Source organism: Lissotriton helveticus, chromosome 4_1, assembly GCF_964261635.1.
Source record: "Lissotriton helveticus chromosome 4_1, aLisHel1.1, whole genome shotgun sequence".
NCBI lineage: Eukaryota > Metazoa > Chordata > Amphibia > Caudata > Salamandridae > Lissotriton > Lissotriton helveticus.
Genome location: NC_136063.1, coordinates 427,299,479 through 428,344,553, shown reverse-complemented (window position 1 = coordinate 428,344,553; position 1,045,075 = coordinate 427,299,479). Strand labels below are relative to the sequence as shown.

The following is a 1,045,075-nucleotide window of genomic DNA, read 5'->3' as shown; positions in this document are numbered from 1 at the left end:
CAAACTGACACAGTGAAATCTACAAGATTTCACTGAGTCAGTTTTACGACGCTGCTGCGTCAAATCCTTACGCCTGCTTGAAGCAGGCGTAAGGAGTGACGCACCACGTTGAGTATGGATGGCCCCTGTGCATTGCAGGAGTTGCATCGCGCTTGCGACGTGACTCCAGCAATGCGCCGCCGATACGCCACAAGATGCGTCACGCATCTTCCCTTCTTTGCACCATGGTGCGCCGCATTATAAATGCGGCGCATCTGTGGTGGCGGAAGGAGGTAATTGCATGACGCATCTGTTCTGGCGCATCCCTGCTGATTTGCAGAGATGCGCCAGAACATGTAAATATGTCCCCTGGTTTCTGATCTTCAATAGGGAAAGCTTTCGTAGACAAGAAAGCTCTGAGAATACAGTGGTGGCATATGATGAAACTTTAGAAGTAATGGGGCATAATTACCTACCCCAAATTGCACCATGTGAACAAACAAGAAGTACGAGCCCAGCATCCACTATGATGGTTCTGGGGCTTTTGTCCTCCAAGACATTTACAAACAAAATCAGCAAATATTACGTTTAACATCATGATTTTACATACTTTGGATAAAATGCGACAGATTCTCTAAGGGCCCTTAAGCCATGTTACAGCACTCTCATACCCTGCCAGACATGACTGTCCCTGCTCAGTGATGCTGTGGGATAACACTCACCAATAAAACCTTGAAGGAAAATAATGCAGCTAAAATGGGCAATGAGAAAAACCTAGGTAAGTAATTTCACATGGCCCCTGTTGTGTACAGCATCATTCTTCCATTCTACATGTCACTTCCCTTTACTTTTTTACAGTTGTGTTATGAGTGACAATTCACTTGGAAGGGACAGGGTCGAACATTTATACGTGTCTCAGATCTCACAATCTCAGCACATGGACCCCACATATATAAACATGATTAAAAAAAACTCATTCGGCTCAGGTTCTGAACTTTGCTTCTTCAGACGGCAGGCAGATTACACCAATCACTACATGCAATGCTCAGGTCCAACAGCTGTAATTACGTAATTACATAAAAGCTTGATTAAGCCAAAGGATAAATGCTCCACACGAATGAATTGCAGCCATAGGAGCAAGTGCTTTCTGGCACTATGGAAATAACACCAGCAATAAGTCTCACAAACATAGCATGAGGTATTACACAATTATCAGTTTAAAATATATTTCGAACCACCTTCATTTTGGCAGAAGTCAAACCTTCACCACTAGCTTAGAGCTCCTGAGGGAAGAACAATCCCCTCCAGAAGTCACACCCTACTCCTGGGTGTAAAATGGGTTACAGAGAGAATACCCGCTGGCAAGTGTTGCCTGGTAGCACAAGGCGGAAAAAGCTCAAAGCCTTAAAAAACTTCCAATGTGCTGGGTCTTAATAGTAGGACACTTCTTGCAAGGATGAGGTTTTGAATCTGGCTACAATCAGGACAGGAGCAGAGCTGGATGAGCTAGAACTGTCAGAACTGTAGCAGTACTGGAGCAGAGCTGTGGCTGTACCTGGCAGGAGTGAAGCAGAGCAGCAGCAAAGAATCCAACAGCAGGACTAAGGAGGAGGAGTTGTGATGCACTGGTACACATCTAAAAGGCTCTTTAAAAAGTGGTAGAATTGGAACCACCTTAGAGGAAGGAAGAGGCTGGCACCTTAACATGACAAGAAGGGACCTGGTCTCAGAAAGGGACACACAAGAATTGTCTTAGTGTTTGATGGCCATGCTGGAAAGGTGTCTGTGTTTCCTAGTTATATTGCGACTCCTGAAAAATAGGAACAGGCTGTAATGGTGTATGAGAGCCACTGGGCTTCAGGGGATGCCCGCAAGGAAATGCAGACAGCCCATTTTGTGCAGTGAAGGGCCAGGCTTCTCCAATCTGTTTCTGTTGTCATTCTGGGCCAGGGAGGATCTGAGCCATATTGGCACAGGAAAATGCAGACGAGTGTATTACCCATAGGGAGTGATGGAGAGCCTGGTGGTCATCTTTAGAGAATCCCCTGTAGTTTGGAGGGTGCTGAAGGTGTGGTGGATGAAGTGCTGCATTGCAGAGGGTCTGTTGCGGCCTCTGTGTTTGTTGCTCCTGAAAGTCTGTGAGAGGGTTTTAAATGTCTCCTTTCTGCTTACTGGACCCCAACAATGAGAGATGACTGGCAAGAGGAAAGATAAGGGCAGACCCTGTCATGGTAAGAGTGATTTTTATGTCTACCAAGCTCAGTGACAATGAGGGTGAAAACTCGCCAAGTGGCTTGAACGTATCCCACTGCGAGTCTCTTCTAGTGACTGAAATATGGGTCATGCAGGCCACTAGGAATTATATGAAGAAGAAAGTGACACAGATGGACAGCAGACTGGATTCTTTGCGGGGTCATCTAGATGTGAACATATCCAAAGTTCTTGAAGCAGGTGGGAATGTGCTGTCATAACTGGCAGGTTTGTAGAGTGACTGTGATCAGCTGAGGAATGGTGGAACTGCATTGGAATGTGAAGGAGGTTGGAGGATTTGGTGATGGTATCACATCTGGGTATGTTGTGTTTCCTAGTGATTACAGATGATAAAGGACCACCGACAGTGGTGCAAACGTTTTTGGACTCAGATGCTTACTGGGGATCACTCTGATATAACCCCAGTTTTGAAAGTGGGGAGGCTGCTGATGAAGTGCCTAGGCAGAATACACAAATAGGTAGGGATGGTCCTCATAGAACTACAACACCCTATTGTAAAAAAACTCTGGTTTTGAGTTCTGCAATATGGAGAAGGTCTATCACACTGGAAGGTAGCTGGGCACTGTCCTTCCTGACTTGAGTAGGGTTCTCAGTATAAGAGACAGCGAAAACGATCAATTTGTGAAGATCTTTTCAGGCTAGGAGCATTGATATGGTAATAATGCCAGATTGAGTGAAATAACCACATGTTCACAGATGCAGATGAAACACAGTAATGCATTTCCAGCTGATCTGAAACCTTAGAAGATTATCAGGAATGTATGACTTCTCCTGAGGCTCATCTACTGATCCATCTACCACAAAGATGCACTGACAACCACATATTTCAAGGTGGAGTTAGGAATCTTGTTTCATCAAGCTACATACAGATTTTAAGCTCCTTTGCTGTGTAATAAATTGGCACAGATAGGTTTCCCTTAAACAAACAGGTAGCTATGTGAGAATATTGTGTTTTCCTACACAATGACATGTTTCTTTGTAGTTTCAATGGACCAATGATTGTTTATACACAAATATTATACAAGCTTTAGGGTATGTCATTATCTATAACTATACAATTGTTCATATTGTGTTCTGAAGAATCCCTGAGATGAAGATTCTATTCATGGCCGAAACATATGACGACTATCTCAGTTGTTCGCTGGGGCCCAAGGTAGCTCCTGAACCTTGAAAGACTGCATGAATTGTGTACTACAGATGATCCTTGTAACACATTGGGTTATTAGTTGTGTGGCCTGCACAAGCAATAGGTCCACAATTTCCCCTTACTGGGAACCAAGCACCCACTGTAGCGTTTGACTCTCTCAGGGTAACGAAACAGAGCGGTCCAAGGCCTAGTCATGTGAGGTGGTGTGGGCTAGTAATCACCATTCACTGGCAGACAATAACACTCAATAAATGAGACTCTTACTGACCAAATGCCCAAAAATGTATTTCATATTCATTAAATCTATCAAATCTGCCTAGTAATGGCACAGTTTACTTCTATTCAAGCCAGTAAAGACCATGAAGGTCATTCACTCTGAGCGACCTTTTAAATGTGGTGCTTAAAGTTGCCTCTAACTACACATTAACTTTCTTATCTTTATGGAGGGGGCCAACAACTAAAGCTGGATAAGCAAGTCATTTTGCAACAAGGGGACTTAAATTCAGACCAGCCATGTTTTTCTGATACTTAATGGAAACTATGGGCCAGATGTACAACCATTCAGTTTAGTGAGTCGCAAATTGCGCAGAATTGCGACTCACAATTTGCGCCTCGCTAAACTAAATGTCCTACAGTGTCTCAGACACTGTTTGCGATTTTCAATGAGGTTGTAAATTGCATGCCTCATCAATATTCTTGAGGCAAGCATAATTTGCCACCCCATTGGGAATGGCTAGCACTTACAGGGATGGTGGTCTGCTGCGGTCAGCAGACCAACGTATCTGTGACTGCTTTTTCAATAAAGCATTTTTTTTTAATGCAGCCCGTTTTGCTTAAAGGAAAATGGGATGCATTTAAAAAAGAGAAATTAAACTTTTCAGTTTCATTTTTAGGTCTCGGCATCGAGACCTATTGACGCCGAGTTCGCTCTCAAGGGACACAGAGCGGTGCACGCGCGGCGATTCTGGTCTTTGGACGAGCACGTACAGGCACGCCCGCGTGCACATCTCCTGTCCCGCAGGCAAACCAGCATTCAGACAAGAGATGGCCACGCGCAGCAGGCTGTTCACACACACAGACACGCACACCCGTGCACACAAACACACACACACACACACATGCCCTCCCTCTCTGCCCCCCCTCTCTCGCTCCCCACCCCCCACTCACCGGGCTCTTTCAGCGGTTCGTTTCAAAGAAGGTGTGCGTGCAAGCCCTACCGGCCGAACGCCGGCAGCTTCCCTGCCTGCTGGGAGACAACCACGGCGCTAGGGCCTCGCCTTGCCTACATTCTCCCTGCCCGCTCCTCCAAGCTCTTAAGGTATGCTCTACTCGGCTCCTGCCCTGAGGTCCGTCCGTCGTCTTGCCCTCGTGGAATACGGACCAGGGACTAGGAAGCGGGAGATGAGTCCGTTGAATAGTCTCTTCAACAGCGAATCGGCGTGTGACATCAGTGCGCCGGCGTCCGCGTCAAACCACGTAGTTCTGTTCCTGGGTCACTTTTTGCATTTCACTGCATCTCGTCAGTGGCGTTGTTTGTAAATATGCCGTGCAGCCCTTCGTTTACTACTTCTTTTATTGTGTGGGAGGTAAGCTGTGAATGTTCGCTACAAAAGCAACATGCCCACATTCCCGCGTTTTATTTTGAGTTTGTAGCTTTGAAAATTTTAATTGCGCATGCCCACTGTTACGTGCCGTTGTGATAATGGAACGGAGCAATTCGTTTTCAGGGTGTGCCCCCCCCCCTCCCTTCCGCAATCACAGTGTGTGGTGAATGCATTGTGTGAAACTTGTTTTCAATGGGCCTTGCGCTCGTAGCCTCTTGCCTATATATCTTTCGGACATACATTTGAAATCAGTGTCCCTTCACCTGCCTCACAATTCGGAGTCTCGCTGTACTGACAGCTTTCGTGTGTCCCTGGCTTCCTTGCTTCTATTTCCTTGCTGTAATTTATTTTTCGGGCCGATACTCCCTTCATCTACCTATTGCATTTACAGATTTGCTTTTGCCTGGCGGTGTGAGCTTTGACATGCGAGCTTTGTGTTGACTTTAAACAGCCAGCGGGGTTGGTTATACAAGTGATGAGTCTTGCTTCTTCTTCCCGTTTGGCATCAAACGTTTAGAAAGCAGATACCCATGGACAGTTTTGCAGAATTGCGCCCCTCTGAGTAAAATAATGGATAGCCTGCAAATGATGGAAACATTATTTGGGGGGAGTGGGATGGCATTTTGTAGGCTTTCGTATTCACACAGCACGTTGCTACCGCTGGTCTTCAAGCACTGCGCAGATGTTGTGCACTTGTTTCTACAGCGCTCATTTATAGTGCGTCCTTTGTGAGATCGCCATTGTCACCGCATACTTGGCACCGTGCTTAATTTCTACAGATCTGGTATTGTAGGGTAGGTTGTTGACAATAGACATCTAAAGCGATCTGTAGGTCTAGACCTATTGTGGAGCTGCTGGTGAAAGCTGAGAAACAGTGCTGTTTTGTATATTATGCCTTTCACATTTCCTTGGAAATTACTTACATTTTTTAAGCTTTCCCATTTGTCCCAGGCTTGTGACTTGAGACATCAAATTGTTGGGGGTAGGGAGCATGGTAGCCTCATTTGTAATTATGAAAAACGTAGTACATTTTGAAAGGCTGTGGAGATCTTTGTACACATTCCCTTTCTCCCCAACCACACTCATACTGTACATTCAGCTCTCTTCCAGTATTGATGTTCACCTTGCTCAAACACTCCACCTACATAGTTTTCCATTTCCTGTTCTTCACTTTCTACAGCAAAACGGTGAATCAAATTATCATTCTAGTAGACCAGTCTGTATCGAACCTTTAGCCAGTGAAGTCCACCAAACCTATGATATTTCCCTTTTCCTGATCACAACTGACGTTAATTGGATCCTCAGCTCGTTTTGCTTCATAAAATGCGCCTACCTCGAGACTCAATTGGCCATTGCTTGTGTCTACATATCCGCCTACCAACAAATGCTAGTGCACACTTTTCCATCAGGCAAACACACCACCAGCCTTCAGTGCACGCTTCCAGACACACACACCATCAGCTGTCAGGGCACGCTTTGCCACCAGGCACACACACCACCAGCCCTCAGTGCGCGCTTTCAGCAGGCACACAAACAGCACCAGCCGTAAGTGCACGCTTACACCAGGCATACACACCACCAGCCGTCAGTGCACACTCACCAGGCACAGACACCATCAGTCATCAGTGCACGCTTTCACCGGGCACAAACACCACCAGCCGTCAGTGCACGGTTTCACCGGGCACAAACACCACCAGCCGTCAGTGCACGCTTCCACCACACACACACCTCCAGACGTCAGTGAACGCTTTCACCAGGTGCGCATATACCACCAGCCGTCAGTGCACGCTTTCACCAGGCACACACCACCAGCCGTCAGTGCACGCTTTCCGCAGGCACACAAACAGCACCAGCCGTCAGTGCACGCTTTCACCAGGCATACACACCACCAGCCGTCAGTGCACACTCACCTGGCACAGACACCATTAGTCATCACTGCACGCTTTCACCGGGCACAAACCCCACCAGCCGTCAGTGCACGCTTTCACCAGGCACAAACGCCACAAGCCGTCAGTGCATGCTTTCACCGGGCACAAACACCACCAGCCGTAAGTGCATGCTTTCACCAGGCACACTCTACCAGCGGTCAGTGCACGCTTTCACCAGGCACACACACTACCAGCCGTCAGTGCACGCTTTCACCAGGCATACACACCACTAGCCGTCAGTGCACACTCACCAGGCACAGACACCATTAGTCATCAGTGCACGCTTTCACCAGGCACAGACACCATTAGTCATCAGTGCACGCTTTCACCAGGCACAAACACCACCAGCCGTCAGTGCACGCTTCCACCGGGCACAAACACCACCAGCCGGCAGTGCACGCTTCCACCAGGCACACACCACCAGATGTCAGTGCATGCTTTCACCAGGCACACACACATACCACCAGCCGTCAGTGCACGCTTTCACCAGGCACACACCACCAGCTGCCAGTGCACGCTTTCACCAGGCACACACACCACCAGCCGTCAGTGCACGCTTCCACCAGGCACGCACACCACCAGTCATCACTGCACGCGCCAATTGTTAAGGCATCCACAATTAACTATTGTAGCAATCGCAGTATGGTGCACTTTACTTTTAAACATGTCAGTGCACTATTTTCCACCAGGCGCACACACCACCAGCCTTCAGTGTACGCTTCCAGACACACACACCACCAGAAGTCAGTGCACGCTCTGCCACCAGGCACACACAACTCCAGCCATCAGTGCACGCTTTCAACACGCACACACACACCAGCCATCAGTGCACGCTTTCAGCAGGCACACACCACCAGCCGTCAGTGCACGCTTTCCTCAGGCACACACACCACCAGCCACCAGTTCACGCTTCCACCAGGCACACACACCACCAGCTGTCAGTGCACACTTCCACCAGGCACACACACCACCAGCCATCAGTGCACAATTTCTGCAGGCACACACACCACCAGCCATCAGTGCACACATCAATTGTTAACGCATCCACAATTAACTATTGTAGCAATCGCAGTATGGCACACTTTACTTTTAAAAAACATATTCATCTAAAGCGCAGCATGTCACCATTGCTACAAAAATAAAAATACATTTTTTTGCCTTACAATTTATAGACTTTTGTTGCAATTGGTGTAGCAATATTTCGCAATGCCAATAGTTCAAACTTAATTAATGCCAGACCTATTGCATTGCAAATGCTTGGTGTGTGTGTGTGTGGGTGCAAATGCAATAGGTGTCGCATTTGCGAGAGATTAGGCTATTGGCATTGTAAATGACAATGCCATTTATTTATCTGTTTTCAAAGCCAACACATAAATAACAAGCATTTACAATGCAACGGTTTCGCCTTTGGAAAAGTTAGAGCTATTGGCATTGTAAATGACAATTTTTTTATTTATGTGTTCGTTTTGAAAACCCATTAATAAATGGCATTGTCATTTACAATGCCAATAGCTTAATCTCTCGCAAATGCCACACACGCCCACACCCACAGAGAGCCCCTCTACACAGAGCCACCCCCACACACACAGGGCCCCCCCACACACACATCCACACAGAGCCCCCCCACACACACCCACACACAGCCCTCACACACACTGCGAGCCCCCCCACACACCCAGACAGAGCCCTCCACACACCCAGACAGAGCCCCCCACACAGAGCCCTCCACACACCCACAGAGCCCCTCCACACACCCACACAGAGCCCCTCCACACACCCACACAGAGCCCCCCCACACACCGAGCCCCCCCACACACCCACACAGAGCCCCCCACACACCCACACAGAGCCCTCCACACACCCACACAGAGCCCTCCACACACCCACACAGAGCCCCCCACACACCCACACAGAGCCCTCCACACACCCACACAGAGCCCTCCACACACTGCGAGCCCCCCTGTGCAAGTTATACACTGTTGTTAGAGATCAACCGACCGCATAGGTAACCAACAGGTGTAAAAAGGACTTCAAAGGTGACAGACTGGGGAGAGAGATGATGATGTAGGAGTGAGAGAGAGAGGGATTGTGCAGATAAAAAAAAAAGAGTGTGAAAAGGGTTGTACACAGCAAGAAGTCTGAGAGGGAGTGTGTAGATAATGGGTAGGTTTGGGTGGGAGAAGCTCTTTGTGTAACATCAGGTGTACAAGGGGTTGTACAGGCAACAAACAAGTGTGAAAGGGGCTGCAATGATGTACACTGGTGAAAGGGAGTGATGCAGACAATAGCCCCAAAGTCAGTAGCTCTGACCGTAAAAGCCTTAGCCTCTCCATGTTGTGTTCCAGATAGCTACACTTTGACACGCTGGTAACTGCAATGGGCATTTGTTCAAGAATATAAACTGGATATTAAGTATAGGGAAGATTACAATTGTAATTTATTTGCATGTACCTAGCTTAAAGTAAAAGAATAAAAAGCACTGTGACAAAGTCTGGCCACGTCATACCGTTTTCCTTTTGTTTTACTTTAAGCTATGTAGCACAGCAGCTCGCACCGCTGTGCAACATGCAATTGTTTTTGACAAAGCCAATAAATCTTGCATAGGCGAAACCTATTGGCTTTGCAAATGCTTGTTTATTGGTATGTCAAAGTAGTTCTTTTAATGAGGATGGCGTAACACAGCAAGAACCAGGACGTGAGGTTGTAGTGAGTGTAGTGGATCGCAGAAACATAGAAGCAGTGGGAGATTTGCAATGACGCCTCAGCACATTCACATTGCAGCCATATAACAGATCAACATTTGTTACATGAAGTTATCTTAGATTGTGGCATCTCACGGCCAGAGGGGTTGGTCTTGAGCTTGTTTTTGAGCAAAGGCTAGAGACTAAAGAGGCGATTGAAGCAGCAGAGATTTTTAAATGTGATTTTTCAAACTACAGTATAACGTTATTCACATTGCAGCCATATAACAGATCAACATTCGTTACATGAAGTTATCTTAGATTGTGGCGTCTCACGGCCAGAGGGGTTGGTCTTGAGCTTGTTTTTGAGCAAGGCTAGAGACTAAAGAGGCGATTGAAGCAGCAGAGATTTTTAAATGTGAGTTTTTAAACTACAGTATAACGTTGTTGCCATATTTTGATAAAATGCGGGCCATCTCGTCTAAGCCATTCTTCGCAGTTTGCCCAATGTTTCAGAACCGAATCAAAATGTTATATTGACAATGGACAGTCCTGCCGCAGTTCCCTTTGTACTGACGAATGAGCAGAGATAGTGAGAATCCTAATTGTTGAACGGCATCTCCCAATCTAAACTGCTGTCGGGTCGCACTTTGTTTCTCTGCAAAGCCGAGTCCTTAATTGTGAGCACGGAGCACTTAAGAGGTCCCGACAGCTACCCCAGTTCACACTTTCATTTTACACAGGTACAGTGACCTAGGGAGGCCAACTAATGTGTTGCCGTGCCTCTTTACACGCACCTGCAAGACGACGCCTCATAAACATCTAGTGAAACAGCCACAGAAAACGCATTGTACGGCTCCTCTTCCACCAACATGGCGCCACAGCTGTCCCACATAATGCTTTGAAGGCTACCCCAGTTCACACTTTCATTTTACACAGGTACAGTGACCTAGGGAGGCCAACTAATGTGTTGCCGTGCCTCTTTACACGCACCTGCAAGACGACGCCTCATAAACATCTGGTGAAACAGCCACAGAAAACGCATTGTACGGCTCCTCTTCCACCAACATGGCGCCACAGCTGTCCCACATAATGCTTTGAAGCACGTCACTCTAGTCTTGCTTCTTTAGTGCTCTGTGTGCCGCCTTAAGCCAATAGAAAACGCTAAGACGTAGAACGCCTCGGGTTGCTGGGCACCCGATTATTGTAGTCATAAAGCCTAGCCCGCTCGAAAAGGGTTGGAACCTGAGTCCCGAGTTTGAGTCGCTGACAGAGGGGTAAGAAGTTAGACAAGTGCGAGGCTTCGGCCTCCGTTGTGTGCAGCAGCAACAAAACTGTTGTTTGGCTGGAGTTCGCTAAGTAGAACGGGAGCCAAGGGGCGGAGGGCGGGCGACGAAAGCCGTGACGAAAAAAGGGGCGGCAAGCAAAAGCAGACAAAAAGCTGTGACGAAAAAAGGGGCGGCAAACAAAAGCCGACAAAAAGCCGTGACGAAAAAAGGGGCGGCAAACAAAAGCCGACAAAAACAAATGCCGTGACGAAAAAAGGGGCGAAGAGGCGGCTGACGAAAGAAGGGGGCGGGACTTAAAAAAAGGCACGGGAACGCCCCCGATTCGCGTCCGGACGGCCAAAGAGTGACAGACAGCAATGTCTGCCAATGGCTAGCCTCCATTTATGGAGCTAGCCAATGGTAGACTAAGGCAGGACATTGGCACATAATGTAGATCAACAGATTTCGCCAGGCGAAACCTAAAAATCTTGTCATTTAAAATGCTAATAGCTCTAACTTTTGCAAAGGCGAGACCGTTGCATTGTAAATGCTTGTTTAAGGACGGGCAGTGGACCCTGGGACCACTGCCTTCTCTTAAAAAAATATGTTCGCACCCATTCACAAAGGGGAAGGGGTCCCCTGGGGACCCCTTCCTGTTTGCGAGTGGTTTACCACCTACTTGAAGTAGGTGGCAAACTGCGAGTGTTTTGTAGCCATAATAGTACATACCATTTGGACTCGCAATTAGGAAGGGACGCCCTTGGCGCACCCCTTCCAAAAAGCGAGTCGTAAAAGCTATTTTGGGAGTCAGTGACTCACAAAATAGTGTTTGTTCATACCACCACTGCTTTTTTGCAGTCGCAAATGGGTTGATTTCCCTTTTGTGACTGCATAAAACTGTTGTACATCTGGGCCTTCATGACCTTCAACAAAAGAGCACTTTTCTGCAACTTCACATACTTGATTCTTAAAAATGGAATAGACCACAGGCTACATTAAGATTGTGAACTCTTGCTGTTTCTCCTGATTAATTTCCACAGTGACCAATATAAAAGGGCCAAAGGCTGACCAAATAGCAAATTACACCACTGGTTTCCTACAGTTTAGTTTATATACCAGTTTTAAAATGACAAACCCGAAATTATTGCAACACAAGCAATTCCATGAGTTATGGTGGTATGTAATTTACAGACTCGTGGGGATCTGTTCAGCAGCTAGGGCTGGTTACATCCAGGCTATGTTGAAATGTTGCACACATTAAGGGCCCGGCATCTGAAGTGTGAGCTAACGGCCGCTTGACGAAGCATTTTCAGCCTCATTTTCTGGCCATATGAGTACCACAGCATGTTCATATCTTGGAGGACATTTATCTAGAGGGTGATATGGGGGTTCTATAAATGTTTCCCAAGTAAACATGGAGGTTGCATTACCATTCGAATTTTCCAGCCAAATCATGAGCGTTAGTTCTGCTGAGGCTTATCTGTGGGCATTTCGAAGCCAGCATGTGATCGGTTTCCAACTAGACATCTGTAGACATTGCAACAATGGGATCTCTGATGGTACCACTTGGATCTGTTTATCCTCATTGTGTGCTACAACCCTTTTGTGGGCTCTAGACTTGGTCTATTTTCAGAGATTTCAGTAGAATGGCTGTTGGATGGATCCAGAAGCATGAGACAAGTTCTAGCTTTCGCCCCATGCCACAGTGCCAGGGCTCTTCCTCGCTACACCCGATTGATCAGTGTCAAGGCACCCTCTACTGTGTCTCAAGTTGGCAGAAAATGATATTGAACTCTTGCTCAGTCTGTTTCATCTAAGAGGAAACCTAGGCCAGCTCTTTATTAGAACCAGGTTTAGGGGCGGGGTTTGTATTTAAGGGGTGTGGCAAAAGCATATGGGTAACAGAAAAAGCCATTTTCAGCAAATCAGTGATCACTGAAAGTAACTAGGCTAGGCTGATCATGAGATCCTGTTGCTGTTCCAGTTAACCCATCCATTGTGGTCTCAATAGTTTGCCAGTTAAAGACATAATAAAGCTCAACAATCTTAGGTGCCATTAACCAACTAGCGCCCTTGACCTGCAAAACTAAACACAGATTTACTAAGATTTGGAGTCAGGGTTGCATCACTTTTGTGGCACAGCCCTTGTGCAAATTCCATTTTGGAATTTACTAAGCCACGCAAAGTCGATTTGCATTATATAATAAATACAAAGTAAAGCAAGGCAGCACACAGCGCTGCCTTGCATTCCTTTGTGTTGGGTAGATGTTACATTGGTGGAGCATGGGCGTTACTGTGCATTTACCCATTTATTTTGATCTAAACTCCGATTTACAAACACTTGTAAACCTGGGTTTGCGTCAAAATGGCAGACCTACCCGACAGAAGCATAGCATGGAGAAATATCTTCATTTCTCCTTGTTACCTACTCTTTCCAAGTATATTGCATTCTGCAGCACACATAGAAAGAAGAATGTGCCTCCTTCCTGTTAAAAAACACTCCTGCCTGTAATGTAGGCGTCCTTTCAGCATGGTGCATTGGTGCTTGCATTGGCGCTAGGCAGCACAAAATGGGTTAGAGCAAGGAAAGAGTAGAAGTGTGCCATATCCTATTACATATGGGGCATTTCTGCTCTCTGTCACTTTCACACACTGCAACGTAGCAAGATGCTTTGCTATGTTCCGTGAAATATTCATAAATCTAACCCCCTATGTTCATTCAGTGACTGACCAGGCGTCTCCAGTCATCAGCAAAAAAAATACTTGTTAAAACAGAAACAGATAGCGGCTGTTCAATTTACAGAGATGAGCTAAGCCAATAGCACCCTTGACACCCATGATCCAATGTCAATCCTCAGTAGGAAACTTCAAAACAACACTCTGACATGATCCGTTTCCACAGCTGTTTACATATATTTTCCTTTCACCTGTTTTCCAGCCATACTGCTATGCACCTGATTACAAGTGGCCCCATTTCTGTTAGCAATCGGTGTAAAAACTCCCATACCTGATTGGATCACCGCCTGAATGTTCAATACAAACAATATGTGTCACAATACATTAAATATGTGTCACAAGATTGCAGAACCTCAATAACTGTGTTCAAATGCTAGTGAGAAAGCAGATGATGGGACTCTATTGGGAGCCCATAATGAACACATATTCCTGTACAAGATTTAACGTGCACAGATGTTTTCTTCACTACCACCTTTATTTGTGCTTTTTTCTGTGATGTTTTAAAATATGTTCTTTATTGAATGTGATGGAGTAATGGATTATGCAATGACTCAGCAATGCATGGATAAATTACATTTGTTATTTCAATATTGTTTCCAAGCTCATATTACTAAGCTTCTAGTTACTGATAAGTCTATTTGTAAAGTAATTTATACATTTGTATTGATTTACCAAACTTTTGTGGTATTCTTATCTTTACCTATTTCTTTAATTTGTAGAATGTTACTTGCACAGTTGTGTTCTTTTGTAAACTATGAACATTCTGGGCTGTCTGAACGTTGTGTGGAGAGTTGGGTGCATGCTCTCTTGTCGTGAGTTGCTTAACATTATAATAAATCTACATCAAGCCACTCTGCAATATGATGATTTTTGACTACTACAACCCATCTTACATTTTGGTACCAGGAGTGGGGTACAAGCAGACTAATTGTGCAGCTGACCACTGCCACAGCTAAGAAAAATCTACCGTTTCTCTGGGAGCACGGAAGGAGAGCTTTCTTTGCCTGACAAGTCTTAGATACTTATCATGAAGGAAAAAGAAGATATTGTTTGACTTTTACCTTCTCTTTTACAGGATTTGAGACTGCCTTCGTAAGGGGTTCAGCACGTGGTTGACTGCTTGAGAGGTTATCGGATTTTGCAAGCACGTCACTTGGGAGAGAGGAGCACAGCACATACCACAGATTTAATTGTGTGAAAAGGGCCACCTTATTGAAACAGGTGCACCTCACAAACTTTACTTGGCTAACTGCCTTAGAAAAGTAAATGCCTTGATAAATATGAAATGAACTAACCAATACCCTACCCCTACAGTCCCACTAACATACCCCACAACTATCTCATTTAATTGTAGTGAATTTCAACCATTTTCAACTGATGATTTCCCCTACACCCTATGACTGAATGCATGAACCTCTAAGCAACTGAACTTCCTAAAATTAACCTAGACCTTTCTGCCTACTTTCCCGTTCCACATCGTTCACTAACTGTCAACGCCAACCAAAGTTCTGTCTACTCTTGCAAAACTTTGCAGGCCGCCGCCACCCAGAAAAAGGATGCCTGCTAACTTTTTCCATCCCCCCAGTTCCCCACTATACAGCCTACTTATCTCCTAATAATCAGAGTCCTCGCCAGTACTTTCCTCAGCTCCAACAGATACAACTCCATCCCGACATGTGACAAATGGACCCCATCTCCGCTAAAAAAAACTCTCAGCTGTCGTACCTAATGTCAGAATGACAAATGCGCCCAAAGCCAATTTCCCTGCAAAAACTAGACATTTCCTGACTCACCACGCTTCGTGTCCTATCAAGGGCAGAGGGCTTGCTGGCCAGCCACCAAATCTTCTTCGGAATAAACTTAGACCAAAGCAGGAAACGCCTAGACCATCGGTCCTTAATCTAAAACAGGTCTTTCTTCATTACCCTCATAAGTGACCCTCCTGACTCCGTCGGTAGCGGTCGCTCCCCTCGCTCCCCTGGCTCCCTGGCTCCTGCTGGTATCGTAGCGCTTCATTTGTTACATTGACTGTTGCTGATATCATAGCGCTTCATTCATTACATTGACTGGTGCATTACTTTCGACTGAGCTCCGTCCTGATCATTTAAATTTGCCGCTTTGCCTAATTACAGCATAACGCTTCTGTGTGTGCATATTGTAGCGCTTGTGTGCCAGCGTAGCGCTTTTTCAGGCTCGCATTGTGTTTCCTCTGTTTTATCTGTGCGTGAACGTGCCTGCGCCCCTGCCCACCCCAACCTCGTCCAGTTTCCTTCCGTGATTGCTGCCATCTTGTTGTTGTTTAGCCTTACAGCCCGCCCCTCCACCCCGCTCCCACCTCCCAGCTGACCCTCCCTCCCACAGGAAAGGTTAAGTCGATCTCACTGACCACAGCGCTGTGACCCTCCTGACTCCGTCGGTAGCGGTCGCTCCCCTCGCTCCCCTGGCTCCCTGGCTCCTGCTGGTATCGTAGCGCTTCATTTGTTACATTGACTGTTGCTGATATCATAGCGCTTCATTCATTACATTGACTGGTGCATTACTTTCGACTGAGCTCCGTCCTGATCATTTAAATTTGCCGCTTTGCCTAATTACAGCATAACGCTTCTGTGTGTGCATATTGTAGCGCTTGTGTGCCAGCGTAGCGCTTTTTCAGGCTCGCATTGTGTTTCCTCTGTTTTATCTGTGCGTGAACGTGCCTGCGCCCCTGCCCACCCCAACCTCGTCCAGTTTCCTTCCGTGATTGCTGCCATCTTGTTGTTGTTTAGCCTTACAGCCCGCCCCTCCACCCCGCTCCCACCTCCCAGCTGACCCTCCCTCGCCCCGCCCCCCCCGCCATCCACATATGACAAATGCTCGTGCGCGCAGCGTTCACGCGCAGCGGACGCGCCCCAGTTGCGCCGAAGGTGCGCCAAAGGTAAGCCCGTCTGCGCCCGTCCGCGCCTGGACCGCGCCCAGCGCCAGACCCCCTGCCCCTCGCGCTGCCCAGCCCCCCCGCGTTACCTACGATGCCGCCACCCTACTAGCCCTTAACCCCGGTCGCGCCCCCAACTGCGTCCAAGCCGCTCCTGGACGCACCCATGGACCGTTCTCCTGCCTTTCCTGCAAATTTAGCGGCACCGACAACTTCTCCTCTACGACCACAACACAGATTCCCGACCCCAACCACCTAGAATGCATCCTTCTCAACACCCGCTCGGTCCACAGACACGCCATTGACCTATGGAACCTACTAGACACCATCTCTCCTGACGTCGCCTTCCTAACGGAAACATGGATGAACGCTTCCTCCGCCCCTGACATCGCCATCGCTATCCCTGATGACTACAAGATCACACGCAAGGACCGCACCGACCATACAGGAGGTGGAATCGCTATCGTCCATAAGAAATCAATCCGCATCTCAACCAGCTCTGACGCCAACCTCGCTAACTCCGAACACCTTCACTTCCAGATCCACATCGACCCCAAGACCACACTCCGAGGCACCCTCCTCTACAGACCACCAGGACCCCGCGCAAAATTCAGTGAAGACATCACGGACTTCATCACTCCACACGCGCTCCCCTCCAAAGACTACATCCTTCTGGGAGACCTCAACTTCCACCTTGAAAAGATCAACGACCGCAACACCACCACCCTCTTGGACAACCTCGCCAACCTCGGACTTAAACAACTGGTCACTTCCCCCACCCACATCGCAGGTCACACTCTCGACCCCATCTTCACCTCCAGCAACCATGTCTCCTTCAGCCACACTACGGATCTCCTCTGGATTGACCACAGCTGCGTTCACTTCACCTACAACAAGCCAAAACCCATCATCCACCTCCAACCAACTCTACAAAGAAACTGGAACAAAATCACCACGGAGCAGATCTCCACATCGCTCCTTCAAACCTCCCCAGCCCTCTCTTCGAATGCCAACGAAGCCGCCTCCAACCTCACCCTTTGGTTATCCAACACCGCCGACACCTTAGCACCACTGAAAAAACGTCAACACAAACTTGGCATCAAGAAGACCTCATGGTTTAACGATGACCTCAAGAAGTCCAAGAAACTGTGCCGCTCCCTTGAAAAGGCCTGGAAAAAAGACCCATCCACCAGCAACAAGGACGCCTTCAAAAGCGCCATCCGTACTCACCACCAACTGATCCGAAAAGCCAAGAAAACAGCATTCAAGGATCGACTTGACAACAACGCCCACAACAGCAAGGAACTTTTCAACATCGTCAAGGAATTTTCCAACCCCTCGGCCAACTCCAACGACATCACCCCCTCTCAAACCCTCTGCGATTCCCTAGCGTCTTTTTTCCACAACAAGATTGCTGACATCCACAACAGCTTTGACAACCAACCCGGAAGCCAACCCACCCTACCATCAGCTGACCATCTTCCCCCCGTTAACACCCTTAACGCCTGGAACCCAATCTCCACTGAGGACACCATCCGCCTGATGAATTCCATCCACTCTGGATCCCCCACAGACCCATGCCCTCACCACATCTTCAACAAAGCAGTCTCCGTCATAGCTCCGCACCTCCGAGACGTCATCAACTGCTCCCTCAACTCCGCTACCTTCCCAGAAGACTGGAAACACGCTGAACTCACCGCCCTTCTGAAAAAACCAACAGCAGACCCCACCGAACTCAAAAACTACCGCCCCATCTCGCTTCTTCCATTCCCGGCCAAAGTCATCGAGAAAGCTGTCAACAACCAGCTCGCCGCCTTCCTCGAAGCCAACAAATCACTCGACCCCTCACAATCTGGCTTCCGAGCCAAACACAGCACTGAGACCGCCCTCATCGCAGCAACAGACGACATTCGAACTCTATTGGACAATGGAGACACAGTCGCCCTCATCCTCCTCGACCTCTCTGCAGCCTTCGACACAGTCTGCCACAGCACCCTTTTACAACGCCTCAGAAACATCGGAATCCAAGGAAAGGCACTGGAATGGATCACCTCGTTCCTCACCGGAAGAACCCAGAGAGTCCGCCTCCCACCGTTCAAATCCGAGGCCTCTGAAATCATATGCGGCGTACCACAAGGATCCTCACTCAGTCCCACCCTCTTCAACGTATACATGAGCCCCCTCGCGGCCATCGCCCGCCAACACAACCTCAACATCATCTCTTACGCGGATGACACTCAACTGATCCTATCTCTCACCAAGGACCCCAGCACCGCCAAAACTAACCTACACGAAGGAATGAAAGAAGTCGCCAAATGGATGAAACAAAGCCGTCTGAAACTGAACTCTGACAAAACAGAAGTCCTCATCTTAGGTAAATCCCCCTCTGCATGGGACGACTCCTGGTGGCCGGAAGCCCTCGGAAATGCACCCATCCCGACAGACCACGCACGGAACCTTGGCGTCATCCTGGATTCTTCACTCTCAATGAACAGACAAGTCAGCGCCGTATCCTCTTCCTGCTTTAACATTCTTCGCATGCTCAGAAAAACATTTCGCTGGATCCCCTCCGAAACAAGGAAAACAGTCACCCACGCTCTAGTCACGAGCCGACTGGACTACGGAAACACCCTCTACGCAGGTACCACCGCTAAACTCCAGAAGAAACTACAACGAATCCAAAACGCCTCAGCCAGGCTCATATTAGACATCCCACGCAACGAACACATCTCTGGTCACCTTAAAAACCTCCACTGGCTACCCGTCAATAAGAGGATTACTTTCCGACTGCTTACCCACGCACACAAATCACTCTACGACATCGGACCAGATTGCCTCAACTCTCGACTGTCCTTCTACACCCCCTCCCGCCAACTTCGCTCTTCCAGCCAAGCCTTCGCCACTGTACCTCGCATCAACAAGACCACCATGGGAGGCAGATCCTTCTCATACCTGGCTGCCAAAACATGGAACTCACTCCCCGCTTACCTTCGCCTCACCCAGAATCACCTAGCGTTCAGAAAGCAGCTTAAAACGTGGATATTTGACAAATAATCCTCCTCCCCTTCCTAAGCGCCTTGAAACCCTCTGGGTATGTAGTGCGCTATATAAATTTTATGACTTGACTTGACTTGACATAAGTACTATGCTTTTTTCCTTCGGAAGATCATTCTCCCTAAAGTGTACCACCAACACATCCAGGCAGTCTACCGCTGACTAACATGCTGTTCAAACACTGCAACGACTCCCGCCAACACATACCCCTTTTTCCCTTCCATGTAATAGGAAACAAACATCTGTCAAAACCTGGATTTGCCCCAAAATCCCTTTGTTTAGCTTGTCTCTCTCTGCCCTCTTAATGAAGGAGTGGCCCATCAATCAAATGGCCACTTCCTCCGCTGCTGGGCTCACCACCAAGCCTGCAATCAAACAATAGAAAGGATTTTTTAAAATATGCCCGCAGTGCTTTCTTCAGCTGTCCAAACCTGCACATAACACCTAAAACATTCAAAAGACCACAGCCCCAAGTGCATAATGTCTTCGCACACCTGGCCTCTATTACCTGCTTCAGGTGCAGCGCCAATGCGAAAAGAGTGGGTACCATATTCTGCTGGGGGCACCCTCAACGCCGCCAGCACTTTGCAAAGAACTGATAACAGTTAGAATGCCAAAATCTTCGCCCCAGACAGGTGCCTGAAATCATGCTACTGCCACCACCGCTGCAAACAGCCCTCCAATCGCCTCAAGCCACTGGGCATTGCCTCGACAACTCAACAGCGTGCAACACCACTCTCTTCCCCTGCGCTCTCTGCTCCGTTTTTGATCTGATAAGCAATTTCTCCAACCTACCCTCCCTCCACGTGACATCCTCCTACAGAACCCCACCCCATCATCTGGCACCCAGCAATTCCGACACGTGAAACGCACCAAAAAACTTGAGGACATAAGGGCGGAGAACAAGCAAGTCTCAAACGTGACCTTGCATACCTCCGGCAGCCGCCGCAAAACTGCACAAAACAAATTCCATGCTCTGTAATACTCTCTCTTGGAGTTGGAGAAAAATGGCGGCCGGTCAGTGAGCCCGGTCGGGAGCTCCGTGCCTATACATACAGCAGCAATGACCTAATCAATATGCGCTAGGAAACTTTTGATCACCGAAGGGACTCTGGAGGGATTATTAGCGTTGGGAATTGCGAAATAGGGACATTCCACAATCGATAAACGGACGGGCAGTGGAAAAAAACTTAATCCAGGGGATAGAAAACCTCTTCGAGCCTCCGCCCCTGCCCTCACTCCCTGCACTCCGCTCTACCCGCCGAGAGGTTTCAGCGCAAGAAGAATGTGAAAGGAATGCCAGAAAAGAAAATTGTCTCACTCTTACCCGGGGTCCACGTCCTGCATCTGAGACAGCAACAGGCGCCGTGTGCAGTGCATCAGGCATCTGCCGGACGGTGGGAGGCGGCCTCCAAAGCGAACAGGAACTGCCAGCAGGTCGCACAGAGGGTCTCCTGCTTCTTCCGGGGCAAGGGAGGCAGGGACAGCAGGGACAGCAATCTCGTCAACTACAGCAAACAGAGGGTGCACTGTAAGCTCAATAGGCACGACGGAGCAAAAGGAGAGGAAAGCTCCGACAGGAGTAGAACACCATATCCCAAGACTGCTGTTGGCCCAAAGAAGGAGCGCAAATTGAAAAAGCGGAGCCAGATAGAAGAGTGGTGGGCAGAGGAGCCCATCCAAACTTCCCCTCTAGAAGTCTCCGGAGGACTCAAAGTTTGGTACATGAACCAGGTAAGCCAAGGACAAAGCCGGGAGGAGGAGGTGGAGGGGGGGGGAGCTGAGGTCGTGGGGAGGAAGGCTGAAGGGCAGCAACTACAAAGGCAACTGCAAAGGCAACAACAACAGGATAGCCACCTTAGAACAGATCCCTGCGAAAAGGAGGAGGAGGCCATTGCAGCAGGGGGACCAGAAAAACCGGAGAAGCCAGGTCAGACCCCAGAGCCTAAGGGGAGGTCCACATATTGCTTAAGGAATAGACAGTTTTTTAAGGTGAACCAGCTACCAGCCACTAAACACCCCGTTCCTCCACGAAGTACAAAAAGAAAAACTAAGAAACCCCCTAAGGTTCAAGCAAAGGCAGGGAAAACATCAAAAAACCCAGGGGGGTCAGCAGATGCGCGGGAGGGGATGGACAGTGTAAAAATTAAAATAACTCCCTCTCTAAGATCCTTTTTTAAGCTACAAGAGCAAAACCAGGAAAAGGAGTGGGAGCTAGGCCCAAATTTAAAAGCACCTGGTTCTGGTCCTGAGCAGAAGAGGCCTCGTGACCCCTCTACCTCAACAAACACCTCAACCAGACCCACGACTAGCCTGGATATGTCAGTATCAGGGGAAGCAGAAGCAGAACTATCCACACAAGCTCACGGCCTGATTCAGACCGAGGCCCTAACCCCTCTGGTAGATCCAATACCAAGTCAGACGAGAACTTCCACAGACATACTCCTAGAGAAAATGATGGAAGAAATCAAGTCAAGGTTTGAAATATCTGAAGGAAACCAAAGTAAGATCCAGGAGGCATGCGAACTATTAGATACAAAACTAAATGCCTTAGGAGAGAGAGTGTCCGCTGTAGAAGCAGAAGTGGTTTCAATAAGTAGAAGAGTGGAATCTAACCAGAGAGAAATCAGAACATTGAGAGAAACAGATAAAGTAATCACCGACAAACTAGAATCGTTGGAAAATCACTCTAGACGATGTAATCTGAGGGTTCTAAATGTACCGGAAGGTAAGGAAGGCTTGGACATTAAGAAGTACATTCTTTCCTTGCTAGAGGAGTTCTTCCCTTGGACCAAAGACCTTGGACTAGAAGATGACATACAGAGGGTACATAGGGACCCATTCGGAAAAGGTAAGGAAAGGAAGAACCCAAGGAAAATTTTGGTCAACTTTCGAACATATTCCCTCAAGGAAAGACTCCTAAGTGAAGCCTTGAAAAATGGTTCATACAATAAAGATGACTGGTCCTTCAGGATCCGTTCGGACATATCCAAAGCTACACAAGACAGGCAGTGGGAGTTGGGACAGATGATGCCTGAGTTAAAAGCACTTGGCGCTTCCGTCCAGATGAAATTCCCGGCCTCCCTCCGGATAATGTGGAGGAATAAAATGCACAATATCAGAGACCCTAAAGAAGTCGAAAATTTCTTAGATCAACTACGTGACCAAACACGGAAATAGATGTCACGGAATAACTGCAGAAATTTTTTTGTCAGAATATTCCTAGCCCACAAGATTGAAGGCACGGATTAAAGGCACGGAGCTCAAAGAGGGCTATCAACAAAGCCCTAAAGAAGAAAAAGGGAGGTTTCTCCAGGGTAGGGTTTTTCTTAACTTTTCTTCTTAATTTGAGCACTACGAAAACAAGAAAGAAACAAGAAACAGTAAAATAATGCACGGGAGATGGGAGCAAGGTAGGGAAAAAAAACAAAAAAAAAACGTTCTCAGCAACAATCAGAATAATCAGAAAAAAGATAAGGAGTACTCGGGGGTCCATAAAAAAGAACAAAAAAAAAAAAGAGAACTATATAAGAAAAAATGATGATGATGAAAAAGGATAAAACGCAGGTGAAAATAATCTCCTGGAACGTTAATGGCTTAAGAGTCAAGAGTAGAAGAAGGAGAAAATTAGAATACTTAAAGACATCAGACAGTGAAATCATAATCCTCCAGGAAACACATCTGCTAAAAAAAGAGTGGGAAGACATCGTGAAAAAACTACATTGGGTAGACTCTTACATCTGCACTGACCAGGAGTGTATAGTTAAAGGCGTTGCGATTCTCCTTAAAAAGTCTCTAAACGCAAGAGTGGAAGCATCAGAAATTGATCCGAAGGGGAGATGGGCATTGGCCAAAGTAAGGATACGAAACAATGCCCTAACAGTAGCAGGCTATTATGGTCCAAACATGGACGACCCGGCCCCGTTACAATCCTTGTATTCGCATTTGCTCTCTGTCTCATCACCTATCATACTAGGAGGTGACTTTAATATCATACCGGACCCAAAAACCGACCGTCTTCCTAGTAGAAGACAAATAACCCTGCCAAAAATGAGAGAGTGGCTGGGGGTGTATAAAAGGGATCTGTGCCTAGTGGACATATGGAAGGAAAAGGGAGAGAGGCACAACAACTTCACTTTCAAAAATAAAAAACTCGGAATCCAATCAAGAATCGACTTTTACCTCGTAGATCAAGGGCTAATCGGAAAAACTGTAAAAGTAGAACATATCCCTGCTCATCTCTCAGATCACTCGGCGGTCTTGATCACCCTGAAACTGGAACCTAGTAAGGAGGGCTCAAGATGGACTTTGGATCGAACAACCCTCCTGGACCCTCAGATTATCGACCAGCTTAAAATACAGACGGAGCTCTTCTTTGAAGATAATAAGGAAGGCACCTCAATTCAGACCACCTGGGACGCATACAAAGCGGTCATCAGGGGACACATCCTTAGCCTAGCGGCACACAAATCAAAGGGAATAAAACAATCGATCCTAACTTTGGAAGATAAGATAAAAAATTCGGATTTACAAATTGCCGCAGCAACTTCTCCCTCTCGCACAGAGCAACTGGAGACAGAGAGATCAAGACAAAAAGAAGATCTAGTAGAGATCTTGGAAAATAAAGTTAGAGAAAAATGGGAAGCTAGCAAACTCGCCCATTATGAATATGGTGAGGGATGTGGTAAGATGCTCGCTTGGAAAATCAGGACAGATCAATCCAGGAACAAAGTTGCTTGTATCGACCCTAGAAATCCAGCGGAAAATGGATCAGAAGAAGATGTAATAAAACAAGAATTTCTTGCCTTCTTCTCAGATCTATACAAGGAAGACTGTAATCCAGAAATTGGAGAAATAAAACACTTCTTAGACCCCTTAAATCTTCCAATGTTATCACCAGAATTGAGAGAGGAACTAAATGCGGAGATCTCAACTCAGGAAGTAGAAGATGTATTAAAAAATCTCAAGAAAGGCAAAGCAGCTGGTCCGGACGCTTTGCCGAACGAATTCTATACAAAACTAAAAGAGGCACTGCTTTCCCCCTTAACAACTCTGCTGAATAAAATCTTCCTGGAAAAATGTGACCTTCCAGATTCCTGGAATGAAGCCACAATCACTATCCTCTTAAAACAGGGTAAAAGTCCAAAAAAATGCGAATCGTACCGCCCAATCTCAATCCTGAACTGTGAATATAAGATCTTTACACAGATTATGGCTAAGAGACTGGGGAAAATAGCGGGGCTGTTAATAAATAACAACCAGAAGGGCTTTATACCCGGGAGACAATTACAAGATTTAACGCAAGAACTGTTTGCCTCCATAGATATAGCTACCACTGAGAAATTACCTCTATCAATAATCACTATCGACGCAGCAAAAGCGTTCGATAGAGTCAACTGGGTATATCTAAGTGAAGTCCTAAAAAAATTCAATCTGGGGACAAATATCCTGAATATGGTGGCAAAAATATATACCTCCCCCAGAGCTCAAATCCTAGTTAACGGCAACCTCACTACAAATATCCAGATAAAGAGAGGAACAAGGCAGGGATGTCCCCTTTCCCCCTTACTTTTCAATTTCTATATTGAACCCATGGCAGAACGTCTTAGAATTGATCCTTCAATATCTCCTTTTATCTTCCGAGACTGGTCTAAGAAGATAGCCCTCTATGCAGATGATCTGATGATTTTCACTGATAACCTCAGTGGTTCTCTAATAACAATTGAGGAGACCTTGGCCAATTTCGGAAGCTTCTCTGGTTACCAAATTAATCGAGATAAAACGGAAACAATGAGCTGGAATGACAATTCTATCAGTCCCTATAACAAGAATATTATCAGATACCTCGGAATAGACCTAGTTAAAGACCTGGATAAAGTAACAAACACCAACCTACAAAGAATTGAAAAGGAAGTCAAGAAGTTACTGAAAGTGTGGGGAGGTCTACCCTTGACTCTACTCGGCAAATCAAACATTATAAAAATGTCAATTTTACCAAAATTTACTTTTGCCTTTGGAGCTATACCTCTCGAATTTAAAAGAGAAACAATAAAAAAAATCCAGGGTGAAATCTCAAGTTTCATTTGGTCTTCAAAAAATCCCAGAATTGCCTGGAGTAAGCTAAGAAGGAAGAAATATCAGGGGGGAATTGCAAGCCCTGATCTCCTTGAGTACTGCAGAGCATTCCAATTCAAATCAAGCAGGAAGCTCCTAAACACCTTTGAAAACTATCCGCCGCATTTTCAAACAATGACTAACAAAACCAGCCATTTTTTATACAAGTTTGGACACCCTAAATTTAAAAAAAAAATTAAACTCAAGATGCTGAAGTCTGCGGCCAAATCATGGTTCGGCATAAGATGTACTTTAAATATCCCCTATTACAGCGATCTGGCCCCCATCTGGGACTCACCTGGCACCCCAGAATGTCTTAAAGACAAACTAGCGCTCCCAATAAAATCAGCAGGAATAACAAAGTGGGGACATCTTATGTCCCAAAACACCCCATTGGATTGGGAGACTCTATCCTCCAAAACTAATGGCTCTGTAGCAAAATTCAAGTATTATCAGATATCTAGCTGGGCTAAATCCCTGAAAGAAATCAGAGCGGGAAACTTAAACTTGGAAAAAGAAATGCTGAAAACGGATGTTATACATAAAGAAATCTCGTTGTGGTATTGGGCCTTGATCCATGCTGGGGAAGAAGAATTCCAGATACCGGAGAGAGTATGGGGGAAAGATCTGCCGACGTTGGAGCTAAACAACCAATGGCAAGTATCCATGAGCAAATGTTGGAAAATCGTAACATCAGCTGCCCTAAAGAGAAACCATTTGTTCACATCTCACAGAGCTTACTGGACCCCGAAAAAGTTATCGAAATTTCCCGGGGCGACAGTAAAAGCCTGCCCAAAGTGCGGTTTGGAAAGAGCCGACGACCTACATATGTTTCGGCAGTGCCCCCTTCTCGACGGCTTCTGGAATGATGTGGGTAAGACGCTAGATGGGGTACTAGGAAGACATCTAAACGTGAGTATTGATTTAATTATTTTTGGGGTAATGAATCCTAGTGTTCCAGAAAAACTCTCTAAATTACAGGAAAATCTACTTTTCCTATTTATATTGTTGGCTAGGAGAGAGATCTGTGTGAGGTGGGTGAGTCCGGTTCCACCAACTCACAGTGAATGGCTAACATCAATACTAAGAATATACAAACTAGACAAAAGGAAAGAACCTAGTAAAAAATTTAAGTTCTGGGAGATATGGGAAAGATATCAGCTAGGATCTAGCTAAATTGTACTTGAGCATAATTTCAAGGGATATTGTCCCTATGGCTGGCTGGTCTGGAACAGATCCATCTGTGTAATAGTCCAATGATTATGTGCAAGCAATGGAAAGTCAGGAGAAGGCCTGCATGAGTAGCCATAATGGCTAGCTCTCCCCCCCTACGACTAAATCCTTCAATCAAGTAATGGAAATAAGGGGACCCTCCTCTCTGCTAAACGATGTAGGGGAACTGTCTAGATACTCACGTCCTGTTACACGACAGTGAAGGCATAGAACCAAAGAGAGATTGGGGCCCGACAACTCCTTACCAAAAACACTGCACTAATGAGGACAAAAAAAAAAAAAAAAAAAAAAAAAAAATCCATGTTAATGGATTTCTTGTCCACCACAAGTGTACCCGCTCTCTTACCCAATGCTCTAGCATTCTGTTCCCAAGTTCACCCACCAAGCCGGCATATCCCCACAACAATTTGCCCATGAAAGCAATTCCCACAAGTTTTCCTGCAATGGTAATGGGCAGCAAACACTCCTCTGTTTAGTCCAGTATAAACTGAATTGTGTCTTCAGCCGCAACCACTACTCCACTCTGCGCTGCATCTCAATGCCAAAAATTCTGCCAATGCCTTACCATAAGCTCTCTGCGTGGACTCCACAAGGGACCCTACCACCAGCTGTACCGTCCTGCATTTCCTGTCGACCACTACTTCTCCGGCATGGGCGTCGGCCAACCCACAGAATCTCCCCTGCTGTGAACATGCTGCACCCTGATGGAAAAGTCATGCTGCAAGAAACGCCACACGAACACCCACTGCAACTTCAAAACCTGCACATCCCTGGCTGACTGTCTGTTCACAACCTGCACAACTGCCATATTGTCAACCTGGAACAGCACCTTGCTGTGTGCCAGCTCTGCTCCCCACAATGTGACCCCACCACCCAAGGGAACAACTCCAAAAAGGCTATGCTCCTGCCTCCACTGCTCAACTGTCCTGGCCATTGATATGCACAGCAACTGCCCTGCAAATACAAACCGAAACCCTGACCACCCGTAGTATCTGAGAATATCTGCACATCCCAGTCCATGTCATCCTAACGTGCTAAGAAAGTCCTGTTGAAGGACCGTAGGAAAAATACCACTTCTGAAGATCTTGCTTGACCCCCTCTGACATCCTAAAGTCATGATGAGGCAATAAGAAACCTGAGAGCGCTAAACCCAGTCTCCTGCAAAATGTTCTACCTGCCCTGACCACACAGTATGCGATTAATATTAATTTAGGTGACCCAGCAACACCTGAATCTCCCTTACTTTCACCTTGTACCTCACCCGCATGGAAATCAACAGCACTAGCATTGTCTCCTGTTTCTCCTGTGGCAATCTCTACTCCATCCGTTGGGAATCTATTTCAATGCCCAAAAAGGTCAACACCGTTACCCGCCCTAAATGAACCCCGAGGTCACCCAGGAGCTCTTAGAATCTTACCAGTAGCTGCTGGCAGTCTGCCTAGCTGTGTGGTCCATGAAAAAGAAATCATCAAGGTAATGTGTCACCAGCTGATAGCCTGTATGCAATATGAACAACAACTGCAGAAACAAACTGAAGCATTCAAACAATACACATGATATTAGGCATCCCATTAGCAGTGCCTTGTCCACATACCACTGCCCTTGAAAGTGCATTCCCAAGATGTGAGAATCGTCCACATACACCAGAAGCAGCTAAAAGGCTGACTTTGAGTCACCCTTTGCCATCAATGCCCCGGGCCAGCCACCACCACCAGTGACATGGCCACATCCACCAAGGAATACATCCTCCGAAACCAAGGACCCTCATATCCAAACAAAAAACACTTTTGAATCCATCCGGTAGAACCCTTGTCTCCTCCGGTCACTCATAAAAACCCAGCCAGTACTCCAATCTGCCCATTCATTCATTCATTAAATAGAGTATGAGCCTTTTGCAACAGATCCCTGTGCCATCCCTCAGTTCATGTTGAGGTGATGTACCCCTGCCCACTAGGATGTGGCAGCCACTGACCTGAGCTCTGTCCCGGGTACCTGCCTCCCGCTCTGAATCAGTGGATGAGGGCATGCCTACCCGAACACTTGGAGCACTTGTGGCGAGCACATTCCTTGGTTAAAATCCCATCATTTGTACCCTGTCCTGCTCTGACCTTTGGACGGAACCCCCTCCTCTTCCTGGGTGGGGTGGGGTGGCCTTGACAGGGACGGGACAGTATCGGCAATCTAATTGCCATAAAAATAGTTTTCCCAACTTCGCTGCACCCAGGGTGTGTTGCCAAAGATCCAAATTGAGTTCCCCCTATGTTGTTTCAAGGTCCTGTGCCAAGGGTGCCCGGAATTCCTCATCATTGCACACCCAGGCATATCCCCCTGTAAGTTGGGTCTTCCAGATCACATCCATGTGCTTGAACATGGCCATGCAGCGTTCTTGAAACTTCTCACAATAGACACAGGCATAAACTAAAACTGGAGCTGTCCAATTTTCTAATTGTTAGGGCTACCTTCGGCTGCTTGACCAGCTCATACTCTCCCTCCTTAGGGCCCTCCTTGGAGCACACCTCCCTGTGGAAGAGTTTGAGCATTTCCACATACCCCCCTTTCCAAATTCTCTCTTTTGTGGCCAACATCAAGTGTGCCCCAAGCGACTTTGTGACCCCCATGTAGGGAAAGGTTTTCAATTTTGAGCTCCTTGCACTCCGATCCCTCCTTTTTCTCCTCTGGCCCCCCTCCTTGCCTACCCCTTTACTGCCCCTTCACCATTCGCTTGCACAGAACCTTGCTCGCCCTTCCTGCTGTCCGCTATAACCTCTGTACCTATGCCTACATCCGTCACATACTTCCCTTTTTGCAGCCGCTCCCCCACCCCTCCTTGTGCAGCCCCTGCATCCACACCCATGGACACCTTCCCCGGCTGCCTGACCCTTACCTGGCTCTAAGGTCAGTGCCTGTACAGATGCTTGCCGCCTCACCAGGGGCCTCTGCAACTCGCCCACCATATTTGGCCACTCATGGTGTTCCTGCAGCATACTAGACAGTGTATTAATTGAACCCCCCCCCCATCACCCGGAGCCAACCAACCACACCTCTTCATCCTGAACTTTGCCTTCCTCGTCATAATCCACCAGTCTGACTCCTAGTGGGTCCTCCACACTGGCCCAACTGGAACCCGCACACACATCCTGCCTGTATGCTGGTACATGCTCAAGAGTTGCGGGGTGACACACGTTGTCCAGGTGGGTTGAAACAACCCCTTCATGCGGCTCTGCTAACACCACGCGCCTGTCCTGCGTGCTGTGATGAATGATAGAAGCCATCTGTGACCTTCCCACTAGTGGGGCTGATAAGACCATTCCAGACCTTCGGTCATCCGATGACGTCCAGTGAACCACACTGGCCCAGCCAAAGATGACAAAACTGGTGTACTGGCTCCCTGCGCCTGCTGAGAACGGTCCCTGCTTTCCCTGGCCCTCATGACCAAGCGCTGCTTCGTCCCTCTTCGGGGTGCTTCTACCCTCGCTCCCCACCCCATCCCAAGGTCTCCCAAACCCAGCCATGCATCTGCCCCGACAAGCCCCTCCCGGTTGGTCTCCCCTTCACCTTCCTCCTGCCTCCCCACTCCATTCTAACATGGCCTCCACCAAAGCGGATGCGGGCCCCTAGCCTGTCCTGACCCCCTCCCCTCTGTTCTTTCTGTCTTTCATGAAAGGCCTCAATAGTAACTCTCGGCAGGTCACCCCTCCACCCCCCTCCCCCATTGCCCTCCTGCTGCCAGTGAGCGTGCAATCCCTGCGGGACACTCTGGGCCACCCCCACCTCTTCAAGCACGAATCCTGATCCATTTCAAGGCCTTCCTCCATTACTTCAAATTCATCCCCTGAGGGCCCCTCAACCCCAGGGCCCTCCGAATACATTTTCCTCTCTTCCTTTTTCCCTGTAGTACCACCAAGTGGTCCCCTCCTAGTAGCCCCCTTCTTAGCAGGCTAATTAAATTCTAGCAGGCAGCTACCCAGATGCTGTCTGCTGTGCCTCCTTCCCAAATACACCCAGGGCCTGCCCTCAAACCACTCTCCCAATAGGCCACGCCCCCCCTGGCCATAAACGGACGCTGTGGTTGGCTCATTAGATGCAGCCCACTTCAGTTCCTGCCTTTTTGCCTCCTCACCCACATCCCTCGTGTGCGACTGCAGACACTGCACGCTTCATGCCACGCGGACGGGACGCTGCCGGCATCTCCTGGGTGCCTCGTGCCGTGGTGCTCTCAATCACATCAGCACAGGCGCCAAGGCCCTCCCTCATTTTGCCTGCTCTCTGCAACCCCCTTCCTACTACAGGGACCGCTGGGGCTCGCTCAGGCATAGCAGCCCAGCCTTCCCCCATCGATGCAGCCGCTCTCCTCAACACCAAGTGGCCCTGAGCACTTACCTACTACCTAAGCATTTACCAGCTGTCCCAAGGATGCCGCCACATGCCAATTGCGCGGCATTGAGCAAACAATGACTGCAGCGGCTACAAGGGTGGATTCCTGACAAGATGGGCGGGCTGCGCTCACATATCTTCCCCACTGACAACCAGATTCAGCCACCCAGCCTCCCTGAGGAGCCGCATCGTCCGCAACCTTTCCCTCTACATCTGACATCACCGCAAGTAAACGCTGACAGTTTATATAAATTGTCTTAAACTGCGCAAATCAAAGTGAATAAAGACACTACTGAAAAAACCACACAAATGATCTCCCTACCACTAGTCACCAAACCTAAAATGGTGGCAGGGATTCCAACTAACCCCACTATATACTTTGGGCTATAAATGTAGCCCAAAACAAAATGGCAGTTCTGGAAAGCGCCACACTCCCAATCTGCCCAGGGGGTACTTTCCCTTGTTTGACTGCCCTCCAAACCTCCCTTCTCTGACGCAAATGCGACTCTTGTGTTGTGATGTGCAATATTCAATGAGCATCAAGTGGCCATTTTGGATTGGGCCAGCCAATGAGCTTTAGAATGTATTTGCTTCGATTTCCTAGAAGTTGGATCCTTTCCAATGCACCTGCGTTGAGCTGCATTAACTTTTACTTACCTCACTGTTCTGGATTACAATTTAGACTGGATATTTCTTTACACTGTGTTCACAACTGTCTTGTGGATTAAATACATTTGTGTTCAATCTAATATGGCTATGAGAATGTGGTGCAACCACTGACATTTCAAACACAAAACATATAGACTAAATCATCTTTTCGCAAGAATTCTTTATACTGGTTAATCAATCTAGAGAAACCAAGAGAAAAACTCTTATTATTGGTCACAAGTGTGACCAATAATAAGAATGTTTCTGCCTGGTTAAATAAACGATGAAACAAAAGTCCATACATTGACACAGTGCAGAAATGTTTCCATTGAACTATTTACACAGTTTTTTGTTGGTTTCTCTAGATTGATTAACCAATGTAAAGAATTCTTGAGAAAAGATGATTTAGTGTATATGTTTTGTGTTTCATGTTTTGTATGTGAGTAAGTTGTCTCTTGATGTTGTCCTTTATTTGTGTATTGACATACAGGCATTCAATTGTTTTTTGGTCTTGTTGTGTAATGTTAAACAATTCTTGATTTATGATATTATATGAAAAACAAAATGATCCTTGAAAAATTAGAAATAAAATATATTTTTGAATAATTTTTGAGGAGGCTGACAATAATTAATTTGCTGTCACCTGGATGATTGGCATCTTGGAATAAGGATCAGTACAGGCAAGGTGTTTTGTTGTATTTTAATTAGAAGCTCAGACTTGCTGATTTGAGTCAGACCCTGTGTTGTTTGACAGGTAGTGGGCCTGCAACACTGATCGTGCCACCCACTTGAGTAGCCATCTAATCATGTCTCAGGCCTGCCAATGCAGCCTGTGTGTGCAGTTTTAAACTGCCATTTTGACCTGGCAAAATAAACATTTTACCAGGTCCAACCCTTGCATTCTAATGCATATGAGCCACCCCTACAGTAGGCCCTGGACAGCCCAGAGAGCAGGGTGCAGTGTATTTAAAAAGTTGGCCATGCACTTTTAAGTTTTACATGTCCTGGTAGTGAAGAATTCTTAAATTACTTTTTCACTACTGCAAAGCCTACCTTTCCCAAAGGATAATATTGGAATTACCTTATTACATTTAATAAGCTGTAATTTCCAAATGGAAACATGTATCCAGTTCATGTGTTGAGTCTCTGGAATTATAATGAAAAATCCTCTCTTATGGTGAAGTCGGATTTTAAGTTACAATTTTGAAAATGGCACTTTTAGGAAGCAATAACAAAGGAAGGCTTGGGCCATTGGCGCAAACTAGATTGGACCTCCTTTAAACTGTGAAACTAACAAAGTATCTTGTTGTCACAATTTTTTACTTGTATTGTTGTAATATCAAATGTGTTTTGATGTGTGCATTTGGTTTTTTTTCTCAAACAAAAGTTCTGCCCTTCGTAGAGACTTTTCAACAATGCAACAAAAACGTTTATAAAAACAAAAATGAAAAGTGAAATAAATCATAATGGCTAATGAAATAATAACATTGGCCCCTTTGTTTTGAGGAAGTAAAAAGTTGTGGCAACTCGATCCTTTGTTAGTCTCTCACTTTTAGGAAGTTGGCATTTTCCTGCCTTAATCTATGCCCCTCAAAGAGAAACATCTAGAAGCCTCTCCCACTTCAAAGAAAGACTTGGGTATAAATATTGGACCTCAAATACCAACTCTTCAGTACGCATTTGGACCTGTGGAGACTCTTCCAGGAAGAAGACCTACTGTCCTGCTTAAAGGACTGCCACTTTTCTGGGCTGTTGCCCTGCTGAACTACTGCCTTGATGGACTGTTGTTTTGCTAAATTGCTGCCTTAATGCCCTGCTGACCTCTTGCCTCAGTCAGAGAGATTGGACCTGTACCTGAACCCAGACCTCCCAGAGTTACCCCAAGGGCTAGTTTGCTGGTCTCCTGTCAGAACGATAGTGATATAACAGGCTCACAACCACATGAACCAACATCCAGATCCAGCTGGAGCAAGCGTCTGACCCCCAAGTGGTGCCTCAAAGAAGCTGAATTGAGGTTCTTGGGCTCTTTCTGTCCGCAAATGGATCAGTCTGCCCAAAAACCTTGCCATGCGCACAGCCCACCAACTCGTAGTTCCGTCAACCCTACTCTTTCTGCTACAGCTTCCCCTGCTCCTGGAGAGTGCCACCATTAAGCTCCGGCCCACCCGCTTGTGACATCAAGATCTTTGCGCTACAGCAATCAATCAATCAGGGGTTGTTGGTAAAGCTACTCATCCATGAGGGTCTCAAGCCACGGGGGGGGGCGGCTCTGTTGAGTGCTGGGATCACCTGAAGAGCCAGGTCTTGGGTTCCTGCCTGAACTGGAGCATGTGGGAGCTTGCTAGAGGTGGAGGGGAACGTTGTTCCAGGCCTTCCCTGCGAGGTAGGAGAACGACTTTCCTCACATTCTGGGCTTGTAGATGCATGGAACAGAGGCCAGGGAGAGATTGGCTTATGGGAAGTGTCTTTTGGGTGCGTGGAAGGAGAAGCAGTTGTTCAGGTATGTTGGTCCAGTGTTGTGGAGAGCCTTGTATGCATCAGTGGGGAGTTTGAAAGTTATTCTTCACAGCAATGATCATCTGTGATGCCAGGCCTGTTCTTTGCGCTACATTGACAACCATCCGTGATGCTTCTTTGCTCCTCATGGCCACCTCCACGGCAAAGGCCCATTTCGGTATAAGTACTGGACTCCGGACACCACAAATTCAGAACTTTGCTGGAACCAAGGACATTCTGCCTGGAAGAAGAGCTGCTGTGCTGCAAGACTTTCACTTTGTAAACTGCTTTACTGTGTTGACCTGATTGCTGTGCTGCAGGAGGAACTGCCATTTGGCTACCTGCTTTGCTGTGTTGGCCTGCTGTCTGCTGCTTCTTGCCTGGGAGTGAGAAGACCGGACCTGCTCTCTATAACCTTGAACCCAAGTTTCCCCAAAGGCATGCTGGCTTGCCCCCTGTTCTTGAAGTCTCAGGGCCATCAAAAACTGCTCCAGCTGCTGAACTATGCCATCTGTGAGTCCTCCCTTGCCTGAAGTGCCCCTCCAGTCCTGGGCCCCAAAAGTGGGGTCTGCAGCAGTTTTTTTTTGCTTCAAAATGAACGCATCGTCACCTCTGTGCCGATTAGAACCGTCGTAGTGCCCTTCGCCGCCGACGCAGTGCCAATATGAAGACATCCCTGTGCGGCTCTACTGCGAGGTTCGATGCAGAGCCTTCATCGTAAGGGGTTCAACAACGACACAGGACTCGACTGTGAGGCTTTACTTTAACGCATCGACCCGGCTGCGTGAATTGGAACCAACACATCGAGACTTCGACATCGACGCTTGCTCCATCCAAGGTACTTTTCTAGCTGGCCAGCCCTCCATCGTGGTCGGCCTGAAACTTTTGATTTACTTTGGTCTACCGCGGCCTCAAGTAACCTATTAGCGCTGTTGACTTTGAATTTAACCACCATATTGAAGTTTGTTCTATAAAAATTCATATCTTAAGTTCTACTTATTGGATTTTTGTTGTTTTGGTCATGTTTTACTCAGATAAAAGTTCTGAATCCTAAATCCAAACTGATTCCTCACTGCTTAAGCCCAACTTGTAGACAAATGTATTTTGCAGCATGAAATACCTACCCTGTCTGATAGAGTAATATATAAATAGAAAGAACATTTTGACAGCAGGACACAAGGTAAAATGATAGATTTTAAGGTTGCCAATTGGGTCCTCATTCAAAAACTTGTAAAAGTGAGAAAGGGAGAATCTAAGTTCACGCCACCAGTGAAAATTGATAGTTAGTAAAGGTTTGGTACATGTTAACGTTTGTTGGAATAAGAGTAATCTCTTTCCTGTTTCTGATATTCAAACGGATATCTATAATCACACTTGTACCACATGTTCTGATGGGAATTTTTAAATGTCAGACTCAAAGTTATCATCTGATGTTGTTGCTTCTTATTTTAATATTAACTTTCAGGTTTCTTCAAACTTCAATCAAGAGTCTGAAACAGAAAATGCTTATGAAACTCGTGTAAATGATAATGCAGTTGTGGATCGGCCTAAGATGGTACAATCTTATAAAACCATTGTTGTTCATCAGCAAACCATTGTTCGTCAACATAATTTTACATGCAGGTTATTTGAGGTAAATTTACCTGTACAATTGTTAGATTATCATTTAACAGATTTTTGTTTGGGGTGGGGGGATGATAGCACTGGGACACCCCGTTATAGTGCCGGGACACCCCGTTTGGGGTAGCTGCGCACTTAATAAATGTCTTTATTATTATTATTATTATTATTATTATTATTATTAATGTGGTATTCTTATCTTTCTCTTTTCACTGTTTCTTTCATTTGTAGAATGTTACTTGAACAGTTGTGTTCTTTTAGAATCTATAGGGCTGATTATGATGGCGGGCAGAACGCCCCGCCAGGCCGGCGGTGGCCGCCAGTGTGGCGGGCGCATCACAATTTGTATGGTGGAACCGCCGCACCTATGGCGGGCGGTCCCTTAGACAGCTGCGATGGCGGGCGGTCGTAATCGGCCCCTATGTAGGTTTGGAATGCTGGCAGTTGGCCGTGTGCTCACTTGTCGTGGGTCGCTTAACATTATCAAACTTCTCTGTAATACGGTGATTTTTGGCTACATTCAGTCCATCGCTTCTAGTTGCTGACAAGTCTATTAGTAAGATCATACATAAATTGTCATTCAGTTACAAAACTCCCTTCTATTGTTTACTTGTAATGTCGTCTTTTACATTACCATTCTTATCTGGGTGTCTACATACAATAGCTTCTCACCACGATGCCTCTCTTTTATTGTTATTCAATGGGCATGGAATGAATTTTGAGGCAGTGACTTTCTGACAGCTGTGTCTTCAAAATATTGAATCGTCAGGTGTATATTTTCTATTATCAATCAAATGTTGTGATATTTTTGCAAACGATATTAGTACACAACATTTCTATCAGAACTTTTTTTTTTGCTTATGATATTCTGGTAGCATACCTTCCTAACAATCTATAGATGTTTAAATTTCACAAAGTATAATAATATATTATAAGATAATTTTCTCTTTCTTTTACAAATGTTATAGCTTTAGTTTGTCCCCAGAATATCGTGGTATAAATGTAGTCTGAGAAAAGTATGGTGTTCAAAATATCTTTTACAAAAACATGGCTCAGTTGGAGTTAATAATAGAATGTCTATAGCCAATAAGTGATATTTTTGTAAATGTCACTTGGCCAGAATATATATACAAGACGATATTTTTGTTATGGATATTGTGATATGTTACATTGCAATAGACTTTTCATGTCTGCTCAATGATTATTCCAAACAATAAATGTGCTGTTTACTCATCACATCTTTTTCTGCACTCATTGCTTTATGTGAAAGTTGACATAGCTAGAGCTTCTTTTCTCTTTGACACGCTTATGCCTTCGAGATGACTCAGTGAGATAATGTTCACCCCTCTCCGTCTGAATGATCTTTAAATCTCTATTTAGGCAAGGCCGACTCAGCCCCCGCAATCTTTTCTAGCATGGTCAAATGAGCACCATAGACTGAGTTCTGGCGACATCTGTTACTATGCTCTGAAATGGCATAATTGCAGTTTGGGCGCTAATGCAGGGAAACCACTTCAGTTTTCTGATGGAAAATGGGCGCACAAAGGCAAGTATCACCAAGGCAAGCCATATTGGCGCTAGTTTGGAAGAACAAGTGAAAATCTTTTTTTCCCCACTATTGTTATACGTTTGGATTTCGAATGATGCTTTGTTATAGCTGTATTGCCCTTGTCTCTTTTATTGTACGCCAGAGGTCAGTTAATAGCGCGAAATCGATGAACCCTCTTTCAAATTATTGCATACACGGAGTTTTCTATACAAGACTGGAGTCAGTCAATATCTAGATGTTAACAGTTCACAGCCCAACAACATTTAACAGTAGGCAGAATGATCAGAGCGCAGGTCACACAACAGATGGCATGTGTGTGCTGTGAACTTCACCATGTGCAAACCGCCCGGTGGGACCAAGGTAAGCTGTTCAAACGAACTGTACTTTTTTAAAACCACGAAAGACCGAAATATTACATTTTAAGAGAAGTATTTCAAAAGAATGTTAATGATTGCCTAGCTGTGTGGATTTCCTGTGACTCCCAGGTGTTTGCTATCTTTTGGACAATCTATTTTGGTTTATCTCACACGCTTCCAACCTTGGACATGATAAGCATCCATGTCTGTAGGTTGTATGTACATATATATAGGCGTGGAACACTTTGCCCAGGGCATCGAACGGCGGCGGAACCCACACACACCAGACATGAAGCTTCTTCTCATTGTGGCCTTCCTGGGAGCAGCAGGTATGTTTCTGTTATACTATTCCCACCTTCAGCATCTCCACAATACTACTGGAGCATCCTGACATATTATTAATGTTACCAAAATATGGTAATATGTTTACGTTGTAAACGTGCCTCTCAAAACCAGTGGGCATATTATCAAGGGGGTTTATCTCCGCTTTTTTGGCTTTAAAAGCCAAGAAAGCGGAGATAAAATTATCTCCCTATTACCTAGCTGTCGCTAACACCAGTTAGCGACTGCTAGTAGGAGATAGCGACCATCTTGGGCCCCGCTTTGCATGTCAGTGATATTTATCACTAATGACATGCAAAGTGGGCGTGCCAAGCTATCTCCTATTACCAACTTTTGGAGATATTCGCGCTAAGCGCGAATATCTCCAAAAGCTAACACCTGCCCCTGAGCAGTTCTTAGCCATGTTATCCAATGGTAGGTGGATAACATGGCTAAGAGCATTAGCTCGGTAATGCATGAATATTGCTGACTTTTCAGCGATATTCATGCATTTCGGCCGATTTTTATCGCTTAGGAGATATACCTTGATAATAGCAAGGTTCCTAAGCGATAAAAATCGCCGCAGCTCGGCAATAAAAGTATCGCCGCTAAACCAACATAGCGATAATTATCGCTAGTTGTTGGTAATATGCGCCCCGATGTGCTGCTACAGAAGGGGCACCGAACTCTAACAGCCCAGAGCTGAGCCTGCAGTCTGGCTCGGCCCTGAGCGATAAAGCAGGAGGCAAGCCCTCCAGAAATATCTCATAAAAATAACCCAAATGTTGTATGAAAAAGTGTGCTGATGGGTTCTAAAATCCAAAAATAGTTTGCTTAGTACATTAGACTGTTACTTCATTGTCTGAAATGTATCCCAATTAATAACTTTGAAACGTCAATTTAAAATAATGTAAGAAATTCACCATCCACCCCAAATGCTGTGATACTGTTGCCACGAATTATCAAAGAATTGATTCATTATGTGACATTCGCTACATAACTGCCAAATAGTTGTATTATAATATAAGGAGCACCGATGTAGTGTAACAACTTATTTTTTGTATGGCACCCTTCTGAACTGAACCTCTTGAATCCTGGGGTCGGGTGTTCCCACATCCGGTAGTCAAGTTAAAGGAGACAGTGCAAAGAATGATATACAAGAACCCCAACATTCGGCCAAGTGGAGAAGTCAGGATGCGAGCAGCTGTGTCCGGGTTACACGGTCTGCAGGTTTGGCACCATGCATTACTTCCTGTCTCCAGTTTACACCAAAGGATAAACTGACCGTGAAAACCACCCAACAGATACTACGTGGGAAATCTTACCGTATCACGTTAATCAAACCCACTATGATGTAATCTTGAAAAAAAGAAAAGGGTACAAAAAAATGGTTATTTTGAAAAAGTGTTCAGAGAAAGACAGCAAATTAAACGAATTAGAAATCCATCTATGTTTTCTGCGTACTACAGCACCTGTTTATATCAGATCTGCCAACCCCGAATATTATTTCACTGTGTGAGAGAGGATGGTTAGGCCTTTGTCCCGGTGGGGCTTGGTGCCGGGGATGAGACTTTGGGGCATCACTGAATAAGTAGTTATGGTGACACATTGTGGGGATGGGGCATGGGGTTCCGACCGGCTGCCTCAGTAGCGAATCCCACTCTCACCATAAACACAAACGATAGGCCTGAAGAATGAGAAAGCCTAGATGGCTTTCACCTGTGCGGAACCTCGACACAGGAAATAGAAAGCTCCTCTGTGTACAGCTTCCGGCTCACCTTGTGACACCGGGTAACACCAGATCTTCCCATGGTGAAGGGAGCTGATATCGTGTGACACATGGTGGACCAGGTGTATTGACATATCTGTTTTATGTTAATTTAACAGGCATTACCTAATATTGTGGTCAGATTTTTAACACCAAAACCCGGGGAAAGTCACAACATAGACATAGGACTGAAAGTTGGCAGCAACCACGAGACTGCAATAACCACAGAAATAATGCAGTAGTGGAGCACTCATAACATCTAGGCCTGATATCAAAAATAATAATGGCTGGGGATTCGGTAGATATGAACTTGTCTTCATTCCAGAAACCATTCACTAGCCAAGGAAAAATACATCATTAATGTTGATCACTTGACATGACACTGCCAGAGGGAACTTGCGCTTTTCTGGGTCCTAAACAACAGAACTGTGATTTCCATCCAAGATGTGACCTCTGCTGACCCTCAAGGTCAGTGCTCTTCTGTTTGTGGCAGCTACTGTCAGCTCCTCCCTGTGTTTCAAGGGCCCCATGTCTATATAATGGTGCCTTAGCCCCTTGGCTTACCGCCCTAGCCAGTAGTAGGTATTCTGACCCCTCGGTGAAGGTCACCGGAATGTGAGGGCTTACCAAAGCCCTCTAATCCAAAGAATCACCTTAGCGGCGCTGACGCCCTTAGCCTCACAAATGCAGGGGGCCCTGGCAGAGTTACGTGGAAGCTCTTGCAGCCTTCTTGAAGCCTTCAGCTGCATTCTCAAGGTTTACCACATAGGCCTTGGTACTGCCCTTAAAAGATTTTGTAGCTGAAGTTCTCTCTCGTGTTTTGTATGGGTTCTTTTGTCTACAGACTTGACCCTCGTGATCCAGCTCTTAAACTTTGCTTACTGCAGGAATGAACTCTGCTGTGTATTGGCACTAGTGCTGTTTCCACTGCTATAACCTTATCATGAATGTCTCTGAAACATTTTTGCAGCTCTTTCAGGGTGAAAAGGGGGAATAAAGTGGTCCCAATCCCTTACTGACCGTATTTATTGAGTTAAAAGTTTGAGGTATTTGTCCTTGACAGTGGGTGACCCCCATACCACTGGCGAAGAAGAAAGATCCGAGGTGGGTCAGGACAAAGTTAAGATATCGTAGTTCAATCACAGAAGAAATTCCCAAACAAAGTTTTTCATATGCAGTGTTTTATATACATTTGACAAAACTCCTGTTTAGGAGATTTAGTCAACAAAGACAGCCAACACGTGTTTCGCCCCCTAGCATGGCCATCCGGCCTGGGGCTTCCTCAGGGCGTAAGGTATGTATAAAGACAGTAATCGTCCAAACAATTCGAGGCTGCTGTCGCCGACTGCTGAGACCGGTTGCTTTAAGGCATTGATGCCTATGATCTAGAGATCCTTTTGCAAGGCGATCGAATTGTTTGGACGATTACTGTCTTTATACAAACCTTACGCCCTGAGGAAGCCTCAGGCCGGATGGCCATGTTAGGGGGCGAAACACGTGTTGGCTGTCTTTGTTAACTAAATCTCTTAAACAGGAGTTTTGCCAATTGTATATAAAACACTGCATATGAAAAAGTGTTTTTGGGAATTTCTTCCTTGATTGAACTACGATAACTTAAATTTGTCCTGACCCACTGCGAAACTTTTGCAGCAAGGTCTCCAAAAACACTGTTTAACATCAGACAGGCTTGCAAAGTCAAGATCACATGCACCCTTCCTTTGCACATGAATGTATTTGAGGAGGACCTGGGAGTAAATAAAAACCCTGTCTGTTCCTGGCATGTTTGCTCTTGTTCTCCTTAAGAAGCATTCATAATTGTGGTTCAAAGAAACAACAGATTGTCACCTCCAGGGATCCCAGATGAGCAGTCAAATTACAAATCATCACTTCCAGAAAGACACAAGATTCTAACCAAAGGCACCTGGCTGGGAGGATTCCACAGTCCACCAGTCCTGCTCTCACCAGCACTGGACTTGCCAGTATCTTACTCTACTGTTCTTGCTGCAACCCCATGCCCAGCGTCCCAAGCCTCCACCGGCCTCTGACAGTTTGGCGGTCTTTGGAGTCAGTTGCAAGGACCTAGATTGAGTTTCTGTCTTTATTTTCAGTGGAGACACCACCCATGCTCCGCCTCAGCTCCACGACTGCCTCGATGTCGCCATCTTGGATGGCGCAGCCCATGAATGGGCACGGGTCCCACCTCTCCGCGGTCTCCTGTCGTGCAGAGACAACCAGGATCATCGTTCGTAGGTGTCACCCGTGCAGTATCTCTTCCCGCAGCATTCTGAGTCCCGCAGCTAGCAAGACTTCATGCTGGGCATCAAACATGGCACTGGCGAGGGAGATGTACCAGAATTCTGTAAGAAAGCGATTATTATGAGGCACATCAAGCTTTAGCCCCTACTTTCCATGTTAAATGGGACTGCTCCGACTTCTCTGCTCTTCTACTCCCTTCTCTGCTTTCTTTTTTCCTGTCACCCACACTTTTTCTCTCTGTCCTACTTTTATTACCCTTCTTCATCTCTGTCTGTCCCGACTTATTTTTCTTTTTTTCTCATTTTCAGTTTTTCTTTGTGTCTCTTATTATCTTTTCTCATTCCTTTTTTCTCTCATCTGAACTCTTATCACTTTCAGTCTTCTTTTGCCTTTTTTTAATGTGACATTCGGTCCTTTTCCTCTGCATTCTCACTTTCTCTTTTTCAGCAAGGAAGCAAATTAGAGTAGAGTCAGTCAGAAGAAACTTTATTCCGTTTTCCGTTTTTAAATCATAAAAGTACATAAATATTCCAATTATCAAGTTTGCATGATACAGTTTGATAAAATAAAAGTGATCGATTTCTAAGATATCATTAAACACACAGTCTAAGCGATAGTCAAAAATAAGAAATACCTTAAAAAAAGAAAAGCAAATTAGAGTACATTTCCAACTGTTTTTGAATATATAAAGATTTCCAGGAGTACTCTTGGGGGTTGTGACTGCTGCATTTTTTCCTCGAGGAAGCCTTTACATTTTTCGTGACTTCCATTTTCGCACGTGCAAATATACATGTGCACATTCATTATTGTGAAAATCCAAGACCACGTGCAAATGCACTCAATGACAATTTTTTATTTAATCATTTTTCCAGTAGAGAAACGTCTTCTCCTACACCCCACCAGTTTTAGGGGAGTTTCCTTTCCATTCACTTTTTGGAAATTGATTTACTTCTGTCTTTGATCGGAGTAAATCACAAACCATTTTTAGGGTCTGAAGGAGCCAAGAACAGGTTTGTGAACACTCACAGAAACCTTCTATTGCATACGAGCCCTGTATCACCCACTCTCCACCCAAGCGAGCAGATTTTCTCACACATTACATTGCACCTTTCGGGTATAATATTACATATGCGTAAATAGACTTACAGATATAAATACACATTTTGTGAAAACCAAACATGATGTTGCCCTCGTAAATCAAGCTATTTGCATGCATACAATGCATTCTACAGCTTGAATGTGTCAAACAGTCAGACCACTTTACATAAATGGCTGCACTCTCTCACATTCCTGGACAGACACTCCGAGCAGGGAACCATGGCAGTAGGTCTCTAGCTAATCGCTTTGCCGGAAAACTAATGTGTTTATCTGTTGCGAAGAGCCTACGCCCTGCCCGATGAAGCGCATCAGAGCTCTCAATTAAGTCTCTTTTTTTCTCTTGCCTGCTCACTTATTTAGTTGAGCACACACACCCCGAGCAATTTGCCGGTGGGTTCAACAGGGGATCAGGGTAGGGTGAGCCTTTTAGGGGGCCCACACCTCCCGTCCACCTGTTTTTTGGTCCTGAAGAAACCGGGCACTGTCCCTTTGGTAGAAACATGTCGGCCAATGCACAACCAACACATATAGAGATGAGTCGGTCGTAACTTGCCTACTACCATCTCACTATTATTTTTAACATTGTTCAGTTACTCTATAATAAAATCATTTTTGAGTTAAACCAGGACAATTTTTAACATAAATTCTTTTTGCACCTACAGTCAAACCCGCTCCACTGTAGTTCAGGTGTCAAAGCACACCCTGGTGACGCTAGGCCACCAGGGTGGACCCCGATGATGAAGCATGTCACCGCCAGGCTGGTGAGTGAGGGGTTTTAAAGAAAAGGAAATTTTTTCCTTTTATGCCATTTAATCTATCCTCCAGACTATTGACCCTATAATCTGCAGGAGATACTCCTCTATTTTGTTTCAAAAAATACTGCCATTATCTTCCCATCATTTCACTCACAGTATCAAAGCTTGATGTGCGAATTTCTCTTCCAAGCACCTTAGGAGTAGTACTGATATTAATGATAAAATATTGCAGCCCTTTCTAGCTTTTCTAGGCCAGGGAAGATAAAACTTTTGCGAGACTTGTTAAAATGCGAGCCTTACTGGCGGTGAGGAAAATGGCTGCATGGATTCCACGACTATGGTATAGCACACCTTTCCTGCTCTTTCCTTTTAGCACTCTCCCATCTGCCACTTTACACCAGAGTTACCAAGGAGCGATCACCTACTGCTTCTAAATCATAGATAAACAACCTGACCCCCTTGAATTATCATATCAAGTGCCTATTGTTTCACTGCTTCTTAATAATTCCAACGATCCAGGTTGAGCCAGTGTCATAACATGGGAAAATTGGGAATAAACTTGGCACACGATTCAGGTAATGTCAGAAAGGACCTGACCTGCTCTTTAATACCAGGTGACAGTGCTTCATGTATAACTTTAGAACATCCCCTGTTTAACGTTTGCAACAGTTTGTCTCCATCTGAAAATGTGCCACTTCTCATGACTGACATTCTACGATTGTTCACATACCCAAAATTATTAAACCACTTTTTTTTATAGGCCAACTCTAACTTCAGACTTATACCTTTCCCGAAAATTGTGTGGCACACATACGTGACAGATAGTACTCTAAATATACATTTTTCCTTACTCAAAGTGAGACCATAATCTCACATCCTGTTCAAAACCAACTTAAAAATGTGATCATGCTCAGGTGTGTCCTTCCCTGACACCAAAATAACATCTTGAAATACCAGAACTGTAGGTATTCCCTTTAAAACCTTCAGCAGTACCCTTTGGAAATAGGCCGCTGCCAATGTTAAACCAAATGACATGCAGAGGAATCCATAAGCTCCAAATGGGGTTACAAAGGAAGTTAGATGTTTTGAATCAGCATGCAAGGGAATTTGATGGTAAGCTGTACATAATCATAATAATAATAATAATCCACATTTGTAAAGCGCACAATCACCCGTATGGGTCTCTAGGCGCTGGGGGCCGTCGGGAAGATTAAGCAAGCTATTGCCCAGAGTCACATGGTGCTGGGCTAACCTGCCGCCGGCGCTGGGGATCGAACCGTGATCCGCAGATTCCAGCGTCAGTCGCCCTGGCCGCGGTGCCACACCTCTCCCACTACATAAGTCCATAACACTAAAAACCTAAGCCTCCCTCAATGTAGTGAGAGTTTCTGAAATGAGGGGAAGAGGCTGGCAGTCTACCCATATATACCTATTCAAATCTCGCAGGTCAGCACATATCCATATTTATTTTCGATCATCCTGGGGGAACCAATACCACTGAAGCAAGCCTCTCTGAAGCTTCTATTTATTCAATGATGATGGCATCCAAAAGCTTCATGAGCTCTTCCTGTAGTAGGCCCAACATTACATTTCAACAGATTCTCAACTCTGCTCCCATAACATGAAAACAGATCACAACAATGATCTATTTACAAAGGGCATAGAAGGCCTGGAAATTGTTTCTTGAAATTCAAATATCAAAACCAGCCATATGCATCTTCATAAAAAGATAAGACATTATGGGGGATTGGAGGCTGCTCAGTCTGTCATGGATTGCTCAAGCTATTTTCAGACAGTGTCCGAGCACAACTTCAGGGTGATTATATTGGAAACACAGCTGTCTTCCTATATAAATGTTTACTCTTCCTACCACAAATGTAAAAGAATGAATAGGTTGGTAAATAACTATCAAGCTGGCCAGTAACAAAATCCATATAACGTAGAAACCCAAAGTTTGAGTCAGAACCATTGTTTCACTGAGGTGGGCGGGTGAATGTTCGGATGTGGAGTTTGTACCTGTGTGAGCCACGTGCAAGTGCTTATGTATAAGAATGCCCTGCCACGTGCCGACATAGCAGAACGTTTTTTTTATGCACACCCTTGTTGATCTTACCCCACAGCTGTAAGCGGTATATCACTTTGCCAAAGTGACTGGCTATTCTGACCAATGTATAAAGCCAATCCCACAGCTTACGTGCATCTGCTAGTAGTAAAGTTAAGCATACAGATTTTGTATTTTACCATGTGTAAGGCACTATTGACCTCCACAGAAACGTAATATTTCATTACAGCTTAGCCGGCGTACACCTGTCAGTAAAAGCACTGCTCAGGCTGATCCCTGTTTCATCTGGCTTTCCTGCATGGCCGCCTGATGGATCACGACCTTGCAAACACCCCACACATTGAGGAATACCTAGTATTCCCTGATGCTCAGGAGACTTGGGCTCATGGCTTATCCTGAAGATTACCCTCTCAGCATGGGGATTCATGGGATTTCCTCATTTGTCAAGAGGTGCTCACACACACCAGGGAAGAAAATCCTAACAATTAGCATGATCCTTCAGGATGTAAGGGTGATGGGAGCAGTGTACTCATCCGTGAGGATGTACTCAACTCTGAAGTGTAGGGAATAGATGACTATTATCAGTTCACAACTGGCGGGTTACACCTTCACCTATCTCCATTCTTCCTCTTAGCCAGGTACCTGATCTGAACATTGGCAGGTGTTTGGAAAACAGCTGGCAGTGCCACCGGCAGAGGTGAACACATTTCACCTAAAGATATTTGAGACAGTTTCAAATAATTATCATATCTTATTTTCATCATGGCCATCACTTTGCTGTCACAATTTTTGCCAGTGCTGATTTACATATCAGTGTTTCCTGTTTTGCACAAAAGACAAGTTTCGCTCCTTTTACATAGGCTGTACTCTATTTTGAGCTCTGGGGCCCGGGTGGGGGTGGGGAGAGGGGGCTGCGCAAAATGTTAAGAGTTAAAAGTGATGATAATGACGTGGGGGTATATAAAAGTGAGTGAACTAAATCCCCCCTTGAAATTTGATCCCATGTTCACAAGCTGCCCCGACTGAAGAGGCCCAACCAGGCCAAAACCAGTCTTGAGTTCCAGTTCAGAGAGCACCTGGCTTGGCAGTGCGCCCTGGACTGTTTCCATTGGAGGAAACCGAGGCTGTTTGCATATTGCTTGGTCTAAACAGAGATGGCACAGTGGGCAAGAAAAGGATGAGTTGGAATGCTACTCAAAGGCTGGCCAGTGGTTAGATTATATGCATTCCTTACCACTCACTTTTTGTGTGTTCTCTATTTGAGACCCTCTGTGATTGGCTATAAACCAGGGATGGCAGCCTTAAAGAAACAGGCGGTGCTTTTAGTTTTGTTTAATAAAAAAGCTTTCCCTTTTGGCAGACATCGAGGGAAGCATTTAGTGGTCCCCAGAAAGGCTGCCTACTACCCCACAACTCCCCGAGGACTTCCAACACAGTTATCAAAGGGGAAGCTAGCTTTCCAGTGGGGAGAGATTCCCCTGTGTGAAACAGTTACCAGTTTATTAGAGGTGATTGTAGCTGTTCAATGATTTACAACCACAACTGCAGTTACATACCATTGATTCATCGTATTACAAATCGCAAATATAAGGGGACACCCCTTTCACACCATCTCCTAATTGTGAGTCTAAAATTAGTCATAAAACTCTTTTTGCAATACCATTATCCAAATTGCTAAAAGGTTTAGTACATTGTCAGAACATTTTACAGTTACAACTCCTGTCATTTTGCCAATTGCAGGGTTTGCGACTCAAAATGGTTTGGTCCATTCCTCCACCCGTCCATCACATCATCCCTCATTTGTATCACTGCATACCTGCATAGAGCATAAAGTCATAGTACTTTGTGTTACATATTCCCCTCTTAAGTGAGCTGTAATATTACACATTTGAATGAAAACACAATGTAAGTAACTTGTAAATGAAGTTTGATTGTTGTAGTGAACATGGACAAACTAGATTCCTAATCCATTCCCACTTCAGCTGCTTTCCCATTGGAGGATGATAAAATCGTTGGAGGTTATACCTGTACGAAGAACTCCGTCCCATACCAGGTGTCTTTGAATATCGGCTACCATTACTGCGGAGGCTCGCTTATCAACAGCCAATGGGTCCTCTCCGCGGCTCATTGCTACAAATCGTAAGTGGCTTGTGTTTAAAAACTGGCATGTGCCCAATTTATATTGCTTATTCTAAATTTCACATTTTTCTCTAGCAAACATGTGTGACCCTACCTCAATTTTGAGTAACTGTTGTTTTGTGTCTGATTTCAGCCTTCACATGAAATAATGTATTTCTCAAACCTAATGTATGTGGGTACCGAAGTCCAAAATCAGTAATGCGCATGTGAGAATCACACTGCAGTACAGGGCATTTTAAAATCAAATATTTGAGGCTCTCACTTAATAGTTAGACTCGGAGTGTATCCCATCAGCATGCCTGAGATGGTTCTCCACCCACAAAACAGAAAATATCACTCATTCAGAATTTCTGTGAGAATTCCCTCTTTCTGTACCCGTGGTGTGGAATCCAGCTCTTATAAAGGGGGAGGCATGGTTGCATAGAAGGCATCTGTACTTTCCACTGCATATATAAAACCAGAAAAGTGGTATGTGTCCACCTCAGAAGGGCACCACCAAAGACTGTTGACACCAACTTTGAATCACCTGTCTCACTCTGACCGGTAATCAACACATGGAGCTCACAAAACATCAAGGCCCTGCCAGGTGACTTCAAGTGTGGCAGGTGTCTTCCAGGCCCCCTCCAGAGGATGGTCACCCACCATGTATGAGAGCCCTGTCTAGCTTGCTCGGGTGTCTAGCAATGAAAGGTCATTCTCTGGAGCATTCGATGGCCTCTCACCTCTGTTGAAGCCGAGTCGCGTCCGTTATAGGGTCTGCTCGGCATTCTCTTTTGCTTTGCAGCAAGAAACCCTGGAGGTTTGTTGCTAAATAGCAAAAGACTAATTTCCCTGGCGACAGAAGTTTTTTCTGATTGTGCATCAAGGATATCTGAATAGTTTCCCTCCTAGGACTGCTGTGCTTGGTGAGGCAAGAGCAATGCCAAATGTTGGGGTAGTTCCCCCTCCCACAAACTTTAAATGACCCCTTTAAATGTCAGTCCCTCATCAGGCAGCTGCAGCAGCTCGCCCTTGTGGTCTGTATTACATTTGGCATGGTCTCTAAGAACCTCTTTCATTCCTTTCTGGAGAATGGAATACTCCCAGACCAAGAATGAAGCTCTTTGAGCAGGATCACTGTTGAGGAGCTTCCCAGACTTTGTTTACACTGCTGGGGAACCACAAGTAATGGTCGCTGTGACCTAAGGGTGGTTAGAATGAATAATACATATATCACTGCTTGTCCTGACCTCACTCCTCTAATAGGAGTCATTCCGAATGTGTTTCCTCTCTTCTTCCTACAATATCGAGCATAAGGGTATTAATTAGCTCTCACTCTGGGAAGCCTTCAATCCAAAAATGGCCAGTGGTCAGACAGCCTTTCTGTGCAAATCAAAATATGTAGAAATATCATGGATGGCTAGTTAGACATGTGTGTACCCCTAAAGGACACCTTAAGCTACAAGGACTGATCCCTGTGAGGGATCTAAGAGGACATCACACTCTCACCCTCATAATGAGGTATCTCTTGGTAGGTGTCTATAACACAGGTCAGCCTCTACAAACTTTTACATCTCGCGCCCCCTTTTTTGTTATTAGTAGCCTTTCTTTCAGCTTTTACTGCTACCTCTTCACCAGCTGCCCTCACCGTTGCCACCTTAGTTGAAGTCAGCAAAAACTCAATGAAACATCATGAATGTGTTCAATCTTCTGAGTATTTAGACATACATGTTCTTGCACCTTTCTTCTGCATCTAATGTGGCACACATGAAGTGTGATGATGTCAACACGTGACCAGGGCCAGTAGGGAGCTGCAACCCCAGCGTTAGCGCACTCGTTGGGCTCCTGTGCACGTAAACGAGGCTGTGGGTGGTGTGCTACCAAAAGAAGAACGGCCCAGTTAATGCCAGTTAATGCCTATTTTCAAAAAATAGTACACTATTAAGGCAATACGTCACTACGTTGGGAAGTGGTTACTCCTTGTGCATAATCACCTTAAAACAATCCATATTCACAGCGGTGAAGGGGGGTGTGATAAGTATATTATCGATGTTTTTCATTGCCACATTGAGGGCATGCTCAAGTAAGGGATATTGGCTATTTGCTGCTGATTGGCTATTAGAGTGCAATCATGAAACAAATGACCATTTGCTACTCAATAACTGGTAGTGTCTATGTTACAAAACGGTAGTGTACTAGAAGGGCGACATCTGAAAGCACCAGGGGTGTAGGAGGTTGTAAATAGGAAAGGTATCCCTTGTTTCGAATGTTGATCCATCCGTAGAATGTATTAATGGTGTTCTACCTGTGACCATGGGATATCATCATCCAGGCCGGTTTCATGTCTCTTCAGACGGTACACCCATCTTTCCTCCGTGTTGAGTAGTCTCTGTTGGATGTCCTGTTTAAAGAGCAGATGGGTCATAAGCAGTAGCGATCGGTGTTGGGAGTAGCTTCCGGGCGGTGACGAGGGGGAGGGGCATTTATTTATATGTTTATTTACCTGTAATCCTCCATAATCCATAGATTACTACCCCCTCCCCCACACTGCCCCTCCCCCTCCCCACGTCACCACCTGGCAGCTACTCCCACCACTGACCCCTACTGGTCATAAGTGACCACTCTCTCCTACAAATCCGTAGGCCCTTAGAGCAGGGGCAATGTGACAAATCTATTCCTATCAACAAATAAAAGATAAGACAGAGTAAAGTCCATGTAGGAAAAAAACTGATTTGTAGTTGTAACAATATGCAAGCTATTTGGGGAAGCTCATATAGAAATAGAAAGCCTTTTAATATATTATAATCAAAATGTGCGATATCTATGGGACTAAACATGGCAATACAGAATGATGCTACATATCAGTCATTCCCCAAGGTCAAACATCTGTGATTATATATATGATGTTTTTGTGAGCATGATCATCTATCAGTGCTTAGTGCAGCAAGACACACACATATATTGTAAACACTGCAACAGCCAAACTTGCTAGAGACAAGGAGAAGCATGACCTGTAGCGTTAAACACCACCTACTAGGACCTCCCATCATGTGAGCGTGTGCCCTGCTTATGATTCTTTTTCCTGTTTACCTCTGCATCAAACCCAGTGAAGGACCTATAACTGTTTCTAGGTGGGCTTTATCGTATCTTCTTGGCAGCACATCTTGTTTTCTTCACTGCAGACGTTACAGTGTTAGACTTGGGGACCACAACATTGCAACCAATGAGGGGACCGAACAGTTCATTGATTCCGTGAAGGTCATCAAGCACCCTAGCTACAACTCGAGGAACTTCGACAGCGACATCATGCTCGTCAAGCTCTCTAAACCCGCTACTCTCAACAGCTACGTGAAGACCATCGCCTTGCCAACCAGCTGCGCGGCGGCGGGAGCCAGCTGCCTGATTTCAGGCTGGGGTAACACACTCAGTAATGGCGGTAAGTACTCACAGTCAACCTATGTATATTACTGAAATATGTATTATGACAGATACATTACAGCAAAGACCTAAAAGATCTTGCAACACTGCACAATATGCAACGACCTGTAGTAGGAAGTGCCTTTATCTCTCTGTAGTACTACAGGATATTGTAAGGGATACGTTGAAAAGCTGTATTTTATGTAAAATGATGTCAAAATAATACTGCTAAAAACATGAAGAATATCCTGTATCACTGAGTTGGAAAGGCACCAGTTTAGATGCCACTGTAATTAGATGGAAATGTCGAACACGTCATTTAAATGTATTTACATTGGAAGACTATCCTGATTGACCTGTGCTCATGCATTAGACCCACAATCATTTATTTTAAGTCAGAGGAGGGCAAGTACAGCCAGAAAGCTGGTAAAGACTGGAGGCCTTGACATCCTTGTGAAACATCAAGTAATCAGCTGACCGTGATGGCGAGCTCAGCCTCCTCTTCAGTGGTTTATACCGCTGCAGTCATACTGAAGAATGAATGCATGAGTGATGGCATTAAATACCTCAATTTACCACAGAAGAGGATTCCAGAGGCTCTAATGTTTTATTTGTCAAGCCGTGTGTTAAGAAATTTCAAACAATGGTATAGGTTCCTGATTGAAGAGCCAACCAGCTTAATGCTCAAAATAAAACTTACAAATAAAACATATAGAAATAAAATAAATAAAGAAGTACTTTGTGTTTGGAACAAGTTCATAGTAAGGATAATAGACATTGTGGGATTCTTTTTAATTTTTAATTTTTTTTTATTTTATTGAAGAAGCTTTGCAAACACATAATACATTTTCAGACGGAAGAATCCAACAATGTCAATGTGTTTGACATTGTGGGATTCTTCCGTCTGAAAATGTATGAATCTTGCATAGTGATATTTATATTATGCATTTATTCACAGTTGTATATAGTTTGAAAGAATCGTGTTTTTCCATCTTATCACATCGTTGCTTATACATTCTTAGAGGGTTGGATTTAATTAAGGAACTTTCTACCGATGGGTTTAGTTTGGCTAGGAGCTGGGTGCCCAGCAAGCACTGTTAGCATTAAAGGGATCCTCCTTCTGTGCATGAGGCACCTGAACACGAGACTTACTGTGGTGTAAAATCCTCCAGTTTTGCTGATTTTCCACAGTTGTAAATTTAGGGTTAAAGGTGGATAGGGGTGTTACAAGAGGGAAGTTCAAGGGGAATACTGTGCACAATGTCCTGAATATCCACAAACATTTTGCAGATAGCTTGTCACTGTGAAAATACACACAAAGCTATTTGTATTAAAGGCAGAAATAGCACTTTTCCACTGTGGGAGAGAGGAAGGAACATCCCATATCCATGGTGGTGTAGATTATAGACTTTTTACAGAGAAACTTTTTGCCCTTAAGAAGAAAGAAATTAAACCTGCAAATGTATGTTTACACCAGATTAAATCATGCAAATTGTCCACCTAGTGGAGAATCCACCTGAATAAATGTTGCCCAGAAGCAGTACTGCTGGTATGCTTGATGAATCCCCAAAACTTTGGAAAGCTACTCATAAACATAGGAGGCCTGAATTTACAAATGTTTATAGACATGGTTTTGAACCTAGCCTATGAGCAGCAGAGCTGGCTTAGATTCCTGAAACGCTCATAAGGATCTTGAAGGTATAAACTCCATCCAGGCCTACATACAATTGCAGGCAAATGCATTTTGCAAGTGAAATGTAGGCTGAAACTCGAATATTATGCAGTGACTGATTTCCTTGCAGTGAGTTATGGGACTTTGTTTTTGCAACACACTTGTTACACAGTTCTGAGAAATATTTGGAAAATATAGCAAAATCACCATTGTTATTTATTCATCATATTTGCTTAGATAACTTATTTAGGTGTGCCTGTAGATTAATCATTTATTTATTAAGAGTGGAGTACTATCAATACAATTTCAGATCATGGCAAAATCCATAATCTATAGCTAAAAGCACTGCAAAATTACCATGGTCTTTGGGGTACAATGAGAAAAATGCTCCCTTTACATCTCCAAACAGGGACTAACCTACGTAACTTAGTCTCAGTCTCCAATAGGAACAGTCCAGGTTAACCTCCCAGGCCACATACCCTCTGAATGGGAGCACAGGCTACCACAGATCAGTTTACATCTTTTGTGGCCTCTTCAGTGAGGTGCAGCTTTAATCCTGTGGCCCAGCGATAATGGGATGTAAGTTTCAGCATTCCATTCTCACTTAGGGGCATATTATCAAGAACGGTGTTAAAAAGTATCGCCGGTTTAGCTGCATAAAAGTGCCACTAAAATGGTGATGTGAATTCCTATAGAAGTCCATATTCTGGTGTGAAAATGTACTTCTATTGGAATTCTACAGGGCATATTATCAAGACCATTATCGCCGTTTTAGCAGCAGTTTTCTGCCGCTAAACCGGCGATAATTTTAACGCCGTTCTTGATAATATGCTGCTTAATGTGCCGTACTCCGGAAAACACAAGGGTGATGGGTGGAATGATAGAAAAGGTCTCAGCCACTAGCAGTCGCAAGGGCAGCCTTTCTACCCATCATACTTCCCACTGTAGACAAGGACCAGCATTATCCTAATCAGCACTGGTCCTGCTCCAATAGGAACAGTTCAACCTAAACTGCAGCACCAGATCTCATCTGATTGGGAATTTAAGCAGCCCAGAGCAGTTTACGCCATGCAGTCCTCTTCAGACAAATGTAACTTGAATGCCATATTTCAGCAAGTATGGGACCCACATTAGAGTGATACCCGTTGCCATTAAACTGTCCCACTGAGAACAACACACGTGTCAGTAGAGTGATGGAATTAACTTCAGCGACTGGTAATTACTCTGAGCTTTATTACAGACCATTGCATTTTGCTCCAAGACCCACTCCAGGCAGGACCATTTCGTAAAAAAACTGTCATAGTCCAATTGGAACAGTCTGGCCCAAACCTCCAAGACATGTCCCTGCTGCATGGAACCAAAGTAACCTCAAACTAGTTTCAGAATCGGTGGATTTATTCAATGAGGTGCAGCTTGAGTCCTATGGCACAGTGAGCACTGGACCACTGTCTAGGCACACCTGTTCCACTTGGGGTAACCTGCTAAGAAAAATTCAAAAGTGACTGGTGGAATGCCTAAATTAATGACACTATTGGGTACAAAATCTGTTGCTTGAACCTGACAAAGATTAAAGATTATGTATTATTTTAGCTGGGAGAAACCCATCCAGAAGTGAGTCCCGAAGGTTATCTGCATGGCTCATACTATCAGAATTATCTATAGATCTACTTGCCAGAAGTAACATTTGCGTGCTTATTTTTCAGTTAACAACCCAAATCAACTTCAGTGCCTGAAAGCACCAATTTTAACTTCAACCCAGTGCAGCAAATCGTATCCAGGACAAATCACCAACAACATGATCTGCGTCGGATTCATCGAGGGCGGCAAAGACTCCTGCCAGGTATTGAAGGCTACTTGAAGTCATAGATTTATAATATTTTCTATGACCTTATTACACTTGCATTGAACACCAGTCAAATGTAGGCCATTACACAAATACTTTTTTTTTGTTTTAAAGTTGGAAATCTACTCAAATCTTCGAAGAAAGTCTATGATGAGTACATTTTGGATTTTTTTTTTGGTATAGCCTAACCTTTTGCATCCTGTAACCACACTTATTCCAACCGTTGTGTGCCACATATTTGCAGACATTTATGGTTTTCCCTTGTATTTTATATAACCACCCGCAAAAGGCACCCATATTTCACCCCTATTGCCAAACTTACAGGTAGTGACTGAGAATGGATAGGACTGAGTGTCAGCAAGTGAGCAGGAGTGAGTTAAGAGCAAGAGAGTCTGCAAGTGAGTGGGTGTGTGAATGAGAATGAATGAGTGAGAATGAGTGTGAGATACTGTTAAAGAATGTGAGAGAGAATGAGTGTGAGTGGCAATGGCTGAGAGTGACGGGGCATGCCTCTAACTATGAGTGAGAAAGAGTGGGTCAAAGGGAGTGAGAATATGTGAAATTGGTGTGTGTATGAGTGAGAGCAAGTAGTCTGAGTGAGTTCAAAAGGATGAGTGAGTCAGTGTGAGAATGTGGATGGGTGAGTTGGAATGAGTGAGCGAAAATGATTTGATTGGCATATTAGAAGTAATTCTTAGCATATGGGGCACCTGTGCAAAAATGCTGGTGCTAGCATACTTGAGAAAATTCTTGGCATGGGGCAAAATTTTGGTGTCACATTAGAAGTAATTATTACCAAACAGGAGGACACGTGTGGTATACAGGAGAGGTCAAACATGACAAGCCCACCCACAGGTGAACCAGCGCAAGGACAGAGCTGAACTGGAAAAAATGTTTGTAGGGCAAATAACTCAGCAGTGAGGTGTTCCCCACAGGACCTAGCAGCGAGGTGTTCCCCACAGAACCTAGCAATGAGGAGTTCGCCACAGAACCTAGCAGTGAGGAGTTCCCCACAAGACCTAGAAGTGATGTGTTCCCCCAGAACCTAGTAGTGAGGTGTTCCCCACAGCTCCTAATTCCATTTCAGCAGTAAGCTCATGCATTCAGCGAATCAGGGTTGCATTTTTTAAATGCTATTCTAATGTTATGCCAGTGACTTAGCAATGAAAGATTCGTGCTCCTGAAGTACTGGGGATCTACAAATACACAGTTTCTCAGTTTTTCTATGCTTTATAAAATCTAAGATAAGTATTCAGGGATTTAATATGGTTTTATTTTCTTCCCCTCAGGGTGATTCTGGTGGCCCAGTTGTCTGTGATGGTCAGCTTCAAGGCGTTGTCTCATGGGGGAAGGGCTGCGCTCAGAGAAACTATCCTGGAGTCTACGCCAAAGTCTGCAACTATAATACCTGGATCAAAAACACCATAGCAGCTAACTGATGTGACTGCTTATTTCTAAATGTTCTGCATCTATCGAGCTTGTTAGCCACTGGCACGATGTGTTAGAAGGAAATGTGAATATTGTTAGAAGGAAATATAAGTGAGCTAATAAATAACAGTGTTGCCAGGCCAGTATCAATTTTATGCCTTTAAGTATTAAATAAAAAAAATGGAATAAAGTATATATGTGTCAATCTTATGACAGATATTACATATAACCTTGTGAAATATTTCTAGAACTGTTGACATGAAAGGTGAAATATGTATGTGCTTTCGGAGTATGCAACTACAAGTTCAAATATAGCCTTGGACAGCTGGGAATTTCAGAATACAAACCCCTTTTCGTTATTTTACAATAACGCTGAGCACATAGACATATTTACTCCACAGTATATTTCCAGATTCTCATTAAAAACAGTCAAGATGGCCTGGTATCTAATGTTTGGTTAGTGGAGAACTATCTGCTTACCTTATAGTTCAGTGGTTATTCATACTCATTAATGGAGTGAATGAGTGACAGGCGTCAGATCCTGTTAGAGATCTCTTTGTGCAGATGCTTGTGCTGTTGCATATTGCGAGTTATTTCATTCCTCTGGGCTGCGCAGCTGTTTATTGCCCAGCTTGAGGACACAGTCCTGTGAAGTACCCTTTTTTATGGTTTTGATGAATTGCTGTTTATATGTTTGCATGTCCCCTGGTTAGGATTAGGTGTACGATTTTCATGTTTAAGCTAAATTGTTCTGAATGGTTCGGATTTGTGTGACAATAGGAAAGTGATGTTGAGGGTGTAGCGCTCTGCCACTCATATAGCTTTGGGAAACAATTGTGCGAATCAGGTTGACTGTAGAGCTTTGTCTAAAGTGTTCATTCAGTGTAGTGTGTGGTACAAATGTATTTGGATGGAGCTCAATAAGATGCATTGTTGGGGAATAATGCTATTGTTATGTGCATTTGTAGAGCTCTCAATCACCCAGGAGGGTATCTTGGTTCTTAAGCAGGGGCAAACCTGGCCTGCCAAGGGCTGTGGATGGGACCAATTCAAAAAGCCACATCTTCAGCTTCATGTGGAGTTCAAGGATATAAGAGGTGGCTCTGATGTGCAGTGCCAGCTCATTCCAGGCTTTAGGAGCAATGTAGGAGAAGGCATGACTGCCTGCTCTGGATATGCGCGTGTGGGGATGTGTGCGAGTAGGAGTCTGGCTGAGAGGCAGTGTCTGGTGGATTTTCGGAATGTGACATTATTGTTGAGGTAGCCTGGGCCCATGTAGTGTAAGGCTTTGAAGGTGTGTGCAACATGTTTGAAAAGATCTGGATTGTGCATGGGAAACCAGTGGAGTTCCCCGAGGTGCAGGTTGATGCCTGTGTGAGGTGGGAGATTGAATGTGATCCTAGCTGCTAGAAACAGTATGGTATGGAGACGTCTGGTCAGTTGCATGCCGATTGTAACATACAGGGTGTTCCCATAGTCTATTTTGCTTGTATTGAGGGCTTTGGTTTTTGGGTAATGGTCGTGTGGATGCTGTTGGGGAGCCACTTGAAGATTTTCTTCAGCATCTTCAGGGTGTGTAAGCAGGAGGCGATTACAAGGTTGACTTGGGGGGTCATGGTGAGATTATTGTCGATGACAATACAGAGGTGCTTGCAGGGCCGTACTGGGAACCGAAACCGGCCCTTGCAAACTGCTCGGCCGGCCCCCCTGGGAAGATAGGGGGGTGCAGCCGAGCTGGTTGCCAGGGCCGGTTTTCGACGATTTTGTTTCAGGGGACGAATTTGCTGGCCCCCAGTAACAAAAACGCCCCCCAGGGCCCCAAAACCAGCTCTCACCCTGGCGGCCCACCGGGAAAATGCCCGGTGCCCGCTACGGTCAGTCCGGCCCTGGGTCCTTTGCATGGGTGGTAGGGGTGTGGATAGGGATGAGTTCATCAAGATACAATGTGGACTCCTATGGTGATTATTTTCTGCTGAAAGTCACAACTTCTGTTTTCTCATTGTTCAGTTTGACAGCTACATTTCATCCAGTTTCTGACTTGAGTCATTTAGGTGGTGAACTTGGTTCTGGTGTGAGGCTTTTTGGCCAAGAAGGAGAGTAACAGCTGTGTGTCATCGGCTTAGGATAGGATCCTGATACAGTGAGCATTGATGATTCTGGTGAGCGGGCTCATGTAGGTGTTGAAGAGGATCGGGCTGAGTGATGTGCCTTGTGTTACTAAACAGATGAGGTTGCGCCTTCCAAGTGGTAGGGGATTAGGCTGATTGTCTGGGTATGACCAGCCAAGAAGGGGCATATCCAGCGGAGTGTGGGTCCATAGATTCTGGTTTGATGTAGTCATTTGAAGAGGATGGGGTAGGATACAGTGTTGAAGCCCTTGGAGAGGTCCAGTAAGATGAGAGCTGTGGTGTCTCCTCTGTCCATGATCATGAGGATGCCTTAGTGGGAGTTTTGTAAAAGCCAACTGTGGTGGCATATAGGTCTTCTGAGGGGAACTGTCTAGTGCATTTGCTGGGTGATTGCATTTAATAAGCCACTGTACTTGAGTAAGGTGCAGATCAGCTATTATCTGTGATGCTAGTGGTCTATGGCATTCTTGGATACAGACGCTCGGATTCTCAGTATAGGTCTTCTCCTGATAAAAGCCCAAACCAAAAGTTCCAAGTCAGGCAAAACAGTCTCTGAGAGGAGAGGGCATGAGCTTGTTGTAGGAGATGGAGAGAGGTTTTTAGAGTAACTCAAGCAAGGAAAGAGAAGCAGAAGTGATGAGTACAAAAGCAGCACAATTCTTAGTGCCTAATTTGTACAATATTAAGTACTGGTGCCCAAAGTTTTTGTGCCGGCAAAGAATAATGTTGGTATTGCCCAGTACCAAGGCTGCCTAGTTTTGATTCCACCTCATGTCTCTTTCTCTGACCTCCATGCACTGCCAGCCGCTTTATTTCACTCTTGCAGGTTCTTTTTCATCCCTGGTTTCTCCCCTTTGCACTGTTTGTCTGTCTTTCTCTTCCTCCTGTTTTGTTTTTCTCTCTTTTAATCTGGGCTAGATCTGATGTGGAAAAAAAATGGCAGCCGCCAAACATGAGTGTCAGTGGGACCCACCTGCACCCATCGCTTAAAATTAAGTTCAGACAATCCAGATGGATGAGAGCCTTGAAGAGTATGGGAGCAATATAGCAGAATATGTTTAACACTGAGCCTCATCCAAATGTTATGAGTGGGTGGGGGGATAGACTATAAAACCTCCAGCTGCATGTTGCAAGAGACAGCAACACAAACAAAGCACAGGCCCTCACTGTCTGCATTCTGTGTTAAATACAGATATTAACCAGATACTTATCACAATCCAAAACACTCAATAAACTATTGCAAGGAATAAAAAAGTTGTCCGAACCATATCAGTCGTTGTGCAGGTGTGCTGGTGTGCAGGAGGCTAGAACCATTTTATGCTTCTCTGGAGAACTCACCAGCCTCAGGAAGCTGGAGATGCCCCCCTCCCGCCGCTCCCTCCCCCCCCCACCACCACCACCACAATCTAGGTCTACATCAAGGCCTCGGTACAGGCATGGCTTTTCTCAAAAGAAAACAAGATATTTACTGTTTTATCTTCTCTGTGCCATTCCTGCTAATACAGTGGACATACAACATAAGTTTATATATGCTAGAACAGGGAGCACCTTGTATCAGTACAACATTGGGCATGCCTCACAAAGGGTTTTGCACATGTAAGTAGAATATACTAAAGCTACAACCTTATGTGCCACTGGAAATTCCCAGCCCCTGATTTACAAAATCAGGAACGGTGGACATTTCCTTTAACAGATTGTACCTACAAAGGGGAGCAAGCTACTAGTACAGTGGATAGCATGGATTCATGACTGTAGGGTTGAGACAATGTGAGTCTTACATGGACAGGGGGTGACCAAACTATGAAGAACAATCTCACTGGAATGTATTAAAAACACGGTGTAGGTAGTTTCTCACCCAAGAAACACACACATATTTACTTCTGGGATAGTCAGAACTAAGACCCAGATTTGCTAAGATTTTGGGTCACAGCCCGACGCAAAATCCAGTTTGGGGTTTACAAAGCCTCATAAATCTGGATTTGTGTGGCTTCCCAAAAAAAACCTAACACAACTCAGCATATAGCGCTGCCGTGCGTTACCTTGCATCAGGTAGGAGTTGCATGGGTGGTGCTTGGGCATTCCCTTGCATCCACCTATGTATTTTGATGAAACTTATATTTACAAAGACTTGGGTTTGCACCAAAACGGTGCATCTACCTGAGGCTATGTTTATTTCTGCTCGTTTGTTCCTCTTTGCGTGTGTGCTGCATTATGCAGCACACATTAAAAGAGGAAATAGAGGAAATGTATGGGCAGGAATGTATGCCATTCTGCAGCCAAAACTATCTGACAACAACGCAGGGACCCTTGCGATATGCCTGCATTGATGCTAGGGAGCCACAAGTGTGCCAGTGTTGTATTTTTTAAACTATGCACAGTTCTGCTCTTTCCCTTTCAGAGAACATAGCACAGTAATTTCACTTCCTGCACTTTGTTGCATGAAATAACAGTAAACATGCCCCTAAGTGACTTTCTATGGTGGGAAAGGAAAAGATACAACTTCATATTTCATGGGTAATGAGGAGGAAATAAATCATAGATGGGGGAAATTGGGTTGTTGATTGAGGGGGTGTGAGCCCTTCTCAAGCAACAGCCACTCTCTGTCAGGGTAAACCACAAAAGTCACTAAATTAACCCTCTGGTAGCTTGGCACAAAAGCAGTCATGCTTAATTTAGAGGCAATCTGAAAAGTATTTTTGCAGCACACAAACAGAAATAAAGTGAAAAACGCAGCACAAGAAAATTCCCACCAATTTAGAAAAAAATAGAGGAAACTTTAATAAAACCAAAACAGCAGAAACGGAGATATGACGTTTAAAAAATGTAAGGTAAGTACAGCGCCTAAAAGTAAAAGGCGCCTTTTGGGATTATCTGGTCAGGCTTGACCAGGTGAAAATCAAAGTTAAGACCGACCGCGATGGACCGCGGGCCAGTTATAGGGACCAAATTAGTCCCTCTGAAAAAGAAACCTTCCAAAGTCCAGCGCAAAGAATCCAGTTGGTGGTGGACAAGGCCACGAGGGGACAGTGTCATGGATTATTAAATTAAACTATTACTAAATTAGTTTTGTAACGTTCGCATCTACCCAAAAAAGGGTTTCCCGGCGCCTAGCACACAAATTGCTAGAAAAGAGCAGTCAAGAACCATTTTCTACTAAAAAAGCCAGGTTTTAAGATTTCTTTGAAAACTGAGATAGGACGGGTCATTCTTTAGGGACACCGGAAGAGAATTCCAGATTTTAGGGCCAAGACAAGAAAAGGAACGGCCTCCCATTCTTACAAGTTTAAATCTGGGAATCACGAAGTCTCCATGGGCTGTAGAGCGCAGGGGATGAGAAGGAATGTAAGGATGGATGAGCTCTTGCAGAAACGCTGGTGCCACATCTTGTTTGATTTTAAAGATGTAACACAGGGTTTTAAATTGAATTCTTTGATCAATTCGAAGCCAGTGAAGGTCACGTAAATACGGCGATATGGAAGCATGTCTAGGAACTTGACAAAGAAGGCGTACTGCAGAGTTCTGGACTACCTGTAGCTTTCTCAATACCGTTTGGCAGCTACCGAGATAGAGAACATTGCCGTAACCGAGGCGAGAGGTGATGAGTGCCTGGACTACCGTGCGTTGGGTTGAGGCAGGAAGCATCCAAATGATCTTACGTAGCCACCTCAAGATCGTGAAACAGATGACAGCAACTCTCGCCACCTATTGTCTCATAGAGAGACTATCATCAATAATGATGCCCAGATTACGGACGTGGGTGACAGGTAGGGGAAAGGAACCCATTTCCTGAGGCCAGTGGTGAGGGCCCCATAGGTCCTTGTGCTTGCCCAGGATAAGGAACTCAATCTTATCCCCATTTAACTTCAAAAAGTTGAGACGCATCCACTCTGTCACTTGCCGTAGGCCGTAGTGAAGGGCAGATGTCCATTACTGTAGAGCAAAGCACAGGCTGGGCATTGCAGACATTTGTCGCTGTCATGAGAAGATTATGTTGGGCGCCATGGATGGTCGTTGCTGGAGCTTAACAATGGCGGTCACCGCTGGCTATCAATGCTGTTGCACAAAGTGCAGATCTCAAGTTGCTGGTCAAAATGCAGAGGGTTCCAGAGAGGGATGAAGGAACGAGGTTGTGGAAACATATGCCCACAATGGGTAGGGACACCCTACAGACACTAGTGGTCAAATGTTCCCATGAAGGCCCTTTTACTAACCAAGTTTGGGCTGACCCCTGAGAGGTACCGCCTTAGGTTGAGGAACAGCCACAAACTCCCAGCAAAATTAATGACTATATTGGGCTGTCCTACCTGATTCTAAGAGAGCAATGCTCAATGCCTGTTTCACAAAGCTGCTCCAAACACCTGGTTGATAGTAATGGTTTGGGTCCCCAGAGAAGAAAGAGGAGAGTGGGAGAAGGATAAAATATGGAGTTATCTCAAGCCCATGAAAACAGTTGCCAGAGAAGGAAACTCAGACCAATTCTCACCATGGCTTCTGGAATAAGAAGACCGGTATGTCTGTCCCCAAGTGGCAGGGGTGCTACAAGTTTGGGCACGTGAAAGGGGAGGCAAGTATCCTAACTGGTGGACAGATCCGCGGGTTGGCCAATGTGGCGCTTGAGGCAGAGATTGTCACAGTTAGTGTCCCTGGGAGGCAAGGAGATGGTGCCAAAAGCACACATGCCTTCCAATTCTAAGTAGAAGCAGTGGGTCACGATCAATTGGCAGAGGGTTAAGGCTCTAAGGAACACAGGAGCCAGCATGACTACTGTAACGTGTCATCTGGTGTCCTCAGACCAGGAGATAACCAATACATTCCACCTGGTTATAGTGGCAGACAACCATGAGAGTCACACACGGTAGCTCTGATTCCCTTGAGCGGGGGGTCTCAGGTTCTCTAAAAGTAGCTACAAGTCATGCAATGTCTGTTGGTTGTTTGATAGGCAATGATCTGGAGCACACTGTCTGGAAGGAAGTGGACCTCAGGTCACACCTGGAATTATTAGTGTTGTCTGAGTGGGTCTGCAGGACCACACAGTCCATGGCTGCCAATGAGGTGAGTCAAGTAGGTCTGTAGCCTGGAGCATGGAAAAAAGGCCCAGGCCACTGCCAAAAGAGGAAGGTAATGGGGTGTGGAAAACCAGTGCCTAAAACTCCTACAGTTTAGGTTGAAGAGGCACCTTGAGGAGGCAGCCCTGGAGAATACCAGGGAAGATATTGTCGCCCAGGGAGACCTGCCCGAGCTTGTTGGATGGCAAGTCGGGGTGAGCCAACCATGGAGGAATTCTGTAAAGAGCAGAAGGAGTGACTAACTCTAGAGGCTTAAGGTGACAGACTGAGGCCCAGGGAGCTGGTGACACCTGTGGAGATGACCTCATATATTGGGGGAATGACCTCCTATACAGTGTGCCTAAGGTTCCTGGGGCAACCCTAGTGTTTGTAGTCCCCCAGAGCTACACGGCCTTCCTACTGGGGCTCACTCATTATATACCCCTGTCAGGACATCTGGAGAAGGACATGACCTTTCCCAGGCATAACACCCATTTTTATTGTCCCTGCATGAAGACAGCTTCAAATACATTCTGTAGGTTCTGTCCCATCTACCAGGTCAGTGGGAAGACAGAAAACATTGAAATAATAGGAGAGTAGGTAGTAGTGGATTAAATATGGTACCTTGTATCAATATACAAATTATAGTGGGAATTCAGTAATAAATACAGAGAGCAACAAATTTCGAGATGGTGCTTCTGAGGTTATCCCACAACCTGCTACCATAGGTGTGAGTTCACAATAGGACCAAACATCCAATGTGTCAATCATATAATAAGGAAAACCAAAGCACTCAATGTGTAAAACAACGTATACGTCCAAACAGTAAGGCCTTGTCTTGAGAAGAGAATTTTCTCCATTGTAGAGGTATGTAGATTAGGTGATCTTCAGTACACTCAAGTTTCACCAAATTCATATTTCTACAGTTCCAAATACAGAATAACAGCAGACACGTGTTTTGTCATGCAGTGACTTTTTTAATGCTGAGATTCTTAGTCTTTAAGAATATGCCGAAACCCAGTAGTAACTGGTGTTAAGTTCTACTTCAGAAAGCTGCACTTAGGCTATAGTCATGCGTTGCTATTGCTACGGAAAGTTGTAGACGAAATAGAAGTGCGATAGAGGCAAAAGTGCATAATCTGGTGTAGATGGCAAATCTTCTCATAAACCTCAGAAACAAATCCAATATGTTATGGACAACATACAAAGAAATGTGTAGTATCACCGTGGTATGTACCAGAATGGAGGACCTTGATAAGCCCCTGTACCTGACAGAATCATCTTCTGACTGTGTGAAGATAGAAAAAAAGCTAAAGGCTCCTCTGGTTACCCTACCCATCATTGGAACTCTCTTTAAAATTTTAGGAATCAACTGTTTTAGGCTCCTTGGCCCCAAAACCACCTTAGGCAAAATTTGTATCCATGTTTGGGTGGGCAATGCCACTAGATAGCCAGACACCATACCTCCGAGATCTGTAACTGCACCAGCAGTGGCTAGGGCCTTGAATGGGATTTTTACCCGAGTGTGGTTCCCCAAGGTAGTGGTGTCTGAAAGGGGCACCAACTCCATGATAGTGTACATGAAGTCCATGTGGGATGAGTGTGGGGTAACCTACCGGTTACACCCATCACCCTTAGACACATGAGCTTGTTGAAAGATTCAACAAGACCATCAATGGCATGATTATGGGCCTGCCTAAGCCCATGAGGCCAAAGTAGGATTTCCACTTACTATACCTTTTGTTTGCCTACAGGGAGATGCCACAGAGAGAAGTCGGTATTAGCCCCTTTGAGCTCCTCTATGGCCTCCCTGTTAGTGGACCTCTCAGTTTGGTAAAGGAGGGACAGGAACCAAGTCCCAAGAAGCCCACCTCCCCCCCAGGATGTAGACAAATACATGCTGGCTCTCTGAAACCAGATGCAGAACTTCTGGAAGAACTCCAAGAGAATCTGGAGGCCAGACATAAAGATAAAGTGTGGGAAATGGAGCCAGTGGAAAACAGGGCCCTCCAAGACAGTTGGTCAGCTCCTCATGAGGTGAAGGAGAGAAAGGGGGAGGTCATCTACTTGGTGGACCCCAAGATCCCCAAGAACCGCTTAATTGTACCCAATGCCTGTAAAGAACAAAATTCAGAGACTGTCTGATAAGGTGAGGGTGAACATTAAGAAGGGAGTCTCCAAGATGCTTGAATTGGGGGTGATTCATTACTCCAATAGTCTCTGGCCCAGCCCAGTGGTGCTGTTACCCAAAGCTGCACCACCCCAGAACTCAAGTTCTGCATGGACTATAAAGGGATCAATTCAGTTGCAAAAACTGATGCTCACCCAATTGCCCGAGCTGATGAGGTCATCAACAGGTTTGGAGCTGCCAAGTTCCTGAGTACCATTGAATTAACATCAGGGTACTGGCAGACTAAGGGGACTAAAGAGAGGCCCTAATTGTCTCTCCTAGTGGGCCAAGGTGGTTGGAAAATGCCTGTCCCTCCTTCCAGAGGTTAGTTAACAGGGCTCTGACTGGGATGGAGGAATTCTGTGCCGCCTACCTGTATGACTGAGTTGTCTTCAGCTCCAGCTGGGAGGAACACCTGTTTCACCTCCAGAAGGCGCTGTAGGCTACTCAGCAGGCAGTGGATGGACCATCTGTGAGGAGCTTTGATACGGAAGGAGTAGTGGCATCCATTGAGGATGTGCTATTTAGTGGCTTAGGTGCTTTCATAAGTTTGGAGTGGGAAAGGGAAATAGAATCTGATGTTGTCCTCAAGGAGGTGGTTAAGATGATATGCAACAGGGCCATGAAAGAAAGTACTTTATCTGTGTCTGTTAAGCCATATTTTAAGGTGTTGGATGAGTTGTCAGTGTGTGGTGATAATGTGGTGGTGAAGGGAGATTGGTATGTGCCTCTAGTAGGTTTAAGATTGAAGTTGTTCTATCTGCCTCATGAACATCATTTGGGTCAGGGTTTGAATAGTAAGAGGCATTCAGGTGGCTGTCACTAGTCATTGTAGTGTGAAAAGGATGACTGCTGATATGGTGAGGGCCTATCCCAGCACCGCTCATAGTGTCACATGTAAGAACCCATTTCAGCTCATGAGAGGGCTCTCAACGGGCTCTAAGTTGGCTCCTGCATGGCTCAAAGAATGGGCTTTGACAGGGGAAGAGTGCTGTAAGGCCTGTGGAAGAGTCCAGAATAAAAGTTGGTGATTCGGTCAAGATTAAGTCTGGAAGGGGGAAAGGGGGACTTACTCAATTTAGTGGCCCTTTCCATGTGGAGAAGGTGGGGTGTTTTATTTGTCATGTTGCAAGGAGGAGAAAGGTGGAGTTTCAGGAATGTGGTTTTGTATCAAACAGGTGATTTGTGTTTAAGGAAGCATGATGATGGATGTTCAGGCTCATTGTTGTTGGGAAAAAAAGAGAAGTTGCAGAGAGTGGTAATGACCCAGTGGAAGGCGAGGTGTGTGGTTCAAGAGTGGGCAGGGAGCCAAGAGTTCTCAGACCACTATCTTACCTGGAAGATTATGTGATGTCATAACTTCCTGGTGGTTTATTCTTCTCATTCACTGTCAGTGCATTGCTCAGCATTTTGTTGGTTACTTATTTGTGGTAATTTTCAGCTCCTTTGGGGCGGAGTCTAGCTTAGTTCCATTATTTTGTTGAATCTTATTGTATTTCTTAATTCACCAGGTTTATATAGTTTGTATAACTTTTGGGAAAGATGGGGATGTGTTATGGTGTTAACCTATTCTAGAATGTAAGGCGTGGAGTATTCTCAAGGAGACAGTTAACCCTGGCTCCGGGGAGTGTGTCTATTGCCAGGCTATCTGTTCTCCATAGGCCAGAACGGGCTGTTAGAGTTATTAGATTTTATAATCCTAACTGTCTCAGAGAACATGGTAGAAATTCGAGTTTAGTATGCCTGAACTCAGAATAATAAAATACATCTTTTAGTAAAGTTTATTTTAATATTCTGTGTTTGCAAATACCACTTTTAGAAAGTAGGTATTTGCTTGTCTAACCATTCAAACCTGCCTCTGCTAGTTTGTGTATTCCTATGTCTGGTTTTGTGAGTGACAGGGCTGGGGAATTCCAGGAGACAGGCTGAATCACCCAGTGGTGCATAGAGAGATCCGCACCTAGATGGGAGGGAGGAGTGCACCTGAACTCTAAATAGCGCTGTGCCTGCCTTCCACAATGCTGGCTGGTAAACAGAGTGCTTCAGAACTGGTTTGGACTGGGCAAAGGCCCCTCTCCCCTCAGAGAACAAGGGATTTCTGGGTACAAATATTGGGACCTCGATCCCATGAAATTAGATCACTTTGCACTACAAGAAGATATCTTTACTGAGGAGAGGAACCTGAAGAAACTGCGGAGAGACTATTCCCAAGCTGAAGTGCTGCTTTGAGGATTGGCCTGCAGTGGTTGCCTTACTGCCAAAGAAGGGAGAAAGGAACTTTGTGTACTTTTCTTTCAACTTATGAAGGATCTCCAAGGGTTGGAAAAGAGCTTGCTTCCTGCTGAATTCTCAGGGACAACAGACTTCACCCCTCAGCTCCCCAGAGCTCTTTTGGAAGTGCATGCTGCTGTTTCGGGCCTTCTGAGGAACTGCGTGTCGTAAGGAGCTGGAAGCGCGACTCAACGAGAAGAAGCGTGTTGCCGTCGCTGTGCCTGCTGTCGCAACTCCAAAGGAGGGTGTCGCCGCTGGAACTGTCGCACTGCACTGCATCGGAGAGAAGCGTGCCGCAGCGAAGAGGAAGCATGTCGCCGTCGCTGTTGCTGCCATCGCAACTCCGAAGAAGGAGGTTGTCGCCGCTTTGGTTGTCGCACTGCACCGCATCAGGAGAAGAATATTGCAACGAGGTCGGAGCGTGTTGCAGTCGCTGTGCCTGCCGTCGCAACTCCTAAGCCGGAGGGTGTCGCCGCTGGAACTGTCGCATTGCACCGCATCGACCAAGAGCACCTCGCATCCCCGAGAAGCGAGCCGCCATCGGAGCTGCTGTCGTCACATCTTGGATGTCACCGCTGTAGTTGTCGCATCGTGCTGAAGCTTCACGCATCATGGGAAAAGAGCGTCACCGCTGGAGCTGTTGCCGTCGCATCGTAAGGGTGTCGCCGCAGCAGTCCACGCATCGAACCGAGAGCTTCTTGCACCCCCGAGAAGCGTGCCGCATCTGCAAGACCTTCACGTCTTTATTTCTTTGCACCTGACCGTGCCGCATTTCCCATTGCTGCGACATTACTTGTTGTGTTAGCGCAACGCAACTTAAGGTACATTGACGCAGAGTGTCGCATCTAAGAACTGAACTGAACTAAGCTTAAATCTACCATCTTAAAGTAATCATAGTGTGTATTTTTGTCGTTTATGGTCTTGTGGTAACTCTATATAAAGTCTACTTATTTTTTATATAAAACCTGTGTGGTGTCCATTTGTAGTGTTGTCACTGGGTTACTGTATGTGGTCACAGCTGCTTAATTTACAACGCTTCTGAAATAATCCTTGACTGCTCGCACCACGCAACCTAGAGGGTGAGCAGGGGTTATTTTAGGTGTGTAATCCCCTTGTCCTGACTAGAGGAGAGGGTCCCTATTTGTCACAAGTACCTACGTCTGCCAACTAGAGACCCCCAAATCTAACAGTTGCACTATACAAATAAATAAATAAATAAATACATAACGTGGATATCAAGGCGTTTTAAGTTGCACAAATAAAATGGTGCAAGAGAGATTGATTGTAAAAATGCACATTTACTTGCATTAGTGTAAGTGTAACCTGTTTACCCCATGTTTTTGGGATAACATTGCAAACAGCAAGTGTCCATCTCTGAGGTGGAACTACTTTTGCAACTTGGCTCCTGAAGCTTCAAAAACAGAGAAGAGTTCCTCAGCTGAAACTATTTACATTTCTGTTACATGAGGATTATCCTTTATCTTCCCCATGATCCAAGGTAGTACCCGATTGTGTTCATTGTAATAATTAAACATGTGACTACTGCTCAAAGCTTGTGCAGAATAGGGTAAAAATGTAATTCTTGACTGTCTGAAGACAAGTAATGGCAGAGCATTAATGAGCATAGGTGATGCAGGGGGGCACCATGTTGGACCCGAATGTATAGGACCCCAAAATAGATAAGGATTTGCCTCATGGGAACAGTCCAAACCGAACTGCCAAGCCAGGTCCTTACTGGACTGGAAACAAGGATCCTAGGACCGGTTTCAGAGTTTCACCCCTCTTCAGCCAGGATAGCTTGACTCCAGTAGCATGGAGAGCACGGGATCCACGTCTGGGCATACCCGCCCCACTCGGGGTGACAAAGCAAAAGACACACAGTTGATGGACGGAATACAGAACAAATCAAAACAAAGGCTGATGAGGGGTGAAATCCCGAAACCGGTCCTATGATGCTTGTTTCCGGTCCAGGGAGGACCTGGCTTGGCAGTTCGGGCTGGACTGTTCCCATGAGGCACAGGGTCAAGACTGATTTGCATATGGCCAGGTCTAAACTGAGGTGGCATGATGAGCAAAAGAATGATGGATTTAACCCAGATCTCTTGACTTGGGGTGAACATTTTGATTTGTTCTGCATTCCGTCCATCAACTGTGTGTCTTTTGCTTTCTCACCCTAAAATGCCGGGTATGCCCAGATGTGGGCCCTGGGCTCATTGTGCCACTGGATTCAAGCTATCCTGGCTGAGAAGGGCTAAAACCCTGAAACACGTCCTAGGATGCTTGTTTCCGGTCCAGGGGGGACCTGGCTTGGCAGTTAGGGCTGGACTGTTCCCGTGAGGCACAGGGTCAAGACTGATTTGCATATGGCCAGGTCTAAACTGGGGTGGCATGGTGAGCAAAACAATGATAGATTTAACCCAGGTCTCTGACTGGGGGTGAATGTTTTGATTTGTTATGCATTCTGTCCATCAACTGTGTGTCTGTTGCTTTCTCGCATTAAGTGCACCGGGTATGCCCAGATGTGGGCCCGGGCTCACTGTGCCACTGATTTGCATATGGCCAGGTCTAAACTGGGGTGGCATGGTGAGCAAAACAATGATAGATTTAACCCAGGTCTCTGACTGGGGGTGAATGTTTTGATTTGTTATGCATTCTGTCCATCAACTGTGTGTCTGTTGCTTTCTCGCATTAAGTGCACCGGGTATGCCCAGATGTGGGCCCGGGCTCACTGTGCCACTGAATTCAAGCTATCCTGGCTGAAACCGGTCCTAGGATGCTTGTTTCCGGTCCAGGGAGGACCTGGCTTGGCAGTTCGGGCTGGACTGTTCCCATGAGGCACAGGGTCAAGTCTGATTTGCATATGGCCAGGTTTAAACTGGGGTGGCATGATGAACAAAAGAATGGGCAAGTCCCATGATAGAGGTGCCAGTTACAGTCTTACGTCTGTTGTGAGGCAGGTGTAAGATTTTGACACAGTGACCTTGTACAAGTGGCGCAGTGAAATCTTCTGCGCCACTTCTATGGCCTTTTTTTGTGGGGGAACTCTCACCCTGCACACGGTATACCTGACGCAGGTATAATGTAGCGCAGGGCTTTTCAAAGTGACACATGTGCTTAGATACATCAATTTGTAAATATGGTGCAATATGGCACATTTTTTACGCCACCGCAGTGTCACTAAAAGTGATGCAACGGCGGTGCAAAGGGCTCACAAATAAGCCCCTGGAGATCCAAACTTTAACAGACACGTGTCTTGGTCTAACAGATTCTGAATCGACAGTAAAGTCTGCTTTATACAGATTAATGAATAGCTCGCCAAATAATGTTTGCAGCTTTTACTTTTTTTTAGCTGAAGACTATTTCCATTACTCTATATTTACGCTCTAAGCAAATGCATTCTTACAAGATTATCGTGAACACCTTATGTGTGCTTTTCAGGTGTGTAATGATATCGAGGTGCATCTCCTATGACGGACAAGGAAGGCATCATTATTAGGCCTGTGCTTGCGGAATTGGCAGAATTTGGGTAACTCTGCGTTACACTTGTATTGAAGAGTTCCAGCCAAATTCCACCAATCGGTGCATGATGGAATTATTCTGCAGTTTGCGCCTCGCAGGGACAACACGAGGATCCACAATGCACGCTTGCAAGCACAAGAGAGATTTGCCGACCCCTGGTGCCAGCAGACATGACGGTTGGGTCAGAGAAGGCTGCTGTCTGAGTAGTTCTGCTGCAACTCGAGTAGATTTTCTACACAAGTGGCAGCAAAAGCAACTTGAATGGAAGCGCATTCTTGCGCAATGCATGTTGTCGTTCATGCTGATTTTCAGCACCGTTCACACTACAGGCGCAAAATTGCAGCCTAACCATTGCGAGCAGCATATTCTCTGCCCGTTGGCAAAATTCTGCTGAATTTCGCTGAGTTTTTCTGTAACTGAGAATTCTGCAGAGTGAAACTCTGTGAGTTACGCCCATCCCTAAATTCATTAGCTCTGGTAGCTGAAGATGGGCAACTTCAGGTTTATTTTCTGACACTTTTACAACTATCAATGCCATCCTAATCTCTCTTCCATCTGTTGATGACTCCTCAAACTGGGAGACACAATCCGATTCTGCTAATGCCTTCCACTCACTTGCAACCTCTATTTATTCCTATTTGTATATTCGATTAACTATTTAACTAATTTCCTCCGTGTTGAAAAGATTTTCTTAATATTTATCAGCATATTGTACTGATAATGCCATGTTCCTTTGTACATTTCCAAGAATAAACAGAAGACAAAGTAATTGTGACAGGCTCATGATAACCGATTTTTATTTTGGTATCATCTGGACAATTTCATGCTTTCATGAGTGGTTTTGTGGCTCATATGAAATTTTCTGGAATTGCTGCAAAAGCTTACAAATCTTTATCAACAGCTCAGTGTTGCCGGTACTTGGAAAGGTGTGTTGTTCACATTCAGCAGATGTAATTTCAGCAGGTGCCACTTCTGTTTTGGAAATTTCTGGGATTCTTAGCCTCACCGGGGAAGATTTATTGTACACTTAACAGTTACTTTTTTGCCATCTCCAGAGTAGATGCACTGTGGAAGCCGATGGGAAAGTAGAAGAGATGTAAGATTAGATTTTTTGGGAATGTTAACCTTGCATTACATCTTTTTCCAGAAGGATGTTGAGTCTCATCCCAGTAAAGCTTTATTGGCTCAATGTGCGATACTCTTTTATGTCACATCATGTAAAAGTACCTTATTGATAGCACCTTTGTAATGACCCTCAGCAGATTCTCTCCTGATGTGTTTTTTCTATTTCTCAGGCAACTACATGCAACTCATTAAGTATTAAACATCTTAGTTTTTCTGACAATTCTATTGTGTGTATAGTGAGATGTTAAAAATAATGTTGGGCAAAAAGAAGCCGAAGGTTCCTCTGCTTTTAAAATGTATTTTTACGTCAACTTTACAATGAAGAACAATCAACATCCATTTCAAAGGAACATGTGACCCATTCATGTTACAAGTAAATCGATACATAGCTTCCGCAGTGCAGTATTCCTATATACAATAGTCCCGTCCAACTGTCCCACCTGCTCAAATCCACCTACTATTCAGTCCCACCTTACATCCCCATCTAGTCCTCGTGCTCAAACCAACCCAGAGCTGGGCGATGTCCCTTTCAGCAAGCATAAACCCTGTGGAGGATTTCAGCAGGATGAGCTGTAATTTATAATTAATAGCTACTTCCTTAGGGTACATTAAGGCCGCTTCCCAGTCTCCATATGTCCTGAGCCTCTTTCACTTTGCCCAAAGTCGGATGAATATATTAGGTTTGCTTTTGATGATAATGCAATATGTTTGAGATACTTCTTTAGTGCTCATTCTTCTCCCTGTATCATAGCTTCCAGGGCACTACTATCAGGGATCAATTTCCAATTAATGTCCTCAGCCTGCCGAGTATGATGAAGTCACAGGAACCTATATTTTTGAGTGTGGCTCAAACTGTATTCTCTTTGTAGGGACTAAAACAACCTCACCCCTTTCCATCTACTACGTCACTTATCATGAAGATGACTATGATATCTCATTGGCAAAATCCAGACAGCTTTTCGACTTCCAGTAACATGTCTCTCTACCAGAGTGGCGTCTGCTTGGCCATCTTCCCAACCATCCCAGGTGTCTAGTTGCCTTGTCCCAGGTTGCCTTGTCTCAGCTCCCAAGCACCATCTGGGTGAGGTGCAACAACTGCCTCCTACATGTTGCACTGTATACATAATGTATGCAAATGTGGTCTTCCAAAACTAGCCTCTCCAGTCCTGTTGCCAGGTCAAGTCTTGTGGCAAACCCCTATTCATTAATGTTCTGTAGTTGTATTGCCCACCAGTGGATGTATGATGATACAACGCGCACCATCACAACACGGTATGTTACATCGCGGTTTTAACAACGCAAGTCGTTACATCGACTTGTGCTGTACGGCGCTGGATTTAGGAATAGTGTGAATTACTAATATAACTCCAGTCTACGTACAGTAGGGAAGGTGTTGGAATAGTAATTCATACTATTCCTTAGTCTGGAGAGCCCTCCAGTGCAAGTCGTGGTAACGACTTGTGTTGTTAAAACCACAATGTAACCATACCACGTTGTAATGGTTACGTGGTAAAGGATGTTTCCCCCCACCAGTATGCTCCAACATCTGGTAGCACAAAACCACCGTTGTAAACTGACCGATGTATGGATTGGAGAGCGGTTTGGGGTGTGCCCTCATCCCAGGAGGGACTATGTGTGATTCTGTCTATTCTATCTAAGTAGGACTCGGGGATACTAAATGGTGTATTTTGTCGACAATACAGTAGGTTAGGCAGTGTAATCATTTTAAAGATTTCAGCCGCCCCCCCATCAAGGACAGCGGTAGCAATCTCCATCATATGGCATCTGCCCAGTAGTCCTGAATGACCCTGTCTTGATTTTTCCTGTTAATACTTGTCCAGGGTTACATCAATCTCAAGGTATCTGAACCCCATCTTTTCTACCCAAGGGCCACAATAGCAGTCGCCCAGATGATCCCATGGGCCCAGGGGATACAGTATCTATTGCTCACAGTTTATCCTATAGCCAGAATATTTTTCAAAGGATTGGAATACTGAGAGAGCTGCCAGGACAGCCATCTCTGGGTCAGAGAGGTACAATAGGATACCATCCGCATATATCAAAGCAAGAGTTTTTCAGGCTGTTCCATAACATCTGGAAATCCAATGATATCTGCTATCAGTCTCACACAACACGCCAGGGGCTCTATATACTGGGTGAAAAGCAGAGGCCACAGAGGGCATCCCTGACCAGTATCGGATCCCAGAGGGAACGGGCCAGACATTGATCCGTTGACCTCAACTGCCACCTTGGCTGCTTGATATAGCAAAGCAACTCAGTTGCACAATCAGGGTCCATACCCGAATGCAATTAGCGTCTGATAAAGATATGTCCAGTCAGTGGACTCAAACTCTTTTTGTGCATCCGAGGGACAATATAGCCAGAGGTTCCTCCATATGTCTCACTATGTAGCCAATTGTGCAGTCCCCTAAGGTTTTGTTGAGTTGAACACCGAGGCATAAAGCTTTGTGTATCTGCTTGTGCCAATGCGAAAATTACCCTCACTAGACGATTGGCAAGCATTGGTCAACACCTTCACTTCTATGTTGAAGAGATAGATGGGGGTATAGGAGCTGCATAGGTTCTGGGGTTTGCCTGGTTTCAATATCACTATTATGGTGGCATGGCGGAGATCAGTAGGAAGCGTCTTGTCTTTATAGGCCTCTTGGAGCATAATAAGCATATATGAATTGACAATTGAGAAAAACTGTTTTTACAGCTCTTTTGGGAAGCCACTGCATCCCAGTGCTTTCCGTTGGGTATGGAGGCAATGGCATCCGTGAGCCTCTTCTAAGGCTATCTGCTCTTCCCTAGTGAGGTGCGGGAGGTGTAGTTCCTGTAAGAATTTGGCCTTATCTGGGGCCAGTGCAGCTTGATGCCCCCCCATACAGCAGTTGGTAGCATCGTGCAAAATCATTCCTTACTTCCCAATCAGCACTAAGCATCTGCGCACCATCCAAGAGGATTTGTCCCACCCATCTCGATTCATCCACTCCCCAGCATAGCCAGGCCAGAAGGCGGACTGATTTATCTCCAACCTTATATAACTGTTGTTGTTGTTGTGCAAACAAAATAGTGTTTTTTACAGCTTGTGTGATATGTTTTTATATTCCTCTCTCCGTACCACCAGATACCGCATATAGGTGAGTGCGTCAGTGGTTAAGTAACAAGCTTCTCCCTCCATGTCTTGTTTCAGGGATTCTATTCTCTGGGTCTTCCATCTATTTCCCTGGGCCGCTAGTTTTTGTGCGCTGTCTCAAAGCGCTGCTTTATAGACTACCCAGAGTGTAACTGGGGAGTCAACTGTATCTATGTTTCTGGCAAAGTAGTGTTTAGAAGCCACCCTCAGTCCTGTCACCGCATCTGCATTTTGCAGCTCTAACGTACTAAGTTTTCCAGGTGGGAAAATCTCCTTTGCTCATCCCCTTCCACCCCAGGGTAATGGTTAGAGGGGAGTGATCTGAGATGCCGCGTTTACATATTCTGAGTTGTGTATGGCGTTGGCTTTGTCAGTAGGGACAAATACATAATCTAACAGAAAAATAAGAATATTGCTTAGCTGTCGGGTGCTTTAATCTCTAGCAAACTGTCACGCTCATTGTGCGGGCTAACTGCTCTAAAGATATAGTCAAGTATGGTGTGCCAACTCGGGCGCAGATCTATCTGCGTCCCTATTCAGGAAGTCATTCATATGATATGAATAGTAGCATCAGATTCCAATAATATGAGGCCTACCACTTCAAGGACTCATTGTTAAAGTCTGGGAGAAGTGCAGATATTGAGGAATTCGTAGTCAAGCCCATACGCACTGGAAGCCGACATAGCAGCCAGCTGGGTCTTCCCATTTTCAGGTTACTTGAAATGAGTAGTTTTGTCCCATAAAGATTCCCACCCATGAACAGTTAGTAAATCCGGTGTGGGCCCGTGCATTTCCTGCAACAGAACTAAATCAGAGGCTTGTCTGCAGAAGTATTGGGCAACAGCTCCCCTTTTACTTTTTTTGGCCAGACCATTGACATTCCTCAAAAGGATTTTCATGACATTGGGTTCTACATTGTCATTTACCATTAGGGTGGGGCTTTGTCGGGGGGGGGGGAAATGATTTATCTTCGCTCCCTCTTATTTTGTTATGTCGGTTCACATGTCTATGTGGGAGTCATCAACCCAGTAAACTGAAACAGCAACCCTAACTGCTCCCTCTCCCTACAATTCCCGATCACGGGTTCAAAAATTGTCCCTTATACCTCTCCCCCAACCTCCTCACGCTAAGTACACAACATCTACAGGGTTGTTTTCAATGCCTACAAAAAGCAAACTCAAAAAATAAATCGCAATTGAAATGGATAGGATGTGGGCATTTCTTGGGCTTCCTTCCGTAGCAGCATATCAACATATCAACTACCCCAAAATTTTCATCATCCTAGCAAAACACGTGGGCTCAGGATGAAAGCCTTATACCGTCTCGCAACTGTAAAGGACATACGTGTTCATCGAGCCTGCCCATCGACCTTGAACCGTCTCCAGCCTCAGTATCACAGAGGGATCTCCACCTCAGGTGTGTGAAGTCGATTGATCCTGCCAGCCACGTCGGTCCATAGTGGTCTCTCAGTGTCTCCATGATCCTTGTAAGGATGGCTGCGGTCCATTCCATAGTGATCTCGGGAGCCTTCCACTTGCGACCAGCCTGAGACCGAGTTCCCTCCCTGGTGGACCAGTGTGATCCATTCACAGGAGAGGCAGTGTATTTGCTTCAGTAGGTTGACAGTGGGGAGGTGTATCATTGCAGCACTCTTGTGTCAACCACTCACTCCCACGCTGCCTCACGGGTGTCGAAAAAGTATGACTTAAGATTTGTAGATAACCCAGAGGTTAATTGGGAAAAGGAGCATAAAGGCGAGATCCATCTCACTAACTTTTCATTTCACCGACTTAATCGCTTTGCGCTGCTTATGGATCTGCCTGGCCTAGTCATGAAAATCATTATGCAGGAGGATTGATAGAGTAGCTCTCCCTTTTTAAGTGTCCCTTACAGTATCACATCTCGGTCTCAAAAATGAAAGATGCATCCAATTAAGTGTCTTGGGGTGCGCCAAGGGAGGCTTTTGCAGCAATGTCCGATGTGCTCTTGCTACAACAAACCAGGGGGACAGCACCCCACTGGGTATCCAAGACACAATCCAGTATTCGAATAATTCATTTGTTGGAGAGGGGCCTGCAAGCTCTGGGAATCAAACAAACCTCATGTTGATATGCCTCAACTGATTTTTGGCACCCTCCACTTTTTGTTCCAAAGTTTTGGTGGTCAGAAGTAGGTGACACACTTTTGTCCAAAGGGTAGCCATTTCATTCTCCAGCATGGAGACCCAGCCCTACACCACTAAAACTCTCCTGGACACTTTATGGAGGTCCTGGTGTACGAGCAAGATATCTGGTCCCACTTCCCCCAGTTTGGTTTCCCCCGTCTGTCAGAAGGCCCAGCATTCTTGCAGGATCATGGTCATGTTGATGATGCCTGATGTCTGTGGGGCAGGAGCACCATCAAGGCCTGTGCTGTGTGGTCATCTGACCATTAATGTGTCAAAAAGGAACTATAGACTTTGTTAAGAAAGCGGGGAACCTACACATCCATGGTGGCATGTATCAGCTCCAGGCAGAATGCGGGTGTTGGCCCTTCCAGAGTTTGAAGTAAGAAAGAGCCTAGTGCTCCTCAACTGGGGTTAGATGACACTATGGGCAGTAATAAGCCACCAGCCGACCCATCCCTCCACCTGGGAAGAGGAAAGAGAGAAGGGCTACTTCAAGTTGCTCTCTGGCCTGCATCCTCGCCTCAAGGTCAGCAAGAGCAGCCAGGAGCAGACTCCACCCAGAAATTGAGGGGCTCACTCCACCTCCCCAGTCAACATTCACTCCATTCTCTTCTCCAAACCATCCGAGACAACATGAGGGAATTGGGGGAGGCGGCAGAAAGCAAGCGAAGCCGCTCCTTGGTCCGGGGTCAGTGGATTGGGAAGCCCTCAAACAATAACAGATTATTGGGTAAAATAAGCTATGGCAAAGGTCAAGTTATATGGTTTCAACGCCTTTTGTTCAAAACTGAAGTACGTTCTTTGATCAGCTGACTGATTTACAGATGTTAAATGTGGAACATTTTGCGAAACAATAGCTCCGACTTCTATGACAGTTGTCAATGTCTGTGAAATATACAAAATAGGAGCCCCTAATCCTCCTATAAAATGTAGATCTACAGTATTATACTGCTTCAGTTTATTTTTAGGCTCGCCTCCCCCACCTGACTATTATTATCATACGTATTTAATTTGCACCAAATAATTTAATACCAGGAACAAACTGAGAAGGGGACAGGAATGGGGGGGTTTACATTTCTTCCAGGAATACTTTTTCTAATGGTTCGCCTTCCTTTCAAGCTCCTGCAGGCTCATCAACAAACTCACATAAATTCTTCTTCTTCCTGGTTGGTTACCACTGTCCCTCATGTATTGATAGTTCTCTTGCAATGATTTTTGGAAAGATTATTTTAGTTTTTTCCTAAGTGTTATGTTTTTAAAGTATTTAAAGTAACACTACAAGTCATATAATTGCCTGCCTACCTTAAATAAAACCTAGAAATACATTCACAGTGCAGTTAGTCTAGTGGCATAGCAAGGGTGGGGGCGGTCTACCCCGGGCTGCACAAGTTGTGGGGTTGGCGGGCTTCCTCCCTCGCTCTTATCTGCAGCTGCCGCAGGGCGGCAAATACAGGGACTGCCGCGAGCGGCCAAAGTCATAGCTACGCCGCTGAATTAACCTGGAACCTTGATTACTTCATAGTAATGTGGTGGTGATTTAAGTGTATGAGGTGTATGTTCACTGAATTTGACAATGGAGAAAAAATATTTGGCTTCCAGAATCTAATTTTGTGAGCAATATACTACAGATGAGCATGCAGGCCTGACTGAGGAAGAGATCACCCTACATAACTGTATTTTGGCGTTCCTCACATCATGATGTGGGCAGCTTGTAATGTTGTAAGGATCATGTCTTCCAGCACAGAGACCCCTTTTTGATTTCTGTTTGAAGACGTGTTATTGAACATCTAACTAGTGACAAATTGCTGTCTCATCAAATGCAGGTTTCTGGCATGTGCTTTTATTCAGTAAATGTATAATGAATATGTCTGATAAGCATGATCAATCTAAAATACATTCAGTGATGATTTATTAACTATTTAGTTTAGAAATTATTACAGGAATATCATAAACCTTATGATTGTTTCCCTCTATAATTCTATTATGTTAATCACTTGCTTTTAGGCTTCTTTCTTTTAGTTTTAGGCTCTGAAATACATACATGACAGGTTCCAGTTTAGCTATTGATTACATTTTAGTTATCCTGCCCAGCTTGTAAACCTTTGTCCCCGAACTGATCCAAGGTAATGAGGTTGCTATCTTTGAAGAGGAGTGTGCCATTTTTATTATGCAGAATCATCAACGTGTCTGCCTTTGACGCAGATGTTGTCTGTGCCTATCTATCCAAGAACTGTGAAAGTATTAAGTCCTTCACAAATAGAAATCAACATATCCCCCAGTGCAACATCAGTCTGGGACAGGTGCCTTTTTCAAGGTCATATAACAACCATAACCCAAATAATGTAGTCTATTTTGACGTATTTTCACCTTATTAGTAGAACCACTGATGTTTATGATTAGGTCAAAACATTCTTATGGTGACATTGCAAATTTCATCTTAGATAAGATAAAATATATAAGGACTATCACTTGGCCGACTAGGAGAGAAACTTCACCTAGGTTACAGACGCAGATCCACATGAATACAGCATCAGATTCTATCTCGACCGAGGAAGCCTCCAGAAAGACTTTCCAAGGGTCTGCGAAGCATTCCATTCTACTTTCACAAACTGGTGCCAAGATTGTATTTCCACATAGATGCACTCTCCTAGCTCTTGGCCTTGTACTCTAAATAGCTGACACACTATTATTTCATAAACTTTTATTCGATTACCACTTGTTTGTAATCATAAAAAGTACACATTAAATACAATAAACGTAAACAATTTCAATGTCAATGTACTAAGCAGATAATAATTATTTCTACTATAAAGTGGAGGAAGTTTTAGAAGAAAGAAATTAAAAATATTAAAATATTAAAGAATTGTGAAGGAAAGATACAACAGTTTTAAAACAAATTTTTTTTGTATTCATCACAAACTTTGCCGTATTTTAATACTGGCTTTTAAAAAAGTGGCTATGTTCTTCGCGACACATGGTGAGTCCAGAAGCTGCAGGAAAAGAAATGCAGGATGACATAATCTATGGCCTGAGGATTGAAGAAGTGGGAGAATCCAGGTTTTTCGTAATGATTTATAATATTTACAAAAAAAAGTAATATGGATTGTAGATTGTAACGATACTCCATCACATGGACAATTCATGAGCATGCGAGACCAGTTTTGAACTTCGGGGAAGGAGACTAAACGGAAAAAGGTGTTAAAACGGAATCTAGTCAGGAGGTATTTCTCATAGTTAGACAGATAGTAAGTCAGGTAAGGTTGGATGCCTTTGGTAATTTGAATTGCGCAGATTTGAGTGTTCGTAGTTTTTGCAATCTCCGACTGATTGCGCAATTCTCTCAGATGGACCATGCACATCTTCTTTAGCTCTTTACTGGAGATGTCTTCGACACTGGGCGGTTCATCAAAATAAGACCTACGACCAAGGTAATTGAAAAAGTTCCGCACGTAAACCAACCAGGGAATCTTGTGCCAGTTGGTTAGGGCTATACAGTCTGCGATCAAAGATCGTGTCAGATGACACTCAGGTTTAGACCATATGCGTTGCCACAATAAAATTGGTTGGGAACGGATTGTATCTATAATATAATCCATGCCAAGTTCTTTATGTGAGGCATAGTTCGGGGCACTTTGGGGAAGGGCCAGCAGGTATTTAGCGAAGGCGTTCTCTGTTATCTGTATGGGGTCTACATGGCCATACCCTCATAAGCCTGCACCATAGGTAGCCACACTATGGCACTTAGCGTAATAAATTTTCAGGAGTTCAGATGGAGCTGGTTTGCCTAGCTTTCTCGAAAAAGAGACCAGGGCCGATGTTGCTCGCTGAAAGAGAAGATTCCTATTGGCCGTTGCCTTTCGCCAATCCAGGGAATCATCCACAAGAATGCCCAGATATGGATAGACAGAGGTTTTCTCCAGTCTTACATTGTTCACCAATATCGGTTTGGGATGCTTGACCTTGGGTCCAATATGCATGGTAAATGTCTTTTTTATGTTGATTTTCAGGCCAAGTGATTCCAAACTGACAATAAACCCTGTTGTCCATGTATGCTCACCAACTCTGAAACTCAGGTTTATCATGTATTCATCTGCTAGAACTAGCTTAGCACTTAGAGATAGCACAATGAGGGTTTAAGGCTAATAAATTGTGATGTTACGATTTTCCCTGTTTTCGCTGTTATAGAAAAGCTGAACTACTTTTTATTATCTTCTGTGGTGTTACCAATATTATGTGCACTAGATCCCGCCATTTTAAATAACTTTTTTGAAATAAATATGTTTAAATAAATATTCCATTGCTAGTGATCTTGAGTGTGTAAATCATTAATGAAAGATTGTTTGCTATCTTTCAGTAACCCAAAAGCATGGACACACCTCATTTATATATTGGGTGGAGTTCTGCGGGGCTTCAACAACCTGTTTTTCACATTCAGTGCTGGTGCATTGGATTAAGTGTCACCAGTGGGTGTGAAAACAAACTTTGTGGAGCTGAGCAAGAGATTCACTTTATGCAATAGAAAGAAGAGCTCTCTGATCAAGCAGAAAGGAGAATGTTGCAAACTAGCGTTTTATTGCATGGATACTGTTTGCATCTGTATCTGAAGGCTAAAAGCCAGCCGAGATCTCACTGTGTCTCATATCAGTACTTCATGCCTTTTAAATTACCGCACCTTGAATCCTGGTCTTCGTAGGTATACTTTTTGATTTTAAAAGATGGATTGCAACGCTAGAATGCAGTTCCTCCCACTGCAACTAGTACCCAGTCCAGAAAAAGCCCAGTGGACCCTCTACAGGCCAGTCCAGACATGGTACAGTGTACCTACCAGGGAAAAAATGACAGACAGACAAGAGAAGGTGGCATGCTCCTCATGCCATGACAAACTGAACACAGTGGGTGCCTGTTGTCTCCTCTCCTATTTTTATTTTTTATCAAACCCCTAGCTGAGAACATCCGGAAGAGCATAAGTATTGTCCCTCCCATTGATGGTATGTCAAAGATTAAGCTTTATTCAGACAATATCATTTTATATCTGAAGGCAGGGGCAGATAACCTACAGAATGTGTTGGATGAAATTGAAAACTTTACGCAAATCGGAGGATACTAAGTTAATCATGCAAAAACCGAAATTTTAGCATTTAATACCACTCCTTTGGATTTCCAACCTGCCATCCATCTAAAACCTCCGCATCCAATTAGATATCTGGGGATACATGTCACTAATGATTTTGGGCAATTATTTGCTCACGAGAGTCAAAAAGTTATTCGATAACTGGTCTCTGCTTCAACTGTCCTTAGTTGGGAGGGTCTCAATGGTTAAAATGACGGTCCTTCCACTGTTTTTGTTTCTATTTATTAATCTGCCCTTGAAAAACCCGAATTATTATTTTAAGGAGTTGGATCAATTAATAAGGAAGTTCATTTGGAATAATAAACAACCTAGGGTTAAGTTCTCTATATTGCAACTTGATGTAACTTCAGGAGGACTGGCACTCCCACATTTTTTAACATATCATCAGGCTTCTTTACTTAATCTGTTTTCCCAATTGGGTGAGTAGAATTCGGTTTTTGATTTTAAAAAATTTGATCCGTATGTTGAATGAAAGCGCCCTTAGTCTCCCCGCGTTCCTACGTTTGGCGAAACTTCCCAAAAAAACCCTATAGAAGGTTATTTTCACACTGACTGATAGAATGCAGTTATTTTTTAAATCACGAGACGTCCCTTTATTTCGCGCTTAAACCTCTATACAGGATGGGGCAGTAGGAGGTCTTAAACTCTCCAGAGGGCTTTTTCAGGACTGGCAAGAACAGGGTTATCTTCAGCTTGGGGATTTCTATAACCTTGATTCCTTAATTAACTGGGAAACTGTTTGTCTACAAGCCACTACACCGAATACTGCGCTGGCCCTGAGATTTGTACAAATATCCAGCTTTCTTAAAATTAACTATACAAGGCTAGATGAGACAGTAAGGCCAATTGTCAAGCAGATAGTACATAAAATGGTAGGGGTTGGCTGTTGGTATCAGCTACTTCATCAAAAAGCCAACTCGGGAGAGATCCTGTCAAAAGAGCTCCATAAAATTCCTTCGGAGACAGGCTGCAAGTTCAATACCAGAGAGTGGAATCAGCTTAGTGATCTAGCAAATGAAGCTCTCAGAGGCGCCAATTTTGAAATGATTAATTTTTTATCTAGATGGTTACTATATTTTACACCCCTGAAATTGTCTAAAATGGTTATAACCTGCCCGAATAAATGGTTTGGCTGTAATAGAGAGGGTGAAGGGGGCTGGGTACATATATTTTTCGAATGTAATGTAAATGTATTGCGACTTATATAGCGCACGTATCACCCGAAGGTATCAAGGCGCTTGCTTAGGGAACCCGTCCTGGTATTCCCCTGTGAGATACCCCGGCAGGGTATCCACAAGGTGAAAGCCAGGCATCCTGCCACGAGGGGCCGTAGTGGAGATTAAGCAAGCTATTGCCCAGAGTCGCAGAGTGTGACCCCATGAGTCGAGTAGGCACCGGAGCGAGAATTGTCGAGTCCATGGAATATTTGAGCCCGAGACCCGCCGAGGTGGGGAATCGAACCCTGGTCCACGGCCGATCTCAGCATCTGGGTCTGCCGCCTCTAACCACGGAGCCACGCTTCTCCACGCTACAATGATTTACAATATTTCTGGAAGAGGGTTTTTGCGGAAATTTCTTTGATTCTATCCATGCAAATTAGTCCACCAGCCCTGCTGGTGCTATTTGGTTCTTCAGGAGAAGTTAAATGTTTTACAAAAAATCTGCAATATTTTATTTTAATTGCTATTGCCAGATCACTTGTTCTGCAAAACTGGAGAACCAGTCTACAACCTAGCATTGAACATTGGTTTAATAAAATGACTAGGACTTGTAGACTTGAAGAGGCCTATGCCAAACGTATAGGAGTTGTGGTAAGATTTAGAGGTATTTGGCGACTTTTTTTTCCTCATGGGTTCATAGATGAAAACGGAGGATCATGAACTAGTTAAAGCTTATATAAGCGCCCGGCACTTCGTAGAAGTTATCGTATTCCTATATTTGTGAGACACGAAACAAAAAGACTTGCACTTGGCACTTTGCTCTTTATTTATTAATCCTATTTAATGTAACTTATTAATTAAAAAAAATGAGTTAGGATATTCTAGTTAGAGGTAGCGGGAGTCTGATTCCTTGTAGGTTGCCATTGGAAATTGCAATATGGAATGTTTTATATAACTGTTGATTATACTTGATTAATGTATTGGTCTTGCTATTTGATATGTAAACTGACATGTAAACTATTTACTTTACCAATTTTTCCTGTTGTAATAAAAATATAAAATAAAAAAAGACAAACTGAACACAGTGGACCACTGTTGGACTTGGCCCTCTCTGCAAGGTCACGCTTTGTCTTCACCCCTCCTATTTTTGCTGAATTCATTTTTGTTGTCCTCCGGACTCTATGCACTTTACCATTGATAACCAGTGCTAAAGTGCTTGTGCTCACTCCCTAAAACATGGTATATTTGCGTCAAACCTATTTATGTACATTTAAGTCCCTAGTAAAGTGATATACCATATACAAAGGGCTTATAGATTACATTTCACTAGTGGGTCTCAGCACTTATTGTTCCACCCACTTAAGTAACACTTTAAAACATGTCTCAGGTTTGCCATCACAGCCAGAATGCAGTTTTAAACTGCTAGTTAAACTTGGCAAAATAACCCTCATTCCAAGCTTTAAACTCCCCCTTTTATTGCATATTAGTTACACCTAAGGTAGGCCCTAGGTATCCGATAGGGCAGGGTGCATTGTAATTAGGGGAGAGGGGTTGGCCTAACGGCTAAGGCGCTCGACCTCGGACCTGGGGGTTCGAGTCTCGGTAACGACACCAAAAAACCCCTGTGATTATGGGCAAATCACTTAATCTCCCCGTGCCTAAAATGAAAGTGTGTCCTCATGTAACGTAACTGGTGCTATGTAAAGCGCTCTGATAACTGATTCGGTTCGGTTCTAGTTCGCGCTATATAAAACTCTGCAAAAAAATAAATTAAAAGGTTGGATATGTACTTTTAATTTTTACATGTCCTGGTAGTGAAACACTCACAAATTCTGTTTTTCACAACTGTGAGGCTTACCCCTCCCATAGGATAACTTTGGGTTGCCTTATTACATTTAATAAGTGCTAACCTTTGATTGGGAGCAGGTAAAGATTTCATGTTTGGTGTCTGAGAAGTTGTACATTTAAAATCCTTCTTAATGGTAAAGTCGGATTTGAAGTTACAATTTTGAAAATTCCACATTCAGAAATTTGTCATTTTCCTACCTTAACTATTTGGTGCCTGCAGCCTGTTCCCAGGTCACATGACTGATTTATTTTGGCAGTTAAGTCTTTTTATATTCCTTCCCGACAGCCACACAATAGATGGATTAGGTGTGCATGGATAGGCCACTGGTGGGGGTGGACCTGCAAATCAATCCCCCTCGCACCATCGCACGCCAACACAACCTTAACATCATCTCCTACGCAGACGACACCCAGTTGATCCTCTCCCTCACCAACGACCCCGTCACCGCCAGAGCCAGCCTCCAGGAAGGAATGAAAGACATCGCAGAATGGATGAAGACCAGCCGCCTGAAACTGAACTCAGACAAGACGGAATTCCTCATCCTGGGAACATCCCCCTCCACCTGGGACGACTCGTGGTGGCCCCCTGCCCTGGGCACCTCCCCCAAGCCAACAGACCATGCACGCAACCTGGGCTTCATCCTGGACTCCTCCCTCACGATGACCAAGCAAGTCAACGCCGTCTCGTCATCCTGTTTCAACACCTTGCGCATGCTCCAAAAGATCTTCCGGTGGATCCCCGCCGACACCAGGAAGATGGTCACCCAGGCCCTCGTCACCAGCCGACTGAACTACGGAAACACCCTCTACGCTGGAACCACAGCCAAACTACAGAAAAGACTCCAGCGCATACAGAACACCTCTGCACGACTCATACTGGACACCCCCCGCCACAGCCACATCTCGCCCCAGCTGAGAGACCTGCACTGGCTCCCCGTCAGCAAGAGGATCACGTTCAGACTCCTCACCTACGCACACAAGGCTCTCCACGACATGGGATCCAAATACCTCAACAACCGCCTCACATTCTACACACCCACCCGCCAGCTCCGCTCCGCCAGCCTCGCCCTCACCACCGTCCCACGCATTCGCAGAACCACCGCCGGAGAAGGATCCTTCTCCTACCTGGCCGCCAAGACACGGAACTCCCTCCCCACCCACCTACGACTGACCCAGGACCATCTCTCCTTCAGGAAACAGCTCAAGACCTGGCTCTTCGAGCAGTAGCGGTTCTCCCCCCAGCGCTTTGAGACCCTCACGGGTGAGTAGCGCGCTTTACAAATTCCCCTGATTGATTGATTGAATCAATAGGCTATAGCCTCCCTTCACACAAAAGACTTGACACCAGTGCATTGGGGTGTAAGTCAGACTGTAACCAGGGCAGGGGAGGCAGGAAACTCCAAGCACTTCAAAGGGAATTCTCTGGAAACTTCTCCTACTTCAAAGAAGGCACCAGGTATAAAAATATGGCCCTCAGACCCACTCTTCTGTTCACTTTCTGGACCTGCGGAAAGACTCTCAGAGGACTGCCTGCTGCTGTGACCTGTTGTGTACTTCCGAAGACTGATTTTCTGCACCTGGAAGGACTGATCTGCTGCCTTAAACCAGCCTTGAACTCTCAGAGGCCTGCCCGGTTTGATTGCTTGAACCCAGCACTACCAAAGTGTCTCCAACAGCTAGTTGGCTGGCCTCTTGTTCAGAGCCTTAGGGACAGAAATGGCTCCAACCATCTTGAACCCATACCTGGACCCAGGCTGAATGAGTCCCAGCCCTCCAAGTGGTGCCTCCCCAGTCCTGGGCCCTTGATTGTGGTGCCAAAGGTGTCCAGATAGCAAACATCCAAAAAAGTGAGACTTAGAAAATGGTTGCCTGAAAACTGCTCTGAGAACTGAGAGGAGACAGGGACCAACCAGCTCATCTATCCACTCAAGGTGCATCACTGGTCGGCCTGACTTTGCCGCAGTCCCATTAAGTTCTTCTCCGCAGCAGCAAATCCTGTTCAGTGGTCCTTTGCGGAAGGGGTATACAGCCTTGTGGACCCCTCATCATTTTCAGCTTCAAGCCTTGTCCCATTGGAGATTTTCAACTTCAAAAAAAGAAACTAAGTCCGAAGGTGGAAATCTTCACTGCAACTTCGTCCAGCCGCTTCACAATGACATCTAGTCCTTGGACACCACCATCAGACTTACCCCGCTGAACTTCTATCTGCTCTGACATTTTTGTGGAAATTTCTTCTAAGTTCGAATGTAAGCGCCGACTGGGCCCAATCCACTTTTTGTATCCGACTTGTACTCCATCGTAGTCGGCTATATTTTTCGACTTTGACTAGGCCTCATGCGACTAGATGTCCATGGTTGATGATTTGATCTTTAGGCGCTACTTTTTTAATCTTTACAAATTCACAAGTTCTACTGATTTGATTTGGATTCAAATATGTTATCACAATTTACTCTAGTTTTCTAAATTGGAGTGGTATTTTTCTTGTGTGGTGTTTTCATTTTATTCATGTCTTTGTGCTGCATAAATACTTTACACATTGCCTCTAAGTTAAGCCTGACTGCTTTTGTGCCAAGCTGCCAGAGGGTTAAGCACAGGTTTAGTTACTGTTTTTGGGGTTCATCCTGACAGGTATTGTGGTTGTTGCGTGAGCAGAGTTATCAATCCACTCAACCAACAATCCAAGTTCTCACAACCCCTCAACCAGTTTCAGAGAGTCTACAGTGCAACCTCTTGTAATTCCAGAAAGGACAGATCCATTTCCCAATTCCACACACGCCAAAATTAAAACCCCAGCCAATTGCATAATGGGCCACCTTACACATTTTCAGAGGGACCACTACAACCCACTTGTGATAACCAACAAGACGCAGTGGAATCCCAGTCCATTTTAAATAACTTACACTGTCCTAGCCTCACCTCTGCCTCTTCCAACCAAACTAGTCCAATGGAACCATCGCAAAAGGCATTCCATGCCAACGACAGTGTAATGCTTTGTAAGTCAGTACAACATCCAAATAGACCCAAAAAGAATATGAATTATATTTTAGAAGAACATTTTGCTAACTGGTTAACTCATAAATTCAATGAATTATCATGAACAGTAAGGCCACTAGTAATCCTGCTCTTAGAAAGCAATGCAATAGTATTACACATTAGTGCAGACTTTAAATTTAATTATAGAAGATTGTGATCGAAAGCAAATTGGAAACCAAAATAAGCCCTTCCGAAATGTTTTCAAACTAGCCCCACGTTGCTCCACGTAGTAAAGCAAAGCAATCGTGCCTGAACAGTCTTAGAGGGATTCAAGGAAGAAGACCGCCCTCAGGACATTTTAGAATGTGTATTTTACAGCACTCGGATTTATAGACTAAAATACATATAATTATAACCTGTTGCAAAAGAAAATGAATGGAAAAATGCAGATACTTTACTATTTGTCAGAATACGAAGGCCTAGTATTTCTCTAAAATGCAAAATGAGGTATGCGTTTGCAAATACATTACTAATAATTACTAATGGCCTTATGTTCCATTTGCAAGCAGCTGAATATTCAAGTTACAAGGGCTGCATTGTCTATGAGTGTGATCCCCTGAATAAATGCATGTGCTGGAATTAGTAAGGACAGAAACAATCAGCTACTTATATCTCTCAGAGTTGCCTGCAGGCACACCTGGCAGGGAGAACAAACTGTTGGATGGCTGCCCAGGAGACATGAATCTATGCTACTTGTTTCTGGCCCCAGAGAAGGAGAAGAGGTGTTGTAAAGTAGACACTGGAATAATAAATCAGGTAAAACAATTTTCTTCCTCTCATTGTTGATGTACCTCAGGAACCCATAGCTCAGAAGTGTCCTACAGGAAAAGTTTAACAATCCCAACGGTCAACATTCTCTACCATTCTACTCTGGTGAGGAGGACTGAACCATGGGGAGAAAGAAAAATGGGGGTGCCAAGGAAAGTGGAAAAGACAGAAGAGAGGCAAGGGTAAATTGGGCAAAGTCAGCAGCGGTCTGTCCATACAGGCTGAGTGGCCACACACCCCAACTTTTTCCAGAGAAGAAGAGTGTCTGTCAGAATGAACAAAGGTCAGCCTGACAGACTGAACAAAGGTCACCCTGATAGACACTCTTCTTGTTCAGGCCAGGCAAGCAGGAGCTAGACATGCTCTAAATGAGCAGCATCCTGACTGCCTGAGCTGAACTTTGCCAGGCTGTGGATTTCACATCCCTGTGGGTGTGACCTCCTCAGCCTGGCAAAAGGGCCTTGAGCCCTCTCCCTCATGTTGAGGGGGAGCATCACTGATTGCCTTGGACCAAGCTCTTCAGTTTTGACCCCTGAAGTGCCCAGGGCCGGGTGTCTATCAGTGACACCTCATCACAGAATGGAGTGGGCTCAGCAGTCTCAATGACCCCATCCCACTCAGTGCGAAGTGAGGGGCTGCTGCCTTTTCTGAGGGAAGGCAGAAGTCCCAACCCTCCTGGGACCTCCAAGGCTTGGAACTGCTGCCTTCCCTCATTGGCTGACCAATGAGGGAAGGCAGTAGTCCTAATCCTCCTCGGACCTCGGAGGCTTCCCTCTCAAACATCCTGGTTTACCCCAACTGTTTTAAACAATGTTTAGCATCCGACTCCTGGGAGTTATCCTAGATGTCCATATGGGGTGGCAGACTGGATACATTTAACATGAAGTTTAGTAAATATTCTGGGAATAAAAAGCAGTGGGAAATATGAGAAAATTGGACATTAAGCAATGTGTGTTGGGACTACACGTGCATACAAAGAAGAAAAACAATTAATGAGCACACCTAACTGGCATTAATATATCAAAAAATAACTGGAGTAAATGGATGCATGTTTTCTTGAGAGCATATTACGAATTACAATAACCAACATTAACCACTGGACTTACCACTAACCTTAGGTTCCAGAGAAGCTTGCTACCCACCGTATAGTGATTTGATGCCTTGTCAGGGGTAGTAAGCGATATGTAAATCCAATTACAATTACAATATACTACCGAATGGCGGTTCTACAACTTTTGTTCCTAAAAAAAAGTGTAGCTATTCACTGGATGCAGACAGGAGGCCTGGCATTTGGCCTTTGATGAAAGTATAGAAGGAAGTGGCCATCAGGAGAGGAAATTATAATACCAACATTTCACAAACACCCTCAACTGGTAGAGGATTACAGGCACCGGAGAGAACTGAATAGACTTTAGGTAGCAGTACAGGAGTTAACTCTTCTTAAAGTCTTTCTACTCTGTGTAAATATGACTTATGATGATGTCGTGAGAGTGTGTCCCTACACCCCAGAAACTGTTAACTGTGTAACTAATGAAGGTCTGCACTTCATGTATTGTCTATATGTTTGACACCTCTAAATATAACAGTAAACAGTATTTACATAGAAAAGACGGTGGAGATGCTGGTTCAATGCAGACGTGCTTTTTCTCCCTAATGCATCAGGGAACTGTCTTTGTGCCTGATATCTTTGGAGAATCGGCGCAATATAGGCTTCTTCATGATTGCCCACAGGTCAAAGCTGTAACCAGTGGCATCTGGCAGGGAATGGGGGTGGTGAGCGAGGGGGAACAAAACATTAAAAAAACACATTTAAAACCATTTACATCCTTTGCCGCCTCCTTCTCTCCTCCATCGTTGCTTCCTGAATGAGTCCGGGAAGCACACATGTTCCCCTCAGCCAATCACAACGCTCCAATGCAGCATTGTGATTGGTTTGAGCCCCGTGGTTCTGTGCTCAGAAGCGGACAGGGACTGGTTGAGTGCGTTACACGATGAGTAAACGCATCCTTAGAATTGGGCACACACATCAGGTTCGTCATGTAAAGACAGACTCCATTGTTGATTATGACAATCGATTATTTATTCAAAGATTTAATCATATTCATTGATTGCGAAAGTTCATCGATTTTTGTAATCCAATTTTTCTAGTTAAACCATGAAGGAATCAATACTGGTGATTTCAGAAAAATGCTCCGATGCATTTCGGGCAAGCGATGCCCTTTATCAAGGAGCTCTGTGAACACAATAACGCGCTTTTACCATTCAAAACATAACAAAGATGAAGTTGCATAAACAAAATTACATTTCATGTTCGGGGAGAGACACCATGTATGCTGGGGAGGCTGTGTACCTTATAGACCAGTGTGCGAGTTCATGGAGACGACTATGGTTGGTGCTTGATTTACAAAAATGGAGGGTGAAAAACATAAAGTTCGCGGGGAACACTTACATTTCCGGATCATGGAAAGTGATGTGGCTCTGAAAATGGGAAAAGGGTTGAACAACCTGTTAGAAACAGTGTTGGCCCGGCGTAACAAAGACTGAAAACGCGGGTCTTTGTCGGAGCTCCAACTTACTTGGGGATGGTGGGTGGGTCGGTTCAAAGTTCCGCATCTCAGTCACAAGGGACTTGCGGAGTTGGGGGTGTATAAATGACTGGTTGGCTACGCGTAGTGGCGATCACGTGGTTAGGTCGTAGACATGGTAGAGGGACTAAACGTCTAACAGTGGGTGTGTCGGCCATATTGGAAAGGCGTGTGGAGGGCATGGATGAAATGTAAACAGTATGCGCTATTAATACCCAAGCAGAATAAACAAAAGATACATGGTGAAACATGGGTACCGTGTAACGGTACTATAGAAAGCAGCTAAGTTCGATTCGGTCGTTGAGGCCATGTGGCTTCATCGCTTGTAGTCTATAGATCCAAGCTGTCTCACGCTGAAGGAGTGTTTTGTTATTGTCTTTTCCTTCCTTTTTGCAGACGACTTCAAGTACCAAAAATTTCAGAGCCTGTGCATGTTCCCCTCCACGCTGTGTATTATAGCTTAGTGGGCAACATGCAAAGTGCGCATGACTGTTTGGCTGGGCCACGATAGCCGGCCAAGCCGTCATGCGCACTTAGAGAGTGTGCATCCACCACTCTTCCTTGACACCAGCCACACTCTGCCCTAACCCAGACCCTTAGCAAAGACAAATAAAGTGATAATAACTAGGTTATGACCATTTTATTTTTATTTGTTCCTGCTCTGAGAGCAGCGGGTGACGCTCCTTTGCCTTATCGGAGGAGCAGCACCTGGTTGTAACTTCATTGTATCATTTTCAGTTGAGGACTCTGAAGAGAATTTCACCCTTCTTAAAATAGGAGATTTGAAGAACAGCCACAAGTACCCTGATCAACTTTTAGATCACAGTAATTCATTAATGATGAGTAGCCAGACGATCAATCCAGGATTAACTGCGTTTACCGCCTAGTCATAAATGAATACTCTTTAAATATTCGCAGTTCCAGCTCTGTTGTTAAATTATCATTGTTTGTTTGACTATAGATATTGGGGTGTGTGGTGTTTCTTACTTAACTGTAATAAGATTTGACACATAAATGCCTGTCTTTTGCACACAGATCCATCCATGCAAATAGCCCACCCTTCTTAAATGATAAATTGAAAGTAAAGTTGGCCAACGGTACCCAAGCTCAAAAGTGTGCCATGCAGTGTTCCATAGGGGTCTATGATCTCCCCTTTACTTTTCAATCTGTACATGATACCTCAGGCATATATGATTTAATCTTTCGGCCTGGCCTTAAGTATGTGCGTTGATGACAGTCAAATCATCTTAGTGGTTTATGGACCCCCAGCTGAATTTTTGTATGCATGTGTGGAGAACATACTAATATAAATGTCCTAAAATCAATTTATACTTAACAAAGGGAAAACAACTCTTGACCCCACTCTGCCAACCCCCCATTCTGGAACTTTGTATTCTGCCCCCCTTCACTCAGCCAAAAATCTGAGTCAGTGCATATTGTTAAATGTGATCAGTTTCTGGAAGATCAAGTAAATGCAATGGTTGTCTTGATTTTTTCAACTATGAGTATTTATTTATCTCAACAAGACTAGTGTATTGCAGTGCCCTTTATATTTCACCACCTGTAAAGACCACAAATAAACTCCAACTCATACAAAATGCTGTGGCCAGAATTATTTTCAATGTAAGGAAATTTGATTCAGTAAAATCAGCCTTAATCAAACGTCATGGCTGACAGATCCCAAAGAATAATGTTCAAGTCATTATGCATTATAAATAAAGTTTTCCACGACCCTCGTTCTAAAAATATATCTTCTACAAGCTTACAAGGATGCTAACATCAGAAACATTGCCCCTTTATAATAATACTCCAAATTTAGTAGGGCTACCATTGGAAACAAGGCTTTCTCAACTGCAGCTAGCAGCAATTCTTTGAAATAAGACGTCTTTGTAACTGCGAAAAGAGTTACATTACACCTTTGTAACTTTATGAATTTGTGGAAGATCTGGCTCTTCCTCATCTCATAGGATGTTACATGTAGTGTGAGTTTTGTGTTATTCGATTTCGGACCACATAATTATCAGCAACAGAATACCTTCAGGTGATTGTTGCACTTTATACATTCTAAAATAAATAAATACTGGCCGGATCTGGTGGCTTAGTGCACTAATGTGTCCACTGTAGGAGCCTGTGTTTGACCTCATGGTCACAGGTTCAAATCCTGGTGGGTCCACTCAGCCTTTCATCCTTCTGAGGTCAATAAAATAAGTACAGTTGGGTAACAATAAACATCTGTTATTGAGGGCCAAGATACCCTTCTGTGTGACTATGCGCTTTACAAATACACGTTATGCAATGTTAAATAAATAAAGTTCAATCCACCTGGGTGCCAGCCCCCTGCATCAAATTAGTTGATCTCCATGAGTGGCTAAAGGCACTTAAGGTCCAGATGTATCAAGCGTTTTCCGGTTCCCAAACGGGCCGATTTGCAGAATCGGCCCGTTTGCGAACGGGAAAAAAGCTTTTGGGGATGTATCATCCCAAAAGGTAATCACCAAATAGGGCATCACAATTTTTGCGATTACCTATTTCGCAAATGCATTTTGCGAATCGCAATTTGCGATTCCCAAAATGCAATGCAGGAAGCACTTTTAAATGTGTGACCCTGCTTTAAGGAATCACATTTTACCATCAACTTCAAGTTGGTGGTAAATTGCAAATCCTTAGAAAAATGCACAATTTTGCATTTTTCTAAGTGCCATGTGGTGCACAAAAATGCCCTTAGGGCATGTATGTGTGCCACATGTACAAACATGCATATTTCAGGGGTGCAACAGGGTGTCTTTTTGGCACCCATGCACCCTTGAAATTGCATGTGCAATTTGCGAGTACCTATTGGGTACTCGCAAATTGTGAATGCAAATCCCATTCGTTTCTAGGCCCATAGAAATGAATGGGAGGAAATTCCTTATTTACAACTCGCAATTTGCGAGTCGCAATTAAGGAATGCGTAGGAATCGCAAAATATTTGAAGAAACCTACTCGCATTTTGCGAGTCTATGATAGTAAATCAGTAAAATTCGGTATTATAGACTCGCAAAATCCAATGTTGATACATCTGGCCCTAAAAGTCACTTCGCTGGTGATTGATTTGCGTCCTCACAAATGCCAGAACAAGCAAATACATGAGGTAGGAGTGTGCTCAACAACAGAGGCAGCACTCAGCTTACCACCACCAGATCATAGCTGGTGGCTGTGGTAGCTCTCTTTCTGTCTCCAGATGTGGGCAGACTAAGCTTATTAACTTTCTTTCTTGGAACTTCTACGCAGGTGCAATTTACTGCAGGAGAAAGTCATGGCAACAGAGCCTCAGTTGAGCATCAGCTTCAGTCCTAGCCTGGTGGAAACATTCAGCAGGCAGCTCCACATTCAGAAGGTATTGCAGCAGGGTCCACGCAGCTGTGTGTTGATGGCCGCCTTCAGTAACACTACAGAAGGGGGCGAAAACTCGTGCCCAGAATGTGGAGAAACACACCTGCATATTTTGAGTAAGCACAACGCAATAGAGGTGCTTTCTTATTTACACTGAGGCATGGCTCTATGCAAATGAGGGAATGCCTTTACCCATGCCATACCTCCTTTTATTGGCTCAGGGAGAAAGAGGCTCAACGGAGGTGCACTAAGTACTACACAGTTAGTTCTGGGGAGGGCACTTACATTTCATGACACCACCCCCTCCCCCTCCACCACACGGCCCAATTTACACCCATTTCATAGATGTCAGCAAGTGAGGTAATTCATAGGGAGATCCGAGTCAGGGCCTGCATTTCTCTTCATTATATCATATCACTTAATTTACGTATGTGAAAAGTAATAGATTTTAAACATTTTTTTTTCTCACCTTAAACGCCCTCACAACAGTGCCATGAGTGAACCAAGAAATATAACTTTCTCATGTGCAGTGTACATACGGCAAAGTTTGTATGTGAAGCAAGATTATTGTTTGCCAAACCATATATACCTAAATGTGGTTTATATAGTACACATACTGAACTGAATTTCTTCAAGCTAGTCTCGGATTTGATGATGAATTAAATTGATGCCCACATTCTGATGGCACAAAGGTTGATGTCAGAAGATGAGGGATTCATACAATGTTATCATTCGAAGATACAAACTGGAAAGCTTGTGGTTCATGCTGAGATGACAAGGGATGCTGGATTTTGTATCTCACACTTTAAGTTGGTGCACACAGCCGATCTTACCTTATCTCTACTGGGTACCATATATTAATTCCCAGGACAGGCGATTGGCAAGGCGTCTTTGCGGAGGAGCTGATCTTATACATATGGTCTGGGCATGGCCGGCTACAGTAGAATTCTGTGGAAGCCACAGTGACTCTCTTTACAAAACGGTATGCTATTAGGTCTGGTCTAGAGTCCAACCAGCCCCATGTTTTTCAAACAACAATAATAAAAGCATAACTTCCAGTCAGCCTCCTCATCCATTGGTCTGTTCAACTGTCATTTACATTTTAATTCCACCAACAAGAGCATTGGGTCATCCTCTTCCATCTCTTGGCTGTCTTGACCTGACTTTGCCTGATCACACGTGCTATTCATTTATTTGCTATTGATGTTTTCATTCTTAGGGTGAATGAGTTCCTGGTGAATCATTGTCTTAACCTAATGGGTTGCTCTTGCTTTTTATAAGTTTCACATATGTGTGCAGCTGCTTGAAAAGGAGTGCACTTCAGTAAGGCTGGTGCGCCTGTGCTGCAGGGAGACAACGTTATATATATGTTTTTCATAATTTTGCATATTGCGTATGTACTTTTGTACTTTCGCCAGGGGAAGATTTATGTTGCTTTGACAATGCTTGTTTAGTTTGGCATTTGAGATTAACACTGCAATATATTGAAATAAACACTTATGAGATGTTATTGTGAAGGGGAATGTCTGTTCTAAGTTTGTGGCCCTGTCTTCACTGATAGCATGAGACAAATAATGGTCCACCCATTCCAGGCATCCAGAGCAAAAGAGAACATGAGGGAATAGCTGGCTGCCAAAGGGATTTGTATGCCTGGCAGTGGCAGGGGCATTAAAGTGATGGGGCAGTGCGGGGGACACAGCACAGGGAGGCAGCGTGGTAAAAAGAATAAAAAAATGCGTGGGAAAAAGAATTTAAAAAATGCGTGGGAAAAAGAATTAAAAAAATGCTTACCTGCCATCTGCAGCGTCAGTGCCCTTCTGCCCTCTGCTCCTCGACTCCCGGCATGCCACAGGCTCCCCTACGCCAATCCAGATGCTGGTCTCATGCTGGTATTATCCGAAATGAGAGCAGCACCGGGATTGCCGCTGCCCGCGTCCCCCACAGGGGGACATCAGCAGGGCAGCTCCCTTAGTCCCACTAGTCGGAGCCCCCCCCTCCGTCAGTCCTCGTGGAGGGGGAGGCTCGGGCAGGGCACCTGCCCCTCCCCCGGCCGGGTGCACCAGTGACGTGCATCCGGGGAGGGCGCGTTGGGGGGCGGGCCGGGTACTTAGGCCCCTGCAGCCCTGCATGCGACCTCTTTTCCGATCGTCTACCCTCCCGGCTGCCCCTGTCCGGCCTCGGGCTGGTCGTCCTGCACCTGCCTGCCTCGCTGCAGTGCGCGGCCTTCGTCACCGGGCTGCGTCCGTCCGCCCCCCCCTCGAATGCTGCAGTGCCGATCTAGTTAGGTGCTCACTAAGGGACTACGACCCTGGGCTTGCTCTCCACCCGGCTGAACAGCACAGCACGGGTGGAGAGATCGAAGTGCCCGTTACGGTTTGGCCAGCCTTAGACAGATGGCCAAACTGCCATGCGCACTTGAAGTAGTGTCCCACACGCCTTCTCCTTTTTGCAGCTGTGTCGTGTCAGAATGGTTGGCCCGTCCCGCCCTCGGCTCGGCTGCAAGAAGTGAGCGAAGAAAAATTAAATGATAATAACCCTTGTTATTATCATTTTATTTTTCGTTTTTAACCCCTTTAATGCTGCGCACGTTCAGCGGACGTCGCGTGCACAACCTCGGTAGTGCTGCACACGTCCGCTGAACGTCGCAGCCCCGCCCGCGCAATAAAACGTTCCGCACCAGCGCGGAACGTTCAGTGCAACGGAGGGGTTAACTACTGAAAAATAGTGTGGCAACGCTCCTCTGCCTTAGCAGAGGAGCCAATGCTGATGTCTGGGTTTAGAACTGATGACAAATTAAGGGAAGTTTTGCATGGCTAACGAGAGATGACAAGATGGGCCTGGGATTTCCAAATCCCTTAACCCCATCACATCTTGTGAGACTTGGAAATCTGAGGCACAGATGATCCTAGAGAAGCTCTGAACTCTTTAGAACTTATGCTTGCCAGCTGAAAACAGTGGGCCTTATTTACAACAAAAAGACGCAGTGCGGCGCTGCAAGTCATTTTGCTGCACCGAGCTGCGTCATTTTAACAGCACAGGGAGGCGTCATATTTACAACAATATGACGCTTTACCCTGCGCTGGGGCACAATTGGCTGCCATGTGACAAGGCAGGCACCCTTGCAACATGATGCAAGGGTGCCTGCACTGTGGAGGTGATTGTTTTTGTGTAGGAAAGTACACCTTCCTGCATAAAAAACAATCATTGATGGTGTTTTCCTCTTTCTATGTGTGCTGCAGAATACATTGAATTTGGGAAAAACAAGGAGAAATAAAAGTTTTTCTCCCCGTTGTTCCTCCTTACACCTCCCCTGGGGAGGTATAGGATTCTGACACATTCTCTTGTTTACGAAATGTTGCAAATCTGGGAATGCAGCATAATCCATGGGTGTTGCGTGGGAACACTCACAGCAACACCCATGGCACGCACCTTTCACGCATAGTGATGTGTGAAAAGGGGCCATATTTACAAGGCCATGAAAAGCCACGCAGGGTGGCTTTGCATGGCTTTCTAAATATGGGCCAGTACACGGGTGCGTCAAAAAAAGTGATGCACCAGCAGTGCAAGGGGCTTGTAAATAAGCCCCAATGTATGTGTAAGAAAAATAAAGACAAAAATAAAATCCCTAAGTACTAGTGGTCTTACCGCTAAACAATCATGCACTAAGTACTGCCCAACTCACCTCTAAACTACTACACATTAAGCCTGAATTAAAGGCCTTTGGAAAACCTGCGGTCCCCACTCCTACCTAGGAGTGTGCTGAGACTGGGTTCCCCTACCACAAATGCCATCTCAGCGCTGCACAAACCTAGAATGACACATTGCGGCCTAAGTAGAGGCAGTATGTTATGTTATGTTGTAGTATTCAACACTATGCTATATTATGTTACATCAAATTATGTTATGTGACCAGCTGGACTCGCTCTGGGTCGGTCGCTCCTCCTCGCTCCCTGCCTTTAACCTGCACCCCTCCTGCAGATTGAACTTTGCTGTGCCTAATATCGCCTGCAGCCCCAGCGCCTCGACGATCACATAGCGCCTATTGCCTGCAGATTGAACATTGCTCTGCCCGATATCGCCTGCAGCCCCAGCGCCTCGACGATCACACAGCGCCCATTACCTGGCTGAGTGAGAGCGCCTCGACGGGGACAGCGCTTGGTATCGTTAGTCTGCACTTGCGCTTTGTAAACAATTGCGCTGCATTGCTTTGAGAAGTTTAGAATTGCCTTTGTGTGTTCGTGTCGTCAGTTTCACTTTTGACCTTCCATTTTGTTGTGCTCATGGCCCGTGGCTCCTCCCCGCTCCCGCCTCCCAGCTGCCCCTCCCACCCACTAGCAGAGTCAGCTCGCTCCCCCTGGGCTCCTGTGACCAGCTGGACTCGCTCTGGGTCGGTCGCTCCTCCTCGCTCCCTGCCTTTAACCTGCACCCCTCCTGCAGATTGAACTTTGCTGTGCCTAATATCGCCTGCAGCCCCAGCGCCTCGACGATCACATAGCGCCTATTGCCTGCAGATTAAACATTGCTCTGCCCGATATCGCCTGCAGCCCCAGCGCCTCGACGATCACACAGCGCCTATTACCTGGCTGAGTGAGAGCGCCTCGACGGGGACAGCGCTTGGCATCGTTAGTCTGCACTTGCGCTTTGTAAACAATTGCGCTGCATTGCTTTAAGAAGTTTAGAATTGCCTTTGTGTGTTCGTGTCGTCAGTTTCACTTTTGACCTTTCATTTTGTTGTGCTCGTGGCCCGTGGCTCCTCCCCGCTCCCGCCTCCCAACTGCCCCTCCGACCCACTAGCAGAGTCAGCTCGCTCCCCCTGGGCTCCTGTGACCAGCTGGACTCGCTCTGGGTTGGTCGCTCCTCCTCGCTCCCTGCCTTTAAACTGCACCCCTCCTGCAGATTCAACTTTGCTGTGCCTAATATCGCCTGCAGCCCCAGCGCCTCGACGATCACATAGCGACTATTGCCTGCAGATTGAACATTGCTCTGCCCGATATCGCCTGCAGCCCCAGCGCCTCGACGATCACACAGTGCCCATTACCTGGCTGAGTGAGAGCGCCTCGACGGGGACAGCGCTTGGTATCGTTAGTCTGCACTTGCGCTTTGTAAACAATTGCGCTGCACTGCTTTGAGAAGTTTAGAATTGCCTTTGTGTGTTCGTGTCATCAGTTTCACTTTTGACCTTCCATTTTGTTGTGCTCGTGGCCCATGGCTCCTCCCCGCTCCCGCCTCCCAGCTGCCCCTCCCACCCACTAGCAGAGTCAGCTCGCTCCCCCTGGGCTCCTGTGACCAGCTGGACTCGCTCTGGGTCGGTCGCTCCTCCTCGCTCCCTGCCTTTAACCTGCACCCCTCCTGCAGATTGAACTTTGCTGTGCCTCATATCGCCTGCAGCCCCAGCGCCTCGACGATCACATAGCGCCTACTGCCTGCAGATTGAACATTGCTCTGCCCGATATCGCCTGCAGCCCCAGCGCCTCGACGATCACACAGCGCCCATTACCTGGCTGAGTGAGAGCGCCTCGACGGGGACAGCGCTTGGTATCGTTAGTCTGCACTTGCGCTTTGTAAACAATTGCGCTGCATTGCTTTGAGAAGTTTAGAATTGCCTTTGTGTGTTCGTGTCGTCAGTTTCACTTTTGACCTTCCATTTTGTTGTGCTCGTGGCCCGTGGCTCCTCCCCGCTCCCGCCTCCCAGCTGACCCTCCCACGCTCCGCCCCCCTACACTCCACATTTATGACAGATGAATCAACGCGCAGCGTCCACGCGCTGCGGTCGCGCCGAAGGTGCGCCAAAGGTAAGCCCGTCTACGCCCGTCCGCGCCTGGACCGCGCCCAGCGCCAGACCCCCTGGTCCCCGCATCACCCACCCCTCCCGCATTACATACGACGCCTCCACCCTTTTAGCACTTAACCCCGGCCGACTCCCTAACTGCGCCCAAGCAGCACCAGGACACACCCATGGACCCTTCAGCTGCCACTCCTGCAAATTCACCTGCATCAAGACCCACACCAAACCAACAAACACCAAACAGAGATCCAACACCAACCATCTTAAATGCATCCTTCTCAACACCCGCTCAGTTCACAAACACGCCATCGACCTTTGGAATCTACTCGACACCATTTCTCCGGACATCGCCTTCCTAACAGAAACCTGGATGAATGCCTCTTCAGCTCCAGACATCACCATAGCCATCCCGGACGGCTACAAGATCATGCGTAAGGACCGCACCATTCAAACAGGAGGAGGCATCGCCATCGTCCACAAGAACAACATCCGCGTCTCAACCAGCTCAGAAGACAATCTCGCTATCGCCGAACACCTTCACTTCCAGATTCACACCGACCCCAAGACCACACTCAGAGGCATCCTCCTCTACAGGCCACCAGGACCCCGTACAAAATTCAGCGAAGACATCACTGACTTCATCACCCCACACGCCCTCCCCTCGGAAGAATACATTCTACTGGGAGACCTCAATTTCCATCTGGAAAAAATCAACAACAGTAACACTACCACCCTTCTGGACAATCTCGCCAATCTCGGACTCAAACAACTTGTTAACACCCCCACACACTATGCAGGACACACACTCGACCCTATCTTCACTTCCAGCAAGCATATCTCCTTCACTCACACCACACCCCTCCACTGGACGGACCACAGTTGCATCCACTTCATTTACAATAAGACCTTGATCCACAACCACCCTCAACCAACTCTGCGAAGAAATTGGAACAAAATCACCATCGACCAGATCTCAACATCGCTTCTTCAAAAAACCCCTGCCTATTCAACGAACCCTAACCAAGCCGCCATCAACCTCACACAATGGTTAACCCAAACCGCCGACAAACTAGCACCCTTGAAAAAACATCAAATCAAGCAAGGAAGCAAGAACGCCCCCTGGTTCAACGATGACCTTAAGAAATCCAAGAAGCTCTGTCGTTCCCTTGAGAAAACTTGGAAAACAGACCCAAACACTATCACCCAAGCCGCCTTCAAAAAGGCCACCCGCAAACACCACCAACTAATCCGGACAGCCAAGAAATCAGCACTCAAAGACCGACTAGACAACAACGCCCACAACAGCAAGGAACTTTTCAACATCATCAAAGAATTCACCAACCCCACCGCCAGCTCCAACGACATCACCCCCTCGCAAGTCCTCTGCGACTCCCTCGCCTCATTCTTCCATGACAAAATCGCCGACATTCATAACAGCTTTGACAACCAACCCGTAAACCAGTCCACCCCACTCACCTCCGAACCTGTACCTCCTCCGAATAACCTTTTCGACTGGAACCCAATCACCACAGAAGACACCATTCGCCTGATGAACTCCATCCACTCAGGATCCCCTACAGACCCATGCCCCCATCACATCTTCAACAAAGCAGACTCCATTATCGCACCCCATCTCCGAGATGTCATCAACTGCTCCCTTAACTCCGCCACATTCCCAGAAAGCTGGAAACACGCCGAACTCAGCGCCCTTCTGAAGAAACCCACATCATCCTCGGGGACCTCAACTTCCACCTGGAGAACAACAACGACCGCAACACCACCACCCTGCTGGACAACCTCGCCAACCTCGGACTCAAGCAACTGGTGACCACCCCCACCCACTACGCCGGACACACACTCGACCCGGTCTTCTCCTCCAGCAAGGACATCGCCTTCAGCCACGCCACGGGACTCCACTGGACGGACCACAGCTGCGTCCACTTCAGCTTCAGAAGGACCACGCTCCACCATCACCAGCAACAGGCTCCCCGCAGAAGCTGGAACAAGGTCACGGCAGACCAGCTCGCTACTTCCCTGAGCAAGAACCCTCCCACCAGCACAACGAACCCCAGCCAAGCGGCCACCAACCTCACGAAATGGATCAGCGACTGCGCAGACGACCTGGCCCCTCTGAAGACCCCACCGAGCAGACCCGGCAGCAAGAAAGCCCCATGGTTTAACGACGAACTCAAGAGCTCCAAGAAGAACTGCAGAGCACTCGAGAAGACCTGGCGCAGAGACCCAAAACCGGACAACATGACCGCCCTCAAGCTCGCCACCCGAAAACACCACCAACTGATCCACGCCACCAAGAAAACCGCATTCAAGGAACGACTGGACAACAACGCACACAACAGCAAGGAACTCTTCAACATCGTGAAAGTGCTCTCCAACCCCAACGCCGGAAACAACGACATCACCCCTTCGCAAGACCTCTGCAACTCCCTCGCCTCCTACTTCCACAACAAGATCGCGGACATACACAACAGCTTCAGCACTCAACCGACGCACGCCACAACGGAACCACCGCCCCCCACCACCACCCTCCGCGCCTAGACCCCGATCAGCACCGAAGACACCATCCGCACGATGAACTCCATCCACTCCGGATCTCCAACAGACCCCTGCCCTCACCACGTCTTCAACAAAGCCGACGCTGTCATCGCACCCCACCTGCGGGACATCATCAACACCTCCTTCGACATCGCCACCTTCCCGGAAAGCTGGAAGCACGCCGAACTCAGCGCTCTACTCAAGAAACCATCAGCCGACCCCACCGACCTCAAGAACTACCGCCCCATCTCGCTGCTCCCGTTCCCGGCATAAGTCATCGAGAAGACCGTCAACAAGCAACTGGCCGCCTTCCTCGAGACGAACGGTTCCCTCGACCTCTCGCAGTCTGGCTTCCGGGCCAACCACAGCACCGAGACCGCCCTGATCGCAGCTACCGATGACATCCAAACCCTGCTCGACAATGGAGAAACAGCGGCCCTCATCCTCCTGGACCTCTCCGTGGCCTTCGACACGGTCTGCCACCGTACCCTAGTACAGCGCCTCAGCAACGTCGGAATCCAGGAGAAGGCACTGGAGTGGATCATCTCCTTCCTCACCGGAAGGACACAGAGAGTCCGCCTCCCCCCGTTCAGATCGGAGGCCACCGAAGTCATCTGCGGCGTTCCTCAAGGCTCCTCGCTCAGCCCAACACTCTTCAACGTCTACATGAGCCCCCTCGCAGCCATCGTACGCCAGCACAACCTCAACATCATCTCCTACGCCGACGACACCCAGCTGATCCTCTCCCTCACCAACGACCCCGCCACCGCGAGAGCCAACCTGCACGAAGGGATGACAGACGTAGCCAAATGGATGTCGAACAGCCGCCTGAGACTGAACTCGGACAAGACGGAAGTCCTCATCCTGGGATCCTCACCCTCCGCCTGGGACGACTCCTGGTGGCCCCCCGCCCTGGGCAACGCACCCAAACCAACAGACCACGCACGCAACCTGGGCTTCATCCTGGACTCCTCCCTCTCCATGACCAGACAAGTCAACGCCGTCTCCTCGTCATGCTTCAACATCCTGCGCATGCTACGTAAGATCTTCCGATGGATCGCCACCGAAACCAGGAAGACGGTCACCCAGGCCCTCGTCACCAGCCGTCTGGACTACGGCAACTCCCTCTACGCCGGAACCACCGCCAAACTCCAGAAGAGACTCCAGCGGATCCAGAACACCTCAGCACGACTCATCCTGAACATCCCCCGCCGCAGCCACATCTCCGGACACCTGAGAGACCTGCACTGGCTCCCGGTCAACAAGAGAATCACCTTCCGGCTCCTCACCCACGCACACAAAGCCCTACACAACCAAGGCCCAGGATACCTCAACAGCCGCCTCAACTTCTACGCTCCCAAACGCCAGCTTCGATCGACCAGCCAGGCCCTCGCCACCGTCCCCCGCATCCGAAGAGCCACCACAGGAGGAAGGTCCTTCTCTTACCTGGCCGCCAAGACTTGGAACTCCCTCCCGACCCACCTCCGCCTGACCCAGGACCACCTTGCCTTCAGGAAGCAGCTCAAGACCTGGCTGTTCGAGCAGTAGCGGACCTCCTCCCCCCCAGCGCCTTGAGACCCTCCGGGTGAGTAGTGTGCTATATAAATGCCTTGATTGATTGATTGATTGATTGACAGCTGACCCCACCGAACTTAAAAACTACCGCCCCATCTCGCTCCTCCCATTCCCTGCCAAAGTCATTGAGAAAGCCATCAACAATCAGCTCGCCGCCTTCCTCGAAACCAACAAATCACTCGACTCCTCACAGTCTGGCTTCCGAGCCAAACACAGCACCGAGACCGCCCTCATCGCAGCAACAGACGACATTCGAACACTACTGGACAACGGAGACACAGTCGCCCTCATCCTCCTTGACCTCTCCGCAGCCTTCGACACAGTCTGCCATAGCACCCTGATACAACGCCTCAGAAACATCGGAATTCAAGGAAAAGCATTGGACTGGATTATTTCGTTCCTCGCTGGAAGAACTCAGAGAGTCCGCCTCCCCCCTTTTAAGTCAGAGGCCACCGAAGTCATCTGCGGCGTCCCGCAAGGATCATCACTCAGCCCCACCCTCTTCAACGTCTACATGAGCCCCCTCGCAACCATCGCACGCCAGCACAACCTCAACATCATCTCCTACGCCGACGACACCCAGCTGATCCTATCCCTCACCAACGACCCCGCCACCGCCAGAGCCAACCTGCACGAAGGGATGACAGACGTAGCCAAATGGATGTCGAACAGCCGCCTGAGACTGAACTCGGACAAGACGGAAGTCCTCATCCTGGGATCCTCACCCTCCGCCTGGGACGACTCCTGGTGGCCCCCCGCCCTGGGCAACGCACCCAAACCAACAGACCACGCACGCAACCTGGGCTTCATCCTGGACTCCTCCCTCTCCATGACCAGACAAGTCAACGCCGTCTCCTCGTCATGCTTCAACATCTTGCGCATGCTACGTAAGATCTTCCGATGGATCCCCACGAGACCAGGAAGACGGTCACCCAGGCCCTCGTCACCAGCCGTCTGGACTACGGCAACTCCCTCTACGCCGGAACCACCGCCAAACTCCAGAAGAGACTCCAGCGGATCTAGAACACCTCAGCACGACTCATCCTGAACATCCCCCGCCGCAGCCACATCTCCGGACACCTGAGAGACCTGCACTGGCTCCCGGTCAACAAGAGAATCACCTTCCGGCTCCTCACCCACGCACACAAAGCCCTACACAACCAAGGCCCAGGATACCTCAACAGCCGCCTCAACTTCTACGCTCCCAAACGCCAGCTTCGATCGACCAGCCAGGCCCTCGCCACCGTCCCCCGCATCCGAAGAGCCACCACAGGAGGAAGGTCCTTCTCTTACCTGGCCGCCAAGACTTGGAACTCCCTCCCGACCCACCTCCGCCTGAGCCAGGACCACCTTGCCTTCAGGAAGCAGCTCAAGACCTGGCTGTTCGAGCAGTAGCGGACCTCCTCCCCCCCAGCGCCTTGAGACCCTCCGGGTGAGTAGTGCGCTATATAAATGCCTTGATTGATTGATTGATTGATTGACAGCTGACCCCACCGAACTTAAAAACTACTGCCCCATCTCGCTCCTCCCATTCCCTGCCAAAGTCATTGAGAAAGCCATCAACAATCAGCTCGCCGCCTTCCTCGAAACCAACAAATCACTCGACTCCTCACAGTCTGGCTTCCGAGCCAAACACAGCACCGAGACCGCCCTCATCGCAGCAACAGACGACATTCGAACACTACTGGACAACGGAGACACAGTCGCCCTCATCCTCCTTGACCTCTCCGCAGCCTTCGACACAGTCTGCCATAGCACCCTGATACAACGCCTCAGAAACATCGGAATTCAAGGAAAAGCATTGGACTGGATTATTTCGTTCCTCGCTGGAAGAACTCAGAGAGTCCGCCTCCCCCCTTTTAAGTCAGAGGCCACCAAAGTCATCTGCGGCGTCCCGCAAGGATCATCACTCAGCCCCACCCTCTTCAACGTCTACATGAGCCCCCTCGCAACCATCGCAAGTCAACACAACCTCAACATCATCTCCTACGCTGATGACACTCAGCTGATCCTCTCACTCACCAAAGACCCAACCACCGCCAAAACCAACCTACATGAAGGGATGAAAGAAGTAGCCAAGTGGATGAAGCACAGCCGTCTGAAACTGAACTCGGACTAAATGGAAGTCCTCATCTTAGGTTCATCCCCTTCCGCCTGGGACGACTCTTGGTGGCCAACGGCCCTAGGAAAAGCCCCCATACCGACGGACCACGCACGAAACCTGGGCATCATCCTGGACTCCTCACTCTCGATGACCAGACAAGTCAACGCCGTCTCATCATCATGCTTCAACATCCTACGCATGCTCAAAAAAACATTTCGCTGGATCCCCACTGAAACAAGAAAAACGGTCACCCACGCACTGGTTACAAGCCGTCTGGACTACGGAAACACCCTTTACGCTGGTTCCACCGAAAAACTGCAGAAAAAACTCCAACGCATCCAAAATGCTTCAGCCAGACTCATACTAGACATCCCCCGCACAGACCACATTTCCGTTCACCTGAAAGACCTTCACTGGCTCCCCGTCTACAAGAGAATAACGTTCCGTCTCCTCACCCACGCACACAAAGCCCTATACGAACTTGGACCTGATTGTCTCAACACGCGTCTTTCCTTTTACACCCCCACCCGCCAGCTGCGTTCGTCCAACCAAGCCCTCGCCGCTGTTCCGCGCATCCACAAAGCCACCATGGGGGAAGATCCTTCTCCTACTTAGCGGCCAAAACCTGGAATTCCCTTCCCATCCACCTCCGCCTTACTCAAAACCACCTAGCCTTCAGAAAACAACTTAAAACCTGGATATTCGATAAGTAAACCTCCCCCCCCTTCCTCAAGCGCCTTGAGACCCTCTGGGTATGTAGTGCGCTATATAAATTCTGACTTGACTTGACTATGTTACTTTATGTTACGTTATGTTATGTTAATTGATGTGCAGTGATTATAGTGACCAAGGGCCATATGTATCAAGGCAAAATGGGTTCGCAAACGCCGAAATTCGCAGAATTCCGGCGTTTGCGAACCCATTTTCGCTAAATGGTATGTATGAAACATTTTTGGTCAAAATAAGGAATCACTAAATTTGCCATTCCTTATTTTGCGATTGCATTTAAGGAATCGCAAATTACCACCAACTTCTAATTGGTGGTAAGTTGCGAATTCTTTTAAAAAAGCATTTTTTTTAAATCAAAAGGTGCCATGTGACGCTCATACATGCCCTTAGGGCATGTATGTGCGCCATATGCACACACATGTCATTTTCAGGGTTGCAGCAGGGTGTTCTTGAGACACCCCTGCACCCTTGAAAATATTCACAATTTGCAATTAGCAAATTGCGATTCGCAAATTTCCCCTTCATTCCTATGGGCCTCCTGGCCCATAGAAATGAATGGGAAGTTATTCCTTAATTGCGATGAGCAATTTGCTAATCGCAATTAAGGAATTTTAAGGAATCGCTAAAAAGAAGCGATTTCCTACATACATACCAATTTGCGATTTCTAAATAGCGATTCCTTAAAAATCGCTATTTAGGAATCGCAAAACGGAATGTTGATACATATGGCCCCAAGCCTTTTTACCTGTGTCAAATCAATGCGAGCTTAGGGGCCCATTCATTGAAAGTTACACTGCTCACAGTGATCCTGTAATCCTAGCGCTGAGATCCTGAGTGCTGAGCATTTGCGCGTGTTGGCAGACAGTCACATATGTGTCTGAAAAGGTCAAAGTGATATAGGACACTGGGTTCATTTTGGAAGTTCTTGAACCTGGCATGAGCACAAGATGGAGGGGAGGTTGCTTCCCCGGATGACAGTAGCGTGTTGTTGATACTCCTGAGATGGAGAGGGGTTGATGGGAGGTGGGCAGTTATGGAACTCAGGAAAAGGCAGGCAGGCTTTCCCTTAGAAGTCGTATATGTTCTTTCTGATACAGAGGGCTGTTAATTAATTTTCCTGTAGGTGCCATTTGGTGGATGACAGGAGTGAAGGGTGAGGACAGCCGTATCTGTGGTAAGGGATGAAGAGTTTCTTTTAAGGGGAGCAGACCTTTGTCTGTGTTCCTGGCCTCTGTCAGAAGGGATTGTAAATAGCCAAGATGCAGCCTGTTCACAACCCTTTTGTGCCTCTGTGCCGTGTGCTTTACCTGGATACTATCCTGCTGTGAAAAGCATCCCTTGAGATAAAGGCTGGGGTCCAAAAGATGACCTGGCTGAAGTTGAACACAGGAAAGAGAAACTGGTTGAGTAAAAGCAACTTTGAAATCCACATACTCTCTCAGTGAAAGAAATATAAAATTGGGAGCCAGTGACCCTAATTCCAGTTCCAAGTTCTCTTCTACTGAGGCAAGGGTACTCTGCAGAGTGCTCAGAGGACTACTGCACAACCAAAAAGGTTAGTCCATCTGATAGCTAACTGCCAGGAGGTGAGGGAACATCACCTGCAGTATGAAATGAAGGAAGAATATCTGAACTTGTCCTGGGAACCAAGGAGTCCTGCCTGTGTGAGTGGGAAAGAGACACCAACCCTGCAAGAGGAGCTGACCACTGTCCCTGGTGCAGATGGTCTGTCCAACAGAAAGTACCTATCTAACATGATCGACCTAATTCTGTCCTCGCGGTTTCCTTGAAAGAGCTGTGGTACTCCTGAAGTGTGTCAGGCAGCTAGACCTGGCATCCTTGGCGTGGTTCTCCCCTAACATTTTGCCTTTAACCTTCCTCTTTTGCTATCTCTGTTTTTGCTGGCTTTAGGACTCGGTACACTTCATCATTTTTAACCAGTACTAAAGTGCTTGTGCTCACCCCTAGGATTGGCTTACACCCAATTGGCATATTTAATTTACCCATAAGTCCTTAGTAAAGTGGTACTGGCTATACCCCGGGCTTGTAAATTAAATACTACTAATGGGCCTGCAGCACGAAGAGTGCCACCCTTTAAATATGTCTCAGGCCTGCCATTGCAGCTTGAGTGTGTAATTGTAAGCCTGCCATTTTGACATGGCAAAATAAACCTTTTGTCAGGACCAAACCTTCCTTTTTAATGCATATAAGTTATGCCTAACTGGATCTCTGTAGCCAGCCCACACTCCATTGTGGTTAGCCTGCACTTGTGACTTTGCCCCTGTTTAGCACAACCAGATGTCTACAGTGGGCGCTTTGTGCTTTTGAGCAATATTTTCACTTAAATCTTTAAAATTACATATCTATGGGTCTACTGATTGGGTTTTTGTAGTTTTAAACTTGTTTTATTCAATAAAATTAACTCTATTTTTTCTAAATTGATTTAGGATTCTTTTTCTTGTGTTGTTTTTTCACTTTATTACTGTTTGAAGGGCTGCATACATTCTTTAAACACTGCCTTTAAGTTAAGTCTGACTTCTCTGTGTCAAGCTAATGGAGGGTTGAGCATAGGCTAATTTAGAGTTTGCTTGTAACTTCACCCTGGCAAGGATTGTGGTTTCTGTTTGAATAGGGTCTCACCCACCTAAACCAGTAACCCAATCTCTGGCAGGCAGTCTCCTTGAATTTTCCCCATTGCAGCTGCCAAAGAACCAGGAGTTGTGTGTCCGATTGGTAGGCCTAAAGCTGGGTTAAGTGCCTAGTTGTGGCACCTACTTTGTGTGTACCCAAGAATATGGACAGTTTGACCAAGGCGCTGCCAATCTGTACCATGCAGTCCCTAACTGTCCCATGAAATGAAGAATATCAAATCTGAGGTGCCCCAGTATGCTCCATAATGAGTAGAGGATCCCACCCAGACCAGAGGTGACCTGAATCATCATTCACAGAAGATTTGAGATCATCACCTTTTGGCAAAATATGCCAAAGATCGTACTTGACAGCTGACTGCTTAAGCCCTCAGCATCCAATCTAGCGATTGTTGTTGCATCACAGTAGAGCACTTGGAAATCTGTTGTCATGGCCTTAACCCTGCAAAATGGAGAAGAAGAATGTCAACGTACTCCGCCCAGTGAGCCTCTAACCGGCTGAAAAAAAAAAAATCACCCAACCATCGGGGGTGGAAGGACGCTGTCAAAGCCTCTGACCTCAATGCATCAACTGATGTTGGAGCTTGGCAGAGGGCCAGCATCTGCTCTTGCTGCAGCCTTCGTTAGTACTCGCTGCTCAACTAGCAACTGCTCGCATCCAGAAGAACTTCCTCGTGTCCTACGTGGAGTAACCTGCTGATCACCAGTGGACCCACCACCATGAGACAAAGAAACGCGGCCCCAAGGCTGTTTCAAGCAAGAATGAGCGTGAGATTCCAACGAGTTCTGTGCTCTAGAAACAATGTGTGCTGAGGCAAGTGGGAGGAAGCATGCTGCACCTTATTAGAAGCTATGCCATGAACCCAGAAAAACTTGAGACGGTGGCAGGATCCCTTCCTGAGTGATAGTGCGCTACAAATGTGCATCACACATCACAAATATAGATATAGAGGGGAAAAGTGTATAGAGCATAGAGGGAGAGGACCCACTTTGAGGTGCTCAAGACTCACACCTATGAATCAGGTATGCTCACATGATTGTAGTGTGAATTTTTTCTGTCTAATAAAGTACTTGCCTTTTATGAAAAGAAGGAACTGGGCTGCACACTGATCATATTGTACTGCTAAAAGTGGTATTGCGTGCTGAGCCTGAGACCCCCCACACTAATCTCCCTGTGAAGCCTGTGACTGCTTCCCATTGCAACCACACGTTGTACTTGGCCTAGTTTTCAGAGTGATAGTAGGACAGGCCCTTGGACAGTGGAGGCAAGTGACCCCAGCCCCATATCATGGAACCAGTAGCCTGCCCAGTGTCTTCCAGAATAGGATCTGACACTGGCAAAGTAAATGCACAATTTGTATAGCTATGTTGCACATAGGTAACTATGTATAGGATTTAGGAGATCTTAGAAGCACAATGGGTTTGGTAATTCTTGAGTACCCTGCACCCAATTGTTTTTTAACATTGTTGCCACTGTTCTAATGTCATAAGGCTGACTCAAGCAACTTTTCATTTACCATACATCACCAGAAACCATGCTTAAACCAACACGCACTGCATTTGGAAACAAGTTCAGTACGTTCTGAAAACAACCGTGGTTGTTCACAAAGGCAAATTTACATGTGAGTAAATCTATTTGTGTAAGTTTACTCTTACACTTTTGAGTAACTTTACTACTTTTGCCTATTCATCATTTACGAGTGTAAAGTTGCACAAAAGTGTAGACTTACATGTCCCCACCTGCTGGAACAGAGGGCGAAGTCAGTAAATAATGTCATATGCAACTTTAAAGTTACCACTAGTAGTGACCGTAATTGACATTCTACACATTTGGCAGAGACCCCTCAATTGATGCAGAGATCTCCCTACGGTAAAATATAGGCACATTTGGAATGTTAGTTAAAGTTTAAAAAAAAAACTGAAATACTTGTAAGTGAAACGTTTAAGGAAAATATTATTTTATATATGTATTTTAAATGTAGATTAATTTGCTACCATACTATTAACTACGTTTTAAATTAATCATTTAATAAATGTACGTGTATTCAATTACAATACATTTTTTAAAGATTTATTTAAAATAACACCCACTTAAGTAAAATGTTTATATTTATGTATTATGAAATACTATTTACAAAAAGTTATGTATAACATTTATTTAATACTTCTTTAAAAAAATAGTTGCATTCATTTTAAGGTAAAAAAAGTATTTAAATGATTTTATATTAAAATAATTTTAATTTATATTTAGTTGTTCTCATATTAAAATAATTATATGTGTAGTTATTAACACATTAGAATTAGTTCATATATATGAATATTTCCTATTGTTCTATTTTAAGTCCCCACGCCGTCATTTTCTATGAGAGGGTGTTGTAGTACCTGAGAGTGGCCATGACTGTTGCTGGACTTTGGCCTATATTTTCAACCGTGTTGTGTCCTTTGACTGTGGGAACTTTAGAAGTGCAGTTCAAGAATACGACGCTCAGGAGGAGCTTAGCGCGCACCCAAGATGGTCGCGTGAGCTCAGAGCTCCCGGACCTTCGCCACCTCCACCGATTATCCTCTACCCTATCCTGACTTAGAGGACGGGTTCTTATTGGCACGGCCCCGCTGATCGTCTATCCGTTTTCAGACTTCGATTTGAACCCCGGGAGCCGAAGATGTGGACTTTTGAACATTTCCGGCCTGCTCCATGGTACTGCCCCGGGCTTGGTTTCTCTGCCGGCCGGACGGTAATTGAATAACAACGGCTCATGCGAGTCTCCCTTGACCGGTCTTCTACTTTCAGTTTCGATTCCCGTGCTTCGTCCTCTTTGACTTTGCCTTGATCGCCCTGGTCTCTTGCTTTCTGTTTAACCACGCATCATCGACTGGTGATCCGGACTTTCACTACTCCTTGCCTAGTGGTTGATCCTCGTCTTATTCTCCAAATTGCTGCGGGCGCATCGAGTGTAGCCATTTTTACTAGGTCTCAGAATACCCTCCGGGGCGCACGACCTAAAATGGCCACCAAGCCTGAGGGAGAAAAGCGCAAGACCAGACCGGCAACTCGAGGGGGTCCTGTGCAATCTAACATTATGGACAGATATACCCTCGCTAAGGGCTCACCGGGCGGCTCGACTAAACCCCCGGTCAATTTTGGAGAAGACTCCCCGATGGGTGAAGATCTGTCGTTGAGGGACGTCATGGGCGCCATTGCCGGGATGAAGGCCACATTGGGTCAACAGTATGAAGCCCTGACCCACAAGTTGGACACGGTCGCAATAGATGTTACCCTGATCAGGGCGGATCTTGCGAAGACTAATGAGAAGGTCAAATCCCTCGATCTAAAGACATCTAGTCTTGTTACCGACGTCTCCGATTTACAGGCAGAGGTCGGTAACCTGCGATCCGCCCGTGACTACCTCTCTCGACGCTTGGACGATTTTGAGGGCCGAGCTCGACGAAACAACGTCCGTCTGGTTGGTGTCCCGGAGACGCTGGAACCATCATCGGTGGACCTGCTGGTGGAGGACTTAGTCCTGAATCATTTAGCGCCCAAGGGCCTCAGCAAGTTTTTTGCAGTAGAACGTGCACACAGGATCCCGGGTGGCCCGCCTAAGCTGGGAGCTACTCCGCGTCCCATCATTGCTCGGATCTTTACCTTTCGGGACAGGGATGCGATCCTGCAAGCTTCACGCATATCTGGTCCTACGGCGTATGAGAACACCGCAGTCAGTTTCTACCCGGACTTCACCCAGCAGCTTCAGAAGCAGCGACTTGGATTCCAGGGGGTGAAAAAGAGACTGAGGAACAGAGACATGAAATATGCTATGCTTTTCCCGGCACGGCTACGTGTGGTTTACAATGACCGAACATTTTTCTTTGATCATCCCGGGGTGGCTAGTGACTGGCTGGACACGCTGCCTCCGGGACGGGATCAATCTGATAATTCTGGACACTCCGGTGGAGCAGAGGGCGGCCCGGTGGAGCAGGAATAGGGGGCGAAATCGGCTCCCGGACCAACGTAATGACTTTCGGCTGTGATTTGATGCTATGCCACTATTGCTTGCTAACATGTTGTCTGATTGGGGTGTGGGTGGGGGTTGGGTGAGTCTTCCTCCTCTGGGGCTCTTTTCGTAGAATAGTTGTATGTTAAAATCTAGATTGCGGCGTAAACATTATCGGCGCCATCTTTTTTTTTTTAAATATATTTTTATTGCAGAATCAGGAGGAAACACTTCCAACAAGCCAACCCCCACACCAATGGTACCCAGCATGCAGTGCGATAGTAATACAATACACAGCCAATTAGCCCACATCCCGGAGGCTGGGCGGCGCTTCAATGAGTCAGTTCACTGGAGGTACCTCGGTGCACGCCCTATTCAAGACACAGTTCAAGTGTAATACTCCGTCTCCGCTTTTATCCCAACACAACCAACCCACCCCCTCCATCTAATCCTAGGCCACTCCAATGCCACGTCACCATATCATCACGATTACCTTCCTGAGCCATTCGGTTCTGGGAGGTTGCCGCTAGCCGGCAACCACCCCCTCCTACGACTCCTTCTCAGTGCCCCCCCCCCCAACTGCTGCTAATGCGGGTACCACCTTCCCTCTCCTGCTCCAGGGCAACAACTATCAGGAAGGTTTGACCGGCAAGTAGTCACACGGAATCCCTGCCTATAACTGATCAGTTTCTTCGCCTTCAGTTAGGTAGTCCCTCAACGCCTGCACCACCAGCTCCCAGGACCGTGCCAGTTCCAAGCTTTTCTCATTACCAGTTCTAGTCGCCTGGCGCATTCGTAACACACTCTCACAGCCCGACCATTTCACCAGTTCATTCCACCATCTCCGTACAGACGGCCCCTCCTTAGACTTCCAATGCCACGTGATTTCACGCTGTGCTAATACCAGTCCCAACCCAATGAATTTGCTCGTAACCTTGGTCTTTTTGGTATGCGGGAACCAAAGAAGCAGACATGCGGCTATGTCAAAGTCCACCTCCCGATCTGTGACGGCATTCAAGAGGCCCCCCACCTCAGACCAGTAGTCCCCCAATTTCGGGCAACCCCACAGCATGTGGTCAAGATCCACCTCAGGCTCTAGACATCGCGGGCACACGGCATCAAGCACCTGGAAGTGTCTACGTAACCTCTCCGGGGTCAAATACGCCCTATGGAGCACAAAATAATGCACCTGTTGGAATCTCGCATTCCTCGTCCCTTTCCAGGTCCTGTGTAGCACCTGACCCCATACGGAATCCGGGATTTGTCTACCGATGCTGGTCTCCCAACGCGACTTCAACTCAGCCAACGGGGCCAGACCTTCATGTAACATCCTATTGTGGAGGCAGGTCACCGCCTTGACGGTGCCCGCTGCCATCACCACATATTGGCAAACCGCTGTCACCTCCGGTTCAGCCAGTCCACCCCTCCAATGCTTTTGCAGAGCCGCGACAACCGCCGCATGCAGCAAGAAGGTGCCACTCGGCAGGCCGAACTGTTCCTGTAGGGTCTGGAACGGGGCCAGCGTCCCGTCCACATAGAGGTCTCCCACCATCTGTAAGCCCAGGCCCTCCCACTCTAACAATTGGGACCAATCACCTCCGTGCGGTAAGGCAGTGAGCATTCCCAGCGGAATCTCCGGTGCGTATGGCCGGCGCTTCCCAGCCCTCTTCAGGTTCCTGTTCCAACACAATCTGAGTGTCCACTCCTCTATCGTGAGGTCCCTACTGGCCAGTCTCTGTTGCATCACGATAGACGACAAGACATGCCTCTGAATGCCGACCCCCCGGCCTTCTTCAGGCCCCCTGAATTCTCTGGCCACGTTCTGCGTCAGGACCTGGAGCTGTGCTGCTAGGTAGTATAGTTCATAGTCCGGGACAGCCATCCCTCCCTCACACTTGGGTCTCAGCAGGGTGGTCAATTCCACCCGTCTGCGACCGTGGCCCCAGAGGAAGCCAGTCACCAACGTCTTCAGCTCCCTAAAGATACCCTGCGGGATCCACACCGGCAGCGTTCTAAAATAGTAGAGGAGCCTCGGGAGTGCTACCATTTTCAACAGCGCCACACGGCCTAGTACAGACAGCGGAAGAGAGGCCCAAAAGTCCATACTGCCCCTCAGCGCCCTAATACAGCGCCCCACATTCCCCTCGAGGAGGTCTGCCGTGTCATGGTAGATGCGCACTCCTAAATAAACAAAACAAGAGGGTTCCCACACCACCGGTCTCGTGAGCCGCGGGCAGAGCGTGGTCTTTCGCAGCGGAAACACACAAGTCTTAGTCCAGTTCACCCTGAGGCCTGAAAGCCTCCCGAACCTGCCCAACATGTCCACCGCGCTTTCTAGAGCTCTTCCAGAGTCCGCCAGGTACAGTAACAAGTCGTCGGCGTACAACGAGATAAAATGCGAGTCAAGTCCCTGCGCAATCCCGTCGAAAACAACCCCCGTTCTCGCCTGCGCCGCTAGTGGTTCCATTGCCAGAGCAAAGAGCAGGGGGGATAGCGAGCAGCCCTGCCTCGTGCCCCTACAGACTGGATAAACCGAGGAGACCAAGGTCCCCAGCCGCACCCGCGCCTTAGCCGAAGAATAGAGCACTCTCGTCCAGCCCCGGAACCCATCCCCAACCCCGAACTTCAACAGCACGCCATCTAAAAATTCCCATTCCAAGCTATCAAACGCCTTTTCAATATCAACCGTCAGTACTACCGGGCCTGGATCCGCCATGGCAGCACTATCAATGACCCCAATCAGCCGACGGATATTCATCGAAGTGCTCCCAGAGGGGATGAATCCCGCTTGATCCCTATGCACCAAAGAGGTCATCAGTGGTAGGAGCCGGGTAGCCAGGATTCGGCTCAAGATCTTATAATCTACAGTCAGCATAGACAACGGACGATAAGAAGAGACATCTAAAGCATCTCTGCCCGGCGCTTCAGCAGGGGCACTACCAGCGCCTCCGTCATAGAGTCAGGCAACCGCCCCAATTGTTTCGCCTCCGCATACACAACCTGCAGTCTGGGTGCCAGCACATCCATAAATTTGGCGTAGAACTCGATCGGCAACCCATCTACCCCAGGGGTTTTGTTTCTCGCCATATGACTAATCGCCCCTCTGATTTCGGCCAGGGTGACAGGGCCCCCCAGATCCCGGGCCTCCTCCCCCTCCAATACCGGCAAAGGGATCTGACCTAAATAATCGCCAATGTCCGCGGCTTCCACTTCGAGGTGGCTGGTGTACAGACTCGTGTAGTAGGATTGGAAGCGCCCCAGGACCGCTGACTGCGAATAAACCACCTCCCCATCTTCCTGTCGCACACTCATAACCGGACAACCTCTAGGGTTCGGATCAGCCAACTTCGCTAGGAGCGTGCCCACTTTATCTCGCTCCTCATGCACTTTCACCGCATACAACTTATAATCATAACACCGCAATCGCTCCGTCTCAGTTGCCACCGCCTCCTTGGCACGTAATATACTGTCTTGCAGCTCCGGTTTCTCGGGTCGCTGCCGTTCCACCCCTCTCAGCACATCCTCCGCCTTCGCGAGGTCATTCAGCACCGTTCCTCTCACAGTCAAAAACCGCCCCATACATACCCCCCTCACCACCACTTTCATCGCATCCCATTCATTCGCTCTAGTCGCCGTCGACCCAGCATTGACCGTGAAATAGTCGTCAATGCCCTGTCGGACCGTGTCACAGAACGCCGGGTCATCCAGCGTCTCCGGACGAAGTCTCCACAAAGGGACCGCCGATCTCGCCTGCCGCCATTGCATAGAAATCAGCAGTGGGTTATGGTCCGAGATGGTTCTAGCCAAGTACTCAGAGTGAACCACCACCTTCGCTAGATGCGCGCAACTCAGCACCGAATCCAATCTAACATGCAGATCATGCAGCGCTGAGAAGTAGGAGTAATCCCGAATTTCGGGGTGCTGCGCCCTCCATACATCCACCAAGCCCCACTTCTCCTGCCAGTCCCGCCGATGGGTCGCAAGTCTGCGCACTGGGGAGTCTACCAAAGGCGGGTGTGACCTGTCCAAGAGCACATCTGAAATGGAGTTAAAATCCCCCGCCAGCAATATAGGGCCTGCCAAATAATACGCCAGAGAGCGCGACAAACCCTCAAAGAAATGTGCTTGATCAGCGTTGGGGGCATAGATGTTACACAGCACCACTTCCCTACCACACAGCCTCCCTTCCACCACCACATAACGACCCTCCGGATCGATCCTCTGGCTCGTGACTTGGAATGGCGTGCCCGCTCTGATCCATATTAACACCCCTCTAGCAAACGCTGAGTAAGTCGTGCCAAACACCTGACCCCGCCACCTCCTCTGTAACGCCCCACATTCCTGCTGTGTCAAGTGAGTCTCTTGAAGCATCGCTATCTGGACGCCCCGCCTCACCAAGTAGGCATGTACCTTGTGGCGCTTAACCATAGTTTGAATACCCCGGACATTCCATTAGGTAACGTCCCCATAGAGCATCAATCCCAACAGTGGCGTACGCCAATAAATGTGACCCGCCTCGCAGCAATTGCGCACCCCCTTCAAAACACACCCCATAACTCCCACCCACCCCCTCCCCAGGACAGGGCCTAGTAACCCAGCTTCGGCCCCGTTCCAAACCTCAAACACCCAACACATCACACTAATCTGTGGTCGACACCACAGAAGACCTTAAGGGTCTAACGAGGACTATGGAGCCCCGAACCAGGACGACAGAGCAACCACCCCGCGCCCACAGCCCCATACTGCCAATGCAGCCCCATACCTGGCAGTCCAATAGAAGTCAGGAGCGTCCAGGCCTTACCAAAAGTCCAGCGGCCACGAGCTTCACCCATTGAAGATACCATCTGACGTCTGTGGGGTAACCTCCGGCCCCTGCGCTCCCCCCACCTCCGAGTCTTCATCACCGGTCTTCTCACCTTCACCCTCCGAAGCCGAGCCCCTGGAGGCGTCCTCTCGCTGTGAGCCCGTGATGCTCGCCGTGGCCTCCACGCCCTCTGTCTATCAGCCAGCATTTGCGCCTCTCGCTCGGCTCGTTGGCGCCTATTCCGGGAGCGGATGCGCTGCGATTTCCTGACCCTGACCGGTGGCTCACGATCCCTGGCGGGCCTGTGTGCTCGATCCGTGCCAGCACGATACAATTCCAGCCAGGACCATGCTTCGTCGGGTGTTTGGAAAAAGTGAGTCCTGTCATCAACGACGATCCGCAGCTTGGCCGGAAAAAGCAAGGAGTATTGAATCCCTTCCTCTCTCAGCTCTTTCTTTACCGACAGAAAAGAAGCTCTGCCCCGCTGCACCTCCTGCGTATAGTCCGGAAAGATCGTCACCTTGCTGTTGTCCACTTGGAAGGGCCCACGATCTCTCGCCCTTTGGATCAGCAGATCCCGATCCTTATAGTGCAGCAGTCTGGCCACCATCGGTCGGGGCGGTCGGCCCTCCAGGGGAGGCTTCGCGGGCACCCTGTGCGCTCTCTCCAGGGAGAAGAAGGGGGAGAGGCCCTCCGGCGCTACTACTGTGCGGAACCAGTCCTCCAAGTAGGCCACCGCATCGCCCTTCTCAATTTTCTCTGGAAGCCCCACCACCCTCACGTTGTTCCGGCGCTTGCGTCCTTCCGCGTCCTCCGCCCGACGTTCCAGAATCGCCAATCGATGGATAACGTCGTCAAGTTTATGCTCCGCCGTGACCACCGCCGGTTTCAGCTCCTGGAGCAGTTGTTCGTTGGATTTCACACGGTCAGAGAGCTTGGCATGGTCCGCTCTCAGCAGGCCAAGCCCGGTCGCCACCTGCGCAATATCCTGGTGCAGCTCATCCTTGGTGGTGGTGATCGCGGCCAAAATGGCATCAAGCCGGAGGTTCAGCCGCATCTCCAGCGGCGAGGGTCCCGTTGGGAGATCGCCATCTGCGGCCTCGGACCTCCCGTCACCTCGCTCAGGAGGCGCAGCGAGGTCAGTCCCCTGCGCGGCCATCTTGACAACGGGAATCGTGCCACTCAAGCCGCCTCTAGCAATGACGGCCGGCGGCTGCAGTCCGTCCGTCTCTCCCGTCTTCAGGACCACCAGGCGTATCCCAATGGCCGCTCACAAGGCGCGCAGCTCCCCAATCTCCAGACTGTGCCAATTGTCCGTCCTCTGCGCCCCGTCGCCAACCGCCAGCTCAGAAATGGACTCCGTGCAGCCCCGCCGATATCCTCAGTGCGTCATCAAAGTGCGGATGCCAGGGGAGTAAGCCCCCTTAGAAGACCGATAGCAGGGGTCGCCCCACCGGGCAGGCGGAGCCCGCCGCCCCCCGCGGCACCGGTCCGCGCGGTCTCAGCGCACTGCAGGGCCCACACACTGCCCCACCGGCCTCACCCTCTCGTGCCTCCAACCAGGTGTCCAATCGCCCTGGGCAGCTGTCCCACCAGCACACGGTTAACTCGCCGTTCTTCTCTGTGACCTGGTGGCCTCTGCTTCAAAGCCCTCAGGGATGGGTCGGCCACAGACGCAGAATGGGCTCCGCCCCAGCCCGTTGTCCATGCCGGGCCTGCGATAGTTAGCCCACTACCCGCGCCAGGAATGGGGCGGCCGCCATCCGCCGGAGGTACCCCCCAGATTCAGCAAGCAGGGATAGGCAGGCGTCAGCACAAGAGAGCAAGACAATCCCCCGGCAAATTCTGGGCAGACAGCGGGAGCTCGCACCAGGCCCCACTGCAGGTCCCGCTATCCTCCTTCGGGAAGCGTTGTCAACCCCAGGCTCATGGCGCAGGCTCTGTCGGAGCAGTGCCCAGTGTCCCAGGCAGGGCCGTAGAATTCAGCTCACCCCTGCCGGCCGCCGGGCGGGCCCTGTACCAGTGAGCAGGCCGCCAGCCGCCGCTCGGCCAATCCGCCCTCCGGGACGCCCAGGCGCCACGGGCGGCTCCCACTCCAGTACTCCGGCCGCTCGTCGTCCCCCACTGCGCCTCTGCGGCTTCCGCTGCTGCGGTCGTAGCGGCCCGGCGGCCCTGCGCTCCAGCCGCGCCTCCGCCTTCCCAGCGCACTCCGGGGCCCGGTTCTCCAGCCAGCCGGGGAATCAAGCGGGGGAGGGGCGCCGACCACCCCCGTACGCCGCGTCAGTCAGCGCTGCTTCTCTGGTCCGCACCCGCAGTCCGCCTCTCCGCTCACCGCCCCGGGGCAGCCCTCCAGGCGCCTTCCCTCAGCCTCTTGCCGCCTCACAGCTTCAGTGATGCGGCGCCGCCATCTTGCCGTCTAGATCCGGCCAGACCGGGCCAGTCGCCAGGGCAGCCCACGCTCAGCGACCAGGGGTCAGTCGGGGCCCGGATGCAGCCCACGAGGTCAGCGATCCTTCAGGGCCTCAATGTCCGCCGTCAGGTGCCCCGGGGTTCGGGTTTGCAGGAGAAAGTGCGGGACTTGGCGCGGAGCAACTCGCTCACGCAGCCATCCCGGTCGGCGCTTAAGCCACGCCCCCTTATCGGCGCCATCTTGTCCCTTTTCAGGCTCATATGTGCGCGTAAGTAGCAGCCATTTTGAATGCCATGGCCTCTCTGCCCACTGCTGATAGCCAGCGCATCTCTCTCTCTCTTCCTCTCTGACCTCGCCAGCATCCCCCGCACACTGACAGCCCCCGCTCTCACATGCTTGGGCCATAAACCACCCTTTCAGCGCGACCCTGCCTCGGAGCCACATCCCGTACCGGCTAACACCTCCCTCCGTCCCTTTCATGATCACACCCTTTGATGAATCCCCTTCCTCTGTGCCCGATTGTCCGGCCCGATCCCAGGCCACCACCTGGCCCTGCGGATACAGTTTATTGCCCCCTGCAGTAGGAAGCTGTCCCTCTTCAAAGGATCTATGACTGATCAAAGCCCCCACCCCATGAGATCCGATCAACCGCACACATTCCGGGAAATGGCGGAATATCCAGCTGCGCGATAGTCATCACCTACTGAGATTGGGGTGGGGATTTCTACTGTAAATGTGTGTGGGAAAGGGCTTGGAGCGGGGATTCCGAGAATGTCTTTCCGCACATCAAAGTGTTGACAAGTATGTGTTTCATACAATAAAGCCATAAACCTGTGTATAAGAGGCCAGGCCTCAGAGATGCGGTTAGAGCACCTCGAGAAGATACCCTGTTGTCTGATTTGACGTGTTCTGCTCCGTCGGAATAAACTCCTGTTTCATGCCTTCCTGTCTCCAGCACCTGCCTCTTTGTTTGGTAAAATCGGATGGTATGAGAGGCGGCTAACGCCGGGCAAACACTGAAGGTTCTTGGTCGAATTCGGTCCTACCTTTTCACAATTGGCGTTCCAAACGTGGGACCCATCAGCGACACGTGGATCCAGTGGGAGAGGTCCCGACGACAGTGTGAACAACTGCAACGATCGGGAAGAGTTCCTGCCCGATAGACCCTCGTCAGGCAGCCGATCATCCGAACTTCACCGGTTCTGAGCAGACCTCTCTCGAGTGATCTACGGTCCTGACTGGGAACCATTAGGAGTGCCACAGCAATTACGGAGAATAGAGGACGATCGGGCGCTGGAAGCAGAAGACGAGAAACCGTCCATGCGGTCCGGGTAAGGTCGTGTAACACGACGAATTGCGAATTGATTGTTTGATTGTTTGAAAATACTAGTATTACTCATTTGATTGTTTCTGAGAGATTCTCTATTTGCAAACAAGCACAGAGTCGCAATACTCTGTTTAGTCTTTGCAGATAGTGAAGGGTAGGTAACGCAGGCCTTTGCCCCCGTTGTAATCCGTCGTGCCTGCTTCCCTCTCCATTTGATTGATTGTTATCCAAGCATTTACTGTTTTGGAATTGGTTCTCTTTGGATCATTCTCTATTTGCAAACAAGCACAGAGTCGCAATACCCTGTTTAGTCTTTGCAGATAGTGAAGGGTAGGTAACGCAGGCCTTTGCCCCCGTTGTAATCCGTCGTGCCTGCTTCCCTCTCTTCCCTACCTTCCTAGATAGTATTTCGCCTTCTACCTCCATATATGTTTGCTGTTATAATTGCCTATATAATGTTAATCTGTAATCTCATATGTAAAGCGCTCTGATACCCACGGGTCTTGTCCGCGCTATATAAAACACTATAAATAAATAAATAAATAAATAAACAAGCTAAAACAAGATTCCGAATCATCGGGCGAGTGTCCCGTCAGGACACCCTCTCCACTTTACCCCGAGCTACCTTCGAAACAGCGAACGAACGATGATTTACTACTAGGTCCCCCGATCATCTACATGCCCCCTCCATATGCCCCTTCCCAACCCTTAGCGCAGCACCCGCAACCCCCAACAACAGGCGAGAGTAGTGCCGGAGCCTCGGTCCTCATGGCCTCTGCACCGACCGAACCCCTCGCACTCAGCGCAGCGCAAGCAGCGACTTCAGATGATCCCGAAGCTAGGAGGAAAGACCCTGCGAGATCGAATAGATTAAGTAAGGATGAACGAGCTGGGATCGATAAGATTGTAAAGACACTGGTGGTGCGAAAGGAAAGTGAGGATTATGTAACGGATATGTACAATACACATGCCAATAGCCACAGACGACACTTTGTCGTACGCCTTTGTTACCACACCCTTAATGCCTACGAGGACTGATACCAAGGAAAAGGCCCTGAAAACCTAACGACTCTGTATAGGAAAGTTGATGTCGGAGATGGGGGCGAGTGTGATGTGACGAACCTCTTCACGCGTACGCTTGAAGTTTTCCGCCACCTCACGGAACTGAAACCAGAGACTAGCACCACGACTCCTGCAGCGACTGAAGCCAGAGTAGAAAAAATTGACACTATGATGCCCATAAAGGAGGCCGCTCCCTATTGGGTCCCCCCACGAGGACAGTGAACACACGATGATATTAACCACCAAGATGCGAGAGGGAGGGTAGTTTACAACTCGGTTTACCAACCATGGGATCGGCAAGACATCCTGACTTTCCGAAAGTCCTTGCCTGATCTGCGAAAGAACCCCACAGCCTTCTATACAGAATTAGCCACCGCTTTGGGTTCGACGATTATGACCCTAGCGGATATCGATTTGTTTTTCGGGTTATGTCTGCCAGCTGATGTGTGGAAGCAAATCCGGAAAGTCGACCACCTTGAGCTGTTCGGACATACCTGGATACAACTCGGCGATGTAGACAAACAGCGAGAACCGGGACAGAAACCTCTGAAAGCCATTCTAGACCTACCAGATAAGATCGTGCAGAAATTAAAAACCTTAGTCCCAGAAAGGAAAGTGGACTGGTCGATAGTAACGGCCTGTCGCCAGAAACCCCAGGAAGACGTATCAGAATACTTCTCCCGGTTTGAAACGGTGTTTTCCGATTACAGCAGCCAGGACATGACCACTGCAACCGGACACCACTTGTTTGTCCAGAACTATGTGAAAGGTCTGACACCAGAAGTCTCGCAGAAACTACAGACTAGCGAGAGTAGTTGGGCGGCCTACAAGCCCGCAGCTATCCTTCAGATGGCTCAATACTATGAGCGACAAAAGAACGAGAACGATCGAGCGACCGAGAAAAAGAAAAAGGACTTGAAAGAGAGGGTGATGATTGCTCAGTTGCAAGGGGTGACTATAGGAAGGGAACAGTATAGAGGGAACTACCAGTCGAATGCTCCTAGAAATCCACCCCCTAGAGACCGCACACCCGCACCCGGCGCTCCACGAACAGACCTCGATGAGGACCAGTGTGCCTTTTGCAAAGGATTTGGCCATTGGAAGTCTCAATGTCCAGCTCTGCAAGAAGCACTCAGAAATAAAGGCACGAGAGACGTAGCGGGCGGGCTGAGAAATAGAGGACAGGGACGAGGGCACACAAACGACACCAACAATGACAGACCTGGCAGACCGAACATGTTTGACCGTCCCCGACAGAATCAGTGCCAACAGTCTGACTGCGACAATGCCCACGACTTTGCATAGGACTGCCAAGGGCAAGGAAGGGATCCAGTCGAGCTCTATGTTGACCAGCAAGGTCCTTATGTCACCGCTAAGGTCCTAGGTACGAAGTCTCCATTTCTGGTAGATACTGGTGCAACACGTAGTGCGTTGTCTAAACGATTGATTCCCAGGGCACCCTTGTCTGGCTCACATGTGACATCAATAGGTTTTGATGGAACGCCCTCCACTAATCCCTTGTCCACACCGATCTCTTTTAACTTGGACAATAACACCACTGACACGACGTTTTTGCTCTCCTCCAACACCCCCGACGCTATTATGGGACTTGACTTGTTGAAACATTTTCGGGCTACTATTAGGTGTTCACAAGACGGAGTTCGAGTCATTCTGTACGACAACCCAACGCTGCTCAGATCTTGTCACACACAACGCATGTTTTCCATCACTGACGCTGACTTGTCCTTACTCGACACCCTACCTCTGTACCTATGGGCAAAGACTGACTCGGACGTAGGACGCATGATGATAGACCCTGTACACATAACTGTTCGACAGGACGCAGTGCTCCCAAAACTCCCACAGTATCGGATATCGCCCGAAGGCGAGAAGGCATTGTTAAAAATCATCCAGTCCCTGGTAGACGCAGGAGTGGTAGAAGAAGTAGTTAGCAATGTTTGCAACAGCCCTATCCTACCCATTGTGAAGAAGCAGGGTGAGGGAGATGAAAAAGCGTACCGCTTCATCATCGACCTACGAGAAGTCAACAAAGTAGTCGTACCTCAGTACCCTGTAGTCTCAGACATCACCACCATTCTGACCCTGATTCCTTCCACTGCCACCACCTTCACGGTAATCGATCTCAAGAACGCATTTTTCTCCATCCCCATCCACTCAAACAGCCGCTACCTTTTCGGCTTCACTTTAAAATCCCGCTCATATAGATTTTGTAGAGCACCCCAGGGCTACACTGAAAGTCCAAGCATCTACAGCCAGGCCCTCAAGAGACAGCTGGATGCAGTCCAGTTACCGGATGGAGTGGTGTTGATACAGTACGTCGATGATATCCTTTTGGCGGCCGACACCACTCCACTTGCAGTCACAGCCACCATCCAACTCCTGCACTTCCTCGCGGAAAACGGCCACAAGGTCTTCAAGAAGAAGTTGCAATTCTGCCAACCTCAAGTAACCTACCTAGGCCACCTCTTGTCCAAAGATGGGAGAAAACTCACACCCGATCGAATTCAGGCTATTCTAGAGACCCCTATCCCTAGAACCCCGAAGCAAGTCCGCTCTTTGGTAGGCCTCACCTCCTTCTGTCGACAATGGTTGCCAAATTTCAGCCTCATTGTGAAACCACTACTTTCCCTACTGGCTAAAGATGTCCCCTTCCCGCTCCCTTGGACCCCTGAATGCCAATCCTCCTTCAAGGAACTACGAGACGCCCTTTGTTCAGCACCAGTCCTAGGAACCCCTGATTATACAAAACCCTTCTCTCTCTACACCCACGAAAGGGAGGGATGCGCTTTGTCTGTCCTGACCCAAACCATCGGCCCCAAACAACGACCATGTGCCTATTTTTCTGCCACTCTTGACCCTGTAGCGAGAGCTTTGCCTGCCTGCCTTCGAGCAGTAGCTGCTGCTGCTGTCTCTATCCGACAAAGTGAGGGGATCGTACTCTCGAATTCCCTCACTGTACTAGTGCCCCATGCTGTTGACACCCTCCTAAACCAGACCAAGACACAACACCTGACCAGCGCACGACTGACTGGGTACGAACTGACACTGCTCGCACCTCACATCACGTTGAAACGATGCACCACACTGAACCCAGCCACCTTGTTGCCTCTGCCTGAGAATGATCCCGATGTGCCCCCTATACATGACTGTGTGACCCTCACGGACGAACAGACTAGGAGTAGAGTGGATCTTCGAGACACAGCTTTCCCAGATCCTGACGGAGAGCTATGGGTGGATGGCTCTTGCATCAAACTCACCGATGGCACCACCTCAGCTGCGTATGCAGTCACCACAGCCCGAACTGTAGTTGAGACCTCCCGCATCACACAGAAATCTGCACAGGCAGCAGAACTGATTGCCCTCACACGAGCTTGTATCCTAGCAGCAGGGACAACAGCAAACATTTACACGGACAGCCAGTATGCCTTCGGGACGGTGCATCATTTTGGGCTCCTGTGGAAGGAAAGGGGATTCCTGACCTCACACGGCACCCCCATCCTACACGGAGATCTAGTCTCCGCTCTGACTGAAGCAGTTCTCCTTCCCAAACGACTTGCTGTGATCAAATGTCAGGCACACAAAAGGGTGACAGATATCGTCGGACAGGGGAATGCACTGGCGGACATCACCGCCCGGACGACAGCAGAGAATAGGACGACAACACGCATATACGTGACCAGGTCACAAACAGAAAAATGGAAGGACGCTAGGGAGACCATTAGGGACATCCAGATAGCCAGTGCACCACACGAATTGACTGAATGGGCACGGGTGGGACTGAAGGACGATGAAGGCTGCTGGCGGACAAAAGACACGAACAAATGGTTGCTACCCAATTCATACTTGATCCCTATACTGACCATGGCTCACTCCCCTGCACACATAGGAGCAGCCCCTATGGCTGAACTTGTCTCCCGAGTGTGGCATAACGACAAAATTACAGACTCAGCCAAACGTCTTGTCCAACAATGCCTAGTTTGTCTGCAACACAACCCTGGGAAAGGAACTGTCGTACCCCGAGGAGGATTTGGGCTCCCCAACCACCCATTTGAAGTCCTACAGATGGACTATATTCAGTTAGAGAGATGTCAAGGACTGAAGTATGTACTTGTTGTAGTATGCGCTTTTAGCAAATGGGTGGAAGCCTACCCGACGCGTGACAACACTGCCATTGCCACTGCAAAGGTACTACTGAAAGAGTTCTTCCCTCGCTACGGCCTCTGCCGTATTTTATGGAGTGACAATGGCCCCCATTTCATAGCCGAGGTTATCCAGCTTATCCTGAAAGGATTGGGAGTACGACAGAAATTCCACGCAGTTTTTCACCCCCAATCTGCTGGACTGGTCGAGCGGCACAATGCCACATTAAAACTAAAACTGGCGAAAATAGTGGCTACCACAGGACTAAAATGGCCAGACGCTCTTCCCCTGGCATTGCTGTCAATGCGTTCCACCCCCACCAAACACCACTTGACCCCCTACGAGGTCGTTTTCGGCCGGCCCATGAGTATCTGGTCTGCACCCAAACCGACATCTATTCACGACGTCCCGGACGTCCTAATGTCTGACTATCTGTATAACCTAACTAAAACACTGTCTGTTATTCATCATCAGGTGCTGCAGGCCATCCCCGATGCTTCCAGGGGCCCCGGACATACCATCTAGCCTGGAGATTTCGTCCTAATTCGGAACTTCCAGCGGGAGAAGAGTCTGGAACCCCGCTGGACGGGCCCCTGGCAAGTCTTGATCACCACCCGAACAGCTCTTCGAGTGGAGGGGAAGCGAAATTGGCTGCATGCACATCATTGCAAGAAAATCTCTCCGACCCTGACGTTGACCGAAGACGTGATCACCCAAGAAGAGCTGCTGAACAAAGACCGACCATCCCTGAGCTGCTACCCTGAGACAGAGACACTCGAATTGGCGAAATTCCCTGATCCCACTGTGCCATCCAGAGAAGGGTATAACCTGCGACGAAAGAAGGGAGCTTCGGCTAAGCAGACCACTGACTAAGTTACAATTCTCAGACTGGTGGCTTAACACTACTAAGGCTGCCAGGAGAGAAGCCCAGCGAAGTTTGTGGTTCTGCCCACTACCGAGCACCTTGAAGATGATGGAAGCGCCCGATACGAAGATGATGGAAGCAACCGGACATCCGAAGACCCACTACAGAAACCCGAAAACTGACAGATTGCACAGCTCAAAGACTATTGCTCTTCTTATCGCTCTTCTCTTTTGCCTCCTCCTCATGACTACCTTCTGGATCGTGGAAGAGAACTCACCGGCTCATAAGACATTTCTAACGACTGCACAGCCTACCACCATGAAAGAACACTACCTGGTCTCTATTTCCCCTCAAATCCAAGAAAGGCGTAAGGAGTTCTGGAACAACTCCTTTGTGCAGTTGCTGCACCAACATAACCTTGCTGCCAATGCCACGAATTGCTGGATCTTTGGGTTGATACCACATGCCACTGGACATTCCATCCCCTTCATCCCTTCACCTTTCTCCGTTCATGGTTCCTGCCTTGCTTGGCTGATCCTCTTGCAAGAGAGCTACAGAGACAATGCCACTTCCAGCGGAACTATGTCGCACTTTTATCATGGGGTCTGGCTGAACAAAACCGGAAGAACTGCTGCTCCCTTCTGCCCTCTATCCTCCAATGCTTCTGTTCACATGGACATCCCCGCCAAAGAAAGGGTGGAAATGCAAATATTCAACAATCCAGCCAGACCCACCTTCTCCTACCTTCGGAAACGAACGGCTGCCACCCTGACTGTGGCCCTATCTGTCGTCAATGTCTCGGGCCTTGTATGCATCACCGGCCATGGGACACAACTGGTGGGCCACAGCGCCTGCCGCATCACCAGAACTTTGGACTCAACCGACCCACCCTCTTTTGTCACCTCTCCAAACATGTACTTCGTCTGTGGTACAAAAGCCTACACCTGGCTCCCAAAGGGCTGGGGAGGTACCTGCTACATTGCCTTCATCCTTCCTCCGACCTATGTGGCTTCGGCAAACCATCACCGATAAAAACGAGCAAAGGACATTGAGCAGGCCGACTCCACTGGAGCACAATTCTTGGATGCAATAAAGGGACTTGTTCCACTTTGGGGTCCGATGGCGAACAGTCGTGCCATTCGGCATTTGTCCCAGGCAGTCGAAACAACGATGAACATTACAGCTGGTATCCTCACAAACAATACAGCCGAGCTTCAGGCGGTCCGTCTGGTGGCTCTTCAAAACCGCCTTGTTCTAGATGTGGTTCTGGCGGACCGTGGAAGAGCATGCTGTATCATCGGGTCCAGCTGTTGTACCTACATACCAGACAATTCGCCCTCAGTCTACAAAGCCATTGAACACCTCCACAGACTCTCCTCAGAGGTTCATCAGGAACAAGACGGATGGTCACTTGGGAGTTGGTTCTGGAGTGCTGTAAAAGACTGGGGATGGAGGTTGTTCATGATCGTACTGATACCAATCGTCGTAATATGTGGACTCTGCCTGGGTATTCAATGCTTGCCGCCTCTGTGCTCACTGCTTGCTAACTGTGTTTGCCCTAAGACTCCGAACTTCGAAGCTGAACGTATGAAAGCTTTGTATGATATCGAAATACGTAATATAATGGGGATAGACATAAATTGACAAGCTGGCTAGATATGTTGAAAAGGGAGGACTGTTAAAATCTAGATTGCGGCGTAAACATTATCGGCGCCATCTTGTCCCTTTTCAGGCTCATATGTGCGCGTAAGTAGCAGCCATTTTGAATGCCATGGCCTCTCTGCCCACTGCTGATAGCCAGCGCGTCTCTCTCTCTCTTCCTCTCTGACCTCGCCAGCATCCCCCGCACACTGACAGCCCCCGCTCTCACATGCTTGGGCCATAAAACACCCTTTCAGCGCGACCCTGCCTCGGAGCCACATCCCGTACCGGCTAACACCTCCCTCCGTCCCTTTCATGATCACACCCTTTGATGAATCCCCTTCCTCTGTGCCCGATTGTCCGGCCCGATCCCAGGCCACCACCTGGCCCTGCGGATACAGTTTATTGCCCCCTACAGTAGGAAGCTGTCCCTCTTCAAATGATCTATGACTGATCAAAGCCCCCACCCCATGAGATCCGATCAACCGCACACATTCCGGAAATTGGCGGAATATCCAGCTGCGCGATAGTCATCACCTACTGAGATCGGGGTGGTGATTTCTACTGTAAATGTGTGTGGGAACGGGCTTGGAGCGGGGATTCCGAGAATGTCTTTCCGTACATCAAAGTGTTGACAAGTATGTGTTTCATACAATGAAGCCATAAACCTGTGTATAAGAGGCCAGGCCTCAGAGATGCGGTTAGAGCACCTCGAGAAGATACCCTGTTGTCTGATTTGACGTGTTCTGCTCCGTCGGAATAAACTCCTGTTTCATGCCTTCCTGTCTCCAGCACCTGCCTCTTTGTTTGGTAAAATCGGATGGTATGAGAGGCGGCTAACGCCGGGCAAACACTGAAGGTTCTTGGTCGAATTCGGCCCTACCTTTTCACATGTATGTTAGGGCGACAGGCACACTGCAAGTTGGGGTGGCTTTTGAGTCTTACGCAGGGGTGCGGGGTATGATGTCTTGGGGGGTTGGGGGTCGCGGTTCACGTTTCTTTGTTTTTATCAAGGCATAGTATCGATGATCTTCAGTTTTGCAGTGTCGCGTCTGGTGTGGGGGGGATGGGGGTGGCCTCTGGGATGGGGGGTAGGGGATTAAGATTACTGTGTTGGAACGTTAATGGGTTGGGAGACAGGATCAAGCGGGGTGTAGTTTTGCAGCTGCTGCGACGTCTGTCCCCTGATGTGGTTTTGCTTCAGGAGACGCACTTGCTTGGTAATACGTGCCATGCAATGAATAGGCGTGGCTATCGCCTCATAGTGCACTCAGGTTTCACTTCTGGCTCCAGGGGGGTGGGCATTCTGGTTCGGAATTCCCTCCCTCTTGCCGTTGACGATATTATCCTGGATGATAGGGGACGATACGCCGCCATTGTGGGGAGCTGGGAGGGGAGGGTTGTCACCCTACTCTCCGTTTACGTACCGCCAGGCCTCCAGACTACTACCTATGCTGACCTGGGAAGAGTGATCTTGGGAGTCCCCGAGGGTCTGCTTGTAGTGGGTGGGGATTTCAACTCTGTAGTATCTGGGATGTTTGATCGTTACCCTCCCCGTGAAATCGCGAAGTCTCAATCCAGGTTGGGGGACTTCCTGGAGGCTCTGGGGCTTGCCGACTGTTGGCGCCTGCTTCACCCTGGGCAATTGCAATATACCTTCCACTCTGGGGCCCACGGCAGTCTTTCGAGACTGGACTACGTGTTGATGCCCTCCTCCCAGGCAACTCTCATAAGAGAGGTGAAACATCTTGCTAGGGGTATTTCAGATCATTCCCCACTATGGATGGTTGTGGACGCGCACTTGGGGTCGGAGGGTAGAGTGGCCCCGATAAACCCTTGGTATCTCCGTGATCCCAAGGTCAGAACGGAACTAATTAAAGCGATTGACCAATACTTTGCCGAAAATGTGGGTTCTGTGTCCTCTTCTGTCTCATTGTGGGAAGCGTACAAAACTGTTATTCGGGGCCAGGCCCTCTCCTTGATTGGCAACGTTAAGAGATGTAGGCGGGAGGAGGTTGTACGTCTTGAAAATGAAATCTCCGTTCTTGAAGGGGAGTTGTAGTCCGAGGTCTCCCCGGAGAGGCTGCACCTTTTGGGTCTGAAACAACTTGAGTATAGAGCGCTGGTGACTGATGCGGCGAAAGAGATGGGTCGGGAACAGCAGGGACGTTTGTATGATGTGGGAGATAAGGCTGGGAAATTGCTTGCTTGGTTAGATAGCTTGATTCAGCGCGGGGACACGCCGTGATGGCGTCACCAGGCGCTTTATAAACTCCTTTGTTATAGGAGGGAATGTGCGAGTCGGGTTGTCCCTGTTATTGTTGATGTGAATGACGTGAGTATCACTGACCCTGCTGCTATTGTTGAATGTTTCGCTGATTATTTTTGGGTAGGGTACTCCCCTGTGTCCGATAGACCTGAACATGACTCTCACTTGCTTCTACGCGATATTTCGCTGCCATGCTTGTCCGACCCTGAAAGGGATCTTCTGGAGGCTCCGCCTATGGTTGATGAAATCGGTTCGCTCGGGAAAGGCTTCGGGCCCTAATGGGCTCCCCATTGAGCTCTACAAGCTCCGTCCGGATGTGATGGCACCGCATCTACGGTCATTGTTTTTAGAATCATTGGAGACGGGTTCCCTTCCTCCTGACCAAAGATTGGCTTCCGTAGTGGTTATTCATAGGGAAGGTAAGCCACGTGACCGCTGTGATTCCTTCAGGCCCATATCTCTGATTAATGCTGAACCGAAGATCCTGGCCAAAGTGCTCGCCAATCATTTGGTCTCTGTCATAGGTGATCTGGTTCACCCGGACCAGTCCGGATTTATACCACACCGTAACACGGCACTTAACCTCCGGCGCCTACATGGAGTCCTTGCGCGAGCGGAGACCTTGCGTGAACCGGCCATCTTGGCGTCTTTGGACGCCACCATGGCGTTTGATATGCTGGAGTGGCCATATCTTTGGGCGGTTCTCTCTAAATTCGGTTTCGGACCCACTTTTATTAACTGGGTGAAATTGCTCTATACTGACCCTTTAGCCCAAGTGGTGGTGAACAGGCGTGTCTCGACCTCCTTTGCTCTCGGTAGGGGAACGCGCCAGGGCTGCCCTTTGTCCCCACTCTTGTTTGCCCTTGCTTTGGAGCCGCTGGCGACCTGGCTGAGGTGGGAGCCATCTTTGAAAGGCATTAGATGGACTCCGGAGTTTGAAGATCGTATATCCCTGTACGCAGATGATATACTCTTGTACCTTACGTCGCCTCGGAAGTCGTTGATCGTCCTTTTCGACGTTTTGACTTCTTTCCGTAAGAATTCCGGTCTTGTCATCAACTGGTCGAAGTCTTGCATCTATGTCCTCTCCGGCGAGGCTCCTCTCCTGCCTCGTGGCTGTCCTATCTCGGTGGTGCTGGAGGGATTCAAGTACCTGGGAATCTTTATCACCTTGGACCCCGTGCTTCGTTATGAACGCAATTTGCTGCCCCCTCTCTAGCGCCTCTCTGCTGATGTGATTGCGTGGGGTAGACTCCCTCTCTCTCCTCTGGGACGAGCGGCGCTGTTTAAGATGATGTCGTTCCCCCGATTTCTTTATGCGCTTCAGAACACACTTGACATTGTACCAGCCGGTTACTTTCGGGAGATTGAAAGTCTACAGCGACAATTGATATGGGGGGGCCGTTCTCGTATTGCCCTTTCGAAGCTGACGCTCCCTTGGTATGATGGGGGCATCGCGCTCCCGGACATCCATCGCTACTACTGGGCCTCTCAGCTGGGGGCCATTAACCACGGCACTTACGCTCACTTGCCGAACCCGGCTTTTAAGATGGATAAATGGTTGCTACCCAGTGGAGATTACAACAGGGCTCTGTACGCGAAATCTGCCGGCGGATCTCTTACGGGCCCCACTAAGACAGCAGTACAGGTGTGGCATCGTGCTACAGCGGCCACGGGATGGGCTGACAAACCGACCCGTGCTACTCCGCTTTATGCGTCGGAAAGACTAGGCTCCCTCTGGAAGTCGAAAGGTTTTGATCGGTGGGACGTGATCGGTATCAGCAGGGTTGATGATGTGTGGATCAAGGGTAGAGTCAAGACGTTTGAGGAGCTGAAAGTTGAGTACGACCTGAATGATAGGGAATCCTTTCGGTATGCGCAAGTCCGACATGCGGTCCTGTCCGTTTTTCCCCTGGGTTCGGATATTCCGGAGGCGTCCCCGCTTGAAGATCGGATACTGGATGGGCACGTCCCTGATAGCACGATCTCGCTCATATATAAAAAGTTAATTAATACCAGGATTGACCTACTGGATAACCTTCGAGAGTTATGGACTAGTGATGGTCTAGAACTCGATGACGAAGACTGGCAGGCTGCGATCTCTTCCCCGAAGGAGGTGGCTATCCCGGCGCGCCTCCGGTTTGTCCAGCTCAAAATTCTTCATAGGGTATACGTGACAGGTCCTCGTCTGGTACGCATGGGATTCTCGGCGGATGGATTGTGCAGGCGTGGCTGTGGTATGGTAGGCACGTTTCTACATATTATTTGGGAATGTCCTGCAGTGCTACGCTATTGGACTCGCGTGCATGAAGTTATGAGTGAGTTCACGGGTGTGCAATCAATGCCTGAAGCGCGGAGATGTTTGTTGAATGTCTGGGAGCCGAATGATTATGACCAGGCGCAGCTTCGATGGGTGACCTTGGGTAACATGATTGCCAAGAGAGACATTGCCCAGTTATGGGGCGCGCAGAGGCCACCGACAGTTCAGTTGTGGCAACAAAACATGGACTGGTGTATGTTCAGCGAAAAGACTGTTTATGTTTCCCGTGGCACGCCCCGCAAATGGGGGAAAATTTGGACTCAATGGAACACGTACCGAGGTGATATATGTACTCCCCCCCCGTCCGGAACTGAATACTGACTTGTCTTCCTCCCAACCTGATCTTTCCTCCGCAGGAATTTAGATATTTTGTTTGCTTCTGGTCTCCTCCCTCCCCCCCAATATCATCGTATAATTCTGATATTTGATTTGCATATGTACCCCCCCAGCAACGAAGTGACACATTTGTATTGTATTGCCTTGCTTTTGTTTTATTTTTATGTTTTTTGTTCTCTGAATTCAATAAAAAGATAAAAAAAAAAAAAAAGAATACGACGCTGCTTACTCTTTTGTGGGTGAGTACATGTCGCTCCAAATACCGTACCTAACTGTCATTTAAACCCTTCCTTACTACTCAATAACCCGGCCCCTTCAATTGTAACTATTTCCCATTTTCTAGCTACTTCCCCCTGTCCATCCCACATTTGCTACTAAAACGCATGCCTACGACTGCGGCGCTCTGCAGTCAGGGCGGGACCTCCTCATATAGAGAGGTGGAGCGTAGTACTATTTATACACACTACAAAATGCAGTTTGTGATTAGGCCCCAATATTTGTAATCCTACCATGAAGTCAAAGGAACGGGCTTCCAAACAACTCCCACAGTGAGGAAGAAGCTGTGCCTGACTCTCTGGGCCACACTGCACTCTAGATGAAAGGGGGACCGTTCCCTTCGTGATACCTTCACCCTGAGCTCTTTACTGGCTTCCTATGGATGAACAATTGTAGATTGCAGGGAAGGGACTGCAAGTACCAGCATGCAAAATGATATTGCCCTATGGACATATCCCAACAAGGGATGGAAACATCTCGTTCAGACATTCTTATAAATGTCCGATGAGTAAGTTCACGTTGGGTGCTGCATGTGGGATTTTATCATTCCCAGAATACGTTTAGTTGCAGTTACCATATGAATTAATGTCATGAGGCTGCAACCCCATTGACTTGCCTTTTAAGAGGTTTTTTTCTCCAGGTGTGATAGTCGAACGGATACAATTGAACTAAACTGAGACTACAAGTTCCAGAACAGACTGATGTAGAAACCTAGCCACAAAGTAATTTCTTCATGACTCTTAATTATGTGATGTTGTATTCTTAGTTTTGCAAAAAATCCATAGGCCACAGATTTATGACTAAATACCCAACTTGCCGGCGCTGTCAGGTACTGCGGTTTTGAAGGCATCATTCGTGTAAATAAAGTATTTGACTGAATTACATTATTTTCATTAGACCAATAAAAACATGTAAAATCCGGCTACATGCTGTTGAATTAAGTCAACAATAACGTCACGCATGTGTTTATTTTAAACATATTGCTATGTTCAGTTCAAAAAGAATTTTATTAGTCAGAAAAAAAACCAAGGTGTCAATACAAAATATATGGGTAATGCAAGAGTAATTCTAAAGAAAGAGAAAAAGAAAACAATAACAGTCAATTAAAGCAATACAGCAAAATCAATAATAAAACCTAATCACGGGCATTAAAGCTAAGCAAAGGAGATACAATGGTTACAAAATATGGTCATACAAGAAAAGATACATACGAGGTAATAGTAAAAAAGAGAAGAAATGTAAAGGGTAATTAAGGGGGTTTGGAGACTTCTTGTTGAGCAGGCTGTGGACGGAATGAAATATTGGCACAGGTATCGAGGTACAGCGTAATAGGAAGCCACAAGTCTGTGCGTTTCGCTGCCATATGAATGGGAAAAACGAAAGCAGTGTCCAACCTGTGGTTATTACATACATTGTACCACCATGCTTTGAAGGAAATATTAGAATTTTTTTCCGGTTAATTGTAATCTGCTTAAATGCGACAGCGAGCAGTAGATCAACAATTTGAACATTAAGGTCAGTGCTTTCCCGACAGGGAGAGAGGCTTCCCAGAAAGATATGAACGTGAGAAAAGGGAATGCAGGCGTGGAAAACTACATTGATTTGAGCCCATACCTGTAGCCAGAAGTCATGAACAGGTTTGCAAAGAAACAGCATGTGAAGTAGGGTGGCATGCGGAGAGGAGCAAGACCAGCAAGTGAACATATTGCTATGTTAATCTCACATGCCAGCTTCAACAAGGCAGTGGAAAGCCAAAGGATCTGGACATGGCAAGAGTTCAAACTTTTTTATTTCTTTTTTGTATACACATGCAATATACATAAAAAATAAAAATGTATATAAACATAAAGGAGTCTCTCCCAGCTGCACAGGCACAACAACCCTGGCGCTCAAGTGCACTTCTCTGCTGCACACATGTGAAACAAAAAAACAAGAGGAACCGCTGGGCCAAGAGAGCTATATGAAACAATGTCTCACCAGGAACTCGTGCACCATAAGAATGAGAACATTAATAGCAAAACAATTAATATCCCATATGATCATAGAAAACGCCATCCGTCACAGGCAAGGACAGTGAAAAGGTGAAATGGGCTGACCCAGGGCTCTTACTGGTGGAAGCAAAATGTAAATGGCATTTGAACAGGCCAATGGATGAAGAGGGCTGACTGAAAGTTGAGCTTTAATTATTATTATTATTATTTTAAACATGGGGCTGGTTAGATGCTAGGCCAAATCTAAAGTGTCCCAGAGAGATGAGATTGATATATAGGTCTCTGAACACGTGCGCCTCCTGTCTCACCTACTTCCATCTCCAGCTTTGAATCTCAGTCTACAAACGGTTTTACCGGCGAAGCATCGCTCAGTTTTCCACCGACCCCTGACAAACCTATCTCAAGAAGGTGTCTGCGTTCAGGAGGAACTGGGGTTGCTCCAAGTGTTGCAGTGCCCGAGGGGCCGCCCGGAGAATCTGTAGAACTGATCATCAAGTGTTCCAAGCTGAGGAACTGTAACAAATACCAGAGGCCTTTAAAAGCCAGGGCAGAAGCTTAGTTAAGTGGCCTGTCTATAAAAGCCTGAAACGCCTTCTGGGTTTCCATTGGGTTTTATTGAGCGCTAATATCTTCTGCCACTCCAAGTTTTCCAGATCGTTCTACGCCTGCAGGCACCTCGTGATGCTCGTCTCGGACCTTTTTATAGATCATGAATAGGAGAGTTAGAGGAATTGTTTCCCATGAGGAGAGCCCAGACTACAACTCCCATAGTGCACAAGGCCCTCAGATCAAAAGCTGGACTAGAAACTTGATGTCATTCAGAAATAGAGCGTTCTGGCAACACATATCTTCCCATTGGTTATAAATGTAATCCTAAAAACCTTCTACCTATTTTCTAGGCATACCAGCTTAACTTTGGTCAAAGATAACCAATTTTATCAATTAAAACCGTTAGTCAATGGACTTTAAAGTTGCTTCTCTTGCAGAGAAATCGTGCAGTGTTAGTGCCAGAACGTATAACATTCCATAAAAATCTGCAATTTAACAGCTGTGGGGTTTACAATGAAAATGGTCAAAATTCCCAAATCTTACCTTACCAGATGACTTGTGGTACCAAGGACAGTGCACCGCACCCATGGTTCAGTTTGCAACCTAATGAATTCTGGGACTTATGGCCGTGGTGCGAGCCAGTTATTCCAAATTGAACTGACACACCTGGAAATAATGACGAGGGAAAAAAACAATACTGGGGAAAATCATTATGGCATGGAGCCATTTGGTACAATTCCTCAAAAACATACCTCAGGATCTCACACAGCATCACAAATGACAAAATCATTTGCTTCAAAGCAGTCCTTGCACATGACATTATAAGTTTCCCCACTGATGCTGTAACAGAAGATTCTGTCTGTACAGTCAGGGGAGCACATGAATCATCGTGTGCGCCCAATGTGAAAGCAAGCTTAGCCGGGGGGCTATATCTAAAGAAAATACTAGATAACTACTCAAAATGCAAAATATGTATCGAGTCAGTATGCTCTTTCCCTAGAAACAGTGTGTAATGCTGGACAAGGGGGAAAATTATAAAGCCCAAAAGGGCTGTGGGTTCAAGGAGGTCAAATATAGACTAATAGAGGCCTCTCAATGAGCAGGCTAGTGTGCATTCCATTCCACCCTTTAATCTTTTTAGATCTTAGCTACAGACACATTAGCTGTGTGTTGACAGGCCTATTCTTTCCAATACATGACATGTATTTACAGTGGCCTTTCGGCCAGCCCCTTGCTTATGATTGGATCCTGATCAATTCATTAGGTAGAGGATCCTGATTCCATGGCTTTTTTTTCTATTCTTGTGTTTGTCCTGCCCAGTCACATTTTCGTCTACCTTTGTTCTGACTAATGAGCTGTATCCTTCCACGGCTGAAGTAAGAGAACTCTTTTTTTATTTTTGCATGGCTCTGTATCATTTAACTCTTGGTTCTCAGTGGGAGTGCACAGGCTTCCTTTTAACGTTCCTCTATCTGCGGAGGGGCGTGATTAGCAGCCCAAGATGGCGGTCGCATAGACAACACTCTCCCGGACCCAGCAATCAAAATCCTGTTACTATCCCAGCAATCCTGCTGCATCGAACAACTGATGTGCCTTGGAGCGTTGCCCAGGGCCGGATGCGGTGGCTGGTGTGGTCCCGGCCCCGGTGTGGGTTCAGCCGGTGGATGCTGTAAAGAGGTATCGGTGCGACAGCTGACACAGAGCTGCCTGGAGGTCTGGAGCTCCGCAATCACGGGACAAGCTGCTATGAGGGAGCACAGCCGGCGCTCGGCCGGCGGAGTCTTAGTGGTTGTAGGACCCCCCATCGGATGAAGCGGCAGACCAAATCCAGTGGTTCTGACCGGTGCGGCCTGGTGGGCACCTGCTCTCCTGGTGCTGCAGTGGCCTGTTTTGGTCTGGAGTGGTAGACCACTGCCACAAGACCCAAGAGCCTCCTTGTCGAGGCTGGCCCTCCACAGAGGGCGAGGGCCGTAATGAGAACCTTCTATGCCCTTCTCTTACCTGCTGCTCTGCTGGTTGCTGGAGCGGGCATCTATAGTCTGTGCCTGTGCTGTATCGCGTGTTGTCCGGAGTCGAGACCTGGTAAGACGCGGCCCTGCTACCTGCGGCATGGGCTGTGCTGGGCTCGTCGGTGGCACTGTCCTGGAGTCGAGTGGAACGCCGGCGGCACTGTAATCAGTCAATCCCCCTTGCCACTTGGGAGCGGAATGCCATGTGAAAACTGGGGATGACTGGGACTGCCATTGAAGCCTGCCCTCTCCGCTGCATTGAGGGAATTATCCAGCAACAGCCTGTGCTTGATGGGGGTGCCACCTAATTGGTTGCAGTGCCCCTTGTGTTGGCTGGGCCTTCAGCCAATCCTGCAGGAAGGCATGGACGCTTCCTTAGACAATACAGTGAGGGCAGTTCAGATGGCTTGCCCATATCATGGCTGCGGGTCGGCCCCGGTGCGCCGTGGCCCACCATTCGAGGACAGCGCTGTCGCGGGAGAAGGCATTGAAGACCCCGGCTGATTGCCCAGCAATGGATCACACACACTGTGAGTACCTATACAGTCTGCCCTCACCATCAATATTTACACCAACCATTGCCTCAACGATGTTGCAGCATGGAAATCAGTTATGGGGCACACTAAAGCCAAGTCAGGGACACCTATGGCTCGAATCCCCTCTCACTCCTCACCATCGGAGAGCTCTCCCACTCATTCGCTGCCCGAATGTGGCCATAGCACAATAGTTGGTGGTGATCACTATGGATCTTAGCCTGCTGAATGATGACCACTGCAAGTTGGTGAACAGCATCAAGGCCAATGAAACAGTATTGGAGACAATAGCTCTGTGTTCGAAAAAACATACTGCCCAGCTTTTGCAACTATGTTAACAGGTGGAGTATCTTCAGGCGCGCACGGATGATGCTAAGGGTAGATCCTGGCAAAAGAATCTGTGCATAGTGGGTCTCCCGGAAGGAACAGAGGGTCCCTGTGCAACATTTCATATCAAGGAATGGCTCAGAACAGAGGTGGCTCCCACTGGACTCTCTGAACTGTTCACTGTGGAGAGGGTGTATCGGGTCCCCTCCAGGAAACTAATTCCTGGTGCAAATTCATGCCCTAGAATCGCTAAAATTCTTAATTTCAGAGACTGTGATGTGCTTTTACAAGCGGCCCGCGATAGGGGCCCCATTTTGGTCAGTGATGCAAAACTCTCCATATTTCCTGACTATACCATGGCTGTAGAGCGCAAACGTTCCACATTTCAGAGCATAAAAACCCACTTACGTGCAGCTGGCCTCAACTATGCTTTCCTTTTCCCAGCCAGACTTAACATTCTTCATGGTCAACGCTCCCTCTTTTGTGATACTCCAGAGAGTGCTTGGAACTGGCTGGAGCAACAATTTCCCGACTCCACAAGATGAGAACTTCATGGGGCGGTGCCACTGAGATCACAGCATGCCCCCTGTAGATATAGAAGGGGGCTCACTACACAGGAAAATGTCGGAGGAGCGCCTTCCCCACGACCGGCCCACGAGGGCCAGCAGGAGGTACTCCCTGCGGCATCGGCACTGCGGTCTACCCGACCACCCATCAGTTCCAATTCTTCGTTTAACAATGGCTCAGACTCGGACTCTGCAGGAAGTATGGAGCTGTTCCCTTAGTATCGCCATAGCTAAGTAATGATCCTTTGGACTGATGGAGGTGGGTGGATCTTTTACACCAGCAACGGGCAGCAGTAGTTTGAGGTCGGGCGGTGCCTTTCCGGGATGGTCTGGAGATGCTTGACGTGCACAACAGATGTAGTATATGCGGACTGCACTACCACTGTACATGTCTCTGTTTATGATAGGCCAAGTACCTATATACCATTTCTGCACCATATATTCATGCACTCATATATGATAGATATGGGATTGTTTCTGGATCCGGCACTGTCTATTATCCTTGGTCCTGTTGGTACTGTGTTTTCAACCATATGTTGGTAACTCACTTACCCCTGCTCGATCAGAGCTCTCTACCTGCCAATATGGCCAAGGCACATACTATTTCCCAGTTTATAATGTTACTGTTTGGTTTCCAGTTTGGTCAAACAACAAAGAATCGCTAGACTTAGTATTGTGGAATTGTTTGGTTTTTACAATTTGGAGTGGTGAATACTCGTAAGAGCACTTTGGGTGGGCCTATCTTTGGGCGGTATATTTGTACACTATTCCTTCAGTTACATCATGCCGACAGTGGCTAAATCTTACACCTTTATCACTTGGAAGGTTGGGAGTTTGGGTTCAATCCACAAACGGCACAAAATACTTGCACAATTAAACAGACGGACGTACAAATAGTGTTCTTTCAGGAAACCCACTTGGTAACCTCAGAAGCCCAGAAACTGAGCAAACGTTGGGGTGGGCAATTACATTACACTACCTACTCCGCATTCTCATGAGGGGCTGCAGTGTGGATACGAGCAGGGGTCCCATTTGCAGTGTTAGGCTCCAAGATTGATACTCAAGGACGCTATGTCTTACTTAGGGGCACACTTGATGGGAACAGATAGTCCTGGGATGTATACATGCACCCAACACGGACATAGTTAAATTCCTGACCCGCTTATTGACCGAGTTGGTGGATTGGTCTCAATACCCCTGGCTACTGGGGGGGGGGGGGGGATTTCAACGCTGTTCTTGATACCAGCATGGACCGCTCACATCCCCCCCTCCCGGGGACGACTACAATCCATCAAGCCAAGGAATTGCGTCGCTGGGTAAACAGGTGGCAAGTGGCGGATAGAATGATGTTGGGCGGATTAGATTACGATGAAAATGATATATAACTGGTGAACTAACAGTAACATCGTGGGCCCTGAATTGGCAGTGTGTATGTGCATTCCGTTACAGGTTGACGGAGTGCGATTGGGACTACTAGACGTGGATGTATACATATTGAAGTGAACTGATCTGGGGTTTTTAGAAAAATCAGATATTAGGGGCGCACTGCCTCAATTTCTACGTTACGGTATGTGGTATGAATGGTTGTTGTGTAGTGCATGAAGAGCAGGCGGAAAAACACCCTTAACCGTCAGAAAAAGTCAAAGACTCAACAACATTACAAAGCTGTGCTCTCGCAACTACATTAAAGTGTCACAGAAAAAAGTACAATGACCAATGTGATTCAATGAACAGGAGCAGATTCTTTCGTGTGTTTCTTGTCACAGCAAGATGATGGTTTATTTGTATCCAGACTTGAGGAATATCACAGTTAGCCGACACGTGTTTCGTCGTGTATAGTTGAGTCAACACGACTCTTCAGGGCTTAAAACTCAACTCCAAACGTATGGGTTGATACTAGTCTGGACCTCGTAGTTGAGTTCTGTTATAGGTAGATAAGAGAGAGACACTATGTCATTAAGAATCAAAATTGTGACTGAGTAGAAATGGTGTATCCAGTGGAGTCACGTGCAAGATACACTTTTTGCTGCTAAATTCCGCCCTATTGGGTAGGTCAGCGTCTTCGAATATTAGCGCTCTGAATGCGGGTGCGTATCAGGCAGTAACCGGGAGGGGATCCATCTGTACAAGTGCTGCAGAAAACGGGTTCGTTTTCTCTTTGGTGGTGAGCCGTGGTGCGGTATCCCTCCTCTGTTGGTTCCCGGTCGTCGTCTCTCGTGTACGGACCCGTTTTCTGCAGCACTTGTACAGATGGATCCCCTCCCGGTTACTGCCTGATACGCACCCGCATTCAGAGCGCTAATATTCGAAGACGCTGACCTACCCAATAGGGCGGAATTTAGCAGCAAAAAGTGTATCTTGCACTTGACTCCACTGGATACACCATTCCTACTCAGTCACAATTTTGATTCTTAATGACATAGTGTCTCTCTCTTATCTACCTATAACAGAACTCAACAACGAGGTCCAGACTAGTATCAACCCATACGTTTGGAGTTGAGTTTTAAGCCCTGAAGAGTCGTGTTGACTCAACTATACACGACGAAACACGTGTCGGCTAACTGTGATATTCCTCAAGTCTGGATACAAATAAACCATCATCTTGCTGTGACAAGAAACACACGAAAGAATCTGCTCCTGTTCATTGAATCACATTGGTCATTGTACTTTTTTCTGTGACACTTTAATGTAGTTGCGAGAGCACAGCTTTGTAATGTGGATGTATACATGTCCGTTACATTGGTGGCTGCAGGTATGCCAGAGGGTGGTAACCACCAGGTAAATATTTTATGTCCACTGAGTAATTACAATACAACTGAATTTATTTTTTATTTTTGGGGCAACCATTGATCAGTGTCACTTTGTGTATGTCTTTATATGTTGTGTTTGTGTCTGTGTCCCACAGGTTTTATTGCTGTAAAGTGACAGCAGGGTGTGGACTGACCCCTAGCCCTGAAGAAGTTGCTGACAAAGATTGCTAGGCAACGAAACAGGTTGGATTCATATATGTTAAAACGAAGCTCAACAGTAGCTTCTGGTTTTTAATGTGAGCAGATACCTAGCAGCGAATAAAGTTTATCACAGTGCTAGTGGTGTCTAGCTCAGTTTTAGCGGGTGGGAATAGTGATTATAGGTGTTCTAGCCTAGGGGGTTGGGTTGCAGTAGGTTTGTGTAGTTAGTTTCACTATTAAGTTACACACATTACTTACACGTGTATTCATTAATTTTTGGTGGGAAGGCGTCGATGATGATAAGTGGAACACACTGATGAGTACCTGTCAGCAGTTCCTTGGTGGTTGTTTCCGTGAGGTTCCTTCCCACCTTGCACACACTTTTTTTGAACACCTTTATAATTATAAGGGTGTTTGGAATAAGTGAAGACACAGACACAACTATGATTTTAGAAATGAGATAGGTACACTGTTGGAACTGGCCCTTCTTGCAGGGTCATCCTCAAACTTTTTGCTTCTTCCTCCCTTATTTTTCCTGACCCGTGGCTGTTGGCAATAGGACTCTGCGCACTTTACCACTGCTGATCAGTGCTAAAGTGCATATGCTCTCTGTGTAAATTGTTATTCTGATTGAATATACATGTTTGGCATATTTGTATCACCATGAAGTCCCTAGTAAAGTGCACTGGGTGTGCCAGGGCTGGTGATGACAAATGCTACTAGTGGGCCTGCAGCACTGATTGTGCCACCTACATGAGTAGCTCTAAAATGGTGTCTCAGGCCTGCCACTGCAGTGCCTATGGGCAGTTTAGAACTGCCATGTCCTCCTGGTCAGTGTCCCCACTGACCAGGCCTAACCCTTCCCTTTTTGTGCACATCAGTCACCCCTATGGAAGGCCCAAGGTACCCCCCTGGGCAGGGTGCAGTGTATGTAAAAGGTAGAGCATGTACTGGTGCAGGTAACATGTTCTGGTAGTGAATTACAGCCATTTTCGTTTTTCACTATTGTAAGGCTATCTTGCTCCATAGATTAACATGGGGGATGCTGGCTACAGTGGTTAACAGCCTTTCTTCCCATAGGAACAAGATAGGACATAAGTATCTAGTATCCCTGAACTCAGAATTTAATAACACATCTTTTAGGAAAGGTTGTTTTTAAATCCTGTGTTTGAGAACAGCACTTTTAGAAAGTTGCTGTTCTCTTGTCTGAACCTTCTGTGTGCCTGGGCCTGTTTGTGTATTGACTGTCTGGTTTGTGAGTGACAGGGGCTGGGGAACTCCCCGGCAGGATGGATGAGTCAGCACTAGGCTGAATGACTTGAGTGGTGGGAGGAGTTAGCACCTGGGCTGAATAGGGCTGTGCCTGCCTTCCACAATGCTGGCTCCACCCCCCTGCTGGGCGGCTGAGGACCCTGCCCCTCACTCTGAAAGGAAAGATGCAGCCACCAAAACAAAGTGCTCAGGATCCGCCCAGAACTGGTTCAGACCGGGCACAGGGCCCACATGCACCAAGAGAACAAAGACTTTAGGGGTATAAGTACAGGACCCCTGACAACAGAAAATCAGATCATCCTGGAAATCAAGAAGGAACCTCTGCCAAGGAGAAAGCTGACTCTGAAGAAGGAAGATTGTCTTGCTGTTGCTCTGCTGGACTGACCTGCTGTTGCTTTGCTGCCAAGGAGAGGGGAAGGACTTTGCTGTGAGCTGTGTCCCCTGTCTTGAAAGGAATCTCCAAGGGCCTGAGAAGAGCTGGCTCCCTGTTTTGAAGTCCCAGGAACAAAAGGACTTCACCCCCAGCTTCCCTGAACTCTGCTGAGTGAGTTCTGTCCCTCCTAGAGTGCTTGATCCAGTTGTGGGGCCTCTGGAGGTTGGACCTGTGCTGGGAAGCTTGAGACTAAAGCTTGAGAGACTTTTGAAATTGAAAAGTGTTGCATCGCTCGCTTGCGGAGCGCATCCCCGACAGTGCGAGAAGTCTCCCGCCGCTACAGAGGTCGAGATCGTCGCAGCGCCTGACGCCGCTGCCAGAGACGTCGCACCCTCCGTTTGCGGGACGCACCAGACCGGTGCGGGAGAATCGAACATCGCTGCGAGTATCGTCGCAGAGCCTGTCGTCGCTGGGTGAGAACGCCGCACCGCTTGCTTGCGGACCGCATCACGTCGCTGCGAGTGTCGTCGCAGAATCATCGCATCGAGGAGCTGCGAGAGAAAGGATCGCCGCTGGACCGCGCATCGTCGCCCCGGAGATCGTCGCAGCACCTACGAGATCGTCGCATCGTGCCTTTGCGAGAACAGACTTCCTACGGAACCTACGCACCGGAATCCATACAAGTGGCCTTCCTCCCCATACAGACCGGATTCGTCGCAACACGCCCGCTGCTGCAGCGGGGCTGTCGCATCGCCTCCCCAGGGTCTCAGGAGCAACGCATCGCTTGTTTTCCACCGCACCAGCTTCTGCTTTTGGAACTTTGTTGCAACTAAAGGTACTGTGAGTAAACGTGACGCAACTGTGAACTTTTCACGCAACCGTGGTTTATTTTTACCGCAACTTGAAGAACTTTAACGCAACCTTAAGAACTCTTTGAAACCATATTCTTGAACCGTGTATGTTGGATTTTTATCGTTTTGGTCTTGTGTAGCTTTAGAATAAATACCTTTATTTTTCTAAACTGTTGTGGAATCAGTTTGTGGTGTTTTCACTGTGTTACTGTGAGTGTTGGTACAAATACTTTACGCATTGCCTCTGATTAGCCTAGACTGCTCAGGCCAAGCTACCTAGAGGGCGAGCAGGGGTTATCTCAGAGAGTTATCTCCTTGTCCTGACTAGAAGCAAGGGTCCCTATTTGGACAGTGGTACCTACCCCTGCCAACTAGAGACCCCCAGATCTAACATTGGTGGTCAGGCGGTGGGATTTGAACTTGTATTTGTACTTGACCCACAGTAATTGGTGTACATCACTAGTGAGTGCAGACCACTACGCCACCGCATACTACATTTTTTATTTTTGATCATAACCCTGAAGGAATCCAAGCATCATGTCTCTGAATGGTAAACCAGCAAGTGATGTTGCAGAACTGGAGTTTGATATTGAAATGTTAAGTGATTACAAAGTAGGTCAACTCAGGCAGTTCTGCAGGAACTTTGGATGCCCCATGAAGCGCCGCTCCAAGAAGGAGGAGCTACAGGAGGCCTTATGGGCCTGGTGGGAGACCAAAGAGGCTGGGGAGACAGATGATGCAGAAGTGGATGAGGATGCACAAAGGGATGGTTTCAGGCCACAGGATCTGCCTGTGTCCAGAGCAGCCTCAAGGGCTGGCAGCAACCATTCAGCTGAAAGTTTTTCCCCAGAGGAGTTGGAGGAAAACCAAAGGGTTAGAGATCATAAGTTAGAAATGTTGAGGCTTGAAATGAAGCTGAAGCAATTGGAAATGGATAAAGAGAGAGAATGGGCGGCGGAGGAGAGCAAAAATGCCCGTGCCCTGGAAGAATTGCAATTGACCTTGGCCCATGAATTAAGAATGAGGAAGCTTGAGTTGGAGCTCAAAAGGCATGAGGCCATGAGGGTCTCAGCTGAAGAAGAATCATGGGTAGCTCAAGAGGTGAGCTTTGCTGAGTTGGAGGTGGAGTCCAGCTCAGATGGTGGCAGCATGATTATGATATCTAGTGTGGAAAGAAAGGTACAAACACCCAGAGATGTGGCGCCTGACTTGAGGGAGGGGGTCGACATACACCAGGGGGTTCAGGTTTATGATGTAGTTCCAGTGGAGTGCAGTGTCCCTGAAGTAGATTGGGGGACTGGCACAGGGGACCATATTCCTAGTGGTGGGAGGGACACTCTACTGACTCTAGATGAGAGGTACAGGGAGAGGGGTTCCCCCATGGTAGAAACCTTGGTGTGTGTGTGTGAAGACCAGCCAGAAGAGTATGGGTTGTGTGACAGAGACAGTCAGACACTGTCTTGCCAGTCTCAGGAGAGTGGTGTGGGGTGCTTGTGTGAGGCACTGGAGTGTGAGGCAAAGGGTAGCTTGGTTAACAACTGCGGGGGGCTGTGTGATTCATTTGTTGGAGAGCATACTTTAAGTCCCTGTTTTCCAGAGCTATGCCAACACCCGGTGGGATGTCAGTTCTCTGACCCCAGAGAGCTTGCGTTGGAGGCAGACCTCTTGGTGGATTCCAGAGAGTCTGAGGAGGCATTGGGGAGTGATCCCAAAAGGAGTGGCTTAGATATCTTCCAGACCTGTGAGGTGGAAGAGGTTCAGTGTAGCCCAGTTAGGTCCCAGTGTAGTGGGAGGGGTGTAGGGGCTCATGTCCGGTCTCAGTGGAGAAGGAGTGAGTGTGGGACGGTGTGTTTCACGGTGCCCGAAACCCAGTCTCAGGGCCTGGAAGGTTCCTTGAGGGAACCCCAGTTTGGGGACCTAGACTGTACTTGTAGGCCATTTGAGGAGGATCTCCTAGTGTTTGTTGAACGGGGAGTGCCTGTAACCAGGCCTCCATCAGTTCTGGTGTCTGGCAGTGCCGCTCCATTTGGGAGGGTACAGAAGTCCAGACTGAGGGGTGAGAGGGGGAAGGAGTCCCCAGTGGGAGAACCAGTGGGTCAGGGACCAGTCGGAAGGGCTGAGTCCCCAGTGAGTGACCATGGTGACCTCACTTCTGTCCTGGGGGATCTTCCCGCGCTGTCAGGTGGACAGGGGTCGGGAGATCTGCGTCAGGCAGACTGTCACAGGACACATGAGTTGTGTGTCACCCTCATGGGGGTACTGTGTAAGTCCCCAGAAGTCCTGGCGTGCCAGGCAAGTGCACAACCGCAGGTATTGGTCCCTGGGTTGGGAGACCAGGTTCAGGATCTGCCTGACCTGGAAGGAAGGACATCTGTAACCAGTGTCCTGACCAATATGTTTCCCAGGGGTACCCCTCCAGTAGGGAGGGTGCAGCGCTCTGGAAGGGGGTGCAGAGGGAGGGAGTCCTCGCCTCTGACCCCGGTACAACCTGAGGGGTTAAACCCTAGGTTGGGAGACCAGTTGCTGGAGGGAGGTCCTGAACTGGTAGGAAAGTTGTGTTCATGGTTGTCTTGGTGGACAGGGTTGCCCCTGGAAGGAGGGCAGGAGTCTCACCCTGGGGGTGGACTGGGCCACACCGTTGTGTTGGCCAGGTGGGTACTGTCTACCAGTATAGGCATCTCAGTGAGTGAAGTCCTGGTGTGCCAGGCAAGTGTTCCACTGCAGGGGTTAGTCCCTGGGTGGGGAAGCCAGGTTCAGGTGTTGTCTGACCTGGAGGCTTTGGAGCCTAGGTTTGAGGGCCAGGTCCGGGGTGTCCCCCCTGACCTGGAATACCAGTTGCAGGATAGCACCCCTGAACTGGTGGGTGAATGGTGCGGGACACCTGCCACAGGTGCCCTGGCTATTCTAGAAGGGGGTACCGCTCCAGGTGGGAGGGTACAGAGCCCCAAGGAAGAGGAGGACCGGGTGTGGAGAAGCCCACCTCAGCCTCCTGTCCAGCCGCCGGATACAGGTCCGGGACTGGTGGGTCAGTGCCAGGATGTTAGACCTGACTTGACAAGAGAGGGAGTGGACAAAGGGTGCCAAGCACCTGGGGCTACTGCCCCCCACCCTCTGATGCCACAGGGGTTTGAGAGCCATGAGAGGCATGAGGCCTGGATCTCATCCCTGATCACTGTTGGTGGTCACTGTGGCTGGCTGTCTGTCTGTTGGGACACACCTGTGAGGAAATTAAGGTTAGGTGCTGCACAGGTGGTGTCCACAGGTGAGGAGAAGGGTTCCACATGGATTGGCATGGTGGACCCTGAGAGTATAAATAGAGTGATTGAACTGGGTTTAGGATGGCGTAGAACAGGACTGCCCTGCTGTGTGGGCCAGTTTCCATGTTCTATCGCCTTAAGCAGGGAATACCATCGAGGTATCGTTTGGTCTACCCTGGCTTTAGGCTGGAAGGGGGTTGTGTTGGAACTGGCCCTTCTTGCAGGGTCATCCTCAAACTTTTTGCTTCTTCCTCCCTTATTTTTCCTGACCCGTGGCTGTTGGCAATAGGACTCTGCGCACTTTACCACTGCTGATCAGTGCTAAAGTGCATATGCTCTCTGTGTAAATTGTTATTCTGATTGAATATACATGTTTGGCATATTTGTATCACCATGAAGTCCCTAGTAAAGTGCACTGGGTGTGCCAGGGCTGGTGATGACAAATGCTACTAGTGGGCCTGCAGCACTGATTGTGCCACCTACATGAGTAGCTCTAAAATGGTGTCTCAGGCCTGCCACTGCAGTGCCTATGGGCAGTTTAGAACTGCCATGTCCTCCTGGTCAGTGTCCCCACTGACCAGGCCTAACCCTTCCCTTTTTGTGCACATCAGTCACCCCTATGGAAGGCCCAAGGTACCCCCCTGGGCAGGGTGCAGTGTATGTAAAAGGTAGAGCATGTACTGGTGCAGGTAACATGTTCTGGTAGTGAATTACAGCCATTTTCGTTTTTCACTATTGTAAGGCTATCTTGCTCCATAGATTAACATGGGGGATGCTGGCTACAGTGGTTAACAGCCTTTCTTCCCATAGGAACAAGATAGGACATAAGTATCTAGTATCCCTGAACTCAGAATTTAATAACACATCTTTTAGGAAAGGTTGTTTTTAAATCCTGTGTTTGAGAACAGCACTTTTAGAAAGTTGCTGTTCTCTTGTCTGAACCTTCTGTGTGCCTGGGCCTGTTTGTGTATTGACTGTCTGGTTTGTGAGTGACAGGGGCTGGGGAACTCCCCGGCAGGATGGATGAGTCAGCACTAGGCTGAATGACTTGAGTGGTGGGAGGAGTTAGCACCTGGGCTGAATAGGGCTGTGCCTGCCTTCCACAATGCTGGCTCCACCCCCCTGCTGGGCGGCTGAGGACCCTGCCCCTCACTCTGAAAGGAAAGATGCAGCCACCAAAACAAAGTGCTCAGGATCCGCCCAGAACTGGTTCAGACCGGGCACAGGGCCCACATGCACCAAGAGAACAAAGACTTTAGGGGTATAAGTACAGGACCCCTGACAACAGAAAATCAGATCATCCTGGAAATCAAGAAGGAACCTCTGCCAAGGAGAAAGCTGACTCTGAAGAAGGAAGATTGTCTTGCTGTTGCTCTGCTGGACTGACCTGCTGTTGCTTTGCTGCCAAGGAGAGGGGAAGGACTTTGCTGTGAGCTGTGTCCCCTGTCTTGAAAGGAATCTCCAAGGGCCTGAGAAGAGCTGGCTCCCTGTTTTGAAGTCCCAGGAACAAAAGGACTTCACCCCCAGCTTCCCTGAACTCTGCTGAGTGAGTTCTGTCCCTCCTAGAGTGCTTGATCCAGTTGTGGGGCCTCTGGAGGTTGGACCTGTGCTGGGAAGCTTGAGACTAAAGCTTGAGAGACTTTTGAAATTGAAAAGTGTTGCATCGCTCGCTTGCGGAGCGCATCCCCGACAGTGCGAGAAGTCTCCCGCCGCTACAGAGGTCGAGATCGTCGCAGCGCCTGACGCCGCTGCCAGAGACGTCGCACCCTCCGTTTGCGGGACGCACCAGACCGGTGCGGGAGAATCGAACATCGCTGCGAGTATCGTCGCAGAGCCTGTCGTCGCTGGGTGAGAACGCCGCACCGCTTGCTTGCGGACCGCATCACGTCGCTGCGAGTGTCGTCGCAGAATCATCGCATCGAGGAGCTGCGAGAGAAAGGATCGCCGCTGGACCGCGCATCGTCGCCCCGGAGATCGTCGCAGCACCTACGAGGTCGTCGCATCGTGCCTTTGCGAGAACAGACTTCCTACGGAACCTACGCACCGGAATCCATACAAGTGGCCTTCCTCCCCATACAGACCGGATTCGTCGCAACACGCCCGCTGCTGCAGCGGGGCTGTCGCATCGCCTCCCCAGGGTCTCAGGAGCAACGCATCGCTTGTTTTCCACCGCACCAGCTTCTGCTTTTGGAACTTTGTTGCAACTAAAGGTACTGTGAGTAAACGTGACGCAACTGTGAACTTTTCACGCAACCGTGGTTTATTTTTACCGCAACTTGAAGAACTTTAACGCAACCTTAAGAACTCTTTGAAACCATATTCTTGAACCGTGTATGTTGGATTTTTATCGTTTTGGTCTTGTGTAGCTTTAGAATAAATACCTTTATTTTTCTAAACTGTTGTGGAATCAGTTTGTGGTGTTTTCACTGTGTTACTGTGAGTGTTGGTACAAATACTTTACGCATTGCCTCTGATTAGCCTAGACTGCTCAGGCCAAGCTACCTAGAGGGCGAGCAGGGGTTATCTCAGAGAGTTATCTCCTTGTCCTGACTAGAAGCAAGGGTCCCTATTTGGACAGTGGTACCTACCCCTGCCAACTAGAGACCCCCAGATCTAACATTGGTGGTCAGGCGGTGGGATTTGAACTTGTATTTGTACTTGACCCACAGTAATTGGTGTACATCACTAGTGAGTGCAGACCACTACGCCACCGCATACTACATTTTTTATTTTTGATCATAACCCTGAAGGAATCCAAGCATCATGTCTCTGAATGGTAAACCAGCAAGTGATGTTGCAGAACTGGAGTTTGATATTGAAATGTTAAGTGATTACAAAGTAGGTCAACTCAGGCAGTTCTGCAGGAACTTTGGATGCCCCATGAAGCGCCGCTCCAAGAAGGAGGAGCTACAGGAGGCCTTATGGGCCTGGTGGGAGACCAAAGAGGCTGGGGAGACAGATGATGCAGAAGTGGATGAGGATGCACAAAGGGATGGTTTCAGGCCACAGGATCTGCCTGTGTCCAGAGCAGCCTCAAGGGCTGGCAGCAACCATTCAGCTGAAAGTTTTTCCCCAGAGGAGTTGGAGGAAAACCAAAGGGTTAGAGATCATAAGTTAGAAATGTTGAGGCTTGAAATGAAGCTGAAGCAATTGGAAATGGATAAAGAGAGAGAATGGGCGGCGGAGGAGAGCAAAAATGCCCGTGCCCTGGAAGAATTGCAATTGACCTTGGCCCATGAATTAAGAATGAGGAAGCTTGAGTTGGAGCTCAAAAGGCATGAGGCCATGAGGGTCTCAGCTGAAGAAGAATCATGGGTAGCTCAAGAGGTGAGCTTTGCTGAGTTGGAGGTGGAGTCCAGCTCAGATGGTGGCAGCATGATTATGATATCTAGTGTGGAAAGAAAGGTACAAACACCCAGAGATGTGGCGCCTGACTTGAGGGAGGGGGTCGACATACACCAGGGGGTTCAGGTTTATGATGTAGTTCCAGTGGAGTGCAGTGTCCCTGAAGTAGATTGGGGGACTGGCACAGGGGACCATATTCCTAGTGGTGGGAGGGACACTCTACTGACTCTAGATGAGAGGTACAGGGAGAGGGGTTCCCCCATGGTAGAAACCTTGGTGTGTGTGTGTGAAGACCAGCCAGAAGAGTATGGGTTGTGTGACAGAGACAGTCAGACACTGTCTTGCCAGTCTCAGGAGAGTGGTGTGGGGTGCTTGTGTGAGGCACTGGAGTGTGAGGCAAAGGGTAGCTTGGTTAACAACTGCGGGGGGCTGTGTGATTCATTTGTTGGAGAGCATACTTTAAGTCCCTGTTTTCCAGAGCTATGCCAACACCCGGTGGGATGTCAGTTCTCTGACCCCAGAGAGCTTGCGTTGGAGGCAGACCTCTTGGTGGATTCCAGAGAGTCTGAGGAGGCATTGGGGAGTGATCCCAAAAGGAGTGGCTTAGATATCTTCCAGACCTGTGAGGTGGAAGAGGTTCAGTGTAGCCCAGTTAGGTCCCAGTGTAGTGGGAGGGGTGTAGGGGCTCATGTCCGGTCTCAGTGGAGAAGGAGTGAGTGTGGGACGGTGTGTTTCACGGTGCCCGAAACCCAGTCTCAGGGCCTGGAAGGTTCCTTGAGGGAACCCCAGTTTGGGGACCTAGACTGTACTTGTAGGCCATTTGAGGAGGATCTCCTAGTGTTTGTTGAACGGGGAGTGCCTGTAACCAGGCCTCCATCAGTTCTGGTGTCTGGCAGTGCCGCTCCATTTGGGAGGGTACAGAAGTCCAGACTGAGGGGTGAGAGGGGGAAGGAGTCCCCAGTGGGAGAACCAGTGGGTCAGGGACCAGTCGGAAGGGCTGAGTCCCCAGTGAGTGACCATGGTGACCTCACTTCTGTCCTGGGGGATCTTCCCGCGCTGTCAGGTGGACAGGGGTCGGGAGATCTGCGTCAGGCAGACTGTCACAGGACACATGAGTTGTGTGTCACCCTCATGGGGGTACTGTGTAAGTCCCCAGAAGTCCTGGCGTGCCAGGCAAGTGCACAACCGCAGGTATTGGTCCCTGGGTTGGGAGACCAGGTTCAGGATCTGCCTGACCTGGAAGGAAGGACATCTGTAACCAGTGTCCTGACCAATATGTTTCCCAGGGGTACCCCTCCAGTAGGGAGGGTGCAGCGCTCTGGAAGGGGGTGCAGAGGGAGGGAGTCCTCGCCTCTGACCCCGGTACAACCTGAGGGGTTAAACCCTAGGTTGGGAGACCAGTTGCTGGAGGGAGGTCCTGAACTGGTAGGAAAGTTGTGTTCATGGTTGTCTTGGTGGACAGGGTTGCCCCTGGAAGGAGGGCAGGAGTCTCACCCTGGGGGTGGACTGGGCCACACCGTTGTGTTGGCCAGGTGGGTACTGTCTACCAGTATAGGCATCTCAGTGAGTGAAGTCCTGGTGTGCCAGGCAAGTGTTCCACTGCAGGGGTTAGTCCCTGGGTGGGGAAGCCAGGTTCAGGTGTTGTCTGACCTGGAGGCTTTGGAGCCTAGGTTTGAGGGCCAGGTCCGGGGTGTCCCCCCTGACCTGGAATACCAGTTGCAGGATAGCACCCCTGAACTGGTGGGTGAATGGTGCGGGACACCTGCCACAGGTGCCCTGGCTATTCTAGAAGGGGGTACCGCTCCAGGTGGGAGGGTACAGAGCCCCAAGGAAGAGGAGGACCGGGTGTGGAGAAGCCCACCTCAGCCTCCTGTCCAGCCGCCGGATACAGGTCCGGGACTGGTGGGTCAGTGCCAGGATGTTAGACCTGACTTGACAAGAGAGGGAGTGGACAAAGGGTGCCAAGCACCTGGGGCTACTGCCCCCCACCCTCTGATGCCACAGGGGTTTGAGAGCCATGAGAGGCATGAGGCCTGGATCTCATCCCTGATCACTGTTGGTGGTCACTGTGGCTGGCTGTCTGTCTGTTGGGACACACCTGTGAGGAAATTAAGGTTAGGTGCTGCACAGGTGGTGTCCACAGGTGAGGAGAAGGGTTCCACATGGATTGGCATGGTGGACCCTGAGAGTATAAATAGAGTGATTGAACTGGGTTTAGGATGGCGTAGAACAGGACTGCCCTGCTGTGTGGGCCAGTTTCCATGTTCTATCGCCTTAAGCAGGGAATACCATCGAGGTATCGTTTGGTCTACCCTGGCTTTAGGCTGGAAGGGGGTTGTGTTGGAACTGGCCCTTCTTGCAGGGTCATCCTCAAACTTTTTGCTTCTTCCTCCCTTATTTTTCCTGACCCGTGGCTGTTGGCAATAGGACTCTGCGCACTTTACCACTGCTGATCAGTGCTAAAGTGCATATGCTCTCTGTGTAAATTGTTATTCTGATTGAATATACATGTTTGGCATATTTGTATCACCATGAAGTCCCTAGTAAAGTGCACTGGGTGTGCCAGGGCTGGTGATGACAAATGCTACTAGTGGGCCTGCAGCACTGATTGTGCCACCTACATGAGTAGCTCTAAAATGGTGTCTCAGGCCTGCCACTGCAGTGCCTATGGGCAGTTTAGAACTGCCATGTCCTCCTGGTCAGTGTCCCCACTGACCAGGCCTAACCCTTCCCTTTTTGTGCACATCAGTCACCCCTATGGAAGGCCCAAGGTACCCCCCTGGGCAGGGTGCAGTGTATGTAAAAGGTAGAGCATGTACTGGTGCAGGTAACATGTTCTGGTAGTGAATTACAGCCATTTTCGTTTTTCACTATTGTAAGGCTATCTTGCTCCATAGATTAACATGGGGGATGCTGGCTACAGTGGTTAACAGCCTTTCTTCCCATAGGAACAAGATAGGACATAAGTATCTAGTATCCCTGAACTCAGAATTTAATAACACATCTTTTAGGAAAGGTTGTTTTTAAATCCTGTGTTTGAGAACAGCACTTTTAGAAAGTTGCTGTTCTCTTGTCTGAACCTTCTGTGTGCCTGGGCCTGTTTGTGTATTGACTGTCTGGTTTGTGAGTGACAGGGGCTGGGGAACTCCCCGGCAGGATGGATGAGTCAGCACTAGGCTGAATGACTTGAGTGGTGGGAGGAGTTAGCACCTGGGCTGAATAGGGCTGTGCCTGCCTTCCACAATGCTGGCTCCACCCCCCTGCTGGGCGGCTGAGGACCCTGCCCCTCACTCTGAAAGGAAAGATGCAGCCACCAAAACAAAGTGCTCAGGATCCGCCCAGAACTGGTTCAGACCGGGCACAGGGCCCACATGCACCAAGAGAACAAAGACTTTAGGGGTATAAGTACAGGACCCCTGACAACAGAAAATCAGATCATCCTGGAAATCAAGAAGGAACCTCTGCCAAGGAGAAAGCTGACTCTGAAGAAGGAAGATTGTCTTGCTGTTGCTCTGCTGGACTGACCTGCTGTTGCTTTGCTGCCAAGGAGAGGGGAAGGACTTTGCTGTGAGCTGTGTCCCCTGTCTTGAAAGGAATCTCCAAGGGCCTGAGAAGAGCTGGCTCCCTGTTTTGAAGTCCCAGGAACAAAAGGACTTCACCCCCAGCTTCCCTGAACTCTGCTGAGTGAGTTCTGTCCCTCCTAGAGTGCTTGATCCAGTTGTGGGGCCTCTGGAGGTTGGACCTGTGCTGGGAAGCTTGAGACTAAAGCTTGAGAGACTTTTGAAATTGAAAAGTGTTGCATCGCTCGCTTGCGGAGCGCATCCCCGACAGTGCGAGAAGTCTCCCGCCGCTACAGAGGTCGAGATCGTCGCAGCGCCTGACGCCGCTGCCAGAGACGTCGCACCCTCCGTTTGCGGGACGCACCAGACCGGTGCGGGAGAATCGAACATCGCTGCGAGTATCGTCGCAGAGCCTGTCGTCGCTGGGTGAGAACGCCGCACCGCTTGCTTGCGGACCGCATCACGTCGCTGCGAGTGTCGTCGCAGAATCATCGCATCGAGGAGCTGCGAGAGAAAGGATCGCCGCTGGACCGCGCATCGTCGCCCCGGAGATCGTCGCAGCACCTACGAGGTCGTCGCATCGTGCCTTTGCGAGAACAGACTTCCTACGGAACCTACGCACCGGAATCCATACAAGTGGCCTTCCTCCCCATACAGACCGGATTCGTCGCAACACGCCCGCTGCTGCAGCGGGGCTGTCGCATCGCCTCCCCAGGGTCTCAGGAGCAACGCATCGCTTGTTTTCCACCGCACCAGCTTCTGCTTTTGGAACTTTGTTGCAACTAAAGGTACTGTGAGTAAACGTGACGCAACTGTGAACTTTTCACGCAACCGTGGTTTATTTTTACCGCAACTTGAAGAACTTTAACGCAACCTTAAGAACTCTTTGAAACCATATTCTTGAACCGTGTATGTTGGATTTTTATCGTTTTGGTCTTGTGTAGCTTTAGAATAAATACCTTTATTTTTCTAAACTGTTGTGGAATCAGTTTGTGGTGTTTTCACTGTGTTACTGTGAGTGTTGGTACAAATACTTTACGCATTGCCTCTGATTAGCCTAGACTGCTCAGGCCAAGCTACCTAGAGGGCGAGCAGGGGTTATCTCAGAGAGTTATCTCCTTGTCCTGACTAGAAGCAAGGGTCCCTATTTGGACAGTGGTACCTACCCCTGCCAACTAGAGACCCCCAGATCTAACATACACCCTGTTAGTACTGCAGAAATGTCGCATACTATAAATATCCTCACTAATTAAGGAGGCAGGTGCTGCTTGAGAGAGCCTATCAGAGATGGGGCAGGCTTTGTTGATTGTAGTAGGTTGTTCTGGGAGCCAGCTGAGCTAGGTCCCAAAATCCAAAGCTACCCATGTTGTTATTAACTTCATGTGTCCCTAGCAGTGTCAGGCAGATTCTCATGAGCCTGGAAGTCATGTATGGACTCAGAGGTCCACTCAGGAAGTATTATGTATTTGTTCTATCCCCAATCTCACTACCACTGCCACCTTTGTCTATGCATTTAGACCCATCAGCCTTAGGGAGGTGTTACCCCAATCTCTTTGCTTTTTGACTCATCAGATTGCTAAATCTTTTTGTTGGCCTTAGGACTCTGAGAACTTTACCACTGCTAATCAGTGCTAAAGTGCATGTGCTTCTTCTCTAAGCATGCATGTAATTGGTGTGTACCTGATTGACTTATTTTCATTTACTTGTAAGTCCCTTGTAAGGTGGTATACTATATACCAAGGCCTGTAAGTTAAATACTACTATTGGGCTGCAGCACTAATTGTACCACCCACAGAAGTAGCTTTCAAATCTGTCTCAGGCCTGCCACTGCAGTGTCTGTGAGTGCAGTTTGCAGCCACTTCAACTTGGTATTTAAAACTACTTGCCAAGCCTTAAACTCCCCACTTTTACATACCCCTAAGGTAGGCCCTCGGTAGCCCTAAGGGCAGGGTGCTATGTATGTTTTCCTTGTCCTGGTAGTGGCAAACAGCCTATTTCGTTTTTTCACTACTATGAGGCCTACTCCTCTCATAGGTTAGCATTGGGAATTCCTGACTACACTTTTAAGATGTAGTTCCTTATCAGAGAGGAGTAGCTTTTTCATGTTTCATGTCTTTGGAATGGTAATGATAAATCCTTCTTACTGGTAAAGTTGGATCAAACATTACTATTTTAGAAATGCTACTATTAGAAGGTGGGAATTTTTCTACAATTACTGCTCTGTGTCCCTGACTGCCTGTCTCCAACACATGTCTGGGGTAGGTGATAGCTACACTTTGTGCATTTCCTCCAGACAGCCATAACACAGGAAGGATAGGTGTGTCTGAGTACCCATCTGCATTCTGATGGCCTTGCCTGGGCAGGATGAAAGAGAGGGGCTAACATTTGACGTGAAAAGGTAGTGCCCTGTCCCCACACAAACGCCTGAGTTACCCCTCCCACACATAGCCTGGCACACAGGACTGGGCTGAAAGGTAAACCTGTGCACTTCAGTGGGCTGCTTTGAAGTCACCCCCACATCAGAGGCACTTTTGGGTTTTGTACTGGGTCTCTGACTCCCTGAAATCAGACACTTATGGATCTTGAACTGAACCTCTGTCAGAAGAACTGCTGTGCTACTTAAAGGACTCATCTTTGGACTGCAGATTTGGAAGGCCTGCCTTTCTCTTTTGTTGATTCGCTGTCTGCTGCTCACTGCTTCTGCTGAAGGAGAGCTGGACTCTGACTTCCATTGAAGTGTTCTCCAAGAGCTGTTGACTTGATTCCCTTGCTTGAGACTCAGGAGAATTAAAGTCTCTTCCCCTGCTCCTGTAACTGGCGCACTGAAAGTGCCCCAGATACTTGCAACACGGATTTCGACGCATCTCCTGTCGGAGTGTAGCAGAACCGGCTCATTGACCAGGGTGTGGGAGTAAAATCAGCACAATGCATCGGAACCAGCGATTTGCCTCCAGAGATTGACGCATCATACAGGGTATCGTTGCTGCTGCAGCTTGGTGAGATCGACACATTCCCTCAATTGTGTTGCAAAATCTGGCGCCTTGCTCGACACTCTGGCACCCGTCTTTGAAACTGACTCATCACCCTCACTGCGTGGAGAAAATCGAAGCATCTAGTTGTTTGTGACCATGAAAGGTACCCTTATTCACTGGGCCTGTAGATGGCCTGTGCTTCCATGAGGTCAGCCCAAACTTTGACTTTGCCTCGGTCCAGCACAACCTAAAGTAACCTTTTAGTGCTACTTGCTTCTCAGCACTTCATTGCATTTATCCTTTTAAAATTCATGTCTCAACTTCTATACATTAGTTGTTTTTTTTTGGACTTGTGTTGTTTATAATATGACAATCTATTTTCATTAACCTATGTGGAGCTTTTTGTGGTGTATTCATTGTGTTACTACATGTGTGTGTTGTACAAATACATTACACAGTGCCTATTTAGATACGCCTAACTGCTCTGCGCCAAGCTACCAGAGGGTGAGCAAAGGCTATCTTTTAGTTTGTCCTTAGCTTACGCTGACTAAGATTGTGGCTTCTGCTTGGAGAGGGTGCATACCTTTTTCAACCAGAAACCCAATTTCTAACTTTCTACACAGGCACTCCTGGCAGCTAACCGGGAAGGAAGAGGATGTCTTTGGGAGAGCTTTTACTTGGATTCCAGACAGACCAGCTTCACTCAGTCTGGTACCTGTTTGATTTCTTGTTCTGACTGATGTGGCTTTCAGTATTACATACCAAAAAATACATATGCAGTTCAATTGCTGTGCCACATGCAAATCCCTGTTAACAGTTATCTGCTCTGAGATAAGACTTCCAGATACCTAATTAGAGCAGTATTAGGGAGGAGTATTTGGCTAGAGTTGTGTTAGGGAGCAATCTCGGATTGGGATAGTGTGATGAAGCTGACTTTGGTTAGCACATGTTGGTCTTTGATGATGTTGTGCTGAACGGCATTATTTTATTGGCATTTTCATAGTCTATGAGTAGAGCAGCTCCATGTTAAAGTGTGACCTTTGTATTGAATGCATGTGCTGAACTGTTTCTGCTTTTTTCATGTTTTCACGAGATTATGCTGCAAAACCAGGTTGCCGCAAATTAGGAGATGTGAGGCAATGTAACCTCAGGAAGCAGAACACAGGAGTTGTCAGGTGAGACCAGAGTTCAAGGCTACTAGGGTGGGTGAAGTTTAAATAAGTCCCTGCTCATAATGTCTGTCAGCTTTGTTCAACATCTTCAATGTTTGAATATAGTTAAAGATTTTTAGATGTTTAATCAAACCTTAATATTTTGTTTTTTGTGTAAACGATTATTCTTCAATTTAATCCTTTTCAACATTCTATAAAAAAATTAATTATAATAAGAGAGGCATTATTCTCTTTACATTCCTTCATCTATAAACATTGTCACTATTATTAAGGGAAATCCTCCCTAATTATCTTTCATTAAAGGGCTTTACCACTTTTTACAAGTTCCCATTTCCTCTATACCATATCTGACTGTGACTCAAACAAGGCTTCTGCTCCTACTCCTAACATAGACAACGAAGCCCTGCAAAAAATCCTTCATAAGGAATTGAGGTCCTGCATGTTTGAGACCTTAAGTCAGATCATGTCCTCTAAAAGGTCACTCCCTGATGAGGACAAACTCTCAGAAATTCCAAACCTCTACTCTGACAAGATCACTGAATTAAGGGGTAAAAGACTTAAGAAAAGTCAAAACATTGATAAGAGCAATATAGGAGGTCCAAGCACCTCATCAATTCAGAAAGGTCCTAACACTCAACTTCTAATGGAGGTCTTCGCACCTCAAACTCCCAAGGTGTCCCTAGCGGCACAACTTATCTGGGTGTCTTTAGCGGCACAATTTATTTGGGTGTCCTTAGTGGCACAACTTATCTGGATGTCCTTACCGGCACAACTTATCTGGGTGTCCTTAGCGGCACAACTTATCTGGGTGTCCTTAGCAGCACAAAACATCTGGGTGTCCCTAGTGGCACAAAATATCATAATGCTTTTTACAATATGGGAGATAACAAATCTAATGATATAGAATCCTCAGACACCTGATGAGTATGTCCTTCATCTTGATGAAGATGATCAAGAATTTTACAATCCATAAGAGGAACTCCCATCATCCTCTAAGAACATTATCCTTGACCCCTTAGGGGAAGAAATGTTTTCCCCATTAAATCTGAAACACCCAAGAAGTTCTGAGTGGTTCCCTCTGGACCACGTCACAAAATGTATTAAAAAATGGATAAGAAACCTCTTAGAAAGGGACACTCGTAACATCCTTAGAGCTGAATGCTCTAGACCTTCTACTGAGGATAAAAGCTGCTATACCCCCAATTTGGATCCTGAACTCATTAAATTCATATTCAAACTTGGACATGAATTAAGATAAGGGATGGAAAAATCCCTGAAAGGGTGCCAAGACCGTCTTCTCGATGTACTCAGACCATTAGCCAGAATCCTAGATTCTGCAGAAGACAGCCACATAAATGGCACCCCTCTCAACACCAATCTCATCAGGGGATGGAGCCAGAGAGCATTAATTCTATTGGGTAATGCCAACGCTAGCATTAATGCAGAAAGACAAAGAGTCGTTTTGACTACAATAAATCCAAAACTAACTGACATGGCGGATAAAGAACCCTCGCAAAACCCAAAAGCTTTACTCTTTGGAGAACACCTCACTAAATCCTTGGAGAAATACATCTCCACTTTCACCGCCCTGGATCAGACACAGCAAAATATGCGCAGAGTTTTCAATCCTAACCTTTTATGGCGGGCCAGATGACGGGTCCTCTCTTTCGGCCGCTTCAATCAAAGGCCATTTCCAAGATCCTGCGGTTTCGGAAGAGGGTATCAGCAGTACAACATGCCTCAATTCTACCCCCAGAGAATTAGAGGCCAACGCATCCGAGAATTTAGATCCTGTGGAACCTTCATTTCAAACAACCCTGCAAGTGAGAACTCTCTCCCCTCTCCCTTCTCCTTCTTTCCCCAAAAACTGGGTGACGGACTCAAATACTTCCTTCACAATTGGAGATTGATCACTCAAGATCCTTGGTTCTTAAACACTGTCAATTGGTTTATGATAGATTTGACTCACATACCTTTACAAACTTATTTCCCAAGAGACATGCCTCTCTCTCCAGAGCAACAAAAAAAATAGAGAAGGAAATCTCCTCTATGCTTCAGAAAGGAGACATAATAGAGGTCCCATTAGAACGTTTAAGAATTATAAGCACATTCTTTCTTGTAAAAAAGAAAGACAAAGGTTGGAGACCTGTCATAAACTTAAGAGAACTAAACAAATATTTGGTTTATAGACACTTCAAGATGGAGGGCATCCATCTCTTGAGGGATTTACCTCTAGAGGGAGACTGGCTTGTCAAACTAGACCTAAAGGATGCTTACTTCACCATTCCTATGGCTGAATCCCACAAACCCTTTCTTCAATTTGTCTAGGGAAAATCACCTTTACCAATTTCAGGCTCTCTCCTTCGGACTCTCCTCTGCCCCTTGGTGCTTCACCAAGGTCATGTGAGCTGTTGCCTCATCTCTAAGAATAAGGGGCATTTGTTTAATCATTTACTTAGACAACATTCTTATAATGTCTCAAGAGCCTTCACAACTAGCCAAAGACCTGAAGACTGTGATGGATCTCCTAGAAAGTGTAGGATTCATCATAAACCAAGATAAATCAATTATGTCCCCTTCCAGATCTTTGGAGGTCCTAGGTTTCACAGTAAACACATTAAAATGTCTCCTTTTACTACCTTCAAAAACAATTACCAAAATCTGGAAGGAAATAAGACACATCCTGAAACAGCAAGACTTATCTCTGAGAGAGCTAGCCAGACTTCTGGGTCTCCTCTCCTCCTCCATCCAAGCCATATTTCCCAGTCCCCTCAACTAAGAACTGGCCTCTGGTACAGAGATCAGATCTGACTGGATCAAGAAGCCAAATCGGAGCTAGTCTAGTGGCTCGAGAACCTAGACGCTTGGAATGGAAAAGCAATGTTTGGTTCAAAATCTGAGTTTGTTTAGAATCAGATGCGAACATTCATGGCTGGGGAGCTTGCCTTCTCAATCAGAACACTGGTGGTATCTGGTCACAAGAGGAATCCTCTCACCACATAAATTATTTAGAACTAACAGCTGGGCTTTACGCCCTCATGAACGCACCAAATCTGAGGACCTCTCGAATCTAGAAAAGAAACTTTGGATGTTCTGTCTGGAACAGAAGATTGCTCTTCTGTCTGGAACATAAGATCGCTCTCAAAGTGGAAATACTCTGTAGACTGGAACTCAAGATTCCTGTTAGATCACAGCAATTGGAAACTGAATGTTTCCGTGTTCAGTACCCTAAACAAGATCTGGGGCCCTCTAGAGATAGACTTATTTGCCAGCAGAATAAACTTTCAACTGGAGAACAACTTCAGCTGGATGCCCGACCCGGGTGCTCTAGCAGTCAACGCCTTACTTCAATCTTGGAAAGGAGCCAAGGTGTACGCCTTCCCTCACTTTGCCATGATTCAGAGAGGTCTTCAGATAGTGAGACAGGATCAGTGCTTCCTTGTCCTAATAACTCCCTTTTTGCCATCCCAAGCATGGTTCCCCACCACTCTAGAACTAGCTTGCAAACACCCCTTCTTAATTCCTACCCTAGAGAATCTTCTTGCAGAAGTAGACAGAGGAGTCTTGGGCCCCAGGCACTCACTACAGACATAACAACATATGGAGAACCTGTCTACGTTGGTGCCTGGAAAGGAACCTGGATTCCTTGGAAGCACCTATTGTTGACACAGTTAATTCCATGTTAAACAATTTGATAAAGGCCTCAGCTGTAGAACTATCAATTGCTATAGATAGGCTATTTCTGCTGGTCATGTCCTTGTCAATGGTAAAATGGTAGGTCAAAATGTCATTGTTTGTAGAGTGATGAAAAGGATTAGTTTAAGAAGACCTCCTAAACTTAAATATGAAAGTCTTTGGGATGTCAAACTAATCCTTGATCTTTTCAATAACTGGCCTGTTAATACTCTCCACAATAAAAAATAAAAATCTTTCCATTAAGCTGGCTACTCTACTATGCCTAATCTCATGCAGAAGGTTCTCTGATGTCAAAGCCCTGGAGTTTACGAATAGATCTTTTTACATGTTCGGAGTCAGATTTGAGATTTATAGAAGAACAAAGACTATGGGGTCCATTAGGATGTCGGGCGGATTTCCTCCGCCAGGCTGGCGGTGGAAATCCGCCCGACATCCACAGCCCAAATCCCCTCCGCCGTATTAGTATGGCGGGGTGGACCGCGGCGGTGAGAAACACCGCCCGCATGTTTACCGCCCCGGTCGCCTGGCGGCCGGGGCGGAAAACGAGTAACATGGTGGCGGTGTCTGTTAGACACCGCCCGCCATATTACAATGGGCTTACACCAATGCATTTCCGTGGTGGCAATGCCACCACGGAAAGGCATGCGGAGAGCCCCTGCGGGGGCCCGTTGCGGGCCCCCTGGGAGTCCCTGGCTTGGGGGGTTGCACATGGGGGGTACCTATGGTACCCTCCCGCATTTCAAAGTGCATCATGGCAGGCACCGCGCGGTGCCTGTCATGTTGCACTTCGAAATGCACAACGTGCACGTTTAACAAGGCGGCGAGCGGAGATTACTGCTCCGCCCGCCGCAATGGCAACAATACAGATGCGCCCGCCTGTGTGGCGGGCGCATCCTAATGCACATTTCGGGACCCCCGCCCTCGAGGCGGGCGGTCCCGTTTCCCGATAGGGTGGCGGGCGGGCAAAGCCCGCCCGCCATCCTAATGGCCCCCTATGTCTGATTCAATCTTTTACCCACGTTTTGATTTATGTCCAAAACTTTGCGTTGTGGACTTCATGAGAGAGTATGATCACAGAATGTTTGCTCTTCGTTCTCAGGATGTTAACCAATTACTTATATCCTGTTCTGTGGAGATCTAAAGATACAATTGTGTGAAGAAAATTGTCTCATGAGTTCATGTGAAGAAAAAGAACTGAAGAAAAATTAAAGATCACGGATACTCTATTCTGGACATTTATTATTGGCTGAACTGTTTTCTGAAGAATTGTGAAACGACACAAGAAGGGTTATATACTTTTTGCTCAGGGGGACCTACCAAATTGAGACTTTATTATTGCAATTTTCATAAATTGCAACTTGGCAGTATAGGGTGGTGACTGTCTGGACTCCCTTAGTAGCAGATTACAAAATTATGCACAGAGTAACACTTAAACCATCAGACATTGCGCAGAAATACCTTACTACCCTTTGGTTGGAAAGTACTTATATCCTTTGTTAAACCCCACAAAGGCATAACCTCGACCTCTATTGCTAGATGGGTTAAGACTGTTATGAGTTTAGCAGGTATTGACTTAAAGAAATTTCAAGCTCACTCCCTTAGAGGGGTGCTATGGCCAGTAAATCTCTCTGGTCTGGAGGTAAGTTGGATGACATTCTCAAAGCTGCTGACTGGTCAAATGCTAGCACCTTTGCACGTCATTATTGCAAGCCTATTGAACATTTGTCTGATGCTGTTTTACAAAGCTACCAACGTGCATAATGTAGACTCCGTTCTTGTAATGAAATTGCGATTCTCATATTAACATGACTAGAAAACCTGGATTTTATTAAAGACACGGAGGCTGACATTATCCCTCCCTTTTTATTAACTGTACTTGTTTCATCTCTTGTTCCTTTTAGCTTGATAAGCTTGACACTATTTTTTACATTCAAGAGATATGTACTTCTTTCTCTTTTCAGGTAACGCTCCTTAACTGTGTGTCGTCTGGCCTTTGGTTTTACCTTCGTTCTTCCTTCTCCTTCATCCTGCTCATCAGAAGATCATTTTAATGTTTCAAGTTTCATTAACTTATTTTCCTCCAAATTTAAAAGAGGCAGATTGTTGATGGATCATGCCTTTCATGTGTTGCTATTGTTCTATTCTGGAACCTTTTAATATTGTGATGTAAGCGGCTGCTTGGACTGCATTAAAGGAATAATGCATAATGTCAGCCTCCGTGTCTTTAATGAAATTCAGATTCTCTAGTCATGTTAATATGAGAATCGCAATTGCATCTGGTTTTGTTGCTTATGCATCAGGAATTCTTGCCCTCTCCGTGATGTCTGTTAATGGGTGCTGGTCTTACGGTTGTTGTGGATGCTCCAGAGAGAGGTTGAGGTTGAGTGCTAATTTGGGCCTTTGATGGGATCAAGATAAGCAGGTCATGCTTCCACACCCCAATAGGCAATCCCAGCGAAGAGGTTCTGTGGATTGTGGACATGGACCAAACGTACCGTGCACTGCCATTGTACTCAAGCCACAGACTCCCATGCGAACAGTAACCTTTCCATAATGTAGTGGTCCATACACCCTCTTTGAGTCCAAATTGCCTTGACTTCACATTCTGCATTTCATTCCACCTGAACGAGCGGTGATGGTATGATCTGCGTGGTTGCTACTCACAGGGATTCAATAGAGAAATTTGACACACTGGCTGTACTGTTAGGATTGTGGACAAGTTCAGTTTTGCTACCATATGAGTAACCATTTGAGGCAGAGAGGGTGGCCTACACTAGCCAGAGGTGACTGAGAAAATGTGAAAATATCTAGAAACTCTGGATAAAATATGATGGGCTCACAAAATACATTGACACTAGTATATAAGGCATCCTGTAGTATATTGCGATAAGCAGATACTCTGTTTCTACATAGGATTTACACTTTCTAATTCAGCCTGCCTATAGGGTGGTTATGTGGAATGTGGTGTTTCTGTAGAATGCCTTGTATTGTAAATATGCTACCAATTAAAAGGTGTGCACTTATATTGAGTGACTTGTACCGTATAATTTTTATTTGTTGATCAGTGGTAAAATAATTAATAATTTAGGAAAAAGGAATGGCCAGTCGAACAAAGTGATATGGAGCTATACATCTAGGACTCTAGGAGAGAGTTACCTTGGGCTCTTGCAATCCTGAACTGAGCAGGGAACTCAAAGGAGAAATTGGCAGGGCAAGGGTTAATAAGGCTATATCAAGGTCCCCTGAAAATCCCTTTTGAGAACACTGTATTAGAGGTGAAGTCAGAGCTGAAACACGCCTCTATTGTGAGGCTCTAAGGCAAGCTATGCACCTACTTTCATTTACCACTGGCTCATCGAGCTCCCATCAGAAGTATGTGTTTCTGACAAATAGGTTCTTGATAGACCAATTTGTGGCTTTAAAGTTGGGCCTACTAAACCTAGGGTCAGCTACAATCATTTGGAGTGGGTAAAGTAAATAATACCTCTGCGAGTCTACCCTCATGAAGTGACTGGTCCGTGGAACAGTGAGGCAGGCAGCGGTATGCTGAGAGGGTCCCCCACCCAGAGATGGGGGCTGAATTGAAGAACTGGATATAGTTAACCAAGGGTTTTTCATTGATATATTGTTTATGGTAATTTGCAGACTAAATGTGATATTAAATATAGCAGAAAAATGCATCTAGTGTTGCCATTTTGTCATTGAATTTAACGTTTGCATTTAATTCATAAGACAACTTTTTGGGTAAACAAAAATACATAGATTTTTTTTTTAAGAGACAACATAAACACTGCTCCATGGCTTGCTCCACTGGCTCAGTTTGTCCATCGGTTAGAGGCTGATTTGATAATGATTAGTGGGCATTGAGTACAACAATGTGCACAGCTGCCCGGAAACAGAGCTCAAATAAATTGTGGAGCCATAAAACAAGGGGCAAACTGCCAAGAGTTACAACATGGAGTTATGTGCCAAGGCTGTGCCTGAAAGCACGTTCTTAAGCGGTACAAAATGGGCCGTGTTGGTGAAGAGATCTGCCAAGGATTGCAGTGAATCACTGCAAAGGGGTCATTCATCCATCAAGAGCGTGGCTGTAGTGTGGCATGCTGTGATGTGATGGGGCTGTAGTCTGTTGCATTAGGCCAGATGACAGGCACACTGATTTGTTATCAACACAACTCCACAGGTTTGGATCAACCCATGCACATCGTTAGAAATGGATTCACACCAAAAATACTTCTGGGCTATTTGCACCGTGTCGTTTCTCCTGGAAGTTCTACTGAGGAAAGTGATGGATAAAGGGCTGGTTCCTGCAAAGCCGGAGAAGGAACACATGTCAATGGAACAAATAGGGCTCTGACCCAAATCTGTGGATACAGGATAGCAGTTTCCGATCATACGCGACCATGGCTCCTAACGCTATGACTGACCCCTCAGGGAGGAAGCCAGGCGGCCAGAAGAGAGTGTCAGCGAATGATTCAAACGTGCATAAGTCAAACTGGCTGATTCCTAACAAGGCACCCGTTTTGATGTTTTTCCTACTCAGCCGAACCAGCATTGTTCATTTATATTCATTTAGGCTGGGTGTCCAGTTCACGAAGCCCTTGATGACCTCAGTGACCGAAAGCATATGTGATCCATGTGCTTTGTCCTCAGTAGGTATAGTCTTTATTCTTGGAAGAACTTTTGTATGGCTAATAATGTTCTGTCCATGATTATGTCATTTCGTTCTGCTGCTGCTAATCATTTCTTTGAGAGAGGAAATCATTAATCAGTGGAGACACTTGACTCTGTTAACTGAGCTCAGGACCTTGGCTTTTCATGCTGAACCCTTGCTATCCTCAGATTCAATATCTGTGTTTGTTGAACATGGAGTTTAATTCATCTTGAATAGTTGCTAGAGATTTGGCCCTACTTACCACCACCACACTTTCCCTGGTGCAAAGGAACTACTAGCAGTAACATGGTAAAAGGGGGGCACTTTTGGAAGAGACACTACTCAGATTCACCTATCTTCAACAGTTCTGGTTCACTCAGTGTGGTCATTCTGAGTATCTTGTAATCTTATCCTGGAAAAAAAGCCAAGATCCTCAAAAAGGTACAGGTGCAAAATACTTTAGGTGTCAAGGACTCTCTTGTTTACCTTTTTTGTAAGGAGGTCTGGGACAATATTTCATTTATTTATTTATTTATTTATTTATTTTTAACATTTCTAGAGCGTACTGTTACCCGGAGGTGTCCTGGCGCTAACATGGTTGAACTAGTGTGTGAGGGTAAGGAGCTTTAATAGGTGAAGAGCCAGGTCTTCAGTGCTCTTCTGAAAGATAACAGGTCGGGCAACTGTCTAATGTTGAGGGGTAGTTTATTCCAGGCTACTGCTGCGCCTAAGGAAAAACTCCTACCCCCCCATCTTGCTTTCTTGACTCTGGGGACTGATACCAGCGCCTGCTGCCCTGATCTTAGGCATCTTGCCGGCTTATGCCAGTGGAATGGCAGCTTCATACATCTAGGGCCAAGATCGTGTAATGCTTTAAAGACCACACAGAGTGCCTTGAAAGTTATTCGTTTCCGAAATGGCAGCCAGTGCAGTTTCGCCAGGTCCTGGGCCACCGATGCAAACTTGGGAGTGTCTGTTATCAGGCGTGCGGCTGCATTCTGTAGGATCTGGAGCTTATTTAGTGCGCCCTGTTGGGCGTTCAGCATAAGGCTGTTGCAGTAGGTTAACCGAGATAGGACTAGTCCGGTGATCACTGTTTTTCTATGCTCTTCCTCCAAAAATGGCAGCACTTTCCTAATTGTTTTGAGGATAAAGTGCGTGGATGAGGCAAGTGCGTTGATCTGAGGTTTAAAGGATAATAAGTCATCCACCAGGATGCCTAAATTTTTCACCTTAGTCACTGGGGAGGGGAGAGTTCCCATTTCTTCTGGCCACCATCTTTGGGACCAGAAGTTGTCTTTGGAGCCAAAGAGTAGCACTTCTGTCTTTGACGAGTTGAGCTTAAGACAGTTTTGTGCCATCCAATTACCCACTTCTCGCATGCAGCCTTTGAACCTGTCGGCTGTGCTATCTATTTCACCCGGCAGCAGTGACACCACTATCTGCGTATCATCCGCGTATGCTGTGAGGTTAAAACCAAAGGATCGAATTATCGGGGCTAGGGTGGAAACATAAACGTTAAAAAGGGTCTGGCTCAAGGAGGAGCCCTGGGGCACTCCACAAGGGAGCACAAAAGGCCTTGATTCAAAGTCCCCCAGTGCCACCGTCTGAGTCCTGTTGGAAAGGAAGGCCTGCAGGATCTTCAAAGCCTTTCCTTGAACTCCGCAGGCCCTCAACCGGTCCACCAACAACTTGTGATGGACCGTGTCGAAGGCCGCGGAAAGATCCAACAGGATCAGGGCGGCTCTACCTCCTTCGTCCAACACTCTTCTAATGTCTTCCACAGACTTGATTAGGGCGGATTCCGTGCTATGTTCTGCACGGAAACCATGTTGGCATGGGTCTAGATGTTCTCCTGTTCTCAAGAATGTACTTAGCTGCATGTTTAAAGAGCCTTCCATAATTTTAGCTGGAAGGGGCAATCTGGCAATAGGCCGGTAGTTGTTCAAATCGGCTGTGTCCAGATTGTTTTTTTTTAGGAGAGGTAAAATGGAGGCTCGTTTCTATTTTGCGGGAAATTCCCCCCTGTCCAACATGAGATTGAAGAGGGGAGTAAGTCCGGCTGTAATAGTGACCGGAACTAGTTTGGCGATAGCTACAGGGCAGGGATCGTGTGGGGAGCCCTATTTTATCTTCTGAAGTCGGCTCACTACCTCCTTCTCACTAATTTGGGTGAATTGTAGGAGTTTTTCCGGACCGCTGTCTAACTCCGAGTTGATAGTGGGGGGTTCCGGAGAAATTATTATTTGACTGTCTAGAGGAGAATTTTTTTTTTCGACTTTTTCACGGAAAAACGTGGCCAGCTTCTCGCAAAGTAGGAGACTGGGGGGTACCTCTATGGTCTTGGGGACTGCCAAGGAAGCCACCGTTCGAAAGAGCTCATTCGGGGCATTGCTGTCTTCTTTAATCTTCTTCGTAAAAAAGGCTCGTATTGCCTGCTGTATCCTCTCTTTGTAGGCTCTTTGCTCGGCATTAAGAATTTGTTTGTCTGACTCACTAAAGGTTGTCCGCCAGATTCTTTCCCTTTTTTTACACAAAATTTTGTGGTCCCTAATCTCTTTGGAGAACCAAGGGGCGGATGGGTTTGAACGTGTGGAGAAAGAGGTTTTAGGGGGAGCCAGTTGTAAACATGCTGACTCTAGCCAACTAGTATAGGCCAAGACTGCTTCTTCCGCATTTCCTGAGAGGGGCTCCAGGGATGACTTTAATACACCTTCCAGCGCCTCTCGCTTTATGTTGTTCCATTTCCTAACCTGCCTTGGAGCGAATCTGGCTCTAGATGGTCACCCAGGGGGAGCTAAAATAACATTAAAATAGACCGCAGAATGGTCTGACCAGGGAATTGGCTGGACTGATAAAACCTTAAGGCTCGGGTGATTTGAGAAAATACCGTCCAGGGTATGCCCTGCCTTGTGGGTCGGACCACAGACCAATTGCTTCAAATCCAACCCCTGCAGTAGGTCGTTAAGATCACGAGTGTCTGGGTCCGAGTCGCATTCTAGGTGAAATTTAAAATCGCCTAGTAAAGTAAAGGCTTGGGCACTGGCAGCAGCTTCTATTAACTTACCCAGGGCTATTGAATGGGGCTTTTGTCCCAGGAGGCGTATAGACTAGACAGCCTCTGAGAGTTTGATGGTCAGATAGGGTGAAATTAAAAAGAAGAGTCTCATCTAGACCTATGGGCCCCGGTTGAAAAGACCCTCTGAAAGAGCAGCGGTAGATGATAGCTAAACCCCCACCTTTCTTCTTCTCTCGATTTTGGGTATAGCAGACATAATTCGGCGGTGTAGCATTCACTATGTCAGGGCCAGAAGCGGCATCGGTCCAGGACTCTGTGATAAAAGCTATCATCACTCCAGCGTCCTGAATCAGCTCCGCTATTTCTGTGCTGTGTTTAACCAGAGAGCTGGCGTTAAGGAGGAGGCACTTAGCCGAAGGATGACTTTTCCTAACAGGCTTTTCCTTGTTGTCCCTGGGGGGCGCAATCGGATTCCAGCATAGTCTAGGCAAGGCCTGTGAACAGTTTGTGCATATGAGAGGGGCCTTCCCTGCGTTAACCCCCAATTCCAGGGTTGTGCAACCTACTAAGTTTAACCTGTACCTTAACGCCCACAGAGCCTCGCTGGTATAGGTGAGCCTTGAGGTCGGGTTGGCTTGGGCCGGCGCAGGGGTCCTGGCCCTAGGCGCGGGTCTGGCGCGGATGGACGCAGACGGGCTCGCCTTCGGCGCGCCAGCTGCGCTCGTCCGCTGCTCTCCCTGTATAAATGTGCCATTTTATGCACGTGGGGGCGGGAGGGGCAGAGCACTAGTCTGCTCGCCCAGCTCCTCACCCAAGATGGCGGGACTCACGGAGGAATTGGCTCCGGTTCGAGCCCACCGTGAGTGGTCTATGCAAAATCGCTTTTTAAAATCAGCAGTAATGAAGGGTATTTAAAACAGGTAAAATATTACAGCAATAACGAAATTAAGCTTCTGGTCCCGGCTTCCGCCTCAAGACCGTGCAGTCACACACACACATTATTCAATCAGTGAGGGTGCGAGTAAAACCAGGGTTTGTATGCACGTGGGGGCGGGAGGGGCAGAGCACTAGTCTGCTCGCCCAGCTCCTCACCCAAGATGGCGGGACCCACGGAGGAATTGGCTCCGGTTCGAGCCCATCGTGAGTGGTCTGTGCAAAATCGCTTTTTAAAATCAGCAGTAATGAAGGGTATTTAAAACAGGTAAAATATTACAGCAATAATGAAATTAAGCTTCTGGTCCTGGCTTCCGCCTCAAGACCGTGCAGTCACACACACACACTATTCAATCAGTCCATGATTTTAGTTCATTGTAAAGTTTGTTTTGGAACTTATAATTAAACTAATAATGTTCCACCACTCATTTTAGATTCAGGAATGTGTTTTGTTCATAACGTTTGGAACACAAAAACATCTATTTTTGAAATATCAATATGAGTTGGGACTGGAATGCCCCCTGCATGGTACACAGACATGTGTCCATGCACTGGGTGACCCAGCTGCATCTGAAACAGGTATTCTGACTTTTTGCTGGTCTAATTAACATGCCAAACATTGGTGCACACTGCAGCACAGGCCTATCTGTAGTAATACCAAGGTCCAGAACGGGTTCTTTGACCTGTAGGGTATGTCCTCTTTTGCAGACATGGGACCACTGCCTATATCCTAGGTAGTTTTGTGAATGAATATTCCTGAACAGGCCTTTCTGTGTCAGAGAGGAGTGCAGCATACAGGCCTCACTCAGATAAAATTTCAGATTCAATGTGACACCCAGAAGCTTGCACTAACATTCAGTGTGTATATCGAATGCATGCGTACATTGTATATATAATGGACAGTACCTGCTGCTTTGTAGACAAATACCACCGGCTCAAATTAAGCATTGGAAATACCAAAACATAGCATGTGGCTTCAGATGATTTGTTTATGTGTTGTATTTTGTACTGAGACATGTTGGTGGGACATGCTACTGGGGGGCTGGCAGTACAGAAGTCATCGCCTACACCTCTGTGTAATTGGAGCATAGCATGTATGTATGTATGTAGTATTTGTAACGCTTGAACCTAAAGGCAGCAGAGTGCTGTGCTGAGTTTGCCAGTAGACTTGGAAAAAAGTTTCTATTTCAAGAGATTCAAGTCACATGTTGAAAGCATCTACTTCCAAAACTCAAGCACAGTCAGGAATGTATTAGAGCAGCATGACTGAAAGACTTCCTAACTTCATGTGTCCCTAGCAGTGTCAGAAAGCTTTTCACTCACCTGTAAATCATGTAAAGTCCAAGGGATCACATTCAGGAAGCAATTTGGATTATTTCTATCCCCTATCTCGCTACCACTGCCTTCTTGTTCTGTGTACAAGAACATTCCTAGCAGCTAAGCCAGAGAAGAATGGGATGTCTTTGGGAGAGTAGTACTTGGATTCCAAACCAGGTTCACTCAGTCTCGTGGTTCTGACCTGATTGGCTTTCCACATTGGAAGTGTCTATTTACCAGGCCGCGGGCCAAATAATGCAAAATATATGATGTTTACCCAGTGGCCTGCAAAATAGTAGATAATCTTTGCTGTTTAGCCACTGATAGACTAGTAGAAATGATGTACGATTTGACCAGCAGCAGGATAAGTAGTGTGGAGGAGTTCTTTATTTAGCCCACCATAAAGAATGAAGTGACTTCAGGCAGTAGTGTGGTGGCCATCTTGTAATGGGGATGCAACATGTGTAAAGCACATGAAAGTAAGTGCATAAACAAACATACAGTAGTGTGTAAAAAGTTCAGTGAATAAATTAAGCTAAGCTGTTTACAGATGAAAAAAACAAATTCAATTTTGAAAAAACATATTTTGATATTCAAATAATACAAATATTTAAATAAGACATGTATAAATCAAACAGAAGATTTAGGATATGACACACGGATATTTTTCTCTTCAGTTAGAGAGTATTTGGCTGTCAGCAAGGAATACTGAGTATTGTTTGAAAGCATGTTACATAAATGTTTTATTCACTCATGAGAATCCATTGGTTATTTTAATGTTCATAATGCTCCTTTGGATGGTTTTTGAGGGCTGGACTATTTTTGGACTTCTTATGGAAGGCATTGTGCGAACTTCAGTCTTCTGTTTAAGGGTGATTGTGTTTGCTTAGTTTTTCAAATCTGGCAGCACAGCAGCAGTCCACAAGCAGCAGCAAACGGAGGGAGGGATACGCACAGTAGGTAATTAGTGTTTGGGGGCACAGTGCTTTGGGGCACTTGGAGGAGGTAAATTGAGCAAGACACTGTAATGGGGCTTCTGTGGAATGGAGAAGTGAAAGCAGAAGACAGCTAAGTAATGGATCTGGGTAAGTCACAGGAGTTCACTCTACCTGTGAATAAACATATTTTCAGAGCAGAGTGGGTTTAGACATTGATGTTTGAATAAACACACTTTTAGAGCAGCGTAGGTTTAGGGCATTGATGCTTATTGGTCCCATGTCAAGAGCGGCCCATTCAGCCACACTGATTTATTTGGATTTTGGTAACAGAATACACATAAGGTAGCACTGACATACCCCTATACTTGTAGCCAATCACTGTTGAAATTATGGGAGCACATAGTCACTCATGCTTGTTTAGGAAGCTCCATACCTGGCCCCCAAGTCCATCTGTATATTGCCTCAGTCCTCCACTTCTAAGGGTGCTCAAAAACATGTAATCGATTAGTCCTCTGGTTTATCAGGTCGCTACTCGCTCCCTGCTTTTTAGGAGACCATATTACAGATCCCGGATGCTCTTAAGGCTTTGGACATTGTCTCCTGTATTACTCGAGAGTTATGTGGCCTTTTAATGTAGGTATTGAAGGGGTGCCAAATTGTATCAAGTTTTGAGAACCTGTCTCGTACAATAATAGTGAGTTTTTCCATGACGTAAATAGCCCAAACTTTCCCCCACCACATGTTGAGCGATGGTGCCTGGGGCCATTTCCACATCTGGACCATGCTCAGGCGCATGGCTAGAAGGAGGTGGGAGGACAACTGCTCCTGTAGTGTTGTTGCGGTATATAGTCGATCTTCTCCTGAGTCACTAAGAAGGATCACTAATGGATCACGGGGTAATGAAACATTAGTAATAGTGTATCTGAGGGAGGACTGAGTCCCAAAAGGGATGGATCAGTGGGCAGGTCCACCACACGTCTAGAAAGGTACCCCTACTTCCACACTCCTTCCAGCACATCTCTGAGCCCCCAAACATCTTATGTAGCTGCACGGGGGTAAGGTACCATCGAGTCAATAAATTGTAGGCATTCTCTTTGTAGCGGAGACAATAGATGACCTGGAAGCTCGCTGCCAGATAGCCCCCCATGTTTCCTAAGAGATCTCGGTGTCCAGTTCCCTTTCCAGTTGAGTGACATAGTAATGTTTTTTAGTGGAGGTAAGAGAAAGGATATGGCGATACAACCATGAAATGTCCCTATGGCAAACATTGTTTGCGAATAGGGATTCAATGGGTGATTTGGCCATGCTCGGAGATTTGCCTTCCCATACAAAGTTGAATATTTTGGTTTGAATAAGTGTTTGGGTTGCTGGAGGGATGGCCAGGGGAAGGGTCTGGAGGACATATAGAAGCTGAGACATAAAGTTCATTTTGATGCTGCTCAGCCATTCCAACCAGGATATCTTGAGCTTTCCCCACCTATATAGATCTTTGAAGAGGGCTGTGATGAGCAGGGGTATATTGCTATCGTAGAGGGCGTTAATGTGGGTGGAAGTTGTATTCCTAAATATGTGATGGATGTTGTGACCCACATGAACCCGCCTCTTTGAATGGGATCTCTAAGGACTGCTTGTGGATTTGCGATCCCATCCCACACTTTAGAGTAGTTGATTGTAAACCATGATACCTGTGCGAAGCAATCCAGTTCCTCCAGCAGCAACGGAGGGCGGGTGGGGTTGGTAATAAAGCAAAGGATGTAATTGGCAAAGAAGTACAGTTTGTGTTCTTTGTCACCCACCGTCATGCTTTGGATTGCGGGATTACTCTGAATTTTGGCTACCAGGGATTCCATCTTAAGGGCGAACATGAAGGGGGACCCCTGCCTCATCCCTCTAGTCAGGGGGATGTTGGGCGTGAAGGCAGCGTTGCTCTTAAGTTTCACAGATGGTTTTTTAAAATTCACCTCAATAAAAGCCTTCATCTTTGGACTTAGGTGTGCTTTATCCAACACCTTTGATAGGTATTGAACAATCAACCGTATCAAATGCCTTCTCAGTGTCTAGCAATTGCAAGTGAGTTTTACATCACTGTTCAGCAACGCAATTGGCCCATATTAAGAGCAGAGCATCAGGGCTTTATCTGGTTTAAGATGAAGGGTAAGGTGAGACTCCAGCATTGTATTGTTGACTATCCCTGATGCCAAGAAGGAATTAAAAACTTTGGTTAGGGACTCGGGTGGCATGCTCATTGTCTCCCGGATCTCTTGAGGTGTACGGACTGCCACCCTCTTGTCATTGTAACTAAAATGGACTCATAGCGGGAATACTCAGTGATACTAAATCATGCGAGTTTGGAGGAGTCGTGTAATTTCCCTGAACTCTCTCTGGTGGTCTAGTGTGTAAGCAGAAAGAACTTGGAAGCGCGAAATATTGTCCCCTCTGAACACTATTCGCTATTGTTGTTCCCGAGGCCGTGGGTGCTGAATGAAGTGGTACTCCACAACCCAACCCTACTCGACCGTTTTAAGGAAACCATGGAACACTATTTAACCAAAAATGACAATGGAAAGGTGTCCCCCGCAACTTTCTGGGCTGAGGCTAAAGCAGTCTTTCAGGGTGAATTTATCTCCCACATGACAGCATTTGAGCGAGTGGGCAAGCTCTGCAAACAAGAACTTGAAACATAACTATCGCTAGTAGAGGCGCAGCATGAGAAAGGAGGCGGGCCTGCCCTGCTGCCATCTCAGAGCTCCCCCACTGCAATTTTGTTGCGTGCCTAATACGGGCCCCTGCACCCACTGGCTTGCCCTCCAACTGGGTCTCAGCGATGTCGTAACCCGGTACACCTCCTCACAGGCCCTCTGTGATTCCACTTTGGGGCTGCTCACAGGCACTGCACCCTTCTGCAGCATGCCACTGGTCGGGCCAGGGCCCCTGGTCTCGCCTCTCTATGCTGCTTGGGGACCCGCTGGCTTCCGCAGGCCCAGCGCCTATGAAAAAATGGCCGCCATCTCACCGGCTTCCCAGGCCGCAGGGCTCCATCGATGTTTTTCGGGGACTGCACCATCACTCCAAGCCTCTTGCTGACATGTGGGATCAAATTGAAGGACATATCTGCCCCCTATTCCTGTATGGGAAGGGGGAATGGTGGCGTCCGCGAGGAGCTCAGGGGAGATGCGTCTTGCCTGGTCTCCTCCCTGGTCACACCCGCTGTAGTTTTGATTTTTAACTTGTTTTACAGTATTTTATGTGGGAAAGGTCCTGTCTCTACTGGGCCCTAATTTCTGTACTTGACATTGCTGTTTCAGCAAAAGAAATCTAAAAGCCAAAAAGAAAAACAAAACCTGTGTGATAGGCTTAGAGACTATACCTGCACGACAAAAGCCCAAAAGATTGGAGGGACCAGTGGTAGAAGGAACAGAAGTCTCTGGACCATAACGACACAAAAGGGCTATGAGGGCCTGTGCGCATCAACCAAAACCAGAGGGACGAGGACAGCTAGGGCGAGAAGTAGCACACCAAACTAGACTAAAATGACTAGGCCCAGTCCAAGAGGTTATTTGTATGATTTGGTGGAGCTCGCAGAGTTACAGCAAAACTCTGCTAAATTCCGCAGAGTTCCAGGAGCTGGTAAAATAGGTAACTTCAACCTTTCCTGCTCCATCCATCAATCTGGCAGAGTAATACGGCCAGTCACTGAACACACAAATCAAAAACATTGTCTCTCAGAGCCAATTAAGAGAGTTAATAAACCCCAAAGCCTACCTACTAACACGGCGCGTGCTGCAAATACACCTTGAGTCGACATTCATTTCCCTCATTGAGCAAATGTGCCTCCTGCTAACTGTCTAATGCGGCCAGGACCATACCTCTCTTCCACACACATGTGCATGCACAAATACATACACTTCCATTTGTTACCCAACTCACTGAGATATCTCATTGGCTAAGATATTATACCAGTATGAGGAGCAAAATGTGATTCATTACTCCACAACGGCCCATTGCCAGGCGTGTTCACTAGCTTCTCATGCAGTTTGACCACTGCGCACTGCCCCGTGCCCTGGGGGCAGTGCGGCCTGCCAACCTGGTGTTACAGCAAAATGCACAATATTCGAAGTCTCAAAAGAGAATTTATGTTGTGATGTTAGACATGTGAAAGACAAATGAAATAACATATGTCACCCGTTCCTGACCCTCACTGAGATATGAAAATATTATACATAGTCGTGCCAGAAACCTCCTTTTATTTAAGGTCAAATTTCACCCTGATTAACCTCTAATGTTCTTTAGTAAGACTGTCCATCCCCACATGCTACATGTAAAAATATGCTAGTATTCCTGTAGCGCCAACTAACTTGTGAAGCAACAGAGCACTGTACATTGCAAAGATGAGGTCTTAGAGCTATGTCAGACAAGAGAGGATGGCTCGCTTCAGTTGTTAGACACACTAACTTCAGGAGACCGCATGCACTGCATGCGCACACCTCTGCGCTAGTAAGGGCACAGTTACAGAACTACACTGCCAACAGCAAGCAGGGAACCCCATCCGCAGTCCACAACGCTGCCTCCGTAGGTCCTGTGCTCCATGCACTTGCCTGCCCCAACCACACATAACACACATGCTCTGGTCCTACCTGCACACTGTAGCTGGAGCAAAAGGCTCAACATGGGCTACCAACGGGAAACATCCTTTACAACACAACTTTTACCACGCAGTGCCTTTACGACGCAACTTTTACAACGCAAACCATTACATCGCATTGCGCTGGGGGGCGCTCTAGGATAGGGAATACGTTTAATTTACTGTCCAACACCTTCCCTAGTGTCCACGGGGACTGGAGTTGGAATAGTAAATTAAACTATTCACTATCCAGCACCCCTAAGCGCTATGCGTTGTAAAGGTATGCGATGTAAAAACCGCGCTGTAAAGGCATGCGATGTAAAAGCATGCGTTGTAATGTCATACATCCGCTGCCAACACAACCCCAACATCATGGAGGATGGTGGTGGGGCAGCCTCATCCTGCAGGAAGTCCTTGGCAGACACTGATTGCTGCTGCTTTCCAGGCACTCCTGCTCCACTTGCTGTTCCTGGAGCCAAACTCTCCCACCATTGCTCCCTGGGCTGTCAGGCTCACGCATGTCTCCCTGCACTGGGTGCTGCAAGCCTCTACTTTCAAGGTGCATTCCTGGTCGCACAAGTTGCCGCCCACCACACACCACTGCACCAATAGCAAAGCCCTTCATTCATCTGTTTCCACCTACCACTTCTCGCCGCCTGGCTCGATAGGTTAGATTACATTTTCCAGGTCCACCGTTTTGACTGAAAGCACCCTCTTTCAGGGCAAACCTTGCTGCTTGTTATAGTCTTTTGCCTGATCTGAGTCTTTCAGTAGTGCAATGTTTCCCAGGCTGTGACACATCCTCCAGTGTGGGTGGTAAACTCCGCCACGCGGCGGAGCAGAGTTTGTTTTGCCTAAATCCGTGCTCCAAGTGGAGCGCGGAGTTTCAAAAACTCGGAGAACTCCACCAGAGGAGCAGAGTTAATCTCCCACCCCATGTTATTTGTAGTAGAGTCGAAGAATACAAATCTCTATGAGTTTCTTTTCTTCTCTGTCTTTGATGTCTATTTGACTTTCTCTGATTTAATGGGAAAATGCATTCATATTCCAATGACATTCAGTTCAATTAATTATAGTCCTGTTTCTTTGATTGTGGCTGCTTGACAGAATACTTCCTCTAATGCCAGTGCACAACTCAAAATTTGGCAGGTGGAGGTCTCAGGAAATCAGAGGTATTGTCCTCCACTATCCTGATGATCTCAACTCTGTACTCGAAACGCTAATATATGCCATCATTTTTCTTTCTTTTGTAATGAGATCAGAATAAAGCCTCTCAATTATACTGCCTATTTTTTATGCTGTCAGCGCCAGGATACCAGTTTGATGACAGCTGCGATTTATAAATATGATAAATAAATGAACTTGATGGAGGATGGATACAGCGTCCCCAGACAGTGGAAGTATATTGCTTGTATTCCTGTGGTTGGGGGGTGGAGACTTAGATGCTGACCCAGGAAAGAGAAAAGGCTGCCCTTGGATATTTAATGAGGACCATTTAGCAAGGAATTGCTGGTCAGATTTTCCTGAGCATTGCCATTTTGTGAATAACAGGAGAGAGGGGCGAGTCAGCAGATACTGATGTTAAAGGTGGGGAAGTTTCTAGCCAGGATTTCCCTCCTTTCAGACCTTGATTACCACCTAAGGAAGAGTGATAACAGCCAGGTGCAGAATCTTCACACTTGCTTGAACCTATGCTTTTCGATACTCCGGCTTGGAGTCAGCATCATCACTATCCCTTAAGAGAGCCATTACCTTGCATAAAGGCTGTGTTAACCCTGCCGACAGAAATTGACATTCGGAAAGGAACCACATAAAACTGGCTCCAGGCCTTTGACAATGAATTCATATATTCTGTCTTGAAAAAGAGTATAAATGTGAGACCCAAACCAGATTCTTCCAGTTCCAGGTATTACAAGACCAAGGAAAGGAATGCTCCACAGAGTACTCAAAGAGCTACTATGTGACCATGGCTGGAGTCTGCTTGACAGTCAGACTACTAGAGGTGAGGGGACAACACCTGAAGTCTACACAACTTGCTGGAGAATCTGATGATCTGTCTAGTTCCTTGAAGCCTATCTGTCCAGCAGTGGAAGGAGAGTGCCTGGCCCTGCAGGAAGAGACACTGTCCAGGAGAAAAAATCCCAGGTGTTTCTAGCCTGTGGAACACCAGGAAGTAGCCGCCTACTAGGGGAGTGAAGCCAGAACAGATATGAGTCTCATAGTGTGGTTCCTGAGTGAACTCCTTAAAGAAGCTATCGGTAAAGAAGACATTGTGCTGTTCGGCATCCATTCAGTGCCCATAAGCAATGGCACTACCACTGCCTAACTTGATGTGTTCCCAGGAGTATCTGTCACTGACACCAAATCAGAAGTCCTGTACTTGGCCTGGAAGCCACAACTGCTGAAGACGAGCACCCATCTGCTCTTGGATAGGGGATGGCAACTGCCAAAGGCAAGCACCTGTCTGCACCTAGCCTGGAGGCCAGAACTGCCAAAGATGAGCACCTGCTGAACTGGTCTTTTTTGCTTTGCAAAGCTGGTAGCTAAATGAAGAGAGACCATCGCCTATGATCCTGCTTTGCCAGAGCTGACACAGAACATGATAGATCGCTGACCGCACCACCCAGGGCCACCAGAACCACACCTCAGCTTACCAGGAGTAAAACCTCTGACCCCTGGTCAAAGGCAGACTCTCTCCCCAGCAGCTCTGCTCATATGTCACCACAGCTGAGCCTCGAGCCCCCTTCTGGGAAGGTTCGAGACCCCTTTCCTGCCAGTGCTCCTTCCGTATGCTCTGTCCCTTGGCGCTCGTAATTCCCGGTATTGTCCATTTTTTATTTCTGCTATCTTGTAACTATACTCCAGTTGTGCCCTTGTGTATTGTGCTGTGTTTTTGACTTTATTGTGACTTATTATTTTCACTTTTAGCCCTCCTTACTCCTGTTGTGCCCTTCTTGCCGCTACCTTCTCCTACTGCTGCTGCCCCGCCCCCTGTCCTCACACGCTCCCGCCTCTCCCCTACTTAATGGCAGCTGCTGCGAGGTCACGCAGTGCACACTCGCAGCAGGCGTGCCGCTAGTGCACCGATGGCACACCTAACGCAAGCCCGTCTGCACCCGTCTGCGACCCGACCGCGGCCATCGCCAGGAACCCTGGATCTCCAACCATCCATCGCCATGACACCACCACCCTCCTCGCACTCAAACCCGAAAAACACATAGACTACAAACTAGCCTCACTGAACACAACTACTGCCAGTTCTCCTGCCTCCGCTGCCGCCAGACCTTCACCACCACCACCATCCTGACCCACAACACCACCACCACCAACGACACCCTCAGCTGCATCCTCCTCAACGTGTGCTCCATACACAAGCTCGCCATGGAAATCTGGAACCTACTTGACTCTCATACACCCGACGGCGCCTTCTTCACCGAGACATGGACCAACGCCGCCTCCACCCCTGACATCAACACCGCCATCCCGGACGCATACAAGATCCAGAGGAAGGACCACCCTAACCACCTGGGAGGAGGCCTCGCCATAGTTTTACAAAAACATCCTCCGTCTCACCACCTCCAGCGAGACCCTCCCCTCCGCCGAACACCTGCACTTCCAGATCAAAACCAGCCCCAAGACCACACTCCGTGGGACACTCATCTACAGACCCATCGGCCCCCTACACCCTTCACCACCACCATCACCGCCTTCATTGCACCCCACGCCATCGCATTAACGTACTACATACTCATCGGAGACCTCAACTTCCACCTCGACAACCCCAGCGACCTCAACTCCACCATACTCCACGACAACCTCGCCAACATCGAACTCACATGCTCGTCAACACACGGACACACATGGCAGGGCACACCCTCGACCCCATCTTTGCTGCAGGAAGCAGCATCCACTTCACCACACAACGCAACCACCTTGGATTGACCACCACTGCGTCCACTTCACCGTTGAGAAACCCAAAGCACCCAAACCAGCCCACCGCCTGCCACAAAGGGGGAACTGGAGCAAGAGCATGACGAGCAACTGAACTCCACCCTCTCCCGAGCCAACCACACCGATGCAAACACCGCAGCCAGAGAACTCCACATGTGGATCTCCAACTGCACAGACAAGCTCACCCCGCTACGCAACCCGGGCAAACAATGCCCCACAAAAGCCGCCTGGTTCACCACCAACCTCCAAGAAGCCAGACGCACTTGCAGATGCCTGGAAAAGATCTGGAGGAACAACCGACAGATACTCCACCTACAAGAAGGCCATGGCGGACTACCACAGCCAAATAAGAACAACCAAAAGAAACTTAATCCACAAAGAAATCCTCACCAACTCCAAGGAACTCTTCAACATCATCCAGGAATTCACTAACCCACGCAGCGAAGCCACAGACATCACCCCATCCCACATTCCTTGCGACAAGCTCAGAACCTTCTTCCACCTTAAGATCAGAACACTCTATGACAACTTCACCGACCCTCCACAAGACACCCCAGCCACCCCTTCGCCTTCAATGACACCAGCCAGCCCACCATCTCCATCTGGACACCAATCACGACCACGGACACCACCGCTGCCATGAAAGGCATCCACTTGGGGGCCCCCGCGCACATCTACCTGAGCCGCAGACACCATCGCACCCCAACTGCAACACACCATCAACACCACCTCCAAAAGAGGCACCTTCACAAATGACTGGAAGCGGGCCAAAGTCAGGCCTCTGCTCAAGAAACCCCAGCGGACCGCACTGACCTCGAAAACTACCGGCCCATCTTGCTTCTCCCCATTGCAGTCAAAGTGGCAGAAAAAGCAGTCAACAGGGAACTGACAGGATAATGCGAAGAACACACCGTCCTCGTCCCATCCCAATCCGGATTCAGAGCCAACCACTGCATGGAGACCGCCCTACTCGCAGCCACAGACGACATCTGCACTCTCCTGGACCACTCCGCGGCCCTCATCCTTCTCAACCTTTCTGCAGCCTTCGACACCGTCTCTCATTGCACACTAATCACCAGGCTACGCGAGGCCAGTATACAAGGAATGGCCCTAGACTGGATCCGCTCGTTCCTTAACGGAAGAAGCAAAAGGATCAGACCACCGCCCTTCCTCTCCGCACCCCACCGACATCACCTGCGGAGTACCGCAGGGTTCATCTCTGAGCCCGACCTTTTTCAACATATACATGGCCCCCCTCGCGGACATCGTCTGACAACCCTGCCTCAACATAGCACCCTACGCGACAACACTCAGCTCATTCTCTCCCTCACCAAAGACCCTACCACCATAAAACTCAACTTCCAGAGAGGAATGCAAGAAGTGGCAGTCCGGATGACCAACATCTGCCTAAAACTCCACGCAGAGAAAAGAGAAGTCCTCATCCTTCGAACCACCCTTTCAGCTTGAGACAACACCTGGTGGCCCGCAGCCCTCGCACGCCCACATACCCCCACAGACCACGCCAAGAACCTCAGCATCGTACTCGACTCATCACTCACCATGAACCGACAGGTCAATGCCGTCACCTCCAGCTGTTTCAACACCCTCCGCTTCCTCCTAAAGACCTTCAAATGGATCCCCCAAATCGAGAAAAACAGTCACCCACGCACTCATAACCAGCAAACTCAACTATGGCAATTGACTCTACGCCTGCGTCAACAATTCCCTACTCTGCAAAGTACAAACAATACAGAACACCATGGCCAGACTCGTCCTCAGCATCCCCTGGCACGAACACATCAGCCAACACCTGCGGCGACTCCACTGGCTCCCTGTGGAGAAGGGTCACCTTCAAAATCCTCACTCATGCCTACAAGTGCCTGCACAACAACTTACCCAAATACCTCAACAACAGACTTAACCCCCACGCACCCAAAAGAAACCTGCGATCATGCAGCCTTGCATTGGCTGAAACCCCTTGGATCCTCAGAGCCAGATCAGGCGGAAGATCGTTCTCTCACATCGCAGCCAAGACCTGGAATGAGCTACCGGCAAACATCAGACACGCCCCCTCCCTGAACACCTTCAGGAAGACCCTCAAGACCTGGCTTTTCGGCTGAACGGAGTGGCCTACCTCCCCCCGCCCCGCCCAGAACCTGGAGACCCTTACGGGTGAGTAGCGCGCTTACAATTCCCTGATTGATTGATTGACCAGGTAATGTTGGTTCTAATCCCGTATAAACTGAAAGACCATCTCTGAATCGTACAGATGTGAACCTGGTGTTAGTGCTAGAGATCGCGGGTCACCCGACCAATAATGTCGCCACTTCTGGCTTCGGGCCCATATACTTTACTTCACCATATACATTGATCAGATGACCACACAATCTACTATCAATAATTGTGAGTTCCCTTTCTTCTTCTTTCCAGTGTACCCAACTTACCATCCACCGTTATGGGTACCTATGACCACGATGGGTCAGGGAGCTAGCTGTAAAAGGAAAGGCAGCAAAATACAAAACCCAACTTTATTACTCTATTATATGAAATGACCACGGACAGCTGGAAGTTTTGAAAGTTTATCTTAAATTCAAGTAAAAGGCAGTCATACAGCTTTATCAAAGAATACTAGTGCGACAGGGAACCCGCTAAGTGAGAGGAAAACTAAGATAAGGGCAAAGTGAACACGCTATAAATCTGAGTTACTTTAGTCAGTTTTACGAGAGAAAAACCAAGACCATATCAGGAAGTTGCAAACTGCAATACAGAAAAGGATTTCTAAAAGGTAGGGTAACATAGGAACACGCTATGGAATCAAAATGCAAATGACTTTATGAAATGCAATGGTTGCAGGAGAAAGCATGGAAAATTATTCACGTGCAAAGTGTATGTCTTTATTGAAGCAAAGACAGAAAAATAGGAAGGTGCAGTTTAAGAAACTCAGAGCAATATTTACCTAGACTGGTGTGAAAACCAACCCTGGCCACGGGTCAGTTAAGGACAGGAAAACCCTCAAGGAAGGATAACCCTCAGTGGGACAGCAGGTGCAGAATGGACACCCCAGGACAGGACAGGAAACCCAGATTAGGATCAGGACAGGACCACCAGGATACGACCAGCACCCGCAGTTCGGAAGCAACGCCTGCGCTCCACCCTCTCTGCAGCTATCGATCAGGACCCCGATTGGGTCAGCGAATTCCCCAGCAAAAGTGCTCCGCCAGCACTTAAGGTTCAGTAAAACCTTCAGAGTCTATGGTCAAATTTCGGACAGAGAGCTCCGCAGCACCTCTGTATCAAGTCACCTATTGAGTGCGTTGGGTCAGTGACAGGTCAGCTATTCAGACAAGTCGGACAATTTCTCTAGCTAAACCTAGGCTAGATATACTCTTTTGGGTCAGTGTACCACCCCCCAATGTTGCAAAGTGTCAGAATCCCCAAATTTCGATTGGTCCGAAGGTAGGATTTGGTTAACGCACCAATCAGAACAGACTATTCTAAGGCCTAATTTGCATGTTAAGGTGCCGCCTAGCAAGATTGGGGTTCCCATGAGAAAGTCGCACAGAATACAATGAAACTTATACATTTGTAACAACATAGGGACATTGGCTCCATCCTCCTGGGTCAGAGGTAATTCTCTCAGGAGCATCTCGACTGTGGCTGCCAGCTGGCTGAGTTCCACGGTCCAAGTTTGTCTTTGGCCTTGCATCTTGAGCATGCGCAGAAAGGACCTTCAAAATGGCTCACGACCCATTTGGACCCCCATTTCCCGTGATACATGAAAAGTAAGCGAAAACAAATTAATACATGGAAATAAATGAATGTACTTCATGTCATCAGGTCGTACTTTAGCTTCATCATTATAAAAATATACTATGCGTTAATGGTAAGTGCAACGAACAATGTCACAAGAGCAGCAGCACAAAGCTTCACCACGTTATAGCCATCTTATTGCTTATTACGCATGCGCACCATTTCCCTCCAAAACTATCTCTAAGTGTAGTCACGTGAGTGTGACTGACGCATGCGCAGAAGAGGAAAGTCAAGCAGCGGCCATTTTAGGGACACGGATTAATCGTATTAGTAAAACACATATGCAAGCGTCTCTATGATACATATATATTGGAAATAAAAGATATTAGTAAAACGTACAATTCGTTACGAGGTTACAACGGTTTCGAGGTTCATGAATTGAGCAAGTCGCGATGCGAAATCTTGCTCTATCAATCCCCTCTTTGATGATATTTACTATCATCACAAAAAATGGAACCAGATGCCAACTTTCTTTCACACCTTGTACATTTCTATCTCTTCCAACAGGCGATTCAATTTTTCTTTTTCATTTAAAGTAGGGTGAGAATTTTTCACCTTTTTATAAATCTTATTATTCATTTCTTCCAATTCAAGTTCATCCGCACTCCGTTTCACTCCTCTTGCATTCACCTGATACTTCTTAGTATGCTTTCGACATTTGCAACAGACGAATATGAGAAATAGGATAAGACCTATCACTCCAATTGGCATCAGTACCTTTAACAATAAGCTATTACCTAAACTAGCAAACCAATGTCCTACATTGGAGAGACCATCAACCAGTCTCTTCCAGGCACTGTCAACCTCGAGTGGTTTGAGTTCCTTTTCCAAATTAGTAATGTTTTTCACATATCTTTTGAGCTGTACACTTTTGTCCGGAATGTAAGTGCAACAATGTTGCGCCTTCAGCATCTGGCAGACTCCGCCCTCTTTTGCTAATAAGGTGTCAAGAGCAAGTCTGTTCTGCAAAACCATTGATCTGATCTCAACCATTTCGTTATTGACCAGCAGAAATCCATGAGCTGTGTCAGTAGACAACACATCCACTATTGTGGACAATTTGCAAATTCTGTGAGTGTTCAGAACCACTCCCACTCCAGGTATCAGTGCACTAAAAATACTACCAATTATTTCACCTACACTTTCTCTTTTGCTACGCACTAAGCCATTAGTATTTTCACTGCTTCCAGCAATTTAATTCACATGGTATATTCTCGGGAAAACAATGCCAAAATAGCAGCTTCCATACCAGTGATCCGGCAATTTGAAATAAGCCTTGTCTCCACATATATAATAAATTCCAGGAAACACAGGCTCTGACCCATTTTTGAATCCCCAACCCCCAATTACCTTGTAATTGTGCTCACATTGACTGGAACCAATGAAAATTTTATTATAATAACTAGTCTTCTCGCGATGAAGACAGAGTCTCCCTTTCTTCTCGAAATCCAGCAACAAAGCAGGCCCTGCCCCGCCATTTGAGGTGCTTTCCATGTTTTCAGCCCATTTAGGTGTTCTCTGCCTTTTGTCATTTGCCTTTCTTTGGAAACTCTCCCTTCTTTTCTCTGCCATGTTTAAGAATACCTTTTCTTGTTCATGTAATAAACAGGTCAAGTTGTCTCTGTGTGCTTCAGCTATGTCTATATTTCCTATAGTCAGAAAATAGTCTCCCATATATCGTATTACGTCACTTTTGATATGTACAGGATTCAAGTTTCCACGAATGGGAAGTTCAGAAAAGATCACGTCATTATTAGAATAATAGTACTGCAACGGTCCTCTTTTGTAAAATAAGCTTGCTAAAATACTACAGGAGATTCCATAGGTCAGAGGTAGATGATGATATGTCACGCCTTCAGCCACAGAAGTAGGTAGCTTCATGCAGACATAGCAATCTTCTATTTCCATAGTTTCTACATAATGCACTAACAGGTTTGCGAAAACATTTAAATGTGTCTTGTTTCTAACTCCGTGGTAATGTAGTCCTTCCTCATCTGATGCTTCTAAGTCTCGTTTTGTCTGTCTGAGTGCTTTCTCACGTCTTTCTACACTTCGTGTTGTCAGTTCTTCAGTGTCAGGAGTCTGGGTAGGGTCAATATTAGTATTTTTGCTAACCATAAAGGGAATGAAAACTGTTAATCCTATCCAGATTACTATAACTATAACTATACTACATATGCACACCTTGCAGCATGTTTTGCAACAACTGCGACTAGGTCTACCACTCACGTTTGTATCAGACATTTTGGCTCAGAAATAAAATTTTAACCCCTCTTTGTGGCTTTTGCCCAGGTATTTTTATGCTGAGCAATTTCACGGAGGTTCTTCCTCTTCCTCTGCAGAGTAATCAGTAATCTGTTCTCCGTCGCTTTCGTCAGTAATATCAAGATCTTCAAAGTTTTCCAAGATTAAGTAGGTCCACTCCGGATCCTTGTATTTTTCGTTTTGTCTTTTTATTCTCTCACTTCTTCTCTTGGAGCTATCTTCAGGTATTTCTGCAATTCGGGGACTTTTTCTTATATCTGCAAGTTTCTCTTGGACAGTTTTTATTCTTAATCTTAGTCTCTTAATATACCTTGGCTCAATGTGCTTCTTTTTCTTGAGTCTTTTGGTTGGCACTGTTATTTGGCTTTCTTCTAATGTCCTTTTATTTTCATTTGTTTGTGGCACTTCAATTTCTGTCTTCTCCCTTTCTGTCTGACTAGTCTCAGGTCTTGTATCTATTTCTTCTGCCTGGTTACTAAGCTGGCCTTGTTCAGGTGAGTTTTGATTTTGGCTTTCAAATGTCTCTGTTTCTATGTCCTGAACACGTTCTTCTAGTTCTGCCTGATCCTGCTCGAGCTCTTCGATCCCTTGATTTTCTTCTGCTCGAACTATTACACTATGTCTAGTCTGTCCCTTTTCGACATCAGGAGTCAGTGGAGGAGTATCGATCACTTGTTCTGTCCCTGTCTGACCTTCTTCTTCGTCCTCAGATTTGATGTGAATCTCAATGATCTGAGGGTCTTCGCCTGTGCCTTGCTCGACCTCTCTATTCCACTCTCTGTCTTCTCTTATTCGCTCTCTTGTTCTGAGTGGGTCTCCAGGAAGGTCGATTATGGGTATCCACTCTTCTGGCCAAATCCTCTGCAGCTCGTCATCAGCTACTTTTGGACCAACAGCGGTGGGATCCTCAGCAGTACTAGTGCTTATTTATTTTTATTTTATTTTAATTTCTTCTATAGCGCTGGAATCAATCCCGTAAGGGTATCTCCGCGCTGTGCCAGCTATAAGATTATCAGGCAGTACATCTTAGAGAGATTAAGTGGACAGAAATGCTTCTTGAAAAAGAAGGGTTTTTAATGTTTTCCTGAAGGATAGGTAATTGATAGTTGTTCTAACATCGGGGGGGAGTTTGTTCCACAAGGCAGGTCCAACTGAGGAGAAGGCCCGGTCTCCTTGTCTGGATTTCTTTGTGGCCGGGGGTTTTAAAAGGGCTTGGTTGCTTGAACGAAGGGACCTACTGGGCTGATATAGCACCAGAGATTGAGACAAGTATTTAGGACTTACACCACTTACGCTTGGCCATACGTCATCAGTTACCTCTGGACCAACGCCTACAGGACCCTCAATGGGACTGGTGCTCGGCCATCTGATATCAGCTACTTCAGGACCACCAGCTGTAGACCCCTCAGCTGGACGACCTTCTGCTCCAGGTTCCTCGTCGGGTATCACCTTCTGGGTATGGCTGGCATGGATCCACTTGGGAACGCCTGCACACTTCACCGCTGTTGTGGTGACCAGGATTACTTGGCGCTTTTGTCCCCACCTGGGTTCAAGGCAACTCGAACGAGTATGCTTCTTTATCTTAACCCAGTCACCAGGAACCAATTTGTGAACTGGTGTTGTCGGGTTGGCGACGGCGTCTGCCCCAATCTGGCGAGAGATAGAACGCACTTGGTCACCCAGTTGCTTGCAGTATTCAAGTACCAAATCATCAGAAATGTTTAACAGTTTGTATCCTGGTACCCAAGCTTGTCTCATCACTCTTCCCATCAATATCTCATGGGGACTCAGGCCTGTTCTTCGATCTGGAATGCTTCTGAGTCCCATCAGAACAAGAGGCAAGGCATTTATCCAGTTCAAGCCAGTGGAGTCACACATTTTTGCCAATCTATTTTTTATAATGCCATTTATTTGTTCTACCACTCCAGAAGCCTCTGGATGATATGCACAGTGCAGCTTTTGAGTGATCCCGAATGCTTTGCAAAGCTGGGCCAAAATTTCATTCTGAAAATGTGTGCCTCTATCTGAGTCAATAAAGACTGGAACCCCGAACCTAGGTATCAATTCTTTTAGTAGGAGCTTAGCTACTGTTATGGCGTCATTCTGTGTGGCAGGGTAAGCTTCCACCCACTTTGAAAATAGGCAGACAATGACAAGGACATACCTTTTTCCCTCACAACGAGGCATGGTAATGAAATCAATTTGTATTCTCACAAAGGGACCCCCTGATCTCCCAATTTTCATCAATTCAACTACTGTTCTTTTGCCAGCGTTGAACTGTTGACAGGTCAAGCACCTCTGGCAGAGAGATTCTACTACCTTCCTGAACTTCTTGTTGTACCACGTCTGTTGAAATACCAAAACCATGGCGTCCCTCCCAATGTGTGATCCCTCATGTATCAATCGAGCCATTGGGGCAAGCAGGTGTCTAGGTAACACAGGCATACCATTTGGGCCCACAATGACACCATCCTCACGTCTCGGTTTACAACCTTGTTCTTTCCACTTCTCTTTCTCTTCCCAGGGCGTCACATGCTGCCATTCTCTTACTTCATCCCATGTAGGCACTTCTTCAAACATTCTAAGTTGGTAGCTGTTTCCAACCCCACCCCGATTGGGATTTATTCTCATTTGATCCATAGCACATTGTTTTGCCACCCGATCAGCAAAATCATTTCCCATAGATACAGGGTCAAGGCCCTTCTTATGAGCAACACATTTGACCACTGCCAATTCCTTTGGTAATTGGATTGCCTCTAAAAGGTCTTGAACAACTTTTCCATTTCGAATGGGGGTACCTGAAGAAGTCAGGAATTCTCTTTCTAGCCATAATTGGCCAAAGTCATGCACCACCCCGTAACAGTACTGACTATCAGTATACACTGTTACTTTTTTGTCTTTTCCCAATTTGCAAGCTCTTATCAGAGAGATCAATTCGGCTACTTGTGCAGACTTTACTCCAAATAGATAGGATGCTTCTTCAATTTTGTGTAACGTGACTACAGCATAAGCAGCACTTAGGCCTCCTAGCTCATGCCTCAGGCATGAACCATCCACGAACCATTCCTCATCATGTACAGGCAAAGGAGTTTCTTTTATGTCTGGGCGAGGTTTTGTACTAAACTCTGTCAGGTCAATACAGTCATGTTCATGATCTCCCTTATCTTCCATTACCATTGAGTCAGGGAGTAGAGTGGCAGGGTTTAAAATGTTACATCGGGTAATGACTATATTTGCAGCACCCATGAGAATCCTCTCATATTTAGTCAGCCGACTAGGGGTGAGATACTGAGTTTTCGTACGAGTCAATAGGATCACAAATGCATGTGGAACATACACAGTTACAGGATGTCCCATAATAATTGACTCACTTTGTTCTAAACCGGTGCAAGTTGCAGCTACTGCTTTTAGACATCCAGGTAGTCCAGCAGCCACTGGATCCAAAGTGGCAGAAAAATATGCCACAGGTCTTCTGATTAAACCATGCTCCTGAGTCAGGACGGACAATGCACAATTGTCACGAGTGTCACAGAAAAGGCCAAACTCCTTAGAGTAGTCAGGCATTCCCAGAGCAGGGGCTGTACACAGGCAATTTCGCAACTGTGTGAAAGCTGTTAAGCTCTCATCATTCCATTCAACTGGGTCTTTTGCTCCTTTCTTTGTCATTTGTATCAAGGGCTTTGCGAGGACTGTGAATCCCACAATCCATTGCCTGCAGTAACCTACAACTCCGAGGAACATTCTGATTTCTTTCTGAGTACGGGGTAACTGCATATTTTAAATTATTCTGACTCTCTCTGAGGTGACTTTTCTGATACCTTTTTCTATCTGGTGTCCCAGATATTTCACTGATTTTGAACAAAACTGTAATTTCTCAGGGGCCACTTTATGTCCCTTTTCACTCAGGTGATTCAGTAGGGCAATGGTGTCAACCATGCAATCCCTATGGCTTTTAGACGCCACCAATAGGTCGTCAATGTACTGTACCAAAACAGATTTTCCAGGTAAGACTAAAGTTTCAAGGCATTTTTTCAAGATCTGATTAAAGATAGAGGGGCTTTCTGTGTACCCCTGGGGGACCCTGTTCCAGACATACACGTTACTGTTGAAAGCAAATGAGAAAAGAAATTTGCTATCTGGATGCAATGGGATCGAAAAGAAAGCATGACATAGGTCGATCACAGTAAACCATTCAGCATCCCAGGGAATCTGATACAGGATGACTGCTGGCTTTGGGACAATGGGACAGCAAGGAACCACAATTTTGTTTACCTTTCTCAGGTCCTGCACTACTCGATACTTGCCACTAGGCTTTTTGATGCCCATAATGGGTGAGTTGCACGGGCTACTCATTACTTCCTGTATGATGTTTGCTTCTAGCAGTTTTTGAATTTCAATGGCCACACCTGCTCTTACTTCTGCACTCATTCTGTAAGGCTTGGTATTCGGGTATACTGCATTTTCCTTCATGGCTATTTGTATGGGGTCTATGTTTTTCATTAATCCCACATCCTTTCCTGTAAAGTCCCATACTTCGGGCTTCACTGTCTGCTGGAGTTCTTCAGGTAAGTCCTGTATAGTCAGTCGTTTTATTTCTGAGTCAGGTCTAATTAACATTAGCTTGTAGATACCGTCTTCATCTGGTGTTTGAATTTCGACGCCCTTTGGTGTGCAAAAGATGGTACAATTCATTTTGCACAGCAAATCACGTCCCAGTAAATTTACCGGACTGGTATCACAGACAACAAATCTGTGCATTTGCTTAAAGTTTCCAATTGAGATCTCCATGGGTTCGGTAACAGGTGTACTAATTAATTGATTAGATACTCCTACTACTTGGATTGCTTCTCCCGAGAGGGGTAGGTTTGGAACGTCCACTGTTCTCACAGTAGAACGGGTAGCACCAGTGTCCAATAGAAAGGTGACATCATTTCCGTCAACCTTTCCTTCAATGTATGGCCCTGACTGGTCTACCGGCAAAGAGGCGCCAAGTACGCACTCCTCGTCCTCCCCTCTCAGGCCCCGTCAGTACTGGTCAGTACTGGTCATCACAGAAAAACGTGTCGCTTAACAAATACTGCGAAGTTGCTGTATTTCTATCTTCATTGCCTCCCCAGACTTCTACATCATCACCCTGTGGTGACTTCCCTTTAAATATAGGCTTTGGCGCTCGTGGCACTTGAATCGTTTTTACCTGCTGCTGGGTCTTTCTTTGCTTTTCATTCTGCGTCTGTGGAATTAAATCAGGTGTTTGGGCATTATCACTTTGTAAATATGGACACTCGTCTCGCCAATGTCCAATTTCTCCGCACTGATGGCAGGGAAATTTCTTTTTCGCTTCCTCTCTACTCATTTTAGGTCGGGGCTTTCCTCCATTCCCTCCCCCAGGAACTTGGTTCTGAGTAACTTTATTTAATTTACTCAATTGCTTTTCTTGCTGTTCTGCGAGCTTCACTTGAGCCCACATCACCTTTTCCTTCAGGGCCTTTTTCTTTTCTGCCATTTCGTCCTCACAGTACTTTGCGTACCGTAGGACCTCATCTATCTTTTTGGTATGCCAACAGATTTTATTATCCTTTATCCACTGACAAATTTCGGGTCTTAAACCGTTTACAAACCTGTAAATGAAATGGGTCATGTCCTTCATCTCGATGTTATCTATACCACTGTATGTTTTAAATACCTGCAACAGCCTTTCATAAAAAGAATGCACTGTCTCATCTCTTTCTTGCGTGGTCCTATCTATCTTGGTCCAATCAGTTTCCTTTGCAGGCACTTTTAATTTCAAATGTTGAATTACTTGTTCATACTTCCTCATCACTTCCTTCGATGGTTCCCCTGTTTTGTCGTCTCTCGGGTATTCCTCACTAGGCCAAGCTATGGCTATCTTACACTCAGTCCACAAATCTACAGGGACCACTATGTCGAAGAACCCATCCAGGTCCTTCCATAGGCATTTCTGCACCTTTACGAATCTCTCTACCTGCCGGTACCAGTCGACTGGCTTTTCTCGCAATTTCGGGAAGTCATTGGTAAAGGACACAATATCCTGACGGGACCATGGGACATGTACATATTTTCCCCCTGGTACTTCACGCATAGGGCATAACTGTTCCGGCTTTTCAGCCTCTCTTAGAGCGAATTCGGGAGTTACCTGCCTAGACCTGGCCTCATCTTTTTTCCTAGCCCATCTGGCTTTCCATTTTTCTACGTCTCCCCATTTCTGCAACACTGTCAATAGTTCTTTGACCTGTGCCTTTTTCCCTGATATATTCAGGTTTTCCAAATCTTTGTCTGAAAATTCTGCTCAGTATGGCTTCTGCAAGGGCTTCGATTTTGAAATGTCTATTCCCATACTAGCAGCAGTATCGGTCAATTTTTCATGAAGTACTCGGACATTGCGGGTAAGACTTTTGCACATAAACAACAGCTCTTCTTCAGAGTAGGTATTTAATCTGTCTAATCCTACGTTTCCTGCCATTAATTCTTCTATTTCTACTCTCAGTTTGTAGAGGTCTAAAGGTTTCGTTTGCGAAGTTTGTTTCTCTAATTCTTGACTCCATCTTTCGATTTCCTCAGGTGTGACCAAAGTGACACTTCTAGTACCCGAAGTCGATTCCATCTGAATCTCCCTCGCAATGAAAGGATTATGTCTTTTCTGCATCCTTTTCCCTGTATTTCTAATGGGCAGATCCAGCAGTGAGACCTCAGATTCACACTCACTCGTCTGTTCATCTACAATTAAGGGTTCAGGTCTGGGCTGTGCTATGACGGGAGTAATGACTGGAGGTTTTGGACTTTCATGCCGATCCCCGTACAATGAAACCACGGGTCCGATTGTTACTGGGATTGTCAATGTTTCAGGACTGGTTTTTAACTGGGTCATTTTATGAATGATCTCAGCTCTCTGTTTTGCTAGAACCTCCCGCTCCTTCTCTTCCAGTAATCTCTCTAAGGATTTGTCATGTAACACCTGCGGGGTCAGTGTGGGAGCATAACTTGGGGCAGTGGGATGAGTCTCACTAGGTCCTTCACCATAATTTGGTCTTGGGAATAAACTTCCTGATCCTAGGGACCTTCGTTCCTCCTCATACTGTGGCTGTAATAACGGCATTCCTGAACTTGAGGGTCTCATCTCGCCTCCATAGGGAGGTCGAGAACAAAAATCTCCTTCACGGGAATACCCTGTCTCTCCACTAGCTGACATTCTGGGGTATATGTTTCTGGTATCTACTGGTCCTAGACTCTCGGTATAGGGAGGTATGTGGTAACCCCCTCCTACACTTGCGGACCTAACTTCTTCCTGGGGAGGAAGTCTTCGGGAAATATCTCCTGCACTGGAAGGTCGATGTCCTTCATTATAAGGAGGCGGACTTCTTGTACATAGGTCATCTAATAATTCATCATCCGACTCTCCGATCGGTACCCAATGTTTAGATTTTTCTAACCGTTTCTGTCCCCCAGAAGGATCATCTGCTGGCATCATGGGAAACAACCCTTCCACTATCATGTTCTGCCTCCACTGTTTCATCTTTTTAGCTCGTGCTTCCTGCTTCAATTTTGGATAAAATTTAGTCAACCCTTTATCCATTCGGGGCTTATCCCTTTCAAAAGCCTCAATTTCCCATTCTTCTAGTGCTTCATACTGCGTTAACCTAGGTCTGGGATGTAAGTCATTCATGCGGGTTCTCAGATTGAATAGAATCCTACTATTAAATGTTCCATCTAACGGAAAAGCCAATACTCCGTCATCTTTCGTGTATTTCACCCAATTCTCCAACCATACACATGTGTTGTACCCTTTATCGATCATCATGAAAGATGCGGGAGTGTTGGGTTGCGGTATGACAACACCTTCTCTAGTTTTAATCGGCTTGTCCTTTTTGAAATAATTCTTCACCTTATTTACAAGAGATACTTTTCTCTTAGTTCCGTACATAATGTCGTTTTTAACTCCTTTCCACTGATCGTTCTCAAATCCCATATAACGTGGATCAGGTCTGGTATGCGGTCTATACGAATGCCACATACGATTTTACGAGTGATTTTGTTTACAAAATCACTTCCAATCCGAGTGCGTCTTTTATTTTCGTGCGACCAATGAAATGCACGAGTTCAAAAAATCTCGACCAATGGGTGCGCGGCCCTTTCGCGAGACAGTTCCCACGCTCCGGCGCTCGGCCCTCCTTTACAATTCCAGCTCCGCTAGCAGCCCGCTGTGTCTACCAATCCCAGCGCGGCACGGAGTGACGTCAGAGCCGCTTCGCGACTGACTCCCTCCTTCACAAGGTAACGGAAACTTTCTTTCTTTCTAAAGTGTTCAGTGCTTGGTTATTTAACAACGAATACACATTCGCCACTGTGCTCAAGTGTCTAGACAGGAAAGATTTGTTTTACTGCAAGTAAACTACTTCCATTTACTTTTCACTCACTACGAGTAGATCTCTTCTTTCTACCCTTCACACTAGCATTGGTGAACCTGTTACTCCCCTAGACTCATCCACTTTTCCGGGATATATCCGAGCCTAAAGTTTCCCTAGCGAACCCCTTTGCTTTGACTCGAGCTCCGATGAACCTGCTACTCTTCCGGTGCGACCCTCACTAGGTTATGCCACAGTAGGAATTTTGCCAATGAACCTCGTTACTAACATTTATTCAATCATACATTCAGAAAAACCCTAGTCAGTGCTTCCAGTTCTGCCTAACCTGCACCAACTTTCCGTTCGGAAGCAACGCCTGCGCTCCACCCTCTCTGCAGCTATCGATCAGGACCCCGATTGGGTCAGCGAATTCCCCAGCAAAAGTGCTCCGCCAGCACTTAAGGTTCAGTAAAACCTTCAGAGTCTATGGTCAAATTTCGGACAGAGAGCTCCGCAGCACCTCTGTATCAAGTCACCTATTGAGTGCGTTGGGTCAGTGACAGGTCAGCTATTCAGACAAGTCGGACAATTTCTCTAGCTAAACCTAGGCTAGATATACTCTTTTGGGTCAGTGTACCACCCCCCAATGTTGCAAAGTGTCAGAATCCCCAAATTTCGATTGGTCCTAAGGTAGGATTTGGTTAACGCACCAATCAGAACAGACTATTCTAAGGCCTAATTTGCATGTTAAGGTGCCGCCTAGCAAGATTGGGGTTCCCATGAGAAAGTCGCACAGAATACAATGAAACTTATACATTTGTAACAACATAGGGACATTGGCTCCATCCTCCTGGGTCAGAGGTAATTCTCTCAGGAGCATCTCGACTGTGGCTGCCAGCTGGCTGAGTTCCACGGTCCAAGTTTGTCTTTGGCCTTGCATCTTGAGCATGCGCAGAAAGGACCTTCAAAATGGCTCACGACCCATTTGGACCCCCATTTCCCGTGATACATGAAAAGTAAGCGAAAACAAATTAATACATGGAAATAAATGAATGTACTTCATGTCATGAGGTCGTACTTTAGCTTCATCATTATAAAAATATACTATGCGTTAATGGTAAGTGCAACGAACAATGTCACAAGAGCAGCAGCACAAAGCTTCACCACGTTATAGCCATCTTATTGCTTATTACGCATGTGCACCCTTTCCCTCCAAAACTATCTCTAAGTGTAGTCACGTGAGTGTGACTGACGCATGCGCAGAAGAGGAAAGTCAAGCAGCGGCCATTTTAGGGACACGGATTAATCGTATTAGTAAAACACATATGCAAGTGTCTCTATGATACATATATATTGGAAATAAAAGATATTAGTAAAACGTACAATTCGTTACGAGGTTACAACGGTTTCGAGGTTCATGAATTGAGCAAGTCGCGATGCGAAATCTTGCTCTATCATTAGTAAGTTATCTTTTGCTAGTGCAAACACTTTTGACTTAAAGAACTTTTCAACTGACCTACGAACTATTCATTTAGATACCCGCCAACCTGCCTAAACGTTTATCCCAGTGCCTGTGCATACATCATAGCCATTGTTAAACTTTCTAGAGCATGGAGAGGGCACCACATTCGGTGTAGAGCTTTACTAGAACTCATATGGGCAAGCAAACAAGTCTGGGCATTACAGGATAAGCAGGGCACTGTTCACAGGAGTCCTGTCTGTTTCTGATTTTTATAGAGCGGTGCTTCCTCTCCCTGAACCGCAGCCAGGTGAGGTGAGGTTCAATCCTCCTATTGAATAGGTAAGCTTGGAGCAATAGTTCAGTACTGTATAATGATGCACATGATGGTGAGATTCGCTAGTGCTAAAATAAATTGAAAATAAGCCATATAATAGGATGTTGATAATTGTGAACATCTGTTATTATCTACCTCACAGATAAAGGCAACTAAGTTTAATAATCGGATTTGTTTATGTTACAGTGGTCAATCGTACAATTCCACTCGCAGAGGATTTTTTTGTACACCTAGGATCCCAGGTGACATGGTTGAACCAGTGCTTAATTTGTGCCGGTGCTTGCCGGTGCTTAGCACCGGCACTTAATAATCAGGGCCGGGTCTACATGCATTGCTGCAGCTGCACGCACTTCATTAACTTTTATTTTTGGCATGGCACAGAGTGTGGTGTTTTTCAATCTCTCAAGTCTCATCGGCACTCCGCAGTACTGTCTGCACCTCCCGAGTCCCAAGAGACTCAGTCCCGCTCCCAGCGCGAAGCTGTGATGAGCGAGCTGTCTGGCCTGCTCTGACTGAGCGAAGAAGAGAAGGGCAAATATCACTTTCAATCTTGTTGATGGCGTGACCCTAAGTTCAACCACAGTGTTACAGGCGGGAAACTGATTTTGGGCTTGATTTCCGACCTGCAGGAGTTGGGGCTGTGCGCAGTAGGAAGCTTGCGCAGATTTTTACAGATTGCGCCCATTGCCACGTGGCCACGCCCCACCCAGCATACCCGGACGGTCGCACCCCACCACCGAGTCCCCAACGGCCGTTCAAGCCAGACAGCACGACCTCACCCGACTGCCCGATGACAACGTGAGGACTGGCAGCAGTAGCGCTGCACCAGTACGGGCAACAGGCAGCATCAGGTAAAGCAGGCAGGCTGGCAGGCCAGGCCCAGTGCTTAATTTGTGCCGGTGCTTGCCGGTGCTTAGCACCGGCACTTAATAATCAGGGCCGGGTCTACATGCATTGCTGCAGCTGCACGCACTTCATTAACTTTTATTTTTGGCATGGCACAGAGTGTGGTGTTTTTCAATCTCTCAAGTCTCATCGGCACTCCGCAGTACTGTCTGCACCTCCCGAGTCCCAAGAGACTCAGTCCCGCTCCCAGCGCGAAGCTGTGATGAGCGAGCTGTCTGGCCTGCTCTGACTGAGCGAAGAAGAGAAGGGCAAATATCACTTTCAATCTTGTTGATGGCGTGACCCTAAGTTCAACCACAGTGTTACAGGCGGGAAACTGATTTTGGGCTTGATTTCCGACCTGCAGGAGTTGGGGCTGTAGTTGGGGCTGTGCGCAGTAGGAAGCTTGCGCAGATTTTTACAGATTGCGCCCATTGCCACGTGGCCACGCCCCACCCAGCATACCCGGACGGTCGCACCCCACCACCGAGTCCCCAACGGCCGTTCAAGCCAGACAGCACGACCTCACCCGACTGCCCGATGACAACGTGAGGACTGGCAGCAGTAGCGCTGCACCAGTACGGGCAACAGGCAGCATCAGGTAAAGCAGGCAGGCTGGCAGGCCAGGCCCAGTGCTTAATTTGTGCCGGTGCTTGCCGGTGCTTAGCACCGGCACTTAATAATCAGGGCCGGGTCTACATGCATTGCTGCAGCTGCACGCACTTCATTAACTTTTATTTTTGGCATGGCACAGAGTGTGGTGTTTTTCAATCTCTCAAGTCTCATCGGCACTCCGCAGTACTGTCTGCACCTCCCGAGTCCCAAGAGACTCAGTCCCGCTCCCAGCGCGAAGCTGTGATGAGCGAGCTGTCTGGCCTGCTCTGACTGAGCGAAGAAGAGAAGGGCAAATATCACTTTCAATCTTGTTGATGGCGTGACCCTAAATTCAACCACAGTGTTACAGGCGGGAAACTGATTTTGGGCTTGATTTCCGACCTGCAGGAGTTGGGGCTGTGCGCAGTAGGAAGCTTGCGCAGATTTTTACAGATTGCGCCCATTGCCACGTGGCCACGCCCCACCCAGCATACCCGGACGGTCGCACCCCACCACCGAGTCCCCAACGGCCGTTCAAGCCAGACAGCACGACCTCACCCGACTGCCCGATGACAACGTGAGGACTGGCAGCAGTAGCGCTGCACCAGTACGGGCAACAGGCAGCATCAGGTAAAGCAGGCAGGCTGGCAGGCCAGGCCTAATCAGTAATCGTTAATAACCCGAGCAAGGCAGCGTGACTGCGTGAGTGGGTGCAGTCAGTGTGCGTCCCGGCCGCCCACTGGTCTCAACACGGACGAACCAGAACCGAATTTAAGCAAGCATAGCAGAGAGCTGCAGTGTAGTACTACTGAAGAAGTTAGTTAAGGGCGCCGTAGCGTAGCCGCCATGCCAGGATGTCAAAATTGGCAATAATGTGTCGTGACTGGGTGGAGGTGGCCCATGCCAAAGCAGCGCTGCTTTTTTGGGGGGAGCGGGGGGGAATGGTATTGGCGTGAGTCGACGGTCGTTAGGATATTTTTCAAGCCTTAATTGTTTAATAACGATGCATCTTTATGGCGCCACTTTGTCTATAGGAGATGCAACTGGTTTTTGATCAATGTCTGGCTTCTAGTGCACAGGCGTGATTATGTTATGCCATGTTATGCCATGTTATGCTATTTTATGCTATTTTATGTTAAGTTAGGATATGTGTAAAGTGCGTCAAATACCTCAAAAGTGCTAAGTAAACACAGGGATGAAAGTGTCAAAGCACAGAGGCAGCGCGGTCAACAAACTGGGTATCAGCTCAGCAGGTTCTAGTTATTAAAAGTGTGCGTTTTGTTTTTATGATGCAGACGTACTCTTAGTTGTCAGTGCTGCTGCTGTGTGTGTCAGTGTTATAGTTAATGGCTTAATATATGTGTACTGTCTCAAAGTGGCTGGAGTAGTAAACAGGAAGACGATGGGTCTGTGTTTTTTGTTTCCTAGAGATAGTTTGCAGTTACTCATGTTAGGAAAAGTGTGGACGGCAAAATTATATATCTGCTGTTGAATGTGATGTATATCTATTGCTTGAATGTTTATGTGGTGTGTTTTTATGCTGCGAATGGTATGAGTGCTTTAGCAGCTGGCAACACTGCGTATCTGAACTGTGTTGTGTTTATGTAGGGTGTTCTGTTTCTGCGTTGAACTGTCATATAGAAGAAATGCAATCCCACATTTTTTTTATTTGCTTAGATAAAATAGCGGCTGATTATTTACGAGAGACATTGAATGAAAATCACTTAACGCATTAGCAGCCCTTTTCAAATGACGAAAGGGCGGATAAGCAGGAACCGGGTTCCTAGAAGTCTTTGACCACTAACTAGTGGCTTTATGCGGTGTCACTCGGTAATGTGGTTAATCCCCAATTGTCTTTGACCCCTGAGTAGCCCTGGTGACCATGGAGTTGTAATATATGTTTGTCCCGATATATGCTGCAAACACTTCGCTTCACCTTAAACACCCAGAGGCTGTTACATGGTTATGGACTGGCTTCTGCACATACATGTCTGGAAGATTACAGGAGCCTATGGTTGAACACTTCCAAGGTGGGGGTTTTGCTCCTGAGGCCTATGGATCCAAGCTCCCTGCATTTTGCATGGCTTTACACACAGTTTAAAGCCGCAAGCCCTCAACCTTGGTGTACCCCTCAAGACTGACTTGTCTTCTGTTTCATTAGTGAAGGTTCAGGCCCGGTATTCACTTAGTTTTTTTCGGGGGGTGGGGGGTGCCATGGTTGTGACATGAGTCGACTGTCGTTAGGATATTTTTCAAGCCTTGATAATTTAATAACGTTGATGCATTGTTATGACGCCATTTTGTCTGTAGGCAGACTGTCATGAATTTTGAATATATCTTAACGGTGCGGACGTTGCAGAAGTAAATCTGAGGGAATAGCCTGCCTGCCTTTTGTTTCTACCACGAGCTATAAAGCTTTTATATGTGGGAGACTGGGAGTGCATCCATGTTCTGCCTCTAGAAGGCCTTTTTGTTTCACACATGCCCACGGTAATGGCAGCGCTATTTAGAGAGTCAACGTAGAAGGTCAAACCTGAGTGACCCGGCCATATCATCTAATTGTTGCTGGTTTGTCGGGTCATTACTAGTGTTTATAGACGTGGGAATATTGGCACCAGCCAGGTTAAATGAGGTCTTGTCAAAATTTTATATAACACGATTGCAACGAAACCTTATTCTAAGCTATTGTGTTATGTCAAACACCTAGAAATAGTTTTTATAAATGGAAGACCTCATTTATGAGAGTTATTAACTGCCATAACTGTTGCACAGGATTCTATAGTGGTACTGCCTAAAGAGAGTAAAGTTTAGACTGATGAGTGACAAGAGCACCATTTGAAGTAGGATTGTAACCAAATGATTTATAAAAACAATTTTCAACAAGAGGACAAAAAGTCACAACAAGTGAAGCCACTGGTTCCTTAGCCCAAATGATAATCATACTTTGGTATTGTTTCTCTAAAAGTAGTCGTTAACAGAATACTCTACTATTTATTAACCCAACAATACCCCTTCGGCCAATGGAAGCGACAGTGACTGACTCATTCGGGTGTATTGCATGATTTTATTAAGTTGATCTGTTTAGAGTGTTTTCAGAACATTATGGTTTATTTTGTCACATACGCTATGTCAAAGTTGTATCTTTGAACTCGTAGACTCTGTTAAAAATAGCATACCCCCAGTATTGCCCTTTGGGCACACAGAGCACTGAAATTGTCCCTTTTCAATGCATTAGTGATTTTAGATAATTTATTCCAAAATTGTGCTTTAAATGCTCTTTTGATTTAACCTTTTTAAAAATTATCACAGTGCAGGGGAACCTCCTATCAAAACCTTACTATGAGGAAGGCTCCCTTGCTGAAATTCAGATCGGGTATTACATCTGACTTTTAGCAGTGCCTAATTGAGGATGTGGGTGGAGCTAATAGAGTAAGTGGGTGGAGCCGTAAAAAGTAGGTGTGGCCTCCGACAAACATTTGAGCACCTGCACTTCATATTTTACAAATTAAGCACTGGGTTGAACCATTCTATTCACTTAACCTTATAATTATTATTTGTGCACATTCCAGTAGCAATTACATAGAGATCCTGAGGAAGGCAGAGGATTATCTTTTCCTCATACTGAAACTGAAACATATCGACCCAATTAACAATGATGACAATTATTTGTTGAAAACTGTCTTTTTTTGCACTGATTTTAGTCTTGGGCACTGAGCGATACTAATAAACAAAATTTTTCTTTCATTTGCCCAATTTTATTTCACTTTTTGTAAATTAGTTTTGCACTGCAATATAGTTTTTCCCATCACAAGTGATAATCATTTCACATCTGTAGGTCATTTAGTGACTCGTGAGTTGGTGTGGGACACTATCAATAGGTCCTAGTTTCACCATCAACGATTCACTATGGAGATGCCAAGTGGAGACCCAGATGATGATTAAGGGTGGCACCAGTTGGTGACTGATGGGTATCCACACTTCTAATGAGGTTCTCCCTGATGTTTAGGATATAGATTAGGTTTGATTTATCAGTGAGGTATATTTTGTAATTGATTTAGACCTGTGGACACTTGGGCGTAGTACATGATCTTATCCCCCCCTACTAATGATTACAACTAATAGGGTGACCAGACGTCCCGGATTTGCCCAGACAGTCCCCGTTTTTCACCGGCTGTCACAGCAGATTTCGGTAATTTTGGCTCATGTCCCAGTTTTTAGAGGGGGTCGACTGAAAACATTGAGAGGCACTTCTTTGGGTGTTATAAAGCTGTGCTAGTGAGCAGCTGTTGTAAGTAAGCAGTTTAATTAATATGTATGTAGAAATTACATTTTATTTATTTTCTTAATGCCTTTTCTGTGATCTTATGTTGATGAGAACTGTCATTCTGCACCATTCTGTTGATGAAAAATGGTAGTTCTTCGTCTATTTTCCTAAAATTTACCGATTTTTGGTTCTCAAGATCAGGTCACCCTACAACTAACCAATGCACTATTGATTCAGTCCACTATAGCATGGTTTTATTGAACTCACAAGACTAATCCCAATAGCTAACAGTAACCAATAACACTAGACTAACCGCTAACCTTGGCTTCCGGAGCAGCGTGCTGCCTGGCGTAAAACGCGTCATTTCTCGTCAGGGGTAGTATATTTACAATATATGAGATTGCAACCCTGTAACTTTTAACCCATTGAAGTGTGTAGTATTTTGTTTTGTTGTCAGATTAAATTACTTTCTTTTGAAATAAAAGATAAACACTGGGGAGGACAAGGAGTCATTGTGTCTGTTACTTGACTGTTGAGTTCTGAGTTCTTCCCCCAATCTACCTCTTTGACAAGGGAACTTTGGGCCCACCTTACAGCGTCAAAGTAGGGCGGACCTCTCAACATCACAGGCAAGTGACCCAACCACCACTGAATTGTTCCAGTACCCCTGTCTGCCATATGGCTTCCAAATGGGGGTCTAACAATATGCAAGTCAAATCAGGCAATATAGTTATGGGGCATGTAATTTGTATCTATGGATTTCTCTCACTATTTGCAGCATAAAAAGGCTTTATTTTTCTGGCGCCTTCCAGTTTCTTTTTAATAATGCTATTCAAAAAATAAAAATCCCGCCTTAGCTGCTCACCACCGCGACCATTCTCATGCGTGTTGTAAGATATAGGCCTTAGGTAGTTATTGTTGATTTTGAGTTTGGGTTGCTGCCAAAGATTGATGTCTCCAAACCGGAGACCCTCTCTCTGCAATTCTATCTCTCTCCTCTCTCTCTTTGAATCTAACATATATAGGCATAAGTCCATCATTAAAGTGACAGTACAGTACAACGACTGTGCATTACAAATCACTGTATGGTAAAAGGATAATGCAGGAAACAACAGTGCAGTGTAAATCACAATGCAGTAAAAGAGGCAGCAAATATTAAAATAAAGGAAGGCAGCATACCAAAAGTACTATGCAATAAAAATACATCACGTAAAAATTCTGTGCAGTAAAACCATAGCATAGTAAAAAATAAACGACAGAAAAATTACAAGTATAAATATCACACAGCATAGAAAAATCTTAGTACAAATCATTCTAAGAAAGAAGCATAGTAAGAAAGATTGCCGTCACTGACAAGTACCATGGCACACAACGAGGTCTGCAGAAAAACGAATCATATTTCTAGTAAGGCATCATTAATGCAGGAATGCAGGAATGCAGGCACAATCGGACAATATAGAAAAAATAGTACTAAAAGTCCCCTTGTCGGACCAGTGACACAGAAATAAATAGGAGGACCCGATACTGGTGGTTTGATTTCTGGTTCTGATTGACCTGAGGTGAGGCAAGAATGAGAAATAAAACGCTACCCAGATAATCCAAGAACTGTACAACCAGCAAATGATTCTTAACAGTTGCCTTCTGCAGTTTCAGAATCCTATTTACCTAACAAGGAACAGTGCCAAACCAAAAAATATCCAAGTCACACACTGTGGGCTAGTTTTGGCCTGTTTGCCTTGTTCACCGCTGTGTAAGGATGTAGTCTTTGGATAGAGCTGTGCTAGGGTACAGTCTTTAATTACCTATGTATTAAGACACTATTTCTGGTTAGCTTTGATTTATACACAAGAAAATGAGGTGATACAGTATGCAATAGCTACAACTGACAGCAGTAATTAAATGATGTCATAAATAATCTAATGTCATCTTTCCCTCCCTTATTGCTACTGCTGATAACAGGTAAGTTCACTCCTTCTGAGTTCTCTCTCTAAAAAATCTCTGTCTAATTCTTTCCATATTTTTCCTTCCTTTTGTTCTCCTGGCAGATGACCATGCCCCTGACTCCATGGAGCTTTATCATGCTATTCTTCTCCGTCTGGATCTGAATCTGGTTGAGGTGGCGTCTAATCTAATTCTGGAGCCTAAGGATGGCCTCCTATTTCCCAATAAATATATTAAGTCTATTTTTAATTATCTATCCTCCTTCACTCCTCTTAATAAGGCACACACCAACCAGAGTAAGATCTTTCAGTTTTTGCCTCAGGTGGTGACGTTCAGGTGCAGTTGTCTGGTAGCCAATAATCAACCCTTCAGCCACCATTCCTTCTATGGACCAAGGGCAGCTCCCCACTGGAGAAAAAGAGCGTCACCCCACTTAAATGCCCCTGAGCCCCGAGATAAAAAATAAAATGGAAATTCATCATTGCCATTTTATTTTTCATCCTGACATCCTCGGACATGGGCGGGACCGCTGCTGAAATATAGCAGCAGGGCCTGGAAAGATGGTGGGTTGTATGGGCACTTTTTTCAAAGTGGGCATGTTTTTTTTGTCCGGCCGCCTTGCAGCGCCAGCCAGACATGTGCACTTTAAAACCTCTAACCCAGTAGTCTGCAGACAGGTGGGTTGGGTAACTGCAGGCCTCCATAGCGTTGTGGAGCGCCAAGACAGGCCACTCCCTCCAGAGAGGGCGCTGCTCTCATGCTAGTGGGAGCAGCACCCTGATTGGCCAAGGAGTTTCCTGGTGGCCGGGCTGCAGCGCAACGAGGTCCGGAGCTGGAGGTACTGTTGTCAAGTAAGATTAAAAAAATATATATTTTGAGTTTATATTTGCGCATGAGCACCCATTTATTTTGATATTTTATTATTCTATTTGAGCGCACCCCTCCCTCTCTTCCCATTGATGCCAGCCACCACTGCTGTGGACATGTTAATTTCACATTTAACTCCTGCCCACAGACTTTCTTCCACGTGAATGCTTCCCCTCAAGAGGTGCAGGACGCGGATTCAAGCAATCAAGCCTTTCTCTCCCAACTAAATGTAAGATCCCCCTCCTTTTTCTTCCCTTCTTTCCCCCATTGAGGGGTGCATCACTCTTTTCCTTCCAAACTGGCACAAAATCACCTCAGGCCTGTGGTGTTGAAGCTGGTCCTCTCTGCAGGGTCAAACGCCCAAACTCTTTGCCTTTTTCCTTCTACTTTTTGCTGAATTCGTTCTTGTTGGACTTGGGACTTGCAATTTACCACTGCTAACCAGTGCTAAAGTACTTGTGCTCTCCCCGCTAAAACATGGTTACATTGACTTATACCCAACTGGCATATTTAATTTACTTATAAGTCCCTTGTAGAGTGGTATACCATACACCCAGGGCCTGTAAATTAAATGCTACCAGTGGGCCTGCAGCACTTATTGTGCCACTCACTTAAGTAGTACCTTTTTGTGCCATAGTTCTTTACTTATTTTCATACAACATCATAACACAATAGTTCAGTACCATTTGTTGATAATTATAAGCTATTTTGGTACTTTGCGTTCCCAATAGATAGCGAGAGTGCAAGCAAAACAGCAACAGCAACATTGCATACAGTATTGGCTATTGCAAGGCAACCATGGCACTGCCTTACAACTAACAAAAGAAACAAGAACTAAAACCCTTCGAGTGCATTGTGATGTAGGAGCCGTGAACCTGTGAATGATGACAGTGTGGTGCCAGTATGATGTCCATCATCTTATGGTCTGCTTCGTAGTGGCCATCCCCTTCACGTGAAAGGTCAAGTAGCACCTTAAAGCGAATATACCTTGTTATCATGCAGTCTTTTTCCCCGCAGGGAATCACAACGCGGTTGTTACACCGACTGCGTTGTAATTCCGCATACCATTACCCCACAAGTCGGAACAACGACTGGCAGAGGGGGGGGGGGACGCTGGATGTTGGAATAGTATAATTTACTATTCCAACTCCAGTCTGTACGGACAGTAGGGAAGGTGTTGGATTTTAAATCCAACACTTTCTCCCCCCTCCGCAAGTCATTGTTCCGAGTTGCGGAGTATGGTATGCGGAATTACAACGCGGTCGTTGTAACGACCGCGTTGTAATTCCCTGCGGGGAAAAAGTTTTGTGGTAAATGTTGTTTATTCCTTAAAGCATGTCCCAGGTCTGCCATTGCAGCCTGAATGCAGTTTTAAACTGCCGTGCCGACTTGGCTTTAAAAACCCCTTGCTAATCCTTAAGCTCCCTTTAAAAAAAAATATATGTTCCACCAAAGGTGGGCTCCAGGTTTAGCGCATAGGGCAGGGTGGTGTGTAATTAAAAGGTTTTACATGTACTTTTAAGTTTAACATTTCCTGGTAGTGAAAAACTCCTAAATTAGTTTTTCACTACTGTAAGGCCTACCCCTCCCACAATAATAAAAATGCTACTCAGATTTGTATAAAGCAGCTACTCACCCGTGAGGGTCTCTTGGTGCTGTTCCTAGGCACATGGAGATTAAGTAATTTGCCCAGAATCACAGGATGATGAGGCAACGACAAGACTCAAACCTGTATTCCCAGCTCCAAAGTCGTCAGCTCTGGCCATTATGACTCACCCTCTTCCTTAGAATATCATTGTGGTTTCTTTATTACATTTAATTAGCTGTAATTTCCAATTGGGAGCTGGTAGCTAGGTCATGTTTGGTGTCTTTGAAATTGTGGTGAAAAGCCCTAATTAATGGTGAAGTCGTGCTTTTGTTCATGATTTTAAAAATGCCCATTTTAGTAAGTTGACATTTTTCTGCCCTTAGCCATTTTGTGCCTCTCGCCTGGCCTGAGTCACAAGAATTGGTGTAACTAACAGTTAGACTTTGTGATTTCCTCCCAGACAGTCACACAATAGAGAGATTAGGCATGCCTGAATGAGCCATCTGCTGGCAGGATGGGGTGCAGGGGTGAGGACAGCCCCACTTACAACTGAATAGCCTGTGCTCTGCCTTCACACAAAGAACAAAGAACATAACAGCCTCACACTGTCACTGCAGCCGTCTTGTAGCCAGGACAGGGTAATTGGGAAATTCCATGGTCTTCAAAGCCACTATCTAGAAGCTTTTCCTTCCTTCCAGAACCAGGGCACCAGGGTATAAAAGTAGGGCTTCATACACCAATTCTTCAGTATATTTCTGGACCTGTGGATACTCTGCCAGGAAGAAGGGCTGCTGTGCTGCTGAAAGGACTGTCACTCTGCTGGATTGCTGCTCTGAAGTAGATGCTGATGTGCTGACCTGCTGCCTACTGCCCTCTTGCTTGGGCAACTTCATGATAAACCCAGGGCTACCTGAGTAACTCCAAGGACTAGCCGGATGGCCTCTAGTCTCAAGGACATAAAAGCCTCTCCAATATCCTGTACCAGCACCTGAACCCAACTGAAGTGAGTTATGGACCCCCAAGTGGTGCCACTCAGGACCTGGATCCTTGGTGTAGCTCAGGGAGCTGAAATCAAGCTTTTGGCCTCTCCCCGACCGTGAACGGGCCTGTTTTCTCCAAGACATCACCGCTTGCACCATGAATCACCATGATGTTCCTTCAGCCTGACTCTTCACACTGCAGCATCAACTGCTCACGGGCCCGCCAACGTGAAGCTCCAGCAACTCCCGCCCTGCTCTTCACTCTATGTCGGCAGTCTCATGCAACACTCTCCCTGCTCCTTGCAGCTCCTTCTAACATGAACAGGACTCTAAGCATGAACTTTTAGTAGGTAAAGCTTCAGCGGGCCTAACCTAGTGACTGCAGCCTACTTGCGCTCCATTGTAGTTGGCTGAACTTAGAACATTGACCCGGTTTGGCGTGGCCAGATATCCCAAGTTGGCGCTTTGTGCTTTTTGGTGCTATCTTCCCTAACATAATTAATAACCCTGATTCTACTCATTAGATCTTTGTCGTTTTTGGTGTCAATTATTTAAAATGTACTCTATTTTGCTAAATTGGTTTGGGGTTTTTCTTGTGTTTTATTTTCACTTTCTTGCTGGTTGTGTTCTTCATAAAAAAGTTACACATTTCCTCTAAGTTAAGCCTTACTGCTTTCTATGCCAAGCTACCCAGGGTTAAGCACAGGTTAATTTAGTGGCTTTTTGGTGGTTCATCCTGCGAGGGAATGCATCTGTTGCTTGACTAGGGCTCACACCCTAGTCAACCAGCAACCTGATTTGTAACATGTGGGTTCTAGAGACAATGCACCAATCCCCACCCACCCTTTCGCTCCTTTCTCTCCACCTAGGTTTAACAATCTCTATCCTGCACAACTTAACCTTTTTCATAAACTTTAAGAATTCACCCTCTTCTTCATCCCAAATTTCAAACTTCCTGTGGTTTACAGTAGATGCTGTCATCTGTACCCTGAATCTCCCCCTAAAGAAGGTTTCTCAGATTAGGCAGGAGTTAAAGTCTGCGCCTTCAATCCCCTCCGCCACTGAGATGCCTGGCCCATCTGATTGGCCTTCTTGTAGCCTTAATTCAAGCCAGTTATTCAGCTTCCCTTCACTATTGAGTCGTGTAATGCTGGAAACCCATCTTCTGTGTTAAGGATTCTATTACCTGTCAAGCGTTCTGCTGAACAACGAATCAAACACAGAACTATGTGGGTGGGTTTAAAACAATGGGCACTGGAATGGCAAAAAACGATGGATTTAGGCCCAGATCCTTGTACTGGGGTGAATGTATGACATTGTTCTACATTCTGTCCATCAACTGTGTTTTTTGTAATTTTCACCCCGAGTGGGCTGGGTATGCTCAGACGTGAGTCCCAGGCTCTCCACACCACTGGAGTCAAGCTATCCAGGCTGAATGAAGGCTGATAGCCAGAAACCGGTCCTTGGATGCTTGATTCCGGTCTGGGAAAGACAGGGCTTGGCAGTTCGGACTGGACTTTTCCCATGAGGCAAAGGGTCAGAGCTGATTTGCATATAGCCAGTGTCTAATCCAGGGTGGTGTGGAGTGAAAAAAACGATGGATTTAGGCCCAGATCCTTGTACTGGGGTGAATGTATGACATTGTTCTACATTCTGTCCATCAACTGTGTTTTTTGTAATTTTCACTGGAATGGCAAGACATTTTTGTCTCTTCTCCCGGCATGTTCATCAACTGAGATGTGAGCAGATCACACTTGGGCGCCATCTTTGATACTTTCAACCGGAGGCCTTTAGTCTCCTGCTGAAAAAAATCTTCACATTATCTCTTTGAACTTCGAGTACCTTTGCTATCAAGAACGTCACCAAATACAAGTCATTCAGCTACGTCCTCCTGAGGATAGACAACATTTCAGCGGTCAGGTATGTCAACTAAACCCGGGCAAAGCACTACGCTACGCTCGCATAGTTTGCGAAGTTTGCGCTACTTCGCACTACGCGAATTGCACGTAGCACAGTGCAAACACCTGTAGCATAGTGCAGTGGTCATTTTTTGCTTGCTCGCGGTCCTCAATGTCAAGTTGGCGACCGCGAGCAAGCAAAATGACATCCCGGCGAGACTTTTTACTCGTTCGCAATCAGCAATATCAAGTTGCCAATCGCGAGCGTGGAAAATAAACCTCTTGGCGAGCTTCTCAACGCGGGGAGGTCAGGTTTTTCATTGCGAGTGGTTGCGTATGCTCGTGACCGCTCACGATAAGAAACTACCAGTCCGCGTTGAGAAACCTGCTGCTCGAGTAGAAATCTACTTGAGCGGCAGAAAACAACCACTTGCACTGTGCCAGATGCAGTTTGCACTGATTGTACAGTGCTGACAAGCTTCAGGCACTGTGCAATCAGTGCGAACAGCATTTTGCACAGTGCACTATGCAGTTCGTGTAGCTACGCGTAGCTCGCATAGTGCAAAGTGCACTTCGCGTAGCTACGCATAGCGCTACTTCTCAAACTATGCCCAGGGTTAATGTCAACAAACTTCGACCTCTGCAAGAAACTCAGGGAGCACTGCCTTTGCAACAACCTTTCCATGCTGGTAAAGTACCTTCTAGGTCTCTCCAAGTTTATTGCAGGTTGGTTCTCCGGGCATTTTCGAAACTCCAGTGACTGGATGTTAGACAAGGCCATGTTCCATCTCATATGTTGCCTGTAGGGCCCTCGGGACCTGGATCTTTTTGCCTACTGGCTGAACAGTCAGCTTCCAGTCTTTGTGAGTTGGCCTCCAGATCCTGACACCTGGGTATCAGGTGCTTTTCTGTAGGATTGATCTCCTACCTAGCCTTCAGCGTTCTCTTCCTGTGCTCTTCTAACAGCCTAAGCTGTTGACTTTGGAACTGGGGAACCAGGTTCGAATCCCAGCGTCAAACTTAACATCCTGTGATTCTGTGCAAATCACTTATTCTTCCCAAGCAGAAAAAAATGGGTTTCTTTAATGTAATCGTGTGCTTATGTAAAGCGCTCTGAGGCCTTTGGGCCACAGCTGTGTGATATAAAACTGCAAAAACAAAAAGACTATTTCACTTTTCCAGATGCATCCAATGCAGCATGGCCTTCTCACGGGCACCGCAGGCCTGGTTTCCTCATTTTCTAGAACCAGCATGGAGTTCCCTTGCCTTCTATCCGCATTCGATAATTTGCTCCTAGATCCGAAGGGTAACCCTTGGGATCTTATTCTTCAAGACCAACTTTATCTAATGGTGTGGAAAATGTCTGGGGATCCTCAGGATAGCAGATCTATTGAAGACTTATGCTGATCTCTTCAGTGAATCTTGAGCACCCGGTACCAAAGAAGCCTGGAAGACCTGGCTTCACTGGTGCTTAGGACAAAACATGGATCACCTTGCTTCTACTCCTTCCTCACTAGCCAACTTCTGGTCAACAGTTTTTGCTGGAGATGTTTCTTACCAAACCAGCAATCTGTATCGCTCAGCAATCACAGCCCACCTTCTTCTTTGCAATACTATTTCTTTACGGAAAGACTCTCTCATCTGTCCCCTTTCTTGTACTCTTCCACCCAGGATGTCTCCATAGTTCTGTCCATCTGATCCTCGAGTTTTCCAAATTCAAATCTTTCATTGAAAGACCTCTCTTTAAACTGTGCCTCATCTCCCATAGGCAGGTTTTGACATCAGTTGTTATCCCCACCAGGCCTTCATTTTGCTCTGGATGGACCTTTTTTTCTGCATCTTGGATTGTACTAAGGCAGCCAACCGTTTCATCTTGTAGACCACTTCTCCACACTCGTTGCCCTCTGCATAGTATCCTGCCTTCAAGAGTATCTCCTCCCTTCACTCTTCTGACCAGAGCCTCCTTCTTTTAGGAACCCTCAAAGGCCTGACTCCTCGAATACCCTAGCTCGCTGGGTCATGCTCACTATGTCTGCCTCAGGCATTGACATCTCCTGCCTCGGAGTTCATTATGATATAGATGCATGTCCTCCAAAGCCTTTTTGCAGGCTGTAGATTACAAAATATCTTTATGGTGGCCAACCAGTCTCGAGCTGCAACTTTAGGACCTTCTACCTAAAGCTTCCTGAACCTATGTCCGACTGTGCCATTGCTGGGCTTTGGGTTTGCATATTGTGCCACCTAATTGACGAGTTAAAATAGGGATTTTTCTAGCTTCAGTGAAGAGGAGATCTAAGATTATAAAAATGACAATGATGTGAGTATAATATCCCCCCTTCCATCCTAGTAGTTATCTGGAAATGTTCCTATCGGGTCTCTCCACGACAATCTTTTGTTGCCTTTTCCACTCATCTTACAATGACTGATTGAACTTTGCTCTGTTTCTTTGTGTTGCTTTTTCTTTGGCCTGGTTGTCCTAATAATATTTCATTTTTCTTCGGGTTCAATGTAAAATCCATCTGATGCCTGAGGTGCTCTGGTGGATTCTTGTGTTTTGACGTGCCTTCCACATGCCTTCTCTTGGTCTTCACCTGCCAGCCTAGATCTCTGTCGTTGTCTCCCCTAAGTTCTGGAGTTTCTTCCTGCTGTGGATTCTCTCCTGGTTACTTCTCATCATCTCATTTGCCACTAGAAAGATGTTTCACATTATATTCACCTTATTCTCTTTATGAAAATCTTAGATTTTCCTCTTCACTTAAGTTAAGAAAAGCCCATCAGTAGTATTTGGTGATGTAGTGCTGAAGGAAAGTCTTAACTGAAGCTTTATTATAGTGAGCTCTTTGTGTCAAAAACGAAGACTATGCCAGGTCAGACCAGACACTGGGATTATTGCTCAGGTAAACTATCCAGTTCTAGAATGGGATATGCCAGAATATGGGTGGATTAAATAATCTTGCATCAAAAATGTTTGTTAACTTCTGAAAAACTGTGGGATCATAAAAACTCCCACAGATCTAGTTTGTGAACCCCCATGTAAGTGTGATACCTCTGCCTCTGCATCCATGATTCTTGCTTGGTCCATGAAGGCTTGTGAGGGCCCTAGTTTGGGGCTTTTTGTTGTTGCCCATGGTTATACTGGGGCTGTAGGGATGCTGGTTTGGGCCCTCTGATGGGGGCAGAATGAGCAGATGATGACTGGCAATTCTATTTGAAGAGTGGGTGATGCTGGGGCTTCAAACCATTAGTAAAAGGCTTATCCAGTCTATCATTCAGTGGCGGCTCCTCCGCTTAGGCAGAGGAGCATCGCCCCACTGCCTTCAAGCAGAAAAAGAAAGGGGAAAAAAATGATAATAATGTTATGTTGTCATCATTTTATTTTTTCCTGCTGCTGCAGCACCTTGCGTGAGGGGGCGGGGCAGGGTTGAAGAGTAGAGAAGGAGGCTATAACAATCCTAAGTGCGCAATGACTGTTTGGTTGGCCTTCTCAAGCCGCTCAAAACAGTCATGCGCACTTTCCATGTTCTCTATGCAGGCTGCATCACAGCCTTCTTGGAGAACATGTCCACCCCTACAGCCCCTGGCTGCGTACCGTGTCATGGTGCCCAGACCAATCACAACGCTGCATTGCAACATTGTGATTGGTCAGGGGAGGGAGCCTGGCTGCCTGCTTCGTGTACCTGGAAGATGAGAGCAGGAGCAGAGATGCGCGGGACCCGATGGGAAGGTAAGTGTTTATTTAAAAATTGCTGTGACCCGAGTGCCCCCTAGCCCCCCACGTCTGCCTACATCCGCCCACCCGTTACAACCGCGAGCCCTGCCAGCCGCCACTGCTATCATTGGCACAATTGACTCAGCTAATATCACTAAAGCTTACCACTTTCTCCACTCAATACTTACAATAATTTTGACTGATTTCTGAATGTGGATTGTCTTTCTAGCAAAAGCTATCTCGGAGAAAGATTGAGTCTACTTTTCTCCAAACTCTATCAGAAGCCAGCCCTATTTCCCCCTCAAAGTAACGGTCTTATACCTAGGTATTAAGAGTTTTATACAGTGTGAACTAGTCCCGAGAAATTGAGTATCAGAGCGCTTTACATTAGCACCAGTTTTGTTACAGATGAACACATTCATTTTTGTTAGGCACTGGGAGATTAAGTGATTTGCCCAGAATCAAAGGATGTTGAACGGTGTTGCCAAGACTCGATCCCGGTTCCCCAGGTCCGAGGTTGACCGCTCTAGCCACATCCTCTCACCTTCTGCTCTTCATTTCTTATTGGGGCTGGGTTCTTTACACAAATAGATTTAGGGCTGGGGGTCCCTTTTCACAGGGAAATGTGACCAGGGTGTATGTGGAGAAAGTTTCCCTTGTTTCCATTATCTTTTGTTTTAGCTGGTTCTTGAAGCCAGGCACTTGGCCATCTAAGCACAGGTGAAAATAGGCATGAAAAGAAATAATGAAGTACGAAACTCATGGTCAGAGAGGGGAAAGGGTCACAAGGTCGACCACCTGCACTTCCAGATCCAGACCAGCCCCAACTCCACACTCCGAGGAACCCTCAGCTACGGACCCCCGGCCCGGACAGCCTTCGCCACCACCATCACCGACTTCATCGCACCCCTCGACATCGCCTTAATGAACTACATACTCATTGGAGACTTGAACTTCCACCTCGACAACCCGTCACCACACCGACCCACAGAGCAGGACACACCCTCGACCCCATCTTCGCAGCAGGAAATAGCGTTCCCTTCAGCCACACAACGCAACCGCCATGGACTGACCACCACTGTGCACACTTCGCCGTCGACAAACCCAAGGCACCCAAACCATCCCCACACCACAAAGTAACTGGAGCAAGGTTACCAACGATCAACTCAACTCCACCCTCACCTGAGACAACCACACCTGGGCATCCGACGCCAACCTCGCAGGCAGAGAACTCCACACTGGGATCTCCACCTGCGCAAACGAGCTCGCCCTGCTACGCAAACCTGACAAACAGCACCCCAGAAAAAGCCACCTGGTTCACCACCGCTCTCCAAAAAACCAGACACACCTGCAGACACCTGAAGAAGAAATGGAGAAACACCAAGACACCCGAAATCTACACCACCTACAAGGACGCCATGACAGACTACCACAACCAAATCAGAACCACCAAGAGGAACTTCACCCACAACAAAATCCTCGCCAACTCTACCAACTCCAAGCAACTCTTCAGTGTCATTCAGGAATTAACCAACACATGCAGCGAAGCCACAGACATCACCCCACCCCAAGACCTCTCTGATAAGCTTGGAACCAACTTCCACTTCAAGATAAAAAACCTCTACGACAACTTCTCCGACCATCAACCAGACACCACAGCCGGCTCCCCCCCCCCCAGACACACCAGGCAGCCCACCATTTCCATCTGGATGCCAGTCACAGCCAAAGACACTGTCTTGGCCATGAAAGGCATCCACTCGGGGGACCCCACCGACCCCTGCCCTCCTCACATCTACCACAGAGCCACAGCCGTCATTGCACCCGAACTACAAGGCACCATCAACACCACCTCCAAAACAGGCACCTTCCCTGACGTCTAGAAGCGCGCAGAAGTCAGGCCCTCCTCAAAAAAAGCCCACAGCTGACCCCACAGACCTCAAGAACTATCGGCCCATCTCAGTCCTCCCCTTCGCGGCCAAAGTTACAGAGAAAACAGTCTTCAGGGAACTGACATGATTCACTGAAGACAATGCCATCCTTGACCAGTCCCAATCCGGATTCTGAAGCAACCACAGCACAGTTACTGCCCTACTCGCCACAACAGATGACATCCGCACCCTCCTGGACCAAGGCCACTCCACAGCTCTTATCCTACTTGACCTTTCAGCGGCCTTCAACACCGTCTCCCACCGCACACTAGTCACCAGACTACACGCTGCCAGCATAAAAGGAACAGCCCTAGACTGGATCTGATCATCCCTCACCGGAAGAAGCCAAAGGATCAGACTGCCACCCTTCCTCTCCGATCCCACATAAATCACTTGTGGAGTCCCACCGGGGTTATCTTTGAGCCCAACCCTTTTCAACATCTATATGGCCCCCCTCCCGGCTATCGTCCAACTACACGGCCTCAACATTGTATCCTACGCTGATGACACCCAGCTCATCCTCTCCCTCATCAAAGACCCCTCCACCCCCAGACTCAACTTCCATAAAGGAATGCAAGACGTCACAGTCTGGATGACCAACAGGTGCCTGAAGCTCAATGCCAAGAAGACAGAAGTCCTCTTCCTTGGAACCACCCTTTCAGCATGGAACAACACCTGGAGGCCGACCGCCCTTGGAAGCCCACCTACCCCCTCGGACCTCGCCAAAAACCTTGGCATCGTACTTGACTCATCCCTCACCATGAACCGACAGGTCAACGCTGTCACCTCCAACTGCTTCAACACCCTCTGCATCCTCTGCAAGACCTTCAAATGGATCCCCCCTGAGTCAAGGAAGACAGTCACCCATGCACTCATCACCAGCAGACTGGTCTATGGAAACGCACTCTACGCCGGCATCAACAATACCCTACTCCGCAAACTCCAGACATTACAGAACACCGCCGCCAAACTCATCCTCGTATCCCCCGGCAAGAACACATCAGCCAACACCTACGAAGACTCCACTGGCTCCCAGTTGAGAAAAGAGTCACCTCCAACTCACGTCTACAATGCCTACACAGCATCTGACCCAAATACCTCAACGACAGAATCAACTTCCACGTACCCAAAAGAAACCTCTGATTTTCCAACCTCACACTGGCAAAAACCCCATGCATCCACAGAGCCAGAGCAGGCAGAATATCCTTCTCCCACATTGCAGCCAAGACCTGGGACGAGCTACTGGCAGACATCAGAAGCGTACCCTCCCTGAACACCTTCAGGAAGACCCTCAAGACCTGGCTCTTTGGTTAACAGATCTGCCGACACTCCCCCCTCTGCCCCTTGAGACCCTCACGGGTGAGCAGCGTGCTTACAATTCCTCTGATTGATTGATTGATTGATTGAAGGTCGCTAGAGACTTTACTAATTTTTAAACATCGATCAATAATGGAGGTTATTAATAATTATAATAAAAAGTAAGCTTATAAAGCACATGGCTACACTCCCTAACCTTGCTATACTTGTTTAGCTACATGCTGTAAATGTGTAGAATGCCGTTTGTACCTGTTAAGGGTGATACTGTTGTAGAATGTTTCAAGGCATTCTTTAAGCTCGATTATGTTGATTCAGCCTGTGCTGTTCTATCATAATCCTGTGGGTGCACAGGGTCCTTGGAAATCTACATTACAGTAGCATGCCCAAACGTGTTCAACTGGAGATGGTGTTAACCTTAAATTATATGAGACAATGTGTCCCTAGAGACAAGCTTCAAAACAACATTTCCAAATACAATCAATATAAAAGGACTGACCTAAAAAAGGGAGAATGAGATTGAAATTTAGAAAAACCATGAGGGTTTATTGCAAACTTCAAAGGTACAGTACAGAAAATAGTAAATTCAGATGGAGTAGTAAACTCATTTAATTACATAGAAACAATTTGCTATGAAGATTATCAAGTGCTAAATGATATAGTAATGTTGAAAAATTAGTGAGATGCTAAGTCTCAAGTGTGCATCAAAATCTGGAAGAAATTGGAGTGCCTGCCTCACTTCCGGGGCATTACTTCCGCCCGGTTAGTGCGCTAGGCTCCAGGAGCACCTATTTAGGTGCAAGCTGGAGCGCACCTAAGGCAAGCCCATCTGCGCCCGTCCTCGCCTGGACTGGGTCTAGGGCCAGGACCCCTGGCCCAAATATCAAAATTAAACCCTGAATAAACTACTCCATGGAGAGCCTTTTTGAGCTTGGTCAGCCTAGTGGTAAGTTATGTCAACAATTCACCTGTGAAGAGCTGCTAAGTACTGAACATCCTCAATGCCTAGAATGCCTTAGTAAAATTCATAGGATCATGCAGGCGAAGCAGAAATCTGATAGAAACGTGATCAATGTAGGAATATGTAAAACAGAACTTCAGTTAGCGCTCATCAATGCTAGGTCATTGATTAAGCATAAATATGAGATTGCAGATTTTATTATTGATAACAAGCTGGATGCCTTGTTTGTCATGGAAATTTGGGGCGAAGGACCATCTGACTCAGAATTTAATATTGCTGTTCCTTGTGGGTATAAAGTATTTAGGCATGACAGACCCACGAAAAAAGTGGAGGCATTGCATTAATTCATAGGAATGAACTTGCATCGCATTGTTCAATATTACCTTCTGCGGATTGGGAAGTCCTTCTTTTTTAAATTACTCCATCTAAACAAGAGACTTTTAAAGGAGTATTAATTTATCGTCCGCCAGGCTCTAGAAGTACTTTTCTGAACAACGTATTTCTTCTACTAGAACTGAGTATTCAATAGAGAGGTTTCACTATGTTAGGTGATATGAATTTCCATCTGGAAACATTAGCCGATAAAGATACTCAGGAACTTCTCGATATTACATCTGAATCTGGACTTCGACAGCTGTACCAAGGCCCTATGCATCAAGCAGGACATATCTTGGATTGCTTGTTTAATAATAACCCTGCCATCTCCATCATATACATCCTCCCTCTCACATGGTCTGATCACCATGCTGTTATATTTCATTATGACTTGCCTAGATCCAATGTAACTAATATGTCTAGTACTAAGTTCATTGGGAGAGATTGGTAAAATATTGACTTAGGTTTGCTGGAAAGCCAGTTAGTGCAAAGCCACCCAGATCCAGAGTTGGAAGTAGAGGTCTCAGCCAGAAGCTACACTTCTTGGCTGGAATCCAATTTTGCTAAACTAGCACCCGTCACGGTGACAAATAAAAACAGAAAGACTCCTTCTGCGCCATGGTTTTCCGAAGCTCTTAGATTTGACAAACAAGCCTGTAGGAGGCAACAAAGAATCTGGGTAAAAAACTATGAAGCAGCTGAGAAAGATCAGTATAAATTAATGTTAGCCGATTATAAGAAAAAAATAATAGCTGAGAAAAGCCAATATTATACGCTGAAAATAGAGAAGGCGGGAAATTCCAGCAAGGAACTTTTCAAAATCATAAACAATCTGACAACTGTTAAAAAGGACGATGCTGTCAATTGTACTCAAGACATCTGTAACACTCTGGCCCAGGCTTTTAAATCAAAGGTTGATCAAATGTATGATCAGTTTGCCATGTATAAACCAAACACCAATGTTACAGAACAGGAACCTAGGATTTTAACGCCTTTCTTAAATTTGACTCCTACCTCCTCAGTGCAAATAGCCACCCTTCTCTCAAGGACCAAATTTGGCTCTCCGGATGATCCCTGCCCTCCTAGGATCCTCCACAATATTGGCCATCTTATTAGACCGGAGCTATCTAGCATATTCAATCAGATGATCTCACAAAGACTAGTCCCAACATTGTGGAAACAGGCCTGCATTTTGCCGTTATTAAAAAAAAACAATCTGGATATAATGGATCAGCCAACTACCGACTTATTGCGAGGCTTTAGCTTCCTGTGAATATTGTGGAGTAAATTGTAAATGCGGAAATTTCCACTTATATTTTAGATAACCACATTCTAGACCATAGTCAGTTTGCATTTAGGGCATGTCACAGCACTGATACAGCTCTGATAAAGAGCACGGAGGAAATCCGCACTGCACTAGATGGTGGAGGGTCAGCGGCTCTTATCCTCCTCGACCTGTCCGCAGGGTTTGATACTGTGGACCACACCTTGTTGATAGAATGATTAAAGACCATAGGTTTAGGAGGAAAGGCCCTATCTCTTTTAACGTCATTTTCATCAGTCCAACTAGGCGATTTTAAATATGCACCTTTTATCCTGCCTTGTGGGGTGCCGTGGGGCTCCTCTTTGAGCCCTATGCTTTTTAATATTTATGTGTCTGAATTAGCAACTTTGATCAGAAGTTTTGATCTAATTCCCACCTCGTACGCTGATGACACCCAGTTGGTCATTTCTACTATAGACAAGGATGTTAACTATTCCATCAAACTTCATGACTGTATCTCTTTGAGCAACTGGATGAGTAGGAACTGCTTGAAGCTTAATTCTAGTAAAACTGAGGTGGTGCTTTTTGGAAAGCTTTTTCCCCTATGGTCGCCAGTTTGGTGGTCAAACACCTTGGGCCCCCTTCCTACACCGGTAACTAAATAAAATATTTGGGGGTCATAATAGATGAGAAGCTTAATTTTAAGTCTCAGATTTCTAAGGTGGTGTTTTCCGCATTTTGTACTAGTAGAACCTTGCGTAAAACTTTACCGTTCATCCCTAAAAATACCAGAAAAACAGTACTAACTTCTCTGGTTCTATCAAAGTTGGACTACTGTAATGGCCTATACATTAACTTACAGTCCAATCTAATCAGAATATTGAAAACAGTACAGAATGCCGCCGCCAGATTAGTGCTGGATGTTCCCAAACACAAGTTCTTCACGGCAGGGATACAGAAGTTGCATTGGCTGCCAGTCAGATAGCGTGTAAAATTCAAGGCACTTTGTATTGCACAGAAGACACTTTACAGAGAAGGTCCACAATTTCTTTGGGATGCCTTTAACTGGTACTCTCTGAGCAGACCGATACTTTCGGCCAGTGCTTTCCTGATGCCCACCTCCAGAGTCAAAAGGATGAACTGGGGGGTGGGGGGAGTTTCAGACATAGCACTATCAGGATATGGAACTCACTTGCGCTCTCTCTCAGGAAGATTTCATCCCTGTTTGAATTTAGGAAATACCTCAAGACATGTTTTTTTACAAATTAGTTTCTCTATCACAGTATGTGAACCGTAAGCGCCTAGACACCTATGGGTATTAGTGCGTTATATAAATTGTAATAACATAACATAACATGCCTAGAGAATAAGGAAAGGTTTCAGGGTCTCTCAAAAAGCACAAAGGTTTATTTATACACAGTTTTTGTGCATAGAAATGACTATGAACAGCAAATTCAGCACAGTATAATAATTGTTCCAACAAATTACAATTTTACATTTTAGTGCTAACTCACTATAAATATTATTGAGGAGGGGCATGGCCTGAGCTGCAAGATGGCAGACGCCTAATAAAGCCGCTCTGGCGGGAGACCTTTAGTCCGATACCAACCGTGCCACAGGGTAATCGTCTGGCATCATCTGCTGTTGAGATGGCGGGGCCTGGGCAGGGGGTCCGGTCTGAGGGGACTGTCAAGAGGGCTGATGCAGAGTGTTGTGGCTGTGTCTAAGAGGCCATTACTGTGCCGTCGGCCTTCAGGGCCCAGTGGTGTGGGGGGAGTGCCACAGAGTGGTTGGTATGAAGTTGTAGTGGGGGGCTCTTTGTCTTCTTCTCCCCCTCTCCACTATGAACATTGATTTGCCCCTTCTAATGTTGCCCGGAGGTGTTAGAGCAAACTGGCTACATAAACAACAGTGAACCATTGTGAATGAATGCAATACTGCTTGCTGGGTTTAAAGATCTTGAATTTTGTTGCAAAAGGGTTTCTCTAGCAGACTCTTCAAGAACAGAGTCATTCAAAAATAAACAATCCACATCTTGCTGCACATAGTGTCAAGCAAGAAATATAAACAAAGAATGATCAATCTGATAAACAAGATGCATTGAGGCCTAACTTTGGGCTAGTTAGCCTCAGTCAGAAAAACACACTTTAACATATTGTAATCATTTAGGGCCCGATGTAGGTCGGTCGGTAACGGCCGAAAATCTGTATTTTCGGCCGTTACCGACTGGTATTTGAGCTTTGATATGTAGGGCCACTTATTTTACAGATTCGGTAAATTTACCGATCGGTAAATTTACCGAATCTGTAAAATACCGAATCGGTATTTTTACCTATTCGTTAAATTTGATATGTAGGTGGGACTCTTCTGAGTCCCACAACCCTTACCGAATCTGTATTTTACCATCAAATATATTTGATGGTAAAATACCGATTCCGGTGTGCATGCACATGTGTGCATGCACACCTGTGCCATATGACAGGCAGACCTGCCCTTAGGGCAGGTATGCCTGCCACATGGCCCCCGAACCTTTTTTGGGGGTGCTAGAGGGTGTCAAAGTGACACCCCCTGCACCCTTGTCAAAATCGGTATTTACCGATTCGGTAAATACCGACCGGTAATGCCCCATTCATTCCTATGGGCTTCAAAGCCCATAGGAATGAATGGAGCATTACCGGTCGGTATTTACCGAATCGGTAAATACAGATATTTACCGATTCGGTAAATGGAACATCTGGATGTTCCTACATACCCCCCCTTCTTATTTACCGATTCTTAATTACTGAATCCGTAAAATTCGGTAATTAAAAATCGGTAAATGATTCCTACCTACATCTGGCCCTTAGTTTCAATAGCATTAGCTCCATGTTAGAATACACATGTGAATCAAGGTGTAGGACTAATATTAATGTACATTTTAATTTAAACGTACAAAAGCTGCTGCAGTTTCCCTCCTCTGATGATTTCATCATCAGTAATACCAAAACTATTTACAATACACTATGCATCACTTTCTGTCTATTGCCTCTTGATCGTTCCGACATCTTAAGTCGATCATAGACTCTCTCTTACATCTTTTAACTCTATTTCTTGTCTCTTTCTTTTTGACATCATTGCCTCCTTCTTCTTGCAAACACAACCCATTTGAGAAATGATTGAAGGAGAGAATTTAAATAATACAAATAGACCTATTGCACAAATTAGCACAATGATCACAGGGGTTAATCTAATATGCAGCATTCCTCCCTCCAAACCATCAATCAATTCTTCAACCATTCTGAATCCCTTTCCAGTCTCACCAAACCAGGAAGCTACTAATTCGCATAAGCCAAAATCTTTAAAGGCTTTGACTTCATGAGAAATATTAGCAATAATATCAAATGCTTTTAGAAGCATACTATTATCTAGGATAAAGGTACAGCACTTTCTTACCCTCAAAACCTAACAGACTTCAGCCTCCTTCGCATGAAGGATATCTAGCACAAGCCAGTTCTGTATAATCATAGGTCGTTTTGCTGTTAGCTCATCACTTAACTGGGTTAATGCTTCAACAGTATTAGATGCAAGGTGATCTACAAGCGTAGATAATTTTCTAATCTTCACATCATTAATAGCCACTCCAATAGATGGAATCATAGCATCAAACACATCTTACACAATATGTCCAAATCCACTCTTTACTCTTTTCAAACCACCAGCATCACTCACTTCATTTAAATTGTAAACCCTTAGGAAAACAACAGGCAGCAGCTCCCTAACCAATTATGAGGCAAGTTAAAATAAGCCGTCTTACCACACACATAATAAATTCCTGAAAATATTGGCTCTTCACCAACTGAAAACTCTCCATTGACAACATACCTCCTTTTACACTCACTCACTCTCTCCAACCAACTCCACTGATCTAGTTCCCTTAGATCCTTGTTGAACAATACACAACTGTAATCTCCTTTCATTTTACATTTTCAATCTTTACTCTCCTCTTCTTGTATTCCCCAACAACTCTCACTTTTCTTCACTCAAACTATATACATGCCCATTTTACATGTTGTAAGTTTTCAAATTAATTTGTGTAATCTTCAAATATTTAGATTAAGTCATCTGATTTCCAGAATTCTCAGAAACAGGAAATTCTTTCAGCAAAGCATTGAAATCCAAAAGATATGGCAACAGAAGCTCTTGCTTATGAAACGCACTAACCAATTACATTACATTACATGATAGGCTATAAGACATTAGTAACTAAAAGCATGCAAGCCTTCTTCAGCTGAGAAGGGAAGATATGTGCACACAAATCAATTCTTAACTTTCATTACTCTAGTGTACACTTCTAATAAAAGTGAATATACATTTTTCTACTGACCTATCCCTGTGTGTAAACCTCACATGTTTTATGCCATTATGTATAGTAGTTACTTCACTCTGTGAAGATGAGACACAGATAACCGCAGAAATCAGACATAACATTAATACAATTAACACTATTAATATTATCATCTAAGAAACTATCCAATCATTTTACAGCATCTGCTGTATAGCATCTTCTACTGAGGAAAAAGAAAAATATACAAAGTACAAAAATCAGGAATCAAATGTCAAAAATCAGACTTCAAAATTATCTTTTTTGTCAAAATTTCAGTTCATAAAGTTCTGGAATCCAATTGTCTTCTTCATAAAACCAATAATTGCTGCAAAGTTTAAAAGTTTAATATTAAAAACTCACTAGGATTAAGCACAAATTCAAAATGGCTTTTCTTCTAGTTTGTTTTAGAAAATGAATTGGCAACAGTTTGTCAGATCCTACATTTCGTTATCAGATTCTTCTCTGACACAGACGCTAGATAGGTCCATTCAGATGTTGCGTACTTTCTGTTTGATACCCTACTTCTTGTTGGTCTTTTGGCATCAGGCAAATCAGATTCAGTATTCTTAGAATCAATTTCAAGTGATTCTTCTTTAATTGATTTTGGTCCTTGAGTCTTCCAGTGTAGTATTTTGCTGCTTATTTTTACTGACTCTGGCCACTTTTCTCCTTGATGCACATTCTTGATTTCTATGTCTTCACTTTTGACCACTGCTAATTCTTCTCCACTGCAACTTGGCTCACTCTGAACTTCTTTCCCTTGGGGGTTCCTCAAACTCAGATTTTCTGCTTGACTTTTTCATAAACTGGAACAGTTTCTTCATGTTGCTTGTAACTTTGCAATGTCAAGTTCTTACTTTTCAAGTAGTTGATTTTTTAACTGACTGCTCATACCAGCTTCTTGATTTTTCAATCTGGCTACTCATACCTTACCAGGATCTTCTTCTTTTTCCTCTGGATCCATGCCGTGAGCCTGATTCTGTGAATTAGTGGTCTTTGTCACCACTTCTTCATCTGCCATTTTAACTCTTTTCATGTGAGCTGCATTGATCTATTGTGGAATTTCTGCACATTTCACTGAAGTGTTAGTCACAAGCACAACTTGGTGAGGCCCTTTTTATCTAGGTTCCAAACAATTTTACGAACATGCATCTTGATCAGGATTCTATTTCCGGGTTGCAGTGCATGGCACTGGACTTCTTTTGTCAAGAATGTTGCCAAATTCGCCTAATGAGAGAAAGATTTCACCGCATCAGTCAGACCTTTACAGTAATCCAAAACAAAGTCATCAGATTTTGGCAGAAGTAATGCAAAAGGGACATATGGGATTCTCATAGCTCTCCACGTGTGAACTTCATGAGTTGAGAGACCAGTCTTTTTGTTTGGAGTATTTCTAATTCTCATGAGAACAATAGGAAGAGCATATGTCCATTTCAGGTTTGCCAAGGCACACACTTTGGCAATTTTGCATTTTAAAGTCTGTTCATCTTTTCAACAGCACCTGATGGTTCTGGTCAATAACTGCAATAAAACATTTGCTCTATCTGTAGAGCAGTGCCCAATAATTTCAGGACCTCATTTTTAAAATAGGTTCCTTGGTCAGTCTCAATAGAAGTAGGCACACCAAAACGTGGTATTAACTTCTTCAACAAGAGTTTGCCTACAGTCATGCTGTCACTTTTCCTGGTCAGAGAGGCCTCCACACATTTAAAAAACAGGCAGTAATCCATGAACATATATTGAAACCCATTATGAACAAGTCTCCCCAAGAAATCTGCCTGAAGTCTAGTAAATCTTCAGACTTGCAAATGTGACTCATGGTAACCAGTGTAGGCCTATCCTGATTAATCTTCTGACAAGTAATGCATCTTTGACATAAATCTTCTGCTACAGCTGTGAACTTTGTGACAGTACTTCATCATCAACTTAACCATTCACTGTCTCCCAAGAGTCTGACCACATAGGAATTTAGCCATGTTCGGAAGCATAGAGTCAGAAAGAGCATATTGGTAATGTGGAGCTACCTGTATATCATTATTATAAAACCAGCTATTTCCCCCCTTTTCTTTTCATTCTCTGGTACATCCTCCGGCAATTCACTGTGGTCTGTATTGGATTTTGCAAAAAACAATTTACATTATTAACATCATCTGTTTTCATAACAATTTCACAATGTTCAGATCCTTGTGTCTGTTTCTGCTCAGTTGATTTGACAGTTACTTTTTCAAGAGAGCTCGCTCTCTCTTAGTTCGTTGTTCCTCTGCTTCTGTGGTAGTATTTTTTTAACAAATTACTCAAGCTGGCATAACCATGTAATTTCGGTAATTTTGAATCCCAAGAGGAATGCGCAATTACTAATATGGCTCCGATTACTTCAACATAATTAAACATTCTTCTGGGCCTAGCATTAATTCAATCATGGTTGGGGTCTCCATCCTCATCTTTTTTGTTAATGTGTTTTTATAGATTTTAAAAATGTTTTCAAATGAAATATTCAGCCGTACTCTGCTGTTCCTATATCATCTTCTATAATTGTTAATTTCTCAGTTTTTCACACGTCTTCATCATCATCGTCATTGCTGTTTGGAATTGAAAGCAACATTACAGGATTCAAAGTGTTGCACCTTTTGAATGAAATATTCTTAGCTGGCAGTATAATTTGTTCATACTCTGTAAGACAACTTTTCTTAAATGCGGAGTTCGGTATGAGTCAGCAAAATCTCAACTGAATGACAGACAAACCCAACAAAGGTATTACCCACAACAATTACCTTGCTATGTTCAATTGCAAGGCAAACAGCTACAGCTGACTTAAAATAGCCAGGAAGAATGATGCTATTGAAGTGAATGATGGGCCTCTTTACCTCACCACATGGGACAGAAAGCACACACCCTTCTTTTTTATGGCAAAAAGGTCAAGCTCTTTGTCATAATCATTCATTCTCAGAGTGTGTGCTTAATAAAGATATTCTCTGAGCTATTGGAAGGTTTTCAGGCATTCACTGTCAAATGGAACCAGTGTTTTATGTCACTGCGATTAAGCCTCAGTAAAAGCTTTGCAATCAGGGAAAAGTTTGGAATCCACTGACTGTTTCCAAAAACATCTTCACTTCCCTCTGGGTATTTGGAGGATTAATCTTCAGGATTTCAGAAGCTCGTTCTTTGGACATTTTTCTTGACCCCTTCTCAATAGTACAACCAAGGTAAATCACTTATTTTTTACAGTACTGCATTTTTGTAGGTGAACATTTATGACCATTGTCACCAAGGTTAAGGAGAGCAATTTTATCTAACTTGCAATCTCCTTTTGTCTTTGATGCCACTAGTAAATTGTCTACATACTGCACAAGGCAGCTGCAGTCTCTACAAATTATTCCTTTAAATCTGACTAAAGATCGAGGGACTTTCTGTATACCCTTGTTATATTTGACACCAAAAAAGGGACTTTATTGAGGAAGCGAAATGCGAAAAGATATTGGCTATCATCATTGAGAGGAATGGAAAAGAAAGCTTGACATGAATTAACGAGCGTATACCATTCTGCATTTGCAGGAATCTGAAATTAAATCCCGGCAGGATTAAGTTCTACAGGACAACATGGAACCACTATTCTATTATTCTGTCATAAATCTTGGATCCCTTTTCATTTTCCATTTAGTTTTCTAATGCCCATCACCAGAGAGTTGCAAGGACTACCAAGCACCTCTCGTAAAGTACCCTTTTCTAACATCTCAAAGCCAAGCTTCATTCCCATTTCTGCTTCTTGTTAAAGTTTGCATTGTTGAGTACTAGAGTAAATACCATTGGGTTTAACCTATATCCTAACTGGTTTCACACTTTTTATTAAATCTATCTCTTTCCCTTGTGAAAACCCATATCTTTTTAGGTCTCGCCTTTACCATTCCGCAGGAATGGGAAATGGGGAGAATTATAGTGCTCTATCGACTCTTCAAACTACCGCTTTTCCAGTGGCGTTTTCTTCGAGTTCACGTGGGCACATGCACGAGCTTTAGTGCCATAAATTGTTTTCATTGGCTCTTGACTTTGTCCACGCCTCATTCAGGCTGCTTCCTCCGCCCACCATCTCTCTCCCCTGCGCGTTCCTCTTGCTTCTTTTTACATCATCCAGTCGTGCACTTTTTGAAACCGTAACACCCTGTCTTTCACTTCCTGAAACACGAACACTCAAACATCTTTCTGTTCCATTCACGCACCGCAAACATGCACTCAAACACGCACAAACAGCCCAGTAGCTTCACAACATCGCGTCGTCCATTTTTTGAAACCGTAACACCCTGTCTTTCACTTCCTGAAACACGAACACTCAAACATCTTTCTGTTCCATTCACGCACCGCAAACATGCACTCAAACACGCACAAACAGCCCAGTAGCTTCACATCATCCAGTCGTGCACTTTTTGAAACCGTAACACCCTGTCTTTCACTTCCTGAAACACGAACACTCAAACATCTTTCTGTTCCATTCACGCACCGCAAACATGCACTCAAACCCGCACAAACAGCCCAGTAGCTTCACAACATCGCGTCGTCCATTTTTTGAAACCGTAACACCCTGTCTTTCACTTCCTGAAACACGAACACTCAAACATCTTTCTGTTCCATTCACGCACCGCAAACATGCACTCAAACACGCACAAACAGCCCAGTAGCTTCACAACATCGCGTCGTCCATTTTTTGAAACCGTAACACCCTGTCTTTCACTTCCTGAAACACGAACACTCAAACATCTTTCTGTTCCATTCACGCACCGCAAACATGCACTCAAACACGCACAAACAGCCCAGTAGCTTCACAACATCGCGTCGTCCATTTTTTGAAACCGTAACACCCTGTCTTTCACTTCCTGAAACACGAACACTCAAACATCTTTCTGTTCCATTCACGCACCGCAAACATGCACTCAAACACGCACAAACAGCCCAGTAGCTTCACAACATCGCGTCGTCCATTTTTTGAAACCGTAACACCCTGTCTTTCACTTCCTGAAACACGAACACTCAAACATCTTTCTGTTCCATTCACGCACCGCAAACATGCACTCAAACACGCACAAACAGCCCAGTAGCTTCACAACATCGCGTCGTCCATTTTTTGAAACCGTAACACCCTGTCTTTCACTTCCTGAAACACGAACACTCAAACATCTTTCAGTTCCATTCACGCAACGCAAACATGCACTCAAACACGCATAAACAGCCCAGCCCAAAATTGTGATCCTACTCTGTTCCCTGCCTTATATTCACTATCATTCATTTATCTGGACCTTTCTGCCTTTCTCTGTCGGAAATACGCACCAAAACAACGGACATTTTCTAAAGTCTTTTCACAATTATGCACGACATGGCTGTCTTCTTTTTCCCCTCTGTAAGGTGGGGAGGGGCCGAGAGCAAAACGTCTGGGGCCTAACCACCCCAGGAGGCTAAATTGCTTTCATCACAGTCGTAAAGATTGTAATCTGTTGTCGACCATCCGCTGGGAAATGCAAATGTAAACCAAAGAAACCTAACGTCGCCTTCGCCCTGAAAACTATAAAACAAGGGAAGCCACTTTCGAAAGTATGTGTCAAGCACGACTTTTTTTTACACATTAGATTACATGCACGTACAATGGGATTTTCTTTATTTTTGCACAGTTTGAAAGTGCAAACTTACACACCAACCACGCATAGCAACATCCGTAAGTGGCTGCTTAAGCCATTCACACACTACACTAATTAGATACGGCATAGACTTTTTACGTTACAAAATTACAATACCACATTCAGTATGCCCCTACAAAATAGCAGTATCTTGAGCCTATTCAGATGCTCCCTCCTAAGGGACACACACATCACACCACTTTGCCACATCTCTAAAACTATGTTGCATCTACATTAAACATTTTGGACAACAAATACAAAACTTTGACATACTTGACAATACTTATACACATATTGCAATTCACTAAAAAGTGGTAGTGATCCTTAATGTGATGGGGAGCACACCGTGGTATTTAAATGCCCCTCACACACCAACAGGCCCCTTGGTGTCATGCTTCATCATCGGGGCCTTCGCACCCCTCTACGGGATGCGGTGTGCTACGACTCACGTATACGCAGGAGCACTTATAAGTGAACTATGTGTATGTGTGTAAAGGACAAGGTGTGAGTAATAAGGTGAGGTGAAGGTGTGAAGAATAAATATCTTGCTCGTAGGAACAAAACAATTTATTATAACCTCGGCTCTTTCTTAAACAGTAACACTCTGTCTTTCACTTGCTGAAACACGTACACATTGAGGCGTGCAAAACATCTCTCTGTTCCATTCATGCATCGCAACACGCACACGAATACGCACAAACAGCCCAGTAGCTTCACACAAACAGCCTAGTAGCTTCACAACATTGAGGCATACAAAACATCTCTCTGTTCCATTCACGCATCGCAACACGCATCAGAATGGTAAACTTTTATGTGACAGAAATTCTTCAGCCAGAACAATTTAGTGTGCCTTCTGCCTCCATAAGGTATGTGTTATTGTTGGGGCACATCCAATACTTAGTGGTGCATTTGCTACATATCAAGCAGACTCCATGTTATTATTGGAATCCTAGGAGGCAGATATGACCAAACTCACAGTGCACACAGCACTCAGTCACACTGCACGAAGGCCTCACTTGTACTGCATACATCCCTCACTTACACTACACACAGCCCTCACTCACAGTGCACCTAGCACTCAGTTACACTGCACCAAAGCCTCTATGTTGCATGTACATTAAGCATTGTTTGCAACAATACAAAACTTTTACAAACATCACAATTCACAGACTCTACATTTATACACACATTAGTCACATGCATGCAGAAACTCGTGATCCAACTCTGTTCCCTGCCTTATATTCACTATCATTCATTCATCTGGACATTTCTGCCTTTCCCTCGCGGAAATACGCAGCAAAACAATGAACATTTTCTAAAGTCTTTTCACAATTATGCACGACATGGCTGTCTTCTTTTTCCCCTCTGTAAGGTGGGGAGGGGCCGAGAGCAAAACGTCTGGGGCCTAACCACCCCAGGAGGCTGAATTGCTTTCATCACAGTCGTAAAGATTGTAATCTGTTGTCGACCATCCGCTGGGAAATGCAAATGTAAACCAAAGAAACCTAACGTCGCCTTCGCCCTGAAAACTATAAAACAAGGGAAGCAACTTTCGAAAGTATGTGTCAAGCACGACTTTTTTTTACACATTAGATTACATGCACGTACAATGGGATTTTCTTTATTTTTGCACAGTTTGAAAGTGCAAACTTACACACCAACCACGCATAGCAACATCCGTAAGTGGCTGCTTAAGCCATTCACACACTACACTAATTAGATATGGCATAGACTTTTTACGTTACAAAATTACAATACCACATTCAGTATGCCCCTACAAAATAGCAGTATCTTCAGCCTATTCAGATGCTCCCTCCTAAGGGACACACACATCACACCACTTTGCCAGAACAATTTAGTGTGCCTTCTGCCTCCATAAGGTATGTGTTATTGTTGGGGCACATCCAATACTTAGTGGTGCATTTGCTACATATCAAGCAGACTCCATGTTATTATTGGAATCCTAGGAGGCATATATGACCAAACTCACAGTGCACACAGCACTCAGTCACACTGCACGAAGGCCTCACTTGTACTGCATACATCCCTCACTTACTCAGCACCACACGAACATCACTCGGCAACACAACAGCATCACTCCACACCACCACAACAGCATCATTCAGCAACAACACAATATCACTCTACAACGACACAGCAGCACTATCACCACACCAGCACCACTCAGCAGCACAACAGCATTACTCAGCAGACAAATGTCACACAAACACAACATGTACGCTTTCACCAGGCACACACACCAACAGCACACATAAAACATCTGTAATTATGTATCTATAATTCTCATTGCACCCTTTCACTAGGCATACACACACACCAGCAGCCATTAATGCACTCTTTCAACAGGCATACACACCACCGGCCGTAAGTGCACTCTTTCACATTACTCGGCAACACACCATCATCACTCCACACAACCACACAATATCACTCTACAACGACACAGCAACACTCATCACCGCCACAGCACCTGTCATCACCACAACAGCATTACTCAGCAGACAAACGTCACACAAACAGAACATGTACGCTTTCATCAGGCACACACAACAACAGCTATAAATGCACTCTTTCACAAGGCATACTCCCAATACGCCGATACTACACTACATGACCCGCATCCCAGGACGACACAAGCAAAATAAATGAGTCAATGCATGGCGACATGGACACAAGCAAACTGTGAGCCCTAGTCCATAATTACATTATCACACAAAAGGTCCTGTATACAACGTACATACAAAAAATCACAAAAGAACGCTTTCATTACATTTGAACAATTTGCATTAAAAGCTCGATCGCAGCAGCTCAGTCAGTGAATTCTAATAATAAGACAAACGTGACAAAAAAAGAACTGAGGCAGTGCATACATACTAAGCCAATGGATACCACGACACAAGCCAGATACGGCCCAACAACGATCCAAAGAAGATCGAGGTGCTAAATAAAAATTTTACTAGGTGCGAACTCAGGCGAAACAACACTACAGGACCCGCATACCATAACGACACGCGCAAACATGAGTCAAGGCATGCCGAAGAGACAACATAAATAAGAGCCAGTGATTGCATGAAAAACGGCACTAAGAAGAAAAGAGCCGGACACAAGCACAATTGCGAAAGAAATAATTGCAAAATTCTCATTTACATTCAATGCACACTAAAGAACATGATTATATTTTTAATTGTAAATAAACAAAGGCACTTGTTAAATAAAAAATTTATGGCAATTACCTGTTGATCGGAGCTGCTCAGTCAGTGAAGTGTAGAGATCAGAGAAACACCACACAAATATTACATAGACAGTGCATACATAATAATGTTTACAATAAAAATAAAACATCACAATAAACACGGCAATGCATAGCGGCGACACAAGCCAGATACGGCCCAACAACGATCCAAAGAAGATCCAGGTGCTAAATAAAAATTTTACTAGGTGCGAACTCAGGCGAAACAACACTACAGGACCCGCATACCATAGCGACACGCGCAAACATGAGTCAAGGCATGCCGAAGAGACAACCTAAATAAGAGCCAGTGATCGCATGAAAAACGGCACTAAGAAGAAAAGAGCCGGACACAAGCACAATTGCGAAAGAAATAATTGCAAATTTCTTATTTACATTCAATGCACACTAAAGAACATGATTATATTTTTAAGTTTAAATAAACAAAGGCACTTTTTAAATAAAAAATGAATGGCAATTACCTGTCGATCGGAGATACTCAGTCAGTAAAGTGTAGAGATCAGAGAAACACCACACAAATATAACATAGACAGTGCATACATAATAATCTTTACAAGAAAATTAAATCACAATAAACACGGCAATGCATAGCGGCGACACAAGCAAGATACGGGCCCACAACGATCCAAAGAAGAGACAAGATGCGAAATAAACATTTTACTAGGTGCGAACTCAGGCGAAACAACACCACAGGACCCGCATACCATAACGACACGCGCAAACATGAGTCAAGGCATGCCGAAGAGACAACCTAAATGCGAGCCAGTGATCGCATGAAAAACGGCACTAAGAAGAAACGAGCCGGACACAAACCAACTGTCAACGAAATTATTGCAATGTTCATAATTACATTCAATTAAAAAAAAGAAAATGTATACATTTTTAAGTGAACAGTCACAGTCACACTTTCAATAAAATATCAAATAAAGCAATTACCTGTCGATCGGAGCAGCTCATTCAGTGAAGTGTAGAGATCAGACAAACAACACACAAAGAGAACATAAACGTTAATAAACAAAATTGATGTGTGTTGCCGAAAATAGCACTTTGAAGTGACGAAAGATCACAATCAGTACCCAAAAAAAAATAAAGAGACACACAAGTACTTCGGAAACACAAACATTCCTTAATTAATTCCCAAAATTATTTTTCGTCCTTACCGTTCACATTTCACATAAACAATCGAAACGTCACTTTGACATAGTCAAACAGGAACGGTACAGTCAAAACCTGTAAATTAAAAATTATTATATAAATTTAACGTATTCAAATACAAGCAAAATACAGTATATAACAGCTATCATTTGGCATTACAGCAAGAATTACAGAAAACATATCGATAGCTGACATTTACAGTTCGACATGTTCATATAAACACTGCATCCAATAAATTAATTACAGTTTATCATTATACCATTACCATAATCCAATATTTACAGACGCGCAATAAATACATGACACAATATGTAAATAACTGTAAAATATTATATAAAAAGTAGATATCGTAACGAATAAAGAAGGAAGAATATCAAAAACGCAATAATACATCTAAAAAATTGATCGATTTAATAACAATAGATACACAATAAATAATACATTCATATTCATGTAGTAAATACATTTTTTTTAAGCTTACCTGTCAAACGACGCTGGAACAAGAACGGAAGATGAACACGCCTTTCACGGAATAACATTCACACCAATTTGGAAAGTTACACGTTGACGCACGTCAAACGCAACGCTACGTCACCAAAAAGTAGCAATGCGATTGGCTAGAAATTACGTCACACTTAAATTTACATAAAAACAAATAGAAAACTAGAACGCTACATTCTATTACATAACGGACGTAAAGGGAAAACATAGCCTCCGCCATTTTGAAATACGTAAAATTAGACTTTAATTACAGTCTATAAACATTAACACATATGAATTGCAAAATAATACTTACAACAGGATAAACACTCACACAGCATCAAATATGTTATTTCACAAAATAATATTTTACTCACTAAATACATGAAAAGTACACTAACAAAAAATGACGAAAATATTGATTTAAAAGTTCATTACTCACATTTCGGAAATACTCGGCACAATTTTAAATTTTAGCTAAACAAACAACACTATTCGCATATTTCAATTCAAACGAAAATAAACATAAAAAACATTCAATAAAAAGTTCGACATGTTCATATAAACACTGCATCCAATAAAATATTTACATTTTATCATACCATTATCAAATTTTTACATACGCGCAATAAATAAATTTCACAATATGTCAATAACTAAAATATTATATCAAAAGTAGATATGGTAATCAATTAACAAGGAAAAATACCAGAAACTCAATAATACATCTCAAAATATGATACATTTAATAACAATAGATACACAATAAAAAATACATTCATATTCATGTAGTAAATACATTTTTTTTAAGCTTACCGGTCAAACGACGCAGGAACAAGAACGGAAGAAGAACACGCCTTTCCCGGAATAACATTCGCACCAATCTAGAAAGTTCCACGTTGACGCACGTCAAACGCAACGCTACGTCACAAAAAAGTAGCAATGCGATTGGCTAGAAATTACGTCACACTTAAATTTACATAAAAACAAATAGAAAACTAGAACGCTCCATTCTCTTACGTAACGGACGTAAAGGGAATACATAGCGTCCGCCATTTTGAAATACGTTACATTTGAAAATTATGACAGTTGATAAACATCAAAAGAAAAATATGTATTAACAAATAATACTTACCACAGGATAAACACTCACACTCACACAGCATCAAATATGTTACTTCACAAAATAATATTTTAGTCACATAGGACATGAAAAGTACACTATCAAAAAATAAAAAATATAGACTGATAACTTCATTAATATTACATTTCGTAAATACTCCGCACAATTTCACATTTTAGCTAAACAAACAACACTATTCGCATATTTCAGTTCACACGAAAATAAACATAACAATGATTCCATAAACAGTTCGACATGTTCATATAAACACTGCATCGAATAAAAAAATTACATTTTATCATACCATTAGACACTTTTTACATACGCGCGATAAATACATTTCACCAAATGTAAATAACTGACAAATATTAGATACAAAGTATATATGGTAACCAATAAACAAGGATAAATTGAAAAAACTCAATAATACATTTTAAAATAGGATAGATTTAATAACAATAGATACACAATAAATAAAACATTCATATTCATGTAGTAAATAATTTTTTTTAAGCTTACCTGTCAAACGACGCAGGAACAAGAACAGAAGCAGAACACGCCTTTGCCGGAATAACATTCGGACCTATCTGGAACGTTCCACGTTAACGCACGTCAAACGCAACGCTACGTCACCAAAAAATAGCAATGCGATTGGCTAGAAATTACGTGACACTTAAAATTACATAAAAAAAAGGGAAACTAGAACGCAAAATTCTATAACGTAACGGACGTAAAGGGAATACATAGCGTCCGCCATTTTGAAATACGTTACATTTAAAAATATTTAGAGTTTATAAACATAAAAATACACATGTATTAAAAAATAATACTTACCACCGGATAAACACTCACACTCACACGGCATCAAATATGTTACTTCACAAAATAATATTTTACTCAGAAAGTACATGAAAAGTACACTATCCAAAAAACAATAAAATATAGAATTAAAGGTTCATTAATATCACATTTCATACATACTCCGCACAATTTTTAATTTTTGCTACACAAACAACACAATGACATATCAGGATAAATCGAAAAAAATTAAAGTCACAACTAAAACAGAACTGCAAATTCAAAGTTACATCCACATGTGCACTTTTAAAATACATTGACTAACACTATTCGCATATTTATTTTCACACGGAAATAAGAATAAAAAAAAATTCAATAAACTGTTAGACATGTTCATATAAACACTGCATCCAATAAAATATTGACATTTTATCATTATACCATTACCATAATCCAATATTTACATAGCCGCAATAAATAATACGATCTCCAAATAAAAAATAGAGTTGAATAAAATAAATAATAATAACAAATAATAAAGACAGGAGAAACACTCACTGTCACACCACATCAAATGTACTAAATCAGAAAATTATCTTTTACTCACAAAGTACCTAACAACTACAGTAGCTAAAAAATACCAAAAAAAAAGGTGAATATGTTCATTAATATCACCGCTAAAGTAACAGTCGGAAAAAATTGATATTCTTACCTAAACAAACAACACAATAAAATAGCAGAATAAATAGGAAATAAGAATACATACAACTACAAGAAACATGCTAACTCAAAGAGACATGAACATGTGCACTTTCTAAATATGTTGGCTAACACTATTCGCATAGTTCAATTCACACGAAAATAACGTAAAAAAACATTCAATAAACATTTCATAATCTTCGTATAAACACTGGTCATCCACGAATATATTTACTTTTTGTCATTATCCCATCACCATAATAAAATATTGATATACTCGCAATAAATACATGTCACTAAATAAAGTACATACAATGCAAGAACATACATTAATGTTATACACAAAAACTTAAAATATTACAACATTTCACATCCGAAAAATACATAGGCTAAAAATACATACCCATTCGACGAGATAATAAATTTTAGGTACGTAATAATTCGTATACAAACAATATATTAATTAAATATCAGGTGTCAGAAACATATACATAATATATCAATTTTACAAACATTTCATTTCTTTTACATTAAGTGAATACGCTATTACAAATTAATTCGCGAACACAACATTGAAGAATTTGTAGAAAAACATTATTATACATTCTTTATTTTAAACACACTATCAATAGTAGATTCAATAGACTTTAAACATAAACATTCCAATAAAGTCTTACCTGTTAAACAACGCGAAAACAGCACTGCAACAAGAACACGCCTTCCGCACACCACCATTCTCGATCTTCTGGAAAATTCCCCGGTGACGCACGCCAATCGCAACACTACGTCAAAAACGTAGCGCTACGATTGGCTGACAAAAATGTCAATAATAAATATAGAACACGGAAGTCTAAAGAAAAAAAAAAACTAGACTGCTGACCTATTAAACGTAAGTAGCGTCAAGGAGACGTATTGCGTCCGCCATTAAAAAATAAAAAAAAGTAAAAATAATTATTTACGTAACTAAACACTACACTAACACACACAACACACACAAAATACATTAACAAAAACAGACATACACATAAAAAAATTATAAAAAATAAAATTAATTGCATACTATCATACACGCAACACCACTCATCCACGCAACACCACTCATCCACACAACCCCACACATCCACGCAACGCCACTCACACACGCAACGACACTCACACGCGCAACGCCACTCACACGCGCAACACCACTCACACGCGTAACGCCACTGACACACGCAACGCCACTCACACACGCGACGCCACTCACACACGCAACGCCACTCACACACGCAACGCCACTCACACACGCAACGCAACTCACACACGCAACGCAACTCACACATGCAACGCCACTAACACACGCAACGCCACTAACACACGCAAGGCCACTGACACACGCAACTCCACTCACACACGCAACACAATTCAAATGCGCAATGCCACTCACACACGCAACGCCACTCACACACGCAACACCAGTCACACACCCAACGCCTCTCACACACCCAACGCGAGTGACACGCGCAACGCCACTCACACGTGCAACGCCACTCACACGCTCAACGCTATTCACACGCGCAAAGTCACTCACACACGCAACGCCACTCACACACACATCGCCACTCACACACGCAACGCGACTCACATGCGTGCGCAACACCACTCACACGCGCAACGCCACTCACAAGCGCAACGCAATTCACACACGCAACGCCACTCACATACGCAACGCCACTCACACATGCAACGCCACTCACACACGCAACGCCACTCACACATTGTGGGTGCAGATTGTGGGAGTAGATTGTGGGTGCAGATTGTCGTTGCAGATTGTGGGTGCAGATAGTGAGTGCAGATTGTGGATGCAGATTGTGGGTGCAGATTGTGGCTGCATATTGGCGCTGCAGATTGTATCTGAAGATTGTGGCTGCAAATTGTGGGTGCTGATTGTGGGTGCAGATTGTGGGTGCTGATTGTGGGTGCAGATTGTGGGTGATGATTGTGGGTGCAGATTGTGGGTGCCGATTGTGAGTGCTGCTTGTGGGTGCAGATTGTGGATGCAGATTGGGAGTGCAGATTGTGGATGCATATTGTAAGTGCATATTCAGAGAAAACTCAGCAGCACCACCAACATTGCAATGCAATAGGTCTCCTTTTAACGCAAATTTGAGCTATAGGCCTTGTAAATGGAAAAACCTTTTATTTATGTTCCAAAAACAACAACGCAAAAATAAAGGGCATTCTCATTTACAATGGTAATAGTTCTGACTTGCGATATTGCGAGACCTATTGCATTTTCAATGCTTGTTTTCTCTGTGTTTCAAATCATGAGGCAAGTCATCTTTTGTAAGAACTGTTAAAAGCTGAACTCTTGACTAGTGTTTTTATTTTAAACTCTGAATGTTATTCTTGGGATTCAATTGCAACAACATCCGGTGTGCAATAAATCACATAATTCATTTTGCAAAGCAAGTCTTTGTCAGGTAAATTAACAAGAATTGAATCATACAATATGAATTGGGACATTGTCTGAAACCTTGTAACCACTCAGGCACTTTCATTACGAATTTGGTGGAAACTTGGTAAAATCATTATAGCCTGGATTGTATGGCATTTTGTTTCTCATGTTTTGCTGCAACATTTGAGCTACAGGTATGTTCATTGGGAACTGCCCCTGATTTTGCACATGTTGCATAAGAGTGTATTAGGAAAACAAACTGCCTGTGCATCTAATTTGCATTCTGCCGCATTTGTGAAACAAAATAATTTTGGATTCAATCTGGGTACTGTCTACACTTACGCTTCCAGTACCCAATTTTTACTGCAGATGTGACAAGCAGTACCCTTCTTCAGAAAATTGGGATTATTTTCATTCCATAAGTAATCAGAAACTCTCTACCTCTACCTGGGCCATGTATCTGCACCATATTACTCTTTGTTATATCTGCTTGCATCTTTTATGCTCCAAAATTCAAATTATATTCACACCAGAACCAATAGGTGACACGAAATATATACTTGAATTCACCATCTGATTTTAATTTATCCTCTGAATTTGCTTTGTCTCTGAAATCATCAATTTCTCTTTGACATTTTTATGCTGGCATCAAACCTTTTGCTGCAGTACTTGACATACTTGAGAATCTCATCAATACTCTTAGTTTGCAAACACAATACACTCTACTGAATATGAGAACTAAGCTCTGGACGAAATTATATAACACCAAGCAATACAAATCCACTAATGTCTCTTTTTTCCGCCTCTTCGACTCCAATATATTTACTGTAAATCTGCATAAGTCTCTCAAAATAAGTAGGGGTGGACGATAAATACCTCTCTGCCGGCGGAGTTGATGGAGTTTAGCCCACACTGGCAAAACCCCGCTAACCGCTCTGTGGTGGAGTTCTTTTTTCATGCATGGCTCGCCAACATTAAGTTGGCAAGCGCGAGTGAGAATTTGCATTCCCTAGTGAGATTTTCAGGGCGTAGAACACCACCTGGCAAGATATTTTCAGTGTGGGCAGTCACGACAGGCCGCGACCATTCACGTTTTACTCCATTAAAAAATCTAATCGAACAGCAGATAAATGCAGCGCCTTCTGCGCTTCACATAATGCTGTTCGCACTGATTTTACAGTGCGGAACAAGCTCCCAGCACTAAAAATCAGCGCAATGTGCCGGATTACGCTCGGTCACAGAACTCTGTGGCATCTCATGGAGTTTTTTAAGTAACTCCGTGGAATTCCGCAGTGTGAAACTCCGCGAGTTCCGCCCACTCCTAAAAATAAACATGCACCGACTCAATCGGTCACTGTGCTGCTCTCATTTTCTTGATCCAAAACCCATCTTTATCCAGCACCTTTATTTTCAAATGCTCTATCACCTCTATATATTTTCATTATTAAATCGGCTAGAGCATTATTAGATGGAACCTTTGCTGGTTTGTGTGTCGACCAAGTGACAACAGCCTTGCATTCCGCTCACAATACTTTGAGACCATCAACTTCAAACAACATATGTAAATCAGCCCAAAGCACCTTTGAAATTGTCACCAGTCGTTGACCCTCTTCATTCTGTTTATCATACTCCTCTCTCAGTTTTGGAACATTTGTCATCAAAGCATAGAGATCACCCCTGGACTTAGGAGCAAGCACATAATTCCCTCCATGTACTTGTAAAGGAACATCTGTCACTGATTCTGTTTCAGACTCCCTCATGACCACATTCGCTTTCTTTCCTGTGTCAATATTTTTCATTTTAAAATTAGCTTTCTGCTTCCACTTGTCCTGGTATTTTCTAACGTCTCTCCTGTCTTTTATATTTCCTACAAAATTTTCTCTAATTCTGCTGCACTCAATTCCATTTTGTAATTCTTAACTAAGCTATCTATTTTTATATAAATCCACTCCACATTTATTCTGCTAATTCTTCAAGAGCTTCAATTTCACAATTGGCTTCTTCTTTGAGCATATATTTTAATCATCCAACTCAGATACCTGCATCCTATACATATCACTTGTTCCTGCTGAAGTTCTCCAAATTCAATCTTCAAGTTAGCAATATTAACTCCTCTGTTTTTAGGAGGTGTAGTACCCACTGTGTCCATAGCAACTGTTACCCCACTTGAACCAGGTCAAGATGTCATTGTACCTTCAAGTGAAGCACTTGCACTTGCAGTACCAAGCATCATTATTTCTTGAGTACTCATGCCTGGTTCAGCTGCACCCATATCAGGTGCTGGAGGTCTGTGTGTTTGTGTCTTTGGACAATCTCTGTAAGGAGGAGGTTTAGAATTAATTTAAGAACCTATCCTCATCTGAATCAAATTCCTCTTTAGATTTTCAGTTTTAGACTTGTCACTTTTCTTTTTGCCTGATTCCTCAACTATTGCAGGAAAAACCCTCACACCTTGCATTGTATTCCCTCTCCATGTCTTTTTCTGAATGCTCCATTTAGATTCTAACCAATACTACATTTAAATTGTAAACTGCCTCTTCATCTTTATATTTCTTTGGCTGGGGCCACCCAACCCCCTTCATTTAGGGCTTCAAATTGTGTGACTCTAGGTTGCAGCTTAAATATTGCATGTCTCAGGCAATCAAGCTTTTAAAAAAAATAAATGTACCCTCTAAAGGAAATTACATGTCCTTCTCACCACAAGTATACACATGCCAGTTTTCACCCAATTGCACATACAAAGTCTGACCAGCGTCATCATTTTGGGAGGAATATTCTCACCCTCCACTTGTGGAGTGATGTGGCTCACTGGTTAGAGGCGGCAGACCCGGAAGCAGAGAACGGCCCAGGACCAGGGTTCAATTCCCGACGCAGCAGGGTCGTGGACCAGGGTCAGCGGACTTGACAATTCTCGCCTCGGTGCCTACTCTAACCAGGGATCACACTCAGCAACTCTGGGCATTAAGCTTGCCTCATCTCTACAACAGCCCCCCACAGACGCCGGGGATGCCTGGTTTCACCTTGGAGATACCCAGAAGGGACCATCTCACAGGGAAAGCCAGGACGGGTACCCCAGCGGTCTCCAGCACCGGGACGCTTACGGGCAGCCGTGCGCTTTAAAAGGCCAACACATTTACACAAGATATACTAGTGGCTTGAGGATTTTTCAATATGGCACCCATTATTCTCACTCAAAACAAACCAAACAACTCACAACACAAACAAACGAGCAACAACCAATTCCAGAGTGGCTAGGGTCAATCAATCACAGCACGACTACAACAGCAAGCAATCAATGAAAGTGCGACTCACGATGATGTCTCACAAATCCTCAGATCTCAGCATCAGTTAACCAATTGCAGCATGAATACCCTGTCAATTGGAAATCAACACGAATGTCTTTAGCCACCAAACACACACAGAGAAATAAAATCTTGTCTATGCTGGTCTACCATTATACCAAATGAGGTGACCACCAAAGCTATACATGGAGCTAAATGCTCCATTTTTGACTGTGAAAACTTGATCTTTGTCATCATCCCTCCTGCTCCAATTAAATCTAATTACTGGATTCTAGTGCATGCCGACTTGCTTGCATGTTGTTATTTTGCATAAGGAAAAGCACCATGTCTGACACATAAGTGTCTTTATAGTGAAGTACAATATATCTTTGTGGGAATATGAAAAGGCATACTTACGAATGGACATTCAGGAATGGGTTCATTTTTTGATATTGAGGAGCCATGAGACAGGTTCTTCTCATACGTGACTTCTAGGGCATGAAGCTCTCTGTACATAACAATGCCCGGCTATATTTTTTTGGCCATAAGCCAAACTTTGAATGCACTTTGTTTTGATAGTTTTCTATTCAACTTGGGAGCTTTCCAGGGGTACGTCCCTATTACAGCATGCAGTTGGTCCTAATAGCAATTTGGCATGGATTGTGCTTGGCAGAAAAGGCTTAAACATGAACACATGCATGTTCAGAATTGGGATATTTTTTCCCCAGCTTTTTCAGATGACAAATTTGGTGTGCTAGGTTCCCTTGAATTAAGAGTTTTAAGGGTGCTAAATGGGATATCATCTGGTGGCACAATGGACACACAACGCAGCTGCTTATTAATAATAGCTGCAACATTGACATTACAGCTATGGGCTTTTTACCCTAATCAACGACGTTATCGCAAAAATGGAAGTGACTAACATCTCCTTCATATTTGAAGATTATCAAGCTTTTGTTACAGGATTGTTACCTTGCACCTTTAGCAAGACACCAAGGGCTCCATTAGGATGACGGGCGGACATTGTCTGCCCGCCACCCTATCGCAGAACGGGACCGCCCGCCATAAGGGCGGGGGTCCCGTGGAGGGAATTAGGATGTGCCCGCCACAGTGGCGGGCACATCCTGTAGTTTTAGCATTGTGGCGGGCGGTGCACTCTGCACCGCCCGCCACAATGTGAAAAATGCTTTTTTACATTTGCATATGCAAAGCGGCAGGCACCGCGTGGTGCCTGCCGCTTTGCATATGCAAATGTGGGGGGGTACCATAGGTACCCCCCATGTGCCCCCCGACAGTGGTGGCAACCTGGGGGCCCTGCAGGGGGCCCCCGCACCAATCTCTGCCTGCCTTTCCGTGGCGGCATTGCCGCTGCGGAAAGGCCTCTACATATTGCCATTGTAATATGGCTGGCGGTGTCCATTGGACACCGCCACCATATTAATCTATTACGGCCGCGGTCGCAGGGCGACCGCGGCGGTAAAGCGGCGGACGGTCTTTCCGTCCGCCATTGTCCCCTCCGCCATCCTAATCAGGCGGAGGGGAAAACGAGAGTGGTTGTCGGGCGGATTGCCTCCGCCAGGGTGGCGGTGGCCACCGCCACCCTGGCGGAGGCAATCCGCCCGATATCATAATGGAGCCCCAAGTATCAGATTAAGAATTATAATATTTGTTTTAGCTAATAATCCATACAAAAAACAAGTTGCATTTCTATTTAAAAGTAAAGCAGCTTCAATTATTAAAAACATGTTCCTCAGTCAGATTTAATAGAGGAATTACAGTCTTGTTAATTTCCATATGGATAAGATATTAGCAGCAGCAGGTTTGTGAGTCACTCCTCAGGCACAAGTCCATGGCCTGTTTGCATGACCTCATATTAAATGGCCAGAATATGGGTTGAAGAAATTGCTTCGATGTCTGGTCGTTTTAAAGAAATACAGCATAAAGTGCATTATTGTCTTTGCCGCCAAATTCACAATTCCAATGGTCCGAAGGGATCTCTGGCAAAGTCCATTTTTTCCAAAGGTTAAGACCGGAAGCATTTCTATTCTGAATATAAATACAGACTTCTCTTTAGCTCGGATGTCATTAGGTCACATATAATAGCGTTGTTTCCTTTTGCTGACTGTATTAAATGTATTCTCACGGGCATCATTCGGTAGCTGCTTTTGATTAGCGTATTGTTAGATTTGGACATCAAGCCAGGGTTATTCCAGAACTCGGACAGGCCTATCTTCTATAACATGTTTCTAACGTGATCCAGACAGTCAATTTTCATTGCGTTCTTATGATTCAGATTTTCTGCAAGAGCTTTTAAGAACATTTGTGCAGCAGTATTGGCCCATTAAAGAACAGGTTTAAACTGAACTTTAGTCCCGATCAGTGCTTAATTTGTAAACATTTAAGTGCAAGGACCCTTCTCAGAAGACCACTGCAGCCTGCACTATGCATTGCCCCTGCCCGTGCTGCCAATGACAGTACCAACATAACACCTAGCCAATGCACTCCTACAAGTGTGACAATTCATACTATTTCAGGTCACACAAAGCTATAATAATGGCGTGAGAGCTTGGTATTATTAATTTTCAATGCCATTTGACTTAATAAACACGGTTTTAGTGCACATCTCAGACAGCACCACCATATGGGTTGACTGTCACTAGGGCCACTGCTTACAATTAAATGCCATTGCCGAGCACAGGAAACCACTGGCTCAAATTAAGCACTGGTCTCGACGCTAGTTATGCGCCAGTCTTAATGCTTTCATTAGTGTGCCAGAACCTAAGCGCTGCATCCGTCATAGGAAACAATTCCCTTTTTTTGCGTGTCCAGTACTTGTCCATAGCCCCATAGTGCAGCTTTGTACAGGACTGCAGCATACACTTTCATAATACCCACTAGTATGGCTTTTATTGATTCTCTGTCAAAATTCTTCTTACAGTGAAAGACAGCTCCGAATGACAAATTTCTTCTCCAGCTTTTTGGTCCAAGACACGTTTTGGTGTAAGGGAATGCCTAAATAGTTGAAGTCTTAAACACATTCCAAAGTCTGCTCCCTGATCCGGAGTTTAAGGTTTCAAGATCAGAACCTTTGTTTTCTCCACATTGATGGAAAGTTTTTGGGTGGCACAGTAGTGCCCATAGCCCTGCTGCAAGCGATGCATCAATAGTTCTGTTTGTGCCATCAGTACTGCGTTATCAGCAAACAGGTGAACTGGAGCCTCTTCACCTCCACCATTTGGACATTCAGCTTTAAATCCGCAAAACATCTTCACATGTTTTCATTTATATTTAGAATAAATAATGTTGACACTGTTACAGCTGGATTCTTGTTCAGATTTTTACCTTACCATTCCTTAGAATCCACGGTCGACTAGATCTTTGTTGTCTGCTAAGAAGTGTGAAGAGAAGATCATCATATTCATAACTTGTGACAACTTTATAAATGACCCAATCAAACTAATTTCAAAGGACCACTGACTGCAAAATAAAGTTTAAGAGATTTATTGCAAAGCCAAAAACAGCTGAACATACAAACACCTCAGCAAGAGGTTTAGAAAATAGACCGGCACTAATACAAACATAATTGCAAGAGTCTCAGACAACCTAAAATAAAGATCAGAGTAAGCTCTAAAAGCATCCGGCAAACTATTACAGTCACCACTTGAGATCCTAACTGCATTTACACAAAAGGAAAAAGAAAAGGTTAGTCTGTCCCTACTCTAGCTGTAAGGTGTCATTCTTTTTTTTTTTTTTTAAACCTTTATTAAGTCAAACAGAGCAATACAGGCGCAGGCCTACAACCACAGGGGCCGGCCGCAAAATCAGGAGATAAAGACAGGAGCATTGTAAATGTGTACGATAAAAGGAGGAATCACGTTATAGTCGTAGTACGTGGTCGTAGCACAGCGAAGCACAAGGATAGGAGAGGTTTCATTTTTATAATATTGAGAAGGAGGCAGCGGCTATATCAACAGAGGCATCACACTACACAATAAACAAGAAGAGACAGGAGGGGTGTACCCCTCCATGCAATCAGAAATCGATGATAAGCAATAAGGCCGAAAACACCCTACGCCCGCCGAAGGCAGGCCAGGAGTAAAGGTCAAACAATGGCTAGCAATTTAGCGAGAACATCGTGTGGAAAACCCACCCGTAAGACAGAAAGAAGAGACAAGTGCAGATGCCTAACAGAAAAAGGATGTAAGAAGAAGATTTAGCCAACCCCCTTGGGAAGAAAGAGAGAAAAGGACCATAGAACAAAAACAAACTAAAATAACAAAACCCCTCCAACACCCGCCACCCTACATCACCGTAATGGCTATGGCCTACCCCACTAACAGCGTGCCTGTCGCCCCAGAGTCACCCTAAAGAAAGGAAAGAAAGAGAGAAGGAAGAAGACAATAAAGAAAAAGAATGAGAAGAGGAGCCGGCGATTCAGATACCCGGTCCCCCCCACCCCCGCAACTAAAATCGTAGAGACAGAGGCCATAGAAAGTACAAAGATCAGCGAGCGCACAAAACGCAATCAGTAACAGCCCCACAAGACGTGTCCTTGAATCACCATTAACCAGCAAGAAGTCCCTCCAAGACCCAAGCGAGGTTACCCCTGGCCACTTCTGTGAATAGTAGAACTGCTAAACAGCCTTGCAGTCAGGAGACAGGTCGATACAAAAAGTTCAATCCTTCCAGGCGGAGCAGGCAGCGCCGCCGCACAACATCGTTCCAGCCACCAAGAAACAACCGACGATGCACGGCTGCGGCCAGAATGCAACAATACCCCGACCACCAACAAGTCCAAGTCCAAAAACAGGTCTGCCAAGCACGGAAAGGAAAGCACAGGATGCGGGAAGCACCGCAGCACAGGAGCCAGATCCATTCGCACCCTCAAAACTGTAGACTCATCCGGGGAACCTGGCACAGCGACCGAAGGAGATTCAGCGGCACCAACTCGGGGGAAAGCACATACGCCACAAAATGGTGGATCAGCAATGGCAGCGATCCGTACCTCCAAGTCCCGGGAGTTCCGGAGCAGAGCAATCCGCAGGGTAACCAGTGCAACCAGCATGTGACTACGCGTAAGCGTCTCCCCATGTAGCCGAAGTCCGGGGGTCTCAAATTCAGCGGTGTCTCCGTCCCCGGGAGGGGTGCACTCCAAGGCGCCATCCGCCATCTTAGCCATTTCGTTCTCCGCCACTTCCCCTCCACCTCCGAGTCCAGTCCGACCACCAGAGGCAACAGGTCTCACGGCTGATCGTCGGCAGTGGACGCCTGGTGCGGAAAGGAGAGTCACCGAAAGGACGGGACTATTAACATGGGCGGGCGTCACACCCAAGGGGAACCGGGCGACACGGCTTCTCTCCGGCTCGTCGACAGCTCGGGCATACGGGGCAACCCACTATTGGGAGTGGGTCAGCACCAACTCTCCCGGCTCGTGGCTCTCAGGCTCCCACTGACCGGTTTCTCATCCAAACCAGGGCCGCCAACACTACGAACACTGGCGGGCAACCTCTGCACTCGAGGCCCCGGCATCAGCGCCACGAAGGCCAGCAAGCAGACGAGGGCAGTTCTTTGGATCTACTGCACGGTGGAGCCCCAAAAATAGATGGTAAGTGAGCGCTTCTCTCTAACAACGTAGATCAAAAAGCCTCGCTCAGGATTATCAACAGGATAGGCGTGCGGGGAGGAAGGGACCTCAGAGCGAAGCGTTTATGCGACTGTTCCGATCGCCATCTTGGCTCCTCCTCCCAAAAGGTGTCATTCTTACTTAGCATCCCTCCCAGGCAAGAGAAATGGTGTCAGCAGTGAAGACTTCATAAGAAGTACACTCACTTTCCTTAGGTAAGTAGCCTAAACTACAGAGCTCGTTCTAAGATGCTCCTTCCTGCTCAAGATCTAACTAATTCTGCTCTCCACCACAGGGCACTGTCCCTAATACAAAATCCCAAAAACAGTAAACACACCCAAAACACACCCCTTCAGGCAGGTGCAGCCTCTTGGATTTTTCCAGCAAGACTCCATCTTCGCCCAAAAACCGTTGCTGTGTCCTTGGGTCCCAGGCACCTTCTCCGCCAAATGTAGCTTCTCTGCATTCCGATCTACTCACTTCGTTCTCACTCCTACTAATCTAACTCCTAAACAAAGGATTATTCTACCTAACAAGCTACATGTCCTTGCACCTGCAACAGCAACATATGAGAAACAACCTTGGACACTCTCTAAGTTACAATGCGAAATTCGACTGCAAACAGGAGCCTTTTCCCAAGGAAAAGTTCAATTCAGCCTACAACGTTTAACTAAGCTAAGAAAATATAGCTAGGCCTCTGCTGGCGTCTTCATGTCTCAGGTCTTCACACGTTAAATGCATTTCTAAAGTACATTATAACGTTAGATTAAAAATCATGTTAATGCAATACATTTCACTCATGAATAAATGAGCCTACACGTGCAACTTCTAACATTGTACACGTTTAAAGCTAATGCAACATCTTATATGTAAAGCATTCACTTCTACATTTACTTAAGGCACTTTCTCGTGTTAACACTACATTAGTTCCCAAATAACATGAATATTCCTAAATAGGCTAACATAATTTGATTAATTACTACATTCTAATAATCACAAATTAGTACAGTCCTCTTAAATATGCGGGTGCTGACTATCTGTGGTTATAATGCACCCCTACAAATTTTCAGAATAACATAGCGCTCTATCAACACTAATATGCAGCCTTGGCAGACTCCATTTTGGACAGGAAATTCTGCTGTACATTCCCCATTAGCACCATATCTGACCCTTTCAGGAGCATCTTGATTAAGTGATTGCAAAGCACACAATAGTTTGCTGGGCTTTCCTTGGTTTTTTAATGTACTCCACAGCAGGTTTCTGTTGACTAAGTTGAATGCCATTTCAGATCAACAAACACTAAGAAAAGGATTGATTTCTTTAATTTTGTATACTTGAAGCAGATAAGATAAAGTCTCATGGCCTGATCTATGGTTCTGGCTCCTTGCCTAATAAAGGCTGCTTGTAGGTTGCATACTATCAAAATACTGTCAGCCCAGTCTTGCACATAATTGAGGATGATTTTTCAATACATGTTTCCAGAGAGGCCTAGTAGTGAGATTGATTGATAATCCAAGCTATCTGGTTGAGATCCTGTTTTTAAAAAAACAGAAATATTTATTGTTGTTTTCCAACAGCTGGTACCTTCCTTGTTTGCAAGCCTGCATTGTAAACAGATTTTAGAAGTGAAGCCTAAAGCTTGATGTTTGACTGATAAATGGGCATGGTTTATAGCAAAAAGATTCTGTTTGCTTGGCGCTTGACTGTCAAATTGTGAGTTGATAGTCTAGGCTCTATTTTGTATTGCATATATTTCAACTCCCGTATAAAGAACCATTGCCATTGAAAGGTCGTGATCACTTTCCACTTCCAGATCTACCACTAGGTTGCATGATTCAAAAGTGATCAAGATGTAGTCAATGAAAATTTCCTAGATATCAAAACGTAAAATATAAATTCTATTAAGGACTCGGAGGCGAGGGTTATGCCTTCTCTCTTCACTTTTATTATCAGCAGCCAACTTTAACAAACAAAACTACATTTCCCATGAAACCTTGGAAAAAAACGCACTAAAGAAAACTATCCAATCAGGAACAGTCCTGAGCCCTCCAATCAAGGACACTCCAGTTCCAACATAGTCTGTCCTCACTGACCCTTCATCCTCTTTGGTCGCGCAAAGTCAGCTTTCATGAGTCCTGTTCATTCGCATAAGAACCTACGAGGACAAAGGTACATTGTCACTTAATGAATAGAAAATTGTCAAGCCTGCAAATGAATAGCAGTGAGACAGATATTCCAAAAAAGAAATGACAACACAATCATTATTCTCAACAGTCAAGAAATCAAACTTCATTGAAAAACCCTAGGGCGGGATAATCCTCACCTCCAAGTCTTTAATAGAATTGAAACTTTCCGTTACGATAGCTAGGACATTTTTCATTCTATGTCAGGACTGGAGGTGAAGAGTATGCTAGTTCAAAGCTTGCTCACCACGAGGTGAGCCATGTCCAGCACTGACTTGAAGTAGAACCTTTTAAAGGTAGGGTCCTAAGACCAATCCGCCGCATTGAGGATATCCTGAAACGGGCACCTAAGTCTAATGCTTTCGAGGTCATTGCCCCTTGAGCTGAGTGAGCTCCAAAAGGCTTATACCTGCCTTTTGTATAACCCACCTAACCCATCTGGCAATGGTGGGAGAAGACACTGCCTTAAATGCTTTACGTAAGGCAATAAGGAGTTGCCGTTCTCAAGGGGGACAAAACTCCTCTGTCATCTCCTCATAAGCTTTCAAACAGCGGACTACACACAGTTTAGGGGAATCTGAGAATTCCGGATATGAGATTGTCCTTGTGTGACACTTAGTCCTTCTATGCAGAGTGAACGTCACCCCATTCGGAGTAAAAATTCTGGCTGTGATATTCAAAGCTCGCACGTCTGCAGGAGATGAGGCAGAGCAACATGGCCAGCTTGGCCGACAACTCCTTCCATGACAGAACATGGTTAGATTGCCAAGATAAGAACAAGTTGAAGACCAGGTTGACATTCCAGAGGGCCGAATAACGGGGTTCTGGAGGCAGAGATAGTCTGATGCCTCAGAGCAGCCTGCATAAGAGGGGATGCTCTCCAACTGCCACATTCTTAAGTGGCACGTGGCCCGCAGAGATGGCTGAGCGAAAGGTGTTTATTGATCTGTATGCCAGACTACTAGAGGCTAGGCTAGGTGGGCTAGAAAATTCAAGATGTGGACCATATCAGAGTCCAAGGGATTGAGACCTTGTCACACACACCTGCGGGACCATCTGCCCCAAGTAGACCTGTAACGTTTGACTGTGCTATTAGCCCAAGCCCTGGACATGAGTTCTTCAGCCTTTTCCGAAAGGCCCAGGATCTCCCAACATCTCCTGTAATCTTCCACGCCATGAGCCACAATGAGTTCCCCTGAATCAGAGGATGAGGAACTTGGTCGGGGCTCAGAAGGAGATCCGGAAGTGGGGGAGTAGGATTGGAGAATCCCAAGAAAGTTCCAGATGAACCGGAAACCAGACTTGAGATCTCCAAAAGGGGGTGACTATTACCACCTCTGCTCGCTGCCTCCTGATCTGAGCTGTCACTCTTGTGATCATTGCGATGGGGGAAAGGGCGTACACGTTCTCCTGACTCCAGTCCTGGAGGAAGGCATCCGTGGCCACTGCCAGTGGATCCGGCTTCCAGCTGTAGAAACGAGGGAGTTGGTGGTCAAACCTCGAGGCAAAAAGGTCTATCGAAAAAGGACCCCAAATGTCATTCAACCTCTGAAAAACATCTGGGTCCAGCTTCCAGAGGCTGGAATCTCTGAAGTTGCGGGATTGAAAATCCGCCACGGGTTCTCCCGTCCAGGGAGGTACTCCACCGTGACCGACACCTGACGATCCAGGCAGTATTGGCAAAAACCGACAGCCAGGTCGGAGAGGGCTTTGGACCTAGTGGTTAATATAGAGAACCCTGGATTTGTTGTCCATTTTTAGTAGGACAGGTGATTGGATGGAATCTCTCGTCGCACAGGGGACGGCGAAGGAGCCTACTAGGAGTTCCAAGCAGTTGATATGTTATCTCCGTTCTTCTGGAGACCAAAATCCTCCTGTAGAAAATTTGCCACACCTGGCTCCCCAGCCTACTGTGCTGACATTGGACTCTGGCACTAGATCTGGTGCAGACCTGAAAATCGCCCAACCGTTCCATGCTTCCACTTGCTGTAGCCAACAATGAATTTCCTCCTGTGCCTCCTCTGAAAGAACCACCTTGTGGGAGTAAGGACACCCTCTGAGCAAATACACCACTTTGAGACATTGCAGGGCTCAATAGTGGAGGGGGCATGGGAAGATGGCCTGGATGAAGGCTGAAAATAGGCCCAAAATCCGGGCTAAATCCCCGAACGACACTTGCTGCTTGGATATGGATCGTCTCAAATCTTTGAGACCTTCCTGGTTAGTAGACTGAGAGTGGAGGAAGTGGAGTTTACCACGAAGCCAAGAAATGTAAGCGACTGGGAGGGAGTGAGAACCGATTTCATCTTATTGACCACAAAGCCCAGACTCTGGAGAAGATCTACCACCATTAGAAGATGATGCATAAGCTGATGAGGACATGCATTCATAAGGACCAGAACGTCCAAATAAACTATTATCCTCACCCTCGGAGCTCTCAAACACTCCACCACTGGCTTGAGGACCTTGGTGAAGCACCAAGGGGCCGATGACAGGCCGAAGGGATGGGATGCAAGCTTGTACGTCTGCTGCCGCCAGATGAACTGGAGGTACCTCCGGTGAGGAGGGAAGACCGGAATCACTCGGCAGGCATCTTTTAGGCCCAGATGCACCAACCAGTCTGAAGGACGCAAGGCATCGCTGAGGAGATGAATTCCTTCCATCGTGAAGTGGCGATAGACCAGCCACTCGTTGAACTTGTTGAGGTTGATCACGGGGTGTTTGCCCCCATCCGTTTTGTCCACCAAAAATATGTTACTGATGAATCCCCTGGGAAGCTGAGTGGAGGGAACAATAGCCCCTTTGGCTAGGAGGGATGAGACCTCTGCGTCCACTAAGGAGGATTCCTGTTGGGAGAACTGGATGGGACGGGGCCTGCACTGTTGGACGGAATTGCCCACGTAATCTATGTGAAGACCTCGAACCGTTTGCTACACCCATGCGTCCCCTGTGATGGAAGTACAGGCCTGGAAAAAATTCCCCAGCCTCCCCCCTAACTTTACCCGAGACGAAGGGAGAAAACTCACTGGTATGGGCTGAGGCTGGGGCTCCTCGGTATCCTCTGCCCTTGCCTCGCCTGCCTCTTGCAGGGTAGAAGTTGCCAAAACGGGACTGGTCTTGATATTGACCCTGCTCAGAGCCTTGCCCTCTCGAGGGTTGATTGGAGGAACAGCCAGTCGAGCAGCCCCTACCTCGACCAACCCCACGGAAAACCTGGGAAACACCTTCTTGATGGATGACTGTGCCTTGTCAAGGAGGTAAAAGTGTTGACAAATTTACCAAGCTCCTTGACAAACGGCTCACCAAAGAGGCCTACTTGTGCCCCTGTCTCTGAGTCAGCAAGGTCCCCAATCTTGTGGTATACCTTTATAAGAAGTGAGCGACGGCCCTCTGTGGAAAGGGCACAGTTGGCATTGGCCAAAAACAAGATGGCCCCTTGTGCCCACCCCGAAAGGGACTCTTGGGAGATCAGGGAACCTGACATCTTGGCCTCCTTGGCCATGTCCAAGATTTTTGTGAAGGGGCCTAAAACGTCCAAGAGCTTGTCCTGGCACACTTGCCAGGACCTGTCAATTCCTTTTTTAGGATCCCTCATGAACTTTTGTAGGAAAGTGGCCATACAGGTGTCAATTTCTGGCGTGAGGGTGGCTTTACCTGCCAGAGAAGCTCGCAGGCATTCTGCCAGGAGGCAGTTTGGGCCTCTTTCTCTAAAAGCTTCCGTATTCACATTGCCACATAGTGGCAACCTTATCCGCCGGAGCCCAATCCAATGAGCGGGGGTGGATGATCTCATCGGGGTCAAATATGTTGTCCTGGAAGGGGCGAGAAGGGAGCTCAACGTCAACGTCCCCTGCATTTAGTTGGTGGGCAGAACATCTTGTGGGGTTGACAAACCATTGCCTGCAGGTGGCAAAAATGGTAGCCAGAAGGCTTGTTTGAGCCTTTCAAAGCCACTAGGATCCACCCCCGTATCGCGAGCACCGCGCTTAGCAGGTGGGGAGCGGGATCTGAAGTCAGGGGAACCCCTGGAGGCCCAGGCTGGGGAGCGGGAACAATGGGTAGAGTAGACAGTCGTGCTAGGGCTTGGTCTATCTACCGTGATAGTCTCTCCTCTAAGGGCATCATGGCTTCACCCACTGCTCTGTAAATTGAAGCATCTACCGCTTCATAGAATTCATCGTCCCAAGGGAGGTCTGCCAGGGTATTTTCCCCTCCCTGGGAGCCTTCCTCAACATCCCTATCCATACTCATTGGACTATAATGAGGGTTGATGAGTGTAGGTAATAGGGGTCTGGGTGACAGACCGGGTACTCTGTCCTTAAAAGGGTTTACCTTGTGGGTCTGGGTGTCAGCCAAGTGTATAATGCAAGGATCTCACTGACTCTTAGAGGGACCAGGCCCTGGGAACAATAACACTTGGTGCACAAAGAATATATGTACACATATTCACTGAAAAAACCATAGGTTTCACACACGTTATAGTTAGGAATTAGCATTTAAAAAAACATGCAAATTCATTGAAAAAACGTTATAGTTAGCTGAACATTTCTCTCATACAGAACCTTTGAAATTCCTCCGTTATAGTTAGCTCAGCTAACTATAACTTGCGCGCCCAACAATGCACTGCTGATGACGTCACATATAACATCACTCATGACATGGTCAGTGACATCACTCATGACATCACTGATGACATCTCAAATGACATCACTGATGACATCACTGATGACATCATCCACTGAATGTGTGTCTTTCTGAAAAATAAATATTTTTATATATGTATATCTAAAGGTCGATGGAAGAATAAATGGGTAAATAAGTGTCTCAATGGATTTTTTTTGTAAATTTCATTGTATAACTCACTTATTAAGTGTATCTTAGTGAATTCATGTATTAGCGAGTAATGTTTAAATATGTAAATATCTGTATCAGTGTCTCACTTTGTGTATAAGTGGCTGCATGGGTTGGTGAGTAACTACACGAGAGTCTATATGGGTTATTAGTTGGTTTTTTGAGTATCAGAATGAGTGTCTGTATGGTTTGGTGGCGGGTATTACTTAGGGCACAGATGCATGAATGACTGACTCACTGTTTGTATGTGTTCTGAAGACAGCATGTGTGCAGGACTGCACGGGTGGATGAATGTGTGTATGGGTGTGCTAGTGAGTGAATGACTGCCTCAATAGTGTCTTTATGAGTAAGTACATATGTTTTAAACAAGTATGTGTGAGTATCGATGTATATAAGTAAGGATATATGACAGTGACAGATTCATAAAGTTCCTGTAGAAATAAGTATGTGTTTCTATCACTGATTGTTTAAGAGAGTAAGTATGTGTACGTTTCTGTAAAAGTAAGTGTAGTGGTGTGTGTATAGCTCTATATGCAAACAAATGGATGTTTGATTGCATGTGTGAGTAACTGTATGGATGACTGTCGGTGTGTAACAGTATTTATAAGTATATGAGTACATATGATGAGTGAGTACATGTATAAGTTACTATATAGAACTGTTGGTGAATGAGTTCATGGGTATGTAGATGGCAGAATTACTGAATAGGTTGTTGGTAAGTGGTATTGAAATCTCCATTTTTTTTTTATTTTTACTTTCTTTTTCTGAAGGTGTGTATCAAAGGTTATATTACGCCAAAAGGAGGTTTGCCATTCTTTCACAAGGATGATATCATCAGTGATGTCATCGTGATTTCATTTGAGATGTCATCAGTGATGTCATGAGTGATGTCACTGACCATGTCATGAGTGATGTTATATGTGACGTCATCAGCAGTGCATTGCGGGCGCGCAAGTTATAGTTAGCTGAGCTAACTATAACGGGAGTAATTTCAAAGGTTTTGTATGAGAGAAATGTTCAGCTAACTATAACGTGTGAAAACTAGGGTTTTTTCAATGAATTTGCATGTTTTTTTAAATGCTAATTCCTAACTATAACTTGTGTGAAACCTATGGTTTTTTCAATGAATTTGCAAGGTTTTTTAAATGCTAATTCCTAACTATAACGTGTGTGAAACCTATGGTTTTTTCAGTGAATTTCAAAGGTTTTGTAAATGATAAGTTATAAATGTATTAATTATTATGTCTTTCTTTTTATACTAATTTCTTATATTTTTAATATAAATATTTATATGTATTTAATTTTTTCGATTATATTTCATATTCTTATTATAAAATAATAACAAAACTAAATTGCAAAGTAATTTTTGGATTAATTATTGCTTGACTTCGGTTGCAAGTATAACACAACTCCAGCAATGCTCTGGGGCCCTATGCTCACAAAGCTGTATCAATCCTTACACCTGCTTCAAGCATGTGCAAGGTTTTGACGCAGCATAAGCTCAAAAGTGACTGAATGAAATGTTATATTTCACTCAATCACTTTTAGGAGGCGTTGCTGCACCCCCTTCTGCACAGGAAAGTCTCTTCTGGCGCAGGGCTTTACAATGTAATGCACCCTCCAGATGCGTCACATTGTTAATAGCACACACCATGGCACATCTTTTGCAGCACCGGTGTCTCACAAAAGTGACGCAACGGCTGCGTAAAAGAGGCACAATGGGATTATAAATCTGCCCCTAACACATACAAATTCACCCAGGCAGTTTCACCAGCAGCGCAAATTGAAGCATAGACTTCTAACATATTTATGTACATATATTACATTCAAGTGCTTCGGACATACTACAGTATACTATAGGTAAACACCTTATAGATTTATGCTGGAGCACTTCCTTATACTTCTGCACTTTCATATTCTCCATAAACTAGTAATATATTAATTCATTCATTTATCAACTACACATTCATTCTGACAAACTTTTGCACACTAACATAGAAATATAGTTCTTTCTTTGACCATTGAAGGTAGTTCTAAAAAGAACTGTTTTTTATTTTTTTTATTTTTTTGTGTTTTCTGAACAAATTCCAAGCGGAACAAAAGAATAAAAAAAAAAAAACTAATGTCAAGGACAGCGATGCTCCTGTATCCTGCATTTCATCAGGTCCATAGACTGTTCCCCATAACACAAAAGTTTATCGCAATAAATGCATAGAGTTTTAACTTTAGCAAAGTCAGAATCAATTTGTGGGTGTGGACTGCTTGCTGAAAATGCTGCTGCAGCAATTGATGTGCTTGGTGCAGCAGCAGGTGGGTTCTCGTGCAACGTGCGCCTTGCAGCTGAAGAAAAGATGTTGGGGTGCAAGTTCTTCACATGTCGCACCAAATTTGATGTCCCAAAGGAGTATTTTTTACATGGATCACCCCTTGAAAGAGTTGTTTCGCAGATTTTACAGGTTACGTTTGGAGCACTAACCTTTTTTTGTCCTTCTGGAAAAGTAAAAAACTTCCAAATTAGAGCTTCTTCCCTCTTCTTTGTAGGATCTTCAGGTATGAAATCTCCCTCTGAAGAACTGCTGGAAGATGACTCCATTCCTCTTATTATGGTGATCTTCCTTCTATTTGAGAAGATTCTCAGAACAAATGCTTCTTCTTAGAAAGTCAAAGTCCAATAATTATAATGGGACGGAACTTTCAACAGTCGCAATAGGAAAAGTTACGAACCAATCAAATCTCTACTTTTAAAGTCACATGGCTTTGCGTACGCTTATGATGCGCTTGCGCAGCTCTTTCAATACAAGTACACATGATGTTCTACCGCGATTTGTGTAATTCTTTTTAAAAGTAATAAAGGATTATTAAAAGTATTTTTTTTTAAATCATAGTTATCCCAAATGTCTACCCTTAGTATGTACATTAAATACATACATGCTTTAAACCAAGTAAAAACATTGCCCCCTTTCGCGTACAGAACGCCGTACATGACGTCACACCGAAGCTTTAATGCGACGAGTAACATCAAAGCATATTCGTACCGTATGCGGGAACACGCTGAGTATGATAAGCAGTACAAACTATGGTGCGATCACCCTCTCAGTGACAAATCAGAGCTCAGGGCGCGCTAAGGAGAATGATTAGAAATGCTGACTCATTGCAGATCCGATTCTGGGCCTGCCTCTGCGTACATTATAACACCGCCCCATCTCTCTCTGTTGTTAATTGTTAGTGCACACACTCATACTTGCACATGCGCGGTGCACGCCCGTCCACACTACCCACATGCCACCACTTAGCATACTTTCTATCACTAACCCTGGAAACGAATACATTAGCCAATGGGATGTCCCCAGGACCGTCATTCTTGCACACCACGAAAACGCTACCAATCACGGCCCTGGGCTTGATTTGGTAAGCCCCCGCGGTTCCCATATAATTCGGGCACTGACGTGAGCATGCTCTCTTTTGCCTGCCTGTGCTGCGGTGACAAACAGAGTGTCGTCATCAAATTTACTACGAACTGGTTGCTCGAACGGAGGAGGACTCCTGACACTCGACGTGGTGTAACTGCTGCTGCCGCTGCCCAGCCACAATACCATAAGCGCGGAGGCGGCGCGCCCGCATGCAAAACACCCCAGACTGAGCGAAACCGCAGCCTTTGAAGACACGACAAAAGACGACAGAAGCAAAGGTAAGAGAAGACGCCACAACATCAGACTCCACTGTAAATTGAATATCCATAATACTATTTTTTTCTCCTTCATATGGCTTTCCTACACCTCAATGGTTTTAAATTGTATGCACATAGTTTAAAAGTTTCTTTCTGCATCACAACTTGCTCAACACCTCTATTTTTTTAATAAATTGTTCGTCCATGAATTTCTGTGTACTACTTCTATAGTACACCACGTGCTCAGGCCTCTACTATTAATTGTGCGTGCATGGTGGTATTTTTTTTTCTGCATCACAAATCCGTCCCAAGCCTCTTTTTTTATAAATTCAGCATACATGAATTTCTTTTTTGGATTTCTCTACTACGCCTCAGGCCTCTATTATTAATTGTGCGTCCATGATGGTATTTTTTTCTGCGTCACGAGGCCCTCCCAGGCCTGTATTCTTATTGATCTTCCTTTGTTGATCCTAATATTTCCTTCTGTGTCACGGAGCACTCCCAGTCCTCTTTTTTTTATAAACTGAGCATGCATGAATTTCTATGTTGTATTTTTGAAGAGTCTCACGTGCTTTGGAATCTGTTCTTTTTATTGTATGTACATGATGGTATTCTTTTCTACATCACGTGACCCTCCTACCCCTCAATGGTTTCAAAGTGTGCTTACATATTTGAAATGTTTCTTTATAAGTCACGAGGTCCTATACACCTCTAATTTTTATAAATTGTGCGTGCATACATTTCTGTGTCGTATTTCTGTACTACGCCACATGCTCAGGCCTCCATTATTAATTATGCGTGCATGATGGTATTTTTTTTTCTGCGTCACGAGGCCCTCCCAGGCCTGTATTCTTATTGATCTTCCTTTGTTGATCCTAAAATTTCCTTCTGTGTGCCAGAGCACTCCCAGTCCTCTTTTTTTTTATAAACTGAGCGTGCATGAATTTCTGTGTCGTATTTTTGAAGAGTCTCATGTACTTTGGAATCTGTTCTTTTTATTGTATGTACATGATGGTATTCTTTTCTACATCACGTGACCCTCCTACCCCTCAACGGTTTCAAAGTGTGCTTACATAATTGAAATGTTTCTTTATAAGTCACGAGGTCCTATACACCTCTAATTTTTATAAATTGTGCGTTCATCCATTTCTGTGTCGTATTTCTGTACTACGCCACGTGCTCAGGCCTCCATTTTTAATTGTGCATGCATGATGGTACTTTTTTTTCTGCGTCACGAGGCCCTCCCAGGCCTGTATTCTTATTGATCTTCCTTTGTTGATCCTAATATTTCCTTCTGTGTCACGGAGCACTCCCAGTCCTCTTTTTTTTATAAACTGTGCGTGTATGAATTTCTATGTCGTATTTTTGAAGACTCTCACGTGCTTTGGAATCTGTTCTTTTTATTGTATGTACATGATGGTATTCTTTTCTACTTCACGTGACCCTCCTACCCCTCAATGGTTTCAAACTGTGCTTACATAATTGAAATGTTTCTTTATAAGTCACGAGGTCCTATACACCTCTAATTTTTATAAATTGTGCGTGCATACATTTCTGTGTCGTATTTCTGTACTACGCCACGTGCTCAGGCCTCCATTATTAATTGTGCGTGCATGATGGGGGTTTTGTTCTGCGTCACAAGGCTCTCCCAGGCCTGTATTCTTATTGATTTTCCTTTGTTGATCCTAATATTTCCTTCTGTGTCACGGAGCACTCCCAGTCCTCTTTTTTTATAAACTGAGCGTGCATGAATTTCTGTGTCGTATTTTTGAAGAGTCTCACATGCTTTGGAATCTGTTCTTTTTATTGTATGTACATAATAGTATTCTTTTCTACGTCATGTGACCCTCCTACCCCTCAATGGTTCAAAGTGTGCTTACATAATTGAAATGTTTCTTTATAAGTCACAAGGTCCTATACACCTCTAATTTTTATAAATTGTGCGTGCATACATTTCTGTGTCATATTTCTGTACTACGCCGCATGCTCAGGCCTCCATTATTAATTGTGCGTGCATAATGGTATTTTTTTTTCTTCGTCACGAGGGCCTCCCAGGCCTGTATTCTTATTGATCTTCCTTTGTTGATCCTAATATTTCCTTCTGTGTCACGAAGCGCTCCCAGTCCTCTTTTTTTTTATAAACTGAGCGTGCATGAATTTCTGTGTCGTATTTTTGAAGAGTCTCACGTGCTTTGGAATCTGTTCTTTTTATTGTATGTACATGATGGTATTCTTTTCTACATCACGTGACCCTCCTACCCCTCAATGGTTTCAAAGTGTGCTTACATAATTGAAATGTTTCTTTATAACTCACGAGGTCCTATACACCTCTAATTTTTATAAATTGTGCGTGCATACATTTCTGTGTCGTATTTCTGTACTACGCCACGTGCTCAGGCCCCCATTATTAATTGTGAGTGCATGATGGTATTTTTTTTTCTGCGTCACGAGGCCCTCCCAGGCCTGTATTCTTATTGATCTTCCTTTGTTGATCCTAATATTTCCTTCTGTGTCACGGAGCACTCCCAGCTCTCTTTTTTTTATAAATTGACTGTGCATGAATTTCTGTGTCGTATTTTTGAATACTGTCACGTGCTTTGGTATGTGTTCTTTGTATTGTACATTCATTATGATATTCTTTTCTCCATCACATGGCCCTCCTACCCCTCAACGATTTTAAATTGTATATACATTGTATAAATGTTTCTTTCTGCGTCACGAGGTCCCCAGACCTCTAATTGTAAAAATTCACCGTGCATAAATTTCAGTTTCATATTTTTAAACTGTCACGTGCTTTAGCCTGTATTGATACAAATTGTTCGTACATAATAGTATTATTTTTTTTTAATCCATCACGTGGCCCTCCCAGCTCTGTGTTGCTTTATTTTTGTGGAATATATACTTTCTGGTTCATCGTATTTGCTCCCTCCTAATTCTCCCATTCGTTTTAATATTTATTACTGCGTCACGTGACACTCCCAAACCTGTATTGTTTAAAATGATGCCTACATGGTTGTAATAGTTACTGCTACATCATATGGCCCTCTCAGACCTCTATTTAAATTAATGTTTAAGAGTAGAATCGAGTAACGTTTAGAAGACTATGACAAATGTAAGATATTTTTAAAAGTTTTTCAAAGAAACGATGTTCCTTTTCAAAATATATTTATTAATATTCACTTTTTCTAATACTTATAACTCTAAACGAATGTAATTCGGTTGTAATGTAAACCTATTAATGATTGCATTTTAACTCTACAGATACCTTTTCAGAAAATGGACATTCTTCTTACTCCGACAAATACTGCCTGTCATTGGATACTTCTGGTAAGTACAAGTTTTTCAACATTTATTATTCCGTTTTCAAAGTTATTCTTGGAAAATATAACTGGTTGTAATAGTTTAAACTATTTAAAACTATTTAAAAAAATTTATCAAATCATTTAAAGCGTAATCTTTATGGTAAGAATGCTTTCTGAGTTGCGTCCACTATGTTCGAAAGCTGCTTATGCACCATCAGGGATGTGGAATTCCTATAGCCCAGGGGTCTCCAACCAGTAGCTCGAGAGCTACTGGTAGCTTACCAGCACCCTCAAACTAGCTCTCAGAGGTGAAGCAAAACAAGTCAATCTGGGAGATTCTCTTTATATTGTAAAGGGCAACACTACTCATTCCACTGCCCTTAAGAGTTACAGACAGCCAAATCAATAGCAGGGCCATTTGATAACACTCAAATACACACTTTGGTGGCCTATCAATCAATCAATCAGGGATTTATAGAGCACACTACTCACCTGTGAGGGTCTCAAGGCGCTGGGGCAGTGTGTGTCGGGGGATTTGGGCACCTCAGGTCATTTGAAAAGCCAGATCTCGAGGCTCTTCCTGAATGCTTTCAGTGTGGTGCTTCATCTGATGCTGAGGGGTAATTTGTTCCAGGTCTTGGCCATGATATAGGAGAAGGGTATGCCTCCTGTACTGGTTCTGCGGATGCAGGGGATCTCGGCCAAGACCTGGTCAGCGGAGCGCAGGTTTCTTTTGGAGGTGTAAAAGGACATTAATTTGTTGAGGTATTAGGGTCCGGTGTTGTGGAGACATTTATAGGTGTGTGTGAACAGCTTGAAAATCACTCTGTTTTTCGACGGGGAGGCAATGGAGGTCTTGTATATGCTGGGTAATGTGGTCTTGTCATGGGATGCTGAGCATGAGTCTAGCTGCGACATTCTGGACAGTCTAAAGTTTGTAGAGTAGAGATTTGTTGATTCTGGCATAGAGGGTGTTCCCATAGTCCAGCCTGCTGATGATGGATGCATAGGTGACGGTCTTCCTGGATTCGGGGGGTGGGTCCATTTGAAGGTCTTGCTGAGTAAGCGGAGGGTGTTGAAGCATGTGGAAGATGCAGTATTAGACTATGGGTCTACCACATGAACCATCTTTATCCACTTTAAATCTACCTAAGAAAGAGATTGGCCATATTATCCACCCGGCTCCATCAGTCGCACGGTATGTGACATCAAAGAATAGTAACAGTAACCAGGGAAGACCCACCAAAGGCTGTGACTTCAAGAACTAAAGTCAAAATATGTTAGTTGGGAGCATGATCAACCAAAGAGCCAAAGAGAACAGAGTATGCATCCAGAGCAGGGAGAATTAAAAACATCACATTCATTTTTGTGTGGGTGTGTGACATTGTGTCCTTCCTAAATAAACAGTGTGGATTCCTTAAACTACTCCTAGCGTCAAGGACTACCAAATATGTATGCTGGTCTCCATCATAAGAGTATTATCTCTGATGCAATTGTGCCCATTCATGTATAATTGTGCCATAGCTATAATATTTTCGGCCTTGACTATTTTGGGCACATAAGTAGAGTAATTGCATCCTTGCTGCCATCACTGACATATTAAGAGCATGACTGTTCTGCTTTTAGCCATTCCTGACAGAGTGGCAGCATCTTCTCCCATAATAATGGCCATAACTGATATATGTTGGGCATTCAGCTGGCACAGTGGTAGCCCTGGTTTAATAGTGGGCATTATTAGCATAACAGAGACATTCTTAGTGTTATGGTGAAGAACCATGTCCTATGATTCCAATACCTGGGTATTTGAAGCATAATTTGTCCATGAGAGGCATTTTTACATGGCAGTACTCAATGAAAAGTAAAAGCTGATGTTTAGGGACTGTATATTCTCTAACAATGAAAACTGATTTGATTTTTAAAAGATTAAATTATGCTTTTTTTTAAAAAGGTTTTTCTTCTGGAAAATTGAGTTTGATTGCTCAAAGCTGAAAGGGATTTTGATAGAAAACTGTGTATTTTCAAAAACTAATATGCGAATGAAGACATAATATTGCAATTCTAAAACACATTTAAAGTTGTTAGCTGAATGATAATACAATTTGAGTTGGAGAGACTTACTGCTGTGGTACTACCCTTTGTGGCACATGGCATATGAAGATTTGAATTTTACTTCATTTCAAGCATTTAATATTGATAAACGTTTTCCCCGCATTCTGCTGATAACTTCACCTGAAATTTTTGGGGGGTTACTACTGATAACTGTGCTTAGGGTGGTCATAGTGTAATGTTAATACATATCATCGGCATTTTACAGTGATAAAATATGCTAGTAGCTCAGCAGGACTTTCCTTCATCAGAATTACCTCTTACTACAGAAAAGGTTGGAGACCCCTGCTATAGCCCGATGCACAGAACATATTGGTTGGGATCAAGGACAACAAGTTTTCATGTGTATTATATCCTTGGAACAAGTAGTCCCAACTCCCAGCAGCACAAACCCTTTCCCTACCACTTAGCAGTACCACATAATAGGTCAGGAAAGGGCACTGTCTGCAGTTAAGGTAATATGTTTGCCCATATGTTAATACTTTTCAAACCTGTATTTATGCTTCAATAATTCAATACCTTTATACTTCAGTCGGACACTCTAAGTAAATGTTGTAAGCTCTCACTGCACTACTATAAGTGCCTGCAGTATACAAAAGCATACAGCTCTGAAACACGTCTGACCTACGTATACTTATCAGGAACTCTTCCACCTCTCAATGATCACCATGATATATTTATTGGGGCCAGGGCTATCAAAATGCACATTTACTTTGTCTTTGGAACAAGTAGTCCCATCCCCTGCAGCACAAATCCTTCAGCTGCCAATTTTCAATAAAACGTTCCGGAGCAGGAATGGGAACTGTCTGCTGCCGAGGTAATATTTGTGTCCAAGTCATTATTATTAGAGTGAGTGTTCAAAATAAATGTTGTAAACTGAGACTACACTACTGATAGCTTTTCTAGTAAAAAAAAGTGTACACACATTTGCAAAGCTTACTACTTTGAGGCTATGTTTCCTGCTCCCAGAATGCTCTGAGATTTGATGGAAATAATTGCAGAAGCTTAACAGCAAGATTGATTATTCTTTCCTTTCAAACTAAAATGTTCATAAAAAAGAGAAAGCAGGAAATAAACCATTTTGCTAAACTACTATAAAATTTCACTTACCATTTTTTTTGCAGAATCTTTTAGTAACGTGTTGATCCATACTATTTCTCAAAAATGTCATTATAGGAAATCTCTGTAACTAGTTACAAAAATAGTATGGAAAACAAAATTAAACAAACATTAGCAAAGGCAGTAAGTCTAAAATTGATGGTCATATTTTTAGTTTTGTCATTGTGTGACTTCTTTTGCCATCGTGTTTCTAAAATGTTATTGCAGTGGAAGCTGCTGTGCCCTCACCATTATAACAAACTTTGGCAAAACTAAAAAAAGAAATTTTGTTTTTTAAAAGCACAAACTTCCACAGTAGTTACTGACACTGAACAAAACTACTTTGTGTGCCGATATCCAGGTTATGATACCGCATATTCTGACCCTGGAACTATGGTTACCATATAAATACTTATAAAGTTTTTATTTCAACAACCTATTCATCTTTAAACCATGCAATAATAATTACAACTTACTTTTCACTTTCTTTTCAACAGGCCCAATGTTTCGAATGCAGCAGATGACCACCTTCAATCCATAAAAGGAAATGTAAATTATACTTACCTGTTACTGCCTATATATGTAAAAAAAATAAAACTTTTGTTGAGTCTATACACACCTTTTGCATTAGGACTATGAAATAGTGGTGTAAAAATATCATTCATTCTATTGTCAGATATCTACCTTGGTGACGGTAAAATTACCACTACTTTTTAGACTACCATCGAACAATATTGAGTAGAGGAGCACTTAAATGTATATTTTAACAGGTACAGAAAATGATTGCTGAATATCAAAAAGAAAATTAAGTTCCAATGTTACAGGAACTCTGCTCCAACTCTAAAAAGATTACTATCTCAAGCTTTTACAAACCTGAATGCTACGTTTTCTGTGAGACAATGCCCATGCATAACCATGCTAAGTTTTCTTTAGCTCCATGCACACATGTAGTGTAACCTATCAAACACTTTAAAATGCTACCCTCCCACTAGTTCTAAAGGCGGATTTAGAATTCAACAGTTCTTCACAAAATAGAATTCGACGTCACTAAATACAAAGTGTTTCTGTATTCTGAAAGCTCTAATGTGTCCCTTAAATATTCCAGCAAAGTCCACACACATACCAACTGAAACACACCAACCATTAGTAACCTGTTAAATTTACCAAACAACTCTTTCAAGGTGGGATCAATCCAAAAAATCCTCCTTTGGCACAGCAAATATAGTGCAATACTTAAACAACTTGCACCCCAACAACTTAGCTTCACTGTAACACAGAAATTGCAGAAGAACCAACTTCCTGCTGCATCAAGCACACCAAGTACTGCAACACCATCTTCAGCAAACAGTTCATACTCCCATATTGATCATCAATTTGGTAAACTTAAATTTCTATGCATTTATTGCGAATAACTTTTGTGTTACGCAAAAAAATCTATCAACCTCATCAAAAACAACAAACAGAAGCGTCACTGTCCTTAACATTAGCTATTAGACATTTAACAAACTTTTTTGTTATAAAAACTACCCCGTCCAAAGGCAGTGGAAAATTTGCACAGTTGCTGCCTTTCTTGGCTGGAGTTATGAATTATTCTAAAATTAATTCAAATTCAAAATGCAGACCCTTTATTCAGCCTTCATGCTAACTACAAACTGTGAATACCAGTGAGTAATTTGCACACTTGTGTCCTTTCTTCCGTCCTTTCTACCGCACAGTGACTGTACTTTCTGCACTTGCACTGTTTGCTTAGATGTGATACCCATTTCTCAGGCTCCCACTGCGGAATCCGACGCACAGTCTGTGTAATGGACTGGAAAACCAAACACCCACTTCCTTTTCAAAGCAGTGGGTAGTTTGCACGTCTGCTGCCTTTCTTAATTTTCACCTTATTCTGCATCCACTAGCACAAACACACCTACCTGCTGCCTTTCTTCACTGTCTGTGCCAACTATTATTCTAATTCAAAGTAGAGACCCTGAAAATGGTCGGGAATTCTTATTTTTAAACTCTATGGCCCACAGTGGGAACTTAGTACACTTGCTTTGCTTCCTTGGATGTGGTAGTCATTTCTCAGCCTCCCACTGCGGAATACGACACCCTCTCTGTATAATAAAAAAGGATATCCAAAGATCCACTTCCCTGACAAGGCAGAGAGTAGATTGCATATCTGCACCCTTTCTTATTTTTCACCTAATTCGTCTTCTACTTGATCTAGACACCATCCGCACGAACACACACTTACTTGCTGCCTTTTTTGGCTGGGGTTATCAATTATTCTTCGATTTCATATTCTAATTCAAACACAAATCTCAATATCGAGCCTTTTTGTTGTAACTACTTCCCCAAGTAAACACTAGGTAATTTCCACTTTTGCAGCCAATAACAATATTGGAAATTTTAATTAAAAATGTTGTAGCTGGTCAAGTTTCAATATCAGGAAGAACTTTTGTAACTGTTGCAATTATTTTTCATAATGGACCTTCTACAACATCTGGACATTGCACTGTTTATTTAAAATCACTGAAAGCTTGGATACATTGCAATGATAGGCAATTAGTTTATAAGCAACAGTTGCAACAAACGACAAGGCTTTTTAAAGAGACCGTGTCATGTATTTTAGTCTTAAACAATCAATTAACGACGGTGCCCCAGAAAGGAGGAATAGTCTGAAACCCCCCAAGTGGACCTAGGCCCTTAGATACAACAAAACATGGGATCTGTGCACACGTCAGTTATCTCACTGTACAGTATTGACAGGCAAATCATGCACAATATAGCACAGAGTCAATAAAGTTGATATGGTCTTGATTGATGTAGTCTTCAGTTCAGAGTTTATTTGCAACGCCCAGCCAACACGTGTTTCGTCAGGGTGGTGCACCCACCACTTCGTCAGAGCTCTAAAATGTACAATGGCTGCATGTTACATACATGTACTTGCACCATATACATCATAAACTCATTTGTATCACATTAAAGTGCTTAGGGGTTAGTGTGAGTCTACAATTCAGACTTGAAGAAAGGGGTATTACAAAAAATGTAACCCGGCCCCTAGACAGGCCATACCATATCACCAAGAATACCGTGCGTTCACTATATCTTAATTTCGCAAGCATGCACGTTTCATTTTAGTCATTAAAATACTCCTAAATGGACAGATGTGCACTTCAAAACGGTCACCAAAGCTTGTCTGTGACCCAACGGACACCCAAGTAAAAAGAGCTTAATGGAAAGGAAAGTAAAATATAAAAGAAAATTACCTAAAATACGATGGTAAAGGGTTTAGCACAGCTGTGCTTCTTACCCAAATGGGCAGTGGTATCTCAGCTTATGTTGCGAAATCTCGACGCTGTACGGGATATCAATAAATTGGCCAAATCAGTACTGAATTTATGCATATCTTGTAGTACAAGGCACTGTAATTATACCAAAGTGCCTATGGAGAGTACCTCACCTCTCCGCCGGTTGTACTTCCGTCCCGGATGCCAGGTTAAAACAGAGTAAAAGTCGACACTGCGTGTATTCAGCAGCTTGCGCTCAGTATGGTATCCTTATGTTGTGAGACACTGGGGAAAGGAGAAGGACGTAACCACTGTTATCCTTATTGCCTAATCATGGCAATAGATAAAACCGATTACATTCACTTGAAACACTACTGTACTTCCTATATTAAGCTTCTATGTCCCTGTTATCTACTCTCAAGTTGCAGTCATGCATTAAAACACATCAAAACCAGGTTTCATATTTTAAAGTTATCCCTTCAATGCGGCTAATCCGTATAGGCCTCTTTGTGTATATTAAACTTAGATAAACACATGTACAAGCCTGTATATGCTCCTCCAACGATATACACATATATCTATTGACCGCCAATATTGCTCGAACTCCAAAATTACATAATGGCCAATGTCAAAATTAAATAAAAAATGCAAGGCTCCTCTATCCATATCTTATTCAATCTAGTGCAATAAATCTGTCGTCGCATAGCCCAATTCCTCAATGTGCTACTATGAGGATATCGGTAACCCTAGTATCCCGTCAAGCCCAAATTCGGCAAACTCACATTCTATATAATCCTATGCTTAGCGCTCAATACACAGCTCCATTGTCCGTCCATCCCCGTCAAAACAGGCACATTGCCCCCTTACCTGTTCGTGTGTGAACGGTCGATTGCAGAAGTAGACGCCGCAGCTCCAGTACTGCTGCTGGCTCGCGTTCTCGCGTGTGAATGCGGAAGTGCATTCCACGCGTGCTTTATCTCTATGGAAGCTAGAGCGCTCACCCTACACCGGAAGAGGCACAAATGGTCCACCGGAAGGGGATAAACGCTGTACCTCGTAGTGCTCATGTTTAAACGTTACTTTTATCAATTTGACACCCCCTCAACTTTATTAAAGTAAAATACTGCTATGTTTATATGTTCAATTTATCTAAAGTTCGCGATCGCTCAAAAGTGCACCTAATTTAAAATTTATCAATTCCTAACAACTATACCATTTGCAGCCACAAATAATTATCTAGGCTCACAAATGGTCTCAGAAGCCCGTACGTTGATCTTAGGAGAGGAAAAATGACCCTACCCATGTAAAATCGATCAAAGGTGGGCCAGTCTATAGAATGATATAAATGAAGACAGATGTGGTGATCCAAAGGAGGAGAGGAAAGGTGATCTCTTGGTTGAAACGATATCTCCCGTGTAACTCTAATATGGTCACGTGCATTATCAATGTGACATCATCATGCTACTGTAAAACCACTATTTCTCTACTACATATGTTGGACACAAGTTAAAAATCACACTCTGGATTAACACTCACTGCCACAGATAATGGATGTTACAATTTCCACTCTGTGGCAGGACATCATCTTATTGTGTTTAGAATCTATACAATACAGTGTATGACATCTTAATCACCCAGAAAAAATTGCAGCTCGCGGTCGGAGTTCAAGCCCTGTTGTACCGCATCCAAGCGCATTATCCAAGTTGCTTCTGCTCTGCGCAATGCTAATTCCCTGTTGCCTCCCCTTTTATCTGGTGCGACCATTTGAATTCCAAAAAAGCTGAACTGTTTGTAAGGTCCCTGTTTTGCACAAGACATGGCATGTATAGCCATGGGGTATCGTGCATCGCCCTGCTTTAATGCCCTAGCATGTTTACTTATGCGGTCTTTCAAGCACCGTATAGTGCTCCCAACATATTGATTCATGCATCTGCAGGTCACAATATAAACAACAAATTTAGTTAGGCAGTTTATAGTTTGTCTATTACAATACCTTTTCCCATTTGGACCATGGAATTCTGTATTGTTGTTAAGCGCCCATTTACAAACTCCACAGGTGCCACACCTGTGGAAGCCCATGGTGTGCCTTGTTAACCAGTTAGGGTTTTTCACAGCAATTGGCACGGTCAGGCTCAGAATGTTCCTCAATGTGTTGCCCCTTCTGTAGGTGATCATGGGTCTTTTTGGTGTAAATTCATCTAGTGACTTGACTGCCCTTAAGACATGCCAATGTTTGTGCATCAACTTATTAACCAGAGTTGCTTGCTGATTATAGTTTGTAATTAATCTCACTGGTTGGGTCATGGTGGGGCTTGCAGTCTTATCCATCAGTGTCTCCCCTCGTGTCACTCGCTGTATGCGTGTAGAGGCTGCCTCTAGAATATTACGTGGGTAGCCTCTGGCTGTAAATCTCTCTTTCATGCTTTCTAGATTGCCAAGGAAGTCTTTGTCAGTGCTGCAGTTACGCCTGGCCCTCGTAAACTCTCCAAATGGGATGGCTCTGATTTGGTGATCTGGGTGCGCACTTGAGGCATGAAGCACCGAATTGCATGCCGTGGTTTTTCGATATAGTCTGCTGTGTATTGATTTGTCTTGTACAAATATCTCCACATCTAGAAAAACAATACTTTTCCTACTTCAGGTGTGTGTCAACTGTACGCCCAGTGTATTTGTATTCAGATATACAAAGAACTCCTGCAGTTTTAGTTCTGTACCCGACCATAACAGCAGACAATCGCCGATAAATCGACCCCAATACACAATATATTCACTGAATCCATTCTCTCTCTCACTCCATATCCACTTGGCCTCAAAGTATCCCATAAAAAGATTTGCCCGCGATGGGGCCAATTTGGACCCCATCGCGACTCCCCTTATTTGTTTATACCATTTATTTTCAAACATAAAACAGTTGTTGTTCAGTATCAAATCAATCATTTGCATGATCATTTTACTGTGTTTCAATTGCCCTGCTGGTTTTTTCCCAAAGGACCATTCTATGGCTGTCATGCCCAGTGTGAGATCAATATTCGTGTACAATGACACTACGTCTAAAGATGCTAGAATAATATCATCTTCCCAGATGATGTCTGTAAGTAAACTCAAAATATGCTTGGTGTCCCTAATGTATGCGGGGAGGTTTTGCACCATCGGTTGTAGAAATAAATCCACATACTCAGCCATCTTTTCAGATGGTCCCCAATGCTAGATACGATAGGCCTCCCTGGTGGAAACTGGAGATTTTTATGGACCTTTGGTAGCTTGTATAATACGGGATATCTAGGTTTGTGAACTTTTAAATAATGGTATTCTTCATTATTTAAAAGGCCCTCCTCATACCATTGCTTCAGGTGTTTATTGAAAAGTGTTGTAAGTGTGCTAGTGGGGTTTGCTCTCAGGGGCTCGTAACATGTGGTATCTGCCAATTGGCCCAAGATTTCATTGTCATATTCTACCTTATTCATAATGACTATGTTTCCCCCCTTGTCGGCTTCTTTTATGATGATGGAATTATCTTCTGCTAGTTTGACTAGAGCTTTCCTTTCCCCATGTGTCAAATTGTCTTTTTTAGAGCCTATGCTAAATTTGTTCTTTGAAGCATGTTTATCAATGTCTCTTTCTATTAGCTTGTGGAATGTGTCTATTGTATTCCCCCCAGTCAAAGTTGGTATCCACTTTGACTTGGATTTTAAGCCACTAGAGATATTCACATTACAGTCCACATCTAAGTCTGCTATTAAAATACTGACATCATTTGGTGACATTTCTTGCTCTGTGATAGACAATAACAATTGGGTAAATAAACTCTAAACTGAAGACTACATCAATCAAGACCATATCAACTTTATTGACTCGGTGCTATATTGTGCATGATTTGTCAGTCAAGACTGCACAGTGAGATAACTGACGTGTGCACAGATCCCATGTTTAGTTTATAAGCAACGTTTGCCTTAAGAGTTACCAAAACTTTACCTAATATTTTTAAAGCCAAAATTTTAAGATCAAAATTTGCCCTTTTTAGGATTAGTACTGTTAAAGTAGATTACTCTGGTGTTGTAGAGTATTTTATAAGTGAGGGTGAGCAGCTTGAAGATTATCCTATTCATGGTATTAAGGTAGTATAGGTGTATCAGGTGGTGAATGATGTGCCTGCAGCAGAGGACATTGATAATCACTCAGGTGGACGTCTTTTGGACTTGTTGTAACTGTTGTACATGTTTGACTGGAATTCCTATATACAGTGTTTAGCCACTGTGTAGTCTGCTGCTCATGAAGGACTGTCACTGTTTTTCTTTTGTTTACAATCCAATTGTAAATGTTGCAGACATTGTAGAGGGTGTTATAGCAGTACGAGGAGACGGAGTAGACTTGCTTCCACATACAAAGGGAGGAGTTGAGGATGAATCCTAGGTTGTGCACATGCTTGATAGCTGTTGGTACTTCCCACAATGTACTCAGCTAGGGTAAGTCCTCCGAGGCTGAGAGGGTGGGTCTGAGGATGAGTACCTTCCTTTTGTGCGACTTCATGTTTAGAGAGCTGCTCTTTATGTACTTCGTGACATTGCAGCCGTTCTTATTTTTTATATTAATCATATTCCACTCAATCAACATATTATCTACACATACACACACATACACCTACTTTCTACCTTTTATGTCTATGGCTAACAACTGTTTCTTACGCACCCACTGCAGAATCCGACAAACACTCTGTAATGTACTGGAAAACAAAACACCCATTTCCTTTACAAGACAGTAGGATCTTGCCGCATCTGCTACCTTTCTTCCTTTTCACCTTATTCTACATCCACTACCTCAGATACACCTACCTACTACATTTCTTGCTGCCTTTGCCAAGTATTATTGTAATTCAAAATGGAGTCCCTGAAATGAGCCCAGTGTTGCAAGTTTTCAGCCCTACCGCCGCAATGGTAACTTAGTACACTTACATTCCTTCATTTCATGTGGTAGTCATTTCTCAGACTCCACTACGAAATTCGACAATCTATCTGTATAATGAGATGTGAAACCAAACATCCACTTCCCTGAAAAGGGAGAGGGTACTTTGCACCTCTGCAGCCTTTCTAATTTTTCACCTTTTTTATCTTCTCAATAAACACATTATCTACACATAACACACACCAACTTGCTGCCTTTTTTTGGCTAGGCTTATCAATTATCCTTGAATTTTATATTCTGATTCAAACTCATGCCCTTTAGAGGGCCTTTTTCTTCTAACCAAAGTGGAAACAATACTATTTTGGAATGGGTAAGATGAATAGACATATTCTAAATGTTTTAGTACTGTATTTTGCTATAACAGCCTCAGCCTTTTCCTAAAGTCATAAAGAATGACTGATTTCAAAATTTAAGAAAACATGAGAACACAATATCCCTATAAGTAACAGCCTCATACTGAGGAGATTTTCCATATTACCTTGAGTGTAATTCAAGAACTAATCGTATCTATCACAGGCAATGAGTGAAGAGGGGAAATTAGTGCTCCAGACATGAGCTATGATTTCAAAGACGAAAGCTTTGATACACACTTTCTAGAAGCATTAAATTATGTTGAAACTTTAGAACAAATGAATTCCGATACTGCTAACAAGAAAATTGTATGAAATGCCTGATGAACTGATTCAAAGTCAAGGCCCTTCATTGAGCCTTTCTGTTCTAGCTACTTCCGCGGCCGAAAGCAGTGGAAAGTTTGCACACTTTCTGCCTTTCTTGCCTGGCATTATCAATTATTCTTCATTTTCATATTCTGATTCAAAATCCTTTTTCAAGTCTTTTTGTTGTAGCTACTACCCCAGCTGAAAGTAGTAGGAAATTTGCACACTTACTGCCTTTCTTTCCTAGGCTTATCAAATACTCTTGAATTTTAAATTCTAATTCAAACTCATGTCCCTTTATCAAGCCTTTTTCATGTTGATATTGCACGGCCAGAAGGCAGTGGGAAATTTGCGCACTTGCTACCTTTCTTAAGTGGGCTTATCAATTATTCCTCTTAAAATTCAAAGTGCAGGCCCTTTATTGAACCTTCTTCATAACTACTACCCATGAATGGCAGTGGGTAATTTGTACACTTGCATCCTTTTTTGCATCCTTTCTTCCGCACAGTGTGTGTACTTTGTGCACTCGCTAAACTCCTTAGATGAGATACCCATTTCTCACGCTCCCACTGTACAATCCGACGCACAGTCTGTGTAATGGACTGGGAAACCAAACACCCACTTTCTTTACAAAGCAGTGGGCAGTTTGTGCGTCTGCTCGCTTTCTTATTTTTCACCTTTTTTATCTTCCGCTTAACACATCATGTACACGCACACACACCTACTACCTACCTTTCTTTGCTATGGTTAACTAATATTCTATTTTATATCCATATTCAAAATACAGGCCGTTTATCAAACCTTTTTATTGTAGCTACTACCGCAGCCAAAGACAGTGGAAAGTTTGCACATTTACTGCCTTTCTTGCCTGGCACTATCAATTATTCTTCAATTTCATATTCTGATTCAAAGTCCTTTTTCAAGTCTTTTTTTTGTAGCTACTACCCCAGCTGAAAGTAGTAGGAAATTTGCACACTTGCTGCCTTTCTTTCCTAGGCTTATCAAATACTCTTGAATTTCAAATTCTAATTCAGACTCATGACCCTTTATCAAGCCTTTTTCATGTAGATATTGGACGGCCAGAAGGCAGTGGGAAATTTGCGCACCTGCTACCTTTCTTACGTGGGCTTATCAATTATTCCTCTTAAAATTCAAAGTGCAGGCCCTTTATTGAACCTTCTTCGTAAATACTACCCATGAACGGCAGTGGGTAATTTGTACACTTGCATCCTTTTTTGCATCCTTTCTACCGCACAGTGTGTGTACTTTGTGCACTCGCTAAACTCCTTAGATGAGATACCCATTTCTCACGCTCCCACTGTACAATCCGACGCACAGTCTGTGTAATGGACTGGGAAACCAAACACCCACTTTCTTTACAAAGCAGTGGGTAGTTTGTGCGTCTGCTCTTTCTTATTTTTCACCTTTTTTATCTTCCACTTAACACATCATGTACACACACACACACCTACTTTCTACCTTTCTTTGCTATGATTAACTAATATTCTATTTCATATCCATATTCAAAATACAGGCCATTTATCAAACCTTTTTATTGTAGCTACTACCGCGGCCAAAGACAGTGGAAAGTTTCCACACTTACTGCCTTTCTTGCCTGGCATTATCAATTATTCTTCAATTTCTTATTCTGATTCAAAGACCTTTTTCAAGTCTTTTTGTTGTAGCTACTACCTCAGCCGAAAGTAGTAGGAAATTTGCACACTTACTGCCTTTCTTTCCTAGGCTTATCAAATACTATAGAATTTCAAATTCTAATTCAAACTCATGTCCCTTTATCAAGCTTTTTTCATGTAGATATTGCATGGCCAGAAGGCAGTGGGACATTTGCGCACTTGCTACCTTTCTTAAGTGGGCTTATCAATTATTCCTCTTAAAATTTAAAGTACAGACCCTTTATTGAACCTTCTTCGTAACTACTACCCATGAATGGCAGTAGGTAATTTGTACACTTGCATCCTTTTTTGCGTCCTTTCTATCGCACAGTGTGCATACTTTGTGAACTCGCTAAACTCCTTAGATCAGATACCCATTTCTCAGGCTCCCACTACACAATCCGACGCACAGTCTGTGTAATGGACTGGGAAACCAAACACCCACTTTCTTTACAAACCAGTGGGTAGTTTGTGTATCTGCTCTCTTTCTTATTTTTCACCTTTTTGATCATCCACTTAATCAACACATCATGTACACGCACACACACCTACTTTCTACCTTTCTTTGCTATGGTTAACTAATATTCTATTTCATATCCATATTCAAAATGCAGGCCGTTTATCAAACCTTTTTATTGCAGCTACTACCGCGGCCAAAGACAGTGGGAAGTTTACACACTTACTGCCTTTCTTGCCTGGGATTATCAATTATTCTTCAATTTCATATTCTGATTCAAAGTCCTTTTTCAAATCTTTTTGTTGTAGCTACTACCCCAGCCGAAAGCAGTAGGAAATTTGCACACTTGCTGCCTTTCTTTCCCAGGGTTATCAAATACTCTTGAATTTCAAATTCTAATTCAAACACATGTCCCTTTATCAAGCCTTTTTCGTGTAGATATTGCACACCCAGAAGGCTCTGGGAAATTTGCGCACTTTCTGCCATTCATGTATAATAAAAAGCTTAACAAAAGTCTACCAATAATAAAAAAGAGCCACTATGGTCTATGTTTATCAAATATACTGTTTTTTATCCTAATTCAAAGTACAGACCCTTTATTGACCCTTCTTGGTAACTACTACTAATGAATTGCAGTGGATAATTTCCACACTTGCATACTTTCTTATTTTTTCACATTATTCATCTTCCACTCAATCAACACATCATCCACACATACACACACCTACTTGTTGCCTTTTTTCGCTGGGATTATCAAATATTCTTCAATTTCATATTCTGATTCAAACTCTAGACCCTTTATCGAGCCTTTTCTTTGTACCTACTACCCCAGCCGAAGGCAGTTCGAAATTTGCACACTACCTGTGCTTCTTAACTAGGGTTATCACTTATTCTAAAAACAACTACAAACTCAGAAACAATGTTTTAATTTGCAAACAAATAGCAAAGTAATCGTATCTGTAAAACGTCTTTGCCATGTTCACTCTTTTTTCCAATTCTTATATCTTATACAATACTTCCATAACTAGCATCATTTACTTGTAGCATATTTGTAATAAATTTCATATATACAAAATATGACCAGAGATTAACATTTCCAATGATACATTACACCTTTTACTTAATCTACCTCTGAAGCATGACAACAAATTACAATACTACAAACTATCTGGAGAAGCTTGCTGTGAAGACTCTTGAAGAAAATTAAAGTTGTCAATATTGATGACGTAAGCATGGTATCAAACTTAATGCTTGCCTTAGTGCATTTAAAAATGCAAAAAATACGTAAAACAGAGTATGATATATTACTCACAATTTATTTAAGACAGACAATTATGCTGTGTCCTCCGATTCTCTTATCTGTGTCTAAATAGCATTCTTCAATCTTTGTCTCAACAACTGCCTTCAATCTACACTACGAACAGCTGGGTTCACAACTTGAATTCACCTTCCTTCTACATTAAGGACAACATTGTATTCAGCCTTCCTTTCCTTAAGGCTGAGACAAATATACTGTATCCTCAGTTCCTTTTATCTGTGACTAAATAGCATTCATCGATCTTTGTGTGAACAACTGCCTTCAATCTACACTACAGACAGCTCAGTTCACAACTTTAATTCAGTTTACCTTCTACATTAAAGACAGCATTCTTTTCAGCTTTGCTTTACTTAAGGCAGACACAATTGTACTCTGTCCTCAAATTCTGTTAACTGTACAAAATAGCATACATCAATGTTTGTATGGATTAGTACCTTCGATCTACATTACAGACAGCAGAATTCACAACTTCAATTCAGTTTTCCATATAAATTTCTCCTCACTATGTCTCCTCAGAAGTGCTTTCAATCAATTCTGCACTCAGTACACTTCACAACTAGATACCAACACCATCAACACTACAGAAAAAAATCAATACAATCTTAATTTTTTTAAAACATAGACAATTTCACAATGTCCTCACATTTCCTTACAGTTTGAATAATAGGAAATTCAGACTTCATTTATTTATTTTAGAGATGCTTCTACTGTATGTCTTTAGATTTTTTTTTAAATAAGTGACAAATACCATTTGTCTATCTCTATTACCAACTACCTTCAATATACACTGAACAGAGAACATACAAGCTCAGCGCCAAACATACTACTTACTCACTGCACCATAAATCATCACAAAAAAGAGTGAACAGTTTTATGTCACAGTGAGACATACTGTACCTTTTAAATGAAATTCATGCAGAATTCAATCGACATAACACATTACTTCAATTACTGTACCCCACCCAATCACACATCTTCACTGGGTACATTCAACCTCGGCGCCAAACATTACTAACTCAGAGCACCATAAATCACCACATCACCATATTGAATGAGATGACTCAATTCGAAAAAAAATATATCAAACTTTTCAGAGATATACTTCAACTTACTTCTGTAAATAAACAACCAATATTTATTAGAAAACTTGATTATAAAGACTTTGTTACCAATGCGTCCTGCTTGGACCACTCCTCATCGCAAACTCTACAGAACTTTGTTGCTTTAGATGCACACTTCCTGCCTTTCTTGCCTGGGATTATCAATTATTCAATCTACACTGCAGACAGCAGGGTTCACTACTTGCATTGACCGATCTTTCTGTCAACAACTACCTTCGATCTACACTGTGGACAGCCAAGTTCACAACTTAAATTCAACTTTCCTTCTACTTTAAAGACAGCATTACATTTAACCTTGCTTTCTTTCCTTAAGGCACACACAATTATACTGTATTCTGAGATTATATTATCTGTGACATTCATCGACCTTTGTGTCAACAACTGCCTTCAATCTACACTACAGACAGCTCAGTTCACAACTTCAATTGAGCTTTCCTTCTACATTAAGGACAGCATTGTATTCAGCCTTCCTTTCCTTAAGCCAGAGACAATTCTACTGTGACTACAAATTCTATTATCTGCAACTAAATAGCATTCTTCAATCTTTGTGTCAACAACTGTCTACAATCTACATTGCAGGCAGCTCAGTTCACAACTTGAATTCAGCGTTCCTTCTATATTAAAGACAGCATTGCATTCAGCCTTGCTTTCCTAAAGGCAGAGACAACTCTACTGTGACCTCAAATTCTGTTATCTGTAACTAAATAGCATTCTTCAATCTTTGTCTCAACAACTGCCTTCAATCTACACTGCGGACAGCAGGGTTCACAACTTCAATTCAGCTTTCCTTCTACATTAAGAACCGCATAACATTTAACATTGTTTTCCTTATCACAGATACAATTCTACTCAGTCCTCGCATTCTGTTATCTGTAACTAAATAGCATTCTTCAATCTTTGTCTCAACAACTGCCTTCAATCTACACTGCAGACAGCAGACTTCACAACTTCAATTGAGCTTTCCTTCTACATTAAGGACCGCATTACATTCAACACTGTTTTCCTTATTACAAATACAATTCTATGTCCTCAGATTCTGTTATCTGTAGCTAAATAGCATTCTTCAATCTTTGTCTCAACAACTACCTTCAATCTACACTGCAGACAGCAGAGTTCACAACTTCAATTGAGCTTTCCTTCTACATTAAGGACCGCATTACTTTCAATATTGCTTTCCTTATCACAAATACAGTTCTATGTCCTCAGATTCTGTTATCTGTAACAAAATAGTATTCTTCAATCTTTGTCTCAACAAATGCCTTCAATCTACACTGCAGACAGCAGAGTTCACAACTTCAATTGAGCTTTCCTTCTACATTAAGGACCGCATTACATTCAACACTGTTTTCCATATCACAAATACAAGTCTATGTCCTCACATTCTGTTATCTGTAACTAAATAGCATTCTTTAATCTTTATCTCAACAACTGCCTTCAATCTAGACTGCAGACAGCAAAATTCACAACTTCAATTAAGCTTTCCATCTACATTAAGGACCACATTACATTCAACCCTGTTTTCCTTATCACAAATAGAATTCTATGTCCTCAGATTCAGTTATCTGTAACTAAATAGCATTCTTCAATATTTGTCTCAACAACTGCCTTCAATCTACACTGCAGACAGCAGGGTTGACAACTTCAATTCACTTTTGCATGTAAATTTCTCTTATGTCTACCAAGAAGAGCCTTCAATAAATTCTGCACTCCCTAGAGTTCACAACTAGATACCAATACCGCCAGTAGTACAGAAAACATTCAATACAATCTTGATTTATTTAAAACAGACAATTTCACAATGTCATCACATTTCCTTACAGTTTGTACATTACGAAATTCAGCCTTCATTTCTTAAAATTATACATGTTTCTACTGTATGTCTTCAGATTTTGTATTAAAAAAGAAATAAAGCATTCCTCCATTTCTCTGTCAACTACTGCCTTTGACCTACACTACAGACAAGAGGATTAACAACTTCAATTCAACTTTCCATCTACACTACGGACAACAATGAATGTAACTTTGCTTTATTTAAGACAGACAATTGTACTGTGTCCACAGATTCTGTTAACTGTGACAAAATTGCATTCATCGATCCCTTTAATGAAAGCCAAAAGTAAATGGAAAAGAGAAACTAACACATTTTTCAAACATGTTTCTTAGGAGAATGGAACGATAGATCAAGTTCCAAGCCTTTTTTTAATTACAAGTTATCTTCAGAGTAATGATTTGCATACAGATGACACTAGTATTCGTACCTATGAAGTTAGACATGGTTGTTCTATTGTGAAATACAAAATTGTTCCTACAAATGCAAAAGAAGTGTTACCTGAGGAACCTTTAGGGACACGTTCTAAAACTCCAGTGAACACTTCCAATTGTAGTAGTATTTATACTGTAAGTTAAGAATCTATTAATTTTCTTATGCAAGTTTTTACCCAACTATAATAACAAAAGTGTTAAACAAAAGATTAAGATGTGGGGCGCACTAGACTCTTGCAGAGTGAGAGAAAATACTGCTTTGCAAAGTCATTCCCTGCCTTATCTTTCTAAAAAAAGTATACCAAAGTGTTTTTCACCAATTCAGAATGTTACCAGTTATTCATACTCAAATCAGAAAATTAATCAGAACATTGTATTATGCAAAAATTCCAGCACTAATGTTAAAAAAAATTGAACAGTACTCTTTTCCGTGCATCTCTATCAGATGCAACAAATGTCTCTGAAGAAACTCAGCTTAGTTACATTGCCCCTCAGGAAAACCGTGCAGAAACTGAAATATTAATAGAAGAAAATGTGGAACAGAATGTACAATGTTGTACTGTACACAATTGTGAGCAACATATTACAAAGTTGTAGGTGATTTCATTAACACCAAAACACCAAATTATTCTTCCATTTGTTTTCAACAAACTCGTTTTAAAATTCAAACCAGTAATGTTCATGTGTATTTAAAAAGGAAAATAATAATGACGAAACATTTCACAGCTTATTACTCACAGAATTGTTTTGAATTGCAATCTAATCAGCATATTTCTAAATATTTTTTTAACAAATTGAATAAGAAAAAAATGCCTCATAATAATTCCTTCTGAACTGATACATTTAAATACCTATGAGTCTATTCTTATTAAATGTGTCCATCCATTTCAGGCTATTATTCGTATAGAGCCTAAGACAGAAAAATGTCCTCCTTTTCATTTACAGAGAGACCCCACCTACTGCTGCACCAAGCACAGCGATTGCTGCAGCAGCACATTCAGCAACCAATCCACACCCACAAATTAATCCTCATTTCGATGAAATTAACATTCTATGCATTTATTGTGATTAAGTTTTGTCTTACGAGGAACAATCTATTGACCTAATAAAATGCATGGATCAGAAGCATCACTATGCTCAACATTACTTTTTTGACATTATCTTCTAAATAGTATGAACTACCTCAGCCGAAAGCAGTGCTTAAATTGCACACTTTCTGCCTTTCTTGACTGGTATTATCAATTATTCTTCAATATCACATTCTGATTGAACGTCAAGGCCCTTCATCAAGCCTCTACGAAATCACAGCTAATATCTCCAGCCTTTATATCTTGCTCTTCATTCTAGCTACTTATAAAGTATGTTCAGCTCTTCTATGACACTGTTACTAATTTCGAAAATGTGTTCAAATTATGTTGTTTTTCCATACTGAATTTCTTCTGTTGTAGCTCCTTGTACATAAACACTTCTTTTTATCTATACTATAATATCAGCTCATGTGGTGATTGAAAAAAATATATTAAATATTTATTTTTGAAATAAAACAATATTTTGAACATGAGTATATTCTATTTTCAAAACATTGAAAATTAAATACAATAAATAGTGTCACTCTACAATGTGTCAAGTGCTTTATTTATCCTACCTACTGTGTTGCAAACTTAAAACAGAGACGACAGCAGTGCCCCATTACGTTGTCAATTAGGGTGAAGGGGGGCAAACAAAAAACAACACTGCCACGGACGCTACCCTGTGGAACTCATTCTGAAGAGACGTAGAAACATACTGTAAATAAAATGGAATACAAGTAAAGAAAAAGAACAGTTTATATGCTGCTCTCTAACAAAAAGCAATCTAATTCATACGTGAAAGAAACAGCAGCTTAACTTGCTCTCCCTTTCAAATAGGAAGCTGGTTTGCTGTGCTGAAGTGGGAGCCGCGACGCTCCCGCCCTACCATACCAAACAGCAGTCCCGGGGGGTACACACCCCGGGACACAAACAGCAGTGTCCCGGTGGGTAGACACCCCGGGACACTGCAGGACACCCCAGAACAATCAAGAGCTCCAGGACGGAATCGCCGCTACCCCCTCCCAACATTAAAAAGCCCCGAAAAGTGGTAACCCCCGGAGCTAGGAGATCCGTACCCTCACGGCCACCCTATTTTAAAGATTACTGCCCCAGGAAGGTGGCGGACCCCGAGGCAAGTATGCCCCCTCGACAACATGAAGCGTTGACAGCCAATCAACATGCAACTCCTGATTGTACGTCCGCGCACGCCCCAATTTTTCCATTGTAAATAAAAAAATAGAGAGAGCTTAAAAATCCATAAACGACCCCCTGAGCAACCCTACAGGATCACAATGTTTCTACCATGCCCCCTTTCATCATTTCTCACATTCGACAGACAGTCGACAACCAATCAGCATGCACGTAAATACATGTACTCTGCAATTTTTCTATTCAAAATAAAAAAATATAGAGCTTAAATATCCATGAACGACCCCCTGACCAAACATACAAGATCAAGATGTTTCTACCATGCCCCCTTTCCTTATTTCTCAGCTTTTTTTTTTTTAACTGTTTTCTTCTGACTCGGTTCTAGCGACCAACAACACGGCTGCCAACACTTCCTGGGTTGGAGTATCGACAACCAATCAGCATACAGCTCGTGCACGTAAATACATGTACTCTGCGATTTTTCCATTCAAAATAAAAAAATCAAAAATAGCCTAAAAATTCTAAACCTAACCCCTGACGAAGCCTACAGGGTCCGAATCGTTCTACCCTGCACAGTTTCCTTATTTCTCAACTTTGTTTACTGTTTTCTTGTGACTCGCTTCTAGCACCGAACAAGATGGCTGCCAACAATTCCTGGTATTGAGTGTTCAGACAGTTCACAACCAATCAGCATGCAGCTCCTGCTTGTAATTCTAGGTATTTCCGTACGCGTACTCCGCGATTTTTCTTTAAAAAAAAAAAAATAGAACCTCCACATCCATGTACAACCGCCTGAGCAAGCCTAGAGGGTCAGAATGTTTCTAGCCTACCCCCTTCCCTTATTTCTCAACTTTGTTTTACTGTTTTCTTGTGACTCGGTTCTAGCGAGGCAAAAGATGGCCACCAACACTTCCTGGTTTCGAGTGTTGACAGACAGTAAACAGCCAATCAGCATGCAGCTCGCGCTCGTAATTGAACGAATTTCCGTATGCGTGCTGCACCCCGTCTCTAGATATCGCTATGATTTTACTTGCAATTTTCTCAGAAACTACTGAACGGATTTACACCATTTAACAATAAGCACAATCTGCAAACCGGACTCTACCTCTCTGCCAAATTTGGTGTAATTCCGTTCAGCCGTTCGGGCTGTAGCCCTGGATAAAGGTCCCTATGGAAAATTGCATGGGGAAAACACGTTTTGGGACCCCCCTTTTTTCTCAGCCCCCACTTGACGAATCACCCCCAAACTTTCAGGGAAGGAGCGGAACCGAGCAGGCCATTTTCTTAAAGAAATTCACGAAGATTCATCCACCGGCGCCAATGTTATTCCAAATAGAATGTTGCAGATTTCCTATGGAAACTAGGTCCTAACTATAACTACCTACTGGCTACCACCAGTAAGTAATATATATATATATATATATATATATATATATATATATATATATATATATATATATATATATATATTGTAAACAATGGCCTTGCAGCTTGGGAGATCACTCGACGGCGCTCCATGTGTGATGCAGCCTCCCTCCTTACTTCACATCATTTTTCGTAACGCGTTTCAAGGTAGAAACCTCTTCTTCTGGGGCCTGGGGCTGTGAATGAAAAAACATCTGAGTCTCGCATACCATTTCCGGTTTTATTTCATTCTTGCACCTCCCTCCAATGATGTATGGCACAGTTCAAGGCATTATGGTGCATGATGGGACATTTAGTTCTCAGTGCGAGAGTCAGATAGTAATTCCATGTTTTTTTCACCTTTTTAGTTCATATTGTTACCTTAGTAGGTTGTTTTTCATTCAGGCAGGCTTAATTAGCATATTCAGCGCTATCCTCAGCAGGTTTAAAGGGTTTAATCCTGAAGCCTCACTTAGCTGGCTTTCCTTGTCTCTGCCAGCTAACTATGGTGCACCTATATCCTGCTTCCTTGAAAGGAACTGGCCTGGGTTTGTCCCAGACACCACGAATACAGAGCCAAGTGGGCGTTGAAGTTATCAGTACTGACTCTGCTGTGTGTATGTTAAAAATTAGCCTGGGCAGCAGAGCATTAATAATAAATCCAGATCGGCCGGTAACTCCATCACGGCACGATCGTTACACCAAGTGGCGTCCTCCTCCGGCCTGAGCTCATCGGGACTAAGGCTCACCGTTTAATCCCCTCAGGGATTTGAAACGCGTGCGCCGCGTACCGCTGTCTCCCACGCCCCCAGGTGGTGGGAGGTCAGGACGAGGGCACTAGGACAAGCAGCCGCGTAGGAGCGGAAACGCTCCCGTGGCTTCAAACGTGGCACTTCCACAGAGATAATAAGACCCAATCAGACCCAATGACCGTCTGAAAACAAAAGATCAACAAACACAGCGGCATCGCATCTGAAGCCAAAAACACGATACGCTGAGGTAATTAAAACCTCCGTCACCCGCTGAGGAAATTAAGACTCAGTCACAGTGGGCACACCAAGATCAAAGAATGAGACGTGCTGACGCTAGCTAAACACAGCGGCCCTGCGTCTGAAGCTAAACACAAGCAATAAATCAATCACATCAGAAACCCAAGCAATAAAACATGGTGAATTACAAGGCAACCTGGTAAAGCATATAAATGCACAGAGCTAATTCCACAAGCAATTTTACAGGAAATCAATACAATTGAAAGAAAATAATTCCCACAGAGTAGGAAAGGCACTTATCTTGGCTGCGCAGCAGCCAAGAAAGAGGATGAAGGACCAGTGAGGGCAGACTATGTTGGAACTGGAGTGTCCCTGGTTGGAAGGCTCAGGACTGTTCCTGATTGGACACTTTTCTTTACAACATTTTTCCCCCAAAGTTTCATGGGAAATTTAGTTTTGTTTGTTAAATTTGGTTGCTGTTAATAAAAGTGAAGAGAGAAGGCATAATCCTCGACTCCAGTGCTGAAATAGAATCAAACTTACATAGCTGTTACCTCTATCGTTTTTTCTCGTTGGAGTGTCAGATATAGTCCTTCCATTTAGTGAGTGGAGCCTACAGGATGTCATGGTTGATGTAAATAAGAAACCTTCTCTGGAAGTTCTGAAGTTTTGTATTGTGAATGTGGTTATACCCCAGACAATTTCCTTGTCGATAATGCATGTGACCGGAATAAATTCATTTGGTTTGATGTTAAAATCACTTTATATTGCTTTTATCAGGCGGCAAGTGTATGTTAAAAGGTTGATTATCGTTGATCCATTACTCAAAGTGAAGTGATGCATATTGTTGTTTGATGTCATGTTAATTTTAACCTTAAAAGTAAGTGAGACTGAAATCTAGTAGTTGAGCCCCCTTTTGGTCTGCCCTTAGTTCACTTAGTGGCTGGGATGACATGGGATAAACCAATCCATTGACAATTCTTTTAGGCCTCTTGAAAACAAACAATTGCAGGAGTTTTAATAAAGGCCTCCCAGTCTTTGTCTTCGATTTTATACTTTAGTCCAGCAATATTCCGGCCTAATATTGTGCCTGTTTGGAATAGGGCCCTGACCATAGCTATTTCCTATAGCTGGGTATTTTTTGTGACTGGTAAGACCGAGGTTAGCCACCTCCAGTCATTGCTCGTTCAAACTTCTGTTACCATGTCACTGCTATTGTATTATTAAAATAATATCCTTCTCTCATTTTTGGTGGCAGAGGACAACCTTCAATTTGTCGAGATTCTTCTTAATGAAACTGTTCGTTCAAGGCTATTTATGGCTCTAAAAAAACACTTTTGCACTGTGGCTGTCAGGATGTATACGTTTCTTTTCCGATCGCTACACAAACCTAGGGTATTGTTCCTTACTACGTTTTTTAGCTTTTATGCCCCAGTCAGCAAAAATATCTTTACTGGCTAAGGTTGTTCTTGTCATTGAACAAGCGGGCGCTAAGGTATCTGTGGGCTTACTGCAATTGATTAATCTTCTTTCCAGAAATGTCACTAATGGTATGGCTTCTGTGCATACTTGAGAAATATTTAGGATTCAGGATGTTACCTAGTTCAAAATATCTTAAGCTCCCACAGATTGATACAAAGAAGTACTAAATATTTTATTAGATGTAATGTTATCCTCAATAACTTTTCGGCCTTGGTGGGCAATTAATTTTTCAGGGATGAGCTTGGATCTTTTCAAGTTGACTTCCTGAAGTCATGTTGGTCCATTGCTTAATGGTCCAAGCGCTACTGATGGTTTTGTAAGTAGTCTCCCATTATAGTCTTAACTGTGAGATCCTCTAAGGGATCATCTCCCTAGGTTAGCTTCAGTAGGTCTTAGTTATTTAATATTATGATCTTGGAATACACCATACGCTTCAGCATAGATGATAAAAACAGTGCCTGCAGAAATCTTTTTCTAGCATTTTGGTCTGCTTCTAGGAAGATTTTAAAGGTTGTAGAATGGGATGAAGTGGTGGATGCTTTTACCAGGTGAATCATATTATGTCTTAATCCTAATGCTTACATCTTTTTCTCCTACCAGCATAATATTTCGTTCATCATGATTGTTGCCTGAAGTGCTTTTTTGGATAGCATTGGTAGCTTCTGTTTTTGATACATTAACAGGTATTTTTTATTTAATTGTTGTGTGGTTCAGTAGGGATTCTATTTATTTGAGTGTGAAGTTTACAGTTCACACCGCATAGTCAACCTGGGAGAGGATTCAGGAAGACCTTCTGCATAGTCTCTATCCTCTCTGTCCTCTCCTCCTGTGAGGTGGAGTTTAGGATGATTTTTGGTGATCGTATCCTGGCTTCGTTGACCTTGCTTGTAGATAAAGTAGCTGCTTATTTATTAGTTTTTGCCTTAGTCATGGTTTTTTTCTTAATTTATTATCAAACTTGGTGTTAGGCCATAATATTGCTTGAAGGAGATGTTAGTTCCTTGAGCAGGTTGATTTAGTGTAACTAGTTCCTCAGTTGTTCCAGCAGTAAATTGCCTGTGCACTGTTTGAAGTGCTGGCTTGTATAAGATGGCCTACATGCTGGATGCCGTTATTCATAGATTTCTCACAGTACTCTAGGATTGTCTGATCTACTTCAGGCACTTTGCCTAATTTGGGCAAAGCTCTGAGCTATTCTATTAACAATGTATGTTTTTTTATCCCAAGGGATTTAATTGAGTCCCCTACGGCCTCTTCCATTAATTCCATTCATTTGTCGATTGTGGCCACACTGGTTTCAATACCATGCAGGAGCAGGGTTTGATCCTCCATTTTCAGTGAGTTCAGCAATAATGCATTGGCTATAGCATCTAGAGTACTGCACATTGATCTCATGAGTGAAAACCCTAGTTGGGCCGGAGGAGTCTCATCTTGCTTGCTGCTATATGTGGGTTCTTGTTCTTGGATATTTAAAATGTGAGAAAGTGTTTTAGAAGCATTTCTGCGTGTTTGATCTCTGTATTACTCACAACTATGTTGGGGGAGGGAGTGGTACATGGCAAAACAAATATGTCCATTTCATCCATATCATCGTCATCTATGTGGAATGAGTCCTCCTTTGAGGATATTTAATCAGGTATGCCTTGCATTACATCTCTTAGCCATGATAGGTTTATAAGGCTGCGACTTAAGTTGTTACTGTGTCATTTAGACAATGACATTGAAAAGGTATGGTCTTGCGGTTGATTGTTTGTTGTCAGGTCCTCGTCTATTTTAGCCTTAACTATCTCAGTCTTCTGTGTGTTTTGACCTTGGTTCATTATTATGACCTTCTGGGTGTTCAGGTTTAGATTTGCCCCAATATCCAATTTGCTGATCTCTTGTATGAGTGGATAGGATCAGGTGTCTTTATGTTTTCATCCACCCAATTAGCTGCTGGGTTTTACACTGCATACTGTTGAGTCATTTAGGTGTTGTTTCTGCTCTTTCTTTATAATAGGGTGCCATTTTATTTCTCTTGTTCTTATATTTAATCTCTCCTGGGCTCTTTCTACTATTGTTCAGGTGTTAAGAATACTGTTGTTTGCATCTAACAGTATAGGAGATGTATCTTTTGGGGCCATTACTATTTTACAATGAGATTGGGATTTTGCATGGTTTTGCAAAGTCATTTGTGGTTCCTCAAAGGAGAATTTAGGGTGAGGCTGGACTCCCATGTATGCCTGGATCAGTTAGGCCTGGCTCTTATTTAAGACTTTTGCATCTTCCGTGCCAAGCCATGATGAGGTCTTGTGTGGTAGTTTTTTCTTGACTCTGCTCAATTGCGTTCAGGTTCTTGTTGTTCTCATTATAACTCTACCTCATTGTTCTTGTGCATTCTCCACGATGGCCTTCTAGAGACACACTTGCGGTGTTTGACTTGGTTTCTGCCCTTCCAGAAAGGCATAATGTGGTGCGGAGTCTGCACTGATCTGGACCCGTATCGAAGAGGGTGACAGGTGGGACAGCATGCCCCACATTCTGTAATTGGAGCTGGCTTCACACTGGAAGAGAGAAGGAATCGCTCCCCACCCTGAAGTGCCTGGGGACCCCTGTCCTACCACCCTATCAGTGCAGCACAACACAGCAGCCACAGGATGCTGAGCCGCACTCACCAGAGACCTCTTCCTACTAGCGGTTATCTGCAATGGCTGCTGCAGGTCTACTGTAGGCTGATGGGCTCACTGAGGCTGCAACTGCAGTGGGCAAACCCCAGGACAGGGCATGGCAAGCAGGCCAGTGGGAGGGTAAGGGGCCAGCGGGGCATGAGCACTTCTAGCTGCTTCCGTGGGTCACTCCTGGCTGCTTGGGCTGCTTGTAACTTCTTCTTTGGGCTCCAGGGCGTACATGAGCTCAGAAGTTATGTCTCAGGCTACGCCGGCAGTAGGTTTGTCCTGCTTCACCCACAAATGCCACTCTGTAATATTGAATCAGGCTCACTTTAGGAATGGGTGTATATTTCAAAGAGGGTGTATGCTCATTTACATGTGGCTTAGTCTGGTGCTAATGAGAGAAATATGTTTCCCTTGTTCGATATTTCTGATGCTTTCACAGGGCAAAAAAGCCTTTGAGTGTGCGTGAAGTATGTGCACTTAGGCAATTGTATGGCGTTAAGACATTATTTTACACTACTCTCCTGCAGATGGTCATCTGTAATGGGTTACTGAGGGTTACTGAGGGTCATCAGGCTGCAGCGGTTGAATGGGCCTTGCCCTCCTTACAAAGGGAAGGCTTGAATATTCCTGCACAGACTTGTGGCGGGTGAATGTTACCTGTATCTGTTCGGAGTCACCCTATTTCCTGAATCTTGTGGGTGCCCTGAAGGACTACACAAGAGGGGGGTGCAGTCATATCTGCAACTACTTTCCTGAGATCCTTTATGTTCCCTTTCAAGGAGCAGGTGGCCACCACCGCAAATAATCAAGGAGAGGCAGGTCAACCTTTTCCTCATGTTTGTGTGGTGCATAATCTTGTTTGCATTCACGAAACAGCTTCACAAAAAAGTAAGACATTTTGGGCCAGATGTATGTAGCACTGGTCGCAAAATGTTGCAATTTGCAACAAGCATTAGTGAAACCAATGTGGTATTTTGCCAACCGACCTATGTATTAGTACGTTGAATGTCAAATTACCAATTCCTAGTGGGTTGCTATTCGACATATCCCAGGAATAGTATTGAGGTAAGCTGCAACTGTAGACCCTCTAGGGATCGCAGTAATCACAGGGATGGTGGCCTGCTGAAGTCAGCAGACCACCATGTTTGTGGTTCTGTTAAATGAATGCAATCTTTATTTATAACATTTTTTAAGAGTATTGCCTAGTCTTAAAAATATTAATTTCAACATTCTCAAAGGGGAAGTGGTCCCTTGGGTACCCATTCCAGTTTCCAAATGCCTTTCTACTACCTTTCGTAATACATAATAAAAAGCCTTGAGCCGTTTGAGAATGCAAAAAGCCTTCATAAATCTTACTGTTTGTCTTATTGGTTTCCTTCTAACTTTGTAGTACATTTATGACTGTTTTGGAATGCTTAAAGGTTTTTAGAAATACTCCTAGTATTTCTATTTAAATTCCTATTTAAAACTATTTTCACATTCACGTACCTGAAAATGTATTGTGTTCAAGCATTTCCACTTTGAAACTGTTTTGTGCACGGGGAAAATATTTTCCCCATCAATAAACCCTTTCTCACACGCCCCAACCTATGTTGATGTTGTTTCCTTTTGATTCCCACTCTGGAAACAGATTTACTTCCTTTAATCATTTACAGGGTATCAAAGGAATATAGGGGCACATGCATCTAGGTAGGCACTTGCGATTCCTTAATTGCGATTATTAACTAATCGCAATTATGGATTTGCAATTGCCTATGCATGTAGGTTTTGCCAAAATATTAGCGATTCCTCATATTCCTTAATTGTGAATCGCAAATTGTGATTCGCAATTAAGGAATAGCTTCCCATTCAATCCTACGGGCCCAAATAGGTACTCGTAACATGCGCATGCAATTTCAAGGGTGCAAGAGGGCCAAAAGGCCACCCTGATGCACGCCCAAAATTGGCATGTGTGCAAATATGGTGCAGACACATGCCCCATGGCACTTTGAAAAATGCACTTTTGTGCATTTTTCAAAGTTTTTACAAATTACCATCAACTTGCAATTGATGGTAATTAGCGTTTGCTAAATGCGAAGTTGCATTTAGGAAAGGCTTGTTGCATCCCAAATAGGGAATCGCAATTTGCGATTCCCTAAATGCATGTGCAATTTAGGTAAAAGCAAATTTTGCAAATACCTATTTTGCGAACTTGCATTTGGGTTGATGCATCCCAAATGCCAAAATACCGGTCACAAATCCGCGCATTCTGTGAATCGGCCCATTTTCGAAAGGGATTTTGGTTGATGCCGCATAGAAAAAGTTGTGAGTACCCAAAAGCAAGTGCTTTGTGGGTGTTTCCAAGCATTGCAGGTCATTTCACACCTTCCCGTCCCCTCAGAGACCATTTACGATTCGAAAAAATACATGTGAGTAAATCTTTGTTCAAGTGTAGCTCCATTTGTAGTCAATTACCAAAGCAGATTTAATCTCATAAAAAGGCATTTGCCTGAGTAAATTAAATGAAGTTGTGAATGGGCCCATGATACTTTGCTGATATGGAGAGAGAAGATAACCATATGGATAGTTCATACCAGTTTTTCACAAGAGTTATTAAAGTGAAACATGATCAAACAAGTCACAGTCGTCATCAGAAGAATTAACTGATGTCTGCTTGATACTGACTACTAACTGATTTTCAAATATCGACAGTTTCGGCATACCCTTTCCAGACGTGACGGCCTCGTGCACCACCCTGTTTCCATGATGCACTTGGCAGCCCTCACCAGCCCCAGGAAATACAAAAGACTAGCTATCAATCTGACAGGTACGAATGAGTTTCATTGCTTCTAAAAACACGAGAAACAGGATGGGCGATACAGATCTCTTCCTCTGTCCGGGATACTTCTATAAAATTTTGATTATCTTCATTTCCCAAAAACATGCAACAGTAAAGAAGCGAGCCAGCAAAGAACCCCTCTGGCACACTCTGCAAGATCTACACACAAGAACAACACGCAGATTTGGAATTTGGATGCGGACAGCTCCAGCCTTTCTCTCCAGTTGGCTCCAAAGTGCATGTCAGTGTCCAAACATCGGTCTGCTATTTTCCTAACCACTGTGCAGACATTTCAGTGCTAATAATTCAGACCCAGCCTGCTAATTCCCTCTACACTTACCGCAGTAAGAGGGATGTAAGACCTAATACTGAGGCTGGGAAGGCTCTTGGGATGTGCTGTCAGCCATTCACTGGTAATTTCAACATCGATTGCAAATCAAACTCTTCTCTGCATTGGCTGCACTTCAACATCCTTGCACTTCACACACAGACACAATTTGAAATGCAAGAACGAAAGCGTCAGCGTCAATACAAAAACAACAAACTTTATACTAGAAACTGCATGAAATTAATCAGTATACACCCTCTAAAAATGATATAATATAGCCAGAGAGCCGGCCGAAGTGGGCTCTACCGGCCATTAAAGGCTCATTCCAGCGTTACAGACCAGAGCTGAAGGCCTTTCACACGGGAGTGGACCTTTAATGGCCGGTACCGCCCGCTACGGAGGGCTCTAACTGCCAGATTCATGAAAACCCTATTCTGCGAATTCAAAATTGCTATTATTACCGAATCGCAATTTAGAAGTCGCATAATGGGATTCATGTAAAAATGTGTAAAAATATAGCGACTCGCAATCGGCCGCAAAAGCCGATAGCGATAATCCAGAAATCTCAGAAAAATCACAAATAAGGTCAAATTCCGTGTTGAAATTGGGATCTCGCTATCAGCGAGATCGCAAATTGCGATCTCGCTAATAGCGAGATCACAAAAACGGGAAGTCGCATTTCGAGCACTGTGATGACATCACAACCAGGAAGCAGGCTGTTCCCACCCACATTCTGAATACTGAGGCAGATTTGGAAGCAGCAAGTCAAGTCAAGTCAAGTCAAAATTTGTATAGCGCACTACTCACCCGGAGGGTCTCAAGGCGCTTGAGGGAGGGGGTTCGCTATTTATCAAACAGCCATGTTTTGAGTTGTTTTCTGAAGGAGAGGTGGTTCTGTGTAAGGCGGAGGTGGGTGGGAAGAGAATTCCAGGTTTTGGCTGCTAAGTAGGAGAATGATCTTCCTCCCATGGTGGCTCTTCGGATGCGCGGGATCGCGGCGAGGGCTTGATTGGACAATCGTAGATGGCGGGTGGGGGTGTAGAAGGTCAGTCGCGTGTTGAGGTAACTGGGTCCTAGGTCGTAGAGGGCCTTGTGTGCGTGGGTGAGGAGACGGAACTTGATTCTCTTGTTGACGGGGAGCCAGTGAAGGTCTTTCAGGTGACCGGAAATGTGGTTGTGGCGTGGTATGTCTAGGATGAGTCGGGCGGAGGCGTTCTGAATGCGTTGGAGTTTTTTCTGTAATTTGGCTGTGGTTCCGGCGTAGAGGGTGTTTCCGTAGTCCAGTCGGCTTGTGACAAGTGCTTGGGTGACCGTCTTTCTTGTTTCGGTGGGGATCCATCGGAAAATCTTTCGGAGCATGCGTAAGATGTTAAAACAAGATGACGAGACGGCGTTGACTTGTCTGGTCATTGAGAGGGAGGAGTCTAGTATGAATCCTAGGTTGCGAGCATGGTCCGTAGGTTTGGGCGCGCTGCCTAGGGCCGGAGGCCACCATGAGTCATCCCATGCGGAGGGGGATGATCCAAGGATGAGGACTTCTGTCTTGTCTGAATTCAGTTTTAGACGGCTGTTCTTCATCCACTCAGCTACGTCTTTCATCCCTTCGTGTAGGTTGGTTTTGGCAGTGTTTGGGTCTTTGGTGAGGGAGAGGATCAGCTGTGTGTCGTCAGCGTAGGAGATGATGTTAAGGTTGTGCTGGCGTGCGATGGATGCGAGGGGGCTCATGTAGACGTTGAAGAGGGTGGGGCTGGGGATGATCCTTGTGGTACTCCACAGATGACTTCGGAGGCCTCTGACCTGAAGGGGGGGAGGCGGACTCTCTGGTTTTTTCCGGCGAGGAACGAGATGATCCAGTCCAATGCTTTTTCTTGTATCCCGACGTTGCTGAGGCGTTGTATGAGGGTGCTATGGCAGACCGTGTCAAACGCGGCTGAGAGGTCCAGGAGGATGAGGGCAGCTGTTTCCCCGTTGTCGAGTAGTGTTCGGATGTCATCTGTAGCTGCGATGAGGGCGGTCTCGGTGCTGTGTTTTGCTCGGAAGCCGGATTGTGTGGGGTCGAGGGAGCCGTTAGACTCGAAATTTGAAATTTGTTTATTGTACAGTTAATAGATAAAAAGTCGTTGACTGTTTTAAAAAAAGCTTTTACAAAAAGGTGTTGCACATTGATAAAATCACAAGAAGTCTATAGTAAATTAATGAGTCTTTCCTGTTGGTCATGGCCTTAATACTTGTTGTACTTGTGGTTGTAAGGCCGTTGGAAAAGTCGCTGTTCCCCTGATCTGATTAGTTGTTTCACCCAACTGACTTTTCATGTAGTTTTATAAGTGATTTCATATTTTATTATGGTTGCTGTGGCTTTAGTACTTGTGGGCCTTATAGTTTTAAGGCCGTTAGGAGGAGTCTGCTATTCTCCTGGTATGGTCGGGTTGTCCCTCCCAAGTGTTATTTCGTTTAGTTTTTTGGCCACTATTTCAAAGTATTTGACTGTTCTGCAGTTTAACTGAGTCTCTTCAGGGTTGAAACAGAGCATCACTGCTTGCCTGCAGGTTTTTACGCCCTTCTGGTTCCATAGGGGCCGAAGCATGGAACGCCTTATGTCCACAAGAGCTTTACAGATACAAATGATGTGTATTAGATCCTCCTTCGCAGATTGGCAAAGGCGACATGCGTTTGATTGATTAGGCCTTTTCCATGGTGCCAGATGACGTGCTATGGGTATGTTGCCTAAGCGCATGTTTAGGAACTTATTTTCTGTTTTTTGTGTGAGGCCCGTTGATAGATACTCTTTTGGCTTTGTGGTTCTCTACCCTTCAAGCACAACCCATTCCTGCGCTCTCTTGGTTAGGGTGGCTCTGTCCTCAAGTGAGGAGACCAATTTGATGACTTTCGACACTGCTTTTTTAAAGGTCCAAAAATCCGTTCTTCTTTCCCAGAGCGTTTTTAGTCCTAGGCTCTCCAGTGAGTTTGTTAGGTACGCCCTTGCAGGTGAAATTTCTTTGGCGTTAAGCTCAATCCATAGGTTGGCGTTTAGGGATCCTTGCTCGGCGTCTTTAATTTTGCGCCAGCTTTTTATATATTGGCCTTTCCTCTCCACAGATTGTTTCTGCAGTCCAAATTCGAGGCGAATTTGAGCGGGCGAAGAGTTTTTAGGGAGGTAGAAGATTGCCCTATATGCACGACTGATAGTATTGTCCAAAGTACTTGCATCTTTACCTCGCATTGATTCGCTGCCTTAGGAGAGTATAGGCTGTAGGCGAGCTTTATTACCTGTAAGGGTGGCGCAAATGTCCTGTCAGGGAGAGCTTTCTGCAGGGGCCTTGTTGATAGTTGGAAAGTCATGCCCTTCCGGCGAATGGCCTCTAGTTGTTGCTTGAAGGAGCCGTTGCCCTCTATTATGACTCCTAGATATTTATATGAGGTCACCAGTTCTAATCTTTGATTGTCCAGGTACCATGCAGGTTTCCGTTTTTTGTTGTGGTTCATTGGCATGACTTTGGTTTTGTTCAGATTGATTGTTAAGGAATTTTCTTTCGAAAGTGCATTAGTTCTGTCCAGAAGGTTTTGGAGGTCAATAGGAGACCGGCTGATGAGGACCAGGTCGTCTGCGTAAAGCAGATTTGAGAGCGTAATATTTCCTAACTGAGGTGCGTGTGATGTGACTGTCTTTAGCTCTTCGGGAAGGTCTGCCAGGAAGAGATTGAACAACGTTGGGGCTAGGACGCAGCCCTGTTTTATTCCTTTGCTGGTCTTTATTTTTCTCGATAGGTGTGTGCCAGATCCTAGTTTTATTTGGACCCAGGTGTCGGTATGTAACATTATCAGCTGCTGTAGGAGGGGGCCAGGGATTCCCCATGAGCTCAGCTTCCGCCATAGTTTGTGCCGATCTACATGGTCGAATGCGGCGCTGTAATCAATGAAGCACACGATCAGGAAGCTTTTTGCCATTTTTGCTGCGTCGAACAATAGGGTTAACGCCATTATGTTTGTTAGGGTGCCCTGGCCCCTCCGGAAGCCCGTCTGTGTAGCTGGGATGATGTTCTTTTTTGTTGCCCATGTAGTTAGATCCTTCAGGATGAGGCCTGCGTAGTACTTTGCCTCTACGTCTATCAGGGCAATCAGACGGTAGCTGCTTGGATCGATCCTAGCGCCTTTTTTGTATATTGGGCTTATTATTGAGCCACTCCAAGATGTTGGTATTTTCCCTGTTTCCCTTACTTCGTTGAATACTGGAGTCAAGGTGGTGCACCAAAAAGCTGGATCCTGTTTGTATAATATCGGAGGAATCCCGTTTGGTCCTGGAGCCCTCTCAAGTTTTCCCTTGGAGATTTGTTTAAGAATAGTATCTGCTGTTTCCTGAGCTGATAGTTCATTTTCGATTATTCTAGGCTCAACTATCATAGGACTGGCTTCGTCCTCTGTTGGAATGTGGGGCCCGGTTATTTTCTTTTTGAGCGCTTGGTTTGCTTTTTTGGTGAGTGTGACAGTTTTGTCCAATTGGTGGAAAGTTCCCTCTTCCGAATCGACCCCTTCGGCTTTCTTCATTGCTGGGTCGCTTGTGTTAAAGTGAGTTGTTAAATAGTTAGCCCAGTCAGATTCCGGTATTTCAGAGTTAATACCGTTGTGGTCTGGCTGTTGAAGCCTGTGGATGGTCTTCCAAAAGCTAGAGCTATTATTCTGCTTTGAGTTATGTAGAATTTTGGCCCAAAGTTCTTCGTTCAATTGCCTTTTCCTTTCCCAAGTTTTCTTTTGTAACAATGCTTTTGACCTGCGAAGCTGCAGTTGAATTTCCGTGTTGTTTGGGTCTTGGCGGAGTTGCCTGAGGGTCTTTTTTATTTCAAGCTTGATGTTTTTTGTTTCTGCTGTTGTTACTTTGCCAAGCGTGGACCTTGTGGTGTTCCCTTGTTGAGCTTTCTTCCTTGTGCCGTGTTTTTCTCCTAGTGCCGCTGTAAAATCTTCCCAAAGGACAAGGGGGTTGTCGGTTGTGTTGGATATTTCCTGTATTATTGATTTTGCACTGATTGCTAGTGTTTCCATATCCGTGGTCTTACATCGTAATCGCTTGTAGTTGGTGGTATATTCTGTACACATACTTATTGTTTCAGCTGCTTCGTTCTTACAGGTCAGGGCTAAGTGAGCTTCTAGTGGCAAGTGGTCGCTCTGAGCACTGTCTCCTATCTTAAATGATTGTAGTTTGTCGTACAGCGGGAGAGTAACTAGCATGAAGTCTAGGTAGGATGAGGCAATTGACGAGTGGTATGTTGGTACTGGAGGATTATCCTCTTTGAATCGTCCATTGAGAACGCGCAGGTCCAATTGCTCTAGAGCTTTTACTAGCTGTGAAGCAGTATTGCTGTATTTGTATCTGGAGGGGATTGATTGAGTTGGAATTTTCCATACTGTGTCCATTTCCTGCGTCATGTCATCGGTTGCCGGTTCCCCAAATAAATGGAGGTTGAAATCGCCTGCCAGTAGTATGTTATCCGTTTCCCCATCCTCCATGAGTCTTGTTAACTCTTGAACTAGTTCATTAGACCCTGTCTGCTTATTCTTAGGATGGATATATGTGTTTACTACGAGTAACTGATGGCTTCCTTGGTTATTATCAGTTGTGAGCGATATTGCCTGTATTGCGTTCGGTGGGGTGATGTTTATACTTAATGGTTTGATTTCTCCTATGACTGATATTGACGCGAAGATTACCAGGCCGCCGGAGCAGCGGCCGTACTGTGATTCTTTGCGGGCCGGATGTGTCCAGGCTGTATATCTTTGTAGGGCTATGTCGTTGGGCTCCCATGTTTCCTGGAGGAGAATCAGGTCAAAGGATTGCAAGTAGTTCAGTATTTAGGGGTCCTCCAGTTTGTCACCTAGCCCGTTAATATTCCAACTGCAAATATTGAGTTTGTTTTTGTTTTTGAAGGAAGCCACAGTTTTGATGGCAGTAGCTGACTTTGTTTGTCTGTTGGTGTCGTTTCCTGTTATTGTGCGAGTTATTGTTTCTTTACAAGGAGCTATTTGTTGAAACATAGGGTTTTGCGATTTCGCCAGGTGTTTTTCCCGTCCTGGGGAGTAGCTTCGTGCTCCTTTAAGTATTGACTTTACCAGTGGGGGTCGTTCTTCCCTCCTTTCTTCAAGTAGCGGGGTAGGGTAAGCTGGTTTTATTTCTGGTTCAAGCTGAATTCCCCACTGGGAGAAGCTGGATGCATTCTCCATGATTGATTTTGCTACCTCCCTGGTTTTCCACGTGGCCCTTGTTTTCTCGTTCCCTTGTGGGTGTGTTGCTGGATGGAATTCAATTAAAAGCAAGTCCGAGGTGTTTATAGATTTTAGTTTATCTATTGACTCGATTAACTTTAATATATTGCCCCTATTTAGGATGTCTACTCTTCCCTTGGATTTATATTCGGGAATGAAAAAGATTGTTTCTGTGTCTATTTCCCTTGGGGGCAACGGTTTCTGCTGGGGCTGTTCCTTAGTTGCGTGTGTTCCCTCTGAGAGTTTGGTGTTCTGTTCGTTTGGATTGCACTTTGAAATATACCACTGAGATCGGTCGCTAGGATGCTTGTCTCCGGTGATTGCGATGCATGGAGTCTGAAGGTTTGCTTTGCTAGATGTCATTTTCGTCTTCTTGCAAGTACACCGTGTTATTGAATTGTTCAGTGCCACGTCGTCTTTGAAGGAGTTTCGCTCATCCCGATCTTCTATTTCTTCCTCCGAATTTATATTCTTTGCCCTTGAGTGGCCATTCGGTTGCCCTAGTGCCGGCTCTATTCGGTGTCGGCCTGTTGACTCGTTTCTGCTTACTGTCTCATTTCTTTCTAGTTGGTTTGTTTGTCCCACGCTGGAGGTAAGGGTTCCTAATCCTTCTATTGACGTTCCCGTTGAGGGCAAAGGGGTTTCTGGTTTCAGTGAAAGGAGATTGTCATTCCTTTGTAGCTCGCTGGTTACTGGTGGCCCCGTGCCTTCCGGTCCTGTGGAATTCCAGTTTTCTCCTTGGCAGTCCACGTTGGCCTTTCTGTTGCGACCCTTCCTTTTTTGCTTACGACGAGCCCTTGCGTTCTGCGGGCTCCCTGGTTCATTAGTTTGTCCTCTTGTGAGAGTGTTCTGAGTGATCTTTTCTGCTGTGGGGGTGTCATATTGGGTTTGACCCCCCGGCGAATTGAGTTTTTGCATATCGACAATTTTTTCTTGTGGTCCTGCCTTTGTTGGAGATGGCTGATCCGCGTTTAGTTTTAGGTTGGGCCTCTCCAACCTAACTTCCACTTGGGGGAGTTTTACGGTGTTTTGTTTTATATCATCCAAGAGGTTGCTCAGCATCGTTGGTAATGATGATAACTTGTCGATTATTAACGGGCAGGTACAGCTAGTTCTGTCTATTTCGGTTAATTTGACTGACTCTTGTCCTCTTTTTATGAGTCCATTCAGGTCTGCCAATTTCCTGTCTATCCCCATTGTAGCCTCTGCTAGGCTTTGCAGGACAGATAGTTGTAAGTCCATCTTATCAGATTGGTACTGTAGGGCCGTTGAAGATATCTGTATTGTATTGAGAAGAGTGATTCAAAAAGTATTGACTGGGTCACTAGTTCTCTCTAGAAGCGGATGTGAACTTTCTTCACTGATATTGTTTGTGGGCTGCCTGCCGTTATATGCTGTCTCCAGGTCAATCAATTCTTCCGAGGTCAGGAAAGTCATATCCTTAGTTGGTGAGGAAGTTGTTGTGGAAATTTCGTGATCTAGTTTTAACTCTAGGAAGTCGGAGGTCCTTATGTTGCTGTGAGGCTTTGATTCTATGGTTACGTGGGTGTTTTGAGCTTGTTGGACTTTATCATCCTCTGGTGCTGCATCTTGAGTGGGTAGGGAGTGAGTTGTTATTGCAAGCTGGTGATGCGGGTTGCTTCTGGGTAGCCCTGAGTTCCCGTCATGCCCTTTTGCTTGATTGTTCGATATGACGGGTGACTGTGGTGGGCTTGTTAATTGAATTTCCTCTGTGCATCCCGCTTGTGGAAGTGCCTGGCTGGTGCGGCCTTCTTTTGACGGTGTTCTAGTGTGTTGTTGTGCCAGGTTGCCCCTGTTGTCTGCTCCATGTCCAGTTGGGTTTGTTATTTCATTAGGCTTTGGTGCCGTGTGGATTTCCGCTGTAGTGTTGCTTGTAGTTGCGGAGCAGGCATTGGACTCACTGGCCGGTTGCAGAGGGGACCAGTAATGGAATCATTTGAGGAATAGATTGCATTACCTGGGTTTTTTAGGAAATTGAATTTAGTATAGATTTTCGGCTGAAAGTTGTATTTTGTTTCACTTTGTTGTCCTGACAGTTTAATTAATTGTTGGTTATTTTTCCTTTTGTGACTTCTGCGCCTCCCTTATTTTGGAGATAGGCTATTTTTTGTTTTGTTGTCTCCGGTCTTTTCAGGTGTTGAGGCGGGGCTGGTATCTGCTCCTAGTCTCGATCCTTCTGCTTGTTCATCAAGTGGGTTTATGCTGGGTCCTTCATCAGCTCCTTCCAGCGAGGTTTCGTATCCTATTGTATTTTCGGGTGCCTTTGTTCCACAGGGGGTCAGCTTGATAAGCTTGGTCAGCTTGGTTGTGCCGGGTGGCACTGGGCTTGTGGATGTACTTGTGTTTTTCCGTTTCCGTTTATTAGGCTGTGTCACTGGAGGTCTTCTTTCCCCTCCAGACCTCATGGCGGACCGCCTGCGCCCTGTTTCCCTCCGCCGTCAGCTATCCGGCGGGCCGGTGCCAACCCTCACTGACCCCACAACAGCGGAACTGCTAAGGAGGCGCGCCACCGGCAGGGCTAGCAAGGCTGGCAAGGCTGATAGTGCAAGGCTGTTAGTGCGCCGCTGCACTTTGCGGTCACGCCGGGCACTCTTCAGATCGAGCTGGCGGCTCCTGCCGCATAATTGCACACGTAATTGCACACGTGCGCTCTCCGAAAGGTGTAGATGAGTACTTGGCAGTACTTGGCAGTTCCAAGCAGTTCCAAGCAGTATGGCAGCTCCTAGCAGCTCCAAGCAGCTCCTTGCAGTATGGCAGTATGGCAGAATGGCAGAATGGCTGCACAGGCGGTACAGACAGCGCAGGCGGCACACTCGCCGACCCCCCAGCTGGGAGCCGAGCTTTTATGTGACCCCCTGCAAACCGCGAAAGCTACTACAGCACTGCCAAAATGCTGCCGCTGGGCGGCTACCGTGGGAGGGTGGGGGCGAGGAGCGAGGAGCAGGTTTGTCCGTGATGCGGCTGAAGCGGCTGGAGTGGCTGGGGCTGCAGCGGCTACAGCGGCAGAAGGGGGCTCGGGGTGCAGCACTCTGCCAGGACACCACCCACCCTGCTGCCGTTCTTACCCCTTGCTTGCTTGCCGCTCTTCACGCAAGCCGCCGCCTGCCCGCTTGCACCATTTTCGCCGTGTTGCCACTCCCCCTGGCACTTGGCCCCCTCAGAAGACTGCAAAAACCTCGGTCTGCCGCTACGACCACTGTGTCCGCTTTCCTGGAGAGATCAGGGCGAACTAGAGTGCTGGCGTCTCCTTCGTCTCTTCTCGCTAGCGTTAGACTCGAGGAAGGCGGCGAGCTGGTTGTTGACAGTCTTCTCTTTGACTTTGGCAGGGGATGGGAGGAGCGAGATGGGGCGGTAGTTCTTAAGTTCGGTGGGGTCTGCTGTAGGTTTCTTCAGGAGGGCACTGAGTTCGGCATGTTTCCAGCTTTCCGGGAAGGTAGCGGTGTTGAAGGAGCAATTGATGATGTCCCGGAGTTGGGGTGCGATGACGGAGACGGCCTTGTTGAAGATGTGGTGGGGGCATGGATCGGTTGGTGATTCGGAGTGGATGGAATTCATCAAGCGGATGGTGTCTTCGGTGCTGATTGGGGTCCAGGCTCAAAGGGTGGTGGTGGGGGGCTTCAGTTCGGTGGTGAGGGGAGTGGATTGTTCGCCGAAGCTGTTATGTATGTCAGCGATATTGCTGTGGAAGAACGAGGCTAGAGAGTCGCAGAGTTCTTGAGAGGGGGTGATGTCGTTGGTGCCGGCGCTGGGGTTGGTAAGCTCTTTGACGATGCTGAAGAGTTCCTTGCTGTTGTGGGCGTTGTTGTCGAGTCGATCCTTGAATGCTGATTTCTTGGTGGATCGGATCAGCTGGTGGTGTTTGCGGGTGGCGTCCTTGAGGGCGGTCATGTTGTCTGTGGTTGGGTTTTTTCGCCAGGCTTTCTCGAGGGTGCGGCAGGTTTTTTTTTAGTTTTTGAGGTCGTCATTGAACCAGGTGGCTTTTTTGTTTCCTGGCTTGTTGTGGTAGTTTTTCACGGGTGCTAATTCGTCAGCGCAGCGGGTGATCCATTGTGCGAGATTGATGGCTGCATGGTTTGGGTCCGATGATCTGGTGGGAGGGATTTGGTTTAGCGCTGTGGAGAGCTGGTCGGTGGTAATTTTGTTCCAGTTTCTGCGGGGGACTTGTTGTGGGTGGAGGTGTGTCGTGGTTTTTCTGAAGTTGAAGTGGACGCAGCTGTGGTCCGACAAGTGGAGTCCTGTGGCGTGATTGAAAGAGATGTGCTTGCTGGCGGAGAAGATTGCGTCGAGCGTGTGTCCGGCGTAATGGGTGGAGGTGTTGACCAGTTGTTTGAGTCCGAGATTGACGAGGTTGTCCAGAAGGGTGGTGGTGTTGCTATCGTTGTTCTTTTCCATGTGGAAGTTGAGGTCCCCTAGGAAAATGTAGTCCTCGGAGGAGAGGGCGTGTCGGCTGATAAAGTCAGTGATGTCTTCGCTGAATTGTGTGCGGGGTCCTGGGAGTCTGTAGACGAGGGTGCCTCTAAGTGTAGTCTTGGGGTCGGTGTGAATCTGGAAGTGGAGATGTTCGGCGGCTGTGAGGGTGTCGTCAGCGCTGGTCGTGATGCGGATGGAGTTCTTGTGGACGATGGCGATGCTTCCTCCTGTTTGGTTGATGCGGTCCCTTCGGATGATCTTGTAACCGTCCGGGATGGCTATGGCGATGTCGGGCGCTGATGAGGCGTTCATCCAGGTTTCCGTGAGAAAGTCGACGCCCGGAGTCGTGGTGTCAAGTAGGTTCCATAGTTCAATGGCGTGTCTGTGGACCGAGCGGGTGTTGAGCAGGATGCACTTCAGGTGGTTGTTGTTTGTGCTCAGTTTGGCGTTATTGGTTGTAGTATGGGACCTGATACAGCTGAACTTGCAGGATTGGCAGGTGAAGGGTCCATGGGCGCGTCCTGGGGCGGCTTGGTGGCAGTCTGGGAGTCGGCCGGTGTTGAATGCAGTGAGGGTTGCGGCGGCGTACGTAAGGCGGGTGGAGTGGTTTTTGCGGGGGCCAGGGGGTCTGGCTCTGGGCGCGGGCCAGGCGTCGACGGGCGTAGATGGGCGTAGACGGGCTTACCTTTGGCGCGCCTTCGGCGCGCATAGGGCGCTTCCGCGGCGCGTAAGTGACCCTGACATAAGTGGAGAGTGGAGGGGGGCGGAGCGAGGGAGATGCAGCTGGGAGGCGGGAGCGGGGTGGCGAGTGGGGAGGGGATCTGTTCCGGATGCTGTATGGAGCGGGGGTGGGGCCGCAGGGGAGCAGCGGCAGGGAGCAGGGAGGGGAGACGGGCTGGGACAACAACAACAATGGCACCAAACTACAACAGAGCAATGCGGGGCGAGATCGGCCTGGCACAGTTATTATTTCACAGTCTGGCACAGTTATAAGTTAAAGGCAGCAAAGAAACAATTCCAGCAGCAGATACAATACCACGACCAAGCAGGGCGAGATACGATCTGTCTCCGGATGCAGGCGAGATCAGGGGCAAGTCTGGCACAGTGAGTAGAAGCGATGCAGGACGGCCAAGGAGCGGGTGGAGCGACCGTCTCTGACCAGGTCAGGGCGGTCACAGCTCTTCACCGCTCCGGACTATCTCTATGGTCCAGTGGGAGGGAGGTGCAGCTGGGAGGCGGGAGCGGGGTGGTGAGTGGGGAGGGGATCTGTTCTGGATGCTGTATGGAGCGGGGGTGGGGCCGCGGGGAAGCAGCGGCAGGGAGCAGGGAGGGGAGACGGGCTGGGACAACAACAACAATGGCACCAAACTACAACAGAGCAATGCGGGGCGAGATCGGCCTGGCACAGTTATTATTTCACAGTCTGGCACAGTTATAAGTTAAAGGCAGCAAAGAAACAATTCCAGCAGCAGATACGATACCACGACCAAGCAGGGCGAGATACGATCTGTCTCCGGATGCAGGCGAGATCAGGGGCAAGTCGGGCACAGCGAGTAGAAGCGATGCAGGACGGCCAAGGAGCGGGTGGAGCGACCGTCTCTGACCAGCTCAGAGCTCCACTCTAACCACCTCCAGTTTTTGCTTTTGGATACTGCAGGCTGCAGCTATGTCACAGGAAGTACCAGGGCCCAGTGACACAGGGATAAAGTGCAAATTGAAATTCTCCGAACAGGAGCTGAAATTTCTAATCGATGGAGTCTGTGAAGACCATAACAAACTTTTTGGCATGGACTCCAGGAGGGTGCCAGAGGCTGAGAAACGGCGACTGTGGTTGCGCATCCGCGCAAAAGTGAACTCTGTTGGAGTAACACAGAGATCAATAGACGATCTTAAAAAGCGGTGGTACGACCTCCGAGGTCGTGCCAAGGAGAGGGTGGCTGAGAGGCTGGGTGAGCGCCTTGCTACAGGAGGGGGAGAGCCTACAGTGTCTCCCAACACCCCATTGGAGGATCGTGTGGAGGACACATTGCAACCTGAGGCATGCGTGGGGGTAACACGCCTGGACTCATCCCGACCCACCCAAGACAGCCAAGGTAAGTGCCATGCGACTGCGACCCTGTCCCCTAACAATGGCCATGACCCTATAGCTACTCATAATCAACCCCAGTCATGCAGTACATACACACCAGAATATCCCTATAGCATTGTGGGACATGTAGTCTGACCACAATGTACAATAATTCCCATGCAGACAGACATGTCCTAATGTACTCAATGCAACAGCCAGTCAGGGAATGTTAGCCAGCATGCATGTAGCAAACTCACATTTCAAAGATACATGTAATTAACCAACGTCCACTTTCCATCACAGGTGGCGCTGATAACACCAGCAGCGAAAGTGATGTGCTGCAAATTGATGAGACACAAGAGGATCCTGAGGGTGAGGAAGATACACCCACACAACCAGCTCCATCTGCCCAAGCACCAGTGCCAGCAGGCGTACCACCACCTGCAAGGCCAGCTACAACAGGCGCACCACCTTCATCAGCAGTGAGATCCATGCCAGTGGCATCGGCAATCCCAGCAGCCGCAAGACCAGCGACACGACGCACACCTACTGTGCCCACCCAGCCCAGCAGACAGGTCAGGGAGCGGCAGCAAAATACATCACGCACCGCCAGGAGGGGCATGACTGTGCGTGTGCCAGGGCTCTCAATAGAGTACCGCATGCTGCGCACGCACCAATTACAGGCACAACACCTTGCAGCTATACACCTGCAGCTGCACAATACAGGCAGGAATATTGCCCATCTGTCCGACCGGATGGACCGGATGACCACAGCTATGGTGGAAAACACTGCGGCCATGGTTAGGCAGCGAAACCTGTGCCGCCGCCGCCACCGCCAGCTCCTCACACGCCTCACGGCGTACACGCACTCCAATTATGTAATTGGCAACGCCACTTCCCAGCTGGCCCGTAGGTCTCTGACCATGCAACTCCAGATGGTTCAATGCAATCAGGACGTGGCACGTGCACTGGAGCAGGTAACCACTGCTGTTCAGGCGCTGCAGCCAAATGGCCATGGCCATGCAGGAGGGGATGACACAAGTGAGGAGACATCTACTCACAGCAGCCTTGCTTCGTCACAGGGTTGTGTTCCACGGCGCAGCAGCAGGCCCACTGCGGCATCACGTGCTCAGTCGGAGGAAGAGCCCGAGAGGCGACTGGGAGCCGCGCGCCGGAGGCACCAATGACATTGATCTGCATAGGGCAGGGACATGCTGCTGACATAAGCATGCCCAATACAAAACGTCGAGTAGTATGAAGCAATACTCGTCTAATGTTACAGTTTGCAAACATGCCATATTATTGTGCAACAAACAATAATATTTAGTCAATGATAATACATCAGACTCATGTCATTATTTCCAGTGTCATGCATGAGTGAAGTGTTGGGTGAGGGGAGTGGGTGAATTAGAAACAGTTCATTGTGATTTGGTTGCGCCGTCTGTATCCTTCAGCAGGATTTTCCCCTCGTGCATGACGCGCATATGCAGGTGGGCGTTGGTCCCCTTCAGACTCACTGCCAGAGATGTCAACAGGGATCCTGCGCTTGGTAGCAATGTTGTGAAGGATTGCACACACGGCCATGATGCGGCAGCAGACCTCAGGATTGTATTTCATGGCCCCACCTGTCTTGTGTAGTATGCGGAACCTGCTTTTCAACAGGACAAATGTCCTCTCAATACAATTCCTTGTGCGAATGTGTGATGCATTATATCACCATTGCTGTGGTGTTGCAGGGTTGAGGTATGGGGTGAGGAGGTACTCACGGAGAGCGTAGCCGCTGTCACCTGAATGAAAGGAGCAGAGGGTGAGTGCCTGTTCTGCGCAACTACATGTTCACAGTGTTCAATTTTGGGGCGTGTGTACTTACCTAGTAGGTGTCCTTCCCCAAAGTCTCCCCTCGCCAGTCGTGTGTGGATGCCGCTGTGCCTGAAGATGAAGGAGTCATGTGTGCTCCCCGGGTACTGTGCCACAATGTCCGTGATGAATGTTTTTGCATTGCACACCATCTGGATGTTGAGGGAGTGGTAGCTTTTTCGGTTGCGGTACATGTACTCCATTGCTGCCGGTGGGCAAATGTGTATGTGCGTGCAGTCAATACATCCGATGACGTGGGGGAATTGAGCTACATTGTAAAATTGCAGCCTGGTCTCATTGAGGTCCTGTTGGCTGGTGGGGAATGATATATAGTGGTGTAGCCGGGTCAGCATAGCCTCCAGGAAACTCCTTAGGCAGCGACACATGGTGGGCTGAGATATCCCCCCTGCAACAGCGGTCATCCCCTGGAAGCTTCCAGAGGCCAGGAGGTGCAGGCAGCACAATACTTGCACATGTGTGGGCACGGCATTGGTCCTCCTTGTTGGGTGCTGCATCAAGGGGTCTAGGTCCTGGATGAGCTTGATTATCATAGCCCCACTCAGGCGGTACTTAGCGTAGATTTGCTCCCTGGTTTGGCCCAGAAGGTTGACCCGCTGGCGGAATATCCGCTCCTGTATCCTCCGTCTGTTCTGTGCAGCTCGCTGCAGCCTTCGCCGCCTCACCAGCATGTAGAGTCCAGGCATTGTGGGAATCCCCAGGCTCCAGCTGCATGTCCTTAAATGTGTTTGGCCAGCCCTGCACCAATTGGGAGTTGGGTAACCGTTTTTTGAAAAAAAAATGTTTCCTTACTGGTTACCACCTGATTTGAGTTCTTCTTAAATTGCGCGTCGCTATTAGCGATTTTCCCGTTTTTCGCAAATAGCGAGTTTTCATGAATGCCGATTGGGACTGGTTTGCGAGTTCGCAATTTAATTAGCAGAATCAATGGTTTTTCGCTATTTCCGATTCGCTAATGCTCATCCTCCAGGATTCTGCGAATTTATTTGCGAACTCGCAATTTTTTTTCGCGAATTCGCTTTTTTGGGGATTTTCAGCTTCTTTAATTCCTTTCCGTCTAATTGCGATCGCAATTGCGAATTCGCAGCTATTGCGATCGCAATTTGGCTTCATGAATCTAGCTGTATGGCTTTTAGAACCTTCCGCCCTGGAGTGCAGAAGGTTATATGTTGTATCTGATTATTGCTTAGTTTGTGTCTTGCACTTTAAGAGTCGTGTTTTATGTAGACTCTTGGTGGGGACAGTGTTCTGTGGTTCTGTTCTTTGCTGACAGTTGCCTGCTAGCCTTTATGGGAGCACCAACTATTCTCTGTTACTTAAAATAAATACCAAGTATTGATTCACTAATTATTGGTAGTAGTTTCCTTCCCCTACAACATTATAATTTGTAAAACAAAGGAGCATATGTACAAGGGAAGTGGTGGAGGAATGTATGATGTCACAACGCATACATTTACAACACATGCACTTATAACACAGTTTTCACATCCGCTACAACTCATTCCAATACATCGCATGACACTACATCAAATATTAAAAACTACCTTTACAACGCATTCCATTACATCGCATACTACCTTTACAACGCATACCATTACTACGCATACCATTACATTGCTTTTAAGGTAAGTATTGGAAAGTATAGGGGTAAAAATTACTATTCTAACTCCAGGGGGTGCAACAGTAGGGTAAGTGTTGGATGGTGTAGGGGTACTATGAGTTGTAATGATATGCGTTGTAATGGTATGCGTTTTAATGCCTGCGTTGTAGTGACATGCGTTGTAGTGGCATGCGTTGTAAAGGATGTTGTGATGTAATGACTGCGTTGTAAGTGTAGTGCGATGTAATGACTGCGTTGTAAAGGTTGTTTCCCGTGTTGGAGTGAGGCGTTAGCCTTCCTGGCTTAACGTCTCCCTCTGCCACTTCGGAAACACAGGACTGCACCATATCTACCTGAATATGGTGCAGCCCTGCGTTTCCCCCTGTGCTGGCGCTACACTTAGCAGCCTAGTGCCAATGCAGGCACCCTTGCACCATAGTGAAAGGGTGTCTGCGTGCAGGGGAATATTGTTTATGTTTATGTTCCCCTTCCTGCATATACACAATCTTTAAATGCCACTTTGTAAATTCTATGTGTGCTGCTTAATGCAGCACACAAAGAAGCTGCATAACGGCATTTAAAAAAAGATTGTTTATGTGCAGCCAGGGGGACCTTTCTGTACATAAACAATCATTGGCCTTTTGCTGTTTCCATGTGTGCTGCACAAGGCAGCACACATGAAAACAGCAAAAACAAGGAGAAATGAAACATTTCTCCTCGTTGCACTGGGGTACGACCAGGTTTTCCCGGGTCTTAATTCTGCTGCTGCCTCTTATTTACGCCTCCCTAGTAAATAGGGGGGCAGCATCAGAATCAATGGGTGTTGCGGTGGAACGCGCACCGCAACACCCATGCCCTCCCCTTTCACGCTAAGTATAGAATGAAGGGGGGGGCACTTAATGTGGCTTAAGGATGCCTATCGCCATCACAACGTTACTGAAAGTGATGTTGTGATGGCAATAGGGGCTTGAAATATGCCCCAAAGTCCTCAATGAGCCCAAGGGGTTGAAATCCCCTCGGGCTCTGTGGGCCTTTGTTAAACATTGCAATGTTGATGCTCAGGGCTTCTACCAGCCATTATAAGCCCGGAGTACTACAATGTTTTCAATGGAGCTCCCAACATTTCAATGTTCTAATATATAAATATAAATAACTGCAAAACTAGGACTGTAAACTAAATGTGGTCCCGTGGAATCGCGCACTACTCGTCCGCACTACTCGTCTGCAAAGTGATATAGCAGCTCCCCAGCAGTAGTAAGAACAGTGTAAATCTACAATACAATACAGTAGAAACCAATAAAGAAGTACAACTTATCATGGTGCAGGCCAGTTTCTCCCAGGGACTCTGAAGGAGAACTTTGATCAATTGCCTCTAAAAAGCATTTTTTTGAAAGTGATAAAAAAAAACATTTTGCTGCCCTGTGCAGTGTATGTAGGTGTCTTCTTAAGACACCCCGTCACAGGATATTCCTTTTTGGTGCATTTGGTAATACCACAACATACCACGGTAATCCTTTGCTGGTGCCTTACTTACTTCGGAGACCTTTGATTAATTAAATGTAAACAAACTTTGAAAATCGATAAATAAATTGGCCAACATGCACATCTGCCATGCTGTTAACAATAGCCCATTCTAAAATAATGAGGTGAAAGTGAGTGCCTGTGAATAAATCCAATCAGCTATCACCACTGACTTACAAATGCACTAAAAACAGCCCAGCACGCATGCATTCGAGTTGAGCTCTCCGCTAACAGATTTTCCGAGTGTATTAGGTGACGGTTGCCTATCCACTCTCAAAGAATTGTGTAAGTTATCCATTACATTTGTGTGTCAGGATCAGTTCTAATTTAATCCAGAAGAGATTTGCCTTGATACTGTTAATGGAAAAACTTAATGCCAATCTAACCTGCTCTTCCCCGCGTCCATTTACATCTGCAAACACGTTTGTGTCATCCTCCTGATATTTGCTGCACCCCTACAAGCCAATTTTACATCAATTCTGGTACATCTATGGGATCACTCCCTTTTGTTGGAGTGGCTTGAGGAGGTGGTGGAACTATATAGAACTATTGTAAAGTGATTTCAGCCATTCTTTGAGGCCAGGGAACACCTTCTCAAGGTGTGCCAATACTACTGTGGACCTACTGAACAGAGCCTTGGCTCCTGTGGATTTCTGCCCTCACCCCTGCTCTTTTTGATGTGCACATGGAGCCCTGACACTTATCTGCAACGTATCGCCGGGCCTCTAGACATATGCTTTCATGTCTGCACCAAGTTAGGAGCGTCAATGAGAAAGGAGAAAATATCAAAGGAGAGCTGACGGACACGCAAGCTAAGGAGAGCATGTTGGCCTTCAACAGCAAACCAAGACCAGGAGATAAGTCCAGCCACCAAACCGCAGGTGAACCACAGCTCTAATTTAGACTTGTGCTTCCTCATGAGCTTTTATACAAGAATACACAGTGGACAGGATCTTCTGCACACTTTATGAGAGTTGAAACCCAGCCAGTAGAAACTTCCAGGTTCTCCCAGTAAGAGCTTTAAGAGGTTAAAATAGGCTCTGCCCTGGGACTATATGTGTTTGTGAAACCCAGATTAAGTGAATGTGTGAGTGTAGAAATTATAAAGCGCACTTTGCCCATGGCCTCTTTTCTTTAGAACTCCAAAAGAACTCAGACACCCAAATTCAAACTATTAAGGGAACAGAACATTAAATCTTGAGGTTCTTCTAGAACACAGAGCGACTGTTTCCTGAGAACAATTGTAAATCTGACAGCTGTACACTGCCATCAATGCTGCATTTGTATTGGCTCATAGCCTGCTGATATCTACCCAGGATATTTATAACGGATGTATGACGTTTCAACGCAGGCTTTTACCACGCATGCCATTACAACGCAGGTTTTACAACGCAAGTCGTTACAACGACTTGCGTTGGGGGGCGCTGGATAGTGAATAGTTTAATTTACTATTCCAACTCCAGTCCCCGTGGATAGTAGGGAAGGTGTTGGATAGTAAATTAAACTATTCCCTATCCTAGAGCGCCCCCCAGCGCAATGCGTTGTAATAACTTGCGTTGTAAAAGTTGCGTCGTAATGGTAGTGCGTTGTAAAAGTTGCGTTGTAAAGGATGTTCCCCATTTATAACTAGTACCTGATACATATCTCATTACCGTTTCAACCCACATATCACTACACCTTATTCCATAACAGCTGCTTGCGAAGAAGATCACAGAGTTCTAACATAGAAATAGAATTTTCACCTGTCTCACAGGCTGCGCCTACACTAAGAGATATGGTTGGAGAGGATAGCTTTCCAATCATATACTTTGCTGTACAGATGGCTAAATATATACATGAAAATAATGTATTTTCACTGTTGCTATACGTCCTTGAAATTACTAAAAACATTCCTTTCCATGTGTTGGTATTATATATTTATAGGGTTCCATGTCTGTGAAAACGGTGTAGTCTATGACAGTTTCCACTGTGTTTTAAAAAGACACCCTCATTGTTTTGTCTGATTTATAATGTTTTTTTTAAACATGTTTAAATGAATTTGGGGGTAGCAGTTTATAGGGTATACAGAAATATATGTGTATAGAGATACATATTTATATTATAAGTGTTTAACTCTCAATAAAAATATTTTTGAGGCCAGTGCACATATAAGCAAGAAGATTCAAATACTGGCAACACGAACTAGGACCAGGGAAAAATGAAACATTAAATGTCCAAACAGCAACACCAGTGGCAGTTCTCCATGCTCATTTTATCACAAATCGATTAATTTAAATATGTGATCTGTCTGTAAATAGTTTCCTGTACCTCTAAAAAACATCTTCCCAAACAAATGTAAATGGAAGATTAAAAGAACTTTCAGAGTCTACCAATATATCACTATTTTCAAATTAGGGAGCTATTTAATGACATAGAAGCCTGAGTAAACAGATGTGGGAAATATATACTGGATTAAGTAGATGATCTTTCTCTTTAACTGTTTTAGGAACTTTGAAATATATTTTGCCTCAAAGGGCCAAAAACCCATTCCTCCCAACACATTTCTAACCAACTGGTTTCATATCTGCACTAACACCTCAATGATCATTTACTTCAGCCTACTCCACAAGAAATAGCCCCCAATTTCAGAAAAATGGCATTCAGGCGTGCCTTGCTTTTGTCTTCAATACAGAACGATTTCACTCTAGTTATTCATTGAAATTCTGTGGTGAAGTTACAGTAGTGACTGGGTTGACTGTGTTGGAAGCCAATCTAGACTTTTTCTGACATGAATTAAGATATTTCAGAATTTATAGGAAATGAGTCCTCATTTTAGCTTTTTAGAGCAACAACCGTAATTTCGGTGACAAAAGCAATCCCCTCATGTTGTTAACTTACTGCAGTCTGCACTGCAAGACATGTTTTCCAGTCTACATCTGTGACTCCAGCAACATGATGTCATTCAGTGGGCCTCACATTTGCCATGGGAATTAAAGCTTTCTGGTTGTTCATTGGAACTCTGCAGTGAGGCCAAGTAGAACATTGGGGAATCAAGTGGTAGACTGCTGTCGGAAGTCCATGTTTTGCTCAGCACATCAGTCTTTTTTTAACATGGCTAAAGAAGATATTTGTGAATTTATAGAAAAATGATCTCAAACTTTAGCTTCTAGACCCCCTTCCATAATTTTGATGAGAAAATCATGAGAAAACTATTTTCTTTGAAAGATGGTTCAACAAATCCCTGCAGACGATCAACATTTTTCAGAGGGACACATTGGCTTTCAACACAACATAAGTTCTAAAAATAGTAAGATACCATCAAGAAAAGATTTATATTGTGACTACAATCTGTTATCGTCCTGTAATATCCTGTGTTAATTAAATTGTTATGTCACTGCTATAAATAGTTATGGCTCGACTGAAGTTGTTTATTTTACCTTTATAGTCTCTCTTTTCCCTTCCTGTCCTTTCCCCTGAGTGTGTGTGTGTTTGTGTGTATGCGTGCTGCCTCACACGCGATTATGGAATGGTAATATTAGAATGCAAGGGAGGGAGTGGGTAGCGTCTAACGGTGAAAGGCATTCTGTCTGGAATCTGGGGTGGATGACAAGCATTAAACCTGTGGGTGCTCATACAAGCCACCTTGTACCTGGGAGCTTTCTGCATCAAGCTTTCCAACACCAGTATTTTTAGCACCACTTCGGGAGTGAATATGGCAGGTGTTATGAACATAGGGCCTCATTTATGAAAAGTGACGCATCGCTGCGTGAAAACAGCGATGCGTCACTTTTCACTGCGCACTCCTTGCGACACCATTGAGGCATCATATTTAATGTATGACGCATCATGTCGCAAGGAGTTACAGAGCGCAAAAGTGACGCATTGCTGGAGTGTGTCACAAAAGTGACGCAACTCCAGCAATGCACCCTTTCACATGGGGCAAGCCCCATGTGAAAGAGCCTGCATCAGTCTTACACCTGCTGTGAGGCAGGCGCAAGCTTTTGACCCAACGGCGTCCTAGAAGTGACACAGTGAAATCTCATAGATTTCACTGCGTCACTTCTACGACCCTTCCTTGCGTCAATATGCCCCCCTTGCATACATTATACCTGGCGCAGGTATAATGTGGCGCAGGGGTTTACAAAGTGACGCATCTACCTAGATGCCTCAGTTTGTAAATATGGTGCAACAAGGCACATTATTTACGCTGCTGGTGCGTCACAAAAAGTGACGCACCGGCGGCGTAAAAGTGACGCAAGGCCTCATAAATGAGGCCCATAGTTTCTATTCCAACCATATTTCTGGAGCATCTTGGGGCATTTAGAGAATGATGCGGCCAATAGGTCAAGGGTTTTGAAATACAGCTTGTTGCCATTGAAGGAGCTGAGTGCACTGCAGGCAGCAAGCAAGTGCTACTAGATAATTTCTTTGGTGGGGAAGGAAGACGCTTGTTTGACAACAATACTGCTATAGAAAACATGAGTGTGGAGTGAGAAGTTTATGTTGATGCGAACAAGCGCATGGAAACGTGTTCTCACACCACACTCAGTATAATAATGCAACAAGACAACTTTACAGATATTAAGCACCTTGGGACTCAATAGAGGCAAACACAGCTTACTCACACATGCTTGCATCTAGGTGTACATTTAAGGATAAAGACGAAATGATTCATGATCATATAGTCACGAGAACTACATGCACGAAATCTCAGAAACGATTGCTCTGTCTGAAGGACCATCATTTAGACAACGTCAATCATCGTCATCAAGAGATGCTGTGAAAACCAGATTCTCAACTTAGTAATAACTAAGAATGAACTGACTAAAGCCAAAGAATGAAATGTCGATAAAAACCAAAGATGATGAATCAGGAAAAGGAGCTTGCTATTATTGTGAGTTGACTTAAAATTTTGCAATATACTGAGATTGTTGGGAACTTGGTAAAAAACTGCACACATTTGGGAACAAGCATTGGCATAGCCAATAGGTCTCGCTTTTGGGACCTTATAAATGGATGTACGACATTACAACGCATGCTTTTACATCGCATGCTTTTACAACGCGAGTTTTACAACGCATACCATTACAACGCATAATGCTTTTAGGCGATGGATAGTGAATTGTTTAATTTACTATTCCAACTCCAGTCCCCGTGGATAGTAGGGAAGGTGTTGGATAGTACATTAAACACATTCCCTATCCTAGAGCGCCCCCCAGCGCAATTCGTTGTAATGGTTTGCGTTGTAAAAGTTGCGCCGTAAAGGCACTGCGTGGTAAAAGTTGCGTTGTAAGTGATGTTCCCCCTTATAAATATTTAGTTATGCAGCACAATATCTTTGGTGCATCAACATCAACTGTTGCATTGCTAAACACTTATAAGGTCCCAAAGACGAGACCTATTGGCTATGCCAATGCTTGTTTTTCCTGGCGGCCAACCAAAGCCTAAGGAGACGGAAACTAGACAGATGTAAGTATCAACCTGAACAACCTACTATGGAACCTTTCTAGTACTGGCCCAACCTCAAAAGGAGCGAAGGGGTAGGGGTGAAGAATCTGCAGAAGATAGATTATACACCATAAAAAGAGTTATCGGACACAGGGGATACTTCTTCCCCAGACACCTAATCTTAAGAAATTCCCTCAAAGCAGTACCCAACAGGCGGCACTAAGAAGTGCCAATCAGACAAGAAAATCATGCAAAACTGGCCAGGCAAATGAGTTACTGCTCCTCTCCGGAGAAGCCAGACAGTTGTCCTTGGCAAACACATGCCCCGTAGTTCTCGAGACAGCCTTGACATGTTTAGCTGTTCGAATCGTTGTCTTTTTACCGAGCAAGCAGAACATCAAGACCGGTCAAGGGGCATTGCAGGGAGAGCTTTGAGACTGTCTGTGGCAAGTTTGTAAGGAATAAGGGTTGGTGTCCCGCGTGATTAGCTCCATTTGGGGACAAGTTGTCTAAACGATTTACAGCAGTCTGCCAGAAATGGATGAGAAAAGCATATGGAATCTGTATTGCACCCACACGGATCTGAAGCTAAATGGAGCTAAAAATTACACACATCGATTAAAAAGCATGTGTTGAAAATACATGCTTTGATCAGAAACATTAACATTTAATTTCCATTAGGAGAAAATACTTTTCAATATTAGAAATTATAATGTTATCTAGGGATATAGATTTAAATAAAACTTTTTATTGCCCTTAAAGGAAAAAATATTTCTAATCTGTCTTTCTGGATGTAAATGTTATGATATTCTTAACACCTTAAATAAAGATATCATACTTTTCTTGCGTCAGTCAAACAGTACTTGATAGGGAAGAAAAGGCAGGAGTTGCGGGGTGAGTGGAGTAAACAGATAAACGGAGAAAGACAAGTGTGTGTGCTTTAGACAGACAATGCCACCAAGAGCAAAAAAGAGACACAGGTAAAGGATACAGAGATGGCAAGAGAAAGTGCAAGATAAAGAAAGGATGAGAACATGAGAAAGTGGAGAGGACTAGAGTGAGGGAGAGAGGTAGTGAAGGAAGGGTAGAGAGAGAGAGGAAAACGAGAGAGACGGAATGCACGCAAGAAAGCGGAATCCAAGGGTGATGAAGAGTTAAACTTCTGGAGTTTACAATTCCTCACCACACAGAGTAGATATACATCTCCTTGCTGCACTGTTTCAAGTCCATGATGGTACCCAGTGGTCGAACTGGGGGAAAAAAGTTGTCGAACTGTGGGCGGAGACTCTGACGGTGGGGATAACCCAAGGATTGGATCAGTGGGCGTAGTCAGAGGTGTGGCCAGAATGTGCCAAACGTCCCAATTTTTAGTATTTGTTTGGCATTTCACCGACTAGTTACAGCTTATTGTGTTATTTAATTCAACCAATGGATACACTTGATTATTTAAGGTTTAATAGGAGTTATTATGTAGTGTAGTTCTTATATTCCCAATAGGCTCTGCGCATTGGAGTAACATATACTATAGATTAGACGTAGGACTGAGGTCGACTAGGTCTCTATCGAATATACTAGACTTAATTGTGAGTGCCAGCTAGCTCAGAGGTCACTAGAAACTTTCTTGAATAAACAAGAAGGGATTAGTTTCTGACAACCGCTTAAAACATGACAACTTTGTTTCCCGAGATAAAAACGTATCCTCAGAGTCGCGGAAACAATAGATAGTTATTTCACTCAGTCAATCGTGCATGCTTCGTTTCACCAGAGGTGCAGAGAAATAGAGAGACAGGCGTTTTCAATAAAAGTATTTATTGAACAGTCTTCATTCTCATGCAGAGGAAATGAACTGCTACAATCGTAATACTGGTTGCAAAGTACAATGAGTACAGTATGAAGAGTTTTATAAAATAATACCGTAAAAGCATGATATGGTTTCTAAGCCATAAGATACATAGAATACATACATTAATAGATAAAGACTGAAAGTACTCAACTGCTGCTTCTAAAATACGCCTACCTCGGTGTACCTAACCTAGGTCTAGTACAAGGGAAGAAGTAAGTGAGGTGTAGCTTAGTTTCAGTATTCTTTTGCCAAGAACCTATCCAAGATTTTTCTAAGAGTCTAATCAGCTCCGTACCTTGGTTTTAGAATGAAGGAGGTCTGGTATCTCTCTCTCAGGACTCGATTTCCCAACAACCCGCAAGGGTAGCTTGGAAACACTGGAGCAGGATTTATCTGCAAGAGGAAAGACAGCGTCTCTCTCAGTGCGTCTGCTGGAGGGTCGGCTTCCTGCGGCACTTGCTGCGGCGAGCTGTGTCGTGTGGGTAGATAGTCGAACTGCCGGAACTACCGACTGGGCATATTTATACCTTGAAGGTGCCTAGTTTGACGTTAGGTTGGACATAATAACGTCATCAAAGACTCAGTTCTTTGAAAACTCCATGAGTTCTTGCATAAATTAATATTCAAGCAAGGGGCAGTCCCTGTCTGCTGAAGGCGGGTTTTTCCAAGAAATCGTTGTGGATTTTCGGAACTAGTGGAAGTAGCCATGCCGTATTTGGACTGCATAGGCTAAGTCTAAATATGGTTATGATTTCTATGCCTATATAAGGATAGGGTGATTTATACCTGTATATGGGCGTGAATCGGGAAAATTACACTAGGGTCCCACATTCATATACAACAATTGGCTTTTAAATACATTCACAAAGTGGAATATATTTCCAATCACCCAATGTCCCAAATACGCTTAAAGTGGAATCACAAGCTCTTTGACTCCAAGCCATGCAGTTTCTCTCATTAGCACTTCTCCTCCCTTCTTCCACACGAGCAGTTCAAACATGAATGGCAAAATATCCTAGTTTGCAAATGTTTTCTATATAATTATGGCTCTGCCATATTTGTCACATAATACATCACCCACTGCATAATCTTGCAGTTTTAACCAATCATTTTTGTAGCTCATACGGATAAAAAGTTACTAAAAAACGTGACTTGAGTTGCTGCAAAGTGGACAGCACTTTGCAAAGGTTGACTGATCACCTTTCTCACTGCTGCATTTGTATGTTATTCTGATACTAATGAGGCACATTCTTTGCAGAGACTTAACATGTGTAAACATGTCTAAATAATAAAGTATAAGAAAATATATTGCAATACGCTGCAGTCTTTTTTTGTTGCATAATTTAGTCAATACTGCGGCATCATTTTGACCCCCATTGCTGCATAATTCCAGTGGCTCCAGAGCAGGTAGCACATGTTAAAAGTGCATGAAGCAGAGAGTGTGAAGTTTGGAAACTTAGTTTGGCGTGTGTGCAAATCCTGAATTGCCGACCCTTGGTGAGTTGCAGCTACTACTGCTGAAACAAGGCCAATGGAGGTACCAATGGGTGAGGCAGATTGGCCTCGATGGCAGGGCCAGCTTTAGTGCTGGTGGCACCCTGTACAACAATGTTTGTTGGTGACCCAAAGATCACCTACACCCCGGACACTACACAGAGACAATCATTTATACGTGTGTAAATCACTATATAGGAAATGTTACTTAAGACAAAGGACTACTAGGTGTAGCAGCCACATGACAACCATACTAGTAGGCAGTATAGTTTAATAGCTCACTGTTCTATGTTAGGATTTAAACTTATAAACTGCTAGTAACAAATGGATCTCTCTGACACTAGCAGTAACCTACTAACCTAGTTAACATTATGTGCACTTTGTGATCTGCAGGGTACATGTTCTTTGCAGCAGGCATATTAACCCTCTGTGCCACCTTTACAGTAGTCAACCCTTCCACTAGAAGAAACTCTGATCTCTCTCTAGAAATAACATTAATCACTGAAGTTATCATGACATTTTTATTGCTGCTGAAAGTTGCTGGAGGCCAGAAAAGAGGCAGCAAGTTTTTTTTAAAAACCATAATATACTTGCAAACACTAGGCACCCACCCGAAATAGGTACCCCGTGCGGTCACACTGTTCGCACTGCCCTAACCTGCTCAAGGTTCATGTGACCTCAGTGACAGAGTCACAGTGACTGGATCACTGTTGCTCTAGGGTGTACTGCTTCGTAGGCCTGCCCGTAAGGCTGGAGGTGAATTGGCCTTCCAGGTTAACCCACACTTGCCACTGCCACTTGCCACTGCAAAGGTCCACCTGCTGGTGCTAAGACACCTGGGCTTCTAAGTTCTAGTGGGGCTTTCTAAGGTCTAGCATGGGAATGTGCTCCCTCAGGATAGTGGTCTGGGGGACTGATCATGAAGGCTGACCGGGCTCCCCGGTTCCAAATTCGACAGCTCTGGCCATAGTGCCACATCCTCTCCCCCACTGAACACAATACTGCCCCACTAAAGAAAAACTCACACTGCCTGCAGCTACAACCCAATTGTGCCCAGCTATAAACACCAGGATGCAACTTAATGCAAATTATGCATTTGATAAGAGTAATATGCTGCATGAAAAAAAAGTAAAAGCAAACACTCATAGGGACTGCAAGATTAAGTAAAGCATGTGAAATGTAAGCAGAAACAACATGGTTACCTTAACGATCTCTCACTCACTATTTAGAAATCAGCGAGAGGTTTTACCTGAAAAGTTAAGGACATGACTACAGGGCCCTCAAGGGAACCGTTTCAATGCCCATTGCCTATATTCTTAATAAACATAAACAGTATGGTGTAAAAAGACCACATCTATAAACACAGAGGCACACATTGTGTTTTCCAATCCACCCATCAACCAGGTATTGCAATACATCCAGGAATGGTGCACTTCCCCACCAGGGGACAACAATGCTGTTCAAAGAAAGACGAGAAAAGAAAAGTAGCGCTTCACTGCAAAGTCTAAAGTGAGGCTGATGTGTTTGGATGTGAATAAAACCAATCTGGCCACTTTGCAACCCCTCTGTCTTGTTTTATTTAGTTATGTATTTATTTTTCATATTTATAACCTTTTATTTCTCTCCATCCCGAGGCTGCACTTTGGAAGAGAAAAATGTCAGAAAAGGGGAATTTCCCGCATGAGTGTTTTTCTTTTTTGGATCCATTTTACAGGGAAGCAACTAAATGAAAGAAGGAAAGAGAGGTTGTGAACCGTTTCTTCAAGTCACGGTGTGTGAGGGCAGGTTTGATAAACAGGCAAGGAGGCTGTATGTATTTGCCAAAAGTACGATTTTTATTATCAATAGTAGAAGTGGTATGTTATTCAGGATGTTTTTCTTCTTGTTCCTCTACCGATGTGATCTTGGTTGAGCTTGATGGGGATTCAAAGGTCGGCGTTCCCTGCTCCTCTTCTTCGTTGTCAAGAATGTCTCCCTGGAGGCTCATAAGAGAGGAAAAGAGGGAGCCGTCAGACACAGGTTTTTGAAGTCAATCTGTATTATATACCCGTCACTACACCTTGAAGTGCTCACAGGTCTTCTCTTTATGTGCTGGTTGGGGGTGGGGGGAGTCTTTATACAGTGCGTAGGGGACCTATTAGTGTTCGGTCTAACATAGTGCAATGAAAAAGAATTGCAATACGAAATGAGACTCGTTATATGTCGCGCGGTTAAATAGAGTAATGGCAAAGAAGAAATGAGGCTCGTTATCTGTACCGCTAGTTAAATAGAGTACCACCTGTTCAGGGAACCGAAATGCGTGAGCTTACAACACACGAGTACTTTCAAGGCGGAATCCCCAGTTCCCTACCCGTGTTCCTTCCCGTCTCCGCCACCCGCTTCCCTCACACCCACCCCCTGATCCCTCGAGACGCTATCACTCACCGGCTCTGCCGCAACTCTCCTGAGTTGCGGCCGCTCTCCAGCATCCTTTGGCGGACATCACCACTCCTCACACCACCGCTCGTCCGGTTCCGCGTCTCCTTCTCCCAGGGCGTCCTCGTTCATTGGGTCTCCTTCGGTCGTCCGCTTGCAGGGTCTGCCTTCTTTCTTCCGCTCTCCCAACACTGTTCCTGCTGCTTTTGTGCCACCGGTGTGAGACGCCTCCTGTTCGTTTCCTACTTTCATTGGGCTTCGGCAAGAACTTCTGTGGTTATACCCACCTACTTCCGGGTTCACATAGTCCTTCGTAGTCCTGCATATCCCGAGCGTTGAAAGGAGTACGGGCTCTCAGGGAGAGGTCCTCCCATGGCGGCACACAGGTGAGCCCCTCCTGCATTTTCTCACACACGGTTTTCAGTAAGTGAGGAGCAAGACAGAAAGAGAGGGAATAATAGGAAGAGGGGAGTCAGCTGCCAGCACAGAAAAGAAGAGGACATTGTCTGTGTCTTCTCTGGGCAGTAAGGAAGAGACAGAGCCCTTTTCCTTCTCTGTCTGTTCCCAATCATCCACAAAAGCAACCACGCTCACACATGTTGCCCCCCTGCCCACCTCAGAAGTATTCTGAGCAAGACAGAAAGAGAGGGAATAATAGGAAAAGAGGGGTTCAGCTGCCAGCACAGAAAACAAGACGACATTGTCTGTGTCTTCTCTGGGCAGTAAGGAAGAGACAGAGCCCTTTTCCTTCTCTGCCTGTCCACAAAAGCAACCAAGCTCACACATGTTGCCCCCTGTCCCCCTCAGAAGTAATCTTGAGCTTCATTGCGTCACAGCCTTAAGAAAAGAGGAAGAAGGGGAGGCATAGCGAGCATTAAAGAGGCGTAGCGAGGTGCGCGCGCTTGTGCGCGTAACAGCAAGCTCTAGGCCGCCACAAGCAAAAGCGTGTGGTAGCATTTTTTGGAGCCACACACTAACTGTCTAGTCGAGCAGCGCATGCGCTGGCTCAGCAAGACCTAAAAAGGAGGGAATGAGTGGTGGTTACCGGTGGAAGGCATTCTGTGAGAAATCGAAGGCGGGTGACAGGCTATACCGACTGTGGGAACTCATCAAGGAGAGTTGGTTTACTCTCCTTGGCCCATCTACCAAGGTCAGGGTGTTCCATAATTTCCCCCCAGCTTGGTAGGGTTTTCCCCTTATTTTCTACCTCCTTTGAAGTCATCTCATTCCCCTTTAATTCAATATTGAATTCGATATAGTAGTGGTCCGTCCAAACTTGTGGTACGGGGCCTTTTACCGTCATTTCATCTAGGTTAGAACCAATGCAATCGAGGGTATGCCCCGCCTCATGAGTTGCTTCTAACGTCCTTAGCATGAGTCCCAACACCTGTAACGTTTCTTTGAAACTAGAGGCGTGCTGGTCATTCGGGTCTTCTAGATGGAGATTCAAATCTCCTAGAAGGGTGAAATTAGCATACCTAAGGGTCAAATCACCCAGCACTTCCCCTACGCTGGCAAGAAACTGCGTGGGATGTCCGGGGGGGCGATATAGCAATGCCCCCGAGAAGGTGAAGGTGTTGTGCACTTGTATGCAGAAGTTCATGCTCTCAGCTCCTCTAATGTCTGAAAGCTCCCTAATTAAGCATTTAATATTGCCCCTATGTATAATAGCTAAGACGCCACCACGCTGTTCTACACGGTCTTGTCTACAGATAGAGAACCCAGGAGGGAGGGCGCGTACTATGTCTGGATTAGACCACTCACGAAGCCAAGGTTCTGTAATAAATAGGCAATCGAGTTCATTTTCAATGATCAGATCAAATATGTGGAGAGAGTTTTTACACATAGATCGTGCATTGATCAGACCACACTTCATTAATTTAGGTATCTCTTTCTTAATATTAAAGTGGTGGGGTTCCAAGGTATATCCACAGGCAGGACAACTAATAGGGCCCACCCTTTTATCTACATTAAGTGCATGATCACAGTGAGTATGTGCAGTATTATTCAGTGCTAAAATGTCCCCTCTAGATAAGGTCATCACCTGAGCATGGTGGTTGGCCCTAGGCCCGTCCTCGGCGCGGACGAGCGCAGACGGGCTGGACTCAGGCTCGACTCCGGCGCAACAATGGCGCGCCCGCTGCTCGCGTTCGCTGCGCGAAGCGGTGGCCATCTTTCTTTGTAGTCCCTTCTAGAGCGCAAGGGCGCTGGGACTTGTAGTTCCACACCGTAATTGTGAGGGGGCTGGTCACGCGTCACCGGCCACAGTACCTAATCGTCTGTGAGCTCGGAGGGGGACGCGTAAACAATGCGGTATGTCTATTCAGGCAGTGGGCTGATTAAAATCACAAGTTACGCCGCAAAAGTAAACAGTAAATAACACAATGTTTAAAATTGCATGCAGGCTATCACCCGGCTTCCGCCTCAGGTGCAAGGATAAGTTAAGCGCTATTGGCAGAAACAGATAGGTGGTGTTTGCCAGGCTACCGAATTAAAGGGGAATGAGATGACTTCGAAGGAGGTAGAAAATAAGTGGAAAACCCTACCAAGCTGGGGGAAAATTATGGAACACCCTGACCTTGGTAGATGGGCCAAGGAGAGTAAACCAACTCTCTCAGGTAACACCACGACAGACTATCAGAGGTTTGAGAGATGAGTGACAGAGATTGGGAATAAGATCAGAAACCCAGAAAGAACTGGCACCATAGGGAAAAGGAGACTATCTGCTCCTTGGTACTCAGGCAAACTCAAAGAGCAATTAGTGGAAGTTAGACTTTTAGAGCGAAAATGGCGACGGAGCTATGAAAATAAAGCAAAGGAAATATATAAGAGTGCCAGGAGATTATATCATGCCTCTATTAAAACTGCAAAAATCAAGTATTTCACCGCCCGTATTGAAGCATCAAACAACAAACAAAAAGACCTTTTTAAAATTGTTAATAGCTTCACTAAGCCCACATTTCTAACCCAAGAGATCCCTCCCTCCCAGACTCTGTGTAGTGACATAGCCAACTATTTCACCCCAAAAATAGACATCCTCACTAAAGACTTCCCCCAATTTGAGAAAGAAGAGCTGGGGGATGAAATGGACTTGAACCTGCATCAACCCAGATGGGAAAGCTTTAGCTATATTAGCTTAGAAGATTCCCTTCAGGGAATATCTGCCCTTAAATCAGGATCTCCTTTCGACCCCTGCCCCCCTGTACTGCTTAAATCCATTATCCATGAGGTCAATCCCTGCATAAATTCCATCATTAATTCGTCCCTCCAATCAGGGGAGATTCCCCCACAATGGAAGGTGGCAGCAGTGAGACCACTGCAAAAAAAGGCTATACAGGACCCTACAACTCTGTCCAATTTACGTCCTATTTCCCTTCTTCCCGCTATTTGCAAAATTACAGAATCATATGTCAACAAACAACTGACAGCATTTCTGGAAGAAAATGACATCTTGCACCCATGTCAAGCAGGTTTTAGGACCCACCACTCCACCGAATCGGCACTTCTGTCATCCACTGAAACCATTCGTGCTGCACTGGATCAGGGAAAGATGGCTGTCCTGATCCTATTAGATCTCTCTGCAGCATTTGACACGGTTTCCCATGCTATCCTTTTACATCGCCTTGCTAATGCAGGCATAGCAGGAACCGTGCTCGAATGGTTCAAAAACTACCTGGCGCATAGGCGTCAGATCGTTATGCTGGGTAATTTTTGCTCTGAAGAAAAAACTATGAGAACAGGGGTCCCGCAGGGCTCAAGCTTGAGCCCCACTTTGTTTAACATATATATGGTCCCCCTGGTAAAATTAATTTCTTCTTTTAACATCAGTACAATTGCCTATGCGGATGACACCCAGCTGGTCCTGATACTGGACAAAAATCAATCCAATGCGGAACTGACATTTAGAGAATTCTTGTCAGCAACTTTTGAGTGGATGACATACAACCACTTAAAATGTAATTCTGCGAAAACAGAGATCGTGCCTTTTGGTCCCAACAATTGTTTTTCTCTGCAAGATTGGTGGCCTGAAAAAGTTGAAGCCCCCCCCAAAAACTATTAATGCAGCACGTAACCTGGGCATTAAATTTGACAGTACTTTGTCTTTTAACCAACAAGCCAAAGAAGTAGCAGGGATCTGTTTCAATATCATTAGAGGTCTCAGAAAATTCTTTGACCTTCTTCCTCTAAGTGCCAGACATACGGTGGCTGTAGCATTAATAACATCCAGGCTGGATTATTGCAATAGTCTGTATGCAGGGCTAAATAAAGCAGCCCTGCACAGACTTCAAATGGTCCAGCATGCAGCTGCGAGGTTAGTCCTTAGACTGCCCAGAAAGTCATTGGCCTCTGCAGCCTTGGACGCCTTACACTGGCTCCCAGTACATAAGCGTATCCTGTTTAAGGTTCTTACCATCACATACAGAGCTTTCCACCATCGAGGCCCACTGTATTTGCGTAAGTACTTTAGACCATACCATCCGTCACGGGCACTCAGGTCCTCCACTGCAAATTTGCTCCATGTTCCCAGGTTTAGGATGACAACCAGAGGAGGAAAATCCATAGCAGTCATTGGCGCCAAGGCATGGAACAAACTACCTCCATCCCTACGTCAATCGGCAACAGAGCAAATCTTCAGAAAACTATTAAAAACATGGATATATTCCTTATCAGATTCGGGATGCTTAGCGTTAATCTGATCACCCTGCAGACTGCTAGTTATGCCATGGATATTCCGCTACGTACTGTAACAAGGTCTCGAAGCGCCAAGATACTCCTTGGAGTGGTAGCGCGCTATAGAAGTGCCTTTTCACATCACATCACATCACACCATCATGGGCGTTATTACACACCTTTTATAATTGTTTCTGCTTGTGACCCTCAAAGAAAGAGTGCTGAGTTTAAAAGAAGGATGGATTTGAGAGGGAGGTGAAATAGATGGAAGAGGGATAAAAGGAGAGATGGAAACAGAGGAGTCAGGTGCGGACAGAATGGTGACTTAGAGAGAGTATAGAGTGGTAGTGAAATAGAGACAAGCAGTGAGAGTGGCAAAGAGAAAGGTGAGGTCCTGAGCGAGATGGGCTAGATTGAAGTCTATTTGAGATGTGGAGAGAAAATTGAGGTAGAGCGAGAGGCGATTGCTACACAGAGATGTGGATATATGCAGAGATTAAGGGAAAGAGAGAGGGTGAGGCAGAAGAAGTCAGATGAAGTAAAAAGAAATACATAGTGGTAGATATTTGAGGGAGAGAAAGAAGGGTAGAGGGTGGTGCTGAGGTAGTCAAACATAGTAAAGAGAAGGGCAGATATTTAGTAATTGGTGGGGTAGAGAGAAAGCAGGTTTTTAATAATTGATGTTATTGAGTGCAATGAAGTACAGCAAAATTGAGAGGTAAAGAGAAGGAGAAATTAGATAGAAAAAGGTGAGATATAAAGAGATGGAAATCTAAAGACAGAGGTAAGCTAAGCAGAAGGAAGTAGCTTGAAGAGTAAGTTAGAGGATGATAGCCAGAGAAGCTGAAAGAGAGGCACATATTGGTCTGGTCAGGTGGGGAGAGCGATGATAGAGCAATAGCTAGTCAAGGTGAGAAAACGAGGTACATATAAAGGTGGAGAGAAGCTAGTTAGGATGAGGTAGAGAGACCTAGTCAGAGGTAGAGGTAGGCCTAAAGAGGGAGAGAGGCTGAGACTAAGGCGAACAAGAGAGCTTGGAAGTTCGAAACCCTGGGCAATTCGCCACTTGACCATACCTTAAAATGGAGCTGATACTCTGACCTTGATTTGGCAATAAATGCCAATATTTATCAGCTGTTAACGAGGCTTAGAGGCAATAATGCAACTAAGAAAGTAGACTCTGGCTATAGCAACCAGTATTTTCCGATGCCAAGCATCAGTTGTAACTGACAGATGTAAACAAAATAGACCTCTGGCCCAGTGCTCTCACCCCTCTCGTTTTACTAGCATCCTTCTACCAAGGACATCTGCTTACATGCATCATAAGTAGCGGATACTGTGTGCAATTGTGCTACCCCTGGACCTTTGTTTTCCTTTGTGGCTGAAGCTCTCTCGCATTTTCTTTTTTTCGCACAGTTTCAAGAATTCATGACTCTGAAATACCATCCAAACAGCAGATCGGTGCTCGTCGAGGTCGCCCCTTTTTGGGGGGGGGTTTCTCTTCCCAACCCATCGTCCCACGGGGATAGTCTCTCTTTGACCCCCTCTGATCAAGGCTTACCTGGAGAAACCAGATTATGTTTTCTGAGGTGCTGCAAAGCACCGGGGTGAGTTGCCTACAGCACCCCCTTTAAACGGAAGCCCAGAGACTTGAAGACAGATGGAGCTTTCTTTATGTTTATTTTTTTTCTTTCAGTGAATATAATGTTCATTATCATTATATGCAATGGTCACAGGTGTAACCCTTTGCAAACATTAGAACCAATACATCCCATAAACAGATGCTTTACAAGCACTATTGGTGTGTCAGTCATTAGCGTTACCCATAGCTCATCATACATATTTATGTTTGTAGAAATTTGGTATTTGCAAGCTGGAGATTAATGCCCATAGATGACAAACACATAGAGCATATCCTTGTGTTCAGAGGAGAGGACTTTTCTAGACACCTTTCTTAAGAGGGAAGGACTGCCCTCCCCCTGATTGCTGGACATTAAACATGTGGGGATGAAGTGGACCCTGACTGGGAGTGGGCACCTGCACAGCTGCCTGTCTTTGCAGGTATTAGTTGGAGGTGGCCTGCAGCTCATTGTTCATCTTGGGCAGGGATCAGGGTGATCCCTGTTGCAGTATGGTGGATCCAGAGAGTGGAGCTGCCGCAGCCCACTCCCTCTTGGGTAGGACGAAGTATGAAGGTCCGACAGAAGCTCTGTTGTCTACCCTGTCCCTGCCTTGCCTGTGTGGAAGAAGCCCCTAGCCAGCCCCAGGAGATGAGAGAAGTAACCCGGTACACACTGTACCCCACCGCAAGACCAAAGGCGAGCTGCTGAAGAAACAACCTCAACAATGAGTGATGTTCGCAAACACGCAGCACGTCCCTTGACCTGGACCAGAGACAGAGGAGGGTTGCCTTGAAGACTGACCACTAAATGTGCAGATGAAACGGGTGGTGACTCAGTCTGACAAACTGAGGGGCAGATTTACAAGCCCCCTGCGTCACCACTACGTCACTTTTTGTGACTCACTGGTGGCGTATTTCACTGCTCTATATTTACAAGGACAGGAAAAGCCACCCTGCGTTGCTTTTCCTGACCTTGCAAAATCATGCCCCTTTACACGCAGCACTTTGTGTGAAAGGGGCGTTCCATGGGAGTTGGTGTGGGTGTCCCCACGCAACACCCATGGAATCAGACATTTCTAGATTTACGAGGAATCGTAAATCTGGAAATGCTGATGAATTCCACGCCTCCCCGGGGAGGCGTAGGGAGGCGCAACGAGGAGAAATGTTTTAATTTCTCCTTGTTTTTTCCTCTTTCAATGCGTGCTGCATTCTACAGCACACATTGAAAGAGGAAAATACCTTTAGTGATTGTTTTCATGCAGGAAGGTGCCCCTTCCTGCACAAAAACAATCTCCCCATGATGCAGGTATCCTTGCACCATGCAAGAGTGCCTGCTCCGGCTCACGGCAGCTATTTGTGCACCAGTGCGGTGGAGAACACAGGAATACAACATATCATTGTGAATATGTCGCATTCCTGTGCCCTGAAAGTGACTCAGTGCGGCATAGCCAAATGGCTTGCGGAATGCACTGAGTCACTTTCTCGTACATCTGCCTCTTAGTTTTTTACTGGACTGACTTTCATTATTTTCATAATGCCCCTTGGTCATGCATGTGAAAAGGTAGAACAATCAGCGGGTGTGTGTCAATACCCTTGTAGACTATTGTAAGGCTGGTGGGCATGTGGGCTTGGACACTTTACGGTTGACCTGACTGTGCCTGTCCATTTGTTTACTAAATGTTCTTTATGCTGTTTATTGGTTCGTGAGCCACAAAGCTTGTGAGCTTTACACCTTATCAACTTGCTACAAAGCAATGATTTTGGCAAGAGATTGTAATCTCCTTTTTATTAAAGTATTGAGTGTTGTTGTCATTACCACTTCTGTACTGCTGCATTGGTTCTGTGTTCTCCCATTCTAGGTGTGTTCTGTGTTTTGTGAACATTAGAGCTTTGGGAGCCTTAGTCCCTACAGAATATTTGGTGCTTTGCAAACATTATTGATCCAGGAGTCCATCTGCTTTATTTGTAGGTGGTAAAATGCAAATGTTTTGGGACCGCATTTTGGTCGCAAACTTTCACACATACCACTGCGAGTTGGTATTAAGAAAGGACGCCCTAAACGTGCCCCTTACCAATACCAAATCGCAAACAAGGGCATGGTACATGGAAAAATGCACATTTTCATCCGAAAATGGGCTGATTCTGTGAAAGGGGACATTTGCGACCGTAAATAAGCTTCGTACATCTGAATGTTTAGGAAATGGAGGGCTGTAGAAATAGATTGATTAGGGTATGACAATTGTTTGAGATGTTTTAGTACATAAGGTAAGATGCCTTTGCTATGACAGTACAGTTGAAGAAATGTATGAATCAAGGACTAGGAACTGATATAGGTAAAATACTCAATTGGAAGAACAATATGTAACCCAGATTCAGCAGGCATTATGGCAATTAATATGGCAGATAATATATCCTCGGAATAGCATATTTCAAATAATTTACCTGGAAAGTTAACGTCACCCGGTCAAGAAAAGATTGTGTTTTTTATTGGTTGGATAGTTTCAAAGCAGAAAGGAGGATGGTTGATGGCTGACTGTGGACTGAGCCCTCAGTTAAATTTACCCTTTCAGTGGTGTAACACAGGCCCCCACATCCTCCAGTGTGCGGGGGGGCCCAAGCTCCAACGGGCCCCCTCAGCACAGTACCCTGACCGCTAAAACGGCGATAATTTTAATGAGGTTCTTGCTAATATGCCCCCTAGTTCTTAAGGAAAGGTTAGCCCATGAGTGTAGTTTAAGTGTTCTAGACTCGCCACCATTGCAGGTGGAGTCCAGTGGTGGCAGCAATTGTGACTCTAGTGCTAGGAATACCACACACATACCCACAGACTTTGTGCCTAACTTCAAGGAGGGGGAACACATACATCAATGGCTGCAGGAGTGTGAGGATGCCCTGGTAGTGCGCAGGGTCTCTGAGGAGGATTGGGGAACTGTCCTCGGACGTTATATTCCTGAGGATGGGAGTGATGCCCTACTGTCCCTAGAAGGTAGTCGCAGGCATAGTAACTCCCCACCCCCCCCCCCATGAAAGAAACAAAGATAAGGAGGTATAGCTTCACCCCAGAAGAGTTCAGGTTGAGGTTCAGGGGCAGTAGGAAACTGTATCACTACACTTGGTCCCCCCAAGACTGGTGAGACAGATTTGTAGTTTGTGGAGGATTGTTGCAAAGAACTAGAGGGATGGGTGAAGGGTAGCACAGCAAACAATGTTGAAGGCTTGTTCAATCTGATTGTCAGAGCTAACACCTGTTTGTGTGTAAGCTCCCTGACACCACGGAACTTGCAAAGAAGGCAGACCTCTGGTTGAGTGCCTGTTTGTCTGAAAAGGCATTTGGGAGAGATCTTAAAAGGAGTGGCTCAGGTTTCCTCCAACTGAGGGAAGCTGGGAAGGTCTTCAATAGCCCAGATGGATCCCAGTGTAGTGGGATAGGTAGAGGGTCAAATGTCTATTCCCAGGGAAGGAGTGGATGGTACCCAGAGGACGCACCAGGAGGGGCCCTAGTCTGTACCCGGAGGCAATCCGCTGAGGGGGATGCCATAGTGTCAGGTGAACTTGAGAGGGGTCTGGCTGTCACAAGCGTCCGGCCAGTTCTGGTGTCTGGCAGTACCATTCCAGAGTGGAGGGTGCAGAAGGCCAGATGGACGGGTGAGAGGGGGAGGCAGTCCCCAGTGGGAGAACAACAGGGTCAGGGGCCAACTCTGAGGTCAGCAGTGACCCTGTTGATGCCACTTCTTGCCTGGAAGATCTTCATGCTGAGTCAAATGGACAGGGGTCGAGAGGCCTCTGCCTGCTAGACTCTCAGACAACACTTGAAGAATGTGTTTCCCTAGGGGGTTGAGGGGGAAGAGGAAGTATGAGTACTCCCCGGAAGATCTAGCTTGCCAGGAACTTGCTCAGCCTCAGGGTACAGACCCTGGGTTGGGAACCCAGATTCAGGATCTCGCATCTGACCTGGAGGGAGTGGTGGCTGTCAGAAGCGTCCCTACCATTTTGCCTTCTGGGGGTACCACTCCTGGTGGGAGGGGACAGGGGAAGGGGGACTCACCCCTGACCCCAGTTCACCCCAAGGGTGCAGACCCTGGGTTGGGAGATGAATTTCAGGGTGTAACTCCTGAACTAGTGGGAGAATTGTGCAGTACATCTGCCACAATGACCCTGCCAGTTCTAGATTCTGGTGGTATCAATCCTTGGAGGAGGGTGCAGAACAGCAGCAGGAGGGGTAGGGTTAGGAAAGCATTGCCCCTGACCCTTGTGTAAGCCCAGTAAAACCCCGGAACTGGTAGGAGGTATAGTGGGGCATGGATGCAATGCACCTGGGGCTGTCTTTTGAAGTTATCTCCACATCAAAGACATTTTGAGAATAAGTACAGGGCCTCTGACCCTTATTTTGAGACACGGCCTGGGACTTGTAACCAGAAATTGCTGTCTCTACATGCTGCACCAGATGATTGCTGTGCTGTCAGGAAAACAACCACTTAGACTTTGCTTTGGTGTGCCGACCTGCTTGGCTGCTAGAGAGACTGCCACTTTGCTGAGGAAAAAAGTGTGCTTGCCTGCTGCCTGCCTCTCTGCTCTCATGCCCCCAGTGGTTCTCCTGGGACAGATGATTGCCCAGAAGTGGCCGTGGGACTTTGAGTCTGACCTTGCCAGTCACCTGCAATTAGCGCGTGGAGTGCACTTCATTTGGGATTTGATTGCGCCCTAGAGAGAACTGCATGGTGGGCACGTTGGGGCATATTACCAAGCAATAGCGATAATTATCGCTATTGCTTGGTTAGAGACAAAAATTTACCGCTGAGCTGCGGCGATTTTTATCGCAAATAAACCTTGGTATTACCAAGGTTTATCGCAAATGCGATAAAAATCGGCCGCAATGCATGAATATCGCTGAAAAGTCAGCGATATTCATGCATTATCGAGCTAATGTTCTTAGCCATGTTATCCACCTCTCATTGGATAACATGGCTAAGAACTGCTCAGGGCAGGTGTTAGCTTTTGGAGATATTCGCGCTTAGCGCGAATATCTCCATAAGTTGGTAATAGGAGATAGCGATGTTAGCGACTGTTTCCAGTCGCTAACATCTTGGCACGCCCACTTTGCATGTCATTAGTGATAAATATCACTGACATCCAAAGTGGGGCCCAAGATGGTCGCTGTCTCCTACTAGCTGTCGCTAACTGGTGTTAGCGACAGCTAGGTAATAGGGAGATAATTTTATCTCCGCTTTCTTGGCTTTTAAAGCCAAAAAAGCGGAGATAAACCCCCTTGATAATATGCCCCTATATTCCTTTCTTTTTTATCCCTGAAACTAGGTTGTGCTGAGTGCTTCATCTTTCTAACTCTAGCGCATGGAGAGTACAGTGCATCGCCTTTGAACCAGCAGGTGTGAGGCATTCCCGGTAAAAGGTGTGGGCAAGGTATCTCCAAAGATGGCATATGGTGAATGCTTTGTCTGCCTAAGACCGGCCTGATTTTGAAGCATGCTTGTAAAGATCAAAAGCAGACTGAAGAGGTAAGTAGTAGTATCCTTTATTCAGAGCAAGCAGGTACAACCGTCCATCACGGTAACTGCTTCCAACTGCCCTGCACTCTCCACTTTCCAGATTTTCTCCACAAGCCTGTGGTATCCCGTTACCTAGAAACCGGTTTCCAAGATACCACATCTTCCTTCTTTACACAAGAAGGGTAAATATCATTCCAATTCCTTCAGCACATAACCCTCAAGGTAGGGTGCAGCAATTGAAGAAAGTTGGTAGACATATATATCAGGACTACACAGCAGTATACATAAATAAAGTTACATATGCAATAAGAGCTTAACTACCTTAAGATATTCCTTAAGGGAATCCATAACTTAGCTACAATGTTGAGACTTATGTAAAGAATAGAGTAAAAGTTTTCATGGCTGAAGTATGCTGTTGTACAGCCCTATCCTCTCCCTCACAGCAATCACATAAATGATTGCTAAATGATCCTAAATTTCATAGGTAAGGTTACCTGTCTTTCTCTGTGTGTTTTAGTTACATCTCTGGAGTGACCATGAAATTGCACATCCCGCTTTGGCTGGACAAGGATATGTGGTAAACTATCTCTAGTAATGCTTCCACTTGAAGCAGAAACAGGTATAGGAGCATCCTTTAGATTAGTATCTGTCACCTCATCCCACATCCATTTCATAGCAGATGACATGTTAACTTTACTACTATTTAGTACCTTTCAATCAGGAATTTGATTACAATTTGCCATTCTGCTGTGATGCCATAGCTTGTTGTCACTTAATTTTGCTGACATGGAATACGCTTCAATTACTTGCAAAGGTACAGAACATTTGCTTTTCCCCTTCCACATTTTGGATCCTAATTTAACTTTTACCCAATCTCCAGGTTCCAATTTTGCATCTTTCATATTCTGTTTCATGTCATAATATGTTTTGTATGAATCATGCATTTTCCTCAAGTTAGGCCTCACCACAGCAGGGGACCATTTGCCACATATGCTCATTTCATTCCATGCCACATTATCTTTAGTGAAAGGTTCTCTTCCCCTCAGAATGCTAAATAGACTATAACCAGTGCCAGTTGGAGTAATTCTATATGCCCAAATGGTGCAATGACGTTCTTTTACCCAATCCTTTCCAACATTTAAGGATGCCTGAACACTCCCCATGATGACTCTGTTAACGCGTTCCACAATTCCGTTCCCAGCAGGGGAATAAACAGGTGTTCTTTTTCCACATATGCCATTTCTATTTAAAAACTTCTTAAATCTCTCTGAAATAAATTGATTGCTAAGAATACTTTTGGGAATGCCTTCTCGAATGAATACATTTTCCAAAATATTTGCTACAGATTTGCTGTCACAGTTGTTTGTGATTTCTATTTTGGGCTATTTAGAAAAATTGTCTATGGCTACAATAACATGCTTGTAAATTCCATTCTTATCCTCAATAGGACCCAAAAAGTCTATGCTCAATTCTTCCCAAGGATATTCAGGAATATTAGTCTTGAGCCTATTGTAGGTTTTATAAAGTGTTGCGTCTTATCAGACTCAGGACAAGTAGAACACTGTTTACCAAACCTCTCCACATCATTATCTATGCCTGGCGACCAATATGCTGACTTGACCCTTTTCTTCAATTTGACAATGCCTACATGTCCTTCGTGATTTATCTTTAATACATTTGTTTGGAAATGTAGGGGAACCACTAATCTTTTACTGCTGAAGACGTAATTAGAACTGTCGACAGACAACTCTTCCTTGATCTCACATAAAGCTCTTAACTCATCCTGCAGCTCTTTATTACTTGGCCATCCTTTTACAATAAAATTCAAAACTTTACTCAGCCCATTGTCTTGTGTTTATTCTAAATCCCACTCTTCCTTCAGAATTGCTTCTCTCTAATCACCGATGACACTGATCCCAATCCCAATCAGCTCCAATTATCTCATCACATAGTAAGGGGGATCTGCTAAGGTAATCAGCTACTTGATTTCTTTTTCCAGGTAAGTACTCCACTTACCTAAAGTGAAGTAATCTTAAAGTCATCTTAGCAAACCTTGGTGTGGCTTTAACTATCCCTTCAGACGTTACGACCTTAACTAAACGTTTATGGTCAGTACGAAGGTGAATTAGGAGCCCCATACAAATTGTCTGTATTTTTCCATACCCCAACCTGTTGCCAACATTTCCTTCTCATCCCGAAGACGTCTTCTTTTGCTGGGGATAAGTAAAGAGAAGCAAATGCAATAGTGTCCTCCTCGCCTGAATCAGCTACTTGTGCCAAAACTACTCCTAAACCCTTACCACTGGCATCCGTGGTTATGATTCTATGTGCAAGACTGTCGAAACCTTGTAAGGGAAGGGCTGTTAAGTCAAACTTGATCCCTTCAAAATCTTCTTGCAAGTTATCCTTTCAGATAAACTCTTGTTTAGTTTTAAGTAACTGCCTCATAGCATAGGTTTTCATAGTGAAATTTTGCACAAATTTGGAGTAGCATTCTGCTAGACCCAAGAAGGACCTGACTTCTTATTTAGATCTCGGAACTGACGCATTGCCAATGGCTTCAATCAAAGCCTTCTTTGGTGAAATACCATCACCTTCTACCTCATATGGCCTAAGTACGTAACTCATGTCATGTCAACCTTGCATTTTTTTAATTCTGCAGTTAACCCCTTGTCTGCTATTTTGCTTAAGACTGTGATTAACCTTTCATTGTGTTCAGATTTGTCTCGACCCATCACCAGAATGTCATCTTGGAAATAAGTGACACCTTTCATGTTCTTAAATAATTTATGCATCAATCTTTGAAAGACTGCGGCAGCAGATGCAAGGCCAACGGGCATACGAAGAAACCTCTAACAACCCCAGGGGGTAAAGAATGCTGTCAAGTCCCTACTGCTAGCGTGTAATTGAACCTGGTGATAGGCCGAGGTTAAATCAATGGTTGAAAAACATTTTACACCCTTGGATTGTGCCAAAAGTTTGTCAATCCTGGATAATGGAAACTTATCCACCACTATATTTTTATTCAGGTCCCTCAAATCAATGCATAAGCGCAAACAACCATTCGGCCTGCGTGTGACGACCAAGGGAGCCAACCATTCAGCAGTTTCCACTGGTTCAATTATGCGCTTGCTTTCCAAAGCATCCAATTCAGCCATCACTCCTTCATGCACACCTATGTGAATGCCCCTGGGTTTGTGATATTCTGGTACTGCACCTTCTTTCAGTACTATTTTGTGTACAAACCCACACAACTTCCCAACATTTCCAGAAAAAAACACTTAGGAACCTTTCTTTGATTAACTCCACTATACTCTTGTCTCGCTCATTCAGTAGCATTACCTGATCTTTCATGTTGGGATTAAGAATAATTACAAGAGCTCGCGATCCATAAACCCCAGCACAGATGGCCCCTTTTCCGCTACATTTAATTTCCCTTGGGCATATCTGTCTTTAAACAGGAACAACTACTCAGCGAACCCAACCATGGGAATCTCTTTTCCAGTTAATGTTACAGGATGAATATATGTGGGTTTCACCTCTTTACCAATTACTTTAGCAAATTTGTTCTTCCACACCGAGCATTGTATAATGGTGTAAGGAGAATCAGGTACAGTATGCAATTGTACACCGCCAATAACTGTATTACCCATTGGTTTCTTTTTCGATTTAGAACTTATATCTAACACCACATTTTCACCATCCCACACATCTTCAAGACATAGGATCCCATCTTTACTTTAGGATTCGTTATTCTCATCTCCTTCATCTTCCTTGTCATCCACACTCTTCACATATTTCTTGCTTCCTTTGTTGAGTTTCCTCCAGCAAACTTTTGCAAAATGCCCAATAATTCCACAAAATGCGCATTTTCGCTGCAGGGCACCATCTATCTCTAGCCATGTGACCTTTGGTACCACACCTGAAATAAGACGGGCACTTGCCTTCCCCTTCAAGTTTGTTAACACCTGAACTTTTCCTGCTCACATTTTTGTACGTGCGTCTAAAACCCTTCTTTCCTTCAATTTTAGTATAAGACACGTTACCCACTGTTTCTTTCTCTCCTTTGTTTTTTTAAGCAACTTTGGCACATCTTTTAGATATTTCATCCTTCATTACAATAGCTATAGTTTTATTTAGGGGGGCATCCCCACACCCCCACAGTTTCTCTTGAATACTGAATTATTGGAATGCATTACTAGTTGATCCCTGATAAAATCATCATGTAAAACACAAAACTTACAGGACACCACTAATTTCTTTAACGCTAACACATAGGGCCATATGTAGGTGGCCAAATACCGGTCGGTAAAGCCAAAAATCGGTAGATTTCGGCTTTACCGACCGGTATTTAGCCAAGTGAGATGTACGTATTACCGAATGGCATCCGTAATAACGAATCGGTAAATAATTACCGATTCCTTATTTACGGATCGGAGAACACCGAAAAAATGAATACCGAATCGGAAATAAGGATTCGGTAAAAACCCTAAAATGCGATGTAACAAAAATCGGTATTACCGAATTTGACCAAATCCGGTAATAACGATTCGGTATTTACCACTTATCCTGAGCAGGTGGTAATCAGGTGCAGTGTATAAAAACAGCCCCAAAATGCAACTGTGTGAACACAATGGCGGGCCTCTACCTCATAGCAAGGCGGCTTCACTTGCGAGCAGCTGGAGTGAGGATCTGGATACGGGAAGAGCGGGTGTAGAGACTGCGCATCACATTGTTTCAATTGACTGAACCTGAAATCCATAAAAGGTACAGACTGCAACCACACACCATCCTTGACCTAATACGGGACCTAAAACCCTATCTTGAGCATCAGACACCAAGGGCGCACGCAATCCCCACCCATGTCCAGGTACTCTGTTGCCTGCACCTCCTAGCATCAGGAAGTTTCCAGGGTGTGATAGCCGCAGTGGGTGGTGTATCACAGAGCTGTCTATCCCGTTTTTTCATCACCTTCCTGGATGCCATGATGGACAGAATGGAACATTACATTACCTTCCCCAGTACACAGGCGGAGCTGCAGAGGACAAAGCTGGAGTACTACCAACTTGCGCGTTTCCCACACGTCATTGGCTGTGTCGATGGGACCCATATACCAATCTGCCCACCTGCAGCAACTGAATAAATGTATAGAAACCGCAAATCCACCCACTCCATCAATGTGCAGGTGATATGTGATGCCAAGTACATCATAACTGACATCGTGGCCAAATTCCCCGGGAGTACCCACGACTCGTACATATTCCGGAACAGTGGTATCCATACACGTCTGGCTGCAGGTGAATTTGGAGAAGGATACCTACTAGGTAAGTCAATGTGACACACCCTGATGTACACCTTGGCTCAAGCTATTGGTCACACAAATTAATGGCACTTTCTTCTGTACATATTTATTTTATTTATTTATTTTAGAGGTTTTATATAGCGCTAGCTGGACCCAGGGGTATCAGAGCGCTTTACATTTTAGAGACAAGAAGGTCAATAAGACAGGGGACATACATAGCATCAATGTATATAAACAACATATAAGTCTCCGCCTGATAGATTTCAAAATGATACATATGGGAAATAAGCACATCAAAATATGGAAGATGTGAGTAATCAAAAATATCAAAAGGCAACAAATTAAAAAGAAGGCGGAGGGGCAGAGGTGAGGGGGGGTTGGAGGGGATGAGGGCTGAAGGTGGATAAGGCAAGGGGGGTGCAAGGAGGAGCTGGCAGAGTTAATCTATGCCCCATGCGTCTTCAGTAAGCACAAAGGATGAAAAACTTCATGGGCGGTATCAGGACCTGAGCACCTCAGCCACGATGCCGGGGGGCAGCCGGGTGAAATCGGCCCAATTCACTTCAACGCTTAGCCTGGTAGGCTTAATTGCACGGGACTCCGCGCTCACGCAGATGAGTATAAGGATCCCGCAATGCCAGACCTCATCAGCCCTCCAGGGTCGTGTCCTTAGAATTCGTGGCAGCAGAATCAACGGAGCCTTATCAGCGCTTCAGATCTCTGATAGACCCGGCGCTCGAGCAGGAGCAGATTAACGATACCCCATGGGCTGGAAAGGCCTCGCATCTCGTTCAGGTTTGCAGCAGTCCAGGGCCACATTGGCAGTGACGGTCTCGTTCCTTGTTCCGTCCGTCAGCAGCAGCAGTCCAGGGCAGGTACTTCAGGTAAGCCAGATGCCGCCGTTAATTCTATCTTTGCAGGAATTCAGACGGAGGGTTGTGTTCCAGGCAGGTTCTTTGACGGTTTCCGGTAGGCACACAGGCTGGATGGGGGGGCATACAGAGGGATATTTACCCGAGGGTGATCCTTTGCCACGGATCTTCGTTACTCCTATGCCCTCCGGCCTTATCTACTCACACCATATCTCAACCCAGCCACCCCAAGGGAAAGGAGATACAATGTGGCACATGAGAGCACACGCAACGTGGTGGAGTGCACATTTGGACTGCTTAAAAGCAGATTCCGTTGCCTCCACAAAAGTGGAGGTGCACGTCTGTACAGCCCCATCAAATGTTGCAAGATTATTGCTACATGTGCAATGCTACACAATCTGGCCACAAAAAAAGGAACAGCAGTGGAACTAACTGACTCTGAGGACGAGGACGAGTACAACCCTCAGCCAGAGCCCTGCGCAGCTGGTGTTGCAGTTGAACATGATGGGAGACAGAGACGGGCAGAGATAACGTCAAACTATTTCTGAGTGAGTAACGAGACAGAGCCAGTAACATTTTTATGTTATGGTGTTTAATAAGCACACCACCAGTATTGTAAGCAGTGTCCATTTGGACATGGGTTACATCACCCATCTAATGTTTGCCAATAGGCAGTGGTCCCTACTTCCTGCGTCCACGCGCTGCATGTGCACGTTCCCTGGCAACACTGTCTGTAGTGTCATACTGTTCCTGCGCAGCGCCGTGGCGTTCGCTGCGCCTCCTGCCCTCGGTGGGAGAGGGCGTAATGCTACCACGGCTGGTAGCCTCCTCACTGTCCCCCCCCTTCCATTGTGGCCGCCGTCACATTCTGCAGGAGCTCTAATGCAGATGTCATAGAAACCATTCCCCTGGCCACATCCCTGCTGCAATGCGCCATCTCCTCATGCATGGCGATGGACCTGCGACACATCAGTGAGGTTGCAGTGGCCAGCCGGTTCACGGCCTTGGTATAGGCCTGGAGCCTCTGCCTCTCCCTGCGCCTGCCAAGACGGTCCTGCTCCAGCTGGCTGCAGAGGTTGTCCACAGAGGTTGCTACTCTCTGCATTCCCTCACACATGTTGTCTCTCATTGCACTGATGCCCTTTTCCATCCTGTGCATGTGCTTGCTGATGTGTGCCACCTCCCTGTGCAGTGATCTCATCTCCCTCCATTGCAAGCGCTGGACCTTCAGCATGTTGCCTTCCAGTCCAGCAAACACACTTTCACCCTGTTCGGATGCTTCAGGACTGTCCGGCCTTGCCCTGCGGCGTCTGGATGAACTGTGGGAGCCTCCTGCGTGACTGTGGTGGTGGTGGTGTTTGTGATTGTCGCAGTGGGGACTGGGTATGAGGGGATGGCGGCGTTCCCTGGCGCTGTGGTGATGCGTGTGATGGAGGATTTGGTGGTTGTGGTTACGCGGAGCTTGTGGTCCCTGCAGGCATGCTTTCTTCCTCATGTTGCCTCCCCTCTGGCCTGGCTGTCTTTGCTCTGCTCCCCTCTGCAGCACTGCGAGATGTCTCACTGCTCTGCATTTGAATTACATTAAACATCATGCCTACAGATCACAGTGTTTGTCCTGACATTGCCAATTACTTTAACATGCTATTGTTTTTGCTTGCCTGACTGTCCTATACATCAGTTCCCTCCAACTACATCTCCCAAAATGCATAGCAGGTAATGGGTAAGACATGGAGTGAAGTGGGAGCCCCTATGCCACTATGGGGATTGGGGTTGGGGAGGGGGTAGCACAGCATGCTGGGCATGCGTCTTACCTTGTTTCCTTGCTGCTCTGGCAGAGCTGTCTGCGTCTCCCACGACACTCACACTCTCCGGCTGGAGGGTGGACTCCACCATCAGTTCCAGTGGTGTTGGTGCTGGTGCTCTGTTCTTTCCTCCACCTGTTTTGCCAGCCTGCCTCTGCCTATCTCAAAATCCTTGCTTTTGCTGTCTTCCTGAGGTCGTACCACCTCTTCCTGATGTCCTCAATGGTACGCTGGGTCACACCTATGGCATTTATTTTGTCCTGAATGCCAATCCAGATCTGCCTCTTTTGAGACTCGGGCACATGGAGGGACTGCTTACCGAACAGCCTGTGATATTCCTGGATCAGTACCTCCAGCTCCTTGTCACTGAACTTCAGCTTTCTTTTCCTCTCACTTCCCTCCTTCTCCCTGTCCTGGCTTGCCATTTCAATGCTGTTTTCTTTTTTTTTTAATTGTTTGTAGCTGTGAGGCTCTGTTGCTGCTGGCTCCTCAGCTCACCTGCCTGCCTCACAGTGCGCTCCAGGTCCTGTGCAGCTGCCTGGATGTGGCCACTTCCTGTTTGGGAGGTGATTGGGTGACACAGGATTGGCTGATTCATCGAATTACGAATTTTTGAATTACCGAACCGGTATTTACCGATTCGGTAATGAATTCTGTAATTCCGAATCGGTATTGGTTTCTCTGTATTTTTTTTTTTACTGATTCGGTATTTTTTACCGATTTTTAACGAATCGGTAATGTTTACCGATTTTTTATCTACATCGCATTTACCGATTCCTTAATACCAAATCTGTAAAATTCGGTATTATGGAATCGGTATTCATGTTTTATCTACATATGGCCCATAGTCTTCTACAGATTCATATTTAGCTCAATTGAAGAATTTGGGGATGCTCTGAAACATTTTTTCAGAGACTAGTACCCAGGACCCAATGAAACATAAAATGGAATATGCAACATCTTTCAGACAGTTTGCTTCTTATTCAGCTTATTTATTTTAACCTGAAGCTGAAATAATCCTGAAACAAGATAAAGTATATATAAAGTGTGAGATTTATATAGGTGGAGACGTAAAGCTCCAAGTCAAAATCTTTCCAAAACAAAATACATAAATACTGAATTTAATTGAGCTGGACTCGCACATTTCTCAATACAACATAGTGCAAACAGTACAATTTATCAAACAAACAGAGAGTTGTATTGTTAGCAGGACAGTGTGAAACAGTTTGTCTTTGAAGCTGGTTTCAGAGGAGAGAGACAAGCATCACAGTGTTGTCTTCCTGGTTTCCTGCCACTCACCTTAAAGGTCAACGGTCATGGACATTTTGCTTTTTCTGTACATTCCTTATCCATAATCACAGCTTATATTTGTGAATAGTTGCCGATGACACACAGGTGTTCCTGAAATTAGGTGAAGACCTGGCTGTGACTGTAAACAAGTTTAAAAACTATGTTAATGATAATGAATGTTTGGGAGGGACTATCTTGAGATCCCTGTGGGGCCCACTGTAGCCCTCCCTTATATTAGCCTATCTGCACACGTTATAGGCTGATTTTGCTATGCACATGGTACACACAGCATATTTGTTTTTGTGCCACACTTTTATTTTAGAAATCAGCTGCACAAGTTTTTGGTATTCAGCATTTCTTCCTTGGGCTCGGTCTAGACATTCCGTACAAGGTCGAACAACATCATGCCTTGTTTTTTTCTGTGCTTGATCACTAACACATTCTAACATTTAGACATGACAGAGAAACCCAGATGCTGTTTTCTAGCATGGAATTGCAGCTTTGGAAAGATAGAGGAGGATTTCTTGCACAGTAAAGGTCCCCAGACGAGCGTGCCCGATCTCCGCAATCTGAGATGCAGACCAGCTAACGGCAGATGCCAGATATGAGGGCCGGTTCTAATCTCAGAGATCTCTGATATATCACTGTGCTCATTTAGAGAGGTTAGGCTTAGGTCAATATATCATTGGCCATGATAGGGATTTTCATTGAATACAGCTTATTAGTAATGCTAATTAATGTGTTCAGTTGCATATATTTTCTAATTGCAGAACTTTTGCTACATGATAGAGCACAATCATTTCAATAGATATAGCAAACTTTCCTCATGTCTTTATTTTGTTTATTATGGACATGCATGAGTGAGAGAACGAAAGGTGCTGACCTGTTTCTGTGGTTCTGTAAAATAGATGAGTGCGTCCTCCCCTTACCTACGCCATGCTAGTGAATGTTGTCACTTTGAAGTGTTTCAGAATACAATAAATCTAGAAGTAGCTTGTAGTACGTTTGTGCAATCATGAGTTTTAGTCACAAAGAGAGATTTCCTCAATCCATCATTTTTTTTTTTTTTTTAAAAGACCTTTATTGTCCAGCATACAGTGTACACAGCTCCATAGCTTACAACCCAGCCGGGCCAGCTGCAGGTAATGAACTTTGTGGCTCACAGAATGAATGTACACAGCTGTAGTTCCGGCAACCCTGGGGTCCGGCAGCGTAGATCAACATTGCGCAGTACATCATGACATGTATACACTCGGTATCTAGTAATTGTGTGGTCTGTGGGTTTTGTTTTTCGACATGTTTGCAGTGTCTCGAGGTGGGTGCGCTGATGCTACCCTCGTGTATGGCTGCGGTGTCTGCCGCGCCCATCACTTCCAATGTGTCGTATCTGCGAACATATCTGTGCGGGATGACATTGTGACGGGTACGGCGCCGTGTGAGGGAGCTTAGAGGGTGTTCAGCGACCGAGTGCAGATGGGGCGTGCAACCTCCAGATGTATCCGTTACAGTGGAAAAAAAATTGTTCTGCATCTCAGTGTCGAGACGGGGTGTCTACGCCTCGGCTGTCCCATCCGTGTGTGCCCAATGGCGTGAAGTAGTATAAAGCGTGAAGATGTATGCGCACGGACATGGTCTAGTCAAGTATGTATCCGAATCGACAATTAACTACAAAAACAGGGACGTGGGTTTCACAGGAGGCAGGTAGGGAGTGGTGCATGCAGAGTTCGCCATAATGCCGAAGAGGTGGAAATCTGAATCAGCGTGTCAGTCGTGTCTCGCGGGGTATGCAGGCGGGGAGGGCTGGGGCTCGGGAATGTACGGGTCGCTTGCGCAGTGGAGCCATAATGGGGGGGGGTGTTCCCCGAGTGACTGGAGGGTGTAGCTTTCCGATGCATGGGCAGGCTATTGCCGTCGCTGCTCTTGTAGCGTCGCAGCTCCGGGATTGGGGTGCGTCGTCGACAATGCGTGGGATGAAAGTGCTAGTCAGATAGTGTGTCGAGTCCGATGGTGAGAGGGAGTCGCATGGTGTATCATAAGTGTTCAGTGTGGTGTCACATCAGTTAGTGAGGGTGGCAGCGTATGGTCCCTCACGTGATCCCCTGTTCCGTGCATTTCTGCAGGAAGGAGTGCAAAATGTCCTCCCATTGTTGCGCGATGGGAAACTTTCTGAGCCCTGCTGTCTCCTCTCGTCGCAGAACAGAGCCCTCAGCCCACGCCCAGTTCGTCAATGACAGGTACCAGTGTCGGAGGTGGGGGGTGTGGCCGCCTTCCATCTCTTGGTAAGTAGTCTTTTGGCTGTGATAAGGCCTAGATCCCAGTATCTAGTCTTGACTCTATTGAGGTGTGTGCGCTTATACAGCCCCAATATACAGGCTTCCCATGTATGCGGTACCTGTTCCCCAGTACAAAGTCGGAGTATCTTGGTCACACCGTCCCAGTACTGTTGGAGGGCAGGGCAGAGCCAGAGCATGTGAAGTAAATCTGCGCCGATGAGAGAGCAGCGGCCGCAGGCAGTGTCTGCTACTGAGAAGTATTTATTGATCTTGCCAGGGGTGAGGTACGCGCGGTGTAATATATAAAATTGTATGAGTTTAAAGCGAGGGCTGCGGGGGATGTTCACTGGGCCAGCCAGAACCACCGCCCACTCCTTGTCTGTCCAGTCCCATCCCCTGTCTGTCGCCCATTTGTCCCTTAGGTGTGCAGGTGTTGGGCATGTGTGTTGGAGGAGTGCTTGTGCCAACCAGCGAACAATATGTGTGCCGTTGCTCATGACATGCAAGTATTGTATGAAGTGGTGTGTCTGTGGTTCACTAGACATGTCTCCCCAGGCGGCTGTCAACGCGTGTACGAGAGATGCGTGTGTCAGGAACTGGCCGGCTGGGAGGGATGTGTCCTCCACAAGGGTCGCAAAAGGCAGGAGAGCGCCGTCGGAGTAAAGGTCACCCATTGTTTCCACCTCCGCGGCGATCCAGTTATTCAGCCGTACAGCTGTCAGGATCCCTGCCGTCGTCCGGGTGCCTAACAGTGGCAATATTGGCGCATATGGCGTCGTTGCTCGCGTTAGGCGTAAGCAGCGAAGGAAACACCTGCGCGCCATTGCAAGCAGTAGCTGCGGTGGGCGGGGAGTCCGAGTCAGTGGGTGGAACAGTACTTGAATCTGGAACAGGGACCAAATGGTGGTATCTGTAGCCGTGTCACTTAGGTTCCTACCGCCCAACCAGCACGACACCCACTGCATTTGTGCTGCTAGATAATATAGATCCATGTTTGGAACTGCTAGTCCGCCTTCTGTGTTGGGCATGTAGAGTTTTGTCAACGCGACCCGAGGTCTGCCTTTGTTCCAAATCAGGCTTCGTAGCAGGATCTCAATGTCTCGAAACACCCGGGTAGGCACATACGTTGGTATGTTCGCAAAATAGTATAGCAGCCGTGGCAGCACTATCATCTTAGCCAAGGCTATGGAACGTTGAGCGGCAGTGTGTTCCAGAACCCCACCTGTGCTCTGGTAGAGGCGATCGCCCTTATCAGATTGCCATCCAAAATGTCTATCGGGTCTCGGTATATACGTATTCCAAGGTATCTGAACGTGTTGGGATACCACTGCAACCGTCCACCCCCGATACGTATGTCACATTCGGGAACGTTCGGGCCGAAGGAGTAGGCCCCCGATTTGGCCCAATTCACTCGCAATCCCGATACTTCCTCAAAGGTGTCGAAGACGGCAGTGAGAGACTCTGGGACGTTACTGAGGTCCCTGACGTATAATAGCAGGTCGTCGGCATATAAGGATACTATATGTAGTCCGTCCGCCAACGGTATTCCCCAGGTAGCTCCCTGCGACCGGAGTATCATGGCTAGGGGCTCCACGGCCAGAGAGAACAACAGGGGCGACAGTGGACAACCCTGTCTGGTGCCTCTCCGTACGCGAATAGGATCAGAGAGCAAGGCCCCAGTGCGGACCCGTACCGTGGGTTTGTGGTATAAAAGGCCTACCATTGTTAGAAAGTCATCTCCCAACTCAAATTTTTCCAAAACCGCTCGCAAGTAGGGCCACTCCACCGAATCAAAAGCCTTCTCCAAGTCGAGCACCAGGCACCCCGCTCGCGGCCATTGCCTCGTGGCATATTCCTGCAAGCGAAATAGCCTGCGGATATTGTGGGACGTGTGTCTCGTCGGCACAAATCCGTTTTGGTCGTGGTGTACCAGCGTGGGAACGAAGGGGGCCAGCCTGCGGGCTAGCGCGGAGGCGAGAATTTTATAGTCCGTGTTCAAGAGCGCGAGAGGGCGATAAGAACCCATCTGCGTGTTATCTCTGTCAGGCTTGGGCAAGGAGACAAGCGTCGCCTCGTTAAGGGTCGGTGGCAAGGTGAAGTCGTCAACAGCCGCGGAGTACATCTTCACCAGTTGTGGAACCAGGATGTCTGAGGCGGCCTTATAAAACTCGGCCGGCAAGCCGTCCGGCCCGGAGTCTTGCCGTTCGAGAGGTTGAATATGGTGTCACGGAGTTCCTCGGGATCCAGTGGTGCTCCGAGGTCATCTTGTTGTACCGCGGTGAGGGTGGGTACCTGTATGACAGAGAGATAGTCCACAATGGTGGGCAGCGAGGCATAAAGCCGAGACTGGTACAGATTTGTGTAATGCTCCGTGAACGCCTCATGTATTTGGCGTTGGGAGTAGAGTGTCCTGCCATCCTCGGCTTGTATGGCCGATATTGGAGCCGACCGGTCTTCCCGCGCGATCAGCCAGGTCAGCAGTTTGCCCGGTCTGTCGCCCTGTCTGTGCATCCGAGCAGAGTGTGCCGCAAAGTTTACACATTTCAAACGGTCCAGTAGGCGGTCATTTTCCGTCTTAGCCGCAGTCAGTCGGGCGGTCGCACCCTCCCTTGCAAGGCTTTCGAGGTCCAGCAGTTCTGATTCCAGTCATGCCAGATCTCGTTCAATTCGGCCTCTCATGTGTCCCTGTGTTCCCAGACAGTACACCCGCGTCACCACCTTGAAAGCATCCCATTCAATCTGGGGAGAGGACGCTGTGAGGTCTGGCTGAAGGCGCCAGGTCGGAATGGGGAGACGCGGGACGTCCCATGCAATGCTCAGTGTGTGAGGGTTATGATCCGAGTGGGTGCGGCCCATGTATTGAGAATCTAGGATCAGCGGGAGGAGGTCAGGGGAAACCATGAATCTGTCCAGGCGTACATGTAATGCGTGCGCGCCTGACCAATATGAGTATATGCGTGTCGTGGGGTTCCGGGTCCTCCATGCGTCGTGTAGGTGCCAGTGTTGGGCCCAGTTGAGGAGCGCCTTCGTCGTGACGTGTGCTTGAGCGTTAGGTGGGGGAGCAGTGGACCTGTCTAGGTGGACATCCAGGACACTGTTGTAGTCGCCTCCGAGTATCCATGGAAGCCCATGCCAAGGCGCCAGCGCTGTGGAGAGGCAGTCGAGGAACCCACCCTGTTCAGTGTTTGGGAAGTATATGGAGGCAAGTATTACCGGGTGTCCATCAAGTCTGCCCCTCACTATCACGTACCTTCCTCCCACATCTATCTGCGTGTCCATGACCGCCCAGGGGGTCCCCGGTCTTATCCATATGAGCGTCCTGCGGGCATAGGAGGAGTACTCAGTGGCATAGAGTTGTCCGCGCCATCTCCTGCGCAGCGCATGGACCTCAGCTGTATTTAAATGTGTTTCTTGTAACAATACTACATGGAATTTGTGGCGGCGTAAATATGAGTAGATCTGGTAGCGCCTCGATGGTGTGTGCATTCCTCTCACATTCCATGTGCATATCTTAATCTCAGCCATAACTGCTATCACCACTGGAGGCATCTGCCTCCCCCGCCACCCATCCCCCATGTGACCGTTCCCACAAGGGTGTCCGCCTCCCCCACGCACCCCCCGCGGACACAGTTCTCGGCATGTTCAGCAAAAGCATAGGCAGTACTCTGATGTGGGGAAGAAGGAATGTAACTGGGTTCATTAACATTGCTAAACAGTAGGAAATACCAAGAGGTCGGCAACGAAACATGTTGCCGTCCAAACACGCCAATAGGGCGAAAGATTAACGTTCAAGTCTAGGGGGCAGCTTAAGCTAGGTATCAATAAGGTAGATCTTCAATGTCCAAACAAGTGAGATCGATCTGTCGCCCTTCCCCGGGCTACTAACGGTTCCCACCATACAGTCTAACGTGGCTTCTGAGTAGGCCATGCCTTCCCCAGTGGTCTGCTCCTGGGTGCCTATGTATATAACAGCAATAGAAGCAAGGTGCATTCCCCAATTGTGTGTGGTAGGAGTGTGTTCACTTGGTGTGGACGGATGACTTAACAGTCCCACCCCTAGTTCACCCTTTCAGCGTCCATACCTCTGGGTGAGTACTCACTGCGCCAGGGCTTTTCCGACTGCTGCCAGGGTGGCGAGGGGCAGTTCCAGGTGTAGCCGTGTCCACAGTGTCCCAACGAGTGTTCATCCTGGAGTCCCGCCTCCGCCACCCCAGTGTCGGCTGTTGGTCACACATGTTATGATTTAGTGGGGCATGTCAGCCGTTTGTGGCGTGACCACCGGAAGCTCCACCGAAAGTTGCGAGTCTGGGAGCCCGTAGATAGCTTCATCATCGCTTTGAGCCAGTTGCGGGCTCGTGGCCCGGGCACTATCCGATGTCGGCGAGGCACTTAGCTGGGTGACCCTCCTGAGTGCATCTCGTTGTTCCCGGAGTATTTGGTCCAGTGGCGGGGAGTGGTGAGTGGCGTCATCTGGGCGGCCATTTGTGTTGCCCCTATTCCTACGTCTGCGCCGCTGCCCGCGGCTTCGGGGTCGTGTCTCAGGATGTTGCATATTTCTCGGCGTCGTGTCCGTTCCGCTGTCCATCCAGTCGCTTACCTCGGCAGGGCTGTTGAAGAAGTAAGTTTTGTCACGTGCCACCACTCGCAGCTTTGCAGGGAAGAGTAGCGAGTATTTGAGGCCCGCTTCTCGCAGTCGGCGCTTCACTTCCAGAAAATCGTGGCGTTGGCGTTGCACTTGTATGGTGTAATCTGGGAAGAACATCACCGTGGTGTTGTCAATCCGGACTTCCCCGAGTCGTCTGGTTTCCCTTAAGATAGTGTCTCTGTCCCGGTAATTTAGGACCTTGAAGAGCAGGGGCCTCGGGTTGGAACCGGTGGTGTAAGGTCTCGTGGGCACGCGATGTGCTCGCTCCACTACAAACTGCGGCGAGAGTGTGTCCTCAGGTAGCAGCTCGCGTATCCAATCCTCCACTCGTTGGGTCGGTCTGGCGCCCTCCCATTTCTCCGGGACCCCGACGAGTCTAATGCTGTTGCGTCTCGCCCTCCCTTCCGCGTCCTCAGCTCGGTCTTCCAGGAAGTCTACCCTAGCCAGTAGATCCTGTACTTGCTTGTCTGTTTGCGAGACCGCGGGGCCAAGGTCTTTTACCGTTCCCTTCAGTGTTTTGGTGCGATCAGCCAATTTCCTGTGGTCTTCACGTAGGTGGGTAAGGTCTATGGCGACACCATCTATCTTAGATTCCAGGGACGTCCTGGTCAGTTGAAGGGATTGTTCCAAGCGCTCCATGGCAGCGAGCATGGTGTCCAACCGTGATGCGACTTGGTCTGCCGCCATCTTGCGTGTTGGCTTGTCAGGCTTTCCCTTCAGCGGAACTCCTCCTGTACCAGTGCGGGTCCGCACCCCTCCGGACATGTGCGAGGCGGCTCCGCCAGTGGCAAGTTCAGGGGACGGGGCAACCGTCGTACCCAGTTCGAGCTATGTCTTCTGGACTCTGGGGGGGGCGCACTCGGTGTCCGTTCCCACAAGGCAGTGCAGTCGGCCCTCTGCGCGGTTCCAACGCAAGGGGTGCACCCGTGCAGTGGTGTGCTGCGGCAGGTTGCCAGCGTCAGGACCGGGGGCCACTTGTTTCCCACTGGTGGTAGAGTCTCTAGGGCAATCCGATCTCCCAGGGGCACAGGACTCAGGTCCCTCCCAGGCCAGCGGGAGGGGTCAGCCCACAGTCCGTGGTCGTCGGGGGGCCAGGATCAGTAAACGCGGTGGTTGGGTATAGCCCATCAGCTGCGTAGTGCAGTGTCTTTGTGTCTCCCAGCGAACTCTCCGTGTGTGCAGATGATTCGGACCTTCAGCATCCACTTTATGCAGTTCTCCGCATCCCGAAAGGTGGGTCGCGCTCCGGAGCACCGCAACCAGCCGGCACTGCGCCTCTCAGGATTGCTTGCCGTGCTGGGATTAAGGAGGGTAATAAACCAGGGGGGGGGGGTCACAGTCCAGCAGTATTACCCCGCCCCACGCCGGTCCTGCAGTAGGGGGGTGGTGTGGTGTGTGGCCCGGTGGGGTACAAGCGTTTTCACTGTGTGTGCGCAGCTGGCACAATCCGGCCGTCGGGGATATCAGTGTCTTAGTGTGGCCTCAGGTTCGCCTGCGAGGGGAGTGCTAGCAAGTGGGGGGTCGCCATATTGTCCCGCTTTCATGTAGTCAGGGGCCCTCTTACCTCCGCCTCCGGCCTGTTTCCCGGGCGCTGGTCTCGTCACTGCGGCTCCTCGGGCGGGCAACCAGCCCCCTGTATCATGAGCCCGGGTGCCGTCCGCCTAGCAGTGGCGCATCGCCGTGTGGCAGCCGGTCAGGTCACTCGTGGCTGCTCCGACTTAGGGGGAGAGAGCTGTCTGGGCTCAGGGCCTGGACGCCACCTCGGACCGCGCCTCTGGGTCAAGGCAGCGGGCCTCCGCTCAGGGCTCCCTCCTTTGTGTCCGCTGGTCCGGCCGTATCAGGAGCTCCCCGGTCCCACCGCAGTGCAGTGCCTGGGCAGGCAGCCCAGCGTCAACAGTACAGGTCCGGGCCGCCGCCAATCCCCGGCTCACCTGCGACGTCTTCTTGTCGTGAATGGCTCCGCTCCAGCAAGGGGTAAGGAGGGAGCAGGGATCATGTCGCCTGGGGGCTCCCCGGGGCCCGCGCCCTGATCAGGACAGGAGCAGGCAGGTCCGGATTGCAGGCCGCGTGGTGGGGCCTTGACTCGCGGCCCAGCCCCCGGTCTCCCGCAGTTGTCCTCGCCGGTCTTGCAGCAACGAGGCCCGCTTGGTAGCCTCAGGAAAGTCCGGTGCGTCGTCGGTGGTCCGCAAAATCAAAAGTGGGCCAGAACGCCGGGAAGGGCTAGCAGGTGATCCGCCTGCAATTTCAGGCGGTTTCGGCCATAAACGACGGAGAATTAGCCCGGGGAAGGGGAGGCTCAGCTCGGAGCTCTACCCGGGCGCTGCTGTCCGCATTGCGTGCCTAGCCACGCCCCCTTCCTCAATCCATCATTGACAGAACATTTGGGATGATAGCAAGACAAGTGCCAAGATGCTTCAGAGCAGCTGATACGTGTTTTCACCCTTCTTGTGGCCCATTACCTGGGCCTTTTTCAAGGCTCGTAAAATACAATGAACTTGTGGTTTTCAAGGTTCCTTACAGAGGTAATCTTAGTAATCAATGGTAGGCTCGATGATTTCCATTTAGTCCCTGGCTCAATCCAGTAAAGTATCATTACCGTGGTTCCCCTAGGGGACTAGAGTGTTGTGTTCTAGGGTGCCAACTTACCTGTTACTCTGGGAAGGTTTGGAGGGCAGGTAAGGAACTATGAGCTAGTCAGGATTTGGCCGACAGGTACAGATGTGGTAAGGTGACTCAGTCCCTACATACTGACGTTCTGTGGTTCCAGGCATAGTTCTGTTTCCAAATAGAATCCCTGCATGGCCAGCAGGCAATGGTGTACCAGAACTCCCTGCTGTGACATGCTATCACAAACAGATTTTATTATTAAAAGGCAAGAAGGGACTAAAGAGGCCCTAGATGCAGTAGACAGAAAACATAATAGAACCCTTTAGCAAAAGGAACAGCAAAAACAGAGAGAAAATAAGCATAGTCAGTGCACTATGGATCCAAGATGGCAACTGCCATGGAGAGGGAGGCCAGAAGGAGCTCAGACGGGGGAGGACTGGCTGAACATGGACCTCACTTAGGGTTTGCCTGAGGCCGCATTTGTAACCTATAGGCTCTCATTTGGGACCCCTGTCATTTTTCTTGCAACCCGTGGCCACCTTGTATCCAAACAACTTCAAGACAAGAAATATATCTATAGTGTGCACCTCTTCCTTTACACAAATAGAGGACCATGGGTTGGATCACAGAGATTGTAAATAGTTGCACAGAAACTATTACATTTTTACAGTTACATTGCAATCCAACTTCCAGGCCCAGGCACCTTGCTAGCTGCCCTGCAGCATAGCCATTTGGTGCAACAGTGGACATATTGGGGCTTATTACAGTGTCGGTCGTAGTTGCCTCCGACCGACACCAACTAGGACTCAGGACCGACCTACCTGAGGTCAGCAGTTCCGACCACCTAATTACAGTGTGACCGAACACTGTTTGGTCGGATTCCCATTGTTCTCTTTGAGAGCTTGAATTACAGCCATAATACAGGTTCCCATAAAGAAATGGGAGTGTGTGTAAAGGCCTGCACCCTGTGGGAGGCACCCCATGGTGCCTGCCACACAGTACAGGGTTTTACAGGTGGTACCCCATTGACCACCAACCGTAGGCCACAGGGTGAAGGGCCCCTGCTAGGGGGCCCCAAAGTCACTTTCCAACAGCCTTTGCGTGTCGGAAAGGCTCGCACGGAAAGGCTGGGGGAAACCAGCATCATAATCCTAATGGCGGAAACGCCATCCTTTGGGGATTACAGTGCGGTTCCGACCGACTGTAAGAATCCGAGAGCCAGTCGGAACTGAGTCGGACTGACTGGCCGCTTTACGTTCCGACCGCCGACATCGTAATCGATTGGTCAAACTGCAAACTGACCATGTTGGTTGGAAAGCTTCTGACTAGCAGTCGGAGGCTTTCCGACCGACAGCGTAATCAGCCCCATTGCGTCACCTTCACACAACAGTCAATGTTGAAAGAGAGTCCCTGTGGAAACACAAAATGTTGTTATAATCTTTGCTGCCCTGTGCTTTTGCATAAACTGCATAAATCCTAATGATGTATTGCAACCATTCATGTTTAGAATTCTGCCCTGTAATCTAAAACTAATTTCTGGCTCAACAGAGTTAAAGTTCCCTTTATAAACCGGAGATTTAAAAGAGAACAAGGCTTACTCTTGCTGGGAGGTCTTGGAGTGGACACCAAAGTTACATTGGAAGGATCTGCCATAAACAAGTGACATTTTTGCTCTGCTCTCCTTCATTTCAACCCCTTTTTCTGACACCAATAATGAATATTTCCGCCTGTTATTCACTGTTGGTGTAATAAAAAAATGACAACCCTTGCTGTAAGGGGCAAACATCATTGTCAGTCAGGCAGTGAATTTGCGAATGGGAGGCCCAGACGCATCGAGGCACCTTCAACAGCCATGAACGAGATTGTACAGAGCTACTGAAGTCCCAGCCCTGGCCTCAGGTGCCTCACATACCTCCCCACTTATGATGCTCTGTGGGTGCCCTTGGTGCTTTGGGCTCAAGGGTATAGCTTAGTCAGTGAGATACGGGTGTGTGAATTTAAACTGTCCCAATTAAAAAGCAGTGGGCTGCAGGTTGGAGGGGCGAGATGATCTAGGTTCTGGATGGCCTTTTACCATGAGGAATAGGGTTAGTACTGAGTCACAATAGGTGGGCTTCTGTCTAGAGTTGTACAGTGGGCAAAAAACGAAGAGTTGGAATGCTTCCTGAGCAATTACCACTGATTAGACTATTTGCAAGCATTCATCTTATCACGTTTTGGGTGTTTGATTGCCCGTACTAAGCCTGAAAACCTGAGATCGGTGCAGCTTTTCAGGCCTACTACTCACAGTGTTTGCGTATTCGAAAAAGTGGTACATTTGCCGGCATTTAAGGAGCTCTTCTTTGGGTACAGATTTACTATTTGTTGGTAAACCAGTCACTATATATATTTAAGATGCTGATCCAAAAAGAAAAAAGTTCAGACCTCTACGTGAGATGAGAATGAAGAGAAAAAACATCACAGACATAGCTGACCTGACTCATGGTTCCCAGACCCAACTACCACACCAAGAATACATTTGAAGGATGTTATATCCCAAACACCCCTGCTGATGCTACGCCCCTGCCCGTCCCAACTGCCCCTGGTATTTCTTCCTGGACTCTCATGATTACAGACATGTACACCACAATGACCTGGAGTCCTTGCCATGGAATCACTTATTTTAAAAGTATTTTTAAATCATGAAATCTTCTCCGTCTCTTCAGCAAGAAGCCTTGGTAGTAGAATTATTGAATCATTGCATCTTGTGGACAAGGCTCTATGTTTTTAGTTCTCACCCTTTACAAATCATTTTATCAAGTGACTGACAGCCACATGTAGGAGGCCAGAGTTGTAAATAGAGGAAGGCTTGCAAGCAAATTAATAGAGTGAGCTAAGCCAGAGACATGAGTCTGGCTTTGCTCTAAGGACCTGTGCAAGAACCGAGCAATGAAAACATTTGGCAAGTATATCGTGCAACATAGATTATGTAAAAATATGATACAATCTCTTCAAAATTCAAAAAAGTGTATTTCTTTAATATGGAGAAAACTTTTACTCTAGTATATCAGACCTAGACAGAACTTTATTAAAAGTGATAATTTTTAGAAAAATTTATTGATCACACCCAACAAATTTGACATTAGTACACTTAAAGGCAATTCAGCAGTCATGTAAACCCTAAACGTGGTCTAGTTTTTATTAAAGATAGAACAACATAATAGTCTATTAAATATAAGAGGTGCCTGAACAGTGCACATGCTAAACTTTAGTATTTACAAGTGCACTCATATGTGATAATAAAGAAAAAAGAGGCTGTGTGAAATAAAATACGTGCCTAGGATCACTCAATATATATATATTCACTAAAAAATCCAAACAGGGACATTATAATTAGCCACTTACCCATAAAGTTACACACACTCAGGTAACTATAACAGCTGAATTTATCTGGTTTTGTATGAGTAAAATCTGACCCTAACTATAACGTCCCTGTAACCTTTGTTTTTTTGTATGAATTCCTAAGGTTTTTAAAAATTCCATTTGCTAACTATAACATCCTTGTGGCCCATTGTTGCTGTTGCCGATATTGTTGGACTTGTCTGCCTCTTTGAACTGGAGTTTTCATCATTCAATATCAATCTCACGATCAGACCACCCGGTTATCCTCTCAGGAAATGCATGTAACACTGTGAATGGTTAACTTATCTCCCAGGCCTACGACCCCCTCTGGTGGACGAATGTTTCTCCATTAATTTGCTCGCTGCTGGCAATTGCAACATTCCTTTGGCACACCTCAACGATATTTATTATTGAGGTGAGTAAGGCCTGTGTATCATCTTTATCGTCTCTGCTTGATTCTCAGACGTCTTTAATTTATATCCACGTCTGCTCGGTCCCATGACACTGGATATGAGTAAGCCCTCATGCCCTGAAGAAGGTGGTACCCCAGGAAAGGGGTTGTAACACCGAAACGTGCGTCGGCGTCTTGACCTTATTCACCCCTTAGTCTTATACATCACTGATCAATTTATGTGTAGATGTACTAGTGTTTATGTCATTTATACATCTGAACAAAAGTTCCTCTATACCGTTTGGATTTATTAAGTTACAAGCTTTGACCTGCATATCAGCAACTTGACCTTTTTTTATGAGAAAACATTTGTCTGATGTGACATATGCTTAGGGGCTATGAATTATAACGTTTTATATTTTGGAGTGAATGTGTAGTGTGTGTTCACGGTTCGAATGGTTCTATATGAGTGTGAGAATGTATGAATGACTTGCGTGAAAGATTGTCCATGGGAATTATCGTGTTTTGAGTCTCAGTGAATTCTGAGTATTTACTATTAGGCAAACACATGATTTATGCATTCATTTTTCTGTCTTGATTAATTTGATAATAAAAATAAAATACTGACTTAATAGTCTGATCCATGTTAGTATTTGAGCGCATGGTCTAGCAAGAGTAGTCTTTTTATAAATCGACTTAATTGTGTTTAGTTGAAAAATATAGGTAGAGCAGACTGTTACTTGTCTAGTATAACGTCCTTGTAATCTTTGTTTTATTTAGTGAATTTCTGAGGTTTTTTAACTAGCAGGCACATTTGCAGAGTGATGGAGAAAGGGAGCTCTCAGGAATTCCTTTGTGTAGGATTTACAGGAAGTACCAGGAGGGCTTCTTGGCCCCAAAGATCCCACTGGAGCCAATGGGCCTTTATACTTCAACTAGTAGTGCGCTGGGAGGCACGTTTGCAGAGTGATGGAGAAAGGGGCATGGCCTTTGACAACTTCTCAGCAAAGATGGGTAGTTGGCCCCCAAGTATGGGCTAGGGGCCAACTACATCTCCTATTACCTCCAGTAGGTCTCATACAGCAGGTTTGCTGAGATCTGATAGCAGGCCATGCCCCCTTTCTCCACTCCTCTGCAAATGCACCTTCTGATGCACTACTAGTAGGGGGAGGAAGTCTCCTTGGCTATAGAGGGTCCTGTAGGGGCTAACTATCCCTCCTGTAACCTACAGCAAGTCCCACACAGTGGGTTTTCTGAGTGGTCTTTGGTGGCCACAACCTCTTTCATCTCTACTCTGCAGATGTGCCTCCTGGCGCACTACTATTCAGGTGATGAAGTCCCTTGGCTCTTGAAGTTCCTTGGTGGCCAACTAGCACTTCTGTTACCTCAAGTAAGGCCTACACAGCTGGATTGCTGAAAGGTGGTGAAAGGTCACGCCCCCTTTCTCCACCACTCTGCAAACACGGCTCCTAGCACACTATTGGTTGGAAGAAATAGTACACTTTAGTCCTGAGGCCCTCAAGGGTAAAGTGGAATTCATTCCCCAATCAAAAGCACGCCAGGGGGTGTGTTTGCAGAGTGGTAGAGAAAGGGGGCGGGTCCTTCAAGTCCTCTCACCATTCCGCTGTCTTGGACTTACTGGAGGTAACAAGAGGGCTTGTTGGCCCCTAAAGACCCTCAGGATTCAAGTGGATTTAATTCCCCAACTACCACTGTGCCAGGAGGCATGTTTGCAGATTGGTGGTAAAGAGGGCATGACCTCTGGTGCCAGAGTTTTAAAAAAATATGTTTTTATGGAAAGGAGCTGCTGGGGCTAGTCTTTTCTTTTTAAATGGGGAGGGGTGCCGGGGTCAGGCGCTTTCCTTTAAAAAAAAATAATAATAAAGTGAGGGGGGCTGCTTTGCTCCCCTTCCCTGCGCCAATTTTGGTGCCGGATACCCAATCCCCGGGGCCTGCCCTTTAATATTATTATTATTTTTTAAGCAAGGGGGGGCTGTGTGGCCCCTACTTACCAAGCCTATATTGGCACTGAGGACCCCTTCCCCCAGGGCTGACCTTTATTTTTGCCTTTTTATTTTTTTTAATGGAGGGGGCTGCCTGGCACCCCTCCCCAGGCCTATTTCAGCCCCAGGGTCAGGCCTTCTCATTTTTTTTAAATGGGACAATACTCCCGCCAAGCCATAGCAAACTTCAATGTCCTGGGGTTGAGCACCCCAGGACATTGCTGGAGACGGCCCTGGGGCCGTGGCGGTCCCCAGAGCCATTTACGGCTCCTGGAGGGGGGGGCCTGCAGCCCTCCTCCCGTCTTGAAAATAGCCCCGGGAGGTGGTTGTCCCTAGGGCAGCGGGGGATGCATGGCCCCCCACATTTAAGTAAAGTAGCCTTAAGAAGGTGGCGGTCCCTAGGGCTGCATGGGGGGGGCTGGAGCACCCCACACATTATAATAAAAAATATCCAGGAAGGTGACGGTCCCCAATGCTGAAGGGCGGCCGTGTGGCTCCCGGCATTTAAAACAATTAGCCCTAGGGAAGTGTCAGTTCCTGGGACTCTGGGGGCCCGCACAGGCCCCCGCTTTTTTATTTTTTCTTGCCCACCAAACCGAGGCCACAGTCATCAGTGTGGAGACGGTGCAAGGAGTAGGGAGTATGGACACAGCTCGAGAGGACTGACACAACATCAACAGAGTGAGTAACGACCAGGGGCTGTGGTGACGCGGGGAGGTGAGCACAATGTCACACATGCACAACAAGGTGTAGCACACTGCACACCCACAATGACCCTGGATCGTGTTCCTGATCCATGTGGCACACTGCAGCACACACACATAGCAATAACAGCACACCCACATTGATGACAATGTGGTACAATGCGCAAACCGACACTGCAGAACAGAGGACACAACTGGCTACGTGTATGCGCAGAAACATCCCTACTATATCTCACAGAGCTGGAAACTATGAAATGGAAATGTACGCCTACAACCTCACATCCGTCATGTAGTCCAAATGTACACGGTCCCGCGTCCAAATCCTGCAACTCCCAAACAGTCACAATGTACATTGTCATACAGTCTGCATGTAAACAAGAACAATGCGCCAACATACATGTCAACACAATGTCAACATGCATCTCCCCTTCACATTGCAGAAGGACACACAGCACCTCCAGCAGAGCACGGAAGACCACACATCTGTGATGCCAGAGAGGACCACCACACCTTCGACACTGACGCCCTACAACAGACCATGGACATCCCACGCAACTCACCACCAGGACCCAGGCAGTCGAGCTACTTAGAGGAGAGCACAGACCCTGCAACAGACCACCCAGCTGGAAGCACCCGCAAGCACGGCTGGCTCAGGACACTTCCCTGACCCACAATTGGCACCCCAATGCCAGGTGTCAGAACGCCAAATGAGTTGGCCGAACAAGTGCGGGTGGGGTCTGAACCCATGGAAGGCGAACTAGATCACATTACGTGGGTGTCTATTATCCTTCAGGGACTACCTACACACCACAAAGGAGACCCACACTGACATAGAGACACATGCAGATGCACATTCACAGTACAAACCACGCCCAGGGGCACACAAATAGCAGTCACACAACCACGTTGGCTCTGCGTACGAGGGCCCAGGCCACTCCCATTATGAATTGAGTGGGTGACGACAAACCTACATGTCCAAGCTGCAACCCTCTGCCTGCGGTGACATGTCTGTGCCCGCTGTACACAGCACAATGTAATGTCGAAGGGCCCAGGGCCCTCATGCATACAACAAGGCCACAGGGACGGTGCACAGTCAAAATATCGACTACAAAATATCGACTGGACAAAATATTGAGTTTTAAATATCGAATAGACAAAATATCGACTGGACAGAATATCGACATCAAAAATATTGTTTTTAAGGTAAGTAATGTAATATCGAATGTTAAAAATATAAACATTTAAAATATCGAAGTATATAATATAGGTTAATAAAATTATTGGATTTTTGATAATATTGCATTTTTATAGTGTTTTTATGTTATTATATGTGTTAAAAGTGTGCATTTATGTTATAAATAATTTTAATTAATGACATTTGAATTTTTTAATTTTTGCGTAATTTAATTCTGTAGCGGGTTGTGGGTTTATAGGGGAATAGGGTGGGAAGTAATTTAATTATAATTAATTAAAGATGTAAATTTATATTATTGTTATTCATTTTTAATTATTTGTTAATTAATTTATATTTGGTAATTAATTAACTTTTAATTGGCAATTAATTTTAATTAATTCATTAATTGCTAATTATGTTAATTTTACCAAGTTAGTTTCTGTAGCGGGTTGTGGGTTTATAGGGGAATAGGGTGTGAAGTAATTTAATTATAATTAATTAAATATGTAAATGTATTTATTGTTATTCATTTTAATTATTTGTTAATTAATTTATATTTGGTAATTAATTAACTTTTAATTGGCAATTAATTTAAATTAATTGATTGATTGCTAATTAGGTTAATTTTACAAATTTATTTTCTGTAGCGGGTTGTGGGTTTATAGGGGAATTGGGTGGCAAGTAATTTATTTATAATTAATTAAATATGCGAACATATTTATTGGTATTGTTTTATAATTAATTGCTAATTCATTTTTTATGGGTAATTAATTAAATTAGAATTGCTAATTAATTGTATTTAATTGATTAATTGCTAATTATGTTAATTTAATAATTTATTTTCTGTAGTGGGTTGTGGGTTTATAGGGGAATAGGATGGGAAGTAATTTATTTATAATTAATTAAATAAAACAATTTATTTAGTTGTATTTAATTTGAATTTATTGTAAATTAATTTTTAATTGTTAAATTAATTGTTAACTAGTAATTAATTTGTATTAATAGTTAAATAATTGTAATAATTAATTTTAATTTGTAATTTTAATTGATTAATTATTATATTATATTCAATTCGTAATTACTTTTAATTAATTTTTGATAGATATTAATTAATATTTATTGAAATAATATATGAAGTATTTAATTTCACTACTGTTGCACTCTCTGGAGTGGGAATAGTAATTTTTACCTCTACGCTATACAACGCTTTCCCTACTGTTGCACTCACTGGAGTGGGAATAGTAATTTTTACCCCTGCGCTATCCAACGCTTTCCCTACTGTTGCACCCACTGGACTGGGAATAGTAATTTTTACCTCTACGCTATCCAACACTTTCCCTACTGTTCCACTCACTGGAGTGGGAATAGTAATTTTTACCTCTACGCTATCCAACGCTTTCCCTACTTTTGCACCCACTGGAGTGGGAATAGTAATTTTTACCCCTACGCTATCCAACACTTTCCCTACTGTTGCACCCACTGGAGTGGGAATAGTAATTTTTACCTCTACGCTATCCAGCGCTTTCCCTACTGTTGCACCCACTGGAGTGGGAATAGTAATTTTTACCCCTACGCTATCCAACACTTTCCCTACTGTTGCACCCACTGGAGTGGGAATAGTAATTTTTACCCCTACGCTATCCAACGCTTTCCCTACTGTTGCACCCACTGTAGTGGGAATAGTAATTTTTACCTCTACGCTATCCAACGCTTTCCATACTGTTGCATCCACTGGAGTGGGAATAGTAATTTTTACCTCTACGCTATCCAATGCTTTCCCTACTGTTGCACTCTTTGGAGTGGGAATAGTAATTTTTACCTCTACGCTATCCAACGCTTTCCCTACTGTTGCACCCACTGGAGTGCGAATAGTAATTTTTACCTCTACGCTATCCAACGCTTTTCCTACTGTTGCACTCTTTGGAGTGGGAATAATAATTTTAACCTCTACGCTATCCAACGCTTTCCCTACTGTTGCACCCACTGGAGTGGGAATAGTAATTTTTACCTCTACGCTATCCAACGCTTTCCCTACTGTTGCACTCTTTGGAGTGGGAATAGTAATTTACACCCCTACGCTATCCAACGCTTTCCCTACTGTTGCACCCACTGGAGTTGGAATAGTAATTTTTACCTCTACGCTATCCAACACTTTCCCTACTGTTGCACTCACTGGAGTGGGAATAGTAATTTTAACCCCTACGCTATCCAACGCTTTCCTCACTGTTGCACCCACTGGAGTGGGAATAGTAATTTTTACCTCTACGCTATCCAACGCTTTCCCTACAGTTGCACTCTGTGGAGTGGGAATAGTATTTTTTACACTTCTGCTATCGTACGGTAATAATATTGGATATTATTTAATTATATTATGTTAATATATATATATATGTTTTAACAAATATGATTGTAAAAAATGTTTTATATAACTTTCATTAATTATTTAATTATTATAAGTTAATTTAAGTATTTTTAAGTATATTTTAGTAATGAATTTTTAATTTTAATTTAATTTAACACTGTTTTTAATAAAGTCGATATTTTTTAAAACTATATTTTTGTAAACGATATTTTGTACTCGATATTTTTGACCTTACCTGTTTGTAGATACAAACTCGATATTTTGTCTGTCGATATTTTTTCCTCAATATTTTTGCAAGTCGATATTATGTCAGTCGATATTATCTCAGTGATCCCACAGGGACACATGCAGATATTATGTTGAACTGGCTACGGGCACTTGCGCCCGGCCCCTTTATTGGCAGGGCCACATGTACAGTGACGCCTGTGCTGGATATGTGTGGGGTGAGGGTAAGCCAGCCAGCATGGAGTGCTTGGTGCTGGCAACAACTTGAACAGTGGACACCAGTGCACAAAGGAAACTGAAAACACCGGCATAACAGAGTCAACTGCTAAGCAACATGGAGGGAGCCGGAGCAAGTACAGAGGTCATCCAACATGCAAACAGAAGTGTCCGTGAGTTGCAGTGGACTGAGGTTGAGACACTAGAGCTGAGCACGCTCATGTGATGAAAATGACTAGGCTTGTCTCCATTTAGGATATTCATGATGCAGATGCAGTGGGGTGTGTTAGAACTGCATCATCTTCCTTATTAATGTCCATGGTCTCCCACACTGCCTGAGGTGACATTGCTGCGCAACCTCACTACAGCACAAAACTCAATCAGCAACGGTCCATGGGTTGCGGTGCACTGAGTCAGTGGCACCTGGAGTGCTGAGCACGGTAACAGGCAGATGATGGCATCCACAACAGGTGTGAGCAACTCCATCAGTCTGCCAGTACCACTGTTTCGATTCTGGCAGATGGCGTTTGGAGCTGGTCCTGGTGATGGTGGCGTGTGCCTCCTGTGGTGATGCCACGTCCAGGCTGGTCAGGACTCGATTGGATGTGTGAGCCCTGGTGGACCGCAGTTGTGGCCGGAGGCAGCAGACAGCGCAGGGCCACATACAGATGGCGTCGAAGACCCCAAGACCACCTAGTCAGAGGTCATCCAATATAACAGAAGAAAGGGTCCATAACTTAACCAGCACAGAGTTAGTGGCCCTGGATGCACAGTGACCCGCACAGGCACCCGCCACGGGATGGTGACTTGCGGTCCACTGAGGTAGGGCCACGCAGACTGAGAGGGTCCTCGTCAATGTCGAAGGTGAATGTGGCGGAGGGTTGCGGGGAACAGTGGAAGGTGTCCTCCAGGGCATGATGCAGAGGTCTGATGTTATCCAGAAGCAGTAAATGGGGAAGTGGAAAGCGACAGCCTCGTTGCCACCACCAATTCTATATCAGGTACATGAGGATGAAAAGTACCTCCTTGTCCATAGACTCAGACCTGATGTATGACCAGAGAGTGTCCATGAATGTCGGGGAACAGCCTTAATGGCTCCAGGGCTGATAGCAGATGCAGTCTGCGATGATGCTGGTACACTGATATGTACCCCGCCATTGCTAAATCAAGACTCACTCCCAAATGTGTGACCTACTGGACCGCTGTGTAGGCCGGAGGCAGTGGTCAGCAGTAGCCCACAGCCACGTGTAGTAGGCTTGCAAAGCACAGAGTTAGTGACACCAGGCCAGCCATCTCTGCTCACACTTACAGGGGGAACGTAACAAGCTACAGTCCCCCGATCTTCCCCACTGGCTGGGGTGACATGGTTGCGTCCACTGTTCACTACACTCCAAGCACTAGCGGTGTGTGCCGAGAGGGATATGTGTGTGTGGTCTGCATACCACAGTCTAGCCATCACATCCACGCCACACTTGGCATTGCTGGCGATTTGGACCTAAGGTCAAGGACTGCAGCAGCGCTTTGCTGTAGCCCACGCGCACTCTCTCAGCGCTACTTTGCATTTTTAAACCTCCCGTTTTTTATTTATTTTCATTTCTTTTTCCTTTCCCCTGGTTTTAACCTCAGGGTCTCTGGCCACTCACCCGCACTTTAATTCTTTGTAATCCCACCGCTGTTGAGCGGGTCCGGTTCCGGGGAGGCAGAGGGCGGGGAGCGCCATCTTTGAGTGGTGAGAAACTGTGGGCGCCATCTTAGAGCGTCCTTACGCTCGTGGACTGGGGGAGCTGCCTACTTAAGGCGGAGCCGTCTCTGGGTCAGCCTGGCGATTTGGACCTAAGGTCAAGGACTGCAGCAGCGCTTTGCTGTAGCCCACGCGCGCTCTCTCAGCGCTACTTTGCATTTTTAAACCTCCCGTTTTTTATTTATTTTCATTTCTTTTTCCTTTCCCCTGGTTTTAACCTCAGGGTCTCTGGCCACTCACCCGCACTTTAATTCTTTGTAATCCCACCGCTGTTGAGCGGGTCCGGTTCCGGGGAGGCAGAGGGCGGGGAGCGCCATCTTTGAGTGGTGAAAAACTGTGGGCGCCATCTTAGAGCGTCCTTACGCTCGTGGACTGGGGGAGCTGCCTACTTAAGGCGGAGCCGTCTCTGGGTCAGCCTGGCGATTTGGACCTAAGGTCAAGGACTGCAGCAGCGCTTTGCTGTAGCCCACGCGCGCTCTCTCAGCGCTACTTTGCATTTTTAAACCTTCCGTTTTTTATTTATTTTCATTTCTTTTTCCTTTCCCCTGGTTTTAACCTCAGGGTCTCTGGCCACTCACCCGCACTTTAATTCTTTGTAATCCCACCGCTGTTGAGCGGGTCCGGTTCCGGGGAGGCAGAGGGCGGGGAGCGCCATCTTTGAGTGGTGAGGAACTGTGGGCGCCATCTTAGAGCGTCCTTACGCTCGTGGACTGGGGGAGCTGCCTACTTAAAGCTCGCCTCATGGCGCGCAGCGGTGACGCGCAGTGGGCGTGCCTTCTCTGTTCCTGAGTCGTGCCAGAGTCCTGCCCGTCTGCGCTCGTCAGCGTCTCGGAGGGCGGCGAGGCGGCGTGGTAGGCTTTTTAAATTTAGTGTTCTTCATTTTGTGTGACAGCGCTGTTATGGTATGCTATTCTGTAAGTGAGTTATTTGCGCTTAGGCGCTCTGCTCCCTCTTGCCACCATGTTTTCCTGGGCGGTCGCTTGCTCAGGAAGGGCTGCTCGGGCTGTGGATGGAAGTTGTTCCCTAAGGAAGAGTGTGCTTCTGGGCATAATTCCCTCCAGTATCCCTGTTGTCTGCTTAACACCAGATCGCTCAGCAAGCATTCCACTGACATCTGGAATTTGCTTACAGACTCTAAAATCTCGTGTCTGTTTCTCACTGAGACTTGGTTGAGCGAAAGCTCCGCCCCCGATGTTGCCACTGCTATCCCCCCTAATTATACCATCTTTAGGAGGGATAGAGATAACGGCAGAGGTGGTGGAGTGGCAATAATAGTGGACAACAGTATCCCTGCTCGACTTTTGCGGTAGAAAACATTGCTGGCAGTGAGGCCCTGGGGTTCACTCTTAAACTGTCTCCCCGCCAAACCTGCTCAGGGATTATCATCTATAGGGCTCCCGGCCCGCTGGGCACCTTTTTCGATGATCTACAGGCTGCTCTCTCAGTGCCGTGTCTTAGATCGGAGCACTGCATCCTTCTGGGAGATTTCAATCTACACATGGATAAGCCTTTAGACCCCAACACCATCAAACTGTCTGACATCGTGTGTCCACTTGGGATGACTCCCTATGTTGTCAGTGCTACTCATGACAAAGGCCATGTGTTGGATCAGATTTTTTCCACTAGGATCATAGAGGCATCTCCTCCTATGCCAGTCTTATGGACCGACCACTATTTGATCAAATTTTGCATCTTAGCTGCAGTCACGTCCGGCTCTAGAGGAATGAGAGACGCAACAAGAGTGTCTCGACCTTTCTATCGAGTCACTGCGGACATGCTAGCAGATGCTCTGGGTCGGTACCCCTATCAGTTCACAGGTCATCTGGAACAGGATCTGGAATTGTTTCAGAAATGGCTTTCTACCAGACTGGAGGAGTTAGCCCCTGGGAAGCCTAGTAAGGATGCGGGTAGACAGGTATCGGCCCCCTGGTTTACTCCACTCTTGGCCAGGATGCGCCAAGACTGCAAGAGGGCAGAAAGGGACTGGAGACGGAGATACGACCTGGAAGACAAGAGCAAATACAAGGAGCTTATTTGTCTCTGGAAACATAAAGGTGTGGAGGGTCAAGGGGAATATTTAACGACCTGTCTGCTAAAACCCCTATTCACAATACATAACACAAAAAAGCAGAACAGGTCTAAGGGTGGTGTGTGACCATGACGGAGATCGTGAAACATTAAAGTGTATGTATGAAAAGATGTTACTCTATGACAGGAACTAGAACACTAGCTAGAACACGTCCCATCAGACCACCCTCGTGGTGGTATATCATCATGTGGGAAGTGATAGTCACTCTCATTCTCAACCGACCATTAAGTATCGGAAATCAAATACATGGTATTTGTCAAAGAAGTGTGAAGATGAAAATAATAATATTGATCAGTTCCTGGTAGATATGTACTGTTTGTGTTTGTTTTGTATTCACAAATCACTGTAAGTTGCAGTAGCATTAAATATTATAGGTCCTGAAGAAAGCTGGGGAACTTCCCCATAGGCTGAAACATGTCGACCACTCTGCACAGCGCCAATGAGTAGTTCCAGTTCACTACTGCTCAGCGTGTTTTTAATCTTGACACCTTGACTGCAGTTATAACACTGTCTGAGTCTCGGTAGTTAATTTTACTCATCACTATCATTTCAGCACTGCACCCCTTGTTGATGATCAATATTATTATTTTCATCTTCACACCGATACGAGGGTGGTCTGATGGGACGTGTTCTAGCTAGTGTTCTAGTTCCTGTCATAGAGTAACATCTTTTCATACACACACTTTAATGTTTCACGATCTCCGTCATGGTCACACACCACCCTTAGACCTGTTCTGCTTATTTGTCTCTATCATAAGCACATCTTCGAGGCAAAAAAGGTGTATTTAGAGCGCAGAATTGATGCTGCTGAATGCATGAGCAAGGAAATCTTTAAAGTTGTTCGGGAATTTGTGTCACCTGTATCCTGCACACCTAATCATGCTCATACCGCAGCCTGGATCAGGCAACTTGGTGAATTCTTCACCAATAAAATCAAACTCATCCAAGGCTCTTTTCCGGCATCGGGGCTTTCCCCTGCGGCCGACCTTCCCGCATCTATGTTTTCAGCCGGCAAGGACGCTGGCCCTTTGCTTTGGGACTTCCCTTCTATCTCTCATGCTTCCTCTTTAAATCTGCTCTCTCGGCTTAAATTGGGCTTGCCGCTTGACCCCTGCCCTGCCAAGTGTTTGGGGAAAATTGCACCGGCAGTTAATACTCTGCTTAATCCCTTGCTTAATGCCTCCCTGATTTCAGGAGAGGTACCAAATGCATGGAAGCACGCCCTTATCCTCCCGCTGTTGAAGAAACCATCTTTAGACCCCCTTGCACATGTGAATTACAGACCAATCTCCCTCCTCCCCTCACTGGCTAAAGTGATTGAGAGGCACGTGCACCTCTCTATTTCCACCTTCATAGAGAGTAATAACATTCTGCACGACTCTCAGTCGGGCTTCCGTGCTAATTTTAGCACGGAGACGGCTCTCCTTGAAATCACTGATGCCATTCGAGAGATACTGGATGGAGGGGGAAAAGCCATCTTGGTCATGCTGGACTTGTCGGCGGCGTTCGACACCGTACCCCATGCCGGTCTCCTTGTAAGACTCTGGGAGATAGGCTTTCGTGGGACAGTGTTGAATTGGTTTAAGTCCTTTCTGACCAACCGCCGGCAAGTGGTCTGGGCACCTCCGTTCTCCGCCGAAATGCCGCCGCTTGACGTGGGGGTTCCTCAGGGTTCTATCCTGAGCCCCACCCTGTTTAATATCTATATGGCCCCTCTTGCGGCGGTGGCGGAGTCTTTTGGTGCCCAGATCATATCCTACGCGGATGACACCCAGCTTCTTTTTTCATGTGGCAAGGGGGAAAATTTCGACAGCGGGCGGATTCAGGAATGCCTCGAAGCCGTTTTTAAGTGGTTTCAGGGACACAGTTTGAAGTGCAACTCGGACAAGTCTGAGTTGCTTTTCTTTGGCTGCCCGCCCGATCCGGGCTGGAAGTCATGGTGGCCTGGTGACATGTCTCCACCCAACACTGCATCAGTAAAGGCGAAAAATCTGGGCTTCCTGTGTGATGTCGACCTCTCCCTTAGACCCCAGATCATCGGGCTGACAGGGAAATGTTTCGGCATCCTTAAAATGCTAAGGAAGTTCCTCCCTTTACTGTCCCTCCAGCACAAAAAAATCACTGTGCAGGCCCTGATAGGGTCACGTCTTGACTACGTGAACGCTCTTTATCTGGGCCTTCCTAAATATCTGATGGCCCGTTTGCAGGTGGTGCAGAATTCGGCGGCCAGAGCCATTTTTGGACTCCCGCGAAGGGCGCGGGCTTCGGAGCTTCTAGAGCAACTCCATTGGCTTCCGATCGCCAAGAGAGTCACTTTCAAGATTCTGACTCTGGCTTTCAAGGCGCTTCATCGAATTGGCCCAAACTATTGGCCAACGGGCAGTGCATTTCCATGGGTGCCATCCTGGAAGCACTGGTTGATGATGGACTGTTGAAGGTTTAGGAATCATGCACACTGCCTGGGTGGTTGGCGGCGACGTTGGCAGAGATTCCCCGTTGGTCCACTAGTGCCTGAACATTGGTGGGATACGTGTGCTTTCTGGCGCGCTTATTGTGTGCAGTGTCAACAGGGGGCACAAGTAGGACATGGGTGCAGTCAATTGCCCCCAACACGCCAGCTATGGCGTAGATGGCTTGCTTTGTCTCCAGCTGTCCCTGCTGAGTGTGGGGGAAGTATAGATATTGGGATACCAAGCTGATGGTGTCATCCATGACCGTTGTGAGGGATTTGGATAGGTTTGGCTGTGTGACTCCTCCGACTCGTGCGGATGTTAGTTGGAGGTTACCAGTGGCCAACAGGTGCATCACGGCCAGCAGCTTGGTCTGAGGAGGGATGTTGGTTGTCCGCTGTGTTGGTACCATCAGCCTGTGGACAATAGTGGTTAGGATGTTGAGGTGGGTTGTCCCTTTGAGCATGTAGTGGGCAATGACATTCTTTGGTGTTGGGTCTGTGAGGTTGGTGCATTTTCTGAGTGTCACTGTCTTTGTCTGCGCTGCCTCAGTGTTGGTCTGGTGGGGGGGGGTAGGGGTACGGGGGTGGGTCCTGAGGGTGCGTGTTGTGGCCCTCTTATGTGTCCTGCCCGCATGTTCAGTGGCTCAATGGCATCTGTTGTTCTTCAGGTGTGGCTCTGGGCTGGCCTTCCTTTTGTGGTGCAGGCTGTCGTCCGACTTTTCAACAAGTCAGAGCAGGTGTTAGTTTCCTGCTGCTAACGCGCGTTCTTAGTGTCTAAGAAGACAAGTGATTACTACTACTGACTTTTGTTGTGTTTCATGAATGTTTGAGATTTTTTGTATAGAGAACAGACATATGGACGCTTTCTATGTTTTTTCTATCAGATTAATTGGATTGACACCTTCAATAGGATATATCCTTTTCACTTCCTTTGGAAGTAATTTGAGAAGTGAGTGTTTTAATTTTTCGGTTGGACTTTTAGTTTTAGTTGTTGTAGTGTCACTCAGATTGGGCACATGTACATGTGGCATGCATTTTGGTATAAGGAGTTAGGGCTGTCACCATGGTGTATGTTTCACCATTATTATTATTGTCTTTATGTGTTGAGCAGACGATGCCTCTTATTTATACAGGGATGTTAAGTATATATTCTTTTCATGTTAGATTGAGATGTGCAACAATATCGTCCTGATGATGGTCCTGAGGATCTTTTAGACCAACGGGGGACCGAAATGTCGACGCCTAACATCGTTTTGCTTATATGTTAATTCTACAGTTCGCAAATTTGATGAATTGTTATGTTGAATTTCAACTGAATAAGGTATTTTGATTATCCATGATCCCAGCAAAAGGTGTTCTTTTTACTACTGTCAATTCAGTTGTATATTCGTTGCCATGCATCAAATGATATAAAAAAAAGTTGATTTGAATAAAAGATATACCTTTTTGATATATTCCGGTATATGTGCATACATTTCACTGTATAATTGGATTAATGATCACGAATGTGACATCACTGTAAATTTGAATTAATCTGAAATGTTTCCTCGAGGGACAATGACATTTTGTGATATGCTGTTGCAGAGCTCTGTGCCTTTCAGTGATGTGCTTTTTCATGTGGCGTTGTGGCTGACAATGAGGCTGGGAATTGGACATTGGGTGTTGTTATTGAGCAGCATACAATGGCCATTCGGAAAATAATATATGCCCCTGGGTATGTATGTATATTTTATTGGCCCTTGTTTTAAGTTTGCTATTATTGTACTTTTTTTTACTTTGATGGTGTTGCTACGAACTTGAGGTAGGAATTTTTCCCCCAGTTTACCTCCGGCATTTGATGCTATTTTCATAGCGTAAAAGGTACCCTTGCATTCAAAATGGACACGGGGATGCATGTTGAGCTAAGGAAATATCACTAAATGAAACAGAACATAAACAGATTGGTTAAAGTGCTCTTGCAGTAGGATTCCCCGCCCCTGAAAGTACTTTTAATTATGCACGCGGTAATCCTGCATCAAGGAGTAACATGGAATTAACAGAATTACTTTGAATACTCCGGCGTAATTGAAATTCCACGGAGGCTTACCTATGATATCATCAGGATTAAACGCTGTGTGACATCACTTCTTATAATGCTACCAGGGGTGATGTTATGTGATGTCACTACTTGTGATGTAACCACAGGTCAAAGGTCATGTGATATTACTTTTGCTTCTCCTGGCATTTTGGTGAAGTGACACCAATGTGGCTAGATCTCCGCAACTGGAGAGAGGGAAAAGCCTCTTTCTGAGACAACGGAAGTAGTGGTGGTGAGACCAAGCAATCCAGCTGGGCTCTTGGAGGACTGTAATTGAAAGTGACAGTTGCAAGAGGAGAGCTGCTCCATGGCTCAGAACACAGCTCAGATGATGCCACGGGATATGCCCTGTGCAGGCAGCCCGAGTTTTGGGGCTGACAGCACCCGTCCCCTCCCCCTGCTCTTACCTGTGGCCATCGTGGGGTGGCAACGCAGGAATCGCCAGCTCCCCCAGCTCTTAAAAGGCCGCCGCACGCCCGCCATGGGCGGTAAATGTTCTAGCTACACCACTGATGACAGCCACATCCAAATAGGTCCTAGCTAGTGGAGGTGCCATCACTCTGCATTGTGATCCAAACCCCAAAGGTCTTTGGTCAAGAATGGAATACTGAAACCAAATGAGAAGGAAACATGAAAAATGCTGTATTTGGCCACAGAATTGAAGGTAACAGACCCCTGCATTGATTAATATGATGGCTAACACGTGACAGAAATATAAAGCATGCTCCCCAAAGCCACCCCTAAGACATCTACAAATCAAAGGACTTGTGCACTAATGAATTAACACAGGGATTACAGTACCATCAACTGTACATAGTGCTAACATGGCTTGTTAAACCCTGGTGCATAAGCACCAAGAAGGCTCTGTGTGACCCTAACGAAATGCATGAGACGTAACGTTATTAATACTCTTTTTTGTTGGCCTTAACGTTATTAATACTCCTTTTTGCTGACCTTATTAGAACGCTTAGCTAAGTGACCACATGTCTGATGGATCCTTGGGAGAGACTACAACGCATTATGACTACCACCCTGGATCGCTTGCACCCAACACTAGAGCGAACCCAGGTAGAGAAAGCAGCAGAGACTTAATACTTGAATGACATATGGGGGTATGGAAGATGGCTACAGACACCAGCCCTCAGGTGTCACAGAATACTCAGTCTATTCACCTGTCCCGGACATACATGTACGACTAGGCAGGGTATTTTACTGCCCCAGCCTGTTACCTTCCATATCCCTATGCCTCAATAAGACATCTTCTGATAATAATCCTTGAAGCTAGAAATTGAAAGGGGTGGACAATTATAGAGCACCATATTGGAAGGTCTAGCTTTTTGCAGTGATCTCAGAGATGCAATATGTAATTATTTCTTTGAAAGTGATGGCACAGCGACTGATGCATTGATAGTCTGGGTGCTCTTCTGTGGTCAAAGGGCATTGTGTTAAAGCATTGGTGGGAACACACAAAAAATGCGGCAAGACGTGAACGTAATGGACAAGATACTGATTTAGTACAGGAAGCAATATTAAACTCAATCTTTGACTGAGAGAAAAACACATTCAATATTAAGATGCCTTAATTACAGCAAATGTATGAACAGAGTACACACAGAAGGAGACAGGGTGGGAAGAGTACTCACACGGCTGGCTCAAACAGTAGAGGTGTGGCAATCACACAAACAAGAAACTTGAAAGGGTAGAGTGTATATACACAAGAAGGCGCCATCAAGACATTCCTAGAATACTACATGAAGTTGTATAAACAGGGTTACACAAAGATATTGAGTCATATATAGATAAGAAAAACATAGTTCAACTAACTATGGACCAATGGAAAACACTAAACCAACCCATATCTATGCAGTACATTGAAGAGGTGATAAAATGAATGACAGTTGAGAAAACCCCAGGCACTGACAGACAACCAACCAAATTTTATTTGACTTTTGCTGATCTACTTGCGCTGCAACTACTAATGCTGTCTTCTGCTGCCGTATAACTGGGCAGACGCCCATCTACATCCAGGGCGGCTCTAGGTGCATCCCTCTGTGAACCCCGTAGCGGTCCCTTGGATAAGTCCTCCCACAGACAATTATTTGTACCTAATACAGGTTACAAGATATTGAGTAACATATTTGGCTTAACATTTTTTACCCATTATATGGGGATCTTCCACACAGTAGGCAGAGGCATGTGGCAGGGGTGCCTGTTGTCCCCAGTGCTAGTGTGTTGGCAATGGAACCTCTTGCTAGCAGCATTTAAATTGAAGGAAACTAATGGGGTATAAGAGTATTTCTCTGCATGCAGATGACTTAATACTGTTCTTACGTGAAGGCAATGAGGAACGACAACAGTACTGGATGACTTCAGGCAGATCTATCTTGACACTCCTAGTAAACTGAGACAAGTCTTGAGCATTTTCAATATGAGAAGAAAAAGTACAGGCCCTTCGAGGACCTCGAAATAGGTTTTTCAGATGGGATTTACACTCTTGGGAATCAATACATACCATTTAAAAGACCACCTACCTTCTCGATGAAAATCTAGGCATGATATTATCATCATTTAGGGGGTGCGTAGGCATGGGGAAGCAGCTACGACTGTAAGTCATGGGCAGAGTGGCACTATCCAATTTCGTAATTCTACCCTGATTGCTTTGCTACTGTGTTAACTTGGCCATCCAATTCCTTAGAACATTCTTTTGAGAACTAGATGCATTTCTGTTGTACTTGTTACAAATTGGGTTATTGAATGACTGGTGTATTAGCCCTATACAAGCAGAAACCAAAATCCTAGTTAGGGTAAGAGGAAGGCAAACCCTAAATTAAGCTGTGTTCCCCCTCTGGTAGCTTGCCACAGAGCAGTCAGGCTTAACTCTAGAGACAATGTGTAAAATATTTGTACAACACTTCAAACAGTAAAACAGTGGTTAGAACAATACAGCTTAATTTGATAAATAAAACAAGACCAAAATGACAAAAATCCAATAAGTAGAACTTGGGTTATGAATTTTTAAAGAATCAATTTTTAAGAAAAAACTGTAAAATAGTGCTTGGAAGCATAAAGCACTTACTTGGGATATCTGGTCATGCCGGACTGGGACAAAGTCAAACGTTCAGGCCGACCACGATGGAGCATCGCCCTGATACAGGAACCCAGTGAGACACGCTGAACAAAAGTTCCCTGATTCTGCTTGCATCAAAATTGAGGATGCAGGGCACTGCCAAGGCGATGCGTCGGTGCCAATCCATGCAGCGGAGGTGATGCTCCAGTCCTGATCCACGCAGTAGTGGCAATGCATCGGCTCTGATGAGTGGTGAGCTGCAATGCAGAGGTCTGGCATCATAGTTAAGGCGGCTCTTGATGGGGATGCTAAGAACTTGCAACAGGAAGAGCGTCCCACAGTTGCAGATGCGTCAGGTCTTATCCACGCAGAAGAGGCAATGTACTAGTTCTGATCCACACAATTGCGGCGATGCTTCGCTGCTGATCCACGCAACAGAGGCACTGCTCAAGTTCCGATCCACCCAACAGAGGTGATGCATTGGTTCAACAGAATATGCAAACACCTAAGGCCCACTTCCAAGGGTCCAGGATTGAGGAGGCACCACTTGGCAGGGCAGACTCACAGATGGCAGAGTCTTAGTACAGGGTGGTTGGAAGTCTTTTATGTCCCTGAGACTTCAGATCAGGAGGCCAGCCAGCTAGGTCTTGGAGTCACTCTGGGATCAAGTGATGCATGTCCAGTCGTTCTCATCCAGGCAGAGGAACAGAAGGCAGCAGGGCAGCACATCAAGGCAGGAGTACTTCAAAGGAGCAGTCCAGCAGAGTGGCAGTCCTTGAGCAGCACAGCAGCTCTTTTTCCTGGCAGAGCCTTCACAGGTACTAAAGTGGTGGTGTCTGAGATCCAGTACTTATAACCAATTTTGCGTTTGAAGTGGGGAAGACTTCAAAGACAGCTCTTTGAACTGCACAGAGGTCCTCCCTTCCTATCCTGGCTCCAGACTCACTATAGGGGGTATGCAGCCCTTTGTGTGGGTACAGGACACAGCCTAATTCTTACACTCTGGGTTCATTTTGAAAATTAAAGGGGTGTCGGTTTAGAATGAAAGAGCACTCGCAGGGGAAGGGTTATGTTTCTTTATGTACGGTTTGCAGGTTTGATATAATGAAATGAGCGACGTACAGAGTATGTCACATGTCTAATATTAAAAAGCAGTAATGGTGGGTTTTAAATTTGCAGTTACCCCTGAAGAAGGGCTATCGAGCCCGAAATGCATTGGGTTGAAGTGGAAAATACTGCCTAGGATGGATAATGCATTTTCACACTGCTTTAGAAAAAGGCCTGGATGGGCATATCTAGAGCATTAGATGCATTGGAAAAGCATGTAACCTTATGTGGATGGAGAAAGAAAGCGAAAAATATTGGATGAAACTGTCATTAAATGGTTAACAGCAGATGAGATTACGGAATTGGAGTATTTTTGTATGCTTATGGACTTCGCTGTGCGACTGGGATTGGAGCGTAACGACACTCCATATCTCAGATGTTTATTTTGCCAGGTCAACATGGCAGTGTAAACGGCACACATAGACTTTTCAATGACAGACCTGAGCCATGGTTGGAGGAGTACTTAAGTGGATGCAACAATAAGTGCTGCAGGCCCACAAGTAGCATTCAATGTACACGCCCTGGGCACATGTAGTGCACTTTACTAAGGGTGTATAAGTACATTATGTATGCCAATTGGGGATGAACCAATATTACTATGTTTAGGGGAAAGAGTACAAGTACTTTAGCACTGGTTAGCAGTGGTAAAGTGTGCAGAGTCCTAACACCAGAAAAAATGAGATCAGAAAAAGTGGAGGTAGAAGGCAAAAAGTTGGGGGGAGGACCACCTAAAGGCTGTCGCGTCTAACAGTACTCATCTGTGAGACCAAACGGCATAGACGTCCTTGGGTAAGGGCATGGTCTTGGTGACAGTAGGTGGCCTGGGAGCAACCACCTCTGAGTTATATGATCTATGCAATCAGATTCAATGGGCAGCCTGGTGGTGGATGGGCAGCAAGTAAGTGACACCGGTATAGACAGAGACAGGCTAGAGAGTAGGGCATTTGATGACTATTCGTGGGACAGAAACTGATTCACGAGAGACCCAGATGTCCACTGTGGACTACACTGGCATTCTAGTAGAGATGTTTTAAACAAAACAACAATTTGTGCTGTATGCACCATTCCTAGCACTTATTGTGATCTCCGGCAATCAAATTACTTTACGGCCAGACAACTATGCGACTGGACAAAGGCACGAAAACTGACAACAGTGGAGTGCTAAGCATCAGGAGTATTTCTATATTTATATCACTCTTGGAGCAATTGTGGGTTTCTACTTGAATAATTCCTTATGTACGGGGCACTTGTGGAAACATTTTGGAAAGAGTGGTACAGGGTGAATTGGAACCACAAACAATCGAAGTAGCACATCTATTCTTTAGGATGGGTGAGGGCAGGAAGATTTCATGGTTCTATAAAGCCAAACAAAAGACGACCAAGTAGTGGTAGTGTAGAATGATTAAAGGGCAACTAGAACATAAATTGAGGAGAAGACAGAAGAAGCGTCTGAATTACCTACAAAAGGTTTCTAGGAGTCTCTGGTTTGAATGCACTCAATGTAAAGCCATATATAGAACAATAATAACCCATCAATAAATTCATAAAATGTTTGAGACCGCTGCCTTGAGTTGTCCGAGGAGCACAAACACGGACGCAGGCTTCTTTCAAATGGTTTGGAGCTGCCTGCTTGTGATGAGATGTGGGAGGATGTCACCAGTGCTATTATGATGTTGACTGGGAGGAAAGACATTCGCAATCCGAGCAGTTGTTTGCTGGCACTGTTCCCTTACCCCAAGGGAACTAACCCTGGCACTAGATTTTTCGATTTAGCATCCTTCCAGGCAAAGAGGGCATGTGCTACATCATGGAAGTCTCCAGTGCCCACCTGCCTGTGTTGGAATAAAAATGTTTAGCTGAATTTTTCCATGTATTGTATGTCTTAAGTTAGCATTTGCAGCACCATTTTATATTCAGCCGCCTTTTTGAGCCATGATCAAAACTAACTTCTGTCTCACTCTCTCTCTTCCCCAGCTGAAAGCAACTGCAATCGTTTTTGGTTCCCCAAGGTTGAGCTTCGCTGTGCTAATGAGTACACTGTTTTGTCAGTACATACCTTTCCCATTAGATAGGCCTGCTCCCACCCTTAGAGCGGCGGGCACAGGCAGAGTGAACTTAGCGCTGAGATAGCAGACACCCGGTCTCAGGATTTAAACCCATCCTTCTGTATCTCCTTTGTTCACCAGCTACTAACTGTAGATTTCCAGTGAGGGAGTGTCTTTATTGGTTCTGAATTGTACATTATCTATTGCCATGCTTGCTGAAGTCAGTCCCTCTGCAGCAATCCAAGGAGGCTGGTAGGACCGGACTCCACTCGAGTGTACCTAAATAAAATATATTTGGTTTGTATTCTCTACTGTCTGACCGACTCTTCATTTGTGTGGTAAGCTGAGAGGTGGTTGCGAGTGACCCGGGTGACCCTAGTCGGGTCACTTCCTTCATCTGGTCCGATGGCAGTGCTCAGTAATTAAACGGGCAAGCTTTGAGAGCATGCCATTGCACATAGATTAGAAGAGAGGGACAGCAGGAGACCCATTGCTAATTTATGGGGCAAAATATGAGAAAAGCTGGTGATGGAGAAGGAAAGGTTAACAAGCGCCCATAAAGGAAAGTTGTCTCAATGTGGCGCTGTGAGTGGCCAAATGAGACCTGTGAAAGACAAGATAAAACAGAAAACCCCACACACTCACACTTATATTATTGTAAGTAATGCCACACCCTTGTCCCCCTCACACACAATAGCACAATTTTGACTCAACAATAGTGATGGCCCCCTCTGCGAGACTGGACTGTTCCTACGATGTAAATCACCATACTTAAATGCAACCCTATTATTCTGTTACATGTTCGCTTGTAGTAATGGTTACATCGTTAAAGGCCCATGCACTCTGATGCAATGTACATATTTGGAAAACCTATTGCTAGTGATTGAAATGTGTGTCCTGTAGGTGCTGAATGTGTGCAGCTTGGACAATAAACTCAATACCGTATGAATACAAAGGTAGTGAGTGCTTTGTTTTGAATCAGTTACCTTATAAAAACAAACTCATAAGTGTTGGGTGCAGTGACTGAACTTATGACTTCTAGCAAAAGATTCTTGGCGCCTCACCTTACAGCCTCTGCCAAGGACAGAAGAGCTAAGATCCGAGCCAAGATTATAATTAGAGGACTCTCTGCAGCCACTCTAGCCTTGAAAGGTAAGCTGTGAGTGATGGGCATGTGCAGACTGCTGTGCTGTGCGTATGCATGCGTTTGTGTGTGTATGTGTGAGCATTCTTGACACAATTGTGGCATAGTGATTCCCATCCCTGATTTGTAGCAAGTATTCTTGGAGTACCTCTCGCTATCATTGGCAGAAGGGTTGTGAAAATCCATGACATCATGGGTATTTTATAAAAATGATAAATGGGCATGAAAGGCAGAATCTATTTTTGAGTGCCATTAGTACGTGTAGCTAATTTTAAGGGACCAGACTTGTATTAACCAAAATGAAAATCAGGTATTTCTGGGCAAAAAAAGATTTTCATGGAAACAGCAATCTAGTGAGTGAATTGAGCTTATTTATCCAAAATATACAGGGCCTCATTTACTATATTTTGATGCATGGCAGTGCAGGAAGCTTTCCTGCTGCTCGACAAAACAAAAGGTGAAGGAATGCACCGTATCTACACCATATTGCGCATTCCTGTCCTTTATCCCTGCGCCGGCGCACAAACAGCAGCCGTGCTCCAAAGCAGACACCCTTGATTCATGTTGCAATGGTGCGTACGTTGCAGGGATGATAGTATTTGTGCAGGAAAGGTATGCCTTCCTGCACAAAAACAATAATTGATGGCATGTTCCTCTTTCTGTGTGTGCTGCAGAATTCAGCCCGCATAGAAAGAGGACAAAAGAAGGAGAAATAAAAATATTTCTCCTCGTTGCACCTCCTTACGCCTCCCCTGGGGAGTCTTGGGATTCAGATGCATCCCCAGCTTTCCAAACATTGTAAATTTGGGAATGCTTTAGATTTCATGGATGTTGGGTGGGAAGACCCACATTAACACCCATGGAACGCCCCTTTCACGCAGAGTAATGCGTGAAAGGGGCCCACGTTTACAAGGTCAAGAAAAGGCATGCAGAGTGACTTTATGTGGCCTTGTAACTATAGGCAGCCATTGTGCTGCAGGTGCGTAAAAAAAAGTGAGGCACTGGCGGCGCAATGGGCTCGTAAATGAATCCCACATTTTACGTTAGTGAGCATTTTCAGAAACTTGCAAACTGATGTTTTGAGATCAAAGGATTGCATTGTTTGTCTATCCATCCCTCCATCCTTATACCCATCACTCACCCGTCAACCACTGGCACATCTGTTCATCCCTCGCTCCACCCATGCACAACCTGTGTGTCACAAGCGCATGCAATGATGTGTGTGACCACATATGTCTGTTTTTTTTTTTTTTTTTAATTTTTCCAAAACCTTTATTGCACGTTGCACAATACACAGCGGAATGCCTACAACCCTGCGGGCCGGCCGCCATTTTAGGATCGTCATGTATAACATACAGCAGAAGAGCGTGACGGTAGGTAAAGCTCATACTAGTATTTATCAAAACAAGCTGTGTATGAGAAGCGCAGTATTAGCATATAAAACATTCGGAAGATGCGGTTTTGGTAATCTTTTTCACTTTTTCTGTTTAAAACAACAAACTAGTAACATTAACCTGTTAGGAACGACCGTATGGTCCGCTATAATACAATACAGTGCCAGCTAAGAGCGATATTTCAGAGGACATTAAGTCGAACCACATTCCTTTGTGCCCAAGTTTGTTCAACAATCAATACATTCTCCCTCACTGCCTGATCAGCATGGCACACCCCGCCCGAAACCCACCCATGCCTCCAACCCCCCATTCCCTCCCGCCTCAATCTTCATCATTTCCGTCATCGGAGTCGCCCTGGTCGTCCTCGGGCAAGGGCTCACAAATATCTCCCCTAAATATATTCCATTTTAGCCAAATCTTGTTCCATTTCCCCGGGCAGGCTCGGCTGGAGTATATTGCCCTCTCGGTTAACATTACATTGTCCATGGTACGGCACCATTGGGGTCTAGACGGTATGTCTGCTGCCCCCCATCGCTGTGCTATGTCGCGTTTCGCTACCATGACCCCTGCTGTGAACCAGAGTTGTTCATATCTGGACAGGTCAGTAGGCTCCCATATATTCAGTAAGCACCTCCGCGGGTCAGGCAGTAGGGATTGTTCCAGTGTTTGTGAGAGAGTGCGGTGTATTTGTCTCCAGTACTCCTGAATTTTGGGACAGTCCCATATGGTGTGGAAGAATGTGCCTTCCTCTCCGCATCCGCGCAAACAGTAAGGATGGGGGGCGCGCTGTATGCGGTGTAACACCACCCTCGTGTAGTAAACCCTGTGGAGGATCTTGAATTGTATTAATCTCATGCGTGCAGAGATTCCTACCACCCTAGGCGATTCGAGTGCTGCGTTCCAGTCGTGTTCATCCATATCGTGAATGTCCCCCTCCCATTTCTCCTTCAGGTGGAGTGTTGGATCTGGGGTATTATTAAGCAATTTACGATATGTTAGGGACGTCGCTTTTTCTAGCATGTAGTCAGTGAGGAGGCGGTCTTCCAGAGGCGAAGACTCTGGTAGGGGCGTGCCGGGTGGTAGTATTGCGAGCAGTGCGTGGCGGACTTGGACGTACCTGTAAAGTTCCCTGTCACTGAAATCATACAGCTCTTGTAGTCGGGCAAAGGGAAGTACTTCCTCCCTCTCCCACAGATCTCCTACCGTGGAGATGCCAATTGTGTCCCATTGTGCGAACCCCTTGGTGTTTCTGAGATTGCCCAGTGCTCGGGAGTCCCACAGCGGGGTCATCTTGGTTATCTTCCCTTTCCAACCCAGGGCCGTCGTTGCCGTGTGCCATATTTGAACAGTTAACTTCGTGGGACCTAGTAGCTTCCGTATCTTACGGTTATCGTACAATGGACCCAGCAAATTATGTGCGCCCAGTTGTGTCCTATCCGAATGAAATGCGGGGTCAGTATGCGGTGCGTGGATCCACTGATTAATCGGTTTGAGGTGAGCCGCCCAGTAATACAATTTCAAATTTGGTAGTGCTAGACCCCCACTATACCAGTCTCTGTGTAGCTTTGACTGTGCCACTCGTGCCGGGAGGTTACCCCACAGAAGGTTGGAGACCAGAGCCGCCACTTTCTGGAAGAACTTAGGCGGCACAGGATATGGTGAGTTTTCAAGGACATATAAAAACCGCGGTAGTGCCAACATCTTATAGAGCGCCGCCCTGCCCAGGAGCGTCAACGGTAGGCCTGACCAAAATTCTACATCCCGTTTAAGCCGGACCAGGTGTGGATTCAGGTTCTTATCCATGAATTCTGCCGGGTCCCTAGTGACATGGATACCAAGATATTTAAAGGACGTGCCCGCCTGCTTCAGTGGGCACGCAGTATCGAGATTCGGGGCTGGACCTCGCAGAACGTACACTTCCGACTTGGCCCAGTTCAGAGTATAGCCTGAGACATTACCGTGTGTGTCGCAGATGCGCAACAACGCTGGTATGCCTTCATCAGGGTCGGTTAGGTATACTAGCATGTCATCGGCGTATAAAGACAGCCGATCTTCCCAACCCCCCGGCCATGTTATGCCTTTAACTAGGGGCGAAGCTCGTATGAGGGTTGCAAGGGGTTCCAGAGAGATGGCAAACAGCAAGGGTGACAGAGGGCACCCCTGCCGCGTGCCCCTGCCCAACGGGAATGCATGCGAAATATGGCCGTTAGCTACCACGTGCGCCATCGGGTCCGTGTATAGCAGCCTGACCCATGCACGAAAACGAGGGCCGAAGCCCATATGCGTCAGTGTCTCAAACAGGTATTCCCACTCCACCAGGTCAAACGCCATCTTGGCGTCAAGCGTAAGAATCACCGCCGGCGAGGTAATGGCGTCCGTTCTGGCCAGCACTCCATGTAGCCGTCGCAGGTTCAACGCCATGTTTCTGTGCGGCATAAACCCGGACTGATCCGGATGTATGATCGATGCCAGATGGGGCAAAATTCTTTGAGCCAGGAGCTTAGCCAGAATTTTCACTTCCGCGTTTAGTAGGGAAATGGGTCGATAGGAGGAACATTCCTCCGGTGGCTTACCCGGCTTGGGAATCGTCACAATAGTCGCCATTCGTTGGTCCAGTGGAAGGGAGCCCCGTTCAAGACTGTCTCTGAACATCCCCAACAAATGCACACTGAGGGTCTCCGGCATCGCCTGGTACCATTCTATGGGTATACCATTTGGTCCCATCGCTTTGCCGGGGTTCAGTGCCCGAATGGCCAGCTGGATTTCCTCCACAGTTATATCCGCCTCCAATTCACTGGATGCCTCTGGCGACAGTGTTTGGACCTCAATCGAAGCCAAGAGAGCTCTTGCGGTCTCAGATGTGACCCTCCGTTCCGGGGCATACACTTGTTGGAAGTGGGCCGCTAGTATCTCCGTGATGCGCCTAGGATCGGAATGTGGCACCCCATGTATGTCCATGAGTCGCTGTATCCCCTTGTGGTTGGTCTCCCGCTTATCTAGCCATGCTAGCATTTTTCCTGCTTTGTCCCCCATATCATAAATTCTAGTTTGAGTGTCCGTTATGTATCCTTTAACGACCACGCGTAGATGATCGTTATATAACTGCTGTTGAAGAGTGAGTGCGTGCAGGGTGGAGGGGGAGGGGTGCAGCTCATGAGCTGCGGTCCGTTCCTTCAGCGTCACCTCTAAAGCGGTCAGTGCCTGGGAACATATGTCTGTTTTTAGTATTAGGGTAGAATCACAACTTTTGAGCTTCAACCTAGCAAATCGAGGCGTGTATGGCATGAGTCGTTCCTGGAAATATAGAGCTTGAGTACTTACATATGCAGTGATGCAAGAAGGCAACAAATGCTTTATTGTACCATTTTTGCACCAGGTCAAAAAGGAAGACAACCTGTGGTGCAACAATTACAACCACATATTTCGTGTAATTCATTGTATGTGTGTCATATGTTTTTTTCGAAACTAAAAAGCTAATTCATTATTCACTATTTATCTGTGAAGTTTGAAAGTAGTGAGGCATAAGGTACCACTTCAATTTGAACAAATCGTCTCAGCAACTCAAGTGGGCCTGCAATCTTCCTGAGCTGGGTGGGTATGATAACGTAGTGGTGAAAAGAATGGATCAAATAGTACATCTCAAAGCACAATTTTCATAAAATTGGCTAAAAATATAGAGGTTTTGTTTCTGGGTAAACTCCCTGTGCCTAAAAATTTTAAAATAATCTTACCTTGTGTAATGCAATCTGCTGTTCATGCAAACTGATTTGATGCTTTAAGGCCAAGTTTGCACTGTATAGAACTGCGAAAAAATAGTAATGGATGGATGGTTGGATGTTCTATTGCTTTGTGTCTAGGTTTGAATTATATAAAGCCCCATACTTACATACACATACCTAGATGGGCATATAGATTTATGGTTTGCAGTGATTGAATTAATGCTATGATTGAATAGATTAATGAATTGGAGTGGGTGAGCGGACCGATAAATGTATGGGTACAAATAAAAGGTTGGATGCATTCATGTGTGAGGTAACAGGTATATGCTGGAAAATGGATGAGTGGTGTTCAGGACTGATGATCGAAGAGTGTGAGTTAACTATTCCATGGTATGAGTGAACTGCGAGAAGTATGCATGAGTAACTAGGAAGATTATTGTTTGTACATGCATGTATAGATAAATGCATTGGTGTGAGTTGAAAGAGGGATGATTTCATGCTGCCCGATGAATGGATGGATGGGTGGGTGGGTGGGTGGGTGAATGGATGGACGGATGGATATATGGATGGGTGGATGAAGTTAAATTGGCACAGGATGTTACATCTCTGATTTTCTGCCAAAACTGTCTTTAAAAGAAGAAGCTAAGCATGAGGACTTCATTTCCCATCATCCATCTGCACAGAAAGTGACATTTTGGGATTTTCCATGATCCATTTGCACAGGAAGTGACATCACTTGCTTTCCCTTCATCCATCTGCGCAGTAAGTGACATCAATTGATTTCCTAAAATCCATCGGCACAGGAAGTGATATCTCTGGCTTCCAGCTAAAACTGTTTTTAAAAGATGATGCCAAGCAAGGGGACTTCATTTCCCATCACCCATCTGCACAGGAAGTGATATCGCTGGTTTCTCACCTACAACACCCTGCGCCTCCCTCCCAGGACCTTCTTAATGGCAGCTACTACATGGATGCTCAGAAGATGCATGCAGCAAGCACTGAAGGCATGCCAAACCCATCTGAACTAGTCCACACCTAGAGCATGCCAAACTCCAGGAATAATGCATCTCCTCCCACCCACTGCTAACCTGCTGCACTCCTCCATGATCTCATCCTTGGCTGTTGCACTGAAGCCACAGCACACAATATGGAAGAAGCATTGAAATGCACCTTCTGCAAGGTCATAAGCACTCACCCACACCGTACACCCACTGCTCCTGCACCAGCAGCACTCCCTCACACAAACCATCCACCCACTCAGGCTCACACAGGCCATACATCACCAACATAACATGCCACACTGCATGCATGCCTTTCAACACCTGCTAATTCACCAATACCGCCACAGAGATGTGGGAGGTACTGCATGACCACATTACGGACCTGCTCGTCCTCACAGAAGCATGGCTGAACCCTACCTCTGCACTGGACATCACTATAGCCCTGCCTGCCGGCTACAAGATCACCAGGCAAGACCATCAGCACAAGCCCGGAGGTGGAGTGGCCATCATATTCAAAGATACATCAGCAGAACCACCGACATGGACAACCTCACCAGGTTCATGGAGCGCTTCACGTTCAAGATACACATCGAAGCCAATTTCTCCCTGGGCAGATCCCAGCATACAGAATACCAGGGCCCTGCACCAACTTCGGCAGCCACATCACAGACTTTCTTGTACCCCATATCATCAATGCCAGTACCTTCATCCTCTTTGTAGACCTTAACTTTCATCCAGAAGACCACACCAACCCAAACTCTATGGCCCTTCTAGAAAACCTCGCAAATCTTGGCCTGACCCAGCATGTTACCAAACCCACTCCCACAGACAGACACCTATTGGACCAGATTCTCTCCCCAATCAGCAATATTAAAGTTGACAAGCAAGCAACTATGACCTAGATAGACCACACATTTGTCGATTTCACCATACACACCCCACACCTCGATAGACCTACCACCACAAGAACAACCTGCTGCAACTGGAAAAGCATCACAGAAGAGGAGTGGGCTTCCGCCTTCTCTGCGTACCAGGCCGAGCAAACCAACAACTTGCTGAAAGACATAAAGTACCTCAACAGCTGGATCACTGCATGCACCAAAACCCTGGCTCCCTTCAAGCAGACCCCAATGGCAAGAGCCCGACCACAGGCCAGCTGGTACCCTGAGGCATTAAGGCCGACGAAATGCCACTGCAAGCAATTGGAGCGCAGATGGAGAACAAGTCAAGACACTACATATAAAGTAATCTTCAATCAGCTCTAATATGCTACAACCAGCAGTTAGAAAAAAACATCAGACGTGCTGCTCTTGCAGATCTCATCAACTCCAGCACTAACAGCAGCAAGAATCTTCACCATCAAAATTTCCTGTCACCTTCTAGAAAATCACCACATCAGAAGACCTTTGAAACAAGCTCTAAGAGTGATTCTGTAACAAAATCATGCACAGCAACAGTGATCCTCACCTGGACCACATCACCTTTGCAATTCAACTTCCCATCACAACCAAGGAACAAAATCCTTATGACCCATCATCACCACCAGCAACATCACTGCTGCCATGAAGATCATCCACTATGGAAGCCTATTTGACCTTTGCCCCTACCATGGCTTCAATAAAGAACTCCTACCAATCAGCAAACACAAATCCCATCTTCAATGTCTCAGTCCACTCACCCACATTCCCGAACACCTGAAAACATGCCAATGTCTCACACAGGCTCAAAAAACATTTGCTAGCCCAGTCACGCTTCCCAACTACAGATCTATTAGACCTGGCATCCTTGTTGTGGTTTTCCCCCTAAACGTTTTGCCTTCAGACCTCCTGTTTTTATTGACTTTGTTTTTTACTCCGAGCACTTTACCACTGCTAACCAGTGCTAAAGTGCTTGTGCTCTCTCCTTAAAACGTCCTAGATTGGCTTATACTCAATTTACATGGTTAATTTTCTTGTAAGACCCTAGTAAAGCGGCACTACTTGTGCCAGGGGTCTGTAAATTAAAAGCTAACAGGGGGCCTACAGCACTGATTGTGCCACCCACTTAAGTAGCTCTTTAAACATGTCTAAGGCCTGCCATTGCAGCCTATCTGTGTGCAATTTTACTCTGCCTTTTCAACCTGGCAAAGTAAACCTTTTACCAGGCCAAATCCTTCCTTTTCAATTCATATAAGTTACCCCTAAGGTAGGACCTGGACTGCCTAGAAGGCAGAGTGCATTGCATTTAAAAAGTAGGACATGTACTTTTATGTTTTACATGTTGTGGTAGTGAAAAAAACTCCTACTTTACTTTTTCTCTACTGCAAGGCCTACCTCTCCCATAGGATGACATTGGAGTTGCTTTATTACATTTTATGAGTGCAATTTCCAAATGGGATAGGTAACCAGTTTGTGTTTGGTGTCTCTGAAATTGTAATGAAAAATTCTAAATTAAAATTAAGTCATATTTTAAATTGCAATGTTGAAATTGCCACTTTTAGAAAGTTGGAATTTTGTTTGCCTTAGCCATCTGGTGCCTGCAGCCTGTCCCTGGTTCACATGACTAGGTGTTGTTTACAGTTGGACTTTTTGTATTCCTCTGAGAAAGACACACACAATGGCGAGCATAGGTGGGACTGGATGAGCAATCACTGGCAGGATGGGAGGGGGAAGCTGAGACCGGCCCCACTTACACTTGAATAGGCTGTGTCCTGCCTCAATACAAAGGGCTGCATACCCACTGTATGTAGTCTGGAGCCAGGTCCAGGAAATCTCGGCACCTGTTCAGTTCAAAGACATGGGTCTAGAAGTTTCTCCCCACTTCAAAGGCACAACTGAGTATCAAACATCAACTTTTCAGTACACTTCCTGACCTGTGGATACTCTGCCAGAAAGAATACTGTTGTGCTGCTGTAAGGGCTGCCACTTTGCAGAACTACTGCTCTAAAGAACTGCTGCCCTGCTGTGCTGACCTGCTACCCTCAGTTCTGAGTGAGAAGGACTGGACCTGAATCTCTTTAACCCAGAACCCAAAGTGACTCTAAGAGCTAGTTGGCTGGCCTTCTGACCCAAAGCTTCAGGGACACAATAGGCTTCCAACCAACATTCCCATCTGCTCCTGGACTCTGCTATCTGTGAGTCTACACTGCCAAGGGGTGCCATTCCAGTCCTGGACCCTTGGAAGTCAGCCTAAGGTGCTCTGCCAGTCTTTGGATCCAGCGTAACCGACGCCTCTCCTCTGCTACGCGGCACAAACCCAAGCAGAACCAATGTGTGAGAAGTTGGCCTGATAGGTGATGTTTCCAATTCTGGAACCACCTGTTATCAGACCAAACAGTCCCTTATGGTGTCTGGTTGTAAGTCAACCTTATTAGACAAGCTATCCTAGGGGTAGCATGGACTAAGCAGCCTAAAGGCTTAACTTAAGAGGTCGTGTTAAGCGAGCTGTTTTACCACATACCATCCTGTAATATCAAATGAAAGGACACCACACAAGTATATATTATAAAAATATATGTATTTATTACTAAAAACAATCCCCAGTATTCTTTATGAATAAAGGGGCACAAGCGTTAAATCAAAAGCACAGTTTAAACATACAAAGTTGCACAATTATGGATGAGGGCGGGGGGCCACTCAAACCATATACTAAACAAGTGGTATAAGAGATACCAATCGAACAGTGGTTAGGCCTAGGGCCTAGGGAATCGCTGGGAGCAGTCGGCACAAGCAATGCTGAAGTCGGGAGAGGCCCACGGGATTCGGGTGCAGTGCGGAAAGCGCACGCATGCACCAATGTTAACCAATGGTGTGTAAAAGTTGTAAAGTTAAAGTTTAAGGACACTTCCGCTGAACCTAGAGGAACAAAACTTAAGACACAGACCCTAGAGATGTGTACCAATGTGGGAACACCGGCAGAGCAAAGTTACCTCACCCACAGGAAGCGGGTGCACAGGGTCGAAGTTGAGTCGGGTTTCGTCACGCAGGCTCTTGGTGCTTGAAGCTGAAAGGGCTGCAGGCGGGGTGAAAGAGAAGTGTCCGGTGGAGTCCAAGGGTGGACTCAAGTCGAAAAGTACCTGAAAGCAGAGGGGACAGAGTCTGGGTCACTCAGCAGTGACCAGGGTGGAACCAGGACGGAACCAGGCAATGTCGGGCGCAATCAGGTGGTCGTCGAGGAGCTTCTCTCCGCTGTCACGTGGGCTCTGGGGCATCTACGACGTCCAGGAGCACGTCACGATCTGTCCCACACAGGCTCTCGCCATCGGCGCTGTCGGCTTCAAGATTGGAGCAAACAACACTTGGCAAAAGCAATCCACGCGGAACCGGGAGATTGCTTCTCACTCAAACCAGGAGGGTCAGAGTGGGGGCTCCTTTTCAGGGGAGCTGGTGCAAATCTGGAGCAACCAGAATCGCAGGTCGAATTTCAAGTTTCATCGACACAGGGGCCACAAGCCGGCTGGCAAGTGACCGGGCCAACGCGTTGAGCCAAAAGAAGCAAGGGCCCCACGCAGCACTCGTCGAGTGTGGAGGGCTGAACTTCGGTGCAAGTGTGGCTCAGGGTTGGGGCTTCTCAAACCCCGGTGTACAGCTTCGAGGGTCACTCGTGGGCTGCACGGTCAGCGTCTCGTGGTCTTTCCAAGATGGCGTGCCCCACGCTTCCGGTCGCCTCCACGGGTCTCAGCTCTGCAGGGACTTTGGATCGGGCTGTTGGAAGGCAGGCAAGCTGGATCTCGTCGATCTCTGGTGCTCGAGTTCCGGCGGGAACTGCGACAAAGCAGACGTCGATGGCTGGATGGTGCCTGTTTGCACAGGGTGGTCACTCCTTGACCACAAGGGAGATTCTTCGGGCTTCTACGTCGAGTAGGATGTCGAAGGGTCCAGAGTTTCGTTTCTTATGTTTCATCAGGATAATCTGAAGTGCATTGGCACTGCTCCCACTCTTATTCGAATCTGGGGGGCTGGATTACCTGCTAGGTCCCCTCCTATGGGTGGGACCCAGGAAGGGGGTGGATACACCCCTTTCCTTTGATCCAGGCCGCCCTGGCACGAGGGCTGGAGTGCCCCAGAACCTGTTTGGCCGGATTATGCAAGGGGCAGCCTTGTGCTCCCCAGGCAGTGTCTGGTTTCTTTCAAACCTCCCCGCTACAATCCACTATCTCCTGTCTGAGGGGGTGTAGCACCTCCCTGCGACAGGAAACCCTTTGTCCAGGCCCCATTTGGCTGAGTTTCGGTCAGCTTCAGGGGGTCAGACTCGTGTCTGTGGCAGAGGCATCCATTTTGTGGATCCAAGGTCCTTTTAGAAATTAACCGCATTTAAGTAAAGTAACATGTCTTACCCCTCTAGAGGGGTGGAATGCTATCCCCGTCACCAGAACTGGCGAGGGGATAGTATTCCAAATCGTATGACACCTTACACGACATGTTTTGATAAAGCCAAACCAAAGTTGCTATATAACCGCGAGGATTATAAGGCGCTTAAGAGTATATGGTATGGCATTATCCTGAAACAGCTTAGGGAGTTGTTCCCGACAGCTGCAGACAGGCTCAGCTCATGCTAGAGCTCCATCTCACATTAAACCACGCACTCTGCCTCCAGGATTGATGAGGCCTTCCATAGGAGTGGCTCACAGGTTAATATGTGTCCAGATATAGGTGTAGATATAGGTATACTATATCTAAGTAAGGGGTGATTACACCACCTTACCCCAGCTGAGTGATCAGCCAGTTGTGTCAATTTAAGAACCAGCCAGGGGTGGCAAAAGATATGCTGCAGCCCCTGGTAGGCCTTGGTGGCACCTATGCCCTGGGCACATATGGTGCATTATACAGGGGCTGACAAGGAGTCCATTTCCAATTGTGGTATGTGCCTATAGCACATGTATCAGTAATTTAGTGAGAGAACAGCAGGCTGGGGGTCTGATCAGCAGGCCCACAGCCTCAGTAGTCGAAAACCAGTGAAGCAAAAAGCCAAAATTTGGGGTGACCATAGGATAGCAGACCCTACTCTCCTACACAACCCCCCCCCAAACGCAGGGACATTAAACTAACCTTGACCGGATAAGTCTTCATGTTCTAAGTGGAAGTACCTGGAGAGACCATCTGCATTACCATGGTCAGTCCCTGGGCGGTGCTCCACTGTAAAGTCCATCCCCTGTAGGGAAATGGACCACCTGAGCAGTTTGGGATTTTCACCCTTCATCTGATTGAGCCACAAGAGGGGCTTATGGTCTGTCTGAACTAGGAAGTGAGTTCCAAACAAGTAGGACCTCAACTTCTTCAGGGCCCAAACCACAGCAAAGGCCTCCCTCTCAATAGCTGACCAACGTTTCTCTCTGGGGGTCAGCCTTCTGCTAATAAAAGCAATGGGCTGGTCTTGACCATCTTGATTAAGTTGTGAGAGCACAGCTCCCACCCCCAACTCAGAAGCATCTGTCTGTACAATGAACTGTTTGGAGTAGTCAGGACTCTTCAGGATAGGTGCAGAGCACATGGCCTTCTTCAGGTCCTCAAATGCCTTTTGACAGCTAACTGTCCACTGAACCTTCTTTGGCATCTTCTTGGATGTCAAGTCATTTAATGGTGCAACTATAGACCCATAGTTCTTCACAAACTTTCTGTAATACCCAGTCAGGCCCAAGAAGGCTCTGACTTGTGTCTGGGTAACTGGAGGAGCCCAGTCCTGTATGGTCTGGATTTTGCTCTCCAGTGGCTGAACCTGACCCCCACCTACTAGGTGGCCCAGGTACACAACCTTACTCTGCCCTATCTGGCACTTAGTAGCCTTGATAGTTAGGCCTGCCTTTTGCAGAGCCTCCAAAACCTTCTTCATGTGGATCAGGTGATCCTCCCAGGTGGAGCTAAAGACAGCAATATCATCTAGATATGCTGCACAAAAGTCATCCAACCCAGCAAGGACTTGGTTCACCAACCTTTGGAAAGTGGCAGGTGCATTCTTCAAACCAAAGGGCATTACCACAAACTGATAATGTCCACTAGGGGTAGAGAATGCTGTTTTGGCTTTTGACTCCTCAACTAGTCTGATTTGCCAGTAGCCAGCTGTCAAATCAAATGTGCTCAGAAACTTGGCAGAAGCCAATCTGTCAATGAGCTCATCTGCTCTTGGAATGGGGTGAGCATCTGTCCTAGTGACAGCATTGAGACCCCTGTAGTCCACGCAAAACCTCATTTCTCTCTTTCCATCTTGGGTATGAGGTTTTGGCACAAGGACTACTGGGCTGGCCCATGGGCTCTCTGATGGCTCAATCACTCCAAGCTCCAACATCTTTTGCACCTCAGCCTTGATGCAATCCCTGACATGGTCAGGTTGCCTGTAGATCTTATTCTTCACAGGCAGACTGTCACCAGTGTCCACCACATGGGTGCACCAGTCAGTCTGGCTGGGTGTGAGTGAAAACAAATGCCTGTGGGCCTGCAAAACTTGTCTGCAGTCCATCTGTTGCTGGTCAGTGAGGCTGCCTGCCAAGGCTACTCCATCAACTGAACCATCATCAGGGTTCTGAGAAAGCAGGTCTGGGAGAGGGTCACTCTCTTCCTCCTGATCCCCATCTGTGGCCATGAGCAAGCTCATGTCCTCCCTGTCCACAAATGCTTTCAAACGATTCACATGGATTACCCTGTGAGGGCTCCTAGGGGTTCCCAAGTCAACCAGATAGGTGACTTCTCCCTTTTTCTCAATGATAGGATAGGGTCCACTCCACTTGTCCTGGAGTGCTGCTGGGGCCACTGGCTCCAGTACCCACACCTTCTGTCCTGGTTGGAACTCTACCAGTACAGCCTTTTGGTCATGCCAAGCTTTTTGTAATTCTTGGCTGGCCTCCAGGTTTTTGGATGCTCTCTCCATGTATTCAGCCATCCTGGAGCGGAGACCAAGTACATAGTCCACAATGTCTAGTTTGGGCTTTTTGAGAGGTAACTCCCATCCTTCCTTCACCAAACACAATGGACCCCTCACAGGGTGGCCAAACAAAAGTTCAAAAGGGCTGTAGCCAACCCCCTTCTGTGGGACCTCTCTGTAAGCAAAGAGCAAGCAGGGTAAAAGAATGTCCCATTTCCGCCTAAGCTTCTCTGGTAATCCTTTTATCATTCCCTTCAGGGTCTTGTTGAATCTCTCCACAAGCCCATTGCACTGTGGGTGATAGGGTGTGGTAAACTTGTAGTTTACTCCACACTCCTTCCACATTGCCTTCAGATAGCTAGACATAAAATGTGTGCCCCTATCTGATAGTACCTCCTTTGGAAAGCCCACTCTTGAGAAAACTGCAATGAGGGCTTTTGCCACCACAGGTGCTGTGGTGGTCCTCAGGGGAATAGCCTCTGGATACCTGGTGGCATGATCCACTACCACCAGTATAAATCTGTTTCCAGATGCTGTTTGAGGATCCATGGGACCCACCATATCTATTCCAACTCTTTCAAAGGGTACCCCCACCACAGGTAGTGGTATGAGGGGGGCCTTTGTTGTGCCACCTGACTTACCACTGGCTTGGCAAGTGACACAGGAGCGACAAAACTCCTTGACATTTTCTGACATATGAGGCCAGTGAAAGTGTGAAACAAGCCTGTCCCACGTCTTGTTCTGGCCTAAGTGTCCTGCAAGGGGAATATCATGGGCCAAGGTAAGGAGGAAGCCCCTAAACTGCAGAGGTATAACCAACCTCCTGGCTGTACCAGGCTTGGGGTCTCTAGCCTCTGAGTAAAGGAGTCCATCGTCCCAATACACAGTATGGGTACCTTGGGCATCCCCAGCAGCCTCAGCAGCAGCCTGCTGTCTGAGGGGTTCAAGGGAAGGGCAATCTAATTGAGCCTGCCTCAGGTCTGCCCTTGAGGGTCCCCCTGTCCCCAGAAACTCAACCTGGTCAGGTTCAAGTTCCTCAGAGACAGTCTCCTCTTGGACTGCAGAATCAGTTTCCTCTGAAACTTGATCCTCAACCTGGGGCAAGGTGGAAGGCTCAGCCTTTCCTCTCTTGCTCCTTCTCTTGGGTTGTGGTTGGTCTATTGTTCCAAGATCCACCACTGGTTCAGGAAGGCACTTCTTAGCCTGAGACCTTTTCACTGCAAGGACATGAGCTGAAATCCCTAGCATTTCTGCATGAGTCCTGTACTCCACTTCTGACCAAACTGAGCTTTCAAGATCATTGCCTAACAGACAGTCTACTGGGAGGTCTGCACTCACAACAACTTTCTTTAGGCCATCTACCCCTCCCCAGGAGAAGTTCACAACTGCCACACTATGGGAAGTAGTGGAGTTGCTTGCATTGGTCACTAGGTAACTTTCACCTAGTACAATTTGTCCAGGGTCCACAAAGTCAGGTGTCACCATTGTGACACTGGCACATGTGTCCCTGTAGGCCTGAGCCAGTTTCTCATTAAGTAAAGGCGTCTGCCTATATTTGCCCAGGTTACTGGGACTCACTGTAGTGGACAAAGCTAGGTCCACATCATATAGGAGAACTGCCTGAGTAGGGATTCTGACTAGGCCAGATCCTACTTCAGTACCCAGGGTCAACCCTACTACACCCTTTGGCTGTGTTCCACCACTGCTGACTGTACTAGGGGGTGCAGTTGCTTTAGGAGCTGCAGTGGTGGGGACTGGATTTGTCTTGGTGCATTCACTGCCCCAGTGTGAAACTGATTTGCAGGTATTACACCAAGGTTTCTTTGGGCCATTATTCTTCTTTTTCTTGTTTCCATTTTGGGAACCACCCTCCTTACTATTAGTTTGGGGGCCTGAAGACTTCTGGTCTTTTTCTTTATCTTTCTGATTTCCACCCTTCTGGTCTGTTTTCTTCTGGTCATCACCTTGGTTCTGGGGTTTCTGCTTAATCCTTGTTCTGACCCATTTGTCTGCCTTCTTTCCCAATTCTTGGGGAGAGGTCAGATCAGAGTCAATAAGGTATTGATGCAACAGCTGGTTTGTACAGTTATTAAGGATCTGTTCTCTCATGATAAGATTGTACAATCCTGTATAGTCTGAAACTTTACTTCCCTGCAACCAACCCTCCAGAGCCTTAGTGGCACAATCTACGAAATCAGTCCAGTCTTGAGTCTGTGCTTTTTGGGTGTCTCTGAACAACAACCTGTATTGCTCAGTGGTTAGGCCAAACCCTTCAATAAGAGCACTCTTCAAGACAGAGTAGTTTTTGGCATCCTCAGGTCTAACTGTGAGGAGCCTGTCCCTCCCTTTCTCAGAAAAGGAGTACCATAAAATTGCAGCCCACTGATCCTGAGGAACCTGCTGTACCATGCAGGCTCTTTCAAGAGCAGTCATCCATTTGTGGATGTCATCCCCTTCCTTGTAGGGGGCCACAATTTTTGTCAGGTTTCTATTATCATAGCTCCTGTCTTTTTCTCTAGGAATATTGCTGCCACCAGTGGCATCTAAGCCACACAATTTCTGCTCTCTTGCCAAGGCAAGTCTAGCTTGAGCCAAGGCTACCTCCTCCCTCTCTCTTTGGAGTTTGACAGCCCTCATTCTGGCACTATGCTCTATCTTCTGAGAGGCAGTCATACCTCTCTGAGATTCTCTTGAGGCACTAGAAATATGAGAGTCCCCTGAGGGAGATCTCACTCTTCTGTTGCCTGGGAGAATGGCATGGTGGGATCTGGGGAGGTGCTGGCCTCTCCATTTCCCAGTAGGTCTAAGTTGGCCTGGTTAAGCCTGGCAACTAGGACCTGGCTACCCCTCTAATCATGTTTTTCTGGGTCCTCTACATCTGAGTCCTCCTCCTCCTCCTCTTCCTCCTCTTCTTCTTCCTCTGGAGGGGTATCAGTTACAGGGGGGTTCACTCCATCTCCTGACTCTAAGGGAACTGCATTCGCCTTCTCTAAGTCATCCTGTTCTAGAATGGCTATCAGGATAGGACTGGTGGGACTTCTGCCCCTTTTTAACCCTCTTGAGATGCACAAGGCAATCAAGTCCTTTCGGGTTAATTTGTCATAGCTGGAAGTTGCCTCGGTAAGGTCAACTGTCACAGGAGCAGACCCTGAGGCTTTTCCTGTGTCAGACATGACTCTAGTGTGGTGTAAGTGATGCACCTACCTACACTAAGTGTTTCCCTACTGTACCTTGCTAGTGAGTTGTAGTCAGGGTGTGCTAATCCCTTTAATCTACAACTACTAAGTTCAGTAGAACTTAATATGCTAAGCTTTTGATTTATATGTACCTAGAGGTACTTGATGTGATCTTTCAATTTGATAAAAGATTGCAATGGCAAAACAACAGCAAGCTCAAATCCGCACCGCTGCTCATCAATGTGAGAAGTTGGCCTGATAGGTGATGTTTCCAATTCTGGAACCACCTGTTATCAGACCAAACAGTCCCTTATGGTGTCTGGTTGTAAGTCAACCTTATTAGACAAGCTATCCTAGGGGTAGCATGGACTAAGCAGCCTAAAGGCTTAACTTAATAGGTCGTGTTAAGCGAGCTGTTTTACCACATACCATCCTGTAATATCAAATGAAAGGACACCACACAAGTATATATTATAAAAATATATGTATTTATTACTAAAAACAATCCCCAGTATTCTTTATGAATAAAGGGGCACAAGCGTTAAATCAAAAGCACAGTTTAAATATACAAAGTTGCACAATTATGGATGAGGGCGGGGGGCCACTCAAACCATATACTAAACAAGTGGTATAAGAGATACCAATCGAACAGTGGTTAGGCCTAGGGCCTAGGGAATCGCTGGGAGCAGTCGGGACAAGCAATGCTGAAGTCGGGAGAGGCCCACGGGATTCGGGTGCAGTGCGGAAAGCGCACGCATGCACCAATGTTAACCAATGGTGCGTAAAAGTTGTAAAGTTAAAGTTTAAGGACACTTCCGCTGAACCTAGAGGAACAAAACTTAAGACACAGACCCTAGAGATGTGTACCAGTGTGGGAACACCGGCGGAGCAAAGTTACCTCACCCACAGGAAGCGGGTGCACAGGGTCGAAGTTGAGTCGGGTTTCGTCACGCAGGCTCTTGGTGCTTGAAGCTGAAAGGGCTGCAGGCGGGGTGAAAGAGAAGTGTCCGGTGGAGTCCAAGGGTGGACTCAAGTCGAAAAGTACCTGAAAGCAGAGGGGACAGAGTCTGGGTCACTCAGCAGTGACCAGGGTGGAACCAGGACGGAATCAGGCAAGGTCGGGCGCAATCAGGTGGTCGTCAAGGAGCTTCTCTCCGCTGTCACGTGGGCTCTGGGGCATCTACGACGTCCAGGAGCAGGTCACGATCTGTCCCACACAGGCTCTCGCCGTCGGCGCTGTCGGCTTCAAGATTGGAGCAAAAAACACTTGGCAAAAGCAATCCACGCGGAACCGGGAGATTGCTTCTCACTCGAACCAGGAGGGTCAGAGTGGGGGCTCCTTTTCAGAGGAGCTGGTGCAAATCTGGAGCAACCAGAATCGCAGGTTGAATTTCAAGTTTCGTCGACACAGGGGCCACAAGCCGGCTGGCAAGTGACCGGGCCAACGCGTTGAGCCAAAAGAAGCAGAAGGGCCCCACGCAGAACTCGTCGAGTGTGGAGGGCTGAACTTCGGTGCAAGTGTGGCTCAGGGTTGGGGCTTCTCAAACCCCGGTGTACAGCTTCGAGGGTCACTCGTGGGCTGCACAGTCAGCGTCTCGTGGTCTTTCCAAGATGGCGTGCCCCACACTTCCGGTCGCCTCCACGGGTCTCAGCTCTGCAGGGACTGTGGATCGGGCTGTTGGAAGGTAGGCAAGCTGGATCTCGTCGATCTCTGGTGCTCGAGTTCCGGCGGGAACTGCGACAAAGCAGACGTCGATGGCTGGATGGTGCCTGTTTGCACAGGGTGGTCACTCCTTGACCACAAGGGAGATTCTTCGGGCTTCTACGTTGAGTAGAATGTCGAAGGGTCCAGAGTTTCGTTTCTTATGTTTCATCAGGATAATCTGAAGTGCATTGGCACTGCTCCCACTCTTATTCGAATCTGGGGGGCTGGATTACCTGCTAGGTCCCCTCCTATGGGTGGGACCCAGGAAGGGGGTGGATACACCCCTTTCCTTTGATCCAGGCCGCCCTGGCACGAGGGCTGGAGTGCCCCGAACCGGTTTGGCCGGATTATGCAAGGGGCAGACTTGTGCTCCCCAGGCAGTGTCTGGTTTCTTTCAAACCTCCCCGCTACAATCCACTATCTCCTGTCTGAGGGGGTGTAGCACCTCCCTGCGACAGGAAACCCTTTGTCCAGGCCCCATTTGGCTGAGTTTCGGTCAGCTTCAGGGGGTCAGACTCGTGTCTGTGGCAGAGGCATCCATTTTGTGGATCCAAGGTCCTTTTAGAAATTAACCGCATTTAAGTAAAGTAACATGTCTTACCCCTCTATAGGGGTGGAATGCTATCCCCGTCGCAAGAACTGGCGAGGGGATAGTATTCCAAATCGTATGACACCTTACACGACATGTTTTGATAAAGCCAAACCAATGTTGCTATATAACCGCGAGGATTATAAGGTGCTTAAGAGTATATGGTATGGCATTATCCTGAAACAGCTTAGGGAGTTGTTCCCAACAGCTGCAGACAGGCTCAGCTCATGCTAGAGCTCCATCTCACATTAAACCACACACTCTGCCTCCAGGATTGATGAGGCCTTCCATAGGAGTGGCTCACAGGTTAATATGTGTCCAGATATAGGTGTAGATATAGGTATACTATATCTAAGTAAGGGGTGATTACACCACCTTACCCCAGTTGAGTGATCAGCCAGTTGTGTTTATTTAAGAACCAGCCAGGGGTGGCAAAAGATATGCTGCAGCCCCTGGTAGGCCTTGGTGGCCCCTATGCCCTGGGCACCTATGGTGCATTATACAGGGGCTGACAAGGAGTCCATTTCCAATTGTGGTATGTGCCTATAGCACATGTATCAGTAATTTAGTGAGAGAACAGCAGGCTGGGGGTCTGATCAGCAGGCCCACAGCCTCAGTAGTCGAAAACCAGTGAAGCAAAAAGCAGAAATTTGGGGTGACCATAGGATAGCAGACCCTACTCTCCTACACAATGCATTGCCGCTGCTGGGTAGATTGGACCTGTCACAAAAAAACGCATTGCCGCCGCAGTCCCATCGGAGCCACCACTGCATGACGCATCCTCAGCACAGGCCCTCGCATCTCTTGTCGGCTGTAGACTCAACGACAATGCCAGACTACACATCGCAGTCCCGCAGCTCCTCAGAACTTAATCATTGCCCTGACTGTGCACTGCATCCTCGATGTCAGACTTCGCATTGCAAGCTCTGCGATGATGATGCAGACCCTCGCATCTCAGCCTTGCCGCACTTCGGAACCGACACCTCGCTCGGCTGCAGGATGCATCTTCGACGTGGATCTTGGCAATGCTCTGCATACCAGGACTTAAAGTACTATGTTCAGCATGCCTAACTAGGTCCCTGTTGCTGGCCCATGCTCCATCGCAGTCGGCCGGAACTTGTGACTTGGTCCTGGTTCAGCAAGACCACATATCCACAGTTGGGGCATAGTGCTTTCTGGTGCTATTTTCACCAAAATCTTCAAAATTGCGTATATCCGGTTCTACTGATTGGATTTGTGTTATTTTAGTCTTGTTTTATTTATTAAGGAAAGTTCTGTTTTTCTAATTTGGTGTGGGCTCATTTTTATGTGGTGTTTTTCCTTTATTACTGTTTGAAGTATTGCACAAATAATGTACACATTACCTCTTAGTTAATCCTGACTGCTCTGTGCCATGCTACCAGAGGGATAAGCACAGATTAATTTAGGGTTGGCTTGTGCCTCATCCTGACAAGGATTGTGGTTGCTGCTTGACCAGGGCTCACACCTAGGGGCTGGCGCATCTCGCGGAGTTTCATTCAACGGAATTCCATGGAAGTACATAAAAACTCTGAGAGATTCCACAAGTGGGTAGAAATCGGCACAATGTGCTGCTTGTACTGATTTTTAACACATGGGGCTTGTGCCTTGCTGTAAAATCAGCAGGACGGGAAACATCCATCACAACGCAACTTTTACGACGCACTACAATTACAGCGCAGGATTTACAACGCAAGTCATTACAACGACTTGCGCTAAAGGGCGCTGTAGGATAGGGAATAGTTTAATTTACTATCTAAAACCTTCCCTACTATCCACGGAGACTGGAGTTGGAATAGTAAATTAAACTATTCCACTATCCAGCACTCCCCAACGCAAGTCGTTGTAACGACTTGCGTTGTAAAACCTGCGTTGTAAAGGCATGCGTAGTAAAAGCATGCGTTGTGATGACATACATCCGGAACAGCACCATGTGGCGCGCCAGAGGGACTTGCTTCTTTCTGCCCCTTGAGTAGATTTTCTACCCGAGCTGCAGGTTTCTCAACGTGAACAGTCTCAGCATGCCTCGACCACCCGAATTGAGAAATCTCACCAGGAGGCCTTCTAGCACACAAAAATCATGCTAGGGGATGCAAATTATTGCTCGCCAACCTAACGTTGGAGAGCCACATGCGAGAAAAACTGCAACGCTGTGGTTGGTATAGTTTTGCCGAAACTCCATGTTCCAAGTGGAACACCCAGTAGGCAGGACTCCGCGAACTCTGCCGGCAGAGTGGAATTTTACCCCATCCCTATTCATATCCAGTCAACCACCAACTCCATTTCCGTCAAGACCCATCTCTCTGCTACCATACCTGGCAAAGATCTTAGAGAAATGAATCAACCGAGTCTCATTGATCTCCTTGGCAACCATCTGCTCCTCAACACCACACAGTCCTGCTTCAGGCCTAACCACAATACAGAAACAGCACTCATCGCTGCCACAGATGACGTCTGCATGATCCTTGACAGAGGAGTATCATCAGCCCTCATTCTCCTGGACCTCGCTGCAGCATTTGACATAGTCTCACACCCCATCCTCATCAGGTTCTGGCACGAGATTGTCCTGCAGTAACCCTTTTTCTGCTAGATCTGCTCCTTCTTAACTGATACTACACAAGCTATCAGCCTGGCACCTTACTCCTCGGAAGCCGGCTAACTCATCTGCTAAGTACCTCAAGGTTTATCATTCCACCCCACTCTCCTAGATGCATCCATGATCCCTCTGGCCAGCGTCATACCAGCACACAATGTTAACATCCACTTCTACGCCAATGATATGCAACTCTCCCTCTCGGACAAGACCCCCAACACAAGAAACAAGTGCCCAAAGTCGCTAACTGGATGAAAGACAACTGTCCCAAACTCAACACCGAAAAACAGAAGTAGTGATCCTAAGCAGGAACACTTCACCATGGGCCTCCAACTGGTAGTCAGCCAAAATCTGGCCCACACCCAGCAGTCACACCAGGAACCTCAGAATGATCATCAACAGCAAACTGGACATGACCACACAAGTCAACCCAGTCACTGCATCCAGTCTCCACACCCTGAAGATGCTGAGGAAGATCTTCAAATGCCTCCCATGCAAAACTAGAAAAACGGTCACTCATGCAATAGTCATCTGCAAGTTGGACTAAGGGAACACCCTCTACGCTGAGACCACCAAGCAACTCACTAGAAGACTACAAACCATCCAGAACTCGGCAGCCAGACTCACCCTCAACCTCCCACACGGAGCGCATTTCACTCCACACTTCAGAAAACTTTACTGGCTCCTGGGACACCAACACACTAATTTTTCAATTTCCTCACACTCATTCAAGGCACTACACAAGTTTAGCCTTACCTACCTGAACATTTGCATCTCCTTTCATCAATTTAAATGAAGAGGTGGTCTTTAGATCCTGGTATTTTCCTAATGCCATATTACATATTAGAGAGTATGTCCCATTAAGTACTTGAATCTCACCCCTCGCAGTATGCATAATCTGAGTTTTTTTTTTATAATGCAGTGATATTTACATGCAAATGTAGATATGCAAAAGTATATCGTTTCTTACAATTCCTTTTATATATGAGGGAAAAGCAAGTTAAGATCATAACTCCAGAAACCGACCCTGAAATAAATAGTAACAAAGTGACGCTTTGTGACTTCACCACCATCAAGGAGGAGGAGGTCGGGACCAGATTACTTAGGATAAAATCAGGCTCCCCGTCGGACCCCTGCCCAGCCTCGGTGGCTAAATGAGCCCCCGCATCCGTGGCTGCAGGTCTTACCCCATTGTTCAATGCTATGCTAGACAACGGGGAATTTCCCTCACGATGGAAACAAGCTTCCATATTACCATTACTCAAGAAACCTAACCTAGACATGACTGATCCGAATAACTTTCGGTCTATTGCCAGGTTACCCCTTCCAGCGAAAATCATGGAAGGTATTGTAAACACACAGCTGAATGCCTTCCTGGGAACAGGTCAACGTCTAGACCTGTCACAGCACGGATTCCGGGCAGGGCACAGCACCGAATCCGCATTGACTAAATCAGTAGAGAACGGTGATGGATGCGGGGGCAGAGCTGCCCTGATCCTGCTGGACCTGTCTGCGGCCTTTGACACGTTCCACCACTAGTTATTGGTGGACCGGCTGAGGGCCTGTGGGATCCAAGGAAAGGCACTTAAAACCTTGCACGCCTTCCTCTCTGGCAGGACTCAGAAAGTTGCTTTAGGGACCTTTGAATCCGACCCTTTTGTGCTCCCTGCGGAGTTCCTCAGGGATCCTCCCTGAGTCCAACCCTTTTTAATGTGTGCGTTTCTAACCTGGCGCCAGTTATTAGATCTTTTGGCTTCAACTTAACATCATACGCAGATGACACACAGATAGTGGTGTCACTGCTACCAGGAGAAACTGACGGCACAGCAGATAGGTTCAGAGGCTGCATGTGGGAGGTTAGCAACTGGATGGCGGAAAACTGCCTCAAATTGAATTCAGCAAAAACCGAAGTTATGCTGTTCGGTTCCAGAGACAACTTCTGGTCCCCACGCTGGTGGCCAGAGGAAATGGAGACCCCCCCAGCACCGGTCACGAAGGTAAAAAACCTGGGGGTACTGATGGATGACGCTCTATCCTTCAGGCCTCAAATTAATGCCCTTTCCTCAACTACCCACTTCGTGCTTAAAACCATCCGGAAAGTTTTGCCGGTTCTAGCGGACGAGCACAAGAAGACAGTGGTCACAGGTTTGGTGATGTCCCGGTTGGACTACTGCAACAGCCTTCTGCTGAATGCGCAACAGGGAATTCTAAACAAACTCCAAATCCTGCAGAACTTAGCTGCCCGTCTGATTACCGGCACACCCAAACTCGCCTCGGCTGCACGGGACCTGGTGAAGCTACATTGGCTACCAGTTCGCAAAAGAATAATCTTTAAATCACTGTGTGTGGTCTTCAAGGCACTCAATGTCCTTGGCCCCCACTGTATGACTTTGCTCTTCCACTGGTACAGACCGGTAAGATCCCTCAGATCAGCCGAGCAGGGGCTGGTGGTAGTCCCAAGAGTCAGGAAAGCTCATTGGGGGGGTAGGAGCTTCTCCTTGGGCGCTGCGAATGCATGGAACTCATTTAGGCTAAATCTCAGACAGATACCTGACCTTCTACCATTTAGAAGAGCTTTAAAGACCTGGCTTTTTACGCACTAATCCTTCAGCTCTCACGCACTATTGTCAGCCAGTCAGCGCCAGGACACCTCCGGGTAACAGTGCGCTCTAAAATTTTGAAAAATTAATAAATAAATAAATAAACAAACATATTTATTAAAAAAACTGTAGTTAAACAAAGATTTGATGATAATTTAATTTATTCTTAGCCCTTCGCAACTGCAAAATAACAGCCAGCAGCACGCTGACCTCGGTCCTTTCACCGTTTGGATGCAAAGTAGAAGTCGAATCATTGTTGGTTATAGACTATCAATCTCGTAGGGTACATCCAAAAATAGACTTCAAAACCATCTTTTTGAGTCTGGCAAATTGCAGTAGCTGTCGGGAGAATGGGTCGCCAGGAGGGTTACGGCACTGACATTCAAAGAGTTCACCTCAGACCAATGTGTTCATATGCGTAAGTCTCATGTTGTCTGTGAAAGTAGCATCTACTTCCATCAACTACCCAGACACATCCGCTCTGCAGAACTCCTACTCTCACAGATCCTATGCATACCCAGAACAAGATCAGGAGCATGGGCATTCTCTTACATTACTCCTAAAGTGTGGAACTGCCTTCCACTTCATATCAAAGCCTGCTCCTCTCTTCTTGAATTTTGCAAGAAGCTGAAGACCTGACTTTCCAATTAAGTAACCTACCATAGGCAGGCCTACGCACACACACCTGCTCAGCACTGGAATACACTCATGGGTGATGGTGCGCTCTACAAATGCATATAACATAACATTACTCGATGTTTGCATATGTATAGATGAAGGATACTGTTAGAAATTGGGTCCTGATTTTGCAATGGTTTGCCCCTTGTCCAGGTAGGGACCCTCACTGTAGTCTGGGTAAGTAAGTTACACCCTCAGAATAATCCGTGCTCACTCCTTTGGTAGCTTGGTAAGAGCAGTCAGGCTTATCCCCAGAGGAAATGTGTTAAATGTTTATACACATTGTGGCGGGCTGTGTGCACCGCCCGCCACAATGATGTGGATGGGGGATGCCACCGTGGCATCCTAATTGCCGGTGCGGGCTGCCTCACCACTGGCAGCCGGTCCCAGCACCGCAAGGGTGGTGGGCGGAAGTAAGTCCAGCCGCCAACTTAAGAGGCCCCTATGCATGGTGAAGGGAAGGTGTGGCATTGCAAAAGCAGTTGATGTGTCAGTTTTGTACCGCTATGCAAGTCATTGGCATGGTGACGCTCGGGGACAGTGTGTTGCGCAGAGGAGACAATGCATCGCTTGTAGCAAGGGATGTGTCAGTTCCTTAATGTGGTACAGAGTCATTGAGATGTCCATGTCCGGGGACAATCCATGGTACAGGGGAGGTGATGCAACATTTGCGGGCACAATGCATCAGTTTCTTAATGTGGGGCGAAGTTGATGATGAAATTGGCGCCCGGTGAAAATGCTGTGATGCTGCGTTTAAAGTAAAGTTGCGCTGTGTCTATTCCATAGTGTTGTATCAGGCCCTGCATCGGAGTCGGATTGGTGTGTCACGGGCTTCGGTGAGGCAGTGCTCGTGACTCACGCAGCTGCAATTCTAAGGAGGCGCTGCAGCGAAAAGTCAGGGCATGCGTTGTAAGCCACAGTCATTGCATCAAACGAGGACCAGACTTTGGTGCCCTCAGCGGTGATGCATCAAGTTTTGTAATGAGGCACCAGTTCCAAACGACGCTTGGAATCAATGTGGTGATTTGTCTTCTTGTTGCACCAGAACTCACTTCCAAGGGCTCAGGAACTGGATTTGGCACCACTTGGCAGAGAGGGGCTTTCAGAAGAGGAGCCCAGAAGCTGGCAGATCAAGGCTTTGATGGCCCGGAGACTTCCAACAGGAGGCAAGCTCAACTCAAACCCTAGGAGTACTTTAGAAAGCAGGATGTAGGAAGCAAAGTCCAGTCCTTTCAGTCTTAGGACAGAAGCAGCAAACAGCAGGCCAGCACTGAAAAGCAAACAGCTAAGTGACAGTCCCTCTTGACATCAACGCAGCTCTTCTTCCTGGCAGAATGTCCTCAATCCTGAAGTCTTCTGAGTATATGGTGTCAGAGGTCCTGTACTTATACCAATTTCAGCAATTGAAGAAGGCAAACTTCAAAATAAAGGTATTTGTAGTGCACAAGACCCTGCCCTTCCCTGGCTCCAGCCACACTACAGGGGGTGGAGACTCCTTTATGCGGGGACCGGCACAGCCCTATTCAGGTGTCCGTGGAAACTCCTCGCACCACACAAGCTCAGGAAGGCCCATCCGCCTGGTGATGTTTAATCAGGATGTGCAGGGCACACCTCAGCTCTCTTTGTGTGGCTGTCTAGAGTGAATGCAGAAGAGCCCAACCATTACTCTGACCCAGACATGTATTCATTTGGATAGAGCTGACAGCTTGGTGATTTTTAGACCCACACGCAAAGCCACATGTAAGGAGCCTCGTAATACGCTCCCGACGCATGTTTGTTTTCGACTGTGTGTTCTTTTTAATTTCTCACTGTTTCCGATTTTAAAAAATATATTTGTTTGGCACTTACTATATTGACTCCCCCGGTCCACCGCTGCCTGCAGTTTGAGTGGAGGGAAGCCAATACCGGCAAGTTCACTCACTTCCGGTCCCTCAGCGCGATGGTTAGCAGGCTAGTCTGCCGCCAAACCACTACTTAAGCTCGCCTATCCGGAAGCTCTCCCTTGGATAGAGCTGACCACTTGGTGATTTTTAGACCCACACGCAAAGCCACATGTAAGGAGCCTCGTAATAAGCTCCCGACGCATGTTTGTTTTTGACTGTGTGTTCTTTACTCCTCACTGTTTCGATTTTAAAAAATATATTTGTTTGGCACTTACTATATTGACTCCCCCGTTTCACTGCTGCCTGCAGTTTAATTGGAGGGAAGCCAATACCGGCAAGTTCACTCACTTCCGGTCTGTGGTAAATAAAATATTACCCTGGCTGAATTTCTAGGCATTAACAATTAGCATGCATCAAGTGAGAAGCAGAGTCCGTGGTATCTGAGTTAAAATGGGCTTTATTCCAATAACTCGAGTCAAAGGGAGAATATGTTCCATCACCACAGAGGTTCAGGAAGAGTCTTCTAATCATTTAATAACAAAACATCATATATATACTTTTTACTCCTTGTACATAGGGAGCTCGAGGCAGAGCAAGACAGAAAATGAGATAAGAACATGTGGGTGCGCATGAGGGTGTGTACTTTGATGAGTCATAGGTAGGTGATAGGTAGGTGTCATAGGTGGGTGGTACACAGAGGAGGAGTTTGCATGCCCAGCTCGAACTGTGCCCTAATTGTGCAACTTTGAGCATGACGTGCAATTGACGTGTAACTGGGTGGAGGCTGACTTTCAACCTAGCAGAGAGATCTCTTATGTCAAGGCGACCAGCACATCTAGTACAACTGATATCTAGAGTCAGCAAGCAAAAGAAGCAAAGGTTGTTCGTCACTAAAAGACAGAAAGGGCATATTTATTCATTCATTGCATGAGCTTTCTATGGGTGCAAGCACTGTGATTTACTTAAATGGAGACAGAATGGCTAGGCCTATCTCCCTCGGACGGGTTCTGTTTACTTTTCCTCACCGGGCAGATATGTGACTCCGTACAGCAGACAGATAACTGTTATTCGTAAATAATACTGTCTTGGCAGGCCTCTTGCTGGGCTTCTCTCGGCTGAGCTAGAAGTATGCGAGGTCAGAGGGACGTAACTGCAGCTTCAGTGTGTCAGGAGTCATGAAACACCCTTATTTCAGAAAAGTGGCTCGGGCTGCGCCACAAAATGGGTTCATTAGAATATTTATTTAACAGTGCACAATGCAATGCAAATACATGGGCCTTATGCTAACTTAATGTTTGGGAGACTTGATGACTTGACTTGCAGGACATGATTGCAGAGGCCTAGTGATTCAGGCCACTACGGGAAATATGCATGGGTGACATGCACATGACATGTAACATAGGGTATATGTAGTGGACATATTTGGTCATATTTGGTCAGGCAAAATATCATTCTCCTCATTCCCTCCTTGTTCCCTACATAACCCTTTAGGATACATCTATATTCATGAGACCGTATAGTTCATCATACAGAATCATTTGTTCATCTTTAACTCTTTGTTTGCGTGGATGGGGAATACAGGCAGTAGCACACAGGCTGCAAATCGCCGGGCCGCACTGCAGACAGAGACAGCAACCAAATACCATAAGTAGGGCCATTCCTAGGAAGGACATAACTTTCCATCCCCATGCAGTTATTACACCCCAGAACCAACTGGACCAAGTCCATGTGCCTGGATCTTGATGTATGGCATTAGCAATCTTGTGGAGTCTTGTTTTTGCTTCGTACACAGATGGTGCATTATCTGGGATGAAAACGCAACAACTAGATCGGATGACTCTACAGGCTCCGCCCCTATCCGCCAAGATGACGTCTAGAACGAGGCGGTTTTGAAGAACGACAAGTCTAATAGCAGACTGTTCCTGGGTTAAGTTCGCCAGGGCAGATGCAGTTATATTTACAACTGTTTCAAGATTCCTTGTTAACCTGCGTATCAGTTTACTGTTTTGGACGGGACCTATGAAGAAAAAGAATCCTCTGTTGAAATCTGTATATTGCTCCCAAGCTGTTTCAGTCTGATCAATCCCTGCAGAATCTGTCTCTCTCTTTTGTCTAACATGTTCCAGTTGTGAATCTCTATGATAATTTGAGGGGGCTAGAAAAACGGGTGGCAATAAGAATGCTATATAACAAGTCCCACCCCAGTCTAAGGGCAGATGTACATAGGCTGTCTGACCGCAAATGAAATAGGTATGGCGTGATGTTTTGAAAGAAGATAGTCCATTATCATCAAACTCTACTACAGTGTTACACTCGCTGTGTCCCATATGTACTGAGCCTTTCTTACTAACACATAAATCACCTTTTGCTGGCAGGACTGATATAAACGGTGGACCTGTATTTTGCTTTGGCTGAACATTTAACAATATAAAATTAACAGATGCATTACCCTGTTCGTACTCTTCATTCTCTAAATCGAATCCCTTTCTTTGGGGGAATCCGTCTTTGTCTGGAAAGCATGCTTCATTCATTACTTTATTCAGGTTTCCATATATCCAGCCACCTGAATAAGCTATGTACTTTCTATCTATTGAGGTCATTAGAGCAAACCATGCTCCACACGAACCATTGTGTGAGAACGGTAAAGGGTAGAAGGGCAAAACTCCCTTCGTTTCTTGATAAGGAGGCAGTTGGCCACATACCCAGCAATTAGTCGCATTGCTGGTCTGGTGAGAATGGTGTAACATTCGAATAAACGTATTGTTACGTAGTGCTAGTCGATATGACAATTCATGGGGAGGCAGGTCACTAAATGTGTGCTCTGCGGTGCTGTTACTGGAAGAGTGTATATGTGAGGAAATGGGAAAGAAAACATGTAGCAATAAACTGACAGCAATTATAACAATGCACAGAATAAAAAGAACGATTAAGGTAACTATACATCTACTGCGTAATCTCTTGCAGTATTCTTCCTTCTTATCTCTCTTCCTACTATTCTCGTTTTTACTATTCTTGTTTGTGATCTTATACATGTCAGAAAACTTAGTCTAACCGATTCACCTTTTTCCTTAAACAATTAAACTACGTCTGACTTACTAGATCTTACTCTAGACCTATACTCTTGCTGAGGGGTATTGTCTAGCAAAGGTCAGTGTTCTTTTTTTTTGTTTAAAGTTTCAAAGTGTCTTTTGTAGTGATGAAGGTTAGTGCGGCCTTTACGTCCTTCCACCAACTTCGGCGTCTTCCAACGTGGCTCAAGGGGACTTGAACGATCAAAGATCCTGAGGAGTCCAAATTCTCCTGGTGCTATGGCATGTTCCTTGACCTGGGTGTTTGTCAGGGAAGGCGGCAGCAACCTGTGAATGAAAAGAGAGTAGTGCAGAAATCAAGGAAGCCAGGTAATCTGTCAGCATGTTACTGTCAACATCAGTCAGTTTTTCATTTTTAGGCATAGGCGTACCCCACATATAGTTCATAAGTTCATAAGGAGATAGGCCTGTTCTGGAATGAGCTACCATACGCATGTAAAAGAGGGCAACCGGTAAGGCAACCATCCAATCCACGCCTATTTCTGTACAGATCTTAGCAATTTTTTGTCTTGAGGGTCTGATTATGTCTTTCTACAAGGCCTACTGCTTCTGGGTGTCTGACACAATGGAACTTCTTTCCTAACAGAAGTGACACTTGTTTCATTAATTCAGAGGAGAATGGCTGATCGTTATCTGAATAGATCACATGAGGTAGATCACATGAGGTGATTCATAGCTGGGGAAGTACTGCGCACTAATTGTCTGGCTGTTGTAACAGCAGTATAATCTGGAACTGGATATGCTTCTGTCCATCTAGACAGTGCACAACTACTAAGACATGTTTGTTGATTCCTCTACATCTGTCCATTTTGGATATAATCCATCTGGAGAACCTCAAAAGGGTGGTCAGGAGTATGAAATCCGCCTAGTTCCACCGGAATGCCTTTACCTGGATTGAACTGACAACAGATCGTACATGTTCGTACTTTCTGCTTCACTGCTGTACGTAGGTGCTTGTTAAACCAAATATACTGTAAGCTGTCTATCATCATCTATCATCTTCTCTCCTACGTGTGTTGGACTATGTGCTGAGAAGAAAACAATGTACCTTTTCCCTTAGTCATCTAACCTTGGTTAGTCATCTAACCTTGGTTAGTCTGGACCCCCCCCTTGCAACATTTTACCATTCCATCTGCAAACTGAATACGCCCATTGGATAGCATGGCAAATCGCACCCCCGCACAAAACATGCTTTTTCCACCACTTCCACAGCTCAGATCCTTTTCAAATTTTGCATCACAGTAGTTCATGCTATTCCCTAAATCCTCACCAAAAAGCAACCAAATCCCTCCACTGGAACGGGTACGAATTTCCGCTCAAAAACACGCCCCCCGCAAACACCAAAAAAAAAACGCCAGAATCCCTCAACACCTTGTTAAAACAAATACTGCCTTCTCAATAAAAGATATTAACTCTTTGGCAGCCGAAGCACAATCATTCCCCAATGACTGCAGTACATGGGAAAGTCATGAACTCATCTCTCCACATTATCACAGAACACATACGCACATCTTCAAAACATTTTCTCTAAGCACTTGAAAGAGATCCAGCTCTCTCCTGCCTAACGTAACGGCTAGGGACCTGATGATAACATGCTCTGCACAAGCCATAACTACATGGCGCTATTCACAAGCCATATTTACAAGAAACTCAACAAGTCACAAAAATGACACGCTATTCACAAGGCATATTTACAAGGAGCTATACTTAAGAAAAGTCAACAAACTACTCACAAGTCTTAATCACAAGTCGCTATTCACAGCAACTACAAGCCATTCACAAGGCGTTACACACATGGATGTAACAAACTATTCACAAGTCTTAAGCACAAAGCGCAATTCACAAATAAACCAACTAGTTACTCACAAGGCACTTTCGCAGTCCAGAAGGGACTTGTCTAGATACAAGGAAATGAACTCTTCAGATGTTGTTGGCTTTAATTCTACATACTCTAAAGGGTACAGGTGGTGGCGTTCTCTACCTACTGCGTCTTTCTGAGGTGGTCACTTTAGCTAGTTCTTCTGACAGGACGGGATAAATACCAGTAATGACGGAATTTTTTTCTCTAACAGTCTGTTCTGTCTTGACCTGTTCCCCCTTATCCCGTAGTTCTTTTTCTTTGGCTTTATTTTTTCTCTGCTTTATTGAATTCTTTCTCTGATCTCCTGTGTCACTCTTTGCGCCATAACTCAATGGCGTCTTTCTGAGAGGGTCTTGACTTCTTTTTCCAAATGGCGTTTAGCCCATGCTTATTATACATAAAATGACCAGGTGTGTCTCTAGACCGGATTTTAACTGTCTATTCTAGTAAACCTCTTCTGGTCCCTATCTGACGTAATTTTGAAAACAGAAACCAATACAATGGAAACACAATACACAAAAATAGACTGTAACAATCAACAATCATTCACACTAAACAATTTAAACACTGAAACAGATACAGATACAACCTAAACTGATACAGAGAGTTAAACATGTACTTGAAAAACAGTTTGTGCACTGAAAATACAGTACAACCATACCGGTCCCCAAAAATTGAGACACGTCTTTACCGGGCCCACGTTTAACTTAACCGTGGACACGTCTTTACCGTTCTCATTTAAAATGAGCCCGTCTTGAAACTAGATGCAATCCCCATAGTGGTACTCACCGGGAAAGCAGAACTTGAAACTTGAAGGCCTCGGAAACTTGACTTGACTACGCTTGCGCCTTGGAACAGGTGGACCTCTGGAGACCTCGGACCTTGCTCTCTCACGGGCTGGGCCTCTGGTTGAGACGATCCGCTTTCCTCACCGCCTCACATGGATGCCTGGTCGCAGTCCGTCCTCCTCCGTGGGCCTGAGGGAGTGGCAGGAAGACCTGCTGGTGCGCTTTGAAGTCCGTCATGGCTGTAGAAGGGGGCAAAGACTAGACCCAAAACTCCGGCGAGTGTGGAAAGGGATATGTCCCTGAAAGGGCGCCAAATTATGTGGTAAATAAAATATTACCCTGGCTCAATTTCTAGGCATTAACAATTAGCATGCATCAAGTGAGAAGCAGAGTCCGTGGTATCTGAGTTAAAATGGGCTTTATTCCAATAACTCGAGTCAAAGGGAGAATATGTTCCATCACCACAGAGGTTCAGGAAGAGTCTTCTAATCATTTAATAACAAACCATCATATATATACTTTTTACTCCTTGTATATAGGGAGCTCGAGGCAGAGCAAGACAGAAAATGAGATAAGAACATGTGGGTGTGCATGAGGGTGTGTACTTTGATGAGTCATAGGTAGGTGATAGGTAGGTGTCATAGGTGGGTGGTACACAGAGGAGGAGTTTGCATGCCCAGCTCGAACTGTGCCCTAATTGTGCAACTTTGAGCATGACGTGCAATTGACGTGTAACTGGGTGGAGGCTGACTTTCAACCTAGCAGAGAGATCTCTTATGTCAAGGCGACCAGCACATCTAGTACAACTGATATCTAGAGTCAGCAAGCAAAAGAAGCAAAGGTTGTTCGTCACTAAAAGACAGAAAGGGCATATTTATTCGTTCATTGCATGAGCTTTCTATGGGTGAAAGCACTGTGATTTACTTAAATGGAGACAGAATGGCTAGGCCTATCTCCCTCGGACGGGTTCTGTTTACTTTTCCTCACCGGGCAGATATGTGACTCCGTACAGCAGACAGATAACTGTTATTCATAAATAATACTGTCTTGGCAGGCCTCTTGCTGGGCTTCTCTCGGCTGAGCTAGAAGTATGCGAGGTCAGAGGGACGTAACTGCAGCTTCAGTGTGTCAGGAGTCATGAAACACCCTTATTTCAGAAAAGTGGCTCGGGCTGCGCCACAAAATGGGTTCATTAGAATATTTATTTAACAGTGCACAATGCAATGCAAATACATGGGCCTTATGCTAACTTGATGTTTGGGAGACTTGATGACTTGACTTGCAGGACATGATTGCAGAGGCCTAGTGATTCAGGCCACTACGGGAAATATGCATGGGTGACATGCACATGACATGTAACATAGGGTATATGTAGTGGACATATTTGGTCATATTTGGTCAGGCAAAATATCATTCTCCTCAGGTCCCTCAGCGCGATGGTTAGCAGGCTAGTCTGCCGCCAAACCACTACTTAAGCTCGCCTATCCGGAAGCTCTCCCTTGGATAGAGCTGACCGCTTGATGATTTTTAGACCCACATGCAAAGCCACATGTAAGCAGCCTCGTAATACGCTCCCGACGCATGTTTGTTTTCGATGTGTGTTCTTTTTAATTTCTCACTGTTTTCGATTTTAAAAAAGTATATTTGTTTGGCACTTACTATATTGACTCCCCCGGTCCACCGCTGCCTGCAGTTTGAGAGGAGGGAAGCCAATACCGGCAAGTTCACTCACTTCCAGTCCCTCAGCGCAATGGTTAGCAGGCTAGTCTGCCGCCAAACCACTACTTAAGCTCGCCTTTCCGGAAGCTCTCCCTTGGATAGAGCTGACCGCTTGGTGATTTTTAGACCCACACGCAAAGCCACATGTAAGGAGGCTCGTAATAAGCTCCCGACGCATGTTTGTTTTTGACTGTGTGTTCTTTTTAATTTCTCACTGTTTCCGATTTAAAAAATATATTTGTTTGGCACTTACTATATTGACTCCCCCGTTTCACCGCTGCCTGTAGTTTGAGTGGAGAGATACCAATACCGGCAAGTTCACTCACTTCCGGTCCCTCAGCGCGATGGTTAGCAGGCTAGTCTGCCGCCAAACCACTACTTAAGCTCACCTATCCGGAAGCTCTCCCTTGGATAGAGCTGACCACTTGCTGATTTTTAGACCCACACGCAAAGCCACATGTAACTAGCCTCGTAATAAGCTCCCGACACATGTTTGTTTTTGACTGTGTGTTCTTTTTAATTCCTCACTGTTTCGATTTTAAAAAATATATTTGTTTGGCACTTACTATATTGACTCCCCCGTTTCACTGCTGCCTGCAGTTTGAGTGGAGGGAAGCCAATACCGGCAAGTTCACTCACTTCCGGTCCCTCAGCGCGATGGTTAGCAGGCTAGTCTGCCACCAAACCACTACTTAAGCTCGCCTATCCGGAAGCTCTCCCTTGGATAGAGCTGACCGCTTGGTGATTTTTAGACCCACATGCAAAGCCACATGTAAGCAGCCTCGTAATACGCTCCCGACGCATGTTTGTTTTCGATGTGTGTTCTTTTTAATTTCTCACTGTTTTCGATTTTAAAAAATATATTTGTTTGGCACTTACTATATTGACTCCCCCGTTTCACTGCTGCCTGCAGTTTGAGTGGAGGGAAGCCAATACCGGCAAGTTCACTCACTTCCAGTCCCTCAGCGCAATGGTTAGCAGGCTAGTCTGCCGCCAAACCACTACTTAAGCTCACCTACCCGGAAGCTCTCCCTTGGATAGAGCTGACCGCTTGGTGATTTTTAGACCCACACGCAAAGCCACATGTAAGGAGCCTCGTAATAAGCTCCAGACGCATGTTTGTTTTTGACTGTGTGTTCTTTTTAATTCCTCACTGTTTCGATTTTAAAAAATATATTTGTTTGGCACTTACTATATTGACTCCCCCGTTTCACTGCTGCCTGCAGTTTGAGTGGAGGGAAGCCAATACCGGCAAGTTCACTCACTTCCGGTCCCTCAGCGCGATGGTTAGCAGGCTAGTCTGCCACCAAACCACTACTTAAGCTCGCCTATCCGGAAGCTCTCCCTTGGATAGAGCTGACCGCTTGGTGATTTTTAGACCCACACGCAAAGCCACATGTAAGGAGCCTCGTAATAAGCTCCAGACGCATGTTTGTTTTTGACTGTGTGTTCTTTTTAATTTCTCACTGTTTCCGATTTTAAAAAATATATTTGTTTGGCACTTACTATATTGACTCCCCCGTTTCACCGCTGCCTGTAGTTTGAGTGGAGAGATGCCAATACCGGCAAGTTCACTCACTTCCGGTCCCTCCGCGCGATGGTTAGCAGGCTAGTCTGCCGCCAAACCACTACTTAAGCTCGCCTATCCGGAAGCTCTCCCTTGGATAGAGCTGGCCGCTTGGTGATTTTTAGACCCACACGCAAAGCCACATGTAAGGAGCCTCGTAATAAGCTCCCGACGCATGTTTGTTTTTGACTGTGTGTTCTTTTTAATTTCTCACTGTTTCCGATTTTAAAAAATATATTTGTTTGGCACTTACTATATTGACTCCCCCGGTCTCCCGCTGCCTGCAGTTTGACTGGAGGGAAGCCAATACCGGCAAGTTCACTCACTTCCGGTCCCTCAGCACGATGGTTAGCAGGCTAGTCTGCCGCCAAACCACTACTTAAGCACCATGCCACCCGTTACGCGCAGGGGACGCACCTGGACCGGGCCAAGGGCCTTCCCCCCTGCCGGTTTTATACAAGAACATCAACCTTCCAACCTAACTTATAAACCTGATCATCTGAAAGCCTTGAACAAGCCATCTCATAAATGTAACCCCATTAATTTAGACCAATTAAACTACTTTCCCTTTACTTGCCCTACCTGCCCTCTCCTTTTGATGAAAAATCCTCACTTACAATGCCTCACCAAAAACAAAACAAACAAAGTGCCTAAAATTGTTCGATCAGCTCTCAATGTAAGATCATTACCGAAACATAAATATGAAATTGCTAATATCATAGAAAGCTGGAATTTAGATATCCTTTTTCTAACGGAGACGACCCGACTTTACCACAGCCTCTCCCGAAGGTTACACAAACATTAGATGTGATAGGCCTTTAAAAAAAGGAGGAGGCATAGCTATAATCCATCGCAACAACTACACACTGCGAATAGAGCCCATACCCATTACTTCCTGTGAAGCAAATAATTTTACCTTTTTAACCCCCTACTCTAATTCATTTAGAGGCATTCTCCTATACCGCCCCCCAGGTCCACGAACCATGTTCCTATCATCTTTGAGCTGCCTCCTAAAACCTATAGCAGGGGAAAATAATTTCACCATTTTGGGAGATTTTAACTTCCATTTGGAAGCCCTTGGTAATTCAGATACCATAGCCCTTTTGACCGAAACGGAAGCAGTAGGCCTAACACAATTTGTACAATCCCCTAAGCACTCTGCGGGCCATACGTTGGATGGACTATTCTCCAACCTTAACTCACTCTCTTTAGAAAACACCCTCCCACTAACTTGGACGGACCACTCTACAATACTCTTCAATATCAAAACCACCACTCCCCCACCCATTATACCTCTACTTCAAGTAATTTTAAAGCTTGGAAAAGTATTGATCTGGCCGAATTTAACCATAAACTACATAATACGCAGACAGTTAACATCTCTGATCAAGAAGTAGCAGCCACTACACACACCAACTGGCTTCAGAATATAATTGACACAACAGTCCCTACAAAGAAAAGATCTACTAATAGAATCTCAAGTTCTGCCCCCTGGTTTAACCAGACCCTCAGGCTCGAAAAACAAAGCTGTAGACGGCAAGAACGGAAATGGCGGCAAAACTACGATCCGGTCGAAAAATCTTGCTACAAACAAAAATTAACTAAATACAAACACATGATAATTTTTGAAAAAAGCAAATTCTATAGCAATCAAATTAATTCAGCACAAGATTCAGTTAAACAACTCTACCAGGTTGTCACACACCTATCGGGACATGATAAACCAACCTCGATAGATACCACTCAATCGATGTGTGACTCCCTAGCAACTTATTTTCAAGAAAAAGTCTGCGACATTTATTCCAAATTTAATAAACACACTACCTCCTCTGCAGATTTCATTCCTTCACCATCTGGTCCTAAATCTACTCAGGAATCTGTAAGCTCTGCTGTTGTTAATAAAAAATAATCCAACTTTTCAGAATTTTCACCAGGTATCCCCGGAACTGGTCTCCCACCTTCTCACTACAATCAACTCAGGCTCCCCCTACGATCCCTGCCCCCCTTCCATACTCAAATAATCTCCTGAAATTATCAGTCACAAACTCACAGACATTTTTAACGCCATGTTCAGCTCAGACGTCTTTCCTTCTAGTTGAAACAAAAATGGTAATTAAACCACTTATCAAAAAAAGCACGGTCGACCCCGCCAACGTCAGCAGCTACAGACCAATAGCATGTCTACCATTTCCAGCAAAAATCGTGGAAAAGATTATGAATGTCCAGTTTTCCGAATACATTGACCACAATCACTGTTTGGACGACTCACAATTTGGATTCAGGAAGGGACATGGCACAGAAATGCCTCTGATCCAAGCATCCGATGAAATCAGGATGATCCTGGACGGTGGAGGTGCTGCGGTGCTCATACTGCTTGACCTCTCCGTGGCCTTTGACACGGTCGATCATGTCACGCTGATCGACCGTGTCACGGCAACAGGAGTATCAAAAAATGCCATTTGCCTACTCTCCTCCTTCGTAACCAACCAGGAGCAGTCCGTATCGTTCGGTAACTTTTCATCTTCACCATTTGTTCTACCCTGTGGTGTCCCCCAGGGATCCTCGCTAAGTCCAACACTTTTTAACATCTATGTGGCTGACTTGACGAAGATCATTAAAGCTCACCATCTAGCGGTAACCTCATACGCCGACGATACCCAGCTTATCCTGGCGGTTAACAACAACGGACTGAAAGTAGCCAGCAACTTCCAACAGGTAATGCTTGCAATAAGCAAGTGGATGAGCGAGAATTGACTTAAACTAAACTCGGATAAAACCGAGGTAATGGTCTTTGTCAATCTCACTCCAACCTGGTCCCCCACTTGGTGGCCAGAAGACCTTTGACTACCTCCCATCCCGGTCACCAAGGTTAGAAACCTAGGGGTGATTTTGGACAACAAATTATCATTCATGCCTCATGCTAACACAGTGGTCTCCTCTACGTTCTTTACAATAAGAATAATCAGGAAACTCCTTCCCTTTCTTCCTACAAGCACAATAAAAACCTTAGTCAGCACCTCGGTGATGTCCCGCATTGACTACTGTAACGGACTCCTTGTCAATGCTCAAGAAAAGGTATTGAACAAACTGCAGCTGGTACAGAACGCAGCTGCCAGATTAATCACAGGAATATCCAAGTTTAAACCATTCTCTAAAACCATACGACAACTTCATTGGCTACCGGTGAGACATAGAATTAAATTCAAAGCTTTATGCATAGCTTTCAAGACCATTCACGCAACAGGACCTGCTTTTCAGAAACAATCCCTTTGTCCCTACAGACCAACACGTGCACTACGATCCTCTATGGCCAACCTCTTAGAGGTTCCAAAAACTAAGAAAGTAACCTGGTGTTAGAATTGGGGGTCTCTGGTTGGCGCAAGTATTCACTTGTGACAAGCAGGGACCCTCTCCTCTATGTCAGGGCAAAGGATTACTCTCAGGGATAACCCCTGCTCACCCTCTAGGCAGCGTGGCGCGAGCAGACAAGGCTAAACTCCAGAGTACATACGGTTAAGCATTTATATAACACACACAATAAATCACCTACCCACCACACAGGGACACAAGACTGTAGTTCTGTAAAAATATATTCTTTTATATAGAAAACTCTCAAGCAGGCTTAATTTACAGACTTAGCAGTTAAAACGGTTCCAGTTACTTTTTAAAATTAGGCCACAGTTCTTCAATATCATCGACAGTACTGAGAATAGATTAAATCACTTTTCAAACAGCTTCCCAGTACTTAAATGATTCCAGGGTTTGTTAAAAGGGATTCCACAATATTCAGGGCAAGATGCAGTTCGTTTTGGCAATGTTTGTCAAGGTTGTATGCCTCGTAGCGCTCCTGGGCGCCTCGTACGATCACCATCAAAAGGCCCTACCAAATATCACGCATCCCGTGTGAGACACGTACACCGCGGCTGATCCGGACAAGGGGCTTCGAGTCGTACTAAGCTATTGCGACTTGTACCTTCAGGCGTTGGGGCACAGACGTTCACCAGGCAAAGTGCACGCACAACTCGAGGTGTTCAAGGGGCCTCAGAGCATGCAGGCGGTGCGAGTCGTCGGGGGTCAGTGCGACTCGCTCGGTGATGCCAGTTACAGTACCTTGATTTTCGTAGGGGGTTCGTGGCGGACAGATGCGGGGCCAATCTCCTTACGTCCTGTTGTCTTCCTGGGCCGCAGCTACGGCTCGAGGCTCTGTAGACGCAGCGTAGGTCGACGGTACGTTGTCAAGGGGGCAGGCGTACCTGCAGCGTAGGCTTCTACCCTGGAGGGGGAGCGGCTGCAGGTGGTGCAGGCGGCGGTACAGACTTCAAACACGGAACGTACCCAGCCGCAGAGCGTGCCGCAGCTGTTCACGTAACAGCCGCGGGGCGCTTTCACAACACGCTGGTCAAAGGGAGTTGGACACAGGGCAAAGTCCGTCTTTACGGTGCGAGTGACGGCTTGGAGACCAGAAGATCGCAGTGTTTGGACTGGACAGGTCCTCCTTTACGTTGCGAGCTAGGGCTCGGCTTTACTCACAGTCACGGTGCTCGGGCCAGGCGGGGCTGGACTTTACTTTGTGGACTGCGGCGCGGCCAGGCCAGAGTCGCGTTGCTCGGGGGAACACGGGTACCTTGTGTCACAGAGTGTGCGGTGAGGTTCTCAGTGCGCTCAGCTTCCCTGGATCAGCGCTGCAGGTATAAGCAGCACAACAACAGCTCTTCCTTCGGGGGGGGGGGGGGGTAGCGCACAATGTTCCTGGGGCGCAGTTCAGGGGGCAAGTTCACAAGCAAGCTCTTGGAGATTGTTTTAGATGCACAAGTGAATTAAAAAGTCTCTCAGTCTTTTCTTCCTCTCTCCTTCTTGCAGCAAGGCACCCACCACAGGCCAGTCTCTCAGAATTAGAGAGAGTAGTCCTCCATGCAGCTTTCCTAGGTCCTTCTCTTCAGGCAGAGTTTCTAATTGGCGTAAACAGGATCTAGTTTCTTAGGAGCAGAGCTCCTTCTTTTATACACCAATTCTTTTGTCTTTACAGGTCAGGGGGCCTGAGCCTGGTTCAACCCCGTTTTGGAGCACTCTGTTGACAGGAAGCAGCCTTCTTCTTTCAGGGTGCAGGGCAGGGACATCAGACGCTCCGCAGGCAGTGGAGCCAGCATTGTGGTGGCAGAGCACAGCCCTATTCAGAGTCAAGGGGCACTCCTCCCACCTATTATGGGGGTAATCCCTCTATTCACCACCTGGCAGCCCAGACTGTCCCCTGGAATTCCCCAGCCCTGTCACTCACACAAACCAGACAGCAAATACACATCCTGGCAGAGGCGGGCTGAAATAGTCAGGCAAACAAATGCTAACTTTCTAAAAGTAGCATTTGCAAACACAGTATATTAAAATAAACTTTACTAAAAAGAAGTATTTTGTTATTCTGAGTTCAGGCATACTAAACTTGACTTTCTACCATGTTCCCTGAGCCTGCTGGGATTATAGAGTGTAATAATTCCAGCTGCCCATTCTGGCCTATGAGAACAGGTAGCCTTACAATAGTGAAACACGTAAATGGCTGTAATTCACTATTAGGACATGCCACACTCATCAGGGCGTGTCCTCCCTTATGCTTACAATGCACCCTGCCCTAGGGCCTACCATAGGGGTGACTCACATGAAGTAAAGGGAAGGTTTATGGGCTGGCTAGTGTGTGCACTTACCCAGCCAGCATGACAGTACCAGACTGCACGCAGGTTCTGCAGTGGCAGACCCTAGACATATTTTCAAAGGCTGCTTCTGTGGGTGGCAAAACGAGCGCTGCAGGCCCACTAGCAGTATTGGTATTTACAAGCCCTGGCACTCCTGGTGCGCTTACTGGGGACTGCCAGTAAATCCAATGAGCCAATCATGGAAATCAATTACAGGTACACTTTACATTGGGAGCACTTGCACTGTGGCACGGATTGGCCGTGGTGCAGTGCCCTGAGCAGCAAACACCAGCAAAACATCAGAGGCACATCAGCAAAAAGTGGAAGGGAGACTCATGCCAAGGTGCCAGGTCTAACACCTGGGGTGACAGATCTTTCTCAATCACTACCGCCAAACTTTGGAATTCTTTGCTGCACCAAATAAAAATCACCACACCTTTAATACCCTTCCGCAAACAATTAAAAACCTGGCTTTTCAATCAATAATCATTCACCAAACTATCACTCTACCCAAGCGCCGAGACACCATGGGGTATTTGCGTGCTTAATAAATCTCATAAATAAATAAATTCAGAGACAGGCAGTGTCACAGAATGATTCAAAGTAAGAAAGTGCTCCATTTCGAAAAGTGGAATTTTTTGACCTGCAATTTAAAAATCACCTTTACTAAAAGATGTATTTTTAAATTGTGAGGCCAGAGACACCAAACTCCAATTTTCAATCAGTTCCCAACTGGAAGATAACTTGTAAGATGTTACAAGGCAGCTCCAATGCTAATCTACGGAAGAGGCCTTGCTGTAGTGAAAAAAGAATTTAGCAGTTTTTGACTACCAGGACATGTAAAGCACAATTGTACATGTCCTACCTTTTAAGGACACTGCACCCTGCTAATGCGGCTGCCTTGGGCCTACCTTAGGGATCAATCACTGCATTTCACTACATTTCTAAAGCGCACTACATACCCGTGAGGGTGTCAAGGTGCTGGGGGGTGGAGGGGGTGACTTATATGTAATAAAAGGGAAGGTTTTGGCATGGCAAGTGGGTGCACTTACCAGATCGACATGGTCCTTTAAAACTGCCCCACAGGCACTGAAGTGGCAGGCCTGAGACATGTTTGAATAGGATGATGGACAGAGCGCTAAAAATTTTCAGACACTCACCCCCAGTCACAATGTATAAGGGAAGAAGATCTGGCCTGGCAGTTCGGGATGGACTGTTCCCATGAGGCACAGGGTCAAGACTGATTTGCATATGGCTGGGTCTGAACTGTGGTGATGAAGTGAGCAGAAGAATGATGATGGATTCAACCCAGATCTGTGACTGGGGGCGAGTGTCTGAAAGATGTCAGCGCTCCTGCCATCGTTTTATTGTGTTTGATCAATTTATTGATGTTACACACTTACTTCTGGTGACAGAACTTCTGTAAAACCCGCCCTGGACTTCTCAAGCACTTGAATATGAAGGCCAGAGTACACAGGTAAATGCAGGACACAGGTATGCTGGCAGACGCAGGTCGAAAGGTGCATAGTAAGGCCATGAAGGACGCATCATCAACAGTCCGCGTCCCGGTAACAGTCCCACCATCAGTCCGAAGACCTCTAGTGCGCACCGCAGGATGGGGAGGTGGGGCCAGAAATGGCAGCATTGAAGTGATACCCGAGACCACATTTGGCATTGAACTATGAAAACTTGAGCTCATGTGTGGAAAGGGACGCGCGGCGCGGAGGAGCCGGGGAGCGCTTTGAAAGGCCACCCCACCCTATGCAGCCACGTAATGCTCTGGCAGGGTGACGAGCGCCGCTGCGCGCTGCCCGGGAGCACAGCATCCTGAGAGCTGTCCCAGGGTAGGGAGGCGAGCCCGGAGCCCCGCGGAGACCAGCACCAAGGCTGAGCGCTTCACTGCAGAGAGGCGGGTTCTGTCCAGGGACCAGGGCTGAGGCTGCACCAGCAGGAGGGGCCCCGCCACAGGCACAACTCTAGCCTGCCCTGGGCGAGAGAAGACCAAGGCACGTGAGGGGCTGGACTGTCCGCGTCCAGAGCCCCGGGCAGTCTACAGCTGACAGAGCCACCCGGACCAGCACCGCCTCCTGCAGGTAAGACCATGGCCCTGCACGGGGCATCGGGGTGATGATGAGGGGCGCTCTGTCCCCACATGGGGCTCTACAGAGGCAACATGCTCAGACCTACAGTTTCACGTTGCAGCAAAGCAGCGAAGCGCTCGGAAATAAAGCGCTGGGGCTTACATGCCTCTGCTTGGGGGGTCTGGTCTGCGCTGGCAGGGTGCCGGGGGGCGCGTGGCAGGGGTGTTGTAAGCAGATATCCGTCGTGCGCACTAATCGGGGCTTGTCATAGAAGGCTGCGCTGTGTCAGACTTGCGGTTACCCCGGCAGCGTGTAGTTAATGGTTAACCCTGGACCGAATAAACTGACATCTTAGTGAGCGGTCGGGTCTGTGGTTTTACTGGACAGAAGTCAGATCATGCGGCGACTCCGCGAAGTAGCCCCCGCGATGTCTCTGGAGTTTATACAGAACAGCCTGTCCAGCTGTGGCTCTGTCCTGGACATGTCTTTGGGAGGGGTCCCACAAGGAGGCTGGGGCAGCCTGCCCATCTCTGGGCTCTGCACTAGAAGGGCCCTTGGAAGGGGCCCGCCTGTGGTTTGTACAGAGCGCCCCGCGCACCCCCGGAGAGTTCAGTCCACTAGTCTTCGAGGAGGCGCGCTGTCTGCTCTGTACGGGGAGCCTCCCGCCTACGACCTCTTTACCACCCATGCCTTGGACAGGTTCCGTCTGTGGCAGCATACACAATAACTTGTTTTTGCACTGCACATCAAACCGTAGGTCTCCACTTTCTAAGAGCTGAAAATAACAGGTGTTACTATTGCCCAATGTGAAGGTACTCAATTAATCAGCATCAGAGTGATGGGAGGCTTATCACAGCTCCACGTGAACGCTGTACAGAGAGCACCGAAATCCACCATAGTAGCGGGCGGAGAAGCAAAGACAGATGTTTACTATTTGTCCTTACTAAATAGTCTGCCATTTTGAGGACTATATTTACTTATAAAACAAGCTTCAAGTGCAAAAGGCATTGCCTTTCTTACCCGAGTCCTAATGTAAACATTTTAGCAGGGTTTTAAGTGGGCTGGGTCCCCCTGGGTCTCAGAGCCAACAGTAATTAAAACCTGACTTTGAAACGGTTCCTTATCGAGTCCTAAATTGGTGACCTTTATAGCAAAAAAACGCTGATCGATACCTCAACAGTGACAGTAAGAAAACCATGATGGTAATAATCCCTGTTAGCGAATAGCCCAGTTTACATTTCACATGTTTTACTTGATTTACAGTTTCTAAGTGTATTTATCTATTTTAGGGTGCAGTTTCTGCCGTTTTTTCATGAAGCATATTATCCTAAATAGTACCTTCTGTGAAGTGGGTCATCTGTACTTGTCTGTGTGAGTTCAGATTGTGGGTGGATGTTTATAACGGGCATCGGCTGAGAGGTGTGGGGGTGAGACCAAAGGCAGTGCGAGGTTCTCCGAGTGTCTGTCTGTCTGTCAGTGTGTTAGAAAGGTGTTCAGAATACATTCTCATCCAATTCTTAACTCTTCTGCAGAGAGAACAGAGCATTGGTGACACGTGCCACTTTAATCGTGACTATATGAAAAAGAGTGTGAAGAAGGTACAGAGCTGTTTGGATTTTTGACAGGGTGAAAATGAACTGTTCGCTGGGGAATGTGTGTGATGGATGGTGAAATGAAAGAGATGCAAAGTAGGTATGAAAGGAGAGACTGAAAACCGGATGCGGAAGAGGAAAAAGATGAGGTGTGAAATATGCAGATGCAGGGTTTAAGAATAATGTGGGGAGAAAAGGATGTAAATGCCTCACAGAGAGGATGCAGAGGAAAGCGACGTGAAGGAGAGAACAGGAGTGATTGATTAAGACACTCTGCAAACACCAATTCCTTCCTCAGACCTCAGTGATGGTAATTCACAGGCTCACAATTTCAGAAATTAAATATTTTCAATTCTAATTTCTTACAATAAAATTATTGATTTATTTGATACTAATAACATTGGCAATTTAATAGGTATATCTTGTTTTATCTTATGTATGTCCATGATTGTGTGATGTGTCTGAATACAATAAATCTCAGACAGAGGCACTCAAGCACTAGTCAGGTGGCCTGCTGTGTGAAACACAGGATTTCAGTGTGTATTTTAAGCTACGCCCTTAATTAAACAGCCCACCTTCTTGGAATCCACTCAAAGATAGGCTGTGTTTCCCCCTTCTTTTGCAGAGCCGCCACATTTTTCATTCCACTCAAAACTCTGCTTTGTAGGTATAACGAATCAGGGCTTTAAGTTGGCCGGGTCTTGCCGGTGCTCAGCACCGGCAGTTCTGAAAAGCAGGTGCCGAGACAGGTCCCTATCGGGCTGTCCATCTTTGCCCTCCCTCATAGAGCGAGAAAACAATCTTAACTCTGCAGCAGTACCACACTTCATTCATTGCCTCCGAGGTAACTTCCAAGAAACTCCTTATGGTTCTTTCACTGTCTCATTTCAGAACTTAAACATTTTCAATATTCTGTACAGCGAAGCCATAGTTTTGGTATTTTTTAACACAGAGTTTTATTAGTTTTTCAGGTTTGATACAATTTGTGGTACAGCATTTTTAATCTCATAGTATTCTATAGAAGCAAAATCAGTATATTATGAACGTCTTAATAACTTGTTCAAACTACGTCATTACAATGATTATCATTACAAGGTACAGATGTATATATACAATCCGTGGAAATGGTGAATATCAGCGAACCTGAACGAAATCAACAATGAGAAAGTTGTATACATGTACAAACAAGTTCGTGCTCATGATTCTGACTGCATAATCAACTATTGTGTAATGAAATCCTAAATATAACAAACATAAAAAAGGAAACCATAATAAAAAACAATGCTACGATGAACAAAGTGTCTGTTCTGAGTACCATCGGGGAGAGCGGGGAAGAGCACGGGGTCACCACCAGGTAGGGGGTGGTAGGGGGTAAGGAGGGAAGGAGAGGGGGAGGAAGGAAGGAAGGAAGGAAGGAAGGAAAGGATCAAAGGGGGGAGGCAGACAGGAAGGATATACGTACAGGAACAAATTATTTATCAATGATATCCATGCATTGTGCCCTAAAAAGCTCCAACATTTGAGCCCTCCCCAAAGATATCTGTCTTAACCCTCTGTGGTCTTCATGGTACAATGCCTCCCTCTCCGCAGTAGCCCATTTTATAACTTCTTACTGCCATTTCCCTTTGCTCGGTGCCTTAGCTGACCTCCATCTTTGTGTGCTAAGCCTCTTGGCTAGCATGAAATTGAGGTTTATAAAACAGCGCAACACTTTTGCCTTCTTAGGAAGTGGAAAGAGCCAGAGGAGACAAGTCTCAGGAGTGTTCCAGTTGGATCGCTCAGAAAGGGATGAGAGGCCCTGCAGAACCTCAGACCAGAAGTCCACAAGAACGGGGCAGATCCAAAACATGTGAATAAAGTCTGCCTATGAGTTGCGATAACGAGGACACTCTGATGTGCAATTAGGGCACATACGGTGTATCAACCGTGGTGTGAGATAGGCCGTAAGCAGGACAAACAGTTGAATAGTTTTTAGTCGAGCATTGCGGGAGACGCGCCTGGGATATTCGAGCACCTGTGACCATTCCCTGTCAGTGAAGTCCCTGGACACGTCTGTTTCCCATCTTTGACGTAGAGTGAGTAAGGAAACTCCCAGATGGGGCCGTAGTCCCCGATGTAGCCATGGAACCAGAGGACTACTGTGCCCCATTATGTGTATTGATTGCAATAATCCAAAGGCCGGAGGTTCCCTCTGATCCAATAACCAATATCTACGCACATAAAGTGTGACCGCCGCATGCGTTCAAAACAGTGTAGGAGGAGCCGAATAGGTTTGTACAAATTCTGCATGTGGCATTAAGGTTCTGTCCAGAAATAAGTCCCCCACAGCTGTCACACCAGATTCCGCCATCTCCACAGGCTAGCGTCTGACAAAACTCCTCGGGCCATGGGTAAGCTACATATAGGTATATTTGGGGCATGTGGCACAGATAAATTAGTATACTTCAGCGCCAACTTCCAATAGTGGAGTTCAATATGTAAAAGAAATGGAGGGTCTTTCATTTTAGTCACTCCAGGTCATAATAAGGATTGAAGCGTTCCAGTCCATAAGCGAGCGGGCGAACAACCTATTTCAAATAGATTATGACCAGCCAGACAATAAACCAATCATTGTAATTGGGCCGTTATAGAGTATGCTTTAAAATCTGGTGCACCCATTCCACCCTCAGTACTTGGTAGTTGTAGTTTGGCAAGGGCCAGCCTATGAAGGCCCTGTCCCCAAATTAAATAAGTGAATATCTGGTCCAGGGCTTTATAAATCCAAGCAGGGAGTGCCACTGGGAGATTTGCGAATTGATACAGTCGTTTAGGGAGCATAACCATTTTAGAGATAGTAACACGACCATCAGTAGTTAAAGGTAAAGTATTCCAGAACGCCACTTGGGATTTGAGGTTGTTAAGTGCTCCAACACCAATTGCATCAACTGTGTCCGAAGCGGTTCTATAAATATTAATCCCCTAATATTTAAAGGTAATGGGTTCCACCCAAAGCTGTAGCGGACCAAATTGTAGTGTGGGGTGTGTGTAGGTGTCCTAGAAGGAAAAGGCCACTGATTTAGAAGCATTAAGGCACAATCCCGAAATTTCCCCACATTGTTCAAACAGTGACGCGATAGGCGCCATATCTACATGCAGATCTGCAAAGTAGAGCAACATGTCATCTGCATACGCCGAAACGGTGTGACAGAGCCGATCCACTGAGATGCCATATGGTACCATTATATGTCGTAGCTGTTGTGCCAGGGGCTCTAGAGCAAGCACAAACAACAAGGATGACAGCGGGCAACCTTGTCGCGTACCCCGATACACATTATATGCTGCATAAATATTGGTGCCGATCTTGGCCCTCGCCGTAGGTCCAGGATAGAGGAGCTTAACCCATTTAATAAAGGCTGGGGGAATCCCATATTTAACCAGCGTGGCCAGCATGTACGACCAGCTTAAAGAATTGAATGCCTGACGTATGTCTAATGAGAGGCAGCCTGCGTGGGGGGAGCCAATGCGAGCAGAGTGTGGCAGGGCATAAAGGCGATGTATGTTCAAGGAAGTACTGAGTTTAGGCACAAATCCGCATCGGTTGGTGTGAATTAGAGTGGGGAGTAAGGGAAGTAGTCGCGCCTCAGTAACTTACTAAGAATTTTGTACTCTGTATTATGGATCGATAGGGGCCTATATGCCGAGAGCTCCGTTGGAGCTTTATTAGGTTTCAACAAAGAGGTCACTATCACCTCCCGTATCGTAGAGGGAAGGCACCTTCATCCAAAGCAGTGGTGTACAGTCGGCATTCTAGGGACCATGGATGCTACAATAGTAGAAAACAATTCAATGGGAATCCCATCGGAGCCCGGGGTCTTATTGCGGCTATTCGCCGTATAGCACAACAGATTTCAGGAGCGGTTGGTTAGAGGGGATGCTAACTCGACAGTTTGGGCTGCCGTGATGGTAGGAAGTACCATCGTCTCTAGGAATGTAGTGGTTGCACAACCGTGGCATCACGAGGGAGAGCAGTGTAAAGAGTTGTATAATAATCACAAAACGTTCTATTAATTTCCTCTTGTGCGGTGAGCAATTTGTGTTGGTCATTATGTATGGCTAAAATAGGTGTGGGGAGGGTTGTGGTCTAATTAACTTGGCCAATCAGCATGAGTACGCAGCGTGTACGCATGCAAATCTATCACCCATAGGTGTTCCAGTAATTCAGCATATCTGATCCTGGCTTCTTGGAGGTCGGCTCTTCCCATCGTCAGACTGTGTAGCGACTTCTAGCGTTTGCAATTTACTCTTGTAGTCGGTAAGATCACGTACGGCTTCTCGCCGAATCCCCACCAATGCCTCCATAGAGACACCTTGGCTTATTACCTTGAACCGGCGAAGCCATAGTTATTACTAAATTTCTCTTATGCAACTAATAACCATTAGCAAAGCCAATAGTGCTGGCTTGTTGTATGTGTAATGTTACTTGTTGTATTATATATCTGGATGCAATGATAGAAACAGCAAAATACCAGACAGGTGGCACACTGTGCTAAGCACAGATGTTTTTTAGCTTAGGTTTTTTATGCCACGTCGTTAATTACATCGGCCACGCCCCTTTGCGAGACCCCTAGTTTTTCATCCCACTTAAAGCCCTGTGTACATATTATTATAATGAGGCGACAGGATCTTGCAGATAGAGGGTGTTCACAGAGTATGACAGTCAGTACTCAAGATACTATAAAAATAGAGCTGTCAGCAGACCCTGCGCGGTGTGCTCGCGTGACTGACACGCAGTAATCACAGCGCGTGTCCGGGTAACCCCTGCTGTAGGTGTAACCACAATGAGAGTCAAATGTTGGCGGAGAGCCAGCCCTCTTCGCCGTTCCTAGATTACTAGATCACGTGTAAAGGGCAGGCAGGGTCTGTCTGCCCCCTGATAAGCAGCCGGCCAGGCCTGTGTCGCGTTTACTCTCTTTTTCTGGACTCCCGAGGCCCAGTCACTGCCACAACTCCGTTGAGAAGCAGCGTGAGGCATCCACAAGGTCACAACCCACCGAGAGAGACAGATAGTCCAGCGCTGTAGTCAAAACGTGCGGCGTAAACCAACCTCCCCGACGTCACCGGTAATCCGTCATCTCCTATGCCCCTATGCTGTGACGTGCGCACCAACCCGCGGCCATTGCTGCAGGTGGAGGTGTCAAAGCAGAGAAGCGCGGGAGGGAAACTGCGTAGGCCCAGAGTCGGCGTTGTGGAATTTTACCACAATATACAGGGCTGCAGACGGACTTTGTAAGCACTTTAAAGTCCAAAGTACCCGTAGATTATGTATCCCCAACTGTTCTTTCTATGCGGTTTTGCAGTTTGTGCTTGGTTTCATAATGTACCACAACCCCCTGAACTACCGTCCTCATTCACAAAGCCCTCGTCGTTCACATACAGTGGCCAGATACATTTTGGGAGGGGCGTGATTATATAACCCTACAGCTCAGAGACTGGAATGTAACTTCCATCATGTAATTAGGACAGTAGTTTTAGATTGGGGTGTTCTGATTGGTGCATAGACGGGATAGAAGAGCGGGACACAGAACCATAGACCAAGGTAAGGCGAGAAGACATAGGGCCAGATTTACTCTATAATAGTGGATGCAAAAAGTGGTTCCACATATTACCGTTTTTTGTTACCACAATTGAATTTTTTTGAACGGTCCTATGTAGTATTAGGTCTGAGCACAAAATAACGAATGTCAGGGGGTCATAGAACAACCTGCCTAATAATATTCAGTAAGCAGGTCACAATTTGGGACACACCCGGTGATTGACTATGATCACAAAGATTGTGGCCTACAAGGGACAACAGAACACCATCTCTGTGAATGTATTTCAAAACACGAAACTTTTTTTTTTCAAGCAGCCGGAGTTCCTCAAAAGTACTGGGGCTGCTTTAAAAAAACGTTTTCTGTTTTGGAAAACGTCAGTGATAACATGCAGTGGTCCCCTAGTCCACTACCTCTTCCCTCTAAAGCTCCCACCCCAATTCCTCACAGGTAAGGGTCCTCCATCCCCTTTGTGAATCAGTAGACGCCCTAACTTGGGAGTCAGTAGCTGATCAATGGTTTGGAAACAGTTACAAACTTTTAATACATTGGCTACCGAATTGCTATTTGGAAGGGACATGCCTCTTCCAGTAATTGTTTCGAAAACCATTTTGCGATTTAGAAAAACTTTTCTGAATCTCACAAAATGGGATTAGTAAATATGGAAAGGGTTTTTTTCCAGTCACAACCCCTGTATTATACAGAATTAGAGGGTTTGTGATGTAAAAAAAACCTTCCTACATCTGGCTCCTGGTTCTGAGGAGAGCGTGAGTTTTGATCTGAAATAGTGCCTGGTATTTGGCAGAATGGACTAAGGTCAAGTGTTAGAAAGGGCTCTTCCATCCTGGGCCACACCTTCATAATTTGTCTACTGGGAGACATACTCCCTTCTCACACAGTTCTTTAGTTGTCAAATGCTAGTAAGGGGAACAAGTACTTTAGCAAGGAGCCAGTGCCATCGGGGTAAAACTGAAGCAGGGGGCATGAGTAGCAGAGAGGGACATCAGCACTAGCACTGGGCAGTGTCATTGGGCAAGGAAGGTATCGTGTCCAGGACATGGGCACTAGGACCCTGGGACAGCGCAAGGGCGAGGGGACACCGGACACCACATCCGGTCAGGGGGTGGAGAGGAACGGCACTCTGATGCTAGACCTCGAGGCAGGAGGTCATGATCCAAGCATGATGTAAACCAACAAATAAAAGAATACCTGTAAGATGCACATCGTGTCCTGTGTGAGTTCCTGGGTGGTAGGACACGACAACTGGCGACGAAGAGTGGGATGCGGTATCCAGCGCAAGAAGAGGTAGAGGCGAGGCATCATCAGGAGGCCAGCAGCGATGTGGAAAAGATCGTGATTTCAAACAAGGAGCCCACCCTGGATCACAGTGCAGCGAAGAAGAAGAAGGAAGTGCTGAAAGAAGACGTGCAGCGACGTGGGAGCCCACCCCAAGCGCTGCAGAAAGAAGACCAAGTGAAGCGGTAAGCGCCGAGGCAAAGCGCGAAGACTTGAACGAATCGGCGCGAGCTCTCGCGAGAGTCTCGGCGGCCATCTTAGAAACAGGCGTGAGAGCCAATAGGAACAGAGAACAGACGGGCGGCCATTTTAAAGCCAGGCAGAGTCTCGATTGGATGGGAAACAACGCGAGAACAACGGCGGCCATTTGTAAGTCAGGCGCGGGAGCCAATAGGAAGCGAGGAACAGCGCGGCGGCCATTTTGAGGCCAGGCAAAGCGCGAGAAAGGACGAAAAGTGCAAAAGAAGTGACAAAAAAGGGTGATTTAAAGCAAATTAAAGGAAAATAAGCAACAGTAGTAACTTAAAGGGACAAAAGAAGTGGAAAAGAAAGAACACAAGAACAACAAGTGGTGATAAAAGAAAAGTGCAAAAGAAGTGTCAAAAAGGGTAATTTAAATTGAAGTTAAAGGGAAATAAGTCACAGAAGTGACCTAAAAGGACAAAAAAGGAAGAAAATAAGGATCAGGACCTCGGAGCAAGAGGTCGGGGATAACGCAGGCCAGCGAATGCATGCAAGTCTATAATAAAGATCAAGTGCCAGAAAAGGCGCACCTAAAAAAAAAAAAAAAAAGAGAAATAAAGAGAAAAGGAGAAGACAAAGAAATAAAAGAAAGAGACAAAGAAATAATACAAGTGCATACCAGGAGAAAGAAGGATAAATAAAAGGCAAAAGAGCAATAAGGCAAAGGAAGATGATGGTGCAATAAGAAAAGAGATTACCAGAGAATAACAAAAGGACAAATAGAGAAAGAGAAAGAAGGAAAGAATATATACATACATAAGAAAGAAGAACAAGAGAGTGGAAGAAGCCAGAGAAGGCTAAATAAAAGACAGAAAAAGAGACACAACAAGGAAAAGAAAAGAAAAGAAAAGGAAAGAAAGCAGAACAACAAAGAGAAAGAAAAGGACAAAGATTGCACAAGGACAAAGAAAGAGCAAAGGAGAAGTTACAAGGCAGTAAAGAAAAGATGAAAGAAGAAAGAGGAGTAAAATAACGAGGAAAGAAGGGACCAAAGAAAAAAAGGAAAAAGAAAAGGGGAGCCTAGAAAAGGCTAAAAGGACAAGGAGAATAACAGAAGAAGAAGAAGAAAAAAGGACACAAAAGGGACACAAGAGAAAAGGACAAGGAGAGCCTAGAAAAGGCTAAAAGGACAAGGAGAGCCTAGAAAAGGCTAAAAGGACAAAGAGAGCCTAGAAAAGGTTAAAAGGACAAGGAGAATAACAGAAGAAGAAGAAGAAAAAAGGACACAAAAGGGACACAAGAGAAAAGGACAAGGAGATCCTAGAAAAGGCTAAAAGGACAAGGAGAGCCTAGAAAAGGCTAAAAGGACAAGGAGAATAACAGAAGAAGAAGAAGAAAAAAGGACACAAAAGGGACACAAGAGAAAAGGACAAGGAGAGCCTAGAAAAGGCTAAAAGGAAAGGAGAATAACAGAAGAAGAAGAAGAAAAAAGGACACAAAAGGGACACAAGAGAAAAGGACATGGAGAGCCTAGAAAAGGCTAAAAGGACAAGGAGAGCCTAGAAAAAAAGGGGTAAAAAGGAGCAACACGAAAAGACATACCGCGGGAGAAAGAGCAGCAAAAAAAAAGAAAGGACAAAGACATGCAATGAGCAGAGCGGACAAGCGACACAAAGGAAATAAAGGCAAGAGGCACCTCAGGGCCAGGACCAAAGGTGTTGAGTATAGGGCCAGGACCAAAGGTGTTGAATATAGATGATAAGACAACAAGTTTTCCAAAGAGTCACTGGCGGTGACGAAAGTGAAAGGATCGATGATAACGGCTGCCCATGAACAACAACGAATAACAAGAAGCAGATATAATTTCAAGGACAAAGAAGGCGGAGGAAGAAGAAATGGCAGCGACAACGGCAGCCACATGGACGGTGGAAGATAGAGGATAAGGAAGCGATGGAGACACTAGATTCATGAAGAAATGTAGAATGACAAGTACTCTCTCTCTCTCTCTCTCTCTCTCTCTCCCTCTCTTGCTTTCTTTCTTTCTTTCTTTCTTTCTTCGTCTGTTTTGCAACAAGGGGGGAGATATCGTGTCCAGGACATGGGCACTAGGACCCTGGGACAGCACAAGGGCGAGGGGACACCGGACACCACATCCGGTCAGGGGGTTGAGAGGAACGGCACTCTGATGCTAGACCTCGAGGCAGGAGGTCATGATCCAAGCATGATGTAAACCAATAAATAAAAGAATACCTGTACGATGCACATCGTGTCCTGTGTGAGTTCCTGGGTGGTAGGACACGACAGAAGGTATTTGTGGGGGGTTTACATGGGGATACTGTACACCTCCCACACTGTGCCACAGGCAGTGGGTGGGCAACGAGGTTATTGTTCATGTCCCTCTTGGGCCTGGGGACTGTGAAGGATGAATGGGACAATTGCAGATGGAGAAAATATTATACAGGGTGGGAGAATGTATCAGTAGCCACAGTACATAGCTCTGTTGAACAGGGCTCAGGAGGTCGTGGAGATGAGTGAACTGTGGGGACTAAGAAACTTGGGTGTGGGTGGCAGAGTAGGGCATAGACTTGGGGGATCCTGATATGGTCCCAGGAAGGTACCTTGCGACGGGAGATAGAGACATAGTGAGAATGGCAGCATAGACTTAATAAAGAGGAAAGGTAGTAGGAGATCAAAGACAGCGTTGCTTCTGAGAACAGCAGGAGACACAGGACACAAGAATCCCAAAACACCATTTTCTCCTTTGGCTCCTTCGTTCCTTATTGTGGCAGACAAGGGCACAGGCAATGGTCTCCACTGTGACCATGAGGTACTGAAGCTCCTAGTGTGCATATGGCCAGACCTCCAGCCACAGGCATGGACACAGAGGAACTTTTCAAACAAGGATGAATTGCTCTGGTGGCTTTTGTTTAACACAGAATGGAAGACATGTCCCTTTGCCTCAAAAAAACTACAATGAATGCCCACTTTCTTCTGCCCAGTAGGCACATACACTGTCACTCTGTGCAGCAGCGGAGACGAGACTACACAAGGCATGGGGCACAGTGAGAGGGAACCAGAGCAGTCCAAGAGGTACAAGCAAGGAAGACCGGATAGCAGGGACAGGTGGGGCGGCAAGGTGATAGGACGCGGGGCGGAATGGCAAGGTATGAAGAGAGAAAAAGTGGACAGCAAGCTCAAGTCATATGTGCACTGTACACCAGTGCTCCTCTGTGACCTCAGGGCCTCTTGCCACATTAATTCTGCCCACAGCAGCACATGTATTTCCTGTGCTGCAGATGGCCTGGCCACGATTGCAAGATGGGGAATGCTGTTTGCATCAATGGGACACCCAAAGTACTGAACAAACTCTTCACTGTCCTTGCATTGCAGGGGAAGCGCATCTTTTGAAATGCAAAGAATACGAGGCTAACCTACTGCTTCCGGCAGAGTAGTCCTTTTCTCGAAGGATGCACTGCAGTCATTTCCACCTGGTGTTTATAAAGCGTCAGGATACCGAAATCGAGGCCCTGAAAAACTCAGAAACCTGAGATCCAGCCACGCTCCCCACTAGACTACTAAGATCCTCCCATCTACACCTCCTTCGCACAACCAGAATCAGAAGATCAAGATGGGGAGGAAGAACTTCCACACACCTGATTCCAAAACTGTTGAACAAACTCCCACCTGACCTAAGAGCATTGCAAAACGAACTTGCATTTAGAAAAGAACTCAAAACCTGTCTGTTTTCTTTAAACCACTAATAGGCTCCGTCCTCAATACAGCACTCTCCACTAGCGCTGGGAAGTCCCCGGGCAGCCATGTGCTCTACAAATCCTGAAACTAAACTAAACTCAACTAAATTAAACTAAACTAAACTTAACTAAACTAAACTAAAGATGGGGCCAGATAGGGCTTATTTACTCCTGGATCTGCTGCAGTATTTTGGAGCATTATTTCTGTGTAACTTCAAAACTGGCCCACGGGTTATCAGAACACCTCGAAATCTCATGCATTCCTGTTGTCCCTGTCTGGTCTCCAGTGACTATTTTTAGTTTTGCAGACTCAAAGAAAAGCTCAGAATGATGCCTCAATGTTAAGTAAGGGGCTCTGGAAATGTGATTTTTCAACCCTAGACTGACGTCACTAAAAGATGGTCAGCAATCTCCTTGTTGGCAGGCTTTGAAATAAATGCATCTCCAGACGTCACTAATGCCAATCTCCGAGGGTGATTTGAGATGACAGACATGTTACTCTGTCTCAAATATGATGGAGTACACTGCCTATCAAAATGTTGGTCTCCCGCCCTACTAAAGTTTGTGAGAACCGCAAACATTCCAACGACACACCACGTTGGCTTGGTCATAGAAAATGTCTTCCATTGGCGCTTTGGAGTAGGGGCTACTGGAGGAAGGGCATTACAAAACCCACCCTAATTAGGCTGGTCAGTGTGATGTTCTTTTTCTTATGTCCGTCACTGGCAGGTAAAACCTAGTGGAGAGTGACATAAAGAACAAATAAGGACCACCACACCCAGCGATTGGCGGTCATTTTTTTTTGTTTTTTAAAAACAAGTTCCCCCTTTGTTTTTTTCTCTTTTGAAAAACAAAAAGTTTGTTAAAGCTTGGTGTGGGAACATCAAAACCGATGGTGTCTATCTGCTAAATGTTTTATACCTTGACAGGAACTGCTATGACAGCAGTTCTCTTCAAAGGCATAGAGATCACCGCTCAGCCAGCAGTGATCTCGGAAGGAGGATGAAGAACCGTCTTCCAAACTCTAAATATTGCTACCAGTTATAGGAGAGCCCAAAATTAGAAAAAATCCATTGCATTGTGTTGTGGAAAACCTACACACTAAAAAGCCAATCTTTCTTAATTGATTTAGAACACAAGGAAAATAAAGCACTTGTAAGACCAATGCCTGATGACTAAGCTAATAACTTTTTGGTGTAAGTGTATCAAGCTTAGAAGTGAACAGGAAGACAGGCGTGCCCTCTCTCCCCATTGATCTTCGCACTAGTGCTTGAGCCATAGGTGGTATGGATAAGGGGAGATCAGACCACTGATTAGAGGGTTGGGATGGACTGCAGAGAGGGAAGACAGTGATCCAGCGGAAGCAGTGTAAATTTTATAACCATTCACAAATATTTAAAATACCATGAACCAAACTAAATAATCCTTACTATAACTAAGAGTTTGAGCTTATAGAAACTCTACAACCGCATATAGATCATGAGGTCCTCCGATAGATCTTTGTAAGAGCTAATAGAGACTCGGATAATTACAGTTGGATGCCATTCCTTCATGAGGACCTGTAATGAAGAAATGCCTATCAAACAACAATAGTCATAACCATAACATGTCAAATAATTATTGTCAATGAGAAAGACAAACTCGGAATATTTACAAAGGTACTTTTATCTAAGCTTCAAGATGAATTGTAAATGGACAAAAACACTTTATAATTATCAGTACTTTGGTTATTTCAAATGAATACAGGTAAATTCACAATAAAATTACAGAACAAGCTAAAAAAATATCATAAACCAATAACTGCCGTGAGGGGAGGGAGAGAGCAAAAAGATGCACATTGCAATTTCAGTATCCAATTCGAGATTTCATACAAACCTAAGATTGATGAGCTAATGCACAGCGTGCAATAGTCAGAATAGCCAACTTTTCAGCCAAAAGGTATAGCTTGTGCAACATCACTAGCCGATGAAGTGCAAGAAAAATTTGGGAAAGTTCAGTTCAGGGAGAGTAATTTTCGGACTGACAGCGTGTCACGCCCAATAATTGCAAGGTAATTGGCCAGCTAGCCAGAGCAACAGGAGGGGACAACCTTTTTCCCACAGTGTAGTTATACCTCAGAATGTTCACAATTCCAGCCCCGAAATGTAGCTTCTTCTCAGTTTACACAATTCCGTCAGCATATCTGTTTCCAACGGTGACATAGCCACAACCAGATTTATTTGGTGGACATTTTATCACCCCAATTTGGGCTGGCAATTATAGTGTCATCAATAGGTTTTTTACACACACTCTGTTTTGTATAGGTGAACCCGAAAAGGTCATAAACCCATGTTGAGACTAAAACTGCCCAAAATCATGCACCACCCCAAAAGAATATTGACTATTTGTAAATATGGTTACTCACGTTTACTTTGCAATACAAAATGCTCTGGTCAACGCAATCAACTCTTACACTTGTGCTGAACTCACTCCTTTCAACCATGATGCTTCAATGACACTCGTCACTGTACAAATCTCATATGCAGCTTGCAAGGTACCCTCAGAATCTCTTAAGCATGATCCATCCAGAAACAAAACATGTTCAGATTCAGGTAATAGAGTATCCTGTATATCAGGCCTTGGTTTTGTACACAATTCAGTCACATCCAAACAATCATGATCTGCTTCGTCCACCACCACTTCACAACTCGGAATCGGTAACAAGGTAGCTGGATTCAAACTTGTGCATCTTTTCACAAACACATTCTCCTCACCCAAAATCACCTGCTCAAATTTTGTTAACCAACTGCTTGTAAGATGCTGTGTGTGAGTTTGTGATAATAAAATTTCAACTGAATGTGGCACATATACTTTCAACAGATATTCCATTACAATCATCTAACTTTGTTCCAAACTCGTACAAGTAGCAGAAACTGCTTTCAAACAACCAGGTAAGGCAGCAGCCACGGGATCAAAGTAGTAGAAAAATATGCCACTGAACGGGGTGCTGTTCCATGCATTTGAGTCAGAACTGAAAGTGCAAAACCATTGTTTTCACTACAAAACAGTGCAAAATTCTTGTTAAAGTCTTGTAATTCCATTGTGGGTGCCCAACACAAACTGTCTCGCAGTTCCAGAAACGCTTTTATGCATTTGTCATCAAGATGTACAGGATCTGACATGTCTTTGTGTGTCAGTGTTTGCAATGGCTTGGCTATCAGTGAAAAACTCGGGATCCACTGCCTGCAATATCCAACCATTCCCAGGAACATTCAAACTTCCTTCTGTGTACTCAGCAGATTCATTTTCAAAATGGCATTGATCCTTGCTTGAGACACTTTCCTGATTCCTTTCTCAATATTATGACCCAAATAAAGAACTTCTTTTTGACAAAATTGTAATTTTGCTGGTGACACTTGTTAGAACTGGGGGTCTCTAGTTGGCTGAGGTAGGTACCTTAGTCCAAATATGGACCCTTGCTTCTAGTCAGGGAAAAGAGCACAACATTCTTAGATATCCCCTGCTCAACCCCTGGTAGCTTGGCACGAGCAGCCAGGCTTATCTCCAAGGCAATGTGTAAAGTATTTGCAACCACACTCCCAGTGACACAGTGATAACACCACAAATGGACACCACACTGGTTTCATAAAAATAGCGGTATCTTAAAAAAAAGGACTACGATGAGACCAAACGATAGAAACACAACAAATACTTATTCATAATATTTTGCTTTGCCGGTTATTAGGCCAGCAATTCACTTGTAGGTTCTTGCGGTATTAATGAGCAATTCACAATCTTTAATGCAGTCCTAATGCAGTACTATGTGGTTCAGAATGCAGTTTGTAATGTAGTACTAAGACAGTCCTGAATGCAAGAATCAGGCAGTTTGTAATGGAAGACTAATGTGGTAAGTAATACACAAATCAGGCAGTTCGTAATGCAAGAATAATGCGGTCAATGATGCATAAATCAGGCAGTTTGTAATGCAGGAATAATGCGGTCAATAATGCATAAATCAGGCAGTTCGTAATGCAAGAATAATGCAGTCAATAATGCATAAATCAGGCTGTTCGTACGCTTAAACGGGTGGCCCCGGTACTGCTCGTCAAGTACCGGCCGCTCGGGGATGCTTCGCGTCCAATGGGGAGCAGCGAGAGAGAGCTCAGAGCACAGCTGTACTCCTCCTACACGCCTCCCCAGGCCACACATGCTTGCGGCTCCCGACCAAGTCCAAGCCTGAACTGGGGGGTGTTCTGCCTCCCTCTGTCCCTCCACTCGTTGGACATCCTGCTGGGCGATCCCGATCACGTTGCAGCTCTGTTGCTAGGTGACGCTGTAGCTGGACAGGTTACGGCGCTGCCTTCTCCTTCGCTGATGATCTTGGGCAGATTCCTTTCGACGAACAATGATCACAATCCCTTTCACCTCGTAGCTTCCTTAGCTTCAAGAAATCCTTTAGCACGTTGCGGCTTTGGCCGGTGGTGGCGATCTTTGCTCACAGCCTCTGTTACGATGACGGCTCAGGCCACAAACAGCTATGCAGCGTGGATGTTGGTTCACGCTGCGGGGGCAATGCGGTCATGGGGCACCTCATAGACAGCACCACGGGCCACACAGCAGTCTCAGGTGTGCAAAGAGCACACGCACACAGCGTAGCTGAGACACACTTCCTAGGTTCAAGCCAGCTTTTAGCACATTGCGGCTCGGGCCGGCAGAGGCGATCTTTCCTCACAGCCTCAATTACGATGAAGGCTCGGCCACAAACAGATATGGAGCAGCATGAACGATGTTTCACGCTGCGGGGGCAATGCCTTCATGGGCACCTCGTAAACAGCACCATGGACCACACGACAGTCTCAGGCGTGCAAAGAGCACACACACACAGCGTCGCAGAGACACACTTCGAAACTTTTATGTTCCTGAGTTTCCACAACAGCGGACCAGCTCTCCTCGGGCCCTTGGAGACAAATAACTTCAGAACACAGCACACAGCAAAGTCCTCTCAAGCAGGGGGACACTGCAAAGTCCCATATCCTTTCCTCAGTCAGATCAGCACCCTGCAGAGCAGCCCCAGAACACACAGCAAGGGCAGTCCTTTTCTTCAGTCTCTTCAGCTGTTCTTCTTTGGCAGAGGTTCCTCTTGACCACAAAGTAGTTTCAATCTTGTTTCAATCTGCATTTCAGTCTTGAGTTCAGGGGTTTCAGCTTTTACACTTATACCCCTAAATGCCTTTGAGGTCTTTGTGTTCAGGGGGTTCTGACCTTGTTCCAAACCAGGCCTGGGTGTCTTTCTGCCAGTGCACACCCTATTTCTTTGATAGTCAGGGTCTGAGGCCCAGACCCTGAGCAGGAGGTGGAGTCATCCTTTTGTGGCAGCAACACAGCCCTTTTCACATCCAGGGGGCTACTTCTCCCCCCCACATCAAATGCGGGCCAGCTTGTTGCTGTATCACCTTCTCTTCCCTGGAGTCAGCATACTTCCCAGACCCTGTCACATCCAAACCCAGATGGTCAATACAAAAACAGGCAGAGGCACACAGGATTGTTTAAGAAAAGAAACCAGTCACTTTTAAAAACATGGGGGCTTATTTACAAGGCCCTTGCGCCACTTTTGCGTCATTTTTAACATGGGAAAAGTGACGCAAAAGTAGCGCATGGGGCTTGTAAATCTGCCCCGTGGTTTCTAAGCACCCAATTTAAAAACCATCTTCACAAAAAGATGTGTTATTAAATTCTGAGTTCAGGCACACTCCACCTCTCGATCTTATCTCGATCTTATGCCTACGGGAAGATATGCTGGAAACAGCATTCCCTATCCAGTGCTCTTCAACAGAAGCAGGGAAATGTTTGACAGGGAGGAGTCCGTCAAGTGCCTGAACCCCATGTGGACCAAAGCGCTGGCCAAGAGAGGAAGGGTAATGTTCATGATACTATATACTCTTCAGGGCCAGCTCTCACCACACTGAGAAGGAGGGTGTCTGCTTCTCGCTCCTCCCTCTCGTTAACTACTCATTAGCTCTAGAAGCAAAGTCAACAGAGCGCGCCTCCCATCTGGAAAAACACACCCTCTTTGTGGTGGACAAGTACCTCATGAAGACGAGGCCCTAACAATTGCACGTTAGTAACAAAACTATTTAGACACTCTGGTGACGCAGATGTCTCACATGGATTGACTTCGTAAAGACCTTTGACCTTAAAACGATTGCAGTGACTAAAACACAAGCTACTGCCAACGGCATCACAAATGACACGGGCCCTAACGCAAGCAAGGAAAATAGGTCCCAATACCCTCACTATGTATATAGTAAATGAGCTATAGTTGTGGTGAGGGCCGCTTGCATGCCCTTGGGCTCCAGAGCTACTGCACCTGATTCACCGACGATAGCTAAGCCCCTGACATAGACAAGATGGCTCAGTGAGTTAACAGCTCGCCACTGACTTTAAGTTGTATGATTCAGGTGACGAGTTAGAAACGGGCATGATCAACTCCTGCTCCCACCCTTCCCAAACACCAGATGCGGTCTATGAAGCAGTATATAAAAAGAAGTTATTATCCCTATCATTATTATTAAAAGTGGCATACAAGGAGTTTTCCATTGCATCCTTTCAAATTGAGTGCATTTCCAGTTGCCTGTCAAAATATGCCCTGCAATGCCTTCACAAAGGTGGCTAGGACTATTCAAATGTGAATAACATAATATAGCATCAAGATGGCTAGCATTTATAGAGATCTTACAGAAGGGTGGCCATTTGGAGATGGCTCCTTTTAGGACAGCAGGATGCATAGGGCTGCTGCATGAATGACGTGAAATAGCTGTCCATCTCGGTAACAGGCTGTAATGAAGAGCCAAGTTTGGCCTTTTTGCAGAATCCTGACAAAGGTGTAATGAAAGTTATTGAAGTAGCGAGTAGTTCCAATGACTTTTGACTAGTTGACTGTGGTGTTACCGCTGAATGTGCCCCTCACTGTGCCAGTGCTTTCTACTCTGGCTAAGAGGGGCACCATATTCTCTCAAGTCTTTAATTGATCCGTATGTGGCTGCAGTGATGAGCGCGTGTATGTGGTGTATAGTACTAGTCTCCTAAACTCCAGACTGCCCCCCACTGGTAGTCTTCTACTGAGTTCTAGAAAGAACGGTAGATATTTACAATAAAATGTCGGAACGCGGTGTTACTCCAAAATTGATAACGCACTCTGACATTTTTTAAACGCAGTGATATGCAGTATTTACAAAAATACGACACACACCTGCGTTTCCCCTAACACTGACGGTAAAAAAGCTGCCTCGCGCCAGCGCAGGCTCCTTTGCACCATGTTGCAAGGTTGTCTGGGCTGCAGGAGCGATTGTTTATGTGCAGGAAGGGACACCTGCACAAAAATAATCTTTAAAGGCGATTTGCTGTTTCTATTCTTGTGTCTTTGTTTTTTTAAGTGTGCTGCAAAATACGAGGAGAAATTATTGAAAAATGTATAATTTCTCCTCCCATCACCATTCCAAGACCAGGTTTTACCTGGCATTCATTTTTGGCGCTGCCCCATATTTACGCCACATTGTAAATATGTTGCAGCGTCAAACAGCAATGGCTGGAGGCAGGCGGAAAGAGAGAGCTCAGGATAAGGGAGGGCAAGAGATGGGAAGATAGAAAATGAGAAGGATGGGGAAAGATCTCATCAAAATTTGGAGACTAGGCAGCCTGGACCTATTGTGGGCAGGTGGAAAAAGAAGGTAGAGGAGACTCCAGGGCAAAGAGTAGGACATGCATATTCCCTAGATAAACATGTTAAGGTGTAGAATGTAAAAGGGTCCTTGTGCTATAGAGCCCAAGAGGAGGGTGATTTATAGAGGTGGATGGTGTAGATTTCGCTGCTAGAGCTTTGTTTAAGGTTACTTAGCTTGTGTGGCTATACTTAAGGATTATTAGCAAGTATGAGCTCTGCTTGCTTCCAATAAAGCAGACTTTTTCACATGTGCGTGCCAGAAGTGGTCTCTCTCCAAATAACCTTAGTCCCTGATTTCTCTTTATTCTCTCTTAGGTTGGCTCCTTTTCTTGGCCTTGGAGCTATCCAAGATCTCCACCATGAAGCTGGTGTTTCCAGCCATCATTCTGCTCTCCCTCACCCACGCCCTGCAGTTTTCTTCAGCCGCTGAGCTCAGAGGGAGGCGTCAACCGGGCACAGTCCCAAGAGCTAGCAGAAATGCTGCCCTGCAGGCCCCTCCACTGGGTGAGTTCTCCTCAGCTTCCAGGCCCTGAATGTCTGCCTCCACCTGCCCTTGTTGTAAAATGAGTAATAACACTGTTCTGTGCTTGGACTTTGTCATGCTTACAAATGGATGCAATTTTTTTGATTAACATGAGGTACACCTGAAATAAATCACCCATCAACCTGATATCTTAATTTCCTTTCCATTCCTTAAGGCCATCTGTAATGCACGTTTCATGTCTGGGTACATTGTGAATGGAGTATGTTAAATGACATAGAATTCATGATGTAAGAACCTAGGGACAGAAAGTCTCCATGTTACCCATATATAACCACTGTTGAGACAAAAAGTATCTTGTACTGTGATGGACGTGCAACCCTGCTGCGTGCCCCAATTTAATGATGTCTGGATCCCTCATGCTGATTTTTGTTGTCATGGGGGAACACAAATCGTGTGTGTGTGCGCCATGCCATAGGCCTTATTCACAGAATGTAGGCTTTTGGGGGCTGGGAAGGGCTACTGCCTTTGCCAGCATGTAAGAAGAATGAGGGTGTTAATGGCAGCATACCATGTAGTGATTGGTAGACGTGAACTGTCCTTTTTACCTGTGTCACTGGAGTGAGGCCTACAGGCTAACTTATTAATAGGTCTGTTGCTGTGTGTTTAACTCCCCCTTGTCCTACAATGACTGGGTGTGTAGCACTGCACAGTGTGTGTGCGTGTTATACATGTGCTGGGTGTATGTATGCCTGTGAATGGTACAGTTCCTGGGAGATGTAGTGCTGTGTACTTCATGTGTGTTATATGCATGTGCTGGATGTATGTTTGCCTGTGAATGGTACAATAAATTGAAGATTTTGGGTTCCAGTTTGGGGGGCCCAGGGCTAAGTGGAGGAACATGAGGAAGAAGACAAATCTCCCTCAGATGGATTTGTGGATTGCTGGATTCCTGTGGGCTGGGTGTGACACACTGGAGGAAGGAAGTCAAGTGCTGAAGTCGCTCAAGATCCAGGATAGCAAGAATAAAAGGCCTCAACTTCGCCAGTTGGGCACAGCAGCTTCTGCTTGCCCCATGGCCCTCTGAATAAGGTTCCGACAACTGCTTAGCTCTTTTCTTCATCACTGCATATGTTTTTTTGTGAAGTAAGTCTGTACCTGTAAACATACAACTTGTTGACCTTCTAAACTTTCTCAAAGTTCCTGCCATATTTATTTTAACTCCTAGCCTGTGAGTTGCAAGGCTGCCATCCATGCCACCTACATGGATGGCATGTCTGTCTGGCAAACACGATTTTCTGTCCCACTGGCATGCAGTATGCCTCATGAAAAGTTTATGAAAAAGTTACACGTTTCTGGCAGTGTTTACACAGAATATCAGAAACAGAAATATTGTTGGCCAAAATATTGTGTCAAGAATATCGAGGACAAAACCTATTGTGAAGTTACGTTTTTATAGGTAGGAATAGTTGTTCTATATATATCTCCATATATATGTACAGTGACAATATATCTTCAAGGTATGTAGATGTGCAGTTAAGAATAGTAAATCTATACTTTCCTATTTGCACTTACCTTCTCAATATTTTGGTGTAATATTTTTGACACGATATTCGGTCCACACAATATTTCTGTTTCTGATATTATGCCAGTGAGCTGTTGCTGGACGATTAGGTGTTTGTGAAGAGACTGCGTCTTTATTCCCCTGGTCAGGTGGTAAGGGCAGTATGTGTTTTTTCTGTTCTCGGTTCCCTAAAGGATTTGGACTGTGGTAGAGTGCCGATTACTAATGGAATTGTCGCCCGGTTCACAGCATATACCAGGGGATGGCAGGGCAGGTGCCTAGGTGTCAAAACTGGATGTGCAGTGCATGGCACACAGTACACATATGCCATCAGTGGACTGTATGACAGAGAGAATTAGTTGAGTATTTTCAGATAGGGAAGAAATAGGCCTTAATTGTAGACAATTTGTTCTATTTTCTAGCTGTATTAGTACCATGGTGCTTTGTGACTGCAAAATAAAGTCTAACAGGGAAAAACGGAGAGACTCAGCATCCTCTCTCACTCTTCTCCGTCCTAAAGAAGGCCTTTCCAAACATGGGAGGCATTCCAGACCCAGATATTTATCAGACTTGTCTAAGTCTCCAGCAGAAAGACTAGTCAAGAGATAAGCGGTGTGATGACCTTTAATCAAGTCAGATTTAAAATATAACAAACCTATGGCCGAGGAGAAATAGCTCTCTAAAGACCAGAGACATTTTTAAGTATGTGAATGAAATGCTAAACTATGCTACATAGGGAGCTGGCCCACCTTCCGCTTTTCGGCCAGCAAACTTTGGCTTCAAGGATCCAGTACATCAGTCAATAAGAGAAATTAAGATTCTAAGGATGCTAAGAGAATATTCTTACCAAGGTCCATAGTAAAGATATAATATGTACAAGTAGTTCATACAGATCTCTGTCAGATTGCTTCGAGATGCATTCCATGCTCTCTAACCTGACAGGGAGAGGTTCCATGGAAGAAGACACCATGTCCCCTTTGAACTCAGGTGATAGTAAGGTTGATGCTGCCCTCCTCATGGTATATGCTGGGTCAATTTGTCACTCATGGTCAGTGTGTATCTTTCAGTCCCTGCACATACACTCCCCACATTCCCCATCTAATCTAATGGGAGTGCTTCAAGAAGAAATAAAAATCAGGACACAGCAAATCGTCACTTCTTCACTTCTAAAGGGAGCCTCATATCCATCCTCTTCACAGCTCAGAGTCTGATCTTATACAAAAACTTCAGGAATGCCAGCATTACACAATACAGTTCTGGCACACTACCTTCCATGTTAGAAAGGCGAACCCGGGGGAGGCAGAAGGTGTCTGACTGACCACCCCTAGGCCTACCCCTCCTTCAGAAAAGGGACCGAGCGATGTCGAGAGGCCTCCGACGGGAGGGCCCTCTCCTAGAATCGTACAGCCGAGTAACCACACCCCTACAAAGGTACACCACACGTAGATAGAGTTTTCAATCTTTATCTGGCAATAAGTATCGTTTCAATATATACAGCAGATCCTGAGATCTGGAAAGTCTCGTGACAAGGGGCAAGGTAGCGGGACAGTCTTATAGATGGTCGGTTGCAAGGAGACTCTACGCACAGCTCTCAATCCTCGAGCTGGGGAGCTCCGGGAGGTTGGGCCGCGGCAGCGCCAGCAGGCTCCAAGATGGTTCAGCGAGTGTGGACCGCGGGAGCGCCAGCAGGTTCCAAGATGGTTCAGCGAGTGTGGACCGCGGCAGCGCCACAGGTTCCAAGATGGTTCAGCGAGTGTGGACCGCGGCAGCGCCAGCAGGTTCCCAGATGGCTCAGCGAGTGTGGACCGCGGCAGCGCCAGCAGGCTCCAAGATGGTTATGGCAAAGATGGACCGCGGCAGCGCCAGCAGGTTCCAAGATGGTTCAGCGAGTGTGGACCGCGGCAGCGCCAGCAGGCTCCAAGAGGGTTACAGCAAAGATGGACCGCGGCAGCGCCATCAGGTTCCAGGTAGAACAGCAAGGGGAGTTCGTCTCAGGGTCAGCCGCGACAGCGTCAGCAGGGCTTCTCGACTCCGGGATACAACTCCCGTCCTACTCCGGGGCTGGCCCAGATATAGGTCTGGAATCCTTTGATGTCCGGACCCTCTCGCCTGGGGGTCAGAGGGGCTGGGATGATGGTGTCCAGACACCCAGCAGGGGGGTGGAGCCAGAGCCCAGGGAGGCCGGAGGGCGATCGAAACCAGGCATCCGGGGATGGTTGGGGAGCCATCGAAACTCCCCTCTCCTTGTCTCTGGTGGAGTGGCCACTCTACCACCCGGAGGGTTCTTGGTGCCTCGATGGCGGGCTCGCTGGGGCCGTGGCCGCGGCTGGGCCGGGACCACGTGTCTGTGACGTGATGGGCCCAAGATGGCGTCGGGCCTGGAATGAGGGTCCGGGGCACCGGACCGGTAATGCTTGGGCGGCCCGAGGGTGCCGTGTCAGTGGTTGTGGGCCGCCGGGTGGCGGATCTGGTGGTTTGGAGGGCGTGCAGAGGTGTGCCCGAGGCCGACCCGGGCTGGATGGAGGGCCGATGTCGTCCGGGGCCCGCCATGCGGGAGGGGTCCAACATTCCACCTCTAAATTGTACAACATGTCTTCAGGGACATTACAAGATGAATTCCTCTGAGCTTCCATGAACTCCCATCCAAACAGTGCACACAGTCCAGGCGCATATTACCACACTCCTATGGTACACATTTGTGCTTTACATGCACTTGGGATGTAGCAACCACAATTAGGCAGAAATTAAGATCGATGAAGGGGGTAAGCATCTTACCCAAGTACAAAGAACAGATAAAAGCAAGCTGTGCAATTATGATTCACTAACACTTGCTGCTGCCACCGCCAAGCCCATATGAACAGGCAAGGGTAAACCAGAGGCACTTGCTAAGGAAGATGCACATGTTGTGCCCCTACAGACCATGGAGCCCTGCTCAGGGTCTCTGATTCCATTTAGCTAAATTGGTTATTTGCGCACATGCATTATGCCCTGAGCCAAAAAGTCAAAAGCATTTAGCTCATCAACACCATCTTCACTTGCCATTGTGACTGGCTGCCGTAAAGCCCAGCTCCATGCCTCTTATTCTCTGGTGTTCACTGGTTACCTGTAATGCTCTCTGAAAAAAGCCAATGTCTGTATCACAACTTCAGCTGCTTCTCCTTCTGTGGATGTTGGAAATGGGGTAGCATAGTGCAGAACGGGTGGGCCAAACTCCCGAGGACATGTGTGAAGCATCCACGCAGTACACACAGGCGACACACCAGGCACACCACAAAAAGAGACCACACCAGATTAGATGGAAAGAATAACTTTTGTATTGTACCAAACCTACACAGGTAATCACAATTATCACTATACTGCGCCAACTGGCGCCAGGGCAATATTTACAATGGGGATTATGTACAGGGCAAAGGAAAAGGAAGAAAAAGATAAGTCCATCAGTTCCAAGGACGTAATAAAAACATAAAGCATTAGCCTTAGGCGTAAAAGCACATTATGCATGGCATCGGCATCCCCTGCAAAAAGAACATTAGGCGTTCAGCATTAACATCAGGCATAGACATGCAGCAGACCTAAATCATGAGGCAGGGAACACAGTGCGCATAAGATTGGCATAGAACCCTAGCCAGGAATCCATCAACAGTGGGCATAATATTAGCCTGGAGCCCAGACATAGAAGCCTAAAAGCAGTAGGCCTCAGGAGAATTAGCATAAGTCATATTTAACATTAGGCACAAACCTGGGCACAGCCATAAATATACCCTCAACAGAAAGCATCCAACTAGGCCTAGAAAGGTATCGACATAAGCATATTAGCATAGGTACGACATTACCACCTGCCCAACCCTCATCAGCAGTTACCACTATCACATGAACATGGGGCGTTAATGTAGAGGCACTAGCGTGGTCATGAAGCCTAACATGTGGGCATAACATCAGGACACCACAGGCAGAGTCCTTTGGGCATGGGGCAGATCAGTCTCTCACCACAACCATTACCACTGCCCACTGTCCAGTGGGGCAGTGGTGTAAACTCCAGTCAGCGCAGCCACTTAGGAGCCCTCAAAACAACCCGGGGACGTTGTAGTCCTTCTTCTAGGTCCGAGGCTAAAAAATGCCTCAATCGCTGCAGCGACCCGCCACTGCGGTGTCGCTGTCTAGCCCCCGGGGCACTGTGGCCCTGTCCATGGGGGGGCCCACGGAGGCTTCAAAATTTTTTTGCTGCACGCTGCAGCTTCCCACTGCCAGTCGGGGCAGCTGGGAAGTCACACAGCGAAAGGGGGGGCGAGCACCAACAGTATGCCCCGTTGCCCTCTCCACCCCTAGCTCCTCAAAGGCTTCAGGCAGTCCCCCACACAGCTGAACCCCACTCACCAGGCTCCCCTTTGTCTTCCCCTGCAGGTCCTCGGGAACTTCCACGTGGCGCTGGGGAGGGGGTAGGCACCGACACCATACCTCAACGCCCCCTTTCCCTCTCTCGCTCACTCGGCAGCTGCGGCACTGCGAGGCTCTGACCGGCGTGGTGGGCTCCCGCGCCGGTCTCTCAGCACTCCCGGGGCTCCCTCGTCACTACGGGAGCCCCGCAGCGTCACCACTGGCTTCCGTCTTCGCTTCAGGCCCCACAGCCAATCCGTGTGCGGCTCTCGCGGGGCGCGGCAGCCTCCGCCAATGGCTGCACAGCTCCCCGGCGGCTGGGCTCAGGAACCAATGAGGTGGCGGCTTCAGGTGGCGCGGCCGCAGGATCCAATGGGGCCGTGCCTACCACCAGACGCGGCCGATGACGTTGCCCGGAGGAACGCTACGGGCCTTCTGCGGCCTTTCCTTTACCCCGGTGGGCGTCCCAGGCTTCGGGGGCACTGCGGCGGGGATTCGCAGTGGCGCCTCTTCCTCCTTCAGCGCGATGAAGTCCGCGCAACTTTCCACACGCCTCCCGGGCCGCAGCGGTGATTCGGGACCACGTCACTTCTCTGGGGCAAAGCATTGGCATGCAGATCCCTGGGCCGCAGCGGTGAGTTCCCCACGCTGGCTGCAGCAGTGAATCCAGGCGACAACTATGCGGGGTGGGCACCCTCTTTTAAATTATTCATGACGTGGGGTAGGAACCCTCGGAAGGGGCAGTAAACTGAGGGGTAGGCTCCCGCTAGTTCCAATTAGGCAAAAACGCGTCAATACGCGGGGTGGGCACCCGCCAGTATTACTTAGCCCAAGAGCGCGCCAAAACGCGGGGTAGGCACCTGCGGCGCTTTTAAGCCAACAGTTCTTCCTGGCCCCACAGCGCTTAGAGGATTACAGTGCTTTAGGTCTCAGCTCCTCTTCTCTGGTGCTTGAAATATAGGGCTGCGCTCACCAAGCGCTAGGCAACAGGCAAGCTTGGGACAGGAGGTAGCGCTCTTCTTCACTAGCCCTCAGCTTATAGCGCTCCTCACCTCCTTCTTGGCGCAGTTACAGGTGCTCCTTGGCAGTCAGGTAAACGCTCTTCTTCTGAAGGCGCTTTTAGGTGTAGCGTTGCGTGGCGCAAGGTCCCACCAGCCTCAGGGACCTAGGATGGTGCTCCTTCTTCAGGCGCCAGGTAGCAGAGCAGCAGGCACTACTGGGCAAGGTCAGCAGTCAGTGGGTACTCATCAGGACAGGGCGGTAGGCTTTCACCATCCTCCACTGTAGCGTAGCACTCCTCCTGTACAGCAGCCTGTACTCCTGCAGTGGGGCTTCCACTAGCACTGTGGACAGCAGAGGGGGTTTAGTTGGGTGCAGGGTCCAGCACACAGGCCCAAGTGGTGGTACCCCCTGGCAGCAGGTCCCCTCACGTTCATGTCCCTGCTCTGTCTGAGCACATGGTGGCACAGCCCCCTTATTTATGCGCCCCTCACCCCACCTACCAGGCAGTGCCAGAAGCTTCTAGAAGCCTCTGGGGAACTGGTTCTAACTGGCTCAGGGGGAGGAGTAGAGCACCCTGGGTAACAGGCTTTCCCTCCAAAAGCTGGATGGCCTGGAACCGAAGATCTAGACTGCTAACCCACTGCAGTCAGGTGGCTCAACACACAGCCATGGCATCCATTTTAAACGCAGCATGTTACCAGGGTACATTTGTACAATGGGGGGTTAACAAGTGCACACCATTGCATTACATTTAACATGGCGTCTCACACCACACATGGCCTATACAGTTTTCTACCATGGGGGAGACATCCTAAAATAGGGGGGTGAAAAGCAAAACATTTTGGGAGAAAGGGCCAAGTCCAACAGTGGAAAATTGCAATAATATTGAATGTATCCTCACTTCCAGACATTCAACCAGCTGTTGCTTTTTTACCTGTCCACAAGCTTTGAAGATTCGACTTTTCAAGAAAGTATACCTTCTGTCTCAGTATTCCTGCTTTGATGGAAATATTACCCAATCTGGTTAGAGGATAGGCCTCAGAAAATGTTACATCAATCAATCTTTGGTCTTACTACTAGAATCAGGTATTCGTGAATAGAAGGCTCCAACATACACCAATATCAGAATGCAAATGAAGTAAACCTTTAGACATATTTTAATGCTCTAATTTACTCCCTTGAAGATATCTGTCGGAGGGAAGGCCGGAAACAGAAGCGAGGAGGCCGTATAGGGTGAATATTGTGGGATTTATTGATGGTAATAAGTAACCCAGTAGGGAGAGTGAAAGTGTTGGAAACAGTCTTTTGGTACAAATAAGTCAATTAGAGTCAGCAGTGTTAACTTCTGAGGGTCTTCCTCAAGGGTGCTGTCAGGTGGTCCATGGAACCTTGATACTCGGTGGTAGGAGCATCCGCGGGTACTGCAGTCACTCAAAAGAAAGAAAAGAACAGTGGTCACTGTCAGATTCTACTCTAGGAGGATACCTAATCCATCACTACACCGTGCGCAAGGTTTAGGAATGTGAGGGAGGGGTTTTCTTAACTGCTTAGGTTATCACAAAGAAGTAATGAGCTTCTGTTCTATGTGAGGAATGTTAATTCGGGTCACGTTACAAATTGGAAGGCAAGGAGGAGGTATAAAACGGGCTAAAGTTGGCAGGGAAAGAACAGATATTACGACTTTTTCTCACAGCCTCCCGCTATCTCCCAGCTCCCCCCTCCTCCCACCTGTACTCGTGGTTCCGCTACGTACCAGGGTCTGCCACATCTCTCCTGAGTTGTGGCGGCTAGTGCGTGTCCCCCGGGCTCCACCAGTCTTCAGGCCAAAAGTCAGGATCCTCTGGCTCCTCGTGTCGAGTCTCCTTGATGTCCTCTCGAGTGGTGGTGGCGTCCTTGGCTCCTTCGGCGTCTTCTTCCGGCGTTGTCGACCCACTTCCAGCAGGCACGCTGGTTGTTGTTTCTCCCGGCTTTTTCTGCTGCTCGCGACCTCGTTGCCGGCTCCCTGATTGGTCAGTGCGTTGATAAGTCTATTGAGGTCCGCCTCTGGGGAAAACAACTTCCGGGTCGGGTTCGACGTACTGTGGGGCGGGGAAAAGAGTTCATTATCACGCGAGCTGCGGCATCAGCGTCTTCGCCTTCATTAGGACGGCAGGGAATCCAACTTGTTATGTCGCCAGTGATATATGAATACCCCCTGTTCGGCTCCTCCTCACATCATCATACCGCTAAAAATATATTTTCAAAATGGTTGACACGGATTATGCTCTTCTATTTAACATTCTTTGAACGAAGATCACTGTCTACCAGACTTGTGTGGACTGGGGCAGAGCAGTGTCGCCTTAGATAAGGCTAAATGAACTCAAGTCCTGCAAAAACTTTACCAAGAACTTAGAAAAGAAATATAGGAGAAAAAAACATAACCAAGTCTAAGAAGAAATATAGGAGAAGACCATCCAAAAGTGTAAGAAAAAATGTTGGAGAAGGCCATCCAAAAGTATAAGAATAAATATAGGAGAGGACCCTCCAAACATGCAAGAAGGAACACAGGTGAAGAAGACCATCTAAAAGTGTAGGAAAAGATATATATAGAGAAGGCCATCCAAAAGTATAAGAACAAATATGGGAGAGGACCCTCCAAACGTGTAAGAAAAAAGCACAGGCACAAAAGACCACCCAAAAGTGTAAAACAAAATATATGAGAAGAACTTTCAAAAGTTAAGAATAAATATAAGAGAAGACCCTCCAAAAGTGTAATAAGACACAAAACAGAAGATTGCCCTCCAAAAGTGTAATAAGAAACAAAGGAGCAGAAGACCATCCAAAAGAGTAAGAAGAAATATATAAGACCATCCAAAAGTGTAAGAAGAAATATAGAAGACCATCCAAAAGATTAAAAAGAAATATAGAAGAAGACCATCCAAAAGTGTAAGAAGAAATATAGAAGAAGACCATCCAAAAGTGTAAGAAGAAATATAGAAGAAGACCATCCAAAAGAGTAAAACGAAATATAGAAGAACCCCATCCAAAAGAGTAAGAAGAAATATAGAAGAAGACAATCCAAAAGTGCAAGAAAAAATATAGAAGAAGACCATCCATAAATGTAAGAAAATATATAGAAGGCCCTCCAAAAGTGTAATTAGTAACACAGGAGAAGAAAACCACCGAAAAGTGTAAGAAGAACTATAGAAGAAGACCATCCAAAAGTGCAGAGAGTTCCTAAAACCTATCCTCCTCCAAGAAGGCTATGACTGATAGTCCCTTCTACCCAGTCTCTACACCTAACTTTCTGAAGATCGGACACCAGAACATCTTTAACTTTTTCATTGTGATTTTCACTGGACGCCTTATACGAGTCCGTACCTCACTGCATACCCTTGTCTGTGAGGATCTTTCCACTTATGAACCTTTCAACTAATACTTTAGTCTGCTGGTTTTTCCCTTATAGATTCTCTAAAGATCTTCTGTTTCACCCTTGTTGTCCACCTCCTCAAGTGCTCTCTGTTTGTTCAAGGAAAAATCCGTATTATCTTCTTGAAACATTTCACTGTCTTACCTGGTTACACGCACCTTCCTTAGACTCAACTCACCTCTTCTTTACTTGGGTCTTTCTCCATGCTCGCCATCATTCCTTGAAATCCTTACTCTCTCGTCCTTCATCTTTCCCCTTCCTCGTCCCTCTTTAAAACTAGAATAAATATAATTGGTGGTGGTTGAATTTGCGTGATCGTTTTCACCTAATTTTCTGCTGTGGTGTAGACATGCAACATGACCATGTGCTCTGTCTTTGCTGAAGTCTCAGTAGTAAGTCAATAAAAAAATACACATGTAGTGTGATTTCAATAATTTTTGTTTTAATATTAAATTCAGGTTGTCAGTTAAAAATGAAACTCAGATAGAAATTAAAGCATACTTGCTTTAAAACAATGGTAGCTATTATTCACCAAAAAGGTACAAAATATCTTAAACCACAGGGTTTATTTCGGGTACTAATAATTCCAAAGTACTTCGTTCTTAGTTGGATCTTCGCCAAAAACACTTTAGCCAAGGGCACTTTTCTTGCCAAACTGAGTCTGAGTCACAAATCTTAGTATGTCTTTAAAAGTAGCATGTGAAATACTTGGAGAAAAGGCAATAATAACATCTTTTTTGTGCCAAGAAATAAAGGCAAATCATTTGAGAACAATCAGCTGAGTGCTCAAGACTAGTATTCTCGTTTGTTCTGAATCGAAGCACATGCTATTAGGACAATGCAACAAGAGTTGTTTTGACTGTGTTTACGACTTCATCTACAGGAGAAAATGTTTCGACTAAAATTGCAGTAGCACTTAGACCACCAACCTTCCTGTTTCCATGTGCCCCTTTGTATGGGCCACAGGTGGTATGACCTGGACAGGGCAGTCTAATGGTCCTGGCATCTTTTCGCCATCTCAGTGTGGCCCCTTCTGACTCCACAGTTTGCCTTTTGAACCTGTCCCATTCAACCCCTTGGGTCACCTAGCACCAGGAGGGGTTCCGTTCTTAGCCAGTCGTAGAACTGAAACCAGGTGGGAAATAAACACGTAGTTCAAAAGACAAAGACTGAGGGCCTTATTTTGAGTACTGCGGTCCTGAGGACCGCCTTACTCGGGGTGGCAGTCCGACCACCGACGCCACAGCAGGTCCGCCCGCAGTATTCAGACTGTGGCGGTCAGACCGACACAGGACCGCCGCCTCCGCTGGGATCTAGGATCCTGTGGCGGTCGCACAGCATTAAGGGCTAGGAATATGCAGCGAGCCCGCCATGAAAAGGGCGACAGACATGGTTCCCTGCCGCTTATGGGCCTGGGGGTACATGCAGGGGAGTACATATTGTGCCCCCCCTGGAATTGCACCCCCGTTACTGCAAGGTATGGCATGCATGACATGGTGCATGCCAGGCTGTGCAGGAATGTGCTGGAGGCATTCTCACTGTTGCGGTCAGTTGTTAAGGCTCTCCTATGAGCCGTAAACAGCCTCCGCCCTGAGACAGGGCACAGCCCCGCCTGCCCGCCATGGATTGAAGTCGTAATCTGGCAGGCGCACGATGGGCGAAGGGGGCCGACAAGAGGACCGCCAAACTTGTCATAAGGCTGTTAAACTTTTAACAACAAGCGATGTAGGCAGCAGTGACAGTGGCACCAGAGCATGGGTGAGTGAGGGACCCACTGTACCCTATTAATATAAATCTTTTACCACCAAAAAGGAGAAGTATGCAGATAATTTTCTTTGCATGCTCTAGGAAACATCTTAACTTTAGTACTCTGGTGGCTGTAAAGCTGCTATGTGGTTAGTCAAGGTAGAACAGGGAAAGGATACATATGTAAGGGGCACATTGATGATGTACCTCAACACAGGACTGATTCTATCCTCTTTTGGACTCCACCCCTGTCAAATGACAGCCTGAGACCTAGTTATTTGCTTTTTTGGATAGAGATTCACATCACATTCCATATTTATTAACAAAACATATCTCAGTAAGTTCATAACATTACACAGAACACTTATTTGCAGGATTCTTGCATAAAATAAATGTCCTGGCTAAATGGTCAGTTAGACATCGAGTTTCCTGAAACCCAACCCCTCATTTTGCTGAACTCATGATTTGACCTTCCACCTGGTCCCACTGGCATCCCCCAAACCTTTCGGGCCTCCTATGGGTCCCACTTCCAGGCAAAAGAAATCTGCTTTAATGTGAACCCAGGCTCTACTCACTTATGCTAGAGTTCCCTCACCCTAAAGCAATCTCCCCTGAACCATTAGCTCCTGCAGGAAAGCTAATCTGGGCAACCAGGCCATAATTTGGTCCCCTGGTACAGACCACATCCTCCACCTCCCAAAAGGGCAACTGACCATTGGAGCAAAGATGAATGGAAGGCTAGTGGGGGGCGCTTAAGCGAGTGACTTTCTACCTGCAAAAGTGCAAGATTTATTTAAAATGTGGCAAAAACCCCTGTAAGATCCACATGAAACTGATATTCTCAATGACTTCTTCCCTATGAGATGCCAAGATGACCCAAAGTGTGCCCGCTAACCATGAGTTCACCCTTTCACAGGCCGGAATGGTTCACCTACCATGTGGCCTCCCCTTAAGCTGCAAGATAAACTGACCAGCAAAAGAAAATAAACTATTTACAAACATCTCATTGCCCAAAGGGAAAAGGGGAAACCCATCGCCGAAAAAGAACCTTGCTCCACTAATGTATCCATGGATGATGCATCTGAGTCCACTTTGTGGATTGGTTAAGAGACTGAATAGAGACACCTCCATGCCACACCTGTTTTGGTATTATGCATGATCGAGCTGTCACTGCATTAGGGAAATGCCTACATGCTAAGTCAATGATCCACAATTCCAAAATATCACTGTGACCATGTTGTACCAGATCATTACCTCCCAAATGAAGTATAATTAGCACCAGAGGTGGAAAACCGCTTTGTGCCCTCTTATTGACAATTGCCCTAAATTTCTACTATTAAAACTTCACTCGCATATCACCTCATGTTGAGGCCAGCTTCTCTAGTCTGCTCAGCGAAGTCACTGGTTTGATACATCTCCCAAGCCCTCTAAATAATAGTGTCCCAACACCTCCTGGAGAGACATGGCACCTAGATGTGCAGATAAGAGGTATTCAATGGAGGAAAATCACAAAAGTACTCAAAGACCATGGGTTTCAATGATAGTAAACGTACTGCTTGAAGCAACCCAATTCCACCTTCCAATTCTCAGCACTATCTGATCATCAAACAGAACTGGCGGCTGGTGGGGCTTCACCAATACGGAAAGAATGGAAGCTGAAGTGAGTTGGGTGTACTGTAGCTCATGATCAGTATTGAGGCCCAGTTCAGCGGACTTACGATGCATTCTTCACATGGCTTCTTTGTGTCTTAAGATGAGTTCTCTGTTACCTCCTCGAGGTTCAAGGCCTATGGTCTATCCCGTAAAAGCAGAAATATTTATTTTGCCCTTGTGCCTTACATTCTGTTCTAAGTACTGCCATGGGGTATATGTGATCACTTCGAGGATGTAACTGAGAACTCACCTTAAGATGCAAAGAAGCCATGTGGATAATGCGTCTCAAGTCAGTTGAACTGGGCCTCAATACTGATCATGAACTACAGTACATTGTAGGGGACTACAAATAAATATGATGTATTGGTAAAAACTGTATCACAATGGGTAGATGAAATGATGAAAATGCAAAGTCTGCTCATTCGTTGTTTGCATATTGTCACAATCGTGATGTACGTCAGTCCACATTTTCAATTACACAGTAGTAATGCCACTGTACTGATATTTATGACAATGACATAGCATCAAAATTCAATAAATAGATTGTTATAATTTAAGGAACACAACATACAGGTTAAAAGTATGATATGTAGAGCGCAGTCAAACAGATCACTCTGACATAATCAGCATAAAGCTTGCAAGGCGTGAAACCATGTTATGCAAAAGATTTTGGATTTTGTCTTCTACTATGCCATTGGCTTTAATATTCACTACATACACATGTATACATAGTGACATTACAATATTATATACAGGGATGATCGTACAACATGCACAAGGAAAATATCAGTCTTTCCAATTTTGCGTTTGTTTCGGGATGATACAAGTAAGAATAGTATTGCGTACCAAATGTGAAGTCCGACATCGGTGTTAATTACTCAAGTGGGTCAGAGGTAATTGTTCCACTGCTGAACACTTGCGACGTGGACCAGGGACGCATGTAGCAAGCACAAGCAAAGCTATGAGAATCAGGTAAGCCCACATATAAGGGTTATATATATATAAGCCCACATATAAGGGTTATATACAGTCGAGATGAATGGTGCACTGAACTACATGCAGGCAACATTTACACCACGGGTTTCTTTTACATGTGTTACAGCAACTATATTTAGCTCACAGGAGAAGACAGCCATTGTCCACTTAATTGGGTTGTGAAAGACAGGATTAATAAAATGGTGATTGAGATGTATCAGACACACCAATAATTGAGGATTTAGGACCACAAGACTGCGTAACATGGGTGCGAAATGTTTGGATTAGAATGATGATAACCCGGTACAAGGGGTTTTTGCCTTTGGTAACATTTTTACAACTTAAGTATGTTATTATATACAGATATGTGGCACAAAGTCATGGTTCATCTTATTTCCAGGCCGACAGTAGAACCGTTCTCAAGGTAGAAACAATATCATATAAGTGCATTGCCTTGCCATGCATCCTAACTCAATCTGGATTTTTAACATTGTACGTATATATTTGACTACAGGACTGAACCTAGTAGCCAGAAAAAACAAGTATGCGAGGGATTTAAGGTCGACACCGTACTAGACTTGCATGACACAAGATACACTTTTGTATTCTTGAGATTGTACCACTTCTTGCAAGAATTTTTTTGAATTTTCCACAAAAGTGTTATGCATTAATGGCAGTTCACAAAAGTTGCAAATAGGTCTATAAAATGATTTACAAGTAATGATAAACATGCCATTATCCTATCCAAGCACGGGTTTCCACATCCTATCACTAACGAAGGCATTCCTGAATAGCACTTCAACACAGGTGTACCTGGTTGAACACGCCACACACCAAAACTAGTATGTTGCTATGTTTTTTAGCCCTAAAGACTCGAAGGGTACACCCTTCACGACGAAACACATGTTGGCTAATGCTAAAAAGAAGAAAGAAAATAAAGAAACTGAGAAAGAAGCAAAAGCTGCATCACCTTTTAAAGTTAATGGGTGTTATGTGAAGTTCTGTGGCTTGCTTAGGACTGCAGTTGTTTCCTTATCCTCATTTTGGCACTGCTCCTTGCACCTTTGTAAGGCTTTGAATACTCCGTTCTGGAAAATAAAAACTTCACACTCCAGCTATTGGTGTAGGCTCTACTATAACCGGCATCACAACCTCAACTCATCTGCTATTGTACCTCAACAGATGCACGATGCAGACTTCCAAGAAACTTTGGGCATGCATGGGGTACAGCCATGTAAGTGGTGCTGCCCTCGGTGCTCTATCCTCAAGCGAACGGGTGGTCTGATGCGCAGGTGAGCGGGTGGTCTGATGCGCAGGTGAGCGGGTGGCCTGATGTTGAGGGAAGTGGTGGATTTTCTTCGAGGCCTCTCAGATTTGTAATAGGAGACTCTATTACATGCAAGGTGAGATACATGAATTGGATCCTTCCAAATATAGCTCTAAAGGACCCGTAAACTATATGTACACTACCGTCATACATACTCAAATATGATAACACATGTACATTGCTGGCCAACCCCACAATAGATGGAAACCTCATTTTCATTTTGATTTATAAAAACACTTGCAGTGTGTGCAGCTGCTTTGCTGTGATTTCATGAGTAATGTTTCAGTTTATATAAAAGTCAATCCAAACAAGAACAGCAAGGCTTGTTTAGAGAACTTTTCTCTATTTTTATAACATCGAGTTCCTTCTGCACTGTCCTGCTCGGTGTGGGTAATGGGTGGACAACTGCTGACCAAACTGTGCTGCCTTAACCATTGATGTTGATTGCAGACACTGGCAGGCATGTACTGGCGGGGACCACTGATGTATACAATGTCTGGTGTCATTTAAATATATTGTGTGTGGGGCCCACAGAGGCACGTAAGAAATGGAGCTACTAATGTGCATCCTGTGTGGGCCATTTACCCATTGGTTGTTAGAAGCTGGCGATCGATATATTCCCAGAAAACAGTTATTGCTATTTGTGTCTGGGGGGTTGATTTTTGCCGACTCATACATATTATTTTTCAAGTTATACCCTTTAGTGACATTTTGGTAATGTGTTTGCTTTAGGAAGTTATTGGCGCTATTTTTATCATCATACTACTTTCATTAATGGTAATTCCTGTAATATAATTGAACTGAACGGTCATGTGATGTCAGTTCTTGTTTTGTCACTGATTTTGCAAGCTATTAATACCCTTAGGAATTGTGGAAACCTGAACGCTCTGACGTAACCCTCAAAGTGGATGATCCACTGAGATGTGACATACGTCACTTCTGATGACTCAGGTTTTTCCTGTGATAGGTGCAAGTGGTGATGGTACTGCTGTTTTTCTCCATGAATTAAGGTCTTTTTAGTTTTGCTACGCACCACAAGAATAAACCAATGCTGGTGGTTTCTGAATTAGATCAGTTTTCTTCTACAAAATGCTTATGATAGGGTGTCAATCGAACTGACATACATGGGGCATGTAAATACATTAGACTGCAAATATGAAAATGGCGTTAAGTGCATATTAAAAACCTACCAGATATGTAATCCAAATATTTATTTTTGGCATCAATTTACTTAAAAGAAAGTGAAAAGTAGTCGCACACTACATCATGGTTTTTTAAATTCAATGTTTGGAAATCATCTAAAACCAAATAGTTTTTTTCTCAAAATTGTTATTTAGTTTACAATTATTAGATAACTTCTTAAAATGTCTACGTTAAAACCAGATTGATAGATCATTATTTTTACATTTTTATCTTAGGGTCTCATTAAAAAAGCACCAGAAGGGGGCGTGGCTTGGGCGCCGATGGCGATGGTCGCCTGAGAGCTCGGCTCCGGGACTGAGCCCGGGATTATCCTGTTAATCGGAGGCCGCGGGGCACCCTAGCCCCCGCAAATCGTTGTTCGGCCCAACTGGACCCTGCTGGGACGCCTGGCACAGCCTAGACGGGTGGTGATCCGCCCGAAACTTGAAGTTTGTGGTCCCGCGGAGAGCGACCCAAGATGGCGCCCGGACCCCTTTGTCCCCTTAGACGGGACCATTAGCCTGGGAGAACGTTGCTGGTCACGGCGTGCCCTCCGCTCTTGTGTTTTCCTGGAGAGTGAGGAGCTGGACTTTGCCCTGCTGAGATTCTGATATTGGTAACTGCGCCCGGGCGGTCGGAGGCCCCTACCATAGTGGACCCCGGCACACGGACGCCTGGAGGTCCTGACGGAGGTGCCGACCCCCGACGCGGCGCTTGGCTGCATCCCCCGTTCGACCCGATCCCATGGGAAGTACAACCCCCTGGCGCCAAAAAGTCTCTGGTGGTGTGGGTGGCCCCCGTTCCGGATCCTCGTCAGCCGGACGGGCCTACCTGGCCTGGCGCCGAGTGTCTCCGCCTCCTCCTTGGCGCCCTCAGACGATACGGGGGTGGCGCGAGCCGAAACTGAGGAGACCCGCCTGGCCCTGGAAAGGAGGAACACCGGCCCTCACCCCGAGGGCCTACATTCGGGGGAGTTATAGTCGGCGCCCGCACTTGGTGGCACCCTCCTCTGAGTCCACACTGTGCGCTTCCCGCGGCATGGGGAAGCCGAGGGGGGCCAAGGGGGCCACCCCGGCGGCCTCTGACTCAGAGACCCCGGACAAGGAAGGCCATGGAAACCCGGGGAGTGCTGGTGACGCGCCGCTGCAGCAACAGTTTGATCGCGTCCTGGAGGCGATTGCGACCACACGCTCGGCCCTTCAGCAGGACATTGCCCAGGTGGCGACGAGCCTGGGCCTCCTCAGGGCGGATCATGGCAAGCTGTCGGACAGGGTCAAAGAAGTGGAGGGCTCGGTGAAGACCTTGGAGCCGGCGCAGCGTACCTTGGCCGCGGCAATGAAAGATGCCCTAACCCGGATTTCTGCCCTGGAGCAGCGAGCGGAGGATGCGGAAGGCCGTAACAGGCGCAACAACATCCGCGTGGTGGGCCTGCCGGAGAAGATCGAGGATGGCGACATGGTGGCCTACTTGGAGGCCTGGCTCCGAGACACAGTGGCCCCGGAGGGCCTATCCTCTTTCTACACCCTTGAACGAGCTCATAGAGTCCCAGCAAGGCCACCGCAACAAGGCCGTGCGCCGCGCCCAGTGGTGGCGCGCCTCCTCCATTTTCGCGACAGGGACCTCATTCTCAATGCCGCTAGACATAATGGCCCCTTCAAGGTGGAGAACAGCCAGGTGAACATCTTCCCGGACTACACTTATGAAACCCAACGCAGGCGGTTTTCATTCTTGGCGGTCAAGCGCGAGCTCCGGAGCGAGGGCATCCAATACTCGCTCCTATTTCCTGCACGGCTCCGCGTCATTGTCGATGACAAGACTCAATTTTTTGAAACCCCGGAGGATGCCTGCAACTGGCTTGAACTTTATAGAGCTGGGAAAGATGGCTTCGCCTCCGCATCTCAGCCAACGGCGGAGCCGGGACAGCGACGGCGATCCACGAGGGTGCGGGGTCGCCGGGGCCGGTCGGGCGGCCCTTCTACTGCGGAGACATCGACGGAGCGGAAGGGGGTACTGGAGGTGCTGTCTGCGTTGTCTGGTTCACGAGATGATACCATCGCGGAAGAGGAGAACCCTGGTGACGAGGGGGCATCGACGGACTCGGAGAACTCGGTGGCAGATAGCACCGGCACACCGGAGGTTACGCCAAAATCGGCTGAGGACCTTCTTGATGGACAAGGTTGACGGGGTGAGCTGCATCCGTTTGGGTGGGGGCCCGTAGCGGGGGTGGCGGGAGCCGATGGTTCAGCGTGGTCCTCGGAGAAGCGGGGGGTGGGGTGCCTTGCCTTTGCCCCGAGGGTTTCCGTTGCTGTTTGGGGCTTGCTTTAGTCCTGGTAGCCAGGGCATCGAGGGCCCACTGCCACCACCCAGCCCGCACCCGGCCCTTAAGGCCTTCCTACGGTGGCGACCGTAGGATTAGTTTGGGACGAAGGGTTTTCCGAGGGCTTGGTTTGGATGGGAACTAGATGGAATTATTTGGGTCCTGTTCTGGGGAGGGTGGGCAGGGGTTTGGTTAATGTAAGAGTTGTTGAGTTCTGGTTGGGGGAAATGGCCGCCATCAGTGCTGGGGAGATTGTTGTTTGCTTTTTGTTGAGACCCAGATGGGGAGACTTTGCACGAACAGTGTGGGACAATGGCTGACGTTGCTAATGTGAAGTGTATTACTTGGAACGTGCGGGGGCTTCATACCATGTCTAGGCGGCACAAAGTCCACGCTTATTTAGTGCGTAGGGGAATACAAATGGCGCTGCTGCAGGAGACCCATCTGACCAAGGCGGAGGGGGCGGCGCTCCAGCGCAGATGGAGGGGGCAGGTCTTCTATACGTCGTACTCAGCGTATGCCAGGGGGGCGCTAATCTGGATTAGGGCTGGGGTTCCCTTCCAGGTCACGAACTCAGTGGTAGATCCAGAGGGGCGCTACGTGGCCATCTCGGGTACTCTGGGGGGGAGGGCCCTGAACGTTTGCTGTGTTTACGCACCTAACATGGACCAGATTGCCTTCCTTTCTAGGTTATCGGGCTCGCTGGCCCACTTTTTCACGGGGCCCCTCTTGCTCGGTGGGGACTTCAATTCGGTAGAGGATGTGGAGACCGACCGCTCACACCCGCCCCTTCCTGATTCTCCGGTCCGCCGTGTGGCCAAGGGCCGTAGGGACTGGCAGACACGGTGGGGTCTGACGGACATTTGGAGAGCGCAACACCCTGAGGCTAGAGATTACTCCTACTTTTCGGGTCTTCACGAGTTGCACGTTCGGCTGGACGGGTTTCTTGGCTCGACTGAACTGGTTTCAGCGGCCGTCAGTTCCGAATACTTGACTAGGACCGTTTCGGACCATAACCCCCTCCTGCTGGCCCTTCGCTGGTTTCCAGGGGCGCCGGCGGTGCCCACCTGGAAGTTACGCCCTGAGATCCTCGAGGACACTGTATTCAGAGCGGACTTAGGTGATAAGATTGAGGAGTATTTTGCGTCCAATGGGGGCTCTGCGAGCTCGAGGGCACTGGAATGGGACGCTTTTAAGGTGGTGGTGAGGGGTTATTGCATCTCCAAGAAGGTAGGTGTGAGGCGGGTTATCCTTGATGACTTGGACGTGGCTGATCGGAGGCTCCGTGAGTTGGAACTCCGCCGCCCCGGGCACCCTGAACTCCAGGGACGCACGGCGGAGGCAAGGGAGGCGGTGGCGGCTGAGGTTGAGCGGCTGCGCTGCTTCGACTACAAGGCCTATGCGGTTCGGTCCCTTGCAGAAGGGGATAGGTCGAGCGCATTGCTGGCATGGCTGGCTAACCCTACGCGCCAGACCTCACTGACGACGTCCATGCGCATGGCGAACGGGACCATGGTGCACACTCAACCGGAGATCTTAGGCTGCTACCGGCACTACTATGACCAGTTGTATCGCAGTCGTGCTGCCAAAGACCCTGACCTTCTCGAGGACTATCTGAGGCCCCTGGAGCTCCCAGTGGTGGAGCCTGACGTGGCGAAAGCCCTGGGGTCCGATATTGAACTGGGGGAGGTCCGCAGCGCCATTAAAAAGATGGCGCGGAATAAGACCCCAGGCCTGGACGGTCTTCCTGTGGAATTTTACGCGGCCTATGCCGACCTCCTGGCTCCAAGACTGGTGACGGTTTATAGAGAGGCGAGGAGGCTTGGCCGACTGCCTGGCTCGATGTGCGAGGCCCTGGTGGTTCCCCTCCTCAAGCCGGGGCGGGACTCAACCGATCCGGCGTCCTAACGTCCTTTATCGATGCTGACGGTCGATTATAAGATTCTGAGCAGCATCTTGGCCTCGAGACTGCTGGGCCACATGACCTCCCTGGTGCATGAGGACCAGGCTGGGTTCATCCCCAAGCGCAACACAACAATGAACATCCGTAGGTTGTTCCGCTTGCTGGGAGACCCGCTGGTGGATGCTCCGTGCCCGGTGGTCCTATCGGTGGACTTAGAGAAGGCGTTTGATAGCCTGGAATGGGACTACCTGCACACTGTGTTGCGGCGATTCGGTCTCGGCGAGGGCTTCATCAGGTGGACCGCGGTCTTATATACCTCCGCATCGGCCAGGGTTCGGGCGGGTCCGTTAATCTCCTCGAAGTACCCAGTAGAAAGGGGCACGAGACAGGGCTGTTCGTTATCCCCACTTCTCTTCGCGCTAGCGGTGGAGCCCCTCGCATTGCTACTCCGTTCGGGGGCGCATTACAGTGGGTTCTGGACACCTTCGGGCCCGCACCACGTTTCGTTATATGCTGACGACCTGTTGCTCTTCCTTGAGGACCCGGTCGAGGCCTTACATGGAGCTGAGACGGCGCTCACGGCATTTGGGGTGGTCTCGGGCCTACGAGTGAATTGGGCCAAGACATGCCTTTTCCCGGTTCGCAGAGGCACCCCCAGTCCGGTCCTCAATAGAGAGCTTAGATGGGAACCTGACTGCTTCAGGTACCTGGGAGTGTACATCTATCACGATCCATCTGACCTCCTAGACGGAAACATTACCAGATGCAGTCGAGCTCTACGGGGGAATATGGACTTCTGGGCTACGCTACCGCTTTCGTTGGCGGGGCGGGTCGCTCTCCTCAAAATGGTGGCTCTTCCTCGGCTGCTGTACTATTTTCGGGCGCTACCGGTTTGGATCCCGCCAGCCACATTTAGGCTCCTCCGGTCGATGATAGTCGGCTTCCTCTGGGGCTCGGGCCGCCGTAGAGTGGCCCTTAAGACCCTGATGAGGCCGAAAGCCGAGGGGGGACTTGCGGTGCCGGATCTTGAGAAATACTATCTGGCGGCGCAGCTCCAGACCCTCACCCAGGAGATTGCCAGGGAATTGCGTGGCCCGGAGGACAGGAGGGGTATAGGGATGGCCAGGCATGTCCTGGCCTTCATAGCTCTACGCCAACGCTTGACCTTGCAGGATCTGACGTTGGAGGAAAAGACCCTTCGCCTATGTTGGAACCGGGCTCACGCCCGGGGACAATTGCGGATACCATATGCGCCTGAAATACCGTTGGGGATGTTGACGGCCTTGCCCCATGGCGGCGATTGGTCACGTTTGGCGGACTGGGAGGGCGCGGGGTTGCAGTTGGTGGGGGATCTTTATGAGGCTGGGGTACTCTTGCCCTTTCAGGAGCTCATTGACCGCTTCGGGATTCCCCACGGTGACTTCCTGTTGCACTCGGCCCTGGTCCGTGCGATCCAGGCACATTGGAAAGGCGGACGGGAGGAACCTCCTACGTCTCCGGTATGCCAATACGTCATGATGTCTGCGGGCACGGTGAAGGCGGTCACCTGCCTCTACGGTAGGTTGATCAATGAAGGGCTGACCCCCCTTACGACCCTGAAGGCCCGGTGGGAGGCAGACATAGGCAAGGAAATCCCGGAAGCGACCTGGTCTCAGCTCGTACGACGGGCTTGGAAAGGGACGCGCCACGCCCGTTTTCAGTTGGTCCACTATTACATACTCCATCGGGCATATCTGACCCCGGCGAAAATCCAACAGTACTTCGCCACGGGCTCAGCAACCTGCCCCAGATGCCCGGCGCCGGAGGCGGACCTCCTACATATGTTGTGGACCTGCCCGGGTTTATCCTCCTACTGGGTGGAAGTGGAGAGGACCCTGACGGAGGTGACGGGGAGACCCCTATCGGTCGATGCGGCGGTGGGTCTTTTGCATTGGTTTCCACATACCCCCAAAAACAAAATTTCCAGTAAATTTATTGATTTAGGGCTTCTCTTGGCCAAACGAGAGGTGACCAGGAACTGGAAGGCACGAGCTGGTCCGACTGGGGGCAGGTGGCATAGCGAACTCTTGAAGTGGGCGGCGGGTGAAAGCACGCTGAGATACCAACTGGCTGGGAGACAGCGTAACGAAAAAGCACAGGAGGCAGCGCTAGAATGGGAGACGCTGGTGCAGGCCCTCAGAGACTATTGCGCCCCCAGCGACTCTGATAGTGAGATTGCAGCGCGCCCTGAGTCCCGATAGGCGATTGCGTTTTCTGTTTCTGATACGCTCATCTTGGGTCTCCCACGAATCCCTTTGCGGCTGCTACCATACACTGATGGCGGGGGTGGGTTGGGGAGGGAATTTTTTGTGATTTAGTGTTTTCTGGGTGGGCCTTTCTTTTGGGTTTTGGGGCTTGTTTAGAAAAGCAGATGACGGACAGTGGATCATCCGGACCAGCCTTGCTCTCCTGCTGAGCCCCCACTGGATTTTATCGCCCGGCCTTTGGACTGTGGGCTGAATGATTATGTATGAAAACGTGCTGCGGGGGGTGAGTGGGATGCGGTTAGTTGATTTCAGTGGATTTTTGGTGCTGGTCATATATGTAACAGTTTGCTGATTCCTGCAATAAAAATATATTTAAAAAAAAAAAAAATTAAAAAAGCACCAGAATAATACCTGGTGCATGAGTATCCCCAAGGGGGTGTTGAAGTTACTTAGTGTGTGTGGATATTTATATATATTCACTGAAGAAGCCAAAGATTCAAGTGACGTTATAGTTAAGTATGGTAATGAGTATGGTAAAAAACTAGAAATTCACTGAAGAATGCAAAGGTTACAGTGGTATTATAGTTAGATGTTGAAATAATATAAAAAGTAAGATTTAAAAACATATGTTTATAGATCTCATAGACATATAGTTATAGATTACTGAGTTGACTGTAACTTGTGCCCCCCATGCATTGTTTATGACCTGACATACTACATCACTCATGACATGTTAAATGACATCTTTAAATACATCACTGATCATATCTCAAATGATATCATCGATGGCATCACTGACAACACCATAGTCTTTTACTGCATGGGGTTTCTGAGTGAACATGTGTGGGTTCGTAGCCGAAACTAGCATAATCCCTGGAGGCAAGTGTAATTGTGCATGTTGAAAGTTATATGGTGGACCGTTTGTAAACCAATAAAGTTTGGAGTTCAAGTCTTACTCCATGTTAAACAAGGTAAAGGCAGAGTGCACCTGGTGTGGATTTAGGAGGTATGTTTGAAAATAGGTTGAGGCATAAAGCCAAATCTTGTTCCAAAAATTCTGTGAAAAAGGCCAAGGCGTCTATTGACAATAGATTATCCACAGTGGATATTCAGGCAAGTGCCCGTATTAAACAGTTGTGATAACGTGATATAAACAAACTCCATGTAACAAGGATGTTTATATGGTGAGGATGTTTAGTTCCATTGGCCAGTGGTATCTGCCACCTTCAAAACCTACTGCAAGAAAATAATGTGTCACTCATGATTAGTGCACTACAGTACCTATATTATCGATAGAACTTGGACCGTGCCATTTTACAAGAAACAATTGATTCCCAATATCACAAAGAAATGAATGCAGTTAGTAAGAGATGATAGTAGATAGGTGGATGGGAAGTTCAAACAATCGAAGCAATGAAGTAGAATTGAAATAGCATAAGCCCAGGAGGCAAGTGTACTTTTTCATGTTGCAAGTTATATGGTACACCGTTTACAAACCACTATAGTTTGGAGTGCACGTATTACTATATGTTAAACAACGTAAAGGCAGAGTTCACCTGTTGTAGAGGTATGCAGCCCACATCGGGTGCATTTCACCAAAGGCTTGTGCTATGGATGACATCACTTGGGATCGTCTTTCACATTTCAGGTGAGGTAGATGAGTAGGGAGTTGCTCTTTTTGCTAGACTTTCACCTCTGGTATAGGTTCAGTGGGTAACTCTTGCTGTTGACATCTACCAGGTTTTTAGGTCGAGCCTCAGGCATTGCTTTAGCAATGCTTGTTATGCTTGTGGTGCATTGGAAATGTAACTGGCAACTGCTACCACAATTTGCCTCCACTCTTCAGGTAATGACATGCACACCTTTGTCTGATTCAAACACCTTCCCCATCTTATACTTATGTAATGCAATGTTTCAGCATGATCTCTTGTTTTAACAGTTCGACCGCACTGTTCTGTAGCTAACTAATAAGTAAGGTGATGACAAAATGCGCGAGCATGCATCACCATGCATGCATAAACATATGGCATGGCTGCTTCAGTTTGTGTATTTTTTTATTTACTTGTTCTAAAATGGTGGACACCATTTGAAGTATTAATTAAAAAAACGAAAATATATAAACACACATGAAAACGCATTGAAAAACAGAGCTGCCCGACAGCAAATGGCAGATGCAGGGCAAACCCAAAAAAATGAGAAAAAAAAAAAAAGAAATTTTAAGGATCACAATGGAGATGGGGGAGCAATAGAGGACTGGGTGAGATGAGGAAGTGGGGGAGAAGTTAATGTAAGGTAGCAATGGTGAGTGGATGATGGAGCAACTTAGGAGAAGGAAAGAAAAAGCTGAGCTACGTAAAGCAATGGGCAAGTTGGGATGGGTGAAGGAGGGAGCAACACGAAGCACAGGAATGGGAATTTGCAGGAAGAAGCAACGCACAAGAAATAGAGCAGGAAAATACATGCACTCTCTCACAGTGCTGAAAGCAAAAGATAACAGTAGTTCCCCGAATGTAAGCCGTAAAAGTATACAAGTCACCCAATTAGAAGGATGATAAAAGAGTTATGCTCCGGGGCAAGGAGAGGGGAACGTGAGAAGCGGAAGGAAAGGCACTGTATAAGAAGCAAGCAATGAGCATGAGAAAAAGCCAACCACTGGTAAGTAATTGCCTGGCCGAAAGCCCACTGTATGATCTGGGATGGTCCACAAGAGTTCTTGCTAGAGTTGGCAAAACCTAAAATGAAGTACCTTGAAGGTAAGCAGAGGAAGAATGCAAGTCATCCAATTAAACGGATGACAAAGAAGGCATGCTCCTGGGAAGAGACACAAGAACAAGAGGAAAAAATAATAAGAAACAAAACTGAGGAATCATAAGAAGAAAAGAAACTATAGGGAAAAGATCAAGCTTGAAAGGAAGGCAGGAAAGGAGAGAAAGGGAATATCATTAGGCAGGAAATAAAAACAGCAGAAAATACAAAACCACTTAAGAGAGCTGGACATATCTAATAAAGGGCATAGAGATAAGCAAGGACTAGAAAAAAAATATTTTTAAGAAAGGAAAAGGAAACGAGGCGAAAAAATAAACAAGCTGGGCATGCTTTAGATAAATCCTAGTAGGCCAATGTGCTGCTGTAGAGAGCTATGTGTATCAGCAGATCAGCACTGTAGCTTTGAGCAGTAATGAGAATTTTCCCCTTCATAGAATTAGTGTGATGGGGGGAAATCCATCGGTGGATTTTGTTCCAGATTTAGCGTTTTCTGCAGAATCTGGCTGACTTTACATTACAATCCAACTCCAAAACTAGTACATAATAGGATAGACAATCAGTCTAATGTCGTTTACTGTAGTCACCTGTGTACACCCTGCAGGTTACAGCTTCTAAGCCACGTGAGAATGCCTAGGAGGTTAATTCAACTCAAGCATAGATCCTGTGTCATCTGTAATTCACATGATAGAATTTTAGTGAATCCAATGAGCGGGATAATAGAGCTATTGCTGCAGAGAACTGTGTATACTCGTTACACCCTTGTGGGATACATTAGTGAGTTAATGCATTTACTGCAAATAGCGAAGCATAACCTGTAGGGCACAGGATTTATAGCCAGTGAGACAGAAAAGTAACACATGGGTTCCAAGAAAATAATAGCTCCCTCCAGGAATAAAATATGCTAATGAAATCTTTAAAAACATACAATTGCAATCGTTGCAACAAAAATGCCCAATTTTGCACTGAAGACCACCCCAAAATCTGTCCATCCAAGCTCTTCCACCACTCCGCTCACACACCTATGGCCCTATGTTGTTTTGGCCAAGGAGACATTTACCTTTCCTCTGCAACTAAGCTATCCCTGAACAGTGTTTCTCAATGTCCCCAAAGCAAAGTAGGTATAAAATGTAAACCCTATCAAATTGCGTGTGCTATACAACCATTGTTACAGCACTGGTGGATTTTAAAACGAATTTTGTTTCCATGAACCTATTTAGAGGCTGTTTCCAGTCTTTGGGGCACATCATATTTTGAGCTAAAAAGAGCTGTGCCAGCATGAAGCCTTTTAGGGCTGTATTCCTGCAGCGAGCTCTCAATGCCTCCCAATCCATCCAGCTGACACGAGCCTTCAGACCGTGCTTCACTGGCTCCCAAGAAATACTGCAGCTGGTTCTTTTAGATTAAGTGTGTGAGCAGCTGGAGCTCACAAAGAGATAAGCACATTCCAGTGTCATTAATATATCTGTTACAAGAAAGAACTGCCCTTGAAAGAGCCGCTTTTCATTTTTTCAATATGGATGAATTTAAAGGGCATGTGACATCAGATCTCACGAACTAGTGTGCTAACCTCAAAGCCCACACCTGTAGCAGTGACACTGCACTTCCATAGGAACAGTTTTCAGCTCTGCCCTGTGTATTATGGGTGGAGAAGGCAGCTGATTCTGCAACCCACCAAGGCTCTGCTCGAGCAGGACATTGCACTGCAATTAGGAAAGTTACTGAACTGATTTGGTCGTTTGCTGATTAGATCCCCCTACTATAATGAGCGCTTCGCATCCAATGTCCACAGACAGTCTCTCCAACCAGCACCAGCCTATAGGAACCAATCTCAAAGGCCAGGAATGCAATAATGAACAAGCACTTGCAATGCAATCGGTCTCGCCTTCGGGACCTTATATTTATTTAGCTATGCAGCACATTAGCCTGGGTGCTGAAACATATACTGTTCTTTAACATGGAGGGAAAGTAAGCACCAAACTGCGTGACATGCCAGGTACGGGAACACATGGAGACACATATTGCCTTCCAGCAGGAAATGGTATAGTCCAAAGCTCTGTTTTTAATATAAAATCCGGGCCTTCGGTGGATATATAACTGAAAATACAAGATTTAAAAAAAATATCATTGTCTACGGGTGCTCATGAAAGACAATTTCTATGGACTGGAATCTAGAGAATGCTAAAGTGATTCTGGTATTTTACTGACCTCTGCTGGTCGTTTTCTATCAAGAAAGTTAGAGGCCGTTGACAGAAAATTTAAAAAAAAGGAAGTCCATCAGCAGAAAGCAATTCTGGTATTTTATTGACCTCTGCTGGTCGTTTTTATCAAGACAGTTAAATAGAGGCAGTTGAACAGAAAAACAAGTCCCTAAGTGGAAGCAGACAAGTCCTAGAGCTGATCTCCAGAGCTCACAAAGTAAGTATATAATAAGCATATACTAAAATATATCAAGAGGTCTTAAATGCTCAGCCTAAAAATGTGTCTGGCAAGCATTCCATCATACCTAGGTCATTGGTGTAATCATGCTGTAGCCCGATATTTATGGGGTATAGCAAGAGATAGCGCCTATCCTGAGTTCTTGGCACTTAAGAAGAAATCCTAATTGACCCCAGGAGGGTTGCTCAAGATGAGCTTTACCATTCTTCAATGACTAATAGGGAGCTAGAGTAATTCTTGGCAGGGCATTTGTGCAGTGGGATAACTACTGAGTCTAACTGAGAAGCATACAATGAGGGATGCACATTGTCTATATGGGGCTTGAACCCTGGTACTGAATGTGTGTAAGTAAACTCTAGGTGCCGTGTGAATTCCTGATACAACAGGCATTAAACGTCTCCTTCTTTGCTTGTTGTAAAACACAAAGAGAGAATTATGTCCAAGATACCATGTAAGACCTCATCACTCAGCCCCACCCTCTTCAACGTCTACATGAGACCTCTCGCCACCATCGCACGCCAACACAACCTCAATATCATCTCCTACGCCGACGACACCCAGCTGATCCTCTCCCTCACCAGAGACCCCGACACCGCCAGAACCTGCCTCCACGAAGGGATGAAAGACGTCGCCGAGTGGATGAAGAACAGCCGCCTAAAACTGAACTCAGATAAGACGGAAGTCCTCATCCTGGGACCTTCACCCTCCGCCTGGGAGGACTCCTGGTGGCCCCCAGCCCTGGGCACCGCTCCCAAGCCAACAGACCACGCACGCAACCTGGGCTTCATCCTGGACTCCTCCCTCTCGATGACCAGACAAGTCAACGCCGTCTCCTCTTCATGCTTTCACACCCTCCGCATGCTCCGCAAGATCTTCCGATGGATCCCGACCGAAACCAGGAAGACAGTCACCCAGGCCCTCGTCACCAGCCGCCTGGACTACGGAAACACCCTCTATGCCGTAACCACAGCCAAGCTACAGAAAAGACTCCAACGCATCCAGAACGCCTCCGCCCGACTCATCCTGGACATCCCCCGACACAACCACATCTCCGGCCACCTAAGGGACCTGCACTGGCTCCCCGTCAGCAAGAGGATCACGTTCAGGCTCCTCACCCACGCACACAAATCTCTCCACGACCAGGGCCCCAAGTACCTCAACGACCGCCTGACCTTCTACACTCCCACCCGCCAGCTACGATCGACCAACCACGCCCTCGCCGCCGTTCCACGCATTCGAAGAGCCACCGCCGGAGGCAGATCCTTCTCCTACCTGGCGGCCAAGACATGGAACTCCCTCCCCATCCACCTTCGACTGACCCAGGATCACCTCTCCTTCAGGAAGCAACTGAAGACCTGGCTGTTCGAGCAGTAGCGGACCCCCCCTCCACCCCCCCAAGCACCTTGAGACCCTTCCGGGTGAGTAGTGCGCTATATAAATGTCATGATTGATTGATTGATTGATTGTAGGGAGTCAATATATCTAGCATCACCTTAGGGAACAATATGTACACAAAGAAAGAGTGAGACCTGAGGGCTTCACTTAAGGTTGATTAATATAGCAGCCAACGATCCCACAAGACGATGAGGCACGGTGCCTGATCCACTAGGTGCGCACAGACTGAGACTACCAGGCAGGTCACTCCCCTCGCCGCACAGCACCACCTGTGTGACGCTGCCCTGAGCCAGCTGCTGCCACTCGCTTAGGTTCGTGCCCCTGCTTAGTCTTACTGCTCATAGTTCTTTCGCCCATTTCTCTGTTGTTTCAATTGTTGTGTTATTATATTCACTTTTTCCTTCTGTGACCGTTTTTCACACATTTCTGTGCCCTTCTTGCCTTCTGTACCACCCGCTCCCCCATTAGTTTTTCCCCGCCGCTGTGTCCCTGTGGCCCCACCCCCTGCTCTCCCATTTGCCGCCCTGCTCCCGCCTCCCAGCTGCTCCTCCCTCCCACCTCCCCTCATATGGCAGCCGCGCAGCCAACGTGCGCAGTGGACATGCCGCTGGTGTGCCTAAGGCAAGCCTGTCTGCACCCATCCGCGCCTGGACCGCGCCAAGTGCCAGAACCACTGGCCCCCGCGACCAACACGACGCTCGACTCTGCTACGATGCCAGCACCATCCACGCACTCAAAACTGAACGACCGCACACCTGCTTCCTGGCCGCTCGAAGCGCACCCAAGGACCCTTCACCTGCTGGAACTGCAGCTTCACCAGCATCCTACCCACAAACCCACCCACCTTGAAAGAACTCAACCACCTCAGCTGAATCCTTCTCAACACCTGCTCTGTCTGCAAACACAGCGTTGAACTCTGGGACCTACTGGACTCCACCTCGCCAGACGTCACCTTCCCGACGGAGACCTGGATGAACTCCTCCTCGGCACCCAACATCGCCATGGCCATTCTCGACGGCTACAAGATCACCCACAGGTACCGCACCAATGGAACAGGAGGAGGAATCGCAATTGTTCACAGGAATACTCTCAGAATCTCGACCAGCGCCGATGACACCCTCAGCACCGCCGAACACCTACACTTCCAGATCCACACCGATCCCAACACCACCCTAAGAGGAACCCTCGTCTACAGACTCCCCGAACCCGGGCCACCGTTTAGCGACTCCATCGCTGAACTCGTCAGCACACACGCCCTCACCTCCACAGACTACATCCTCCTCTGGGACCTGAACTTCCACCTTGGAAATAACAACAACACCAACTTCACCACCTTGATCCCCAACCTCGGACTCAGACAGCTCCTCACATCACCCACCCACTCTGCCGGCCACACGCTTGACCCCATCTTCCTCGCAAGTTCCCACATCGCCTTCAGTCAAACCACCAAACTCCATTGAACCGACCATCACTGCATCCACTTCACCTTACAGAAACTCACCACGCTTCACCACACCCAACAGATCCCTCGCCGCTGCTGGAGCAAAGTCACCGAAACCAGCTTACCACCACCCTCGGTCGGAGCCCTCCCGCCGATCCCACCGACCCCGAAACTGACACCCACAACCTCAGACAGTGGATCAAAGATTGCGCCAACACTCTCGCCCGATCAAGAAACTCCCTAACAGACACACCAGCAAGAAAGCCAGCTGGTTCACTGAGGATCTCCAGGCCTCCAAGCAAGCCTGCCGAAAACTAGAGAATGAATGGCACAGTGAACAGACACCAGACAGCCACGCGGCCCCCAAGAACGCCACCCGCAGACACCATCAGCTCATCAGATCCGCCAAAAGACCTCCTTCAAAGACCGCCTAGACAACAACACACACAACTGCAAAGAGCTCTTCAACATCTTGAAGGAATTCTCCAATGGCCAGCTCCAACACCAACGACATCCCACCTTCGCAAGACCTGTGCGACTCCCTTGCCACCGTCTTCCATCGCAAGATCGCTAACATCCACGACAGTTTCACCATCTCGCCCCGACAGCCACTGAAACCTCCATCCCCACGACCACCATCAGCACCAACCCCCTACTCTCCTGGACCAACATAAACGATGACGACACCATCAAAATCATGAACACCATTCACTCTGGATCTCCTTCAGACCCATGCCCACACCACAGCTTCAACAAAGCCAGCATCACCATCGCACGCCATCTCTAAAAAGCCATCAACATGTCATTCAAAACAGCTACGTTCCCAGAGAGCTGGAAGCACGCCAAGATCAACGCCTTACTCAAGAACCCCAAGGCCAACCCCAAGGACCTTAAGAACTTCCGACCCATCTCCCTGCTCCCGTTCCATGCGAAGGTCATCGAGAAGACTGTCAACAAACAACTGACCCGCTACCTCGAGGAGAACAGCATCCTGGATCCCTCCCAGTCCGGGTTCCGCAGTAACCACAGCACCGAAACCGCCCTCATTGCCGCCACCGATGACATCAGGGCCCTGCTGTACAACGGCGAAACCGCGGCCCTCATTCTCCTGGACCTGTCAGCCACTTTCGACACGGTCTGCCACCGCACCCTAGGCACATGCCTCCATGAAGCAGGGATCTGAGACAAGGCACTGGAATGGACCTCCTCCTTTCTCTCTGGCAGAACCCAGAGCATCCGCCTACCCCCGTTCCGCTCCAAAGCCACCAAGATCATCTGCGGCGTACCCCAAAGTTCATCCCTCAGCCCAACACTGTTCAACATTGACATGCCACCACTCGCCCACGTCGCCCGACTGCACAACCTCAACATCATCTCCTACGCCGACAACACCCAACTGATCCTCTCCCTAACCAAGGACCCCCTCACCGCCAAAACCAACCTCCAGGAAGAAATGAAAGCCATAACCAAGTAGATGAAGAACAGCTGTCTGAAGCTGAATTAGGAAAAGACGGAGGTCCTCATCCTCGGCTCCACCCCCTCAGCCTGGGACGACTCATGGTGGCCGTCCACACTGAGAACAGCACCAATACCCACCGACCACACACGAAGCCAAGGATTCATCCTCAACTCCACGCTCTCCATGACAAAGCAGGTCAACGCCGTCTCATCCTCTTACTTCAACACCCTCCGCATGCTCCGCAAGATCTACCGGTGGATCCCCACCGAAACAAGAAGAACAGTCACCCAGGCCCTTGTCAGCAGCAGGCTGGACTACAGAAACACCCTCAACGCAGGAGCCCCGGCCAAACTCCTGAAACAAATGCAACGCATCCAGAATGCCTCCTCAAGCCTGATCCTCGACATCCCTCGCCACAGACAGATCACTCCCCAACTGGGAGACCTGCACTGGCTTCCAGCCAACAAGATGATCACCTTCAAGCTCCTCACCCACGCACACAAAGCACATCACAACGCAGGACCAGCATACCTCAATAAACGACTCACCTTCTACACCCCCAACGGCCAGCTTCGCTTCGCCGCCCTCGCCACTGTCCCCCGCTTCTGAAGAGCGACCTCCGGTGGCAGATTGTTCTCTCAGCTCACCGCCAAGACCTGGAACACTCTCCCCATCCTTCTACGGCAGACCCATGACCTAATAACCATTAGAAAACTACTCAAAACCTGGCTATTCGAGCAGTAGCAGCACCCCCCATGATGTACTCACAGCCTTGAAGACAGGTACGAGTAGCATTGGATGCAGCGGGTTGGAGTCTGTTCGCAGTGAGGAACACAGCAGGGGACCGGATGCTGTCTGGTCTGGAAGGGATTAGGAGGATCCAGTATGAGTCTGAACAGAAGGCAAGCTCTGCATACACAGCTGTGTGAATCTCTTCCCATTGCTTCCTCGGGCTATGGGGGGCTGGCTTCACTTCTGGCCAGAAATGCTACTGAAAACGTTTTGCTTTTTGCCTGCTCCGGATCCAACTTTTGAGGTTTACTCTGCATTTAACCTTTTATTTCCCAACCCCCCTGCCACAAATCTGAACAGTATTGCGGTAAAACAAAACACCTGTCTGATCATGTGGGGTGTCCTTTAACAATTGCAGGGAGAAGGCAGCTGGATTACCAGGGAAGAATGAAAGAGAAATGACTTGGAACCTCTATCAGTAGCTACAACATTAATCTGTTTTGGCTTGTCACATAGGGGCAGGAATATCTGCTTTGTGCACCAGCGGGTGTTCCTCTTTCTGAGAATCCTTCCCACCTGCACCGCTGGCTTGGTGATGGATAACACCTATTTTTTGGCATGGGTCAAGTTCAGCTGTACTTACGAATACCATGATATCCCTATGTGGTTTGGGGTGATCAATAGGCCCGCTAGTGGAAGTCCACATGCCTCTTCATACTGTTTTCCTATGTTTATATTGTGCAAAGATCCGAACCTTAGACTTTTCTCTGATTCCTTGACTCACATTTACATTTTCCCGGGACTATTCACATAGTTAAATTACACTTGTGAGTAATTTACATGTGTATTTCACTCTTACAGAGGCCTATTCGCAACTGCTTTTTGTAGTACTTTTAGTAGTCCTAAAACAGTAGTGCAAAATCAGAAGCGCTAAAAATACTGTTGACAAACCTACAAGTGTAAATCTCCAACTTTCCTATCTTTTCTATAGTGAGATCTTCACATACATTTACTAGTTGGTATTAAATGTGCGGGATCATGGGGAGTGGCTGGAGAAAGGTGACCCTCACTACTAAATGGTAGATATTAAGGGGATCATTAGTATGGCGGGCGACTTTGTCCACCCGTCATACCCCCGGGAAACGGGACCGCCCGCACTGCTAGCGGCGGTCCCGCACCCACAATTAGGATGCGCCCGCCACACTGATGGTCGCATCCCGCAATGCCACAAAAGCAAGTTGTGCCTTTCAATGCATAACGTGATAGGCACCGCGGGGTGCCTGCCACGTTGTACATTGAAATGCAGGGGGGTACCATAGGTATCCCCCATATGCACCCCTATGCCCCAGAATCCCTGGGGGCCCGCTACGGGCCCCCAATGGCGAGAACCGCCTGCCTTTCCGTGGCGCATGCATACTAATATATCTACTAGACACCGCCACCATATTAAACTGCTTTTCCGCCCAGTAAGGCAATCGGGTGGATTGATTACCGGCGGAAAACCGGGGGACGGTCTTTCCATCCGCCGGGGTCCCCCCCGCCATAATAATTTGGCAGGGGTAATTGGCATGCGGGCGGGTACAAATGGCGGGCGGATTGCCACCGTCATGCGGGCGGTGGCGATCCACCCGACAAGCTAATGGGCCCCTATGAGAGGAGTAAGATTTTTTTTAGGGAGGGACATGCATATTTAGGTGGAGACTCTGCTCTACTGTCCCAATCCCAGGGCGGAAGCCATATTGTAGGCCTGACAAGATATCATGCGATTCCGCCCAATCTTGTAGTCTATTTAGGATTATAAAACCCTCTATCTTAACTAAAGAATCGAGCAGGGAAATCGGCCTATAGTATGCTGGATTTAGACGGTCTCCTTTTTTGTAAATAGGTACGATAATTGATTAACCCCATGATGACAAAAAACCTGCTGTACAGCAGGCCCTCAATACTAAAGTCAGCAGGGGCCCCCGTAAAGTGGTGTTATGTTTGTATAATTCTACAGGGATCGCATCTGGTTCAGGGGCTTTACGACTTTTGCTTGCCTGTATTGTGTTATTAACTTCCTCCGGGGTAATCTATGATATTGTTGTCGCTATGTCCCTGCTCTAATGCTAGTAATATGGTGGGCAACATATAAATACTAGTAAAGTGCTTTATCCATTCTTCTTCCAACAATGCCAGCTCAATCCTAGGAGCCTCATCTGTACTCAATGGTGATAAGTTAATTACCCGCCAAAAGGCTCTGTTGTCATTGCTGGTACTTGCTTCCTGAAGGGACTCCCAGGACATCTCCCTTAACTGTGATTTTCTCAGCTTCATGCCCTGCTTGTATTCAACTCTACAGCGGCGAACTTCAGTAGTGCTCCTAAGAGATTTATGTAGTGCCTCCTTTAAGCGTTTATGGGCCTTAGTGCATAATGTGTCAAACCACATGGCAACAAAAAGACTCTCCTTTATACACTGTGTGATTGACAGGAAAGCCGTAATGAGTTCATTCGTTGGGGTAGTGTCATCTAGGCACAACTCAAAGGCTTCTCTATTATTACCTATCAATTGTCTAAGAAACCCTTCCAGGGTAATATGTGTCCAAAGTAAGGAGTAACCATTACACCGTAATAATTCAATCTCTTCCGCTTGTAGGGTAGTTTTGCTACGCTCTTGTTTTAAAAATAATACTGATGATAATTGCTAACTCAAAGAAAAATGATCACTTAACGAAATCGATTGAGAGTAAAAACTAAAAACAAGACCAGCACACCTGTTAGACAGTAAAACATGATCAATGATGCTGTGGTTATTTCTTCCGTTAGAAGTATTCTTACGCATAGCGTAGGGGGAAGAAATGTCATTATCAAATGTCAGGTCAAATTTAAATATTAATTCATTGATCGCAGTATGTACTATGGTTAAAATGAGACTGATCTCCATCCTCTATATTTAGCATTCCATACATTTTTCCCGACTGAGTATTTCATTGATGTGTATTAAAATCACCCCCATAAAATGATCATATGCTTTCTGTTGTCTGTGGCAATGTGCTCCAAGTCATCGTTCAATTTCAGCAATGGCGGGAGTAAAGTATGTTCTATACCCATTCATATGAGTGGGCTTCGTGGGCCATGTCTCTTGTCGACAAATAATTTGGAAATGAACTACAAACTCTAGCCATTCTGGGTTTTGTCTTTTTCTCCGCAGACCTGCCATGTTCCAAAAGATGCATCCAAGATGCTCAGAGTTAACTGTGGGGTTGTGTTTGTTATTGTCTATCAGGGGAACTGGTATGTTGCTACTAGCTGGTTGGGGAGTTCTTTCTTGGGTCAGTGTAGTTCTCTCACTTATTGCTGGGAAGTGTTCCCATCATCAAAGCATTCTGTAGAGGAAGTTCTCATATTGTCTTCCTCACCGTCTATACTAGCCTCCCCATTAAGTCAGTCCAGCCCATCCAGAGTTGACAATGAAAACTATTGTAAGATGGGACTAGATAGGTTGAGTTTGTCATTGGTCTCGGGTCAAAAATAGTCTGTGATCTAATGTCATTAATTAAATGTGCAGGTTGGTAAAAATAACCCAGAGGGAGGGAGGAAATAGCACTAACGGAGACATTGGTAGCCCCTGTCCTGCTCAGAACTGTCTCCACCAGCCGAGGTGTTTTTGCCAAGATTTAGAAGTGCATGTGATTGGAATGCCTGAAGCTGGCTACTGATGTGCTGTTGGGTGGGTGGCCTCGTGATTGGAGAATGCAGTGCTGCCTAGGGTACTGTTTCAGTGCTGCAATGAGGTGGAGAGATGATTGACCATGATTTTTAAGGTCAGACAATAGGAAGTCCTGAAGGTCGCGGCTGATAGGCTGCTGGTGTTGCCTGATAATGAGAGGCTGTAGTACTGCTTGGAGTGCTCCTATGGTAGTTTGTTATATTATTGCCATTTGCAGTCTCTAATTTGTACGTCCTTAATGCAGCCTCATGCAAGTATTTCTTGCTCATTATTGAGTCACCCACAGAGCTCTTGCAATCCTGTTTGCTCTTATTTCAAGGATCCCTTCGCCACTTGTACTCCAGTTTTCAGAGATGCACAAAGATGCTACAAATACTCCTATCCTGGCCTGTATCATGCATGTCATATACTAGTACTGAAACATACAAAACTCTATGACCTTAATTGGAATAGGGACAGGTATCTCAATTCTCACACACCCATGAGCTCTTTTAAAGCACCTCTGTTCTGACTTGCAGTGTACATTGACTTTTCAGCCCAGTACTAAAGAACAGGCATTCACAGCCATGAAGCAAGTCTCTCTTTCTGGTGAGGTAGTCCAGGGGCTCACTGCATTTGCTAGAGAGATGGCTGTGCCCTTCAGGATAAATTCCACACGCAGATAAAACTGAATAAAGTAATAACAACACATGATATTATCCACCTCAATTTAAGCTTCAATGGGTTAAACAAACGTTTCTATTTTCACTGCTTCCGAGTGTGAATATAAAACAAACATTGGCAACACCAAAAGGTCTGGCTTAAGAAAAAGTGCCTGTTTTGTCAATGCGTTTCGGCACTTAATAGGTCATTGTACATGTACTCTGTCACTCATCTGTGCACTCATACATCCAGTCATCCATCCATTGACTAATTCTTGCATTCACCTTCTGTTCCAATCACAATAAAACACACACAAATTCAAGAACATCTGGAATGGTTTACATTATTCATGGATATCCTGCTCCCATCTATGCTGCTGCCAGGGAAATACACACACCATGAATGATATAAGCATCTAAGACATTTCTACAACATTACTATGTCATGTGTGTGCCCATGAAAGTAAGGGGATAAATAAACAAAATAATCACATCTGTGTGGAGAGCGAGCACTTTTTGTGAAAGCACACAACTTTTGTCCAATAGAAACAAGTACACCTGGATCCCAACTTGTCCATTGAGTCATAGCCCCTCTCTAGCTATGCTCATATAATTGTTTGGCAACAGCTGCTCTCTTGTTCCACACTATAAAAAGGACAAAAAAATTACTCCACCCCAAGTAAGACATGAAGCGCTATTTGTGCTTATGAAAGGAGATTAAGGTAATCACACAGCTTCTGCCCAAACAAAACATGTACACCTGGCTCCCAACGTGTGGGCGGAGTCAAAGCCCCTCTCTGGTGATCCTCACATAATTGTCGGGCTAGACCATAGAAAGGACTAAAACTTCCTCCACCCCAAGCAAAACATAGAATGTTATTTGTGTTTTATGGAAAGAACCTAAGATAAGCTAGTGACATTGCTCAATGAGTTGAGCATTTGGTGTAGACATCTATGTGTGCCCTGTGATAAATAAGAGATCTAAGGGGTTTGTTGTCAGGTTGGAGGGATCTGCTTGAAACCTGCAATTACAGATCCCAATTCCAATAAGCGTGGAAAGGTTATAAACCTGACAATGTTTACCAGGTGAAAAGGCCTGATAAATAACAGAATACGAGGGGTTTGGTGCAGAAAGCACCAAGATCTGCATGTTATTCCCCAATGCAATGGGGAAAACTCGTAATAGGGGCAGTGTTTCTTAACTGGTAAATTCTAAACCCCAGAGTATTGACAAATAGAACCAGTCCCTCAGCCAAGGCTAATCAAAGCGTGAGACACATTATTTATTTACTGAACATTATAGGAAAGGTACGGGCATATGGCAAGGGGTCCCCTGTGCATACTCTGCAGGGGGTCCCCCTGAGTTCTTGTTGCATCACTGCTCCTTCAGTGCACATAAAGTAAAGTGGTTATATTCAGCATGTGTTTCATGAGCGACTTGGTGATAAACATCTTATAAACCTAAAATCCAGAAAAACAGGATGCTGCTTCATCGTGAAATATGAAGATGTGCTAAACTTTTGACCCTTGCCAACTGGATGAACTTCTTAAAAGCGAACTCAGGAAAACTGATCTCCCGCTGAAGTCCAGCTAGTATTTGGCTCCTACTCTGAGGACATGTAATTGTATTTTTCTGTGCTTCGCCAGATATGGCCGCCGTGCAGATATTTCTAAACAGAAGTGTGCCAGAAAAAAAGGCACTGACAAATAAATAGGGCTAGCATTCGCTTAAGATCTTGGAGAGGGTGGCGGCACCACATCAGCTCATCTCCTGGAACTTCTTCAATCTCGTGATACTTCAGATGACCTTTTGATGGGCTTATGGCCTAGCAGGTTCACAGAGAGAACGCTGCTTTATGCACAAACAACTTTGTTGCAAATTCCTGTTCAGGGATGGGTAGACATTATCCTCTCCTTAGATGTTTGAGATGTTTTTTGAAAACTTTAACCACTCTGTTCCCCTGGATTCCATTAAAAATGGCTGCAGGAGTTTTTTGCCTTCCTAGCCTATAAAACTGGCTCCGAAGTTCGGGAGGGTTTAAATTTTTTAATTCTTTGTAATCTCTTTATGGCTTCTTGCTATACACCTTTCCCCAACATTGTCAAATGTATATGTTAAGCAAGCCTTTCAACTAAACAGTTTCAGAGGAGGGGTTCATTTCACGCTTCTATTGACGACATTCAGGTTTGGTCTTTGGAAGTCTGTTCTTGGATCTAAAAGGATTATCCAATGTGTATAGAGGGAAGAGTCAAACATCATTGAGGTGAACTGGTAAACACTGATACACCAAAACAGTGTTGCAGTCTATGCTTCAGACCATATCCTGGCAGTATGGACCATCCTGTATCCTGTCTTCACTTTTTCAGTTTGATTCCAATCTCTGCCAAGATCAGTACTTTGGGGGGACCTAAAGATGCTTTATTTCTCATTAGAGGCACAAGTGGAGACTGTTGCTATGGTACTTCCTTGTGCTACCCGAATCTGTTTCTCAGAATCAGTCCCTTCCTATTGCAATATCTGGTGGCAGCAGTGTCTCGTGCTATTGTGGGGGCCAAGTTGAATTATTGCAATGTCCTGAATGCAGAACTGGCTCAGAGATTGTTACATCAACTGCAGGAAATACATACTTAGGCTACCAGGATGGTGCTGAATGCTCCTGAAAGACTTCACAAGACAATAGTGTTGCGAGCTGCTTCCTGTACAAACCTGGATTGTATTTTAAGTTTTGTTTGTAATCCACAAGCCTTTAGAATTTGTTTATGAAACCTCCTAATTACTTAAACAGCACTTTATATTCTAACTGTATGGTCTTAGGAAAAGCACTGTTAGTGGTACCTACATGTTTACAACGTGAACAGCTTTGAGGAGTGTTTCTTTGGTGCTTAATAAATATTTTCTATAGTGTGGTAAAGACTTCGGTTGGTGATAGAGCATTACCAGCAATGGTCCCTCTAATTTATTTCCTTCGTTTGCTGCAATGTAACGTCTCTGTACACTACAGCCAAGGCTATGTGCGCCAAGAAACTGACCATGCATGCAAGAGTTGTCTGGGGTTTCACTTTAGGCCTAACAGGCATGTACTCACATGTTTCTTCATTAGCATTGTTATGCTAAACAGGTTTATAAACTTGCATTGTGTGTTACTCCTTCTGTGATGCAGCTTTTCTTTGGCATTCATGCTGCACAAGAGTTAGAGCTATGCAAGCCTGGAAATTTATATTGAGGGTTGAGCCAGATATGTTCCTTTAGAATATCCTACAGGAAATGATACAGCAAGTGGCATGTAAAAAATATGACAAAGACTCAGTCAAATTAATAAAAAGGTTATTTTGTTAACAATTGCATTTGAATTTATTTGTAGTACAATAGATGACAGCACAGCAAAATGAGGATGACAGACTTTGACACCATAGGAACTGGGGAGCAGACTGCCACAACCCCAAACCCTGACACCTAACTGTTTCATTGCACCGAATATGCAACATCGGATTGTACCCCAAGAGCCTTTCTTCAATATCACATCAGGTTCCAGAGACCATACCATAACAATGGGATTTTTCTGTTACTACAATCAGGCATAACACAACAATGGGATAAATGCCTCAAACTAGCCAGACCTATTGGCTTTGCCATTGGGTTTTAGCTGTATCAAACAAATGAGTAACAATGATTTTGTTAAGATAATGTGAACTGAAAATGTCTGCCCTTGACACCAATTTTTTTTACAGTGTCTCACACTGTTAGATTCTTACATCCTTTTGTTCCCACAGCTTTCTGAAATCCTCAATATGCACCTCACACGTCATCTCTTTCTTCTTGTGCACCATTTTTTCACTCTCTACATTTCATCTCCTCTACTTCAACACTCCCCCACCCCCACACACACCACCCACACACTCACCTTCTGGAAGCGCTGAATTTTGTTTCTCTTTGGTAATGTCTTAGTTGGAAAGTTGTGTAACTCTTCCACCCATTTTTCCACTGTTACAATGAACATATGTATGACTAACACTCTCTGTGGTTTGTATAGAGGCCACAATTGGAAGTGCATGTTGTCTGAACAGCTCTAGGACTCACTGACAGGCACTGTGAGAAACTGGCACTGGATTCTGCCCTAAATACAAAGCTGTCAATCGCCGCTCATCATAATCACGCACCCACTGTTTCCACCCAATAAGACACATGCATACGACTCACTTCTCAGTATGCACTGACATATATTGCATGAAAACTGCAAATACACAACATTTGTAAAACCTCATCTTCTCAGATAATGCACAATGAAATAATACATAAAGTATTTATGCACCTCAGCGTAAAATGGGCTTATGATGGAGTGACGGTGATGTAAGAATGTGTGTGGTGTGCATTTCCAAAACACGTGGATTTACTGTACAGTGATTATTACTTCTACATTTATGAAAGCAAACTCTGCTTGTAAGTAAAACAAAAGGAAAACTTCAATTTAGGTTGAAGGAAAGCCTGCATGAACCAAGAAGAGGTAGGCAAGGGTTTCACACTTGCGGAGACAGTGGTGCTGCAGTTACACATAATAATTTTATTGTTATTTGTGTGAGGTCTTGAGCAAATTCACTTTCCTGACAAAAAATACAATCCTTCATCTTTGCTAGCAGTGGCACATCGCTAAGGTTTGGTATATTTTGGAAAGACCAGGCAATTACCAGTAACATAGGAATGATGCCAGGGGCTTTGGGATAAGCAAGGAAAGTGGCCCTTTTGACTGTTGTTGAAATAGGAAGATACAGAAATGTACATGGTTGAATGGTACCTTGTGCCACTACACCTGCTGCACCAATGGTAGCTACACCACAGCTCATGCACACTACATGGAAACAAAGAGCTGGTGCCTCTAAAAGAAAATGCTACAATTAGGGCCCGATTCCGACCTGGGTCGGTAAGCTCTCCGACCGAGCCGGATCCGGAGTGTTTTCCGACCAAGCCGGACTCCTGCATTCCGACCGAGTGACTACGATGCGGCCGCATGCTGCCAGACTCGGTACGTGCTTGTGTTTCAAAAAGCTGGTGAAGACTATGGGGCTCATTTAGAGTTTGCAGATGCCGATGGAGGACATTTGCCAACTTCACACTCCAGTGTGCTATTCAGAGTCAGGGAAGTGGCATTTTTCCAATGGTAAAGCCTCCTCTGGCTCCACCAGAACATCTGATCTGTTTATAGCGGATGTTCTTTTGTCCATTTCTCCTGCTGAACCGCCAGAGAAAGGTGATACTGAACAAGAAACCAAAGAGGAAACTACAATTGTCTCAGGGATATGTGTTTTTCTTTGTCTTTCTTTATTCTTAGGTATTTAAAGAAAAAACTTTGGTGGCAGAGATTTCTAAATATGGCAGGAAATTTTCCACCAGGTCAGAAAGGGTATTCTTCGGTTGGCCTGGTAGATGGGCATACCGCCCACAATACTTTAATTGTTTCCCAATAGTTTAAAAGTATTTTTCTTCTTTCCGTCCTGCTTTCGTTCATCCCTCAGATGTATCCACAGGATCTGTTAGCACATCACAGTTGCATAGTAATTCGAATGTTTTGCGACTCCTTTTTCCATCTTTCATTTTGTCGTGTTTGTGATTTCTAGTATTTTCTTTTTAATACTTTCTTTATTGGAATGTTCATGTTCTTTACGTCTTAATGAGTCTCTCTGCCTACTCTGTATATGTCTCCTTCCTACCTATGCACCTCAAGGAAGGCTGTTTATTTGTTAATGTATTTATTTATTGGTAGGGTTTATAAAGTCATTATAATGTGATTTCAAAGCATAATGACCAAAATCTCAATGATAAAAAGGTTGAGGTTACTTAAAGTAAAGGAAGGGAGCTATCTAAAATTCACTATTTGCCACCACTTCCTTTGCATCTTTTATTCGTAATTGTGTGGAATACTTTATTTTTATCGTTTAGGTTCTGTAGCTTTCCTAAAGCAGATGTAGTTTGATTCTGCCCTAAGACATGATTCAGAGCATATCACAGCACATCCCCACGACTTCCAAGGACCTGCTTACGTGTTTGATATATTTGACAGTTCATTGGGAAATCTGGTGCGCCATCTCTGAGTCCAGGGTCCTCTTTTATTTGTGGAGTCGGGTGCTAGACTTTGCAGGTATCTTTGTCTCTACCTGGATATGATGCAGAGAACTTTGAAGTTGGGTCTAGCAGCGAGTAGGAACCAGTGAAATGCTTTCAGGGTTGGTCTAATGTGGTTGGATATCCATTGATTCAGGCATTCTTTGGTCATCTGGTTTTAAAGGCTGTGCAATGAGTCAACTAGTTTTTGGGAAACAAATGAGTATAGGTGATGCTACAGTAGTATAAGGATGTTATAACCTGTTTATGTGAGCCTTTGACCAGTTCAGGGAGTAACTGGATTCTTCAAAAAAGGAACAACTGCAGGTTGACTTTCCCTGACCACCTTGTGGTCTTAGGGAATGAAGGAGAGAAACTCACCATTTAACGTTGTTACCAGATTCCTCACCTTCACAGCAGTGGATGATGGCGCTTCAAAACTGGAAGGTAATAAGCCTGGAGGTCAATTGGATTCTGATTCTCCTAAAAATCACTATCTCTAGCTGAATGTAGCATGTTACATCGCATGCTATTACATTGCGTTCCTTTACAACGCGGTCATTGTAAGAACGTGATAGCTTTACAACGCAAGTCATTAGATCGACTTGCTGTAGGGGGGCTCGCTGGACTTAGGAATAGTATAATTTACTATTCCAACTCCGGCATGTGCAAGAGTAGGGAAGGTTTTGAAATAGTGAATTATACTATTCCTTAGGTTAGAGCGCCCCCTACAGCAAGTCCATCTAATGACTTGCGTTGTAAAGGCATTGCGTTCTAACAACATGGTTGTTGTAACGACAGCGTTGTAAAGGAACTGAGATGTAATGACTGCATTGTAAACGCTGTTTACCTCTCTAGCGGCCTCCAATTCAGACCTAGGAAGTTACATTTCATTCAGTAGAATATGTGATCTTGTAAGTCATGATGTTGTCATAATTTATAGTCTTGGTTTCCAAATGAAAGTGCATTTGTGTCTCATTGGCATGCCTTTCGAGGTTCACTTGATATTGCTGCAGAAGCTGATCCAAGAGACGCACATAAATGCTGAAGAGCAGGCAGGATAGCCCCTGAGGTACACCTTGTGTCACATCATGCAATGATGAATTTATTGGCCAAGCACACATGTGTTACTGTTGGAAAGGAAGGATGAGATCCATTCCAGGGTAGGACCAGTGACTATAGTCTATACATGTAGTGCATTAAACAGTATATCATTGCCCTGCCATACTGTATGCTGCCCTGAGGTCAATGCGCATATGCATCAGCCTTCTTCCTCCAGGGACCAATAGGATGGCAACATTCTTCAGGACCAGGTTCAGCTCCTCCATTCCCACGGAAATACATACAGCTTGCAAACTTTATCGCAATGTTAGCTACGGACAGTCTTGCTTGGTTAGATTCTGGAAAAATAAATGTTTAGTTCCCATAGGCGTTTTAGCATAGATCGACCTTCTGCATCTCGATTTGTTTCAGTGCGAGAACAATTAACTACTAATATGAAAGGCAAGATCACTGTTAGGTAATGCATTCCATTTAATATGAACAAGAATTATTGTCTATAATACAAAAGTTATTCAATTCAAACATACTGTGAAACAAGGGAAAATAGGAAGTTCTTTGACATTTATGAATACAAATGTTGCTTATAAAGTAATACACTTGTTAAACCGGAACATTCTGGAGATATGACGAGCATTTCTAAACATACCACTTTAAGGTCAAGCTTTTAACGTGGGTTGTGCACATTTCAGCAATATTAGGTTTGCTTCTATTTAAAGAAACCTGCTTCTTAGGTTATTTTATGGCTTAAATATATTACTATGGCTGTCCATTGGAAATAAGTATATTTCAGATATGTGTCATTTTAGCAATACATTTTCATTTATCTTTGCACATTCAGTTACTAAGTTAATTCATTTTCATGTTAATTAACATACTTTTTCACCATCAAGGATACAGAATGTGGTAATGATGGCTTTGTGTTCCCCTCAAATGAAAGGATGGACGACTTTATGCCTGGAGCTGTTTGGAGCTCTTCAGGCAAGTTGGACACTTGTCTTTTAGATTGGACTTCTTGAAGGGAAGAGGGAATGATGATGAGGTGGGGTAATAGTAGGAGGGTACTGCTAAGGATCAGAGGTTTGACAATGAAGTTCTGAAAAATGGTGATCTTGGATTTGGAGAAAATAGAAGGTCTTTGCACTGCTGGTGAACCAAACAAGGGGTTATTGTGAGGCCTTTGGAACAACCCAACTCCCGATGGATGTTAATTTTGGTACCTCGTCAAGGGAAGCCTATTTGTCCGTCTTCACAATTTTCTGATAGCTCCTCCTATGCTTCTTGTAATGGATCCTGTCCTTGTCTGCCTTTCTCCCAGTAGCATTCAAGGTTAGGAGGAGGTGTGCTCACATGTCATTGGATCACTGTTGTACTATATTTACCCATTTTAGTATTCATGGCAAATTTGGCAACAGGAACTGCAAATAGACCTCTGTGATTTTCACAATTTGTGCACTTCAACGGTGTGTAAAGTTTATCCTTACATGCCTACAACCTAGCCTCCCCCTACTCCCTATCTTATGTTTCATGCACGTTTCCTCTTATCTTCCTGCCTGTCGTCTTCCCCCCTTGACTGTGTTATGTTAGATTTTAATGTATAGTATTGTAGTACTTATATTCTGCTTCATACCCTTGATGACCTCACAAAGTGCGTTAATTTGAGTCATATTTCTGGGCACCCTTCAAAAGTGGATGGTTGAAAAGACTGCTGGTTTTAGTTTGTCCCCTACAAAGGTGGTTGATGAGCTGCATGCAGTTGTGACCTGTTCTGAACATGGTGCTGCATGAGGAGATGGGGAGACGTGAATGGGCAGAGGTTGCGGCCCATGTCCCTTTCTAGGCTCAAACAACAGGGAAGATGGTTTTGGGCACCATCAATCTATCCACCTGTTAACTAGATCCCCAAACCATCTACTCTAGGAGAAGGTAATTAGGGTAAGAAGGGGGAGGGGAGGAGCGACCATCCAGGGATGTAGCAAGGTGGGAGAGAGACCAGAGGGGTAGGTGCCCTCGAGGAGCACGGGAAGTCATGGTCATGTGGGAGTCTATTCCTGCCCGGAATGGCATTCAGTGCAAGAAAATCAATCCTTATAAACAGTGGGATTTAAAACAAACATGTGCAGTGCAGACCACCACTTTCGGAGGGTGTTGTACTGCACAACATTTTAAAATAAATAACAAACGCCGTAGTATTCTGCTGGAAAAAAAAAAATAGACCTTTAATCAGGGCGCATGGGCCGTGTAAGACACCTCAACGAGTAGTCTGCTCTGGCATGAAGGGCAATGGGCTACAGGTGGGCAGCATTCTTGGGATGCCGTCTGGTGTCTTCTCCTTCTCTGTATCTTCCTATGATATATCTCTGCGAGCTACACACCCTCTCTCACCACTGACATAGAGCCCTCTGCCACCACCACCCGTCTTCCTCTCCACTTTCCTATGCGTTCCTCTCCCTCGTCCTCCTCCACTTCTCTTCTGTCTCCTCCGGCTCCCACCCAGCCTTCGCCCAGTCTCCTCCTCAGCCGGATTTCCTGCTTGTACAGTACATCCCTCCAGTGCTGAATTTGAGCCGGTGGTTTCCGGTGCTCGGCACTGGCACTTCATGTTCAACACTGGCACCTATTACTGCCTGCCTCATGAGGGTGTTGCTTGTCTCGTTTAGAGAATACACAACAATAGTCGTTTATTAATTGAATGTGCATTAGAAATTACTAATATATGTCACCCAAGCCACTCTTATAGCTTTGGTGGCCTGGAATGGTCAGAACTGTTACACTTCTAGCATTGTGATGGTTCTGCGTTGGGTGGGTACTGTCTTTGGCAGTGCTGGAAGGGGCAATGTTTCTCTGCTTTAGAGCACGGATCCTGCTGGGTACTAAGAGAAGGGGGCTTCAGCCACAGAATCTAAATGCAGTGTTGAACGTAGGGGCCACAGACAGTGTGTGCTGACTGAAAACGAAAAAAATAAACGAAATACCATGGAATATCTAGATGCCCTGGCAGCATTTAGGATGTTGGCCTTTAATAGATGTCCGGCCAAGGCTAGCTCACCCTGCCAAACATGAGGTGTTCCTGGCAGCAAACGGATCTCAACAGCGAAAGGGAAAATCCACTGAGCAGATGTGCAGGGCAGACTTGCGAAACCGTAAATATCTCTCGAAGGAACAGGAAGGTGTGCCGGAAAGAGTTCCCGCTGCCTGGGAAGATCATTGCACATTTCGGGCTCCATATCAAAAGGCATTACACTTTGTGGCTTTTCGCACTTAACCGTAGCGTGGAAGTGTTGATGTGTGGCATAGGGTATCCACAAGTGTACATTAGCAATCCACCACGCGTTCAATAACCATATACCGGCACCAAGAGCGGACGCCCTGTAGGCGGTCATTAAATTCCAGGGGGATTTACAATATCCTGACTACACATAGAGTTAGGGTAGGTTATTCTTTGTAGCACATGGCATCCTCTTCCACAGCTCAATCGAAAACATGCATGCAGAGCAGATCATATTGCTCACTGTTTGATGAATCAATTAACTGAAGGTAGCAGTCACTGGAGTGTACATTAAACTGGTTTGTGGTAAATCACGGCATTTCATATGTGGTATAATGTTCATGTAGCAAGCTATTTGGAAATACATATATACTTTGCTTTAACGTAGATATTGTCAAACTTCAGGGACACAGATACCACACAATAATTACCATCACCAGATAAGTGTCCCAGCATTGCCAATATCACAGTGGCATCTCAGCTCACACTCGCTCAGGCCATGTGCTGCTGTCTGCATTGACACCAGCTCCTGCCTGCCTGAGTATGAATGATGCTGCATTCATTAAAGGTATCCCCCCGGAGGGTCAGAGGACCCCAGAAGTGATCATCTCATGCTGCTGCTCTCATGCTTGAAGGGATGGTGGGAGCCAGGGCTGGGTGAGGCATCCTCACTGTGCTTGTCCTCTATGAAGACAGACTGCAGATTATGGAAGAAGTTGCCCTAGGCAAAGAAACAAGATTCATTTGATCTTTGGGTGAAGAGGTTCCCGGTCTCTAAATTGATCCCTCCTCAGAAGTGAATCCCTCATCTACCTGATATACATCACTAAACAAGAGGTGCGCAGAAGATCCATACAGGAAGAGCGGACAGAGCAGTACATGACCTCCCGAAAACTCCTGGACCTAGAAGAGAAAGGTGAAGTGAAACCAAGGTGTTGCCAGATACCCCCTGGTTTCATCTGCGGCACAGACAACCATCAGGCCAGTTTAAATAAATTTCCTGCCGATGGTTTTCACCTCACAGAGAGGCAGCTGCAAACTGTGCAGGCAAAACCAAGAGACCACTCCTGCGGATTGCACCCCCTACACGAGGCACGTGCTTCATCACAAATTACTTCCTTTGGTGAGTTAATGCAAAGGTCCTGTCACAGCTATCTCACAATGCATCTCTAGCGACGTTTCAGTGGCCCTTGGATAGTATGCATTCCAAAATGTTCAAAGGCAACTCAAGCATTGCTCAGTGCCCACACATGGCTCAGTGTTGTCACCAGATCTGGGTTCTGGCTTGATTTGCCTTAAGTGCATTTTGTGGTGGGGTCAGAGCGGTGCATCCTCCTCCTGCTCTTTCGGCCTCATTGATTAGTGACATCCAGGTTATCTACAAACAGTGCGTGCCAGAGGTACCCCACACGGTGCCAGATCTGGCTGCAGTTGTCTCACTTTTATATGGTTGCTGGAGCATTGGAAACTCCAAGCTTCTATAAGACAGCTCGCTGTTTACAGATTGACATGAGATCAGAACAAGTGGTTTCCTTGAAAAATTATGGCTCAACGTCACAAGAGGATGCATAGAGTTTGAGACGATAGGATTATATATGACGCCCTCAAATGTTAATGCATGGATCTTACAAGTAAAGGCATACAGATTGACATGGCATGATCACATATGACGCCCTCAAATGTGATGAATGCATGTTACGAGAGGATACAACAGATTGACGTGATTTGGTCACATGCCCCATTGCCAAATGTGGATGAGTGGACATTGCAAGAAGAACATATATGACATCCTCAAATACTGAAGCATGGACTCTACAAGAAGATGCGTGCAGAATGACATGAAATGATCAATGCCGGGGTGCTAAGCTTGGCTTAGAAGCCCGTGGCCAGTGCTAGTGCATGTCAGGATGCTGAGCACCAAGGCAGCGTTGTCATGATTCCACCTCATGCTGCTTTATTCCACCACCAAACATGCACTCCCCTTTATCTGACTATTGCAGGTTCTTGGTTTCTCCATTTGTAACGTGTTTTCTGTCTTTCTCTTGCTCCTTCTTTCCTTCTTGTGTGTTTTTCAATATCTTCCTGTGAGTCAAAGTCTGCTGAGGGAAAAATACGTGTCAGTCCTCAAAAATGAGTGCCCTTGTGCCCTACTAATGGTGACCAGAGATAAGTCATTTAGACAGCTCGTGACCGTTTGCTGCATATTCAGCACAACAGCAGCGTACTTAAAACCATAAACTGCTCATCTCTGACCACACCTCTTCATCCACCGAACTTCTAAGCGCTGCTTCCAATAAAACAATAACCGCACCTGGGTGGTTATCACTCATGACTCTCCACATAGGATCAAACAAAAAAGAAAGAGAACACCCTTCCGACCACACACACAACCTGGCCCATGTATGTAAGCAGGGGGCAGGGCGTGGTTTGCTCAGTAAGATTGGGGTGCGAGCTTCAGATTTTACCCGACAATCAGGCTGGCATATAATTTTAAAATACATTATACCACAAGCAGGGCACATTATACGACAGGCTGGGCGCATGAAAGGGGCTAAAAGGGTAATGGAAAGGGAGTCAAATGCTTACTGGTAGGGGTCCTAAGTGAGAGAAAACACAATATTTTGCAAAAATAACCAACATTACTGAAGACTTTCAAAACACAGTGTGTATTTTTGTAAGGGTGTGGGAAAATTGCAGGAGAAATCCAACAGACACCTCACCACACATGACTGAAAGCATCTGTACCCAACTATTAAACAGAAAATGCATTAATTAGGGAGAGGAGACACAACACCCTCTCCCCCTCTCCCCCTTTCCCCCCCCCCCTCCCCCCCCCCCAAGCTATGCCACTGTATACAAGCTCTTTGGTGCCTCACACAGAGGTAGTAGGCGCTATATAAAGCCTGTAATAGCATACAATATACAACCTGCAGCCACTGGCTTAATTTATGCTCTGGGTTTGATGATGTGTGACATCCTCGCATGTTGATGCCTCGATGGGACAAGAGGAAACATACAGGTTACTAGATGGGACCACATGTGCCATCCTCGCATGTTGAAGCATGGATGGGACAAGAGGGAACATACAGGCTGACTAGATGTGACCACATGCGCAGTCCTCGCATGTTGATGCATGGATGGGACAAGAGGGAACATACAGGCTGACTAGATGTGACCACATGTGCAGTCCTCGCATGTTGATGCAATGTTGATGCATGGATGGGACAAGAGGAAACATACAGGTTACTAGATGTGACCACATGCGCAGTCCTCGCATGTTGATGCATGGATGGGACAAGAGGGAACATACTGGTTGACTACATGTGACCACATGCGCCGTCCTCGCATGTTGATGCATGGTTGTCACAACAGGAAGCACACAGAGACTTCGGCCTTCGCTGGCTGTGCTGCACGTGCAAGTCTCGTGACAGCAGGTTCCAATCAGCGGGGCTCTGCTCCGTGGTCCTGCACCGCCGCAGCCTCCACGGACCGTTGTGCAAAGATGCTGCCAAGAAGGATAAACCTTTCATCCTTCCCAGGTGGCAACAATTACCATCACGAGCAATGACCTGCTGAGCAGCAATCAGCGCCGCTCTATACTCCGGGTCCCAAGAGGCTCCTCGTCTCCTTGTTTACTTTTTGGGGATGCGCTCTTGATGCAATGTGGCGTTTTATATCACTCGGTGCACTCGTTATGAATCGATCTATCATGGTATTGTGGTCAAATCAGAGTCGGTCACACTATCTTGAGTGCAGTGCAAGCAATCTGTGGGAGACGTATTTAATCGTGACACCCGTGGCAGAATTATACCCTGGGACGTTTCAGTTTAAAACGATTTTCAAATGATTAACAGCGTATTACATCATAGATATTGGTGGAATTGGCGGTATCCCAGCTCGCGCCATTTCCAACAGTGCTGAGTGCCCTGGCTCAATATCCTGCCGCCCTCGCTGACTGGAGGTGGTGAGTGCGACCAACAGGTCTCGCTGCCTAATGGACAAGAGGGGGGGGGGCGGGGTGGGGGGTGGACGTGGAGGAGCGAGTGGAAAACAGCATGAAAACTTCATTTATTAACGTACCTCTTGGTGTGTATGAATTCTTCCACATATATTTGAGAGAGCGCAAACTGATCTAAATGTATGAGTGCATCACACTTACCTATAGTAAGCACAAATCATGAGGAGAAATGCCATGAGTGCTAATAGTATCTGAAATTATATTCTAAATGTATAGCTAATATAGAGATTTAAGTAGAAGTGGAACTAATACAGAAATGTGTGACATTATATGATTTTATTAGATGTGATTATTTTTGAATCTATGTCGTGTAGCTGTCAAAATGTAAGATGGTAGGTGGTTAAACGCAGAATGTGGTAGGCCTCAGGGCCAGAGCTGGAGGGAAAGGGAAGGTGTTTCTTTTCACGACACAGATTGTATTAATGTTTTGGTCATTGCATTAATGGGCCAGGATTTATAGAGATGTTTACTGAATAATAGAATAAGAGTATTAACATGCTTTAATTAATGAAGAAGTTGAATGCTATAATCATTATGAGAAATATTGTAGGCCTGAAATGTTTTAGCATTGATTTACACGTACATGTCTGGGCTGAGAAATGTTGCAAGCCTTTATTTTAGAAGTCTATGAGAGTTGGGTTCTTGGCGGCAGATATCTGTCTGCAACAGGAAAGGGGGGATCCAATTATAAATGAATGAATAGAGGTCTGTTCAGTAGACGGCCCAGACATGGAGGAGGGTTCTGGAATGTTTAAGGGGTATCAGCGGGCCGGAGAAGAGTCTGAGAAGCAAGGTCAACTCTAACGTATGAGGCCCAATACAAAGCATCATGGAAAAAACCAGAAGCTACACCACGTGAGGGGCGTCTCGAGAGGGGCGTCTCAAATGTTGTTGACTGTTTTGTATTAGGGACAGCACCCCTGGGTGGAGTTAGAGCAGATACCTGAGGACCCTTAGGAGAGCGGATGGGTAGGCAGAGAGGGGTCATGACTGGAGAACTATAGGTTTTCACCAAGAGACTTAGAGTGAGTGACTTCCCTTGGGGGTCATTCACTGCTGACACCTTTATTTAGGTTGGGACTTGGTTAAGTAGGGATACCATCTAGAGCAGGGTAGGGACAGCCTAACCTGTGTGTTTTCCTCCAACTTAAATGAAGGAGCGATATGCGTCGATGCTAATAGCTTTATTATTCTTAGAACTTGTGTTAGTGATTTCCGTTGCTCGTCTGAGGGCGTTCCGAGAGCACATGTATGTAATTGGACCTGTGTATCTCGTGAATCTCATTCTGAGATGCCTGTATTTGCAGCTAATCATTTCCTTACAATAAACTTTTGAAAGCTAGAAGTTGTCTGTGATCTTTGGGAGTAGAGTCCTTTATTGGGTGAACTAACTTGGAAATAGGTGTACCTTGTACCTTAAAGACAGGCAACAAAGGTTCAGTCGACCAGATCGAGGTTTGGATCAATAGTGCTAAGGTATCGATCAAAATCTCGCCCTTCCAGTTGGTAGCAGAGGATGGTTGCCTTCTTGAGGACGGTGGCCTAGGCCAGGTTAGCTTACCCCAAGGCCCCTAGAAATCGATGATCGGAAGAACAGCCCGCCGAAGAAGATCCGGATGACGTGAGACAGAAACAGCAGCAGTATCGGTCGAGAGTGAGTATAAAGGGTTATGCGTGTTAGATTGCGGTGTTTTGTATTGTATCTATGTTGTAATGTCTGGCGGAGTTGAATGTCTGTAGAGTGACTGTGGAACAGGTTGTGAGCGCGCGCAACCGGTGGAAATCTTAAGTTCAAGGAGAGCTTAAGTGGTTCGGGTGTATCGGACACCCAGAGTAATTGTCAACTAGTGTGAAGGGGGTCATGAGGTACCATTGATCACCCGAAAGACCGAGATAGGGGGAACGTAAGAGTGAGTGCGTGAGTAACGGACGCTGGTCGGAAGTTACTGTGTGTGTAAGCAACCTATCAGAGAGACGATAGACATTTCGTCAGTTGTGTTGACAATTACAGATAGACTGTGGACGTACAGTCGAGAGAAGTGACCGCTTGGTCGGAAGTAGTCATTTTTCGGTGTATGAATGGGACGCATGCATAACCGGGAGACGAGTTGAGAAAGGAGGGGTGCTGCTGCGAAGCGGAGAAAAGTGACGTCAGAAAGTGTCGCGACGTGATTGGCCGACCGGAGAAAGACCGCGCTGTGATAGGCCAGCTAGCAAAGACGTCAGACAGAGTCGCGACGTGATTGGCCGACCGGAGAAAGACCGCGCTGCGATAGGCCAAGTTAGCAAAGCCGCGACAGGATTGGTGGATTGTCATCAGGAAGTAAACAGAGTAGCGAGGCTGGATATTGTGCGCATAATTATGAAGTGTTTTAAATGGTTGAAAGCGGTGTTTAAAAAAGAGAAGCGGGGATCGTATGAAGGGGAAGAAGCCCCGCCGGAGGGTACGCCAGCTCGTTACATGGCAGTGAATGTTGGGTTGCATACGATCCTCTGGATATCAGAGTGGAGTAAGATTACTGAAGGAAATGAGGAACTGACGTTCCCGAAGTACGGGACGTTCAGATTAGAGGTGTTACATCGATTAAAATCAGTCATGACCTCAATGAGACCCTTGCCTAGACCGACCCAGTTTGAAGCTCTTGATGCATGGATTAGGGCAGCGCATGAAAAGAATATGAACAGACGACAAGAAAGGGTGAAACGATCGGTAAGGGCAGTGCAGGATGCCAGGTGGGATGCAGATGCTAAAAGATGGAGAGTGCATAACCTGGAAGTAAATAAACTGTACCCAGTGTTAGAGGTGCCCGTAAATAAAAGCCCCCTAGAAGAAGATGATGAGAGCGAAACAGAGGACAGCCTGATAAACAGATTATTGACAGACAGGCCACCCCCGTATAATAGAGCAGGGGGAGAGGTCGAGCATACCGAAGGAGAAAAGGGGGGCAATGCAGGAGAGCATAGACCGCTTCCCAGTTCAGAGTGGGATCCTGAGCCAAAGAAAGAGCTGTCCCAGCCTAGTCAGGTGCAGCAGGTAGTCGGTAGGTTTGTGGTGCAAAGAGCGCCGGAAACGGAGAGAGCCACATCCTACACATTACCAGATGCACTACAGGTACCTGTTACCATAGGTCCTATAATATCGATATATGACCAAGAGAGAGCAAAAGGGGAAGAACGGGTACAGAAGGACAGAGAAAGAGCAGAGAAGGCAAGAAGGAACGATACGATCAATTCCCCAAGTCAGATGCCGATACCAAGAGAGTGGAGCACCCCGATGCACACAGCAGGGGACCCGGGAGGAGATCCTGGGGGCCCTAGATGGCCAGTGGATCTGAGGGGATCTGGACGAAAATCCTTTCAAGAGCTAAATGAGTACATGAAGCAGTGGGATGAGGCAGTGAAGGCTCAAAAGAGCATCATAGCTGCGGAAGCTGAAAGGGAAAGTCAGGATAGCCGAGCTCGGACTCACTGCGGGGCTGGGGAGAGCAGCCCGGAGTGGGAATGTAGAGAGAGAGAGAGTAGGGGAGTCACCCATTGGGCCCGGAGTGGAGATAGAACAGACCTGGAAAACGGGGGCCCCGGGAGTGGAGGGGTGGCGCGCCCAATACTCAGTGAAGGGGAGAGGAGAGCGCAAGAGTACAGAAACAGCTTTAAGTGTCCACACTGTGTGCCTGGCACCAGAGAACTGAATGGGAGTTGTGAGAGGTCGCACCATAGACCCTGTGATGACGGAAATGAGCGCAGCCCAGGGAATATGGGGAACCAGGAAGGATCGTATCGGATACTGAGCGATACGAGGCAAAGGGAGAGTAGCGACCAGAGGGAAAATAACAGAGAGGAGTACGGTGAGAGGAGAGAAGAAGAAGAGAGTGGACAGAGCAAGAGTAGGGGTAACAGGCCCGTGTTCCATCACCTTCCAAGATCGGATGGCCAAGCATGGGACCTGGAGAGATGGGAGCAAGGGAGGGCACCCATTAACTCTCCCGAGCCCAAACGCAGAGCTCGAAGTTGGGATGGTAGGGAGACCAGTGAGCCCCCTTCGAAAGACATATTGCGAGCTGAGATAAAAGCCAAGAGACTTGATGTCACCAGCTTAAGGTCAGACCTGGATGACATGGTAGATGGTACCCTGCCTTTAGAAAGAATGGAAATGTATGAGCAGGATGAAATACTGTATATGGCAAAGGACATCACTCGAAAGGCGAGAGCAGTCCATGAGAAGTTAGTCGAACTAGCAGGCAAATATATGGTGGATCTGTCAAGAACCAAAGCATTACAGGGTAACCACAGGCTACATTACACAGATCGAGACCTAGATGAGAGGAGAACGATTGGGCTGAAAACGCACATAAGGGAACTGATCGCTGGAATAAGGACATGGAGGGCACTAGATAAGTGGGAAGAGAGGTGGTCCAAGAAAGGGACCGGCAGGAGAAGCACGCTTGGTATGACACCAGGACTGCAGGGAATAGAAGCATACCCTTTGCGGGAAGTCGCAAATGGGAACTATGTGCATGTCCCTTGGAGTAGGGGAGATTTAGCTGCTTTTACCACCTCCTTCCCCAAATTGCGGGAAAACCCTGTGGAGTGGTACAAGCAAGTCGAGAGGTTTGTAAAAATCTCAAAGGTCCTATGGATAGATTTGAACACGCTGTTTGACATTGTAGTACCAGGAGATCTGTGGACAGCATGCAAGGTTAGCGCTGAGTGGCCCACAACGGAGCCAGAGAGAGATGCTAAGACTAATGGGCCGTCCGAGATTGTGATGGCAAAATTCGAGAGAGTGATGACTTGGCTGAAAGAGAAAGTGCCAATGCAAGACATAGATTGGGTCAGAATAGACCGAACCAGACAGGAACCCAAAGAGACAGTCCACGAATATTACGAGAGATTGCTGAAGGCGTTTAAACAGTATAGCGGCTTGGATGTAATGGATCCAAAGGACATAGGGCAATTTGTGTCCAAGTTCGTCCTGGGACTGAGACCGGATATTAGTTTAATGATTCAGCAACACTCGATTTGTTGGCAAAGTAAACCCCTAGACGAAATACTGAGATATGCCAGGTACTGCTGTGATGAGATAGACTCCAAGGCTAAGAAACTAAAAGAAAAGTTGATGGTGGTACAGATGCAGGCAGCAGGAAAGGGGGGACCGCAGCAACAGCAGCAAGGAACAGGTACAGGAGGAAAGAAGCAGTACAGTCAGAACAAGGGCAATGAGGAGAGTTCTACCTTTAGACCTAGAATAGACATAGCTACCTTGAAGAAAACGACTAGGTGCCACCAGTGTAACGAGGTGGGGCATTGGAAACGCGAGTGTCCCTACAATGTAGAGATAGGAGAACAAGAGATAGAGGAGGAAGAGGTCCAGAGCGCACCTACGAGAGGGGTGACGCCATACCAAGGAAAGGTGCTCAAAGGGGGGGGGGCTCCTCCCCGAGCCCAGTTCCCGCAACCTCCTCGAGTAGGGACTGTGGGTAAGACTTATAGACAAATGCCCCTGTTTGTGGAAGGTGAAGAGTGCTATTATGTGGACCCATTAACCGGACAGAGAGTGGAAAGAGAAGACTGCACCCTCGGGGCAGCCTTAGAGGTGGACCAGAGGGGACCCTATGTGGAAGCAGAAGTAGCAGGGTGCCCTACGACATTTCTGGTGGACACAGGAGCCACTAGGTCCACGATCAGATCAGCTGCAGTTCCAGACCTGCCCATGTCTGGAGAGACCATACAAGTGGTAGGGGTCGCAAATAGGAGAATAACCAGCCAATTGACAGAACCGGTACAGGTGAAAATAGGGAAGTACAGCGATGAGCACCAATTTGTGGTTTGCGATTCAAGCCCTGTGTGTCTGCTAGGAAGAGACCTGTTGTGTAAATTGAATTGTACTATATATTGTACACCTCAGGGAGTGGAGGTATTGACCAATGATGATGACGCAGATTTCAAAGTTGCAAACTCAAGAATATGCGTGGAGCTGTATCCTACTTTGACAGTAGATGAGCTCCCCTGGGACTTGAGAGAGACAGTGGCATCAGAAGTATGGGATTTCACTGGGGAAGAGATAGGTTTGGTCAAAGGGGTGGACCCAGTGAAAATTGTAGTGAAACCGCATGCTGAGTTCCCAAGAACACCCCAATATAAATTGACTCCAGAAACGATTGCAGGCATAAAACCCGTGATCGAGTCCATGATTAAGCAGGGAATACTGAAGGAAATCGTGGGTAGTCCATGCAACTCCCCGATTATGGGTCTGCAGAAACCAAATGGGAAATTTCGGATAGTGCAGGACCTTCGAAAGATTAATAACATAGTCGTTTCGTGTTGTCCAGTGGTACCGAATCCATCAGTGATACTGTTTCAGATTCCATTCCAAGCAGAGTGGTTCACAGTGATCGATCTTTGTCAGGCTTTCTTTTCGATCCCTCTGGACGAAGAAAGCCATTTTCTTTTCGCATTTAAGCTGGAAAATCGCGTCCTAACATGGTGTCGTATCCCTCAGGGGTATACAGAGAGTCCATCGATCTTTAACCAGCTTTTGAAGAAAAATCTTGAAAGTCTAGTGCTGCCCCAGAAGTCAGTTCTGGTCCAGTACATAGACGACCTTCTTGTGGCGTCAGAAACAGAAGAAGCTTGCAGGGAGGACTCCATTGCTTTGTTAAATCACCTAGCTGCCAATGGGCACAAGGTGTCCCCGGGAAAATTGCAGTACTGCCTGACAGAAGTGCAGTACTTAGGACACAGAATAGAGAAAGGCAAACGAAAGGTGTCACCAGACAGGATAGAGGCGATCATGAAAATGAATGCGCCTAGGACACAGAGAGAGGTCAGGATGTTTCTAGGGATGGTGGGTTATTGCCGACAGTGGATCGCGAACTTTTCACTGAAAGCAAAACCCTTGCAAAAACTGACGCACAAGGAGGTGAGCGATCCGGTACCATGGGACAAAGACTGTTTGATGGCATTCTTACAGCTGCGAGAGGACCTGTGTCGTGCTCCGGCATTGGGAATGCCTGATTACAATAAACAATTTTTTCTTTACTGTTGTGAGAGAGAAGGTTGTGCGTTGTCTGTGTTAGTCCAAATCCATGGGAATGCCCGTAGACCAGTTGCTTATTTCTCGGCTACTTTAGACCCAGTAGCCGCAGCGTTGCCCGGATGTCTCAAATCCGTTGCTGCAACGGGTGTCAGCATTGAAAGATGTGAAAATATCGTCATGGGGCACCCGTTAGAGGTGTGCGTGCCCCATTCTGTTGAACTGTTGATGACCAGGACCAAAACACAGCATCTGACCAATAGCAGGCTCACGCGATATGAGCAAGTTATTCTTGCTGCAGAGAATGTGACCCTCAAAAGATGCTCTGTTTTGAACCCTGCCACCTTGATGCCACTTCCAAATGATATCGATGATGATGATGAATGTACAGACCATGACTGCCTCGATGTGACTGAACTATGCACCAAACCCAGACCCGACATCGTAGATGAGCCACTGACTGACCCAGACGAAATTTTCTTTGTCGATGGCTCATGTGTAAGAGACGAAGTTGGGCAGTTGAGAGCAGCTTACGCTGTTTGTACAATTGCTGGAGTTGTGGAAGCTGGGTGCCTGGAAGGAGTACACTCCGCTCAGGTAGCCGAGATTATTGCCCTGACACGTGCTTGCTTAGCAAGCAATCAAATTCGAGTCACCATATACACCGACAGCCAATATGGCTATGGGGTAGTTCATGATTACGGGCAGTTATGGTCTCAAAGAGGGTTCATGACCTCTTCAGGCTCTCCCATTCGCAATGGAGAGTTTGTGCGCCTGTTGTTAGAGGCGTTGCAATGCCCAGCAGGTATCGCAGTTGTAAAGTGCACCGCACATACCAAAAATGAGGACTTTGTTTCAAAAGGCAATAGATATGCAGATGAAGTTGCGCGGTATTGCGCAGAGCAAGGGTACTCTTTCACAGAGGTGGAAGTGGGCGGAATAAATGTAAGAACTGAATTAGCCATGATATTGGAAACTGTTGATACTTGGGATGAACTGTCAAACATGCAAGAAAATGCTCCTGATTCTGAAAAGGAAACATGGGAAAAGGCAGGATGTGTAATGGGTGAGTCCCATTTTTGGGTCTCAGCAGACGGCAGAGCAGTGTTGCCCAATGAGATGGTGAGTCCTATGGCCAGACTCATACATGGTCCCGTACACTTAGGGAGAGATGCTATGCTGAGAGTGTTTAGACAGACTTGGTACAATCCTAAGTTTAGAATAGCAGCAGAAGCAGTGTGCCAGCGTTGTGTGACCTGTCAGCAGCTGAACGTAGGAAAAAGAACACCAGTTACACTGAGTCACATAGGAAGGTCTGGAGGTCCATTCAACAGAATGCAGATAGATTTCATTGAAATGCCAAGATGCAACCGCCTCCGCTATGTCCTGGTGGTTGTTTGTGTGTTCTCCAGATGGGTTGAGGCATACCCTACACGTAGGTGCGACACCCTCACAGTGGCCAAGATACTGCTTAGAGAACTCATTCCGCGCTTCGGGGTGCCGGCCTTTTTGGAATCAGATAGGGGAACGCATTTTAACAGCGAGCTTGTGAAGATGATTTGTGTAGCGCTCAATATCGACCAAAAGTTGCATTGCAGTTACCGACCAGAAGCTTCAGGGATTGTGGAGCAGATCAATGGCACAATCAAGGCCAGAATAGCAAAAGTGTGCTCCTCAACGACCCTGAGTTGGCCTGACGCCTTGCCATTGGTCCTCATGAGCCTTCGTAGTACCCCAGACAGAAGAACAGGGTTGTCACCACATGAGGTGTTAATGGGGAGAGCAATGAGGCTGCCATCTGTCCCAACTGCTGCACTGTTAAATATCACAGATGATATGATCCTGGACTATTGTAAGGGGCTGTCTGACGCCATTCGTTCTGTGTCCCTTCAGGTGCAGGCTGCCGAGGTTCCAGCGTGCCAGGGCCCGTGCCATGACCTGTATCCTGGGGACTGGGTCCTGGTGAAAAAACATGTGAGAAGAAGCTGTCTGGATGTTCGTTGGCGTGGGCCCTTCCAGATCATCCTGATCACGAACACAGCTGTGAAGGTGGGAGGCCTGCCCAATTGGATTCACGCGTCACATACGCGAAGGGTTCCAGCACCTCGGGAAGAAACAGCTCCTCTCTCGGATAGACGTCCAGCAGAGGACCGAGAAGCCATAGAGGGGGCTAGCCAAGCTGTAGAGGTGCCAGCGGAAGCAGGGGAAGAGTCTGACCAAGCTGAGGACGGTCAGTACAACAGTGAAACAGACGACGCTACAGAAGGAGAAAGTAGCTGGGAGTACGAGTCAGACCCTGACAGGTCTGAAAGAGAGAGAGAACAGACGAGAAGGAGCAGAAGGGCACGTGGAGAAGCTAATTGGCCGCAAAGAAGGAGCTCGAGCCTGAGGTCAACTCCAGAAGTAACCCTTCCTCCGATATCAGAAGACTCAGATCCGGAAGAAGGTGCTCAGGGCGCTGAAGCACCAGACCGAAGAAGGTCAAGAAGAGTGCGTGTGCCAAACAGAAGATACTCCACACCTGAGTGGACATATCTGGCGACAAATGTCTGTGAAACCGGAGACAGGGAGGATCCGAGCGGTGGTGGTGTCCAGTTCTGAGCCCATTATCACCGTGGAAATACGACTGTTGGTACCCGGTGTCGAACAAGAAGGGTCACTAACATTCATGCTCCCCAGACCTCCCCGCCTCAGCAAGTTAAAACACATGTTTCTTTCAGAATTGCAATTCCCCGACTTTGGTACAACGATAACAGCACATGAAGAGCACAATCTTCGTTTGGAAATATTGAACTATGCTATTGAAGCTGCAACAACAAATCTGATAGTAGACTGTTAAGGACTTTGTAAATAAAGCAAGCAGAAAAAGAAGATTACCTAGCGCCCAGGAAGCAGAAAATTTTAGGGAACTTCCCTTGAGTTGATGGAGAAGGGCTAGGGTTGTCTTTATTGAACTGTTAAAGGACTTTTGCGGAGAAGGTTGTCAGCTTCCAGTTGTGTGGATTCTAAAGACAAAAAGGATTAAAAAGAGACTGTAAAGGAACGAGAGGAAAAGAACTTTTTGCTAAGATAAGAGAGAGCCATATTGTCTGACGAAATGGAGGCCGGCACACCGAACCGCAGAGCAAAATGTATAATAGGTACACTAATAGTAGGAGTGATAATATTAATAGCTTTAGTGGTAACAATTTCTTATGTAAAGGGACATGAGGAAGAGGCAAAGGTAACTGATGTGAATTCTGTAGAAACGCTTTCACCTACTGTTGTTGGTGAAAAAGGGGAAAACACTCAAGATAAAGCGTTACTAGCGGCAGAAGCCCGCAGGTTACACGTAGACGAGTCCCAAGGAGACTTTAGGTCAAATGCTTATGCTAAACTCTTATATGAATACGTGGATGCCATGGAGGGTAAGAATTGTTATGTCTGCATGCAGTTGCCTGCGTCTGTAGATGAAGGAATTCGATATCATCACCTCCCGCTGACATATGGCATTACATGTAGCTTATTGCTTAGTATATTTTATGAAAGAGATAGTTTTGAATACTATTTCTCCAATTATGATTCAGTGCTGCCAGAAGTCCCAAATTATAAGCAGATGAACAAATGGGATTACTGGAAGAGTGAAGACAGATTGGCTAAGTTCTTCATTCCTTGGATTACCTTAGATACTTCACATGCCCGTAGAAATAACCTGACATGCAAGGTGTCAGAAGTCGAGAAGAAGTTCATAGGGCAAGTGGATGATCGTTACAGGAGACAAAAGATTTTGAAAAAATCAGGACAATGGAAAACAGATTGGACCGAGGAAGAGAAGGCACACAAGAGAAAGGGTAGTAGTGGTCCAATAGCTTTAGATAAAACGCAGAGAGGAAAGCTATGTCTTCACCGAGCCAAAACGTATTATGAAAATGTATACGTTGGAGAAGTTGACTGTGAACATGCTTTCAACATAGAGTACTATACTAAAGATTTCCTGAAGGGAATGCAAGTGATTCCAAATGTGTATTTTGTATGTGGAAGAAATGCCTACGTGAGACTACCTGACAACTGGTATGGATCATGTTACTTAGCAATTGTCTTCCCCAAAATATATCATGCACAAGACTTAGTGATCATTGAGGGCAAGACATCATCGAGGGGAAGGAGAGATGTAGGAGATGCCGAAATGGTTGGAGATGTCTTTGGAGCTATGTTCCCTCTTTTGGGAGTAATCCTTAATGATGTTAAAATTAGACGACTGGCAACAGTTGTCGACAGGTTGTCTGCCAGCACTGCTCAGTCCTTAATGCTGGTAGAAGGAGAGATGCAATCGATAAGGGCTATGGTTCTTCAGAACCGTCTTGCATTAGATGTCCTACTAGCAAAAGAGGGCGGAGTCTGTAAGGCTTTGAAGGTCCAGGAATGTTGCACTTACATTCCAGACAATTCAAAACCCCTTGAGAAAGTTATTAGGAACATAACTAATATTCACAAGGAGATCGAAGACTTGAGTAGAGAAAATGTCTGGGAAAAGGTGGGCCACGGAATGAGTGCAGTTGGTGGGTGGTTTTCCACCTTGGGCAAAAGCTTTGTGTGGTATATTCTAAAACCTGTCATCATAATATTGGTCTGTGGGATCATATTGTGGGGATTGGTGAGGGTATTCAAATGGTACCGAGCAAGAAGGTCAGAAAGAGCCCAAAGAGAGCAGCTGCAGAGATTGGCTGCCATACAAGATAATCAGTACAGGAGTCTGAGGGCTCTGGAAGCGCAGAGACAAGTCATGCCAGCAATAACTGCAGTTTAAATGTTAGTGATGACCCCGAGAGGTCATCAAAGGGGGGAACTGAGAGAGCGCAAACTGATCTAAATGTATGAGTGCATCACACTTACCTATAGTAAGCACAAATCATGAGGAGAAATGCCATGAGTGCTAATAGTATCTGAAATTATATTCTAAATGTATAGCTAATATAGAGATTTAAGTAGAAGTGGAACTAATACAGAAATGTGTGACATTATATGATTTTATTAGATGTGATTATTTTTGAATCTATGTCGTGTAGCTGTCAAAATGTAAGATGGTAGGTGGTTAAACGCAGAATGTGGTAGGCCTCAGGGCCAGAGCTGGAGGGAAAGGGAAGGTGTTTCTTTTCACGACACAGATTGTATTAATGTTTTGGTCATTGCATTAATGGGCCAGGATTTATAGAGATGTTTACTGAATAATAGAATAAGAGTATTAACATGCTTTAATTAATGAAGAAGTTGAATGCTATAATCATTATGAGAAATATTGTAGGCCTGAAATGTTTTAGCATTGATTTACACGTACATGTCTGGGCTGAGAAATGTTGCAAGCCTTTATTTTAGAAGTCTATGAGAGTTGGGTTCTTGGCGGCAGATATCTGTCTGCAACAGGAAAGGGGGGATCCAATTATAAATGAATGAATAGAGGTCTGTTCAGTAGACGGCCCAGACATGGAGGAGGGTTCTGGAATGTTTAAGGGGTATCAGCGGGCCGGAGAAGAGTCTGAGAAGCAAGGTCAACTCTAACGTATGAGGCCCAATACAAAGCATCATGGAAAAAACCAGAAGCTACACCACGTGAGGGGCGTCTCGAGAGGGGCGTCTCAAATGTTGTTGACTGTTTTGTATTAGGGACAGCACCCCTGGGTGGAGTTAGAGCAGATACCTGAGGACCCTTAGGAGAGCGGATGGGTAGGCAGAGAGGGGTCATGACTGGAGAACTATAGGTTTTCACCAAGAGACTTAGAGTGAGTGACTTCCCTTGGGGGTCATTCACTGCTGACACCTTTATTTAGGTTGGGACTTGGTTAAGTAGGGATACCATCTAGAGCAGGGTAGGGACAGCCTAACCTGTGTGTTTTCCTCCAACTTAAATGAAGGAGCGATATGCGTCGATGCTAATAGCTTTATTATTCTTAGAACTTGTGTTAGTGATTTCCGTTGCTCGTCTGAGGGCGTTCCGAGAGCACATGTATGTAATTGGACCTGTGTATCTCGTGAATCTCATTCTGAGATGCCTGTATTTGCAGCTAATCATTTCCTTACAATAAACTTTTGAAAGCTAGAAGTTGTCTGTGATCTTTGGGAGTAGAGTCCTTTATTGGGTGAACTAACTTGGAAATAGGTGTACCTTGTACCTTAAAGACAGGCAACAAAGGTTCAGTCGACCAGATCGAGGTTTGGATCAATAGTGCTAAGGTATCGATCAAAATCTCGCCCTTCCATATTCGCACTGTTATTTCTGCCCAATACTTTTATTAAAAGAGGGCTCAGATCTTAATAGAAAAAGGCGTTTTGTGCAACTCAGTGCAAATTAGGTGTTTCTAGTCCAATAAAAATATAACATGGAAAAAATAAAGGAAGGTGTGAATAATCACAGTAATGTAATATGCACCTCGAGGGAAATTGGGAAAACTTTTGCTTCTCATAAATGTGCCTTCAAAAATAGTATTCCCCAATATTTCTCACCTTTTTATTCTTCCCTATACTTTACCATGCGGAGATCTCCATGTGGTAAAGCATAGGGAAAAATAAAAAACTTTAACTTGAAAATAAATGTAAAAAATATTTTTGTTAAATTTTAATGTAAATTCCTTTTATATACTTATATTAAGTGTAGATCTAAAAAAAATGCAGCACTGTTAGCTTAATTTTCAACTAAAACTTTAATAAATGAAAATATTAAATTAAAATAAAATAATTTTTTGAAATGTAAATTAAACAAAAATAATTTACACCTGCAGAAAGAATATGTTATTATGCATGAATAACTATCAAATGTGATGTGCAGACTTGATAAAAATTATTTCAGTTATATTTGAATAAAAAATACTGTTACATTACTTTTTACACTAAAAATAGGGCAACATATTTTTTAACAAATGATAAATATACACAATTGTATATTATTTTTATCGATAATATATATATATAAATATATTTAAATTCTAATGCTATTTAAAGGGCCAAACGTGCTTGTTAACCCTGGTAAACATAGAAGAAAGACTGCACAGATTGTATGAATTGACTATAAATCGTATAAGCAAATGCTCCTATCAGACCTATATCTATTTATTTGATGGCCAGCTCAGGGCTCAAATCGGGCATTCCCCACAAATCAGTCTAACCGTACTCAAATGTGCAAAAATATATTACTTTTTATTCATCTTTCAAACATGGATGCCATTTTCGACCAGTACGAGATGTAAGATGCAACTTCGTGCCACGAGGAGGCCATGATCTAGATCACAGCTTTCCAAACCTTTCATGTTGGTGACACACCTTTTTGTGAATTTTTTTTCAGGGACACGGTAACGCGAGCGAGCGCAGCGAGCTAGCCCGAACCACCCACAACCCCACACACAACCCACACACAACCCCACATACACAACCCCACACACACACACACCCACACACAGACACCCACACACACACACCCACACAACCCCCCACACACACCCACACAACCCCACCCCCCACACACACAACCCCCCCCCACACACACACACACCCACACAACCCCACACACACACAACCCCACACCCCCACACACACAGCCCCACACACACACACACCAGAGCTGGAATTAAAACCCTCCCCTCTACTATTACACCTCTGCCCCCAGAGCTCACCCTTCAGTGCAGGGCCTCTTCCCAGAAGCTGCTCTTAGAATGTGTGCCTTTCCATTCCTGGTGCACTACAGCTCTCACTCAGGCGGACCTCTCTCCAGGGCCACCTCCTGTCTCTGCCGAAGACTAGAGGGCACATGTCCTGCACCCCCTCCTTTCCCCCATGCTACATCTCTACTGCCTGGTAACGTTTGCTTTTGTAATTTGCTCTTTTGTAATGTTCTCATGTATCAGTTCTGTTCCTATTGTGAAGTGCTCTGACACCTTCGGGTAAAGGCCGCGCTATATAAAAACGCATAAATAAATAAATAAATAAATAAAGGTCTCAGAGTGTTTACACGCGCACCAGTTGCATTACACACAGACACATCCATTTTTAGACACGGGGAGTTTATGCTATTTACCCATGTTAGACCTGGCCCCCTTGGCGTCGGTCCCCTTACATTACTCTCCCCTCCCCCCTCCCCCACCACCGCCCCCCAGCAGCCCCCTTTATGTAACCCGGGCCTCTGCCCTCACCAACCCCGGGGAAGTAGGAAAGACACCTGTATAGCAACCCGATCCCCGGACTCCTGAAGCCCAGCCCTAGAACGAAACAGTCCCCAGCCTAACTAGACTGCACCCGTCCTAAGACCGCCTGGCTCCGAAAAACCCCCACGCAGGGCCTCGAACCAAGAAGAACAGGAGTGCCAAATGCTCATGCCAGGCCTCGGAGCAGCGAGCCTTTCCCAAAGGAGGGGGGTGGAGGAGTTTCGATCCCACCTCCTACCTCCCCCAGAGATGGCCCCACTCCCCGCTGGTCGCCTGGGCATCGGGCGGCAAAACTTCAAAGAAGCCAGACACCAGCTGGCAGGAAGCCCTCGATCAACGCCGGAGTGTGTGCGAGTTTTTGTAGCACAAACTCCACTGGAAGGTCTCAGAGTGCTTTCTCCTATATCGGCCGGCCGCCCCTGACGTCATCACATCACATCCCGCGACACACCTAAGCATGGGGCGCGACACAGTAACGTGTCGTGCCGCACAGTTTGGAAAGCTGTGATCTAGATATTCTGTAGAGGAAAACCCCAGGCCCAAATTATTTGGAGAAGGCCCATAGGCACCCAACAGTTACTGCCCAGGATGTACCAATAGTGGGTCCATAACAAGACCAGCCTGTGTGATGGGATGTGTATCACCACACAAGAGGATTTTTACCTATTAGCCCCTGTGACAACATAAAGCATTTTTATCTTGAATACTAAGGGGTTGTGACAAGATACCCCCTATTCCCTTCACTTGAAAATAAGTTCAAAAGAGTGGTCCTGATGAAGGTGGCAGCTACTTATATCCACCGAAATGTGCATTGACCAATCTGCCGGGAACCTCGATAAGAAAACACCAAAGCGGTTGCAAATTGTGAATTATTCAGCCCCCTATCCCTGTCTATTGGTGTATTCCAGAAGAACATTTTGGGTTTCCCGTTTTTATTCCTAGGTGTGTGAATCTTGAGATGGGTGATGGTGTTTTCGTTTATGAGAGTTTGGTATCAGTGATGAGATTGTTTGATGTGATGACATCTGATGTTTTTTTTTGTTTTTCTGTGTGATTCAATGATTAGGAGCAGATTCATGTATCTACTTATGTATTTTATGTGTAAATATTACTATTTGTAGATGCAATTAACATATGATAATAAATGATTTGCTTAATATGTTTTTGCTGATATTTGTAACAGCAGTTATGCTGTAATGATCAATAATTTAAAAAGATGAATAAAAAGTAGTATATTATTGCACATTTGAGAATGGTTAGACTGATTGGTGGGGACTGCTCGATTTGAGCAGTGAGTGGGCCTTCAAATAAATGGATATAGGTCTTATAGGAGCATTTGCTTATACTATTTTTCTAGTTTTTCCCCCCTGGCTCTTGGACCTCAAAGTATGTTGAGGGGGGGGGGGGGACCTTGTTTTGGATAATTCATGAATTGACTATAAATACATACATGAAATATGTAACGGTGTCATTGATCACAAATCCATTCTCTTTTTGACAAGAGAGAAACCCTCATTGGAACGACTTATTACAACAATGCATCATATATAAATGTACTTGATGAGAAAGCTGATGGTAAAACTGCAGAAACATTTAGGAAGTGAATAAAGTCCCAATGCTAACAATAATATTAAAAATAACAGTACGTCACCCCAACATTAATGACCTGTGTGGAAAATTCTGCATTTGTGCAAACTAGGCAATAATAGTGTATTTCACTGAAAGCTTTAAATAAACCATCTTTCAGATCATAATGCCTATTAATACATCTGTGCAAATTCTGCATATTAGGTGCATAGTGCCTCAATACATTCAAGTTGGGGACCTTCTGTTATTCAATCTTTGACCATCTGGCCTGGCATTTTCATTCCTACTTTTAATGTTTTTCTCTTAATTACTGTAATGTTATTCATTTAATCAAATAATGTTGCTTGGCATATCAGCTCACTCTTTCGATAAGACAGACATCTGTGATCACTGTGTTGACACAATAATGCCCTTGTGGGCAAAGTTATGCAGTGAAATATTATAGATCCTAAAGTGCCTAAGTGCTACAAAGTGCAAACTGCTTTTATTTATTAAAAAAAAAATGTCTATCGATGAAATGTGATGCTACATATTCAGGAGATAAAGATATTTTGTTCTAAAAACCTGATCAGTGATAGATTCCAATATCCAAAAGGTTTAAAGTGGATTCATTTATACTACAGAAACAGACCCTGCGAGTTACTTTGGGACAAAACCATGTTGAATGGAGAAGAGGAAATACTCTAGTAAAATGTACATATCTTCACAGGCATTCAACCCATATGGGGCTTTGGTATCCAAATCTAGAATGTATCTGGTCTCCAACCTCTGTAATATTGATTCTCGATTACCTCCACGCCTTAATTTCAGTACTGTGTCTATCACGTAGTATTTGAGATGACTGAGGTAGCTGTTATGAATGTCCTTGAAAAGTCGAACCACTGGGTATGAGGAGTGCTCCCTAAATAGTACAACGAGCATGTACATTCATGAACAGAAACTGCAAAACCAGTTTTGTATGTAAGGAATTTAACTATTTTGATATGCCTGTCATGGAATGGGGTGTCATATTGTGACATATTGACACCAAACTGGCAAGACCTGCATGAATTGCATTTGTAAAATCATGTTTTAATAGATTGCCAATTGTCACCCACTGTTACCTCTGGACTGCTCTTTACAAGGCCATTACTCATAGATATGCCTCTTCTAAATGTGATGACTGTTTTTTAGGGCGTACCGACCCAATGACTTGATCACTTAGAATCAGAGTCCACTGTTTCCTCAGTATGGTTCTTAATTGCCGCTCTTGTTTGCTGTAGGTCATTATCAGCCTGGTTACCCATCTGTGGCCTTTAGACTACCATGTTCGGTGTCACTTCCAGAATGCCTATCATCTAGTAGATTTCCCTGTTTGTTTTTCCTGTTTTCAAAATAGCTTGATCTATGATCCTAGAGGAATATCCCCCCGGGCGAGGAATCTCTGCTTGGATTCATATTTGGCCTTTTTGAAATCTTCCTCACAGCTACAAATTGTTTTGAGTCTAACCTTTCGCGAAAGGGTATGCTATTGATCAGATGTCAAAGGTGGAAACTACTGGCATGGAGCACTGAATTACCAGCTGTTTCCTCTCTATGTAATTTAGTTTCAATTTTGTTATTTTATATAAATACATCGACATCCAAGAAATCAACCATATTTGTGCTAATCTGAGCTGTAAACCTAAGATTAACAGTATTGCAATTGATTTTGGCTACAAAACTGTCAGCACTTTTCTTTGACCTTTCTCAATTATAAATAAATCATCAATGTACCGTAGCCAACAATTGACATGCTTGTCCTAACTTTCATTATGTGATCCACCATGAGAACTCGTTCCTCCCACCAGCCCATGTGCAAGCACGCTTTGGTGGGTGGGAAACAAGCCCCCATGGCGACACCACAAATTTGATGAAAAATGTCCTTATTGAATAAAAAGAAATTGTTATTCAAGTAAAACTGTATCATATAGTTTAAGAGATCTGCTTTTGAAGAAACGTTCCACTGCTCTGAGGTCATCTTGATGGTAATACTAGTATAAAGGGTGGTTACATCCATGGTCATTAACTAATAATCTTGACTCCATGGAAAGTCATAAATTCCAGTGCCCTTCACATAAGATGGTAAATTTCAGACAAACTACTGTAGAAAAAAGTCTACACATTGTGAAGTGTTTGCCAACAGACTGTTCCTAGCCAAAATGATGGGCCTGCCGGGGGAGAGGATAAGCTCTTGTGCACCTTTAAAATGAAGTTGATACCAGGCATCCTTGGACAATCATTGCGCAAAAATCTGTATTCCTCAGCAGTCAACAGACCATCATTTTTCCATGTCGCCAGTTTGATATAATATTTATTGTAAACTGATCTGACCACTTGTACATTGCTTCTTTTATAACAATGGAAGTTATCTAGTTGTTTGTACATATACATACTTAACTATTTTAAATAATTGAATTTAACATTATTTCCTAAGGGATTTTGTTTTAATTCATTACCTCAATTATTATCCTTAGGAAGGTGTTGCAGTAACCTGGGTTGCGACATGTGGTGCTGGACTTACTACTTTTTTTTGTAATAGTAACTTATATGCTTTCAACCTGATTCACAAAGGTAAAATGAGACAAAAGTCTAACTTTACGACTTTCGGTATTCACAAAGGGCATTTACTACTTGTAAATGCCCTTTGAGAATACCAAAATTCGTAAAGTTCAGCTTTTGGTATTCACACAGGGTATTTATGAGCTGTAAATGTCCTCTGTGAATACACAAAAATCATAAAGTTAGACTTTCATCGCAGTTTACCTATGTGAATCGGGACCACTGGTTTTGTGAACAAGCAATAAGCAGTAAACATACTCAAAAGGGTAAAGTGCTCAAAAGTGTAAGTTACCTTTGTGAATCCGGCCCACAGTGTTTTGGTGACTTGGGGTCATCTAGTAACCCTTCTGAGCCAATCAGAGTGTATATGTTTTTTGCATATGTTGGGATGTATGTAGGAAGAACATAGCTTGCAAGCAGATGAGCTCAGTACCAGCAATTTAGGGTGAAGATCAAATTCAAAAGGGCACAAAGTCTCCTTTGCATGGACTGTGGGGTCTGCTGGAATTTGGATTCCTTTTTAGTGGTGAAAGAGGTGATGATTGACGAAATATGTATTCAGCAGCAGAGAAAATAAGGAGCACGTCATCTGGGGAGGGATGTTGTTTCTTAGTCTGTTTGCATAAATTAAGAACGTTTTGCCCTTGTCTTTTTTAATGTGCCTCTTCATTTCCATTTCGGTAATGTCATGATTTTGGGTGATTTGCCGTCATCCAGAAGAAGGAGAAACTGCACTTAGATCTTGGCTGAGAAGACAGCTTCAGGGAGGAGAGGACTGATTTTTCACTGTGCTGATATTTGAGTACTGACAGTCACATGCCTTCTGGGTGATGAGGATCTTGAAGGCACAGCCAAGGGATTTTGTAAGGGAGATTAGTAGGTTGTCTGAATCTCAGAGAATGAGACCTCAATCTATATATAGTCCATGTGGTGTCTAGTTTGCTGTAGGTACTGGTCATCAAGGTCTAGATGAGTGTAAGGTAAGTTTTGACTTAGTCGATGACCATGCTTGATGAGACTTTATGATAGCATTGGGTCTCTATGACACGTTGACTGATCATGATTCTGTGGTTGGCCAGAAATACGCCAAGCGTTTCTATAGAATGTTGAGAAGATGGATATTGTGTGATTAAGGAAGGTTTGGGACTGGACTGTGGCACCTCTGTGACTGAAGGTTAATTTTTGAACTGGGGATGAAAGGAGATTTTTTAACTGAACTTAAACCAGACTGGACAGTGAAAACTGATTGGTAAATTTATGTGGCATGTGGCCTATCATAAACTCCTCAGCTGGGTTTTTGTATATGCCTTGGGGTCAGATATAATTGAGTGTTTTCATTTGTTATTGTTCACTAGGGTATCAGACTCCTCCCGTGTGGAGGGAACAAAATGTTCAATAAGTACATCAATTGTGCTACAGCACACATTATGGTGATAACCCCACCCAAACTCAACGACTTAGAACTCACGGTGATATTACTAGTATTGCCTCAATCTCAGCAGAGAAGAGAAGTTAATTATTTTTTCATCATAGAGACGCTGAGAGACAAGAGACCCTGATAACAGGGTGATGGGGGACTTTAAATCTTGATAAGGTTTATTAATATTTAAAACATGCTTTAATGATATGTGATAAACTTGATTTACACTATGAACCATGTTCATTGAGGCATAACTGTAAGTAGTATTTCAGTCCATCTCCATCTCTCTGATACATAAATTGTAGGCTGTACTGAGCGTTGCACGTCTGTTGTTTGACAGTTGACATGAACCAGTACAGGAGAATGGCAACCAACTCTTTCTAGTTAGGCTAAGCATTGTCTTTGATTGAAGGTGTGACTGTCAATCTGTAGCTATGTTTTCAACAACTTTAGATTTACTGGCAGGTTAGTTGAATAGTTAAGAATACTCATGTTCCTCAGATGTTCTACACCTCATGTGTGCAGCAAAGTGAGATTAGAAGACTGGATTTCAAATGGAATGGCATTGTGGTATGCCTGGTTACAGAGTGTGGCTTTCGAGGTGTGTGAGGCTGTGATTAGTTGGCTGACCTGGATCGCTTCTATATTGAGCTGCAGGATCCTGGACAAGGAGAGATTAGACCTAAATCTACCTGCAAGTTTAGGTAGAGCATTTGCAAGATATCATTTAGGTCCTGGTAAGAGGTCAAGCAGTGTAGGAGTCTAAGTGGGAAAACGTGTAGGATTTAATGTGGGACAATATGTTAGGAGAGGTTTGCATCTATGTATGAAGTTGTGTGACATCCTTTTGACTAAGAATTCTGTTTTGAAAAATAACAATTAGGTCAACACCCAATGTCAATGTTGCAAAATGACTTTAAACTTTGGAAGAGTAGGTTTAGCCGTGAGAAGAACACAGGCTTCAATGAACTAAGATAATTTTACAAAAATATATCCCCTTCTCTGGCTTTTAGTAGATCATTGAAACAGATATATGTGTAAGAGAGTATCATGCACTTATCATCAGACTACTGAGTGAGAAACAAAAGAAAGAACATGGATGTTTGGGAAGGATCAAAAACATCTTCTGGAGAATCCTTTCACACTAAGCAACTGTGTTAAATAATATTGTAGATATACATTGTATGCCTCTTCACAGGTTGGCAAGTTTTGATTGTAAGCCGATGATAAATGAGCACAGAACATAACTTCATCCATCGTTGTTTAGGACACAGTGTCAAGTGACATGTGGGTATCTATGCCGACCTAGAAGTCTCATCTAAGAGGATACAGAAGATGCATCTGCTGGGGTAGAGAGGAGGACCACAAATGGTACAAAAATGTTAAACTAGTGTGATGTGCAGTATAACTTCCCACTGCAAAATAGTTTTTGGGCTAATCAATAGTGGATGAGCAGACAGTGTAGGCTGAAGTGGCAATCATGCTTAGGTCTGATTGTTATCCTGTCTATAAGTGCTGCTGTTGAAAGGTCTGTTGGTGCAGGTATAGTCTAGTGGCCTTCATGGTGTGCAGTCTGTAAATTCAAATGGAGAGAGGGGTGTAGGTGTAAATGTTAAGCTCTTGGTAGCTAGTTTGTTGTAGAATCCGAATATGCCATTGTAAGAAAATGTGTTATTAGTTGTCAAGGATGTGAGTCCTTCACAACTAATAAGTCTGCAATTTACTGGGACTCAAGTAACCCATTGTAGCACTTGACTATCTGAGGGTAGCAAAGCAGAGCAGTTCAATCCCTACTCAAGGGAGATGGAGTAATCTCAACTCACTGGTATGCTACAACTGCACTCAATAAATTATTATTCAGTCAGTGCCTAGTACTTTTATTAAACACACTAATAAAAACTACACATTAAATTACAAATATGAAAATTCTGATAGATGTAAATATCTTCGGTGACACCCTCATATCACATTACTCCATTAGTGAGTCCTCAACCTTATAACCATATTACCCCCGCCTATACTAGATTCAACATTACAATATAAAGGGGTGTCATTAGAAATAAGGCAGGTCTACTGGGTTTATCAGAGCATTGCCACATTGGTCAGAGTAACCATATGTCTTGTTTCCCCATTGCAAAAATGAATGGTGACAGTACCAATATGCATAAGCATTTATTATAATGGAAAACATTGTATTGTTAACATCAACATTTTCAATGAGCAGTTAACATTCAAAACGTGTCTCTGAGTCTTGCTTTCACTTTTGTCAGACTGCTATTGCTGTCATAGGTCCCACCACAAGGGGTGCCCATTCTCCAGAGCCCAAGAGCTCCAACTTCAAAGTATTTTAAACTAGTAAGGCCAAGGAGACTTAGGGTGATGTTTTTAGAAATCACTTCTAGCGGCTTCACTTCCTGCAGCCCCCTACAACACTAGGAAATTGTTGCTGGTGCCCCTGCCAATCCTAGGAGCACCACAAGTCTGTTATGCAAATTTCATCTATTGCCCAATCCATGAATTTTAAATGAGTGGCTTTGGCCGTCCATCCTTTTGTTTTAGAATAGCTTTGTGTTAGGTCCACAAGCAGCAAGGTTGTTGGGGGCTTTGGGAGTAGCCCCAAGGGCCCCATTGACCGACTAGCTTTCTGCATCCAGCACCCTTTACCTGATGACGCGATGTAGCCGGCATCACCTCTATGCGATCCTGATGGGTGGGAGCAGCCTTTGTTCTCATCTCCTCCCAGGCGTGGGAGCAATGCAGGTTTCCTTGCCCCCAAGGAGAGTGAGCAGGGAGACAAGGGGTGGGCGCGCCCCAACCCCTAGACTTAGGCAGCTGTAACCTAACTTATACACACTGCCCCCAGGGAGATGGGGGCCATCTGGCCACACTGAATTAGTGGTGAGGGGCCCATGCCCTCCCCTTTCCCTTGGGAAATAAATCAATGAAGATGTGTTGTTCCCCAGGCCCTGACCCACCAAGGGTGTATTGTGAAAGAATACAGTGGAGATATATTCACTCAGACTTTGCAGGCCCATTTTCTCTGGTTCTGTGGGAACACTTTTCATTATATTTGTGTTGTTTAACGTTTGGTGGCAGGCCTTAGCCACCAGGAGCATTTTCTGTAGGCCTCCTGGCCTCTAAAGGGGTGCTTTTCGTGGGAAGTTGGACTTTGACTGCACCAGACCTGTCCTCTGCCTGGGCTCTTGGTGCTCTCTCCTGCTTGGGGGAACATCCTCCACAGCTCCTCCAAAGCCAGTTAGCAGGACACCCTCCCTGCCACACTGCCTAGGTCCCAGAGCCGCCTGGTTTCCTAAAGAGCACCTGTGTGTCAGTGAAGGCAAGGGTCAGTGTATAGATGCTCCAGTAGTACCATTCAGGGTACCTCAGCTGGTCCATTCTCCAAATCTTTCCTCAGGGGGCATAAGGAAGCCAGCACAACTGGCCCTGGAAAGACCGTCCTTGTCTTGGGGGTCAGCTGGAGTCAATGTTCCAAAGTTTATCCTTGCTGGCATCAGGCAGCTTCTCTGTCTTGTTTGGCACTTTTCATCATCATTGCTACCAGGCCCAGTCTCTTTCTATCTGTCTCTTCCTTCTGTAGAGTTTTATAAGTGGGGGTGGAAAGTTCTAGAAGCCAAGCACCTGGTCTAATTCTAAGATGCCACATCAACACTCCACCCCAGCCCAATCCTCCTTCACAGCCTTCTGGGACAATCCAATATGACAACTTTAAGTTGTTGAAAAAGCTGCAAGTCTCTTCCTGAGCACCAAAGGCCACTCCAGTTCAGACTAGAGCTGAAGATACAACCCTTTAAAGAACATTACATCACGGTTAGGTAACACTCCACATCAACTCTCAGAGCCCAACCTACCCCCTCCGATCACTCATTGGCTGTATCTTTGCATTTGACCCTGTACAGCCCTCCACTGCCTTTGGACTAGGCTTGCACTTTTCAAATAACAGATATATAGTATACACATACCAGATGGAAGCAGAGAACCTCAAACTCAAATCATTTTGTCCAGGGCCGTCTTAACAGCATCATAGGCCACCGGGCCAAGCAGTGCACTGAGCCCTGCCTGCACAAGCACTCACAAAAATAATAATGGAAAGTTAGTGTTAATTTCTGGTCTGCATGGGGCCCTATGCTCGTGGGGCCCCAGGGGAACTGGCCAGCGGCCCGTGCGTTAAGACGGCACTGATTTTAACTCCAAGGCAGTGAAAAGGGGGCTTTTCTTGCCACTGACATTTAGAAAATGTAATCGGGAAGGGCATCTGTACCAATGACTCACGTCATCCTGGATCCGTGCCAAGGCATGGGTGCCTCCGCAGGCTGAGCACAGTCTTTGTGCCACAGGATGAAGGTGGAGACTGGTGGAGTCACTGCCCCCTGGGGGCGAAGGCAGAGTTCAGCTCCTACAGCGCAGGTCCCAACCCCACCGCCCTTGTGCTATTACATAACACGTCGGTCGACACACACTCGATGTCTATTTAAATACACTGTTGGCACATTACAAGGATGCAATATTACATTCTGCTCCGGCACAAGTAATCAGACACAGTACCACGGCGGTGGAAAATGATTTGGGCGCCAACAATTCTGCATCCAATTAGACTGGAAATTATACTTTTTTAGATTGGAAATTACATTTTTGCTCATTCTGGCTTGTTCAGCATCCACCGTCTGGGTGCCTTTTCAAGAGGTCTAGTCTGTGCCTCTGCTTGTGCGTGGAGAGGCGTTTCTTGAAATTCATCTGAGCTAACGGCTCAGGAATTCTATTTTACAATGTATAACGTTTGAAAATTGGTCCATAGAGGGTGAGATAAAAAATAGTAACTGGTGACTGTGATGTGTGCAAGCCAGAGACGCTCTTAAGAAATGTTGTGTTCATTTTCGAGATTTTATTAAGCTGGAAACACTTGTCTCCTTCTGTAGCCCCTGCAACATCCACCCGCTACCAAGCAGCGAAAAGTGAAAACACTGAAAGAAGCCCACATCTTCTAATGATTTGCGTTGACGTAAAGCAACACAAGGTCTTGCATGGTATATGCTATCCAGTGCAAAATATGTCTTGTGCTGTTGCTGTAAAGGTGTCCCTTTCTCAGCACAATCCGCGCTTTACTGGGGCGTTACTTGGGTGAATCAGCACAAATACCCATAGGTTTTGCCTCAAAGAAAGATCTTCCAATGTAGCAAGGCTGGGCTTTGTGTCAAAAACTAACGCCTGCTGGAGGCAGACGTAAACAAGGGGACATGTGTTCATTTTGCCAAAAAAACAACGCATTGCATGTGTGCTGTAGCGCACAACACGCTTCCAATGCGCAGGATCTTGCTGAGTTTTTCTAGGAATAGGGATGTTTACTGGAAGGCAATTCTTCCAGTACAACCTTCATGCCAAGAGCACAAAGTATCCTCTGCAGCATATTGAGAGGCTTTCTGACACGCACGGTAATCTGTTTGTGCACCAGCGCAGGGGAAGACAACAGCAGGCCAACCTTACAGGGGCGACTCCTCCGTAATGGATGAGGATTGTCGTCCCACTGAGTCAGTCAGTGGAAAATAAAATGATGATATAACAATATTAGCATTTTCTTTTCTGCTGCCTGACTCAGCCTAGGAGTCTTGGGCAAGAACGAGCATGGCAGGGAGTTGGGGCAAAGTGTACACAGTAAAGTGTGCATGTTGGTTTGGCCAGCCGTAATTGGCAGGTCAAACAGACATGCACACTTAGGTTTCTCCAACCCGGCTATGTTGCACAGCCGGGTTGGAGAAATGCCACAGGCACTAAGGCACTGTCTGAGCGGCAATGGAGTCCGGTCGGACCAATCCTGGCACTGCTCTCATGCTATGAGACCAGCATCTGGATTGGGTGTGGAGCCTGCGCTGGTCTGCCTGGGACTGCTGCTACACCATCAGGAGTACCAATTTGTCGGCAGTGGAAAAGGTAGGGTTTTTTTTTTATTATATCTCCCTTACCCCTTGTGCACCTTGCCTCCTACTGGAGTTTTGTGGCGGCTGCCACTGCAGCCTTATCAACAAGCAATTGCAATTCAATCGGTCTCGCCTTTGGGACCTTATATGTATTTAGGTATGCAGCACATTAGCCTGGGTGCTGAAACGTCTACTGTTCTTTAACATAGAGGAACAGTAAGAATCAAACTGTGTGACACGCCAGGTATGGGAACACATGGAGAGAAATATTGCCTTTCAGCAGGAAGTGGTATAGTCCAAAGCTCTGTTTTTAATATAAAAGCAGGGCCTATGGTGGTCATATCACTAAAAAACATTCCTAGGATGCTTATTTCCAGTCGAGGCAGGACCTGACCTGGCAGTTCAGACTGAACTGTTCCCATTGGGCACAGGGTCAAGACTGATTTGCATACTGCTGGGTTCAAACTGGAATGGCAAGGGGAGCAAAACAACGATGGATTTAGGCCCATCTCTGTAGTGGGGTGAATGTATGACATTGTTCTGCATTCTGTCCATCAATTGTTGTTTTTGCACCCTATCATTGAAAATGCAAGATTTGAAAAAAAAAATATTGTCTACGTGTGCTTGTGAAAGACAATTTCTATGGACTGGAATCTAGAGAATGCTAAAGTGATTCTGGTATTTTACTGACCTCTGATGGTCATTTCTATCAAGAAAGTCAAATAGGGGCAGTTGCCAGAAAAATTAAAAAAAAGAAAGTCCATCAGCAGAAAACAATTCTGGTATTTTACTGACCTCTGCTGGTCGTTTTCTATCAAGACAGTTAAATAGAGGCAGTTGAATAGAAAAAAAGTACCTAAGCTTTTCTATGATTAAGCATGGAAATAGTTATATGTTTAGCTATGCCAAATGCTTAGGCGCCTGAATGAGTGTATTTTTAGTCCTATGTGCATAAGGTGTGTACTTATGCGTACATACATGTACTGTGCTTCACATATACTCAACATGCATAATATGCATAACCTGTTCATTTGCAGCCTACTCTAGACTTGTCGGTGTGTTAGAGAAGTGGCCAGGGAAATGTTATGCAAGTGTGCTGAACATTGCCTCAGGTGTGACATGGTGAGTTTTAATGACCTCTGTAAGCGCGTTTGCCACACTTTTCATTACATGTAACTTAAACCTGAATGATCAATGTGTTAGTGCTGCTGTAACTGTGTTTTAGTGCAAACCGTCCCCTTGTTTGCCTTCAGGGGAGGCACCAGGCACGCCACAATATTTTATGGAAGCTATTTTGAACTGAAATGAAAAAAAGATTTCAAAAGATAAACTAAAAAATGCTCAGATTTCCTATTCCTACTCATCCGTGCGTTCCACATTGTGTGAAATATGTACATGTACATTGAGTGAGTTTTATTCACGAATACCACAAAGGCATATATGTCATCTGACCAGTATAAATTACATGTTTAGTAAGAAAGTTTAATGAATACAATATACAGGTGTAACTTGCATTCTTGCAAGTCACACATTTCATAGGTGCTGACAAACTTTGCTAAATCTGCCCCTTGGCAGCTGGTTGCAAGGAAGGGATGACAGGGTGTATTGGAAAGGGAGTCATTACTGTGCTTACAATGCTCCCCGCCTGTACACAATAACAAGTTATGGTCAACACCCACCTTCAGGTAACGTTACCAGGGGTCATTCATAGGCATCTTAAAGAAACCTCTGATGGCGCGCAGCGGCATTATCCAGGGTTACCTTAAAGACTAGAGGTGGGTGAATTGTCAGGGTGGAGACCACATCCCACCGGACGTACAACGGGAGACCGTTGTTTCAGACAACACGCTTCCTCTTAGGTGAGATCTGCCCTCAGTGATACACATCACTAGTGCTCGCGTGCCTCTGGTCTGTGCTCCGGCCTCAAGTCAGGTACAGAGGCATGTCCCATCCAGTCCAAGTGTATTCAGTGGCGTAGCATTGGGTGCGAGGTGGCTGTTTTGGGTGTTACACCCGCCTAATAAATGTATTCTGTAGTAAATAGTTGGGTACAAGTGCTTTCACTCGGCTTTGGTGAGGTGGCTCTCAGATTTCACCCAGGAGTTTTACACACACACACACAAACACAGTCTCTATCTTTTGCTTGAAGTTCTTAAAATATGTTGGTTATTTTGCAAAATATGTTGTTTTAAGAACTGCTAACAATCCAAACTGCTCTCATTTTCCACTGCCTCTGGAGCCCCCCTTATGTCCTGATTCTCAGATAATGTATGTTAACAGTATATGGCAGCAGTGACTGCTGGGAAATCTGAAACTCCCACCCCCCAGTCTTGCTGACCAAGCCAAGCCCCTGAGTGTAATAATGTGTCCAGTGCTGTAGGCAGAATGGAGCATTCATGGTGTGTGTGCCACACAGAGCACCATCTCACAGATGAGTCAACGCAGAGCGGAAAATGTGACATACCCTGCGACAAAGGCGGTGTCAAAGCTGTGAAATCAACAGGGGTCGAGTCCAAGCGGAAAAGCAAATATATCATGGTGTCATCTCAGCTGCTGCTGTTCCTGGCTCCACCATAAGTAAAACTGAAGTGACATGGCTAGAAATGGCGTCAGAGTGACCGCTCAGTTTAGATTCTACTACCAATTATGCCCAGGTTCTTTCCGTACGCATTGACCAAGTAAACCATGGTGGTCCTGCACAAAAAAGCCTCGTAATGTTCCTTACATGCAGGACAAGATAAGTAGCATGCCAGGGACATTAGTAAGGTGGATGTGGAAAAGGTAGTCCCAGTTTGGGTAAACATATCCAGTACCATGGACATTTTACCTTTGTAGTGGACCCACTTTTCAGGTGAAACGACAAGATGAGGGAGGGATGGAAAAAGTCAAAGTTAGAAACACGGAAAAAATAAGAGAAAGGGAGAGAAAAGATACATAATGAAATTGAAAAACATTTAGCATTAAGGTTAAAACCCAAACCCTTAGAAAGTGGGAAATGCATCCCAATATGCTGCTCATGACATCACGCGTCACATGTAGATAACAGAAATGTACTATAAAAATGCGGGAAACAATACACAGGGCAGTACAGATTACATCAGCTAGTGTACCATAGAGGTGGGACGTGTTAGTCCCACAGTTATTGTTTGCTACGCCCGAGATGTGTGGAAGTCCCTCCCAGAAAGGTTTCTGACCTTGCAGAAAAGCTGAAGACCTCTAAGAGGTCTGACCTTTTAAGAGTGCCTGCTGCTCTGCCACCGACCAATAAGTCAGTGTCTACCAGTATATGTTTATATTTTTATTAATGTAATAATAACATTAAAACAAAAATAAAGAATGCATAGATTTGTAAATCATAACAGGTCTGGCACCATGCCTTAGTAGTAGCATAGTTCGCCTAAATGCAGAACTTTGTGTAAATTGAATGAATTACACCTTTTTACTGATATCTATTCAGATGTTTAGAAATGTGCGATTTGCGCAGTTGGTAATATCCCTGCCTAGTTAGGAAAAGTTTAGTGTGCCTGGGCAGTTCAGGGCATGCTTTGTGCTATGAGGCAGTGTTGTTTTGTTTGGCAGAAATTATATGTGCTAAATGGAAATGCTTCCATGTCTAATTATTTGGAAACGTGGCTATGTGTGTTGGCATGCTCAATGAGTGTTATTGGTCTTGGACAGAGCACTTGCAAGGATTGCCAATCATACTCATGAATTAGTGGTCTCAGGAACTAGTGAGTCCTAAATAAGTTTTATAAATACAATCAATCTCTCATGTACACCTAAACAGTACTAAGGATAAAAATGAGGACATTTATGGTTGTGGATTAATGGCATGCTTGAATGGGAAGCGAATATTTGAAAGCTAGATATGGTTAGATCAGTGCTTCCCAAACCTTTTTGAACCATGGCCCAATTTTTAGAATGACAAACTTCCAAGACCCATCTAGATTTATTGGACAAGACGCGGGAGGGTTTTTAATGCAATTAAACCATCCCGTGGTAGCCCATTGCCATTTACAGACCACACATTTTCCATTGAAATGGTCACTAAATTTGCACAGACATACAGTTTTAATGAGAGAACTATATTGCACATAAATGATCATGTGTGGCTATCATGTTTGAGCGAATATTTATCATTTGTGCATCCCCAAATAAAGTGTCTTGATTTGTTTTGATCCTATTAAAATCTTCGTTTCCATCACACTTCAGAATGAAAATAAAAGCGTGCTTCATTTTAGCCATCCTAACAGCAGAACATATACAGTTCATTTACAGCTATTTGCATTCTATTGTGTGCTACAAAAAATGACTTACTGCAGCCTTTCCTTTCACTTATACTCTACCCTAGCAAGATTCACTTTACTTTTGTTTCTCTGACTGCAACGTGAGAGGAGTTTGTAAACACCAATACCCATGTTAAAAAAGCAGCAATTTGTCAGAAAGTCTCTGTCTCTTTGAAGCAGAGCAAATGTGACAAGTTAAATACAGAATTTTCGTGATCCACCAAAATTCGGCTTACGACCCACCAGTAGGTTGTGACCCAGAGTTTGGATAACACTGGTTTAGATCATTTCAGTGTGAATTTTGAACAATGGATATGGAAGTGTGTTACTACGCAACAAGTGCAGTTAGGCTTGTCAGAGTGAAAGACTGAATGTGGTTCTTTGGGCATTTAGCTTACCAGTTACTGTGCTGCCTGTCAGCCAAAACCCCTGCAGACACCTCACAAACTTCTTGAATGGCTGAAACCCAAGCAACAGAAGAGCTCACTTCAGGTCTGTACTGTCTGAGTGTAGGATTTGGAAATTCCAGTGTTAGGGGTGATGTCTCTCATTTGTATCTCCTGGGTACCAACCGACATACCCTCTTGACATTACCCTTGACAAGGACAGTGGCTGTCCCATTTCTATTGACCTAGTAAATATGTATTTTGAGTTAGGAAGGATAACAATGACCTTCCTCCTCAACTTCCTGCTATGTCATTTACATTTTCAACGTTTCTGTTTCTCAAATTTAAACAGGAAATCTTGAAACCGCCACCGGGCTACAGTGTTGCACAAAGTGATACCCAAAGACGTAGGGATAAAATCCACACAATTACCTTAGTTGGTCACACCCTATTTTAAGTATAGTTATTTCTTAAATCCACGGACTCTTATCTGAACTGTATGTAAATCCTACTTTTTGTTTGAAACATCTAATTTCCTCATTCCATGAAAGTCATAGAAAGAGCAGTCACCTTTTCAAATATTGAAATGTGAATAACTATTATCAAAAAGCATTATTTCACACCTCCCCACAAAAACATATAAATATATTCATATGTGATTCTGGGTGGATAGAGAATTTTCTCTTTTATTTGACATCTATTAAATGACTGATTTTTGGAAATCATATTTCAATGGACCAGGTTCCTGGTTACCCGTTTACAAATTTACAGCTTTTTTCATATCCTCTCCAGACAATATACTATCTTCTAATTACCTCTCTATGAAACATATGTATAAGGTATTTTTGCGGATGCAACACTCTGATTCGGAATTCGAGAACACCAAAAATGCTGTTTGTGACTTACTAAATACATTTTGGGATGGTGAAACTTTTTTCCGACTCCCAAAAAGAGATTAGAAATGGAGAAGGAATAGCTAGTTGAAAGGGATTTGTTGTAGGCGTCCTTTCTAAATATAGATTGCTAAAGATAGGTATTAATGGTTTAGTGTTAAATTAGCAGCTGTAAACCATTAAAATGTTACCAACGCCCAAGCTGGGGTGGTAACCCATTTGCAAAAGGGAAGGATTTTGTGAATGATAAATAAATTGTTTGCTGTTGGACTCAAGCCAACTGTCAAATAAACATTTTAAAACACGTCTATTTTTATTTTTAAATGCAGTCCCGGTTGCTTTGAGGAAAATAGGTGCATTAAAAAAATACTTTATTGATAGTCAGTCACAGCCAAGGTGGTTTGCTGATCCCAGCAGGCGGTTATCCTTGGGATGTCCTCCAATCAGAGTGAGTAGTAATTTGCGATCTACCTCATGAATATTAGGCCTTCTGTAAAAAGACTTTTTGCGCTTGCAAACCCTGCGATTCACAAAATCACTGGGTTTGCAGCCACAAAGGGGTTCTCTTTATGTTCAGGGGCCCTTTTACAAATCTGAAAATTCAAGGGCTTTTGTGCTCCTGTCCAAATCTCAAATAGGAGGGGCATGAAAGGGCCGTTATCCTCTTATTTGAGAGTCATAGAGGAGTGTATCAATGGCTTGTGACCTACACAGCAGTTACAAACCACTAAACAGTGACTGACATCTCAAAAGGGACCTTATCTGTTTCGCAAAGGGGATGCGATCCCCTTAGGACCTTTTCCCTCTTTGTGAAACCTGAAAAAAGTTCCATTGACTGTTGGCAGTGGTCAACTCTCAGTGAAAATTAAAAAAAATAGCAAAAGGTCTCTATTAAATGCAGTCCTTATTACTTTCAGGAAAACAGACTGCATTTAAAAACATGTTTTTTTTTCTTTAAACATAATCACAGACATGGTGGTCTTGTGATCCTTGAGGGTCACCATCCCTGTGATTGTGGGCGATCGTATGGCATCTCAAATTGTGACCTCCCTAATGAATATTAACCAGGCAGGTCATTCTGCAACGTCCCGCTATTTGATACATTGCAAACCAAACTATTTGTACATAGGTCGGCTCTCAAAATGCTATTCCGTTCTCAAAAGGTAAGGGGCATATGTAGGTAGGCATTTGCAAATCGCAAACGGCAAATTGGTATGTAGGTGTCAACTCGCAAAATAAGGAATCGCAAAAATTGCGATTCCTTATTTTGCTCAAGCATTTAAGGAATCACAATTTTGTGATTCCTTAAATGCTATGTAGGGGTTCCTTAGAATTAGCGATTTGGGCTTAAGGTATCGCAAAATACCACCTACTCCAAGTAGATGGTATTTTGCGATTTCCTTTCAAAATGATTTTTTTTTTTTAATTCAAAGTGCCATGTGGCGCACAGACATGCCCTTAGGGCATGTATGTGTGCCACATGTACTTACAGGCACATTCCAGGGGTGCAACAGGTGTCCTTTGGACACCCTGGCACCCTTGGAATTGCGATTCTCAAATTGCGATTTTCTCATAGAAAATCGATCTTTTGAGAATGTATCCCCATTCATTCTTATGGGCCTCTTGGCCCATAGGAATGAATGGGACACTCATTCCTTAATTGCGATTCGCAATTTGCTAATCGCAATTAAGGAATTTTTGAGATTCGCTAAAAAATTGCGAATTTTTACCTACATTCCATTTTGCAATTCTCAAATACCGATTCCTTAAAAATCGCTATTTAAGAATCAAAAAATGTGAATTACCTACATATGCCCCTTAGTGCGCAATTTGTGTACAAGAGCTACTGAATAAGGAAGAACGAAATGTGACCCACTCGCAATCTAAATTTTTCAGACGTATTTGTACATTGATCAGTTTGGAAAATTATTTACTGGACACAAAAAGACAGGTTGGAAATTGCAGCAAGTATTTCGCAGGTAGTAAATAATACATCTGGCCTAATGTCTTCAGCCTAGGAGGTTGACGTTTTCTCTGGACCTATGCAGTATTTTTCATCAGCGCCAGACCACTGCAAGGACTCTGCAGACAGTCACTTATGAATAGATGCTTTTATTGTTAGCAAGAAACCCTTGCTTTCCCTGCTGAGAACAGACTGTCTCTATATCATGGGGTCGGTTACTTAAAATTATGCGATGATGCGATGAATTATGTTGTACTCCAGGGTCAATCTGTGGTCGGATGTACAAACTACCAGAAATATCACCCCACCCCTCCTCTTGGAAAGAAATCCCTCCCCTTTGCAGAGAGCAACATATGACCTCCCAGAGTCTTTTGACCCATTGCAGCATATGGCACTGGATTTCAGTCTGTTTACTCTTTTCTACAGAGCATTCATGGTAATAACCCACTGACTGCTTTACATGCCGAAAGGATGTACTGAAATTTGGTTATTGGTCTTTGTTCATGTACTTATTTTATGTTATAATACTTGCATTCTTTTTCAGGACTGTGCAATAACACCAATGTTTAAGTCACTTGTATAAAGAAATATTTGCACGAAAACATAGATATTGTAAGCATTTTTCGCTAGCTATGTAGAATTAGGTGGAATAGTAGATGATGGCCCCAATATGTAGCAAATCCTTCACCGAACGTCTCAAAACTAATTAAAGTGTAGTTATTTGGAAGATGGAAAGTGACACCGATAAATGGTGGTATTAAATATGTTTTATTATTAATATATTGATACAACATGGAACCTCATCATATTACGCTTGGTGAAAAAAAGAAACACTGACTTCACGTTAAACGTTTCCAGGCATTTTAAATGGGTATAAGAGCCCAAAGGCTTAAGGTGTCTGCTGTAGGGATTTCTTTGTAAAGTGATTATAGCTTCAAATTACAGTAGAGCCATTTCTCCTTGTCAGTTACATGGAATGAGTGCCATTGAATTGGGTGATATGTAATAACATGATGTTTATACTGCTACAAAATGTGGGTTACAACTTGCTACATAAAGTTATTTTTATTCCAGGGGCCTTAGAAATATGTTTGAATATGTCATTTTGATCAGTATTCAGTGGTCTTACATATGCCTCTTTCTGTTTTTCCTCAAGAGAAAACATGTAAAAATAAACCCCTGGACCTTGTGTTCATCATCGACAGCTCTCGCAGTGTTCGCCCCTACGACTACGAGAAGGTCAAAGAATTCCTTGTCACCATCTTGCAATTCCTGGACATTGGGCCAGACTCCACTAGAGTGGGTCTCCTCCAGTATGGCAGCACCGTCAAACAGGAGTTTTCCCTCAAGACTTTTAGGAAAAAATCAGATGTAGAGGATGCAGTCCAGCGGATGAGGCACCTGGCCACAGGCACAATGACAGGGGTGGCCATTCAGTATGCGATGAACATTGCCTTCACCGAGGAAGATGGAGCTCGGCCCTTGGATCAAAATGTGCCAAGAATTGCCATGATTGTGACAGATGGGAGACCACAGGATCCCGTGGCAGAGATTGCAGCTAAGGCGCGAAATACTGGGATCCTCATTTTTGCCATTGGCGTGGGTCGAGTGGACATGAACACCTTGAAGTCCATCGGCAGCGATCCTCACGAAGAACACGTCTTCCTCGTCGCCAACTTCAGCCAGATAGAATCCCTGACATCGGTTTTCCAGAAGAAGTTGTGTGGTAAGGATTTTATTTGTGTATTCTTACAGATAACCTGTCACCTGTATTTGTCTTCTATTTTATGAGTCATGTTTTGTTATTTTATGTCATAGTTTGCTGTGGTATTTTCTTTTGTAGACTGCCAGGCACCCCCAGGCGGTGCCAGTCCTAATATTGCCAAGTCACGAGTGTAACATAATGAGTACAGGCTGTGCTGGAATTAGAAAGAGTGTACTCCAGGAACCCATAAATTGGGGTCAGGGTGTGTCAGAGGAAAGTGGGTGGAGTCACGAGGGCAGAGCCCAATAAGAAGAGTCTGACAGTCAATTTATATATTTACTTTTAAAAACAAATCTACTGCAAAGAAATTGGTAACAAGGACATATGTGAGGGTAAATCTGTTCTAGATTTTTTAACGGTCACAAGTTGCATTTTAAAATATTTTACAAGGTTAAGACACCTGCTGCAGAGGTCATTGTGTGCCCAGCGATTTTGAGGGGATTACAAAAGAGTTATGTTACCTCTAATGCTAAAGACAGTTTGGGGAGTTCAGCATTTTGTCCAGTGTATAAAGTAGCGTAGAAGGGTAATGATTTTATATTTTATTTAGATAGGTAAGTGAGCTACGGCCTTTGACACTGAGATAATTTTGTTACTTCCAGCTCGTAAGTTGCAAGCTTTCTAATATAGCACAGTGATCTATTTGCTGACATCAATGAGCTGCAAACTATAAATCGTGGGCTTAAATCCATATTGTGTTTTTTTCTCACTCAGTGATTATTTTAGCAAAGAAGGATTCCTTTGAGCAGTAATAAAGTCTTGTTCATTATGACAACCACAATAACTACATAACGTTTTATCTGCTGACTTTAGTCATGACTTTATGACCTGACGACAAGTATAGATGATATAGGATTTAAATTCCTTATAACCCTCATTGCCCTATGTACCATTTCCTGTATATTGATTTACACACTTGTGTGATTTATTGTGGCTCTCTGTATGATGTAAAGTGCTTTTACCCCCAACACAGGGATGAGTAGCCCTATAACGGAATACATGTTTTTAAAAATGAGTAGGTACCATTTAAATCAATATTTGTGTAATTATGCATACAGGCCGGTGCAAGCACGTATCTTATGTAAGGAGTTGTACAGAGTTCAAATAACCTGTCTCCAATAGTTTAATTTAAGTACGTGTGATGCAAGCTGTTTGCCTTTGTTCTATTCCATTGAATTAGCATCTGCCTGTTAGGCTCTTGATTGCTCCCAGCTGATACGTAAACACAAGGAGGGCTGATGGCTGTTTAAATCTGACCTTTGTTTTGAGCCTAGCTGGAGGTAAAAATAAGATAGCCCCCATGTTGCCGGTGTTCTAACTATATGCTCACCCCCGTCGTTTTGTACACCCCCTATGTCAGAGGGGTGCCGATACATGCAGGTTCTGCCTGTCTATTCGTGCTCCCCCGTCTGGCTGTGCATACCCTACGCATGGAGAATCCAAAATGCGGTCCTTCCATGAACAAAATATCCTTAATAATGGTGGAATATTCAGCGTTAAGTCCGTGCCCTAGAGAGAACCGCTTAAAATATAGAAAGAAAAGGCCTTTTTAATTCAGTTTTATCTACGCGGGGCCGCCATTTTGAGCTGTAGCATGGATGGTGCCATGGCATAGCCTCGGAACCGACAACAAATATTGATTAATTGTAACCAACATAAAAAGGTTCCAGGGCGAAACAATTTATAATCTGTATTGCGAATTAGCTTTCGATCCCTTCGCCGGCTCTTTGTTAATTTAACGTATTTGAACTTAAATTGCAACCGACCACAGCCTTAATGAACTCTAGTTGTATACTTTAAATCTGAGTGGGGAGCTTAAAAATACATGCATGTAAGACATGGACCATAGTGCGGCTGCGCAGAATTATGCGCATGCGTGGAAACGCGGTGGGTGTACAGACAGATGGGGTGAGGCTATCGATAGAACACCGGCAAGTTGCTGCACCAAAAGGAATGCAGAGATCGCACGGGCACTGAAGAATTGTGCCCTGGCGTCAGAAAATGACACCAGAACAAATTCGAAATGAACAGAACAACTGCCAATACTGGACTTGCTTTAATATATTTTTATGACAACCTTTATGAAACCAACATAACGGCCTGTTTTTTAACCACTTGGATGCTAAGGTGTTTTATGGCTTTGAATGTAATTTCCATTGAAGTCAATGGAAACTCCATGACGAGCTGGGCTCGTCATGAGCGTCGAAGGGGTTAATAACACCACTAGTTTATTCATTCATTTTTTGCACTAGTGAAACTTTGTTTTCATGAACACAATATCAATTTTCTTTGGTGTATGTACAAAAAACAAACAGTACTACAATGAATCAAAATCTCAATATACATTAACATTTAAATTTACAAATGTACAACACATCCAACATACACGCTTGGCCAATGCATTCATCCTTCTCCAAACATACCATCCTATACATGTAAGACCTAATGTCAACAATAGATTTTATATACATATAAATGTTTTTGCCACACAAAAAGAATTTTTTTTCCCTTCAATAGAGAAGATCTGGAGGGGTGACTCAACTTTGTAAACACTTTTTATACTATGTTTATAGTTGACAAAAGGCGCCAAACCAGGTCGACGCGTTTCGAACCCCCAAATGCGGGGTTCTCCTCAGGACCAATAATCTACAAAAAGAACAAAAATTCTTTTGAATAAAACGTCCAAAAATCAAACTCAATCAACAATACTGACACCACCTGTTGGGCCACATTCCCCAACCTTGTTAATATGTAAAACGCTTCGACAAAAATGTGTTCAATCGGCGGGACACTCTGGATGGAAAAAACAGACAACTTAGTCACCCACATAAACATAAACACAAGTCTGGTACCATCTCATCTACAACAACCACTCCGTTCATCATGCATGGGCACTTACCTATCTAATTGTGTCACTGTGACTGAATCTGAAGGGAAAAAGAGGAGGGCAAGAAAGGTTTGACTCAAAAGGGCATCCTCGGCAGTCAATGTGGCCCGACAGGTGGTGTCAGTATTGTTGATTGAGTTTGATTTTTGGACGTTTTATTCAAAAGAATTTTTGTTCTTTTTGTAGATTATTGGTCCTGAGGAGAACCCCGCATTTGGGGGTTCGAAACGCGTCGACCTGGTTTGGCGCCTTTTGTCAACTATAAACATAGTATAAAAAGTGTTTACAAAGTTGGGTCACCCCTCCAGATCTTCTCTATTGAAGGGAAAAAAAAATCTTTTTGTGTGGCAAAACATTTATATGTATATAAAATCTATTGTTGACATTAGGTCTTACATGTATAGGATGGTATGTTTGGAGAAGGATGAATGCATTGGCCAAGCGTGTATGTTGGATGTGTTGTACATTTGTAAATGTAAATGTTAATGTATATTGAGATTTTGATTCATTGTAGTACTGTTTGTTTTTTGTACATACACCAAAGAAAATTGATATTGTGTTCATGAAAACAAAGTTTCACTAGTGCAAAAAACGAATGAATAAACTAGTGGTGTTATTAAAAAACAGGCCGTTATGTTGGTTTCATAAAGGTTGTCATAAAAATATATAAAAGGAAGTCCAGTATTGGCAGTTGTTCTGTTCATTTCGTAGTTGAGGCTTAGCTTTGCTGGATCAGAGCCACGACCCAGTGTCGTTTTTCTTCTACCAGAACAAATTCAGCATGTTCCCTTCGGTGGGTCGGATTCCAGATCCAGCCCAGAAATAGCTGCCGGAACCAGGATCCAGTGGGATCCACTAATTTACAGCACTGAGTATATGTTAAACATCAACGCCCAGTGATTTATATTCACCCGTAAATAACAAGTGCACACAATCCACAGGTCCGCAACCTTTCCTGACCTGTCTGCCAGGGTTTCGGGATCCCATGAACCTTCAAAGGTTTTTGGGTCGAGGAAGGAGGCTCTGAGGGGAACTGTGAATTTTGGTCCTAGATAAAAGGAACTAGTTCCCGAAATAAGTCTGGGATGTGTTCATATACCAAAGAATAATGCACTTTCCTTTTGTGTAGTCCTATGCAAACTAACCTTACAGCATCACACATGCTGTGAGCCTTGATTGTGATTCTCGGATAGAGATGACATCTGATGTCAGGTTCAGGTCCCACATTGGCCCACATTTGTGTTGCTATTCATAGAGGGCGTTTAACTTTGCAATGTGAGATGCCTATTGTTCTGTTATGTGTGCTTGGAGGACGCTTAACGGAGGCGTCGGAGCGGCGGGTGAGGCTGGCTTCATGGGATTATAGGTTCCTGTCGTCAAGATGGTATGTTATTCGTCTCTGCAACTGCGTTCTCTGCAAAAGGCATCTTGCGCTTGTCATACAGTTTTCCCGGGTCGCTATAGGGGTAAGAGACAATGTCCTGGCTGTGGTTGGTCACCAGGTAATGTCCCGATTCCTCTATTGAATAGGGGAGTGGGCAATGTGAAGCATCTCTGCCTGCTTTTAAACACCAGATCAGTGCGCAGACATGCTCAGGAGATCTTTGATCTCCTTGCTACTGAAAAACCATTATGTCTGATGCTGACAGAGACATGCCTAGGGGATCTGTCCAATCCCGATATCGCCACAGCAATCCCTCCTGAATATAATATCTTCAGGCAAGATAGATTGGAGGGGAGGGGAGGAGGTGTGGCACTTGTGGTGAATAAACTCGCCGCCTGTTCTATTATCCCTATGGATGCTATTACAGGATCTGAATCCCTTGCCTTCTGTATTGCGTTGGCCCCTCATCAAGTTCTTAAAGGGCTGTTAGTTTATAGACCCCCCCGGACAGGTTGGTTCCTTCTTCGATGAGCTGCAGTCAGCAATTTCAGCGTTGGCTTTGAGAGCTGAGCACTGTGTGTTGGCTGGAGATTTCAACATCCATATGGATGAGGGAGAGGACCCTGATGCGATCAAACTGATCGATATCACGGCCCCCCTTGGTCTTGTCCCCTACCTCTCTGGCCCAACACATGATAAGGGCCACACTCTGGATCAGGTCTTTTCTACGTCCCCCTTAGAGGGGATAGCACTTCTACCGGTGCTTTGGTCTGATCATAGGCTGGCCAAATTTTATGTGCCGGGCTCTGAGAAACCATCTAGCACTGCTCTTAGACAGCAGGGACTAGTATTTAGGGCATACCATCAGGTGACTCCAGAGATGCTAGCTCAGGCATCTCTTGACCATCCCTGCCCCCTTTCGGGCGACCTGGATCGGGATCTAGAGTCTCTGCAGGCGTGGCTGATGGATAGGTTGAATGATCTAGCCCCTGTGATGGCCCCCCGGTTAACATCCAAGCGGGGTTCTGCCCCTTGGTTTACGGAAGCACTGTCAGCCTCTCGCCAGCAGTGCAAGGTGGCCGAGAGGGCGTGGCGCTCACAGTATGATCCGGCGGCCAGGCTGGCCTACAGGACTGCGATTAAAGTATACCATTGCGATATCCTCCTTGAGAAAAAAGGTTATTTTGCTAGGAGGATAGAGGCTGCCTCTAATTCGTGCAAGGAGATTTTCGTCATTGTTAGGGAGTTCACGGCCCCACGGTCTAATTTAATCCAGGCCGCCCCTACTGAGTCGTCGGTCTCTGCTCTTGCCAACTTTTTTACTACCAAGATAAAGTCGATTCAGGACTCCTTTCCCTCGAGGATGGTTGAAGTATGTCCCCGCTTCGGGGACGGGTCAGCTCCATCGGCCCCCTTGGAGTCCGTCTTGGCCGATTTTCCGCCTATTTCAGCTTCCTCGTCATTGGTACTTATGGCCAACCTTAAATCCGGGTCGCCTCTTGACCCATGCCCGGCCAAATTCCTGGCGAAAATGGCGGCTGTTGTAAATCCGTTGGCAAACCCACTTTTGAATCTCTCCCTGAGTGAGGGGGTGGTCCCGCAGGCTTGGAAGCAGGCGATGGTGATTCCCCTCCTTAAGAAGCCTGGCCTAGATCCTGAGGCGTTGGCCAATTATAGGCCTATCTCTCTCCTCCCTGCGCTGGCTAAAATCTTGGAGAAGCACGTGCATATCGTGCTCTCCGATTTTCTGGAAACCAACGACTTGCTTCATTCCACTCAATCTGGCTTCCGCCCCAACTTAAGCACCGAGACGGCGCTCTTGGAGGTGTCTGAAGCCATCAAGGAGATACTGGATTCAGGAGGCAAAGCTATGCTTGTCATGCTTGATTTGTCGGCGGCATTCGACACCGTCCCCCACGAGGGTCTCCTCATCAGACTCCATGAGATCGGTCTGAGGGGGACGGTGCTCAACTGGTTTAGATCAGTTTTAGCTGGCCGGTCTGGGCCTCTCCTAGCTCTGCCGAGATGCCGCCTTTGGGAGTCGGAGTCCCGCAGGGCTCTGTGTTGAGCCCGACTCTCTTTAACATCTTTATGACTCCCTTGGCGGCACTGGCGGAGTCTCTAGGGGCCCAGATCGTATCCTATGCCGACGATACCCAGCTCCTCTTCACGTGTGGGAAAGGAGAAGACTTTGATGGAGAGAGTATCCGTGAGTGCCTTGGGGCTGTTTTTAAATGGTTCCAGCTGAACAGCCTCAAATGTAACTCAGACAAGTCTGAGGTACTCTTTTTTGGTTGCACTTCTGATCCAGACTGGCATGAATGGTGGCCTATTAATATGTTTCCTCCAGCGCATTCCTCCCAGCTGGCAAAAAACCTGGGAGTCAAGATCGATAATGGTCTGACGTTGAGATCTCAGATCCTCGGTCTCACGGGAACATGCTTTGGCCTCCTCAAGATGCTCCGGAAGTTTCTTCCTCTGCTCTCAGAAGAGCACAGGAGGACCACAGTGCAGGCCTTAATTGGCTCCAGATTGGACTACTCCAATGTCCTATATCTCGGCCTACCGGAGTATCTCTTACAACGGCTGCAGGTGGTGCAGAACTCGGCCGCACGTGCCATTTTTGGCCTTCACAGGCGAGCCAGAGTTTCCGGCCTCCTGCAGTCGCTTCATTGGCTGCCTATCCGGAAGCGGATAGTTTTCAAGGCTTTGACTTTGGCTCATAAGGCTCTCTATGCCTCGGGAGCAAAATATCTTCAACAGAGGCTTGCCTTTTATCGCCCGGCCCGATCTTTGCGATCCGAATCTCTGTTCCTTGCGGTGGTCCCTCGAGTAAAAAGGGCCCGCATTGGGGGTCGCTCCTTTAGGCTGAAGGCACCGCAGCTTTGGAATGCTCTGCCATTGGCATTACGCAGTACGTCCAATTTGCTGAGCTTTAGGAAGGGCCTCAAAACCTGGCTTTTCGCCCTCTAGTATGTTCTCTTCTTTTGTCTGCTGATTTTCATTTATTTTACTGTGTTATGTTTTTCTTTTAGAGCTGCCAATAAAAGCGCCGGGACACTCCAATGGAGTAGCCGCGCGCTATAGAAATCCAAATTAACATAACATAACATAACTGCGGAAGGTGGGAAGCCTGTTGTACTTACGTGCATAATGTTTGTGTACCCACCAGGTTGAACACACCTTGCTCTTGATATCCCTTTTTCTACACTGTCTGCATGGTGGGCTGCCAGTTTGTATATTTGCATTCCAGGGGTGTTGTACTGCCCTAGGTAGAATGACTGTAACTGTGTGTTGGTGTTGTCTGGACTATGTGAAGTATTTCCTTGTTTGTATCTCCTTTGGTCTTCTGTGGGATTGATAGTGAGAGAGTGATGTATTTGTTTTATATAGATATCATCTGTTTTGGATATGTGAGTAGGAACTTCTTATTGTGCTGTGTGTGTGGGGTGGCGGGGAGGATGTGGATTATTATGGCAAACCACCTTCCAAGTTTGAGTTTTTTGGATGGTCCTACATTAAGATCATACGTTTGGAGTGCAATCATAGTGGAGTACTATATGGGCCAACTGCATGCATATGTACATGTAGGCAAATAAAAAGGACTCCCTGGCAATTTTGTCACTAATTTCAAACACTTATTGCTGTAGATGTGAGAGATTTACCCTTGCCATCGTCCACTCAGATGCGCAACAGTGCAGACAAGGGTCTAAAGCCTGCATCATCCACAAAGTATTTCCCAAAGCCATTCTGTGAGACAAGTTAGCAATAATCGCAAATGCTTGTGCCACAAGCTATAACTAGTAATCAACAGCCACCACAGCTGGCTTTCCGATTCCCTGGCTGTGACAACCGAGCTTTGATCATCTATCCTGGTCACATCTATCTCACTAAACAGTCAACAACAGGGCTTCATGCCCTTCTGAATACTTGTTACTCTCTAGCGATTAGAGAATGGCAAACCTGCTTTTGCTGCCACACTTCTTTTCATTACTGCCTGCCCAACCTGCTACATTGCAGATGACTGCCTGTGACTGCCACCACACTACTCCACATGCCTCTGCAGCCCCAATAAAACCTCTTTACCCCCATGCATTGAAAATATGCTCAGGCCCCAGCTCTCCCAAAGCCCACATTATAATTTCTTGCCCTATATACTCCATTTGCCTGTTATGAGCCCAGTGGTGCAGACCTCAAGGGCCCAATACAGCCATTAAGTTGCCTTTTGTGAATCCCCCAAAGCACCACAAGGTGAAATGGAAGTAAAACTCACCACATATACCTTTGCAGCCTCTGCTGCGACATTGCTCTAAAAGTTATAATGCAAACATAAACCATAGGATCAGCCATTTTGCCCTGGGCCAATGTATACCGTAACCTCCTAACATCTCTTAGCTGCCAAAGGCACAAGTGGTCCAATGTCAGATGACACTTTTTCCACTAGAACTAATGAACTGCTGATGATGCTTTACTGGGAACTCCCTTCCAAGTGATCTTGCTGCTCCTAGCTACTACAAAGAGGCCAAAGAGCCTAATCTATGCATGGATACACTTTTGCAAATTGGCACTAGGTGGCCCCATTTAACCATATTGGTAATTTAGAACCAGGTGGGTAAGGGGCGGCACAGCCCACCAGGTAACGGAATCTCTGCCTCTGCTCCCCCGGCGGACAACCACTTAATATATTTAGAGATCCACACCTGTCTAGAGGGGGTTTCCATGCCTTCAGAATTACCACCACATTAACACAAGGCACTTTGCAGAGGGGGCAGCTTGTTGTTTTGTGCCTCCTTGGAAAATTAGCTTCTTTGTTTCCCCCAACCCCCCCCCCCCGAAAACTTTCCATGATTTGTAGGGGGTATTTTGTCATTTCTCTGCCTAGGACAGCAATGCATATCTTATATTTCTCTTAACAGACACCCATCCCCTTACAACCCCATAAATGTGGCAGTAACTCAAACCTTTGCCCACCATTGATTTACACTCACCACTGACTCTCTAGGAGCAGTTTCACCTGCATTTCCACAGTAGAAAAGGAGTTCCAAAAATGTTTGTGAATGCCCACAGACAGATGAGTGAGGGCCATTTCCCTGCACTTTGCATTGCCAGCTCCCAATGCACCAAGGAACAGATATACAGTTTTTTTCACACAGCGCAGCACAGCATTCTGTTTTGCTTTGCTGCTTTGTGCACAGGAGGAAACACAGTACCTCAAAGATTGTCCTGCAGCTTGAGTAATACCCTGCACTGGCTCTCAAACAAGGCTGCCTTGTGGGACGTACAGCCTTGAGCTACTGTGCAAAGATGATTGGTATGTTTGGCTTTTTAGTAAAGTCTCTAGTAAAGGGCACTATGTGTGCCAGGCCCAGTAATGCAAATGCTACTAGTGGGCCTGCAGCACTATTTGTGCCACCCACACAAGTAGCCTTACAAAGGGAACTCAGGCCTGCCATTGCAGGGCCTGCACGCAGTTTGTTAAATCGCCATGTTGTTCTGTCAAGTGCACTCAGTTGACAGACCTTACTCTTCCCTTTCTATGCACATCCGGCATCCCTATGGTAGGTCCAGGGTACCCCACTGGACAGGGTGCTGTGCTGTGAAAGGTAGGACATGTACCAAGGTGTGTGCCATGTCCTGACAGTGAAATAATCTCCATTTCGTTTTTCACTGTGGAAAGACCATCTTGCCCATAGGATAGAATGGGAAGGCTGTGTAATATCAATCATTGAAACCAATCACATATACGCTTTTTACACAGGGAGAGCATATGCACTTTAGCACTGGTCAGCAGTGGTAAAGTGCCCAGAGTCATTAAACCAACAAAAACAGGTCAGAGAGAATATTGGAGGAAGGCAAAAAGGTCAGGGATGAACCTGCAGAAAGGGCCAAGTCCAACAGTTTTCCAGCCTATCTTCCCAAAGGCTTCAGATGAAAAGTTGAAGTTTAATATGCCTGAACTTACAATGTAATAACACATCTTTTTATGAAGATGGTTTTTGCATTGTGTGTTTAGAAGCCACTCTTTTAGAAGTGGCTGAGTTTTTGTGCTCTAACATTTCTGTGTGTCTCTGCCTGGCTGTGGATTGACTGTCTAGATTTGAAAGCGATAGGATCTGGGGAATGTCTTGACCCAGGGGAGGAGGTGAGACAGCAACAGGCTGACCTGCATTCGGAATGTAGGGGAAGGAGAAGCCCCTAGAGGTGAAGAGACCTGGGTTGCTGCTATAAAATAATTGTCCCATCTCGTGATGAGTGATTGAGAATCCAGACCCTCACTAATCAAAGGAAGAAAGGTGTCACTGGCAGAGAGGCACCCAGAACTGGTTTGAACAGGGGCCAGTGCCCCCTGAAACACAAAGACTTCAAAGACATTGAGGGATATAACTATGAGTGCTGAAGCCCCTGAACTTTGGAGAATAGCTTGGTCAAGTATGAACAAGACTGGAGATACTTTGTGGTCAAGAGGACATTTGCCAAGGAAGAAACAACTGAAGAGATTGAAGGATAGGACTGACCCTTGCTGTGTGTTTCGGGGCTGGCCTGCAGTTTGCTGTTTTAACCAAGGAAAGGCTAAAGGGGCTTTGCTGTGTCCCCCTGCTAAGGACTTTGCTGTGTGCTGTGTCCTGAAGTTACTTATCCCCAATGGCCCGAGGGGAGCTGGCTTCCTGTTAGAAAACACAGGAACACAAAAGTTTCCATGAGAGTCTCAGTGGCGCTGTGTGTGCGTGCTTGTTGCAGCCTGAGACCCTCGTAAGGCGTGCCCTGTGATCGTGGGCACCTGAAGTCCAAGCAAGGATCAGCAACTTGGTGTGCATGTGCTTTGTGCAGCCTGAACCCCTTTGTGAGAATTGTCCAGTGATCGTGTGCACCGGAATCCAAATGAGTCTCATTGACGCTGTGTGCATGTGCGTTATGCACCGTGAGACCTTCACGAGGATTTGCCTTGTTATCGTGTGCACCGGAGTTAAAGTGAGTCTCAGCGACGCTGTGCGCATGATCTTCGTGCAGCCTGAGGCCTGTGTGTGGAGAGCCCAGTGATCGTGCACCCGAAGCTTAAAGAAGACTCAGCGATGCTGTGTGCGTGTGCTCTGTGGCAGCCTGAGATCTTCGTAACTGTAGCGGCCCGGACAGGCAGTCCCGGAGGAGCTAAGTTGCCGGCCCGAGCCTAAAGTTGCATTGGAGGCCCAGCCACTGGACGAGGAGAGGAGAGTGAGTTCGTGCCCCCCAGGTAACGTGTGTCGACTCCTGGGGAAAGGCGCAGGCTCAGAGGTTGACGCTCTCGGCTTCTATCTCATGTCGGCAGCGCGAGCCACTGCTTCAACTTGTATCAAGGCCCGTATTGCCAAGGGAGTGGCAGTACAGGGGCCGGAGTGTGGAGCTGCACTTTTTGATTAGATCGTACCCGTGTTGCGGGCAACTGTTGAGAGGCTGATTGCAAGTCAGAAGGAGAGGCGGAGAGACCGCCTAAGGCACAGTGATCGGTGCCTGAGTGTTTTATGCATTATTCCATTTTTGCATAACAGATTACCTGACTGTCGTATTACACATTGCATGCTTTCTGCATAACGGTGTACCTGATTAGAGTATTACGCATTGCATTATTCCTGCATAACAAACTACTTGATCAATGTATGACACATGGCATTTTATCTGCTTAACAAACTACCTGATTGTTGTATGACGCATTGCATTGTTTCTGCATAACGAACTACCTGATTAGCGTATTGCGCATTGCATTATTCCTGCATAACGAAATTAAAAGATTAGTGTATTACGCATTGCCCTATTTCTGCATAACGACATGCCTGGTGGTTGTATTACACATTGCATTATTTTAACTTGCAAAGAAGAGCCTGATTGTTACGTTACGGATTGCATTCCTTTTACATTGCAGAGTGTCTGATTGCTTTGTTACGCCTTACAGTATTTTACATTGCAAAAGTTCCTGATTCTAGCATTACGAACTGTATAACATGATATTAGGATTACAGGAGAATGTTTAGAAGTGCTCATTAATACCGCCAGAACTTACAAGTGCTTCCTGGCCTAACAAGCGGCCAGGAGAAATAGTACACAACATCATATGTTGGATTTATATTGTGTGGTCTTATTGTATATCTTTTTATATAAAGTTTATACTCATTTTTAGGTCGAGACCTGCGTAGGCTGCGCTTGCGCAGTCACAGGGAGAGAGATCTTATGTTACAATATGTGTGGGCTTGAACCCGCCCCATTTCTCCATTGGCTGGCCTCGTAAATGCTGGCCAGCCATTGGAGGAGAGGGGCATCACTCCATTCAAGCTCCGTCTTTTTCGGATTCGGGGGCGTGGTTTTTTGCAGTTTTTAACTCTGTGACGTCATTCGTCACTCAACTGCAAAACCACGCCCCCAAATGTGAAAATGGCGGCGCTTTTCTGATGCCATTTCTGCCCGACCACCGCCGGAAGAAGTCGAGAAGCTGCAGAGTCCTCCTGAGGTTCCGTGAATTCTGAACCCGTGTTTGATGTCCTGGTTCCGTTACGATTTTGGTAGTAGTGAACCGTAACTAATGAGTTCAGCAAGTACGAGTGTTTCCGCCATGTTGCACACAAGGATTCACTGTGTATTTGAAGATTCCATTGTGAACCATAGTTCTCATTCCGTGTAAGGCAGCCATTTTGTGGTTGCCCTCACATAGGCCGATGACTGCGGCTGAATGAGTTTTTTTAAGACCTATGCCCTTTAGCTGAGGTTCGTGCTGACTTTTGGATGAACCAAGTGAACTGACCTCGTTGCCTGAAGCTGACCTTGATGAATTAGTTTCCTCGCTCGGTAGCTGATCAAGATTAAGGATCAGAGCACAGGACATCGTAAAGTTTTATTGCACACAAATATGCCTTATCCTACTTCTACCTGTTTTCTGTTTCTCTCTTTATGGTCTATTTATGATATGGGTTGTGGCCTCCTTGTTATGGGTTCGTTTGGCCCGTCTAAAAAAGAATGTTGGGTTTGACCGATGATTGATCATGGGCTGGGCAAATGAAAAGTGGGTTTTACTGTCATGCGATACCTTTGGTGTGGATACATGTGATTGGACAGTTTGTAAATATTAGGTATTTGTCTGGAATGTAATTTTTGGCATAAAAAGGGATGACTTGCTTTGTAAAATTGAGCAGTCTCCTGAGAACTCATACCGTGATGATTTCTAGGACTTCTGTTACTGGCTGCACTCAATAAAATTCGATCTTTGACGTCACCATGAAGAGTCCCGTGTCTCTGTACTCTAAGACAGGTGAACCCGAAGACTTTGGGCGTGCCCCTGGCGCCGCTGGGTCTAAAATACCCGGTTCTTCAGTTGGCGACCAACGCAGGGCGACATCAAGCGGTACCGGTTCAAGCCTGAAGATTGTGAGGAGCTTTGTGAGGAAATTCCGAAAGAGGGCCCCCACTCCATCGACCCCGGTATGTCGAACGTGGACTGAAGGTCTTTGCTGCGAGGTTTCCCGCTTTCTAGATGGCTACGAAGGACCGCTGCCCTGACTGCCGCCCTGTCTTGGACCCCCCTTTGTGCAGCTTTGTAAGGCGAGACGATAGACGGGTCTTCTGGTGACGTGACTGATACCTTAGTTAAGTATACGTGGGTCGCTCCCAGTTCTTTGTTGTTCTTTGTTTTTGGTTCTTTGAATACTTAGTTTTTGGGTCTTTGATTTGGGTATTGCAATTTCCAAAGCCGAGGGATTCGTATATTTGCGAGACTATCGTTGCAGATAATCCCTTGAAGTTTGAAGCTAGATTAGTGAGCGAAGATGCCTAGTCTTAGCAAAATTATGAGAATATTTTGTTGTGGTTGTAACAAGGATTCCCGATTGGAGGATTCATGTCCGATACCTCCAGTTGGAACACCGACTTATGAGCTCTATTCTAAACATGGCATGGGCCCCATTACGTTCAATAAGGTATGGATCCGTTATACTAGAAAAGATGGGGTTTTACGATGGCCCCAATATGGTAATTTTGAAACTGAGATTTTAGATAATTTAGAAACGAAATTGTTTAGAAAGAAAGCCCGGCCGGCGATGTTTGACTCCTTTCGCCTTTGGCGTAAAGAAGCCAGACAACGAGAAATCAAACAAGCTAAAGAGATAAAAGAGAAAAGGGGTTGTCGATAATGCAAGCTGCCAAGCAGTTTAAAGAAGATGAAGAAGATAAAGCAATTGAGGTGTCAGATAGGCAACATAATATGTCTATTGATAAATGTTATCCAGCGTTGCCACCTCTCATTGAGAAGGCGACAAAGGACCCTGAAAAGGACCCTTTAATGTCGCATCTGTTGAGATTAACACCCTCTTATGCACAGAGTGCTACGGCACCTCCTCCACCTCTAATTGTTCCACCTCCTGGTCCTGCTCCACAGCCAGCTCCTCCCCAGTTAGTTCCTCCTCCTACGGCGCAGCCTCCTCTGGGGCCGCCGACTTTGCTATCAGTTCTGCCTCAAACTTCTTCATCTAACTCTCCTGTACCTTCGATTTCTCTCCCTACTACTGCTACGTTTCTATCCGCTCAAAATACTTTGTCTCCTGTCCTTATGACAGCTTCTCCTTCTGCTCGACAAAGAATGACTGATACTGTTACTGGTCTTTTGTCTCCTTTCTTTGGGTCTTTGAGTATGACCCCTGTTTCTGTACGTAACCAATTACGTAGCCAGCTTCCTGGTCCCGAAGAACGGGCCGCGTTAGACCTTTTGGCTCGCAGGTGGATTTAGAATGTTTCAAGGTATAATTTAGAGTCAGTTATGGATGTCTTCCTGCAGTGGGAAGCACCCAAGCAGAGATATGTGTTTGATGTAATGTGTACTTTCCTCCATGAGGAATGGGCAGATAGTGAGTTGGGTTCAGTCCCGGTAGAATTACTAAATGTCCAGTCTGAGTTTGCGAAAGGGACGATAGTGGGTCCCGGAATTGAGGATGCGGTTGCGATTGTGCTTGCGTTTAGGAGCGATTTCCCTTCTCAGTGACTGTTTGAGTCTGATCCTTCTGTTAGGAGAAAAGTACGACAATATCCAATGAGAGAGGTTCCCCCAGTTTGGAGAGAAGGGAACGCAAACGCTAATCCGCCTGTTCTGCCTCATTTTCAGAGAGTATGGGTACATGTGCCATGGAAGAGAGTAGAAGTTTTGGCCCTTAAACAGTATTTACCTGATCCCCGTAAGAATCCAGCTAGCTATTACAAAGAATTGTCCCAGACAGTTGACGCATGCATCATGAATTTGGCAGATATAGATATGCTGTTGGGTAATCTAGTACCTCAACCTCTATGGGCAAAAATTCGTCATGAGGATCATGCACTTGAGTTAGGTGATACATGGGTGAATATCGCTGCTGCGGATGGTAGACAGGTTGGTGGAGGTAAGCCTGAGCCTCTAGTGGCAGATCTACCTGGTAGAATTATAGATCTTATGAAAACGATGATGCCAGCGTTACGAGTAAATTGGGACAAGTTAGCAGCATGTAAGCAGAAGAAGGACGAAAGTGTATCTGATTTCTTCACTAGGTTTGAAGAGACATTTATAGATCACAGTGGTCAGGATATGAGTACGGAAGGTGGCCAAAGATTGTTCGTAGATAAGTTTGACTTTAACTTACTTCCTGAACTGTGTAATAAGTTGAAAGATTCTGAGAGTTCTTGGACTGTTTCCTCGTCGGCCCAGATATTGGCGACTGCACAGTACTACGAGAATAGGGATAAGGACGAGAAAGAAAGAGTAGAGAAAAAGACAAAAGACTTAAAGACAAAGGTTCTTTTGCAGCAGGCGTATCCGCCTCGCTCAAATCAACAAGAGTTACAGCAACGCCCACAGTTTCAGCAACCTCCATTGTTTCAGAGACCGCAACAGAAAGCTGGGTATTTCCCTCCAAGGCCACCTTTGGGCTTGAATCAGTGTGCTTATTGTAAGGAGGAAGGTCATTATAAAAATTTGTGTCCTGTTCTACTTCAGCGTGCGAGTGGTATACCGGCCCGAGGGGTCGTGGTGGTTTCCAGCAAGTGTCAAGGGGTAGAGGACGTGGTGCGTTTCCTCAGAACGAAAGTTCCTTTCCCCCACAAAATTCTATGAATTATTTTGATCAACAGAAAATTGCATCTGGCCAGTCGACTCAGTACTATGCTGATGACTACTATGTTGAGAGTGAGAATGCTGACTATAATGATTGCTAGGACAGCCATGGACAAAGAGAGGGAGTAGTGTCGGTTCCAGTAGATCAGAGTGGGCCTTATGTTGCAGTAGCCACATCGGGTGTGGTAGAGCCTTTTCTTTTGGATACTGGTGCAGCAAAGAGTTCTATCATGCACTCTAAACTCCCTGGCGCACCTTTGTCTGGCTTAACAAATGTTTCGGTAGAAAAATTCTGGCGCCCCAGTTCGTAATCCAGTTTCTAGTCCCTTGTCTCTTTCTATAGGGCCTTGTGAGTTGGAAGCACCTCTCATTTTAACGACAGGCTGTGGTGAGAATTTGTTGGGTTTGGATTTGTTGAAAAGGTTGAATGCAGCATTGCATTATTCTCCTTCGGGAGTACAGCTTACATTGGGTAAGAAAGTGATCTCTCCGATGTATTTGTCTAAAGATCGGCTTCCACCGGAATTGCGTTCTCTCCCTGATACTCTTTGGGCTACTGGTCCTAATGATCTGGGTCTTTTGGAGATTCCACCTTACGTTGTAACGCTTAAAGCGAATGTTAAATTGCCACGCATCCCCCAATATAGGATTTCTAGCGATGGTGAAAGAGCGCTTTTAGCAATCATTTATGATTTGATGAGAAAGGTGTGATTGAAGAAACGAGAGGTAATGTGTGTAACAGTCCCGTTTTGCCTGTCCTGAAGTGCACTGACTCTTCTCAGCCACCTGTCTACAGGTTTGTGATCGACCTTCGAGAGGTTAATAAAATTGTCATGCCACAGTTTCCTGTTGTTCCGGACATTACTGCTTTACTGACTTTGATTCCTGCTTCAGCTGCCTGGTTTTCGGTTATAAATCTGAAGAATGCTTTCTTCAGTATTCCAATTGCCGAAGAGAGTAGAGATATTTTCGGCTTCTCTGTAGGAGGCCGAAGCTTCCGGTTTAAACGCGCTCCTCAAGGCTATTGCGAAAGTCCTTCAATTTACAGCCAGGCTTTGAAAACTCAGCTTGATACTCTTGTGTTGCCTGCTGGTACTGCTCTTATTCAGTATGTTGACGATTTATTAGTGGCTGCTGATGATGAGAAAACTTGTAAATCAGCTACTATTTCTTTGTTGCGACATTTGTCTGACCTGCACCATTAAGTGTCACCTTCAAAGTTGCAGTATTGTCGCCAAGAAGTGACCTACTTAGGTCATCTCTTGCCAAAGGAGGGAAGAAGGTTGACCCCAGAATGAATTCAAGCGATTGCTCGAATGACTGTGCCAAATACGCAGCTTTTCTGGGTATCACGTCATATTGTAGACAGTGGATTCCGAACTTTTCTTTATTGGCAAAACCTCTGTTGGCATTGGCTTGTAAGGATATACCGAACCCTCTTCCTTGGTCTGACGATTGTGAGAAAAGTTTTTCTGAGTTGCGTTGTGTTCTGCTCCAATGTTGGGTACTCCTGACTACAGTAAGCCTTTTACACTCTATGTCCACGAGAGAGAGGGTTGTGCATTGTCAGTTTTGACTCAACAATTCGGTGATAAACAGCGTCCACGTGCGTATTTCTCGTCGACTTTAGATCCGGTAGCCAGAGCATTGCCAAGTTGCTTAAGAGCTACAACAGCAGCGGCTGTTTCTATCCGACAGTCTGCTGGGTTGGTGATGGATAACAGGTTGATTGTGATGGTTCCACATGCAGTGGATACTTTGTTATATAGAACCAAGACTCAGCACCTTACTAGTGCGAGATTGTCAGGCTATGAGTTGACGCTTTTGGCTAGTCATGTGCACATCAAGCGGTGTAATATATTGAATCCAGCGACATTGTTGCTGATTTCTGTGGATCCAGATGGTCAGGAGCAGCATGATTGTTTTCATAGGATGGAAGAGGAAACGATGTGTAGAGTCGATCTGAAAGACACTCCTCTTTCGGATCCTGATGGTACGCTATGGGTTGATGGGTAATGCAACAAGCTCCCGAATGGGGATACGACTGCAGCATATGCCGTGACGACATTATGCACAATTGTTGAAACTGCACGAGTGAGCCATAATTCGGTACAAGCAGCGGAATTGATTGCATTAACGAGAGCGTGTATTTTGTCTGAGGGAAAGAGAGTGAATGTATATACCGATAGCCAGTACGCGTTTGGTGTTGCACACAGTTTTGGACGTTTGTGGAAAGAAAGGGGATTTCTCACATCCCATGGGACTAAGATCCAACATGGGTAGTTGGTGAATGAGCTTCTTGAGTCACTTACTTTGCCGAAGCAAGTTGCGATTGTGAAGTGTAGTGCTCACCGGAAGGTTACAGATGATGTTGGTCGTGGTAATGCGTTTGCGGATGAAGTTGCGAAAGAAATAGCGAAAAATGTGATGAGTCGAATGTATGTTGCAGGCCCTGCGAGATGGATTGGTGCAGCTGGAATGGGTGAAGATACGATTGAGAGTGTGAAGTCAATCCAGGCTGAAGCGACTGAAAATGAAAAGAGTGTGTGGAGAGAAACTACGGGTAGATTGGATTCGACTGGTTGTTGGGTTGAGTTATCAGAACACCAAAGATGGATGTTGCCAGATGCGTATGTGCTTGCTGTGGTTACGATGGCACATGGGTTGTCTCACATTAGCGCGAAAGGAATTTGTAAGTTGTTGGCTCCGGTGTGGGAGAATGGTGGGATTCCCAAATGTGCGGAGAATGTGGTCAGGAATTGCATGGTGTGTCTGATGTATAATCCTGGTAAGGGAACTCCAACTCCAGCCCGTCACTTTGCGCCTCCGACGTATCCATTCGAGGTTCTTCAATTGGATTTTATCCACATTGAAAGATGCAACAACTTGAAATACGTCCTTGTAGTTGTTTGTGCCTTTTCTAGATGGGTAGAGGCATACCCCCTAAAAGATAATAGTGCCTCGTCCACAGCTAAAGTCTTGCTCAAAGAATATTTCCCTAGGTTTGGATTGCCAAGGATGGTGTGGAGTGATAATGGAAGTGAGTTTGTGGGGAAGATTATGAAGAGAGTGTGTGAGGGTTTGGGCATAAAACAAAAATTTCATGCTGCAAATCATCCCCAATCAGCTGGATTAGTGGAATGTTACAATGGCACTTTGAAGCTAAAGTTAGCCAAAATTCAGGCGAGTTCTGGTCTCCAATGGCCCGATGCTTTGCCATTGGCACTTTTGTCAACTAGAACTACAGTGCATTCCCGAATCGGACTTAGTCCGTATGAAATAGTCTTTGGTCGACCGGCAAATGTGTGGGGAGTGCCGAGACCAACGTAATTTAGTGATATTGACTATCCTGTGTTGGTGGACTATCTGTATGACCTAACGGCTAAATTTCGTGTCTTGCATCAACAGGTTCACGATAACCTACCACCAGCCTCTGTGGACCCAGGTCACACCATCAATCCCGGTGACAGGTTCCGTGAATTCTGAACCCGTGTTTGATGTCCTGGTTCCGTTACGATTTTGGTAGCAGTGAACCGTAACTAATGAGTTCAGCAAGTACGAGTGTTTCCGCCATGTTGCACACAAGGATTCACTGTGTATTTGAAGATTCCATTGTGAACCATAGTTCTCATTCCGTGTAAGGCAGCCATTTTGTGGTTGCCCTCACATAGGCCGATGACTGAGGCTGAATGAGTTTTTTTAAGACCTATGCCCTTTAGCTGAGGTTCGCGCTGACTTTTGGATGAACCAAGTGAACTGACCTCGTTGCCAGAAGCTGACCTTGATGAACTAGTTTCCTCGCCCGGTAGCTGATCAAGATTAAGGATCAGAGCACAGGACATCGTAAAGTTTTATTGCACACAAATATGCCTTATCCTACTTCTACCTGTTTTCTGTTTCTCTCTTTATGGTCTATTTATGATATGGGTCGTGGCCTCCTTGTTATGGGTTCGTTTGGCCCGTCTAAAGAAGAATGTTGGGTTTGACCGATGATTGATCATGGGCTGGGCAACTGAAAAGTGGGTTTTACTGTCATGCGATACCTTTGGTGTGGATACATGTGATTGGACAGTTTGCAAATATTAGGTATTTGTCTGGAATGTGATTTTTGCCATAAAAAGGGATGACTTGGTTTGTAAAATTGAGCAGTCTCCTGAGAACTCATACCGTGATGATTTCTAGGACTTCTGTTACTGGCTGCACTCAATAAAATCCGATCTTTGACGTCACCACGAAGAGTCCCGTGTCTCTGTACTCTAAGACAGGTGAACCCGAAGACTTTGGGCGTGCCCCTGGCGCCGCTGGGTCTAAAATACCCGGTTCTTCAGTCCGCTCCAGCCGGTGAGTGCTTGCTTTTCTGCCCCCCCCTGTTCCTCGTTCTGCTTGCTTCCCCCCCCCCCCGGTTCCTACGTTGTGCTCACTGCTCGCTTTTTGCCCCCCTCACCCCCCTGTTCCTCCATTGTGCTTGTTTTCTGTGATGGCTTCAACGGTCGGGACGGGGGCGTGGCTTGGACGCCGATCGGGATGGCGGCGTGAGCTCGTAGCTCCGCGCAGGATCCCGCTAATTCTCCTGTTTTCGGAACCCTGGGCGGCCCGGAGACGACTCTCCTGCCCTCTGAAGTGTGAGGGGACAGCTGGGTGCACTTGATGAACTGCTGGGGGACTGCCGCCCCCGAGGAGACCGTGCTGAAGCAGCGGCTGAGGTGTTGCCGAGGGTGCGAAGAAAATGGCGGCGAGGAGGTCGGAAGGCCCCGAACTTCAGCCCTGAGCCGAGTTGTCGCCGACTGGCGAGGGATCCTGGCGAGAGATCCTGCAAGCCGCTGACTGGGGCGCTAGGGTCGGCGGGACTGTGATCTGAGGCCGCGGTGCGCTGCCTTGGCTCGTCCGGAGCTTGGGGACCCTAGCTGGATACCGTCTTGGGACTTCTCCTCTTCCCCTCAGGCTCCCGTGGGGGCGGCCGAGTGGAGTGGGCGTCGCAGGCCGTGGCTCTTGTGCCTGTGAGTGTCGGTGGAGACATTGCACTGCCGGCGACCGGTGCTGCCCACGGGCGCTGACGGTAACCGAGCTCCTGGACTTGTGACGCAGCACCCTGGAATGGCGGCGACGAGTGGGTCGATGGCCGCGGGATGCACTGAGGGGGACTCGGCAACTTCCACCCAGCTGGGCGAGAGTCCCTCCTCGGAGCTCGATCGAGACCAACGGCTGAACCAGCGACTAGATGCCATACTTGATGCGATCGCCTCGACTAAGGACGTGTTGCACCAAGACATCGCCCAAGTGGCCGTGGGCCTGGGGCTGCTGCGCGCAGATCACGCGAAGCTAGCGGACAAAGTTAAGGACCATGACCAACTATTGCTGGACCTGAAACCGTCGGTGGTGGCCGCGGAACATAAGATCACTGATATGTTGGCCCGGTTGGACGCGTTGGAACGGAGGGCGGAGGATGCAGAAGGCCGCAATAGGCGGAACAACGTGCGGGTCGTCGGCCTTCCGGAACGGATTGAGGGGGAGGATGCAGTGGCCTATATGGAGAACTGGTTCCGCACTGTGGTGGCGCCGGAGGGGCTCACTCCTTTCTTTACGCTAGAGAGGGCCCACCGGGTACCTGCTCGCCCACCGGGGCTTGGTCGCCCCCCCCGCCCGATGGTGGTGAGACTCCTCCACTACAAAGACCGGGATCTTCTCATTCAGCGGGCCAGGATGTCGGGCCCCTATGACGTGGAGAATAGTAGGGTTACGATCTTCCCGGACTACACCCAAATGGTCCAGAAAAACCGGGCGTCGTTCCTGGCAGTGAAAAAGGAGCTCAGGGCGGAAAGCATTCAGTACTCCTTGCTCTACCCAGCTAAGTTGCGGATCATGTTGGATGGGTCTACGCACTTTTTTCAGACTCCGGACGAGGTTTGGCAATGGCTGGAGTTGTACAGGGCGGGTACGGACAGATCGCATAAAAGCAGGCGAGATGAGCCCAAGCAGCCCCGGGTGAGACAATCGCAACGCATCCGATCCCGCAACAGGCGCCAACGGGAGAGGCGGGAGGCCCAAATGGCGGCGGAAAAGAGGGATGCACTCGCAGCGACGGCGGCCATTACAGGGTCGCAACAGAACAGTGAACGTGCGGACACTGACTCGGGAGGAGAAGGCGGCAGGTCGGGAGAGGAACTTTCAGAAGCGGACAGTTCGAAGGGGCCGGAGGTGACCCCACAGACCTCGGATGGTATCTTTTGCGGCTGACATTGGGTTGGATTGAGCTAGATCGGGACTTCATGGTGGGGTGGTATCCTGTTGATAGGGGGCCGGGACGCCGGGAGGGGGGGATCTGTGCTTCAAGAGGGATGGAGGCGCGGGGCGTGGGCTCCGCTCGCTGAGGTCGGCGGTGACTCACCCCCCTTGGGCCCTTAAGGCCGCCTGTGGTGGAGACCACAGGGTTATGAGTGTGAGAAGTTGTTTCAAGGTTTGGATGGGGGCGGACATTGGGTTCGTGTGCTCTGTCCTGGGGAGCGGGGTTTGGGAAGTTTTTCTGTTTTGGGTGTGTTTGGGGGGGGCAACTGCACTGGGGGGGTTATGAACATTCGTTATTTGATTTGGACTGTACGAAGTTGGAATGGGGACATTACCTAATCTGAAATGCCTAACGTGGAATGTCCGGGGGCTGCGAACTATGGTGAAGCGTCGTAAGGTCCATGCATATCTTGTACGCAGGGGGGTTCAGATTGCTATGCTTCAGGAGACTCATCTCACTAAGAAGGAATGTACTGCCTTGCAGAAAAGATGGCGGGGCCAGGTGTTTGGCACCACCTACTCAGCGTATGCCAGGGGGGTGCTGATCTGGGTGAGGGCGGGGATACCCTTTCAATTGCTGAATCAAGTAGTGGATCCGGATGGCCGGTTTGTGGCGGTGGAGGGGAGGTTATATGGCCGGGATGTGGTTTTCTGCTGTGTGTATGCGCCAAACACTGATCAAGCTCGATATCTTGATAGCCTCTCAGGGGCGTTAGCCTCCTTCCTGGCGGGCCCGATAGTGCTAGGGGGGGACTTTAACTCGATTACTGATGTGGCTCTGGATAGGTCCCATCCCCCTCTGGTGGACTCCCCGGTGCGCAGGCTGACCGCGCACAGGAAGGACTGGCAGGATAGGTGGGGGCTGCTGGATGTCTGGAGGGAGCGGCACAGGGAAACCAGGGATTACTCCTTTTACTCTGCGCTTCATGACCTGCATGTCAGGATTGACTCGGTGCTCTGTGGTGGATCCCTAGCTCCGTTGGTCTCCCATGCGGAGTACTTAGCTAGGACTATCTCAGATCATAATCCCCTATTGGTGCACATTCAGTGGCAGAGGGAGCGCTCAGTTATACCAACGTGGCGGCTTCGGCCGGAGACACTTGAGGATCCTGTCTTCCAAGACGTGGTTCGGCAAGGCATTGATAGCTATTTCGGAATGAATGCGGGCACGGCCACGAGTAGGTCCATTGAATGGGATGCAATGAAAGTGGTGGCGAGGGGAGTGTGTCTGGGCAGGTTCTCGAATGCTCGCACGGCTGTGTTGAATGACCTCGTGACAGCGGAAGATAGGTTGAGGGACCTGGAGCGCCGCAGGCCGGCTAGACCGGACTTACAAGCCCAGCTATTAGAAGCGAAGGAGGTGGTTGCCACTGAGACGGAACGTTTGCGATGCTATGACTATAAGCAGTATATCGTCAGGGCGCATGCGGAAAGGGACAAGGTGGGTACCCTCTTGGCCAGACTGGCCAACCCGGAACTTAGGGGCTCCCCGATCCTCGGCATTCGCACTGCGCAGGGGGAGATGGTGTACAACCAGGCAGCGATATTGGAGTGCTTTAGGGGGTACTATGAGGAACTGTACCAGAGTCAGCTGGAGGTGGGGGTCCAGGACATTGTGGAATACTTGGGGGAGAGGCAGCTTCCGGTCCTTGCTGAGGAGGACTCGAAGGAACTGGGCGGCCCGGTAACGCTCACGGAAATACGGGCGGCCATAAAGCATATGGCCCGCAACAAAACGCCCGGGGTGGACGGATTACCGATTGAATTTTATCAGCTGTATGCGGATATTTTGACACCCAGATTGCTGACGGTGTATGCTGAAGCATTCGAGGCGGGGGCGCTGCCCGGATCCATGCGGGAGGCCTTGATTGTGCCGCTCCTGAAGCCAGGCCGGGACGCAGCGGACGTGCGGTCTTACCGCCCGCTGTCCATGCTGACGGTGGATTATAAGATTCTGAGCCGGATACTGGCCACCAGGCTGGCCCCGTATATGACGGGCCTGGTACATAGGGACCAGGCCGGGTTCATACCCACGAGGAGCACGGCGCTGAACGTTCGCCGACTGGTGGGGATAATGGACGCCATCTTGGACGGGGAGGGTGCCCCTGCGGTCCTATCTGTAGACATCGAGAAGGCCTTTGATAGTTTGGAATGGCCGTTCCTGGACGGAGTTTTGGAGAGGTTTGGTATGGGCGAGGGGTTCCGCAGGTGGACAAGGGTCTTGTATGCATCGGCGACGGCGAGAGTACGTTTGGGCGGCCTGGTGTCTGCGGCGTACCCGGTGGGCAGGGGCACGCGGCAGGGGTGCTCTCTGTCTCCCCTGTTGTTTGCTCTGGCAATGGAACCTTTAGCGGTCCATGCGAGGTCGGGTACGTGTACTTGGGGATAGCCAGGGGCGAGCAGTGGCATTATATATCGCTTTATGCGGATGACTTGCTCCTGTACCTGGCTGACACCTCCCGGGCGTTGGCCGGTGCTATGGAGCTGCTGTCGGAGTTCGGCCGGCTGTCGGGCCTTAAGGTCAATTGGGCGAAGACTTGTGTGTTCCCGCTGCGAGCGGGTTCACCTGCTCCTGACGGAGACTTGGACGTGGTGTGGGAACCATCTTGTTTCACCTATCTGGGTGTTCGCATTTACCACGCTACCGCAGACCTATTGGAGGGCAACATTGGTCGTTGTGTCCGGGCACTGCGGGGCAGCTTGTCTTTCTGGTCGACCCTCCCGCTGACGGTTCTAGGCAGGATTGCCCTTCTGAAGATGGTGGCACTCCCCCGCTTTCTCTATTATTTCCGGACGCTGCCCATATGGATTCCCCAAGGGGTCTTCAGAGACCTGAGGTCGATGATTATTGGCTTTCTGTGGGGGCATGGCCGCCGTAGAGTGGCCCTGACCACGCTCCTCCGCCCGAAGATGGAAGGGGGTATGGCTGTGCCTGACTTTGAGCTGTATTACCTAGCGGCACAGCTGCAGGTTCTAACACAGAACGTGGCTAGGGTGTTCAGGGGTCCGGAGGAGGACCGGGATCGGGGGATGCAATGCCATGTGTTGTCCTATATTATCATGCAGCAGAGGCTTGAGTTGCGGGCCCTCACCGTGGAGGAAAGGACGCTCCGTTTGTGTTGGCAGAGGAGCCTTCGGAGAGCGAGGGCTTCGCGGCCTTATGCACCGGAGATTCCGATCGGCATGCTGACGGCCTTGCCGCACGGGGGTGATTGGTCCCCGTTGCTGGCTTGGGAAGAGATGGGATTGCAGGTGGTGGGCGACCTGTACATAGATGGGGCGTTGGCACCGTTTGAGGTGCTCCGGGACCAGTTTGGGCTGCCTGACGGGGGGTTCCTCCTACACGCGGCAGTGGTGGCTGCCGTACAGAAGCACTGGAAAGGGGGGCTCGTAGAACCAACGACGACTATGGCGTGCCAATATGTGGTGATGGCAGCTGGTACGGTTAAGGCTGTGACGTGCCTCCATAATAGGATGCTGCATGAGGGTCTGGAGCCGCTCCTGGGGCTCAAATCTAAATGGGAGGAGAGTGTGGGCCGCCCCATACCGGATACGGCGTGGGGACACATCCTGCGGCGTACGTGGAAGGGCACGAGAAATGCGCGCTTTCAACAAGTGCATTTCTATGTGCTTCATAGGGCCTATTTAACCCCGGAGAAATTACAGCGGTACTTCCGGGTGCCGGATGCCCGATGCCCACGGTGTTCGTCTTTGGGTGCGGACATGGATCATTTGTTTTGGGGGTGCCCGCAATTGGGGACCTACTGGGCAGAGGTAGGGGAACTCCTGAATGAAGTGTCTGCCAGGGAGGTGGACTTTGATATGGCGGCGTGCCTGTTGCTCTGGTTCCCGCACACCAAACGCACCAAGGTGACGAGCAAATTTATTGACCTGGGTCTGATACTGGCGCAGAGGGAGATATCGTGGCACTGGAAGTCCAGGGGGGGGCCCTCGCTGCGTAGGTGGAGGAATGAATTGCTGCGGTGGTCTGCTTGCGAGAGTGTGCTCCGGATGAAACAGGCTGTTAAGTTGGGGAATGAGAGGGTTCTGGACGCGGCGCGTGCATGGGAGCAGGTGGTGCAGGCCTTGCGTGACTCTATGGTGGATGACGGGGATGGAGAGAACTGAGCCGGTGGACACCACGGGGCGCACACAGAAGAGCTAATTTCCGCGCTGTGGTAGATCCATCCAACTCGACAGGGCGAGGGGTACTCCTAGCAGTTGCCAGGGGGGGGGGGCCTTGGGGGGGACTGGTTTATGGGACTTGGGGTGGGACGGAAGCCATTAGGGGGTGGCTAGCCTGGGTGCCTAGGCTCTATTAGGGAGGTTGCGTGCTGTGGCAGTGGGGGAGGGCTGGGGGAGCGGCCAGGCGAGTTGGGGCGGGGGCGCTTAGGGGGAGCCCCGAAGCGCGGGATGTTACTGCATTAGTTTTGGGATGGCTGACGGAGATTTTGTTGTGGGGGGGGGGTAAAAAGCGGATACGTACGATGGCTTTTCGACCATGGTCCCTGTGGGACTTGCACTGTGATTTTCTCCTATAGCTTGGATCAACATGCCGCCCGGCCTCCGGGATACGGGCTGAATGGCTGTGTACAGTTTGGATTTATTATTGGACAGTGGGGTGTCGCGGGGGCACGGGTTGATTGTTTGTATCCTGTGGTTTCTAACTCTGCAATAAAAATATGTTTAAAAAAAAAAATGGCTTCAACGGTCGGTTGTTTGGTGTATTCTGTTCGGCTCTCCTGGAGTCTGGAGCTGCCTTCGACGAAATAATAGATAATAATACAGACAAATATGTAAAAGTTTTACAAATAAAAGCAACATCGTAACTCTCTGGCCCGGACCCTTATGGAACCCACAGCATGTGTTGTTCGGTGCTGTCAGAGTCCTGAGCCATCACAAAGGAGATGTCGAAATCTATATGATTAAACTGTGTGTTGCTGTTTGGTATAGCGCCAACAATTTGCCTTTCAGACACTTCAGAGCGCACTATGTTCCAGAGCAGAAGAAGAGAGTGCACTCTCGTGTTTTCCAACAGGATGCACATAAATATTACTAGACTACTGGTTCGTATTTTGTAGAGCGTCAACGTGGTGCCTTCAAGGCACATCAGAATATTTTGAGAATATAGATTGGTAGATGGAGCTAGGCTCGCCATGCTGTATTCGTACCCAGCAGAAGACCCATTAATGTAGTTATTAGTGTTTTGCGTAGCGCCAAAACGCTGCCTTCCAGGCACTTCAGTGCGCTTATATAGCCTGCAACGATTGATGAAAAGCTAGGAACGTAACGCGATCTTGCTTGCGAAGCAGAGACACATTTCTTTAGCTATGTGTGTATTTATTTATTCATTGGTATTCTGTGTAGTGCCGACATGTTGCGCCCATACACTTTATAGCATTTTGAATGGGGGAAGATAGCGCCAGGCTCATGCTAATCTTTATTGTAAATAGACAGGTTTATTTTTTTGTATTTATTGGACCTTGATATAGCTCCTTTACTCCACTTAGGGAGTCTGGAGAGGCGAGGGGTGAAATCTGGGCGTATTTCATCATTTGCATGCAAAAAGATATACGTATTTTACATTTAACAAGGGCTGACGTTTGAAATGTGTGTAGCGCCTGCATTTTGCCTTAAAGGTACTTCAGTGAGCCTCATTTTCTTGGAGAAGACAGAGTTGTGCATAGTGCATTGGTTTTACCTGGAGAGTCCTATATTATTTATCAGTCCGTTCCATAGCGCCATGTTACCTTTCAGACACCTTAAAGCGCCTTGCGATTCTGGAGCAAGAAAAGGCAGAGCTAGGCATGCTGCCTTATTTTCCAGCTGACAAACATTTATTATTAGTCCCTTGCACAAAGCGCTTAGATGCCCTGTCCTGAAGGAGAAGTGGGGTGGGGTCAGGGGGGCTGAGGGGTGGTAGAGCACGCGGTGCGGGTGAGGGGGGGTCGCTTCATCTACAGATTGTCTATCTGGAGAGTGTCTTTAAACACACATCTTCAGTGCAGCGTCAACCATGCCACGTTGTAAGTGCCGCGCTCTGTGTGTGTGTGTGACTCTGTGTGGCTCTTTGTGTGTGTGTGTGTGTGTGTGGCTCTGTGTGTGGCTCTGTGTGTGTGTGAGTGTGTGTGGCTCTGTGTGTGTGTGGCTCTGTGTGTGGCTGTGTGTGTGTGGCTGTGTGAGTGTGTGTGGCTGTGTGTGTGTGTGTGTGTGTGTGTGGTTATGTGTGTGTGTGTGTGTGTGTGTTGTTATGTGTGTGTGTGTGTCGCTATATGTGTGTGGGGCTCTGTGTGTGTGTGGCTCTGTGTGTGTATGTAGCTCTGTGTGTGTGTGTGTGTGGCTCTGTGTGTGTGTGTGGCTATGTGTGTGTGGGGGGTCCTGTGTGTGTGTGTGTGGCTGTGTGTGTGTGTGTGTAACTCTGTGTGTGTGTGTGGCTCTGTGTATGTGTGTGGCTCTGTGTGTGTGTGTGTGGTTCTGTGTGTGTGTGTGTGGCTCTGTGTGTGTGTGTGGCTCTGTGTGTGTATGTAGCTCTGTGTGTGTGTGTGTGTGGCTCTGTGTGTGTGTGTGGCTGTGTGTGTGTGGGGGGTCCTGTGTGTGTGTGTGTGTGTGTGTGTGTGTGTAACTCTGTGTGTGTGTGTGGCTCTGTGTGTGTGTGTGGCTCTGTGTGTGTGTGTGTGGTTCTGTGTGTGTGTGTGTGGCTCTGTGTGTGTGTGTGGCTCTGTGTGTGTGCGTGGCTCTGTGTGTGTGTGTGGCTCTGTGTGTGTGTGGCTCTGTGTGTGTGTGGCTCTGTGTGTGGGTCTGTGTGTATGTGTGTGTGGCTCTGTGTGTGTGTGTGGCTGTGTGTGTGTGTGGCTCTGTGTGTGTGTGTGTGTGTGTGTGTGGCTATGTGTGTGTGTGTGGGGCTCTTGTGTTTGTGTGTGGCTCTGTGTGTGTGTGTAGCTCTGTGTGTGTGTGGCTGTGTGTGTGTGTGGGGGGGCTCTGTGTGTGGAGGGGCTCTGTGTGTGTGGCTCTGTGTGTGTATGTGTGGCTCTGTGTGTGTGGCTCTGTGTGTGTGTGTAGGTGCAAATGCAATAGGTCTCACATTTGCGACAGATTAAGCTATTGGCATTGTAAATGCAATGCCATTTATTTATCTGTATTCAAAACCAACACATAAATAAAGATTTTGTCATTTACGATGCCAATAGCCCTAACTTTTGCAAAGGCGAGACCATTGCATTGTAAATGCTTGTTATAAAACTTGTGTGGAGTCTATTTGTGGTGTCATCATTGGGTTGTTGTGAGCGTGGTTGCAAATATTTTACACATTTGCCTTGAAGATAAGCCTGGCTGCTCGTGCCAAGCTACCAAGGGGGTAAGCGGGGCTATCTAAGAGGGTGATTTTCCTTTCCCTGACATGGGAACGCGGGTCCCTACTTGGCCTAAGCCAACTAGGGATCCCGTGTCTAACAGAGGCATACTCTTCCACAAGGATACCTATTGGTAGGCAAACTCAGAAGCTAGGCATTGCAGCACACCCACAAAGTTTCCTTTTTTGGAGAAATGAACATATTTCACCTTGCTTGTGCTTGCTTCAAGTAGGTGTTAGCTTTTCACACAAAGACTGGTCTGGATATCTTAGCAGACTGGGTTTGCATCAAAACCTGTAGGTGTTGGCCTTGATCTGCCCCAATACGGCCCTTTTCGGGGTGGCGCAAGGTGGGGCAAAGTTCACCTTTTGAACTGGATATAAATAGCATTCACCACTTTGCATTGTGCTAGCACTGTCACTAAGCCTTCCTAATTCTGGGCCTTAGATTTCTACCCTGCCATCTGGAAAGTCTCCTACACTAGTGTAGTATGACGTTTCAATATCGCAATTCCTTGCTAAGATGCCCCACAGTTCGAGAAAGGAAAAGAAAAAGAAGGAAATTATGGGGCATATTAGTAAGGAATTGCGATATTTTTATTTTTATTATCGCTGATTATCGCTGGATATGTTAGCGGAGTAAACATGCTATTAGCAACGTTTTTCTCCATTGTGATAAAATATCCAGCGATATCGGCGAAATGCGTGAATATCGCTGGAAATCCAGCGATATTCGCGCATTAACGCCAATGGGGGCTTAACCTGACAATCCACCTCCCATTGAATACACAAGTAAGTCATCCTATTAGCAGGCGTTAGATTCTAGTGATAATCGCGCTTAGCGCGACTTTTTTTTATCGCTAAGCCTGCGTTGCTAATAGGCGATAGCTGTGTTAGCGACTGCTTTCAGTCGCTAACAGTTTGGGTACGCCCACTTTGCATGTCATTAGCGATAAATATCGCTGACAAACAAAGCGGGCCCCAAACCGGTCGCTATCGCCTAAAAGCTGTCGCTAACTGTTGTTAGCGACAGTTTGCTGATACAGTGATAAAAATATTGCCGCTTTAGTGGGAAAAAGTCCAGCTAAAGCGGCGATATTGCCCTTGCTAATATGCCCCTATATTCCCAATGAAGGAGACCATCGACAATAATCAAAGTGATAATGCTGAAATTTGGTCTCACAGTACAGTCATACATTTGGAGAGTGGTATATTCATTAATCTAGCAACACCAGTACCTTATAGGGAGCACTCAGTGCCGGACTGGCCATAGCGGGCACCGGGCAATCCCCCGGTGCGTCGCATGGGAGTGGGCCGCATGGGAGTGGGCCCCCCCTTCCCGAATGGGAAGGGGGGGCTGGCCGAGCACTTTGCCGGGGTCGGTTGTGGTTCACAGTCCGGCCCTGGGAGCACTAATCTCTACAATTAATTAATTCCTAATATTTAGTGCTATTTTCTGAGAGAAAAATGCAATCTTGCATGCAAAATGGGCGCAGGGTGCATTAGATTGACTGGGATGCTTCGGGCTTATTTGCTCTGGAATCAGCATTCACCAATTTTGCAGCCAGGTAGCGCGATGCGGGAGAATGTAACCTCGGGTGATGTGCATGCAAGCTGAATGTGTGCTGAATGAAGGTGTGAAGCCAAGGTAAGGTAGTGTTTATTATTACATTACTTCATGCTCCGGGCGTTAAATGCTTTATAAATAGTATACGGCCGATCACGTCTGCATTACGAATTCCAGTTTGTAGCTATGCTATGCTTCCAAATATAATTAATATTGCAGAGGTGTTCAGGCTATATTCTTTTTATAAAGCATTTACTGTGCGTTTTAAATATATTTCACTTTTACGTGCCCCATCACTTTCTAAGGCCTTCAGCTGCCACTGTCAAACGGATTTGTCTATATTCGAAATAAGGGGACTTAATTTGATAAATGAAGTCATGGGTAATTTTGAAGTCAAAACACAGGCAAATACAGAGTAGCAGATTTACAAGCCCCCTGCGCCACCAGTATGTCACTTTTTATGACGTACTGGAGGTGCATTGCATGGGACGACTCCTGGTGGCCGGAAGCCCTCGGAAAAGCACCCATCCCGACAGACCACGCACGGAACTTAGGCGTCATCCTGGATTCTTCACTCTCAATGAATAGACAAGTCAGCGCCGTATCCTCTTCCTGCTTCAATATTCTTCGCATGCTTAGAAAAACATTTCGCTGGATCCCCACAGAAACAAGGAAAACAGTCACCCATGCTCTGGTCACGAGCCGACTGGACTACGGAAACACCCTCTACGCAGGCACTACCGCTAAACTCCAGAAGAAACTCCAACGAATCCAAAACGCCTCAGCCAGGATCATATTAGACATCCCACGCAACGAACACATCTCTGGTCACCTTAAAGACCTCCACTGGCTACCCGTCAATAAGAGGATCACTTTCCGACTGCTAACCCACGCACACAAATCACTCTACGACATCGGACCAGAATGCCTCAACTCACGACTGTCCTTCTACACCCCCTCCCGCCAACTACGTTCTTCCGGCCAAGCCCTCGCCACTGTACCTCGCATCAACAAGACCACCATGGGAGGCAGATCCTTCTCATACCTGGCTGCTAAAACATGGAACTCACTCCCCGCTTACCTTCGCCTTACCCAGAACCACCTAGCATTCAGAAAGCAACTTAAAACGTGGATATTTGACAAATAATCCTCCTCCCCTTTCTAAGCGCCTTGGGACCCTCTGGGTATGTAGTGCGCTATATAAATTCTCTGACTTGACTTGACTTGACATTTCACTTCTCCATATTTACAAGGAGAGGAAAAGCCACCCTGCCTGACTTTTCCTCTCCTTGTAAATATGGCCCCTTCCAACGCAGCACTTTGCGCGGAAGGGGCGTTAGATGGGTGAAGCTGTGGGTGTTCCCACGCAACACCCATGGAACGAGACACATTTCCAGACTTACTAGAAATGTGAGCTGTTTATGCTTTTAGGAGTGTTTCAGAGACCTTATGTCTTTGGTCAGCCTCACACAGCTCCTGTAATGAAACCGTCGCTGTTGATTAGCGGAGAAGTCGCTGAATATAAGTCTCCTTCCGGGTCATCATTAGGCCCGGGCGTAATTTAATTTCTTTGGAGTAATCAGAGTAATTTCGACAATTCCACACTACTCTTTGACGTGGAAATTTCGGTACCAACGCAATTACCCCCGTTCGCATAATTTAGAGTAATTTTGAGGAAAACAATCCTACAGCGAGAGCACGTTTAACAACCGTGAGGTGGCGCTTGTGCTCACTATTTGTGTTGTTTTGTATATAACACAAAATGTGTCCCGATATTCCAAGCCCTACATGTTGTTCTACAGTGTAGGGGAAATAACTCTTTATCCCTGTTAACTCCCGGGGAGGTACCGGCCAGACTCCTTAAATCTGACCACCGTATGTCCACAGAGATTTAATGGGGAACTTCTGCTGAGGACAGTGCAGATCCGATAGCAGGATCAAAGCTTAAAATGGGTCTGCCTTTCTGAAGGCACAAAAGAGCATTTAGCAATATCAAGCAAACTAATAGAAACCAGAGTCAGCTTACTACAGCTCTGCCGCGCCCCTTTCTCTTCATAGCTTTCTTATTACTCTATGCGGTAGCCATTTTGTGATGGTGCCGACAGAAGGTTGAGCAGGAGAGATTCCCTCTCTCAGGGAATCTCGTCAGGGCCGGACTGGGAACCAAAACCGGCCCAGGCAAGGTGCTCAGCCGCCCCCAGACCCCCCCCCCCCCCTGGGGGTTGGGGGTGCCGCCGAGCTCTTTGCCTGGGCCTGTAGTGGGCCGATTTTGTTACAGGGCCGATGCTGCAAAAACAGCCCTGTAACAAAAACGGCCCCCAGGAGCCCCAAACAAGCATCCCACCCATGCGGCGCACCGCGGGATTGCCTGGTGCCCGCTTTGGCCAGTCCGGCCCTGAGTCTCATTCTTTCTACATTGAAACACACTGCTCAGAAAGGAGCCATATATGACCGGTTTATAAGTGGGTGCATTTTACCAATCTAGGGGATATCATCAAGGACCGGCGATAATTATCGCTAAGCTCACTTAGCGCTGGGATCATTATCGCCGGGTAACGTAGAATTTTATCGCTGAGATAGCGTGCTATCAGCAACGCTTATCTCAAAAGAGATAAAATTCCAAGCGCTAACTGCCAAATGTGAGATTATCGCTGGAAATTCAGTGATAATCTCACAAAGTTTGGCAATAGCTTGATGATAGGGCAAGGCATACTTAGCCATGATATCCATTTTACATAGGATATCATGGCTAAGTCAGTCTTGAAGCAGGCGTAAGGAAAGTAGTGATAACAGAGGTTATCGCTACCCATTGATAATTGGAGAAATGTCGCTTAGCGACATTTCTCCAGTTATGTCAGGGCAGGAACTCCCACTTTGCATCTCATTAGAGATGCAAAGCTGGGCGTTCAGAAAACAGGCGCTAATGCAAGGTTTCATGCGATAGCGTGCTCTTGCTGATTAGGCGATAAAATTATCGCCGCTTTTCGTCCGAAAACGGACGCAAAAGCGGCGATCATTTTTTATCGCCTCTTTGATGATATGCCCCTTAGTTTTGACACAGAGGGGTTTCTAGCTTATCAATTATCTAATGCTACAGATATAATGCATGCATGAATGAATGAATGATGTATTGTCTCAATTACTTTAAATTGGTATAATATCATAAAAATTAAGAAGCATCAATAAAACCAGATACAGTTCTTAAAATTAGGTACACAATGTAACGCCGAGCTGCCTGCTACTCAATTCAAAGGCTTTTAGATCACTTGCCTATTGTCTTTGTTTGCTGTGTGCAGTGTGTTTCCTCTTAATTTGATAGTGTTTGATATTATATTTATATACTTGCTGAACCAGGCTAAGCCCATTGGGGTTTTAATTCTGAGACAAATGTCCAGGGCTTCTATACAGTTCGAAATTCCCATGCTTTAAAAACATTGGTTTCAGTAAAGTGCATTGTTTTGTTATAAATTCTGGGCAGCAACAGTGTAGTTGCAACACCGATTCTCTCATGTGGTCACAAAACCTGCATTTAGCTATTGTAGGTGCTGTTTTCCAATTGGCTCTTAACTCGTTTATTGGGCAATGGCAGCCAGTAATTTAACCAGTGAAGGGGGTAGGGCGCCACATACGCACACATACACACTCACTCACACCCATGCATTCCCACACGTGCACACACACTCACTTACACATTCACAACACACTTACAAATTCACATACATTCATACATACACACCCAGTCACCAAACATTAAAAAAACATAAGACTTACCTTCACTGTACTGAGGGACGCCTCAGAGGTTGTAGGAGGGTTAGAACTACAGAAAAGTAAAGCAGCTATCTAGACAACTGTAAGTGTGTTTTTAAAGAGAACACAATCCCAGAATCCAAAGTATTCTTAGTGAAAAATTGTTCCCATCAGATACCCGTCCTGTACCGCCCTACATCACTTGGGATCCTTCACCAGAAGGAAGTGGAACGAACCACTTAGGATTAGGTGTATTGTGACCCAATCGAGGTGTGAAGGAATGTAGGGTGTGTGGGTAGACTATTATGATGGTATCAGGGGGCATAAACAGAACAAAACACAGTGCATTAAGTGCTCGCTGTGGCATGTGAGAGTGAGGAAGTTAATATTGGGTTGAGGGAGTGGAAAAAAGAGTTTATTGTGTTCCTACCCTCACCCAAGGTTAAAAGACAGTGCAAGTAGTGGTAACAAATAACTACTGAGATTTTAATTGGTCGACATGTTTCTGCAGTATTAGGTTCAAAGGATACCAGTCTGCTTCATCAGGACCTAGTTGTTAAGGAAGTGCTACTGCTCATCTTGAAGTGAATGTTGTGTATAAAATCATATCACCTGAAAGACACCGATGGAAAGAATCCAGTCAGTCAACAGTAGACAGACACACATGTAAATACAAAAAACATACAGTTTGTGGCGAAGGCTGCAATTGCACACGAAGACAAAAGACGGCCTGGATATGTGCTTAAATTGTTTCAAACGTGCACACTTCGGTATACTAAAGACGGCAAATCGCCGTAATAAATTTCCGGTAAACAGTTCCAATAGTGCCGATTGGTAGACTACATTTCCCATGGATCAAAAGGACTGCAACGCGCCCAGAGACGCGGGTGCTTACGTTACACGCAAATTGCCTTGCGGACCTATCAGAGCCACTTCAAATATCCCGCCTCCTGTTCGGTCGGTACCTCCCACAGTCAGCCTAGAGGAAGGCGCGGGGTACCGACGGACAGGTAAGCGGGAAGGGCGGTAGCTATACGCGAAGGAGCCGGGCTTATTAGAGAACATGCTCGAACTCTTTTCAGGCACGATTACAAGTCGGCAATGTTTGGCACTTGATGTGTGAGATCGTGAGAGCGTTGACCTTATGAGTGACCACGCTTGGCTTTCAATACTGAATACTTAAAGGTGGGGCTATCAGTAATGAAACAGCAGAGGCAGGATAGACACAGGGGCTATGTTGGGAGTGTGTGTTACACAACGGGTGAGACTGAGACCGCTATAACAATGCACCCGACTGAGAAACCCCTGTACAAGATCGCGCTTACATCGCGCTAAGCAACCCTGACCTAACTACACTAAGAGTATGTAAAAGAACTTTTTTTGGCCCATGGTTGAATATATACAAGTAACTATAAACATCACAATATGTACTAGGATTCCTAGCTATAAACCCTCAATGGCAGAGGGAATGTGCTTTACAGACAGAGTTCTAGCGAGCTCTTCCTCTTTCATCTCTTTTTTGTTCACATCCATTAGAGCGGTGCTCCATTTCTGTACCTGAGCTGTTGCCGGGTGAGGTGGAGAGTCCATTCCCCAGAACATGGGTGAGTGTTCATAACTTTGCATAAACCCAGGATTTAGGTACCTGGTTGAACGAGTTGATTATTGGCACAACCTATGACCTTGACAAGTTTTGGCATTTATTTAAATATCACGAGATTATCTCTGTGCAATTGCAGCCTTCGCCACAAACTGTATGTTTTTTGTATTTACATGTGTGTCTGTCTACTGTTGACTGACTGGATTCTTTCCATCGGTGTCTTTCAGGTGATATGATTTTATACACAACATTCACTTCAAGATGAGCAGTAGCACTTCCTTAACAACTAGGTCCTGATGAAGCAGACTGGTATCCTTTGAACCTAATACTGCAGAAACATGTCGACCAATTAAAATCTCAGTAGTTATTTGTTACCACTACTTGCACTGTCTTTTAACCTTGGGTGAGGGTAGGAACACAATAAACTCTTTTTTCCACTCCCTCAACCCAATATTAACTTCCTCACTCTCACATGCCACAGCGAGCACTTAATGCACTGTGTTTTGTTCTGTTTATGCCCCCTGATACCATCATAATAGTCTACCCACACACCCTACATTCCTTCACACCTCGATTGGGTCACAATACACCTAATCCTAAGTGGTTCGTTCCACTTCCTTCTGGTGAAGGATCCCAAGTGATGTAGGGCGGTACAGGACGGGTATCTGATGGGAACAATTTTTCACTAAGAATACTTTGGATTCTGGGATTGTGTTCTCTTTAAAAACACACTTACAGTTGTCTAGATAGCTGCTTTACTTTTCTGTTGACCCATTGTTACACATTGTTTTTTTCAGTAGTTGTAGGGACTGTAACAATGTTAGGTCAGTAAACATGTCCCACCCATGCCCCCCTCGTGTTTTATTGGGTTAGAACTACAGCCTTCCCTCATTGGGTGACCTTAGGTCAGCCAATGAGGGAAGGCAGTAGTCCCTCACTCGTCACAGAGTGGGAAGGGGGTCAGTGAGACTGCTGACCCCCACCCCACTCAGTAAGGAGGTGTCACTGATTGACACTTGGCCCTGGGTACTTCAGGGCTTGAAACAGAAGCGCCCAGGTCTGAGGTAATTAGTGATGTTCCCCCTTGTCTTGAAGGGGAGGGCCTCGAGGCACTTTTACCAGGCTCTGGAGGTCACGCCCACAGGGATGTGAAATTCTCAGCCTGGCGAAGTTCAGCTCATGCAGCCAGGAGCATGCACATTTAGTGCATGTCAAGCTCCTGGCTGTCTCACCTGAACAAGAAGAGTGTCTGTCAGGCGATCTTTGTTCAGCCTGACAGACAGTTTTCTTGCCAGGAAAAATGTGGTGGTGCAGCCCCTCAGCCCCTATGGACAGGAATACCAGGAGTCACGCGCAGAGCATTTGAGTTCTGTTTTGCCTGCTTAGGGCCGCTTTCAGGTATGATTGCATTTTTATTCTATTATATGATTTTGCAATCGAAGATGTGTAGACGGCTTGTTCTATTTCATCTAAATCAGCATTTCTGGCTAGAACCCAGATGTGTTTTTAGGGTGACCTTTTATTCTGATGGAGAAGTCAAAGTAGTCAGCATTGCTTCCAGGTGCATGTTCAGGTCCGCAGCTGCAGCGATTAACTACAGGGCCCAAGGATAGTATTTTTTTTAAACAAATCTCCTTCAAAGGGGCTTTTAAGGCACATAATTTGGACTGATGAATGGAATCATAGTATTTGAGAAAGCATGCCTTACTTTCTAAATCCTGCCCTATCAAACCAAACTCGAGTCATAAGTGAGACTGTCATGTGTACTTAGGCAGATTAAAGATTTGTCTGTACGTCATACACTAGAGTTTGTCCAAGGCTGAGGAGAATTTGCCAGGATATGCTTGGTGCCCAAAAGAAATTGTTGGTAATAGTTTTGCTTTGATGGTTCTTATAATCGCTTCTGCTGATGGACTGTGTAGACTGATGTCTGTGTAGCCCACATAGCGTGAATGTTAAAGCAGAGGCTTTGCCTGTGACATTGTGTTTTGATTGTAGGTTTGGTTTGCCAATCTTTGTGAACCAGACACCTAAGTAGTTATATTTTGAGGTATGTATGCTTTTAAGGTTGTAAAGCCCCCAGCTATGTGATGATTTATGCTTGTACTTCCCGAAGACCATCACCTTCGTCTTTTCGGGATTTGTCACCAGCTTATTTTCTAGTGTATAATTGTTACATTTATGCAGCACACGCTGCATGCTATTTTTGGTGTGGTACAGCTATAATGCATCATAACTATAACACATAAGATTTGAGCAGGTTCCCCTCTGACAAATAGATCTTTCCAGCTGTCAAACCAATTTGGCTTTACCGCTACTCATGACAACCTGTGTCTAAATCAAGTTGGCTTTTCGAAAGCGAACACTCAAGGTCATAAAGCATGTATGGATTTATAAATGTAAAACAGATGACATCAATCAAACGTCATTTAGCAAATTTATCGATGTTGAGGGTATAGAGATAGAGGTTGCTGAATTTGAAGCACCACTAAATCCCACAAATCACTTTGTGTCAGTAGATAATTGAGAATATATACACAAGAAACTTTAGACATTGTTTTAACATCTGGAACCTAAACCACACTTAGTAAATTCTCAAAGTCATAACTCCAGAAGGTTTTTCTGAATAATGAAAATAATCTTTTATAAGTCCATACATAATCCTGGCAGATAACTGGTTTTCTAAAACAACAATGGTCCCATGCAAGGATAAAATACAGTATCAATAAATATAGACGCAAATCCAATCTATATTTTAGAGTGACATGTCCAGCCGGACAGAGGTCATTCAAGTTTACTTAATAAACACGTATCCAAAATATAACAAGAATACCTTCCACAATGCCCCTGTGAGGTACACACTTCTCCTAAGTGGTCACTAGCTTCTCTACCTGTGCACAAGCGGTTTTCACCGTCCTTCACTTCCTTTCTCACTGTGATGTCTGATACAGCCCCCCTATATTCTCTCGAATATATTAACAAAATCTGTGCAGGTCCATCCTTATTCTCTGACCAAGACGAAACCAATGTTACAAGCAGTACTAATCTCTCTGATGAACTTGAAAAACAAAAGAAAAAATATGTGAGACTTGAGTTGATGACCTTAATGCTTACCCAATACCTTAAATCCAACACGATTCCCCTTGGCCTCCAGGTTAGAAACATCCCAGGAGTCTTTACGGACAATCCAAAATATATATCGGGCTTTAGTGGCATAAGCACCACCTGTTCCAGGCACTGGCTAGTGCTAGGGATAGAAATTGCAGGCGAGGAACTCAAAAAACTTGAGGAAACTATCCAAGACTTAGAGAAGCAAATAGCTGATGACAAGACTATCACTGATGTAAAGGCCTTATTAGAGAAAATTGAAAAACAATCTCTGAATTTCATCGTATTGAGCAAACTAAAAAATCTAATAAAGTCAAAAAAGACATCAAACTCTTCACTCTAGAACGCGCTTACCCATACTTAAACAAAGACTTCTATACAAATCGTAACTTTCAGCAACATCAGCAAACCCCGAGACCCTGGGGACGGTTTAACAAAAGGAATACTGTGGTGGGATTCACCGACTCTTCAGCAGATTCATCCGACAGTTCGGACCCTGGGGAAGGGGGAAGTGGACATCGACCTAATCAGATTCCTTTTTTATCCAGGGGCAATCCAGAACCTCAGAAAAGAGGCAGGGTGAAGCAACAGAAACGATGGCAAAACCCCCCGGGGGAACGCCAGACCAGGCAGAAGTTTTATCAGTGGTAACAAATACTACTAATCTGAATGTTATCCCAATCTTCAATATCTCTAACCATGCCTTGACCACCCAGGAATTGTCCATCCTTAGCAAAGGGTTATCTTTTGTCCCAACCACCTACCCGAATTTTCTAAATCTACAATCTGAACTGCTTGTCTTCTTTAGGAAATTGAGACTACGCTCATATTTTGAGCTTAATCCAATGGAGCCCAAGAGTGTCACGACTCCTTTTCGCCCCCCATCAACCTTCTCCCCTACATCCAACATGATTCCTAAAGAAATTATAACTTTTGAAAAAGTGATTCTGAAGGAAATCTCCAATATAGAGAAATCCCATCTCTTTATACCCTATAACATCTCGTTGGAAGAGAAGTTGGCAATCAATTCTCTTAAGAACAATACCAACCTGATTATCAAGTCAGCGGATAAGGGAGGGGGGATAGTTCTTCAGGACCTTGAAAACTATAAGAATGAGCTTTTACGCCAGGTATCTAATACTGACCACTACTGTAGATTACCTTGTAATCCCACTAAGGATATTCAGAAACTTATTAAAGCCATTACTATGGAAGGTCTTGAGACTGGTATCTTAAGCAAACATGAATACAATTTCCTGAACACTGTCAACCCAAGAACTCCTGTTCTTTACACACTACCAAAGATCCATAAAAGGTTGGACAATCCCCCAGGTCGACCAATATTGTCTGGGTGTGGTTCAGTTTTAGAACCTTTGGGCCACTATGTTAATTTCTTTTTGAAGGACTTTGTGCCAACAACTGCGTGCTATATTAGAGATAGCATGCATATGATTAATTTGATTGAAAACCTTTCTTTTGACCCCGAACATGAGACTCTATGTACATTAGACGTAGAGTCTCTATATACTAATATCCCTCAGAGAGACTCATTGCTTGTAATGGAAAGCATACTAAACACAAGGACGCGCCCCCACAGGGTACCTACCCTGTTCATAATACAGCTACTGGAGATCTGCCTTACGCAGAATTTTTTCTTCTATGACTCGGATTACTACCAGCAGGTGCGTGGTTGCTCCATGGGCGCCATTTTTGCGCCTACCCTGGCAATTCTATACATGGACTGGCTGGAAACACATACCATACTGTCTGGTAGTAACCCATTTCATCAGGGTATACACGTCTGGAAGCGCTACATAGACGACATCTTTTTAATTTGGGATGGCGCCATTGAAGATTTACCAGGCCTCACACACTGGCTTAGTAATAATTGTAATGGCCTTACATTTACTTTATCTTACAACAAAGAAAGTATCCCCTTTCTCGACCTGACTATTCAACATCATGAGGGCCTTCTATACACATCCCTATTTCGCAAAGCTACTGAGAGGAATACCCTCCTGAGTTACAATAGTTGTCATCCCAGAGCGCTTAGGGATAGTCTACCCTATTCACAATTTCTGAGGCTGAGAAGGAATTGTTTTAAGAGAGAGGACTACTTTACTGAGGCGGATACACTATCTGAGAAGCTCAGGTTTAGAGGCTACCCTAAGCGTCTAATAAAAAACGCTATGAAAAGAGCTTGGTACTGTCCCCGCGACGCCCTACTAGAGCCTAAACAAAGTGAGAGTCAGAATAAAGTAGTGTGTGGGACCACATTTTCTTCCATATCCAACCGGGTAAAACAGTGCATAAGAAAGGACTGGCACATTTTGAATTCAGGCCCCCTCAACTGGGACACCCCACTCTTTGCTTTTAAGAAAAGTAAAAATCTTAAAGATCAATTGGTAAGGGCAGCGTTACCACCTTCAATTGGTAGGAATATCACACTACATGACCATTGGTCGCTACCACCCGTATTGGGCCATTTCAAATGTGGCTCCTGTGTGGTTTGTGACCTAACAATTGAGAGTAAGGAATTTGTATATAAAAATGTAAAGAATGAACTGCATACTTTGACAAATTGTAATAGCTCTAATCTCATTTATGCTATTCTATGTCCATGCAATTTGATATATGTAGGCCAGACAAAACAAAAAATTAAACAACGGATATCCCAGCATCGGAGCCGCATCAGGTGCAAAACTGCAAATGCACCCCTGGTTGAACATTTTGAAAGCAAAGGGCATACTGAAAATGAGATTCGCTGGATGGTCATTACACAAATCAGAATACCACCAAGAGGGGGTGACCTAACGCGTATGCTGAACAGAGAAGAATTAAAATGGATACTGAAGACAGACAGCCTGAATTCGGGCTTGAACCTTCAAGAGGAATGGACTGCTCTAATTTAGACTGGTCAGACATATTTACAAGACTCTGGAATGAGTGCCGCGCACTTTATTGTCCCAGAAACGTTTTTTGTAAACTATGAATTCTGAAATGTCACTGTGCATGGATATCACCTTATATTTCACCTAAGATGGCTCCTGCACCAGACACCCCTTGTTTATTTCTATGACCGTTCCCTCACGTGCACTGGCCAATCACGACACACCCGCCCCTTCTTCACTTCCTGGTCTGAGCACAACAGCACGCCAGGGAACACCTCCATGAACGCCGATTCAGGTGAGTTTGACAGCCTGGCCTTGTCCCTGACTTCGTCAGATAGTCCGTGGTTCGGATCGTAAAACCTTTTCCCTGATTCCCATAGGCTTACCCTGGCGCCGTCCGGTTGCGACTGTGTAACACGGACTCCGGCAGCCCTTTATTCGGTAAGATTAGCCGCAGTTTACTTTTCAACTTATTCACCGGCATAAGGATGCCCGACCTCTAACACTCAGATTATTAATTTATAGAGGCTTGCTGGACCGGACCATACTGAGCATCGACTCGCCCTTGGTCCCTTTCGCACTGCCTCGGTAAGCACGCTATTCTAGTGTCTCCATCCCTCTTTAGCGGGCTACCATCTATCCTTCCTAAATAGGCACTGCCGCTGCAAAGCACCGTGTTCACTTCGCCCAAATGTGCCTGCTCACTGCGCCTTGCATGGTAGTAATCTCGCTAAGAGTCCCCGGTTCACGTTAGGTTGACAGATGGAACTATATTCTTAATTTCATGGCCACCACCATTTTTTCACCTACAGAAACGGCGTAATAACTTCACTCTGCATGGAAGGAGTATGTTGTTACACCCTGCACAAAGAGTCACTTCATTGTCATTTTTAAATGTTATTGTCCTGTTCTTAAAATGTCATTTCTTATTCTTTCCCAATTTCCTTTAGGCAATTTGAGGTTTAGTGTTATAAGGCAATTATTTATTTTTGTCCTGATGATGGTTCCAATTATCCTTTAGGGGAACCGAAACGCCGTCGACTTGCTCATGCACCTTATACAAACATATTTGATTGTTAAATTGATGGAATGGTGCTATTTGATATTTTCTGTACAATGAATGTGTAAACAGAAAAACGTTGGTTTGCCTTTAAACCCTTCCTATCCTTTCTTCAACTGTACTCACCCCGTAAGTGTTGGGCACAGGCTTGTGTACCTCACAGGGGCATTGTGGAAGGTATTCTTGTTATATTTTGGATACGTGTTTATTAAGTAAACTTGAATGACCTCTGTCCGGCTGGACATGTCACTCTAAAATATAGATTGGATTCGCGTCTATATTTATTGATACTGTATTTTATCCTTGCATGGGACCATTGTTGTTTTAGAAAATTGCTCCCCGAGGTCCCTAGCAGACTGATTTGGGGTCCCTTGTTGTTACAAAAGGCAGATAACTGGTGGCACATTAATCACAGAGTCAAAACTCTTTTCTATCTCTTCAGCTGGAAGAAAGAAATGCTGTCCATAGGCGGGCCTGTGGAGGAACTGAGACTGTGGTCTTTAACACTGACTTGTCTTTTGGTGGTGAGCCAGAATAATTAAACTAATCTTATAGAGGTCCGTTCAGAATCATGGCAGATCACCTGTGGTTCTTCTTTAATGACAGATTCAAAGCCTTAGCTAGCCCTTTGGCTGGAAGAACTACATTCTCTCTGTAGATGACCCCTTTAAAGAACAGGGACCTTGGTCATTGACATTTGTGCCTTTTGGTGGTGAGTCAGAATAATGGAACTAATATTCTCGTGATCCATACAAATCCTGACCCCTGTAGTCCTTTAATGACTGAGTCTTAAGCAGCCTTTGCAGGAAGAAAGGAAGGCTCTCCCTAGATGATCCTGTTGAAGAACTTGAACATTGGCCTTCATGGTTATTAAACTAACATAACATAATAAAACTATTCTGGGATAATATCACTGACTATAGAGGCGATTCTGGCATCTGTTAGTCATCGTGTTATGCCATGTGTATTTGGAAAGCGCACTATTACCCGGAAGGATCCTGGCGCTGAGCAGGTTTGCATGGCTAGCCCTGCCTGTGGTAGGTTGGTTAATGAAAAGCCAGGTCTTCAGCTTCTTGTGGAATTCAAAAAGGTAGGAGAAGGCTCTGATGTGGAGAGTGAGTCTGTTCCACACTTAGGAGCGATGTAAGAGAATGCATGCCCAGACTCCCTGAGTGACAGGAGGGTGCAGAGGACTTAGATAAAGGAGCACCTGCCGAATAGCTAGGGTGTTGCTCACCCGGGTATTTATCTCATAAAGGGTAGAAGAGAGGATACTGTGAGAGTGAAATCAGACAATGTGAGTCCCATTTGCTCTAATAAGATGCACTGTCTCAAGTCTCACTTCATCCCTCTGTAGGCCCAGTTTACTTCCTTTGATTAGATGTAGCGCTCTTTCAAACTTAAATATTCATTAGTCCTGAATTTGCAGGAGTAAGACCCACTCACAGATATTTTGCCAAATCAGACCATGTAATTTGAAAACAATATGGTCAGGGGCCCCAAGTTTTCCTTAGGGGCCAATCACTGTCACTGCCAAATGCTGGAGTTGCTGCATACCAATGCTGCTTAGTCTTGAATTCACTATTCCCTGCTCAGATTATTTTTCATCCCTTCTTTCTCTGTTTGTCACTGTTTTTCTATGATTGTCTTCCTTCTTCTTTCTCCCTTGTCTTCCTTTATCTCTTTTTCTCTGGGTGCTCAATACTAGCAACCACTGGCACACATTTTGCACAAACATAGGGTCAGTTAAGCTAGGCTAAGCAAGGTCTTAGACTATGAAATGTTGTGTTAGGTAGGTTTGATTTTATAAGCTGTGCTAATTATATGCACTCAGATTTCTACACAGCAATAGGTTTAGGTCAATGCTGACAACTGATGGAAACTACCCGATGTTTGACTTGTTCATGGTTTATTCCAATGCTTTTGCGCCTACAATGGAAGGAGTTAGTGCAGGATATATACTGCAATATTTCATCACCAGCTTGTCAAATAGTAATTTGTTGTATTTTACGTAGTTTTTCCGTTTAATACCATTTAGGGTTGAAAGACTGAACAACAAAGCGCTTGTTATAGGAGCATCACCTGAAGCAATTATTTCATTGGCCTCTCCCAGGGCTTCTTGTTAGGTAGTCTCTAGCTTGAGACCTCTCTCCCCTTTTCCTGACTTATTGTGATTAATTATCACGTCTTCTACTTTTTATCAGTCAGATGCATTGCATGCCACATGCATTGCATGCAATAATCTCCCAGCCACCATTTAGAGCCTCAAAGTTATATATTATCCATATACACCATAGTAAGTGAGTCAAGAAGCGGCAGGAATGTATGCAAGTTGCACAGACAGATCACGAAGACCATTTTCAGAAGTCCATGACCAGGGTGGGGTTCTATGTTCGTAGTCAAGGTTGATCCAGGCACTGTTATGTGAAAACATGATGATAACACTGCTTTTTGTAAAACATGTACTTCTTGTTATTTATTTGCTCATCTAACCATTTGTATTTTCCTTTTCAGTTACCCATCTCTGTGCCACATTGGCTCACGGATGCTCTCAGTTTTGCATCAACACCCCTGGCTCCTACTTGTGTAAATGCCAAGCAGGATACCTTCTCAACCCGGACCAGAAGACTTGCAGCAGTAAGCTTCTCACCTCATCTCTTACCTACTGTAAAACAGTGAAACATTCAAGCTCTAAGGGGGCAGGTGGAGGGGGCACACATGTAAAGTGGCTAACAGCTGTTGTCGCACACAGGTATGGCTGTGAAACACATTTGTCATTTAAAAAAAAGTCCTATGCTTAAAGTTTACTTCATTTTCACCAAGGCCCAGGCACTGCAGATATGTTGCTTAATTGACTTTCTAATACTATTGTTTTTGAAAGGCAAGCATAATGATCTGTCTCTGCTTATTTATTAGATTAGTGATAGTAAATGGAATCTCGTGGTATGGCCATTCTGTTGTCATGGTGTGTCCCTCAGAACTCAGCAGGACTGGCAGTTGCTGCTGGCTGGTGATAGGAGCACCACTCACTGAAGAACTGTATATTGGGGAAGCGTGCAGGCTTTGTGGCTGCCAGGGGCATTTTTTCCAGGATGTGTAGGGAGGTTGGCAAAGGTAAAGTCGTGGTGTTCACGGAGGAAATATCTAGAGCAGACCATACCTCACAATCAGATTGAGTTGTATTTGTATGTGCATCGAACAATGAACACAAATACATGGATAGTGTACATTTTCAAAACCTTTTTTTTTTTTTTCAGTTTAATAAGTTTTTATTTTGCGTAAAAAAAAAATAATACAACAGAATATAACAGCATGACATAGATCAGAACCAATATGAGACAATCATGAAAGATAAGTGGAGATGAAAAAAAGAAAAAAAAAGGTTCAGATAAAATATGAAATGGAAGACAATAGTAGAGAGAAAGAAAGAGAAGAAAAGAAAAGAGAAAAAGAAGAAGAGAGAAAGAAAAGGGGGAAAGGTTAGGGAGGGGGAGAAGAGGATAAGAAGGTAGAGAAAGGTAGCCAGGTAAGATCAGATTTGATTTTTAAGGTGACAGAAGTAGAAGAAGCAATTGCAATTCTGTGCTCATCGCATACAAAATTCCACCAGGTATGCACAGACAATTTAGAGTTATCCTTCCAGCAAGACAAAATTACTTTGAAAGCAGTTGCAATGAGAAGATCAAACAATTTAGCGTTATACGAATGTAAGTCCAAAACTTCAGATAGGGAACCTAAAAAAATATGCAACGATGAAAAAGGTTCAGATAAATGAAAAATACGCATGCAATATTTCCAAACTGCGTTCCAAAAAGTGAAAACTGATGGGCATTCAAATAAGAGGTGAGTGAGTGTGCCAGGGAGAGATGAACAGGACCAACAAAGGGGTGAGGAGGAAGGGGAGAATTTTGTTATGCTTACTGGGGTAATTAGAGCTCTATGGTAAAGAAAAAAAAGTGACTGAGTAATACGGGCTGAAAGCGAAGTCTTAAACAGTTTAGCCCATAAGTGATCCCAAACATCAACAGATAACGAGAAAGATAAATCAGTTTCCCAAACAGTTTCAGTAACAGTTTTAGGCCTAAGGCCAACATTGTCTAATAACAATTTATAAATTAGAGCAGCTTTGGGTATTTGTTGAGTAAAGATAGTATATAATGGAGTGGAAGGAGTAAGGGAAGGAAGGAGATCAAAAGTAGGAAGGGTAGATAGGTGAGATAGAATGGCAGAAGTAATAATGTCAAATTCTTTGCGAAAATGTACAGGTAAATCAAACATAGTTTGCATTACATCAAATGAAATAATGGATGAATCAGAAAAAAATTGGTACACAAACATAATATCCTTTTCTTTCCAATACTTGAAATAGAAAGATTTACCCTTGTACTTAAGATATTTGTTATACCATACGCTAGAGGAAAGAAAAGTTTGTAGTGGGGACGAGTCTTTCGAGAATATATTATGCAACAGAGTATGTGAGTATTTCAGTACAGGGTGTGTAGTCAAGAAGGAAGAATTGGACATAAAAAGGGTTTGCTGGAAAGAAAAATCCTTTAACAAGGACCTCTCAATAGCAATCCATCTGGGTAAAGGGGTATCATTGAAATCAAACGCCAATGAGAAGGCTTGTTTTATTAAAAAGGCAGAATGGTACGATTGAAAATCAGGAAAGCGGACCCCACCTTCAGATTTTGGGCGTATAAGTTTATGTAAGGCAATACGAGGTCTTTTATTATTCCACAGAAACTTGGAGCAAATGGAATTCAGCCGATTGAAAAATAATTTAGGGATTTTCACAGGTAGCATGGAAACAGTGTATAAAATATGTGGAGAAATCATCATTTTGATGGTGTCTAAACGACCCCACCATGAAAGGAAAAGGGGAGACCATAATTGTAGGAGTGATTGAATCTTTTGAGTAAGGGAGGTAAAGGTCAGTCTGAGTGTGTCACATAGGGTAGAGGAAAACCAGATACCCAAGTATTTGATCTTGGAGGGACACCATGCAAAATCAGTTGATGCAAACATATATTGGTAACAAGATGAGTTAAGGGGTAGGACCTCCGTTTTAGAGAGATTAAGTTTATAACCAGAAACAGAGGAGTATAAGCGGACTTCTTCTAAAAAAGGAGGAAGGGAGGAGACAGGGTTAGCCATGTAGACCAGGACATCATCGGCATATGCTGAAATTTTTGTCTCAATCGATGACTGTTTGAACCCCTGAATTAGGGGGTTAGAACGGATTTTGATGAGGAAGGGCTCAAGACAAAGAATAAAAAGTAAAGGGGAAAGAGGACAGCCTTGTCTTGTTCCTCTGGATAAGGGAAAAAAATTTGAGAATTGGTTATTAACAAAAACACTAGCACGGGGAGCAGAATAAAGTAATTTAACTAAGGAAATGAAGTGGGGACCAAACCCAAACCATTGTAATGCTTTAAACATGAATTTCCAATTAATGCGATCAAACGCTTTCTCAGCGTCTAGGGATAGAGCAGCTAGGGGGGCTTTGAAGTGTTTACTGCGGGAGATAATATTGGCAAAAACACGAGCATTATCAGCCGCAAGTCTGCCTTTTACAAAGCCAACTTGATCGGTTGTAATTAATAGAGGAATAAGGGATTCGAGGCGGGCCGCTAAAATTTTGGCAAACATTTTACAATCGTAATTAATAAGGGAGATGGGACGATAGTTTTTACACAGGGAATGATCTTTGTCAGGTTTGGGGATTATGATAATTAGGGCGTCCAAAAATGAACCAGAAGCTTTAGCATTTGCAATAAAGGAGTTAAAAAGTTGTAAAAGATGGGGGACAAAAATAGAGTGCATGTTGGCGTAAAATTCAATTGGGAGACCATCTGGACCAGGGGCTTTCGCTTTCTTGAGGGAGGTAATTGCCTTGAGGATTTCCTGAGGGGTAATTTCAGACTCTAATTGATGGAATTCATTAGGGAGAGATGGGGGAGGAGGAAGGTCTTTGAAGAAACGAGAGAGATTATCATCATCAGGGAGCGTATCATCAGTATACAGGAGTTTGTAAATAGTTATGAAAAACTTGTGCAATATCCTCATCAGAGGAAACCTTCGTATTGGTTGCCTCATTGAGAATAGAGCCAATGGATTTACGCTCAGATTTAATTTTGAGATAATTTGCTAACAGTTTCCCCGCTTTATTCTGGCCCCCATGAAATTTAGATTTAATCTTCAAGAGGGTGTTACAAGCTTCAACTGTGGCAATTTGATTGAGTTCAGATTTGGCTTTAATAAGTTGGCGGAGAGCGTCAGGATTCTTGGACGAGAAGTAAGAGTGTTCAAGGGTCTTAATGTTGGAAAGTTGGGTGGTGTATTTATCACGATTGAGTTTCTTTTTCCGAGAAACATAAGAAATTGTGAAACCTCGTAAAGCAGCTTTAAAAGCGTCCCAATTATTTGAGACTGACGTGTCTTGGGGTAAAAAAGCACATAACCCAACGACCTTCATCATCCGATTGAGAAGATAGAATTTGAACATCCAAACCTTTCCGAAACAATATAGCAACACCACCTTTTTTATCAACAGCAGGAGAAAATACAATCTGACCCACCCAAGCCCTCTTAAGTTTCAACGATTCAACATCTGTACAGTGAGTTTCTTGGAGAAAAGCAATCTGAGCATTTAACTTGGATAAATGGGACAATACCTTTTGACGTTTAACAGGGTTGCCAAGACCACGAACATTCCACGTTACAAAGTTACACATGATGGAAGGCAAGGGAGGAGGATAACAATTGGGTCCAATACACTGCAGGTAAGGAACTACAGGGAGATACAATGGAGACAAACAAGTTAGAAATGAGAGTCAAATATGAAATATAAACAAAGGCAATAAAAATCGGGTAAAAATAAAGAAACAATAGACGAGGATACATCACAGTCATTAGAGAAAGCGAGGAGGAACAATGAGGAGTATTGGAGTTAGCAAGAAGAGGGGAAATAAGTGACACAAAGAAGAGAACGGAACATAAATGAGCAAGAGATACACATGAATGGCCTGTGAAAAAAAGAGGAAAAAAAAAGGAAAGACAAAGAAGGAAATAGATGAGAAACAGATCAATGCACAGAGGCCAGATCTGAGAAAAAAGAGAATACCAAGATAGTAGGAGCATGGAGACGCCAATGCGGGCGCCTACCCTGCAGAGCGAGGAAAACGCGGGAATATAGATAGGATATAATCAACAAGAAGAAGAGAAAAAGCAAATATTGACAAGAGAGAGACCGGGACAAGGCCACAACAGTCGTCAAGACAGAAGAAAAGTGAATGCAGAAAATAGAAAAGAGCTATCTTCAGTCATTGGTGTCCATCGTGGAAGTGGAGACAGTTAGTAGATACTCTCGAAGCTTCTGTGGATCATCAAAGGTACGAGAACGACCATTGTGGGTTATTTTGCAGAGACAAGGATGTAGGATTCCATATTGAATGCTTAATTCCCTCATACGTGGACGCAGACTGAGGAAGTCCTTGCGACGTGCATTCGTAGCATTCGATAAATCCTGGGCTATGAAGATGTTATGGCCCGACCAAATGAGGCGTCGTTTTGCTCTTGCAGCTCTAAGCACAGTCATTAATTCAGTGAATTCCAGAAAAAGTAGGATAATACCTCTGGGTTTGGCCGGGTTAGCCGTTGGACGTCCCAAACGATGAGCACGCTGTATATTTAGAGGGGTAGATTCCGGTTGGAGTTCCAAAAGTTCGTAGAGGAATTTACGGATGAAGGACACCATATCGCCATCCCCAAGGGACTCCGGAACACCATAAATACGGAGGTTATTCCGTCTGTTGCGATTTTCAAGGTCCTCTGTGTGAAGTTTCAACTGCTGTATCTCCTTTTCAAGAATAGGAATTTTTGTAGAGACATCCTGGACGTCACTGATGCGTTGTTCTAGTTGCAGGACTTTATTTTCCATGACGACCCATCTGTCTTCTATCTGCTTGAGCTTCTCATTAGTTGCCACCATGAAAAGTTGTAGGCCACGAACCTCTTCCAAAATGGAATCCAGCACAGGGTTCTGGGAAGAGCGAATTGGAGATGGAGGGTCATTCTTTAGGCGTTTCGGCGTGGTACCGGTGACAGACGATCTCGCATGGCCTGCGTTCTGAGACATGATGCCAACAGAGGGGCAAACTAGGAGAATCGCAAGAATGGAGGTCACACCGCAATAGTTAAAATGTTGAGACCCTATATATAGAGATATAGGAGGTACTGGAAGGAATAGGGCACAGAAGAGGTAATACGGAGAAGTGGAGAAGCAATACCTCAAATCCACATGAGATGCGTCGAAATGTGACAAAAAGCAGTTCAATACACAGTGAAAAAAACCATCCAGGAATATAGTATGAGAGAAACAGCAAAGCGTCTATAATATATGGGACCCACAGGGGTCAGTTGGTGGTCCACGGAGGATTGTCAGCAGAGGAAAGGAAGGTAATAGGCATTGCGTAGGGAGCACCACAAAATGGCCGCCTCTATGTGGTAGAAGAATAAGTAGGGGTTATGAAGAGAGCTTTTGGCGCCAAAAGTCATTGAAACATAGTAGAAGCAAGATGCGCATCCCTTAGCACATACCTTGTGGAAATATGAGCATTTGTTGCAGCCGGAGGATGAACGGGCTGGTGAGGCGGTAAAAATGCCAGGAAAACGGGACGCGATCGCGGCGGCACAAAATGGCGGCCGCTCGCGTCCCGCAATAGGTAGAGATGATGCAGCTGAAAAAAGAAATGAAAACGGCAATTATAGAAGCCGCCGCATCTCGCAGCACACGGGGACCATGTTCCGCCGTGCAGGGATGCCTTTTGCCGGTCTCCGTATGCGGGGATAATGCCAGAAAAAGAGCCGGGAGTCCCGCGTTGACACGGAGCTCACACAGGCAGCGCCATCACTCGCCGGCGCGTAAGCCACGCCCCCATTTTCAAAACCTAAGCCCAATTCAAAAGGCTTTTTTCTATGACTAGTAATGTATTACTAGTTTCTGAAGTGTGAATTACTCTGAATTTCAAGGGCAGATTCACAAAGCATTTCTTGAAAGTAGGTATGTTTAACTAGAGGTCTAAGGTGTTATTTTCCCATGTATGTCTAGGAGTAAGCCATTCTTACTCATGGAGAAAAGCTTTGTACTCTACGAAATAAAAAATATATTTTGAGACTAACCAAGTATTACTCATGAAGATTCATGAGTAAGATGTGTCCTAGAATGGGTTAGGACGAAATTTACAGGATTTTGAGTAATTGACATCTAAGTGTAAGATACACCTACTCATATGTTATGTTGTGGTTGTTATCTCATCTGCATTAGTAAAGTACACATTCTACCACTGGTAGGGCCTCGCAGTCCTCTGCCCAATCTGAGGACTTTCCATATGGTTGTGGGTTAAACATTGCAGACTGACATCTGTCACAATGTAGTAAAAATATTCTTTTCAGATCTTATTTGTGGTTATGTGTATATTTATTACTCACTGAGCTATGTGTGTATGCTTTAATGTGCAAAGGTGAAGATCATGGGGCTTTGTTTATTGCATTAACACCTTCTAGTGTGTGGTATGTGAGCGTGTGTGTGTGGTGTGTGTACGTGCATGTGTGTGCGTGTATGTTGGATGTATGCATGTTAGTCTGCTGGATATTGGTGTGTTTGTCCCCACCTGTGCTTCAGAATTTGTTACTGCTCGGTGGGAGCCATTTGTGCTCTGTGAAAGCTTATATGCAAGCACATAGGGCAAACCTAACGAGAAGGACAGTGGATGTTGCATGTGTTTGAGACAAATAGTACAATCAAATGAGGCCTGGTAATGCAGTACTAATGGTTTTGTGAACAGGGCCCACACGATCAGATTTACTTGCTGGAGCAAGTGTTAATAGTATCTTACGCCAGGAACTGTCACCCTGGATTACAAAGGATTTTTCTATGGTTTAAGACCACCCTTGGATTAAAGCAGTTTAAATATTGTATTGTATGAATTGACACAATCTTGAGACAGGGAAAATATAAGTAAATTAGGCGCTTACCTCTGATTAGAGGCACTCGAACATTGGCATTTGACAACGTATCTAAGATTGGAGAAAATTTGGCAGTTTCTTCAATGTGGGGCGGTTAGATTGAGGACTTTCTAAGCAGGGACTCGCTCAGTCGCACTTTCAATTGAAAAGGCATTTTTCATTCTCTACAATGTTTGACCACATGGGCAATTCTGCAAAAAATGTACACTAGCTTGGCGTAGTGATCTAAGTAGCAGCATGGCAATTTTCGTACAGATCTGTGTAGGAAAAATAAAGTCAAAATGGGGGTGAAAAAGATGTGTTTTCCCATTTTATGTCCCATAGGAAAGCTTGTTTGAGCCTATATCTAAAAATGCTGAACGAATTTACACTCAACCTAGCATGAAAACACAACTATACTCAGAAAGTATGCTTTCATTGGTTTGGTGTAGATCGTTTTAGTGGTATTTGAGATCTAAGCATTTGAAAAAGTTGCTGAATGGGTTCTAAAAGTTGAACACTTTTGTATATCTTGGCCATTTTAATTTGTATAGGATTCACAAATCTGATCCGCAGATTTTGACAAATCCAAAATGTTAAAAAATAAAGGATCCCAATCGAACAATCCAGCCTTTTATCCCATCATTCCTTTCAATTCCACTGTTCCAAATCTGGAACCATAATTCTGATTGCTCTGATTGCCTGGCCGAACTACGGGTAATTTCCGGAGCCAAATTCCAAGTTATACTTCTTATTCCCTTGTAATTCCCTGGAAAATATCCAAACTGCAATAACATTGCTGTGAATTTATCACACATGTTCTGATCCCCCTTTGCTTGCTAAAATCTGTTACTGGCTGCATTAGGACATCCCCTTACCTTGGTATTAAAGCATTTACGCGTTTAATCCAAAATGTTGTAAATTGAAAGGAGCACAGCACAGCAATCTCGTGGGAATATCTGGTAAGTTTATTCGTAGCACAGAGACAAAACGTACATCTCACCAGCTGACCAGACTCCAACTGCCGAGTCTGGAATGTCAGCTAAGTGAAGTTAGAACATAGGAGCTATCATAACATTCTGGAAGTATGAGCTAGTAAGACGTGAAGAAAAGACTATATTGAATTGTATTTACAACAGTTGACAGAGTCAGAATCCTAATTAAAAAGGAAATAGTAGATTATAGAGTTCTAAGGCACACTCTGTGGTATGGATGTGTAAGTCAAAACTTCAAACTGATCAAATCCTTCCAGTGTAGTAAAAAGTAACAATGTACTAACCATGACTTCTCCATCAACCATTCAATGATCCTCTGTCTGACCATCAGTAGCGGCTCCTGAAGGGAGTGCTGTCAGGCGGTGACACAGTCCGGTGGAGGGGGTAGTAAACTCCGGAATATGGCCGAAAGGAGGTAAGTATACAAATAAATGGATAAAGCGAATTTCATTGCGCGTGGTGCATTGCATTTGGCTACCCCCTACCCTGCCCCTCCCTGGCCCTGTGTTACCGCCCGGCAGCACTCCCTCCAGGAGCCACTACTGCTGACCATCTATTTTCCTTTCTCAAAGACAATCACACCTAGACAAGTTAACTACTTTAACATGGGCACGGGCACATTTGTATAATGTTTCACTCTGTGTACTTAAGAGCTGATGCATATGTGTTTCTTGCTAGTTAGCGCGCAGCCAACAGCACCGGATGTGGTGTTTTAAAATCAGGCCCTGAAGAGTAGTTACACAATAACAAATTTATAAGTATGTGCAGAACGGATACTATGTGGTTTTCACCGCATCCAAAATTTCAGTATTTTGGCATGTTGATATGTCAATAAAACAAAATGAATTTAGCAGGAAAATACTCTGCTTTTTCTCAACAAAAGTTTCACCCAAAATATTTATATTTCAGTCCAAATCTTCAGCTCCAATATAAGGCTTCAAAGCGAGGGGGAAAGATGATGAGGCAATGATAAACAAACAAAAAACATTAATAATTTAAACCACATAAAATATTGTATATCTTCAGTGCTAAAATATTCGTAATGTACAATTATATTCCTAATATAAATGTTTAAAAAGTGAGAGGGTTGTTACATATTCATCAAGGTCAAACTAGATGGGTGCCTTCTCCTGTTAGTAAACATTTATATTCCTTCTACTCCTACCCACACAAACTACGTCAGGATACATCAGTTGATATGCATGCTTAATGTATTACCCTCTACTACACACACAGATTATTTGGAATGCACCCATTCCGATCATAACCCACAATACTTGCACCTCATGTGAGATACCGGACCTTCCCCGATCCCAACTTGGCTCCTGCAACCCATTATACTAGATTACCCTCTCTTTCAAACTTCCCTCAGTACTGCTCTAGAACAATACTTTGACCTGAATACAGACACAGCCTCTTCGAATTTGTTAGAATGGGATGCACTGAAGGTGACACTCAGGGGATGATGTCTGGGCCTGGGTGTGCCATGCTGAAGCAGATAGAGGGTGAACTGTCTCAGATAGAAAAGTACCTCCTGGCGCTGGAGACCTGCACAGCAGTTGATCCGTCGTGTACAACTGATCTTGAAAGAGTGAGAGACAACTATGCTGCTCTGCTAGAGGGCTTACAAAGTCTGAATTACGGGCCCACTCAGCTAGAGTACACGCAACTGCTGACCAACTGGTCCTCTGAATGGCTGATCCAGCAGGAGCCACCAGTATATCCAATAGTCACAATGAGGTCAGTTGGAGGCACCCTGATATACACACAACTTGAAATTCACATTGATATGTTCCCCCATTGAACCTTACTTTACTAGTCTGATAGGTTTCATTTCCCGATGCCCCGCCCATTTACATTTACATTTACGTTTACGCTTATGAGTTAGCATGATGTGTCTAACCAATGATATATTCATTTATGCATTTACGTTCATATTCTTCATCTAATATTCATCTATGCGTGTGACATTATTATGTTTTCTTAGCTTAGCTTGTGTGCCACCATATTGGAGTGTTTTTCTCTGCGTGCGAGTCGCACTCGCTCACCCCTCCCGTAGGAATAGAGAAAGAAATGCTAACGCAGTAGTTTTCCTTTCTCGGCTAACTGTGATCGAAACTATAGTAAATTCATTATCAGTGGTGTTTTCATGTGCTGGAGACGCTGAGGCCTGGCTCCGCGGCCTTAGGGCCGAGATAAAAAATGTTGCCATCGCAGGTGCAGATGCCTCTTGTGTGAGGCCATTGTTCGCTCTTCCAGGGGTCCAGTATTTTTCCAGACTGGGCGTGTTTTACTCTAATGTATCCTGTTATAATGTATTGCTGTGTTAGAATGGGTCAGTCCTCTCGGCGCACTCTTAGGGGTGAGGTCGGACGGGGCCCTCTCATATGGGAGTTTGTGGCCTAATAAAATTGCCTTGTTTATTGTTCTCCACTGTCCGGCTGACTTATTATTGGGTAACTATAGGTGAGTGTGGTAAGTCACTCGGGTGGAATTGAGCCACGCTTATCAGATGGCGCCCGAACAGGAACTCCGCGATAAGGATCTTTCTCACCCGTAAGTGGGTAGCAGAAGGGAGGGGACCCTCTGGTCGGCACGGCGGGTCTGGGTACCCACTTTGATGCCGAGCTTGGTTCTCACAGCGCTGCCCCACCCTGCTGATCGGGAGAGGTCCCGGGTTATGATCCTGCGCCAGAGTCCGGAAGGCGGAACTTTGGAGCTGACCGTGTTGGTCCTGGCAGCCGGTGGTGGAGAACGGTAGAGGTCGGTACCGCTTACAGAAGGTGAGTGGTCCGACTGTTGATTGAGGGAGCTGGGATGCTCCACGAGACCGGTGTGTCTCTGGTGCGAGTGGCGCCCTGACAGACTTAGTGGAGATTGGGTGGACGTTTGTTTTGTCATCCGACCGGATGGTACTGCTGTCGAGGCGTGGCTCACTGCGGATGGATTTTGGGACTTACCCGAACCCCTAGGGTGTGTGGTTCGCTGGGCGCGGGTCCCGGATCTCATATGGTGTAGTGCGCAGCGATCTGTAGTGCCGCCCGGGAGTCGGATGTGTTCCCCAATTTCGGAACGATGTGTGCACTGTTCGGTCTGCGGTAGGGTCCAGGTTCCCCAGGACTTGGTCGACGGGCCTCGTCCCATTTTGGTAACACGTGATTGGTTGGGGTTGTTTTGGCGAAATAGGAAGTGCGACTACGTGTGTGTGTGTGAGTTTTCCGTTGTGATTGTGTGACCCGGGAGTTCGTAAGAGGAGGAGTGAAAGTTTCATGTTGGTGTAGGATTGAGTGAGTGGCGATGCCGTGTTTTAGTAAACTACGGTGTCTTGGGTGCTGGTGTGGCGCCTCAGACACTAGACTGGCCGAGAGCCAATCCGCCCCAGTGGAGGGCTCCCCTAATTTCGAGATGTATGTCAAACATGGACTGCCTCCGATTTTGTTTAACACTTTGTGGCACAGATATACGAAAGGAAATGTGGATTTGCAGTGGCCTTTGACTGGTTCTTTCGATGTGGCAAAATTAGATTATTTACAAGACAGATTGTGTGCTAGGCGCAGTCGCCAGAGTATGTTCGATTCCCTGAGGATGTGGCAGAAGGAAGTAAAGGAGCGACAGCTAAGAGAAGAGAAGGTAGCTCAGAAAAGAGCGGCACAGACAATGGCGCAGAAGGCGAGAGAACACACTAAGAGAGAGAATGAGCAACGGATTGAGCACGCAGACAGGCTTTTCAGGTTACAGGACAACAAAAGCTATGTGGTAAGAGAGGAGGAACAAGATGAGATGGAGGACATTTTGAACGCTCGCCCCCCTCCCCCATATGCCCGCAACCTTTGTACCCTGTGTTGACGGGTTCTGTTTCCTCTGCAGGGGTTTCTGTTCCGCAGACGAGTGCCTCTTCCTTGTCTGGCACCCCCACCACCTCCTCCGTTTCCGCTCCAAAATTGTTGAGTGATGTTGAACAAGCTTTGTCTTCTCTCACTTCTTCATTGACGGCGCCCTTGGTCTCCCTCTTGGCGGCGAGCTCACCTGCCCTCTCGGTGGCCCTCCCTGCGCTTCCTACTGTTTCTGCTAGCGCTACCCCTCAAGGTGGGTTGGTGACCCCGGCTCGGGGTGCGGGAAGTGGGATGCTTACTCAGGTACGGAAGTTGCTCACGCTTTCTGCTGTCGGGTTGGATGAGAAAACGGTGGTGGCTAATCAGGCTTGCCAGTGGGCTAGAAATAATATTTATTCAATTGAAGACATTTGGTCCACGATGAAAGATTATGAACCCCTGATGAAACAGCATGCTTTATGGCATATGTCGACGACATTGATAGCGTTGTGGGAACAGGGATATGGTGGGGAGGCACCGGCGATTCTTCATGACATTAAGAACAATGCCTATAGGGTTAACACTGGAATGAAGGATGTGTTACGCCGTTTGAGGTCCTTGTTGGAGTATAGAAATGAGTTGCTGTCGGCGGGAGAGACCCGTTTCCCTGGGGTACATCCAATGCGGGAGGTACACCCTATTTTCCACCCTGAAGTACCTGAGGTGGTAGACCCGGTCACTAATAATGTCACCCGAGTTCGTGTCGATTCTCATTTCCAAGAACAATGGGTATATACGCCTTGGAAAAGGAGCGAGGTATTAGCATTGAAGGCCCAGTTGCCCGACTCGAGAAAAAATCCGACTGCCTATTATAAAGAGCTAACAGAAGCAGCTTCCTCGACGGTCATGACCTTAGCAGATATAGAGTTGTTTTTTGGACTGTTGGTTCCGGTGGATGTGTGGAGACAGGTAAAGGGTACGGACCATGCAGAAGAGCTGGGTGGTACCTGGGAGGAACTTAAGGATTGGGACAAGGAGCGAAAGCCAGAGGAGAAGCCGAAGGCTGAGATTTTAGCGTTACCAGGACGCATAATAAAATATGTGCACTCACTTATTCCTCCTAAGAAGGTAGATTGGGATAAGTTGACTGCATGTAGACAGAAAAAGGATGAGGCGGTTTCAGATTTTATCACTCGTTTTGAAGAGACTTTCATGGATTTCAGTGGTCAGGATATCTCCCAAGATGGAGGCCTGCGCCTTTTCGTTAATAGATTCGTAACAAATCTGTTACCGGAAATATCAGCTCGATTGCAGGCGTCAGAGAGTACGTGGACGACATCCACCCCCTCTGGTATTCTGAGTATGGCTCAGTATTATGAACATAGGGAGAATGAGAATAAAGACAGACAAGAAAAGAAGGCCAAGGATTTAAAGACAAGAGTGTTACTGCAGCAGGTGGCGAAGAGTCGGGGACGTGGAGCCCCACCTATGGTAGCTGGTCGAGGAGGAAGTAGTTATGGAAGGGGAGAGAAAAGAGAGCGTCTGGGGCAGAATCAATGTGCTAACTGCAAAAAGGAGGGGCACTGGTGGAGAGATTGTCCGGAACTTCAGTCCACCGCCGGACAAGGCAGGGGACGAGGTCGGGGTGAATTTCGTAGGGATGATAGACAGTCTGACGGAGGCAGGTGACTGGGGGGGAATTGCTTTGATGGGGACAGAGATAGACAACACTTTCACTCGGGTGGAATTGAGCCACGCTTATCAAGTCAACGCTATCAGTGTCTGCATCAAACATCGAATCCTTCCTGTCCACACTGCCCTTCCCTCAATTGACTCCGGCCCGCGGACTGTCTTAGATGGCCCTATAACACCTGCAGAAATTTAGGCCCTTGCCACAGAGAAATTACCAGGTCCAGACGGTCTGCCAACCGTATTAAACAAGGCCTATGCGGAGGTCTTGGTTCCTCACCTTCAGCGTATGTATGATGAGGCACTTTTGTCTTCCCACTTTCCTGAGTCCCTTTATGAAGCCACACTTGTCTCCCTTCCAAAACCTGAGAGGGACCCCACGATGTTGAGTTCCTATGGACCATTGGCGTTAATAAATACAAATTACAAGATACTGGCTAAGGTATTGGCAGAGAGATTGGCAACTTTAGTGCTTCCTCTTATACTTACAGATCAAAATGGGGTCGGCCCAGCCGGTACCACCTCACCTGGTCACAATCAGGATGCCTGGAACCAGATCTTGAAAAGGTATTCGACTCTCTTGAATGGGCCTATCTATTCGATGTCCTCTCACAATAGTGTATTGGAGCCGATACCTCAGTTTAGTGCAAATCCTTTATGAACGGCTGACCTCGAGGGTCAAGATGGAGAATCTTATATCTGAACAGGTGCTGGTGTGCAGGGGCACTTGATAGGACTGTCTCCTTTCCCCTAATTTTCTCCCTGGCAATAAAACCACTGACCCTAGCCATGCGCTCATTGGCAGGGACCTGGGGTATATCCATGAGCGATGGGGTGCATGCTATATAGCTGTATGCAGATGGCCTCATATTGTATATCAAGATGTCCACTCTGGTCTGAATGGGATACCCCATCTCCTCGAAAAGTTTGCGTACTTGTCTGGATTAAACTTGAATTTGGGAAAATCCTGTTTATTTCCATTTGTTCCTACCTTTCCTGACCCAGCTCTCACTATTAATGGAACACCTGTGGCTTGGCAACCGTCCACGGTCTGCTATTTGGGCATCAGGGTTGATCATGCAGACCAAGATCTATTTGATGGTAACCTTACATGGACTAACGTCTCTTTGAGATGCTGTTGTTATCGGTGGCCGGGTGCATTTCTCTTTTGAAAATGGTGGTGCTTCCCTGCCTCCTCTATTATATTAAATTTTGCCACTGTATATTCCCTCATCCTTTTCCGACTTCTTGAAAGACTTATCTGTAACTTTATGTGGGATAAATCTTGATGTAGAGTGGCCCTCTCAAAACTGTATTCACCAACTGGTCAGAGAGGGATGGTGGTGCCTAAATATGAACACTATTAGCTAACATCCTAGCTTCAATGGGTGGCTCGCTGGATGGCAGGAATGCACCTTGCAGAAATGGCAATGGATGCCCCTGCCTGGAGTAAGGGTGCCCCCTCCATCTGTTTCACCCATGCACTAAGGCGTCCCGGCCTCATCCTGTACTATTACATGTGGTGTACCATTGTTTTCACCGCAGCGTATATCTTGCTAAACAGGTTACGCCTATGCCCTTTTAATTCCAATGCTGGGCACGCCCCGGAGCCAAAGGATGACCCTCGTCAGTGGAACCAATGGCTTGGCATGCAGCAGGCCTCCACACAGTTGGTGATTTATATTGTGATGGCATACTCCTCTCATATGAGACACTGATGCAAGGAGAGGTACTACCCCAGAGACTCTTTATTAGCTATACTTCATGGGTTGCAACACCATTTAGGGGACATCTCACAAGAGCCTCAATTGAACCTCACAATTCAATATTTTCATGTCATGGGTATGGCAGGTCATCTTACCCGCTGGTTCGCAGGCATGCTGCTACACCACTGACATTTTTGCGACAACGATGGGAGAATGATTTAGCTTGCCCCTGCACTGCAAAAGAATGGAATATGCTTTTAGCGGGCCCTACCAACATCCCTGAAATGCCAGGTTCAGACTGATACAACTTTATATCATACACAGGGCATAACTCACACCTGAGAAAATCAACCGTTATTTCCATAGAACAGACTCAGCCATCCCTTGTTGTGATCAGCTAGACACTGATATTCTCTGCATTCTGTGGGCATGTCCATCACTGCATCATTACTGGAGTGAAGTGACACGTCATTTGTTCACCTGTACTGGGAGCCAACTCACACATACATGGGAGGTTTGCCTGGTAGGTCTTTACTCCAGTGACAAGAAGCACAGAGCAAACACACATTTTTTTTGATCTAGGCTTATTAGTGACCAAGCGACTGATCACCCGGTGCTGGAAGTCCCATGAGCCTCCATCGGTAGAGGCTTGGCCACGTTCTGTCATTATCTGGGCCAGTGCAGAAGGTGTGTCCCTACATAGAGAAGATAACCTGGGCCTCCGCAAATACCCTATTTCCTCTTATTCGAATGCTATTCTGACCGATCTCCAAGCCTGCCTACAGGCTGATGTGGGGATACATGAGACTGCTGGTCCATTGCTTACACCTGCAGAAGTGCACCCACACACCGCTTCAAGCTGCAATCAGCACTGTAATTTTAAATACTGCAAGCTGTATACTGAGTTGATTGTCATTTTTTTACTTATTGAGGATAGTCGGGGGTGGAACGGGGCTATTTGTAGTTGCAGCACATTGCTTTCTTTTTCTATATCCTGTTGGTAATGGCTACTGAAAGTTGATATGCGATGAATGCGTTTGATGTCATTACCATACAATGTTGCGGTCAGGATTTCAGTGTATTACACAAGTGAGTTGGATGTATCATTGTAATTTAACCGTTGAATCCCTGTGTAAAATTGCTTTTGTCTGCCAACTTTATACCCCTGAGATACATTCTCCAATGTCCTGGTCACACTGTATTATCGCAATGCCCAACTCTATTTCCTAATTGGATTATGCTTATACTGTGTTTTACTGTGTCCTGATATTGTAATGTTCATATACAAAATCTTAATAAACAGATCAAACACAAAAAATAAATGTTTAAAAAACTAAAGTTATGGTTGCTGGGAATTTTAATTATGAAGTTAGCTAATAGAATTCTGACTGCAAAATGAATAAGCTCGTCATTTCGTATTTAGTTGGAAATCAAAGTTACTTGGGACAGAAGTAATCTGGAGTAAACAAAGTTGGACATTAAACAAAGTGTGTGGGGTATTACACCCCACAATTTTTAAATTAAAATAAAAGTAACCAAAATAATTAAGAGTCAGTTAAATTATTTTCCAACAAAAAATAATAAGGAATGTGGCTTAAAAGTCATTAAAAATATAAACATGGATGTTGCACAGCAAGTACTACACTGAGTTAAAAATAAACAGTGAAATCATGCTTTAGGGCAAAAGAAATATAATAATTTAGATCATCCACAACAAATATTCTAACTTTACTGATGCCTACTACCCCTCCTGTGGTATAGGTCATCAACCAGGACTCTTCAGCCACCTCTGTCCTAGGCTTTTCTTTGACTCTGACTCCAGTCAGCCTTGAGGCCTTGGTGCCAGGTGGTTCTTGGCCTTCCTCCTTTCCTTTTCCCTCGAGGGATCCAGGTCAAGGCTTGCCTGGTGATGTTTGATGAAGGCTTGCGGAGGGTGTGTCCATCCCCAGCGTCTTTTTATGATTTGTTCATGGGCAGTAAGTTGGGAAGTCTGCTACCATAGGTCGTTGTTGCTGATGGTGTTTCACTGGAATTTGGAGGATTTTCCTAAGGCATGTTTTGATGAAGGACTAAGCTTTGTTAGTGGTGGTTACTGTTGCCCTCCAAGTTTCTACTCCATGCAAAAGGACTAATTTTACATTGGTGTAAAAAAGCCTTTTCTGCATTTGCAGCGTTAAGTCCTTGGTGCTCCAGATCTCCACATTTTCTTTAGCTGAAACAACTAATATAGTGGGAACAAAGAGTAATTGTCATCTGGAGATTAATTTGTAGCTATAGCGTACTTTTTGTGTCATTTTATTTTACTTTGTAATATAAAAGATATGAACGTTATACATTTGTCAATTTTGATTTTTTTTTCATTCTCTTCTTTTTTATTTAAATTTTTTCTCTTTCCAATATATACGCTTACATTTTTAGTGTGGTTTTAATGGGGTGTTTCATTGTGTAATTTTCGTTGTATTCTCCTGCCTTTTGCCTTGAGTTGGTCATTTAATTTTTTCTTTCATTTTTTCATTGTGATGGAGCAGTGTTAATCCTCCAAGCCTCTTATTTTTCCTATTCCCTTTACTCCCTTCTTTTTTACCCTGTCTCTCCTTGGCTTCCCCTGTCCCTAGTGGCTATGAGTTGAGAACATACAGGGCCCGATCCAAGAAAGGAAGTCTGGGAAGGAGACAAACAAAAGCGTTCTGTATACAAAGCCAAGGGCTTGGAGGGTCTGTCGGTGAGGTTGTATGCGTCATCAGGCAAGTAATGTAACGAGGAAGAAAATAATAGGTGTATTGAGGATTGTCTCAAATAATCTAGACATTAAAGTGGGCCCATATGACAATTGTTATTTTCGTTTCCTGTGTGTGTGTGGTTATTATGAATGGGAATATGTTAGAACTAGACAAGCAAAGCCACAGCACACAGAAACCATGCCAGATACCTCTTATTACATGGAATGTATCATTCTTCTAAAGGATTCTTCATTTAATGACCACACCCCGCTTCTGGCATTGGTAGCAGTATGAAAAAACCCTTTCCCCGGTGCCACCAGCCAGATTTCACAAGCAGTATTTAATACATGTTGGTCCATGTTTGCAGTGTGTCAGAGTAAATTATTTCTCATGCAAAAAGTTCCGAATAAGAGCAATTTCTAACTATTTTGTATTTCTTCTTAAACAGGGAAATTTTTTTCCCCAATAAAGAACTCCTAACCTGCACCTTCACCAGTTTTCAGGCTATTTATTTCCATTTCTACCCAGAATAGAGGTTTAGAACCTCATGTACTATGATTCATTTTGCAAAAAGTGCTCACACATTGTACACCGACCGTTTACGAATCGAATAGTATTTTGCGAACTGTCCTATGTGCAAAAAAGGTCAGTTCACAAAATGCCAAATCACAGTAGGTTATTAGTATTCAATATTATTTAATAGGCAGGCCACAATATACGACTCCCTGTGATTTGCTACATTCAGAGGGATGGTGACCTGCCACTGTCAGCATACCACCATGTCTGTATTTGTGTTTATATAAAGAAAACTTTATAAACAGCTCGTTTTCCTTAAAGATAACAAGACTACATTTAAAAAACCACAGTTTTCTTCATTCAAAAAGTATACCGTGGTCCACTGCCAACTTTCCCTGACACCTTTTGAAAGAGGAATTCCTTTTCAGAAACATAAAACTGCTTTTGGACATAAAGAAAAGTCCTTATTCAGCCACAAACTCTGTGATTTTGCGAACTGCAGATTTTGTGAGTCACTGGATTTGCAAATCCAAAACTTGCATTTGTACATGAGGCCCTAACTCCTGTCCTTGTCTAAAATTACTCTCTTATCATATCCATTATGGTAATATGCCTTAAAAATATTTGGAAGTTCCATTAAACTTACACATGTGTAGGTTTTACCTAATTTTGTAAGATATATCTCTCTAGAACGCTCACTCAAAGCCACCAGGAATAGATTTACTCCTTCAGAATATTACACCAATAAGATGTGCCAGTCCATGTTGTATATTATGGGAGAAAATCTGGAAGTAAGGTGATATACAAGTGTATACTCACAGTTCGTGAATTGCAAACATGACTAAGCACTGACAAATCTCTCTATTTGCGCAGCTCAAATGGCTTTGTGAAAAGTTCCCTAAAACCAAGTGAAAACTATGGGGTTCAGACTATTTTGTATGGATAGCTCTGCTCACTTGATAAAAGGTCTTCATTTGTGGAACTCCTACCACACAACTACACCTACATTCACACATTAACTCTTGGACTATGTTCGGTGCTCATGTACTATATACATAGATGAATACATACATAGAAATACCTTTATATGGTGCACAGGAAATGTTTGTAAATATTCGTATGTGTTCATCCATCATCTCTATATAAAGTATGTTCTATAACTGTTGCCCTGCAATGAAGACGCACTCGACAGTGTAAGTTCCATCTGGATTTACTGATAAAAAAAGTTTCGCATTTGTAGCCAGTTTCATTGCCTGGCGCGTTTCGGAGTTGTTTCTCCTTAATCATAGGTTTGACTGTCAGGACACCAGTATACGAGCACACAATTTCACTCCTCTGCCTGTACAAATACAGGTGTTCCTTAACTACAAGCTTAAAAATTGTATTTCTATTTACAGCTCAAGATCTTTGTGCATTGGAGAGCCATGACTGTGAACAAATATGTGTGAACACACCCGGGTCATATGTCTGTCAGTGCTACGAGGGCTACAAGTTAGACGACGATGGAAAGAAGTGTATCAGTGAGTATTACAATCACATTTTATGTTCATTTGAGGTATATTCCAGCTATACTAATGGAAGAGTAAGATTGTGCTGATTCAAGAACGAAGTGGTACAAAAGGGGGTGGTGATGGACGGAGCATCTGAACCAATCAAACACTCACACCCAGTCAACAGATCTGGGTTTAATCCATCACCGTTCTTTAGCCCACTCTGCCACCCCAGTTCAGACATAGCCATATGCAAATCAGTCTGACCCTGTGCCTCATGGGAACAGTCCAGCCCGAACTGCCAAGCCATGCCTTCCCTGGACCAGAAACAAGCTTTCGAAGACCGGTTTCTGGCATTTCATGCGTCTTCAGCCCGGCTTGCTTGAATCCAGTGGCAAGGTGAGCAAGGGACTCACGTCTGAGCATACTAAGGCAGAGAGAGTTGGGAAGCGATGGCCTTCGGCCCCCGTGGTGGACTGCCCGCCCAATCTAGAGTGAAGCCACCGATATGGCACTTCCACTATAGCTACATAAAAATACACAGTGAGTGCCGTGTTGCTTTGGCTTCATCCAGCAGTTGTTTGTTTTTCCAAAAGAGGTTATTTTTTAAAAACAAACATTAAATAGTCAGGTGTGCAGGAAGATTTCTCCCTGCATATCAGGGCAATTGATTTCCCTTCACAGGACCACCATGTCTGTTGGCCAGGCCTCCAAGTCAAGGGCTTCCATTGGAAGAACCAGCTGAGGCTCCGCCACCACAGTCCCTGCAGAATTCCCACCTCTGAATGGGGTAGGGGACCACAAGTTTTTTGGCATGTGAAGCAACATTAAACTCGTTCCACCAAGCTCTATATGAGGGCATTTATCTTCGATCCTCGATGTCTACCAGTTTAAGAGACATATCTTGTGTGTGTTTTTTATGCTTGTAAGACCTTTGCTCTGATTCACAAACCTTTTTTTATTGGTGAGACATATATTTCCTCCCCTACAAAAAACATTTTTAAAAAGAAATAAAAGTGCGACTGGAGTAATTAACTTGTCTGGGACAAATAGTGAGCAGAGGAGTTAGAACTCCAAAATCATCTGACACATGCAAAATCGGAGTTTTCAAAGAATTTCCAAGGACCAGCAAGAACATCTTATTTACATCTACAAAGGAGCAAAGCTCACAAAATACTTTGCTGAGCTACATAAAAGAGCAAATCAATGCTCTTTTTATATGTTTAGCAAGTTGCCCCTGTTCCAACCTGTCATAAATTATTTCACTGCAGCGAGATGTATGAAATACATTTTCTTGTATTAATTCCTCCCGAAAAACAGAAATACCTTATTAACTTGAAGAGTATGTTAGACAAACAGATTAACCAAGATTGGAAGCAATGATAAGCCCTGTGGTGCTCCACAAAGCAGAGGCTGCAAATCAGATATTAAAGATGGGTGGAAATTGGGTTGCTGGTTGAGTGGGGTGACAACCCTGCTCAAGCAACAGCCACAATCTATGTCAGGGTGAACCACTAAAGTCATTAAATTAACCTGAGTGTAACCCTCTGGTAGCTTGGTAAAAATCAGTCAAGCTTAACTTAGAGGCAATATGTAAGGTATTTTTGCAGCACTCATAGTAATAAAGTGAAAACACAGCACAAAAAAATCCCAAACCAATTTTGCAGTACATTTGAATAAATTGACACCAAACTGAACCGGAGTTATGAATTTTTAAATTTTAACGTAAAAACGAGTGCCTAGAATATTAAAGCGCCAACCGTGTACATCCAATTGCGCGGGCCCGGGTCAAAGTCGAAAAATATGGCTGAGTGGTTCCTTTCCCGCAACGGTGTCGGGCACACTTCGTAATAAGGCCCTATGTTGGATGGGAGGAAATAATGTCACACCAACGACAAAGTTCCCTTCCCACCAACAAATAAATCACGCCCTAAATTACAAATCGGAAATGACGGTCACTACGATTATTTATTTGTGTGTATCTTGATACTAGATTGCCATGTAAACACCAACAAGGTTAGGTAGAAACTCTCATGAAACAGGCAACTATTTAGATTCTGAAATGTAAAAATGTATTTTATAGCAAATCCATATGATTATTTGTTTAACTTTATCAGCAAAAAGCAGTAGAAGCTCCCAGATAGAGACTGAATTGTGGAGCCACGTAGATACAAAATTGTTGAAAGTAATTAAAATAGTTTCCTTTGAACTGAACTGAGGGATTAGAATTGGAGAATAATTGATTACAGTCTTAAATATTGTATGTCACTGAAGTATGTTTTATAGTGGCTATTTTAAACGTGGCTACGCTGTAGGTCAATATTTCAATGAAAGTCAATCTTGAGTCAATAAACCAACCGTAGATGCTAATCAGCAGTATGAAAATACTTTATACTGGACATCTTGATGCTAATGAAGGAGATAGGCTGTTATTCTGTCTGGGAAGGCCCTCGGATTATAATAAATTAATCCAGGCAAGTAATGATAATTAATGGTTAACTCGTAAATTTACTTTCAGAAGTATTGAGTAACAATTTTAAAATGTGAATTACTTTAGATTCTTGTTTTTAAAAACAGTAGATCAACACTGTAAAATAACTGATACTTTTATAATATATTAATTTAGAAACGCACGTGTTTTTTTTAATACTTAAATCTAATGTTATGTGAATGTATGAACTTTGTACATTTTGGTGCGGACTCACAAAGCGCTTATGAGCACAGGAAGTAAAACAGCTTGAGTACTCGTTTATGTACTTTTAAATGCATTTGTGACTCAACCCTATATGTTTAACTTCCTATTAGTAAAGGTACAAAGAGGGTACAGTCATTTCTATGTCCTTTTGTACTAATTGTATATTAATATTTGCTATGTACTGCCATTGCATTCCCATTTAAGATATTTTGTGGTCAGTTCACAAAGGCATGTTAGAGTACATAAACGAGTACTACAGGAGTACTACATAGCACACTCTTAAATGCCTTCAAGAATAGGCCCACTGTTTTTAACTCAATTATGTCTGTTGTTATACGCTGTGGAGACTAAATTATAACTGCAATAATTTGACTTGACTCTGAAGCTACCACAAGCCATTATGTAAAGCGGCCACAAAGTACTACAAAATGCAATAAAATGGTGAGCAGTATGAAATGCCAATGATAAATCTAAAAGAGTTAGGCACAGCTTCCACCACCTGCCATGCAAATTATCATCAAGGATTGAGAGCAGGACAAATTTAAGACCCCCTCTCAGAATGATTCCAAAATTGGGAAGGATTTAAACTGTCCAGTGTTTCAAACAACCGATGAATCTGACCTGGAACTATTTTTTTTTAGAAGTAGATCTAGACTTCCAGAGGACGGTCTGCACCTAGGGAACAAAGCTACCGTTTTTAAAAGAGGCTTGACTCTGGCCTTTTCCCATTTATTTAGGACAAATGTTTAGGACAGTTCTCAATGTAAGAGAACAGTTATATATACTGTCTGTGAGAAATTGGGTTGTAGTTTTAGAGGGGTGAATCCCTACTCAAGCAAAAGCCACAGTCCTTGTCAGGGTGAACCACAAAAAGTCTAAGCAGGCTGGACATCGCGGATGGTCATCGCAGGACTGAGAAGATCCTGTCAGGTGTCATGGATGGTCGTGGCTGAAGATTCATGTTGGTGATGACTGAGGGCTGCAGCATGAAGTGCAGGTCTCATATTGCCAATAATCGCTGCTAGTCACTGTAGTGCGAACCAGAGGTTTGCGTTGGCGGAAGGCAAGATCTTGGTGCGAACAAGGCCATTTGCGGTTGTGAAGAGCCCAAAACTTCAGGATTTCTAATTTTCTTCCAGTACGGGCTCAAACTATGTCACACCAAGGACTTAATAACTGGAAGGCACAACATGGGGATCAGGAACTAACTACAGCAGAGACCAGGAGGGCTCAGCAGGTCCTGTTGCATGTCCAAACAGGTTCAGTTGCTGAGGATCAGCTTGGCAGTTGCAGTGAGGCCTTTGGAGCTTGCTGTGTCCCTGTAACCTGTAACTCAGAACAGGAGGTCATTCAGCTGACCCTTGGAGTCTCTTCACCCTTGGATGAAGCGTGCATCTCACGTTTTCCTTCTCACCAAGCTGTGCAGGAAACAAGCAGCAGGGCAGCCGGACGTCCTTCTTCTGTAGTATGTACAGTTCCAGGAGTGTCCTGAAGAGTGGGTCAGAGAGTCCCATTTTAATCTAAATGTAATAAGGTAATCCAATGTTATCCTATGGGAGAGGTAGGCCTTGCGATAGTGAAAAACGAATTCGAGATTTCTTCACTACCAGGGCATGTAAAACATAAAAGTACCTGCTCAACGTTTTAAAAACAATGCACCCTGCCCTATGGGCCGTTTTGGGCCTACCCTAGGGGTGACTGATATGTAGTAAAATGGAAGATTGAGGCCTAGCAAAAGGTTTATTTTCCAAGGTCAAAATGGCAGTTTACAACTGTACACACAGGCTGCAATGGAATGCCTGAGACAGGTTTCGAAGTACTACTTCAGAGTGTGGCACAGTAAGTGCTGAAGGCCCACCAGTAGCATTTAATTTACATACCCTTGGTACCTATATTCCCACTTTACAAGGGGCTTATAGGTCATCTAAATGTGTAAGCCAGTTTTACCATGTTTAAAGGAGAGACCACAAAGAGCTTAGCACTGGTTAGCAGTGGTAAAATGCACAGAGTTCTAAAAGCGAACAAAAACGGGTTCAGAAGCAAGAAGGGTGAAGGAGAAAAGTTGAGGAGTGACCTGGCAGAGAGGGCCACGTCCAACCCTGTCCACATTGCCACTCACATGCTTTTACTTTGGGTTTCTAAAATGTCAAGCATATCTACTCTTCGAAGAATCGAATGCCTAAAGAGCTTGTCAATGCTTGTCCCTCTTTTCCTTTATTAATTAGGTTTGCGCTTGAGCAGGTAATAAAGGCCACACATGGTATCCCCTCCAATAAAGCCCCGGGACAGGATGGGGTTTCCCATGGACATCTATAAAGGTAATGTTGATCTATGGGCCCCCATTATTACCTCTTCCTTGAACGCTGTAGTATCCTGTAAGATTCCGGCCCCTAGGCAGCAAGCTACCATAGTACCCATATCTAAGAAAGGCCTTTGGACAATATCTATCAAGGTACTCAACATCACAAAGGTTAGTGAATTCCCTTATTTGGAAGTGCTTTTTGATATCATCAACAGTTTTGTGCTCTGCCTTTTCAACCGCTGCTCACTATTCAACAGAGCAGAGGGGGCTCTTGTTAATGTATCCACCAGAGTAGGGGGTAAACCCATTGTCCCTTTGTTGGAAAGATTCGAAATGCCTACCTCTTGTCACTTTCAGGGCTAAAATGTGGGGGTACAGAGACTGTAGTAGGCTGCAAAGAGAAGAAAATCATTTCTGCAGGAGTCTTCTTGTCCTTGGAACATGCAGCTCACGGCACTTTATACATAAGGAACTATGCCTGACTTATGTCACGGATTTGGTGGAGCTTGCCCCCCTTCTACCATGGATCTCCATCTGGAACAACCCAGAGACCTCCTATAGTCATGACATTATATAGGATTGTTTGTCTTGTAATTATGGCCTAAGAATCCCATGGCTGAAATATATACAAAAAAACACAATGGAAGCCATGGGAAGACCAGAATAGTTCTCTCACCCATACCCTATCTCTAAGGAGGAGTCTGCCAAAATTAAAGACCTGTTCCTAAAAAGAGCAGCATCTATTAGGGAAGATAGAGTGGTCATGAGGCCCAACATGAGAGAACCGATGAGTCTACAAAAGACAGAAGGAATCAAGCCATATTTGCTGTATGTAAATAACATAAGGGAAAGGGCATTACTCACAAAATTCATCTAGGTACCATCAGATGCCACTTCAGTTTCCCCCTTGACCAATTCGACCCAGAAACCATTCTGCTCTGTCCCTGTGATGAATCATCCCCCAAACCCTGGCACATTTAATATTTTTGTGTACATTTTATGATGTACCTAGAAACATTTTCCTATTATCAATAGTTAAAACCCATGGTTTTTATCGCCTTTCACTATCTGTGGATGCCCCCGAATCAATAAGGACTTATTCCGTGGGAGCCTTTTTGAAAAATGCACTTTAATTGTCACAATTCTACTGCTTTATAGGTGTTATTCACCGATGATAAGTCTTGCACTGACTTGTTCATGATAGCTTCTATTACGCTTGATTATGTTTTTATTTCTTTCACTTTTTAAAATATTTTTCTAAGTATTTTATAGTTAAATTTTGGATGATATTTACCAATGGTTGTAACACTGTATATTAAAATATTTGTCTGTAATTTTTTGATTTAATCTTATAATTGAATAAAGAAACATTTATTGATTGATTGAAAATGTCTGTATACCCCATGTGTGGTGGCAGCTACCAGTAAGACGTATAATCTGTAATTAAAGTCTCCAAGGGATGGCAGAAATTCTAGTGCTTCATCACATAAATGTCCTGCTGGGATTGGGTAATACCCATTCTTGACTTATAAAGTTACTTTAATGGTGCATATTGGTAAAGTGGAAGTGGAACAGTAAGCTGCATGTGCATGAATGGCAGACAAGGCAGTATATATTCTACTTTGAAACAGTTTAGACGTTTAGAGAGGTATATCGATATTTTAGATGAATATAATCTACTTTTAAATTGCTTTGATGTTTAGAGCATTCTAGTTTCTATACACGTCTGGCCATTCTAGAACATGATGAGTTGCAAGGGACCCTTTAAGGGAAAACTCTTTAGGCTCAGCATATTAGCAATGCACTTATCTTTAAGATAATGTCCCATCCACAAAGTGAGATCAGGATGTGCCCCTTCGCGAAAACTATAGTTAAGACGCCCCCACCATGTCTGCAAGCTCTAATCTTAAACCTGCGGATCATTAAAAAACCAGCATCTCGAATCAATTCCTTTCCCTGTTTTTCTATAAATGGCATCATGTTTCTGAGAATAATGTTCCTTATACTTCATTTACAAAATAATTATATTAGATCTGAGGATGGAAATATTTTGGAATTGTTCATATATTGAAAAGATTGTTAAGATGCTTTCCTTCACACTGTACTTTCTAAAGCTGATATGGTTGCCAATATAAGTGTTCAGATTCAGGCGTCTAACAGCCATTGGATGGCTAGTGTGGGCAACATCTGGTTAGCTTACCAGACCAAAATGTCTGTATCTCAAACAGGAGGCCAAGTTCTTCAGGAAAGCAGATCTCAGAAGGAAGAGGAGAGCAGTAGTTCCTCTCTGGCAAAGAGATTTGTGGATACTTCAAAGAAGCTGGTCGCCTACCTCCCCAACACACAGAGACCAAATGGTTTCGGAGTGAAGGCTGGAGATTGTAAATATGTTGTGTATGCTCCTGAGATAGATGTATGGTATCCTTCCACAAAGCTAATCACTAACTTGTCAGTGCAAAGCCACACGGAGCCCTATGGAGTCCATCATTCACTCAGCCAGGCACCCATGAAACAACATAAGTGCATCCATGTCCACATACTTTTCAGCACCCTACATAAATGTTCCAGACATGATTGAGGCAATCAGCTCCATTTGGGTGAGAGGATCCTGGCATTATCTGGGAATACAATTGTCCTTCCCTCATTTTGGGTGCAAATAAATATACCAGGTCAGGCACTACGGAGTTATGAAGTTATACTCAGGTTTTCTTGCTGAATAAATTGCATAACAACTCTTTTGCCACACTGAACTCAACACTATGCCAATGTTTGCAATACTTGCACCTACTAGTGGTACTCGGGTAGATTTGTGTTCTTTTTAGTTAGAAATGGTATCTGAGGGTAGTCTTCCTCCAGACATTTTGCTCTTACCTCCTGTTTTTGCTAATTCTTTTTGTTGTCCTTAGGACTCCGACTGCTAACCAGTGCTAACATGCATGTGCTTCTCCCCTAAACATGCTGACATTGGTGTATACCTGCTTGGCATATTTGGTGCATTGGTAAGTCCCTTGTAAACTGGTTTACCCTATACTCAGGGCCGGTACTTCAAATGCTACTAGTGGGCCTGCAGCACTAATTGTGCAATTCACATAAGTGGTCTTTCAAACCTGTATCAGGCCTGCAACTGCAATGCCTGTGTGTGCAGTTTACTGCCACTTCGGCATAGGATTTAAAAATACTTGTCAAGCCTAAAATCCCATTTTATTAAATATGTAACCCCTAAAGTAGTTCCTAAGTAACCCTAAGGGCAGGGTGCCTTGTAAGTTAAAGGTAGGACATGTGTGTTTAACCGTTATGTGTCCTGGTAGTGACAAATCCCCAAATTAATTTTTCAGTACTGTGAGGCCTACCCTCCTCATAGGCTAGCATTGGGAATTCCTTAATACACTTTTATGCTGTAATTCCTGATCAGAGAGGAGTTACTTTTTCATGTTTCATATCTTTGGAATGTTAATGCTAAATCCTTCTTACTGGTGAAGTTGGATTTAGCATTACTGTTTTAGAAATGCCACTTTTATAAAGTGGACCTATCTCTGCACTTACTGCTCTGTGCGCCTGACAGACTGTCCCCAATGCACTTCTGGGGTGGGTGATAGCTACACTTTGTGAATTCCCTCTAGACAGCCACAACACAGGAAGGATAGGTGTGTTTGAGTACCCATTTACATACATTTGCGTTCTGATGGCCTTGCCTAGACAGAATGGAAGGGAGGGGCTAACATTTCACTTGAATAGGCAGTGTCCTGTCCCCACACAAAGGACTGATTATCCCCCACAGATAAAAATTCACAAAGAATGAGCTCTACCTATTTCACTTAAACATATGCTGTGCGTCATATATTAGGTTATACACAAATATACAGACATTTATGAGGGTGTACTCATTGTTTGATTCATTATTTTATTTTCCGTTCTCAACTGGTCTGCTGCTGATCAGGAAGGCCTGCTTTTCTGTTTGTTGCCCTGCTGCCTGTTGCTCTCTGACTCTGCCAAAGGACAGATAAATTATGTCTTCACTCCAAATGATCTCCAAGGGCTAGTTGGCTTGCCTCCTGTTGCTTGAGACTCAGGGATATAAAAGTCTGTACGCCTGCACCTGTGCCTGGCTCACTGAAAGTGGGCCAGATACTTGAAACAGATTTTGACGCTTCTATTGTTTGCGTGTAGCAGAACTGACGCATTGACACAGTTGCGGGAGTAAAATCAGCCCGTCGCCTTGAAACCAGCTCTTTGCCTCCAGAGATCAACGCATCGGACAGCGTATCGCCGCGGCTGCAGCTTAGTAAGATTGACACATTTCCTTGACTGTGTGGCAGAATCTGGCACATCGCTTGACGCCTTTGGCCTCCCGGACCCGTCCTGAGAACGGATACATCGCTTTCACTGCATGGAGAAGATCAATGCAACCTGCACTTGTGGGCCTAGACATAGACACATATCACTGTTTGCGACCAAGAAAGACACTTTGCTCACCAGGGCATGTGTGGGCCTTGTAGCGGGCTGGCGCTCTATCACTGTCGGCCCAAACTTTGACTTTGCCCCGGTCCAGTAACCTTGTTAGCGCTACTTGCTTTTAAGTACTTTACTGCATTTATTCCTTTAAAATTCAATATCTCAACTTCTATACTTTGTATTTTTGCCATTTTCGTCTTATTCTGTTTGTAATATAATACCCAATTTTCATAAAAGTGTGTGGAGTCTTTTTGTGGTGAAGTCATTGTGTTACTGTGTGCTGCACAAATACTTTATACATTGCCTCTTTAGATAAGCCTGACTGCTCTGTGCCAAGCTATCACAGGGTGAGCACAAGTTATCTTTTAGTGTGTACTTAGCTTACCCTGATTAGAGTGGTGGCTCCTGCCTGACCTGGGTGCATACCTCAGCCAACCAGGAATCCCCTTTCTAACATTTTTAGGGCTTGGCCTACGTCACGCCTGTGTCAGCAGGGGGGCGGAGCTCCGAGCTCCTATTGTTAAGGGGTTTCTGAATCGTGCAGGAAAAATTCCTTAGTGCGCGAGATTTTTCAGTACTTTTAGTTCCAATCTGAATGGTACTTGGTCCTCGCTGTGCCGTGTTTATAGTAGTCGTAACGCAATAGGCCATATATTTTACTCGTGGGCCACTTCCTGCATATCGTGTGCGGTTATGCGCAGGGCCGTCCATAAATTTTAATTAGGAGCTGTCAGGGAGCCGCTGTAATGGAATCCAGATGCTCTGGGCGCCTTCACCATTCTGCAGTGCGTTTGGAGGGCGCGCGTTCGTGTGCATCGTTTCATGTGTAAGTGTATACGGTATGGGCTACGGTATGGCAGAACACAATTTGATTCGTTATCAATTTTCACCTTTTGCAAATAAATGAAGGGTCTAGTGTTTTGACAACTCGTATAGAAGTAACCGTGTTTATGTATACATTTCGGGCAGAAGGCTAAAACGTGCAAACTGTCAGTCCTCTCTGGAAGCTGTTACAAAATATGATTTTACAAAGAGGCAAATCAGCATCCGGCCATATCAGCAGTCATGCATGAAACATTTTTAAAAATGCAGCAGGAAAGCCACTCGTTCAGTACGGGGGAGAGATTAAATAAATGTTACTTGACTTTTCATCTACAGTGGTAGTTCCTTTACACGATAGCAAATTACAACTTGTGAGTAGGCAGCGAGAGTGAAGAAACAGTAAGTGGAGCTTGTGCAGTGGTAGTGTTGCTTAGCTATGATTGTGCAGCAGGTGCAGTGGCACCAGTGTGTGGCGTAGTTACCATTCGTGGAGCAGGTGAGGTGTTATCAGTGTTACTTAGCTATGATTGCGCAGCAGGTGTAGTACCACCAGTGTGGCGTAGCTACCATTGTGCAGTAGGTGCTGTGGCACCAGTGTGGCATAGCACCATAGGTGGAGCAGTTGCAGTGGTAGTGTTGCTTAGCTATTATTGTGTAGCAGGTGCAGTGGCACCAGTGTGTGGTAGATGGCGTTGTGTAGCAGGTGTAGTGTTATCAGTGTTACTTAGCTATGATTGTGCAGCAGGTGCAGTGGCACCAGTGTGGCGTAGCTATCATTGGTGCAGCATGTGCAGTGGTACAGGTGAGTGGAAGCTACCATTGGTGGAGCAGGTGCAGTGGTAGTGTTGCTTAGCTATGATTGTGCAGCAGGTGCAGTGGCACCAGTGTGTGGCGTAGTTACCATTCGTGGAGCAGGTGAGGTGTTATCAGTGTTACTTAGCTATGAATGCGCAGCAGGTGCAGTGGCACCAGTGTGGCGTAGCTATAATTGGTGCAGCATGTGCAGTGGTACCGGTGAGTGGTAGCTACCATTGGTGGAGCTGGTGCAGTGGTAGTGTTGCTTAGCTATGATTTTGCAGCAGGTGCAGTGGCACCAGTGTGGCGTAGCTATCATTGGTGCAGCATGTGCAGTGGTACCGGTGAGTGGTAGCTACCATTGGTGGAGCAGGTGCAGTGGTAGTGTTGCTTAGCTATGATTGTGCAGCAGGTGCAGTGGCACCAGTGTGTGGCGTAGTTACCATTCGTGGAGCAGGTGAGGTGTTATCAGTGTTATTTAGCTATGATTGCGCAGCAGGTGTAGTACCACCAATGTGGCGTAGCTACCATTGTGCAGTAGGTGCAGTGGCACCAGTGTGGTATAGCATTATAGGTGGAGCAGTTGCAGTGGTAGTGTTGCTTAGCTATTATTGTGCAGCCGGTGCAGTGGCACCAGTGTGTGGTAGATGGCGTTGTATAGCAGGTGTAGTGTTATCAGTGTTACTTAGCTATGATTGTGCAGCAGGTGCAGTGGCACCAGTGTGGCGTAGCTATCATTGGTGCAGCATGTGCAGTGGTACCGGTGAGTGGTAGCTACCATTGGTGGAGCAGGTGCAGTGGTAGTGTTGCTTAGCTATGATTGTGCAGCAGGTGCAGTGGCACCAGTGTGTGGCGTAGTTACCATTCATGGAGCAGGTGAGGTGTTATCAGTGTTACTTAGCTATGATTGCGCAGCAGGTGTAGTACCACCAGTGTGGCGTAGCTACCATTGTGCAGTAGGTGCAGTGGCACCAGTGTGGCATAGCACCATAGGTGGAGCAGTTGCAGAGGTAGTGTTGCTTAGCTATTATTGTGCAGCGGGTGCAGTGGCACCAGTGTGTGGTAGATGGCGTTGTGTAGCAGGTGTAGTGTTATCAGTGTTACTTAGCTATGATTGTGCAGCAGGTGCAGTGGCACCAGTGTGGCGTAGCTATCATTGGTGCAGCATGTGCAGTGGTACCGGTGAGTGGTAGCTACCATTGGTGGAGCAGGTGCAGTGGTAGTGTTGCTTAGCTATGATTGTGCAGCAGGTGCAGTGGCACCAGTGTGTGGCGTAGTTACCATTCGTGGAGCAGGTGAGGTGTTATCAGTGTTACTTAGCTATGAATGCGCAGCAGGTGCAGTGGCACCAGTGTGGCGTAGCTATCATTGGTGCAGCATGTGCAGTGGTACCGGTGAGTGGTAGCTACCATTGGTGGAGCTGGTGCAGTGGTAGTGTTGCTTAGCTATGATTGTGCAGCAGGTGCAGTGGCACCAGTGTGTGGTAGATGGCGTTGTGTAGCAGGTGTAGTGTTATCAGTGTTACTTAGCTATGATTGTGCAGCAGGTGCAGTGGCACCAGTGTGGCGTAGCTATCATTGGTGCAGCATGTGCAGTGGTACCGGTGAGAGGTAGCTACCATTGGTGGAGCAGGTGCAGTGGTAGTGTTGCTTAGCTATGATTGTGCAGCAGGTGCAGTGGCACCATTGTGTGGCGTAGTTACCATTCGTGGAGCAGGTGAGGTGTTATCAGTGTTACTTAGCTATGAATGCGCAGCAGGTGCAGTGGCACCAGTGTGGCATAGCTATCATTGGTGCAGCATGTGCAGTGGTACCGGTGAGTGGTAGCTACCATTGGTGGAGCTGGTGCAGTGGTAGTGTTGCTTAGCTATGATTGTGCAACAGGTGCAGTGGCACCAGTGTGGCGTAGCTATCATTGGTGCAGCATGTGCAGTGGTACCGGTGAGTGGTAGCTACCATTGGTGGAGCTGGTGCAGTGGTAGTGTTGCTTAGCTATGATTGTGCAGCAGGTGCAGTGGCACCAGTGTGTGGCGTAGTTACCATTCGTGGAGCAGGTGAGGTGTTATCAGTGTTACTTAGCTATGATTGCGCAGCAGGTGTAGTACCACCAGTGTGGCGTAGCTACCATTGTGCAGTAGGTGCAGTGGCACCAGTGTGGCATAGCATTATAGGTGGAGCAGTTGCAGTGGTAGTGTTGCTTAGCTATGATTGTGCAGCAGGTGCAGTGGCACCAGTGTGTGGTAGATGGCGTTGTGTAGCAGGTGTAGTGTTATCAGTGTTACTTAGCTATGATTGTGCAGCAGGTGCAGTGGCACCAGTGTGGCCTAGCTATCATTGGTGCAGCATGTGCAGTGGTACCGGTGAGTGGTAGCTACGATTGGTGGAGCAGGTGCAGTGGTAGTGTTGCTTAGCTATGATTGTGCAGCAGGTGCAGTGGCACCAGTGTGTGGCGTAGTTACCATTCGTGGAGCAGGTGAGGTGTTATCAGTGTTACTTAGCTATGAATGCGCAGCAGGTGCAGTGGCACCAGTGTGGCGTAGCTATCATTGGTGCAGCATGTGCAGTGGTACAGGTGAGTGGTAGCTACCATTGGTGGAGCAGGTGCAGTGGTAGTGTTGCTTAGCTATGATTGTGCAGCAGGTGCAGTGGCACCAGTGTGTAGCGTAGTTACCATTCGTGGAGCAGGTGAGGTGTTATCAGTGTTACTTAGCTATGAATGCGCAGCAGGTGCAGTGGCACCAGTGTGGCGTAGCTATCATTGGTGCAGCATGTGCAGTGGTACCGGTGAGTGGTAGCTACCATTGTGGAGCTGGTGCAGTGGTAGTGTTGCTTAGCTATGATTGTGCAGCAGGTGCAGTGGCACCATTGTGTGGCGTAGTTACCATTCGTGGAGCAGGTGAGGTGTTATCAGTGTTACTTAGCTATGAATGCGCAGCAGGTGCAGTGGCACCAGTGTGGCATAGCTCTCATTGGTGCAGCATGTGCAGTGGTACCGGTGAGTGGTAGCTACCATTGGTGGAGCTGGTGCAGTGGTAGTGTTGCTTAGCTATGATTGTGCAACAGGTGCAGTGGCACCAGTGTGGCGTAGCTATCATTGGTGCAGCATGTGCAGTGGTACCGGTGAGTGGTAGCGACCATTGGTGGAGCTGGTGCAGTGGTAGTGTTGCTTAGCTATGATTGTGCAGCAGGTGCAGTGGCACCAGTGTGTGGCGTAGTTACCATTCGTGGAGCAGGTGAGGTGTTATCAGTGTTACTTAGCTATGATTGCGCAGCAGGTGTAGGTCCACCAGTGTGGCGTAGCTAACATTGTGCAGTAGGTGCAGTGGCACCAGTGTGGCATAGCAGCATAGGTGGAGCAGTTGCAGTGGTAGTGTTGCTTAGCTATTATTGTGCAGCAGGTGCAGTGGCACCAGTGTGTGGTAGATGGCGTTGTGTAGCAGGTGTAGTGTTATCAGTGTTACTTAGCTATGATTGTGCAGCAGGTGCAGTGGCACCAGTGTGGCGTAGCTATCATTGGTGCAGCATGTGCACTGGTACCGGTGAGTGGTAGCTACCATTGGTGGAGCAGGTGCAGTGGTAGTGTTGCTTAGCTATGATTGTGCAGCAGGTGCAGTGGCACCAGTGTGTGGCGTAGTTACCATTCGTGGAGCAGGTGAGGTGTTATCAGTGTTACTTAGCTATGATTGCGCAGCAGGTGTAGTACCACCAGTGTGGCGTAGCTACCATTGTGCAGTAGGTGCAGTGGCACCAGTGTGGCATAGCATTATAGGTGGAGCAGTTGCAGTGGTAGTGTTGCTTAGCTATGATTGTGCAGCAGGTGCAGTGGCACCAGTGTGTGGTAGATGGCGTTGTGTAGCAGGTGTAGTGTTATCAGTGTTACTTAGCTATGATTGTGCAGCAGGTGCAGTGGCACCAGTGTGGCGTAGCTATCATTGGTGCAGCATGTGCAGTGGTACCGGTGAGTGGTAGCTACGATTGGTGGAGCAGGTGCAGTGGTAGTGTTGCTTAGCTATGATTGTGCAGCAGGTGCAGTGGCACCAGTGTGTGGCGTAGTTACCATTCGTGGAGCAGGTGAGGTGTTATCAGTGTTACTTAGCTATGAATGCGCAGCAGGTGCAGTGGCACCAGTGTGGCGTAGCTATCATTGGTGCAGCATGTGCAGTGGTACAGGTGAGTGGTAGCTACCATTGGTGGAGCAGGTGCAGTGGTAGTGTTGCTTAGCTATGATTGAGCAGCAGGTGCAGTGGCACCAGTGTGTAGCGTAGTTACCATTCGTGGAGCAGGTGAGGTGTTATCAGTGTTACTTAGCTATGAATGCGCAGCAGGTGCAGTGGCACCAGTGTGGCGTAGCTATCATTGGTGCAGCATGTGCAGTGGTACCGGTGAGTGGTAGCTACCATTGGTGGAGCTGGTGCAGTGGTAGTGTTGCTTAGCTATGATTGTGCAGCAGGTGCAGTGGCACCAGTGTGGCGTAGCTATCATTGGTGCAGCATGTGCAGTGGTACCGGTGAGTGGTAGCTACCATTGGTGGAGCTGGTGCAGTGGTAGTGGTGCTTAGCTATGATTGTGCAGCAGGTGCAGTGGCACCAGTGTGTGGCGTAGTTACCATTCGTGGAGCAGGTGAGGTGTTATCAGTGTTACTTAGCTATGATTGCGCAGCAGGTGCAGTGGCACCAGTGTGGCGTAGCTACCATTGTGCAGTAGGTGCAGTGGCACCAGTGTGGCATAGCACCATAGGTGGAGCAGTTGCAGTGGTAGTGTTGCTTAGCTATAATTGTGCAGCAGGTGCAGTGGCACCAGTGTGTGGTAGATGGCGTTGTGTAGCAGGTGTAGTGTTATCAGTGTTACTTAGCTATGATTGTGCAGCAGGTGCAGTGGCACCAGTGTGGCGTAGCTATCATTGGTGCAGCATGTGCAGTGGTACCGGTGAGTGGTAGCTACCATTGGTGGAGCAGGTGCAGTGGTAGTGTTGCTTAGCTATAATTGTGCAGCAGGTGCAGTGGCACCAGTGTGTGGCATAGTTACCATTCGTGAAGCAGGTGAGGTGTTATCAGTGTTACTTAGCTATGATTGCGCAGCAGGTGTAGTACCACCAGTGTGGCGTAGCAACCATTGTGCAGTAGGTGCAGTGGCACCAGTGTGGCATAGCATTATAGGTGGAGCAGTTGCAGTGGTAGTGTTGCTTAGCTATTATTGTGCAGCAGGTGCAGTGGCACCAGTGTGTGGTAGATGGCGTTGTGTAGCAGGTGTAGTGTTATCAGTGTTACTTAGCTATGATTGTGCAGCAGGTGCAGTGGCACCAGTGTGGCGTAGCTATCATTGGTGGAGCATGTGCAGTGGTACCGGTGAGTGGTAGCTACCATTGGTGGAGCAGGTGCAGTGGTAGTGTTGCTTAGCTATGATTGTGCAGCAGGTGCAGTGGCACCAGTGTGTGGCGTAGTTACCATTCGTGGAGCAGGTGAGGTGTTATCAGTGTTACTTAGCTATGATTGCGCAGCAGGTGTAGTACCACCAGTGTGGCGTAGCTACCATTGTGCAGTAGGTGCAGTGGCACCAGTGTGGCATAGCACCATAGGTGGAGCAGTTGCAGTGGTAGTGTTGCTTAGCTATTATTGTGAAGCAGGTGCAGTGGCACCAGTGTGTGGTAGATGGCGTTGTGTAGCAGGTGTAGTGTTATCAGTGTTACTTAGCTATGATTGTGCAGCAGGTGCAGTGGCACCAGTGTGGCGTAGCTATCATTGGTGCAGCATGTGCAGTGGTACCGGTGAGTGGTAGCTACCATTGGTGGAGCAGGTGCAGTGGTAGTGTTGCTTAGCTATGATTGTGAAGCAGGTGCAGTGGCACCAGTGTGTGGCGTAGTTACCATTCGTGGAGCAGGTGAGGTGTTATCAGTGTTACTTAGCTATGAATGCGCAGCAGGTGCAGTCGCCCCAGTGTGGCGTAGCTATCATTGGTGCAGCATGTGCAGTGGTACCGGTGAGTGGTAGCTACCATTGGTGGAGCTGGTGCAGTGGTAGTGTTGCTTAGCTATGATTGTGCAGCAGGTACAGTGGCACCAGTGTGTGGTAGATGGCGTTGTGTAGCAGGTGTAGTGTTATCAGTGTTACTTAGCTATGATTGTGCAGCAGGTGCAGTGGCACCAGTGTGGCGAAGCTATCATTGGGGCAGCATGTGCAGTGGTACCGGTGAGTGGTAGCTACCATTGGTGGAGCTGGTGCAGTGGTAGTGTTGCTTAGCTATGATTGTGCAGCAGGTGCAGTGGCACCAGTGTGGCGTAGCTATCATTGGTGCAGCATGTGCAGTGGTACCGGTGAGTGGTAGCTACCATTGGTGGAGCAGGTGCAGTGGTAGTGTTGCTTAGCTATGATTGTGCAGCAGGTGCAGTGGCACCAGTGTGTGGCGTAGTTACCATTCATGGAGCAGGTGAGGTGTTATCAGTGTTACTTAGCTATGATTGCGCAGCAGGTGTAGTACCACCAGTGTGGCGTAGCTACCATTGTGCAGTAGGTGCAGTGGCACCAGTGTGGCATAGCATTATAGGTGGGACAGTTGCAGTGGTAGTGTTGCTTAGCTATTATTGTGCAGCAGGTGCAGTGGCACCAGTGTGTGGTAGATGGCGTTGTGTAGCAGGTGTAGTGTTATCAGTGTTACTTAGCTATGATTGTGCAGCAGGTGCAGTGGCACCAGTGTGGCGTAGCTATCATTGGTGCAGCATGTGCAGTGGTACCGGTGAGTGGTAGCTACCATTGGTGGAGCAGGTGCAGTGGTAGTGTTGCTTAGCTATGATTGTGCAGCAGGTGCAGTGGCACCAGTGTGTGGCGTAGTTACCATTCGTGGAGCAGGTGAGGTGTTATCAGTGTTACTTAGCTATGAATGTGCAGCAGGTGCAGTGGCACCAGTGTGGCGTAGCTATCATTGGTGCAGCATGTGCAGTGGTACCGTTGAGTGGTAGCTACCATTGGTGGAGCTGGTGCAGTGGTAGTGTTGCTTAGCTATGATTGTGCAGCAGGTGCAGTGGCACCAGTGTGGCGAAGCTATCATTGGTGCAGCATGTGCAGTGGTACCGGTGAGTGGTAGCTACCATTGGTGGAGCTGGTGCAGTGGTAGTGTTGCTTACCTATGATTGTGCAGCAGGTGCAGTGGCACCAGTGTGGCGTAGCTATCATTGGTGCAGCATGTGCAGTGGTACCGGTGATTGGTAGCTACCATTGGTGGAGCTGGTGTAGTGGTAGTGTTGCTTAGCTATGATTGTGCAGCAGGTGCAGTGGCACCAGTGTGTGGCGTAGTTACCATTCGTGGAGCAGGTGAGGTGTTATCAGTGTTACTTAGCTATGGTTGCGCAGCAGGTGTAGTACCACCAGTGTGGCGTAGCTACCATTGTGCAGCAGGTGCAGTGGCACCAGTGTGGCATAGTCACACACACCACCAGCCATCAGTGCACGCATCAATTGTTAACGCATCCACAATTAGCTATTGTAGCAATCTCAGTATGGTACACTTTACTTTTAAACATATTCATGTAAAGCACAGCATTCCACCATTGCTACAATTCAAATCTAACCCACATTATTCCACTACACACCACATGCACACACTCCATAACACATGGCGAAAAGACATTGCCATTTACAATGCCATTAGCTCAAACTCAAATAATTTCGAGCCCGATTGCATTTCCAATGCTTGTTGTTTTATTGATTTCCATTGTATTTGGTTTTAATTTTCTTCTAATTTCACTCTGTCTTTTGATCTTTGTTTTTTCAAACGGTATTTTGTGGATTCAAACCATTTAAATATTCGAGATATATCAAAAAGAAAAAACTGGGGGGCGCACTTTGTGTAGCATATGTGGATTTAGGAAGACGCCATATTGTCTTTCAAGTGAGAGATTCAAGGTCTCTTGGTGACTACAAAAAGAATCCAAGAACATTATTTTGAAAGACTGTCAGCTACTGCAGAATGTATCCCACATCAAGCCCCTCCTTCCTCAGCCTCAGTGAGGACGTTGCTGTTTCAGGCCACAATCCAGAACAAATGAAAAGAACATCAAGATGTATAGGACTGAGTAACCTGTTATTAACAGGCAATTCGTCACTGTCGCCTCCTGAGCCTAGGACACGAGCTGCTCCTAACAGGTCGGCTCAGTGATAAATCTTTACTTCTGTGGAATACATACGGGCCTCCTACGGCAACCCGCAGGAGCTCATGAACAGGACAAGGGCTTAAATCAACAGCCGCGGCTTCCAGCTTCAGAGACAAATTATCGCCGTTTTAGCGGCAGAAAACTGCCGCTAAAACTGCGATAATGGGCTTGATAATATGCTCTATGGAATTCTAATTGAAGCCCATGTTAGATGAGAAGGACATCTAACATGGGCTTCAATTGGAATTCCATAGAGCATATTATCAAGCCCATTATCGCCGTTGTAGCGGCAGTTTTCTGCCGCTAAAACGGCGATAATTGTATCGCCTGTCTTGATAATATGCCCCCGGATCTCTTACATTTAGAGAAAGTGTCAAAAGAAACACTTCTCCAAGATAAAGCTAGTTGGATTGTTTAGGGAAGTGACCTTCACATCGCTTTCTTTATAGCTCTGGGGTTTTTCAATAAAAGTGTAGCTCACGTTAAGCAATGTCAAATTGCAATTTTAAAACAAAATTCTAAATATAACAAATGCGCAGTACAAAAGCTAGTTGAAACGCATTGTAATTTCCTTAGATGCATTGGAAGGTAAGTCTAGGTCAGATTTTAGAGTATGGCATTTGCTTAGCGGTGTCTTAGATTTGTCAGTGGTGCTTTTAAAAAAGGGAGAGAGGGATGATGTTTTCTTTTTAGTTCATTAAGTCAGAATCTTTGCTTCCATACGTTTGTGGTGTTCCTCGGTTGAAGGTGGGAAACAGGAAGTTGAAAAGGTAAAGGAGCATGTGCTATTTGATGAATGGTGCTTTTTTTATGGTAGATTTCTCTGGTGTTTCTTCCTCGGATGTATGAGGGATGTTGCATGTTAAGTCAGCCATGTTGTTTTGCAGAGTAAGTTTAGGCAGATTGTGATACTAAAGATGCAAGCTAGAGAGAAGCGTGTTTTTATTTTTTTACACACATTTGGTGATGGGGTGAGTGTGAGTTGATGGCATTATTGCTCTATCATGGGCTGGTTATTATGCCTCGACTAGGAATCTTTCTGGTTGCATCCAGTTAGAGTATCACTGGCTATAATCTGGTTGGTAACAGTTCCCTGCTTGTGTCTGTAAAGTGAGAGCATGTTTGTAGAGTTGGATTGACACTATGGGTGTCAGTGGTTAAGCACTGAAGACATTTTGGAAGTGGTTAGAGAACAGTGGCGGCTGGCATCTACAGGCGGGGGGCCAGGCACACATCCGCAAAATAAAATAAAAATTAATTAAAACTTTCCTGAACGCGACGTTCTCTGCTCCGGTCCTTTTCTCACCACCGAAACTGGATGCAGCAACTCTCTTGACCAATCATGGTGCTGTTCTCATGCAGCATGAGATCATCGCCCGATTTGAGGAAGCAGCCTCACTCGGTGCTCCACAGAGTACTGGATGCCTGCACTTGCTCTAACCCAGAGACAGCGGGGTTAGGGGTGTTTACAGTGCGCATGGATGGTTGGCGGTCGTAAGACAGCCAGCCAAAAAGAGATGCTCACTTTATACAAGTGCATAGCCAGCCCACCCTCCTCCCTGCTGCTGTCACTCAGCGGCAGCCCCGTCCATGTCCTGATGCTCTGTTCGGGACAGGGATGAAAAATAAAATGGTAATAAATTGCCATTTTATTTTCAGAGTTTTGGGGGGATTTTAAGTGGGGAGGCGCTCATCCACTTGAACAGAGGAGCTGCCCCTGTTAGAGGACGCTGTCGCCATGTCATCCCCATGTAAAATGCAAAAATATTATTTTTCGAAGCTTTGCTATCTACTGGGGCCGTCTATGTTTGGCCAGTTACCCAAAGAATTGATCATGGACCAGATGATTTTCAAATCTGGCACTGTACGCACTAGGCTCGTATTCAAACCTCCGTCCTCAATTCTGCAGTTTCTTTTTGAGCTAGGTTCTGGTTGCTGGTACTCTTACCAATCACTCATTGATCTCAGGCAACACATCAGGCCATAGATACGTTTTAATGACCGCCAGGGATAATAATAATCTTTAAGCTCCAACAGGAAGAAGTTACTGGGCAATTACGGGTGGGTAATATATATCAAAGGTAGCAGAATACATATTTGGCAATTACACATCCCTGAGTTTGAAGTTCACCGCTGGGCCATTAAACTACCACTTGCCAAAAAACTATATTTTTATTTTGGAGCATGAATACGAAACTACAGAAAAATACTCCTGTATAATCACCTGAGTGTGTAATAAATACACATGCCTCCTATACTGATGCAACATTGAAACACATTCAAATCATGCTTTTTGTCCAATCGATTAAAATAATTTTCATTAAAAAATAATCAAACGTGTTATGTTTTGTAATGTTATGATGCTTTTAGAGCATACTAATCCCCGCCAAGGTATCCAGGTGCTTGAGCAGGTGTGTAGGTGTGTGGTTCCCACAGAATTATTTGAAGAGCCAGGTCTCCAGCTGAAGAACTGGGATTTCAAGTACCCAGCGGCGCCAGGGACACGCCCGAAGTCCTCTGGGTTCCCTTGCCTTGGTATACAGAGACACGGAATACTTCTAGGTGGCGTCAGAGATCAAATTTATTAGCTGCAGCTAGTAGCAGAAATCCCAGCAATACAACACGGTGTACAACTCAAGAAACTGCTCAATTTTCATAGAGCAAGACATCACCTTTTATACACAATATTCTCATTATAAATGTACACCCACTGCACCAAATTCTGACCAATAGGACACATTTTGTAACTGAGTATCACATTAACAAAAACCCAATTTACAGTAATCCAACCCAAAAGTTAATTATTAGGACTGTCCCAAATTCAATATCCACAAGCCGGACAAACCCATAATTGAAAGCACTACCCATGTAATGAAAAGTCGTAAGGAAAGAAACAATTTAGATGCTGATTAGGATAAGATATGTGCAAGGAAACTAAAGGTTAACAAGGTCCTGAACAGTGATTGCCAATTTCAGACAACGATCAGCTAGTGAAACTGGTTCTGCAAAAGGTCGGTTTCAGGTGAAAAGGGTCACTCTTTCTGCAGTTCATTCAGAGTCAGAAAAACCCAAGTTAATATATGCACGAACTCAGAAGGGCAGGCCACTTGTTCGTTGGGCCTACTTCACAGGCCTACGTGAGGGCAAGACTAAAATGGAGTCAGGTTTGAGAATTACAGAACCACAGACCCTCCTTTTGCCATTACGTAGGCAATAACCTAAACTCACGTCAATCTGAATCTAGGTCTATATCTATTCTCATCAGGTCATCAAGGTGTTGCTGTAACATCATCCTATTATCCTCTACTTCTCTCGGGACGGGTCTTCTCACACAGATTGTAGCACAAAGACTACAAATGGCAGGACCACACTGGATGCATAAACAACACGAGAAAAGGATAGCTAACGCCATACCAAGGAACATCAGAATCTTCCATCCCCATTTGGACAGCGATTCCCATAACCATCCCATCAACGACCAGTTACCTTCGTCCACATGAATAGACTCAGAGATCTTATGTAGTCTAGAGATGGCTTGGTACACTGTCGGGGCATTATCTGGTATGAAAACGCAGCAACTAGATCTAATCAATTTGCATACCCCACCTCTATCTGCAAGTATAATATCTAATACAAAGCGGTTTTGTACTGTCATAAGGCGATCCGCTTGAAGCTCAGCTGTAACATTGCTAAGGGCACCTGCAGTCTCATTTATAGTGGCCTCAACCACTTTCGTAAACTGATGAATATTCCTACTATTAGCCATAGGACCCCAAAAGGGTAGGAACCCCTTAAAGAAGTCTCCAGCTTCTTGTGCGACAGTATCTTTTGCATCGATTACACCTCTACCATATCTTGTCTTATGGTAATCGGAAACAGCAGTGTATGTAGGGGGAAGCAAAAATGCCACATAACATGTGCCGGAAAAATCAGATGGCAACCATGTGTATGCTCTATCGTGACAAGCAAAATTCGTGCCTTTAGCTGGCACGAACGGAGGAGATTTCTGGGACGTATAAACGTATGTGTGAACACACACACTCTTACCAAGCTGAGCTCTCGGATTCTGACCATTACCTTGCAAACAAAGATGAACTTGGTGGGGTACAATCCAAATAGGAGGAGACCTACGCTGTCTTTCTTTCTCCGTCAAGCTAACACTATATGTCATCTTATTCCAACCGACATATGCTCGTACCTCATCTTTAGGGATAGCATTATACGCGTCAATATCTCTAATCATATCGACTTTTCCCCGTATCAAAGCATTCTTGCTCACGTTATCGTTAACAGAACGCACTGGAGAGGCTTCGTTCGCATAGATAAACATCGATTGGAGTGCCCAAACTGACCCATTAGGTGAAAAAGGCAAAACCAAATATGGCATTCCCTTGTCTGTAGTATGTGGCATAAGACCACACACCCAATAATTTGTGGTATTTATGACTAGCTGATGCTGATGCAACATCTGTATAAACGAATTGTTCACAAATTCTGATCTTCGTGTCTGTTCATGTTCAGGTAACGTATGAAACTCATGTGGAGAAACAGTAGAAAAAGAAAGAGTAGTTTGGAAGGTAGATGTGAGCGGCAGTTGTGTGACATAGAAAATCCAACCCACACAAGCTAACGTAATATTCACAAGCATAAGAAAACACATTATTAAAAAACATTTGCTACGAATCAATATACATATTCGGACTTTAGAACCCACTTTCCTAACACTCTGGTCAGCATCAAAAAACTCCATCCTCTAACGTGCTGCTCACGGTCATTACCTTCTTCACTTAAGTGTGTGCCAAGATCGTACTAACGACCCTGGACCACGGACCATGTGTCACTGCACGGTTCACCCCTTAAGAACTTCCTATCATGACCCTGCAGCGGAGTCCGGATGGTGACTCGAAAAAGGAAAAAGCAAAAAAAGTTTCTTGATCTGCCAAAGTGTAAATTCACTATCTAAAAAAATATTTCAGTTTCACTTTATTTGTCCATATGTACAAGCTTTCTTGGTCTGAAATCGTAGCGTTCTTTATCAGGTACAGTCTGGTCCTTGAATAGAAGATTCGGATTGGTGGTGTCAATCTTTAGATGAGGAGGCACAGCAGCTTGCAGAACATCATCATCCTCGCGTTCTGACCGTGTCCATGTCGAATGAGCATCACTAAAGGGCACGAATTTGGGGACTTTCTCACAATCTGTGTCAGCTATACCATTCCTCACCCACTGATCATACGGTAACGGCAAAGGAACTTTTTTCGTATGGGTGGCATGCACCCAGTTCTTTTTACCAGCTACTCTAACAGCAGATCTAGTGACCAGAAGAACTCAGTAAGGACTAGTCCATCTAGGTTCCAAGTTCTTGGTACGCTGAAAGTTCTTGACGAGGACGTATTGACCAGGTTGGATTGAATGTCCTGGATCTGTAGTAGCTGTCGGTAAACTGTCATAGACCTGTTGGTGGAGAACACGTAATTTAGCAGTCAAGTCATGTAAGTAATCCACCAACATAGGGTACTCAATACTGCTGTATTCTTTAGGACGAGGCACACCCCAAACATTGGCCGGACGACCAAACACAATTTCATATGGACTAAGTCCCACTCGAGAATGCACAGTCGTCCTTGTTGACAAAAGGGCCAACGGCAAGGCATCCGGCCATGTAAGACCAGTGCTCGCTTGTACCTTAGCTAATTTCAGCTTCAAGGTACCATTGTAACATTCAACAAGTCCAGCAGACTGGGGGTGATCCGCTGCATGGAACTTCTGATTTATCCCCAAACCAGAGCATACTTTCTTCATGATTTGACCCACAAATTCACTCCCATTGTCCGACCATACAATTCTCGGCAAACCATACCTACGGAAGTACTCTCTCAGTAAAACCTTGGCTGTAGACAAGGCAGTATTATCCTTTAGGGGGTAAGCCTCTATCCACCTGGAAAAGGCACAAACAACCACAAGGACTTCAATTATTGCATCTCTCCATATGTATATAATCTAGCTGTATCACCTCAAACGGATACGTCGGAGGAGCAAAATGACCAGCTGGAGTTGGAGTTCCCTTACCAGGATTATACTTCAGACAAATCATACAATGTTTCACCACGTTCTCTGCACATTTCGGAATTCCAGCATTCTGCCAAACTGGAGCCAACAACTTGCATATTCCCTTCGAACTAATGTGAGCCATTCCACGAGCCATAGTAACCACTGGGAGCACATACGCATCCGGCAACAGCCATCGCTGGTGTTCTGACAACTCAACCCAACAACCTGTCGAATCCAACATACCCGTAGTTTCTCTCCAAACACTCACTTCTTTCTCAGTCGCTTCAGCCTGAATCATTTTCACACTTTCTATTGTGTCTTCACACATTCCACCAGCCATAACCCAATTAGCTGGGCCTGCAACAAACATACGGCTCATCATGTCTTTCGCCGTTTCCTTCGCAACTTCATCCGCAAACGCATTGCCTCGACCAACATCGTCCACAATTTTCTTATGCGCACTACACTTCACAATTGCAATCTGCTTTGGGAGAGTGAGAGATTCCAAAAGTTCATTCACCAACTGCCCATGCTGTATTTTTGTCCCATGCGAAGTAAGGAACCCATGCTCTCTCCACAAACGCCCAAAACTATGGGCAACACCAAACGCATACTGGCTATCGGTGTAAACATTCACTCGCTTTCCTTCTGACAACACGCATGCTCTAGTCAGTGCAATCAACTCTGCTGCTTGCGCAGAATTCTGTAGGATGCGTGCTGTCTCAACAACTGTATGTAAAGTTGTAATAGCATACTCTGCAGTCGTTTCACCATTCAGAAGCTTAAAACACGAACCATCTCTCCATAGGCTACCACCAACATCCGTAAGGAGAGTATCCCTCAGGTCAACTCTAGCTTTCGTTTCTTCCTCTGTACGAAGAAAACAATCATGCTGTTCCTGAGGATCCGTCTCTGTAGAGATCGGTAACAACGTAGCTGGATTCAGCACATTACATCTTTTAATGTGAACATGACTAGCCAACAATGTCAACTCGTAACCTGACAGACATGCACCAGTAAGGTGCTGTGTCTTAGTCCTGTTTAATAAGGTATCTACTGCATGTGGGACCATCACAATCAACGTATTATCCAATACCAAACCAGTAGACTGTCGGATAGAAACAGCCGCTGCAGCTGTAGCTCTCAGACAACTCGGCAACGCCTTAGCAACTGGGTCTAACGTTGCTGAAAAATACGCACATGGACGCTGCTTGTCCCCAAAATGATTGTGTCATCACTGACAACGCACAACCTTCTCTCTCGTGCACGTACAACGTGAAAGGCTTACTATAGTCTGGAGTACCCAACACAGGAGCCGAACACAATGCATCGCGTAGTTCAGAAAAACTTTTCTGACATTCGTCAGACCAAGGAAGAGGATGCGGAATATCTTTCAGAGTCAATGCTAACAGAGGTTTTGCTAGCAAGGAAAAATTGGGAATCCACTCTCTACAATACGATGTAATACCTAAAAAGGCACGCACTTCTCTCTGTGTGGATGGTACATTCATTTGTGCAATTGCTTGAATTCGTTCTGGGGTCAATCTCCTTCCCTCCTTCGACAAGAGATGACCTAAGCAGGTCACTTCTTGGCGACAATATTGCAACTTTGAAGGTGACACTTTATGATGAAGGTCAGACAAATACCGCAACAAAGAAAGAGTAGCCTCTTTACAAATCTTTTCATCATCAGCAGTAATCAACAAATCATCAACGTACTGAATAAGAGTAGCACCAACAGGTAACACAAAACCGTCAAGCTGAGTTTTGAACGCCTGACTATAGATGGAGGGACTTTCATAATAACCTTGGGGAGCTCTCTTAAACCGGAAGCTTCGGCCTCCTAATCAGAAGACAAAAATATCCCTGCTCTCCTCAGCAATAGGAATAATGAAGAAAGCATTCTTCAAATCGATGACAGAAAACCAAGCTGCCGAAGCAGGAATCAAAGTCAACAAAGCAGTGATATCAGGTACCACAGGAAACTGTGGCACGACTATCTTATTGACCTCTCGAAGGTCGATCACAAACCTGTACACAGGTGGCTGAGAAGCATTAGTACGTTTAAGGACAGGCAAAACAGGACTCTTACACACATTACCTCTCGTTTCCTCAACTACACCCTTCTCAACCAGATCATAGACAATCGCTAATAGAGCTCTCTCACCATTGCTCGAAATCTTGTATTGTGGACTACAAGGTAGCTTAGCATTCGACTTAAGGGTAACAAAATACGGAGGAATCTGCAAAAGACCAACATCATTTGGACCTGTGGACCAAAGTGTATCAGGAAGCGAAAGCAATTCCAGTGGCAAACAATCCTTAGACAAATACATTGGAGAAATCACTTTCTTACCGAGGGTAAGCTGTACTCCTGAAGGAGAACAATGCAATGTCGCATAAAATCTTTTCAGCAAGTCCAAACCCAACAGATTCTCACCACAACCAGTCATTAAAATAAGTGGAGCTTCCAATTCACAAGGGCCAATGGTAAGGGATAAAGGACTAGAAACCGGATTACGAACTGGGGCGCCTGAAAATCCTACTGAAACATTGATCAAGCCAGACAAAGGTGCGCCAGGAAGCTTAGAGTGCATAATAGAACTCTTCATCGCACCAGTATCCAAAAGAAAGGTTCTACCACACCTGATGTAATCACTTCAACATAAGGTCCACTCTGATCTACTGGAACTGACACTACTCCCTCACTTTGTCCTTGGCTGTCCTAGTTATCATTATAACCAGAACTCTCGCCTTCGACATCGTAATTCTCAACATAATACTGGGCGGACTGACCACTCGGAACATTCTGTCTGTCAAAATAATTCGCAGAAGTCTGTAAGGAAGAGGAACGCTCATTCTGGGGAAAGACACCACGTCCCCTACCCCTAGGAGCTTGCTGAAAACTACATCGACCTCTCTGACCAGATACACCATTCGCACGCTGTAACAAAGCCGGGCAACTATTCTTGTAATGACCTTCCTCTCTGCAATAAGCACACTGATTTGGGCCAGGAACGAATCGCGGAGCATAGGGCTCAGGCTTCTGTAACAATCTCTGAAATTGTGGAGGTTGCTGAAACTGAGGCTGATTCTGACGAGGCAGATAAGCTTGCTGCAAAAGAACTTTCGTCTTTAACTCTTTAGTTTTCTTCTCCACTTTATCCTTCTCATCTTTAGCCCTATTCTCGTAATATTGTGCAGTAGCCAATATCTGGGCCGACGAAGAGACAGCCCGTGAACTCTCAGAGTCCTTTAACTTATTAGAAAGTTCGGGAAGCAAATTAAAGACAAATTTATCCACAAACAACCTTTGACCACCTTCCGTACTCATATCCTGACCACTATGATCAATAAACGTCTCTTCAAACCTAGTGAAGAAATCAGATACACTCTCGTCTTTCTTCTGCTTACATGCTGCTAACTTATCCCAATTCACTCGTAAAGCGGGCATCATCGTTTTCATCAGATTAATAATCCTACCTGGTAATTCTGAAACTAGAGGTTCAGGTTTAGCACCTCCCTCCTGTCTACCATCTGCAGCAACAATATTCGCCCAGGTATCACCTAATTCAGCAGCATGATTCTCATGACGAATCTTCGCCCACAAAGGTTGAGGGACTACATTACCCATCAACATATCGATGTCAGCTAAATTCATAATACATGCTTCAACTGTCTGGGACAACTCCTTGTAATAACCAGCAGGATTCTTACGAGGGTCAGGTAAGGTCTGCTTAAGAGCCAAGACCTCTGCTCTCTTCCAAGGGACATGTACCCATACTCGTTGAAAATAAGCCGGAGCGGCCTGAATACCCTCATTTACATTAGCCTGAACTGCTTCTTTCCATACAGGAGGAATTCTCTCATAGGGTACTGTTTCACTTTCCTCCTAACAGAGGAATCGGGTTCATACAATGTCTGAGGCGAAAGTCTAGATCTGAAAGCAAGTATTGTCTCTACGGCATCTGTAATATCAGATTCCACTATCATCCCTTTAATAAAATCCGACTGAACATTGAGCACATCCTGCGGAATCGGACCCAACTCATTATCTTCCCATTCCTGACGCAGAAAAGTACACATTACATCAAAAACATACCTTTGCTTAGGCGGTTCCCACTGAAAGAAAACATCCATAACTGCTGGCAAATCATACCTCGGAGCATTTAAAATCCACCTACGAGCCAACAAATCCAACACTGTCCGTTCTTCAGAACAAGGAAACTGACTACGACTCTGCTTACGTTCTGAAACGGGTCATATTCAGTGACCCAAACAATGGTGACAACAAATTAACAACAGTCTCGGTCATTCGTTTTCGAGCAGAAGGGGAAGAAGTAGACATAAGAACAGGAGAATAAGTATTCTGAGGCAAAGAAGGTGTAGGGACAAGAACAGTAGAAGTCGATGATGCAGAAGCAGAAGGCAACGGAGTTTGAGGCAAAGCTGGTAGCAAGGCTGGCGACCCTATAATGGGTTGCACAGGAGGAGGCAAAACCATCTGTGAAGCACCGGGTGGCTGAACAACAGCAGGAGGTTGAACAACAAAGGGTGGAACAACCGGGGGTAATGGAGGTGCAGTAGCACCCTGTACATAGGGAGGTGGCAATCTCAGTAAATGAGAGATCAAAGGATATTTTTCAAGGTCTTCAATCACTTTTGGAGGAGAAGACGGCAAGGCCGGATAACATTTATCTATGGCCATACAACGCTGCCTATCTGAGACTTCATTCACACGCTCTTCTCCATCTTCCTTAAACTGCCTAGCAGCTTGTAATACTGACATATTCTTATCTTTCCTATCTCTTTTTGCTTGCTTAATTTCTCTCTGTTTGGCTTCCTTACGCCAAAGGCGGAAAGAGTCAAACATTGCCGGCCGGGCTTTCTTCTTAAATAGCCTAACTTCTAGATTGTCTAAAATCTCTGTTTCAAAACTACCATGTGGGGGCCATTGCAAAACACCATCTTTTTTTGTGTAGCGGACCCATACTTCATTATAAGTAATAGGGCCCACTCCGTGTTTAGAATAGAGCTCATAAGTCGGAGTTCCAACCGGAGGTATCGGACACGAATCCTCCAATCGGGAATCCCTGTTACTTCCACAAACAAACCAATTACCAAATTTACCAAGACCAGGCATCTTGCTCACTAGTCTGGTTTCAAACTTCAAAGGGAATCAAAAAATGATACACTCGTAAATATACAAGCCCTTCGGCTTTGGGTACTGCAGCAACCAAATCAAAACCAAGGAACCAAACAAAGTCGTGGGAGCGACCCACTTATACTTAACCAAATATCTGTCATGCCACCAGAAGACCGTCTATCGTCTCGCATTACAAGCATCAATCGGAGGGTCCAAGACAAGGCGACAGTCAGGGCAGCAGTCCTTCGTAGCCGTTGGAAAGCGGGAAGCCTCGCAGAAAAGTCCTTCGGTCCACGTCCACATGCAGGGGTCGATGAAGTGGGGGCCCTCCTCCAGAGTTTCCTCACGTGGCTCCTCGCAATCTTCGGGCTTGGACCGGTACCACTGAAGTCGCCCCACGTTGGCCGCGCCAACTGAAGAACTGGGATTTCAAGTACCCAGCGGCGCCAGGGACACGCCCAAAGTCCTTTGGGTTTCCTTGCCTTGGTAAACAGAGACACGGAATACTTCTAGGTGGCGTCAGAGATCAAATTTATTAGCTGCAGCTAGTAGCAGAAATCCCAGCAATACAACACGGTGTACAACTCAAGAAACTGCTCAATTTTCATAGAGCAAGACATCACCTTTTATACACAATATTCTCATTATAAATGTACACCCACTGCACCAAATTCTGACCAATAGGACACATTTTGTAACTGAGTATCACATTAACAAAAACCCAATTTACAGTAACCCAACCCAAAAGTTAATTATTAGGACTGTCCCAAATTCAATTTCCACAAGCCGGACAAACCCATAATTGAAAGCACTACCCATGTAATGAAAAGTCGTAAGGAAAGAAACAATTTAGATGCTGATTAGGATAAGATATGTGCAAGGAAACTAAAGGTTAACAAGGTCCTGAACAGTGATTGCCAATTTCGGACAACGATCAGCTAGTGAAACTGGTTCTGCAAAAGGTCGGTTTCAGGTGAAAAGGGTCACACTCTCTGCAGTTCATTCAGAGTCAGAAAAACCCAAGTTAATATATGCACGAACTCAGAAGGGCTGGCCACTTGTTCGTTGGGCCTACTTCACAGGCCTACGTGAGGGCAAGACTAAAATGGAGTCAGGTTTGAGAATTACAGAACCACACAGCTTCTTGCGAAAGTAGCAAGAAGGAGCCTACAATGTGTTGTAGCAGGAAACGCTCCATGTTTTGGATGCGATATATGAGAAAGAGTGACTTCCTGCTAGGCTTTTGTGAATGGGGGGGTTAGTGAGAGCGAGGCTGAGTGGGGTGTCTTGATGGGTTGTGAAAGTGTATGCGGCTGTTGAGGTATGCATGTCCCGTATTGTGTAGGGATTTGCAGGTGTGCATAAGGATTGTGTTTGTCAATGGGAGCCAGTGGAGATCCCTTAGGAGAGGTGAGGTGAGCTGTGGGTGCAGCAAGGAAGGTTGAGTATGAGTCTTGCAGCAGCAATCTGCATGGTCTGAATTTGTGGAAATTCCGGCATACAGTTTGTTGCCATAGTCAGGTTGACTTGTGATGAGTGCTTGCGTGATGGTTCTTCTGATGCTGTGTGGAAGCTACTTGAACATTCATAGGATGTGGAAGCAAGCAGAGATCACTACATTGACTTGTGCCATTGAGTTAAGAATGTCGTCTAGAATGATACCTCGATTTCTGGCATGGTTAGTGGGTGTTGGTGCATGTCCCAGTTCTGTTGGCCACCAGGTGGTGTCCCACAGGAACTGCTTGTTTCAAAGACCAGTACTTCAGTCTTGTCAGAGTTCAGTCTTAAGCAGGTAATTCTCATCCAATCTGCTGCCCGGGTCAATCCATTGGTGAAGTTGGTTCTGGTGGTAGGTGCCCTGAATGTCAGGGAGAGGATGAATTGTGTTTTGTCTCCACTGGAAATGATGGTGATGCCTTGAAATCTGATGATGTTCGCTAATGGAGCCATGTAGACGTTGAACAGGGTCGGGTTGTGGGATGAACCCTGGGGCACTCTGCATACACGTTTATTGTCCTTGGATGTGAAAGGGGGCAGCCTGACTATTTTGGTTTTCCCTGTGAGGACGGAGCAGATCGATTTGAGTGCTGGTCATTGAATACCGCACTCCTAGAGTCTTCTGATCAGTGTGTTGTGGGAGACTGTGTCAAATGCCGCAGAGAGGTTGATTTGATTGCCCTCGTAAGTGTTATAGCTAAATCTGGCACCTAGTTCTGAAGTCTTTGGAGTCTGGGAATGAGTTTGAGATTGTTCCTGAGAGTTACACTTACTAGAAAGAAAAAGACCTTAAATCAAACATTCTACGGCTTTACTCCTGAATCTTATAACTACATCCCAAGAGACATTAGGAAAGACCTGACCCTAATACTATTGAATTATGGCCCAGCTATCACCAAACTATCATCCCAAATTGATCACTGCATATCGCTCCCACTCTCCATGACAGGCCGGATACCGCTAATTAAAATGATAATCCTTCCACGTTTTTTATACCTGTTTTTAAACATCCTGATCCCTCTCCCCCAAAGCTTCTTCTCTACACTTTGCAGTCTCCTGATCTGATTGGTCTGGGCTGGTCGCGATCCTCGGTTCAGATGGGACACTTCAACCCTCCCATATGAATGGGATGGATTCGGCGCCCCGTCCTCTACCTTTACTATCTGGCTGCACAGCGCCAATATTCTTATTTCTGGGACCATCTAGACGCCTGCATACTGCACCTTAAACCTGAGTTGGATCTGTTAGGGCAGTTGCTGCTTTCCGCCCTCTTACCGAAGGGCATTTCCATAGACCCAACTGACATCCAAACACTGTCCACCACTTACTGGGCCTGGAGGTGACTTCATCGCTCATTAGGTAGTGGCGTCCTGTACTCCTCCGCTATTCTCCTAGCTGATAACCCGTGGCTCCCATTCACACAGGAGAAACTTGTTCAGGAAGTTCATTCCCACCACGCATTGTATACCATCAGAGATATATTCCCCAACGGCAATGTACTCTCAAACGCAGACAACCTCTGTTTTCCACGAGCTACCTGCATTGACCACTTTATAATACAATGCCTTTATCAACACCCTTCGCTCCGGTGTTCCCACATACTCTCTCGCCCCAGAAGAGTTTTCACTTAATATTACAAATGGTGACAGCCGTCATTTGATATCCTGACTCTACCGGTCCCGCCCGACCCTGAAACCAGACTCCACTAAGCGTGTCCGCGAGGCCTAGACCGCAGCCCTGGGTTACTCTATACCCAACAAGGTTTGGGCCTATTGCTGCTCTCAAAGGATACTGGTATCCCTCAATCCCAAACATAAACTTATGCATTTTAAATTTCTACACAGAGCATATGTTACCCCGTCAGACTAAATGTAATCCCTCCCACTGTCCCAAATGCGCTGCCCGGATGCAGGCTTCGCACACCTCACCTGAACATGCCCCATCATCAGCAACTATTGGACTACTGTCTACTCTCTCATTTGCACTATTCCAGATGTTGCGCTCCAGTCTGACCCAACTATGGCCCTACTGGGGAACACTCATGAGTTTCCTAAATCCTCTCGCAGGTTTATTTACACTGCGCTATTGCTGGCCAAGCGGGCAATCGCCATACACTGGACAGCACAACTGCAACCCATTACCTCTAGACCAGAGATATCTGGCACCCTCTCTGCATCTATCTAAACATATGGCCCTTATTAGGATCCCCGCAGCATGAGCTTCATACCATGTCTTTCATACTAGCGGGCGTTTCCTAACTGTTTAATTATCCATACTTGATTGTATTTTGTCAGGTATGCTAACAATGCTTATGCTTCACTATTCCCCCTGCCCATTCATTTTTATCCCCCCTCCTCAACTATGCTGTTGTAATGCCATAGATGCCACTTCTTGCGACTGTTTTCATGATTGAGTGATGCTGTAATCCTTGTCATATGAATCAGATGACTTACAAAACCCTATTGCAATTGGTCTTTGTTTCTTGTGTCTTAGCCATTCTGTGGAAATGTAAAAAATAAAGGGGCATATTTTCAAGCCCCTATTGCCACCAGAATGTCACGTTTTTGATGTTGTGGTGGTGATATGGGCTTCGCCCTATTTACAAGGCAGCGTTAAGCCACCTAAGGTGGCTTAACGCTGCCTTGTAAATAAAGCACCCTTTCACGTGAAAGGGGTGGGCAATGGGTGTTGCGGTGGGTGTTTCACCACAACACCCATTGATTTTGATGCTGCCCCATATTTACAAGAGTGGTGTAAATATGGGGCAGCACCATAATGAAGACCAGGGAAAACCTGTTCTTAACAGGGAGCAATGAGGTAAATGCTTTATTTCTCCTTGTTTTGCTGTTTTTTATGTGTGCTGCATCATGCAGCACACATAAAAACAGCAAAATGCCATGCATATTGTTTATGTGCAGTAAGGTGACCCTTCCTGCACATAAACAATCATTTTAAAAATGATGAGTTGAAACTTCTATGTGTGCTGCACAAAGCAGCTTATATAGAAATCACAAATTCCCATTGAAGATTGTTTATGTGCAGGAAGGGGCCCCTTCCTGACCATTAACAATCATTCTCCACAGCGCAGGCACCCTTGCACTATGGTGCATGGGTGTCTGCGTTGGCAATTGGAAGATGACATTTGCCCCAGTGCACGGTGAAATGCAGGGCTACACCTTATTGTTGTAAATACGGTTCAGCCCTGCATTTCAGAAGTGGCGGAGAGCTACGTTAAGCCACGAAGGCAAACACAACGCTCCGTCACTTCATTGTAAATATGCCCCAAAGTGTTATTTTTTTTTTAAAGAATGCTCCGACCCTGCCTGCCTTCTACACGACACTGAAACCTATCTCTTTACATCATACTTTAAAGGCTAACTCCCTCCTCTCTAAGGTGAATCCACGTATGTTAAAGCAATTTCTTTTGCCCATTACACTTTAACTGGCGGCTCCTCCACTAAAACCAAGGAGTGTTGCCCACTGCTGAAAAGAAAAAAGATAATGATAATAGTGTATCGCTATTATCATTTTATTTTCCCTATTGAAGTCAGTGGTTCTCGGGGTGGGGTGGGTGAGGCTTGCCAGAGCAGGGGGAGGAGTGGTTTGCACTCCTTAAGTGCACATTTCTGTTTGCCTGGCCCTCTTGGGGCCGGTCAAACAGTCATGCGTACTTTGCATGTTCCCCACCGGACTGCATTACACAGCCTAGTGAGGAACATGCAAAGCCTCCCAGTCCCCATCTGAGGCTGAACCACAGCGCCCAGACTTGGCTTAGGCGAGCCCTGGTGCTTCCTGCTGCCATCGGAGACAAGAAGGGAGAGGACTGAGGAGAGATGGCAGCTGACCGCCAGGCCAAGGTGAGTGTGTTTTTTAAAAATTTCCTTCCCCCACCCCACCACTCCCGTCATGTAGCAGCCGCTACTGCAACTTATTATTATGAAAGTGGTAAGGTTATCCTATGTTATAAACATACACTGCATGGATATACTTGCAAACAATTTTTAAGGGTGCCTTCTAGGACTTAAGGTGCTGAGCGGCCAAGAAACCACCAGCAGTTTGGTTTTACCTGCCCTGGTGATTCCAAGTGCAGAGGTGCTGGTTGCGTTGGATAGCACCGAGCATTGCATGTTAAAGTCCATGGGAAGTACCTGCAAAAGAAAGGTTGCAGGTGGGGACTTGGGGACTAGTCCGGCAGAACCCAAAGGGGGGTTCAGCTCTTGAGGTTCTCTGCAGCACAGTGATATAGCTGGTTTATGTGAACCAGGGCTGGGGGACTCAGGTGCAGAGGAGTTTTGTTTGGCAGGCTGCTGAAGTTAGAGGCTCAGTTGGCTTTGGTGCCCTGGAGAGGGAAAGAAAACGGGGCAGCATGGGCAGTCTTGATGATGACCTTGTGGATCCTGAAGTCCCTCAATGGCCGATTGGTGTCAGCATCTGTGGTGTCTGGACTGGATACAAAACAAGCCTTGCCTAGGCAACTGCTCCCGTACCCAGGGTATTAGGGCTGGGACGCTCCTGGAGGGCTTGGTGTCTCCAGGCTCAGCATCAAGATGGATCTGACCTGCTAGAGCCATAAAGACCTCTTCTTGAAGTGCTGTTCCGTCAGTGGGCCTGATGGCCAGCAACATGGTGAACCAGGCAGATGCGGTCGGTGCCTGCTGGTACAGGGGAATGGCTCCTCCACCCCATGGGAGATGATGCTTGGTTGTTGAAGGAGAGAACAGTACTCCAAGGGTCTGGGGAGGCAGTTCAGCTTCTGGATGAGTTGGTCTTTGTGATTGCCGCAGTGCAAGCAGCCAGGCATGGTTTGGCGCCAATGTCAATGCAGGGCCTTTGTTTTCACAACTTTGGCTCTTCTTTGTCCTTCTTTAGTTACCAGTAGATTAATCTGAGTTCCTGGTTTCAGGGAGACCCCTGAATGCTGAATTGTGGGGCATTTAGGGGAGTGTAGGGTTGTAGCCAATGGGCTACTTATCCTTGGGGTGACTATACCCCCTAAAATACCACTTCCTGTGGAGAGTGGGCATAATCCTGACCAAGAGTTCCTAGTTTCACCAAATTCAAAATTGTAAAACCCTTTCTCGGCTGTCCACTTCAGGTGGCCCATCTTAGGGGTGTGTCTAGCCTGTATGTTTGACACCTTCTGACTAACTAATTTCCCACCTGGCCTCTGGGAAGGGGTGGCAATCCCCAGGTCTGGGGAACGCCATGGTTGCATATGCAAGGTGGCAGAGGCTTTGAAGCCTCTGTCCTTGATATGCTTATTTCATTAGCCAACCTGCTGGAGGAGGTGTGAACACCTTCCTCTGGAGCAAACAATGTTTCTGGCATCTGAGAGCACGGGCTTTCACCTACAGGGGGTCAGAAAATCGTCTGTGGTGGCAGACTGGACAATACCAGTCAGTCTGCACACTAAAGGACAAGCAGGTTTTCAGGGGGTACCTCTAAGGTGCCCTCTGCGTGCATGTAAAAATAAACCTGATAGTGGCTTCAGTATAGATTATTGAGGTGAGGTGTTTGATACCAAACAACATAGTTTTAGTGCAACCATCATGTAGCTGGTTAACTCATAATGACCATAGTCCAGTGCATAACTTTAACATGGCTGCCTGTTCACTTGGAATGCCCTCGTAATGGTACTGGGCATCACAGGGGCATACCTGCTCATGCACCCTTAGGATTCCTAACTTTACTGCTCCTAAATGCCCTTTGTGAATACTGAAAGTGGTAAAGTTATGATTGTGTCTCAATTTAGGAGTAATAAAGTTAGGAATCCTAACTTTGCTACTCCTAAATGCCTTTTGTGAATACTGAAAGTCGTAAATTAGGATTTTGTCTCAGTTTAAGAGTAGTAAAGTTAGGAATACCCTTGTTAGCGAGTCAGCTAATGTATTAACAAATGTTTTGCAGAAAGAGGCGATGAAGCCATCATGCCTGGGTGCTTTATGGGTGGCCATATTTTTGTATGTCTCCCGCACCTCCTCTATGGTAATTGCCTCTTCGAGCTCCCTGTAGTTAGACTGCTGATCAGGAATAATATAGAGCCAGATGTACCAATATTAGGAATAGTGACTTCCTAATTGCTATTATCTCCGAATTGCAAATAGGAATTGCTATTCGTAATGTATGAAACTGCTTATTTCGCAATGGCGATTCCTGGTAGGTTGCAAATCGCAATTTGCAGCCCCTTGCAATTGCCACCATCACAGGGATGATGGCTTGCTTTGGTCCAAAAGGGGCTTGCTTTGGTCAGCAGACCATGTTGGTGATTGCTTTTTAATAAAGCATTTTTTTGTTTTCAATGTTGAAAGTGTTTAAAAAAAGACAAAGAAACATGTACGTTTTGTTTTTTAAGAGTTGGCAGTGGTCCGTGGTTATAGGCATGCAAATGGATTACCACCACTTTTGAATTTGTGGTAAAGTATTAATGTTTTGCAACCAGAATACAGTTGTAAAACATTAATACATACCATTACAAAATTTTATTTGGAAGTGACGCCCTAAACATGCATCTTCCAAATACTGAATCTAAAATGGAAATTATGATTCAGGAACAAGTTGCCAAATTGCAAATTTGCCTTTTGTATATTAAAATAAGCTTTTTGTGGCTGTAAACTGCCTGATCCTACGAATGGGGCCGTTTGAGACCTCAAAAACACCTTTGTACATCTGGCCCCATAGTTCTGTAAATAGGAATCTCATTTTATGGAATCCAAGCACTGGTGTTTAAAGAGAGAGGAGTAGAGCGCTCCCAAAGTATTTAAGATTTCTGTAGTGGAAATATGCTTGATGCCATTTGTATCAAGTATTTCTTTTATGTGGTAACCCATTTTTATTTTCCTTAGTTTGTAAGCCAAGAGCCTGTCTGCCTTGCCTCCCCTTTCATAATAGTTCTGCTTTTAATAAAACAACTTTTGTGCTGCTTTGAAAGTGTGCTGTTGCAACTCCCCTCGTATTCTGAGTAAGTGCCTAAGTCTTTGGGTCGTGCCTCCTTGCTTGAGTCGAGTTTCTGCTTGGGAGAGTTGTGTTTCAAGATCGGTTGCTCTTGGTTTGGCCAGACGCTCGAAACTAGAAGAGAGGAATATCAACCTGTCTGGGATTGGTGCCTTGGCAGCCTCCCAGAGTGGATTCCCTTATCACAACATTGTCGTTGTTCTAGAAATATCTTTGGATTACCTCTTGAATGCTGTCTCACACTGTTGGTTCTTCTGTTGAGTAGCCACGGTCACTGTCGTGGTGTTTGTGAGGGGTGGCAGGTGAAATGCAGCCAAATTGGGAATGATTGGAAAAGGCTTTGACGCCAATACTCGAGTTGATAATACTTGGTTGGAGATCTCTGGAGAGCATCAAATTCTATCCTCAAATAGACTCTGTGGACACCAGAGTAAAATGTATAATCTTGTCCCACGGTCTTGGTGCCTCCAGATGTTTACAATGCTCAGGTCCTTTATAGCATTCATTAGAGCTGGAGGGGGTTTAGCCGTCGATGCACTAGATTGAGATTTATCCAACTGCGGCTATAGTACCACATTAAAATCAACTCCTTTTATCAGCCCTCCAACTTTGAATTGGGAAGCAAATCAGAGTAGAATTGATCTTTGCTGCTATTAGGGCATAGGTCACTAGTAAGGTCAAAGGGGGTCTGTCCTAGTTTAACACTCAATGCCATTATCCTACTAGCCACCGCCTTTGATGTCTTATACATGGATTGATATTGGAAAGGGACCAAATTGGATCTCAACCTTTGGGTGTCTCATTCCAGCAAGTGGGTCCCCAGAAAAAGTGCCACATCTACCACCCGCTTAAGCCATTGTAAGGATTGCTTTTCATCTGTTCAGGGAGTTGAGGCCTTGTATATTTAATGATATCATCAGCAGGGGGCACCATTTTAGCCTGGATCATTCGCATTCTACTCAAGATTCAAAGTCCCCAATAACGTCTTGCGTTGCATAGTGTTAGTGGGAAGGCCTCCCCCCACTCTGTCCCACCCGGTACAAATAGCCATATCCATTTTTAAACACCTAAACTTCAAAGGGTTAGTGTCAAGATCCATGCACAAAACAAGGTATTAGTAAAAATAAAAAAGCTATAAAGAACCAAACTTTAACCCCAGCTGTGACCCCTCTTTATCAGCCAAGCCTTCCAGGCTCGGGAAAGCAAAATAGTACTTATGAGAGACCATGGTCATCTATTGAGGTTTTTGGCTAGCTTTAGGAGAAATGAATGGCGCCTGACCCCCAAAACGATCCACAGTATTCAGAAGAAACCTCAAGATATCCACTCTATGAAGAATTGTGGAGGGAGGACTGGAGTGAGTGGCTCAGTCAGGAGAAAATGCAGATGAGGTTTGTCAGGCTACCCCAAAGGATGGATGATAGCTTTCCTTGTCCTGCTGTCGCAAAGGTGACGACTGCCCTTGCATGATGCCCTTGTATTTGGAGATGTCCATTCTCCGTCAGTGTTGTCTAGGGCCAATGAGGCGGCCCCTTCATCTGGTGGCATTGCATTCAGAAAGATGAGAACCGCCCTTTCCTCCTGGACTTACCTGGTAGCAAAGCGTTTTCCCTTGCTAGAGAAATGCAGGCAGAACGGAATGCCCCATCTGGAGTGGATGTTCTTGTGTTGGAGATGGGTAACAATGTCTTTGATATGCCTGTGTTTAGTTAAGGTATGCAAAGAAACATCTTGGAAGAAAATCAGGGTATCACGCCAAAACTCACTATTATTTGCTTGTGAGCCGCTGCCAGGATTTTTTGTTTCTCCTGGAAGAAGGGGATGTGTATCTGTTGCCATTTTAATGTATTTATTTATTTTTATTTGCAGAGTTTTATATAGCGCTGGCTAGACCCGGAAGTATTGGAGCGCTTTACATGAGGCTAACGTTAAAAAAATAAAAAACAGAGTTACATAGTTACGTCAGTTACTAGAGCATAGCATAACAACATAAACAAGTCCATGGAGCATAGAAAGTAGAAGGAGAGAATCAGGGGGTTGGAGAGTAGATCAGGTCTGGTAGTCCGGCAATGGAAGATAGGACTTCAGGGGACACCAAAGAAGTCAGAGTTCAAGAGTCAACGAACCAGTAGGGATCAAGAAAAAACAAACATCTAGTGCCGGACCCACTCACTGCGTCGGATCACCTTGGATATGGAGCGGGTCCGAGGGAGGGGGCAAAAAGGGTGCCTCGTGGAGACAAGCAGAGAGGGGTGAAGGCATCCCAGGGGGCGAGGGGGGTAGACTTGAGGTAAAGGTCAGTCAGGCGACACAGGGAGCAGTCCAGCGTTATGGGAATCGGTCTAGCCATAAAGATGGAGGACCCAGGTCACAGGCACCGATAACATCAACAGAAGATGGCGGTATACACAAAAATACAATCCAAAAGCCACAAGTAAACCGACTCCCCGGGGCAGGGCTGGATGGGGGAGGCAGCCACAGGACCAAGGAGGAAGGCTGGAAATCGCCGATCACAATCGGTTCGTCACATAAGGAAAACTCGGGGCTACAGGGTCAGCAGTGTCCATATTCAACATGCTGCAATGTCTGGGAAAGTCAGCTTGAGCGCCCAGGCAGCAGCCCTGGAAGAGAGAGGCAGCAGCTGGGCCAGGAGGGCGCGCTTCCTCAGACTTGAAAAGTGAAAACAGGCTCAGGGACACAGGGCAGCAGTGTTGCAGCACTCTCGTTGCTGCATTGTCGGGGAAAACAAGACTTGAGCGTCCCAGCAATCGCTCAGGAAGGCGAAGCAAGAGATCAAACAACCTTGTTGAAATTCCGGAAGGCAGGATGATGGCCGGAAGGGTGAATTCCAGTCCGTTTCCTCAACAGCCATAATTTTCTGTTGTTGGAAGGTCGAGAACACTCTGAGGATGCAGATGAGGCAAATCAGTGGCGCATTAGGTTGCTGTAAAATTTGGGTGAAAAGGTCTTGTACATGGGATTCCAGGTCAGCATTGGGCACCTCCTTAATAATGCCTCATAGACGGATGTCGTTTGACCTAGAGCGGTTCTCGATGTTGTCATGTTACTCTAACATTGTCATGTTTAGCCACTCTAAGATGTCGATTCGAGTGGAGAGTTCATCCTGCTCTTGTGTCTGCTCCCGCAGATTGACTTCAACCTGATTGAGGGGCTATTCGACTTTTTGAAGGAAGGGATCCACGCAAGGGGGTCTGAGCTGCTGTGGTGGTAGCACAATCTACCTTTCGAGCATGTAGTATGTCTTTGATAGAGGCCATTTTAGGCATTATTGTCCAGTTTCTTGCCATCACAGTTGGTCACTTCAGGTGCCACTGTCAACTTATGGAAGATGGAGGAAGACAATTTACCCCTAGCGCTGTTACACTCTAGACTTGGGGATTGGTGAACTGCACCCTTTGGTGCTCAGCGCAGCGAGTCTTAGCACCTCCATCTTCTCTCAGTTGTGTGCCTTATTGTGAGGGAAACCCTGACACAGCGCACCTGAGGAGATCATTTTTTGGTGTCCCTTGGCATTTGGGGTTACTCCTCTCCTGCTGTTTATTTTTCCTCATAATATGGGTTGTTACTGTTGGAATAGGCCGTATCTCATCAGATGGGTGCACCACAATCCAGCCCATCAAATGCCACTATATGCAAGGAGCAACTATCCCTGATGGATATGAGGAGGACTTGTTCTCCTCACCTCTGTTATCGGTCCCCACATGATCCACAGCTTCTGGGGAATCACTGTCAACCCCCCTGACTCCCTCTGTTCCAGACTACGGGCCACTGCAAAGGTGATGACCATCCTGGATTTCGAGAAGGGAGGCATCAGCATGCTGTGAAAACGGGCTGGAAAGCCGTTGTTATTTTGCCACCCGCCATTCTTGGCCTTCTTTCAGCCATGTGGGGTTTGTTTCAAAGAAGCTTTTTTTGTTTTATGAGCTGCGGCAGGGGCCCAGAACATGGAACTCAGAGTAGACAAGACTTTGCAGGTTCCCACCTTGGCCACACCTCATGCATCATCAACAATAGTGCATTTAAGCAACTGTTATTTGATTGGGATTCTAAGGAACCACGGTGTTTATATTTATCCTCTACATGAAAATAATGTTTTTAAAATTAAGCCTATTTACACTTACATTATTTATTAAGGTTTTTACATTCACAGTAAAATTACTTGTTCTTTTTGCACCTAATGGGTTTCCGGCACATTAGGCACCTCCTTAATAATACCTGATTGTCTCTGCCCGTTTTACGTAGGTCTAACGTATCACCTAGAAACCTTAAGATAAAGTCAAGGTACCACAAGAGGTCATTTTAATGTCGTTATTTACTGTTTGCGTATACTGCACTGTGTCCATACACCTCTGGGGCATTGGTTATCAGTTTCTAAATTAACTCAGGCCGACTTATCCAAGGGGAAATCAAGACACTGAGATCCTTTGCTCCTGTAATTTCCATTCAAAGTGCAAAAGAGAAAAGGCCAGGTAAGAGCTAGGAAAGTAGTCAAAGGTTAGGCTTAGTAGGAGAGAAAGTGGTTAGATTGCCTGGTGTCAATCATTGGGTTCTGGAGAGTGCTGGAGAAAATTGGCTTGATTCACAAAGTACTTTGTGCATGTAAGTACAAACTTGGTTGTGCAAAAGTATCCCTTGGTGCATGGAAATTCTCAAATCTAAATCAAAGAATTAGTATTAGCCTAATTTATTATGAGGATGTTATAGTCTCGAAAAGGTTCCCCAGCAGGGGGTATTTTAACACATCTGCACCGGTATCAGTAGGAGAGGGTCTATGGGCAATACCTGCTGTGTTGGCGTTCACCTGCAGATGTTGGTGGACACCCTCAAACTTGAACGTTTGTGTGTATTCACCAAAAATGTACAGGTTGTTTCCCTCCTCTGAAAAGTACTGACATTTTCACCCGTCAGGTGTTTCCATGGTAGTGATTAGGTGGGATCACACCCAAAAGGAATGGGGGTGTCAGGTAGGAAGCGTAAACGTGGGGAAATGATTTTGGAAGGGTTAGATCCCTCGCAAATCTGCACCTGCCACACTTTTCCTCAATCCATTGAAAGTCTGAAGTTGGTACCAAACGCAGGACTCGTCCATTTGATACAATTTCTGACTTTTCACCCTTGTGGGTTGCTTCTAAGAAAGCAAACGCTGGTGCACCTGTACCATCTGCTGTCCAGTCCCGTGGTGCATGTTTGTGTAAAACAGCTTGTAACTGCTTTGCAACTGATGCATAATCAAACAAAACATCCCGAGAAATATTGAAACTGCTTCGAAATGAAGCAAATAGTGTGTATTCTGAGGTTCAATTGTGCACAGAATATCATGAACACTGAATGTTAAGAGTGCCTTAGAGTTGATGTCACTCTGGAACTACACACAAAAACACAGCTGATTTAGTTGAGTTTTGATCATTCAAGCAGACCCTCTATTATCTAACGATTTTGCCCTAGTAACAAAAAAAGAAAATGTTTCCGAGATGTGGCGACGGTCTCACTGGTTCTGTTGTTGCACTGAGTCACAGGTGTTGAATGCACAGAGATGCTGCTCCACTGATAATGAATACTGTGGGGGGCTGGCTTCAAGACTGGCTGAGAGCACCGCCCGCCACAATGCTACAAATGCAGGATCCTTATGCCCCCAACGGGACCCCCGCCCTTATGGCGGGCGGTACCAATCCCCGCTAGGATGACAGGCGGACAAAGTCCGCTTGTCATCCTAATGGACCCCTTAGTGTGAACAACAATCTGTAGTTGACGGATCAACGGACCTCGCCACGGGAAAAGGGGGGTTCACTTAAAGAGTGAAACACATCCCTGTCTTGAGAAAAGAACATTATTTTCATGAGTCCCCTCACTCACCAAAGAGTTGCCCCTAGGTGACATACTATCCTAGCTAGGTAGCTTTTAACTTCACCTGCACCACTCCCCCTACACTGCACTACACATATTTCAACAAAAAAGTTCTCTTACGTAAATCCGCAAGTCACAGAATGCCCCAGAGAGTAGGGGGTCCATTATGAAGTCGGGCGGATTTCCTCCGCCAGGCTGGCGTTGGCTACCGCCAGCCTGGCGGAGGAAATCCGCCCGACATCATCAGCACAATTCCCCTCCGCCATATTAGGATGGCGGAGGGGACCGTGGCGGTGCGAAACACCGCCCGCCTGTTTTCCGCCCCGGTCGCCTAGCGGCCGGGGCGGAAAGCCTGTAACATGGTGGCGGTGTCTGTTAGACACCGCCCGCCATATTACAATGTGCTTTCACCAATGCCTTTCCGTGGCGGCAATGCCGCCACGGAAAGGCATGCGGAGACTCCCTGCGGGGGCCCGTTGCGGGTCCCCTGGGAGTCCGTGGCTTGGGGAGTTGCACATGTGGGGTACCTATGGTACCCCCCCCGCATTTCAAAGTGCAACATGGCAGGCACCGCGCGGTGCCTGTCATGTTGCACTTTGAATTGCAAAATGTGCACTTTACACATGGCAGCGGGCGGAGATTTCTGCTCCGCCCGCCGCAATTGCACCCTTACAGGATGCGCCCGCCTGTGTGGCGGGCGCATCCTAATGCCCTGATCGGGACCCCCGCCCTTAAGGCGGCCGATCCCGGGTCCCGAAGTGATGGCGGGCGGACTAAGTCCGCCCGTCATCATAATGGACCCCTAGATGTCTGGGATGGCCCCAATGATGAAGTATGTCACCTAGGGGCAACCCTTTGGTGAGTGAGGGGACTCAAGAAAATGTATTTTCTCAAGACAGGGATGTGTTTCACTCATTAAGTGAACCCCCCCCGCCTTTTCCCATAGCTAGGTTAGTTGATCTGTCAACTACGGATTGTTGTTCACACTATGCATGATTCGGAGAGCCTTCATAATTCGGTATGTCCGGATCGGATAATCTGCCAGAATCATTCTTTTGGGGCCAGCAGCAGGGCCATCATCACTTGGAGCCCTGTGATTCAGACCCGTGGGGTACCCATGGGTCCCACCCTTCCCATGCATGCACAGTGTGGTGGGCACCATGGGGTGCCCGCCAAAGGGTGTATGCTTTCCGCCACTCACCCCTTTTTGCTATGGGAGCCTCTGCACGCGTCCAGTATACAGGCTCCCATAGAGTTCAATGGGAGTCCGAGAAAACCTAGTCCATAAGCATAAGAAAGCATCGTACTCTCTCGTTCGGACTCCAGTTGCACGAATCGCTGGTAAAGCCCAACAGATTCAAGTCGTACGGAGGGCTTTACTAGCGAGATCGGAATTGGGCCCTAAATTGTAAAATTAAATGACTGTGTATTTGGAATATAATACCACAGTAACATCTGCAATCATATTTAAATACCTGTATTCATGATAATAAATAGTAATATAGTATACCTAAATTGTGGTAGTGACTTTTGTGTTGTCTGTTCCACTTGCTTTCTGGTTCTAAAAAGTAGCTCTAGAGTTTTGTAAGGTCACAATGTTTAGGCTCCAGTCACCCCATACCCTTGATGAATATGTTTCTTTCTATTACACTCAGTTCACTCAACACATGCAGGTGATTCCTTGGGGAGGATGATCATGAGCGAGCAGAGCTATAGAACTTCAGCTGAAAAATAATGGATTCATGAAAGAGTTTAGTTTTGAATGCAAATGCGATATCAACTATCTGAGCAACTTGATTGAACCTGGAGATGCTCCCTTTCGAAGCTAGATAGGAACTCATCCTCCAGTTCACTGTCAGAATATCGACCTATAAAAAGTACAGAAATATCGGAAAAAATATCGGTCAAAAATACAGTTGTACAAAATATCTATATATATATATATATATATATATATATATATATATATATATATATATATATATATATATATATATATATATATATATATATATATATATATATATATATATATATATATATATATATCCACAAAGAACTCCTTGGAAAACGCAGGAGACAGACCACAGGACCAAATATTGAATTTCTCCGTTTATTTGCTCATTTCAGTGAGAGAGTGCATTACGCGTTTCGGGCTACCTGAGCCCTTGTTCACATGCAACATTTTGTTTGTACATTTTCTATTTTTATAGTGCCCAATTTTCCCGAGTGTAGCCACCCCTCCATACATCATGTGATCATGAACATAAAAGACAGATTTATATTTCAAATGCCTTAATATCCGTATAAATACATATAAAAAGTTAAAATCACATAGACATCCAAGTTTATATTGTAGTCACTGGATAAATCCATCCAACATTTGTATCTAGAGGGGGGCAAGAGAAAAAAGGATGACGAAATTAAAAACAGTCCTTCTTTAAATAGTAATAATATAAATCCTCATTTCATCAACGGGACCAAAGAATTGACATTTGGGCAACATTTTAGATATAATAATTTTTTTCAATTTTATTTTTATTTATTTTTTTATTTTTTATTTTTTCTCCAAAAGTGCAAACAGTGCATGTCCATAAAGTGCAAAAGACCTATTGTGACGAATATTGTGTCCTAAAGGAAGAAAAAGTGCTAATGTGCAAAGTGAAACTTGCTTGTAAATATAATACTTCATCCACATAATTTCAACAATTGGGTTAACCACCGCATTTTGTTCAATATAGCAATCCTGATAAAAAGTATTTCAGAGTCCAAACAAGTATATTTATAAATTATTAAAATTTATAAAAACACCCAGTGTATAAAAAAAAATATATATATAAGAAATATATCATAATAAATATAGGTAATAAATTACATATATTTACAAAGTAGGGAATAAACCAAGAGAATTTCATATTTTCCGACTAACAGGGACCCTGACTAGACGGAATAAAGATGTGATGATATACAAAGAAACTTATTTTGCATGTCCATAAAGCAGAAATAACCTCCAGGCAACAGGGAACTTGACTACCTGGGGGCATGAAACAGTGATTGATGATTTTAACTCAAGCCAGATAGAATCATTGTACAGATACATAGGGATTTTTAGAGAAAAGTATGCAAATCCTCTGTATTATTAAGGCCATTCGGGCTTTTGCTATCGAATTCTAATATCATATTAGATTCAAGCTGCCTCAACTTTAAATCCCTGTTGCCACCTCTACGCAGTTTAGGTATGGCTCCCACAACATAGTATGATAAACAATTTACATCTCTGTTGTGTGTTGACTCAAAATGGCGTGCAACCGGATAACTCGAGTCATGATGTAATATTGCCCGCAAATGCTGGAGGATCCTGACGTGCACCTGTTTGCTAGTACTTTCAATATAATTTAAGCCACAAGTATATATATATATATACATACATATATATATATATATATATATATATATATATATATATATATATATATGTATATATATATATATATCCAAGAGAGATTTCCCATATACGAGGAAACGTTATGACAACACTCCAGAAGTCGCTGTGCTTGAAAATTTATTGGCAGCAAAACAAACAACGCGTTTCACCAAACAGGCTTGATCACGTTTGTCACGGATACAAAATCATCGTCCTTTTACCATTAACTCAATCAAAACATAAAGAAAGGACTTTCAAAAACAACCACCCAGTGCAAAATAAAGAGCGGACATGTTGGAGTGGTGTACTTTAAGGTCGCGATGCAGTAAAATTTTAAAATTTTAAACGGTGAGAGAGTTTAAAGAACCAGAGTTAGAGATATTCACTTGATTCTACCATCAAATAGCAAACTTAACATTCTATTCAAAAAATGTAAAAAATGTGTAAAAAATGCAGTCAGGAGCCCAAGTGGGCTATTATTTACATAAACATGCTACATGAAACATGATTGATTATCTCTCCGTTCCGCCCAAGTGGGCATACCAAACGTCATAATATATGGTCATTGTTCATAATCAAGAAAATAATGCGAACCAAAGTTGTAAATATTCACTTAATTCCGCCATCATATCAGCCTGAAGGCTGAACAAATTGTTTTTATTTGTAATACCGCCCTAGTGGGCTATTATTTCCAATAACATGCCATATAACACTTTGTTGCCATATTCCGCCCCAGTGGGCATAAAGTGCGTTCTATGTAAATGTAAATATAACCATGGTCTATCGTTGGATAACATCCCATCCAGGTGTTTGCTCAGTCTTGATGGCAGTTAATTGCAGGACATTGGTTTGGCCTCCTCTCACGCTTGGTTATATAATAATGCATCACAGCGACCATTCCTCATTAGTTTATCAATGGATCCTATCCAGGAATATCAACTCCACTAGTCCCAAAATGCTTAGAATCTGTGAATTAATTAAAAACAAGGTGATATTTACAATAGGCGTACATAATTTGCGGCATTCTGCAGACATGCTGATACTTAGTAAACAAAATTCATATAGGGCATTCTGTGCTTCAATTCTATCAGCATTACATTTTCATGGTCAGATCATCACTTTTCTAGGTGAACAGACAGTTCTTCATGATTATTCAACCCCTGTGGGTAGGTACACTCAAAATCAATGATCATTCTTGATTCTAGTTTTCGCAGACACATGGTTCTATCGCCTCCCCGTGGTCCTAGGTCTACCTTGTCCAGCACTACCATTTTGAGTAGATTTTCATTTTGGTAGTGTTGCTCAAAGAAGTGCCTTGCAACTGGGTACTGCTCATTATGATTTTTTATGGCCCTCATGTGTTGGAGCACTCTCTCCTTTGCCTTCAGAGTCGTGCTCCCCACGTACCACTTGTTGCAGGGACAGATTAGCAAGTACACACAATACATGGTGTTACAGGTTAGGGTTTTGTTTATTGTGAAGGTTTTACCTGTGCTAGGTACCAGGACTTCCTTACGATTCTCACTGTTGCGACATGCTTTACAAGATCACGGCGATGGGCACCTGCTTCGCCCCCAGCTACGCTAACATCTTCATGGGGTGGTGGGAGGAGCAGGTGTCCAATGAGTTAAACGCCTTAAACAACCAGGTTGTCCTGTGGCTGAGGTTTATCGACGATATTTTTATGATTTGGAATGGCTCAGAAGTATCGGCTAGACAGTTTGTGCGCCAGCTCAACAACAACACTGTGAATTTACAATTCACAGCTGAAATACACACGTCAAGAATTGAATTTCTGGATGTGTTAGTAGAAATACAGGGAACTAAAGTGACCACGAGTCTATTCAGAAAAAGCACGGCGGGCAACAGTCTATTGAATGCGAGAAGTGCACACCCCAGAAAACTGGTAGACAGTATCCCCTATGGGGAACTGCTGCGTGCTAAACGCAATTGCAGTACGAGCGAACAGTTTGAGACAGAAAAAGCAAGGATGGTAACACGATTCAGAGAAAGGGGTTACAATAACACAACCATACAGGGAGCAGTAGTGAAAGCTGATATCAAAGAAAGGAGGGACCTCCTTAACACTAATGTAGACACTGAAATAGAATCTAAGATCAGGTTCATAACCACCTTTTCGAGCCAGTCTAGTGAAGTGAGTAAGATCCTGAACAGACATTGGCATGTGTTATTAACTGATCAACATCTGAAGCCACACCTGAAAGATCACCCCCAGATCACCTTCAGAAAGAGTAAATCTTTGAGGGACGAGCTAAGTCCAAATGCGGTGATGGGAAAAAGGAAAACCAAAGATATACCTGGATTCAGATGTTGTAGATCTTGTAAAGCATGTCGCAACAGTGAGAATCGTAAGGAAGTCCTGGTACCTAGCACAGGTAAAACCTTCACAATAAACAAAACCCTAACCTGTAACACCATGTATTGTGTGTACTTGCTAATCTGTCCCTGCAACAAGTGGTACGTGGGGAGCACGACTCTGAAGGCAAAGGAGAGAGTGCTCCAACACATGAGGGCCATAAAAAATCATAATGAGCAGTACCCAGTTGCAAGGCACTTCTTTGAGCAACACTACCAAAATGAAAATCTACTCAAAATGGTAGTGCTGGACAAGGTAGACCTAGGACCACGGGGAGGCGATAGAACCATGTGTCTGCGAAAACTAGAATCAAGAATGATCATTGATTTTGAGTGTACCTACCCACAGGGGTTGAATAATCATGAAGAACTGTCTGTTCACCTAGAAAAGTGATGATCTGACCATGAAAATGTAATGCTGATAGAATTGAAGCACAGAATGCCCTATATGAATTTTGTTTACTAAGTATCAGCATGTCTGCAGAATGCCGCAAATTATGTACGCCTATTGTAAATATCACCTTGTTTTTAATTAATTCACAGATTCTAAGCATTTTGGGACTAGTGGAGTTGATATTCCTGGATAGGATCCATTGATAAACTAATGAGGAATGGTCGCTGTGATGCATTATTATATAACCAAGCGTGAGAGGAGGCCAAACCAATGTCCTGCAATTAACTGCCATCAAGACTGAGCAAACACCTGGATGGGATGTTATCCAACGATAGACCATGGTTATATTTACATTTACATAGAACGCACTTTATGCCCACTGGGGCGGAATATGGCAACAAAGTGTTATATGGCATGTTATTGGAAATAATAGCCCACTAGGGCGGTATTACAAATAAGAACAATTTGTTCAGCCTTCAGGCTGATATGATGGCGGAATTAAGTGAATATTTACAACTTTGGTTCGCATTATTTTCTTGATTATGAACAATGACCATATATTATGACGTTTGGTATGCCCACTTGGGCGGAACGGAGAGATAATCAATCATGTTTCATGTAGCATGTTTATGTAAATAATAGCCCACTTGGGCTCCTGACTGCATTTTTTACACATTTTTTACATTTTTTGAATAGAATGTTAAGTTTGCTATTTGATGGTAGAATCAAGTGAATATCTCTAACTCTGGTTCTTTAAACTCTCTCACCGTTTAAAATTTTAAAATTTTACTGCATCGCGACCTTAAAGTACACCACTCCAACATGTCCGCTCTTTATTTTGCACTGGGTGGTTGTTTTTGAAAGTCCTTTCTTTATGTTTTGATTGAGTTAATGGTAAAAGGACGATGATTTTGTATCCGTGACAAACGTGATCAAGCCTGTTTGGTGAAACGCGTTGTTTGTTTTGCTGCCAATAAATTTTCAAGCACAGCGACTTCTGGAGTGTTGTCATAACGTTTCCTCGTATATGGGAAATCTCTCTTGGATATTTGGGCCGCCGGGACCCTAATGACGACCCGCTCGTGAGCCTGAACTGGCCAGACACCGGAATTGTGGTTTGCAATATATATATATATATATATATATATATATATATATATATATATATATATATATATATATATATATAAATAATAAATATTAACTATATTAAATAATAACATTAATTAAAATAAATAAATACATTAGATTTAATATATCATTTTAACAAATCTAACAAATAAACGTAATTAAAAAAAGTTAAACACACATACATAATAGTTAATATATACTGGTTGTGAATTGGTGTATATCCCTTTAAATTTTAAAGGTTGAAGTACTGACCATGTGATTCATCACACTATATATGTCACTTCCTTCTTCGTTACATGACATGTGATCAAGCCTCGGCTGAGGCGAAACGCGTCATGGCGACTGGTGGGCGTTTAATTGCACAATAAAACTCACTGGAACGAGAAGCACCGAGTTTGTGGCTTTTTTCGAACTTTTCGTTAAGCAGCAGAAGCGGATGCCGAGCTGGTTTTCGAGACTTATGGAAATAGTTAATATATATATGTATATATTCACTTTAAAACAATTAATAAACTATTAATTTTATTTTATTTTATAATTTTAAAGTTTTATAAACATTTACAATATATATATATATATATATATATATATATATATATATATATATATATATATATATATATATATATATATATATATATATATATATATATATATATATATATATATATACCAATAACATAAAATCTACTTATAAAAACATCCTATTATACATTAAACTATTTAAAAACCTTTAAACTTACATTTCCCACTACAGTCAGTGCAACAGTAGGGAAAGTGTCGGATAGCGGAGGGGTAAAAATTACTATTCTCACTCCAGAGAGTGCAGTAAAAGGGAATGTGTTTTGGATTGCGGAGGGGTACCAATAAATAATCCCACTCCAGTCAGTTCAAAATTTAAAACAAAAAATATTAAAAACGACAAAAAACTAAATAAATAAACAAAATTATAAATATGTTAAAAATGTAAATACAAACATATTTAATATTTAAAAAATTAAAATAGAAACATATTATAATGTTAAATACATGTTACAAATACCTACAAATATTATACTAAATAAACGAAAGAATAATTTTCAAACAAATATTTCTAATTAGAAACTATTTAAAACAAAAACATTAATTATTACATGAATTTAGTTTTTTATTTCCCACCCTATAACACCACACAATTCATAACCCACATCTAAATTAAAAAAATACTTCCATATTTAACATAATTACCAATTAAAGAAATATTATAAATTAAAAAACAACTGAAACTAATAAAAATGTATTCACTTCCCACACTTTACCCCTATAATCCCCAAAACCCACATCTAAAATTAAACTGTAAAAAATGTATTACACAATTAAAACTTATTTTCAATTAAAAACTAATAGTATTTAACAACTACTTATAAAGTAAGTAAAATTCATTTACTCCCCACCCTTTACCCCTAAAAAGTAAACCCACACACTAAAAAATAAACAATTACCCTAATTAAATAGCAATTAATTAATTAGGATTAATGATCAAATAATTATTAAATAATTAAACATAAATTACTTCCCGCTTTTACCCCAAAAAACTTAAAACAAATTTAACATTATAAAATCTCAATTACACAAATATCAATAAATTAAAAATATTCAATAATTTATTATAATTACATTTCTTCCCTCCCTATTCCCCTATAACCCCCAACATGCTACAGAACTAAAAAACAAAAAAGTAACTTAAAAGAAAATTAATAACTGCTAAAAATTTGACACATATATTAGAAAACATAAACAATACGCATACAAAAAAATACATCACATGCATCTAAAATATATACTAAACTACATAGAACTAACGATATTAATAACTTCTATATTTTTTAAATCAATATTATTTACTTTCAAATCGATATTCTTGACAACGATATACTTGGACTCGATATTTCCATTCAACAATATTTTTAACTCGATAGTATGATAGGTCGCATTTTTTACCCTCGATATTCTGTCTCATTACCCTTCCTCCCTTACTCTCCCTTCCACCTCCTCAACTGCACCCCCCCTATTCTCCCCCCTACTGTTGCTCATGGAAGTTGTTTCATTTTCTGTAAAGTTACATGCCCTAGGGGAAAAAGTGCTTGATAAAAACTTCGAATAAATAAACTCCTAAAATGCAGCTCCTAATAAATATCACAGATACAAGCCATGTGTTATTCTTTTAGCACCCGCATTCCCGAAAGCTCTGACTCCACAGGGGAGATCTTATCATTGTCAAGGAGTTCTCCTAACCGACCGCTAGCACTCAATATATTCTCTTTGCCAATCTATGCTCTTCTTTTCTGACTTTGTTCCCTGACTAAATCAAACATCTTCACAACAATTTGAATCCTCAGCCATTTCTGGATTCCCATTCTTTTATTAGACCCTCTCTGCTGCTGTCACTGCTGCTTCTGTCCCAAACCTTGCCCCAGTTGATGTATTTGCAGTCAACAAAACTATATCCTCTATCAAGATGGGGTCACCAGACGACCCCTTCTTCCATCAATGCTTCACATGATGCAATCGCTCCTGCCATCACCAATCTCTTTAACCTGTCTTTGGCCCTACCATGTTCTTACTGCCATTTCCAACCAAAGTGCTGGAGAAATGAATCAACTAGCTAGTTACAGGCTATCTCGAGGTCCTCCATCCACTGCATCAATCACAGTCCAGCTTCTGACTGCTCACAGCATGGAAACTGCCCTTACTGTGTCTACTGGTGACATATGGTGCATCTTGCATGTTGGAGCCTCTGCTGCCCTGATTGAACTTGCCTTATCAGCAACATTCAACATGGTGCCACATGCCACTCTGCTGAAGTGCTTCCACGAACTTGCCTTAAGCTTGACTGCCCTCAATTGGCTTCAGTTCTTTCTTTCTAATATTTCACAATCCATCCTACTTGCACTATTTCAATCCAATCCAACACCTCACACGTTGCATGTGGGGTCAAACAGGGCTCATGTTTAAGCCACTCTCTTTTCTAAGTATACCTAGCCCTTCTTGTAGACATTAGATCTTTTGGTTTTGGGGCCGTACCTTTCACAGATGACACTCAATCATCTCAAAATATGTTGACATCTGCAGAACTCATACCAGCTTTAATGTATGCATGCTAGAATTCGATAATTGGATGATAAACAATCAACTAAAATTAAATTGAAACAAATTTGAGGTAGTCTTATTTGGCAAGGAATCAAGGCACTGGTTTGATGATTGGTGGACTAAAGAGTTTGGTCTTTCTCCCCAACCTGTCAATTCAGACAGAAACGTAGGGTCATTGTCGATAAACTTCTTACAGCGGCTGACCTTGTCATGGCTGTCTTTGCTTCCTGATTTTAAATACCTAAAATGCACCAAAAAACGTTTTCCTGGCTTCCCATCCATACTCATAAATCTGTCACTCAAGCCTTAATCAACAGTAGAATATACTGTGTTAATGCCCTCTACGTAGACATTCCAGAATGCTGAATTCAAAGACTACAGGTGGTACAAAGCGTGGCAGCGAGAACGGGCCTGAACTTCCCAGCCTGTTCATTGATCTCCAATCATCTGAGGGACCTTCATTGGCTCACTGGGCACCTTGTAAGCTCTTCTACCATACCTATAAACCCTGAACAATATCGATCCTCGCTATTTTCTCGGGCTGGGTAGATTCTTACGCTCGTTGTCGCTCCACTTATCCTATACCCCATGTATATTACACTTCAGATGAGGTGGATGAGCTTTCTCTTATTTGGCCACTTCTCCTATTTGCCCACTAAACAATGGCATCAGCTCCCTCTCACTCTACGATCATCATCTGCACGCTCCTTCCTGGAATTAAAAATGATCTTTAAAATCTGCTCTTTTAACTCCAAGAGCTCCTTAGCATCACCCACCAGCCCAAGAATCTGACTGCGAAAGAATGTCCTATTCAGGGTGATATGTGTGCTTTAACAATCCACACACTCATAAAATGCTCAAATGTGGATTGTTAAAGCACACACTCATAAAATGCTCAAATGTGGATTGTTAAAGCACACACTCATAAAATGCTCAAATGTGGTACCTGAACCAAATAGTTGTCCCACATGTACGCCTACAGGACTGGAAGAAGGGATCGAAGATGTAGATTGAATCCAGGAATGAACTGGCCTATCGGGCAGTCAGGCAGTTCCCGATGGACTGGTCCGAAAGGTCAGCATGTAGGCAGGTTTTATGGCTGTTTGTGGGTCTGTTTTATGGTCTGCTAGGTTGGTGTTTACTGCTGATATTAAATCAAACATTGCCTGCAGCATACTCAAATCCATGCAGTCTTCAATATGATTCAAAACACTTATAAAGCGTGCCTTGAAAAGTTCCCAAACTGGCCCGAATTGCTGACATTGACCACATTTGTATCTTTCTAATTCACTATTGGGGCTACTGTTATTTCGGTGCCCGGGGCCATATTCTGCCCCAGTCCGACCTTGACTGCATCCCCCATTTCATTGCTGCTAAGTTCTGTGACTTATTTAACCACATGAATGCTCCAAGTAAGAAAGTGTAAATCAAGAAACATTATAAATCCAATTTTTTTTAGAGCACAAACGGCAATTGCGCGAGCAAGACTACTTCACAAAGTCAAATATAACCGTAAAACAGGAAGTTCAAGTACAATAATATGAGAAGCATGCGCGTATAAGTAAAAATAACAATTGTCAGACTCCTGTGTGCAAGGAGAGTCGATTGAGGGATCTGCAACCACCCACACTGTCCAGCAGAAAAATCTAAAAGACCCCCACATTTCACCTTCAGGCAGCATCATGTGGCAAGCACCAAATATGCATCGTACCGTTGGCCAACATCACCTGGACACCATTTCAATGATTGTTGTGGCCGGCCTGAAATCTGGTTCCGGCATGAGAGTGATTGCCAGAATCACAATACAACCAGTTACCATTCTGTGGCAGCACTAGTTGTGTTTATCTCTCCATCTTAGTAGGGTGAGTTAGGGGAGGACTTGCTTGGATCATGGGAGGTTTGGTGGGACACGTGGCAACTTGGAATGCCTGGCATGGGGTGAGTGATGAGGCTACCAGTGAAGAGGCAGGGCCAAGGAGCAAGACACAACTCATTAAAAATAGAAATGCAATCTGTGTATGTGGGTTCTGTCGTGGGTCCTGAATGAACTCTTTTGGTCACCTCCTGAAGCTCAGGTGCTGTAACACTTGACTGGAACCTGAGCTCCATACACACTGTCAGAAGTCAGCCAACAGGGGGCTTGACAAACTACAGCCATTCCAATGCACTACAGCCAAAGACTACAGTAGGCAGTCTGAGTGGGAACAGTGGCCTTATGCAGCCAGCCACTGGTGCTCCCTAGAACAACGAGCCTCCAAGGAGGTGCATGGAAGCCTCACTGTGCATGCCCTGCAATGGAAGCAATCCTTAGGCCTCCACTGCTGCACTTAATAGCAGCCCAGTGAGAAACAAACAATGCTCTGGGCTGTGATTGCAACTTTCTTCAAGCTGGGGCTAAGGAAGGCTGATACCAACAAACCAATGGCTGCAGTGGGCCAGTGGAGAGGTGTGGCGCAGCGGCTGACTCCAGAGCGCGGGGTGCATGGTTCGATTCCGGCGCAGCGCGGTCGCTCAGCTCAGCATCATGCGACTTTGGGTAATAGCTTGCTTAATCTCCCCGACGGTCCCCAGCGCCTTGAAAACCTTAAGTAACCCATGTATTCATGCTTTACATATAGAACTAATGATTAATAATCCCAAATCCCCTCACTGCCTGCCTATTTATTGGTCAATGATAAAAAAAACTCTGGCTGCATCAAACCTAAAAAAAGGTTAAAGAACCATCACATATGTCAGCGAGGAAAGGGGAGTGTAGTGCCACTAATATGTTGTCGCTGGGCTTCTGGTGGAAAATGGATAACTAAACAAACAAGTGGATAACAGCAGCGTATTAGTGATGCAGCATCTAACAATCTCAGCTGCTTGAAGGGCTGTGGTGACGTTGCTCATTTAATGCAGCCTTCTTGCTCCTAAGTCAAGTCACACATTTTGTTTAAATAAAAGATGCTACCAGAACATTAACTTGTCTTTACAGAGTTTTACTAATAAATAGCGCATTTCTGTTTATTGCTGTAAACATATACGAAAGGAGCTCTCACTGCAGTGACATGAAGTTTCTGCCCATAGAGACATAACTCGGGCCAGATGAATCCACTTCACTAGAGAAAAACAAAGCTCTTGCCATGTCAATGACAAATAAGAAATGTTTTAATATTAATAATGGATTCCAGTATTTCATAATGATAAACAGATCTTCCTTTGAGTCGAAAAACTCCGGAATGGCTAAATTCTAATGGTAAGAGACTGGTTGCTCTCAAGGCCACTTGCTACAGTGATTGGGCCTCTCAGTGGTGCCTTAAACTGCTGGAGATGATTTGATTTATAGTGAGTTCTATATAAGATTGATTAATGATGCTTCAATTTAAAATCACATATGTTTCTAGCCAATCCATAAGAAAGGCCCTACTTTAGTTCAGAACCCAGTATGTTGTGTATTTAAAGTTATGTGCATTATCCAAACGTATTTTATGATTATTCTGCAATATTTGTTTTTATTGTTTTTCAGTTGTGGACTTTTGTGCAGTGGGCAATCATGGATGTCAGCATGAGTGTGTCAACGCTGATGAGTCTTATGTCTGCAAATGTCGTCAAGGATTTCTTCTTAATCAAGACCAGAAAACTTGTCGAAGTAAGGCGCCTCTTCTGATTAACCTGCTTTGCATGTGTTTTTCAGTGTACTCTCTGCCACGCATTTTCATTCGGTACAAAAGGGGGTGGTGATGGACGGAGCATCTGAACCAATCAAACACTCACACCCAGTCAAAAGATCTGGGTTTAATCCATCACCGTTCTTTACCCCACTCTGCCACCCCAGTTCAGACATGGCTATATGCAAATCAGTCTGACCCTGTGCCTCATGGGAACAGTCCAGCCCGAACTGCCAAGCCATGCCTTCCCTGGACCGGAAACAAGCTTCCGAGGACCGGTTTCTGGCATTACAGCCGTCTTCAGCCCGGCTTGCTTGAATCCAGTGGCAAAGTGAGCAAGGGACACACGTCTGAGCATACCCTGCCACACTTATGGCGGCCAAAGCGGTACAAAAGGGGGTGGTGATGGACAGAGCATCTGAACCAATCAAACACTCACACCCAGTCAAAAGATCTGACCCCTTTTGTAACGCTCTTTTCATTGGCATTTACAGAAAGGTTCTACCAACATGATGACAGCAAAGTTATATTAGCATCCATTTTAGAATGTTGTAATTGGACCAGCCCATCAGCAGGCTATTAATGACTCTTGTTGATAGTCAAGAGTAGATCAGTGATGTTAACAGTATGGGGGAACTGGACAGGTCTGCTATGAGGGTGAGAATGGGAAAGGCTGCTAATAACCCCATTGCATACTTGCGTTGTTATGGATTGGTCTTATTGTCCATTATGCACCCTCGCATACAGTTCAAGCACATACGTCTGTGGCTGCCAAGTAATACTTTTTAGCCCCCTCATCAGAGGGAAGTAATGCTTACTTAACATCTTCTATAGAATGGTGAGTATGGTTCAGCCAATCAGAAACAAATAGGATACAGGCATTAAATATTGTTGTTTGTCTGTTGTTCTGAATCTCTGACAGAACATGCACATCATTCTGCAGCCTGTCTATCAACAGAGAAAGATCTGCAGGATGGAGGAGTGGTCATGACCGGATGCACAACAGAGATAAAGGGGTTGACAGACCTGTGACATGCATGAGTTACACCATTATTACCCTACGACCCAGTACATATAGGTGGTTACTATCCCATGTCTGTGGCTCGAGTCCAGATAGGAGGTGAAAAGCAATTAGAAGTTGTATTAACTGACTCTGTTGTCAAAAATGCAACATTATTGTCCTTCATCCAAAGCCGTATCTTTTTGTTGTATCTCTAGACACATATGTGTCTGGATTCCTCTGTCATTAGTAGAGAAAATGTTTTGGAGTTGCTGGACATGTTGCCCCTTTTACTGTTTAAAAAAGGTTTCTGCTGCTGAGTTTTTCTGCCATTTCGCGGATTTCCACATAGCAGAACTCCGTGAACTCTGCCCAGGCCTAGATACGACATAAGGATCCAGCAATCGCTCATTAATACTTTGTTGAACTTTGAACTGAGCTCGAAATATTGTACTACATCGACCAAGATGCAAAGGGGTAACAGCGATGAAACATTGAAGCAGTGTACTCCTACCCCGCTTTCACTGTTTATAAAAGACTTGCGTTAGCCTCCAAGCTGACAAGCTTTGAAGCCCCTGCATGCCGGGAGTGGCATTGTGGAATCCAGAAAACGTGTCTAGAGGTATGACATAAAGATACCGCGATAGCTGATTAATACTTTGTTGAACTTTGAACTGAGCGCAAAATATTGTACTTCATCGACCAAGATGCAAAGGGGTAATGGCGCTGAGACATGTAAGCTGTGAACTCCGACCCCCCCTTTCATGCTTCAAGTGGGAAACCTGGAAGTCTTGCCTGCTAAGGGTACACCCTCCCTTGGGTAGCACAGCACATTGTCCTGGTGTCAGGAGGTCAGAAAACGATTAACAGTCTTTTTTAGATTTTGACTGAGCAGAATAGTTATACAAAAGTAGTGGATATCCTGCCTGCCATATTTATAGTGCCAGTGATGCCAATGCTCTCTTTGACAGATGTCTTTCATCTGCCCAACTCTAAATAACCCCATAAATCCCATAAATATCTTAATACTCTGAAAGTCGATATTTCCCACAACCACATGGTCATTAAGACATGTGTCTAGGCACCAGGTCACTCTTCAGCAGCCATGGCTCTCTCAGGGTCCATTGATAAATGGTCAGCAGCGAACCATTCTGCCTTTTGTGTCCCTGTGGAAGCAGCAAGAGACCAACCACTTGGCCTTTGTAGAGCAGTGCCAGCCCCTGGGTGTCAAGAGAAGTCCTTCAGTCTTTTACCCACATCAATCAGGTAGAATCTTCTTTCTTCATCTAGATGTTCTTATGGAATTCTCTGACGAGGTGGTAGTGCCAGTCTTACCCTATTTATTAGTCAGTGATGGGAGAGTTCCATGCGCCTAATCCTGGCAACTTCAGCACAGTACATTTTTTCTATTTCTTCTTTTCAATATTTACCACACACCTTTTCAGTGTCTCTCATTCAAGATGACCCCAGCCTTCTGCCTCCTTCAGGAGCCTGGTATTCTATTTCAGACACACCCCCATTGAAATGAGGGAACCTCCCCTCTCGCTTTATTAGAACCAGTTTTTCAGTGCTAGGGCACAGATGAATGTCTGCAGGGGCTCATGGGATGAATGGTTTCAGTTTCTGGGTTGCCCATTATATACATATACTCTCGAATGGATGCTAGGCTATGGCAATCCTTTGAGTTGTCATCTGTTCCTGCACCTTCCCACATGACTCATACTGCGAAATGGTCACTGTTGGCGCTACTCTAGCCCTTCTGCTCAGTTGCCTTTGTAGATGTAGTGCATGCTATATAAAGCCAATTATAAATAAATGCAATAATAAAAAGGCTTGTTATTGCTGTATTTATAAAGGTGTTTTAATGACACAGGTGTACACAGTATTTATGCCTGGTGATATTTTTAAGCGGTCTTATGTCTGCTTTTAGAGAAAGTTATAACTATAAGGATTTGCAATGTATAAAAGGGTAGAATTATGTTTTCTGTGAATGTGATAATGTTTTGTTAGATATCATCTTGAAAATCTATGAATGTTTGCTTCTTTCCCCATTCAGGGCCAGACTATTGTGCTCTACATAAGCATGGATGCCAGCATGAATGTGTGAATGAGGAGGAGTCCTACGTTTGTAAATGCCACCAAGGGTTTACTCTTACTCCAAATAAGAAGACATGCAAAAGTAAGTATCAGCCATTATAGCAAAACATTTGATTACGGCTGGCTTCTCCAAGGAGTAGCTCGAGAGCTACGGTAGCTCTCCAGTTACCTGCAAGTATCTCTTCTGTGTGCAGCCAATAGCCTACTAAATTAGTAGCGCTCGATTGGTGGAATAAACATGTGTATACTTACATTGAAAAGTGTGTATTCAAGGCAAAAATGTGTACATTTTCAGAAATCATAAGCTGATGATTGGGGAAAAATGGCAGAATTTTCAAAATATATTTACAGCTGACACTTGAGTGATAAATAAGTGGTGTAGGGGAGACTTATTACAAATATTATTACCCCTTTTTAGGTCTCGCCTAGGCAGCGCTTGCCCTGTCTTGTTGAGACATGCAGTATATGCTATGGCCCGGAAGCTTCGTTAAAGCTTAAGCCCACTCTCCACCGATTTTTTTTAATTGGCTTAGGTCCTAAATGCAGCCTTCCCATTGTTTTTAGGCTTGTTAGTCCCTCCTCCTGATGACCATGTTGTCATTTGTGTCCTTCCATGGCTATCTGCCCCTTTACTGTAAACACTATTTTGTTCCCGTGTCTCCCCCATCCCCTCCACCAGTCCATGACTTCTTGGGACACCACCACCCCGCACTCCCATTTGTGTGTTTTTGCCCGTCCGTACTCCCTTTTACAATGTAATAGGACTCACGTAAATGTGAGTTCTATTGCATTACCAATGCTTGTATTTGAAGTAGTGTGCCCGCATTTGGGCTCATGGAGAAGCAGGAGCCCACCCCGCATTTATAAGCATTTAGAAGCGGGAGCCCACCCAGCATTTGCAAACATTGAGAAGCGGGAGCCCACCCCGCATTTGTGAAGAGCCGCCGAGATCTGCCAGAACCACCGCCTCGAGAAATACGGAAGTCAGGCAAGACTGCCTGATGTTGGGTGGAGCTTACGGCCCAGCAGAGGAAGTTCCTGTGTGCCCGTTGTATTAGGAATGCTGTTTTTGTTGGACATTGTTTATTTAATGTGCCTAGGTGATGTTTATACAGCGCGTGATGCCTTGGTGATGTTTATACAGCGCATGATGTTTATAAAGCACCAAAGGTTTCAGCCCCTGCCGATGCCCCCCATAGGGTGGGTGACAGTGCGTGATCTTCGTCCGCAGCCGCCAACAAGCAGCCTGCGCCCCTTCTTGAGGTCAGGTGACGTGGCAGACTGGGCAGCTTGGGAGGTGCGTGCCTGTGTTTTCCTCCCAGCCTCTTTCGCTCTCTTCTGTATTTTCTACTGTTGCTACTGCAGCGTTTGCTGTGTGACAACAACATGGCGATAAGACTTTTGCTCTTCCGCTGCGCTTCCACATGCTGGGAAGACGCGCTGCGGAGCCTAGACCAGCTTTTATGGCGTAGACCCCTCTTCCGGTGCCAGCCTGGGCCAGAGCTCCTTAATCCCTATCCCTTCACCGCTCTGACGCCCAGAGCGGCCTCCAGTGTTGTCTCTGAGATAACTGGGTCCCGGAAACAGACAGGGCGGCCAGAGAGCAGAGCAGTCTCTCCCGCGCTCTCTGCGAGACAAGGCGGCAACATGTGTGTAGTATGTGTCCCCTGCGCAGACTGCTTGACAGCAGACATAATCATTTATGGAGTGGGGAGGCATGATACCCGAATGAAAGCCCATCCTTCACCTCTGTCGAAACACTCCAGTCAGACACACACACAGGCTGACACAGGCAGCCACACACATTACGTCTTAGAGGCATGCACACCAACAACACACAGACTGGCACACCGCCAATGAGACACTCGGACTGGATACACACACAGGCTCAGGCAGACACACATCAAAAGAGTCGCTGACAAGCAGACCGTAAACAAATACACACGCTCAGAATGACACACAGTTACGAATATTACATGCACACAGACACAAACAAGCATCCTCAGCTAGTCAAACACACAAAGAATGGCACATTCAAGCACACAGGGATATAACCACAGACACACTAATTCACCATTAGACAGTTATGGAGATATGCGCATGCATACAGGAATGCAAATCAAGCATACTTACAGACACAAACCAGCACTCTCAGGCACACATATATGTACTGTCAGTCAGACACTTCACAGACACACATATAAACACTGTCAGACACTAAGAAGAAACCACAGGCACATGCGCGCAGAGGTAGTCAAACAGTAGCACATACACGCATGCACAGCAGCAAGCAAACATGCACACATCCAGCAGGACCTCCATAGTCACACTTACACCTCTCACCCCACTCACACACCCACTTACCCGCACACAATGTGGACCTCAAAGTGGTGGGAACAATAATCTTTGTTGGGCACAAAATATGAACTGCACCTATTGCAATATGGTGGCATGTTTTTTTAAACAAAAACCGCAGTTGCCTCTGGCATCTGCCAGGGTGCTATAAACACCCCTGCGCTGCTTTCAGTTTTGCTACAAACACGTCACTGCGAACACGCGGTGCTGGCTGCAGCCAAACTCCATACACACCATCGCACAGTCAAAGTTAAAGAATCAGAGCGGAGTCAACGCCTCATCTCAGGTTACAGGGGCACAGGCATTGTAATAGAGGCGAGGCTGGACTTAATAACTTTAGAGATGGGTAGATAGATGGGTAAATGGCTGAGTAGGTAAACAGACAAATGGACAAAGGAAAAGACAGCCGAACCCCGAAGGATGGACAGATAGATGGTGTAAGTCGACAAGAAGGCTGCGAAGAAGAATTGACTGACAAATGGGACACACAGGTATAGAGACAGTGTAAACAGAGAAACTGTTCTCTGAATGGCAGCCATTAGAATGTTTAGCCCACTCTCCTGTACCACTCCAGTAATATATTGCATTAAGTGAATGAATGAATGGATACCTTGTTTGTGTATTGGCAATACTTGAAAGAGTCCGAATTCTCTGAGCAGCGATGTGCACAGCATAGCGTGGGACATATTTGTTGCAGTGATTGGATTATATTTTATTATTTCCGTTTTTTTCTAGAGCACAAACATTATCTTGGAGGACGTCACAGCGCTTTACATAGTCTGAGAGATTGACATTTGATTCAAGATGTACATATAGTGTGGCATTACTAGAGATATCTAAAAGTGATACGAATTTCTTCTAAGGGACATTATTGAGATGATAGGAAGTAGTTTAAAAGAAACGAAGTGAACATTACAGTTTGGGGTGCTAGTGATTATCAATACAACTTAATATACTGAGCTCCAACTTTAGGGTTTTCTGAGTTTTCCGAACCCTTTCAGTGCCTAGTTTACACTTTCAGCCTGGACAGACGTTGTGTGTGCTACCACTTAGAAAGCTTTCCATGGTTGTCTAAAACCACTAAAATACCCATACATGTTGCCTGGTTTTACACAGTTGTGTCTTTCTATTGAAGGACGCAGTCATTTCAGTTTGCTTATTCTGTCCTGTAGTTCCCACACTTTCAATTTGTCCCTTAGTTCCTTTGCATGTGCACAGACATTGGTCCATAGAAATTGTCTTCAAATCTTGTATTTTAAGTAATATGACCACAGAAGGCCCTGATTCTATATTAAAAACACAGCTTTGGACTATACCATTTCCCGCTAAAAGGCAATATTTATCTCCATGTGTTCCCATACCTGGCAAGTCACGCAGTTTGGTGCTCACTTTCCCTCCATATTAAAGAACAGTAGATGTTTCAGCACCCAGGCTAATATGTTGAATTCCTAAATACATATAAATTCCCAAAGGTGAGACCGATGCATTGCAAATGCTTGTTTACATTGCTGCTGGCAACCATGCCTGATGCACTGAGGTGATAACTTCTGGAAATCTTGCATATAGTGGACACTAATGTAACCTTGTCTGATGCGGTCACTATTACAACACTTATAATATTAGTAGCTCAGGATGATTTTTATTGAACATAAGTAACTCTTCTTACAGAAAAGGTTTTGAGACTCCTGGGTTACTGTAGTTCCTTTGTCTGTGGGCCATCCAAAGTCTGTTTACTTTATTTGTTACAAAAGCTGACTGCAGTGGTCGCATCACATCTCCACTGGGCTCCCAGAAGTGACTGACTGCCAAAGTCAGGTTCCACTTTATGATCTTGTTTTTATTTCTACAGCTGTTCTGGAAACCTATCCAAAATGTGTTTATAGCGTATTAAAGGTGATATGGGGACATATTACAATACTATGGCACATTTTTCCCATCTGGTAAGGTATGTCTAGTGAAGTCGGGAAGTACTGACGCAAACATGCAACACCTGCACTGGGAGCAGGACAACACAAAAAACGGACCAGGGATTACAAAGGACAGGCTCATCTTTCAGTGCTTAGGGACCAAGCTGATTTTAAAGAGAGGCAGAAATCCCCCAGCATGCGGCTGCAGTGTGTATCTACATATACCTGCGAAGGAATGCCAGAAACGTCTTACAGACCCATGCCCTACGTGATACCTTAGTGGGCCATATGAATCGTACTACTTCCTAGATGGCGCATAGTTAGTCTACCTCCAGAAAGCCTATTTGCCCCTGTGTATGTGCCTGTAATACAACCAGGAAGCTGGAGCAAAGATATTCCTTCATTTGCACCGGACCACACCCCATTGAAACCTAAGAAATGTGATTTTCAAGGTTGGTATTACAGAAGAGGCTGCACATCTCTCTGTGGATCATTCTGTAAAATGCAAATACCCATTGCATCCCAGGGGCACTTTCTATACTCCAGCCCATGCTAGCCCCGAAGTGCTTTTGTTCGATACCACTTCCAAACTCATCTTCTCCCTATTTTATTTCCTTAATCTGAGTGGTGCTCTGCTTTAGTTTTGGCATGGTGTTACTTTAGCATCACTTTTGGGGCAAGTTGTGTATTGGTGTAATGAAGTGAGGTACAAGACAGGAAGGGAAAATATCCATTACAACGCAGTCATTACAATGCACTACCTTTTCAACACAGTCATTACAACGCAACTGCATTTACATAGCATGCCATTACAATGCAGGCATTACAACGCATGTCATTACAACGGATGCTATTACAACGGATACCATTACAACGCATGCCATTACAACACATTAAAAGGTAAGTAATGGAGTTTTTTTTTGTTTTATGGTAGGTAGGGGTTTGGAGGTACATGGGAATAGTACTTTTTACCCCTACACTATCCAACACTTACCCTACTGTTGCACTCACTGGAGTGGGAATAGTAATTTTACCCCTACACTATCCAAAACTTACCCCACTGTTAGCCAAAAAATATTATGTGTTATAATGGTATGCGTTGTAACGGAATGCATTGTAAAGGTAGTTTCTAAAAATGCGTTGTAATGGCATGCGTTGTAAAGGTAGCTGCGATGTAAAAAGCGCATTGTAAAGGCAAGCATTGTAATTGTTTGTGTTGTAACGTCATATATTCGACAGGAAGCTATAGTATGCTTCTCGTTGCCTCCACGAAAAGGTGTGACCATTGCCGTTCACAAAGCCCAAGCGCATTTTGGTATCAGCATGTTACAGTGATCTACATCAATTCCAACACTTACACCTAAAGTTAGGAGTCCTAACTTTACTACTCCTAAACTGAGAAACATCCTAACTTTAAGACTTTCGGTATTCACGGAAGGCATTTAGGAGTCCTAAAGTTAGGAGTCCTAACTTCTGTGAATACCGAAATGAGTAAGTGCCTTCTGTGAATACCAAAATGAGTAACTGCCTTCTGTGAATACCAAAATGGTAGTAAGTTTAGGATTTTATCTTCAGTTAGTTCTGTGAATCGGGCCCTTAGATTGGGAATTAAAGGTGGGCTAAAAACAGACTAAAAAGCAGAGGTGCTAAAACGCACCCTAGCCAGAGGCCATTCTCGATGGAGATTCTTTGTGATAACCGACCCGACTTGTCTAACTCCACCTGAGCCCAATTACCACAATGGAAGGATTGAAGTACACTAAGTAGGTTTAACGGAAGGTCCCAGGCAACATATTTCCCCCACAGTATCCCTATCCACAGAATCAAAGGCTGTTCTGAAGTCTACAAAGCAACAGCACAGACTTTGATTTACCTCCAGTGCCTTTCAAATAATGGTCCATAATGCAAATAAATGATCTATAGTGGAATGACCCTCCCAAAAGTCCCCCTGTTCTATTGGTATTCTCTTGGTTTCAAAAGCCCAGTCTTCAAGTTTGGATTAAATAATCTTAGAGAAGATCTTTAATGAGATATCAAGAAGGCTACTAAGCCTATAATGTTTGGGGTCTGCAGCTCCCCTTTTTAGAACTTGTTTTTTACTATAGACCCTTTCCAAGAAGAAGGGTAAAGGCCAGACATGGCAATCCATCTAAACAGGGAAGAAGATATTGTGCTCTTGAAAGAACAACTGTGTCTGTGCCATGTGGGTGAAGCGACTGTTAATTATATCTATGTTCAATCCTACACAGGAATAAACTACTGTGCGCTGGAGAACCACAGATGCGACCACGAATGCATCAATACTGAAACATCCTTCATATGTAAATGTCGAACTGGCCATGTTTTGGATTCTGATGGCAAAACGTGTAGAGGTAAGTCCCTCCCTCATTTCAATCTGCACTGCCCAGTGAAGAATTCTGAGAATGGAATTCAGTGACTCTTTGACATTCATTGCTGACTCTGAGAATAGTCTGTATTGTACCTTGGATGTGGGGCTGCATTACCTGCATGGGACACGTACAGTTTTCATGGAGAGCCTGCTTCGACACGTGCACCTAAAACAAATGAATTGCTTTATTTCTTGTTTTGTTTCCGTATGGGACAAGCATATTTGTTTGTCGCTCTGATTAATTAAAAAAACAGGCAAATCAGATTTACCAATACATGGAACACCAGTTTGTGGGTGTAGTAGGGCAATCCACCTGGGTGTTCTTCCCAGTAATTATGCCTCATCCTAAAGGGTGAGGGATTCTGCGGGGAAGGAAGGTATACTACCCAAGGCGAAGGAAAGTGTCACCTTTCAAATGTTCCCCTCCAAAGTGTTGTTGCATACCAAACCCATCCTGAGCACACTCAGCAGATTTATCTTAGCCCCTAGGCAGGGTAGGTATACCAACTTACTTTTCACAGTGAGGTTAATGGACTGGGGTACTGTGAACTTCTTCCAAACTTACCTGGGAGAGACTAACATTAGGAACAAACATTATCTAGAGAGACTGCAGGTATTTTGTTGACTTCCACTCACCTTTCCTCAAAGCCAGTGGCGGCTGCTAAGAACACAAAGTGGTGAGGCAAGGGCAGCACACAGGTGGGTTGGGGAGGAAATAATATATTAAATCCAGCTTCTTCCAGGATCGCGTCGCACTGCTCAGACTCCCAGATTCCCCACCCAATCCAGACTCTGCTCTCATGCTATTACCTAGCATGAGAGGTGCACCAGGATTGGCCTGAGCGAGCTGAACTAAAGCTCGCTCAGGCACTGGGAGTTTGTGCCTTTTCTCCACCAGAAGTGGCTCGTATCGGGAAAAAGAGGCAGGCGGGGGGTGAAGGTGGTGGTGGATGGGGGACAATGGAGAGAAATAAAAAAATACTAAATAAAAAAGAACTTCCCTGCTGTCCCCCAGCACTGCGCTCTTCTGCTCCTCTCCACTGCAGACACCGGCTCCCAGACTGCCCTGCGGCCAAGAGTGAAGCTCCACTCATGCATGAGAACAGCTTCAGGATTGACCCGAGTGCCGTGAATTTGTGCTCTCAGACAGACTAGGACCCTGTGCATGCTGTCTCCAACCCGGCAACGCAGCTCTTGTTGGAGAGAGCTTCAGTGTGCATGACGGTTTGGCTGTCGTGAGACAGCGGGCCAAACCATCATGCACACTGATAACAGTGCCTACCACTCCCCCTCCAGTACTTCATCCCCCCTGGCCCCGCCCACAACACTCAGCACTTAGTCACTTAGAATACAAATAAAACGAGTTTTAAACAATTTTTTCTTATAGTTTTATTTTTCAAGTTTTTGAGGGTGCTGGCGGGGGGTAGGCGATGTTCCTCCACCACAGCGGAGGAGCCACTGCTGTTCTCCAACCGGCTGTGCTACACAGCTGGGTTGGGGAAATGTAAGTGCGCATGTTGGTTTTCCCACCCTAAGACGGACGGCCAAACCGACATGCGCACTTATAGTGCACAATTTATCTCCTCCCTGCTGATGTCTTGGACAATGGCCCGCCCCACCCCTAGACTCGGGCCACTCGGCTCAGTCAGGGGGGAAAAATAGAATGATAATAAATGGTTTTATTACCATTTTATTTATTTTATCTCCTAGCTCTGAGGAGTGTGGCGATGCTTCTCCGCCATAACCTAGGAGTTGCCCCAGCTCATATCAAGCCAAGAAAGCACAATACACTACACAGTACTAGTATCGTTAGAGGCTTTTATTAGAAGCCAAACTTGCAGAACATATATTGAACTATAGTAGCAAATATCCCAGATATTGTGGGGATAAAGAATGAACCAAGTAAATGATATGTACATAGGCAACATGTCCTTCTATATAATCCTCCTTCCTACTGAGTCTTTGCTTTAGCATCTGAAAGCCAGAGAAGAGAGGGGCAGTACATTATTGCATACCTGTCTGCACAGGTGTGCTGCCAGAGCCCACAAGGCCAGGGTCTGAGTCTGAGAGCTCCGCTTATTACCAGCCAGTGTCCTTGGTGGTAGGGAATCAAACTCCATGGACTTCAAGATGCACCTCTCTGACTGAGAGACAAGACATGCTTTATGTATTATTTCACAGAGCTATTGCATTGTGTGAAACTGTCCCTGTGATCACTGATGCAGTGTGTGAAGCATTCCATGGAAATTCCTACGTTCATACCTATGGATATACACAGTGAAAACCACAAGGCCTAAACTAAGGGCCTGATTTTGACTTTGGCAGGCAGATTAAGTACTATGGCCATGACAGAATACTTTACTCCTTCCATGACGATGATACTCCACCCACCAAATGTAGAGATGTCTGCTGCCCCCGCGGGTATCTCATGTATTTACAGGAACCGCTGTCACAGAGGTTACTGTAAATGCATTGAAATTTTCACAGACGCCTCCATCAACATGATGGAGCCATATGGCAAACGCTCAACTTCTTTTTATTTTTGAAAAGAAAATCCCAAAGCAGGATTTTTTTTTAAAACACAATGACCTTCCCCCCACCCCCCTCACCATGGGAGATTTCTCTGAACGCCATTGGATAATTTTGCAATTTTCACTGCCTGTTAGTGCCATTTATAATAGGGCGTGCGAACATACGGGCAAACCTCCGATGGCTCTTACTCCGCCCACCCATCTGAGGTGTATGTAGGCAGTGGAGATGGAGTAGTCTCCACTGCCTACATACTGAAGTGCTGGCTGACTCTTAATGAGGGAGACGGAACTACGCTTTGGCAGAGAGGATACTCCATTGCGATGGATTACCCCTCCACCAAAGTCAGAAAACTGTTCCTAAGACAGTATACATTACATGAGCATATGAACTAAAGCCATACTATCATAATGCATAACACATAAGTAACATATTGTTATTTAGTTATCCTCATAATATAGCAATAGCAATGACCACAAGCAATAAATAATTGGGGCCCTAGGCCAAAAGCGAATGGCGGACAGGTACATGGTGGGCACCACTGGAAATAATATGTAAACACAACAGGGTGGAATCAGTGCATTTTGCTTACACAAAATTTTGATACGCATGAATTTAACATATTAACATTAGCAGAATTAGGCCCTCAATATGAATGCCCTGGAGATGTTGATGTTGACATTAAATATTACACCTGATAAGATGCAATACCACGTGCTTTGCAATTTATTGAGAGCGATAATTACTAGGATCTTTGGGAAAACAGAGGTTTGTGCAGGGATTAGAATTTTCGAGCCATTGAATATTTTTGCAGAATCTGGAGTAAATGAGGTATATCAGAATATAGCCACTGCAGTGCTGACAGTGTTCTGCCACAGAAAGCGTACATTTAAAGTTTAAAAATAAAAATAAATACAGTGATGAAATTTGAAGGTGTTTTTAAACCAAAGACAGCATGAAAGAGAAATGATGATAACTGAAGTGGAAGAAATTGGAGGTCACATGAAGGAATAGGCCCTGCAAAAAAGAATAGGTGGCAGAAGAAATGTAGATATTGGGTGTAAATTGACAGATTAAGGAACAGCGCATACATGGCATCATCTATTTATTTATTCATTTTCTGTGTTTTATCTGATGACATAAAGTAATTTCAGACTCTTCAATTATACAATTGATTAGACTTTGGGTTAGCTGTTCCCTCAGTTTAAGGCAGATATAGTCCTAGAGAGCCCTGAACCCACTGATCTCCATTGGAGGATATTTTCTCATAGAGGATCTATCCCTCTGCGTGACTCTGAACATGGTCGAGATCGACAAGGTTATACGCTCCACTTCTGTGTCATAGTGGTGGTGGCGGTGGAGGGGATGAGTCTTGCAAATGCCACTGTCTGATGGTCCTTCAGTTTTGTTGCGTTAAACCCTTTTTATAAAGCACTCAAGCATCTGAATACTCTTTATGGTGTAAGAAATCAGCTAGTATTACAGAACAGATTAGAGAGAGCGAACGAGGGGGCCTGATGTCTTATGGAAGAGTATCACAGGAGGAAACTCATCCACCAGGTCAAGTCTTGTGGGTGCAAGGGTCTACCAAAAGGCAGACATTCGAGGAGCGCCAAGCTCTTAAGTACCCATAAGGGCGATGAGGCAACGAAGAAGGAGTTGTTCCTTATACACAACGATGCACTAGACAGAGAACTCTGAAGGTAACCCGCGGCTGAATGGGAAACCACCAGTGAAGATGGTGATGAATGGGAAGAGGCCTCGCTATAGCAAGTGGAGGAGGTCATAATTCTAGCGGCTTGATTTTGGTGAAATTAAAGCTTTGTGTGAGGAAACAGCCGAACATCACACCCCTGTCCTAGATCCGGCCCAATCTGGGAATACGGACTCAAAAAGTTTTTCTGCATTTGTTCGTCTCCGACAAGAAACCCCTCTGCCTTGAGTCCTCTCCTTTTTAACATCTACCTATCACCCCTTGAGGCACTGGTCGAATCCTGCGGGGTGAGGGTGCTCTCCTACATTGATGATACCCAATTGATTTTCTCTTTTGAAGAACATTCCGAAGCGGCATTCTCTAACTTTAGACACTGTCTGAGTAACATCTCGTCGTGGATGTCACTTAACACTCTGAAGCTTAATTCTGACAAAACCGAGGTACTCTTCTTCAATCAAAAAATCCTGCCTCCCCCGACACTTTGGTGGCCACCTGAGAGGAATCCACCTGCGAAGCCTGTTGACTCAGTGAGGAACCTCGGCTTCCGGTTTGGTAATGAACTTTCCTACAAAACTCAAGTTAGACAGGTGTCCTCCTCTTGCTTTGGGAATCTCCGCATGTTGCATAAATTCCTCCACTTTCTTCCCCTGGAGTCCCATCAGACGGTAATCCATGCATTAATTACATCCCATCTGGATTACACCAACAGTCTTTGCCTGGGGCGCCTGCCTATTTGATTAGGTGTCTACAGATTGTACAAAACGCTGCGGCTTGAGTGATCTGTAAAATCCCTTTCTGCCACGCGATCACCCCCCATCTGAGGAAGCTCTGCTGGTTACCGGTGACTAAACGTATTGAATTCAAGGCTCTCGTTATGACTTTCAGAGCTTTTCGGGGACACGGCCCTGCATACCTTAGAGCTAGACTCAAGCGTTATCAACACAAGCAGACCCTCAGATCTAACCATCTTCGTCTCCTTTTTCGACCCCGTTTTCGCAGGTCTGGAACAGATGGCAGAGCCTTTGCGGTCATTAACTCCAAAATCTGGAACGGCCTGCCACTCTCCCTCCACTCCTCTGAGTCAGAATCCATCTTTCGTCGTGCCTTGAAGACTTGGTTGTTCACCAACTTCTAGTTCCCCACTCTACACCTATCATCTGCCGTCTGCCTAAGCGCCGAGACACCCCCGTTTGGAGGTAGCAGTGCACTTTATAAATGCCTAAATAAAAGAAATAAATGAAGGTAACAAGATGGAGAGGTCTCCAGCTCCTGAATTTGGACGGTGCAGAATGAAGCTATACTGGATTCATGGGCAGGTGCATTTGGCGTTTAAATTTGATTCAGGCCTCAAGACTTTTACGTTTGTAAACGCTGGCTTACCACTGAATTGCCCCACTCTTTTTCAATAACCACCTTTAACAAATGCATTTGTTAATTTGTTGAACTGTCCTTAGTGAAAGTGCTCAAATATGTATAGTTATAAGCGTTTTTTGTCTGACGAGGTGATGTATCGAGGTGTTGCGATGTAACAGCCAATTTTGACAGATAAGCAGGAATGTCTTACTTTGTGGTTACTGAACCCAGGCCCGATGTTTGATCTCTTAATCACGACACCGCGGTCTGCGTGCTGAAGAAGTGAACTTCACTTTCTCCTGGTATTGTGTTTTAGGGTCCCCCACACGCCATTACATTCAGGAAATACCGACATTGTATTTCTTATTGTGGGAACTAACACTTTTTTCACTAGTTTTACACTAATTTATAAGGTGTCAGAACAAGGGCGGAGCCCAGGATTTATAGGGGACTTTAGAATCACTGTCGATTAGACGCAGCATTTATAGGAAAATCAACTTTTATACAAGATCCCTCCGGGTCTGATTAAAAGCAAGGGCGCGATGATGTATTTATATAAGTAAGTTTATGATGTACGTTACATATTTGTAATTGAAAATGGATTGGACTGGACTGGCCGACCCGACTGATGCATGGAGCAGTTCTGGGTTTTTAAGGCTCTGGTACTTCCTTTGAGGGAGAGTGAACACAGCCTCCAATGCGATGATGTAAAGTTATGGAAACACTGGAGCCATGCCAGCTGGACCCACTGAAAGATTTTATGGGCTTGGATGTTCCTGCCAAAGCCAGTGCAGAGCAAAGCGGTTCACTTGCATTCTATTGTAAAATCTGACTAAAGTTACTGATTTACCACCAGAAAGGGGGCTCGTGCATCCCATCTGCTTACATTTTGGGAAAATAAACATCCTATCTTTGCGATCACAGTGTTGACTTTGCATCCCCTCTCAGGTCCAAGCAATTGAAAATGAGAAATAGGCAATGGAAAGTTGAATCACCAATACATAGCTGCACTGGCAACCCCTCTCATTGGAGCAGCATAGGAAAAGAGAGTGGGTCTCACGTGGTTTGGAAATTCTGCAAGCTGTTCATCTTGGGAGAAAAGGTGGGTTTTTGGGAAGCCCCATTGGGATGGAGAAAATGGAGGCAAAGAATACAGAACATTGTAAATACTGGTCGATGGACAGGTTACTGACTCAGTAAAGATGCTAGTTTCTGACATACTAACACGATTTACAACATCTCATTTGACCTATACATTACACAATCTTATAGAAACTATATTACGTTCATGCCAAGCTTAACAGGGTGGTGCAGACACTGTTCTAGGACTGCTGGGAGGACTGCAGGGCTTTTTTGTAAATAAATAAGTGCAAAGCTCCAAAGTTTTTCGTAGGTGTCCATGACTAACTCTCCCGAATAACAAGACTGCACAGTCTTGATTCTACCTTGAGTCTTTTCTTCCACCTCCATCCAGCTCCTGCCTTGTTAACTCACTATTGCTGGTGCTTTTCGTCTCTGCCGTTCCACTTGTCCACTGTTTACCTTCCTTTCTCTTCCTCCATCTTTTGCACTGTGCTATCGTTCTTTGCACTCGGTCAAAGTCTGATGAAGAAAACAAAAATGAGTGTCAGTGCCAAAGCTATAGCTTATAATAGCACAGTGGCTACAGTGGTGGGGGAGCTGAGAGGTGTGAGGGGGCCCATGCAACATGAGCTGTTTTTTATTAACAAACCAGGGGATGGGTGGCCCGTTTACCCTGTTCGCATTAGGACCCATGCACTCTTGCTACGTCGTTGGGCCGTGTCCTCCATCTGGAGCCACTGGCACAAATTAAGCACTGTAGTGCGTATAAGGAGAGTGTCACCCTTGCTCAGATGCAATGGTCAGTGTGAGTTTACAATGATTGGTCTGAATTCGCCCACTGAAGTGACATTTCACCAATGGACCGTTCTTTGAACTGATACGGTTCGAAGATGGGTGAGCCCATTGGTGGAAATTACTCGAGATAAAAGAAACTCATTTATACTGGCTGTTTGAAGTCAGCAAGATGCTAATAGTAATGCTGAGGTCACGTGGTACGTCTGTCACCTGTATCTATGAGAGAAGTTGGCAGCGCAGTTAAGTATCGCACACAGCCACAGATTGCAAAAAAGATGCCAACTTCAGAGCAACTATGCTGGTAGTGAAGACAGACTACACCTGGCAGCTGCTGAGTGTCAATCATCTGAGGACCTGGGAGTACTGACTGGCGACTGGCAGAGAAGAATGTCTGCGCTCAAGGTGGAGAATTTATCGGAGATCCATCTTTCCACTTCCTATTTGTCATTTTTCAATTGCTCTATATCTTAATGCTTCAGAGTCTGAATGGGACATGTTGGAATGCTTAACTCATTCCAACAGCGCTCTGCCTTTAGGCCATCTGAACACACATTTTCAGATTAACCTAGAGACACATCATTTATGTTGTGACTGGCAGTAACTGATTTACATTTGGCTGTTGAAAAATCGTCCACTTTCTAGAGAATAAGTCTAAATCACGAGTAGAATCCACTGACTAATTTTTCTGCATCATTGAGAAAGAGTAGAAGTGGAAATTCGACTCTTAGAGTATCCTTCAGATTTAGCATTTTCCTCCAGATATTGAAAGATTTTCATCCAATACCCACTTCTGATCCACTTAGGGTTATTTTTTCAAATCTCTTTCCTTTGCCTGGTGAGCTTACCATGCCGGTTGCCCTGTCTCCATTCAAAGTTGCAGAAAACACCCCCTATATGTGGTCAGTGTTTGGCCTTCACATCCCATCTGCACGCACCTTAATTCAAGCGTTCGAGAATTGATGGCTCGCTTTGAGCTCATCTTCGGGTTCATTTAACTTTTATAATGGGATTGAAACTTGCCATTCAGGCCTAAACTATCATACTGGCAGCTTGATGAAGCCCTGAAGAGCGCTCTTCAAGAACTTTACACTCTTCAAATATAAATCATTGCCTGATCACTCTCTTTAACCAAATAAGATCAAACGCTTTTCTTTGTACCTATTTTTGGCTTTGTTTCACAGTGTGTAGGGATAAATAGAGGAGGCTGTGATTAGGGAAAGCTCGCTGATGAGGTAGTACTTACACTGGTTATTGAATTTGCAACATTCTGTGAAACTCACTCACTCACCTCCTGTGACTTCCCCAGCAATTTAAGGAAGATCCTGCAGTGTACCAGTCTATTTCAGGAGTCTGATCCTCATCCTGCCATCAGCACAGACCTCAACCCCAGTTCTCCTTTGGCTTCTAACTCTCTTGTTAGCACCTGGTATTATTTTGCCTGCTGCAAACACCCACCAGCCATTGCATGTCGTCTCATTTGATTCGCAAATTAGGCTCTGCTCTTTATGTGAGGATATTTTTGTGTAAATCCTGATGATTGGGGTTCGCATGTTTCTCATTATTTTGTTTTTTCTTGAGGGAACTGTAAAAGTGGGAATATGCCTCTGTTGCGTTAGCTGCATGAAGAACAAGTTACTTACCTTCTGTAACGCTTTTTCTGGTAGATACAGTATCTGCCTGTGGATTCCTCACCTTGTGAATATCCCCCTTGCGTCAGCAACATTCGGAAATTCGTGGACAACGTCATAGAGGCACGGCATCGCACGCGACTCCGCTGACGTCACCGACACTACAATAGGCCCACGCTGGCGTGATGACGTCAGTTCCGCCCTTTTTTCCCGTGCCCTCGAGGCACACGGACCGACCAACGACAGTAGATATATACATAGTATACACAGTACACAAATGTCAGGATAACACACATAGTGTGAAACAAATGCAATAAAACATTTGAAATAAACAACTCCTTGACAATAAAGTAAATGAATTACAACAACTTCGGTATAGACGAGTGGACAACGGGGAGGCGGGTGGGTCATTGAGGAATCCACAGGCAGATACTGTATCTACCAGAAAAAGTGTTACCGAAGGTAAGTAACTTGTTCTTCTGATAGATACAACTGCCAGTGGATTCCTCACCTTGTGAATAGAGCCCCACAGCAGTCCCACTCCCGGAGGAGGGTGTCCACTCATCTATACCAAAAAATCCTGGAGGACAGAGCGCGCGAAGTGACCTTCCCTCCTCACCTCTGCATCCAAGCAGTAATGCTTCGCAAAAGTGTGGCGGGAGGTCCAAGGCGCGGCCCTACAAATATCCTCTACATGTACACCCCTAGACAAAGCAGTCGTTGACGACTTAGCTCTAGTAGAGTGAGCTCTTATACCCTCTGGAGGTTCCTTACCAGGCAAAGAGTAGCAGATCTTTATACAGAGGATGATCCATCTTGAAAGAGTGCGCTTGTGCACCGCTCTTCCCTTCTTGCAGCCAGCAAATCCAACGAAGAGCTGGTCATCCAGCCGATAGCCCTTAGTCCTATCGAGATAAAAGCTCACCGCCCTTTTGGGGTCTAGACGGTGTAGTCTCTCCTCCTCCTTGGAAGGGTGAGGGGGAGGATAGAAGGTAGGAAGGGTAATAGATCGTCCTAGATGGAAGGGAGTTACCAGCTTAGGGAGAAAAGCAGCCCTGGTCCTAAGAACCGTTCGTTCAGCATGAATGGTCAAGAACGGGGGCTTGGAACTAAGAGCTTGAAGCTCACTTACCCTCCTTGCCGAGGTGATCGCAACGAGGAAGACCGTCTTAATAGACAAAATCCTCATGGGACACTTGTATAAGGGTTCGAAGGGAGAACCTATCAAGAAGGTTAAACAAGATTTAGATCCCACTGAGGTACAATAAAGGGAGTAGGGGGGAACTTATTTGTGAGGCCCTTCAAAAACCTTAAAACCACAGGAGCTTGAAAAGAGACAGCTGATCCCGCAAACAGAGAAATGCCGACAACGCCGAAAGATAACCCTTGACTGTGGCAACAGCAAATCCCTGCTGTGCCAAAGAAAGAGCAAATTGTAAAATATCGGACAAACAAGCCTTTAAAGGGTCAACAGACTTCTCCCCACACCAAGAGACAAACTTAGACCATCTGTATGAATAAATGGATTTAGTGGAGTCACGTCTAGCCGAAAGAATGACATCCACCACATCACGTGGGAGAGAAAAGGAGTACAGGTTGCCCCGTTCAATCTCCATGCATGAAGGCGTAATGTCTGGAGGTGGGGGTGTAGAACCTGCCCCTCCATCTGAGAGAGGAGATCTGACCTGAACGGGAGACGGAGCGGCGGGCGAGAGGAGAGGTGGAGAAGATCCGTGTACCACACCCTTCTTGGCCAATCCGGGGCGATCAGAATAACTTGGGCCCGGACTTGGCGAATCTTCCTCAGAACCCGAGGAATCAAAGGTATGGGAGGAAATGCGTAAAGGAGTTGACTTCCCCAACTCAACTGAAACACGTCCCCCAAAGCTCCTTGCATCGGATACTGGAGATCTGCAGAATGATGGACAGTGAGCATTCTTGCGAGTGGCAAACAGGTCCACCTGAGGAGTTCCCCACGTCCGGAAGACGTGACGAACCACCTCCGGGTGAAGTCTCCACTCGTGGTCGGCCGAGAACTGCCGACTGAGAATGTCTGCACGCACGTTCAGAACCTCGGCCAGATGATTTGCCATCAGACAAATCTGATGGTCCTGAACCCAGGACCAGAGGCGCAGAGCCTCTTTGCAGAGACACTGCGACCCCACTCCTCCCTGTTTGTTGACATACCACATCGCGGTGGTGTTGTCCGTCAAGACCTGAGCCGACCGACCGCGAAGGGAAGGGAGGAAGGCCTTGAGCGCCAAATGAATCGCCCGTAACTCTAGAAGGTTGATGTGAAGCAACCTTTCCTCTGGAGACCAAAGAATTTTGACCTCCAGATCCTCCAGATGAGCACCCCACCCTAGAGTGGATGCATCCGTAATCACTGTGGCCACCGGGGGAGGCAGATGAAAGGGCTTTCCCTGAGACAGATTGCCTTCCACGCCTCACCAGGATAGATCCGCCGCAGTTTCTCTGGAGATCCTCACAGACTCCCTGAGATCCCCGTTCTGTTGATACCACTGCCTGTGGAGGCACCACTGGAGCGCCCTCATGTGCCAGCGTGCATGGTTGACCCACAGAATGCAAGAAGCCATGAGACCGAGCAGGCGAAAGACCTTCAGGACTGGAATGACCACTCCATTGTAAAATAAAGGTATCATTTCCTGAATGTCGCGAATACTTTGAGGAGGAGGAGGGAATGCATGACATACAGTTGTGTCCAGTACTGCACCTATGAACAGGATGCACTGGGAGGGCACCAGGTGAGATTTGGGCACATTTATTGAAAAACCCAACCGGTACAACAACTGAGTAGTCTCCTGCAGATGCTGGAGCACTTTCTCTGACGACTCTGCTTTGATCAGCCAGTCGTCCAAATAGGGGAATACTGGAACCCCGGATCTTCTGAGATGTGCAGCCACCACCGCCATCACCTTGGTGAAGACTCGAGGCGCAGTAGTAATTTCAAAAGGAAGGACCGCAAACTGATAATGTTGCGATCCCACCGTAAAACGGAGATACTTCCTGTGCGACTTCAGGATTGGGATGTGAAAATACGCATCTTGCAAGTCGAGCGACACCATCCAGTCTTCTTCCAGCAGTGCCTGAAGAACCTGCGCAAGGGTGAGCATCTTGAACCTCTCTTGTTTCAGATAAAGATTCAAGATCCTGAGATCCAGGATTGGACGAAGTCTGCCATTCTTCTTGTGAATCAGGAAATACCGGGAGTAGCATCCCTGACCCCTTTCCTGCTCTGGAACCACCTCTATCGCACCCTTTCTTAAAAGAGTCTGCACTTCCTCCTGCAGAAGCAAGAGGTGTTCCTCCGTGCAAAAACCTTGGCAAGGAGGGTAATTGGGAGGAAACTCCCAAAAGGGAAGAGCATACCCATTTTCTACGAGATTGAGAACCCAAAGATCTGATGTAACCGATTCCCAATCCCGTAGAAAGTGGGTAAACCGACCCCCTACCAGACCCACATGATCCTGAATGGCGGATCTAGGGCTGCTTTTCTGTGGCTGGGGGGTTGGAGGAGGTGGAGGAGGAAAAGGCTTGGCGTCCTCTAGGAGGAGCTCTTTGTTTTCCCCTGTACGACTTGTACAAGGGATTCTGCTGCTGCTGCTGCTGACCTTGCCGATAGGAGCAAAAGGAAGAGCGTCCAAATCCTCTGAATCTTCTGGTAGAAGAACCCCTGGTCTGAAGCCCTAAAGATTTGGCAGTAGCCCTACTGTCCTTAAATCTTTCTAAGGCTGTGTCAGCTATTTTACCAAAGAGTCCAGCACCATCAAACAGCAGATCTATCAAAGCGGCCTGAATATCTGCTGAAAAATCTGAAGATTTCAGCCATGCTGATCTCCTTGAAGCAACCGCAGTACCCATGATGCGTGCCACCGAATCCGCAGTGTCCAGTCCACTTTGTATTACCTGGCGAGCCGCTGACTGCGCATCCGTCAACACCTCTTCAAAATCCTTCCTGCTGTCAACACGGATCTTAGGTGCCAGAAGACGGAGTGAATCCATGAGAGCATGAACATCTCCCCATAAGGCAAGTGGCATTGGTTGACTTTAATGCCATACTCGCAGAATAAAAGGTCTTTTTTGCAACTTGATCTTGCTTCTTGGCATCCTTATCCCCAGGCACTTGAGGAAATGCACTTACAGTCTTTTTGGAACAAGCTGCCTGGATTACCAAGCTTTCAGGTAAAGGATGTGAAGTCAGAAAAGCAGGGTCTTCAGGAGCGACCCTGTACCTTCTTGCCACACTCTTGGAAACAGCTGGTGCTGAAAGCGGCTTTTTCCAAACTTCCATAATAGGCTCTGTTAAAGCTTCATTAAAGGGGAGTAACGGTTCCACCACAGAACTGGGTGAATGCAGAACCTCAGTCAGTAGATTGGACTTAAATTCTACTGTAGGAAGGGTCACATTCAAAAGTTCCGCCGCCTTCCTCATAACCAAATGATGAGGCTGAACATCTTTCGAAGGGGCATCAGACACGGAAGGTAACTCCCACTCGGGAGAAAACTCCAGGCCACTACCCTCCGCCAGACTATCAAAACAGTCATCCTCAAGCTCTCCTTCTTCCACTTCAGCTTGAGCTTCTGTATACCTCTGTTCTTCCATGAGGCGTTGAGCCTCCCTCCTTGACCTTTCCTTCACACGCAACACCACCGGATCCACCAACGACTCCGATGGAGCCGGAACCGACGTCGGTTTCAAATCCGTTGGCATAGCGGCTTGGTCTCGAGGTCGACTCGGAGCAGACGGCGTCGGTATTGGCGTCGACGACCTCGTATTGCCATGGCGGTGTCTGAGCCGGCATGAATGGCATAAATGGAGCCAGAGCAAAGAAGTGTGGAACTCCTAAATTGAAAGTCAGTGGACCCATGGGACCCGAAGGCGCACCAGAGGGGTACCAAGCCCTTGAAAACACACCATACATAGTGTTCAAAAACGCCGATGGGTCTTGGCCCGGGGCCGGAAATGGTGGCTGAAAACCCTCAGGCTGGCCTTGAGGAGATTCCGAATTCGGCTCTTCCACAGGCGCAGAATTCCTACCTTCCGGAACTTCTTCCTCATCCTCACGGGCCGGGGACGGCGCCGGAGATTGTACCGGAGACGGAGCCGGAACCTGCGACTCCGAAGGCGAAGCCTCACCTACCGGATCCCAGTCCTCCTCCGGTGGAACCACTTTCGAACGTACCTTCTTGGATGACTTCGACCTCGAGTCCGAATCCCTACCGGAGTGACGTCGGGACTCATGTCTTCTTTTCTTATGCTTCTTCCTCGACTTCGAAGCATGATCTGATGATGATCTCGAAGTCGACTCCGCTCGAGGCCTTGATCTCGACGCCGATCTCGACCTCGCCCTTCACGAACGAGACTTCAAAGACCTTTTACCCTTGTCACCTCTCAGCTTCGCCACCAGAAGTTTGGTCTCTCTCTCTCGCAGAACCTTTGGGTTCATCTTCCGACATGATGAACATCCATCCACATCATGATCCGAGCTAAGACACCAGATGCAATCTTCGTGTGGGTCCATGATGGACATCATTTTCCCACACTCTGCAAGGCTTAAAACCGGTCTTCTTTGATGACATCGTGAAGGAAACAAAGAAACAGAAAAGTGAAGAAAATAGCATCAAAGTTACTAAAAGGCTACAGAGATTCTCCGAAACCGTTAGCGTCGACGACGCGGAAAAAAGGGAACTGACGCCATCGCGCCGGCGTGGGCCTATTGTAGTGTCGGTGACGTCAGAGGAGTCGCGTGCGATGCCGTGCCTCTATGACATCGTCCACGTCCACGTCAGCGTGAAGCTACAAAAGAATTTCAGAATGTTGCTAACGCAAGGGGGATATTCACAAGGTGAGGAATCCACTGGCAGATGTACCTATCAGAACTATGGGGCATATTATCAAGAAAAGGAGTTAAAATTATCGCCGCTTTAGCGGCAAGAAACTGCAGCTAAAGAGGCGATAATGGGCTTGATAATATGCCCTTGTGAATTCCCCTAGAAGCCCATGTTCTGGTCTGAACTACCGCTATTCAGTGTGATTTCAACAGGCAACTAACTCTTTTATGATCTCTCTCCCCCTGTTGTTTGTTATGAGAGGCTGCTGTTTGTCATCTGTTTCCTTTTAATGTGTACCCTTATTGTTTGCATTTAAATATTGACCAGACACCCCAAAGCTGAACTTGTTGGTGAGATATATAAAACAAGCATTGGCAAAGCCCAATGTCTTAGCAGTAGAAGGCTTTTGCATTGGCATTGGCTTTAGCTAATTCAAATGGCTGTCAGTGCATCACAACACATATGCATGCACAAGCATGTAAATGCATGTGCAACCATCTTGGAATGTGTATTCTATTAAAAAAAGCCTTTCAAAGATGGTGGCAAATGCGTATACATGCCTCCTAATGCAGGCATGCATATGCATCCTGGCAAATATAGCTATTTTACTATTTCAAATTTACTGTTCAAACATCGTCAATAGACTTGTTAGACGGTAACTGAAAAATGTAAAAAGAAACTGTGTGGCAGCACCAATTTATAGCAACCAACCCAGTGGCGCTGGTCCCTTTAAGAAATACTAAAATTCAAACATTTTGAAATAGGAAGCAACTTCTATGGGAGTATAAACAAAGAAAAAAGAGTCTCCTTATGTCAGCAGTGTAGTAGAAGAATACAACTCATCCCATCACAGGGCAAATCATCCTATCAGAACTCTGTAAGACAGAAATGCTTCTGGGCAGGACAAACACAAGAACAGGGAGGAAAGCAATTGAATCAAGAGCAGAGACTTGAGAGACGTTTGTAGGCATGGGCAAAGTGGGCAAAAGCCCAGGGCCCCCACCAGGGCCGGACTGGCTACCGGGCAGTTAGGAATGCTGCTGAGCTGGGGGCTGATTTCGTTAATGGGGACCTGTGTGAGCTAAACGAAATTCGTTTTGCTTTCCGTATTTCGAAGCTCACGCAGGTCTCCATGGACGAAATCAGCCCCCACTGCAGTAAAATCAGGCAGCAGCTCGGCAGCATTCCTAACTGCCCGGTAGCCAGTCCGGCCCTGGCCCCCACATGCCAAAGGGGCCCCCTGGGAAATTGAACTTTCTCTCTAGCTCATGTCTGTGTATTTTGGTATCTTAACCTTCATCACATATTTCAATATTTTTAGGCAACATAGAGCTTAGACTAGAAAAAAGAGGTAATAAACTTCAACCTTAATACAAACAGGGGCACCCGAAATATTTCTTGCCCGGGGCTCCCAGAATCCTTAAGATGACACTGCTGAGATCGTCCACGACATCCAGTCTTGAGCAACGAGCTGGCCGAAAACCCTCTCTAAGTATGTGTAATGTATTGGAAACAATAGGCTTCAAACAGGCAGCTATGGCTGTCTGTAGGTAAGACCGCATAAATGAATTAAGCTATAGGATTGTTGCCTATTAACTTTCCTCATTGTATTAGCACTCTTTAATTTTTATTTGCAGTGGTACTTACTGGTGGGTCAATGAACACATGCATCCACTCCAGGAGTTTGTGTTTGACTTCAAGGTAATATATTTGAATCCCAGCACGTACACACAGACTTTCATCCATCAGAGGTCGATACATTGAGTACAATACGTTATGATAAGATGCTCCACAACCAAATTTGACGGAATAGCATCGGGCCTAATGCAGCCAGTTTCGTATCTGATCATCTGCCAGGAATCATTTTTACCAGAGAAGGCAGTTACTGCACCAGCTTTTTTGCCGACTGGCCAACAGATGCCTTCTAATTCATAAGTGAGCAGGAAGTTGGCATATTTAAGCTAATCATATTCACTCAAAAGTGAAATTGACGACTTTTGGTCTAAATTTGCATTATACCTTAAAAGATAAATGTTCCCATTTCACCTCCAAAAACATGTAGGCACAATTTTTAAACATACAACAATTTGTGACAAAGACAAATTGTTACATAAAAAAAGAGTACAATTGAGTCTTGGAAATGTAGCTGATCATTGTAAAACCACAGACCTCAACAAAACAAACGTGTCCGTTAGCTTAAAAAAATGCTATCCGTAATTCACGTATGTAAATGGGCTGAAAAACTACCATGATTGATAAAGTTGCCATCTATAAGATTAGGGGAACATTTCAAACTACTTCACAATTTTATTTTGATCTCAAAAGTTAAAGCTCTGATGCAGCGCAGGTTGTATGTTTTCTGCGACCTCCTAGGTGAGACTGAGGGCAGACACTCTCTAAATGTCTAGGCGCTGTAATTATTCACTGAAGCTTGAATAAGTGAGAAGTAAATAGGCATTGGTAAAGCTAATGAGCCTGATGTTTATATGCTGTGCGAATCGGGCGTACATATGCCATGCAACCATCAAACCTATTGGCCTGACCTCTGCTAGCTTGCCCGGCAGCTTTGAAGAACGAGTTCAGCCAAAAGCAACTGAAAACTTGATGCTACAGTAAAATGGGTCACTTTCCTTCCTGTATTTCCATTTTTTTAGATACCTTTATCAGTACTCGAGCCACTCACTGACTGATTATAAATGTAGTGGCCATCTTGCAATGGTAAAATAACACTAAAGTATGAAGAAAAGTGGCGGAGGAGCGACGCTCAACTGCCAGCAGATGGTAAATAAAATGATAATAAACCATTTTTATTATCGTTTGATTTATCTCTGTCTGCGCTGCTTACGTGGGAATGGGAGGGATGGGGCCTGGCCAAGGCAGGGAAGAGTAATGTGAACTTATAAGTGTGCATGTATGTTTGGTCAGCTGTCTTAGGCCGGCCAAACTGACAATGGCACGTATGTTTCTCCAACCCAGCTGTGTTCCACATCTGGGCTGGAGAAACACCCCAGGCTCCCAGGCACTGTCTGAGTGGCAAACAAGGCCACTCAGACCAATCCTGGCGCTGTTCTCATGCTAGGGGAGCAGCGTCTGGATTGGATGGGGAGCCTATGCTTTCTGGCCCATCCACTGTCGGAGGAGGAGAGGAGCAGGAGTGTAATAGCCTGACAGTAGGCTGACCACAGACGTAGGGCATTAGGACCCTGTGGGTCGCCGGGCAGTGACCAGGTCACTGGACACCACATCCTGTAGGGACAGGAAGAGGACAGTACAACTACGACCAAGGAAGAGGACAGACGTGCCATGACACGCTCCCCGCTCGACGAATAAACAAAGATATAACCACCAACCTGGTGTCCTGTTTTCCATGCGCTATAGGCGACCAGCAACGATATGACATCTGGCGACGAAGGTAACTGACGAATTCATACGTGCAGAAAGGCGGACGAAACGCGAAACGGTGAAAGAAAGATGCGAGGAGCTACACGGGAGCCCACCCCGATAGCGTCCAACGGAATCATCCAAAGCGCGGTATGGAGCGTTCAATAACAAGCGCTAGTGCCCGAAATTGGAAGCGCGAGGTCCTCGCACTTGAAAATCAAAGCGCGAGGTCTCGCGAGAAGGGCACATCTCGGCGGCCATCACACAGTCTGGCAAGGAAAGCCAATCAGGGCATTGAAGCAACGTGGCGGCCATCTCAGAAACAGGCAACACGAGATTTCGATCGTGAAATCTCGCGTGAACACGGCAGCCATTTTGCGTTCGGACACAAAAGAAAAGTACCATTGAAAGTGCATGGCGGCCATTTTAAAGACAGGCACAATCGAAGAATAAGCAGAACACAAGGGAAATAAAGAAGAAAAAGAATAGGAGGCACAAAAAGAGCCTCACAGTAACAGAGACTAAAAGGGGAAACAAAAGAGAAAGTGCAAGAAACTACAAACACCCCAGACAGACAAAAAGAAGAAAAGAGCATCAAAGTAAAAATAACAAAAGATGCCGGATACAAAACAAAGTGCACAGCATCGCAGACCGATGCCATTCAGCATATCAGAGCCACAAGTGAGAATAAGATGGGAAAAGTGGATTGTGAAGTTTGAGCGATACATGGAAGCAACAGATGTAGTCGAAGATAAAAAGCTAGGACTATTTCTAAATCTGGCAGGAGATGACATAGATGACCTTCTAATAACGCTCCCAAAGAACGAGAGGAGCACATACTAAAGTGTAAAACAAGCAAATTCGATCCTCAAAGAAACATTGACTTTGAAAGATATAGCTTCAACATAGCTTTTCAACAGCCGGAGGAGTCAATGGATGATTTCGCAACGAGGCTAAGGAAACTGGTAGCACATTGCGAATTTGAGAAGTACGACAATGAACAGGCGATCCGTCTAAGATTGATAGAAGGCTGTCGTGACACAGACTTTCGTACCAGAATACTGAAGGAACCAACCACACTAGAAAGGATTCTGGATCTAGCGAGAGCAGAGGCAAGAGCAATGGCGCATGCAAGACAGATGGACCGACGAGAGGAGCAAGTCCACAGAATGACAGACAAGAGTAGAACTGGAAGCTGGAAGAAAGGGTCGAAGGACCAGGCGACAAGAAAACAAGAGTCCCAGTGCTACAGGTGTGTCCTGGAATTTACGCATCGAGGAACATGCCCAGCATTTGGTCAGATATGTCGAAAATGCAACAGAAGCAACCACTTCGCCACCATGTGCCAAGGAATGCAATTCAAAAGTGAAAGGGGCAGGCCAGGGAGACGAAGAATACCAACTAACCGACATGTGCGCCACATGGAAGCGACCACAAGGAGCTCGTCGCTGGAGTCGGGAGATGAAGAAGAAGAAACAACCGAGAGAGTGGAACGCCTATACCTCATGTCCACAGGCGAAGAACACAAGGAAGAGCACATCAGACTGGTGGATAAGCAGTCAATAAAGAAGACGGACTGGGTGACCATTGAAGTAGGGCCACACCAAGCGGACTTTGTGCTAGACAGCGGGGCCACATGCAACATCATGTGCGCCACTGAATACGAAAAAATGAAGAGAAAACCACACATGCAACCATCAGGTGTACGAGTGTTCACTTGGGGTGCACAAAATCCAGTGACAAACATGGGAAAATTCACAGACGCCATGACGCACAAGGGCAAGACAGTCACAGAAGAAATTCATGTACTACGAGGAGATATTCCCGCACCATGTCTACTGAGCAATGTCACAGCGAAGGTCATGGGCCTGTTACAGATGACATTTCACGTGTCCGACAAAGGAAACATCCTAGAGGAGTACCCGAAATTAACAAAAGGACTTGGAAAGCTGAAAGGACGACAGATCACCCTACACATAAACGAGTCAGTCAGGCCTGTCGCCCAACACCACAGGAGGGTACCGATTCACTTACAACCGCAGGTAGAAGAAGAAATAAAGGCACTGCTAGAGCAAGACATCATAGAGCCGGCGGAAGGGCCCACGCCGTGGGTGTCCCCAATAGTTGCTGTACCAAAAAAGGACAGTGCACAAATAAGGATATGTGTGGACATGAGAATTCCCAACACAGCCATTGAAAGAGAACGCCATCCGGTGCCACATCTAGATGACATGATTAGCTGCTTGACGGGAATGAGAAGATTTTCCAAGCTAGACTTATGCAAAGGGTACCATCAACTAGAGCTGGACCAACAGTCAAGGTACATAACGACATTCTCAACACACCTAGGTCTGTTTCGCTACAAGCGATTAAGCTTTGGAATATCGTCAGCAGCTGAAATCTTCCAAGAAACGATCAGACAAATAATTAGGCTGATAAAAAACAGCCTGAATTACAGCGATGATGGATCAAGCCCTGATCTTTGGACTGGGTAAGAGTGGTCTGCTTAATTCAGACACTCTGTTCATCACCACCCCCTTTTCTGAATCGTGAATTACAGCGACGACATCCTGGTGTTTGGCAAGTCAAATGAGGAACACGACAAAGCACTGAGGAAAGTATGCTCACAACTAGAGGAGGTGGGCCTGACAGTCAACGAAAAGAAATGTGAATTGGGAAGAGAGGAGCTGGTGTTCTTTGGACACATCTTCTCGAAAAAAGGAATGAGACCAGATCGCAGCAAGGTGGTCACTCTAGAAAAGGCAAAAGAACCAAAAGATGTAGCTGAAGTGCGCTCATTCCTCGGCCTTGCCAGCTACTGTGCGAGATACATAAAGGACTTCGCAACAGTAAGCACCCCTCTACGAGAACTCACGAAGCAGGGCCAAGCATTTGAATGGACTGCAGAGTGCAACAAGGCATTTGAAGAGATAAGGGCGTCAGTAACGGCAGTGGACCACCTAGCATATTTTGACCCGAACTTATGCAGTTGACAGTGGATGCCAGCCCAGTAGGTCTGGGTGCAATACTGGCGCAGCACGAGCCGGGACGAGACTCGCCACGACGGATTGTAGCATATGGAAGCAAGAGTCTGTCAGACATCGAGAGAGCATACTCTCAACCAGAAAAAGAGAGTCTGGCAGTAGTATGGGCATGTGAGCACTACCACATGTTCGTCTATGGGAAGCCATTCACGATTGTTACCGATCACCAGGCACTAGTTACCATATACGGAAATCAAAATGCCAAGATACCACCAAGAATTGAGCGATGGGGAATCAGGCTGATGGACTACAACTTCAAAATTGTCCACAAGCCCGGAAAAAAGCACAACCCAGCTGACTACATGTCAAGACACCCATTACCGTATCGAGAAAATGGCACCACCATGGCAGAGGAATACCTAAATTTCATCCTACAACAAAATACTCCGGTGTCAATAACGATTGCAGAACTAGAGCGAGAAACAAAAAGAGACCCGACAATGCAGGCAATCGGGAATGTGGTGCGGCAGCAGAGATGGAGACACATCAACAACAACACCCCCACAGGCGAAGAAGTCATGAAAGAAGAACTACTGGCTTTCAAAAAGATAAGTGAAGAATTATCTGAAACCGAGAACAGAATTTTGATGAGAGGATCAAGAATAGTGATACCTCACAGACTAAGAAAAAGAACAATTGAACTAGCTCACGAATCGCATCGAGGCATTGTAGCGACAAAGAAGATGTTGAGAGAAAAGGTGTGGTTCCCAGGACTAGACAACATGGTGGAAGAAGAAGTAGCACACTGTCATGTCTGTCAAGTGACGGGACCACCCTCCAAACCAGCACCTTTACAAATGTCAGAACTGCCTCCAGCGGTATGGACAGAGTTGGCAGCAGACTTCTATGGACCACTAGAGACCGGGAGATATCTGCTAGTAGTCATTGATGAATTCTCAAGATTCCCAATTGTGAGAGAAATACCATCAACCTTGGCAAACGCCACGTTACCAGCATTAGACGATATATTTGCTGCCTGGGGCTCCCCACAAACACTAAAGACAGACAATGGACCTCCATTTTCAGGAGAAGAATTCCGTCGATTTATGGAATATCTGGGAATAAAGCATCGGAAAATAACACCCCTGTGGCCGCAGGCCAACGGGATGGCAGAACGATTTATGGGAACTATAAAGAAAGCAGTCCAAAGAGCAAAACTGACACAGATATCAATTGGACAAGCATTATGTCAAGTGCTGGGAGACTACAGAAATACCCCTCACAGCTCCACAGGTCGATGTCCAGTGGAACTAGTATTGGGAAGATCAAGCAAAACAAGACTGCCTCAATAGATGCAAAGGGGAGCACGGATCGAAGTGACATAATGGAAAGAGATCAAGAAGCCAAGAGGAAAATGAAAGAATATGCTGACAAGAAGAGACACGCATCTGAACGTCAGCTACAGGAAGGGGACCTGGTGTTGGTGAAACAGAGACAACAACGGAAGTCAGACAGCCCATTTTCAAAAGATCCGCTAGTAGTGACCAAAGTAAAGGGATCAATGGTGACGGCAGAATCTGATCATCAAAGAATAACAAGAAACAGCTCCCACTTCAAGGAACTGAAAGGGGAAGATGAAGGACAAATGGAAAAAACAACGAAAGTGGAAAACAGCGAGCAAGAAAACAGCAGAGAGACAAGACCAAGCAGAGTGTGCAGGAAGCCACAAAGACTAATTGAAGAGATGTAGACCGAAGAATATCTCTCTCTCTCTCTCTCTATCTCTCTCTCTCTCTCTCTCTCTCTCTCTCTCTCCCCTTATCTTTATCAGCACCAGAAAACAAAAAGGAGACGACAATAAGGAACACTGATGTTTATGCATGTGACACAAGCTTTGTTTGCGACAAAGGGGGAGATGTAATAGCCTGACAGTAGGCTGACCACAGACGTAGGGCATTAGGACCCTGTGGGTCGCCGGGCAGTGACCAGGTCACTGGACACCACATCCTGTAGGGACAGGAAGAGGACAGTACAACTACGACCAAGGAAGAGGACAGACGTGCCATGACACGCTCCCCGCTCGACGAATAAACAAAGATATAACCACCAACCTGGTGTCCTGTGTTCCATGCGCTATAGGCGACCGGCGCAACGAGGCGGCCGGCAGTGGGAGCGAATAGGCAGGTTAGTGATATATTATTTTTTTATTTCCCAACACCGCCCTACCCGTTTCAAATGGTAGGCAGCCGCCACTGGTTCCAAGAAGGCCACCATGTTAATAGTCAATTGGCGAGCGGCGTGACAGCACTGGAGAGCAGATGCTAACAAAAGCATCAGAAAATGAATGCTGCAGAAAATAACACAAACCATTTTTATGTTGAGCCTAGGCAGCGTGCATGCGCTGTCTGGAAGACCTTCTGTTTACAGGACATTGCTCCTGCCTGCTATCTTCCCATTAATTGAAAGCAGTGTCACTTTTCTTTGCTGCCTCATCAATGGCTAACGCGGCGATACCTCACTTCCGTTTTTTTGCAGAGCAGCACTGCCTAACTACAATGTCTTTCCACTTCCATTCTTGATCAGTTGTTAGTAAGAACTCTTTTTTCTAATTGTTGCACGGGGCACTCTGCGCTGTATTCTTTAAATATGGCAGCTGCGCCTTGCTTTTGTTCTGCGCGGTGCACCACACAGCCGATAGACCAGGGCGGCACTTTGCTCACGCTCCATTGATAGAGAGTGAGGTGCCCTTGAATAGGAGCCTGGCAGTGTCCTGCCTATCTCCGCTGCCCATGCTGCCAGGCCCGGGTCATTATGAGAAGGATAACATGCTTGTGTTCAAAGCACCATTTCATAGGCAGGTTACTAATGTCTCTTACTGGCATATCTTTTTCAAGAAATGGCCGCTTTTTACAGAAAACTTTAAATGTCAGCTGTATGACAAGCCATAGCCTCACTCAAGGAAATAGTTAGCGGTAAACAAAGCACGTCAGCGGTGCTGGTTAATATGCACCTTTTGATGGCTGAAAAGTGAACTCTTTTTTTCCCAGTAAGCCACGCTCAGGCATTAAGAGTTTATAAACCCCAAGGTTAGACCTGCTGATTGAATCCGATGCGCCATTTCTCATCGCAGACAACAAAAATTAATTTTGCAAATGGCGCAGTCTGCCGTCACTGCTAATTCTATTGTGCATCGCCCTGCCCAATGAGTGCCATTTCCAGTGTCATTCACATTATTATGGCTGAACAGTGCTCTGTAATTTAGAGATGAGCGCTCTGAAATATTCAAGGACATTTCCAGAGAAGCGCCTTTAATGAGCAAACAGGGTTTAGATCAAACCCAACTAAAAATCAGTAGTTGTTGGCTAGCCTGCTGGAAGGAATCATATGTTGTTGGAAAAGATGCTGATCTCATCAAGGTTCAGCAAGAGGTGCGCCGGCCACGTTTGCATCCAATTTCCTTAATCTGCTGGTTAGAAGACAAAGTGCAAGCACGAGTGTGCCCTTGGATTAGCACCTTGCCTAAGGATTGTTTCTTCACTGGATCCATGTGTCAAAGGAGTTTAATTGTAAGCATTACAACAACCGTTCTGAGGAATGTCCTCTGCTGCCTGAAGAACCTGCCATCATCTGAGTGCAGACAGTTACGAGGATGACAAGGCCTGCTCCCCCCTCCGACTTGTGAAGACCATAGAATGAAATACAAGAGTAATTATTCTGTTTTAGTGACACCGAGGCATGATCCTGGACTTGGCTGATCTCTCATAGCTGTCCTCAAAGATTACACGTGTCATGGGGTAAGCGCTGTTTCACGTTATCCTCCACTTGCTGACAGTGTTGACAACTTTTGGCTCCTGAGGAGGTTGTTGGCAAGGCCCTGCACCTCCTCTAGGATGTTTACCTCTGACTGCATCAAACTACTGCAGTACGAATTATCCTTCCCTTCTGTTTTTAATTCTGCTTAGAGACAGGAGCTTCTGTCCCAGAGCTTAGACCATCAATAAAAATATACAGGCAGTGGGGAAGCTAGTCAGACCCCTCAACATGTGGTTGCTTACTTATTTTGCTATGTACATTAATGATTAGCCATTGGGTTTGGTCACTTTCATTCATGGCTTATGGAGATTTTCCTCTCTACAGGCATTTGGCTAGTTGATTGGTAGAGCAGATGTATGAATCCTCACAGAGGCATGAGCAGCGCACGACAAATGAGTTTGTGTCTGGTGGCTATCACCCCTGTCACACACTAGCCCTTCCAGAAGCTGTGTGGGGTGAATTGAGGCAGTGAAGTTTAAGACATATATCCCCACTCATGAAATGTGACAGACGCATTCTGTGGTGCTCTCCAGCGCTGTGTGGCGCTTGACCACGCACTAGTGTCATGATCCAATTCATGCACTCTGTAGTTACTTCCTGAGCTCAGAAACTACCCTGTGCAGTGACAAGTTGCTATTATTCACATAGGTCTCCCACACACCAGTCTTTCATGGATCTTTGAGGTTGGTGAGCACGGAGCCGTGAGTTGGTGAGGCTCAAGACAGGCAACTGCCGCCACTCATGTTCATCCACGCACTATCAATGAATTTCCTCATGCATTATTATGTGCATCTATTTTTCTGTACACTAAGCCACGCACCCATTTATTCAGCTACCCATGCACTCACTCTTGCAACAGTTGACAAATTTACTCTCTAGCCGATTCACACAACCACAGCCAAAGACACACACACAAACTTGCCAATGAATAGGGAGCACTTTCTGTTTTAAAATTAAAAGCCCAAACTGTTGGCTTTGTAAGTGCTTGTTCACTTGCGGCTGATTGGACTTAGTCAGCTCCAAGAGAGCCAAGTGATAGTTATTTTACCATCATTCCAAATAACCTTTAGGTTCAACCTACCTCTTTGTTACCCAGGTCCGGTGTCACAGGCACTTTGTCACATCAGGAGTCTATCGTTTCACAGTGTGTTTAATGTTCAAGTAAAAATAATGCTATCACCGTGAGGAGGTTTTTCTTCTAAACGTCTACATTTTCCTCAACTTTCCTTCGTCGTAGAGTTTGTGAAATCTTGTCTGGCTGATTTAATGCAGTGTGCAGCAGGTTATTATAGAGATAAAATGGATCCTGCGCCAGAAATTATTGTATCACTGTTTGTAATAGTAACTGGGAAGAACTATCAGCAGTACCCACTTAGTTTTTGCCCTCGCTGGGACAATGCGGGTGAGAGAGCGCAAACTGACCTAAATGTATGAGTACATCACACTTACCTGTAGTAAGCACAAATCATGAGGAGAAATGCCATGAGTGCTAATAGTATCTGCAATTATATTCTAAATGTATAGCTAATATAGAGATTTAAGTAGAAGTGGAACTAATACAGAAATGTGTGACACTATATGATTTTATTAGATGTGATTATTCCTGAATCCATGTCGTGTAGCTGTTAAAATGTAAGATGGAAGGTGGTTAAACGCAGAATGTGGTAGGCCTCAGGGCCAGAGCTGGAGGGAAAGGGAAGATGTTTCTTTTCACGACACAGATTGTATTAATGTTTTGGTCATTGCATTAATGGGCCAGGATTTATAAAAATGTTTACTGAATAATAGAATAAGAGTATTAATATGCTTTAATTAATGAAGAAGTTGAAATGCTATAATCATTATGAGAAATATTGTAGGCCTGAAATGTTTTAACATTGATTTACACGTACATGTCTGGGCTGAGAAATGTTGCAAGCCTTTATTTTAGAAGTCTATGAGAGTTGGGTTCTTGGCTGCAGATATCTGTCTGCAAGAGGAAAGGGGGGATCCAATTATAAATGAATGAATAGAGGTCTGTTCAGTAGACAGCCCAGACATGGAGGAGGGTTCCGGAATGTTTAAGGGGTATCAGCGGGCCGGAGAAGAGTCTGAGAAGCAAGGTCAACTCTAACGTATGAGGCCCAATACAAAGCATCATGGAAAAAACCAGAAGCTACACCACGTGAGGGGCGTCTCGAGAGGGGCGTCTCAAATGTTGTTGACTGTTTTGTATTAGGGACAGCACCCCTGGGTGGAGTTAGAGCAGATACCTGAGGACCCTTTAGAGAGCGGATGGGTAGGCAGAGAGGGGTCATGACTGGAGAACTATAGGTTTTCACCAAGAGACTTAGAGTGAGTGACTTCCCTTGGGGTCATTCACTGCTGACACCTTTGTTAGGTTGGGGTTTGGTTAAGTAGGGATACCATCTAGAGCAGGGTAGGGACAGCCTAACCTGTGCGTTTTCCTCCAACTTAAATGAAGGAGAGATATGCGTCAATGCTGATAGCTTTATTATTCTTAGAACTTGTGTTAGTGATTTCCGTTGCTCGTCTGAGGGCTTTCCGAGAGCACATGTATGTAATTGGACCTGTGTATCTCGTGAATCTCATTCTGAGATGCCTGTATTTGCAGCTTATCATTTCCTTACAATAAACTTTTGAAAGCTAGAAGTTGTTTGTGATCTTTGGGAGTAGAGTCCTTTATTGGGTGAACTAACTTGGAAATGGATGTATTTTGTACCTTAAAGACAGGCAACAAAGGTTCAGTCGACCAGATCGAGGTTTAGATCAATAGTGCTAAGGTATCGATCAAAATCTCGCCCTTCCAGTTGGTAGCTATAGAGGATGGTTGCCTTCTTGAGGACGGTAACCTAGGCCAGGTTAGCTTACCCCAAGGCCCCTAGAAATCGATGATCGGAAGAACAGCCCGCCGAAGAAGATCCGGATGACGTGAGACAGAAACAGCAGCAGTATCGGTCGAGAGTGAGTATAAAGGGTTATGCGTGTTAAGATTGCGGTGTTTTGTATTGTATCTATGTTGTAATGTCAGGCGGAGGTGAATGTCTGTAGAGTGACTGTGGAACAGGTTGTGAGCGCGCGCAACCGGTGGAAATCTTAAGTTCAAGGAGAGCTTAAGTGGTTCGGGTGTATCGGACACCCAGAGTAATTGTCAACTAGTGTGAAGGGGGTCATGAGGTACCATTGATCACCCGAAAGACCGAGATAGGGGGAACGTAAGAGTGAGTGCGTGAGTAACGGACGCTGGTCGGAAGTTACTGTGTGTGTAAGCAACCTATCAGAGAGACGATAGACATTTCGTCAGTTACGTTGACAATTACATATAGACTGTGGACGTACAGTCGAGAGAAGTGACCGCTTGGTCGGAAGTAGTCATTTTTCGGTGTATGAATGGGACGCATGCATAACCGGGAGACGAGTTGAGAAAGGAGGGGTGCTGCTGCGAAGCGGAGAAAAGTGACGTCAGAAAGTGTCGCGACGTGATTGGCCGACCGGAGAAAGACCGCGCTGTGATAGGCCAGCTAGCAAATACGTCAGACAGGGTCGCGACGTGATTGGCCGACCGGAGAAAGACCGCGCTGCGATAGGCCAAGTTAGCAAAGCCGCGACAGGATTGGTGGATTGTCATCAGGAAGTAAACAGAGTAGCGAGGCTGGATATTGTGCGCATAATTATGAAGTGTTTTAAATGGTTGAAAGCGGTGTTTAAAAAAGAAAAGCGGGGATCGTATGAAGGGGAAGAAGCCCCGCCGGAGGGTACGCCAGCTCGTTACATGGCAGTGAATGTTGGGTTGCATACGATCCTCTGGATATCAGAGTGGAGTAAGATTACGGAAGGAAATGAGGAACTGACGTTCCCGAAGTACGGGACGTTCAGATTAGAGGTGTTACATCGATTAAAATCAGTCATGACCTCAATAAGACCCTTGCCTAGACCGACCCAGTTTGAAGCCCTTGAAGCATGGATTAGGGCAGCGCATGAAAAGAATATGAACAGACGACAAGAAAGGGTGAAACGCTCGGTAAGGGCAGTGCAGGATGCCAGGTGGGATGCGGATGCTAAAAGATGGAGAGTGCATAACCTGGAAGTAAATAAACTGTACCCAGTGTTAGAGGTGCCCGTAAATAAAAGCCCCCTAGAAGAAGATGATGAGAGCGAAACAGAGGACAGCCTGATAAACAGATTATTGACAGACAGGCCACCCCCGTATAATAGAGCAGGGGGAGAGGTCGAGCATACTGAAGGAGAAAAGGGGGGCAATGCAGGAGAGCATAGACCGCTTCCCAGTTCAGAGTGGGATCCTGAGCCAAAGAAAGAGCTGTCCCAGCCTAGTCAGGTGCAACAGGTGGTCGGTAGGTTTGTGGTGCAAAGAGCGCCGGAAACGGAGAGAGCCACATCCTACACATTACCAGATGCACTACAGGTACCTGTTACCATAGGTCCTATAATATCGATATATGACCAAGAAAGAGCAAGAGGAGAAGAACGGGTACAGAAGGACAGAGAAAGAGCAGAGAAGGCAAGAAGGAACGATACGATCAATTCCCCAAGTCAGATGCCGATACCGAGAGAGTGGAGCACCCCGATGCACACAGCAGGGGACCCGGGAGGAGATCCTGGGGGCCCTAGATGGCCAGTGGATCTGAGGGGATCTGGACGAAAATCCTTTCAAGAGCTAAATGAGTACATGAAGCAGTGGGATGAGGCAGTGAAGGCTCAAAAGAGCATCATAGCTGCGGAAGCTGAAAGGGAAAGTCAGGATAGCCGAGCTCGGACTCACTGCGGGGCTGGGGAGAGCAGCCCGGAGTGGGAATGTAGAGAGAGAGAGAGTAGGGGAGTCACCCATTGGGCCCGGAGTGGAGATAGAACAGACCTGGAAAACGGGGGCCCCGGGAGTGGAGGGGTGGCGCGCCCAATACTCAGTGAAGGGGAGAGGAGAGCACAAGAGTACAGAAACAGCTTTAAGTGTCCACACTGTGTGCCTGGCACCAGAGAACTGAATGGGAGTTGTGAGAGGTCGCACCATAGACCCTGTGATGACGGAAATGAGCGCAGCCCAGGGAATATGGGGAACCAGGAAGGATCGTATCGGATACTGAGCGATACGAGGCAAAGGGAGAGTAGCGACCAGAGGGAAAATAACAGAGAGGTGTATGGTGAGAGGAGAGAAGAAGAAGAGAGTGGGCAGAGCAAGAGTAGGGGTAACAGGCCCGTGTTCCATCACCTTCCAAGATCGGATGGCCAAGCATGGGACCTGGAGAGATGGGAGCAAGGGAGGGCACCCATTAACTCTCCCGAGCCCAAACGCAGAGCTCGAAGTTGGGATGGTAGGGAGACCAGTGAGCCCCCTTCGAAAGACATATTGCGAGCTGAGATAAAAGCCAAGAGACTTGATGTCACCAGCTTAAGATCAGATCTGGATGACATGGTAGATGGTACCCTGCCTTTAGAAAGAATGGAAATGTATGAGCAGGATGAAATACTGTATATGGCAAAGGACATCACTCGAAAGGCGAGAGCAGTTCATGAGAAGTTAGTCGAACTAGCAGGCAAATATATGGTGGATCTGTCAAGAACCAAAGCATTACAAGGTAACCACAGGCTACATTACACAGATCGAGACCTAGATGAGAGGAGAACGATTGGGCTGAAAACGCACATAAGGGAACTGATCGCTGGAATAAGGACATGGAGGGCACTAGATAAGTGGGAAGAGAGGTGGTCCAAGAAAGGGACCGGCAGGAGAAGCATGCTTGGTATGACACCAGGAGGACAGCAGGGAATAGAAGCTTACCCTTTGCGGGAAGTCGCAAATGGGAACTATGTGCATGTCCCTTGGAGTAGGGGAGATTTAGCTGCTTTTACCACTTCCTTCCCCAAATTGCGGGAAAACCCCGTGGAGTGGTACAAGCAAGTCGAGAGGTTTGTAAAAATCTCAAAGGTCCTATGGATAGATCTGAACACGCTGTTTGACATTGTAGTACCAGGAGATCTGTGGACAGCATGCAAGGTTAGCGCTGAGTGGCCCACAACGGAGCCAGAGAGAGATGCTAAGACTAATGGGCCGTCCGAGATTGTGATGGCAAAATTCGAGAGAGTGATGACTTGGCTGAAAGAGAAAGTGCCAATGCAAGACATAGATTGGGTCAGAATAGACCGAACCAGACAGGAACCCAAAGAGACAGTCCACGAATATTACGAGAGATTGCTGAAGGCGTTTAAACAGTATAGCGGCTTGGATGTAATGGATCCAAAGGACATAGGGCAATTTGTGTCCAAGTTCGTCCTGGGACTGAGACCGGATATTAGTTTAATGATTCAGCAACACTCGATTTGTTGGCAAAGTAAACCCCTAGACGAAATACTGAGATATGCCAGGTACTGCTGTGATGAGATAGACTCCAAGGCTAAGAAACTAAAGGAAAAGTTGATGGTGGTACAGATGCAGGCAGCAGGAAAGGGGGGACCGCAGCAACAGCAGCAAGGAACAGGTACAGGAGGGAAGAAGCAGTACAGTCAGAACAAGGGCAATGAGGAGAGTTCTACCTTTAGACCCAGAATAGACATAGCTGCCTTGAAGAAAACGACTAGGTGCCACCAGTGTAACGAGGTGGGGCATTGGAAACGCGAGTGTCCCTACAATGTAGAGATAGGAGAGCAAGAGATAGAGGAGGAAGAGGTCCAGAGCACACCTGCAAGAGGGGTGACGCCATACCAAGGAAAGGTGCTCAAAGGGGGGGGGGCTCCTCCCCGAGCTCAGTTCCCGCAACCTCCTCGAGTAGGGACTGTGGGTAAGACCTATAGACAAATGCCCCTGTTTGTGGAAGGTGAAGAGTGCTATTATGTGGACCCATTAACCGGACAGAGAGTGGAAAGAGAAGACTGCACCCTCGGGGCAGCCTTAGAGGTGGACCAGAGGGGACCCTATGTCGAAGCAGAAGTAGCAGGGTGCCCTACGACATTTCTGGTGGACACAGGAGCCACTAGGTCCACGATCAGATCAGCTGCAGTTCCAGACCTGCCCATGTCTGGAGAGACCATACAAGTAGTAGGGGTCGCAAATAGGAGAATAACCAGCCAATTGACAGAACCGGTACAGGTGAAAATAGGGAAGTACAGCGATGAGCACCAATTTGTGGTTTGCGATTCAAGCCCTGTGTGTCTGCTGGGAAGAGACCTGTTGTGTAAATTGAATTGTACTATATACTGTACACCACAGGGAGTGGAGGTATTGACCAATGATGATGATGCAGATTTCAAAGTTGCAAACTCAAGAATATGCGTGGAGCTGTATCCTACTTTGACAGTAGATGAGCTCCCCTGGGACTTGAGAGAGACAGTGGCATCAGAAGTATGGGATTTCACTGGGGAAGAGATAGGTTTGGTCAAAGGGGTGGACCCAGTGAAAATTGTAGTGAAACCGCATGCTGAGTTCCCAAGAACACCCCAATATAAATTGACTCCAGAAACGATTGCAGGCATAAAACCCGTGATCGAGTCCATGATTAAACAGGGAATACTGAAAGAAATCGTGGGTAGTCCATGCAACTCCCCGATTATGGGTCTGCAGAAACCAAATGGGAAATTTCGGATAGTGCAGGACCTTCGAAAGATTAATAACATAGTCGTTTCGTGTTGTCCAGTGGTACCGAATCCATCAGTGATACTGTTTCAGATTCCATTCCAAGCAGAGTGGTTCACAGTGATCGATCTTTGTCAGGCTTTCTTTTCGATCCCTCTGGACGAAGAAAGCCATTTTCTTTTCGCATTTAAGCTGGAAAATCGCGTCCTAACATGGTGTCGTATCCCTCAGGGGTATACAGAGAGTCCATCGATCTTTAACCAGCTTTTGAAGAAAAATCTTGAAAGTCTAGTGCTGCCCCAGAAGTCAGTTCTGGTCCAGTACATAGACGACCTCCTCGTGGCGTCAGAAACAGAAGAAGCTTGCAGGGAGGACTCCATTGCTTTGTTAAATCACCTAGCTGCCAATGGGCACAAGGTGTCCCCGGGAAAATTGCAGTACTGCCTGACAGAAGTGCAGTACTTAGGACACAGAATAGAGAAAGGCAAACGAAAGGTGTCACCAGACAGGATAGAGGCGATCATGAAAATGAATGCGCCTAGGACACAGAGAGAGGTCAGGATGTTTCTAGGGATGGTGGGTTATTGCCGACAGTGGATCGCGAACTTTTCACTGAAAGCAAAACCCTTGCAAAAACTGACGCACAAGGAGGTGAGCGATCCGGTACCATGGGACAAAGACTGTTTGATGGCATTCTTACAGCTGCGAGAGGACCTGTGTCGTGCTCCGGCATTGGGAATGCCTGATTACAATAAACAATTTTTTCTTTACTGTTGTGAGAGAGAAGGTTGTGCGTTGTCTGTGTTGGTCCAAATCCATGGGAATGCCCGTAGACCAGTTGCTTATTTCTCGGCTACTTTAGACCCAGTAGCCGCAGCGTTGCCCGGATGTCTCAAATCCGTTGCTGCAACGGGTGTCAGCATTGAAAGATGTGAAAATATCGTCATGGGGCACCCGTTAGAGGTGTGCGTGCCCCATTCTGTTGAACTGTTAATGACCAGGACCAAAACCCAGCATCTGACCAACAGCAGGCTCACGCGATATGAGCAAGTTATTCTTGCTGCAGAGAATGTGACCCTCAAGAGATGCTCTGTTTTGAACCCTGCCACCTTGATGCCACTTCCAAATGATATCGATGATGATGATGAATGTACAGACCATGACTGCCTTGATGTGACTGAACTATGCACCAAACCCAGACCCGACATCGTAGATGAGCCACTGACCGACCCAGACGAAATTTTCTTTGTCGATGGCTCATGTGTAAGAGACGAAGTTGGGCAGTTGAGAGCAGCTTACGCTGTTTGTACAATTGCTGGAGTTGTGGAAGCTGGGTGCCTGGAAGGAGTACACTCCGCTCAGGTAGCCGAGATCATTGCCCTGACACGTGCTTGCTTAGCAAGCAATCAAATTCGAGTCACCATATACACCGACAGCCAATATGGCTATGGGGTAGTTCATGATTACGGGCAGTTATGGTCTCAAAGAGGGTTCATGACCTCTTCAGGCTCTCCCATTCGCAATGGAGAGTTTGTGCGCCTGTTGTTAGAGGCGTTGCAATGCCCAGCAGGTATCGCAGTTGTGAAGTGCACCGCACATACCAGAAATGAGGACTTTGTTTCAAAAGGCAATAGATATGCAGATGAAGTTGCGCGGTATTGCGCGGAGCAAGGGTACTCTTTCACAGAGGTGGAAGTGGGCGGAATAAATGTAAGAACTGAATTAGCCATGATATTGGAAACTGTTGATACTTGGGATGAACTGTCAAACATGCAAGAAAATGCTCCTGATATTGAAAAGGAAACATGGGAAAAGGCAGGATGTGTAATGGGTGAGTCCCATTTTTGGGTCTCAGCAGATGGCAGAGCAGTGTTGCCCAATGAGATGGTGAGTCCAATGGCCAGACTCATACATGGTCCCGTACACTTAGGGAGAGATGCTATGCTGAGAGTGTTTAGACAGACTTGGTACAATCCTAAGTTTAGAATAGCAGCAGAAGCAGTGTGCCAGCGTTGTGTGACCTGTCAGCAGCTGAACGTAGGAAAAAGAACACCAGTTACACTGAGTCACATAGGAAGGTCTGGAGGTCCATTCAACAGAATGCAGATAGATTTCATTGAAATGCCAAGATGCAACCGCCTCCGCTATGTCCTGGTGGTTGTTTGTGTGTTCTCCAGATGGGTTGAGGCATACCCTACACGTAGGTGCGACACCCTCACCGTGGCCAAGTTACTGCTCAGAGAACTCATTCCGCGCTTCGGGGTGCCGGCCTTTTTGGAATCAGATAGGGGAACGCATTTTAACAGCGAGCTTGTGAAGATGATTTGTGTAGCGCTCAATATCGACCAAAAGTTGCATTGCAGTTACCGACCAGAAGCTTCAGGGATTGTGGAGCAGATCAATGGCACAATCAAGGCCAGAATAGCAAAGGTGTGCTCCTCAACGACCCTGAGTTGGCCTGACGCCTTGCCATTGGTCCTCATGAGCCTTCGTAGTACCCCAGACAGAAGAACAGGGTTGTCACCACATGAGGTGTTAATGGGGAGAGCAATGAGGCTGCCATCTGTCCCAACTGCTGCACTGTTGAATATCACAGATGATATGATCCTGGACTATTGTAAGGGGCTGTCTGACGCCATTCGTTCTGTGTCCCTTCAGGTGCAGGCTGCCGAGGTTCCAGCGTGCCAGGGCCCGTGTCATGACCTGTATCCTGGGGACTGGGTCCTGGTGAAAAAACACGTGAGAAGAAGCTGTCTGGATGTTCGTTGGCGTGGGCCCTTCCAGATCATCCTGATCACGAACACAGCTGTGAAGGTGGGAGGCCTGCCCAACTGGATTCACGCGTCACATACGCGAAGGGTTCCAGCACCTCGGGAAGAAACAGCTCCTCTCTCGGATAGACGTCCAGCAGAGGACCGAGAAGCCATAGAGGGGGCTAGCCAAGCTGTAGAGGTGCCAGCGGAAGCAGGGAACGAGTCTGACCAAGCTGAGGACGGTCAGTACAACAGTGAAACAGACGACGCTACAGAAGGAGAAAGTAGCTGGGAGTACGAGTCAGACCCTGACAGGTCTGAAAGAGAGAGAGAACAGACAAGAAGGAGAAGGAGTAGAAGGGCACGTGGAGAAGCTAATTGGCCGCAAAGAAGGAGCTCGAGCCTGAGGTCAACTCCAGAAGTAACCCTTCCTCCAATATCAGAAGACTCAGATTCGGAAGAAGGTGCTCAGGGCGCTGAAGCACCAGACCGAAGAAGGTCAAGAAGAGTGCGTGTGCCAAACAGAAGATACTCCACACCTGAGTGGACATATCTGGCGACAAATGTCTGTGAAACCGGAGACAGGGAGGATCCGAGCGGTGGTGGTGTCCAGTTCTGAGCCCATTATCACCGTGGAAATACGACTGTTGGTACCCGGTGTCGAACAAGAAGGGTCACTAACATTCATGCTCCCCAGACCTCCCCGCCTCAGCAAGTTAAAACACATGTTTCTTTCAGAATTGCAATTCCCCGACTTTGGTACAACGATAACAGCACATGAAGAGCACAATCTTCGTTTGGAAATATTGAACTATGCTATTGAAGCTGCAACAACAAATCTGATAGTAGACTGTTAAGGACTTTGTAAATAAAGCAAGCAGAAAAAGAAGATTACCTAGCGCCCAGGAAGCAGAAAATTTTAGGGAACTTCCCTTGAGTTGATGGAGAAGGGCTAGGGTTGTCTTTATTGAACTGTTAAAGGACTTTTGCGGAGAAGGTTGTCAGCTTCCAGTTGTGTGGATTCTAAAGACAAAAAGGATTAAAAAGAGACTGTAAAGGAACGAGAGGAAAAGAACTTTTTGCTAAGATAAGAGAGAGCCATATTGTCTGACGAAATGGAGGCCGGCACACCGAACCGCAGAGCTAAATGTATAATAGGTACACTAATAGTAGGAGTGATAATATTAATAGCTTTAGTGGTAACAATTTCTTATGTAAAGGGACATGAGGAAGAGGCAAAGGTAACTGATGTGAATTCTGTAGAAACGCTTACACCTACTGTTGCTGGTGAGGGAAGGGAAAACACTCAAGAGAAAGCGTTATTAGCTGCAGAAGCCCGCAGGTTACACGTAGACGAGTCCCAAGGAGACTTTAGGTCAAATGCTTATGCTAAACTCTTATATGAATACGTGGATGCCATGGAGGTTAAGAATTGTTATGTCTGCATGCAGTTGCCTGCGTCTGTAGATGAAGGAATTCGATATCATCACCTCCCGCTGACATATGGCATTACATGTAGCTTATTGCTTAGTATATTTTATGAGAGAGATAGTTTTGAATACTATTTCTCCAATTATGATTCAGTGTTGCCAGAAGTCCCAAATTATAAGCAGATGAACAAATGGGATTACTGGAAGAGTGAAGACAGATTGGCCAAGTTCTTCATTCCTTGGATTACCTTAGATACTTCACATGCCCGTAGAAATAACCTGACATGCAAGGTGTCAGAAGTCGAGAAGAAGTTCATAGGGCAAGTGGATGATCGATATAGGAGACAAAAGATTTTGAAAAAATCAGGACAATGGAAAACAGATTGGACCGAGGAAGAGAAGGCACACAAGAGAAAGGGTAGTAGTGGTCCAATAGCTTTAGATAAAACGCAGAGAGGAAAGCTATGTCTTCACCGAGCCAAAACGTATTATGAAAATGTATACGTTGGAGAAGTTGACTGTGAACATGCTTTCAATATAGAGTACTATACTAAAGATTTCCTGAAGGGAATGCAAGTGATTCCAAATGTGTATTTTGTATGTGGAAGAAATGCCTACGTGAGACTACCTGACAACTGGTATGGATCATGTTACCTAGCAATTGTCTTCCCCAAAATATATCATGCACAAGACTTAGTGATCATTGAGGGCAAGACATCATCGAGGGGAAGGAGAGATGTAGGAGATGCCGAAATGGTTGGAGATGTCTTTGGAGCTATGTTCCCTCTTTTGGGAGTAATCCTTAATGATGTTAAAATTAGACGGTTGGCAACAGTCGTCGACAGGTTGTCTGCCAGCACTGCTCAGTCCTTAATGCTGGTAGAAGGAGAGATGCAATCGATAAGGGCTATGGTTCTTCAGAACCGTCTTGCATTAGATGTCCTACTAGCAAAAGAGGGCGGAGTCTGTAAGGCTTTGAAGGTCCAGGAATGTTGCACTTACATTCCAGACAATTCAAAACCCCTTGAGAAAGTTATTAGGAACATAACTAATATTCACAAGGAGATCGAAGACTTGAGTAGAGAAAATGTCTGGGAAAAGGTGGGCCACGGAATGAGTGCAGTTGGTGGGTGGTTTTCCACCTTAGGCAAAAGCTTTGTGTGGTATATTCTAAAACCTGTCATCATAATATTGGTCTGTGGGATCATATTGTGGGGATTGGTGAGGGTATTCAAATGGTACCGAGCAAGAAGGTCAGAAAGGGCCCAAAGAGAGCAGCTGCAGAGATTGGCTGCCATACAAGATAATCAGTACAGGAGTCTGAGGGCTCTGGAAGCGCAGAGACAAATCATGCCAGCAATAACTGCAGTTTAAATGTTAGTGATGACCCCGAGAGGTCATCAAAGGGGGGAACTGAGAGAGCGCAAACTGACCTAAATGTATGAGTACATCACACTTACCTGTAGTAAGCACAAATCATGAGGAGAAATGCCATGAGTGCTAATAGTATCTGCAATTATATTCTAAATGTATAGCTAATATAGAGATTTAAGTAGAAGTGGAACTAATACAGAAATGTGTGACACTATATGATTTTATTAGATGTGATTATTCCTGAATCCATGTCGTGTAGCTGTTAAAATGTAAGATGGAAGGTGGTTAAACGCAGAATGTGGTAGGCCTCAGGGCCAGAGCTGGAGGGAAAGGGAAGATGTTTCTTTTCACGACACAGATTGTATTAATGTTTTGGTCATTGCATTAATGGGCCAGGATTTATAAAAATGTTTACTGAATAATAGAATAAGAGTATTAATATGCTTTAATTAATGAAGAAGTTGAAATGCTATAATCATTATGAGAAATATTGTAGGCCTGAAATGTTTTAACATTGATTTACACGTACATGTCTGGGCTGAGAAATGTTGCAAGCCTTTATTTTAGAAGTCTATGAGAGTTGGGTTCTTGGCTGCAGATATCTGTCTGCAAGAGGAAAGGGGGGATCCAATTATAAATGAATGAATAGAGGTCTGTTCAGTAGACAGCCCAGACATGGAGGAGGGTTCCGGAATGTTTAAGGGGTATCAGCGGGCCGGAGAAGAGTCTGAGAAGCAAGGTCAACTCTAACGTATGAGGCCCAATACAAAGCATCATGGAAAAAACCAGAAGCTACACCACGTGAGGGGCGTCTCGAGAGGGGCGTCTCAAATGTTGTTGACTGTTTTGTATTAGGGACAGCACCCCTGGGTGGAGTTAGAGCAGATACCTGAGGACCCTTTAGAGAGCGGATGGGTAGGCAGAGAGGGGTCATGACTGGAGAACTATAGGTTTTCACCAAGAGACTTAGAGTGAGTGACTTCCCTTGGGGTCATTCACTGCTGACACCTTTGTTAGGTTGGGGTTTGGTTAAGTAGGGATACCATCTAGAGCAGGGTAGGGACAGCCTAACCTGTGCGTTTTCCTCCAACTTAAATGAAGGAGAGATATGCGTCAATGCTGATAGCTTTATTATTCTTAGAACTTGTGTTAGTGATTTCCGTTGCTCGTCTGAGGGCTTTCCGAGAGCACATGTATGTAATTGGACCTGTGTATCTCGTGAATCTCATTCTGAGATGCCTGTATTTGCAGCTTATCATTTCCTTACAATAAACTTTTGAAAGCTAGAAGTTGTTTGTGATCTTTGGGAGTAGAGTCCTTTATTGGGTGAACTAACTTGGAAATGGATGTATTTTGTACCTTAAAGACAGGCAACAAAGGTTCAGTCGACCAGATCGAGGTTTAGATCAATAGTGCTAAGGTATCGATCAAAATCTCGCCCTTCCACGGGCACAAGTATATCAGTTAATGCACTGTAAGCTAAACTACACCAGTACTTACAATACAACACACTGTGGCTGTTTTTTGCTTGTATTTGGACTTTGTGATGGATATGTGTGGATACCACAGTGGTGCAACTGTCTTTAGGCGTTGTCTGCTAAACATCCCCTCAGGGCACTACACATATCCCTGGGATCACTTGCTAAAATTTGATCTAAACAGCACTCAGAATAACATTTGGCCATTCAGATGACACCCAAGCTCCCATTCAATCAAAGCAGATGACCTTCCCCTGTCTTCAGCAATCTATATTGTTGTGTAAATAGATTGCTCCCGGTTCTTGGGTCAGAACCACCATTTCCTTTGTTATGAGACTACCCCCTCACTCTGCCTCCCATTCTAGGATAGCCCATTAGCCCACACTATAAAAGGCTAGTGCTCCCAGTTGTCTGAGCAGTGACGCTTGATGTCAGATTAGATCATTTTCATCAACTTCCACCACATCCTCCATTACCTCAGATGCAGGAAAAAAGCTAATTGATACCATTGGGACAGGCCATAAACTCCTAGCTGGACCACACAACCTCCATGTCCCTAGTCTGCTTAAACAGACAGAAACAAGTTTCCAGCTGCAAGTCTCCAGAGTCCAGCAGGAGCAACACTGGTAGCTAGAAAGAAAGCCCGAGACCTTAACACTGCCACACAGCCGCCTCCGATACCACTTCTCTGGCTCCTCAATGCCACCTAACTATTCTTGGAAGCAACCTGCCTTTCCCTCAAAAATAAAGCCTTGGCAATAAAAAGAAGCACCCTCATCTGGGACAATCTGAATGTAGAATGAGCTTTGCACCGACCTGTGCACTGGGACAAACGACCTCACCTTCAAGGATAAACCCTAAACCTACCTAGTGGGATCCACTGACAATTCTGTGCCAAACACGTTCCTCATAGAGTCATCCTGAGTCATGTATTTTCATGTTTGCAGTCACTCAAATGTCAAATGTCTAATGCTTTTGTATCGCGCAACTTATCACCAAAAGAGGTCTCAAGGCGCTTCAAGATTACTACTATTATTAACTCTGATGAAAACTATGTACAAGTTCTCACTTCTGTGTTTTTAGCTGTGCAGTCTTGAGACACTTCTTTCATTGCTAGAACATCCATAATTTGCACATCTTTCTTTTTTTATCAAAAAAATGTTTTATTGATTTTTTACAAACAGAGTGAGTAGTGCCTCACTTCATCCAGCACCGGTAAAGGACACATCACCGTATATAGCATGATACCAGAGCAGTGAAGCGATAGTGCATATAAATCTGGCATAATCCAGAGCCTCTCATCCCGCGTGTGAACCACGTGTGTGAAGGCGGCGTAGGCGTGTATCTCCGAAAGTGAACAATGGCCTTCCCATGCAGGCTTCCGACTGTATGCCCCTGAGCCCAGCCCATTTCTTCCAGATATTATAGTGTTCCTTGGGCCATCCCCATACCAAGTAAATCGGACGCTCCAGGCCCATATAATAATCCAGTGGTACTCAAAGTATGCGTCGCTGGCAGCCCAGCAGATTTCTCCTTGTGGCATGCAGACATTCCTCTTTTTTTTTGTAAAAATAGTTTTTATTGGTAATCAAGTTTAGGAAGTACATTACAGGAAAATAGCAATCAAGGCATCAGCCGATAATGCAGTATATCAGTACAGTTCCAACAAGACACCTTTTATATAGAACATCCCCCAACAGCCCCACCCCACCCTGTCCCCACCCCCCAGAGCCAGTGTGTCACAATCCTCCCTCCCAATCGTTAACATGTTATCACTTTCCTTCCCCGGATAGGACCTCTGTAAAGGTAAGTAATGTCCTTCAACGGGATGTCAGGACCCCTTAATCCACCATCGATAGGTGTAAGTAGTGTGTGCGCCTTGGTGCGTGTGAGGTGTCCCCGTATTCAGTACTCTCAACCTGGTGTCTCTCCCTCATCTTCGCTCTGGCCACCCTCTGGTTGCTGGAGCACCACAACTAGGGCCCTAGCCACCTCCAGTGCTTTGTCATTATCTAGGCTCCTAGCCTGCCGCAGCCGCAAGGTACTCTCCGCTTTCGCCCAGCGCTCTAGAGTGGCCTTCCAACGCAAGTAGCTGGGACCTTGGGTAGATTTCCAGTGCATGGAGATTTCACGTTTGGCTAATACCAAACCCAAGTCGCAAAATTTACTGGTAACCCGATTGCGAGGGGTGTGAGGGAACCACAATAATAGGCAGGTGCCCATGTCAGTATCGATCTGCCGGTCCGTGACAGCATTCAGGCAGGACATTACCGCCTCCCAGTAACCGGCCAGCTTGTTGCAGGTCCAAAACATGTGGGCGAAGTCCGCGTCCGCTGTCCCACATCTAGGACAGAGTGAGGACGCACCCTCGAAGTATTGCGAGATTTTCGTCGGTGTTAGGTATGCGCGGTGCAGGGTAAAGAATTGGACCAATTGGAACCTGGCGTTCCTAGTGCCCTTCCATGCTCGGCGCAGCAGCTGTGGCCATGTCGTTTCAGGAATAGGCCGCCCAATGTCCCCCTCCCATTTAGCTCGCAGCTCATCCAGGGGTCGCAGGGTGGCAGTCGATAATCGTCGGTAAAGGCATGTGACGGCCTTGTAAGTGCCAGCGGCCATTACCACGTACTGACAGCACTCCGAGGTCGGCGGTTCGGTGAGCCCACTTCTCCAGTAATGGCGAATACCAGCCACCAATGAAGCGTGTAGCAGACATCCACCCCTCGGCAGATCGTAAGAGTCCCGCAGCTCCTGAAACGTGAGCAGCGAGCCATCCTTGTAGAGATCGCCGACCATCTGCAGGCCAAGCTCCTCCCAGATCGCCAGTGCTGACCAGTCGCCACCGTGGGGAAAGGCCGTGCACATCCCGAGCGGAATTTCTGGGGCGTAGGGGCGAACGGCACCCGAGCGCCTGTGGCACCGAAGCCAGCAGCTGCGAATCGTTCGTTCCTCCAAAGTGAGCTGAGCCAGGTCCAATTTCTGGCCCAGGATTATAAAGGAAAGAACGTGTCTCGGGGACAGTTTGCCCACCACTCCCTCCGGACCACGGAACTCCAAGGCTGAGCCACTGCAGCTGCGCCGCCAGGTAGTACCACTCACAATCCGGTGCCGCAAGACCCCCGTCCGCTCTGGGGCGCAGCAGCGTAGCCAGCGCCACCCGTCGTCTGCCTGATCCCCAGATGAACCCAGATGTTAGGGAGCGGAGTCTGCTGAAGACTGACGCAGGAATCCAGATCGGCAGGGTTCGAAACAGGTACAACAATCGGTGAAGTGCCACCATTTTCAACAATGCGACTCGTCCCGCGACTGATAGCGGTAGCGTCCGCCAGAAACCCATGCACCCCTGTAGACTCCGAATTGCCCTGTTGATGTTGCCGTCTAAAAGGGCCGCTGGTGAGTGGTATATGAGAGTGCCCAGATAGGGGAGGCAATGGTGCTCCCATCGCAAGGCGCCCCCCGGTTGGGAATCATCAGCCCATGGGGTCAGCAGGAAGAGGCAAGACTTCCCCCAATTGACTCTCAATCCCGAGAGATGGCCAAAGTCCGACAGGAGCCGCTCGGCCCCCCGCAGGGAATCATTCGCGTCCGCCAGAAACAGCAAACAGTCGTCCGCATAGAGAGAGATGTAATGGGTGTCGGCTCTCAGCGGAAGTCCTGCATACGCTCGGCCCAGCCGGGCATGCGCGGCCAGTGGCTCAATAGCCAGTGCAAATAACAGGGGAGACAGAGAGCACCCCTGTCGGGTCCCCCGACCCACCGCGTAAGGGGCCGAGATGGTGGTCCCAGTCTTGACACGGGCCGTGGCCGCGGCATAAAGCAAGGCGGTCCATTTCACGAAGCGTTCGCCCAGTCCAAAGGCCTCTAGTACACGGAGCAGGTATGGCCACTCGACGCTATCAAACGCCTTCTCGATGTCAATCGAGAGGACTGCAGCACCCGGACGAGTGGCGGCCTCTCCCCCCATGACCCGGAGCAACCGGCGCACACAGGTGGCAGTGGTTCGCTGAGGAATAAAGCCCGCCTGGTCACTATGTACCAAGGAGTGCATGTGGGTCAGTAGCCTCGTCGCAAGGACCCTGCTCAGGATCTTGTAGTCCGTGGTGAGCATGGAGAGCGGGCGGTACGCCGAACGGCAGCTCGCGTCTCCCTCTCGCTTTAGTAAGGGTATCACCAAATCTTCGCGTGCAGACGCCGGCAAGCACCCCGAGTCCCAGGCCTCTTGGTAAACCGCCCTCAATCGCGGGACCAGCACATCCGCATAGGCCGCATAGAATTCGATCGGGAGCCCATCCGTACCCGGAGTCTTGCGGCGGGCCATGTGTTTGATGGCCACCTTGATCTCTCCCTCGGAGACATCTCCGCCCAACTGTTTCGCGTGCTCCGGGTCGAGCCTGGGCAATTGCGCCGCTACCAGGAACTCCTCCAGTTCCTCCGGGGGATCCGGCATCCTGCTCCGATAAAGGTGCTTATAATACTGAAGGAACTGGTCGTTAATGTCCGACTGCGTGTAAACCATGCGCCCCTCTGGAGTGGTGAGCGCCACTATCGGGGAGCCTCGGGTCCCAGGGCTGGCCAACCACGCCAGTAGTGAGCCTACTTTATCACGCTCGGCGTGAGCCCGGACCAGAAACTCTTTATAATCAAAGCAGCGCAGCTTTTCCATTGCCGTCGCCACCATCTCCCGTGCTGCTGAGACCGCTTCGTGAGCCTCAGGGTCCGTGTGGCTGCGTCTTTCCTCAGTGCGCAACCGGTCCTCGCTGCGCTCTACATCCTGCAGGAGGGTCTTACGGACTCCCGCAGTAGCCGAGATACAGACGCCCCGGATCACCGCCTTGAAGGCGTCCCACTCCAGTGCCCTGCTGGAGGCCGTGCCCACATTAGCGCCGAAGTACTCCTCCACCCCGTTGCGCACCCCGGCTCTAAACGGTGGGTCCTCCAGCGTCAGTGGATTCAACCTCCACGTCGGGATAGCTTGGCGTCGCCTCATCCACTGTACCGTCACCAGGCAGGGGTTATGATCGGATATCGTCCTGGTCAAGTACTCACTGTGGCGGACCAGGCTCTGGATGTCTAAGGAACACAGAATGCTGTCTAGGCGAACATGCAGATCGTTTGGGGGGGAGTAAAAGGAGAAGTCCCTTTCCGTAGGGTGTTGGGTCCGCCATGCATCGACCAGGCCCCAGCTACTCTGCCACTCCCTCCTACTCTTCGCTAGCCTGTGAGCTGCCGCCTGCGCCAGTGGTGGGTGAGAACGGTCCAGTTCTACGTCCAGTACAGAATTAAAATCCCCCCCAAGCAGGACTGTGCCAGCTAGGACAGTCGCCAGTTTCCCAGACAGTCGCGCAAAGAAGGCAGGTTGGTCCACGTTCGGGGCGTATACGCTGCAAAGCGTCACGTCCCTCCCATCCAAACGGCCCTGTACTGCTACAAACCGCCCCTCGGGGTCAACTATCGTCACTAATGGCTGGAAGGGAATCCCTGCTCGCACCCATATCAGAGCCCCCCCTTGCGAAGGCCGAGTAGGTGGTGTAAAACATATGCCCCCGCCATCTGCGCTGCAGAGCCCGCCCCTCAGTTTGATCAATGTGAGTTTCCTGCAGGAAGGCGACCTGAACCCCCCTGCGGACAAGATGAGCATGAACCCTGTGTCGCTTCAGCATGGAATTCAGACCCCTCACATTCCAGGTCACACACTTCAAGTCAAGGAGGGTCCCCATTCCTGGTAACAAGCACAGTCCCAATGAAAGCAAGTATCGCGCACACACTGGCTACACCCCTAGACCAAAACCCCAACATTCCCCAACAATCCCTTGCCCCACCCCTCCCCAGAATAGGCCCCCAACAGCAGAAACCCATCCAAATGATTAATCCCAAAAGGAACAGTCTCTGGCAACTACCAGAGTCCCACAATAGGTGTGGGAGAAGAGGGGGCGGCCTGTCGCCTCTTCCAACAGATCGTGAACAGCACACTCCTCCCAGTCAGACCTCCCCAACGTGCCCCATGTGCCCCGCGTCTCCTCCTCGATCAAGGTAGCTACCACCCCAGAAGTTGGCCGCCCAACACCAGTTCCAGGCCCAATCGGTCAATGCCGCCACCGACCCAAACCCAGACCAGGAACACATCAGGTTATACAGTACCACTGCAGGGGAGCATTAGCCTTATTCGTCCAGCAAACCATCAGCAGTTCCAGGTGTGACATGTGGCGGCGCGGGGCCTCCAGCCGCCGATTCTTCCGAAGTCCCCTCGTCGGTGCCCTCTCGGGAGCCCGACTCCACAGCTGATGCGGAGCCCTTTGTCTGGGAGATGGTGGAGACCGCTCGGAGGGCATCCCTGCGCTCCAGTGCAGTCTGCGAGATCGAAGGTGTCCGAACATTCGGTGGCCGTTTCCTATGTCTCCTACTCCGCCTAGGTCTCGGTGGTGCCTTCCGTCGTTCCTCGGGCGCATGAAGTGCATCCGCGCCGGTCTTGTATAACTCCAGCCAGTTCCAGACGTCGTCGGGAGTGTCATAGAAGGAAGACTTGCCATCCAGCATGATCCGTAGGCGGGCCGGAAACAGGAGAGAGTAGCGGATGCCCTCCTCCCGAAGCGCCTTCTTGACCGCCAGAAAAGTCGACCGCTGTCTCTGGACTTCCAAGGAGTAGTCCGGATAAATGGAGACCTGGGCGTTGTCCACCTTATAGGGCCCCAGCGCTCGCGCCTTTTGCAGGATGATGTCCCGATCTCTGTAATGCAACAGCCGCGCCACTACCGGGCGGGGAGGCCGGCCCTTGGCCGGTGGGGCGAGCCGGCACGCAGTGAGCCCGCTCCAGAGTATAGAACGGTGATAGCCCTTCCGGAACAACCACATCACGCAGCCAGGCCTCCAGATAGCCCAACATGTCAGTCCCCTCAATCTTCTCCGGCAGGCCCACCACGCGAATGTTGTTGCGGCGGTTGCGCCCTTCGGCATCCTCCGCCCTCTGCTCCAGTAGTTGCACCCTTTGCTGCAGCTCCCCCAGGAGAGTTTCCGCCGCCCTCGACGTGGGTTCCAGCGCATCAATCCGGATCTCGGTCTGCTTGACCCGATCTGCCAACTTGCCGTGGTCCGCACGCAATAGGCCCAGGCTCGTGGACACCTGCCCGATGTCATGATGCAGGGCCTCCCTGGTGTCGGCGATGGCCTTCAGGATCTGCTCAAGCTGGCTTTGCGGTAGACCCGCCGCCGGGTCAACGTCCAGGGTGGAGACCCGGTCGTCCGTCGCCCCCTCAGCAGCATCCGGGGGAGGTTTCGGGCGTTTCCCCATGGAGGTGGTCGTGTCTCTCCTCCGCAGCAACAGGGTCGGCTTCCTCCACCAAGTCCAACTCTCCAGGCCGAGAGCCCCGGGGTCCCTCTCCGCGCCGCACTTCCTCCGGTGCCGCTGGCCCACAAAACCAGCAACTCCCTAGCAGCACCCGGACCTTGCTCTCCGCTTCGCCGTCCACCAAGCACAAGGAGCCCCCTGGAATGCGTCGCTCCCCCAAGTTCAGACGCGATGCCCAAAGCTACCAGCCCAAAATGGCGTCAGGGGCGGCCTCCCAAAGTCCCAAGCACGTGAGGGCCAGGGATTAGCACGCCCAGGCCCCAAGAATCAGGGCCCCCTGGGTGTCCCCAGTGTCCAGTCACCAGGCCTCCCGGCGTCTGCAGGGTCTCACGGTGGCAAGCGGCCTGGGGTCAGCGCGGGTCCGTCTCCCCTCTGGCAGGCTGCACAGGGTCTGGCCTGACCCCGATCCCGGGATCCGCGGACGGCGCCCAGCAGGGCCCCCCGATGACACGCAGCCAGGGGCCAGCGCCGGTCCGTTCTCACGCTGTTAGATGGCGCAGGGCTAGGCCTCACCTCAAGCCTGCGCTCCGCAGCTGGCACACGGCGGAGTCTCCCAGTAGCAAGTGGCCAGGGGTCAGCGCCGGTCAGTCGCAATCTCGGCAGGCCGCGCAGGGGCAAGCCCTACCCCAATCACGCGCTCCGAGCCTGGCGCGCCACAGGCCCCCCAGGGCCGAGGGTCTCCACTGGTCTCCTCCTCCGCAGGCGTCCCCGCCGCTCTCCTGTAGGCACACCGCAGCAAAGCAGCTCGGGCTCCGCCGCCGCGGCGAGCGCGAAAATTCAGGGCACCGGCCCTCACAGCAGCCGGCGGCCGGCCAGGTATCACCGCGGCCCGGCCTTCCTACCACTCGAGGCCGGGGATGCGGCCTATCGTCCAGGCCGCAAGATGGCCAGCGCCGCCCACCAGCCTCCCGGCGCGGCGCTGGCTCCGCGCAGCCGGGGATCCGCTCCCACCGTCTCCGCTCAGGCCCCCAGGTGTGCGGGAGGAGACGCGGGCGAAATCAGGGTTCAGGGGCTACCAGGATGGTAATCGCCAGGATTAATGGGGAGGCTGCTGCGGAGCTCAGCGCTCACACGTCTTCTTCCATCGGCTGCCAAGCCACGCCCCCTCGCAGACATTCCTCTTGGGTAGTGCAGCAGAGAGATAAAAGCTGCTCGAGTTTTGTTTTTTTATTTTTTATTTTTACTAACCAAGCAACTTCGCTTTCTGGTTCTGGGTGTTTTTTTCTATTCAGATGGGAGACTCCACAATCACAAAAATGGCTTTATATTAGGTGTCTCCCACCTAAAATTGCCTGAGGTTTCAACATATGCCAATAAGGAAAATAGATTCCCCCGTTTTTTTTTTTAAATCTCCCATTTTCCAGTTTTGGAAAGGTGTTGTTTTTTTAACTGTACCGATAATCTCCCATCCTTCCATGTCTCTCTGGGACTGGCCCAGCATTGATGCAGCCCTCAAGCACATCCCAGACTGTACATTGTGGCCCCTGAGAACATATTTATGAAGACCCATGCAATAATCCATACCCTTAGACCATGTCTCTATGGAGGGGAGTGGGGGGGCTATTTCCTTTCATGCTCCTGCAATATCCCTTTTGGAAACCAACAAACCCAGCCACAGTAGCTCCCTTTGATATCGATCACCCTCTAAGTCAACTGTGACATGCATAAGGATAAGCTTGGGGTCATTGGGATATTCCAGCCCAACACAACCTCCAACCACCCTAGAACCCCGTTCCTGAAGTGAGAGAGTGTTAACAATGCCAGAATGAATTAGGTATATCTCCTTGTGGGTCATCGCGCCTCAGGCAGTTCCTCATGGCTATCAGGCCCATGTGATGTAGCCGTGCTCTGGTGAGGCAAACGCGGTGGAGCAAAGTAATCTGTATCGTCATCGTCCATCAGATCCAGCTCTGCATAACTGTTGTGTGGCGTTTTAGGTTCCGATTGAATTTTCCAGATTTATGCCATTATATAGGTACAATTCGCATTGCCCTTATATAGGCATAGAAATCAAGCCATTATTTAGGCATAGCCCATGCAACCCAAATACAGGCATGGCTACTTCCATCCGTTCACCAAACGTCACAACGATTTCTTGGATAACCAGCTTAAGCCGTCAGGGACTTCCCCTTGCTTGAATATTGATTTCTCCAAGAACTCAGTTAGTTGTCTAGTGAACATCTATTCCTTAGGGGTTCATTCATGACGTTCATATGACCGACTTTACGTCAAACATGGCATTCCTAAACACCTTCAAGGTATAAATATACCTTTACTTGCTATCGCAAAGCACGGTGGTTCGGAGCAGATCGACGACCTACTTGCCTGACGCAGCTCGCTACAGCAAGTGCCGAAGGAAGCAGACTCCCCAGCTGACGCACTGATCAGGAAGCTGCCCTCCTCTGCTGAAAAATCCAGCTCCAGTGTTTCAGACTCCCCTTGTGGTGTGTTGGGAAATCGAGTCTCGAGACAGATATACCAACCTCCTTCATTCTAAGGTATAGAGCTGATTAGAACCTAGAGAAACCTTTGGTAGATTCTTGGCAAAACTAAACCTATGCTAAAGAACATACTTACTTCTTCCCTCGTACTAGACCTAGGTTAGGTACATTGGGGTAGACATATTTTAGAAGCACCAGTTGAGTATTTTAGCCTGTGTTATTTATGTATGTATTTCATATGGCTTAGAAACCATACAATGCTAATACAGTATTCTTTCATAATACTATTCTCGCTATACGCCTTATACTCTGCATTCTGTCTAACGATTGTAGCAGTTCACCTCTCTTGTATGAGAAAGAAGACGGTTCAATAAAACCTTTTATTGAAAACACCCGTCTCTCTATTTCTCTGCAACTCTGTACAAACGAAGCATGCACGATTGACTGAGTGAAATAGTTATCTATTGTTTCTACGACTCTGAAGATATTTTCCAGTCCTAGGGAAACAAAGTTGTCATGTTTATGCGGTTGTCAGAAACTAATCCCTTCTTGTAAATTTGAGAAAGTTTCTAGTGACCTCTGAGCTAGGTGGCACTCACAATTAAGCTTAGTATATTCGATAGAGACCTACTGACCTAAGTCCCACGTCAAATCTATAGACTATATAATTCCAATGCGCAGATCCTATTGGGAATATAGGAACTACACTACATAACTTTCTTAATGTAATCACACTCATGGAATTCTTCAGTCAGAGGCTTTGACAAGAAATGTTTCACAGTCAGTCAACCACAGAAAGTTTCCTTGTGTACTCATATAGATGACATTTTCACTCACAGCAGATTAGGCTGCTACATCTTCTGTGTATTTATTAGTTATTGAGGGTGCCCTACCCTCCGCATCCTTCTAGGCTCCTCTTTGAAGCACATCTTGGTCACCTAGAAAATGTTCTACCCACAACCGATCATAGTAGAAGGCTGAGGAGAGCAGGCATTATGAGCAGTGAAGCAGAGGGTGGAAAGATCAGCAATATGGAATTTAAATTTAAAAACAGTAGATACACCAATCACTACAAATGCAATAAAGGTTTTTGAGTTCTTGCTTCTACACCAATATAAATGACTCGAGGTGGCATTCATGTAAATTGTAACTCTAAAGTGCTGTAACTAGAAAAAACAACTCAGGCGCAAGATCCCTCCTTGAAACAGCTAGGCAACCCATGGTGTTTTTCTTCCTAGACAATATGCTAGCACATAACTTAAAATCATAATGAATGGGACATACTGTATAAAGTACTTTACGAAGGAAGAGTAGGTGGATCTAATCTTTGAAAGTGGAAAAGCAGAGAAGGCTTCCTCTTTCCATGGTCCTTCATTTACTTAAAATGGCAGGCCTCTGCTTCAAACCTAGATATCTGTGCTGTCTCCCTCTTTTGTTGCTCTCCTGTGCCCCTGGTTGTATCTTGCCCCTGGTCTGTATTTTATTCACTGTATTCACTGTATCACTCTCACTGTTGTTTTCCTTTTTGTGCCCGGTTTTCCGCCTGTTCTTTCCCGCCGCTGCATCCCTGGCAGCCCAGCCCCCCTGCTCATCCATTCGCCGCCCCTCTCCCGCCTCCCAGCTGCTCCTCCCTCCCACCTCCCCTCATATGGAGGCCGCTGCACGGTGAGGAGAGTGACCCTTAACCCTGATTTCAGCTAGGTCGCTACCCCGCGCCGCACAGCACCACCTCTGTGCCTGTGTCCCTCTGCTCCTGCCAGCGCCGTAGGTATAAGGGCCCTGTGACTCAGCTTCTCTCTTGCAATCACAGCATTGTTACTTGATATCTGTGCTGTCTCCCTATTTTGTTGCTCTCCTATGCCCCTGGTTGTATCTTGTCCACTGGTCTGTATTTTATTCACTGTATCACTCTCACTGTTGTTTTTCTTTTTGTGCCCGGTTTTCCGCCCGTTCTTTCCCGTGGCTGCGTCCCCTGCGGCCCCGCCCCCCTGCTCGCCCATTCGCTGCCCAGCTCCCACCTCCCAGCTGCTCCTCCCTCCCACATCCCCTCATATGGAAGCTGATGCGCGGCCCGTGGCTGGCGTGCCGAATGCCACGCCTGGACGGCGCCCAGCACCAGACCCCCTGGTCCCCGCGAACGACACAACGCCAGTCTCCGCTACGAGGCCAGCACCCTCCACGCACTCAACACCGGACAATCCCACACCTGCTTCCTGGCCACCCCGAAGTGCTCCCAAGGACCCTTCTCCTGCCGGAACTGCTTCTTCACCAGCATCCGATCCGCCAACCCACACACCCATCGTGGAAGAACACAACCACCTTAGATGCATTCTTCTCAACACCCACTCCGCCCGCAAACACGCCATCGAACTTTGGGACCTACTCGACTCAACCTCCCCTGACGTCGCCTTCCTGGCGGAGACCTGGCTGAACCCCTCCTCGGCACCCGACATCGCCATAACCATCCCGGATGGTTACAAGATCACCCGCAGGGACCGCACCAACAGACCAGGAGGAGGAAACGCCATCGTCCACAGGAACTCTCTCAAAGTCTCCACCAACACCGACAACACCCTCAGCACCGCCGAACACCTGCACTTCCAGATTTACACCAATCTTAACACCACCCTCAGAGGAACCCTCATCTACAGACCCCCGGACCCCGACCACAGTTCAGCGACTCCATCGCTGACTTCGTCAGTACACACGCCCTCGTCTCCACAGACTACATCCTCCTCGGGGACCTGAACTTCCACCTCGAGAACAACAATGACACCAACTCCACCACCCTAATCGATAACCGTGCCAACCTCGGACTCAGACAACTCGTCACTACACCCACCCTGCCGGTCACATGCTCGACCCCATCTTCTCCGCAAGCTCCCACGTCTCCTTCACCACACCACTGCTGCATCCATTTCACCTTCTGGAAAACCACCACGCACCACCACACCCAACAGATCCCCCGCCGCTGCTGGAGCAAAGTCACCGAAGACCAGCGAACCACCACCCTCCCCGATGCCCACCCACCAACCCCAACACTGCAATCTCAGACAATGGATCGACGACTGCGTCAAAACCCTCGCCCTGATCAAGAAACCCTACAACATACACACCAGCAAGAAAGCCAGCTGATTCACTGAGGACCTCCAGGCCTCCAAGCAAACCTGCCGAAAGCTAGAGAAGAAATGCCACCGTGAACAGACACTGGACAGCTACGCAGCCCACAATAATGCCACCCACAGACACCATCACCTCATCAGATCCGCCAAAAGGGCCTCCTTCAAAGACCACCTAGACAACAACGCACACAACAGCAAAGAGCTCTTCAACATCGTGAAGGAACTCTCCAACCCCAGCTCCAACACCAACGACATCCCAACTTCGCAAGACCTGTGCGACGCCCTTGCCACCTTCTTCCATCACAAGAACACAGACATCCACGACAGCTTCAACATCACGACCGCCCCTACAACCACGGAGACCTCCGTCCCCACGGCCACCATCCGCACCGATCCCCTGCTCTCATGGACCAACATAAACGACGACGACACCATCAAAATCATGAACACCATCCACTCTGGATCTCCGTCAGACCCATGCGCACACCACATCTTCAACCAAGCCAGCATCACCATCGCACCCCATCTCCGGAAAGCCATCAACATCTCCTTCGAGACAGCAACCCTCCCGGAGAGCTGGAAGCATGCAGAGATTAACGCCCTACTCAAAAAACTCAAGGCTAACCCCAATGACCTCAAGAACATCCGGCCCATCTCCCTGCTCCCGTTCCCGGTGAAGGTCAATGAGAAGACCGTCAACAGACAGCTGACCCGCTACCTCAAAGACAACAGCATCCTGGACCCGTCCCAGTCCAGGTTCCGCAGCAACCACAGCACCGAAACTGCCCTCATCACCACTGATGACATCAGGGCCCTGCTGGACAAACGGAGAAACCGCGGCCCTCCTCCTCCTGGACCTGTCAGCCGCCTTCGACATGGTCTGCCACCACACCCTACGCACACGCCTCCACGATGCTGGGATCCGAGACAAGGCTCTGGATTGGACCACCTCCTTCCTCTCTGGCAGAACCCAGAGCGTCCGCCTCCCCCTTTGCGCTCTGAAGCCACCGAGATCATCTGCAGCATACCCCAGGGCTCATCTCTCAGCACAACATTGTTCAACATCTACATGGCACCACTCGCCCACATCGCCCGACTGCACGACCTCAACATCATCTCCTACACCGACGACACCCAGCTGATCCTCTCCCTCACCAAGGACCCCCTCACCGCCAAAACAAACTCCACAAGGGAAGGAAAGCCGCCGCCGAGTGGATGAAGAACAGCCGACTGGAGCTAAACTCGGACAAGACGGAAGTCCTCATCCTCAGCCCCACCCCCTCGGCCTGGGACAACTCCTGGTGGCCGACCACACTGGGAACAGTACCAACACCCACCGACCACGCACGCAACCTGGGGTTCATACTCGACTCTGCTCTCTCCATGACAAAGCAGCTCAATGCCGTCTCAACACCCTCTGCATGCTCCGCAAGATCTACAGGTGGATCCCCACCAAAACAAGAAGGACTGTCACCCAGGCCCTCGTCACCAGCAGGCTGGACTACGGAAACACCCTCTACGCAGGAGCCTCGGCCAAACTCCTGAAATGACTGCAATGCATTCAAAAAGCCTCCGCACGCCTGATCCTCGACATCCCTCACCACAGCCACATCACACCCCACCTAAGAGACCTGCACTGGCTCCCCATCAACAAGAGGATCACCTTCAAGCTCCTCACCCACACACACAAGGCACTCAGCAACACCGGACCAGCATACCTCATCAGACGACTCAGCTTCTACACCCCCAACCGTCAGCTCCACTCTGCCGACCTCGCCCTCGCCACCATACCCCGCATTCATAGAGCAACCTCCGGCATCAGATCGTTCTCCTCTCACCTCGCTGCCAAGACCTGGAACACCCTCCCCATTCCCCTGCGGCAGACCCAGGACCTGCTAACCTTCAGTAGCAGAACCCCCCCCCCCACAGCACCTTAAGACCCTCATGGGTGAGTAGTGCGCTGTACAAATGTTCTGATTGATTGATTGATAATACCTAGGTTTCAGCAGAGCTCATGGAGTCTCACTCCGCAGAATTCCACGGAGTTACATAAAAACTCTGTGAGAGTCTGCGGAGTTCTGCGAGCAGGCAGAATTCGGCATGTTGCGCTGATTTTTAGCAATGTGAGCTTCTCCTGCGAGGTGAAATCAGCGTAAACGACACTAAGAGGCACACCATAGGATGCTGCTTCTTACTGCTGCTCAAGTAGATTTTCTACTCAAGCAGCAGCTTTCTGAACTCGAACGGTCACGACCTGCTGTGACCGTCTGCATTGAGAAAATCTCACCGCTGAAAATCATTCTAAGGGATGTACATTCTCGCTCGTACTCGCCAACATAGCGCTGGCGAGCCACACGTGAGAGTAAACGTCACTACGCAGCTCTTGGCGGAGTTTTGCTGGAACTCCGCAATATTAGAGGAGTGGGTAAAACTCAGCGAACTCCGCAGGCAGAGCATCTTTTTCCCCCACCCCTAATAATAACAAGCATGGAATGATAAAAACAAGTTTAAGGCAAGTGAGGGACAGTCGGGGCCCGATTCTGATCCTGGATTTTTATTTTCCATACAAATAGGATTTGTATTTTTTTCCATACAAAATGTAAAAGTCCTTTCCAACCCGTGTAGTACGATTCATACGGGAAAAATACATACAGATCAGCCCGATCCTTACAAATCGGATCGGGAAAAGCTGTACGACACGGACTTGTAAAAAAGACCATACAATTTGTAAAAAGGCTGTCCAACCCGTCAAGTACGATTCGTACCAGGTTGTCAGCATACGATTTGTATGGAAAATGGCCTGTATACGGGGAATGACTCGTATCGGGCAACGAAGCGAACCCCTATACGCCTCATACCCTGGTATGACTCGTTCTGGGGGTACGACTCATACCGGGGTACGGGTCGTATAGGGGTATGAGGCATACAGGGGTCCCCCCACATGCGAGGCGTGTGTATGGTGCATACCCCAACATCGCGCATGTACGCACAGTACGTACGCGATTTTGGGGTACGCACCGTACGTACGCGATTTTGGGGTACGCACCGTACATACGTGATTTTGGGGAACTCACCGTACGTACGCGATTTTGGGGTACGGTGCGTACACAGGCGATTTTGGGGTACGGTGCGTACTCAGGCGATTTCGGGGTATGGTGAGTACACAGGCGATTTTGGGGTACGGTGCGTACACAGGCGATTTCGGGGTATGGTGAGTACACAGGCGATTTTGGGGTACGGTGCGTACACAGGCGATTTTGGGGTACAGTGCGTACACAGGCGATTTTGGGGTACGGTGCGTACCCGACCAGTACCCCTTCATCACGTATGTACGCACCGTACCCCACTTTCCGTGTCATCCGTACGCACCGTACATATGCACCATACCCCTGTATTCAGGGGGTGTATGACGCGTGGATGGGGGGGTCTGTCTCGTACTGTTTTCGGGGCGTACAAGGTTTTTCTGGCACTTTTGGGCTCTTGTAAAAAAAGAGCCGTACGGAGTGCCGTTTGTACGAATCGTACTTGCCGGGTTGTAAACTTCTGCCGTGAATACATGGGAACGTCGCGTACAGAGCAATTGGAATCGGAATCCCTTGTATATACGAGTTGTATGGTCTTTTTTACAATTTGTATGGAGTGCGTCTATTTGTACGGCTCGTACTTCCTAGGTTGTAGGGGCTGCCTTACAAGTACGAGTTGTATGGGGAAAACGCTCCATACCACGATTTGCACAGCATTTTTCCAGGATCGGAATCGGCCCCTTAAGTGTAAGGGTCTCAGTAGCAGTCATTTTGCCTTTTGGACATTGTGTGAGGGCCAGAGATCTGGACCTTGAGGACTGGTGATGTGACAGTAATACCTCTCACCTCCTTGTGATTTCTGTGGATGTCAATGCTTTTACATGGCAAAGGCGTGGTTCTGAAAGAACTCAAATTAGCTATTCCCCAATTTCCCAGCCACTTCCTGAATACAACTGAAATGATTGCTGACCCCGGAGGGGTAAACACTTGAACATTTGAAGGTACCAAGTTACAAAACCATTCTTTGTAAATGTGGCTGTGCAAAAACATGTTTAAATATAACCTTTTCAGGTGTTGCCTAGAAAAATATAACTTTCTTTGGGTTGACCTAAAGGTAACTTTAGCTGGGTCATCAGTCTCGTGTTTTTTAAAACAAAAATATTAATAAATGGATACTTATAAGCATACATATAGGAGCTCCATCCCTCTTCATCTAGTGGTCTGTTCAAGTGTTATTCACATTTTGCTTCCACCCACCATAGCATACAGCAGTGAAGGGAGTGCCCACCACTCCCCACCAGCAGTGTCATCCCCTGAAAGAACCCCCAAGACTCATCAGAGTCCTGACGGCGGGTCTAGGGGGATTAAATAAAACGATGAAAAAAACGGGTTTAATTACTGGTTTATTATCGTTTTATTTGAGGGTGGTAGCGGGGGCGGCGCGCTTCCCTCCTAATGGAAGGGCCGCCGCTGGGTTTTATGTAGTGGTAAACCTACTTAGAAAGCTACAGAACTGTGAACAGACAAAGGTTACACTTCCAAGTAGAGAGGGTGAGCTTGAGCTGCAGGTGATGAGAAAGTGGAGAGAGCCTCCTAAAATAGATCTTCACTAAAGAGTTCATGTCAATATATGTCAATGACATTGGCGTGTAATTCTCATATCTATATTTAGACTGGCTACCAAATTGCTTAGTGCTCTCATCTGGAATTAAAGCACTCATGTATTCCTTACAAAAAGTATACAAGTTTCATAGTATAGGGAGCAGAGAACAGCCAGTACAATTCCGAGCACACTCTCCACTTCTGAGCCCATCACTTCATCATATGTAAGTCGTGGAATGCTCAGATTGATGAAACAAATATTTAATTGTTACTTTTACGGGCAAATTACATCTGAGACTAGTTCAATACAATAATAAAGAAATCTCCCACACTAGATAGAACAATGTGGTTCTGTATTGGAACACTAGTTCTCCCAGATTACATAATTTTAATCATGGAGACCAAACGTTTATCTCTGTGAACACTTTGATCCCAATATGACACATTAAATGTTGCTTGTAAGTTAGTTTGGCTTCATGTTTAACATGTCCAGTATTTTTAGGCAATATTAGGTTCTTGTTACCTCGTGTTTTGCACATCTTTTGTTAGCAAGATTCATATCTTTTGCAAAAATAGCTACTTTTTGACTTCTTTCCCTTTTTGTGACTAGCGTAAATTATACTCTTCCCTCGCACGATCTTCCCTTGTGCCTCTCCAACACATGGTCTAGCAGAGGGAGTATTCTCCACTCGGAAGTTTTTAACACTATTTCATATTAATTTTCTCATCTCATTATATAGTTCAATCAGGGCATCTTCAAGGTCCTTCTTTCTCTAGAACTTGTTATTTATTGGTGTTAACTAAGGAGCTATTGCTGTGATCTGAATATGGAAATCATCTTCTCACTCTCAGAAAGAAGAACTTAGCTTAACTGTAAGAGGTAATGGCCAGGCCAGCCCTGTCTTTGTGAGATCAGCAGGAAATGTGGGGGTGTGGGGGGTTCCCACACCGAATCCAAGCGGTGCTCCTGAATGGGTGAAAACCCTTCAAAATTAAATTTAAATGCAGTTCAAAATAAGTGCAATCCAATTCCAACAATTGTTAATCAAAGTAGGATTTTAATCCGTTGTCATGGGTTTAAAATCATATAAACTTGATTCAGCAGTGGTTCATCGCCATGTCAATATTCACAAATTAAATCCACAAGGTCCCAAATCCCAATGCATTTCGGGACGATGTCCCTTCGTCAGGGGATAATCTGTGGGGAACAAACACTGTATCAGGGGGTGGTGCATATTCCAACCTCACTAACTGACAAGTAATACCAGATAATTAACGTAAAATACCAGATGATGAAAGTGTGTGTACGTCAACCAAAAAAACATGCTATAAATTACCCCACATCTGCGATGTGTGAAACTGGCGTGATGGCAAAGGAACATAATAAGGGAAGTGTAAACAAAATCCGGGGAAGACACTCGAAAATGCAAGATCGTAGCTGGAGGTGCAGGAATGTGTGTAGGAAACCGAAGTCACCAAACGGGAATAGCGGAGATCAATCGAAAATCAATCGAAAAAACATCATCGTGCGAAGGTGCAGAAATACGAGTAAAGAACCAAAGTCACCAAATAGGAATAGCGGGTGGCGAAATTTTACGAGAGTAAGGTGTGAATTAATCACTTCCCAAGCAAAGTGTAAACTCTTACCTGCGAGCTCAAGAAAACACACTCGCACGGCGGAACATGGTAGTCACAAACGGGACGGGAGGAGCGTGGTGGGTTTAACTAATCGGGTGTGTGAAGGTAGAGAGAGGACTCAACCCGGTGGCATCGTGAGCGAGGATAACAATGTAGTACAACAAAATACGTGCATTAGTGATGTTATGTAAATTATAGTAGCGTTGTAATGTGTGCTTAGAACGGTGAGACGTGGTTAATGAAATTAAAAAAATAATAATAAAAAGTGAAGGTTAAATAGGGGTCAGCCATTTTGTAACGGGGAAACTGAGACACAGGTACAATGATGTGCATACAACAAACAAAAATAAAGAGTGGTAATCACAATAATTTCAGAGTTGAAACAACAAACTGTTAGCATGAATATGAAAAGAGGCTCAAAGGTCAGAAAAGAATACTATAAGGACAATAAAAAGGAACGTGCTATAGGAGAGAGTGGAGTGATCGTGGAAGTTTCACTGATAGATTACACTGCATTACATTAGATAAGAAGGTGTAAACAAAAGTAAAGTGATTATGAATATTTCTCTGATACATTACATTAAAAGGAAAAACAGATTATAAGGGATAGTGATAGAGGAGCGAGAGTAAGACAGGAATGAGTAAAAAAAGTATACTGGCTCAGGGAAAAATTCAAGAGTCAGGTTGAGGGTGCAACTGGATAAAGAAATACTTAGAGGTAGCAACTGTATTCCATCCTGTCATTGAGACCCTTTGGTTGGCAAGAGTCCAAATATTTAATCCAAAATAGTTCTTTTTGAAGTAGTCTTTTACGGTTATCAATGCCTGGTCTCGTGGGAACCACCTCCAGTGCAAGGAATCGCAGTTGACTGATGTTGTGCTTAGCTGAAATGAAATGGGTGGCTAACGATGACTTAAGATTCTTATTTCTGATTGTACTCTTATGTTCTGACAAGCGTACTTTCAGTTTCCTTTCAGTTTTGCCTACATAAGGTAGACCACAGGGGCATTTCACAAGATATACCAAGTTCATGGAGTCGCAGGTGGCATTGGTCTTTAGTTTGATAGATTTTCCGGAAAAAGGATGATTGATGGTACTTCCTTTAATAATGTTATTACAATGACCACAGTTGTGGCAAGGTCTGGTTCCATTATAAACAACGTTCGTCAGTTGCGGTTTGGTCTCCAACATGTTTTTGAGATTGTTGGCTCTTTGATAAGCAAATAATGGAATGCAGTTGAACAAACCCTGAAAGTCTGGTTCCGTTTGTACCATTTGCCAATGGTTCAGAATAATATTTTTTGATGGTAGGGCTTCTGGACGAATACTTTGACACAAATACCGGTCGCTCAGTGGATGTTTTTTGCAAATTGGATACTAGAAGATCATCACGGTTCTTAGTACCATCAATCATCCTTTTTCCGGAAAATCTATCAAACTAAAGACCAATGCCACCTGCGACTCCATGAACTTGGTATATCTTGTGAAATGCCCCTGTGGTCTACATTATGTAGGCAAAACTGAAAGGAAACTGAAAGTACGCTTGTCAGAACATAAGAGTACAATCAGAAATAAGAATCTTAAGTCATCGTTAGCCACCCATTTCATTTCAGCTAAGCACAACATCAGTCAACTGCGATTCCTTGCACTGGAGGTGGTTCCCACGAGACCAGGCATTGATAACCGTAAAAGACTACTTCAAAAAGAACTATTTTGGATTAAATATTTGGACTCTTGCCAACCAAAGGGTCTCAATGACAGGATGGAATACAGTTGCTACCTCTAAGTATTTCTTTATCCAGTTGCACCCTCAACCTGACTCTTGAATTTTTCCCTGAGCCGGTATACTTTTTTTACTCATTCCTGTCTTACTCTCGCTCCTCTATCACTATCCCTTATAATCTGTTTTTCCTTTTAATGTAATGTATCAGAGAAATATTCATGATCACTTTACTTTTGTTTACACCTTCTTATCTAATGTAATGCAGTGTAATCTATCAGTGAAACTTCCACGACCACTCCACTCTCTCCTATAGCACGTTCCTTTTTATTGTCCTTATAGTATTCTTTTCTGACCTTTGAGCCTCTTTTCATATTCATGCTAACAGTTTGTTGTTTCAACTCTGAAATTATTGTGATTACCACTCTTTATTTTTGTTTGTTGTATGCACATCATTGTACCTGTGTCTCAGTTTCCCCGTTAAAAAATGGCTGACCCCTGTTAACCTTCACTTTTTATTATTATTTTTTTAATTTCATTAACCACGTCTCACCGTTCTAAGCACACATTACAACGCTACTATAATTTACATAACATCACTAATGCACGTATTTTGTTGTACTACATTGTTATCCTCGCTCACGATGCCACCGGGTTGAGTCCTCTCTCTACCTTCACACACCCGATTAGTTAAACCCACCACGCTCCTCCCGTCCCGTTTGTGACTACCATGTTCCGCCGTGCGAGTGTGTTTTCTTGAGCTCGCAGGTAAGAGTTTACACTTTGCTTGGGAAGTGATTAATTCACACCTTACTCTCGTAAAATTTCGCCACCCGCTATTCCTATTTGGTGACTTTGGTTCTTTACTCGTATTTCTGCACCTTCGCACGATGATGTTTTTTCGATTGATTTTCGATTGATCTCCGCTATTCCCGTTTGGTGACTTCGGTTTCCTACACACACTCCTGCACCTCCAGCTACGATCTTGCATTTTCGAGTGTCTTCCCCGGATTTTGTTTACACTTCCCTTATTATGTTCCTTTGCCATCACGCCAGTTTCACACATCGCAGATGTGGGGTAATTTATAGCATGTTTTTTGGTTGACGTACACACACTTTCATCATCTGGAATTTTACGTTAATTATCTGGTATTACTTGTCAGTTAGTGAGGTTGGAATATGCACCACCCCCTGATACAGTGTTTGTTCCCCACAGATTATCCCCTGACGAAGGGACATCGTCCCGAAATGCATTGGGATTTGGGACCTTGTGGATTTAATTTGTGAATATTGACATGGTGATGAACCACTGCTGAATCAAGTTTATATGATTTAAACCCATGACAACGGATTAAAATCCTACTTTGATTAACAATTGTTGGAATTGGATCGCACTTATATTGAACTGCATTTAAATTTAATTTTGAAGGGTTTTCACCCATTCAGGAGCACCGCTTGGATTCGGTGTGGGAACCCCCCACACCCCCACATTTCCTATTGTTTAGTTTGTATCCCTCACTTGCCAGAAGGGATTCCCTTGCGGCGCCCAGAAACGTTACACTTACTTCTAGGACTACCTTCCCCATAAACCACAGATTTACTAAAAGGAGTGCCACACCACCGACGTTTTTTGTGAGATCAGCACCAGTGTACACTGCTTGCTTTATTCTTGAGTGGCTAATGTCATGTACACTTTGTGGCCTCTTTTGTCTACATGAAGTGCACTTTTGGAAACTTCTGAAACATCTTCTTCCTTTTTCTTTGACAAATCCTGGATTACATTCCTGACTGAATGGTTGAATGAAGAGGTGGACCACTGTGCAGAAACCAATCATGGCTGTGAGCAACTGTGCCTGAACACCCCCGAGTCCTACATCTGTCAGTGCTCTGAAGGCTTTGTCATCAATGAGGATCTGGAGACCTGCAGCAGTAAGTTATGTTTACATACCATCAGCTAACGTAAACACGTCTTTACCAATATAAGATTCTTTGTATTCGTTCTACAATCACAGGATTTTTTTTATTACGTTAAGGTTTGTTCTTCTTTTCCACTTATTGATGCTACGAGATCGTGCCTACTGGAATACCTAGTTCAATGAGCCACGCATTCTGTGAAGTACCTAGTGATCGTCTTACAAAGGGAGGTGGAATTCATAATCCATCTAACTTATTGTCCGGCCATAGATACAGAGCGTGGGCTAATCTTCCATTGTCCCCTTACCAAACATTTTTTTCAAACACTTAAGCCCATGCAGGTCAACGTCATCTGAGCTGGTGGGGTCGCTCGACTTTGTTGGGACACACTGACAAGGGAGTGTGATCGTGGAGGATTTGAAGTTCTAGATTTCGAATTATACTTCACTATGTAACATATTTGTTTCATCCAAATGCATGCTTTCCCTATCTGAAGCTGAGGCACGAACGGACCTTGGGCATACCCCTAATGTCAGTACTGCCCAGTAGGCAGCCAAGTCCCCAAAGGGAGGTGAGAACGGTTGCTATGACAAGCTGAGCGTGGCACACGTTGTGTAGAAGAGTGAGAGCACTCTTCCCCTACTTCCCCGCAATACAGTGCACACATCTCTATGCAAGATGGCCCTATCTGAACTAGACCACTTATACATGGCAGGGCAGTTCCTCACACAGCAACATTTCCAGACCCATGGGAACCCCACCACCTTGAACATATTTATCTTTGGGAGATTACGCAACACAATCCAGGAGACAATCTCGAATTATCCAGTTCCTACCGCTAATGCAACTAATAACTTCTGCGACCACGACCAGATGGATATCTTGCTTGTACGCCACTCTATCTCTATATCGAGGAATAGGAGCCTTACTAGCTCAATGAGCATGCAATCAAGGCCTCAGCGTGCCTAGCAGGCAAGGTCACCAGTGGAGTAAACCAAACTTATCCCACCTTGAAGAAGGCAGTCTTGGTTACAGTGCTCAGTGTACATTAATGGTGATACCTCATGTACCCTACTAGGAGATTTTGAAGCTGGAAGTGTGACAGGAACAATGAAGAACATATGCCAGTCTCAATGTGGTTTATTTTGCAAGTAACGAAGATTATGTAACTCCCCACAACAATCTCAAGGAACATTCTAAAGCATACAAGAGGGCCTATCAAATTAGCGGCAACAGGCAAGACTCGGTTTGTGCAGTTTATTATGCCTGATCCATTTTTGGTATTAGACCAGGGTGCTCCCATTTGGATTATACGGTATGGGTTTCCTATGTGAAGCAAAAATCTTGGTAACCCAAGTGATATTTGGATGCTAACCTCCTGGAAGATACCAGTCTGAATGCCCTGGTCACCTACGGATGACCTTGTCGTTGATGGTGTTATCGTAATATGTCTTAATGGGGCACACTACTTGTAAAGGGCCAGGAGCCTTTGTTTATCTAATGGAATGCACTGGGTGTGCCGTACGTATTACTTTCATCACTCTACCAACAAGAATTCAAGATGTCATAGTTTTATTATTTTTGTTGGCAGACAGCCATGACTAGCAGGAAAGAAACAATCATTTTCAGTTTTATAGGCATGAACATGTGTGCCAAGTACACACATAAAAGAAATATAACTTTTGATAATAGCAACTGCATGTAAAACTTTGTAGATATTTACCACAGGTTTTCGCCCCCGAATAAAGGTGCTAGCGCAATTTGATTGTATGAATGCCATCACAAAAGTATATTAATTTTAAGAGCAGCTAACAAAGAAACTTTAGTTTTAAAGATGCTACAGGGTTAAGATTTCCAATGAAGCTTGTCCTTCTTCTGATTTCCTCCAACCAATAAACCTTAATCTTACAAACTCGCTCTACTTCATAAGTATAGCTGTTGTGTCCCTTTGGATCAAGAGGTATTTTCTAACCACTGTCAGCATACACCGTGGTCTCACCATTGTTTAGGCTACATGTCGAACTGAGGCATATACAATAGTATACAATCAATAGTATATATACATGCTGTAAGCCGTTAGAAAATGAATTCAGACTGTGCATCAGTTCTAGACGAGGGCGTCCAGGTGTGAGTTGCACATCATTGAGGTCATCGGTCACAGAGCTGATTCATAGGCTGGTCCTGTGCAGCCGAGTTTTCTGGGCCATTTTCGACCCCGCAACAAATTGAAGCCTTCAAAGATGCCGTGTTGCAATTTCAGTATGTTTCCAGCTCCCTCTAGTGTGCTTTCAGCCCCCGTGGAAGTGAAGGGACCTCTAGCCAGGTTACCGCCAGCGAGTCCCACCCTGGTGTTGTTGTCTGACCCTTTAAGACCCATTACCGGCTCCATACTTACTCTGGTGCAGACTTCTAATCCGGCCTTATGATCTACACTGGTTCTTGTCACTCCGATGCTGGCGTCGATGCTACCCGCACCGGAGGCTGAAACGCTAATGTTGCGAACTGAACCAACACCCATGTAGGACCCTGAACCGACGTTGGCCGAAGTGTGACCAACGTTGAAATTACAAAAGTGTAACCGTTTGTCACAGCTGCCCTCCATTTAGAATAAAATAAATGTTTCAAGAAAAATTCTGCTGCCTGGGAGAGCAACTTTCGAGACTTTACTTCCATTTAATGATGCTCTCACAGATATTCTGATGGCTACTTGGCATGCTAAGCTACAAGGCTACAAGAGCAACCCTTACACCCATGAAAACCTAGGTATCAAATAATATGCAACAAAGGTTGTAATAGGTATCATTCACACTCAATTTTATGATAGGAGGTTAAATTATCTCAAGCAATCAATGCTTGTGTGACAATAAATAAAAAGGAAACCATCATAAAATAAAAGGAGCAATTTAATATCCTGAGTTGTCAATTCAAGATCAGTGACGTATCGAAACCACACATACAAAAACATCAAGTGGTGTAATGTGTCCCCAATGTGACACCCAACATAAGATTATACAATTGACAAAATGAAACAATCAACAACGTAATGCAATTACAAAGGGGCTGGCTTGTTGCTAACAAGCAACCACTTATAGTTTTAAGTACAATAGATAAAGATTCCTATGTTGGTTTGCCTTTAGTATGTTCACAATGTTTTGACCCTTAAGAAGTTACAAGGGTCTCATCAGAGCAAAGTCATGGAGTCATTTGTGAAAATGGATGGAGATCAATCAGACCAGGTGGTGATCTGTGCTGTACCAGAACAATGAGTTGGATGTAAAGAATTTTACCTGGCATACTAAAGCATGTTCTTGCCCACCTGTGAACAGGAATGTGACTAAACATCATAGACCGGTGCCTGGTGAACCGTAATTTCTCACCATGCACCCTATGCCAGAGCGCTTTACTATACATATCTTGACCAGTAAAGAGAATCCTAATTAATTTCCCACCACTCTCCCAGATAGAGAATCTAAAACGAATGGCTCCTTTGCAAGCATATGTTTCCTTCAGCCAGTATAGCATTGCAATTTGTAAATGCAGTGCCTATAGGGTTGATATACCAGTGCCCTTTGAGGCATGGCCAGTGAAATCTTGCTGGCCGTTTGGAAGACCTTAGAGCCTCTTTAGCCTAGAGGATACATGATGGGCTGTACTTCAAACAAATATGTTATCCCAGCATGCTTGGGTACCACGGATTGCACGGATTGGTTTGTACAAGTGTCGTCCTTCATCAATATGACTAGATGAGGCCCACTCAGTTCTCACTGATTTCTCCAGAGATTTCCAAGTTTCACTGATGTACGTGGCCTTTGATGGGTTTCACTTCTTCAAGGAGAAGGAGGAAACTCCTTTGGAATGCTTTAAAGACTGTAGAGGTTCAGCAAATTCCTTGGGTCCATAGGCCTGTGCCAAACAATTCTCTGAAGAGTTTTGGAAAATTGGAGGCTACTCCAGAGGTCTGGTGTATAGATAGAGACAGCTTTCTCAACCAGTGATGCAACACATAGCCCAGTTCCTTTGACGCAACGGATGCAGGTCCAGCAGGCAACATGTGAGAAAGTAGGAGCAGCAGTCTTCCATCTCCTCCTCCCCTGATACAATGGTGAACAAGCCACTTTAGTTTGCCCTCAGCGATGCATCCCCACCCAACGGGAGGCAGGATCAGAGACTACCTTCCGAGTTGGTGGCCCATCACATCTAACAAATGTACTGTGTAAATTATTCAAACAGGTTATGCCCTACTGTAAGAAGGAGCTAGGTACACCGCAAGAGGAGTCCCCTGACTTACCTTTTTCACTTCAGTACTCCTGCACCAGCTCTGAACACCGATGACACCGTCCCTGGAGAGAGGAAAAACAAAGAGTTAATTCTACAAATACGGACTCTCCTGCACAGGAAGAAGGCAGGCCTACCCAGACCGGGGACCAAACAGAAGAGAAAAGGACGTCACTAACCCATGACGGAGGCACAAAGACGGAGGGCAGAGTTGGGGAATCCCGGAAGATGCTGAGAACAGCGGATCGAGAAAAACGCTGGCGGGCAGGGAGGAACAGCCAACTGGAGAAGCCTGACTGAGGGAAATGGAGAAAGACGCCAAAGTTCCAGAGGACAGGAGTGAGGAGTGGTGGATGCCCACAGGGGATGCATACATGCAGTGGCAACTCAGGAGAGTTTCAGCATTTGTTGTACATACTCTGGATGGGGGAGGGAGTCCAAGGGAGGGTTGGAGCAAACGCAAGTCTAATTAAGCGGTGCAGGCACAAGAGGAGTGTAGCAAGAGCACCATATGGTATCTTTAAAGAAGTGGTTTTTTTTTGTTGCGCTATCCTTATGTGCTATGTGGCAATTATGTAAGTTTTTATGCCTATTCACTAGATCCCAGAGAACAGGGTAGCACACCAACCTTGACAGGTGACTAAAGAAATAGATATACGCTGTAGTGAGCAAAGGGACATGAAACAATGAAAGGTCTGGTCACTCCTATGATTTAATCCCCATCCTTACACTTTCACTTTTTTTTTATTTCAACTCGCTTCCCTCGAGAAATAGGGGTGGGGGGGAGGGAGGAAATCTAAGAAACCCGAGACAGTAAAGTTGCCAACCCAACTGTTGGGGACCTCACATCTCTATCTCACATAGCCTAAGCTCTGGTTGTGTTCCCTTTCCATCACTCCGGGGTGTGTTGAGGGATACTATCCTATACCTAACTGTCATAAACTGAGATACTTAACGCCACCTTCTTCTTTTTACTGAGTCTCCTGGCAACATCCTCCTGGAAGAAGAAGACCATCTAGAAGAAAAGAAGAAGGGAAGAAGTAACCTAAGGGAAAAAGACCTAGGGGCAGATTTATGTTGGACTTGCGCCACGTTTATACCGGGCGTAAACGTGGCGCATCCGTGCGACCCATTTACAACGTGACGCATCTAGGCAGATATAGGTAAATGCGGCGCACCATGGGTGGCGGAGCTGTGGCACACAATAACTGGCGCATCCCTGGGGATGCTCCAGTTATTGTAAATCTGCCCCCTAGACTTTTGCTGACAAACTCTGTCAACACCCCAAATAAAGTAGCACATTAAGCCTCCTCGATTCTTTTTCTGCCCATCTCTCCCACACCTAAATTTTCTTTGCTCCTCGCCAAATATCCCTCCAACCCTGTAACAGATTTGAGAAAAGCATTTCTCTATCCTACTATTAGAGAAACGCGTCTTGCTCTCCAAATGTGACATGGAGACGGTAGCTGACTTGGAGAAAGGCAAGGGCAGTCACTCTTGCTATTTCCTCAACCCAAAAAAGGACGGAAGCTTCAGCTTATTTTGTACCTCCATCCCCTCAAGACCTTTCTACAGAAGGACAAATTCAAAATACTCACATTGTCCCAGATTCTATCTGTTCTGGACCGGGGCAATGGATGGTGTCCTTGAACTTGCAGGAAATGTATTTTCTTATACCAGTTCTCCAGTCCCACAGGTGTTACCTGCGGTTCTAGATGGGTCAATATCATTTTTAATTTGCCGTGCTCCCTTTCGCCCTTACCCATCCCCCTTAAGTGTTCACGAAAGTGATGGTGGTGGTTGCTGCCCATTTTCAGAGGTCAGGTGTTGTTGTATTGAGTACCTCGACCACTAGTTGCTGAAAACAAGCTCACCACAGTCAGTCGTTATCCACCTTTGGATAAAGATGGAACTTTTAACATTGTTTGGTTTCACCATAAATGAGCCAAAGTCCCATCTGATTGCCTCTCAGAGGCTTCCACTCATTGAGGCTGGACTGAATACAGTGGAGTTCTTGGCTTTCCCTTTGCAGCAATGAGGCCAGGATGTTCGAATGTTGGGTCTGTAACTGGGAAAGAGGGCCATTATTAACCCTCAAAGTCTTCGGCAGCGGGCTATAATGCTATAATAATTGAAGATGCTAAACAAGTGCCAGCACTTGACTTCTTACTGAATATTTACATACTCTTTCAGGAATAGACTACTGCGCCCTGACAGATCACGGCTGCGAGCACTTGTGCACAAACACTGACACTTCATACAAGTGCCTCTGCTTTGAAGGATATCAAATTGAGGATGATGGGAAACGCTGCACAAGTAAGTGGCCAGGAATAATTGTATTTATTTTTTCAATGTATTTATTATGGGAGAAAATATATCAGCAGAAGATATGAGGGTGAAAAGATAAGGCAAGTAGTGGGCAAAGGTTTGGAAAAAATATGTCAAGGGGTGGACCCCATGAATACAGAGATCACGGATTGTTCAAAATATATTAAGATTGGAGCCCATGAATATAAGATTGAGAATATGACAATTATATCACAGGGGGACTCCTTGAATACAGAGATTGAGATTATGTAAAATACATTACAATTGGATCCCATGAAAGTAGAGTTTGATATTATGTAAAGAAGATCACGAGTGGACCCCATGAATACAGTGATTTACGATTATGTAAAATATATCACAAGTGAATCCCATGGATATAGAGATTGAGATTATTTAAAATATATCCTGGATGGACCCTGTGAATACAGAGATGTATGATGATGTATGATTAAGTCAAATATATCACAAGTGTAGCCAATGAATATAGAGTTTGAGATTATGTAAAATATATTCCAGGTGGCCTTCACTAATACATGGATTGGTATTATGAAATATATATATCACGAGCAGAGCCCATGAATATAGAAATTGTTTAAGCAATCATAGGGATGTTCTGGGTCTGGGGTAAACACATATATGTGTGTGTCTGACAGAGGTTTCCACCTTATCCTTAGGTTTTGCTCTCTGGCCTAAACCCTGCAGAATGCATGGAGATTCTAAACTGATGACTGACTAATCGTCTATAGGTTATGGTTCTATTTCCATCATTCTGGGTTCCAACCATGAGCTATGTATCCGGTGCTGCTCCTCTTACATTCTGATGAAACTCAAGATCATTTGAAATCAATAAATAACAAGATTAGCCTTTACATAATCGATGTAAAAAATGTACTTAGACATTAAATCAGCAGACTGAACAGACTAGTTCATTACAAGTGTAACTTTAAAAACTTTAATAACACGAAAAGCAAATTAAATCACCCCAATTTACCCCACCCTGCTTGCAATGTATCGAACAATTATTGTGCAGTATCGCACTTTTTGGAGCACATACAACGTATCTAATAACATGGGTATGTCAGCGCAATAAACACCTTATTGTTCTCATTACATTCAGAATGCCACCTTCAAAGTGCATGGGGCTTTCTTCTTTTAATAGCAATCTTTTTATTTTAATGTTTTACTGTGAAAGACGCAAACTTGTCATCGATGCACGATCAGAACTGGGATGGCAAAGATTATTTTTTCCTTGCAATAGTTGTCTATCGTTGAATTACACTATTATTAATAAAAAAACATGACTTTATTACAATATTTGAGCTGAAAATAAGTAGGGCGGACTACAGCAAAAAGTAAGCAAAGAAATAGATAAATACATAAATAACTAAATTAATAAATAAATTAGGAAGAAGTGCCCTTTGTTACTCATGAGTTTAGGCAAAGTTAATTATACAGTAACAATCTAAAACAAAATGGCTCTTTATAATCTCCCATAATTGGTCGAAGTCATCCAATTAATTAGATTGCATGTATTGAGTCTCTTCCACCATGCCGCAAGATATGCAGGATCCTCAGGTCTCCACATAGGAGCAATCATCAATCTGACCACCAAAGACCTGAAGTTGCTTGGGGATGGGAATCTGCCCAGGATCATTGCGTAGCAGGGGCATTGAGATTTTGCTCACCCTACTTAGCCTCAAGACTGTCCCTAGCCTCCTCCCAGATATCTTCTGATAAAGGACAGAGCCACAGCATATGAACCCAATTCCCATTAGCCTTGTGGTATCTTGCGCACTTGAGTATCTTGCCAAGAACCTCTTTAGGCTGGTGGAGGTATACTACATTCTGCAAATGCAAAAAAAAGTATCCTTGTTAATTACGTTCAGCCCCTTCCATTCAGAATTTAAGAGGTGGTAACCCAGGTCCTTTAACTATCTAGCCCTAATTTTTCATGTTTTCTTAGCTTTGCACATGTTTTTGATATCTGTCTCCTACACTGTGGCTGTCTAAATGCTAGCCCAGTGCTAGTCTAAACACTTGTGTGGCAGCTGGCTTACAGACATTACTCCAATTTCTTCTAAATTGAAGATATTTTCAAAAATCCCCCTTGAAATGTATCCCTTATTCTACTTGCACTGCCCTCAATGGTACAATGCCCGCACCCAGCTGTTCATCTCCTTCAATTATCCCTTGTAACATTCATTCCCTCCCTACTTGCATCTGTTACATTATGTTACGTTACGTCATTACTATTTGAAGGGCATGCATATCACTCAGGAGGGTATTCTGGTGCCTGTGAAGAGGGAGTGTTAGCCTGTCTGGGGGCCTACTTGAAGGGGCAGGTTTTCAGTTTCTTTCGGAATTCAAGGGAAGAGCTGTTAGCTCTGATGCGGCAGGGGAGTTCATTCCAGGCTTTACGGATAATGTATGAGAAGGCACGCCCTTCGAATGCAGGTGAAGTGGGCAAGAAGTAGTCTAGTTGAGCTGAGGTGTCTGGCGGGGTGTCATAACGGATGTGGCTATTGAGGTTGGCTGTGCCAAAGTTGTGCAGAGATTTTTTTTATGTTTGTGTGAGGAGTTTGAAAAGAGAGTGCTTATAGATTCGGTGGTCTTAGAGGTTTCTAGATATAGGAGTATCGTGGGGTAGGTTCAGTGTCAGTCTTGTGGCTTTTGGATCATTTTGGTGAGCTGGTCTGAGAGGCCACCACAGAGGGCGTTGCAGTAGACTGCTGATGACGAGACCTGCGAGATGATCTGCGTATGTCCAGAGGGAGTCATTTGAAGATTTTCCTGAGCAGTTAAAGGGTGTGGAAGCAACTGTGTTGACTTAATTTGACATGCAGATTCGGCTGTTGATCATTATGCCTAGGTTCTTGGCAGCACTGGATGGGTGGAGAACTAGTCCTAGCTCAGTGGGCCACCAACCTGGTGACCACAGCAAGGTGTCTTAGACAAAACGGAAGACTTTGGTTTTGTTGCTGTTGAGTTTCAGGCAGTTCCTTCTCATCAAGTCTGCTACAGAGGGCATGCAGTTGTCGAAGTTTGCTTGGGTAGCGTACATATCTTGTCATTGGGACTGGGTGAGTGGTGTATCTTCGGCATAGAAGATGATGCTAAATCCTTGGAATGATGCTGGGGAGGAAAGCCATATAGATGTTGAACTGGGTGGGGCTCATGCTAGAGCCTTGTGGGATGCCACAGATTAGGTTGGTGGTCTTCGGATGGGTAGGGGACTAGGCTGACCAATTGGGTGCACCCAGAGAGGAAGGAGCTGATCCTTCATAGTGCTGGCATGCACTGAGGTTCTGTAATTCTCGAGACTGACTCCATTTTATATTGTGCCACCATTTTGTGTTGCCCTCACGTAGGCCTATGAAGGTAGCCTGGCGAACAAAGTGGCTTGGCCTTCTTAGTCCATGTATACATTAACTAGGTTTCTTTCTGACTCTGGAATGAACTGTGAGAAACTGACCTCTTCACCTGAACCTGACCTCGCAAAGCCAATTTCCCTGATCGATCTTTGTCTGAGATTGCCAATCAATGTTCAGGACATCGTTAACTTTTAGTTTCCTTGCACATGCCTTATCTTGTTCATCATCTGTTACTGTTTCTTTTTTATGTTTCTTCATTACATGGGTTATGCTTTCAATTATAGGTTTGTCCGGCTTTTGGAGATTGAATTTGGGACATTCCTAATGATTAACTTTTGGGTTGGGATACTGTACATGTAATCATGCCATGCCCTGCAGTGTCATCTAAATCAGATTAACCTTTGTGAACTATGTAATTATAATGTTTTGCCCATATCCTGCTAAAATCCCAAAGGCTACTCACCTGCTGACCCTCCAGATTTTCCATTTGTTTAGGAATGTAATTGGTACAACTCCCTTACATGCCTGGGGCAGGATAAAGAGTATATAAGACGTGAAGTAAGACCATTCTAGCAGACTGCCTCATTCAGTTGCTAAGGCTTCTGTGTGACATAGTCTCACCTCATTTAAGGTTAATAAAAATGTTCTTTTATATTTCAGCTTCATGCCCAAATTCTTTATTATTGCTTTGAATGGACTAAGTAACAGTGAGACCCCTGAGAAGGAGTTCAGATTTCTTCAACTCCAGCCTTGTGAAGATGTTGGATGAGGATGGGGTGGAAGACAGTATTGAATGCTGCCAAGAGGTCTAGTAGAATAAGTCCTGACAGGTCTATTTGGTCCACGATGAGTCAGATGTCATCTGTGGCAGCGATGACAGCTGTCTTGGTACAGTTTCTGGGTCAGAAGCCGGATTGGGAAGGGTCCAAGAGGTGGTTTGCTTTGAAGTAGTTGGTCAGATGGGAGTTTAGGAACTTCTCCAGGACTTTGGCTGGGTATGGGAGGAGGGATATGGGTCTGTAGTTGCCCATGGTCAGGGTCTCAGCCGAAGGTTTATTCAGGAACGATAAGCTGGTGGTGTGTTTCTAGGAGTCCAGAGAGGTGGGGTTAGGGAAGGATAAGCTGAAAAAAAGCTTTATGGGCTCTGCAGAAGGGGTAGAGCTCTTTGGTGAAGATTTGGTGCTGGCACATATCTGATGAGTCTCCTGAATGGATGTAACACATGGTGTTAGTAGTTTCCATTGTTTTGATGGATGGCCAGCAGGTCAGTGCCGTTTCTGGGGTGTCCCTGTCTTTAGAGCAGACCACTTTGAGGGTGGAGATGTCTGATTGGGGGGTGAAGTTGTTGTAGTGGTATTAATTTTGTCTGTGAAGTAGTGGGAAAGGTGCAGTCTTCTGGGAGGGTGGGCGGGGGGTAGTAGTCTTGGGGCTGGCAGAAGAGGACGTAAATTCCTTCAGAATGGCAAAGATTTATTTGGTGGAGTTGGAGTTGCTCTGAACTCTTTTTGTTTAGGTTAGGTGCTTGGTAGTTTTAAGGTGCAGGTGGAAGATCTGGATGGACCATTTGTTCACTTGGTGTTACTGTGAGAGTGGAGCCACCGCTTGCAGTGATGCTTCATGAGCCAGAGGTCCTCTGTGTACCATCTGGCTTGGAGTGAGGGGGTTTGATTCTCGGAGAAGCCAGGGCATCTATGCAGAAGGTGATCCACGTGTTGATGTTTATGATGTAGCAGGTTAGGTGGTAGTGCATGGATGTCATTTGGGAGCATTCAGGGGTCGCAGCTGTGACCTTTAGCTTGCTCCCTGCTACTCCTGGCACTTTGTTTGTGACCCCTGGCCTTAGAGGGGGCAAGGCTTTTGTCTCCTCTGAGGCCAGGGGTTGCAAAGGAAGTACCACGAGTAGCAGGATGCAAGCTAGACGTCACAGCTGAGACTCCCAACTACTCCCAAATGAAGTCCATGTGGTCGTGATATGCTAACATCAAGACGGAAGCTCAGAATTTCATATTTCCTCAGGGAATTTGTTCCATTAGTGTCAAACAATGTGAGTGTTTGGCCGTTCTGGGCTGGTTGGGCAAGTGCATGCTGAAGCGAACGAGGGAGTAGCCCACCCAGGTGAGTGGGGTAGGTCTGGCCACTGTGATGTTGGAGAAGTTGGTGAACATGGAGTTAAGGAGGTGGTCGGTCAGGTGAATGGGGTCATTCGCTCATGGTAAGAGCCCTGAGATGCTGAGGTCTTCCAGGAGAGAGAGAGCTATGATGTTAGAGTGTGATTTTTCCAGAGGGAGTTACATCCCTGTTCTTATGCTGGTCAGATTTTCGGGAGCCATACTGCATAACCATGACAAAATGCCACTAACATTTGCCATCATCTAGCCTGGCTGGCACAAAGCTTTGCTTTAACCTCTGTAAGCATCTGTGAATGGGGGTTTTGGGTGCTGTAAACTGTTTTGGCTATCTATAAGAACTAAATTGATGGTTTCTAACTGGTCTTGCATTTGAATGTTGGACTTCAACCTGATTGGTCCCATGCCAAATGTAGCTTGTGAGAAATTATTAAAGGACTACCTGAGAGGAATGCATTTTCTGCGATTATCCTCCAGGGGTAAGGTACTGCAAGGAGTTTGCCCCGGGGCGTATTTTGCGGAGTTTCACTATGCAGAACTCCACAAAGTTACACAAAAACTCTGCGAAGTTCCGCAAGTGGCAGAGTGCAGGGCGAACTGCCATTCGTGCTGATCTTCCTGCCGCTTGGGTAGAACTTCTACCCGAGCAGCAGCTCGCAATCGCCAACTTACTGTTCGTGGAGCACGAGCGGGGAGAAAAACTCCACCGGACTACGTGGACCAGAGTTTTCTACACTCCGTGAGCCCCACGGAGTGCAGAAAACTCTGCAAACTCCGTGAACCAAGCAGAGTTCACCGCCCAGGCCTACTCTGTATTTACATTAATATATAATATTGGTAAAACATGCAGGCCTTCTGGGCTGCAAGGATATACTGTTATTTGTTCTTCCATTACAGGGGCAGGATCTAAAAGGTTTAGTATATTACCTTTTTAACCTATGCCCTTCTGTTCATGACTCTCACCGAATTTGCCTTTGTTTTTCAACCCCTCACCATTTTTGCTCTTTTTGATATAGCCGCTTTGGTGATTGGTGGTCCTTTAACTCTTCATCTAGACTTTTGCAAGAATCCCCAATGCATGTTGGAGCATATTCTCATACCAGCTATTACTTTTCCTTTCCTTCTCAGAGGAATACGTTCTTATCACTATGAGACCTTTGGGGTTGCAGTAATGTTCCTAATAACTTGTCTGATGTGGACAAAATACTGCATATCGTCTTTAAACTCATGCCTCTCTAAACACAGTACATCATTTTGATTGGTCTTTGCTTTGACTGATTCCTCCACTAAATGCTGATTATATGTGTGTGTGTTCATCAACATACCTAGAAATAATGTTTGAAAATAAATAAATACATTGATAAACAAAATAAATTACTAAACCAGGGGCACTGCATAGTGGCTGGGCAGGTGACCTACAGTTCACATCAACCACGCCCTAATTGGAAATTTAACACAGAAAATGTTGTTGAACTATAACTTTGCTACTTGCAGTGTCCAAATGAGATGGGAATTTTTCATATTTAGGCTTGTCCCAGTACCCACACATGATCTCTTTGAAGTCTAACATACTCATGGATAGTATATTGTGTACATGTGAGATGGGCATGATTGATTCTCCTTTGCCCTTCCTCTGACTGTTGTGGTGTCAGAAATCAGAACCTATTTTAAAACTAATATGGTAAAGCTATGGAGTTAGACAAGTATAGTAGTGAGCAATAGTCTTATTAATGTTGGAAAATTGCCCAGAGTGGTTTTATAAAAGAGAGAGAATTTTTGAAAACAGCCGGGTGATGTAACTCCCCTGGAATGTATAGAATAGGTTCAACTCTTTTATTCGATTTATTTATTTATTTTGTATATTTCTATAGCATGAACAAAGCCCCCCGAAGGGTGTCCTTGGGCCGAAGGAGTCCTGGCAAGAAGACTATAACTGTTAAAATAGCCAGGCTTTCAGTACATTTTTAAGGGAACGAAAATCAGGAAGTGTATGGATGGAGGTGGAAAGCAGATTCCAGTTCTTCTTGGTTGCCAGATTGAAGAAGGCATTGCCTCCAAACTTATTGATCTTAATGTGAGGGATGGCAAAGAGTACAAAGTTAGCTGAACTAAAGACTCAGATGTGGGAATAAGATTTCAGACTATTATTCAAGTAGATAGGACCAGTTTGATATAACACCTTATGTGTAAAATAAAGGATTTTAAACAGGGAGCGATTTTTGATAGGAAGCCAGTGAAGTTCTTGTGAATGGTGAAAGATGTGAAATCTAGCAGGAAGATTGAAAATTAGTCTGGTGGCCATATTTTAAGTCACCAGAAGCTGGACAGTCAGGTAGTCTGGATGGGCAAGGTATTAGGCATTACAATAATCAACATGAGAGATGACTAAATCTTGTATGACTAGTTTTTGTACTGAACATGGAAGCCAGTAGAAGACTCTCCTTAACATTCTTAAAGTGGAAAAACTGTTTGCCGTATGTTTAGCAATTTGGTCGGCCATCGAGAGGTTGGTATAAAATATGATACCTTCAGATATTTTGTGGATGTGGTAGAAGAAGGAGTGGGGCTTAGAGTGACTGGCAAATAAGATGAAGAATAGCTGGTGGACCCCCCCCGATATCCTAATGCTGTAATCAAGTTGGGATTTTACATGCACATTGGGTTCAGTGACTAAGCACATGTAGGGGTGGCCCCTGAATGGTTGGAAACCATGCATCACCTCACGACAGACACCATTCAGAGTACCCACATTCCATATGCATACTCGGAGGAGGCGAAGGGACACACTTGATGCTGCACGCATGGTACACTAGTACTAATAGGGATACTGATGGCCGCCTGGTAAGGATTGCGTCAGCCACGTTTCACGGGCAGTCTGATGCTCGTCCTCTCTAATACACATTGCTTGTAACAAGCTAATTTGTTGATTGATTGGCCTGCAAGGGCATTGGGTCTTTCCTAATACTTGCATCCCTCACTGCATTGTGCGCAGTGCTCTGCTACTGTTGTCTCCACCCTGCTGACTGCTGTGCATTGTTTTGCTGTTAAGACATGATGAGGTGGTCCAGCCCACAGGACTGTACGCTATTCTAATGATGTACCATAAGTATTACGCTCTGTTTGCTTGGTAATGATGTGAATGTCATGTATCTCTGTTGACTGCAATAAATAAAGGTTTAATAAAAAAAAAAAAGAATAGCTGGTGGAAAATTTAACCAAACATAATAATTTAGTCTTAAGCAGTTGGCCTGCATCCATAGTGAGATACTGGCCAAGGATGTTTGGAAATTGCCTTGAATCTCCTACAGATTATCAGAAATAGATACAGTCATCTGCATACAAAAATATCCAAAATGCTCAGCAAACTGTATTACATAAACATTCAACAGTGCAGGTCTAAGTGAGGATCCCTGTGGAACTCAACACACAGTAATTTAGATCCGAAGAAATGAAAAGAGGGCAAGAAAATAGTTTGGGTTCTTGAAGAATGAAAGGAAGCAAACCAGCACACAACACTGAAGGAAATGCCAGGGTCAAATAGTCTCTTTAGATGCACAGGATAGGAGACAGTATCAAAGCTGCAGAGAGATCCAGCAGGATCAGAGCTGCTAATCCTCCTTGATCCAGGAGGATGCAATCGACATCTGTGGTGACCAAGATGGATGATTCCATGAACAAAGAGGTTTGAAAATCTGACCAGGATAGGTCAGATAAAGCTTTGGGCTCCACATAGTTAATACGTTAATACGTTGTTTGTCCACTGTTTTCTCTACCATTTTGGAAGGTGGAGGAAGGAGTAATACTGGTTGGTGGGGTCTAAAGTGTCAGCAGATTTGTTTTAAGAAGAGAAAGGGCCATACCTTGCTCTTTGGTAGCAGGGCCCATATAAGTGATCCCTGAGTGTAGGATAGAGGAGGAACAGGGATCAGAAGGTGATAAGACTGGCGTTAGCTGTAGGGGCTCCACTTGTTGAAGTGGATATTATCATTAGAAAGTCTAGAGAATGAGAGGAATCTGGGATGGCGGTGATTTTTTCTGAGAAACGTTTAGAGAGTGTATTACAGAGCTCCAAAAGGAGGGTGCTTAGTTGCTGTAGGACTATGGGAAAATTAATTATTTGATGATGTTAACAGTGTGGTGGAGGAGCTTTAATGACTTAGCCTTTCTATAAAGTAAAGATGGCGACTTAGCTTTAGAATGTGTTGATAGCTTTTTATTGCTGACTTATATGATACGTTATCATTGTTAGGATAAGAGCATCTCCATATGTGTGCTAATGTCTGGCATTGGTGTATTTCAGCTGTAAGCCCATCAGAGCACCATGCGCTCACAATATACAGATTAGCCTCAGGCTTTAGCCAGGTCTTTAATATTGAGAGAATGTCAGGTGTCTAGGTAGATATAAAGTCCTAAACATTGAGTTGATGATGCTGTAGGGATAATACGTTAATGTGGAATCAGTTTAACCCACAGAGGGAGCTATTTATATTGCTATTTATGTTGGGGTGTTTGATAGAGTTATGTAGGGAATTGGGAGAAGAGACTATCCATTTAATACAGATAAAACAGCCTTCTAGGTGCGGTCAGGGTGCAGACGGGCTTGCTTTTGGCGTGCCGTTGGCACGCCTGCTGCGCAGACGTACAGACACATTATTCAAAAATCCAGTATTAGAGAGGGTATGGCGAAAATTGAGAAGATTATATACTACACTGAACATGAAACGAAAGATAGTGAAGTAAAATAAAATACAGACAGGAGCCCAGCACCTCCTATGCCTCCTGATTGGTTTTATGACAGAATATCCTTCAACTAAAAGATTGTGACAACTGAATATTGTGTCAAAAATATTGCATATAAAAATATCAAGGTTAAATACTTTCTATCTAAACTAACAAAATATTCTGTCAAAAATGGCGTGGAACAAAATGTCATCAAAAAAAGGTAAGTATATCCAAATATTAATATATACATAGCATTATAAGTAATTTGTTTAAAATATTAAACTAGAAAATAATAATATGAATAAAAATAAATTATTTTAACAAAAAATGTAAATAAAATATGTACATACAGATATATACATATTCTCTAAAAAATATAAAAAATAGGTACATAATTTTTAAAATACATTCAATCAAAAATATGTACAAGAAATTAAAAATGAACTAACATATCATAACCAAAACATTTATGCAACTTAATTTAAATATAAAAATGAATGTAAAAACTTGTTTTCATTAATGCTGTCAACTGAATAAATATTATATATATGTATATACATATATGTGTGTGTATGTACATATATTATTAAAAAATAATGATAATTCTACAATCAACAATTCAGCAATCAAAAATAAACCACATTAGGTAAAATATTGGACTTCAAAAGATGCAGATTAACTAATCTAACCCAAGTTTAAGTAAAAGTAGGGAAAGTGTTTGACTGGATTTACTATTCCCGTTCCAGTCTAAGCACCAGTAGGGAAAGTTTTGGACTTGGTATAGTTTATAATTTAAATAACCTCACACCCGATTTCTCTACAAACCCAACAACCTACAACTATAATATGAATTACTAATGTAAATGTACAAAAACTAAAATACTCATTAAAAAACACTTTGGGGTCAATTCCGATCCTGGAAAAAAAACATCCGTGCGATTCGTATCCAGAGCCCTCTTCGTACGAATCGTAAACATGCCGTACGAACCTACGAGTACGATCCGGACCGGGGTATGAGGACGCGATTCGTACGGTCCACATCAGGTAAGGGCGATCAGTACGGAAAAGCACACAATCACATACACACCGTATGATGCGATCATAGGGTGTACGCACCGTACCCCGTGATCGCAGGGTGTACGCACCGTACACCCAGCGAACATGGGGTACGTTGCGTACACCCCATGATGGCGGGGTACGGTGCATACACCCCATGATCGCAGGGGTACGCAGCGTACCCCTGCGATCATAGGGTGTACGCACCGTACCCGGGGGGGGGCGTTCCGTACCTGTTTCGAGGCGAACGCTGCTTCTCCGGATGTTTTCGGCTCCCGTAGAAAAAGCATTGCACGGTGCGTACCCGACATGAATCGTACTTGCTGGGTCGGAGAAACCAGCCGCGAATCGTACAGATGTCGCGTACAGCGGGTTCTGAGGGAGATTCGTACGGAGATTTGATTCGTACGGTCTCTGTACGATTCCTACAGAGTCCAGCTCCTGGTACGAATCGTACTTCGTCGTACGTACGGGGGACGTTGCAGGGTATGATTCGTATTAGACAATCGCTCCATACGGCTATTCAGAGCGGTGTTTCCTGAATCAAAATAGACCCCTAAATGAATTTAAATAATGAAAATAACAAATAATCTATTAATCAACTTGCATAATTAATCACCAAGTAAATATTTAATTAACAAACCAAAATTTAAAATGAAAAACAATACTTTATAATTCAAATACCTTCCCACCCTATTCCCCTAGAAACCCACCAAGATGTTATTAAATTATATATTACTATTTAAATGTAAAACATTGTAAACAATTACACTAATAAAATTAACATTTAAAATTAATATAATAAGTAATGTATATTAAATGAATGAAACAGCAATATGTAATACATCATCCTAAAGTAAACAATATTATATACAATATTGTTAAAAACGATGTGATATACATAATACAATTATAATCTTGCCTTCTATGTTCATGTCCTCAATATTTTTGTAGTGATGATATGTTTGACATGATAATCATGTAAGGAAATGGTGAACCAGCAAGGAGCCCGGAGACCACAACACCTTCAAGACATCCCTCAACTGCCAACTCCTGAAAGAGATGAAAAGGAATACCCTACCCCACTGCATCAACGCCAGCGGCAACCTCAGCAAAGAACTCTTCATCATCGTTTGGGAGTTCTTCAACTCCTCAGCCACCAAAAACATCATCACCCCTTCCCAAGAACTCTGTGAGACCCTGGCAGACTTCTTCCACAACAAGATCTCCACCATCTACAAACACTTCACACCTCAACCCACAGCCTCTAACATCCTCATCCTCCTCACTCTCACGATGCAAATTCTGACCAACAGACCACCAATTGGAACCATCTCACCACACAGAGCACCACAGCCATCAAGCAATCCGTCCACTCAGGAGCACCAACAACCCCTGTCCCCGCCACATGTTTAACCTCAGAAGCAGGATAAACAGCAATGAGCTCACCACCATCTTCAACACATTCAATACCATGGCAACCTTCCAAGAAGAATGGAAACACACTGAAGTCAAATCCTTCCTCAAGAGACCGGCCCATTTCTCTGCTCTCCTTCCCCACCAAAGTCCTCGAAAAGGCCATCAACTGTCAACTCAGGTATACCTAGAGAACAATGATCTTCAGAAGCCATCCAAATCCTGATTTGCCACTAACAACGTCACCTAAACTGCACTGATCGCTGCCACCGATAACATCAGATTCCTCCTGGGCAGGGGAGACACAGCCGCCCTGATCCTCCTCAACCTATCAGTAGCATTTTACACCATATCCCACCACACCCTGACCAAGAGGCTTCATCAGATCGGAATCTAATGTGGTGCCATCAAATGAACCGCTTCCTTCCTCATCGGTAGAACCCAGAGAATCCACCTACCACCATTCAACTTGAAACCCAAGAACATCAGTTGTGGCGTCCTCAGGGTTTATCCCTCAGCCTTACACTGTTCAACAACACCTATATGACCCCTCTGGCCAACATCGTGAGAACCCATAGAGTGAACATTTTATCCTAGGCTGATGATACCCGGTTCATCCTCTCTCTATCTGAAGACTTATCCACCACGATGGCCAATTTCTGTCTGTGCATGACCAGCACCGCAGTCAAGATGCAAAACAATTGCCGCAAACTCAACACAAACAAAAAGAAATACTGATCTTCTGGAATAACACCTCCCAGTGGAATGACTCCTGGTGGCCCTCTGAACAAGGACTCTCACCCACTCCAACAGACCACGCCCACAACCTTTGAATCATCCTGTACAGCAAGCTCACCATGAAAAGCCAGAACAACGTGATCTCCTCCACCTGCTTCTTCGCCCTTTGCATGCTCGGAAAGGTTTTCAAATGGCTCCCCATCAACACCAGACATACCATCACTCAAGCCCTTGCCATCAATCAATCAATCAGGGGTAGATAGAGTGCGCTACTCACCTGTGAGGGTCTCAAGGTGCTGGGGGGGGGTGGGGCGGTGCAGCTCCGGATCAGCCAAAGAGCCAGGTTTTGAGGCTCTTCCTGAAGGTGTGCAGAGTGGGGGAGCGTCTGGGAGGTCATTCCAGGTCTTTGCTCCAACATAGGAAAAGGCTCTTTCACCTGCTCTGGTTCTGCAGATGAACAAATATTTATGCAATTCACAAGCATTACATTTATAATAGCAAAAATAACAACAATTAAATTGATCAAACGAATATTATCAATAACATACATCATAATTAATTACAAAATAACATTTTATTATAAAGGTAAACATCTAAAAAATTACAGATTAAAAAAAAAAATATTTAAACACTAGAAAAAATACAAAATATTTTTTTAAAAATCAAAATTGAACAGCGCTAGACTGTTTTTCTACATTAGAGGGTTTGTGGCCCAAGATTAACAAACCACTGTGATGCACGGCACCAAGCGCAAAGTGAAAGAGCGTTGGTTAAAGTAAAATATAAACTGGAGTTCATCCAATCATATATTGCTCAACCAGCTGTCTGGTCAGTGAGATTAATGGGAAATTAAATGTATTTAAAACAAGATGGATGAAAGGTTAAAAATCAAAAAATCATCATAAAGTAAACTCCATTACTATAGAGGCTGTGGGGTGGAGGGGGGGGTCTGGTCCTGCACGTTTATTCATGAGTACAATTAACAGTTGGTGTACTTCCCCAGCCAGCCTCAGCCTAACTGACTTCAGAACCCCCCATCACATTCTATATGACAACACATGGAACCTGCTGAGTTTTCATTCTTGATAAAGCTCAAGAACAACCCAGTTATTTACACAGTATTTACAGTAAGACACAAAATTTATGAAAAATTGTTGTAAGGAAAACCAGAAGGCAAAATTAACCATATTCAAGGATGGCTATTAGATGGCTGAAGTTGCACACAAACTGACAGACAAAGATGGATATATACAAGTTTTGGATGCAAGTTACAGAACTGCAAACCTCTGACAGTTACCAATCATAGGGGCCGATTCCGATCTCGTTCGGAAGGGTTCCAAATCGGATGCGGAATTGCCTAAACCGATCCCGAGCCCATGTTCCCGACCGAATCATTCCCTGTTCTGAACGACCGAGTAGAATGCCTTGAAAGCCTTAGCGCTGACCAAATCAGTTCCGGAAGGCATTGGGAGAGGTAGAACCCTCCGGAGCCGAATCGTACATCTCTATGGGGTAGGTTTTCCAAGTAAGCAAGTAGGATGAACGATTCGGACAGCCTTTACAATTCAGTTTGCCCAGATCGAAAAGGCTGCCGGAATCAGTCTTTGGGGGCCCGTAGCAGGAACCCATTCACCCGGGGCCCTCCAAATTGTGCCTGTGGGGATACCCAGGGGTCCCCCCTTTCCAACCATGCACAGTGTGGCAGGCACCAAGGGGTGCCCACCACAGGCTGCACGATTATCCCCAACCACCCCTTTTGCCAATGCGAGCCTGTGTCAACATTCGGTACACAGGCTCCCATTGAAGTCAATGGGTGTCCAACCGAATTGTATCCGATGAACTCAAATGCATCTTACTTTTTCGGTCAGACTCTCCTGACACGAGTTGCACGGAAAGCATTCTGGACATTAGTCGGTTTAAATGCTTTCGGAACGAGATCGGAATTGGCCCCATAGTCATGTAACCGTGTGGCGTCTCGTTTTTGCTATATCTTTTTTCATTATCTCTCGACCACTTCTATCACCACAGTGCCTTTCCTCTGTGGCTGGTTTCCTTTGAATCCTCATTACGCCACTACAACCTTTGTCTTCACATTCCTTCTTGGTCATCGCCTCATATAACTCACATTTCTGATGTAAAGGTACGCTTCTGATCCATTTCTGTCCATTCTCTAAGTACGCCCAATTTTCGCTAGCTACTCTGTAAGGCCACTTTGCATGGCCCTTAAAATTTCAACACCCCCTGACCTGTGTCAAAATCTAATGTGTTTCAGCACAAATTCTTCTTAACATTTTTCCATCTTTCCCAAAAACAACGGGGCTCATTATTATTGGTTATATATTTCTGGGCTCCTTCACTTATGAATATTTTCCATAATACCTTGATGGTTCTTGCCATGGTTATTTCTCAAACACACTTCACCTCCAGCCAACAGCAGAGCACATCTATCATTACAACAGCAAAATAATTTGCATCTGGCAAAGTCCATAGACATCTAGGGCTAGCCTCATCTACGGAGGAATCCTGTAACTGTCGCGTCTTGGCTCCTCCTAGGTTCATCTTCTTCTCACTTTCCTTGCATACCTTTTATTGCCCAATTCAAAACATCTTGGTACATTCCAGGCCACCAATGCTTTTTCTTCACTGTCCTCAAAGTCAGAACTTGTCCTAAATACCACTCTTCTGTCAATTCAATCACCCTTATCCAGAACATGTTCTGGCAGGACAAACATTTCTCCCCTCACAAAACCTTCTTCGTCAATTTTCATTTCTTCCTTCACCTTGAAATATTATCTAACTGCTATTTCCACACAACTCACCCTTTTGTTTCAATCCTTGATCAACTTCCTAACCGCCTTCAACATTTTGTCCGACTCATCTGCCTACAGCTACTCCCTCTCTTGCGATTGCTATCATTTACTCCTTCAGGCGGTCCCACGCATTAGCTATTTCTCAATCATTCCACTCCTTGTTCCTCATTTCCACTCTTAAAGTCAAATATAATAAACAATAAGCATGTTTGTTATTACGCATTAGAATGTATTCCATTACAAAGTTTCATCCTTGGAATATGGCTGCTATCCTTGCCAAACTTTGCTGAAACATTCAATGTTCTATCTGGCTGCAAAACCCTTAGCAATGACTAGATACATTCTCAACATAACCTTCAATAGTAGCCAGGACTTCCCCCTCAATCACCAAAGAGTTTGTCTTGACTGTTGTCAATAGTGAAGAAGCACAGGCTATCACCCTCTTCTTTCCTTCTTGTCTCTATGATAGTACTGCCCCAATACCGTGGGCCCTTGCATCCACCATGACATATGTTTTTTTCTTAACTTCAAATGGGGTCAGTATATCAGCTGCATATAGTTCCCTTTTTATGTCTGCAAAGACCTTGGATTGAGCTTGGAGTCACTCAAAGTGTTTCCATTTTCTCTCTAACAATCGCAAAGGCTATGTCTTTTCAGCAACATTTGTCACACATTTCAGATAATACTCCACCAAGCCCATAAACAATCTTACGTGGTTTTTGCCTTTTGGTGTCGGTGTTGCTTTAATTGCTCCCATCACGTTTGTTTTTGGTCTTACTCCTGTAGAAATAGTGTATCCCACATAATCTATTTCTGTTTCTAGAAATTAGCATTTTTCTTTTTATTGTCAAACTTGATCTGCTAACAAATCTAACTCTTCTTTTAATGCCATATTCTGCTCCTCAAAGAATGAAGCTTGTTTCTGGTGACCAAATTATTAATTCCTCATTCTTTGAAATATGCTTGCTGCAAAACCAAGCCAAGAATGAAGGCACATGAACAAAGTTTCCCATCTGGGGTTATGAAAGCATTCATGATTTCAACTCTTGATGCAATTTCATTTTGTAGAAAGCACTTTTCCAACTTAGCTTTGAGAAATATTTACCTACCTTTAACATTAACATATTTTAACTTATGTTAGGCAATGGAAAGCTATCCATTACAGTGTTGTGTTTGAAACTCTCTAGGTCAATAGAATACATTAACTTTCCATCACCATTCTTCATCACTACCACTGGTGAAATCCGTTCTGCTGCCTCTAAAGGTTCAATCACCCCGTCAGACACCATCTCTTCCAAAATTCTATTAACTTCTTCTCTACCTGCTGCCGCCACCCTCCTACTTTTGTGTCTAACCTGAGTTATCCTCTCCCCATTATACCCTTAATTTCCTCGTTGTCTCATTTAATTCTTTCCTAGCTATTGCATTGTTTGCTTCTATTTTTCTCCCTGCACAATCTGTCAGAATGCTGTCTCTTGCCACATTGCCTTAATTCTTTGCAATTTTGCCTCTGAAAAGTGAAGATGGTTCCTACACCTGAATCAATTTTTTATTTGACCCCTTTCATACTACTATTTCATGCATCTGCGCGGCCTTCCACAATGCAGGAATCTGGAACAAAGCCCTCGACTGGATCCGCTCATTCCTCTCTGGTCAGACTACTGTCCCTCCATCTCGGATCCCACGCCAACCTCCTGCGGAGTCCCCCAAGGAGCCTCCATCAGACCTACTCTGTTCAACGTATACATGGCCCCTCTCGCCTCCTTGTCAGATCACACAGACTCAACATCGTATCATACGCAAACAACATGCAACTCATCCTCTCACTATCCAACGAACCCAACATAGCGAAACACAACTTTCAAGAAGGAATGGAAACAGTCGCCGGGTGGATGAAGAACTGCTGCCTACAACTAAACACAGATAAAACTGAAGTACTCATCATAGGCCCACATCCCGATGCCTGGAATGACACCTTGTGGCCCCCAGCCCTCTGGAACCAACCCGCGGATCACGCACGCAACCTCAGGTTCATTCTGGACTCCGAACTCAAAATGGATGGCCAGATCAACGCTGTCACCTCTTCCAGTTTTCACACCCTCCGTCACCTACGAAAAACTTTTGACTGGATCCCCCTCGCACACAGAAAAAGCGTCACCCACGCCCTCATCAGCAGCAGAATGGACTTCGGCAACGCACATTAAACCGGGATCAACAAGAACCTCACCCACCAACTCTAGAACATCCAGAACGCCGCAGCCAGGCTAGTCCTCAACCTACCGCGCCATTGCCACATCACTAACCGCGGGTGGAGAGCTCTGCTCCGCCTACGGAGTGTGCGGAGATTTGCCTACTCCACGTTCTGCGGAGAAAGCGGAGTAGGCAAATCTCCACACACTCCGCAGCAGAGCGGAGTTGACCAGCCCCCACCTCCAACCCTCCTATTAAGAATTAATTAAAACTACATTAAAAGTAAAATAATGAAGACTTACCTTGACTGCGGCATCCCTGGGCTGCCGTCCTCCTTTTCATCGTCGCCTCAGGGTAATCGGCGCATGCCCGCGCATTTCTTGCAAGGAATGTGCATGCGCGGGCATGCGCGCATGCGCAGATCACCCTGAGACAGCGATGAAGACGAGGCATTCAGCCTGGGGACGCCGCAGTCAAGGTAAGTCTTTATTCTTTTACTTTTAATATAGTTTTAATTCATTCTTAATAGGGGGTGAGGCGGGTGGCAGAGCAGAGCGGAGTTCCACAGAGTTTGTCCCAAACTCCGTGGACCTCCACGTAGTCCCACTTCTTCAGCTCCGCCCAGGGTTATACATCACCCACCACCTGCGCACTGTACATTGGCTCCCGGTCAAGAAGAGAATCACCTTCAAACTTTCTCACCCACAATGCCCTCCACAACTCTGACCCTGCCTTCATGAACCACTGCCTCTCATTCCACGCACCCCAAAGATCCCTCCGCTCAGCCCAGCTCTGCCTCACCACGGTACTGCGCATCAAGAAGACCAGAAAAGGAGGTCGCTCCTTCTCTTTCCTCGTGGTAAAGGCATGGAACACCCTCCCTCTCCACCTCCGCCAGACACCTACTCTCTATAAATTCCAGAAGGAGCTCAAGACCTGGCTCTTCAACGAATCACAAGACCACACGTACCCTTAAACGCCAGCGAAGACCTCTGACCCACTTAGCCTCCGCCAACACTCCGGAAGTGCTAAGGAGTTGGCCAGCTCCCCACCCCCCTCCCCCAGCACCTTGAGACCCTTCCTGGTGAGTAGCTGCACTTAACAAACCCATGATTGATTGATGCAAGACTTCCTTTAGCTTTTGCTCTGCTCTTTTTGCTCATTACATTTACCTTACTATTGTACTCTGTCCTTCTTTTATAGTCTACTTTTTCAATCCCCCTCGTGCATGTTTGACTCTTCTACAATTTTTGCAATCCCTATGGCCTCATTGAGAGTCAGGTTCCTGGCTGCCCATTGCTTCTATTACACCTTTGTACTCAAACTGGAATTTTCCTATATTCTTCTGCCAGTAAACTACATTTTAGACACTTCGGGTTGCAGGTCCTTTTCGTGACATAATTTTGTTTAGATGTGATCATGCGAATAGCTAGCCAGATCATCAGTAAATTGAAGCAATGCCATTGGAATACAGGCAAAAGGTTCAAGACATTTGGTCAAGAACACAACTAACAGCAGTAAACTGCCCAAGCCAGCCTGATCATAAGTCATTTTAGAACCCCGCCACTTTCCACACAACAACAAATGGAACCTCCTGAGGTTCCAATCCTGTTAACGCTAAAACACTGGGCAAAGAAAAGGATGGATAATCAAGTTTATTATCAATATTCTGCAACATGTGTGTACTGGTCAAAAATGTTAAGTATTAGGTTGTGGTACTAATTTTAGATGGTGCATGCTTTATTCTTTTATTCTTCTGACATGCTGTAACAATTATAAACTGTGTGCACTCATAAATTCCTACTGACTTCACATTTACCTGCTCTTTCAGCTGTGGATTACTGTGCCCTGGTGAAGCCAGGCTGCGAGCACATGTGTGCAAACATTGACAACTCATACAAGTGCTCCTGCGAAGTAGGATATCAACTTCAGGATGACGAGAAAAGCTGCAAAAGTAAGTTGCCAGTAACTGTTTAAATCTTGTAAATAATTTGTGTATAGTTTGTGCTCTGGGTATCCCAAGTACTTTGTAATATCAGATTGTCTAGACATGTGACCAGGTGAGATTAAAAATAACCAAAAATGACACCATTGTCAAAATGGATAGGATTATTTAGGCAAGAGTCTAATGATATGGGAATGTTTTGCTCAGATATCAAACCGCATGTCATGTCCTTACTGATTTAGAAAGACCTCTTTGCATAGCTGTGGCAAAGAATATGAGGCAGAATGAGTCATGACAATGCCTTTATATCCAACTGAAGCAAAGCAGAGGCATTTTAAATGCTGCAGAACTTGCCATCTTGGTGGAGTTGGATCCTATTTGCCGTTCAAAGCAATATTTGTTTTGATGTGAACTTCTCTAGGTTAAGCTAGGTTAAGCTTTTGGTATAAAGTGCTAATCCAGTCGTGGACTCCCACTAGATAACAAGGTAGTTTCCCCATCTTCTGTGTACAAAGGTCATAGGGCCAGATGTAGGTAATTCTATTTTACCGACTCATAAATACCGAATTTTACCGATTCTGTATTTATGAATCGGTAAAATAGAAGTACCGAGATGTAGGTAAATCCAGATGTGGATTTACCGAATCTTTAAAAGTCGGTATTTACCGATTCGGTAAATACCGACCGGTAATGCCCCATTCATTCCTATGGGCTTGGAAGCCCATAGAAATGAATGGGGCATTACCGGTCGGTATTTACCGAATCGGTAAATATCGAATTTGACAAGGGTGCAGGGGGTGTCACTTTGACACCCTCTAGCACCCCCAAAAAAGGTTCGGGGGCCATGTGGCAGGCATACCTGCATGCACACCTGAATCGGTATTTTACCATCAAATTGAATTTGATGGTAAAATACCGACTTTGTAAGGCTTGTGGGACTCAGAAGAGTCCCACCTACATCTCAATTTTACCGATTCTGTAAAAATACCGGTCGGTAAATTTACCGACAGGTATATTTACCGAATCGGTAAATTTACCAAAATGGCCTGTTTCCTGCCCCCTACATGTCAAAAGCCAAATACCGTTACCGACCGGTATTTGGCTACCTACATCTGGCCCTTAGTTGGTTAAATTTGAATGTACATCAAATGGTAGTCAAATGCAAATAATCCAGAACCGAAGAGTTGGAACAGATTCTTTGACCCATTGTAGAGCATCATATACAAGTACTCATCTTTAATCAGGTAGTGAAAGGCTGTACTCATATTCAGGGTAAATCTGAAAACCTGACATAACTTCAAAATCAAAAGCTCTCTATATGGTCTCACGTATGGCTTAGCCACAGCCTTGATAGCTAAACTTCAGTATCATTCTCAACCTTGCAACCATCCCAAGTAAACGTCGACCCTAATGAGACATTTGAATAACATAAACGTTTATGATATTGAGAAGAGTTTGAAAGCTTTCACACCTGACAATTAAAGCATTATAGATCCTGAGACATTTCTAAAGAATATGCTCCATAACCTTACAACCACACTACACAGTTGTATTCAACTTAAAAAACTAAAAGAAGGCCAAAAGACAATGAAACATGTATCAATGAGCAGCTGGGAGATATTAAAGGCACCACTCGCCAACATCGTCCACTCACACAACCTCAACATCATCTCCTACACCGACGACACTGAACTGATCCTCTCACTCACCAAAAACCCAGCCACCGCCAAAACCAACCTCCACGAAGGAATGAAGGTCGTCGCCAGCTGGATGAAGACCAACCGCCTGAAACTCAACTCAGACAAGACTGAGGTCCTCATCCTCGGACCCACTCCCGCCACATGGGACGACTCCTGGTGGCCTGACACCCTGGAAGTCGTACCCACACCCACCGACCACGCACGCAACCTGGAGGTCATCCTGCACTCATCGCTCTCAATGACCCAGCAAGTGAACGCGGTCTCCTCCTCCTGCTTCAACACCCTCCGCATGCTTTGCAAGATCTACAGCTGGATCCTCACCAGAACCAGAAGGACGGTCACTCAGGCCCTCGTCAGCAGCAGACTGGACTACGGTAAAGCCCTCTACGCAGGAACCACGGCCAAATTTCAGAAGCGACTCCAGCGCATACAGAACGCCTCTGCACGCCTCACCCTCGACATACCCCGCCACACCCACATCACTGCCCACCTGAAAGGCTCCAAGTCAAAAAGATGATCACCTTCAAGCTCCTCACTCAGGCCCACAAAGCACTTCACAACGCCGGACCAGCATATCTCAACAAATGTCTCACCTTCTACACCCCGAACAGCCAGCTGCGCTCTGCCGACCTCGCCATCGCCACTGTCCCACGCATCTCCAGGACCACCACCGGCAGCAGATCCTTGTCTTACCTCTTGGCCAAGACATGGAACACCCTCCCTACACATCTGCGACAGACCCAGGATCTACTAACCTTCAGGAGGCTCATCAAGACCTGGCTGTTCGAGCAGTAGCTGACACCCTCCCCCACTCAGCGCCTGGAGACCCTTACGGGTGATTAGTGCACTTTAAAAATATGTGATTCATTGATTGAATTATAACCTGTAAGGAATACAGCAAAAACACAATCCAATTCTGATAAAATATGGTACAAAAGAAACAAAGGGCTACCACAAGGACATCATAGGAGAAACAGGCACACCAATGAAAGACTAACTGGCAAAACTTTTACAATACATTCATTCACTGGCTTTTGATATCACAAACCTAGTTAACTAATTATTCCTAGATGGCAGATCTCCAGGTATATTGAAACATGCAATCATCATCCCCACTGCTTAAGGAGCCAACAGCCAACTCACTATCTTATCAACTCCAGTGTGATTTCAAATTTTCTTTATCTCAACAAACTTAAAGAGAAAGCGGTAACAAAGCAACTTCACTTATATCTTGAACAAAACATAATACTTCTTGAGCAACAGAGATTTAGACTAGCTAGAGGAATTAAAATAATACTTGCCAACCATTGAGAAGTTCTCTTCATTAACCTTGATGAAAGCAAACAAACCACCCTCATATTCACAGACCTCTTGCAGCCTATGACACAGTGGGCCACTCCATTCTCCTCAAAAGAGTGAACCTAATTTGCCAACATTGCCTTGAAAGAGATGCAATCCTTCCATTTTGATCAGACTCTGCAGGTGTAGATTGGAACTGAGAATTCTTCAAACAGAAAACTGCCTTAATGCATGTCACCAATCTTGTCTCTGTCTCCATCTGTGTCCAAAGGTATTTGCTCCATTTTACACAGGTACCAAGTAACTATGAAGTTCAACTAATACCAAGCTTCTCATTAGCCAGTAAAATAAGTTGTGTAGCCACCTAAAGATTATCAAATTCCTTGGGCTTGTGCAAAAGATGGAAGAAACATATTCCGACTGAAATTCTTTTGGCAGTACCTTGTGTTAGAAACATGGTCCAAGTATTTCATACATGCCGCTGAGGAAGACAAAAAAAAAAACATTCCCAACTTCTTCTGTAACACCAATTGCACTGTTCAACACTACATGTGCGTCTCAAGCTGGCATGGTTCCATGCAAATGAGCAAATACTTTACATTTGCACTTGCATCTTATTGTACATGTGGGTGCAGAGACAGAAAAGCTGTCACTGGATGCATTTACTGTTCACCATAAAGTGGTTATGCCCCCCACCCACAGGGAGACCCTTGTAGAGTGCGTATCGGAATCATATGGACCTTCCAGACATCACCCTGGAGATGGGTGCAGCAACTCACTGCACATGCCTGCAGGAGGATCTCTGCCTCCTGTAACTTGAAGGCTAGATGCTGCATGCACATTGAAAGGCAGACCGACTGTTTCAAACAGCGGTATGCCTTTCACTAAAGTGCTCCTTCAAGACCAGGGGCCAATTCTTTGCTGTGCAGCCGGTTAAAGGTGTGCTGCACAAATCAGGCCAGTGCTCCCTATCAGCACCGCCCATCTTGGTGTGTTAGCAAGCATCAAGGGATGGCTGCAAATTCTCTACTCATTATTAATAAGGACTTATTATCCAGACTACCCTCCACCCTTTACTTATTTGCTTCAGGACAGACTTGCAAAAGTAATTTCTAATGAAGCTCCGACATCCGATTTCAAAGAAAGTGATAATTTAGCCCAAAATACGTTCTAAAACAACAATAGTTGTACCAGACTATATACGCATTCCAATTACAGCTTCAATATGATATATCACTGCCCCTATGTGGGGATCCAGAGAATGAAGTTTCAAATGAAAATAAAGTGTGTATTGGATTTGAATACAGGAGCTCAATAATTGCTAAGGACTGTGCAGATATTTCCTTGAAAAAATGGCAAATATCTCGTAATACGTTTTGGCTGTTTTTGGTTTGTTATTTCAGGGCTTATGTACAATATTGTTTCTTTGTTAATAAAATTAATACACATAATGGTACTCAAAGAATAATGGTAAATGTGATTCAAATATCTATAATATGTTGATGATGAGAAAATACTGGTTTGGTAAAGGTACATAAAGAATACTGGTAAATGTGATTAAACTATTTATTACATATTGATGAGTACACAAACATTGGTTTGCCATAATTGAGATTGATATATTTTAACTAATAAAATGAATTTTGAGAATATGAAATTGTATTCTCGATTTTCTTAGGTGTCTCTTATAGAATTTTTTATAATAATAGGTGCGTTTTTTGGGATTTTTATAACAGTTAGCATCGTAGAAAAAGAAGCAACCTCCATCCCCAGAACTGTGAAGGGCTTATTAAGAGATCAAAGAGTGGACTATAGTTAAAAACTGAAATACAATTGAACTAGCAAAGCTAAATGGTAAAGCAGAAATATCAGTCAATAGTGTTATAGCCAAAAGGCATGTTAACATGGGAGACTTCTACTAGGCTACAGAACAAATAGTAAAAGAAATGTGAAAACCTTGTGGCAATGAAGATCATAACCTCCTGGCCTTTTAATTAAATAAAAACACTTCAGAGACTGTGTTCTGAGGTTAAAGGTCCATGAACTTAAACAACAGCTCATCTTAAGATGGTAAACAAACATATTATTTCACATAGAAGCAAGACCTAACATAAAACCTAAACTATCATAGAAAACAACTAGCCTTGTACGTAGGTATATGTGCGCATGGTATTTGTATAGCATGTACCTAGACAAAAGGCAGTGGACGGCTGTACAGGTTAAAAGAAACAAATACAGTCAAGGACAGAATGAAAGGGTAGTTGAGTCATTAAAGCAAAAGAAGGGTCATACTGCGTTGCGATGTAGTGTTCTTAGATGTGTTTTCAGCAGTTTACTAAATTGGATATGGGTTATAATTGTGACCCCCCTAGTTGTACCCATCTGTCTAGAACATATAATTTCCTGCACCCACCTCAGTTTCTTAAAAAGTGAGCTACAAGCGTTAGCCTCTAGATGGGTCTCCTGAAGCATTATAATATGTGCGTCTGAGTCCCTTAGAAATTCACAAATCCGGGCCTGTTTCCTTTTTTCCCCCAGTCCATTTACATTCCATGAAAGGGCTTTAAGCTTATATGGCGTACTCATGACTCGGCTATAATCTCACACCCATCCTGAGCTTTTTGTGAATGAAGTTTTTCTATATATGAGGAATTTTTTTTTTCTTTTCTCCCACTGCTCTCACCACCCAATGTGCTCCCTCCCCCCAGAGGAACCCCCCCAACATACCAGACAATGTCATCGCCTTTGGAGCTCCTTGGAGGATTCTCTGACTGAATCCAAACTTAACTTGTCTTTTACAGCGAGTAAAGTAAAATAAAGTGCTTGATAATTTCCCTTTCCCATTTGGTGTATCGATACAATATGTAACGACACGTGTTAAATCTATTTCAATACTACATACTCCCTTTATTTCAGTTTTCCCCTTTGATTTTTTTTTTGATTTTTTTTGTCCTAACTTTATTATATGTGTCTTATCTTACTCTTCGCTATCATTCTTGATTTTCTCTCATACGACTCAAGAGATTATCTACCTCATCAGGCTGTGAGAAACTGTAGGTCTTATTCTTCCACATAATTCTAAGTAATGCGGGAAACCTCATTTGCACCTGGGCACCTAATGATCTCAGTTCTGGCATTCTAGTGCCGAGCTCCCATTGTCTCTGTGCAGTTCTTGCTCCTAGGTCTGACCTGATGAGGTAGGGATTAGACCGGTAACGAAGATCAATTTTGGACAGACATCTCCCTAAAATAAGCTCCTTAACACTGAAAGTTTGAAAATTAACCAAAATCTTTCTAGGGGCTTTCCTGTCTGTGTGTCTCTTGAAGGGGTCTCTATGTACTCTTTGGATTTCCTCCTCCAGATATATATCAGGACGGTCTTTTAAGACTCCTTCCCTAAGAAGCCGACAGACAAAACCCTTGATGTCTTCCAGTTCTTCGCCCTCTGGTATCTTCAGAATCCTCAAGTTGTTTCTTCAGGCCTGAGTTTCCAATCTCTCTACATCTGTAACCAGGGATCTATTTTGTGCTCTCAAGGTATCGATATCTTTTGAGTTTCCTTGTACAGTTTTACTTAATACTACCATTTCCATTTCCAGCTTCCCGGTATGGCAGATAACATCATCTAGCTTGGACTCCAGGAGGTCGAATCTGTCGTGTATTGTCTTTTGGTTGTTCTCAGATATCTCAAATTTAGACATCATGTCCCCCCTTAAAGACTGAAATAGATGTCCCAATCGGTCACTATCTTGCTCACTGATTTCTTCTGATCTTTGTCTTGATCTGGGGGAAGCGGACTCTGGGTTGCTATCTTTATGGGGACCCTGATTTGAGGCTCCTTCTTGAATTCCTATTAAACCATTTAGTAGAGGCGCAGCTGTTACTAGGGGTTTCTTAGGTCTAATGTCTTGGGTGCCTGATACTGTGTCGCTGGACTGAACCTTATGAGAGGGGATAGGATGAGAGAGAGGAGGAGAGGTAGAAGAGGGAATAAAAGTGTGGGGGGTGCATTGGGGCTTATATGAACTGAGTGGTTTGATTGAACTTGTTGGTGCTCTGAGTCTGATATTACCGGAAACTCTTTATCCCCAACTTTCCCAGCTTTCCCACTTATGTCCTCTCCATTTAAGGGATCTGACTGCCCGGCCTCTTCCATAGTGAATAGGTTTTCCAAAGGCCCAAAGCGATTTTTTAAGGGTACTGTGATAACGCTTCCCTCTATTTGTGTGGTGGAACTTGTGGGCTGATCCCTAACTTTAAAAAAAGTTTTAAGCGAGGGAGTGTTCTTCACCACCTGTTTGTCTATACTTGACCCTTTAGGCTTTTTTACAGTAGTCGCCCTTTTGTTTTTTCTTTTGCAGGGGGTTAATGGCATGGGTCTCTCTCTCTCTTCAAAGTCCAGGACCCCTCCCTTCTTCAGTTCTTGTCGAGATCTCAGCTGGTACCTGTTCCTCGTTTGAGGGGGGTAACTCTAGTTTTCAATGTGTTTACTTTTAAACTGGAAATTAAAGCGCCTAGCGCAATTACTGTAACAGGGGCAGGCGCGGCAGGCTCTGGTAACCTCTGCTCTTGCTCTGGTGCCACGTCTGACTCTGAGGCAGTCCCTGCGACCCTTTTGCTGCAACTATTATTATCAGAGGGCTCCAAAAATGCTTGCTCCATATAACCCTGCCTAAAAAGGAAAGGCAAAGGGCGTGTTGTTAGTCCCCCCTCAGCTCTCCACCTTACCGCGGGGGTATAGCTGTTATGTTCACCGGGTTTTCTGGGTAGAACCTTCAGGGCTCCCTCGCATGCTGGTCCTCTGAGCCTAGATTGGGAAAGCGCGAGGCGTGACCTGATCCATAGGCTCCGCCGGCGTTCTCCCGGGCCCCGTGGTAGAAGTGATTCCTCCCGTGTCATGCGGGTCGAAGTACGCGCTGGTCCTAGCGCCGCCTGTTTCAAGCCCCCGCAAAACGCCGTCTGCCTCTTAAGAAAAAAGGAGCCGGCTTAGTCTGAACTGAAGCGAAATTTGGGGCAAAAATACATCTGCCGCTTACCTTTCTGAGGGAAACTCGTGATCTCGCTATTGCGTTTGCATTATTTCAGTCATAGGAGATCTCCTCGGTGCTGCCGCGACCGACTCTCAGCCCGCCGCCATGTTCCTCGTGGTCACGCCTCCTCCACAGTGAATATCTTCAAGGGTTTTGGGAAATCCTCAAGCGGAGTTCCATGTAAACTACACACACCCCACAATTATAATTCGTGCGAATAGGGGGATAATTCTGAAAAAATATGAGACAGATCAGACAGGACGATGGTTGGTAGCAGCAATATCTATTCAAAACACCCCTTATACATTTGCAGTATACTATGGACCAAATGAAGACAACCACCTTCCGCTTCTTAAGTTAGCAACAGCTTTATTGGGGACAATGGGCCCAGTAATTTTGGGAGGTGATTTTAACCTGGTATTTGATCATATATTAGATAGAACCTCGAAAGCCAAGTATCATGCTCCCACCAAATCACTCTCTACCTTAGGTGGTATAATGAAAGATTTTACTCTCTTAGACGTATGGAGGAAGAAATATAGATCTACACGGGGGTTCACTTTTTATAGTAAAAAATACAAAAATTACTCAAGGATCGACCATTTTTTAGTTGATCAGCACCTTTTCACAGATATCAGTTCTCTCTTGTTTACATCCATCGGGATGTCAGACCATGTAGTCTTGGAATTGGTATTTTTATTAAATCTGAGTCCCTTAAAAATTAGATGGACATTAGAAAGGACACTGTTACTCAGCGACCAGGTTAAAAGAGAAGTCAAAGAAAAAACCACAGAATTTTTTTCTATAAATATAGGCTCCTCTACCCCCCAGGTGGTTTGGGAAACTTATAAAGCCTTTTTGAGAGGGGTTTTGAGTTCCCTAATGGCCTACAAAAGAAAGGCTACATAAGCCAAAAGGAGGGAAGATCTAGTGGCAATAAATAGAAAAGACTCCGAGCTACAAAACGCTATTTTATTAAATCCTGAGAGGGCCCAGGTTTTAGAGAAGGAGCTTAGAGAGTTACAACTTCAGCTTAAAATCTGCGACGAGAAAATCATAAAAGAAAAATGGGAGACTAGCAAACTAAAGAACTTCGAATATGGCGAAAAATGTGGGGCTCTACTTGCCTGGAAAGCTAGAGAGGAAAGAACTAGGAATAACATCAAAGTCCTAACTCAGAGAGAAACAGGAGACCCGATTGTGGAAGACGCTGATATCAGAGATGAAGCTAGGAGTTTTATGAAAAGCCTCTACACGGAAGACAAAGATCCAAAGTTAGAAGAGTTAGAAACCTGGTTGCGGCAGAAAAACTTACCGCAAGTTTCTGACCTGGATAAGAGAATCCTGGAAAGCGAGATCATCGAGGGGGAAATATTAAACCAATTAAAGAAAATGAAACGGGGCAAAGCCGCAGGTTCAGATGGGCTCCAGGTTGAGCTCTATTTAGACCATACAGAACAATTGTTACCCATACTTACAACACTTTTTAACCACTTAATATCCCACGGTCACAGCATCCCCCCTACCTGGGCTGAAGCCACAATAACGCTTATCGTTAAACCCGATAAAGACCCCAAGAGAATAGAGTCTTACAGGCCAATCTCTCTTTTAAATATAGACATGAAATTATACTCTGGGATTTTAGCGACCAGACTCGCAAAGATTATAAAATCCATAATTCATACCGACCAAAGAGGCTTAATCCCAGGGAGACAACTTAACGAATTAACTTTTCAAGTGATAGGAGCCATAGATTACTCTAAAGATAAAGGCCTCCCTTTAGCCCTGGTGGCGATTGACGCCGCCAAGGCCTTTGATCAGGTCAATTGGAACTATCTTTGGGCCACAATGAATGCGTTTGGGTTTCCCCCAGGGTTTATAAAGGGTATTAAATCATTGTATTACAACCCAACGGCAAAAGTACTGGTTAACGGGGCATTATCCTACGGGTTTGACATCTCCGGAGGAACTCGACAGGGCTGCCCCTTATCCCCTCTTTGGTTCGATATTTTTATGGAGCCTTTTGTTTGTGGCATTAGAAGGGATAATGTTATTCAACCATTCACGATGGCTAATTTGGAGTTAAAAACTGCCCTATATGCCGATGATCTCCTCTTATATACATCTAACCACACAGAAGCTATACCCAGGCTATTCCACCTTGCAGAGGAATTCGGAAAACTGTCAGGCTACCAGATCAACAAGGAGAAGACAGAGATAATGGGGTGGAATAATGATACTCCCATACAGGGGGTGAAACAAAAGATGCGATATTAGGGAATTTATCTAACTCAAGATTTAAAGAATATACCGATAATTAGTCTGCAAACAGTTGTTAAAGACATCACTAAAACACTAACTAGATGGGGTAATCTTCCATTAAATATATATGGACGAGTTAATCTCATTAAAATGACTATACTCCCCAAATTTACTTTCCTTTATAATTCCATACCATTATCCTTCCCCGTAAAAGATATTACTAACCTCCAGGGCAAGATTGGATCCTTGATATGGGCCTGCAAATCCCCTAGGATAGCCTGGAAAAAACTCAGGAGGGGCTTAAAAATTGGAGGACTGGCCTTACCGGACTTACTAGCATATTGCCATGCGTTCCATTTTAAAAACTTTAGGCTACTTGCCAATACATTAGACGCATCTTCACAGGGCCGTCTGTTCCAGGCTTTATTGTTCGACTCACCACATGGTCATGACTTCTTTCTATTTAAGTTTGGCGACCAAAAATATTTCAAGAAAGTGCGTCTCAAGATCTTACAGACCGCACTTAAAACCTGGGGGTTTATCCGTAAGGTACTGGGAATTCCCTACTATCACACATACACTCCAATTTGGGATTTTCCGGGCACTCCTTTGTGTCTGCAGGATCAACTTTCACTTCCCTTGAGAACAGCTGGAATCATGAATTGGGGGGATTTATGGGTAGACTCAGGCCTTATGGACTGGAATTCCCTAACACTACTTACAAATGGGCTACTGACGAGATTCAAATTCTACCAATTATCTGCTTGGTGGTCAAGTCAGACTTTACAGCGGGAAAAAGACACTGGAATCTTGGACGAAATACGCAGAGGAGGGAGATGGACTAGAGAAGTCTCATTTTGGTATAAATTGTTTATTATTGACGAAGAGAACAACTTACGTCGGGAATTGACAAGCCTCTGGGGGAATACAATAGATGAATTACCCGAAGAGTGCAGTAAAATCTGGTCAGATTCCTTCTCTTTATCCCAGAAATTAATTAAACCAGTCATTTAAGGCGGAATCATTTATTCACGGCCTATAGAGTATATTGGACCCCGGCAAAACTATATAAGATAACGCAGAACAACTACCACTGCCCCCGCTGTAAACTCATGGCTGCAGATGATACCCATATATTTTTGGAATGCCCGGAGATCCAGGAATATTGGAAAGCGATAGTTGGCTTCCTGGGGGAGGTATTATCAACAACTATTCTATGTACACCCAGGCTAGTATTTTTTGGTTTACACCATGATTATAATATCAACAACTTACACTCACAGTTTATTTTTTATGTGGTTGTCATCGCTAGAAGAGAAATATGTAAAGAATGGATGTCAGCTGTCCCCCCCAGATTCGCAGAGTGCTTGAAATATATAATGGAAGTCTGTAAGATGGACATGGTTGGTCGTGATGGTAACACCGAGAATGTATGGTCAAAATTGGAGGTCTAGTCGAACAAGTAAACGGTCCAATGATTATGCCAGAGGTTGTGTCGGTCCTGTCCTCCCCTGGCCCGAAAAACATCACCATGAGTCAGGGGAGTTGGATAAGGAAACAACTTACCTCTGGGACATCCCTGTCTGCCAGACACTGACCCCGGGGCGGACACAGAACTGTCAGTTTAAATGGCGACAGTGAGACCCATCTAGAGCATACAAACAAACTGGTGGCATATATGAGGACAAAAAAAAAAAGAAAAATAACAATTTTGGATATGGGTTGGAACAGTACTGATTGGTTAAGGAATGTTGTTCCACATCCCAGGTGTACAGATGGAAAAGACCTGTAGACTTTTCATTTTTGAACTTCTTCATCCATAGTCTGAAAGTGTATTTGCTGCAGTTATGCTGAAAGCCACTAAAGATGGTGAGCTTGTCAGATAGGTGTGGCTGCTGCTTGAGATGACTTTGTAGCCAATGCAGTTAGTTTTGAAGATGGTGCGAGCTGACAAGGGGAACCAGTGGAGTTCTATCAAGGTAGGGTAAAGTGCTCACATTTTTTCAGGACCTTGATGAGAGAGATGTGCTGTGGATTGTAGGACTTCCTAAATGTAGGCCAGTGTGGAGTCGGGGATGCTGTTGAGCAGGGCATTGTCGCCATCCAGATGCCAGCATATGAGGGCTTGAACTGCATTTGCTTTTCTTCACTGTTTATTGAGGACAAGGTTGATGTGCATGGTGTAGCCAAGTGACTTAGTGTTGGGTGAAAGGAGGGCTTCAAATCCTTTGAGGTTTGTGCTTTGCACCATGTTTGGACTGAATGTGGAATAGAAGGAATTCTGTTTTAGTGATGTTGAGCTTTAGGTAGGTGGCTGATATTAGGTGTGTATAAGGTTTAGGCAGTGTTTGAGGCCCTGGATGCCTAGAGCAGCTGAGACTTTCAATTAGAGAAGTTTGTCCTTGACATATTGGTGAACTTGGATACTGTTATTGGTGAGTTGAGTCCTAATGGGCTCCAAGTAGAAGATGAAGATGACAGGGCAAAGGTGGAACTTTGTGGACACCACAGGTGATAGGGAACTGCTGGGACCATAAGATGCACAAGTTGTCGAATTAGTACTGCTTGGATAGCTAGAAGGAAACCTAGCGGATGATAGTGCCAGTGAATCTTATTCAAGACTTCAGGGTGTGACTGAAGGTGGGATGGTCAATTGTGTCAAGGGTGGCTGACGGGTCCAGCAATATCAGGAGGTATGGTAATCTTTGTCTGTGGGCATGAGTGTTTTGTCTGTGATTTGTAAGGTAACTGTCTCACTCATGTAGCATGATCTGAAGCTGGATTGTTAGTCGTGCTGAAACTGGATGATGCTGCTGAGATAACCTTTTTTAATGTTCTTGCTATTTAAGGGTAGGTGACTGCAGTGCAGGTAGTTGAAGTGCTCACCATGGTCTAGTGGGGGTTTCTTCAGGAGTCAGAGGATCTGGCTTTTCTCCAGAGCTTGTGGGTGATGCCTCCAGCATAAGAGGCATTTGCAATCGTTAATGAGAGTGATAGAGCTGGAGAGGACTCTGATGAAGGATAAGAGTAGGACATCATCTTCATTGGAGGTTGGTTTGAGGGTGTTGAGGTCTGCAATAGACAAGGGTTTAAAGGAGGACCACTGTGGGGTGATACAAGGATGGATGGGTGTAAGGGACACAGCTGATTCACTAAATCACAGGGCTCCTTTGAATATGAACCATCCCAGGATCGGAAAAACAGCAGTCATCCGTGATTTGCCTATTTATATAAACACCAAATTCAAATGGAAGGTACAAGAGCTTAAAATAGAAGGTTCAAGCCATATTGGAAAAACCTCCACCTGCTTTGACCCTATTCTTATTTGCGTCTTCAGAAATGACTTCAAAATAGAAGTAGGCAGACTAGAGGAGATTCCAAGCAGAAAAGTATTGATTAGGATTATGCTGGTTATCTTAAACATATTCAAAACCAGAAGGTAGAGAGCTAGGACTGTAGGATCGCCGTCCTTGTTCCTATATATATTCGTAACCAAAGAAGACGGCCACAAAAAAGGACTGTCTGAAGTTATGGTGTCTGGAACCTCAAAGGTTTGTTAATAAAACCCTCACACACCAACCTGGTTGGTGTCATGCTTCATCATCGGGTCCCAGCCAGGTAGCCGAATGCTACCCGGGTGTGCTGCGACACCTGTTTGCAGTGGAGCGGGTTCTGAGGTGTAGTGGATGTGATGAAGTGAGTGAAAATACAATAAAAATACCTCCAGATTGCTACCCGTTACTTTATTCTTGGTGATATGGGGTATGGTTAAAAGAACAAGAGAGGGGATAATATGCTACAGATACTAGGCGTAACAGTATTTATTATCAGATGATCAACATGTTTCAGACCGTGGAAAAATATAAGGGCTTTCTTCAGGACCTCTCTAAACTAAGTGAGTGATGTGAGAAAAAGTGAGTGGTAAAAAACTACCACGTGAAAAGCATTTTAACACTCACGCTAAAGAGTGCTTTGCATGCGTGTAGGACTGATGATGTGTGGGTCCTCTCAAAATGTAGAATACCTGCAAAGGAATACAAATGTAATAATACTTTGAAAAGCATTTGGCTCATGCCACAAAAAATTGCAAGTACTCATGCCACACTTATCGCTAGTACTGGGGTGTGATATCCGGTGTACATTCAGTTCATACCATGAATATAGCCGGTACTGGTGGTAAATATCAGGTGCTAAGTACTGATCGTGGTGTCAGACAACCGTGTATTCTGTCAAACTTATTTGGAAATGCCATGCCATGCACATAACATAAGAATAGATGCCATGCACACTTTATAACCAATGCGGTGATGGTGCCTTTCTATTATGTAAAGAAAGCGCTGTTTGTGTATATAGTTCCTGTTTAGACCTAGTGGTAACACCTGTGGGTTTCGTGGGTGTACCACACGTGCAAATATAGTGCGTTGTGTTGAGGACTGGCAGCGCTAGTTACACGTGTCAACATTCAGTAAATACTACTTAAATATGTTATATTTACATTTGTCCAGTATTAGGCTGGCTAATCCTGTCCCGGGGATGGGGGGGAACTTGCGCCTCTTTCCTGTCACATGCTGTTGAGAACGGGTTTTATTAAAATTGCGGAGAAAGAAAAATAAGAGGCATCAATAATGACTCGCTGACCAGATCGGTCTAGAAAGGTAACGCTATGTGTTAACATTGCAGCGGGAGTCCAGCGGTAGAAGACCGTTGTACTCCCAACGATCTTACTTGTAGTGGGAGAGGTGTCCGCCGTTAGACCTATTCAGGTGTCCCCGTGGAGAAGGCTGGTACTCGTTGGAACCCGGGGCAAACTTTTATGGAAGTTGCTCCGGTGTGCGACTGCTTCCATGGTGTGTGTGCGTCATCACGTGGAAGGCATATCCAATAACTATCAATGTTAACAGAGTAGCTCAGAGTTTGTATGATATTATATTTTATAGAAATATCACTTACTGTTTTTGTAGTTACATTGTTTCTCACTTCACAGTGAGTAATAATCAGCAAGGAGAAATGTTGGTAAAGGTCCACGTTTTGAAAACATATGGGTGGAGCAACACCTATGAAATTCCAAATGAGGCACAATTTAAAATAAACTACTTAACAGTGCTTGCTGCCTAGTAGATGGAAAATTTACTTAGTGACCTCATCAATAATGTGCTGCATTTAAAATAAATAGGTGTGTTGAGCCATGACTTTGGTACATTTCACACCCACAGGACACAAGAAGTGTGCAAGTTTAAGCTGGGAAAAATTCCTACAAATATGTAGGTTGGAGCCTGGCCTAACATTCGCACAGGTTTTGTACATATGTGAGATGGGTTGGAAGAATTCTACTTCTCTAAAGTGCTCATATTTTGAACCACAAATTCTAAAAGCTATGGTGTTAGCATCATACAGTGAACAATGACTTTCTTGGTGTTGGCGAAGTGCCCAGTGTCACAGTATCATTTTAAAAAAGACTAGGCAAAGAAAATATGGCTTAAATGATCTCAATATCATAAACAGAGCAAATGAATTAAGTATCAGTTTAAGTTGTCAGTATTATTAAGGAAGTACATTTCATTACGGTTCTAAATGTAATTTTGTAAGGTAAATGTCTTACATAAATATCATGTATTAAAAATAATACCAGTAGATGAGAAATCTGTGAATTTGCTTGGCTTCCAATTGACTTAATTTTCTGGTCTTTCAGGAGTGGACCACTGTGAACAAACAGATCACGGCTGCGAGCACCAGTGTGCAAACAGCAACGGGTCGTACGTGTGCCTCTGTTTTGAAGGATACAAACTTCAGGATGACGGGAAAAGCTGCAAAAGTAGGTTGGCAAAACCTTTTTTTATTTAGGTCCCTTCAAATGTCAGATCCTCTGAATATATGACGAGGATATGTTATGCTGATTTGTAGAGCGCACTATCACCTTGGAGGGTATCCTGGCGCTGAGCAGATGTGAGTCTAGGAACACCTATCGCCCAGTGGGAGTACTCGAAAAGCCAGGTCTTCAGCTTCTTGTGGAATTCAAAAAGTGAGGAGAAGGCTTGTATGTGTAGCGGCAAGTCGTTCCATGCATTAAGAATGATGTAGGAGAATCTATGACTGCCGGATCTGGTTTTCGTATGTGCAGAATTTGTGCAAGTAGGAGTCTGGGCGAGCAGAGATGTCTGGAAGGTTTGCAAAAGCAGATGCGATTGTTGAGGTATCAGTGTTACATAGTGCCCTGAAAGTGTGGTTGAGGAGTTTGAATTGTGCTAGTTTGTTAATGGGTAGCCAGTGAAGCTCCTTCAGGTGTGGCATGCTGTGATTGTGGTGTGGGAGGTCAAGAGTGATTCTGGCAGCTGAGTATTAAATGGTCTGAAGCCTTCTGGTGAGTTTTTTGTTGAATCTAGCATAGAGGGTGTTCCCATAGTTCAGCTTGTTTGTGACCAGGGTGTGCGTAATGGTTGATGGCTGATTGGGAGCCAGTGAAAATCTTCCTCAACATCAATTAGGGTATGGAAGCATGAGGCAGTGATGCCATTGACTTGGGAGGTCATGTTGAGTTTGCGATAGATGATTATTCCCAGGTTCTTGGCATGGGTGGTGGGGGTGGATTTCAGTCCTAGCTTTGTTGGCCATCAAGTGGATTCCCACAGTGATGTACTCTGCCTGAAGATCACAATTTCGGTCTTTTTGGTCAGCTTTAGACAGTTGGTCTTTATTCAGTGAGCGATTTCAGTCATGTAGGCATTGAACTTGATCCTGGTACTGGGTGTCTTGTCAGTGAGGGAGAGAATTAGTTGTGTGTCATCAGTGTAAGAGAGGACATTGTGAAAACAGATGATGCTGACTAGAGAGATCATGTATACGGTGAAGAAGGTCAGGCTTAGGGAGGATACTTGCAGAATTCCGCAGATGAGGTCGTGGGCATCCGAATTGTACGATTCCAGGCTGAGTGACTGGGTCCTTCCAGGCATGAAGGAGCGGATTCTCAGAGTGCATTTCATTGGATTCCAATGCTATGTAGGTGTTGGATGAGGATAGAGACTGAGTCAAATGATGTGGCGAGGTCCAGGAAGATGTGGGCCACCTAGTATCTGCTGTCCAGGGGATGTGGATGTCATCTGTGGGTGTGATGAGGGCAGTTTCTGTATTGTGGTTGGGTCTGAAATCAGACTTATTGGTGTAGAGGAGTTAGTAGTCATTGAGATATTTGATGGGATATCTGTTGATGATTATCTCTAAGACCCTGGCTCAGAATGGTTGCAGAGAAATCATTTTGTAGTTAGCAAGCATTGAGGGGTCCACAGAGGATTTCTTCAGCAATGGAAGGACAGTTGTTTATTTCCAAGCTTCAAGGTCGCAGAAGAGGTGTAGGCATTCAGAATAGGTGTGAGCATGACGCTGATGGGTTGTAGTCCTCTGGCATAGGTGTGACGGGGACAAGAGTCAGCTGGAACCCCTGAGTGGATAGACTTGCACTTGGCTGCGGTTTCGTCTGCAGTGATGATGGACCATGTGGATATCATTGGTCTTTGGATAAGATCAGGAGGCATTTGGCGAGATCAGTCAGGCCCAGTTGCGGGCTGAAGTTGCTATAAATTACGGTGATTTTGTTGCTGAAGAATTGAGAGAGATTGTTGCAGAGGTCGTGAGCAGGGGTGATCGAGTTGGAAGCGGCCAATGGTGAGGTGAAATGAAATCTTACTCAATGGCAATGTTTCCCTAACATCTGTTGACCTGGCATCAATGCAGTCCTCTAGAGTGGCATGTTTGGTGGTTCAGATCATCTCTGGTTTGATAACATAGTATTAGACACCCAGGCAGCCGAGACGAAGGACCTTCTGAATGATTTGAATCTAATACAATATATAGATACTCAAACTCATCAAAAGGGCCATAGTCTCGATCAACTCTGGTCTTTGAACTTACCCATTGATTTTATTGACATTAAACCCTGTAGCTGGTCTGATCATTTTAGCATTAGTTTCTCATTTTGTGTTGACAAAACCCCTCAATTTAAGCTGCAGGCTACCAATTCGACTCGTAAATGGTCCTCGATGGATATGTCAGCTTTTTAAAATTTGTTAAAGTCCACTCTGCCAGTGCAGAGTTCTGATGTGGAGACAGCCGACTGCAGGCTTAAAGAGTGGCTAATTTCGGCCATTAACATTCATGCCCCCCTCACTCGTTTTTCTAACTCGCGTGGCGCTGACGCACATAAGTGGTTCACGCCGGAGCTGAGAAAATTAAAACTTGAAGTGAGGCAGCAAGAGAGAATCTGGCGAACTGACTACTGCCCTCAAGCAAGGATTGTATATTGTTCAATCCGTAAAGCCTATCAAAAAACGCTGCACACTCACAAAACTGTCTATTTCTCTTCTAAAATATTAAATGCGACTAATAAGTCGAAAGAAATTTTCAGGATTGTGACTGAGCTGTGCAATGATGATAGAACCTCTCCCCCGGTTGTCCCCTCACAATCACTCTGCAACTCGCTGAACGACTTTTTTACGGATAAGATATCACTGATCAAGGATACTCTATCCAAACTTCCAGTTTTTGCCCCGATAGATGATATCTTTTTTAATCCCCTTACCTTGCACTCTTTTCCCTTAATTAATGACCGAATCCTTCTAGATTTGCTCATTAGAGTTAAATCAGGATCTCCTGAGGATGTCTGCCCCCCCCAAGTAATGAGAGAAATTGGTCGGGCATTCCCAGATAGTTTGATCCCTTTGCTTAACAATTCCCTCACGTCAGGGATAGTTCCCAATAGTTTTAAACAGGCCTTACTGATTCCCTTCAAAAAGAAACCTGGCATCGACTCCTCAGACCTCTCTAATTACCGACCAATATCATTACTGCCTTATCTGTCTAAAATTCTGGAGGCTCATGTCACCAATAGCCTCTCAAATTTTGTGGAAACCTCTGGCTACTTACAACCTAACCAGGCAGGCTTTCGGCCTGGTCATTCCACTGAGGCAGTCATATTGGCCGTTCAGAACACTTTAAGGTCTAATGCCGATGAGGACTTGCACCAGGCCTTGGTGCTGCTGGATCTGTCTGCCGCATTCGACACGGTTGACTATACCATCTTGGTCAACCGTGTCGAACAGGCCGGTCTTCGAGACTCGGCCTTGGCCTGGCTTAAGTCCTTCATCTCTGAACGCACTCAGTCGGTTCGGCTGGGTTCCTTCACAGCCCCAAAAAACATTTCTCTTTGTGGGGTCCCCCAGGGATCCTCCTTGTCCCCCTTATTATTTAATTTATATATGCGGCCTCTTCTCTTCTCCTTAAGAGAGCTTAAGGTCACTGTATATAATTATGCAGACGACCTGCAGTTGGTTTTTGTGCTAAACTCCCTGAATGCGGCCGAGGACTTTCGAGCAACTATGTCTTTTATTCAAAGGTGGATGTCTTTAAATCACCTTAAACTAAACCCGGGAAAAACCGAGCTCATCCTGCCTGGGAAGAGTGAGATCAGTTGGAGTCCACGCTTTTGGCCGTCGGACATGGGCTCTCCCCCCAAAAAATCCCGTACAGTAAAAAGCCTGGGAGTGACTCTTAATGAGGACCTCACCTTGAAAAGTCAAATCGGAACGGTGGTCTCCTCCGGTTTTTTTCAATTGAGGAAGATAAAGAAAATTGCACACCTCCTTACTGATTTGGCTTTAATTCAGGCAGTCAGTGCTCTGGTCCTGTCTCATATCGATTTCTCAAATGGCCTCTACCTGGGCGCGCCTATTGGCCAACTCAGAAGATTGCAGTACCTGCAAAACCAAGCTGCTAGACTCATCTGCAAGGTACCTAAGTGGGAATCGATTAGACATGGACTAGAGACCTTGCACTGGCTGCCTGTGGAACAGAGAGCCACATTCAAGGTGGGTTGTATTGTGTTTAAGGCCTTGGAGGGTAAGGGTCCAATGTTCCTTAGACAACTGTTGAGCAGATACAAACCCCTACGCAGCTTGAGATCAGCTCACAAAGACCTACTTGTGGTCCCTCGTTTCAAAAAGAAACGACAAGGAGGTAGCAGCTTTCAATTTTTAGCTGCTTCCTTGTGGAACTCCCTTCCTTTGACTCTGCGACACAGTAGGGACCTTCTTGCCTTCAGAAAGGCATTTAAAACTTTTCTTTTCACTCAGGCCTATTGTAAATAGTGATTTTATGTCTTTTTATGCACTGTTATGTTTTGATTCTCTCCTCAGCGCCAAGAAGCCCTAGGGCGTACGCGCGCTTAATAAGTAATAAATAACATAACATAACATAACATAACATAACGTCTTAGACAGCCCTGCCAAGTATCACGCATCAGGTGTTAGACTAACACATTTTAGTGTGGTGGTCCGCATCACTGCACTGAAATGCACTGTCACGCATTATAGCACCTCCTCAGCTTTCAAGCAGTCGGTGCGCAGCTTAAGTACCACTGACAATTTGGTATTAGCAGGCAGTGGGCATTGCTGTGGCAGGTTTGGGGGCTGGCTAAAGTAGCTCACGCTGGCTATGTCTGGCTACATTGGTTCAATCACCTGACTGCATGGAGCAGCAAAGTTTCTGACCTCACCCCGTCACGTGGAGCCTCAGCCAGGGTTTAATTTGCCCAATCAACACAGCCTAACTAGAGCCTGGCCTGGGCCACATTTGCAGCTTTCACAGCCGGGAGCCCAGAGATGCAGCTGAGCTCACACTGCGTAGCACACCGGCCGGAGCATTTAAGATTTGGAGTGGACCCGTAAGGCCATTGAGAGAGAGTGGTTGTCTGTTGCAGCCATTAACGGAGTCACTGGGCCAGATTCATCAATGTAATCTGAGACAAAATCCTAACTTTATGACTTTCGGTATTCACAAAAGGCATTTAGGAGTAGCAAAGTTAGCATCCACGCTTCCTAGCCCATCTGGATATCCTCCTCTGTACTGACTTATGTCTAAGACTTCATTTACATTTGTTTTCTGTTTGTGTTATCTTCCTTGATAAATGCAACTTATTAAATCAAAAATCATCCATTGATGTCCACCATTTTATGTCAGAGCGGTGTCTCCCTTAAAATATACTCTTTTATTCAAATGTGACTTTTCTTTCTGCTTAGTAATTTACTTAACAGCAACTGTTCTAGGCAGTCAATCACTATAATCCAATAATTATTTGAAAAGACTTTGCCTCAATCTTGTTATTGTGTCAGAGCACGCTATAAAGTCTGAGGTCTCCTGGTGCTTCTGACTAAATTATAAGATGGAGGGGGAGGGGGCAGAGGGTACTCAGAAGGATCTAGAAAAGAGCAGAGTCTCCAGGTGTTGTCTAGATGTGACGTGCGATGACGTGCGATGAGATGCACAGGAGTTCACCTAGAAGAGAATGCCAAAGGGACGGTGCAGTAAAATGAAGCTCGCATCTTGTCCTACTGAGCCCTGAGACGCAGAGGAGCTTCAGACTAGAACAGAGAGTGCGAGCTGGAGAGGAACAGTGGCTGGAGCACCATGTGTAATGCATAGTGGCATGGGCGTCCGCAGGGGACAGGGCCGGCTTTAGCGCTAGTGGCACCCAGTGTGACAATGTTATTTCGCGCCCCCAATGACCACCTCCACCACGGATTCTCTCACTAGCACCCTTTAACCCCTTCACTGCTAGCGGTATTTTCCCGCTGTGCTGGGGGGTGGGGGGCGCGTACAGCGCCCCCATGCTCATGACAAGGTCAGCTCGTCATGAGCCACTGCGCTCCGGTGCTCATGACGAGCTGATCTCGTCATGACCGCGCCCGTTCCAATGGAACGTTCAGCACAGCAGGGGAATCAGCCCAGCATGCGAGCGTTCCACGGGACGGGCGTGGTCATGACGAGCTCAGCTCGTCATGAGCACCGGAGCGCCGTCGCTCATGACGAGCTGAGCTCGTCATGAGCATCCAAGGAGTTAACAGTGACCAAGTCTCCATAACCACTCTCTCAGATGCATTGAATTCGTTATACAGCGCTACTCATACCATTAAAGTATGTCAGAGCACTTTGCATCACAAACATATTACAAAGACAATCAATCATACATGTGTAAATCAGTGTGTAGGAAATGTTACATAAGCCACATGACTAAAAGTGTAGGAGTCATATGACATCCATACTGGTAGGCAGTATAGTTTAGGAGTGCTTGGTGTGGAGAAGCACAAACTCAGAGTCGAAAAAGAAGCAGCATAGTTGGGAGTTTTCATTAATAATAAGAATCAATTTCTACCCAAATTAAACATTTTTGCAACATTAATCAATGTTCTGTACTTAGCAGCTTGTATGCACTTCTATGATGAAAGTTAATACCTCACTATTCTATATTAGGACTTTACGTTATAAATTGCAAGTAACAAAAGGATGGCTCTTTTAAAAGCAGTAACCTGCTGATCTATTTACATTAAATGCACTCTAATCTACTTGGTACACCTTCTTTGCAGTAGGCATATTAACCCTCTGAGCTACCTTAACATAAATCGAAATTAAACCTAAACTACACAAAACTCTGGCCAGGAAGAACATCAATCACATGAGTTATCTTGACATTTTTGTGAGGCCTCACAATTGTAGGAGGAAAGGAACGCTCAGTAGGTGCTTTAAAATCATAATTAATTTGTAAACACGGCGCCCCCAGGAAGCCAGCATCGCACGCCCTAGAGCCAGCCCTGGCAGGGGGCAAGGAGGGGTGCTCCAGGGGGGGGCAAGCGCCCCTCCTTGCCCCCCCCCTGCGGGCGCCCATGAGGTTAGGATTCCTAGCTTTACTAGTCCTAAACTGAGAAAAATCCTAACTTTACGACTTTCAGTATTCACAAAAGGCATTTAGGATTAGCAAAATTTGAACTCCTAACTTTGCTACTCCTAAACTGAGAAAAATCCTAACTTTACAACTTTTGGTATTCACAAAAGGCACTTAGGAGTAGCAAAGTTAGGATTCCTACCTTTACTACTCCTAAACTGAGAAAAATCCTAACTTTACGACTTTCGGTATTCACAAAAAGCATTTAGGGGTAAAAAAGTTTACTACTCCTAAACTGAGAAAAATCCTAAATTTACGACTTTCGGTATTCACAAAAGGCATTTAGAAGTAGCAAAGTTAGGATTCCTACCATTACTACTCCTAAACTGAGAAAAATCCTAACTTTACAACTTTCGGTATTCACAAAAGGCATTTAGGAGTAGTTTAGTTAGGAAATCCTAACTTTACAACTCCTAAATGCCTTTTGTGAATACCGAAAGTCGTAAAGTTAGGATTTAGTCCCAGATTACCTTTGTGAATCGGGCCCACTGAATCCTGGACCGCAGCCCTGCTCAGACTGGTAGACAGATGTAACAGCACTCTCTGACTGAGAGTAAGTGTCACAACTAAACCAGGTCGGACCTCCAGGCTCAGCTTTCCCCTGCTGCACTGCCTGAGGGTCAAGACATCCTCACCGTACTCGGGGGATGGGGGGCTTTGCTGTTAGCCATCCAGGCAGTGATTGAAAGGTAATGCACATGACCTTCCTGTATCCCTCACCGCTCTCCATAAATGTGGCGGGGGCACCAGCATGTGATCCCTGTTCACAGCTCTCAGCTCTGCCCTCTGCCCGGGCAGCTCCAGCCTAGGTTAAAGTTGGCTGGTCCTTGTGGTTAGGCCTCCCCTCTGCCGTGCGGTACTTTCACGGTGGTGATTCTTGCAGAATTTTTGACTCCATATATGTTTACAAGGAAGGTAGCAGTTTATTTAGGTGATGGTATTCTTCAAACTTACTTCCTGTGACATCAAAGGAGAACAGTCAAGTATGTAACTTGCTGACTCTTCCCACATGTATTTTAAATCACGGTGACAGTTTCACTAGGGACCGATAAGGCTGAACATGCCTTACTGGGAACACGAGCACCGAGGGCCTTGTTTACAAATCTCTTTTATTAAGCACATATACTTTCCGAACAAGCAAGTAAAAAAAGATTGCTCAAATTAGCAGCCCATTCCATTCATAGCAGTGCCTTGCCAAGCAGATGCTGTAGACTATATACAACATAACATGTATGATATTCGACTAATCAGAGACCAAGGTGGCACGGCACTATTGGTGCTTCTAGATTTATCGGCCGCCTTCGACACGGTTGACCATAAGATCCTAGTCGACCGTGTCGAAAAAATGGGCGTGCAAGGCCAAGCAAAAAATCTACTGGCATCCTTTCTGACGGAAAGATCCCAGGCAGTTACCCTGGGTCAATTTGAATCAGCTGAACTATCACTGCCATGTGGGGTACCTCAAGGTTCATCCCTTAGTCCGACACTTTTTAATATCTATGTGTCGGACCTCGCAAAGACCATCAAAGCGCACGGGATGAACCTTACCTCATATGCAGATGATACTCAGCTGATTCTGGGTGTCAGAAACGATGGGGAAACAGTAGCGGAGAGTTTCAAAATAGGTATGCTGGCCATTGGACAATGGATGTCGGCAAACTGTTTGAAATTAAACTCCGATAAAACTGAGGTGGTCACTTTTGGCCATCTCAGTCCTAGCTGGTCCCCAGTATGGTGGCCATCATCCTTTGGAGCCGTGCCTGAACCTGCTACAAAAGTAAGAAATTTGGGCGTCATCTTTGACGACAAGTTAAATTTCATGGCACATGCCAATCAGACTGCCACCACAGCATTCTACAAACTACGCTTGGTCAGGAAGATTCTCCCTTTCCTTCCCAAAAATGTAGGCAAGACACTTGTCAGCGCTCTTGTCCTATCAGCACTGGATTACTGCAATGGCTTGTTTGCCAACGCTCAAGCCAGGATCATTAAGAAAATGCAGGGAATCCAAAATGCGGCAGCCAGACTTCTCTCAAATACCCCTAAATTCAAGCCCATAGCTGAGACATTGAGAAGTTTTCACTGGCTCCCAGTCAGGAATAGAATTAAATTTAAGACACTGTGTATTGTCTATAAGTCACTACATCATCAAGCGCCACAATTTTTGAAAGACCATCTTGTCCCATACATTCCCTCTCGGACACTGCGTTCAGCAAAACAGAACGACCTGGCGGTGCCACGGACCAGGTTGGTCAATTGGGCAGACAGACGTTTCTTAGTGGCTGGGCCAAAACTATGGAACACAGTCCCGCAATCCATATGATCCAGCCCAAATTTGATGTCGTTCAGGAAGAAACTGAAAACTTGGTTATTCAACCTTTAAACAATTTCATGTGACCTTACAGGAGAGCAAACAAATGTACAGCGCCGAGACGCCTGCGGGCAATTGTTCGCGCTTAATAAATGTTAAAAAATAAATAAAAAATAACATGTATATTTGAAATGCAGATGTTCTGCCCTTGGTCTTTAATGACAGATGTTTATTGATACTCAGCTCTGTGGTACTCATTCCACCCAACACTGAGCAAAGAAATACTGAGCGGTTCGCAATGGCACTACCAACTACCAGAGAACCGCGGTTCCATGGCTGAGTCGGCGGTCAAACACTGACACTACCACTAGGGATGTAATGTGGTGGTCGCAACACCGCTACCGCCATGCCACCATGAGTCTGTCGGTCTTTGGACTGCCAGACTCACAATTAGGCCCTTAGAGTTTCTCGTTGCTCAAATGGGTGTCATTTCTGATATATATGTGTTTCCCTCGTCTTCATTGCTTGATTTTGCTTGTGAGAAAGTGTCACTTATAGTCATATAAATGTCACTCCTAATTACCCACAAATTATGAAAATGTCACACATAGCAATCTAAAACCATGGCAGCTATGCATAGAGTGGATTTGAACGTGCTCCTGTCTGCATTGTCCTGGCTTATTGTTCATTTACGCTCCAGTTGTTTGCAGTGGCGTTTCATCAGTCTGAGTTCTTCTGTGTACCAACTGGCCTGGGTTCAGGTTTTTGTTGCATTGCTGTGTTTAAGGGGAGCCAGGGAGTCAGCGCAGGAAGTGATCCAATTGATTGCTTTGTGGAGGCTTTTGCTGTATTCGGGTCAGTAGGTGGTGAGATCGGTGCTCCAGTACTTGTCAGTGATGCTGTTTCAGTTTCAGCAGGCTGGTCTGTCGGTGGTGCATGTGCATTGGACTGGGATGCTGAATTTGACAAGCGCATGGTCTGTCAAGGGGATTGGTGTGGTATTGACAAGACATCCTCACTGTACTCAGGGGAAGGGGGCCTATCCGCGTATGGAGTGGAGCGGAATAGGTATATTCAACCAGGGTTTGGTTGCCCCCATCCCCCACGTTCCCCACCCATCTCATCCTGAGGAAGACTCGCAGGCAAGGCTTAAACATCCCACATGCCACAAGTCGAGTTGAAACGTCGACAACTATTCATGTACCTGGACCCATTTTCTTTACCACTGCCACGTGCCACAGATGATTACAATCTGTGATTGTACCAACCATTGTAAATAGACCCTGTAAAATAGCAATTGGGACAGGACAACAAGATTTATACGCATGATCAATCTCACAAAAACCTTAACCTCTTTTTATTACTTTCTTCACCTTGGGGATAAGTTCCCCCACTTACTTACTTTCGATCACCACCTTTCTTGCACGTTCTCCCTCTGGAGCAACCACCAAATGTATAGCGATTAAAATCCATTTATGTAAATACATTTTGTATTTGTTACATATGAAGTTTATATCTCTGCACATCCTTTCATGCATATTGTAAAGAAAGATTGTATTGAAGTATTTTTGCTCATGAGGAGCGCAAATTGATTTGTTTGCGCAAAAATTCAGATTCTGAGATTAATTCCGATATTTTGAATGCTTAGTTTGAGGACCACTGTTTTTCTATATTGAATGCTACCCAGGTCCACATACTCGTAACGGGATGCCCTTACCTGTGATGGCATAGGGTGATGTGGCATGTGACTTGGAGTTTGAACGACAAGTGTTCCATGCTGGAGGATGACATGTCCATGAATGTAGTTCAGCTGATGATGTTCTTTTCAATTATGACGATTCCACCTCTAAGCTTTTTAAGTCTGTCTTGCCTTTTAATCTTGTAGCCGGGGAAAGGTTGGGGGAGGTGGCTGTGTTGATGTCAGGTGCCGATGCAGGGTTCAGCAAGGTTTCTGTGAGGAAAAGTAGGTCAGGGGCATTGTCGTTCAGCTGGTCCTAGATCTTTGTGGTGTGTTTGGTGAGTGAGCGGGTGTTGAGGAGCATGCATGCATGTGTGGAGTGTTGTGCGGGTGGTTGCAGAACTGTGTGAGTGTGAGAGAGTGGGGTGTTGGGTGCTGTTGGTGCAGTGATTGTTGGGTGCGTGTGAGTGAATGAAAACTTGCGGGAAGCTAAGGAGAATGCTCCCTTGGTGTTGTGTGGTGAGGCAGTAGCGTGTGGTGCAGCAGCTGGGGTTGAAAGCATGGAGGGTTGCAGTATGGTAGTGGCGGATTTGGGAGGACCAAGGTTTGTGGCGCTGAATGCTCTCTATGCGCATACGGGTTTGCCCTTGGCACACTGGCAGCGCGTCCACGATAAGGCAGCCATTGAGGAGATCCTGGGAGGAGATATGAGTGCTGTCCCTTCCTGTGCAGATGGATGATGGGAAATCAAGTGATGTCACGTCCTGTACAGACCAGGTGTGATTCAAAATCTCAAAACCCAGGTCACCATCTGATGGAATGGTTAAGGGTACAACGGTACCCGCAGACACCATTAAGGCCCTCATTACGAATGACAAGTTAACTCCTATGAGCCCCCTAACTGGCGGCAGCAGGTTCATTAATATGAGGAATTTAGAGGGAACACTGCTGGTGGGTTCCACCCATAGGTTTCACTTTCTTCAAACAGGGGAGATTTCCTGGTGGAATACTGAGGAAAGACACAATGGAATTAGCACCAAAAGTCTCGTTTCATTATGTTATTTTCCAAAAAGGTGTCATTCCCATTATTTCCCCACGCCCATAAAGTATGGGAAACCCGGTAAAGTTCTTTGGAAATAACAGTGATCACCCCGGCTGCTAATAATCAGGTTGCCGATCCTGAGCCAAGCAGCCAGGAAACTGAACGCCACAAGGGTGTCATCAGTGGAGCTATGCACCCTGACTCCCAGAGCCTGTACAAATTATATTGTGGCTGTACAAAGATACTATATAAAATGGTCAGCAACAGGAACTTGGAGGTGCTCTACAACTAACCAAAGTTGACAAGAGAAGTTTCCCTGATTACATATTTCCTAGAAAAGAAGCAAATCATTCGGAAATCTGAGGACCCCCACCACTTCCCTGATTCCAAACATAAGAATGTTTTTAATGCTGTTGAAAAAAACCATTATCTTCACTAGTGCATCATTCTCATGATCAAGTATGTCTAATAATAGTGATGTCTTAGTGCCCCTGCTAATTCAGACTTGCAATCAAACAGGATGCCTGTGTTCACCAGGGGTGAGGCTATCATTGGTGCAGCAGGTGCAGTGCACTGGGGCGCAGAACACTGTGAGCCCATTGTACAATGATGATTGCGATATTTCACTACCCCAGTAGCAGCCCAAGGGGCCCTTTTCCTTCCTTACACTAGCGGCCATGGCATCCAAGCTATGCTACTGGTTTCCAAATAAAATGTCAATTGGATCCTGTGCTGTATCGTGATACCACTTATCTCACCACCATATTTAGCAAGAGAACTTGCAGCTGTTTTGTGCTCATCATTATGCTAGTTAAAATGAATAAATCCACTAAAAGAATTAAGTCAACCAGGTGCTTGACATAAGTGATGGTGCCCTCTTCTCTGGGTATCCTACAGTGGATATCACCCTCTACTAAGGGTGTTGACTGATTTACTTTACTCACCAATTATGGTCCTGGAATGGAGGCTGGTGTGCATAATGAGTGGAAAGGCAATTGATAGGTGTGAACACTAGCAAGTGGGCAATAACATTATTAGAATCCATAGTGTGGCTCAATGGTTAGAAGTGGAGAAGTGTGGCTCAATGGTTAGAGCGGCAGACCCTGATGCAGAGATCTAGCCCGGGACCAGGGTTCAATTCCCCGCCTCGGCGGGTCTAGGGCTCAAAAATTCCACGGACCTGATAATTCTCGCCTCGATGCCTATTCCAATCATGGAGTCCCACTCTGCAACTCTGGGCAATAGCTTGCTTAATCTCCACAACAGCCCCCACAACGCTTAGGATGCCTGGCCTCCACCTTGGGGGTGCCCAGGAGTGGACACCTCACAGGGAAAGCCAGGATGGGTTCCACAGCGGTATTCGTACAAGCGCCTTGAGACCCTTGCGGGTGAGTAGTGCTCTATACAAGTATCAATTTACATTTTACCCCTAATTTCACACAAAGACGCCCAAATAAACACTCCCACTGCGATTGAACAGTAGTAAGTGCCAGCATTCGATGCATTCTGATTGGCTAAGGCAATTTTCAGCATTCCAAACAGGGAACAATTGTTTATCAGATGTTTACAGGCCCAATTCACAGACCTAATTTAAGACAAAATCCTAAACTTACCACCATTTTGGTATTCACAGAAGGCACTTACTCATTTTGCTATTCACAGAAAGCACTTACTCATAAATGAGTAAGTGCCTTCTGTGAATACAAAAATGAGTAAGTGCCTTCTGTGAATACCAAAATAGGTAAGTGTCTTCTGTGAATACCAAAATGGTAGTAAGTTTAGGATATTGTCTTAAGTTAGTTCTGTGAATCGGGCCCTACGTGATTATCGGTCCATAGGTATCAAGGTCTCATATATTCTGGCCTTAAGAGGAGGGGTACCAGTCCACAGGGTAATCCACTTCTTATAAAGACCATATGATCACAGCATACATACAGCAGCTATTTAAGGTGCCTAGTGTGGGTAAACTGGAAAGACAAGTTACAACTATAAATGCATTCCGTAACAATGTGCAGCACTATTATGGTATGCATTTATAGTTTTTACTGCAAATGGACTGGGTCCCTTCAAATGCAATGTTCTCTGAATATTTCACCAAATATTTGATTTAAAAGCCCCCAAAAGAGGTCAACATTTGATGGGATTGTAAAGGGTACAACTGTACCCACAGTCACCATTAAGGCCTTCATTACTAATGACCCGCTAAATCTAATGAGCCCCATAAATGGAGTTACTAGGTTCATCAGAATTATAAATTTAGAGGGAACGAATAGGTGAGTGGAATCCGTCTGTAAATTGTACTGCTTTCACGCAGGTGAGGTCTTCCGGCGGAATACGGAGGGAAGAGACAGCAATGGAAAAAGGAAAAATAAAATGATAATAACACTATGTTATTACCATTTTATTTTTCCGTTTGAAGCAGGTTTTCGGGGCGGGGCAGGGCAGAGCCAGCAGGGGAGCAGTGGTTGGGATACATAAGTGCGATTGATGGTTAGGCCGGCCGTCTTGGGCCGGCCAAACAGTCATGCGCACTTTGCATGTTCTTCACCGGCTGTATTGCACAGCCCGGGTTGAGAACATACACAGGCTCAAAGTCCCCATCTGAGCGCTGAACCACGTCAAATGTAAATTACAAGTTGAAAACACTGAGGGTCGTACATCTGGCCCTATTTGCCATGTGGAATTGTATTTTGTTTTGCAGTTTTAACATGTGTTGGGAGATATGTTAATCTGAATAATAAGGACTTGATGCAAAGTAATACAAAGTTGGAAAGTAAATACCACCACAACACTTTGATCTGGGTTTACATTACAAAAGTAATACAAACCTGGAGCAAAGTGTGAGTAAATATGAGACATAGTAGACATGGTTCTGACGTGCTTCTTCCCCTAGAGCAATGCAGCACTGCAACTTTGATTGAAAATGAGTATGGACCTTTGCTCCTGTCTGCCTGTTGTCACACTGATTCAAATGAAATACCAGCATTTGTAAAGTGCACAGCTACCTCCGGAGAGGTGTCCCGTCACTGGCGGCCGTCGGGAAGATTAAGCGAGCTATTGCCCAGAGTCACATGGTCCTGGGCTAACCTGCTGCCGGCACCGGGGATCGAACTGTGAACCTTGTGTAGTGAAGTTAGACTTTTGGTCAAAGTTTCCCATTGTGAATATATAAAAGTAGTAAAGTTGGACTTTTGGTAGAAGTTTACCTTTGTGAATACCGAAACCCCCCCCCCCCCCAGCGCCTTGAGACCCTACGGGTATGTAGCGCGCTTTATAAATGTCACTGATTGATTGATTGAAAAGTACTAAAGTTAAACTTTTGGTCAAACTTTACCTATGTGGACACTGAAAAGTAGTAAACTTACACAAAATTGTACGTTTTCCTCTATGAATCGGACCCAAAGAGAGCAAGGAAACATGCACTCTGATGGATGCTAAAAGTAAAATAGAAAAAGTCCCGTGAAGTAAGCAGTGGATGAATACAACTCATCCAATTAGAACACTGTGATGCTATTACTTTTATGCTCTTAAAGCAGCAGTTCATTACTATTAGGTTAATAAGTAATATTATGGAAGGCAACAAATACCAATTTGGCCTCCCTGATGGGAGTTTCCTGTTGCATGCGGCGGTGACGGCGGCAATACAGAAACATTGGAAAGCTGGGTTGTCGGAACCCGGTACAACCATGGCCTGCCAGTATGTTGTAATGGCGGCGGGCACACTTAAAGCGGTCACCTGCCTCCAATCTAGAATGCTGCACAAGGGGCTGAGACCGCTCGTAGCATTGAAGCAAAAATGGGAGGAAAGTATAGGGAAACCCATACCGGATACGGCTTGGGGCCACATCTTGAGGAGAGTTTAGAAGGGTTGCAGAAATGCCCGGTTTCAGCAGGTGCATTTCTTTGTAATACACAGAGCCTATCTGACCCCGGGAAAGATCCAGAGGTATTTTCGAGTGCAGGAGGCAGTGTGCCCTAGATGCCTGACACCACATGTAGAACTGGACCACATATTGTGGGACTGCCCGAAACTGGGGTTGTATTGGTCAGAGGTGGGGAACTCCTTAACGCAGTCACTGATAGACAGGTGGAATACGACATGGCGACATGTCTGTTGCTCTGGTTCCCTGACACGGCCAGGACAAAAATCACAAGCAAATTCATCGACTTGGGCCTTATTCTGGCCCAGAGAGAAATTACATGGCACTGGAAATCAAAGGAGGGCCCCTCAATTAGGCGATGGACGAACGAATTGCAGAAATGGGCACTGAGTGAAAGTGTGGTCAGACTTCGACAAGCTACTCGCACAGCAAATGAAAAGAGCTTAGAAATGGCAAGAGCCTGGGAGGCAATAGTGCAAGCCCTAAAGGACTATTTAATTGATGACGAGGATTAGGAGATGGCCAACACAAGAGGTTCCATGGGGCATAGAGACAAGTATGTATGGATCCCACAGGTCGCGACGGATTTGATTGTGTATATATAGACATAGCCCACATCAGCAGCAGTTGAGGGGGGTGGGATAAGGGGAGGGTTAGTTGGGGACTGGTACAAATAGAGGGAGACTTTAGCGAAAGATAAACCCAGGCATGGGCCGAGTAAGGAATACCCATGGAACATGTTCCCAAAACAGTGATTAGATCAATTGAAGGTAGATTGTCAGGAGATCCCAACGAGGGACGTTCCAGGGGGTGACTGAGAGTGGCTGAGTCATGTCTGAATTGCTGTTATTCGCTGATTTAGGGACTCTGTAACCGGTTGACTGTATTTGGGGGGGGTTGAGAGTTATAGAAAAGCAGATGCCTAATTGTATTGTAGACCAGATGCCTCTGGGCGATGGCTTCTTTGATATTTCTGATAGATTGGTAGCTAATGCCGCCCGGCCTCCTGGGTGTGGGCTGAATGGCTGTGTGCAATCTCATTGTTGATCGGTGACATACGATGATCAGAGATCTAAAGGTCAGAATAATTCATTGTTTGCTTATGCATCTGCAATAAAAACAAATAAAAAAAAATGGAAGGCAACAAATATACAGTCATGAGACCGACTCTACACAAAAGGCACAGTCTAGTCTAGATTTAGGTGATGATGTGTCTGCAGAGATATGAAGCAACACCAAATATGGATTCCTAGGGTGTCCCGGTGAGATGCGCTTGAGTTTCTAGACAGAACTAGCAAGCAGTATGGTTCTGCGGACATACCTCATCCTACAAAAGATAATTCAACATGCAAAATTAAAATACAATAGAGCTAGTTTCTGACCAGTCTATCTCGTGTGTCCTCTGAGCAGCAGCTCATTATTATTCATCGGTCATGTGCCACCGAGAAGGGATCAACCGTGTATTAGACAGATCATGTATGTGTGCCGTTAAGCAACAAGAGGCATATTGGAACTGTTTAACTGACCACAAAACTGAAGTCTTTGGAATTCTGAGAGCTGTTCTTGGGGTCACCTTACACCAGAAACTGTTCTTTGAGCCTTTCTGAACTGCAGGTGGTAACATATACACTTTGTCCAGGAGATAGTTTCAGGCCTTGGTCTTCAGTACTGGGAATGCTTATGCTCCTGTTCCTTGTTTTTGGAACTTAGGTACCACTGGCAAAAACACTGATGCATATTACAGGGTTCTGCTTGGTTACTGTATGAAGAGTGATCCTGCTTTTATGGCAGGCTCGATGAGTCGCGCATAATGCCTTACATGTTATTTTCTCTTCCATCAAGAACCAAAGAAGGCTCTCAGGGCCAGAGTAACATGATCCCACTTCTTTGCCTTAGAACTATGCTCACCACCACGTTGTGCAGATGATGCAGCTTCTGCAACAGGTACTTAAGGGGTGTCGGAGACACTATTGATATAACCGGTTCTGATTGACATGACTTGGACCCTTTAAGGATAAACAGTAGCAATGGAAATCACTTTTAACTAGGTTTCAGTGGCCAAGATGTGGAAGGGTTTCCCACCATCACATTCTCTATATTTACAGGATTAGGATTAGATCAGTTTGCCTCATCCAAGCTTCCTTTGATATAAAGAAATGGATGATTATGTAAAGTTGCTTCCTTTATGTTTACGAACAGTTCAGTTGAAGTTGCGAATCCATGTCTTCTCAATGTATTGGGCATAGTATGCGGGGGTGTGCTCTTCACCTGTGCAATTCATCCTTCCACAATAAACAACTTACTGCCTCATTGGATTTAACCAGTGAAATAATAGGGAGCAAAGAGTTCAAATGTATGGTGAACACACACCGAGCTACTTGTACACACGAAATAAACCAAGAGGGGATGCTGCAGAGCGAACACAAAACTAATAAGCTTAGTACGCTTCTGAATTTCCCTTCCATGTCAGTGATACATGTTCAGCTGTAACTCTTAGACACCATCCATGGGGGTGAAGACAGTGGCACCCAGGCTCAGGGTACTAGCACACCTTCTCCATAGCTGTAGATGAGACTTGGTGCAGTCAGACTGCAGCTCTTCATTTCTCTTGGGGTGACTACCAGCCCCACAGTGAATATTGTGCAGTGTTACAGTCTGCACAGCCCCTCTGTTAATGCATAACCACATTTGCCTGTGCCCATACATTCTCTAACCCCTATTTTTCCCAGCTAACCACCCACCACTGCACTGCAGTTGCCCTGGCCTACCTTGTGCCTGCACCTGTGCTCCATCTACAGCCAATGGCAAGCAGCAACAGTGACACCAATGCCCGCAGCCAACATCAGCACCATTGTTGGGCTACTGTTAGTGGCAGTGCCCCATGCAGTCTGGATTAATCTCTGTGGCCTCCACACCAGGAAAACAGGCTGCACATGGCAGTGACATGGGGAGGGAGCCCTGGTTCATTGAAAGTGCAGTGGAGGGCAGAACATCCACATACCTTCAGTGCATTTTAAAACATTTTAAATCTTGTCTCCTTGGAGCTTCATATTAAGTACAGAGGCTTTGAAAGTGGCCTACATGGCCTATAAAGGTCCATGCTGCATCGCTTGAGGTGGAACCTTTTCTACCTACTCTGGCTACCGGCTGGGTTTGTTAGATTCTGCTTGAGTAGTCCAGCTGTGACAAATGTCTAAGAAGAGTCCCAGTTGATCTACTATGTCTTCGAGGAGGGCACTATGCTCTTTGCCTTAGTCTCCCAAACTGATGTTGATAATGCAATAGAATTTCGACTCCTTGGAGTGTCTTTGCATGGAGTAGTTCAATGACTATTCTGCTCACCTGACCAATCTATCCCTTTTGTGACCTCTGTCTGAGTGGCTGCAAGCTGCCTGGCAGCAATTAGCAGCCGCCGAGCCCCATTAAAAAAATGTATATGCAACACTGGAAGGGGAGTGGGACAGGAGAGGGCAGGGAATATTGGGGAGCAGAGAGGCAATGTAAATCAAAATGCTCCTGGGCAGGACATGTACAAGACTAGGGAGGAAAGTCATTGAATCAGTAGCACACATTCTCACATGGGTACATTAGGCCTGGTTAAGAAACACCATTTTACATGATCACGTTCTTAAGTTACATTCTCTCCCTAAATACGATGACATGTGACACATATTCATATGCATACACATACAGGTTAATATTCTTCTAACTCAGTTTTGCTTACACTACCACTTCATAGGCACTCAATCAGAACACCTTGAACATTCTGTACAAGGGCTAAGTTCATCAAGCAATATGTTGTTATTTGTTTTGGTCGCTCTGAGACAGAGTTATGTCAATAGAATAAACAACAGCGTCCTGGCTGGGGCTTCAGCACGGTAATATGGAGGATGTTATTATATATGACATCAAGCCTTTGTTTAGACAGAGGAGCATTTCACAGGCACTGAGAGGTTAATCTATGCCGGAATTCCAGCTCAGCGTATTCCTGTTTACCTAGTGCGAGGGATGCTGTCCAACTCTACACCAAGCCTGGAAGCTTGATGACACTAACCCACAGGTAACGGGGAGTTACATCTCCCTACAGGGATTTGGCAGATTAGCTCACCGTAGACATGATAGGTTAGGATGCGCTAGGCAGGAGTACAAAATATTACAGTGCTTATATGCAAGCATATCGTTTCTGTAATAGGCAAAATGGTTGAACTGCTAATCTTTTCCACCATTCTCATAATGTTAATCACATTATTCTGTTTATTCAATTGATTATTGCAGCACAACTATTTTACTTAAGAATCACAATGCTTCAATAAATATTAAAACGATGTACTGTATGTTTCTTGTGTATCTCTTGGGGTATGCATAAGTAACTAAGTGAAAGGGTTCTAAATCTGTTATCATGATTTCCTTAGGGAGTTAGAGTTGTCATGTTCTGAGGCTGCACATCTATTTGTTACCCTGTAAGGTTAGAGTTACAGATGGTGCACTGTGAGCTAGCAGGGCTTTGGCCAACATATCCGGACAGTGTACGTGGAATCAGTCTTGCACAGTTTTGATGGTTATGTTGTCCAACAAACGCACAGTTTTACTTGGAAAAGTACAAGCAGTACAACCACATCTTAGATACACAACAAAGTCACCCCGTCATGAGCGAGTAGCTGAATCAAAGGCCAATCTAAATATTTTGGAGACAATGAGTCTGCTTACCCACAATGGTGTGGTCCTAAAATATCAAGTTTCATACATCGTACTACAAAAATATTGTGGCAACAATATCTACAACCAAAATATCAAGAAGGTAAGTATATGTAGGTAATCTTAGGTGCACTGTACTTAATTCCACAGGCAAGTACCATGACGAATCATTTATCTTGAAAGTAATTAGATATCAAGTAGTAAATCTATACTCAACATGCTCACCTGCTTGGTATTTTGGTTGTCATTGTTTTTGTTATGATATTCTTGTAGCACGGAATGTCTGTAGTCGATACTCTGACATACAGCGCAGACAGGTAAAGCTGTTTGTAGCCCTAAAAAGAGTAGGTCAGCATGTCTAGTAATTTACAAGCAACCAGATCTGCAAGGTGTATGTTTGCTGAGGGTAGCATTCAAAGGCCATGACGCAATAGACAAAAGGAAGAGTGTGGGAGGAATTAGGATGATCATCTCCATATAGACCATTACAGACACTTTTTTCAGCCCTGAACATTCTTGTGACAGCCTAATGCATTATAGGTGGTATAGTCTTGCTTTGGTTTTATTAAACTAGTTAGACTAAAACACCAAAAAAGATTGGTTTGTAGGGGAAAACTGGAGACATTGCCCGTAATGACCTTGACTAATTGCCAATAAGGAGTGAGGTGGTCACCTTATGGCAGTGGCCTTCAAACTTTTATTGCAGAGCCACCCCCCGTGTATACAAAAAGAAAATATCAATAAGACCCCATACAGCAGCACATTTTTCACAATTGTTATATTGTTCTATTAAATTGGTAATATTTAAATATTATTTTAACATATTTAAACATTGCAGTTAAGCTGTGTTACCTCTTTTAAAAATACAATCAAATACATGATTGCCAAACATACTATTCTGCTCAGCCAGGCAGTGTGATTATCATAAATGGGGCGGGCGGGGGCGGTTGAGGAATATTTGTAGACCCTTCCCCTTTGACACCCACTCTCAGACAGGATATAATGACAAAATATGTTCTTGATGGGCCATTACAGAGTGGCTTACTGCCACACACTTTTTCATTTAAAACCAAGCACTGATATCTGCATGATGCTTCAGATGTCCTGACACTGGTGCCCCCACCCCTACGATCAATGAAGACCCCCAGGGGGCCCGACACCAGTTTGAAGACCTCTGCCTTATGGGAAAACAGATCTTATAACAATCATGTCTCATTAACAAATGTTTTATTGTTGTAGGGATCGACGTGTGCAAGTCCATTGACCATGGCTGTGAACACATTTGTGTTAATAATGAGAATTCGTACGTCTGCTCGTGCTTGGAAGGATACACACTGGGAGAGGATGGGAAAGAGTGCCGCAGTGAGTAACACCCCTACTCTTTGCCGTGGTCCCACGAACCTTCTCTAGCCTTAATGTTTACATTTCCACAGTAAGAACTGAGCAACTCTGACTTTGCAACACATTATGTCAATGCAAGTTTGGAATAAAGTTGGGTCGAATGCAGCCAAGTTATGTAATTAAAGAGATTTGTTTTCACATTATTACATGTATTTGCAATGGGTCTGTGCTAAGTTCCTTTGACCCTGAACTATACCTACACAAATGCATATGATTATGTTATTAGCCTGTGTTTCGCTTGGCTGAGGACAGACTGATACAGAAAATGAGCTCAGCAGCAGCAAGGAGTAGACCTACCTCATCCAGCAAATCAAGAGACAACCATCTGCTGCCAGGTGTGGCCAGTGCAGTAGCGGTCTACTACTCTGATTTTAGAACTGATTCATAGGAAAAAGTGGGTGCATTCACATTACATCATATAAAAAGTGCTGTTGCGGTGTTGGACGTAAAAAAATAGGAATTCGGAATAGAGCACTTGCTGTCAAATTAAATGTTGGCCATTTTGTATCTTGCGTTAAAATCGTGAACCTTGAAATGGAGTAATCAGTTCAGCTCACCTTAACTCGGAATTGGTAGGTTTCTATTTCCTGAAGGCCCACAACCCAGCAAAATACTCAACCACACAGGAAAGGTTGCACTACAATTGTTAGCTTCCTCCCTGCATGTTTGCAAAGTCCAAAGATCAAGCCAGAACAGGGGATTAAGGCTACTTTGCCCGCACTGGTGACAAAATCCCTAAAGTGTGCGTGTGTCTAGGTGCAGGTGGTCTGGGATACAATCCCCTAGATCCCAATTTTAGAAAACAAGGAACTTGTTTTACAAATCAAAATGCTCAAGGTGACCCCGCACACATCAACAGTAAGTATTACAGTATCAATAATGTTATACATATTATTCCATTGTCTTTCCAGTCATTCTCCCAAGAATTCCAAAGTCAGGTTTCTTCAGTAGACAAATTCTTTATTCACAAGAGACATTTAAAACCAATAGCCAACGCGTTTCGTCCGTGACCGGACTTCTTCAGGGCTTATTTAGAATTCTCTATATAATAAAGCTTCACAATGGTCTTCAAGCTTGAGGCGTGAGTATTCGTGAACAGAGTGTCGGCGTCTCGTAAAACATGCGGTCGTCTGGTTACTCTTGGGAGAATGACTGGAAAGACAATGGAATAATATGTATAACATTATTAATACTGTAATACTTACTGTTGATGTGTGCGGGGTCACCTTGAGCATGTTTGCAAAGTCCATCTACTGGGCTGATTTCTCTGCCTACTACAGCACCTTATACTCTATTCCGTATCCAACTCTATAAATTCTTGCATTGTAAGAACCTGCACTGCTGTGCTTTTTTTAATCCTGGTAGTGGATGTGCTGGACTTTCTAACATTTTTGCTGAGAATTCACTTGTTGAGTCATTTTTCATGACCCCTTGCACATAAGCAACACCTCCTCTACAATATTGTCCTACACATATATTACAACATTCTTGTGATTTATTCACTCTCCCTCTTCTCCTGACTATGTGGTTTTTAGCTCTTGCAACCTGCTTAGAGGATTTCTAATGACAACAACCACCAACTTGGAAGAGTCCCAATGCACCATTTTCAATTTGTTATCTTTAATTTGTGAGACTACATCCCTTCAAATCTCTACTGATTTCCCACTTCTTTTACTGTGTCATCTTCACCACAATATCACCCCCACATTTTCACCTCAAACATGCAGTGCTTCTAGGCAGATCCCTGTATGATGGAGCTGCTTCTGAGAGTGGCCTCTGCGATAGTGTTATCCGTGCTCCCATCACTGCAAATTATAAGAGTTTGTGCTCCGTGTGTTCCAAACTCCTAGGGGCACTATGCTCCCTAGTGCTTGTTGGGGGCAGGTCACAGGATATTAGATATACACATCCGAACATACATCTTCTCCGGCTCAGCTTTCATGAACAGGTTTTGCCGGGGTAAACTCCAAGAGGCAGCATAGAGCCCCAACGCCGAGTGCTTGCATCTCCTTGAGCAATATGCACCCTGATGCTCACAGGATCAAGTTATTGGGCTGGTGGATGAGCTGTCTGATTTCTTCTCCCCCTTTCCCAGTAACATTAAAGAGGAGGGTGTCACTGTGCGTCTATTGCATTTCAGCTGCCAACTGTCCTCCTGCCCTGCACTGCCCACTGCAGTAGGGCTCTCATAGTTACAGGTCCTGCAGCGGTAAACTCCAAGGCCCTGCATGGAGTCTTGGCTGCAGGCCTGTTTGCTGTACATGGAGCTTCCTGGGCCAGTATTTTTGTTTTATTGGTCTGAATTGGTTGCTTCATTAAGGATCATCTGGACTGGAGACTTCCTGCTGCTGCATGGATTGATATGTAGGTTACATCTTTGATTCTTGATGCAGCCAACTCAGCTGCTCACAATGTGAGGTAGTATATTGAGGACCGTCATGTGGCACAACCATAATGCCTGTTCAATAGGGTAAAGATTTACTGTAGGTGTGGCTACAAATATAGCAGCCTACGTGAGTGGTGTGGCTGCAGTCCATGAGAAGTATATGATGCCTACTGTTATGCTAGTACAGCAATAAACATATGCAGCTCTGCCATATTGTATTCCCTAGGCTCACACAATAAGGCAGCTGTGTTAGATCCCAGTCGAACATTGGGGTGAAGCTGGATTTCCACATGTAAACCAGACGTAAGACATATAGCACCACAAGTGGTAGTTCTTTCTCTGGCGCTTTAGCCTTTTTTTGTAGAGTCATGGTGACCTTGCCAAGTAGAGAGTTTTTTTACATTGGGGGAACACATTGTATTCCATCATACATCTGCAGTCTGAAATAGTTTACAAATGCAAAAAGAACAACTGACAGATGGAATGCTGATCAATGTGAAACACCAGTGGCGTAGCTAAGCCTTATCCCCCTGCATTTGCCGCCCATCATGGCTGAGTGGGGGGTAAGAGTGTGGAGAGGAGGCCGCCGCCCCCAAAACTCGTGCTACCCAGGCCGGGTGCCCGCCCACCGGTTGATACGTGACTGGCGAACACTCATCCCTAGTCAGAAATCTGGACCTAAACGCACCGTTTTTTCACACATCCAAATGCAAATCAGTCTTGACCCTGCTCCTCTTCGAAACAGTCCAGCCCGAACTGCCAGGCCAGGTCCTCCCTGGACTGCAAACAAGTATTCTAGGACCGGTTTCGGGATATCACCGCTCATCAGCCAGGATTGCTCGAATCCAGTGGCGTGACAAGCATGAGACCCACGTCTGGGCATACACATCCCACTCAGGGTGACAAATTTTAAAAGAATAATTGATGGACGGAATGCTGAAGAATGGCAAACACTCACCCACAGTCAGAGATCTTCGCCTAAATGCATAGTTTTTTTGTTCACCGCACCATTCCAGTTTGGACCCAGCAACATGAGGACCAGAAACAAGCATCCTGGGACCGGTTTGGGGGTATCACCCTTCCTTTGCCAGGATAGCTTGAATCCAGTGGCATGGCAAGCACGGAACTCCCGGGAATGAGAAATGCACTAAGAACGATTGATGGATGGAATGCAGAACAATGTTAAACACTCATCCCCAGTCAGAGATCTGGGACTAAATCCATAGATTTTTTGCTCACCATGCCATTCCAGTTTACACCTTGCTATATGCAAATCAGTCTTGACCCTGCTACCCAGGGGAACAGTCCAGCCCAAACTGTCAAGCCTGGCGCTCCCAGGCCTGAAAACAAGCATCCCAGAACCGGTTTAAGAGTATAACTGCTCATCAGCCAGGCTAGCTTGACTCCAGTAGCATGGTGAGCACGGGACCCACATCTGGACATACCCTGCGCACTCGGGATAATAAATGCAAAAAGAACAATTGATTGATGGAATGCTGAACAATGTCAAACATTCACCCCCATTAAGAGTTCTGGGACTAAATCCAATGCTTTTTTGCTCACCACGCCTTTCCAATTTGGACCCAGTCATATGCAAATAAGTCTTGACCCTGCACCCAATGGAGACAGTCTAGCCTGAACTGCCAGGTCAGGTCCTCCCTGGATGGTAAGCAAGCATCCTGGGACTGGTTTCAGAGTATCACCCCACATCCCTCAGGATAGCTTGAATCCAGTGAAATGGATGTTTATGTCATCAGTGAATCCATAAATGATGTCAGAGAACATGTCATGAGTGATGGAATATGTGAGGTCATAAGCAGTGAATGTTGGGCACAAGCTATAGTTAGCTCTGGAAACTATAACTGGTGAATTTCTGTGTTTTTTTGTTCAAAACTTAAGCGTGGTCACTGACATATTCATCAAACTATAATGCTACTTTAGCCTTTGTTTTTTTCAGTGAAAACAAAATAAAATAATATATACACATATCTGTCTACATACATATGAGCATATATTATTATTTTTTTCTTACAGTTTTAAATAGCACGAACTAGACCCAAAACAATGGGTATCAGAGCACTTTACATGAGCACCAGTTTCATTACAGATGGACACATTTGTTTTGTTAAGCATGGGGAGATTAAGTGATTTGCCCAGAATCACAGGATGTTGAGCGTCTTTGCCAAGACTTGAACCTGGTTCCCCAGCTTCGAGGGTGACCGCTCTAGCTGTAAGGCGACATCCTCTCCCCAGTCTATCGAGATAGATAGGTAGATAGATAGATAGATAGATAGATAGATAGATAGATAGATAGATAGATAGATAGATAGATAGATAGATAGATAGATAGATAGATAGATAGATAGATAGATAGATCACCACCATTACACCTCCACTGCAACAACTCATTGGAGAATAACATTCACCTTTGGCAAAGCCATATTTCCTCAATTCATTTATTTGGCAAAAATGTAACGAAATACAAACAAAAATGTCGACGAATGCGTTTCAGAATGTTGTCTTATATACCAATACATATACATATATGTATATATATATATTCATTCAATCTGGTCCAAGGTCAGAGCTTCCGGGTGCTCTAGGGCGGTGCACGCGAGGCGCGGCAGGACCCGCCGCGTGTAAATTATTCCGTTTGTCTCTTTGCAGAGACGTTTTTCCTCATGCACTCCCGTGTGATTATAAATTATACCACACCAATATTTTGGTCGATTTTCCAGTTTATTTTTCTTCACAAACCAGCAACCAGCAACACCTTACGCGTTTCGGTCTCCTCCGAGACCTTGCTCACAGGTTCACATAATCGACATTTTTTCCATTTAAATAACGTGAGAAAGAAAAGGAAATTACTCTTTAAGTTACAACACTTCCTGTTTACACACAGGATTTCTGGGACATGTAGTTGTTAAGGAATTATTATAATTTATGTCATGGTTTTCACTCCTAATGAGTTGAACTCTTTTATCCAATCAATATATAGTTAAACAAAACTCAATTTTAGCCCTCCAGTGGGCTCCGTTTGTATTGTTATTCCAACACTCCCCAACACAATTTACACCGTATAGAAATTCTCTCATTCATTAGTGTTGTCTATCTACGACATTACAAGATATATAAATTTAGTGAACCACATTTTGTTTCACAAACGATGTTTTCTTGTGTGGGATTTAACAGTTACTAATATATAGATGGCAATTAAATTAGACATTGAAACTTGAAATGAAACCTATTAGATAGTGTCAACATGTCCTTCATTTTTGCAAAGTTATAATTGTTTATGTGGATTAAAATCGATTTTAACAGGGTAGGCATCATTTTTGCTAATTCATTAGTTCATTTGGAAACATTTTTAGAGGTGGCAATGTAGTTCTTCATCCTGATTATGTCCATAAGGGCTCAGGGTTCGAAAGTTCATGATATGTTTCGATTCTTTTTGTCGCATCACTTTTTCACGATCACCACCTCTTTGGTTCGGTCCAACACTTTCAATTCCATAAAAAGTCAGTTCCTTCCAATTTCCTTTGTGTTCCTTTTCCATATGTTTTGCCATCGCGTTACTGCGATCTGAATTTATAGTGGCACGGACATGCTCCAAAATGCGTAGTTTCAGTTCTTTTTTGGTGCTGCCGGTATACTTCAAAGAGCACGGACATTCCAAAGCATATATGACGAATTGGGTTTTGCAATTGAACAGTTGATTAATTTTCCAGATTTTTTTATTTGCCATCTCTGATTCTTTGGTTGTTTTGGCAATACAGCAGACTTTACATCCGGAGCATTTGTAAAATCCTCTCGGTTTCCGCCATGCTTCAGGCTTTTTTTGTTCTTGGAAGTGACTGTGAATCAATTTATCTTTTAAGTTCTTTGCTCTCCGATATGTCACATTTGGATGATCCCCCACTATTCCAGCAACTGTAGGATCCATGTGTAATATGTGCCAGTTTTTTCTGAGGATTTTAGTAATTGCTTTGTTGGCCGTTGAATGGGTGGTGATGAATCGAATTTTTTGATCCTCTGTGTCTGCTAATTGTTTTTCTCTTAGTAAGTCAGTTCTTTTGATATTGGAGGAGCGTTTCAAAGCTGTTTGAATGCTTGCAGGGTTGTATTTGCGTTTCTCAAATCTTTTACTTGCTAAATTTTTGTGAGTTTGCCAATCTTCATCGTTGGAGCAGATTCTTTTTATTCGAAGAAATTCTCCGTATGGAATGTTGTGTATTAAACTCGGTTGATGAAAGCTTTGAGCATGTAAAACTGCATTTGTTGCTGTGCTCTTCCGATGCAATGTAGTGTGCAGTACATTGTCTTTCACAAAAATTTCAGTATCTAGAAATACTATCCTTGATTCACTGATTGTGTACGTGAATTTAAGGCCATAGTTTGAGTTGTTAAGGATTTCGAAATAATTTTCAAATTCTTGATTGGTTCCGTCCCAAATTAACAGCAAATCATCTATGTATCTTAGCCATGCCACAGTTTTAGATACCGCTCCATCATTTTCTGATCTCCATGCCCATGATTTCTCCCATTGTCCCATTGTGAGACAAGCATATGATGGACTAAAAGAAAAGCCCATCGATGTGCCTTTAGATTGACGATATAGCTCTTGTCCAAATAAAAATATGTTTTGTTCCAGACACATTGAAATCATGTCTATAAGCATATTAGTATGGTCTGTCAATTGTATACTCCTGTCCATTAGGAACGTTTTGCATGCCTCTAGGCCGATTTTATTTTGAATGTTGGAATATAGCGAAACGACGTCCATCGTAATCAACTTGTATGAGGATTGCCAAGGAGTATCCTGCAATCGTCTCAACATATCTCCAGTGTCTTTTATGTACGAAGTTAAATCTTTGACATAGGGTAACAAAAACACATCTATGTAGTTCGCAATGGGTTCCAACAGGGCTCCTTTTGCAGAAATTATTGGTCTCCTTGGCGGTCTAGTTGGATGTTTGTGAATTTTCGGGAGAAAATATATTGTGGCCATTTTGGGGTGTGTTGTCTGTAGATATTTGTATTCATCACTGTGAATTAAGTTTTGTTTGAACCACTTCTCCAATTTTTTGTCTAAATCTTCTTTCATTTTCGGCAAGGGATTGGTTTTCAATTTTTCATAGTATTCCTTGTTCTGTAGTTGAGAATGAGCTTCACGCATATATGCCTCCTTATCAAGAACAACCACATTGCCACCTTTGTCTGCCATTTTAATTTCAATGGTGTCATCTTTCTGAAGCAGATTTAATACTTGGCGTTCTTGTTTTGTTACGTTGTCTTTGTTTTGTGGAACTTTCAGTTGATAAAGATCCTTTACAACACATTTGTGGAAAAAGTCTATTTTATTTCCAGGTGGGAGTTGTGGGTAAAATTTGGATTGAGGTTTCATTTTGGATATTCCTGCTCCCAATTGTACATAGTATGCCTGTACTTCTCCACCCCCCTGTTGTGGGGTTTGACTTAATTCCATGAGGTTTACAAAATGTTCAGCATCTTGCATTGGTATTTGAATTGTTGGTTGAGAAATGGTCCTTCTGTAATTGGCCATGTCAGGTTTGTCAATGAATAGTTTTGCTAATTTGATCTTTCTTACGAATTTGTAGAGATCTATTCGTGTCTCAGCTAGGTTCATTCCACTCATTGGGCAGAAGTTCATACCTCGTTTAAGAACCATCAGTTCCAATTCACTCAAATTTTTCGATGACAAATTGATTACTTGTAATTCCTGGTCGTCATTAATACTATTTTGGTCTTCCTGTGATAATGCCATTTCTTCTGGTTCTTGGTTTGTCAGTATGATGTCTTGATGTGTATTTAGTGATTCCACTTTTTTCTCATGTTGCGTGTCATTGTTCCTACGCGGTCTGCGCCAGAAGTTTGTGCCGTATTTGCGTTTGCCTCTTCGGGTTTGTTTTGAGGTGTATTTCCTCGTCCCCTTCCTCTCCCCCTCCCTCTTTGATTTTGACTTCTTGGAGGGCCCATTGTTTTTTCCCAAGTCTTTTGGTTGAATGCTAATTTCATCTCGTCTAAAAAAGAGTTCCTTGCTCTGGCTTCTCTTTGTTCTTCTTCCCCTCCACTGATGCTTGGTTCCGTTGAAGCGAGGGAGGATACTGAGGACATGCTACCTAGGTTACCAGGTTCATTTTGTCTGAATCTCTCATATTTTCTGGCATAAGTGAAAATGCGACCATCCTCGTAATCTTCTTTATCTCGTTGGAACTTTGTTTGTTTTCTCATTCGTACATTTTCCTCATGTTTCTCAATATATTGTTCCAAATCATCCTTGAATTTTTTCATTTCTGGATTCAAGTCTATTGTAGCCAGTTCTTTTTCCATCTCTCTAAGTTGTTTTGTGATTTTATCCAATGCAATCTCTATATGTTTGATTAAGATTTCCATTAGTCCCAAAGATGATTTTAGGATGAATTCTCCCCATTCCGTTAATAATTCGTTACTTGTATCCTAATGACTGGGCATTAAACTGATGCGTAAACCACGTGGTACACGTTTAACATCCAGATATTTTTTGAGGGCTGCTACTTCCCACCACTTATTGATTTCTTTTTTTGATAATTTTTCCCAAATGCGTAATTTGTTTTTAACATCTGATTTGCGAGCGCCCCCAGTCTCTCTCGTGGCATCTGTTTCCTCTTCAAAGCAAGTTTGAATTAAAGTGTTTCGTGATGCCTCCCTTTTATCCATGGTGTGCTGGTATTATATTTTTTTCCTCTCCTTTGTTTTTACACTTCTTAGGTAATTAATTTTGTATCCAATGTTCCCTTTGTGATTTCTTTTTCACACGACTCTGTTATGTCACAAATGAAACCTGCTCCGGTTTCTTATCAAACTCCAATCATATATATACTAGCAGCCCGCCCCAGCGTTGCCTGGGGCAGAAAGGGGCTGGGGGCAGTACACCCGCTCCCGCCCCGACCCCCTCCCGCACCGACTCCCTCCCGCCCCGACTCACTCGCGCCCCCCTCCCGCCTCGACTCACTCGCGCCCCCCTCCCGCCCCGACTCATTTGCGCTCCGACATTTTCATTTACTGCTGCCTCCTTCTTGCCTCCCCCTGCTTCACACAGTCTCACTTTCCCTTTCCTTACCTGTGCCGCCGCTCCTCACTGCACAGCCGCTTGTCACTGCACCGCCATCCTCCTTCGTCATCATCACGCACGTCACGTCGCGGCCAGCGCTAGGTCCCGGCCGGCGCTACTTTCAGGGGACTACTTTGTTTACAAACGTAATTTTTTAAATTTACTTTTTTTTTTTAATTTATATAGCCTATGTCCATCTACACACCCTGACATTTTCATAGATGTATCGGGTGTGTAGATTGGCGCTGTGGTTCCCGAGTTTACCTGGCCAAAAGGTGCAAGTTCTCTCTTTATAATAGTAGTATAGATATATATATATAATCTTGTCTCAGGATGGTATTAAGGAAAGAACATATGTTTTCAAATATAATCGTTTCTGAGCTAATTCGTTTGCTCAGAAGTATAAAGTCATAAACGAGTTATCATCCTCATGAAAGCACCCGTGGGTAGTTGGTAATAACACAATAATCCCCCTAGCTCTATTTGTGAAATATTACTTTCTTATTTTTAGTATAGACATGCAGCTATTTAAGGATCAAAGTCTCCTTTTAAATTCGTTTTTCCATTAGTAAATTTACGAGGAGCTACGCTGTCATTTGTTAAGAATGGAATGAAAAAAGCCTGTGTTTCACTGTTTCAAAATTCAAACACATTTCCACTAGGACTATGGAAAAACGCATATTCTATTCCTAAAACACATACTTGGCACCTGATATGTTTGAATTAGTTCATATACATTATGTTTTGGGTGTAATAAAGTATTGGAATACATTTCCTTGCTGTTCTCTCTTATGTATTATTTGATCAAATGTCGGACCAGCTGCAGTTTTGGAAATTATAAAGTGGGTGTTCCTGTTTGTAGCATGCTGAACTGAAACTCACAAGAGTGTTAATATCTTCCTTTCGCATTGTTCTTTTTAAAACAGCAACGCTTTAGGAAGAGCGTGTTTCCTGGCCCTTGATCTCACTAAAATGTTAACGTGAGAAAGTGGAAGTGAATTAGAAAAGTATCCCTTCTGCTTCTGCAGCAGACATTGTTCCAGGACAGTGTCTGGCACCGTCTATCGCACATAAATGTACCTGCGAGCAGAAGCAAGGCAATACTTTGGTATAATCCTCTGGCTTGGCCTTGGTCTCGCTATTCCAATCAAGGCAGTTACCTTACAGCTGAAAAGCTGATGCTGGAGCATGTTTGTGGGAAGGATTAACAGCATGCAGGTTTCCCAAGAATTCATGTTTATCCTTCACAAAGTGACTTCACTGCTTGAGAGGCTTAACTCTATATCGCCGATCCTGCTGGATTTGCCTTATAACATTTCTAAAAAAAAATTTAAAAAAACTTTGGATAACCCCCTGAGGTATTGCTGGCAAACTAGCTCCAAAACCAATCATTATTCCCAGGGATGGCTCCTCCGACATTGCGGAAGAGTGTTGTCCCACTGGCTCAGAGCCAGCAGCAATAAAAAAATACGATATTTCAGTATTGTGTTTTTTTAGGCCACTGGGCGGCTCAATCAACCTCTGCCTGGAGGGGCGGATTCAAGGCATGGGAGGGGAGGAGGAGTGTTTGTCACTCCCTGTTAGACCTGTCTGGCCCTTTGCGTAGTCCCTCCTATTATTTATTTATTTTGTCCCCTTTTTGCCCCTCATGCCTTTATATCTTTTTGTGTCCACTAGATTTTTATGGTGTTGGCCTGGGGGATAGATGCTCTTTTGGCCCTCATGGTTTTTCACCTCAGGCCTAGGTGCCTTTCCTGACAGGAATTCATTCAGATCCACAAAATGGTGGTTAACAACTGCCACTGCCTAGTCCTCTCCCATATGTTAGAATAGGAGCATTCCAGAACCTTCTGGCCCCTTCTGGACCTTAGAGGGTCAGCCTATAAAAGGCGGAATGCTAGACAGCCATGTTGTTGTTGGTATCCAGTGTTCTATGAGGTGGGACTGGTGTGGAGTGAGGCAAATCTGAGGTGGAGGATTGAGCTTACAGAGAGTAGGATTGACTTGTGGGCCAGCTGATCTCCTGTACTGACCCATCCTTATCCAGTGCTGACCGATCCCTGCCCTAAAAGTCCCCATCTGAAGACTCTTGAATAACCCCCTAGAGAATCTAAGGTAATTGGCCCAGGTGACTGTGACTGAAGTGTCATCTTCGAGGGGAAGAGGAACCCTTTTTCCCCCCAACCCCGACAATCCTGCAGGACCAAACCTGAAAGCGGCGGGCCTCAATTGAACCCCATCTCGTAGTCTGCAGCAGTCTGGACTCTCGCTGTGGTTTCCCTGTGACGGGGGACTAGTGTGCTCGCGAGCGCTCGGCCTGGTGCTAAGTGTCTTGTGTATGGCCAAGGACGGGGGGAAAGCGACGTCTGAGGAGGCTTGTCAAAAGAGGCTGGTTCATCAGGGAGTGAGAGCCCCGTGGAGGAAGCTGCCCGGAGAGGAGCGTCTGAGGAAGTGTCTTCACGGCGAGTAGAGCGCAGGCCCAGTAGCTGCGGGAGCAGTGTCTCCCTAACGGGGCGTGTGCAGTTCCAACCGCTGTGTGGCGGAGCATCGGAGGCGGAGCTCCAGTGCCCTGGATCAGTGTGCAGGTCTGCTGGAGTCGTTCGTGAGGAAGGCATCAGACGGAGCTGAGAGACCCCTGTCCCTACGGAGCACCGAGGTGAGAAGGGCGGGGCGGTCTCGGCATAGGCGGCTGTCCTGAGAGACTGCACCCGATCGGAGTGCTGATCGGCGGGGACTTGTGGTGAGTGCCTAGCGGAGCCTGGCTCCGGACAGAGCGTGCAGCGCTCTTTTTCCCCCCCCACAGAAGCGTGAACTGCCGAGAAGTCTGGGAGAGTCCCGGTGGGGGTGTGACAGTTTAACAGTGCACTGAAGTGACAAGAAAGGGGTCAACTGCTCAATAGACCCCCAATTGCATCACGGGCCCTAGGATAGACTCTAACTGGGCCTAGGGGTGAAACGTATTGGAGAAACCTCAGGCTGAGTTGAGCTGGCGACCTGACGGAGAAGGAACAGTTGGAAGAGGAACTATTTCATGCCAAGTTCCTTCTGGAGAAACGAATAAGGTGCAAACTAGGTGATAGAGAAAGGGTTATCCGCTAATGTCTAGAGAAAAGGTGGTAGGAACCCCTTTGGTCAAGGTGAAAATCTCACTGGGAAATTCTAATAACATACATTCTGTCATTGAACCTGTTTAACTGTATCTTCTTAAACTGGGAAAAGGTATATGCATTAATGTTATTTGAAATGTGAAAGGATTAAACACTGTCGGATTGGGTTCTCCTACTGTTATTGAAATGTGGGAAGATCTGATCAAAAACTGCACAGAGTATCCAATTGTAAACTACTAGGAGAGAGAGTAAACAAGAGAAATATTTTTATAAAACAGCACGTATTTTTCTACAAAGCTTTGGTGTAGTGTCCTTTTTGTGTGGAAGTACATTAAGTTATTGCTGGGTGGTGAGCAACCTTTACACATGTGCCTCTGATAATTGATTGTCTTGCCCTAGGCCAGGCTACCCTAGGTGACCTGACAACATTAGGTTCCAACACTCCCTAAGTGCTCATGTGTGTTTGGCCTGCCGTCTCAGGCCGACCAAAACTCACATGCACACTTAGGTTTCTCTAACCTGGCTGTGTTGAACAGCCAAGTTAGAGAAACCCCACAGACTCCTTGACCTGAGCGGAGCTTCTTTCTAGCCTGCTCAGGCAAATCCTTGTGCTGCTCTGCAGCGCAGGGATTGGTCAGGGAGTCTGTGATGTAGCCCCAGCACCAAGGCGCCATGCGGGAGGCAGCCGGCGGCAGGTAAGTTTAACTTTCTTTTTTTAATGTTTTATTATTAATAATATGGCCCCCCCTGCTCACCACTTTTTGTATGTGGCGGCCGCCACTGATTATTCCCTCTCTTAAATCTTTGCAGAGCTGCAGGTAACAAGAAAAAACCTTGTGCACGCTTTCCCCCATTCAACCTCCTGAAAATTCCTGCCAGACACATGTATGCCAGTTGTGTTTGACACATGTTCACAAGGCCATGCTTGCTTCTCAGTACCTCTACATGACCATTCATATACATACCTACCATATGCCTACCAAACCACAAACGCAGCCCATAGTTCCAATGCTAGTACAAGTATATATATCAGATTACCACAGCAGTTATAATGAACATAAACTATGTGTCCACACCCATAAAACACTAGGAAATGGGAGAGCACTTGCTCTAAAAGCTATAAGAAGACAATCCTCCTGAGGAGCTCGGAACACCCTTCTTTAATTTTCGGACTAAACGCACTCCTCAGATTATTGTCTAGAGGTGCAGACTTTCTGCTTCAGAACTGTACTTTACTAACCCATTGAGCAGTACCACCTACTATCTACGGTAACACCCTCAGATTGGTTATAAGTGTGCTATCTCCTCTCAGAACACACACAAATTGATATTTACCATAAATTATCACAAACCATCCAATCTGAAAAACAGTCTATCATAATCTGGACCTAACTCCAAAAAGAAATATTCCCACCAAACCTCACCAATAATGCTGCAAGAAATTTCAAACTTAAATGAATACAATATCTCCCGAAAACACTCATTTCCAACACCTTTTTCTACATGTACAAGGGAACCTGGGGGCATATTACCAAGGGCCTTATCGCCGCTTTAGCGGGAATTTTTCCCGCTAAAGCGGCGATAATTTTATCGCCCTATTACCTAGCTGTCGCTAACACCAGTTAGCGACAGCTAATAGGCGATAGCGGGCATTTAGGGGCCCACTATGCATGTCAGCGATAATTATCGCTTATAACATGCAAAGTGGGCGTGCCAAGATGTTAGCGGCTGGAAACAGTCGCTAACATCGCTATCCCCTATTACCAACTTTTGGAAATAATCGCGCTAAGCGCGATTATCTCCAAAAGCTAACGCCTGCCCAGAGCAGTTCTCAGCCAGGTTATCCAATGGAAGCTGGATAACATGGCTAAGAGCATTGTCACGATAATGCATGAATATCGCTGATTTTACAGCGATATTCATGCATTTCCCACGATTTTTACCGCTTTTGAGATAAACCTTGATAATATCAAGGTATCTCAGCGGTAAAAATCGTCGGAGAGCAGCGATATTATTCTACCCGCTAACCAAGCTTAGCGATAATTATCGCTATAGCTTGGTAATATGCCCCCTTATCTTTTACTCACACCGTACAACCAGATGGAAAATGTCAGTGTATACACTCTTGGTAGTTGCAAAAAACTCCAAAATACCTCAAGGTCTTGAGGAATCCATGTCCCCATCCCTCTTTCTCAACAATGTGGCAACAATATAAATTTACAAAAATGGCAATATCTTAGTACAAATCTCCAACCAGGATTTAGAGTCTTTCAGTTGAATATTCAACAAAATAAAAGCTAATGACCCACAACCTCCTAGAAATATCCTTCCATCAGCTCACTGGGGAAGATAATGAAGATCTACTGCTGTCCTACCAAGAACTCCCACAGTTACATTCCTCACAGACCATCCACATACTGATCACAACACCCATGGAGCACACTGTAACACGAAGAACACCAGCTAAGGGAACTTGATCACGATACCACTTATCCTTGGCCACTCAAGCTAGTTTTGAGAGTCGGGGATGACGATGTAATACATGTTACATAACTGCAGATCTGTAACAAAACATGCCACAGACATAGCAGAAACCCTATTGACCCATGAACTGAACATGGTTTCCCTTTATGAAGACATGGAGAAATCAGTCGTCAGTACACCTGATGGATCTACTAAGACCAACCCAAACTCTCCAAAAAATGCCTAGATCACCCACAGCATCAGGGTAGCGGGATTGCAATCATGCACTGAAACTCCTTACACGGGAACCCGATACCAGTGGAGAAACTGTTCTCCTGTGAATATATGAGAGTCAAGATTCTCAAGGCAGGCAGCTCGCTAGCATGATTCCATCTCCTAAACCACCCCACCCTGGGACAACCAACTATTTATTGAACAATTTATGGAGAGAATCACATTATACTCTCTTCTGGACTTTAACACCATCGCCCTAGGAGATTCCAATCTCCACTGGAAAGACAATGAAGAGCTACACGTGTCCACTTTAAAGAATATCCTCACCGATTGCAATATTATGCAAGCATGCTTGGGTCAGACACACACCAAAGGTGCCATACTTGACTTAATTATATCAAACAATGGAGCTATTAGCATTGACTCAGCTAACTGGTCAGACCATCACCAAATCTTTTTCTACATTATCACTTAAGCAGAACTCTAAACTAGAGGGGACCAAATCTAAAAGATGGGCTAGGGGTACTTCATCCATCAACAGGGCCAACCTAATCTCCCTCTGCCAAAGCAGCCTCTCTTCCCCAAATGTTCAACAGGATGTACTATAACTAACTGAGCACTACAACAAAAAAAGGCAAAAATCTTCTTTAGACTAGGCTCTGTATGCCTCAAAAGAAACAAAAATAAATTATCTCCACCATGGTGCATCCAAAACTTAATCGAAGAGAGGAGGAGACTCAGTCAAGCTGAAAGTCTAAGGAGAAACAAACCTACCAACTCATATTTGTACCAACTTAGAGAGCGAAGAAATACCTATAAAAAGATCATGTTGAACTGCAAAACATCCTTCTTTAGAATCCAAGTAGACAAAGACAAAAATCAACCAGTGAAATTATAAAACAACAGTCCTGAACCAAAAAAATCCCACTGTGGTCAATAACACCTCCAATGAGAATAATGAAGCCTTACTGGCCTCTGAAGATAAAATTGTGGAAATTCAAAATACAGTTTAATCGGACTGCAAAATGATTCCAGAATTCTGCACACACTTTCGCCACAATAACTTCCAACAGTTGACTCAACTCAAACACCCTGCTACTTCAAAAAATGAGGCGACTTGGAACACATTCAGAACGCTCAATGAAGAGGAGAACCGCAAGATAATAGAATTTATAAAACCAACAACACACTTTAATGACCCAATACCCTCCACAATCTTAAAAGATATCAATCATCTCATCACACCACTTTGGAAGAAAATTGTGAATCCATCATTAACCCAAAAAAACATTAGATATTGCCTTAAAATGGAAGTGTCGCTCCTCCTAGAAAAACAAAAGGCAATGATCCACCAGACCTAAATAATTTTCTCCCCGTGACAAACATCCTCTTCCTTGCGAAACTTTCGAAAATGCGTTCACAACCATCTATGCGAAAACATCAAACAATTTAATCTTTTAGACAAGCTTTAATCTGGCTTCACACTGGGCCACAAACTGAATTAGCCATCCTTAACATCATGGACGACGCACTCAGCACTCTTGATCATAACGACTCCAGCCTTCTCATCTTGCTTGACCTGTCAGTATTCGACACAGTCAACCATGACTGCCTCTTTGAGGTGCTGCAACAGAGAAACGGGCTATCTGGCACAGATCTCATTTGGTTCACTTTGTTTCTTCAAATCCGCCAACAAAGTGTCAATTTGGGTGCTTTCTATCTAACACATTCCCGGTTGAAGTGGGAGTGTTGGAATCTATACATGTAAACGCCGATAGAGATCAGAAACAAGCTAACCTGCCATACCCTAAGTATGTAGATGACACCCACTATACATGAAGATCGCCTCCATAGAAGATTTCACTAGACTCAATGTGACTCTCGTGAAAACCCAATTCTGGCTGACACATAACCATCTTAAACTTCAGCCTACTGAATTCCTACTCTTCTCTTCAACACAATACCCTTCTTCTTCAAGTTTGGATCTTACATCTTGATGCCTTCATTTGCAAACCAATCTCCATTGAATCTACAATCTCTCTTTGAACCACCGTGGATAAGAATCTTATCATGCAAGCACACATAAACTCATCCACACACAGTGCACTTTTCCAATTGAACAAAGTTAAGAAGTTCAAACCTTTCATCCCGCCTCCAGCCTTCAAAACTGCAATGCAGTCTTTGGTTGTTTCCAAACTGGATTAAGAGAGCACAACATTGTCAGGAGTACCTAAATCAAGCCTAAAACAACTCAAGCTGACCATTAATGCTGCAGGCAGACTGATAACAGGCATTATCCCCCTGATTCATCAAGCTAAATTGCACTCGCAAAGGGCAAGATTCTCGGAATCTTGCCTTTTGCGAGTGCAATTTTTGCATTTGGGATTCATCATCCCAAATGCAAAATTCGCTATTTAAGAATTAGCACATTTGCGAAGAATTGAATTTAAGGAATCTCTATTTGAGATTCCTTAAATGCAATTCATGAAGCATTTTAAAATTGCGAAAATGCAATTTTGGGCCGCTATTTACCGAGAGGTCAGACCTCTCGGTAAATAGCAAAAACTTAGAAAAATGCTTTTAAAAGCATTTTTCTAAGTTGCATGTTGCACACACACATGTCCTTTGGACATGTGTGTGCGCAACACCTGTTTCAATTTGCATTTAAGGGGTGCTACAGGGTGTCCTTTGGACCCTTTAAATCGCTATCTTATTTGCGAGTAGCAAATTGCTAATCGCAAATAAGGAATACTCCCCATTCATTCCTATGGGCCTTTTGGCCCATAGGAATGAATGGGGAGTTATTCCTTATTTGCGATTAGCAATTTGCTACTCGCAAATAAGGAATGTGTAGGAATCGCTATTTATTTAGCAATTCCTACATGAATACCGTTTTGCGAGTCCTTAATAGCGATTCGCTATGAATCGCTATTAGGGGCTCGCAAAACGGCCCGTTGATGAATAAGGCTGTATATGTTTTGATTAGGTAACAACCTCTCTCAAGTTGCTCCGGTGCCTCCTGTTTGTAGCAAGGATCTAGTTGAAGATAAGATGCACGGAACACAAAGTCATACACCACAAGCTCAAGATCGAAGGATGCGTATGCTCCATAAGGAGTGCGAATTCGTTTTTGCTGGAACCTCCAAGATTCTGAAATAAGAATACCTATGTCTGCACCTTCACAGAATCTGCACCGCGAATATGGAACTTGTTACCATCAAAGTCTCAGTCCTACCCAGCAACACACACCTTAAAAATGAGATCAAGAAGATTCTGCTAACCAAATTTCTGAACTAATTTTGCAAGGGCGGGCTTGAGTTGAAGACCACCCTTCACGTATCCTGAAGAGCTTGTAGGTTTCGCAGCCTCGCCGTCAAAAGGGGGGTAGTTTCGAAGTCTGTGAACATTTCATTTCTTCAGCGTTTCTCTGTGGAGTCTACAATTTATCATTTCACAACCAATGGACTGACTAATCGATCTATCTCATGTACTACAATGGGTTTGTGGTTTCTTTCAGTATGTACATCGCTATGATACTTATGGGTCAAGTTTGCACTTTATAAAATTCTATAAATGAATATCCTGATGTAAAATCTACTATCTCCTCAAAAAAGCATTGTAAGTACTTATTATGAGTAATGTTCTGAAGCTGTCCTCTCCACTTAAATACAATCATTCATATTAAAATCAGTTTTTTATGCCTCCTCAGGAGTTCTAGAATCTTGATATGTCACCTACTGCATGCCCTGAGCAGACTGTAAAATGCACACTGTTCATATTAGCGCCAAGTGGCCTTCCAAATGACAACACATTCTCAAGATCTGATATAATATCATTTGGAAGTGATGGCAAATCAAGCAAAATACATAATAACCGCACCTTCGAAGTCAGCATGGCATGTATCAGTTTGATAGGCTAAAGCCTTTGGGTTCCAATTACAAAATTACTTTGTTGCTCCTCCTCCCTGGAAAGTATGTTTCCAGGGAGCTCCTCTGAAATCAATGCCTTGAGGGATAATTTATCTTGCTGGAGTTGGCTCTGGCCTGGTGCATTTTAACAGTGACTTTGGGAAAGGAATGGAGCTTGGCAGGGCACGAGTCGGGGTACCACGCGGGTGGACGGCATCCCCCCACTTATTTTCCAGGGTTTTCCAGGGTGGACGCCGTCCACCCTGCTCAATCAAAACGCCGTCCCGATCCAGACTTTCCTTCGTCCCCGGCCTCGCCTGCTGCCTGCCCGCCTCAGCTGGATATGTACGAAAACAGACTCTCCCAATATTGCACCTCACTGCCAGCTTTATTAGCCCATCATCCCCTAATGCTGTGGTTCCCAAAGTGTGCGCCGCGGCACCCCGGTGCGCCGTGATGAGAAGCCAGGGGCGCCGCGGCGCCGAGCAGGATGTGGGGGAGCTTGAAAGAAATGCCACCTTCTGTTGCATCGCACATGCTTCAAAACATTGGCACAGAGCGCCCTCTCTCCACCTGCCCGCCCCCATTCCTGCAATCACAGGCTGCTAGAAGCGCAAGAGCAGCCCCACCCCGCCCATTGTCACTTTGTATGGGGCTGATTGCCACATACAGAATGTCAATGGGCCAGTTTGGGGTGTTACAGCATGTGGTGAGCCGCTTCATGCGGGTAGCGCCGCCGGCAACATTAACAGCTGGTCAAGGGCATTCCCAAAAATCTCACCAGAAGTATGCTGCTTGCCACAGGGTCAGGAGTCTCTCTCTCTCTTCTTTTGGCATATGTTGAAAGCCAACACGATGTGCAACATTTGAAAATGAACGGAGGGTGTAATGTGTTTCAAATAAAAGTTCGATTATTTTAAGACTGTTTTTTCACACATTTTTGTCTAAAATAAAAAAAAATCTGAGCAGTGAAGGCTCTTGCAGGGCTGTTAATCGGTGAGTCGAGTTCCCAAGAGGTATGTTAGTCCCTTCTCTCCAGCCTGCTTGCTCAAATCAGAGGCGAACACCCCGCAACTGGCTGTGCATAAAAGGCAAGAACCACCCGCTTAATTACTGGAAAGGTGAGGAAGCATGCACCACTCCACTGTAACTTTTGGGATTCATAGCCCTTGCACAAGAATCCACAGACACCCCGGAAATGTTTCTTTTGTGACTGCTTTTTTAAACATGTTTGTGCACTTCGGTATATTCAACACAATATTCACCATAATATGATGCAATCGTTTTTCAGTGAACAAGTGTAAAAGTGTTGGGTACCCTAATCTCATGCTGCTGTATCAGCCTTCCATCTTCACTAGATCGATAACATTATGATAATTAATTTGTCTAACAATACATATCAGGTATGACACCTGACAAATGTACATTTCTTATTGTCTTACAGGCTGGATGGGTGAAAGGGTAAATGGTTGGATGGATGAGTGAATGGATGGGTGGGTGGAAGAGTGGATGGATGAGTGAAAGGATGCTTGGGTGAAATGGTACACGGTTGGATGGATGAGTGAGTGAATGGATGGATGAAGGGATGGATGACTGAAAGGATGGATGGAAAGATAGACGATGGATAGGTTTTCAAATAGTTGAAAAGGTTTGGATATGGATGGGCACACAGTTGGAAGGACAGAATGAATGGTGAAAGACTGCATGATGGATAAAAGAATTAATAGATGACATTTGGAATGGTGGATATCAGGGGTTTGATGGAAGGATGAATGGTTAGATCATTGGACAAGAGAGCTCTTCTGGGGATGGTTGTGATCAGTGGCGTCACAAGGGGGGTGCGGGAGGTGCGGGCCGCACCGGGTGTCACCAGCAGAGGGCTGACACCAAAATGAACTCCTCGCTATTTATTTACTGTTCATGTAACACCGTCCGTATTGTCCCATGCTGTTTATAGTGCAGGGAAATGGACGGATGCCAGAATCTTCCTTTTCCCAGTTCTGCGAGCGCAGCGGCTTTGTCAGGAGGGGCTTGAGTATAAAATGAGCTCCGCCCTTGACCTTCTGCTCGCTATTCTTTTTGCTCGGAGATGCGATCTTGGTCGTGTTCATGTTCCGAGTGCATGTGGGCGTTTGGGGAACACCACATTCAGTGAACACAAAGTCAAGATTGGCCCAATCTCTAATGGTAAGAACTTTCAGAGTTTCGTAAAAAGTCACATTTGCAGTTAATTTTTTGAACCTTTTGAATCATCCGTGTATATATGTTGCGAGGCTTGTCCTGCATTACTGCAGATGTTAATATGAGAAGCACTGAAAAGACCATTTGATTTCTTTGGACAGCGCTATGATGGGCCAAACGCAGGTAGGTCACAGAGTGTGCAGGATGGCAGGAGGAACGAAAAAAGGCCTCCCCCTGTTTGCCACGCCTGCCCTAGACAATGGAGGTTCAGTTGAATCATACAAAAGTATTAAAAAAAGGCTCCGATACTCAGCACATCGAAGCGGGGTAGGAGCGGGGTAGGCGCAAATTTGCGTGCACAAATTCAAAGCGCCTTTCATGAGTTTATTTCAGTCACTTTGAGAAGAGCCAAAAACTGTGGGAGAAACCATGGGGGGGGGAGAAGGCGACGAGGAAAGGGTTAAAAGAGCAGCAGGCAGGGGAGGGAGGTGCAGGCGGAGGGGGTGGATGGTGCAATCAGAGAAGGAGATGATGCAGGCTGAGAGGGAGACGGTGCAGCCAGAGGGAGAGATGGTGAAAGGGGATGATATGGTGCAGGCAGGGGATGAGATGGTGCAGGCAGGGGGTGAGATGGTGCAGGCAGGGGGTGAGATGGTTCAGGCAGGGGGTGAGATGGTGCAGGCAGAGGGGAGACGGAGTAGGCAGAGGGCAGATGTTGCAGGCAGAGGGCAGATGTTGCAGGCAGAGGGGAGATGGTGCAGGCAGAGGGGAGATGGTGCAGGCAGAGGGGAGATGGTGCAGGCAGAGGGAGAGATGGTGCAGACAGAGGGAGAGATGGTGCAGGCAGAGTGGAAATGGTGCAGGCAGAGTGCAAATGGTGCAGGCAGAGGGAGAGATGGTGCAGGCAGAGGGAGAGATGGTGCAGGCATGGGATGAGATGGTGCAGGCAGGGGGTGAGACGGAACAGGCAGAGGGGAGACGGAACAGGCAGAGGGCAGATGGTGCAGGCAGAGGGGAGATGGTGCAGGCAGAGGGGAGATGGTGCAGGCAGAGGGGAGATGGTGTGGACAGAGGGAGAGATGGTGCAGACAGAGGGAGAGATGGTGCAGGCAGGGGATGAGATGGTGCAGGCGGAGGGGAGACGGAGCAGGCAGAGCGCAGATGTTGCAGGCAGAGGGGAGATGGTGCAGGCAGAGGGAGAGATGGTGCAGACAGAGGGAGAGATGGTGCAGCCAGAGGGAGAGATGGTGCAGGCAGAGTGGAAATGGTGCAGGTAGAGTGGAAATGGTGCAGGCAGAGGGAGAGCTGGTGCAGGCAGAGGGAGAGCTGGTGCAGGCAGAGGGAGAGCTGGTGCATGCAGAGGGAGAGCTGGTGCAGGCGGAGTGGGAGGGGGAGATGGTGCAGGCAGAGGGAGAGCTGGTGCAGGCAGAGGGAGAGCTGGTGCATGCAGAGGGAGAGCTGGTGCAGGCGGAGTGGGAGGGGGAGATGGTGCAGGCAGAGGGAGAGATTGTGCAGGCAGAGGGAGAGATGGTGCAGGCGGAGGGAGAGATGGTGCAGGCGGAGGGAGAGATGGTGCAGGCGGAGGGAGAGATGGGAGCCATCCTATTCAACAGATCTCCCTGCCTTGCATTTGTCCTGCTCACACCTCTCATGATGTCACTTCCTGTCGTGATGTCACTTCCTGTCGTGATGTCACTTCCTGTTGTGATGTCACTTCCTGTTGTGATGTCACTTCCTGTTGTGATGTCACTTCCTGTGACCACGCCTAACTTGGAGAGTCCCCCCACTTCTTTTTTTAGGACTTGTGCCCTGGAGCTTGGGAGCAAGGAGGCAGCGCAAAGTGTTCAGGCCCGAAGGGTCGCTGCGCCTGTGTCGTCTCTGTGAGTGCTCCGCGTAAGGTGCACAATGTGGTTAAGTTACACTTTGGTAATGGTTTTGGGTCGGGTCAAGAAGCCCTTAAGATAAGCTAGGCCAGGCGTCTGGCTAAAGGTTTCAGTGACCTGTCCACCTCCAATGTGGCACACTGTCTGCAGCAGGTCGCAGAGGGCCCAGAGGGGAAAGGTCGTCAGGACAGGAGGGTAGGGTGACCAACCGTCCATAAATTTCACAGACCGTCTGTAATTTAGACCTCACGTCCGTTGTACGTGGCGATCCCTTGTACGGACGCCTTTTGTCCGTAATGTTGGGCATTGGGGAGTAGCACTGCTCCCCTGTTAGAAGCCTCAGCTCCCTGATGGGGCCGCCTCGCACTCCTCCTCTGAGCACAAGAGCAGCCCCACCCCGCCCATTGTCATTCTGACTGCGGCTGATTCCCACATACAGAATGACAATGGGTCAGTCTGGGCTGTTACTGCATGTGCTGGCCTCCTCCAGCCTCGGTCTAGGGCAGGGCATTCTGTCAGATGTAAGAAATGTACAAAAACGCCCATGCTTCTACTTGAGAATACAGTTCATGAAAAGAAGGCGGCAAAAAAAGTTAAAAAGAAGAGGTTTTTCGCAGTCTCATCATTTTAGAACTGATGCGTTTTCAATATTATATTCAAAGCCATGGTTGCTGCTTTTTTATTTTATGCAACTAACAACCATTGACAAAGCCAATAGCCCTCGCTTGTTGTAGGTGTAATGTTAACTTGTTGTAATATATATCTGCATACAATGATAGAAGCAGCAACATACCAGTTGGGCGGCACACTATGCTAAGCACAGATTGTTAACGTAGGTGTTTTAAGCCATGTTCTTAATTACATCAAACACCCCCTTTTGGAGAGACCCCCCTGCCCCCCCCCCCCCACCCAGTTTTTTCATCCCACTTAAAGCTCTGAAAACAACACCATGCCACAGTCGCTTCACGTCCTGGCACTGTGCATCATGCATGACTCATTGCTTCCACTTTTTCAGTCTGCCTATGTGCAGGGGCATAGTGAAACACCCCCCCCCCCCTCCCCCACCCCCGATCCCCACACCACCCCTTGCTTTAGGAACTGCAGCAAGGGTGGAGTTCTTGATTGGTCTCTTCTGTCTGCAACTCTGCAGACAAACTCTCAGCTAACAATTAATGTGAAAAGGTGGGTTAGTAAGTAGGTGAAGGAATGGGTGGATGGCTGGCTGGATGGATTCGTGAAAGGTTGAATGGATAAATGAAAGGTAGAATGGATGGATGGATTGTGAGAGAAAGAATGGATAGATGAGTGAGTGAGTGGAAGGATGGGTGGGTGGATGAGAGAAAAGGGAAATAGATGGATGGGTAAAAGGATGGATGGATGAGTAAAAGGGTGGATGATGGGCGAGTGAAGGGGTGGATGGATGAATGAAATGATGGATGGATTGATGAATTGATAAGTGATTGGGTGAATGGATGGATGGATGAGTAAAATGATGGATATATGGCTGGATGAGTGAGTGAAAGGGAGGGTAGATGGGCAAAAGGATGGATAGATGAATGAAAGAGTGAACGGTGGATGGATGGGAGAAAGGATGGATGAATGAGTGAAAAGATGGATGGATGAGTTATAGGGTCAATGGATGGATTCATGAGTGGATGAGCAGATGGATGGGTGGGTGGATGGATGGAAGGATGGATGGCTAAGTGAAAGGGGGATAGAGAGAGAAAGGGAGGATGGATTGATGGATGACTGAAAGGGTGAATGGGTGGAAGAATGAGTGACTGGGTGGATGAATGAGTAAGTGAAAGGATGGCTGGGTGGGTGAAAGGGTAAATGGCTGGATGAATGAATGAATGAATAGATGGATGGGTGAAAGAGTGGATGGATTAGTGTTCAGATGGATTGGGTGAAAAGGTGGATGGATGGATGGATGAGTTAAAGCTGGTGGAGGGATGGATGAGTGAAATGATAGATTGAAGGATACATGATGGATATGTTTGTAAATGATTGAATATGGATATGGATGGACACACAGATGGAAGGTCAGAATGAATGGTAAAAGACTGAATGATGGATTAAAGTACGATTACATCTTGTAACCTCCATTATATTATTATATTATATTAGTAGCATTTCCTATACATTGACTTTCACATTTATATGAGTTATTATCTCTGTATAACATGTGTGTGATGTAACACACTCAGACACCCTTCCCTTCATAATTGGGATGAGTAGTACTATAAAAGAAATTAAATATGCATGAGAGAGGGTCTATGCGTAGATGAGGGGCACTATTTGAAGGCAGTCGCAATGCCAGACTGGCCGGAGAGTTGGAGAGTGATAGCCAGCCAGGCAGAATGCGTTTGCTAATTACTAATGTAGTCATTAGAATAGTAATTATAAAATTGGCATGTTGGTTTTGAAGAGAGTTGGGTACGCAGAGCCCCTTTGCCCAAAGCAAAGAGCCGCCAATGTGAAGAAGACACCCCAATGTCCCCGTTCACTGCAGGCTAATGGAAGTAAACAAGCTCATGAGACCCTTTGTTTAACTTTTTTTGTGTCACCGCCCCTTGTGGTCTCTGAGACACGGAGTTGCAAGGTGAAATCTAGGGGTCACAAGGGGAAAGCCAGGGAAAGCCGCTGGTATCTCTGATGTCCCGTAAATGACATCTATGTTTCTACGTGCTTCTAGATGATGAATATGAACATGTTGCTGTATTTTTTCTGTAACCGATCCTCATTGCCACCTGCATATTTATTTAAGCACAACCTTAGCCAAGAATTGTTGCCAATGCAAAAACGGGATTTGTTCATATATGCATACTATCCTTGAAGCTCTAAACATAACGCATATTTAAGATCAAATTAAATTTCTTTTGAAGGCAATAATTCCGCTTTCATGGAAATTAATTGTGTTATGTCTACAATTCTCACCTTTTCTAGAAACATAAGTAAATCTTCTGATATTATGATAGTAGTTGCTACAGCTACTTTAACACAACGTTTGGAAAGAATATAGACATATTTCTCTTTTGTAATGGCAAAATAGTTTATTTGAGCATACATCAACTTGAAAGGAATTCAGTAAACTCGACTTTAGAATTCCAAACGTCAACAAATGCTGGTCTTTATTACAAATATCTCTATCCTATAATATCATAAAAGTAAAAGAAAAAAAACCTCCATGAATATAATCTGTTCGATTATCAAACCTGATTCTGTTTAAAATAGTTTGTTTATTATGTATGTATATTTACATATGTCAATTTCTAAGATATCTTTTGAGGATTTTGCCACCCTCTCTCCCTCCCTTAGCCTCACCCGGTTGTTTGTGTTCATTTTAGTTAACCTTTTTAGGTATCTGGAATTTATAGTACAGCTCAACTACAAATATTATCTCACAATCGAAAATAGTACTTTTTAGTTGCAAGATTAACCATATGTCATTACATTGTACAATCATAAGTTTTACAGTGTATGACTTTGGCAATTTTGTGGTTTTAATTCAAAATATCTATTAAAAAATTGTATGTGTATTGAAGTTGACCCTGCCTTCTCTTATAGTTTACAACATTCCATGTCCATCACTTGAAAGCTTCATGATTGCCCATTGAGTTCCATTGTGTAATCCTTTTCTTTTCATTATGTAGGATGCACTGAAGGACCAATCGATCTTGTGTTTGTCATTGATGGTTCCAAAAGCCTTGGGGAAGACAATTTTGAAATAGTGAAGCAGTTTGTGAATGGAATCCTGGATTCCTTGGAGATCTCCCCCAAAGCTGCAAGAGTGGGCTTGCTGCAGTACTCCACCCGGGTCCGCACTGAGTTCACCTTGGCGCAGCACAGCTCAGCCCAGGAGATGAAGAAGGCTGTGTCCCAAATGCAGTACATGGGGAAAGGTTCGATGACGGGGCATGCCCTGAAGCACATGTTTTACAAGAGCTTCAGTGAAGCCGAAGGAGCGAGAGCGAATGCATTAAAGGTGCCCAAAGTGGCAATTGTGTTTACAGATGGGCGGGCGCAAGACGATGTCGCAGTCTGGGCTAAGAAAGCAAAGCACCACGGTAAGCGCACCTCAAAACACCAGTCTGTGTGGAATAGATCATCTTCTCATTCACATCACGAGGTACTTTCTAGCAGCCTGTTTTGGGGATTTGTTCTAATGCAAACAATGTGTATGTCCTTGATCTGTAATAAGAGAGAATGTAATGAGAATGTCAACACTCCACAGGAACCCGTGCACCACACACAGTCTGCTGAAGACCGTTCCCAAGATTTCCCACCCAAGAATTGAGTTATGCAAACTCCTAGCAAAAGCTCTGGACAAGTCATAATTTAAACCACTGTCAACCGCACACATTGCACTCTGTTTGAGGCAGGGGAATAGTTGCCCTGCGTTCTCTTATGGTATTCACATTTGCACTACACCAAGCTTTTTTATGTAATCATAGAGTATCCTCTATCCGTGAGCCTTTAATTGCAAAACTAGGAAATATATCAATTGGTTGTGTCTGATATTTGTTGGTGCTTGATTTTTTTTAGATTAGTAGAGAGTATGTTTAAAATGTAGTTTATTTGGGATATATGTGGATTTTGTGAAGGTTAATTGCCTTTGAGCTTTGTGGATCTTTGTTGTGCTTTATCTGTAGAGGTGGGTGTGCCAAAGGATAATGGCATTTGACCTGTGCTGGGAGCTCAATTATTCTTATCCAGGCTGGAGTCAGGTGTGCTCTACTCATCACGGTCCTGGGGACGTATTACATAAAGTGCCCCGGGGGTTTAACAAGCATTTGCGCCCACTTTGCGGGCCCCCGGGGCACTTTGGTATTACAGAAGGGGCCTCAGATGCGTGTGCAGCCCCTTATGTAATGATGAAGGTGGAGATTTTCCCACTATTCCCCCTCCCACATCATCTCCTGGGATCTCCTGTGGGAGTTCTACCCATTCACCACTGCTACCGAATCCATTAAGACCCTGGTGGACCCCAGAGTGGCCCACCTCCTCACCGCCGATACTGTTCTCCTTTCCCCCAAACCACGCTGCTGACACTGTTGATGCCCCGGGCCAACTGGACTTTTCTTTGGCCCATGTGAGGTCATGAGAACTAAAGGCTACAGAGCTTCATCAATAATATGCGACTCGGAGGCGCAGAGCTGCAGTAGTATGGACAGGTCCTTGAGGGCACTGCACCTCCCCCCCCACCACCACCATCCTGTGCCATCTACTCATAGGACACAGCGCAGGAAATCTGGGCTCTCCCCACCTCTCATGGACCTGGACTGTATAGCCATCTTGCGGTGAGTGCGGTGTGCATCCTATTACTGCGCACTCCCTCTTTGCCATCCTTATTGCTTTCCACTGCCCCAGAGCATGGAGTCCCTGCACCCTTTGCACATTCAGTGGCGTATGGCCAATGGTGTCTCATAGGTCGTGAGGTTGACCCTCATGGCACCCGAGGCCTTCATCACTTCACCCCCCCTTGACCCTGAGGACGATGTGCAGCTCATAGGGGGCAGACCCATCTCCCTTGGAGCAGCCCTGGATGGATCTGGGGCGTGCTCCGTGACTTGGACAGCCCTACCTGGATGCGCCACCCAAAAGGCATTGCTTGCCCTTGAGTGTTCTGTCCTCTCTGAGCAGCGGCCTTCCCTCGACTCAGCTACACCGAGGGGGACCTACCTCTTCCTCCCCTCCCCTTGCAGCAGAGGGGTCCAGTTTACTGGCCAGATACATCTTCAGCCGCTACATGGGGTGATCGGGCTTCTTCCCTTTTCACCTCACACTTTGGCAATGTCCTTCTGCAAACCCTCCATCAGCTGCTCTTCACGGAGATCATTTCCCAACCTCCTCCTATGGCAGCACCCCTGGCAGTGTCCAACACTTCAGCCACTACGGACCCTCCTCCCCATCCACAGATGAATGCTACGATGGATAGTATCGTACAGGAGATCATTGCAATCATTCGCAGCTTGGAAGACATGGACCCAGACCTCACCACAGAGACTAAATCCATCCGGGCTGACATTGCAGGTTTCCCGGACAGAGTCGAGGGACTGCAGTGCTGTCTTTCGACCATGGAAGAGCATCTCAACAGCATCCTGGGTAGGGACCAAAAGCTCTGGCACCTGCAGAATAAGCTCACGGAGCTGGAAGATAGGGGCAATGACCGTTTTTACAGATTTCCAGGATGCGCCAAGGGCTTTGGATATCATGAGCTTCCCAGGAACCTTCTCCCCACTCTCATGGGGATGGCCCATTCTCCAGATACAGTGGGTTCACCGTATGGAGCCCCTTCCCCCATCCCCGCTCGGCCATGTCAGAGAGGACACGCCCTCTCATTGACTGCTTCCACCACCATGAGGAGGCACAACAGCTCCTCATCGCAGCTCGCTCCCATGGCTTGAAAGCCTATGAGGGGCATGAGATCTGCATAGCCGCTGACTTCTCCCGAGAAACCAACTACATGAGGAAGGCCTTCTTGGCTTTGCGGCCCCAACTGCAGAAGCTGGACATCGAATTCAGACTGTTCATTTGGATCACGAAGGATGGCAGGTCCAAGGATTTTTTTCTATGCTTCTTCCTGGATAGCCTCTCTGAACAAGAGATGGACTTTGCACCTTTGGACTTACCTGCCGGACCTCACCCTTCAGGGAAATAACCCCCAATACATCAGGGAAACCATTGGGACTCTTGTGAGGGCGACACCTGAGGCAGGGAGCTGGACCGCCTTGCCCAGTCCCAGGTTGGCAAGGACATGGTCATCAAAGCGTTGGCTGCTCTTACTCTGGACCAGGTCATGACAAATTCTGTTCTCCCCTGAAAACCCAACCAGCCCGAGCACTAAGGCGCAGTGTTCCTTACTGTTGGACTTGGCCCCTTTTGCAGGGTCATCCCTGAACTTTTTGCCTACCTCCTGTATTTTATCTGACCTGTCTGTTGTTGGCTGTTTTATGACTCTGGGCACTTTACCACTGCTGATCAGTGCTAAATTGCACATGCCCTCCCTATTGTAAATTGATGTATGGATTAGTGATTCCATGGTTGGCTGGTTTGGTTTACTTGTCAGACCCTAGTACAGTGCACTGAGTGTGCCCTGGGCTTGTAAACCAAATGATGCTAGGGGGCTTGCAGCACTGGTTGTGCCACCCACGGAAACAGCCTGTAAAAGTGTGTCTCAGGCCTGCCATTGCAGAGCTTGTGTGAAGTCTGGTACTGCCATGTTAACTGGGCAAGTGCACCCCCTTGCCAGTCCCTAAACCTTCTCTTTTCTTCATATCAGACACCCCTATGGTAGGCCCAAGGGCAGGGTGCATTGTAAGTATAAGGCAGGGCACGCCCTGCTGTGTGTGGCATGTCCTAATAGTGAATTACAGCCATTTTCGTTTTTCACTATTGCAAGGCTACCTATTCCCCATAGGCCAGTATGGGCAGTTTGATTATAACATCTTATAATCCTAACTGACTCAGGGAACTAGGTAGAAATTCGAGTTTAGTATGCCTGAACTGAGAATGATAGAATACATCTTTTAATGAAATTGGTTTTAACATTCTGTGTTTGAAAATACCACTTTTAGAACGTAGGTATTTTCTTGTCTAACCATCCAAACCTGCCTCTGCTAGGTTGTGTATTCCTTGTCTGAAATTTGAGTGACAGGGGCTGGAAGATTCCAGGAGACAGAGTGAGTCAGCCCAGTGCTGAATAGAGAGATCTGCATCTAGATGGGAGGGAGGAGTTGCACCTGGGACCTGGATAGGGCTGTGCCTTCCCTCCACAATGCTGGCTCCACCTCTTGTGGTGTGTCTGATGTCTCTGCCCTGTGAAAGGAAAGAAGGAGCCATGTAAACAAAGTGCTCCAGGCCTGACCAGAACTGGTTTGGACTAGGCAAAGGCCCCTCTGCCTTCAGAGAACAAAGAGAAACTGAGTATAAAAGAGGGGACCCAAACCTCAGAACTTTAGATCACTTTGGACAACAAGAAGAACCCTTTGCTGAGGAGTGGAACCAGAGAGACTGAGAAAAGGCTATCCCTAAGCTGAAGTGCTGCTTAGGGAGTTGGCCTGCAGGGGTTGCCTGACTGCCAAAGAAAGGAGAGAGGAACTTTGTGTGTACTTTCATCCACTTATAAAGATCTCCAAGGGCTTGAGAAAAGAGCTTTCCTCCTGCTGAAGTCTCAGGGATAACAGACTTCAGCCACCAGCTCCCCAAGAGTTCTTTGGAAGTGCCTGCAGTTGTGCTGGACTTTCTGAGTAACTGCGTGTCGCAAGGAGCTGGAAGCGCGACTCAAGAACAGGAAGCGCGTTACCGAACTGCCGCTTCACAACACGAAGCGCCTCGCATCGCCGGAGAAGAGGATTGATGTCGCAGCAGACGCTGCCGCATCACTGGGAAGCGTGTTGCAGAAGAATCATTGAGTCATTGCAGGACCATCGAAGCACCTCGCATCGCCAGGGGAGAGGATCAACGTCGCCGCAGACGCCGCCGCATCTCTGGAAAGCGTATCACAGGGCCTGTCGCGGCTCATCGCCGGAGAAGAGGATCAACGTCGTAGCAGACGCCGCCACATCACTGGGAAGAGTGTCACAGGGCCTGTCGTGGTTCGCAGTATTGTTGAAGCACCGCGCATCGCCGGAGAAGAGGAACGACGTCGCAGCAGATGCCGCCGCATCACCAGGAAGCATGTCGCAGGGCCTGTCGCGGCTAGCATCGTATCGCACCAAGAAGAAGACAACATTTTTATTTCTTTGCACCAGATTTTCAATGCATCACTGTCCTTGCAACACTTTTGTTGTCTTGCATTACTCATCTTCAGGTACTTTGAACTCAGAGTGTCGCATTTACCATCTTAAGAGAACTAAGCTAATTCTACCATTTTAAGTACAGTATTGTGGATTTTTGTCATTTGTGGTCTTGTATTAAAACTTTATAAAAGATACTTCTTTTTATAATACAACCTGTGTGCTGTCCATCTGTAGTGTTGTCACTTGATTACTGTATGTGTTCACAAATGCTTTACACACTGCCTCTGAGATAGGCCTGTCTGCTCGTGCCAAGCTACCAAGGGGTTGAGCAGGGGTTATTTTAGGAGTGTACCGCCTTACACTGACTAGACGCAATAATCCCTATTTGTCACAGGTACCTACCTATGCCAACTAGAGACCTCTAAGTCCAACATTAACTATGACTGCTGCTCTTCTGCCCTGACTTCTGCAAGATGAGGCATGCAGCACCCTCTGGATGGATGGCTTAGTATACCAATACTGTATGCATGCCTCTCTCCTGAACTGTATTGATGCTGTGTCATAATAGGCTTTCCCACGTTCAGCAGCATTTAGCAGTGTACTGCCATGCATTGTTATGCTTTGTGATGTTTTGCCTTGCTGAGCAGCTTATTGTTGTTTCAAATACTGCTGTTGTAGTGCCTCTACTGTGCCCCGGTGTCGCCCTCTGGGTCTTGTACCAGAGCTCCCTCCCTAGATTCTACCCACCCGCTGAGGCCCCCCACTTCCCCCCGCCGGTATTCCCCAACACAGCAGGTATTATCCATGCCCTCTTCTCTTGCCTCCCCACGCCCCCTCGGAGACTCTCAGACTTCGACCCAAGGTACACAGTTGCCGGATTCCCCTGAGCCTTTCGTCCTAAGTTCCGTGTCAGATTATTTCCCTTTTTCCTCCTTTGTCTTGCCAACCCCCATGCTGCCCAATTTTCTTTTTTCCCCTTACATTTTAGCTTGGCACTCACCCCTACTCTGGGTTGTCTGCCCCCACTGCGTCCAAGGATTTCTTCCTTTTTCTTTCCCTATCTCTTTGCTTTCTCTTTTCCTGACTCATTTTCTTCCCTTTTCTCTCTTTTATTCCGACCCCCCTCTTCTTTCGTTCTCTATTCCTGCTCCCCGCACCCCCCAGCCACTCCCTTACTACGATGGCTGGCGGTATCCCATCGCCCCTCCCGCCCTTGTATGTCATCTCCTGATATGTTAATGGCCTGACACATTTTATCAAATGTAAGAAAGTGCTCTCCCATCTGCAGTCTAAACTTGTCGACATGGCCTTATTACATGAAACCCACCTCTCCCAAGTGGAGTCTGAAAAATTGCAGCGTGATTGTGTAGGAAAGGTGGTTTACAGCAGTTGTCTGGCAGCGCCGGCGACAGCCTCGGGCAGCCTAGGTAATGCGGCATTGCAATTCTTTTGAGCAGATCCCTGCCTTTCACCATCCTCAAGAAATGGACAGACCCAAATGGCCGCTATGCCTTTTTTAAACTATGGCTCGGCAGCCAGCCGCAATGTGTTGCCTCGGTGTACGCACCAATGGGATCCAAGTACCAGTTTTTTTCTCCAGCTTAATCTTGTCCTCACGGAAATTGGGGCCTCTCATTATGTCATAGGAGGGGACTGGAACCTGGCCCTACAAGTGACCATAGACCACACGGGCCCCCTACACATAGGCAATAAAGCAGATCAGGCCATCCTAGGGGGCATTACTTCTGACCATGGCCTTGTGGATCTCTGGTACCTCTCATACCCGGAGGACCAGGAGTACAGTTTTTTATCACCAGTACATGGCACTAGGCCTGGGTGGTGAACTTCGCTCCGTTCGCGGAGTTTTTTGCAATCCGCACTTCGCGGAGCTCGGGGAGTGCAGAATACTCCACTTTGCGAGTTTTTTTGCCCCGCTCGTGATCCCAAACGGTAAATTTGTGACCGTGAGCTGCCGCTCTGGAAGAATTTCTACCTGAGCAGCAGGAATACCTGCACAAACTGCAGTTTGCACTCCGCTAATCACATAACTTCGCAGAGTTTTTGTGTAACTTCGCAGAGCCGCGTAGCAAACCTCTGCGAACTACGCCTAATCGTGCATGGCACCCAATCCCACCTGGACTATTTCCTGGCCTCACAAACAGCAGTGGTGTGTAGTTCCCACTAATACGTAGGACATGCACGTTTGTTGGACAACATAAACTATGGGCGAGGTGCCTAGATTGATTCCGGGCACCCCTGCATGATATGTTGGCCTACAGACCAACTGGCTCACAGTGCCACCAAAAAAAACCTAACCTTACCAGGGAGTGAATTGTTTCTGGCAACCACTGACATGACAACCCGGCCCCTCAGGGATTGTGGAAACAGATCAGAACCTTTCACTCAGTCACTAGTGTTTCTTATGTTCTGAGATGAATACAGAATACACAGTGGGGCATTTTCAATACATTTAATGAACTGTTATTCTTGTATCGAATACATGTGCTGCGATAATCAGTAGGCAGAATCAGATGAAAGTAATTACAAGCACCAAAATAGTAGACAGTTCTCCCATGTTGCTAAAACTGTGTATATATGCAGGCATATGATAGAAGGCAGTAATCAAGCATACTCCTACTATCCAAACCCTACTCTGAGTGTACCTAGAGTGTTTGTTGGTGTGAAGCCAAGAATTCCCCCAAGGGATGATCAAATCCCATCACCTAGCAGGAGAGAATGTAGGAGCCCGTTTTGGTCCCGAACTGAACACCCCATCACAGAGATGTCAGACCGATGCGTGGTGAAGTCTCAGCATGCAGAGACCCTCGGTGTCAGCTGAAGTGCCTCCTCTGCTAATCTTTTGGGATGCTATTTATTTATAATAGAAAGCAGCCTTGCAATGTGCATATAGATTAGCATTGTTATGGATGTTTAAATACCCCTGTAGCCCCGTGGATAAAGATAGAAAGACATTTGTACATAGTGCGTAGAAGGGCCTTGTACCTGATGTTCATGGCATCACGATAACGTTGTGCGAAGCTAGAGGTGTAAACAGAGTAGTTTCAGAGAAACTAATCCAACATTGTAGTGCACGCATATATGCGCAGAAAGTCATGGCAGAAATGGTATTGTGTAAAATAGCAAAATTTAAGAAATGAGCCACTTCGCTACATGTGCCTAACCCGGGCACATAACAGTAGTTGTCCTCTCCCTGGCTGAAAATCATGCGTTTAAATATTTCGTGCTACCATACTCCCCAGGGCAAATCTCAACTACGATCACATGTCTCCTCTTATCCAGAACATAATAGGGGATCTGTCACTTCCCACGGGGTCTTATTGGTGGCCGCAAAGGCAACTATCCGCATCCAGTTAATGAGACGCGGCCCTTGCCAATGCCCAAAGGGCGGTGCAACAGAAGGCCCTAGAGAATGAGATTGTGCCCCTTATGTGCCTCTACACTGACATCCCCTTGCCCCTTCTCCGCCACCATTTGAAGAAGGCCCACATGGACCTCAATGCCCTGTTCACCTCTAAAGCCAAGTATGCACTACAACTGCTGAAAGGTCATCTTTGTTAGCAAGGCGAGTAGGCAGGAAGACTGCTGGCGGCCCAACTGTGCCAACAGGAGGAGGCGTTGGCCATCCCGCCAATTAAATACGCAGGTGGCAATATCCTCACTTACCCGCAAAACATTGTCAACAAGTTTGTGGCCTTCTACTGAGTACTATACACCCCGGAGGTGGCGAACGATCCTTACCTGCCTGTAGGCCTTTTTGGCAGCGTGCGCCTCCTCAGCCCCAACCAGTCAAGCAGTGATTTACTTAAGGGGGAAATCACTAAGACAGAGATTGCACAGGCCAACTCCAGGTTCCTATATCACAAGGACCCCGTAGAACACGGGTTCCCTGTGGGGTTTTACAAGTGGGTGGGTGAGGACATAATGGACTCCCTCTATGAGGCCTTCCATGAGGACGATCAATCAGGTTCCCTTGGCTCCATCTCCAATAGGGCAGTAATAGGGGTCCTTCCAAAGCCAGGGAAAGACCCCCTATTCTGCAGAAGCTACAGGACCATCTTCCTGCTTAATGGATACATCAAGCTATATGATGGGGTTCTTGCGGCTTGCCTTCGGGCGGTGATTCCATCGCTGATCCACCATTCGCAGGTGGGGTTCGTCCCCGGCCGCTTTTCTAGCAATCACCTCTACACACTTGCTCAAGTCCTGTGGATGGCCAAGGACTTGTAGGATGATGCCTTTACCCACTCCCTGGACGTCAAGAAGGTTGTTAATAGGATTCTTTTTTTTTTTTTTTATAAATTTATTTATTGAATTTTATGACAGCAAGTAGTTCAAACAAACAACCAGTTCCAGAAGTATGCACACACAATAAAAAAAAAGAAATGAATACAGAAATTATCATTACAATAGGCATATTATATCCAGTTACAGATGGGTGCCCAGAGCTTTTGGCCAAATACTTTCTTTCTCTTTCCCTTTAAATTATAAATTGCTTTCTCAAGTTGGTAGATATTTATTAATTTGATTTGCCATTGATAAAACGTGGGGGGATCGGCATCTAACCAATGAGAAGTTATACAATATCTAAAAACCGACATTGCAATAAACAGAAAGCCCTCTTCAGCATCTGTTTTAGAGACATTTGGGTCAAACTGAATTCCAAAAATAATTAGATCGGGAGACAATACCAATGGTTTACTTAAGATATTGTTTAGAAAGAATTGCATATCATCAATAAATTGGGATAATCTAATGCACTGAAAAAACATATGAATTGAATCTGCCCCAAGGAGACCACATCTATTACATTTGATACCTCTATTAGCTTTCCATTTCAATAGTTTAGCTGGGGTGTAATACAGATCAAATATGCTCATAAAATGTTGACTTTTAAGAGAACCATTACACAAGACCAGATTTGCCAATTCCAGTCATCTAAATATATCAACATTTTCCGTTCCTAAATCTCTTTGCCATTTGTTTTCAAATGCTTCTACATTATCTTCAATTCGGTTTAGCATTGTCTGATATATTACCCCAATTTTTTTTCCCCTTCTGCAACATTCCAGAACGTCAAATTCGTTCATTTTACTAGTATTTAAGAGATTTTTTCTCTCTAAAAAACTATGAATTTGAAGATATTTAAAGAAGTCCCCTTTAGTAAGTCCATATTTTTGTTGCAGATAGACATATGATACAAGATTCTCATCCTGATATAGATCTCCTAATAAGTAGACCTTGGCGTTATGCCAACGTTGCATGACCCGGTCACTAAATATTACTGGAAGGATAGGATTATTAAATAGTGGTGTATAGTAATTTAGTTCTTCAAAGCAGCCAAACCTTTTCCTGAATTGTTTCCAAATTTGATGGGCCGCAATTAAGGTTTTAAATTTAGTTTTTTTATAGTAGCTAGGTTCCGTGAACCTAAGTAAACATTGTCTTGCTTCAGCTCCAAGAATCATCTCGTATATTGAGGGGCACATTGAGTCGTCAATGAAAAAATCATGGAAGATTAAAGTGCCCATTAGTCTGAGCGAGACTGCCCAATAATAAAGCCGAAAATTTGGAATCCCCCAACCCCCCCTTAATCTCGGAAGTGTGCACCATTTAAGAGCTCTTCTGGCTCTCCTATAGCCCCACAAAAACCTAGAAACAACTCTGTCGAGTCTCATAAAAAAATTAGAAGGGAATAGTAACGGTATAGTACGGAAGAAGTAAAAGAATTTGGGGAATATAATCATCTTCACTACGTTAGTGCGACCATAGAGGGATAGATGCAGGTTATTTATCCTTTCTAAGGACCTAGCAGTAGAGGCAAGTAGAGGATCTAAGTTGAGCCCCACTATATCTTCAACCTTAGCTGACAATTTGACTCCTAAATATACAGCCGTAGATGACAAAGCCACTTCCTCTGGTATCTTTGTGTTAGAGTGAATCACTTGTGTTTTAGAGATGTTTAATTTGTATCCCGAAAATTTCCCAAATTCATATGCTAATTCGACAATTTTAGGAAGTGCCATTTTTATATCTGAAGTCACGATCGCGACGTCGTCAGCATACGCGAATATTTTGTGTGATTCGTGATGCATTGTGATGGGTGGAATAGCGATTTCTTTAATAAATCTTTGTAAGAGCGGATCTATATATAGAGCAAACAACAAGGGGGAGCAGGGGCAGCCTTGCCTCGTCCCCCTTGTGATTGAAAATGATTCAGATATCTCGTTAGCCACCCTTATTACAGCTTTAGGATCGACATACAACCCTCGTATTGCATTTATAAACTCGACAGGAAAACCCCTCCAGGCCAGTACAGACCAGAGACACACTTGCTCAAGTCCTGTGGATGGCCAAGGACTTGTAGGATGATGCCTTCACCCACTCCCTGGACGTCAAGAAGGTTGTTAATAGGATTCAATGAGGATACCCATTTGCGACCCTCAAAAGGTTTAGTCTGGGTGAGAACTTTTAAGCCGAAGTCCGATGGCTTTATGATTCGCTTACTGCCAAGGTTAACTGTGGTTGTTTTCTCTCAGACCCCTTTGCAGTCTGACAGGGGACCTGACCGGGCTGTCCGCTGTCACCTCTGCTGTTCCTCCTCGCCCTAAAACCTCTTGTGGCCCCTCTTTGTTAATCTCCGTACCTCACCAGTATTCCCATCCCCAGAGGGCAGTCCACGTCTGTCTTTACATTATTGACATCTTGCTTACCCTTTCAGACCTCCTTCGCTCCCTGCCGGCTCTCTTGGAAGTCCTCTCTGGCTGTGTGGCGCTCTTGAGATACCAAGTTAACAGGGATAAAAGCTAGGCACTACCCATGTCAAGGGTGACTACCAGTGCGGCGGTGTCCACTTACCCTTTCCAGTGGAAGTCCTTGCGCCTTAAGTACCTGAGAGTCTAACTACCCCAAGGGCTGAACCCCATAGTGGTGGATAACCTCGATCCTCTGCTGGCGTGCATAAAATTGGACTTTGAGAAGTGGGCCCACATCTGCCTCTCATTATGGGGCAGGTTACAGGCAGTCACGATGGTGACATTGTCACGATACACCTTTATCCGTAGCATGCTACCCCTACTGGTACCTCTCTCATTGCTATGAAACATGGGCCAGAGCATATGGTCTTTCGTCTGGGGTCTTCCCACACCCAGTTAGCCAATAGCAAACTCTTGGCTCACCAATCTTGTGGTGTCTGGGTCTTACCTCGGTTGAGCATTATGTCCTGGCCCTGCACTTGCCGCAACTCGCTTGCATGCTCCCTGGGGCCCTGGACCTATCGCTGTGGGTGCTGGCAGAGCGCAACCTGCTGGGCTGCCCACAGAAACTGCACCACCTCTACAAGAGTGATGCAAACATGCCAGGCCCCAACATCTCAATGCTGCAGGCAATAGTCACATCATGGCAACGGGCCCACTGCCTCTTCGGGGGTGGATCCACTTCTATATTAACATGCACCATTATGGGGTAACTCTGGCCTTCACATAGGTGGTGAGAAGTTGAGCTGGGAGGTGTGACTCTGTGCGGGCAACTACAACTTCCAAAAAGTGCTTGATTAGGGCGACCTCACATCCTTCGCAGTATTCTGTGAGAAATTTGGTCTCCCATCACCTCAGTCTTGGCAGTATTGGCAGCTATAGCAATGCCTCACCTGTTGCCTGTGTGCACGCTCCTAGGTTCTCTACCCCGCTCCTGTAGTCTCCTACCTCAGGGCGGGCGTCGCTTCCGCTGGGTGATGTCTTGCTTCTATAGCCTCTTGAGCCGCCAACTCTTCTCCCTGCCCCTTCTGAATAACCTTAGTGACAAATGGCAAACAAGACTTCAGACAGAATATTAGGTGGATATTTTGGAGGTACTGGACCGTGCAGCCTGACAGACGCGGTTTAAGTTTTGTCTCTTTAAGTCATTACATGACTGGTTGTGAACTCCTGGAAAACTACAGGCAGCAGGACTCTTACCTCATGCAAATTTCTGGTGCTGTGCCCATGCCCATTTTGACCCGATTCATATCCTCTGTGATTGCCCGACAGTACGACCTTTTTTAGAGGTGGTTGCGCCCCCCCCCCGCTGAGCGAGACCCTACCTGTCACAAATCCCTTGTCCCATCCCCTGATCCTCCTACATGACCTCACAGCCTCCCCGGACCTCTCCTCCATTCGGGGCCATCTATTGCATACGGCGCTCGCCACTGCAAAGATCGGCATTCTTCGTCACTGGCGGTCACCTTCCCCCCCCCCCCTCCCATGACGAATGGCTCTCGATGATGTACCAGATGACCTCCTATGAGCAGGTCATCTACAATTTGCAGGACTAAACGGACCTTCCTCCTTACCAGGGCACCTTTTCTCAAGGATGATTCCCTGTAGCTCCTAGTTGAGAGAGCCCTTGACTCCTTATGAGGAGGCCCGATGTTATACTATGCTGTCACTGCCCTTGGGACCTTACCATGGTCATGGGCCCTTGAGGGTGCTCACCCACTTCCCACTCTCCACTTTTGCTTTTTCCACCACCAGCTCTCCCTCTGCCTCTCATTTCTTTATTTGCTTCCCTATTCTTCCCTCTTATCCCACCCATTCCCCTCCCACCCAGGGCGGGAGGGGAATGGGTGGGAGGGGAATGGGCTCCCTGTTTGCTTTTCTGTCTCTCCATCTTCTGTCATACCCTGTTTTTCTAACGGCTCCTCTTACCTCGTCAACCGTCATGTGCACAGATGTGGACCCATGCGTTCTCCTTGGTACTGCCCTTCCTTGACCTCCAAGGGCCCCTGATTTGTGAGACCATCATATGCTATGCATCTAGTGCTATGTTTAATTTTACACTGTCTTCCTTGCACTGTCTGATTGCTTCAGGATCAAGCCTTATGTTCCTCGCCCCCGTTCCCTTATCCCTTTTTTGTTTTGATATATAAATAAAGAATTGTGAAACAGATGAATGTCCCATTTTGCCCTAGATATTCATCTTGGTTTTGCCCCTTCGAGAACTCCCTGGGTGCCCAAGCATGCGATTCCCTTTTCTTTTGATGCAATGATTCCCGTCTTATTCCTTGCTATTTCCCTTCCCATGCTGTGAGCTGCAAGCAAAGGGACAAAGAGCAGAGGGGAAGAACACTGGAAATAAAATCCTGGTCATTCTGAGAAGCCAAATGATAATGTTAATGTACAGAGCTTTAAACCTTTACTTCTGCCATTTTGAAGCAGTGTAAATAAGTGGCGTTACTATTAACCAAATTAATGTTGCTGAATGTACTGACCTTGGAAAGAAAGCGCCAAAAAGTTAAAAATGCCAACCGTAGGTATCTGGTCGTGCTAGACTGGGTCAGAGTCAAAATTTAAAGCTGACTGCGATGGAGCGCAGTTCGGATAAAGGGACCACATCTGGTCCGGTGTAAAGTTCAGTCTCTGACTTTTACTTGGAAAAAATCCTTACTGACAGGGTTGTCAGCAGGTTGGGCTGCAAGCTGGATCCAAAGAACAGTTTGTCAACAGCAGGCTGTAGAAGTCCTAGTCCAGGGTCGGAACTTGGCAGAAAACATGGGGTGGTTGTTGTCCACGTGAAGAGCTCTATGCAGCTGAAATCCGGATCCTGTATCTGGGCAGGTCTCAGTAGCAGCAGGATACAGTTTACGCGTTGGCCTTGGTAAAATCTATTTACGTTCATAAGGAGACTCGGGGTGGTTGTTGCCGACATGAGGAGCTCTGTGTGTGACGTCCAGACAAATGAATTTGAGCGACGATTCGCCGACAGCGGCTGAGAATTCCGCAGTGTCCCAATATGAACCTCTGGTTCTTCTTACAGAAAGTTGGAACCAAGTTCTCAGAGTCCAGTTCTTGCAGCTTTGAGGTTGGAGGAGTACACTCCTAACACAAGCCAAGAGTCTCAGGCCTTTTGGGGGTTTGGATTCATTTTCCCAGAAGTCGCCAGCAGGGTCCAGGGCAAATCCAGTTGGAACTGGTCAGCTGGGCTCAGCAGATTCTTGGGCTTCTTGCAGCTTTTGCATTCCTGGAGCTTAACAGGAGGCTAGCTAACTAGCCCATGGAGTCCACTCTTCTGTCCTGGGTTCAAATGGAAGCAGGTCTAGCCCTTGGGGTTTCTCTCCACAAGTTACAGCAAGTGCAGCCCTCTTTCTAAAGTCAGGGTTCAGTAGATGCAGTCCTTCGTCTGTCTTAATCAGGACAAGCAGTGTTCAGAAGAAGGAATCCAGGGATGCCACTTTTATGCCTGGCACTATCTCTTGGGTGTGGGAAACTCCCTGTCAAATAGGGAAAACGTTCCCTGGGGCAATCCTACCATCTTTGCCATAATTTCCTATGGGGTTGGCCCTAAAATTCCCCCAGTGCCCTTCTCTGTCAAATTCCAACATGGCAGAAATGTTCTCCCATTGGTCAGAGCTCTGGGCAAACTCCTGAAGTGTGTCTATTGAAATGCTGAATCCCTCAGCAAACAAGTTCTGGAATATGTTCCCCCCCCACTGGGATTGGTGGCACTCTAGCTACTTGGACAATGACAGGGGCAGGTCTAGGTGTGAGTTACATCTACCTGTGACCGGGGATGCCTCTTTGAAGCTTATGCAGTTGGTGGGCACTTCCTATGAGTAGGAAATCACACCTCCTCTTAGCCAAGGCCCTTTTGCTCCCTTTCAGGGGAACCATTCACACTTCCCAGCAGGCAGTCATGTGACAGCTGGAGAATAACTCTGAAAAGCCTAGAGTCTTTAAGCAGGAAAAAAACAATTTGCCAACTTGACCATCAGATTAGATTTTAAATTTCTATTAATCTGAATCGTTGAAGAGAGAGTCTTGCCACAGCGAAAAACGACTGTGGAGACTTTTTACTACCAGGACATGTAAACCTTAAGAACGCATATCCTACTTTTTAAATACTATGCAGCCTGCCATATGGAAATGTAGGTCTGTCTTAGGGGGTTGACTTATATTTATGAAAAAGGAAGGTTTAGGGCTGACAAAAGGTTTATTTTGCCAGGTGAAATTAGCAGTTTTAAAACTGCCATGCTAGACTGCAGTAGTAGGCCTATAGTCATGTTTTCACTTGCCACTTGAGAGGAGGAACAATAAGTCCTGCTATCCACTAGTGACATTTAACTTACGGGCCCTGGGTATACAGAGTACCATCTAGCAGGAGGAACATATAAGTAAGTTAAATATTCTAATCAGGTATTAGCCAATTTTACCTGTTTTAGGGTCCAGAACACCTACACAGGGTGAAAAATGGCAGCACTACAGTGTTCAAAGTCTATGCATCAGCAAGAAATGTAGCTAAAAATGTGGGGGGTGGGGTGATGACACAAAAACAGTATTTTCCTTCCAGTAGACATGACGGTTTCTGTGGCATGGCGTAATAATAGATAACCTTGCACTTTGTTTTGCACATTAGAATTTGCACTATGAATGAGAAGATGGTTGAAAGTTAAGGGCCGAGAAGAACTGGGAGGAGTGAGGGCAAAGGTGTTGTGGACAGAACAGGTTGGCAATAATAATTGTGGGTGTGATCCACACAGCATTCTACGCACCAAACTTAAAGATGTCTGTTCAAAATGCCACTTTGTCAATACAAAATCTCAATTCTGAGTCTACACTTGTAAGGTCAATTTATGCAAGTGTAGAGTACGGAGTCAGATTCTGGACATTCCTGAGTGGGCCAGTCTGCAGAAGAAAATGTCAAAATTGTGTAGGTATTTGAATACCCCTTGTTGGTAGTAGCTCCCATGTAAACTTGCTCAAAGGCAGTAGCAAGTGCGAGAATGAGGAGAAGACCCTGCCATAAATAATGGGATTGGCATGAGAAGGGGGGCAACATATTTTTGCATAAAAGACCTTTGACTCAGTCAAGTGGATCTTTCATGGTGGCTGTACTCCATAACATTAGTTTGGGTCCTAGCTTTAGGTCATGGATTACTTTGATGTACACACATCCCAGGGTAAGGGTTCAGCTGAACAGTGTATTGTCCTCGACATTTGCATTGGAAAGAAGAACAAATCAGGGCTGTCCTTTGTCACCATCTGCTTTTGGAGCTAATGGTGGAACTCCTACCTAATTGGTCCTGTAGAGATGCCCTTGTTCAGGTCCTACACTTGGATCAAGGCAGTGTCACTTTATGATAATGATCTGCTTCTTCGTGTGTATGACCCAGACTCTACGATTAGCAGACTATTTAAGATTGTTGACACCTATGGAAGGTTTTCAGGATTTTAAATTAGCTGGTCCAACTCAGTCTTCTTCCCACTTATGGGTGTAAATTCCATATGGAATGATGTATGCCCTTTTTAGATCAGTTCCAGGGTTTTCACCCACCTTAGTATATATGTTGGTAGAAGTTGTTGAATCGTTTTGAGGAGGATGCAACATATTGGAGGACGATTCCTCTTTCTGTGCTGGAAAAAGCAGTTTTAATGTCAAATTTATTATTTACCCAGGCTTGTCTATATTGTACAAAACACACCGATCCAGAAACAAGACATTAAGGGTTCTGTTGTGGGACAGAGGCAGTTTAAGGATAGTGCGGTATATTCTATGGGGAAACAACCTTTACAACGCAACTTTTACAACGCACTACCATTACAACGAAACTTTTACAACGCAACACCCATTACAACGCATGCATTTACAACCCAACCATTACAACGCATGACACTACAACGCACACCACTACAACGCATGTCATTACAACTCAGTCATTACAACGCATACCATTACAACGCATAAAATTACCATCCAACACTTACCCTACTGTTGCACCCCCTGGAGTTAGAATAGTAATTTTTACCCCTACACTATCCAACACTTACCCTACTGTTGCACCCCCTGGAGTTAGAATAGTAATTTGTACCCCTACACTATCCAACACTTACCCTACTGTTGCACCCCCTGGAGTTAGAATAGTAAATTTTACCCCTACACTATCCAATACTTACCAAACATGCAATGTTATGTTATGTTATATGCTATTTTATAACGTGCTCAACTACTACCGGAGTATCCTGGCGCGGAGTAATGTAATGCGTTGTAATGGTATGCGTTGTAAAGGTAGTATGCGTTGTAATGGAATGCGTTGTAAATGTAGTTTTAAAAATTTCGTTGTATTGGCATGCGTTGTAATGGAATGCGTTGTAATGGATGTTGCGTTGTAAAAAATGTGTTTTAAAGGTATGCGTTGTAAAAGTGTGCGTTGTAATGTCATACATCCTATTCTACGTAGAGGAGTATATGATGGGGGCTATCACTCCCAGGTTTAATGGAATATAAAAACATGTCACAATCTATGTTCCCCATAAGCTGCGCGCCTGTGCGCCCGCGCATACTGTGATTTCTACCCGCGCAGAGGCTCATTCGATGCGCGACAGAGGACATTCAGTAATGGGAGAAGAGCTATTTACGAGGTGTGAAGAGAGATAGAGCTGAAACAAACTGCCTGCCAGGGAAGCCAAAGGCATTCAGTCTCCTACGTTGAAGCACTTTTGAAACGGGACCCATTCCTTTCCCATTCAGCCACTGGGACTGGATTTTCCACTTTAGGAGGCATTTCACTGGACTGGGACAAAGAATGACTGTTTTAACTACAGAACGTAGTCGACCACAAGGCATCGCTTAAAAGTAATGCGTACTAATTAGCTTGCCTTTGAAACTCAGTTAAATCTAGCGCATACCCGAGTACGTGGTTGAGCAGACTGTGCTTGAGGGTAATCTAAATTTAGTTCTAGGAAGTCTTTCGCAGTAAGCCTCAAAACTGTCCATACTTCATGCTCAGTGGAGTGCCCTACAAAATTATTGCTGCACCATCCACTCCATATTCAAAATTTGACTCGTGCTGACATATTAATTGCACTAGGTATGCAGTGCATTCTTGTTTATGTTTCAGGCGATTGACTTAAGTGCACATTCCCTAGGAGAATTAACCCTTCAGGATGTTGTATTTCCGTATATTCTATGAAGCATTTTACTCTTGCATTGTGCATATTTTGAACTAAGTTGCTTCTATGTGTTTTAAATGGGCCACGATTGAGCACTCCTGGGTGGAAGCTGAAGACAGTGCGAGTTTCTCACAGGCCCTGTCAGTGGGACATAAAAGTGTTCAAAATACATGGTCATCCAATCCTAGGCCTCTTTGCATAGCGCACAGAGCAATACCCATGTATTCTAATCACAATTGTGATTCTGTGCAAATGTTTTTCCAAAGAATGTTCACAGTTGTCAAAATATTGACAAGGTGAAAGAAAAGAAAATACGGTGCTAACACATGAGTGGATGTGGTGTGTGTTTGGGGAGGGGGGTGAATTGAAGGAGATGGTGCCAGCCCAAACCAATGAATTGCCCACCTTGCTGAGGGGGGCCTTGTCATTGTCATTTTTATAGCATTCACTACATAAATCAGATCCTGTTTCGAAACACTCAAAGTTTGCAGAAAAAAAGAGACAAATAGCATAAATAAATCATCACAACTGGGTGTTTTTCTTTGGGCTCTCCGGCCGCACGTGGCAATGGGGCAGTACCGGTGGTGGATACTGTTGTGTTCCATTTGTGTCCCTGGAACAAGACACTCTTTTATTCCAAGGGATCAAGAAGGGAAGGGTGAAAAGCTCCGGCATCACCTGGGAAGGAATGATGAAAACTTTAGTATTTGAACCAATTTCTTTTAGCAACACATACTGGCTAGATGCAAGTCTGATAAGGCAATGGGAATCAAATCAGAAGCACTATTTGTAGCATTTAATATCGCACATAATTTTGCTTATTGAATTTCCACATACCTTTTGCTAGCAGTAGCCTTGGTGCAGTGCACAGAGTCCCTACATTGCCGCACAGAGAAAAAGAAATTAGGGAGAACATTGGTCACAATACATAGTCTTGAATACTGGACTTTTCAATTGCAAAATAAGCCTTCTCTAAATTTGGATAAACATATGATGTGTTTGGAGAGAAACCTTAAATTAATATATCGATGAAAGTCTCCCAAACATCTAATGGACCCTAAAGAACATGTTGCCCTTCTGATATGGATCAGTTCGAGAAGAGACATGGGTGTGAGAATGTTGTGACCATGGAGACATCCAAGTGGTTATCTTTGATCTTGGCGATTCCGAAGCTATGTTAGGTTTGACAACTCAATGATGTGTGATGCATGCCTTCAGAAAAGATACCTACTGAATGATACCCAGGCATTTATATGCAAGGAGTTAAAATATGCTGTGCACAAGTATGAATCAATGATATGCAATCATCAGGGCACATTGCCAGTGGGACGTTGGCTCACTCTGGAACAGCTTGGTAAGAAAGTGGGTTCCTGTATTTATTAAACTTTATTTAATATGGCACTAGATAAGTTGGGAGCCTGCAGGACAAATGGCAGGTTGAGGGGAGACTAAGAATTGGGCGAGGCCAAAATGCATCAACAAGGAGTAACCATTCCATCTGGCTTCTAATTAGTCCAGCTAAAAACGCTCCACAGATTTTATTTCACCAGGACTATACTAGTGAGAATGGGGGGGACAGGAGGCACCTCTTGTTTGAGAGGTTGGGTGGAGGATGGCACTCTCCTTCATACTGTTGTGGGCCTACCTCACGATTCAGGTACTATTATTGAATCAATGATAGTTACAGGAGAAAAGACAGATTTATAGGACATATTTGCGGACTCTACGCCACAGAGGTACCAGAAGATGTGCTGGGACATTGATTTGATGATTGCTAGAAGGGCTATTGTACAATGCTGGGGAAGCTATTTTTGCCGGGAGGTGTATATTAGACATGGATGCACTAATACTTTTCAGAAGATATAGGGGCACTGGAACACAGTATGGCGGAAAATAAATTAGATAGCCAAAATATGATATGTGTATTCTTCAGACTGTGGCTGCCCTAGGTGATATTTTTCCAATATAATCCATCTTTTTAAAATGTAGAATCGGTGTGAACGTTCGTCTATAATCTGTGAGTGAATTACATTGTTGTTGACCTAGTGGCATCATCTGTTGTTTTTTATATCTATTCTGCAATATTTGGTCTTACCAGCCGTCGTGGTATTTGTTATATGTTTTTGTTTTCACAAAAACAAATGTATCTTCTAAAATTAGCAATGAAGACACAACCTACCAGTGTGGTGCCACCACATAGACAACATCTTTGGGGTTTGGATTGGCACAGAAGAAGAATTAGAGGACTTCAAAAGATATTTACAGTCTCCACACTACTCTCTCAAATTTTGGAAAGGGGTGAATTTCTTGGACATTAGAATAACATTATAAGGAAAGAAAAACAAAGTCTTTATTACTAGCAATAAGCTTTTATCCTAAACCACTCATTCAAAATCTCCATTTCAGTCAGTTATAGTGTCTTAAAAGTACTTTCAAATGACAATACATATCATGCAAGAGAAAATAAAATGTTGAATACATTACTACACATGGCTACAATGAAAGGTGTTTCAGGCAAGACCTAAAAAACGACTTTTTCTCATAAAAGCAAGAATTTGGCTAGACATTGATTTATGGTTCGTACTGTTTGCAATTTGAGTTATGAGTCATGTTCACCTCTGTATCTGCATCCACCCCCCTCCGAGGGACCCTTGATTGCTTGACCACAGCTACCACTGAGAGTCAAGTGCAGAAGAGGTACATGGCCTATAGTAGGTCGGGCCCCAGAACGTCAGGAGTAAAAAGCCTCAACTACCACAGTTGGGCCCAGGAACCCCTGTGTGCCCCATGGCCCTCTGAAGTGGGTTCTGACGCCTTGCATATATCCGAATACCAAGGTATGACATATTCGTTTAAGCAGTCATAGAGTTCAGACTTGTGTTATGCACACAATGTGAACAGTGACGTGCCCTGTCAAGTATACCTTAAAGTACAAAATAAATTCAATCAATGGCGGGGTACATAATCAAGAAACTTCACTTTAAGAATCAGCATTAATTGTAACATAGATTTAAAATACAGAACACTATGTTCAAGTCAAAGAAGAATTTGCCTACTTTGAAAGAGGTTTCTCATTATTTGCATACGGAATTTGTAGTGATACAGTGATATTGATCTGGTGAGTGACGGAACTGAAACTTGTGGCCCGGAGCAAGCAATTTATGATTGCAAACCACATATTATCTAAGTTAAATAATAAAATTTGATTTGCAGGTCTTAAGCTGAAGTTTGTTGATGTTATGCCCCTCAGTTGGTTCAAAATATTTATTTGGGGGTTTCTAAAACCAGGATAAGTTTTTACTTCTCCCTTAGCCAGGCCGAGAAATATAGGTTCTCAATTTTTTATACAATGTTGTCACATCCATCAATCATCCAGCAAGTATTCAGAAGAGTGAAGGAGGCTCGTAGATATACAAGACAAAAAACTGGTGTAGTAAATGTTGTTGACACACTACGATGCAATGCACAACTCATACATTGATTAATGTCTTATCAGTAGCAAGCATAAGTGTAGTAAAGACAAATGAGTTACACCATATAGCAAGTAAACAGACATTGTATAATGATAAATATTCTCTTCAACAGGTATAATAATCTACGCCATTGGGGTCGGTAAGGCTATTGAGGAGGAGCTGCGAGAAATAGCATCCATGCCGGAAAACCGACATCTCTTCTACGCAGAAGACTTCAGCTCTATGGGGGCAATAACTGAGAAGCTGAAGGCCAGCATCTGTGATGGTACTAGCACCAACTAAGCCATGATGTTTCATCATTTCCTTCCTTGCAACAGACATTCCAGTTGATTCCTACTAAACTCTTTGTGAAAATGTTGTTTTGGCATTGAGCGAATTATAAACTAAAGGGGATTGCAGACTGAACGTAGCGGGATACACCAAAGCTTCTTTCATAAAAGGAAAGTGATGGGAACCACTTTTGTTTAACACTGTTAGTATAGCAGGCATCCCATAATAAACTGTTGGCAAAGAATAGCACCATTCATCCATTTTAAGGCTAGTTCTGAAAGTATTTATCACCTTACCAAATGTCAGTAGGATTCTGACACTATTTCTTTCTGAAAAGTCTACTTTGAACAGCTAGCTCACGTCAGGCTCTCTGTGGCCATCTCTACTATCTGTTCCTTAATCCCAAAAGAGATCAGGCATGTTACAAATGCTGATGAGGGATAAGATTGATTATTATTGTTATTATTATTAATTGCAGAGCTACAACACTGCACGGCCGCAGTAGCATATGTTATAGAATAGAGTATACACTAGGGGCCTGATTCACAAAGGTAAACTTACGCTTTTGTGTAAGTTTATGATTGTTTGCTATTAACAAAGGTATTTTACTCAGAGCATCTTTACAACTGTGAAGTCTCCGCACATAAAAAGATAGGATAATCCTGTAGTCCTTGATGTGCGGAGACTCCAGAGTCGTAAAAATACTACTAGTAAAATACCTTTATGAGCAACAAAAGTGTAAGTTTACCTTTGTGAATCAGGCCCTATTTTCTTTTTATAATACTAGCTAACATAACCATGCAGTGTTGAAGCATTGCAGAATTAGTAATAATAAAAAAATCACATTTTAAAATGTATGAAAAATTTAGTAATACCGAATACTTTGTTTTCATCCCTGATAAGTGCCCCGCTTTCATATTATGGAAATTTTCACAAGTAAATGATAATCTTGTGATCCATTTCCAGTGCCCATTCGTCCTTGCTTACTTTGGTTTCAGGCCAAACTTCAAGGCGGAATAAGGTAGATGGACCAGACACAGACAGACCCAGGAGGAGATAAATATGGAAATGCAGACATCCTGGGCAGCCCTCAGCACAAACAATCCCAGGCATTCACAGAAAATGCTCTTTGCAAAAATACAAAATGCATAACATAAACATCTCTCTTAGCTCTTGGGTATGAATATAACGCTGGAAACCCCTTTTTGATTTATGTATTTTTATACATTGTCCCAGCCCTTCTGCAAGTCAGAAAGAAGCTGAATATCCACCTCTTACGATAACACTACGCGGCCTTTTCACAAAGGCATTTAGTATGTGAAGTAGTATTCCTGCAGTGTACTCAAATGTGTACTCTTACATGCGTTTGCGAATTGGTTCCAAAACATCTAAAATTGGAATATAATGGGAATATTTAGCAAATATGTCTTTACAATTAGTACACATATGAAGGACTAAGCCCTAAATGTGGTTTTACTCATAGTGAGAGGATGTTTTGAGGCAGATTTACAAACCCTGCAAGGTTCTGTAGAAGGGTACTCCTATTGTACTCCTTTCAATACTCATAAATGCTTTTGTGGTCAGACTCCCCCCACCCCACAAACATCCTGCTTGATTGTACATGATCTTGAACCTTACCTCAGGGCTCCCATCCCTTGTTCAGTGCTCCATTGCTCTCTAGCTAGGACTGCACTCTGTACATACATATACAGCTGGGAGGAATGAAAGGTCTGGCTGTGGCTTGAATTACAGCATTCTTTATTTGTGTTGTTATCAGTTGTATATAGAGTGGACTAGACCCTTCAGTGACAGAGCACTTTATATGGAGTGAGCTCCATGTTACAGGTCATAGAAGTGATTTATACATACACTGCCAATTAAAATGGGAAATTAAAGTATGACGGTTTAGCAGGGTATGCCATAATATGTAAATTCCAAAAAACAAGCATATCACAAATACATACATGAAGACTAAAACATGAGACAGACACCCCTTAATACAAGAGCTCTCTTAGCTGCAACTGAGTATTTTAATGAACTACTGCAACTCTTCGGCCACTCAGCTAGAATAACATTTCATTTATACTGAATGCCCACAAGCTCATGATCCTGTGTTGAAAAAGGTTGTTTTCACATTATTGTTTATGATTTTGAAAGCTATTCTTGTCATCCTGTATGAATACATTTCTGTTTTTTTGCCAAGGTTGGACCCAAAGAAATGGCCAGACAGAACACCTCCTCCCAGGTAACCATCTCTGTCTTTGCTACAGTAGGAACACCCCCACCTAATTTATCTATTCATCTCCCACAGTTACTCTGACCATTTGTCGATTTAATGATGGAGCATGATGAAACCTTTGCTGAACCCTGTCGTCCTTTCTTCATGCCTATGTCCCCGACACACCCTTTGTTCTGCAGCTCTCTGTTCAGTGGTAGCCAGGTTTGTGCTCTACGCTCATTAATCCATACATACAGGCATGCTCCTGAAGGATGCTTCATCCAATGCTGTTATAGGCGGTCTCTGTGCACCGGTGCTTTTTCATACTATTGACTCATTTTGGTGTTTGACAAGAATCACTGAAAGTTTCTAAGTTAAAGGCATTTATTAAACATAGTCTCCATAATAGAATGCTAGGTGAAACCTGTGAGATGGGACTAGAATATATGCACTGTAATGGAGGCTGCATTCGTGAGAACGCTCTATTCTATCAGATGTTCTTAGTCTCAGGTTAATGATTAGACTAGAGCTGTCAGTTCTTCTGTTCGCATGGCAAGTTTTTTTAGACGGAAACTATATGGGTTCATAGCTACTTGCAATAGACATATCTGAATTGATTGGTAACCCAAGTAGTGTAGGTTTGTCTCTTGAAAAAACAATTTGCACCCAAAAAGAACAGGTCAAAATCTCTAACAATCTGGGGCAGTATTACAGAAAGTGCCCTGGGTGTGCAATGGGCATGCATGCCTGCTTTGTGCAATGCCGGGGCACTTTGGTATTGCAGAAGGGGTCGCAGACACTTGTGTGCCCCCTTCTGTAATACTGATATCCCTGGTGCACATGTAGCGCCCGCACTATCATGAGAGGGCATTCCCTAATTTCATGGGGGCGTGGCCCCGTGCAAATGGGGGCAACTCTTTGCCTCTGAGCCCGTGCCGTATTACAGATGTGGGTGCAGAGGCAAAGATGCCTTTAGGAGGTGTATTGAAAGTGCCAGAAAAAGGTGGTGGACTATCAGTGCGCCTACTAAAGGCATCCCTCTGGGGCAAAAAAGGGGGTCCCAGGGACCCCCAGGTATCCCACTGCAGGTGGGTGCATCATACACTCACCTGCCAGCAAGGAGATCTCTAATCCCTCTTGAAAGTGCAGGAGGATTTCTGCCTGCACTGTGAAACACGGAGCAGCTTATAAAGATCTGGTCCATTGTTCACTTGAATGTGCTGCCCTGGGGGCAGCACAAGTTCGTGGCTGCTCTGGGTGCACCTCATTCTTTGTAATATGGCACACAATGCTTGTTTGCACACGGCGCACCTTTTGAACGGTGCGCAGTGTTGCAAACAAGGAAAGTACACTGTATTCATAATATGGCCGCTGGAATGCAATTTGTTCTATTTAAACATCAGAACCTGACTTTTTCGAACACCTTACTTTAATTTCCACCTCAAACACGTCAAGAAAAAGTGAGGAATGGTCCAAACTAGGCTGGTGACCCTGACAGTTGCCACATATATATTCCAAGGTAAAATAACGTATTTATTTAAGTTCAAACAGGGTGTAGTTCACCTTAAAACCATCTCTGAGCAAGATGTCTAACAAAGTGTATTTATCAGATGTTATTTCTCTGGTTGATGTAGTTCACCAAAGTATTTCTAATGGCGGTAGAGTGTTATCAAAGCATTATCATTTAGCAAACTGATGCCAGGGGACAGTATCATTCAGGCCTTGTTCATGAGTGTGAAGTCGGTTCACCCACCTCTGTTCTTTTTCGTATAGAATTTTTTCAGGGTTGTGCGACTTATCTGTAAGCATTTCAATTATAGTCCAATGGAGGTCGTCGCAGGAATGGTTCGGTTCTACAAAGTGGGAGCATAATTTAGTGGGGTTTTTCTTCAATTTAATATTACTTTTATGTTCACCAATTCTTGTTTTTACTTTGCGACAGGTCATCCCTATGTATTTCTTTTTACAAGGACAACTGACTATGTAGATGACATGGGAAGAATTACAATTGATATGTTGCCTCTGTGTCCATACCAAAGTCTCTGATAGTTGTAATGTTTTTGATGCTGTAGTTGTTTTGCATGCTACACATGTCCCGCAGGGGTAATGTCCCGTTAGGGGTGTCATCCTGACATCTCTCGTTATGGATATTGTTTGTTTTTTTGGGGGTCGTGTGTGCACACCAAGACATCTTTCAGGTTTTTTGTTCTTCGGTTGGCAAATCTAGGTTTGGGCCAATCAAATTTGCCAGTATTTAATATATGCCAGTTTTTATTTACCATTTTTTGTACATCGTAGGTGGATGGGTTAAAGGTTGTTACACAGGTTGTTAAGTCTTGTATTGGTTCTTTAGGGTGCATTTGCAATAGACATTCTCTCGGTTGGTTATTGGCTCTTTTTCTGCATCTTCTAATTGTTTTTTCAGTGTAATCTCTGTTCTTTAATTTTACGCTCAGTTCTTGTGCCTGGATTTTATAGTCTTCATCTCTAGTACAGTTCCTCTTGAGCCGTAAAAATTGGCTGTAGGGGAGATTATCTCTGAGTGGCTTCGGATGGTAACTTTTATATGATAATAGGCTATTCTTGGCTGTAGGTTTAGTATAGGTCTTTGTTTGTAAGATGTTATTGTCTGTAAAAATTGTGAGGTCTAAAAAGTCAAGTCGACTATTATTAGACGTGTAGGTAAACTTAAGCCAAGGATCTAGCCCATTCAGCCAGACTGTGAACTGTTCGAGGTCCTGTTCGATGCTCCAAATCAGCAGGATATCATCAATATATCTCTTCCAGTATAAAATACTGGAAGAGAAAGGGTTTGATTCATTGAGTACAAATTGGGTTTCAAAATGACTCACATATAGACCTGCCACCGAAGGCGCAAAGGCACTACCCATGGAGGTGCCATGGGTTTGTAGATACAGCTTTTCTTCGTACTCAAAAAAATTCTCTTTTAGTGCCAATTTGCAGCACTCAAGGATAAAATGTCTGGGTGTATTGTATTGCCAGTCTTCCATGTACAGGACATCTTCTAGCATCTGGATCGTCTCATCTTGGGGTAGGCTGGTAAACAATGATTCCACGTCTACACCAACCAAAAGCATAGTATTGGGGTCAAAGTATTTGTCTGTATCAGTAAATCACGAGTATCTTTCAGATATGTTGGTGTTTTCTGAACTAGAGGTTTCAGAAATTCGTCCGCAAATTTTGATAATGGCTCTAGGACCGACCCTATTCCGGAGACTATCGGTCGTCCTGGAGGGGGAGACCTATTTTTGTGGGTTTTAGGAAGCGAGTAGAAGTAGGGAATTTTGGGTTCATTCACAACTAAAAATTCAGCTTCTTTCTTCGATATCCACATTTTGGTCTCAGCTTCATACACCATCATTGATATGGTATTTTGGAGTCTCTCTGTTGGATCTACAATGATCCTTCTATAAAACCTTGTGTCTGACAAAAGGGCGAGGCATTGTTGGTTGTAACCTGTCTTGCTTAAAATTACCGTGCCTCCCCCCTTGTCGGCCGGTTTGATCACTATTGCTTCATTTGTTTGTAGTGCCTCTATTGCCAAACGTTCCTTTTTAGTAAGGTTTTGGAAGGTTTTTTTCGGCTCCATATTATCCACACCTTTCAAAAGAGCTTGATCAAAGGTTTGTAATTCAGGGGGGACACTGAATGCTGGAGGATTGAAGGTAGATTTGTTCCGTAGAGTAGTGTCTCCTTCCTGTGTTGAGGAGGTGCTGTTCGAGAAGTATGCTTTTAATTTCAATACTCTACAGAATTCAGCTAACTTGCATTTGAGTTTGAAAGTGTCCATTTGGGGGGTCGGAACATAACCTAAACCTTTGTTAAGAATTCTGATTTGATCTTCCGTTAATTCTGTATCTGAGAGGTTGACAATCAATGATTGGTCTTGCTGGTTGAGGGTTGTGCTGCTGCCATACTCCGGGTCTGTACGTTCCTCTGTTGATCTTGCCAAGTCAGGGACTTCCTTTTGCCTCGGGATTGACTTCGGCCTCTGGATAAAAAAGGCTGTTCTTGTTGGTTTGTATTTTGTTGTCCTGCCATTTGATGGTCTACCATTTGGGGCATCTGTTGCATCCCTTGATTAAACGGGTCCATCCATCCCCCATATTGGGGAACAAACGGTTGGTAGTATGGTATATTGAAGCCAGGGTAATATGGTCGTTGCCATCTGTTCCCCCTTCTGGGACGTTGATATCTGTAGTTGTTACGGCCTCTTTTTGGGGTGTAGTCTTCAGAGCTATTGACAGAGTTATTGGAAGAGTTTTTCCCTATTGACTCATTATCTGAGCCCGGGTCTGGAATGGAGTAGTCATCCTTTATGTAGGGGTGCATTTTCTCTTGGCTGAACTTTTTTAAGTCTTTTCCAAGTTTCTGCAGTTTGCTCTGCATGATGAACTCCTGGGTTTCTTCCATTTCTTTTGTTATTTCTTCCAATCTTTTCTTATATACAAGGGGATTAATACCTCTCTTCAGTTCATTTTCACACGTTTGGATTTCCGCTAAAAGGGTTTCTGAAAGTCGCCTGGCTGTCTTGATAATTAATACAAGATAGTCTAGGGTACACTTCCAGGAGATGGAAAACCAGTCTTTGCGGAACGCAAGATCATGTAGAAAGATTCTCGGTGTGTTGCTAACCCATAGGCCTCTTGGTGCAGTTTTGGACCCGAGGTATTCTGTCATAATGATACCATGAATGGCAGTTCGAATTTGGTCCCTTTTCTTCTCTGTCAGAGTGTCCCAATCGTCTGTCTGGGCCAAAGCTTCTGTCAGGTCTGTATTCTGTAGGAGTGGTTGGGCTGCCAGTATTTCATCGATGTCGCTTGCGTCATAGCTTAATCCAACATTACCTTCCATATTTTCTTTTATTCAAAAGGAAAAATTGTTTTCTTATTTGGGGACTAATTGTCCTCGAAAATCCCGCAGCTGCACGCTGCTTATATAATAATTCAATTAACAGGGAGGGATGAGGGATCTCTATGTCCTTTTCTTTCCCCAGGGTAAGAGCAAAAATAATCAAAAAGTGAAAAAGGGGGGGAGGAGCCAAGATGGCGATCGAGACGGACGCGTAGGCTCCCGGCTCCGTGACCCTCCGAGCCCCGCATGACTATCCTGTACTTCATCCTGGCATCGCGTTACATTCTGTGTTGGGGAAGGAGCGCTGAAACTGATGACGCGGTCCCCAGATCCCTGCCAGCCCCAAAACCGGAGAAATCCGCGGCGGCAGTCAGCGGCCCTACAGTCTCTGGAGCCGGGACGTAAGCTGCAGAAAATGGCCGGGTGCCGAGGCAACAACAGCGGCCATCTGTACTGAGGCGGAGTCGGTCTACTGGTGCGCAGTGGCTGTTGGCCGGATTGTTGCCACGGACGCCTTAATTGACAAGCAACGTGGCGATGTGGCACCCCCCGAAGCGCTGGCCTGGTGGATATATTTTATGCCTGCGGAGCACATATTGTAGTTGCTCCGACGCTGTTTAAGATTCGGCCTAATTTTCGCGGGCCACTCCCGAATTTTCAGCTGACGATACTCGGGGCGAGGACGATAGCTGCGGGAGATCTCTCCTCGTGAGTCTGCCTTCATTGTCTTCACGCATCGAATAGCGGCCACATCTAGCTGATCTGCTTCTGATCGACTACCAGTCCCCGTTTATGATGGAAACGCCGGAGTGTCGCAGGACGGAAGCTGCCATCCTGGCTACCGGGGTCCAACAAGGGGGGGGGGGAGTATGTACAATCAAGTGGCGCTGCGATATGGGAGAAAAGGACTACGCTGTCCTGCGGCGATATCCTTGCTGCTATTGGTGACTTTCGATCTGCCTGGGAACATAGCTCCCGTGAGCTGGGAAGGAAGCTGGACGGTGTTACGCTCTTGCTGGGACACTCACGATCGGACGGCCCCCTGGTACATAAGGATCTGCCCCAAACTATCTTCGAAGGGGATTCCGTGGCCGCCCCTCTTTCCGGAGGGGTACATGTGAGATTGGACTGTGAGGTGAATTATGGCCAGCTATCCGTCGGCCTGGACTATTCTGATGGTCCCCCTTCACAGCAGATGATGGCGGCTTCGTACTCTGCACCGCTACTGACACCCCATGCTTGGTCACAGCGACGGCTGTCTCCCGTGCCTGCTTCTTCCGTCCTTGTCCTTGCGTTCCCGATGTGGACTGCGTGTGCTGGGACTGTCTTAGGGAAGATGGCCGTATGTTCTGATGACTTTGTTGGTGGCCAGCGACGTCCATCTTGTATGTTCGTGTTGCTCTTCGGCCTTGTTTGGGTACTCTGTTTCTTTCTCCTGGCTATGAGAATCGATTGGCAGATATGCCTCATGGGACTTGCGAGGACTGGCCAAGGGTGAGATGTATCCCTTCAATGTTGACATCTAGGTGGCTGGCGGGGATGGGGGGCGCGCGTTATTTTTGATACGCTTCTTTGTACAGTGTTTTGATAATTCTCCCCATTACTGACTGACTTGATTGATTGCTGTTGTGTACTATAGGGCTTGGGGAGGAGTGTTTTTTGTGGGAGGGGTTGGCCGGGAGCCCGTACAGATGGCCCTCCTCCAGTTTTATAAAATATATTTTCTTTCTCTTTTCTGTGACTAAATTTCCGGTATTCTCCGTGGGCGACAGGCACGCTGCTAAGGGGGGGGTAGGCCGTAGCCTCTGCAGAGGTGCAGGGTGGGGGGTGAGGATGGGGGGTTCTTTCGTTTTGTCAATTTTCAGTTTCTATGGGCCTTTTTGTCTTTTCTCTTTTCCTTTTCTTTGTCTTCTTTATCTTTCTGTTCTTTTTGGGTCAGCATGTCGGTTTGATATTGCGCCTTTTGTCATTTTTGTCTCTATGCTTTTTGTGCTTACTATTACGATAACTCTACGTTCCTGGGGTGGGCGATGACTGGTGCGAAATGTGGTTATGTGTCTCTCATCCTGATCAGTATACTTCAGCACCGATACCTCAATTATTATTATTTGGTCTGTTGATATCCTGTTGTGGGCGTTGCTCACTCCCTGTCCTCGGTTGACTATACTGCACCTGATCCTTCTTATTTTCAATTGTAAAATTAACCATATCGAATCCTGTAGCTCAATGGTCACGTTCAACTGAAGTATTGTTTTGGACATACTGTCGTATTTCGTAATGGGGGGACTGCTGAGTTTTTTCATTGCTGGCGAATGTGCTCATATTTGCTTTCGAGGCCGGCCAGGTGGTTGTCGGCCCGTATATGTATGCTATTGATACACAATAAAGGTTTTTAAAAAAAAAGTGAAAAAGGACACTTGTAACACTTTTCGACCGTTGGTTTAGGAAAAGTAATTAGAATACCCTCAAAAACTCAATGTTGTTAGGAGTGCGGTATATATGTTTCATCCGCCCCACGTTGAAGTTATGGCAGTTATCATCGGGTGTTCCAATTTGTGTTAGTTGCCAGCCTCAACCAGTGGCACCTCTGGTCTCAAGTGCAGTGTCAGAGATAGAGGATTTTTCCCACAAAATGGTGTAAAAATAAATTTTATGAAAAAAGGAAGAAATTGTTAAAAAGGGGGAAGAAACACCCAAACTATTTTAATGAGGGGTGAGTTCCCGCTGGTATAAAATATGTTGATACTATGGAAGATCGGGTTACTGGATCTAATGGTATTATAAGAAGATTGTCGACATGTTTCAGCTCCTTAGGCCCGAGGGGTCTGTGGAGCTTTCGTCAGGACTAACATATATATATTGTTACTCACACGATTTGTGCAGTATTTTTCAAAAGGTCATTCTTTTGACAATCGTTGTTGGGAAGTCGGCGCTCATGAATTCTGGAATAGAGCAATGCAAAGACATACAACAATTCACAATAATCATTCAAATTTTTTTCAAAATTTTGTTAGTAAATCATTTGTGGTAGTGGGAAAATCATGGAGAAAGAAGTAAATATCGTCTTCTTTAAGTAAGCCTTATGTTACTAATTCTTTCGTTTGGAAGGTGTACCCTATGCTGGATTAAGGTAGGCAAGTAGCGTCGACATCATGGGTGTTATGCAAAGTTATTATACACAATACATGAATGGCACAGCTGATTTGATATTATTTGTCATGGTTTAGGTTACCGTGCGCATTTTTGCACTGTTATAACAAGGCTGTGCGGGTATGGGGCGTTTAAATGCGCAGGGAAAAGCACCAATATTAGGATACGGTAAATTTGGAATGGTTCCCGGAATAGTTAAAAAAGGGGAAACAATAACCATTTTAAAACAAGGTTGCTGTCAATGGCCTATATTTATTGAGTATATAGCGGGCTAAGTTAAAAGATATGGATGTATTGCCAGTTCTCCGTTAACCCATTTTAAAAGATTAAGCTGGACCCTCGGGCCTAAGGAGCTGAAACATGTCGACAATCTTTTTATAATACCATTAGATCCAGTAACCCGATCTTCCATAGTATCAACATATTTTATACCAGCGGGAACTCACCCCTCATTAAAATAGTTTGGGTGTTTCTTCCCCCTTTTTAACAATTTCTTCCTTTTTTCATAACATTTATTTTTACACCATTTTGTGGAAAAATCCTCTATCTCTGACACTGCACTTGAGACCAGAGGTGCCTCTGGTTGAGGCTGGCAACTAACACAAATTGGAACACCCGATGATAACTGCCATAACTTCAATGTGGGGCGGATGAAACATATATACCGCACTCCTAACAACATTGAGTTTTTGAGGGTATTCTAATTACTTTTCCTAAACCAACGGTCGAAAAGTGTTACCAGTGTCCTTTTTCACTTTTCATTATTTTTGTATAAGAAAACTAGTCAACCTTGATATTTGGCAAGCGCCGGCAGTAGGCTTCTAATAAAAACTTTAGACCCCTGCACTTTTTAAAAACAAACAAAGCACGGCCCACAATCCACACTGTGAGCAGCCTCCCTACTAGACAGAGTTTGTGGAATGCATAAAATTTAAATTTCATGTGTTATAATTTGCACCTTCTGGTTGGATGAGGCCCGGCAGAACCTACCAGTCCAGTCAGGGGTGGGTGATTTCACTCACTATATAACCTGCGCTCACCCTTGGGTAGCTTGGCACTATCTCTGAGGCAATGTGTAAAACATAGGTACAGCACTCTCACACAATAAATACACTGAGTGCCATAAAAGAGACTTCACACGTGGTGTATGACAATACAATTTGTATTCAAGACACACATTAACTAACACAACATGAACATCGGTTATTTCTGGGCATAAATCACATTTGGAAATATCACTAGCAGTACTAGTCCCAACCGTGTAGAAATGACATCAGTAATTTACACACTTGGTAAAGATTATATGTTACCCCCCCCCACCCTCCCCCAGCACCATTATGCTGTGACAACATTGTCAGAACAAGGCCAACACTGGCAATTACTATAATTCATTACCACACAGTTATAGGGTGCACCCCAGATCAGAACAGTATCAGAAATGTGTACACACAGATAATTTCAATACTTTTAAGCAGCACCGTGGGTCGAAGGCCGCACGGGTAAAAACCAACGTCAAACTTAGTATGCTTTTGGCAAGAAATCAATGTGTAAAGCAATAACGAAGAAGCTGTTACAGCACACCCTATATTAATTACAATAAACCCAAAATAAGCGTATCGGATATTTGTTTGTCATAATATATGATGATCAGTCCCTAAAGTCCTAAGGCGAGTGTGGTATATTCCAATCTTGTGGGGTTTTCAGAAATAATCCACAAACACCTTCCGTTAAATAGTACTTTTTATTGTTGTAAAAGAAATTCCCAGCAATTACTGAAGCCAACAAGTATTTCATTTGTACATATCTGTATTCAGACTTTCTCAAGGCGCAAAGGCAATATTGTAGGCCGACGGAATGCGGCACAACGGATAATCAGTAAGGGTGATGGTCTAATCTGTACTTAAAAAGATACTGAGTTCAAACCGCACTGCACAAGAAGCAATGGCAAGTATAGAGCTAAAAACCATCTCCAAATATCAATATCCGACCCGTACCCCATTGGACTAGGCCAACTCCACCATAGTCCCAAAATTCGGTCGCTAATGAAATAAGAACTAATATAAGTGAACTGCAGCTGCGCCTTTACTCAAGTACGCATATGATAAATCCTAAAGCACCGGCTCCTGAAGTAGTAACGAAACATCAAAGGGCCAGATCTTGATAAGTCAGTCACCTTACAAAGCACTGAAATAGACAAAACAACAGTTGTTTGTGTAGCTGTCCATAGAATGTACAACAGCCTGTGTAATGTGTAAAGAATGTACAATAGCCTGTGTAATGTGTAAAGCAACACTGCCATGCTGTATAAGTAATGCTCCCTTACATACTCACTCAGCACCTCTACCCGGTGCCACAGATCAGGCAGGTCCATATGGAGAGCACTCATACACATATGTACACAGCATGATAATGAGGTGCAAATGATATCTAGCAAGTCAGTTATTAATTCACATGCAGACCCCAGGACCTAAGCCCTCCATACCCTACACCCCCGGGCTGGAGATAAAGAAAACCTTCCCCAGATACAAGGCCGATCGTGGGCGAAATCACGCTTAGTCAGTGTTCCAGGGAAGAAGGTGGGGGTAGGTAGGAGGGCTAATTAGGTGGCATTCGACAAATGGAGGTTTGGCCACTACTCAGGAATATCACCAAAAGTATGCGGAGTAAAAGAATGCTGAGGGCGATAGTTGTTCAATCAAGCGATTCCATGCTGTGCCTTCTGGCACCAGCCCAGTTCTGCAAAGCACGGGGGGTCACCAGTCTCTTGGCTCACTTCTGGTCGCTCTTGGAAGCGTTCTTTAGCCCACCAATTACTTTCACCACCCGGGCAATACTACCTGGCAACACAAAGTCTTCAGGCTGGGTGAGGAGAGGGAAGTTGGTCCGCAACACTGAGGGTACCAAATGGAGTAATCAACAAATGGGGGATGAAGCAGGGTGGTCTAACGGAAGAAGGAGGCACCCATTCAGACCCAGGTCCATTAAAGTAGCTACCGAAAAATCCAGGCACCCCAGAACACGAACCCGCTCCACCGTGTTTCCCTGGAAATTAGGCACGTCTGGTCTGCATTGGTACGAGTCACAACAGACAGTTGCGGTCATTTAATGCAGAGTCGCAAACACAGTACCTCCCTGGAAATGAGGTACAGCATCTTGTGCACATTGAGCTGAGTTGCAAGAGACAATTACGTTTGAACACAACAAAAAGTTGCAAATTCTGTACCGCCCTTAAAATGAGGCACAATGTCTGGTGCATGTTCATCTGAGTCACACCAGACAATTCTGGTCACACACAACAAAGAATTGCAAATTCTGTACCTCCCTGGAAATGAGGCGAAATGTCTGGTGTGCGTTGATTGGAGTCACACCATGCAATTCAGGTCAAACACACACAGGCGCAAGTTCAACAGTGCCACATGAGGTAGAATGAGGCACTAAAACGGGTATGCCCTCATCTTCGAGGGTCATAAGCGATGAATCAGATGCCACACGCATTGAACATGCAGTCGGCGTGTTGCACAAGAGAGATGAGGCACGATCATCGAAGCCAGTGGTTTAGAAATGCCAGCCTTAGCATAAGTGTAATTGCTTCCACACAGGCCTGCTATGGCAGGCTTGAGGCATGTTTAAATCACGTAAGCACTACTTCAAACGTGAGTAGGAAGAGAGGGCACACTTTCGCACTGCATTTACAGTGGGAAAGTGCCTAGAGCCCTAAGGCCCCTAAAAGGGAATCAGCAAAACCCCAGTGTTGTCCCATGGGAATAGCTGACCTCCTAGGTAGGGAAACCCTACATGGGGGTTCTTCGCTACCTGGGCAGGGAACACCCCTGTGTGCCTGCCCTGCCTTTCAGCTACCACTTGCTCCACCCTTCAGGCCCTAACCTAGGGGTGTTCAAGCTGTAGTGAATGGCCCACTTAGCATTAGCTACTGGTTTAGAAATGCCAACCTGAGCACAAGTGCAAATGCACACTCACTGACCAGCATTGGCAGGCTTGATACATGTTTGGGAGGCTATTCTGGTGGGTGGCACAATCAGTGCTGCATCCCAGCATTAGCCAGTGCAGTACCTGCCCTGGGTATGTGGTGTAACATTTTACAGGGCACTCACAGATATCACATCTCAACCAATCAAGTAAGCACCACTTCCTATCATGGGTAGGAAGGGTGTGTGCACTTTCACATTGCATTACAGTGGGAATGCGTCCAGAGTCCTAAGGCCACAGAAAGAGAATCAGCAAAACCCAGGACGACAAAAAGCAAAACGTTTTAGAGAAATCCACTAAGAAAGGCCATGTCCAACACCAAGTATATGTTTTACATCTTTCTATTTTATTATAACTCTTACCTCCAGACAAATTGCATTAACATCAGTACTGTACAATAAGGTTAATCAGAACACTACAAGTTGAACTACAAGTACACCACAATTACAAATACCACTACACTACAGTTGCAACACCACACTGAAATAGCTGCATCACAACAACTACAAAACTACAGCACAAATGTATTTCCTTGCATCTTTGATATCTGTGTTGCTGCAGTCGATGCTACTGAATCCCTTGCAGCAACCACAGAGGCTTTTTTCTGCCCTTTATAATCCAGTTTTCATAGAGTTGCAAGCCATTCCCTGAATGTTTCCTTTGCCATGCCCCATGTTATGTTATGCTTTTTAATTTTATAACGCGCACTGATACTCAAGAGTGTTCCGGCGCGGAAATGCATTCTACACATAGTCAAAAGCATCCATCCTGTAAATATTTCAATTCTTAACAATGCTATAAGTAGCAATTGTCTAACTGTGTTGCTCCTTACTTACTGTATTTACTACACTAAATATGACTGATGCAGGCCTTTCGTTACATCACTGGGGTGGACCCACAATACTCTCATTGGTCAAAGTCGGGCACACAAAGACAAGATCCTTTAATAAGGTCCTCAAAGGTCACAAAAACAGATTACAAAATTGGACGAATCTTGATGAAGGAAATTAATGCCTCAAAAATAACCTCTGTGTAAAAAAGGATTGGCAAGCCAGTGCATCTGGCTGACATTATATTGATGTCACATGGGCTCAAAAGAAATGCATGCCTGTAATATACATTATAGGCACAGGATGGATCCATTCTTACATACATGTGAAATAAATTGTGAATTTGAAAATGGATATAGAAACTACATTAAACACTACATCATCACTAACATAGTTTCAAGTCAGTTCCACCGTGTAACCAGCTGCCACACGCTGTGACCCACTTTCGGTCTCATTAGCACTCACAAGAGACAGCTAAAGTACCTTTCATTGTACCTTCCACCCCATAGAATAAAGCCACTTTCTAAGCCAGGAGAAATCCATTTATGTCATCAGCAGTTAGGAGCTCACTAAATATGTTTCAACCAGTTTTTAATTTCAATAAACCAGCACGTGGAAAGCATTCAGTCATCCTACCCAGACCCATTATACCCTGAATGTATTTTTGTGCATGATCGGCAATCGCCATGGCATTGTGTCTGTAGCCAGGGCTGTCCCTGCGCCAGATCACAGCTCTGTACCTTGTCTTCACATCTCAGAATAATTCAGTATATTCTGAAAAAATCCTACTTCTGCTTTTCTCTGGTGGAGTCTAGTAACTGTAGTTAATGCTATTGTGGACAAGTTAGGGCATTCGTTGAATCTTGGAGACCAATTCCTGTGATATTTCGAGTGGATCATAATATCTAGATTGTACTGTCACCCGGCCCATACTAGTGCCTTTATGGCACATGATGGTTCTTACACATGGGGAAGGTTTTTTCTAATCATGTGTGCTCATAGCTCCCCATCCCCATGATCTCCTACTGCACAACCCAACATTAGCTCCTGGCGCTCTGGTAACTTTGCACCCTGTAGCTAGCTACCATAACCGTAGACTCTTTAAGTAGAACTTGATATGCAGTCATTTGGGTTGGCATCAGCCGAAAAGGGGTCTCTAAGCCTGCTCATCCTTTTTGACTTCATGACCAGACCACCGTGGTTTTCAAAGCTTCCCCAGGTTTGTTTAGTTGATTCAACTACTTTTTGATTGGTAGCAAAGCCATACTTTTGTCATTTAATGCACATTTAACTGTGAGTCAATGCTCTCTCTTCTCCTCATACAGTATCTGAGAAAGGCTTAAACATGTGCAGCCGTGAGGAAATATTCACAGTTATTACAATTCCACACGCTACACTCACTCTGCCTTAAATTTGAATATTTGTGCAGCTCTTCCTCACCTGCTTGGTTCTTTCTTTTTTTTTGTTTTGTCTTTTTCTTTCAGTTATCAATGAAGCAGGTTTGCCATAGACATCTGTTAGTGAGCACAATTATACCTGGCATTATAGGTCTACAGGCTATGTTAAATGGTGCAACTTGGGCTTTATAACAAAGTACCACAGAGGTACAACAGGCATGTGTGCCCGCTTTTTATGTCCTGGGACGCTTTGGTATTACAGAATGAGCTTCAGACGCTTGTATGCACCTTCTGTAATTCAGATAGCACGGGAAGTATTCTAGAGGGGCATTCCCTTGTTTGCATGGGGGTGTGGCCACAGTTCGTGCACGCCCAAATGATCACCTCTGGAGGAGGGATTGAGTTCCTGGGGACCGCCCTAGACATCAATGCAACTAACAAAATTGCCTACTCCACTAATTGGATGTTGGTATAACTCATACATTTTAAAACAATTAATTATTATTGAGCCAGAACATTCACAGTAACCATTTATTACAAAAATAACTTTTTACGTTTTTGTGACCATTGATCAATTTTTTCTCATGTGGCATAGATTCATATATTTCACTATAACTTATTCATTTTGACAGAAACATCATATACATCAAAACCAGAAAATTGGCCAGCCAAGATTCCACTCACACAGGCACCGTTTTAACCTGATTTCGGACCAAGAAAAGAGACTAAATAACATATACGAAACTACGGTTATGATACAATAACTCAAAAGACAACAACATTCTGTACATCTCTTAACCTGCTTAGACTTACAACAAAATGAGAAGAGTGTATTGAGACACAGTAGAGAATCATATTGCAATAATTGAAGTAAATAATAAATCAAGTTACGGTTAAATGCATGATCTTGTTTGACTAACCGTCCTGTTTTTAATGGTCTGTTGTGTGTATGGGTCTGATTGAATGGGGTGTGATGGAGTCATTTGTGGTGCTTATACACACATTTTTAGTGTGAGTGGAATCTTGGATGGCCAATTTTCTATATATGTAACTTATGTTTCTGTTAAAATGAATGTTATTTTCAAATATATGAATCTATGTCACATGAGATGAAAAATTTAGCAATGTTCAAGAAAACGTAAAAAGTTATTTTTGTAATAAATGGTTCCGGTGAATGCTCTTGCTCAAGGATAATGAATTGTGTTAAAATGTATGAATTACACCGACATAAAATACGATTAGGCAATTTTGTTAGCTGTATTGTTTTTTTCCTCTGGTTTACCTCTTTCCGAACTGTTTTTCAGGGGTCCTCTCCCGTACTAGTAGGCCACCTTAGACATCTCCCTGCAGGGAGGTGCAGTCACTCGCTGCACATGACTGCAAAAAGATCTCTTCCTTTCTGTGAAGCTTAGGCAAGGCATGGTACCGTCTACACATGTGAAATGCAAGCAGGACCAAGTGCAGCCTTTCCTACTGCTTTGTAAGCAACCAAGCACTGCTTCATGCCTGGGTTAGGTGGCTTAAAAAGAGCCGCCAGCTACTAGAGATTCAAACACAGTATCTTCGTGCTTCCTATAGCTTGGAGAAAAGGAAGGCATTCACCACTATGTATGTGAAATCTACAAGTAAACAACATGAGTCCTCATGCATGCAAATAAATTGCATCTGAGAACATTTAAATCATTCTAGAAATTCCCACAAATTATTGTTGCGCGGCTTTCATAAACATATATTAAGACGCCTACCTATACGTTTGTTTGAGCATTGATAAGAAATGTCTTTGCAACAATGTCGCATTCTGATAGTTTGGAAACCTGCAACGAACAATTAGACACTTCAAGGGACAGTGAGAATAGATGTGTTTAGTTAGTCCCTGGCTGCTGGATGAATAGGTTACTGATTTACGATAGCCACAGGCTGGTGGCGCCCAGAAACACGCCTAAGTTAAATGGGCAAGAGAGGGGGAAGCCTTTGATTCTGCTGAACACTCATGAGCAGAGACTGATGCTGGTTTGTGTTGGAAATTTCACAGGCCCCTTGTTCTGTAAAAGTACAAAAATATATAACCACCAAGCAACGTCACTGGGATCTGCCCCCTCTCCAAAGATACTCGAGCCACTCCTGCAGCCTATGGAGTTTTGCGAAAAAATAACACTTATTCTAAAAATTGGTGCGTGGCGCGATAACACAGAAATTGCTAGCTAGGTTCTGTCTTCATGCTTCGGGCTTCCAGGAGTAGGGGGCAGTCTAGACATGCTGGAATACTAACACAAATATTTTAACGGCGCTTGCCTAAGCTGTCATTAGACGTGGTGATGTCTATGATTTACTCTGCTGCACTGCGAACAAACTTCCACCCTGAAGTCTTGACTTCAAAATTGATATCACAGAACGAATGTCTAGCATCAGGCTCGTCAGCGTTCGAAAGAGGGTCTTGTAGCGTCGACATTACCTTGACTCGTTTCAGTGGAACAATATCCAGCCCTTAACCAGCAGCGCCATCTGCTGGAAATGTACTGCACGGACATACAATCATTGTCACTACTAGCCCTAACAATGTAATTACGACATAATAAACGCACTCTTTTTGTTTATACCAGAGTGGACAGGTAGACCTTTTTACACCTGCTTATAAATTTATATTACTCCTATCCATACATGTATGTTGCACCGATAAGGAAAAACAACAATATAAGTGACTGTTTGGAGGTTTGCTAATAATGGAAACGTTCATGTGACGCTTTAAAGGAAGTAAACGTAGCTTTGTTTCTTCCTCTTACCCAGAAGTTGCCGAGGAGCCCGTGCCAAGCAAAGCACGCGCAGATTCCGGGTCCTGTTCGATACCCCTCATCCGTTTGAAGACACGGGTAGAAGGTGAGATTGGTTCAGCCTTCGGTGACACGTGGCGAAACTGCACCCTCCTGGGCACACGTTAGCGAGTTTCTGTTGTGTGACTTGCAGGAGCCCTGTGCACAGAAACACGTTGTATATGTTGCTATCCTTGAAATAAATGCATTTTGGGCATATAATATGGCCTGCAGAACAGTTGATATGAGCTAATCGGAGCTCGCAATTTCCCAGAAATTAAGTTTTTGAACTTCCCAGGATTATGCCGGAAAATCTAAACCCCTGTTTGTTAATCCAGAATATTATATTTGTAAAAAGTAAAATAGTACAATTTCGGAGAAAATAATGTTGAGAAAATTGGATTTTTGCTCATTTTCAACATGGTTAATAAATGGCAGTAGGGTAGCATCCTTCTTGGACAGGGGGTACACTCGAAGCTAATCCAGTATTTATTTAATGTCCCCACTGATCTATGGTGGTAACTGTGGTTTCCTTTCTTCCAGAGAATCTCCTTGACGCCTCTGAGGAGCAGTGCAAATGTAAAAACATAATGGATCTACAGAACCATGCGAATGAAGACGTACGGAAACTAACCCAACAACATATCCTTTCTGGTCCTCTCCTTTGTGCCTAGTTTGTATTTTAGCTTTTTCTTTTTACCTTTTCCATGAAGAGGAGAGAATGCGAGGTGGACCCCAATAAGAAAGTACAAAATAGCAGAGGCGCAAGCTTGTATTCCTTTTTCGGAAAAAAAGGGAACAAACGTTGGTAAAAAATTATTTTCAGAAATCAAACCTTGTTAAAATGCTGATTCCCAGATCCTTGATACGAAAGTTCGCTGAACTCATCCTTCTAAGGTTTTGGTCTTCAAACTTTTTTAGGCCTCTTGTATAAAGTATGGGCAGTTAAATCGATTGCAGTAATTCAAAATGTGATCGCATATGTTAAGAACAAAGGGTCTCATCTACAAGAAAATTACACAGCGTGGCGCCGCAAGCCTTTTAGCTGCACTGTGCTGAGTCATTTTCAAAGCACAGGGATGCGTTGTATTAACAACAATAGGACGCATCCCTGTGCTTTCCCCTGCAATGGCACACAATATGCTGCAAGCACAGGCACCCTTGCGTCATGCTGCAAGGGTGCCTGCATTGCAGGGATGATTGTTTTTGTGCAGGAAGGGACGTCTTCCTGCACAAAACAATCATTACTGGCGTTTACATCTTTCTATTCCTGCTGCAGAATACCATACAGTAGCCCTGTGATAGGATGGCTTCCCTTTAAGACTCTGTCATCCCATGTTTGGTGGCAGCAGAACAGTCCATTTCTAGCAATGGCACTTTCACCTTTCTTACACAAGTTGCAGAGATCCATAAGGCGCTGACATCTACTCTGGCTGACAATTTTTTATCCCTGTCTCACTCAAGTGGGTGCAAAAAGGCCAAACATCCCTGGTTTAAGAACAGCTGTTGGATGGCTAAATTAGCCTTGATAGAGTCAATCAAACTAAAGAATTTTCAATGTAATCCTTGGTTGGCTGAGAGGACATCAGGGAAGACTCTTTAGGTGAGAAAAATGTCTCTTTTTGAGTTTAATTATCAGTTTCCAACTGCATTTTGAACACTCTGGATCTAACAGAATTGGTATTGTGGAAGACAGAAGGTCGTCTTTACCATATTCTATCTTGAAGTTGTCTAGGCAACTAACTGTGCTATCTATGGACAGTTTTTAAGATATGTATGGGAGAATGCGTTTGAGCTAGCAAAGAATAAATTTTTTTGGTGATGAAGTAGCTGACTCAGGATGGCATTTTGAGGTCATTAATTAGCATAACACCTTTTTGTTATGCAGATTTAGTAAAGGAAGTGGAATGTCATTATTAGAATCAAAGTGCTGCAAACCATATGGTGCATCCAGTTTTTATGACAATCCACAGTGAGAGATTTCTGAAAAAAGAATATTGCACCCCAGTGACACCAGGCCAATCTGAGTACGATATACATGTGTTGATGTAATGGGGCCGCATTGAACTCATCTTACAAGGGGCACCATAAAAATAGAAATATATATTTAGCAGGACAAGAGGCATCCTTGCAAAACACCACAGGTAATGATCATTGGATCAACGAGGAATTATACAATTCCTATATTGAGGCTCTGACCTTGATTGCCCAATGTCGTGGTGATTCGATCATTAAGGAAGCTGTGCACTCCAGTCTTGAATGCACTGCCAAATCAAAGAGAATGACTAAAATGCTTTCATCAGTCATGACAATGGGTTCCTCGTACACAGCTAGAAAGGTTTTTCTGTCTCTTTGCAAAATGCAGAGTGCCACAGTGTAAAGGTGTGATAAGTTTCAATGTATGGCTGGAAAGCAAATAATTCCATTTGAAAACCCAGACAAGTGCCGTGTAGGTGTCTTTAAGTAGCAGTGTAAAGATAGACATTTAAATCTGTTGGGTACAGAGAACTCATTGACATGTCGTGTCATTGTAGAAGCTAATAGGTCTACAATCTCTTCAAACTGTGATGGAGAGAGGATGTCTTCTGAAACCTTGAAGGGGCAGCCCTTTTAAGTGGTTTGGTCTGTTCTTTTGAAATTTATAAAAACTGTAAAGCTGGGACTAACAAGGTTTTATTATGACTGAGAACAATATCTGATATTTCTAGCCTGGTGACATCATCTGCAAGAATTTCTTATCTAGATAACAAGCATAGTTTGTGTATTGTTCATAAAATGGCTAAAGAGCAGTTTTGATGCAATAAGGGTGGATCCATTTTTCCACAGTAATTTTCAAGTTATGATAATGGCCTTGGAGGTGCAAGTTGTAGCAACTTTGTATTACAGTTGTAAGGCTGAGTGTAAAACCGATGCAGGTTTGAGGGGTGATGTTTAGAAGATCTCTGGCTTTATGACACTGCTTGGGGTCAGTAGGATATCACTGAAGTGTTAAGTGGAAAGACCTTAACAGAGGTCAGATCGTGATTTTATATATGTCGCTGTAATACTCCTGCTGTGATCAGAGAATCTGTAAGCAGTAGTCAACGATGGATCAATTGTAGAAGGTTGGATGTTCTGATAAATGTTGTTCGAACCTTTATTCTGAATTATTCTGTCAGAATGGCTTTCACCAGGTTGTTGAAACCAACCTGAAGAAAATCACTCTTGAAGAAACATGTTTCTTCGTTTTTGCTTTTGTCTTTTACCTGTTGAAAAGGAGGGTCCACCCCGTTACCCTCCTTTTTAAGGGGGCGAGAGTTACCCTATATCCTTTATCCACGCACTATTTTACACCCCCTTTCCAGGCTACCCCTAGTGTTGCCCAATGTTGATTTCTCTCCTTTTCTTTCAAAAAGATATATACCATTTCCCACAAAAAATACTATTTTTGTGGATATGTATTTGGTGATTTTGATATTTCTCCGTAATGGAATTTTGGCAGCCTGATTCAGTCAGGCTGACCGTCCTCATTATGGATATTCATCAAAATGACAGAATTACTTGTAGAATGCTACTACAGGGAGTGACATTGTTTAGGTCTCATTTATGCTATACCCTTTCTTTTTGTTTCCAGGTTGGAATTACTACTTTAATGTTGTCAGTAGATTATTCTAAGTAGGATCAATGCTTACTCAGCTCCAAAACAATTACTAAAATGTAAGAAATTTGACATTCACAGCTTTGCGCCAATTCACTGAATTTCAGATTTTTGTTGAAATAATAACTAAAGGCATACAAGTCTGTCTATTCTTCTTAACTAATCATTACTGGAAGAGATAACAAAGCGGATGCAAGCCTTAGAAAATCGTGTGCGATGAAGATTATATGGACTGTACTGAAATACCTATTTGGGCCAAAAACAGTGACTAAAGATAATGTGTTCTAGTACCACACAGTATTGTAAAGGCTATTCTGTGTCTGAACAACTGAACAACATCTCAGTGCCTCCGCTACCCAGGACGATGAAGACAATCAACACGACAAAACAACTTCTGAATGTATTTAAAGTGGACTACAATGAGAACAAATCATTGTGACCTATGAATCATCACACAACGTTATCAGGACCAAGGACATTTGTATAGTTTAAGAATATGTACCGCTGTATTATATATGAGTTTATAATGGTGTGTGATACCTTTTATCAATAAAACCACTTGGAGAACGTTTCTGCAATTTTTTGATAAAACAACTGGAAACCGAATGTAGCCTAAATTATTTATTATGTTATAACACAATCAATTATTAGCGAAGCAAAGTTACCTCTAATTTCCCATGAAGTGCTTTAGTACAGGTTGTAGAAAAAATTCAATTAAAAGACCATGACCCAGATGTACAACGGATTTTGCATGCACAAATGGGTTTGCGAACCCGTTTGCGCTTGCAAAAAACGTTAGGGGTATGTACAATACCAAAATAGCGAGTTCCAATTTATTTGTGACTCGCTATTTTGGAATTGCGAGTCGCTATTAGAAAGGGGACGTTCCCTTCCTAATAGAGAGTGCAACCCCATGTACAAAGGTTTTGCAGCCGCATTTGCGTGTGCAAAACTCTAGCAAATTACCACCCTCTACAGGGTGGTAATGGGGGTCGCAAAAGGGAAGGGGTCCCCAGGGGACCCATTACCCTCTGCAAACGCAGGGAAAAATATTTTGAAGGGCAGGCAGTGGTCCCAGGGACCACTACCTGCCCTTAAAAAATGAAACGAAAACGTTTCATTTTTTTTTTAAATGCATCCTTGTTTTCCTTTAAGGAACACAGGCTGCATTAAAAAAAACAGCTTTATTTAAAAGCAGTCCCAGACATGGTGGTCTGCTAAGCCCAGCAGGCCACCTTACCTGGGAGGACCTGTCATTCCCAATGGGGTCGCAAATTGCGAGAGGCTCATTAATATTCATGAACCTCTCTATTTGTGACCCCATTGGGAATCGCAAAACAGTGTAATAACACTGTTGTACATGCATAATAGCACTTCGCAAATTGAGAGTGGCAAAAGACTCTTAATTTGCGAAGCGCTAATTTGCGCGTTGTACATCTGGCCCCATTTCTTATTGTATTCTAACCGACTTTTCAAAACATGTTGCTTTAATTCTTCTGCACTCCCCTTCACCTAAATAAAAAACAAATCTGATATCATTACCTCAAAAAGTTACAAGAGCTTCATAGGCATGAGAAAAGGATGTTACTAAAGCTACTTACAGGTAAGTCTAAGACCAACGTTCGATTTTCAGTTCCTAACAAATAAATAAAACAACTGAAATTTACAATGGTAATGTGGTCCTACTCTTATTTAGAAAATGCATCTTAGGCCATGCAGTGTAAGGCTTATTGTCTGTACAACAGCATCACCATATTGAACTTCTGTTTTTATTGTTTGTACTGGGGTTTGAAAGTTGAATTTAACAGCAAGACACAGCAGACCCGGAAGATGTTTCAACCCAGGGTAAGCAATGCACATTTAACAATGTGTCAATAAAAGCCTTGTAGCCACATATCCCAATAATATCATGTTCTTGTCATAAATGCACATTCTCCCACTTACAAGACACGTTTCTAAAAATGTAGCTCTTTGCCACTGCACTAAACTATCTAACACTGTAAAGGGGTGGGGTAGTTTAATACAGAATGACCTTTTGTCCATAGGTACTTAGTGGTGGATTCAGCAGGAAGGCAATTGGCAGCAGGACATAGCTAATTCTGATGGTTGCGTCACACTACTGCAGGCAGGAATGTATGAGGGAGCAAAATGTTGGGGCTCGAAACTAGAGAGATGGGACGTGGGCATGATAGGATCTCCAGTGCGGAATGCTAGTACGTGCACTGTAGTGTATTTCCTATTTCCCTAATAGGCTCTGCGCAATGGAATAATATACACTATAGGTTTGGCATAGGACTGAGGTCAGTATGCCCCTATCGAGTATATTAAACTTAATTACTTTTTGTGCCAGCTAACTCAGAGGCTACTAGAAACTCCTTGTAAACAAGAAAGGAGTAGTTTCTGGCAACCGCATAAACATGACAACTTTGTTCCTCTTTAGAATCGGAACACTCTCAGAATCATGGAAACAACAAATAACAGTTTCACTCAGCTAATCGTGCATGCTTAGTTTCTTTGAGTTATAAAGAAAGAATAGATGGGCATTTCAATAAAAGGGATTTATTGAACAGTCTTATTTCCTGTGAAAGAGATATGAGCTGTTACAATCGTAAGACAGTATGCGAGATATATTATGGACAGCGTAAGCAGTAGGAAGAAATAATACTGCGCTAGCATTATCTTTTAGCTATGACACATATATTCATATACATAAATACCATATGCTAAAAATGCGAGTACTCATAAGATGCTCCTCTAACTAGTTCTACCCCAGTGTACCATGATACAAGGTAAGAAGTAGGTGCTATAGTATGGTAGGCTATAGTTTGTATGCCAAGAGTCCTTCTAGGTTCTAGTCAGCTCTATACCTTGAGAATGAGAGAGGTGGGAATCTCTTTCCGGGTCTCGAACTCTAACACCCCGCGAAGGGAGTCAGAACACTGGAAGCTGGATTCTCTGCGAGCAGGGATGACAGCGTCTTGTCAGTGCATCAGGCCGGGACACAGGCTCTTCTAAAGTCGAGGTCTCCTCCTACTTGCATGGGGAAGGGAAGGTATATTTATACCTGGTAGGTGCCTTGGAATGTTAGCATTAACGTAAAGTCGGGCAGAGGAAGACGCCAGGAATGAACCCTTAGCGAATAGCGGTTCATGCATAATAAATTAGTTCTTGGAGAAACCAATAATCCTGGGCTAGGGAAACTCCCAACAGCTTACGGGTCTGGTTTCTAAGAACTCATTGTGACGTTGGGGTGGATGGATGTAGGTGATCATGCCTGTATGTGGATAGCATGGCTAGTGTCTAAATAAGGACTGGACTCTTATGCCTATATAAGGTTTATGTGAATTGTGTCTATATAAGGACATGTACCAGGAAAACCTATATACGGACACCTAAACCGAAATACAACAGCATCATGTTGGCTAGGGACATGAACTCATGGAATGGAGTTGGAGTACACAATAGAATTTCATTCGTGATGGCCTCTGTAAAAAGGTGCCCCTTCCTTCTTGTATAGTCTGGATGCCATTTTCTAACAGTACTCTGAACAAAGCACTACCACACAGTAAAATGTATTAGGATGCCATAATTAGGCACAGGGAGATGCCGACTCACAAAGCAGGAACCGGTGCTTATTAAGGTGCCATCCCTCTATTAATACAAATGTTTGTACAAGGGATTTCATTTTGCCCTGTAAACGTGAGGGCCCAATGAGGAATAGGGATTTACCACCAACCGGGATTCTGCATGTTTGAAGGTGATGATTCTTGATACACTGGAGGGACCAACACGATAAAATACTACGCCCTGATGCAGTCCATAGGTATTGGATGAAACGTGTTGGCTGCTTTCATGTAATTCCTGTGAAAAGTAGAGTATTTGGGATACAAGGTAGTTTGGATTGGATTAATTTACTGCGGAAACTCTCTCTGGTGGGGCATTTCACATTTGTGGATGGAGGATGCCATAATTAGTAGGCCTGGGCAAAGCACTACGCTACACTCGCATAGTTTGCAAAGTTTGCGCTACTTCGTACTACGCGAACTGCACATAGCATAGTGCAAACACACGTAGCATAGCGTAGTGCAGCGGTCATTTTTTGCTTGCTCGTGGTCCTCAACGTCAAGTTGGCGACCACGAGCAAGCAAAATGACATCCCGGCGAGAGTTTTTCCTCGTACGCGATCAGCAACATCAAGTTGCCGATCGCAAGTGTGGAAAATAAACCTCCCGGCGAGATTCTCGAATGCGGGGAGGTTAGGTTTCTTATTGCGAGTGGTCGCGTTTGCTCGCAACCGCTCGCGATGAGAAACTACCAGTCCGCGTTGCCACTCGAGTAAAAATCTACTCAAGCGGCAGAAAACTACAGCTCGCACTGTGAAAGATGCCATTTTCAATGATTGCACAGTGCCGGATGCTTGTCCACACTGTGCATTCATTGAAAACGGCATCTTGCACAGTGCGAACAGGGTACTATGCAGTTCGCTTAGTGCAACGCGTGGCTCGCAAAGTGCACTTTGCGTAGCTTTGCCAAGCGCTACTTCGCAAACTACGCCCAAAACTTATAATTAGGTATCACAAAAAAAATGTAATGAAAGAAATGCCTACTAGAAAATCAAATACAACCAACAATACATGTGCCATGACCTTAAACACCCACCCTAACAAATACCACCAACAATAACACCCACCCACGCTCATTGCCTCTTGCAATAAGAACAACTATAAATATGTCCCAAGTAAGAAAAAATGTTAGTCAGGAGGTGGAGTAATAAAACTATATTTCAAGTTCCTTCACATAATTGAACATCACCGCAAAGCTTCCTGCCACCATGTCCAACTTTAGAATGGACTTTCCTCAGAAGGACAGAGAGAGACGAGTGTGTGTGTGGCTAGAAGGGAGCTGTAGTGGCGAGCATGATGCTGGGCTACGGTGATGGCACAGCCATTTCTCCCCAATCTTCATCCGCAAGCAGACATTGTAAATTGTAAATTGATACTTGTATAGCGCACTACTCACCCGCAAGGGTCTCAAGGCGCTTGTACGAATACCGCTGTGGAACCCATCCTGGCTTTCCCTGTGAGGTGTCCACTCCTGGGCACCCCCAAGGTGGAGGCAAGGCATCCATAGCGTTGTGGGGCCGTTGTGGAGATTAAGCAAGCTATTGCCCAGAGTTGCAGAGTGGGACTCCATGATTGGAATAGGCACCGAGGCGAGAATGATCAGGTCCGTGGAATTTTTGAGCCCAAGACCCGCCGAGGCAGGGAATTGAACCCTGGTCCCGGGCCAGACTTCTGCATCAGGGTCTGCCGCTCTAACCATTGAGCCACACTTCTCCACAGCAATGATCATGAGCCGGTCAACGTACACCAGACATCATAGTCCCCCACTAACAGCCTTTTGTTCAAGACTGTGGAAATTTTAGAAATGTAAAATTTTGAACTTCGAATTTGTGAAGTCCGAAAATCCGTCACATGCTTCTTACCCCCTCATTTATTACCCTTTGAATGACTTCTTCACACTTTAGGCTCAAACTTTTTGTGTTGTGTAGTATAAGTATCGGGTTAGGGTCAGGGTTTGGTAGTTTTACTTTAGTGGACAAGTTGGATCAGAGCAAGGGATTTAGTGAAGGAAGTCTTTATATGTAAGAGTAAGCGACATTTCCAATGTGTATGTACAATATTATTCTGGTCACCAGGTTTGGCAGTCTAAACGGGTTGGCGCCTTACATGTCTGTTCTTGAAACGTGCGATACAAACATTCTGTGCAAATACATCGGGACTGTACATGAAAGACCTATTCTTGAATATAATGCCACTGACTACTTGTACAGGAATTGTAACATATTTGATGAAACATCTAGGAATTGATGTAACCTTTCATTCAATAAATCCGTCTACATGTGGCAAACCGAAGTCCTACAGCATCGACGTACATGTAGTACAGCAGACAGACTGTATTCATTGAACAGTAAAACACCAAAAGAAAAATGAAATAATTGTAATACCAAAGACTAAAATGATGTAGGAGAAAAATGAGAAGAATTGCTGAACTATTGCATGGAAAAAATTCCAACTCATGAAAACCGATTGAATCAGAAGACACCACTAATATCTAGTCTGTGCCGGATGTTGTTCAGAATCCAAAACTTATAGTGGTGACCCCATTAATAATTACAGAAAGTAAGAATCTTTGAAACATAACTCATTTCAGTCAATCCATGTCCACATTTTAAGAAACAGTTCAGCTGTGACTTGTTAAGCAGTTTCCTATTGGCGTCGTTGATACGTTTTGATCCCCTGGATAACTTAGGGTCTTATCAGGACTATCCGGAAATTTAATCCGGTTCACATTTTTTCCCAAAAATCAAAGGCAGGATTGTCAAATCAGTGTAAAAGCAATTGTCTCTGAGCACAGTTATTGGGGGATGCTGTGGTTTCCTTTAGTTGGCGACTATTGGGCACATCTGATCATTTTTCCAAGCGGGCAGCAGCGCACTGGCAGATCCAGTCAGCACCCTGGGTAGTGAATGGAAACAATGTGCATTTAATACCGATAAAAGGGGTTCCGGAAATGTGAGTGGGGAGGAGCAAAGAACTACTTATAGAAAACTAAATTTGTCACAAGCTTAAACCAAAGGTGTCCTCAACATTCTTCTCTGTGGAAGGTATGCATATGGCCTCTGTACCATGCTCTGCACCTGGGGCACCAGAGGCAAATATTGTAAGCATTTTCAGTTTGAGAGGCAGTGATGCTATCCTGCCAGCATGTAAAATGCATGGACCAGCGACGGTGGAGAGTGCGAAGCCTCTGATGTTTCAAGATTGTATGCAGTGACAAACCTTGAACGCAGAGAAGCGTGAACTCTGGAAAAGGAAAATCTAATATTTAACGCTCTGTCCAGCACTCCTGACAGTAGAAGAGGATGGGAAAACTGGACCCTTACGTTCATCAGGGGGTGTCTGGGAATGTCTTAAGCGAAGGAAAATAGTGCATAGGAAAAGAGGAACAAATGAGTAACATGCCCAGTAAGATGAAGGGGGAGATGTGGGGTGAAGATCCCTCTCCCTCATTTGAGGAATCTGACTAAGGAGAGGGAGCGGTACAAGATCCTACTTGGATAACAATTAAAGTGCATAAACAGTCACATTTGGGCTCTAGGAGAGATGACCTAATGAATATGACTGATGACCCAAAAGGCAATATATCAGCATGAAACTGGTCAATGGAAAGGGGACGGCATTAGTGAAAAGCAAATCATCATTACAGATTGTGGTTGAGGGGTTTGAAACAATGGTCCTGTTTAATTGAAGTTTATTAGTCACTAAGATGTTTGCACAAAAGTGATGCATTGCTGGGGTGTGTCTGAAAATAGACGCAACTCCAGCAATGTGTGCTTTCACATGAGGCAAGCCCCATGTGAAAGGGACTGCATCAGTCTTACGCCTGCTATGTGGTAGGTGTAAGATATTGATGCAATGGCGTCCTAGTAGTGGTGCACTGAGTTCTCATAGATTTCAATGTGCCAATTCTTCGTGACTTTTTGCGGAGCAACACCCACCCTGCATACATTATGCCTGGCGCAGGTATAATGCGGTGCAGGGGTTTACAATGTGACACATCTGCCTAGATGCATTACTTTGTAAATAGGGCGCAACATAGCACATTTTCTACACTGCTGGTGTGTTGCAAGTAAGAATCTTCAGGATGCCAAGTTGTAGGTTCCAAGTTATATCTTTATTTGTAATTAAGTTACAGGAAGCTTATGGTAGAGCCAAGATGGTAAATAGGCATAAAGTACGCCCCACCAGGAGAAGTATCCTTACTGCTCAGCCTGCTGACACCAACTGCCTAACCTCCTACACCCAACATTCTATGCAGTCATCACATTCCACACACAACATAGGCTGATAGCAGGAAAGGGATAAAGAAAGAAGAAAGACATGAGTTAACATCACAACATATCCTCTTCCTTTACACCTAAAAGAATGAATAAAGAATAGAGCAAAACAGGCATTACGAAGAAAGATGCGAAGCACCTAAATAAACAAAAGCAATAAAAGAAAGGAGCGAAATAACTGGTATAGCGATGATACATACACACGCACCATCCCCTTTCTCGCAAAGAGAGCACAACAAAAAGAAGAAAGAACATAAGGAACATAAAAGAACCCTAAAAGTACAAGAAGTCTAAAGAAACACGTTCAAAACTAGAACGCCAGACGTCTCTGGCACCCCTATGAAGAGTGAATGGAATCCGCAAAATAGCAGATAGTGGACCAGCACGGTAAGCATAGCAGGACACCAAACACACAACAATAGGAAAGAATGTATATACGTGATGAAAAAATGTAAAACAATGAAATTTTACATAAAATGCACCAGAAACATAGTTGGATACACTCACCCGTCACAAAAAACCATACATGGGATACACTCACCCATAGGTAATAGAACGCAAAAATACCAGAATCACACAACAAAAGGTGGGATACACTCACCCACAAGTAAAAGTCCGGGATACACTCACCCGTGAACACGAAGTAAAGGGATACACTCACCCATTCATAAAGAGATACACTCACTCATCAACAAAAGAACAACTCTGAAAAACTAGAGTTACACTGACTGTGCGTTAGGCATAACGATTAAAATACTAGAAATGCACAGTAAGTATAATGCACATCTGAAAAAGCATATAATAATAATTGCAAATGAAGCAGAAATACATTCACCGGTACTCGATCTAAGTACCCAAGTGTCAACATATAAAGCATATGATAGTTATTGAAAATAAGACAGGAAATAATCTCACAGGTACTTAGCTGAAGTGCTCAATTAAAAACTAAGAAATAAAGTAATTGTGGGTTCTGTGGAGGGTTTTGACGTGTACAGGAAGTGTGGCGCATTAACTGGTAGCGGTGTGTGTTAGGTCAAAAACAACAATAATGAAGACTGTGCAGCAAGGTCAGAGGAGACCCGAAACCTCTGCAGAGAGTGGCCAGGGCCAACTCGGTAATATGACAAGAATCCTGTGCACATGTTAAGCAAGGTGTATACACGTATCATGCTTAATCAAAAGAACACAATAGGTAGTAAATGGAACAAAGTGGACATGATAGAACGTCTTTTTGTTCTTCAAAGGATTGTATTTGACCTTCCGGGTGACTCTTCAAGCTGAAACTCCGGGAAAGCTTGTAAATATGGAGGATCCAAGAGGTAAAATGTGCTATTAGAACTAAGGTAGAAGGTCAGTTCTTCTTCTGAGATATTAGTGAAGGCTTGTTGGATCACAGAGATCTTTTTGTGGAAGTATTGAGCTCTTTGCTTAGACCATTCTTCCGTGCATGGCCCTTCCTTTGTGGCAGCTTTCGGGGCAGCTTTCGGGGCGGTAAAGGATTTAACTATGCTAAAAATTTCCTTACTCTTATTTTGGGCATTTTCTATCTTGGTTTGAAAGACATTTTTCTTGGCTGCCTTCACGAGAATGTAATGAGTTTTTAAGGTGTCTTTCTACACCTTCCTGTCCTCAGGTAGATCGGATTTACACCATTTCCGTTCCATTTTTCTACAATTTCTTTTGAGGGAATCGTTAAACCATGGAGCTGGTGGGGCCGATATCGCTGCATCAATGTTGGTTTGGAGCCATGAATCTATTGAGAGGGCGTCCGAGTCGGGTCAGCCAGACAGCTCCGGTGAGGAACGACTGAGGGCGTCTGCTAACATCGGGATCGATATTTTATGGAACGTCCTGTAATTAGAGACCATCTGCCCTGCGTTAGCCTGAGGGGCTGTGGCAGAGTTGGGAATTACATATTTTAATAGGAGGTGGTCAGACCAGGTAATGGGAAGAGGTAGGCTTAGTGATATGTCGAAGTGGTCAGCTTCATTAATACAAATTCTTTAGAAATTTTGTGCAATCGTTACTGAGGGAGAATCCTGCTGAAGGCAATCCATGATCAAATCATGATTCGCTTTGACTATTTCCCACTCAAGTAGTAGCGGATGCATTTCACCCTAGTTTATTCTTACGCCTTTGTAACGGTTGTAGTAGATCCGACGAACATCCCCCCACCACCCCCCGTTGACCTAGTGTTATGTTTTCATTCAATCTGTGTTCACTGTGCTGCTTCCTATCTCCTAGCAACAATGTTCTACTGCTGGAATCTGGATTGTAGAGACCAGCAGTGAAGCTTGGCTGAGGAGCTGTGAATGTGCTTCTGGGGTCGTTGTAGCTTCAATAAATCCTTTTAAATACTGGAAGAGTGTCCTGTGCTCTCAAAATTGGCGACGAGGATGGGATGCCGTGAAGAGGACTAGCATCATTCCAGGAAGTATAGTCTGCTTTGGCACTCTGATGACTGCGGCAGTTACCGAGTATTTTTTTTTCTATTTTGGACGTCTGGAGACCCCCGGTGAGCGACCATCGTGCAGAGATAACATACTCATTACTGACTGTGTAGATTATGTTTAGAAAGAGGAATTGAACTGATTTCCGTAGAAATCGTCGACCTGGTTCAGTGAAGGCAGTCGGAGCTTGAAAGTAAACTGTGTAGGAGCGGCGGCTGTAAGGCTCGAGACTCGTACCATTTTCCTGTGCGAGGGAGTCCTGAGGTAACTCCCCATCAAGGAGGTACAGAGTCCCTCCTTGAACATGCGGAGATCCTTACCTGGCAACGGAGTGCAGATCACAAGAGCATGCAGAGAGTGTATCATCGTCACTTGGAACTTCTTCAGAGAACAACTTTGTGATCTTCACTTCCTGGTATTCTGGACGCGCATCGTTTCGACGTCGAGGAGGCGTACGTGATAGTCATCTTCACCATCTACACAGTAACTATGGTGATTGAGACGGCGTGGTGTCTCATTTTGACGAGTTCACAGCCATTTGTATTTTTTTTGTTGCTAAGTTACGGGAATTCCTTCAAGATCCAAGTTGAGATTGCACTTCACATTACGCGCATGCACTAGTTTTTGAATGGGACATATTGTAGACTTCTACATTTAAGGAAAAATTCAACATGTGTTGTTGAACAGTGAGTTAATATTTGGGAAGTAAGGCTACATTTCCCAGCATGTGTTCCTTTTCTTTTGCGCATAATCGTTTGTACTGCATTTTATTGTTTCCATCTTTGACGGTTAATATTCTGTGCCAGTGTGAATATTTATTAATTGGTACATTTACACATTAACAATGGCAACACAGAATATTCCTCCACCACCTACGTTTTTACAGGAACCCGGTCCCACTTGCATGGAGTGGGAAGATTGGAAGGAAGCTTTTGTTACATATTTGGAAGCTATTGGAGGAGACGTATTTTTGGCAAAGAGAACATTTGCCAACTCAGTCTGGGTGTGGAGGGTAGGAAAGCGTTAAGCACATTGCCTAATTTCCAGCCAAGTGCAAGTAATGTTGATTCGGACTGATGATGATCAGTATGACATGTATGAGAGTGCCATGTCAGCATTATCTGAAAACGTTGGTAAAAAATTAAGTCTAGTGGTTGAAAGACATGTTTATTTCTCGCACTCAAAAACAAGGTGAGACGATAGAACAATATGTAGCAGCCTTAAGGATGTTGGCGGTAACTTGTAGATGTAAAGATTTAAGAGATGAGATAATTAGAGAGAAGTTAATTATTAGGACCAACAACTTGAAGATTCAAGAAAAGTTATTAGATTTCAAAGATCCCACGTTAGATAAGTCTTTGGAGATTGCCAAGCGTATTGAGAATACTTCTCAATACGTTAAAGATTTGACTGATAAACAAAAATATGATCGACCAAAGTAAGATATGCATGTTAAATTCCACTAAGAAAAGTACAAAGCCAGACACAGAAGATAAGAAAGTTCCTTTTGTGAAACAAGAAGCTGGATATAAGAAATTGTGTTATAGATGTGGTAGTAATAAACACACTGCTGAGGCTAGTCATTGTCCTGCCTCAAAAAGTCGTCGCTACAAGTGCAAAAGAATAGGTCATTTGAGAGTTTGTAAGGGAGAAGATTTTCACAATAGTAAGAAATCTGTAAACATTATTAATGACACTTTTATATCTCATTCCACAGGCGAAGCACAAGTTGGGAGTGATTCCGATTTAGAAGTAATGGTAGTGGGAGATATTAAAACTCTTGATCATAAGTCATCTAGTGCTTATGTGCCTCCTAAATGCATCGTTACCATAAATGACTATGATGTTTCCATGTGGGCAGATTCCGGTTTACCTTTTACTTTGATAGACAAACAGAAGTGGAGGGAGTTAGGAGTCGTGGAACTAATCCCTACTGATGTTGAACCTCAATGGTATTGTGGAACGAAGTTACCAGTCTTAGGATATTTTAATGCAATGGTGTTGTTCAAGGGGAAAAGAACTGAAGCTAAAATGTATGTGGTAGAAGTAGGAAAATGTTTACTGGGATGGAAGGAACAGAAAAACTTGGGGATCATTCTGTATCCCAATCATCCTTTGCAAGTTTTATTAACGATTTCAGACGATAACAAATGCGTTAAAAAGTTTCCAAATGTGTTCAAGGAAGGATTGGGGTGTCTCAAAAAGTTTGAGCTATTACTTGAAGTGTGGCAATGAGTGGGTTGTGGTTACTCAAATATTTTAGTTCTAAATAAAAATCACAAACAAATGATGAACGCTCCCTTGAAATAAACATAAAATCAATAAAACTTTCCCCTACCCCCTCCAACAAAAGTGGGGCACTGGATAGAGAAACTATTGGTGAAACTGTCCAATTCATTCTCAATAATGATGGAATTTAGTGCCTCACCCTGCGGGATGTGGATAAAGTGCGACAAAGGCTGTCCATCTGTGTTCACGAGACCACAAACTCTTTCAAAGCTATGCTCACATGACGTACAATTAAACTCCCCCACCCACAGAACACAAAGGCTGCCACTTCCCAGAAACATTAGTGATTTCCAATTGAAGGGCTTCTATATGATGACAGTACTTTGGGTAAAAATGTTGTGGTACCAATTTACAAGTAGAACTCTAACCTGCATCATATTAACAATCATAATCAATTGAATCCACTGATAAACCTACACAATGAGCTTTTATGGACCCAAATTTAACTGCGAGTAGGGTTACCAGCCCTCCTTTTGCCCTCCTAGCGGAAGATGGTGTGGCAGGCATGTAAAGGCGTGATAGCCATCCATCACAATATTCTCTTTAGCCCAGGTATCCTGCAAACAAATAACAAGAAATACCCGGATATATTCAAGCCAGACCTCATCCAATAATTTAGAATGGATGCCTGCAACATTCCAGATTACTTTAACTGAGGGTATTGAATGGCCGAGGCCAGTATCCCAGGTATAACCATTGTGGCAGATGGACTAGCCACAGGAATCTGGTTCGGCCCCTCATCCTGACAACTGTCCTCAATGGCTACATTTGTGACCAGAGCAGATTTTAGAATCATCCATGTTCTCCTTACCAATTGAACCAGCGTAGTTTAAGACAGGGTTGGGGGGGGGGGGGGGGGGGGGGTTGTGTTGCCAAATACCTCATTTGTTGGTACGCCCCCTGATTCAACATATATGTGACCCCTACTACCGTTATCTGGTTGACAACCGGATTGTCTTATTAGTCAATCAATTTCAGTTAGGTCTGAGAGTACCTCATAACAGTTAGGGTAGAAGGAGGTGGGATGCGTAGGGACATCTAAACTTTGTCTAGGCTGAGTGGGCTGCGTGCCAAGGGAGAAAACTGGTTAGGAGGATAGAAGAAACCGAAAGGTCGAGCCTTCAGTTGTTGGCTGGGTGAATCTTTCAGCTGATTTAGGGCAAGGTGCACACACCTTGCATCACTGAAATGGAGCACGACACAATCCCCGCAGAAAACTTTTCTTAGTGCGACCTACCCGCCTGGCGATGATATATACGATTTTTTTTACACAAAACCTGGTCCTACTCTACTACAGGCCAGTGTACATATTACATAATATCTCTTGTTGACAGTTTGTGTGGTTATTCTTAACCTAACACCCACTCACAGAATTTCCAACAAGGTATGCCTGTCTTTAAAATGTCCTCATAAAAAATCTCTGCGTGTCATTCACTATATGTCTACAGTCCCTATACTCAAGTTGTGCTTGTGCAGCCCCATGTGTGGATGCAGATAGGGAAAAGTCCAGTCGATACAAATCAAGATCAAGAAGAAATCAAGAAAAATGTGTGGACGATGGGAAGGTGCCTCACGGGAGCAACCACCAGGGAACTGCTGACAGGTTCTCGTAAGTTTGTTCCACTTCTCATCATTGGCTCCTTCCCATCTTAAATAAACTGGAAAAAAGGAAAATAGATTAGCTCAACAGTGTATGTCCCTACTATAACCGTGTGCATCTACCCCCATGCACACCACCACCGCTATTCAGTGTGATGCCTAATTAAAAATGGAGTTAGAAATCCCTAGCTATTAGTCCACCTTTATTCTGTGCCGGGTTTCTACTCTCGCTAAAACCAACACTCTACCGTTGTGCTTCGTTTGTGTATTCTATGAAGCCAACATGTTTCATTGCCTGTGTGCTATCATCGGCAATTTCATCAGGGCTGGGGGTGTTTTCTCCACACACCACCGGCGACTAATTCTGTAGACATATATGACATCACCAGAGAAACAAAACACACAACATAAAAAACAAAGAGTGACACATATTAGTATCGTTGCCCATTTTCTCTGCATCTATATATTCCAACTGTCACACGGACATATCCATACTTGTTGCCTTTTTCTCTTTGGAGGCTCATATACCTGGGGTTACTAGTTTCCCCTTCGTTTTGTTTGGGTAGTACTCGACCACCTTGCAAGGTCGGGCGGGTCGCTTTTCGTCGACCTGGAAATACACATACATTCTCTATCAGTATATCATGCTACAGCAATCCATCCTTCTTGCCCCGTACTCTTATTAAAAGTCAGTGGGTAATCGTGCTGTTGACCGTGCCCTAAGTCAACAGTGCATATTATTTTTCGTGCTCTCGTCTGCCTTCTAATTTCGACTTCTTGTGGTAAATAAATAATTAATTACCGGTTCTATTTTTTAATACAGTGAATGAAACAGATCGCTCAATAAATAAGAGTCAGGATTCGAGGTATCTTGAGTCTACAGGCTTTAATCAGGCATAAAGGACAGGAACAGGACAGTCTGTACGGGAAAGGAATGAAGGCAGCTGCCGGGGGCAGGATCTGGGAATCAGGCTGGCTAATTGGCGAATTGGCAACTTTTAATATGGGTGCACAATATATATACTTAAACAAATACATTACATTCAATACAGTAGGCGTAGCAGTAGGCGTGACTCGTAGCAGTCGCGAAAGATAAGGGCAAAATGATGTAACAAGAAGGCGTGTACAGGGCGTATACATAGACATGTGATGTAAACGTAACAGAAGTGTCATAAATGGGGCGGAAACATGGAGGGGGGCTACATGAGCAGCTGGGACCTCTAACCTAGTGGTGCGCGCAAACGGGCAATGACGTGTTACCAGGGAGAACTGGGGGCTATGACTTCTGCGCTAGAAGAGGAGACTAAAGTCTGGAGTGTCAGAGCGACATGTACCTAAGGCATATCTGGTATCTGGTGTTTGGAGTACATATTGATAGAATCCAAAAGTTATCAGGGCAAAGGCTACTAGACATTAGGACTGATGCATGCATAATTCTACATGTATTGCGTGTACGAGGAATATTCTATGAATATTAATACAGTATTTCTCTTACATGGAGACATAAAGGCTAGACCATGACGGAAACTATTGATGCGATGCAGTAGCTTAGGAATGCAGAGAAGGAGGGCTGGACTGATAACTAGAAACATAACATACTCTTGGCAGACTGGGAGGCAGAGCCAGGCCGGGCCGGGCACTGCGAGGCATGAAGTAAGCTAAGGGTCAGGGATACAGGTGGGGGCTGTATCGCTCCTCGGAGAGGGTTCAGATGACAGGAGCTGAATCTGGTGTCCGGGCCCTGTTGAGGCCTAGAAACGGGGACAATCCAATGAATTAACGTGCACACTGTGAAATGTGGCAACGTAGGTTTACATAAGCCTAATATCCGTTGTTTTCACGAGGACTGGGAACTGGCATACTAGAGATGGACACAACTGTAATTGCGTCTTTAATCGATCAGAGGGGAATACATGCATATCGATCATGCACATATAGCATAATATGGGGAGCACGTAGGCACATATAACATGGCAAAATTTACTTTTCCACATTCCCTCCTTGTGCCCTACGTTTCCATCAGGAAACATCAATATTCATGATACCATCTATCATTTCATATAGCATCATTTGTTCGTCTCGAATTGTCTTGGAACGGGATTTAGGACTAGGAATACAAGAGGTAGCACACATGCCGCAAATCGCAGGGCCACATTGTATACAGAGGCAGCAACTGAATATGATCATTACTGCAATACCTAGGAATGACAATACTTTCCATCCCCAGGCAGATATAATACTCCAGAGCCAACCGGACCATGTCCAGGTGCCTGGATTCTGGTGTAACTGATGGGCAATTTTATGAAGTCTGGTTATAGCTGAATAAACAGACGGCGCGTTATTAGGAATGAAAATGCAGCAACTAGATCCGATGACTCTACATGCTCCTCCTCTATCGGCCAGTATGACGTCAAGAACGAGACGATTTTGGAGCACGACAAATCTCATAGCAGATTGCTCTTCAGTTAAGTTACCTAGAGCAGAAGTAGTCTCATTCACTACAGCTTCAAGGGTTCTGGTTAACCTACGTATTAACTTACTATTCTGGATAGGTCCTATAAAGAAAAAGAAACCTTTGTTGAAGTCTTGATACTGTTCTAGAGTAGTTTCAGTTTGATCGACAATTGGGGACTCGATCTCCCTTCTAGGTCTGACGTGTACTAGATGTGTGTTTCTGTGATAATCGGATGGGGCTAGAAAAACTGGTGGCAGTAGGAAGGCAATGTAACATGTTCCATCCCAATCGAGGGGCAGACGAACATATGCGGTCTGACCACAAACAAAATAAGAATGACGTGAGGCTTTGAAAATAGATTTCCCACTGTCACTATACTCGACAGTAGTAGTACAATCACTATGTCCTACATGTGCGGAACCATTCTTTCTGACACATAATTCGCCTTTGACTGGTAGTACTGAAATAGCAGGCAAATCTGGAGTAGTATCGGACTGAACATTCAGGACCATAAAATTCGAAGAATAATTACCTAAATCATATACTTCATTTTCTAGATCTATCCCTGTTCTATGGGAGAGACCCTGCTTGTCTGGAAAACATGTTCTATTCAGAAGGGACATATCATTGGAGGATGACGTTAACGTGGACCATGCTCCACACGAACCATTATGTGAAAACGGATAAGGAAAGAGTGGCAGAACTCCCTTCGGTGTCTGGAAAGGGGGGAGTCGACCACACACCCAACAATTAGTGGCATTGCTGGTCTGGTGTGAATAGTGTAACATTCGAATGAATGTGTTATTGCGCATAGCAAGACGATAGGATAGCTCGTGAGGAGGCAGATCACTAAATGTGTGCTCTATTGTATCATTAGAAAACATATGTACATGTGAAATTGGAAAACATAAATGTAAAGCATAACTTGTGCAGGTAACCATAAGACTCAAAAATAACAAGAAACTTAGAACAATAATACATCTTTTAGAGTTTTGACTAACTCTCTCACTGTGGGGGTCTATCTCATACATGTCAGGAACCTGTCTAACCGTTTCACCCGAGAGGGACTTAGACAATTAAACTGGCTGACTTATTTTACTAGACCGGAGTTTCTCTTTATACTCCTGCTGCGGAGTTTTCTCTAACAGGGGAGGCTTGAGTTCAGAGTCTGTTTTTAGGCAGTCTTTAGGAATAAGGCAGTCCTTAGCAAAAGTCTTTTCTCGTAATCCATGGAACTTCTTTATATGGCTCAGGTGGACCCACCCCTTCCTGCCTTCAAGTTTGACGGCGGTCCTTGTTGTTAGTAAGATCATGCGAGGCTCCTTCCAACGGGGCTCCAGCGGACTTGAACGATCAAAATTGCGGACCAAAACATGTTCACCAGGAACGACTTCATGCGGTTTCACCTCGGTGTTGTCTGGAAATGCGGCGGCAACCTGTGAACGACAAGAGTGTAGGGCAGACATCAAGGAAGCTAGGTAATCTGTCAGCATATTACTGGAAACATCTGTAATACTGCGGGGTCTAGGTGTACCCCACATGTTTGGGGGGCGGCCGAATACGACCTCATACGGGGACAGACCTGATCTGGAATGTGCAACCATCCTCATATAGAACAGAGCAACTGGCAGAGCTACTAGCCAGTCTACACCTTTTTCTCTACATACTTTTGCAATGCGGATTTTCAAAGTCTGATTATGTCTCTCTACGAGACCGGCTGCTTCAGGATGGCGCACACAATGGAACTTCCACTGGTACCCTAACAGAAGGGAAACATGTTTCATGAGCTCAGATGAGAATGGCTGGCCGTTATCTGAATACACGACCCTAGGGAGTCCATAGCGGGGAAAGAACTCACGAACCAACTGCCTGGCAGTGGTCGCAGCTGTGTAGTCTGGAACTGGATATGCTTCTGTCCACCTGGACAAAGCGCATACAACTAACTACGAGGACATACTTGAAACCTCGACATCTCTCCATCTGAATATAATCCATCTGGAGGACTTCAAAAGGGTGGTCAGGAGGTTGGAATCCGCCTTGTTCCACCGGGACACTTTTACCTGGATTGAACTGACAACATATCATACAGGTACGGACTTTCTGCTTGGCTGCAGCTCGTAAATGCTTGTTGAACCAAAGGTTCTGAATACTGTCTAACATAGCTTTTTCTCCTAGATGTGCTGGACTATGTGCGGTATTAATAATGACTTGAACCATAGAGTCGGGGAGAAACCATGTGGCTTTTCCCTTCGTCAACCATCCTTGATCTGTCTGGACCCCTCCTTGTTCGGACCATTTCTTTATTTCTTCAGGAGTAGCATGTAACTGTATGTCTATGACATCTTGTGTAGGGTCCTTAACTGTCATACAAGCAGTCTGATCTGGAGTGAGTGTCTGTGTCGTGTTAACTGGAATGTCTGGAGTCTGAGCTGTAAGCTTGGCTGTTCGATCTGCTAGATCGTTACCTTGGGAAATGATGTCAGTGATTTTCGTATGTGCTTTGCACTTCATGATAGCGATAGCTGTCGGTAAATGTATTGCATCTAACAGAGCTTGAATGAGGAGACCATGCTGAATCTTGGTTCCATGAGAAGTCATGAAACCTCTCTCCTGCCAGAGCACTCCAAAGTCGTGTACAACTCTGAATGCGTAACGTGAATCTGTATATATGTTTACTTTCAGGTTCTTGGCACGTATGCAGGCTTGGGTCAGAGCTACTAGCTCCGCTGCTTGAGCAGACAGGGTGTCAATACGATGTGTCTCTATAACTTCAGTGTCAGTAGTCACTGCATACGCGGCTACTAATTCTCCTATACTTGTCCTCATACATGAACCATCCACATAAAGTGTCAGGTCGGGGTCAGGTAATGCAATATCTGTCAGGTCTTGTCTTGGCTTTGTCATGGTGTTAACAACTTCCACACAGTCATGTGTGGCCGGATTTGAAGTAACTGACGGTAACAGTGTAGCTGGATTTAGAATGTTGCAGCGTCTGATTTCTATGTGTGGCTGGAACAGTCAGTTCATAACCTGTTAAACGTGCAATTGTCAAGTGTTGAGTCTGTGTTCGGTTTAAAAGAACTTCCACGGAGTGTGGAACTTGTACTGTCAGGGAGTGTCCTAACACTATGGAATCACTTTGTCTAATAGCTAGAGCTGTGGCTGCAACTGACTTGAGGCACGCAGGCAGAGCCTGGGCTACTGGATCTAATGTGCTAGAAAAATAAGCACAGGGCTTGTATTGTCCTGCTTGATCTTGTGTGAGAACAGATAATGCAGTACCATCACGTTCTGTAACAAAAAGTGTAAAAGGCTTACTGTAGTTTGGTGTCGCTAGAACAGGTGCTTGACATAAGGCTTTCTTTAATTCATTGAATACAAGTGTATGTTCCTGGGTCCAAGGGAGGACAGTCGATACGGCTGCCTCCTGTGTCGTTAACTGTATCAGTGGCTTGGCTAGAAATGCATACTGAGGAATCCATTGTCTGCAGTAAGAAGTGAGGCCGATAAAAGCTCGTACCTCCTTCTGTGTCTTGGGCTGTGGAAGACTCGCTATTAACTGGATACGGTCTGGTGTCAACTGCCTACCCCACTTGGACAGTAAGTGTCCCAAGTATACCACTTGCTGGACACAGAATTGTAATTTGGAAGGGGACACCTTGTGCCCCTGCTCGGCCAGGAAATATAGAACCGTGAGTGACGCACGCTCGCAGTCACGTTCAGAACGGGCTGTGATCAGTAGATCATCAACATACTGGAGCAGGGCAGTGTCAGTTGGCATGCGGATATTGTCTAGTTGTCTCTTAAGTGCTTGACTGTAAATGCTAGGACTTTCTGTAAAACCTTGAGGAGCTCGCGTGAATTTATAGCTCCTTCCATTTAAGCAAAAACCGAAAAGGTACTGGCTGTCTGGATGAATGGGGACACTGAAAAATGCATTCTTGAGATCGATAACTGTGAAGAACGTGGCTTCAGAATCAATGGCTGTCAAAAGGGATGAAATATCTGGGACTACTGGATACTGGGGTATGATACATTTATTAAGCTCCCGAAGATCAATCACTAATCGATATACTGGAGGTGTATTTGGATCCGTACGTTTCAGAACTGGAATGATAGGAGAATTACATACATTGGAGTCAGTTTCTACAACCACTCCTTGAGCAATAAGTTCGTCAATAATTTTGGATGAGGCTGCTACAGCCTCAGGTGGCAATTTGTACTGTCTGATTCGTGGCAAAACTACACCTTGTTTGAGAGTCACACGATGGGGTGTGATATGCATACAACCTACATCAGTTGGACCTTGCGCCCATAAATGTTGTGGTACATTCAATAATCTTGGATCAAAATCACGTAATACATAATGACCTTTAAAGTCTCTCAGAAACAATCGGACCCCTTCTGGGGAGCAGCAAATAACTGCTCCTAATTCTTTCAATGTCTTAATGCCTAACAAATTTTCTGGACAAGATTTCGTGAGTAACAAATCAGTAGTTCGGGACAATGGACCAACTTCTAGAGTAACTGGTTTCGAAATTTCATTAACAATTGGCTTTCCTGAAAATCCAAGGGAAACATTTTTAGAGCCTGAGAGCGGAGCCACTGGAACCTCGCCATGACTGATGGTAGTCCTACTTGCCCCTGTATCAATCAAAAACTTTGTCTTTCCCTAATACTTGACTGTGTACATAGGGACCTTCTTGATCTACAGGTATCTCGATGAGAGGCAAGCCTACCTCCCTCTCTAGGCTGTTTCATGAATATGGCTGATAATCTGGATACTCTGACTGTGCGTACTGGTACATCTGCTGTGTAACGTGTTGTGTTGCAGCGATAGGCTGCGGTGCTGGAACTGTCTGTTGTGCATTCTGTGGTGGCTGAGAAGTCTGTGAAACTTGTTCTTGTCTAGGCGGACGTGGTCTCTCTTTAGTTTTACCAGTAGCTATGTTGTGTTTCAGAACTGCACACTCGTTTATAAAATGACCTGGCTGTTTACAGTAATTGCAAGTCCCTTTAACGGGAGCTGCAGGATGACTGGCTTGATTCGGACCCCTCTTCTGACTGTCTTGTGGAACAGATTGTGCAACTAATACTTTCATTTTTGTGTCTTTCATACGTCTCCTTTCGTGTTCTTGCTCTTCCCTGATTCTATTCTGGTGATACTGGAGCATTTGTAACATTTGTGACGGAGTATTAGCTTGCCAACTACTTTCGACTTTCAATACTCGATTTTTAACTTGTGGACTTGAATTCTCGACCAGTTTGGTAACAAAAAGATGAGGGTACGATTCACTACTTGTTTTCAGACCACTGTTAATAATAAAACATTTTTCAAATCTAGAATAAAAATCACTAGTGTCTTCATCTTGTTTCTGTTTACAAGCTGAGATTGCATCCCAATCTTCCTTTTTCGTGGCTAGTAATCTTGGCAAAACCTGTATCAATAACTCGGGCAATTCTTTAACTTTACCCCCAAGACCGGTACCTGGTACTCGTGAATTATCTTCAGCTTCTAGAGCTGTCCAATCTATCTTTTTCTCTCCCACCTCCCATTCTTTTTCCTTGAGTTTTTCATATACCCCTGCGGGTAACAGGACTTTTAACATTTTAATGATATCAGGATACGTGTATTCTCCCATACGGAGCATGTCTTTTAATTCTCGATGGAACCCTGCTGGATCTTTGTCGTGACAAGGAATTAACTTTTTCATCTCTAAGAGTTCCATCTTTGTGATAGGGGTGTAAACAAATACTCGTTCTAGTTCACCACCCGTTCCTCTAACTGGGTGTACTTCTCGTAACGGATGCTGTCTATCTATGTAAAATGATTTACTTTCTGGAGGTGAGACATGAACAAAATGCGGATTCAGAAACGTTCGATATTTGTGGCGCTGTTCTAGAATGATACTAATTAAATCAGTACCTAGACCTCTCCATCTATACTGGAGTAACTCGTTCAATACATCATGTAGCGGACCTGGATCAGAATGCTGTCCCTCATACAGTGTAATGAGGTGCTGGATCATATACATACCCACCAGTCGCTGCTCGGCTGGGGGCAGTTTCAGAAACATTTGTGCCACTATTTCGTCTGGAAAAGTGGTAGAATCAGTAGTCCACCGGACTGCTGATCAGGCTAGTTCTTGTTCATGCATGGTACTAAGTTCACTATAACCGATTCGTGATTTCAGAATGTGATCGGTAGCTTGGAATACTTGCTCAAGAGAACCTTGTTCTGGTGCTGGAGGAGGGAAAACTTTCTTGTGATCTAGGCGTGAATGTCGGTCGGGAAGTCTAGTTCTACCTACATACGCTATTCTGGAGGGATTCTCGTCGTCTAGTTCTTCATTATCAGAGTCGTCTTCTTTCTCGGTTACTTGTGCTGCTTCTCGTTTCTCGTGTAACTTTATTATTTCCCTACGGATTCTCTTGTACATACTCTCTATACAGTTCTGTGTCTTGTGTCTTCCCTCGGCTATATGGTCACTCCACCTGGTCAGGACTTTCATTTCTTCCGGATCTTTATCCGGATAATCTTGTTCTCTTATTAAACAATTAATTAAAAACTTTAAAAGCATGAGCTGAATCTCGACTTTCCTTTGAACCATGGCGTCGCCAATACTTTCTGGATCTACTCCGGTACGGATAAAACAATATATTCTGTCTAGATATCCTTTCATATTCGGCAGGGTGTCCAAATATTCGGTCACCCGTCTTACACGCAATGAATACAGGACCATATCATCATCGCCTGGGACTGGATCATAACGGCATTCGGTAAGTGCTCGCTTGATATCTGCAACGGACTGAAGTTTGGGCGAACGCTGTAACGCTCGTTCATGTAGTTCAAGTAGCGTCAGACGTCTGTGTTGAGGCGGGGTTCCAGGAGAACTACCCCCCGCGGCTCCTAAACTGGAATCGTCGACAGGCATTGTACGTGCGGGCAGAGTGACTGATGTGGCGGGTACATGTACTGTAGGCTGGACCAGGGGTGCCGTAACAGGTGCTGCAACGGGTGCCCCGGTGGCTGGAGGAACAGGAATTACATTATTTACAGGAGCAGGCGGAACAGGATTAGCATAGGCTGGGACGGTGTCGTCCAAATAGGACGAGAGAAATATATCAGCTGCGGTCGGTTTGTGACGTAGCTTAGTCGGAACTAATGGCGGCGGAAAATTACATGGTGCTTCCGGGGTTGCTTTTGGCAAGCCCTCGGCAAGAAGAGGATACATACCCTTAATAAGGGCATTTCTCTGTCTGTCTGACTGTTCGGCTTTAACTCGTTCACCTACTTCAATTAATTCCCTTTCTTGGGCTCTTTCTGAGGATTCCCTACTTAATTCTGCTTTTCTGATTTGTTTTTCCGTTCTTCTAGGAGATTCTTTGCGCCATAACTCGATGGCATCTTTCTGGGACTGTCTGGATTTCTTTTTCCATAATGCTTCCTCTACTCGCATGATGCACTCGGCATCCCACGTACCCGATACGGGCCATCTATATTTCTCTTCTAATTCCTTGGTATAATCCACCCATAAATCTAGATATAATATGGCACTTAAGCCATGCTTATGATACATAAAATGACCTGGACTGTCCCTAGGCGGGACAGGAACTGCTTCCTCTAATAACCCTTGTCTGGTTTTTAACTGACGTAGTTTCGAGAATAGAGGCATTGTCTAGGCTGGAATCTGGACACAATACAATACACGATAAACACAATAATAACTGGAAAAACAAATCACTCATACCACGACATTGAAAACACATGGAATAACATTTAGAATAACAGTTTGGACAGAACACATGAATTTCTTGAGAACAGAACTTACTAGAATGACTAGATGCACTGCTAAAACAGCGCGAAACTTACCGGTCCCATAAAGAGACACGTCAGGACCCGCGTCCACCTAGGTGAACACTTCGTGTTGGATCTGTGTACCCAAACCCACGGACCAGAGACAAATGAATTGACCCTGTCTAGATACTACCCCAGCAACGGTACTCACCGGGCAGCAAGAACGGAAGGCCTCGGACTGGACTGCTACGACGACGGACTACGAACTTCGGACTTCAGTTACAGGTGGGCCTCCGGATACCTCGGACCTTGGACTCTCAGCTTGGGCTCTGGTCAGGACTCGCCGCGTTCCTCACCGCCTCGTCTGGATGCTGGACCGCAACCTCCGTCTCCTCCGTGGGCCTGAGGGATACTTGAAGCAGAAATATCTGCACGTGCACGGTATGGTTCCGTCACGGCTGCAGAGGATCAGGGGGCCTGCGTGGCTTCTCCGGCGCGTGGGGAAAGGGCAAGTCCCTATTCGGGCGCCATTATGTGGTAAATAAATAATTAATTAACGGTTCTATTTTTTAATACAGTGAATGAAACAGATAGCTCAATAAATAAGAGTCAGGATTCGAGGTATCTTGAGTCTACAGGCTTTAATCCGGCATAAAGGACAGGAACAGGACAGCCTGTACGGGAAAGGAATGAAGGCAGCTGCCGGGGGCAGGATCTGGGAATCAGGCTGGCTAATTGGCGAATTGGCAACTTTTAATATGGGTGCACAATATATATACTTAAACAAATACATTACATTCAATACAGTAGGCGTAGCAGTAGGCGTGACTCGTAGCAGTCGCGAAAGATAAGGGCAAAATGATGTAACAAGAAGGCGTGTACAGGGCGTATACATAGACATGTGATGTAAACGTAACAGAAGTGTCATAAATGGGGCGGAAACATGGAGGGGGGCTACATGAGCAGCTGGGACCTCTAACCTAGTGGTGCGCGCAAACGGGCAATGACGTGTTACCAGGGAGAACTGGGGGCTATGACTTCTGCGCTAGAAGAGGAGACTAAAGTCTGGAGTGTCAGAGCGACATGTACCTAAGGCATATCTGGTATCTGGTGTTTGGAGTACATATTGATAGAATCCAAAAGTTATCAGGGCAAAGGCTACTAGACATTAGGACTGATGCATGCATAATTCTACATGTATTGCGTGTACGAGGAATATTCTATGAATATTAATACAGTATTTCTCTTACATGGAGACATAAAGGCTAGACCATGACGGAAACTATTGATGCGATGCAGTAGCTTAGGAATGCAGAGGAGGGCTGGACTGATAACTAGAAACATAACATACTCTTGGCAGACTGGGAGGCAGAGCCAGGCCGGGCACTGCGAGGCATGAAGTAAGCTAAGGGTCAGGGATATAGGTGGGGGCTGTATCACTTCTCGGAGAGGGTTCAGAAGACAGGAGCTGAATCTGGTGTCCGGGCCCTTTTGAGGCCTAGAAACGGGGACAATCCAATGAATTAACGTGCACACTGTGAAATGTGGCAACGTAGGTTTACATGAGCCTAATATCCGTTGTTTTCACGAGGACTGGAAACTGGCATACTAGAGATGGACACAACTGTAATTGCGTCTTTAATCGATCAGAGGGGAATACATGCATATCGATCATGCACATATAGCATAATATGGGGAACACGTAGGCACATATAACATGGCAAAATTTACTTTTCCACATATGGTTTACAATTAGCCCTGCTTAGTCTCCGTCTACTCCTACGTTGGTAGTCAGGAGGGTAGTGGGTGGATTCCTGTATTATGCCTGAATATGTGCCCATCTATCTGGGTTCTATTTCCCAACTCCTTACCGTCTTTCCGTGAAGACGTTTCCTTTGGTCGGGGCTCCCGTTCCCCGTAGCTCGTACTTCGGATCTCGCCGCGGCGTTTACCTATTCGGCGTGTGACGTAACACGTCACGTGACTTGTTTGCTACATGGCGGCCATCTTGGACTGGGGTAATCAGTTGAATTACCAAGCCCCGCTGTCTGCCCTCCTTATATATTAAAAATGCTTGAGTTGTTATGTTTCTTATGAGCCCATATCTAGCTCTCCTAAATTAAAACTTTTTAAGAATTTAGCACGTTATGAATTCCGGGATTTTTAAATGGCCTCTAGTGACATTTTCCAATGAAATTGTTTCATTCTCAAAATTCGTGCAGGGGGCAGGTGTTAAATATTACGTCATTCATTATATTTTGGTAAATCTGAGCCCCCCCTAATTTTTCTCAGAAAGCGTCGAGTCGTTCTAACCATTATACCCGGCAGAATCAGTGGTTTTGCTTATGTACACTCCCTGTATAATCTTGGGGATCATGATTTTACAGACAGCCCTCCGCAGGCCTCCCACCAGTATTCTGTCATCTTGCAGATACTTTGCTCCACTCAATAAAATCATTGAGTCCTTCTTTATCTGCCCTCTCTTGGTAAATCCAACGTGCCTCCTTTGTCATTAATCTGGTTTCAATCGTGTTGGGATCCCCCATGATTTTTTCCAGAATCACCCAGCGGATGTCTTTCGGTTGGTTTTTAGACGACTTGAAATGCTGTACCAGCTTGGTTGTGAGTCGTCCCGCTCTCACCGTGCTAAGGTGTTCCTGGATGCGGACCTTGGCCTTTCTGGTTGTCAGCCCTATGTAATGAAGTCCGCATGGGCACGTGAGTCGGTATATGACGTTGGCTGTGTTGCAGTTGGTCAGGTTATTCAAATGCCAAATCCTTCCACTGGCCAGTTGGATGGTCTTGGTCTTTGCGGTCAGTCCACATACTGAACAACATCCGCAGGGATGGTGCCCCGTGACGGTCGGGGGTGCTGTCCCTTCCTGTACGTATCTCCTGTTACGTATCTTGGAAGACAAAGGATCAAAGGTGGTAACCACTGGTAAACACTCTCCCGACTCCTTTTGATCTTTTGATCCTTTGTCTTCCAAGATACGTCTGATTTTGAGGAAACACTGGCATCTGCTGAGTACCAGCAGCTTCAAAATGCCACCACCGAGGTTCGCCTTCCGGAGATCGCAAAACCTGAAGGACAGGTTGGTGCACTCTCGACCCAGACAGGAAGGGACAGCACCCCCGACCGTCACGGGTCACCATCCCTGCGGATGTTGTTCAGTATGTGGACTGACCGCAAAGACCAAGACCATCCAACTGGCCAGTGGAAGGATTTGGCATTTGAATAACCTGACCAACTGCAACACAGCCAACGTCATATACCGACTCACGTGCCCATGCGGACTTCATTACATAGGGCTGACAACCAGAAAGGCCAAGGTCCGCATCCAGGAACACCTTAGCACGGTGAGAGCGGGACGACTCACAACCAAGCTGGTACAGCATTTCAAGTCATCTAAACACCAACCGAAAGACATCCGCTGGGTGATTCTGGAAAAAATCATGGGGGATCCCAACACGATTGAAACCAGATTAATGACAAAGGAGGCACGTTGGATTTACCAAGAGAGGGCAGATAAAGAAGGACTCAATGATTTTATTGAGTGGAGCAAAGTATCTGCAAGATGACAGAATACTGGTGGGAGGCCTGCGGAGGGCTGTCTGTAAAATCATGATCCCCAAGATTATACAGGGAGTGTACATAAGCAAAACCACTGATTCTGCCGGGTATAATGGTTAGAACGACTCGACGCTTTCTGAGAAAAATTAGGGGGGCTCAGATTTACCAAAATATAATGAATGACGTAATATTTAACACCTGCCCCCTGCACGAATTTTGAGAATGAAACAATTTCATTGGAAAATGTCACTAGAGGCCATTTAAAAATCCCGGAATTCATAACGTGCTAAATTCTTAAAAAGTTTTAATTTAGGAGCGCTAGATATGGGCTCATAAGAAACATAACAACTCAAGCATTTTTAATATATAAGGAGGGCAGACAGCGGGGCTTGGTAATTCAACTGATTACCCCAGTCCAAGATGGCCACCATGTAGCAAACAAGTCACGTGACGTGTTACGTCACACGCCGAATAGGTAAACGCCGCGGCGAGATCCGAAGTACGAGCCACGGGGAACGGGAGCCCCGACCAAAGGAAACGTCTTCACGGAAAGACGGTAAGGAGTTGGGAAATAGAACCCAGATTGATGGGCACATATTCAGGCATAATACAGGAATCCACCCACTACCCTCCTGACTACCAACGTAGGAGTAGACGGAGACTAAGCAGGGCTAATTGTAAACCATATGTTGAAAAATTATGCATTAGAAGTCGAAATTAGAAGGCAGACGAGAGCACGAAAAATAATATGCACTGTTGACTTCGGGCACGGTCAACAGCACGATTACCCACTGACTTTTAATAAGAGTACGGGGCAAGAAGGATGGATTGCTGTAGCATGATATACTGATAGAGAATGTATGTGTATTTCCAGGTCGACGAAAAGCGACCCGCCCGACCTTGCAAGGTGGTCGAGTACTACCCAAACAAAACGAAGGGGAAACTAGTAACCCCAGGTATATGAGCCTCCAAAGAGAAAAAGGTAACAAGTATGGATATGTCCGTGTGACAGTTGGAATATATAGATGCAGAGAAAATGGGCAACGATACTAATATGTGTCACTCTTTGTTTATGTTGTGTGTTTTGTTTCTCTGGTGATGTCATATATGTCTACAGAATTAGTCGCCGGCGGTGACCGGTGGTGTGTGGAGAAAACACCCCCAGCCCTGATGAAATTGCCGATGATAGCACACAGGCAATGAAACATGTTGGCTTCATAGAATACACAAACGAAGCACAACGGTAGAGTGTTGGTTTTAGCGGGAGTAGAAACCCGGCACAGAATAAAGGTGTACTAATAGCTAGGGATTTCTAACTCCATTTTTAATTAAGCATCACACTGAATAGCGGTGGTGTGCATGGGGGTAGATGCACACGGTTATAGTAGGGACATACACTGTTGAGCTAATCTATTTTCCTTTTTTCCTACTTTCCAGTTTGTTTATTTAAGATGGGAAGGAGCCAATGATGAGAAGTGGAACAAACTGATGAGAACCTGTCAGCAGTTCCCTGGTGGTTGCTCCCGTGAGGCACCTTCCCATCGTCCACACATTTTTCTTGATTTCTTGATCTTGATTTGTATCGACTGGACTTTTCCCTATCTGCATCCACACATGGGGCTGCACAAGCACAACTTGAGTATAGGGACTGTAGACATATAGTGAATGACACGCAGAGATTTTTTATGAGGACATTTTAAAGACAGGCATACCTTGTTGGAAATTCTGTGAGTGGGTGTTAGGTTAAGAATAACCGCACAAACTGTCAACAAGAGATATTATGTATTATGTACACTGGCCTGTAGTAGAGTAGGACCAGGTTTTGTGTAAAAATTATGTGAGTGGAGGGTACCTGTGTCTGAAGAATTGCCCTCTATGTTCCTTTAGTGTATGATGATATATACGAACCAGTTAAAGTAGGGTGGAATTTTCCTGGAGCACCAATGTGCAGATGTATTTATAAGGCTCTGGCAGCTTTCTTGTTGGGCGGGAAGTAACCTCGGCACCCCGGTTAAAGACATTCCTGGTATCCGACTTGCTTTCTACACCCCCCTGGGGCAGATTGGGGGCAAACACCCCACATGCCCCTCAATGGGGAGCAGAAAGACTAAATCCCACCTGTGGTGGAGGGTATGGCCCAATGTCAGCGTCTTGTTTTCCACCATGCGGAAATCCTTTGCGTCTAGTGGGCTTTCTATCCTCCAAGTGGCCGTCTGAGCCAAACCCCTCAAATCTCCCCCCAGGGTATAAAGATTTGATTGCCCTGGCTGTGAAAGGGAGAGTGCAGCCCTGCCCAAGGGCTGTTTTTGCCCAGACAAAATAAATCTCTGGTGTTTAAGGGCCTTCCTACTCCTGGGGGGGGGGGGGGGGGAGGTGAAGATTGAGATCAAAACCCCTTACCAACTCCACGAGAAGGTGGGGGGGGAAGAGGCAGAAAGACTGACGCATCTGGGGTGGGGGCATGGCCCAATGCCAGGATAGGCCGCTCCCACCTCTATTGGGTTTAAATACCAAAAGTCAAATAGTCTTTCCAGCCCCCTGGGGGGGAGCAGATTGGGACAAGCCCCCTAACAGGAGACAGAAAGACTATTGATCATTGGTGCACTGGTCCTTGTCCAAGGGGCTATCCTCCGTGCACAAAAAAAAAACAGAGCTCCCTGGTATCTAGTGGGCTGGAATCCTGCCTGGGGGGTGGCATGGAGGGTGATCCCACAAGCAGGGATCCACCAGGGAGAGCGCGCAGGAAAGGGGGGCAATATCTCCCTGCAGTTCGCAGAGATCAGTGCTCATTGGCCAAAGTTATACTTCCCTCATCAAAAGTAAATGCAGACTTCACGATTAGCACTGTATGCTTTCAGTTTGTTTTGCTGCGACATCTACATACGGTCGCAGTGCACGCTGGTGTTGCAGCAAACTAAAAAAAATATAATCAAACTGAAGACCCAAGGAAGGCTAATTTCACAATTCAACTTTGTTTTTTTTAAAGAAAATCCTTCTGATGTTAAGGTAAATTGTAAAGGTAGTGCGGCTGGCACACAGTATCGCTGGCCACACTAAAGCAATTGAACAATCATGTGCATGTCAGTTTCAACCCCTCTTGTGCCTCCTACTTCTGTATTAGTTGTCTTTGTACAGGACTCTACTACCCTAATGGGTCTAGTTTGCGCTATATGAATATGCAACCAATTAATACATACAATACCAGACATCCCTGTTGTGATACTCCCTCAAACTTTTGCCTGCACTCCTATGCTTTGCTGAACTTGTTTTTGTTGGCATTAGGGCTCAAAGCACTTTACCCCAGCTAACAGGTGCCGACGTGCTTGTGGTGCCACCTTTAAAAAATTGGCCTACATCTGATTGGCATAGTTTACTTGTGTAAGTCCCTAGTAAATGGTACTCTATGCACAGGGCCTGGAAATTAAATGCTATTAGTGGGCTGCAGCACTTATTTTGCAACTCTCGAAGTAGCTTTTTAAAACATCTCAGGACTGCCATTGCAGCCTGTGGGGCAGTTTTAAAGTGCCAGTTTGACCTGGCAAAAAAAGCCTTTTTCCCAGCCTGAACATTTTTTAATACTTAATAAGGCTCCCGGTTTTCTGGATTTTTACAGATAAATACAGACAGAAAGCAATGTGTTTTCTGTCTGCATTCATCTTTAAAAGTGGATAAATACAGAAAATTGTGCTTCTTTTAAGAGCCTCTCCGTGCTTTCTTCCATGAATTATAGGCCAGCAGCTGAGCAGATGGACAGCAGGGGTAATTAAAACAGGATGAAATGTCTTTAAATAACGGAATATGTTAACATTCATGGTATAGTGCTAATATCTACCAGTTCATGTATTATGCAATACTTGGCAGCTTAAATCGCTAAAACACGACAGACAAAGTATGAGTGCATGGGTCAGTTAAATAGATATGGAAATGTACAGTTTTAAAACTTTATTTATATGCAAAACATACAATAAATATGGATAAATACAGATAAAATGGCCACAAAATAAATTTGGATAAATACAGACTGAAATGGGCAAAACATAAATACCATAAAACCGGGAGCCCTACTTATAAGTCACCCTTACGTGATTCCCCAAAAGACTTATTGGGCAGGGTGCCTAGTATTTAAATAGTAACATTTATGTTTACGATTTACATGTCCTGACAGTTTAAAACTCCTAACATTGTTTTTCACTATTATAAAGAATCTCTCCCAGAGACTAACAATGGCTTATCATAATACATTTAATAAACCCTCATTTTAGATTGGAAGCAGATAGAGATATGCCGTTGACACGTAAAACTGCACTTTAAAATCCTCTTTAATGGTAAAGTCAGATTTTAAGTTACTGTTGTGAAAATGACACGTTTAGAAAGTTGGCATTTTCCTGCCCGAAACCAACTGTGCCTTTTTGCCAGGGTTCCTGGGCGACAGAACTGTGAACGGCTCTACCACTGTGGTTTGTGTATCGTTTCCAGATAGCGAGACAAAGAAAACCTAGGTTTAAGAGGAGATGGTCTTCCTGAATGGATGGGTGTGGAAGAGCTGTCCCCTGCCCGGATTACATTTCAAAGGGCCCTACTTGCAGCACACACAAAGGAACCTGTCACCAGGCAAGCTGTTGGTACCCTAGACCGTTTGAAGCCTGGGGAAGCACGGACCATAACATCGGGGGGTGAGGGGGCAGGTCACCCACATAAAGGCTGGCACATAGTTTTAAAAAATGGGACTCTCAGAACCTATCACCAGAACACTCCAACCTGTGAAAGACACAAAAGGACTGCCCTGCTGCTGGAAGGACAGCCTTGCTGTCTGAAGAATGATTGAGCCTGCTTGCCTTGATCCCAGGCTGGCCAAAGTGACTCCAAGAGTCAGTTGGCTGACCTGTGTGCTTCAGTGACAAACTTCCCATGGCTTTCCTGCAAATACCCAGCAAGCACCAACTGGACCTGCCTGATCCCCTTTGCTGGCCTCTGTTTGAGTGTGCCCTGATCCCCATAATATGACCCCAGGTCCTGGGCCCTTGACTGGCATCAATGGGAGCTCCTCTTGAAGAAAGGGTGAAAATCCTGAAGTTTGGGCTCTTTGCGACAGTGATGTAACCTCTTCGTGCCAAACAGCCTGTGCAACTGCCAACACGGCACTCAAGCGGAACCTAATCTTCGTGCAGTGATCGTCCGTGATGACAAGCAACGCAATACCTGCACTTCAGGCTGACAGTGACCACATGTAACACTCCAGCAGGACCTGCTCTTTGTGCAGACAGTGACCGCTACGACAACAGACAACGCGAGACTTGTACTTTGTGCCGACACTAACCACGTAACCATCAGCCAATGCGAGACTCCAACAACAACTGTCTCTTTACACTATTAACAACCGTTCACGACTCTCTACTTGCTTCTAGCACCCCTCCCCCCACTTATTCGAACAGAACTCTTCGTCCCAGATGCGAGAAGGTAACTTCAGCATGACTAACCTGATCTCTATTCAACCCACACTGAATTGTGGTTTGTCTGAACTTGTGACTTTCTCCCATTTTAGAGCAATTAGATAACCGAGAGTTAGTCTTTTTCTACATTGTTTTGAGATTTTCTAGTATATCTAGTGACATTTGTGGTTCACCCTAACGAACATTGTGTGTATTATTTGAGTAGGGCTTCCACTCATCTCAACTAAGAACCCAATTTCTTACACCACCTTCATAATGCTGATTAATGGTGGATTACTTCAATACATACGAGTCACATGTAATGCTAGGGTACTTGGCTACAACATTGGTGAAACATTACTTGATTTCAAAGTCACCCTGTACTTTTATTTGAGTTTGCAGTTTCTGCATGTGTGCCATGTCAGCAAGTTGCACCAATGTGATGTTGCCGTTAATGATATCCAAGATGCGCAGGAAGTTGGCAGTTGCATACAAGTCTGCCCAGACTTTTTATTCACTGGTAGTGTTGAGAAGCTTTGGGGCTAGGACAGAGGTTAAAATTGCCTCCAACACGTGTGGCAGGAATAGAGAGCACTTTCTAACTGTAATGCAAACCCAAATGTTAGTGCACTCAGTGAGATTAATTTAAATATTCCTTCAATCACCGTTTGTTGTAGCCAACGCCCAAAGTGTGACCGGTATGCCCAAATGGGTGTCCTATTCCTGTAAATGAAGTCAAATAGAAGTGATTTAATTCTGTTAGATTGTGTTTTTAACTTTTCACTAAATTATTTTCTTAATATATAGCTAACTTTGTATAAATTGTGTTATATTACTGCATGTTAGCATGTCTTATGATGAATAATCGAATAAAGACTTCTTGAAATATGAAATAAGGGTGTCCTATGCTTACTGTATTACGGACTTCAAGCTATAACTCACTGAAAATACCCAACCAATTAAGAACTATTTAGTGGCTCTTGGGTTTCTGTCCAGACTGGGCTTAGCCTGGCACTTCGTTGTGGAATGTTCCTAGTGGAGCAGCACCAAGGCGGATTTATATATGGCTGGTCTATCTGGGGATACAGTGAGCAAAAAAACAATGCGCTGAAATTTGGCCCGAGCGGTCACGGGTGGCTGAGATTAATTCAAACAGTCCTTTTATCACCTTTTTGCTTACTGCACGGCAGCTAGTAAGGCTCATAGGAGGAGACTGATGCCAGTAGATGCAACTTAAAACAAAAACAATGCCTATGGTGAACTTTAATACTTAGTTGTCGAAAGGACACCACTAATTGTCCTTTCTTAGCCTATAATCATGGTCATAAAGAAACAAGCATTGGCATAGCCAATAGGTCTCGCTTGTGGGACCTTATAAGTATTTTGTTTTGCAGCACAATATCCTTGTAACTAAATACTTATAAGGTCCTACAAGCGAGACCTATTGGCTATGCCAATGCTTGTTTTGCTTCTTGGTGTAACTGCACGTATCGCAATGCCGCCCGTGTTGAGCCGTTCCACTTCACTGGTTGGGGTATTCGTTAAATGTAAACATGCGTCTTGGTGGGTGGGGCGCTGCGCTCGAATGGAGAATCTCGGGTGCTTGTAGACTGCGCTGTGCTGTGAGAGGGTGGGAAGGATGACTAGGCAAAGCCAAGCAGTGCCCTCAGGCGTGAGACGGCAGAGTGTGGAAATGGGCTGCCGGCGTTTAGCGATTTTAATTTATAAAAAATTATGTTCATAAAGTGGTTTAGTCTTGGTGCGAGAGCTACTGACTGCTCATTGATTCGTTGGTTCAAAATTCCGAGAGTTCAGTAGTGAACGTCAGCTGGCCGCAGGCTGTGTAGATATTGTTAAAGGTCCCAAAGTGCATGGCCTGATGAAAGAGAAACACAACAAGTGCAAGCGGGCGGACAAAAAATGTTGCCAATGAGCTAAAAGTGTGCTCTTGTGCATGCACGTGTTTCTCTGTGACGTGCATGTCTTGTAGAGGGGGAGGAGGGAGGAGAAATGCTTGTAAAAAAATTAAAATAAAATGCGTGCGCCGGGAAAGGAAGGCAGAGAAGGGGGGGGGGGGGGGAGGGAGGAGAAATGCGAGACGGCGGGCAGGGGAGCGGCGAAAATGACTAATTAGGGGAGGAGAAGCCGCAGAGCGCACGCTGGGCGAAGCCCTTTGATGTGCTGTGCGGCAAATGGAGGGAGGCTGATGCGCGCTCATGTTTGAACACGTGGTTCACATGAACTGCATGAAAACGCCATGAAAACGCCAGCAAAAAGCTGGTGGTTTCATGATGTTTTCGCCGCTTGAATTCTCGCTCCGCGAGACCAAATAAATCTCAATTGGATCAAAGACTCTTGTTATCCTATATATATTTAAAGCTACATAAATCACTCGTAGGAGAAATATTAAAGCTGTTTATTTTTTAGCTTATTTTTTTCCTTTTCTTTTTAGTACCTCATATTTTTTCGAACATATATACAAACCAAATACACAATTTATACAATAAACACAAATAATTCATAAATAACCAATTATGCTGGTCTAAACAGCCCACAATTATTTCAAATAGAAGGACGTTGACTTGTAAGTATATCACAGCATTCCCTTTGTATATGGTCATCAACGAAAAGCGTATATAGGAGCTCAAAGGGTAAATTCTTTTTCTCCCTCTAAAATATATCAGGCTCCCAAATCATATAACGACATATTTTCTCAATTTTCTTATGTTGATGCCTTATCATATACAGTCGACGCGTTTCAGCCTTTTTTCTACTTCAGGCCTCTTCAGGACTTTTGGGCAAGTCAACCAATCTATTCCTATAGATTAAGATGTAAATAGACTATGTATATTCTCCTTCTTACCTTCTATTATCATGTGTACACACACCACTCAACAGAAGAATAAAACACTAAAAAAACAATTAAATTACCTAGTAGATGCAGCATCATAAGGGCATTAACATGAGTTGGTATTCAACCAGATATGCCAGTGATAAAAATAAATGTGCAATTTGTTGAGTCTCGAGATAATCAGTCAGACCCTTTGCCACGATCCGGGGAGCAATGGGGGGGGGGGGGGGGGGGGGTGAGAGCTTCGCTATCCCAGTTCTTTTAAAGGTAGTCCCCAAATGGGATTATCCTCACAACAATATTGGATAAAAAAAATACAAATCACAGTGGAGGCTGGACACAATTTTCTCTCAGGACCAGGGATGTGGGAAGTAATGGTGCGGGTGATGCAGCAGCATCCTATAAATCGTAGAAATTGGAGGAAAAACAATGGAGAGACCTTTATCTATTAGCACTGAAGCAGTTAGTTTAAAGACAGTGTTTCATGACAAGTAAACTTGCATGACAGAGCGGTTTGTTCTTTTCGCACAGATCTCCGTTTATCATCCCTTTTTCTGACTGCATGTTTAGGGTAGGATAGTAGTTTTAATTAGTGACACCTTTGCTGGGTTACGAGTTAAAGGAGGCGGCCATAGTATAGCAGAGTATTTCCAACACATACATATATAGTGCTTAATATACAAAGCAAAGCACATATATCGCAAAACACCAATCAGCAGCATTGAGAGTACAATTAAGACACTCGAGTTACTAGATGTCCATAGCCAGTACCCACTCGCTAAAACTGTTCCAGCACCACTGACCAGTACCCTTGTCTGAGAATGTAGCACTTTTTGGTACACCATGGGCTAGAAGTGGGAACAAGTATATTTGTGTATGATTCTTCCCTGAGACTTGTTTCAGACTAATGTTTTGCAATAAACAAGACTTAGGCTCAGGAATAGTTGGTTTCTTAGAATTGCAGAATTATGGCTCCATCAACTGGTGAAAGAGAACTGATAACACTGGTCTGATTTGCGAGACAAACGGATAGTGCTGTAGTTCACGACTTCTGAAGTAAGAGGTGAACTGAGCTCCGTGGATCTATTCAAATGTGCGGCAACCTAAAGGTACAGTAAGTATTGTAATAATATGCTAAGTGGGTGATTGTTAAAGCCCAATTGTTTGTTTACAGAGCTTGTTGAATGAGAAGTGATTTATAGTTTAATACACGTGAGATTGCAATCTGTATAAAAGGTTGTCTAATTTTCTTAGAACAGGCGATTTCTGATGCCGCTAATAAAGACATGACATTAACAATAAGTTATTGCAGTTATGTTACAGTGCCCACTATCAACAGCCAGTGGAAATGTTATGTTAAATAGTGAGTGGCTGCATTGTATACAAATAAAGTGAGAAATAAAAGCAGTTGCAAACACTTAGTGCTACTTCTTAGGCCTCAGAGACTCCCTGTCAATTTGAGGAGTCAGGCAGTGCTAAAAAATGCCTCCACCTTTCACATTTACTCAGTCAGCCCAGTAGAGAAATGTACTTTTGGAATGCACCCATTTTATCAGCCTCCCCTTTTCAGTAAGATGCCTTCATTACGCAATAAGGAAGTTTTCCTGTAGCCAGTTTGTCTCAGCCTCAAAGCCAGGAGAGAATAAAACTAATTTGCATTTTTATAAAAACCAATGGTGCATTCTCATGAGCTCTCGAGGCCCTCAGAAAACCTGAACTCTGATGCTCCTCTTTACTTCACGCAATCCCAGTTCCAGGGACCCCATATAGGTGAATTTGCATTGCTTGGTCATCTCAATTATACATTGATCCCCAATAACTGCTATAAATCATTCCAAAGAGTACTTCGGGCTACATCGGCAGTGTCAGTTTCAATAAAATATTGTTAAGTGTTCCTCAGAGACCATTAGATGAATCAATCTTGAAGTAGGGATTTATCAAACGTACAGGAGTTGTATAACACAGCCGGTCTCCATCCCATATCACCATCACATGGTCAGAGTGCACTATAGGGCCCATGCTCAATACTATGCGTCATGTCCATCTCCGGAGTGCCCACCATCAAATCTATTCGGGGGCATGATCTGAACATGACAAGAGAACTTGTGTGAGTCAGGGTATTTGACTATGTAGGCCAACCAGTCACCCAAGTCCACCATTTGTTATAACACAAGACATGAGGACATTTCTCAAGGGCCGTGCCAGAGCCCATAATACATCAGCAATCCAAGGACGACCATCTGGAGCCCGATATTTTAGCTCCATCTTTAAACAGAAAGTGTTCCTGCCCCCAACTGGGAGCTTAGGAATTAATATTGAAGATAACCACCCTGACTGAGATCCTCCAGGTATATGCAACGGCCATCTACTGAGACACGCATCACCTAATTTTTTTTAAAGTTCGTGTATGGCAATCATTACTCAATCCTTTATACATTTTCTTGCTAAAAGATACTGAAGAGGATCGAACTTTACATATAAAATGTGTGCCCGAAAACCGCAGGTGCATTGCATGTAAACCACATCATAAAGTACTTCTCTTAAAACCAGCCATATCTGTGTTTAACTGGAGAATTCAAGCCACTAAATCCATGAAACTAACGAACCATAAATTAAGGATGTAGGGCAATAACCAAACCACTAAGTTGGTGAATCAAACCGGTCGTAAGCAGCTTATACAACTGTCAATTGTAAAATGTTCACTCTTCCACTTGCACCATCCTCATTTACTGCCAGAGCCCTGCAGAAGGGGGATAAGATACAGTAGAAGTGAGAACAAGTCATGCTGCTGCTTGCTATTCCCCATCTGCACCATCACATCACTCACACCTTTGGTAATACTCAAATATAGAAAATGCTGAACTTCAAGTCCTGCATTAAATAACTGATGCCCACTTCTGTATTACTTATACTACACCCATAACTGCTGCAAACAACTTCTCAACATGAACAAATTCGAGCATACCGACGCACTACAGATTTTTGCAAGTTTATGTTGCTGGGAAAACCGACACCAATTCAGAAAATACCCTGCAATATTAAACAAGCGCAGGCAAAGTAGAGTTCAATTGATTGGGGACATGAAAAAGAACCAGATCACCCTGGGCAATTGAAAGCAACGTGACAATGAGAAAGTTTGGGTGGCAGACAAGATGGCAAATTTTGTATTTGTACTGAGACTCTACAGCTCACCCCACCCACTAAGCGATGGAACAGAGAAACAAAACAAGCGCCACAGACCAATTAATGAAAAAGTCAAACGTGTCAATCTATTATCTGATGCTACACCAAAAGCGTCTGCAGTGAGGTAGAATACACTTGCATACATTTATGCTGAAAATATGCTGAAAAATATTGGTGGTGCGAATAGTCAACTCAATCAAAAGTGAAAAGACGGTCATTATAACTGCAAATTGGTGGGAGTAGTAAAAGGGCAGCAGCATTGTATCTCACAATAATTCAGTAAGCTCAAGTCAAGTACACTGGTCTGGTTTCGTTTCACTGCCCAAGGTTTCCAGTGTTTGTAACAATAAACCAAAGTGCTTCCACGGAAAAGGCTCGCCTGGCTTAAAAACTAGCTAACATTCATGCTCAATTTTAAAGCTTGCCTGTTATTTCAATAGTGGTAGTTTACAGTCTGAGCACAATTAAATCATCAGTAAGTGAGTTACTCACTGGCAACTTGAACCATTCCATCTTTTTTAGCAGCATTGTTTTGACAAGAAATGTTCAAGTTAGCCACGCTTTTAGTGGCAGGAATGGGAAAGTTCCTCAATGTGTCGCAAACAGCTCCAAACGTATTCATTTGCACCAACCCAAACAAGTCTGATAACAATAAAGCCATTTAAGAGCAAGTTTTGTGAAACCAGTTTTATTTAGAACAAAAGTCGCACAGATTTTACTTCTCGCCAGTCTGCTCTGGCATGCTTCTAATGATATCGGAATCACCTGCAATAATGAAAATAAAAAGATTTCGGTTACTACTGTCACATTAAGGTACTCACTTTAAAAAAACCAAACATTAATGCTTTTGTCAGAAAAGTTCATATTGAAATACACTATTCTATAAATCCCTTTTATAGCAAGTATACAATGCAGAGCCCAGTACGTTATCCCCATTCTCTTAAATAATTCAAGATACTGTATGTGCGCAAAGAATGATTTGTCAAAAGTGCATAGCCCCTAATGAGTCGAAAAACACGAAGGGAGAAACTAAAGCGTTTACAGGAAATTCACCACACGTTAAAATCCATTAAGGAGATTAAAACAAGTCTCAAACTGCTCATAAATCTTCAAACAAGGGTTTAGGTTTGGGAAAAATTGTCTGGGCATCAAGCATACATATTTGTATAAGGTATGAAAACATGAACCATCCACATTAACATTAAAAGGTTTCAAGGATGGGGCTTTATTGGATGAAACCTAACAGAATTTATAATGCTGAATTGTTCCTTTCAAATACGCTCCAACTAAATTGCATCACAAATCAGCAGTCAACAGACATAGGTAGCCAACAAAATGTATTAACTACACGGTTACATCCTTAAATGTCCTGATAGGTGTTCAAGCAAAACTAAATAAGAATGCAAAATGGCTCAAGTTTTAGTAACTAGCCTCTACATGAACTGTCCTAATAACCACTACTGGAAGTAGAGGAAACCTATATTTTAGTGCTGCAATTACATACATTTGCAGAACGTGCGCTATAAAAATAGGTTTACGTTTTTAACTGGCCCAAAAATAAATGTTAAAAAAACGCGTGAGTAGGAAACCACTTGCAATAAATATTATATTAACAGGTAGCTGAAATTTACAACAAAAAAAGTTATGATTCAAACATTAGTAAATCTAACATTCAATGAAAACGTTACCACCAAACAAATCTGGCAGCATTTGCGAAATACAATTACTGCAAAGAAACATTGTCACTTGCAAATGCATAATCAGAACCAGATGAAAAAACAGCCCTGAGAACGCAATGCAAAGTTTTAATATAGCGAATGTCTAGCCTGGACCTGATCACTACAGATCAAGCCAGCGAGAATATATTCGCAGTTCAATTTTAAAGAAAGGACCACATTTTTGTTAATCTGATTTTGAGAGGTTATCGAGGACCGTGCCACCAAGTACTGACCAGAGCTGTACACACATATACACACACACGTTCTACTCGTTTTCTGCCAGTAGTCCTCCCTGGAGGGAGGGAATAAGTATGAAATCTCAGGATTGTTAACGTAAAGGCTCATTTATAGACCTCCAATGAATACATCTTATGTGACAGATAAAGACTAGGTAAAAACCAATCACAGAACCACAACAATTTACAAATCCATCAAGAGCATCCCCAAAGAATTAAAAGGATGCTAGAAAATTAACATGTATTAAAGTAAAAGTGCCTTTCAGCAGCATTAAAACTGTCTCGAACACGCTTTATAGCCTACAGTAAAGTGGGATGTTGGTAACTTACCTGGATCAATGATTGCCAATGTGCATACTCTGTAGTATTTTCCACAAGCTGTGCCCAGTTCAATGTTGTTCCCACTGTAGTGATGCACACCAGTCTTTGCCAACATGGCATAATACTCGATCTCAGACTTCCTGTAGAAATAATGTATTATGTTACGGCAAAAAAGTATTGTCATTTCACTCTTTGCACCACTCAAACGCATAAATTAAGCAATTACATTGCATAAATACAGCAATACTACTGTTAAACTGCGGGGACAAATTACCACTCAATAAATCCAGTTACACAAATGTATTGGTCGTTTTTACGAGATTTAAACTTCAAGTCACATGCGCAAAGCTCACATGAATGAGCTTCACGAATGATGGTTAACTATTTTGGGAGTGAAGAGGCCAAATAGCCCTTGTGGAGTATACATTTTCCGACATTCCATCAACATAACTGGAGCAAGTACTTCTAGTGTAGCAAGTGAAGCCTATTAAAGCATCCGAAGAGTCTCATACTTAAAGGGAGACCAAAAATAGTAAGTGCTCATAACAAAGAAAAGGCTGCATCAATTTTCTTACTTTAGATACTTGATAGCATAGTTGTTGACAACTTCTTAATACAAGCCCTAACGCTTAACAGTTGATGTAGGCAGCCCTCCAGTCTCCCAACTGCCGGCCTTATCTGATGTCAAGCACCACATAGCTTTTATGCGACTTTGGCTCTCATTTAAGCCACTGACAGGTCCTGGCAGAGGAGTCTAATGAAGTATGCTCCTAAAGATGTTGTACATGGCTTCTAAACGTCTGGTAAGGAGAGGGATTACTCAAAATCCAAATCTTTCAGGGGAAAAAATACTCTGGATATTGGCAATGTTTTGTTTACAAAACCTCCGAGTTCCTTCCTCTCCTATATTCTACTCTGAAAGGTTACTCCTTACAAACTTCCCTCATCTCCAATTGTCACCAAATCCCAAACTCCCGCTAGTTACTGCCTCCCTCGAGGGCCCCCCGTGACACGCTCAGTGGCTAAGGGCTGGGCAAGGCACCGTACCGGGCGTTTCCCCAGAGGCTGGAAGGGTGGCTGGTGGTTTTGTTAATGGGGGCCGATTTTGTATCAGTTTTAAAATAACTGCAACGTTCTTATATAGCCAGCAGAGATGGGAGTTTTGTCTGGTGGCGGGTTTGACTTAAGGTAGCATGTATAAAAAAAACAGTACTTTATATCGGCATAACTCAGTGCGTTACTGCTTTTCTCATTTGGTTACTGTGCAGTTCAGAAGTTACAATTGTATTCGAGCACAGTGAGCTATGAACTGAAAGAGCTGCATGAAAACTGCATAATACAGGTTAGAAAGTTTCCCCCAGTCTTTCATTAACTTCATGTTGCTACAAGAGGTTGGAGTATACATACATTCTTAAAGTCAACCCTAACTACTGTATTATGTTCTGAATGCAGAGTTTGTGCATGTCCAGACCAAGAAACATGCCTACCAGTATAGATGTGAATCCTGAATCATATCCCCTTTGCCTTAAGTAACATTTTCTACACTGATTTACATGTGTCTGAATCATCCTCAGTAAGTGTGCGAGGTAAAGTGCTTTGACACTACACTGGTAGGGTAGATGCTATAAAAAAAATACATGCGAGAGGAGTTCTGGGGAGATTAGGTACTGTTGAGGGGTGATTGTAAGGGAATCACTGAGCCTCAACAAGGATTGTTGTATCCTGGTGCACAATAAGTTAATCATTTAATATGCTTTGAAAGCTTACACAATTGAACAGAATGACAAGTGAGTTGCATGCACCATTTTCTCCCAAATTGTCTAGGGCGGAGAATCCCTAAATGCCCCCCTTTGTAGTAGTGAGGCTTACTGGGAGCTGGTTTGAAAATGTGCCCGGGGTGCGTTGGGTTCCCAGTTCGGCCCTGAGGCTGGGGCAGGTACAGGGGAGGTGATTAACTCAAAGGTTTATCGTTCACTCCGTTGACAGGTCATGAGTGGTGCTTGGCCTCGCCTAAAACATTGCAGGCTTGAATCACGCTACAAGCGTTCCAAAACCCAGCAATAGACCGAGAACACAATATTCCAACGCTGCACAGGTGTGCATAGCTAGCAACAGTCTACTTACCACTCTATACCAAAACACATTGTAAACACCGAGCAGCATCATGCCCTCACCAATGTAACAAAACAGAATGGGCCAACAGCTGCCACAGCACTTTCACGCCGTCCGCCACCGTAACACAAATACAACCACTGACAACCCCATCATCCAACAAGACACCATAACCATACAGTTGGTAAAGTGTTAACTAAATAGAATGAACTGCATCCTCCCATGAATCTACAAAATAAACTTTTAAAACAAAGTTATACCACACCCAGAAGAGCACAGCACCACAAGGTCCAAAGTGAACAGCAACCATAAAAATCTGTGCACTCCAGCCTAAGAAAAAGGACAAGTTCTGGAGTAAAAACTTAATACCACAAGCATAACACTAAAGTTGTGAGACCATTGTACTCGTCTATTGCGGTCAAATTACATTATCGCAGACTAAATGGAACATAAAATCGTCAGCTGCACTTTTCTGTACAGGAACGTTTTTACGATTAAGCAATTCTTTGCCAATGTTACTAGAGGACAGCTCAGCTACTTGGATTGGTTTATTACACACAAAACAAAGGACGTCGACAAGATTTAACTACAAATCACTTGTTAAACGGTCTTTCACGTATGCACAGTTAAAGAACTGCTGGAAATATGCACAATCAACTCAGTCAAACTGAAACAGTTATAGTAAAACGCAGATACCTATTTTCTGTACAAGCAACTGGTGACATTAGTGCACCAGATAATTTGCACTACATCGCCAATTATTTTGTGATGCAAGTACCGCAAACAAGCCAGTGTTGCATTATAGTGGACAAACATACTAACTATTGCAAGAATAGTTTGCATTCTTGAATTCACATACAAATAAAACTGCTCTCCACAACACTGCCTTCAATTAACTCCATACAAAATATAAAGTGGTAACGGAAGTCTAGGGAACTCACCTCAGAGCAGGGCAGTTGTTGGCAAGGATAACCAGTTTGGCTTTCCCCTGGCGAATCATTTTCAGCGTTTGTTTGTATCCCAGCACATACTTGCCACTTTTCATTACCAGTTGGAGTCTCGAATTGATAGACTCAAGGGACTTTTTCTGAAAGACAACGCTATAGTTTAAATACATAAAAAACACATGGGGTGCCATATACTCTACACATTTACCCGGCTTATCACTGAGGTTGTCATTAGTGTCAACATGATTTTGTCTCATGTTGGTCCTCACCGTTTCGCATAATCCCGACAATGCACATACATTAGGTTGTGTCAGTAGTATGAGAATAGCCAGACAAGTGGGTTTTCTTTTTACCGTTAGAAACCCAACGTTACACGTTCTAAAAGTTGAAAAGCAGAACTAAAACAAAACACTAGCCTGAGAGAATCGGATCTCCAGTCACAGCATGATATGATAACTGAAACGGGGGCGATTGGAGCAATTCTGTAGTATAGCATACACCATAGCACTGATGTCAAAGTTGCAAATGTGCAATCTGACGTGGTCAAGCTAGTCCCATTCTAGTTGGACTGAATAAAAAAAAAACGGAGTATATTTTAAGAGACTGGGTACATTCAGACAAAAAAAACAAGACCTGTTTTGACAGGTAGGTTGCAGGTGTCAGTTCTAAAACTAACCAATCCACTTAACTGGGCTACAAAAACGTGCACTACGAGAACGGGACAACAGTGATCTGGAAAACATTAGGGTACAGGAAGCACCTAATGAATAGTACTCACTGCTGTTCTATCAAACAGTTTTAAGCAGAAAATGTGCGAGCTTTATTACTCTATACCTGCCAGAACCCCATTCGACCCATTTCCATTTTACAGTTGACATTTGTAGAAAAAATATATATCTTACCCGACTATTCTTAAGTGCAACTTTAAGGGGCATAGGGCTGCTGTGTGCAGCCTCCGTGAGCTACTGTCAAATTGGATGGACAGGAACTACACATAAAAAATCCGACCTTGGAAGAAGCGCTAGGCTAACCACTAGTTATAAACTGCCTTGACTGCTTCCCTCCCGTGCTAGCTCCACGTGAGGCCCGTCGGACACTCACCGTCTTCTTGGCGGCCACCATCCTGACGCCGGGAGATGCTTTAGCGCTGCAAGAGACAAAACCAGATAGATTAAAGCTTCCCCAGCTTACTACATGTGCGCCCTAAACCATGCCGCACCCTCTCTTTATCACGGTATCCCGAAGTCGGAGCTCCAACTCACCAGTACTGCACCGCCAATATGGCCGGGTAGAGAGAAAGGAAGGAGCCCCCACAATGCAACACGTTTCATGTGGTCCCGGAGACTCCGCCCGCCTTGGGACAGGAAGCTAAACCACGGTAGCTGAAGAGCGCCTGCGCACAGTAAAAGAGTGGCGTCAGTGAGGCTCCCTGAAACAGGTCTCCGGAAAAGGTGGCCATGTTAAGGTCAGGCGCACTGCACCTCTTCTTAGTGTGTAAACATAGCCGCAGTCCTAACTTTCCGCCATCCTACGAAGGGAGACGTCCCGCCCCTTACGTTTCTCGTCGCCGAGTCCTAAGTAAACTAGAATGCTAACTTAAAGCATACTGTTACACGAAAGAGTGCTTCACTGCATTTTCTGGTTTCTTTTTCCCCCTGAATATCTGCTACGAAAATTCAGATTTTTATTCCGAATTGTTGTCCTGTGGTCAGTGCATAGCTGCCAAGGTTTCAGATTGCTATGTGCGACATTTTCATAATTTCAGTGTAATTATGAGTGACATTTAAACGACTATGACTGACACTTTCTCACGATAAATCCAAACAATGAAGTGCATGGAAAGAGAGATTGATAATGCCAGAAATTACATTCTTTTGAGCAATGAGAAGCTCTGAAAACAACTTGAAACTTCTACAAAACCCCTGAAAAGAAAAGTTAAGACTAGGTTTATAATGAACACTCCGTTTCTGCATTTTGCACCAGCCTATCTAATACTGTATGGTGTATGCAATTTCAGTTTAAAACAATGTATGTATCCACAGTGCTTTCTGTTGCAGGCTGGGGCCTCCTAGCACTATAATACAGATGCCGATGTTCACCACTGTGCCAACCAGTAACTGAACTACGTTTCTCTCTGGTTACAAAGAAAACATTCATTCAAACCCCTGGCATTTTGGAAAAATAACAAGCCTCTTGTGGAAACTAACTGGAGTAATTGCAGTGACCTAATAATGGTTAAAGCACATGCTGCGGAGATCAGATGAGTGAACTGTGCAGAGTCTGAGACAGAGTGCGTGACTCACCTAGGGTGGTAGCACCAAAACTAACCAAGCTGTAGATAAAAAAAGCTCTGCAGTGCTCTGTTGATCTACACAGCTTGGAAAGAGTTTTAACACACACAGATTCATGCATGTATTACATTGATGGACGAGTTCTCGTTCAGCAGATGTCATAGGCACCTGGGGAGGAAGCATTGGGGATATACCTGGGGAGGAGATGTGGCCTTGGGGCTAGAGCTGCCAACTCAGGAATTAGGTAAGCCTTACCAGGCTCAAATAACCAGCCTCAGTGCATTAACCTGTGATTGCGAGACAAAGAAGGGAGTGTCTTGTCACATCTACCATTTTTTCTAGTTCTTTCCCATGGAGTGCAGGGGTTGAAGCTAGGTGTCAGTAGCCTAGGGAGACCTGGGTTAGGTTTTTTTTCTAATGAAAGCTTGCCAGTTCCAGGCCTAGCAGCTCCGAATAGTGCCAATCTGTTGCTTAGGCCATTGGGTGTCCAAGCAGGATTCAAATAGGCCAGTGAGCTCGAATCACTTAAAACTAGAACAAAGGCACAAAGAGGATCTGAGAAGACCCAGACTAATATCAGTGGGCACTTCAAGAGCATGTGTCTGTTAGTCTCGTTTTTGTCTATAGTGTGCCACTGGAGTGTGCCAGACACATCGGCGGGCGTGGGATTGTGGCTGACATACGGGTAAGTGCCCCATACTGAGGCTAGGTAATGTCCAAAAGCAGATGAGTACATTACCACACAACTGCGAGATCAGTCGCGAGAGGCTGAATACTGTCTTTATTTTTGAATGTACCACACACTTCACGACCGCGGCATGTTTCATGCAGTTCACTAATAAATAAACATAAAATAAAACCATCACTCCTGAGAATTCCTCAGCTAGCTCGCATAGGTCACAGCCAGCAAGGGTGATGTATTATTTCAAAACTCTGGGAAAACAAGGAGAGAGCAAGGGAGTGGGGTACCTCCTGATCCCCAATGTAATACTAGACTTAAACAAAGTGGGCAAACCCACTACAAGTATGTGTTACAATCACTTACTGTGGTAAGTACACGGACCCATTAAGTGTACTTAAAAGACCCCTCGCACACCAACCTGGTAGGTGTCATGCTTCATCATTGGGGTCCCAACCGGGTGGCTGATTGCCCCCCAGTTGTGCTATAACACCTGTTTACAGTGGAGATGGTGTGTTGTGAATAAGTGATGTGTCGTGAATTGATTAAAAATATCTCTGAGGATCCATGCCTGTAGAATTTATTATTGACGACTTAGGATATGGTTAAAAATATGTGGTGCAACTACCAGGAGATTATTACCTTTATTTGACTATGTGATGTGGTCTACATGTTTCAGCCCGTAAAAGAGTGCATGGAAGGGCTTTCTTCAGGACCGGGTTAGTGAGACTAGTGAGTGGCAAAGGTGAAAACAGCCATGTGAAAAAAGTGAAGTACCTACACACGGGCTAAGGTGTGTGGTCTGGGTGTCGACGTGGATGTTTGTCCTTAAACAGAGGACAAACATCCAGTGGATGTATAAGAAGACCCCTCACCTACCAGCCTAGTTGGTGGCATGCGTCATCACTGGGGTTCCAGCTGGGCTGCCGAATGCAATCCAGCTGTGCTACAATGCCTGATTACAGCAGAGCATTTTTTTTTGAGTAGTGAGGTGTGTGCTTGGTGAGCAGCAGGTGAGAAATAAAAATGTCTCTAAGAAGTGCCCATGTGAAAAAACTTTAATAAAAGGGGTCTTAGGACATGATTAAAAATACAGACGGGAAATGGTGAAGTGAAAAATGTACTTCGACATCCCTTAGGTGGACATCGACATGTTTCAGCCTCTAACGTTAATCATAAGACTTTTATCAGGACCATGGAGTGAATAGTGCATTGGCTGAAAAAAGTGGAGGCAGCCACGTGAGTGTAGTATCAGCACACACACAGTGTGGTGGGTGCATCGTACTTATGGACCCAATTATAAGTTGTAATCTGTAAAAGAAAAAACACACAACATAAAGGACACACAGAACATGTAACACATAAATGCACAAATCATGTGACTTCTCATTCTTGCATGCTGTGCTTTTGTTGTGTACTCAGTAGGTACTCATGAGTTGAAAAGAGCCGTGGTTAAAATTTGAGCGCTTTACTGCAGCGGTGATCAAATAATCATGCATGGTGACAAGTACTGGCATGCATGATAAACATACTGTTGGGTACCGTGCATGGTTACAAAAATGCACCAGAGACCTGTTTGGTCCGTCTACAATGTTCAGCTTTCATTAAGTGATCATTGCCAAGTGAACATGAATTGCCGCGCTAATGCTAGTTGCCTTATAACCCACATACAAATGACTTATTTTTCAGTGAGGTATGCCAGGGTTATAAGTGATGAGCGCATAACTTGGATCCTGCTCATGCCAGCGTTAATAATGAGCTTGATAGACAGAGGGCTGACCAATGTGGAAGGAAAAAAGAGTTAATCAAAAACACGAAAAATACCTTACTTCAACCTTGATTAAAAAGACTGACAAATCCAGCCAGGGGGACCCTCCTGTAGTCACACACTTCGGGCGGTAAATTAAAATGCAAAGAGTAAACGGGGAAAAAGTACAGAACATATGCCTTTGCTGCGAAATCACTAAGGAGCCAAAGAACTTACTTGGTCAAGGATGTATTCCCACCAATCAAACCTGTTGTGAGCTGGCCTGGATCCCGACGGTAACTGTACCGGTTTCCATGGTAGGTTATATCTAGTTCCTGGAAGGGGCGTGTCCTCATCATGGGATGTGTGACACGTGTCTCAGGAGCTAGTGCGCTGACTACTGTGACGTGGAGGCTCACAGTGCAATTACAGAAAAAACGCTAGTGAGGCGGTTGCCCGTGGGTCGCAGTGACAATAAAGTTATAATTGATGTGATTTGTCCTACACGTTTCAAAAACTATATTTCTAATGCCCTGGGGAATAGATAATTGATAATTGGACTCAAATTTTGTTTTTTGGACCAGCAAGTAAAGTATTTCCAGTAGTGTTTGGAATATTTATTTACAATACATATATGTAAAGTATAGCTGGTGCTAAAATATGATCTCGTGCAGTGGGGAGGAGTGCCAATGAAGATGTTGTAAATATTGCCAAAAATGCTGGTGCCCAGGGGAGTAAGTGATTGAGGTGTTTATAGTGAAGTTGTCCCTTAGGGCATAACGTTTAGTGTATGGAGATTGTCCAGTAGTGTGGGTTTTTAGCTCATCCTGGCACACCAACAATAGCATGGGAGGATTGGGTGGACATTTTGGAAAACTGTATCACTGCTTTGGATGGTCATAGTTTTTTACCAGCAAGGAAGAAGGCATTGTTGCTTAGTGCTTTAGGTAGTGAAGGCCAACATATTTTTAAATATCTACTTGTAGCCCTTAGTCCTAATGGTCAGCCTATGGATGATGTCTATAAAGAAGCTATAAAAAGATTGGAAACTAGGTTCACCAAGAAGCTCAATCTAGTAATGGCAAGATACAAATTTGATACACAACCTCAGGCGGATAATGAATCAGTAGATGAGTTTGTTGCTAGGTTGCGTGAACTATCAGTGAAATGTCGTTTCGGAGTAATGACTGAGGAACTAATTGGGGACTGATTAATTGTGCAATGTCAGAAGAGGAAATTCAGGAGAGACTTTGGGCTGCCAAAGATCCTTCATTAAAGGAAGCTGTGGATATGGCTAAAGTAATCGAAGAATCCCAAAAGTGTTTCAAAGAGCTGGGAGGAGAGAGAAATATAACGTGGAAGTTGCCAGTTTAGAATGTGCTTTCAAGGAAGAAGATGGGGAAGTCAACGTAGTGTCAAAGAAAAGCACAAAGGGAATGTTTGGCGCAGTTTCAAGAAGCAAAGGAAGAGAATGTATGCAGTATGGGAGTCGGTACCATACAGCTGACTGAAAGCGATGTTTTGCCTTAGATCAGGTTTGCAGGAAGTGTGGCCTTAAGGGTCACTATGCACACATATATAGGCAAGGTTATACAGTGGATAAGACTACACCTGAAATTAATGTGGTGCAGCAGTGTGTTGATGAACAAATGGGCAGAGAGAGAATATTAGTGGTGGATGAGTCTGTGAATAGAATAGTTCCAGAAGGTGGCAAGGATGCAAAGAGATTAATGAGACCAGCAGCTGTATTTAATGTGTGTGAGCAGGAGGTAGAACTCATGGTCTATTCAGGGTCCATGTTTACCATCATTCCAGAATTATTATTCAAGGCCTTGTGGGTAAATGTCTCTTTGGAAGCCAAAGATATCAATCCTGTTGGTTTTCAAGGTCAATCCATAGACATTGTGGGATTTATGTCCGATTCCATATGTTTTGGGACAAGGAGTACAGAGGGAAATGTTTATATTGCTAAAAAAGGCCCACCCATACTTGGTTAGATGCATCAACATGACCTTAATATTGTAATTAGGCCCAGGTCACCTTGTCATATCATGGTGGTGGAGACGATGTCCATCTGAAGGACATATTATGGGAAGCGCACATGGTTTTTGAAAACAGACTAGGGTGTGTGACGGGATATACCCAAAAAATTGTTCTTAAGTGTGAGGCTTTCCCTGTGCAACATAAACTCAGAAGAAGGCTGTTATCGGTGAGAGATGGTCTCAAAGATTTGTTACACAACATGCAGAAGGAGTTATAAAACCAGTAGAAGCCTTGTCATGGATTTCTCCGGTGGTCATAATGCAAAAGTCTGATGGCCGCCTGAGATTTTGCATTGACTTGAGATCACTTAATCGAGACATAGTGACAGACATATTTCCTTTGCCGAATAGCAATGAGCTTTTGCAATCGGTGGGAAGTACTTCTCTAAGATAGTTCTGAGGAGTGCTTATCACCATATCAAATTGCACCCAGATTCCAAAGCATTGACCGCCTTCATCACTTCTGAGGGTACGTACCAATGTACTCCCATGCTGTTCGGCTTAGTGTAGGAGGCGAGTGTGTTTCAGAGAATGATGGCAAGCATTTTTGAAGGACTAAGAGGTGTTGTCTATTTTCAAGGCAACATTTTGGTCTCAGGGAAAACAGTGGAACAGCAAAACGCTATTTTAAGACAAGTGTTGTGGAAGCTTGAGGAGGTGGGTTTGACAGTGAAAAGAGACAAGTGCAAATTTTTAACTGAGCATGTGGAATATTTGGGTTATTCTATTTCTAGAGGAGGAATAGTGCCCAAATGCAGCTTATTAGAGGTGATAAAGTCTGCACCTTGTCCCAAAGATAAAGACCAGCTGAGATCCTTTTTAGGTCTCATAGAATATTATTCTAAATTTGTAAAAGGTTTTGCGCATAAAACTGAAATTAAGGAAACTTTTACGCAAAGGCAACAAGTATACATGGGAAGAGGAACAACAAATGTCTTCTGAAAATATGAAAGATGAAAATTGTAATTCAGGTATCCTAGTATCATTACATAACAAATGTAAGTCATTTTTAACTGTGGATGCTAGTAATACTGTGATTGGAGTAGTTTTGTCACAAAATCAAAATTATATTGAGAAGACTCTGGCTTTCGCTTCGTGGACTCTCACACAGGCCGAGAGGAACTATTCCGTGATTGAGCAGGAAGCTCTAGATGCGGCCTGGGGTGGAGAATATTTTTGAGTGTATTTGTGGGCATGAGATTTGTTTTGAAGACAGATCATAAACCTTTGATCAAGATCTTGTCTGCGAGGGGTGCTGGGAAGGGATCTGCACGTTTGGCCAGATTTGCAGCCATGGTACAATAAGGTAATGTCACAGTGGAGAGCAATTTAAAAACAGATAGACAAAGCAAGAATTAATCTATTGTGTCTGAACAAAATAGAACACCACCATGCAGTTATCTCACTAATGGATGGGATTTTATTTCGTAACAGCACTGGAATGAATCAAGATATAAAGTACAAGAAAAATCATAACTAAATATTTTTCAACACACCTAGCTGTCTAGAGAGGGTAGTAACATATTTTGTGGTCATTGAAGGTGATGAAAGGTGGAATTTGCATTGAGTAGATTTGTATCAGAGAGGCGTGGAGTGTGTTAAGAGTGAAAATGATGAAGGATGTTCTGAATCCATGTTCATGCTGGCTAAATGGCTCTGGGAATCTAAATTTAGTGCCGGACCATCAGTCTGAGAGACGGGGGAGTTACCGGAAAATGGGTGTGGATTCACAGTAAAGGGTGATGTTAGAATCTGGAAGCCACCCTCTTATTTGCTGGATAATGTGAGAATGTGAAAGGTCTTCAGCCTGGGGCGTGTTACTATTAAAGATTTGTTGCAAGACATGTGTCGCTGTTTTATTGCATTAGACATTTGTGTTATCTGTATTTGGTTTTTTTTTATACAAAGGGAAAGGATGTGTTATGATGGAACTTCACCTGTTTGTGTTCTTATTTAGAGTGTAAGGCTGACTACACTCGATTTGAGTCAGTTGCTGCTGTCTCCTAGAAGTGATCTGATTCCAGGTTGTGCTTCATCTGTAAATCTTATTTTTATTCCGAATTGTTGTCCTGTGGTAATTGGACAATTCATCATAACATACTGCATCCGTGTTTTCGCAGTAACAGACTAGTTGTATTGTATTGCAATTGCATTTATATAGCGCTTACTACCCCCAACAAGGCGTTGAAGCGCTGTTTCGGCAAGTAGCACACTACTCTGGAACCCAAAAGGATTAGTGGTGAATATAACATTTTCTAGCATTCAGGCAAAGAATTTTAAATTCTATTAAGGACAGGGAGGCGAGGATTATTGCTTCTCTTTCTTTACTGCCAAAAAACACAGCAGCCAATGATAAATGTTTAACCTTACAAACTACATTTCCCATGATGCTTTGCCACCAACCACCAATCATATCTCAGCAGACCATATAAGAGCTTCTTTCTTTGCTCCAAACAGTCTTTAATCAAACTGTGTAAACAAAGAACATCAACCAGGGCCATTTCCGATGGCCAACCAATAGGTACACTGCTCCTCCAGTAACTGGAACACAATGAGTCACCCTTGACTAGAACAGGACAGAATCATTCAAATTTCTGAAGAAAAGGAAAAGAGGAACTCTTAATATCCATATAACCAATGCAAAATACAGACGGGTGGGTTGAGGTATAACAATTATAATACAAATTGGGCGGGATAATCCTCGTCTCCGTGTCCTTAATAAAATTTAAAATTCTTGGCATGAATGCTAGCAAATTATATATTCTATTTCATAACCAGAAGCTCCGATTATTGCTAGTTTAACACTCATCAAATACCACAATAGTAATATTACCTATTGGTTTATAATAAAATTGTTTAACTGTAGACTCGGACGGACAATCAGCTGAGTTCATAATATCCTGAACGGTTACACCCAATATAAAAGATTTTGAGGCCATTGCCCCTCGAACAGAATGAGCTCCAAAAACCTGCATGTCAATACCAGCTACCGTCATGGCTGATTTTAACCATCCAGCAATTGTGGCAGAGGAAATTGGTTTCAAATGTTTCTGCAAAGCAGTTAACGATTGTGTAGATCCCCCAGGTCCTAAAGATCGACTACATTCCTTGTAAGCCTTCAAACATTGAATTACGCATAATTATCCAGCCATCTGTCAAAGAGAGCTAGGAACAAAGATACATCCCATAAATAGGAATAATTTTCTTTGGGAGGGTTAGCCGCCCTGATGCCTTTAAGTAATTTACACACCACAGGATGCATACCTACCGGTTTCCCATCCACTTGGGTATGACCTGCAGATATGGCAGATCGAAAATGATTTACTGATCTGTAAGATAAGCCAGCTGTTCCAAGCACCAGTGTACCCACCATAACCAAGCTGAGGAATATCTTTTCCTGGTAAAGGTAGCCCAGGCATGTTGTATGAATTTTGAAGCCATCTCCGAAATGCCTGGCATTTCCCACTGTTGCCTGAAAGCCTCCATGCCATCAGGTACAACTGCCCCAACAGTATCGTTGTGAGGGCCCTGGAGCATCATCTGAGACCAAGGGAGGGGTCAGGGACAATTGCAGGTCATTTCCAACAGAATTGTAAACCAAGTCTGGGATTTCCACAGAGAGGTCACCAAGACTATCTTCGCAACTTGCCGAGTGATCTGGGTTGTCAACCTGGGAATGAGAATGAACAGAGGAAACACATAATTCAGAGTCATTGACCAGTCCTGGGAAAAAGCCTCCATTGCCCTAGCTAATAGATCTGGCCTCCAACTGAAGAACACCTGTAACTGGCGGTTCAACTAGGAGGTGAACAGGTCTATCGCTCAAGGGCCCCACACAGCCTGTATCCATTGGAACAGATGCAGGTGGAGTTGCCAGTCGCTGTAGTCCATCTGGTACCTGCAGTTCCAGTCTGTGACGGCATTGGATTGACCCGGAATGTACTCTGCTATCACGGATATTTGATGACTCAGGCAATAATGCCAAAAATCTTTGGCTATCTCCACCATCAGGGACGACCTTGTACCTCCCAACTTGTTGGTGTATCTCACAGCCGAAATGTTGACCATCCTGAGAAGGAGGCAACAAGTAACTTGTTTGGGTGGGAGAGTCCGTGTCGCAAAAGACCCTGCCAACCACTCCAGACAGTTGATGTGGAGAGATAATTCCTGGAGAGACCACCTGCCTTTAGTGGAGATATCTCCGCAATGCTCGCCCCAGCCTCATTGGCTGGCATCTGATTCTATTGTCACTTCCGGTCGGGATCTGAAGATGGTTCTGCCATTCTATGCATCCACGTGTCCCAACCACCAGTGGATTTCTTCCCTCACTTCCTGTATTAAAGGAACTTGACCCGTATAAGACAGACCTTCTGGAGATGTTGAATTTTTAGTCGCTGGAGAGCCTGGTAATGAAGCGGACCCGGAAATATGGCTTGAATTGAGAAAGCCAACAGTCCCACCAAGTGGGCCATCACCATCAGAGACACCACCTATTGGGATAGAACCAACATCAATTCCTTCTAGAAATGTCATAGTTTGGACTTGGGAAGTTTTAACTGTGTCGAAGGAGCATCAGTGACAAACCTGAGAAAGTCTGTCATCTGAAATGGACAGAGAATTGATTTGGGTCCATGAATGACAAAGCCCAAATCTTGTAGGAGAGTTATTGTGGTCTGTTAGTAGAGATTGGCTAATGACTGGGATTGAGCCATGATGAGAATATTGTCCAGATATACTATAATGCATGTTCCCTGTTTTCTGAGATGGACTATCACCGGCTTGATCACCTTGGTGAAACACAATGGCGCTGAAGAAAGCCCAAAAGGTAGGGCCAAATATTCTTACCACCTGTTCCTCCACCGGAATTGAAGAAATCGCTGATGAGGAGGAAAGATGGAAATAGTTAGATATGCATCTTTGAGTTCCAGTTGAACATCCAGTCCCCTTTCCACAGCAGATCCGTCAACAGACATATGCCCTCCATCTTAAGGTGTTTCTACACTATGAAGTGGTTGAAGTCTAATTCAGAACCAATCTGTGACCACCATCCTTTTTCTGGACCAAGAAGACATTGCTGCAGAAACCGCAGGTGCCGTCGTCGCAATATGCCACTGCGCAATTCTGCAGCAGATCCTCTGTTTCTGTATCTTTAAAAACGCACTCTTTTTGGTAAAAAAGTAACCGTTGAGTATACAACTCTTGGTGAGGAGTCTGATAAAACTCCAGGTGAAACCTTTGAACCGTTTGTAAAGTCCATGCAGCTTGTGACAGAGTCGTCCAATTGTGGTGGAAATACTGAATACGACCCCCCCAAAGGCATAACTGAGATGTCGATAAGTCTTACCTGTGGAATCCTGGGATTGAAATCTCGCTCTATGTCCACCTCTGTTGAAACGGTGTCTGATGAATCTTTGTTGGGTGGTGTAGAAGGTGGAGTCCCAGTCACCTCTGCCCCGGGCATATTCACCTCTGGGGGGGACCCTAATAATAGGAACGGCAAGCGCAGCCTGGAAGATCCTCTTGATCTTGAATTGGGCTTTGTCTAATGACGTAAAGGTAGCCACATATTTAGACACATCTTTTACAAAATTATCTCCAAGGAGGTTGCCTTCAACCAAGGAGCCTGCTTTGGTTGAAGCCAGCTCAGTGAGGTTAGAGTCCATTCTCATATGAATGTCTGTCTGTTTATGTCACTAACATGATTAACAGTGACAATGTCCAAACACATAAATACACGAAATCAATGTTGCCCAGACTTTACAAACATCACACTCTTCTCATAACATAGCCATTCATTGGATTGGATACTTTCACCAGAAAAGCTGCTGTTGCTTTGCTACTTTTCTAAAAGAACTGAGGGGCATATTATCAACAAATAGCGATATTTATTGCTAAGCAGGGTTAGCGGCAATTTTTTTATCGCCGCGCATCCTGGGATTTTATCGCTGAGATTACGTGATATTAGCAACATTTATCTCAAAAGCGATAAAATTCCTGGCAATAGCGGCAAAATCTGTGAATATCGCTGAGAATAGAGCGATATTCACGCATTATCGCTAACAGGGTCTTAGCCATTATATCCACCTCCCATTGGATATAATGGCTAAGAACTGGTCTGAGCAGGTGTTAGTTTTCGGAGATATTCGCACTTAGCGCGAATAGTTCCATCGCTACGCCTGTGTTGGTAGTAGGCGATAGCGATGTTAGCGACTGTTTTCAGTCGCTAAAAGGTTGGGTACGCCCACTTTGTATGTCATTAGCGATATATATCGCTGACATGCAAAGCGGGCCCCAAACTGCTCGCTATCGCCTACAAGCTGTCGCTAACTGCTGTTAGCGACAGCTTGCTAATAGGGCGATAGAATTATTGCCGCTTAGCGGCCGAAAACGGCCTCTAAAGTGGCAAAAATTGCCTATCGCCCCCCTTGATAATATGCCCCTGAGACTTTAATTATTTTTTAAGACTGATAAATCAACCTTTACTCATTAATCGAGACGCTTTGTACTCAACTGAAAATATGTTTTGCATTATAAAATTAAGGCGGTGCAGCCACATGAACATTAAATCTCTCAAGACTGGCCCTGTGACCACTGCTGCTGATTTATGGGCAGTGATAAACAGTAATATCTTCCCTCTGACACCCCTGGCCTCCCCTTTTCCTCTGAGATGAGTTAGGAATGCAGAGCTGAAAACTTTGAAAACAAAATACTTTGCACTCATCCAGCAAGCACACCTTAGCCATTAATCTCCAATTAAACTCCCTGCTGCTGGCGCTGCTGAGGCAGAGTCCGGACTTCGGTTTGACAAATCAGATTGAGATTCACTGCCAAAGCAACATGCTTTGTCACTGACGGTGATTCGGTTTTGCTTTGCAGGTGTATAGACCACTTAGCTTTTTTAGGTCTCGCCTGTCGATGCGCATGCGCATCGAGCTTGCGAGACTATGGGGGCTTAAACAGTCTTTAACCAACTTGCAAGGAATCGTGGCGATTCCTTGCAGTGCCCGTGAAATTCAAGCTCAATGCGCATGCGCATTGAGCTTAAAAGCGCGTGCACATGCCCCCAGCCGCCTGCCTTGCACGTATTTTCCCTCAGGCGCACTCCTCCCACACCCCCGCTCCGCCCCCTCCCCTGCCTGCCGTGTCGCATTTCTTCAGTTCCCTCAGCCGCACTCCTCCCCCCTCCCCTTCTCTGCCTTCCCCCCTCTGTCCTGCGATTTCTTTCACTCTTTGTTCTCATTCATCCTTTATAGTTTCTTTCACTCTAAATTACTCTCTTGCTCCAGTTCTCTTTTCTTTCATTGCCATATCGTGTTCCCTCTCCCATTCTCATTTCTTTTGCTCTCTCATATTCTGTATATTTTTCTTCCTCACATTATCCTCTCTCTCGCTGGTCCCTCTCATTCTCACTCTGTGCTTTAATTCAGAAATGCTTTACTTAAATAACCTGTTGGTTTACAAGTACTGCCAAATGCATTGCAGCATACTTTACTCGACTCGCTGTCTCGCCAATGGTGTCACGTGTTCACTACTGTCTTTTCAGCAGAAATGGTCCTCCTCCAAGAAAGATGCAGCTCTTCTGTTCTCATTGAGCTTAGTGAAGTCATTTATCTTGTTGGAGATTTGCCCGAAGTAGCAGTTAATTGTTTCCTTGTATCTGGTGAAGTCCTCCCACACCCCCGCTACGCCCCCTCCCCTGCCTGCCGTGTCGCATTTCTTCAGTTCCCTCAGCCGCACTCCAGGCCCCTGCTGCTTTCACACCCTCTCCCCGCTCCGCCCCCTCCCCTGCCCGCCGTGTCGCATTTCTCCTCCCCCTCCCCTTCTCTGCCTTCCCCCCTCTGTCCTGCGATTTCTTTCACTCTTTGTTCTCATTCATCCTTTATAGTTTCTCTCACTCTAAATTACTCTCTTGCTCCAGTTCTCTTTTCTTTCATTGCCATATCGTGTTCCCTCTCTCATTCTCATTTCTTTTGCTCTCTCATATTCTGTATATTTTTCTTCCTCACATTATCCTCTCTCTCGCTGGTCCCTCTCATTCTCACTCTGTGCTTTAATTCAGAAATGCTTTACTTAAATAACCTGTTGGTTTACAAGTACTGCCAAATGCATTGCAGCATACTTTACTCGACTCGCTGTCTCGCCAATGATGTCACGTGTTCACTACTGTCTTTTCAGCAGAAATGGTCCTCCTCCAAGAAAGATGCAGCTCTTCTGTTCTCATTGAGCTTAGTGAAGTCATTTATCTTGTTGGAGATTTGCCCGAAGTAGCAGTTAATTGTTTCCTTGTATCTGGTGAAGTACATTAGGTAGTTCTGTATGAATCTCGAGATGCATTGTTGACATATTCAGTCTTTTTTAGGTCTTGCCTGGCATCGAGCATGCGCTGTTGCTTGTGTTACATTTTGTTTTGCATCCACCACCACCGCATCCACCACCGCATCCACCACCGCATCACCGCCACATCCACCACCACATCCACCACCACCACATCCACCACCACCACATCCACCACCACCACCACATCCACATCCACCACCACATCCACATCCACCACATCCACATCCACATCCACCACCACCACATCCACCACCACCACATCCACCACCACATCCACCACCACATCCACCATCACCACCACATCCACCACCACCGCATCCACCACATCCACCACATCCACCATCACCACATCCACATCCACCGCCACATCCACCACCACCACATTTACCGCCACATCCACCACATCCACCGCATCCACCACCACATCCACCAACACATCCACCAACACATCCACCACCACCACATCCACCACCACCACATCCACCGCATCCACCACCGCATCCACCACTGCATCCACCACCACATCCACCACCACATCCACCACCACACCCACCACCACACCCACCACACCCACCACCACACCCACCACACCCACCACCACCACATCCACCACCACATCCACCACCACATCCACCACCACATCCACCACCACATCCACCACCACATCCACCACCACATCCACCACCACCGCATCCACCACCACCGCATCCACCACCACCACATCCACCACATCCACCGCCTCCACCGCCACATTCACCACCACCACCACATTCACCACCACCACATCCACCACCACATCCACCACCACCACATCCACCACCACCACATCCACCACCACCACATCCACCACATCCACCACCACCACATCCACCACCACCACCACCACATCCACCACCACCACATCCACCGCATCCACCACCGCATCAACCACCACATCCACCACCACACCCACCACCACATCCACCACACCCACCACACCCACCACCACACCCACCAACACCACATCCACCACCACATCCACCACACCCACCACATCCACCACCACATCCTCCACCACCACCACATCCTCCACCACCACCACATCCACCACCACCACATCCACCACATCCACATCCACCACATCCACTGCCACATCCACCACATCCACTGCCACATCCACCACATCCACTGCCACATCCACCACATCCACTGCCACATCCACCACATCCACTGCCACATCCACCACATCCACCGCCACATCCACCACCGCCACATCCACCGCCACATCCACCGCCACATCCACCGCCACATCCACCGCCACATCCACCACCACATCCACTACCACATCCACCGCCACATCCACCGCCACATCCACCGCCACATCCACCGCCACATCCACCACCACATCCACCACCACATCCACCACCACATCCACCACCACATCCACCACCACATCCACCACCACATCATCCACCACCACCACATCCACCACCACCACATCCACCACCACTACATCCACCACCACTACATCCACCACCACTACATCCACCACCACTACATCCACCACATCCACCACCACATCCACCACCACATCCACCACCACATCCACCACCACATCCACCACCACATCATCCACCACCACCACATCCACCACCACTACATCCACCACCACTACATCCACCACCACTACATCCACCACCACTACATCCACCACCGCATTCACCACCACCACATCCACCATCACATCCACCATCACATCCACCATCACATCCACCGCCACATCCACCGCATCCACCATGACATCCACCACCACATCCACCACCACTACATCCACCACCACCACATCCACCACCACCACATCCACCACCACTACATCCACCACCACTACATCCACCACCACTACATCCACCACCGCATCCACCACCACTACATCCACCACCACTACATCCACCACCGCATTCACCACCACCACATCCACCATCACATCCACCATCACATCCACCATCACATCCACCATCACATCCACCATGACATCCACCATCACATCCACCATGACATCCACCGCCACATCCACCGCATCCACCATCACATCCACCATGACATCCACCACCACATCCACCACCATCGCATCCACCACCACATCCACCTGACAAAGGTATTAATTTTGCTATTTTCAAAACCAACACATAAATAAAAAAAAGTCAAACTTTCCTAATGCAAGACCTATTGCATTTTCATCGAGCTTGCGAGACTATGGGGGCTTAAACAGTCTTTAACCAACTTGCAAGGAATCGTGGCGATTCCTTGCAGTGCCCGACGCAACGCCACTCACACACGCAACGCCACTCACACATGCAACGCCACTCACACACGCAACGGCACTCACACACGCAACGCCACTCACACACGCAACGCCACTCACACACGCCACTCATCCACGCAACGCCACTCATCCACGCAACGCCACTCATCCACGCAACGCCACTCATCCACGCAACGCCACTCATCCACGCAACGCCACTCATCCACGCAACGCCACTCATCCATTTGCAAAACGAAAAAGGTAAAACTCTTCTATTGCGAGACCTATTGCATTTTCAATGCTTGTTTACTTACCTACCTGAGCTTGGTGCTGCCTGATCCACTCGGGAACCGTGGGGATCCGGCTTCTTATAAGTAATGCACACCAGCGGTATCCAAATCCTTGCATGCTACAGCTGCTCCTGACTGCTGTTGCCAATCAAGTATAGACGCTGGAGCTGTAACTGGCATCCACGCTGGAAGCAGACACCTCAAGTCTGCGAAGTGTGTCTTCAGAAATCCTGATGACAAACTGCGCAGACTCGATTTTTCTGCTCCCATCTCGCCTGCCAGCAACCTCTACCCCACCCTTTCCCAACTCCTCATAGGGAGGAGTTGGGAAAGAGTGGGGTAACCCTCCTCTGTCTCCATCTCCTGACTGACGCGAAGCCCCTGGCACTACAGGGCTTCAGCCGGAAGCACCCTGGGCAAACTTCACTTCCACGTCATCAGGTGGTGGAGACTGGTCCTCGAGGCTAAGTCTTTTGCTGAGCTGATGAACTCACAGGCCTCAGGGCTTTGAGCTCCTCAGCCCGGCAAAAGACTCAGCAGGGCCCTCCCACAAGCATCTTTAGTGAATGAAGAGGATCAGCGCCGCTTGCAGTGACACGAGACTGCTCGGAAATCAAGACCCACAGCAACAAAGACAAGAGGTATGTGTGTCTCGTGTTTGTGAATTAAATAAAAACAAACAGACAAATTCAATTATTTTTATTTACATTCGTCCAATGGCCGACCCAGGGGGTAAAAGTGAAGGGGGGGGAGCCCCGACGCCCTTACACAAAAACCGGCACTGCACGTGATGACCTTTGACTACCATCATTTTAATTGACTTTTGGTGTTTTACTCTACCCTAGCCTGAATGTACGACATCCTGCATATGCCTTTTCTCCTTGAAGGTTTCTTTGATGTAATCTTGCAGTCTTAAAGTGGGAGCTGTCACAGAGTAGAACAGTTTGCCAAGAACAGAACGCGTGGGATGTGAATTTGAATGCATGAGAGAGAGAAAGAGAGAGAGAGAGAAAGGTGTGGAATGTACTTTTTGGTCCCGAAGTGCAGTGTTATTAGCATTGGTGCACAAATGTGCATTATGTTGTACATTAAGAGATAAAGTATGTGATGCTATAGGCAGTGGTGCATTGTGTTGTACATTAGGAAGTATTATGAAGTTCTTACTATTGGCTTTGACATGACCTCATTTCATGCTGAATTCCGACTCTGCCTTGCTTGAGCTTTTTTGCATGTACAGGCAGGCCCCCAGATTGCTCAAGTTGTTTATCCACGTTCAAGGTTGTTTTGTTGTCTTCTGGATGGAGGCTTTCGTAAGCTTCGCTGGGATAATGTGTGGGAAGTGTGCTTGGTGCCTTTCAGAGCAGAGATTGTTGTTGCCAGAGAAATGTGTGGAATGTACAGCTCTGTCTCAGAGTCAAAATACAGGGGCCTGGCCAGCTTCTGTCTTGACCTTGACACAGACCAGTATGGTCAGCTCAGTTTTTCATAACAGAAGGAAGGGGGCGAGGTTTCTAGAACCTTTGCCTAATGTTGAATAAAAGGTTTCAAAGGCAGAGGGTCTTGGCAAGCAGCTTAAGAGCTCACTTGTTGTGTAGACGTGCTGTCACAAGAAGAATCTAGATGTGCAGTCACAATAAGAATCTTGATATGAATCCTGATCGCGAGTCCATGCCTGGCTGTCAATGGGCTCCTCCTGCTTGAGCTGGCAAGGACGTCGAGTGAACGATCGGGTGAGGTGATTTGTTTTTGACTAGTGCCATTGTGATGCATGGCTGTTTGTGCGTGCATATTCAGTTTCCAGTGGCTATGGTCATTTGCGGTGTTTTCTTTGTGATGTGTGAGTGAATCAGAGTGCACATCCAAAGTAATCATTAGATGTATTTAGTGGTGCACAGACATAATATCGACTCCAAAATATCGTCTGGACAGAATATCGAGTTTTAAATATCGTTTGGAGAAAATATCGACTAGACAGAATATCGACAGCCAAAATATCGTTTTTAAGGTAAGTGAAGTAATATCGACTGTAAATAATATAGACAGTGAAAATATCCAAGTATATAATCTAGATAGTAAAAAATATAGTTTTTTAAATAATATTTAATTATTTATAGTGTGTTTATGTTATAATATGTGTGAAAAGTGTAAATTTTTTTTTTTTTTTTAATTAATTATTTTTTTAATTATTGTGTAATTTAATTCTGTAGCGGGTTGTGGGTTTATAGGGGAATAGGGTGGGAAGTAATTTAATTATAATTAATTAAATATGTAAATTTATTAATTGGTAGTAATAATTAATTAATTGGTAATTAAATAATATATGTTAATTATTTAAAATTTAATTGGTAATTAATTTTATTTAATTGATTAATTGCTAATTATGTCAATTAAAATAATTTATTTTCTCTAGCGGGTTGTGGGTTTATAGGGGAATAGGGTGGGAAGTAATTTAATTATAATTAATTAAATATGTAAATTTATTAATTGGTAGTAATAATTAATTAATTGGTAATTAAATAATATATGTTAATTATTTAAAATTTAATTGGTAATTAATTTTATTTAATTGATTAATTGCTAATTATGTCAATTAAAATAATTTATTTTCTCTAGCGGGTTGTGGGTTTATAGGGGAATAGGGTGGGAAGTAATTTAATTATAATTAATTAAATATGTAAATTTATTAATTGGTAGTAATAATTAATTAATTGGTAATTAAATAATATATGTTAATTATTTAAAATTTAATTGGTAATTAATTTTATTTAATTGATTAATTGCTAATTATGTCAATTAAAATAATGTATTTTCTCTAGCGGGTTGTGGGTTTATAGGGGAATAGGGTGGGAAGTAATTTAATTATAATTAATTAAATATGTTAATTTAATAATTGGTAGTAATATTTAATTAATTGTTAATTAAAAAATGTTTGTTAATTAATTAAAATGTAATTGGTAATTAATTTTATTTAATTGATTAATTGCTAATTATGTTAAATGAAAGGGGTATTTTTAGGGTTCAGGGTCAGTTTTTAGTTTTTGGGTAAAGGGGTATTTTTAGGGTTCAGGGTCAGTTTTCAGTTTTTGGGTAAAGGGGTATTTTTAGGGTTCAGGGTCAGTTTTCAGTTTTTGGGTAAAGGGGTATTTTTAGGGTTCAGGGTCAGTTTTTAGTTTTTGGGTAAAGGGGTATTTTTAGGGTTCAGGGTCAGTTTTCAGTTTTTGGGTAAAGGGGTATTTTTAGGGTTCAGGGTCAGTTTTCAGTTTTTGGGTAAAGGGGTATTTTTAGGGTTCAGGGTCAGTTTTTAGTTTTTGGGTAAAGGGGTATTTTTAGGGTTCAGGGTCAGTTTTCAGTTTTTGGGTAAAGGGGTATTTTTAGGGTTCAGGGTCAGTTTTCAGTTTTTGGGTCAAGGGGTATTTTTAGGGTTCAGGGTCAGTTTTCAGTTTTTGGGTCAAGGGGTATTTTTAGGGTTCAGGGTCAGTTTTCAGTTTTTGGGTAAAGGGGTATTTTTAGGGTTCAGGGTCAGTTTTCAGTTTTTGGGTAAAGGGTTATTTTTAGGGTTCAGGGTCAGTTTTTAGTTTTTGGGTAAAGGGGTATTTTTAGGGTTCAGGGTCAGTTTTGGGTTTTTGGGGTACATATACAATATTGCCTATTATTTAATTAAATGTTGTTACTATATATATATGTTTTAAGAAAGATGATTAAAAATATATATATTTTTTTACTTTCATTAAATATTTAATTATTAAAAGTTATTTTAAGTATTGTTAATTATATTTTAGTAATTAATTTTTTATATTAATGTAATTAAACATTGTTTTTAGTAAAGTCGATATTTTTTACAACGATATTTTTGTAAACGATATTTTGTAGTCGATATTTTTGTACTTACCTGTTTGTACATACAAACTCGATATTTTTGTAGTAGATATTTTCACCTCGATATTTTGGGTACTCGATATTGTGGTAGTCGATATTCTTTCAGTGATCCGTATTTAGTGTATATATCTTTCTGACTTCTTGCAGGATGTCCAGTATTATTTGCTGCTTGTTTATTCATTATTATTATTATTCATGCATTTAACAGTTGCATTTGCCAAGTGTGTTAATATTGCTTGCATATAATTATATATCTTTATATACATTTGAATGTGATTCATTTGACATCTGGGAAAGCCATTCTGTTAGAGAGCATTGCACAAATAAAACCCCAAGCCTTATTCTAAAAACAGAATCTTTGATGTGTTTCATTTTATAAAGTGAAACCCTTTCTAGGTGTTGTTGTGTTATATGTCTCCTTCTTCTTCGTGTTTGGCCATCATGTGGGAGTGGTATTTATTGGTAACTGGAGGGCGAGGCAAGACAATATACAGGGGGCAAGAACAGCTATCTTACAGAATAGAACATCAATCGGTTACCTACTCTTAAAACATGATCATGGGTGTTCAGATTTTGATGGCATGTGGTGCTTTAACCTTTCAGATCCTTCTAAATCAATTCACTCTCACATTGAAGCTTTAAACAAACTGGTTAAAGATGTCAGACAGGACGTATAAAGAATGGTGGGATTGGTTGTTCGGATGGCTAGCTGATTTTGATAAACACTCTATCTTAGATGGGATAATAATTGCAGTATATATTCTGATATTATTATGCTGTTGCGTTAAATGCGTACCTAATCTTCTATCCATGTTTCGACCTAAAACAGTTAATTTCAGACCAATATGTTATGAGAGTCAATGGTCAAAGGGTGCAATGTGATGGTATCAGGAACGGTACATTGTCCATTGCCTCCATTTTGTATAACAGACTTCATTTTCTGTACTCTCACGCAGGATGGGGAGGGGCTGTTTTTGCTCTTTACCTGTTTTCGCTCTTCACGGTGCAAAGTAAGCAGGAACATGTTGTGGGGGAAGCACACTTTCAAAGGGTTGAGATTGCTTTGCCAAAGAAATCTACAGAATGTACAGCTCTGTCTCAGAGTCAAAACACAGGGGCCTGGCCAGCTTCTGTGATGACCCTGACACAGACAAGTACAGTCAGCCTGGTTTTTGTAACAGAAGGAAGGGGGAGAGGTTTCTAGAAACTTCTCCTCAGGTTGAGTAAAAGGTATTTAATGTGGGGATCTTTGCTCCCAGACAGAAGCTGGCCTGTGGAGTGGATGCACTGTCACAGGGCATTTTCGGTGTTCCCGATCGAGACTTCTGCCTGACCATCATGGGCTTCCCAGTCGTGCTGGCCAGGATGTTGAAAGACTCTCATTCGGTGATGTATGTCCTTTATTTACTTTGTGTATATATTTCATGAGTTTCTTTGCTCCACGTACATATTTCATATGTTTTCTTCCTTTGTGCACAGGCTACCTACATTTGACTCCTTTCAGTTGATATTTGGGAATCTGCAGTAACCAATATATTTTGTCTTCCTTTTAAAAGTGTTGATTTAATAAATGCACATGTTTAATTTTAAATGCACCTGAATCAGTTTCCTTGCCTCATCTTGAGAGTGCTGAGTTCCTTTTCTACATGTTTCATTTAAAGGTTCAGCAGTACATTTGCCTCATCTAAACGGTGAATATCTCCACTGAGACCTCAAGTCTCACTCATTGTGAAAGATACTCATACGTGGAAGTCGGGCTATATGTTCTTTCACTGCAGGCTAAGGGCCTAATTATGAGTGGCTCATTAAATTCCATGTTGTGCGTAACCCTGTGCATGCACGGGACTTAATTACGAGTTTGGTTTTATGTACGGCATCTGAACATTATAGGATCCTTAAAATAACCCAACATTCATTAAATTTTGGCAGGTCAAACCTGCCTAAATTGAACAGGGGAAAACATATGGTATGTACCGTATCATGCATATTTTCCTACATTAAACTCCAAAAGTCGAATGATACTCCCATTGCGACTAGGACTGCCAAATTTTGCACATGCACTTTAGTGGTGGGAGTGAGCAGCTACTTACTTTTAGGGGGACCTATATGTTTAAAGACAATCTGCTTTTAAATCCAATATCTTTTAACTAAATACGAGAGTTACTGTTGGTTAATTGAATTTGGAATTGAATCTGCTGATCGTGTGCTATCCCAAGCTCCAAACACTTCCTGGTTGCCACCACATAGCAATCATTTTGGGCAGGACATGCTCCAGTGGTTGACTTTCAAGGACTTTCAATCCTTTTATAAGCAACTGGTGCACGGACGCGAGCAGCGAGCAGGCAAGCCAAGGTGCGCCTAGAGCAAGTCTGTCAGCGCCCGTCCGCTTCTGGATCGTAGCTAGAGCCAGCCATGCTGCCAGTTTGCAGGGCGACACCACTCGGCAACTGGCCTACTCTAGAGAGGAGGCGGTACATTTTAAACCCTCCACCACCACTGAGACAAGAGCAAGTTCGGTCCAGGACTATACTTACAGCCTTGAGCTCACCCTCTTAGGTTTAAAAAACGAGCTCACAGAACAGGAGGACTAGAACCGAAGGAGTAATCTTCGTATATTTGGGCTGACTGAAGGGACTGAAAACTCTACAACTCGGTTGCCGGCTTCCTAATAACGTGGATTCCCCAAATCCTTTTCCTTCATCAAAGACATTGAGAACGAAAGGGCTCACAGGGTCCCTGCCTTCAAGTCGAAAAACATGACCGCCCCATGACCCACGATCTTTAGGCTACTGCGCTATCAATGCACAGAACAAATTCTGGCACATATGCTGAAAGTGCATACAATCAGATGGCAAGACCACAAGATGCCCATTTCACAGGACTATGCTAGAGACATGGTCATTCACCACAAAGGCTTTCTGAATCTAAGGAAACATCTTATGATGATCCCATTTTCATTCTCTGGTTCCTCAAAATTCCGTATTACATTTAAAGATCAGCCCAAAATCTTTTTCGGAGCCTTCCGACTTAGAAACTTTCCTAGACAACAATTCGGAACACTGTATGAACTCTGACTCTCTTCCTGGCACTTCATCAAGGTTCCCTTTGTCTGACTCCTCCTGAGGGTGCTCCTGTGCCAGCGTCATTTGTCTAGGTATATCTGTTGGTTCAGAGTCACTTCCTCATCACATGAGAATTTTTGTGTTTTCTGTTTCTGGATCATGGAATCTGGGCCACACTGCCACCCTCTTCTACCAGTTTGTCTGGTGCTCTGCTGTGCTTGCTTAATATTACTAGCATTTCAGATGCAATATTGTTTAAAATGTCTGCAATTAGCCACCTATTCTAAACTGAAAGTCATTTAGTTGCATAAAGGGCCTTCCTATGTTTCCATTGATGCATATCCAGGTGCACATTTGTAGCCATCTCCCCTTGGTGACCCATTCATGCTATCTTATTGATTTACCATGGTTGATAATATGGCTCGAGCTGTGCTACTGGTATACCTGGTTATCTGTAGGTCCAGACTAGATCCGTAATACTGGAGAGAGGGCACTCGCTTCAGCTCAACACTACTAACATTTATGGGCCCAAATAGCAACACACTATTTATCATTATGTGCGAGAGCATTTTTATGCCTTGCTCGGCTTTGCATATATGGGTACCTAGGCTCAGGAATATGACTCTGTACTTCTTGTTGGCACTAGGATATAGCGGCATAAAAGTGAAAATTTAGCGGCATTATTGCGACACTTTATTGTACTTCTAATTATTCCTTTTCAGCCCTAAATCAATGGAACCTGTTTTAGCATAGTATTCCTTTTTGAAATAGGCATGTTTAAAGTTTCTTCGGCTCTACGGAAGCACAGCTCCAATCTACTAACCTACTAACCTTGTGGGAGGGGGCGTATTTCTCCCTGGGATTTACTAGCACCTATGAGTGCACCCCTGCCCGGGGCACCACTTTCACCGCTCCCTGGGTGCAGTCGCACAGCTCCCCTTTTCTCCCTGGGTGCAGTCACACAGACCCCCATCGCTCCCTGGGTGCAGAGGTACAGCCTCCTCCAGTGTTGCGAGCACTGACTCACTTTTATGGGTAGGGCTGACAGGGCAGACATCTCGCAATAATCATCCTTCAGAACCAGGTTCCCCAGTTCCAAATTCAGTAGCTCTGACCATGGTGTCACATCCTCTCCCCCACTAAACACCATACCTTCCACTGAGAGAAACTCACACTGCCTCAACTATAACCCATTTGTGCCCGCTATAAACACCTGGATGTGGCTCAATTTAAATTCCGCACTAGACAAGAGCAATATGCTGCCTACAAAAAAAATTAACATCATCCTGGAAAAAGCAAATACTCATAGGGAATACAAAATTAAGTAAAGCATGTGAAATGTAAGCAGGATAAACATGGTTACTTTAACGCTTTTACACTGACTATTCAGAAATCAGTGAGTGCTTTTGCCTGAAAAGGGTTTTCAGTAAGAGAGAAGCTGCTAGACAATGAGAGGGAAGAAAAGGGAGGAAGAAAGAAAGGGGGAGGGCAGTTGAAGCGGCAGAGCAGACACAGTCAGTGTATTCTGTGCCCAAGAAGGAAGAGACAGTCCTTTTCCTTATCTGCGCGCCCCTCCCGTCCCGGGGCAGTAATCCTAATTTTTTACATTATTTCCAGTCGAGCCTGCAAGCTGGAGAGAAGAGAAGTGACACTTTGCCTTTCTTGCTCCTCTTTCATAACTAATGTAAATAATCGAGTAAGCAGGCAGCTAATACGCCTGTAAAGCGCCGTTTCACGGGGTGACATATGGGCAAACAGCCAATAAAATGGCATTATTTTTTCATGCCTACCGGGGGAGTTTTTTTCGCGGTGAGTTTGGGAAATACCGTACACGTCGCGCTTTCCAGCTGATTTTGCGTTTTTTTCGTGAATCGCAAAATCGCGAAATGCTGGAGGGTCTGACTAAACCATACATCTACATTGATCTTACTAAGTGGATCATGTGGCCTTTCATACCTTAGCCCTAATAAATTGGCACATTAGTAATATCAAATAAATTCTCTGCCCTAGGAATAATAGGTATCCCCTCACCATCCCTCCTTGCTTGCAGGTCAGCATGGCCTATCAGGCCCAGTACTACTTGGTTGTTCTATTTGTTGAATATAAATGTGATTATAGTGAGGAATGAGGATTGCTATAGGGCCTATGTTGTAATACAAAGAATGGTCTGGAAGTCGTGGTGTAAGCTCTGCAAGATGGTTTATTGTCTTGGTTACAGGTAAGTAATACGTTCCAATGGTAAGCTGTATTGTAAGGTATAGTAATGAGCCCCACCAGGAGGTATAGTAATGATCCCTACCAGGATCAGCCTCCCTGCTGCTCAGCCCATACTCCAACTGACACTCACAGGCACCCAACATTCCAATGCATCCCCATGCATCAACATCATTCCACACAGCACACTCATACTCGCTGACCAGCAGGTATAACACATCTCCCCTTTTTACAGAACACAAGAACAAAATTGTGACTACTAGATGAACATCTAGCAATTGCATAAAGAGAGAAAGGCAACATGCATGTAAACAAATTAGATGTATGGACAATACGATATTGCATATTGATAACCATAGGGTTGCCACATTTTCAGATGCAAATGGGGAGGAGGCTGGTTAGTGAATATCAACTAAATCTGCTGTTAGCCTTTTTTTTTAAATACAATTATTCACTCACAACTCAACTTTTTTGCTCAGGCAATTTTAATTTATAATGTCACCAAACTGAAATGACAGTGGGGTTTAAAATGAACACAGTACAGAGAGTGTCACAGAAAGTATAGTAGTCTTGAGGAGTTCGCAATGCACACTCGGATATTATAGACAAAAATAAGACGTCATCTGGAGCACATTGAATGTGAAGCTGCAATTATTGCATTTAACAACTGAGTATCGAAGTCATAAAGTCAGGTCATCAAAAATGTTTAGAGACCAATATTGAACAGCGAAAAGTAAGACTCTGTGAGCTATAATAATAATTTAGGAATTGTGTATGTTGCTTGGTAATAATTTTGATGTGATTTATGCAGGGCCACTGAAATTCTGCAGCAGGGGAGAGCCAAATTATGCAGCAAGGTTGAGTACATTATGTGGCATAATGCTGCACATTTTGTGATAGCATTACTATATTAATTTGTAATATTGACACTTTTTAACACTGTCTAAACATTGGTTGCATCTCATTAATACTAGTTTAAAACTCAAATACAGAAATAAGCAACAGAAAGGTGACCAGTCAACATTTTCAAAGGTCCTTCCACTGCTGGCAACATGTTCCTGTGTTTTTAGTAACTTAGAACATTTAAGCTAAAAACATTTTTTTCTTCTGTTAACATCTGCATATTGTGAGGCAGTTGATAGTTTATGTGGCAAATGCAGCAAATATTCAACTATGCGAGAAAAAAAACACAGCCATACAGTTGCATACCTCCAGTGGCTATGGATATATACCTGTATTAACTGCTTGGCCCTCGTATTTCAAACAAGAATAACTATGAGCTTTTGCTGAGTTCCAAGGTTTTTTTTTTACCAGCTGTTACTTAAAAATATCCGCTATTTAGGTAACAGACTGGCCAGGTGCAGTCTGATGGGAAATTACAGCATGGAGGGAATAATCGATGAAAGTGGGGCAGAACCAGTGAGCGAAAGTAACAGGCTATAGGAGGGAGGGTCGGGAGCGGGGAAAAGGTGAGTGTATGAGGGAACTAATCAGTCAGAAAAAGTAATGCTCCGCAAGAAAGAGGAAGGGTAGACATGCATGTATGAAGGTAAGAGACAGGGGAGAGCTGACAGTTGAAGATTAGGGCATGGAGGTAAGGGGTGAACTGCACTGCGGACACTGCTGACATATTTAACCTATAATGCTCACTATAAAGCATACTCATGCAGCTCTGGTATCAAAGATTGACACAAAGCGGCATAATCGGGCAGTGTGTTAGGTGAGATGACCACAGCACTGCCAAAAAGTGGGCAGGCAGGACAATTTTCTTCAGGTTCTGCTCCTTGAAGAGGCCATGCAATGCGCTATAAGTGAGACTGTCAACATGATGTGCAGCATTTTTCACAGGGTGAAGGGGTAACTGTAATCATAGTTATGCTGTGAAACAGACCATGCCCATGCTGTGACAAAAGTCTGGCTTCCAGTTGATAGTTTGTGGTAGGCAAGCATGCCTCCCATATGAGGCTTTATTGTTATATACTGAGCAAAATTGTGGTGCATTAAACAATATACAAGAGAGGTTTCTGCACAGTTTGCATCCTGAACAATTATTTCAAGGTGCCTTAAAATATAATGATCCTGAAAAAGGAGTCGCAGTGAAGGAAAGCAATTGCCCAGGGTCACACAGTTTGAGCGTTATAGACAGCCAGGTTCTTTGGGTCAGGGCACCACAAAAGCTCCAGGCTGGCCTGGATGTACCATACACAATTGATGATACACAAGTACTGATTCTCCAGATTACACTCTAATGGTCCAACAATAGAGGAGAGCATATCTGTAAGTTAAGAAACAACTCCCTGAATTACACCTCAAGTACATGTTTTCATTCCCCAGCGAACCTGAAAGTCTTGTACAATGAGAAATCACACATCTATACTGATACATCAGCAGTATGGAAATTGACCGAAGCTCTGACAAACTCTGGAAGCCCAATTTATTGGTGATCCCAGAACAGATTGAAATCCAGACCGCAACGTAGGAGAAAAACACAAAAGGTTGACAGACCATCCGCTACTCTACACAAGCTGAGAGGGCTGCTGCAGCAGTGCACTCCATGAATCGCTGGGCTTGATTAGCACCAGTGGCTTAGGAGACAGCACATTGGTGATTAGTGGCAACACAAATGACCCGGAAACTTTCCTGAATATGGGACCCGTGACTGAAGCTCTGTATGTATGCAAAATAATAAGGCCCACTGGCTGCTCTTAGTTAACCTGGGCTGGGGTATATTGCCTGTTAGCATTCACTCATGGAAACCTTAGGTGGCAGCACTGTGAAATGCAACTTTTTGGGGGGCTGTGAGCAATGCCAATGTAGACTATTGGAGGGAAAGTGGAGGTACATTAGGGAGAGTGCTGACTGAATAATAAGTGTTAAAGCTAATGATTCGGGTAGTGTGTATCAACATAGTTATTGGGGCTCAAGTGCTGCTAGAGAGGGAAGTATGCAAGAGAGAGACTGCCATGCATACTCCTCTGAGGGTAAACAGCGTTTACAACACAACTTTTACCACGCACTACCTTTACCATGCAACTTTTACAACGCAAGTCGTTACAAGTCGTTACAACGTCTTGCGCTGCGGGGACTGGAGTTGGAATAGTAAATTAAACTATTCACTATCCAGCGCCCCCCAACGCAAGTCGTTGTAACGACTTGCGTTGTAAAAGTTGCGTGGTAAAGGCATGCGTTGTAAAAGCATGCGTAGTAACGACATACAGCCCATCTGAGGGATACTGGTGTTGACATTAAGAGTAATGATAGATTACTAGCATGTAGGGAAAGGTACAAGATGATCAAACATAGATTGAACCCCATTTGCTTTCAAGGAATTCACAGCCAAGCAACTCTGAGAGGGTGATAGATCAGTCTGGTTGTTAGCAAGCTTTCTTAATTGCTTCATCTGATTGGATGCGCTGCCATGTGAGATATAGGGCGCATTTACTGAAGATTTAAGGACATCGGGCTCTTCACATTTCATCACAAGATCATAGACTTGCTCTGGAGGCACCCCTGGCTGAAATTATTCAAGCTATAGAAGTGATAACTAATGGCCAGAACCCAGGGTCGGATAGCCTGCCAAACAAATTTTACTCAACATACAAAAGACTGATGGCTCCTCAGCTCTTGGATGTCTATAACCAGAGTGAAACTTTACTCATGCTTCCACAAATTACAGAGACTCTAGTAGTGATTCTGCAATTTGGCTGTGATAGTTTTGATAGGACTTTGAAGCAACCACTCTCTATGATGACTATACAGTATACAATCCTGGGGAAGGTGCTAGCAAATAGATTGTTGCCCTTGCTCTCTGTCTCATGATCAAAATGGCTTCATTTTGGATAGTTAAACTTCCTTGAACTATAAGAGAGTGGTCTACTCAATGGCAGCCCTCCTAGATGTTTTACAATTACCAGCAGTGGCATCATTGCCCTTTTCAAATTAATACCATTTAAGTGTCTTCATCAAAACTATCTCACCCCAACAAAGCTCAGAAAGATATGGAGATTAAAGATTAATCTTTCAGACATGAGGGTCTAAAGATAGATTTGATCATCATCTGTATGCCTTTAGGAGTGCTGGTATCTATTAGACTACTGGAAACATGACTCAAACAACAGCAAAAGTAGTAGGTGAAAGAATAGACTGTACTCAGAGGGTGAGCATGATGGTCTTGATGCCTAGAGCCAAAAGAAGGAAGACTATTCAGGTGTGCAGAATTGACCATAGTGGCAGCAACATGAAGCGTAGCTTTGTAATGAAGAGCATCAATAGCACTGAACAAAACAAACAGTTTGAGGGAGACAAAGAAATTGGTGGAGGCAGAATGTACAACAGTGAGAAACTCAGTTTACACATACATGGAACAGCTAGTGGAAACAATAATGTTGGAAACTGAAAGGCTTTCGGATTAGAAGCCACCCTCAATAACCAGTCCTCCCAACTGCATAAAACACTATACTGGTGTGTGATTAACAATTAAATGTAGACACTGGTGTGTGGTTAACAATTAAATATATATTGTATAAGAGGCAGAAGATAATCAAGGGATGGACACACACTGCTCACAGGAAGAGCAGATACATCGTAAAGGTTAATAGACTCACGATTAGTGAGAGACCTAGTTTACTCGGGGTCCAAATCAGTATCCTATAGTATTGCATAGTTGTGATCACTCATTAAAACAGGTTAAAGCTGACCCCCAACACATTTTTTTTTGTATTGTTTACTGAGGTATACATCTTATTGTCTGCACTTATGGAAGGATAGGCTATGTCACATAAAGAGTACATTTTAAAATAACAATGTATGTGCTTTAGGGTGATATTCATATGCACTGCAATAACATAATTGTTTTAAACTTCATAAAATGTTTATTAAAATACCAATTATTTGGTGCAATGTAGCATTGAAGATACTGCCCTGGAGTGTCTTACCTTTTTTCTATCTGAGAGGGCATAAACAGTCCACATCCCTCTATTTTAGTCATGTTCGAGACCTCTCACTTGCAGAATCCCAATGGGCTTTTCTCTGAGCCCTCCATTGTTTACTGTTTATCTTATTACGTTTTCTTTATTTAAACAACCCTTTAGTTTCTCTGTGATGTCCTACACAGATGATATCAGAGGATCATTTTCTTCTGCAATGATCTGGGGTCTGCCCAAGAGAAATTATGATCTTGCTTTTTCACAGTTGCCTCCTGGATTAAGTCAAATCAAAACTCAATTGTGACAACACAGAGGGCTTCATCTTTAGGACACCTTCAATTAATAGATATGGTCTTCAATTTGGTGGTGGTGGTGGAGCTGGACCCATCGTCCACTCGAGGTTGACTCAGCAAAAAATCCTGGATTAATTTTCAACAACTTTTTCTCATTCTTTCAACAGATCAGGCACATTTTCTACTTGCATTAACAGCATCCTCATGTTAGGCAAAACCATCTCTTCTCGCTATCACAGGACTGCTATAAATTCAACTATTTTCTCACAACTAGATAATGGAAGTCTATCTTGGGCTTCCTGCTTTCAAATCATTCAAAACCCTCTTGCATGCCTCATCTGAGGACTGCCCCCTTGCTTCACAATCTCTTCTCACTCACTGCTGTACTGTCTATTGCCTTTGAATGTGAAACAATGTGACTTCAAAGTGTTGTTCCGCGATCTTGGCACTCTGCATAAAACAGATTCTCTGCTTCTTCACCATTTTATCCCTCTTTATATTCTTTCCAAAATCCTATGCTTTGCAATAGTCAACTGCCTGCATTCCTAACATTAGGCAAGTACCTATTGAATGCTGATGCTGCTCATTTCTGGCATCAAAACACTGGAACTCTCTGGCTCCCGAGCTCCAAGGACTCCAGTCTTTCACAAAAAAAAACGTGCCTTTTCCATATTAGTGCAGTCTCCACCTCTCCTTCATTTACTGCTCAGCACCAGGCTGCTTGGTTAGAGTAAAAGTGCACTTTACATATTATTTTGAATAATTCATTTCATTCAGTAGAACAATAACTATGGAAGTGTGCTTAAACTGCGACCATTTTTCGAACCACTCTGGGAGGTGGGACGATGGCGGTACCCAAATAGCTTCTAAAAGTATTTTGAACGGCTAATGGGTTCAAGCCAATCCAATTCACCTCTGGTTTTTTACAGTGCATCATATGTCACTAATTGTTGGTAAAACTGTAATTATAATAATAAATGTCATGTGAGAGTAGGTCAACTCATTAAATGTGTACTAAAATACAACATTTAATATTTGTTCTACCAGAATTCTTTGAAGGAAAGTCCTAAACTTCCTGCAAAACTTGGTAAATACTATTATAAAGTGCTTTGAATTGAGCTGTGATGTATTGGCAACAAAATAACCCCTATGTATTATACCAGTACAATGACAGGATGACTCACCAGCAATTTTTAGTCTGACTCTGAATTTGGCTCCGCCTCCAGCATTTGAAGTGTTAGTCCATTCCCCCCCCCCCCCCCGAAATTTGGGTCTAGTTGCGACCCTGGGCCCCATACACCAAGACACTCCCCCTGCTGTGGCTGCAAGGATTTTCCCAAATTAAAACAGTATTGGATATCACGGAGGGGGATGTCTGACGGCCGGAGACTTACATGCAAATGGAGTATTTTTAACTTTCAATGAAGCAAAAGACTGGTACCAGGTCTCGGATGGCCAGTTCATGCAGTATGCAAAAATAACACGCACGGCCCAATAGGTGTGGACTTCTGGGTAGATGAACTGGTAGAATCCCACACATTGACCTTACTTTTCGATTCAGGTTCCACCAGAGGATTAACTTTATGTATATCTAAATCTCTAAAAGCAGACTGTACTATCGAGCGCTCTAAAAACCCAAGACAGGCGGGAAGCGGATTGGAGCATTTGCACAGGTCTGTGAGGTAACCAGTAATATCAGATTTAAACTTACTCAATTCTATTATTCACATCGTTCATATCTGCACCCAGCAATTGGCGCTTTTTATTCCTGGTAGATCTGCAGCCTGTCCCAGGTGTGGTATGGATCCAGCATGTTACTCCATATGGTTTGAGGTTGCGTCCGCCTTCATGTATATTGGCAGCGGGTGAGACAGGAGATGGGTGCAGCCACAGCGCTGCTTATTGAAGCCTCCCTTAAGCATTATCTACTGGGAGTACTTACAGTGCCAAAAAAGAGGCGTAAATTTGCACTCCTTGGCTTGAATGTGGCCAAGCATTGAATCGCAATCCACTGGACTCGTAATACACTCCCTGAAATAGATAAATGGAGGGCGGATATGCGAGAATGGGGTGTGGCTGAGGAAGTTCGCCTAAAAAGGGTGCATACAGAAGAGAATGTAGAGAGAGATCTGGATGAATGGAAACATAAGCTAGAGGCCCTCCATTCAGTTGCTGACCAACTTTCAGATGGGGAAGACACGGCGGGGACACCAGACAATACACAACTTGCACAGAGTCTAGATAATGTAGATACCCCTCCTCACTCCGCTACACACACATAGGCAAATGCCACGGAAAAAGATGAGACTGATCAACCCTCCACTCCACACGAGGCTACCCCTCTGAGTGCCTGACACCCGAGCCCTAAAGAATGTCTATTTCCTGCACATGACAATACCAGTAGCCAGTCGCATCCACCCCCATTTCTTATCACATCTTCTTTTTCCCTTTTTATTTTTCATAATAAGTTGTAATGTTGTTTTTGATTATTGTACTTGAGACAAAATGGATGTGCGCAAGAATCCGAGATGGATAGACTCCCAAATACTGTCACAGTTATACGAGCGTTAAAGAGAATGGTAAAACGTATGGCACACAAAAATGTTAAGTCAAGATCTCTTGTGCCCACAAATGGATGGTTCATAATTGATATGTATGACACCCTACGGGATGTATATTTCTGTAGACCTTTCTTGCACAACATTGCTAATAAATACAAGGTTTAAACTATTGCAGTGAAAGGTATTCTCTCTGAATGGAAATCTTGTAACCTCCTCTCGTATCACACCTGGTGGACATAGGTCTCATACCTCAGAGTGGCACACATCTAAATTGCAACCCTCCCCCCAATTTCCAGTGCAGATTGGCGCTCTTTAAACATAAGTCAACACAAAAGAAGGAGTGAGGGTACGGACTCACCTACCCCGTACCTCTGTCAATACTTAGTACACTAGAAAGAGAAGGGAGTAGTAAAGGAATCCTACATGGCGGATGGATGCGAGCAGCTTTCGAGGAGCGCCACCGTTGGAGTAAGTGTGACTAGAGGGGGTCTCTCCTTGCCCGCCGCCAGTTCTAACTCGAAATAGGGATAAACTCGTAATTTCACTACTTGCTGGAGGAAATTCCTCGACACAGAAGAACTGGTTTTTAAGACGCCCTCTTATGTCAACTTGAGAGGAGAGTATCAATACACTGGGACAGGTAGAGTCCTGAGGAAGGCCAGCATGACCCTACACGTGGGGCACACACATACGGCCGAAACATGGCGACCACCTGGCAGTAAAGGAGGGGTGTTAGAAGCACATAGCATCTCACAATCACCACCATCCTTCACGTTTTTAACCCTGGCCGGAGGGTCCAGGAATAAAGTCTTAGGCACAGCGACTCTTCCGAGCTAGTTTTAACTCACACAACACTGCACTTTCACTACCGACATTCCCAGCCACTGTGAAATAAATTGTTTCTCTCTGTGTTGCATTGTCTTCCCCCACCCTGTTGCTCCACACCGAGCGCGGCTACGCCGGGGTGCATTGTAAACAGCCCTATGATGAAGTATGTCCCACATTTGTGTGAGTGAGGGCAGTATTAGCACACACAGCATGTGCCATCACGAGATATAAACATTTGTTAGCGTTTTAGACAGAAACATGGAAAGGAATACAAACAAAGGGTTATTCAACCTCAATCAAACCTAAGTTTCTGTACAAAATCACTGTTGGTGGACGGATTTCTCACTCACATCTTCTCCCCCCTACACTTAGGCCCTCTCGTTCCTTCTCCATGTTTCCCAGTTCTTTCTTTCGTTTTGTTTCCCTGAAATGTAGGCGATACATCAGTATGATATACATAAGGATAGTATACACTCCACAGCTTTGAAATGCTATGATATATACACACCTCTTGACATCTGCACCCACCTCTTTTTGTATGCTGTTAGACACCTTATAGGGGGTGATTTTTATCAGTTGACCTGGCTTCATAATGGTTTCATAGCTACTGCTAATATCTTATTGTACCACTGCAGACTTGGGTGTATGAAATGCCATAATTTATTACATGTATGGTATATCATCTTCTTGACATTATTGTATTGAAGTTATACCTTATACTTGCATCTTTTTTTTTTTATCCTCATATGCCAAAAGATATTCTCGAAAGTCCTTCCCTTGTTACCAACCATTGATACCGAATGTAACCAGGAATGATCATATCTTCCAAAGATCTTATTGGAAGCACTTTTTGTAGATACCCATCCAAGATACTTCAATTCAGTTCCTCTAACTGTCCACCATAGAACCGATCTTAGGGTATGTTTTAAACTACAAAAAGGCATAATCATTGGACCTTATCCTCAAAACTTAAAGTTTATCCAGCCAAGAAATACATGGAGACCAAAACTGTTTTTTTCTCTTCCAATTTATACTATCTAAATTCAATGTATACTTAATTGAATTAACCCAATCCAAATAAGTTGGTGCGGTATCTTTTATCCATGATTTGCATATTTCTCTTCGCGCTAATATAATTAAATAAAACAGCAGTTTATTTGTCTCTCGTGAAAGGGATTCAAACTTCAAAGTAATGCCAAAAAATACAAGTAAAGTACTGACCTGTATATTTAACTCCAATATACTTTCCATACCTTCAGATACCGCACACCAATACTTATGCAAGGCAGGACATGTTAAAAACATATGGAGATCGTCTGCTTTTTCCATCTTACATTTAGGACAACTGGGTACCGTCTTCTTCGCGAATTTAGCAAGTTTAGCAGGAGACCAATATACTCTGTGAAGACAGAAAAAATGGTTGGGCTTTAAATTGGCGGGAGAAACTGTGGTATGTAGTATACCTAAAGATACTTGCCATAACTTCTCCAGCTCGACGTCCTGAATATGTTCTCCCCATAAGTGCGATGGTAGAGTAAAATCTCCATCTTCTGCTTCCAAAATGGCCCAATACATAGTTGCTGTCTTTATCTTCCCCCTGGTTCCTTGAAGTAGATCCTCAACCGTGCTTGGCGTTCCTACTTGCATCCCTATCGCCTGGGTCCAGCTTTTTATTTGAAGGTATTTGAACTTAGATAAGCTGTAGTTAGTGATGAAAGAGATCTCTTCCCAAGATAGAAGTTCACCTTCCATCGTTAGCTGAGACCAGTAATTAATGTCCGCTTCCCTTAAAGGCTTCGCAAGACTATCCTTGGCCCATTCCGGGGAACCAGGGGACTCCCAAATAGGAGCCATGGCCATATAGTATTCAAGCTTCAAGGCCTTCCTTAGTCTGGCCCAAGTAAACGCCATATCCCTCAAAGTTTTCATTCGCACCTTTTTAAAAAAGCGGGGATCTACATATTTATAAAGAAAACCCTGAAAACTTCTGTGAATCCCTATCAACTTTTCTTTAAACATTATTACAGTTTCTGAACTGTCTGGACACTTGAAAAGTAAAATTCCTGCTTTGAGTAATAAGGTCCATGCGTACATTTTCACATCTGGGGCGCACAAACTGCCTTTACTCTTTTTCCTAGTCAATTTCTTCCACGAGACCCTGATACCCTTTGAGGCCCATACAAAGGAATTACATTTCGCTTGAATCAGCCTGAGCTTATCTTTTTTAAAAGCTAATGAAATGTTCTGAAATAAAAAAATCATCTTCGGGAGCAGCAGCATCTTTATGATATTCATTTCATTTCAATCTTTATTTCGATCACTTGGATCATAAAAGATGTACATCATGAATTTAAAACATTCATAATATGATACATATACATAAAAAGGGAGTTAAAACCAATAATTACAAATATCATCTTGTTGTACCAATTTTAAAAGTGCTAGTACAGGGTGCAAATCTGACAGCTACATGCTATGGAAAATCACATTTCTAGGGAATGATAGAATCCATTACGGATCATACAATTTTGGCCTGGTCTATACAAAAAGTGGTTGAGAGGCCTGTAGTGAGTCTATATCAGAATTCTGTATGTAGCGGGTACGCGTATGCCACATGGCAGTTAAGAATTTGGCTATCGCAAACACAATTGATGGTGATAAATCCGTTTTTAGTATTCTATAGGCTGGGATGCATTGCCTGAAACCTAGGTTTTTAAGAAGAGGGAGAAGCCAGTACTTTCTAGGTTTTCGATAAGCTTTACAGAAAAATGCAACATGTATTTCATTTTCTACTTGGGATGGGCATGCAGGACATTGCTCAGCGGAGGGAGAGGGAGACCAAGTACTTGTGAATACTCTAAGGGGAAGAGTGCCATACCTCCACTGTAAGAACAATTTCTTGGTCAAGGTTGGGCAAATATCATCTAGGGCATGTTCGAAGAGATAAAAATCTTTGGGTTGAATAAATGACCTAGATAAGGACCCCAACTGCACCTTACTCAATGAGATATTTAATTTTAGCTCATAGTATTCCCTGGATAGGTGCTTTCGTGTAACCTTACTACAAGCATTTTCAGGGTCTGACCATAACTCTGGCCTTCCCAAGTTCTCACATGTAGTTTTTATGTTTTTTAACCATGGAGTTTTATTTGCATTTGGCAAGCTTAAAATTTCCTTCAACTCCATCCTGTATGACAGGAGCTCTGGAGTAGTCCAAAGTCGCCGCCAGAATGATAGTGGTTTTAAACCCAATTCTTCCTCTATTGATCTAAGGCCCAAGTCGAGTCTGAGGGGAAGGAGCGGGGTGCTGGAAGGTAAAGCTGCCAGCTGCCTGATAAACTTGTTTTCTGTGATCATCAGATTTAATACCGGTGTATACCCCCACAATTCTCCACCATGTATGACTGCCCCCCTCGCCTGCATTTTATATATCTCGAGGGCTGGGCCGAGGGGTTTGTAAGTCGATCTATTTGATATCCTGGCGAACCACCTGTGAGCTACGCCAATTTAAGATTGGCCTTTATACGGTGAGTGTCCCAGGTCATGTTTTGATTGAGAGTCACCCCTAGATACTCAAATGTGTGAACCCTCTCTAGTCTCGATGTGCCTATAATTGGGTTAGGGCGAGTTGAGGATGGGGGGTTAAAGATCATATACTTAGTCTTCAAAGCATTGATCTCCAGTCCTCGCTCCCCACAAAATGCCACGAAACCATCCAGAACTCGTTGTATCCCAGTCGGGGATTTAGACAGCAGCAGGGTGTCGTCCGCAAACATAATAGCGGGCACCCTGTTGCCATTGAGCCTTGGGGCGTCGACATCCTTAATCCTGGTTAGATGGGCGATTACCCCGTTGACAAAGAGGCAGAACAGAGTGGGTGCAAGCACACAACCCTGTCTCACCCCTCTGTCAACAGGGAATCTTGGTGAAAGCATCCCATTCCTGCCACACCTGACCCTCGCAAAGTTATCTTGATGGAGTCTTATCAGGATATTCAGGATGTCGGATGGGATACCCATCTCTGCCAACACAGACCACAATTTATGTCTTGGCACCAGATCGAAGGCAGCATGCAGGTCTACAAAGACCGTATATGAGCTGCCGCTTCGATTGTAGCGGTTTTCCAGAATAGGAGATTGAGACGGAAGATCTGATCCGTTGTTGAGGTTTTCCTTCTGAATCCTGCCTGGTAAGGGCTCAGGATAGAAAACTCTTCAATCCAGTCTTGGAGGCGATCTAATATCAGTCTCCCGAATAGCTTTTGAGGGACATCGATGAGACTGATGGGCCTGTAGTTGGCTGGGAGCAGAGGGGAGCCCTATGATATTCACTCTGCCGATAAGTGTGAGGGGAAGAAGAGACCACCACTTTAACATCTCGGTTATTTCCTTTGCTGCCTTATCTAAATTTCTATCGGATAGTTTTTCAATGTCCTGAGTGATTTGTACACCTAAATATCTTATCTCCTGTTTCACTATAGGCAGCTGAGCTTCAACATTCCACAGCATACATTCCATTTTAGACTGATTTTTCTGATACCCGGACAGTTGGCCAAACTGAGTCGCAGCAGTATATATTGCCGGGATCGCTTGAATTGGGTCTGACGTATAAATAAGCATATCATCAGCATATAACAAGACTTTTTTTCCCAATTCCTGTATATGAAGGGTGCTATTTTCGTGTCTTGACGGATCCTCTCTGCTAAGAACTCCATGTATAAATTAAAAAGTAGGGGCAAAAGGGGACATCCCTGTCTAGTCCCCCTTTTAATGCATATGGGTGCTGATAATTTCCCATTAACCAGTACTCTTGCTGTCGGATGCTGATAGATTAAAGAAATAGCTCTACAGAAATTCCTCCCCAGGTTGCATTTCTTTAACACCCTGCTTAAAAAGGCCCAATTTACGCGATCAAATGCCTTAGCGGCGTCGAGTGTAATGATGGCCATGGGCAATTTATATACAGATGCTAGATTTATTGCTCCCACCAATGCTTGGATCAGGTTCTGTAAATATCTCCCCCTGACAAATCCCTTCTGGTCCTCCTGCACCAATTTACTAGCAACCCCATTCAATCTCTCTGCTAAAATCCCGGCAAAGAACTTATAATCCTGGTTCAGCAGAGAGACTGGCCTGTATGAGTCACATGATGTCTGCGGTTTTAACGGTTTAAGAATTAACACCACAGTTGCTTCATTCCACGATACAGGGATCTTCCCTCCCTCTTCAAAGACTGAGGAAAATAGACTACACAAAACAAGATTTGATATACCTCTGCTGGTAGCCCATCCGGTCCTGGAGCCTTACCCTTCTTACTCAAATTAACTGCTCCCTCCACTTCCCTCAAATCTATTTTCCTGTTTAAATTAGTGGCTTCTACATCCTCAATACTCCGAGAACCATATTGTTCTAACCAAGCAGAAATTGAAGAATTCTGTGGAGACAGATCTTTTTTATACACCTGTTCAAAATGACTAAAAAAAGCATTTTCTATATCCCATGTATCATCTGAGGTGACCCCCGATGTGTCCAACTGTATCTCCTTAATTCTATTCCTTACTTGGTCCTTCTTCGCTTTCCAAGCCAGAAGCTTCCCACTCCCTTCACCCTACTCAAAATGAGAGAGCGAGCTAGCCTGCCATAGTTTCCTAAGCCTAGAACCCAACACCTCCTCCAATTGCGCTTTACAGGCTGCTAATTCTTGTAGAACGGATGGATCTAGGTGGTAATTCTGAACAGATTGATCATGTTCTAGCCTAGCTATTTTAGCCTCTATTTCCGAAACCTTAGCCCTAAATCTTTTTTGCCTCGTAACTTGAATACTTAAAATAATTCCCCTCAAAAAAGCCTTATAAGCGTCCCAAACCACTTCTATTGTGGCAGTACCCAGATTTAAATCAAAAAAACATTCGGACTCATCAATCAGCTTTTTTACTACCTCATCTTCCAACAGAATGGTATGATCTAGAGTCCACCTGTTCATGCATGACTCACTCCACAGTTTTAAAGTTAAGGAAACTGCTGAATGGTCTGATAAATGGCTCCCTGTATGTTTGACCTCCTTCACCTTGTCACCCAATTCCTCTGTGATTAAAAAGAAGTCAAGCCTTGATTTATGCCCTAACTTCTTATTGTGAAACGTATATTCCTTCTTTGACCCTCATTTCTTTCTCCATATATCAGACCAGCCCAGCTGATGCATAGTAGTTCGCAGAAAGTTACGAGTTCTGAGATTTTATAAGGACCCATCCCTATATGTTTTGTCTATTTGAGGGTCCAAAACAACATTGAAATCACCCTCTAAAATTAGAGGATCTTTAAATTCTAATAATTCTTCCATCATTTCCCTTAAAGGGAGCGGGTCATCCAAATTCGGGCAATAGTATCCCGCCACTGTAAATTTATGGAAGTCATATTTAATCGTAGCTATCGCCCATCTACCCTTCTTATCTACCCTAGACTCCTCTACTGATATAGCTGAATTAACTTTCACCAAAATTGCTACACCTCTTATAGTTAGTTGTTGTGAGGTGCAAATTACCTCTTGGGTCCATTTTTTCTTATTGCATACCTCTCGCAACTCTTCCCTTGTTAAATGGGTTTCTTGAAGTATAAACACCTGCTCCGGTGCGTCTTTTATATACTGAAATAGCCTTTCTCCTCTGTACGCTACCCTTAAACCATGTACGTTCCAAGATAAGATCTTCAGATATATGCCCTGGGCTGGCTCAGCCCGGACTGTTGGTTGAATTTATAATTACCTACATCACTTTGGCAACTCGGACATTTTTTTCCCACATGCTCCCCACCCAGTGTGCCCCCACCTCCAATTCCACCCCCCGCCCATCCCTAGTGCTCCCCAGGAGAACCCCCCTTCTTCTTCTTGGCCCTACTCTGGCCTTGAGGCTCCTCCCCTGACTCATGACGGCTATTTACATTTTTACATATTGGATTGCTTTGTCTCCCTCATAAATTTCATTATCCCCTTGATTACCTGCCTATCTGTCTGAGAATTTTTACCAAAAAGGGAGGGGGGAATACTATCCCGACCCTAACTCCTGAGCAGAATCAGTAATTAACTGTAGAATAAGCTTCAGCCTTCTCCACCCTCTTAAAGATCCTCATCTTGTTATTAAACATGATCTTTAAAGAGGTCCGTGAACTGTAGCTGGTGCTGTCGCCCCTTGTTTTCTAAATGGATCCAATAATTTCCTAAGCTCCCATTGCCTGGAGGCCGTAATCGAAGACACATCAGATCTAATTTGAAACGTAATCCCCTCTGCTGAGAGAATAGTGCTCTTCAGTGCTCTATTCAAGATCTCATCCTTCAATGTGTATTTTAAAAAATGAACCAGGATCTTCCTTGGTCTTGTCTTGTTCGGTTTTAGCCTGTATGGGTCCCTATGCACTCTTTGTATATCTTTAATTATGCCCGATTCTGCAATTTCAATTCCAGTAGCTTGTTTAATTATCTTAGCAACAAATTCCATGATGTTTTCCCCCTCTGCCCCTTCTGGTACTTTCAGCAAGCGAAGATTATTCCTTCTCTGAGCATTTTCAATTAATTCCGGCCTCTCCTGGTACCCCTGCTCACGCTGCTTTATGTCCTCTATTTTCTTTGAATGCTGTGAAGCTAATTTTCTTAGATTCATAACTGTGGATTCTAAATCCGTCATTCTTGCAGCAAGGGCCTCAAATTTCTCTTCTAATTTTTCGCAGTATGATTTAATTTCCTGCTGGTTCTGCTGTGAGACCTTGAACCCATCCCTCATGTCATGGCTTAAGGCCTGCACTATCCTTAGAACTGATAGATCATTAGTAATCATATCGTCCTCTTCTGCTATTTCTCCCCTAACACTACCCATCATTTTATCTGAGCAATCTAGAGATAGTTGGGGACCCTTAGTTTCTTTACAAGGTACCTCTTCATTGTTGCTTTCTACTAACGCAATTTGCGAGCATGCTAAGTCCTTACTTAACCCGGAGCTCTGCATGACTATTAAACCCTCCTGTGCCAGGGGTTGAAACCTATTTGGGCTCAGTAAATCTATTGGAAACTCCAGATCCGCGCCAGAAAAGCTACCCCGTGTGGGTCTCAGTTCCAGAGTCGGAGGTAACACTTTGAAATATTGTTTAAGAGAGGGAGCAGGTTTTTTTTACTTTTATTGATTTGAGGGGGTGAATGCTTTAGCTCGTCTCGCCTCTTCTTCGATTTCCCCTTAGATTTAAGAGGCAGGGACGTTTGTTTCGTGAACAGTGGCCCTTTATTTTTTGGTAAAATTATATCTTCTTTAACTTAAGCCTTTAGTCCCCTCCTTATCTTGTTTCTTATTTCTCAAGCAATTCTTCCAATCCTTTATGCCTTGTACGTTGTTCCCTGGATTGAAAGGAACCTCCTCTACTCCTATACACACAGTGCTCTCCTCCTGCTTATGACTTTGTTTTACCACCCCTATAGAGTCTGGGAGTTTGAGTCCATAAGTATAATTTGCTCCCCTGCCTCTACCAGCATTTGAGATTCTTGCCACAGCACTGCGCCCCCTCCTTACTTCGACAGCGGCTCTAGTCCACTGCACAGTCCCCCTCCCTGAGCTACCCTCTTGTGACCTCCTCACCTCCTTCCCTTTAACCAGTATCTGTAGATCCACTTGAGCCTCCTTTACTGTCCAGTGATGCTCTGCCCTCTTCGGAGCTGTCCCTCACTGTCTTGGCAGGTCTGCTGAATTGAAGGGCGCTTCAAAAACACGCGTTGGACATAAACTGTCTGATTGCAGAGAATAACCTTGAGCTTCTGTTTCTAACAGAAACGTGGCTTTCTGAATCCTCTCTGCCTAATATTGCTTTAGCTATCCCTCAGGGGTTCTTGATTCAATTTTGCAATAGAATGGATTTAAAGGGTGGGGTAATTGTGGTCATGTGCAGAAACACATTTATCTGCACTGTCTCTAAGGTGTCTGACTGCGATCCTATAGAAGGGCTCACTATCACTATCTCACTTAACCTACCTTTTACCTTGACCAGAGTTTTCATCTACAGACCCCGAGCAGCTCCAGTGAGTTCTTGGCTCAGCTGTCACATCTTGTGGGCCAGCTCAATATTGCACTCTAACTTCCTGGTCTTGGGAGACTTCAAACTTACACATAGACAACCAAAAGTGTCCTAATGCATTGCAGTTGGTTAATACCCTTGTGGGTTCCAACTTAAATGACTACATTCACAGTCCCATGCAAACGGCGGGTGTAGGAAGCTGGGTCTCTATACACTATACTAAAAAGAGGTATAGTGTGCAGAGAGTCCAGTGGATCCCCAGAGGCTTTACAGAGGGTAAAAGTAGATAATACGAATGCTCCGTTTTGAGGTAGTGTGGGCGAGCAGTAAGGCTTATCAGAGGGCAGTGTTAAGCATTTGTTGTACACACATTGGCAATAAATGAGACACACACTCAATGAATAAATCTGAGAACAATTTATAAAAATAATACTTGGTTATATTTCTTTTGTAGAACCACAGAACTTAGTATTAGGAAAATATGTTTTGCAATAGAAATACTTTTCAATGTAAAAAGTGGACAGACTTGGCAATGGTAACCTATGGGAGGAAGAAAGCATTCAACATGCCTTACAAGACTTGTTAAGGTCTGTATTGGGCAAGGTTTGGTTCAACGCCAGTAGTACACCACCAGCGGCACTGGGGCGGCCAGGTGCAGGGTGTAAGTTTGTGGTTGGGCGACCAATACAAATCAGTGGGGACTGGGGCAATCGGACAGAGGCTGCTTACAGGTAAGTTCAGGTAAAGATGCCTTCAAGGGATTCTTTTCAATAGCTAAGTCTTCTATAATTTCCAAAACGTGAATTATCTTAAGCCCTAACTAGTGGCTTGTTACCAATAAATTTCAAAGTAAATTAATAACTTGTATAGAGAATTGAAGGCATTTTACCTGAACTTGTATACTTCCAAGCCTCCAAGAGTTTATTGGGCTGCCCATTTCGTGGTTTGCTTACAGGTAAATAGCAGAAGCTTGGAGGGCCAGTCTCTGGGGCTTGAGGATAACACTGGATGGGGCTCAAGGCAGCACAAACACTACACCCCCAACGGCACAGGGGCGGCTGGGTGCAAGGTGCCAGCACAGTGTTGGGTGCCCAATGCAAAGCAATGGAGAAACCCCCAATCGGACAAGGGCTGCAGATTCAGACAAAGAGTCCGGTAAAAGGAAGTGATCAGCTGGGCAGGTAAGTTGCGATGCTCGGAACACCTTTGGTACTCTTCACCTGGCTGTTCGAGCAGTAGCGGACCCCTCCCCCAAGCGCCTTGAGACCCTTCCGGGTGAGTAGTGCGCTATATAAATGTTATGATTGATTGATTGATTCACCAAGGCCCAGGCGGGACGAGTGTAGGGGTGCTTTTTGGTGTTGGAAACGGTTGCGAGGTTCTCCATGCAGATGCTGCAGGCGACATCGCAAAGTCCTGGAGAGGTCAACTCATGATGGACTCGGGCTCTGGAGTGCTGGGGCACCTTGCTGGAACTGGTGGACCACTTGGACTCAGGCCAGAGGTGTTGGGTGCAGAGGTGGAACCGGGGGCAGACTTCGCGCTTCTTCAGGTCACAGAGTCTTTACTTTGAAGATGGTTGCTTTGGGAACAGGTACTCTGTTCTCGGGAGATCTTGGTCTTTATCAAAGGCAGGCAGTCCTCCCAAGGTTCTGGAGGTTGCTGGGCTGCTGGACGAGTCGTCTTTGGGTGAGGGATCATTGAGGGCTTCAGACAGGCTGGGACAAAGTCAGTGGTTCTCTGCAGTCTTCTCTGCTAGAGCGGTTCTGTAGTATCCGGCTCTTCTTAGGTTGTCAGGAACTGAAGTACAGGGCTCAGGGGGGCCACCTATATACTACATTTAGTGGCATACAAAGAGAGTGGCAGATAGTAGCCAACGGACTACTTACCTTAAGGGTGACTACACCCTCTAAATGTTGACCCCACATGGGAGGTGGGCATATCCCTGATCCTGTTTGAAGGAGTCCCACCATCTTCGAGATGGTGAGCACTGAATAATGCGTTTTGAACCCTTCTGTGTGTCTTTTAGGGTTCTTCTCAGAACACAAGAGAGCTCTTTTCTCCAAGGTTTAACATCCGATGGCCACTGCCTTGCTTAAGTCTTATGGAAGACTTAAGCAAAGCAGTGGCCCTGGGATGTTAAAGGTCGGGAGGAGGAAGATATTGACTAACAGAAAGGTAGAATGGCATGTATCCAACTACTGAATTCCTTGGCAAACTAAAAGGTTGCATTGGATTTGGAATTATTAACCTTGGAGAAAAGAGCTATCTTGTGTTCTGACTCCTGAGGAGAACCCTAAAAGATGCATGGAAGGGTTCGAAACTCGTCAACTGTTTTCTCTCCACCAAACAAGTGTTTTATATTTGTAATATCACTGATGCTCATTTTTAATTGATTAATCTTCAGAATTTTGACAGCTTTTTTTCTTTGGCTCAGTAGGGTTTGGTTGCTTCTCTTTAAGCTATTTAAAGCTTTGCTTTTGAATGCAGATATCAAGGGCTATTTTTGTTTAAAAAAGAAGCCTTTATTTGTACAGAACCCGAGCAAGAAATAGTTTTGTACCAAGTTGGTGTAATGTTATATTTGTTGTGTGTATAGTCTGTGTGATTTGTTCACTGTTGTATATATTGTAATTGTATTGTCCCTGTGGATTGTAATGTTATTAACAAAATGAATTGTGCCAAATTGATGAAAACAGTATTTTTTTAATAAAACTTTTTGAAAAAGGAGAAAAAACAAAAGAAAATAATGAATAAATAATCATATGGCCATGACAAATAAGGCGTGTGATCATTGGGTTTTGAGTGGAAGGTTAAATGAACATCAGTATTGGCATTTGTGTTATGGTTTATGAATCAGGAGGGTTGGCATGTATGTATTCCCCATATACTTATAATAGGTGTTATTTATTGTACCCGATGAATAACGTACCCTGTGGTATTGTGATTTATCAGGGGTGATAAATAATGCCTAAACTTGTAATCAGGTCCTAAATCTCACAACTGTCATAGAGAGCTGGAAAATAAACCCTATGGGGCTGAATACGAGTTCATGTGTTATTTAATACACTTATTAAAAATAACGATACCACGGGGTATGTTATTTATCGGGTGCAATAAATAAGACCTATTACAAGTTTTTGGAGAATAACATGCGGGTTTGGGAGTTTTCTATACATCAACATCCAAATGACATGGCAAATACTGTATGCTTTTCCCATGCAAAATGTTGGCAGGTTGGGACCGTCAAAATTTAACGATGTTCAAGGTATTTAATGCATACGCTAACTATTGGATGTGTTAAATACCTTGAAACTCATAACTCAGACCCATGTGTAAACAGGGGTTTACACATGGGTCTAAATTATCCACCCCATTCATAATCGGGCCCTAATTATGACTCTGTTCAGTGTTCTACTGTGGCAGGGAAATTCTTGAAATTTACTGAGGTATAAATAAACCATCCTACCATAGGGCCAGCCCTTCTTCAAACCCCTTCAGTTAATAGAAGCACCTGAGTCGGATGTATCAAAGTTCTGTTCCAGCATTTTTTGTAGGCCACAAGTCTCCTTTTGTGAGTATTTTGTGTCGTATTGTTCATATCACATAGGTGCCAACATTTAAGTACATCTAGACCAAGAGTGAGATTTCGAGAAAAAATGGGGGCTTTCATTTTCACAATGATTTGAATTTGACTAATGGCACTATGACTAATGGCACTTTTAAATGGAAGAAAACTAAAATAACACTTTGTACAAAAAATAAACAGGAGTCTCTTATCTAAATAGGGAGCACTGCAATGCATGATTTAAGTTGATTATATTCATTACACTGATGTTGCTTCCTATGTTATTGATGTCAGAGTTTGTATGACATAATGTTGTGGGAGCAGAATCCCTGTATCCCAATAATCCCAACTGAACCCCAATAACAGTGACGCCCCAAAATGTAAAAATCTCACTATTTATCTCAGGAGACTCCGTTTCTGATCTGGCGTAATAGAATGCTCCCACCATTAGTTTAGCAAATAAAAGAATAAGCCAGGAACACCACTCAATAACTGAGTTCTGGATCGTAAAGTTAAAGGGTTTTATTATTAAATTCTCAAAATTAATAAGTACAGAATAAATGCTATAAAGGCTCAGATTGGAGAGTAATACAGAATAATCAAACAGTCAATAAATCAAACAATCAATCAATCAATTAATCTTTCTTTATTCGGATGAAACAACCATAAAAGATCAAATCAATACATCAAAACAGATAACAAAAGCTAAAATTCACAATGTTTGAAGACAATAAACGGTTAGAAATCTTATTGTTTTCATAAAATAATGTTCCTCATCAAGACAATAGTTTACAGTCCATTCATCGCTTTCCTACCTTTTACCGCTGATTTGAGAAAGGAGCAAACCCTAAAAGAAACATCTGGACTGACAAGTTGGTGCAGGTACGATAAGGCTGTGGCACACCTAATAATACATATACCTGTTAAAATCTGCTTAAGGAGCAATATAAAGTAATACCTATAAAATGTACAAAAGAACAGAAAATGCATCAATGATTGTGCAGAGGTACCATCACAGGGGCAAGCAGAAAAACAGGATCCCCATTGATATATAGAGCCCCCTGGAAGCACAGCAACTTCCACACAGTGCCTCCCTGAATTGAAACAAAAAGGGATCTTTCCCACCTGTTTAGTCCCAGGACAAGATAATAACTCTAGTTCTGGCATAGCCAGACTTACAATGTAAGTCTTCACCGAATATTCATTAAGTTCCTAATCCAAACGTTGCTACAGGCAAAATACCTTGACTCTGGGTAGCTGTGACTCTGGGCAGTTAGGTTTACACAAAGGAAGAAGTGTAAAGCATCTAAACAGCACCAAAACAATTGGTGAAGTAAGAAACTTAACACTCAAGAAATACAACACCAATTTATAAAAATAGAGTATATTTTTCTGAATGTATGGACATGAAATTGAGAAAGATCCACCAGAGGGTTCCGAAGATACAAATTTCACCAGAAACAATAAATCAGAATCACTCTATAGAAGTCAATGGCAAGGGCCACTGATGCTGGAATTGGGCTAAAAACTGCTTTCCTTAATAGGTAACTGTTTTGTTGGACCTTGCTGGTCCCCTTGATGGGACCTCTCTGCCAAATTTGGTCACCCAAAGTAACTATAAGTTACCGCATACCAACCTGTAAAAGTTTTCCTTGAAACAGTTTTTGTGTCAAATTCACTGAATTTGCCAATGCTTGTTAGCAGTTGAGTGAAAAGCCCTGATTTATTGTTTCTTGTACAATCTATATCTCCAGGACCCTCAGATAGGTCTTTTTCAGTTTGGTATTAGTAAATTCATAAAAATATACTATATTTTTTATAAATTGGAGTCGGATTTCTTGAGTGTCAAGTTTCTTTCTTCTTCTATTGGTTTGGTGGTGTTTACATGCTTTATACTTGTTCCTATGTTAGCCTGACTGCTCAGACCCACAGCTACCCAGGGTTGAGCTAATATTTAACAAATGAAACCTGACTGGTTCTAAAGGGTTTGGTAGTGTATTGCATGGTGAGATCACACAACCACAACATGCAATACACCCTATTTCTTCACATATCACAAAACCGCCTTGGGTCCAGCCAAGCTTGTTCACTAAACCTTAGCTTAGCCATGGACAGCTGTGGCTTCAAGCAGTCATACGTACACAAAGGAATACATGAAAAGAATTTAGAAGCACCAAAACAAGAAAATAAAATGACACACCACAAAAGAAATCCAACATCAATTTATAAAAATAGATCCTTTTTTAATGAATTTTTAGACACAAAAAATGAACAAAATCGACCGATGGTTTCCGGAGATATACATTTATAAGTAAATCGAAAATCTCTGCAAAATTGCAGCAAGCATTGTTAACTGCAAAGTTTGAATACTTTGTCAAACTTTTAAAGAGTTGTGTTTGCCTACTCCAGCCCTCTTCAGGCTACCAACTTCAGCAAGGGGAAGGTCAAGGAGGCCAGAAAGGAGTTCTGAGGGTGCTGTGCGGGACGACGAGGCTCTTCCTGGGTCTTCTTATTGGTCCATGGTCCAGGTGGGGTGAATTTGGCCACAGGGGTCGCCGTCCTGGAAGTCCTCTTTGGCCCAGCAAAAGTCCAGTTGCCACTGGTCTACTGGTCTCTGATCACAGCGAAACCAGCAGTTCCCTTTTGGTGAAGGCTAGTTTCTGTCTTGGGTGACCAAAGTGCGCACCAATGAGTAACCTTGGTCCAGCAGACTCGGGTGCAACTCTGAGTGTTGGGACTTGGTCACGACGGAGGTCAAAGACAATCAAACAATTGAGGCTACGGACTGTCAAGAACGGGCTTCTTCATCTTTTGTGGTTGTAGGCACTGTAACAAGAAGTTAGCCAACTGACTCTTCTTGGAGTTCACCTCTTCTGTCTGATGGCTTAGGCGCAACATTTCCACAAACCAGACACCAGAGGCACCACCCACTCTTTGTTAGTCCAAGGATCAGCAGGTGCAGTCCAGCAGTTGGTGCAGCCTCTCTTGCCAGGTCCAGGGAACTGCAACGCAGACCTTCTTTAGTCCTCTCTCCAGTTGAGAAGTGAGCTGAGGTCTGGGTACCAGGGGTGCCAGATTTTGTTGTGTAGTTCCTACTATTTCGTTTGTGTGGACAACATAAACTAGGAGCTTGGTGTCTAGACTGATTCCAGGCACCCCCACAGGATATGTTGGCCTAGAGACCAGCTGGCTCACAGTACCACCGTGAGCACCCTAACGTTACCAGGGAGCGAATGGTTTCTGGCAACCACTGAACATGAAAACCCTGACCCCTCAGGGATCTTGGAAACAGATCGGAACCTTTGGCTCAGTCACTCATGCTTACTTGTGCTCAGAGAATTATAAAAAATACACAATGGGATGTTTTCAATATATTTATTGAACCAATGTTATTCTTGTATAGAATATATGTGCTGCGATAATCAGTAGACAGAAGCAGATGAAAGTGATTACAAGCACCAAAAGCGTGAATAGTAGATACAGTTTTACCAAGGTGCTAAAACGGTGTATATATGCAGGCATATGAACAATGCAATAATCAGGCGTACTCCTACTGGGCAAACCCTACTGTGTGTGCCTAGAGTGTATGTAGGTGTGTATCCAAGAATCCTCCCCAAGGGATGAGCCAACCTCATTACCTGGTGAGAGAGAAAGTAGAACCCTGTCTTGATCACAAACTGGACATCTCCTCACGGAGATATCTGACTGCTGCATTGTGAAGTCTCAGCATGCAGGTACCTAAGGTGTCAGCTGAAGTGACTCCTCTACTAATCTTATAGGATGCTCTTTATTTATAATAGAAAGCAGCCTTGTGATGTGTGCATAGATTAGTGATGGTATGGATATGTAGATATCCCTGTCGCCCCATTGATGAAAATAGGATGTCATTTATACATAGTGCGTAAAGAGGCCTAGTACATGATGTTCGAGGCATCGTAATAATGTTGTGTGAGGCTAGATGTGTAAACAAAGTAGTTTCAGAGAAACTAATCTGACATTGCCGTGCATTCAAATAGGTGCAAATGTTTTCAGCTCAAAAATAGGACATTGTAAGAAATAAGCAGCTTCGCTACATGGGCCTAACCCAGGAATATAACACCCACTCCTCATCCTAAGGGTCAATATATGAACGCTATCTAGAAAGCCAGCAGCTCATAAGGAAATACAATTAAAAAAAGATTTAAAAACTACTCTTAAAATCATCTAAAAGCAAGCTTCCTTTTAAAATATTCTTTTTAAAGTCTTTATGTCTCTATACCATTTGAAATCCCAAACACTCAGAAAGCCATTGTGCCTAGAAAAATAAAGCAAAAAATCTGTTTTTGTTCATTTTGTTTAAAAAATAGGCTAAATAGTTCCCACACGGAAAAAGCCAATTGATTATGTGTTCCGAGTGGTAGACTTAACATTGCTGTTGCCCACAACTGCAGACAATGATTCCAGAGGCGCTGAGAGAGGGACTGCATTCTGTAATTGCCTCATAGAGCCGGTGTCTATTTCACTAGGAGCCATAGCATCCCAGGGTGGCTCGTAAAATGCATCCATCAGCAATGGAATATGCTCAGGACAACAATGGGCCTTTAAGGGGTCCACCAGTACCTCAATGTCCAGTTGCGCAACCGATTGTGATCCTAGGCATAGGTCCAATATGTATTCATGGCTGCATAGCAGACAGTGGAATACATGTTGTATGCAGTGAAGCAAAACAGGACTGAAGGACAAGAACCAGTGCTCGTTTAATTCTCGAAGCCGAGGTGTGCCGAAGCAGTGTACCATTCGCTCCCGGGATTGCAGAACAAGCAGTGCTGTCTCCATTCTGGGTTGAACTGGGACGTTCTTTGCGGAGCAGAAAATTTTAAATCAGGATTCCCGCCACAAGTAGCAGGACAAGCAGGAGCACTAGAAAAACGCTTTCCAATATGCAGTGTATGAATGATGGTATAACTCCGAAAATCATCTGAAAGGCGCTGACCAGTCCAGAGCCGATAAATTTTGAAAAGTGCACTACCCCCTTTGTATCAGACATATTAATGATATGGTCGCTCTGCTCCCCAAAATGCACCTGGAAGTTAGTGTGGAGTAGTGTCTGTATCTCATCTGTATCTCAGAAGAGGACCTTGCAACCTGGAGATCAAATGTCTCTCTGGCTGAAGTTAAGGTCACATCCTTTTGAAAAAGCATGGCTTTCATTTTGCTTCAAGAATCAATCTGTATGTTGGAAACAGCTATCGAAGGACATTGCATTGCCTCCCTAACTGTGCGGTCAGGTGGAAAAAGTACTTGTGTGCAATAAGTGACTATGGAATTAACCTTCACTAGATGAGCTTTGCCCGGTTCCATTCTGCAGCAAACTTGCTCATTCAGCATCAAATAGCTCCCATGTGACAGCAGCTTAAAAACCGGACAAATCACGACAGCTAGAGAACCCTTCAGATAACAAGACAAATTTGCTACTGAAGCATTGCATGCTCCGTGAAGAGAAATGTCTTTGCAAATTAAGGACCCACTTAAAGCATCCTCATAGTCGGAACCACTAGGAAAAACTTCTGTGTCCCCATTTCGGCACCTAAACCTGAACTGTAATTGCCAATACTCATGTACATAACTTCATCTAGCACTTCATATCTGTCTATATGTTGGTATTGCAGACAATATTGGAATTGGAAAGTTGTGACTGGTAGGGTGATGCAACCATGGATTATCCAGTCTATGAATGGTGTCTCAGCCACAGTGAAAGGTATTGGTCTGTTTTTTCAATGTACAACAAGGTATATTTTGCGTCTCTACATGCCATCATCATCTGCCTTCCTGTTAAATCATATTTGGAAAACAGATTTGTACAATTGATGTAACGCCCCGGCACGTGGCCAGAAGGCAATGTTTGTAACGTCCAGTTTAGCATTACAATGAACCGTAGTTGTGATTGTCCTTGCTGTAATATAGACATATCTTGCTGTATTATGTCAATAGCAGAAGATACTATGTTGCCCAGTGAATACATTCTGGATGATAATGTGTTCATGCCGTTGCCAATCACAGCCAAAGCTAAATTAACCCTATCAATCTCGAGCAGTCTCTCAGCAGCTTTCTGTTGAGAAATGTTCCACAGTTCGTTGTATATTCCGTACAAGAAGCACTTTTGATGTGGGTTCCAGGGACCTAAAAAAAAATCCCTGAGATCCATGTCATCAGAAAGATGGGACACATGTTGCTTCACCTGGGAGAGTGTTGAAGTCTTTAGCCAATTAAGGCACAACTTCCCAACACTATATGACGTCACCACACCTGAGTATTCTGATTGTACATATTGCTGATCAGGCCTTACGATCATAAATCCTTCGGGTTTGCCCAGGTATCTAGATTTACTCCCATTTGAGTCCACAGGTCAAACCAACCATCCCTTTCAATTGGGGTTTGATGAATTGTAAGAACCATTACGTATCATGGTATCTAGTGTTTCCTCACTGAAGTGTGTTAAGTGCTGCCAATTCCCGAAGCATGAGAATGCGGGAAGACAAGGTGCGTTCAAATCCTTCATCTTGGCTTTTCCAAGACAGGAAGTTTGTTGCACTGTTTTGTTCAGGAAAATCAAATGATGCGGTATGAGGCATGCTCTAAACACGGCCTCAGTTCTCTGAACCTGCCAATCTTTTGTCCCCCAGAGAGATTTTGTGTCTATAGTGTCTTCCCAAAAGACGAAACCCTGTACAGACAGTTGGGAAATAAAGGAAGCAGAGCATATCAGCTCGGTGTTTGTTAGCATATATTTCTTTGCAGGTGTAGGTGCAAGCCTATAATAATAAGAGGCTGGGTCTGATGTGTCAAAGTCAAAGCAAGAGATCCCCTTTGGATGAACTTACAATAGCATCTAAGCTTATAGACACAACATTCGAAAAGTAGCATTAATGCTTATAGACACAACTTTCAATTCAAAAGTAGAGCAAAAAGTGAAATACAAAGATCATAATAATGACGGGTTCATAAAAAAGTGTACAATTTATTTCAATATATATTAAAAACAATCTACAATATTAAAAATTAATACAGTAATTTGCATGAAAATTTGCGACACACAGTGGGAAACAAAGAGAAGGAAAATGATTCCTATAACATTGAGATGGCTACACTAGTCCAAAACGCAATCACACTGCACACTTTGTAATAATATCGTAGTTGAAGTGGTTGTTTCATAGACTTAACGTAGTATAACTCAAAGATTGCATCGACGCGTTTCGGTGGGCATGTAAATAGCGAGCCAACACCTTCTTCAGGATAAAAATATATAAGAATCCCACAAACAGATAATATATCTGAAATACAAGAACAGTACACAATATAAGATGCATAGTTCATAGAATATTTAAAAACAATTCACAATTAAATCTTTACACATCACTAAAGGCTCCACATCCTATATTTTAATCTACTCACAGACATATACACAATTTTTTTTTAATTCTAGTCGCAGCACATAATGTTGCTATCCTTTATCATACAGGGTCATCCACCTCTGCTCATTCTGTTGTATATTATACGAAAAGTTTTGTCAACATTATCCTACATTCTTTTTGATGAAAAAATTGAGTGAATTGCCACTGTCAATAGCCATGTGGTTGTTTATGACTTCATAGTATATGGCGTACGCTGCCAAATAATAGCTCATGTATAATTTACCTCATATGGGGTCGCCGAGATGACCTCCAATTTCCCAATATTAACTCACGATACCATGTAATGGTTATCTAGGTTTATGAGTGAAAGGATACAAGAATTAATATTATAGAGTGCGCAATGTCTAGGAATCATATACTCTACCCTTTCTCATAAGAAATAGATTAAAAAATTGCGACATCCTAAAAACACGCACCTTTAATGGGCTTATCGCTCCTATGCACTGCTTAAAAGAGTCCGAGTCAAAGAAATCCGAAAGTCTAACCATATGTTAGTTAGATCACCGAAATCTAAAAATAAAGAAGGGGATGTTTCATGTTCCCATTATTTACTACAAATGCAACGAAAAAAAGTCACAGTATTATCGTTATTAAAGGACCTAATATCTAGGCTGTGTTTTATACTCCCATTATTTACTGCAAATGCATAGAGGAAAGTCACAATTTATTGTTAATTTCCTTCTGATAGATAGTAGTCTCCATTGCGACACACAGAACATCATATTCATACCATCTTTTATTAACTCGCAAATAGTGTATGTTTAATCAAAAAATATCCTCAATGTTCATGGATTTTTATGTCGGGGAGATACTCATAAAAGGTGCATATATAGCGTAACATACCCGATCACAGTATAAAAAGCCGGTATAAGGCATCGCATTTACCTTGCACGCTATATGATTGGGGAGCAGAGATATGCTCGCTATGCCAATAGTCGTTCAATTTAAGATAATGGGGGATGCTGTGGGTCACGATGTAATCCCAAGTCCCAGCCAAAGCACGACCCCCCGCAGTCTAAAACAAAAAGTGCGGAAATATGGAGAAGCATATAAGTTATAATCTTCTCTCCTTTTACTCGCCAATCTATTGTGCGAGGCTCGTAATCGGATCATACCTGCTATGTCTCCAACACCGGGTAACCGTGACATGCGTCTCCAAAGGTGTATCGGACGTCACCATTGGATCGTCAGGTTTAAATACCTAAAAGCGTGCGTATTTGCCAGGAGTGTCAATCACACCCCCATTGGCATATCCGGGTCAAACAATTACATCCAGGTTAAAATCCTGCTCGTGTAGATACAAAAAACGGACACAGAAGAACCAAGTTCTCCCGATATTCAAACTAAACCTAATCTGGCTAGTATGGATAATAGCAAACAAAGCATCTACAATTGGCGGTTTGTATAGATACTAACAAACAATGTTCACATCAGCAATCCCCATTGTTTAAAGGTGCAATTTGTGACTATTGTTAATGACGATATTCACAAAGACACTCATCATGATTATTACATATGCCAACTGTTATAATTTACCACTTACTTATTTAGACATTGACATTCATAATTTTGATTAGTGGTGATCATTCACATTGCTGCTCACTCATGTTTATTTGTAACATATATATGCCATAGGTACTGGTATATATTCAAATATGGCCGCCAACGAACCAGTACTTTCTGTTGTTTCAATCATTGGCTATACATAGAACATTAACTCTATTATATGTTTCAAAATACATAAAATAGAACACTGATAGTGGTAGGGCAGATGCACAGCTGATTCAACAAATGTTCGTCAAGTTTGTAGGTGCTACACAAGTGACGTCGAGCGTCCCTCGGCGTCTACTATACTGTAACTCAAATGTGAAACCAGTGGTTCACTGGTACCATCCTTATGTGCACACAATCATTCCTCCTATTGAAAGAGGATCCAATAAACATTTTGTACGTTTATTTGTTCTTTTTATTCTTCAATTAGTTTTCAAAAGTATTCCATCATGAATACCCTCTCCATTAACTTCAATAACCAGTTACGATATTATAGCATGCCGAACTAATACTCTTGCGAACCATGCTTAGCCCAGACGGTTCGATCCCCCATAGTATGATACACTTTTTTCCTTTTTTTATTAAATCCAAATTTTCTTAGCTCTGTACACATCAAGATAGATTAGGACACGAACATTTTAACACGACGATAAAGTTAATCCATGCCGCTTCACTATGTAGGAACTCTTCTCCAGATTGGAAACGTAACAGCGAGTCTGTTTTCAGTCACACCAATCACGTGATCGGAACTTTGGGAATCTGATTAAAACGCGGTCAATGGCGGATACGTCTATACCGGCGTTTGTGAGAGAAGAGCGTCCGTGCAGATATCTTGACAAACCACTTGAACTATCTTTAAAGGTTAGTCACTACGGCACATTGTTTAGTTCTAGTAACTGATCAACCATGGTAGTAACATGACTTTTAACTCTATCTATATGGAGGCTGCCTACATACATATTTTTTTCTCATATTTTTTGCCTACAGAACCAAAACTGCAAATCTTCAGAGCCAGTGACATGTAAGATGGCAGATATAACTTTCGTTTAAAATACACGGGTATTTAGGCTTCCCTAAGGTGACACCATAAACTTTCACTTGTCATCACGATCTCACGCTTCAAAGAGCACCACATACGAAACTATTTTTTCTTGTTACATAAGAGACCCACTGACAGCAAGTTTACTTATGTTTTACTTTCATAGTGTCTTTTCCCTGATGAAGGGCACAATTAATGGCCCGAAATGCATTGGACCTGCTTAATGGACTTTGTCACATGTTGAAACTTATGATCAATGAAAGACCATTAAATGTTATATATGGAATACTTTTGAAAACTAATTGAAGAATAAAAAGAACAAATAAACGTACAAAATGTTTATTGGATCCTCTTTCAATAGGAGGAATGATTGTGTGCACATAAGGATGGTACCAGTGAACCACTGGTTTCACATTTGAGTCAAAATACATACATTCATCATTAATCCATAAAGATGGAAAGAATTTACATATTGCCAATTCCAACTAATGCATACACAGCAACTTTAGCTGTTACATCATAATAATGGCTGTGTGTAGAAGAGAACTACAGTCCCTTTATTATATTAATATTATTTAGGCATGTGTCAAAACCAGAAAAATAAGCAAACCTTTGTGAAAACGTATTTGAAATACCTTTGGGCGGTGTTGGGCAGTGTTCCCATAGAGTGCAATTATAAACAGTGCATGGGATACTAGCTTTGTGTAAGAAATGGTGACCATAATGTTGATAACAGAACAGAACATGTCGCCAAAATTAGATGTACCATTATACAATCCATTATTAAAAAATGCAGCTGATTGCTCTAGATCTGCAAGCAAACTGTGCATATTTTCAATGTCACAATCATCAGAGAAAGTACTAGAGGTGATGATATTTTATTTAAAGACATTTTAATCAAATATGGAATGGGTAAAAGTTCAGTAGGACCATACTCATTATACAATAGCCTGTCCCACACTATTCCTCCAGGAAGTGGAACTGCTGTAATGCTCACCAGGGACAGGTCCCTTAGTTCACAGTGTGATGATGCATATGGTTTCAGAACTAAGTTTACAAGTTGTACTGCAGAGCATTCTGGGAGATAGTGTCCATTCAGAAGTAGGAAAAAGACAGTTACCAAACTAATCCAGAGGACCAGAAAAATTAATCAAATTGTAATCCAGAGATGTATCCATGGAACAGCAAAGTATGTCTTTTTCAGCCAAAGATAGAGAGCATTCACTCGTAGCTTGAAAGAGAGAGGCGATGGTGGCAGCTCAGGTTCACTGGAATCTGATGAAAAATCATCATAATGCATGCAGTAGCCAGACACCGTCTGGTCTATTTTTGGCAGCTCAGCAAGTTTTATAGAACTGGGAGATGACTCGATCTGTGGCACATTCACATAGACGTCGTCAATTGTTCAAATTGAGATTTGCGTTTCTGTACTTGTCGATTGTACATTTGTAGTTGTTTCAAAAGGGAGAAGTATCACTTCATTGTTGTTTACAGCTTCTCGTTGGAGAGTGGAATCTTCTGTAATTATTAAAGCTTCCATCTGAACTTCCTATATCATAGCGAGAGGAGTCCAGAGGCTACCCAGGAGCCCACATGGCCTACTGTTGAGAATCTGCCAAATAGTGTGGTTTGATCAGATTAATGGAGACAAACCGTTTGTCTCGGCAGCCAGCAAGAGACAGAAGAATAACCGTTCTAGTACTTTCGATAGCCAGGACAGGTACAGGTGCTCTGTAAAATGTCCCAAACTCATTTTTGTCCACTATTTTTTCCCTCACCAAGTCCCAAATCTTCGGGACCCAGCCAGTTCTTGCCAGAACTACCTTCCCTTCCCCAGTGGTGGTGTGTTTCACTTGGACGTTGCTTTGTACAGCATCATGCATATTATAACATATCATCAGATATACATATATAAATCCAAACATCTCCAAAAGAAAACAACTGCAAATCATATTATCCAAAAATGAGCGAACCCTTAGGATTTCTGGGATGAAAAGGATCAAAGATAAATCATTAGCAACATGGTTCATCTAAATTAGAAGAGGTCCCAGACTCTTCATCCTCTGCCCTCTTAGGGTCACCAAAGATGTTCATTTTTCCATCGGCAGTCAGCCGTAGGTGAGCATAGCATGTCGATTTTCAGTTCCTGTCATTTCCTTTTAGCTGGAAGAAACTGTATCTGTGCTTCTTTAATTATTAATTAATTATGTGCTTATATAGCGCTGGAATCACTCCCGAAGGGGTACCTCCGCGCTTCGACCGCTGCGAAACCCTTCCTGGCTTCCCTGAGAGATGGTCCCTTAATGGGTATCTCCAGGGTGAGACCAGGCATCCCCGGCGGTCTGGTGGGGCCGTTAGTGAAGATGAGGCAAGCTAGTGCCCAGAGTTGCCGAGTGTGATCGCTGATCAGAGTGGGCACCGAGGCGAGAGAATTATCGAGTCCGCTGACCCTGGTCCAGAAACCTGCCGCGTCGGGAATCGAACCCTGGTCCCGGGCCGTCCTCTGCTCTCGGGTCTGCCGCCTCTAACCAGTGAGCCACACTACTCCACTACTTGGACCTGTGATGTGAAATCTGGAAAAATAGAGAGTTTTGTACCTTCACATCAAAGGGTTTGTAATTCTCTGGAGTGGCTCAGTGCTGAATTTCGATCTCGATAATTAAGCAGTCTTGCTATATTTGGGCAGGTCCTAGCTCCGGGGTATCGGCTTTGGAGCCAGCAAACAGTGAGCGCACTCCACAGCAAACATATCGAAGAAAGTCTCTCTCCCCAGAAGGTCCACAAGGAGCTTCCCCAAGAAGGTCTATATATTGCCCTAATTCATGGATTTAGCGAGCCCTGTAATACGGACAAGTCCTCTAACTTGGCCTGCAGCACCAAAATTGTCTTCTCCAGCTGTTTCGGTACCACCACCACTTAGGTTTTCTCATTCTCAGCTGACACGTCTATGCATGCTTGTTGATGGGTTCTGACATCCTATCCATGCGGTAGGTGAAGGATTTGATTTTCCGATCGATCTTTGGAAGGCTGAGTTGCATAGCAGTGAAACTTTAGTGCAAGTCTTCCATCAACTCAGGCCCTAAAGCATCTGCGTCTGTTACCAGTGTTCTCACCCCATCCTCACACAGCCTAGAGGTTTTGCGCTGCTCAAACTGTAGTTTAGGTTGTGTCTTGTCAGTCTTACCCATGACGATGTGCACAGTTTAAGTGTTTGCAAGCGCAGAACTGTGAATGTGCACTTATTTGAATAGAAGAAGCCCTGAGAGGAGGACTCATCTATTCTCTCTGGTATGGTCCCCCTTGCTTGGAAATGTGACCTGGTCAAAGCCCTTCTAAAAAAACAATCTGACCAGTCTAACCTAGCCAACTATCGCCCCATTTCCCTTCTTCAATGGCTGAGCAAAGTGCTTGAAAAGCACATAAACTCCGCGCTGGTCGAGTATTTAGAATCTAATGATCTCCTCCACTACTCCTAAACTGGTTTCCGCCCTCAGTTAGGGACCGAGACTGCTCTCCTCACGGTAACTGAGTAGGCCAGAAGGATACTGGACCATGGAGGTACTGCCGCAATCATCCTCCTTGACCTCAGTGCCGCTTTCAACACTGTCAATCACAATACCATGATCCTCCATCTTAAGAGCTTAGGAGTAACTGGCACTGCACTAACATGGCTCCAGTCCTTCCTCAGTGACCACCATTTTCTGGTGTTTGAATGAGATGTCGTCTCCAACCAGCTGACTCTTAGTTGTGGAGTACACCAGGGCTCCTCCTTAAGCCCCACACTATTTAACATCTACATGCAACTCCTGGCAGATATTGTCCATCCATCTGGCATAAAGATCATCACCTATGCAGATGACACGCAACTCGTGGTGGCACTAAATCACCCGAGGGGTCATCTAGCACCCTAGGCCCTTGCCTGGCGGAGGTCGCCAAGTGGATGGAACTCTCGTGCCTCAAACTAAATAGGGATAAAACTGAGCTCATGCTTCTCGGCAACTCTACCTCCCGAAACCCTGCGCTGCTATGGCCTCACTGTCTCGGTTCTGTACCAGACTCAAAAGACCAGAACAAGAGCCTCGGCATGTGGCTTGACCGCTCACTTAGATTTAACTACCAGGCCACTAAACTCTCAGCTTCCTGTTTATGCCTGCAGAGGATGCTCCGTAAGATCCTCACCCTTCTCCCCTTCCAGGCGAGAAGGATCCTGATACAAGCCCTCATCCTTTTCCGCTTGGATTATGGAAATGCTCTTCATCTGTGAGCTCCTATATCCTCCATCTACAAGCTCCAGATCATCCAAAAGTGACAATGCAGCACGCCATCCATGGCATGCACTGCGTGCGATGTACTCCATCAGCAGGCTTTGGCATCGCACTGTGAGCTAAGTCAGTGCTGGCAGGCTCAAACTCACAGTAACAGGGGAACTGCTGTGCCAGACCTATCATGGATAAACTTCATGTGATCAGATTCCTCACTGCACGGCTGATAGACAGCCTGATGTCACGACCCCATGATCCGAAGTAGTTATTGACCAGTCAGGTGCCGAGTGGGATGTCACACACATCCAGCTGCTAGAGAGCGTGAAGTTTTGAGGAAGGGCCGGTGCGACTCTGTGCTAGCTGGTTTGCAAGTGGTGTCATCATAACAGAAAGAAACTTGTTTGCAATAGTTTCTCTCGCATGAACGGGAACGTCATAACTCTGCCAGTATAGAACATTTTCCAGCATATGCAACAAGAATTTTAGATTCTATTAAGGACAGGGATGCAGAGGATTATGCTTCTCAATCTTTACTACACAATTAAACAGCAGCCAATGAAAAAAACAGTAAAGCATAACCCACCACCCGATCCTGCGCAGAGCCTGCCACCAGATCACAAAGATGGTCTGGGTTGCAGGAGGCAGCGATTTGAGTGTCGTGTTAGAATGCAGAATCATGTGTAGTGATTTAGATTTGATTTCCCTCTTGATGGATTTTATTTTGGCTGGAGGGATGAGTAATTAGGCCGACACTGAATTGATCTGGAATCAAAGGAAATCTACCTGAGAGGGAATCTTCATTGACTTTTGAGATTTCTTATAAAGCCTAGGTTCTGTAAGAGAGATGCAGTCCATTGTATGTGTGTTAGTAGTAAGGAGCAATCTTGTGCTAACAGAAGCATGTCGTCTAGATAGACGATCATGCGAACTCTCATGTCTCGTAATCGAGTCACCACGGGTTTCAGTAGTTTGGTGAATACGCAAGGGGCGGAGGAGAGGCCAAATGGTAGGGATTGGTACAGGAACCACTGGTCCTTCCATTGAAACTGGAGATAACGCTGATGAGGGGGGTAGATCGGGACTGTCAGATAAGCATCTTTTTGATCTAACCGGACCATCAATCTTTTTTCAGTAACAGATCTCATAGAAGATGGAAGGCTTCCATCTTGAAGTGTCGGTAAGTCATGAAGGGATTGAAAGTTCTGAGATTTAGAACCAATCTCTGACCACCTACTTTCTTTTGAACTAAAAAGAAGTTGCTGCAAAAACCTTCTGGCAGGAGGGTTCCCATAGCAATGGCCTGTTTTGTCAAAAGATCTAGCAGCTCCCAGTCTATAAAAGACTCTTCTTGTTGGGAAGAATGGAGAGGTGGGGGGGGCTTGTTGGGTCGGTAGAGGTGTAAATTCTATCTGATACCCTTGAACTGTGTTCAGGACCCAATTATCTGATGTGATCTTTAACCTGTTGTGTATGAAATGCATCAATCTGCCCCTCAAGGGGATCAAAGGGAGAAAAGGTTGAATCAGTACCTGAGGACTGGGCATCATTGTTGACGTCTCTGTTGAAGCAGCCCCTGCAACCTCGTGATCTATTGGGATAGAAACCAGCTGCACATTTCCTCTGCGCGTGGGGTTGTAGACGCAATGAGGACCTGGCTGGTTGAAGCGGCTGGTCAAGCGTCCTCTGCCACCACTGGCTCTATCAGAGAGGGGATGGAAAACTCTCTTGAGAGATGACTGAGATTTATCCAATTATGTGAAGGTATTAACAAATTTAGCGATGTCTTTGACTAAGCGATCACTGAAAAGTTGACTTTCTGCCAAGGGACCAGGTTCTGCAGATGCCGCCTCTTGAAGGAGAACGGGCAATTTGCGTTAACACGGAGGCAAATTGCTCTTTGAGTCCATCCAGCAAGGACTTCAGGGTGAATTGCTGCACCCATCTCTTGGGCTTGAAAAGCCAGTTCTAGTACTTTGGCCAGAGGGCTAGACACTTCTAGAAGTTTGTCCTGGCATGTTCTCAGGGCTCTATCGATTCCCTTTTTTGGATCTTTACGGAATTTCTTGAGGAAAGTTTGCATGGATATGTCTATGTCAGGAATTAGAGCGGTTTTGTTCGGGAGGTCTGGGCGGGGACATTCGGACCTGAGGCGAGATCTGACCTCTTTGTCGGAACTCTTTCACAGATTAATCTGCATATATTCCACCACCGCTGGGGTCGAGGACCAACCTGAAGATCTAGGGTGAACAATGCAAGCCGGGTCAAAAGTGAAAGGGGACTGAGTCATTGGAGAAGAGGGATTCTTTTCTTAGAATGTTTACACGGTTGTGACTCCTGGGAGGAGGAGGAATCTGTATCTATGTCTGTGGTAGGGTCCACTGGTCAGTGTTATAGTCAGGATCCCTTGCTTTTTCTGTAACTTTAATGTAGATTTTAACATGAGGCCGAGTGACCGGGGGGGGCTCTGAAAGAGGAAGAGGATTGGAGGGTGGGGTGGAAGGGGAAGGGGAGGGGTTGCTACCTACCAGTTTGTCAAGGCGTTGCGATATGGGTAAGAGGGCAGAAGACATGGCTTTGTCAAATTTCTTGTCAAGGGTTTTGTCAATCAAAGTTTCCATATTTTCGTCATAATAAAAATCCTCATCCTCCTGTGGACCATAAACAGCCAGGTCCTGTTCACACACCTCATAATTAGACATGGTGTATTGAAGAAGATTCTACCTAGCTCAAAATCCCCAGAAGGAAGCCAATTGATTACAGCCCTTAACAGCTTAGATATAGGGCATAGGTTAGGAGCAACAAGGAGCTGTAGCAGTGATGCCCAGGTACCCTAGAGTGCTTCCTCAGGAATTAAGAGGGGTGGGGCCCTAATAGCCTAGGCAGCAGCTAGAGGTTCCAAAAATTATTAGTAGCAACTTTGTCAATTGCTAGAAATGTGCAGGTGTGAAAAATGTTGTCCGATTCAGGAAATATGTAAATTGGCAAGGGACTGGCAGTGCAATCTGCTGAGGAACCCTGTTGTCGGAGCCCGGGTCAGGCATCACCAGCTTGTAAACGGGAGGCTTCTGCGTGAAGTAGCACTTGCAGGCTTCCGAGGTACCCGTATGCAGCCCAATTGGACTGCCTATGCGACCTCGCTCGGGGGGGGCACTCCCTAGGCGAAGAGCGCAGCATGCCCGCCACAGCCCGGCCGCTCAGACCACGGTGGCTGGCAAATTTGGAAGAAAAAAGCAAGTGGAGGAAGGTGCAACACGCGCCGAAGGAAGGAAAACAGACATACCGCGGGGGAGAACTTGGGATCGGTAATGGGAAGAAAAGTCAAATATTCTACAAATGGACACCATAAATAAGTAAATCGGGCACGGTGCAAAACAAGAGGAAATCGTGAGCACAATCAGTTATTCAATATTCATTAAATACAAACATAAATCCATAGGCAAAGCATGGCATGCATATCCAATGTATATAAATTTACGAGGCACTTATCTTGACTACGGAGCAGCAAAGAAAGAGGCAGTAAGATGGTGCTTTGCTATTTTGTAGACTTTGGACTACTATGATTGGTGGTTTGAAGGAGGCGTGGTTCAAAGCCTCATGCGATTTGTAGTGTTTATATGTTTTACTGTTTTTTCATTGGCTGCTGTTTAATTATGCAGTAAAGATTGAGAAGCATAATCTAAGCCTCCGGTCCTGCCATAGAATATTACTGGAAAAGTTGATATCTGTTATGAGTGCACTTACGGAGGTGGAGTCCTGATAACGTGGGCGGGAAGATGTACTCTGCAGCAGGAAGAGAGGCTCTGCTGAAGGGTGAACTAGCAAGGCATGTATACAGTAAGTCTGTGATTTTAAAATTACATAAATGGTTTCTGTTTGCTACAGAATACGTGCTGGTCTTTCAGTTTATTAACTCATGGAAGCAAGTGTTAACTATCTGAACTCGCAGTAGTAGCAGGCAGCGCACGTGACACCAGGGTGGCCAACTTAATCATACTGGTATGACATTTTTAAAAAAAAATGTTAATAATAGTCAGCCTGCCAGTCTGCCTGCCTGCCTGCCTGGGACTGCTAAGTGTGTCTCACAGGCTTTCCTAGGCTTCACCAGCAATCATGGTATCACATTCGTACAGACTGTGGCGGCCCGAATCAGCAGACTAAATAGGCCTGAGGCAGCTTTATAGTCTGGGTCCAGGCCCCATGTGGGACAGAGAGAGCGGCATGGAGTTTAGTGATGCTCATCTGGTTCAATATTTGAGCTTTCTCCAAACAGCCGCAGTGCCATCAGTTCACAGACAGGTACTCTCATCAGCATGTGTCGTGACTGTCACTCGTCAGACTACTTTTGCACTTACAAGCGTGTGTTTGGATCTGAAGGCGGGGTGTTGGATTCAGGGGTCTTTCGACTCTTGCTGTTCTGCAGGCTTCAAACAGCAATACAGGACGGACAGAATACCTGACTTCTGATCATGCTACTTCTGTGCTGTTTACATGTTTGCACTTATTGGCCATGGACAGAAAACACATTTCAATCTTTGCTAGAAGTGTCATCTGGTGTATTTACACTTGGTGTGTAACTTATCACTCGCTGGATCATGCAGACACACTGTGTGACACTAGAGATATTTATGCCAGGACATCAGGGCAGGCTCTGGTGATGCTCAGGCCCACCACACCTCTGAATGCCTCATGTGCACCCATCAATACCCCTTCTACATTGATGGGGCATGTTGCAGTAAAGATCTGCGTTCTCTACTAAACTGTTATCTTGTATTGTCCGTGAAATTTATTGCACAGCTATAAAGCTATAAACTCAGGTCCTTGCTCTTTTTGGTGAATTCTTAGTGGAGCCATGTGACCTGCTTTCTAGATGTCCATAGCTGCCAAGGTTATAGGTTGCTATGTGTAACATTTTCATAATGTCATTATAATTATGAGTCCACCGCCGCAGGCGTTTGCAGCAGTTTAAGATCTTCTTAGAGTTTCTCAATGATCAAATGGGTCTATTTTCTAATATTTTTATGTTTCTCACATCTTCATTGCTTGATTTTTGCTGGCCAAAAAGTGTCACTCATAGTCATTGAAATGTCACTCATAATTACACTGAAATTATGAAAATGTAACACATAGTAATCTGGAACCTTGGCAACTATGTGCAGGTGCCCCAGGGACATACAAAGCAAGGCAGCAATCAGTTAGAACCAGCCTCCTACAGCCACTGGGGGATCAGGAAATGTATCTTCTTCATGTACAGGTTTAATCGTAGATGCTTACTGATAAAAAATAAGGCAAGTAAAAGAAAAATGAACAAAAATTTATGAGTTTCTCCAAATGTAATCATGCTTATAGTGAATGCTCATCAAGTATGAAACGTCATGAAAAACAGCTTCATAACTTTCTAATAGCCACGTATGCAAATATATCGATATGCATTTTTTGATGAAAAATTAGTTAAAAAAAGAAAAAGAAGAAAAATACATGTTGTAACTTTGATTTGCTATTGGTTTCAAATAAGTAGTAAGAACTATCATGGCATAGAATGTGTAATTTGTGCAAAATAGTCACAAAATTGTCCCTATACTAAAATACCACTGGGTGGCAGTGGAGTGCAAGACACCGCATCTTGTGTTACGAAAGCATTCCTATAATTAATTGTACCGTGAGCATTGTACAAAGTTGGTTTCTTTACAACATTCTTTAAATAAGGCAAATAAAAGAAACATGAACAAAAATTTATGAGTTACTCCAAATGTAATCATGCTTATAGTGAATGCTCATCAAGTATGAAACGTCATGAAAAACAGCTTCATAACTTTCTAATAGCCACGTATGCAAATATATCAATATGCATTTTTTGATGAAAAATTAGTTAAAAAAAGAAAAAGAAGAAAAATGCATTTTGTAACTTTGATTTCCTATTGGTTTCAAATAAGTAGTAAGAACTATCATGGCATAGAGACTGTGTAATTTGTGCAAAAATAGTCACAAAATGGTCCCTATACTAAAATACCACTGGGTGGCAGTGGAGTGCAAGACACCGCATCTGGTGTTACGAAAGCATTCCTATAATTAGTTGTATCGTGAGCATTGTACAAAGTTGGTTTCTTTAAAACATTCTTTAAATAAGGCAAATAAAAGAAACATGAACAAAAATGTATGAGTTTCTCCAAATGTAATCATGCTTATAGTGAATGCTCATCAAGTATGAAACGTCATGAAAAACAGCTTCATAACTTTCTAATAGCCACGTCTGCAAATATATCAATATGCATTTTTTGATGAAAAATTAGTTAAAAAAAGAAAAAGAAGAAAAATACATTTTGTAACTTTGATTTCCCATTGGTTTCAAATAAGTAGTAAGAACTATCATGGCACAGATTGTGTAATTTGTACAAAATAAAGTCACAAAATTGTCCCTATACTAAAATACCACTGGGTGGCAGTGGAGTGCACGACACCGCATCTTGTGTTACGAAAGCATTCCTATAATTAATTGTACCGTGAGCATTGTACAAAGTTGGTTTCTTTAAAACATTCTTTAAAAAACTCTGGACGCAGAAGATATTTGCTATAATTTTTTGTTTTGCTTTAATTTTGAGGGCAACAATTTTTATTTTGTATAATCGGCTCAATCGAGGAAAACAAAGTCAGCGGCAAAATGATTAATTGAAAGCAAATTACACATCGAACAGAGCTCAGTTTCTCCAAAACCAAGCTAAGTTATTCCATTTACCCTCACACTTGCGTGACTGTTGCCCAAAAGGTGAAATTGAGCTACTGAATAAAATACCTAAAAAACTTTCTTCATTTTTAACAAACGAAGAAAATAAAGCTATTCAAGAGTTGAGTGAGGGCTCTAATAATTATCAAGCCACCGGACAAAGGGTTATCTACAGTAATTCAGAGAGTAGAGGCCTACTCTCAGACAGACATAATTACAAGATTCTGGGAAGTGATCCCACCCCAGAACTCCAGAGAATGACAAGAGGAGTGCTAGAAGAAGGTCTAGCTAATGAACGGATAGGTGAGAAAGAGGCAGAGTTGCTGTGTAAAGAAAAAAAACGGTGACCTCCTATTTCTATATTTATTTATTTTATTTTAATTATTTATATAGCGCAGCTGATACCTTGCAGGCTTCCTGGCGCTGGAGAATACTTTACTGAGGAAGAGACCAAGGTGTATAGAGACGGGCAGGTCTAAGGGAAAAGCCAGGTCTTGATGCGCTTCCTAAATGGAAGAAGTTGAGGGGTCTGGCGTATGTCAACGGGCAAGCTGTTCCATAATTTGGCAGCTGCGACCCTAAAGGATCTACCCCCAGTTCTGGCTTTATTGTATCTGGGCACCCTTACCAGATACGCCGAGGATGATCGCAGATCTCTGGCGGGAGTATACCACTGAAACAGGGCTTGCAAGGGCCTGGGCCCGAGTCCATGCAGAGCCCTGAATACAATGCAAAGGGACTTGAAAGCCACTCGCTGCTTTAGGGGTAGCCAGTGCAGATCGGCCAATGCCGCTGTGGCCGAAGACCTTCTCGACCAGCCAAGAGCCAGCTTGGCCGCGGCTGATTGAATTCGTTGCAGCCGGTCCAGTAACGTGACAGGGGACTCAAGGAGCAGGGCGTTGCAGTAGTCAAGGCGACTCAGAATCGTACACCTGACTACCAACGCCCGGGCTTGTGCAGGGAGAAGTGGCATAATTTTTCACAGGGAGCGTAGCAAAGCCGTGCAAATCCCCACTGTTTTTGCAACCTGGGTTTCCATGCTCAGCTTGTTATTGAGCATGACCCCCAGGTTGCGGACCGAAGAGACAGGTTTAGGTTTCTTCCTTGTCTCAGGAGGCCAGAAGTCATTCGGGAACTGGCAGGATAGAGTGGTGCCAGCACAGAGCAGAACCTCTGTTTTGGAGGCGTTAAATTGAAGAGAATTACTATGGAGCCATCCAGCCGTTTCTCTAAGACACTCGTGGAAGGAGGTCAGAGAGATGGAGTCTTCTCCTTCCCAGGAGAGAATGAGCTGGGTGTCGTCTGCGTAATTAATTGTTTTTAACCCGAATGACTTAATTAATGTGATCAGTGGTTTAAGGTACACATTAAAAAGGATGGGACTAATGGAAGATCCCTGGGGGACTCCCTGTGGCACTGGTGAGAAGGCGGATTGAAATGGGGAGAGGGAGACAGCCTGTCTCCTGTCCTGCAGGTAAGAGTGAAACCACAGCAAAGCTGTGCCTTCCACACCAGCTTCCCTGAGTCTCAGCAACAGCGTCCTATGGTTGACCGTATCGAATGCGGCAGACAGGTCCAGCAGTATTAATGCTACTGGCTGGCCCCTGTCTGCACGCATGCGAAGATCCTCCATGGCTGTCAAAACCGCAGTTTCGGTGCCGTGGACAGGGCGGAAACCGAACTGGAGATCGTCTAAAAGGTTGTTCTGCTCAAGGTGAATGGAAAGGCAGGAACTGACCCATCGTTCTACTACCTTCACAGGGAAAGGCAGTAGCGAGATGGGTCGATAGTTAGAAAGACAATCTGGGCTCAGGGAGGGTTTCTTCAAGAGCGGAGTTACAAGCGCGTGTTTCCACGGGGTTGGGACGTAGCCACATTGCAGAGACTGGTTACATATTTGGCGCAGAATGCCAAAAAGTTCTGTTCCAGAGCTTTTCCAAATTTTTGGAGGCAGAGGGTCGAGCGGGGAACCCGAAGTGATTCCGCGCGCCAGGTTTTCAAACTCGGGTTCAGAAATCTTAGAAAATTCCCGCAGTCTGGCCGGTGAGCTGGTGGATCGAGGCGGCGAGTCATAAGGGCAAGTACTGGCTCCCTGAGTGTTGGCATCTCCCAGTAAGGGGGGGGTCTTCAAGTTCTGAATAATGATATTGATTTTATTAATGAAAAAAGTGGCCAGATTATCGCAAAGGGCTTGGGTGGGAGGCTGCGTCGACATGGCGCATTCTGGGTGAGTTAGATTTCTAAGTATCTGAAAAATACTTTTTGAACTGTTGGTGGCGTTGGTGATAGTAGAGCAATAGTAGTTAGCCTTTTCTTTGACAATGGCAGTTTTGTACGCCCGAAGGTTGTTTTTCCAACGAGATTTGTTGGAGTCAAGATAGCCTTGCCTCCACTTTCTCTCAGATTGTCTGCAGGCCAGCTTAAGGGCTCTCAATGAGTCGTTAAACCAGGGGGCGGCTGCTCTTCGCCTTGGTTTGCATTTTTTCAAAGGGACAAGATGCTCTGAAGTATTAGTGATCTTGGAGCAGAAGGACATGTAGTTGTCCTCCACCGACCGAGCGGTGGAGAAGCTATCTTGCACCTCAAAAACGGGGCCGGCCAGTCTCCGTTTATCTAAGGCTTTCCAATCTCTATACAGAAGGTCAGGTGCGGCACTGAGTGACGATTTGTTGGCTCTGCCGCTGGCTATGTGAAATTTGATAAGCGCGTGGTCGGTCCAGCACATAGGCAGGATGTCGCTCAGGGAAACTAACTGGGGGGAGGAAAAGATTAAATCGAGCTGATTTCCAGCCGCGTGTGTAGGTTTACTGACAAATTGAGAGAGTCCCATGCCTTCGCAGGAGAGTAAGAGATTGTTTAGAGCAGAGTCCAGACTGCCATTGGGCCAGAGATTAAAATCACCCAGAACAAGCAGCTTGTTGTGGGAAGTGGCCATATTGGTGATAGTCGTAAGGAGCGACTGCTGCTGTGTAGAATTAAAAGCTCCCGGCGGGCGGTAACATATTACAGCCGTGAAAGTTATTCCGGAGAGACAGTTGATGGAAAGACCAAGTATTTCCGTACCAGCCACTGGGTCCATGTCAAGTGTTTTTATGGACCAGGAGGCTCTGTAAATTATGCCAACTCCACCACCCCGACCCTTAGGTCTGGGGAGATGCAGGATTTTAAAGTCTTGTGGGCATGCCCAGTCCAGATCTATGTTACAGTCGGAGTGGGTCCAGGTCTCGGTCATGAACAATACGTCGAGGTGGTGATTCTCAATAAGCTGGGAGATTTCATTTGCGTGTTTAGGCAATGACCTGACATTCAGCAGCCCGGCCATCAATAGACCTTTACAGGCGAAGTCATGTAGGGGGAAGGCGGTGTCCGCAAAGGAGAGTTGGCCTTCATGAGCAAAGTCTCTAAGGGAGAGTAGAGACTCACGTGTCAGATACGGAAGGCTAGTAGTGGGTAGGAGGGCAGAAGCATCGGAGTGCGCTGCGGTCGCTGCCGAGGCGCGGACGAGCGCAGACGAGCTTGCCTTATGCGCGCCTTCGGCGCGCATTCGTCGCGCCCGCTGCGCTCGTCCGCTGCGCTTCCGACACAGGCTCATAATTTTTGAACGGTGTCGTTGCGTAGGAGGGGGGTGTGGCCAGGCGCGGTGGGCGTGTCTGGCGGCGACCTGGAATGGCGGCAGGACGCGATGTGCTCTACGAGCGAAGCGACAAGCAGTCTGCCGCTGAGCTGTAGCACAGGTAGGGCCAGAGGTCTTTGCACAGTGCAACAAATATTAAAAGCACACAATATCACAACAGATCAAATTTTAAAAACGAGCGACTATCGGCTTCCGCCTCAGTAGTATTCCAAGTTTGTCAATGGGCGCTGGCGCTTTGGCGCGTAATTTATATCAATTGGGCGGGGGGGCGTGGCCAGGCGCGGTGGGCGTGTCTGGCGGCGACCTGGAATGGCGGCAGGACGCGATGTGCTCTACGAGCGAAGCGACAAGCAGTCTGCCGCTGAGCTGTAGCACAGGTAGGGCCAGAGGTCTTTGCACAGTGCAACAAATATTAAAAGCACACAATATCACAACAGATCAAATTTTAAAAACGAGCGACTACCGGCTTCCGCCTCAGTAGTATTCCAAGTTTGTCAATGGGCGCTGGCGCTTTGGCGCGTAATTTATATCAATTGGGCGGGGGGGCGTGGCCAGGCACGGTGGGCGTGTCTGGCGGCGACCTGGAATGGCGGCAGGACGCGATGTGCTCTACGAGCGAAGCGACAAGCAGTCTGCCGCTGAGCTGTAGCACAGGTAGGGCCAGAGGTCTTTGCACAGTGCAACAAATATTAAAAGCACACAATATCACAACAGATCAAATTTTAAAAACGAGCGACTACCGGCTTCCGCCTCAGTAGTATTCCAAGTTTGTCAATGGGCGCTGGCGCTTTGGCGCGTAATTTATATCAATTGGGCGGGGGGGCGTGGCCAGGCGCGGTGGGCGTGTCTGGCGGCGACCTGGAATGGCGGCAGGACGCGATGTGCTCTACGAGCGAAGCGACAAGCAGTCTGCCGCTGAGCTGTAGCACAGGTAGGGCCAGAGGTCTTTGCACAGTGCAACAAATATTAAAAGCACACAATATCACAACAGATCAAATTTTAAAAACGAGCGACTACCGGCTTCCGCCTCAGTAGTATTCCAAGTTTGTCAATGGGCGCTGGCGCTTTGGCGCGTAATTTATATCAATTGGGCGGGGGGGCGTGGCCAGGCGCGGTGGGCGTGTCTGGCGGCGACCTGGAATGGCGGCAGGACGCGATGTGCTCTACGAGCGAAGCGACAAGCAGTCTGCCGCTGAGCTGTAGCACAGGTAGGGCCAGAGGTCTTTGCACAGTGCAACAAATATTAAAAGCACACAATATCACAACAGATCAAATTTTAAAAACGAGCGACTACCGGCTTCCGCCTCAGTAGTATTCCAAGTTTGTCAATGGGCGCTGGCGCTTTGGCGCGTAATTTATATCAATTGGGCGGGGGGGCGTGGCCAGGCGCGGTGGGCGTGTCTGGCGGCGACCTGGAATGGCGGCAGGACGCGATGTGCTCTACGAGCGAAGCGACAAGCAGTCTGCCGCTGAGCTGTAGCACAGGTAGGGCCAGAGGTCTTTGCACAGTGCAACAAATATTAAAAGCACACAATATCACAACAGATCAAATTTTAAAAACGAGCGACTACCGGCTTCCGCCTCAGTAGTATTCCAAGTTTGTCAATGGGCGCTGGCGCTTTGGCGCGTAATTTATATCAATTGGGCGGGGGGGGCGTGGCCAGGCGCGGTGGGCGTGTCTGGCGGCGACCTGGAATGGCGGCAGGACGCGATGTGCTCTACGAGCGAAGCGACAAGCAGTCTGCCGCTGAGCTGTAGCACAGGTAGGGCCAGAGGTCTTTGCACAGTGCAACAAATATTAAAAGCACACAATATCACAACAGATCAAATTTTAAAAACGAGCGACTACCGGCTTCCGCCTCAGTAGTATTCCAAGTTTGTCAATGGGCGCTGGCGCTTTGGCGCGTAATTTATATCAATTGGGCGGGGGGGGCGTGGCCAGGCGCGGTGGGCGTGTCTGGCGGCGACCTGGAATGGCGGCAGGACGCGATGTGCTCTACGAGCGAAGCGACAAGCAGTCTGCCGCTGAGCTGTAGCACAGGTAGGGCCAGAGGTCTTTGCACAGTGCAACAAATATTAAAAGCACACAATATCACAACAGATCAAATTTTAAAAACGAGCGACTACCGGCTTCCGCCTCAGTAGTATTCCAAGTTTGTCATACATTACCGAAGGTCCATAGGCAGACAAGGCCACCCCCTGGGAGACCCATAGTCTCGGGAATCAATTGAGTATTGGAACCCCTCTCGCAATTTTGCGATTTTTTCCTCAGACCATTAGTAGTGAAAAAGCCATTCTACCTTAAAGACACGAGGGGAGTCCTGAACCTAATCAAAGACATTGCCTTCAATCCAAACAGTGAACTTCAGGCCGGCCTAGATACTGAATCATTGTATATCAATATACCCAAGAAGAAACATTGAGGGTAATAGAGGAAAGCATATACTCAGAAGAATGCCAGGTCCAAACCCCAAGAGCTTTCGATTTGAATTTAGCAGTGATTGTCCTTATAAAAAATGTTTTTTAAGTTTAATGATAAATTGTTTCTAGAGTCACATGGAACTTCCATGGGCAGCTCATGCACCCCTAGTTTGGCATGTCTGTATGTATCAGTATTTGAGGACAAATACATTTATGCTACTCGGAAACGATAAAAATCTGGTGTCATTATATTAATGATGTCTTCTTAATTTGGAAAGGAAATAGAGACTCATTGGAAGAATTCTTGATGTAGTTGAACAGTAGCAATGCCTTTTTGTTCTTCACGTCTACAATAACGACCACCGCTTTACCATTCCGGGATTTAGAGATCAAACCAAAGGATGGCAGACTGGTGAGCGGGTTGTATCATAAACCCACAGACAAGAACAACTTGTTGTTTTTTAAAAGCTTACACCCAAAAGCATTTAAAGAGAATCTACCGTATGAACAATTCCTTAGGATCGGGAGAAATTCTTCAGGAATCAACAACTTCAAGGTGGAAGCAAAAGAGCTGAGCAAAAAACTGCAGGAATGGAATTACCCAAGATGAGTTATTACAAAAACATTTAGAACAGCCTCTAACTGCATCAAGAAACTTAATGTGAAGAAGAAGTGGCACATCTTCAAATCGGGAGGTTTGAAGCTACAAACACCACAGTTTGCATTTAAGAAGAGGGTGAGCCTTAAAGACTCCCTGGTACACACGCAACCAACAGCAAGGAAACCAAGAACTGAAGCTAATCTGTAGGGCCCTCCACCAGTAGTGGGACATGCAAAGCCTGCCCACTGACTATTTGTGTAAACAGTTGATGTAGGCTTGAGGTTCACGTGGAATCTAAATACACATACTAACTGCAATTCAGAGAATGTGATATATTTGATAAATGCCCTTGTAACTACTTCTATGTAGGCATGACAAGACAGATAAATATTAGGATCCTGAAACATATGAGTAATATAAGATGTAAAAAGACCACAACTAGACTAACAACACATGTTTATCAAAAAAGCACACACGCAGGGATATAAAATGTGGTGGTAATTGATAAACGTTTTATCCAAACAAACATAACAGATGTGAAATCATTCCTGTTTAGACACAAACAAAGATGGGTTCATAGACTAAGGAGTGACACACAGGGATTGAACGATGCGATTCCCAAGCACCATTTGAATAGCTTGGAGTAATCTGCCCATACAGAGAGGGAGAATAATCACCAAGATCCTCCACATCAAACATTGCGAGAAATATAGATGAATATATAAGAGGTACTCTCTGGTACAAAGACTAGAGAAGGAGGAGCAGAGAGTTTACCCTTTACAAAGACCCTATCTCTGCATGGTTTTCTACACACTGGATCACATTATGGACTCTATGATAAGTCCATTGAAAAAAAGATATAATTATGAGGACTGACGAATGTGGAACCTTAACCTGATTGGTAAATAAAAATCCAGATTGGTAAATATAAAAAAATTAGAACACCTCATCCCCCAAGAAGGTATGATGTTAATAACATGATTGTCAGTTCTATGTAAAAGGATATGTATGGGAGGATATGTACATAAAAGACGACTCAATACCTTCCACCATACCTCCCTGTATGGTGGGGACAGGTGACTGGGGAGAGGTATCCCCTTCGCAAAGAGCACAGAACTATAATCATGCATGTGGCCACTCCTGATTTCCAGTTCTATGGAATATAATGACGATAATCCAGTTTATGAAAAGGAATGGGAATGAGGTACACAGTACCCATATATGCGGGGGGAGATCATGTGGCCAGAAGGACGTGGGTGACCTCTACCTTAATGACGAGGTCACAGGAGGGGAAATAATTGGGACATCGGTTTCAATGAAAACGGATCGCCATAGTCCAGAGATCCACTACCAGAGAGCGAAGAGTGGACCTAATGGGTGACGATCGGACCTTGGAGTAGCGAATACTCAACAAAAGAGATGTTAATTTTGAGCTATTTGTACCCCTGAAACTCAGATATTAAGCGGAGCACTGCCGTTAGTTCGGATATCAGCACTAGACCTATAACGAGATTGGATGGGTATTGTAATAGTGCACCGTTTAGGAGGTGTTGTGAGATTTTAATAGAAAAAGATACATCAAGGTGTATCCCTAAGACCATATACTTAATGGAAACTTGAATATCAAATGGACCGACAAGCTAAAACATATGTCTCCTTTTTACGCAGCGCGTGACTACAGGACGGCACCCCACTCTCACCCCAGGTTTAGAGCGGAACATATGAAACTCGGGTAAGAGACAACTAACCTTTACTTGTGGGTATTTCTGAATATATAATACAAATATAAACGTTTTTGTAAAGAAAAAGAGGTGTTTCACCATTCCAACATGGGGATTGGTGGGCTGTGTGAGATGAGTGGGCACACACTCATAGATACTAGTGTGAGTCAGGGTGCATATAGTTGATAGAGAGATTTTAATAGAAGTCTGGGAATAGAGTAATTCCCACGGGCCATGAAAGTCAACAGATAAATGTATATGACTTAAAAGACTGTTTTTTAAATCACATTTACTAATAAGGCAATTATTGTATTTCAGGAATTTCCTGGAGTGTTACTACAAAGGGCAAGTATAGTAATCTATAAAACCTCCATGTGTAGAATATTTGGGGGGAGGAGAGATAATGAGATCCACATCTTGAGGAATGCCAATGACTCCTAGGGAGCCAGATGGAATTGGCTGAAACATGTCGATCAAAGCAGAGATAGTGACAGTGACATTACGTCTTTAAGTACACCCGAAATATAGAAACGTTTTAACCCTGTCACGAAGGACCCAGGAATAAATAGTAGAGAGGGTACCCTCCTAGATAATTTTCTCTCATTCCTGCCTCTATAAAGTGGATCTATATTTGTGCGCTCCACCCTCTATTGTTGGCCTACAGCAGAGTGTAGTAGCGGCCCTATGATGAAGCATGAGACTATCTAGTGGTTGAGGGCAGTATTCACAAACCCTTAGGGTTTCCCACTCTCAGAGTTCGTTAAATACAGTATATGGAAACTTCCCCTTCTTTGTGTGAATATATTTTGCCCAAAATACACTGACGCTGAAGGTCATGACTACACAAAGGCATGGACGGCTACTAAATCAACAATCACTGGCAAAACCAATAGCTCACTAACTAAAAGTGTAAGTAATTAACCCAATTAGGGCTAGATGTAGGTAAATGGCATTTACCGATTCGTAAATACCGAATTTTACCGATTCGGTATTTACAAATTGGTAAATGCTATGTAGGTATTTTTACCGAATATTTTAACGAATCTGTAACATTCTGTAATTACCGAATCGGTATTTACCGATTCGGTAATTGACATTGATTCCTATGGGCCTTGAGGCCCATAGGAACCAATGGCAATTACCGAATGGGTAAATACCGATTCGGTAAAATTACCGAATTGACAAGGGGGACAGGGTGTCACTTTGACACCCTGTTGCACCCCTGATTCAGGCTTGTGTGCACATGCACAGATGTACATGTACACAGGAATTCATTATTTACAATCAAATAGTATTTGATGGTAAATAAAGAATTCTGAAGGGCCTGTGGCACTGTTTTCAGTGCCACCTACATCACAAATTAGCGATTCGGTAAATTTACCGATTCGGTAATTTACAGAATCGGTAAATTTACCGAATCTGTAAATTTACCGAATCGGTAAATTTAAGGCCCCCTACATCTGAAACTCCAAATACCGGTCGGTAACGGCCGAAATCGGCCGTTACCGACCGGTATTTGGCCTCCTACATCTGGCCCCAAGTCTTTTAAAACTAATTATTTTGCTCAAATCACACACCATATTCTATTGTACATAATACCTAGTAGAGCAGCAAATTATACAATGTACTACCAATAGCGTACAGTGATTACTCGGGAGACAATAAAGGCACTTCTTGTGCAAGAGTTCACAATTAGTCTGTATGTTTCTCCCTTGCATTGGGTGTGGAATATAGTAAATGTTTGGGAGAGTAGGACTGGGTTACAGGCCAGCACTTGCAATTTCTCACTCGCCATTAATGGAAATTTCGTTCCCACCTTTTGGGTTCTTCTGGGTTGCACAGTCCTTGTGTTGTCTATGCAGTCGTTGGGTAGTGCAGGCAGTGCCTGCAGTTTCCGGAGTTCTGTGGGGCAGCACCCCTCCATGTGGTGTACACATGGTTATCTTGAGCAGCCGACCTGGTGCGGTAGCAACATCAATGGTGTGAGCTCGGTGTTAAAGGTCAGAGGGTGTAGCACATGCGCTAGTCGAGGAGGCTGTGGTTCAGTCGTGGCGCTTGCAGCTTGGTGGATCTTGCTCCTTGGGTTGTTCCGTGAGACCAAACACTAAACCCTCCTCCCAAACAAGCTAGGTGCCCCCTCTGACCCCCTAGTCATATATCTAGATCCTGGAGCTGGCATCTTCACCGGTTCTCCTACGGCACTCTTGTTTATCCTTTGTGGTGAAAGCAGATTGTGGTCCTGTTTCTCGCAGCACCCCGTGGCTTCCTGGTGCTCGTATTTCGCAACGAAACTCAGACAGCCTCAAGTTCCTCAACACCTACTGTCTCTGGAGTATGCCGTTAATCTTACACTGTGGGGACACTTTGAGTACTTCTGGTCTACACCCTCACATAGGGGTGGAGATCCTGACAGATTGTGGCTTCCTTGGTGCTGCATTATACATCTTTGGGTTATCCTATCTTGGCTCCTTCACGGGGTCTTCTCGTTTTGACTATTTCTCCCTCATGCAGCAACATCTACAATGCCTCTCCTGAGCAGAGTCAAGTCAGCTCTTCTTGGCAGTCTTGAATGAAGTACCTAAGCTTCTAGTTGCAAACATAGCAAGGGGAGTTGACGGTGCATACATCAACCATGTAGCACAAAGAATTTCTCGGTATGGAGACCAAAGATTCTGGTAAAATAGTCTTGACACCCAACCTGGAAGTTTCTGACACATCATTATACTAAAGTTGCAGATAGTTGCGTATTCCAATAGTCTTCTCTGAGACTGGTTCTGCTTATTCCACTGCAACTGGGCAAGCTAAAGCCTTTTCTACTAGGTGCTAGCAGGAAGGTTGGGTGGAGCTGGGAGTCGCCAAGCAGGAAAGACCCAAAGCAATGGAACAAAAGAAAGGGAGTCTGTTGTCGCACTTACTACCTAGTAAACCGTGGTGTGTGGCCCTTCCAGTGAACAATGAGCTGGGAAGGTAGGGACATCTACCAAATCTTCAAAGGGTCCCTCTGTCTCCTCTCCTCCACACCCAAAAGTCGGACTCTGGAAAAGCAGTATAATTCATATCTTGTGTCTGGGCTCTCCCAAACCTCCATCTCAGGTACCACTTGGATGTAGCAAATACAAAATAAATTACATTGTGGCTATGGCATCATCGATTACACAAGCTCCACACATTTCCTTTACACAAGGAGATAAGTATACACATGTGACATCCATGTCTCACATGTGTGGGCAGAGGACCCGGTTGTATGGGACCAGCACACCAAATCTTACACCTTGTTGTAGACTGTCAGGATTCAGCCAATGGGGCACACTCGAGATAGGTTCTGACGATAGTCCAGCAAACTCCTCTGTGGGTGGACCTGTGACCTTGTCAGGGGCGAAGGAGCTAGGGGTTTGAGAGAGAAAGAAGAGAAAACATGACTGCTGCACTTCGTCAACTGGAATCGGGGTGGAGTTCAGTCTGTGACAGATTATTGATGTAACAGCTCATAGTGGAAAGATGGACTATTTGGGGAAACAACGAATACTTAAATATATGATAATGAAGTCAGCCACAGATCTTCCATATCATACAGTGCACAACCTTCTCCATGCTCTGATAACTAGACATTGACAAACCTGCACAATACCAGGAGAGCTCTCTGAGTTTGGGATCGCAGAAGTGGCAGTGCGTACGGCAAGGTAACTCCAGGAACTTATTCAACATTCCAACACAAACAGAAAGGAAACGTAATGCAAAGACGGAAATGGGAAAGCAACAAAGGTGTGGGATATGCTTATGGGAATAAACTGAGGAGAGTGGGACCTGTTCAAGATAGAAAGTTGTGCGGCACAGGCTGTTTCAGGTTGCTGCCACCTAAAGTCACCTGGAAGTGCTAGAGATTGCGGGTCACCCGACCAATAATTTCGCCACTTCTGGCTTCGGGCCCATATACTTTACTTTATCATATACATTGATCAGATGACCACACAATCTACTACCAATAATTGTGCGTTCCCTTTCGATTATTTCCAGTGTACCCAACTTACCATCCACCGTTACGGGTACCTATGACCACGATGGGTCAGGGAGCTAGCTGTAAAAGGAAAGGCAGCAAAATACAAAACCCAACTTATTGTACTTTATTTCAATGAAATGACCACGGACAACTGAGAAGTTTTAAAAGTTTATCTTAGATTTCAGATTCTGCAATCATACAGTTTATAGTAATGAGGCAATCTATAATCAGAATAACGAAAAGCACATAACCATATAGGAAGAGTATACAGGTAACCATCTAACCCAATAATGGGGGAATTCAAAAATAACGGAAATGAAATTCGAGGGAGAGTACTTAATGCTAGGGATTTTATGCACGTATAAGGAACTTTATCATGGGGTCATATTTCGAGAGAAAAGACACTAGGGGAACCTATACATCTATGGAAGGGTAAAAAGTGCAACTCGCTATAATTCTAACGTTATTACTTCAATTCAGTATTTAGGAGAAAAATATGATCACACATTAAATTTATAAACAGTATGGTGAGATTTATACTAAAAGGACAGGGGAACATAGGAACATACTATGAAATGCAAACTGAAAATGACTTTAATGAGATGCAATGTTTGCGGAGAAAAGCATGGAAAATTTAACATATGCAAAAGGTATGTCTTTATTGAAGCAAAGTAAAAGTAAGAGAGGTACCCCTTAACTAAAATCAAGGGAAGTAGGGTTAACAAACCAATATAAAAGAACAATTCCCTTGAATAAGGTCATTCACATAAACATCATAGTAAAGGAATAACAGTAACTATAACAACTGAATAAAGGTTAAAAAATTTGTCAAATTTTATTGTATACAATAAGGTTAAAAAAAGCAGAAAACAAGATTGACTGCTAGACACAAATTAAAACATGATAAAAGTAACAATCCGTTTCAATATTGACCAGCAATATTGCTGAAAGACAGAAACAACAGTAAGACATACAAATTATGCAATACACAGTATGTGTTCTAATGTTCTATTTTTGAAACAACGGTATTGTGCAGATAGAATATTATTCTGTCAACAGCGATGTATGAACCATGAATCACACTGTACTGGGGCGTCGACGCGTTTCGGTGGTTGATTGCAATTTTATCCACCTTTATCAAGACAAAGATTCTATTTCTGTCGTACTTTACAAGTCTTCCTCTATAATGTGGGTGATGGTGTAAAATATTAGTACGGTCATCCACTGTAAGGGCATTCTTGCTTAGGCCGTGGTTTATTCATAAAGGATTTTCAGGCTTTGATTTTTGTGAATAGCCCTTGTCTTGGGTTTGTTTGTAGTTTGTAGCAGAGTTGATCAAATTTGGTATCAGATAGCGATCCTTCTCCGGCTGCACGCTTCTCTGGTCGTTTCCATTAGATCTAATGGAAACGACCAGAGAAGCGTGCAGCCGAAAGCAGACGGAGAGGGAATCATTACTCACGTCCCTGTGGCAAGACTTAGGCGCCTCTGGTCAGATTCAACGCGCCAGAATATAAAGCGTTGTACTTCAAAGAAGTCGGGCATCACCTTGTTTATTTACATAACAGGCTGACTCAATATCTTCATTAGAATAGAAGTCGTTTTTAACGAAGGCAGATGGATCGCTATCTGATACCAAATTTTATCAACTCTGCTACAAACTACAAACAAACCCAAGACAAGGGCTATTCACAAAAATCAAAGCCTGAAAATCCTTTATGAATAATATTTTACACCATCACCCACATTATAGAGGAAGACTTGTAAAGTACGACAGAAATAGAATCTTTGTCTTGATAAAGGTGGATAAAATTGCAATCAACCACCGAAACGCGTCGACGCCCCAGTACAGTGTGATTCATGGTTCATACATCGCTGTTGACAGAATAATATTCTATCTGCACAACACCGTTGTTTCAAAAATAGAACATTAGAACACATACCGTGTATTGCATAATTTGTATGTCTTACTGTTGTTTCTGTCTTTCAGCAATATTGCTGGTCAATATTGAAACGGATTGTTACTTTTATCATGTTTTAATTTGTGTCTAGCAGTCAATCTTGTTTTCTGCTTTTTTTAACCTTATTGTATACAATAAAATGTGACAATTTTTTTAACCTTTATTCAGTTGTTATAGTTACTGTTATTCCTTTACTATGATGTTTATGTGAATGACCTTATTCAAGGGAATTGTTCTTTTATATTGGTTTATTGAAGCAAAGACAGAAAATAGGAAGTGCAGTTTCAGAGATTTCAGCGAGATATTTACCTAGACTGGTGTGAAAACCAACCCTGGCCACGGGTCAGTTAAGGACAGGAAATACCCCAAGGAATAGCAGTCATCAATGGGACAGCAGGTGCAGAATGGACCCCTCAGGACAGGACAGGAAACCCAGATTAGGATCAGGACAGGACCACCAGGACACGACCAGCACCCGCAGTTCGGAACCAACGCCTGCGCTCCACCCTCTCTGCAGCTATCGATCAGAACCCCGATTGGGTCAGCGAACTCCCCAGCAAAGTGCTCCGCCAGCACTTAAGGTTTAGTAAAACCTTAGTCTATGGTCAAATTCGGACAGAGTGCTCCGCAGCGCTCTGTATCTTCAGTCACCTATTGAGTGCGTTGGGTCAGTGACAGGTCAGCTATTCGGACAAGTCGGACAATTTCCCTAGGTGAACCCAGGGTAGATATACTGTTTTGGGACAGGGTACCGTCCACCCCCCAAATGTTGCAAAGTGTCAGAATCCCCAATTTGGATTGGTCCTAAGGTAGGATTTGGTTAACACACCAATCAGAACAGACTATTCTAAGGCCTATTTTGCATGTTAAGGTGCCGCCTAGCAAGATTGGGGTTCCCACAAGAAGTCGCAGGGAATAGAATGGAAAGAAATACAATGTATACAAATAGGGTACAAGTTAGGCTTTCTCGCTAGGTGAAGGTTCATCTTCCCATGCAGGCTCTGGCAGCAACCTTCTTTGGCTTGGTTTCAATGCCACCGCACCATCGATTGATTCTGCGCAGAAGTGCCCTCCAAGAAGGACTCCCCAGCCCCATCACCCCTCAGTGCCGAGGATACATGAAAAGTAAGCGAAAACAAATTAGTACATAGAAATAAATGAATGTATTACATGTCATGATTTCGTACTCTAGTTTCATAATTTGTAAAAATATGCTATGCAATTACGGGTAAGTGCTACACATAACGACACGATAAGCAATAGCACGAGCTTCAAATCATTATCACATCAAGCTGCCATTTTATGGCGATTACGCATGCGCACCCTTTCCCTCCAAAACTATCTCTACGCAAAGTCACGTGAGTGTGACTGACGCATGCGCAGAAGAGGAAAGTCAAGCAGCGGCCATTTTAAGGACAAGGATTAATCGTATTAGTAAAACACATAGGCAAGCGTCTCTATGATACCCACGCACATTCAAAATACATAAAATTAGTAAAACAAACAATTGAAGTTACGAGATTTTAATAGATTTTCGAGGTTCTTGACTCGAGCAAGTCGCGATGCGAAATCTTGCTCTATCAATCCCCTCTTTGATGATATTTACTATCATCACAAAAAATGGAACCAGATGCCAACTTTCTTTCACACCTTGCACATCTCTATCTCTTCCAACAGTCGGTTCAGCTTTTCTTTCTCAGTTTTTGTAGGGTGAGAATTTTTCACCTTTTTATAAATCTGATTATTCATTTCTTCCAATTCAAGTTCATCCGCACTCCGTTTCACTCCTCTCGCATTCACTTGGTATTTCTTTGTGTGTTTGCGACATTTGCAACAGACGAATATGAGAAATACGATAAGACCTATCACTCCAATTGGCATCAGTACCTTAAGTAGTAAACTTTTACCTAAACTAGCAAACCAATGTCCTACATTGGAGAGACCATCAACCAGTCTTTTCCAAGCACTGTCAACCTCGAGTGGTTTGAGTTCTTTTTCCAAATTAGTAATGTTTTTCACATATCTTTTGAGCTGTACGCTTTTGTCCGGAATGTAAGTGCAACAATGTTGCGCCTTCAGCATCCGGCAGACTCCGCCCTCTTTTGCTAATAAGGTGTCAAAAACAAGTCTGTTCTGCAAAACCATTGATCTGATCGCAACCATTTCGGTATTGACCAGCAGAAATCCATGAGCTGTGTCAGTAGACAACACATCCACTATTGTGGACAATTTGCAAATTCTGTGAGTGTTCAGAACCACTCCCACTCCAGGTATCAGTGCACTAAAAATACTGCCCATTATTTCACCTACGCTTTCTCTTTTGCTACGCACTATGCCGTTAGTGTTTTCACTACTTCCAGCCATTTCATTCACATGGTATATTCTCGGGAAAACAATGCCAAAGTAGCAGCTTCCGTACCAGTGATCCGGCAATTTGAAATAAGCCTTGTCTCCACATATATATTAAATTCCAGGAAACACAGGCTCTGACCCATTTTTGAATCCCCAACCTCCAATTACCTTGTAATTGTGCTCACATTGACTGGAACCAATGAAAATGTTATTATAATAATCAGTCTTCTCACGGTGAAGACAGAGTTTCCCTTTCTTTTCGAAATCCAGCAACAGAGCAGGCCCTGCCCGGCCATTTGAGGTGCTTTCCATGTTCTCAGCCCATTTAGGTGTTTTCTGCCTTTTGTCATTTGCCTTTCTTTGGAAACTCTCCCTTCTTTTCTCTGCCATGTTTAAAAATACTTTTTCTTGTTCGTGTAATGAACAGGTCAAGTTGTCTCTGTGTGCTTCATTTAAGTCTATAGTACCTATAGTCAGGAAATATTCTCCCATATAACGTGTAACGTCACTTCTAGTATGTACAGGATTTAGATTTCCACGTATAGGAAGTTCAGAAAAGATCACGTCATTGTTAGAGTAATAGTATTGTAACGGTCCTCTTTTGTAAAATAAGCTTGCTAAAATACTACAGGAGATTCCATAGGTTAGAGGTAGGTGATGATATGTCACGCCTTCAGCCACCGAAGTAGGTAGCTTCATGCAGACATAGCAATCTTCTATTTCCATAGTTTCTACATAATGTACTAACAGGTTTGCGAAAACATTTAAATGAGTCTGGTTTCTAACTCCGTGGTAATGTAGTCCTTCCTCATCTGATGCTTCTAAGTCTTGTTTTGTCTGTCTGAGTGCTTTTTCACGTCTTTCTACATTTCGTGTTGTCAGTTCTTCGGTGTCAGTAGTCTGGGTAGGGTCAATATTAGTATTTTTGCTTACCATAAAAGGAATGAAAACTGTTAATCCTATCCAAATTAATATAACTATAACTATACTACATATACACACCTTGCAGCATGTTTTGCAACAACTGCGACTAGGTCTACCACTCACGTTTGAATCAGACATTTTGGCTCAGAAGAAAATTTCAACCCCTCTTTGTGGCTTTGCCCAGGTATTTTTATACTGAGCAATTTCACGGCGGTTCTTCCTCTTCTTCTGCAGAGTAATCAGTAATTTGTTCTCCGTCGCTTTCGTCAGTAATATCAAGATCCTCAAAGTTTTCCAAGATTAAGTAGGTCCACTCCGGATCCTGGTATTTTTCGTTTTGTCTTTTTATTCGCTCACTCCTTCTCTTGGAGCTATCTTCAGGTATTTCTGCAATTCGGGGACTTCTTCTTATATCTGCAAGTTTCTCTTGGACTGTTTTTATTCTTAATTTTAGTCTCTTTTTTTTTTTTTTTTTTTTTTTTAAACCTTTATTGTACAAAGAAAGCTCACAAATACGGGCCTACAACCCACGAGGGCTGGCCGCCACATGGTAGATAACGTAATAAACGAAAAACAAATTCTCAACAGGATATGTCACCAGGAGCACAGGAGAAACAACAAAAGGCATCGGGCGATCAGCAAGAACAGGACAATAAAAGGTTAATTTTCTAATGCGGGGCGGGGAAACAGAAGAACCTTGGGCCGTGCAAAAAACAACCAGGGAGGGGCCGCGGCAAGCCGCCATCTTATGATCACAGAATGACAAAAGAGGCCATACAAACAGAACTATCAAAGAGTATAAACATAATCGGAATATAAAGAAACGACAATGGCATCAATCAAACCGCACCTACCCGTCGCCGCCCCCACCCAAATTGAGGAGACATGATCAAAAAGGCCCACATAATAAAAGACAATACGATACGCACCCCAACAAAAATAAAAGGACCCCCATAAAGGAGGAAAAAGGGGAGAGGGAAAAAGGGAACGAAAGAAGGGACTCCCACCAAACCACGCACCCCCAGGAGTGAAAGCAGGATAATAGAGTCCGGCGAGCGACGCAGCAAAAAATCGATACCGAATTACCCAGCGAGCCACAATCAGATACACACCGGAATACGAAAGTCACAGAAACTCCCCAGGGGGATACAGGAGGAGACGGAGTCCCGAAAAAAGTGAACACACAAGAGCCATAGAACAGAAAAAGAGGAAATAAGGGAGGAAAAAGACCCCCCAATACGGACAGACCCCCCCAACCCACCCCTAAAGCCCACCCTGCACCCCTGCAGAAGGCTACGGCCTACCCCCCCGCAGCGTGCCTGTCGCCCTAATTAGAACCCGAAATATAGCGGAGCAAAGTTAAGTCGGAAACAAAAGACAAAAATGGGAAGGGAAGAGAAGGAAACGAGGGATGGGAAACACACACAGACATACACGGGGGAGGGCCGGGAGACAGGAGTAAACGCACCCAGCCACCCGCCTGAGTCGAGGAGCCAAGTCCCCGGGAAGCCAAAGAACATCGGGTTAAAGTCCAGGGGCACCAGTCAGTCACACAGAACCATACCGGGACAGGTTGACCATCCAAACCAGTGCAAGACTACCGCACACAGATGCCAGTATACATCAGCCCTGTCCTTGTTTGTCCAAAGTGGAAACGGTCCGATCCAGCGAGGACCAGGCTACGAAGAACAGGAGACAGACAGCAGGAAGATCCAACGGCAGTCCGGAAAAGGCACGTAAAGTGGAACACGGAAGATCCAGGAAAGTCACGAAGTGTAGCAAACGATGCAGGCACGAGTCCAAGGATATGTCCAGAAAAACCGACCCATCTGGGCCAGCACAGGAGACATCGCCGGGCAGCAGCGACCGAAAGGAAGCGGGAGAGTCATGAAGGCCAGGCCAAGCAAAATCCAGCTCCCGGGCCTGAGAAAAAGAAGGTAGCGCAGGAGGAGGAGGCGCCATCAAGTTCCGTACATCAGCAGACGCGGTCGGAGCCGGGGCCAATTCCGCCAGGATAATTCCAGCCGCACCCCGCGGCGGCACAATCACATCTGGCCGTGGGGGCCCCGGAGGCCCGCCGTGAGGAACCATCTCCGAAGCTAGGACAGGCGCGGTCACACAGAGCCGCCAGGAGAGCAGGGTGTCCAGTACCTCCTTAAGTGTAGGAAAACCTTTACAGTATCCGGCACCCGGGCCATGCGGCGGGCCTCCAGCGCTCGCCCAGGCCCGGTCAAGACACCCGGGGTCGGTCGCCATTTTGAGAGTCCGACAAGGCAGCGCGGCTGTAAATCTCCGCCGGGGCGGCAGCAAGGCAAACAAAGTCCCGCCGACCGGCAACAGAGCACCCCGGGCAGGAAGGGGGGCCACCAGAAGAGAGGGACTCGCCGGCCACCCAATGCCGCCGGTCCCGTTCTCCGAGTCTGGGCGGCAAAATCAAAATGGCCGGACCGGAGAACAAAGGGAGAGCAAGCCGGACACACGAGGAGCTCCGACCACGGAAGGCAGCGCCTCCACCATAGGCCTCCTCCCCACGGGAATCGGCCAGGAAGGACCTCCGGCCCACACGAACAACAGCCTTCCGACCACCTCCTCCGCGCCCCGGAGGGTAGATCCGCAGGCTCCGTCCGGCCCGGGAGCCGGCAAGAAGATCCAGGCCAGTCCGCCTCCGACACCCCAATACAATCGGGGGCACTGCACCGGATCCACAGCAGCCAGGATAACCGGAACAAGAGGTAAGTGCCTGCAAGGCGTCGTAGCACTACCACACAGCAAACAGGGCTTCCCGGGGCAGGATTACAGCAGGATAAATGTGAAAACACAGGCGGGCGAACGGAGCCGAGCTAAAGCGCGGCCATCTCGGTCGCGAGCTAGGCTCCTCCCCCAATTTTAGTCTCTTAATATACCTTGGCTCAATGTGCTTCTTTTTCTTGAGTCTTTTAGCTGGCACTGTGATTTGGCTTTCTTCTAATGTCCTTTTATTTTCACTTGTTTGTGGCACTTCAATTTCTGCCTTTTCCCTTTCTGTCTGACTAGTCCCAGGTCTTGTATCTATTTCTTCTGCCTGGTTACTAAGCTGGACTTGTTCAGGTATATTTTGCGTTTCGCTTTCAAATGTCTCTGTTTCTAAGTCCTGAACATGTTCTCCTAGTTCTGCCTGATCCTGCTCGAGCACTTCGATCCCTTGATTTTCTTCTGCTCGAACTATTACACTATGTCTAGTCTGTCCCTTTTCGATTTCAGGAGTCAGTGAAGGAGTATCGATCACTTGTTCTGTCCCTGTCTGACCTTCTTCTTCGTCCTCAGATTTGATGTGAATCTCAATGATCTGAGGGTCTTCGCCTGTGCCTCGCTCGACCTCTCTATTCCACTCTCTGTCTTCTCTTATTCGCTCTCTTGTTCTAGGTGGGTCTCCAGGAAGGTCGATTATGGGTATCCAATCCTCTGGCCAGATCCTCGGTAGCTCGTCATCAGCTACTTCCGGGACAACATCCGTGGGATTCTCAGCAGTACTGGTGCTTGGCCATACGTCATCAGTTACCTCTGGACCAACGCCTACAGGACCCTCAATGGGACTGGTGCTCGGCCGTCTGATATCAGCTACTTCAGGACCAACGTCTGTAGACCCCTCAGCTGGACAACCTTCGGCTCCAGGTTCCTCGTCGGGTATCACCTTCTGGGTATGGCTGGCATGGATCCACTTGGGAACGCCTGCGCACTTCACAGCGGTCGTTGTTACCAGGATTACTTGGCGCTTTTTCCCCCACCTTGGCTCAAGGCAACTCGAACGAGTATGCTTCTTTATCTTAACCCAGTCACCAGGAACCAATTTGTGAACTGGTGTTGTCGGGTTGGCGACGGCGTCTGCCCCAATCTGGCGAGGGATAGAACGCACTTGGTCACCCAGTTGCTTGCAGTATTCAAGTACCAAATCATCAGTAATGCTTAACAGTTTGTATCCTGGTACCCACGCTTGTCTCATCACTCTTCCCATCAATATCTCATGGGGGCTCAGGCCTGTTCTTCGATCTGGAATGCTTCTGAGTCCCATCAGAACAAGAGGCAAGGCATTTATCCAATTCAAGCCAGTAGAATCACATATTTTTGCCAATCTATTCTTTATGGTGCCATTTATTTGTTCCACCACTCCAGAAGCCTCTGGATGATATGCACAGTGCAGCTTTTGTGTGATCCCGAATGCTTTACAAAGCTGGGCCAAAATTTCAGTCTGAAAATGTCCGCCTCTATCTCAGTCAATAAAGACTGGAACCCCGAATCTAGGTATCAACTCTTTTAGTAGGAGCTTAGCTACTGTTATGGCGTCATTCTGTGTGGCAGGGTAAGCTTCCACCCACTTCGAAAATAGGCAGACAATGACAAGGACATACCTTTTTCCCTCACAACGAGGCATGGTAATGAAATCAATTTGTATCCTCACAAAAGGACCCCCTGATCTCCCAATTTTCATCAGTTCTACTACTGTTCTCTTGCCAGCGTTTTTTTTTTTTTTTTTTAAATTCTTTTTATTGTTGCATCAGCAGTATCACCGCCAAAGAAAAAGGTAGACAGACGGCAGGGCGTCAACATTCCGCCCTATCCGCCAGGAACGCAACTTTTCTCAGTAGTTACATCATGTCATATTCTGCAGTAATAGATTCGCATTCAAACTAGCAAGAGTAAGAACAAATAAACCAAAACCCAACAGAATCCCAGGAACAGCCGCCCGCCACCCCTCCACACCCCCCCCCACCCCCTGGTCCCCACCCTCTCTCGGCATATCTCATCCGACAATCTCGCACACAAGAACAGGTATTAACGTAGGCACATGACACTCATGGGTCCCCACTGTGCACACCATCTCGTCCAGGTGTTCCCCTCCCACAGTTGACTAGTCCACAGGTCTCAATCTAGTCCATGGAATTGTCTCCATTTAGCCCATATTCTCCTGAATTTTCGGGGGCAGCCCCGTGCACGATAAGTAACTCTCTCCGCCGCCATGTAGAGATCTAATCCCCTCCGCCATTCTTCCATGTTCGGCTTTCCGGGCGCTCCCCAGCATCGTGCGATGTCTCTTTTTGCTACTACTAAGGCCAGTACCAGAAAGATAGTCAAGGGGCGGGGCAGGTCCACCTCTGTGATTGTACCCAACAATGCCAGTCTAGGGTCACGTGGCAGGGCCACCTCCAATACATCCTCCAGTTCCCGGAACACCTCCTCCCAGTATTCTTGAATTATTTCACATCCCCATAGTGTATGGAAGAAATCACCCGTGTGTCGATGGCATCTAAGGCATGTTGTGTCTGGTATTCTACCCATTTTAAAGAGACGTACCCTATCAAAGTAAGATCTGTGCAATATTTTGAATTGTATGAGGCGGAGTCTGGATTTAATAGCTACCTCCCGGGGGTGCATGAGGGCGAGTTCCCAGTCTAGATCCTCCATGTCCCCCACATCCGCCTCCCATCTATCTCGCAGGGCTTGCAGGTCACCCAGCATATTGTTGGTTAGATTCTTATACGTTAGGGATATCGCCCCACCCTGTATCCGTTCCTGCAGCAGTCTACCCTCCAGTGGTGCGTAGTCTGGGAGATCTGCCAGTACAATGTTTTGTGCGTTCCATGCATGTTTCAGTTGTAAGTATTTGTAGTACTGAGTGTTGTGTAGGCCAAATTCTGTTTTTAGTGTCGGGAAGGTCTTCAACTCCCCTTTTGCAATCACGTCCCCTACCGTGGAGATGCCTATGTCATCCCACCTCCTAAAACCTTTCAGTTTATTCAGTTCTCCCAGCCACTTGCAGCACCATAGTGGTGTCTGACGAGTGACCCTCTTGTCCCAACCCATTCTTTTCGTCGCCCTACGCCACGCTGTCAACGTTATCTTAGTGGCGGGAAGGAAGTGCTGGCCTACCGCTTCCCCATAGAGGTAATGCAATATAGATTTGTGTGACCATTGAGACCTTTCCAGCGCATAGGTGGGGTGATCGGCTGCCGCATGGAGCCACTCGTTGATCGGGGCGAGGTGCTCCGCCCAATAGTACGCCTCCAGGTTGGGAAGCGAGATACCCCCGCTATATTGGTGGCGCTGCAACGTGGTGAGGGCCACACGAGGTTGTTTTCCCAGCCACAGGAAGGCGCGCAGGTCCGCATGTATTTTAGTCAGAGTCGCCAATGGTAGGGGATAATACTCATTCTGGAGTGCATAGAGAAACTTGGGTAGTAGGACCATTTTATATAGTGCGGCACGACCCAATAGGGTGAGCGGGAGTTGCCTCCATCTGTCCATTTCTGACCTTGTTTCCACCATTATCCTAGCCACGTTTGCAGTGTAGGAGCGTGCCTTATCTAGCGTTATATATACGCCCAGGTATTGGAATCCGTCCGTCGTATGAATAAGCTGTCCCGGAAGGCACTCATGACGCTCTTTGCCGTGTGGGTCATAAAGGACCGATTTGTGCCAATTGATCGTGTGTCCCGCCCTCGCCCCGAATTCGCCTAGCTCCCCGAACAGTGCTGGAATCGTCCTGCCCGGGTCGGTCACGAACAATAGTACGTCGTCGGCATACAGAGATATTTTTTCCTGTGTACCGTCAATAGTACCCCATCTAAAACCTCTGATATCCCGATTCTGTCTAATCCGTGTCGCTAAAACCTCAATCGTAAGGGTAAACAGGAGGGGGGATAATGGACAGCCCTGGCGCGTACCCCTACCAATGGGGAACTCACGGGACAACCTTCCATTGATCCGCACTCTCGCCTTCGGGTTAGAATACAGGAGCCGGACCCACTGCATGTATTTGGGACCTATCCCAAAACGTCGGAGGGTCTCCATCAGGAAGGGCCAGTGGACTGCATCAAATGCCTTCTCCGCATCCAATGAGAGGAACCAGTGGGGTTCACTCCTCTCACGGACCTCCTGTAGCCAGTTGTGGGTGCGACGGAGATTCAATTTGGTCGCCCTATCCGGAAGGAAACCGGACTGGTCCATATGCACCAACTCCGATATCACCTGTCGTAACCGTCTAGCCAGGACAGTGGCCAGTACCTTCGTCTCCGTATTCAGGAGGGAAATTGGGCGGTAGGAGGAGCAGTCGTTTTTGGGCTTGCCCTCTTTGTAGATTGGGACAATAGTGGCCAAGACCAGGTCCGGGGGTAAACTCCCTGCCTGGTATGCGTCCGTGAAGAGGTTTTTCACGTGTCGCTGTAACAGATCCGCCGCACGTTTAAAAAATTCAGCCGGGAAGCCATTGGGCCCGGGAGTCTTCCCCGGTTTCAACGCCGTCACGGCTTCAGAGATTTCGTCCAGCGTCAGATCCGCCTCCAGGGCTGCAGTAGCCTCCGCGGATAGCGTCGGCAGCTCCACATCACTTAAGTAGCGTTGGGCGTCCTCACAGTCGCCCAGGTCCCTAGCCCTGTAGAAGTCCTCGTAATAGGTCGCGAAGGCCTCGGCTATGTCTCTATCCGTGTGTACCTGCCTGTTTCCTGTTAACGAGATCTTATCCACCCATCTCGCTGCAGTTTCCCTCCTACTCAGCCAGGCTAAAAGTTTGCCCGACTTGTCACCGACATCATATAGTCGATGCAACGTCGCCAGTGCCTGAGTGCGCGCCTCATCCGTGACTAATTCCCTGTAACGTCTCTGTGCGTCAATCAATTTCCTGAGGCGGGCCTCAGTCCTGTGCTGGTGATACTCCGTTTCTAAATTTAAAATGGAGACCTCTTCACTCTCTACCTGACCCTGGCGCGACCTCCTAGCCTCTCCCAGCCTGGTTTGAATGCGGTCTCTTAGGACTGGTTTCATAGCCTCCCAGAGGGTAACACCAGAGTCCACCGAGCCCTCATTTTCGGCCATGTACACCCGTATGTCCGCACGCACGCCCTTAAGTATTTCCGGGGTTTGGATGTCCCACACCGCTAATCGCCATTGTGACTGCCTCATCCCTTTGTCTCGTCCCACCTGCACTAATAGGGGGGAGTGGTCGGAGATCCCCCGCGCCTTGTATTCTGCTAGGTCTCCAACCGTGATATCCTGCCTAGACATAAAAACATAATCCAACCTGGAGAAGACCTTGTGTGCCCCGGAGTAAAAGGAATAGGCTACCTGTGTTGGATGGAGCCAACGCCATACGTCGGTGAGGCCGAGGGTATTCATCTGCCGGGCTAGGGCGGTCGTGGAACCCATTGGGTGTGAAGTCCCCGATCTATCCTGTGTGGTGCACATGACATCATTAAAGTCCCCCCCCATTACCTGAGTTGTGTCAGCCGTGTCCAGTAGGATAGTGGCAACCGCCTTCAGTGTGTGAGCCTGCAGCTTGGGTGGGGCGTACACTGATATTATCGTGAACCTACGTCTTTTCCACAACCCCTGGACTCCCGCATATGTGCCCTGAGGGTCCAACCAGGTGCGTGTAATCGTGAATGGCGCAGATTTTTTTATAAGGATCGCCACCCCCCTGGAGTCTGCCGTGTATCCTGCATGTGCCAGGACAGTGTACCTTCCCCGCGCAATAAATGCGCACTGGTTCCCTCTAAGGTGTGTTTCCTGGAGGAGGATGACGTCTGGTGTCAGTCGTCTGAGGTACGCATTAACTAAACCTCTTTTAATTTTCGACCCCAGGCCGTTCACATTCCAGCTTAGCACCGTGAACCCTGTGTCACCCGTGGGTGTAGCGTCTAGTGTACTTGCCATTGTGTTGCTCTGAACCTTCCCTGTGTGGGACCGTGACTTAGGGATGTCAGTAACTGTGGACTGGCGTGTCTCTGCTGTTCCTGAACGTGTTTCCCCCTCCCCCCCATAACCTTTGTGGACCCCAACCGGGGGTAATACAAGAACCAATTCCCCTCAGCTCCCCCCTCCCCACCTCCCTCCCCTTCCAGTTGCATCCCAGCCCGGGCCTGAACTATCCAAGGGAGAAGGTCTGTCGCCCTCCCGCACATCCCTCCCCACGCTAAACAAGAACTAACACTGAGAACTTAAAGAACAGTAGGGGGGTGCGTGTCAACTTGCTTGCTCCGTGCCGCCGAGACTTCATCATCTCCGATCCCCCATCAGCCCAATTCACGAATGTGAGTCCTGAGTGTCCGTATTCATCCCTTGGCTTGAAGACTCTTGTTCCATTTGTTGGATTACCGTGACCAGCGGGTGATCTGAGTTGTCCATTGGTATGTCTCCTTCTCCTCCAGACATTTGGGCTTCCGAGTCCTCTACCTCATCGCCTTCGGATCTGGTTCTATTCCTCAGGCAGCTGAATCTCGAGCCCACCACCAAGTCATTGCTTGGGGACGCCGACCTGTTGCCTCTTTCACCCTCCTTGTCTCGCGTGCGGTATGGTGTCGCCGGGGCTTTCTTCTGCGTCCTCCGCGCACCCCTTCGCTGTGGTTTCGGCACCTCCCAGAGAGGCCCCTCACGGATCGTCTTGTCCAGAGCAGCCCGGCCAGCCGCCTCTCTGCTGTTCAGAATGGGCCTCTCTTCGAGCCACTGCCACACATCTTCCGGGTGGGCAAAGAAGATTGATTTGTCTTTATATATAACCCTGAGTTTGGCAGGGAAGAGGAGCATGTAAGAAATGTTCAAAGACCTCAGCTTCGCCTTGACCGGGTCGAACAAGCGCCGCTGCTTCGAGACCTCCTGACTGTAATCTGGAAAAATCATGATGGAGGTATTCTCCAGACGGATTTCCCCCAGCTTCCTGGCTTCGCGGAGGATCAAGTCTCTGTCCGCGTAGTTCAAAAAGCGCGCTATGACAGGTCTCGGCCGCGCTCCCTCCGGAGGTTTGGCGAGGAGCGCCCTATGCGCCCTCTCGATGATGAAGCACTGGGAGAATCGTGCCGCCGGGAAGGTAGTTTTCAGCCAGTCCAGGAGAAAGGCGGACATGTTCCCATCCTCAATCCCTTCTCTAAAGCCCACAAAGCGAAGGTTATTGCGCCTGGATCGATTTTCGGCATCATCCACCTTCCACAGCAGTTGGCGATGAGAGGCCTGCAATTCCGCCATATCCTTCTTAAGCGTTGTAATCGCCTCCTCATTGTCGGTCAAGCGAGATTCGGTCACCGTAACCCTCTCGGACAAGTTTCGGAAGTCCTGCCGCAGTAGCGTCACCTCGGATCTCACCTCTCCAATCTTTGTTTCCAGGGCCGTCCGAGATGCCTGAATATCGGTTCTGGACGCTTGAATGGCCTCCAGCAGCATGGCCGTGTCGTTGCGTGCGCCGTTCTGCTGTGATTGCTGTGCCGCCCCGGACCGCGTTGCGGTGAAGTCGTCCATGGGGCCCCGTTTCGAGGGCCCGGAGGTCCGGTCACCTTTCCCCATGTTGATATCGCGCCTCTCTGGGTCCTGCGGCGCAGATGTGCCCAGCCCCGGGCAGCGTGTGGCAGTACAGTCCCTCCGGGCGGCCCCGTGTGCAGAGACTCTCCCGCGGGCCCCCCGGCACCTCTCTCGCCTCAGTCCCAAGGGTCCCCTGGCTGCTCACCGTGGTCTGGTGGTCGTCGTGTGGGGGATGGGGTCGCACAGGCAGGACCTCTCCCGGGGCCCCAGCAGACTGCCTCCTCACCGGGGGGATCTAGGTCTCCTCTCTCCAGCAGTGGCCTTCAGGCTGGGTGACAAAGCAGCCCGGCCGCCATGTTGGTAAAGGCGGGCACCGAGTGCAAGTCAGAGGCAGACTTCCGGCTCCTGCGTGGTCGGCTCTCGGCTCCTGTGCCCCGGGCTCACCTCCGTCGCGGTCTGTCTGCGTCTCCCTGGTCGTCCGCCACTTGGGGTTGGTCGCGGCGGGGGCTCCTCGTCTGTCTCGTCCGCTTCACACTCTGTCGGTCGCCATCTTGGTGTAGGCGGCCGGTCGGCTTCGCCCGCCTCGGATCACCCTCCTCTCACCGGCGGCAGAATCCCGGTCCCGCCTGGTCGCCAGGGGGGGGGCGGGGGTCCCGGCGCCCCCAGTAGCCGGGCACTGCGGGGCAGGATTGAAAGGTGAGGCACTAGGGGCGCCGCGTTACACCGCGCGCCGCGGTCGTCAGCATGGCCGCCGGGAGGCTTCTGGTGTTGAAATGTCCGGCACTCGGCAGAGACAGCTCCGCGCTATCGCTTGGGGGATTCCGCCAGGTATCAGGACGTCGGTCCTCCGTTGTGGCATGAGTTAGGGCCCGTGGGCGATCTGAATCGTCGGATAATCGTGCTGCTCGGCCGGAGCTCCGGCAAGGCACGTCTAGTCGGCCATGTTGCTGGCCACGCCCCCCTTCTCTTGCCAGCGTTGAACTGCTGACAGGTCAAGCACCTCTGGCAAAGGGACTCTGCTACCTTCCTGAACTTCTTGTTGTACCAAGTCTGTTGAAACACCAGAACCATGGCATCCCTCCCAATGTGTGATCCCTCATGTATCAATCGAGCCATTGGGGCAAGCAGGTGTCTAGGTAACACAGGCATACCATTTGGGCCCACAATGACACCATCCTCACGTCTCGGTTTACAACCTTGTTCTTTCCACTTCTCTTTCTCTTCCCAGGGCGTCACATGCTGCCATTCTCTCAATTCATCCCATGTAGGCACTTCTTCAAACATTCTAAGTTGGCAGCTGTTTCCAACCCCACCCCGCCTGGGATTTATTCTCATCTGCTCCATAGCACATTGTTTTGCCACTCGATCAGCAAAGTCATTTCCCAAAGATACAGGGTCAAGGCCCTTCTTATGAGCAACACATTTGACCACTGCCAATTCTTTTGGTAATTGGATTGCCTCTAAAAGGTCTTGGACAACTTTTCCATTCCGAATGGGGGTACCTGAGGAAGTCAGGAATTCTCTTTGTAGCCATAATTGGCCAAAGTCATGCACAACCCCGTAACAGTACTGACTATCAGTATACACTGTTACTCTTTTGTCTTTTCCCAATTTGCAAGCTCTTATCAAGGCGATCAATTCGGCTACTTGTGCAGACTTTACTCCAAATAGATAGGATGCTTCTTCAATTTTGTTTAACGTGACCACAGCATAGGCAGCACTTAGGCCTCCTAGTTCATGCCTCAGGCATGAACCATCCACAAACCATTCCTCATCATGTACAGGTAAAGGAGTTTCCTTAATGTCTGGGCAAGGTTTAGTACTGAACTCTGTCAGGTCAATGCAGTCATGCTCATGATCTCCCTTATCTTCCATTACCATTGAGTCAGGGAGTAGAGTGGCAGGGTTTAAAATGTTACATCGGGTAATGACTATATTGGCAGCACCCATGAGCATCCTCTCATATTTAGTCAGCCGACTAGGGGTGAGATACTGAGTTTTTGTACGAGTCAATAGGATCACAACTGCATGTGGAACATACACAGTTACAGGATGTCCCATAATAATAGACTCACTTTGTTCTAAACTGGTGCAAGTTGCAGCTACTGCTTTTAGACATCCAGGTAGTCCAGCAGCCACTGGATCCAAAGTGGCAGAAAAATATGCCACAGGCCTTCTGGTCAAACCGTGCTCCTGAGTCAGGACTGACAATGCACAATTGTCACGAGTGTCACAGAATAGGCCAAACTCCTTGGAGTAGTCAGGCATCCCCAGAGCAGGGGCTGTACACAGGCAATTTCGCAACTGTGTGAAAGCTGTTAAGCTCTCGTCATTCCATTCAACTGGGTCCTTTGCTCCTTTCTTTGTCATTTGTATCAAAGGCTTTGCAAGGACTGCGAATCCCACAATCCATTGCCTGCAGTAACCTACAACTCCGAGGAACATTCTGATTTCTTTCTGAGTACGGGGTAACTGCATATTTTGAATTATTCTGACTCTCTCTGAGGTGACGTTTCTGATACCTTTTTCTATCTGGTGTCCCAGATATTTCACTGATTTCGAACAGAACTGTAATTTATCAGGGGCCACTTTATGTCCCTTTTCACTCAGGTGATTCAGTAGGGCAATGGTGTCAACTACGCAATCCTTATGGCTTTTAGACGCCACCAATAGGTCGTCAATGTACTGTACTAACACAGATTTTCCCGGTAAGACTAAAGTTTCAAGGCATTTTTTCAAGATCTGATTAAAGATAGAGGGGCTTTCTGTGTACCCCTGGGGGACCCTGTTCCAGACATACACGCCACTGTTGAAAGCAAATGAGAAAAGAAATTTGCTGTCTGGATGCAATGGGATCGAAAAGAAAGCATGACATAGGTCTATCACAGTAAACCATTCAGCATCCCAGGGGATCTGATACAGAATCACTGCTGGGTTCGGGACAATAGGGCAGCAAGGGACCACTATCTTGTTTACCTTTCTCAGGTCCTGCACTACTCTGTACTTGCCATTTGGCTTTTTGATGCCCATAATGGGTGAGTTGCACGGGCTACTCATTACTTCCTGTATGATGTTTGCTTCTAGCAATTTCTGTATTTCAATGGCAACACCTGCTCTCACTTCTGCACTCATTCTGTAAGGCTTGGTATTGGGGTACACTGCATTTTCTCTCATGGCTATTTGTATGGGGTCTACGTTTTTCATTAATCCCACATCCTTTCCTGTAAAGTCCCATACTTCTGGCTTCACTGTCTGCTGGAGTTCTTCAGGTAAGTCCTGTATAGTCAGTCGTTTTATTTCTGAGTCAGGTCTAATTAACATTAGCTTATAGATACCATCTTCATCTGGGGTTTGAATTTCGACGCCCTTTGGTGTGCAAAAGATGGTACAATTCATTTTGCACAGTAAATCACGTCCCAGTATTTTTACCGGACTGGTATCACAGACAACAAATCTGTGCATTTGTTTAAAATTTCCAATTGAGATCTCCATGGGCTCGGTAACAGGTGTACTAATCAATTGATTAGATACTCCTACTACTTGGATAGCTTCTCCCGAGAGGGGTAGGTTTGGAACGTCCACTGTTCTCACAGTAGAACGGGTACCACCAGTGTCCAATAGAAAGGTGACATCATTTCCATCAACCTTTCCTTCAATGTATGGCCCTGACTGGTCTACCGGCAAGGAAGCGCCAAGCACGCACTCCTCGTCCTCCCCTCTCAGGCCCCGTCTGTACTGGTCGTCACAGAAGAAAGTGTCATTCAGTAGATACTGCGAAGTTGCTGTATTTCTATTCTCATTGCCTCCCCAGATTTCTACATCATCACCCTGTGGTGACTTCCCTTTAAAAATAGGCTTTGGCGCTCGGGGCACTTGAATCGTTTTTACCTGCTGCTGGGTCTTTCCTTGTTTTTCATTCTGCGTCTGTGGAATTAAATCAGGTGGTTGGGCATTATCACCTTGTAAATACGGACACTCGTCTCGCCAATGTCCAATTTCTCCGCACTGGTGGCAGGGAAATTTCTTTTTCGCTTCCTCTCTACTCATTTTAGCTCGGGGTTTTCCTCCACCCCCACCCCCAGGGCCTTGGTTCTGTGTGGCTTTATTTAGTTTATTCAATTGTTTTTCCTGCTGTTCTGCGAGCTTTACTTGGGCCCACATCACCTTCTCTTTCAGGGCCTTTTTCTTTTCTGCCATTTCGTCCTCACAGTACTTTGCGTACCGTAGGACCTCGTCCATTTTCTTGGACTGCCAACAGATTTTGTTATCTTTTATCCACTGACAAATTTCGGGTCTTAAACCGTTTACAAACCTGTAAATGAAATGGGTCATGTCCTTCATCTCGATGTTATCTATACCACTGTACGTCTTAAATACCTGCAACAGCCTTTCATAAAAGAAGTGCACAGTCTCGTCCCTTTCCTGCGTGGTTCTATCTATCTTGGTCCAATCAGTTTCCTTTGCGGGCACTTTTAGCTTCAGATGCTGAATTACTTGTTCATATTTCTTCATCACTTCCTTCGATGGTTCCCCTGTTTTTTCATCTCTCGGGTATTCCTCACTAGGCCAAGCTATGGCTATCTTACACTCAGTCCACAGATCTACAGGGACCACTATGTCAAAGAACCCATCCAGGTCCTTCCATAGGCATTTCTGCACTTTTACGAATCTTTCTACCTGCCGGTACCAATCAACTGGCTTTTCTCGTAATTTTGGGAAGTCATTGGTAAAGGACACAATATCCTGCCTGGACCATGGAACATGTACATATTTTCCTCTTGGCACCTCGCGCATAGGACATAACTGTTCTGGTGTGTCTGCTTCCTTTAGGACAAATTCGGGAGTTACCTGCTTAGTCCTGGCCTCATCTTTCTTTCGGGCCCACCTGGCTTTCCATCTTTCTACATCTCCCCATTTCTGCAACACTGTCAATAGTTCCTTGACCTGCGCCTTTTTCCCTGACACATTAAGGTTTTCCAAATCTCTGTCTGAAAATTCTGCTCGGTATGGTTTCTGCAAGGGTTTCGATTTTGAAATGTCTATTCCCATACTAGCAGCAATATCTGTCAATTTTTCATGAAGTACTCGGACATTGCGGGTAAGACTTTTGCACATAAACAACAGCTCTTCTTCAGAGTAGGTATTTAATCTGTCTCATCCTACATTTCCTGCCATTAATTCTTCTATTTCTACTCTCAGTTTGTAGAGGTCTAAAGGTTTCGTTTGCGAAGTTTGTTTCTCTAATTCTAGACTCCATCTTTCAATTTCCTCAGGTGTAACCAAAGTGACGCTTCTAGTACCCGAAGTCGATTCCATTTGAATCTCCCTTGTATTAAAAGGATTATGCCTTTTCTGCATCCTTTTCCCTGTATTTCTATGAGGTAGATCCATTAGTGAGACCTCAGATTCACACTCACTCGTTTGTTCATCTACAATTAAGGGTTCTGGTCTGGGCTGTGCTATGACGGGAGTAATGACTGGAGGTTTTGGACTTTCATGCCGATCCCCGTACAATGGGACCACGGGTCCGATTGTTACTGGGATTGTCAATGCTTCAGGACTGGTATTTAACTGGGACATTTTCTGAATTATCTCAGCTCTTTGTTTTGCTAGCACCTCCCGCTCCTTTTCTTCCAGTAATCTCTCTATGGATTTGTCATGTAACACCTGCGGGGTCAGTGTGGGAGCATAACTCGGGGCAGTGGGATGAGTCTCACTAGGTCCTTCACCATAAATTGGTCTTGGGAACAAACTTCCTGTACCTAGGGATCTTCGTTCTTCCTCATACTGTGGCTGTAATAACGGCATTCCTGAACTGGAGGGTCTCACCTCGCCTCCGTAGGGAGGTCGAGAACAAAAATCTCCTTCACGGGAATATCCTGTCTCCCCACTAGCTGACATTCTGGGGTATATGTTTCTGTTATCCACTGGTCCTAAACTCTCAGTATAGGGAGGTATGTGGTAACCCCCTCCTACACTTGTGGACCTAGCTTCTTCCTGGGATGGAAGTCTTCGGGAAATATCTCCTGCACTGGAAGGTCGATGTCCTTCATTATAAGGAGGCGGACTTCTCATACACATGTCATCTGATAATTCATCATCCGACTCTCCGATGGGTACCCAATGTTTAGCTTTTTCCAACCGTTTCTTTCCCCCAGAAGGATCATCTGCTGGCATCATGGGAAACAGTCCTTCCACTATCATATTCTGCCTCCACTGTTTCATCTTTTTGGCTCGTGCTTCCTGCTTCAACTTTGGATAAAATTTAGTTAACCCTTTATCCATCAGTGGCTTATCCCTTTCGAACGCCTCGATTTCCCATTCCTCTAGTGCTTCATACTGCGTTAATCTAGGTCTGGGATGTAAATCATTCATTCGGGTTCTCAAATTGAATAGAATTCTGCTGTTAAATGTTCCATCTAACGGAAAAGCCAATACTCCGTCATCTTTCGTGTATTCTGCCCAATTTTCCAACCATACACATGTGTTATACCCTTTATCGAACATCATGAAAGATGCGGGAGTATTTGGTGGTGGAATTACAACACCTTCTCTAGTTTTAATCGGCTTGTCTTTTTTGAAATAATTCTTCACTTTGTTTACAAGAGACAATTTTCTCTTATTTCCGTACATAATGTCGTATCTATTAGTCTTCCACTGATCTTTTCCAAACCCTAGGTATCTTGGATCGGGTCTAGTCTCTGGAGTATACGTGTGCCACATACGATTTCTGCAAGCGGCTTTGTTTACAAGTCACTCCCAATCCAAATGCGTCTTTTATTTTCGTGCGGCCAATAAAATGCACAAGTTCAAATATCTTCGACCAATGGGTGCGCGGCCCTTTCACGAGACAATTCTCACGCCTCGGCGCTCACCCCTCCTTTACAATTCCAGCCCCGCTACCCGCCCGCTGCGTCTACCAATCCCAGCGCGGCACAGAGTGACGTCAGAGAAGCCTTGCGACTGACTCCCTCCTTTACAAGGTAACTGAAACTTTCTTACTTTCTAAAGTGCTTAGTGCTTGGTTATTTAACAACGAATACACATTCGCCACTGTACTCAAGTGTCTAGACAGAAAGACATTTTTTTTTTACTGCAAGTAAACTACTTCCATTTACTTTTCACTCACTACGGATAGGTCTTCTCTGCCTACCCTTCACTCTAGCATCGGTGAACCTGTTACTCCCCCAGACTCATCCACTTTACCGGGATATATCCGAGACTAAGGTTTCCCCAGCGAACCCCTTTGCTTTCACCCAAGCTCCGATGAACCTGCTACTTTTCCAATGTGACCCTTACTAGGTTACGCCACAATGGGAATTTTGCCAATGAACCTCGTTACTAACATTTATTCAATCATACATTCAGAAAAACCCTAGTTAGTGCTTCCAGTTCTGCCTAACCTGCACCAACTTTCCTTAGAGCCAGTGACCTCAAAGCAAGTGGATTCTATTCACCACTCGCTATTCAATTCCCCGGGGATTCCCAACAAAACATTTAACAATTACGAACGAATGGGTTAATACATATATCAGTACAATAATAAGAAAAACAATTTAAAACATTTCATAATTTTTCAAAGCAAACATTTCAAGTGACTGATCAGATCTCCTGAAGTGCCTACTTTTGTAGCAGCCTTAATACTAGCAGCTTCCGACTTAGCTAGACTAACAACGAATCTTACCTAACCTTTAACTATTCCCTAACCATCCTCGATGCTACCAGAAAATTACTGCTAGAGATTGCGGGTCACCCGACCAATAATTTCGCCACTTCTGGCTTCGGGCCCATATACTTTACTTTATCATATACATTGATCAGATGACCACACAATCTACTACCAATAATTGTGAGTTCCCTTTCGATTATTTCCAGTGTACCCAACTTACCATCCACCGTTATGGGTACCTATGACCACGATGGGTCAGGGAGCTAGCTGTAAAAGGAAAGGCAGCAAAATACAAAACCCAACTTATTGTACTTTATTTCAATGAAATGACCACGGACAACTGAGAAGTTTTAAAAGTTTATCTTAGATTTCAGATTCTGCAATCATACAGTTTATAGTAATGAGGCAATCTATAATCAGAATAACGAAAAGCACATAACCATATAGGAAGAGTATACAGGTAACCATCTAACCCAATAATGGGGGAATTCAAAAATAACGGAAATGAAATTCGAGGGAGAGTACTTAATGCTAGGGATTTTATGCACGTATAAGGAACTTTATCATGGGGTCATATTTCGAGAGAAAAGACACTAGGGAAACCTATACATCTATGGAAGGGTAAAAAGTGCAACTCGCTATAATTCTAACGTTATTACTTCAATTCAGTATTTAGGAGAAAAATATGATCACACATTAAATTTATAAACAGTATGGTGAGATTTATACTAAAAGGACAGGGGAACATAGGAACATACTATGAAATGCAAACTGAAAATGACTTTAATGAGATGCAATGTTTGCGGAGAAAAGCATGGAAAATTTAACATATGCAAAAGGTATGTCTTTATTGAAGCAAAGACAGAAAATAGGAAGTGCAGTTTCAGAGATTTCAGCGAGATATTTGCCTAGACTGGTGTGAAAACCAACCCTGGCCACGGGGCAGTTAAGGACATGAAATACCCCAAGGAATAGCAGTCATCAATGGGACAGCAGGTGCAGAATGGACCTCTCAGGACAGGACAGGAAACCCAGATTAGGATCAGGACAGGACCACCAGGACACGACCAGCACCCGCAGTTCGGAAGCAACGCCTGCGCTCCACCCTCTCTGCAGCTATCGATCAGAACCCCGATTGGGTCAGCGAACTCCCCAGCAAAGTGCTCCGCCAGCACTTAAGGTTTAGTAAAACCTTAGTCTATGGTCAAATTCGGACAGAGTGCTCCGCAGCGCTCTGTATCTTCAGTCACCTATTGAGTGCGTTGGGTCAGTGACAGGTCAGCTATTCGGACAAGTTGGACAATTTCCCTAGGTGAACCCAGGGTAGATATACTGTTTTGGGACAGGGTACCACCCCCCAAATGTTGCAAAGTGTCAGAATCCCCAATTTGGATTGGTCCTAAGGTAGGATTTGGTTAACACACCAATCAGAACAGACTATTCTAAGGCCTATTTTGCATGTTAAGGTGCCGCCTAGCAAGATTGGGGTTCCCACGAGAAGTCGCAGGGAATAGAATGGAAAGAAATACAATGTATACAAATAGGGTGCAAGTTAGGTTTTCTCGCTGGGTGAAGGTTCATCTTCCCATGCAGGCTCTGGCAGCAACTTTCTTTGGCTTGGTTTCAATGCCACCGCGCCATCGATTGATTCTGCGCAGAAGTGCCCTCCAAGATGGACTCCCCAGCCCCATCACCCCTCAGTGCCGAGGATACATGAAAAGTAAGCGAAAACAAATTAGTACATAGAAATAAATGAATGTATTACATGTCATGATTTCGTACTCTAGTTTCATCATTTGTAAAAATATGCTATGCAATTACGGGTAAGTGCTACACATAACGACACGATAAGCAATAGCACGAGCTTCAAATCATTATCACATCAAGCTGCCATTTTATGGCGATTACGCATGCGCACCCTTTCCCTCCAAAACTATCTCTACGCAAAGTCACGTGAGTGTGACTGACGCATGCGCAGAAGAGGAAAGTCAAGCAGCGGCCATTTTAAGGACAAGGATTAATCGTATTAGTAAAACACATAGGCAAGCGTCTCTATGATACCCACGCACATTCAAAATACATAAAATTAGTAAAACAAACAATTGAAGTTACGAGATTATAATAGATTTTCGAGGTTCTTGACTCGAGCAAGTCGCGATGCGAAATCTTGCTCTATCAGAAGTACCCACCCAGACCTATTGTTAGAGAGATCTTTCATGGTTGGTTCTCAGCCAATCGCTCCTTCTCCTACTAGTCTCCTCAGGCCTGTCTGCCACCTCTTCCAACCCATCCCAGGTCTCGCTCCATGCTTCCAGGTCTGCGATGTTTTCCTATGTAGCAATATACAAGGAAGCCTTTCATTCTTCTTGGAGACCTGGTTAGTCTCTCTAAGGGTAATCCTGCTGGTCATGAACAAGCATAGGTACATGGGTATTGGAGAAAAGTGTAAGGATATCTACAGTCATGCCTACCATCTGTAGATTGGTTTTTATATGCACTTTCAACCCTGTTGAAATGGGCCCAGGAAAGAGCCATAGATGATACAAGCAACCTATACAGGTGCAATCTTGCAGTAGTACATGGCCTCGAGTCCACAAAGGACCTACAGAGGAACACCCCATACCAATGGGCATTAATCATACAGCACTGGTGTTAGCTCTGAGGCGTTCGCACAGCAGTGGCAGAGAACAACCCCTGAAACTACCCTAGCATGCACTGAAGGCTTCCCAAGGAGCATCAGAGGGAGAAGCAGCTGTTAAATAGCAGGCCATTATCTAAGCCTCAATCATTGCTAATATGATACTTCAGCAAAGCGGTGTCAGACTCATGAAGATTGTACCTTTACAGAGGAAATAGGAATAGCAAGGTTCACACCGGGTGGAGATGAGGCAACAGAAAGAATGAGTAATGAGAAGAACAGGCTGGACCACAGAATAATAATGATGTTACATTTTTACGGTCCAGTGTCTAAAGACTATTGTACCAGTCTGAGAAAAGGGGGAGTTTGATGATCCCAGGAGTGTACTCAAATTCTATTGGAGGACTCAAGAGACTAAAGAAAATAATATTGCAACATAGAATATTCTGTGTTTCTATTAGTGCATGTTCCTAGAGTGGGAGAGAGATTTCGGATTCCATTCCTGACTAACTGGAGACTCGCTTTGGAGTTTCTGATGTCCTTCTTCATGAGAGGCTGCTTATTTAGATTTTCCCGATTGTCTGTTGAATTATAAACTGAGAATACTTTCAGCTTCATGCTTGTGCAATTGACCGTTGATTGTGCGAATGCTTCATGCTTGTGCAAATGACTCTCTCATCAGTACGCTTTATGAGTATATGAACTGACACATTTTTCTCTCGTTATTCCAATTTAATTTAGACTAGGGCATTTTCCTTTATGGAAGACACTTACTGTATTATTACCATATTGACTGTTATTCTAAAAAATATTGTATTCTATTTCTTAATTAACTATCCATTGATGTATAATATTACGTTTTAATGTTGGAATGTAAAGATAAAAACTTAATGAATAAATAATGAAAAAACTCACATCACTCTCTTTTAGTGACTGAAGAAAAAGTCATTAACTATTTAGCTGTTATTGGACTGATCCAGATGAGTGCTCCTTATTACTCCTTGTTGACAGTCAAGGGTCCATACTACCAGTGGCGGGAGTTATTTGATGGAGAAAACCCCACTCCCTCACAGGAATATTGTATTCTAAGTAGTATTTACAAAAATAGTGTCCGATTGGACGCAAGATTTTCAATATTAAGTAAGTGATCTTTATGTCTGGCAGTATCCTGCAACAATAGTTTTAACAAGGATAATCTGGCACCATAACTTGGGTGCCATATATGTATGCTGCTGCCCAGGAGACATGTGGTGCTATCTTCTAAAGGGGTGTGCCCCATATGTATTCAACTGACGGGGAGAGTTGGTCGCAAAAGAGAAGAGCCAGCTAATGACTTGGCCTGATATCTCAGGTCCATTCAGTTATGCAATCAACCATAGCATGTGACCTACAGTTTCTACCCATGGCACTGCACAAAGTAGATATTATGCCACCTTCCACAGTAAATGCTGCGAAGAGTGCACACGGGATAGGATGAAGCTACAAGATCAAGGGAGGAGAAACAGGAATGGGCATTATATTACCATCTATAGTACATGTTCTTATGTGCGCATGGTGGAGTGTGAGAGCGAAAGCTATTATATGGTCAGCTGTATTATATGTCTAACGATCTACCTACATTTCCCATACAGCAACCCTTAAGAGCGGGCATTGTACAGTCATCCATAGTACAAGCGCTGCAGAGTTTACCTCCATATGCCAAGGATAAGGCATTATGCTGCATGTCATGGTAAATGTTCTACAGTATTCCCACAGGAGCAATACAGAAGAAACCCACAGGAAAATATCATTATACAATGGGCCTTGCAATACTTTCTGAGGAGTCTACTTAGGATGCCAGGGAGCAACCCACACCACATGCCACTGTGTACTTTGGTGAGTCAATGCAGCAGAAGGGAGCGCTGGCTTTTTAACAGGACCCAGTCTCAATCTTCTAGGAGTCACCCCAGGTGTGGCATGGAGCTACCTGTAGGAATGGGCATTATACATCCAGCCATAGTGTATGCTCTGATGGGTCCACTGTGAGTATAGGGAGTAATTATTATAGGGCCAGCTATAATCTATGCTCTGATGAGGCAATCTAGGTGTAACCATGAGCAATCCAAAGAAATGGGCAGTATATAGTTAGCCATGCTTTATAGGTTTTGAGATCTATCCAGGTGTCGTGATAACCCACCCAGTTGATCTGTATGACATTAAGAAAACTGGAAGAGTGCACATTCAGTGATTCTGTAGGAGAAAAGTAATTAGGTTATTGAACAAGAAAGGGAAGGCATGGTGAAAGATGTCAGGGGAAAGAACAGAGCAAAACCAAAGAGGATGATGATGGGAGTGCTGAACATTGCAAGCACTCACCCCCCGTCAACTGATCTGGGTTTAATCCATCATCATTCTTTAGCTCACTGCGCCACCCCAGTTCAGACAAGGGGAAAGAACAGCACAGGACAGGGGTTCTTCGAAGCATTTATCCATGTTGACAGTAAAGTGGCCAAAGGAAGACACCCTTAATCTCACTGCCCTTCATCTACAAGCCATGATTCACAGGGCTAAATGGGTGTAATGAACATACTTCAGCTGCAAGGGAGAGAAACAGAATAGAATAGAATGCAGGGGTCCAATACGGTAACTATTTTGAATGTGATGCTTTGGGGAGGTAGGTGAGATGGGATAAAGCTGTAGGAAGAGAAAGAACTTGCATGTTTGAGACTTCACATACATGCACAAGTACATCTGCAGTGCTTGTCATAGACAACAGAGACACTGCCATTGCCAATACCAAAACAGCCATTTGCATCAATGGAATTGATGCTTGTTCACTGAACCGAATAGATCCTTCACCGCCCATGGATTACGAAGAAAACGCCATTGTAAGGACATAGGAAGATCTCTGTACTTTCTGTTCAGATGTCAGTTTCCTTAAAGACAGACTCCAGAAGTCTTCGCCTAGAGATGTTAATGCACTGCTGCACCATAAAAATAAATATTACTAGTATTAGATAACATTCCAAGACCACTAGACAACAATTCCATTGCCTAGATTAATAAGATTCCAAGCTTGAAAGATATGTGCAGAAATCACAACAACCTTTTTTCTTTTCTGGGACCTAAAACTTGGGTTTACACCGTTCTCCGCAGAATTTCTAAATTCTGGTAATGATGGAGAAACATTGGAAGAAACATGAAGTTGATCCATAGCCCTGTGACAAAGGACAATTACAATGCTAAAAATAAAGTTAAGTTCTGCAATTCCGGTATAATCTACAGAATGTATGCATACGGGCCAAAGAGGGCTGCATTCTGTGGAGGAGCTTGTAAGGCATAAACAGAAGCCTGGAGCAAAGACAGGCCCTTAGTAAAGAAGCCGCTAGGTGATGATTGCTTACTGTCATTCGGTTCTGTAAAGCTGCATCCTATTCAGCCCTGGCCTCTCACACCATAATACAAAATCCGATAGGATGCGGCCGCAAACTTCAGTACTCATTGAGTATTCAGAAATGTTGGAGGTTTTAGTGAGTATCGTGAAGGAATGCAGAGCAGGAGACCTATAACCTTCTATCACTGGTTTGCCACCATAACCAAATCAGTCCTGCTACATCAAGCATACGCTTTGCCACAAACCAAAGAGGGCAATACAAGCAGTGTTTTTAGTGGAAGCACACACGTTCTGGCCAATCAAATCCAGTACTCAGGGGTACCAACATGTGGGTGGAGACTACGTCCCTCTTTCAAAAGTACTCTGAAAGCTCTTTTGTTGATAACATAAGGCCAGGCAACAGTTGCAATGTCAAGCCAGACCTAAACAATCATGTAAATTAGAGTAGCCCTGGCCATCCACACTGCTATCAAGCACAAAAATGCACTCTGATGTCTAAAGCTAATGAAGTATGGGCAAGGTGTTGGGACTATAATACATTACTCATGACTGCCTCCTCCCATTGGTACAGCTGCCAGAGAAAAATTATACACTCATCCAAGACACATTAACATAATTAGAATGTGTTGTGTGGGGTCCTGCAAGTTCAAGCTCAGACAGCCATACTGCTTCTGGCTCAGGCAGCACAATACATAAACAAAATAATCACAGCTGCGTTGAAGGGAAGCACTTTTTTTCTGTGGAAGCACACAACTTTTACCCAATCTAAAAATGCACTCCTGAATAAGAACATGTGGGCGGAGCCAAAGCCCCTCTCTGAGTACTCCTGAAAGCTCTTTATTAGGTTGATCACTTTATGTCTGTGTTGTAAATGAAGACTCCACATCTGGTAAGTTGATATTGCAGGTTTAATACAGAACAAAGCAGAGAACAGCAGTACATGGACTCGACGCCTGCTGACCAGTCACCAACTGTTCAAGCAGAACCCTGAATCACACAAAACAAGATAGTGTTCTAGAACAGAGATAGGGCATAGAGAGGGAAGGGAATCATAGAGAGGGAAAAGAAAATAAGGACAGCATAAATCTACAACACATCTCCCTTCTTTGCAAAACAAGAAAATAAGCATCAATTGCAAATGTAGTCATTTAAATATCCTGGAGGTTTACGATACCTTAGAGACTTAGGGGCCAGAGGAGTAGGGGAATCTTGAGAAGGAGGGGAATCTTGAGAAGAAGTAGAATCAGTGAGAGTGCCACGAAAGATGGTAAGACCAGAGTCCGAGACATCACCAGCACCGTCACGCATCCTGTCAGAGGGAGAAGAGAATGAAGCAGGGGCCACAGATTCCTCTAGCGAAGAAGCTAACATGTAACCACTACCCCTCTCTTCATATGAATCAACATTTTGATTGTCAGTAACAGTGCGAGAAGGTGAATTAATTTTTTTCTCATACAAAGCAACCCTCCTCAAGTTGACTTTCACTAGATCCCCTTTTGAAATGTTACCCCTGACATGAGTAAGTTGTGGGTCTTGAGAGTGACCAAAAAGATTTTTAATCCAAGAGGGGACCAATTTCGTACCAGGAACCCTTCCTCGCATGAGCTCAAATGGAGACTTGGACATGCCTCCATGAACCGTGGTCCGATAGGCACACAACATCTCTTGAACAAGTTCCAAAACATTCCCTTTGTCCGACTATGCAAGTTGGATAGTGCCTTTAACCAACCTATTAATCCTCTCACAGAGGCCATTCCCCTGTGGGTTTTAAAGAGCCGTTCTGTGATGTGACACAACGCTTAGGGACAAGAAGGTACGCATGTTATGGGAAGTCAATTGCGTCCCATTATCCGTGACCAAAACACTGGGATACCCTTCCACTTGAAAAGGAGACATCAAAAACTCTATTGTGGTGTCCGTAGTGATGTCCTTAACAAATTTGACCACCATCCACTTAGTGTGGGCATCAACACAAACAATGCCAAAACGTAGTTTCTCATTAAGCTCAACCATAGGTCCAATACAGTCCCAACAGACTGTATGCCACGGTTCACTAGGAGAAGAAATGCGCCCTAAAGTTGACCCCACCGCAACCTTCAGCCTTTTTTCTCCTTCTTTACAAGTTAGACATTGCTCAACCCACGTTGTAACCTGAGCATCTAACTGTGAGGAGGGGGGTGCCGCGGGCCGGAAAAGCAGGCGAGGAGGCCGTATATAGTGTGCTATACTCGCTGTTTATTTGCAGATAGTCACAGAGTGCAACACAGAAACCAAAACAAAGAAGGCTCAAGGTAAGGGATCCGCTCCGGGTCTTGAAGGCAGCTCGCTGTCTCCGGGTGTTCCAACGGAGGCTCCGGTGAAGTGGAGGATCCACGGAGGGTAGGAAGCAAAAGAGAAAACAAGGGACCGTTAGTCCTCTCCTAGTCTTAGGACACTCTGTACCGTTCACCGTCACCGGGGCCGTGTTGCGGAAGGGACGGAAAGAGACAGTGAGGGAAGGGAGGTATCGGGAGACAGGAACACAGGTAGGTACGAAGAAAGGGTGCTCAGTCGGAACGTGAAGGGAATGGCAGGGTATACAGTGGGGTGCTTTACAGATATTATACAGTGCAGGGGACGTGACTCTAAAGAGAGGGGGAGATATTTACAGGGATTTACAGGGACTCCTAGCGAGTGGTAATTAGGAAGGAGTAAGGCACTCACGTGGTCCGCCGTAACTCTCCAGGTGAGTTACAGCCGCTCTTCAGCCACCTCCAGCGGACTCCACCACTCCTCGGTCCACACGTCTGCTTCGCCCGTCTGCTCTCCGTCTCCAGCTTCTTCGCCGTCACCACCTCCAGTCCGAGGGTCCTGCCACGAATCTCCGACGGCGTTCTCTTCCTGGTTGGCCGTTTTATCTTGTTCTGTCGCTGCCTTAGGGGCGGGGCTTCCGCGGTCCGCGAGATTTGAGTCTGTCCGACTCGGTGTTCTGGTTGGCCCCTGGGGGAAAAAGAAGGGCGGGTTTCTCCTGGTTATGGCTGGCGCTGTGTGGTTTGTCCCGGTGATGGCGTTCTGGGGTCGGGGATACAGTCCCGGTGGCAGCGAAGGAGGTAGGTTCGGGGAAGGGCTGTGTGCCGGTGGGGTTTGCCGGGCGGCCGTCTCACACTAACCCAGGCCACCAAAAGTTTGCTTTTAGCCTCTGTTGTGTCATGGTTTGCCCAAGGTGCCCCTGATGCGCAATAGCAATCAACCTGTTTCTAATTTCAAAAGGAGGGACACATTTATCATTCCGCAATAGGATATCTTTGCCGTAAACTGAAAGCTCTTCCAACACTTTCACAAAAGGGCGGGCCTGGACTTGCATACAACTCTCCCTCCTAGCCCCATTTTTTACCATGTCAATAACAACTTTTAAAACAGAGTCATTCTCCATGGCCGCAGACCATTCTTCTCTTGAAAAAGCACCTTCGCCAATTGAAAACACCTCATTAACCCATGCAACACTCTCATCCAAGAAATCTTTGTTTATTTCTACCTGACTGATTTTACTAGGCAACCTTGAGAAACAATCAGCCTGGATATTTCTCCAACCAGAAACATGCTGAACCTCAAAGTGAAACTCTTGCAGTTTGGCTGCCAGTCTAGCTAGCCTAGGTGAACCTCGAACAGCACCACCAGGGGACAAAATCCGAATCAGAGGCGTGTGGTCTGTCTTCAAAATGAAATTAACACCCCCCAAATAACTCCGAAAGTAGTGTGCCCCCCATGCTGCCGCTAAAGCCTCTTTCTCAATCATACTATAGTTTAACTCAGACTCTGACAAAGTCCTGGAGGCAAATGCAATGGGACGCTCTGACCCTTGATGCTTTTGAAGAAGAACAGCCCCTAACCCAAAAGCACTGGCGTCAGCCATGAGAATCGGGACAAGGTGAGTGTCAAAAGGTGCCAAAATGCCTGCAGAACAAATTTCATTCTTTATTCGACAAAAAGCCAAATCTTGTTCAGGTCCCCACACAAATTTGCACCCTTTCTTAAGGAGAGATCTCAAGCAAAGGGTCTTTTCCGAGAAACCCTTAACAAATTTCGAATAGTATTTAATGAGTCCCATAAACGAAATGAGTTGGTCTTTATCTATGGGATGTGGAGCTGACTTAATGGCCACAAGTAAATCCTTCTTTGGGCTAATACCAGAGGCAGAGATCGTATGTCCCAGGTATTCAATTTGTTCCACAAGGAAAAAACACTTTTCCCTACGCAAGGTAAGACCTGCATCTAAAATTCTGTCTAACACTCTTCTAACTATCTGATTATGCTCCACAACAGAACTCCCAAACACTAAAATGTTGTCTTGAAAATAAAGAACCTTATTCAAGCCCTTGAAAATCTCACCCACCATTCTTTGGAAGACGCTAGCAGCGGAGATGAGTCCGAATGGTAGCCTAGTGAACTGAAATATGCCCTCTGAGGTGATAAACGAAGTCAAGTGTTTACAACTCTCGTGTAGTTTTACCTGGTGGTATGCGGTCTTAAGATCAAGTTTTGAGAAATATTTTGCACCATCAAGAGTAGAGACTAACTCCCCAATGTTAGGAAGAGGGAAAGTGTCAGCAATTACACAATTATTTAAAGACCTGAGGTCGACACAGAATCTCAGTTTGCCATCCGATTTTTTAGAAATGACAACAGGAGAAACCCATTGAGATCCTTCAGCTGGCTCAATAACTCCACTCTGCAACATTTCTTCTAGTAGTAACTTGACTTCACCCCTTATAGCCAAAGGAATCCTCCTCAACTTATGCTGGACAGGGACAGAGTAATCTTTCAACTTAATCAAATTGGAGTATCCCTTGAGTTCACCCAGTTCAGCACTAAACACAGAGTGAAATTCCTTCAAGGTGGATTCAATAGAATCATCTTCCAAGACCATGATTTGCTCTGGTGCCCTCGGATTAATGATGATGTATAAATCAAATTGATGTACCCAGCCTAAGATGGTTGGGCCATCAAGAGATACATAGATTTTACCTTGTGTGGATCTATTCTTAAACATTATGTCAGAGTCAAAATAGCCAAGGATTTCTATATTCTCTCCCTGATACCCCTTTGGAGAAATGTCACTCTGCAAAAGATTTTTCTCACACCACAGCACTTTAAAAGTTGAGTTAGGAATTATTGTATATAGTGAACAAGTGTCCACCATAATAGACACTGTGCACCCATCAATAACAAAGTCAGCCTTTGGTCTGTTCTGTCTTTTGTCTTCTATATTCGCAACAACGGTGTCATTGACAACAAGTAATCTGTCTCTAAGAGGAAAGAATTCAGTGCTACAATCTTCATCAACAGCTACTTTCTGTTGTCCTTTTGCTCTACACATCTTCGAGAAATGGCCAATACGACCACACTTTAAACATTCTTTATTAGCTGCAAAGCAAAACCTGGCTTTCGAAGTGTGAGACGTACTTCCGCATCTTGAACAAAGTTTACTTGAGGATGAGTATCTTTTGGTGTTGTTTTTAAATTTACTCTTAACAACTGCGACAGACTCATACGTGGCACAATCCACTGCAAGATCTGAGTTCTTTTCTGACACTACAGAAATTCCTTGTTCCAAACTATTTCTTTTTGAGTTCTCAATAACTTTAATACACTTTTCAGATTCTTCAACTACTTGAGCAAGACTTTATCACCATCGATAATCTTCACGATGATGCGTCCACGGGTTCGTATCGCCGTCGAGCAGTACCACTGGAATCGATCTGCTTTAAATCTGCTTCTCCTGAAGTCGACTTCACGCACTGGACAGCAGGAACAAGTCGCCAAATTGTTGTAAATGAAGACTCCACATCTGGTAAGTTGATATAGCAGGTTTAATACAGAACGAAGCAGAGAACAACAGTACATGGACTCGACGCCTGCTGACCAGTCACCAACTGTTCAAGCAGAGCCCTGAATCACACAAAACAAGATAGTGTTCTACAACAGAGATAGGGCATAGAGAGGGAAGGGAATCATAGAGAGGGAAAAGAGAATAAGGACAGCATAAATCTACAACAGTCTGGTGACAGGTGGCTTTCAAGCCAGAACTAAAAAGCAATGAGCTTCATGTCTGGAAAACCAGAGGGCAAACAATAGAGACTGACTTTAAATTTACTCAGCAAAACTACAGCAGGAAAATAAACCAGCACCTCCGCCCCCAAACACCCACTTGATCTTGTACCACATCCTTAATACAAAACAGCAGATACAGGCCCTCAGGACAGTAACATTAGTAAAGGACCAATGAAGGAACTTCCAGAGGGACTCTGAAGAGTTTACATTGGATCCGACCCCAGGAGAGGTTGCGTGTAGAGGTAGATGCGCAGCTGCCAACTGGCCTCATTTCATGTCCTGGACGCCTCCATCCAGCGTTCGCTTTTCAGCCAGCGGCTATGTGACTGTTGGAACTTTTAGGTTATTAACTGGAATAGGAAAATGGAGACTATATGTCCCACTTGGTGAATACTAGCATGCAAGATGCTGCTAGTTAAAACTGACTACTGCTGTCACATGTGACATGGGTCAATTGGAAGGCCTGAGCAGACAGAACCAGCAACAATCACTGGCAAAGTCAATAGGTCTCACATTTGAGACCTACTGGCTTTACCTTTGTGCAGCATCCCTGGTTCTGTGCAGCATGGTTAAAAGCCATTGTAAATCAAATAGGTCCTAAAAAGAGAGAAATAACTATTGGTTTGTCCAAAGCTTGTTGGGTAAAGTATGCGTTTGAGTGAAGGATGTGAAGTTCAGATGGGGCGCAGCAGGAGGGACCGTGCACTTAAAATTGATTGCTGTTGAAGAGCACGAGCAACAGAGAAGTGGCCTCTGTGGCTCTTGCTCTTTAACCACGTCATCAGTGACGCCTTTCTGCCTGCAGTGTCTGACTTGTTCAGGGCCAATAAACTATTATGCAGTTTCTGATACACGGCTCCCACAATTGCTAAATCCATTTTGGTAAAAGGGACGTGTGCACATTTCAAAATTCACAGTTTGAAACCACTTTAAAGACCAATGTTTTTACAGAAGTACGTTAACTACTTGACAAGCATGTCCTGAAGGTACATTAACCCCCTAAGCTCTCTTGTTGTGTCTACCCTACTGGAATTGACAGGTTGCGTGCCCTGGTAAAGGTCGCATTTACACCAGAGGCAAGCATCTGCATCCAGCTTCCAGCAGGGCGTTCCCCACCGCTCCCTTCGTTGTCTGCCTGACAAATGTGTCTCCTTGCTCAAAGAAGCATAAGAAGCATGTGGAACCCAACCAGAAGTTAGAGTTTGCGGAAACTGCATTTTCGTGTTTTGCCTGGAATCAATTTACCGTACTCTGAGCGTCGACTGGGGGGGGCAGCAGTGGAGATACTGCCAGATTGCCCTTCGAGAGACAATTGAATCACATTCAGGGCATCGCGTAGCTTTTTTTTCAATATTAGATCCATGTGTATTATCACAGAAAAGTAGGGGTTAAAGCCAACCGTGCATTGAAAGTAAACTAGCTATCCAGTGTGTATTGCTCTTTTTTATTTGCTTATTTGTTTGCTCCTTTATATTTTACTTATTACATCTTGCTTGAGAGTGCCGGTGTCTGCAATGCACATTTTACCAATTCTTAAACGTATACATAGAGGGGGTTTTGGATCCACCTAGGGTGAATTACTCCCTCACTTCAAGCATTGGTTGTTTTTGTGCATCAATCCAACTTACAGCAAGAGCTTGCATTGGAATGCATGAGGGACTCGTTTACATCTGAAAAGTGCACTCAGCCATCATCCCGTTTGTCACATTGCATAGTGTTCTCCTATATGCATTCTATACAAAAAGCAGTCCTTTTGATACTTCCCCCATCATTACCAGAGTCATTTCACACGTTTTAATGTAATAAACTGCATTTGTGCATGCAACACATGTACAGTATTTCTGATGGCGTTTATTTACATGCGTGTGTACATTATGCCAGATCTATAGGATGATGCTCCCTCCTTTTGACCGACTGTCGTCTGAAGATGGTAGGACAAACTTTATATAATCAACAGACAACTATAATGAATGAATACATTACAGTGTTATCTGGCAGAACCTTGACATGTAGCAAAAGGCTACGCCTTGCGAGTTCTTTGAGAACAATATGCCATACAGAAATAAACAATTCACATCTTACTGCATGTAATGTCAAGTAAAAAAATAAATAAACACAGAATGAACATTGTGAATGATCCATTCTAAACAAAATGGCTTTGAGGCCTAATTGAAGCCTACCTATATCTAAGCCAAAAAATCATACACAAACCCATCTTAAGAATTATATCTCGACTGCTTTAGCTCTATGTCTGTATACACTTGTGAATTCAAGTGTAGAGCAACGGATACTAATGCACATTTTATTAAATGCACAAAAGGTTCCTTATTGCCAGGCTATACCCGCAATTGTTTGCCCTTTTTCACTTTCTGTTTATAGTGGTGTTTATATTGTATGACTCAGATGTCACTTTCTTGAACCGTATTAAAATATGATAAATTAAATGAAACTGAATGTGGCAGTGGCCTGTTGAGATTTAGTTTGTTCTCCGTTGTCAGTGATTCTGTCTGCCTTCCGCGTCATGGCTTCCACCATTTGGTTAACACCTTCCGAGTGGTGTTTACTGGTGATTTTCACACCAGCTCCGAAGAGTGAGTGAACAAGACACTTTCGATTAAACAGATCTATGCAATGAAACAACTCTACGCAACAGCTCAGTCACCACCTCCCTCCATCCTCCTACCAACATTCATTGCAATCATCAATCAATCAGAACATTTGTAAAGTGCGCTCCTTACCCATGAGGGGCTCAAGCCGCTGGGGAGGGGGCTCCTACTGCTCAAATAGCCAGGTCTTGAGGATTCTTCTGAAGGTTAGCAGGTCCTGGGTCTGCCGTAGGAGGATGGGGAGGGTGTCCCAGGTCTTGGCGGCGAGGTGGGACAACAATCTGCTGCTGGAGGTTGCTCTTCGGATGCGGGGGACGGTGGCGAGGGCGAGGTCTTCAGAGTGGAGGTGGCGGTTGTGGGTGTAGAAGCTGAGTCGCCTGTTGAGGTATGCTGGTCCGGTGTTGTGGAGTGCCTTGTGTGCATGGGTGAGGAGCTTGAAGGTGATCCTCTTGTTGACAGGGAGCCAGTACAGGTCTCTCAGGTGGGGGGTGATGTGGCTGTGAAGAGGGATGTTGAGGATCAGGCGTGCAGAGGCGTTTTGAACGCGTTGAGGTCGTTTCAGGAGTTTGGTTCCTGTATAGAGGGCATTTCCGTAGTCCAGCCTCGTTTCAGGAGTTTGCCTCCTGTGTAAAGGGCATTTCCGTTGTCCAGCCTGGTGCTGATGAGGGCCTGGGTGACCGTTTTCCTTGTTTTGGTGGGGATCCACCTGTAGATCTTGCGGACCATGCGGAGGGTGTTGAAGCAGGAGGACGAGACGCGTTGACCTGCTTTGTCATGGAGAGAGTAGAGCCGAGGATGAACCCCAGGTTGCGTGCGTGGTCTGTGGGTGTTGGAGCTTTTCCCAGTGTGGTCGGCCACCAGGAGTCGACCCAGGCTGAGGTGGTGGAGCCGAGAATGAGGACTTCGTCTTGTCTGAGTTTAGCTTCAGTCAGCTGTTCTTCATCCACTGGGTGATGGCTTTCATCCCTTCGAGGAGGTTGGTTTTGGCGGTGAGGGGGTCCATGGTGAGGGAGAGGATCAGCTGGGTGTCGTCGGCGTAGAAGATGATGTTGAGTTTGTGCAGTTGGGCGACGTGGGCGAGCAGACGTGGGCGAGCGGTGCCATGTAGATGTTGAACAATGTCGGGCTGAGGGATGAGCCCTGGGGTATGCCGCAGATGATCTTGGTGGCTTGCACACACTTACCCTACAGCGTGGCCTTGTAACGCATCTGGAACGGCCCCAAAGTCGGTGTCCACTCATATATACTTCCTGTGGGTAACACTTCATGTCTGCTGCGATGAGTACGGTAACTCATGGAGGGCCCCAGCCTCATCCACACATTCCTGTGTTTATCAGTAACCCATTGCCTTCAGTGTAAGTTGATATCCTGAAACCTCTTATAGCACCATTGCCTCTGTGCCAACCGGTGCTGTGGCCTCCTCTGATGCATCATCTGGGAAACGCACCCATGCCAGTGGAAGCAGGATACATGGTGTGTAAGACATGTTGTGTGACACATGCAGCATGTGACATGAGACTCAGTTAAATCGCCCTGCACACTGAACATGCATATCACCCACAGTAACCACGTGAGCTCTCAGTTGAATGTCCCTTGCACTTGGCACACATTGACGGCGTCCTGTTCACATAATCTCATGTGGTTCATCCTCTAGCTCTGTCAGTGACGACAAATCTGATCACACGTGGCAGAAGGTTCTGGTGAAGGCACTAGTTGAACATCTAGGAGTGCCAGCAGTGCAGACAGCCTAAGTGTGTGTGACCCGTACAAAGGAAGAAAGAAGCGACAAATAAGAATCCGCAAGAGCGAGATATAGACACTTGAAGTGTAAGGTGATCAGCCGTGGCCGGTAGTGGGAGTACCTGCTGGGCGGTGACGTGGGGAGGGGGAGGGGCAGGGTGGGGGGTAGTAATGTATGGATTACGGACCTTAACAGGTAAGTAAACATATAAATAAATAAAACGAATTTCGTTGCGTGCACTGCATCACCAAATGCGATGCAGTGTGCGCAACGAAATTCGTTTGATTTATTTATATGTTTTTTTTGTCCTCATATTGCGATATCTGTATGATTGCGGAGTATCAGGTATCTTCCTCTCAACTCTTTCAGACACTGCCCCTCGATCTCTCTTGTCTGGGGAGTTTTGTCATCCTCCTGATGATCTTTTCGAGGAGTTTCCTTTGTCCGTTACATACCCTTACCTCTGATTTTGGGGCGAGGAGAGCTAGTCACATTGACTACTCAACAAGTACCATACTTGTCCACCAGAGGATATATCGCGTTAATCATAGGACTTGCGTTTTGATCTTACTTAGGGTTTAAGAAATTTTCGAAGCTTTCCCAGAACTTAAATCTTTTGCATGTGTTTCCCTTTCTATCGAGTTTGTTAATTCTTATAGCCGAGTTCAACCAATCTGCGTGAGTTGGGCTAGAAGAACCTATCCATTTAATACAAATTTCCCTCCTTGCAAGTACTATCAATACGAACAGAAGATTTTCTTGCCTTTTTGTAAGCCCCCCTTCATTTACTGTATCTTCAATCCCAAAAAGGGTAAGAGTAGTACTTACAGTTAGTTGCTTGGTCAGGATAGTGCTCAGGGTCTTACCAACTTCGTTCCAAAATTCTCTCAATTGGGGACAATTTTTGAACATGTGGATGTCGTCTGCTTTTTCTTCTCCACATTTTGGGCATTTCTTTATTCCTGCGTTTTTAAATTTGGAAAGCTTTCTTGGTGTCCAGTAGGCCCGGTGGATTGTGTACAGATGGTTCCTTTTCAGAGCCGCAGATTTCAGAGTTGACCAGCATTTCCCTACGGATTTTTCCCAAATTATGTCAAGGTCCGCTATTAGTAAATCTTTCCCCCAGGTTTGTACTTCTATGTTGAGAGTTGTATCACTGGCCTTAATCAAGGCCCAATACCATTTGGCCACTTCTTTTGGTACTGGTGTTATTTTTACCATTTCTTTTTCCAATTTTTCATTTCCATTGTGGTTTGTGGGTAATGTCTTAGACCAGCTTAAGATTTGATAGTATTTGAAATTTAGATAGTGTGTTATTTGTCAACTCTTGAAGCTCTGACCATGCTTTCAGATTAGGTCCGTTTAGTATTTGCCCCCAATACTTTACGTTGGCTCTATTTAGAGGGAGTGCTAGTGTGTCTTTAAAACATTCAGGGGTTCCTGGCGAGTTCCATATAGGAGCCGATTTGCTATAATACGAAATTTTCAGGAGTTTTCTGATTTGTGCCCACATCTTTGCTGCATCCCTTAGAGTCTTTAGTTTTATTTTTTTGAAGTATTTAGGATGTCCGAACTTGAATAAGACATGGTCGTCTGATTCTGTGATAGCTTGTAGATACCTCGGGTAGTTTTCGTGACTCTTTAGCAGCACTCTGATGTTCTTAAATTGGAAGGCTCTACAGTACTCCATCAGATCCGGGCTAGCCAGACCTCCATCTTTCTTCCCCCTTCTTATTTTCTTCCAGGCTATCCTCGTGCTTTTCTCGGCCCATATGAAGCTTGTGATATCTCTCTGTGCCTGAGATAGTGTTGTTTTTCCAAACTCTAAAGGTATTGCAATAAATAAGAATGTAAACTTAGGTATGATGGTCATCTTGACTATGTTTGATCTCCCAATCAGACTTAATGGTAAAGAGGCCCAAGCCTTAAGCAGTTTCCTTACGTCTCCGGCTACCTTGGTCAAGTTAAGTTGCGAGATCTTTCCTATATCATGATTCACTAGAATTCCTAGGTATCTGATTTCATTCTTTATATTGTGGCATTTAAAGGGGTATTCCATGTCATGATCTCTGTTTTCGTTTGATTTACCATGTACCCTGAAACCTTACCAAATGCTCCTATAGTTTATTCGATTGTATCCTTAGCTCTCATGTAGTCATCCGTGAAAATCATTAAATCGTCCGCATATAATGCAATTTTCTTCTCCCAAGTATGGTATTTGAATGGCGTAATTTCTTTGCTGTTTCTTAACTTATTCGCTAGCGGCTCGATATATATATTGAAGAGCAGAGGTGAGAGGGGACACCCCTGCCTCGTTCCTCTGCTTATCTTTATATTTTCCGTAAGACTTCCATTTATTAGAACTTTGGATCTTGGAGCCTTGTATATTTGTTTTACCATATGTATGAAGGTTGGTCCAATGTTGTTTCTGACCATTACATTCTCTAGGAAGGCCCAATTAACCCTATCAAAAGCCTTTGCGGCATCGACAGTGAGTATAGTGAGAGGAGTTTTCTCGTTTGTTGCGATATCTATTGTAGTTAAAAGTTCTTGTGTGGCTTCATGCAGATGTCTCCCTTTGATGAACTCTTTTTGGTCCTGATGTAAGAATTTCGGTATTACTTTCCCTAGCCGTGTTGCCATGATTTTGGTAAAAATGTTATAGTCTGCGTTTAGCAGTGAAATCGGGCGGTATGACTCGCATCTGGCAGGGTTTTTTCCCGGTTTTAGGATTATTGTGATTATGGCGTCGTTCCAAGATTCTGGTATGACTTCATTCTGCTTAAGTATTATGTTAGTTAACTCTGTGATGTGTGGAAGTAGAGTGTCTTTTAATGCCAGGTAGAATTAGTTCGGTAATGCGTCCGGCCCTGCTGCCTTTCCCTTTTTCAAACTCTTGATGGCGTCGGCCACTTCGCTTTCTAGGACTTCTTTGTTTAAATCTTCCCTTTCTTCCTCCGTGAGTTTTAGAAGCGGAACATCTTCTAAGTAAGAATTGATCAACTTGTCTTGCGGGTTTGTGTCTTCCGTGTAGAGTTCTTTGAAGAATTTCCAGAATTCTTGCCTGATGATATTTTCATCAGAACTTTGCCCTGTTTGATCATCCTGAGTTATACTTCTCACTTTGTTTCTGGCTAAATCGGTTTTAAGTTTCCATGCCAGCCATTTTCCACAACCCTCGCCATATTCATGGTTTGCTAATTTACTAGAGTCCCATTTCTTTCTCAATCTTTCTTCCAAGACGTCTTTTATCTCCTCTTTCTGAAGCTGTTTTTTCTGGAGAAGTTCTTGTTTCCTGACTTCTTCTCTTTCCATAGAAATTGCGATGTCTAAGGCATGTATATTATTTTCCAGGTCTGAGATCTCTTGCTTTAATAGCTTATTTTTACGAGCCCCTATACTCAGCAGTTTACCTCTCAGAATAGCTTTAAAAGCATCCCATGTTATTTGTTTTGTGGTACCTACGGCGTTTAGTTCAAAAAAGTTCTTTGTTTCAATTTCCAGTTCCCTTATTATCTGTTCATCTTGTAGCAAGGCCCTCTCTACTGTGAATCTTCTTTCCATTACTTTTGCTGTAACCTGTAATAGTAGTTGCACCGCCGAGTGGTCAGACAAATGTGCCGGCAGATGAGATACTTTCTTCACATTCCCTGTCAATTCACTGCTGACCAAAAAGTAATCAATCCTTGACTTATGCCCCAGCTTTTTATTATGCAGGGTGAAGGGGTGCTTCTTTTCTCCTTTCTTTCTCCAGATATCGATTAGATCTAGATCTCTTTTGTAGAATCCAATCCACTCTCTCATTTTTTTCAGGTTAGTTTGTCTTCCAGGAGGTGATCTATCTAAACTTAAATCCATCACTAGGTTGAAATCACCTCCCAGTATTATGGGAGAGGTGGCTAATAGTAACTGCGAATACAGTTTTCGCAGGGGGTCAGCGTCGTCAAGGTTGGGCCCATAATAACCTGCAATAGTAAGGGGGGTGTTTCCAATTTTTACGCTGGCTGTAGCCCATCTGCCTTTACTGTCCACTTCTGTAGAAATTACCGCTGCTTTTAGTGATTTTTTAAAGATTATCGCAATTCCCTTGATGTTGCTTTGTTGTGTGGTGCACACATGGAAATCTACCCACCATAAGTTCTTAATTATTTGGTCCCACTCTTCTTTTAAGAGATGAGTCTCTTGCAGTATTATGATTTCACTTTCTGCAGTCCTGATGTATTCCAGGATTTTATTCCTCCTGCTCTTTGTTCTCAGGCCGTTTACGTTCCATGATAATATTTTAACGTCTCTACTTGCGCTTCCCATTAATTCTGTTCATTTTCCTTTCGCACTTCTGCACATTCGTTGTCTTTTTATTTATAAAATGTAACTCCATTTCGTCTTTGCCTATACTTTCGCAAATGAGGATTTTTTTGTTTTTTCCCAATTTTGCTCCCCACCCTTTGTTGTGTTATTTTTGTGTTTTCTTAAATGTGTTTTAATGTTACCCTCCCCGCGGAAGCCTCCATCTTCTTTTCCTCCGGTTATCTTCGTAACCCTTTTAGCTTCCCGTCCCCGTGTTTCTAGCCTTTGTGCGATAAAAAAAAATTTTTTTTTGATTTCCATGCACCTTCGTGTGTTTTTATTTTACACTTGATTGTATTTAATTTGTATGTTTTTTTCCCCCATTGATGTTTGTGTTATAGCCTTTACGTGGGATCCCTTTATTCTTTGTTCTGCGGTCCCTCTGAATGTATTTGATCTCTCATTAGATCTATGAGAGCTTTCACCTCTTCTGGCTCTTTCATGTTTCGCATTTTATTCCGCCACATTATGCGAAGCGAGGGTGGAAATTTCATCTGGACTGTGGCGCCTAGTTGTTGCAGTTGTGACATTAGGTTTCCCAATTCCCATTGCCTAGTCTGAGAGGCCTTTGGCATGTCAGATCTTATTCTGAAAGTCCAAGTATCTTTGTTATAAGTTCCCTTTTTTAATGCCTCTCCTAGGATCCTATCTTTCAGCATGTACGTTTTGAAGTTGACTAGGATCTTCCTTGGAGTTTTCCTCTCCTTGTTCTTCCCAAAGGGATCCCTATGTGCTCTCTGTATGTCTTCCTCCAGTATTTTCTTGTCTGCCCATGGGAAATGTTCTGCCAATAATGTTACTACAAACATCTTAATGTCTTGGCCCTCTTGGTTCTCCGGAACATTCAAGATCCTGATATTGGTTTTTCTCGCTTGGTTTTCCAAGGACTCCATCTTTTCGTTCATGCTTTTGTTTTCTAACCTCAGGGAGTTTATTTCTTTCCTGTTCTTTTCTACCCTTTTGTCTAGAGCTACAACTTCGCTTTCCACAACCGTAACTCTGTCTCCCAAAGCATTCAACTTATTGTCTAGTTTTTCGCATACTTCCTGGATTTTGTCTTGTTTCGCTTCTGAGATAGAGAATTTCTCTTTCATTTCTGCCCATATCTTCTCCAGGAGCTCGTCTGTATGGTTCTTCGGGGTTTCTTTTTCACTCCCTAACAATCTTACATCATCCTCGTCCTCATCCTCATTCTCTGTTATTTTGTGCGCTCCTTCGACAAGAGGCTCGTTTCCGCCCCCTTCCGCCATAAGTACTTTCTGGACCTCAGCTCCTTCTTCTGTTCCGTTTCCCTTGCTGATTTTCCAGATGTCTTCCAGGCACTTTGTTTCTATTTTGGTCTTATTCTTGTGCTTGTTTTTGTTTTTTCTTCCTTTCTTTGCGCTGCCTGAGACTATTTTTTCAATTAAGAGGGGTGCCTGGGGATCCGCTTTTTGCGGGGAAGAAATGTCCGTAAACTTGATGATCTCCTATCTTTCTTCCCTTTCTTCCCTTAGGATATCTGGAGAGGACTGTGCCCGCGTAATAGCCTGGACCTTTGTTTGCCGCCCCTGCTGTTGTACTTTGAAATAGGTTCTTAATGAGGGAGTCACTTTTATTTTAGTTTTCAGTGAGGAGGCCTGCTTTTCACTCTCTGAGGTAATCTTAGTAAGTTCCCTTGCTGAGATTTTCTGCCTTTTTTTGCTCTCCCTTGGTGAGATACCTTTAGGGTATTGCTCTTGCCTTAAGAAGCTTCTGTTACGCAAGCAGTAGGAAGATACTACTCGTTTGTCTTGAGCTTGTACTCCCTGGAACTCTGA

At 45.2% G+C, this 1,045,075-nt stretch overlaps 3 protein-coding genes and 1 non-coding gene across 5 annotated transcripts; 2 read left to right on the top strand and 2 right to left on the bottom strand.

Annotated features, from left to right (window-relative positions):
- Nucleotides 1-38,222: 38,222 nt before the first annotated feature.
- On the top strand, nucleotides 38,223-56,900 carry LOC144828632 (trypsin-like). Its single transcript, XM_078686986.1, has 5 exons — nucleotides 38,223-38,298; nucleotides 48,212-48,368; nucleotides 51,530-51,783; nucleotides 55,140-55,276; nucleotides 56,569-56,900. Exons 1-5 carry the CDS (start codon nucleotides 38,259-38,261, stop codon nucleotides 56,716-56,718), a joined length of 738 nt encoding a protein of 245 aa, XP_078543112.1. The 5' UTR covers nucleotides 38,223-38,258; the 3' UTR covers nucleotides 56,719-56,900.
- Nucleotides 56,901-204,099: 147,199 nt separating this feature from the next.
- On the top strand, nucleotides 204,100-873,587 carry MATN2 (matrilin 2). 2 transcript variants are annotated; one of them, XM_078686985.1, is made up of 19 exons: nucleotides 204,100-204,223; nucleotides 448,471-448,659; nucleotides 536,757-537,326; nucleotides 583,845-583,967; nucleotides 604,174-604,296; nucleotides 662,944-663,066; nucleotides 666,142-666,264; nucleotides 672,694-672,816; nucleotides 735,276-735,398; nucleotides 741,852-741,974; nucleotides 762,247-762,369; nucleotides 778,341-778,463; nucleotides 800,261-800,383; nucleotides 827,349-827,762; nucleotides 849,962-850,114; nucleotides 852,323-852,364; nucleotides 869,361-869,450; nucleotides 869,927-870,025; nucleotides 873,191-873,587. In XM_078686985.1, the coding sequence occupies exons 2-19, from the start codon at nucleotides 448,515-448,517 to the stop codon at nucleotides 873,238-873,240; spliced, it is 2,793 nt and encodes a 930-aa protein (XP_078543111.1). In that variant the 5' UTR covers nucleotides 204,100-204,223; nucleotides 448,471-448,514; the 3' UTR covers nucleotides 873,241-873,587. The 2 variants fall into 2 exon arrangements, with proteins under 2 accessions (XP_078543111.1, XP_078543109.1); XM_078686983.1 differs by lacking the exon at nucleotides 204,100-204,223 and adding an exon at nucleotides 427,674-428,075.
- A 39,629-nt stretch (nucleotides 873,588-913,216) lies between these two features.
- RPL30 (ribosomal protein L30) lies at nucleotides 913,217-919,256 on the bottom strand. Its single transcript, XM_078686982.1, has 5 exons — nucleotides 919,145-919,256; nucleotides 918,984-919,029; nucleotides 917,877-918,022; nucleotides 914,833-914,963; nucleotides 913,217-913,313 (listed from the first exon to the last, which is right to left on the bottom strand). The coding sequence occupies exons 2-5, from the start codon at nucleotides 919,002-919,004 to the stop codon at nucleotides 913,264-913,266; spliced, it is 348 nt and encodes a 115-aa protein (XP_078543108.1). The 5' UTR covers nucleotides 919,005-919,029; nucleotides 919,145-919,256; the 3' UTR covers nucleotides 913,217-913,263.
- On the bottom strand, nucleotides 914,286-914,420 carry LOC144829880 (small nucleolar RNA SNORA72). Its single transcript, XR_013610866.1, has one exon. It is a non-coding gene; the product is annotated as a small nucleolar RNA SNORA72 (small nucleolar RNA).
- Nucleotides 919,257-1,045,075: the final 125,819 nt, after the last annotated feature.

Bases quoted from the DNA above. Each gene is read 5' to 3' on its own strand.
- LOC144828632 (XM_078686986.1), top strand. From the start codon at position 38,259: ATGAAGCTTCTTCTCATTGTGGCCTTCCTGGGAGCAGCAG. The intron at 51,784-55,139 runs GTAAGTACTCAC...CTTATTTTTCAG, and splicing joins TAACACACTCAGTAATGGCG to TTAACAACCCAAATCAACTT. The intron at 55,277-56,568 runs GTATTGAAGGCT...TCTTCCCCTCAG, and splicing joins GCGGCAAAGACTCCTGCCAG to GGTGATTCTGGTGGCCCAGT.
- MATN2 (XM_078686985.1), top strand. From the start codon at position 448,515: ATGAAGCTGGTGTTTCCAGCCATCATTCTGCTCTCCCTCACCCACGCC. The intron at 537,327-583,844 runs GTAAGGATTTTA...TTTCCTTTTCAG, and splicing joins TTTCCAGAAGAAGTTGTGTG to TTACCCATCTCTGTGCCACA. The intron at 827,763-849,961 runs GTAAGCGCACCT...TCTCTTCAACAG, and splicing joins TAAGAAAGCAAAGCACCACG to GTATAATAATCTACGCCATT.
- RPL30 (XM_078686982.1), bottom strand. From the start codon at position 919,004: ATGGTGGCCGCCAAGAAGACG. The intron at 914,964-917,876 runs GTGAGTTCCCTA...TTATTTCTACAG, and splicing joins AACAACTGCCCTGCTCTGAG to GAAGTCTGAGATCGAGTATT. The intron at 913,314-914,832 runs GTAAGTTACCAA...TCATTATTGCAG, and splicing joins ATTGGCAATCATTGATCCAG to GTGATTCCGATATCATTAGA.